The 1,153,433-nt window shown below is 46.1% G+C and overlaps 2 protein-coding genes across 3 annotated transcripts; both read left to right on the top strand.

Annotated features, from left to right (window-relative positions):
• Positions 1 to 355,275: 355,275 nt before the first annotated feature.
• Positions 355,276 to 886,864, top strand: LOC138250219 (organic solute transporter subunit alpha-like). Of its 2 annotated transcripts, XM_069204817.1 has the most exons (9): positions 355,276 to 355,518; positions 360,545 to 360,870; positions 588,575 to 588,726; positions 588,832 to 588,905; positions 641,045 to 641,203; positions 666,234 to 666,345; positions 666,956 to 667,102; positions 721,405 to 721,510; positions 884,950 to 886,864. In XM_069204817.1, the coding sequence occupies exons 2-9, from the start codon at positions 360,795 to 360,797 to the stop codon at positions 885,135 to 885,137; spliced, it is 1,014 nt and encodes a 337-aa protein (XP_069060918.1). In that variant the 5' UTR covers positions 355,276 to 355,518; positions 360,545 to 360,794; the 3' UTR covers positions 885,138 to 886,864. The 2 variants fall into 2 exon arrangements, with proteins under 2 accessions (XP_069060918.1, XP_069060917.1); XM_069204816.1 differs by lacking the exon at positions 355,276 to 355,518 and having other exon boundaries at positions 360,441 to 360,870.
• LOC138249550 (zinc finger BED domain-containing protein 5-like) lies at positions 357,400 to 358,773 on the top strand. Its single transcript, XM_069203499.1, has one exon. The coding sequence runs from the start codon at positions 357,400 to 357,402 to the stop codon at positions 358,771 to 358,773; it is 1,374 nt and encodes a 457-aa protein (XP_069059600.1).
• Positions 886,865 to 1,153,433: the final 266,569 nt, after the last annotated feature.

The raw sequence follows: 1,153,433 nt of genomic DNA, 5'->3' as shown, positions 1-1,153,433 counted from the left end.
TGAGGTTTCCAAAGGATTCTGGGTAACAGAACCTGGTCCGAGCCCCGCAAGTCACACCTCCTTGGATTCCCCTAGGTCTCTAGTTTTCAGAAATGCACAGGTTTGGTAGGTTTCCCTAGGTGCCGGCTGAGCTAGAGGCCAAAATCTACAGGTAGGCACTTCGCAAAAAACACCTCTGTTTTCTTCCAAAAATTTGGATGTGTCCACGTTGCGCTTTGGGGCGTTTCCTGTCGCAGGGCGCTAGGCCTACCCACACAAGTGAGGTATCATTTTTATCGGGAGACTTGGGGGAACATAGATTAGCAAAACAAGTGTTATTGCCCCTTGTCTTTCTCTACATTTTTTCCTTCCAAATATAGGAGAGTGTGTAAAAAAGACATCTATTTGAGAAATGCCCTGTAATTCTCATGCTAGTATGGTCACCCCGGAATTCAGAGATGTGCAAATAACCACTGCTCTTCAACACCTTATCTTGTGCCCTTTTTGGAAATACAAAGGTTTTCTTGATAGCAATTTTTTACTCTTTATATTTCAGCAAATGAATTGCTGTATACCCGGTATAGAATGAAAACGCACTGCAGGGTGCAGCTCATTTATTGGCTCTGGGTTCTTCGGGTTCTTGATGAACCTACAAGCCCTATATATCCCTGCAACCAGAGGAGTCCAGCAGACGTAACGGTATATTGCTTTCGATAATCTGACATTGCAGGGAAAAGTTACAGAGTAAAACGTAGAGAAAAATTGATGTTTTTTTCTACTCAATTTCAATATTTTTCTTTTTCAGTTGTTATTTTCTGTAGGACACCCTTGTAGGATCTACACAAATGACCCCTTGCTGAATTCAGAATTTTGTCTACTTTTTAGAAATGTTTAGGTTTCTGGGATCCAGCATTGGTTTCATGCCATTTCTGTCACTGACTGGAAGGAGGCTGAAAGCACAAAAAATTGCAAAAATGGGGTATGTCCCAGTAAAATGCCAAAATTGTGTTGAAAAATTAGGTTTTCTGATTCAAGTCTGCCTGTTCCTGAAAGCTGGGCAGCTGCTGAGTTTAGCACCGCAAACCCTTTGTTGATGCCATTTTCAGGGGAAAAACCACAAGCCTTCTTCTGCAGCCACTTTTTCCATTTTTTTTGAAAAAAACGAAATTTTCCCTGTATTTTGGCCAATTTCTTGGCCTCCTTCAGGGGAACCCACAAAGTCTGGGTACCTCTAGAATCCCTAGGATGTTGGAAAAAAAGGACGCAAATTTGGCTTGGTTAGCTTATGTGGACAAAAAGTTATGAGGGCCTAAGCGCGAACTGCCCCTAATAGGCAAAAAAAGGCCTGGCACAGGAGGGGGAAAAGGCCTGGCAGCGAAGGGGTTAATACGGCTGGTGGTATATCCGTCACTTTAACGTCACTTTTGGGACGGATTAACACCTCCTCCAAAGTTGTAACCAGGCCCATATTTTAATAATTGTGTTATATATAAATATGAATGTAAACATGCACACACACATATATATATGTATGTGTGTTTATATAAGTATATATTTTTATATAGTATTAAATATTAGTGAGATTTATTTAAGACATATTATAATAATGGTATATGTTAAAATGTTTATAATTTACAACTTTAACCTATATATATATATATATATATATATATATATATAATCAGAGGAAAAATTGTTGATAATATATATGTATAAATATATATATATATATATATATTTTTTTTTTAACGATATTAATGCCAAACTATGGGCCTGATTCAAAACTCGGCAGACGAACACAACTAAATCAGGCCCTATGTCTGCAAAATATTGTAGAAAGCATTCAATATCAAACAAATAAATAAAGCAAGAAACAAAAGCAATCAATTCATCATATATGTAATTGGGAGAAATTACACATATAATAAGTATAGTGAAGCCTAAATACTTTCAAATCTTGCATTGTTTCAAATGATCCATTTGTATATATATATATATATATATATATATATATATATATATATATATATATATGCATACACATATATATTAGTTTTTTTACTGAAAAAAACAAAGGTTACGGGATGATATAGTTAAGAAATAGAATTCAAATAAAAAACATAAACATCCACTTAAAAAACCCAAGGTTAAAGGGACGTTATAGTTAGGCTCACATTTTAAACACACCAGATCATAGAAATATATCAGTCATAGTTAGAGTTATCTTAAGTAACTTTAACTCGTGCCCTAAGGTAACTATAACTCGCACCCCCACTATACACATTTTTCTGCTGAATAATTTTACTGCACATGTTACATTGATTTTATCAATGATGTTATCAAAGATGTCATGAGTGATGTATTACATGGGAAAATTAGCACTTTTTTACTGTATTTGTCTTTTCTTCTGTAGTCAGATTGGCTTCACCTCTCTGTTCTTTTTCCTTCAGTGTCCTGAAAAGAATGTGAAGAGCTGCTATAAGAATACTGATACCAGTCAGGGTTTTTAACAATTTCTCGCAGTCTCTTAAGTTATAACCACTCTTGAGAGATTCCCGAGAAGCAGGTGATCGAGGCAGTTTCTTATCTTTCTGTTTTCTCATCCCTTTCATTGCAGACTTTTCTTTAATGGAAACCTCAGTGTAATTTTTAGGTTTTAGACATGGCTTAATGGGTCAAGCACCCACCGCTGTTTTTTTGGGTAGTTCCCTTCCATGGTCTTGAACTGGAACTGCTTCTAGTATCTGACGGATAGCCAGAACTGAAGCCTATTTCTTAATATTGCTTAGGGTGATTGAGGAGAGAAGTTCCACATTAACTTCATTCCTAAGTCCAGAGCTGGTGCAACTCAATGCTCATTTTGTACCTGTCTAAGTACACCAAGGAGGATTGCCAATGAAGGCATAAAATGCATACTGGTGTAAATGCATTTAAAGATGCTTCACCAGGTGTTACACTATTCTATGGAAGGTACCATTAAAAAAAAATAGACACATAGGGCCTAATTTTGAGTTCTCCATGGTGAACCCCGCTGGAGTTATTAAGAGTTTCCTGTGAGGTCAGCGGACGGAAACCACAGTTTCCGCCTGTCGGCCTAGCGGGAAACGGGCTACAGCATCGCCGCTGGCTCATAAACAAAGCAGCGGCAATGATGTTGCCTGCAGGGCGCACCAGCACCCTTGCAATGTTCACTGTCTCCAAAGCAGACAGTGAACACTGCTATGGTTCTGGGCAGGGGGCCCGCTGCACTGCCCATGCTAAGTGCACCACCATGAAAAGCCTGGCAGAGAGCAAGGTCGTAATCCACAGGTCAGCAGGGCATGCACAGCTGCCCTGGCGGATTACGATCTCCGTCACTGCCAGGATCATGGATCCTGGTAGTGCTGGTGGTTCCCTGGCGATATGACCGCCAGGGTTGCAATTTGGCGGTCGACCCACCGCATACTTCGTGGGTGCATATTACATGATAGCATTATGAGTCTACGGACCTCAGATCCCATCTGTGCTGGATACAGGACCAAAGAAGGTCTGCCCTGCTGTTCCCTGAGCCCATCAAAGACAGGTAGCACCAAAGACTGGACTGCATCCGCTGCACTTTGGGCTAGCAAAGAAATGACTGTCCCCATGGTGTCCTGCTTGAGGAAAAGTCACTCCTGAACCCCAGACAGAGAAAGGTGACTCCAAGAGTCAGTTGTCTACCTCCCGGTTACAGTTACAAGGCCATAAAAGCTGAGAAGCCTGGTCCTTTGATGGCCCAGCACCAAGAAGTCTGATCTTCACTCGACAACAAGTCCTGACGTGGAAGACCGAGTTTGGGAGACTAATTCTAGACCCTCAAAAATTGCACCGAATTTGCTGGACCTGGGAGAGTGCAATTTAGACACCCAGCAAGGATGTTACTGCCAGTTAAAGGGAACCACTGGTTTCTGGTTTCACTGTAACCAGAGACCAGTAGACCAGTGGCAACTGTTTTTGTGCTGGACTTTAGCTGGACTTCGAGGGGAATCAACCCTGAGGCCAAAGTAGCCCCTCTGTGTTTATAGAGAAAGGACTGGCCAAAGGAAGCCTGCATCCCTTGCATTAGAACCACTCTATTGATTCCTGTGGTGGTTCACTACTAGGCCCTGCAACTGGACTGGATACTGCTTTAACTGCGAGGTAACTGTTCAACTAGACCTTATTGGCCCTTGTGACTGACTGCCTTGGGGAGTTGGTCCCCCATATTGTCATTTGGAAGTTACTTGTTGTGGCTAACCCTAAATTGTGAGTCGCAGTAGATTACAATGATTTATTGCGCAAGTGAAAAGTTGTGATTTACTCTCTCTTTAAAAATTCAGATCTCCGGAACTGTCTAGTGAATTGCAGTTGTTGAGGTGTCTATGTAAAGATAAATATACAATCTATTTTTATAAATTAGTGTCAGATTTTATATTGATCTGCTTTTCTTCTTATTCAACTGTTTTGGCATTTCTTAATGCTTTACATTTGTTCCTTTGATAATGCCTAACTGTTCTGTTCCTTTGATAAAGCCTGACTGCTCTGAGCCACAGCTACCAAGGACTGAGCTAAAGTTTTACAAACGAACCAGATTGAACCTGATATAGAACTGTGCCTTTATAACACAGTAATGTTGCAGAACCACACCCTATAAAAACACTTTGCGTCTGGAATAGGGGGCAGCTGGTGGGACTAGTGCTGATTCTTGACAATGACAGAAGCCCATAAGTGTATTAGAGTTGTGATTTCCAACAATGTACCTTCACTTTGCAGGAAGGTTGGTGCTTTTTAAAGTTTTGTTCTCTGCATTGGTGCAGGAGATGAGGAAGTTGTTTTCCTCTTCCTCTTTCAGGCTACTCTCAACTGCAGACATGGTGCTTAGTTGTACTCGTCCATCATTTCCAGCCAATACATTTCTCACACCTTGGGTGTCCCTGGTCTTCCACTGTGTTTTCTTTCTGCTTCCTCCACTGCAGCAGACAAGGGGATATAATTGGTCTTGTCACACTTAGAGCATGTCTTTTCTTGAGAAGGCACTCTGCCATTGGGTGTGGATTGGATGTGGTTCCAAACTGCATCTTCCATAGCCAGTGGCTTGCTCCTTGGTCCATCAGCACCTCCACCTGCAACATTCTTTGCATTCACAATTTCATTTTTGATCAGAGGGATACCCTCTGAGACTATCTTGATGTTTGCATGAGCTAGGGCATATTCCATCTATTCTGTCCTGTTGTTCAAGAGCGCCAACATGACACCCAGCATCATCCCTGGTTCTTGTAAGATGAGCCATCTTAACACTGATGAGTGACAGCCCTGTTTGATTTTGGTGCAAACGTCTTTCACAGGATCATCATTTGTGCAGGTGCTGACTTGCTTCCTTGACTCCGCTTTGGGTTGTTTTACCCATCTCGATTTGAATCTCTCATAATTCAGTTGGGGGTCAAAGTGTCCATTCAGGGCCCCCACTGCTGCCTTATAGTCATGTTGTGCCCAAATGCTAAGAAGATTTTCAAATTCTTTATAGATCTTCTTTCCACCATAATTAAGCAGTAGTGACTCTGTCACAGTGCCATCAATCTCTCAAGTGGCCCTGGAGTTGTTGTTTTGTCTCACCAGCCATGTTTTCCATCTGGGTACCGTTGAGGTAGGGTCAATTAGTTCACTGAATGGATTCATGTTTATCAGGGCTAGATGTCCTGAACATGCTCCCTCTGTCTGACTCAAGGGCTGGATTCTCTTTGAATCATAAACCATGCTTCCCTCTGTTGTAGGTTGTAAGTGGTCTTATGAATTGTACTGGCTCTGTCACTAGCCTAGGCTAGCTTCTTTTATTTTCTTTGTGTGTCACTTCAAAGAGCCAGTGCCTTTGCTGTTGTGAGTTCACTACTGTGTTGTCCTGAGGGTTTTCTTTAAGTCTCGCCTAAACAGCATGCACTATGCTGTGAGACATATTCTTTACAATTCACTGAGCTTATTGACTGCCCACTTCATTACATTAATTGTTTTGGTTGTCACTCCCATTTGCAATATTTCAATCGCTTAGCTCCTGTAGGGTTCCCTTCCCTTCTTGTGTTAGCTCCTCCCTGGAGCATGCACCAAGTAAATGTGGACTTCCTCATCCTTTTGTAATGTACAATTTCTTTCATAAGCGTTTCAGTATTATTCCTGGATGTGCATTTTCAACTCAGACATACAGCTTCTTATTTACATTGCATTCAATCTATCTGCTGACTTTATTGACACTTTAGTTACTTAACCCACAACTGTACTACTAAATGCCATTCTACTGTAGGCTACTCCCCTCTTTGACAATTTACTCTACTCTATGCCACTCTATTCTACACCATCCTCCTCTACACCACTTCACTCTACACCCTCCACTTCACTCTAGCCCTCTCTTCTCTGATCTACTCAACTCTCTATCATTCCACTCTACACCACTCCACACGTCTCTGTTCTACACCACTCTATGCTACTCCTTGCACCTCCACTTTACTCAATGCCGCCCGTCTTCACACAACGCCACTCTATACCACTCTATTCTACACCAATCTTTTCTATGCCACTGTATTCTATGCCTCTCCACTCCATGCCACTCTACTTGCTGGTACTCTACTTTATGCCACTCCACTGTACTCTATGCCATTCTACTCTGTGCCACTCTGCAATACTTTATTCAACACCAATTTACTCCATGCCACACCACTCCACTCTACACAACCCTATGCCCCTCCATTCTCCTATACCCCATTCTAATATATGCCACTCCGTGCCTCTCCACCCCTGTCCACACAACGCCACTCTACACCACTCTACAAAACTCCACTTTACTCCACTGTATTCCACTCCTCCCTACTCTATGCCAATCTACTCCTCTTTATGCCACTCTACTCTACACCACTCCGCTGTATGGCACTCCTCTTTACGCCTCTCTACTCTGCTCTATACCACTCCACTCTACGCCACTCCATTCTACTCTAATCAATGTCACTTTATGCCACTCCATTCCACTCTACATCACTCCATTTCACTCTACACCACTCCATTCCACTCTACTCTAAGCCTCTCCATTCCACTCTACGCCACTCTACTTCACTCTATGCCACCTTACCTTAGGCAACTCTATTCTATGTCACTCTGCGCTGCTCCACTCCACAGCACTCAATGCCACTCCATTCTACACCACTCTACTCTGTGCCACTCTACTCTACCCCACTCTACTCTACTCCAAGCCACGCCTCTCTTCCCCACTCCACCCCACTCTATGCCACTCCAAACCACTCTACGCCACTCTGCTCTATGCCACTCTACACCATGCTACTCTGCTCTATGTCACTCTACACCACTCCACTCCAAACAATATGTTATGATATATAAATTTGTACGGCACAGCTTATCACCTGTGAGGTTATCCAGGTGCAGGAGCATGAGTGTAGGTCTGGAGGTGCTCCTAGTTGAACATCTAGGGCCAGATGTAGGTAGTTAAAAATTAGCGACTCGCAAATTGCGATTATTTGCGACTCGCAATTTCCGACTCGCTAACTGCAATGCAGGTAGAAAGTGCGAGGACAATTTGCGACTCGCACACGGAGTCGTACCGCAGATAGCGAGTCCGTTGTTTGCGAGGTCGCTTTTTGCGACCGCGCAAAAAACGGACTCGCAATTTGCGAGTGGGTGTCGCAAATAGCGACTGTGCTGAAAATTGAATGCAGGTGCTGCAGAACACTCTGGAAAACACTTCAGAACACTCTGGAAAACACTTCCTGGCACATGATGATGACATCACAACCAGGAAGTTTACAAATACACCTGGGAGGAGGGAGGACCACACCCATTTCAACTTCAGCACAGCAAACAAACAGAGCTCCTGCAACCATGGCTGAAAATCCAAGGAAGAGGAAACTGAAGTTTGCTGAAAAGGAGTTGGAGGTGCTGACTGATGAGTGCTGTCAGCACCATGACGAGCTGTTTGGCAGGTCAGCCCTCACCGTGCCAGAGACAGAGAAGTGAAGACTCTGGCAGGAGATCCAGGACAAAGTCAACTCCCTGGGGGTCAGCCACCGGAGTGTGGAAGAATTGAAGAAAAGGTGGTATGACCTTCGCTCCCGGACCAAGGAGAGGGTGGCAGAGCGGCTCCGGGAGATGAGAGGCACAGAAGGGGGACCAGCGACGGTACCACCACCCACATCCCTGGAGGAAAGGGTAGAAGAGACCCTAGAGCCTGAGGCTGTAAGCGGGATGGGAGATCTGGACACCTCTGAGCCAGGACCATCAACCGGTGAGTACCATGTGACATGCATGTACCCTCATCAATGTCATATCCCCACCCACCTTGTACACAGGAGCATGCACAACCAAGATAGCTCCATTTCAGAGTAGCAAACACCAGACTGATGCATTATGGGCAATGTAGTCAAGTAGGCAGTTCATAGGCAATAGTTTATTAGGCAGTTGATAACAGATAGTAGACACTGACAGTGTGTTCCCTATGTCCCACAGGTCTCCCACAAGACACCCCCACCAGCCCAAGCAGCCAGGGGCCACTGGTCAGCCAGCACACACAGGAGCGAACAGGACCAGCCACCACTGCTACCTGCACCACCGGCACCATGTCCCATCAGGAAACACCTGTTGCAGTAGTGGTGTGTGAGCCTGCACCAGGTACGAGCCAGAGTGCCATGGGAGACAACACAGGGCCTCCACCGCTTCGCAGGCGATGTGGAACATCAACAGCAGAGCGGCAGGCAGAGTCAGGGCATGCCTCCACATCACCAACTGAGACCGCACTCCTACGGGGTCAGCGCCTGCAAAACCAAGAATTAAGGAGGATTAGTGGGGCATTGCGGCGCTTTGAACGCAATCATGCCAACAGTATGCAGCAGGTACAATCGGAGTTGCAGGTGATCAGTACCAACACGGGTGACCTTGCACTCTCTATGCGCCAACTAGTGGCAGGACTGCTAACGCAGACTGACAGTGCACAGCGCAGGGACCGCCTGCTGCTGCAACGCATGGACAGGATGTCCTCCTCTATAGTAAGGCTGGCTGTGAACACAACAGGGCTGTCTAGGCGCACAGTCAGCCTCCAGGTGGACATGGGCCACTTTGCTAGTGATGTAGCACCGGGACTGGGCCGTCTCAGCCATGCAATAGACCTCATGGAGGCACGGCAGGAGGCCAGGGGCACAGGCGACACGCCACAGGACAGTGAGGAGGGCTCCACTGTCAGCAGTGTCTCTGCCGGTGACACCAGGGTGCTTCGCAGTAGAAGCACAAGGCAGAGCACTGCTGACCCCCCTAGTACCAGCCAGGCTGGCCGAGCCCGCCGTAGGGTGTGAGCTCCACACTGTCCTTGGGGTTGGGGCACATGACGTCAATGTGTCCCATGCCAGGTGGACTATTGAAGCCCCTGAACTGTTCCTATTGTACATAGTTTTGTTATTTGCACTTATTAAATCACTTGCTCTTTCCACTTGACACATGGACTCTTTGTTTGTTACATTGGTGAGTATGGTCAAATTTGGCATGTACCTTCCAAAGTATTGGTTTGCAATGTGTTCCTGTCTCAGTCTGCCTTGATTTGCGATGCTCCTATCCCCATGATGGCGATGTGGTTGCTCTTGCTTTTCATCCTCCGAATCAGGGTCTTCAGGGGTGAGAGGTAGCCCACGTCTGGTGGCAATGTTGTGCAGTATAGCGCATGCAACAACTATTTTAAAAGCTGTTATTGGGGTATACTGGAGGGCACCTCCACTTCGGTGGAGGCATCTGAACCTTGCTTTCAGCAGTCCAAAGGTACGTTCAATTATGTTCCTGGTCCTCTTATGTGCACTGTTGTATCGCCTCTCTGTCTCATTGCTGGGTGTTAAGTACGGAGTTAGTATCCATGGACGTAGTGCATATGCACTGTCACCTGTTTGGCACAAAAAAGTACAATGTTAGCTGGGCATGGATGGTTTGCACATTGACCTGTGTGCATGTCTTCAAGGTGTATTCAGCGCTACCTAGGAGGTATCCGTCTCCAAACTCCCCACGTTCCAGGCGTTGGTGTATCCCACTGTGCCTACAAATGTAGGAATCATGAGTACTGCCTGGAAATTCGGCAACCATGTCAGTGATGACATAATGGGCGTCACATACCACCTGTATGTTGAGTGAGTGGGTACACTTCCTATTGCGGAACAGATATTCCAGGTTTGCAGGAGGGCATATTTGTATATGTGTCCTATCTACACACCCTATGACATGAGGGAAGTTGCCAATCCTGTAAAATTCCAACTTGGTGCTGTGGATTTCTGTCTCATTCCTGGGTAGGTATATGTATCAGGGCATGTGTGTGAGTAAGACATCTAGGAATGCCCTAAAGAACCGTGATAGTGCACTTTGGGATACCCCACCTGCCACAGCAATGACCCCCTGATAGCTACCCGAGGCCAAGAGGTGCAGTGAGCATAGCACTTGCACATGTGTAGGGATGGCGCAGCCGCGCACAGTCTGGCGTTCTAGCTGTGGTTTGACTAATTCTATTAAATCTAGTATAGCTGCGCTGCTAAGTCTATATGTATCATATATTTCCTCCTCAGTTTGCTGGAAGAGTGTCTGCCTTGTTCTGTATATCTTCTCCTGTCTCTGGCTCCTCCTCCTCCTCTGCTGGGCGGCGTGGGCTCCGCTCCTCACTGCTATCAGGTATATCTCCGCCATCTTGAGTAACCCAGATGCCTTCTGGGTCCCCTTTTATACTTTGGTAATGGTTACCACCTGCTCTGAGTTAGTGGTTAATTGGAAGTGCAAAATGGGCTTTTTGCGACTAGTCGCAATTTGCGAGTTGCTATTGCATATGGTTTGCGACTCGCAAATTGCGACTTGCTATTTGCGGGTCGCAAAATGGGGTTGCAAATTTTGCGAGTCGGTAACGGCTCACGTCGCATTTTGAGAGTCGGAAATGGGATTATTGCATTCCATTTCTGATTTTGCGGGGTCGCAAATTGCGAATCGGGCCATTTGCGACTCGCTAACGTTTGCTACATCTGGCCCCTAGTTCTCTAATTTATTGCTTAAGATGAGGAGTGGAGTGGCAGTCCTGATATGTAGAAGGAGTTTGTTCCAACTTTTGTCTGCGATAAAGGAGAAAGTGTGACCTCCTGTCTTCCTTCTGCGGATGCCGGGAATATGTGAGAGGGAGAGAGAGGTGGAGCATGGATGTCTGGAGGGTTGATACAGTTGACCACTTTACACCACTCCTCTCTATGCCATACAGCTCTATGCCACGCCACTCTATTCCACTCTAGTAGCAAGTCTATTCTATGCTGCTCAACTCTACCCCAACTCTACCCTACTCCATTCCACTCTATGCTACTCCACTTTACTCCTACTCTATGCATCCTACTCTATTCCAACTCACTCTATGCCACCCAGGTCTATGCCAACCCACTCAATGTCACTCTACAGCATTCTATTCCATGCCACTCCACTCAACACCACTCCACTCTACTGTACACTACTCCAGTCTATACCACTCTAGTCTACACCACTCCACTCTACTTAGTGCTACTCTGCATCACCATACACTATGCCACTCTACTCTACACCAATGTATGCCTCTCCACTCTACACCACTCTACTCTATGCCACGCAACTCTACACCATTCTACTCTGTTCCACTCCAAGCCACTCTGTCACTCCAGTCGACACCACTTGACTCTACTCCACCCTACTATACCCCACTCTACTCCACTCCGCCACATTCTATGCCACCCCAGTCTATGCCACTTTACTCCGCACCACTCTACTCCACTCTATGCTACTCTGTTGTACACCAGTCTATGTTGTTCTACTTTATGCCGCTCCATGTTGTGATATTCTACCCCACTCCACTTTACATCACTCCACTCTATACCAATCTAATCTATGCCACTCAACTCTATACGACTCCACTCCACAAAATTCCACAGTATGCCACTCTACTCTGCACTACTCTACTCTGCACCATTCGACTGTATGCCACTTCAGTCTATGCCATTCCATGCCACTCTAAACTACTGTGCCCTATAGCAGTCCACTCTACACCACTGTACTCTATGCCATTCCTCTCCACTCCACACCACTTCGCTCCATGCCACTCTTCTCTGTGCTACGCCACAACACTAAATTTTAGCCATGCTAAACAGCAGTCATGCCTCTGTACATGGCTAAAAGACATTGGTCAACCAATAGTTCTCATATAGGCAAGACCTATTGGTTTAGCCAATGCTTGTTCTGTGCACTGTTTTGGTAGCGGAACACAGCGCTACTTGTGTTCATGGCTCTACCTGCCAACTTGCTTTGATCTCATGCAGTGTATTGCTGCTTCTTCATCGCCAAATTTTGCAACCTTTGTGTAGATCCACATTCTCTCTGTTGCTCCGTGGTGGAGATGAATCACACTCAGACAAGTGGGGTTGAAACTGACCACAAGCTATCTGTACCTGTTGGTTTATCCTGTTAACCCAACCTGGCCCTCAGGGTGCCTGTGAAATCAGGAGGGCCAGTCGCACGGAGTGTCTTGTGGCTCACTACAGTATCCTGCAGCTGCTGAACAAAGGACTGTAGCTGCATGTCATTATCCACTATTGTTTGCCAATTAAGATCCAGAGTGATCTCAGGGCTACAAGTGATATGTGGTGGTAAGTCTTCAAATTGAGGCACCGGTTGTGAAGGGGGATGATGCACTGTCAGGTACAGTGGTCTAAAGCAATAGCAGAAGGGATGAAATAAATTGGGGAGAGGATGTGGATTAAGAGCCAGACCTGTCAACTTTGGAACTGCTAAATCAGATTCAAATATTGGTGTTGGGTAAACATCCTGTAGTTCTGGGCAAATCACTTTGTTTCCCTGTGTCGAAAGAAAACAAGCACTGTCAAAGCCAAAGGTTCTGGCAAGGACCATCAAAGAAGGCAAGAAGAAAAGAAGGAAAGAAAGACAGAAGGAAAAAGAAAAGAAGGCAAAAAAGAACGAAAGTTAGAAGGCAAAAGAGAAATAAAGACAGCAGGTAAGAACGGATCAAAGAAGCAAGAAAATGAAGGAAATAAAAAAAACAAAAAAGGAAAGGAAAGAATGCAAAAAAAGAAGACAATAAAGAAAAAGGAAATAAGGCAAGAATGAAAGAAGGATAAAAATAAGGTGAAAAGGAAGAAAGGAGGAAAGAAGAAGGAAAGAAGAAAGAAGCAAGCAAAGAAATAAGGTAAAAATCAAAGAAAGAAGAAATCATTAAGGCAAAAAGAAAAGAAAGAAGGTGAGAAAGAAGAAGAAGGACAGAGAAAAGGGAAATAATGAAACAAAATAGGGAAAAAGGCAAACAAGAAAGAAAAGAATGAAAAGGAAAAGAACAAATGAAAGAATGAGAAAGGAAGGAAAGAAAACTAAAAAAGAAAGAAGGCTAAAATGAAAGTAGGAAGGAAAGAAAAAAATAAAGAAGGAAAGAAAGAAGGCTAGAAGGATAGAAAAAGGAAAGAAGGCAAAAAAGAAAGAAAAGACAAAGAAGGAAAGAAAGAAGGACAGAAAGGAGACACAGAAGGAAGAAGGCAAGAAAGAAAGATGTAAAGAAGGAAGGAAAGAAGGTTCACAGTATAAAATATTGGATGCTAAAACCCAAATTACAAACCCACCTATGTTTAAATAAAAGTATTATATGTGTGCTTTGGTTTTCTTCCTGGGCAAAATTATTTAAAGAACCATTTCTGAAACGAGTCCCACGCACAATATGGTATGCTTGAAATTGCAGCAGTCAGATATAAAAAGACCCCTCCACAAGGAATTGACAAGGGCTTTGGCAGGAAGGCCACTGTGCACGGAGTTTACAACAGCATTAGCAGGAGACAGGAACTGATAAAGCTGGAATGTTCCCTCTGCTCACTTCAAAGGCATCCTGCTATCACATCAGGCAACACTAAAGTAATAATAAAGTAAAAACAAGATCACTGGCACTTAAGGGAAATACCTTGTATGGAGATGTTCACCTTGTGAAAGAGCAAAATGCAGTCACTCAAAGTGAAGGTAACCAGTGCCTTTCGTAGGCTGATCCATTACCCCATGCTGCATTCTAGAGAGATGGGAACCAAATTGTGAACACGACAGACCAATAGATGAAGAGAGGTGGTTTAAAGCCCCTTTAATTAAGTATAATATACATATTATTTCAGTAAAATGAAAAGGTCTTGGCTAACGCCAGATCTAATAAAATCACAAGATTTTGGCTAATGCCATACCTAAAAAATGGATGTGTCCTTGTGTAATGTAACTGGTATCTAATGTAAATGGTGCTGATGTAAAGTTCTACAGTTCCTTTGGGTCGCTAAAACTCTATCTGTAAAATTCAGAAATTCCTCATTGTTTTCAGTTGTTTGAAAATGTGTACTTTTCTTTATGGATTTAGAGATTCTGTAGAACATCTCTCATGCAGCCAGAGAACACGTTTAAAAACTGCATCCTATGGTCTTCAGAGAAGCTCTGGGAATAAGTATTGTAGTAACTAAACAACATTGCTTTCAGAGTAGGTTATAGTAGGCCTGTGTCAACTGCACTGGCGATATCATCACAATTCAGAATACATAGCACCCTTGCTAGCAGTTTCAGAAGAGAAGCCCAAGGTGAATGCATATTGCATGTAAGCCACTATCATCTCTAGTACTGAGATGGTCCTGCAATAGAGGAACAAAGTACGTTAGACGAGAACTATGGAGTGGCCTAGGTTGTTGATTCTTATATTCTTTACGTGTTCATGATCTGTACTTCTTTGGGGTGAACTAAAACAAAATGATGGGAAAATAGCATATGAAAAAGATAACTACATCAAAATCCTGTTAAATATTTCGCCACCTTATCAGAGTCGTGAGATTAGTAACAGTGGAACACAATTCGCTGGCTCTTTTTGCCAAGTTATATTTCTTGATGAAACCGAGCTGTAAAATAATTGTGTTTCTGTCTCAGATAAGAAGTTTCGAAATTGCATTGCTGATATTTAGCTGTAATAGCTTGAAATCATTCTTGCTGTACCTGAGAGCCCTTTGCATTATTCTTGAGTGAGTAGTGGCTTCGCAGAAACACATGAGTCATAACAGATACGATCTCTCTCTCTCTCTCAGTTGTTAAAGCTATTATTCTGAAGGACACGTAGATAGACATCTCCAGATAAGTATCTTTATGGTGGTTAAAATGCAATTTTTTATAAAGGCAAAATTACGTTTCTCACTATAAAGCACTACACATTCTACCACAGTGCAGATTCAATCTTTACTGAGTCTAATAAGCCTGCTATACAAGTAGCTGAGTTCAAAGGTTTTTTTGTTGTGTCAAATGATGTAAGCGTTCTCATAATATTACATTTGTCATTAGTTTCATGAAAATATAACCGCAGATTGGCTAAAAATATCAATATAGGTCGATATTGACATGTTTAATGAAATGTCAGCGACCCCTCCAACTTTCCCGGACTGCTCCCCACAAGCATGTAAATGTCTGTTCAGTTAATATTTAACTCACTCCTCTGTTTTCTTATTTAGTCAATTAACAATTGGGTTTGACTTCCCTGCTCGTGTATTTAATTGTTTATTTAGTGTTGTAACTTTTGTAGCACATACCCTACCGCAATCCAATGGAGAGCTTCACACGAATCAATAAAATACAACACAATGAATGTAAGCTTATTAAAAAGAATCTTGGACGGTATAGCGAGTCTTTCAGATAGTATCGGAATATGAGGCTGTCAAGTTTTTCCTTAAGGTCAGCAGGAATGGAATAACCAATTGATAATCTGTTTTATTTGGATGTTCCGACAACTGAGGTGTCAACTGTGCGTTTTTGATGCCTGTTAGAAATGGGGTTTCTGGTTGGCTAGGGTATGCAGCCAAGCCAGGTACAATCCACCACTCTAGTCAGGGTGAGAAAGTTACACACCAAAGATAACCTGGTAGCTTGGCACAGAGCAGTCAGGCTTACCCCCAGAGGTCATATGTAAAGCATTTGCGCAACATAGTCACACTGGTGACACAATAAACACACCGAAAAAGAGACCCCACACAGAGTTATATAAAAATCTGCATCTATATTGTGTGAATATATATATATATATTGTGTGAAGTTTGATGTAAACCGAGCCCAGAAATAAAGAAGCTTTGAAGACGGGGGCCCTCATTCTGACCCTGGCGGTTTGAAACCGCCAGGGCAGAGGGCAGAGGAAGCACCGCCAACAGGCTGGCGGTGCTTCCTGGCCAATTCTGACCGCAGCGGTAAAGCCGCGGTCAGAAAAGGGGAACCGGCGGTTTCCCGCCGGTTTTCCCCTGGCCAAAGGAATCCTCCATGGCGGCGCTGCAAGCAGCGCCGCCATGGGGATTCCGACCCCCTTCCCGCCAGCCTGTTCCTGGCGGTTTATACCGCCAGGAAGAGGCTGGCGGGAACGGGTGTCGTGGGGCCCCTGGGGCCCCTGCACTGCCCATGCCACTGGCATGGGCAGTGCAGGGGCCCCCTAACAGGGCCCCATAAAGATTTTCAGTGTCTGCTTGGCAGACACTGAAAATCGCGACGGGTGCCACTGCACCCGTCGCACCGCAGCAAATCCGCCGGCTCTATTCGGAGCCGGCTTCATCTTTGCTGGGGCTTTCCTGCTGGGCCGGTGGGCGATCTTTTGCAGATCGCCCGCCGGCCCAGCAGGAGAGTCGGAATGTCCCCCGCAGTCATCTGACCGCGGGCGGTGTTTAGGCGGTTTCCGCCCGGCGGGCAGCGCCCGCCGCCCGCCGGGGTCGGAATGACCCCCGGAGTCTTTTAGAGTGCGGTTTTTCCTTTATCAATACAAGGAATTTGTTTGTGTATATATATATATATATATATATATATATATATATATATATATATAGCACAAGACCACAACGACATGAATCACAATTATTGTGCATATTATGCCACTACTGAATAATACTTGTTATCCTGACATTGCAAGTATGCAGTCATTTGGTTAGGCAAAACATATAAATCCTAAAGTATCACCATAAGTAAGGAAACAGGTTATGAAGTAAAATCATGAATCATCACCTGAGTATAAGAATATAAATCAGGTTAGGTACAGGTACATGAGTTACCAACTGTCACCCTATGTTACCAGGTTTTATCCTAAACATCTAGAGTGCAGCAGACTCAGAGGCCGCAACCCACTAAGGTGAGAACAACACATGAATCATCACATTAGTCCGAACAATAGAGTCCATCTATCACTATAGGAAATAGATCCTCAAATATTCCCAAAATAGCGTAGGATGCAGCGAACCTGTACTTCCTATCACCGTTTATATGGTAATAACTGAATTCCAACTGGACACAGGAGTACCTACGCACAGTTTAGGCACATTACTGTGGTTTCTATGGTAGGAACCCCCACTGCGCTTTCTTTGGGCGGCGAGGGTTTCTGATGAAGAGCGGAGACCTCTGTCGAGGTTACTCTCCAGGATGGGTCTACAGCGAAGGGCCTTTCCCCAGTTAAGCTACGTCAGGGGGAGGGCACTCACAATTTATGACAGAAGGGGAAGACCTTCTTTGGTACCCCGCAGCAAGAACTGAAGTTGTGACAGCTGCCCACGAACATGCAGTGCAGCTGTTGCTGCGGCAGGTGGCACAGCCGAGTGCCGCAGGGAAGATTTCCCTGGATTCTCTTTGGTGACTCCCGCTGTCTCCTACTTTGCAGCCAAGGCCAGGGAGGCTAGGTCCTCCGTCCCGGGTCAGCCGGTGTAGGCCTTGGGAATTCTGGTTGCCAGGGCCACGCCACGGTCAGTGGGTTCACATAAGCTTGGCTTCAGTAGCGCGAGGTGAGTGATAATCAGTACTGGGTGGAGCCAGTAGGGCCGGTGCTACAGTTCATCAAGCGCTGCCAACGAGGCTTGATGAAGTGCGTCACCCACGCTATACTAGAGGGTACAGTTCTTTAGAGGCAAAATGCAGCCTGATCTTGAAGAAAGGTCTAAAATACTCATTACGTGCTGACAGAAGGCAGTAGAGGTATGCAATGCTCGCCATGAGCTGGTGTAGTGTAAATGAAGACTACACAAAAGGCACTGCTTCAGAGCCACACTTTATTATCTAGGGCAAGAGCTGGGACATACACACAAGAACGAGGGCCACAAAGCCACAATAGCCCCATGTTAGCCCCTGGGAAATCACTGGGAGAAGACCTAAGGCAGGCAGCAGTAGGCACATAGACCAGCACAACCAGTCCAGGAGTCTTGAAGGCGATCTCTCTTGGCAGCAACCCAGTGGCCTTTTAGAACAGAGTCAGGGAGCGACTGGCAGCAGAGCAACAAGTAGAAAAGCAATCCACTGAGCCCTTTATGTTACCCAGCAGATAGCAGGCAGCAGGGCAACAACAGAAGAGCAGTTTTATGTAGCCCAGCAGTTCTTCTGACAGAGTTTCAGTCCCAGTTCCAAAAGTGCCCTAACAATCATTGGTTCAGAACCCCTGTACTTATACTCGAAAATGTATTTGAAGGGGTGACTTCAGAGGAATCTTTTCAAGTGAAGCACAACCCCCTTTCAACCCAGACCTGCCTCCAAATATCAGTAGGGGTTCATCAGCCCTTTGTGTGAGGGCAGGACACAGCCTATAGACATGTAATGTGTGAACAACTTTCTCTCACCTCAGCCAAGACTGACTAGCAGTATGCAGATGACTCTTCTGTCACACCCAGCCCCTCCTGTGATGTGGCTGTCTGGAAAGTATTACCAAGTGGAGCTGTTACTCTGCCCTAGACGTGGATTGAAGTCAGGCTGCAAAGCACTAGAGTCATAAGCACAGAGAAATGTCTACTTTCTAAACGTGGCAGTTCTAAAATAGTAATGTAAAATCCAGCTACAACAGTAAGCAGGATTTCTCACTACCCTTTGAAACATACCAAACATGCCCGTGCTACTCCTCTTAGATCAGAAATTAACAATGAACACTTAGACATATATAAGGGAATTTCCAGTGCTAACCTATGAGGAGCAGCCCTCACAGTAGTGAAACAGGAAATAGGTTGTTTGATACTACTGGGCCATGTAAAACATATAAGTACATGTCCTACCTTTTACAGATACAGTACCTGTGATGCCTCGAGGACCTGTGGTGCCCCACTTGTGGACAGCGGTCAGATCAGCGGTCCGGGTCCTGGACGGCCGTTTCTGCCATGGGCTGCGTTTTGAGCTGCGTTTCGGGCCACTGCCTATTTTTCAGTCCACAGCACAACCGGTACATCTTTCTTTGGCCGCTGCTGTGCGCTACACCCACTTTTTGCCCTTATAATCCCTCTTACCTATTCTTTCTGCCTTTTTTCTTATTTCTTGTTTTCTCTTTCTTTATGGTTTTCCTCTTAGCCATCTTTTCTTCTTCCCAGGAGTCTATATTTCCTTCCCTGCATGCTTTGCTTCCTCTTTTACACCAGGGCTATTTTTCCATTCACTCAAATGTGGCTTTTCCCAATTCAAGATGGTGTCTTCAGAACTTCCAGCATGGCAGTATATAAGCATAGTTGGTCTTCTGTTCCTTGTGTTGCAAACTCTTCCGTTCTGGTGGCTCCTGTATCTGGTGATTTTTTTTTACTTCTGTTTTTTCTTGTCTGCTGTTTTTGCTGTTTGCAGTTCATATTACGCTTCTCTTTTTTCTTACCTCTTTTTCAGGAGTTCCTTGCTTCTGAGGTTTTTCCCAGGATTGTTTTTTATTTCCTCTGGGACTCCTTCTGGAGGTCACTGTCTGCCTGGTGTTACTCTATCAGCAGCATTGTGGCTACTGGAAAGGGTCGCCCTTACCTTGGTGAGTCCAGAACCAGCAAGAGACCAGGTGGTGCCTCAAGACTGACAGAAAATCGCAGTAAGAAGCATTCAGATTGTGACAGTACCTCACCCATAGAGCTACCTAGGGCCCACCTTAGAGGTGACATGGGTGTAGTGAAAAGGGAGTTTAGGCCTGGGCAAGTAGGTTGCATTGCCAAGGCAAAGTGACAGTAAACTGCGCACGCAGGCACTGCAGTGGCAGGCCTGAGACAAGTTTGAAAGCCTACTTCTGTGGGTGGCGCAATCAAAGCTGCAGGTCCACTAGTAGCATTTAATTTAAAGGCCCTGGGAATAGGCTATACCACCACATTACATGGGTCTTACAGGTAAATTAAATATGCCAAACAAGTGTGCATAAATCATACCAAGTTTTAGAGGAGAGATCATATGCACTTTGGCACTGATTAGAAGTGGTTGAGTGCCTTGAGTCCCAAAGCCAACAAAAGGGGTGGGGTCAGCAAAATAGGGGGAGGAAGGCTAAAAGTTTGGGGATAACCTTGCAGGAAAGGTAATTTCCAAACAATGCAGCTCCCTTCCATGAAGCTCCTAATGTAGCTCCCTTCCATGGAGCTCCTCATCCCCACCATTCACAGAAGATGCCAATGCTCAAGTTCATGCTGTCTGCTTGACCTGAGCTTGAGGAAATAGAAATCTTTATCCACTGCGACAAAGAGCATGGACAGCTTAGTTTGGAATAGCTGTGATGTACATTCTTTTTTTCTTTCTGAAGCATACGTTTTTGAAAAAAATCTTTTTTGTTCAGATTTTTCACACTAAGACACATGTACAAACCGTACCTAATCCAAAAGGAAGCCCCCGGTAGCTGCAACATTCATATGCAAACCCCCCATTGTGCAATGACCATCTGAAATCGGCGGGAGGCATATTACACTTAGGGGCATATTTATGAAAAAGACATGCAGTGCAGCACAGCATGTCACCTTGCTGCTCTGCATGACAGGGAAAAGGCAAGACTGTTGTATTTAAATCAATAAGCTATATTCCTGCCTTTTCCTCTGCACTGGTGCCCTTTTGGCTACCTAGAGCCAATGCAGACACACTTGCACCATGGTGCAGGGTGCCTCCACTCCATGCTAAATAGTTTTTGTGCAGGAAGTAGTGCCTTTCTACATATTATCAACCCCCTGAGGCATATTCCTCTATCTGTGTGTGCTGCAGAATGCAGTACACATAGAAAGAGGAAGTAACAAGGAGAAATAAAGATATTTCTCCTTGTTACGCCTCCGCTGAGAAGGTGTAGTATTTTGGTGCATTCCCAGGTTTACCAGTTCTGGTAAATCTGGGATGCATCAAAACCCATGGGAGTTCAGTGCCCATAGAACTCCTTCCCAGGGTAGTGAAAGGCAATGCAGTGTTTTGCGCTTCGTTGCTTTACTCTATATTTATGAAGCCACTTAGGGCCACTCAAAGGACCCCTGTCTTGGAAATGCCAATTAAGTCTACTGCCTGTAGCCCAACAGCCTGGGAAGCTCAGCCAGTGCCTCGGAGTCCCAAAGCGGTGTCTCCAAAGTCAACTGACTCGGCCAGCCCATCCTGCGCATTGCCCTCCACCACATCCGCATTACTGAGACCATCCACTCCGGGTGCATCACCACCCTCCCTGCACTATAGAGCCATAAGGGGAAACCAAATGGCTTCAAAGTGCACCTGTCGGCCTTCAAGGCCGACTTCCCCTGATCCGCAAACATTCAATAATTGATCAATAGCAAACCAGACCAATAGAAGAGCTGCAGGTCTGGAAGAGCAATACCCCCAACAGCCAGGTGCCTCATCAGTGTCCCTAACGCTATCCTCGGGATACCCAATCTCAGAAGAGGGTCTGAACCTCCACCTCAACCGCCCTAAAAAAGCAGTCTGGAATTGAAACAGTGAAGTTTGTACCACATAAAGAAATGTTGGGAGCTAAATCATTTTATATAGGGCTGCCCTGCCCAGCAACGACAGAGAAAGTCAGCGCCAATGTGCCACACCCCTCTGAAAATTCTGCAATATCTGCACTGCATGTCTTTCATAGAACTGGTTATGGTTCTAGGTCAAATAGATAGTCCAGTTATGTAAAACCATGGCCAGATTATACAAGTTGTCTGGGCCAATTGTCTCTCAGTGTCCAATGGGACAGGGGATACACTGCACACTTACCCCAGTTGATATTGATGCCGGAAAAGAGACACAAAATATGCAGGATTTCCATCACCCTTGGTAGCGAGTGATCTGGGTCCACGAGGTAGAGCAGGACATCATCCGCGTATAGGGAAATCACATCTTCCCTGTCCCCCTCCCATTGCATGCTCCTAAGCAGAGCATCCAGTCCAACCCATGCCGCCAGCAGCACCATTGTCACTGCAAAAGGCAATGGGAGCGAGAACGAGCACCCCTGCCTGGTGCCCCAACTGAGCTCAAACTCCTCCGACTGCACCCCATTCAGCCGCACTCACTCCGATGGCCTATGGTACAGAAGCTGCACCCATCTCTGGAAGCCGGGCTGAAGCCAATATGCTTGAGGAGAGCAATTAAGTATGGCCACTTCAGAGTCAAATGCCTTCTAGGCATCTTGTGCCAGGAGAAGAGCCATTTCCCCTGTACTAAGCCATAGAGTCAAGCAGCCAAAGAGCCGCCAGAGACTTTGAAGCGTGTATCTCTGCGGCATAAAGTCCAACTGATCCAGTGCCGCCACCTCATCAATTACTGGTGCCAGCCGATTTGCCAAGACTTTAGCCAACTACTTAGTCTCCACATTTAACAGGGAGATCAGCCTCCAGGATGTGCAGTCCCCCTGGACTTTCCAGGCTTATGGATCAGTACAAGCTGCGTCTGTCGGAGATCTTGGTGAAGTTAGGTCCTGGGGCCTTTCCCCTCTTCAGCTGGGCCAGGGCTTCAGCAGTTTCTCTTTCTGTAATCTCTGCCTTGAGTGAGTTGTGGCCTCCCACCCAGGTGCGATACCGGGAAATCCCACACAAACCCCTGCATGCCTTCCGTCACAACCTGCGAGAGTCAGGATGTGTAAATCATACAAAGATAATCAACGAAGGTCTGGGCTACAACCGCAGGCATCTCTGTCCATTTACCCCATGGGCCTACAGACCACCATGATCCATCACTGGCCCTCCTCCTCCTGGGTCAGCCAGGCCAACAACTTCCTATCCTTGTTCTCCATTGCCACACTGCATCTCTATGAACACCTTGTCCCTTTCCGTGCAGGCCTCTGCACTGATGGGGGTCACCTTCAACCGCCAGTGCCACCACAGCCATCAGAACTGCTATTCCGGGGAACCCTTTCCAGACCGTTACTGCGTCATCGGGTGCCCTTGGCTTTCCAACCAATCCCATACCTCTTTCGCGTCTGTAAACAAGTGCACCACTGGGACCACCACGACCCAAAGACGGGCTGCAAACAAAAAGGCATATTTTACACAAATGTTTCTTGACTGTCAAAAAGTACTCCTGTTTGATCTGAACTGCTGATGTGTAGTTTAGATAAATGTTTACAGGGTGGTTCTCAACTCTCCATGGCCCATGGGCATGTGCTACCTGCAATATATGATCTGGACTCCCTAAAGTTCAATAAATGACCTACAGGTCTAGGCTGTGCACCAGGCACTGAAGGCCGGCGCTGTGAGCCCTGTCCACAGAGAATTGTGTTGTCACCACCCCTCGCAGTATATCTGCAGCTAGCCCGTGCTACACAAACAGCTCAGTTGAGGGGCCCTCCGGCTTTTCCGGAACCCCTACCAGTCTGGCAGTGTTACATCAGAAGTGCCCCTCCACATCCTCCACCATTATGGAGAGGACCTCCACCTCCTTCTGTAGTCGGGTCAATCACTCCTCATGATCCACCACCTTTGGGTGAACCTGAGTTGTCTTCAATTCAACATCAGTGACCCTCTCGGCCAGCTTGTAGTGATCCACCCCCAAGAGACTCAAGTTGATCAACACTGCCTCTATCTTGTGCTTCAGGGCATATTGTGTGTCACAAATACCTGCCCGGATGGTGGCCATGTAGGTCTCCAAATCCATAGCTGGGCCCTCAGTCTCTGCACTTCCGTTTGCCACCACTGAGCTCCCCTGCCTGGTGCGCACCATGACAAAGTATGCGGTCCTGGTCCCTCCAGCTGTTACCAGAGCCCCCAGCACATAGTCACAGGCCACATCGATCTCCACCTGCTCCTCACCTGGCACCAGATTCTAGGCCAAAGGGTGGAGAGATAGCAAAGCACAGGGCACCCTGAAGACCCCGCAGGGGACCACCCAACCAGAGCCATCCGAGGGGCACTCACCCTTGGCTCTTTTCACCCTGGGCATGATCTGGCAGCTCCAAGCCCAGGCAGCTCTCCCAGCCCCACAGTGCTCAGTCACTCCTCTGAGCCAATCCAATGCTCATGGGTGCCAGCTCCCACCCTCACTGTCCTCGATGCCAACCTGGTCCCAGGCCTCAAGGCCCCACCGTGGAGCATCCTGTAGGCAGCTTCTCCCAGGCATACCTGGCACGGATCCCTTCAGGCAGATTCACACTTCAGGCCCTATTTCCACACGGGCAGTTCCTCCTCATCCCCTAGAACCAAGCCCTCTGTTAGAGGGACCTCATCAGCCCCCAGCCTCGTCTGAAGGGGGGGTGCCACCAGACTCAAGCAGCATGGGCCGGCACCGTCTCCTTACATCCCTGACCAGCGCTGCAGATCATCGCCCAGAATAGTAGCCGCACTCCCTCGCAGCTTCACCCAGCGTGGTTTCACCTTCGGCCCTGTGGGGTCACATCCCCAGCCTCTTCTTTGCAGCGGGGATCCCCTAAGCTGGACCCGGCTACCGCAGCTGTCGGGAGACCTCCATGCAACCCTGCTGCCCTTGTTGGCCTGTCACGCTGCAGGCGTTGCTCATGTGCGACCGACTCCTACCATCTCACAGTATCATCAGCCCCTTCAGCAATGCTCCCCTAGGCTTCCCCACCACCAGACAGTAGAGGGACAGCCAGGTCTGGGGCAGATAGGGTAGGATCCCTGCACCAGTAGTCAAGCGGCTGCGTAGCTCCAGGCTACACATCCGTCTCCATTACTTCTACAGCCACATCCCCCTGTGACGCATATTGTTAACACATTTTTCATTTCATCTGGTGATACAAATATTCTGGATTCATGAAGGCTTTCTCTCTTTCATAAACCTAATTAATTCTGTGCCTCCTTAAGGAAAGCAGGTCTAACACAAAGTCCAATCGTTTACATGTTTTCCCAGACTATAAGTAGTGAAATTCTCTGCTGTTGTTATATATCATAATCACTGTGAGAATGTCTGTCTAAAATAAATGAGAATAATCATGGCCTTAGAGCAGAGGTGTCAAACACTTGTAATAGATGGGGACTGTGGACCATGACGGTCATCAGACAGAACACAATAGGAATGTATAAAACCACCATCTATATATTTTTTAACATTTTTAAAACAAAAATATTATTTTTACACAATGAATGCATTAAACACATATTACTTATTCCAGAATGAAATTATAGCCCTCATTACAACATTGGCGGTAAATCCCGCTTACCACCGTGCAGAAGACCGCCAACACACCGCCACGGCAGCAGAATTCTGCTACAGCTATTACGACCCACCGCTCAGAATCCTCCAAAATCTAGACACCCACACAAGTTCGCCACACCAAAGGTCAGTGATAAACTGGCGATAACAAAACTGACACCGTCACGCCAACAGGAATACGCCCACACTATCACGACCCACAAATCCACGAGGCGGTCTTTCAAACGCAGTATTCCATTGGCGGTAAACACTGCTGCGCTCAAAATAGACACACACATGCAAAACACAACCACATTGGACAATTCCAAATACACACACCTGATACACATACACACACCACTCCCACACATCCAATACAATATAAAACACACACCCACATTACCCACAAACCCTTACAATGAAAAATTTGGAAGATGCAGAGAAACAGCAAAGCAAAGACCACACCAGCATACAGAGGCACACAACACCATCACACATACACATCCACGCACAAAAGACCACACCCCCCTAAACATCACCCCACACATCACAACACACATCACCTCACACATCACCCACACCACTCCATGGCACTGCAAAGACAACCCAGGTTTTCTGAGGAGGAGCTCAGGGTCATAGTGGAGGAAATCATCCGGACAGAGCCACAGCTATTCCAATCACAGGTGCAGCACACCACCATAGCTAGGAAGATGGAACTATGGCACAGAATCGTGGACGGGGTTAACGCAGTGGGACAGTGTGAGAAAGTAGCCTCTTTCTAGCCTTGTTACCCCCACTTTTGGCCTGTTTGTGAGTATATGTCAGGGTGTTTTCACTGCCTCACTGGGATCCTGCTAGCCAGGGCCCAGTGCTCATAGTGAAAACCCTATGTAGTCAGTACGTTTGTTATGTGACACTGGGACCCTGCTATCCAGGACCCCAGTGCTCATAAGTTTGTGGCCTATGTGTATGTGTTCCCTGTGTGATGCCTAACTGTCTCACTGAGGCTCTGCTAACAAGAACCTCAGTGGTTATGCTCTCTCTGCTTTACAAATTGTCACTAACAGCCTAGTGACCAATTTTACCAATTCACATTGGCATACTGGTACACCCATTTAATTCCCTAGTATATGGTACTGAGGTACCCAGGGTATTGGGGTTCCAGGAGATCCCTATGGGCTGCAGCATTTCTTTTGCCACCCATAGGGAGATCTGACAATTCTTACACAGGCCTGCCAGTGCAGCCTGAGTGAAATGACATCCACGTTATTTCACAGCCATTTACCACTGCACTTAAGTAACTTATAAGTTACCTATATGTCTAACCTTCACCTGGTGAAGGTTGGGTGTAAAGTTACTTAGTGTGTGGGCACCCTGGCACTAGCCAAGGTGCCCCCACATCGTTCAGGGCAAATTCCCCGGACTTTGTGTGTGCGGGGACACCATTACACTCGTGCACTATACATAGGTCACTACCTATGTATAGCGTCACAATGGTAACTCCGAACATGGCCATGTAACATGTCTAAGTTCATGGAAGTGTCACCCCAATGCCATTCTGGCATTGGGGAGACAATTCCATGATCCCCCAGGTCTCTAGCACAGACCCCGGGTACTGCCAAACTGCCTTTTCAAAGTGTGCACTGCAGCTGCTGCCAACCCCTCAGACAGGTTTCTGCCCCTCCTTGGGTCCAGGCAGCCCTGGCCCAGAAAGGCAGAACAAAGGATTTCCTCTGAGAGAGGGTGTGACACCCTCTCCCTTTGGAAAAAGGTGTGAAGGCTGAGGAGGAGTAGCCTCCCCAGCCTCTGGAAATGCTTTGATGGGCACAGATGGTGCCCATCTCTGCATAAGCCAGTCTACACCGGTTCAGAGATCCCCCAGCCCTGCTCTGGCGCGAAACTGGATAAAGGAAAGGGGAGTGACCACTCCCCTGACCTGCACCTCCCAGGGGAGGTGCCCAGAGCTCCTCCAGTGTGCCCCAGACCTCTGCCATCTTGGATTCAGAGGTGTTGCTGGCACACTGGACTGCTCTGAGTGGCCAGTGCCAGCAGGTGACGTCAGAGACTCCTTCTGATAGGCTCTTACCTCTCTTAGTAGCCAATCCTCCTTCCTAGGTAGCCAAACCTCCTTTTCTGGCTATTTAGGGTCTCTGCTTTGGGGAATTCTTCAGATACCGAATGCAAGAGCTCACCAGAGTTCCTCTGCATCTCCCTCTTCACCTTCTGCCAAAGGATCGACCGCTGACTGCTCAGGACACCTGCACAACCGCAACAAAGTAGCAAAGACGACTACTAGCAACCTTGTATCGCTCATCCTGCCAGCTTTCTCGACTGTTTCCTGGTGGTGCATGCTCTGGGGGTAGCCTGCCTCCTTCTTGCACCAGGAGCTCTGAAGAAATCTCCTGTGGGTCAACGGAATCTTCCCCCTGCAACCGCAGGCAACAAAAGACTGCATCACCCTAACCGCAACCCTTGCAGCTAGCAAGGCTTGTTTGCGGTCTTTCTGCATAGCAACACATCTGCAAGCTTCTTCAGGATGTGGGACATCCATCCTCCAAAGGGGAAGTTCCTAGTCCTCTTCGTTCTTGCAAAACACCAAGCTTCTTCCATCCGGTGGCAGCATGCTCTGGGGGTAGCCTGCCTCCTTTCTGCACCAGGAGCTCTGAAGAAATCTCCTGTGGGTCGACGGAATCTTCCCCCTGCAACCGCAGGCAACAAAAGACTGCATCACTGGTCCTCTGGGTCCCCTCTCAGCACGACAAGCGTGGTCCCTGGAACTCAGCAACTCTGTCCAAGTGACTCCCACAGTCCAGTGACTTTTCAGTCCAAGTGTGGTGGAGGTAAGTCCTTGCCTCCCCACGCTAGACTGCATTGCTGGGTACCGCATGATTTGCAGCTGCTCTGGCTCCTGTGCACTTTTCCAGAATTTCCTTTGTGCACAGCCAAGCCTGGGTCCCCGACACTTTAACCTGCAGTGCACAACCTTCTGAGTCGTGGGACTCCCTTTTGTGACTTCGTGTGGACTCCGGTTCACTCTTCTTCCAAGCTGCCTGCTTCTGTGAGGGCTCCCTGACTTGCTGGGTGCCCCCTCTGTCTCCTCATCCAAGTGGCGACATCCTGGTCCTTCCTGGGCCACAGCAGCATCCAAAAACCCCAACCGCGACCCTTGCAGCTAGCAAGGCTTGTTTGTGGTCTTTCTGCATGGGAACACCTCTGCAAACTTCTTCATGATGTGGGACATCCATCCTTCAAAGGGGAAACTCCTAGTCCTCTTCGTTCTTGCAAAACACCAAGCTTCTTCCATCCAGTGGCAGCTTTCTTGCACCCTCAGCTGGCATTTCCTGGGCTCCTGCCCACTCTCCACACTGTCGCGACTCTTGGACTTGGTCCCCTTGTCTTACAGCTACTCAGGTCCGGATATCCACTGTTGTTGCATTGCTGGTGTTGGTTTTCCTTGCAGAATCCCCCTATCACGACTTCTGTGCTCTCTGGGGGTTGTAGGTGCACTTTACACCTAGCTTACAGGGTCTTGGGGTGGGCTATTTTTCTAACCCTCACTGTTTTCTTACAGTCCCAGCAACAAGCTCACATAGGGTTGGGGTCCATTCGTGGTTCGCATTCCACTTTTGGAGTATATGGTTTGTGTTGCCCCTATACCTATGTGCTCCTATTGCAATCTATTGTAACTTTACACTGCTTGCATTACTTTTCTTGCTATAACCTGCATAATTTTGGTTTGTGTACATATATCTTGTGTATATTTCTCATCCTCATACTGAGGGTACTCACTGAGATACTTTTGGCATATTGTCATAAAAATAAAGTACCTTTATTTTTAGTATATCTGTGTATTGTGTTTTCTTATGATATTGTGCATATGACACCAGTGGTATAGTAGGAGCTTTACATGTCTCCTAGATCAGCCTAAGCTGCTTTGCCATAGCTACCTTCTATCAGCCTAATCCGCTAGAAACACCTCTTCTACACTAATAAGGGATAACTGGACCTGGCACAAGGTGTAAGTACCTCTGGTACCCACTACAAGCCAGGCCAGCCTCCTACAGTACCAAGGCCACATGTGTCCCATCAATGGCACCTATGATGTTGGGGATATGTCCCAGGGCATAGAAGTCACCTTTCACTGCAGGCAAATCCTCCACCTGAGGGAAAATGATGTAGCTGCGCATGTGTTTCAGCAGGGCAGACAACACTCTGGACAACACGTTTGAGAACATAGGCTGGGACATCCCTGATGCTATGGCCACTATAGTTTGAAAATACCCACTTGCCAGGAAATGGAGTACTGACAGGACCTGCACTAGAGGGGGGATTCCTGTGGGATGGCGGATTGCTAACATCAGGTCTGGCTCCAACTGGGCACACAGTTCCTGGATTGTGGCACGATCAAGTCTGTAGGTGACTATTACATGTTGCTCTTCCATTGTCGACAGGTCCACCAGCGGTCTGTACACCGGAGGATGCCGCCATCTCCTCACCTGCCCCAGCAGACGTGCTCTATGGATGAGAACAGCGATCAGAGGGTCAGCCAACACTGAGGTACGAAAATAACAACTTTATTGCGCACATTTGTCGATACGCTATGTGCCTGTCTTAGTGTGTAAATTAATGCCATGTGGCCCCCTGAAATGGTGCCTGCCTGACCTGTAATGTGGGACAAGGGGATATGAGGTAACTGCGCTGGTGTTGTACACCGTTGCGGTAGGTGGTCGAAGACAGCGGCGCAATCCTGCATTGGTTAACATTGAACCCTATGGGTCCCAGGAGCCAATGACGATGAGCGCTGGAGGTGATGGTACGCACCGCCCGCGGAAGTGACTGCCATTTTCTCTCTGTTCACTCACTTGATACCTGATTTTCGACAGGAGAGGACCTACACTGCAAGTGCTGCGGTGACCTCAGTCTGGAAGCGACAATGGCTCAAGTGTCTGGGGAAAGGGCCCCTGCCTTCACATTGGAGGAGTTGGAGAAACTAGTGGATGGGGTCCTCCCCAAGTACACGCTAATCTACGGTCCTCCACACAAACAGGTGAGTACACTGTGAGCATGCTGTATGGGCAATGCCTGTTTGGAGTGGTGTGGATGGGAGATAAGGGGGGGTTAAGGCGTGCATGATACGACGGTGAGTGTATGTGTGTCAGGGCAAGGGTGGGAACGTGGGCCAATGACTGTGACAGACCGGACGGTTAATGTTTTACCTTTTACCCTGTACTATTCCAGTAGGTCAGCGCCCACCAGAAGAAGGATATTTGGCATGCCATCGCCAAGGACATCCGGGCCCTGTGGGTCCACCACAGACGGAGCACCCACTGCCGTAAAAGATGGGAGGACATTCGCCGCTGGAGCAAGAAGACGGCGGAGGCCCAGCTGGGGATGGCCTCCCAACATGGGAGGGGTGCCCATCGCACCATGACCCCCCTGATGTTCCGGATCCTGCCGGAGGCGTATCCAGAGTTGGATGGGCGCTAGAGGGCATCACAGCAGCCACAAGGGGGTGAGTATAGTCACATCCATCTGACTCAGCACGCATTGGAGGTGTCTGGGTGGGAGAGGTGGGCTGTGGGTTCCCCTAGGCTAGTGCGAGCCTTGTAGGCAAGGACCCCTTGTGAGGCAGGCTAAGTGGCACCCCAACCCCGCCAGTAGTAAGAGCCATCTACACCTAGTCAGGCTCCTGTGACTACCATGTGTGCAGCAATCGGGCATAGGCCAAGTACCCCATGTCCCTGTGATCAATTAGGGAACTCTAAGTGCATGGCGTAGTGCAGAGGGCTGCTGTGTCTGTAGTGTCCGCCAACGGTAGCGGTACTGCATGCACTGAACATGTCTTTCTATTTTCTTTCCCCACCTTTTTGTGGTCTCCCTGTTCTTGTGTGTATTAGCATCATCAGGCGGAGGAGCAGTGCCACCGGAGCAGGAGGGAGCTGCATCCCACATGGCCCTGGAGGGCGAGACTACGGAGTCAGAGTTCACCAGTGGGACGAAGGGCGAGGGGAGCTCCACGGTGGGGACTGGTGCAGAGACCAGCGACACTGACTCCTCCTCTGATGGGAGCTCCCTTACGGTGGTGGGCCCTTCTGTGCCCCCCGCATCTACAGGTACAGCTGCCACCCCCCCTACCAGCACCGCCCTCCCAGCAGCCCCTCAGCGTGTGCCCCGTGGCCGCTCACCTAGGAGGGTGGGCATCTCCTTCGCCCCAGGCACCTCAGGCCCTGCCCCAGTCAGCCCTGCTGCCCTCAGTGAGGAGGCCATTGACCTCCTCAGATCCCTCACTGTTGGGCAGTCTACCATTCTGAATGCCATCCAGGGTGTAGAGAGGCAGTTGCAACAGACAAATGCATACCTGGAGGGCACTCATTCTGGCCAGGCAGCCCAACAGCGAGCATTTCAGACTCTGGCCTCAGCAATGATGGTAGCCATTGTCCCTGTGTTCGCCCTTCCCCTCCAACTTCCTCCACCCAGACCCAATCCCCTGTACCTCAGCCTATCCCAAGCACACCATCAGACCAGCATGCACACACCTCAACCCACAAGGGTAGATCTGGCAAACATAAGCACCACACATCCCACAGGCACTCACACAAGCATTATACCCATGCCCACATACCAACATCCACTGCCTCCACTGTGTCCCCCTCCTCCACGTCTCCCTCCTCCTTCCCTGTCACATCTCCACTCACACCTGCATGCACTACATCTTCAGCCACTGCCTCCATCACCAGCACGCCCATCACCACACACCGCTCACCTGCACTCACCACCCCCACTACCATTCACACATCCCTGTGTCCTCTACCAGTGTGTCTGTGAGCCCTCCTCCCAAGGTACACAAATGCAGTCACACACCCTCCCAACAGCCATCCACCTCACGACAGCCTCCAGCCCATGCACCTTCACCCAAAGTCAGCAAACGAACACCTTCTACAACCACTACCTCTTCCTCCACTCCCAAACCCCCTCCATCTACCCGTCCCAGTGTGTCAAAAATCTTTTCTTGTCAAACCTTGACCTCTTCCCTTCCCCTCCCCCACCCCTTCCATCCCCTAGGGCCCACCTCTCCAAGTCCCAACCCAGCACCTCAGCCACCACAACACCGGGCACAGTGGTGCCACAGTAACCGGCTTCTGGAGTGCGCCAAGCAGCAGGGCTGCCAGTGTCCTAAGGGTGGAGGCCAAGGACATTCCCCCACCTCCAAAATAGAAGAAGTTGCCTACATCCCGGAGGGAGAAGGCCAAAACACCTGCCACCAAGGGCTCAGCCAAGACAACAGTTGGGAGTGGCAAGACAGCTGCGCCACCATCCAAGGTGGGGAAGGGCCTGAGAAAGAAAGGCAAGTCGCCGCCAACCTGCACGGTGGACAAGACCGCCACGGGCACCGCCACGGGCACTGCCGCTCATGACACCGCTGCCAGCATGGAGGTCAGTGAGCCCCCCACCAGCACTGCCGCTCATGACACCGCTGCCAGCACCGAGGTCAGTGAGCCCCCCACCAGCACCGCTGCCCAATGACCGCCGCAAGCACCGCCACTACTGAGCCCACCGCCAGCTGCTATGCCACATCCTGAGCCAGTCGCACCACCGCAGACATGGCTGCCATCCCCAGTGGTCATTCGTACGAGGCTGGTGGTCAGTTCCAGGGGCCTGGGCAGCTTCCATGTTGCCCCACCGTCAGTGGAGTATCACATCCACTAACTCAGTCCTTGGCTGGATGAAGCACTCTAGGCACCAGGCCCCCTCCAGAACCAGTGGAGAAATGCATCCACTACCTCAGTCCTTGGCAGGTTGAGCACTCTGGGCACAAAGCCCCCTCCAGAACCAGTAGAGAAAGGCATCCACTACCTCAGTCCTTGGCAGGATGAAGCACTCTGGCCACAAAGCCCCCTCCAGAACCAGTGGAGACTGTTATCCACTTGAGAGGCTGTGGCTTTACACTCCCCAGGATAAAGCAGTGGGCAACCCACCCACTTGAGAGACTTGAGAGACTTGAGAGACTGTGGCTTTGCACTCCCCTGGATAAAGCAGTGGGCAACCCACCCACTGGAGAGACTCGAGAGACTGTGGCTTTGAACTCCCCAGGACAAAGCAGTGGGCAAACCACCCACTGTAGAGACTTGAGAGACTGTGGCTTTGCACTCCCCAGGATAAAGCAGTGGGCAACCCACCCACTGGAGAGACTTGAGAGACTGTGGCTTTGCACTCCCCAGGATAAAGCAGTGGGCAGCCCACCCACTGGAGAAACTTGAGAGACTGTGGCTTTGCATTCCCCAGGATAAAGCAGTGGGTAAACCACCCACTGTAGAGACTTGAGAGACTGTGGCTTTGCACTCCCCAGGATACATCAATGGGCATGGAGCCCCCTCGTGGCGCTGGCGTCGTGCACTCATCCGGCTGAGGTGCCCGCCCTTCCCTTCCCCCTGAGGTGCCTGTTTTATTTCGATCTGATGCCCCTGCAGTGTTCTCTTTTGGGCCCAGTGGTCCACGAACTATATAGGTGCAGTACATGTACTTGAATTCTTGGTGTACATATTTGTTAATAGTGAATATATATTTTTGAGTAATGGATTTTTCTTGATTACAATTGTTCAAATCATGTCCTTTTGTCCTTGCGTTCTTACAGGAAGGGTTGAGGGGGAGGAATGTAACGTTTCAGCATGTATTGGTGTGTGTGTTGTTGTGGGTGAGGGTGGGGGTGGGGGTGTTGCGTGTTGCGTGTGTGTGTCACTCTCTTTTCCCTCCCCCTCCCCTGTGTTGTAGGTGCAGTACTGACCGTGGTCGTCGCCGCCGTCGGTCGTGCTCCTGGTAGAGGAGCAGGAAGAGAATTGCAGGGAGAATTTGGAGTTCCAGCTCCAGGGCGTCCTGGTTCCTCGTGGGGTGTGTAGAGGTAAGAGTTTTCCCTTCCAAGTCCTGTCTCCGCCGTGTTTTTGTTCGCGTTGAATCCGCCTCGGAAAAGGTGGCGGATTGGCCTGTCATAATGGTGTGGGCGGTACATTGTCTTCCGCCTGTCTGTTGGCGGTGACCGCCATGCTGTTTGTTTGTACCACCCTGGCGGTCGGAGTGTTAAAGTGGCTGTCTATGTTGGCGGTTTCCGCCACAGTCGTGATTCCATTTTTTTCCCCGGCGGTCTTAACGCCGCTTTAACACCGACCGCCAGGGTTGTAATGAGGGCCTGTATGTGTCCCAGCAGACGAAGAGGGGACAGAGGACCATAATGTCTCCAGGATTCGGACAGTTCGACCTCAGGGGAAATAGAGTGACCACCTGGCATTGAGACAAATTATGGACAGGGCTGTACAAAATTCAGGACAAAGGGTCAAAATTCAGGACAAAAATTCAGGACACAAATTCAAGAACAAACGTCAGTTTTACAGACACACCCAAGAGAGGCCATACCCAATTACGTTAGTGCATTTATTTACTCTTTTTTAACATAGCACTATTATTCACTGTGGTCTTTTTGTGATTTCCTCTTGGTATGCCACATTCGGGTGTCACATTATGTCCTTGTTCAGTAGTAAATTAATACCCTTCAGCACTGTGTCAAGGCCATCACCCTACCCAAATCCAACCAATCTTTCTTAAAGAGAAAGTAACAACAAATCTTTTATTATGTTTCTGAACATTTTAAAACCCCTGGCAAACTGTTTGGGAAACATTAAGGTAATTAACCTTCTGTTAGTTTAAACAAATTGAACAAAAACATCTGGCTCACCCCAACCGGCCATGTACTTGCAGTCAAATGTTTTTTTAATGAGGCAGGGCAGATGGTGTGGGCGACAGTCTCACACCTAATGTCAGGATGTGAGGTACCCACAACTTGTCTGTAGACTCACAGCACTAGAGTGTATGTCTGGGACTCTAAATTTATCTCAGACCTGGGAGCTCGGACTACCAAAGATAATAAAAGAGGAGGATGAAATCGAGATCAAATGATAGGTTGTTGCTAAGTACCGGATAAATAAGGAAGAGAAGAACAAGATGGGACAGTTCCCAAAATCAGACAAGATGGGTCCATCAAGACTATCGGAAGGTATTGGGTACCTAGGAAGTTGTCTGTGCAGACAGGAGAGAAACAGAAAAGGCACTGTCAGTGGTTGAACAAGCAGTACCCACCCACCTTGGCCAACTCTTCTGTTGAAATGGTCTGCTGTTCGTAAGTGTGAAGGGGGAGCAGGGGATAGACCCCTTGCAAGGTTATGCAAGACATTTGCACGCTTTGTCCATGTCCTAAAATGGTTTTGGTATTAAGCAAAAGCCAAACTAGTGATCTGGTTTATCCTTAAGTGTCAAGTACACATAGAATCTTAATATTTGGGATGTAATTTGCACAAACAAGATGTAAACATTTTAAAAAGTAATTAGTATTCTTTAACACATGGCACTGTTTTCTCCTTTATATACAATTATACCTCAGATTGAACTGGGAACCAGTTACATTTTGATACCTAGTGATTAATATCTACCATTCTCCCCCTGATTTGCAGGATGGAAATCTCGGCAGAGCATCACGGTCCCTCTGAGCCCAGTTTGCTTTTTGGTCTCCTCTTCTTCTTTCTGTAGTGGTCCACGCGGCACTAGTGAAGATAGTGTGCTAACCACCAATGTCATAATATGGAGGAAAGTACCAGCCTTTTGGCAGTACTTTCCTCCATATTACCGCTGATCGCTGGGGTCGTAATGACCCCTTTAGTGTTTAGTGTTCTTTCTCTGATTTCAAAGTGAGAGGATTTATGCGACAATTTTGCTGGATACTGGGGTTAGAGTTTTTTTCTATCACATGACAACATTTAAATAAACAACATAATATATCAGAATCAGGAGTAAAAATGAAGCACATTTTTGTTACCTCTGAACTGTGCTGGAAACAAATACCTTTATAACAACTCATTGCATTAGGTGATGCAATTTTCCACACATCATTGTCTGTGCACTGTATTGTTTTATTTGAAAAACTTTATATCTTTAAAACGTGCTGTCTGTAATGGCAGTGTGTTACCACACCATGCATAGTCCACTCTGCTCTGCACCACTTCACACCACTGCACCCTACTCGGCATCACTCTAATTTACACCACTCCATGACACAGCACTGTGTGCACTGCACTCTTCTCCACTCTTTTCCACTCCACTCTATGCCACTGCACACTATTCTACTTCACACTACGCCTCTCTACTCTACTGTGTACCACTCTACTCTATGCCAATGCACTTTACGCCTCTCTACACCATTGCACTCCGCGCCTCTGCATGCTATACCACTCCAGTCTATGCAACGCCAATCTAGTCCGCACAACTCCACTCTATGCCACTCTGTAACACTGCACTGTATGCAACTGCACTCTATGCTAATACACTCTGTGCTAGTGCACTTTACTCTGTAACACTCTACATCAATACACTGTCCATGTCTTTAATCTAATCTATGACACAGCACTCTGCACCACTTTACTCTATGCCATAACACTATATGCAGCTCCACTCTACCCTACACCTCTCCACTCTACGACTCTGCACTCTACTCTGAAACAATCTATTCTACACGACTACACTCTACGTCACTCTGCCCCACTGCACTCTAAACCACTGCACTCTGCGCCAATGCACTCTACGCTCTACTCTGCAACACTGCACTGGCCGCCACTATACTCTACACCACTCTACTCTGTACTACTGCATTCTGCACCAATACACTCTATTCCACTGCACTCTATACCACTCTACTCTGCATAACTCACTGCACTTTACAGCACTCTACTCTGCACGGCACCACTCTACACTACTCCACTCTGTGCCACTCTATGCCACTGTACTCTATGCCACGCGACTCTACTCTGCACTCTGTCACTGCTCTACTCTACACTACTGCACTTTCTGCCACTCTAGTGTATGCCACCTCTATGCCACCGTACTCTGTCACACTCCACTCCATTGCACTGCACTCTAAATCACTGCACTCTACACCAGTTCAATCTAAACAACTGCACTGTACCCCACTGCACTCTACTCTGCACCACTGTGCTCCACGCCACTGCTCCTATGCCACTCTACTTCACTCTAGACCACTATGCCACTAACATTTAGCCATGCTGAACAGCCGCCTCTCGGGTGCATAACATGGTAAAACACTTTGGCAAAGCCAATTACTCTTGCATAGACGAGACCTATTGGCTTTGCCAATGTTTGTTAGTACTATGAGGTTCTGAGGTTCCTGAAAGAACTGTGAATGTGTAAGTCCTTATTTTAAACATGCATTAAACACATCAAAATATAGGCTGCTACAAAAGGCACATATGCATTTCAGTTAAATTAAAAAAAGTCCTTCTAAAATACAGATTTGAATAATATACAGTTTATCCCTAGTACTAACATTTTTTATAACACTCCAATAAAACCACACATTCCACCATTCACCTTGGAACACCCTTAGAGCACCTCTCTAAAAGAAAATATATTTGTCATCAGAAAGCTTCAAGTGACTGCTTTGATTAAAGTCAATGCATGTTTCCAAGCCCCTTTGCATTTGCAGATTTACCACTTGCTCACATTTGCATTTCTTTAGGGAAGGAGACACCCTGGCAAAAAGGCCTTTTCTTATCTGTCTGTCCCTCCTTCCCTCCCTCAGAGCACATGAGACTCCCTGCCTTTCCATTCAGCTGGGGAAACTAATCAGTCCTAATTACATTTTGTCCTTTAAGTGAAAGGCTAAAATTACGGACAAATGCTGTCCGTTTAGCATTTCATCACGGAGAACGGATGGCAGGGTGAAATTATGGGCAGTACATGAAAATTACAGATGGGTGGTCATCCTAGGAGGAGAGGGGAGCTAGTAACGATGTGGCAGAATGGACAGGCGTGTGCGTTACTTGGGATAGGGTGCCCCTCGGGAGGAGCAACCTGCACTCCGCCAGTTGGACGAGTCTTACATAAGTTAAGAAGGGTTCTCAGATGTCTTAAGGGTGGGTGTGAGGAGGCATATGCTCCAAGTACACTGAGAGTTGCTCCTGACAGTAGGTCACGTCTTACAGCCAATCCTGCACTGTGGGAGCAGGACATCTCCCGAGTGAATGGCCACTCGGAGTTTGGTCAGGAATAAGAGTATGGCAGTGAGGCAGTGGATCCCAGGGGGACATCTTTGACATAACCCAGGAGGATAACTAGAGGGGTTTGAGGAGGGGGGTGACCAGTGACAAGGAGCAGAGCTGAAAAGACCCCCGGCCAGTGTGTAGCTACTTGCTGGCATTTCCAGGTAAGATGAAGGAAGGAAGCCTGAGGAGGAGTGCAGCGCAAACACCAAGCATCTTCCACTAAGCCCATGCGATGGAGCTGCAACGAAGTGCGGTATAGTCAGTGAAAGAATTTGAAGTCTATAGTTTGGGGGAGAGGACAGCCATTTGGCCACAGCAATATGACCAATGGGCATCGGTAATTGTGTGGTAGGCGTCTTCGTCACAGGTAGTACAAGTGGTCGGGACTGTCACAGGCGACGTGTTTTGTATGATGAAGTAAAGGGGAGTAAACGGCGAGGTGAGAGATTAGTGAGTATGTGATAAAGGGCCTGCAGTGCAGGAGGAGGAGCCATAAATGAGCCATGCAGCACATGACAGGTGGCACAACGCTGGTGGTAGAGGAGGATCTCCTGCCACGTAGGGGAAGAGGGCTCAGAGGACACAAAAGGAGGTAAGAAATAATCATTCTTTCATCATCATCAGGATATAGGTATGCAAAGGTATGGAAGCGTGTCCACATGCTCTCGCCCCAGTCCCCTCATCCTGCACGGACGGTTATAGCGGGTAGTTCGTGAAGGGGATGGAGGCAGCTATTAAGCAAGGGAGTTGGGCACAGCGCCTCAAACCATCCCACTCCTATTGCACACATTCCACTGTGTCAAAGTTAGTCTGCTGTGGTTTATATGGTTCACACAGTGCCACAACAAGGGGGCATGGCCCAGCGCGATCCCTCTCATCAGCCGTATGTGGCTGTAATTGCATTGGGTAAAGCCAAAATTGAGTGTATTGAGCCTGAGCGCAGAGGTATAAGTTGGGCTCACCCAGTCCTCCCTGTTGGAAGGGTAGGGTGAGAGTCACCCATACTATCCTTGGTTGTTTGCCAGCCCCTTTCAGGGTAACGAGGTTGGGGCTTAGGGGCTGTAAAAAATGTACACTGAGTGGAATCGGTAAGTTTATAAATAAGTACAGAAACATAGGTAGGATGGCATTTTTGCAATAGCTATCTGACCAGTCATTGATAAGGGCAGTCAGGTCCACACAGGGATCCTCTCTTCCAGCCACTCCATGTGCATCCACAATTGGCTTTCCAGGGTTTTTCAAGGTCATAGCTGAGCCAAATGCCCAAATGCCCAGATAGTGCACCAGTTCAGAGACCCATTGCAATGGGCAATCTGAGGCAAAAGGCAGCATGCACTCCATAAGGGGAAACAGTGAGGACTTGGCCCAGTTGACTGGAGTATCCACTGAACCAAATTACCTCGCAGATAACTGGGCCTAAGTTCTCCTGGGGTCTATGAATGTATAATGTTACGCCTTCTGAGTACATGGGGACCACCAGACTCCTGGCCATATAACTGAGGCCTTTGCAGGCAAAAAGAATTGTAGACAGTGGCCACCCTTGGCCGGAGCTGTAGGAAATTGGGAATGGCTCTGACAACATGCCATTAAGTCGAAGTTGGGCCACAGGGGAGGTGTATAGGAGGCGGATTAAGCAAATGAAGCGTGGACCAAGACCAAGCCACAATAGCAGTGGAATAAATATGGCCACTCCAGAGAGTAAAATACCTTTATGGCATCTAGTAGTAAGGCAGGGGTGGCAAGCTGAGGATCAATGGAATGCAAGAGGGCAAACATGCAGAGATTATGTGAAGTGGATTTACCCGGCACAAACCCGGGTTGATCCTGGTGTACAATGTCTGGCAATATGGGTAAGAGGTGGTTTGCAAGGAGTTTTGCTAGTATTTTATTATCAACATTTATCATAGAGAGTGATCAGTAGGAGTCGGAAAGATCGGCAGGCTTGCCAGGTTTCAGAATTGTGACCATATCTGTCTCAAACAGAGATGGTAGCAGCACCCCAAACACCAAGGAGTCCTCATTCATTAACAGCAAGTGAGGAGCAAGCAAATCTACATACTCACTGTAGAAAGAGGTGGTAAGACCATCTAGTCCTGGCGCCTTGTCATTAGGCATAGACCGAATGACTTGAATAACCTCCTCTACTGGGAAAGGGGAGTCCAGGAATGAATGATGCGCAGTGCCCGGTATAGCCATGACAGCTGTATTGAGTCCAGTCGTTCCTCCTCACCAGGCACTGGCGTTAGCTGGTAGAGCTCGGAGTAAAAGGAGGTCATAGTTTGGAGTAACGCTTCGGGAGCAGATCGTTGCTCCTGCTGCTCATCCAGTAGCTCCATGACATGTGCTGAGGCCCAAGGCTTGCATAGCAAATCAGCGTGGGTCCAGCCAGGGCAATCCTCCTCACCACATCGATGTGCAGTCACCTCCCAGCTTAGATATTTAGCTTCATGCACGTCCTCTTCCTCATAGTCGGAGAGTTTTCATCGGATGGCTGTTTGGGTAGTGGCTTGTTTAGTGGTGTAACATTTCAGCTCTAGGGTTCTAAGGTCTCTTTCCAGCATTGCATGTTGCCCATGTATTGTTCTGAGGATGCTGGATTGTTTGGCAATATAGACTTCCTGAAAAACTGCCTTAAAGGCCTCCGAGCCAACATTGTAATTAAAATAATCTATGGTTGCAGTGCGGATCTCATCTTGGAACACTGCATCCAGGAGTGCTCCAGGGTCTAGTTGCCAAAAAAGAGGCATACTGGAGTCACTGCACCAACGAGACCTCTAGCAAAATAGGGGCGTGGTTGGAGAGGGTACGTGGTAAATGTGTCACCTAGGTGGACCAAGAAAGGCAGTCACTTTAAAGTAACCAGCAATCAATAGTGACCACACGTTGTATGAAGTAATAACATGTGCCTTCCACGCTGATCGCATGTGTGAATCTCCAGACATCAGTCAGGTACTTGTCATGCATAAGTGTGTGGAGTTGCACTGCTGTGTTTGAGTTGGGACATGTAGAGGTATCCAAGTGATCCACCACACTGTCAAGGATCTCATTGAAGTCTCCCCTCATAGAATGGGCCCAGGGTGGTAATCAGATCTTAGAAAAAAATTCAGGGCTATCTGTGTTGGGGCCATATATGGATGCCAGTATGACGGGGTGTCTATGTAATATACCAGCCAACAGGACATACTCCCATTGTCATTCCATAGGGTGCGTTGCAGTTGCCAGGGCAAGCCCTTGCGCAGCAGTATTTTCACTCCCCTGGCACAGTTAGAGTAAAACGTGGTGTAGGTTTCAGCGCACCAGACCATGCACAATCAGGATGCAGTGGAACGGGTTAAGTGAAGCTCCTGGGTGTAGCAATCATTTATGCTGTGCCTATTGAGGTAGGTGTGTACTAATCTGGCCTATCAGCAGCCATTTAGCCCACAAATATTCCAGATTGGGCATCTAGTGTCGGTCATTGTGCTGTAAGAATACGGGGGCAATGATGTGGAAGGTAGGGCCAAGCACAGTGTGTGTCTGAGGGGGGGGGGATGGGAGATAAAACATAACTGTGCATGCGATGTCAGGGAAAGGGCAAGTTAACCAAAAAAAACCTTGAACGCAGTCCACCCTCCACCCTCTCCAATCACCAAAAATGGTTGAAATCTTCCATCCCATATCCTACTCCAGTAACCACCTCAAAGCAACCCAGACAAACACTCCAGTCATGGTCCGACCAGGTGGCCAATGGGGTGCAAAAGCACCCATTATGAGATCAGCAAATTCCCATGGAGGATTGCCAATATTAAGATTGAGGCATCCATAGGCATGTGGGGGCCATCCGAGTTTGCCAAACAGCCGCCGAGAAGAACAAGCGCTGCAGTAGCAAAGCTAGGGAGACCAGACACCTTCTGCAGTGTCAAGGCGCACCCACGACAGCTTGTAAGTTTCAGTCATTATCACTGAGGTGAGTTACTTCCTGAAGTTGTGGGGATCTCCGGGGCCATGTCGTCTTTGCAGTGATATGTTTGGCAAACTTGAGAGCAGCTTTGGCATCTGTAAAGTAGTGGGTTTTTCCTTTGTGGTGGATGTGGGTCCTAGCAGGATAGAGAAGCGCATATTGGATGTCAGCTTTTTGGAGGAGTCATTTAACAGGTAGGAAGTCCCGGCGGGCAGCCTGCACCACCAGTGTGAAATCAGGGTAGAATGAGACTGCTTTGCTTGGGTATTGCATGGATTGACATTCGCAGGCAAGGAGAAGGACTGCATTCTTGTCCCCATAGTTAAGTTTTCTCACAATTATGGGTCCCGGTGGGGGGAGGTGGGGTGCAGGCCATGGGCACAGTGGGCTTGCTCTACAATGAAGATCAGGAATAGGGCATCTCCAAAACTTGTGCAGAGCACAGTCTCCATGTAGTCTTCCATTTTGTCAATGGCTGTGGTCTCAGGGTTCCCGGTGATGCAGAGACTGCTACACCGGAGACGTGCTTACAGATCCTTGTTCTTGAGTTTGATAAGTTCCAGGACCTTGACCATGCACAAGGAGTTCACTTTTGACTGCTTGAGCTTCATCTGCATCTGACACATGATTTTCAAAACGGTCAAGGTGGTTTTCATGTTTGTCAACTTTCTCCTTCATGCAGTCAACATGAGCGGCCAATAGATCAATTTGAGCTTCTACACAGACTATTTTTGACATCTACCAGCAGCTCCTTGAGGTTGGTATCTTGTGGGGGATCCCCACAAAGGCAAATCAGAGAGTTCTCCCAAAGGTGCATATTGTTCAGAGTGACTCATCTCACTTTTGCCCTAAAAAGTTAGTTTGGATTGGCATGTATCCTGTTTCCCCAAGTCTGGTTGAGATGTAGGCCCAGAAGGGGGCTGCAATGTTGGCAGGCGGCGGGTGTGCAGGGCCAGTATGCCAAGTTGTGGGGCACCGCAGGGAGCTCAAGGGGCCTAGGTGAGTGAGTCGACACCAGAGAAAGGCCCAGTAGTCCCCCTGGCCATACCTCTCCCTGAAGTGGTAGTGTCTAGTGGGGAGCACGAGTAGGCCTTAGATGGGGGAAGCTGTGAAGTGGCCAGATGGTACTGGATGGGAAAGAAACTGCAGGTGGCCTAAATGTTATGAGGAATAGACAAGCAGTGCCAGGGAAGTGAGCTTGATGGTGTGTTGGGGGCCCTTGTTATGACGAGATTGCAAAGAATGCAGACCTGGCCCCGATAAACAATAGTCCAATTGGAAGAGTATCAATGTGCACCCCCCCCCCCCCCCACTGCCTATCCAAACTTATGCATAACCTGGGGGTTAGAGCAAGCATTGAAGTGGGGACCCCACCATTGCACTGGAAAAATGCTGGAGGAAAAGGCCGACCCACAAGTTGCCACTCACCTACCGAGCTGCTCCATGCACAGATCAGGTACTGTCGTTCAGTGCTGATAGTGCTCAGGGCCGGTCTTTTGCTGTGGGAATGATGGCAGTGGGGTGGCAGCACTCAGGAGTCCCACCCACCGCCGGCTCCCCTGTGCAGCAATGGGGTCACGGCTAGGTGAAGAAGCCGTGTCAGCAGATCTGGAACCATCAGCAGGCCCAGAGGCCTTGTCAGTAGGCCCAGAGGCCTTGTGGAAGATAGGAAGTGCGGCCTGTACACGGCTACTCACCGGCTGTCCCAGGCTGCTTGTTGCCATTTGGATGATCGGGCCCCACAGGTCCCCAAGAGTTCAGCGTGGCCCGAGGGGCAGCAAAGTCCTATCAGCCTCACTAGGCCACCACATACCTCTTCAAGGGCTCAGGCAGGTGCAGAGAGCAAAAGACCACTCCCAGGTGAACGCTCAGAGGTGGGCCCCCGCAAAGGCCCAGTGCAGGCTGCAATGACGGCAGCTGTGGATAGGGCATCATGGACGTCCCTGCTGTCCACCAGCCACCCAGACGGCCACTGAAACGGTCTATGACGATTAGGTACACATAGGAGACCACTTGCTCTGCAGCATGTCTGGCGGATTTAGGCATCAAGCAGCAGAACCCTCTAGCAAGTGGTCATCTTGCAGCCAGTCTAAGCTCTGCCAACCTCCATCTATATTTATTTACAAATTGTAAATGAAAAGAATGAACCAAGTCACACTTAATGTTAAACCGTCACCGCTAGGGCAAAAACGTGGGTTTGATGATCCAGGACTTAAGAGAAGTTATAAATCCCTAATGGTCAAATCGTTTCTGATAAATGTGATTTGAGCATTTTTTTTCTACTGCGACTTTCAAATACATTGTATAGTTGTCTACAACCGCAAGAGATTGACTACTTTTGTAGACCTCCACTTTGCCTCTTAATTAGGTTTGGCAATAGACATTTTTTGCTGTCAATGATGTCATGTTATTAATTCGTTGTCACAAAAGTACAATAAAAAGTACAAAGAAAGAGTGTTCTTTAGTTCAACACCCTTTAGCTATCGATTTACGTGTATTTTTCATAATTTATCTTTGCTTGCAAGGGTTGTTCAAAAAGGCAGTGGGTTCTTGCAAATGCTTAAACTGTCCCATATGTGTTCCATTAGGTTGGTGAAGGGCAGCAACTAGTCCTATTTAGGTCTTGCCTATAGACAAATCCAGATGTGTGGTTAGAACGTTAGTCGCTACACATCAAATAATGCACACATACACACCATGTGACACCTCTATATGTGAGGACCAGTGATTGCAGGATGGATAAGGATGGTATTTGCTATCCACAAAATGGGTGCCAACCTGGAACTCTGCTATGTCTAGTAGGGTGGACCATTTTCTCAAGCTTAGGCTGAAATCACAAATCCAGTAGCATTTCAATGACAGTGATGCAGATTTTGGCCCACAGCAATGACAGAGATGAGTAACTTTGAACACCATAAATGTTTTTTTAGCAATCTAGTAAAGTTACAATCTCAAATAAAATCAATTAAGCAAAAATTAATTTTCACCTGAATACAGCATGTAGGAATATTATCCAGGCAATTCAAAAGGCTGTGCAGACAAAATATGAGAGAAAAAATATATTGTGGACAAAGTATTGTGTCAAGAGTATTGAGAGCAAAAATACTGTGTATTTGTTTCTATAGGTAAGCAAGATTTTACTATATATAGCTCCACATATATGTACCTTGAAAAAATACATCTTCATGATAATAGAGATGTAGAGTTAAGAATAGTAACTCTATACTTACCTATTTGCACTTACTTTCTCAATATTTGGTCCTCAAAATGTTTGACATGATGTTCTGTCCTTGTGTTTCCAATATTTTGTCAGTGGTCTGATTAAAATCAGCATAGGCAAAGTAGGATAAAATTCCGATCCCCCAAAGGGAAACTTCTTACTGCTAAGCTAAGGTTCTGGGTAAGTCAGGAAATTTCAGAAGCAGCAGATGACTGCAAATATAACATTGAAATAAGAAGAAAATGAAGGTTCGGATTAGAATTTGCAGTGTGCTTGCTCTTGAGAGTAACTCTATGAGCAAGAAAATAAGATGTGCTGGGTCTCAAGAGGAAGAAAGGGTCGCCCACCTGCAAAGGTGGTCAGGGCAAGTCTTCTAACTAACTATAAGCTTCACACAGTCAAAACATGAAAATTCATCCAAGTGATATATTCTCCAGGTTTCCACCAAGAAAGAACCAATAAAAGACACAGGCCCTCATTACAACATTGGCGGTAAATGCCACTTACAACCTAGCAGAAGACCGCCAACACACCGCCGCGGAATTCCGCCACAGCTATTACGAACCACAGCTCGGAAGGTCAGTGATAAACTGGCGATGACAAAACCTCCACCGTCACGCCAACAGGAATACGCCCACACTATCACGACCCATGAATCCACGCGGCAGTCTTTCAACCACGGTATTCCATTGGCGGTACACTCCGCCGCGCTCAAAATAAACACACTCTTACAAAACACAACAACATTGGACAATTCCAAATACACACACCTGATACACATACACACACCACTCCCACACACCCAATAAAATATAAAACACCCACCCACATCACCCACAAACCCTAACGACCTAAAATATTGACGAAGGCCAGAGAGAAAGCACAGCAAAGACAACACCACCATACAGAGGCACACAACACCATCACACATACACATCCACGCACAAAACACCACACACCCCTAAACATCACCCCACACATCACAACACACACCACCTCACACATCACCCAGCCTACCCCACGGCACCGCAAAGACACCCCAAGTTTTCAGAGGAGGAGCTCTGGGTCATGGTGGAGGAAATCATCCCGGTTGAGCCACACCTATTCGGATCACAGGTGCAGCACACCACCATAGCTAGGAAGATGGAGTTATGGCGCAGAATCATGGACAGGGTCAACGCAGTGGGACAGCACCCAAGAACACGGGATGACATCAGGAAGAGGTGGAACGTCCTATGGGGGAAGGTGCGTTCCGTGGTCTCATGAACACCATATCGAGGTTCAGAGGACTGGCGGCGGACCCCCACCTCCTCCCCCACAACTAACAACATGGGAGGAGCAGGTCTTGGCTATACTGCATTCTGAGGGCCTCGAAGGAGTAGCTGGAGGAATGGCCTCTGGTAGGTCAATTCTTAAATACCATATCCTCCACCCTACCTGGATGCTATCACATACTGCCACCCTAGCCCTCACCCCAGTCACTCCAACTCCTCACAGATGTCCCACTATCACAAACCACACATTCCAACACCAGGCACCGTATGCAACAAGAAAGCATGAACACCTATCACAAATGCATATCCACTGCACATACCCACACAGACCCCTAAACAGTTAGCACACAAGGTCCTACACAGGCATGCAAGCACTGGGGTACAGGGTCACCCACCTATTGCACACTATGGCACACACAGATACTAAAACTATGCCTTTATTCCCCTGCAGGACCCCTACCCAACGTCACTGGACAGGAGGTTCCAGACATGTCCACTTCACCCACAGAAGAGGCCCACAGTGATGACAGCCGCTCTGTCCAACTGGATCTAGATGGCCAGCCCGGCCCATCTGGGACCTCAGGACAGTTGGTTCCCCGCACACTGGCACAAGCCACAACAGAGCCTCCTCCCTCTGGAAACACCAGCACAGCACCCACCCAGCGGGCCCATACCTCTGTCCCCAGGACACGTCAATCAGCAGTGTGTCCACCACTGCAGTGAACCCAGGCTAACCCACCACCCCAATAACAGCAGGGACCTGGGGGCAGTGGGCACACCGTTCAGGGGACAGAGGCCCAGGAACACAGGGGAACTGGGAGGGCTGCTGTGCGACAGTGGGAGGACAAGCCTAGGGAACCCACTCTCTACGAGGCCCTCTCCAACATCAAGGGAGCCTACCACCATTCCCAGGAGACGATGGCAACGGTACTGGCCAAGTTTCAAGAGAACCAGCGGCACATGGAGGAACAGTATTTGGGGTTCAGGGAGGAACTCAAATCCATCAATACCACCCTGGGCACCATTGTAGGGGTGCTGAAGGAACTCGTGAACACCAGGAGGACACTGTGGCACAACAAGGGGCCCCTGGCACTAGCCTGGACGATGTACTGCCCACCACCTCTGCCGGCGCTAGTGGACAGGAGGCACCGCCACAGGACCTCGACACAAGCACCCCACCCCCTGCAGATGGCAAAACCACCCCGCAAGCGGTCCCTGAGATCCAGGACAAAGACAGAGAACAATGCCAAGACCCCGTCAAGAAATGAGACCACCCTGATTGCCATCCTTCTGTCCCACTTTGTTACCCTGTCCATCCTTAAACTGCCATTGCTCCACTTCCTATGCCCCTTTGGACACTGCAGCTGTGAAACAAATAGACTGGACTCTGCCATGGACATTCCTCCACCATCAACCCTGACCATTTTACAACCCCTCCACTATTTAGCACTTAAATAAACACCCTTAAATCACAAAACTATCTGGAGTCAGTCTGTGTTTTCACAAAAATGTATTTGCAATAACTGATGAAAAATGCAATATCCATTGTATTGTCAACATACCTATGTCACACAGCTCTAGTCCATGAGGAAACATAGCAGAGGTCACACAGTGGGACCCACATCTGTGAAATCGCAAGTGACAAATCAGGGTCCATACACTGGGTGAAAGTGACAGACAGATGAGAGGTAGAACAAGTGTATCAGATGTAGCAGGCAGTGATGTCTTCTTACCTGTGTCTCACTGGAAGTATTGCTGGATAACTGTGTTTCTGTTGTCGATGTCCTCTTCTTCTGCTTCCTCTTCTTCACTGCCCACAGGCTCTACAGCTGCCACAAGACCTGCTTCAGGACCATCCTCCTGTAGAAAAGGCACCTGTTGTCGCAAAGCCACATTGTGCAACATACAGCAGGCCACGATGATCTGGCACACCTTCTTTGGTGAGTAGAATAGGGAACCACCCGTCATATGTAGGCACCTGAACCTGGCCTTCCGGAGTCCGAAGGTCCTATCTATAAACCTTCTAGTTCGCCCATGTGCCTCATTGTAGCGTTCCTCTACCCTTGTCCTGGGATTTCTCACTGGGGTCAGTAGCCATGACAGGTTGGGGTAACCAGAGTCACCTGAAAGTGTTGAGGGACAACTGTTAGACACACACTAACCCTTAGGGACAACCCCAGACCCAGACAACTTTCCACACTGTATAGGGTCCATGTCCTCACCTAATAGCCACACACGGTGCCTCTGGAGTTGCCCCATCACATAAGGGATGCTGCTATTCCTCAGAAAGTAAGCGTCATGCACTGAGCCAGGAAACTTGGCATTCACATGGGAGATGTACTGGTCCGCCAAACACACCATCTGCACAGTCATTGAATGGTAACTCTTCCGGTTTCTGTATACCTGTTCACTCCTGCGAGGGGGGGCCAAGGCCACATGTGTCCCATCAATGGCACCTATGATGTTGGGGATATGTTCCAAAGCATAGAAGTCACCTTTCACTGTAGGCAAATTCTCCACCTGAGGGAACATGATGTAGCTGTTCATGTGTTTCAGCAGGGTAGACAACACTCTGGACAACACTTTGGAGAACATAGGCTGGGACATCCCTGATGCTATGGCCACTGTCGTCTGAAAAGACCCACTTGCCAGGAAATGGAGTACTGACAGCACCTGCACTAGAGGGGGGATACCTGTGGGATGACGGATATCTGACATCAGGTCCGGCTCCAACTGGGCACACAGTTCATGGATTGTGGCACGGTCCAGTCTGTAGGTCACAATTACATGTCGCTCTTCCATTGTCGACAGGTCCGCCAGTGGTCTGTACACCGGAGGATGCCGCCATCTCCTCGTCTGCCCCAGCGGACGTGCTCTATGGAGAAGAACAGCGAGCAGAGGGTCAGCCAACACTGAGGTACGAAAACACAACTTTATTGCACATATTTTTCACTCTGCTATGTGCCTGTCTTAGTATATATGCAAGGCCTAGATATGTGTGACACATTTAAAATTAATGCCATTTGGCCCCCTGAAATGGCAGGTGCCTGACCTGTAAGGTGGGACAAGGGGATATGAGGTAACTGTGCTGGCGTTATACACGTCGCGGTAAGCGGTCGAAGACCGCGGCGCAATCCTGCATTGGTTAACATTGGGCCCTATGGGTCCCAGGAGCCAATGACGATGTACGCCGGCGGTGAAGGTACGCTCTGCCGCCGATGTGACAGCCATTTTCTATCTGTTCATCCACTTGATACCTGACCTTCGACAGGAGAGGACCTACACTGCAAGTGCTGATGTGACCTCAGTCTGGAAGCGATGATGGCTCATGTGTCTGGGGATAGGGCCCCTGCCTTTACTTCGGAGGAGTTGGAGAAGTTATTGGATGCAGTCCTCCCCCAGTATACGCTACTCTACGGTCCTCCAGACAAACAGGTAAGTACACTGTGAGCATGCTGTATGGGCAATTCCTGTGTGGAGTGGTGTGGATGGAAGATACGGGGGAGAAAATGAGGCGTGCATGAAACGACGGTGAGTGTATGTGCGTCATGACAAGGGTAGGAACGCGGGCCAATGACTGTGACGGTCCGATAGGTTATATCTTCTCCTTTTCCCCTGTACTATTTCACTAGGTCAGCGCCCACCAGAAGAAGGATATTTGGTGTGCCATCACCAAGGAAGTCTGGACCCTGGGGGTCCACCACAGACGGAGCACCCACTGCCGGAAAAGATGGGAGGACATTCGCTGCTGGAGCAAGAAGATGGCGGAGGCCCAGCTGGAGATGGTCTCCCAACGTGGGTGGGGTGTCCGTCACACCCTGACCCCCCCTGATATTCTGGATCCTGGCGTGGCGTACCCGGAGTTGGATGGGCACGTGAGGGAATCACAGCAGCCACAAGGGGGTGAGTACACTCTCATTCAGCTGAATCTGCGTGAATTGAAGGTGTCAGGGTGGGGGAAGTGGGCTGTGGGTACCCCTATGCCAGGGTAAGTTTTGTAGGCAAGGTCCCTTCGTAAGGCAGGCCATGTGGCACCCCACCAGTGTTAAGAGCCAACTACACCTAGTCAGGCTCCTGTGACTTCCATGTGTGCAGCAATGGGGCATAGGCCTTGTACCCCATGGCCCTGTGATTAATGAGGGAACTCTAAGTGCATGGCGTAGTGCAGAGGGCTGCTGTGTTTGTAGTGTCCGTCAACGGTAGCGGTATTGCATGCACTAAACATGTCTTTCTTCTGTCTCCGCCCCCTTTTTTGTGGTATCCCTGTTCTTGTGTGCAACAGCATCATCAGGCAGAGGAGCAGTGGCACCGGAGCAGGAGGGAGCTGCATCCCACATGGCCCTGGAAGGTGAGACAATGGAGTCTGAAGGCACCGGTGGGACGGAGGGAGAGGGGAGCTCCACAGTGGGGATAGGAGCTGAGACTAGCGACACGGACCTACAGGTACAGCCGCCACCCCCCCCCACCAGCACTGCCCTCCCACCAGCCCCTCAGTGTGTGCCCTGTGGCCGCTCACCCAGGAGGGTGGGCATCTCCTTCACCCCAGGCACCTCAGCCCCTGCCAGCCCTGCTGCCCTCAGTGAGGAGGCCATTGACCTCCTCAGATCCCTCACTGTTGGGCAGTCTACCATTCTGAATGCCATCCAGGGTGTAGCGAGGCAGTTGCAACAGACAAATGCATACCTGGAGGGCATTCATTCTGGTCAGGCAGCCCAACAGAGAGCTTTTCAGACTCTGGCCTCAGCACTGATGGCAGCCATTGTCCCTGTGTCCAGCCTCCCCCTCCAACCTCCTCCACCCAGACCCAGTCCCCTGTACCTCAGCCTATCCCAAGCACACCATCAGACCAGCATGCACACACCTCAACACACAAGGGTAGCTCTGGCAAACATAAGCACCACACATCCCACAGGCACTCACACAAGCATCCTACCCATGCACACATACCAACATCCACTGCCTCCACTGTGTCCCCCTCATCCTCGTCTCCCTCCTCCGTCCCTGTCACGTCTCCACTCACACCTGCATGCACTACATCTGCAGCCACTACGTCCATCACCAGCACACCCATCACCACACCCCGCTCACGTGCACTCACCATCTCCACTACCATTCACACAGCCCCTGTGTCCTCTCCCAGTGTGTCTGTGAGCCCACCTCCCAAATACACAAACGCAGTCACCCACCCACCCAACAGCCATCCACCTCACGACAGCCTCCAGCCCATGCACCTGCACCCAAAGTCAGCAAATGTACACCTCCTACAACCACTACCTCTTCCTCCACTCCCAAATCCCCTCCATCTACCCGTCCCAATGTGTCAAAAAAACTTTTCCTGTCAAACCTTGACCTCTTCCCCTCACCTCCCCCACCCCTTCCCCCCCCTAGTGCACACCTTTCCAGGTGCCAACCCAGAACCTCAGCCACCACATCACCGGGAACAGTGGTTCCAGCAGTAACCGGCTTCTGGAGTGCGCCAAGCAACAGGGCAGCCAGTGTGGCAAGGAGCCAGAACACGGACAGTCCCCCACCTCAGAAACACAAGAAGTTGGCCACAGGCCGGAGGGAGAAGGGCAAAACACCTACCACCAAGGGCACACCGAGGACCTCAGTTGGGAGTGGCAAGACAGCTGCGCCACCATCCAAGGTGGGAAGGGGCACAGAAAGACAGGAAAGTCGCCACCAACCTGCACCGCGGACAAGACCGCCACCAGCACCGCTGCCAAGGACACCACCACCACCAGCACCGCTTCCCAGGACACCACCTCCACCAGCACCTCTTCCCAGGACACCGCTGCCACCAGCACCGCTGCCAAGGACTCCGCCGCCACCAGCACCGCTGCCAAGGACCCGCCGCCACCAGCACGCTCACTGAGCCACCCACCAGCACCGCAGGCCAATGAGCGCCACAAGCACCGCCGCTACTGAGGCCGCCACAAGTACCGCCAGCGGCCACGCCTCATCCAGTGCCAGTGGCACCACCGCAGACATGACTGCCATCCCCAGTGGTCAGTCGTATGAAGCTGGTCGTCATTTTCAGGGGCCTGGACAGCTTCCATATAGGCCCACCGTTAGTAGAGATTCCCATCCACTACCTCAGTCCTTGGCAGGATGAAGCACTCTGGGCACAAAGCCCCCTCCAGAACCAGTGGAGAAAGGCATCCACTACCTCAGTCCCTGAAGCACTCTGGGCACAAAGTCCCCTCCAGAACCAGTGGAGAAAGTCATCCACTACCTCAGTACTTGTCAGGATGAAGCACTCTGGGCACCAAGCCCCCTCCAGAACCAGTGGAGACTGTTATTCACTTGTGAGACTGTGGCTTTGCACTCCCCAGGATGCAGCAGTGGGCAACTCACCCACTGAAAAGACTTGTGAGCCTGTGGCTTTGCACTCCCCAGGATGCAGCAGTGGGCAACCCACCCACTGTAAAGACTTGTGAGACTGTGGCTTTGCACTCCCCAGGATGCAGCAGTGGGCAACCCACCCACTGTAAAGACTTGTGAGACTGTGGCTTTGCACTCCCCAGGATGCAGCAGTGGGCAAACCACACACTGTTAAGACTTGTGAGACTGGTGCTTTGCACTCTCCAGGATGCAGCAGTAGGCAAACCACCCACTGTAAAGACTTGAGAGACTGTGGCTTTGCACTCCCCAGGATACATCAATGGGCATGGAGCCCCCTGGTGGATTTGGCGTTGTGCACTCATGCAGCTGAGGTGCACCCCTTCACTTCCCCTTAAGGTGCCTGTTTTATTTCTATCTGATGCCCCTGCAGTGTCCCTCTCCGTTTTGATCGGGTATCATGTGTGGGCCTCGCCCATGCATTTTAGGCCCAGTGGTCCACGGACTATGTATGTGCAGTACATGGACTTGAATTCTTGGTGTATATATTTGTTAATAGTGTACTGGATTTTTCATGATTACAATTGTTACAATCATTTCCTTTTGTCCTTCCATTCTTCCAGGGGGGGTGTAAATGTAATGTATCAAAATGTATTTGTGTGTGTGTTGTAGTGGGTGAGGGTGGGGGTGGGGGTGATGGTGTTGGGTGTTGCGTGTGTGTGTCCCTGTTTTTTCCCTCCCCCCTCCCCTGTGTCGTAGGTGCAGTACTCACAGTGGTCTTCGCCGCCTGCGTTCGTGCTCTTGGTAGAGGAGCAAGAAGATAAGGGCAGGGAAAATGTGAAGCTCTGGTTCCATGGTGTCCTGGTACAGTGGGCGGTACATTGTCTTCCGCCTGTCTGTTGGTGGTGACCACCATGCTGTTTGTTTGTACCGCCGTGGCGTTCGGAGTGTTAAAGTGGCTGTCTATGTTGGCGGTTTCCGCCACGGTCGTGATTCCATTTTTTTTACCGCCGGCCTGTTGCCGGTTTTACTGCCGCTTTAACACCGACCGCCAGTGTTGTAATGAGGCCACAGTGTTCCTGCTGTACTTGGTGTTGGCCTCTGTCTCAATAATAATACAATGCTAGCTTCTTTCCTCATTGTGGCCTTCATGATATCTCACAAAGGAATATTCACCTCCTCTGCCTCCAATCCTATGCATTTCTTTTAATCTTCCTTTTCTGAACCCTTCATCAACTTAACTCAGTTTATCATCAAAAACAAACAAATCACACAGACTCCAATAATCAAAATAGGCCTTAATATAACACCTAAAAGCCCACTAAGCCAGCTACCTATAGCAGAAAACATTTCACTAATGCATCCCAAGCACCTGTGTCTTTCAACTCCATCAGGTCGTTTAACGGATCTGTGATATTATTCACATACTTGTTAATCTCCTTGCTCTTATCTCACTCATAAGTGCAGCATTGTTGGAAGCACAAAACTTTACAAACTCTACCATCTTTTGCAAACAAAATATCGAAAGCAAGCATGTTTTGAAGAACCATAGCTCTCATTGTTACTAATGCTGAAATAATGGCATCTAATGCACCAGCACTATCAGCCAGCAGCCTGTCAACCAAAGTGGACAACTTTAATTTTTAAAAATTTCAAACTCAAAACTAAAGGAGTCATAGCACTGAAAATATCACCCATTAGTTGTAATGCACTGCTAGAAGATCTCCCATGATTAGCTTTACTCTTATCTTCTAATTCATTTATATGATATACCTTTTTGAAACACTTACTCTGCGTAAGAAATACATGCCCAATTTGAGTCCAACTGAAAATACACACTAATCCCACACACAAAACACAGCTCAGGATCGGTGGGGCATCTGCCAGGCAGAATATATTCAATTTGAACATCTACTGTTTGTACACACTTACTCCATCCAATCGTTAATGGATTCTTGTTGTTTGTGTCTTACAAAACACAACCTCCCTTAGTTTGCCATGTCCAGACTCAAACTAGGATATATTCCTGCATCTTTTGTATTCCTGTTTTTCCTTTACCCAACTGCTACCCTCACTACCCAATTAATCTTTTTCAATCTGTTCTCTTCTGGCCTCAAATTCTTCCATAAAATCCTATTCAACACTGTTCTTCTTTCCATATTAAATGTGAAGTTCACAAACGACAAAAACAAGCAGTTTGCAGTCTTTGTATATTGTGTAAAATTCTGCAAAACTGTTGGCTTGTCCACTAGAAAAATCAAATTCAGCTGTTTCATTGTCAATTCCTGGCCCTATGTCAATCTTTTTCTAAAATGACTCCCCTTCACTTCTACAGGAGCCTTGGCCCTAAAAGTTTTCACACAGTTCAATTCAAAAGGTTAAATTATTCAAAAGTGTCAGTTGACCTTCGTTCAATTGAAAACAAAATGCAGCCCAGTCAAAATGTGAAAGCTTTGATCATGAAAGTTTCTCAAAAACGGCTGTTGGTTGTCAGTTTCATGTATTCTCACGTCAGCTTCACTTTCAGCAAGAATGTCCCTTCAGGAGCTTAGTAACTTAAACAAGGCACATGTATTCTATTTGATCTCAAGATTACTGTTTCAGTGTCACAGTCACTCTGCTCAATGGTCTCTATCTCCTCATTGATGACAAGTGGAATTCATTCTTCAGACACAGAAACACTGAAGGGCATATTTACAAAGCCCCTGTGGCACAATAAGGTTGCCTGAGCATTTTTGTGATGCTCCAGCGGCACAATGTGCCCCCACATATTTACAATGCCTTGTAAAGCCACCTTGCATTGCTTTTCATGGCCTTGCAAATATGGCCCCCTTTCACTCATAACTGCGTGAAAGGGGCATTCCATTGGTATTGCTGTGGGTGTTCCCACGCAACACCCATGGAATCTGATGCATTCCCAGATTCATAAGATTTTATAAACCTGGGAATTAGTTCTTTCTACGTGTGTTGCATTTTGCTGCATGCATGGGAGGAGGTAATGTCATTAATGATTGTTTATGTGCAGGAAAGTGTCCCTTCCTGCACATAAACATTCATCTCTGCAATGAAGGCACCCTTGCACCATGATGCAAGGGTGCCTGCTTTGGCACTAGGCAGCGAATTATGGGCTAGTGCAGAGGAAAATACAGGGATGCGTTGTATTGTGTAAATATGACATTTCCCTGCACTTTCCTATTGGTTCAGCGGGGAGCAGCAACCAGGCTTAGTGCGCCACGCTGAGCCATTTTCTTGTAAATATGGGCCTGAGTCTCACTCTACTCCATGGTCATCTTTTGTTTCCTTCCCACCCCCACCGCATTGGTCACACTGCTTGTATCTTCTCTAATCTCATAGTCAAGGCTTAAAGCTTCTTCAGGTTGGAACTGTGTCTAGTCATGGCTCATTCACCACAGGCCCAGCACCAGTCTCGGGTCGACTTTAATATACTTGCATGCATGCCCCTTCTCCCTCTGAGCTCTCTGGCTGCACTAAAATTGGCCTTTTTATCTTAGTAGTGGCTCCCAATTTTCTCCAGCTTGTCTCACTCTCCAAGTGTGTGATGCGTGAATCCAGTTTAGAAGGCCTCCACATTTAAGAGCGATGTTCATGACTTGTATAACTTCATAGCCCATCTGGGATCCAGGCACAGCTTTCTCACACACTTCTTCACCAAGACCCAGTCAGCAGGACCGCTTCTGCCTTGGAAGAGGAATCGCCAATTCAACATGGTGAGAGATAGAATGCACATCAGCCAGGCCTTTGCAGTAGTCAAGAACCATCTCATCTGTAATATTTACATGTGCAGCTGCTGGCGCAGCAGGGAGCCTCATGGCTGTGCCCATGAGAATTTCATGTGGGTCCAAGCTTGTCCTCCAATCAGTAATACTTCTCAAAATCATCACTACCAAAGGAAGAGTGTCAGGCCATTTGAAAGACGTAGATGGCCACATTTTAGCAAGATGCAATTTTAGCATTCCAATTGATCTTTTCCATAATGCCTGAAGCCTCAGGTCTGAAACTACGATGGAACCTCAGATCCACCTGCAAAACTGCACATAAACATTAGTCACCTCATTCCTGAAGTGACTGCCACAATCTGATTAAAGAATGTTACAAAAGTGGTGTCTTATATGGTGTGAATATGTGACCTCACAGTGTAATACACTCACAATACTGACTTGGGTCCACTCAAGCTCATTTGTTAAACTTAGCTCAACCCTGGGCAGTTGGGGCTTGGAGCAGTCAGGCAACGGATCAAGTGTAAAGAATTTGGAAGTACCAAAACAACGAAATAAAAAGTCAGACAACATGAAAGAAATCCAACACCAATTTATGGAAATCGATCTTATTTTTATACATTTGTAGACACCAACATGAACAAAATCGACCAGAGGGTTCCAAAGATATAGATTTTTAAGTAGAACATAAAAACAGCTTTTCAATCAAAAAGCAAACAAGCATTAGCAACTACAGTGGCTAGTGGAAATTTTGTAAAATTGTTATAGAATTGTATTTGAGTATTCCGCCCACTGTGGGGTACCAACTCCAGCAGGAAGCAGGTCAGGTGGGCCAGTAAGGAATTGTAGGACAGTTACCTTGTCACTAAAGCAGTCTCCAGTCCTTTTCCATCCCCTATGAGTGAGCCTCCATGGACTTTAATGAAGTGGCCCTGATTCAAGAAATACAGGATGCTGAAGGTGCTGTAGGATGCTGAGGATGCTGTGTGGTTGACGGGGGGCTTTCTGGGGCTACTCCTCAGTCCACAGTCTTGGTGGGGGAACTTTGTCACAGGGCTCGATGTCCCTCAAAGTCATGGTTGGTCCAGCAAAAATCTAGTTGCCACTAGTCTACTGGTCTCTGGTCTCAGCAAAACCAGTGATGTCATTTGGTGGAAGTTAGTGTTCTTCTTGGGCAACCAAACTGCACTCCAATGGCTCTCCCGGGTCCAGTGGGCTCAGGTGCAACTTTTGAGTGTCAGGTCTTGGTCACCCAAGGCTGCAAATCGATGATCAGTAATAGTCAAGAGATTGTGGCTACTGACTTTGCCAAAGCAGGCTACTTCAGCTGTTGTCACCCTGTAGCTGTAACAAAAAATCACTCAACTAACTCTTGGAGTTCACCTCTTTTGTTGGGGGCTTGTGGATGATTTTCCCATAAGCCTGGTGCCATAGGCACAGTCGTCTCTTTGCTAGGCCAAGGAGCAGCAGGTCCAGCCATTGGTTCAGCCTCACTTGTCAGGTGCAGAAAGCAGCAAAGGATTCCTTCTTTGGTCCCTTCTCCAGTACATATACAGTCTGAGGTCAGGGTGCCAATGGGTGCCATATGTATGCCCAGAAAGTGCCCCTGCAGGATGCAGCAGTTATTAGCCAATGGAAAACCAGATCTCTTCCCACCTGACACAATGTGTGACATCTAGCTATCCCAAAGTTCAATATCCTGCCCACTCCAAAGATGGCAGGACCCCTCTCCCAGTGTTTGGAGCTTGGTAGACCACCCTAAATGTGTAGCTACTTGAGGGTTGCATTCCTATGGGAAAACAAGTTTGACAACTGTTTTCCCCTCTTTGTACCCATCACCAATCTGTCTACCAGAACAAAAGAGCAGCCCCTCTTGTGTGTGTCCACCATTTGCAATTCAAGGGCGGTTTCACATTTGAAGTTTGCCTTTTGTGCTCACACTCTGTATGGTTTCCTTCTATGGAGAGGCAACACCTCTTCCAACTGCAAGCCTATATTGTGTCCTTATCTGGGAGTGGTTCACACCTTCCGCAGAAGGGTAAGAGGTTGTCTTGTGGCCAGCATATGTGAATGGCCACCTGAAAATTTGGGCCACACAGTGGCAGATTTCTAAAGTTGCCTTATACTTAAAAGTTATGTTAAATTTGATGTGGGCATTAAATCTGGCTTAATGTAACAATTAGTTTGATACCTTGACGTGCCAACTTTAGTAGTCCCATTCAGGGGTTAGTACTGCTGAGTTGTCAGTGTATAATCATGTACTCCCCGAAGGGTCTACTAGCCTTTCCACTGCAATTATGACAATTTGGGGATTTTACTGTTAAGACATATAAAAGTATATGTCTTGCATTTTATTATATAGCAATTTACCTTAGGACTCGATAGGCCTGCTGTAGAGGTGACACACATATTAAAATGGGAGTGCTGGGCTTTGCAATTCGTTTAAAGGGCAAAGCCGAGTTAATAACTAAAACCTGCTCTTTCAGTCTGCAGTGGCAAGGCCAGAGTCATGTTGTACTTTGTCATACACTGGGTGGCTCAATAAGTGTTTTAGCCAAGAAGGATAACTTAATTTACAGGAACTGGCTACCCTCAGTACCATATACGCCAATCAGCCATTACAGTTTTAAGGGTTAGAGCATTGGCACTGAAATCCAGCACCAGAAGAACCAGCAGCATCAGTCCAAGACTTTAGAGTGAACATGCAAAAAGAGGCATCCTTACATGGCCCCCTTCCAGATGAAAGATGATAAGCAACTACCCTATACCATAGTAGTTCTCATCATCTAAGTGGAAGAACCTGGAAAGGCTTTCTGCTTCGGCATGGTCAGTCCCAGGTTTGTGTTCCACTGTAAAGCCCATGCCCTGTAGTGAAATGTACTACCTCAACAGTTTGGGGTTCTCTCCTCTCATCTGCATAAGTCACCTTTGAGGTCTGTGGTCAGTTTGAATTTTGAAGTGAGTCCCAAACAGGTAGGGTCTCAGCTTCTTCAGAGACCAAACCACAGCAAAGGCTTCCCTCACAATGACACTCCAACGGTGCTGTCGGGGGAGGAGTTGCCTACTAATAAAGGCAATTGGCTGATCTTGACCCAAATCATTTACATCTGACAACACTTCTCAATCCCATGTTCAGAAGCACCTGCCTAGACAACAAACTCTTTAATGAAATCGGGTGCCTTAAGGACAAATGCTGAGTACAAAGCTTCCTTGAGGGTGTCAAAGGCCTTTTGACACTGCACAGACCACATAACCTTTCAGGGTTGTTTCTTAGAAGTACGTTCTATCAGTGGTGCCACTGCTGTACATTAACCTTTAACACATTTTCTATAATACCCAGTAATACCCAGCCAGGCAAAGAAAGGCTCTGAGTTGGATTTTGGCTCTTAGGAGCATCCAAGGTCAGAATTGTAGGACTTGTGGGTTGATGAGGTTGAACAAGTTCTCCACCTACTTGGTAGCCCAAGTACACAACTGAACCTTGCCCTGTGTGGCACCTGCCTTGACAGTCAGTCCTGCTTCTTGCAGTGCCTGAAGCACTTCCTTGCACAGGTGATCCTCCCAGGTGGAAATGAATACAACAATATCATTTAGATATGCTCCAATTAAACTTTCCAAAACTGAAGGAACTATTCACCAACCTCTGGAAGGTGAGAGGTGCATTTTTCAAACCAAAGGACATTACCTTAGATTGAAAATGGCCTTCATGTGTTAAAAAGGCAGGCCTTTCTGTGGCTTCCTATCTGAGGACTATCTGCCAGTAGCTGGAGTCAAATCTTGGTGACTGCATTTAGGCCTCTATAGTCTACATAGAACCTCATGTCAGGTTACCCTCCTTTGCGGTTTTGTTTGGGTACGAGTACCACTGGACTGGCCAAAGGACTAATAGAGGGATCGATCACCCCCAGCTCTAACGTCTTAGCAACCTCAGCATCAATGCTAGCTTTGACCTGATCTGCCAACCTATAAATCTTACTCTTGACAGGCAAGCTGTCACTTGTTTCCAAATCATGGGTACACCATGTTGTCAGACCTGCGGTCAATGAAAACAGACCAGCACACTGTCTTAACAGATTATGACAATCCTTTTGCTCTTGGCATGTTAGGGAGAACTACTCACTACTGATCCATCTTTAGGATTGGTTGACAGAAAGTCAGGGAATGTCTCATTTTCCTCTTCTTCCCCTCCCCCTGTCACCATGAGCAAGTTGATATCTTCCCTGTCATGGTGTAGCTTCAGCCTGTTAACATAGATAACCCTATGGGGGCTCCTTGGGGGTCCCAAGTCTACCAAGTAGGTGTATTCCCCTGTCTTCTCCAAAATGGGATAGAGCGCAGTCCACTTATTCTGGAGGGCCCTAGGTCCTAAAGGCTTCAAACACCAAAGTAACTGTCTTGGCTGGTATTCCACCATTGAGGACATTGGCACATAGCAGTACTTCAGAAGCTCCTGGCTAGCTTCCAAAGTTTTACTTTAATTGTTCATACACTCTGCCATTCTTGAGCAAAGGCCTAGCACTTAGTCCATAATATATTGCTTTGGTTCCTGGAGGGGCCTTTCCCATCTTTCTCTCACCATACTTAGTGAACCTCTTACAGGGTGTCCAAAGAGTAACTTTAAGAGGCTGAAGGCCACATCTTTTTGAGGGACCTCCCTGTGGGCAAACACGAGGCATGGTAAGAAATCATCCCCTCTCCTTCTAAGTTTCTCAGGTAAACCTATGATCATGTCCTTCATGGTCTTATTGAATCCCTTCACAATACCGTTTCCTTGATGATGGCAGGGTGTGGTGAACTTGTAGGTCACACCACACTTATCTCATGTTGTTTTCAGATATGGTGACATAAAGTTAGTGACTCTATATTAAGGGCCTCCTTAGGGTACTCAACAATTGTGAAGATTCCAAGAAGGGCCAAAGCAACCGCAAGAGCAGTAACTGTCCTAAGGGGTATAGTCCTCATGAGTCAGAGAAGTCTTTTGACCTAGGCTCAATTCCTCCCTGGAGGGAACTCCTGCTACTTGAAGCTCTGCCAATCCTAGCAAGTGTTTAAAGAATGCAGCCTCTCCTTTAGACACAAGGCCCTCCCCCTAAGGTGTAGGCTCCTTCTGGGTATAAGGACTTTTGGTAGAAGGATCATCAGCCTTCCTGCCCTTTCTCTTGTTACCAGGGCCCTAGATCATTCTTTATTTATCAGCCTTTATTGCTTCAGTGGAGGCAAACATCCATTCAGGAAGACCAAGCATTTCTGCATGGATCCTTCTCTCCATCTCTGCCCAGGCAGAAGCCTCAAGGTCATATCCCAACAGATACTGCACTGCTATGACAGGGGACACAGCTACTTTATTTGGGCCAGTAACCCCTTTCCAATACAAACTGAGCTTGAAAGTAGCTTTGTTTCGTTTTGTATTCAGGATCATAAAAACATAAGGTATACAATACAATCAGATAAATATTTAAAAGCCATAAAACTCAGAAAGAATAAAATGTATGCCATAAAGAATAAGAACATTTAGAATAAAAAAACTATTCATAATACATAAACAGATTTCCAAAAATTCCTAATTCTAAACTTATGTATCAATTCATTGTTATTTGTTTTGCAGGGTCACAGAGTGCCATATATAAGGTGATACTGCTAGACAACTTCTTAAATTGGGTAGTTGCTTGAGAAAGATCATAGCTGGTTTATAGAGCCTAAGATTAAGCTCATGCAGAATAGGTTAAATCAAATGCTTCCTCGGATTATCATAATATTTACAAAAAAGATTAAAGTGCTCTGTGCATTGTTCTGACACATTATCACATGGGCTTCTAGGAAGCAAAAGAGACCAATCTTTAAATTTCCAAAAGATACTAATCAATGGATATTACTGCATCTAAATCTTGTTAGAATATATCTATGTTGAACATTGTACACATTTCTCAAATAAAATTGGATGCCATGATTGGTTAACATCATTTCATGACTGATAACACTAGGGCCCCCATTACGAGTCAGGCGGTCTTGAGACCGCCAGACTCGCCATGGTCTCACCGCCGCGGAGAAGACCGCCATATTACAACTTGTGGGGTTTTGCTAGAACCACACCTCCACAACTCCACCTGGCCCGCCGGTGCGATTGCACCGCCACGGCCGGCGGTGACCTTCTCCAATCCAGCAGCAGGCCCCCAGACTTTCCATGGTGGTCACTCCCCCATGAAAAGCCTGGCGGTTATGCACCCGGCAACAGGAATCTTCATTCCTGTCGCCGGCACCCACACACACGCACACACACACACACACATGTCACCACACATGCACACATCCCCCCCACCCGTCCATACACTCACAGGCACTCCCCACCCCTTCACGCATGCGTGCATTCACATACACAAACATTTAACATATGCATACATGCAATCAGGCACCCGCACTCATTCACATTCATCAACACAGACATCCCCACTCACTCGCATTCATCCATACAGACACCCCATACATGTGCACATACATGCACAAAGGCATACACAGACACTCGTAGACACACATGCATTCAGCACCCCCTCCGCAAACACACACATGCACCCAAACACACCACAGACCCCCTCCCCCACCCCTTTTGGACACCCACTTACCTCTTCCTTCGAGGAGGACATCCGGGAGGGGATGGGTCCTGGTGGTCTTCCCCCACTGCCACCACCACACAAGCAGGACACTGCCAAGCCATATTACAGCTTGTAATACGGAGGGTGGAATCAGGTCGGTGTGTGGCGTTGCCAGCGAGGGAACAGCCTCTGCACTACCAACCGTCAGAACAAATGATGGCTGCTTTCCGCCTCAAAAATAGCAGTGAGCAGCCACAACTCGTTTTATGGCGGTCTGCTGACCTCCAGCACTGGCGGTCGAATGGCGGATTCAGATTTGGCGGTCAATTGAATTGACAGCCAAAGTCGTAATGAGGGCCTAGGTTTCTGTACTCTCTATAATGCTGCTCTTCCTCAAGCATATTCAATGCCACACATTTTAGTTCCACCTTTCCCAAATTTCTTAAAGAAGGGTCATTAATAAAGTCATCTTTACCGAGTCTAAAACAAAAATCTTTTATGTGTGTAATCAGAGGAGTTTTCCGAGAATGGTCTGATGTTAGGCAATTTGTGATGACCTTTCTCTCCAGATAGGCCTCTGGCTTAGACCAGATTCTATCACACAGTAGGATTGGGTTAATCTTGATAAGGGCTTCCGAAAAATAAAAATCCATCTCACCGTGGCATAGGTGGTACTTTTTTTTTTGTTACATATTTTACTGAGTTTTGTTGACAACAATAAAGGCACTTCAAGAGCTCTACATGTATGACATTACTTCAGTATTACAAGTTAATTTGTTACATCAGCAATTATGACTTCCATTTAAGATGCCTGGGCATTTTGACCATTGCAGTGGGGGATATGCTTTTCAATTTTAAGGATGGATATAAACACTCCATATTCCCTTATTACCTCTCCTCTTCCATCCTTCATGTTTTCACATTGTTTAGATGCTCTTCATGGCAAGTGCCTACCCTCAACTCTCCCCTCCCTCCCCATATGTTCCCTGCTACCGCAATTCACCAGTGTTCCTGCGGTGTCTAATATCAGGTACTGTTCGGGGTCCCCAAGTGAGCATCACTCATTACCCCCACCCACCCTTTTAATGTACACTTGTTAAAAGTTTGAGATGCACCTGCTGCGTACATGGGATGTGAGTTATGTCCTGGTGTTGAAGGGGGTAGTGCACCTTCTCAAGGTGCTTCATCCGAGTTCTCTCAAAGATATATTAAATGGCTCCAGGCCTGGGCTGTCTCCAGGAGTCCCTGACCTCACCTAACCTCCCGGTCTCTCACCATCTCCTCAGCTTTTGCTCATTGCAATTCCTCCCTTTTAAAGGCCACACTTTGGGGGCCTCGGATCTGTTTCCAATTCCTAGTTATCTCTCTCTTTGCCAACAGCAATGCTAGGCCCTGATATTGGTTAGTCACTTTCTGTCGTGTTGTGTGAGGATACCCACTGAGCAAGCAATGTTTTGGGTCATAGGGGACTCCCTTCTTGATGACTTCTGTTAACCTATCAACCAGCAAGAGCCAGAATTCCCCTAGATCTAGGCAGGTCCAGAACATTTGAAAAAACTCTACCGCCTCCTCTCCATATCGCAGACACTTGGATTCTATCAGATTAAAGTGCCTCTGCAACCTACCTGGCGTCAGATATGCTCTGTGTAGTACGTATAAGTTAATGAGCCCAAATCTAGCATTTCTAGAGACTTTGGGTACCCAGGTCAGTATGTTCCCCCATTCGTTATCTGTGATTACTGTGCCCAAGTTCTCTTCCCATTTCTGTTTAAGGATCGTGAGGGGTTGACAAAGAGCTGCTCTCATTCTCCCATACAGGAATGTCACTGCCTTATATGTGCCTGCTCTGCTAGTTAAGTATTGACAGATACTCGAAGGGGGAGGTTCTGCTCGTCCTGTTTGCCAGGGCTTAGTGATCGCCTCAGTGACCACTCTATAGAGCAGGAAGCACCTTTGGGGTAGATCGTATTGAGTCCTAAACTCCTCAAACGGTAGTAGGGCATCTGCCTCAAATAATGTTCCCATTGATGTTGCTCCTGCTTCTATCCAGCTAGACAGTCCACCCCAGTCGCCTCCATGGAGTAAATACTGATAGAAATTGCATTAGAATCTACGGGTCATAAGGCATAGCACCGCCCGATCTGCTGAGTTATCGCATCCAGCATTTGTGCAGTACCCTGAGTTCTGCAGATAAGATCGTGGCGGGAGGGCCGAGCTAGACAACCTCTCTGGCTAAAGTCCTGAGATCTGGGGTAAAGGGCAGCACTGCTTTGTCCGGCATCACATGACTGGCTATCCATTGGGTCAACCATTGCAGTTGACCCGCTAGATAATAGGTCTCAAAGTCTGAAACTGCCAGTCCCCAATCCCCCATAGGTTTCTGAAGCATTTCAAGCGCAAGCCTTCATCTACCCATCCCCCACAGGAATCTGCCTATCAGTGAGTTCAACTCCTTAAAGAAGGCATGCGGGATCCATAATGGAAGTGTGACAAAAAGATAAAGTAATTGGGGCAGAGTAATCACTTTCAGTAGCGCAGCCCGTCCTGTCACTGAAAGGGGTAATGATTCCCAAAAGGCCATATTGCTGCGGAGTCCTACATTCCCTTCTAGAAGGTCTGTTCTATTATAATATACATGCACACCCACATATGCCAGACAGCGCGGTTACCCTTGTAGACCTCTCAGGTCTACAATGGGATCGCTCAGTCGTGGGAAATAGACTGCACTTTCGTCAGTTAATCCGAAGGCAAGATAATGTACCAAAAAGATCTAGCAGGTTCCTCGCTCCCCAAAGAATGCTGTCTGCATTCACCAGAAATAACAAAAGGTCATCAGCATGTAAGGCGACGTAGTGGATGTCCCCCCCACTCTCAAGCCTCTATAGGCAGTGCCCACTTGTAGGAAGGTGGCTCTGTATATACCATATCAAAAGGAGATATTGGCCCTCATTATAACCCTGGCGGTCGGTGACCGCCAGGGCTATAGTGGCGGTAGCACCGCCAACAGGCTGGCGGGACTGCCAGCCTTATCACGACCGTGGCGCTTCCGCCACGGTAATACCGCCGGGACCGGCGGTATACCGCCATAGCGGTCCCAGCGGTCGTAATCCGCCAGGGCAGCGCTGCAAGCCTGCCAGCCTGTCCATGGCGGAAGACTGGTGGTAAGGGGACTCGCTGTGCCCCTGCTGGCCCCTGCACTGCCCATGCACTTGGCATGGGCAGTGTAGGCACATTCTCACAGTCTCAGTCACAGTCTCCTCACGCATTTTACTGCCCGCATTTCAGGCAGTGAAATGCGCGACGGGTGCTACTGCACCTGCTGGACATCAGTATTGCAGCTGGCTCTATTACGAGCCGGCTGCAATGTTGATGTGACTTTTTCGCTGGGCCAGCGGAAAAGTCAAAATAGGGAGCCAGATATACTGCCAGCACTGGCAGTATACTGGCGCCCGCAGCGTCCGTGGTCTTTACAAAAGGCGGCCGAGGTTATATTGAGACCCATAGTGTGCACAGAGTCCAGGGGTTCCCCAAGAGGCTTGACAGAGGCAATAATAGATAATGCTAATGCTCTATTTGTGGTAGTGTGGTCGAGCAGTTAGGCTTATCACAGGGTAGTGTTAAGCATTTGTTGTACACACATAAGCAATAAGTGAAAGCACACACTCAATGACAACTCCAGACCATTATGTTTTAATATAGAAAAATATTCTTTTGTTAATTTATTTCTAGAACCATAAGATTCATTTAGCAAGTAAGTACATTAAATTAAAGGTACTTTGCATACTAATACTTAGAACTTTGAATGGAATCAACAATGTACACAGCTTTCTTTAAAATGGCAAAAAGCTATTTTAAAAGTGGACACTGCAATTTTCAACAGTTCCTGGGGTAGGTAAGTAAAGCACAGTTTTTGAGGTACGTAACAAACTTACGGGTTCAATCTCCGGGGCATAGGTAGCCCACAGTTGGCGGTTCAAGATAACCCCAAACACCGAGCACCAGCAACACAGGGCCAGTTATGTGCAGAGGTCAAACAGGAGCCAAAATAACGTGGGGCCCCATGGAGACAGGGGGTACTCCGGTTCCGGTCTGCTTGCAGGTCTGCTTCCGGTCTGCTTGCAACCTGGGTTGTCGGATGGCAGACCAGGGGTGTTTGGAGGATTACTGGAGTGAGCCCCTCAGCGGCACGGGGGCGGCCGGGTGCAGTGTGCAAACAGGGTGTCAGGTTCTCAATAGAATTCAATGGAGGGACCTGGGGGTCCCTTAGGCGCTGCAGGCAGGCACAAAGGGGAACTCTTGTGAAAGCCACCGACTGGGAAAGAGTGAGGGCCTCCTGCTGGTCGTTGCTGCGATGTTGGTTGGTTTCTCTCGGGCCTGGGGGCTGCCAGTGCAGTGCTTCTCCAGGTGACGGATATCTTCGTCTCAGGCAGTCTTGGTCAGGGGGTCCTCGGGATTCCCTCTGCAGGCGTCGTCGTGGGGGTCTAGAGAGGTCAGCCCAAGGTGGACACATTGTTGGAGTCGCCTGGGGATCCTCTCTGGCTAGTTGGTTTCTCTGTACACGGGCTGGGGGAGTCGGGTGCAGAGTAGTAAGACTCACGCTTCTGGAGTGAGGTGAGAGTCCCTTTAAAGATGGTTTCTTTGTCTTCTTTTCGGACAGGTCCACTGTCCACTGGAGTTTTTTTGTCCTCAGTGGTGCAGGGAGTCCCCTGAAGGCTTTTCAGTGGTTGCTGGTCCTGCAGAACGCATTGCTTCTTTTCTCGCAGCTTTTTGAAGCAGGAGACGGGCCGGAAGGGCTGAGGCCAAGTCAGTTGGTGTTTCCTTCTCTTCTCTGCTGGGTTTTCAGCTCAGCAGTCCTTCTTCTTTCTTGAGGTCGTCAGGATCTGACCTTAAGGCCTGCTAGTGGGGTGACTTATCTATGCCACAGGCAGTGTTTTGTGTGCATGGCACCCTGGGAGGGATGCCATGTCGACTTTGCCCTTTTCTCCCCACCACCACACACAATCTGCAATGGCAGTGTGCATGTGTTAGGTGAGGGGTCCCTTAGGAAGGCACAACACATGCTGCAGCCCTTAGGGACCTTCCCTGGTCACAGGGCCCTTGGTACCACTGGTACCTTTTACAAGGGACTTATCTGTGTGCCAGGGGTGTGCCAATTGTGGAAACAATAGTACATTTTTTGTGAAAGTACACTGGTGCTGGGGCCTGGTAAGCAGGGTCCCAGCACACTCTCAGTCAAGTCAGCATCAATATCAGGCAAAAAGTGGGGAGGTAACTGCAACAAGAGCCAGTTTCCTACACTGCTCTTGCCAGATTTGCGAGGGGCTCGATGGCAAGGGTAAAGAGGAGGGAGGAGAGTGGATGACCTTGCCTGGTGCCTCGTTCCACTTCATAATCTCCAGAGATGGTGCTACCAGTGTGGACTCTTGCCCATGGCATGGTATAAAGTAATCATGTACAGGATACAAAGGTGGTCATTACAACTCTGGCGGTCGGTGTTAAAGCGGCGGTAAGACCGCCAACAGGCCGGCGGGAAAAAAAATGGAATCATGACCATGGCGGAAACCGCCAACAAAGACTGCCACTTTAACACTCCGACCGCCTCGGCGGTACAAACAAACAACGCGGCGGTCACCGCCAACAGACAGGCGGGAGACAATGTACCGCCCACAGTATCACAACCTACCAATCCACCACCTTTTCCGGGGCGGATTCACTGCGAACAGAAACACAGCGGATGCAGGACTTCAAAAGGAAAACGCTCACCTCTACACACCCCACGAGGAACCAGGATGCCATGGAACCAGAGCTTCACATTTTCCCTGCCCTTATCTTCTTGCTCCTCTACCAGGAACACGAACGCCGGCGGCGAAGAGCACAGTGAGTACTGCACCTACGACACAGGGGAGGGGGAGGGAAAAAACAGGGACACACACACGCAACACACAACACCCCCACCGTCACCCACGACAACACACATACTAATACAGCATGATACATTACAGTTACACCCCCCAATCCCCCCAGAAGAATGCAAAGACATAAGGAAATGAGTGTAACCATTGTAATCTATTAAAATCCAGTACGCAAAAATATATATATACACTATAAACAAATATATACACCAAGAATGGTAGTCCAGGTATTGCTCCATTGAAGTCCGTGGAACACTGGGCCCACACTGCATGGGCGAGGCCCACACTCAATCCCCGAACATGATGGAGAGAACACTGCTGGGGCATCAGATAGAAATAAAACAGGCACCTCATGGGGAAGGGAAAGGGGGGGCACCTCAGCCGGTTGAGTGCACAACGCCAAATCCACAAGGGGGCCCCATGCCCACTGTTCAATCCTGGGGAGTGCAAAGCCATAGTCTCTCAAGTCTCTACAGTGGGTGGTTTGCCCACTGTTCGATCCTGGGGAGTGCAAAGCCACAGTCTCTCAAGTCTCTACAGTGGGTGGGTTGCCCACTGTTCAATCCTGGGGAGTGCAAAGCCACAGTCTCTCAAGTCTCTACAGTGGGTGGGTTGCCCACTGTTCAATCCTGGGGAGTACAAAGCCACAGTCTCTCAAGTGGATAACAGTCTCCACTGGTTCTGGAGGGGGCTTTGTGCCCAGAGTGCTTCATCCTGCCAAGGTCAGCGGTAGTGAATGCCTTTCTCCACTGGTTCTGGAGGCGGCTTTGTGCCCAGAGTGCTTCATCCTGCCAAGGACTGTGTGAGTGGATGCCTTTCTCCACAGTTTCTGGATGGGGTTTTGTGCCCAGAGTGCTTCATCCTGCCAAGGACAGAGGTAGTGGATGCCTTTCTCCACTGGTTCTGGAGGGGGCTTTGTGCCCAGAGTGCTTCATCCTGCCAAGGACTGTGTGAGTGGATGCCTTTCTCCACAGTTTCTGGATGGGGTTTTGTGCCCAGAGTGCTTCATCCTGCCAAGGACAGAGGTAGTGGATGCCTTTCTCCACTGGTTCTGGAGGGGGCTTTGTGCCCAGAGTGCTTCATCCTGCCAAGGACAGAGGTAGTGGATGCCTTTCTCCACTGTTTCTGGAGGGGGCTTTGTGCCCAGAGTGCTTCATCCTGCGAAGGACAGAGGTTAGTGGATGCCTTTCTCCACTGGTTCTGGAGGGGCCTTTGTGCCTAGAGTGCTTCATCCTGCCAAGGACTGTGTGAGTGGATGCCTTTTTCCACTGGTTCTGGATGGGGCTTTGTGCCCAGAGTGCTTCATCCTGCCAAGGACAGAGGTAGTGGATGCCTTTCTCCACTGATTCTGGAGGGGGCTTTTGTGCCCAGAGTGCTTCATCCTGCCAAGGACAGAGATAGTGGATGTATCTCTCCACTGGTTCTGGAGGGGGCCTTGTGCCAAGAGTGCTTCATCCTGCTCGTGGCGGACTCAGTAGCGTCAGTGCCCTTGGCGCTCATGGGCCAGCGGTGCTTGTGGCGGCGGTGTCCTGTGCAGCGGTGCTTGTGGCGGTGGTGTCCTGTGCAGCAGTGCTTGTGGCAGCGGTGTCCTGTGCAGCGGTGCTTGTGGCGGAGGTGTCCTGTTCAGCGGTGCTTGTGGCGGCAGTGTCCTGTTCAGCGGTGCTTGTGGCGGAGGTGTCCTGTTCAGCTGTGCTTGTGGCGGCGGTGTCCTGTTCAGCGGTGCTTGTTGCGGCAGGGTCCTTGGCAGAGACTCAGCTGCTGGCGGTCCTGTCTGGCCCAGCGGGCTGGTGCTGGCGGTCCTGTCAGGCCCAACGGGGCTGATGGCGGTGGCCTCCTAGGCAGCGGGTATGATGGCGGTAGCCTCCTGGGCAGCGGGGATGATGGCGGTGGCCTCCTGGGCAGCGGGGCTGATGGCGGTGGCCTCCTGGGCAGCGGAGATGATGGCGCTGGCCTCCTGGGCAGCAGGGCTGATGGCGGTCTTCTCCGCCGTGCTGCTCTTCCCAGACTTGCTGGGTTTCTTGTGCCCCTTCCCCACCTTGGAAGGTGTCGCAGCTGACTCCACACTCCCACCTGTACCCCTGGAAGCGGCTTTGGTGGCTGGAGTCTTCCCCCTCTCCCGCCGGGCACTGGCCAACCTTTGATGCTTGACAGATGGGGGACTGTCCGTGCTTTTGGTCCTTGCCACACTGGCTGCCCTGCTGCCTGGTGCACTCCAGAATCTGGAGACTACTGGCACCACTGGTCCCGGAGATGTTGTGGCTGAGTTGCTAGGTTGGGACCTGGAGAGTCGGGCCGTAGGAGACTGACGTGGTGGGGGAGGTGAGGGAAAGAGGTCAAGGGTGGACAGGAAAAGTTCCTTGGGAACACTGGGACGGGTAGCTGGAGGGGGTTTGGGAGTGGAGGAAGAGGTTGTGGTTGTAGGAGGTGTACGTTTGGTGACTTTGGGTGAAGGTGCATGCGCTGGAGGCTGTCGTGAGGTGGATGGCTGTTGGGTGGGTGTGTGGCTGCGTTTGTGTACCTTGGTAGGTGGCGTCACAGACACACTGGGAGAGGACACAGGGGACGTGTGAATTGTAGTGGGGGTGGTGACTGCACGTGAGCGGGCTGTGCTGGTGGGTGTGCTGGTGATGGAAGTAGTGGCTGTACATGTAGTGCATGCAGGTGTGAGTGGAGACGAGACTGGGAGGGAGGAGGGGGACGAGGAGGAGGGGGACACAGTGGAGGCAGTGGATGTTGGTGTGTCTGCATGTGTGTGATGCTTGCGTGAGTGCCTGTGGGATGTGTGGTGCTTTTGTTTGCCTGAGCTTCCTTTGTGTGTTGAGGTGTGTGCATGCTGGTCTGATGGTGTGCTTGGGATAGGCTGAGGTACAGGGGATTGGGTCTGGGTGGAGGAAGTTGGAGGGGGGAGGCTAGAGACAGGGACAATGGCTGCCATCAGTCCTGAGGCCAGAGTCTGAAATGCTCGCTGAATGGCTGCCTGACCAGAATGAATGCTCTCCAGGAATGCATTGGTTTGTTGCAACTGCCTCTCTACACCCTGGATGGCATTCAAAATGGTAGACTGCCCAACAGTGAGGGACCTGAGGAGGTCAAATGCCTCCCCACTGAGGGCAGCAGGGGTGACTAGGGCAGGGCCTGAGGTGCCTGGGGCGAAGGTGATGCCCACCCTCCTGGGGGAGCGGGCACGGGGCAAAGACTGAGGGGCTGCTGGGAGGGCGATGCTGGTAGGGGGGTGGCGGCTGTACCTGTAGATGCGGGGGGCACAGATGTGGCTGCCACCATAAGGGAGCTCCCATCAGAGGACGAGTCTGTATCACTGGTGTCAGCTCCTGTCCCTGCCGTGGAGCTCCCCTCACCCTCCGTCCCACTGGTGAAATCCGTGTCCGTAGTGTTGCCCTCCAGGGCCATGTGGGATGCAGCTCCCTCCTGCTCCGGTGCCACTGCTCCTCCGCCTGATGATGCTAATGCACACAAGAACAGGGAGACCACAAAAAGCGTGGGGGAGACAGAAGAAATACATGTTGAGTGCATGCATTACCACTATCGTTGGCGGACACGACAGACACAGAAGCCCCCTGCACTACGCTGCGCACTTGGGGTCCACTCTTCAATCCCTGGGACATGGTCTACAAGGCTATGGCCAACACCTGCACACATGGATGTCACAGGAGCCTGATTAGGTGTAGTTGGCACTGTACACAGGTGTGGTGGGGTGCCACAGGGTCTGCCAGAAGAAGGGGACCTAACTAGCACACTCGCCTTGGCCTAGGGAAACCCACAGCCCACCTCTCCCACCCAGACACCTCCACTGCGTGCTGAATCAGCTGCTTGAGAGTGTACTCACCCCCTTGTGGCTGCTGTGATGCCCTCAAGCGCCCATCCAACTCCGGGTACGCCACCGCCAGGATCCTGAACATCAGAGGGGTCATGGTGCGACGGGCACCCCTCCCACGTTGGGAGGCCATCCCCAGCTGGGCCTCCGCCGTCTTCTTGCTCCAACAGCGAATGTCCTCCCATCTCTTACGGCAGTGGGTGCCCCGTCTGTGATAGACCCCCAGGGTCCGGACGTCCTTGGCGATGGCACGCCAGATGTCCTTCTTCTGGTGGGCGCTGACCTACATGAATTGTACAGGGGAAAAAGAGAAGTTACTACCAACTGCACAGTCATAGTCATTGGCCCCCATCCCTACCTTTGCCATGTGGCACATGCACTCACCGTTGTTTCATTCACGCCTCATTCTCCCCCCCCATCTTTCATCCACCCCACTCCACACAGGCATAGCCCATACAGCATGCTCCCAGTGTACTTACCTGTTTGTCTGGTGCACCGTAGAGTAGCGTGTACTGGGGGAGGACCCCATCCACGAGTTTCTCCAACTCCTCCGTGGCGAAGGCAGGGGCCCTTTCCCCAGACACACGAGCCATTGTCTCTTCCAGACTGAGGTCACAGCAGCACTTGCAGTGTAGGTCCTCTCCTGTCGAAGGTCAGGTATCGAGTGATTGAACAGATAGAAAATGGTGGTCACGTCCGTGCCGGTGCGTACCGTCACCGCCGGCGTACATCGTCATTGGCTCCTGGGACCCATAGGGTCCAATGTTAACCAATGCAGAATTGCGCTGCTGTCTTCGACCGCCTACCCCGACGGTGTACAACTCCAGCGCAGTTTCCTCACATCCCATTGTCCTACTTTATAGGTCAGGCAGCTGCCATTTCAGGGGCCCACATGGCTTAATTTCTTACTGCATCACACATACCTAGGCCTTGCCTAAACACTCATACATGCTAATATTGGATTATGAATCGTGTTCTGTGTAAGCTGTGTGGACGTACCTCTGAGTTGGTTGACTCTGTGCTCGCTGTTGTCCTTCATAGGCACCGTCCACTGGGACATGTGAGGAGATGGAGGCATCCTCCAGTGTACAGACCGCTGGTGGACCTGTCGACAATGGAGGAAAGACATGTGATCATCACCTACAGGCTTGATCATGCCACAATCCTGGAACTGTGTGCCCAGTTGGAGCCAGACCTGATGTCAGCCATCCCACAGGAATCCCCCCTCTAGTGCAGGTGCTGTCAGTACTCCATTTCCTTGCAAGTGGGTCATTTCAAACAACAGTGGCCATAGCATCAGGGATGTCCCAGCCTATGTTTTCCAACGTGTTGTCCAGAGTGTTGTCTGCCCTGCTGAAACACATGCGGAGCTACATCGTTTTCCCTCAGGTGGAGGATTTGCCTACAGTGAAAGGTGACTTCTATGTCCTGGGACATATCGCCAACATCATAGGTGCCATTGATGGGACACATGTGGCTTTGGTAACCCCCCGCAGGAGTGAACAGGTGTACAGAAACCGGAAGAGTTATCATTTAATGAATGTGCAGATGGTGTGTCTGGTTGTCAACACCAGGACAGTGCGTGCTCTACGGGCATCTAGAATGCAAAAACCCAACACTCGCAAAATAATGTGATTTATGCATTGTGATGATATGTTATTGTTTAACCTTTTGCATTGCAGAATTCCATCCAAAAGATTCATTTTTAAGGTGCTTATAAATACTGTACATTTGCAATGTATTGCTGCAGACATTCAGAGTGTGTTAGGGTGTGGTCCCTTTCCAGGGCCTTCTAGAGACTTTCCCTGCAACATGCCTGGGCGTGGTTCTAGACTGGGCCAAGACTCTATAAAAGAGAGTCAGCCCAACTTCCAGTGCTCACTATTCAGAGGTCCCGGCGTAGAGCAGCAGCTTCTTCCTGAGCTCCTGTCCCGGCGGCCTATTTGGATTTTCCAGTCTTCTGCACTCATCTCTCATTGGTGATCACTGTTTCCAGGCGGTAAGACGGTGTTTGGACATTTCCCAACACCGTAATTGAGAATTTTCATATTCTTGATTTTAATTCTTAAATGAATAACAGATTACTTGTGTGCTACCATTTTTTGACATTTGTATGGTGGTTTGCAAATAGGGAGGATGCGCAATTTATTCCATAGAGATTTGACTTTGTTATTACATTGTTGTTCATTTGCCCGCTGATATTTCTTGACATTTACATGATGTTTTACGAGTTGGCAAGACGTGCAACTCGTTTCATGAGCATTTAACTTTGTTGTTCATTGCGCGCTGATATTTCTTGACATTTACATGATGTTTTACGAGTTGGCAAGACATGCAACTCGTTTCATGAGCATTTAACTTTGTTGTTCATTGCGCGCTACCATTTTCTGGCATTTACATGGTGGCATTCGAATCGGCAACACGCGCGATTCTTTCCTTGAGTGTTTTTTCATGTTAATCATTGTGCGCTACCATTTCCTGGCATTTGTATGGTGGCATTTGAATCGGCAAGACGCGCAATTCTTTCCTCGTATATAAATAATGTAAATTACTGTGCGCTACTATTCTAAGACATTTTCTTGGTAGCATTTCAAGTTGACATGTTGCATGATTTATTCCTTGAATCTACGTTGTGTGATTTCATGGTGCACAATCCTTTATGGTGTTTAATACTCATATAAAAATCTGCAATGTGTGCAATTCACTTCCCAATGTTTTTTCTGAGATGAACACAACAATACCAGAGTTCTAGATGTAATGCTGTGTGTTCCTGATATATATTCTTAAAAGGAGATTCATATGGTTGTTTAGAAATTGCTCAGAGTGTTTCCTGATTCTCATGCTAAAGAAAGTACTCAAATCTGAAAGTCCTATTTAACTTTTCCTGTTTCCTCCTCAGGCATTCGGTCATCTAAAGCCTAGTCAGTTTTAGGACTATTCTAGGGTTGTTCATGTTTTTCGGAAAAGACGAAGCTTAGAGTTGTAGCGTGGTACTGATTTCATGAGATGTAATTTTGATGTTGTGTTTTAACCTTTTGCTTCCTACAGGTCTCCTTCCCAGCTGTTCCCGTCCTAATCCCCTTTTCCCCACTTGGACTCTCTTAGACTCTGTGATAAATCTAATCAGAGTATTGGAGCTGTCTTGTGGTGGAAGTGTTGGGAACGTGCACAGACCCCGAGGATCTGGTGACTCTGACAGAATAGTGAGCCCACGAATTATGATCCTCCTGGTTTGTGTATGTTCTTAGCATGGCCACACTGGACGAGCTAGTCAAGGCTATCACCCAGCTCCAGTCAGAAGTGGTATCATCAAAGGATTTGACAAATAGTCTAGCTGAGAGGGTGAGTCAGTTACAGAATAAGGTTGAGAAGAAAGAACAAAGTCCCATAGGTGTGTCTTGGCCAGGTACTTCTTCTCAGACTTCTGGAGGTAATCCGACTAACATTTCCCTCAATGTTCCTTCAACCATTCCTTTAGCTCCTCCAGAACGCTTCTCAGGTGATCCCTTGAAAGCGCAATCTTTTCTGGTTCAAGTGGAACTTCACTTCAACTGCAGACCACATACTTTCCCCGATGCCCAGTCTAAAGTAGCTTTCTTGTTGTCATATCTGTCTGGAGATGCAGCTACCTGGGCTATTCCTCTTGTGCGTAAAAATAGTCCCCTGTTGTACAACTGGAAAAATTTTGCTCGTGAATTTGAGAGAGTTTTCGATCGTAGAACTGTAACACAGTCAGCAGATCGTGAATTATTAGACTTACGCCAAGGGAATCAGAACTTAATGTCATATTTAGCCAACTTTAATCGGCTGGTCGCTGAGACATCCTGGCCTGAAGAAAAACAAGAGGTCTTGTTTTACAGGGGACTCAAAGAGGAGCTAAAAGACATCTTAGCGCAAATCGACCCACAACCTGCAAACTGTCAAGATTTAATAAACCTTGTCTTGAGGCTTGATCATCGTTTAAATGAACGAAAAGGAACGCGTAAAAAGACTGAAAAACATTCTAGGCATGCTCATGATTACAAAGACTCAAGAACTCAGAGAGAAAGAACGCCGGAACCGATGGAAATTGGAACCATCAGGAGACCTTTGACCGAAGATGAAAAGGACCTACGCAGAAAAAATGGGCAATGTCTCTATTGTGGGTGGAAAGGTCATTTCGCCAAAGATTGTCCAATCAAAACAAAGAGCAAGCGAGGCCCAGTTCAGAAAGTTGCAACCAATGCATCAGTCGAGTCGGAAAATCTAAAGCACCCAAGTTGCAGAGAAGGGTTGCTCTTGGGTGTCACCGTGGATCCTTCACAATCCAAACATCTAAAATTGGGAATAAGAGTTCAGGTCAAGAAAAAGACCTATTTCAAGAAGGCTCTAGTCGACTCTGGGGCTACCGGAAACTGTGTTGACGCCGAATTGGTTTGTGCAAGGGGGATCCCATGCATTGAAAAGAAGACCCCAGAAACTATCCAGGCAGTTGATGGAAAACTCTTGACTGGAGGTCCGATAACTCTTCAGACTGTCCCCGTGACAATAATTTGTGAAGGTAAAAATCAAAGAAAGAAACATAAAGAGGAACTCATCCTTGACGTGATCCATGCTCCCCAGTATGGGATCATCCTTGGCTTGCCATGGTTAACTCATCACAATCCAGAGATTAATTGGGCAGAACGAAAGATCGTGTTCTCATCAGTGCTATGTAAAGAACATTGTCTCCAAAGGACTCAAGAATCTGAAGTTTGCCATTCTTACATAGCTACCGCCGCAGAGAAAGAAGTTCAGTTGCCCAAACAGTATTCGTCTTATGAAGATGTATTTGATGAGAAGGAAGCAGAGAACTTACCTCCTCATAGATCTTATGACTGTCAAATTGATCTAGTCCCAGGGGGGATACTTCCCAACTGTCGTGTGTATGCCCTGTCAGAACATGAAAATCAACATTTACGAAAATACTTGGATCAATTCTTAGAGAATGGTTTCATCCGCCCCTCTAAGTCTCCCACAGCTTCTCCTTTGTTTTTTGTTCCAAAAGCGAACGGAGAGCTTCGAACTTGTATCGACTATAGGGGCTTGAATAAAATCACCATCAAGAACAAATATCCTTTGCCTCTAATTCCGGTCTTACTGGAACAAGTAAAGAAAGCAAAAATCTACACAAAGCTTGATCTTCGAGGTGCTTACCATTTGGTCAGAATGAGAGAGGGTGATGAATGGAAAACGGCATTCAAAACAAGATATGGCCTTTTTGAATACACCGTCATGCCTTTTGGTCTGTGCAATGCTCCAGCAGCATTTAAATTTTTCTTAAATGACGTTCTTAGAGAGTACCTCGATATCTTTGCCATAGTTTACATTGATGACATTTTGATCTACTCAGACAATGAGAATGAACATGTTCAACATGTCAAGAAAGTTTTGGCAGCCCTTCGTAAACACCATTTATATTGCAAGCTAACCAAGTATGAGTTTCATGTTACCACAGTTGAGTTTTTAGGGGTTATCCTTACACCTCAAGGTATGGTGATGGCAGAAAGGAAAGTAAAAGCCATATCTGAATGGCCCATCCCAAAGACTGTTCGTGATGTACAATGTTTCCTGGGGTTAGCAAATATTTACCGGAGGTTCATCAATCATTTCTCCCAGACAGTGGCTCCAATTACTAAGTTATTAAGCAAGAAAGAAAAATGTGTATGGTCCCCAGAAGCAGACCAAGCCTTTTCAACTTTGAAAGAAGCTTTCTCCACTGCCCCAGTCTTGACTCATCCAGAAGCGGATCTACCTTTCATAGTGGAAGCTGATGCTTCAGATGTGGCGATAGGAGCAGTCTTGTCACAACGAAACAAAGACACTGGTCAGCTTCATCCTGTAGCTTACATGTCTTGGAAGTTGAACGAAGCCGAACAGAACTATGGTGGTCATTACGACCCTGGCGGATTACTTCCGCCAGGGCCGCGGGACGCGGTGGCACCGCCGACAGGCCGGCGGTGCCCCGCGGGGCATTCTGACCGCGGCGGCTTAGCCACGGTCAGAGAAGGGAAACCGGCGGTCTCCCGCCGGTTTCCCGCTGCCCCCAAGGAATCCTCCAAGCCGGCGCAGCTTGCTGCGCCGGCTTGGGGATTCCGACTCCCCCTCCCGCCATCCAGTTCCTGGTGGTTCTTCCGCCGGGAACCGGATGGCGGGAGGGGGAGTCGCGGGGCCCCTGGGGGCCCCTGCAGTGCCCATGCCAACGGCATGGGCACTGCAGGGGCCCCCGTAAGAGGGCCCCAAAATGTATTTCACTGTCTGCCTTGCAGACAGTGAAATACGCGACGGGTGCAACAGCACCCGTCGCACCTTCCCACTCCGCCGGCTCGATTACGAGCCGGCTTCATGGTGGGAAGGTCGTTTTCCCCTGGGCTGGCGGGCGGCCTTTCGGCGGCCGCCCGCCAGCCCAGGGGAAAACATGGAATACCCTCCGCGGTCTCTGGACCGCGGAGCGGTATTCCTGATGCGCAACATTGACGGGCGGCCTCCGCCGCCCGTCAATGTTGGAATGAGGGCCTATGTCATTGCTGAAAAAGAGCTTCTGGCGATTCGTGACGCCTTTAAAGAATAGAGACATCATTTGTTGGGAGCTAAATATACTGTCACAGTATATACTGATCATCGCAATCTTCAATTCATGAGTTCTGCCAGACTTTTGACTCCTCAGCAATTACGCTGGATGCTGTTTTTTGCCAAGTTTGATTTTGTGGTAACCTTCCGGCCTGGTAAAGATAATCGCAAAGGTGACACCTTGTCCCGCCAAGAGTCTACCACATTGCCTGCAGTTCAAACCTCCAGAGCTATCATTGCTCCTGACAAGGTCCTATGTATCATAAAAACAGAAAATTTCTTTGAAGACATCCGCAATTCATTCACTGTTGAAAAATGGAAGGCGTGGGCCCAAGTAGATCCGAAAAGATCAATCAAGCAAGGATTACCCTTTCACGATGCTCGTTTGTTCGTGCCCACTACCAAACTTCGCAAGATAGTGTTTCATTGGTTGCATGTTATACCTACAGCAGGTCACCCTGGTACTCCTAAAACTCTTGAATTAATCCAACGCTATTTTTGATGGCCTAACTTAACAAAGGATGTAAAAACAATGGTAAACAACTGCGAAGTCTGTGCTCGCACTAAAACAAGTCATTCAAAACCGAAAGGGTTGTTACACCCACTCCCAACCCCAAGTCGTCTGTGGGAACACATCTCTTTAGACTTTATTACAGGTCTGCCAGTGGTTCAACAGCATTCAGTAATTCTGGTGGTAGTAGATAGTCTCACGAGATATGGACATTTCATTGCCTGTAAGAAATTACCCACCTCTAGTGAACTGGCAACTATCTTACTGAATAGAGTGGTTTGTTATCATTGACTGCCAAAGGTGATCCTCTCCGATCGGGGATCGCAATTTGCCTCCAACTTCTGGAAGACATGGTGTAAAACACTCCAAGTGACATCTACCCTATCTACTAGCCACCATCCTCAAACAGATGGCCAAACGGAGAGACTAAATCAGACTTTGAAGCAATACCTATGTGCTTACGCTGAAAAAGCACTTAATTCATGGACATCAATGCTCTGGTTAGCTGAGTTAGCCTACAACAACTCCTTCCACACGTCTACTGGCGTTACACCCTTCTTTGGTTTGTTTGGATATCTTCCCGACACCTTGCCCATCACAATTCCTCAAGAAAGTTCTCTCACTCCAGCTGTGTCAGAATCATTCAACATTTGCATCAAACTCAGAAATCGACATTTAGAAAAAGCCACAAAAAAAAAAAAAAAGCATTATGACAAGAAACATTGTGAGGGACCGCAGTATCAACCTGGTGACAAAGTGTGGCTTTCCACAAAACATATAGACTTCAAGAAGAAGCACATGTTCAACCCCAAATTTATAGGTCCTTACACTGTTCTTCAGCAAATCAAACCTGTGACCTATAAACTACAATTGCCAAAATCATTACGGATTCATCCAGTGTTCCATACTTCCCTCTTAAAAAAGGCAGTCCAAAAGGTCCACCCTCATCCAGCTCCTGTTCTAGTACAGGGGGAAGAAGAATATGAAGTCAAGAAAGTGTTGGACTCTAAACTGAGAGGGCGTAACCTATGGTACTTAATCTCATGGAAAGGTTATGGCCCTGAAAGTAATTCATGGGTTTCCGCATCTGATGTTCATGCTCCACTACTTGTGAGACGCTTTCATTGTCTCAATCCAGATAAACCAGGCCCTGGGAGAGGGGAGTACTGTCAACACCAGGACAGTGCGTGCTCTACGGGCATCTAGAATGCAAAAACCCAACACTCGCAAAATAATGTGATTTATGCATTGTGATGATATGTTATTGTTTAACCTTTTGCATTGCAGAATTCCATCCAAAAGATTCATTTTTAATGTGCTTATAAATACTGTACATTTGCAATGTATTGCTGCAGACATTCAGAGTGTGTTAGGGTGTGGTCCCTTTCCAGGGCCTTCTAGAGACTTTCCCTGCAACATGCCTGGGCGTGGTTCTAGGCTGGGCCAAGACTCTATAAAAGAGAGTCAGCCCAACTTCCAGTGCTCACTATTCAGAGGTCCCGCAGCAGCTTCTTCCTGAGCTCCTGTCCCGGCAACCTATTTGGATTTTCCAGTCTTCTGCACTCATCTCTCATTGGTGATCACTGTTTCCAGGCGGTAAGACGGTGTTTGGACATTTCCCAACACCGTAATTGAGAATTTTCATATTCTTTATTTTAATTCTTAAATGAATAACAGATTACTTGTGTGCTGCCATTTTTTGACATTTGTATGGTGGTTTGCAAATAGGGAGGACGCGCAATTTATTCCATAAAGATTTGACTTTATTACATTGTTGTTCATTGCGCGCTGATATTTCTTGACATTTACATGATGTTTTACGAGTTGGCAAGACGTGCAACTCGTTTCATGAGCATTTAACTTTGTTGTTCATTGCGCGTTGATATTTCTTGACATTTACATGGTGGCATTCGAATCGGCAACACGCGCAATTCTTTCCTTGAGTGTTTTTTCATGTTATTCATTGTGCACTACCATTTCCTGGCATTTGTATGGTGGCATTTGAATCGGCAAGACGCGCAATTCTTTCCTCGTATATAAATAATGTAAATTACTGTGCGCTACTATTCTAAGACATTTTCTTGGTAGCATTTCAAGTTGACACGTTGCGTGATTTATTCCTTGAATCTACGTTGTGTGATTTCATGGTGCACAATCCTTTATGGTGTTTAATACTCATATAAAAATCTGCAATGTGCGCAATTCACTTCCCAATGTTTTTTCTGAGATGAACACAATAACACCAGAGTTCTAGATGTAATGCTGTGTGTTCCTGATATATATTCTTAAAAGGAGATTCATATGGTTGTTTAGAAATTGCTCAGAGTGTTTCCTGATTCTCATGCTAAAGAAAGTACTCGAATCTGAAAGTCCTATTTAACTTTTCCTGTTTCCTGCTCAGGCATTCGGTCATCTAAAGCCTAGTCAGTTTTAGGACTATTCTAGGGTTGTTCATGTTTTTCGGAAAAGACGAAGCTTAGAGTTGTAGCATGGTACTGATTTCATGAGATGTAATTTTGATGTTGTGTTTTAACCTTTTGCTTCCTACAGGTCTCCTTCCCAGCTGTTCCCGTCCTAATCCCCTTTTCCCCACTTGGACTCTCTTAGACTCTGTGATAAATCTAATCAGAGTATTGGAGCTGTCTTGTGGTGGAAGTGTTGGGAACGTGCACAGACCCCGAGGATCTGGTGACTCTGACACTGGTAGACCAGTACATCTCCTATGTGAATGCCAAGTTTCCTGGCTTAGTGCATGACGCTTACATTCTGCGGAATAGCAGCATCCCTCATGTGATGGGTCAACTCCAGAGCCACAGTGTGTAGCTATTAGGTGAGCACCTGGAAGCAATTCAGTGGGAATGGTTGTCTGAGTCTGGGGATATCCCTACAGGTTAGTGTGTGTCTAACAGTTGTCCCTCGCCATTTGCAGGTGACTCTGGTTACCCCAACCTGTCATGGCTACTGACCTCAGTGAGGAATCCCAGGACAAGGGCAGAGGAACGCTTCAATGAGGCCCATGGGCGAACTAGGAGGATTATGGAGCGGACCTTCGGCCTCCTAAAGGCCTGGTTCAGGTGCCTCTATATGACAGGTGGTTCCCTATTCTACTCACCAAAGAAGGTGTGCCAGATCACCGTGGCCTGCTGTATGCTTCACAACTTGGCTTTGCGACGACAGGTGCCTTTTCTGCAGGAGGATGGTCCAGATGGAGGTGTTGTGGCAGCTGTGGAGCCTGTGGACAGTGAAGACGAGGAAGCAGAAGAAGAGGACATCGACAACAGGAACTCGGTGATCCTGCAATACTTCCAGTGAAACACAGGTAAGAATACAAACCTGCCTACTACATGTACTTTAACACTACTACCTCTCTACTGTCTGTCGTTTTCACCCAGTGTATGGTCACTGAGTTGTCACTTTTCCTTACGATGTCACAGTTGTGGGTCCCACTGTGAGACATCTGATTTGTTTCCTCATGGACTAGAGCTGTGTGACATAGGTATGTTGACATTACAATTGAAAGAGCATTTTGTCATTGTAATTGCTAATACACTATTTCAAAATCACAGACAAACTCCAGATTCTTTTGTGCTTTAAGGGTGTTTATTTAAGTGCTCAATATTGGAGGGTGCTGTAAAATGGTGAGGGGTGATGGTGGAGGAATGTCCATGGCAGAGTCCAGTCTATTAGTCTCACATGTGCATTGCCCAAAGGGGCATTGGAAGTGGAGCTGGGGCAGTTTGAGGATGGACAGGGTGACAAGGTGGGACAAAAGGATGACATTCAGGGTGGGCTCATTTCTTGGCGGGGGTCTTGTCATCGCTCTCTGTCTTTGTCCTGGATCTCAGGGACCATTTGCAGGGTGGTTCTCCATCTGCAGGGGTTGGGGTGCTGGTGTGGTGGTCCTGTGGCGGTGCCTCCTGTCCACTAGCGCCGGCGGAGGTGGTGGGCAGTTCATCGTCCAGGCTAGTGTGTTGAGCACTTCCTTCAGCACCCCTACGATGGTACCCAGGGTGGAATTGATGGATCTGAGTTCCTCCCTGAACCCCAAATACTGTTCCTCCTGCAGCCGCTGAGTCTCCTGAAACTTGGCCAGTTCCATTGCCATTGTCTCCTGGGAATGGTGGTAGGCTCCCATAATGTTGGAGAGGGCCTCGTGGAGAGTGGGTTCCCTGGGCCTGTCCTCCCCCTGTCGCACAGCAGCCCTCCCAGTTCCCCTGTGTTCCTGGGCCTCTGTCCCCTGGACCACGTGCCCACTGCCACTGCCCCCAGGTCCCTGTTGTTGTTGGGGTGATGGGTTAGCCTGGGTTCCCTGTAGACACACTGCTGATTGACGTGTCCTGGGGACAGAGGTATGGGCCTGCTGGGTGGGTGCTGTGCTGGTGTTTCCAGAGGGGGGAAGCTCTGTGGTGGCCTGTGCCAGTGTGAGGGGAACCGACTGTCCCGAGGTCCCAGATGGGCCGGGCTGGTCATCTAGATCCAGTTGGACAGAGCTGCTATCATCACTGTGGCCCTCTTCTGTTGGTGGTGTGGACATGTGTGGACCCTCCTGTCCGATGACGTTGGGTAGGGGTCCTGCAGGGGTATAAAAGGATGTTTATTGCATCTGTGTGTGCCATGGTGTGCAATGTGTGGGTGACCGTGTACCCCAGTGCTTGCATTCCTGTGTGGGACCTTGTGTGATGGTGTTTTAGGGGGGTGTATGGGTATGTGCAGTGGCCATGCTTTGGTGATGGGTGTCCATGCTTTGTTGTTGCATGCAGGGCTTGGTGTTGGAATGTGTGGTTTGTGATATTGGGACAATTGTGAGGAGTTGGAGTGATGGGGGTGAGGACGAGGGTGGGGGTATGTGATAGCATGCAGGTAGGGTGGGGGACGTAATAGTTAAGGTTTGACTTACCAGAGTCCATTCCTCCATCTACTCCTGCGAGGCCCTCAGGATGCAGAATCGCCAAGACTTGCTCCTCCCATGTTGTTAGTTGTCGGGGAGGAGGTGGGGGGTCCGCCGACAGTCCGCTGAACCGCAAGGTGGTGTCTTGATACCACAGAAAGCACCTTTCCCCGCAGGTCGTTCCACCTCTTCCTGATGTCATCCCTATTTCTGGGGTGCTGTCCCACTGCCTTGACCCTGTCCACTATTCTTCGCCATAGCTCCATCTTCCTAGCTATGGAGGTGTGCTGCACCTGTGACTCGAATAGCTGTGGCTCTACCCGGACGATTTCCTCCACCATGACCCTGAGCTCCTCCTCAGAGAACCTGGGGTGTCTTTGCCGTGCCATGGGGTGGTGTGGGTGATGTGTGGGGTGGTGTGTGTTGTGATGTGTGGGGTGATATTTAGTGTTGTGTGAGGTGCGTGTAAGTTATGTGGGTGATGGTATTGTGTGCCTGTTGATGCTTGGTAGTAGTTTGTAGTGTCTCTCTCTGGCCTTCTTTTGGTATTTTGGTAGTAGGGGTCTGTAGGTGATGTGGGTCTGTGTTTTATATTGTATTGAGTGTGTGGGAGTGGTGTGTGTATGTGTATCAGGTGTGTGTATTTCGATTTGTCCAATTTGGCTGTGTTTTGTAAGAGTGTGTGTATTTTGAGCGCTGCGGTGTGTACTGCCAATGGAATACCGCAGTTGAAAGACCGCTGCATGGATTCGTGGGTCGTGATATTGTGGGCGTATTTCTGTTGACGTGACGGTGGAGGTTTTGTTATCGCCAGTTTATCACTGACCTTTGGTGTGGCAGACTTGTGTGGGTGTCTCAATTTTGGCGGATTCCGAGCAGTGGGTCATAATGACCATGGCGGAATTCCGCTGCCGCAGCGGTGTGTTGGCGGTCTTCTGCACGGCGGTAAGTGGCTTTTGCCGCCAATGTTGTAATGAGGGCCAAAGTGTTCACCAAGACCAAATTTGCATAGCATTTCATTTAAGTATGGCCATTCTAAGCTATCAAAAGCTTTCTCAAAATCTACAGCAAAGACCACTGCACTGTCTCATCGTAAGAATAGTCGACATATTTTAAGGACCGTATGTCATCTGGGGACAAATCCTGCCTGATCTCTATGGATCAAGTGAGGCATATGGCATAGTCGGCGTGACGTTAGGATTTTGCGAAGGATCTTGTAATCCACTGACAACATTTGCATAGGTCGATAAGATGCTACATCAGTGCGTAGTTTCCTGGGTTTCAAAAGGGGAATGATAAGGGCCTTTTACGCTACTGGAGGGAGAGCCCAGGCTTCCTTGGCCTCTTCGTACATGCTAACCAATCGGGGCTTAATGTTGCCATATAGGCAAAATAAAATTCAACTGGTAGGCCATCTAGGCTGGGGGTCTTATTTCGCACCATACTAGTGAAGGGCGCTTTCACCTCCGAGAGTATAATTGCCTGTCCCGGTGTCTCTGATTCTTGTTTCAGTGGTGTCGGGAGAGTGAGGTGTGATAAGAATTCATGGATGTCTGTCAGCGATGATCGAACTTTGCTCATATAGTGATCTGAGTAATAGTTATTAAATTCCCGATTGATTGCCGCTTGGCTGTAGACAGTATAACCCAATGATGTACCTAGCTCGACTATGACTGTCCCTCTTTTCACCGGATTCGCCAACCGTGCCAAAAGAGAGTTCGCTCGGTCACCGTCTACATGAGCCTGCACCAGATAAAGCTTTTTAATCATAGCAACACAGTTCTTTCAACTTGTCACTACTCGCTCTCGGGCTTCTATTACCAATGTTTGGAGAGCTGGGTCCCCTGGGCGTCTCTGCTCCTGTGTCCTCAACTAATGTTTTGCTTTCTCAATGTCATGTAGTAGCATGCGCCGGACACCCTTGGCTGCTGAAATACATCTCCCTCTAATCACACCTTGAAGGCATCCCACTCTAAGAGTCGTAAGGCTGTGGATCCCTCATTGACTCCAAAGTAGGCAGTTGTGTCAGAAGACTTGGTCTTCTAACAGTTCTGGCCTGAGTAGTTACGTGGGTACCGGGGGTTGAGCCGCACCCAGTTAAGCCCTAATAGCAAGGGATTATGGTCCAAGATTGTTCTGCTCAAGTATTCTGTCAAGCGTGTCAGTTCATGGACATCTGGGAAGCACAGGCAGGTGTCCAGCCGCACATGTAAATCTTATAACAGGGAATAGACGGAGGAATCTCTGCACCCTGGGTGTTGAGTCCCCATTCATGTTGCCAGTCCCAAAATACCCTAGCGGTTTGCATAATTGGGGAGTCCTGCAATGGGGGATGTGATCTATCTAGGGTTGTGTCAGAGATCCATTTAAAGTCCCCTTCCACCAGGACAGAACCCATAAAGTGGGAGGCGAGGCGCTCGGAAAGGGAAATCAAAAACTCCAATTGATCAATATTAGGGCTGTAAATACTCCTTATCGCTACCTCTCTCCCATCCAGCCTTCCTGTGATCATGACATACCTTCCCAAGGGATCTATTATGGAATTGATGTGTTGAAATGGCACTCCGGGTTTGATCCATATAAAGGCCTCCCGTGCATAAGCCGAGTAGGTAGTACAATAAACCTGGCCTCTCCATCTATGTTAAAGGGCCCGCCCCTCCTTAGCATCCAAGTGAGTCTCTTGCAGTAGGGCTATATGAATCCCTCATCTGGTGAGATGTGAGAATACCTTGTGGCATTTACTCATTGAATGCACCCCCTAATGTTTCATGTGAGTACCTTAAGGTCTAGTAAGTTAGCCATTGGACATGCAGAGAGCTATACCCGAGTAGCTGTAGGGGTCTGACCTCTCCTCTGAATTGGGCCCCTACAATAATAATGCAGTTGTCAGCAGGCATAGGGGGCAGAAAACAACCCCCTTAATTGAATTAAACAATTCCCAACTCCCACGCTGCCGGGATGAGCAGTGTGACCCATTTGCCCAAACAGTCAAACAAGCAATAACCAAACATGTTTGTGCCTGCTAACGTGCGGGCTACGGTCTGCAGGGGCGTGATGAGGCAGGCAGTTTGTGATATCAGGCTCCGGGTCTCTCAGGTATCCACCCGATTCCCAAGACCTCATATCTCAGAAAAAACATCATAAATCGTGCCACAAGGGATTTCCTATTACTTCAGTGGTAACAGGTTTTTTAGAAACACAGTTTACCACCAGCTCTAGCATTTCTAGGTAGGTGTCCACCATGGTGTCAGAGCAGATTGCTAGAGAAGTTCATCTGCAGTTCCCGTGGTGACCACCGGGAGGATTTTGCTGCAGGGCATCAATGTAATTGAGTCTGTCTGAATCAGATCCATCCATGCTTGCTTCCGGAGCAAAGGCCCAGCGTCCGGCGATGATCCACCCAAGTATGCAGCTGCAGTGACTGCCTTCTTGGTATACAGAGCCTGCATGGTCTACGACTCTGGCATTTTGAATAAGTGTATGAGGCACTTAGTTTATGTTGTAATTTGTCTGTTTACTAGGTCAATCGGTCGTGGTTGACAGACTCATAGTGTGTGTTAAAAGTGAGTGATAGTTTTTGACTGAGATTTGGTGAGTCCTATGTGCACCGGTAGGATCCAATGATCAGTTGAGAGTAAAATTTGCTGGTTGAATTTGCTTGCGAGTCAGGGAAACTGAGATAGAAGGAGTATCTGTCAGAGTCAGAGCTAAATGCCGCAGTTGAAAATTCAGTAAGGTTTCTGAAGCAATTGTGCTACCTACCTGTAGTAAACAGACAATGTCAACATCAGGGCAGTGCGCGTTCTACGGGCGACTAAAATGCAAAAACCTAGCAATTTCAAGCTAACACAAGTTATGCATTGTGCTGATATGCTGTTGTTTAACCTTTTGCATTGCAGAGTTTAATCCTGAAGACTTATGTTCAGCTTGCATATAAATACTGTTCATATGCAATGTACTGCTGCAGGCTTTCAGACTGTGTCAGGGTGTAATTGTAGGAAAGTACCATCTTGCCTGGCATGTTACCCCCATATTTCACTGTATATATGTTGTTTTAGTGCATGTGTCACTGGGACCCTGCCAGCCAGGGCCCCAGTGCTCATAAGTGTGCCCTGTATGTGTTCCCTGTGTGATGACTAACTGTCTCACTGAGGCTCTGCTAACCAGAACCTCAGTGGTTATGCTCTCTCTTTGCTTTCCAAATTGTCACTAACAGGCTAGTGACCAATTTCACCAATTCACATTGGCATACTGGAACACCCTTATAATTCCCTAGTATATGGTATTGAGGTACCCAGGGTATTGGGGTTCCAGGAGATCCTTATGGCCTGCAACATTTCTTTTGCCACCCATAGGGAGCTCTGACAAATTCTTACACAGGCCTGCCACTGCAGCCTGAGTGAAATAACGTCCACGTTATTTCACAGCCATTTACCACTGCACTTAAGTAACTTATAAGTCACCTATATGTCTAACCTTTACCTGGTAAAGGTTGGGTGCTAAGTTACTTAGTGTGTGGGCACCCTGGCACTAGCCAAGGTGCCCCCACATAGTTCAGGGCAAATTCCCCGGACTTTGTGAGTGCGGGGACACCATTACACACGTGCACTATACATAGGTCACTACCTATGTATAGCGTCACAATGGTAACTCCGAACATGGCCATGTAACATGTCTAAGATCATGGAATTGTCACCCCAATGTCATTCTAGCATTGGGGAGACAATTCCATGATCCCCCGAGTCTCTAGCACAGACCCGGGTACTGCCAAACTACCTTTCCCGGGGTTTCACTGCAGCTGCTGCTGCTGCCAACCCCTCAGACAGGTTTCTGCCCTCCTGGGGTCCATCCAGGCTTGGCCCAGGAAGGCAGAACAAAGGACTTCCTCAGAGAGCGGGTGTTACACCCTCTCCCTTTGGAAAAAAGGTGTCAGGGCTGGGGAGGAGTAGCCTCCCCCAGCCTCTGGAAATGCTTTGATGGGCACAGATGGTGCCCATCTCTGCATAAGCCAGTCTACACCAGTTCAGGGATCCCCCAGCCCTGCTCTGGCGCGAAACTGGACAAAGGAAAGGGGAGTGACCACTCCCCTGACCTGCACCTCCCAGGGGAGGTGCCCAGAGCTCCTTCAGCGTGCTCCAGACCTCTGCCATCTTGGAAACAGAGGTGCTGCTGGCACACTGGACTGCTCTGAGTGGCCAGTGCCAGCAGGTGACATCAGAGACTCCTTCTGATAGGCTCTTACCTGTGTTGCTAGCCTATCCTCCTTCCTAGGTAGCCAAACCTCCTTTTCTGGCTATTTAGGGTCTCTGCTTTGGGGAATTCTTTAGATAACGAATGCAAGTGCTCATCAGAGTTCATCTGCATCTCTCTCTTCACCTTCTGCCAAGGAATCGACCGCTGACTGCTCAGGACTCCTGCAAAACCGCAACAAAGTAGCAAAGACGACTACTGCAACCTTGTATCGCTGATCCTTCCGCCTTCTCGACTGTTTTCCTGGTGGTGCATGCTGTGGGGGTAGTCTGCCTCCTCTCTGCACTAAAAGCTCCGAAGAAATCTCCCATGGGTCGATGGAATCTTCCCCCTGCAACCACAGGCAACAAAAGACTGCATCACTGGTCCTCTGGGTCCCCTCTCAGCCCAACGAGCGTGGTCCCTGGAACTCAGCAACTCTGTCCAAGTGACTCCCACAGTCCAGTGACTCTTCAGTCCAAGTTTGGTGGAGGTAAGTCCTTGCCTCCCCACGCTAGACTGCATTGCTGGGTACCACGTGATTTGCAGCTGCTCCGGCTCCTGTGCACTCTTCCAGGATTTCCTTTGTGCACAGTCAAGCCTGGGTCCCCGACATTCTAACCTGCAGTGCGGTTCACTCCTCTTTGTAGTGCCTGTTCCGGCACTTCTGCGGGTGCTGCCTGCTTCTGTGAGGGCTCCCTGTCTTGCTGGGCGCCCCCTTTGTCTTCTCACGCAATTGGCAACATCCTGGTCCCTCCTGGGCCACAGCAGCATCCAAAAACCCTAACCGCGACCCTTGCAGCTAGCAAGGCTTGTTTGCGGTCTTTCTGAGTGGGAACACCTCTGCAAGCTTCTTCACGACGTGGGACATCCATCCTCCAAAGGGGAAGTTCCTAGTCCTCTTTGTTCTTGCAGAATCCACAGCTTCTACCATCCGGTGGCAGCTTCTTTGCACCCTCAGCTAACATTTCCTGGGCATCTGCCCAATCTCGACTTTGTCGCGACTCTTGGACTTGGTCCCCTTGTTCCACAGGTACTCTCGTCCGGAAATCCACTTTGGTTGCATTGCTGGTGTTGTTCTTCCTTGCAGAATTCCCCTATCACGACTTCTGTGCTCTCTGGGGAATATAGGTGCACTTTACACCTACTTTTCAGGGTCTTGGGGTGGGCTATTTTTCTAACCCTCACTGTTTTCTTACAGTCCCAGTGACCATCTACAAGCTCATATAGGTTTGGTGTCCATACGTTATTCGTATTCCACTTTTGGAGTATATGGTTTGTGTTGCCCCTATACCTATGTGCTCCTATTGCAATCTATTGTAACTATACACTGCTTGCATTACTTCCTTTTGCTATTACTGCATATTTTTGGTATTGTGTACATATATCTTGTGTATATTTGCTATCCTCATACTGAGGGTACTCACTGAGATACTTTTGGCATATTGTCATAAAAATAAAGTACCTTTATTTTTAGTATATCTGTGTATTGTGTTTTCTTATGATATTGTGCATATGACACCAGTGGTATGGTGGGAGCTTTACATGTCTCCTAGTTCAGCCTAAGCTGCTCAGCTATAGCTACCTTCTATCAGCCTAAGCTGCTAGAAACACCTCTTCTACACTAATAAGGGATAACTGGACCTGGTGCAGAATGTAAGTACCCCTTGGTACCCACTACAAACCAGGCCAGCCTCCTACAGTGGTCCCTTTCCAGGGCCTTCTAGAAGCTTTCCCTGCAGTATGCCTGGGTGTGGTTTGTGGGCTGGGCTAAGACTCTATAAAAGGGAGCCAGCCCAGCTCCACGTGCTCACTATTCAGAGGTCCCGGTGCAGAACAGCAGCAACTTCCTGAGCTCCTGTTCCGGAGGCCTACTTTGATCTTCCAGGCCTTGCCCTTTTCACTTTGCTGGTGATTCTTGATCAGGGTGGTAAGACAGAGGTCGGGCTGGGCCCCCAATCCCGTTCTCGAAGGCTTTTGAGTTCTTGGGCCTAATTTGAATGATAATACAATTGGCTCTCATGTGTGTGAATGTGCGCTCGAAGTTTGATGACAGTTTTATGCTAACTCTTGAATCGACAAGACGCGCAATTCTTTACTCATGCATAATCCATGCTATTCATTGTGCGCTACCATTTAATGGCATTTACTAAGTAGCATTCGAATCAGCAAGACGCGTGATTCATTTCCTGTGTTTAATTCATGTTATTCATTGTACGCTACCATTTCTTGGTATTCATATGGTGGCATTCGAATCAGTAAGACGCGCAATTCATTTTCTGTGCTAATTCATGTTATTCATTGTACACTACAATTTCTTGGCATTCATATGGTGGTATTCGAATCGGCAAGACGCGCCATTCATTTCCTGTGCTTAATTCATGTTGTTCATTGTACGCTACCATTTCTTGACATTGATATGGTGGCATTCAAAACGACAAGAATTCATTTCCTGTGCTTAAATTCACGTTATTCCTTGTATGCTACCAATTCTTGACATTCATATGGTGGCCTTCGAATCGGCAAGACATGTGATTCCTTTTCTTGTGCTTGGTTCATGATATTCAGTGTGCGCCACCATTCCTTGGCATTCACATGGTGGTCTTCGAATCGGCAAGATGCGTGATTCATTTCTTGTGTCTAATTCATTATATTCATTGTGTGTTACCATTTCATGACATTTATGGGCTGACATTCGAATCAGCAGAACGCGCGATTAATTTCTTGTGTTGAACCCATGCTACTCATCGTGCGTTACCATTTCATGACATTCATTTGGTGGTATTCGAATCGGCAATACGCGCAATTCATTTCTTGTGTTTAAAATCACGATGTTCATAGTACGCTACCATTTTCATGGCATTTACAACCTTTGTGAAAATCTGCAATGTGCGCAATTCATGTTCCTGCATTTTAAGGAAACTAAAGTGTTAGAATTATAGATGTGATATTGTATGTGCGTAGTAAGTTTCTCAAGTATGATTCATATGGTGGTAGAGAAATCATTCAGATTATTTTCTAGTCCTCATGCAAAAGTCTATACTTGAATCTGAAAGTTGTATCAACCTTTCTTGGTTCCCTCACAGGTATCCAGTCATCTTGAGGCCTAGTTATTTAAGTCCATGTTTAAGTTGTCCATGTTTTCAGTATGACAATGCTTAGAGTCATAGCCTGGTACTGATTAATGTGATGTAGTCTGGACATTCTGGGGGTCATTCTTACTTTGGCGGGCGGCGGAGGCCACCCGCCAAAGTAACCCCGTCAGAACACTTCACCGCGGTCGAAAGACCGCTGCGGTGATTCTGAGATTTGCCCTGGGCTGGCGGGCGGCCGCCAAAAGGCCGCCCGCCAGCCCAGGGCAAATCAACCTTCCCACGAGGACGCCGGCTCAGAATTGAGCCGGCGTAGTGGGAAGGTGCGACGGGTGCAGTGGCACCCATCGCGTATTTCAGTGTCTGCATAGCAGACACTGAAATACTTTGCGGGGCCCTCTTACGGGGGCCCCGCGGCACCCCCTACCGCCATCCTGTACAGGATGGCGGTAGGGGGTGTCTGAATCCCCATGGCGGCGGAGCGTGCTCCGCCGCCATGGAGGATTCAGAAGGGCAGCGGTAAACCGGCGGGTGACCGCCGGTTTACCCTTTCTGACCGCGGCTGAACCGCCGCGGTCAGAATGCCCTTCGGAGCACCGCCAGCCTGTCGGCGGTGCTCCCGTGGCCGGTGACCCTGGCGGTCACCGGCCGCCAGGGTCAGAATGAGGCCCTGTGTGTTTTAACCTTTTGCCTCCTACAGGTCTCCTTCCCCGCTGTTCCCATCCTAATCCCCTTTTCCCCACTTGGACTCTCTTAGACTCTGTGACATTCTAATCAGAGTACTGTAGCTGTCTTGAAGTGGAAGTGTTGGGAACATGCACAGACCCCGAGGATCTGGTGACTCTGACAGACAAGTTGTGTGTTGATTTTTATTTAGCGCTTGCAATAGTTGCATTTAGTTTGGCACAGATCTGAATTGAGGAAGACAAGCCGAAGGGCTTTGTCAGCCGCTGTACATGTGAGTGTGATGCCGCTAAAGCTGTGCTGGGATAAGTCGTTTACTGAGAAAGGTTGCAAAGGGATTGGTGGACAACCGTGATGCATAATTGGTTGAAAAGGTAGGCGAAAAGGATTTTGGGATTGAAATTCACTTCCTGATTTGATCGAAGAGTAGAGTAAAGTACATCAATGAACTTTTCAAAGCATTAAAGAGTGCCCTAATGGGAGATGTGTTAATTCCAGTTAGAATAGGATAAGTTACACCACCAGAAGGTACACCCGCATAGATCGTATTCGAAGAACAAGGTGCTGCGCCATGTTTTTGGCTGAAACAATGGTGCAAAGAGACAGAGAAAGAAGGGAGCTTAGCATTTCCTGCCCATGGAACACTTAATTTGAGAATCTTTAAGAATTTGAGGAGAGTATTGTATGATTCGAAACCTCCTCTGAGACCGGCACAATTTGAAGCATTAGCTATTTGGGAGTTAGTGGCTAGACAGCAACAGCAACAGAAATTTGAGAGGAGAATGAGAAAAGCTGAGAAAACCTCAGCTGAGACAAGATGGGATAAAGAGCAGAGAGTTTGGAGAGCTGAGACTTTACAGGGAATTGGGATGTCTCCAGCGATTACACAAGAGAATGAGAGCAAAGCTAGAAAGAGTACCAAAGAAAAGGATTTGTATCTTTCAGATGACAGAGCAGAAATCAACTTAGTCTAGAAATTATTTGACTTACGATGAAGAGTAAGACAATGACATCCTCCCCCATGATATGCAGCACATGAGACAGGTCCAAATACCAGTGCAGATCCTACAGCTCCGCTACCAATTGAAATGACACCAAGACAAGCAAAGTTTAGCTTTAACATTCCTTCTACTTCTACAATTCAGACACCTATACCACAGATTGACATGCCGAGGATTTACCCAGAGGTACCTAATGTAGCTACCGCAACAAATTTAATGATGCCGATGGGTCAAGCTTCCCACATGAGACAGATTTATCGGAAGCTGACATTTATTCAGATGGAGTCTACCCCTAATTTATTTACTGCAATGCAATCCCATACAATCTTGAGATACGCTCCTATAACAGGGTCACAGACAGAGATGCCTGCTTTCACAAGTCAGAATACAGGAATAACGTACCCCAGAGATCAGAACGTCTGACTGAGTCCAGATGCCGTATCAATACCTGTTACTATTGGTCCAATTATACCATTGTTTGCCCAAGGAAATAGTGAGAGCAGTGAACAGACAATTCTGAATCCAAGAGTAGGGATGGAAAGGTTCAATGAATATGTAGGGATGATGTCTACCATGAAACCAACATTTGACAGGACAAGTCCATTGATTGATTTGAGTTGTCCTAGGACTCCCCTGAATAATCAGGGGAGATCAGACATAGGTCCTAACCCATGTTTGCTGACACCAGAGACTCCGTGTCTAACGTTGCATCAAATTCCCAATGTGAGTAATAACAATATTTCTTTACAAAGTTTTTCAGCTCAGCAGTTAACTGAATGGTTGGAGATGCTGAGTAGCACACAAGAAGATTCCGGTAGAGGAAGTTGACTGAATTTGACTGGGCTTATAGTAGAGTCAGACGAATTAAATGAGACAACAATAGGGTTAGACAGAATTGACTCATACCGTGAAGATGAATTGTGATATTTGTGCAAACTAATTACCAACAAGGCAGAATTAGTACATCAGAGAATAGCAGACCTGGATGAGAAATATGACATAGAAATTGAGAGAATGAAACATTTGAAAAGAAGTTTCAGATTAGAATTTGACTCAAAAGACATTGAGAACATAAGAATACCAGGAATGAAAATTCATATTAGGGAATTAATCCAGAGCATTCAAACATGGGGAACATTAGATAAATGGGAAGGCAGATGGGTGAAGAAACAAGACAGGAAGAAAAGGGATTCAGCAAATCTTACTACAAATGTGCAGCAGGTTGATGACCAAGTGAAAATATTACCAATTAGAGAAATTCCAGGAGGGAACTTTATTCATGTCCCTTGGAGCAGAAGTGACATATTGTCGTTTACAAATGATTACCCCAGGTTGAGAGAGAAACCAGTGGAATGGGACCAGCAAACGGATAGGTTTGTGAAACTTGCAAAATGCCTGTGGGAGGATTTGAACACCCTATTAGAGATAGTGGTTCCAGAAGATTTATGGTTTCAATGTAAAAGATGCATAGATTGGCTAACAAGAGAACCTCCATAAGATCCAACTATAGGTGCACCATCTCCTGAAGTAATGAAATACTATAAGAAGGTGATTGAATTTTTGAAACTGAGAATTTCTCCCAAGAATATTGATTGGCAGAGAATAGACAGGACAGCTCAGGAAGGAAAAGAGTCCATACATGCATATTATGAGAGAGTGTTGCAGGCTTTTAAACATTACGGTGGTACAGAAACAATTGAGCCGAAGGACGTGATTCATTTTGTGTTTAGATTTGTTGAAGGATTGAGACATGAAATTAGCCAGATAATTAAGTCATTTGATTTGTTGGCAAATGAAGCAGATTGATGAGGTGTCGCAATATGCAAAATATTGTAGTGAGGAGATTGAGTTGAAGCAAAGTAGGTCGAAAGAGAAGGCAATGGTGATGCAGATTAAAGCAGCACAATCAGAAATGCAAGGGAGTTTTCCACAGCAGCAGCAGCAGGGAAATGTGTGGTTGCAGAATCAAGCGAAAGGTAGAGGTCGAGGCGGAATTGGAAATGTGAACCATGGTCCAGATTCGAATACTGTAGTCACTCAGCATGATGTGCAGGGAATGAAAAGGATGTTACCATGTCATGCTTGTGGACGCCTCAGACATTGAAAACGGGAGTGTCCAATGCTAGTGCAGAAAGGTGTTGTTCCACAAATGAATTAAATAAATTATTTTCCGAATATGGGAGGACCAAGAATGAGAGGTAAAAATCCAAATTTCCAAAACTATGTGAATCAGGTGCAAGGTCTTCAGCCTATGCAACAAATGCAAATGCCACATTTGCAGATGCCCTAGTCGCAGCAAATGCAACCCCATGCCCAAATGGTATCTAGGCAACAAATTCAGATACCTCAAGCCACAATGGAACAGCAACAGATGATGCTTCCTCAGCAGGGCACAGGTCAAAGATTTAACACAAGTAATAACACAGTACACCAATACCCAATAGACAGTGAGGATGGATCGACTGATGACTGGGTGAGTGAGAGTTTGGATGAAGAAGAATGTGTGCTAGCGGCTTCATTAGAAGTAGATTAGAAGGGTCCATATGTAAAAGTCTAAATTTTAGTTGACACAGGAGCTACATGCTCCACAGTGAGAAGTGAAGAAGTACCAAACTTGCCTCTTTCAGGGAAAACCGTGCAGATTGTAGGAATTGCAAACCAGTATTTAACAAACTCGATTACAGAGCCCATTTCAGTTAAAATTTGAAACTTCAGAGGCTTACATAAATTTGTAGTCTGTGACTCAAGTTCGGTTTCCTTACTAGGAAGAGATTTACTATGCAAAACAAGATGTTCTATTACCTGTTAAAATTATAGAATTGTCATTCAGACAAATATTGATGATGAAGATGACCCACCAGTGGTAACTGACAGAGACTCAGTGAATGAAGAGTACCCTTTGATTAGTTTCTTTCCTGTTTTTACAATGCAAGATCTTCCTTCTGACTTACAGGGAACAGTCAAAATGAAAGTTTGGGATTTTTCAGGAAAGGAGATTGGTTTAATCAAAGAAGTTGAGCCAGTTAAAAAACCTGGTTAAGCCTCTCCAGATTCCCCAATACCACATGACACAGGATGTTGCTGAAGGAATTGCCCTGATAATTACAGAATTTGTAAGGCAAGGCATCTTAAAAGAAGTTCTGAGCAGCCCATGCAATTTGCCTATAGTGGGATTGCAGAAGCCTTGTGGAAAATTTCGAATAGTTCACGATTTGAGGAAAATCAATGAAATTGTGACTAAATGTTGTCCAATAGTATCAAATTCAGCAGTGATATTGTTTCAGATCCCATGTGATGCTGAATGGTTCACAGTAGTGGACCTATCACAAGCATTCTTTTCTGTACCTCTTCATGATGAAAGCCAGTTTCTCTTCTGTTTTACATTTTTGATTACGTATTTTGTTGGTGTAGAATTCCTCAAGGATTTTCAGAGTCACCATCCATTTTCAACCAGATACTGAAGAAGAATCTAGAGTTGTTGGAAATGCCACCTCAATCGACACTAGTGCAGTACATTGATGACTTGTTGATCGCTTCGAAGATGAAGGAAGCATGCAGGCATGATAGTATTGCTTTGTTAAATCTTTTGGGAAAGAATGGACATAAAGTGTCCCTGGCAAAGTTACAATACTGCCTGGCAGAAGTGAAGTACTTAGGACATTTGATTGAAAAGGGAGCTAGAAAGATTTCCAGAGAGAAAGTCACCACCATATTGCAGATGAATCCCCCAGCTACACAAAGGGATGTAAGAATGTTTTTGGCAATGGTGAATTACTGTTGACAGTGGATTCCTAAATTTTTTATCATCTCAAAACCACTGTAGAAGTTGACACACAAAGAAGATACTGATCCCTTAGAGTTAGATCCAGCTTGCATGAAAGCGCTTACTGAGTTGAGAGAAACTCTGTGCAAAGCCCCGGCTTTGGGAATGCCTGACTACAGAAAAACTTTTATGTTGTTTTGTCATGAGCGTGACGCATGATTCTTGTCTGTTCGGACGCAAGTCCATGGTGGTGTAAACCGCCCATTAGCATATTTTTCAGCTACTTTGGACCCAGTTGCAGCATCTTTACCAGGTTGTTTGTGAACTGTGGCACCAATTGGTCTGAGTCTAACTCAGAGTGAGAGCATTGTGATGGGACACCCCTTAACTGTTTTGGTCCCTCACTCCATTGAAGTTTTGCTTACCAGAACGAAAACCCAATACCTCACGAAGGCAAGACTGACCAGAAACAAAACCATTATTTTGGGTTCACCAAATGTTACTCTGAAAAGGTGTACCTTGCTTAACCCAGCAACCTTACTTCCAAAAGAAACATGGAAGTTGACAAATTGAAAGATGTCGAACATGACTGTCTAGAAGTCACTGATTTGTGCACAAAACCTAGACCTGACATACAAGATACCCGATTGGAAGAAAATGACCAAATAATTTTTGTCAATGGTTCCTGTTTAAGAGATAACATGGGAACACTGAAAGCAGGGTATGCAGTGTGCACAATTTCTGGCATACTCAAAGCTTCCTGGCTTTGAGGAGTATATTCCTTGCAAGTGACTGAATTAGTAGCTCTTACTAGAGCATGCTATGTTTCTCCATAACTTAAAGTTACCATTTACACAGACTACCAGTATGGATTTGGAATAGTCCATTATTTCAGTCAGCTATGGTAACAGAGAGGTTTCCTGACCTCTTCGGGTTTGCCAGTTAGAAATGGTGAAAGAATTCATGATTTGTTACAAGCTTTTCAAATGCCCAAAAAGATTGCTATAGTGAAATGCAGTGCCCACCAGAGATCACAAGAGTTTGTATCAATGAGAGATGGATATGCGGATCAAGTCGCAAGGTTTTGCGCACTGAACTGTATATCGTGCAAAGACTAATGGGAACTGTTACCTGAAGAAGAAATTGTGCAAATTATTCCTTAACTGTGATTGAAACTTGGGAAGAGTTGAAAGCACTTCAAGACAATGCTGACAAAGATGAAAAGAAAATTTGGGTCAAAATGAAATGTGCACAAAGGGATGATGATGTGAGTGTCAGGAGAAGGACAAATAATATTGCTGAACAACTTGTTGGCACACATGGCTGGATATTATCATGGTCAAGCACATGTTGGGAGGGATGCTATGGTTCAAACCTTTAAACAGTTTTGGTTGAACCCAAAGTTTAGACAGGTTGCCGGAGCAAATTGCCATTGCATTATCTGTCAACAGATGAACATGGCTAAAAGGATTGTGGTTAATATGAGCCACATTGCAAAAGCGGGAGGTCCATTTAGCAGAATGCAGATGGATTTTATTGAGATGCCTGTGTGTGGCTGATTGAGATACATGCTGGTGATTGTTTGCAATCTTAGTCACTGGATTGAAGCTTACCCCACATGGAGAAATTACAGCCTTACTGTAGTAAAGCTAGTGCTTAGGGAACTGATACCTCATTCTGTTTTTCCGGTTTCTTTAAAATCAGATAGAGGAAGTCAGTTCAACAATAAAGTAATTAAATTATTATGCTCAGCTTTAAACATTGAGGAAAAGTTGCATTGTAGTCATTGCCCTTAAGCCTCAGGACGTGTTGAGCAAATGAATGGTACCTTGAAAAGGTGTGTGCGTCCATGAATCAGAAATGGCTAGATATATTGCTGTTAGTTCCGATGAGTATGAGGAATACACCCGACAGAAGAACGGGACTGTCACCGCATGAAATCCTCATGGGCAGAGCAATGAGATTGCCAGCGGCTCCTGCCAATGCTCTTGTGCACATGACAGATGATATGGTGTTGAATTACTGCAAGGGTCTGGCTGATGTGGTTCGCTTTTCTCTCTTCAGGTGGAGGCCACAACTGTGCAGCCATTCCAAGACCAGAGTCACAACCTAAGAGCTGGAGATTGAGTTGTAATCAGAAAAAATGTGAGGAGGACTTGCCTGGAGCCGCGGTGGAAAGGGCTGTACCAAGTAGTACTGGTTACTACTACTGCTGTGAAATGCGCTGGAGTTCTGAACTGGATTCAATGCCAGCCATACTAGGAAAGTACCTTGTCCCTTGGATAATGAAGAAAAGTTGTTTAGAGTACTAACAACTTCCAGACAAACTCCAGAATCAAAGAAGGAAGCTGGAAGATCGGAGACAGACTGAGCGGACTGAAGACAGTGGAAACACCCCTGTGAGAGACAAAACGGAGGGTATACAAGTAGGAAAGTACCATCTTGCCTGGCATGTTACCCCCATTTTTACTTGTGTGTCTATTTGTTTTTGCCTGTGTCACTGGGATCCTGCTAGCCAGGACCCCAGTGCGCATAGTTTGTGGCCTATATGTGTTCCCTGTGTGGTGCCTAATTGTATCACTGAGGCTCTGCTAACCAGAACCTCAGTGTTTATGCTCTCTCTGCTTTTTAAATTGTCACTGCAGGCTAGTGACCATTTACATCAATTCTAATTGCCACACTGGAACACCCTTATAATTCCCTAGTATATGGTACCTAGGTACCCAGGATATTGGGGTTCCAGGTGATCCCTATGGGCTGCAGCATTTCTTTTGCCACCCATAGGGAGCTCAGACAATTCTTACATAGGACTGCCACTGCAGCCTGAGTGAAATAACGTCCACGTTATTTCACAGCCATTTTACACTGCACTTAAGTAACTTATAAGTCACCTATATGTCTAACCCTCACTTAGTGAAGGTTAGGTGCAAAGTAACTAAGTGTATGGGCACCCTGGCACTAGCCAAGGTGCCCCCACATTGTTCAGGGCAATTTCCCGGAACTCTGTGAGTGCGGGGACACCATTACACACGTGCACTACATATAGGTCAATACCTACATGTAGCTTCACAATGGTAACTCCAAACATGGCCATGTAACCTGTCTAAGATCATGGAATTGTCCCCCCAAGCCAAATCTGGTATTGGGGTGCCAATCCCAGGCATCCCCAGGGCTCCAGCATGGACCCTGGGTACTGCCAAACTAACTCTCTGAGGTTTCTGCCCTCCTGGGGGCTGGCCAGCCCAGTCCCAGGAAGGCAGAACAAAGGATTTCCTCTGAGAGAGGGTGTTACACCCTGTCCCTTTGGAAATAGGTGTTAAGGGCCTGAGAGGGGTAGCCTCTCCTGGCCTCTGGGAATGCTTTTAAGGGCACAGATGGTGCCCTTCTTGCATAAACCAGTCTACACTGGTTCAGGGATCCCCCAGCCCCTGCTCTGGTGCGAAACTGGACAAAGGAAAGGGGAGTGACCACTCCCCTGTCCATCACCACCCCAGGGGTGGTGCCCAGAGCTCCTCCAGTGTGTCCCAGACCTCTGCCATCTTGAATGCAGAGGTGTGAGGGCACAATGGAGGCCTCTGAGTGGCCAGTGCCAGCAGGTGACGTCAGAGACCCCTCCTGATAGGTTCTTACCTGGCTAGGTAGCCAATCCTCCTCTGAGGGCTAATTAGGGTCTCTCCTGTGGGTTCCTCTTCAGATAACGAATGCAAGAGCTCACCAGAGTTCCTCTGCATCTCCCTCTTTGACTTCTGCCAAGGACCGACCGCTGACTGCTCCAGGACGCCTGTAAAACCGCAACAAAGTAGCAAGAAGACTATCAGCAACATTGTAGCTCCTAATCCTGACGGCTTTCTCGACTATTTCCTGGTGGTGCACGCTCAGAGGGCTGTCTGCCTTCACCTTGCACTGGAAGCCAAGAAGAAATCTCCCGTGGGTCAACGGAATCTTCCCCCTGCTAACGCAGGCACCAAACTTCTGCATCACTGGTCCTCTAGGTCCCCTCTCATCTTCACAAGCGTGGTCCCTGGAACACAGGAGCTAGATCCAAGTGACCCCGACAGTCCAGTGGTCCTTCTGTCCAAATTTGGTGGAGGTAAGTCCTTGCCTCCTCATGCCAGACAGTAATCCTGTCTACTGCATGATCTGCAGCTGCTGGGGCTTCTGTGCGCTTTTGCAAGGATTCCTTTGTGCACAGCACAGCCCAAGTCCCCAGCACCCTGTCCTGCATTGCTCAACTTGCTGAGTTGACCACCGGCTTCGTGGGACCCTCTTTTGTTGTGTTGAGATGACCGCTGTGCTCAGATTTCTTGAACGCCTGTTCAAGTGCTTCTGCGTGTGGTTCCTGCTTCTGCGTGGGCTCTCTCTGTTGCTGGGTGACCCTTCTGTCTCCTCCTCCAAGGGGCGACCTCCTGGCCCTTCCTGGGCCCGGGCCGCACCCATTATCTTCAACTGCAACTCTTGCAGCTAGCAAGGCTTGTTTGTGGTATTTCTCCATGGAAACTACTCTGCATCCTCCAGCACACCGTGGGACATTTTCTGACCAAAGGAAAAGTTCCTGGCACCTTCCATTGTTGCAGAATCTTCAGCTTCCTCCACCCGGAGGCAGCCCTTTTGCACCTTCATCCGGGGTTTAGTGGGCTCCTGCCCCCCCGGACACTTGCCTGACTCTTGTACTTGGTCCCCTTCCTTTGCAGGTCCTCAGGTCCAGGAATCCACCTTCAGTGCTTTGCAGTCAGTTGTTGTCTTTGAAGAATCCCCTATCTCGACTTTACAGTCTTTCTGGGGTATTAGGGTAACTTTACTCCTACTTTTTAGGTTCTTGGGTTGAGTATCTTGGACACCCTTAATGTTTTCTTACACTCCCAGCGACCCTCTACACACTATACTAGGCCTGGGGTCCATTCGTGGTTCGCATTCAACTTTTGGAGTATATAGTTTGTGTTGCCCCTAGGCCTATTGCATCCTATTGTGTTCTATTGTGTTTGCACTATTTTCCTAACTGTTTACTTACCTGATTTTGGTTTGTGTGTATATTTTGTGTATATTACTTACCTCCTAAGGGAGTATATCCTCTGAGATACTTTTGGCATATTGTCACTAAAATAAAGTACCTTTATTTTTAGTAACTCTGAGTATTGTGTTTTCTTGTGATCTAGTGCTATATGATATACGTGGTATAGTAGGAGCTTTGCATGTCTCTAAGCTGCTCTGCTATAGCTACTTCTATCAGCCTAAGCTGCTAGAACACTACTAATCTAGCAATAAGGGATAACTGTACCTGGCACAAGGTGTAAGTACCATCAGGTACCCACTATAAGCCAGGCCAGCCTCCTACAATACAGGAGAGTGATGGTGAACAAACCTTAACTGAGATAGTGGGAGAGTCTAGTCAGAGAAGGGCTCCCCCAGAAGCAGACGGTTTTGAAAGACAAACGGAGCAAACTGCAGACCTCATGGAAGGAGCTGAGTTGGATCAAAGTCAAAACAATCTGATTCCTCCAAGAGAAATCGCAGGTACCTCAAGTCAAAATCCCGTGGAATTTGAAGATGAAAGTCCACATTGAAAAGAGCATTGACCAAGGGTCCACTGAAAGAGAATAAGTGGCTGAAGCCACAAGCCAAGAGAAAAGAATTGATTTCAGTATCAACAATAGACAAATAAGTAGACACCATGAGAAAGGAAGATTTGAGTGATGGAGAATTAAATGAAGATTGAAGACTAAAAAGAAAAAGAACTGCAAATAGAAGCTACACAGGTCCTGAAAGGGCATTTGCAACACCTAGTGACTGGCAAAGTTAATTTTTGTCCTTTTGTTTTGATTGAGAGATTCCAGGTCAATACTTTGGCATGTGAAATAAGTAAATGAACTTAACTTTGAGAATATTTTGTGTAACTGAGAAAGAAAGACACAATTGAAGGAAACCTGAAGAGATTTTTGAGATAACCTGTTTTGACAAGTTGCTGAACTGATTTTGACAAATTGCCGATATTGACAAAAGTTCTGGAGGATAGACTGAAAGCTGAAAAATAATTGCCAAAGAAAATTGAAGATTTTTGTTTTGCTCTTTCACAGCATAGATATTTTTCTCCTTCTACTTCCTGAATCTTTTCAGATCATGAGTAACATAACCAACAGATTAGGAACAATAGGTGCTGTAGATTCATAGGTATTGGCTTGGTGATTGTGTGCATAATAGTATGTTCGATATTGATTGTATGAATATGAATTTTCTTGAGAAAGTTGAAACAAACCATACCTCTTCTTTAGAAACTGTTACTACACTTACAGAATTAGACCTGTTTAGAAGAGATGATAAATATTTGCACGTAGGTAGTTCACAAGGAGATCTTTCCTCTAGTGTTTTCTATCGCTTATTGCGTGAGTAGGTTGAGATAATGGACACGAGAGAATGTTATGTTTGCACGCAATTCCTTCATCAGTAGAGGAAGGAGTAACTAATTATAGTTTGCCACTGACCTATGGTATAAGTTGCAGTCGTTTATTAACACGATTCTATAACCAAGAATACATCCAGTAGTTTTATTCAAATCCTGACTGGGGTGGTCAATATGACCCTGGCGGTTTTCTGACCTCCAGGGTTAATGTGGCGGTATCACCCCGACAGGCTGGTGGTAATGACTGTCAAATAATGACCATGGCGGTAAACCCTCTCACAGACAGCCAATGTACCACACCAACCGTCAGCGTGGTACGAACACTGAACATGGCGGTTGCCACCTACAGGCAGGCAGAAGACAAGGATCTTCCCACCATATTATGACAAAGCACACCACCAGGATTTCCGGGGCGGTAGCAACAACACCAAAAGCCTTGCGGAAACACATCATATAAAAGGAGACACTCACCTCCAGGGACACACAGGAGTTGGCAGCCGCCATGGAATCCGAACTGCAAGTCTTCCCGATGCTGTTCCACGTCATGGCCATCCTGGAGCACCAGTGCCGACGAAGACAATGACGGTGAGTACATTTGCCTAGTCCTCCAGGGATGGAGGGGAGCATGACATCTGCAGAGTAAAACAACAGTAACAGAACCCCAGAGCAAAGAAACCCAGGACACATACACTGTTCCAAACGTATTCCTGTTGGATGAATATTCAAAATGCAAATACATACACACCTGCATATATATATATATATGCAGGCCCAAAGCCAGTTCAAAGTCACAAATGCCCACAGGGCAAAGTCCAAGCCCCAACTTGACTCCTGACAACATCGGGTCTCCACTGTTCTTGGGTAACATGTTGGAAATAGGCAGGCACCGCAGGGGGTGTGGGGTGTGGCATCTCATTGGGAGGGGGCTCCTTGCCCACTGGTTCTGGAGGGGGCTCCTTGCCCACTGGTGATGGAGGGGGCCCCCTGCCCACTGGTTCTGGCGGGGGTTCCTCGCCCACTGGTTCTGAAATGGTCTCCCTGCCCACTGGTTCCAAGAGGGCTCCTTGCCCACTGGTGATGGAGGGGCACCTTGGTCTGAGGTTCGGGATGGGCTCCTTGGCCCTAAGTTTTGGAGGTGGCTCCATGGTCTTGGTAGTCTATTTTGAAGGGGGCAGCACTTTAGCCCTCTGTTTTGGGGGAGAGGAGTGTTCTTGGAGAAGGGGGCTGGCATCACATTCATGTGCCCCTTAGTGGCAGCTGGATACTTTGGGGGCGGAGCAGTGTCAGACTGTGTGCTTGTGGTACTGGGCTGGGTGGGTGGGAGCTTCCTCCTTTGGGCAGGATGAGGGCAGGGGGAGGGAAGAGGTCAAGGCGGGCAAGGAAAGCTTCTTAGGGCCAATGGCGTTGGATGTGGGAGGAGGGATGAGAGTGGAGGTAGACGTAGTGCTTGTAGGAGGAGGAGGTGTGCTGGACTTGGATGCAGGTGCATGGACAGTGTGCGTGTGTGAGGTGGATGGCTGTTGAGGGTCTGAGTGTGTGTGTGTCTGTGGGGGCCTCAGACAGGGTGGTGGAGAACAAACATGATGTGAGGATGGATGTTGTGGTGGTATCTGCCATTGAGGTGGGTGTGCCTCATGAGGTGGTGATGGTGGTGACTGTGCACGTGGTGTGTGGGGTGTATGTCTGAGGGTCTGATTTTGTGGTGACTGTGGGCAAGGATGTGCAGGTGGAAGGTTCAGGGACTGTTGGTGCAGTGTGAGTGAGGATGTGACTGTGAGAGAGGAGGGAGAGACAGTGGAGTCTGTGGATGATGTTGTGTATGCATGTGTGTGTAGGCTGTGTGAGTGCTTGTGGACTGAAGTGTGCTTCCTGTGTTTGTCTGTGTGAGTCTTGTGTGTTGTTTTGGGTGCATGCTTGTCAGAATGTGTGTGTGGGATGGTTTGGGGGAGAGGAGACTGGGACTGGGAAGTGATACTTGGAGGGGGAACGGATGAAACAGACACTGGCTGCCATCAGTGAAGAGGCTAGAGCCTGAAATGATCTCTGCACGGCTGACATCCTACCGTGAATGCCATCCAGGAAGGCATTGCATTGCTGCATCTGGGATGCCAGCCTCTAGATGGCATTCACTATGGTTGACTGCCCTACAGCGATGGGTCTCAGGTGGTCAATAGCCTCCTCACTGAGGGCAGCAGGGCTGACTGGGGCAGGGCCTGAGGTGCCTGGGGCAAAGGAGATGCCCACCCTCATGAGTGAGCGGGCACGGGCAACTCAGTGGGGGGCTACTGGGAGGGTGGTGCTGGTACGGGGGTGGCAATAGAACCTGTAGCTGGGGTAGTCCCAGAGCTGTCCGCCACCACCAGGGAGCTCCCATTGGAGGAAGAATCAGAGTCTGTGGTATCAGCTCCTGTCCCTGCTGTGGTGCTCTCCTCGTCCCCGATCCCACTCGGCCTCTCAGTGTCGGTGGACCCTGCCTCCTGGGTCCCATGAGCTGCAGCTCCCTCACTCACCGGTGTGCTTGTTCCTTTGCCAGATGATGCTAATGCACACATGGACAGAATGACAAAAGGAGAGAGCAGGGGAAGAAAGAAAGGGATCACAGGGTCAATCACAGTACCAAGAGCACAAATGGCATACACATCACTGTCACACACTGAGACCGAGAATGTGCAGTATGGACTACACTGGCATACCACTGGCCAGGTACCACAGCAGGTAGGAGCCAAACACTGCCAGCTACACACCAACTGAGACCAGCTAAGCCCTGTCTGACATGGGAAACCAGCTACCTAGCTATCAAAAACATGCATTTCACCCTATTTACCTAAACTGGACCATGCAGCAATGTCTACACAAACATATTGGGGCATCTACTGACTGGTACCCTACAGCCAAATCCTATGCCAGGCAACAGAGATGGTTGTCAAACACACTGTACTTGCCCCCTTGTGGCTGCTGTGATGCCCTCAAGTGCCCATTCAGCTCTGGGTAGGCCACTGCCAGTATGCAGGCCATCAGGGGGGGTCAGGTTCCAACAGGCACCCCTCCCTCGTTGGGAGGCTGTCCCCAGCTGGGCCTTCACGGTCTTTCTTGCCCAGTGTCTCAGGTCCTCCCACCGTTTCCTGCAGTGGGTGCTCCGCCTGCTAAAAACCCCCAGGGTCTGCACCTCCTTGGCGATGGCACGCCACAACTCCTTCTTCTGATGGGCGCTGACCTGCAGAGGAAACACAAATAATGGGACAACATTAACCAGACAATTCAGCCTGTCACACATATAGCATACAAAATGCATTATCCCTTCATCAGGCACACACATGGCCCGTACCCCTGCATTAGCACTGCCACCAGCCATACCACCCCATATGACACACTGCCAGCACACACACACACATCTCCATGCAGCCATGTCGCATGCAACGTACCCATGGTGTACTCACCTGTTGGTCTGGAGGCCCATACAACTGCCCAAACAGGGGTCGGACCCCATCCATGAGCCTCTCCAACTCCTCCGAAGTGAAGGCTGGGCCCTTTCCCCTTTTGCACGAGCCATGGCAGGTTCCAGAAACAGGTCACAGTAGCACACACAGTGGAGATGTCATCCTGTGGAAAGTCAGGAATCAAGTGAAGTGGTAGAAATAAAATGGAGGTCACATCGGCAGTGGTGAACACCGTCACTGCCGGCGTTGATCATCATTGGTTACCATACCCCATAGAGGGCTATGTTAGCCAATGAGGAGTTGCACTGCAGTGCAGATCACCTGCCGCCATGACGCGAACGCCAGAAGAGTGAGGTCACTTCCACCTGTCCCTGAATACAGGACAGGCGGGTGCCATTTTCTAATGCTGTTACACATGTACAGATTGATAAGTGCGTCATTGTAGTTGAATGTATTCACCTATACAATTCCAGTGTCCAACATATAAACATGCTCTGTGTACACTGCTGCAGTGTGTTCATGATTCCTGTTGTCACTCCCTTCTTACTTTTAAGTCCCTTAGGTGCCAACCACTGCAGAGAAATATGAGGAGGAGGAGGCAAGCATCAGTGTACAGACCCCATGTGGGCTTGGCTACACTGGAGGACAGGCACACCATACTCACCTATCGTCTGGACAGGGCCACAATCACAGGGCCACAATCACAGAGCTGTGCGTACAATTGGAGCCTGATCTGCTACTTGCTATCTGTTGCACCACAGTAATATCCCCTCTTGTGCAGGTACTGTCAGTGCCATTTCCTGACAACTGGCTCTTTCCAGGTGACAGTGGGCTTGGCTGCAGGAATGTCACAGGCAATGTTCTCTGTTGTGCTTGCTGTTGTGCTTGCAAGGGTTTTGGCAGCCTTGCTCAATCACATATGCAGCTACATCGCATTTCCCCATTCTATGCAATGGGACATATTTACACATATAATTGGGGCCATTGGCGGGGCCCATGTTGCCTTAGTCCCCCCCAGGCCTTGCTAACCAGTACATCTCCCACGTCACTGCCAAGTATCCAGGGTCAGTACATGATGCCTCTGTCCTGAGGAACAGCAGTGTCCCACAGCTGATAGCACAACTACAGAGGCACAGAGTGTGGCTGATAGGTGAGTCTGAGTCCCCACCCAATGTATTTCAGTGTATGCCTCCAGGAGTCATAGCCCATGCCATTGTGCAGGGCTAATGTAGGAGGCTGGCCTGGCTTGTAGTGGGTACCAAGGGGTACTTACACTCTGTACCAGGTCCAATTATCCCTTATTAGTGTAGAAGAGGTGTTTCTAGCAGCTTAGGCTGGTAGAAGGTAGCTATAGCAGAGCAGCTTAGGCTGAACTAGGAGACATGCAAAGCTCCTACTATACCACTGGTGTCATATGCACAATATCATAGGAAAACACAATACACAGATAAACTAAAAATAAAGGTACTTTATTTTTATGACAATATGCCAAAAGTATCTCAGTGAGTACCCTCAGTATGAGGATAGCAAATATACACAAGATATATGTACACAATACCAAAAAGATGCAGTAATAGCAAAAGGAAGTAATGCAAGCAGTGTATAGTTACAATAGATTGCAATAGGAGCACATAGGTATAGGGGCAACACAAACCATATACTCCAAAAGTGGAATGCGAATAACATATGGACCCCAAACCTATGTGAGCTTGTAGTGGGTCGCTGGGACTGTAAGAAAACAGTGAGGGTTAGAAAAATAGCCCACTCCAAGACCCTGAAAAGTAGGTGTAAAGTGCACCTATATTCCCCAGAGAGCACAGAAGTTGTGATAGGGGAATTCTGCAAGGAAGAACAACACCAGCAATGCAACCAAAGTGGATTTCCGGATGAGAGTACCTGTGGAACAAGGGGACCAAGTCCAAGAGTCGCGACAAAGTAGAGAGTGGGCAGATGCCCAGGAAATGCCAGCTGAGGGTGCAAAGAAGCTGCCACTGGATGGTAGAAGCTGTGGATTCTGCAAGAACGAAGAGGACTAGGAACTTCCCCTTTGGAGGATGGATGTCCCACGTCATGAAGAAGCTTGCAGAGGTGTTCCCACGCAGAAAGACCACAAACAAGCCTTGCTAGCTGCAAGGGTCACGGTTAGGGTTTTTGGATGCTGCTGTGACCCAGGAGGGACCAGGATGTCGCCAATTGCGTGAGGAGACAGAGGGGGCGCCCAGCAAGACAGGGAGCCCTCACAGAAGCAGGCAGCACCCGCAGAAGTGCCGGAACAGGCACTATGAAGAGGAGTGAACTGGAGCTCACCTGAAGTCAAAAAAGGAGACCCCACGACGCCGGAGGACAACTCAGGAGGTTGTGCACTGCAGGTTAGAGTGTCGGGGACCCAGGCTTGGCTGTGCACAAAGGAAATCCTGGAAGAGTGCACAGGAGTCGGAGGAGCTGCAAATCACGCGGTACCCAGCAATGCAGTCTAGCGTGGGGAGGCAAGGACTTACCTCCACCAAACTTGGACTGAAGAGTCACTGGACTGTGGGAGTCACATGGACAGAGTTGCTGAGTTCCAGGGACCACGGTCGTTGTGCTGAGAGGGGACCCAGAGGACCGGTGATACAGTCTTTTGTTGCCTGCGGTTGCAGGGGGAAGATTCCGTCGACCCACAGGAGATTTCTTCGGAGCTTCTAGTGCAGAGAGGAGGCAGACTACCCCCACAGCATGCACCACCAGGAAAACAGTGGAGAAGGTGACAGGATCAGCGATACAAGGTTGCAGTAGTCGTCTTTGCTACTTTGTTGCGGTTTTGCAGGCGTCCTGAGCAGTCAGCGGTCGATTCCTTGGCAGAAGGTGAAGAGAGGGATGCAGAGGAACTCTGATGAGCTCTTGCATTCGTTATCTAAAGAATTCCCCAAAGCAGAGACCCTAAATACCCAGAAAAGGAGGTTTGGCTACCTAGGAAGGAGGATAGGCTAGCAACACAGGTAAGAGCCTATCAGAAGGAGTCTCTGACGTCATCTGCTAGCACTGGCCACTCAGAGCAGTCCAGTGTGCCAGCAGCACCTCTGTTTCCAAGATGGCAGAGGTCTGGAGCACACTGGAGGAGCTCTGGGCACCTCCCCTGGGAGGTGCAGGTCAGGGGAGTGGTCACTCCCTCCCCTTTCCTTTGTCCAGTTTCGCGCCAGAGCAGGGCTGGGGGGATCCCTGAACTGGTGTAGACTGGCTTATGCAGAGATGGGCACCATCTGTGCCCATCAAAGCATTTCCAGAGGCTGGGGGAGGCTACTCCTCCCCAGCCCTGACACCTTTTTCCAAAGGGAGAGGGGGTAACACCCTCTCTCTGAGGAAGTCCTTTGTTCTGCCTTCCTGGGCCAAGCCTGGCTGGACCACAGGAGGGCAGAAACCTGTCTGAGGGGTTGGCAGCAGCAGCAGCTGCAGTGAAACCCCGGGAAAGGCAGTTTGGCAGTACCCGGGTTTGTGCTAGAGACTCGGGGGATCATGGAATTGTCTCCCCAATGCCATTGAGGTGACAATTCCATGATCTTAGACATGTTACATGGCCATGTTCGGAGTTACCATTGTGACGCTGTACATAGGTAGTGACCTATGTACAGTGCACGCGTGTAATGGTGTCCCCGCACTCACAAAGTCGGGGTAATTTGCCCTGAACGATGTGGGGGCACCTTGGCTAGTGCCAGGGTGCCCACATACTAAGTAACTTAGCACCCAACCTTTACCAGGTAAAGGTTAGACATATAGGTGACTTATAAGTTACCTAAGTGCAGTGATAAATGGCTGTGAAATAACGTGGACGTTATTTCACTCAGGCTGCAGTGGCAGGCCTGTGTAAGAATTGTCAGAGCTCCCTATGGGTGGCAAAAGAAATGCTGCAGCCCATAGGGATCTCCTGGAACCCCAATACTCTGGGTACCTTAGTACCATATACTAGGGAATTATAAGGGTGTTCCAGTATGCCAATGTGAATTGGTGAAATTGGTCACTAGCCTGTTAATGACAATTTGGAAAGCAGAGAGAGCATAACCACTGAGGTTCTGGTTAGCAGAGCCTCAGTGAGACAGTTAGTCATCACACAGGGAACACATACAGGGCACACTTATGAGCACTGGGGCCCTGGCTGGCAGGGTCCCAGTGACACATACACTAAAACAACATATATACAGTGAAATATGGGGGTAACATGCCAGGCAAGATGGTACTTTGCAGATTATTTTGCACAATTTGGCCCTCAGGCGGCATGTGCCCTATCTGCAGGAGGAGGGGGTGACAATGCAGCTATGGCAGCAAAGGACACTGAGGACAGTGAGGAGGGGGAAGAGGAGGAGGATATGGACAACAGGACACATGATCCTGCAGTACTTCCAATGACACTCGGGTAAGACTGTTGAACTAAACATTTCTACATTTTGGTGTTTTGCTGTGTGACTGTAGCATAATGCAAGTCATTACCTTTGCATCCCACCTGACTGTCACCTATGCCTTCCCTTATTGCAGTTATTGTTGTTGTTGTGTACTGCTGTGATGTGTACAGACTGCTGAGACACATTTGTAGGATGGATCAGCATGTTACTGGACATTTACACAGGATCATGCAGTTCATTACAGTTCAATACACTGTATATTACCTGTAGATAAAGCACTATTACTCAAGTTGTGTCCAATGGTGTTTATTGAAAATTGGTATACAATGGGAAGTAGAATAGAGTGGGGTGATGGTTGGGAATAGTCCAGTGTAGTGGGCCAGTCTGTTTGTAGCACAGGTCCAGTGTCCAAGGGGCCATAGGAAGGGGAGCAATGGCAGTTCAAAGTGGACAAGGTGACACAGTGGATCACAAGGGGGGCATACAGGAGGGTCTCATTTCCTGGCGGGGGTCTTTGTCTGGCAAGTGTCTCTGGTGTCTGTATGGGTTGCAGGGACCGTTTGTCGGGTGGTTCACCTTCTGCAGGGGAAGGGGTGCTTGTGGCCTGTTGGTCCTGTGGCAGGGCATCCTGTCCACTAGTTGCAGCAGATGTGGAGGGCTGGTCAGTACACTGGCTAGTGGAAGGGGCCCGTTGGTGTGCTGTGTAGTCACTCATGATAATGGCCATATCACCCAGCACTCCTGCAATGGAGACCATGGTGGTGTTCAGGGCCTGCAATTCTTGCTTGATCTCCTGGTGGTGTTCCCCCTGCAGCCGCTGGTTCTCCTGCATGATGTTTATCACCTGACTCATCTTGTCCTGGGATTGTTGATATGCCCCCAGGACATTAGTGAGTGCGTCCTGGGCAGTCGGTTCCCTGGGCCTGTCCTTGCCCTGGCACACAGCTATCCTCAAACCGTCCCTGGCCTCCTGTGCCTGTGTCCCCTGAACAGTGTGCCCACTGCCACGGGCCCCTCGACCCTCATTGTCTTGCCTGTGAGGTGTGAACCGGGGTCCCTGTTCAGTTGGGCACGCTGCTAATTGCCGTATCCTGGAGGACAGAGGTTTGGGGATGTTGTGTGGCTCCTATGGCGTTGGATACTGAGAGGGGAGGCTCTATAGTGGACTGGTGTGGGCTGGGGTAGCCGACTGACCAGTGGTCCCTGATGGGCCAGGGAGTTCATCCAGATCCAGAACTCCAGAGTTGTTGTCATCACTGGGGGCATCTTCTGGTGGGGGACTGGGTAGCTGTGGCACCTCCTCGCCGCTGAGATTAGCTGGGGCACCTGTGGGGATGTAAGTGGTGTATTATGCTACAAGTCTGACATATTGTGCATCCCTAGCTTCCCCTATATTATTGCTGCTGCCCTGCCACCTTTGTTTGTGTATCGTGATGGACTGTGGGATTGTTAGTTCTCCATGCTGTGCATGTATTGGTGGTGGGTTTACTTGTAAAGCTGGAAGGGATGTGCATGCAGTGCATGCAGTGGGTATGGCATGCAGGGCTTGGCATTTAGGTTTGTTGATTGTGGTGGTCCACTGTGTGGGATGGAGTGGAGTGATGGGAGTCAGGGTGGGGGTCGAGATAGCATGCAGCTATGGGGGATGATAGGTAGTAAATGTTGACTCACCAGTGTCCAGTCCTCCGGCAGCTCCAGTGAGTCCCTCAGGATGCAGGATTGCCAAGACTTGCTCCTCCCATGCTGTCAGGTGGCGGACCACCACCAGTCCTCTGGATAGCGAGCTGGTGCGTTGCTGCAATGGAATGCACCTTCTCCCGTAGGTTGTTCCACCTCTTCCTTATGTCGTCCCTTGTGCGTGGATGTAGTCCCATTGTATTCACCCTGTCCACGATCCTCCGCCATGGCTCCATCTTCCTGGCAATGGATATCTGCTGTACCTATGCTCCAAACAGCTGTGGCTCTACCGAATTTCCTCAACCATGACCCGCAACTCCTCATCGGTGAAATGAGGGTGCCTTTGTGGGGACATGGGTGTTGTGTGGTGTGTGTAGGTTGTGCAGGGTTGATGTGTGATGTGGTGGGGTTTGTGGTGCCTGTCAGCTGAATTGGTAGTTGTGATGTGTGTGCAGTTCTCTTTTGGATTCTCCTCACAAAGTGTAGCTGTCTTGTCGTGTTTGCGGGTGATGTGTGTTTTATAGTGCAGTTGGTGGTTGTGTAGGGTGTTTGTATTTATGTCAGGTGTGGGGTTTTTGTTCTGGCCAATGTTGTCTTGTTTTGTATTTGTGTGGCCATATCCGCCACGGCGGTGTTTACTAACAATGGTTTACAATGGTTTACTGTTGTTGAGTGTCCGCTGTGGTGATTCGTGGGTCATTATTTGGAGGTCATACTATTGGTTGCATAACGGTATGGGTGGTAGTTCTGTCAGTTTATCACGTCCAGTAGGTCTGGTGGATTTGTTGTTGTGGCTGTTTTCTGTCGGTTTTAAGTGTGTGTGTGTCATAATCTGGTGAACAGATGTTTGCCTCTGTGGTGGTATGTTAGTGGCAGTCACCGCAGCGGAATTTGGAATTTACCACCAATGTCATAATGAGGGCCTTAGTGTTCTCATTTGTTCCTATCATTAAACACCTGAGTAGAGTAGCTAAGGACAATAATATAAAATTAGTGAGAGGATTCTTTGAACCCACATTAACATTTGGCTCACATGAATAATCTCACATGCTTGCTTACACCGATTGAAATGAGTTTCCTGGATCACACTGATGACAGGAGAAAGGCATTAAAGGAGAAATTAGATAAGGGTTTAGTGAAAAGAACATTTAGAAATGATTATGCATTTAGTGAAACAAAGATGCAAGGAAAATTCGCTTTAGACGTACAACATGTAGGAAAGCTTTGCAAATATAGGCCTCAATCTAGAACAGATACATTGTATGTGGGAACAAGTGAATGCCGACCTGTTTCTTTTCCAGAGTAAATTGACTTTCATGTTAAATGGACAAGACCCAGCAAAACCAGGAGTTTATTACATATGTGGACCAAATACTTATTACCATCTTCCAAGAGGATGGTATTGCACATGTTACTTGGAGATCGTTTTGGGTCAAGTTTTTCAACTTGAGAACTTAGATAAGGTACCTAAAATGAATGAATTTCACCTTGCTAGGCATAAGAGAGAAATCTTATTCTGGCATAATTGGAGATATATTTGGAACAATCATTTCTTCAGTGGGAGTTAGCTTAAATTCTTTGAAAATTCGAAAGTTGTCTACTGTTGTGGCTAACATGCTGACCAGTTTTTCAGGAGCCATGGTCCTGATGGACACTGAAATGGCTGCTGGTCAGTCATTTGTTTTGTTCCATGAGTGGGTTTTCATTTTATCACCATCTTTGAGTTGGCCAATCCTTATCCTCTTGTCTTATTTAGGGATTCTAGGTCAGTCCTGTAGGCCCCGCAATGTGAATGGGGATGAGTCATGTGGATAACACTTGTATCAGGAAGAGTCGCACTGGACCTAATCTGTGATTTAGTCAGCCTGTCAGACCCACATTCTCCCAGAATGGGGCTACTAAATGCTTACCCACAGACTTCTGCTTCCCAATTCACTAATGTACTTATTAAACTGTAGGTTGAACTTCCTAGCCGCATGTAGCTCCACATGTAGTGCTACGAGTCTGTGGCACTAGAGTGCAATGGCCTAGGTGTGCATGCAACTCATGGCCAGGGGTGTTCTTGCATCTCTGTGTTTGTTGTAAGTCATGGCCTACTGGAAGTATATGATGCGGACAAAGGTCTGCATTTCCAGACATGTGTGGAGCTGGGATTGGCCAAGGGTTTGCTGTCTCCTATTTGTAGATACACCTTACCTGTGGTGTGTGTGTAGAGCCAAACACATGTCCAGCTTTCCTAAGCTTCCTGGGTGTCCACGTTGTTTGCAATTGTTAGTTGAAAGTCCACCCCCCACCCTCAAACACAGGCATGGGTTTGTGAATAGTGTACCTAGGACTGATGATACAAGTTTGGTACACAGACATGAAAATCAGTGGATCTTTTGTCTGAACCTAGTATACACACTCATTTTTCCCACATTAGTACTATACTAGCAAGTCCACTTACAACGTGCAGTTCATGTGGCCCTAGATTTCCCTCCCGTACAATGACATTTGTAGCCCTGGCATTGGCAGAGGATGTGCTGCATGATTGTTAGCTGACAACTGGCAGAACTATGATGCCAAAACATGCCAGTTGTTACCCATCTTGTAGGGTTTGGATGTGCTATGTGTGATAGAAGCCTTGTAGGCTGGCCTGCCATGTACTTCCTCAGGGACAATCAATGATCTTTATGATGATATGAGTTGTTACAAATACAGTAGATGCATTGTCTGATTTACTTCTTGTGCCATTTCACACAATGCAGTTCCTAATGTTAGTTTTTCTATTTGTCTTCACAGCTACAAATATGACACCCATCCAGGTGGGGAATTTCAAAGGCGGGCAACGAGGTATCAGCACATACTTCAGGTAGAGTCTGGGTACCGAAGAATGGCCTGCAGATACTGGCACGAACGGGCCTCCGGCGCCTGGAGGGCATTCCCACAAGGCGGCCCTTCTTTGCTCACAACAGCCACCACCAACACCACTACCACCCAGGTGGCACCACCAACAGCTGGCACCGTAGCGGCAACCACCTCAGCAAGTGCTCCAGGCAGTGGCACAGCACCACCTGCAGGGCAGCCCACAGCCATGGACACTACACGACCCCACACTTCCTCAGCAGGCACACAGACCACCCCAGCTGCAGCTATTGACACTGCTGCTTTTGGTGAGATGCAGCGTAAATTGGACCGTGTCCTGCGTAAAATGAGTTGACTGCGGCAGGAGGACCGACATGTAAACTGGTGGGTGCGGTCAATCAAGCAGACCCTCCGGAGGGCCAACCTATAGACATGTTGATGGACATGATTCCCTCCCCTCCCTCCTCTTTCCTTATTCTTATACTTTGTGGGTTTAGGGGGCCTTAGTGTTAGGTTAGTATAGTCTGTTAGTTTAGTTAATGTTAGTGGGTGAGGGGTCCTGATTATTTATACTGTTTCTTTTTGAGTGTGTGGGTGTGTGTGTGTTGGGCAATGTTGGGGTTCTTGTGTGTTTAAAAAAAACAACAAACAAAAAAATAAATAAAAAAATATAAAAATTTAAAAAATACCAATAAATATATATTTGTTTAGTATAGGATAGTATGTTTTTAGGTTAGTATCTGTTGTCCTCCATGTCGCCCGTCTCATAAGTGGGGTGGGGGGTTGATGTTTAGAACATTTAGTTAAATGTGATAAGTAAGTTTAGTTTAGGTTAGTTAGGGACAGTTGTGGGTAATGAGTAGTTAGGGTAGATTAGGGTAGGTAAGTCCTTTCCCCGGGTTTTCTCTTCTGTTTTCACAGTTTAATAAATATGTAGTAAACCCTTTACAGTGTATGTGACATGCTTGTAGATCAGGGCCTTGGCATGAGTGAACATGATTTCTTTTGTATTACAATTTGTGTCCTATGCTACAAGCAAATCCCAAATTAGCTGTAACATTGACAGCTACCCCAAAGCTTCCTTGCAAAGACTAGACAATTCATTGCAACCACCAATCACAGTTACTATGGATCCCAACGTGTTTTTTTCAATAAGTATGTTTTCAATGTCACATACAGTGCTTCCAGATTTGGTATTGGGGACACTGTGTTATGTCTGACTGCAGTCTGACGTTCAAGGAAACCCTTATAAGGTGAGTGGTAGTAAGCACTCTTGTGGTATAGTGTTCATGACTCACATATATCATTTGTTACACTGTTCAGCATCATTACTTATTTGGATGTAAACTCAGACACCTCCATTCATGCAGTTTGGTGACTGTTCGCTTAGATTTGCGGGCAACGTTATATGTGTTAGTTTTGCATGGAGGCAACATTTTGCAGGCACTATTTAATGGCTTAGATATCCCTTGAGGAAGCATTATTCTGTCCAACACAGCATTATGGTGTATAGTTTCACGATTCATCAGATATTACCCTCAGGAAGGGCAGAGTATGGTAGAATCCAGGCCACTGTGCATAGTTAGCAGACTACATTATTTCAGGACAGTTGTATTGACAAGCTATGTAATTTGACAGGACGCAAAATTCAGTGGTCTACTGCACGGTTGATGTGTCGCATTACACAGAGACAAAGTGGTTGTGTAAGTGCTATTTATTGAAAAGTGCTGTAGTGCTGTATGTACATTGTCCATGATTGTGAGTCCATTATAGTGACATCTTCCATTGTGATCCTACACAAGTGCTAAAGGACAATTCATTGGACATGCTGTGGTGATGTGTCAGACAGTGCAGAGGGACAGGATTTGCCAATTAGTAAGTGAGAGACAATCACCAGGCAGGCTGACAAGATAGACAGTGGTTTGCAGAACAGTCCTTGAGTACAGTTGTTGCAAGACTGGCATGTTAAGAAGTGCAGGACCTTGGTAATAGGTGGCCATGTGGCAGGGACTAGTGCTTCTGGGTACTTTTACATGTGAAGGTGATCTGTTCCATGTCTTCATCTTCTGATGTGTGTGTTGCCTCCTCTGTCCTTGGTGGTGGTGGTTGTGAAGGGGCAACACACACCTCAGTGTTTGAAGACGTGGAGTCAGACATCCCGGTCGCTGCTACCTTTGGGGGTCTTAAGGGCAGTACTGTTGCAAGGAGGATCTGCTGGTTCTTAAGAATAGCAGCCACATCACGATGGGAGGCAGCCAGGTCGGCCCTGAGGGGGTCATGATTGCATTCGTGCATGCAGTGGAAGGTTTGGGGTGCGAGGTGTTGTGGCAACTCCCTTACTGCAGTGGTGAATTCCTTTACAGTTTGTTGAAGTCCTTGCAGGATGGATGTTAGCGCTTGCATGACTGCTGCCTGATCTGCAGATGACATCATGCACAAACGCATCCCCTCAAGGCTGGCTGCCACATTTTGCATCTCCACCCGCACCTCCTTGGCCAGCTCCCGCTGTACTCCGACTACAGTTCTCTCAAAGCTGGTGCCTGTGTCATCTGAGTCCTCAGCTGTATTGGAGCTGACAGGTCTTACAATTGGGGTGGTGGGTAGGTCCTCTGTGATGGCTGCTTGTTCTGTGCTCCTCCTTGTGACTGAAGGTGGGGTCTGGAGGACTCCCAGGACATTTTGGAGGGTCTGGTGGCTGATGTTTGTCAGCTCGTCATCCATGTCTTCATGGTAATCCTGGACAGGCATATCCGCAGGAGATACATCGTCCTCTGCAATGAAATAGGGTACAATTAGTGTGTCTGTGTTGTGGCATTAGTGATGTGACATGCCTGCCTTGTGATAATTTCACATTGTGATCTTGGTTCTTGTTCATTGATCCAGTCTTTCAGATGGGCATTCTCCCGGGCCAATGCCCCACCTGCATGTCACATGTATTGTGGTAAGTTATTAGACTTGTCGGCATCAACCCTCTGTCTACATCCATTCTCATGGTGAGACCTTTCACTGGCTGTGGGTGCTCTGATGGCACTAGCAGCACACATAACAATCCTTAACAATCTGGACCTGCCCCATGCTCTGATCTTTCACATCCACTTATAAGTAGTTGAAATGTAGCGTATACTATGCATAGCATTGTTATGGAACGATATGGATGTCAGCATTGATAATTAGTACATCTGATGTAGGGGAATGTGTGGTATATTGGATTGCCCTGATAGTCGTAGCAGTGTCCTATTTCTTCCACTGACTGTGCAGGTGTATTTCAGTGACCAGTAACATGTGTCCTCCCCCTCAATGCTGTTGTCTGAGCAGTATGACATTTGGGATGTTGCATTGTGACCCAGGCACAGGATGGACCCTGACATATGCAGCATGGGTGTGACCTTAGTGCTGTGTAGCTCCTAATGTTGATGACATTGGCTGATGTTTGTGGCAACTATGGATATTCACATTTGACAGGACTGGAACATTTGTCTTGTTTCAGGGGATTGTTAACGTTGTCGTCCTAAACCCTCTGATTTAGGTGTGTATGATCAATGGGGATGTTACTGCCATTGGCTACTTGAGCTGCACACACAGCGGAGGTGGTAGTGGCAAATGTTGTCACTGTTACATTCCAGTTGTCGGTATGGCTAGAGGTTGTTAATTGGGCCCTAGTTAATGTAGGGGGTATAGTGGCTGACGTGTGACAGGATGTCAGTTTGACGTTGTGCTCTTCCCTCCTGGCGTGGCTTTACCTTTGCTACATCGTTGGCATGGCAGCATACCCCCATGGAACTGTTGTTGGTGTTGTGTTATGGTGTGCCCCAGCTTTTCTCTGTACAGGCCATGCCCCCATGCCGTACCCCTTTACCCATGCCACTCCATATAAATGATGACTTCCATGCATTTTCTAGTCGGTATCCCCCCTTGGTTGTAGGTGACATTAGTGCATTTTATTTCCCCATGCGACTTACCCTGCATGTGCGTTGTCTCCTGGTAGTCTGCGCTGTCCTGTCCTTGAATCCCTGTGACGATCTCCTCAGGGATGACAGCTGCCTCCATCTCCTACATGTGGTCAAGGGCCTCCTGGTGTGCTGGACTCCCACTTCCAGTCTGCAGTGCTGCCTTTCTGTTCCTGGCCATCTTTTCCTTGGTCCTGCGCTTGCAGTCAAGCCAGCGTTTTTTGCACTCGATGACTGTTCTGCGTACTTTTGCCACACTGTTAATCTTGTCAACAATTTGTTGCCATATTGCCTCTCTCCTACTGATTGGCAACTTTGAGGTGATAAACAGTTGGTGCTGGTGTTCCGTCACCTCTTTTACCAGGATTTCCTGCTCCTCTGCACTGAAGCGACACTTTATTTTCTTCTTCTCCCTGTCCTAGTTCTTGTGTGGGTCCTCCTGGCTAGTTCCTGGTCTGTTGGCATCTTCCTGGGGTCTGTACAGGCATCTGGGATCCATTTTGGCTCTCCTCTGCTGAAATGGATGTGTTTGTACAGAATTTTGACGCTATTGCGTCAAAAAACGCCGCATGTCCGGTTTGCAGTGTCGTAAAACGTCTCACAGTCATTTCCGCCGCGTTAACTTCATTTTCCTTTACGACGTGACGCTGCGGTGCACGTCAAAAAAATGGCTTACACCTGTGGTTTGCGCCGCCGTGCGTCACAGTATAAATTTGGCGCCCGCACAGCGCACAGTAATGGCGTTTGCTAGCAGTAATATTTTTGACGCAAAACTGCGTCTGTGCAGTTTTGCGTCAAAAAGTATAAATATGGCCCGATGTGTGTTGGTAACGAACTGCCTACATATGGGCAGTCCTACCAAGTACCACGCATATCACAAGAGAGTAATGCAATTTAAGTACAGTTCCCGCTTGATTGGAATTTGTGACGCAAACAAGATGAAGAGAATGCGAAGCAGCATATCTCTAATTCCATGCCTTGCTGTGAATATCTCTATTCTTTTCAATTCACTGTCTGCCAGTGACACCTGGTGGCAACCAGCTCCATTGGTCAAAACAGCCATAACAGTGCCCCTGACACGTAGGCAAGGTTACACAAGCACCGGAGAAGAGGCGCTCTTACCAGACCTGAGAGTGTTCCAGAACTATGTTGAAGCTCCTGTTAAGAGTATTGGGGCTAAGTAGATGGGGTGGCTTAACGCTTGCCAACTGTAGTGGTGTAGAGTGTAGGAGGCTGGCCTGGCATGGCTTGTAGTGGGTACCTGATGGTACTTACACCTTGTGCCAGGTCCAGTTATCCCTTATTAGTAGATTAGTAGTGTTCTAGTAGCTTAGGCTAAAAAAAGGTAGCTATAGCAGAGCAGCTTAGGCTGAACTAGGAGACATGCAAAGCTCCTACTATACCACTTATATCATACAGGTACCATATCATAAGAAAGACAATACTCAGAGCTACTAAAAATAAAGGTACTTTATTTTAGAGACAATGTGGCAACAATATCTCAGACGACATACTCCCTTAGGAGATAAGTAAAATACACCAAATATATACACAAACCAAAATCAGGTAAGTAAAACAGTCAGAAAGTAGTGCAAACACTGTAGAATACAATAGGATGCAATAGGCCTAAGGGCAACACAAATCATATACTAAGAAAGTGGAATGCGAACCACGAATGGACCCCTAGGCTAGTGTAGTGTGTAGAGGGTCACTGGGAGAGTAAGAAAACACTAAGGGGGTCATTCTGACCCTGGCGGCCGGTGGCCGCCAGGGCCACCGACCACGGGAGCACCGCCAACAGGCTGGCGGTGCTCCCGAGGGCATTCTGACCGCGGCGGTTCAGCCGCGGTCAGAAAGGGTAAACCGGCGGTCTCCCGCCGGTTTACCACTGCCCCTTGGAATCCTCCAAGGCGGCGCAGCTTGCTGCGCCGCCGAGGGGATTCCGACCCCCCCTACCGCCATCCAGTTCCCGGCGGTCCGCCCGCCGGGAACCGGATGGCGGTAGGGGGGGTCGCGGGGCCCCTGGGGGCCCCTGCAGTGCCCATGCCACTGGCATGGGCACTGCAGGGGCCCCCGTAAGAGGGCCCCTACAAGTATTTCACTGTCTGCTTGGCAGACAGTGAAATACGCGACGGGTGCAACAGCACCCGTCGCACCTTCCCACTCCGTCGGCTCGATTACGAGCCGGCATCCTCGTGGGAAGGGAGTTTTTCCCTGGGCTGGCAGGCGGTCTTTTGGCGACCGCCCGCCAGCCCAGGGGAAACCTCAAAATACCCACTGCGGTCTTCCGACCGCGGTAAGGTATTTTGGCGGCTCCCGCGTCCGGCGGGAGTCAGAAGGACCCCCTAAGAGTGTCCAAGGTACCTGTAGGAAAGTACCATCTTGCCTGGCATGTTACCCCCATACTGCACTGTAGATATGTTGTTTTAGTATATGCCAGGCAGGGTCCCAGTGCTCATAAGTATGTGCCCTGTATGTGTTCCCTGTGTGATGACTAACTGTCTCACTGAGGCTCTGCTAACCAGAACCTCAGTGGGTATGCTCTCTCTGCTTTCCAAATTTTCACTAACAGGCTAGTGACCAACTTCACCAATTCACATTGGCATACTGGTACACCCATATAATTCCATAGTATATGGTACTGAGGTACCCAGGGTATTGGGGTTCCAGGAGATCCCTATGGGCTGCAGCATTTCTTTTGCCACCCATAGGGAGATCTGACAATTCTTACACAGGCCTGCCACTGCAGCCTGAGTGAAATAACGTCCACGTTACTTCACAGCCATTTACCACTGCACTTAAGTAACTTATAAGTCACTTATATGTATAACCTTCACCTGGTGAAGGTTGGGTGCAAAGTTACTTAGTGTGAGGGCACCCTGGCACTAGCCAAGGTGCCACCACATCGTTCAGGGCAAATTCCCCGGACTTTGTGAGTGCGGGGACACCATTACACGCGTGCACTATACATTGGTCACTACCTATGTATAGCGTCACAATGGTAACTCCGAACATGGCCATGTAACATGTCTAAGATTAAGGAATTGTCACCCAAATGCCATTCTGGCATTGGGGAGACAATTCCATGATCCCCCAGGTCTCTTGCACAGAACCCGGGTACTGACAAACTGCCTTTCCGGGGTCTCCACTGCAGCTGCTGCCAGCCCTGGCCCAGGAAGGCAGAACAAAGGATTTCCTCAGAGAGATGGTGTAACACCCTCTCCCTTTGGAAATAGGTGTGAAGGCTGGGGAGGAGTAGACTCCCCCAGCCTCTGGAAATGCTTTGATGGGCACAGATGCTGCCCATCTCTGCATAAGCCAGTCTACACCGGTTTAGGGATCCCCCAGCCCTGCTCTGGCGCAAAATTGGACAAAGGAAAGGGGAGTGACCACTCCCCTGACCTGCACCTCCCAGGGGAGGTGCCCAGAGCTCCTCCAGTGTGCCCCAGACCTCTGCCATCTTGGATTCAGAGGTGTTGCTGGCACACTGGACTGCTCTGAGTGGCCAGTGCCAGCAGGTGACGTCAGAGACTCCTTCTGATAGGCTCTTACCTCTCTTAGTAGCCAATCCTCCTTCTTAGATAGCCAAACCTCCTTTTCTGGCTATTTAGGGTCTCTGCTTTGGGGAATTCTTCAGATACCGAATGCAAGAGCTCACCAGAGTTCCTCTGCATCTTCCTCTTCACCTTCTGCCAAAGGATCGACCGCTGACTGCTCAGGATGCCTGCAAAACTGCAACAAAGTAGCCAGATGACTACTAGCAACCTTGTATCGCTTCATCCTGCCGGCTTTCTCGACTGTTTCCAGGTGGTGCATGCTCTGGGGGTAGCCTGCCTCCTTCTTGCACCAGGAGCTCTGAAGAAATCTCCTGTGGGTCGACGCAATCTTCCCCCTGCAACCGCAGGCAACAAAAGACTGCATCACCGGTCCTCTGGATCCCCTCTCAGCACGACGAGCGTGGTCCCTGGAACTCAGCAACTCTGTCCAAGTGACTTCCACAGTCCAGTGACTCTTCAGTCCAAGTTTGGTGGAGGTAAGTCCTTGCTTCTCCACACTAGACTGCATTGCTGGGTACCGTGTGATTTGCAGCTGCTCCAGCTCCTGTGCACTCTTCCAGGATTTCCTTCATGCACAGCCAAGCCTGGGTCCCAGACACTCTAACCTGCAGTGCACAACCTTCTGAGTTGTCCTCCGGCGTCGTGGGACTCCCTTTTGTGACTTTGGGTGGACTCCGGTTCACTCCTCTTCTAAGTGCCTGTTTCGGTACTTCTGTGGGTGCTGCCTGCTTCTGTGAGGACTCCCTGACTTGCTGGGCACCCCCTCTGTCTCATCATCCAAGTGGTGACATCCTGGTCCCTCCTGGGCCACAGCAGCATCCAAAAACCCTAACCGCGACCCTTGCAACTAGCAAGGCTTGTTTGTGGTCTTTCTGCGTGGGAATACCTCTGCAAGCTTCTTCACGACGTGGGACATCCATCCTCCGAAGGGGAAGTTCCTAGTCCTCTTCGTTCTTGCAAAACACCAAGCTTCTTCCATCCAGTGGCAGCTTCCTTGCACCCTCAGCTGGCATTTCAAGGGCTCCTGCCCACTCTTGACACTGTCGCGACTCTTGGACTTGGTCCCTTTGTCTTACAGGTACTCAGGTCCGGAAATCCATTGTTGTTGCATTGCTGGTGTTGGTTTTACTGGCAGAATCCCCCTATCACGACTTCTGTGCTCTCTGGGGGTTGTAGGTGCACTTTACACCCACTTTCCTGGGTCTTGGGGTGGGCTATTTTTCTAACCCTCACTGTTTTCTTACAGTCCCAGCGACCCTCTACAAGCTCACATAGGTTTGGGGTCCATTTGTGATTCGCATTCCACTTTTGGAGTATATGGTTTGTGTTGCCCCTATAGCTATGTGCTCCTATTGCAATCTACTGTAACTTTACATTGCTTGCATTACTTCCTTTTGCTATTTACTGCATAATTTTGGTTTGTGTACATATATCTTGTGTATATTTCTTATCCTCAAAATGAGGGTACTCACTGAGATACTTTTGGCATATTGTCATAAAAATAAAGTACCTTTATTTTTAGTATATCTGTGTATTGTGTTTTCTTATGATATTGTGCATATGACACCAGTGGTATAGTAGGAGCTTTACATGTCTCCTAGTTCAGCCTAAGCTGCTTTGCCATAGCTACCTTCTATCAGTCTAAGCTGATAGAAACACCTCTTCTACACTAATAAGGGATAACTGGACCTGGCACAAGGTGTAAGTACCTCTGGTACCCACTACAAGCCAGGCCAGCCTCCTACAATACCCCACCCCAAGACCCTGGAAAGTAGGAGTAAAATACTACTATTTCCCCAGAAAAACACAAAACTCTTGAGAGAGGATTTGCAAAGACCACAGCAGACTGCAAAGCACTGAAGACGGATTCCTGGACCTGAGGACCTGCAAAGGAAGGGGACCAAGTCCAAGAGCAGTGAAAGTGTCCAGGGGGGGCAGGAGCCCACTAAACCCCGGATGAAGGTGCAAAATGGTTGCCTCTGGATGGAAGAAGCTGAAGATTCTGCAACAACGAAAGGTGCTAGGAACTTCTTCTTCATGCAGAAGATGTCCCACGGAGTGCTGGAGGATGCAGAGTTGTTTCTTCGGCAAAAGTCTGCAAACAAGCCTTGCTAGCTGCAAGAATCACAGTTGAAGAAAAAGGGTGCTGCCCGAGCCCAGGAGGGACCAGGATGTCGCCACTTGGGAGAGGAGACAGAGGGGGCCATCAGCAATATAGAAAGCCCATGCACAAGAAGGTAGCACCCGCAGAAGTCCTTGAACACTGCTTCAAGAAGACTGAGCACGCTGGTCATCTCAACACTACAAAAGAAGGTCCCACGAAGCCGGAGGTCAACACAGGGAGCTGAGCAATGCAGGTCGGAGTGCTGGGGACCTGGACTTGGCTGTGCATGAAGGATTCCTTGGAAAGGTGCACAGAAGGCCAAGCAGCTGCAGTTCAAGCGGTGCACAGGATTACTGTCTGGAGAGGTGGAGGCAAGGACTTACCTATTCCAAATTTGGAAAGTTGGACCACTGAACAGTCTGGGTCACTTGGGTCCACCACCTGTGTTCCAGGGGCCACGCTCGTCAGGATGAGAGGGGTCCCTGAGTAACCGTGATGCTGAAGTTTGGTACCTGCTGGAGCAGGGGGAAGATTCCGTCGACCCACAGGAGATTTCTTCGTGGCTTCCAGTGCAGGATGAAGGCAAGCAGCCCCCAAAGCATGCACCACCAGGACACAGTCGAGAAATCCAGCAGGATTAGGCTCTACAATGTTGCTGGTAGTCTTCTTGCTACTTTGTTGCAGTTTTGCAGGTGTCCTGGAGCAGTCAGCAGTCGATCCTTAGCAGAAGTCAAAGAGAGAGGTGCAGAGGAACTCTGGTGAATTCTTGCAAGTTGTTTTCTGAGGAAAAGCCCACTTGCGAGACCCTAAATAGCCCTCAAAGGAGGATTGGCCGCCTAGTCAGCACCTATGAGGAGGGGTCTCTGGCGTCACCTGCTGGCACTGGCCACTCAGAGGCCTCCAGAGTGCCCTCACACTTCTGGATCCAAGATGGCAGAGGTCTGGGACACACTGGAGGAGCTCTGGGCACCACCCCTGTGGGGATGATGGGCAGGGGAGTGGTCACTCCCCTTTCCATTGTCCAGTTTTGTGCCAGAGCAGGGACTGGTGGTTCCCTGAACCGGTGTAGACTAGCTTATGCAAGGAGGGCACCATATGTGCCCTTCAAAGCATTTCCAGAGGCTGGGAGAGGCTACTCCTCCCCAGCCTGTAACACCTATTTCCAAAGGGAGAGGGTGTAACACCCTCTCTCAGAGGAAATTCTTTGCTCTGCCTTCCTGGGACTGGGCTGCCCAGACCCCAGGGGGCAGAACTCTGTCTGTGGGGTAGCAGCAGCGGTAGCTGCTGAGAAAACCCCAAAGAGCTGGTTTGGCAGTACCCAGGGTCCATAGTGGAGCCCCAGGAATGCATGGGATTGGCACCCCAATAACAGAGTTGGCATGGGGGACAATTCCATGATCTTAGACATGTTACATGACCATATTCGGAGATACCATTGTGAAGCTACATATAGGTATTGACCTATATGTAGTGCACACGTGTAATGGCGTCTCTGCACTCACAAAGTCCGGGGAAATGGGCTTGAACTATGTGGGGGCAGCTTTGCTAGTGAAAGGGTGCCCTCACACTTAATAACTTTGCACCTAACTTCAGCAAGTGAAGGCTAGACATATAGGTGACTTATAAGTTACTTAAGTGCAGTGAAAATGGCTGTGAAATAACATGTGTGTTATTTCGCTAAGGCTGCAGTGGCAGTCCTGTGTAAGATTTGTCTGAGCTCCCTATGGGTGGCAAAAGAAATGCTGCAGTCCGTAGGGATCTCCTGGAACCCCAATACCCTGGGTACCTGGGTACCATATACTAGGGAATTATAAGGGTGTTCCAGTGTGCCAATTAGAATTGGTAAAGATGGTCACTAGCCTATAGTTACAATTTTAAAGGCAGAGAGAGCATAGGCACTGAGGTTCTGATTAGCAGAGCCTCAGTGACACAGTTAGTCACTACACAGATACACACATTCAGGCCACAAACTATGAGCACTGGGGTCCTGGCTAGCAGGATCCCAGTGAGACAGGCAAACACAAACTTACATACTTTTAAAAATGGGGGTAACATGTCAGGCAAGATGGTACTTTCCTACATAGAGCATGGGGAGCAAAATAAATCCAGTATCTTCCCATTACGCTGCTTGCTATAGACTAGTTAGTGCCGCTAGTACCTTCTCTGATCCTTATTTAATTTACTTTTAGTGTGACATGATCTTGCGCCTAAGTAAACTGGGCATTAGTTTAGTGCCCTTCCATTTCTGGTGCTTTGCTGCAGTTTTAAGATCTTCTTAGAGATTCTCGTTGGTCGAATGGGTATAATTTCTGATATTTACATATTTCCCACCACTTCATTACTTGATTTTGCTTGCGAGAAAGTGTCACTTATAGTCGTTGAATTTCACTCATAGTTATACTGAAATTATGTAAATGTCACACATAAGCAATCTGAAACTTTTGCAGCTATGTATGGGGTAGGTTTCAAGCCGTCGTAATGTTTGATCACCATCCAGGCATGCAATCGGGAACTAAAACTATTTTTAGCTTCCAGATCTGATTGCTTCCTTGTCGCCTTGTTCACTGTGCTTTTGAAAGCTGGTAATGGCAAGATCTCGTCCCAAAGTTTGATTAAGTGCTTCCGTTACATAGACCTATCCAAGTATTTGTGTTTGGTTGACTATGGATCCCTTTTTAAGGTATACCATAATAATCTATTTAATAGGCCATTTTGATTTGCCCTCTATTCTATGCCAGCATTTTATTTAGACAGTCATTCTACCTAGTTCTTGCTTGATGGGGCCAAACTCCAGTCAAATGTGTGACAACTATGAATTTTGGGGAAGGGAGAACATCCACCAGAAGACATTAACCTGCAGTTTATCCAGCGAGACGGTGTCCTGGCCTCTCATGGCCACGCTGTGTAAGCCACAGTTGAAAGTAGTTTAGCAGAGAATACTACTAGCAATGTCTGGAAAGAGGGGTAATCCATTTTTTCTGCAAGGATGTTGAAAGAATGTAATAAGGCATTCCCTTTCTTTATGGTGTATTGCTTTTGGTGGGAAAAATTACCTCTATTATCCAGATATTTTACAAGATATTTATAGCTCTTCCAAAGTTGTACCATCTAGGAGGATCTTAGATGGCTGCACTGGTTGATTCCTAAGAGTCATAGTTTTTTTTTGTAGTTTTTATCTCAAGGTTGTTGGTCTTGACATAGGATTTCAATACATTAACTAACCTTTGAAGCCCTACATTTGTCATACTGAACTGTAAAATATCATCCAAGTAGGACAAGTGGGACAGACGGAGTGAACCCAGGCATGGGGGATGAGAGTTTTCCTGGTCTGTCTCTGATGATAGATCTGCCATTAATATGTTAAACAGGTAGGGGGCCAGCACACATCCCTGTGTAAGACCTTGGTAGGTGGGTAGGTTGATATCTTCCTAGATATTGTTATGGCCTCACCGATTTTGACTTGGATCCAAGTTGCTGAGTACAGCTGCCCAGTGGCACATAGCAGCTTTTGAGGGAGTCTCCATTTACTTTATTTATTCCAGAGCATCCCATGATCGATGTGGGCGAATGCTGCATTAAAGTCTACAAAACAGAGGTGTAATTTCTTCCTTGTTCATTTACATTGGTCAATTATAAAGGAAGCTGCTAGGATGATTGTTGTGGTGCCAAGAACTTTCCTAAAACCTGACTGGTTTACAGGTATCATGTTGTCCATGTTTGACCAGTCAATGAGATCAGCCAATATTACAGAGAGGTAGTATTTAACCTTCAAATCCAGGAATGCTATGAGGGTGTAGTCGGCTGGTTAGACCTTATCACCTCCTATGAAGTCTGGATTTATGATGGAGCCACGCTAACTCCCTAGGATGCTGCCTTTTGAATGGACCTCTTTATATACTGCTGATAGCACATTTGCCCAGAACCAAGGGTCTTCTTTAAGGATGCCTTATGGAATTCCATTCGACCCTCGTTCAGTCGTGGCATCTATAACTTTTTTGACTTCAGATGGTGAGTAGAGGTCCCATTCACCCCCAGACAAGTGCAGTTGAGTGTTTTCTTCTTCGCTGGATCCACAATTGGGCATAACGCCAAGCGTGCCGGCTATTACACTGTGTACTGGCCTGTCGCCACTTTGGCTGTGTTTCTCATTTGTAAAATCTAAGCGACGTTTATCGATTGCAAATATGCTGGCAAGCTGAGCTGCCTATTCGGCTTCTGCTATATTTGAATTATTTATAGCATTTTGATGGATTGTTGAGCCCATTGATTGTCTCCCAGAACTTCCTGGAGTTAGTCTGCCTGGCGTTGTATATCAACTTTGTCTAGAATGCCTCTTTGCTGGATCTCCTGTCATCCCAGACTTATTTTTTGTACTCTTTCCTTAATGTTTTTAGTCATTCCCAATGGAAGGTTTGCTGACTTGTCGTCCTTGAGAGTCTGATGGTTGCTCTTAGTTCCTTTCTTAGAGCGCTACATTTGGCCGAAAGTCTTATTTGCACTCTTTGCTTAGATAATCCTCTTCAGACAGGGGCGCTTCCGTTAGCAAATTGGCACTTAAGCTTGTCCATTTATCAGTTTGGTTGTTCATAAATTAGTGCTGTGGATCAGGAGATCTCTGGCCAGGAGTCTGAGGACTGCTATTGTGTACCATCTCAGACAATTTAAATTGGTAGAATTTACTGTGCCTATATCTGATGGTGCAAGCAAATGATTTGGAGGACTTAGTCCAATTGATGGTTTCTGATGTGAGTGGTCACTATCCGTGGTGTATTGAATTTTGTATTGCTGAAGCAGTAGGATTAGTGGCAATGAGGTTATTGGATAGTCTATAATGGACTGAGAGTTTGGTGCATGATAGGTGAAATTAGGCAGATTATCATCTGAAAACCTTCTGTTTAACATTCTCATGCCCAAAAGTTCCAGGGTTGTCACATTGTTTTCTCCTTCTGTGTCACGCCGTTTAACTACAAGACTTGATTGTTGAGGGGCGTTCCAGTGTCGGATCTCAGCAGCCAGCATATTGTCTTCTTCTAGGGAATAGATTAGATTTGAATTGAAGTACCCTGTCAGGATTATATCCCCTGAGGGGTTGGTCTGCTTGCAATAAGTTATTCTGGCGATTATTGTTTCCTGGAGCCCTTTCTTTTTTAATTGAGTTAGCATGAGCATAAATGTTAACAACAGAACTGGTGGTCTATCATATTTGTTGCATTTGGAGACCTGAATTGTTAGAGGGTAGTTCTTCAGAGGTGGTGTCTAAAAGATGATGAAGAAATTCCTCATGAGACAGAAAAGCTTCTTATGATTTCTTTATTCTTCCAGTTGCAGTTACAGAAAACTCCAGCCACACCTCCAAGCTGCTCCTTCAGTCTTCAACTGCCAATACCACATTCTAGATCATCCAATACTAGAAGCAGCGGGGGGAGCAGAGAATACAAGTAATACATTTACTATAAATATAATTTAAAATAAAACAACAAATACAAAGCAAAACAACTACAAATACAAATGAAGGGAGAGAAATATACTACACTACCACCTTGGCGTTTGCTCTAAACTGTAGTTTTTATCTATCTGCCTTCCTCCATGTGGGGTTATTGAGGTTCCCCTAGCCTATGTAGTATATTATTATGATCTTCCGGTCATGACTGTTACAGTTGATAAACATAGTATGAGGCTTCATAATGTCCTGTGGCCAAGGTTTTGTGTGCCTGAGTGTGAGTTGTAGGGCTAAGGTGGACTGGATCAACACAATGACCATCTTGTGGGAAATAAGGCCCTGTTCGGGTCTACTGACGTGGCTCGGGTTTGTTGTGTTTATACCGACTTCGTGATGTATAGCTGCTCCACATTGAAAAGTTACTGAACTTTGAATAGAGTGCTTATCCTTTTTAATTGTCTTTTGTTTATAATTACTAGTAGCATCTTCTGGTTAACTTTCATGCCTTCTATTTACAGGGCTATTGATGGATTCTTTGGGCTGTGACGTTGTAGCCACTGTTATTATGTGTTGTGAAGTCCGTAGCTGATGTCTCGTCTATGGGAGATTCTATTGAACTATTTGAGATGCTACTTTCACCTCTATTTCGTTTTAGGCCAAATATTGGGTATGTTCCCATTTGCTCTACATTCTTGGACAAATTAATTTTGGGCATATTTATACTCTGTTTACACTGAATTAGCATCATTGTTTTTTACTCTAATTTGGGCAAAACTAACTCCATAATTATACTTTAGAGCTAGACTCATCTATCGCCAAAACTTATGGAGTTAAAGTCGTTTTTTGGACTTGGAAACCTACCTTGCCTTAATGAGATGCAAGGTAGGCGTTCAGTGCAAAAAATGACTCTATAGCCTTAACGCCATATTTATACTCCCGTGCACAAATGGTGCATGGGCGGGAGGAGGGGTAAAAAAATGGTGCAAAGCTTACTTTGCCCCATTTGATAACACCTGGGTCAGGGCAGGTGTTAGGGGACCTGTGGGCCTATTTCCATGGAGGAACATCATGGAATAAGCCCACAGGTGCCCTCCCCAGGCCCCAGGCCCCAGGCACACCTCCACCCACACCAGAGGGACAGCGGAGGATGGGGGATCCCATCCCAGGTAAGTACAGGTAAGTATTTTATTTTTTTAAGTGCCATAAGGGGCCCTGAAATGGGCCCCCATACATGGCACAGGGTGCCATGGCCATGCCCAGGGGACCTTGGTCCATTGTGCTTGCCATTGGGATGGTGGGCATGACTCCTGTCTTTTCTAAGACAGGAGTCACGTGGTATGAATGGTTGTGTGTCAGAAAATGACTTTAGGCAGGGTAGAGTCATTTTTATTTACTCTAACCTGCCTAACGTAATTTTTTGGTGCAAACCCCCCTTTTTCCATACCACCAGCCTCACCAGTCTAGCGTCATTTTGTTTTACACTAGCCTACCCTTTGCACCGGCTTGCACCATTCCATAAATATGGTGCCCTGCTGGTGCACAGAAATGGTGCAAGCCGGTGCTAAACTTTTTGGTGCAAAACTGCGTTAATGCAGTTTTTCCCCACAAAGTACAGATCAGGGCCTTTGTTCCTTGCATTCCTGTCATGTTTTCTTTGCCTTTTTGTTTAAGGTCAGGTGCCCTTGGCACACTTATAGAGCGTGGTTGTGACAATTGCGAGGTCTGAAATTGAACTCCCGTCTGGTCCTGCTTGCTAGCAACTTTTGTGAGATCATATTGTAAAGTATGTGTCTGTACTTTTCCAGGTGGTTCAGCTATTATCTCTTGCTCATTTGAGTTCTCTTTCGAGTGCTAGTGGCTGGCTTGTTTACCAACGGTGACTATTTCATTTCTAAAAGGTTTGACAGAATTTCTGGGAGGCTGGTTAATTTATCAATTATTGGGCCACATGAGCAATTTGCTGGAGATAGTGGATAGATGGTCTGAAACCTATTTATTTAACCGGCTAGGTTTTCAAGCTTGTGTTTATGCCAGAGATATGCGAACACATTAAGTTCATGAGATCGATCTCGACATCCAAATTGTCTATGTGAAGATTAAGGGCATCGATTGAGGGTTGTAAAATTATTAAAAGTGATTCCCATAGCCCAGAGTTGTTGGCTGCTTTGCGTGCCTAACTTCATGTGGGGAGAGTTCCCCACTTCTGTTGAAGTAATAGCTGCAATCCTACTATTACTTATTCTACTGGAGGCAGAAGGGATTTCGGGGGTCATTCTGACTTTGGCGGGCGGCGGAGGCCGCCCGCCAAAGTAACCCCGTCGGAAGACCGCTCCGCGGTCAAAAGACCGCGGGGGTCATTACGACTTTCCCGCTGGGCCGGCGGGCGACCGCCAAAAGGGCGCCCGCCGGCCCAGCGGTAAAGACCCTGCAACACGGAAGCCGGCTCCGAATGGAGCCGGCGGAGTTGCAGGGGTGCGACGGGTGCAGTTGCACCCGTCGCGATTTTCACTGTCTGCAAAGCAGACAGTGAAAATCTTTATGGGGCCCTGTTAGGGGCCCCTGCACTGCCCATGTCAATGGCATGGGCAGTGCAGGGGCCCCCAGGGGCCCCACGACACCCGTTCCCGCCATCCTGTTCCTGGCGGTGTAAACCGCCAGAAACAGGCTGGCAGGAAGGGGGCCGGAATCCCCATGGCGGCGCTGCAAGCAGCACCGCCATGGAGGATTCACCGGGCCAGGAGAAAACCGGCGGGAAACAGCCGGATCCCCTTTTCCGCCGCGGTCAGAATGGCTGGAAGCACCGCCAGCCTGTTGGCGGTGCTTTCGTGTCCCTCCACCCTGGCGGTCCATGACCGCCAGGGTTGGAATGAGGGCCTTCGTCTTTGCCCACCGAGGCCTCCAGAGGTGAATATATCATTGTCTTTGTGTTCTGAAATATCTTGGGAATTATCTGAGTTGTAATGTTAGTGTTAGTGTTAGTTTTATTTGTTGTGCTGAGCTCTGGGTCATTGGGGTTGTCAGTCAGAGTTATCGTCCTCACTTCCATTGCCTGTGCTAAAAACATATTACTAGAGATTGAGATCGAGCGGAGCCATTAAAAGTTCCACCTCTTCCTCTTTGACTATAATTGATCCTCAGACGCCTATTAGACCGAGCGGGCCCCATTCGTTCATTGGTTCCATATTTTGGGGAGTAAAAGGGGTCGGCAACCCTGGTGTTGAATATATTGCCGATATAGGGTCTTTAAGAAGGGTGAATTTGTGATTTAGGAACATTGTGCTTAAAAATGTCACTGTTGGAGATGTGAGGGGGGCTGCTTCTTTGAAGTGCGCTTGGTACGGGTGATTTGATTAATTTGCTAGCTTGATTGATTTTCTTCCAGATTGGGCATTTCTGAGTTTTCTAGGCTAGAGGTTGCCTGGTATTCCCTAATCTCATTTTGGCTGAACGGCTGGTTAGTGTACCACAAGCGGGGAAGCAGCAGCCAGCCAGGAAAGTCCGCCCTTTAGCCTATGTCTGGATGGGTTGGGGAGTTTCCAGGGATAGCAAGTCTCACCGAGGCTGAGCCCCGGCGCCTCCACTCACAACCAGCTCAACTCTCGGGCTGCGCCACTAATACCGCAACCACATCCGACAAAGCATTACCCAGCTAATGTCGCTATAACTAAGTAAGACACGTTAAGGGACGAAGACTTTCCGATGCTTTTTTGATGAATTTTACATCCTGAACCGTTATCAACTGGGCAGAAGGGATCAAGGTGTGTTTAAACTAGACCTAGGGCAGCCCTCGGACAGTGATCCCTCACTGACCTCAGGTGTAACCAAGGAACACCAACCAGGTGGCTATGGGCGGTCCGACAGGGCACGAGTACGGATGCCCGCTTCCATGGCTCTTGGCAACTCTCGCCTTCAGAGGTTGCCACCTGAAATATAGCAGCACTTGTACCACACATGGTATAAATGGATCCTTGCACCGCTCTCACCTCTGCCTTTGGCCCCTGACGGTCACTTCAAACAGCTTCCAATGGCACCCCAGCTATTTTTGGCACTTTTCGGCTCTTCAGTGTGTGTCCTGGTGTGTCTGGCAGATTTTTAGGCCAGGTTGACCTGTGTAGTGCGGGGCTGGGCAGGGCACCCACTTCACCGCTCCACATTTGGCTCCTTTACTCCGGCTTTACTCCAGCTTTCTCCGGGTCCTCTTCTTTCTCTCTGGAGTAGGAGGCCAGGTTTCTTGGTGATGCCGGCGGTTGGTAGGGGGGGACAGTTGGGTGCAGTTGAGGGAACCAATGCAGTAACCGAGAGTCAAAAGTTGGCGGACCGCAACACTGACTGCCCTTGTCACTTGGTGCTTGTTGTTCACATTGCAATACTCAGAAAAGGAAGGGGTCTCAAGAAGTGTTGAAAATCCTCTGATGTTTTTGGTTTCCTTCAGCAACTTCAAGCAAACCCGACTGTTTGTCCCGAAACCTCAGAATAATGCTGGATCTATTCTGTTTCTGACACCTTTGAGTGATATCATAGGAGTTGGTATACAGAGTTAACCTTTTTCTAGACACAACAAGTAGGTTGACCACCTCTCTGTTCTTTTAATGGACAGTACTGATTTTCAGTTTCTTGTCTGTGAAGGCATGAGTGGTTTATGGACACCTTTTGTCAAGGAAGGAAATGGCTCCCCTGGCCACTGTTTGAACTCTGAAATTCAACCATAATCAGGATTCGGTAGACCCCTCAGGCCTCTGTGTTCCAGTACTACTGCACCTGCTGCACCAATAGAAGACCTGCTGCACCAATAGAAGCTATGTCCCTTCTCAGAATAGATTCAGTTGCTGCTATTTGTGTTGTTTTGATAAAGAAGCCCTATGTTTCTTCAAGTACTGCTAATGTGTCAGAGTGAAGCTCCTCCTCCTCAGGATCTGAGATGACATGTTAGGCCCACCTCCAGGCACCTCCAACTCTGGAAACCTTTGTAGCACAGAGTATTAGTGTGGCCAGGTGAGGGGAAGGGAATTAGGAAGGGAACTGCAGGGAAGGAGATCTGCAAAAAGAAATAGCAATACATACATGAATGTAATCTTATAGCTATTACACTATTATGAACTCTCAGTCATGAGTTTGTCTTCTCTCACAAACTCACAAAAATGTACTGGATATCACAACAAGAATATGATGACAAAAAAACGTAATGAAACAAAAAAAAAAAAAAACAAAGCTAAGTGTTCTAAAGATGTTGTTAAAGCTGATATTCATTAGACAATTCAGCAATATCCTGCATTTCCAAACTATCCTGTCTTAAGTAAAGAATAATCTTCCCAAAACATTTAAGTTAGTATTGTCTTTGCAAAACAAAAATATCCTTTACATGAAAGAAATGATTTCCTCTAAATTTTCCTTGCTTTCCAGATACACAGCTACACAGAAAAAGGCAAACACTTTGTTCTATTCACAATGTTCCTTTGGTTATGTAACTTCATATTTTCAGTAACAGGAAAAGAGCAAGGAATATTGCAACTAGCAGACTGCCTTTGTTTATCTAATTAAGATAAAATCTCACCACTAAGAGCAGGACGTGCCCTTCAATAAACGCACTAACTGCGCGTTCGAGATCAAGCTCCGGAAAGCACTCTCTTGATAACTGAGAGAGAGATAAGACCTGCCACAGCAAAGGCAAAGGACCAAACTCGGAAATCTCCGGAGGAATAGTGAGCACCTGTGTTCTGGGTGTGTCAGGCTTCATAGTCTGGACACACCCAACCTGGCTGCTATGGAAACTTCTACAGAGAGCATAAAAACCAAGCACAAATCAGTGTAACAATAATGTCAAGGACGATCAACAAGCATAAGCTCATGCAAAAGGTAATGTTATGAATACAGAGAGAGCATAAAAACCAAGCACAAGTCAATGTAACAATAATGTCAAAGACAATCAACAAGCATTGGCTCATGCAAAAGGTAATGTTATGCATACAGCTCAGATTTTTTAAAGAATACTAGACATACTCGACTGATTCTCTAGCCTCTCATACAGTGACAGTGCCACCACCAACGTGCCCTGGGTCCAGCCTCATGTGCCTTACCGCACTGATTCCAAAACATGTACGTTGAAGAACTCGTAACGCATTTGTTGGGGCGGGCCCTAGACAGCGCAACCTAGTTCTGATATAATGATTTGCACTTGAAAGGCTATCTCTGCCCTCTCAACCACTAGGCTGTTTAACCCATGACTACTAAAATAACACAGGCATTGGTAAAGTCAATCGGTCCCAATCTTGGGATATCCTGAAGTTGCCAGTGATTTTTATCAATGCTGTATAGTATCCACAATGCTGTGCACCGTGGCTAAAATGTTTTTAAAAAAAGGACTGTGAGGCATCTGTTCACGTCATTTTGTAGCTGTATGCAACACAGATGAGCGCACCTACAATATGACTCACATTTTTTTCTTTTTCTTACAGATCACAGTTGGATTAATAATTAAGAAAAGGTAAGCAAAAGCTGTTTTTAAAACATTTTTAAAAGTGGGTTTGGGGAAGCCACACAGAAGGCATAGGTGGGGAAAGAAGCAATAACAGGGGAGAAGTCATGGGGTCAGAACAATAAGAAGTCAGGGAAGCAAAAAGGGGAGAGAGAGGAACATGGCAGGCACCTGTGCAAGAGAAGCACATGGGTGAGAAAGCAACAAGGGGAAAGGCACACAAGGATGAGTGCAACACGGGCTGAGGAGAAGCACATGGGCAAGAAAGAGCAACAAGGTGTGCAGAGGAGGGACAAGAGCAGTACACAAGGGAGACAGCTAGAAAACAGTGCTCTTTTGTGCAGTGCCTAACCAAAAATAAAAAAGAATAGTGCTTCAGAACTGAGCAGTGGAAAACCACAAGTAATGTGACCATGCACTACAGGATAAACACAAAAAGAAGTAAAGCCCACACAAGCTGATGAATACAAAACAAGCAAATAAGAGTGACAGTAAAGCCAACCTTTAGCAAGCAAAAAGCAAGCTTTAAGTCCACAAGTCCACTGTAAGGTGACATGAAATTTTTTCCACCAAAAGACAGCTGGCGCTGTCTGGGAGGTGAGGCCTAAAAAGGCTGAAAATCAGGAACGAAATTTTATTTTTCATTTTTTTAATCTGCCAAGTGGCCCAATGACATACTGTACAATAAGCCATCTCTGGCTTTTCAGCCAACAGTTTGTTGCATTGTGGGGCGAATAGTTTTGCTTTTTCACTTTCATTATGGATTTCAAACTGCAGATGGCAAAGTGATATTGGCTAAAATGCCAGATTTGGCCAAATGAGTTATACATGTCATGGAATCACTTGTCAGCTATGTTTTAAAGTCTTCTATTCCATTTAAAGCTGCTCATTTCATATCTAAAACAAAACATTTCACATGTGAAACTCTGCTCATATTTTGCAAGGGTTCACTCTTTAATTCACATCATGTGTTAAAAGAAGCATGTGTAATGCAAATTGTTTTGTCGTTTGTGTAGTGGAATGTTTTATACTGGGTTTTGCAACACAACAGAAGTTCAGCATGGACAGCTGAAGTAGAACCTTTCTGAAAACAAAGAATAAGTAAAGGACAGTTGGCATTAGCAGGAGGAACATCAGATGATTCCCTCACACATACAAGACAGGTGCAACATATTTAGCTAACATACTAAAGAAGGCAAGTTAAAGGACTCTTGAATGCTTTCCATAAACAGAAATAGAAGTACAAAATCCCTGGAATAAACATCCAAAACCACTTATTGAATGACCAAACATTCATGTAGTCATATAAGATGATGGACTCTCCCCTTGATAGTGTGGTAAGCTTCATCAGTGTGTTTCACATGTAACACCGGGAAGCATCAGATAGTACTGCTGTTTACTGGATGTGCAGTCTCCTACATGTGGCTTCTCTAGTATGGGTGAGGATATATCTCTTATGTTAAGATTTATATTTTCTCTTTTTCAAACTGTGAGACCAGTACTAAAATTGGGTGAATGAGCTAAAATGGTCCTTACTGGCGTTTCCCTATCAGATGTCTTGAAACGGGACTGCATTCTACATATCCTTTATGTTTTCATAAGATGGGGCAGCAATAGAGCACATCTTCTTTGTAGAACAGGTACACCATGGTTAGAAACAGTACAAACTTCCCTTCTCCAGAGAACAGTTGGGCAGCAACAACTGAAGCTTTTAACATCACAGGGCAAGGGCATACTGAGCAGCAAAAATAGTTGGCGTGTATCTGGTATGATGATTGAGGACTGTGTATGGAGGATCTTTCAAATTGTTGTCTGTGCTCATTTTCTAGCTCACATTCATGTTTTTAGGTTTTGCAATGTAAGTGTTTTTGCCTCATTCCTGGTACGCATATTGTATTCTACACTTACTCAAAGGGGGCTTTAGTAGACTGACACACATTATCTCCCTCTCCAGACTATTCCTATCTATGAGTGGAAAATCCAGCATTATCAACAGAGCACTGCTCTGGTACTTTTATTCAGGGCAAGAAGCCCACATCGTGTGGTAACTAACCCTTCTGTTGGATGTCAAATTTTGTAAATATTTGAAAGATTTTAATCTGTAAATAAGTCCAGTGAGATATTATGCTCAATACTACTGTTTTATACAAGCCAAAGAACAGAAATCTATTTTGACTTGCCTCAACTGTCTGTTTACTTACTGTTACATTACTGCCTGACTTACACAGATGTGTCTTCAAAATTGACCTTTTGTCCTGATTTGTCTCCTGAATTTGGATCCTTTGATCTGAGTTTGTATACTCCCTAGCTAGAATGTGCTTGTATAACAGGTGGCCACCCTATCAAGAAGTACTGGCAAAGCCAATAGGCCTCTTCTTTTTAGAGTGCTTTGCCAATGTCATGCAGCATCGGCAAAGAGTGTAGTATTTTTGTAAAATATATTTTAATAATACAGTAAAAGAATGTACACAATATTACATGGTTTGTAAAAAGTGAAATTAGGAGAGATTGTATTTGTTCATATAAATGTGTATTAGTAGTAGTGCAAAAGTATACAGTTAGAGCAATTTTTGTGTTGCTTAATTATTTTTGACATTAGTTAGCAAATTTGTGTACACTGTTCGCAGTTTTTTATATTTTAAAGGGACCACAAATAATACATATACCAAGAAGCTAAGAGTTTTTAAGACTTTCATAAACATGCTCAGCTTCTGATTAATCCTGATACCATGTCCCTAAACATTTGTGGTAGTTATAGGTAATCTTTACACTGTCGCATGATCATGGGAGATTTGGGATAATATTTTCACCAGATGTTGAAATATTTGGAAGGTTTAGGTGTAGTGTTTCCTTCATACATGTGATGATTGTCAGCTTTGAAATTTACCTCTTAGTGAAACACAAAAGCCTGTCATTACACTTTTAAAAAAAATAATTAAAGTAATATATTGATTAGAGTTAGATCAGAAATGATTTGTGGCACACTCACATATTGTGAGAAAGATGATTATTTGTTGGGAAGGATGGTAATCCACCACAAGTGATGATGTCACTTTTCCTGCTATGTCCTGTTAAAGGGTGCAGTAATTAAACCCTGAGCTCAACCCCTAGAAGCACAGAGCAGACAGGCTTACTGGAGGAAATGTGTTACGCATTTGGAAGTACCAAAACTGTTAAAAAGTTGAAAACACAACGCAATCAACATTCCACTTCACTTTTAATAATAGAGTACATTTTAATAAACATAATGACACCAAAATGACAAATATCTAATAATGAGTACTAGAGATATGATTTTTTTAAACTTAAATTAAATTTTAGTGCCAAAAAGCACAAAGCGCCAAAGGCTGGCAACTGATAGCAGTCAACCGGGACAAAGTTTAAGTAAAGGTCAACCACGATGAAGCAGAGATCAGATACAAGGTGCAGACAGGCCCCGATCAGAGAATTACCCCCAGACTCAAAATGTTTCTGAGACAGTAGAGTCCTCAAAGCACCATTGTTTCAGGCTGGATACAACAACAAGGTAGTTGAAGGGTTTGTGAAGGACGGGGTCTCAGTAAAGCCATTGATGATGGCAGAAATAGCTCCAAGTGAGAAAAGCCCAGAGCTTGCACCTAGGAAGCATCAACATTGATTGGATATTGCTTGCCGTCAGACCAACAAAGATTTCTATCTTATTTTCCGGAAGGCAGATGCATTCAGTGTGACAAAGACATAAGGCCTCATTACAACCCTGGCGGTCAAAGACCGCCCGGCTTGTTTTGGCGATTGTACCGCCAACAGGCTGGCGGTACAGTCTGCTGTATTATGACCGCAGCGGTAGCGCCGCGGTCGCACCGCCTGGACCGGAGGTTTCCCGTCATCGTTGTCCCGGCGGTTTCAATCCACCAGGGCAGTGCTGCTTGAAGCACTGCCCAGGGGATTATGACTCCCGTTCCCGCCAGCCTGTCAATGGCGGTAGAGAGCGCCATGGAAAGGCTAGCAGGAAGGGGAGTCGAGGGGCCCCTGGGGGGCCCTGCACTGCCCATGCCCTTGGCATGGGCAGTGCAGGGGCCCCCAGGCACAGCCCCACCCTGCTTTTCACTGTCTGCACAGCAGACAGTGAAAAGCACGACGGGTGCAGCTGCACCCGTCGCACGGCCGCAACACTGCCGCCTCCATTAGGAGCTGGCTCCAATGTTGCGGCCGACATCCCCGCTGGGCCGGCGGGCAGAAACTCTGTTTCCGCCTGCCGGCCCAGCGGGGATGTTGTAATGCGGCCGGTGGGATTGCAGCCACATAGGCGGCCGCTCGGTGTAGACGGACAGGGTTTGATGTTGTCAGTTGCCACCTGGTTTCAGGCACGCTGAGTCAGATTTGCTGCTGTGGAGAAAAACGTGGCTGGAGCTGCCACACAGTCGGGCCCACCATTGAAGTATGCTCTGCAGATCAAGTTTGCAGGTTGGTCCAAGTCTTCTGTTGGTTCTTCAGGCAAAAGACCTTGAAAAAAGTTCTAAGTCCCAGGTTTGAGAGTTAGGCAGGAGGAGTACACTTCTTGCAGCTTTTGTGTCCCTGTAGCTTAACAGGAATTCAGCCAACTGACCCTTGGAGTCCACCTTTTAGCACTGGGTACAAGTGGCGGCAGGTCCAACCCTTACAGTTATCCTCACTGGTCATAAAAGCAGTTACAGTCCTTGTTTTGTCTTCTAAACGTCCAAAGATGTTCTAAAGCGGGCATTAGGGTGCCACATTTATGCCCAGTGCCAGCCTGTGGACGGGGAACTCCTGGCCGCTCCCTAATCAATGGGGTAGACATTCTCGGGGTGACCCTAACCACATTTGCAGCACTTCGTGTCTATTTTATTTTGAACTATCCAACAGTACCCATCTCTACCTAGAACCAACATGGCAGTACCTTTCTTTCCATGCGCACAGCTCCCTGATCCCACCCAAAGGGAAGGCTAAAATGATGGGCAAACCCTCCCTTGTGGTCCCTCAAAATGAGTTCTGGGGAAGCTCCACTCCCATAGGATTAGTGTCTGGATGGCAAGAGGACAATAGAGGAGGCAGGCCCAGGTGTGAGGTACATCTCCCTCTGACATTATAAGCATCCTTTGAAGTTAATTAAGTTCCTGGGTACAGCGCAGATGCCCAATCTGTCAGAGAATGGTCAACATCTCTCCCTTTGTCTCAACCCTGGGAGCCATTTCATACCTAATCAAGAAGCCATTCAGTTCCTGGGTGGCACAGTACTGCCTGAAATGGACATTTGGCTCAGGCAGGAAAATGACAAATTTTAAAAGTGTAATTTTCAAAATAGTAATATAAAATCCGACTTGACCATTAAGTTGGATTTTAATTACTATTAAAATAAGTTCTTGATTCATTGTCATAGCTTAATAGCCCCTTGATATACCTATGTAATAAAAATTTTGGCCAGAGATTTTCATTTTTGATTTGTGTTTTTAGATCATTAGAGAAGTAATTTAGCTTGGTTAGGCATTGCTGAACCGGGGCAAATTGTTCTGGATGGCATTTTTTAAAATTATGGATGTGTTGCAGTGATGATGTCATATTTCAGGAACCATGAGACCTATACTTCATTTTGGTGTCCAAATAGTCATATGGAGACAGAAAATAACTCCTCAGAGCAACCCTTCCACCATTTTCCAAAATGGTGGCTATAATAGAGGAAGAAGATACATATATAGAAATGAAACAAATAACAATGGTTTTTAATCCTTTTATTTATACATCAGACAATGTTTATGATCTGAATATAATTTTTTTTATCAGTCCTGCTTCAGACACAATTTCATAGTTCACTTAATCTATTTGTTTCAGCAATCACTGATAGTACATTTGCAGAATGTTGACCATTTAAGAAGAGCAAATCGACAGGGACATCTTTTTGTAGCACAGGTTTTGCAAATGCATGTATGTACGTGTAAGTTCTGTGGGTAGAGGCTTTAGAAATTTTGTACGTTTTAGCACCCCATCAATATCTTCAACTAAATTCACACAGATCTTTCTCTACATATGCATGGTCCAAAACATTTATAGATCTTCTGATCAAGTAGAATGCTCTTTTAATGTGTCTATACTCAGAATATGACGTTGGTGGAAGGTCACTTTAGCCAGACTGATCTTTTAAACTCATTATAATGAAGATCTTCAAATGTATGACAGTCAGAACTTATTTTCCACACATGCACAAGGTATTTTTCTATGTCTTTAAAGTCACATTCTTCTTCTGTCTCGGCAAATCCTTTTGGAAACTTCACAGGTACAGCACTTAACGCTCCACGTTTTGCTCCAGTTTTGCTCATAGTATCATCACCCTTAGGAATATGTGCCTTGATAAGAACACTGTGCATCTCTGGGTCAAGTCCTTGAACAGAATATGAAGCAGGATTAAGGCCCTCATTACAACCCTGGCGGTCTGTGTTAAAGTGGCGGTAATACCGTCAACAGGCCGGCTGTAAAAAAAATGAGATCACGACCCTGGCGGAATCCGCCAACATAGACAGCCACTTTAACACTCCGACCGCCACGGCGGTAGAAACAAACACCGCAGCTGTAACTGCCAACAGACAGGCGGAAGACAAGGTTCCGCCCACTGTATTACAAGAGGCCTATCCGACACTTTTTCCGGGGTGATACCACTGACATCAAAAGCACAGCAGAAACAGTCTGTGGAACGGAAACCACTCACCTTTCAACACCCAACGAGGACCCAGGACACCATGGAGCCCGAGTTACAGGTCCTGCCCATGTTGCTTTACCTCCTCTTGTATCAGGAGCAGCAAAGACGCCGGCGACGACCACGGTGAGTACTGAGCTAGCACACAGGGGAGGGGAGGAGGGAAAAGAGAGTAACACACACATGCAACACGCAACACCCCCACCCCCACCCCCACCCCCAACACCATACACACAAATACATGCAGCAACATTACATATGCACCCCGTCACCCCCTGGAAGAACACAAGGACAAAAGGAAATGATTGTAACAAGAGTAATCATAGAAAAATCAGATAGGCCAAATTAAAATATCAGTATATACAAATATGTACACCAACTACACAAGTCTGGATATTAATGAAATCATTGTCCGTGGACCAGTGGTCCCAAAATGCATGGGCGAAGCCCACACAAGATACCTGACTCGAAACGGAGAGAACACTGCAGGGGCATCAGATGGAAAATAAACAGGCACCTCAGGGGAAGAGAGGGGGGACACCTCAGCCGGATGAACGGACGACGCCACTGCTCCACGAGGGGACTCCATGATACCACTGCTTTATCCTGGGGAGTGCAAAGCCACAGCCTCTCACAGTCTCTCCAGTGGGTGGTTTGCCCACTGCTTTATCCTGGGGAGTGCAAAACCGCAGTCTCTCAAGTCTCTCCAGTGGGTGGTTTGCCCACTGCTTTATCCTGGGGAGTGCAAAACCGCAGTCTCTCAAGTCTCTCCAGTGGGTGGTTTGCCCACTGCTTTATCCTGGGGAGTGCAGAGCCACAGTCTCTCAAGTGGATGTGATTCTCCACTCGTTCTGGAGGGGGCACTGTGCCCAGAGTGCTTCATCCTGCCAAAGACAGAGATAGTGGATGTGATTCTCCACTGATTCTGGAGGGGGCATTGTGCCCAGAGCGCTTCATCCTGCCAAGGATTAGTTGAGTGGATGTGATTCTCCACTGGTTTTTTGGAGGGGGCATTGTGCCCAGATTGCTTCATCCTGCCAAGGATTAGGTGAGTGGATGTGATTCTCCACTGGTTCTGGAGGGGGCATTGTGCCAAGAGTGCTTCATCCTGCCAAGGACAGAGGTAGCGGATGTGATTCTGCACTGGTTCTGGAGGGGGCATTGTGCCCAGAGTGCTTCATCCTGCCAAGGACTGAGGTAGTGGATGTGATTCTCCACTGGTTCTAGAGGGGGCATTGTGCCCAGGGTGCTTCTTCCTGGTAGTGGATGTGATTCTCCACTGGTTCTGGAGGGGGCATTGTTCCCAGAGTGCTTCACATGCAGTGTGGCAGGTCCCATTCCCTCACCTGTGTGTGTGTGCCACGAGATTGCCTGGGAACAGGTAGCATGATACTCCATGGAGGCAGAGATACACTCCAGCCTGCTGCGACTTTGCCTGCCACATGCAGGTACAAACAGTGCTGGGTGTCGTGCCTCATGTACGCTGCGCAGGGTCTAGGATGTCTCCTGCAGCCTCGGACGGCTGCCCACTGGGGATGATAGCCATGTCAGCTGTGGTGGCACTGTCTGAGCATGTCACGGGGCTGGTGGCGGAGGTTGCGGCAGTGTCTGTGGCGGAGGTGCTGGTGGTGGTGCATGTGTCAGCACCTGTGAAGGGACACAGCAGGACGTCTCCTGCAGCCTCGGACAGCTGCCCACTGGGGATCATGCTGGGGACTGTTGCTGAGGCAGCAGACGTGCAGGTGGCGGTGTTCACCGCTGTACAGGTTGAAGTTCTGGTTGACAGAAGGGCTGACTTTGGTCCCTCAGCCGGAGCCTCCGTGCTCTGTCCTGACTTGCTCTTCGCCTTGTGTCCCTTCCCCACCTTTGATGTCGCTGCTGGTCCCTTGGCACTGACCCCTTTTGGCTTGGAGGAGCCCTTGCTTGGTGGTTGGTGCGGCTTCTCCCTCCGGCATGTGGGCACCTTCTTCACCTTGGCAGGTGGTGGAATGGTCTGGTCCTTGGCCACGCTAGGTGGCACACTGGCAGCCCTGCTGGGTGCCGCCCGTGATGTGACCCGACTTTCTGAGACTACTGTGCTGCATGATTTGGTGGCTGAGGTGCTGGGTGGGACCTGGACAGCCTGGCCCTAGGGGAAGGACGGGGGGGGAGGTGTAGGGAAGAAGTCAGTGTTAGCCAGGAAGAGTTTCTTAGACACACTGGGACGGGAAGATGGAGGGGGTTTGGGAGTGGAGGAAGAGGTAGTGGTTGTAGGAGGTTTATGTCTGCTGAATTTGGGTGAAGGTGCATGGGTCGGAGACTGTTGTGAGGTGGATGGCTGTTGGGTGGGTGTGTGCCTGCGTTTGTGTACTTTGGGAAGAGGGCTCACAGACACACTGAGAGAGGACACAAAGGATGTGTGCATGGTAGTGGGGGTGGTGATTGCACGTGAGCGGTGTGTGGTGATGGGCGTGCTGGTGATGGAGGTAGTGGATGAAGATGTAGTGCATGCAGGTGTGAGTGGAGATGAGACAGGGAGGGAGGAGGAGGACATGGAGGAGGGGGACACAGTGGAGGCAGGGGATGTTGGTGAGTCTGCATAGGGATGGTGCTTGTGTGAGTGTACGTGTTGATGAGTGTGCATGCTGGTCTGATGGTGTGCTTGGGATAGGCTGATGTACAGGGGATTGGGTCTGGGTAGAGGAAGTTGGAGGGGGAGGCTGGACACAGGGACAATGGCTGCTATCAGTGCTGAGGCCAGAGCCTGAAATGCTCTCTTTTGGTCCGCCACACCAGAATGAATGCCCTCCAGGTATGCATTTGTTTGCTGCAAATGCCTCTCAACACCCTGGATGGCATTCAAAATGGTTGATTGCCCAACAGTGAGGGATCTCAGGAGGTCAATAGCCTCCTCACTGAGGGCAGCAGGGCTGACTGGGGCAGGGCCTGAGGTGCCTGGGGTGAAGGAGATGCCCACCCTCCTGGGTGAGCGGGCACGGGAAACTCGATGACGCTTTTGCTGGGAGGGCGGTGCTGGTAGGGGGGGGTGGCGGCTGTACCTGTTGATGCGGGGGCACAGAGGTGCCCACCACTGCAAGGGAGCTCCCATCAGAGGAGGAGTCGCTGTTGCTAGTGTCTCCTCCTTACCCCATCATGGAGCTCCCCTCGCCCTCCGTCCCACTGGTGCCTTCCGACTCCGTTACTTCACCCTCCAGGGCCATGTAGGATGCAGCTCCCTCCTCCTCCGGTTCACTGCTCCTCCGCCAGATGATGCTAATGCACACAAGGACAGGGTGACAAAACAAAAAAGGGGGGAAAGACAGAGGAGACACATGGTCAATGCCTGCAACACCACTACCGTTGGCGGACACAACACACAGAGAGCAGCCCTATGCACTAAGCCATGCACTAACAGGGCAGGGGAAAAGCACATGCCCATGGGGGACTCTGTCTAGACCCATTTCATGCACAGCTGAAACCCATAGGAGCCTGACTAGGTGTATGGGCAAATACCACCTTTGGGGTTGGAGTGGGCCAGAGCCTGCAAATCAATGGATCTACCTTTGCGCGTCTGCCCTGGCCTAGGGGAACCCACAGCCCACCTCCCCCACCCAGAAACCTCGTCAAGCGTGCAGAGTCAGCTGAATGAGAGTGTACTCACCCCCTTGTGGCTGCTGTGATGCCCTCAAGCGCCCATCCAACTCAGGATATGCCACCACCAGTATCTGGTACATCAGGGGGGTCATGGTGTGACGGGCACCCCATCCACGTTGGGAGGCCATCCCCAGCTGGGCTTCCGGCGTCTTCTTACTCCAGCAGCGCAGGTCCTCCCATCTTTTCCGGCAGTGGGTGCTCCGTCTAAGGTAGACCCCCAGGGTCCACACTTCCTTGGCGATGGCACGCCAAATACCCTTCTTCTGGTGGGCGCTGATCTAGAGGAAAAGTTAAGTAAAAATGAATGCTACTCCCCCGTTTTGTTCTTCTCACACACTGGCCACAAACCTCCCACCCTGGCCCAGAAAAAACACACACACCATCCTCACATGATGGCCTGCCCCCCCATGTCTCTTCCATCCACAACACTCCATACAATCATGTGCCATCCACCATGCACACAGTTTACTCACCTGTTTGTCTGGAGGACTGTAGAGTTGCGTGTACTGGGGGAGGACCCCATCCACCAGTTTGTCCAACTCCTCTGCAGTGAAGGCAGGGGCAATTTCCCCAGACACTGTAGCCATTGTCGCTTCCAGACGCAGGTCACAGCAGCACTTGCAGTGTAGGTCCTCTCCTGTTGAAGGTCAGGTATCAAGTGAGGGAACAGACAGAACATAGCGGTCACATCCGCGGCGGTGCGTACCGTCACTGCCGGTGTACATCGTCATTGGCTCCTGGAACCCATAGGGACCAATGATAACTAATGCTGAATTGCGCAGCGGTCTTTGACCTCCTACCGCGACACTGCACAACGCCAGCGCAGTTACCTCATTTCCCCTTATCCCACCTTACAGGTCAGGCAGCCGCCATTTCAGGGGGCCACATGGCGGACCAACTAACTGCGTCACACCTATTTAGGCCAGGAATACGGACAGACAAAGGCACATAGAGAAAAATTTACAATTGTGCTAAACAGCCTTGTGAAACCTATGTGGTGTCTGACCCTCTGCTCACTGTTCTCCTCCATAGGGCACGTCCGCTGGGGCAGGTGATGAGATGGCGCCATCCTCCGATGTACAGACCCCTGGTAGACCTGTCAACAATGGAAGACAGACACATCATTATCGGAACTGTGTGCCCAGTTGGAGCCAGACCTGATGTCAGCTATCTGCCATGCCACAGGAATCCCCCCTCTAGTGCAGGTCCTGTCCATTTCCTGGCAAGTGGGTTGTAGGAAAGTACCATCTTGCCTGGCATGTTACCCCCATATTTCACTGTATATATGTTGTTTTAGTGTATGTGTCACTGGGACCCTGCCAGCCAGGGCCCCAGTGCTCATAAGTGTGCACTGTATGTGTTCCCTGTGTGATGACTAACTGTCTCACTGAGGCTCTGCTAACCAGAACCTCAGGGGTTATGCTCTCTCTTTACTTTCTAAATTGTCACTAAAAGGCTAGTGACCAATTTCACCAATTCACATTGGCATAGTGGAACACCCTTATAATTCCCTAGTATATGGTACTGAGGTAACCAGGGTATTGGGGTTCCAGGAGATCCCTATGGGCTGCAGCATTTCTTTTGCCACCCATAGGGAGCTCTGACAATTCTTACACAGGCCTACTACTGCAGCCTGAGTGAAATAACTTCCACGTTATTTCACAGCCATTTACCACCCCACTTAAGTAACTTATAAGTCACCTATATGTCTAACCTTTACCTGGTAAAGGTTGGGTGCTAAGTTACTTAGTGTGTGGGCACCCTGGCACTAGCCAAGGTGCCCCCACATCGTTCAGGGCAAATTTCCCGGAATTGTGAGTGCGGGGACACCATTACACGCGTGCACTATACATAGGTCTCTACCTATGTATAGCGTCACAATGGTAACTCCGAACATGGCCATGTAACATGTCTAAGATCACCTGGCATTGGGGAGACAATTCCATGATCCCCCGAGTCTCTAGCACAGACCCGGGTACTGCCAAACTACCTTTCCCGGGGTTTCACTGCAGCTGCTGCTGCTGCCAACCCCTCAGACAGGTTTCTGCCCTCCTGGGGTCCAGCCAGGCCTTGCCAGGAAGGCAGAACAAAGGACTTCCTCAGAGAGAGGGTGTTACACCCTCTCCCTTTGGAAAAAGGTGTCAGGGCTGGGGAGGAGTAGCCTCCCCCAGCCTCTGGAAATGCTTTGATGGGCACAGATGGTGCCCATCTCTGCATAAGCCAGTCTACACCGGTTCAGGGATCCCCCAGCCCTGCTCTGGCACAGAGCTCCTCCAGTGTGCTCCAGACCTCTGCCATCTTGGAAACAGAGGTGCTGCTGGCACACTGGACTGCTCTGAGTGGCCAGTGCCAGCAGGTGACGGCAGAGACTCCTTCTGATAGGCTCTTATCTATGTTTCTAGCCTATCCTCCTTCCTAGGTAGCCAAACCTCCTTTTCTGGCTATTTAGGGTCTCTGCTTTGGGGAATTCTTTAGATAACGAATGCAAGAGCTCATCAGAGTTACTCTGCATCTCTCTCTTCACCTTCTGCCAAAGGATCGACCGCTGACTGCTCAGGACGCCTGCAAAACCGCAACAAAGTAGCCAACGACCACTACTGCAACTTTATATCGCTTCTCCTGCCGCTTTCTCGCCTGTTTCCTGGTGGTGCATGCTCTGGGGGTAGCCTGCCTCCTTCTTGCACCAGGAGCTCTGAAGAAATCTCCTGTGGGTCGACGGAATCTTCCCCCTGCAACCGCAGGCAACAAAAGACTGCATCACCGGTCCTCTGGGTCCCCTCTCAGCACGACGAGCGTGGTCCCTGGAACTCAGCAACTCTGTCCAAGTGACTCCCACAGTCCAGTGACTCTTCAGTCCAAGTTTGGTGGAGGTAAGTCCTTGCCTCCCCACGCTAGACTGCATTGCTGGGTACAGCGTGATTTGCAGCTGCTCCGGCTCCTGTGTACTCTTCCAGGATTTCCCACGTGCACAGCCAAGCCTGGGTCCCCAACACTCTAACCTGCAGTGCACAACCTCCTGAGTTGTCCTCCGGCGTCGTGGGACTCCCTTTTGTGTCTTCGGGTGAGCTCCGGTTCACTCCTCTTTGTAGTGCCAGTTCCGGCACTTCTGTGGGTGCTGCCTGCTTCTGTGAGGGCTCCCTGACTTGCTGGGTGACCCCTCTGTCTCCTCATCCAAGTGGCGACATCCTGGTCCCTCCTGGGCCACAGCAGCATCCAAAAACCCTAACTGCAACCCTTGCAGCTAGCAAGGCTTGTTTGCGGTCTTTCTGCGTGGGAACACCTCTGCAAGCTTCTTCACGACATGGGACATCCTTCCTCCAAATGGGAAGTTTCCAGCCCTCTTCGTTCTTGCAGAATCCACAGCTTCTACCATCCGGTAGCAGCTTCTTTGCACCCTCAGCTGGCATTTCCTGGGCATCTGCCCAATCTCGACTTTGTCGCGACTCTTGGACTTGGTCCCCTTGTTCCACAGGTACTCTCGTCTGGAAATCCACTTTGGTTGCATTGCTGGTGTTGGTCTTCCTTGCAGAATTCCCCTATCACGACTTCTGTGCTCTCTGGAGAATATAGGTGCACTTTACACCTACTTTTCAGGGTCTTCGGGTGGGCTATTTTTCTAACCCTCACTGTTTTCTTACAGTCCCACCGACCCTCTACAAGCTCACATAGGTTTGGGGTCCATTCGTGGTTCGCATTCCACTTTTGGAGTATGTGGCTTGTTTGCGGTCTTTCTGCGTGGGAACACCTCTGCAAGCTTCTTCACGACGTGGGACATCCATCCTCCAAAGGGGAAGTTCCTAGTCCTCTTCGTTCTTGCAAAACACCAAGCTTCTTCCATCCCGGGGCAGCTCCTTTGCACCCTCAGCTGGCATTTCCTGGGCATCTGCCCACTCTCGACATTGTCGCGACTCTTGTACTTGGTCCCCTTGTTTTACAGGTACTCAGGTCTGGAAATCCACTGTTGTTGCTTTGCTGGTGTTGGTCTTCCTTACAGAATCCCCCTATCACGACTTCTGTGCTCTCTGGGGGTTGTAGGTGCACTTTACACCTATCTTACAGGGTCTTGGGGTGGGCTATTTTTCTAACCCTCACTGTTTTCTTACTGTCCCAGCGACCTTCTACAAGATCACATAGGTTTGGGGTCCATTCGTGGTTCGCATTCCACTTTTGGAGTATATGGTTTGTGTTGTCCCTATACATGTGCTCCTATTGCAATCTACTGTAACTTTACACTGCTTGCATTACTTCCTTTTTCTATTACTGCATATTTTTGGTATTGTGTACATATATCTTGTGTATATTTGGCATCCTCATACTGAGGGTACTCACTGAGATACGTTTGGAATATTGTCATAAAAATAAAGTACCTTTATTTTTAGTACTTCTGTATATTGTGTTTTCTTATGATATTGTGCATATGACACCAGTGGTATAGTAGGAGCTTTGCATGTCTCCTAGTTCAGCCTAAGCTGCACTGCTATAGCTACCTTCTATCAGCCTAAGCTGCTAGAAACACCTCTTCTACACTAATAAGGGATAACTGGACCTGGTACAGAGTGTAAGTACCTCTTGGTACCCACTACAAGCCAGGCCAGCCTCCTACATGGGTCTTTTCAAACAACAGTTGCCATGGCATCAGGGATGTCACAGCCAATGTTCTCTAACGTGTTGTCTGCCCTGCTGAAACACATGCGCAGCTACATCGTTTTCCCTCAGGTGGAGGATCTGCCCACAGTGAAAGGTGACTTTTATGCCCTGGGACATATCCCCAACATAATTGGTGCCATTGATGGTACACATGTGGCATTTGTCCCCCCTCGCAGGAATGAACAGGTGTACAGAAACCGGAAAAGCTACCATTCAATGAATGTACAGATGGTGTGTTTGGCAGACCAGTACTTCTCCGATGTGAATGCCAAGTATCCAGGCTCTGCGCATGACACTTACATTTTGGGGAATAGCAGCATCCCCTATGTGATGGGGCAACTCCAGAGGCACCATGTGTGGCTAATAGGAGAGCTCAAGGTCCCCACACAGTTCTGGGTATGGGAGATTCCCTAATGTTTGGAGGATGTCTAACAGTTGTCTCTCTATATTTGCAGGTGACACAGGTTACCCCAACCTGTCATGGCTACTGACCCCAGTGAGGAATCCCAGGACAAGGGCTGAGGAACGCTACAATGAGGCAAATGGGCAAACTAGGAGAATAATAGAGTGCACCTTCGGCCTCCTGAAGGGCAGATTCCGGTGCCTCCATCTGACAGGTGGATCCCTATACTACTCACCTAAGAAGGTGTGCCAGATCATCGTGGCCTGCTGTATGTTGCACAACCTGGCTTTGCAACGCCAGGTGCCTTTTCTGCAGGAGGATGGCCCTGATGGTGGTCTTGTGGCAGCTGTGGAACCTGTGGACAGTGAAGACGAGGAGGCAGAAGAAGAAGATGTAGACAACCGTAACAACATCATCATGCAATATTTCCAGTGAGACACAGGTAAGAGGATGGCACTGCTTCCCACATCTCATATTATTGTAGGACCTAGCATAAATCTGCTTTTTTACCTCTGTGTATGGACCCTGACTTGTCACTTTGGCTTTCCATTTCACAGATCTGGCTCCCACTTTGTGCCCTCTGCTATGTTGACTGCCGGCCAACAACTGTGTAACATTGGTATGTGAACAAGTACATTGACATTACTGTATTTCAGAGAGGTTGCTATTACACATTTGTGAAAGCACAGACAAACTCCAGATTGATTTGTGATTCAAGGGTGTTTATTTCTGTGCTAATAAGTGTGGAGGGGGTGTGGAATGGGCTGGGGTGATGGTGGAAGAGTGCCCATTTATAAGTCCAGTCTCTTGGTCTCACAGGTGCATTGTCCAATGGGGCATAGGAAGGGGAGCAATGGCAGTTTAAGGTGGACAGGGTGACAAAGTGGGACAGAAGGGTGACATTCAGGAGGGTCTTATTTCCTGGTGGGGTTCTTGGCAATGTTCTCTGTCTTGTTCCTGGATCTCAGGAACCGTTTGCGGGGTGGTTCTCCTTCTGCAGGGGGTGGGCTGCTGGTGGCCTGTTGTTCATGTGGAGGTGCCTCCTGTCCACTAGCGCCGGCGGAGGTGGAGGGCTGTTCATCGTCCAGGCTAGTGTCAGGAGTCCGTTTGTGTGCCACTGTGTACCTCATGGTGTTGACAGGGTCTGCCAGCGCCCCTGCAATGGTGACCAGGGTGGTGTTAATGGACTTCAAGTCCTCCCCGATCCCAAGGTAGTGTTCCTCCTGCAGCCGCTGAGTCTCCTGAAACTTGGCCAGTACCGTGCCCATGGTCTCCTGGGAATGGTGGTATGCTCCCATGATGTTGGAGCGTGCCTCGTGGAGGGTCTGTTCCCTGGGCTTGTCCTCCCCCTTCGCACAGCAGTCCTCCCAGCTTCCTTGTTATCCTGTGCCTCTGTCCCCTGAACCGTGTGCCCACTGCCACTGACCCCAGGTCCCTGATTGTCTTGGGTTGGTGGGTTTGCCTGGGGTCCCTGTAGTGGTGGACACACTGCTGATTGACGTGTCCTGGGGACAGAGGGATTGGTCCCCTGGGTGGGTGCTGTGGTGGTGTTTCCTGAGGGGGGAGGGTCTGTGGTGGCCTGTGACAGTGGCAGGGGTACCGACTGTCAAGAGGTCCCTCATGGGCCGGACTGCTCATCTTGATCCAGGCGTGCAGAGCTGCTGTCATCACTGTGGGCCTCTTCTGTGGGGGGACTGGATATGTCTGGCACCTCCTGTCCGGTGACGTTGGGTATGGGTCCTGTTGGGGTGTAAATGCATAGTTTTAGTATCTGTGTGTACCATCTTGTACATTGGGTGAGGTACCCTCTACTCCTGTGCTTGCATTATTATGTTTGCCCTTTTGTGATAGTGGGTTTGGGGTCTGTGTGGGTATCTGTACTGGACATGCTTTGGTGATGGGGGGTCCATGCATAGCTGTTGCATGCAGGGCCTTGGTATTGGGATGTGTAGGTTGTGATAGTGGGGCATATGTGAGGTATTGGAGTGATGGGGGTGAGGGTGAAGGTGGGGGTATGTGGTGGCATGCAGGTGGGTGGGGGATATGATAAATAAGATATGACTTACCAGAGTCCAGTCCTTCTGCTACTCCTGCGATGCCCTTAGGATGCAGTATTGCCAAAACTTGCTCCTCCCATGTTGTTAGTTGTGGAGGAGGAGGTGGGGGTCCACCGCCAGTCCTCTGTACAGCAATCTGGTGTCTGGATACCACTGAACGCACCTTCCCCCGTAGGTCGTTCCACCTCTTCCTGATGTTATCCCTAGTTCTTGGATGCTGTCTCCAATTCTCGTCAATTGGAGACAATTCTCCGCCATAGCTCTATCTTCCTAGCAATGGGGGTGTGCTGCACCTGTGATCTGAAAAGCTGTGGCTCTACCCGGATGATTTCCTCCACCATGACCCTGAGCTCCTCCTCTGAAAACCTGGGGTGTCTTTGAGGTGCCATGATGTTGTGTGGGAGATGTGTGAGGTGCTGTTTATTGTGCTGTGTGATGTGTTGTGTTGGTGTGTGTTCTTTGAGGTCCGTGGATGTTGTATGAGTGATGGTGTTGTGTGCCTGTGGATGCTGGTGTTGTATTTCCTAGTCCTCCCTCTCTCAGCTTTTTCAAACAAATGTTGTTGTAAGGGTTTGTGGGTAATGTGGGTGTGTGTTTTATAGTGGAGTGAGTGTGTGGCTGTGGTGTGTGTATGTGTATCAGGTGTGTGTATTTCGATTTGTCCAATGTGGTTGTGTTTTGTAAATGTGGGTGTATTTTGAGCGTAGCGGTGTGCACCGCCATTGGATTACCGCGGTTGAATGACTGCCGCGTTGATTCGTGGGTCGTGATAGTGTGGGCGTATTCTTGTTGGCGTGACAGTGTAGGTTTTGGTATCGCCAGTTTATCACTGACCTTTGGGGAGGCGGACTTGTGTGGGTGTCTGTATTGTGGCAGATTCTGAGATGTGGGTCGTAATACCTGTAGCGTAATTCCGCCCCCGCCGTGGTATGTTGGCGGCCTTCAGCACGGTGGAAAGCGGGATTTCCCGCTAGGGTTGTAATGAGGGCCTAAGTGTCTTTTCGCACCTGTTCCCTAATGTATCCATAACTTTGACAATCCCTAACTTATGAACATTGCAACAAATCTAAGTAGCAGAATAATAACATCTGTGTCATTTAACAGCACAGTGACTTGATTGGAACCATTTAGAACAGCCCACTCAACATGTGACACAATACAAAGGTCAGCTTTCTCCAATTTGCTGTTACGTTCTTGAACAATATGGCCCGATCTCTCCGCAGGCACCAACTCCTCATTGACAATCATTCCACATGCAATAATTGGAAATTAAGGCCCTCATTACAACCCAGGCGGTCAGTGTTAAAGCGGCGAAAATACCGCCAACAGGCCGGTGGTAAAAAAAATGGGATCACGACCACGGCGGATACCGCCAACATAGACAACCACTTTAACACTCGGACCGCCACGGCGTTAGCAACAAACACTGTGGCGGAAACAGTTTTCGGAAGGGACACCAGTCACCTTTCGAAACTCAACGAAGAACCAGGACACCATGGAGCCCAAGCTGCAGGTCCTGCCCATGCTGGTCTACCTCCTCATACACGAGGAACATCAAAGGCGGCGGTGAAGTCCACAGTGAGTACTGCACCTAGCACACAGGGGAGGGGGGAGGAAAAAGGGAGTGACACACACGCAACACGCAACACCCCACCCCCACCCACAACACCGTACACACTAACACATGCAACAACAGTACATTTACACCCCGTTGCCCCCTGGAAGAACGCAAGGACAAAAGAAATTGAGTTAAATCAGTGATATTTTGAAATATGCAGATATACTTAACAAATAGAAAAACAGTATATACAAATATTTACAATATGTACAGAAGGCCGTACATTGTCCTTTGCAAATGTCCGTGGCCCACTGGACCAAAAATCATGGGCCAAGCTCACACTTGACTCCTGCCTCAATACAGAGAGAACACTTCTGGGGCATCAGGTCGAAAACACACAGGCACCTCAGGGGGACGGGGAAGGCGGGGCACCTCAGCTGGAAGAAGGAATAACACCACTGCTCCTCGAGGAGGATCCATGCCCACCGCTAGGTCCTGGGGAGTGCAAAGCCACAGTCTCTCAAGTGGGTGGTTTGCTCACTGCTTGGTCCTGGGGAGTGCAAAGCCACAGTCTCTGAAGTGGGTGGTTTGCCCACTGCTTGGTCCAGGGGAGTGCAAGGCCACAGTCTCTCAAGTCTCTCCAGTGGGTGGTTTGCCCACTGCTTGGTCCTGAGAGTGCAAGGCCACAGTCTCTCAAGTCTCTCTAGTGGGTGGTTTGCCCACTGCTTGGTCCTGGGGAGTGCAAGGCCACAGTCTCCCTAGTGGGTGGGTTGCCCACTGCTAGGTCCTGGTGAGTGCAAAGCCACAGTCTATCAAGTCTCTCTAGTGGATGCCTTTCTCCACTGGTTCTGGAGGGGGCCTTGTGCCCTGTCTGCTTCATCCTGGCAAGGATAGGGTGAGTGGATGCATTCTGGAGGGGGCTTTGTGCCCAGTGATGCAGCACTTGTGGTGTGGCAGTTCACATTCCCTCACCCGGGTGTCTGAGGCACAAGATTTGCAGGGAACAGGTAGCATGATACTCCATGGAGACAGGGCCACATTCCATCCTGCGGCGACTAGGGCTGCAGATTGGTGGTAGTGCCGGTGCTGATGGGGTGCATCCAGTGGTGGTGGGAGGCTCCAGGCCTTCTCCTGCAGCCTCGGATGGACGCACACTGGGGCTGCTGCTGCTGGTAGTGGTCCTACTGTCAGGGGTGCTTGCGGCGGTGCTTGCGGCGGGGATGCTGGCGGTGCTGACCGTGGTGCAGGTGCTGCCAGTGGTAGAGGGAGGCACCAGCCCGTCTCCTGCAGCCTCGGATGGCTGCCCACTGGGGATACTGCTGCTGACAGTTGTGGTGGCAGCGGCGGGGCAGGTGGCGGTGCTTGTTGCGGTGCAGGCCGCGGTACAGGTGGTAGGGCTGTCAATTCTGATGGTGGGCACCAGGCCCTCACGTGGAGCCTCTGAGGCCTGAAGTGCCTTGCCTTGGCTTTATTGCCCCTTCCTCACCTTGGCAGATGCTGCTGGGACCTTGGCACTGGCAGCTGGAGATTTGGAGGAGGCCTTGCTGGGTGGGTCGTGCTCCTTGGCTGTGCTGCATGCTGGCCCCTTCTTCACCTTGGCAGATGGCGGAATGGGTTGGTCCTTCGCAGGGGTCGGTGGCACACTGCCTGGCCTGACAGGTGCCCCCTTTGATCCTCTGGGAGTTGCAGATACCACAGCATCTGCCCACTTGGTGGCTGAGGTGCTGGCCTGGGATCTGGACACCCTGGCCGAGGTGAAGGACGGGGTGGGGAGGCATAGGGAACAGGTCAATGTTTGCCAGGAACAATTTTTTAGACACACTGGGACGGGAAGATGGAGAGGGTTTGGAAGTGGAGGAAGAGGAAGTGGTTGTAGGAGGTGTCTGTCTGCTGAGTTTGGGTGAAGGTGCATGGGCTGGATGCTGTTGTGAGGTGGATGGCTGTTGAGTGGGTGGGTGCTTGCGTTTGTGTACTTTGGGAGGAGGGGTCACAGACGCACTGGGAGAGGACACAGGGGACATGTGCATGGTTGTGAGGGTGGTGACTGCCAGTGAGGGGGGTGTTGTGATGGGCGTGCTGGTGATGGATGTAGTGGATGAAGATGTAGTGCATGCAGGTGTGAGTGGAGATGCTACTGCTCCAGCCTCCCAGCTTCCCTGTTGTCCTGTGCCTCTGTCCCCTGAATCGTGTGCCCACTGCCACTGACCCCAGCTCCCTGATTGTCTTGTGTTTGTGGGGTTGCCTGGGGTCCCTGTAGTGGTAGACACACTGCTGATTGATGTGTCCTGGGGACAGTGGCATGGGCCCGCTGGGTGGGTGCTGTGCTGGTGTTTCCTGAGGGGGGAGGCTCTGTGGTGGGTTGGGACTGTGGCAAGGGAACCGACTGTCCAGAGGTCCCTGATGGGCCAGGTTGGTCATCCTGATCCAGGCGTGCAGAGCTGATGCCATCACTGTGGGCCTCTTCGGGTGGGGACTGGATGTAGCTGGCACCTCCTCTCCGGTGACGTTGAGTAGGGGTCCTGTGGGGATGCAAATGCAGTGTTAGTGTATCTGTGTGGGCCATATTGTGCATGGGTGTGTTTCCCTCTATGATTGTGATTTCCCTGTCGGCTTGGCCTTGTGTGAGTGGTGATTTACAGGGCATGCTGTGGTGATGGGTGTCCATGCAGGTCTGTGATGGGGGTCCATGCATTGGTGTGGCATGCAGGACTTGGTATTGGGATGGGTGGGTTGTGATAGTGGGGTATATGTGAGGTGGTGGAGTGATGGGGATAAGGGTAGGAGTTTGTGATGGCATGCAGGTAGGGTGGGGGCGATGAAGTAGTAAAGATTTGACTTACCAGAGTCCAGTCCTCCTGCTACTCCTGCGAGGCCCTCAGGATGCATTATTGCCAAGACTTGCTCCTCTCATGTTGTTAGTTGTGGGGGAAGGAGGTGGGGTCCACCCCCAGTCCTCTGTACAGCTACCTGGTGTCTTGCTACCACGGAACACACTATCCCCCATAGGTCATTCCACCTCTTCCTGATGTCATCCCTGGTTCTTGGGTGCTGTCCCACGGCGTTGACTCTGTCCACAATCCTCTGCCATAGCTCCATCTTCCTTGCAATGGACGTCTGCTGCACCTGTGACCCGAATAGCTGTGGCTCTACCCGGATGATTTCCTCCACCATTACTCTTAGCTCCTCCTCAGAAAACCTGGGGTGTCTTTGGGGTGCCATGGATGTGGTGTGAGCGGTATGTGTGAGGATGTGTGGGGTGATGTGTTGTGGTGTATGCTGTGATGTGCGTGAATGGTGTATGGGTGATGGTGTTCTGTGCCTCTGATTGAGTGGGTGCTCCTGGCTTGTCTCTCTCTGCTTGCTATCTTTTTTTCACTGTAAGGGGTTGTGGGTAATGTGGGTGGGTGTTTTATATTGGATTGGGTGTGTGGGTGTGGTGTGTGTATGTGTGTCAGGTGTGCGAGTTTGACTTGTCCAATGTGGTGTAGTTTTGTCAGTGTGTGTGTATTTTGAGTGCGGCGGTATGTACCACCAATGGTTTACCGCGATTGAAAGACCGCAGCGGTGATTCATGGGTCGTGATACTGTGGGCGTATTCCTTTTGGTGTAATGGTGTGGGTTTGGCTATCGCCAGTTTATCACTGACCTTTGGTCTGGCGGACTTATGTGGGTGTCTGTATAGTGGCGGCATTCTCAGTGTGGGTCATAATACGTGGCGGAATACCGCTGCGGTCACGGTATGTTGGCGGCCATCAGAACGGCGGTAGGCAGCATTTACCGCCAGGGTTGTAATGTGGGCCTAAGTGTTCACTGAAGCATCAGCAATGCTGTGGCGAGTTAACATCTCCAAGTTCATCTTATTCGATGTTGATGACCAGAATTTATGAAAATGCACAGGTATAGATGTTGAATGTGTGATGCAGGCAAGGTCAATTGTTTCACTTGTAGACATTTGTCTAATTTTCTCACATTATTTGACAGATAGTTCAAGATAACTGTCAATGACAATGTGCAGTTCTTGCAGGGTGTACACTGAATTTGATATCTATCGAACAGACGGAACGACCTCTCTAAAGTTTTGCATGGATGAAATCTTTACTATTTGCAATTGTGACATATAGTCCACAAAAACAGCAGTTTTCAATGAGGACACCTTTTCAAACTGAAATTCTTCAGGTGAAAGTTTTTTTTCAAACAACATAATGGCCTTCATTAATTCACTCCTTTCTTTTGCTACATCTCTGTGCTTACGAAAGTTGCTTTTTGTAACCTGTTTTGTAATGGCTGGTTGGACGAAACTCTCACTACGGCAACTAAAGCGTGAAAGTTTAGCTTTAGTGATTGTGTCAAACAGCTTTTGCTCTTCCAGTACAAATCTCTCCTCCTTCAGTTCTGCGTATGGTATTGATCCATGTTTCAGGACATCTAATGGATGTGCCTTTACATCGTTATTCACATATTGTTTGGTCACGAAGTTGTGTAGTGGCACATGCATAGTCATTTCAACTGGGTTTCCTTACTACTGCATGAAATGAAGAAAGCTGTCATCAGGTTTATTAAAATGTTTCCCTCTCTTTCCCACAAGTTCCTGGTGAGGAACAGTTTCACAATGGTCCATTAATTTAGAATTTGTCATTTCTCTTAAAACATTGCAAATAGAAAGGACTTCATGGTAAACTAACTGCCATTGAGCAACGTATTCACTTTTACGTGTCTGACCAACAATTCTCTTGGAGATTTTCTGTGCCCTCTGGATTGTTGGATCCAGTTTCACATCTGGAGCCACAGCATTGAACCTTCTCTCTCTGTCTTTCACCACAAAATGTCCTTGAATGAATTTTCTGTAGAGGTATGCTTTTTCCACCTCTAGCTTCTTCACTCTTTTCAAATACCAGGACCCATATCTCAGGTAGTATATGCAATTGAATTTGCCAAACACAGTAATCAGTGACCCCAGTCTCTTCATGTGCAGCTCCCAATCACCTTCCCAATTATCATGTACCAAGTTTTTCAATAGAGCCATCATGTGTAAAACATTTTTCCAGTACTTGCAAAATTCTGATTTTTCTTCACATTCTTTGACAAACTCTGTGAACTCAGTTTTCTGACTTTGAACTGAATGTATTGAACATTGCCTGGCTTTGCATGATGTCTTTTGAATGAAGTGCACCCTGTGGCTTGTTCACTTCTGAGATAAGATATACAAAACCTAATTTGTCATTCTTGTTCCAGAAAGCATTCCAATGCAATATTTCTATAGCCTCAGATATGATGAGCATGGCATGTAACGAGTGAACATAATGAGTTCTGCTCAGTACTGACTAGACAGTTTTGTTTCCAAACATTTCAGCCTCAATAAGTGAATCTTCTATGCCACATCCACTGAGATAACTTCCTGTACACTGCAATGCAACTTTTGTCATGTGGAAAACACCTATCATTGGATAAAGATCATCAAATTCTACTGGATTGTTCATAAAAATGTCAGCTACAATACAGAGAACACCTTAATTGTGGAAAATTGGCAGGATAGGCTAGTCTTCAAGCTGAGCATGCACATTCTGCTGAGCTGTGTATACTTTTGCATAGTTTGTGACTAGAGATGGTATTACTGGTAAAAACCCAACCTTCTTCAGTAGGATGGTACTCTGAGATATCAGAGCATGAATTCCAGTCCACGGAGGAATTGGCTCTTCTTCATACTTCTGTACACACCAAATAAATTCAGTTAAATCAGCTTTGTGGACTGCAGGATCAGGTTGAAGAAGATCCATGTCCTCAGCCAATATGAATCTTTCTGGTAGACTGGAACGTGTTGATGGATTGTAGTGATTTTGCACATGTTGGCATAGCAGCTGGTTTATAAGTTTCCAGCTTTGTTTATGCCTACAGCTAACACAGCTTGTTTTCCTGCAGCTACTTAATTGGTACAGTCTTGAAAATGCACCCTGGCAGTATCATGTGTGCTGGATGTTCCAGACAAAGAAGAGCTGTCCTCAAAATCTAAATTATCAAGAGCAGCAATTGCAAATCCTTTTCTGATAAAATGACTTAGAAGTGGTGTGCTGTCGGATTCACATGATTTTACAGAATGAGCTGCTGACAAGTTCCTGCTCTGTATTATGTCATTATAACTTGTTGATACACCAATCCTATTCATTGAGGTGATTAGCTCTCTACTTTTGCACTTGTCATAGATTGGGTGGGCAGCCAACATGGGTAGCAGAGTTTTCTTTTTGCTGTGATGTAATTCATAAAACATGTTTTGGAAAAGACAGTACATTTGCATAGAATAAGCCTGTTGGTTCATGGGATTGTCTTTCACTTCTTAGCTTTTTTTTTCAAAGTCATCATCACTGTTGTCAGCTTCTGTACTGAACTCAAGAACTTTAGTTTGTAACAGTTTTACTTTGCTGATATTAAAAAATGATGTAAGAAATGTTAAGACAACTTCAGACATTCTAAATGACCACCATGATTTGTGGAGCTCCAGGGCATCACAAACGTTGACATGAAGACCAATATCAAAATCTTTCAGGATGTTTCTTAAAACGGTTCCTGCAGATTCTACTGCAACCTGTGATCCTATTTTGACAGCAAGAACTTCAGGAGTCAGATCAGATGCAAGTGCAAACTTAACTGAAGGCTGGCAGTTACATGGCTACTGGGTCCTCATTGTCCATTCATATTTTTGACTGTATCAGTTCAGGAGGGCAAACAGATCCTCAGCAAATACATTCACCTTGCTGTTTAGATCAGCTACTCAGCTGAAAACTTAATCTTGGAAGAAACTAGCTGCAGATAAAAACATGTTTGCCCTTTGAGGCTCACATACTCTGTACTTTGTGCTTTCATCAATCCATTTCACCCTTGTTCTGGCTAAACCACAGATAACACATTAAAGATCCTCTGCTTTCTGATCAGTTGTTGGAGGTGGACAGGGGGTAGCTATCAATCGGTTAAGTGGTTTTGTTGTCATCCTTTTGAGAAGACTCAGACTCTTCATGTGGTTCACTGGTTTCTGCTATTTTTTTGGCACATTTTTCTAGGCTTTTTTCCATTGTATATGACTTGTAGCTATGATGTTACAATGATAAAATATTTGATCCTCTTCACCCATCAGTTTCAATCTTTTGTGAACTTCGTATTGCCGTATTTCTGCAGCATCTCAATCTCTTTTCTGTCTAACCACAGTTGATGTTAGCTTTTCTTTTGGATTAGTTTGGCATATGACACATATTTCTTTGTTGAAGGAGTTCTCAGATTTTGTAGTTAGCAACAATCTGTCAGGAGGTAAATATCATCTGCTACCACCTGCTTCGCTCATGTTTACGAATTTGAGTGAACCAAAAACCTGAAACCAAAACAATATTAAAATAAATCACCAATATGATGGCTAAAACACATAATTATAGAGCCGCCATTTTGAAAAATGTTGGAAAGGTTGCTATGAGAAGTTATTTTATGTTTCTATAAGACTACTTGACCCCCCCAAAAAACTATGTTTTGACACCAAAATTAAGTATGTAGGGGCCAGATGTATGAAAGCATTTTGCATTCGCAAACGGTGCGAATGCCCATTTGCGAATGCAAAATGCCAGTTCAGAATGTATGAAACACATTCTGAACGCAATTTTAAGGAATCGCTAAAATAGCGATTCCTTAAAATTGCGACCCTGTTTAGAGAGTCTCAAATTGCGACTCTCTAAATTAGAAATCGCAAATAAGGATTCCTTTTTTGCGATTTCTTAGCACATGTATGAAGCAATTCCTAAATGCGATTTTGGCATTTAGGAATCGCTAATTACCACCAAGTTGAACTTGGTGGTAACCATGTGCAAAATTAAAAAATGCCTTTAAAATGCATTTTTAAATTGTACATGTAAAGCACACATGCCCTTTTGGCATGTGTACACCTTACATGTCCGCAAAATGAATTTTGGGGTGCAGCAGAGGGGGCCTTAGGCCCCCAGCACCCTGGGGTTATGCATTTCCAAAATTGCGATTTCTGGTTCAGAAATCACAATTTTGGAAATGCAAAAAATTCGCAGATATAGGCCAACAGGCCGATAGCTGCGAATTGGGCCGGTATTGCAATTTGCGATTCGGTAATAGCAATTGCGATTTTTAAGAAATCGCTATTACCGAATCTCAAATGTAATACAGGGCACTTTGCGAGTCGGAAATAGCGATTTCGTAAAAATCGCTATTTCCGAATCGCAAAGGGACGTGATGACACATTTGGCCCTTTGTCTCATGTTTCCTGAAATATTACATCATCAGTGCAACACATCTGCCATTTTTAAAAATGTCGTCCAGAAAATATCGGCCCAGATTAGCAATTTCTACCCAACCTAAATTACTTCTCTAATGATACAAAAACACAAATCAAAAATGAAACTCTCTGGACAACATTTTTCATGGATACATGCCAAGGGGCCAGGACTGGTTTATCCCAAACGGAACTTAAGCACTATAAGGTGTTATAATGTGACCCAGTGCTTTCCTATGGGAGAGCCATCCTTGCAACAGCAAAACGTGACTCCAGAGATTTTTTTCACTGCCAGGGCATGTGAAACACAAAATATACATGTCCTACCTTTTAGATACCATGCACCCTGCCCTACGGGCATTTAAGGCATGCATTAGGAATGACTTATAAGTACTAAAAAAAGAAGGTTTAGGCTTGGCACCTATACGTAAGTTAAATGTGGCAATCAGGAGTGTAGCCAGTTTCAGCTTGCTTTAGTTGTCAGAACACATGGACCTGGACTTAGTTAGCAGTGCTGTTGTGGAAAGAGTCACAAAAGCAGCACCATCAGTCCGGAAAAAATGTGGGGGCATAGAAAGAGAAGCATTTTCCTACCCATATGCTCAGCTTTCACATAATGTTTACATCGGGTGCAGAATTATGTACTCATTATGTTGCTATTTCTGGGAGCAGGGCATTGCCTTTATGCACAATTTGAGTACAGGTTTAGGCACCCGATATAAACATTATGTCAAAATTGAACACATTTGAGGGCACCAAAATACATTTTCTGATGTAATTCTAATGACTTTGTGTCCATAATTAAATGTGAACACAGCTTCATGATAGGCTTTTACTGTCTATTACCAGGTTCTTTTCAAAGTGGGCAGTGATCACATGCGCAAAGTAACCATTAAGTGAAAACCTTTAGAAATATTGATGCGTCCTGTGGAAATATCACCCCAAAGCCATCCATTATCATGCAGGTGATTTAATAACAATATCACCGTCGGGACTGCAAATCCCACTATGCTCCAGAACACACATCTGGTGTTTAGTGAAGTTTGCCCCTAAAGCAAATCACCTGCCCTTGCATGGCCAATGATTGTTGTTGCCTTTAAGAAATGTTTACTTGAGCCAATGCTTGTTTTAGAACTCGTGTAGGAATCTGGGGCATGTATCAACTTGTTGCCTGAGCTTGTGGCGTCCTCATGACTCAAACTGGGTTTGGCCAAGTACAGCAGCCTCAAGACTCAGACTGGGTGTGGCCAAGTGACTCAGAATGTGTGTGGCCAGGTGTAGCAGGTATTTAAAGCCAAATAAGTCTTGAGGTGATTGCTTGCTGTCAGAGGTCTTCAGATGCAGAGTGGTATTTTCTGCTCCTCCGCGCTGGTTCCTCGATGATCAATTCCACAGCCCACTCTCGAAAATGCTGATCCTAGAAAAGAAGACATCAAGAAGATAAGCATCATGAAAAGTGGTAACACGCTGCGCTTGCTTGAAAGGCTTCTTACTGGTTACCTTTGATAGTTGTGGATATTCAGAAGGGCAGCGTGTACTAGAAGAGCATGTTATCATTGTCTTTGGTTACTTGAATACTTGTCACCTGCTGAATAATAACACTCATTGTTATTAGCTTGCAATGACAGTACAGATTTGAGTGTGTGTTGGACAACTGTTATTTTAACAATGTACTATGAACATATTTGTTATAGTTGAGTTTTATGTTGTATTTTTGTGATACTAATCATTGACTATGATAAAGAACACTCAGTGCTTGGCACACACTAGTTTCAAACCATGAATCAAAGGTCTGCTATTTCCATGTTCAATTGTCACTGTGATGTAAGTGATGATGCCAATTACATCCGAAAGTGAGCTTTAGTATATTAACCCTATGCTCTCAGTGTGGTTAAAACACTGAACTGTCTTCTTTCCAATATTAACACTCTGCACTGATTAATCCCTGAATGTTTGAGAAATCTAAATACTTAAGAATTGATTTTCATTCTTTATAGCCTGTTATATGTCTATGATTGTGAGCGTGACTGTGTTTCATAAAGTCTCATCAAGACCCAGTCATAAAGTCTCCTCAAGACCCAGCGAGCAAGACGTACACTGAATTCCTAGAACACTTTAGGTAGGCCTTCCAGTGGGGCCACATTGACTTGGGAACAAGGTGGGAATACATGTAGATAGTATAAAAGGTTAAACATTGTATCTGATTGCAGGTTCCATACTGTTTCTTGATGATCCCTAGCGAGATATGAGAGCCATCAAAAATGGGAAAGGGGACCCTGACAGGTACACCTAGTTTGTTGGAATTAGCGAAGAGTAGTTTTATTATACTGGTTACATGAAAAGTGTTATTTGACTAATGTTTAATTTATCATAGGAGATATCTACTTTTTGTAGACCACGGCTAGGTTTCCTGATGCGATGTCCGGTATTCTCTCTCTCTCATCCATCCCCTTTTCCCCGGAACGTTCCTGTGCCAATCATGTGCAAGTAAGCAGGAGACACACAACGTCTAGGTGGATTTGGGAATGAGCAGCTTAGGTCAGCATGGTATCTCCGTGGGATGAACAGGTTTGTGCTTGATAAGACAGCAAGCCCAGGTATAATTCCCCACCCGAACACAATGGAGACGAAAGAGGTCACCCTGGCCAATTTGCCACACACGTTGGGAAACTTACATCACAAAAGCCAGGTGCTCTCACAACGGTTGGATGCTCTGCAGGCTACACCCACAGTCCAGCCACCTTCTTTCTGAAAAACTGCATTTTTTGGAGCCAAACCAAAGTAAGCCCCGGATAACGCAAAGTTTCAACAGTTCTTCACGGGGGCTGGTCAGGAACAGTCACCAAGTAATACCCCAGTAATCCAGGTCACTACGCCACCCCCGGTACCATTAGCCCCTTTAGAGCTTTATGCAGGAGATCCTGCAAAATGTGTTATATTTTTAAATCAATGCACCTTCATTTTTTACGCCGATCAGCCTATTTTCCTGATGAGCAGTCTAAGGTAGCATTTATAGAGCGGGATGACTATCAGGCCTTTAAAGCAGAAATGAAAAAATTGTTTGACAAGCATACATTTATGCAATCAGTAGACTCAGAACTGCTTAATTTAAAGCAGGGGAATAAAGACTTGCTGACATATATATATGCATTTAATAGATTGGTGGCTGAGTTGGAATGGCGGAAGAGGGGGTCCTTGTTTTTAAAGAAGGCTCAAAGATGAACTCAAGGACCTATTAGCACAAGTGGAAAATCCACCCGACTCTTGTGAACAGCAAATTGATTTGGTGGTTAAACTGGATCATCATCTAGCAGAGAGGTGGAGTGACAAAGGCACAAGTTAAGGCACAAATGAAAGCGAATCAGTACCATTAGAGGCCCACTTTACTAAGTGGGCCTTTTTTTACTAAGGAAAAATGACAACAAAGTCGTGACCAAACGTTGTGCTTATATTGTGGGAAAAATGATCACTTTTTGAAGGATTGTACGGTCAAGCCCAAAAAACACCCAACTACGGTGGAGATTGGTTGTTCGGGTGTAGAAAGATCAGACGTCTCTCACTTTTTGGCTCATCCTAGCTCCCAGAGAGAATTCCACCATTTACAAATGTTCATGCGGGTTGAATGGGTCTTTTCAGGCCATCCAGTTTTGCTCATGCTCCTGGTGGATTCAGAGGCCACCGGAAATTTTATGGACATTGCAGTTGCTGAGAAGCTAGGAATTCCGCTTTTGCATAAGATCAGTCCAGAGGTAGTTAAGACTATTGACGGAGCCCCTTGTCTTCTGGTCCAGTCACAAAAACTACTTGAGAGGTGACAATGCAACTTTTCTCTAATCATCATGAAACCATTCAATTCGAATTGATATGTGTGCCCCAATTCAAAGTCTTACCAGGCATTCCATGGCTTCAAAAACATAACCCCAATATAAACTGGCTTACACAGAGTGTTACCTTGCAGTCCCAGTTCTGTAAAACACACTGTTGGGTGGAGGCTCCACCTGGTAAAGGGATTGCAACAAGTATGGGAGATGCAGAAAAAGGGGGACACAAGTTACCCTCAGTATATGAAGATTTTGCACGTCTTCGATAAGGGGAAGGCCACTACTTTGCTACCTCACCATCTCTTCGACTGTCGGATAGATCTACCACCAGGCTCACAAATCCTGTGTAGTCTAATTTACGCTTTAACAGAAAAGGAGAACTCCCATTTTCGCCAATACTCAAATGAAATGCTGGCTATAGGCTTTATACAACCTTCTAGGTCCCCAGCTTCATCACTACTTTTTTTGTCTCTAAAAAAAGCAAAAACTTAGAGGCTGTACTGATTATATAGGGCCTTAAACAAGATCACAATTAAAAACAGATACCCTCTGACTCTGATCTCAGCCCTTATTGATCAAGATATAAATGCAAGCATATACACAAAATTGGTTTTGCACGGGGCTTACCATCATGTAAGGTCCGGGAGGGTGATAAGTGGAAAATGGTTTTCCTGACAAAATTTGATTCATACGAATACCTCGTCATGCCTTTCAGACTCTGCAATGCCCCTGCCACCTTCCAATATTTCATCAATGAATCCATACGTTACTTCATCGATCAATGTGCTGTCATCTTTATTGACGAAATTGTAATTTATTCCAATACCTACGAAGAACATTTCACCCATTTCAAAGCCATTTTACAAGCCTTACAACATCATTTCTTTGCAAAGCTAGAAAAGTGTAGTTTTCACTTTCAAGAAGTGGAGTACCTCTGGTATATCCTCACGCCAAACGGTACAGATGGATTCTAAAAAGGTTGAAGCCATTGCTCAGTGGAAAGCCATGCAAAGTGTCAGAAGTACAAAGCTTCCTGGGCTTTGTGAACTTCTATAGGTGGTTTATCAATCACTTCTGCAACATTGTTGCACCCATCACTAAATTGTTCCATAAAGGAATGAAGTTTTTTTACCAATTAAAAGACAAGTTCAGTACAGCTCCCATTTTATGACACCCAGATTCTATGCAGCCGTTTGTGGTCAAGGCAGATGCCTCTCAAGTAGCAGTGGGTGGGGTCTTGTTTCAGCGCGATCATGGGACCAAGGAGTTCCACCTAGTGTCTTACTGCTCCCACAAATTGAATCCAGCCAAGACAAATTATTCAATAGCAGATCAAGAATTACTAGCAATAAAACAAGCCTTTGAGGAATGGAGACATTATCTACTAAGGAGTTTACATACAGTCACCATTCTGACATGTCATAGGAATTTACAATTCCTTAAAACTGCACTTGCGTTATCTACGTGACAGTTGAGGTGGTCCCAATTCTTCAGTGATTTTCTGATCCAGTTTCAACCAGGTCATAAGAATGGAACAGCAGACGCACTTTCTAAACTAACCCAGTCCACTAATGAACAAGTGGAAGAACCATCTTTTATTATCTCTTGAGATAGAATTGTGGGGGCCATTATCCTTGATTCAGATTTTTTATAAGAGGTGCAACTAGAGCAGGACAGTACTGCAGCCATAGAAACCCTGCAACACCACACTACAGATGTCACTAGCCGTGAGGGGTTTAAGTATATAGCGCAGAAGTTATATCTACCCACAATAAAGATACAAGACGAAGCCTATGAGTGGTGCCATGCTAGTAAATTTGCTGGTCACCCAGGGGAAAAAAGACCCCAGAGATCCTCCAATTACATTTTTGGTGGCCATCCATATCCAAAGACGCAAAGGCTTATGTAGCAAATTGTGCTACTTGCGCACAAGGGGAATGCTTGCACTAAGCTACTGCTGGTCTTTTGCAACACTTACCTAGGCCACCTGCACCATGGCACACTGCATCATTAGACTTTGTGGTAGAATTAACAAAATCCCAGGCAGGGTTTACTACCGTTCTGGTAGTAGTATATCATTTGATCAAAATGGAGCACTTTATCCCTCTAAAATCCTTACTTTTGGCTTTACAATTAGCCCAAGTTTTCTTACAATCTATAGTTTGTCTCCAGGGGCTTACTTTGGTGGTAGCTTCCAATCGAGGACCACAATTTGTATCCATATACATATATATATTTGGAAATACATTTGCCAGGAATTGGCTATGGATATCCACCTTCCGTCCAGGCACCACCCACAATCAGATGGACAGACTGTAAGAGTCATCCAGTGTATGGAGCACTTATCTTCTAAGCTCTGAAGTGGATTGGGCAAAGTGTTTGCGGGCTGCTGAAACAATGTAATCCATGCATCTACTGAATATTTTTTACTGTAATTATGGGTATCATCCTCGCATTTGAATGTAGTATTTCAGTTACACACTCCCGTTGTATAAGATTTTTTACAACAATTGAGTGACATTCAAAGAAATGCATAAGACAGTCTAAAATCAGAAAAACAAATGTATAAGACATATGCAGAAAAAAGAGATGCCAGGGACCAGATTATAAGGAAGGACAAAGGGTATAGTTGTCAAATAAATGCTTAAATCTGAAGGGGGCAAGAAAGTTTCATCCAAGATTTGTGGGCCCTTTCACCATCACCAAGAAAATTAAGGAGGAGCCATGAAACTAGAACTTCCCACATCTCTGCCGATTTATCCAGTGTTCCACGTCTCCTTGTTAAAAACCATAGCAGACACCATGCATTGCCCAAGGGCTGTATTAGATTCCATCTGTGCATAGATACCAGGTAGCACAAAACAGTAGTCTCAGACATGCAAGCTGTACATGTGTGCACAAGCGTATGCATGTATTCACATGTGACCAGCCCTGAGTATCTTACCATACTAGCACAGGAGTGGCTTTATCTTAAAGGGCAGTCACTTCTGCATGGCTCTGCATGGCTTAGTAAAGTTTGAGTAATACAAGACAGTGCAAGTCACTGTCTTGCCATACTCTGTGATGGGAAGCTTTCCATGGATGGAGTGTGGGTGTTCCAATGCATCCACCCATGGGTTTTGAAGAATGCCCAGATTTATTAAGATTAGTTAACCTGGGAATGTATCAACATGTCACTTCTTCCCAGGTGAGGCTTAACAGGAAACAACGTGTTTATGTCTCCTTGTTATTTCCTCCTTCTATGTCTGCTGCATTCTATAGCACACAGAGAAAGAGGAAAATGTCTCTTAGGACTGGGCTTGTGTAGGAAGGTGTCCCTTCTTGCCAAAAACAATTCTGCCTCTAACGCAGGCACCCTTGCACCATGGTGCAAAGGTGAGTCCATTGATGCTTGGCAGCCACAAGTGTGCTAGCGCAGAGGGAGACCAGGAATGCGCTGTGTGTTAATAATTATGGGCATTCTTGCCCTATCCATTTGATGCAGTGCAGCAAATTGTCTTGCATTGTTGCACCACATGTTAGTAAATCTTCCCCTAAGTACTTATACCTTTGTAGGCTCCCCTCCTTCTTTTGGGTTCTGGGGATGGGGTTCCTAGGACCTCGTACTCGATGTGCCAGCTCCTGCAGTTTCTTTGTCTAAGGGGATGGGATCCCTAGAACAACCTTGTGTTGGGCCTCAGGGAATGGGGTCCAATGTTGGCTCAGGGAGGTAGCCTCATGCATGCCACCTTCCCAGGGAAATCAAATCAATTAACAATACGATGCCTCTTAGGCACTGGCCAACCCCAGATTTAGGGGCAGATTTAACTTGGCTTGCTGCACTGAGCTGCATTAAAGAGAAAGGGGAGAAATGAGCTGTATTTAACATTATTTGGTGCATTCTTGTCCTTTCCTTGTGTTGGAGCCCTTTTGGCTACCTAATGCCAATGCAGGCACCCTTGCACCATGGTGCAAGAGCCTGCAGTGCAGGCAGAATTGTTTTTGTACAGGAAGGGATACCTTCCTGCTTAACAACAATCCTCTGAAACTTGTTCCTCTTTCTATGTGTGTTGCACAATGCAGCATACAGAGAAAGAAGACACAAGGAGAAATAACTGTATTGCTTCTCGTTACGCCTCATCTATGGAGGTGCAACATTTTCACACAGTCCCAGGTCTACAGTAATGATGAATCTGGGAATGCAGCAAAATCTATGGGTGGATGCGCGGAAACACTCATGCTCTGCTCATAGAACATCTCCTTGGGGCAGAGTAATGCACTGCTGCATTGTGTTACTCTATATTTATCAAGTGCAGGGCCATGCAAAGTGGCCTTGCATGGCTTGATATTCTGACTTAGTAGTTGCAAGGGGGGTCATAAAGACAACATAACTCAAAGATAAATATGCCCCATAATCTTAGAACATTGGGTGGAGCACTGTGCATGTGATTTCCACATTTTGCTTCACAAAGTGGCCACACTTCGCAAGCCTGTTTCTCAGGCCCCATTGACCAAATTATGACAGACATGGACTTGTTGTGCTCCAGTTGCCCAGCTCTAGCCACCAGAAGTATTCTCTCCAGGGCCCATGTCCTCTAAAGGGGCATACTTTATGGGGAGCTGTATTTTCTGGTTCCTTGTGCCAGACCACTTGTCTATGGGTATGCCCAGATATAGGTCCTGTGTTCACTGAAACCAAGTTACACCTGACTAAGCAGCCACAGTCAAGGCAAAACCAGTCTTGGGTTGCTCATGTTCTGGTTCTGGATGGGAGGGGCTGGTCTAGCAGTTTGGGCTGATGAAGGTGATACCCTCAAACTCGTCCCAGGATGCTTGTTTCTGGTCCAGGGGGGACCTGGCCTGGCACTTCGGACTGTACTGTTCCAATGGGGAACAGGGTCAAGACTGATTTGCATATGGCTGGGTCCATACTGGAATGGCATGGCAAGCAAAACAACTTATGGATTAAACCCAGATCTGTGACTGGGGGTGAATGTTTGATTTGTTCTGCATTCCGTCCATCATCCGTTGTTTTTACTTTTAGAAAGTGGACATTTCTGTGCCCCCACTGCCGTCTGTGCCTTACAGCCTATCTCCAATCCATGTCTGGTCTCTGCTGGTTGACATCTCCCCTTGTGCATTCCACCCAGACAGCCATAAACACAGAACACTCAGTCACATCTCAATTCATCTGCATACTAAATGGGTATCCCTGGGCAGGAAGGTTGGGGGCTCTAACTTACACTTTAACGGCCAGTGGCCTGATGCCACACAAAGCACTAATAACCCCCCACAGGGATCCTGTGAGACCGGGCTGGTTGAAAGAGGAATTTGTACACTTCGAAACTACTCTTTGAAGTTTTCCACACTTCATGGGCATTTTTGGGTATCAATACTGGGTATATGATCCTCGAAAATTAGACAGTTCTGAATCTACACCTGGACTCTGTCAGAAGGACTGTCTGGCTGCCCAAAGGGCCCATCTGTACTGCTTTGCTGAGAAGGACTGCTGCCCTGTTTGCCGCCCTGCTTCCTGTTGTCCCATGACTCTCCTGGAAGGACTCTGCCTTCCCCACAAGTGCTCTCCAAGGGTTTGGATTGAGCTTGCCTCCTGTTCTGAAGTCTCAGGGCCACAAAGACTTCACCAAAGGGAAGAAAATCCCTTTGGGTCAGAAGATTTACGCAACGCCTGTAGAAATCGACGCAGAGCCTGCCTCGCAGCTGAAAAAATCACTGCATTGCCTATCGGATCGACAAAGCACCTGCTCCTTCTCACCAGCACGTCAAGAATGCACAATGCATCATCCCTAGGTGTCAAAATATCCCCGCATCACAAAGAGGAATCAAGGCTGTGCTCCTGGAAATCAATACATTACCTTGCTGCGTGGAAAGAAACAACTCATCATCTGTGCCACGCGGGAACATCTGACGCAGTGCCTTATTTTTCATCACATCTCGTAAGATCCAAGGCTGCGCTCCTGTAAATCGACGCATCCCTTTGCAGCGTGGAAAGAAACAACGCATCGTCTGTGCTATGCTGGAAATGTTTTTTATGCATTACCTCCTCTGCCACCCCGTGCGTCGTTATTTTTGACGGATCCCAGGTAAAATGTTTCACAAGGACACAACCACCGATTCTCAAGGATTGAGACTCATTTAAACATTTAAAAAATGATATATTGATTTGGCATATTGGATTTTTGTCATTTTGGTTTTATTGTTTGCAGAAAAATATCTATTTTCCTAAACTAGTGTGGAGTACTTTTTGTGGTGTTTTCTCTATGTTACTTTATGAGTTATTGCACAAATACTTTGCACATTTCCTTCTAAGTATAAGCCTGCCTGCTCTGTGCCAAGCTATCAGAGGGTAAACTCAAGATAATTTGGATTGTGGTGTGACTCACCCTGACTAGGATTGTGGCCCCTACTTTGACACGGGTGTATACCTCTGCCAAGTAGAGACCCAGTTTCTAAAAGCTCATAACTCTAGTAGCTATGGTACAAACAAGCCAGCTTCACTTGGAGGCAATGTGTAAATTATTTATGCAGTACTCGAACAGTTATAAAGTCAAATTATAACAACAAAAATCGCAAACCATTTCAGAAACATAGCTCGCCCGGACCCCGCCACCTAGCACCACCGACCCCAACACAGCCGCCCTCAACCTCAGACATTGGATAGACGACTGCGCCAACACCCTCACTCCACTCAGAAAGTCCTCCAACAATCGCACCAGCACTAAGGGAAATCTGGTTCACCGCCGACCTTCAGGCCTCCAAGTGGGAGTGCCGGAAAATCAAGAAAAAGTGGTGCCACGAACAAACAGAGAGCAACCACGCCGCCCTCTAGACAGCCATCCGCAAGCACCACCAGTTCATCCGGACCAACAAAAGATCCTTCTACAAGGATCGCATCGACAACAAAGCGCACAACAGCACAGAGCTCTTCAACATCGGCAAAGAACTCAGCAACCCGAGGTCTTGCTCCATCAACCCCCCTCCTTCACAAGACCTCTGCAATTCCCTCGCCACCTTTTTCCATTGCAAGATCACAGACAACCACGGCAGATTCAACTCCTTGCCCCCCATGACCACCGTGGCCACCACTAACCCCAACGCACCCAGCCACACCAACCTCTTGCTCGCCTGGACCCACAACAACGACGAGTACACCATCAAAACCATGAGCACCATCCACTCCGGATCACCCCCGACCCCTGCCCCCACCGTGTCTTCAACAAAGCGAGCCCCATCATCGCCCCCCCAACTCCGTATGATCATCAACATCTCCTTCAAGACCGCCACCTTCCCTGAGAGTTGGAAGCAAGCCGAAGTTAACGCCCTGCTAAAGAAACCCAAAGCAGGTCCCGGAGACCTCAAGAATTACCGGCCCATCTCCCTCCTTCCCTTACCGGTGAAGGTAATCGAGAAGATCATCAATGGCAAACTGACCCGCTCTTGGAGGATAACAACACGCTGGACATCTCCCAATCCGGATTCTGTAGGAACCAGAGCACCGAGACCGCCCTCATCGCCGCAACCGATGACATCAGAACCATGCTCGACAAAGGCGAAACCACTGCCCTCATCCTCCTGGACCTCTGATCCGCCTTCAACACTGTCTGTCACCACACCCTCTGCACACGCCTGTATGACACCGGGATCCACCACAAGGCCCTGGACTGGATCACATCCTTCCTCTCTGGCAGAACTCAGAGAGTCCGCCTCCCTCCCTTCCTGTCTTAAGCCCCAAGGACCATCTGCGGCATTCCCCAAGGATCCTCTCTCAGCCCAACCCTTTTTAACATCTACATGGCACCGCCCGCCAACATTGTCCGATTCCTCAACCTCAACATCGTCTCCTACGCCAACGACACCTAGCTGATCCACTCACTCACCAAGGACCCCGCCACCACCAAAACAAACCTCCACGATGGACTGCATGCCATCGCCAGCTGGATGGACAAGAGAGAGAGCCTCATCCTCGGCTCCAACCGCTCTGCATGGGATGACTCCTGGTGGCCAGCCACGCTAGGAACCGCACCAACACCCACCACCCACACAAGCAGTCTAGGTTTCATCCTAGACTCATCGCTCACCATGACCCAGCAAGTCAACGCCATCTCATCTTTCTGCTTCAACACCCTCTGCATGCTTCGCAAGATCTTCAGATGGATCCCCACTGAAACCAGAAGGACGGTCACCCACGCCCTTGTCAGCAGCAGACTGGACTACGGCAACGCACTCTACACGGGAACCACGGCTAAGCTCCAGAAGAAACGGCAAGGTATACAGAACGCCTCTGCATGCCTCATCCTCAACATCACATGCCACGACCACATCTCAGCCCACCTCAGAGACCTACACTGGCTTCCCGTCAACAAGAGGATCACCTTCAAACTCCTCATCCATGCCCACAAAGCTCTCCACAACGTGGGCCCTGCCTACCTCAACGAGCGACTTACCTTCCACACTGCCATCCGCCAACTCCACTCCGCCAACCTCGCCCTCGCCACCGTCCCTCGCATCCACCGAACTACAGCCAGCGGCAGATCCTTTTCCCACCTCGCCGCCAAGACCTGGAACTCCCTCCCTGTCCACCTACGACAGACACAGGACCTCCTGACCTTCAGGAAACACCTCAAGACCTGGTTATTCGAGCAGTAGCAATCCTCTCCCCCCATCAGCGCCTTGAGACCCTAGTGGGTGAGCAACGCGCTTTACAAATGATTGATTGATTGAACGGTAATAAATAAAATGTCACCAAATTAGAAAATTCCTAGCAGTACAACCGGAGTTATTAATTTTTTTAAGTTTAATGTTCAAAACAGCACCAAAAACATTACGTTCTTATTGTTATCTGGTTGCACTTGACTGAGCCAAGAGTAAGTTTAAGGCCAACTGCAATGGAGCTTGCCTCTGAAACTGAATTTAAGAATCTCCAGCAGGGCATGGCAGCAGGCTGTGACCGAAGAGGGCTCCACATCATCAGATAGTCACTTGATGAGGTCTCTGTGAGGCCATTGACTTTTAGCGGGAAACTCCAAGAAGGAGAAATTTGAATTTTGTGCCTAGTGAAGGTCCCTTGGCCTGTTGGATACCTTTCACACATTAGAAGGTCAAGATTTCTATCTTCAGACTTAGTCACTCTTTGGAGCTCGGATTCTTCCAGTCAAGCAAGAATGCAGAGAATAACGTAGCGGGAGCAACCTGAATCTTTGGCCGAGTGGCAACGAACATTAGTGGGATTGGTGGGGCAGGTTGATCCCAGTCCCCCACTGTTTTGTCAGAGCAGAAACTTGTCAAAAGTTTTCTAAGCCCCAGGTTCCTGGAAAGGCTAGGATGACACCTGGCAAGGGTTCAGGACCCTGGAGACAGCAGTTGGCAGAAACAATTCACTCCTGTAGAGAACATCACCAAGGTCCAGGGCAGGCTAACCCTGACTGGCTAGGGGGGATGCAGGCCCAGGTGGTATTTATATCTGCCTGGGACAGTGTAGGCCCCTTTGAAGGTAATTAAATTCCTGGCCACTGCCCAGATGGTCGCCTGCCATGAGAACACCTTCCCACACCTAAGACATTTGTCTCAGCTCTAGGAGCAAGGGCATACCTCCACAGGGTGGCTCTTAAGCTGCTGGGTGACTGCTGGAAGTTCCTGAAAATGGGCTTTGAGAGGCTTTAGGTAGGTAACTGGCAACTTTGTAAAAAGTATCTGTTCTAAAATACGTATTACCAATCTGACTTTATCAATTAATTGGGTTTGTAATAAATATTTTAAAATTCTAACAAGTCCAAGAACTAACTCGGTAGCTGTTTTCCAAGAGGTGATATCAATATTAAATGTAATATTGAATCTGAATGGTTTCCTATAAAACAGCTAACCCTGAAACTGTGAAAATAGCGTGTTGGGTCTTTTCACTGTAAGGACATGTTTAACATTGACATTTGCCTATCCTACTCTTAAATACAATGCACGCTGCCTTGATGGACTGTAAGGCCCACTTAGTGTTGACTTGACAATATTTAAAATGAGGGTTATGGCGTGTCATAAGGGATTATTTTGACAGTCAAACTTACACTTAAAACCTGCAGGCCTGCACTCATGTTTGTCCTGTCATTGCATTGAGTGGCACAATGTGTGCTGCAGACCAGTGGTGACATTTAAATTACAGGCCCTAGGTACCCTTTGTACCATGTACTAGGGCAGTGGTTCCCAAACATTTTAGAACCACGACCCTTTTTTAGAACAACAAGCATTAGTGACCCACCTACCTTTAATGGACATAGGCTGGGGCAATTTGTTATGTTACTAAAGCATTGTGTGGTAGGTCGTTTTCATTTACAGACAGCACATTTTCCATTGAACTAGCCACTAAGTTTGCAAAGACACACAGCTTTACTGATAAAACTATATAGCACATAAATGATAAAGTGTGCAAATCTGGTCTGTAAATATGTATCCTTTGTGCATCACCAAGTAAGTCTTTATTTGTTTTTATCCCATTAACATTTCTGTTAACAGCACACTTCAGCATCACAAAGAAAGTTCTTCATTTTTTCTTTCAGAACCGCTGGATGAGTGCAGTTCATTAAAAGATATTTACATTTTGCCATGTATTGCAAAAACAACATCCTACCTTGTCACATACTTTACTTTGAAAACTCCTCTCACTTTGCAGTCAAAGAAAAGGAAAAAGCAATCCTCATGTTAAAAGCCTGACACTTGACCTCTTTCTCTGATTCACCTGAAAATGTGACAAGTTAAACATAGAATTTAAAAGCCTTTTTATTTATTGTTCTGGCTTTCACAACCCACCAAAAATCAATTTTGCGACCCACTGTTGGGTTGTAGCTCCGTTTGGGAAACACTGTAATTGGGACATAAAGGTAAGTTAAAGGTAAGTTAAATTAGTTATGTTAAAAGATATAGCACCGGAACTTGTCAACTGGTTAGAGTTCTACAGTCTACAAAAATAGGGTTCAACAGAAAGGTTAAAGAGCCAGGGTGACCCTGCAGAAAGGGCAAACTTCCTACAGTTTGTATCCAATAAAGGAAATGGACATTTTAGAGGAATGTTGGAAGATGAAATGAAATTGTGGGTGAACAAAAGGAGTACCTAAGTGTAGGACTTTTCCAGTGACGTAGAGAGAGAGAGACAGCTCAGATTAGTCAATTTTAGTGACATTTATATTGTGCAGCCTAAGCTGAAGTATGTTTATCAAATCTGTGAGCTCAACTTGCTTCCAATAAATGTAGTCTTTTAAACTTTATGAGAGAGAGGTGTTGTTTTGTGCTCGCTAAGTGAGATTGAATTCACGCACTGGGTAACATCAACCACAAATCACACAAATATAATATGTGTGTTCCTAATGTTCTATTTCTCATTTTGGCACATAGAACAGTTCCCATGTACAGTAAACTTATACACAACAAAACAGTTCAAAATTACAGTTCTATCTTGTAACAACTTAGTTCTGTACTATTTCTGTTAGTCTTTCAAACAGACATGCTCCTATTCACAACATTGCATTTACACATGAGTAAATCTACACATGTAAATGTACTCTTACACATTGTAGTAAATGTACTACTTTTGTTGATTCACCATTTCCGATTGTAAATTTACTACAAAGTTTAGACTCACGTCTCCATTGCCTGAAGCCGGAGCAGGAGCCAAATTAATGTGTGTACAGTTCCTACAGCCAAAAACCACCCAAAGTAGTAGTTGTTCAAACCTGGAGTAAATCCAGCACCACACAAGGGCAACCAGTGGTTCTGCAATACCCTGCAATAGAAAATAATGAAGGTAGGGGCTTCAACTAGACACACAAAGCAATTAATGTTAAAATAAATTCATTTATTTTGACTTTTTAAAAATATGTATTAATTAAATTTAATGTTAAAATTACATAAAAAGAAACAAATGAATGTTATTTTGTAATAAAATATCCTGATAACCTTTTAAACATTAAAAAAATAAATGTAACATAGGCGGTCATTATGAACATGGCGGTAAACACTGCTGACCGCCGTGGCGACTGTGAACAGAAGACCGCCATTAGCGGTGAATAGAAACCCGCCATATAATGAACCAAAAATCAGAAACCGCCAAAAATTACCAGACCCACCTCGCCACCGCCGAGCACACTCACATGCCGCCCTCCAAATAATGAAGCACAAATCACCTTGGCGGTCAGTGCAAGCCGAATGACCATTGGCGGTGCAGACCACCACGTACGGCAAGTGGACCCGACAGCAAGAAGTGCACACATTGGAAAAGCTAGAAACCCACATTCCTGACACACATCCACAACTCCATAAAACACTCACAGACACACCCCACAATCCTTTGCAACGAAACAAGGCCAACGAAGACAGAGATCACCAGAAGAAGACACCGAACGCCACAATACATGAGACCCACTCCGAAACACAAAGGAGCACCCTCACCGCGATTCCACCCCAACACCATTCACTACACTCACCATGTCGTCAACCCCCAAACATCCACGCTTCACAGAAAGGGAGCTAAGGACCATGGTGGACGAGATCCTGAAGGTGGAGCCACAACTATTCGGTGCTGAGGTGCAGCACACACCCATCGCCAGGAAGATGGAACTATGGCAGGCCATTGTCAACAGGGTCAATGCAGTAGGACACCATCCACGCACCAGGGATGACATCCGCAAGAGATGGAACAACCTGCGGGGGAAGGTCAGGGCCATGGCATCCAGGCACCACATTGCAGTCCAGAAGACTGAGGGAGGACCACCACCAACACCACTCGAATACACTGACTGGGAGGAAAAGGTACTGGCCATCCTGCACCCTGAGGGACTCACTAGAGTCACAGGAGGAATGGACTCGGGTAAGTCTTCTACAATTACCCCATATACATCACAGCTGGAATGCATGCACCACCCCACCCCTCCAACACCCACTAGGACCAACACCCCACTCAGCCCACATTGACAACATCCAGTCACCCTGCATGCCCACATCCCTCCCCCTGTGCACAGCCACCTACCCCTGCAAGGATTCACAATGTCACTACACCAACCACAATGCACCTCCACATCCAAGCAAAATGCAGTGCACACCTCACAAAGGCACCCTGCACTGCCCCAAAGTGTAACACCTGCACAAAACAGCCCAGCCCTGTGCACCCCATCCAATCATGTATTTGTAACAGGCATGTCCATTTCCCCCAACAGGCACCACCACCCATTCCGCCCTCACGGACAGGACAAAGAGTGGCAGTGCCCCCCAGGGAGACAGAAGCACCTCACATGACACTGGGGATGGAACCCTGGACACTGATGAGCAGGCTGGCCCCTCACACAGTCCTGGACTGTCACCATCCAGCAGCCCCGCCCAGGATACCACTGACACCCTTACCACCCAGGCAAGAACAGCAGCCCAGAGCAACCGTCCACACACCTGTGTATCCAGGCCACAGACTGGTGGAACACAGGTACAGAGGCCACAGTCACCCCCTACCAACAGGCAGGAAGACGATGGCCCCAGTACAAGTGGTAATGCCAGACCTGTGCAGGGGACACAGGCACAGGGGACTAGGCCCAGTGGGAGGCCTCAGTGGGCCAGGGGGGAGGCCACAGGATGGATGCTGCAGCCCAGGACGTGACCTCTGAGGTCCTGGGGGCCTACCAGCATACCCATGACAGATTGGCCCAGATAGTATCCACCCTGGAGCATAGTCAGAGGATGCAGCAGGAACACCACCAAGAGGCCATGGAGCAGTGGAAACTGCACAACGCCACAATGGCCAGCATAGCAGGATCACTGCTGCAGCTTGTACAAACCCAGTCTGAGACCCACACAGAACAGGAGGCCCCCACGACAGCACAGGAGACAGACCGAACAATGACAGCATCAGCAGCAACATTCCATGAACTACCCTCAGAGGAAATACAAGGAACAACCATGTCATCCCCATAGGACAACCGCAGGCGCACAAACAGACCGTCAGGCCAAGATATGGGACTGGAACCCCTGCCAAAACCAAGGCCCCCTCAAAGAAGTGACTCTGCAACAATCTGCCCACCAACCATCCCACACAATCAACCACCAAACAGTGCTAACAATCAATGAGAACTCATGCAAGCATTGATGGACCCATCACTACTTACAAAGCTGCCACCATGTTGGCATTGAGGACAACCACCCATGACCAACTGCCATCACTGTAATATTCAACCCCTGCACCAAATAAAACATAAATCACACCTGTAACACTGTCCCATGTCATAATGTGTGAACAAAGTGAAGTATGGCTGCAACTGACTGCTAACTACTTTATTTGTACCTGCATAGCATGAAAGTACACACTCACCTTACATGTTGTTGTGACTGAATGAAAAAAACCGCAAAATTGTATTATGTCCCATGCAGACCTGGACTCAGTTGCATTAAGTAGATTCAAACCCCCCATCCCCAGATGACAAAGCACACTGACAGTATGTTTCACAAACACCAATGTCAGACCTTAGTCCCACATAGTTGCTGGAAGTAGAGTTGTATCAGTTGGGTCCTGGAATTGACATCTTCCCCGTCCTCATCATCACCATCACTCTCGTCCCCTCTCTGAGGAACCTGGTCAGGATATACAGCACCATCCACCTCCAAGAAGGGGATAGAATTTCTCACAGCCACGTTGTGCAGCATGCAGCAGGCCACCACTATACTACACACCTTTTCAGGCCCATAGGCCAGGGAACCCCCAGAGATATGTAGACAACGAAATCTAGCCTTCAGGAAACCTATTGTGCGCTCTATCATCCTCCTACTCAGTCCATGGGCCTTACTGTAATTCCTCGCTGCATCTGTTCCAGGATTCCTCACTGGTGTCAGGAGCCAACGCAAGTTGGGATAGCCAGAATCACCTAGAAAAAGGTGCAAAACAGAGGAGTCATTGTCAAGCCCCTGAGTCAGACAGCCTGGCTGTCTGCTAGGTGTCAGTTAGTGACAGAAATACCTACCTCTGATCCAGCCTCTGTCCTCTTGTAGTTGTTCCATCTTGTGTGGCACACTACTGTTCCACAGCACAAAGGAATCATAGACTGAACGGGGGAACATAGCATTGACATGTGAGATGTACTGGTCTGCAGTACATACCAATTGAATGTTCATTGAGTGAAAGTTCTTTCTGTTTCTGTACACCTGTTCACTGGGGGATTATAGGTATGTGGGTGCCATTGATGACACCTATCACATGGGGTATGTTTGCAGGTGCATAGAAGTCAGACTTGATGGCAGGGATGTAGGAGGCTGGACTGGCTTGTAGTGAGTACCAAGGGGTACTTACACCTTGCACCAGGCCCAGGTATCCCTTATTAGTGTAAAGGGTGTCTAGCAGCTTAGGCTGATAGATAATGGTAGCTTAGCAGAGCAGCTTAGGCTGAACTAGGAGACGAGTGAAGCTCCTACAGTACCACTAGTGTCATATGCACAATATCATAAGAAAACACAATACACAGATATACTAAAAATAAAGGTTCTTTATTTTTATGACAATATGCCAAAAGTATCTCAGTGAGTACCCTCAGTATGAGGATAGCAAATATACACAAGATATATGTACACAATACCAAAATATGCAGTAATAGTATTAGAAAACAGTGCAAACAATGTATAGTTACAATAGGATGCAATGGGGACACATAGGGATAGGGGCAACACAAACCATATACTCCAAAAGTGGAATGCGAACCACGAATGGACCCCAAACCTATGTGACCTTGTAGAGGGTCGCTGGGACTATTAGAAAATAGTAAGGGTTAGAAGAATAGCCCACCCCAAGACTCTGAAAAGTGAGTGCAAAGTGCACTAAAGTTCCCCAGAGGACATAGAAGTCGTGATAGGGGAATTCTGCAGGAAAGACACAAACCAACAATGCAACAACGATGGATTTCCAGTTGAGGGTACCTGTGGAACAAGGGGACCAAGTCCAAAAGTCACAAGCAAGTCGGAGATGGGCAGATGCCCAGGAAATGCCAGCTGTGGGTGCAAAGATGCTGCTACTGGACAGTAGAAGCGTAGGTTTCTGCAAGAACGTGAAGGGCTAGAGACTTTCCCTTTGGAGGACGGATCCCCCACGCCGTGGAGAGTCGTGCAGAAGTATTTTCGCGCCGAAAGACCGCCAACAAGCTTTGCTAGCTGCAAATTGTGCGGTTAGTGTTTTTGGATGCTGCTGTGGCCCAGGAGGGACCAGGATGTCGCCAATTGTGTCAGGGGACAGAGGGGGCATCGAGCAAGACAAGGAGCCCTCTCAGCAGCAGGGAGCACCCGCAGAAGTGCCAGAAACAGGCACTATGAGGATGCGTGAAACGGTGCTCACCCGAAGTCGCACAAAGGAGTCCCACGTCGCCGGAGAACAACTTAGAAGGTCGTGCAATGCAGGTTAGAGTGCCGTGGACCCAGGCTGGACTTTGCACAAAGGATTTCTGCCGGAAGTGCACGGAGGCCGGAGTAGCTGCAAAAGTCGCGGTTCCCAGCAATGCAGTCTGGCGTGGGTAGGCAAGGACTTACCTCCACAAAACTTGGACTGAAGAGTCACTGGACTGTGGGAGTCACTTGGACAGAGTTGCTGGATTCAAGGGACCTCGCTCGTCATGCTGAGAGGAGACCCAAGGTACCGGTGATGCAGTTCTTTGGTGCCTGCGGTTGCAGGGGGACGATTCCGTCGACCCACGGGAGATTTCTTCGGAGCTTCTAGTGCAGAGAGGAGGCAGACTACCCCCACAGCATGCACCACCAGGAAAACAGTCGAGAAGGCGGCAGGATCAGCGTTACAGAGTTGCAGTAGTCGTCTTTGCTACTATGTTGCAGTTTTGCAGGCTTCCAGCGCGGTCAGCAGTCGATTCCTTGGCAGAAGGTGAAGAGAGAGATGCAGAGGAACTCGGATGAGCTCTTGCATTCGTTATCTAAGGAATCCCAAGAGACAGAGACCCTAAATAGCCAGAAAAGAGGGTTTCGCTACCTAGGAGAGAGGATAGGCTAGCAACACCTGAAGGAGCCTATCAGCAGGAGTCTCTGACGTCACCTGATGGCACTGGCCACTCGGAGCAGTCCAGTGTGTCAGCAGCACCTCTGTTTCCAAGATGGCAGAGGTCTGGAGCACACTGGAGGAGCTCTGGACACCTCCCAGGGGAGGTGCAGGTCAGGGGAGTGGTCACTCCCCTTTCCTTTGTCCAGTTTCGCGCCAGAGCAGGGCTAAGGGGTCCCTGAACCGGTGTAGACTGGCTTATGCAGAAATGGGCACCAAATGTGCCCATGAAAGCATTTCCAGAGGCTGGGGGAGGCTACTCCTCCCCTGCCTTCACACCATTTTCCAAAGGGAGAGGGTGTAACACCCTCTCTCAGAGGAAGTCCTTTGTTCTGCCATCCTGGGCCAGGCCTGGCTGGACCCCAGGAGGGCAGATGCCTGTCTGAGGGGTTGGCAGCAGCAGCAGCTGCAGTGAAACCCCGGGAAAGGCAGTTTGGCAGTACCAGGGTCTGTGCTACAGACCACTGGGATTATGGGATTGTGCCAACTATGCCAGGATGGTATAGAGGGGGCAATTCCATGATCATAGACATGTTACATGGCCATATTCGGAGTTACCATTGTGAAGCTACATATAGGTAGTGACCTATATGTAGTGCACGCGTGTAATGGTGTCCCCGCACTCACAAAGTCCGGGGAATTGGCCCTGAACAATGTGGGGGCACCTTGGCTAGTGCCAGGGTGCCCACACACTAAGTATCTTAGCACCCAACCTTTACCAGGTAAAGGTTAGACATATAGGTGACTTATAAGTTACTTAAGTGCAGTGTAAAATGGCTGTGAAATAACGTGGACGTTATTTCACTTAGGCTGCAGTGGCAGGCCTGTGTAAGAATTGTCAGAGCTCCCTATGGGTGGCAAAAGAAATGCTGCAGCCCATAGGGATCTCCTGGAACCCCAATACCCTGGGTACCTCAGTACCATATACTAGGGAATTATAAGGGTGTTCCAGTAAGCCAATGTGAATTGGTAAAATTGGTCACTAGCCTGTTAGTGACAATTTGAAAGAAATGAGAGAGCATAACCACTGAGGTTCTGATTAGCAGAGCCTCAGTGAGACAGTTAGTCATAACACAGGTAACACATTCAGGCACACTTATGAGCACTGGGGCCCTGACTATCAGGGTCCCAGTGACACATACAACTAAAACAACATATATACAGTGAAAAATGGGGGTAACATGCCAGGCAAGATGGTACTTTCCTACAAGGGAGGTCAGTACATTAGGGAAACCTCACATAGGACTGCAGGTGTCATACAAATGCATTCAGAAATCTGGTAAGTATCATGCTGAACATTGGCTGTGAAAATCCAGGACCCATGCCCACTGTCACTTGAAATGAGCCCATTGCCAGGAAATGGAGTGCAGAGAGCACCTGCACTTCAGTAGGGATGGTATGCTGATTACGATTTGCTGGAGTCAGTGCAGGATCCAGTAATGCACAAAGTTCCAGAATAGCTGCACAGGTGAGTCCGTAATTAATTATGATGTGATGTTACGATGTGATGTGGTCTGCAAATCAACAAGTGGTCTGTACACCGATGGGGCCCTTCCTCGCCACAAGGGTCAGTACGTAGGAGGGATTTGTGAGATGTGTGAGGAACACACATACATTGGCACCCATTGTCATTCATTGTGCACTGCTGACTTGATTGTAGGGACTCAAATGCTAAATGTTTTAGAAAGATTTTCATTTAGACCATGATGAGTGACCATGGTTTGTCATGTGTGGTATTGTTAATGCTCACATGCATAGGTGTGTTGGGGGAACAATAGGGCCTGCATTGTGCAGAAATCATTATTATTAATGTGTAGTTAAGGATAAAATGTCTGCCCTCTGTAATCCAGAACTGTCGTGGTGGAAGTGACCTCATACCGCTAGCGGTTGACGTAACAGCGTAAGGCGGTGTTTGCCGCCATTCGCACAGTCATTGGTTAACATGGATGCCAATGGGGAATCCTGGCGTATCCTGACCGGCGGGGACGGTGTACACCGCCGCGGTACATACGTGAATTCGTCACCCCAACTTCACTTGACTCCCTGATCTCGTGCGAGCAGGTACTCCACTGAGTGTACTGCACTGTCCTGCCTCTGGTCATGGATGTGGCTCGTGTTGCAGGGGAAAGGGCCCCAGCCTTCACCCAGGAGGAATTGGAGAGGCTATTGGACGGGTCCTGCCCCTGTACGCCAAGCTCTACGGACGGCCAGAGGTACAGGTGTGTGAAGTACATATGTGTGCACCTCTGACCCTGCATGGGAAATGGTGCATGACATGCTGCGTGCGTATGTCCTGTGATTTTCTTAGTAATATCTGTCCCATAGTGGACGTTTAACCAGCTGTACATATTTTCCAAGTGCCTGGCCTCTGTGTTACATTTCTGTGTGTTCCTTTTAGGTCAGCGCCCACCAGAAGAGGGCACTTTGGCATGCCATCGCCAAGGAGGTGCGGACCTGGGGGTCTACAACCGGCGGAGCACCCACTGCAGGAAGAGGTGGGAGGACCTGCGGCGCTGGGCGTGAAAAATCTGTGAGGCCCAGCTGGGCAAGTCCTCCCAACGGGAAGGGGTGCCCATCGGGCACTGACCCCACTCATGCTACGCATCCTGGCGGTGGCATAGCCAGACCTGGATGGGCGCTTGAAGGCTGCACATCAGTCACAAGGGGGTGAGTACACATATCACAATCTTAACCCTTGATGGATGTCTGTGTGTGCATTAGGGTTTATGATGCTTAGTTGCAGGGACTCTGACTAATGTCCATCTACATGATGGCCACCGTAGGGAGTAGGGTCAGTTTTGGGTCAGGGCTTCTACACGTCCGCTCCTTAGGTAGTTCAGAGGATGGGTGTAGAGCAGGTTTCTGGTCACTAGTCAGGGCCATGGCCATGGGCATAGTGGAAGGTGATGCCCGTTGGAGGGTCTGTGTATGTGTGGCCACTATGTTCACTCCTTTCAGCTATTTACAAGTGTCTCTCCTGTTTTGTCTCCCCATCCCTGTTCTCTTGTGTTGTTTGTGTACATCAGCATCATCTGGTGAGGGAGCTGAGGCACCAGCGAGTGGGGATGCAGTGGCCCACTGATCCTCGGAGGCAGAGTAATCCAACGCCAAGGGGACCAGTGGGTTGGAGGGTGAGGGGAGTACCACGGGGGAGGCAACTACCACTGGAGGTAGTGACTCCGATACCTCCTCCGATGGGGGCTCCCTGGCGGTGGTGGACCCTAGTGGGCACACCCATTTGCTCCCCACCGAATTGCCCGTGCCCGCACACCCAGAAGGGTGGGCATCTCCTTCACCCCAGGCACCTCCTCCCCTGCCCCAGTAAGCCCTGCTGCCCTCACAGAGGGGCTATTGACCTCCTGAGAACCATCTCTGTAGGGAAGACAACCATCGTCAATTCCATCCAGGGGCTAGCATCAGAGATGCAGCAGACCGATGGCTATCTGGATGGCATTCACAGTATTGTGTCTGGCCTACAGAGATTTTTTCAGGCTCTGGCCTCCTGTGTGACGGAAGCCAGTTTCCCTGGTCATTCCGTCCCCCCTCCAACCTCTTCTACCCCTTCCAGCACCCCACTCCCTTCACCCGGCCAGGGCACACAATCTGACACTCAGGTAAGCACCTCAGCGCACAAGAAGCACACTTCAAAACACAAGCACCACACCTCCCACCACAAGCATTCACAAAGCCAACATACACATGCACACACAGCAACATCCAATTTCCCTAGTGTGCCCACCTCTTCCGCCTCCCTGTCTGTCCCCTCTACATGCAGACCCCCAGGCACTGCACCTTCAGTCACTGTTGCTGAGCCTATTCCTGCACTCACCACAATAGCAGACACCCAGACATGCACCCCAGACACCACACCTGCACTCACCACAACTACTGTAGTTGACACATGCAGCACACTCAGTAGACTTGCAGACACCCACACAACATACATCCACAATGGCAGCCTGTCTTCTCCCACTGTGTCCACCCCCCTCCTCCAAAAACACACAAATGCACCGAGACACCCACCCGTCACACATCCATCACACCTCAGCATACTGTCCAGTCACCTGCACCCACAACACGTACCCCTACACCACGTACGTCCACACCCTCTGGCTCCCCTCCGATGCCCTCCTCCAGGCCCAACCCACTTGCTCCCAAAAAATGTTTCCTCTCCCGTGCTTACCTCTTCCAACACACTGGCCCACCCCGTCTTGTCCCTAAACGTGCGCACCTCCTTGCCCTTTCCACTCCTTCCACTTCACAGCCTGCCCCTGTCCGCCCTTCACATTCCTGAGACCCTTCCCCAGAGAGGAAGAAGCCCCGTGCAGAGCCAATTCCATCTGGCTCCACCCGCTCAAAGCACACACCCCCACCTTCCAAGTACAAACCCAAACACCCTCCACCTTCCGAACGCAAGTCCAAGGCCCACCCCGTCGCAAATCCCCACCACCTGCCCCTATTCCCTGAGGTGCCTGGATGCCCCCTTGTTGCCTCATGAGGTGGAGTACCGTTGTGCTTTGGGGAGTCAGGTTGGGGCCATTGTAGCCCAAAAACGTCTGGCACTATGGACTGGCCATTTGCCTTACTGTGAATAGTTGGCTCAGTGAGCTGTATTAAATGTTTATGTGTGGCCTGTGTTTTGGCGGCACACTCTTGAACCCTGGTCTCTCGTTTCATTGTTTGTGGGTGTGGGGCATTTGCATGTACTATGGTCAGGTTGGATTTGCCTTGTATCGGGTAAGTACCTCTTTCTGTGGGGTGTATGGGTTGTGCTGCTGTGAAGGGTTGTGGGAGTGTTGCAGGGTGGGTGGAGTGGGTGGGTATGTAACTGTGCCCTTTGCTCCCTTGTTTCGTAGGTTGAGGTACTTACCATCGTCGTCTTCATCTGCGGTCTCGGTCGTGGAGGTATATGGCAAGGAGCGGGGCTGGCATGATCTGCAGCTCTCTATCCATGTCTGCCTCGGCGTGTTGTGTGAGCCTCCGGTGAGTGTACCTTATATTGGGTTAGTTTCCGCCTGGCTTTGCGTGGCGGTGGTTCCCACCCCGGAACTGACGGCGGTCTAATGGTTCATTATTTGATGGGCGGGTTGGCAATTTCCGTCGGCCTGTGGGCGGACTCTGCCGTCGTTGTCGGCACTCCCCTACTGGTGGTGGGTGGTTTTCAGGATGCCTGTGTTTCAGTTGGTTCATTATTTGGCGGTCTCTTCTGGCGGTTTTTACCGCCACCACCGGCGGAGTGGTGTTTACCGCTGTGTTCATAATGAGGGCCATAATTTGTTAAAAATAATTAAATTACTTTAAATTATGTATACAAGTTAAAACATCAATACATAAAAACTAAACAGAATACATTTACTTTTAGTGACTTTTGAAATTAAATATTTCAGAAATAAATGTTAATTTATTTTAATATATTTTAATACATTAAATATTTAACTCAGTTAATGCTATAAAGTTACTATTAGTAACTTTTCAAATGCAGGCAGAATTTTCTGTCACTGAGAAAGAGATCTCCCTATGATAAATTATACGCAAAATGTATAAAGGTTATTACATTTTAAAACATTTAGCAAAAGTATTATGTTAAATATTAATGTAAATTAATGTCATGTGCATTGTACTTATTTATTTGAAACATAAAACAAAATAAAAAATGCTACAGAACAATCACATTTTTTAAATTAAATATTTTATTGATTTTAGTCTCTTATTTCCCTTACATCTGTGAGCCCCACCCATGGCAACATAATTGTAATTTACTGCTCTGATAGTGGTTTGGCTATATTTGGCAGCTCTGACAGTGTTTCTAACACTTTGGGCCTCATTACGACCCTGGCGGACGGGGGAGAAGTGGCGGTAATACCGCCAACAGGCCGGCAGAAAGAAAATGGAATTATGACCATGGCGGTTACCGCCATGGTCATCTGCCACATCTCCACTCTGACCGCCAGGGCGGTGATGACCGCTGGGCTGGAGACTTCGGTCTCCAGCCCGGCAGCCATCACCAGACCGCCGGCGGTATCAGGACCCTGCATACCACTATGAATTTCAGGTGGTTTGGAACCGCCACAAAATCAATGGTGCTAGGCACTATCAGTGCCAGGGAATCCCTTCCCTGGCACTGATAGGGGTCTCCCCCACCCGAGTCCTCCCTCCACACCCTCCAGCCCCCTGCCACCCTCAAAGGAGGCAGGACCGCCCTCCCCACTCCACCCCCAACATGCACATACACACCTCTACATGCACACATACACTACAACAACACATACCCGCACACATACAAACAAACATGCACACAGACCGACCCGCACACATTTCCCATACACACAACACCCCCGCATGCATACACGCACTCACACACCTCCTCTACATACTCACATGCACACCCCCATGCACGCACACAGCACACAACATCCCCCCATCCCCCTCCCCTAACGGACGATCAACTTACCATGTGCATTGATCTTCCAGGAGGGGACGGGATCCATGGGGGCTGCTCCGCTGCCAGCACCCCGTCACCAGAACACCGCCACGATTCGGTGGGCGGTGTTCTGATAACGGGGCGGTGGAGGTGGAGCAGCCTCCACTTCCCCGCCGACCGCCAGTATGGCTGCTGGCGGCTCTCCACCTGAAAAAAGACGGAGGTCTGCCAGCAGTCATAATACGCTGTGGGGAAAACCGCCTGCACTGGCGGTCTTCAGCATGGCGGTACCTCGGCGGTCTTTAAAAAAGACTGCTGAGGTCGAAATGAGGGCCATAGTGTATCCTGCTCTCAAACAGTGTGTTTTTTTTCTGAGTAGAGGACTCTTTTGGATGGACCTTCAGGGTGAATGAGAAACAGAACGGCCCCAAGGTTCAGGATGTAAGTCCCCTAATCTAATAGACGCAAGTGTGCTTATCACAGTGGCGTTCTTGCTCCTCGTATGGCCTATGAACCTTAACTTACGAAGTGGGTACCAGGAAATGACATAAATACACAAATTGATGCTTCTGTGTTTTTATGACAATATGCAAATATTCTCACCACTATAAGCACTGAGCTGCCTGTACTTACTTCATTTTCCAATACATTGAATATGCGATGATAAGAATGTCCTTGTGTGTTTATCAATTACTCATTGAATGTGATTCAGAATCAACATTAAAACAGCACAATATGGCCCTCATTACAACCCTGGTGGTAAATCCCAATTACCGATGTGCAGAAGACCGCCAACACACTGCTGCGGCGGCGGAATTCCGCTACAGCTATTACGACCCACAGCTCGGAATCCGCCATAATCCAGACACCGACACAAGTCCACCACACCAAAGGTTAATGATAAACTGGCGATAACAAAACCTCCACCATCACGCCAACAGGAGTAAGCCCACACTATCACGACCCACGAATCCATGCGGCGGTCTTTCAACCATGGTATTCCATTGGCGGTACACACTGCTGCGCTCAAAATACATACACATTTACAAAACACAACCACATTGGACAATTCAAAATACACACACCTGATACACATACACACACCACACCCAATCCAATCTAAAACACACACCCACATCACCCACAAACCCTTACTACCAGAATTCTGATACCATGCCAGAGAGAGACACCACCAGAAACAACACCAGCACCGACAGACACACAACATCATCACTCACACAACATCCACACATCTCAAACAACACACAACAACACATCCCCTCACACATCACAACACACACCACCTCACACATCATCCACACCACATCATGGCACCTCAACGACACCCCAGGTTCTCTGAAGAGGAGCTCAGGGTCATGGTGGAGGAAATCATCCGGGCAGAGCCACAGCTATTCGGATCACAGGTGCAGCACACCTCCATTGCTAGGAAGATGCAGCTATGGTGCAGAATCGTCAACAGGGTCAACGCAGTGGGACAGCATCCAAGAACTAGGGATGACATCCGGAAGAGGTGGAATGACCTACGGGGAAAGGTGCGTTCCGTGGTCTCCAGACACCAGATTTCTGTACAGAGGACTGGCGGTGGACCCCCACCTCCTCCCCCATAACTAACAACGTGGGAGGAGCAAGTCTTGGCAATACTGCATCCTGAGGGCCTCGCAGGAGTAGCAGGAGGAATGGACTCTGGGAAGTCAACTCTTTACTACCTTATCCCCCACCCTACCTGCATGCCATCACATACTCCCACCCTCACCCTCACCCCCATCACTCCAACACCTCACATATGTCCCACTATCACAACCCACCCATCCCATTACCAAGCCCTGCATGTAACACCAAAGCATGGACACTCATCACCAAAGCATGTCCACTACAGATACCCACATAGACCCCAAACCAATTATCACACAAGGACCTAGACAAGAATGCAAGCACTGGAGTACAGGGTCACTCACCCACTGCACACGATGGCACACACAGATGCAATAATCATGCCTTTACACCCTGGCAGGACCCTACCCAATGTCACCAGACAGGAGGTACCAGACATATCCAGTCCCCCCACAGAAGAGACTCACAGTGATGACAGCAGCTCTGCACAACTGGATCAAGATGACCAGCCCGGCCCATATGGGACCTCGAGACAGTCGGTTCCCCTGACACTGTCAAGAGCCACCACAGAGCCTCCCTCCTCGGCACAGCACAGGGGGAGGACACGTCAGGACACGTCAATCAGCAGTGTGTCCACCACTACAGGGAACCCCGGCAAACCCACCATCCCAAGACAATCAGGGACCTGGGGCAGTGGCAGTGGGCACACGGTTCAGGGGACAGAGGAACAGGAAAACAGGGGAACTGGGAGGACTGCTGTGCGACAGGGGGAGGACAGGCCCAGGGTACCCACTCTCCACGAGGCACTCTCCAACATCATGGGAGCGTACCATCATTCCCCGGAGACAATGGCAACAGTACTGGTCAAGTTTCAGGAGACCCAGCGGCTGCAGGAGGAACACTATCTGGGGATCAGGGAGGAACTGAAGTCCATTAACACCACCCTGGTCACCATTGCACCATCACATAAGGGATGCTGCTATTCCTCAGAATGTAAGCATCATGCACTGAGCCAGGAAATTTGGCATTCACATGGGAGATGTACTTGTCGGCCAAACACACCATCTGCACATTCATCGAATGGTAGCTCTTCCGGTTTCTGTACACCTGTTCACTCCTGCGGGGGGGGTACCAAGGCCACATGTGTCCCATCAATGCCACCTATGATGTTCGGGATATGTCCCAGGGCATAAAAGTCACCTTTCACTGTGGGCAAATCCTCCACCTGAGGGAACACGATGTAGCTGCGCATGAGTTTCAGCAGGGCAGACAACACTCTGGACAACATGTTGGAGAACATTGGCTGGGACATCCCTGATGCACTGGCCACTGTTGTTTGAAAGGAACCACTTTCCAGGAAATGGAGTACTGACAGGACCTGCACTACAGGGGGGATCCCAGTGGGATGGCGGATAGCTGACATCAGGTCTGGCTCAAACTGGGCACACAGTTCATGGATTGTTGCACAATCAAGTCTGTAGGTGACTATTACGTGTCTCTCTTCCATTGTCGACAGGTCCACCAGAGGTCTGTACACCGGAGGATGCCGCCATCTCATCACCTGCCCCAGCGGACATGCCCTATGGACGAGAACAGCAAGCAGAGAGTCAGCCAACACTGAGGTATCACAAAATGTCATTTGCACACATTTATTATTCCGCAATGTGCCTGTTACTGTGTGTCTGCAAGGCCTACATTGGTGTAGTTAAAATTAATGCCATGTGACCCCTGAAATGGCGGCTGCCTGACCTATAAGGTGGGACAAGGGGATATGAGGTAACTGCGCTGGCGTTGTACACCGTCGCAGTAGGCAGTCGAAGACTGCGGCGCAATCCTGCATTGGTTAACATTGGACCCTATGGGTCCCAGGAGCCAATGACGATGTACGCCGGAGGTGACGGTACTCACCACCGCGGACGTGACCGACATTTTCTGTCTGTTCCCTCACTTGATACCTGACCTTCAACAGGAGAGGACCTACACTGCAAGTGCTGCTGTGACCTTAGTCTGGAAGAGACAATGGCTCATGTGCCTGGGGACAGGGCCCCTGCCTTCACTTCGGAGGAGTTGGAGAAACTAGTGGATGGGGTCCTCCCCCAGTACACACAAATGTACGGTCCTCCAGACAAACAGGTGAGTACACTGTGAGCATGCTGCATGGGCAATGCCTGTTTTGAGTGGTGTGGATGGAAGATAAATGGGTGGGAGGGACTGAGGCCTGCATGTGCAGACAGTGAGTGTATGTGTGTCAGGGCAAGGGTGGGAATGTGGGCCAAAGAGGATGACAGTCCGGACGGGTAACGATTTCCCTTTTCCCTGTACTATTCCTCTAGATCAGCGCCCACCAGAAGAAGGATATTTGGCATGCCATCGCCAAGGACGTCCGGACCCTCGGGGTCCACCACAGACAGAGCACCCACTGCCAGAAAAGATGGGAGGACCTTCGCTGCTGGAGCAAGAAGACGGCGGAGGCCCAGCTTGGGATGGCCTCCCAACGTGGGAGGGGTGCCCGTCGCACCATGACCCCCCTGATGTTCTGGATCCTGGCGGTGGCATATCCGGAGTTGGATGGGCGCTTGAGGGCATCACAGCAGCCACAAGGGGGTGAGTACACTATCATTCTGCTGACTTTGCGTGCATTACAAGGTGTCTGAGCGGGGGAGGTGGGCAGTGGGTTCCCCTAGGACAGGGCGAGCTTTGTAGGCAAGGTCCCTTGTGAGGCAGGCTCTGTGGCACCCCAACCCCACTAGTGGTTAGTGCCATCTACACATAGTCAGGCTCCTGTGACTTCCAGGTGTGCAGCAATTGGGCTTAGGCCTTGTACCCCATGGGCATGTGATAAATCTAGGAACTATAAGTGCATGGCGTAGTGCAGAGGGCTGCTGTGTCTGTTGTGTCCGCCAACCGTAGTGATGTTGTATGCACTGAACATGTCTTTCTTCTGTCTTTTCCCCCCACTTTTTGTGGTCTCCCTGTTCTTGTGTGCAATAGCATCATCAGGTGGAGGAGCAGTGGCACTGGAGCAGGAGGGAACTGTATCCCACTTTGCCCTGTAGGGCGAAACAATGGAGTCTGAAGCCACCAGTGGGACAGAGGACGAGGGGAGCTCCACGGCGGGGACAGGAGCAGACAGCAGTGACAGCGACTCCTCCTCTGATGGGAGCTCCCTTGCGGTGGTGGGCCCGTCTGTGCCCCCCGCATCAACAGGTACAGCCGCCACCCCCACTACCAGCACCGCCCTCCCAGCAGCCCATCAGCCTGTGTCCCATGCCCGCTCACCCAGGAGGGTGGGCATCTCCTTTGCCCCAGGCACCTCAGGCCCTGCCCCAGTCAGCCCTCCTGCCCTCAGTGAAGAGGCTATTGATCTCCTGAGATCCCTCACTGTTGGGCAATCTACCATTCTGAATGCCATCCAGGGTGTTGAGATGCATTTGCAACAAACAAATGCATACCTGGAGGGCATTCATTCTGGGCAGGCAGCCCAACAGAGAGCATTTCAGGCTCTGGCCTCAGCACTGATGGCAGCCATTGTCCCTGTGTCCAGCCTCCCCCTCCAACTTCTTCCACCCAGACCCAAGCCCCTGTACCTCAGCCGATCCCTAGCACACCATCAGACCAGCATGCACACACATCAACACACAAGGGTGGCTCAGGCAAACAGAAGCACCACACATCCCACAGGCACTCACACAAGCATCATACGCATGCACACATACCAACATCCACTGCCTCCACTGTGTCCCCCTCCTCCACATCTCCCTCCTCCCTCCCAGTCATGTCTCCACTCACACCTGCATACACTACATCCTCAGCCACCACCTCCATCACCAGCATGCCCATCACCACACACCGCTCACGTGCACTCACCACCCCCACTGCCATTCACACATCCCCAGTGTCCTCTCCCAGTGTGTCGGTGAGCCCTCCTCCCAAAGTACACAAACGCAGGCACACAACCACCCAACAGCCCTCCACCTCACAACAGCCTCCAGCCTTTCACCTTCACCCAAATTCAGCAGACGTACACCTCCTACAACCACTACCTCTACCTCCACTTCCAAACCCCCTCCATCTACCCGTCCCAGGGTGTCTAAAAAACTTTTCCTGGCTAACATCGACCTCTTCCCTACACCTCCACCCCGTCCTTCCCCTAGGGCCAGGCTTTCCAGGTCCCAGCCCAGCACCTCAGCCACCACATCCCCAGACACAGTGGTGCCAGCAACTGCGGGGACATGAAGTGCGCCAACCATCAGGGCTGCCAGTGTGCCACGGAGCGAGGGCAAGGACATTTTGCCACCTGCCAAGGTGAAAAAGGTGCCCACATCCCAGAGGGAGAAACCGAAAATACCTGCCACCAAGGGGTCAGGGAAAATGAAAGGGAATAGTGGCAAGACAGCTGCGCCACCATCAAAGGTGGTGAAGGGCCAGAAACTAAAGGGCAGGTCAGGAGAGGGCATGGTGGCACCGAATGAGGGACCAGTGTCACACCTTTTGTCCACGTCGACGCAAACCTGTACGGCGGAGAAGACCGCCTCCTGCACCGCCACCTGCACCGCCGCCTGCACCGCCACAGAGCCCGCCACAAGCATCTCTGCCACAGAGCGCGCCGCAAGCACCGCCGTGACTGACACCGCCGCAAGCACCGCCAGCGGCCCGCAACATCCCGAGTCAGTGGCACCACTGCAGACATGGCTGCCATCCCAAGTGGTCAGTCGTCTGAGGCTGGTGGTGAGTTCCAGGAGCCTGGGCAGCTTCCATGAAGCATCACTGTTATCACAGTTGTCACCTGCATATGGAATGCAAAGCCGCAGCATTGTGGGGTATATCTCTGCCTCCATGGCGTATCAACCTACCTGTACCTCGGCAATCTCGTGGCATACACACCCAGGCGAGTGTATTGTTGTGCCCACAATGCACGTGGAGCACTCTGGGCACAAAGCCCCCTCCAGAACCAGTGGAGATTCACATCCACTACCTTTGTCCTTGGCAGGATGAAGCACTCTGGGCATAAAGCCCTCTCCAGAACCAGTGGAGACTGTTATCCACTTGAAAGACTGTGGCTTTGCACTCCCCAGGATAAAGCAGTGGCCAAACCACCCACTTGTGAGACTTGAGAGACTGTGGCTTTGCACTCCCCAGGATAAAGCAGTGGGCAAACCACCCACTTGTGAGACTTGAGAGACTGCGGCTTTGCACTCCCCAGGATAAAGCAGTGGGCAAACCACTTACTGGAAGGACTTGAGAGACTGTGGCTTTGCACTCCCCAGGATAAAGCAGTGGGCAAACCACCCACTGTAGAGACTTGAGAGACTGTGGCTTTGCACTCCCCAAGATAAACCAGTGGGCAAACCACCCACTGGAAAGACTTGAGAGACTGTGGCTTTGCACTCCCCAGGATAAAGCAGTGGGCAAAACACCCACTGGAAAGACTTGAGAGACAGTGACTTTGCACTCCCCAGGATACATCAATGGGCATGGATCCCCCTCGTGGAGCAGTGGCGTTGTGAGTTCATCAGGCTGAGGTGCCCCCTTTCCCCCTCCCCCTGAGGTGCCTGTATATTTTCTATGTGATGCCCCTCCAGTGTTCTCTCTGTTTGGAGTCAGGTATCTAGTGTGGGCCTTGCCCATGCATGTTGGGCCCAGTGGTCCGCCGACAATGATTGGTGCACTATCCGGACTTGTGTAGATGGTGTACATAATTGTATATACTGGATTTTTAGTTTTGACTAATGGATTTTCATTGATTACAATTGTTACAGTCATTTCCTCTCCTTGCGTTATTCAAGGGGGGGTGGTGGGGTGTATATATAATGTTGCAGCATGTATTTGTGTGTATGGTGTTGTGGGTGAGGGTGGGGGTGTGGGTGGGAGTGTTTGTGTGTTGCGTGTGTGTGTCACTCTCTTTTCCCTCCCCCCTCTCCTGTGTTGTAGGTGCAGTACTCACTGTGGTCGTTGCCACCATCATTGGAGCTCCTGAGAGAGGAGCAGGAAAACCATTGCAGGCAGGATCTGCAGTTCGGGCTCCATGGTGTCCTGGTTCCTCGTGGGGTGTGGAGAGGTGAGTGTTTTCCCTTCTGTTTACTGTTTCCATCGTGTTTTTATTCACGTTGGTTCCGCCCCGGAGAAGGTGGCGGATAGCCGTGTTGTGATAGGGTGGGCGGTACATTGTCTTCCACCTGTCTGTTGCCAGTGTCCGCCGCGCTGTTTGTTTGTACCGCCGTGGCGGTCAGAGTGTTAAAGTGGCTGTCTATGTTGCCGGTTCCCGCCACGGTCGTAATGCCATTTTGTTTCCACCGGCCTGTTTGCAGTATTACCACCGCTTTAACACCGACCGAAAATTATTGAGTGTTCATGTATTCTGAATGAGGGGTTTGTGTAGAAAATATGATAATGTAGAAAAATAATGCATGCATTTGAAAATGTGATTAGGAAGAGTGGCCGCCAATGTTCACAAGGTATACTTATTAGTAAATTAATATTGTGAAATGTTGTATATGTGTTTGACTAATGTAGTAATATGTCATATTAATGGTTATGCATTTTGTATTAGTTGTATTAATTGTAGGCCTTAACTTAGCGAAGGTCTTGGCATACTTGCCAGGCCTGATGTCACAGCTGTATTTCTTAACGTTTATTAAATGGCTGTCCTAGAAAGTTAAACTGTGATTTTCATTTTGCATTGTTTAAATGTGCTCACAACTGAAGGTTCCCATGAGACCCGACTGCTAGAAGATGCTGTTCTTGCTAATGTAACATTTTGTGTGTAATGTGTGTGAGACTGACTTTCTCAGGAGGAGAACAATGGAGATACTGACTGGAGTGTAAGCTGCAACAATATTGTTACCTGACAAGCCGGATGATGAGGACATTGCAGGACAAACCAATCTAATATATGTGAACGGAGTAATAGTATAATTCATAGATTTGGGGTTTTAGTTTTATTTGAGAAAGTGTGAACATGCAATTAACTGACCAAAGAGGATTTGGGAAGTAGTTTTACTAGTTTTAATTTAACAGAACTGCACTGAGAAGAGCCCAGCATTTTGCATTTTGCCATGACCGTCATTGCCCATTTCCTTGCTAACCGAAAGGTCACTATTTTCTTGTGCGCCTTGACAAAAGACGTGCTTAACATTAATGCTTAAAGACTTTGCATTTTCCGATCTTTGATACTGAATCCTGATGCCTTGCTGATCGACTATTGTCCGGAGGACGAAGACTGACTCTGGTTGCTGACTAACATTGAGGATAGGTATAATTAATTAGACTGTTGATTATTATACAAGTTTGCTTTTCCTTTCTAGGTACCAACTGCACTGTTTTGATAGAGCCATAGTTAAATGTTTTTTTCTAAATTTGTGTTACTAAATTGTTTTGCATGAAGCCCAACATGCTTAATGCTAATCTGATATTAGTCATGGATCCTCACTGACGAAATTATGTTACTAGGGAATAATGCTTGACAAATTTCTCTGCTGAATTTGAATGTATGCAATCACGTTGATGCAGTTGTCTTTGTTATTAATTTGCACTGTAACCTTAGAATGTGTTGTAGTTCAAGCTTTGATTAGATTACGTTTCTTCCGCCGCTTTGGACAGCCAGTGTTGTTTCTGTATGTGTTTCATTTGATTTTGAGATTAATCTACATGACTTTAGCATTGTTAATATATGGAAATAGATAGTCTAACTTTTAATATAGGGTGTGGTTATTCATGGCTGAAAAGTCATGGTGCGTGATAATAACTGACTCCATTGATTATTGATATTGTGTATTGATTATTGATCTGCATGTACTGGAGCTATGGTAAGAACATCTTAATTGCGAGTCAAAAGGTTCATTGACCTATCCGCGTCCCCTTGTAAGTTTACGTATTAAGGTCAGACGCGCTAACAGAGATGGTAGCAGAGGGTGGTTGTCTCCTGAAGAGCTTATCATGGACGTCTGGTACAGAGTAACAGGTGTTAACAGAGATGGTAAGAAAGGTAATGGTTAGTTTCCTTAAGAGCTTATCATAGACGTCTGTTATAGAGTAACAGGTGTTAACTGTGTTGGTAAAGAGAGGTGAAGGTTTGTCTAATTAAGAGCCCATGGTAGATGTCAAGAGATAGTAACAGAGGTGAAGGTTCATTATTATTGAGATTTGGATTTTATTTTTCAATTATGCAAATTGGAGAGAAAATGATGTTCCCTTAAGCCCAGAAATGACTTTCCCAGAATCCTGGATCCTGCTAATAGTTGTTTGAGGATGTTCTTAGTGTTCTAGTGACAGTGTGAATGAAGTAGGGTGTGCTTGCACAGCTTATGTAAATCGCAGGTGAATTGTGGGGTTTGTGAGAGTTTAGGAGTGTTTGCAAACTCCAAATTAAGTTGTAGAAGGAGTGTGCGTACTCCACAGTGTTAGAGTAGGGAAGTCGTCGAACTTCATATGTGTGTGGCGCTTTGTGCTAAAAAATTGTCCACGTGGTTGTTGGTGTATGGACTGCGTGGTCTAAGACTCCGGAGTATATTGAATAGTGTATGAGACACTTGGTTTTATGTTGTAATCTGTCTGGTTTAGTAGGTTGATCGGGCATGGTCAACAAGTCGGAGTGTGAGTCAAAGTGAGTGAAAGAAAATTTAGACTGAGATTTGGCGAGACCTATGTGCACCAGGACAGACCCACTGATCAGTTGAGAGTAAAATCTGCGGGTTGAATTTTGCCTGCGAATCTGGGAGACCGAGAAAGAAGTAGTAGCTGTAAATGCGGGCAGAGCAGTCAGTGAAAAATCTGTAAGGTTTCTGAAGCAATTGTGTTACCTTTTCCTGTAGTAAACCAGCAGATTTAGTTTTTGGTTTTGCCTTGTGCTCGCAATTTTTTAATTAGTTTGTGTGAATCGGAGTTTGGGAGGACAAGCCGCAAGACTTTGTCAGCCGCAGTACATTTGAGTGTGACATCATTGGATCCGCGCTGGGATAGGTTGGTTAATGAGAAGAGTTGCACACGGATTGGCTGCCGTCCATGAGAGGCAATTGGTTGAGAAAGTAGGTGAAAGGAATCTTGGGATTAAAAATCACTTCCTGATTTGATTTAGAATTAAAAAAAGAGGTTGAAAAGATGAAATATTTCAAAGCTTTAAAGAGTGCCTTAAGGGGAGGTCTGTATATTACAACGAGTGTAGGCAAAGCTACACCACCAGGAGGTACACCAGGTAACATTGTAATGGAAGAGAAGGGTGTCGTGCCATGTCTTTGGCTAAAGCAATGGTGCAAATTGACAGAGAAAGATGGGAACGCAGCTTTTCCTTCAAATGGGACGTTCAATTTGAGGGTTTTGGAGCATTTAGGGATGGTGCTATATGAATCGAAGCCCCTTCCAAGACCAGCACAGTTCGAGGCATTAGCGATTTGAGAACTAGAAGGCAGACAGAAACAGCAACAGAAATTTGAGAGGAGGATGAGAAAGGCAGAAAAGACTTTAGAAGAGGCTAGGTGGGATAATGATCAGAGAGTTTGGAGGATGGAGGCTTTGCACAGAGTTAAGTTGCTTCCGGCAATTATGCAGGACAATGAGAAGGAAGGAAGGAAAGCCTCTAGAAAAACAAACAGAAGTCTGTCTGAAAGTAGGTAGGCTAGAAAACAGTGGAGGAGGAATCAGATGATGAGGAGTGTATTACACAGTTATTGAGAAATCGGCCACCACCACATACAGCATATGCTGACCCGACAGCGCTGACACAGGTTAATGGGACAATGAGTCTGATGCAGGTTAATGCTAGCCTGACGCAGAATGTGATGCAGAGTAGTCTTAATGTTCCTACTACTCCTGTAGTACAAAATCAGGTGCAACCGCCACAGGTTCAGGGAATTTATCCTGATGTGCCCATTATGGAAACGACTTTGAACTTAATGGTGCCTACAGAACAGATGTACTCAAGACCGATATTGGTTCAGGCTGAACCAACTCCACTTTTACTGCCCCAAGTGCAGCCACAGGTAATGCCAAGGTTTACTCCAGTAACAGGGACACAGTCATATATGACTCCAATGATGAATCAGAATATGGGAGTTACTCTCCCACAGAGTGTAAGTGCCAGACGAGCCCCAGATGCTATATCGCTACCTATTACTGTTGGTCCAGCCATACCCTTATTTGCCCAGAAGGAGCCTACTGTAGGTGAACAGGGAGTAAAGTCCCAGAGTAGGACGAGGGGAGGACATAATGAAAATGCTCAAATAATCTCTCCTGTGAGACAAACTTTTGACGGATCAAGATCACTGTTAGACCTCAATCCATTTGTAGCACTTCCAGATACTATGGCAGGGTCAAACGTTAGCCAGAGTTTGAAATTGTTTACACCGCCGACCCCAAATGCAGTTGCACAGCAGGTGCCAACAGTCCAAGCAAGTAACAGTTTGCTTCTAGGATTGACAGTTCAGCAGTTGACTGAATGGTTAGACAAGCTGAATACCCCGCAGGCTGTTCCTAAAGGAGAGGAGTGTTTGAATTTTGCTAGGCTGAACATGGCAGCTGGTGAACTCATCGAGGGGACTATGGGGGTGAACAGGTTAGAATCCTACACAGAGGCAGAATTCAGATATTTGTGTCCGAAGATTACGATGGAAGTGAGCAATGTATATCAGAAATTATCAGACTTGGCAGAGAAGTACGGCATAGAAATAGAGAAAACAAAGCATTTGAAAAGGAGTTACAGGTTAGATTTTGAGGCTAAAGATTTTGAACACATGAGATCTGCCGGAATGAAGGCACACCTGAAGGAATTGCTTCAAAGTCCCCAGACTTGAGGAGCATTAGACAAATGGGAAGGCAGATGGGAAAAGAGAAAAAGGGATTCTGTGGAGCTGACTGCAAATGTGCAGCAGGATAAAGATCCAGTGAAAAGTTTACTAATGAGAGTGTTCCAGGGTGAAATTTTGTTCATGTGCCGTGGAGCAAATGTGACATTCTATCGTTTACATGTGATTATCCAAAATTGAGAGAGAAGCCAGTAGAATGGTATCAGCAGACAGACAGGTTTGTGGAACTTTCAAAGTGTCTGTGGGAAGACTTGAGTACACTACTAGAGATAGTAGTTCCAGCTGATCTGTGGATCGAGTGTAAGAGGAGTGAGTGTTGATTGGCCAACAAGCGAACCAGAGAGAGACAAAAATACAGGTGCAGGTAATGAAATATTACTATAGGGTGACTGAGTTTTCGAAAATGAGAATTTCGCCAAAGAATATTGATGGGCAGAGGATTGACAGGACAGCTCAGGAACCAAAGGAGTCGATGCATGCGTATTATGAGAGATTTTTGCAGGAGTTCAGGCATTAAAGTGGTACAGAAAAAATGGAGGCAAAAGACATAGGGGGTCATTCCGACCCTGGCGGCCGGTGACCGCGGAAGCACCGCCAACAGGCTGGCGGTGCTTCCTGGGCTATTCTGACCGCGGCGGTAAAGCCGCGGTCAGAAAAGGGGAACCAGCGGTTTCCCACCGGTTTTCCCCTGGTCCAGGGAATCCGCCATGGCGGCGCTGCTTGCAGCGCCGCCATGGGGATTCCGACCCCCTTCCCGCCACCCTGTTTCTGGCGGTTCTTACCGCCAGGAACAGGATGGCGGGAACGAGTGTTGTGGGGCCCCTGGGGGCCCCTGCACTGCCCATGCCACTGGCATGGGCAGTGCAGGGGCCCCCTAACAGGGCCCCACAAATATTTTCACTGTCTGCTTAGCAGACAGTGAAAATCGCGACGGGTGCCACTGCACCCGTCGCACCCCTGCAACTCCGCCGGCTCCATTCGGAGCCGGCATCCTTGTTGCAGGGGCTTTCCCGCTGGGCCGGCGGGCCGGCTTTTGGCAGTCGCCCGCCGGCCCAGCGGGAAAGCCAGAATGGCCTCCGCGGTCATTCGGCGGTAACCGCATGGCGGGCGGCGACTGCCGCCCGCCGCGGTCAGAATGACCGCCATAGTCTATTTTGTGTTCAGATTTGTGGATGGGTTGAGACCTGAGATTAGTCAGATGATTAGGAGTCACTTGATTTGCTGGCAAACAAAGCTGATCGATGAGGTGTTGCAGTATGCGAAATACTGTAGTGATGAGATTGAGTTGAAGCAGAAAAAGATGAAAGAAAAGGTGATGCGCAGCTCAAACAGGAGAGCAAGGGAATTTTCAGCAGCAGTTACCGCAGTAGCACAAGGGAAACATGATGTTTCAGCCCCAGGTGAGAGATAGAGGTTGTGGAGGAAACGTGAATTGTGGCCCAGACCTAGGTATCGTTGGGGTTCAGAATGATGTGCAGGGAATGAAGAAGTTATTGTCATGTCACGTTTGCGGAGCTGTTGGACATTGGAAACAGGAGTGTCCAATGATGGTGCGGGAAGGTGTCGCTCAGCAGAGTAATGACATCACTTCATTTCAGAACCTGAAGGGACCGAGAGTGAGCGGTCCTAATCAAATTTTCAGAATAATGGGAATCAAGTGCAGAATTTTCAACCCATGCAGCAGGTGCAAATGCCACGTGTACAAATTACATAGTTGCAGCCAATGCAACAGCAGGTTCCCATGGTACCTAGACAGGAAATTCAAATACCTCAAGCCCCATTGGAACAGCAAGAGATGATGCTTTCTCAACAGGTCACAAGTCAGAGGCCTAACCAAAGTAATAACACAGTGCACCAATTCCCGTTACACGAAGAGAATGGAATAAACGATGATTGGACGAGTGACAGTTCAGATGAGGAGCCGTGTGTGCTTGCAACTTCCTTAGAAGTTGATCAAAGATGAACCTATGTGAAGGGAAAGGTTATGAGTCACAGAGTTTCATTCTTGGTTGACACGGGAGCTACACCCTCTACAGTGATGAGTGCAGAAGTTCTGAATTTGCCCCTTTCAGGTAAAACTGTTCAGATTGCAGGAGTGGCAAACTAATATTTGACCAACCCGATTACAGAACCGGTTCATGTTAAAATTGGCAACTTTCAGCGATTGCATAAATTTGTAGTCTGTGATTCAAGTCCGGCATCCCTACTGGGAAGAGACTTGCTGTGTAAAACAAAATGTTCGATTACTTGTTCAAATGATGGAATTGAGATTCAGATTAATAGTGATGATGAAGATGACCAAACCTCAGAGTTAGTAAGTGCAACTACAAATGAGGAGTACCCTCTGATTGAATTTTTCCCAATGTTCACAATGAAAGAGCTTCATCCTGATTTGCAGGGAACGGTTAAGGAGAAAGTGTGGGATCTGACAGGAAAAGAAGTAGGTCTGATAAAGGGAGTTGAGCCAGTTAAAGTTACTGTGAAGCTGAATGCAGTTTTTCCTCAACTTCCACAGTACCACATGCCGCAAGATGTCCTTATGAAGTCTGCCCAGATAATTACAGACTTTGTATAACAAGGGGTTTTGAAGGACGTATTGAGCAGTCCATGTAATTCACAGATAATGGGTTTGCAAAAGCCATGTGTGAAAGTTCAGATTGTTCAGGATTTGAGAAAAATAATTGAGATTGTGGTAAAATGTTGTCCTGTGGTGTCAAATCCAGCTGTGATAATGTTTCAGATTCCATGTGATGCTGAGTGGTTCACAGTCACCGATTTGTTGCAAGCCTTCTTTTCTGTGCCTCTTCACGAGGATAGTCAATTTCTCTTTTGTTTAACATTTTTGGATCAAGTTTATTGCTAGTGCCGAATTCCTCAAGGGTTTTCAGAGTCACCTTCCATATTCAATCAGATCTTGAAGAAGAATTTTGAGTCGTTGGAATTGCCTTTCCAATGGACCTTGGTGCAGTACATTGATGACTTGCTGATTGCGTCCAAAACAAGGGACAAGTGCAAGTATGATACGATTGCCCTGTTGAACTATTTGGGAAAGAATGGTCACAAAGTGTCTCCGCTTAAATTGCAGTACTGTCAAAAAGTAGTGAAATACTTGGGTCACCAGATTGAGAAGGGATCAAGAAATATATCCAGAGGAAAGATTACAGCCATATTGCAGATAAATCCCGCAACCATACAGAGAGATGTCAGGATGTTTTTAGGGATGGCAGGCTACTGTTGCCAATGGATTCCACATTTTTTAGTCATTTCGAGACCATTGCAGAAACTGACTCATAAGAAAGTCACTGATCCTATAGTATTAGACCAGGCTGGAATGAAAGTGTTCACTGAATTGAGAGAGAGTCTGTGCAAGGCTCCAGTGTTGGGTATGCCTGATTACACGAAACCGTTTACATTGCTTTCTCATGAGCGTGATGCATTTTCTTTGTCTGTCTTGACACAGATCCATGGAGGTGTAAATCGTCCAGTAGCATATTTTTCAGCTACTTTAGACCCAGTTGCAGCAGCCTTCCCAGGTTGTTTGTGCACAGTTTGTAGGAGGCTGGCCTGGTTTGTAGTGGTAACTTTGGTACTTACACCTTACACAAGGTCCAGTTATCCCTTTTTAGTGAAATGCAGTAGTGTTCTAGCAGCTTAGGCTGATAGAGGTAGCTATAGCAGAGCAGCTTAGGCTGAACTAGGAGACATGCAAAGCTCCTGCAATACCAGTTATCGGTACCCAGTACTTATACACAAGTAAAGACAATACTCAGTGTTACCAAAAATAAAGGTAGTTTATTTGGGTGACATAAGGCCAAAACTATCTTAGAGGCAATACTCCTTCTGGAGGTAAGTATAATACACAATATATACGCTAGACACCAAAATAAGGTAAGTAATTAGACATAGTATAGTGCAAACAATAGGAAATGCTATAGAATGCAATAGGAGAAAATAGGTCTAGGCGCAACACAAACCATATACTAAGAAAGTGGAAAGCGAATCACAAATTCCCCCCTAGGCAAGTGTAGTGTCTGCAGAATCGCTGGGAGGGTAAGAATACAGTAAAGGTAAGGAAACCACCCCAGCCCTGAAAAGCAGAAGTAAAGTACTGCAAGTTTCCTTATGACACAGTACAAGTCGTGATTACATTTATTGCAAGAACCAACCAAGACTGCAAACAACAACTGGTGGATTCCTGGACCTGAAGACCTGCAAAGGAAGGAGACCAAGTCCAGAAGTCGAAAGAAGTTCCATAGAAGGACAGGAGGCCCTGCCAACCCAGCAGAGGGTGAAAAAGAAGAGTCCCCAGTTGGACGAAGACAGCAGATATGCACCCAAGGAAGATGTCAGCGGGTTCCTGCATGATGCACTGGATGTCCCATGACATGAAGTTGGATGCAGGCGAGTTTTGGCGCTGGATTCCTCCAACAAGCCTTGGTTCCGGCAAAGTCATGTTTTGCATCAAGTTGGCGCTATCTGGACCCAGGAGGGACCTGGGGGCCTCAACTCTGTGTGAGGAGGAAGAGGGGGCTCTCAGCACTTCATAGGGCCCTCAGGACACCAGATCGCACCCACAGGAGTCCTAGGACCTGGGGACAAAGGAGGTGCAAACTGCTGTTGATGCAGCACTACAAAGGAAGGTATCGGAGAACAACTCAGCAAGTCGAGCATCGCAGGATAGAGTGCTGGGGGCCTGGGCCAGGCTGTGCATGAAGGAATTTTGCCAATAGTGCATAGAGGCCTCAGGAGGTGAAGAAGACGCAGTGCACAGGGTTACTGTCGTTCACGGGGAAGGCAAGGTCTTACCTCCTCCAAATTGGGACAGCAGGACCTCATGACAGTCTGTGTCGATTGAATCTATCCTCTGTGTTCCAAGGAGCAAGCTCGTCGGCAGGAAAGGAGTCCAAGAGAACCGTTTGTCGACTTAGAAGGTGCCTGCTTTTGCAAGGGATTGACTCCGTCACCCGCAGGAGATTTCTTCGGTCCTTCTGGTGCAGGGTGAAGACAGGGAGTCCTCAGAGCGTGCACACTGTGGAAACTGTTGCAGTTGCTGGCTGGAGCTGAAGTTGCAGAGGAAAAGTAGCCCTTCTGGAAACTTTGCTGCTGTTACAGTGGTTCTTGGAGCAGCCTGCGGTTGATTCGAGGTCAGACAATGAAGTAGTAGTTGCAGAGGATTCCTGCTGGAAACTTACAAGTAGAATCTGAAGAGAACCCACAGGGGAGACCCTAAATAGCCCTGAGAGGGGGTTTGGCTACCTTATCAGGTATGGACCTATCAGGATGGGTCTCTGACATCACCTGCTGGCACTGGCCACTCGGGGGCCTCCAGAGTGTCCCCACACCTTGCAAAACAAGATGGCTGAAGTCTGGGACACACTGGAGGAGCTCTGTGGACTACCCCTGGGGTGGTGATGGACAGGGGAGTGGTCACTCCCCTTTCCTTTGTCCAGTTTCATGCCAGAGCAAGGATTGGTGGTCCCTGAGCCGGTGTAGACTGGCTTATCCAAGGAGGGTACCTTCTGTGCCCTTCAAAGCATTTCCAGAGGCTGAGGGAGGCTACCCCTCCCCAGCCTGTTACACCTATTTCCAAAGGGAGAGGGTGTAACACCCTGCTCCCAAAGGAAATGCTTTGTTCTGTCTTCCAGGGACTGAGCTGCTCAAACCCCAGGAGGGCCGAACCCTGTCTGTGAGGTGGCAGCAGCTGTAGCTGCATTGCATGACTCAGAGCGCTGGTTTGGCAGTACTGGGGTCCATGTTGGAGCCCTCAGGATGCATGGAATTTGCTCTCAAATACCAGATTTGGAATGGAGGGCAATTCCATGATCTTAGACACCTTACATGGCCATATTCGGAGCTAACATTGTGAAGCTACATATAGGTATTGACCTATATGTAGTGCACGCGTGTAATGGCGTCCCCGCACTCACAAAATACCGGGTATTGGCCCTGAACTATGTGGGGGGCACCTTTGCTAGTGCAAAGGTGCCCTCACACTTAGGAACTTTGCACCTAACCTTCAATAAATGAGGGTTAGACTTATAGGTGACCTATAAGTTTCTTAAGTGCAGTGAAAATGGCTGTGAAAGAATGTGTGTACTATTTCATGCAGGCTGCAGTGGCAGTCCTGTGAAAGGGTTTGTCTGAGCTCCTTATGGGTGGCAAAAGAAATGCACCAGCCCATAAGGATCTCCTGGAACCCAAATGCCCTGGGTAGCAAGGTACCATATACTAGGGACTTATAAGGGGGATCCAGTGTGCCAATTGAAATTGGTAAATGAAGTCACTAGCCTACAGTGACAAATTTCAAAGCAGAGAGAGCATAAGCACGGAGGTTCTGGTTAGCAGAGACTCAGTGACACAGTTAAGCACTACTGAAAACACACACATTAGGCCACAAACTATGAGCACTGGGGTCTTGGCTAGCTGGATCCCAGTGAGACAGGCAAAACACACTGACATATAGGTTTTTATCTATGAGCACTGGGGTCCTGGCTAGCAGGATCCCAGTGACACAGTAAAAACACACTGACACACACTCACAAACAGGCCAAAAAGGGGGGGGGGGGTAACCATGCTAGGAAGAGGCTACTTTCTCACACAGTTGCAGCGGTTGGTCAAAGCCTTACACAGTGTGAAGGCATTGTGATGGGACATCCCCTGACTGTAATGGTCCCCCACTCTATTGAGATTCTACTTACAAGGACAAAAACCCAATATTTGACTAGTGCGAGGTTGACCAGATATGAAACGAGTATTCTAGTGTCACCAAATGTGTCATTTAAAAGATGTACAGTGCTGAACCTGGCAACCTTACTTCCAAATGAAAATATTGAAATTGAACAAGTGTAAGACTTTGAGCATGATTGGCTTGAAGTAACTGACGTGCCCAAAACTGAGACCTGACATTGGAGACACCCGATTGGAAGAAAATGACCAAATTATCTTTGTTGATGGTTCTTGTCTAAGAGACAATGCAGGGACACTGAGAGCAGGATATGCTGTGTGCACAATTACTGGTATTTTGGAAGCTTCCTGGCTTCGAGGAGTGTATTCTGCTCAAGGAGCAGAACTGGTAGCCCTTACTAGAGCGTGCCATGTTTCTGCCCAGCTGAAAGTTACAATCTATACTGATAGCCAGTATGGATTTGGAATAGTCCATGATTTTGGCCAGTTGTGGTCACAGAGAGGTTTCATGACCTCTTTTGGTACACCAGTGAGAAATGGTGAGAGGATTAAACAATTGTTACATGCTATTCAAATGCCTGAAAAGATTGCCGTGGTGAAATGCAGATCTGAAGTTGCAAGAGTTTGTGTCATTGGGAAATGGATATGCGGATCAAGTCGCAAGGTTTTGCGCATTGAACTGTATATCATTCAAAGACAAGTGGGAACTGTTAAGACAAAACATGTCCAAGCTATGCGTTGAAAGTAATTGACACCTTGGAGAAATTGAAAATGTTGCAAAATAATGCTGATAGGGAGGAAAAATGTTCATGGAGCAAAATTAAATGTGTGCAAAGACAAGATGAATTGTGGGTTTCAGAAGAGGGTCAATTAGTTTTGCCAAACAGTCCGTTGTCTCAAATGGCAAGGTTCTATCATGGTCATGCACATATTGGGAGGGATGCAATGATTCGATTGTTCAAACATGATTGGTTTAACCCAAGGATTAGACAAGTTGCTGAAGCAGTTTGCCATCGTTGTATCATTTGCCAACAATTAAATGCTAAAAAAGGGACAGTGGTTAATTTGAGCCACATTGGAAGAGCGGGAGGTCCACGCAGCAGAATGCAGATGTATATTATTGAGATGTCTGTGTGTGGAGGTTTGAGATATGTATTGGTGATTGTCTGCATTTTTAGTCACTGGATTGAAGCGTACCGTACAAATGATAGTCTCACAGTAGCGAAATTACTACTTAGGGAACTGATACTGTGTTTCGGGTTTCTGATCTCTTTAGAATCAGATAGGGGAAGTCACTTCAACAATAAATTAATGAAATTACTGTGTGCAGCATTGAATATTGAGCATAAGTTGCATTGTAGTTACCGCCCTGAAGCATCAGGACTAGTGGAACAGATGAATGGTACCTTGAAGTCAAGAGTTGCAAAGATGTGTGTGTCCACGAATTTGAAATGGCCTGACACATTGCCTTTAGTGTTGATGTCAATGAGAAACACACACGACCGGAAGACAGGATTGTCGCCGCATGAAATCCTTATGGGCCGAGCCATGAGGTTGCCAGCGGTGCCTGCAAATGCACTTGTCAACATTACAGATGAAATGGTGTTGGACTACTGCAAAGGTCTGGCTGATGTGGTTCGCTCTTTTTCACAGCAGGTGAAAGCCACCACACTGCCACAGATCTATGAGCCAGGACAAAATATGAGAGCTGGAGACTGGGTTGTGGTCCGGAAACACATGAGGAAAACGTGTTTGATGCCTTGTTGGAAGGGACCGTATCAGGTAGTTCTGACAACTACCATAGCTGTGAAGTGTGCTGGAATTCCAAACTGTATTCATGCGAGTCATACGACGAAAGTGGCATGTCCACTGGAGCATGGGGAAGAAGAGTTGATGAGAGTACCAACTACAGCGAGACAAGTCTCAGGGCCTGAAAGAGAACAAGAGGAACTGAGACAGGATCTGAGCCTGTTGAGGACGGTTCAGTCACTCCTATGAGAGACGAAGGAGAAGACCTCCTGGAAGGTGACGGAGAGCCTATCTCATTTGAGGCAGCAGGAGAGCCTAGTCAGAGGATTGTTTTACCCAAAGCAGACGATCTTGAGAAACAAACAGAGCAATTGCCAGACTCAGAGGGGAAAGGAGTTGAGGTGGATCGAAGCCATTGTGATCTAACTCCTCCTGAACCAATTGTAGGTCCTTCTAGAGAAAACACAGCTGAACAAGCAGAAGGTTCAAGTTCAACTCTGAAGAGGACACTGACAAAAGGTCCACTAAAAGGAGATAAGCGTCTGGGGTCGCAAGCAGAAAGAGAAAGGAACGGGGTTGTTGAGGCAACAATCGAAGAGGAACTAGATACAACAAGGAGAGAAGATCTAAGTGAAGGAGAATTGAATGGTGATCGAAAGTTGAAAAGAAAAAGAATAGCAAGTCGAAGATACGCAGGTTCTGAATGGGCGTATGCAACTACAAGTGAGTGGCAGCAAGAGTTTTTGTCTTTTTGTTTTGATAGAGACATTTTGGGTCAGTATTTTGGCACTTGAAGGAAGCTGATTAATTAAGCTGTTGAAATAATCAGAGAGGATAACATTTTTGAGAAGGAGACTGTTGAAGAGACATTGATGACCTGATTTGACTTTTGAAACCTGATTTTGACAAGTTGCTTTCAGATTTTGACAAGGGATCCTGGGAGTGAGAAATAAGTGTAAACAACTGCTGAAAGAAGAGTTGCCTATTTTAGGTTTTTGCTACAGTTTTATACATTTTCTTCTGCTTTCTGATTCTTTACAGATCATGAGCAACATTAGCCAGCAGGGTAGAGATACTAGGCATTGTAAATATATGAGTATTGGTTTGGCAATTATGTGTGGGATATTGTTTGTGGTGTTGATTGTAGGTATGTCTGTTCTTGATAAGAGTGAAGCCAACCATACTTCTGCTTTTGAGACAACTACTGCACTAACAGCAATAGAAAAGTTTAGGTTAGATGAGAAATATTTGCTTGGGGATACTATTGCGCAAGGAGAACTTTCTTCTAATGTTTTCTATCGCTTATTGAGTGAGTATGTTGAGACGATGGATGCGAAAAATTGTCATGTGTGTACGCAGATTCCTTCATCCGTTGAGGAAGTACTCACATATCACAGCTTGCCTTTAACCTACGGAATAAGATGTAATTTGCTACTAACAAGATTTTATAACCAGGAGTACATTCAGTACTTTTATTCAAATTATGATATTGTGTTTTCATTTGTCCCTATAATTAGGTATTGGAGTAGAATAGCTAGGGATAATGACATAGTAATAGTTAGAGAATTCTTTGAACCTACATTGATGTGTGGCACAGCTTATGCGCACAGGAATAACCTGACATGCTTGCGTGCACCTTTAGAGAAAAGCTTCTTAGATCACACAGATGACAGGAGAAAGGCATTGAAAGAGAAGTTAAAAAAAGGCTTAGAGAAAAGGACTTACAGGAATAATTATGCTTGTAGTGCATTTAAAACACAAGGGAAATTAGCTCTAGATGCGAAACACGTAGGGAAACTTTGTATATATAGGCCTAAATCACGCACTGACACTTTATTTGTGGGAACGAGTGAATGTAGACATGTGTTTTTGTTTCAGAGTAAATGGACGTTTATGTGGAATGGACAGGACCCAGCGATTCCCGGAATGTATTATATCTGTGGTCTTAATGCTTATTACCGTCTTCCAAGAAGATGGTATGGGACATGTTATTTGGGGATTGTTTTCCCAAAGATTTATCAAATGGATGATTTGAAGAAGTTTCCGAAAGTGACTGAATTACATCATATTAGACAGAGGGGGAGACCTCTTCTGGTATAGTGGGAGATATATTTGGAGTAGTGATTCCTTCAGCGGGAGTCATTCGGAATTCAATAAAGATTCAAAAGTTGTCTACTATTGTGGATAACATGCTGACAAATTGTTCAGGAGCCATACTCCTGATATATACTGAATTAGCTGCTGAAAGAGCTATGACTCTTCGGAATCGTCTTGCTTTAGACATTCTTTTAGCGAAGGATGGTGGTGTCAGAGTCACCAGATCCTCGGGTCTGTGCACGTTCCCAACATGTCCACCACAAGACATCTCCAATACTCTGATTAGAATATCACAGAGTCTAAGAGAGTCCAAGTGGGGAAAAGAGGAATTAGGATGGGAACAGCTGGGAAGGAGACCTGTAGGAAGCAAAAGGTTAAAACACACAATATCAAGATTATATCATATTAATCATTACTAGGTTATGACTCTAAGCATTGTCATACTGGAAACATGGATAACTTAAGCATGGACTGAAATAACTAGGCCTCAAGATGACTGGATACCTGTGAGGGAATCAAGAAAGATTAACACAACTTTCCAAAGAACCACTCAATGAAATGTTACACATGAATTAGAAACATCAGAACCTTCTGAAATTACGCTTTTGAATTCAAGTACAGTTTTTTGCATGAGTATAGTCTTTTGCATGAGGACCAGGAAAAATATCTGAATGATTTCTATAACACCATATGATTTGTACTTGAGGGAATTATTATGCACATACAATATAACAACTAGAATTCTAACACTTTAGTTTTCTTAGAATGCAGGAACATGAATTGCGCACATTGCTGATTTTCACAAAGGTTTGCAAATGCCAATTAAATGACTGTGCACAATGAATAATATGAGTTAGACTCGAGAAAATAATCGTGCATCTTTCCGATTCGAAGTCCACCAAGTAAATGCCATGAAGTGGTAGCGCACAATGAGCATCGTGATTTAAACACAAGAAATGAATCACACGTATTGCTGATTCAAGTACCACCAAGTAAATGCCATGAAATGGTAGCGCATGATGAGTAGCATGAGTTCAACACAAGAAATGAATGGCGCGTCCTGCCGATTCGAATGTCACCACGTAAATGCCATGAAATGGTAACACACATGCATATCATGAATTAGACACAAGAAATGAATCGCACGTCTTGCCGATTCGAAGGACACCATATGAATGCCAAGGAATGGTAGCGCACACTGAATATCATGAACTAAGCAAAAGAAAGTAATCACGCGTCTTGCCGATTCGAAGGCCACCATATGAATGTCAAGAAATGGTAGCGTACAATGAATAACATGAATTAAGTACAGGAAATGAATCGCGCGTCTTGCCGATTCGAATACCACCCTGTGAATGCCAAGAAATGGTAGCGTACAATGAAAAACACGAATTAAGCACAGGAAATGAATCGTGCGTCTTGCCGATTCGAATACCACCATATGAATGCCAAGAAATGGTAGCGTACAATGAATAAAACGAATTAAGCACAGGAAATGAATCGCGCATCTTGCCGATTCGAATACCACCATATGGATGCCAAGAAATGATAGCATACAATGAATAACACGAATTAAGCACAGGAAATGAATCGCGCGTCTTGCCGATTTGAATACCACCATATGAATGCCAAGAAATGGTAGCGTACAATGAATAACACAAATTAAGCACAGGAAATTAATTGCGCATCTTGTCGATTCAAATGCTACTTAGTAAATGCCATGCAATGGTAGCACACAATGAATAACATGAATTGTGCACAAGTAAAGGATCACACATTTTGCCGATTCAAGTGTCAGCATGAAAATGCCATAAAACTTTGAGCGCACATTCACACACATAGGAGCAAAATTGTTTTATCCTGCAAATTAGGCCCAAGAACTCGAAAGCCTTCGAGAACAGGATCGGGGGCCCAGCCCGACCTCCGTCTTACCGCCCTGATCAAGAATCACCGACAAAGTGAAAGGGCAAGGCCTGGAAGATCAAAGTAGGCCTTCGGAACAGGAGCTCAGGAAGTTGCTGCTGCTCTGCATCGGGACCTCTGAATAGTGAGCCCGTGGAGCTGGGCTGGCTCCCTTTTATAGAGTCTTGGCCCAGCCCACAAATCACACCCAGGCATGCTGCAGGGAAAGCTTCTAGAAGGCCCTGGAGAGGGACCACACCCGGACACACTCTGAAAGCCTACAGCATTACATTGCAAATGAACAGTATTCATAAGCACCTTGAAAATAAGTCTTCAGGATTGAACTCTGCAATGCAAAAGGTTAAACAACAGCATATCAGCACAATGCATAAATTACGTTATCTTGAAAGTGCTGGGTTTTTGCATTCTAGTCGCCCGTAAAGTGCGCACTGTCCTGGTGTTGACAGGTGGAGTCTTTAGAATGATTTATTCTAGGCATTGTTGTTTGTATATTCCTGATAATGGTAAAGAAATTAGAGGCTTAATTACTAATCTGACTAATAAAAGTGCTGATTTGAAAGAATTAAAAGAACCAAGTATTTGGGAAAAGGTTGGCAAGGGATTTGCTTCAGTGGGAAATTGGCTCAGCAACATTTGGAATGGGATACTATTGGACATCTTGCAAGGGATATTGATTATTGTGATTTGTCTAATTGGAATATGGGGATTGTGTAAATTGTGCAAAAGAATGAAAGTGAAAAGGTCAAAGAATAATCAGAGGAGGGAAGAAAAGAAAAGGGAAAAATTGTACCGCGAAAATTCAGAAAGGAAACAAAAGTATGAAGGGATTGAATTGACAGAATTTTAGCTGATGCAAAATTTGTGGGTTGTAGTTAGTGTGATGACACATTTAGTCATCAGAAGAGGGATTGCTAGTGCAGGTGTTTTAATAAAAATTATTAATGAGTGTTCATGTATTCTGAATAACGGGATTGTGTAGAAGATATGATAATGTAGAAAAATAATGCACGCATTTGAAAATGTGATTCCGAAGAGTGGCCGCCAATGTTCACAAGGTATACTTATTAGTGAATTAATATTGTGAAATGTTGAATATGTGTTTGACTAATGTAGTAATATGTCATATTAAGGGTTCTGCATTTTGTATTACTTTTATTAATTGTAGGCCTTAACTTAGTTAAGGTCTTGGCCTACTTGCCAGGCCTCATGTCAAAGGTGTATTTCTTAACATTTAATAAATGGCTGTCTTAGAAAATTAAAGTGTGATTTTCATTTTGGATTGTTTAAATGTGCTCACAACTGAAGGTTCTTATGAGAACTGACTGCTGGAATATGCTGTTCTTGCTAATGTAACATTTTGTGTTTAATGTGTGTGAGACTGATCAAAGAAAGTACCTTAGTTCTGGTAATATGAGAAAATCGTTTCTTCATTCAGTATCTGTAACAAACAGCTCAGCCATCCGAAACACAACTCTTCTCCAACCTCCGCTCCTCAAAGTCGTTAAGCCCACATTCCATCCTGATGTCCTAGGTGACATAAGTCAGAACAGAATACTCAGCCTCCAACATGCTAGAACTCTACACTGCTAAACACTACATTACTAGACTACTACGCACACCCCTCCCTTCAACACATAGAAATATCAAAAATTAAACATAGCCGGTCATTACAACATTGGCGGTAAAAGCTGCTTACCACCGTGCAGAAGATCGCCAACACACTGCCGCGGCCACGGAATTCCGCCACAGCTATTATGACCCACAGCACGGAATCCGCCAACATTCAGACACCCACACAAGTCCGCCACAACAAAGGTCAGTGATAAACTGGTAAAAACAAAAACTCCACCGTCACGGCAACAGAAATAAGCCCACACGATCACGAACCATGAATCCACGCAGCGGTCTTTCAACCGCGGTATTCCATTGGCGGTACACACCGCCACGCTCAAAATACACACACACTTACAAAACACAGCCACATTGGACAATTCGAAAAACACACCTGATACACATACACACACCACTCCCACACACCCAATACAATATAAAACACACACCTACATCACCCACAAACCCCTACGACCACAATTGAGAAAGAAGCACACAGAGAGACACCACCATCAACAATACTAGCATCCACAGGCACACAAAACCATCACCCACATAACTTCCATGCACCTCACACAACACCCCACTACATATCAGCACACTTATCACCACACACACCACCCAACACATCACCCACACCACCCCATGGCACGGCAAAGACACCCCAGGTTCTCGGAGGAGGAGCTCAGGGTCATGGTGGAGGAAATCGTCCGGGTAGAGAAACAGCTATTCGGATCACAGGTGCAGCACACCTCCACTGCAAGGAAGATGGAGCTATGGCGAAGAATAGTGGACAGGGTCAACGCAGTGGGACAGCACCCAAGAAATCAGGAAGAGTGGAACGACCTACGGGGGAAGGTGCGTTCTGTGGTCTCAAGACACCACCTTGCGGTTCAGCGGACTGGCGGCGGACCCCCACCTCCTCCCCCACAACTAACAACATGGGAGAAGCAGATCTTGGCGATTATGCATCCTGAGGGCCTCGCAGGAGTAGCTAGAGGAATGGACTCTGGTAAGTCAAATCTTAACTATTACATCCCCCACCCTACCTGCATGCCATCACATACCCCCACCCTCACCCTCACCCCATCACTCTAACTCCTCACAAATGTCCCAATATCACAAACCACACATCCTAACACCAAGCCCTGCATGCAACAATAAAGCATGGACACCCATCACTAAAGCATGTCCACTGCACATACCCATACACCCCCCTAAACCATCCTCACACAAGGTCCCACACAGGAATGCAAGCACTGGGGTACACGGTCACACACCCAATGCACACCATGGCACACACAGATGTAATAAACATCCTTTTATACCCCTGCAGGACCCCTACCCAACGTCACCGGACAGGAGGGTCCACACATGTCCACACCACCAACAGAAGAGGCCCACAGTGATGACAGCACCTCTGTCCAACTGGATCTAGATGACCAGCCAGCCCCCATTGGGGACCTCGGGACAGTCGGTTCCCATCACACAGTCACAGGCTACCACAGACTTTCCCCCCTCTGGAAACACCAGCACAGCACCCACCCAGCGGGCCCATACCTCCGTCCCCAGGACACGTCAATCAGCAGTGTGTCCACCACTACAGGGAACCCAGGATAACCCACCACCCCAACAACAACAGGGACTTGGGGGCAGTGGCTGTGGGCACATGGTCCAGGGGACGGAGGACCAGGAACACGCAGGAACTGGGAGGGCTGCTGTGGGACAGGGGGAGGACAGGCCAAGGGAACCTACTCTCCACGAGGCCCTCTCCAACATCATGGGAGCCTACCACCACTCCCAGGAGACGATGGCAACGGTACTGGCCAAGTTTCAGCCTGGACAATGAACTGCCCACCACCTCTGCCGGCGCTAGTTGACAGGAGGCACCGCCACAGGACCACCACACCAGCACCCCACCCCCTGCAGAGGGAGAACCACCTCGCAAACGGTCCCTGAGATCCAGGACAAAGACAGAGAACGATGCGAAGACCCCCGCCAAGAAATGAGACCACCCTGAATGTCATCCTTCTGTCCCACTTTGTCACCCTGTCCATCCTTAAACTGCCCCAGCTCCACCTCCTATGCCCATTTGGGCAATGCACCTGTGAGGCTAATAGACTGGACTCTGCCATAGACATTCCTCCACCATCACCCCTCACCATTTTGCTACCCCCTCCAATATTGAGCACTAAAATAAACACCCTTAAAGCACAAAACAATCTGGAGTCAGTCTGTGATTTTGGAATAGTGTATTAGCAATTAGTGTCAAAAAGCTCTTTCATTTGTAATGTCAACATACCTATGTCACACAGCTGTAGTCCATGTGGAATCAAAGCAGATGTCACACTTTGGTACCCACATCTGTGAAATCGTAAGGGAAAGTGACAACTCAGTGACCATACACTGGGTGAAAACAACAGACAGTAGAGAGGTAGTACTGCTAAAGTACATGTAGTAGGCAGGTTTGTATTCTTACACAATGCGAGGCCCCCCCTGTACCTTTTTCTTTTTTATTGTTTTTTCTCAAAGTTTACCTATTTTTAAATTCAATGAGTCAAATCTCAAGTGAATGAAGTTCAAAGTAAACGCAATCTTGAATATATCGCTAATCTTAGCGAGTGAACTCATATCATTCCATATCAGGGAACCCAACAATAAGTGACATAAATAAGTCAAATCACAAGTGAGTAAAGTTCAAATAAACGCAATCTCAAATATCACGCCAGTCTTTAAAAGTCCAATCATATCCAAGATTTATTGGATCACATCTTCAGATTATCAGCATGCTTCATGAGGATACACATTGAGCCAACACGTGTTTCGTCAGGGGAAAGTCCTATGGTCCCCAACGACTTCTTCAGGGCTATTCTCATATATTGTTAGAGTTACTTCAAAATTAGTGTCCTTATTATGACTGTGTAGTACATCGAAAAAGCATACATCAAAATCCTTGGTTCCTAAAGCTCATGACTTGGTAGCCGTATATTTCAAAGCTACTATCGTTTTGAAAGAAACCGAATATTCCGTTCCTGTGTTTAGGAAACGTTTGGTTGCGAGTGCGCTCCCTAGGTTTGTATTCTTACCCGTGTTTCACTGGAAATATTGCTGGATCACTGAGTCCCTGTCGTCCATGTCTTCTTCTTCTGCTTCCTCGTCTTCACTGTCCACAGGCTCCACAGCTGCAACAACACCGCCATCTGGACCATCCTCCTGCAGAAAAGGCACCTGTCGTCGCAAAGCTAAGTTGTGAAGCATACAGCAGGCCACGATGATCTGGCACACCTTCTTTGGTGAGTAGAATAGGGATCCACATGTCATATGGAGGCACCGGAACCTGGCCTTGAGGAGGCCGAAGGTCCGCTCGATTATCCGCCGTGTTCGCCCATGGGCCTCATTGTAGCGTTCCTCTGCCCTTGTCCTGTGATTCCTCACTGGGGTCAGTAGCCATGACAGGTTGGGGTAACCAGAGTCACCTGCAAATGGCGAGGGACAACTGTTAGACACACACTAACTCAAAGGGACATCCACAGACCCAGACAACCATTCCCACTGTCTTGCTTCCAGTTGCTCACCTAATAGCCACACACGGTGCCTCTGAAGTTGACCCATCACATAAGGGATGCTACTATTCCGTAGGATGTAGGCGTCATGCACTGAGCCAGGGAACTTGGCATTAACATGGGAGATGTACTGGTCGGCCAAACATACCATCTGTACATTCATGGAATGGTAACTCTTCCGGTTTCTGTACACCTGTTCACTCCTGCGGGGGGGACCAAAGCCACATGGGTCCCATCAATGGAACGTATGATGTTGGGGATATGTCCCAGGGCATAGAAATCACCTTTCACTGTAGGCAAATCCTCCACCTGAGGGAAAATGATGTAGCTCCACATGTGTTTCAGCAGGGCAGACAACACTCTGGACCACACGTTGGAAAACATAGGCTGGGACATCCCTGATGCAATGGCCACAGTTGTTTGAAATTACCCACTTGCAAGGAAATGGAGCACTGACAGCACCTTCACTTGATGGGGGATTCCTGTTGGATGGCGGATAGCTGACATCAGGTCTGGCTCCAGCTGGGTACATAGTTACTGGATTGTGGCACGGTCAAGCCTGTAGGTGATGATCACATGTCTTTCCTCCATTGTCGACAGGTCCACCAACGGTCGGTACACCGGAGGATGCCGCCATCTCCTCACATGTCCCAGCGGATGGTGGCTATGAAGGACAACAGCGAGCACACAGTCAACCAACTCAGAGGTACGTACCCCCAGCTTACACAGAACACGAATCATAATCCAAAAAGTGGCCTGTGTGTGTGTTGAGTCTAGGCCTAGGTATGTGTGACGCAGTTATAAATTAAGCCATGTGGGACCCTGAAATGGCAGCTGCCTGACCTCTAAAGTGGGACAATGGGATGTGAGGTAACTGCTCTGGCGTTGTACACCGTCGCTGTAGGCGGTCGAAGACCGCAGCGCAATGCTGCATTGGTTATCATTGGACCCTATGGGTCCCAGAAGCCAATGACGATGTACGCCAGTGGAGACGGTACGCACCGCCGCGGACGTGACCGCCATTTTCTATCTGTTCAATCACTTGATACCTGATCTTCGACAGGAGAGGACCTACACTGCTAGTGCTGCTGTGACCTCGGTCTGGAAGAGACAACGGCTCGAGTTTCTGGGGAAAGGGCCCCTGCCTTCACATCAGAGGAGTTGGAGAAACTCGTGGACGGGGTCCTCCCCCAGTACACGCTACTCTACGGTCCTCCAAACAAACAGGTAAGTACACTGGGAGCATGCTGTATGGGCTATGCCTGTGTGGGGTGGGCTGGATGTAAGAAGGGGGGGGAGATTGCGGCGTGCATGAAACGACGGTGAGTGCATGTGCCACATGGCAAGGGTAGGGATGGGGGCCAATGACTGTGATAGTGCAGTTGGTAATAGGTTTCTCTCCCCCCTTTACAATTCATGTAGGTCAGCGCCCACCAGAAAAAAGATATCTGGCGTGCCATCGCCAAGGACGTCCGGACCCTGGAGGTCTACCACAGTTGGAGCACTCACTGCCGGAAAAGATGCGAGGACATTCGCCGCTGGAGCAAGAAGACAGCAGAGGCTCAGCTGGGGATGGCCTCCCAACGCGGGAGGGGTGCCCGTCGCACCATGACCCCCCTGATGTTCAGGATCCTGGCGGTGGCGTACTCGGAGTTGGATGGGCAATTGAGGACATCACAGCAGCCACAAGGGGGTGAGTACACTCTCATCCTGCTGATTTTGCACGCAGTGGAGGTGTCTGGGTGGGGGAGGTGGGCTGTCGGTTTCCCTAGGCCAGGGCGAGTTTCGTAGGCAGGGTCCCTCCGTAAGGCAGGCCATTTGGCACCCCACCCCACCTCTGTAGAGTGCCAAGTACACCTAGTCATGCCCCTGTGTCATCCATGTGTGCAGATGTTGTCCATAGACTAGTAGGCCATTTCCCAGGGATTGAACAGTGGAGCCCAATAGCGCGGCGTAGTGCAGGGGGCTTCTGTGTCTGTCGTGTCCGCCAACGGTAGCGGTAATGCATGCACTTAACATGTCTTTCTTCTGTTGTCGTCCCCCTGTTGTGGTCTCCCTGTTCTTGTGTGCATTAGCATCATCAGGGGGAGGAGCAGTGGCACCGGAGCACGAGGGGGCTACATCCCACATGACCATGGAGGGCCACACTAAGGACTCAGACTTCACCAGTGGGACGGAGGGCGAGGAGAGCTCCACGGCGGGGACAGGAGCTGAGACCAGCTGATGGGAGCTCCCTTGTATTGGCGGCAACATCTGTGCCCCCCCCATCTACAGGTACAGCCGCCAACCCCCCCTACCAGCACCGCCCTCCCAGCAGCCCCTCAGGAGACCATTGACCTCCTCAGCTCCCTCACTGTTGGGAAGTCTACCATTTTGAATGCCATCCAGGGTGTAGAAAGGCAGTTGCAACAAACAAATGCATTCCTTGAGGGCATTCATTCTGGTCAGCCGGCCCTTCAGCGAGCTTTTCAGACTCTGGCCTTAGCACTGATGGCAGCCATTGTCCCTGTCTCTAGCCTCCCCCCTCCAACTTCCTCCACGCAGACCCAATCCCCTGTACCACAGCCTATCACAAGCACACCTACAGACCAGCATGCACACACGTCAACACACAAGGGAAGCTCTGGCAAACATAAGCACCACACATCCCACAGGCACTCACGCAAACATCACACACATGCAGACACACCAACATCCTCTGCCTCCACTGTGCCCCCTCCTCCTCATCTCCCTCCTCCCTCCCAGTCTCGTCTACACTCACACCTGCATGCACTACAACTACAGCCACTACTGCCATCACCAGCACACCCACCACCACACCCCGCTCACGTGCAGTCACCACCCCCACTACCATTCACACGTCCCCTGTGCCCTCTCCCAGTGTGTCTGTGACACCACCTCCCAAGATACACAAATGCAGGCACACACCCACCCAACAGCCATCCACCTCACGACAGCCTCCAGCCCATGCACCTTCACCCAAAGTCAGCAAATGAACACCTCCTACAACCACAACCTCTTCCTCCACTCCCAAACCCCCTCCAGCTACCCGTCCCAGTGTCTCCAGAAAACTTTTCCTGTCCAACCTTGACCTCTTTCCCACACCTCCCCCACCCCGTCCGTCTCCTAGGTCCCGAACTAGCACCTCAGCCACAACATCTCTGGGACCAGTGGTGCCTGTAGTCACCGGAATCTGGAGTGCACCGGCCACCAGGGCAGCCAGTGAGCCACAGCACGGGCAGTCCCCCACCTGTGAAGCATCAAAAGTTGGCCAGTGCCTGGCGGGAGAGGGGAAGACTCCAGCCACCAAAGCCGCTCCCAGGGGTCCCGGTGGGAGTGTGAAGTCAGCTGCGACACCTTCCAAGGTGGGGAAGGGCCTCAAGAAACCAGGAAATTCTGGGAAGAGCAGCACGGCGGAGGAGACCTCCATCATCCCCGCTGCCCAGGAGGCCACCGCCATCATCCCCGCTGCCCAGGAGGCCACCGCCATCATCCCCGCTGGCCAGGAGGCCACCACCATCATCCCCGCTGGGACAGAGAGGACCGCCAGCACAAGCCCCGCTGGGACAGAGAGGACCGCCAGCACAAGCCCCGCTGGGCTAGAGAGGACCGCCAGCACAAACCCCGCTGGGCTAGAGAGGACCGCCAGCACAAGCCCCTCTGGGATAGAGAGGACCGCCAGCACAAGCCCCGCTGGGACAGAAAGGCCGCCAGCACAAGCCCCGCTGGGCTGGAGAGGACCGCCAGCACAAGCACCACTGGGCTAGAGAGGACCGCCAGCACAAGCCCCACTGGGACAAATAGGACCGCCAGCACAAGCCCCGCTGGGCTAGAGAGGACTGCCAGCACAAGCCCCGCTGGGCTAGAGAGGACCGCCAGCACAAGCCCGCTGGGACAGAGAGGACCGCCAGCAGCTGAGTCACTGCAAAGGAGCCCGCCGCCCCAAGCACTGCTAAACAGGGCACCGCCACCTCAAGCACCGCTGAACAGGGCACCGCCGCCTCAAGTACCGCTGAACAGGGCACCGTCGCCTCAAGCACCGCTGAACAGGGCACCGGCGCTCCAAGCACCGCTGAACAGGGCACCGCCGCCTCAAGCACCGCTGAACAGGGCACCGCCGCTCCAAGCACCACTGAACAGGGCACCGCCGCCTCAAGCACCGCTGAACAGGGCACCGCCGCTCCAAGCACCGCTGAACAGGGCACCTCCACCTCAAGCACAGCTGGCTCATGAGCGCCAAGGGCACTGACGCTACTGAGTCCGTCCTTAGCAGGATGAAGCACTCTGGGCACCATGCCCCCTGCAGAACCAGTGGAGAGATACATCCACAACTTCTGTTCTTAGCAGGATGAAGCACTCAGGGCACCATGCCCCCTCCAGAACCAGTGGAGAGATACATCCACTACCTCTGTCCTTAGCAGGATGAAGCACTCTGGGCAGCATGCCCCCTCCAGAACCAGTGGAGACTGTCATCCACTACCTCTGTCCTTAGCAGGATGAAGCACTCTGGGCACAGAGCCCCCTCCAGAACCAGTGGAGACTGTCATCCACTTGAGAGACCGTGGCTTTGCACTCCCCAGGATGGAACAGTGGGCAACCCACCCACTGTATAGACTTGAGAGACTGTGGGTTTGTACTCCCCAGGATTGAACAGTGGGCAAACCACCCACTGTATGGACTTGAGAGACTGTGGCTTGGCACTCCCCAGGATTGAACAGTGGGCAACCCACCCACTGTATAGACTTGAGAGACTGTGGCTTTGCACTCCCCAGGATTGAACAGTGGGCAACCCACCCACTGTAGCGACTTGAGAGACTGCGGCTTTGCACTCCCAGGATGGAACAGTGGGCAACCCACCCACTGTAGAGACTTGTGAGACTGTGGCTTTGTACTCCCCAGGATGTAACAGTGGGTATGTGGCCTTCTCGTGGATTTGGCGTTGTGCACTCAACCGGCTGAGGTGCCCCCCTTTTCCTCCCCCTGAGGTGCCTTTTTTCTTGCTCTCTGATGCCCCTGCAGTGTTCTGTCCGTCTTAGTCGGGGATCTTGTGTGGGCCTCACCCATACCGTGTGGGCCCAGTGTTCCACGGACTTCATTGGAGCACTACCTGGACTCATAAGCTTGGTGTATTTTTTGTTTATGGTGTATATATATATTTTTGCCTACTTGATTTTAATATATTACAATGGTTACACTCATTTTCTTTTGTCTTTGCATTCTTTCTGGGGGTTGGGGGGTGTAACTATCATGTATAAATATGTATTAGTGTGTGTGTTGTAGTGGGTGAGGGTGGGGGTGTTGCGTGTGTGTGTCCCTGTTTTTTCCCTCTCCCCTCCCCTGTGTCGTAGGTGCAGTACTCACTGTGGTCTTCGCCGCCGGCGTTCGTGCTCCTGGTAGAGGAGCAGGAAGACTATTGCAGGGAGAGTTTGGAGTTCCTGCTCCATGATGTCCTGGTTCCTCATGGGGTGTGTAGAGGTGAGCGTTTTCCCTTCGAAATCCTGTTTCCGCCGTGTTTTTATCCGCGGTGAATCCGCCCCGGAAAAGGTGGCGGATTGGTAGGTTGTGATACTGTGGGCATTACTTTGTCTTCCGCCTGTCTGTTGGCGGTGACCGCCAAGCTGTTTGTCTGTACCGCCGTGGCGGTCGGAGTGTTAAAGTGGCTGTCTTTGTTGGCGGTTTCCGCCACGGTCGTAATTGCAATTTTTTTACCGCCGGCCTGTTGGCCGTCTTACCGCCGCTTTAACACCGACCGCCAGGGTTGTAATGACCACCATAGTCTCTCTCTTAAATAAGCAGGGCTCTGTAATTTTCTACCAGACTTCCTCAGATAGCCTCTTCCTCTCACCTCCCCCGAGCTACTTCTGTCCTTAGACAAATCATCCTGCACAGCTTTACCCTTATACACAACTCTATTAAGATTCCACATGTGATGATCATCAGTTTTGACAGCATTGGTAAAAATCTTGATGACACTCATCGGTTTAGACAATTTGTTTCCACAGGTTTGTAATCCAGGACATTTTATCAACACCAAGTCACCAACATTCATTTTAGTCACTTTGACCGCATGACCCTGATCAAAATATAGCATGTTATTTTTTGTCTTGGAAAATTCTCTCTCTCTTCACTCCTTGTTTCCACCAGTACCTTCATCCCCACCCAAAAATGCATTAACCCAAGCAGGTTCAAGCAAAGTGTTGGGGCATCTTCCACAAAACAATACAAACGGTGATAGACCTGTGGTTGTATGAGGCGTAAACCTGTACACCCCTACTGTCTTGATGACTTCATCCTTCCATTTTCTGCTGTCAAATTTAGCTAAGGCTATGGTCTCTTTCAATACTCTGTTAAATCTTTGTACCATCCTGTTTGACTCTGGATGGTACAACGCACATTTGTTGTGTTTGATCCCTCACAAATGAAGAAAATCCTCCATCTCTTTGAAAACGAGCTGAACTCCATTGTCGGTAAGCATTGTTTCAGGTATACCCTCTTTCATAAAAAGATCTTTTAGAAAACGTAAGAAATTTTGCGTCTCAATGCCTCTAGAAAAATAAATTTCAGGCCAACGAGAAAACATATCAATAGCAACAATGACATGTGTTTCTTGACCATTCCCATGTATCAGCCCTAAAATGTCCAAAGCAATAAGGCGGTTCGTCGTTCAGCACTAAGAGAGGTACCACATACTTTAGCATATCATTCAAAAACCTTTTTCCATTTGGCCCATTTGATAGGAGGCTCACCCAGAGTAGAAAGGAAAAACAGGGGTGCCGTGACATTTTGCAATTTGTTACTTGCCCAAAAACATACAACGTTATATTGTTCAATTGTATATGCATCACTATCACAAAATACCACATTTAGGTCCATACTTATACTTTTTGATGCAAAACTGCGCTGCAGTTTTGCGTCAAAAATATTACTGCCGGCTAACACAATTTTGGTGCGCCGTGCGGGCGTCAATTTTATACTTTGACGCACAGCGGTACAAACCACAGGTGTAAGTCATTTTTTACGCACACCGCAGCGTCAATTCGTAAAGCAAAATGACGTTAACACAGCGGAAATGACTGTGGGTCGATTTACGACCGGCAGCGTTTTTGGACGCAATAGCGTCAAAATTCCCCGCAAACACAGCCATTTCAGCAGAGGAGAGCCAAAATGGATTCCAGATGCCTTTACAGACCCCAGGAAGATAACAATAGACCAGGAACCAGCCAGGAGGACCCACACAAGACCCAGGACAGTTTTAAGAAGAAAAGAAAGTGTCACTTCAGTGCAGAGGAACAGGAAATTCTGGTTAAAGAGGTGACGGAACACCAGCACCAACTGTTTGTCACCTCAAAGTGGCCAATCAGTGGGAGAGAGGCAATATGGCAACAAATTGTTGACAAGATTAAAAATGTGGCAGAAGTACGCAGAACAGTCATCGAGTGCAAGAAACGCTGGCATGACTGCAAGCGCAGGACCAAGGAAAAAATGGCCAGGAACAGGAAGGCAGCACTGCAGACTGGAGGTGGGAGTCCAGCACACTAGGAGGCCCTGGACCACATGGAGGAGATGGTCGCAGCCTTCATCCCTGAGGAGATTGTCACAGGGATTCAAGGACAGGACAGCGCAGACTACCAGGAGACAACGCACATGCAGGGAAAGTCGCATGAGGAATTAAAATGCACTAAAGTCAACTGTAAGCAGGGGGGTGATACCGACCACAAAATGCATGGAAGTCATCACATACATGGAGTGGCATGGGCAAAGGGGTATGGCATGGGGGCATGGCCTGTACAGAGAGAAGCTGGGGCACACCCTAACACTACACCAACAACAGTCCCATGGGGGCATGCTGCCATGCCAACGATGTAGCAAAGGTAAAGCCACACCATGAGGGAAGGGCACAACGTCAAACTAACATCCCGGCACAGGTCAGCCACTATACCCCCTACATTAACTAGGGCCCAATTAACAACCTCTAGCCATACCGACAACTGGAATGTAACAGTGACAACAGTTGCCACTACCACCTCCGCTCTGTGTGCAGCTCAAGTAGCCAATGGCAGTAACGTCCCCATGGATCATACACACCTAAATTAGAAACAAGACAAATGCTCCAGTCCTTGCAATTGTGAATGCCCATAGTTGCTGCAAACATCAGCCAATGTCATCAACAGTAGGAGCTACACAGCACTAAGGACACACCCATGCTGCTTATCCCAGGGTCCATCCTGTGCCTGGGTCACAATGCAACATCCCAAATGTCATACTGCTCAGACAACAGCATTGAGGGGGAGGACACATGTAACTGGTCACTGAAATACACCTGCACAGTCAGAGGAGGAAATAGGACACTGCTACGACTATCAGGGCAATCCAATCTCCACACATTCCCCAACATCAGCTGTACACATTACCAATGCTAACATCCATATTGTGCCATAACAATGCTATGCATAGGATACGCTACATGTCAACTACATATAAGTGGATGTGAAAGATCAGAGACTGGGGCAGGTCCAGATTGTTAAGTGTGCTGCTAGTGCCATCAGAACACCCGCAGCCAGTGAAAGGCCTTGCCATTAGAATGGATGTAGGCGGAGGGTTGAGTAGGACAAGAATGAGGCAATTCACTATTTGGCCTAAAACAACACTAGACAAGATGGTGCCTACAAGTCTAATAACTTACCACAATACATGTGACATGCAGGTGGGCCATGGGCCTGGGAGAATGCCCATCTGAAAGACTGGAGCAATGAACAGGAAACAAGATCACAATGTGAAAACATCACAAGGCAGGCATGTCACATTACTAATGCCACAACACAGACACACTAATTGTACCCTATTTCATTGCAGAGGACGATGGATCTCCTGCGGATGTGCCTGTCCAGGAATACCCTGATGACATGGATGACGAGCTGACAAACATCAGCCAGTAGACCCTCCAAGATGTCCTTGGAACCCTCCAGACCCCACCTTCTGTCACAAAGAGGAGCTCAGAACAAGCAGCCATCACATAGGACCCAACCACAACACCAATTGTAAGATCTGCCAGCTCCAATACAGCTGAGGACTCAGACGACACAGGCACCAGCTTTGAGAGAACTGTAGTCGGAGTACAGTGGGAGCTGGCCAAGGAGGTACGGGTGGGGATGCAAACTATGGCAGCCAGCCTAGAGGGGGTGCGTTTGTGCATGATGTCATCTGCAGATCAGGCAGCAGCCATGCAAGCTCTAACATCTATCCTGCAAGGACTACAACAAACTGTAAAGGAATTCACCACTGCAGTAAGTTAGTTGCCACAACTTCCACTGCATGCACAAATGTAATCATGACCCCCTCAGTGCCGACCTGGCTGCCTACCATTGTGATGTGGCTGCTATTCTGAAGAATCAGCAGATCCTCCTTGCAGCAGTACTGCCCTTAAGACCTTCACAGGTAGCAGCGACTGGGATGTCTGACTCCACGTCTTCTAACACTGAGGTGTGTGTTGCCCCTTCACAACCACCACCACCAAGGACAGAGGAGGCAACACATACATCAGAAGATGAAGACGTGGAACAGATCACCTTCACACGGAAATGTACCCAGAAGCACTAGTCCCTGCCACATGGCCAACTATTACCAAGGTCCAGCGCTTTGTAACATGCCAGTCTTACAACAACTCTACTCAATTCTGCAAACCACTGTTTATCTTGTCATCCTGCCTAGTGATTTTCTCTCACTTACTCATTGGCAACTCCTGTCCCTCTGCACTGTCTGACACATCACCCCAGCATGTCAAATGCATTTTCCTTTACCACTTGTGTAGAATCACAATGGAAGATGTCACCATAATGGACTCACAATCATGGACAAAGTACATATAGCACTACAGCACTTTTCAATAAATAGCACTTACACAACCACTTTGTCTCTGTGTATTGTGACACATCAACTGTGCAGTAGATAACTGAAATGTGCCTCCTGTCAAATTACATAGCTTGTCAATACAACTGTCCTGAAATTATGTAGTCTGATAACTATGCACAGTGGCCTAGATTGCACCATACTCTGCCCTTCCTGAGGGTAATATCTGATGAAAAGAGAAACCATACACCATCATGCTGTGTTGGACAGAATAATGCTTCCTCAAGGGATATCTAAGCCATCAAATAGTGGCAGCAAAAGGTTGCCACCATGCAATACTAACACATATAATAGTGCCCACAAATCTAAGCAAACAGTCAACAAACTGCATGAATGAAGGTGTCTGAGTTTACATCCAAATAAGTAATCATGCTGAACAGTGTGACAAATTATGTCTGTGAGTCATGAACACGATACTACAAGAGTGCTTACGACAACTCAGCTAATAAGGGTTTCCTTGTACATCACACTGCAGTCAGACATAAAACAGTATCCCCAATACCAAATCTGGAAGCACTGTTTGTGACTTTGAAAACATAAGTAATGAAAAAAAGACATTGGGATCCATAGTAACTGTGATTGGTAGTTGCAATGAATGGTGGAATCTTTGCAAGGTAGCTCTGGGGTAGCTACCAATCTTACAGCTCAGCTGGCATTTGTTCGTAGCATAGGACACAAATGTAATAGAACAAAATTAATGTACACTTATGCCAAGTCCCTGATCAACAAGCATTTTACACATACTGTAAAGGGTTCACTACATATTTATTAAACGTTAATAACAGAAGAGGAAACTCGGGAAAAGTCTTACCTACCCTAATCTACCATAACTACTCATTACCCACAACTGTCCTGAACTAACCTAAGCTAAACTTACTTATCACATGTAACAAAACGTTCTAAACATCAACCCCCCAAGCCCATTATGAGACAGGACACATGGAGGACAACAGATACTAACCTAAACACATACTATCCTATACTAAACAAATCTATATATATATATTTTTTTTTTTAAATATATTTTTTTTCTAAACACACAAGAACCCCAACATAGCCCCCCCACCCACCCACATACTCAAAAAGAAAATATTGAAATAATCAGGACCCCCCACCCACTAACACTAACTAAACTAACTGCCTATACTAACCTAACACTAAGCCCCCTAAACCCACTAAGTATGAGAACAAGGAAAGAGGAGGGAGGGGAGGGAATCATGTCCATCAACAAAGTCTAGAGGTTAGCCTTCCGGAAGGTCCGCTTAATGGACCGCACACACCTGTTCATATGGCAAACATCCCGGCTCAGATGACTAATTTTCCAGAGGACACGGTCCATTTTGCGCTGCATGTCCACAAAAGCAGCAGGGTCAATTGTTGCAGCTGGGGCGGTATGGGTACCAGCTGAGGACGTGTGTGGCCGCGTATTGTCAATGCCTGTGGGCTGCCCTGAAGGTGGTCCACTTCTAGGGCCTGGAGCACTTTCAGACATTGTTGGGACAACAGACCCAGCTGTAGGTGGTGCCACCTGGGTGGAAGTGGTGGTCGTGCTGGTGGTGGCTGTGGTGGGCAAAGTAGGGCCACCCTGTGGGAAAGCCCTCCAGGCTCCGGAGGCAAGTTCGGTCCTGTATCTTCCGGCCATCCGTCTGTACCCCGACTCTACCAGCAGGATATGCTGGTAACGCATTGCCTGCCTCTGGAACTCACGGACCTGGATGGGTGTCATGTTAGCAGCTGTGAAGACAAAGGCAAAAAATTACATTAGGAACTGCATTGTGTGAAATGGCATAAGAAGTAAATCAGACAGTACATCTACTATACTTGTAACAGCTTATATCATCATACAGATCATTGAATGTCCCTGAAGAAGTATGTGGCAGGCCAGCTTACAAAGGTCGCATCACACATAGCACATCCAAACCCTACAAGATGGGTAACAACTGGCATGATTTTGGCATCAGAGTTCTGCCAGTTGTCAGCTAACAATCATGCAGCATATCCTCCGCCAATGCCAGGGTTACAAATGTCAGTGTACGGGATGGAAATCTAGGGCCACATGATCTGCAAGTTGTACATGGACTTGCTAGTATAGTACTTATGTGCTATACCTGAGTGTGTATACTAGGTTCCGACCAAAGATTCACTGATTTACATGTCTGTGTAACATACCTGTATCATCAGTCCTAGGTACACTATTCACAAACCCATGCCTGTGTTTGAGGGTGGGGGAGTGGAGAACCAACTAACAATTTCAAACAACGTGGACACCCAGGAAGCTTAGGAAAGCCGGACATGTGTTTGGCTCTACACACACACCACAGGAAAGGTGTATCTACAAATAGGAGACAGCAAACCATTGACCAATCCCAGCGCCTCACATGTCTGGCAATGCAGACCTTTGTCCACATCATATACTTCCAGTAAGGCATGACTTACAACAGACACAGAGTTGCAAGAACACCCCTGGCCATGATTTGCATGCACACCTAGGCCATTGCACTCAAGTGCCACATACTTGTAGCACTACATGTGGAGCTACATGCAGCTAGGAAGTTCAACCTACAGTTTCATAAGTATATTAGTGAATAGAGAAGCAGACGTCTGTGGGCAAGCATTGTGCAGCCGCATTCTGGGAGAATGTGGGTCTGACAGGCAGACTAAATCTGAGATCAGGTCCAGTGCGACTCTTGTTGATACAAGTGTTATCCACATGACTCACCCCAATTCACATTGCGGGGCCTACAGGAATGACCTAGAATCCCTAGATAAGACAATAGGATAAGCATTGGCAAACTCCAAAATGCTGAGATAATGAAATCCCACTCATGGAACACGACAAATGATGGGCCAGCGCATCACACCTGGCTATGTGTTCAACACACAGGAGTCCATCACACATCACCAGCAAACACAACACATAACAGACATATCAACACTTACTGGAGTTATCGGGGTCCTCGAATGAAGCCACCTCGCCCACAGTGTAGGGTGCGGGTCCACCTGTAAGACATGGAAGGAAGAAATGTGCTCAAATTCTGTGCACTGACCAACAATTCCAAAGACAAAAACTATGTGTAAGTTTACATAAGTAAGTAAAGCCACTCAGACATGATGATACTGCATCTGATATAGCACGGCTAACATGTACAAAGCATGGGTCTCCTGTGACAATTACACACATATCTGCACACATGCAGTGGCCCTAACTATCATGTGGTGGCAAATATGCTCCTACATTATTGAGCAGACCTAATAATGGCGTGTATTCGTGTCATCATGTGCATCCAAGAGAGACATCCAAAGCCTGATTACTTGAGGAGTGCATTACCAGTCTAACAGCCATTGTGGCCATGAAAAATGTATGACACATAGGTACAATGTACAGAGGGGCAGGGACTTTTGTAAGCCTTCATGTTGTTACAGTTTTTTCATTTGATGTGGCCCAGCTATGATGATTTGCACCAACCATAGAGATATGAACCCATGTGCATACCTTTGGCCTGCCATCCCTAAACGAAAGGTGGAACACCACACACCAAATACCAGTGTAAGATGTTAGCTGAGGGCACCTTGCACTTTTTCCGTATGTATCCAAATCCAGATCTGACATGTATCTAAAATGATCAAGGACCACAATAATTCCTAACATTCATAGAACTTCCGTGAACGCTTTCCTTACACACTCCCCAGACACACATGAGACATATGTCTGGGCCACATTGCTATCATCAATTGACGTGAAGCCTGCACTCATTTTCTGCATCATGTAGTGTTTCTAAAGTCAGTCTAGCTGTTGCATCAACAAAGGTCGGTGATATTTTGGAAAATCTGTATTTCACTGGCAAATGTGATCTATATAGACATGATTGGCTCCTAATTTGTGTTGCTGTCTGACACAAAGGCGGCACCAACTTACATTAAGCAAAAGCAATCAGTAAGTTTGAAGAGCACTTGCTTACTGACAGCTAGCAATTGTGGTCCTTAACATAGTCCATAAATGACCCTGTATGTTTCCGAAGCCTTCCACACACTCAACAACATAGCTGGCATATATTGTACAAATCATCTGATGTCACTACAGAGCTTTTAATCTTGCACATTTACATGATTTGTACTCACCATCAGGGCCACCAATCACTATTCCCAGGTGGTCCAGCAGATCTTGCTCCTAGGAGATGAGGTCAGCCCAGCGGTGCTTCAGCTGGTGGTCATTCCTCTGGCTCCGACATATGCGCTGCAAGTGATGCAGGACCTTTCCCCACCGGATTTGACGTGCCTCGGTGTGATACCCCTGTATCGTCCAATGTTGATCCTGTATATTTTTAGGGGTGTATGTCGTCACAGTTACGTCCAGGTCTCATCTTGAGTCAGTGGCAGCTATTCCTGTATCTACTGAGTAACCTTCGGAGATCAATGTGAGTAAAGTCGATGAGGACATGAGAACCTACATGGGGATGGTCCCACCCTGTCACTGCAGACGTGTTATGAGACTGTCAACAGGGCAACCTTGGTGTGCTGAGTGAAATCATACCTCAGGAGTCATGTTCCGGCAGGTGTCATTACAACATTTGTACACAGGTTGGCCTGTAAAGTTCCCACTGCATCTGGGAACATCATAGCCTCTGTGGTGATTAATGTAGCAGCTATTCACCACAGGCCATCAATATGTTGTGAGCAATGTGATTCAGCATGTGAACTGTCAGGGTACTAACATGTGTGGACTTTTCATGCACATTATCAGAGGTAGCTGGTTCTGCTGGAGGCACCATACCCAATCCTTGTACACGGCCATGGTACACAGTCACACTTTTGTCGTTCATGGATACATGAGACCCAGACAAGGGATGGGCCATGATTTTGGCATTCAAAGACAATTTTACTAATGTGGAACAATTAAAAAGCAGATGATGCTATACAATGTATTTGGGTATGCATTGAGGAAACTCATGACAAAATACCCTCTGATGAATGTGAGGTTTGTTAACGCAAGTGTGGTACATATGTAGCCACAAGGAACCTTTAGGGTAACGCACAGACAAGTGCCAGTCAGGTTGACAGGATGCAGGGTCAATCTGGATCCAGCAATTTCACAAGGTACATACTCAGTGGTCTGACTAAGACTGGTCGGAGGAAGAACAAGACAGTTGACATGGAAAACTGTGTTTGTCCTGTGTTTTTGAAGGTGACACATGAACCCAAGGGCTGTGTTACACGGCTTAATTACTAGCAATGCATAACAGTGTATTTGACAAAATGGCAACTTCTATGCTGTTCCAATCATCAACAGGGGCAGTGCATGTTCAAATGGGTGGTGTGCATGGAGGTGATCACAGGTGTGGGCTGCATCAGTTTCTCACAAGTCCTGTATGTGAGATTCGAAATCAAATGGCCAACAGTACCTTTCACACTGGAAGCAATCTACATGTGATACCAGGGCTTAGAAACTACAAGCCAGTGTATTAATTGACCTGGCGTCCATGCAGTCAGATGCACTATGACAATGGCATAACATAGGAAAGGGTGTAGCACACAGGATAACTATTGTTAGTCTATGCGTGTAGAGGAGGGAATATCAGGGTACAAATCTTCAGACAGGTGGGTTGAGACCTGGAACATAGGTGTGTCAGGAGTTAGGAAATGGGCTGACATGTACATGGAATGTCATGTGCGCAGTGCTTGTCATAGGTGTGGCACTTGTGCTCTCTATGTTCTGCTTATATGGAACTCTAGTCACAGATAGTCCTTGCAAAGATCGGTGCAGTTGGACTTACTGCTGTCCAGGGTCTGGTCATACATTCCTGTTACCAATGCAATAGCACATCCACTGCCTCATGTATGAGGCATTTTTTTCCCTTATTGACTGGTGGTGTCTTAGTTGTGTGCCACATGCTGCGATGAACCATGTTGCCAACATGTATGTGTGAAATAGGTGTGGTCCTCTGCTATTGCCCTTCAAAGGTGAAATGTACAGGATATATGCCATTTACAGTGTGTGTGTATGTGACTGTTGTATGATACACATCACAATTGCTCAGGAAATTTCTGTGTCATGATCGGTATATCAGCAATGCTCCATGAGGCTATACTATTATTCTGATAGTTAGAGATAAAGGTGAGCAAAAATTATTAGCCTGACCATGATATGGTGATTATTATCGGTGTTTATTTACATTAGTTAATACAGTGGTGATGGTGAGTTCTTTTAAAAGAAATTGTTCACAATATGTTGGCGCCTACGCAAGCCAGCAGCTGTGTTTTGTTGTTCCCTCTCATGGCGCAGGCCAGCATCCTCCTCTTCCTCCTCTTTAGGCATGTGTGGCTCTGGTTCTAAGAGGGGAATGTATGCAAATGTTGTGCAGGATGGCACATGTTAGAATGATCTTACAGACCATTTCTGGGGAATATAGGAGGCTGCCACCAGTGATGTCGAGGCACCTGAATCTCGACTTGAGGATGCCGAAGGTCCTCTCGACTATGCTGCGAGTCCTCCTATGTGCGTCATTGTAGACACGCTCTGCTGCAGTGCTTGGGTTGCCAGATGGTGTCATTATCCATGGCTGGATCCCATACCCCTGATCAGCTGAAAAAGAAAATGAATGGGATCATGTTGATGTAGCTTGCCCCATTGAAATCACCTTGTATGGCAGTAGTTGTCTTGTGTTGTCTGTGACTCTTTTGTGTTATTGTGTTCCTTCCTAGGCTTGTAGGATGTACCATCTGCATTGGGTTGTTTCCTTGGCTGAATGAGTGTTTGGCTGCTGACCAGTTGTCAGCAGTATGTTTTGGGATTTGCAGTACAGTGTGCACTCCCTAGCATTGTGACTTGTGATACAGGTGTCCCTGTGTCTTCACTGGGGGTGAGATGACAGTTCCATACACAGATTCATTTTGACAGTGGTGGTAACACGTTACATCTATATATCCCACACCTTTAGACTTATGCAATCGATTAATTTAAACATCAGTGAGATGCTTAAATTTTGCAAGGTGACAATTAGGCAAACCTCTCCAAACGTTGTGATCATTGACATCTTGACATTAGACTGTACACTAATTTCAGATGTGTGACAGGTTTAATGCAGACCTATGAAACATGGCTAGCGATGTCACTACCTCAGTGTGTACCTGTCCACATGTTGCTGTCGTGGTGTATGTGTTGTGTGTCCTAGAGGGTTGCTGTGCAGAGTGTATATAAGTAGGTTTTTGTAGTTACCAACAAGTAGTCCATTGCCATATCGTCCATCCTGGAAGTGTTGATTGATGGTAGAGTGACGGAAGATGAATGAGTCATGGACACTCCCAGGATATTTTGCCACGATGTTGGTGATCAATCTTTGGTGATCGACAATGGCCTGCACATTGATGGAATGTGTGTGCTTCCTGTTGCGGTAGAGGTGTTCAGTTGCAGCAGGTGGCACAAGGCGTACATGTGTGCAGTCAATGGCACCAAGGACGTGTGGTAAGCCACTAATGAGGTAAAACCCCTGTTTTGTCTCCTGCTGCTTCTGCAGTGTGTTTGGGAAGCAGATGTGGCAGGGTGTGAGTCCAATGCTGGTATCCAGTACTTTGGGCAAGAAGGCAGAAAATGATGGCTGTGATATTCCAGCAACCAGGGCACTAGTTGTTTGGAAAGAGCCATTTGCAAACATGTGAAGTACAGCTAGCAGCTTGGTTTCTGTTGGGATGGTGCGGGGTGTCAGCAAGGTGGGGCCAACTATGGCTCTATGTTGCGCAGCAGCTGCTGAATGGCCTGCCAGTTTAACCTGCACCTCTGGATGATGTCATGTTCCCTGAGGCCATGAAGGGTTGTTCTGAGGTGGAATATTCTCTCCTGCCTTCTGCGCTGCCTTTGGGGTACCTGCTGGTGTTGCGGTAGCTGCTGTTGTTCTTGCTGGGCTCTGCGTCTGCGTGCACGCTGGATGAGTAGCACCTCCATGTCTCCCTTTTGCTGCTCTGCTGTTGCTTCTGTATGTTCTGATTAAATACAGGTGTGTTTGCCCCATTTTAACGCCTGACCTAGGCGTTAATTTTTTATGCAAATTGGGCTGTGCGTCATTTTTTGACTCCTCCTCCCGGCTGTGCGCCATTTTTGCCCTGAAGTATAAATACGACGCATGGCAGTTTAAGTCATTTTTTGGATGGGAACGCCTACCTTGCCTATGATTAATGCAAGGCGGGTTCCAGCATCCAAAAAGTGATGCACACAGGGGGAGTTTGACGTCCGCGGGCGTCAAAGTTTAAATATGGGGCAAGTTTTGTGCCGAAGGTGCGTCAAAATGTTTGACGCACATTCGGTGCAGACGGAGTATAAATATGCCCCTTAGTATCCCAGGTGACATACACCTCTTTTTTTTTTTATACTGAGCACATCAGCGACGTGCTAAAACTGCAATTTGCTAAAACAGCAAAAGTTATGTTGACCAATATTAAACCTATGTTTGAAGAGAGGAGTCTTTACGCTGTGCGCATCAGCGATGCACAAAAAATGCATTTATCCTTTGAAGAGTGTTAACCAATAATATGTTTGAAGAAAGAAGTCTTTATGCTGTGCGCATCAGCGATGCACAAAACATGCGTTTATCATTTGAAGAGTGTTAACCAGTAATATGTTTGAAGAAAAGAGCCTTTAAGCTGTGCGCTTCAGCGATGCACAAAACATACGTTTCTATCCTTTGAAGAGTGTTAGCCAGTAAGAAAACAATCTCCGCACCCTGACAGCGCACAGAGGTTACCACTGCAACGTACGTAGGCCGCCCTCACAAATGACTGATCGCGCGTATCCTGCCAAAAAAAACTGAGCTGTAGGGGTCCGCCCAGTCGTCGCCAGTGAAATAAAGTACCTTTGTCCTGGTAATTTGAGAAAATCCTTTCTTTATTCAGTATCTGGTAACAAACAGCCTGGGGGCCCCTGCACCTCCCATGCACTTGGCATAGGCAGTGCATGGGCCCCCAGGCACAGCCCCATCGCGCATTTCACTGCCCGTATTTCAGGCAGTGAAATGCGCGACGGGTGCTGCTGCACTTGCTGCACATCAACATTGCCGCCTGGTCTATTATGAGCCAGCCTCAATGTTGATGTGACTTTTCCGCTGGGCCGGCGGACGGAAACGCTGTTTCCGTACGCTGGCCCAGCGGAAAAGTCATAATAGGGGGCCAGCCATACCGCCAGCACTGGCAGTATGCTGGCTCCCGCTGCTTCGGGGTCTTCAAAGACCGCCGAAGTTGTCATGAGGGCCAAAGTCTTCTACCTAATTTTCCAAAAAATCTACCAACTTCCTCTGAAGTGACTTTCCACATCTTTCACTCTGCCTTGAAGGAATCATATTCTGTTTGACAATTCCCAAAGCTGTCGCTGGATTTCGAATATCTGAGGCTGCAATTCAAGTTGAATGTTCCACGATTGTGTGACTACGTCCAGCAATTCCTTCAGATCGTTGTGCATCGGATTCACATCTATGCAATAGTGTCTACTTTAGAGTCAAGGGAACTTTTAGTTATTTCAATGGGTGCTAGGATTTTGTTCAGCTTATCTGTCTCAGGTGGGGCAGGTTCTGTAGTCGCAAAGACGATTCTCGCCTGACACAGCGGGGAATCTGTTTTTGTATGCTTCGTCTTGCCCATGATGCTCAGGACTGTAGGTGTTTCACCCTAGGAGTCAGTGATGGTGCCAAAGGTGAACATGAACCACCAGCCAGCCACCACTGAGATATAACAACCATGTTGTAACACTGTGGCTCGAAGCACAGAAGTTGAGGAAGAGAGGATCCTCTCACCATCTCCAGATTCTATAGGTCAAAATTGGAGGGATAGGCTGAGAGCTTCCACCCTATCAGCGAAATCAGGAGGCTTTAAATATTGTTTGGTTGGTTGCCTGTTGTAGCAGAAGAGAAGTAAATTGGTTATATAAATCCCCCTGTTTGGGAGAAGTAACCCCTGGTGTAAATGTTGGATTGCTAATTGCTGGAACTGTTCAGAAGGAGAGGCTGTCCAAACCTGATTACTATTGCTCCAGAGCAATTGAGCGTGAGCAGTCTGGACTGATGTCAACAAATACAGCCAGTTCTTTCAGGTGCACCCTACATGTTTTTATGGTGTTAAATGATGCTGTGGGGGTGGGCCAATCTGATGATGGGCTATTGTTTAGTTGGGTTGCAAGCTGCATCAGAAAGCCCCCACGTAATATAACACAATGCAGTTAATTGTGCTGGGGGCGCAAGGAGGGCTAAAGAGGAAAGCTGGTATTCTGAGGCATAGGATTGTGTACAATGTGGTCCCAATATCCCCATGCGCTGTGTGCTGGCCTCTGAAACTGCGACCTTTGATCCCCTGAACACCACTCCTGTACAGGGATTTGCAGTGAAGAAACAATTTGAGTCACAAAAGGAGCTTGGGGAGGGGGTGTCATTGTTGTACCCTCTGTCTGCCAGCATAGTTCACTGGTCCACTCCAAATGCTGATGGGGTGCCACTGGCCAGACTCTTTCCTCCAGCACCTTCCTTTCCTCTAACAAGGGTCCTGCAAGCGACAAGAAGGGAATGTCACATCCATGCATATAGAAGACCTTGTGGCTCCACAGGGATCTACTCGTGTGTATTGGCATGCAGGAGAAAACTGGGCCCATTATCAGACAGTGAGGAAGGTCCCTGTAAAATCAGATGGGCATGGTTCAGTCCATGCCCAACCCATCTCCTGACAGTGAACAAATGATCTGAGTTGACTGGCTATGGAACACCGATTCTTGATGGCTGTTCCATCCTGGATGAAGGAGTCCTGGCGGCAGGGGCCCCCCTGGATGCTCAAGCACTGCTCCAAGAGGACTTACTAGTCTGTCTGACCACATGGCCACAAACTAGCAGTGAGGAGCGGTGGGTGAGGAGGTCAGGGCCGTATCAGAAGAGAGCTGTAGTAGGCCTTGAACACAGGGCTCTCTGGGAACTAGCCTTCAGTTGTAGACTCAGAGAGGCCGCTTTCGCTGCTCCAGCAGCACTTATCAACCTTACTGGATTCCCCTGCCTGAAGGGTTCTGCTCCCAAGTCATAAGGCTAATGAACCTCAGTGAGATTTGGCTGATTGAAAGATCTCCAATCTGGGAGCTCATTAAACTTCAACTGCCATATTGGTCTCCGTGGCCATGCTCCCATCACGGTGTCTGTCTTGCAAAACCATTTTCCCATTCTTTCACCTTTTTATTCTCATTTACTCTCCACTCACACTCCAATTCTTCATCAGCTCCTTTCTTAGTCATCCAAGCTGGACACATCACAGGATTAGGTTTCCTTCTATGAAGAGTTCAAATGGAGCTCTGCCTAAAACGGAGTTAGTCTATATGTATCAATTCAAAATGGGAAAGCTTCTCTCCAACTCTTCCCAATGGCTTTGGCCAGCTGTACAGCCTATTTAAATAGCATAGCAAACCTCCAAACCATTAAATTGACCTCTGGATGACAGAGGGTGCACTTCTTGTGCCTTATACCTTTTTACTTAGAAAGTTCCCTATCTCTGCAGAAGCCAAGTGAACACCATTATCAGCTAAACTAAGGCTCAGTAATGAATCCCTGCCTACTAATGATTTAATTCAAAAGATTGTGACATTGTGCATCTCAGTGTTGCTTGTTATGCCTTTTTCTGGCCATCTGGAATACATGTCTGTCAGAACTAAAACAATGTTGGCCTTCTTTACCCATCCCAAAATGTCCAATGCCATGTTCTGCCAAGGTTTATCTGGAAGTTTTCTGGTAACCACAGGCTGCCTTCTGGGCTTACATACTATATCACTGACAAGACATTCTACACAATCTCTAACAATCCTTTCTACGTGAACATCCGTACCCGGCCACCAGAAACTCATACTCAATCTTACTTTAGTCTTGCTAATCTTTATATGGCCATGATACATCATAATTATCAGCAAGTCTCTAATCACACTTGGTGGCACCAGGTTCAAGCCTCTGAAAATCAATCCTTGTTGTTCAGATACATCAACTCTCATACATGACCACCTTCTATAATCCTGATGCAAATCAATTGGAATTCTTTTCTGCTTATATGTTATCAGCTACCTCTTGAAAAGTCAGATCTTTGACTACCAAATCCTTCCAATCATCCTCACTCATGGTGGCAAGATGACTCTGTTATTTTGCAGATCCTCAACCTCCACATCATTATGGTTTTTCGTAACTAATCTAGAGGAACAGTCTGATACACTACATGCCCCAGGCATGTAAACCGCATTAAGTCAAACTGCTGTAGGGCAATAACCTAGTTACAAATCCTACACAAGATAGTCAATGCCTTTGTTGGTGAACACTTCCCTTAAATTTTTGTGATCAGTTCTAATGTCAAATCTGCTGCCCCAAAGAAACTTCCTCTCTGCCCAAATTATTTGCAATGCTTCATTTTCGATAACTGAATAATTCTTCTCTGCTCTGCTCAACCTTTATGAAATGAACATTATTGCCTTTTTGTTGTCACCTTCTCCGTGCCTCAAATCTGCACTCAGACCTTTGGAGCTGGCATCAGATATCACTGTACATTTAAACCTCAGATTGTTTGGAGATCTGGTGCATCAATTAAACTCTTCTTGATGTCCTTGAACTCATCATTAGAGGCCACAGACCGCTTAAACTCAACACCCTACTTCAACAACAACCTCATATTTCTGGTGCGATTAGCAAAACTGGGTATGAACTCACTGCAATACTTGGTCATTCCCTGAAACGTCACTAGTTCATCCTTATTCTTTGGAACACACAGGTTCTGAATAGTTTTTGCCAACTCTTCCTTTGGTTTGATACCTTACTTCATTATCTGGTAATCTAAATACACAATTTCTTGTTCACCAAATTTGCACTTGGAACTCTTCAGAGAGCCCACTTTCCATGCGCTTAGCCAATACCTCCCTCGATCTACATTTGTGTTGGCTATCAGAGATCCTAAAAACCAGAATGCCATTTGATAGAGCTTTACGGCAGGGATGCTCTTCAGCATTCTTTCTATAGCTCAGTGGGAAACTGGAGCAGAGGAAAAGAGTCCAAATGGCATCCTCAAGTACCTAAATACTCAGATTCTTAGACTGTGGTTTTTGCTTTGGTAGTATGTTGAAATGGGATCTAGTATTGAGAACACGTTAGCGCTCTTTAACAGTGACTTCATCTCCGAAATGTTAAAAAATGGGTATCTGTACACTGTCGCATATTTGTTAAGATCCCCAAGGTCAGTTCATATTGTCAATTCCTATTTTCGCTTAACCTGTGGCTTTGCATGCTCTCAACCATTGGTGCCAACTAATCAGTTGACGTAACTTCTACAGTAATACCATTCCTCTTCAGCTAGTCCAGTTCATTCAACATTGCTTCTTTCACCACAATAGGCACCCCCTCTGACTTTGCTTAGCCCAAAACACTCAATGGGCCAGATGTATCATCATCCCGGTTGGCATTTCCTAAGTTGCGATTTTTAAGATATTTCTATTTAAGAAATGCAAAATGGGATGTATGAAAATTGCGATTCGGTAATAGCGATTTCTTAAAATTTGCAATCGCTATTACCTAATCGCAATTAGGGAATGGGACTCCATTCATCCCTATGGGCCTGTAGGCCCATAGGTGCGAATGGTTTTACATTACCTAATTTGCGAATTCCTGTTAGGAGCGGTGTAAAAAACACCAGGGTGCTGGGGGCCTAAGGCCCCCTTTGATGCACCCCAAAAAAATATTTGTGGACATATAAAGAGCACACATGCCCAAGGGGCATGGGTGCGCTACATGTTATTTTAAAAAATGCATTTGTGATGCATTTTTAAAAATTGCACATGCTTACCACCAAACTTGAGTTTGGGGTAATTGCTTTTCCTAAATGCAAAATTCGTTTTTAGGAAATGCATTATACATGTGAATACGTAATCGCAAATAGGTATTCCCTATTTGCGATTTCCTATTTAGGGAATCGCAAATTGCGATTCCCTAATCGTAGTCGCAATTTTAAGGAATTGCTATTTTTGCAACTCCTTAAAATTGCACTGCGAATTCCTTTCATAAATCATGAATGGCGATTTTGCATTCGCAATCGGTCGAATTTTGCGATTCGCACCGTTTGCAAATTCAAAATCCTTTGATACATCTGGCCCATTATCTTCCAAAACAAATTTAGGTATATAACCTCTCAGACAACCTAACTAACCCTGTAAGACATGAGGGAGTTCTGCCAGCATCTTGGTTGCCATTTCACCATCATTAGGCATACTTCTGACCTTCACTATATCTCCAAGTCTAATGAGGAAACACTGCTGGGATCCAATATCAAGACAATATATATTTTTGATGCGTCCAACTGATAATGCTGTAACCTTTCGTAAGTACATACATTTTCTCTGCTGTGTAAATCCCACCGTAGTCAAGATCACATTAAAAATGCCCCTCACCTCTATGTGTCAGTGGCTTGAACTGTATGGTTCCCTTTTTATTGCTGTAGTGACATTTTTCAGGGGCTAATGTTATATTGGCCCCTGCATCAATTAATATACACTTCAGCTTACCACTCTCTTACAAAGTCAGTTGGTCCATCTTTGCTTCCACCATCAACTTGCAGTGCTATCTTACCACAGTATGAGCCACTTACTGATACTTGTTTTAATAAATCAATTTCACTGACCTTTCCTTTGTAACCTTTAGATCTACAACTTTTTGCGTAATGACCTTTCCTTCCGTACACATTACACTCAGACATCTAGGCTAGACAATCTCTGCTATTAGCCATTTTACTAACAGTGCCACTTCTACAACATTTTTAAGCAAACCTCTCAGTATTATTTTCCATAGATGTTTCCTATTTTACTTATCATACCTGCGTAACCATTATGTTTTCAGTTCTCTCCAACACGCAATAGAGTTTTCTATCTTCTTAGCTCTAATCAATACTTCATTCTAATTGGGAGCATCCTTTTGCCCCAGCCTTTACATCACATTGTCTAAGCTGCACCCCAGTATCAACTGGTCACTAATTCTTTCTTCAAGAGTCATACCAAACTTACAAGAGGTAGTCTTGTAGGCGTAAAGAACTTTCAACTCTCTCCTCATATGTCTGCATTTTTCTTCCAAAATGATGCCCCTCAAGTATAGTGCTCACAGTTGCTAGCCAATGGTGATCAAGATTTTTAATACATACCTCATATTAAATGAGGCCCAAAGCATCTTCACTATTTACCTCTAGCAGGTGAACAAACACTTCCTGGTCTTCTGGATCAAGATAGTGAATGAGAAGAGAGGTTTTCCTTTCAGTACTCAATGAGATACAATGACTACAATCCTGAAAACGTTTGAAGCAATTGAGCACACTAGGCATCATATGTGTTCATTGGATTCACCAAAAGTGGTCACAATTGGCGCACTGACTTTTAAGGTATTTTACAAACTGACCTATGTACTAATAGGTGGGTTCAGAAAATACTGAATCACAGTGGAATGCAATTTGACCTACCTCATGAATATTAGTGAGGTAGGTCGCAAATTGCGACCCACTGTGATTTGCTGTAATTACAGGAATAGTGGCTTGCTTTTGACTATACACACAAGGGAAGGGGTTCCCTGAGGATCACTTTCAGTTAGCAAAAGGGTTATCACGTCTCTTGAGGTGTCAGTAAAATATGAATGTTTTGTGATTGCATTTCGGTCGCAGAAGGTTAATAGTTCAGTTCAGTTATACTTTATTCAGGACAACATGTGGCCATAAAAGATACATACAATACAAAGAGCCTTGAAAACATGCAACCATCATAAAACCTAGGAAAACATTTGAAAGTACATGGGTACAAAGTGCATTTACTACAGCGAGTTGCTGGTTGACTCCATGGATGTAGCATTGGCACGTTTTGACAGTACGAGGACAGTGAAGTGCTTAAAGTAGAAAAATGTGCCAAAATGTTCCAAAGAGTGTTCCATCACTCAGTACAAAAGAAGCAGCAAGGGACAAGGTTATGCATGAAATAGACATAAATACATTCCACATTACATCATGGTAAAAACTAAAAGAACAAAACACAGAATAAAAGTATGCATACAATAATACTCTGACCCAAATGGTTCTTGCTTCAAGGCTGTATAGGTGCAAACATACAAAGTGCTCACACAAAGCTTCTGCGCACTAACCCCTCCATCGATCTCCTAAATCTCCCACGGTAGTTCAATCCTACACTTACAAAAACCTAAAGGCTTTAAACAGGTTTTAAAAAGAATCGAAAAAAAGGATTATCAAATTTGCAGAAATACAAAAACTGCACTAGGGATTGTGCTGACAACCCATCACACGAGCAGGCTGTATCATTGCTTCCCTTGGAGCCAAAAGGTTGTGAAAAGCACAGAAGATGCCAGATGAACCGTCCTTGAAACGGAACAAAGGCGTTCTCTCCCAAGGTGTAAGTTCCAAACTTAAATACATAGCAGAAACACCCGGAGCCAGCAAGATATAATACGTCTTTACAGAGCTTTTTTGAAATCTCCAAACCTGTTCCTTGGGATTGATAAAGCTCAAAGAAACTGCGCTTGACTAGTAAGTTATGGCTCTATTTTAAATCAGCAGGTGCGTTAAACATGTCGGTCAGGCCTAAATCCTTAAAAGCTTTTAAAATATAATCCAGCCAGGGGATAGAAAGGCCCTTTTCCACTCCAAGGCAGTCTACAAAGATGTTGCTATTTAGACCAGCTTCAGGGTTAGACCAAATACTAACCCAGAGCATAAGTGAGGCCAGCTTAGCTTTGTCAACAAAGTACTCCAACTTTAACTCTGAATACATACTAAAATAAGAACAGGAGGGAGGGAGACTAAGAAGCCACCTCTATATGCGATTTTCCCCAACTTGCAAGGCGCTAACATTGTGATAAACCCAAACCCCAGCTCCATACAGAACTGTGGTAATGCACTGGGTCTTGTAAGTGGTCGACTGAGGGGAAATAGTCCCCCTTCCTATGGGCTGAGGCAACTGAAAAAAAACTCCAGCTGCCATACTAAGAGTTTTGTGGAGCTAATAACCTGTAACTGCCAAGAGTTTGTGATATCAAAAAAAATCACTAGATAGCTAAAATCAGACATGTTGCTCAAAGTGTGTCCACTAACTGTTAACTTGCATAGGTTTTTCCTGCCTGGACCACATGCCATGACGTGTGACTTCCCAAAGTTAGTGCGCAGGTCCAGAGTGTTAAAAAAATCACAAATGACTCCACTAACATACAAGGAGGCTTAGATGTCCATGCTATGAGAACCACATCATCTATGTAAAGCAGCGCTGGTACTGATTGGGTGTCAGTCCTTGGGGTATCCCTAACTATTTCATTCAAGAACACTAATGCATAACATAAGGAACCACTGTTTGGAAGGGAGACTAAAAACATTATGATGCCCAATGGCGATTCCTTGTGATTTCCTTAACCCATGTAGTCATTCGGTGACGTTACTGAAACCCTAAATGGGTTTAGTACATTCAAATTTTAAAATTCTTTTTATTAAACTGCTCATCACACAGTAAATACAATATGCAAACTAATCGTGCTGTGTAGACTATAAGCAGAGCAGTTAGCATCAATGATATGTCACGGACAGACAGTGGAAACTGAGCCTTCATGGCTTACAGAGTTCTCAGGCCCCCAAGGGTAACACACAGACATGTCATGTTCCCCCTTTTTTCCTACTTCCCTCTCTTCAAATTCAATAACCTTCTTTTGTAACTACCCCAGTTGCCCCACACCTTTTCCCACATCCTAGGACAGCCCCTGCTCTGATGGACTATTTGCTCCGCTCGCCGGCACCAATCCATGTCCTACTCCCAGCCTTCAACTCGATGGGGGGCATCAGTGTTTCCCAGGAACGTGCTATGTTGCGCTTGGCCACAGATGCTGCAAGGCCCAGCCAAATCTTCTGGTACTTCGGCCATGCCACCTCACCTGTAACACCAAAAGGAGTCACTTTGCATCCAGGGGGACCACGAGGTCCAATACCTGGGCCATTCCCGTATCACCCCCGTCCAGTTGGGTTGTATTGCTGGGCTGCCTCAGAGGATGTGGAAAAAGGTACCCTTGTGTCCACCATTCTGCAGAAATAGTGCAGATTCCCCTCTCGCTATTTTGTGGCGAAACGCCCTGGAGTAATATGACCTGTGTGCAAATGCACAAATCTACAAGCCTAAAGCGAGCTTGTATTGCCACCGCCATTGGGTGTTGCAAAGCCTTTGTCTAGTCATTGTCTTCCAAAGTCCTTACGTCTCTTTACCAGGTCTCTCTCAGTGCCCCATCTGGTCAGGGGAGTTGTTCATTATTTTCACATATACCAGGGAAACGGTCTTATCTGTTAGCGGGTCAGTAAGTAGATGATTTTCTGATGGAGTTCCCTCAGGCAGCTGTTCCCCTTCCTTTATGTGTTGTCTTAGGACATGTCCCACAGTAAGTAACGAAATCACTGAGACAACGCCATTTCATATTCTTGTTGTAGGAGCTGGAAAGCCACCAGGGACTGTCCCCTTCCTATGTCACCCAGTCATTCTAGGCCAAGCAGGACCCATCTCGAAAAGCCTGCCAGACTTTCGACCTCCCTGAAGAGGTCACTGTCCCACAACGGGGTCTGATCTGTCAGCTTACCTCCCAATTCTAAATTCTTGGTAGCTTCTCTCCACACGCTCACCATTGTCTGGGTATGAGCTGGCAGATCACACTCTTGCCTTTGGCCATAGAGAACTGCCGGGTAGCCCCCGCGTTCCTTTAACTCTGTCAATCTGGTACTCCGCTCGCCATGATCGGCAACCATTCAGTCACTGACAGCCACTAGCTGCACGGCCCAATAACATTTGAGTATGTCGGGGGACACCAGTCCCCCGTCATAAACACCTCTTTGGAGTTGCGCAGAGCTATGCAAGAGCTGCCCCCGTTACCCAATAGTAGTCTTACTTTGTGGTCAATTTTATGAAAAATATCTTGGGGAATCTCATATGGTGTATTTTGGAGAACACATAAGTAACGTGGGAGAGTCATCATTTTAAAGAGAGCAGCCCTGTCCATCAATGATAGCGGAAGAGTTTGCCAAAGCTCAACATCCCTGTGGGGCCTGTCGAGCTGCAGGACAAGATTTTTGCATTGGAACTCATACAGGTCACGGGTGACATAAACACTGCGGTACTGGAAGCCTTCCTGCGCTAAGGGTGCCCCTCTTCTTGTGGGGAGTCTCAGGAGCTCTTCTGTCAAGGTAAGAATCAAAGACTTATTTCAGTTGATACAATATCTGGAGTAGTCCCCGAAGATTCTGAAGGTTTGTAATATTCTAACTATGGAAAGGGTCAGTCTAGCGGCATGGAGCAGTATGTCATCGGCATAGAGGGATATCCATTCTACCCACTCCCCAGTGCCACGCACTCCCTGTATCAGTAGATCTTGGCGAACCGAGGCTGCTAGGGGCTCAAGTGCCAGTGCAAATATTAAAGGGGCAGGAGACATCCTTGCCTTGTTCCCTTCTGCAGGGCAAAAGCTCAAGACACTGTGGCCCATATTTATACTTTTTGACGCACAATTGCGCCAAAGCCGGCTAACGCCATTCCAAAGCGCCATGCGGGCGCCTTATTTATTGAATGACGTTAGCCGGCGCAGCTGACTGGTGTGCGTAAAAAAAAATGACTCACACCAGGCAGCGCCGGCGTAGGGGAAAATGGAGCTCGGGCGTCAAAAAATGGGGCAAGTCAGGTCTGAGGCAAAACCTCCATTGAAATGACTCCTGTCTTAGCAAAGGACTTATGTCCCCTGGGCATGGTCATTGGGCATAGTGGCATGTAGGGGGGCACAAATCAGGCCCCCCTATGCCACAAAAAAAATACTTACCTGAACTTACCTTAACTTCCCTGGGATGGGTCCCTCCATCCTTGGGTGTCCTCCTGGGGTGGGCAAGGGTGGCAGGGGGTGTCCCTGGGGGCATGGGAGGGCACCTCTGGGCTCCTTCTGAGCCCACAGGTCCCTTAACGCCTGCCCTGACCCAGGCGTTAAAAAACGGTGCCCATCAGGCTGGGCGCCGTTTTTTAAGGCCTGCCCCCTCCTGTGCGTCAAAATGACGTCACAGTATAAATAAGGCGCACAGGCCTTAAAGTCATTTTTTGGAAGGGAACCTTGCATATAATTAACGCAAGGCTGGTTCCCCCTTCTAAAAAATGACACACATGGTGGAACTTTGACGCCCGCGGGGTCGGATGTCAAAGTATAAATATGGGGCAGTGTTTGCGCCGATTGTGCGTCAAAAATTTTGACGCACATTCGGCGCAAAGAGAGTATAAATATGCCCCTGTGTTATTTACCCGGACTCTTGCTAATGGGCCCTGATACAAGAGCTTCACCCAACCACAGAATTTGGGACCAAAGCCCAGCCTAGTAAGGGTTGTGAAAATGTAGTTCCACTCAATACTTTCTGGTATTCAAGGACATAAGCACTGCCTGCGCAACAGTGGGTATGGCGGTCATGGGTAACACCATGAATAGCGGTCGGAGGCTTAATAGAGTACCCCATGTCAGGTAAAAAGCTTGATTGATCCGGATGGACCACTGAAGTGATAACCCCCCACAGTCTGGTCACTAGAGCTTGTGCCAGTACTTTGGCCTCCGCATTTAAAAAAGATATGGGTTTATTTGAGCTACACTCAGCCGATGGTTTGTCTTTATTGTGGATAATCACAATAGTAGCAGTCCTTGGATCCTCCAGAAAGTGCCCCTCTTCTCACGCTGCATGAAACATGGCCAACATCTGTTCTGCTATTATGTCTACCATACTAGTACTAATATATGAACTTCATTCAGTTGCATAACCATAAAAGTGTATACAATAGATACAAAATTAAATAAAACAGTTATAAAGTTTAAAACATTTCGAATCGTGCACTGAAATAAAATTCATTTAAAAGATATTTGTCACTTCATAAACAGATTGGATTAAAATTCCATACAAATTGAGATAACATTTGATACGTAGGCAAAATACAAGTGTGACAAAGGGAGGCACATAATGGACACATATCACTAAGTCAGGCCAAAGTTAATGGTGGCAAGGGAAGGCTAAGAGGTGCCAGGGTAGCCATACTATGTAAACAAGTTTATGACAATAAAGTGCATATGTAAAACTTGATAGGATGGATATGTATCAGCCGCTCAAGATGACACATAGGTTTCGGTGTGTAACAAATCTAAACATAAAACAATGCTTTCAACAAAGTGCAAAAGTAATAGGCAAGCCTGCACAGCTGTACCTTTAGAAGACAATACATGTAAATAAGGGCAACATCATTATAATAAGCAACAACGAACAGTATAACTAAAGCAACTGGAAAAAAGAAAGAAAATCACATTAATTTTGACACATTGGGGATTCTTCACAACAAACTATAGCAGAGTGCCACAAAGAGCCCAGAGATCTCTTGCCCATGGATTGAGGCTACCCCAGTGCCTTACTCCTTATAGTCCAGGCTCAATGCAAGAACTTAGCTTTAGTTTTTATTTTCTGCTCGCAGAAACCTCACAACCACAAAATATTGTCTACAGCTTAGCTGTCTATAGATAGGCTCTATCCAGCGCTTGTCGTTTGGAGTACACTGTCATGATCCAGGATTTCCAGTACCCAGTTGCGACCTCTGAACCTCTTCTTTAACCATGTAAGTAGTATTTTAGCTTTGTCCCCACATTGTACAGCTGCTGCTGGGCTGCCAGAGTATATGTTCGGGCCCTGTCATCTGCCAGTTCACTCAAGTTGTGTTGCTGGAGATGGAGCTAGTGTTGGAGGCCTTCAGACCCCTCCTGCAAGAGTTGGGTCTTCAAGGACTCAACATCGTGTTCTAACGCTTCATACTGAATTCTCTGCTCTTTTTTCTTTCCCCCTATTAGGGCCAGTGTTTGTCCTCGAAGGACTGCCTTGAAGGCCTCCCATGGGGTACAGGCAGATTCTACTGTGTCTTTGTTTTCCTGAAAGTAGTGTTCAGTCCTCTTCCTGAGCTTATCTTTGATGCCCTATCCCAAAATTCCATGGGTCAATTTTGGGCACTAGAGTATTGTCTCAGCCACGGTCATATAGGATCACCCCCACTGCTGAATGGGGAGAGATACTGCATGCCTTATGGGATGCATCTCTAAATTTATCTGCATGTGTTTGTTTGGTGAATATATGATCGCAGCGGCAGAAGCTTCCATGTACAGCCGAGAAGTATGTGTAGTGTCTTTGCTGCAGGTTGTGATCATGCCACAAATCTGTCAGTCCCATCACCTCTGTGAAAGCCTTCATGGGGGGGCCTGGCCCTGCTCTCTCTGTCACTAGCAGGGTCAACAATAGCATTCATGCCCCCCCAATATGAGGATTCTGGATGGAATTTCCAAAAGCAGGGTGCTAACATCCAGAAATCCTGCAGTGTGTAATCTTGGTGGGATATACAGAGAGCAGATGTTGCCCTCTCAGTTTCCTGATTGCGCCACATATCTACCAAGTGGATCAGACCATGTGCATTTGGGAATGAAAGGCACAGATTTATTTTATTAGAATACCTGTTCCCCTGGAGTCTATGGTGTAGCCTAGCATGTGCCAGTAGGGTGTAGCTAAATCTATCCAAGGCCTTGTAACTATTACCCCAGAGGTGGATTTCCTGCAGTAGGTCCAGGTCTAAGGCATGACGGTGTAAATCTGGAGCACTTCGGTTCGTTTAATTTTAGTGCCAGGTTCATTGACGTCCCACATCAATACGCTTAAGGCTCTTTGCGTCATTGACGCCCATTTAGATGAGAGTTGTGTGCCTGTTTGTTTATGATCCCTCCGGGTATCTTGAACTTGGCTCCCGCCCCCATGCATTCCATATTCTTGTTTCTCTCCACCCAGTGTCACTGCGTTTGAGGAACAGTGTAAACCAAACATAATAGAGGAAAACCAAAACAAGTGCCCCAAACATTCAAGCTCCCCCCTCCTTGCTGTTTGATCGCTGCCCAAGTCCGGTTGTTCATGAATCTGTAGGGACATCCTGTGTCAGCTGCGTATCTTGTTGAGTAGTACGCCCAGGTTCCAGCTTGCCACTATCACCACCTCCTCGCGGCTCACATGTGCCGTTCCAGCCAGGGGTGCACCATCCCGTCATCCAGTCCCAGGCCTCTTCGGGAGTGGTAAAGTGCCACGATTTGCCCTCTGCCACCACTCACTGGAAAAAGCACATGGTGGTGTTTTTTTATTTTAAGTCACCATATGTGCAGGCTGCCTGCAGGATCTCATCTCAGTCTCTATAGTTGAACACTCTGGTGATGACTGTCTGTGGTGGAGGTCCAGACCTTGGCAGTGGTATTGGTGCTCTGTGCACCAGATCAATTGCCAAAATGTTAGAGAGGCATTTTGGATGAAGGGTGCTGATTATGAGATCTTCCAAGAAGAAGTCGACGAAGGGCCCTTCAGCCCCCTCTGGGAGCCCCACTATTCTAGTGTTATTTCTTCCAGCTCTACCTGCCTGATCTTCAAGCTTGGCTGCAATGATGGAATTCTGTTTTGTAAGGCATTGTACTTGATCCTCTAGCCTCTTACTTGTTCATTGCAGCAAATTGATTTGTGATTTGTCTACTGTGACTTTTTTCTGTAATCTTTTCAAAGTCGTCAGAAAGAAGGGTACCATGTATTGTTACCGTGTCTAATTTTGGTTCAGTCGTACCCTTGAGGTCTTGTGTAGCTGCCATAACTGGTGAGAGTCCATCCTCCTCTCATCCACTGCTACTTGTCCCATCGTCCCTTCTGGGGTCGTCATAGCTACAGCATACTTATTGAGCTTGTTAATCTGCATGGATTTCGGTCTCCTATTCATCACCATGTCCTTTATCCCTCATCACATCTACACCTGGTGGCACTGTCAACTGGGCCTCCACCCCTGTAATCCTCTCGCTTGGCTAGCATTAACAGACAGTCACAATAGGGCAGCATCTGTAGGTCCAATGCCCACTCCTAGAGCCCCAAGAATCACTGTATACACCTCTGCTCAACTGTGGCTGCCCGGGTCCCTGGCACCGGCCACACTGTGCTTCAGGGACTGCAATAGTTTCTGTGAGGTCTAGGTCGGAGAGGGCATCCCCTCCAGTCTCCCGGCCTTGGGGTAGGTCTTAACAGCCGTACCGTCTCTTCATCACCTGGCCAGGGGTTCCCAGTTGCTTTCACTTACTTCTAGGGTGTGGGGCCACTCGTTGGCTTGTATTAAGGTCCTCTGTAGTGGGGTTGTGTATGAGCATCCCCCTGCAATCAAATTAGGCGTTGACACCTATGATCAGGGGCAAGTCGCAGCCACAAAGCATCCAGCAGCAATGATTCATGCATCTCTCCCCTGGGCCTCACCATTGCCATGCACCATAGTATGGTTGCCGGTGCAGGGGGTGGGGAATTCACAATACCAGCATCAAGGAGTGGCACTCCAGTAGCCATGGACCCCCTGTTTCAGGCCAACTATTGTCCCCTTGGTTCTGTGTTACCATGCCGGGGAACTACAGGTTTTTCCTTCACAGGCCTTCACCTCTATTTTGCACCAAACAGCGATGTTATGTGTGTCCCGTGGCTCTGACTGCAGTCCCAGTTACAAGTTCTTTAGTTCTCAGGGGCCACACCCTGGGCCTGGCCAGTTCTGAATTACTGCACGGGAGACCTAGGGCAGGAAACCAGGCCCTCCTGATATCTGTTCTGGGCAGCAGTGCCTCTGCAACTGCCTATTTGCCCGCTGTCCACCTCTCATAGGCTCCGCCGGTCTTCACTACATGGTTCCATCACCGCTCGCTCCCCTGTCCGCTCCACTGTTTTTCAGTCAGTGCTGCTCCTGTGCGCCGCTCAGTTGGGGTAGGCAGTGGTCTTAAGACTGCTTACAGTGTAGGGGGGAGCTCCTCCCAATGAATATAGCTGTTCTGAATTTTGCGATCCAGCCACAGGCTAATTAGCTACTAAGCCTTCTGCTTTGTGGCGCCCCAGCGGGGTGTGGAAGAAGGAGAGGGGCAGCATGCACCTCCGATGCTGCCCTATGGGGCCTTTCCATTTCAGCTTGCTGCTGTCTGGGTCTCTCACTTCGTGGGCACAACATAAAGAGATGATGGACAGAGTGCTGAAAATTTTTAAACACTCACCCCCAGTCACAGATCTGGGTTAAATCCATTGTTCTTCTGCTTACCGTGCCACTCCAGTTTGGACCCATCTATATGTAAATAAGTCTTAATCCTGCTCCCAATGGGAACAGTCCAGCCCAAACTGCCAGGCCATTCCCTCCCTAGACCAGAAACAAGCATCCTGGGACTGGTTTAAGGGTATCACCCCTCATCTGCCAGGCAAGCTTAAATCCAATGGCACGGTGAGCAAGGGACCCACGTCTGGGCATACCTGGGTCACTTAGGGCAAACATAACAACACACAAAGAGATGATGTGTGGAAAATTTCAAAATAATTTTTGCTCGTCATGCCAGCCCAGTTTGGACCCAGCCATATGTAAATTAGTCTTGTCATGCTCCCCATGGGAACTGTCCAGCCTGAACTGGAAACAAGCATTCTGGGTCTGATTTCAGGGTATCACCCCACATCAGCCAGGATAGCTTGAATCCAGTGGCACAGTGAGCAAGGGACCCATGTCACAGATCTGGGTTAAATCCATAATCCTTCTGCTCACCATGTCACCCCAGTTTGGACCCAGTCTCATTCAAATCAGTCTTGACCCTGCTCCCCATGGGAACAGTCCAGCTTAAACTGCCAAGTCCTCCCTGGACCAGAAACAAGCATCCTGGTATAGTACCTTGGAAGACGATGAGGAAGTAAAGTTGTTGCATGGAGTCGGGGAAGTGAGGCATCCCTGGAGCCAGTGGAGGGTTGGTTACTTACTGCCACCGAGGAGGTGAGGCATTGGGTCCATGCTGTTAGGCATGGGAGGTAAGGCGTTGTTTCCTTACGTTTGCAGGGGAGGCATTGCAGCATTGTCGGTGAGGTGTTGGTGCCTTATGACAAGGCGGGGTCATTGAATCCAGCTGGTCAAGATGCAAGGCTTTGACTTCACAGTGTCATGATCACACCATCGGGCCACAGGCGATGCGTGGAGTTGGGTGCCACAGACATCAATGGCACGGCGCTCTGGACTCGCACTGTGGTGGGACTTTGGATGTGCTGCAGCGCCATCAGGCATGTGGAGTAAGTTGCGGTTGTTGTACTCAGTAGGGACACAGCTCCGGTGCAGCTAGCAAACTCAGACAGTGGTGCTGGTTCCAAAGTCGCTCTAGAGTATATGTGCGTGATTTCATCTTGGTTGTACCAGAACTCATTCCCAAGGGCAGAGGTACTGGATTTGCCACCACTTGGAAAAGTCAGGATTCAGCAAGATAGCCCAGGTGCTGGCAGCTGAAGTCTTTGTTGTCCCTGAGACTTCTTAACAGGAGGCATGCTCAGTCCAAGCCCTTGGAGGACGTTTGGAAGCAGGATGTAGAAAGCAAAGTCCGGTCTTTCACTCCATGGCAGAAGCAGCAAGCAGCAGGCCAGCACAGCAAAGCAACAGGCAGAGTTGCACTCCCTCCTACAGCATCAGCTCTTCTTCCCAGCATAATATCCTCAGTCCAGAAGGATTTTAACTATGTGATGTCGGAGGTCCAGTACTTACACCCATTCCAGTACTTACACCCATTTCTGTCTTTGAAGCAGGCAAACGTCAACAAGAAGTCCCTGTAAATGCACAAAACCATGCCTTTACCTGCCAGGGCCCCAGGCACACTCCAGATGGTTGGAGACTGCTTTATGTAAGGACATCCACAGCCCTATTCAGTGTGAGTGGCAGCTCCTCTACCACTCTAACACAGGCAGACTCATCAGCCTGGTGATGGGCCATCAGAATATGCAGGACACACCTTAGCTCCCATTGTGTGACTGTCTAGAGTGAATGCACAAACAGCCCAACTGTCATCCTGACCCAGATGTGTACTCAACAGACAGGCAGAGGCACAGAAGGGTTAAGCAAGAAAATGCCCACTTTCTAAAAATGGCATTTTCAAACTTACAATTCAAAAACCAACTTCATCAAAAGATGTATTTTTAAATTGTGAGTTCAGAGACTCCAAACGCGGTATCTTTATCAGCTTCCAATGGGAAATTACATTTTTAAGATATTTCAAGGCTATTCCCGTGTTACCCTATGGGAGGGATTTGGCCTTGCAATAGTAAAACACACCAGTACATGTCCTACCATTCAAATACATTTCACCCTGTGGCTGCCTTGGGCCTACCTTAGGGGTGACTTACATGTAAGAAAAGGGAAGGTTTGGGCCTGGCAAGTGGGTGCACTTGTCAGGTTGACATGGCAGTTTAAAACTGCACACACTGAAATGCAGGCCTGAGACAGGTGTGCAGGGCTACTCATGTGGGTGGCACAATCAGTGCTGCGGCACACCTGGTGCACTATACTAGGGACTACTATTAAATAAAATATGCCAATCATGGATAAACTAATCACCAGCATATTTTAAACAGAGAGCATATGCACTTTAGCACTGGTTAGCAGTGGTAAAGCGCCCAGAGTCCAACAGCCAACCAAAAGGGGCCAGAACAAATAGGAGGAAGAAGCCAAAAAGTTTGGGGATAGCCCTGCAAAAAGAGCTAGGTCCAACAGAGGCCCTCAATGAAATTGCATGATCTCTGCCTCATTTCAGCAAAAGCAAAACATCAAAATTACTGCTGGGACATGCATTAGCAAAGCCAATAGGTATCATCTATACAAGAGCTATTTGCTTTGGCAATGTGTTTTGCCATGTTTAATACCACTGTGGCTGCTGCTCAGCATGGCTAAACATTAGTGGTGTTGAAGCAGAGTGGAGTAGAGTTGAGTAGAGGGGAGCAGAGTTCAGTGGCAGAGTATCAGAGTGGATTGGGGTTGAATAGGCCGAGTAGGTTGGACTGGATTGAGGTAGTGGGGAGGATTGGATTGAACTAGAGTCTGGTTAATTTGATTGGGGTAGATTCGGGTGGATTAAGTGGAGCAGGGTGGAATGAAATGGGATAAGGTGGATTGAATTGGAGTGGATTCAAGTGGGTTGGAATCAATTGGATTGGGGTGGGTGGTTTGGATTTGAAGAACAGGGGTGGGGTGGAATGGATTGGGGTAGAGTGGAGTAGGGTGGATAAGATTAGACTGGAGTGGGGTGGATTGAATTGGAGTGGAGTGGGTTGGATTCATTGGATTGGAGTGAGGTGGATTGCACTGGAGTTAGGTGATTTGGATTGGATTGGATTGGATTGGGGTGGGTGGGGTGGATGGAGTGGATTAGAGTGGGGTTGACTGAACTGGGATGGGATGAGGTGGGGTGGATTGGAGTACAGCATGGTGGATTAGAGTGAGTGTGGTGGTTTGGAGTGAGTGGGGTGAATTGGAGTGGGGTGGATTGGATTGGAGTGAGGTGAGGTGGATTGAAATGGATGGGTTGGATTGGGGTGTGGTGGGCTGCATGGGGGTGGATTGGATTGAAGTAGGGTGCGGTGAGGTATATTGGATTGGTGTGGGGCATGTTGGATTTGATTGGGGTAGATTGGAGTGGGGTGGATTGGAGAGGGTTGGATTGCATTGAGGTGCGGTGTATTAGTGTGGGCTGCGATGGATGGATTGGAGTGAGGTGGATTAAACTGGGATGGGGTGAATTGGATTGGGGTGGATTGGAGTGGATTGGCGTGGGGTGGATTGGAGTGGGGTAGACTGGAGCAAGGTAGGCTGGATGGATTGGATTGGAATTTGGTAGACTGAACTGGGATGGGTTTTCTGTGAGGTGGATTAGATTGAAATGGGGTGAAATGGACTGGGGTGTGCAGACTGGAGGGGTGGATTGGATTGGCGTGGGGTGTATAGGACTGGGGTGGGATGGGGTGGATTGGATTGGGTGGGTGGGTGGGTTGGATTGGGGTGGGGTATGGACTGAAGTGGGTTGGATTGTAATGAGCTGAGGTGGATTGGATTGGTGTGGGGTGAATTGGACTGGAGTGGGGTAGACTGGGCTGGGGTGGACTGGATAGGTTGGATCTGATTGTGGTGGATTGAATTGGGTTGGATTGGATTGAGTGGGTTAGATTGGATTGAGTGGGGTAGATTGGATTGAGTGGGGTGGATTAGGGTGGGGTGGATTGGATAGTGGTGGAGTGAATTGGAGGGGGTGGGTGGGGTGGGTTGTAGTGGAGTAGATTGTGGTGGATTGGACAGGAGTGGGGAGGATTGGATTGGAGTGAGGTGGATTGGAGTGGGGTGGACTGGATTGGTGTGGGGTGGATTGATTGGAGAGGGTGGACTGGATTGGAGTGGGGTAGATTAAGGTTGTTTGGAGTGGGGTGGATTGGACTGAACTAGGGTGGGTCATTGTGGAGTGGCCTGGACTGAAGTGGGGTTGATTAAAGTGGATTGGGGTGGTGTGGATGGAATGGATTGGAGTGATGTGGATTGGGTAGTGGTGGACTTGATTGAAGTGGGGTGTATTGGGTTGGATTGGAGTCGGGTGGGGTGGATTGGATAGGAATGAGGTTATTGGATTGGAGTGGGTAGATTGGACTGGGCTGGTTTGGAGTGGATTGTACTGGTGTGGGGTTGACTGGATTGTAGTGGGGTGGATTGGAGTGGAATGAATTGGGATGGAGTGGGGTAGAATGTATTGAGGTGAGGTGAATTAGATTGGAGTAGGGTTAATTGGAGTGGGGCAGATTGTTTTGGATTGGAATGGGTTATTTTGAATTGAAGTGGGGCAGGGTGGAGTGGGGCAGATTGTTTTAGATTAAAGTGGGTCAGATTGGAGTGAGGCACATTGGATTGAGGCAGAGTGAAGTGAATTGGAGGGCGGCAGATTAGAGTGAGGTAGAACGCTTTGGAATGGTGTGGGGCTGATTTGAGTGGGGCAGATTGTTTTGGATTGGAGTGGGGTAGGCTGGAGTGGGGTGGACTGGAGTGGGGAGATTGTTTTGGTTTGGAATAGGGCAGATTGGGGTGGGGCCGATTCTCGTGGGACAGATTGTTTTGGATTGGAGTGGGGCAAATTGGAGTGGGATAGATTGTTTTGGGTTAAAGTGGGGCAGATTGGAGAGAGGCAGATTGTTTTGGATTGGAGTGAGGCAGAGTGGAGTGGGGTGGATTTGATTGGGACTCATTGGTTTGGGTTGAAGTAGGGCAGATTGCAGTGGGACGGATTGGTGCAGGACAGGTTGTTTTGGTTGTTTTGGATTGAGTTTGGCAGATTGAATTAGGGTGGATTGGATTGGGGTGGGGTGTATTAGATTGGAGTGTGGTGGGGTGGATTGGATTGGTGTGGGTGGATTGGATGGGAGTGGGATGGATGGGATGGGAGTGGGGTGGATTGGATTGAAGTGGGGTGGGGTAAATTGGGATGGAGTGGAATGGATTGGATTGGTGTAAAATGGACTGGAATAGGGTGGGGTGTATTATTTTTGATTGGAGTGGGGCAGATTGTTTTGGATTGGACCAGGGCAGACTGGAGTGGGGCGGACTGGAGTTGGACAGATTGTTTTGGATTGGAGTGGGGCAGATTGGTGTGGGGTGGATTTGAGTGGGACAGATTGCTTTGGGTTGGAGTGGGGCGGAGTGGAGTGGAGTAAATTGTTTTGGATTTAAGTGAGGTAGATTGGAGTGAGGCAGACTGGAGTGGGGCAGATTGTTTTTGGATTGGAGTGCAGCAGATTGTTTCGAATTGCAGTGGGGAAGATTGTTGTGGATTGGAGTGGGACATATTGTTTTGGATTGGAGTAGGAAAGACTGGAATAGGCAAGATTGTTGTGGATTGGAGCAGGGCATATTGTTTTGGATTGGAGTAGGGCAGATTGGAGTGGGGCAGGTTGTTTTGGAGTGGTGCAAATTGTTTTGGATTTCAGTGGGGCAAATTGGAGTGAGGCATATTAGATTAGGGTGGGATGGGACGACTGGATTGGGATGGGTTGGAGGGGATTAGATTAGGGTGAATGTTTTGGATTGGAGTGGGGTGGATTCTAGTGGGGCAGATTGGAGTGGGATTGATTGGGGTGTACGGCACGATTATGTGTTAAAGCATCATTTCAGAAATGGAGGGTTGGAAAAAGTAACTGTGCACTGAAATTTCAATTTTGTATATGAAACTATGGTTACGGTGATGTTTGATTTGAAAATGTTTTTTGATGTGACTACAAATGTGGTGTTGCTTGACAAATCTAGATGAAATGCAACACTTTGCAAGTTCACCTTACTTGCAGAAGTTACGTGCAGGTAAAGTACAGGTCTGGGGATCAAAGTTTGAGCGTGGTCAAAAAATCTTCCATCTTTTTAATATCTTTTTTGCAATTTTGGCAAATCAGCACAAAGGTTAGCATGTTCAGTGTAGTTTGTTATGTCAAGCTTTGTGCAGCCTCCTTGAGTTGCATTAAAGCAAAGGGTGGAGGTGGTGTGTTAGACTTGGTATCCTTGGCATGGTTTCCCCCGTCTTTTTGCCTCTACTTCCTGTGTTTTTGACTGTGTGCTGGACTCTGTTTTTGCAGGTTTTGATACTCTGGGCACTTTAACACTGCTGACCAGTGCTAAAGTGCAAGTGCTTTCTGTGTAAACTGTATGTGTAATTTGCTTTTCAATTATTGGCATATTTAATGTACTAGTAAGTTCCTAGTAAAGTGCACTAGAGGTACCCAGGAACTGTAACTCAAATGCTACTAGTGGGCCTACAGAACTGTTTGTGCCACCCATACGAGTAGCCCTGTAAACATGGGTCAGACCTGCCACTGCAGTGTTGTGTGTGCAGTGTACCCACTTGCCAGGCCCAAAACCTTCCCTTTAGGTACAAGTAAGGCACACCATAAGGTAGGCCCTAGGTAGCCCCTTGAGGATGGGGTACAGTGTATGTTAAAGGTAGGACATGTACTGATGTATTTTACATGTCCTGACAGTGAAATACTGCCAAATTTGTTTTTCACTGTTGCAAGGCCTTTCTCTCTCATAGGTTAACATGGGGGTTGCCTTTAAATATCTTTTAAGTGTAGTTTTGCATTGGGAGCAGATAGAGATATCGAGCTCGGGGTCTCTGAACTCCCAATTTAAAAATACATCTTTTGGTAAAGCTGGTTTTTAGATTGTCAGTTTAAAAATGCCACTTTTAGAAAGTGGCCATTTTCTTGCTTAAACCATTCTGTGCCTCTGCCTGCTTGTGGAATCCACGTGTGGGTCAGACTGACAGTTCAGCTGTTTGTGAATTCCCTTTAGACAGTGACACAAAGGGAGCTGGGTTGTAGCCTGCATATCCTGATGAGTCTCCTGGGCTAGAGTGGGGAGGGAGGAGCTGACACTTGCACCAGAAAGTGCTGTGCCTGACCTCACACAATGCATTTTCCAACCCCCTGGTGTGTGTCTGGGGCCAGGCCTGGGCAATCAGGATCTTGCCAACAACAAAGACTTTCCTTTGAGGTTTGCCTACTTCAAAGGCAGAAAGGGGTATAAGTAGTGGACCCAAAACCTAGGCTTTTAGAAATACTTCTGGATCAATAGGAACCTCTACCAAGGAGAAGACCTGAAGAGTTGGAAGAGGAGTACTGCCACTTTGCCTGTGAGTGTGCTTTGGTGGGTTGGCCTGCAGTTGCTGCATCTGCCTTTGAGAGGACGAAGATGGGACTTTGCTGTGTTTTTCTGCTTGTGAAGTGTCTCCAAGGGCTTGGACTGAGCTTGCCCCCTGTTCTGAAGTCTCAGAGCCATCAAAGGCTTCCTCTGCCAGCACCCCGGCTCTCATGCTGAGACTCCTACCCAGCCAAATGGTGCCTAATCCAGTCCCTAGGCCCTTAAAAGGAGAAGCTGGTGGAACCAAGACTGAAATTCACACACAGGAGGCATGTGGGAGAAAAATCGACACAGCACCTGCTTCACGGCTGAAAAATTGACGCACTACCTGCATCATGGCTGGGAAATCAATGCAACACCCGTGTGCAACTGCCAAAATCGACACATCACCATCGTGCGCCAGAATTTTACACGCAATGTCGCTGGGCATCAAAACCCCAGTGAACCTGCGCAGACCCGAGGTTGCCTGTCTGGAAATCGACACATCACTCTTTTGCGGGAGAGAAAAACGATGCATCGCCTACCTGACCGAAGAATAAATGATGCACAATCTCACTTGCGAGTAAGGAATCGACGCATCGCTGACTTTTTCGATGCACTCGCCTATGTGGCTTTATCTTTGATGCAAACCAGATACTTTGTGTAAAAACAACACATCTATTGATGTGTATGGAGTAAGGCTCTTTTTACTTTAAAAATTCATAACTTTGCTTGTGTATGTTGGATTTTTTGTCATTTTGGATAAATATTGGCTATTTTTCTAAACTGGTATTGTGTCACTTTTGTAGTGTTTTCGCTGTAATACTGTGTGTGTTGGTACAAATACTTTACACATTGCCTCTGAGATAGGCCTGACTGCTTGTGCCAAGCTACCAGGGGGGTGAGAAGGGGTTATCTGAGCTGTGAATCTTCCTTACCCAGACTAGAGTGAGGGTCCCTGCTTAGACAGAGCGCAAACTGACTGCCAACCACAGACCCCATTTCTAACATGGTGTATATTTAAGTTACACATACACATGATTTTTGTGCAGGGCACAGCTACCCCTGAAAATGTACCTAGCGAACTATCTGTGTGTTGCTGAAAGGCGAAAGTGCATGATTGGGGCGGGAGTGATTTCAGAATCAATCAGTGATGTCATTGAGGATTTCATTTTAGGTGTTATCAGTGATGTCAAGTGGGAGGTCATGAGCATGGACTGCAGGAGAAAGAGTTATGGTTTGCGCTGCTCACTACAGACTGAATTTCAGGGGTTATTATTTTCTGTATTGCAACTACATGGTTACATTAACTGTGTGTTCTATATTGTACCATTTAGCTTGGACTATTACCTTTGCGCATTTTTGCGATTCCAACCCGCATCAGGAAGACATATGGAGGCTCCTGTTCATATTTGATGCAGCATGGTGACCTTTGGCTATACAGGGTAACACAGAGCATCTCACAACAAAGTTACCCCTGTCACCATGAAAATACATTTCCTAATTACCAGCAATATGGCTGTCCATTCTCTGTCATGTTCTGCCAATGGCATGTGTATAGAACACATTCGGCTATTAGTTTTGCCTCACATGGCTTTGAGTTGTATGGGTGCCATCTATACCATTCCAACACCGTCACTGGAAGCGAACTTCTGAAGATTCCTGTGATGTTATGCTTAGGGTGTTTCTCTCCATGCTGAAGAGATTGTCAATGCATTCACAAAGAAAATTGCATTTTTACTCTACTTTTGCTGCTCATTTAATATAATCAAGTGGTGGCCCCCACGGAAGCTCCCAGCATGCTTTCAGCTGGTTGGCACATCGTTTTTGCACAGATATAAGGAATGAATTTTTGAAGTATGTCAGTGAGACTATCCCACTGAAAATCTCACAAGAACGTGGTTGAGATGTTTGCTAGTAATATAGGGCCAGATATATGAAAACTGGGGTCTGCGAATTTTTAAGAAATCGCTATTTTCCGAGTCTCAATTGGCCATGTAACAAAATTGCAATTCGGAATTAGCGATTTCTTAAAAATTGCAATTTGTGGTTTGCGAGTCCCATTTACAGAATCGCAATTTGCATTCTCGCAATTTGCGATTTTTTTGCGATTCGGTAAAAAATCGCATGAGTCATCCCAGGCAGTTACAGGTGCCACACCCAAACCAGCATCCTGAGTGAGAGCAGCCCAGCCACACTGAGCAGCACTCTGAAGGAGCAGCATCACCTGAGCCACAATGGAGCCCCAAGGTCCAGGACTTGAGAAGCAGGAGAGGAAGCCAAAACTGAAGTTCAGTGAGCAGGAGCTGGAGGTCTTAACAGAAGAGGTGGTGAGGAGCCATGACCGCCTGTTTGGCAAATCATCCCTCCAGGTGCCAGAGAGTGAGAAGAGAAGAATTTGGCTTGAGATCCAAAGTAAAATCTGCGCAATTGGAGTGGCACATCGCTCCATTGAGGAAATCAAGAAATGCTGGTATGACCTGCGGTCCCGGGCAAAGGAGAGGGTGGCAAGGCGACTTGCAGAGGCCAGGAGCACAGGAGGAGGACCACCAACCGAGCCACCTGCCATACCTCTGGAGGACCTGGTGGAATCGACACTCCTACCGGAAGCAGTGACAGGGGTCACGGATATAGACACCTACGCTCAACCAAGTACCAGCCAAGGTAAGTGCAATGTTGTCATGTGAACCCAATATGTGCATGCATAAAAGCCCCTTAGGAATTAGCATGTAATGTGAAGTAGTGCGTGAAGTAGTCCACTCCACATCTTAGTAGCAGCACAACAATGCATTATGGGAGTCGTGGTCCACAAACTAGTACAGACAGTGGCATGACAATGTAAGCAAGCATAGTGACACCCAAGGTAACACAACACACACTACACCATGTAGAGCAGTACCAATAGATTTATTGCCATTTCTGGACAGAGAATGTAACATACAGAACTGCTGCATATTGTTGTTGCAGGTGGGCCTGGCACAGCAGCCACAGAAATTGCGTGTGTAGGGGAGACGGACACACAGCTGCCCTCTGACACCAACACCGGTGGGTCCGTCAATGTCTCAACTGTGCGCCTCAGCCCAGGCCATTGCCACTTCCAGACCTCAGTGGTGACTCCGATGTGCAGCAGGAAGGGCCAGGCACACCATCTGCACCCGATAGGCGCAGCCAGATACCAGAGGACAGGGGTCATTCAGCACATCGCAGAAGTGCCACTGTGTCCCAGCAGCAACTGCAGGAGGCAGCTGAGGGTACATCCTTGTTTTGTGTACTTGAGGCTGCTATGTTGCAGCAACAGCGCCTGCAAAACAGGAGAATTCTGAGTCTGGACAGGAACCTTAGAGTCCACAACAGACATATGGTTGGCCTGCATCGGAGAATTGACACCCTGAACGACAATATCAACCAGCTGCGTGAGGGACAGGTGCAGGCCTCTCAGGACACCAGGGAGCTGACCACTGCAGTGCGTGACCTGTGTGAGGAGCTGCGCCACGAAAGAGTGAGTCGACGCAGACATGATCACCGTTTCCGAACCATGTTTGCGAACTACTGCAGGTCCTCAAATCGGATGGCCAACTCCACCGCCTTCATCGCCCGTCGTGCTGTGATTGAATTAGTAATGGGGTCGGCCACTCCCAGTGAGGTTGCCTTGGGGGACACGGAGGACAGTTCGAGCCTCAGTAGTGTGCAAGTACCTGCTTCAGACACCAGACGGTGCAGTGCCAGACGATGCACTGCCACTGAGGGTGACATTTAGGGTGCCAGTGAGTCAACTGGGCACCCCAGTGGTGTGCGAGGGAGGAGGAAGTGACTCTTGCCGCATTGACACTGGTGTCCCCACTATGAAGTAATAGTGTGGGACTCAATTCATTTGTTTATTTTCGTTTTTCTCATTCACCTTTTCACTTCTTTCATCACAATTAATAACCTGACGTAAGGTAATAAATATTTCTATCACTACAGCTACAGTTGTCAGTGGAGTTTTGTTATACATACTCACGTCTGAAATGGTTGTGTGTGATGTCAGCACGCCTTTGCCGTCCTTCTGCTGCACTGGTCCTGTCTGCTGGCTGTAGAGGTGGTATGGGATCGTCATCCTCATCTGATTCTGTGTCACTGATTTCTATAGGTATGCCCCTGGTTGTAGCTATATTGTGCAAGATTGCACAAGTAGCCACTATTCTACATGTGGTTTCTGGATTATACTGTAGTTCCCCTCCACTCTTGTGAAGGCAACGGAAGCGACTCTTCAGGAGGCCAAATGTGCGCTCCACCACGTTGCGGGTTGCCCTGTGTGCTGCATTGTATCTCCGTTCTGCCAGTGTGGTGGGATTGAGGTAGGGCGTCATCATGTAGGTGCGCACTGCATAGGCACTGTCTCCTGAAAGAGACAGAAGGTTTGATGAGTACCTCAGCCATCTGACAAGGGTTTGTTAACTATGCGCCATTGTAAAGAGTGACATTACCTAGTAGATATCCTTCACCAAACTCCCCAGCTAGCAGTCTTGTGTGAATGCCGCTGTGGCAAAAGATGTATGAATCATGTGTGCTCCCTGGGTACCTGGCCACAAGATCAGTTATGATGTAGGAGGCATTGCATATCACCTGTATATTCATGGAATGTTGGTGTTTACGGTTTCGGTACACATACTCTGTGACAGAAGGTGGACATATTGCCACATGTGTGCCATCTATGGCACCTAGGACGTGGGGGAACTGTGCTATCTGATAAAACTCAATTTTTGTCTGCTGTATTTCCTGTGGGGTGTGGGGGAATCGGATGTACTGTTCGAGTTTGCTTAGCATGGTGTTGATAAATGCATTGAAGAATCTGGAGAGGATGCTCTGTGACACCCCCCCAGCCGCTGCTATGACCCCTTGATAGCTCCCTGAGGTGAGTAGGTATAAGGAGCATAATACCTGCACATGGGTGGGGATACTATGTGTCCTTAGTGTTCTGCGCTGCAGTAGGGGTTGTAGCTCAGCTATCAGGTCAAGTATCATGGCTGAGTTCACCCTATACCTCTCAAATATTTCCTCCTCTGTCAGGTCAAAAAGTGTAATGCGCACTCTGAAAATGCGCTCCTGTCTCCTCCTCCCTCTCCTCAAACCTGCCAGGATCCTCATCCTCCTCGCCATGACGTAGAGTGCAGCCATTGTGGTAGAGAGTCTGAGGCATTCTCGGCCTCTTTATATAGGTTGCACCTGGTTACCACCTGCTTTCACTTAGTGATATTTTGCATGTGCAAAATGCCATTCTGCGAAAAATCGCTAATTGCGATTTTTTGATGTATCTATTTGCGATTTGGATTTTGCGATTCGCATTTTGCACCTCGCAATTTCCTACTGGAAATACTGAATCACAAAATGCGACTCGCAAAACCCGGTCGCACCGCAAAAAAACGCAATTTTTGCGATTTCTTATTTTTGGTCTGCGAATGCCTTTCTTGCATCGCAGGCCACGTTTTTGCACTGACAAACGGCCGATTTTTGCGATTCGCACCGTTTGTGAGTGCAAAAACTTTTCATACATCTGGCCCATACAATGCTAATCTTACGTTTTCAAAGTAATCATATGGGATATTTGAAAAGGGGAGATGGGCACTGGTCTCTGCAAAATTCCTTATCTTCTCTGAAAGTCCACTAGGAACATACAGTGGAGTGGTGTGTTGCTTTAGGCCTTTAATCGGCAATTTGTGGATTTTCAGGGAACTCAATCAGTTTAATGCAATAAAATATGCCTGAAACTTCCAATAATCTATTATTCTGCCCTTTGTATTGCCTACAAGATTGCTAGGACAGTTGCAATCGCTACAGGATGAGGTAATCTGTTGTCCATCACAGGAATCCTTAATTCTCCCCCTCATACTCCATTGTAGAAAGTACATTATTATTGCATAAGTATAGATGTCTGCGTTCCGTACATCGATTCTGGTAATAAGCTTCAGAGAGCTGTGAATTGTATTTAGTACTTCTGCTTTTATACAGTAACCCTGCATTCAATAAGAAACTTTAGATATCAAACTTCGGGCCTCTCATGAGAGTGGCAGGAATCCTGAAAGGTAATATCGTACCTGATTATTACTGATAGAACTGAGTGTGATCTTTACAGCAGGTGGTATTACCTACCAAGGGCCAGTTTTCCACCTACCTCTGTTAGTCCTCGTCCAGCTTCAGTATCTGCGTTCTTCCAAACTCTTTCTCCTTTGCTGTCTTCTTCTTCCTCTTCCTAAATCTGTGCCACTTCTCTTCTCGAGCTTCTCTCTGCTCTCTTTTCCACCCTTTTTGCTGCTCCTTCTCTTTTTTCTGCCCTTTTTGCTGCTGTTTCCACCTGTTTCCCACCCATTGTCCTTACTCTCTACTTCAGTCTTTTCCCTACTGCTTCGTTCTCACCTTATTCCTTCATTCTCTTTTGCTCCCTTTTTGATTGTTCTGCCCTCTTTTTGCCCTTAGTCCGCTTTTTCTGCTGCCCCTTTTGTCCTTTTCCCACTCCTTTCTCTCACTCATACCTCCCATTCTTCTTCCTGCCTTTTTTTCAGCCCTACCCACTGCCTCCCAGTGCCCCTCCCACCTTCCAGGACCTACTTAATGGCGGCCGTAGCACGGTCCCACTGAGCAGGTGCCCAGGCCCAGCTCTCCACATACCGCTGTTGGCCCTTGGCCAGCTTCAGGACTTGCGTTCTTCCAGGCTTTCTCTCCTCTGCTGCATTCTTCTTCCTCTTCCTTCTTCAGCCCCACTGTCTTCTACAACCTCTTCCTGCTCTCCTTCCTGTTCTTTTTGCTGCTCCTGCTCTCTTTCCTGCCCTTTTTGCTGCTGCTCCTGCCAGGTTTTCTTACTCTCCACTTCAGCCTTTTCCCTATTGCTTCGTTCTCACTTTATTCTCACTTTATTGCTTCACTCCTTTTAGATCTCTTTTTGCTTGTTTCTGTCCTCTTTGGGCTGTCTTAGCTTTTGCTGCTGCCCCTTTTTGCCCTTTTCCCAATCCTTTCTGTTGCTCCCACCTCCTCCCCCTAGCTTTCCTGCGTTTTCACCAGCCTCTCTCACTACCTCCTAGTACCCCTCCCACTTCCCAGGACCTACTTAATGGCAGCCTCAGTGTGGCTGTGCTCCTGGTGCTAGAGGCAAGCTTGTCTGCCCCTGGCCTTCTTTCTCAGCAAAACCTAGCCCACTTGACACGCAGCACTAACAACCCATCACCTGCTTGCATGCATCATCTTCAGCATTCACTCACTCAGCATGCACGTCACCGAGGTCTGGGACCTTATCAACACTCTAACATCCAACATCATCTTCCTAACCGAGACCTGACTCAACCCGGCGTTAGCCTCTGACATTGCGCCCACCATACCAGCAGAATACAGAATCACCCACTGCGATCACATCAACAAGCCAGGTGGAGGAATCACCATCATCCACATAGACTCCATCAAATGCATCATCGCCATGGACAACACTATCCCAGCAATGGAAGACCTCAACTTCACTTTACAAACAAGATAGAAATCCACCATTAGGGGAACCCTCGCACATCGTCCACCAGGACCTTAAGCCACCTTCTGCAACCTCATCACCGATTTCATCACCCGCCCTTGCCATTGTCTCCAATGACTACATGTTCCTGGGTGACCTCAACTTTTACCTCAAAACAGACCCCGACAGCCTGAACAACATCCCTTCACCCGACTCATACACAACACTACACACATCACAGGATACATGTTTGATCCTATATTCACCTCCAGTGACTGCATCAAATACAGCCACACCACTGAAATCATATGGACAGACCACTCAGTCATCCTCTTCATTATCATGACCTGCATGCCCTCCCTTCTTCACAACCCAATGCTGGCCGTCTCAATTGGAACAAGGCCTCAGAGACTGAATGGACTAACACCCTCACTCTCAACCCGCCCAAACACCACAACAAAGTGAACCAGGACATCAGAAGCGCTTTAACACATGGATCACTGACATTGTCAACCCCATCAAGAACAAGAAACACAGAAGATCCACCAAGCAAACCAGCTGGTACACCAAGGACCTTTGGAGAGGCAAGCACAACTCTCAGGACCTTTGAGATAGCCTTGCAGATTTCTTCCTCTACAAAATAGCCAGAATCTACAGAAACTTCAACCCCCAACTCAAGCCTGAAAACTTTTCAACAGCCATACCTCCACACACAAGACCATCTCAAGGCTAACCACCTGGAACAGCTTCACCGCTCAGACACCATCACCATCATGAAACCCATCGAATCAGGTGCTCCATCCAACCCATGATCCCACCACATCTTTAACCCCGGAGCATCCAGAATCGGCCTCAAAATGACCACACTATGCAACACCTCACTGGATTCTGCCACCTTCCCAGAAGACTGAAAGCACAAAGAAATCAAACCCCTGCTGAAGAAACCTTTGGCGGACCCCAGTGAACGCAGGAACTACAGATCCATCTCTCTGCTCCTATATCCAGCCAAAGTAAACAGAAAAGCCATCAAACAACAACTCACTATCCACCTGGAACACAGTCACTTCCTGGACGACTTCCAATCCGGATTCCGCAGCAGCCACAGCACCAAGACAACCCTGATCACGGCCCCAGATGACATTCGGGCCTTCCTTGACAAAGGAGAGCCAGCCGTCCTCATCCTCCTCGATCTCTCAGCCTTCAACACCATCTCTCACCAAATGCTCATTGCCAGACTTCACGACATAGGCACCCAAGGAGCCACCCTCAGATGGATCACCTCCTTCCTCACTGACAGAACACAAGTCCACCTTTCACCTCTGAACCCAAACCAATCATATGTGGAGTCCCTCAAGGTTCATCACTCAGACCCACCTTCTTCAATATCTACATGTCCCACCCTGCCAACACAGTCAGATCTCACAGACTCAACTTTATACCCTATGCCAACAACAATCAACTTATTCCCTCCCTCTGAAAACTCTACCACCATCAGAACCAACTTCCATCAATGCATGAACAGCATTGCTAGCCGGATGAGGAAATGGCTACTTCAAGTTCAACAGAGACAAGACGTAAATCTTGATCTTTAGCAGCAACAACTCCACCTTGGACGCCTCCTGATGGCCCACCGAACTAGGTCCCACTCCAACTCCATGCTGAGCACGCCTGGAATCTCAGTTTCATCCTGGACAGCAAGCTCACCGTAAGTTACATAAGACTTTTAAGTGGCTTCCCCAAAATGTGAGACACACCATCACCCAAACCCTCGTCAACAGTCGATTGGACTGCGGAACACTGTGTATGTGGGAATAGAGGACCACCTAGTTCAAAGACTAAAGACCATCTAGAATGCTGCAGCAACACTCATCCTGGATCCCCCTCATCACACCCACATCAGCCCCCACCTCAGAATATCCACTGGCTACTGGTTCAGATGAGATGCCAGATCAAGCTCCTCACCTACACATTCAAGGCTCTGCACAACTTCAGAGCCTACTACATCAACCACCTCCTGAGATTCCAAAAGCCCTCCAGATATGTCCTCTTTGCCTCTCTTGCACTGTCTCATATCCTCCACTTACAACAATGCATCAGTGCAGGAGGACACTCCTTGTCCTACCTTGCAGCCAAAGCTGGAAATGGCCTCCCCCTGCACCTCAGGACCTCCCTTACTCTACAGGAGTTCTGTAGGAAGCTGAAAACCGGGCTCTTGGACTGAGACTCTGGACCCTGCCAGAGCCTGGATATACTCACAGGTGACAAGTCGCGTTCGACAAGTAGATCGATTGATTGATTGAGACCCATCCCCTATTCTGCACAATAGAATGGGTATAATGTAGTAATAATGTATATCTTCTCCCTTGCAAATTGAAGAACTCAGGATATTACAATTTATTTCCTTACGCAGATGTAGCCAGGTTAAATCTGTCAAAATGTCTGCAGGGGAAAAACAACACGCTGCACTAATTTTCTACATGGTGAAATCCTGATTTTGGTGGAAGCTTGCTTTTAACCCCTAGCTGGAATTGCTGTGTGGCTTATAATGAGGTCCTGTCTTATGAACATTCCATTCTGGGTGCTGCTCTCTGGTTATCTGGCAGGACTCCTAGTGGGACCAGAGACATCTGGAAACACAAATGGCCTGTTGCTTTTGCATGCTGATGTCTTTGCAACCTGGCATTAATTTTGTGCTGTGATTAACATACTACTCTGTCACAAGGAAAATGGGCATTCAGTAGGCTACACAGAATCATGCCCTTATTAATATTTATGAGGCAGGAATGTGTTTGCCAATCCCATTGAACCTTCAGCCCTGCATTCATACTCTCAGACTACCTGCTTTTTAGGTTTGTCATCACTTGGATGGGCTGTTCATCAAGGCCACTGCATTTTGTGAATGGTTATATTGCTCCCATTGGATTTTGGTGATGGGCACTAAATAGTCCATTTGATTAGACTGCAGATACAACATGAGGTTTACCTTGTAACAGACAGTGTGTGATCCTTGATTTATTTATTTTGTTGGTAAAACATTTTTATTGCTAACTTATAGCCATTTTGTTTAGGAAGCTTGTGCTCCTTCAATATGTCAACCTTTCATAAAATCACAATGTTTCTCACTAATTACTGTTGTGTAATTGTTTATTGTGCTTTGCTATCATGATACCATGTTGATGGAGGCACTTTTTTGTCTGTGAATTAAAAGCATAGGTACATGCTCTTATATATATGCTTTCGTTAGGATGCAAAAGAAGTCTGGCCTTTGGTGTGTGATCCACCGCTGTTGTGATCTGTCACAGAAAAGACATACTCACACCTAAGTTAATTAAAATTGCAAAAAAATATCCATTTGGATGTTTCACTGTTATTACTAACTTGTTATTTATCAACTGATAAAATTCTCTTGCTAATAAAAGTGTACTTGCTAGTTTCCAGGAACCATGCTGCTTTAAATAATTTGCCATTGACACACACCAAGCACACTTTTAGACATGCTTAACTATCATTCTCTTCCTTAATGCAAGTGTGCAAAAACTATTATAAAAATGTACTACCATCCTATTACAACTTACATTATTACAACTTATATGTTTGCAGGACTTATTCATTTATAATGCTTTAAAAAAATATAAAACATAAAATCATATTTAACTTGTATGAAAATAGAAATACATATTTGCTGTTGTTGGAAATTAAAATCTTTTTTCTGGTGCACCCCCATATTTTCGCCTTAATTTTGTTTTGCTGGCTGTAGAACTCTGTAGATGTTACCACTGCTAACCAGTTATACAGTGCTTGTGCTCCCCATTTCAACATGATGATATACCCCTAATTGGTATTGTTAACTTACCTATGCATATCTAGTCTATTACACTTAAATTGTACCAGGGCCTGTAAGCTGAATGTTACCAGTGGGCTGAAATAAACATTGTGCCACTCAATGCAGTGACAGAACAAACATGAGTGCAGGCCTGCCATGTATATCATAGTGGTTGACTTGTCAAATTACCCTTTTTGACAGGCCTTCCTTTTGCATAATAATAAGCCACTCCAGATTAAGCCATACTTGCCAGTAAGGCAGTGTATATGGCATTTAACAGTAGGGCATGTAAACATTTAATGCTAATCATGGTCTTGCATAGAAAAGGATCAAAAGACTATTTTCAATGTAGCAGGTTCAGTTGTTCCTTAGGAAAGCATTGAAATACAATATCAAATCAAAAATTTCTAGCTCTATTTAGGTAACAGCCACAGAGTTCATTCTTGGACTTCTTAACCATTTCAAATATTTATTACTAACCTATTTACTTGGTAATAAATATCTTAGAATAGGTACTTTTAAAAAGTTTCCTGCCTAAAGCCTCCATAAGCATAGACGTCCATCTGCAGGAGCTTCCAGTTGTCACTTAGGAGCTGAATAGCCCCCTTGATGAGGTGTGAACCTGCTCTCAGTCCTTGGGTGTGGAGAGGTGTTGTGTATCTCTGGCAGTCTGACCATCTGAATTGTGCCAAGGAGCTTAATTAACTTCAAAGGGGCCTACCCTGTCACAGACACATGTAGCTAAAACCTAGGCATGCCACTTCCTTTGTCCCCCTAGCCAGCGAGGCACCAGGCTAAATGACAGCTCCCAGAACCAGTTTTGAGTGACCATATAAGAGGGGTTGCTCATTTACCTGGCCACACCACTATGGTGGGCACAGAAGCTCTGCACAGGGGAAGACTGTTTCTGTCATTTTAGGTCTGGGCAGAGAGGGGTACTGTGGGATTGTTTGGAATGAAACATACAAGAAGTTCTGCAAAGGTGGATAAGATCACCCCTGGGAACTTTTACCACATTGGTAAGGGAGTGGCCAGGAGATACCCCACCCCTCAGACTGGCATGGGACATAAATGTGCCATCCCTAGTACCCTCCTCAGATCTTGTCTGGGTCAACTGATGAACAGAAGAAAACTGGACCTGCTGTATGTGACCTAAGAACAGCCCTGAAGACTGAATCAGCTCTCCCCTTGTACCCAGGAGAAAGAAGTGGAATTCAAGTGTCATACAGCTGACCTGTGTTTGGGCTACAGGGACACAACATGCTTCAAGAGGCCTGTTCCTGCATTTTCAGCTGACCAGTTCCAAATGGAGCTGCCCTTGATCCTGCTGCTGGCTTCTGCTTGAGTGACTCTTGTCCCTGTAGTTTCTCTCCCCGAGGCTCTGGACCCCTAGCTGGTGTTAAAGTGTACTCTCCCTAGCATTTCCTGAAATCTTGGTCTTGGAAACTTCTTGTCAACTTTTGCTCTGAGAACCGGCGGGGGATCAAGACTAACCTGACAACTGATCCTACAAAGGTGCAGTGCTGCTGGGTAAAGGAGTCAAGGTAATTCTTCTCTGCAGCAACAAAGTCATTTCAGTGGGACCTTGTGGTGAAGGTATCCAACTTATGGAGCCATCTTTGGCTACAACCTGCAGCCTTGTCATGCTGGAATGATACAAACTCCAAAAAAGTGACTAAGTCTGAAGGTAGAAATCTTCTCTCCTCAACTTTTTCCAGCTTGGAACCATGTCCAGTGGCTATTCAATAATGTGGAGTCCTCTTTGGCCACTGCCTGTTTCCTTGCCAAGTTGAGAACTTTTTACTTCCATTTCAGAGACTATGGGCCTGATTTAGAGTTTGGCGGAGGGGTTACTCCATCACAAACGTGACGGATATCCTGTTTGCCGTATTACAAGTTCCATAGGCTATAAGGAATTGCAATACAACAGATGGGGTATCTGTTACGTTTGTAACAGAGTAACCCCCTCCGCCAAACTCTAAATCAGGTCCTTTGTCTAAAGGTAACACTTTTCACCAAGACAAACCTGGTCCCTCTATTTGACCCACACTCCATCAAAGTGTACTTTACACCTTAATCATGTCCCAGTCAAGCACAACCAGGTGACCACAGTTGGCCGTTAATGGTTTTTGGCACTATTTTGATCCATAAATCTATAAAAATTCTTCACCCCAGTTCTACCTTTTTACTTATTAATATGTTCTCTAGTTTTCTCATTTGGTTGAGATTTTTCTTGTGTTCTGACTTTAAAACTGTTTGAGTACTACATAAATACTTTACAGGTTGTATGTGAGTTAAGCCTGTCTGCTCTTTGCTGTAGCTACCAGGGGGATAAGCTTGGGATAATTTAATGACTTTAGGGGTTTACCCCAAAAAGGACTGTGGTTATTATTAAAGGTGGGTATTCACCCTTACTGAACTAATAACCCAATTTCTTGCATTGGTGTTGAGCAATGAGACCCTGGACTTGTCTTTTATCAGTACCTTTCAGGGATTTGTGTTGAAACCAGAAATCCTTTTTTATAATCTCACATCAAAATCTATTTTTTATTTTTAAATTCTCCTTCGTATTTTTAATTGGGCATTTTTTCTTCTTCCTAAATTCCATTCATACTCTCATATTTTGAACCTGTGTTTTTTGAGGAAATGGAAGAGGATTTGAGCAGCAATGAAAGTCTCAACATTGTAGCCTGGGTACCCGCCAATGACTAGGCCACACATGGAGCTGTAAGTCACAAGTCTTTATTCTTCTGCATGTACCCGTGAACTTCAACATTCTAAACCAGGCTTTCATTACATTATATTCTAGCAAATATGTCACACTGATACGGATATCTGTTGGGAGACAGAAGGTTTTGTTTAAATCATTCAAGACACTACATCTCCCCCTCTGTTAACTGAAAAATTAAAAAATTTCTAAAATTTGCTAAGGGTTGAGCTATTTTCAATACTTACTCCTCCTTTCTGGCGAGTTGACATTGAACAGGTGTTCTGTCCGGTTGAAAAGTGGAGGGGTAATAAAAAATACCTTTAAATCTTGTTCTTATATCACATTTGCTCTGTGTTCATAGACAGAGGTCAAAAGTCAGTTTTTCTTACAATTATTTTCCTTCTGACTACAGAGTTCCAGGACTTTGTAAGGTGAACTGTGTGACCTGCTGCTTAGAATGTAAAAAAAAAGGATATAGAGTGTCAGGTTTTTCCTAACACACAACATTTAAATGACTAAGGACCTCATTAAAACCCTGGCGGCCCAAGACCGCCAGGGCTGTTTTGTCTGAAGCACCGCCAACAGGCTGGTGGTGCTTCAGAGGCGATTACGACCGCGGCGGTAGCGCCGCTGTCGCACCGCCAGGGCCGGCGGTTTCCTGCCACATTTGCCCCGGCGGTGATAATGCGCCAGGGCAGCGCTGCTTGCAGCGCTGCCCAGGGGATTACGAGTCCCCCTACCGCCAGCCTTTTCCTGGCACTTTGAACCGCCAGAAAAAGGCTGGCGGTACGGGGAGTCGCGGGGCCCCTGGGGGCCCCTGCACAGCCCATGCCACTGGCATGGGCAGTGCAGGGGCCCCCTGACAGGGCCCGTGCAGCTTTTCACTGTCTGCATAGCAGACAGTGAAAAGCGTGACAGGTGCAACTGCACCCGTCGCACGGCCGCAACACCGCCGGCTTCATTTGGAGCCGGCTCCCATGTTGCGGCCCACAACCCCGCTTGGCCGGCGGGGATGTCATTATGGGCACCGCTGGAGTGCGCCGCATTGGCGGCCGCATGGCGGTTACAAGTCCGCCGCCCGCCAATGTTGTAAGGACCCCCTAAGTCAACTGTGCAGACATTTCAAAATATATTTCAGTAGTTGTGAAAGCACTTTTTTATATTTCTGTGTAATGAAAAATATTTTAATAGGATGAAAACAAATCAGAATACTTTCCATGTTGATGTGTAAAAGATATGTTTTCCGAAACCCAACTTTTACAGATTGCTAATACACTATATAGTTTTATCAGTAAAGCTGCAAGTTAGTGGAGAGGTGTTTGGACATTTCTTGGAAAGTTACTGTGTGTAGATGACAATATGCTACCACATCATGGTTTAGTAATATATTTATTAAAATTGAGTGTTTAAACAAACTGAGAAACACTCCTGCCCTGATGGCAATGTTGTTAGTAAACTTAAAGTCCTAGGTTATGTGGGCTAGACCTCATGGGTATGTGGGCTAGATTCTTTTGATGCATATAGCAAACGTTAGTCTACTTAATCAAACAAAATAGGTTTTTTGTACTGCAGAAAGGCTGAGCTCACATATTTGGAGATCCAATCAAATGTGAGAATTAAGAAAAAGGCGACTCTGTCAGCTATTTGCCTAGGATCACACAATTTGAGACCCATTTACGGGTCAAGTACATTACAGGTAGGTCGAGTAGATTATTTAAATTACTCAACCTGCAGTTCTAGTAACATTTTTATGATTTTTCGAGCCCTACATATATGTATATAGAAACATATACAATTATATCTCTTCAATCATTCTTCTTGGCACTTTGATCATCCAACCTGATCTGGTTACTGGAATCTTTAGACTGTTATCTTTAGGGTTAGAGATTATTAAAGATGGTAAGGAATCAACATTTTTACTTAGTTTTCAGAATCAGTCTTTCTTTCACCATCTCAAGTTGAAGACCGATGAAACACAGGCCTGAAGTGAGAAGAGTCTCTGGTAATAGACTTTCCCAGGGCGCTGGGAAATCACCATTGTCCTTTGGTAGACGCTACTTGGAAAGGTTCAACATTGTAAGGAGCAACAGATTTACTTTTACACATCTGTTGAAAGATCACCAAATCTCCTTTTCTGAATGAGAGGTCTTTTGCATCTTGCCTCTTGTCAGCATGTATTTTTTCTGTGTTGTTAATGAAGTCCCTTGTGTGAATCATGCTTTTGCTTTTATCTCTTTGAGTGGTCCTTTGAGGTAACTTGGTTGTCATTCCTCTTCTGAACATCAAAATCGCAGGACTTTCACCTGTGGTCAAGTGTGGTGTTGAACGATAAGCTTGTAAAGTACAATTCAATACTGTTTTCAAACGGAGCTTCTCAAGAGTTGCATGCTGTACTGCTTTCTTTAGTGTACTCAAAACGTTCATCAAGTCCACTTGGCCTGTGATCATAAAGGTGTGATCTTTTGATGTTTTATGTTTAGATGCTTCAGAAATTCTTTACATTCTTTACTGTTGGAAGGAGGACCATTGTCAGACTTTACAATGACTGGTATGCCCCTTGTCGCAAAGATACCACCAAGTTTTTTGATTACTAGTTCATGAGTCATGAATGAAAGATCTTCAACCAAAGGAAACCTTGATTATTCATCTACAATCACCATTAAATGATGTCCATTATCAAGTGAACCAAAGAAATCAATGACCAGTCTTGTTTAGGGATTTGTGCCATGTTCAGAATAATAAGTAATTTTGGTTGACAGTCATTTGCATATGTGACAGGCCTTGCGTTCCTTTTCAATTGTTTTGTCCAAATATGTAAACCAAACTCGGACTTGGAGAGCTCTCTTTGTGGCAACAATACCCCAATGTCCTTCATGAGCCACTTCAATCACTTTTTGTCACAGTCTCACTGGAATCAGGATCCATGCAATACAACTTCCTTCTGAGTTGTGGACAATTCATCTTTGACATTGTTGATATTCACTGTCATTGCTGAGAGGTCAAAAGTGTTTATTCCATGACTTGTGTGAAATTATGTCTTTTAACTTCACCAGGTCACTATCATGACTTGTGGCAGTGACAATCTGGGATAATGAAACAGCAGCTGGTGTCATTGACTTGACAAGGAAATTAAAGTAGCCCTCAGTCGTCTTGGACCTTCTATAGGCACTCTCGAAAAGTAGTCAGCAGGATTATGATTCCTTGCTGGTCGATGCACAATTGTATAATCATACTCTTGCAATCATAGTCCCCATTGTTCAACTCGAGAAGGGATCTTGGATTTTGGACTGCAAAAGATAGTCAGCAAAGCTTGATGATCTGTCACCATCGTAAACGACTTTCCATCTAGGAATACATTAAATATTCACCATCCCACGCTACAGTCAAACTCTCTTTGTCAGCCTGTGAGTAAGTATGTTCTGTCTAAGGCAGAGCTCACCTAGCATAGGCCACTATAAGGCGTCTAGCATCTGGGCGTCCACTATGCTGTGCTAGGATAGCACCTAACCCGACAGGGCTGGTATCTACCACAATCTAAGTATCAAGCTTTTGATTGAAGTATTCCATTTCTGTAGCATTTGCAATGGCATGTTTGTTCCTTTTAAAACTTTTCTTACATTCTTGCGGCCATTAAAAAGAAACATTTTTCCGTTAACTCTCGTAATGGAACAGTAACAGCGACAGTCTTTTATGTATCTTGAACAATAAATTGCCATGCCAAGGAAAGAACGTAACATTAAATCATCTTGTGAGGGGTTCAGCATTTCTCAATGCTTGGACTTTTGCAGGTCAGGCATCAAACCCCTATTAGAGAAGATACGGCCAAAGCATTTAAATTTTGTCCTATTGATCTCACACTTATCGGCATTCAAAGTCAAAGCGGCATCACTGAGTTATTGACATATTGTGTGAGAGCTTTATCATACTCCTTCATTTAGGCACAAAAACAAATATGTCATTGCTGTAATTAAATCTATTCACAGGTTGTTTGAAGTGTGATATGACATCTTGGAAAAGGTCTACAGCTGATGACACACCAAAACTAAGGGCCTGATTTAGACCCTGGCAGAGGGGTTACTCCATCAGAATAGTGACAGATATCCCATCTGCTGAAATATAAATCCCATTATATCCTATGGGCACTAAACCAGGGCCAAAGTCTTTTATATCTAAATAAACCAACATGTGTTAAAAAGGTTGTAATATATTTGGAACTTTCTTCAAGTTTCAACTGATGATAACATTTATTCAAATCAAGTCGAGAAAGGACTTTAGCACCATTTAATTGCATTATCATGTCAGCAATGTGTGGAGATGGATTTCATTGCCGTTCAATTGCTTTGTTTGCCTGACATATGTCAATGAATGTGCCCACAGCTCCTTCACGGTCCTTTTTGGGCACTGCTACCATGGTGTTGGACCAGTGGAACGTTCAATATTATGCTTAATTAACAATTCAAGTTCTCTTTTAGTAGCTTTTGTAAATGGAAAGCAACTCGACTTTGACTCTGAGCAACAGGACAGACATCCTCATTAATGTGCAGCTTTACTTTCATAGTCTTGAAAATAATTAAACCAGGCAACAGTGAAGAGAATTGACTTACTATTTTGTGATGAACATTCATGTTGTAATTTATAGGAATCAGTCCCATGTCAGCAGCCATGTTGAAACTGAGCAAGCAGGCACTTGCCGCTGTACCTTGAAGCACATGGATTGGTGCTCGTACCTTTGTTTTCTTATGTTTCACTGTCACTACAAATTAACCTTTACTCTTCATGGGTGGTGATGCAGCCCAGGTACACACTTTGGTCTTTGGTAAGTAGTGGTAATGGAGGCAGTGCATGTAATTCTCATCAGGGGTTATATTTATCAATGCAACGCTGTCAATAATGAAAGTTATTAAATATCAATTTATTTTCAATGTAATATTTGGACAGTGTTTGTATGATTTTGTTGCCTTGACGTGTTGACTTTTCTTTGACTGACTTTTTTTCTTCATATACTATCAGTCAGACATGTGCACGTTTTTCTGAGGTAACTATTGACATGGCACTATCACTTTCTTCAGTTTCACTTATTATTGAGGTGGAAGAACTGTTTGACAATGATTTAGATGATAATCAACTTTGTGTAGTATCTATTTACTTCAACTGATGTCACCACTTGGCATTATGGGCATGCATCGAACGCTGCTTTTGGAACTTTCTGGCAGCCATTTTGTCTTTGGGTCGTGACGCACTTTCTTTTTCCTTCACTAAGAGTTTTTCTCAGCATTCGTTGTCTGAATGAATTGGATAAGCATCCATCAATAACTCAGCTGCATGGATTCTTCATCGTTAAATTCATTAAACTTAGTGTTTGACCGTGTTGAGTCTTTCCATGAATTCATTGATTGTCTCACCAACTCTTTGACATTCTTGACTGAAAATATATTGTTCATAAATTATGAACAAATGCGTTGAATCTCAAGTTCAATCCAGTACCAAATGTTGATTCTGAATCATAATCAACATTTGGAACTGGATTGAATTTGAGATTCAAAGCATTCTTAACCTGAGGGTATGTGACATCTTTGTCAGTTCTCTGCATTTTCTTTATGAATTCTTTCCCACCAATATTTGATAATCCTTCTATCTGTATCTTCAAGTGCATCAATGAAATCTTCAAATGTATCTATCCAGGTAGTCCATCTGTTGCCAAAATTTTGCTTTTTGGTAGTTTTAAAAAGTGGTGGTGGTTTGAGGAACGTGGCAGAATAGTAACTGTTCATGGGAGTGGCTGACTTGAGGGTGGAGCTCTGTCAGATGCTGTTGACTATCCCTGGATCTGCATTATCACTGAGGCCCAATGATGGTTCAGCCTCCGTATCGTCCAGGACAGTCCTTGAAGTTTTGACTTTCTTCTTGGTCTCCATTGGAGCGCTGTCACTCATGGCGACCTCTGGAGTTCTTCTAAGCCACCAACTGGCATCTTTGATGGTGTGCCTATTCAGGAATTGGACAGCCTAATAAGCACAACCCCATTGCTTCTTCTTGGGTCTCCCTGCCTGGTGCTGAGGTCATGATGCTCCACTTTTCAAGACTCAAGTAGGAGTAGTAATATGCTTCCATGTTATGTGTTCTGTCAGCCAGCACTGTTATTTGTAATAATATATAGCAAATTATGATTGTCTTTACCTGTGCTTTATAAGTCTGGTTGTATCTGCCTTCAGTGTTAACAGTCCGTACACTGCATAACTTTATTTTGCATAGCAGCACAATAACTTGTAGTAGGATCTTGGTCATAATTTCTTGACCAACGATGCATAGACTTCTTTGCAAAGCTCTCTTTCCATTCACACTCTGCCCACCGGCAGAAGTTGCGCAATGACTCCATTATTGCCAACCGTCGACTCAGCACTTCAAGAAAGGCACATGTGGCACGCACAAGCAGTTTGCTTCAACCATGGCAAAAATCTTCAGAAGAGCACTTTCTTCTTCAGGTTACTTATCCCATATCTTGTCGCCAGTTGAGGTATCTTCCCAGGCCTGATACCCGCTAAATGACTAGGCCACACACAGAGCTGTAAATCACACATCTTCATTCCTCTCCGTGTACTGGTGAATTCCAACATTCTAAACCAAGGTTTCATTACATACTATTCTAGTGATTACATCACATTGATACGGAGTCTGCTGGGAGCCAGAAACTTTCCTTTCTAAATCATGCAAGACACTACAAATATGGCACATCAGAAGAAGCTGTGTAAGGGAAGAAGGCTGAAGCTGCAAAATGGTGCCAAAGATGTTGGAGAACCATATAGCCCCGAGGACATCAGTCCATTACACAAGTGCAAGAGGATGATGAAGGAGAGAATGAGGAGGAAAAGATGGATGCTGCTGCAGAGGACCCAGTGCCAGGAGAGGATGAGTCTACAGGTACCAGACCCCCAGCCTTGTCTAGTTGAGGGAACAGTATGTCTTCTTGCATCATGACCCTGGCTGAGATACAGAACAGAGCAGCTGAAGAAAAGAACGAAACCCTAGCAACTTAAGAGAAAGAGGCAATAGCAGAGCTGGCACTAGAGGAGAAAACATTGACCTTGGTCTTGAAGCAGAAGAAGGTCCTCCTGGCCCATGTCAGGGGCCTGAGACAAATGGACCTCAGAACCAAGAAGTCTTCTTAGTCCAGTAAAGATGGCAGTGACAGTGAATTGTCTAGAAGAGATAAAAGATCCCATATCCCCAAAGACTATGGGCCAGATGTATGATCCTGGCCCATTGCGATTCGGTAATTGCGATTTTTAAGAAATCGCTATTACCGACTCGCAAAGGGCCATGTATCACGTTTGCGAATCGGTAATAGCGATTTCTTAAAAATCACAAATGCTACTACCGAATTGCAAATTGCGATACTGGCCCCATCGCTGCAAATTTTTTGCATTTCCAAAATTGCGATTTCTGAACCAGAAATCGCAATTTTGGAAATGCAAAAGGCCAAGGTGCTGGGGGCCTAAGGCCCCCTCTCCTGCACCCCAATTATTTTTTTTGAACATGTAAAGTACACACATGCCAAAAGGGCATGTGTGCTTTACATGTTACATTTAAAAATGCAGTTTTACTGCATTTTTTAATTTTGCACCAGGTTACCACCTGGTTGCAGACCATGGTATTTTGCATGTGGAAAATACCATTCTGCGAAAAATCGCAATTTGCGATTTTTTGCAGCATTGCTTTGCGACCTGGATTTTGCGAATCGCAAATTGCGATTCGCAAAATCCAGGTTGCAACGCAACAAATAGCAATTTTTGCGATTTCTATTTTGTGGTCTGCAAATGCCTTTGTTGCATTGCAGACCACTATTTTGCACTCGCAAATGGCCGATTTTGCCGTTTGAGAGTGCAATTTTTTTTTATACATCTGGCCCTTGGTGCCTAGCTATGTGGTAGGGGATGTCATAGGCAAGTGATTTGAAGCCTATGAGGTGGCCTTGTGTAGTCAGAGAGTCCTAGAAGAGGACTGATGGCTAGCCCATGGAAGCACATGCTCACTGCGTGGAGGGATATCTTACTGGCACTTGAGAACGCTGACAGGATGAAATATGACCTCATGAAGGAAGCCTTTGCCAGGTTTGGTCTAACCCGAGAAAAGTATTGCATGAAGTTCAGGGATAGCCAATAGTGCAATCATGGGCATATTTTCTAGATTCATCAAGTAAGGCACTAGATAGTTGGGTGAAGGGCAATAAACATTGTTATGGGCTTTATTATTTGATCATGGAATCAAGGAGGAGCACAAACTGAGTAACTGTTTTACATAGCTGCACCAGCACCTGATTTATTCTAAGCTCACTGTAACCAAAGACTTTGTAAAAGAGGCTGAACTCTAGAGTGTTCAGGAAGGTATCTGAGGTGGGTACTATAAGAAAGGTGTATTGAGTACTCCTCATCAGAACGATGTGGAGAACAGGGAAAACCAAAAGGAGTTCTCTAAAGGCCCTCAAAATAATTTTTAGGGAAAGGAGTCTCAGGTATCGTCTGACCACAAGAAGGTGGTTTCTTTAAGAAGAAGCCCCAGAGGTCTTTCCCTCCCCAGTACTATGAGTGTTAACAGTCAGGGCACAAGAAAGAGGATGCTATCTACATCCACAGAAAACGGGCCCCCACTGATGGGCCTACCTCAGGTCTTGTTAGTGCGGTGCTGGAGGGGGAGGTTGTCCCCATTAGTTTGGGAGGGGGGTGAAGAGGTTATCCTAGTATCTCTGGGCAACAGAAAGATGGTGCCTGCAGCTCACATGCCTGACAACACAAAAAAGTACAGGCAATGGCTCACTGTCAATGGGCTGAGGGTGGAGACTCTGAGAGGCACAGGAGCCAGCATGACTACTGTCAGGTGGTATCCCGGGTCTTCAGAACAGGTTATCCCTAATGTAGTCCATAAGGTTGGGACAACTGACAAGCAGTTAAGCCACTGCTTTGGATGGGCGAGGGAGGTTAAGGTTCTCTGAAAGTAACTGTGAGCCCAGCCATGCTCATCGATTGTCTGCTGTGCTGCCTTAGTGGGATGGGTATGCTCAGACCTGGGCCCCATGCATACTGTGCCAATTGAACCAAGCTGTACCTGGCTGATGGGTCCTAATTAGGGCTAACCAAATCCTAGTTTGCTTGTGTATTGGTTCAGGGAGGATCTGGCCTGGCAGTTAGGGCTGGACTGTTCCCATTGGTACAAGGTCAAGACTGATTTGCATATGGCTATGTCTAAACTGAGGTGGCATGGTGTCAAAGAAGCAATGGACTGGGTTGCGGCCAAAGTAATTACCAATGGCTGAGATTAATTCAAGCATTCCATCCATCACTTTTTGTATACTTCAGTCAATGACCTAGAGCCCACCATTTGGGAAAAGGTGGAGCTCAGGTCTCATCTGGAGCTGTTAGGACTGCCTGAGTGGGTGCTAATCATCACAAAGCCTATGGCAGCCCATTGGGTAAATCATAAGGACCTCAAGCCTGAACTTTTGGCCCACATGCCTGCCAGAAGAAGAGGGGCAAAGGTTATGGTAACCCAGCACTGGATGTTCCCACAGTGCATGCGGAGATCAAGGCTGAAGGTGAGGCCCCTAAACCTACAGGGGAAGACGTTGCTGCCCTGGGAGACCTGTCTGAACTAGCTGGGTGGAAAGCTGCAGGAGGACCGGCCTAGGCTGAGTTCTGCAAAACACAGAGGGAGTGTCCAGCTCTTGAGGGCCTACAGTGGCAGGCCAAGGCTGAGTCCATTGGGGACTCCTCTGGTGATCACCCCATCTATTGGGAGGACGGTCACCTCTATAGAAAGCCTAAGGTCCCTGAGCCTGGGTTAACCATAGTGTTGATGGTCCCCCAGAGCTACAGTGGCTGCCTACTGAAGCTTGCTCATGAGGTACCCTTGGTAAGACATTCTTGGGCAGGCCAAAGCTTTGTCCATCTTCTCACCCACTTTTATTGGCCCCAGATGCATTCTGTAGGTCATGTTTTACCTGCTAGGCTAGCAGTAAATCAGAGGTAAAGTGTAAAGAACCCCTGCAACCTTTTCCCATGGTGGGAACAACCTTTGAGAAGGTTGTGGTGGATGTTGTTGAGTCTCTGGACCCCATGACAACCATAGGCAACAGGGTTATCGTGGTCTTACTGGATCATGGCACCCGGTACCCCAAGGCCATACCCCTGAGATCCATGACTACAACCATTTTTGCCAGGGCACTGATGGGGATCTTTACTCTTGTGGATTTCCCCATGGAGGTGATGTCTGACAGGAGGTACCAACTTCATGCAGCCTCCATGAAGGCCATGAGGGATGAATATGGGGTTACCTATAAATTCTTCACACCAAACCACCCCCAAATTAATGGACTTATGGAGAGATTTAACAAGACTTTGAAGGGCATAAATATAGGCCTGTCAGAGCCCCTGAGGCGTAAGCAGATTGTTCTGTTGCCATGCCTTCATTTTGCCTCAAGGGTATTCTTTAAAAAGGACCTGTTTGGCCACTCTTTTATGAGACCTCTCAACATTGCCAAGGAGAGATGGGAGAAAGCTCCCAAGAAACCCCCTCAAAATGTTGTGAGCTACATTTTGGCACTCAGGTCTTCAATGAAGCGCTTCTGGAAAGAGGCCACTGAGAACCTGGAGGCCAGTGATGGAATAGTGTTACGACCAGAAGGCCACTCTAGTGGAGTAGCAATCTAGCTAGAATGTATGGGTGATGAAGCATGTGGAACTCAGAGCTTTGCAGGACCAATGCACCGGGCCCTATGAGGTTAAAAAAAGGGGAGGTCACCTACCTGTTGGATCTCAAATCACCCAGGAACCACTTATAGGACATGCATGAAAATTGCCTCAAGCCCCACTGTTAGTGGTCTGAAGTGACTATGCTCTTGGTAACAGATGGTGGTCAGGAGCAGGAAATTGACCCCTTCCAAGACCTACTTTCTCCCACGGAGCAGGAGGGGTCAGTGGAGAGAGACATCCTCTCTCCTGATAACAGAGCAGCAGAGAGACTGTCGCCAGTTGTTGGAACAGTCCCCCCCTCTTTTCTCCTTTACCCCAGGGCTCACTGACTGGTGTAACACCACCTTTGACACAGGAGACAGCATGCCTGTCAAAAACAAGATTTGCAAGTTGTCTGATAATGTGAGAGTCAGCATCAGAGATGTGGTTTGTAAGATGCTGGATTTGGGGATGATTGAGCCCTCCCGTAGTACCTGGTCCAGTCCAGTAGTATGGATACCCAAGGCCCTGTGTGAGCTATAGGGACCTCAAACCAGTACTGATGCTCACCCCATCCTCCAAGCTAATATAGTGATTGACTGGTATAAGTCACTCGTACAGCGGTATACCATATACCCAGGGCCTGTAAATTAAATGCTACTAGTGGGCTTGCAGCGCAGATTGAGCCACCCACAGAAGTAGCCTTTCAAACCGGTTCAGGCCTGCCACTGCAGAGCCTGTGTGCACAGTTTACTGCCACACTGGGTTGGTACTTAAAATTACTTGCCAAACCTGTACCTCCCCTTTTCCTACATATTAGTCACCCCTAAGTTGGCCCTAGGTTATCTATGGGCAAGGTGCTATGGAAGTAAAAGGTAGGACATGTGCCTTCATTGTGTGACATGTCCTGGTAGTAACAACCAGCCTATTTGTTTTCTCCATGCTGTGACTGCTACCTCTCTTTTATGTTTGCATTAGAAATTCTCTTATATATGTCTAAGTGGTAATTTCTGAACCATGAGGAGTACCGTGGGCATGTTTAGTTTCTTTGGAATGGTAGTGAGAAATCCTGCTTATTGGTGTAGGTGGATTTTTTATTACTATTGTGGAAATGCTACTTTTAAAAAGTGGACATTTCACTGTGCTTATGAGTCTTTTGCTTTGCAGTCTGACTCCAATTCACATCAGGGGTAGAGTGACAGCTGGACTTTGTGCATACTTTTCAGACAACCATCACACAGGGAGGGTGGAGGTGTAACAGGATTACATCTGCAGACTAAATGGTCTACCTTGGCTGGGAGATTGGGTGGCAGGGGCACACTTACATTTGCATAGGCTGTGTGATACCGTGACACAAAAGGGCTTTTTTGCCCCCTACTGATGACTGGAGAGTGGGTGTTGTGCACTTCTAAACTTCCTTTGAAGTGCCCCCTAGATTAAAGACATGTTGACTATAAGTACAGGGGTTGTAGCCCCATGTTTTTATTGTACTTTTTAGTACCAGGACTGGACCTGTGTCAGAAGGACTACTGGACTGCACGAAGGACACATCAGGAATGCTTTTCTGAGTGTTGCCCTGCTGCCAGCTGCTCCCTGACACTGGACTGCCAAGGCACTGTGGGACTGCAGGAGAATTCGCCATTGAAGTTGCTGGCTTTACTGAGCTGCTCTACCTAACCACAACTGCTCTTTGTGCCCCTATTCAATTGTTCTCCCAGGGGCCAGTGTGGCAGTACTGTTGTGCATTGGCTGCCCCTCATCATTCAACGTTAGCATCTGAGGAAGCACTATATGGTGGTACTGTTTGCTGTGAAGGTGGTGCGTGAAGAGTGTCTTCTTCTCAATCCCCTCTAAGCACAGTTTTCCACTTCTGGACTACCTTGCCACTGGTGCCTGGTAAGCATCCCTCACCTTCCCTTACTTCTCAGAGAAGCCTAAGATATAGTTAGGACTCGCTATTCCTGGCACATAGAGAGTGCTTAATGTGCAGCTCACAGCAAACATTTTGGAAAAAGTAGCGTGAGTGCTACCACTTACCCCTCTTGGTATAACGAAGTGTGTGGTGAGTGCTTGGCATGGGAAGGGGTCTCAGGAGGTACTCCTTGCACTCCTGCCTCCTGCCCCCCCCACTGGAGAGGAGCACCACAGCGGTAAAGGGAGCCTGGATTTGTAACCCAGAAAATTATCTGCTGTGAGCGGAGGAGCTCCACATTCGTATGACCATGGGTGTGGCCTGGCAGTTAAAGCCGAACACCCATCCTCGAGGACTGAGCCCCACAAAAGCCGCTGGTCACAGCTGTACTGCACATTCACGGGCAACCACCTTTGTTTTCCTCAAGGAGAAGGAGACTCTCTGAAATCTGCACGCAGGGACCCAAGGAGGGTTTCCCCACAGTCCTGAAGTGGGTGCGTGGCCTCCCCCTTCTCATCTTACCTGGGGTTGGGCTCAGAGGCCCCTCAGGCTGCATAGAGGAAGGTATTCACAAGTTATAGAGCTGCGGCATGGACGTTGCTCCCCAAAGCCAGACAGGAGGCTTGCAGCACGAGCACTCGGAAACCTCACCTCAGTGAGAATTTAGAAATTACCATAATTACCCTAATAGGCACGCATGGCCTGCTATGCATTATGTTTTTACTGGTAATGTTTGGGGTGATTCATGTGTATAACCAACTGCTACATTCATTGCCCTGAGGTTTGTTAGTTTACGCCTTTGGATGCCTACCCTGTAAGAATAGCGTGTGCTAAATCAGCAACAGTTACCATGCTTCGTGTGTTTTCTGATCTACCTGGCATGACATGCACTGAGATGATGATCTATGTTGTTCCTGCCCGGCATTACCCAGGATAACGTGTATTAGCTCAGCATTGGCATAGTATGTGTAGTGTTTATGATTTATGTTGTTTTGGCCTCTGTGATGCGTACAATGTATAGAATAATTGTATATAAGACTGTGAATATCTTTTGTGGTGTATTTATTGTGTTACTGGTGTGAGTGTGGCGCGCAAACGCTTTACACATGACCTCTGAGGGTAAGCCTGACTGCTCTATGCCAAGCTACCAGGGGTGAGCACAGGTTATCTATGGTGTGTAAGTTGCTTGCTCTGACTAGATTAGTGGGTTCTACCTTGCTTAGGTGCATACCCTAGCCAACCAGAAACCCCATTTCTAACAAAGACTATCCTGGCTCGGAGCTCTTCAAGACTCAGACTGAAGTGAGAGCTCTCTCAGACCGCACTGGTTTTTCCTGGAGATTTATCATGGCGTATAGAACTATTGTTTTCCCCCCCACAGAGCTGACTTCCAGCAGGCAGCCCCAATTGGTGCTCTGGGCAGAGGCCTGCCTAAATGTTTTGAAATAAGACGTGTTCAGCACCAGTGCTAAAGGCACCTGACTTCTCAAACGAGTTCCACATGCTGACAGATTCTTCAGAACCTGGGGTAGGGGCTGTTCTCTCACAGCTGAATGATGAGGGCCTGGACCAACCTGTAGCCTTCATCAGCAGGAAGCTACTTCCTGTGGAACAAAGGTTGAATGTAATTGAGAAGGAGGTATTTGCATTGATCTGGGCACTGAAGAAATCAATATCTTAGCTGTTTGGGGCTCATTTCCAGTTCCAACAGACCACAGCACCCCCCACCCCCCCCCCCCCTATGACTGATCCAAATGCAGTGCGAGATTCCTAAACTGGTGAGGTAGTCCATCTCTCTTTAGTGTATGTACTTTCTGATGGAACATTGCCCTGGCACTCACCACTCCAACATTGATTAATTTTCCAGGTTTTTTCTGCCTTAGTGAGGAGAATTCTTATTGGGGGTGAGTAGTTCTCCCCGCCTTCTGCTTGGGAAGACCAATTTTGCAAATGACCATCTTTTGCATGGTGAACACCCAGACTTTTGCCTTGACTATTTTTGCTAGCTGTAGAACTCAATGTAGTTTTCCATGCTAACCAGTGGTAAAATGTTTGTGCTCCAAATTTCAACATGATGATATTAGTATACCCCTAATTGGCATATTTACTTTTAGTCCCTAGTATATGGTATCTAAAATGTACAGAGGGCCCGTAAGTTAAATGTCATTAGTGGGCTGCAGCACAAATTGTGCCTCCCATTGCAGAGACTGTACAAACATGGCTGCAGGCCTACCATGTGTAGCACAGGGGTGCAGGTTTTTGCTGCAAATTTGACCTATCAAAATAAAACCTTTTAATAGATCTAAGCTCTCTTTTTAAGTATTAATAAGTCACCTCTAAGTAAGATTTACTTCCCGTTAAAGCAGGGTGTATGGTATTTAAGAGTAGGAAAAGGAAATGTTCAATGATAAACATGTCCTTACAGTGAAAAGGGCCAAAGGCCATTTGCACTGTTGTAGGGTTCGCTGTTCCATAGGAACGCATTTAGATTCAATATTATATTAAACATTGTTGTCTCTGCTTATTAAGCACCTACAGAGTTCATTCTTAGACTTTTTTTTTACATATTTACTACAAACCCAATTCATTGCTAAAGTTGGATGGGTAATAAGTATGTTATAATATGTATTTTCAAAATGTCACCTGTTACCTACCTGATTCCTCTAGAAGCCCATTTGCAAGAGCTTCCAACTGTCACTCAGGAGCTGCACAGCCCCTTTGATGAGGTGTGAACTTGCTCCCAGGACTGAGACAAAGGGCTTGGGTGTAGGGAGATGTTCTATTTTTCTGGCAGGGTTCACATCTTGGCTGTGCACAGGAGCGTAACTTCATATTGGCCTATCCTGTCATAGGCAGTCAAACACCTGGACATGCCCCCTTTCTGGGTCCCCATAGTGAGTCAGGTTCCAGGCTCAGTGATAGAGGAACTGACCCCAGAAATGCTTTTGAGTGATCACAGAGAAGGAGTTGCTCATTTCTCTGAGCACACCTGTTGGGTGGGCACAAGAGTTCTGCAGAGGGGAATAAAGGTTCTGCCATGTTGGTTTTGGGCATAGAAGGGCACTGTGGGATAAAACACATAAGTAATGCTGCAAATGTGGCTAGGGTCATCTATGAGGGCTTTTACCAAATTGGTTAGGGAGTGGCCAGGAGTTTCCTCACCTACACCCTGTCACTGTGCATAAATGTGACACCCCTAGTATCCTCCTCAGATCACTTCTGAGCATGCGGAAGAACAGAAGAAGACCGGAGCAGCTGACTGTGATCTGAGGAAATCCCTGAAGACTGGACTTCCTTTCTCCCTTGTACCCAGACACAGAAGTGGCCTTCAAGGGTCATAAGGTTGATGCCCTGTTGGGGCTACAGGGTACACAACAAGATTCAAAAGGCCTTTTCTCTCATTTACAGGTGACCAATTTCAACTGGATCTGCTATTGACCCTGCTCCTGGCCTGTGCAGGAGTGAGTCTTGACCCAAGAAGGCTGTCCCCAGAGTCCTGGACCTTTGGCTGGTGCCAAGGTATACTCCTCCTAAAGTTCTCTGAAACTAAGCACTTAGAAACATTTTGGCAACTTTTTGCTTTGTGATTTGACAGGGGAAAGGGACCATCCTGCCAAGTCAATACAACAAAGGTGCATTGCCTCTGGGCCAAAGATTCAGGTTGCTCCTGCTATGTTCTTCTCTGCAGCAGTAAATCTGAGTTAGCTGTACCATTCATAGAAGGTATCCAGATTTGTGGAGCTCTGTTAGGCTACAGCCGGCAGCCTTGCCCTGCTGTCAGACGGCTATCCGACGATGTGGAGTCCTCTTCATCCACAGCCTCCTGCTTTGCCCCAATGAGGATTTTTGACTACAATTCCAAGACTAAGGGCTGATTGATCATAGTATTGTGTTGCCCTTGTGTCACGCATGGTGTCACAAGCACAATACAATACTAAAATCAGATTTACCCACCAACTTAAGGCCAAGGCACTCTAAATCGGGAGTAATGCAAGGCAGCACAAGTCGCTACCTTGCGTTGCTCTACCTTGGGAAGGCATTCTGTGTGTAGAGTGTGGGTGTTCCCACGCATCTATCCATGGATTGTTGCACATTCCAGATTTACCAAGACTGATAAACCTGAGAATGCGTCAAAATGCTATGTCTTCCCAGGGGAGGCACAGGAAGGAGAAATATACTTAATTCTCCTTGTTGTTTCCTCTTCTAAGTGTGTTGCATTCAGGGAAAAAGCCTCAGAGGATTGTTTTTGTGCAGGAAAGTATCCCTTCTTGCACAAAAACAATCGCAGGCACCTGTGCACCATGGCACACGGGTGCCTGTATTGGTGCTGGGCAGCAGATTGCGCACCAGTGCAGGCAGAGTGTAGGAATGGCCATACATTTGTAAATATTTTGCATTCCTGCCCTCTTCCTTTCATGCAGCAAAGCAAGTTGACTTGCTGTGCTGAGCTGCTTGAAAGATTGATAAATTTGGCCCTAATTCTGAAGGTAAAACTTTTCACCGGAATGAACCTGCTCTTTGATTCCGACTCGCACTCCATCACGGTCCGCTTTTGTGGCAGGCAAGCGCAACCGGTTGACAAAATGCTTAACCTTAAACTTTAAAAAATCATAACTCCAATTCTACTGATTGGATTTTTATATTGGTTTGGTGTCATTTTATTAATTACAATTTACTCCATGTTCCTGCATTACTTTGGTATCTATGGTACTGTGGTTTGAGTTTTTTACGTTTTGAGTACTACTATATTTGACCACCCTTTCTTTCATAATACTTTTCCATTACCTTTTTACAAGGTCAACTTTTGTTTTTGAAAATGTGCTTCTATTTTTTAACGTATGCATGCTGATTTACATACCAAATCACATGATGATGTCAAAATAAATAAAAAATGTGCTTCATTGAAAACTCCATAGCGTATTTGTAAATGGGAAAACCAAAATAAATTACTAATCAAACTAATTAGCTTTCTTACTTTAATTTGCGTTCTTTGTGCTTTATCAGATACTGTTTTGCTGCTTGCGCCAATTTAGTTTAGATTTAGTCGTCTACAAAAAAACAGAGCTTCTGTTGATCCAAATGTGACTCACAATATTGCTTAGTGCACTTATGCAACACCGCAGATTGTCATAATCACAACTATGTTTTGACGCATGTGTTTTAAATTTGCTTTCGCCCTTTTCCTATAAGTGTATAGGCGGAGGAGGAACTTACACTTCATCTACCTCTGTTCACTTTGCTTCCAACCACACTGGATTTTTTTAATGTTTTTCCCACTTGGCATGTGCAGCTAGCACAGCCATTCAAATTCAGCTGCCACTGTGTGTCCTGTAAGATCACTATCCATTGAAACGTCCCAAAAACACAAAGACACTTGGGACACACTAACTGAGAACATAATGTCAACACGTTTGCACTGGCATTTGAGCCAGATTCAGAGAGAGAATGGGTACACAGCCTCGACCCAGTCACGAGAAACTTGCTCCTCGCTTTCAATAACCACATTATTTATTCGGCTGTTTTGGAAGCCACATTTTCACTATGCAGTGATTCGTCACTTCCGCCATTCTTAATACCCCTTATAGCAAGTGGGGAAACACAGTAGATAGCATATAGAACAACGATATCTACTATGTTATATTTTGTTGCACAGGGTTGCCAATGTTAACACTTACAACACAAGGTTCAGCTTCTGACTTCCTAACACTCTTCTGTTAGGGTATAGCTTACCTCAGCTAATGCAGTCAGTTCAGCCCCGGGACCCCACTCCGATCTTACATATTGTTGTATCCCATTCCATTTTGCTAATAAAGGCAACACTCTTTCGGGTGTCGGTGGCGAAACGATGGTTTGCAAAAAACGGTTGTGGTTGCAAACCGTTGATACATTTAATTGCCATTCAAAAGTAGAAGTGGGGCGCCCGTTCATGCCCCTTCCTCCTTCTGAATCTCAGAGAGTACCAAAGTGCTGTTCCACAGCCTACAACTTTGTGAACTGCAGGCTTCAGGACTGCAGAAAGTGCTTTGTAAATCAAGCCCGAAATCTCCACACTGCGCTGTCGTCCAAATAACCAAACAATTTGTACACACCTTATTCAAACCTAATATTTTATTCTAACTCATTCTGAATGCCAAACATGTTGATAACATTTGCTGTTGACTCTCTGATATCTCAGATGTAATTACAAGGAGTGGCTTTTGTCCCAGTGAAGTTCAAGACCGTGCGTGCAGCACTCCCTAGGCCAATAACCCTTAGGTCAAGGCTAGTGTTCCCAGACAGTACCAGAAAGAAAGGATAGCTTTCTGCCACTAACCCTTTTGTTAGATGCTTATCAGATCGGTTGGGTTATAATACCAGTAGACATGATTGTTATCTGAACACTGACCAATTTGGTGACTAAATAACATACTGAATGTCTTTCTTTGAACCTCTTTCATGAAAAACGTCCAGTATCCAGTAAGAGTGCATTGTATTTCTTATGTACATTTCGACCTTTACGAAGGAGGTGTGAAACAAATAGACAGATCTGTGAATGCTTTTCCTGATGTGAAATGGCAAAAGTGTGACTCAGCGTCTGACAAATTCCATATCTAGGGGTAGAAGGCTGTTGAATACTTTACACACTTGCGAGTCTAGGAATCCAGGGTGAGAGACTAGGGGCCAGATGTACGACCCCGAGTTTTGCGACTCACAATTTGTGGCTAACGGCCGTATGTACGAACAAAATTTCCCATAGACACAAAATGTGAGCCCCAAATTGCGAACCGCAAAACAATATGTACCACAGTGTAATTCACACTTGCATTTGATTAAAAGCTCTTTTTCATACTTCTGTGCATTTGTTGCTGTTGTAGTCATAAATAAGTGCATTTGGATAGGAAGTAGTGCCTGTGGAAATATACTTTTAAGTCAATGTGAATTTCCTGCTGCTAAAAAGACAAGATAAGATGAGGGTAGCGTATTCATGTCAATAGAAAGGAAGATCCTTGGAGTTACCAAGAGGCATGGGGAGAACAAAAAAGAAGAGTTAATAAGAAACCTGCTCTCTCACAAAGAAAGTAAACTCAAAATTCAATAAGGGTCACCACAAGGCCTTAGCAGAGAACCAACAGGAAAGAACATGAAGGAGCCAAAATCTTCCGAGCCAGATGAAGGGTTTACGAGCTCTCATATGGAATTCACCTTACAGGAAATGAAAGACAATAAATCAGGCCAGATTTTAAGAAAGGGTTGCATGAGATACACAAATACCTAAACAAAAGAGTGGAAAGGGCGGCATCACTTAGGTATCCAGTGATGTTTCAAGAAGCAACAGAATATATGAGCCTGAATGACTTTGCTGGTAGAGCAGAAAACATGCAAGAAAAGCACAAGGACCTGTAAACAGGCCTATGCACAACAGTATACAGATTTGAGGAATTCCCAAAGGCTCAGAGAAAAAAACATTTGAAATAAATCAATTTCTTGTTGTGAAGGGAGAAGTCATACAGAAGGCTACAAGTTGATATTTATAAAGATAATCATAGCAGATTCTACTAGGACCTTTAATCAACAACACTACAGACGCCTAAGGCATTCCAAACAATCATAGATTTTTTAAGAAACCAAAAAAATTCAATATCATTTTGTCTCATGTTTGACTTAAAAGGTTGATAGAAACCGAGAGACTACTGTAATTCTAACGAAAATGGGTAGTTCTGAAAATGAGGAAGAGCAGGGTCAAAGTGTAAAGCTAGTTTAGGAAAAAATAGAACATTCTAAGCGAAGAAGAGTGCAGTGAAATTATGATGTGGTAGTGAGAGTAAAAGCTCTGAAACCTGTCTAGAATGTGATCTCAGTAGAGGAAACAGTGAACGGAACTCTAGACCAAAATTACCAATTGCCAAACCAACTTTAAGTATGACTGTTCTGTCCTCATAAGTGTGAGATGGAGCACCTGTATAGCATTGGAGTTATTGAAATGGTGTGAACTGTTTCCTATAATGCTAGTACCATTGGGACAGCATAAAGATAATGACACAGCTGATGTTGCTTTTCTCCCATGGTTGAGTTTCCCAACAACAATGAGAGGGATCTGAAGGCACTGTAGACATTACTAGGGTTCCTTTAATCACTCCACAAAGAGGACTGTGCTGTGCTTTCCTCTCAAAAACATACATACTTCAGAAGGATCTATGACATTTGAAATACAGACTCTTTCCTCTGCAGTATTTCTCCTTGAGTCATATCAAAACAGCAGGGCTGAGGGCTCTGGCACTTCATGTTTAAGGTTAGGATTACTCAATGGACAAGGAATGGGGCTTGTGTGGCAGTGAATGGATACTTTCAGAGCAATTCACTAATGTTGTTCTCTGTATATGTACCTAATTCACTGCAGACCAAAATTGGCACACCAAAAGATCTTGGAGTTTACAACGGAACCTCTTGTTATCAGAGGCAATTTTAACTTGGTAATGTATTTATCAAATTTAAGATGTGGAATAGATAAGGGGGAACAGTAATACAATTGTTAGCCCTGGCATCCTTGTTACCCCAGATGTGTTGCTTTTACCTCCTGTTGTTTTGCTGTAACTTTTTGTTGGACTTTGGACTCTGAGCACTTTACTACTGCTAGCCAGTGCTGAAGTGCATGTGCTTCTCTCTCAAACCTGGTAACATTGGTGTAGCCACAATTGGCATATTTGTTTTACGTGTAAGTCCTTTGTAAAGTGGTATCCCATATACTCAGGTCCTGTAAATTAAATGGTACTAGTGGGCCTGCAGCTCTGATTGCCCCACCCACTTAAGTAGCCCTGTAAACATGTCTCAGGCCTGCCAATGCAGAGCCTGCAGTCTCATTGTCACCTCGAACTGGCATTCGAAATCCTTTTCTTGCATGTAAGTCAACCTTAGAGTAGACCCTAGGTAGGCCAAAGGGCACGGTGCCATATAAGTAAAAGGCAGGACATACTTTTCAGTTTTACATGCCCTGATAATGAAAAACTCCCAAAGCCGTTTTTCATCACTGTGAGTCCTGCTACTCTTATAGGATGGTATTGGGAATTCCTTAAAATACTTTTAGACTTTAATTCCTGATCAAAGAAGAGTAGCTACACCATGATTCGTATCATTGGAATGGTAATGATAAATCCTCTTTACTGGTAAAGCCGGATTTATTATAACTATTTTAGAAATGCCACTTTCAGAAAGTGGGCATTTCTCTGCCCTCACTGTCCTGTGTGCCTACAGTCTGCCTCCTATACATGTCTGGTCTAGGTAGCAGCTACACTTGTGCATTCCCTTCAGACACCCACAACACAGGATACTCAACTGCATCTGCATTCATCTGCATACTGATGGGTCTTCCTGGGGAGGAGGTTGGGAAGGGCTCTGACTTACATTTCTAGTGTAAAGGTCAGAGCCCACACAAAGGGGTTGATTACCTCCCACTGATAGTCTGGAGCCAGGACTGGACAAAAAGGGGGATCTGTGCACTTTAGAGAAGCCTTTTGAATTCACCCCCCACATTAAAGACACTTTTTAGTATAAGGACTGGGTCTCTGATTCCCTAAAATCAGAACTCTGCTGGAGTAAAGATTGCTGTGCTGCCAGGACGGTTCCCAGGAACTGCTGCTCTGCCTTGTTGTGCTGCCCTGCTGCCTGTAGATTGCTGCCCTACCCAAGGACTAAAACCCAAAGTGACTTCAAGAGCTTGTTGGTTTACTCCTCTGTTTTGTGGGAAATTTCAGGGACATCAAAGATTTCCTCACAGTGTGGCAGTCACTGGACTCTGATAAGCTGCAAGCCTTGCATCTACCTTCTACGGCGTCCTGTTTCCCAGCGTCGAGGGGCATACTCACATTGATCAACATTCTGGAGATGAGTGAGGCGATACTCAGCCTTAGGACCCGAGGAGCAAGCCTCATCTATGTGCCGGTGCACTTCCCCGACTGACTGCACTGCAGTGCGACTTGTCTCCCAATGCCACAGGCCCTGTGTGAGAGGCTACCAACACCCAGATAGCAGGAGCGCCTCACCCGGTTGCTGCATCACACTACGACTTGCCTTCCAGCACTGCACCCCCATGTGAGAAGCCCACCGGATCCAGACAGCAGGAGCACCTCATCGGACAGCTACTTCACAGCTTGACTTCCTCCTGGCACCGCTGGCCTTGTGGACAAGGTCCGCCGACACCACCACAGCAGCAACGATCCCCACAGGTACTCAAATCAATGGGAGGGCTGAGCCAAGAGCCTTATTCCTAATGGTGCACCAATGACTTTAATTACCGTAAAAGCTCTAAAAGGAGCACAAGCAAATGTAGCACTGCTTTTAAAATTATTTCTGCAACGATCGTATCTCTTAATCTATTGATTACATTTTTGCAGTTTTGATTTTGATTTACCCAGATAAAAGCTCTTTATTTTTCATAAACCTGTGTGGAGTCATTTTGAGGTGTTTTCATTGTGATTACTGCGTGCGTGTTCCACAAATACTTTACACATTGCCTTCTAAGTTAGGCCTGCCTGCTCTGTGCCAAGCCATCAGAGGGTGGCCACAGTCTGGGTGTGTACCACTGTCAAGTAGAGACCCAATTTATAACAACAATGTTTAGAGGAAACGGCTAATAGAAGCAAAGGGCTAGATGTATCAACCTCCTGGTTTGCATTTCTTAAATAGCAAATTTTAAGAAATCGCTATTTAAGAAATGCAAAATGGGATGTATGAAAATTGTGATTCGGTAATTGAGATTTTTTTTAAATCATAATTGCTCTTAGCGAATCGCAATTACAGAACGGGACTCCATTCATCCCTATGGGCCTGTAAGTCCATAGGTACGAATGGTTTTGCATTACCTAATTTGCGAATTCCTGTTAGGAATTTGCAAATTAGGTAACGCAAACCCCATGGTGCTGGGGACCTAAGGCCCCCTTTGATGCACCCCAAAAAAATATTTGTGGACATGTAAAGCACGCACATGCCCTAGGGGCATGTGTGCACTACATGTCATTTTTAAAAATGCGTTTGTAAGACATTTTTAAAAATTGCTCATGTTTACCACCAAACTCAAATTCGTGGTAATTTCATTTCCTAAATACCAAATTTGCATTTAGGAAATGCATGATACATCTGCACTGGTAATCGCAAATAGGTATTCCCTAGTTACAATTACTTATTTAGGGAATCGCAATTTGCGATTCCCTAAACCCTAAATGGAGTTGCAATTTCAGAGACTCGCTATTTTAGCGTTTCCTTGAAATTGCACTGCGAATGCCTTTCATACATTCTGAAGGGCATTTTTCCATTCGCAAGCAGTGGAATTTTGCGATTCGCACCGTTTGCGAATGCAAAAATCTTTGATACATCTAGCCCATAGAGACATAAACACTAAGCTACTGTTGAGCACATGTAACCCTTACTGGCACATAAATCGTAAACTACAATCAGCCCTGTATTGGTGGAAACATGCATTATTCAGGATATGAAGGGAGTGAAAGATGCATGATATTGCTGTAGGACGAGACTATGCTAACATGCTCATTTAGCTTCAATGCAGATAGAACTAATTTGTAGAGAAATTCCTGCAGACTTAGGGCCATATGTATGAAAACTGGAGCTTGCGAATCGCAAATAGCGATTTTTAAGAAATCACTATTTCCGAGTCACAATTGGCCATGTAACAAAATTGCGATTCGGAAATAGCGATTTCTTAAAAATTGCTATTTGTGATTTGCGAGGCCCATTTACCGAATCGCAATTTGCATTTTCGCAAATTGCAATTTTTTTGCGATTCGGTAAAAAATCACAAATTGTGAGAAAGTTCGAGAAAGCACACCTGGAGGAGCCTGATGACATCACCAGCAGGAAATGAATCATCCCAGGCAGTTTCAGGTGCCACACCCAAACCAGCATCCTGAAAGAGAGCAGCCCAGCCACACAGAGAAGCACTCAGAAGGAGCAAGAACACCTGAGCATGGATGGATACCCCAGGCCAAGCACAGGAGAAGGGAGAATGGAAGCGCAAGCTGAAATTCAGCGAGCAGGAGCTTGAGGTACTAACTGAAGAGGTGGTGAGGAGCCATGACCGCCTGTTTGGAAAAAGCTCACTCCAGGTGCCTGGGAGTGAGAAGAGGAGACTATGGTTGGACATACAGTCCAAAATCTGCGCAATTGGAGTGGCACAGCGCTCCATTGAAGAGATAAAAAAAAGGTGGTATGACCTGCGTTCCTGTACAAAGGAGAGGGCGGCAAGGAGACTTGCGGAGGCCAGGGGCACAGGAGGCGGTCCACCCACAGAGGCACCAACAGCACCATTGGAGGACCTAGTGGAGTCCACACTCCTCCCTGAAGCTGTGACTGGGGTCACAGAGATCGACACCTCCGGCACACCAAGTACCAGCCAAGGTAAGTGCAATATTGTTTTGTAACCCTATATGTGCATGCACAAAAGCCCCTTAGGAATTAGCACGTAATGTGAAACAGTGTGAGAAGTAGTCCAGTCCACATCTTAGAAGCAGCACTGCAATGCATTATGATAGTGGCAGTCCACAACCCAGAACTGAAAGTACCACAACAATGTATTTAAGTAGAATGACACCCAGAGGAACCCAACACACACAACACCGTGTAGAGAAGTACCTGTACCGTTATTGCCATTGTCTGACCGAAAATGTAACATACATAACTGACATGCTGCATATTGTTGTTGCAGGTGGGCCAGGCCCAGCAGCCACAGCATCTGCACGGGTAGGCGAGACAGACACCCATCTGGCCTCAGATTATAACACCAGTGGGTCCCTCAACATAGCGACTGTCCGACGCAGGCCCAGGGCACTGCCACTGCCAGAGCTCAGCAACGACTCCGATGAGCAGCAGGAAGGGCCAAGTACCCCATCAGCAACTGACAGGCGCAGCCAGATTTAGGAGGGCAGGTGTCATCCAACCAAAGCACCACGCAGGATTGCGACAGATTCCTGGGCACAGCAGCATGAGTCAGGTGAGGGTCCCTCCTTATTTGTTGGCCTGGAAGCTGCTATGTTGCAGCAGCAGCATCTACAAAATAAGCGGATCCTTGCATTAGATAAAAACCTGTGCAAACATAACCGCAACATGATGGGCCTGCATCGCCAACTTGACTCCCTCAATAGTAACATTGTACAGCTGCGTGAGGGACAGGCGCAGGCATCACAGGACACCAGGGACCTTACAAATGCTGTCCGTGAACTCTGCCAGGAGCTGCGCCATGAGAGGGTGAGCCAGCGCAGACAGGAGCGCAGATTCCATACCATTTTTGGCAGCTTCTGTCGTTCCTCTAACAGGATGGCAAATTCTACAGCACTGATTGCCCGTCGTGCAGTGGCTGCGCAAGTGGAGGCAGCACATAGCAGCAGGGACGTTTTCAATGAACTTGTGCAGATCACAAATGTGATCGAGCACATTATGGGACCAAGATCAGCCACTCCGAGTGAGCTAGCACTGGGTGACACTGAGGACAGTTCCAGCCTCAGCAGTGTTGCCGTACCAGCAGCGGATACCAGACGGCGCAGTGCCAGGCACAGCACGGCCACTGAGGGTGACAATAGAGGTGCCAGTGACGTAACTGGGCACCCAAGTGGTGTGCGTGGGTGCAAAAAATGACTCTAGCTGCCATTGGACTGCTGTTGACACTATGAAGTAATAGTGCATAACTCTGGTTCTTCATTGGTTTGCGTTTCTCACATTACCTGTTCATTGTTATTACTCACACGTACATTACCTGACTTAAGGTAATACGTTTATTTCACTACAGGTACAGTTGTCAGGGGATTTGTGTCATTAATACTCACGTCTGAAATGGTTGTGTGATGTCAGCATGCCTTTGCCTTCCCTCTGCTGCACTGGTCCTGTCTGCTGGCTGTAGAGGTGGTATGGGATCGTCATCCTCATCTGATTCAGATTCACATATTTCTACGCCATCAATGCGCCAGTGTACAGAGGGACATTACCTAGTAGATATCCTTCACCAAACTCCCCAGCTAGCAGTCTTGTGTGAATCCCACTGTGGCGAAAGATGTAAGAATCATGTGTGCTCCCTGGGTACCTGGCCACAAGATCAGTTATGATGTAGGAGGCATTGCATATCACCTGTATATTCATGGAATGTTGGTATTTCCGGTTGCGGTACACATACTCTGTGGCTGATGGTGGACAGATTGCCACATGTGTGCCATCTATGGCACCTAGGACGTGGAGGAACTGTGCTATCTGGTAAAACTCTATTTTTGTCTGCTGTAATTCCTGTGGGGTGTGAGGGAATCTGATGTACTGTTGTAGTTTGCTCAGCATGGCGTTGATGAATGCATTGAAAAATCTGTAGAGGGTACTCTGTGAGACCCCTCCAGCTGCTGCTATGACCCCTTGATAGCTCCCTGAGGCGAGTAGGTGTAGGGAGCGTAATATCTGCACATGGGTGGGTATGCTGTGAGTCCTTAGTGTTCTGCGCTGAATTATGGGTTGTAGCTCAGCTATCAGATCAAGTATCATGGCTGAGTTCAACCTATACCTCTCATATATTTCCTCCTCCTGTCAGGTCAAAAAGTGTAATGCGCACTTTGAAAATGTGCTCCCGTCTCCTCCTCCCTCTCCTCAAACCTGCCAAGATCCTCATCCTCCTCTCCATGACGTAGAGTGCAGCCATTGTTGAAAAGAGTTTGAGGCATTCTGGGCCTCTTTATATAGGTTGCACCTGGTTACCACCTGGTTTTAGTTCATGGTATTTTGCATGTGCAAAATGCCATTCTGCGAAAAATCGCAATTAGCAATTTTTTGATGCATCCCTTTGCGACTTGGATTTTGCGAATCGTAATTTGTCACGCAAACTGTGACTCGCAAAACCAGGTCACAACGCAAAAAATCGCAAATTTTGAGATTTCTTATTTTTGGTCTGCGAATGCCTTTCATGCATCGCAGACCATGTTTTTGCACTCGCAAACGGCCAATTTTTGCGATTCGCACCGTTTGCGAGTGCAAAAATATTTCATACATCTGGCCATTAATGCCTCTCATTTGTTGGACCCAGTGAATATAGTAAATAAATATAATCAAATCTCTACCTATAGCTTAAAGACACTCATGAGACTGAAATGGCAACAGTGTGGCAAGTCATGAAGGAGCGTTTCAGGGGGTATTTTGAAGTGGCTGCTTTGCTATTCAAAACACAAGGGAGGCACTACTGTGTAAGGTTCGTGTAACTGTTAAAGAAACTGAAACTGAGCATAAATGGGCATTTTTGCAGAAATGTGTGTATGGAGGTATTGGCAATTAGGGGGCAAGTGAAAACAATTGAATTAGGTAAGATGGAATATGAGTTGGCATGGTTAGATCACAATTTCTATGAAAAAAGCATTAGAGCTGGGGAATTAAACTGGATCAGTGTCAACAGCAAAAAGTCCTGCACTAAGTAGATAGTGTCAAATGGTGAAAGTTGGAAATAATTCAGCAGTTATTAGACATGGAAAAAGCATTGCACAGTGCGGGCTACTTACAGGAGACTTTTTGGGCCCATAGCTTTTGAGGTCCTTTCTTAGTTTTTATGTAGGATAATTTTAAACTTCTCCCTCCTCACACTATAATAAATGGTCATTTTTCTCCAAGGTAAATGGCAGAGTTGCTCACTCCTGCTTGCCTTATTGATTGAGCTCTTAGTGTGGGTAATTAGAGCAAGCCAGGTGTCAAACTTGAGAAAGATAGATACAAACTTAGTTTTCAATCAATGTCAAATGCTCATCTTATCCACAGAAGTGTCTAGACACATTCAGAAAAAGAGTAATATCTTCCAAAACGTAATAGCCTCTAAGATCAAAATGTCCAGCTCTGAAGTGTTGAACATTACGCTCACATCGAAATAGTTTGGAGAACTTTTAAATAAAACACACTTTGAACTGCTGAACTAAGCTTTTAAGTACCTAGTTGTAATGATTACATCATCTGTAAAAGGGGATATTGGGAGCAAAGTTTACAGACCTGGCCCAGAGACCAATAAAGGGTCTGAAAATTTGGCCAGACTATTCGATCTCATTAGTCAGCAGGTTGGGGGTCAGCAAAATGACCATTCTAAAAATTGTATGCTTTGACCAAGTATTACAGATGAAGCTTTCATAGTTTCTAGGTTATAAAGAATTGAATAGACATGTTTGTATGGGGCGGGAAGAAAATGAGGCTTGCAGGCTATCAACCACTCAAGAAGGGGTGGCGTAGGACTACCTGATATCCTTTATACTAGCAGGCATCACAAATAAGGTCCACCTTAGACTGGGTATGGATGGAGACAAAAAAGCACTGGTGCTACATACATTTATACCCTTTATGAGATCATTGTGGGAGGTTATAGAGATTTGAAAAGCACAAAGTGCAGATTTCTTGCACTGGTTCCCATTAACGTTTTGCAAATCTGTGCTAAATCTCAGAAAACTGCATACCCAGCGCAATTAGGCAGTTCAGCTGGACTTTTCCCATGGGAGCAGGGTTATGGCTGATTTGCATATGGCTGGGCCAAACTGAAGTGGCATTGTGGGCAAAAAAGTGCTAGATTGGGATGTAGCTCGAGCGAATGCCAGTGGCTGAGATCAATTCAAGCATCACATCCATCACCTTGTTGTTTAGGTCGAGCGTACAAGCGCTTCTGACCTGTTGTCTTTCTGTTGGGCTTCTAACCAAGCCCATTTCATGCCCATCACTTTTATTTGTTTGTGGGCTTGCCTTTTAAAATTCCCTTGATTTTATTTGTGAAAGGCATGCATACGTCATGCTTTTTCAGGTCTTTAGCCCTCCTCAAACTCACCAGCAAAATAATGAAAACATACGAGGCTCCATTTTTTTCCATATGGTTTCTGGACTACTTTTTATTTTTATTTCCTGCACAGCACGATCTCGCTGGGCAGTAATCAAGCGATTTGCATGACTACCACTTTACTTCTATTGTTTATCCAAGCGCCCCTTGGCCGAATGCAAGGTTTTACACAGCATGATCATGCTTGTTTTTTTATTTTATTACTTATTTGTAATTTTCCCCCTTCCCCGTCCCTATCCCCACCTGACCCTCCCCTTGGGATTTGCAGCAGCCGCTGCTGCTGCACACACATACTGCGAAGCGTCCTCTAGCGTAGTCATGCTTTGTTTCTTCTATACACACAACGTTTGTAGTTTTTATTTGAGTTAGTTCTCAGATAAAGAAGGTAAATGGAAGTATTTTAGCTAGATGCAGGGCCACTTCTTTTATTTTGTTCTGCCCATGTGTTTGAAATGTTGGTTTTTATTCCTGTGTTTGTTTACCCCTCCCTATTTACGATCGGCATTTGTCATTTTCCTTACTATACAGTTTAGGAACAGCATTTTGTTTGCTTTCGCCAATGTTTTATTTAAAGTTTTCAAATGGGCATGTCTCTGTAGTTTTGTATGCACAGGGAGAGCCCACACCGAGAATTTAACCCAGTTATTCAGTTTCAAAGTCGGCAGCTCAGGATGTTATGCCACATCCCCTCTCTAGAAACAATCGGCATTCTGGGATGCTTTTGTCTCCATTTCCCTTACCGAGTTACCTTCCCACCATGCATCCATCCTTAGCCCCCTCCTCCCTTATTTCCCTGAGCATCCCCACTGGATCGTTGATGCACTACTATTATCCATTTGAGCACCTTGAAGCCGTATCTTTGAGCTCTATGGGGAAAATTACTGTCAACGCAAGTCTATGACAAATAGCCAGAAATCATTTTTAGTAAAAAAAAAAAAAACCTGTGTTTTGAATACTGAAGAAGAAAGCGGCGAAAATATGACACATAGAAGAGAAAAAAAGCATAATGCTTTCAAAGCGAAAACGGAGACATCGGCAAGGGTAGGAGATAAGGGGCAAAAGGGGAAAGCGAGCTATTCAAAGTCAGCAAAACTTATACAAGTCCACACAGACACTAGGACACACGCACAGCACTACCGGAAGCAGTTTATTCGCTTTCAGATCACCTGTGATGATCTCTCTCATCCCGTGACGGGCCGAGGACCAGGTGCCATCAGTCTGCAGGAAGTAATTGGCAGATTTGCTCCGTGCGGTCGTGTGCCTGTTGCAGAGATCTGCGTGTAGTCTGAGGGGCAGAAATTTGAACCTCTCAGCAGGGTCATAGTAGACCTTCATCCTTCCATGGTCAATTCAGTGCCTACTGTTGAAACGGGTCTTTTGTAGCAACTGCTACCAAAGAGAGGTGCTTATGGGGCGAATGGAGATGTGAACCTCAAATTTATATTGACAAGAAAAGCCTGAACCGGAACACATATGGTATTTTAAGTGTGCTTGTATAGCAGAATGTTGCCATTTGTATGGCCCAGGGCACTTAACACTGTGGTTTTGTTTACTGTTTGGTGATAAATTATCATATATTGTGTAAACTTCTGCAAGTGCAGTATAGACTAATTACTGGGTAATGTATTAAATGCAGGGCTACTGGAGCTGTGGTGTCCTATGGCTGTGGTCTTTTCTGTGTCATTATGGATTATTATCCACCTTTGCCACATAATCTATCACCTGACTCGTAATTTGCAGATTTAAAAAAAAATGCAGTGACAGCCTCTTATACTGCTGAACTGGTTACATTTCTGTTGCTGATTGCTGTATCTAGGTGTTAAACTGAACCTTTGCCCAGACAGTGTTTGCCAATGCTTGCTTACATTTATACACAATAAAGTATATGAAGGATTTGAAACCTGAGTAAACAAGTACTGGGACAGAGACATGGATTTTTGCAGCCGCTGACTCTGGGCATTCTGCGGCTCAAGATGTTCCTTAATGGCTTTATCACTGCAAGCTACAGGTGGCTGCCAATGAATCACATGGCGAAACTGCACAGTTTCACTCTGGATCCCGACAGGAGTCCTTCTAAGGTGAATAAAGTGAAAGCCTGCTCGCAAACTCAACAGTCGCACTTTCTGGCCTGCCTGTACCACTTCTCCCCTCATTTCTGCACACACACTAACAAAACAACACCACATTGGACAATTTGAATAACACACACCATCCCCACACACCCACAACACTATAAAACACACACCCACACTACCCACAACCCTTTACGACCCAAAGAATTTGACAACTGAGAGAGAGACAAGCCAGGAGCACCCACTGAATCTGAGCCCAAAAACACCATCACTCATACACGATCCACGCACCTCACAGCACACACCCCAACACATCACCCCACACACCCTCACACACACCACTCACACTACACCCATGGCACCACAAAGACACCCCAGATTCTCTGAGGAGGAGCTAAGGGTCATGGTGGAGGAAATCATCTGGGTAGAGCCACAGCTATTCGGATCACAGGTGCAGCAGACGTCCATTGCTAGGAAGATGGAGCTATGGTGGAGAGTCGTGGAAAGGGTCAACGCCGTGGGACAGCACCCCAGAACAAGGGATGACATCAGGAAGAGGTGGAACGACCTACGGGGGAAGGTGTGTTCCGTGGTTGCAAGACACCAGATAGCTGTACAGAGGACTGGTGATTGACCCCCACCTCCTCCCCTTATAACTAGCAACATGGGAGGAGCAAGTCTTGGCGATCATCCATCCTGAGGGTATGGCAAGAGTACATGGAGGACTGGACTCTGGTAAGTCAAATCTTTACTACTTTATCCCTCCCACCCACTTGCATGCCATCACAGGAGGCCCGCCAATGGAACAGCACCCCACCCCCTACGGAAGGAGAACCACCAGGCAAAAGGTCCCAGCGATCCAGGCAGAAGTCAGAGAACATTGCCAAGACCCCTGCCAGGAAATAGGACTCACCTGATTGTCACCCTTGTGTCCCACTCTGTCACCCTGTCCATCTTAAACTGACATTGCTCCACTTCCTATACCCCCTTGGACAATGCACCTGTGATACCAATAGACTGGACTCTATCCTGGACATTTCTCCACCATCAAACCAGCCCATTGCAATACCCCCTACACATATTATCACAGAAATAAATACCCTTGGAACAAATACAAGTATGGAGTCTGTCAATTGATTGAAATATGTATTACGTAAACAAGCTGTAAACATTGCAATTCAAATGTACAGTTATATTTACATAGGTATGACCTGTAGTGGGCAGCAGCAAACACACCAGGAGCCAGAATGGGGCACAGATATCTGAAAATAGAAATGCCAAAGGGTACAGTAAGTGACCACAGAAATAGGAAAATCAGGCTGTCAAGTACAATGTCCAAAACAAAATTGCAGTGGAAGGTGAAGTTACAGTGTCTTACCTGTGTGTCACTGGAAGTACTATTGGATTATTGTAGTTCTGTTGTCCACATCCTCTTCCTTTGCCTCCTCTTCGTCACTGTCCACAGGCTCCACCACTGCCACACAACCATCCCAGGCTCATCCTCCTGCAGAAAAGGCACCTGGCGTGTCAAGGTCAGGTTGTGCAACATGCAACGATGATCTGGCACACGTTCTTGGGTGAGTAGTACAGAGATCCACCTGTCAGATGGAGGCACCGGAATCTGGCCTTCAGGAGGCCAAAGGTGCGCTCAATGATCCTCCTTGTTCACCCATGTGCCTCACTGTAACATTCCTCTGCCCTTGTCCTGGCATTCCTCACTGGGGTCAGTAGCCATGAGAGGTTGGGGTAACCAGAGTCACCTGTAAATATCGAGGGATACCTGTAAGCCACACACTCACCCTTAGGGACAACCCCACACCCATATACCTACATCAACTGGGTGGGGACCATGGGCTCACCTACAGTATTAGCCACATCCTCAGTAGTTGAACTCTAGAGTAAAAAACGGTGAGCAGAATGTCATTTTCAAACATGTACTCAGATTAATATGCAGGTTTTGTTTTACAGAAACAGTATGTGAACTTGTAAGTCAGTTGATGTGCCTATGTCTGCTGTGACGCAGTTAGGTGCCATGGCCTGTGCCCTCCTGAAATGGCGGCTGCCTGACCTCTGAGAAGGAACAGGTGGAAATGATCTAATTCTGCTGGCGTTGTGCACCGTTGCGGTTGGCGGTCGATGACCGCCGTGCAACACCGCATTGGTTATCATTGGGGACTATGGGTTCCAGGAGCCAAAGGCGATGTATGCCGGCCGTTACGGTACGCACCGCCGTGGACGTGACCACCATTTTCTATCTGTTCACTCACTCGCTACCTGACCTTCAACAGGAGAGGACCTACACTGCAAGTGCTGCTGTGACCTGTGTCTGGAAGCGACCATGACTCGAGTGTCTGCGGAAAGGGCCCCTGCCTTCACTTCGAGGAAGTTGGAGAGACTGGTGAATGGGGTCCTACCCCAGTACCCTTTACTTTATGGTCCTCCGGACCAACAGGTGAGTACACTGTGAGCATGATGCGTGGGGTATGAATGTATGGAGTGCTGTGCGTGTAAGCCTCATGTAGAGGGGGCTAAGGGGTCCTGGGCAGAGTGCTGCATGTATGGTGGTCAATGTCTGTGCGTAAGGGAATGGGAGGGATATGGTGGGCCATGAGTGTAACAGGCCGGAAGGTGTGACTAATACCTTTTCTGCTGTATTTTTCCTGCAGGTGAGCACCCAACCGAAAAAGGGTATTTGGCGTGCCATCGCCAAGGAGGTGCGGACTCTGGGGGTCTTTAACAGGCGGAGCACCCACTGCCGCAAATGGTGGGAGGACCTGCGCCGCAGGGCAAGGAAGACGATGGAGGCCCAGCTGGGGCTGGCCTCCCAACGAGGAAGGGGTGCCTGTCGTACCCTGACCCCCTTGATGTTCCACATCCTGCGGGTTGCCTATCCGGAGATGGATGGGCGCTTGAAGGCATCACAGCAGCCACAAGGGGGTGAGTACAGATTCATATTCTTGACTTTGCGCACGTTAAGGTGTTGTCTGGGTGGGGGATGTGGGCTGTGGGTGCCCCTAGGCCAGGGCGAACAGGGCAGGGTAGGTTCCATGATGTGCAAGCTCAGATGCACTCCAACCACAATAATGTTGGTGGGCATCTACTACTGGGCAGGGTCCTGTGGGTTTCAGGTGTGCAGCTAATGGGGTTAGGCATTGTACCCCATGGGCTGGTGACTAGCATTGTAACTGGTAGTGCATGGCCTCATGCATAGGGCTGTTCCCTGTGAGTTGTGTACGCCAACAGTAGTGTTGTTGCTGGCATTGACCAAGTATATCCTCTGTCCTTCCCTCCCCTTTTTGTTTTGTCACCCTGTTCTTGTGTGCATTAGCATCATCTGGCGGAGGAGCAGAGGCACCGGCGACAGAGGGAGCTGCATCCCACATGGGCCTGGAGGCCGAATCCACCGATAGTGAGGGCACCAGTGGGATAGAGGGCGAGGGGAGCACCACAACAGAGACTGGAGGGAACAGTACCGACAGCAACTCCTCCTCCGATGGAAGATCCCTGGCAGTGGCAGACACCTCTGTACCCACCCTAACTACAGGTACAGCCGCCACCCTCGTACCAGCACCGCCCTCCCATCAGCCCCTTAGCGTGTTTCCCGTGTCTGCTCACCCAGGAGGGTGGGCATCTCCTTCGCCCCAGGCACTTGCCCTCAGTGAGGAGATTATTGACCTCCTGAGATCCCTCTCTGTTGGGCAGTCAACCATACTGAATGCCATCCAGGGTCTAGCAGGGCATTTGCAACAAACAAATGCATACCTGGAGGGCATTCACTCCGGTGTGGCAGCCCTTCAGAAAGCATTCCAGGCTCTGGCTAACTCACTGATGGCAGCCAGTGTCCCTGTCTCCAGGGTACCCCCTCCAACTTCCTCTACCCAGTCCCAGTGTCAAAGCCCAGCTCACCTGAGTTCTTGTTCAGTTCTGATGGAGGTTGAAGACAATCCGACCCCACCCTGAAACTGCTTGTTCCAGCACACTAGTTTTTAAAACAGTGCACTAAGAACAGAAGCTCAAGGGAAGGGGGGAAGTGGATAAAATAAAAAAAAGAGAGACAACACCGTTCTTGCGTTTCCACTGTTGAAGTGCTGCACAAATCTGCAGCCCTTTCTGACTTCTGTAGAAACTGGTGCCTAATGAAACATAAACAAAGAACAGATAAGTGCAACCTATTCCTAAATGGGTTCCTGACTATCCCTTTATTTATTAGAAATTCTCTTCTAAAAGTACCTCTTGGATCCTGGTCTCTAGTTTCCAGGTTTGGAATGTGTTACTGCTCTGGGATGTGTTTTCTATTACTGTAAAACTTTTTTCCCATATTTCCAGAATCTTTTATAAAACAAATACTGTACTTTTACATCAAAATACAGCATGTAATTTGTGCAAGTCCTTGATTTACTGTTTGCATTGCTGTTAATGGTTTCCACTGTTTGATTCTTAAAAGTTCCATGAGAAAAAACAATGTTTGCTTCACAAAGTTCTGCAAAATATTCTTGTAACAAAGAGTTTGAATCACAATGTTCGTGGAAGGTATTTCGTTTCAAATTGTCTATACACGAATCCAGAAATTGTTGTCAAAGTTCTTTCAGGTAATAAAAGGTTTTGCACTTACTTGTTGCTGGCAAGAGATACTGATCAGTCTAACCTTGTCTTCTTTCTCTTTTGCAGGTTACTCATAGGAGAGAGGCTGAAGCAAGGAGGAACCGGAAACTGGAAGAAGGAAGAGCCGGAAGCTGCGCCCATTGAAGTCAATGAAAGTCTGTAAAGAGCAGGAGTGCCAGCGCCGAGGGATCTGTTCTCAGGTAAGCGGGAGGTAGACGAGCACAAGCACTGGGTGAGGCTCGGGGGATGCCTTTTATAGACAGGGCTGGGTGTGGTTTGAAGGGCTGGGTGTGGTCCTCACATGCTGCACATGTTCTTGGAAGGTGTGCAGAGCTGGGTGTGGTTTGAAGAGCTGGGTGTGGTCCTCACATGATGCACATGTTCTTGAAAGGTGTGCAGAGTTTCAGTTATTATGCAAATGAGTTGGATTAACACATGGCCTAGGGAGGAGTGTTTTAAAGAAGCCTTGGTAAAAGCAAGGCCCAATGTGTAAACAAAACAGCACATTAAACAACATACACAGAAGCCTAGGGGGGGGAGGGGGGAGGTGAGATAACAAGAAAGGCTTTCAATAGTAAGTTTAAAAGGGAGCTATTACAGAACCCACTAGTGCAGTGAGAGGGGACATGCTCTTTGCTGTGTACAAACCCTAACACCCAGTCCCCTCAACCCCAGCCTATCCCAAGCACACCTTCAGACCAGCATTCACCCAAATCAACACACAGAAGTCGCTCAGGCAAACACAAGCACCACACTTCATCTCACAGGCACTCACACAAGCACCATCCACATGCAGACACACCAACATCCACTGCCTCCACTGTGTCCCCCTCCTCCTCGTCATTCACCTCCCTCCCAGTAGAGTCTCCACTCACACCTGCATGCACTACATCCTCATCCACTAACTCCATCACAAGCATGCCTATTACTACACGCCCCTCACTGGCAGTTACCACCCCTACATCCATGCACACATCCCCTGTCCTCTCTCACTGTGTCTATGACCCCTCCTCCCAAAGTACGCAAAGACACAGACACCCAACAGCCATCCAGCTCACCACAGCATCCAGCCCATGCACCTGCACCCAAACACAGCAGACTGACACCTCCTACACCCACTTCCTCTTCCTCCACTCCCAGTCAGGAGAAGGAGGCACCACCAGCCAGCAAGGGCAAGAAAAAAACACCAGCCGGCAGAAGCAAGGGGGCACCACCATCTGCCAAGGGCAGGAAGGGGCACACACCAGCCATGCTACTTCAGCCATCCGAGGCTGCAGGTGAATGGCTGGAGACTACCACCAATGCTGCCAACCTGCACCGGGGCCAACACCGCCACCTGCTCCGCCACCAGCAGCACCACTGCCAGCAGCCCCAGTGGGCAGCTGTCTGAGGCTGCAGGTGAAGGGCTGGAGCCTACCACCACCGCGGCCAGCACCGCTACCTGCACCGCCGCCAGCACTGCCATCTGCCCCGCCGCCAGCAGCACCACTGCCAGCAGCAGCAGCCCCAGTGGGCAGTCGTCTGAGGCTGCAGGTGAAGGGCTGGAGCCTACCACCACCACTGACAGCACCGCCACCTGCAGCGCAACTGCCATCCACTGAGCAGCCGTCACCGCCGGCGAGCAGTGTGTAGTAGTGACTAAATGGGCTGCAGTGCATCCTGGCCCCTGCAACACCTGTCAGTGTGACACCCAGGTGAGAGATTGTGACCTTGCCCCATCCAGGATGAAGCACACTGGGCACAAGGTCCCCTACAGAACCAGTGGAAGAAGGCATCCACTCACCCCCTCCTTGCCAGGATGAAGAACACTGGGCACAAAGCCCCCTCCAGAACCAGTGGAAGAAGGCATTCACTCACCCCTCCTTGGCAGGATGAAGCACACTTGGCACAAAGCCCCTTCCAGAACCAGTGAAAGAAGGCATCCACTCACCCCCTCCTTGCCAGGATGAAGCACACTGGGCACAAAGCCCCCTCCAGGTACAGTGGAAGAAGGCATCCACTCACCCCCTCCTTGCCAGGATGAAGCACACTGGGCACAAAGCCCCCTCCAGAACCAGTGGAGCAGCCACCCATTTATCTAAAACTGTACTATTACACTCATTTTAATCCATTCCTTTTGTCCTTGCATTATTCCTGAGGGTTACAGGGTATATATGTAATGTTGTTGCATCTGTTTGTGTGTATGGTGTTAGGGGTGGGAGTGGGTTGGGGGTGTTGCGTGTTGTGTGGTGCGTGTGTGTGTCACTCTCTTTTTCCTACCCCCCTCCATTGTGTGCTAGGTGCAGTACTCACCATGGTCGTCTTCGCCGGCGTTCGTGTTCCTGGTGTATGAAAAGGTACACCTGCATTGGAAAAAAGTGCAGCTCGGGCTCCATGGCATTGTGGTTCCTCCTTGAGTGTCGAGAGGTGAATCGTTTCCCTTCAGTGTACTGTTTCCGCTGTGCTTTTGATGGCGTTGGTACTGCCCCGGAAACGTGGCGGATAGGCCTGTTGTAATGCTGTGGGCAGTACAATTTCTTCCACCTGGCTGTTGGTGGTTACCGCCGTGGTGTTTCTTGCTACCGCTGTGGCGGTCAGTGTGTTAAAGTGGCTGTATATGTTGGCGGTTTCTGCCATGGTCATGATTCCATTTTTTTTACCGCCGGCCTGTTGATGGTGTTACCGCCGCTTTATCACCGACCACCAGGATTGTAATGAGGGCCTTTGTTGCTACCGCCGTGGCGGTCGGTGTGTTAAAGTGGCTGTATGTGTTGGCGGTTTCCGCCATGGTCATGATTCCATTTTTTTTACCGCTGGCCTGTTGGCGGTGTTACTGCTGCTTTATCACCGACCGCAGGGTTGTAATGAGGGCCATTGTCATTTACAGCGCCAATAGCTCTAACCCTTGCAAATCTGAGACCTATTGCATTGCAAATGCTCTTTTTGCATTTGCCACCCTAAGTTCATTGGGTATGCCCACACGTGGGTCCCGGGCTCACTGTGCCACTGGATTGAAGCTAGCCTGGCTGATGAGCTGAGATCAGTCCCAGTATGTTTGGTTCTGATCCACGGTGGACCTTGGCTGGCAATTCAGGCTAGACTGTTCCCATGGGGACCAGAGTCAAGACTGATTTATGTTATAATATGTTATGTTATGTTATGTTATGTTATGTTATGTTATGTTATGTTATGTTATGAGGATTTATAGAGCGCATGGATACCCTCAGGCCTCCCAGCACTAAACAGAAATCTTCAAAACACACAATGGGCACAGGTCAGAATAACCAAGTTTTAAGCAGACGACGGAAGGCCAATTCATGACTGGTTAGTCGTAGACCTATGGGCAAAGAGTTCCAGAGCTTAGCCCCCAAATAAGCTATGGAGCTTCTGCCCATTTGGATTTTTTTATTGATGGAATAGTGGCCAGAGCCGCCGAAGAAGATCTGAGATGTCTAGCAGGGAAGTAAAAGAGGCAAGAGTTCGCAAAAATAGAGGAACTTTGTTGTGAAGGGCTCTGTGGATGCAACAGAGTGATTTAAATGTTATCTGTTGCTCAACTGGGAGCCATTGTAAAGTAGCGAGAGCTGCTTTAGTCAATTCATGTCTAGGTATATTAAAAATAAGGTGAGCAGCAGTCTTTTGGACCATCTGTAGCTTCCTTTTGACATATTTCAGCGCCAAGGTACAGGACATTCCAAAAATCCAGTCGCAAGATAATGAGAGCTTGGATGATGAGCCTCTTAGCAATAGGTGGGAGGATTTTAAACTCCTTTCTGAGAAGTCTTAGTGTACCGAAGCAGGTAGAGGCAATTTTCTTTATGGTCCATGGTAAGCCATGGGTCGAGCCATACTACTAAGCGCTTGACGTATTCCTTAGGAGGGGGGAGATCACCTAAGGATTGAAGCATTGGAATGGTAGAGTTAGGCCAAGAAAGATGGCCTAAGATCATGATCTCTGTTTTATCACCATTTAACTTGAGTTTACATTCCGACATCCATTCGGACACAGCCCTTAAGCAGGGAGGAAGAGCTGTCTCCGATGAACTCTGTTCTGTTGAAAAGGAGAATACCAACTGGGTATCATCCGCATATGACACTAGTGAAAGGCCAAATGGCTCCACTATCTTTGCCAATGGTGACATATAGATGTTAAATAAAGTTGGGCTAAGTGATGAGCCTTGCGGCACTCCCCAGCTGCTATTAAAGCAGTTGGAGAGGAACTGCATAAGGTTGGGTCCAAACTGGGGTATCATGGTGGGGGAAAAAAACTATGGTTTGGTATCCAGCCCAAGCTATTGCTAGTGGCCGAGATTAATTCAAGCATTCCATCCATCTCCTTGTTGTTTTTAGGGTCGAGCGCAAAGCGCTCTGACCCTGCCGTAATCTCTCTATGGGCTTGTAACCACGCCCACCACACGCCCATGAGTTTGGTGGGTGTGGGGGCTTGCCTTTTAAAATTCCCTTGCTTTCATTAGTGGAAGGCATGCATAGGTCATGCCTTTTCCAGTGTTTAACCCTCCTCGAGCGCAACTGCCAACTACTGAAAACATTCGAGGCTCCGTCTTTTCCGTATGGTTTCTGGACTACCTTTTTCTATTTATTTCCTACGCAGTGCCATCTCGCTGGGCAGTAGTCGAGCGCTTATCATCACATCGACCCTGTTACATGGATAATTGCATTTTTGCAGATGATAAGTTTGACTGCGAGTGAACTTCTCTTTTAATTTTTATTTTTAATTTATGTGGCAAGAAATGTACAGTTCGGAATCTACAACGCAAATAGCTTATATTTTAGCAGGTCGTGTTTTAGTAGCTGCGAGATGTGAGTTAGTAAAATGGTGAGTTTTTGATAATACAATTTTTTCTGTCATTTAAAGGCTTATCTTATTTGAATGGTGAAAATATCCAACCATAAAACAAAGTAGAAACTAGTCGAAGTAATCACAGCACTTTGATACAAAAATGTCATTTTCTTGCACTTAATTTACTTTCCGTGGTGCGAAGGGATGATCTTCCTTTCCTAAAAACTCCACTTGAAGCTTTGAGAATCGAGGGATGCTGTGTATTACCGTGTTATCGGCAGCTGTATTTAAATTGTGGAAGAAATCTGCCGCCTGGTTGGTGGTGCAAGAAAGCAGGTGCTTTTTACGCCAAATTTACGTTTGGGTGTAAGTTTGTGTTCATCTTCACCTGAAAGGTGATAGTTTTACAACATCCACAAATATTTTTGTTCTTAAGTTTGCATGAGTTTTGTGACCCATTCTGAATAACCCATTTAATATAGTGATAAATGTGTATTTAAAAAAGCCGTGCTCTTTCCTGTAGTTTTTGCCTTTATATCACATCACGGCCGGGTCACGTGCTTCCGCACATATGCGGTAGGGCCGGGTTTATACACTAGCAGTTGCAATTACAAGCACATTCTTCGCCTATGGCTGCATGTGCAAATAGCGTATTTGTGTTGTTCGCTCTTTGCTTTGCAGCTGGGGAAGTCTTGCACAAATCCCGGAATCAAACACTGGCATTTTGAGCACCAAGCATAACCCCGTTTTCCGCACAATGGGAAGATGGCCCCCAAAGTGGCATTCGAGGCCTCATAGTGATTGGAAACTGTGTGTTCTTAAAATGAGATGCTCTGCGTTTTTTCCAAATCAAGTTAATTTGTTTAATATTATGCCAATTTATTATTATGCAATTTAGGCCAAGCAAACAGTAAAACTGACACAATGCAAGTTTAAAATATCAAACTGTTCAAATATATACTATAAACATCTCCATTATTATAAATTTAAACTCCAAACGTGAACAATATGCTTCAGAAAAGTGTGCAATTTTGTTCCCAAGTTTCTTATATTTCTATTTCTCCTATTCCTGTTGTTGTCAACATAAGGTATTTTTTATAGGACCTAAAAGTCAGAAATGCTCAGATCTTATTTTAGCAACAATTGGGGTTCTTTTTAAAAATGTCAAAGCGCCATGTCTCAATTTTTTAGTTACCCATGACCACTATAGTTTCCTCCAAAACAAAACACACGTTGGGCTGTATAACTAGAAACACACTCCGCCTTCCTCCTTCACATACAGCTGGAAGTGCCTGCTCCATGGCAGCACTAGACTACCTAGGCCTAAAACCACCTAAAGTTCTCTCATGCCTTAAACTGGGGTTGCAAGGAGCTGGATTCTAGCATTGTGTGAGGCAAAGATGCTGCCATCTGTGGCCTCTCTCGACCTCAGGTCACCTTTAATTTCTTCTGCATTCACCATGTCACCATTTATTTTCCTCTTGACTGCTCTCTCCTTGTTGTTCTGCTCCCTACTGTTCATGATAAACATTGGGTTACTTGTAATCTCGCCATTTGGTTTCCTCTTGACTACGCCATCCTTGTTCTGGGTGCATATAACATCCAATTTCTGCAATTAGTTTAGGCAGAACATATCAATGAATGTCTCTTCGTAGTACTTCACTTTCGTCATGTGAAGTCTAAGCCAAAGCCCCTTATGACAGATTTAAAAAAAACGCTTTGTTTTGCTGAACCTTATATTTGTCGGCCAGCCAGCCAGCTGGTGGGGTGGTGAAAGTGGTATTCTAATTTAATTAGCATGGAATATTTAAATTAGAATGCTAAATGGCAACATTTTCATTTTTTGATACAGACAGAGGAAGAAGGTAAACAGAAGTGCTTTAGTTATATTCAGGGCCACTGTAAGTATGTGGCAGGAAAGGACCACATTATAAGGCATGGTTGGCCAATTTATGTGGCAAGAAACGTCCAATTATGCATTTACAACACCGCAAATGCGAGACCTATTAAATTGGAAATGCTTGTTTGCATTTGCTGCCCTAAAAGGACCAGACGTGGGTCCTGGGCTCACTGTGCTCCTGGATTCAAGCTAGCCTAGCTGATGAGGGGTGATACCCCAAAACCACTGCCAGAATGCTTGTTTCCGGTACAGGGAGGACCTGGCCTGGCAGTATGAGCTGGACTGTTCCCATGGGTACAGGGTCATCAGATCAATTCTTGACCCAACTGCGTCTTTGAGGTATTCTGTAACCCGTTCCCAGAACACGCATATCCGAGGGCAAAGCCAGCACGTGTGGAAGAATGTGCTCTCCATACAGCAGCTCCTTAGTCACAGAGTGCCCTCTGTCCCCCCAATCTTTTGTAACAGTGTTCTGTTGTAGTATGTCCATTGGAGGAGTTTTAATTGGATCAGCAGGCAGCTGGCCTTAATGTCCACTTCTGTTGGGAAGCCTAGTGGTTTCAGCCAGTCCCCCACATCAATGTTGCCTATATCCTGTTCCCAACGGCCCTAGAGGTGCGTCACTGTCCCCTGTGTTTTCCATATTTGTATGCCATAGGTCAAAGAGGTAATTTTTTTTCCTTACTCGCCCATCCAAGAGTATCCCATACAATCGGGAGTCTTTCTGTGTCTCCTCATCCCAATCTATGCTCCCCTGGAGTCCCTGTTTCAAATGCCTATATTTCAACCACGAGTTACATGGCATTTGATATTATTTTTGTAAATAAGCAAAGGGGACTACTCCGTTAGCGTCCCACACATCTGCAAGTGTGGTGATGTCTATATTATCCTAGCCCTGAAAACCTCTCAGTGCAGCCACTTGTCTCAGTCTGGTTCCTTTCCATAGTGGTGTGTGAGGCTTGAGTCTATTATCCAATTGCATCTCTTTTTATAGACTTTTCCACACTGCCTGAAGCATGGCTGTCACTGGGCTCTCCATGCGGTTCAGCCTACTGCCAAACAATGCATGCACATAGCTTTGGCTGCCCATACCTCACTTATCCATCTGAAATGCCCTGTCTTCCCATTCTGCATATGCTCAATCATTCACTACACTGACTTGTGCTGCCTCATGGTACCTTTTGATATTTGGGAGCGCTATGCCTCCTTCAAATTTGGAGAGTTGCAGGACCTACATCGCTATTCAGGGTTGACCTGCAGTCCAGACAAGCGTCCTCACCAAGGCATCCACCTGGGTAAAGCACATCATGAACATTTCATATGCGTTATTTCGTAGGATGTATAGCAGACGAGGGAGTGCAATTATTTTAAACATAGCCGCCTTCATGAGTAAGGACAGTGGCAGAGTGCTCCAATGTTTTACACCTCGCTCTGGTCCTTCAAACAGGTGATTGAGATTTTCTTCATAGTATGATGTGGCATCCATAGTGACCCAGATATATAAACTTATGCAGTTCCACTCACAGGTGTAACTGCAAGCCTTCTTTCCATTCCCAATCCCCCATAGGGAACAGCAGGGATTTCTCCCATTTAATTGTGAAGCCGGAGAATTCACCATACACCCAAAATATATCACGGATGAGGACGAGCGCTTGATCCATCTTAGTCAGCTATTGTCCGCATAAAGTAATATTCTTTCCTCCTAACCTGAGTTGCCAGTCCACCCCCAAATCTGGGCAACTATTCTCATCAGCTCCACTAGGAGTTCCACTGCCATTGCAAACAGCATTGGCAAAAGAGGCCAAGCCTGTATCGTCCCCTCTCCTGATGGGAAAGTTGGTAGAGATGCAGCCGTGGCCTATTTTTAATCTAGCTTGTTGTCTTGTGACCTATTTGAGATAACGGGATCCAAACCCCATTTTTTCAAGTACTGCAAACAGAAAAGGCCACTCCACTGAATCAAATGCCTTATTTGCATCTAGCAAAATAAAAGCATATGGTTCCTCATCCTTACCCGTCTGGGCTATATTGTTGTGAAGCCATCCCAAGTTCAGCCTTGTCGATTGGCATGGTATGAACCCAGTCTGATCCTTATGAACCAAGTCTGTCACCACTGTACGCCATATATTCACAAGCAGTTTTGTGAGGATTTTTGTAGCAACATTCAGCAAAGAAATCAGCCTGCATGAGTAGCATTTTTCTCTGGTTTTACCCGTCTTGGGAATGATGACCACTGTTGACGTTTGTATATCTGCTGGTAATTACCCAGATCGGAAGGCATCTAAGCACATTGAGAGCAAAGTTTTAGTCATGCTCCTGGATATTTTGTGGAAGAACTCTACTGGCAGCCCTTTCGGGCCAAGAGCTTTCCTGGTTTGCATCTGTGTGAGTGCTGGTGTGACCTCAGGCACAGTTGTTAGTTCAGCCTCCAGGCTGCCCTCTGGTCTGGTTTCAGTGATTTCACAGGGCAGCCCTGCACAATGGCTCTGAATTCTTCATCCAAAGTCTTTGCCTTCGAATCACAGAATGTGCTCATATGTGCTACGAAGGCCTCTCCTTTTCCTTTCCCTGCTGACAACCCATACCAGCAGTTTCCTGCTTTGTCACCCGCTTCGTAGTTGTGTTTCAGTTTGGCGAGATAGGATATTTCTACCTCATGTCCTGCCACATCTCAGCATTCTATACGTTTAACCTCAAGGATATGTTTGAATGGGACTGTAGAGCAGGCACTATATTCCCTCTATTACTGCTCCAAGTCTTGTTCTAGTGTTGTCATCCACTTAAGCCGATCCCTCTTGTTGCCCACCTCCCACGTTATGAATACTTCCTTAATTGTTGTCTTATATGCCTCCCACAGTGTGAGCACACCTCTCACGGTGCCTGTGTTTACCTGGAAGCAGTGTTTTGTAGGCTTGTCTATTGTCTTTATTACCTGTGTATTAGTGAGTCACCAGGTTGCCATTCGCCAACTCCGGGGCTCCCTGACCCTATTCGCAGTTAGGGTAGCAATTAATGAGGAGTGTTCTAAAATCCCTTATGCAAGATATTTGGTCTCCGAGAATCTGCCTAGGGTATCCCATGGTGTCAGGAAATAATCAAGTCTAGACAACATACTATGCAAGAGTGAATAAAATGAGTACTCCCTCACCTGCCCTCCAAATATACGTCAGCCCCAGTGCTTTTGTGAATTCCTCCAGTTTCCCCACGGTGGCCTCTCCTTCTGGTTTGGCTCTCCTTCTGGTTTGGCACTCATTCTGTTCTACAGTGGGTTGTGTACCAAGTTGAAATCCCCTCCTATAATAGTAAGGGCCATGGAACTCTGTCAGTAATCAGCCCAGTTTGTGGGGAGTCGCTGCCTGGAGGCCAGGCATAGCGTACACATTACCCAACACTATACTCTCACCCTCTCATGCTCCCAACAGACCGGAGTAGCACCCAGTGTCATCCGACCATGTAGGGGCCATATGAAATGTCAATGCTTTCCCGACCAAGAGTGCCACACCCCTTGAGCCTGAGATGTACTGTGCATGACATGCTGCACTATATCTACCTCTCACTAAGCTGTTGTGTTATGAGTCCATTAAATTATTTTCTTGAGGAAGATCACATCAGCTCATCAACTGTTGAGCATGATGGACACCAGGTCTTTCTTTACCTTGTTACCAAGACCACTGATGTTCCAAGATAGTAGTGTTAGATTGTATGTTTGTGTCAAAGGAATTACTTGCAGTACCTTCATTTGTCCACAGCTTAACTTGCAGGCGTGATCAGTCTCAGCATCCCAGAGCTGGTGCCTGTCTGTGTCCTGAACATTCCCCTGAATTATCCCATACCCTCCCTTACTGTGCTGTTATCTTGAAACTGAACACTCTGCCAAATCACGGTATGTGGGTACCCATAACTAATAGAACATCTAAACTTTATGTACTGCACATGCAAGGGCGTGCCTTCCAGACACTAGATCCCCAGAAGCTGTTGTCTCAAAAGTCTCTCTCCTCTGTGCTCAGCTCCGCACCATCAAGCTCCAGGCTAATCCTCCGCAGCCCCAGAGTCTACTTGTCATTCCACGTCTGCATGGAGCACAAGCCAGAGGGCCGTCAGCATTCTACTCACGTGATGATCCAAAGTCTGTCCTGTCCTACCAGTCTTTGGATGGGGGAGGCGAGGAGGCTCAAATTATGTGCTCAGAGGTCATCAGGGTGCTCGTCGGCAATTGTTCCCCGATAGACATTGTGGATCGCATTTCGCCCCCTTCAGCACCAGCACCCCCATCTGTTTTTGTCCAGGGTGTTACTGCAGTGCTTTATCTCCTTTATTACATTTTCCTGTTTGGTTCTCATCTGCACTTCGTCAGTGAAGTCTTGCAGCCGGTGCCATTGCGCTTCCTGCCTTTCTCAACCTGACAGGCCCAGATGCTCAAAACCAGCCCCATGGTTTCTGTGCAGAGAGCAGAAAGGGGCCTTATCTTTATGAACAATTTGTAGTTTCGATGAGAAGGTTAGTGTATATTTGAGGCCCAGCTGGCACAGTGCCTTCTTCACTGGCATAAGGGCCCCTCTTTGTTTCTGGACCATGGTTATTATTATCATTATCACTGCAGATTGCGCAACCCAGGGGTCCTCCTCCAGGACCTTGCCTCGAGATCTCTTCATCTCCTGCTCCGCCAGCACAGTGGATGTTTTAATCCTTGCCACCCATGTGTTCCCCATTGTCTGCTGGGTGTAAGGTCTCAGCAACTGTCAATGCGGGTGGGAGGAGAATGACAGAGATGAGTCTTCTACCATCTGCAACTGTTCTGTTGTCAACACTTCCAAGGCCACTCAGGACCGAGGCCCTGCACTGCACTCCTGGCCACTCAGGTACTTACTGAGCCACGCACAACTATCCTCTAGAGTGGCGCCCACAAAGAACCTAGGACACGGCCAGCACTCCTCCTGGGCCTCCCTTTACTGAGCCAGGGATATCCCCAGGCCTCACACTATACCCCTTGATATTGTGGCTGATTTCTCCCTCTACCACACATCCACAGTGTCCATTGCCCATGAGGCCTTATTGTGCTCCAGAGGTGCCCGGGCAGCTGGAGAGGGGGAGTAGGGAACCATCCAGGGGGCCCAGCACAGTCCTGCAGTCCTTACACCATGTGGGCCTGTTCACTGCTGCTCGTCCGACGTTCTGTTTGTGCCACTTGGTTGCAGCTGCAGTCCTTAAAGTTCTCTGCGGTGGCATCCACACCCAAAGTGGCCTCTATTGGTTCCTCACCCTCACCCTCTATATCGGGGTGCATTTTTCTTGCGTAATTCCAGGAGGCGCCAGCAACCTGGGTGTCAGCTCGGTGCACCTATCACTGTAGGCTCGTTTTGTACCTTTTCCACTCCCCGTATGAGCCACACAGTCCCAAAATTACAGTGGCTGGGCAAATTTGTATGTCGCCCCATGGGGGAACTTCTCAGCAATATGAGGGTGCAGCACTCCAAGGCCCCAGTGCACCCCCATGCAGTCTTTACCATCTGAGCCCCATCATGGCTCTCAGTCCACCATCTTGTTTGCGTCTTTCCAGCGCACAATCAGGGATTTCTCCATAGTGGCACACCACACCGGGAGTAACCAAAACCACTCCCCCACAGTTGCAGGGGGCATACTTCGCTCTGGGGGGGGGGGGGGGGGCTTTGATGCACCTCTATTGGTCAGGAGTAACTCAGCTGAGGTTGCAGCCTGTCAGCCATCATCTTTGGTATATCGCTGACATGTGGCCGCCATGGCTGGTGCTCCCTAGGGCGGCTCCCCAGTTGTGAAAAACTGCCTCCCTGGAGTTCAGGGTTTCATACCCCGATCCTGCATCTGCTGGCATATAGGGGCTCATGATTTTGGGCTCCGGGGGGGGGGATGACAAGCAGGATGGCAGTTGAACACATCCACTGCCAATGCCCATCAGGCCAAATATTAAGTATTGATTGATTGAATTAATCGGCTCAGCAGTGGTAATTCTGATTCACAGTGTATAAGTCGTAGTTAGTCTGTACAACGCACACATACACACACACACACACATATATATATATATATATATATATATATATATATATATATATATATATATATTAGCAAAAAACAAGAGAGAACTCTGGGAAGTTCCCAAATTTAGGTGGAGAGCAGCTCTAGTAAGGAGCACCCTGCAACACCAGCGACACTCTAGATTTGCTCACCTCAAATGTCTGCTTATCTAGCAAAGTTTTTAAGCATAGGATCAGCACAGTGCTATCCACTGCCAATGCCCATCAGGCCAAATATTAAGTATTGATTGATTGAATTAATCGGCTCAGCAGTGGTAATTCTGATTCACAGTGTATAAGTCATAGTTAGTCTGTACAACGCACACATACACACACACACACACATATATATATATATATATATATATATATATATATATATATATATATATATAAAACATTCACTGAAAAACCAAAGATTACAGGGATTCTAAGTATAACTGCTGAATTTCTATGGTTTTGTGTGTGTAAATTCAGAACCTAACTATAACAGTCCTAAAACTTTTTTTTGTTGTAAATTTCTATGTTTTTAAAAACAATGCTAATTCCTAACTATAATGCCCCTGTACCCTTTGTTTTTTTCAGTGAATGTCCAAGGTTTTTTAAATGATAATTCCTAACTACAATGTCTGTGAGCATCTGAGTGAACCTCTGAGTGATCCTCTGAATAGGAGTGTAAGTCTCTGTGTGGGTCTGTGGGTGATTGCATGAGTGTTTGAGAGGGTCTATGAGTGGGTGTTTGAGTCTCTGAGTGGACCTGTGAGTGGGTGTGTAAGCCTCTGAGTGGGTCTGTGAGTGCATGAGTCTCTGAGTAGATCTGTGAGTGGGTATAAGAGTGTGAGTGGGCCTCTGAATGGGTGTGTGAATGTCTGTGTGGGGCTCTGAGTTAGTGCCTAAGAGCAAAATGAATGTGTCCTTGTGTAATGCAACTGATGCTCATGTAAATCACTCCAATACCTTTGGGTCAAGGCTGCGCTATATAACACTGCAAAGAAAACTAAAAAATGTAGTGTTTTACACACTTCTGTCATTGGACTATACTTGGGCTACATTTGGATGATACCTGTGCTACATTTGGGCTCTTTTTACTCTGGTTGCCATTTTGGGAGACTTATTTATTAAGAAGCTCTCCAATTTCCCGATTTACTGCAGTATCCTCAGTAGAAAATGCTTTCAATTTTCCACTTTGACTCCATCAAGATGGCATTCTGATGTGCCATGCTTTTGGCATAAATTCTGTATTTTAGCATTTTATAACATTGTAAACTGCTGATGACCCGGGAGTTGACTCACAGTCTGCTGCTTGTGTTGAAAGTGCATGTTTTAGTCCGCATGTCAGAATGTTTTAATGAAATAGAAGAGAACAATATTTGAGAACTTAAAACATGCCATAATTTTATTACTGCACTAATCATAATTTCTATGACAAAATGAACCCCCTCATTTTGTTCCCTCTTAAATTAAATGTTTTAAGTTTTACCAGTTTGATTTAATCAAGATGGCTTCAGGTGTGCCACACTTTTGTTATAAGTAAGACTGTGAGCACTCTAGTTGTTCTTTAGAACACTAGGAGGCTGCAGTAGACCACAAGGGAATCAACTGAGAGGCTGCTCCTGTTGAAAGTACATGTTTACTGAGAATTTCAGATTTTGTTCTCATGTAGCTGAGAAAGATAATATGAATTTACAGAAAATATGTTTTCACTTTAGCTTCTGGAGCACCTACCATAACCTCTATGGGAAATCATGAGAAAATAGTTTTCTCTCAAACACCATTCATGAAATACCAGCAAAAGGCTGTTTCACAGGGGATAATCACCATAGAACACACCATAATTCCTAAAATTAGTATGGTATCAATCAACAACTGATTTTTATTGCAACTAAAATCTGTTACCACCATTTATATGTTCTCCTTTTTATGGCCCTCCTTACCTGCCATTCACTAAACTGCATTCCAATGGGGTGCTACAATGTACAGTGGTTCCAAGATGGCTGACAGCACTTCCAGGTTGAATTACTGGCAGATCTTACCATGAGATCTCTGGCTAGGCTCCGTCCAGATATACAAATTTGATTTTCTTAATGTTCATTTAAGCTCTATTTCGGCAACATGTACCATAAAAGCAATTCAAATACACACATAAAACCAGGTTCGCAAGAGCGTACATAAAAATAAAATAATGAGTAATAAAAATAAAAAGTAGTAAAATCCTCAAAAATAAAAACCTTTCACATTATTCAAATGTCCAGGGTGTGGGAATCACATGCCAAATGTCTCTGTCAAAATATATATGGGTTTTTCCCTTAAATTTCGTAAGCCTAACCTAAGTAATTGGCCAGGGTTAGTTTCCAGATCAAACAACAAAGATAAAACTTAGACGAGTACATTTGGATTTCTAAAAACCTATAAATTTCCTCCTTGTATTAAAAGGTCTAGTATAATAAAGACAGATGTTCCAAATCTATAATTTACAATATTAAACCAATTGTTTCAAAATATTAATGATGAAAAATAGAGAAAACATGTCCTATAATGGATTCAAAATGGGAACCAGAGTTGTGCGGTTGCAGAGTTTGAAAATCAATTCCATGACAACTCATTGCACCTTGATGTACCTCTTTTACACACACACACACACACACACGCCATTATTCGGCTGAGAGCCGTAAAAAGGGATACAATCAAGTAATACAAAAAACACATTATTCCAACAACAATTAATATTCACTTAAATACTAAATCAGACTGTCTGGATAATGGCCAATGTTAGTCCTAAAGGCAATAAATAAGAATCAATTACAATATTACATTTTTTATAAAACCCTTAAAATTTGCCTCCCGTGCCATCAGGCACTTGTTTGCTTAACTAAGGGAGGACTATTTAATCATTAAATAAAAATAAATAAATAACTGAATCTAAAAGCTAGTTCTATTAGTATCAAATGACAATTCGAAAAAAAAAACTCCCGATGACTGTGGTCCTTGTGCTAAGGGGCAAATTAATTTTATAATTCATGTTCTTCCCAAGCATTATCAATGTCCCCTGGGCTAAATATATCCTTAGCTAAATGTATAACCAGAGTCCATTGGATTACAGAAGACGGCTCCCATTTATCATTTTAAGGACCGTAGATTAACTGTGAGAGTTTTGTCTGAGTTAAAGCGCCTAGAGCCTCAAGCCCGCCTTGTTTCTGATAAATGAAATTGCTAGTAAAAACCGACTTAAACCAAAAACAACATATGGTCAAGTACTAGATCTCAAGAATCTAGCTGCTTCATTAAAATTCCTGATTCCAACGTTCCTACAAATAGGTTGAATCCATTTCCTCCTTGGTTTATCATAGGCTTTGCAGTTTAAAAGTACATGATCCGTCGTTTCAGAAGTCTCCATATTACACAGACCACAAGTCGCCTCATGTCTTCTCCCGCTCAAGGGGCCCCATTTAGAAGTGAAAGCCCTAACCTGGAGAATCCCATATCGGAACTTCATAAATAAAACTTTTGCTCGTCTAGGTCGGATAGTATCTATCCATTCCTCAGCTCTCGGTAATGGTTTAATGTCCAGAAAACTTAAGGTTAGTCTACCTAGATCCTTGCTATAAAGAGGGCTGTTTAGGGTGAAGTCCCAAAATACTTGTTTTAGTCGAATCTTAGATTGTGTTGTGAGTGTATGCGGTTCTTCCCAATAAAATTTCAGCCCTAAATTGTAAAAACATTGCCTTATATAGTGGAGCCACGGAAGGGAGATGGCCTTGTCCAAGTCCATGATCTCGATTAGTGCTTGCCTATATTGGATCAATTCAGGGGTTGTCCAAAGTCTACACCAGTAAAGCAAGGGCCTCAGGGCTGCCAATTTACCTATTTGTTTCATGTTAATATCATAGGTTAGAGTAATCAGTGGAGTAGATGGAGGGAGGTTACCAGTGGGGTTAGATTTGTGAATCCCCAAAGTTCGGCACCATATAAAGCAGCAGCCTGTGCTTTGCACCTATAGATCTCAAATACTGGTGAAACAATGCTAGATCTTGAACATTTGTAATTCTTACTAATCGCCATGGAACTATGAACCAAGGAGATAGCAGCTTTATTGACGTGCGGTGCCCATGACAGTTTGGCATCGAGCAGTATCCCTAGATAGTTGAAGTTATTTACTCGTTCCAATGCCTGCCCTCTAATCCGAATATTTCTCTTGAGTGCTTTATGGGGGTTAACAGTCAGGTATTTGGTCTTGATTGTATTTATTTCCAATCCCTTCAGACTGCAATACTCACTAAATGTATCTAATAGGGTTTGAAAGCCCATGGGAGTTTGAGATAATAAGATAGTATCATCTGCAAAGAGGAGGGCAGGAACTGGATCACCGTTCAATCTTGGCGAGTCATGATTACTTTGTTTCAAATATTGAACCAGGTCATTAATATATAATGAGAAAAGGGTTGGGGCAAGCACACAACCCTGTCTCACCCCCTCTCTTGATAGGTATTGGGTATGTCAACTCTCCCTTTGGACCCCACCGAACCTTTGCAAATGTATTTTCATGTAACCTCTCTATCTGGTACAGGAGGTTCCCTGGCATGCCCTGTTTCCCTAGTGCTGCCCATAAGGAGTCTCTTGGCACCAAGTCAAAGGCTGCACGCAGATCCACAAACGCGATATAGAGGTGGCCTTTCCTTAGTCTAGTATATTTCCACATTATTGTCAATAGCCTAAAGGCCTGGTCGACAGTACTCGTCTGCTGTCTAAAGCCTGCTTGATATATAGTCATTATGCTGCTTTCTTCTATCCAGCTACTAATTCTATTCAGCAACTGTCTAGCATAAATTTTCTGCATAACATCTATGAGGCTGATTGGTCTATAGTTCCCTGGGTCTTCCCTGGATCCTTTTTTGTAGACTGGAATTATTTCTGCCCCTTTCCATGTCTCAGGCACTAGACCTCCCCTTGCTATAGCGTTACTTAAAAGATTTATATAAGGTGCCCAAATTTCTATACTATGTTTAAACAAATCCCCCGGGATCTTATCCAAACCGGGGGCTTTTCCTGGCTTGATTGCTTTAATGGCATTCATTGTCTCCTCCAGACTAAATTGTAACTCGGGTAAGATGCCCCAGGTAGCTAGGGTTTTATGTTTTGAGGGAAAAAAATCAAGGCTGGGGGGATCAGTTTAAAGATATGTAAAATAGTTAACCCATGTTTTGGGATCTATATGATGATCTGTATTAAATATCCCCGCTTTACTGCCATGGGTAACTATTTTCCAGAAGATCCTAGCGTCATTACATTTTGCTGCTTCCAGCAGGTCTTGCCATTTTTGATCCTCCCAATCGCTTTGGGCAGTTGTCAGTGTTTTCTTGTAACTAGCCCTTGCCTGTTGTACAGCTAGTTGTTTTTTTTGCTTTAAAGCCTCTATCAGTACTCTTTTCCTCTCCCTGCATTTGATAGTGTACCATGGACTACTTGGGGTGGTTAGCACCTTCTCCTTTTTATGCTTATGCTGTAACTGTTTGGTCAGGAAGGGTCTTAGTGCAGTACTCATTGACTGATGGATGGCCATAATAGGGATATCAAAAGGTTTATTTTTTGCATAAGGCTCCAAGAGATCAGAAAATGTATTGTAAATATTTGTCATAGTGTCCAAGTTGCCTAGTATTACTGGCCATTTTACAACCCTTCTATTGTTACTGAGGGTGGGTTGTAACTCCACCTTATCGTGTTCTATATATTCCAAATCCAAATCCAGGAGGTGAGCCCTGAGTACAATTATTAGCGGGAAGTGATCGCTTTCCCTTCTTTTATCTATTTTAAAAGTCACTAATCTTCCCCATGTATTTATACTATGCAAAATGTAGTCTATTTTCGAGGTTGAGTTGCCTCTCTGGAAAGTATCCAAATTAAGGCCTCCTTCACCCACTCTGCCATTACACGCCCTCAGACCGTGCTTTAATGTGAGGCCCATAAGTTGTAGTGTGGCCACTGTGCCCGGAACAGTTTTTTCTATTGTTAGATAAGGAATTGCTCTCATTTGATCTTCTTCTTCTGCTAAATGTTCTAATCCAATTATAGGTTTATAATTACAATTAAGGTCACCCCCTATCATAATTATCTCGCCTACTGGGATCTTTTTAAGCAGGTCGTCTAGTAGAGTTATTTCAGGAGACTCCAAATTTGTCCTTCTAGGTCTTATATATACATTGAACAAGTGGGATATTATCTTATTTTTTTTCCCCATTACCAACCATAAAATATCCTCTGACTCTGACTTGCATACGTATCTCGACATTTAATGAAATTTTCACCCATGCAACCAACCCCCCAGACGGTCTCCCTCTGGCAGCTGAAGTTGCACTAATAAAAAAAGTTTTATATCCTAATTTATACGGCGGATCTTTAAGCCAAGTTTCTTGAAAGAGACAGACATGATATTGATCAATATAATCCTACCATTCGGGGTCTATAAGCTTATTTTTTAAGCCTGCTACGTTCCAGGAGATCATAGTGATAGGTCCCCTTCCGTTTAGGGTCGTGACATTAGAAGTAGGACTCAGATATGCTGTCGAATCTTTCCTACGGGGCGATGACTCCACTACACTCCCTGCCCCTGTAGCATGAAAATCATTCCCTTCATGGGGCTCACCTACTATTGGGTCCCCATTTGGTCCCTCTTGTGCCTGATCTAGCTGGATTAGTCAATCTACTCTTTCAGGATTGGAATCTCCATTTCTCTTTTGCAGTCCCTCATTGACATTATACTTAGGTCTCTGGACTAGGGGTTTGATAATGAATGGATCCGGGCTAAACCTCATAGCATTAATTTTGGGGGCGGGGATTCTCTGTTCCATATCAATCAGACCTCTAATTAATCTTCCATCCTTAAATGTTAGTGCAATGACATCCTGTTGCCCATTTCTCCTGGCATTCTTTCTGCCCCCCTAATATCTGAACGAATTATGGATAGGCAGTGTCTTTTAGCCCTGATCCAGTGTATAAGCTTATTCTTTAAGGAATCCTCGTCTTCTCTGCTATTTGGGGACAGTTTTGGAACATTTAACAGGTAAACAACATTGGTCCTAATGGAATATCTATCCCCCTCAGAATGACGATGCCATGTAGTATAACGGATACGATCATTAACTACTTGGGGATAGGGGTTCAGAGTAGGTTCCACATTTCCTTTTTGAGGCCCTTTTACCAAACGGGGTTCTCTTCGTGGATTCCCTGTTTCTTGGCATAGAACACTAGCATTACTTCTAGGGTAGTTGCGTGATCCAATATTTTCCCCATTTACCCCTCTCATACATCCCTGTGGTTGATGTAAAATTTTAACTATAACTGGGGTAGGGTTGGGGTCAATATTCAAATTTTGAGAATGTGTGAATCTACCTTGTGGATGAAATGGTATGAGGGGGGTCTCCTTTCCGCACTGAGCTCTATGGGTACCCCAGCCCCCCTCCTTTTCTGCAATATCTGATAAGGTTCTTACTTCAAGTTTCAATTCCCTAACTTCCTGGATTTTCTTAATGCATCTTAAACAACTGAACAGAGTTACACTAAATAACAAAAAGGACCTTTCTGCCAAATTTTGTGTAATCCCCCAGGTGTTCGGGCTGTAGTCGTGTCTAAAATCTCTATGGGAAATAACATGGGACACACATGTTTTTTTGACCCCCCCGTTTTCTCATCTCCTGTTTGATGGATGATCCCGAAGCTTTCCATGCACTATAAGATCCAACTTGACACTTTTTGAGGAACATTTCATGAAGATTCGTCCAACGGCTGCCACTAGTGTGTATATATATATATATAGATATATATCCATGAAACCCTAAAGTAAAAACAATCAACTAGAGAAGTCATATTTTGGTTTGATGAAGAAAATTGTTTCTGACAGTGAAATAATAGTAAGGAATTCAGATAATGGTGGCAATGTAGCACTGTGGCCTCACCTGATGTATATACCAGAAGCCAACCGGCAATTAGAGGATCAGGAATGTTACATTGAATGTGACAGAGGTCAGTGGAGGACAACCATGGAGAAATATCATAAGAAATTAACTCCACGGAGAGATGAGAATTTATTAAGTTACTATGAGTATTTGTTTCTTCAGAGAGATCATTAAAGAATTCCAGTAATGTGCCTGATTCTGAAAATTCATTAAAATGCCCAAGTACCACTGGGAGACCTATTATTTCCGCTCAATACAGACTATTTGAGAATACTTCTAATTATGTGGATTTTTTCTGCCAGAATATGTTTGTCACCTATCATCTTACATAAAAGACACTAGCGATTTCTTAAGAGAAATCTGACATTCCGTGGAGTGAGGACTACATCTTAATGATATTGTATGTTACATCACTGTATACAAGTATATATCACAAGCACGATCTCAGAGCAGTATAATATTATTTGAGGAATCGTTCTTTGACATTATTAGAACATACTAGAATGTTGTTAACAATGATTAAATACTGCCTTGAGAATAACTATTTCCGGTTTCAGAACAAATTGTACAGTCAATTGCGAGGAACCGCGATGGGCACCTGCTTCGTCCCCAGCTATGCGTGTTTGCATCTAGGATGCTGGGAGGAGCAGGTGCTCATGGGAGACAACATTGGAATAGACAGTGAGAAAATTGTGTGTTGGCTATGTTTTATTGATGACGTATTTGTTAGTTGGCACGGTACTGAGGAAACAGCACTAGAGTTTTTAAGAAATATAAATATTAATGATCTTAACCTGCACTTTGTTGAGCAAATTAGTAGAAATCAAATAGAGTTTTTAGACTTGCAGGTATATGTGAGTGAGTGAAAAAAAGCTAGAAAACTAGGTTATTTAGGAAGCCAACAGCAGGGGACACAATACTTCATGCTTCGAGTTTTCATTCCAAACATACAATAAAAAGTATTCCTTATTGGGGAGTTGCTGAGAGAGGAAGAGGAACACTAGTGAGGATGAGGATTGGGAAATGAGCAAAATGGAGACAGTACAAAGAGTCTATCAGAGAGGTTATTATAAAAATGTGGTAGATTCAGCAATAAAGAAAGTGGAGAGCAAGAGTAAGGAATCTATATTATTTGGATAAGAAAATTGAAGAACATCTACGAATTCCGAAATCAAACTGAGTGTGACTTACAGCACTGAACATAAGAATCTGTGCTTGATTTTTGAAGAAATATTGGCGTTTTCTAAAAGTAGATAACATCCTCGGTCCCACTTTACCAAGAAATCCACATATTACATTGTGAAGGGCACAACTAATGGAGACACTCTTGTCTCAAGTACCTCTGAAGTGAAGAAATCCAATGTATGTCTCAAATGTACTGGTTTCCATAAATGCCATAGATGTAAAGCATGCAAGTATGAAATTGATATGGAGAAGGAACACTCTCCCTACAGTAATACACCCATAAAGATAAAGGGAACCTATCACTCTAGGATAGATTTTGCAGTGTACATATTAAGATGCAAATGTGGTCTCCCATATGTGGGAAGCACAAACCTATCAGTCCATAAAGTAATATTGCATCACTTATGAGCAATTGCTAAAAGAGATTTCACAAATCCAGTGACTAGACACATTGCGGAGCTTCATACGGGTGACATGAAAAGATTGAGCTGTTTTGTAATTGATTCAGTCTCCGGACAGCAAGGGGGGCATCAGTTTACGGTAGTTGGAAATCAAATACATCATTAAATTAGATATTAATGCTCTTAAAGGTTTAAAAACCGGTGAGGAATTTTGCACTTTTTTGGTTTCAGAATAAGAGAGAAAAAGGAGGAATTTGAGATTTGGAGAGTGGGTAATTAATTACAATGAGATGTATAATGGTGGTTATATTTTGGTATATTAGGAAAACAAGATTGAAAAAATCAAAAAAAGAAACAAAATGAAACAGAGAGGATGAATTAGGTGGAATAAGAAATGATTATTATGTTAACATAGTATGTTGAAATTATAAGCCTGAGGTTGTATGATTATTGGTGTTGTACTGTATTTAGTCACTTGGAAATCAATTGTTACAATAATGAAGTAATTAGTTACAATCACTGCATATCAATTATTATATTGAAGGACAAGTATGCATATGTAACATTGGAAAATCTAGTCAATTGATGGGAGCCACTTGGCATATAATACATATAAATTGATTTTTTTCTTTGTTTTCTCTTCAGTTAAATAATCAAATTACAATTTTTGATGAAAAAGAACAAATAATTTTATTTTGATTGAAGTATAACTATGATTAAACATTAAACATTTTTAGACTAGTATAAATTATTTCTTGTTCTTTGTTTATTATGTGTATGATAAGGAATTGTGGTGAAGAGCACTTTAAATTGTGGTGGAACTGACGTGGAGTGTTGTGATCAAGGCCTGTGTTGGGCTGAAATGCTTTATGGCAGATTAAACAAATAAATCGTCATTTGTATTTTTACCAGATGGATCCATGCTTTATCTTTTGAAGAACGATTTGGGCAAGTTGAGGAAATATATAAATATACATATATATTACCAAGTGGCGGTTGCCACTAGGTACTTAGTTAGGACCATGTTTCCATAGAAAAAATCATTTTTTGACTTGCCTATATCTTTGGCACGTTTGACAATCTTCACAAAACTTTCCCAAAAAATTGTCCCTGTGCTTTTTGTTGTGCATGGAAAGTTTTGGGCTGATCTGTCAAGCGGGAGCCAAGAAAAAGTGGGGGGGAGTTGTTTCCCATGTTAATTCCCATAGGACCTTTAAACATGACTACAGCCCGAACCGCTGGACAGAATTACACCATATTTGGCAGAACACCAGGTTTCGGTACACAGATTGTGCTTTTGCTTTTTTGGTGCAAATCCATTCAGTAGTTTCTGAGAAATTAACGTTAAAATAAATTTAGATATCTCTGACCGCAGCGCCTTCGCTAATATTTTGCAGATATTTAGCGAAAAATTGAGAATTTTCACGAATGCACATGTGAAAGGAAGTGCTGTAATTGGCTGACCACAACCTGACTAAAAAGTTGCAGCTGTCTTTTTATTTCATCGGACACGTTCCCCAGGGGTGAAAATCCTAATTGAAAGTGGAATAAGGGGTCAGGGTGAAGGTACTCTGACCTCAGGGGTGTGATATATGTTTTGTTGGGGCAAATTATAGGTTTAAAATAATTTTGCGTCACCATGCGCGATAGTCGTGAAAATTCACACATTTTCACAAATTATTTGCAAAATATTAGTGAATGTGAAAACATTTAACTCAGTCATACACTAATTCATTCAGTCATAAATGCACTCAGAGACTCGTGCACCCACTCACACACGCAATCAGACACTCATGCACCCTCTCATAGACTCACACACCCACTTTTAGACCCACTCAGACACTCTTGCACCAACTCACAGATCTACTGAGAGAGACAGGCCCGGTGGCCAGTTATATCATGTATATATATATATATATATATATATATATATATATATATATATTACCTACTGGCGGTTGCCAGTAGGTAGTTATAGTTAGGACCTAGTTTCTATGGAAAATTTGCTTTTTGTTTTGCTAATAACTTTGGCGCTGTTTGATGAATCTTCATGAAATTTCCCAAAAAATGCAAGGCTCATTTCAGTGTCGGGGTGATCTGTCAAGTGGGGGGGATGAGAAATGTATTTTTCGATTGGGATTTTGAACAGGAATAGAGCCTGAACCACTTCACGGAATTACACCATATTGGCAGAAAGGGAGCTCTTGGTCCAGAGAGCGACCTTTTTGTTATTTGGTGTACATCCATTCAAAAGTTGTTTAGTCATTCAAGAAAAAACAAATTTGTATATGTGAGGACATGAAGGATCTGTGAACCCTCCTGATCTCGTGCTGAGATCTGATTGGTAGCCAACACTTCAGCAAGGAAGTATTGGTAGCCCTGTTGGGACTCTGCTTCAGCCAAGTCCCAGAAAAAAAGATGAAAAAAAGAAATGAGGCCAGGGTAGAGACATCCTGACTCCTTAGTTCTGGTGCTGGCATCCTAGAGGCCCCCGAGCAAAAACCATCTTAAAATAAATGTTGGGAGGGGGCATTGTGGACTCCTCCCAAAGCTTTCAAATTCCCTGGGGAACCCATTCCCCAGGGCCAAATACAATTAAACCAATAAGGGAGTCATGTGGCCACCTGGAGCCTTCCTGGGCCCTGGGGACACCATCCGCTGGGGCCAACATCTGAGGATCGTGCATGCAGCCCCCCTTCCCGAGCCTTAATAGGCCCTGAGGACCCCAATCTGGGGAAAAATACAGCAGAAAAGGGGAGGGGGCCGTGTGCCAGCCTCCCCAAGCTTTCTTGAGCCTGGGGAACCCCATCCCCATGGGCTAAAGCCTAAGGGGAAGGAGAGCATAGCCCCTTTCACAGGTCCTAATAGACCCCAGACACCCCATTCCCTTGGGCCAAATATAATAAAAGGGAGGGGTGGGCTGTTGCCCCATCACCGGTGCCAAATATAATACAAAAGGAGAGGCCCGCGGGCTATTAAAAGCTCAGGGAGGGGGGTCGAGTACCATGGAAGCAAGCATGTGTCATAGACATAAAAGGAAACCATATATTTCAAACATGAGAAGTAAAGGTGTGAATATCATAACTAGGCACCATAATTACATCTTTGAACTGGTACACAAAAGAAAGTACATCTTTGCTGTAAAGATAATACTGTAAGTTAGATTGATGCCCAAGGTTTGGAGACATTGATTAAGTCACCATGGTCCAGCTACATTATCCAGAGTGTTAGGAGAATCCATACTCATATAATGAAAGCCCAATCAGCTTTTCCATCCAGCGATTAGAATTCCCTTTCAAACAACATTGCCCAAGGTGCTGCAGGAGTTCTTATTCTTATATAGAGTTCACAGTCAGCTTAGCTGTCCTTTTGAGTTTGCAAACAATTCTAACAGTCTTAATCAATTGCTCTCACCACCATGGAAAAATAAACACTAACATTACATTGCCCAGAGTCCTAGGAGAGTTAACACTTGAACAGAGGAATTGATTGTGTTTGAATTGTTTAACTACATTCAACGATGCTGGTAACTTGAATTGATGCTCTTTACCCTTAGAGTTTCTGTTTAGTGTTAAGAGTGGTGGAGATAGGGTTGAGTGTTGTAATAGCATGACATACCCGTGTAAATATTAACAATAAGTTAGCTGATGAATAACACCAGCTCCAAAATATTTTTATAACACAATCTCAGAGCACCTACTGGGTGTAAAATCATATTTGGTCTGTCAGATCTAAAAATCCATTTATCAGTCTATCAACGTGCTTTGTGTATTCAAGTCCTAACTTGCAACTCTTCGTGGGGGGACTCACTGAGAAAATAGCCTATGGATATGTTTAACTGCAACAATACTGCGATAGAGCACTGACCTTATATAGCCCAAGTAGTTACACTCTAAAGGCCAATCTTATAATGAAGCAGTCTAATAGATGAAAAGCTATCACAAAACATAAAGCCCCAGTGGGTGTCTATTTCTACCTCATAGAGTGTGCATTTGGTTGTAGACAGTGAAAGAGATATGTTGCTGAGACCCTCAAAATAATGTAGTAGAAGGCAAGGTAATCCTAGGAGACAGCGCTCCTAGTTAAATACATGAGGGTCAGGACAGCATTTGTCCTATCCCCATTATTGTTCACAGACTCCTATATCCCTAAAGGACAAAGTCTATCCCCCACAAAAGGACTGTATACACTTATGCAAAAAATTCAGATAATAATTCACTGTCACATCAGTCGATAGTAACATATAAATGTTGACTCAGCCAGAGTTAAGACATTTCCTCTCTCTTTAGCCCTTTTATGCAACATATGGCAAATTCAATCAGGGTTTATGAACCAGTATGCACAAAAGGCTCCTTGTCCCTATTAAAACCATTTGGATGCTTGTATCAAGTTCCAAGATCAAACTGGATTCTCAATTGCAGTCTCTTTTCACGGTCCCCTCTTTGTATCATCACTGGTTTCCTAACAATGGCAAAAAAAATTGAAGGAATTCAGGTTGACTATTATGTTTGCCGATAAAGTGTCTTGCCACTGGATAAGTTACATCCAGATTCCTGATTGCACGTAAGTGTTTCAATATCCTATTGTGGACAGTGAGTTTGTACTCCCTACGCAACAGAGTACACAGGGGCTCTCTAGTACATATACACTATAATGAGGGGATATTTGCTCGTTGGAGGTGAGGACAGATGGAGTTGCAGCATGTTGTGGACTACCTGCCCCATAACACTGTACCCGAGGAGGAGGGGCTGCCACGTCCATTTTTCACTCACCACGTGCCGTTAAAGTGCATTTCACCTACCGCAGTGCAGGATATTTGCTTGTTGGAGGTGAGATAAGGTGGAGTTGTGGCGTGCTGTGGACTACCTGCCCCATAAGACTGCACCTGACGAGGAGGGGCTGCTACACGCATTTTTCCTGTGCCACACGCTGTTAATGAATATTGCGCCTACTGCGGAGTGCGATATTTTCTTGTTGGAGGTGATGCGAGGCTGAGTTGTGGCGTGCTGTGGACTACCTGCTTCCTAAGACTGTACCCAAGGTAGAGGGGCTGCCGCACTCATTTTTTCTGAGCCACGTTCTGTTAAAGTGCATTTCCCCTACTGTGCCACAAGATACACGCAGGATGCTCCCAGGCACATGCCCTGGCCAAGACCGGGCCAAGTCTGGGTCCGTCTTTACCCATCATCGCCCTTAGGAGGCCGGGCCACACCTCTAACCCCACCAACACTGGATCCAAGTTTTAAGAGGTATTCTTTCTTTTTCATGTTCTGTATTTTTGTCTCCCATTCCTATAGAACGATGGGGAAGAGGAAGCATGTAGGAGGCTGGCCTGGCTTGTAGTGGGTACCAGAGGTACTTATACCTTGTGCCAGGTCCAATTATCCCTTATTAGTGTAGAAGAGGTGTTTCTAGCAGCTTAGGCTGTTAGAAGGTAGCTATGGCAAAGCAGCTAAGGCTGAACTAGGAGACATGTAAAGCTCCTACTATACCACTGGTGTCATATGCACAATATCATAAGAAAACACAATACACAGAAGTACTAAAAATAAAAGTAATTTATTTTTATGACAATATGCCAAAAGTATCTCAGTGAGTACCCTCAGTCTGAGGATAAGATATATACACAAGATATATGTACACAAACCAAAATTAGGTAAGTAATAGCAAGAAAAGTAATGCAAACAGTGTAGAATTACAATAGATTGCAATAGGAGCACATAGGTATAGGGGCAACACAAACCATATACTCCATAATTGGAAGGCGAACCACAAATGGACCCCAAACCTATGTGAGCTTGTAGAGGGTCACTGGGACTGTAATAAAACAGTGAGGGTTAGAAAAATAGCCCACCCCAAAACCCTGAAAGGTAGGTGTAAAGTGCACCTACTACCCCCAGGGAGCACAGAAGTCGTGATAGGGGGATTCTGCAGGAAGAACAAACACCAGCAATGCAACAACAGTGGATTTCTGGACCTGAGTACCTGTAAGACAAGGGGACCAAGTCCAATAGTCGCAACAGTGTCGAGAGTGGGCAGGAGCCCAGGAAATGCCAGCTGAGGGTGCAAGGAAGCTGCCACTGGATGGAAGAAGCTTGGAGTTCTGCATTAAAGAAGAGAGCTAGGGACTTCTCCTTTGGAAGACGGATGTCCCACGTTGCGATGAAGCTTGCAGAGGTGTTCCCACGCAGAAAGACCACAAACAAGCCTTGCTAGCTGCAAGGGTCGCAGTAGAGGTTTTTGGGTGCTGCTGTGGCCCTGGAGAGATCAGGATGTCGCAACTTGGAGGAGGAGACAGAGGGGCACCCAGCAACTCAGGAAGCCCTCACAGAAGCAGGCAGAAGCCACAGAAGTACCTGAACAGGCACTTGGAAGAAGAGTGAACCGGAGTCCACGCAATGTCACAAAAGGGAGTCCCACGACGCCAGAGGACAACTCAGAAGGTTGTGCACTGCATGTTAGAATGTTGGGAACCCAGGCTTGGCTGTGCACGAAGGAAATCCTGGAAGAGTGCACAGGAGCTGGAGCAGCTGCAAATCATGCGGTACCCAGCACTGCAGTCTAGCGTGGGGAGGCAATGACTTATCTCCACCAAACTTGGACTGAAGAGTCACTGGACTGTGGGAGTCACTTGGACAGAGTTGCTAAGTTCCAGGGACCACGCTCGTTGGACTGAGAGGGGACCCAGAGGACCAGTGATGCAGTCATTTGGTGCCTGCGGTTGCAGGGGGAAGATTCCGTCGACCCACGGGAGATTTCTTCAGAGCTCCTGGTGCAGGGAGGAGGCAGGCTAACCCCAGAGCATGCACCACCCGGAAACAGTCGAGAAAGCTGGCAGGATGAGGCGATACAAGGTTGCGAGTAGTCGTCTTGCTACTTTGTTGCGGTTTTGCAGGCGTCCTAAACAGTCATCGGTCGATCCTTTGGTAGAAGGTGTAGACGGAGATGCAGAGTAACTCTGGGGAGCTCTTGCATTCGTTATCTGGTGAGATCCCCAAAGCAGAGACCCTAAATAGCCAGAAAAGGAGGTTTGGCTACCTAGGAAGGAGGATTGGCTACCAAGAGAGGTAAGAGCCTATCAGAAGGAGCCTCTGACGTCACCTGCTGGCACTGGCCGCTCAGAGCTGTCCAGTGTGCCACAAACACCTCTGTTTCCAAGATGGCAGAGGTCTGGGACACACTGGAGGAGCTCTGGGCACCTCCCAGGGGAGGTGCAGGTCAGGGGAGTGGTCACTCCCCTTTCCTTTGTCCAGTTTCACGCCATAGCAGGGCTGGGGGATCCCTGAACCGGTGTAGACTGGCTTATGCAGAGATGGGCACCATCTGTGCCCATCAAAGCATTTCCAGAGGCTGGGGGAGGCTACTCCTCCCCAGCCCTCACACCTATTTCAAAAGGGAGAGGGTGTTACACCCACTCTCAGAGGAAGTCCTTTGTTCTGCCTTCCTGGGCCAGGGCTGCCTGGACCCCAGGAGGGCAGAAACCTGTCTGAGGGGTTAGCAGCAGCTGCAGTGGAGACCCCGGAAAGGCAGTTTGGCAGTACCCGGGTTCTGTGCTAGAGACCCGGGGGATGATGAATTGTCCCCCCAATGCCAGAATGGCATTGGGTTGACAGTTCCATGATCTTAGATATGCTACATGGCCATGTTCGGAGTTACCATTGTGACACTGTACATATGTAGTGACCTATGTACAGTGCACACGTGTAATGGTGTCCCCGCACTCACAAAGTCCGGGGAATTTGCCCTGAATGATGTGGGGGCACCTTAGCTAGTGCCAGGGTGCCCACACCCTAAGTAACTTTGCACCCAACCTTCACCAGGTAAAGGTTAGACATATAGGTGACTTATAAGTTACTTAAGTGCAGAGGTAAATGGCTGTGAAATAACATGGACGTTATTTCACTCAGGCTGCAATGGCAGGCCTGTGTAAGAATTGTCAGAGCTCCCTATGGGTGGCAAAAGAAATGTTGCAGCCCATAGGGATCTCCTGGAACCCCAATACCCTGGGTACCTCAGTACCATACACTAGGGAATTATATGGGTGTACCAGTATGCCAATGTGAATTGGTAAATTTAATCACTAGCCTGTTAGTGACAAATTGGGAAAGCAGAGAGAGCATAACCACTGAGGTTCTGGTTAGCAGAGCCTCAGTGAGACAGTTAGGCATCACACAGGGAATACATACAGGGCACATACTTATGAGCACTGGGGCCCTGCCTGGAAGGGTCCCAGTGACACATAGACTAAAACAACATATATACAGTGAAATATGGGGGTAGCATTCCAGGCAAGATGGTACTTTCCTACAAAGCAGCCTGCAAGTTCCTTTAAATCTTGCACACCCACATCCTTAGATGGCTTCCTAAAAACGGCTGGGGGAGCCATCAGTAAGGAAATTGAATTGGCTGAGTGCCAACTATCCCTTTTATCACCTGACCTGCCCCTCCCAGTCCCCCATGAAAGAGATGACCCCACTCGCCCTAGAGAGGTTGTAAGGCCAGAGGAGGCAGTTAGTGGGAGTAGGGTCCCAAGTTTCTCTGCCTCCACTGGTGAACTAGAATGTCCTGAGAGGGTCCCTAAGTCTGGACCCTGAAGTGGTGGTGGTGAAGGATAAAGGTGTGGTTGGCTCAACAAAGAGGAAAAGGATGGACCCAAATAGCAAATCCAAATGCTCTAGGGGGAATATTACTAAGCTCCCAAGCAGCTCTAACGTGGATCCTAGAGAGTCTGAAAAGTTGCATGTCCTACTAGACATTTTTTACAAATTGGATGCTGCTTTGGACAGTAAATTGGAACTGCTAATTGCAAGGTTATCTGCTATTGAACAGAAACTTTCAAACTGTACATTGTACTGCACTTCCCCCATCACCCCATGCAAGATGGATCTGTGACAGTGTTGATGTCCGGGGGGAGGGACTGGGGTTATGCAGTGATACATGAATCTCCACCTTGTTGTAGCCGGGCCTAGGTGGCTCAATATAGGCAAATCCCTAGATCTACAATACGGAGGCCCGGTCATATAACGCAGCCCTATTTCTATAGCTAACCAACCTGGGTAGGCTGGTTAGCTATAGAATTGCCAATCCTGCTGCCAGAAATAGCCTGTGGTGTCAAGCATCCTTGTCACACCAGAGGGAAGAGAATCTTCATCTATGAGGGTGTTGCATATTAATCTGCCCTGGGAAGCGGCACCTTACGTAGTTGTTTTGGGCAGCGTGCCACCATTAGAAGTAGGGGTGGTGGAAAGTCACGACCAGCTGAGGAATAAGGTCACACATTGGATGCAATTACATTCATTACTTGGGATGGAGGTAGAAGGATGGATGAATCTGGTTAAGAGGGTGAGTTGGATAGGTAAGGCTCCCAAATCCTTTGAAGAGAATTGTGTGATTTTCAATTTCAACCAACCTCTGGCCGCAGACAGTGTTCTTACTTCTATTTGTCACCCTAGTCTTGGTTGCCCCTTGACTTCCTTTGTAGCCCCTCCTCTCTGTTTTTTCAATAGACCCACCAGGGAGGGTCCCCCGCTATACCCTTGCAGGCTTGATCAATCTAAGAGTGCTGCGGGGGAGCAAGGGAATGAGCCTATAGTGCATAACAAGGTGGTTACTTCTATTCGACTTGCCTGATTGGATGCATGTGATTTACTAGTCGAGCGTGCTCTAAATCAATCAATAGACCACCAGGAGGCTTTTGTGAGTACCCCTTTGAAGGCTGTTAAAACAACGGGGAATATCCTCTAATGGAATATAGCTGTAGTAAAGGCAAAACTCATGGTTCCCTAGTGGGGAGTATATGTTGATGAGCATGACGTGATTTCCAGAAAACATGGAATCCTGATCCCTGCCATAGATGTGGTTATTCAAGTTTTTTTGCCCTGCCAAGTCCAAAAGAGGAATCGTCCGGCAGAAGACTATTGATTTGGGTGAAAAACTTGCTGGCTTGTAGAACTACTTTACTCGGTGGGTCTACATCTGATCTCCTTGGTCTTCAACTGTGCAAAGATGGCATTTGTATCTACATCTATAATGTTTATATCAGGCCCATGGGAATGAACAAGGAATCCCCTACTTTTGCAATACTAGAAAATCAGTTAAATACCCTGCCCCACAAAGCTTTAATAATAGTGGCTGGAGACTTTAATGTAACGATGAAACCACAGAATAATTATGCCTCGTCCATTACGGATAAGGAGGATGCCTCATGAGGTGTTCCAAGACTAGGTATTCTTCAGGCCAAGAAATGCTCGGCTCTGGCACTACAGTTGTTGGGTATTACCTTGAGAATAGGCTTAAGGACGTGTAATGGAAGGTCCTTCTCTGGGGAAGCTGGTGCTGACTAATAATCGAGTGAATAGCCCGACTAGGATCGACTATATATTTCTATCCCTGTGCCTTTGGGCCCATATGGGTGGTATGTCTCTAATACAAAGTGGGGCTAGTGACCATATCGCTCTGAAATTAGAACTTGTAGGCGTTCTCAAGTCTCATTCAGCAGTAACCAAGACTTAGCTTCTGGGGAACACAGCCCTTTCAAATAAAAAAGGCCCTAAAATGGAAGCATGCACAGGCTCACCCTGATATTTTAGAACGAGTATATGCAATTGTGGGCAATGCCATGGTCCAGATGAATAAATTGCTCATTGAAGGTGCTGACCTAGCCATATTATAAATGTCAATGAGGGCTTATTTACTGCCATGAAGGATTTATTTTCTACAGATACAAGGAAACCAACAGGATGTTGGTGAAGGAGGCTGGCCTGGCTTATAGTGGGTACCTGAGGGAACTTACACCTTGTGCCAGGTCCAGTTATCCCTTATTAGTAGATTAGTAGTGTTCTAGCAGCTTAGGCTCATAGAGGTAGCTATAGCAGAGCAGCTTAGGCTGAACTAGGAGACATGCAAAACTCCTACTATACCATTTATGTCATATAGGTACTATATCATAAGAAACACAATACTCAGAGTTACTAAAAATAAAGGTACTTAATTTTAGTGACAATGTGCCAAAAATATCACCTTAGGAGGTAAGTAAAATACACAAACTATACACACAAACCAAAATCAGGGAAGTAAAACAGTTAGAAAGTAGTGCAAACACTGTAGAATACAATAGGATGCAATAGGCTTAGGGGCAACACAAACCATATACTCTGAAAGTGGAATGCGAACCACGAATGGACCCCTAGGCTAGTGTAGTGTGTAGAAGGTCGCTGGGAGTGTAAGAAAACACTAAGGGTGTCCAAGATACCCCACCCCAAGACCCTGAAAAGTAGAAGTAAAGTGATACTAATTACCCAGAAACACACTAAACTTGTGATAGAGGATTCTGCAAAGACCACAACACACTGCAAAGCACTGAAGACGGATTCCTGGACCTGAGGATCTGTAAAGGAAGGGGACCAAGTCCAAGAGTCGTAAAAGTATCCATGGAGGGGAGGAGCCCACTAAACCCTGGATGAAGGTGCAAAATGGCTGCCTCTGGGTGGAAGAAGCTGAAGATTCTGCAACAACGAAAGGTGTTAGGAAGTTTTTCTTTGTGCAGAAGATGTCCCATGGAGTGCTGGAGGATGCAGCTTTGTTTTCGTGGAGAAAGACTGCAGACAAGCCTTGCTAGCTGATAGGTCATGATTTAAGAAAAAGGGTGCTGCCTGGGCCTGGGAAGGACCAGGATGTCGCCACTTGGGAGAGGAGACAGAGGAGGGCCTCAGCAACACAGAGAGCCCATGCACAAGAAGGCAGCACCCGTAAAAGTCCTTGAACACAGGTTCAAGAAGACTGAGCACGGCAGTCATCTCAACACTACAAAAGAGGGCCCCAAGAAGCCAGTGGTCAACTCAGCGAGTTGAGAAATGCAGGACGGAGTGCTGGGGACCTGGGATAGGCTGTGCATGAAGGATTTCTTGCAAAAGTGCACATAAGCCCTACCAGCTGCAGTTCACACGGTGCACAGGATTACTGTATGGAGAGGGGAGGCAAGGACTTACCTCCTCCAAATTTGGACAGTTGGACCACTGGACAGTGCGGGTCACTTGGGTCCACCGCCTGTGTTCCAGGGGCCACGCTCGTCAGGATGAGAGGGGTCCCAGAGTACCAGTGATGCTGAAATTTGGTGCCTGCTGGAGCAGGGGGAAGATTCCATCGACCCACGGGAGATTTCTTCATGGCTTCCAGTGCAGGATGAAGCAGGCAGCCCCAAAGCATGCACCACCAGGAAAAAGTCGAGAAAGCCGGCAGGATTAGGCGCTACAATGTCGCTGGTAGCCTTCTCGCTACTTTGTTGCAGTTTTGCAGGAGTCCTGGAGCAGTCAACGGTCGATCCTTGGCAGAAGTCGAAGAGGGAGATGCAGAGGAACTCTAGTGAATTCTTGCAAGTCGTTATTTGAGGAAACGCCCATATGAGAGACCCTAAATAGCCCTCAGAGGAGGATTGGCCACCTAGTGAGGTAAGCACCTATCAGGAGGGGTCTCTGACATCACTTGCTGGCACTGGCCACTCAGAGGCCTCCATTGTGCCCTCACACCTCTGGATTCAAGATGGCAGAGGTCTGGGACACACTGGAGGAGCTCTGGGCACCACCCTTGGGGTGGTGATGGACAGGAGACTGGTCACTCCCCTTTCCTTTGTCCACTTTCACACCAGATTAGGGTCTGGGTGTTCCCTGGACCGGTGTAGACTGGCTTATGCAAGGAGGGCACCATCTGTGCCCTTCAAAGCATTTCCAGAGGCTGGTGGAGGCTACTCCTCCCCAGCCCTTAACACCTATTTCCAAAGGGAGCGAGTGTAACACCCTCTCTCAGAGGAAATTCTTTGCTCTGCCTTCCTGGGACTGGGCTGCCCAGACCCCAGGAGGGCAGAACCCTGCCTGTGGGATGGCAGTAGCTGCACAGGAAACCCCAGAGAGCTGGTTTGGCAGTACCCGGGGTCCATAGTGCAGCCCAGGGGATGCATGGGATTGGCACCCCAATACCAGATTTGGCATGGGGGGACAATTCCATGATCCTAGACATGTTACATGGCCATATTCCGAGTTACCATTGTGAAGCTACATATTAGCTACATATATAGGTATTGACCTATATGTAGTGCATGCGTGTAATGGTGTCCCCGCACTCACAAAGTCCGGGGAAATTGCCCGGAACTATGTGGGGGCACCTTTGCTAGTGCAAGGGTACCCTCACACTTAGTAACTTTGCACCTAACCTTCACTAAGTGAGGGTTAGACATCTAGATGACTTATAAGTTACTTAAGTGCAATGTAAAATGGCTGTGAAATAACGTGTGCGTTATTTCACTGAGGCTGCAGTGGCAGTCCTGTGTAAGTTTTGTCTGAGCTCCCTATGGGTGGCAAAAGAAATGCTGCAGGCCATAGGGATCTCCTGGAACCCCAATACCCTGGATACCTAGATCCCATATACTAGGGAATTATAAGGGTGTTCCAGTGTGCCAATTTAGAATTGGTGAAAATGGTCACTAGCCTACAGTGACAATTTTAAATGCAGATAGAGCATAAGCACTGAGGTTCTTGTTAGCGGAGCCTCAGTGACACAGTTAGTCACCACACAGGTACACACATTCAGGCCACAAACTATGAGCACTGGGGTCCTGGCCAGCAGGATCCCAGTGAGACAGGCAAAAACAAGCTTACATACATGTAAAAACGGGGGTAACATGCCAGGCAAGATGGTACTTTCCTACAGTTGGGTCTGCATACCTGGATGTGCTCCAGTGAATAACTCTTAATCCAATTATCTGCCTTTGCAGAGACCAATGTTTATTGTAACCCCATAAAAATGTTTGACAGGTACCAATACTTGTTTACAAAGATCAATGCCTGTTGGACCCAATGCTTGATTTGGACATGTGTTGCTCAAGCGTCAGAATCGTATGAATTAGACTGGGTGTGGCTCCATATGACTCAGACTGGATTTGGCTGGATGCAGAAGGTATTCAAACCAACCCTGGCCTGAGTGAATTGCTTGCTGTAAAGGTCACCGGCTGAAGAGATGGAGTCTCTGCTTCTCCATGTCTGATATTCTTTATTCCTGTATCCTGGATGCCTCTTCTGAGGAGTTGAAGAGATCGAGAGAATTGACTTCTAAATAGGCGGTAATGAGCTGCACTCTCAAAAAGTATTTATTTGTGAAAACTTGACACTTACTTGACTTGATATTTGAAAGTTGGATGCTTCGGAGCGCGATGCGCCTAAGAAGGCACATCATTGCAGTTTGGGGTCACTGGAATGCTCACCGCTAGTCGCGTAATAACTGCTAATCCTTGTTGCTTGCTATATATATCAGAAAGGAAATTATTTCGTGCAATTATCATAAAAACAATGTATTGTGAACATATTTGTTATCGCTAAGTTTAATATGACATCTGCAGAATTGGTGCTGGTAATGCAGAACATTCTGTGAATGACCTGAAAGCTTAATTGTGATGCTCAACTTACGCTGTGATGTAACAGTGATAAAACTGATCGCTTGTGTTATTGGTATTAACCCTATGTTCTCAGAGTGGTGCAAACATTGCACTGCGATCTTTCGGTATTAACCCTATGTTTCCAGAGTGTGGAAAACATTGCACCGTAATCTTTTCATATTAACCCTATGTTTTCAGTGTGATCAAAAGACACCGAATGTGTGTTCTTTGGAGTTTTAAGTACAGTGCGTAAATGAACCCATGAATGTCTACAAACTTAACTACCTGAGAATTTGTTGTCATTATTTGTTACCTATTTCAAAGTCTATGGAGTTGAGTCAGTCAGCGTCCTAGGAAATCTCAGCAAGGTCATCAAACAAGATATCTACGGAACTTCAAGTGCATTTAGGTAGGCAATAATTAAGGTGATGTGGGATCAATCTGGGGTCACAGTGGGAGTAGTCATATAGGAGGTTCAAGGTTCTTATTTAATTACAGGTAATCCACATCATTTCCTGAAAATTTCTAGAGAGAGGGAAAACCATCTAAAGTGGTAAAGAGGAATCTAAGCAGGTACACCAGCTTGCACATAGTGGTCAGAGACTAGTATATACACGGGTACGAGTTATGAGCTGTGTGCCTGATATGTAATTTATCATAGGAAATCGTGGCTCTTCAAGGACCATCACCAGTCGTTCGGATTGGGACCTGTGGCTCCAGTGTCTCTCTCTTTCACCCATCCCCTTTCCCCAGAGCGTTTGGATGCCATTCTTGTGGATTTAAGTGGAGGCGCGTAACGTCTAAGAGGAATTGGGAATAAGCAACTTGGTCAACATTTTGTCTCTTTGGGACAAACAGATTACTGCTTTACACAGAAAGATGTGGTCCTAAATAGCACCCATGGTACAATGATAAGTGTAGGATAACAATAGCTTCACTTCTGAGTTGTATAAAAGATGGAGACCAGAGCAGAATCCCAGAAGTTCAGAAATTATACAAGAGTAATCTTAAATTAGCAAAACATGCCTGAGAGGCAGGGGTCTGGGCAGATCTAGCACTTGCAGCGAGGACATTGGACTCTAAAGCATTTTGGGCCATTGTTTCGCATGGTAGTTGTTAGAAATTGGGTCTTTGGTTGACAGTCAGGTTACCCCCTGTTCAAGCAATGACCCTCACTCTAGTCAGGGTAAAAGAGAATCACCCTCAGCTAACCCTGCTTACCCCCTTTGTAGGTTGGCAGAGCAGTAGGCTTAACTTCAGAGTGCTAGGTATAAAGTATTAGTACCAACACACACAGTAATGTAATGAAAACACTACAAAATGACACAACACAGGTTTAGAAAAATAGGAAATATTTATCTAAACAAAACAAGACCAAAATGACAAAAATCAACAATACACAAGTCAAGTTATTAATTAAAATGCAAAAAAGAGTCTTTAAGTAGTTTTAAACACACACTAACACTGTTAGCGTGGAAAAGCACCTTCGATGCGTCTAAAATAACCCTGCACGGGCGAGTGCGTCACAAAAAGGGCTTGCAATGTGTTGATTCCACTCACGAGCGGGACCTTGCGTTGTTTCCCCTTTCGCCGGGTCCGGGCGCATCATTTCTTCTCTCCGCAGGAAAGCGATGCGTCGATCCGGTCAGCACTCTCGGGTCCGGGCAGGTCTTGCGTTGTTTTTACACACCCAACAGTACTTGAGTCGGAAATCTAGCCGCACGATGATCCGAAAACCATGCAGTGCGGGTTGCGATCTTCCAGCCTCCGTCAGCCACATGCCTAGTGGTGAGTTAAGGCAATGCTTGATGCCAGTGCTTAGTTTGAAACGGTGATTTGAGGTGGGGCCCATCAGCACTCATTGTTGGGGACCGACACTTATTTTTCCTTATCAGACATTTCCCTAGAGCAGAGGTCTTCAAAGTGTGGGGCGCGCCCCCCAGGGGGGGCGCAGCATCTTCCCAGGGGGGGCGCGTACTCCACCTCACCTGCTTCAGCTCCCATTATTGCTTTCGACGTGGAAAGCACGTTTCTTCTAGGTTTCTTCCCTTGTTTTAATAACTTGCTCGCTGATTGGTGTAAGACTGCACAGCAGCCAATCAGCTTGCGGCACCTTCAGCAATTACGTCAGCACTGACGTTACACCAATGAAATGGACAGTCAGCAGCACAGATGCAGGAAGTGCCGGGAATTTTGGTGCATAAAGCTCGCAACTTGGCTGCTAGACAGTGCTTCTTCAGTGCTGTGCTTCGCTTCCTGTTTGAACTGACATCTCTGCCTGGTTGCTGCCTTTACCCACGAGGATACTTTGATTTATCTTCAGCGTCGACCCTTCTGGTTTTCACTGTCTGGCTGCGAGGGAGTTTCCATCGGCTGCATTCTGCACAGGCAGGTAAGCGTTAACAGCTTTTTAAAAGGCTTTGTCCTTTTTTCTCCCTGCTATTGGAATGTTTTGTGTTTGGGGAAAAAAGAGGATGTTACATTTTGGGCCAATGCAGCTGATTTTCGTTTTTGTGCCCCCAGCTTTCGCTTTTTTGTTATATTTATTGCTCTGCCTCACATATGCTCTTATCTATGAGCAGGGCTTAGGCTGGCAATATGTGTGCCAGTAAAACCTACAGATCCTTTGGGCCTGGAGACTGGTTTATGTTTGTTTGTAAATGCAATATAATAGCTGCCAGGTTTTATTTTGCTTATGTGGGACATGTCAGTGTTTTGGTGAACTTGTGTGCAGCTTTCCCATATTTCATGTAATGATTGAGAAACGGCCTTACAGCATCTGCTGCAAGCCTTAATTATGTTTGCAATGTCACTAGCTTAATTCCCTTTTCTATCAGGGCTTGTGTGGCATCATAAACAAAATACAACAACAACGCACACACAACGTAAGGCCATTGTTTATTTTATAATTAAGGCTCCCAGTTTTCTGTTTTTACTGATTTTTAAAGATAAATGCAGACAGAAAACAATGTTCCCTGTCTGTGCTTATTTTTAAAAGTGGAAAAATATTGCACATTGAGCTCCTTGTGAGCAACTCTCCATGCTGTCTTTCATGAATTACAGGCCAACAGCTCAGCAGATAGAGAGCATGGGGAATTAAAAACCGAATAAGATTCCCTCAAATATACTGTGAGTGTGTGCATTTATATATACACATTTTGTGATATGTCTTTTAAATTATTAATAATGCAAAGGGTATAAACTAATGTTCATCAGTTAAATAAATGTGGAAATATACCATTTTGCAACCTCTGGGGTTATCACTAAAATGTATTGAAAAGTTTTCACTGTGCCTGTCACTGGGTCATAAAGTTGTTCAGAATACATGTCCATACTACTGTTGGCCTCTGCAGAGCGCACATTTCAGTAGTCACATTTGCCAATTTTAATTGTGATTCCATGCAAAAGTGTGTGAAGGAAATAGACTGCTGTTGAAATATTGACAAAGTAAAGCAAATTCTGTGCTTAAAGGAGTGTGTGTGGAGGATAATGAAGTAAAGGAGCTGATAGGAAGTGTATGAAGGATCAAACTTGAATTAATGGAAGGCTATTATGGCCCTGCCAGAATTCAAAGTCTTAACTTTATTTTGTACAAATCATATCTTATCGGACTCAGGACTTCATATTAATTACATATCAATACATAATTGTATTGGTCTTTCGGACCAGGCAGAAGGAAATTTGTAGGCATGTCATTCACTCCCTTACCCGTCACTATCATTGTGGTCTCGGTGGGAGCTTTAATGGTGCCTCACCCGGGAACATGCAAGTAACTTTTCTAAAACTTTCTCTCATCGTTGCAAGGGAAAAAGCCACTTGATCGCTAGACAGAGGACTGCTATTCGAACAGCCGGATCATCAGGAGTGAAATCCAATCTGCCCAAGGAAGGCATTGCAATAAGAAGGTAGAGATTTTTTTTGAGTGACGGCTGAAGGGGCAGAGCTAAAGTACTACCTCACTAAACTTTGAAAAAGTAACTTGCGGAGCCTCATTGGCGGTATGTGTGTCAACATACTGCAGCAGTTTTGGGAGCACTTACCAAAAGCTTTAATCACCTGGAATTAATGTTTATCCATGCACCATGGAACTATTCTTTTATCCATATTTTATTTTACATGGAAGAAGATATTTTTAGAGAGACTTTTTTTTCTTGTTTTTTCCCTATATTTTAAAAACCCACTCTACTTCATGCAGCTGTAAAATTGCAGTCATGTGCTGTTCATTAACATGCAGATTTGGCATTTTGTGTCTTAGGTAAAGCACGCATCAGACATGGATTGTTTTCTGCTGTCAAAAGACAGTAGGGCTCCCAAGCGAAAGGCCGAAACAGAAACAGATGGAGAGAGAAAAACTGTGAAATTAAGGAAGTATGATGCCTCCTATTTGGACTTTGGTTTCACCTGCATTGTTGTTAGTGGAGAAACTAGGCCACAGTGTGTGGTTTGTGGTATGACCTTAGCTAATGACAGCTTGAAACCAACAAAACTAAGGCGTCATTTGGAAACACAGCATGGGGCTATAGTAGCAAAGAGTAGAGAGTTTTTTGCCAGGAAGTTGCAAGACATGACTCAACAGAAGGAAACCATGAAAAATGTGGCCTCCACCACAGCAAACGCATTGAAAGCATCTTACCAAATGGCATACCATATTGCCAAAAACAAAAAGCCATTTACGGATGGAGAAAGAGTCATTCTCCCAGCAATGCTTGACGTGGCTACAACAATGCTTGGTGAAAAAACAGCAGAGAAGTTCAAAATAATACCCATCTCAGACACAACAGTTTGCCGCCGCATTTCGCACATGTCAGAAGATATCCACGGACAGCTCATAGATCGGTTGAAATCGAGTTGGTTTGCTTTGCAGTTGGATGAAGCAACTGACTTGTCAAAGGCAGCACATTTAATTGCTTATGTCCGATACTGTTATAAAACAGTAATACTGGAAGACTTTTTATTCTGCAAGCCAATCAAGGGACGAGCAACAGCATCTGACTTATTTGACATTATCAATGACTTCCTGGGTCTTCATGGCTTAAAATGGAAAAACTGTGTCGGAATCTGCACAGATGGGGCTCCTTCCATGTGTGGTGCTAGGGCTGGCCTAAAAGCTAAAGTGTTGACAGCGGCTCCACATATTCTGTGGACCCACTGTATGATACACCGGGAAGCCCTTGCTGTCCGAAACATGGGTGGTGAACTTCAGGATGTTTTGAATTCTGCTGTTAAAATAGTTAATTTCATAAAGACCCACCCAACAAGAGCTCGCCTATTTGCAATTTTATGTGCAGAAATGGGAGCTGAACATGATGGCTTGCTGCTTCACACAGAAGTCCGATGGCTATCCCGTGGAAAAGTTCTGAATCGCATTTTTGAATTAAGGAATGAAGTACTGCAATTTCTTCTGGATTTGGACCCCTGCAAAGCAGAACAATTATGTAGTCCCCAGTGGATTGTGCTTTTAGCATACCTTGCTGACATCTTTGAGAAATTAAATTCCCTGAATCAATCTTTGCAAGGAGCTGAAATCACTTCTTTTACCATGAATAAAAAAATATCTGCTTTCAAGCAGAAGCTGGAATTATGGAGGAGACTAATTGAAGTTGGCCAGTTTGAGCCATTTCCATGTTTAGAAGGAAACAGAATATAACCTTCAAAATGTTGCAGAGTTAATAAAAAATCACCTGAAATCACTCAGCGACAGTTTTCACAAATATTTTCCTGAGGAAAACAATCATTTTAATGACTGGGTCTTTCAACCATTTCTGGCAGATGGGGGTATCCATCTCCCAATCCGCATGCAGGAAGAACTAATTGATCTCCAGAGTGATCGCACACTGCAGATGCAATTTAGCAAACTCTCCTTGGGGGAGTTTTGGCTGAAAATGCATGCAGAACATTCAGCTTTGAGGGAAAGTGCTATCAAAACTCTCTTGCCTTTCAGCACATCATATTTATGCAAGATTGGGTTCTCAGCACTTGCGGTATTGAAGACTAAGTATCGCTCAAGAATGGAAGTGGAGCACAACCTCAGGCTGGCAGTAGCAAAAATTCATCCACAAATCAACCGTCTGTGTGGTGAAAAACAGGCACACCCGTCACATTAGTTTTGAAAGTATTATGTCAAATTCTGTGTCTTAGTGAACAATAAAGCTGCATTGTAAATTGTTCTGTGCAAACATTTTCTTGGAGGCTTTTCATTTGAGCTGTGTAATAAGCATCTGTCACCTAGCCACTGGTGCTCCCAAATCTTCAGTTTACTAGACACTCTGAATTTGTATAATAATGTTTCCCATATATGATCTGGACTCCGCGGGTGGGGGTTGCCGTCGGTGATGTGGAGTACCAGCTTCCAGAAATTTGCGTCAGGTGCTGGGGGGGCTCCATGCCGAATTTTTTTTAGGGGGGGGGGCTCAGTATAAAAAAGTTTGAAGACCTCTGCCCTAGAGCAAGAGAGGGAGAAACACAGAAATGGGAAAGGAGGAGGAAGAGAAAGACGGAAAAACATCCCTGAGGGGGAAAGCAGCTACCTGAAAGACTGAGATAAAGGGGAATCAGGACTACCAAGCCTTCGTATTCAGCGCGCTGACTTTTAATAGTGCAAGTCGGGCATCTGAGCAGCACTTTGGGCACCGCACTCATTCTTTTACAAATTAAACACTGCCGAGCACCCTTTACCATGAATTATAAAAACAGGTGGTAATGTGTGACAAGAATGTTTATTCATATTTGTTGGATAGCATATGTTGTGGTGGTATTTGCTCTGTTGTTTTTTGCGCTGCATTTTTGTAACATGATATTATGCAGTTCTGTATTTTTGTGTTGCATCACGTATTTTAGCTGGTTGTGTTTGCCCTGTTAAGTTTTAATTGTGTATTTATGTTGCTTTGTGTTTGATATTGTGTTACATTATTTTGTTTACTTTACTTTTGTTTACTTTTTTCAATTCCTTGTCTTTAAAGTACCTCTCAAGCTACCATTTACCACTATGTAAGACAATAAAAGAGGGGCGCTCCAGCTCTTTCTTTATTTAAGACACCAGACAGGCCCAACTGTAGCAGAGATCTGTATAAAAATACCACTTTTTTGGCTCAGTTTATGGTATACGGCCCGAGTGCTCCCTTCTTTCCAGTTATGTTTTCACAACGCATTCATTCATAAATACATGCAACTCGCCTTTGGAGAGATGGGGAAATACAAACGTTATTACTTTACGACGTAAAACTAATATACGCACACCTCCAGCTGAAAGCTATGCAGCTCGCTGTCTTACCCTTTGAACTCTCTCTTGCCCAATACCTTTTCTTTTGGATGTCCGCTGCGTACTTTTAGTCACAGTGCAGAACTTTAAATTGCTTTAAGATCTCCTCGGATAATAGCTTTACAGCTTGCCTTTTATTATTTCCTTGGTTGATGTTTAGCGGGCAGTTATTTAACACGATCTTGAACTGCACGACTGCCGGGAGTTTAGAGAGCCAGGATTCCAGCCAAGTGGAAGGTACTGAACGCACTCTTTACTCTGGAAACCGCAGAAGCTGGGCGGTATTGTTCATCACCCGTTCCCACGGGCTCTGCAGTCTGCAAGGGGGAGGCGAGCACGGAACGCAGCGAGAAAACAAGCCTCTGAAGCACAAACTCAAGATCAAGACATTTCAAGGAGAAAGTAGGAGAATGGAACTCGTGGTAAACGATACAAATCCCGTGTGCACCAGCAGGCAGGCCCCGTATTCTCATGAGATTTTACAAAGTAAGTTAACAAAATAAGAAATGTTAAAACTAAGCAAAACGTGTAATCTTTTTCTATGCCCCCTTCCCCCGCCCAAAAAGTAGAGCTAAATCTGTGTTTTTTTACTCGTGAAAATGTTTCTTTCCGCCTCAGTTTCGCGAGCATTCCTTTCTCCAAGTCTGTATCTAACGACCGCCGTATGCCTTGCATTTTTCTTTGCCTAATACCAGGTGGGCGGGGGAGTTTTGTAACATTTAGAAGCAGATACAGTGTGAACTTTGTGCGATTTCAGAGCCAACGGTATTTAAACTTGTAAAATAAAACTCGTTTTTTAATGTTTTTGAATACACTTATCGGTGGCACAACAAAGATGTCTTGGAGAGGCATGTTCGTCAATTACACATGTGTGCCACCTGGAATGACAAGCCTCGTGTTACATAATAAGATCAGTTGTCAGTGTAAAGTGTCCTGTTGCTACTTTGCCCTCCGCACTCTATGTCAAAAGTGTATTTCTTTTATTTTAATCCACAATTTAATAAGAACGTCACAAATATTGTTTAGATGTATTCATGTGCCCCTTATATATCTTACCCACAGCTAAATTCCATTGACCCAGTGCTTGATTTAGGTTTTTAGCGTATCCAGGGGCAGTCGTGGTGCAATCAATTTCTGAATTCAAAATGATGTGCAGACCTTTCTTGAGGGGAAATCAGTTATTTAATTACATGGTGAGAGTCTTTCAAGCCTTTTGAATTAACCACATATTTGCAGTTGTACTAGCTCATTGAAAGAAGGCAGGAAACGTGCGTGTTCTGAGAGTATCCGAGTACCGCTTATTGCTTTTTTGGTCTTATAATTGTTTTTGTCACTTTTTGGCATGCTGCCGCAATTCTTGTGACAAACGAGCTTTTGTCACTGTCAAATAACTGTTCTCTTTTGCGTCACTATTTGGGTGCCCTTTGATAGGTCCTATAATGAGCATGCAACAGACACCCACATAATAGCGAAATTCCAGTTCTCATTCTGAACTGCAGCATTGCCTGTGGGGCTGGGTGAAAACTTCTACCAAACACAGTTGGCTGTTTGGTGTATCAATCCACCTCCTAGGGATTGCTTGCATTTCAGAACACAACGTGCATTGTTTTCCTCAGATGGAAGGGGCTATTTGGTGAGTGCAGAACTCATATTGGGAAAAGACTGCCCTGCTAAAAGCAACACATGCTGCCTTATACCAAATGCCTATTTGAATTAATGTGTAGAAACATTTTTATCACAATACGTTTTTCGTTTTTATTTCAAAGAGTATGTTTTTGTGTTAAAAAAAAACTACACAAATGCTGTGAAATCTATAAAAAATAACAACTTAACAAATAGCATACTGCAACAAAAATCTAGGTCAGTGAGTACTTTTCTCTCTATAAACATAAATTATTTATTTTGCCTTCAGTACTGCAAGCATATGTGATGCTTTTCATGTCTGTGTTTCAAAAGATCAAGGTGGGAGATCATCAGCAAGCACTAGGTACATAGTTTTGCAAGAGGGCATCTTGTTGCATGTTATTGAAATAGCTCCCAGCACCAGCGGCATTTCTGCCACGCAGCTAGAAGATTATCTTGAGAACTTGGTGGTCCTTTGGTTGCTTGTTATTGAAGATCTCACGCAGTACGCATGCTCCCGGGACAGAACATTTATTTATTTCGTTTTCTGCCATGCTGACCATGTTTTTTAACCTGTTTTACTTTTATCCTAGACACAAGAATGGTGTAGAAAAAACTTTGAAAAGTGGCAGCATATCTCTGTGTTTCTTGAAAGCTACTCATCAGTGTGTGTGCTGCTACATAATTTGTTACAAATATGATGGTTAGTTTGAAAAGGGTAGTGGGTATGGAAGTGGATTGCTCACAAGCATCTATGTAGCTACATTTGTTTTGCGAATATACCTCTCTATTTTGGGATAGATGTCATTTCCAACTGAAAATGAAACAATTGCATCTTCTTACATTTTGGATGTGGTGCTATATTAAATCTCATAAACTAATACTATTTTAAACTGAAAGCTTGTATAGTAACAGTTTCTGGTACTGCAGATTCCTGCTGCATACTCCCAGGACACCTAGTAACATCGTATCAGACTCCAGTCCTGGGGGGCCTGGCTTGTGAAGCCAAGAAGGCATGCGCAATTTAGTAAAGCTCCACCAACGTAATCCCATCACCCTACATGTATCCCTGCTTCTGTCAACCATCCATCGAAAATACCTATGCTATTGTGATATGGATGTCGACCAGTACACAAGCCCTACTTTGGAGAAGGACTCAGGCACCCACATTAGCCCTGGCCTGCTGCTGCGCAAGGGAACTTAGCGACCTTAAAGTACTAGCGGACCTGCCACAGCGCAAGGGCATTAAACAGTGTTTACCCCTAGGACCTGTTATCCACCTACAAGGCCCATTGACACCAGAGACGTGCAGTGAGAATGACGAGTCGTGAAGACTTCACTGGGAGGACTCTGGGCTGCGGAGAAGAGGCAGCGACCATCTCTAGTGAAGCCATTAACTGAGGATGCAGGTGGGAAACCTATGACGCCAAGGCCCATTCCAAGGTATTAAATTGTCCCGGGAGGGGGTCTTGAAGACGCCATGCCAAGCTGTGCAACCCTGCTTATATCTGCAGAGAGCATTCAGACTGCACCTGGGAGATGCCGCCCTGACTTGTAACTGGCAAACTATGCAGTGAGCGACTACTCCTGAAAGCCTTTGGGAGGGCTCCCCCCTCATTCGTGGCGAGGCGAGGGAAGCTCCAGAGAGTTGCGGCTGCACTGGTGGGGCTGAGTAATGTGCCGACTCAGTGAGGTTGCACGCTTGGGAAAGGCCGCTGGGCCTAAAACAACTCTGCCTGCCTTGGCCCGTGAGTTTGCCTGTAACGACCGGTGGGCCCCCGCCAGGCAATTGAGCTCTTCCTTCACTTTGGAGAAGCGCTCAAGTTTAGACTGCTACCTACTCTTGGGATCTGTCTGGTGCTGCTCAGCGACCCCGGGGAAGTATAAAACAGTCATATAGGAGAAGAATACAATAGTTCAACTGAGAAATTATGCTCTCACATGCAGTGGGAGACCTGACTGCGCCATAAACATCAAAGCCTCCACTAGATCAGGGCTGGTGGCTCAAGTGAGTGAGCAGGAAAATGCTCCATTTTATATGGGGAGAATTGCAGAGGAAAAATTGGGACACTGCTGCCTCACTCAGGGACTAATGGTAAGTGCGGAGACCATGCATTAACCCTGCTGACATTAAAGGGGGTTGCAGTGACTAGTGGCATCTAACTGTGAGCAGATAACGACACCACCTTCGGTTTGCAGCACATGACTGCTGACTCGGAAGGGTCCTCATGGTGATCAAATACTTGAACTGGAAATAATAGTAGACTCCCCACTTGAAGGCATTATCTGAACTGCTGACTAGGGTATCTTGGGTAAATGCACCAGGAGTTTCAATTGCAGCCTCCTTGTGACGTTTGCTGCTTACTCCTCAAACACGCGGCTGCTCGTGCTGTGGGTTCTGGAGACATGAAGGCACCCGCAAGCAAGCCCCATTGTCACTTTGTAGTGCTAACTGAGCCAAGAAATGATTCCTCAGCACTGCACAGTTATGAGAAGTCCACGCACCACTGCACAAGCCACAACCTTGCACCTACCCACAATGCCTGTGGCACAACATGGAGGACAGCATGGCCAGAATAATTTGGAACGCACTTTATTGCTTGAGTCCAAACTGGACTCAGTACTGGAGGCAGTAGAATGCACCGGAACTTCCCATTAACTAGGATCGACAATGTAGCCACGGCCCTTACTTTACTACACACTGATTATTGCAGACTTGCCGGAAAAGTAACCGTGACAGAGCAAACTACTGCAGAAGTTCAGCTGAAAACTCAGAGCATGGAACTTTCCTTACAGACCCTATGAGAATGAGTACAAGCCTTGGAGAGATGAGATGAAGATGCAGAAGGCAGATCTAGATTAATAATATCTGCATAGTAGGCCTTCTGGAAAGAGTAGAGGGGCGCAATGCGGTGACACACATGGAACAATGGCTGCAAAACATATTCCCCCCGGCTGTCCAATCATAATACTTCTCTATTGAACACGCGCACAGCGTGCCAACACATAAACCTCCACCTGGCTCTAACCACTGTACACTGGTACTCCACCTGCTTCATTATAGAGACAGGGACATTATTTTCCATGAAACTCGAAAACTAGTGGAGATAAAAGTAGACAATCCAAGTGTCATGTTTTTCCCAGACTATACAGTGGCAGTACAACACTAACAAAACTCTTTCCTTGCAGTGAAACGTTACCTCTGCGGGCCGTATATACGTTACTCGCTTCTCTTCCCAGCAAGGTTAAGTGTGGTCACAGATGGTGTCACACATATCTTTGACACTCCGAAATCAACATGGGAATAGCTAGATCAACTGGACTGTGGAGGGGCCTGGAAGTCACCGCTAACGCCGGAGGCGGCCCATGCCTCACCTAGAGGCCACTGCTGTAGACGCAGGAACGGTCCATGTCATTCACGGACTCTTAGAGTCGCACCGACCTAGAGCAGATGATTACAGATCTCCATCAGTCAATACAGGACGTTGCTACACTTGCTACACTTGCGGAAACTGTACATCACTCCAGTATAGATGATGAAACACCACTGTCCTCAGGAGACGAGAGCTCCACATCTACTTGGCCCGCCTGGCTGGACCCAACAGCACTACCCGAAGTGACACTTCAAACAGCAGACATCATTGTGTAATCTGGTTATCGACATTAAACTGCATCAATGCCTGATTTGCTATATTATGTACTATGACACTGTACTTCTCTAACTAACTGTATTTCTTTGCAGGTTCTCACACACACAAAATTGCAGACCATTCAGAGCCATGTAAGGGTTTTAATTCCATAATGTTTCGGTAGTATGGGATATTGTTAATGTAATCAGAAACCCATGTGGGAACTCATAACTTGTTATTCTTCGGGGTTACTTTGGTAATAATTGATACAAGTCCTACTCTTCTACATGGACGCCCCCACAGTTCTCACTATGTGAACCTTGTTACCCTATGTTTGGGCGGGCACTTGTTTTGTGAACAGCTCTTGCAGTTTTCTTACAACTTTATTAGTTTTACTGGATATGTTTTGTATGTTCATTGTTTTGTATGTTCATTGTTTCACGTTCTACACAATCCCTCCACTTATAATATGCACGGCCATTGTCCCCTGGATCCTCATCCGGAGAGCTCACTGCCCTATAACAGGCAAAATGACACGTACTAGAGTAGTAACTTCAAATGGGCATGGTATTCATTCTCTGCGTGCAGTTATGCTATCTATTCCTACTTCAGACGATACTCCACACACATTGCGCTGCTTCATGAGACCCATCTAATGCATCTGGTGGCTTTTAGGCTGCAAGGGCAGAGGCAGATATTTGCAGCTGATTTCTCCTCCTACGATCGAAGGGCACTCATCTGGGTCCAACCAGTGGTACTCTTTGTGGCAGATGTTGGGATAACTGACATAGGGCAGTTATGTATTGATTAAGGGCAGGTTAGATGGCCGTCGTTTGCTTCTAGTAAACATCTATGCCTCTAACACTGAGCAGGCTTCATCACTAGCTCCACACTTGCAAGCCATGTATGAGGAGGCCCTGCATTCTGCATGTCTGCCTGCTTCCATGCGCAAAATGCTCCTCATCTCACTACCCAAGCAGGATAGAGACTCTACACCCTTGTGCAGCCTCTAGCGTTACTTAACTCCGATTATAAAATTCTGGCAAAAATATTGGCAGATTATCTGGTGACTTTGGTGCCCACTTTGGTACACCTGGATCAGAATGGATTTGTTCAAGCCTGTACCACTTCCCTAAACTTATGACAATTCTTTAGAATTTTTGAGTATGTACTGGATAAGTGGCCTCACCCAGTATGCCTAGTCATAGACCTGGATACAGCCTTTGACTTTCTGGAGTTGCCTTTTCCATTCACGGTTCTGCCAAAATATGGTCTTGGAAGCCGTTTTTTTACGCGTGGTTCGCCTATTATACACATTGCCAGAGTTAGGATGGGATTCCTCATATCTGATCCCATCGATATGTGTAAAGGCACTTGCCAAGGCTGTCCCCTTTTGCCATTACTATTCTCCCTACCCATTGACCTCCTGGTGGCAGATCTGCATACACAGGGGGTACCTGGGACATACCCCTAAGCAATAGCATTCATACTGTTCCTTTCTATGCAGACGACTTGCTCATCTCCCTGTGAGACATCTGCTCAGTACCTGCTATAATAGCTCACACCCTCCATACATATGCTGGCCTCTCTGGTCTAGGTGTTAACTGGACTAAGTCTTGCCTTTTCCCACGGAACTCAGCTAAGTTTAATAAGCATCTCACTCTAGCTGGAGTCCCCCTCATCTGGCAACTTAATAAGTTTTAATATCTGGGTGTTAAGATGTATCATACATACACACACATTTATTTGATAGAAACATCATGTGAGGTGTCTCCTTGCGATGGGTGCAAATGACTTCCTGGAAGTAATTAACCTTGACAGGGGCAGGACGCATAGCTTTGCTTAAAATGGGTGCCCTTCCTCGACTCCAGTTTTATTTTGAAAATCTGCTGATGTGTATCTGCCTCCATTCTTTCGAGCCCTTAAGTGCATTATTAGAGACTTTGGGGGTCATTCTGACCCCGGCGGTCATGGACCGCCGGGGCCAGGGTTGGCGGGAGCACCGCCAACAGGCTGGCGGTGCCCCGCAGGGCATTCTGACCGCAGCGCTTTGGCCGCGGTCAGAAGAGGAAAACCGGCGGTCTCCCGACGGTTTTCCGCTGCCCATAAGAATCCTCCATGGCGGCGCAGCTCGCTGCGCCGCCATGGGGATTCTGACACCCCATACCGCCATCCTGTTCCTGGCGGCGCCCCTGGGGGCCCCTGCAGTGCCCATGCCAATGGCATGGGCACTGCAGGGGCCCCCTTAAGAGGGCCCCACTTTGTATTTCAGTGTCTGCTTTGCAGACACTGAAATACGCGACGGGTGCAACAGCACCCGTCGCACCTTCCCACTCCGCCGGCTCCATTCAGAGCCGGCGTCCTCGTGGGAAGGTTGATTTCCACTGGGCTGGCGGGCGGCCTTTTGGCGGTCGCCCGCCAGCCCAGTGGAAATCCCAGAATCACCGCAGCGGTCTGACGACCGCGGTGCCGTGTTCTGGCGGGGGTACTTTGGCGGGCGGCCTCCGCCGCCCGCCAAGGTAAGAATCAGGCCCTTTATATGGAGTGCCTCTGGCTGCACTTTCCAAACTTTACCAACCAACTGATCACAGTGGGCTAGTAGTGCCTAACTTTGAACACTATTATTTGGCATCCGAGTTGCAGTGGGTGTCATGCTGGCTGGCTGGTTTGCAGATATGACACTGCCAAGACATTGCCCGTGTGGGATTTTACAAACGTTCTACACTTATTCCACCCCTGCACTAAGGCACTAATGCCCAATCCTATACTCTTGTGAGTGGCATATCAATGCTTTTGCCGTTGTCTTCATCTCCCAAAAGCAACGCCTACATATTCCCCAGTACTAGCTCTGTTGGGTACACTGAGAGGGCAGCATGTCACTTCCAGGTCTGAGATGGCTCGCTGGCACGAGGTGGGACTACATGGAGTGGGAGATTTATATGGAGATGGAGCACTATTCACATACAAAGCCCTGATGGAGGAGGGGGTCTTCCACCTGGACAGTTTCTGCTGCACACTTCACTCCTTAGAGCATTGAGGGAGGCATGGGGCGATTTGGCGCAGGAACCGCCTACACATGCCACTATTCAATACGCCCACTTTTTAGGCCTCAGCAGGCACCATTGGCTAACAGACTCACTATGCATCCACACAGTAATACCACTTACCTCACTCTGCTCCCATTAGGATCAGGATCTTGGCCAGCCCTGCATGGATAAAGAATGGTTTACTCTATGGGAGAGCCCCACTTATGTTCCTCAATTGCCTGATTCCGCTTAATTCAGCTATATATAGTACATAGAGCCAACCTCACTCCTGCCAAAAACAAACACTTTCACCGCACAGACACTGCCTGTCCCGTTTGCTATTTGGTAGGTTTGGATCTCCTACACATGCTATGGTCCTGCCCTCATCTACATCATTGCTTCCAAGGAGTGAAATACTACCTGTCCATCTGCGCTGACAGAAATATATTAAATATGTGGTAATCGTGCATACTGGGCCTATATCGTTGGAGTAAAAAATACAGAGTTATATCTAGATTAATAGATCTTGGTCAGCTACTAGCCAAAAGGCTCATCACCCGCAGGTTTAAGGCACCTGATCCATCGCCACTGACGTCTTAGACACAGTCGCTGACTATATGGGCACAAGCCATAAGCATTGCTCCACAGAGTGGGGACACCGCAGGGCTCCACAAATATCACGTAGCTAGTGCCTGGGATGCTAAAATATCTGACCTGCACAACACGATGCATGATACCCCTGAATCAACATGTGCATCTCCCGCTGCAGGTGCTTCTTTGATGGGAGGGCGCCATCCGTGTCCCCCCAACAGTCCCGCCTCAATAACCTTTAACTAAGGACCACACACGAACACACCTAGTACTCAAGCCAAATGGTAATGTGCCTAAATTTGTCTATTTATGCCTGTTTCTACATGTCATTATTGAATGCTTGGAGACAAATATAGGGAATGAGGAGCATAGAGTTAGGATATCCTGGAAGTTTGTTATATTAGACATGCCATTTTTTTATTTGACAAAAAACGATTGTTTACTTCTATCATTAAGCACAACAACAATAGGTGCACTGGATAATTAAGAAATTGCTAAATGTTCACTAGTGCTAAATTTACCTCTGCAATCTACTAAATGACTAGATACTCTAAGCGACTGAACTGCCGAGTCAAATAACTGATCCATAATTTTTCCTTACTAGTCTATGTATTTCGAATATGCAACCACAACTACTAATATCAAAATCAACAAACAGATTTAAACAAAAAAAAAATCAGACCGCAATCTTGAGAAGCTCACTCTCAAGACACATTGTAACAGCCAGTGGTGCGCTTTGTACACCTAGGAAAAGACTGTACTACCTGCAGGCTTCTGATGCTTACTCTTTGGAAACAAACTTTAGTACTTCAGTCTTTGCTTCTCACTCTTGGGACACCTAACATGGGTAAGCCATTAGGTCTGTCATGAAGGTCTGGCTTAAATGCACTAACACACTGTACGTACACTTTTTTAGTTCATTAAATCAGACGTATTGACTGTGACAGCCCTTTTTTACCTGTAGCTTAACAGTTTAGCTCTTCTAGGGCTACTGGTACAACTCTTCTAAAAATATACTTACATAGAGTGATCTTCAGAGGAGTAAACATCGTTCATCTCATGCCATTGGCTATTTGGTGTATCATTCTACCTCCGAGGAAGTGCATTCACTTCAGGGCATTAGGTGCATTGTTTTCAGCAATTCGCAGGGACTATTTGGAGAAGCATAAGCTATCTTGAAACCAAGGCTTTTCCAGATAAAAGCAACGCATTGTCTATGTTAACTTAATGTTCATTACTATGCAAATGCAGTATAATGCTTATCAAGCCATGTTTGTAAGGGAAAACATTTTTGTGTGCAAAATAAAAACACTGTTCATAAAAAATATTACTTGTTAGAAGTAGCATTATTAAAAGGTTTAAATTTGTTTGTGCTCCTTCCAACCAAAATAGAAGCCCCCAGTTTGTTTTTGTGGCACACAATCTGTTTTCCTTCCATCTTTATTACCTACTTGGGGTAAGCTTTGGAGAGTGGTGTGCTACTGGTACATTAGGTGGCAAATGCCATGTTTCAGTATACTACTAATACATTATTACTAGTAAATTACTATGCTATTCGAACGCGCTAAATATGAAACCTAGCCAACGTAGAGAGAAAAGCTGGTTATCAGGTCTACCACTTGCATTGTACACTAAGAGGCCCTGAAAGAGTGGCAGTCAAACACTCGGAGTGATCCCACAGAGTGCGAGGCGTGTCTAGATTCACTGTGTCATATTGAAATCTGTTATGATTCCTGTTAGTAAATAGCACTATATTAACTTAAAAGTTTTTGTTTTCATTCTGGCAAAAATGTAAGCTGTAAAGTGGAAGTAACTCAGTGTCTGAGTCGTCAAAGCGTTTGTCAATAGTTCACACCCATTTAAATTTTTAGCAGCAATTCCGGCAGTGAAATGTAATTGACAAATGAAGCTTGATGATCCTCATGTGTGCTTCAGAAAAATAACCTGCATTTTGTGCTTTCAAATACTGTAGTGTTTTTAGAGACACCTCCAGAGATAAGATCATGCCTGTAATAAATATACATTGTCTAATCCAGTAGGTCTGGCTTAAATATGTTAATGCATGCATTCAGCATTTGCGTATCCCTTCATTTGAATTTGTTAACCATTACAATCAGACATATTAGCTTTGACAGTGCTTGTTTTAGTCAACATGCAGAGCTGATGTTCAAGAAGCAGGCTAAAATAAATACCATGCTGACCACGAAAAACGAATGGCATTCGAGCTACAGTTCTTTTGGGCACACCACAACAGTCCTCATTAGCAATTTCTGAAACTGACTTCTGCAGGCTAATCTTTACTTTATTGTATCTAAGACAGTCGGGCCAGATGTACGAAGCTCTTTTACCGGTCACAAACGGTCCATCAGTCATTTGCGATCAGTAAAAGGCTTTTTGCCATGTACCATTCCTATTTTGCAAGTCGGTAACCTATTACTGACTCGCAAAAAAGTGGTTGCAACTTGCTATTACGAAGGAGCGTCCCTTCCTAATAGCAAATCCAAGGGGGATGTAAGAATGTTTTGAGACCGAGAATGCAGTCGCAAAACATTTGCAGTTACCACCAGCTTCAAGTTGGTGGTAAGCCATTCACTAACAAGAAGGGGTCCCCAGAGTATCTCTTCCCCTTTGCAAATGGGGGTGCAAACATTTTTTAGGATCAGGCAGTGGCCCCGCGGACCACTGCCTACTCTTAAAAAATGAAAAGAAAACTTTTCAGCTTTCTTTTTGTAATGCAGCCCATTTTCCTTTAAGAAAAACGGGCTGCATTACAAAAAAAAATTGCTTTATAGATAAGCCGTCACAGACATTTTGGTCTGCTGACCCCAGCAGGCCACAATCCCTGTGATTTTAACCATTCACAATGTCGACCTGCCTCATGAATATTGATGAGGCAGGTCCACTTGCGACCCACTGCGGATTGCTGACAGTGTCAAACACACTATCGTACATCTCAGTTTGTGATTTTCTAATAGCGATTAGCTAAGATACGCTACTAGGAAATCGCAAACATTAAACTACATACATCTGGCCCTAGATGCGTAGACATTCCTGGAGATGAAATTACAATATCCAAACCACCCTGCTTGGGTGTACGTGTGCGCCTTAGTTCTTAGTACCAGTGTGACTGGATTCTCTTTACCAAGTGACTAACCATTATCTGTTTCGTAGGAACCTTCACATTTTTTTAACAAGTCCCTTGAGGATTCCTGATGACATAAAGACTATATGGTCTTGTTTTTGCAACAGTTTCTAGATGGAAAATAGGATGTTTTAAACAAATTGCATGTAAAAAGATAGGGGATAATATTCTGGCGTCTGTACTGGCCACGTTGAGCTCTTTGTTGGTGTTGCTGCATTCCACACTGCAATCACTTTGATATGAGGATAATAAAGCAGGTATATCATTTTAAACAACACGAAGCCTGGAACTGTAGAGCTAACTGTGTGATTCATCTGTTTGAGCTTCTGGTGGTGTGGGGATGTAGTGTATTGAAGCCAAAAAAGTTGTGATGGGGTATATCAGGAATTGTGCAGGCAAAGGAAAATTATTGTGGATTTGGAATTAGGTCATCACGGTCCCACAGGAGCCAGCCCACCCCTTGTGTACTCTTGCAGAAGTCCACTCGGACCAGCAAAAAAAAAGTTCTGGCCCTGTAGGTTACCCCTCTCACTGCGCTAACTGGTTCAAAACTGACAAGCGACTGAAATCCACAAGTTATACATGACTGACCTAGGTATAACTTGCACCACTGTGATGCATTGCTTATGACCTCACATATTACATCAATGATAACATCTGAAATCTATGGCGGTGCAAGTTATACTTATGACATTTACTGTTTGCTGGTGAATTTTAGTGTGTTTTTAAAAGTAATTATCTTATTATTAGAAGACCAAGGTAGAAGTCCACTAACATTTTAACCTTTGTTTTGTTCCAGTGCATTTTTAAGATTGATTTTTTAATGCAAGTTAATATCTTACTACCTTACTTATGTATAACTGCACTTTACCCTTTGCTTTTTTAGGTGAACTTATATGTATGTAAAGATGGCTAGAACAATCGATAGATAGATAGACAGATAGATAGATAGATAGATAGATAGATAGACATCCCATTATAAATACAATACTTAAAAATGTGATGTAATTATTTAATTACGTTTTTTAATAATTATAATAGTTGTTCTGTACTAATTTAGTATTACCTTTTGTTTAACTATTTAAATGACCACTCCTATAACCCTAATATCTCTCTATGAACCTCATAGACTACCCATCCACTAACCTATTAAACTCTTTACTAGCCCTGTAGATTACCCATCACTGAACCCTAAAAACACTTTACTGCCCCTTTGAATTACTCATGTTGAGCCCTAAAACCCCTGCATTCCAATACACTATCCCCCTAAGCCCTAAATCTCTATACTACTCCACTACACTACCCAGCCCTAAGAACTTATCAATAACCCTATAGACTGCTCATCCCTAAACTCTAGGGTCCCTTTATTACCTCTACATAAACGTAAAAAACAGAATACTATAAGCCCATATTTTTAAGTTACGTTTTTAAATTTATTTACCTATGGCTTGATTTAGGGTTTGGTGGACGGAGGTTTAAACATTACTCCCGCAATACCGATGGTCCTCCGCTGCCAAAATTAGAGATGTCGGCAAGCCCAAAAGACAACATACATTTCTTAACATTGGCAGGAACTGCCATCACAGTCTACACACCAAAACTCATCATAGTGCTTGAGAGCAGTGGGGAGGTAGTGGAAGCACAAATCTCATGTAATCGTTTAAATTGATTGCCAAGGAATGTTGACTCATTGCATGACATGATTTCCGAAAAATTGTGTTCAACTGGAAATGTCTCTGTCTTGGTTAGTTCGAGTAAAGTTACTGAAAAGTACGAAACCACCAGGACACACTTGGTACTCAATATTCACTTGATTGTGAACCCTATTTCCCTTAGGTGATTTATAAAAATATATTAAACTGAATGTGATTGCCCTCTGAAAGAAATAATTTAACACAAAGGCAGCTTATACAGTCTGTATATAGTGCTCCCATTGCAAGTGGGTGCTACGAGATCACGCATGGATTAATTTACACAAACCAGCCGGTGAAAAAAAAGTTGGATTTATTTTCGTTAATTCCTTTTCATACAGGTACAAAGAAACCCCCAGGCCAGTGCCTATTTTATTCAGAGTACAGACAAATTATATGACTGATCTTTAAACAACCAGTATTACTGGCTCCAAAAATGTTGTTTACTCCTCTGTCTTTTCAACTATAATTGCCACGCACGCAGCCATAGTCAATTATCTTGCTAAATGCAAATCCTCAACAAAACCATTTAATGCTATGGGTTCCAATCAAGTCCAAGTGTCAGTTATGAAAAGCGGCTGTCACCTGTGGGGTGAATTTCTAAAAGTAGTTTTTGAGCACAGTTATTTTTCTGTCTCTTTTGCCAGTAGTTGCCAGTAGTTGGAAGGGCCGTATCAGCATGCAATTATACAAAAAGATCCACATAATCTCATACAAAGCTATATGCAGATAGTCCTATTTGACTCAGCTGGCAAATTCTTTGCTAGGAGCATGTTAGATTATCTGGAGACGAGTATCCGAAAAATATATTATTCCATTGCAGCATCCAGGGTTTAGTGCAAGTTCATAAAAACCCCAGAAAACATACTGCAGTAATGTTTGTTTTGATAGATAATATAGGCCAGGCATCAGCCTGTTTATGAAGTCTTTTCTGATTTTCCTGCAGCCTGGGCAGGCCAATGCTGTGGCCAAACCTAGCAGCCCTCGATGGTCCCAATGGTCTGCCGCTCTTAATCACCTTCCATTCTTGCAGCGTCCTAACCGGTGCTAGGACTTTACACCTCTTACAGCGACAGAGAAAGTATCCAAGCAAGGTTTCCTCCTGTTCCCCTTCCTATTTTTGTTGTACGGACACAATTTCCGACCATTTTTGCTAATATTCATAGAGTTCCTCCTTCTTTGAGAGGTTAGGAGGCTATCACCCTCATTCCTTAACACATGCTGCAAATACCCTACGATCTAACTCCCCTGAGCTTGCAATATTTCCTGGATGCACTAGTCAATACTCATACATTACTTCAACTTGGAGCAGACGGTAGTCCAATGCTGTTGCAACGGAGTACCCTCTCTGCCAAATTCTGAATCATCCCCTTATTATTTAATAATTAATATAAGTGGATTGCTTCAAATGAAATGACTATTACAAATTTGTGAGTTAATCTTTATGATATATATATTTTTTGTTAGCCCAATATATTTGCATAAATATAGTGTGAGCAGTGCTCTGAGGCTTAAGTCGGGCCTTACTAACATTCTTTTTAAATATATACTGAAGCTGCTCAGTTATTCTGCAGGTCTTTTGTAATCTGAAGAAAGCTCCTTGAGGTATCTCATAAAACTCCACTTCAAATGGGATGCATAAATGTCAATGGGTAAATAAATCACGTTATTGAGTATTCCCTGAATCTCCCTACTTGGTGCCCCTCTCAAATTTTTCTGTACTCCAACAAAAACAATCGTTAAAATGCTTAATTTAAGAGGGGTTGCTACAGGACAACCTGACTGATGTCCGTCATTTTCGTACATAAGTGTTTTTTGTACTTTTTTCACTACAACAAGGCTCTGTTTGCCATTGCTGGTTTTTAGAGAGCTACAGGTTAATCGCTGTTGGAAATGGACATTTCTGCAGGGTTATTGCCAAACATTTTGCCTTTCTCCTCCTATTTTTCTAATCCTCTTTTTGTTGGCTTTAGGACTCTGGGCACTTTATCACTGCTAATCAGTGCTAAAGTACATGTGCATTCTACCGTAAAACTTGGTATGATTGGCTTACACCTGTTTGGCTTATTTGATTTACCTGTAAGTCCCTTGTAAAGTGGTGTACTATATACCCCAGGTCTGTAAACTAAATGCTACTTGTGGGCTGTGGCTGGTAAGCGGTGAGTGGGGAGAATGCAGCGGACAACGATGCAGAACCGGGGCCACTCACCCAGTTCCCTGAGGGTCAGCCAAATAGTTCCTCACCCGGAAGTCTTTACGACTTCCATGTTGCAGGGATAGAAGAGGAGGACGGCAGAGACGATGAGGAAGAAAGGAGGGCAGAGCTGAGGAGAGAGAAGAGTGGTGAGGAGGAACAAGTGAGGAGCGGGAACAGCGGAGACAAAGAGGATGCAAGGATCTAGGATAGCGGAGACAAAGAGGATGCAAGGAGCTAGGACAGCCTGGACGGAGAGATCGGGGTGAGAAGAGGCAAAAACCAAGCATCCGGGGAAGCACGGCATCTACTCCCAGCCACGTTCCAGAAGGAATGTGGATGAACAAGGTACGCTTCCTCTTAAAGGGGAGGGAAGGGGGAGTGAAAGAAAGGGGGGGGAGGGACATAAAAAAGGGGATCAGGACCACTGAGGAGTGGATGGAAAACCACCCTCCCTAAGTAACCCTGGATATTGTCTTTTCACCTGGGAGCACCTACAAAAATATGAATGCACAATATTGGTTACTTCCTGGTTGTCCCTCACTAGCCCCACCCATCTTTTAAAATATATATAGAAAACACTTACCTGATGCCTTGTATCCTTTATTTTTCTGAGGTGAGGTCCTCCAGTGCAATCAACCACTGGGGAGAAAAGAAGGCGAAAACCTGTTACCCAAACTGAGGAATTAAGGAAGAAGATCACACAAGAACCTAAGACATTTTTTGTGTACTAAACCCAAAAGTCAAATAAAGCAATTGCATTATCGGAGAGATAGAGAGCATTTTACTTACCAGTAATAAGGGAGAACGGCTGACCAAAAAGGGGGACCAGCTACATAGGCCTGCAGCAATGATTGTGCCACCCACAGAAGTAGCTTTTCAAACTTGTCTCAGACCTGCCACTGCAGTGCCTGCATGTGCAGTGTACTGCCACATTGACCTGGCAATTCAAACTGCTAGCCAAGGCCTAAACTCTCTTTTTACTGCACCTAAGTCACCCCTAAGGTAGGCCCTAGCTAGCCCTATGGGCAGGCTGCTGTGTATGTAAAAGTAGGACATGTGTCTTTATGTTTTACATGCCCAAGTAGTGACAGACAGCCTATTTCATGTTTCACTGTTGTGAGGGCTGCTTCTCTCATAGGTTAGCATTGGGAATTCCGTTATATATATTTTTAATGGTAATTTCTGATCTGAAAGGAGTAGCTTGGGTATGTTTGGTATGTTTGGAATGGTAGTGAGAAATCCTGCTTACTGGTGTAGTGGAACTTTACATTACCATTTTAGAAATGCCACTTTTAGAAAGAGATTTGTAGCCCGACTGCAATCCATGCCTAGGGCAGAGTGACAGCTACACTTTGTGCATACTTTCCAGACAGCAGCAACACAGGGGAAGCTGGGTGTGACAGAAGAGGCAACCTGCATCCAGCTGCATACTGATAGTCATCTTGGGCTTGGGAGAGGGAAGGTCGTTCACATCTTACATATCAATAGGCTGTGTTCTGGCCTCACACAATGGGCTAATTTACTCCCTACTGATGTCTGGAGTCAGGGCTTGGTTGAAAGTGGTTGTGTTACACTTGAAAGGTTCCTTTGAAGTCACCCCGTGAACTAAGGCATTTTGGAGTGTTGGTACAGGGGCTCTGACCCCATGTTTTTAAAGCACTTTTGGAACTGGGATTGGACCTCTGTCAGAAGGACTGCTGAGCTGCACAAAGGAATCATCTGGACTGTGCTTCTATTGTTGCCCTGCTGTCTGCTGGGCAACATAAAGGACTCACGGGATTGCTTTTTTGCTTGGTGCCCTAATGCCAGTTGCTCCCTGACTTTGGTGCCTCTAGGTACTGCTGGTGATGCCAGAAGGAACCGCCATCGGGACTACCTGACCTGATGTGCTGGCCTGTTGCCGACATTCCATCCCTCGTGCTTTGCCAGTGTTCTCCAGGGACTGTGGGCCTGTCCATTCCCTGCTTGTATGAAGGATTTCTAGGGAACCACAACACCTCCCTCAGCGTGTACTGAGTGCTCATCACATTTTTAGAATGAATGGCGTGGCGGAGACTGGCGCCATAGTGCCGATGAGGAGCTGTTTAGATGTTTCCTCTGCATACCTGGAAGACTTCAGGGGCGTTGATTACTCTTAAGTCCATCATGTCTCCCGTTGCCCAGCAACTCAACACAGGGCCAAGACAAAGACAAAAGGAGAACTTGCAGCCTCCAGTCCCCCCCATCTGCAGGGTACACAACCTACACTTGTGGGGATTGAGAGTGGGTGGCACGGACTACCAAGGTCCTGCGGAATACTCCCCAACCTCATTCAAGGGGCACCCTGGGATTCTTGCAGCTGCTCCTCCTATGCTGCTCATGGCGTGGGACCCAGTGAGACCTTCCTGCACAAGTATCCCCACCTGTCTCCTTTTGTTTTCTAAGGTAGCAGTCTAGAAGATCTTGGAGGGTCCCGGACACTCTCTCACACTGACTCACCCCTTCAGGAAGCGGCAATTGAGCAGCAGCTGTTCCGCATGTTTCGGGCAGCTGCCTTTTACTAACTTATACATGGGGACACAGCAAGGTCTCTCCATGGAAGTTGGCCATATTTGTGCATTGCCCCCTGTGTGACACATACCTTGGGGACACTTGTTGGTTTCTGGCCTGGTGAATAAGCCCCATAGGAGGGCCCCCAATGGGGACAAAAGATCATCGCTAGGCACAACAATAAGGTACCATATTACTACTAATAGGTGCGCTGGTGCTTTTGCTCTCTACTCGGTGAACCTATTTCGAGTGAAACACACCAAAAATATGATAAGCAGCCTAATAGAAGCGCAGGAGAGCAATGACCGGTGTTTCCCTGGTTATGGATGATATGATTCACGTGTTCCCCTAAATGAGTAGTGCCTCAGGGCTTGCATAAGGTGTACCATTATCATGCTTTAGGTGTGATGGTGACATTGGGCGATATGCACATTTTGTTATAACATTCTGTGACCGTGTGGTACATGATATACTGCCTTTCTTTTTGTGCCCCTTGCATAATTAGGATAACAAGCACTGTTCCAGCAGTTACACCTTAGGCATCCTACTCCTAATCTGATGCGTCTTCCTGACATGAGTGTCTACTGATCTATCGCATTGATTCTTTCATAATCAGGATCTTGGTTACTGTTCTTTTGGAATAATATGTACAGTATGTATGACCAATGTCATTGCTGGCCTAGTGATGTGTATGTATAATATATAGGATTATTTTTAAATAACCCTGTATGGAGTCTCTTTTGTGTGTATTTATTGTGTAACTGGTGTGTGTTGCACAAACGCTTTATACATTGCCTTTGGTGATAAGCCTGACTGCTCTGTGCCAAACTACTAGAGGGTGAGGCACAGGTTATCTATAGCAGTGGTTCCCAACCTTTTGACTTCTGTGTACCCCCATTTTATCAATACTGGAGCCCGGGGACCCCCACTGACTCATTATTGGAATCCGGGAACCCCCACTGAGTCATTACTGATAGCTGGAACCCAATATTATAAAATTTTCTAAGCAGTCGCGGACCCCCTGAGGAGGCTTCGCGGACCCCCAGGTGTCCCCGGCCCACAGGTTGGGAACCACTGATCTATAGTTTATAACTAACTTGCCCTGGCTAGAGTGGTGGGTTCTGCCTGGCTTAGGTGCATACCATAGCCAACTTGAAAACCCATTTCTAACAGTCCCATTAGTGATATAGTGAGGATGATCATGCTTTGCAATAAATAATATGTTAGTATGTTGGGCCTTGGCCAAATTTCTGTCCATTGTAGCTGAGACGCTGACCTTTTCCCTTAAAGTTATTTACTCTTTGCACTTCAGTGTTGACAGTGGGTATGTATGTGTTTTATTATGCTGTTATTGCTTTCTAATTTTAAGAGGTGGATCTTTATATGCTGATTTACACATTCTGACAGTATTGCATAATCCGTTGTTACAGTTAACTGTTCTCTGTGTGGCGTTTTTATCTCTACGAGAGTGATTATTTCTTAAATTTTTCACATTTTGCTGTTTTTGCACAATTGTTTTAGTCACTCTTTGTATTGACAAACCTGCGTATATAGTACATACCTTACTCTTTCAGGCCTTGTTCTGTGTCGTTTAAATACCTGTTATCCGATATTGGGACTGGACCCTGTACTGTAATTATCTTTTTATGTTTTCTGTATGCACGTTTTTATCCAGGCTCCGATTTAGAGCTCCTTAATTGGAAGGTATTGAGGTATTTTCGAATACGAGTTGTTTTATTGTTGATTTCAGGCTTTGAGATGTATGGTTTGCATTGCCTTATTGGCATGAGATCCAACTAATAAAAATATTCAATACAACACAATACGGTACAATATATATGATGTAAAGGCTCTAGATGTAACTCTGGCGATGTACTGACTTGTGATGTAAAGAACTTGAAGTAATGGTGACATTGATATGTATTCTCAGAAGAGGTTTTGAATTCCCTTTCATATTTGACTTTATTCATCTTTTTCCAGATGAGTCTCTTCTTCTAAATAGATCACAAAGTATAAACCTTTACACCTAATCTGTCAGTTAAGATCTTTGAGCTCTGATAACATTTAGCTGGTGATACTATTACCAGTGAGTCCTAATATTTTAATCTCAAGATTTGAATGTGTCAGTTATTTGGTCCTTCATTGATTATGAAACATAGGGGCATGCTTGGATTCAGAGGAATTGATGTGTATCCTCACATATCCAATAAGGATGGATTAGTGCTAAATCCTGGCCAAAAACTTTCCTCTGGTACTTTTAATGGCTTCTGGGACACAACCCTGGTTCTCCAATCACCCATTCTGACCTCTTTTCAGATAATTGGATTATTAAAATGGGGATTAGTCCTGGGGGTAAAGTAGTAGGGAGGGAATGTCCAGAGGATTATTGTTCATCAGGTCTCGAGGAGCCTAATCATTCCTGGGTGGCTTGCAGGTGCCCTTATTGCTTCCATGGTTATGTGGCGCATGATCTTATTACCTTCTTTTTAGCCAGACCCTTCATCTAGTTTTGTGGGATGTGGCAGTGTTATTCTGTTATCTAATAAATAAGGGTTTATATGAGTTTAAAATCCATCTTTTTTTTTTGCTCACATGAACCCTGGCACTTCTATTTACTGCTTTGTGCTTGACGAACACTATGTTATCAACTGTGCGAAAATATATTCGAGGGTTTGCTGTTGGAGGTCTAGCAATCCTATTCTCTGTGACTATACATTGGACTTATAAAGTCTTGCCCCTAAATTCAACCAATGTGTTAGGTATGTCCAAGATCAAGGAGATGGCTTGGAATAAACCCCAAATTCTGTTACATTCTAAATATAAAACAGATCAGTATGGTCTAATGTTGTTAGAGAAACTGAGAAAAATGAGGTGCTTAATGTTAAATAGGTGGCAGGAATATGTCATACTTTTTAGCTATTCCAGAAGGGGTCCTTCAAGTGCTTCAGTAATTTACTATGCATCAGCAACATAAGAGTCATTTCATTACTGAACTCCACGTAATTGCTAGCGATTTTAGCGATTTTAGCAATAATTCCCTTTAACTAAATCTTGATTTGTCTACACACCAAAACTCATTATTACAGTGCCTAAAAGGGAGTTACTGGACGTACAAATATCATGTAATCTTTTAAATTGGTATTCACATAAGAGTGATTCATTGCATGCCGTGATGACTGAGTAATTTCATACGACTGGAAATATCTCTGTCTTGGTTAGAAGGAATAAAGTTACTGAAGTATGAAACTGCCTTAACAAACTTTGTATCGAACATTCAATCGATTGTGAACCTTATTTGGCATAGATAAGTTATGAAAAGACACAAAACGGAATGTTTAATTTCCCTTTAAAAATAAATCTTTTACAAAGGTAATACAAGTTTTAGTTACCAGCAATAACATAACGTATTCGGTCCGTAGTTACTTGACTAAGTGCAAGAGGATGCTACAGGATCTGACATGGGCTGATTTACACGACGCAGCTGCTGACAAAAATACCGAGAACTTATTTCCTACAATTGCTTTCCCTACAGGCACAAAGAAACTCCCAGACCAGTGCCTCTTCCAATCAGAGTATAGACAAATTATATGACCGATCTTTAAGCAACTAAAATTACTGTCTCTAATAATGATGTTTACTGCTCTGTATTTCCGACCATGTTTGGCTTGCTAACACCTGTAGTCAATTATACTACTAAATGTATATTTCTAATGGTATGGGTCCCAATCAAGTCCAGGTATCAGTTGTGCTGTGGCTGAACCAGGCAACCCTCGATGGTTCCAATGGTCTGCCACTCTTAATCACCCCCACACATATAGAGTCCAAATGGGGGATAGCACTTTTACACTTCGTATAGCTACAGAGAATGTTTTGAAGCAATGTTGCCTTTTGTCCCCTTTCCATTTTCGTTGTAGGTGCGCAATGTTCCAACCATTTTTGTAGATATCATCCTTATACCTTAATGCATGCTAACAGTACTATTCAATCTAACTTCCCAAAGGTTGCAACATGTCATGGTGGATTTATTCCAATATACTAGATTGTATTTCATAAAGGTTATACAACATAAAAGTAAAATCATCACTTGTAAAGGTAGATTGAAAATCCTTTCCTACAACTGCCACTTGAGAAATGTAAAACTCGAGAACGTAAAAACATGTCTACATGGTGGTTGCCGTTTCCCATAATCTAAATGACACCCCACACATAAAACATTTAACTTCTACAAGACGAACGCACTGAGGTGGAATGCACTCTACAAATCTTAGCATGTGTAAACATTTTCTTCATCTGTTGAACAAATGTACATTTTTAACTCAGCTGAATATCTCTACCTTAGGTCTCTCGTTTTTTTGGATAAGGTAGAGGGCAAAAGTGTACAGAGTTTTGCATATTGAGCCAATTTATACCAATACATGTACTTAGACTGGAATTTGGCTTTTTGAATTTATATATAATGGGAATTCAAATGCAAAAACAATAAGGTGATGGATGGAATGCCTGAATTAATCTCAGCCACTGGCAGTTTCTCATGCTGCATCTTAATCCATCTTTTTTTGCCCACCATGTCACAACAGTTTGGACCCATCCATATGCAAATCAGTCTTGACCTTGTTTCTTATGGGAACAGTTCAGCCTGAACTGCCATGGCAGGTCCTCCCTGAACTGTAACACAAGCAACCTAGGACCAGTTCCATGCTAGTTAGGACTCTTCAACCAGGTATAGCTTTGCTTCAGTGGCTCAGGGAGCCCAGGACCAGATCTGGGCATACCCAGCACATGTACAGGTGATTGCCACGATAATTAGATTGATCTAGTGAATCTCCTGTGCTACTCCTGGTACTATGAGAGAACTTTTAAAAATAGCAATTAATCTATTATGCGGCCAAAAAGAATGATTATATTGTAACTTATTTACTGCTCATAGGGGTTTTCTCTTTTATAGGAAGATATAGAGGAACACACTACAGTGAATCAAATTAAATTTGTATTAAAACATAATTTTAAATATGAGATATAAGTTGAAAGATCAATATGGTGCTTTCTATTACATTAAAACATTATTTAACTCTAATAGACTTTATAATCCTGTGGAAACCACAGCCGTATCTTGTATGATACACGTGCATAAAGTTAGAAGAATGATCTTTATAATAAGCATACATGGCTTACCATTGAAAGTCCTATAGGGGGCATGGGTGGGTTTGTTTATTAAAGATCGTATTTATTCATTATGCACTCTTGTGAGTCAAAACCTAAACCACTTTCTCTTTTTATGTTCAGCCCTTCCAGTGCCCAGATTGAAACGATTGCTACACTGTCTTTTTGATAACAAAACCAAGTACACGTAAAGGTATATTACCTCATAATGCCTCGCCCTTGCTGGCTATTTCATTGTAATTGGATTCTTTTGATTATTCTATATTAAAGGCTACACACTTCATCATGTTTCACATATTACCATTTAACCTATTGCAATCTTAATTTCATATAATTCTTCAGTACCCCTCTCTCTCCCTTCCCTGGCTCTCTGTGGAATCATACCATTTAATATCTCTAGGCAAATTGCAGGCAGATACAACTATTTATTCAAACAAACGTAATGCTGTCAACCCCAGGCTAATTTATTTCTCTACAGTCTCTATTCATGTAGTCTTCTACAGGTTGTCATATTGGCAAAATGCCATTTGTGTCCCTCAAGCAGTTGTCTACGAAAATGTTCCATTGTCATTGTATATCCGATTTTGAAGCACCACATGTTCAGTGCGGGCCATTTTTTTATTTCTACATCCAAGCTCCTGCTATCTTTTACATTAGCAGAATCTTGGAGTTCAACGGCCATTCTCTTTGAATCCACCATGTCTTTTATGGTATATTTCCTTCCAAAAAATGGACAGCATTGGGCATGCCCACCATATTCTTGTGACCATATAGCCTCCAACATCTGTCTGATGATCTCCTGTATAGTTTAGTTTAATTATCGAATGTTAAGTAACATTAGGTCATTATTATAATCCTAGCTTCCTTATCTAATATGAGTTAATCAAATCTCCAACCCTCTAGAGGTCTGGCCATTCCTTCTCAGTTATGTCTCTGCTGAGACTTCTATCCCATCTTTAAATATATTTCCATTGGTATGAGATGGGACCTTTTGTCAGGAGTTTATATTTGGCCTATTCACAAGCTCTACTTTGTAATACATTTATTAATACTACAAGAGTACTATTAATTTACTTCAAAATGCTATTCGCATACCAATGTGCAGAAGTCTACACCTCTGCCTCCCCTATCTACAATGTGTGGTATACATTTTAATAGTTAATGAGGGAAGAAACAGGATAGTGGCTGGAAAATCGAGGTTACTTATTATTAATGGTGAAGCTTTAAGAGAGAAGTAAGAGGGGTTTAGGGAGTCCTAGGGAGGGGTTTGATTGTATGATGACCATTGCAAGTAGCAACAGTGAAATTGGGCATTCCTGCCTATTTCCTCTTGAAATAACAATCAGATCTGTTAGTACTGTAGCATAATTGTAGCTGTCAGGGCTTTGTAAGGAGGCATTGGTATGCACATCCAGTCTCCATATTTGAACACTGCCTCTCTCAAGCATTCCCCGTCACATACCTTCTCGGTGTCAAGCGGCAACAAGGCCAGGGAATCCTCTACTTGTTAGATTTTTCTTTTAATGTTGTTCAATGTTATATGTGTTATGCTATACATTAGTTGTTGTATACTACGTGATGTAACTACTAAAAACCAAAACAATAAAGAGTTACAAAAACATTTTGTTGAATATTTGCTGTACTTTAATAAAACCCTGCTGATTCTTGGGTATAATGCTTGGGAGAATCTCAGAAATATCTGAAGCTAAAACTTTCATGTATGCCTTCAGACCTAAGTACAACAAACCAAGGGGTCTATACGAAGAGCAGACGTTAACATACTTTCCCTATTTTGGTTGATGATCATCACCACCTCATTCATTGTGATGAGTACTGTGCATTTTCCCACTATTTCATGGAATAGCCAGATCAGAGGTGGGACCATAGGGCTTGCAATTCCCCAGTAAAGCCCTGACATTGGGGTCTTAAATAATTTTAGCTTTTTATGGCCTTCATAACCTCTCATTCCTTTATCAAGGCTGTTAAGTATTATCTCTTTTCAGTGGAAATGTGGTGAGGTTTAGTCTTACTAGAAACGTTTGACGGCAGTTCCCACTTTAAAGTGTTATTTGTATTGATTTAAATAAAGATTCCTCAATGTTGCTCTTTTAAGTTTCTCACAAAAAATCATTTGTTGGCCCAGTCCTTCATTGAAGCTATCCTATCTCTATTTCGTTTGGCTTGTAGTTCTCTAGCTAGGAGCATGTTTGATTAATTGACAACTTCATATGATCTTTGATGTAGTGCCCAAAGCATTTTTCATATTTATTTGTGTTACATTCAGTTAACCCCTTTGTTTTGTTACTTCTTATAAATCGGACCTTTTATCCCATCTGCTTTCGCCTCTCTTTCGCTTCTCTAAGATCCTTAGAGTGGGTTATTTTGGATGCCCATTCTATTTTGTTAACCATAGCTGCCAACACTATTATCTTTCTTTCAATGACTGCTTTTGGAGTTTATCACAATGTCCCTTGAGGTGTCTGATATATCAGTAGTAGTCAGTTTATAATGGATTTTGTAAGGAAATGCCTCTTTTTGAATGATCACTCCCGAAAATTTGGACAGAAGTTGCTATTCAGTATCGTGTCTATCCAGGAGTATGTAAGATGAACAAGTGAATAATAAGTATATTCTCTTTTGCCAAACTTCAGTTCTCTCCAGATGCCTGTCAGGCCTAAGTCTTGGAAGTGTTCCAGTGTGTCTTTGGACATTTGGCTGCCCTGGTCATCTTGATCCTAACATACCCTTTCACATTGCGCACCTGATTAAAGTTTCCTATTAAAATAATTTCCCCTTCTGCAAATCCTCTTATTGTACCTAATACCATCTGGGTGAAGATGCCCTGGTCCTGGGTAGGCACATATAGTGTGGCTAACATGCATATCTGAGCTCTTAGACTCCATTTAACAAATACATATTGCCCTTTCTGGTCTAACAGACTCTCTAGAATGATTGCACCTAGTGTATTCTGGATTGCCACCCCTGGGTTTGGATTAAAGTGTATTTGAATTGTATTGTTTATGTTTAAATCTGTCTGTGTTACCTGTTTTTTGGTTGGGTTTCCTGAAGTAATACTATTTTCACCTGCATTTCTTCCAGGTTGCAATATACTCTTAAAGTGTTTAGCCTGTGAGTTCAAACACCTGATGTTAAATGTTAGAACTTTAATTATCATTCTCTTTCCTTGAACATCCCCACAAAATCTGTTACTTTTCTTTCCACATGCTTCTGTGTCCCCTGCACCCCCTTGCTTCTCACCAAACAATTCCTGATTTTCCCTATTGTTGGTAGCTTACAATTTAATCTGTTGGTGTGCTCTGCTTCAACACTCTAGTCTGCATTATCAGGTCAAGACTGTGATGCTTACCTTGCCCTTCACTCTTAGATGTTCCATTCATTGTAAAGAGTTTGTCTTCTTCAGGACAGCTTTGAATTTGTTGTATGCTGCAGTATTAACTGTGTTACTATGTTACCATTGCTTGTTTACGATGTGTGACATAGCCAGAGTTGCTTCTATTTACTCTCTTTAAGAGTTTGAGTGTCCTCTCTTTGTTGTCGCACTATTCCTTTGATACTGTTATTTCTCTCAATTTTGTCTTTTGCCCGTTGATGTTTCCTATTCTGAAGCGTCTGCTCTGTCCTTCAGTTGTTCTTTTTTAGAACTTTCACCATTCTTCTTCAGATTTAATATGGTATTTTTTTCCCCCAACTGGAATTGGATTCTATTGAAACCAAAGCCCTCTTTCTGAAAGTTCTTTGGCTATTGAATACAAGTGCTTTCGTTTTTGCTAAGGCCATGTGCTCTACATCCTGCAAAAGAAAACAATTGTCTCCTTGATGGTTCAAGGGGCTCTTCTTTCTCACTTCCTATAACATGTTTTTTTTGCTGATAAGAGGACATTTTTTACCACAATATCTCTTGGTCGGTTAGTGACTTCTTGTGTTTTGGGACCCACTTAATGTGCTCTCGCTATTCCAACAACTTCTCCTTCTTAAAGCATTAGTATTTGGGTGAAGATGGTGTGTACATATTTTATTGTATCCAAGCCCACTGAGTTTTCCAAGATGTTAATCTGTAATTCTGTCTCCAAGCTCTGGTTTATTAATGTTCCCATTTGTCACTTATTTTTTGTTCAACTTCTTCAAAGCTATCTTTTCTCTCTTCATAAACTTTTACTCTATCGTCTAAGTCCAGACCTGCCAACTAAAACACAAATTTGACAATGTGAGGAGGAGGTGAGTGTAGGAAAGTACCATCTTGCCTGGCATGTTACCCCCATTTTTACTTGTGTGTCAGTTTGTTTTTGCCTGTCTCACTGGGATCCTGCTAGCCAGGACCCCAGTGATCATAGTTTATGGCCTGAATGTGTTCCCTGTGTGGTGCCTGACTGTGTCACTGAGGCTCTGCTAACTAGAACCTCAGTGCTTATGCTCTCTCTGTCTTTAAAATTGTCACTGAAGGCTAGTGACCATTTTTACCAATTCTGGCACACTGGAACACCCTTATAATTCCCTAGTATATGGTACCTAGGTACCCAGGGTATTGAAATTCCAGGAGATCCCCATGGGCTGCAGCATTTCTTTTGCCACCCATAGGGAGATCAGACAAATCTTACACAGGACTGCCGCTGCAGCCTGAGTGAAATAACGTCCACGTTATTTCACAGCCATTTACACTGCACTTAAGTAACTTATAAGTCACCTATATGTCTAACCCTCACCTAGTGAAGGTTAGGTGCAAAGTTACTAAGTGTGAGGGCACCCTGGCACTAGCCAAGGTGCCCCCACATAGTTCAGGGCAATTTCCCCGGACTTTGTGAGTGCGGGGACACCATTGCACGTGTGCACTACATATAGGTCAATACCTATATGTAGCTTCACGATGGTAACTCTGAATATGGCCATGTAACATGGAATTGTCCCCCATTCCAAATCTGGTATTAGGGTGCCAATCCCATGCATCCCCGGGGCTGCAGCATGGACCCTGGGTACTGCCAAACTAGCTCTCTGGGATTTTCACTGCAGCTACCGCTGCTGCCAACCCACACAGGCTTCTGCCCTCCTGGGGTCTGGGCAGCCCAGTCCCAGGAAGGCAGAACAAAGAACTTGCTCTGAGAGCGGGTGTTACACCCTCTCCCTTTGGAAATAGGTGTTAAGGTCTGGTGAGGAGTAGCCTCCACCAGCCTCTGGAAATGCTTTGAAGGGCACGGATGGTGCCCTCCTTGCATAAGCCAGTCTAAACCGGTTCAGGGATCCCCCAGTCCCTGCTCTGGTGTGAAACTGGACAAAGGAAAGGGGAGTGACCACTCCCCTGTCCATCACCACCCCAGGGGTGGTGCCCAGAGCTCCTCCAGTGTGTCCCAGACCTCTGCCATCTTCAGTGCAGAGGTATGAGGGCACAATGGGGGCCTCTGAGTGGCCAGTGCCAGCAGGTGACATCAGAGACCCCTCCTGATAGGTGCTTACCTGACTAGGTGGCCAATCCTCCTCTGAGGGCTGTTTAGGGTCTCTCCTGTGGGCTTCTCTTCAGATAACGAATGCAAGAGCTCACCAGAGTTCCTCTGCATCTCCCTCTTTGATTTCTGCCAAGGATCGACCGCTGACTGCTCCAGGACGCCTGCAAAACTGCAACAAAGTAGCAAGAAGACTACCAGTGACATTTTAGCACCTAATCCTGACGGCTTTCTCGACTGTTTCCTGGAGGTGCATGCTCTGGGGGCTGTCTGCCTTCACCTTGCACTGGAAGCCAAGAAGAAATCTCCTGTGGGTCGACAAAATCTTCCCCCTGCTAACGCAGGCACCATATTTCTGCTTCACCGGTCCTCTAGGTCTCCTCTCATCGTGACAAGCGTGGTCCCTGGAACACAGGAGCTGGATCCAAGTGACCCCAACAGTCCAGTGGTCCATCTGTCCAAATTTGGTGGAGGTAAGTCCTTGCCTCCCCACACCAGACAGTAATCCTGTGTACTGTGTGAACTGCAGCTGCTAGGACTTCTGTGCACTTTTACAAGGAATCCTTCATGCACAGCACAGCCCAGGTCCCCAGCACTGCGTCCTGCACTTCTCAACTCGCTGAGTTGACCACCGGCTTTGTGGGACCCTCCTTTGTAGTGTTGAGACGACCGCTGTGCTCAGTTTTCTTGAACCCGTGTTCAAGTACTTCTGCGGGTGCTGCCTGCTTCCGCGTGGGCTCTTTGTGTTGATGTCTCCTCTCCCAAGGGGCGACCTCCTGGTCCTTCCTGGGCCCGGGTCAGCACCCATTATCTTCAATCGCGACCTTTGCAGCTAGCAAGGCTTGCTTTCAGTCTTTCTGCATGGAAACAACTCTGCTTCCTCCAGCACACCGTGGGACATCTTCTGTGCAAAGGAGAAGTTCCTGCCATCTTCCGTTGTTGCAGAATCTTCAGCTTCTTCCACCCAGAGGCAGCCATTTTTCACCTTCATCCGGGGTTTAGTGGGCTCCTGCCCCCTCTGGGCTCTTTCGCGACTCTTGAACTTGGTCCCCTTCTTTTGCAGGTCCTCAGGTCCAGGAATCCGTCTTCAGTGCTTTGCAGTCAGTTGTGGTCTTTGCAGAATCTCCTATCACGACTTTAGTGTGTTTCTGGAGAAGTAGGGTAACTTTACTCCTACGTTCCAGGGTCTTGAGGTGGGGTATCTTGGACACCCATAGTGTTTTCTTACACTCCCAGTGACCCTCTACGCACTAGACTAGGCCATGGGCCCCTAAGTGGTTCGCATTCCACTTTCTTACTATATGGTTTGCGTTGGCCCTAGGCCTATGGCATCCTATTGTATTCTGCATTGTTTGCACTACTTTTCTAACTGTTTACTTACCTGATTTTGGTTTGTGTGTATATTTTGTGTATTTTACTTACCTCGTAAGGGAGTATATCCTCTGAGATATTTCTGACACATTGTCACTACAATAAAGTACCTTTTTTTAGTAACTCTGAGTATTGTGATTCTTATGATATAGTGCTATATGATATAAGTGGTATAGTAGGAGCTTTGCATGTCTCCTAGTTCAGCCTAATCTGCTCTGCTATAGCTACCTCTATCAGCCTAAGCTGCTAGAACACTACTAATCTACAAATAAGGGATAACTGGACTTGGCACAAGGTGTAAGTACCATCAGGTAATCACTATAAGCCAGGCCAGCCTCCTACAGTGAGGCCTTGGAGATGGTATGGCCTTGTGCAGAGAAGCACCTAAGAGGCACTTATGCCCATGCTCTGTCCCCAAACACCCTCCTCCAAAACAAGGAAATACAATTCTGGTGCTGGTGCCAATGTTGTCAGTAGTTCAAAGTTCAAACGTGCAGGGTATCCACTGTTAAGAGTGGGTTCGAGCTCATTTTCCCTACCACTGTGTGATATTGGCTCCTCACCTGGTGACTGGGTGAAGGGAGCCAATATTGCATGTCACATGATGGCGTCATGTGAGTTACCATGTATGCAAGTCATCTATATTGTGCTTGAGGACTGACATAATTTCCATCTACATTTTGAACATTTCACCCCATTCTTGTTTCAGGTCTTCTTTTCATTTATTGTGCAGGGCCTACAGCATAGTTCATAAGTCTTCTTTGGTGAGTGGGTTACGGTTCTTCTTACCTGGCATCTCGCCAGAGATTAGCCATTGTTTACTGAGCCTTGGTGTTTCTTGATCCACCAGTCTTACCTGCCCTTTCAATATTTCGGAACTCTGTATCCAGTTGTTAATTCCTGGCAGTTTTATTCCAAGCTCTTGTTTTATGGGAGGATATGCTTTCCTCTGTTTAGGTATCTGTAGCTTGGAGCTCTTTCTTTGTAATGCTGATTTAAAGGTGACATTCATTCCATGTGATGCTATAAGTCTATTTTTTATATCTTGCTCCCAAATTGTTTGATTTTAAGGCTGTTTCTGTGTGCTGTTCATCACAGTTTAATGGTTTAGTTACTCAGCAAGGTATTCAACTCATATATAACTCATTTACTAGCTATGATCACCTATTAGTTTTATATTGTTTTTCCATTTTTTGGGAGCCGCCAATGGTTTTCACCTTTTCCTGTGCATGTCTGATAAGCACCCCTGTAACTTCGCCCTCCAGCTCAGACCAACCCTCCTTTTTTTTTATTTGTCCTCATACACCCCTGATTAAATCAACTCCATATCGTTCAAACAGGCAGATGGTCACTCTCTTCTATAGAGATATATAACGCTGGGGGGGGGGATGTGGCCCGGGTCTCTCTCACTTGGCCTCAATACCAGACAATTTTGAGAGTTGCGTTGACCTAGCCTTTAATCATAGGACAATACTTAGATTAATAATGCATTTCTAACAACCAATATTATACATTATTGTCCCATAGTCATGACCATACCTCCACCTTACCTACCCTATTTGATTCTTTAGATGTTACCTCCCTCCTCGAGATCCCATTAAGTGCCCCAAACCAATCTCTATATATGAGGGGGGGCAGAGGATATCCATTTACAACCAATTTCCCTTCTAGCCAAAATTATTGCATAATAAATTAATCTCTTCTTTACCCTACCCTTAACCTCGCCTTCTTTCGGCACACTAAAAATTACCAAGGGGAGACTCTGCAAAATCTGTTGCTCCACCACCTTCGTGATAACTTTACAAACTTGAACCCAAAAACCTTGTACCAGTGGGTAGTATCAAAACATATGAATATCTGAAGCTTTTGATAAACCAAATTTTGCACAGTTGACTGAATCCCCTCCTCTCATCTTTGAGAGCTTCGCTGGAGTAACAAAGATCCTATGGACAGTAAAGAGGTAATTCCTTAATAGGGATGCTAATTTGACTTTTTTTATATACAATACGCATTGAATTTTCCCACCAACTTTGTATTTGATCCGCAGGCATAACTTCCCCCCAAACAGAGTACGGCAAATTAAAATCCCCATCCTGCGCCTCCACCAAAGCCCAATACCAACTGGAGACCTTCCATGCACTCGCCTGATTGTTTATTATATTGTCTACAAACTGGTTTTCAGCCCCCAAACTTGCTGTGACCTTCTGAGACCAATTCGTCAATTGTATGTACTTCAACCTAGACAAATTTCCATAAGTCCGTTCTATAAGATCTTCCCAAGGAAGTAATAACCCACTACCAACTAAATCCCCCCAATATTGAAGCCCTACTCTCTTAAGAGGCAAAGCTAGTACATCCATAAGACATTCAGGCATCCACGGGGAGTCCCAAACCTGAGCCCAAAAGTATAATTCTCAATTCTTGCCATTTGCCGTACGCTATACCACTCTTTAGCTGCATCCTGCAATATCTACAGCCTCACTTTCTTAAAAAACTTGGGATCTCCAAACGTATACAGAAAATGTGTAGCTGCGCCCTTTACTGTTGTTACCATACAATGGAACATTTCTCCAACTGCTGAACAATCTGGATTGGAGAACAGCATTCTAACATTCCTGAGATGGAATTCCCATGCGTAATAGTGTAAATCAGGAAGTGAGAAGCTTCCTTTCTCCTTCCTCCTACGCGGTTTCTTCCATGCAATCCTAGAACCTTTTTGTGTCCAAATGAACGAGTTGACCTTTTGTTGAAACCTACTCAGAAGCTTACTATCCATTAATAGTGGAATAGAATTGAAAAGAAAATTCAACTTAGGCAGGATCATCATTTTAACCAAGTTTACTCTCCCAATCAATGTAAGAGGTAAGTGTGCCCATCTTAACATTAACTTACTACATTCTGTTACTACAGACCTAACATTAACTTCTGCAATTCGATCAACCTCCTGATCTATTAATAAACCTAAGTACCTCATAGATTTTGTCGTATACTGGTTATCGGCCTCCAAATTCCATACAATTATTTCAGTTTTATCCCGATTAATATGATAACCCGAAACCCTGCCAAAACCTTCTGTCAAACTCGCTAGTGCTGGATAAGAGTCAGATAGATTTGAAGTATAAACTAAAAGGTCATCAGCAAATAAGGCAACCTTCTTCACCCACCCTTTGCTACTAAAAGGGGAAATTTTGGGGTCTTGCCTAATTCTCCTTGCAAAGGGCTCTATATACAGATCAAACAGTAAGGGGAAAAAAGGACAGCCCTGCCTTGTGCTTCTAGTAATCTCAAATGAATCTGTAAGCACCCCATTCACCAGAACCCTCGCCTCTAGTGCCTGATAGATCAAACGAATTGCTCAGCAAACTTTAATACCCAAATTGTTCCGCTCTAGAACTAAGTTGAAGTAATTCTAAGTGACCCTATCAAATGTTTTCATAGCATCCAATGCTATAATTACCAATGGTTCCTGATACGTAGTAACTAAGTCAATAGCACCAATTAGGTTGAATGTTTGCTCGAGCATAAACCAATTCCGTATAAAACCTATCTGGTATGGATGGATTAGTTCACCAATTACCCCACTCAATCTGTTTGCTAACACCTTAGCATAAATTTTGTAATCCGTATTCAGCAGAGATATTGATCTATATGATTCACACCTTACTGGGGAATTTCCTGGTTTTGGAATAAGAGAGATAGTAGCTTCACGCCATGAAGCTGGTGGGGACATGCCCTTCTCAAAAATCTCTGAAAACAATTGGGCCATCGAAGGAATTATAAAGTCACCTAAAATCTGATAAAATTCCAACGGAATACCATCCGGTCCCACTGCCTTCCCCTTACTACTCTTTTTAAGAGTTTCCCTTATTTCTCCCTCTGTAATAGGTCTGCTTAAGTATACCTGCTTGTCCTGCGTAAGAACATCCATATCTAACCAATTCTCAGCAGCATTATCCCCTACTTCCCCATCCTCCTTATATAAAGATACAAAAAACTTTAGGAAGACCTCCCTTACATCCTCTGGGGATGTCAGTCTAGCCCCTGAATGCCTATCCACAAACTCATCTATACTACCCCAAGCCTGATCTTTCTTAATTTTCCAGGCCAGTAACTTCCCCATATTATCTCCAATCTCAAACTGGATCTGCTTGTTGACCTCACATCTCTTCTCTATTTTAGCTTGTAAAACCGACTCCAACTGCTGCCTCAGGTTCCTTCTCCTGTTATTCCAATACTCTTCATAGCCCCCTTCTCCAGATCAGAGTCACATGGCTGTATCCGATTCTCAATATCTTCCAACTGATCCCTATGCTGCCTTCTTTCATAACTGGCAATGCTTATAATCCTCCCCCTCATTACAGCCTTATAAGTATCCCACACTGTCCCTATAGGAGCTGAACCGTAGTTAATTATAAAGAACTCCTCAGTATCCTTCCGGAGCCAACCTATAATATCTTCTTCCAACAATAAAGTCCTATCAAGAGTCCACCTTCTCCCGCTCATCTCCTGAGAGCAATAATTACTTAGAGTCACTGCAGCATGGTCCGACAAGTGGGTGGGAGAATAAATAATATCCTTTACTAAACCGCATAGGGATTTATGTACTAAAAAGTAATCAATTTGTGATGCATGTCCATACTTTCTATTGTAAAAAGAGAACTCCCGATCTTCGCCTGCTCTTTACCTCCATAAGTCACATAGTTGGAACTCTTTCATCATCAATTTAAGATATTGTTGAGATTTTGGTGTACCCGCCGACCTAGAACTAACTGACCTATCCAACTTATTATCCAAGACCACATTGAAATCTCCAACCATAATAACCGGATGCATACAATCCAAAAGATTCGCAAAAACTTTCTGCAAGGGTTCTATATCATCATATTTGGGGCCATAAAACCCTACCAGTGTAAATCTTTTCCCTTCCAACTGGAGAGTGACCATAAGCCATCTTCCTGACTTATCCGTTTTAGCTCCTATCAATAGTGCGTTCACCTGTCGCTTGATTAAAATCGCCACCCCCAGTATTAAAATTGTGATCTGTACAAACATAGTGACGAATGCATTTATGACTAGAAAACAAACTAGACACTTCCTCTTAGGTTAGGTACGTCTCTTGCAAAACTGTTATATGTGCTGGGCATTCCTTAAGCAACAAAAAAATATTTCTTGCCCTAGCCTTCATCCTTAATCCATTAATATTCCAAGACATTATTTGAATTAAACCCACCCCCTCCCACCGGCTCTCTATACCCCTGTACAATTAAACATAGGTGACCTAAGGTGCATAAGGACATTTTTATACCTTCCTCCCAACCAACCCATCTTCAGTGCACCTCCACCCCCCAACCCCTACTATGAACCACCCCTTACCCTCCTCATCCCCCCAACCCAGGGGAACCCCCCCCATCCTACTAACAGACCCTTGGGTCTCATTTAGAACTCCTTTGAGCTCCCCAGTGTAGCCCGCTACAATGTCACCCTTTTTTATGCCATCTAGTATTTTATCTGCTAAGACTGGATCTCTAATATTATACATTTTGTTATTATACATCACATGCAAAGTTGCTGGGAATATGAGTTCAGCTACTGCACCTACCCTTTTAAATTCTTCCAACCGTTTTCTCAGCTCCCACTGCCTATTTTATGTTACACTAGATAAATCAGACCTGATCTCGAATGAGAACTCCTCGACTTTCAAAGATCCCAGCCCCAATGCCTTCACCAATATTTTTTCTTTCAACTGATAGGTCGGAAAATTAACCAGAATCTTCTGTGGCTTCTTCTTATTAGGGTCTCTCCTAAATGGATCTCTATGGATCATCTGCATATCTTTTATAATCTCGGCTTCACTTTCCTCCACGGACACTGATTTTTTTTTATAAGAGAAGCCACGTATTTTTTTTTTATCCTCTCCTTCCACACCCTCCAGCACCTTCAAAATCCTTAGATTGTTTCTCCTTGAAGAATTCTCCAAATGTTCCAATTTCTCCTGTAGATTACATTAACTTTCCTTTAAAAGTTTAATTTCCTACTTATTCTTACTCATTTCTCCTTTGATGGACTCCATTGGCTCTTCGAGGGCTTGGGTTCTAAGGGCCAGAAGATCAAACTTTTTTCCAAGGACTCACAAGCCGATCTGATTTCTCCCTGATTTGCCCCTGAGGCCGCAAACCCCTTGGTTATATTCTCTGTGAGTGCCAGGAACATACTGTCCAGTTTATCAGGCTTGATTGCTCAACCAGCCCCAAATTACCCTGGGGTGAGGGAGATCCCACCCCTGCCATAAGTCCCTCAGGGCTAGGATGATTGGCCAACTCCGAGTCCTCCATAACAATCAGACTTCCCCCCTGGCTATCACAACCAGGACCAACCCGAGGTAACATCTCAGGACCGGAGGGTATAATATCCTCCTTCGCCATGCCCCCTTCTTGTGGGACTGGAACCACCTGAACCATCTGCTCCATCTGGGCACTATAAATAGAAATTACCGATGGAAGGGCTCTAAAATATGCCCTCACAGAGGGGGTCACTTTAACTTTACCAATGCATGCTTTCTGTCTCGAAGTGGTTTTACTCAAATTGTACCCAAACTCCTCATTGGCAGGGCCTTTAATCTGAAATCTATCTTCCTCCTCCCCACCTTCTCCTAAAGCCAAACTTAAGCCTTTTATTATCGCTTTATTAATAAAAGCGTCTTTTTTATGGGCTCCTATCTTGCCCAGAGTGGAGCCTCTTACCACATTGGAGGAAGAGCAATGCCCGCTTGCACCTACAGTCACTCTCCTGCCAGAATCGTCTTGCTCCACATCCGCATCTACCTTACAGGTCACCGTCCGTCCAGCAACCCGACTGGTGCTGACTCTTCCCGTGTTCCCCCAGAGGGGATCGCACGCTGTTGCCTGGCGGCTCTTTCGTAGCTCCAGGCCGATGCGCGTCCAACCCGCGGCTCCAGCCGAGCCGCCTCCATCTGTCTTCGTGGGGCTGGAGCCCCCACACATGAGCCTAAACAGAGGCCTCCGTTACTGCCACCTCACCTGGAAAAAAGAAGGAAAAAGAAACTGCACTTGCGCCAATGGGGATTCACCGGGGAGCTCAGGTAAGGTTCTCAGCGCGCGGCCTGCATGCTGCCCACCATGTTCCCCCTAAAACTTCTTATCATCACCAACCCTCCTTTTGCAAGCAGGACCCAACGAGTTCTAGATCATTGTTCAAGCTTTGCATTCCTTCAGCCTTTTTCAACAAGTATTGATTTCTTTACAGAGGAGAAGGGTGTCCTTATGCTGTTCCTCCTTACGATGTGTCTCTCCTGGAAAAAGTAGAGGCCAGTGACTTCCCAGTAGGCCAGGCTACCACTTGTAACCTCTCACTAGGCTGCATGTTATTTCTTCCTGTGGGCTGTGCACAGGACATACTTTTCTGCCTATCCCCTCACCCACCTCTCTCTTTGATAGCACTTGTACTTAGTTCAGGAGTCATCGGGCACATTCAGACCTGCTCCGGCTCTGCTTTATTAACAGTCCACTGCCTAGGTATATGCTGCAGGCCATATCAGGCTCTAGTTGCTTTTCACTTCATCTAAGGTATTTTCCTCCTTCCCAACTGGGCATCCATGTTTTGTCCAACTTTACCTTTGAGAGTGTATGCATGTTTCTCACCCCCTGCGTGTTTTTCTGGGGTGGAATCAGCAATGATAGTAGAGCTAGACATACTTGCACCTGTGATCATAGATGGTCAGACATACCCCCTTGTTATTTCATTTTTTACAGTTTCTTACCAAATTGTGAACTATTTTTATATAACATCGAATTACTGTTGAAGCTTTTAAGCCTTACTTATTTATTAGTATCTTATGATTAGTTGTTTATTATATCATTGTTGGTGTTATTTTGTTCACTTATTTAAGCAAAAAAACTTTATAATAAACTTTATTGAATTAAATAAAAGTTAGTAAGAAATAACCTCTGGAAATAAAAGGGCAAAAATAACAAAGGAATATTGGAGTGACGGGTCGAGAGTCTATAATAATGAATAGTCATGTATTAACCTGCTTAACAAGATGATGAATTATCTTTCACCTACATATAATCAAGTATCTCCAAGGACACTAAAAATCTATGGAGAATGCAACACCAGTCTTGCAGGAATGTTTCCTTTATGGGCATCTACATAAATCTCATCCTTGTATGGACTCCTTTTGTGAAGAGAGGGCCTTGATAAATAATTTAATAGATACCAACCTTGGGCCAATTGTGCTTTTATACCATGCTCACACATCCCTTGCCTTAGACACGAAAAAGAGCATGCATACTTTCAAAATGATGCAGATTTAAAACATCTTTATTGAAAGATAATATTCTCACTGTCTGCATTAATCTCTGCATTTCAGACCCTTTCAAGTTGCAGACATCACCAGATATTATGGTGGGTGTATTCTTGTACACCAACAAACCCATACGTTATGTATCAAAAAAGAAAAACAAATAGTATTAATGCATAAAAATTGTGGCTAGAACTAAATAGTCAGGAAAACATACTTACTATCGAAAATAAAAAAAGACCCTCTTAAAGCAATTAAATTAATTTAGAATGCAATAAGCTGCCAATGCAGCATGTTGTCCACTTGGAAAGGTAAATCAGCATTTAATACCTGCAGTAGTAAGGCAAGTAAACCATTGGCAAACTTCTTAAAAACTATGGAAGGGCAGACATGATTCCCCTGACATAAATAAGAAAATGGTAAATTATGTTTTCTTTATGAAGAAATTTGAAAACATGTATGTCTACTATAAGTAATTATATAAATGAGGGCTCAATTTAATAAATTGTGATTCACATACCATTTCCCTGACATTCCTCATTAACATCAAAAAATAAACTAAATATGTCGGTCTTAAACAATCCTTTAAACTCTTTCATTATTAACACAACAATTGATGATTTGAAAAAGAAGAAAAAGCTGGCCCTACTGTAGTGGTCTTCCTTTTGATTTGTTTAGTTCTTTTGGAAGTTGCTCCAAAGTTTTTGTGACCAATATCAAAATACGATTGCAATAGGTATAGGGCAGGTTACTTTTATAGAAGCCATGATTATTTTATTTTTCATATAAGATGGAGGTCTGAATTTAATTTCTAGCTACTGGTCAATGATGGGCTTATCATTATTAATACACCAGTCATCCGTGGTCTCTCTTTAGATCCTTGGTAAAATGTATAACACAGTTTATTGAAAACGTTCCTATAGAACAGTAAAAAGACTATCCCTTTCACTAATTAAACTGGAAAACTCAAAACAGTTTGGAGGCCTTAACGTTCTTGTTTTTTTATTGTTACTATGAATGTTTATACTTAAACAGCAACAACTCTGGCTTACTTCGACTTCACAAATTGTTAAACAGCTATGGCTAATTGTGGAAGAGGCATTTCACTGAGAATTATATATTATGAATTGATGGAAACGTAAAGGGAATTGGGCAGTGATAAAATATATTAGATCTTTCACTTTTGAAAAAATATATATTAAAAATGTATAACATATTCTCTGTTTCCATTTGTCTCAATAATGCGATTGCATATCAGTGACAATGTCTTCATTGGCAGGACTGGATCAATCCAGACATTTTGGCACAGACTTGTTAAAGATTAGCACTAGCGCAATGTGACGCAATTGACACAAAGGCACGTAGAGTCTCACAAAGGAGTTTACTATATAGATCAAAAGTAGCTTAATGCTGCAAACGTAGTTTAGTGCTGCAAAAAAAATCTCTGCGCTCCATTGTGTCCTTTACATCATGACTGTGTTACTGAGGTGCATCAGTTCAAATATTCATGGGTTTTGAAGCAAACCCTAATTTATTAAGAGAGCCAGACAGGATGTTCTGTAAAAATCGGATGTTCTTTTTTTTTTTTAAACTTGTTGCATGGGTGCTGGAGTGCACAGCACACATTCAATGCGTGAGATCCTTCTGAGTTTGCCTAGCCATAGGAACTTGTACTGGAATGGTATTCGTCCAGTACAAATCGTATGCAAGACAGAGCACACTCATCTTTGCATCACAGTGCAAAGCTGTGTATTGTGCAAGATAGCCTGTTTATGCACCAGTGGAAGGGATGTCAGATCAGCAGGCCAATCTTAGTAGAAATGGCTCCACGCGTGTTTTCACCATTGTGCAATGTATTGCATATCGATTTTGCTTAACCAATATTCATTAGTATCAGTATCTGATTCGAAAAGAAATTCATGCAGATTTCCTCTTCCATAGTAACCCCATATCAGTTCTTGCACAAACCCAATGGAAAGAAAACAGCATGGAAAATGGCAACTTCAGCTACTGGTCTGTATGGTCTGATTAGTGAGGATGAAACTATAACTCTGTAGCTGTAGAAATAAACTGGAATGAGGAATTTACCCTGGAAATGAAAAATAATGTTTGGTGGCAAAGATGGGCTATCTTTGTGTGTCAGCTGTATCAAGTGTGAAAAAACTCAGGGCCATGTTTACTAAGCCCTTGCATTGCCATTGTTTCAAGCAAGGTGACAAGGGACAACACAAGGGCTTAAATCAGATTTACAAGGCCACGTGTGGGATAGTAAATCTGAAGCAACACAAGGGAGTGCAAATTGCTGCCTTGTGTTAATCTGCACTGAGAATGGAATCCATGGGTATTCCCAAGCATCTACCCATGGTTGTTGGCTCACTCTCAGATTTACTAACACTAGTAAACCTGGGAATGAGTCAAAATGCTACGCCTTCGAAGATGAGGTGTATCTACAAGAAATATGTTTATTTTCCCTCGTTTTACCTCTTTTTACGCGCAGTGCATTCTGCAGCACACATAGAAAGAGGAAAAGGCACCCGAGGATTGTTTCTGTGCATGATGGGATGCCTTCCTGTGCAAAAGAATCCTGGCTGTATGCAGGCACCTTTGCTTCATGGCAGAAGGATGTCTGCATTAGCTCTATGCTGCAATCAGTGCGCCTGGCCTGGGCAAGGAGAGAACAGGAATGTGCCATATCTTAGTAGATCTGGCACATTCCTGCCCTTCCCCGTCACGCAATGCAGCAAGTTTTCGTACTACATTGCGTGACTTGTTAGAAAATCTGCCCCTCAAAATACTTCTCTCGAATTAGAACATTAGTGAGACAGGCACATAAATTTAAAAGAAAACTGAGTTCAACTGAATATTGCTGGCACTGTCAAAGCAGCATTGAGTTATATAAGCATATACTTTTGAATACTCCAAAATAAATTACATTTGGAATAATACGAGACAACATTTTAAGGTTCTTTAAAGATAAAAACTGCACTTAATTAGCATTAGAGGCCTTGAGCCATAAATTCCGCCTTTGTTAAAGATATAAACAAACTTTTTGACATTATGGTTGTAGCAGTCACCCTCACAACACACCATGGGATAAGAATATCTCTACAGTAAAATTGTGGAATAAATAATGTGATATACAACCTTTGAAATGGAGATTTGAAAGCTCCTATTGCATTCTATAAAATTATTTATTTGAACTGCTTGGAATGATGGAGCAGGAGATTGGTATAATCTTAACAGTTTTGCTACTCAAATGCTTGCAGCAAGTGTCACTGAAACTGCCCCTCTGTTACATACAAAAGTTACATACAGGCACTGTACTATAATTGAAATCCCACACTGTTTGGAAATGTGGTAGCTATGTTTGAAGCATAATGCCAAACCTGTTATAATGCAAAGCAGTCTGTAAACTGTGTTGCAATATTAGTTAAAAAAAACTCAAGCAAACTAGTATGATTATTTTTACCATAATGCTTAGTAGTAACTTAAATATTTTGTATGAAAATTATTTGAATTGACACCAAAGGTGAACCACTTTGTCTGGCTGCCGAACAACTTACAACAAGCATGGACAAAGCCAATAAGTCTGGCGTTGACAGCCAGCCTTATGACTTTGGCGATTCCTGTTTTGTCTGTCAAGGTTTTTACAAAACCTCATTGTTGGGGAAGCTGCCAGGCTCTCATCAATATAAAATGCATACTTGGTTAAATGCAAAAAATATTATTTTGGGTTCAAAAACACACATTAATAAGGAAGCAGCTGACACAGAAGGTGTGCGGAGGTGCTCCTTATGAAAGGGCAGCATGCTGTAACTCAGAGTGAAGTCAGCCAGTGGTTAGACCCATTGCCACATAAAGCATGCTATAGTGGCTGGATAAAAATGTGAATGGCACAATAATAGACTAATGGATGGAGCCTTGCTGCGAACTCCTATAAGTAACTATGTTATACATATGATGATAGTGAAATCAAAAGGTCCTGCCTAAAACCAGACCTAAAAATGTCAATTGGTCCGCCTCTTGCCTGTGCTGTTTTTGTAATGTTTTGTAAAACTTTCTTACAAAAAGACAGGCTTGCAAAGACAGATAGATGGAGAAACTTGCAAAGACAAATAGAGAGGGTTGCTATTAGATAGATAGATAGATAGATAGATAGATAGATAGATAGATAGATAGATAGATAGATAGATAGATAGATAGATAATGCCATTGGACTCTTGCCATGGAGGTAAGACTGCTGATTTTGGGCAACAGCACCGGTGCATGTGAGTGACTGAGTCAACCCCACACCATCTGGAAGCTGTCGGTCTAATTATTTCTGCTAGCTAGCTGCACTTCATCCAAACCTAGAAAGTAAAGGTGATTTGTGACAGCCTGCCGCATGATACTCTCAGTTATATAAGTCTGATACATGTGAATACAGACAGAAAAATGCAGGACAAGTTTCAATATGTTTTATTGAAGCAATGGTGTTTTATGTAAAAAAAAAGCATGACCTGGGATTATTACGAAAATGAAACACAATACAGTTATCATTGTGACCATGAGCGTGAAATAGATGAAAATTCCCAGCATCCTGGCACACAAGTGAATCTATAATCCCTGACTACACTTCTAGCATCTATGTGAGCATATAGCAGTGATAGCCCTTATCTGCCCATACTAGTCCTTGGAAGGACCCCCCAGCACCGTACCTGAATAATAAGCAGAGGTTTGCTTATGGTCTGCTAGCAGTTCTCCCAAGTGGCTGGAGCGATGAGGCCAAGTTCAGCAAAGCTGCAACAACATGGTACAGCATAAGATGAATGGCTGGAATATCCCCTCTAACCTTATTTTGCCAGTGTGGTGTTTTTTATAACAAAACGTGTTGTGTTCTGAGAACTGGCCTGACATGATAAAGTGTCTTTCTGTGTAAGGTTGACTTCGTACTGTTGGACAGGCAATACTTGGTAAACTATCATGTACATGATGAAATGTTGTGCAAAGGAAGCAATACAATGCCTGCGTGGAAAGCAACTGATAACAAATAATAAAACATCCCCGCTAAAATGAAGCCATGCTAAAATAATAAAAAGATATAATTGAAATGGACTAGGTAAAAAGGAACAGGCCGCAGGCCCGAAGCTAAAATAAGTGTGCCCAAATAAAATGCTAAAATGAATCCATGACACCCTGTTCTGCTCCAGACTGAGAGGGAACGTAGTGAAGGTAATGCACAATGCAAAGCTAAAAATAAGAATTCAAAATGCATCACCATGGGGCTTGACACCGACATCATCATTTTCTCTGCCAACTTCACGTCATGGAACCCTGGACAACCGAAAACAGGGAGAAGGTCTACAATGGGATTATTTTCTGAGCAAGGCGTCGCTTCTCAGATGAGTTCCTTCTTGTCAGCCAGCAAGCTTCAACTACCTTATGTACTTTAAACAAACTTAAGAGGAAAGTTCTAGAAACCTGCCTCCCATCGCGTAAGTTGTTGTTCATACACTGGCCTATACCCGGTCATTGTTGAAAGAACACGCTTGAGACTGGTGTACTTCCAAGACTGAGCTGTACCTGGCTTAACCATAAACATTCTCAGCCCGGTACATCCTCATCTCCCTTACTACTCTATGTTATGTTCCCATCCTTGTGAGGAAGTGTGAAAACAGGTTCACAAGTTGTGCACATAAAAATACCTGCACCACTTATGTGACGGTGTTTGAAGCTAAACTTAGCACAAAATGGGGTCAGTGGTCAAAATGGAGCCGGTGGTTAAATACAGATAGCATTACACACCCTCCCCATTGTCGGTGCAAGAGTCCATGGTCCGACCTAAAAAACCTATGCTAAAATCACTATTCCTAAACTCTTATTTTAAAGCAGGCTAAAATATACATAAAAAGAGCTAAAATGTCCATGTTGGCAAGCTAAAGACTGGCCAAATTTAAACAGTCAATTTAAAAGTTGAACAAAACATAAACTCATATAAAGGCCAAATGTCAAAGTCAACAGTAGTCGCAATCCCCCAGAAAAATCACCAATATAGTCAATAGTGATTGAATACAGGAAAGATACGACACAGACAGGCGATAAGTTAACCATCTCATCAGTAGGAAAAGAGAGAGCGCACACATGTTCTGGTGCCTCAGCCATAGATCCAGCCGAGGAGGCAGCATTCTGTTTAGTGCCAGGTGTTAATGCCTCATAAGCCACTAGGTTCACAAAGGGCGGCTTATAGAAAGCATCCTGCAGCAACCGCAATTCAATGGACATGTATGGCAATGAACCTTCATCAAGAACACAATGAGACCCGCATCAAAGAAGGTATGCGCTGCAGAGCAAGACATACTTCCGATGCACCACAACCCTCGAAAGATGTGTAACACGAAATTGAGAACCGGTCTGAATGACAGTGGCCAGTTTAACTCCAGTTCTTTAGAGGGTGGTGTTCCAAAGTACTGCATTGTGCATTCACAGCACATTTGGGCTGGTGGAAGATGCATCATTCCTCTTTGTTGTGATGGAACAGCCATTGCAAATGAAAAACAGCAACAGCAGAATACCTCCAATTAATGCCACAGTTAATGGGAATACCCCCAAAACACTAACAAAATTGTGAGTGAATGGCTGAAGGTATAGCTCCAAAGACTGTTTGAAAGGTGCTAATATAACCAGAACAATCAGCCTTTAAAAAGTGCATAATCCCAGCAATGTTGGGTGCATTAAACATGTGACAAATCAATTCACCAAAATGTTTTGGAAAATTGGTATTTAATAGGAACTGTACTATTTGAAGGCCATAGGTCTTGCGGGCCGATGTAAAGCCATGTACTTTTGAAACAAAAGAGGCTTCAGTATGCTCAGATTGTCAAAATTTACATTAGAAGTAGTAAAACGAGACCATATGTCTCATACTTTTATCATTCACATTGAAGGAAAAAGCACATTTCTGCAATAAGTCACTTGAGAGACCGAAACCATGAAAGCAATGCCGGCCCTCATACCACAGCAGCCTTCATTACTCAGCATCACATAACTCCCATTCAAGAGCACCAGGACTACTGAGCGAATCAAAGACAAGGAACTACCCTTCAAATAACAAGCTCCGTTTGCTACCGGGGCATTACAAGCTCTGTACAAGGAAAGTTGCTTGCTATCAAAGCATTACAAGCTCCGTACAAGGATAGTTGTTTTCAAATCATGGAATGGCTTACAAAAGTCTTGCATTCGCTGCTGCTAAGAAAGCCCTCTTTCGCACTATTGAAACATTTGTTATAAAAAGGTAGCTCCCACACCTCGTGAATGTAACTGTCTCCTAGCGGCTCAAACTTACCTACTGGAAAGTGTTTGAAGCACAAAGTAAACTGGGATTTTGAAATAGGCAAATTTATTATTCAATGTATTAACCACACTGCTGATGGAATTTCCTTCACAGTAGAAGGCAAAATTTCTACCTTTTCAGTGTTACGCATGATGTAAGTTGCTTCTTTCTTAGACATTATCTGTTGCTTCCATGTCAAATTAAACACGGCAAATAATACCCTAGAGTTAATCTGCTACCATATCACATGCCCATTTTTAAGAACTTGTAACGTCCAACTTAGCTGCATAATGGACCTAAGTTGACCCTTCCCATGGTGTAAAAGTGACTTGTCATTTTGAATGATTTCAATTGCAGATGACACAGTGTTGTCTAGTGTGTAAATGCGGTTGGACAATGTTCCCATACCATTATAGACAACCGCTAAAGCTTTCTGCAAATTTTCCTGATCTATTTGCATTAGCCGGGCTGCAGCTTCCCTTTGTGAAAACTTCCAAATTTCATTATGTATTGTATATAAGAAACATTTTGTGCATGGTTTCCTGGAACCTAACAAGAAATCTTGCAAGTCTACACCTTCTGACAGGAATAAGGTGTTCTCTGATGGCTGTTTGTATGGAAGATTTTAACCATTCTTTGACAGTTAATGGAAGCTATCTGTGATGACAATACCAGAGTGTTGTGTGGTGACATAATGAGAGTCAGTTCTGCTCACTCTAAAACCCTTTGTGAAGTTGACACAACGTACATGAAAACCATTTGTGCCCATTGGCCATAATAGCTACCTGTTGGGACCTGAAAGTATTGAATTAAAGGTGCCGTTTTGAATCCATCCATTGAGCTGTTTGTCAGTGACATTTAAAATCCTTTGCCATTTGCCAAATGTAGCTGGTGAGGGAATTCTTAAATTTTCGCCAAGCCTAAGAAACTTCTTTGTTGTACAGTTTCATTAAGAAATATAATTTGTAATGGAATAAGGCATGCTCTAAGTAAGGCTTCCATACCCAGTAATTGCCAATCTCTAGTTTCCCACCCACCTTTTAAGTCAATTAACTTCAACCAATATTCATAGCCTTCTATAGCCAACTGAAAAACAAAGGAATCAGAATAAATCAATTTCGTCTCAGTTAACAAAATGTTCTGTAATTTTGAAGGTGGCAATTTAAGATAATAAGATTCATCATTTTTATCATCATGCCCAGTAAAATACAAAACCCGCTCTACGTATGTTTTTGAATTCCTTACTGATTGAGTCGGACGGTGTTCCCAATATGTGTAATTAAAAACTTTTCTCAGGGTACTAGCTCTATGCAGAAAATGGTGTCCATAATGGTGATAACAAAGCATTTCCCCATATTTCACAGTTATCATATAAACATCAGCACTTTCAAATACAGTTTAATATTCAAGCTCAAAGCATAATATTATCTGTTTTTACATCTCAGTCATCAGAAACAATTCCTGGTGTTATATTATCATTCATAGATACTTTAAATACATATGGAATTTGGATCATTTCCGTAGGGCCAAAGATATCGAACTGTACTTTATCCTAAACAATCCCATCAGGAATTGGAACAGATAAAATGTTCACTAGGGACAAGTCTCTTCGGGCCTTATGTGAGGATAGGTAAGGTTTTAAAACCTTATCCACCAGGTCAACATTGTATCAGTAAGCAGAAGACAATCACAAAACCAACTAAAGCAGAAAGGAAAGCAAAGTCAGAAGTATCCAGAGATAGTACCATGGATGAATCAAATAGTTATTTTCAAGCCACATGTAGAGCTTACGTTCTTTTTATAAAGGTGCTGCAGATGATGCTGAAGAGTTTGACAATGAATCGTTAATGTCGGCAAAATAACCAGAAGCAATGTGTGCAAAAACTGCAGCCAGTGCAGGTGAAAGAGAACTGGCAAATGTATCCCTGGGTGGTTTTTATTAAACAATTCCATCCATTTGTGTTGAATTTGAATAGTATACTTTTGAATTTTGGTTATTTCCTGTCGATGATGTGGTGACAGGAAATAATGAATGATCATTTTCTACCCTCCCCAAGCTTGGGGAAGTATTCTCACCATTCTTGAGTGCTTGCAGAAGTAGAGAGAGGGGTACGGGAACTGCCCAGGAGTCCTCATGGTCTACTGTGCAGGACCGACCACATGGTGTGATTTGACATTGTCAATTGAAATTAAGCAGTTTTCTTTAGATCCAGGCAGAGGTGGTAGGATAGCAATTTTGGTACCATGTATTCCCAGGACTGGAACTGGTGCTGAATATGATGGGCCAAATTCCTTCTTTTCAAGCACTAGATACCCAACTTCAGGAATCCAGCCAGTGGATGTGGTTGGCAAAACCCTCATTCCCAAGGTGATGGCATGTGACATCACAGACAGTGACGCATTAATTTATGTCATAAGGTGTTTCTTCCACCACAGTGCCGGAGCCATCAAGATCTGGGGACATACATAGGTATCCCAAACAGGACTTCATATGGTGTACGTCCTCCCAAAGACCCTCTGGGCAGATTGTTTAGTGCTCTCTGGACTCCATACAGGTGGTGTAGCGAACTACGACCTGTACCCAAAAAGATGTTAAGGATTGCTTTAAGTCACAGTTTTTCTGCTCCACAACCGAATTTTCCTTGGGATAGAAGCATTATTGCCATGGTGCCCCTGAATGCCCCAGAGGCAAAAGCATGGCCCTGGGCCGAGTGAAATGCTGCAACCACATATGTCCTGATAAAGACTTGCAAAATCTTTAATAACAGTTTGAGTACCAGCTGATTGTCGTGGACATACCCATAGAAACCTGGAGCATGAGTCAACAGTGACTAAAATGTATTTGTATGCATCATCAGGTTGTTAGGGACCACAATGGTCCAGGTACACACATTGAAGTGGTTTGTTGGAAAGGGATGTCTGGGGTGGGTGTTTAATGGTGGACCCTTTAAGTTGTTGGCAGATGTCACAGTAAAGGATATACTGTTGGGTCTGTTTGTATAGATTTGGCCGCCAATGGCGTTTTTGCAAGAGTGAGATGGTAGCCGCCATACCAGCATGGGCAGAAGCAACCCCCTCATTCGCTGCTGTGATGAGATCTAATCTCTGGTCTTGGTTGGGAATCACATGATCACCCACCCCTGGTATTTTTGCAAATGCAATGTTTTGAGCACTTCAGTGCTAGAAATATGTGGCAGTATATATCTTGGGCAAGAGTTTGCTGTACGCCGAAGCCTTCACAACAGCCAGGGTTTCATCATCCAATCTTGTGTGAGAATGATTATTCGCAGCAACAAATGTTGTAGCTACCGCTGATTTGGCTGCTTCATCAGCCAAAGTATTTCCTACTTGTATCCCAACATGTTGGTGACCCAATGTATGAACTGCATGAGCCTTTGCTAGTTTATCTTTAACATCTGCTGCCCTCCCCCACAAGAATGTGTGTTTTATGGTGTTTTCTTTTGAATCTCTGAACTCATTTACGCACCAATAGTGTAAGTATTCATTGAAGGACTGGACACAGTAGTATAAATCACACACAGTCAAAGTAGAAAGTTCAGAATCAATGTGTTCCAGTGCCAAAATTAGAGCCTTAAGCTTTGCAAGTTGTGCTGTACAGTCCTGTAGCGTCTGCGTGTAGGTCTGTTGAGGAAGGAATTTACACATCCCTCATTATCCTGCAAACAGCTGCGCAAGCTGTAGAGTATTGGTGTTTGGTACCTACAGCTGGTTGGGCTGAACCATCAGTATACATGAAGATTCAATATTGTTCAAGAGCAATATGTTAGTGGACATGGGTTATTCAAGTTCATATTGGAGACATTCTTGAGTCCCTAGTTTTGAATCAAAAACATAATCAACATCAGCGGCAATCAGAAACATTGCCCATTGAATCCAACGTAGATGTTATGCTTTTACATTTGGTATGCCAGCTTTCATAACAGCTTCAAGGGTTGGTATTGGGGTAGCCACAATGATGCATTTCCCTTTGGACAGAGGTCTCTTATATGACAGCCATCTGGACAGCAGTCAAGTATTTTTTCTGTAGGTGCAAAATGCTGTTCAGCGTTGGAGTACAAATGTGATTTGTGTGCTGTGGGTACGGTGTCACCCTCATTGAATGTTACATATGTGAATCCATTGGCACCCAGAATTAGCCTGATGACCAGGGTTGTTTTGTTGTCACGTGTGTGTAAGTGTTTAGCTTCAAGCATGTCTAGTTGTAATGCTCAGAGAATGCATATATGTTTCGGTGTCGTACAATTGCTTGAGAAATCTGGACGAATTAATTCATTAAGGGCCAGATGTAGAAAGGGTTTTGCGCCTCGCAAACAGCGAAAAATGCCGTTTGCGAGGCGCAAAATCCTCTTGAGTATGCAGAAACGGATCCGACTCGCAAAAGGAATTTCTGACTCGCAAATAGGAAGGGGTGTTCCCTTCCTATTTGCGACTCGCAATGCTATTCATTTTCATTTGCGACCGTGAAAGCGGTCGCAAATGAAAGCGCAGTTACCATCCACTTCAAGTGGACGGTAACCCAGTCGCAAACGGGAAGGGGACCCCTTCCCCTTTGTGTCTGAAAAAAAAAATCAAAAAATCAGAGCAGGCAGTGGTCCAATGGACCACTACCTGCCCTGAAAAATACCGAAACAAAAGGTTTCGTTTTTTTTTCTAAGTGCAGCTCGTTTTCCTTTAAGGAAAATGGGCTGCACTTAGAAAAAAAAAAACTGCTTTATTAAAAAGCAGTCACCGACATGGTGGTCTGCTGTCTCCAGCAGGCCACCATCCCCGTGAGTGCCCATACTCGCAATGGGGTCGCAAACTGCGACCCACCTCATTAATATTAATGAGGTGGGTCTTTGCGACCCCATTGCGAGTTGCAGAAGGTGTCTGAGACACCTTTCTGCATACCAAATTGCGAGTTGCAATTTGCGAGTCACACGGACTACATCTGGCCCTAAGTCACAGAGAAGTTTTATGTTTTGCGCATATTCTGGAACGTAGGTTCTGCCAAAGTTAAAAAAGCCCAGTAATGACTGTAGCTTTTTGATGGTGTTGGAAGGCTGTAATTGCACACATTTTTCTAGAAAGCGGGGTGTCAGGCTCTTTTCCTCATCTGCTAATTTGTATCTTAATAATAGGACAATAAGAAGCTATTTTTTTTTTAATTTGAATTTGTAGCCCTGTGCGGCAAATCCCACAGCAATGCGATCCACCCGGGCCAAATGTGTGTTGAGGTTTTCATCTGTGAGATAGATGTTATCGACATAAGACAGCGCCTCATGATCAATAATATGTAATATTGATGTTACACAGGCTTAGAACAATCCTGGATTGTTCTTATACCCTTCAGGGTGGCGACATACTTCCTTAGAGAGACAAGCGCAATGAAGGCACTTAAATCACTGCTTTCAGGCACTAGGTCTTGGCAGAAAAAAATACATTGGAAATATCCAAGGTTGTTTTGTATTTTTGTACATTATGTTGTTAATTAGTGCTGTGTTCTGTGCATTTTGTATTGCAGATGTGGGTGTATGAATGTTGAGCTGTCTGTAATCTAAAACTATTCCATAGGACTGGCCCGGTTTAGCTATGGGAAACAGATGGCTATTCATTGTTGATACGTAGGTTTCAATTACTCCCTGTTACTCATATTGTTAGAATATTTCTCTTACTGGTGCATTAGCCTCAAGTTTAATGAGTTATTATGGTTGGATCTGTGGAGTTGATCTAATTGTTATAATGTGGTAAGGGGATTCCTTATCCCGCCCAACATGGTTGGGGTACAGCGCTGAAGCCTGCACCTATGCCCAATTTCGGCATAAGCTTCTTTTACTGCATCTAGAACGAGGACTGAGAAAGAAGGGAAGGTACGGACAAATTCAGGTGGCCAATGTTTTTCTGCCATGAAGATGTCATAAAAAATGACAACTCCATTCAGTACAGTTGAAATGGTCACAGTGTTGCATGCTGTGAAATAGCAGTCATCAGATAAACAAAGGATATTCCAAAAGGAACTTACAACAACAGAAATAGGAGACAAGAACTGATAAAGCTTGAATGTGCCCTGTGTTCAACATGGAAGAGCAGGTAGAAAGGGTTGCATGATGGAACCATGCATGCCATTACCACACATGCCTTTACAATGCAGGCTTAACAACGCATAAGTCTAAACGTGTTAACATGGAAAATTGTACCAGGCATTTACAACGCAAATGTAAGTATTATTTCACAGGTAAGTGTGTGTGTGTGTGTATATATATATATATATATAAGTATGGGTGCTGGGAATTACCTTTTTATTTTGATTAAAGGACATGCAAATGGAATGTAAAGAGCTCTCAAAGCAGGGGATGTTCTGCATCACCCTATTAGTTAATTTTCTTTTCTGTGGTAGAAATAAAAGCAATTATGTATGGCACTACATAACCCACCGGGCACCACAGATGGACTGGAATATTGGGCAAAAGAACAAAGATTCGAAATGAAGTATAAAGCAATTGAAAATACAATATCAAATTGCTGCTTGACAATTTTATGTATTTTAAAAGCTATTCCTCTTTCCCATGTTATTTTTTTAGATAATAAACACAAGATATGTTTTTTTAAAAGGTAAATGTGTGTTTAAGAAATGGTAATGGCATATAAACACTGGTGATGGACTGTGCAAATAGGCTTGTAACCAGGGCGCGTAAAGCTTTTTTTCATTGCCAGAACGAGCATTTTCCTAAATAAATATATGCCAGCAAAGTGACCTCTGAGCGAGGTTTAGTTCTTTTGCAGGAAACAAAGAAAAGGAAAACGAGTATCTTGTTGATTTAATTTGGTGTCCCCAGCCAAGAAACCAACACGCCAAACGAATGGAAAACCTGCGCCGTAAGATGCCATGACAGGGGAAACTCTCATATATATATATAGATAGATATATTCACTGAAAAACTCCAGGGTTAGAGGGCTGTCATAATTAGGTTCTGAATTTACACACAAAAAAACATAGAAATTCAGCTGTTAGAGTTATTTCAAGTAACTTTAACTCGCGCCTTAAGGTAACTATAACTTGGGCCCCACCATGCACAGCTTTCCCATCAATAACTTTACTGCAAATGTTACATTGATATTATCAATGATGTCATAGAAGAGGTCATGAGTGATGTGATATCTGTGGTAGTTAGCAGAGCATGGCAAGGGCGCGAGTTACAGTTACCTTAGGGCACAAGTTATAGTGCTTTAAAATACCTAATTTTAACAGCTGAATTTCTATGGTTTTGTGTTGTGCAGTTTTCCTGCTGAACTCTTCCCGGCTCAATGTCCCGCTACGAGGAAAGACGTACTTTTATCTCAGAGATTTAAGCTCATGAATACTTGAAAAAAAATCTCTGCTGGGGTTGTTACTAGTTCTTAGATGAATTGTAATCATGAGCGTAGCTATGATGTACGACAACTGGTACTGTGATGCATCTGGCGGTTAAGACGCTTTGATTTAGGTCTGGTAAAGGCCGATTTCTGCTTTTCTCCCTCTTCTGGATGATCTAGGCACAACGTTCTTTGTTTTTTTCTTCTCTTCTCTTGTTTTTTCTTTTCTTTCCTTTGGCCTTGTTTAGGTCTCTTTAGTTATGCTAGGAGATTGAATGGCTAGGCACTATAGGGGAGGCGCTGGGTGTGCCATCTGGTGACATCACTCAGGTTTTGAACCTGATTGCTCGTAGGTGGTAGGGGGCGGGGTGGAAGGGTTCGATTGCAGTGGTGTGGGGTTGTTGGTTGGGAGGGGTGGCTGCATGTTCTTTGGGCCAAGGATGGGGTACAACACAAAAGGTACGTCCGGTACTCCCAAGGGGGCCTTTGTTCTCAAGTCCTTGGTTTGGGCAGGGCTTGTCCATGGCATGGCCCCGTAAGCGACCTCAGTTCACATTTTCACGATAAGTAAAATATAGATAGCTATGGTAAAATTATGAGGGTTAAATGACCTGAAAAAAAAGACAGAGGGTATCCATTGAGCTCCAGATGCTTCAATCCGATATATTGTGCTTGCAAGAGACTTATACTGAAGGTACAAAATGGAACATTCTTGAGTCTGTACAGTATTGTTGGATCGGTGGCACGACGCAAGGTGCCCAGACGTGAGGAGTTGTGATCCTCGCTCACACTTGGTCTCAGACTCACTCTCTTGTATTTAAAAGGACACAGGTGGATAATCAGGGACAGAGGGTCATAACTGAATGCTATCTCCCAAAAGGGGCGTTTACCTTGTGCTCTGTGTATGGGCCTATCTTGGATGATCCCAGGCTACTTGATTGGTTTAGCAATGAATTGGCTCACTGGTCAACTCCTGTTATTGTGTGCAGGGACTTTAACCTAAATTTAACAGTGAACTGGTTTTGCGGTTCAATTCAGGGTGTAAGCCCAAGGTATTTCAATCTTCGTGCCGGTTGATTAAAAATCATAGTCTAGTTGATGTTTGGAGGGACCAAAGGGCAGCAGAGCCAGGGTTTACGTATTTTTCATCACCACACCAGACCAGACTCATGCACACCTGGATTTTATTTTTATCTCACATATTCTTCCCCAACAATGAGGCATTGAGAAATTTCTCCAAGTAATGTTGGACCATAGTCCATTAGTGTTAGAAATTGCAGCTAAGGAGTGGGACAGGAGGGCTTCTGTTTGGACCTTTGAGCCGGCTCTCCTGGTGAATTATGAGTTTATTGAATACATTAATAAATGGATCCCGATATTAATGAAAAAAAATATAGGTAGCGCCCCCACCGAGGCTGTCTGGGATGCGTTTAAAGTGGGTGTCCATGGGGAGACCTTACGATTTAGCCTGAACTGCAAAAAAAGGGAAAAACAAAGGATTTTGGATCTTTATGTGGCTTTGTTTGTAGCAGAAGCAAAATTAGCTATATCTGCCTTATACGGAGACAACATCGTAGAGGTTCCACTTAGGATTGCACGGGCTACAGCTGCAATAATGGACATTTCTGCCAAAAAGGCAGCTGATAAATATATTGCTTGGAAGGAGAAATATCATGAGTACATTGTGCAGGTAGCTCACCTACTTGCTACACGCACCATAAAAAATCAGGTACAAACTGAGATTAGGGAAGTTAGAGATCCCTTAGTAGGACTGGTCACAGATCCTGCTGGTATTTGTGCTGCCTTTCAAAGGTTTTATCAAAATCTTTATACCAAATGCACTATATGGTCAGAAACAGATGTGCATTAACTTTGGGAACAAATCACATATCACTTAGCGTGGAGGATTGCAAATTGTTGGTGGGTCCCTTCTCTTGGAAGGAAATCACTCATGCTATGGCCAGTCTTCAGTCGGGTAAAGCGGTTGGCACCAATAGTATTCCCACTGAATTCTTACAGGTCTTTTCTGCCAGTTTAAAAGATTATATGATGGATCTCTTAAGGCAAATACGTAGTGGAGTTAACTCTCCAAAGTCTTTGCCAAATAAATTAAACTTCTGCATGAGCTCGGCTCATACCGATCTATTACCTTGATAAATGGAGATATCAAAATCTATTCTAAAATCCTCGCCACCCGTATTTCTCGGGTTATAAGCAAAATAGTCTCTCCCAGACAGCAGAGATGGCTGACCATATTCGGCGAGTGATCTTACTTTTCGATGCCTCCACAGTATCCGGAGACCCTATTCCACTGATTTTATTGGGCTCAGAAAAAGCATTCAACCAGTTATCCTGACAGTATCTTTGGAACGCAGTGCATAGAGTCAGTGTAGGGTCAGGATTTTTCCAGACAATTAGGACTGTGTATCAAGAACCAGTAGCTAAGATTTTTGTAATGGGTGGAGAATCAGAAGCAATCAGGATTCAACTTGGAACATGGCAGGGTTGCCCCTGCTCCCCATTACTTTTTGATATTGATATTGACCCCTTTTTAGGCAGACTGGATACCAACCCTGCAATCCGGCCAATCTGCTTTCAGGGGTGGGACACAAAGACCCTTGCATATGAGGATGACATCACATTAGTTACACCTGACCCCAGTGTCACTTTAAGGAAGGTTGAACGGGAGGCTGGCCATTTTGGAAGATTTTTGGGATACCTGCTTAATAAAGATAAGCCAAAAGTGGTAATTAATAAAAATATACTCCTGCAGGACAACCGGTTGGGTGAGAACGCCGTGTTTCTCGGGGTCAACGTCTCATCGGATGTGGACAAAATTGTAATTTGGACCCCTAACATGGAAAGCTAAAACTAATTTTTCTAGGCTAAGCAATCTACATCTTTCCCTCATAGGGAGGTGCAATTATGTGAAGATGGCTTTCCTCCGTAAAATTCTTTACTTTTTTTGAGCCATCCCTCTGGAGATGGCGAATCAATGGTTAAACAAATTTGATGGTATTATATCTAGGTGTTTATGGGCATACTCTAAATCTAGGAGAGCACTGAAGTTCCTCACATTTCCATGTGAAAGAGGAGCGTGGATGCTACCAAACCTTACACTGTATTATTGGGCCACAATACTCCAACACAGCATGATCTTGCTCCAAGATAAGGTTGAAGTACTGACCACCATAGATCGTATACCCTCTCCCTTTGAGCTATTGTTGTGAAAGAGGTCATGGGGTTGTCTCTGGCAGCAAATGGAGTTTGGTTATTTTAAGAAAGATTGCTTTAAGTCTATATGTGTGTTTAAGGTCTGGTCTGCAGTCCACAAGAATATGGGGATTGGATGGTTTCACTTTTATAGACCAATGTATAACAATCTGATGTTGCCAGATATATTTTGGAATCCTTATATGTCCCGCTGGAAAGGGCAAGATCTTAATCAGCTGTGAGATTTTTTCTCTTATACTAGGATTATGTCCTATGAGGAACTCCGAATGGCATATAATTTCAGACAAAAGGAGTTTTTTAAATATCTTCAAGTCTGGGATTTTTTCCTTAGGAAAGGTGGGGGACCCTCTGGGTTTTCTAGAGTAGATTCTGAACTCAGTTATGAAGGATGATCTCGATAAGCACTTGGTGAAATCGCAGGAGAAACCTGGGACCTTCAATCTCCAGGTCCAACATTACAAAACCTGTTTTGACCTACACTTTATACCTGAGAACATTGTTAAGTGGGTGGGGTAAAGGAACCTGGTGGCCACAATGTCAATTCTTTGGAGCAGATCTAATCCACATGTTTGGGACTTGGCTCAGGTTAAAGACAGAATTTCAGATTTTCTTAATTGCTAACTTAGGCTGAAGGTATCCCTAACCCCGCTGATTTTGCTTGGAATTCAAGAGGAAGGGGTCTCCAAACAAACAAGTTCATTTTAGTTTGTCGCTATGGCGGTATTTAGGCTCTGCATTGCCTCGGCATGGCTTACCCAAAGCCTCCAGGGGTTCATCAATGGTTGGCCCATCTGCTGGCAATACACAGCCTCGAAAAGTCACTGTATTTATGAAAGGGACAAAGAGCAAGGAAAAGAGGTTTACTGATCTGGTACCCTCTGGCTGAGTGGCTTAATGAATGGGCTATAGAGGGTGTAGGTACTCATATTTCCCACCATAATTTTGGGTTAATTGGGACCCATATGTTGAGATAGGCTGCTTATCTGTATCATTTAATCCTAGGGTAATTAGATGTTGGGAAATTATCATACAATGCACTTGGTTCTAACCACTGCTCTTTTAACGTATTCTCATGGCTTTCATGTTGTCATTAATTGCTTTATGCACTATTCAGTTTTGGAGTAATACACCTCCATGGTGTTATGGTACAAACTTTTTCCTGCTCATCTTTTTCCTAATGTGTTGTAGATTCAGGTAATCTATTTATTTTTAGTATTTTTTGCCTCTTTTCTCAAGTAATGACACGAACTTGGTAATATAGGGCTGTATCATAAACTACTCATGTAGTGTATCCCTTTTGTATTGTGGGGGGTCAAACATTTTTTTTCTAAACATTTGCAATAAAAATATTTTTAAAACATCCTCTCAGACATCTTTAAAATGTCACAAATCTCTGTCTGTTTGTACCACTTCATTGGTTTCTCTCTCTATCTTGGGTGATAATCTGTGAATGACAAACTATCTCTCCTACTCCAGGGTACATGGACATAACATCCACCTGGTATTTCTCTCATGGGCATCATTTTTACATTATCCTCAGCTTGAGTTGCTCCTGCCAGATGCACACTTGGCTTTGCTTTCTTTTGAACTAATTTCTTTGCCCATCTTCCTTCCCACTTATCTACAGCTCCCAATTTCTGAAAGTATGTAATCAATTCTTTAATAAACATTTTCATTCCAGGAGATCTTAAGTCAGCTATGTCAGCTATGTCTTCTGTGCTAAACTCCAGTCTGCAACTTCTCTTCAGGGGTTTTGATTTCTCTAAATTCACATCATATTTCTCTGCTACCTCTGCTAATCTCTCATATGCCTGTCCTGCACAATGTTTTTCCACATGAACTGCAGTTCGTCTTCTGTGTAAATCTCCGATTGGGCTGTGTCCAAAGTCCCTAAAATCATTTTATTCAGTTCTCATTTTAATCTGGACACATTCATTGATCTATCAATCTCTGGGGTCTCTTCTGTTCTCGCATTGCATTTTGTTACACCTGTTGCACCTTGTGGACCCAAATTATTTAACCAATCTGCTAGCTGCTGTGCAATAAAACCTTGCAAACTGATATTATTTGTCTGTGATACTTCTGCTTTTGGCTGTCCCATATTCTTCTGACTTGGGGCAATAAAGTTTGACATGCTCTCTGGCGTGTTAACAGGTACTCCTCCTTGCTGAGTGCTACAATGTACATTTTGAATCTTATCAGGTCTGGGCATAAAAGGAAGTGGAGTTCCCTGAGGAATCCTAACATCAGGAGTAAATCCTGTCTGACGTGTTGTTAGATTTGGATCTACAATTCATGTAGGGGATAATGGTCTGGTAAGAGAACTGCTTCTCTCCATTTCTGAATTATTAGACTATATTGATCTCTGCATACCAATTGGTGATATCCCAGCTGAAGTAAGTGGAGTTCCCTGAGGAAACCTAACATCAGGAGTAAATCCTGTCTGACTTGTTGTTAGAATTGGATCTACAATTCATATAGGGGTTAACGGTCTGATAAGAGAACTGCTTCTCTCCATCTCTGAATTACTAGAACATATTGATCTCTGTAAACCAATTGGTGATATGCCAGCTGAAGTAGCTGTTGGGACATTTATTAAACAGGCATTGCTTCCAGACGTACCTGAAATATATAAAGGGACAACGGGAACTGTTAATGCATCTGGACCCATATAATTTGCCTGTTTCTGAGGATTTGTAATTTCTACATTCTGTTCTTTTAGGAAAGTGCTAAAACTGTGTCCTATTTGACTTGGGGTAACATTTGGCATTGTCTGAACAGGACTAAACACTGGCACAGGTTGATTCAGGATGCAATTTTGCATAGACTGATTCACACAGGATGTCTGCAATTTTTGATTTGCATTAGGAACTGGAACAACCTGCTACACAACTGGGTTTGGTACGTGCTGAACTGTGTTAACACTTTGATTTGGTTGATTTGCATCAGAAATCTGGGTCACTGGATGTGCAGACACACTTGGCACTACCTGAATTGGGGTCCGTGCAACTGGGGCAGTTGGAACATTTGAGGTTACATTTTGAGTTGCTCAATTTTTTGCTCCTATCTCAGCTGAATGATAAGGAGACAGATGATTCATCAAGAGCTGATTACTGAATTTGTCATCTGAACCGCTCTCATATGTTACAGTCTTTTAATCCTTTGTTGCCTATTCTGCCTTACCTGTCGTTTTCTTAGCCTTAGACTTTGTGCTCTCACCATTTTTATTTCAAATAGTGTATACATTCTACTTCCATCAAGTATGTTTGATCTCCACATATTCCGCTCTGCATCCCATCTAGCCTTTGCAAGGGTCTTAATTGATTTCTGCATTTGTATTCTTCATTTGCCATTTTCTCTCTTGCTATGAGCTCTCAGATGCTAACGGCTACAAACTGTACGGGTCTTGGAGGCGGTTTCAAGTCACACAATATTCATCTCAAATTGTCTAAAATTCTCAGATTAAAGGTTCCATAACAGGGAAATGCGAAGCACCTTCTTTTTTAGCAATTTTGCTCCACTGTTCACAAACATGCAGAAAATCCTTTTACAGATGGCACATAATAGTCTGGAATTCCTTCGAGTTAGACTTTGATACCCTCTCTAACTGGAATAAACACATCTCCATTTAATGCACTCTTTAAAGTTTTAAATAACTTCATTTTTAATCAAATTCAATTAATCACAATAACTTTTGATAAGGTCAGAAAGTAATTTCAATCCCACAATCCTTTTCTCACAATGTTCTCAACCAATAGCAACGCAGAACTGTCCACCAATACCAGCGCTGCTTCACTCCATCTGACTTATACCAGCACAGCACAGCACAAAATGATGTCACACTCACTTCTTTCAGCAGCTGCAGTCGCTTCGTAATTGTCTCTCACACAATCACTCACACACATCACTAATGCAAAATATTGCGAGCAAAACCCAACAAACTGTCTGCACACTACAGGGTAGGAACTCAAACACTTCAAAGCTGTATGGAGGTACACTTGCCTTCACAGTTATGCAATGAGTGAAACTTGACCAGCAATTCTCACTCTGATTGGTACAGATTCTCCAAGGGCCCTCAAAATTCACTGAATTCCAACCACAACTCACACTCACTCAAGAAAAACTATTGGCACTGTGAATTACATCTCATGACAAGTACCTCAAAGCAGACAATAAATTGACCAAGTGTCTTCTACATTTGTTTGTTATCCCGGTCTTAGGCCACAACAGGCCCGTCAACAACACCAACAACCGTGGACAATTTTTAGCAACAAGCGCCACAATCAAATGAGTATGACGACTCCTCAAAACACTTCACAACATCACACTTCACGGTTGATCTACGGGCCAAAAGCAATGCAAGCGAAAAACCTTACTAATACTCATACATTCATTACTTGTAGGCATGACGCTGGAACCTCATCAGTCTTTGGGACATACAATAGGACAAAATTCAGGGTGGGAAGTTTTTGGACTGGGGAATCACATAGGTCAACTCTATCTCCCTAGGAGTACAGAGGAATGGCTCTCCCCTTTGTGGGACAAACCATACCCGGCTACCAGATCTGCAGGAGCATTTTTGTCCTTCGCAGGAATCAATGCCCATCAAGGCTGACAGACCTTTGGGCCCTGTGACGTGGTGAGGTAGAACCATACAACTCAATTTCAATACAGACAAATTAATTTAAAGAGTATGACCCATTTGGCCACATAAGGAAACCTCGAGTCAGAAATAAAGTTAAGGGATGTATTACAAACTCAACCTAAAAGTCATGTCGACAACTCTCAAGACAAAATTATAAAGATACAGAGTCACCAAGGGTTGCCTAAGGCGATGAAATAGATTCAGGCAAGCTAAAATTAAGAAAACTAATAATTCAATGAGGTAAACACAAAACATTAACAAAATCAATTGTGATATTGAAAATAGACGTTGTTCAGGCTTAGCAAGCATGAGTCAGTTTCAAATCATTAAGTAATAGTTTCAGCTGACCAAAGAGACAACCCTCCCATAGTCAAATGAAGGAATTATGTATGGGAGGTGGAACACATGCAGGCATAAGACAGAAAGGACAAAAAGGGCAAAAAGAATTTGGAAAAAGTCAAAGTGAGGCAACAAGGTACTAACTAAGGTAGGCAAAAGATAAGTAAAAAGGGAAAGTATCAGCATGTCAGAAGCTCGATCAAGAGTCTTCAGTGGGTTAGGGAGGAAATCTCTAATTTCTAGCGGGACATCTCAAAGGTACAAAGCAGAGAGGAAGATACCTCTCCAAGGGGCTTCTCATTCAGGAATTCTTCATTGGTAAAGGTTCAGGAACTCCGGAGATTTGCTCAAAACCCAACTGGTCAACAACATATTAAAGTTCATAAAGCGATTTGATTAGCTTTGAAAGACGGTCTATATGATGTTGAAGGGATATTATCCAATAGCACTTAGCAAGACTAACAGGCCTCACTTAGGCTAACACAAATGAATAAAAGCAATACATTTAATTAATACAGTTCCGGGAACACACCCACAGCAGCAGCAGCCGAGGGTGCAGAGGCGGTCAAGTGGCTCCAAGCGGCTCCGACCTCCTACCTACCTCCGACCTCCTCGGCTTGCCATTGCCGTAGGTGAACTCGTCACTGTACCGTCACTGCTCTGGGAGGACGACGGGAAGTAGGAGCGGCAACCACAACCCCTCTGCGGACCCCCGCGGAAGCGGCCCGATCATGGGTGCGGCTTGCAGCGGGGCATAGGGCGGAGGACAGCGCGATCCGAGGGGAAGGCAAAGAAAGGCGAGGGAGGACACCCCCCAAGGACTTCGGGCACAAAGAAGCCTGCCCACTACCTGCCCACTGCCTTGCCCACTACCCGGGGTGTAGCCAGAGACGCGACTCCCCAGTGAGAGGCAGGTGAGCAGCAGGCGGAGGGCTAGGGGGTAGAAAGGCGGGGGTACTGGTTTCTCCCACCAGGTTGCGCAGCACTCTCCAACCCCTCCTGCCCCTGTGGCAGACCATTGGGCCTCAAACCTCCCCCCCAGCCCTCCTCCTCCAGCCCCTGCCTGCTGGTTTGGCCAGATTGACTTTGCCCACAGGACCGGGCAGCCCGGGGCAGGAGCAGTAAGGAGTAGCAGTAAGGACTGGCAACTAGGGGCTGCGCCGCCCTGAGGCCCCCGGACCCAGTCCACCAAAGGCACCAAGACCCCTAGGAGGGTTAGCTGTGGAATACCCTCGGATTCAGCGCACGGCAACAGGAGCCCCCTACAATCTCAGGCAAGATATAATCCTAAGTAACAAACCCCCAGCTGCCATTAAGTATCAACGAACGTCCAGCCCAGCCAAGCTACCCATCCTGGACTCAGAGCTGGTAGCAATCGCAGAACACTTAGAACAAGAATCCCAGGAAGGTGGCCCCTTCTGTCAAAGCCCCAAACTCCACTCCTTTCCGATGTACGATTGTGAAGATGAAGAACAGGAGTCTTGGGTTCCAGAACAGGTCTCTCCAAGCAGATCATCAAAGGCAGAAATAGTGTCATCTGCACAGAAAGTCCCCCACAAAGTAAAGATAACTGAAGGAATATCAAGTGGAAACCAAGAGCCCGTCTCACAGACACAAGCCCCGGTGGCAGTCATGTCTGAAGAAATGTGGACTGCGATCCTAAACTCAATGCAAGCAAAGGTCATGGCGCTGCAATTATATTCAAATAAAATGGACATTCAAGTTGACTTGTTAAACACATTGGCAATATTTGTTGACAGCAAGTTGGAAAAATTAAACGCCCTAATAACAAGGGCGCAAGTCAATCATTCTAATGACTTTACAATCTGCTCCTGCAAGGAGGTAGTAGATAAGATATATCAACTACCGCAAATCCTAGAGGGAATACTGCAAGAAATCTGCTCCATCCGGAAGGATGAACACACATGTACTAAACCTCTTGCCACCAGGCCCTTTCCTCCCTAACGCTGGCTTCATCGACTACAAATGAGTAAAGAACATTGGCTGAAAGCCGCCCACTAACAAGCCTTAGTATGGATTCGATGGATCTTTCGCTACAAACCGTCAATAAACCTGGGAACCCTGAGTTTCCTATAACCCGGACTTTATCAAAAAGAGAACGAAAGCGGGCAAGGAAAGGAAGGAAGTCCGCACAACTCCATCAACTAACTACTATAAAAACCGCCGATATTAGCCCAGAGGAACCAAATAAGCATCACGTGACGTCAAGTGGAAGGTACAATAGTGTCATTTCCACCCGCACAAGCACAAGCCCTAACATAACAGCAGATGGAATAACTCTCCCCGATTCAACAGGCTCCACTCAGTTAACAAGGTCTCCTTTGAGGCCACCCTCAGCAGTTAGCACAATCATGGTCACAAGAACAACCCCCAGAAGGGGTCAGCAGAGAATAAACCCAAAACCCACCACACCTGCGCATTCCACCGACTAACACTGGCAAATGTGGGCACCAAGGGTTACAAATCTGGTACCTGCCAGTGGGAGGAAGGCTATAAAGAGCAAAACCAGCACATAGAGCACATAGAGCAAAACCAGTCATCTGTAATAGGTACGAATACTCAGGATTCCACCCTTCAGCTGCTTTGGATCCCAGAATTCACCTCCAGGTCCCCCACAGACGTTCTTAATCGTTCTGCTATTTTAAGAATCATAAAAGCTCTAACGGACTTACAGTTTGTAGCATTGAATGACCTTGCTGCAATAAAATTTATTAAAGCGAGAGGCAACCAACACTCGGATCCAACAATCACTATCTTCTCAGCACCGGATATCCCAAAGCGGATCATGGAAAGGAAGGACCTACTGAAAGCCTGGGGCATTGAGGTGGCCATCTACAAAGGAGAGCGATATCCAACCCCGGTACTAGACTCACAACACCTGGGAAAACCTAAAGGTACATGGTCGGTTTTGAAAGGAGTCCATCAGGCCAGTAGACCCACTGAAGAAAGGTCTAGTGAGATGAGACCACCTAAGCACCCACTGAGAGTCCAAATATGGAGAGAAGAAGGGAGGAAAAGAGTGGTCTTGGGTCAGCAACTGCATCCGGAAAGGCAATGGGCAGTGGCGGCTTCACCCCCAGGACCGATGGGCAACAGTTGAATAATTAATGATCAACCTGTACAAGGGATATTATCCATTTGTTCTTGGAACGTAGATGGCCTACGGGCAAAGTTGGAGGACCCTGCAGTAACAAACTTCTTTAGTTAATTCGACATTCTACTCTTACAGGAATCCTGGGCAATGAAATCAATACCAATAATCGGATTCACAGAATATCTTAGCCCAGTTACAAAAACCAATAGGCCCGGTAGGTCGAAGGGAGGCCTAGCTATCTATGTTAATACGAACATCCTAGTAAAAATCTCTGAGTACAAGGAGGAAGATCAATCCTTTCAACTACTCCGGCTGGACGATTGGGGGAAAACTACACAGGAACCACTGATCCTGGTCAATCCATACATCAATACAAAAAATGTAAAAACCAAAGCAATCAAATTATTAACTCAACTATTAAGGATAAAAAGCACAGTAAAATCGGCATTTTGGCTAATGACGGGCGACTTCAATCTCTGCCTTTTCCACAACCCCAGTGAGGACGATATTCAAACAGTGGCAAGGATGCCCAGTCAGATCCTCCCAAAAAAACACAGGAAAGACAAGTTAGGAGAGAGTTTTATACGCACTTGTGAATCGGTAGGCCTCTTAGTGCTAAACAGGCGGAAGTCGCCAGACATCCCACCGGCATGGACAAGATCCTCTAGGAAAACAGTCTCCTATCTAGACTACACACTGGTGTCCCCTGCATTGTATACGTTAGTAAATGCCTTCAGTATCATGGACCGTACGGAAAGCGATCATAAGCCACAGGTATTTGGGATCCAGGCATCACCACAAAAGCCAGAAAAAGCGGTAGCCTTAATCGGGGAAAGGGGCACCGAAAATATAAAGAGACTCAAATGGTCCTCAGACACCATTGAAAGCCAGGCAGAAGAGGCTCTACGAAAGCTAGATTTAATGGCCACAAGTGGGGCAAAGTTGACAATGGTCTGGGGGAGCTTTGCCTCCGATCTCTTAAAAAAAGACTCCTTAAGCAACACAAATAAGGGAGCACAACTGAATCATCGCCAATGTCTACTTATGCCACAGCCAGTGCGCAGAAGGAAAGCAGCTGTAGGTAAACTATTAAGGCTACTGCGTAAATGCCCAGACGATGGGCCAATACTGTCCGCTTTGCGAGAGCAAAGGAAATAGTTCAAAAGGAATCTAGGGACCTTCAAAAAACTCCAGCAGGAGGCCCTTTGGGCCAAATTACATTTTGCGACTAAAACATCTGACTCCAAAAGATTTTGGAAAATCATTAATACAATGGACAAGGGTTCAAAAGCAGGTAATAATGCTAACTTAACAGAGGAAGCATGGGTATCCCACTTAAAGTCCCATCTAAAAGAACTGACCAACGAAGAAGGTCCTCAAATCCAGGGGCACACTTTTAACTGGGAACCCAATGTTCTTGAAGTTTTTAAATTTACTGCAACAGAACTATTAAAAATCATTGGGAAGTCACGAACGGATTGTGCCCCTGGCCCAAACGGGTTACAGCAAGCATTATTTAAACAGGAAACGGAAAGATGGGCCAATTTCCTGGCTGCAATGTTCAACGATGTGCTTACAACAGGCTCTGTCCCAGCATCTTGGAAAGGCTCTATAATCCACCCCATATTTAAGGGTGGGAACGCGGCTTCCCCAAGCAACTACAGACTAATCATTCTTTTAGATGTTGACCTCAAGTACTTCTCATCCTGTGTGCTAAAACACCTAGAAGCCTGGATCGCAGATAAAAATATTTTACCCCTAAATCAAACCGGCTTCACCAAGGAACATTAACAAATCTTATGGCACTGGGACTGATCATCAACAGAGCAAAAGCAAAAGGGACACTGACCTACTTATATTTTGTTGATTTTAAAGCTGCTTTTGACTGTGTTCCCCGCGGCAAATTGTGGGCCAAATTACAACTGTGGTGGTTACCACATACTATCTTAAATACCATCAAAATGATCTACTCTGATACTTGGGTAAAGGTTAAATTGGGGGGAGGCTCTAACCTATCCAGGGCAGTTAAAACAACAGTCGGTGTTAAGCAAGGCTGTGTATTGGCCCCCAACACTCTTCAACCTGTACATAGCAGATCTCTCTGCCAAGTTAAATGATCAATCATCCCATCCTCCCTCCCTGGGCGGCCAACAAGTATCCAATATGCTATATGCAGATAACCTATTACTAATTAGTAACACCAGAATAGGCATGCAAAAACTGCTAAACGCATTAGAAGAATACTCAGGATCTAACAAATTAGAAATCAATCATAAAAAATCTAAAATATTACCCTAAACCGCAGGCCGACTAGCCAACGTAAATGGCACTTGAATGGGAAGACCCTAGAGGAAGTAAGTTCATATAGATACTTAGGAGTTGTGGTTGATGCCATAGGTAATTACGCGCTACAAAAAGAAGCTTTAAAAATCAAGTTGCAGGCCCTTACTTACGCCTTTTGTAAGCTGGCAAACTCAATTTGTGGTCATGCTCTGAACCCACTAACAACTGTAATGAGAGCGAAACTACTTTCAACTCTCACACATGGGACCGAAATAATGAGGGGGATGGAAGTAGGTCTCTTGGATAACCTTCTGATAAAGACCTATAAGTGTGTTTTTCGGCTCCCTGGGCGCGCATCGCCAGCCCAGGTCAGACTGGAATTTAAACTGGTCAAGCAGTCGCTAGCCCGACCCGCGGCATACCTTAAATGCTGTTACAAATTGAGCCGCGCTTCAAAAGGGTCTTTAGCTAATTTAGTCTGGCAGGAAATTATCCTAGAAAGAGGGAACTGCAATTACTTAAGGTATCTAATAAAGAGCAATAGTCTGCTGAACTTAGATGAGGCATGGGACCAGTCTCTCCCCATCCCAGCTTTTCACAAAGCTGTGAATAAAGCTAGCAAATTACAGAGCTGGATAAAAGACAGAGCCTCTCTGGCTAAAAGGGCGTACAGCTGGTTGATCCTCAACTCTTATAAAACGTTTAAAGAATCACTACTTATGGCTGGCCCCTATTCACGGAAAATCAAGCAATGCTTTCTTAGACTCTGGGTGAACTCCCACGCTAGACCTCATGCCAAAATGGAAGAAGGAGCAGCAAGTAGGATCCCAGGAGTGCTGTCTATGTCACATAGCAGAAGAAAACTTGGTGCACGTGGTCTGCATCTGTCCAGCTTTGGCGGTTGAAAGAAGACTTTTACTGAAAAAATAATTAAGTGGTTTAAGGATCAGATCCTGCAGACAGGCACTAATTGAAGCTTTCTACCCACGAAATACAATACTGAACATTAGGCTGGTTCAATTTTTGGAAATGTTCTCGCTCAAAATCTCAGCTTCTTGAAACAACCCAGTCATAAGGAGGGCAACAAGGATAACAAAACCACTTTAATCTCATTCATTCAGAACCGCTTAAAGTAGGGAAGGCTCTTAGGCAGCATGGCGGGATGCTTAGCCAGTGCCATAATATAGTCTGGTACCAACAATCGTACTCAAGTAGGGGAAAACAAAATCAATAGAAGATACCACGCCACCTCTCCCCACTACTAGTAATGCCTTATTGCACTATTATTGTTTTGTTAAATTTTTATGTGGAAGGGAAATTTTACATATTATTTCATTTCAAACTCAGGACTTTTTATTGCACTGTATTACCTTATTGTATTGTTTTTGTTAAATGTTTATGTGGAAAGAAAAGTTTTTATGGTTTTAATTAACTAATAAAATAAATTTTCATTCATTCAGTTTAATAAGCACACTTTTGATATGCAAACTTAGGAATTCAACGTTAATAATGCTTCAATAATATGCATGTTACATTTGGTTTAAAAAGATTCTACTAGTACATTCCAATTGATGTAAAGCAACACTGCATTTCTCTATTTTTGCACACCTATTTAAATAATTAATCATTAGAAATTCAATATTGTTGCAATACTTTCTGTCAGCCCAAAATCTAAATTCTGACATCATATCAATTAAATCTTGCAAACATTTGATTGATAAGTGATACCACCAGGGTTTCAAACACTAGTTTAAATGAATGCACAGTTAAAACATTTTCCCATTGCATCTTTCTACATTCAAACTATTAGTACTTTAGTTAACATAATGCATATATTGTCACATATTGATGACGTCTGTGACATTAGGGACAGCACTAAATTATCGGCAACCTCAAATAGCAAAGATGGCTGGTGGTCAGAAAAAATTAAACTTCCTAATAACAAGTAAAGAACTGTGTCTGTTTACTGTGCCTACCCAGGGCTGCACTTCCTGTCTGGCTCTTGCGACCCGCTTGCAAGATTGTACATTTGGAATTAAGTTCAGAACAGTGTATTTTTACAGTTTAAGAAAGTAAGACATGAGAAGTGTTTTTTAAAGTAGATGCATTTGATGTATTGTTGCAGTTAAGAGAATAAGAAAGTTCTCTGCTTTTTACGATCTCGCTGGCCTAGTGCGAGATACCCATTAGATGCCCAGGAGAGAAAACACATGCCAAGGATGGATTGTGATTGGTTCATATGGATGTCTTTATTTAGCAAAGAAATATTCCTTTTTTGCATCCTTTGCCTATTGTTTTTGTTTTGTGATTGTGTCTCTTTGGATACCTCTCTAACTTTGCTGATTTTTTTCTGATTCAGATGAGAACCCTATACCTGTTGCTGCAAGTCAGCCACCTCAGCCACTAAAGGAGGGTTTGGTCTGGCAATTTTTTCAGATGAGGCCTGGTGGGAAGAAAATATCTGCCAAATATGAAATTTGTAAGGTATGAAAAAAGAGTTTGGTGGGGGCAGCCGGAACAAGAAATATTCCTTGATTACCAGATGTGGTGACGTTTGATTGCTATGGACCCTGAGTGCCTTGTTCAGGCCGAGTTAGCCCATGCTGCAGAGCTTGAAGACTCATCAAGGTCATCCAAATCTTTTCAACCTAGTAACACTGTCACTGCCAAGGTGGTCATCGGTCAAGCAAATAACAACCCTGCATATCTGAACAAAGCCTCTTTTTGCTGATTATGCAGGGAAATCTTTTTTTCTTCTGAGTCAGGCAAGGGTACATGGAACAGCCTTGTTCAGAATCATGAATGCCCAGCTTGGCAGTAGTTTTTTTTTTTTTTTACATTTTTCTCCTCTTTGTTTTGAAGGATATTTTTTTTACTCACAGTTTCTTGCTTTTGTTCTATCCATTTAAAAAAATTCAAAAAAGTTAAAAATGTTAAAAAAGCAAATAATTACAGTAGTTCAAAATGTTACTTGAAAAAGCCCTTTTCAGAGCTACCTTTTGCTTTTATTATGTTTGTTGTTTATACTATGTACACCTTTTTTTCTTCTTGATGACTCTCATGAGGCACTTGAGAGAACCATGATGCTCCCATACATAGCATGGGTGATTCTCGCAAACCTCTCGCAAGAGTCAGGCACAAAGTCTGCCGTGTCCACTGCAAGGGGGAAGTGTTTGTGTTTGCAAGCGTCTCACAAGTCCATACTCTTATAATCAAATTTGCATTTTCACTGAACATATCCTGTTGTAATAGGTATCATTAATATGCACCCGATTTTTGCTACCCCTTCACACTTTTGTGCCTACTATCCTGTGAGACTCTTGCAAGATCATGAAAATACTTTAGAGGAAAATGTTACATTTTCTGTCATTGCAATAGTTATTGCTAATAATCCCCACTACTGGACTATGGTGAGGGACTGTCTTCTTCACTTAAACCTTGCATGAAGATAACTAGTGTATAGAATAAGGTGTAAAGGACACTGCCCCTCCATTTGCACCTTTTCTAGGCTCAACAGTATGCATAGTAGGGTGGGGATGCTACTCACCTCACATGTAAGACCTCACTATTCAATACTAAGAATAACAAGTACTAGCCTTCCCACTGACACCTCTCTTTGGGAAAATAACCATACTCTTTAGTGTGTGGGAATGGATTCCCCTGTCCACTCACAGCTTTCCCCAGCGTGAAAGATAAATATGCACCACTGCATGAAGGAGCAGATCTATGTGTGACTTTATGAATGGTCACTTTCAGAGCAGCAGGTTGGAACAATGGCAGCAAAATCGATTTTCTTACTTTGGACTCGCCCCGGGTGCAATGAACTGTGTTTTTATTATTTTGTTTGGCTTCAGCAACCCACTTGGGCTATAATTTTAAAATGTGCAGGACTACCTTTACCGGGATGCACTTTGCAGCTCACTTGAGGTTCACTAGGACAGAACTGGTTTAAAGCTGAACGATCAGGCATTTGCAATTAAATCTGCTGAGCAGCCAGACAGTTGGCCTTTGAAAAAGGAAGGAAATGTTTGTTCTCTGCTGTTGAAGGGACGAATCCAGAAACACGTGTCCAGAGATGCTTGAAAATATAAGGCCTGAAATAATGAAAATGGCAAAGAATTCTCTGCAAGTTGCTGGCTTTGATATATTCCTCAACGACCTATTGTGAGTGTGCTTTCGTTTAGGACAACTCTTTTTTATATATATATATATATATATATATATATATATATTGTATTCCAAAAAACGGTGCAACCCAGTAAAGCACCAAAAGGCTGCACAATATCTAAGAGCTCGTAAAGAATAGAGAATGAACACAATTCAAAAAGTCATTCATTGGAAAAAATCGACAGCTTCATTTATTGAACAAATTCATAAAGGCAGACAAAAATAGAAAAAAGGCACTTCAAAAATGTAATTACTAATAATCAATTATGTGCCCAAACCGAACAACACACACACGCTGTCCCGGCCAAATGTTGACGCGTTTCGGCAAAAGCCTTCAACTGGACATTGGCTGACATTTTTACACCTATGTATTTAACTCTTCTTGTCCTTCTTTGATTTCAACAATGTAACCAAAGAATTTTGCAATAAGGTGGCCATATTGTAACGTAATAGTCTTCAATTCAAACTATCAAAGGTTGTCCATACACTTAAATCAAAAACCTAAATGTCACATTATATATATTTCATATGATCCCTTATATCATCCTATTTTGAAAATAAACATCTGTTTTTTCAATTACTGGCAACAATATGCAAAAAAAAAATATAAAAAAATGTATATATATATTTTGTAAATCATAAATAATTTCTAGCACCACTATGACAAAACATTTATATATAGACAAATATACAAAATGTAAAGTAAAAATCAATGAATTCATGTATATATATATATATCTTCCCTATGTGTTGCCTCTCAAGAAGTTATAGCCGCCCTCAACTCGTCCAGTGAGAAAAGCCCAAATTCCAATAGCGAAATGGAACGCGATCTCAAGATTTGCAAATTCAAAATACTTTATTAACAGCCACCACATTTTGGCTCGCTCCTTTGAAATGGGTGCTGTTAAGCCCAAAATATGAGGAATGCACACATCACGTCATTCAACATACACCATAGTAAATACATCAAACGTTCGTCGTCATCTAAAAATGTGTAAAGATGCGCAACAATGACAGGTAAACTGTAACTGTGAAACACAGTAAGACTGTATGTATCGCCAAAATTGCTGAGAAAAAATATTACCAATCAAATATAACAATCGAGTACAATAGCATCATAGAAAAATATATATAGTATATAACTATGTTTGGCAGATGGAGTAGCGGTATAACTGAAGCATATTTTCGGTGTGATAATGCTCCTAATCATTTGACACAATGGGAACTACCTCCCCTCCCCCCTCAGCGTCCCCAATGGTGGTTCTTGCAACCTAGGTTGGTGAGTGAGCGTTAGTCACTATCCCATTCACCCTTCCATTCTACACAACCGCATGCATAATTTGGCCAATCAATAAAAAAACATGTTTATTTAAAAAATAAAAGCATGAGCTATAAGCTTTACAAATGCTAGCTGCTACTTAACCTAGGTGGCGCAGTGTTTAAAACCATATATTGCACAACTGAATGTAATAAAACCTTTAGCAACTGGCCAAATGGAATTTACAAAAGGTGACAAATGTAGAAATGTCTCTCTTTGCTAGCAGCTTTTATGCATTTCACCTGACTTTAGTCATTTGGGTAAACTAGCAGCCACAAGGTGAAAAGCAGACAAACAAAGGTACACAAAACAAGAAGAGGGAAAGACAATCGAAAATTCATAAAGGTAGATAGAAAATGAACTCTCACAGCATATTTATTTACATATTTTTTAATGTAATCACCTTCCGCATCATATAATTTATATTGAAGACAGCGAGAGACAGGTTAAAAACTCAAAGAACTAAGAACAGTTCGTTTAATGCGCTTATGCCCTCAGGCACCAGCGAGAGATTTTTTTTTCAAATAAGACGTGTGTGCATTTTCGTTTTAAAAATCAGATATGTATGTAATAAGGCAGCAAATGTTTCGGCTAGGAACAAAGAGAATGTGGCCAATTGAGTGATGTGGCATGTTTTCGTTTAAAGTGATCCCCTAAAGACATCCTGTCGTAACCAACCGTGAAGCCAGGAAACGTGCTTCCTGTCTACAATGCTAAACCTGCATTTGATAAAATGTTTTAACGCTGAACAGTACCATATGCTTCGTGTGCTTCGTCAAATAAAAAGACAGGAAAAAGTACGTATGCGCGTTTTCAAAGGCATTAAGAGAGAAAATACTGATTATCATGTAAACAGCTTGCCTTACTAAATGTTTCATTCACGTTTTTAGTGTTTAGAGAAAATTCACATTATGATGGTGTGCTCTGTTTTTGTTCTACTCTGTGTTTTGTACTCTAGTGTTGCAACGTGATGTTGTATTATTCTGTGGCTATGTTACATTCTGTGTTGACTGTTTTGTTGCGTTTTAACGTGTTATGTTTTAATTGTTACTAAACTGCCTTATGTATTTTATCACGTTATGTCCCGTGGTTTACTTTAGATATGTCAACAAATGCTGCTACTTTCCAATCAAGCTCCTGTGACCAACAACAATTTCCCACGTCTACAGTGGTAAAATAGTGCTGCTCCAACTCTTCCGCTGTTTAAGACACCTGTCAGCCTAAAACAGAGGCAGGTACAAAGGGTTCATATCACATAAATTGAGCAACGGGGGCACAAAGGTAAATATGGTCTCTGCACAGTTGTTGATGACTGGTGTCTTATGAAGTTGAAGACTTTGAGCATTGCTATTTTACTTCCTAAGACAGTGGTAAATCGTTGCTTGCCACATAAACTTTTACAGCATATTCACATTTTGGCTGTAAATGTAGTAGCATTTGTGGTCATCTCTAAAGTAAACAAATGAGACTCACACAATAACAGACACAAGTAACATAACCCAATTAGGCCCAGATTTAGGAGGGCCTAGAGCCTTCTTGTGCCATATTAGTGTAATTTATTATGACGCTAATGTGGCTCAACAAGGCTAAATTCGCCGTGCCATATTTACAAAGTGGCGCAAGGCATGCATTGCACCACTTTGTAACACCTTGCACCACATTATGCCTGCGCCAGGCATAATGTATGCAAGGGGGTCGTTCCCATGTTAGGGGGACCGTAAAAATGGTGCAGTGGAATCTAAGAAATTCCACTGCACCATTTTTAGCGGCTATTTTTATCGCCTGCATACAGCAGGCGTTGAAAGAGGGCATACCATTGTTTTTAATGGGCCCTATGTACTCTGCAGGATTAGCGCCAAACTTTTAGCGCTGATCCTGCACAGTACATCACTAGTGTCCAAAATTTAGAGGCTATTGCCCCTAACCTGTGTCATGGTGTGAAGAATATTAAACACAGCTCAAACATGGTAGCGGTAGTGGGGCGCTAAGGGGTGCAAGAAAAGTGGCACTGCATTGGATGCAGTGCCACTTTTCTTCAATTCAGACCTTAATATGTAAAAGGATACATCACAACATAACAGTCAAACCAGAACCTAAAACGCACTACAACACTACAAAATCACATTACAGTACTGCAGTACAAAAGCACAAAAAAGAACAAATGACCATCACAACAAAATAACATTCCACAAATGTTTACAAACTTTTTTTTGCCACATATTACTTACCATAGAATCCTGTTTTCATATTAGAGTGATGAAAGAGGTTTGGAGCAAGCACTCCTTTAACTTCCTAGTGATCCATCCCTATGTCTTAAATTAGTACTCGCATTGTTCACTTTATGTGATAAGCTTTGGTGTCTGGTGTGTACCATTGTCTGTGATGGTGCAACCTATATGCTTGGATGTGGTTACTCTGTTACTCCTATAAAGTAACAAAGTTTATTTGTATCTTTCCTACTGTCGCCTGAGGGCCGCATTTGCTTTAATTGGTGTTTTTTTAAGTAATCTAATATGCATGCAAATATGTTTACAAAGGGGGTAACATGCATTTTAAGTGGTTAGTGTAGCTTAATTTTCAGTTTGAGTTTTATTTCTCTTCCTAACTCTTGTTGCTAAATCTATGTTTACAGTTTCTTCTCTCTCATTGCTGTAATAAATATGATTAATTTTGATTATTATGTGGCTGAGTGCCTCAATACCCTGAGGGGCTTTTTGGCACTGTAAACAGTACCACCTATAGGAATACAATACAATATTCTTTATATGTATTTGATTAAGTAAGATCTTACAAAAGAAGGTCAAGGATTAAAATTCATAAAAAGACATAGATATGGAAGCAACTACCGTTTATGCCGTTAAGGACGTATAGGCCCCAAACGAGTTAAGCTGAGTTAAAATACAGAAAAACATGACTGCTGTCTAGGGGTTAGGGAGCACATGGCTTGCCTAGGGGCCTCATCAAAGATCTTGTTTAAAGTGTGAGTGTACAAAATAAAGGAGATTCAACACACTATTTTATAACATTTGAAAAAGTAATTCACGTGTCTTTGGGTCACGCATTCAGCTTTGGCTTGGAGTTCCAGAATGCCAGGCTAGCCTTGGTATCGATAATTGGTAACCGTGCCTTGGATAACACCCTATCCCGCTTATGACAGCTTATTCGGCAGGGCATAGTGGGACAGAGGTGACTTAAGGTGCAGACGTGCAAACCAGCTGTTTAAGCAGCATAGGTGCTTTCTGGTAGTTGCCAAGCACATGACTTGACTAACAACCTCCCAACTAACTAATTTAAAGTGCAAATGACCACAATAAGAAGTTTTAACAAACAGTTTCAAAAGGTTAAAATATCACGCAGCTGTTATCAGATCCAGTGTGCAGCTTTGTGGTAGAACTCCAGGATGCCATGGTTTTAATACTAATAATTGCGCGCCAGTTTGCGTAATAGCCCACGTGTCTAAACTTTGCTTTTAGATCATGGAGATACAGGCTTGCAGGTTGAATTCTTATCAAGCTGAGTAGTAGAGTCCAAAAAGTGCATTGCATGGGTGCATTCACCCATCTCATTCCAGGGATTCCACTGGGCCAGTATAGCACAGGACTTAAAGTAAGAGTCTGTTCCTCAGCTAACTGCCTGGTCCAATTTTATCATACTTTTGTTAAAATACTTTTCCTGGGAAGTTCCAGGAACCAGGATAGCCTAGAGATTTGGTGTTGGGAACTTTTCACCGACTATCTGGCCCAATTAATTTTGATTTTATCAAAAGAGGACCAGAGGAGCCGGGGAGGCCCAGGATTCGGATGACCATGGCCAACACCATGGGTGCTGGTCGATTTCACTGGTCCTCAATGCACTCATTTACTTGTTTAGTTAGTTTTTGTTCAAAATGTTAAAAAATTTCATGTAACAGTAGTTCAGTATAGGGTCAGGCTCTAGACAGAATATGACGACATACCTACATGTGCGAATCCCTTTATTCTTAAATGAAAGCTTGAGAAGCTGCCTCCTCTCCAAAGTCAGCTCAGGGCAAATGCAGATTAGGTGCAGGAGGTTCTTGTTGTTTGTGCCACAAAAACAGCAGCCTCTGTTGTCAGGAAACAGGCATGCAGGTTTTTCCGTTAGTGAGGGTGGTCAACCCAGGCAACACTGCAGCACCTTAAGTTTCAGGTGAAGCGGATATGTGCAAGCTAAATACAGCCCTCACATTAATCATCCAAGCGTGTTCTCTTTTAGCAAACACATTTTTATCCCTTAGGAATGAGATTTTGGCCATTGCAGAGTTTGCTAAATTTTTTTAAAGCATTATATGTAAGTGAAAAAGCCCAAAGGCTCTCAAGGTGCAGGTTCTTCAACGATTGGTCCTAGTACTCTTTGAAGTTTCTGCTAGGATTGAGGCTACTGCCCTCATGTTGATTGATAACCACGAGATGGCATTCAAAGGGTTGGGTTCAGCATGTTTTAATTTGAAGCAGTACCTGACTATTGCTCCCTTCCGCCCAATAGATTGCTTTTTGAGGCCGAACTCCTACCGAATTTGATCAGAAGAGGAATTCTGCGTTAAAATAAATACATAGTGGTCCATTTTTGATTGGAGTTTGTCCAGTAGTGCTGAATGATGGCTGAAGAGGGCCTCACTGCTGTAAGTTAAGGTTGGCAGAATTTTTGCCGCCATTACCTTCAAGGGTGGATTGAATATTGGACCTTTTAGCCTCTTACGCAAAGTAGTAAAGGTGGCAATTAGAGCACTACTCTTATTTGTGGTGGCTTGGAGCTGTTGTGTAGCCATTCCCTTGTTGTCAAGTAATACCTCTAGGTACTTATATTCATTTACTGCATCTAAAATATGTGTGCCGAGATGGCAGGTTGCATTTTTCTTGATTGCTTTGCTCTCCATCATCACTTTAGTTTTGTTTCAATTAATGGCAAGGTCCATTTGTGTTGCATGCAAGTGCAGTTTGTTTATCAGTCTCTGCAGACCAACTTTGGTTAGACTGCATGAGACAACATCGTCCCCATACAATAGATGATTCAGAGCAAAGTTGCTGAGATGGGGAGCTTTGCTGTTAGTTTCATCAAGAGCAGGAGAAAGGTCCTCTGTGAAATGTTTGAAAAGGCATAGAGCTAACACACACCCCTGTTTTAAGCCTTGATGGATATATATCCTCTTGACAGTAGTGAGCCATTACCCGATTTTAATCCACACCCAAGTTTGACTGTGCAGTGACTTGATGGTTCTGAGAAATGTGAAGGGATGTTCCAAGTCCTGAGTTTCCACCAGAGCTTTGCTCAGTTTACACTGTCAAAAGGTGATTGGTAGTCAACAAAGCAAAGATAACTCGTGACATTCTGCTTTCCAATTTGACCCACTATGATAGACAGGGCTAAGATGTTTGTAAATGTAACTGAGCCCCTCCTAACACTGGATTGAGTTATTGGAATTATTCTGTATGCATCTGCCCAGGCAATCAGGTAATGAAGGACAAGGGATGTGCAGTATTTTGCTACGTTGTCTAGGAGCGTGATAAGGCAGTAGTTTTCTGGAAGTGGTTTATCCCCTCCTTTATGAAGTGGGGTGATCACTGCCATGAATCAGGCATGTCCCTCTTATGAACTACATTAGAGAAAAGAGGAGGCAGCTTCCCAGCCTATTATGGCAGGTCTTGTTTAGAAATGGCCTGGGGTGTTCCATTTGACCCAGGGCCACCATCCATCCTTCCTTTGATGATAACATTTTTTATTTCTTGTTCAGGTAGTTGTATGCCTTCTAGATTGAGGGTAAAATATAGGTCTGACGTCAGTTGATCTTTTGAGCAGTGATCTCCAAACTCGAAAAACCTGTGGCATGTGCCTGGGTTGACAGGTTGGTCTACTAAAAAATCATCTGTTTTGGCAGATTTGGTGCAATGCAAACTCCTTACAGGAAGGTGGTAGGCTCTCTGAGGGTAGCAAAATGGGGTGTGCCTTTGAGAGCATTATAAGCACCAAGTAGTTTTCTGCCAATAAATGTTTCTTGATACAAGCAAACCAGCACTCTTCCCTGGTGAGGATGTTCCAAGGGACCTGCTGCTGTTGATTTAGGTTGTTTACAGTTTGCCAAAGGGATCTTGAGTTGGGTTGCTTACTGTTGTAGGGCAGCTTGGCCCAGAAGTCACCCGTATATTTCACTATTATCAGCCCAGACGGACCTTATGTAGTCTCTTTTTTGCTGTCTTTAGAGTGTCTATATTATTTCTTGTTTTGGAACTGCCCCTACGAACCAGCCCCAGGGCCTAATTTAGTTTCTTCTTATCTAAGTGACAGTCTACTGATTTCTTTATTTCTTTATTTTTTTTGCTTGAATCTTTTTATTGTTTTAGTTTTAAATTCAAGGCTACAGTACAACACACGATGACATAGAGAACATATGCATTACAAATAGCTTCATCATAGAACTGCATTTTAAGGTGGAGATTCAGCATAATTTGGGTGCAATTACAGTGCAAGGACAAAACAACATTTGACAACTTGGAGTCCATTTTGAGTGTCCCCTGGTTCCTCCCACCCTCCCCCACATATCCAGCATATCTCACATATTCAGCATCCATCTCTGTCGGCCCATGGGGGCCACCCCCCACCCACTGGGCTGGTCCCTGTAAGCAGGGACAAAGGCAGTGTACGGGCGCTTCAGCGAATGCAGTGGTTAGCACCTATTTGCGGACATTTCATCCAGTAATCAGCAGTGTATCACTGGCCGCATTGGTGTCCATGTTTGTCGGCTGCCCCACCTCTCTCAATTTATCAAGCACTGCATCCCAACTGGTGGCCAAGGGATATTTTCGGAGGCCCAGTTTGTCCTCCCTACACAGCGCCATCCCCTCTGCCTCCACCCATACCGCAAAGGAGTTCTCCCATGCCGCTAATGTGTGTGAGACTGTAGCTTTCCAGCCTCTGGTGATGAGGCACTTAGCAATCAGGAGATCAAGATCAATAAATCTTGATGAGGCTTTATGCTTCTTGGCCCTGGGGCATAACCCCAGGAGGCAAGCCTCCCATGTGGACAGAAGAGGGTGCGACGTGCAGTCCCAAAATCTCGCCGTGACGCCACACCAGTATGCCAGCGCTGAATGGGGAAATGCGGCATTCAGCAGTTGATAGTATTTGTTTAGGGTAGCCGGCGTGAGATAGGCCCTGTGAAGAATATAAATCTGGATGAGGCGGAATCTAGAGTTACAGGGGACGTTAGTGTGGCTAGACAGCACAGCAGTCCATGTCATGTCAGAACAAGTTCTAGTCAAGTCTGGCACGTAGCACAGCATAATTGTGAGCAGTGTGTGAGTGGAGGGCATCAGTGAACCACCTTACTAGGTGTCTACCTTGCCCCTTGACGTGCAAGTATTGTAGTAGTAGGTGTGTTGGTGGTTCAGCTGTTATTTTCCCCCAGTGTTTCTTCAACGACGCTACCAGGGAGCTATGCAGCAAGAATTGCCCTGCGGACAGACCCATCTCTGCCGCCAGCGTGTCTGTGTTGAGCTTTGCAAGGGGTCTGTGAAAACCCAGTGTCAATGGATCCTTACCCGGTTTGGGAAGCGACACCAACAGCGTCTCCTGTTGCGATGCAGGCAGGGTCGTGGTTCTTAGCACCGCCTTGTAAAGGCCTAGGAGGTGGAGCACAATGGTAGGGGAGAATGCCTTGCAGAATTCCACCAGAAGGCCATCAGAGCCTGGAGTTTTGCCTCTAGTCAACTCACGGACACTGTCTTGTATCTCAAGGAGTGTTAGAGATACATCCAGTTCTTCACGCTGCTCATATGTCAAACAGGGAAGAGGGTTCAGGGAAAAGAAATCATTGTTGTCAGTTGAATTAGCTACTGTGGAAGAGCAATACAGTGTTGTATAATTTTAGGTGAATTCGGCATGTATCTCACCTGGGGTATGGAGCGACATGCCCGACGCCGAGCGCAGTTCCACCACTGGGCCATGATCCTGCTCCTGACGGAGCAACCAGGCCAGCAGTCTGCCTGACTGGTCAGCCACAGCGTGTGTGTGGGCCGAATGCACCGCATAGTTAAGACACCTCAACCTTTCTAACAGGGACACGCGCTCCGCCCGGGCAGATGCCAACTCCGAGGCAGCCGCGGGGTGCTGTACGACCCTTTGTTTGTGTGATAACAGGGACCATTCCACTCGGACCAAGTCAAGTTCAACAGATCTGCGTAGGTTCCTTTGTGTGCCCAGACAATGTCCTCATATAAAGAAGACCATGAACGCCTCCCATTCAATGAGACTCGACGATGCAAAACTGGTGTTGAGTTCAAAGTATTCAGAAAACGCTTTGTATAGCAATGCCCTAAACGCAGTATCTTCTAGCAACTCTGGCCGCAACTGCCATGTGGGAATCACAGGGGAGATATGTCCCAACCCAGCTGTAGGAGTTGTGGGTTATGATCATAATGAGTACGACCTAAGTAATTTGTCACCCAAGACCGCGCAATTTAGGTTGGGAGTGCACAAAAATCTGTCAAGTCTCACATAAAGCTGATGTGGGGCGGAGAAAAATGCCATCCGCAGACACCACCAATTCATCCGAGCCACCAAGAGAACTGCCTTCAAAGACCGAATCAACAAGAACGCACACAGCCACAAGGAGCTCTTCAACGTCATGAAGGAACTCTCCAACCCCAGCTCCAATGCCAACGCCATCCCGCCATCCCAGGACCTCTGTGACTCGCTAGCCTCCTCCTTCCACCGCAAGATTGCAGACATCCACGACAGCTTCAGCACCCAGACCCCCCCGGCAACCACCAACACCACAGATTCACCTCCGACCAACCTCCTGCTCTCCTGGACCTCCGTCAACGACAACAACGCCATCTAAATCATGAACACAATCCACTCCGGCTCTCCATCTGACCCCTGCCCTCACCACATCCTCAACAAAGCAGGCTCTGTCATCGCACCCCAACTACGGAAGATCATCAGCAGCTCCTTCGAGTCCACCATGTTCCCGGAGAGCTGGAAACACGCTGAGCTCAATGCCCTCCTCAAAAAACCCAAGACAGACCCAAAGGACCTCAAGAGCTTCTGGCCTATCTCCCTGCTCCCCTTTCCGGCAAAAGTCATTGAGAAGGCTGTCAACAGACAACTAACCCACTTCCTCGAGGAGAACTGCACCCTGGACCGTTCCCAATCCAGATTCCGCAGCAACCACAGTACCGAAATCGCCTTCATCGCCGCCACCGATGAATCAGAACCATACTGGACAATGGCGAAACCGCAGCCCTCATCCTCGTGGACCAATCGGCCACATTCAACACCGTCTGCCACCACACCCTACACTCAAGTCACAGCAATGTAGGACTAGGACTGGACTAGGTCACCTCCTATCTCACCAGCAGAACCCAGAGAGTCCACCTCCCCCCATTCAGCTCGGAGGCCACCGAAATCATCAGCGGCGTACCCCAGGGTTTGTCCCTCAGCCCGACCCTCTTCAATGTCTACATGGCCCGCTAGCTAACATCGCCCGATCCCACAAACTCAACATCATCTCATACGCCGACGACACTCAGATGATCCTCTCACTCACCAAGGACTCCGCCAAGACCTATCTCCAAGAAGGAATGAAGGCCATTGCCGAATGGAAGAAGAGCAGCTGCCTCAAACTCAATTTCAACAAGACAGAAGTCCTCATCTTCGGCTCCACTCCCTCCGCATGGCATGACTCCTGGTGGCCTGCCACTCTCGGAGCCGCTCTGACTCCCACCGACAACGTACGCAACCTAGGATTCATCTTGGGCTCCTCATTATCCATGACCCAGAAAGTCAACTATCTCCTCCTCCTGCTTCAACACCCTCCGCATGCTCTAAAAGATCAACAAATGGATACCCACCAAAACCAGAAGAACAGTCACGCAAGCCCTCGTAAGCAGCAAACTGGACTACGGCAATGCCCTCTACGCAGGAACTACAGGCAAACTCCAGAAGAGGCTGCAACGCATCGAGAACGCCTCCGCACACCTCATCCTGGACAACCCCCGCCACTGCCACATCACAGGCCACCTGAGAAACCTGCACTGGCTTATAGTCAACAAGAGAATCACCTTCAAACTCCTCACCCACACCCACAAAGCACTGCACTGGACCAGAATACCTCAACAGACGGCTCTCCTTCTACACCCTGACTCAGCATCTCCACTCCGCCGACCTCGCCATCGCAACCGTCCCACACGTCCGCAGAACTACAACTGGTGGTAGTTCCTTCTCGCACCTTGCCGCCAAAAAGTGGAACACTCTTCCCACCCACCTGCGCCAGACCAAAGACCTCCTACCTTCGGGAAACTTCTCAAGACCTGGCTGTTCGTGCAGTAGCAGCACCTCCTTTCCTTCTCCCCCCCCCTCCTCAGCGCTTTGAGACCCTCATGGACGAGTAGTGTGCTTTACAAGGTCCGGGTGGATCGATTGATTGAGTAGTCTCTAGCATCCGGATTACTTTGGTACCAGATATCCAGCATCTGCCAGTGCCTGAGCCACTCTAGCAGAGCGTGTGCAGCGACCACTGTGGGTGCAGAGGGGGGAAGGAGGGATCAATACGGAGGTGCAGGACACTGTTGAAGTCTCCCCCCAACAGCCAATGGAGGTCACTTCATCTAGAGGGAGGGCCAGAGAGCCTGCTGAGAAAAAAAGCCTGATCCTCATTTGGTGCGTAAATGGACCCCAATAATATCATCTGGCCTCGCTGTCACCCACACACTAACACATATCGTCCCTCAGTATCAATCTCACAGGCATCAGCCACGAACGGGGTGCCCGGGCAAATCCAGATTAGGGCCCCCTGGCGTACAAGGAGTAATTGGTTGCAAACAACTGCCCTCGCCAGCGTCTCTGCAATTGCACAGCCTCTGGGGTGCGTGAGGTGGGTTTCCTGCAAGAGCGCTATTTGAATTAAGTGTCTCCTAAGGTATGCATATATGGAATATCTCCACGCTGGCGTGTGTATGCCATGCACATTCCATGTCAGGATGCTGGTGGAGGTCATGCTGTGCAATGGGTGAGCAATGCCCTAGAGGTCAGGACCCGGCAGGAGCCAGAACCATGCGACCATCTAGCAGGGTGCAGGGGAGGGGATCGAAAGTGGGGGGGGGAACTCGGGCTCCAGTCAAAACCTAACTTGCGTAGTTCATAACCGACTGCTGTCTTAACAACAAAACTTAAATACCATCAGAGCGACGGGACTCAAACTATGTAACTTGCCTGTAGGCATCACCAGTGTAAGCGGGAAGGACCTTCCAACAACAGGTAAAATGGAAGTGGAGGTGACCGGATGTCAGCTGGGGAGCCCGAGGAGTTAGAGGCCCCAAGTATAAGATGGATGTGGGCAACGGATGAGCGTGACACGTGGTATCCGGCATGGGACTAAGTTATCTGCACGGGCGTCCATCATAGCTTCTCCAGCAATTGTGAGAAGCAGGGCAGCACATCAGTGCCCAACCAGTCTACAAGGGAAACAAGTAGAACTTGTGACGCATCGCATTTCGTAGATCATGTTGTGCAGCATCGCCGCATATCCAGCAGTGAGCTGAAATGTTCATACACGCCAGGCGCAGCAGTTCAGATGATGTTGTCCGCTGCTTGTGGTGTCACCACAGGGGGAGCCGATGAGCCGGTGTCTGAGAGCAGGTCAGCGAGGGAGCCGTTCTCAGCATCTTAGTCTGCCAGCTCTGGTTCTGGGTCAGGTGTGGTCAGCAGCTCACTGATGGCTGCCTCATTCTGTAGCACCTGTCGAGATTTCTGTATGATCTGTTCTAAGTTGGGAGCATGGCAGGCATCTGGGAGGGAGGCTTCACGTCGTTTGCCATTTCTCAGCCTGCATGAGTGAGAGTTTTTTTGTGTGACACTCTCCTCTAATGACTCTTGTTGTCTGCTCAGACTAATTGATTCCAACCACTCCCAGGCATCCTCTGGAGTGTTGAAGAAGTGTGTTTTTCCATGGTGCACCACGCGCAACTTGGCAGTGAAGAGAAGGGAGTATGTTAGATGGAGGGCATGAAGTTTGCGTTTCACCATCAGGAAAGAATCTCGTTGCTTTTGTACAGCAACTGTGTAAACCCGGGAACATCATGACTTGCATATTGTCGACATGAAGTGCCGGGAGTGATCTCACCTCACGCAAAATGCTGTCTCTGTCCGTGAAATGTAGCAGGCAGAAGAGGAAAGGCTAGGCCTGTGCCTGGCAGCTTGGTTCTTGTCGGAACCTGGTGGGTGCGTTCCACCTAGAAGAAGGATGCCAGCGAGCCCTCAGGGACCAATGCTCGAAGCCAGTTCATGGCATAGGCGGTGCGGAGATTGTTTCTTCTGGAGAATCCTTCAGCATCCTCCGCACGGCACTCCAAAGTTGTCAGTCTACTCAACACATCCTGAATGAAGGGCTCCAGATGAGACGTCCAAGGGGCAATTTCATCAAGGCGGCTATCCAGAGAGTTGGTCTTGTCCGCTAATTTGCAGTGGTCAGCGATGAGTAGGGTGAGATCACTACCACCTTGTCAATCTTACCCTCCAGTGAGGTACGGGCCTGATCCTTTCCACTGCTGCCAGCACAGCGTCCAACTTGTTGCTGTCAGAGTCCAGAGGCCTGCCTCTGAGTGCCAGCTGTTTGGCCCCGTTCCAGAGCGTAGATGGCCCATATCGTCTGTTCCAGGGTCTTGGTGTTCGAGGCTTGTTGAGGCACTGTGAGTCTCCGTGACCACTGGGCATGTCGTCAGCTGCACAGAGGGGCCCACTTGCATGCATGGTGAGGAGGTCCCAGCGGGCAGCAGAACGAGCAGCTCTCCCAAAGACAGTGACAGGCCGCAGCCCAGACGGCTACCCACCCCACTTCTTCTTTGTATATGTTCAGGTCCAGTTGCGTTGTGAGTTTGCAAACGTTTGTGAAATTGAGTAGGGGTCAGCCAACACCAGCGTGACAACAGCCCATTCAGTTGGCAAGGCACTGTCCACGTGGGACACAAAAAGTGTCAGGTGGGCAGGTCGGGCATCCGTTAGTTTCCACAATTCCAGTAGCTGATTTGAGTTAGAACAAGATTAAGGCCACTGACCAGATAAGGATCAAGATTGTGACCACTGAGAGTTTTTCCAACTGCCACTGGTTATCAAGACCCCTTCTGCGCCACAGTAGCTCCCCGCCCCTTCGTCTCATCCTCGTCCTTATGTGCACCTTCAACACAGCCCGCACTGTGCGTTCTAGTCCACTGCGGAGCCTGGAACACAGGACAGCAGTGCAGCACAGACAGAAGACCCTAGCCTCCCCAATGGCAAACCAGTCATTGGAGCAGGGGATGGGGAGGAGGCAGGTAGGAGCGGGCCCACCCTTCCAGCTCAGCCGCAGCACCGATGATTGCCTACACGCTTTCACCGGCAACACAGGGAGGAATCAGCGCGTTCCAGCCCTCCTGCGCAGTACTCTGCTCTGTGTTGCACTACACCAGCGCCACACCTCCTCTCAGGCCAGGCAGGTGCCGGTCATCATAGTCCTGCCCAGAACCGGCCGTTGAATCGATGCATGGTGCTTCTGAGTCGTGCCACCCGCTCGCAAGCACTCTGGGCCCGGCCTCACCACCACGGCCACCATGCAAAGCCGCTCCGCATGGGCCGCATCCGCTCTAACTCGGCTCCCGTCGCATCGGTCCACCTCTCGATCAGCGCAGCCGGTGTCCAGCGGGTTCCAGCTTCCCTGTAGCTCACGCCACAGGGGTCCATCCGCCGCCCGATGGCTGATCGGATCGTTGGATCGGGGCCCCACCACAGAGCTCTGTTAACTTCCGCACGCCATCTTGCCCGGCCAAGCCATGACGCAGGCTACTTATTTTTTAGGGTTTTGGCAGAGTCCTAAGGGCGCTAGAAAGTTTTACTTGGATGGAATGGCTGCTATTTTCAAGTAGGTCCATTGTAAATTTTTGCCAAGTTTCTAGTTGAGTTAAGTTTAGGCTTTCACACTCTTCTAAAACTGCCTTGTCACTGTTAGTAATCTTTACAATAGATTTTTCCAAACATTTCAATTTTTAAAAACGTTTATAGTGAACTGAGAGCCAAGCATGACTGGCTTGCTCTCAATGACCTCTCTACTAAGAATCAGGACCAGTGTTTGTGGGAGATGATCACTCTTGCAGCTCTCTGTGCTTTGTGAGAGCTAATAGCAGGGATTAGAGAGAGTGATAAAAAGTGTAATCAATAATGGTCACAGTCTGTGGGCAGATGTAAGTAAGGTTTGCTGGGCAGTCGTCAGGTGATCTGTTGTTAAGTGCTCTCATCCTGAGGTGTTCAATCTCCCCACGTTTATCTTTTCCAATTCCTGAGGGTTGTCACCTGAGGCTGTATGTACCAATAGAAAATCCATTGTTCTATTGGATGAGAAAGTCCTAATTTGATTCACTGCTTATCAAGTTCATGTTAAAGTCACCCGTGCTGATAAATTCAAGTTCCGGTGTGTGACGCATTTGGGTTAAGTTGATTGATTTAATTTTCTTAATGGCATTTTATTAAAAGTTTGGAGTAGGTTGAATATAAAGGCCCTCATTATGACACTGACGGTCTTTTCCGAAGACTTCTGTGGTGACGGCCACCAACAGTCCACCACAGGACCCCCCCATCCGACTCCAACACCACAGCAACCACCCAACGTCCCCAAGCCTCTGTCTCTAGGACACGTTGATCAGTTGTGTGCCCACCTGTACAGGGACCTGAGTCAACACACAATCACGACAATGAAGGTCCTGTTGTAAGTGGGAGTGGGCACACTGTTCAGGGGACACAGGCACAGGGGGCCTGGGCCAGTGGGAGGTAAGCTGTGCGCCAGAGGGTGGCCCAACCCAGGGAACTGACTGCCCAGGAGGCACTCACACATGTCCTGGGGGACTACCAACAATCCCAGGACAGGATGGGCCAGGTGATTACCATCTTGCAGGAGAACTAGCGGCTGCAGTGGGTACACCACTAGGAGGTCATGCAGCAGTTACAGGGCTTAAATACCAACATGGCCTCCGTTGCAGGGGTGTGGGGTGACATGGCCAACATGATTTGTGAGTACACAGCAAACCAACTGGCCCCTTCTACTAGCCAGTGTTCTCACCAGCCAACAACATCTGCTGCAGCTAGTGGACTGGAGGACCTGCCACATCACTCACAGGCCACAGCACCCCTCTCCAGCAGAAGGTAAACCACCCCGAAAACGTTCCCTGTGACCCAGATAGACACCAGAGACTGTTGCCAAGACTCAAACCACTGCCAGCAAATGAGCCCCCCCTGAATGTCTCCTGTGTGTGCCACTGGGACACCTTGTTCTCTTTGGACTGCCAGTGCTCCTTTTCCTATGGCCCCATGGATACTGGACCTGTGCTACAAACCAACTGGGCCACTAGTCTGAAGTTTACGTCCACCATCACCCCACTCTATTACACTATCCCATCCTTTTTATCACTTCAATAAACACCCTTGAACACAACTGAAGTATTTGTGTTTTATCATACAACAATATGCAATGTCTTGACCTGCATTATCCTGTGCAAATGTCCAGCAATGTGTGAATCCATCCAACAAATGTGTGTAAGCAGTCTGTAGTCATCACATCAGTATACAGTTGTGACCACACCAACATCTGCAAAAAAGGAAAGCATAAGTGACAGTCAATTGAGAAATAAAGGTAGTGCTTGGCACAACACAGCAGCCACACAGCACTTAACTGTAATGGAGGTATGAATAGAAGTGCAGTCTTACCTAAGTGTCAGGGGAAGTACTGCAGTATCATATGTTTCCTGTTATCCACATCCTCCTCATCCTCATCACTGTCTTCAGTGTCCTCTGCTGCCACAGGTGCATTGCCTCCCCATTCCTCCTGTAGGTAGGGCATGTGGCGTCTGAGTACCAAATTGTGCAGCATGCAGCAAGCCACCACTATCTGGCAGACCTTTTTAGGGGCGTAGACTAGGGATTCACCAGTTACATGAAGGCACCGGAACCTGGCTTTCAGTAGCCCAAATGTACGTTCAATAACCGTCCTGGTACGCCCGCGTGCTTCATTGTACCGATTTTCTGCCCCTGTCCCTGGATTCCTCACTGGTGTCAACAGCCAGGACAAGTTTGGGTAGCCGTAGTTACCTGGAAGTAGTGAGGGACACACATTACTCATGTACAATGGCACAGAGTACATCTTAAGGGGGCATACAGTGACATACATTGGGTGAAGACTCAAGCTCACCTATGAGCCACACCCTGTGCCTCTGTAGTCGTGCCATCACCTGTGGGACGCTGCTATTCCTCAACACATAGGCAGCATGCACAGATCAGCAAGGCACATCATCTAGACATTTATAGAGTGGCAACTCTTCCTATTCCTGTAGACCTGCTCATTTGTCTTGGGAGGGACCAAGGCAATATGGGTCTCCGTCAGTGGCCCCAATCACATGTTGTATGTGTACCATGGCGTAGAATTCAGGCTTCACTGTGGGCAAATCTTCACTCTGGGGGGAATGAGATGTAGTTTCTCATGTGTTTTAGCAAGGCAGCCAAAACTCTTTCAAGCACATTAAAAAACATTGGCTGTGACATTCATGCAGCCAAGCCCACAGTCACCTGGAAGGAACCACTTGAAAGGAAGTGGAGCACTGACAGTACCTGTATTGCAGAGGGTATTGCTGTAGTGCTATGATTAGCAAGAATCAGATCTGGCTCCAATTGTGACACAGCTCAGTAATTGTGGCCCCATCCAGGCGATAGGTGATAATGATGTTCTGTTCATCCAGTGTAGCCAAGTCCACTAGGGGTCTGTACACGGGTGCTTGCCTCCTCTTCCGCAGTGGTAGGTATCTAAGTAAACCAAACATGAGATGTGTGTGACTACAGGAAGTATGGGCACATAATATCACCGTACAGAAAGCAGTCACATCCGATTACATCAACAAGATTGTAAAGTGCACTGGTGTCCTCTACATGCAAACGGACTTCCCCAAATATACCAATACTTTTCATTGGCCATTGTGTCTCACAGATGTAGTCGGAGTTGTGTGTTGTGATGTCCTGTCAACTACTCTTCTGCCAGAAGTGCACTGGTATGAGATTTAATTTGAATGCCAGAGTCTACAAGCAAGCCAAAGTATGCAGCAGACTGGCATTGTCTTGGTGTGTACCATCAGTACCCATGACGCACATTAAATTGTCCGCCATGAGTACCAGCATTAGGAAGTGACAACCACCTGTCCTGTATCCAGGGATAGGTGGAAGTGACCTCACACCGCCGGCATTTGGCGTCATGGCCGAAGGCGGTCTGCAACGCCGTGCAACTCCTCATTGGTTAACATGGAAGTCTGTGGAGCACAGGAACCAATGATGATCACCGCCGGCGATGATGGTGTTCACCACCATGGACGTGACCGCCATTTTCTCTGTCCCACTTCGCTTGATTCCTGACTCTCTACAGATCATAACCTCCACTGCATGTGCTGCTGTGTCCTGTTTCTGGAACCGCGATGGCCTGTGCTACAGGGAAAAGGGCCCCAGCCTTCACATTGAAGGAGTTGGAGAAGCTTGTGGATGGGGTCCTACCCTTGTATGGGCAGTTGTGTGGACCTCCAGAATAACAAGTGAATACCTATGGGTACATTGGATGGGACATGGCTGTATGAAGATGTATGTGTGTGCTGGCAGTGTGTCATTTGGGGAGTATATTTTTGCTGCATGCAATGTGTATGCAGAGGTACGGGTCGTGGATCTATGCAGTATGTAAGCCATTTCTGTAACAGAATGGAATGTTGAGTTCATGGTGTCCATTCATCTGTGTTCACTATGCAGATCAGTGCCCATCAGCAGAAAGGGTTGTGGCGTGCCATCGCCAAGGACGTACGGACCCTGGGGTTCTATAGCCGGCAGAGCACACACTGCAGGAAACGGTGGGAGGACCTGAGTCGCTGGGCCTGGAAGACTGTGGAGGCCCAGCTAGCGACACCCTCCCAAAGAGGGAGGGGTGCCTGTTGGACCCTGACCCCTCTAATGGCCCACATACTGGCAGTCTCCAATCCGGAGTTGGATGGGCGCTTGAGGACAGCACAGCAGCCCCAAGCGGGTGAGTACACACTGTGTGGTATTCTTTTGTATTGCCTGCCATGGTGTTTGTGTGCAAGGTTCGAGTCAGTGGTTGCCCCAATATGCTGGTTGAGCTAATCTTGTGGAGTCCTGCTTAGCAATGTAGGGTGGTATGTATATTTGGTATTGGCAAGTAACTGGAATACCATGGCAGACATGGCTTAGTGAGTCCCAGTAGGTGTGCAGATGGTAGTGTTTGGGTTCATTTCTGCTGTTGCTACCAGGCAATGCTTTGTCATTGTGGTTCATACTGCACAGTTTTAGTCCCAGTGAGTGATTGTGATGTGTATGCCATATGTGCTGTTGTTGCTATAATTGACCCTGTGCTCCCTTTCTTTCTCCCCCACCCTCTTTTCTTTTCTCATCCTGTCCTTGTGTGCATTAGCATTATCTGGCAAAGGAGCAGAGGCACCAGCGAGTGGGGGAGCTGCATCCCACGGGACCCAGGAGGCAGAGTCCATTGAAGCCGAGGGGACCAGTGGGTTGGAGGGCGAGGGGAGCACCACTGGGAAGACAGGAGCTACGACATCTGACTCTGATTCCTCTTCTGATGGAAGCTCCCTGGTGGTGGTGGACCCCTCTGGGACCACCCCAGCTATAACATCTTCCACCACTCCCCGTACCAGCACTGCCCTCCCAGTAGCCCCCCCAATTGCCCATGCCCGCTAACCCAGGAGGGTGGGCCTCTCCTTCGCCCCAGGCACCTCAGGCCCATCAGCCCTGTTGCCCTCACTGAGGAGGCTATTGATCTCTGTAGGGCAGTCAATCATAGTGAATGCCATCCAGGGGCTGGCATCACAGATGCAGCAATGCTATGCCTACCTGGAGGGCATTCACAGTGGCTTGGCTGCCCTACAGAGATCGTTTCAGGCTCAGTGTCCATGGTTCTTCCGTCCCCCCTCCAACAACCTGTTCTCAGTCCCAAAGCCCTCTCCTGCCACCCATCCCAGGCACACAATCAGACCAGCATGCACCCAAGACAACAGACAGGACTTGCACAGACAAGCACAGGCACCACACTTCACACCACAAGCACACACACACAGCCAACACACAGAAGCACATAGAACAACAGCCACTGCCTTCACTGTCTCCCCCTCCTCCTCCTCCCTCCAAGTCACATTAACACTCACACCTGCAAGCACTGCATCTTCAGTCCCAGATCCTGCCACCTGTACAGCCTTGCCCACAGTCACCACAACAGCAGACACCCAGACTAGCACCCCATTTACCACATGCGCAGTCACCACCACCACCATCACAACCACATGCAGCACACCCATCTTACTTGCAGATACCACCACAACATACATACACATGTACTGTTTGTCCTCTCCCACCCTGTCCGCCCACACCCTCCAAAGACACATAAACACGCCCATTCAGACACTCAACAGCTATCCACCTTACACATGCACACTGTACATGCACCTGCAACCCAGTCCAGCACACCTACTCCTCCTACAACCACTCCCTCTACCTCCACTCCCAAACCTCCTCCCACAACCCACCCTATTGGACCTAAGAAACTTTTCCTTGCCCGCCTTGACCTCTTCCCTCCTCCTCCCCCCATCCTGTCCCAAAAAGGAAGCTCCCTCTCCCCCAGCCCAGTGCCTCCAGCTCCCAGTCCACTCATGTCCCTCCCCTGCAACTAAACCTGCCACTAAGGGGCACAAGAGTGGCACTCTGGCCCCCCGCTCCAAGCCAACAACTCCGCCCCGTAAACAACAGAGCAAGGACCCGCTCCCTCTCACACCCAAGTCCAAGGAACCCCCCTCCAAAGAAACCCCTCACCTCTGCACCCTGAGGAGCCTGCCTACCATAAGCATAATGCCACTGCCCAGTGGAGTGACATGGGCTGTCAGAATTCAAGTTGGGCCTTGGACGTTGCCCTGTGGGTTTTCCCATACATTGAACTGACCAATGGCCCTTTCTGTATATATTTCATTTATTTTATTGTGGTCGCTGTTCCCACTGAATTACAGTGGTTGGACCAAAGATATGTGCCCTGGCTTTCTTTACTCCTGGCTTATGTTTTTGTTGAATTTCTCTTCAGATAGTTTTCAGTGTGTAGTATGTGTTTATGGTGTGTGTTGTGCATGTTGGTGTGTCACTCTCCCCTCCCTCCCTTGTGTGCTAGGCGGTACCCAACGTCGTAGTCGGCATTGCTGTTCCTGGACTGCCATCACATGGTACAGCATCAGCAGGACTTCCAGTTTGGGTTCCATGTCGGCCGCTGACTCCTCTGTGTCCCTGGAGGTGAGCGTCTCCTTTATATTATTTGTTTCCGCCAGACTTTTTGTGGACACCCTGGCAGTCTGCTATGTCATAATACGGTGGGCGGGGTGTGATGTTTCGCTAGCCTGAAGATGGAAACTGCTGTGGTCAGCGAATGGACCTCACTGGCGGTTCTGGTGGTACTTTGGCTGTATATGTGAGGGATAACCACCATGGTCATATGGCGGTTTTCACCGTCCACCTGGTGACGGACCTACCACCATCGCCGGCATGGCGATCAGCTGTCAGAATGACTACCATAGACATTTAGTACAAGTAAGTACCATTTATGTGTTAAACTTGTGATTAATGTAATCAGGATGCCTGGTAGCATCTCTATTTGCTCTGCCAAAGACAGAGCAACGTAGGTTGTCCTCCCTCAAGCGGGGCGACCGATTTTTGTTATCTTTCCTGCCAGTTTGTGATGAACTGAGTGGCCTTGAATGGTGGGAAGTGAAACTGCTTATGTCTCCTGAAGGGCATATATATCGAATTTGTTATGAAAGAAAAAGATTTCCTCACTTTCTACTTTGCTTTCCAGACCAGCGATACTCCAGGAACATAGTTTAAAGCTTGTGTGGCAAGACCATTTTACCTGGGCTGCAATGTCAGTTTCTTCTTCTTGTGTTTAAGGCACCTGGAAGCCAGCCTCAGTGAGAGCTCTGGTTGTCTTGTTATTTTCTGTGCAGGTTGACTTGCTGAGCCTTTATCAGAGGCTGGTGAATTACTGCATGCTCCTCTTAGCACCGAGAGAGTAGATGGATTGGCAGCACTTGTCTTGAAGGGGGAGGGTAGTGCTAGGAGAGCAGGGTAGCGGGGGCTATAGGGCAAAATTATAACGCCCCATCCCTTGAAGACCTCTGTGTCTTTGAAGACCAAGGCCTGAATTTCTGGTGATGAAAAAGTGACTGTCATGGATTCTTTCAAAGGGAGCCTGATGTCCATGAAAAATTCAACTGAAGTAATGTCCTTGGAGGTAATCTGGGCTAGAGAGGGGAGGGGCTCTAAACAGCATTAAGAGATTTCCCCAGTTTGGAGTGTCCCGGCAACCCTTAGAGTCAAAATCGGGATAAAAGACAAGCTTTTCTTCACCATGCTGGTGATTGAAACAGGCTGGCTTAGTTGAGATTAATTCCATTGTGTTAGGTATAGTACTTTGGATCATGTGCTTTGATGCATCTGTAACAGAATTCCTTGACCAGGTTCCTTGACTAGGGTCAGTTCTCTGAGTGGGTATAGAGCCAAAGTTCATCTCCCAATATGGCACTGCATCGCTGGGGCCAGGAATTATTTCAGAAGAATAACAATGATCTTACAACATGCTATGTTTTTAGCTTCTTTTCAAATACAACGAGGTGAGGTATGGTCAGGCATGAAAAATACTGCAGAGTGTTCCCAATTTTAACTGTATGCTGAAAAATATCTTCCTAAGGAGGGCTTTAAAGAAGGTCTTTTCATGTGGGCTTTGGAAACAGATCTGAACTCCCTAGCAAAAATATAGAGTAAAAATACATGGCACAAAAAGTGGGTTTTTGCAAAATTTGCATAGAGACTTACACACAGCTGAGCCTTTGACACGTAGCCAGTATAACCTCACCAGTCTCCTTGGTACACAATGTGTGCTTGGTACCCTAGGAGCACGAAAAGCATCTGCACCCAGTTTTAGCATTACACAAGGCACTGCTGATGCTTGTGCTCCCCATTCTCAATCTACATTTAGCCTAAGCAAAATATGTGCTGGCGTGCTCCAAAGGATTAATCCCTCATTAGGCTATGGGGTGTTGCCCCATGAAAATTAGTGAATGCCTTTATGCCTGTACCATTTTAAAGATGTCGGCGCAGAGGCAAGAGCCTTTTGGATGCTACCTGTATTGCAGATGTGAGGTGGTCAGTGCACTCCCTGAGGTTGCCCGTTCAAAGGGGAAACAAGGGGCAAGGGGACCCCAAGGTATTATACTTCAAGTTTGTGGAATCACAGACTGCACCCACGTGTGGCGATCCCCGTCCCCTCTTGAAAATTAGGCCAGGTCAACTTCCAGTAAAATTAGGGAGCTGTTTTTTCAAACTGTGTTTCCATCTTTCACTGATGCTCTCAGCACAGGCCAAAACTGTCACAATTAGCACCTGAGTTGGGTAAAGTACATTTTTCAAGATCCATGCATACTGCCACAGTCTGCAAGTGGTACACTCAGTTAAGGGTGCACTGCATCACAAAATGGAAGATCATGCACAATATCTAGCAGGCATATTATGTAAAAGCTGGAACTATTGACTAGATATTTGGACAACTCAAAAAATGACTTACCATAATCCAGATGAGACAATGCTTGCCTTCACCATTATTCTTCAATGTCACAGAGTGAGGAAAGGTAGGATCTGTGTAAGAGTTTTGAAAAAGAGTATATGAGTGTAGGTGGCTCAGTTGATCAAGGGCCTATAAGGAGGCCACAAACTAGAATGAAGACTAAGGGCCTCATCATGAACATGGCGGTCCAGACCGCCATGCCGCTGCCAGCGGAAATTACCGCCACCGGCATGGCGGTCTGGACTGCCATATAACAAACTAGAGGAGACCGCCACAGGAGGACCTCCGCCACTGCCAGGCTTCCGCCGACTGGCAGATTTCTTCATCCGACAGGGCGGCGCTGCAAGCAGCGCCGCCCTCCGGATAGAGAACCCTTGTTCCTCCAGCCTTTCCCTGGCGGTTTCTCCCGCCAGCGAAAGGCTGGCAGAAGGGGTGCTCCGGGGCCCCCCACGGGGCCCGGCACTGCCGATGCACTTGGCATGGGCAGTGCAGGGTCCCCGTGCACAGCCCCGTCGTGAAGGTCACTGCCCGATATGCGCGACAGGTGCTGCTGCACCCGCCGCACTGCAGCATTGACGACGGCTGCATGTGGAGCTGTTGGCAATGTCCTGGCCCAGTGGAATGTACATTATAGGGCCGGCGGGGTCTTCTACGGGCTGGCAGTCTATGTTTAGACCGCCAGCATGAACACGGCAGGGAATCCCGCCGTGTTCATAATAAGCCACTAAATTCTTGACCTTGGTTGTCTCAAGATAGGGAGAATGCCCCAAGGAGTTGGCCATCAGTTATCTGTCAAATTAACCATCCATCTAAGATCATTACCTCACTTTTATAATTTGTTACTCTGATGAAAAGGGCTAGGCATTCAGATCGCTAATATAGGGAAAAAAGTAAGGAAATGATTAATAGGGCTATTGTTGTTGATTTCCAATCACAAATTAATTTCCATGTTGCAAGTCTAACAGTATAAAATGACACCAACATTTTAAATGCATGGCCACACTGGCAGCAAAGATGGCAGCTTGCAGTGGCGATCCTATAGCCATGCTTATCCGGTTGACAGGCCCATATCATATTGAGCTCTGTCGTGGGGCTGGGCGAACGGAACTGCAGTTGGGCTGTGGCACATTTTGTCACTGTGGCCTGAATAGTATACGTGACCTCAGAGCAACGGCAGTGACGGGGCTGCTGCCTTGTCTGAGGCCGGCTCCCTTTCCCATCTGTCGAGTCAGGTCGCCCACTTTGCTGAAGCCAGTGGGTCCCTATACAGGTGAACATTGAGCCCTGACAGCCTGACAATACCCTGCATACAGTGGGTGAGTGTCTTGTCACCTGGGCATAGCAGCTCCAATTCTGGATTGGTGCTTCTCTCTCCTCTCTGATAGACTCAGTTGCCCTATGGGGGCACTCAAATCCAGTGCTCTGCACATTTATTAGCACTTGACATGTTTCAAGCGAGAATGCCTTTATACTGGTATTGGAGAGACACCACTTCTATTTGACTACTTGTCTTAACAATTGCTGCAAAAATAGTGGTGTTTATTTTAATATTCCATAAGTTTAAAGATTGGTTCTTGCTCCTTCCTGTAGGGCTCATTGCATGTTAAAAAAGATATAGGTATGAGAGCCTTATGCATCATTAGTTTCATGCATGCTTTACACTCATCGACTAGGTAGGGAGTTCTGTAAGCCCTAATGAAGACCGGTGACCATTCTTTGTCTTTTAAATCAGTTGAAACATGTTGGCAACTTATCTAACCATGTTCTTCTTTGTTTTTATTTTATTGAAGATACCCCACAATAAATAAATATTCTTGAGGTATACGCTTAGGTATTTTTAGCTGAACATCTGAACCCTGTTGTAATACCCTGCATACTAATATCAAAGAACTCTCAGTTTTGGTTGAGCCACTAGTGTAGTACCATCTTAATCCAGTGTGAGGGCGGAACTCCGTTGATGAAGCATGCCATGAGGAGTTGTGGGTGAGGTGATCCCTTAAATATCTATTATTGAGCCCCTAGGTAAGGAGGACTTCAACGTTTAGGGAAATAACCGGCCCTTTAAGTATTGCATACCCAAGCATCTATTTTGTTTATAGCTGTTTGATAGGAGAATGTGCCTTTCTATCTTTCTTATTGTGTACACATGCGCTTAAAAGGCTGACCTCGAGCATTAGAGGTCTTGATGATCATCATAAGGTCAGCTGGGTTTTATCCTACTTAGATCATCAGAAGGTTGATGTGGCTTTTTTTTGCAAGAGACATACCTCACACCATAGCCTTATTCCTTTTTTGCTCCAAAATAGCCTCCTCATAGAAATTTTTCTTTGTATAGTTCATACTCCTGGGGTGAGGTAATGATGATGTGCCCTCATATTGCTTTCAAATTTGATATGACTTATGTTTTATTGTAGTAGGCGCGCCTGACAATATACAATTGGCACTGGTTAACACATATGCACCTAACGTTGATGACCCACAGTTTTTTCTTGAGAACTTTGCTAAGTTGTGCTTTTAAGGTAGACACTGTGATGTGTGTGGGGGGGCCTGAACTTGGTTCTCAATCCTCAGTGGAACTGCTCTGGCACTCGTCATTCACACCACCTCCAGTCCGTCAAGGTTTTGTGGCAAATCACCAGCCTTCATCTGAAGTCTGATCCATGACATGTAGTTCATCCAACAGTAAAAGATTATACCTTTTACTCAGCACCCCATGAGTCCTCTTCGTTGCCTCACCTGAATTCACCTCCTATATGTCCAGGGTTTGCCATTTGCTCTGCACTCTCTTTTCACCTTCCAGATCTACTTGCCCTGACCCTTCCTTGCTCCAATCTGTGCCACCCATGCTTTTTCTGACTTCCTCTTGCCTAGATTCAGTTTAAGGAGGAGCTTAAGTCGGTTATACTTGAATTGTTTCAGCATAATGTAGGCTTGGTCCAGAATTATGCCTTTGTCTGGGAGGCTTTTAAAGCCTATGTTCGTGGGGAGGCTATCGCCAAGTACGCTGAAGTCCTGAAAGGCATTTGGCAGCAACTAAAGCACTTGAAGTCTGCTCTTAAAATTTTGGATGCTACAATCGACTATACGCCTGAAAAAAACCTTTTGGAGGAGCAAAATTTGCTTCTGCAGCAATTACGGGATCTGGCAGACAGGGAAGTGCATCACTTGAGGAAATAGGCCCTTGCCAGGCAGTATAGGGAGAGGGCTATATCTCACATTGTGGACGTAGAGGATGAAGGCGTACTATTAGTGACCAATAGTAAAGCTATATTGGCTACTTTTGTACATTACTACTCATGCCTTTACAAAGCCGGGGGCATGCGATCATTAGAAGATATTGTCAACTATAGCAACAATTTGGCCTTGTTGTGGCTTGAGGGAAATCCTCAAGCCACAACAAGGCCAAATTGTTGCTATAGTTGACAATATCTTCTATTATCATAGACAGTTTTTAAATCAGTCAGTCTCTCCGAATGAGGTAGTTGTGGCTATTGATTCCTTAGCCAGCTCCAAAGCTCCTGGAATGGACGGGCTCTCCACTGATTTCTATAAAGCATATAAACATATAATTGCTCCCTATCTTATTGACGTCTATATTGAAGCACTCTGAGTAGAGCAACTGCTCCCTTTGACGCAAGAAGCTGCTCTCTCATCTCACCCTAGACCAGAGGTCTTCAAACTGGGGGGTGGGCCCCCCTGGGGGTCCTCAAAGGATCCCGGGGGGGGGGGGTGCCAGACTCTGGCCAAAAGCAGCATTATACAAGATAACAGGCTTTTGTTTTAAGCAGAAGCATGTAATTGCATTTTTAAAAAGGTAGCAGTAGTTATTTGCAAGGTTTAAATAGGTCTAGACATATTTAAACATTGCCATCTTTATAAAATAATTGTGAAAAATTCTGAGGGGGAGCAATAATTTTTATTTTTCAACTGGGGGGCGCAGCATTGAAAAGTTTGGAGACCACTGCCCTAGACCCAGTAAAGACCCAGTTAAATGTGCCTCCAATCAGTCCTTCTAGTTATTCAGTTGCAATAATGAGATTCTAGCTAAAATAAGTGCCACCATGCTTGCTTTCTAGCTGGAATGTATGGTGGCCGCTGTACAGTCTGGGTTTGTAATGCATAGATCCACATCCCTTAACCTTCACAAGTTATTCTCTGTCATGAACCAATTCAACCCTGAAATCAGGGTGGCTAATGCACTGTTGAACGTCAAAAAAGCATTTGAGTGGCCATTTGTGTTTGAGGTTCTCCTATGATATGGCATCCACAGCAGTCTCATTGCTCTCATCCGGTTGTTTCATACAGGTGTGGAGACTGATGACTTCCTGCCGCTCCCACAGCTCATAACTTCGTCTTATGCTTCTGGGTGGGTCTCTAGGCTTTATGTAATTGTGTGGCAACATAGGAGCAGCCTGACAGAGACATCTAGCATTTCCAGGGAGTCTAAGCTGGATGGCCCCTGCCTGAGGTGTGGTGGGCTTACGTTTGTGTGCGGACTGGCATGATCTCACTGAATTATTGCCATAAACTGTTACATTATAAATATCTAGGGCCTACAGAACACTCCTGTAGCAGTATAGGATCCACCCATCTTTCTCTTACAACTGCAAGTGTTGCGGCAAGGACAATGCAGGATTTCTTCACCTTTCATAGGTCTGTCCTCCTAGCTCTAGATTCTGGCAGGAGGTGCTAAAGGTTATAGAAATAATACAGACCTCCCTGAAGCCCGATCCATGGGTCATGATACTGGGTTATGTGAAAGGCATACCACGCCAGGGTCTGCCACCGACTGCTATGGCACTGCTTCTAGCCAAACGCAGGGTGACCATGAACAGGGATGCGCTAGGGTTCCTACCTGTGTTGATTGTCTACAAGACAAGGTGACCTGCAATGATCGGGTTGAAACGTTCACTTTAGTCCAACCCTCCCACATTTTAGCCATGAGGTAACTGGGGTCCTTACTGATTTTATCTACTATGTATTACTTTGAACAGCCTGGATGACACCTCTGCACTGGAGGTTGAATAACCAAATATGCCCCTGGGTGCTCAAATCTCCGATATGTGTCCTGTTCCTGTACAGAGTCTAATTGTTATTCTGTGCCCAGATTATGGCTAGTGCATACTTACTCCCATTCCATTGTTATACCCAGGGCTATGTTATGATGATTGCTCTCTGTAGTAATTTCCATACTTTTTTCTCACATGTGACTGTGTGTACTGTTTGCACCTGACAGCTGTTCTGTTGGTTTATAATCATTAAAAACTAAAAAGAAAATCACAAATGAATGTGGCAAGAGAGGCCACATACAAACCACACATCATTTGATGCATCGGACAGCCCTGGGGTTGCTGTAACTTTAGTGAGTGGATGGCAGATGGATGAGGAGATAGAGTGACTGCTTGAGATCTTCATGTACAAATGATATGTTATTTAAATCTAGATCTCAGACACCAGCCATTTACAACCTCATGGCCAAGATGGTACGGTACACTATATCAAAGGGGTGAGAAAGGTCCAACAATTCACTGACACCTTATCCACCTCATCCAGTAGAGCGTAGAGATCCTTCAACATGCATACAATAATTTTGTTCCATGTGTGGACTAAAAGGCAGATTGTGCACAGAAGTTCAGAATCATCCCTATCATTGACCAATTGTTGATTGACCGCCTTTTCCAAACGTGTATCTCCCACAATAATGGAGGAGTAGTCATAAGGTTAGGATGCAGCCCAGAATCACATATTGGCCTTTTAGCTAACAGAATAACTATTGCTTTCTTAACGCCATCTGGATCCTCAGTTCAATCTGTAGATGGATTAAGCAGATAGATGAGACAATAGGCAATTATATCAGCTGCCCATTTTAAAGGGATCAAAGGACCAGGATATAAAAGTGCCCCTTCGTGCAAATAAATAAGGCTCTTAGGGCCACATGTATCAAGCGTTTTTGCATTTGCAAATGGTGCGAATGGCCGTTTGCGAATGCAAAAATGCCTTTCATTATGTATGAAAGGCATTCGCTATGCAATTTTAAGCGATTCCTTAAAATTGCGAGCCCGTTTAGAGAATTGCAAATTGCGATTCTCTGAATAAGAGATCGCAAATAAGGAATCCTTATTTGCGATTTCTTAAGCACATGTATCAAGCTTTCCCTTAATGAGAATTGGGCATTAAGGAATCACAATTACTACCAAGTAAAACTTGGTGGTAACCATGTGCAAATTTAAAAAATGCATTAAAAATGCATTTTTAAAATTGACATGTAACGCACACATGCCCCTTTGGCATGTGTGCGCCTTACATGTCCTGAATTTTTTTGGGAGGTGCAGCAGATGGGGTGTTAGGCCCCCAGCACCCTGGGGTTTTGCATTTCCTAAATTGCGAATTCCAGTTAGGAATTCGCAATTTGGGAAATGCAAAATATTCCCAAATATGGGCCTACAAGCGAATGGGCTCAGAATCGCTATTTGCGATTCAGTAATAGCATTTGCGATTTTTAAGAAATCGCTATTACCGAATCGCAAATATGATACATACCTTTTTGCGAATCAGAAATAGCGATTTCTTAAAAATAGCTATTAGAGAATCGCAAAGTGGTTTCTTCATACATCTGACCCTTAGTAAATAGATAATAATGAAATTGCTCAGATACCATTAGATTTTGATGTGCCTTGGCTTCCAGTGAGATATGAGATATAGTAAGAGGAGTGGATTCTTGACATACATTGGAAGAGCACAGGTGTTTCTTTGGGAATGACTTCTGAGCAGCCTAGACTGGTTTAAAAACAACACAAGGGGTCAAGAAAGATTGAGAGGTACTCCACTGTGACAATTGCTTTGCTCCTATTCCTGACCATATAAGATTGTCATTGAATGTGAACTTGGAATTAACCTACATTCATACTAAAAAGATCTTAATGGTATGTTATGAGATTTAGGCATGCTTGTCTTCTAACCAATGGTTGTCAACTGTTCTCTTTCATAGGACATAGGTGTGGTACTACTAAAATAGAACTATTACTGTCTCACCTTATGAAGTCAGAATTAGATGTAACATTGAATTCCTTCTGTACTATGGCCTTCAAATCAGACTTTTTTGGGCGAAGTTTGTGGAGCAAGAAGACACCTCTCGACTGTGAAAGTTTCTCAAAACTACACACTTTCTTATGACTTTATTCATTAAAAGATTTGGTCTGGTCAATGGGGAGATATATTAAAGTGGTCTGCATGTTGATGCTGAGCTAAACGTTTTAACGAAGTAGACTCTTTACTATTCTCTTATTCCATCTGTTAGCAACTTTCAAGTGTTGTGACTTTTAGGTTTAGGTATGTGTGGGTCAAGAACTGGAATTCAGAATGCTGCACACAGGGTTCTGGATTAAATGTGTTGGAGCTTGTCTGCTTTGGAATTCCACTTTGACATATCAAAACACTTGCTGGTTCATGCAGGCAACAGCAGCTCCTGTTATTTTTTATTCCACCATTCTTTTTGTCATTTTTCAGGTGCACTACTAATAGAATAGAGCATTTGGTTTAGCATGTTTCTGGCCTATGACGTTGCACTTGAGAGCAGAATGTGCACCTCAAAGGATGTTAGGGCCTCATTTAGATGTCAGCGTAGGGAATACTCCGTCACAAATGTGACGGATATCCCGTCTGCCGTATTACAATCCCCATAGGATAAAATGGGATCCTAATACAGCAGACGGCATAGCCGTCATGTTAGTGATAGAGTATTCCCCTAAGCCAACTTCTAATTCTCAGCAAGTCTTTAGGCAGTAAAGGTCTAATAGATTTCAAACTGTTAACAGCTTTCAGGAATACCACAAATCAGAACACATTTGGGAGTGGGGCAGTTAAACAACCTTCAGTTCGAAATGGTGGTAAAGCTCGCACAGGTACTTGAAACATCAGAAGCTAGAAAAAACTATTGAAGACTATGATGCTGTGCTCAGAACATTTAGAACATTGGGAACAAACTGTGATTTTAAAAACATAACTTAAAAAAACATAACTTGCAACAAGTCCTTTAAGACTGGATGTTGATGAAAATTAATAGTAATAAGTACAAGAAAGCATATGAACAAATTCTGATCCGAAATTAAAGGATAACATAGAAATAGCCAAGGAGACAGAGCAATCAGACTAGTTTGTAGAACAAATACAAAGTCCTTGACATGTTGAAGTTAGGTGTGGGAACAATGGCCACTTTGGGAATTCTAAGAATTGTCTAGTATTGCAATATTTGTAGGAGACAAAGTAAGTTTAGCAGACCATTTAAAGATGGCAAGGTTAACATAGAAGTAAAGGAACTGTAAGAAAATGATATAGGCTTGAATTTATTGAGCGTAGGAAAGTGGAAGAAACACAAGGGTTTCTCCACATCTTCCATTTTCTTGAACACTGAGGGCCAGATGTAGTAAGCCATTTGCATGTCGCAAACTGCAAAAATCGCAGTTTGCGGCATGCAAACGTCCGAACGCGATGCTCATTACCGACTCGCAATTTGGGAATGCGACTCGCAAATAGGAAGGGGTGTTCCCTTCCTATTTGCGACTCGCATCGCAACTCAGAGTTGCTTTGTGACCGCAAATGCAGTCGCAAACCAACTCGCAGTTACCACCAGTGTCACACTGGTGGTAACTCATTCGCAAAAGGGAAGGGGTCCCCCCTTTGTGAATGTCGGCAAAAAAAAAAATTCAGAGCAGGCAGTGGTACTATGGACCACTGCCTACTCTGAAAAAAACGAAACCAAATGGTTTCGGTTTATTTTTCATTTTGCAACTCGTTTTCCTTTAACGAAAACGGGCTGCAAAATGAAAAAACAAAACGTCTTTATTTGTAAAGCACTCACAGACATGGAGGTTTGCTGACTACAGCAGGCCACCATCCCTGTGAGTGCAGGGACTCCCTATGGGGTCGCAAAATGCGACCCACCTCATGAATATTGATGAGGTGGTTCTTTGCGACCCCATAGCAAGTCGCAGAAGGTGTCTGAGGCACCATTCTGCATCCGATTTTGCGACTTGCAAATTGCAAGTCGGTCAGACTCGCAATTTGCAAGTCGCAAAATTGGATTTTCCTACATCTGGCCCTAAGAACTTTCTGGTAATGGTAGACCAATGTGCATGGTAAACTCTCTTAAAAGTAGCAATGCTTCACAAGCTGTAGAGAAAGAAAAAAGTGTTACCCTGGAGACTACTCTGGTCATAAAATTGATATATTTGGCTACGTCTGTGCAGACATGGACTTGACGGGCCTCAAAAACCATGGTAAAGATCACCATGTTGACAGGGGGTACTTCATATTAGCCTGGCCACATCTGTTGAAGATGGAGGCCAGATTAGATCAGAGGGCTAACCCGTCTGTGTGTGTTGCTTATTCTGGAACAGATGTGGACAGGAGCAGGGAAGGTGAGCAGGCTACTCATGAGCAATATGTGAATAGGTGGGAGGTTAAGGGCCTCATTACGAGTTTGGGGGAGGGAATCACTCGTTCCCAAAAGTGACGGATATCCCGTCTGCCGGTTTACAAATTCCATAAGATATAATGGAACTTGTAATATGGCGGGCGGGATATCCATCACCTTTGAGACGGAGTAATCCCCTCCGCCAAACTCATAATGAGGTCCTTAATTTAAAGAGATATTCAGCAACCATGTAACAAAATACAAGGGATTTAAGCACTGAATGATATTGGAAGGAGGAACCACAGTCATAAGACATTGCACAACAATTGTCCCATTGTCTTACAGGGGGAAAGTTAAAATGCTTGAAGATCTATCTTTGTGCTACGGATATTATAAAGCCAATTAAATCTTCTCCTTGGGTCACCCCAGTAGTTATTTCCCTTAAATATTCAGGAAGACTGAATCTCTTCACTGATTTGCACAGCCTAAATTACTTCATTTGGATACTCCGCCAATCAGCATGCATGAAATGACCTCACCCTGGAAGTTTCTTCTATTTTTACAACCTTTTCTTTCAAGCTTTTAGCAGGTTTTACTGGGGAAATGTTCTAAACGTATCACTTTGTTTTTATCACATGAAGGATTGTTCCAGTACAAACTGAAATAGTTTGATCCCACAGATGCAGCTTCTGCCTAGCAGTGCATTATGAAAGGGACCTTAGGGGAGGGCGGATGATGCCATAGCCTTTTATGATGACATACTCATATACAGAAAGAACCAAACACAGCATGATAAAAATCTTTAAAGGGTATTTCAGGCATTTTCTGAGAAACATCATACTTTAAAGGTTCGTAAATGCACATGTAATTGTGAGAGTGTTAAGCATTTGGGACACACAATCTCAAAAGATGGCCTTGTACCTAAAGACTGTCATGAGAGAGCCACAGGGGAAACTCATGACCCCACTTGAAAGGAACAGTTAGAATCATTTCTGGGACTAACAGAATTTTCTAATTTAGTAGACCCAACCAAACTTGAACTCTAGAGATCTGTGTCATCGAAACACGCCAAGTTATTGCAGGACCCGAAACAAAAAAAATTATTTGATGTACGTGAAAAGGATGTCTTACATGCCCCGTGCTTAAACCCTTTTGCCATTGGAAAACAGTCTGTTGTTGATGTGGACTGCAGTATTTTAGTTCTTGAAGCAGTGTTGTTGCAGTGTGGTGGGTAAAATGAATGCAGTAGCTGATTGATCAAGGATTACACAACAGTTTGAAAGAAACTATTAAGTACAGGTGGGGGCTGAACACTACTGACTGTCTCAATGAGGGTGCAAAATCTGTACTCCGAACTGACCATAAACCTAACATGCTTTCACCAGGCACCAGCAGGGTTCTCACTGCCAGATTGCCCAGGTTTGCAGATACATCCAGGCTCATTGAAATGAGATGGAATATATCCTGGGTAAATGTAACCTATATGCTGATTGTATGCCCGCTTACCTCTATCAGTTTGTGATGAATTAAAGTGTGAGAATGAATGTAAGGTTGCCTTTACTGTGTGTGACATGAGCAAGTTAGAGACGTTTAATGAACAAGTGGCCAGATGTACCAAGAAGGCCTTTTGCGAGTCGAAATAGCGATTTTTAAGAAATCGCTATTTCTGATTCGCAAAATGCAATGTATCACATTTGCGATTCGGTAATAACGATTTCTTAAAAATCGCAAATGCTATTACCGAATCGCAAATTGCGATACCAGCCCCATTCGCACCTAGGGGCCTGTAGGCCCATATTTGCAAATTTTTTGCATTTCCAAAATTGCGATTTCTAAACTGGAAATCGCAATTTTGGAAATGCAAAACTCCAGGGTGCTGGTGGCCTAAGGCCCCCTCTGCTGCACCCCAAAAAGTTTTTTAGGACATGTAAGGTGCACACATGCCAAAAGGGCATGTGTGCTTGACATGTACATTTTAAAAATGCATTTTAAATGCATTTAAAACATTTGCACATGGTTACCACCAAGTTCAACTTGGTGGTAAATAGCGATTCCTTAATGCCCAATTCGCATTAAGGACTTGCTTCTTAAATGTGCTTAGGAATCGCAAATAAGGAATCCTTATTTGCGATTTCCTATTTAGAGAGTCGCAATTTGCGACTCTCTAAACAGGGTCGCAATTTTAAGGAATCGCTATTTTAGCGATTCCTTAAAATTGCTTTCAGAATGCCTTTAATACATTCCTAAATGGCTTTTTGCATTCGCAAACGGGCATTCGCACCGTTTGCGAATGCAAAAAGCTTTCATACATCTGGCCCAAGATCATTACAGAAGCAATCTAGAAGCAGGCTGAGGGTGGTAACCCCATGAGTGGAAACCGCAGGAGATATCAAGTTGTTCACCAAGACTCAAGGTGAATTGACATGGAAGAACAGTATACCCATGAAAGGTACAAAGTTGTTCAGCTTCATTGTATGAGAAGACATATTCTGTGTGTTGATCATGAAGGCCACCTGTGCATTGACCTGCATGAAAAAGAAGGTAGGTGGCTGGGCATGGATGCTGAGATAGATAGGTGGATGAGGCAGTGCAAGTTGTGCATCAACAGTGAGACACTGACTGTGGTTTGCTCCTTTGATTCTATGGCTATGAGACTTCCAGGTTTTCCATGAAAGAAATTAGATGTCGATATTGTGGGGCCTTTTTGTTTGCCCATGATTGATGATACTTCCTGGTCAGTACTAGTCTAAGTGGCCTAAAGTAAGCACTTGGGTTATTATGGGTAGGGTAACTGTGGGTAAAAGGAAAGCTTCATCTTTGAAAGGTAGTAAGGACACATTGCCTCCATCACACCACAATCACCAGCCATCTTAGCTCAGTTATGGGGGCAATAAATTCAGAGAGTGCCTTAGTGGAGGAGAGAATAGATGCAGTCCACTGCTTTTCTAAGGATACTGCTGTTGCTATTGAGACAAATGAGGTGAACTCCACAATTTTAGTAATCAATCCCACGGTAGAACCGAGAGTTCTTGACAGTCTTAATGATGGGAGAAAGGGCCCCTGGTGCACCATTGCACTTGCTAAAAATCTGTGTGTCATACAAAACCAACATATATTGATAACATTGCTAACAGGCCTTAAATCATCAACAAGTCCTCTACTATCTAAAACAAAGAGGAGACATGGGCAATTGTTACCAAAGGACAAGGTTGATAAAGAGAAAAACACTCATCTATCTCTAGACAATAAAAACATTGGTCCATCTGTTGATTCAAGGTTCACAGCAAATTCCGGGACAATTAAAGGTTCACTGCAAATTCCAGGACACCAAACTTAGACACATTGAAAAGTGGTGTCCTTGACTATTGTTAGTCCTTTTTTTCCAATTTAGAGGCAATGTTGAAGGGTTTCTGTATTGATAGCCAACAGAAGTTTGAAGCACTGGACGCCAAAGTAACTTATTTAACACACTACGCCAAAGCTACTGAACAACTAACCAGTTCGTCCAGTCATTTCAGATTAATGAGCAGTCCATCTTCTAAAGTCACTTGTTTTAGTAATTGTCCCCATGCAGGGCCATTCTACTACTCTAAATCCCTTTATTGTTAGTACAATTCAAGCAATCCATCCCCTCTGTGAAAGTGCCAAAAGGACTCTATATTGCGCTCACCACCATGCTGTCCCCCAGAAATAGTCCACACAGATTACACCAAAGTAAATTGTTTGCCCAATCTTCCTTTGCCATCTGAATGCACTCCATATGTAATTGTATTATAGGAAGCTCCTTCAATATCTACCAACAAGATGGAGTCTTGAAGTGACCTTAAAGCCAAGGTTGTTCACTGGTTGACAGAAAACTCAGGCTGGCCATACAATTGTTTCAAGAAGATACTCATAATGAGGAGAGTGGCACGGTTGGCATGGTGCCACAACTTTTCTCAGGAGACTGTGTAGTTGTAAACTTGAAAAAAAACTAATGTGGTGGAACATTTTCTTTTCCACCTAAATTATTTAGCTAGTTTGGTTGAAAGGTGGAAGGCCCATCCCTTGGGATACTTTTCTAAGTCCTTGAATAAATCTTCCATAAGCCTCCCCCCCTTCATAGCAGGGACAGGTTGAGAATAGTACAAAACTTCTCCCTCTGACTTGTGAAGTTCATAAACCCTTTCCCCCCAATCACTGCGCTTCAGGACATTGCTTGACTCTTTGATAAGGATATCCCTGTGATGTTGTGCATTTTCTCTGAGGGTTGCATTTCTGAACTGGGGGTTGAGTCCCAATGGCCTAGAAAGGTGGGGAGCCAGACAATGTCAACTGCAAACATAAAAATTCTGATGGGCTCTGGAGGGTCTACATTTTTATCATGGAACAGAGCAGGAGTTCAATCTAAACTGACAAATCCTGATTGGTTAATACTGTAAAACCGGTTTGATATAATTTGCCTTCAGGAGACCTGGATGATGGATGTTTTTATATTGATAGTGTTCACTTCTTTTGTAATCCTGCACTTTCTTCTGTAGCAGGCAGAGTGAAGAGAGGCCTGCCAGTTTTGAATTTTGTTAAAAATTGCCAGTGTTAAAGTAAAGACCCTTTGTTCCAAACTTGGTATCAACTATTACTTGTGTCTTTCCCAGGGACTCTGATGTCTTGATTATGAATTTTTAGTATAATATTTTTGGCCAGCAGCCCACTGAGGTAGTAAATAGATTGGATTACTTATTTTTTCATTTCATTATGGTATCTGGTCACCCCTTCTGTAAACTATGAGCTGCAGACTTTAACACACATCTATATACATCATCTACCCAGTCTGTGGTCTTTAAGACACAGATCATGTTCAGGCAAGCCATTTCCATCATACCCCTAATGGAGATGCTTAAAACAAGCTGTTTATTAAAAATCACATGTTTTTGCCAGTGATATGGCTCCAATACACATCCCTGTGATTCCAATATTTACTGGTATGGCCTATTCTAGTACAATTGATTTTATTATATTATCAAAAGACCTTTTTCGGTCAGATGATTTCAAAGTTATGGCAAATTAGGTTAGTCATCATAATCCCCTGATTTTGTATATAAATTTAAATTGGCAGCTCAGAACCTTTACAAAGGAAGATAGTATAATTGAGTATTCTTCAAATAAGGGTATAAGAATTAAAAAGGATGTCGTTAATCTGATCATATTCATGGAAAATTAAATATTAAAAAACAAGAAAGTTATTGCGGACTGTTTGTCCATAGATAACCTCTCTATCTTCCTTAATTAATAGTTCTGGTGTTTTATGTCATTCAATTTCCTAATCTCTTACTGCTAAACCTAGAGCAAAACAGGAACTTCCTTGCTGATGGTTTGATTCTGCCTATTCTGCAACACACAAGCAACTCAAGTTACCTCTTAAGAGTTCCCTGCAGAACTGGGAAAGTATTCTATTAGCTCATAAAACGTACAAGGCAGCTTTGAAGGACAGAAAAGAGGAAATTAGAAGATTAGTTTGGGATGAATTAGAAGCAGCAGGAAATGCAAGAAAGATTAGATTGTTTTGGGAAACAGTGAATCGCCCCTTTTTCTCAGATCTCACATTTGTCAAAATAATTTGGTTCAGATTCTACCTCTATGACAGAGCCTGGTGAAGCAGGAAACTTAATTATTGATCTTGAGGCCACCCAGGATTTAAGCACTTGTATTAGATTAAAGGCAATTGTAGCAGCCATAAACAAACCTCAAGGGGAAATGGCCCAGGTCCCGATGGCGTGCCTTGTGTATTTTTAAAGTAAACACTGATTGACCTTGTTGGCAAACGTGATTCAGACAGAGACAGTTGCTCCATTAATCCCATCCTGGCAAGAGGCAATAATTGTCCCACTTTTTTTAAAAAGGAACACAAATCTACCATGCTATTATCACCCTATATTCTTATTGGACTCCACACAAAAAGATTGAGAGCACAGTTCTCCCCTAGAGGTTGGAAGGCTGGACAGAGAGTAATAATAGTTTATCTGACATCCAATTTCGCTATGGGTCAGACATTGGTACCACAGAGCAATGATTAAATTGATCACTTTTGAAAAGGAAATATGTACATGCAAATATGGGCGCTTCACATACGGTGTTTATGGGCGTTTCAAGCGGTTCTGATAATGTAAAGCAATCTAAACAACGGTCCATGCTAGAAAAGATGGGTGTAGAAAAAAGATGAGTCATTTTATTGAGACGCTTACGCTGGGATACCTCTGTCAAGATTAAATATGGCCCAGATGGAGAGCGTTCTAATTCAATAAGTTGTAACCGGGGTGGCCGACCGAACTGCATTTAAGCCCCTTTTCATTTTTTATCTATATAATAATGGGTTTGAGAGATATTTATTGTCACTTGTGAAGGACGACCAGACGTCCATTGTCCCTATGCAGCTGGGGGTTTCAAGTACTCCCTCAAGTGGACAGATTTTTAACCGTAGTATATATATGTATGTTGGCTGAACCTCTGTCTGCGTCGACAGAGTGTATTCCATCACGTAATCGCTTTCCGGTAGCTGGCGCAGCAGACTCCTACACTGGCTAACAGTACTTCATTGATGTCAGGATGGTGGGATTGCACGAGCATATTTAGATTTCACAGTTCTACTGGCGTTGTTCTAGCAGCTAATCCCTGATGAAGGGAAGTCATTTGTGGGATGCGTACAAGATTGTACTATGTCAGTGGACATTGGATGAATGCTAGCAGCACACACCTGATATCTTTCGGCTAATTGTTAACACTTGCACACCATACTATAAAAAATACTCCATTTCAGAACATGATCCTTTGCCATGCCACTGAACAACACCATTTTGCTGCATAAATTGCCCCACATAAGTCAGGTTAAGATTGTTTTTTTTTCTCCCTTTGTTTATTTTTAATTTTAATTTTTTTTATCTTATAACTCGTGGGTTCTTATTTTCGTTTATTTTTATTAACTCCTAACGGCAGGGAGGAGAAATCTCTGTTTTACCGAGCGAGAATTGTCAGTCATGGTGGATGAAATCATTAGAGTAAAGCCACAATTGTTTGGAGCCCAAGTACAAAATACAATCATAGCTCAGAAAAGGCAAATATGGTCAAGAATAGCAAACAACCTGCGCCCACAGGAGGAAATAGGAAGAAGTGGAATTACTTGCGCAGCAGAGGACGTTTCCTGGCCTCCAAGCATCACCTGGAGGCCCAGAAGACTGGTGGTGGTTCTCCCAGACTCTCCTTATAACTTTTTCCCTGGGAGGAGAAGGTCTTTTAGATCCTACAACCTCAAGGTTTGACTGGAATTCCTGGTTAAATGGTGACTGGTAAGTTATACTTATGAATGTCTCAAAAAACATAAATGTTGTTGTTGCTCTTAAGTTAGCTTTTGCTAATGTGTTTATTACCTTTGTAAAACATATAAGCCCAAAGTTACATTTTCCAAATCTATTGTTATCATCAAATTAGTAGCATTAGTGTAGTACCTCTTGTTTTACTAATGGTCTATATATGTTTTCAATATGTGTGTTCTTCTTCACGGATTTTCTTTGCATTTCCCTGTTTTCTTTTTTTTAATGTATTTTGTTATAGTTAAGATATCAGGTTCCAAACTCCAACTAATTTAACTTGAAGGCATGATGCATGTGAATATTTTTTTACCTATTAACATAATTCACACATGTGTTTTATATAGTAAATGTCTGTTCATCTTCACCGCATATATTTTATCATGCATGTTCAACCCTCAGTTTTGCAAGTGTTGTTAATGTGCCTTGTTTTTGTCTCTGGAATATAATAGTGAAATATGATGTTCATTCTCATATATGCACATATATTAAAGTGTCATATGTTTGTCAATCTCCATTTTATACTAAGTATAAAAATGTAATTATTTAATTTAATGTTGTATATTGTCACTTTCTTGTTATTTCATTTAATTGATATAATTGGATTCACAAATCAAAGTATGTTGACTTCATGATTTTCATTCATGTTATGTTATATGCTGAAAATAAGTTGGATTGATAATAAATGTACTTTGCAATGTTTATATGATGACTAATGCTAGTAATCTCCTAAATTGTATAATAGCCTGAATTTTAGCCAGCTAGGCTTTTTATGGTTTAGTTCCCATTCCTCCTTTCTACTTTTTTTGGGTTGAATGTTTGGCATATTTTATGCACACTTTCTAAGTAAACGTTTTCTTTTCAGGACATCGCCTCCCCTGCTTTTTTGTAGCTTGCATGTGTGTAATATATAATGTTTGTGTAATTACCAAAAAAATGCTTAAAAGTCTACTCATTCTGTTAATTATCTTTTTACTTTTAGGTTGCTTCATTTGTGGCTGAAAATTCATTTGATGTATAATCCAGACATTTACAATTTTTTTTGTAATTAATATTAGTTCCATCACCTAGAGTACATGTACAAACATCTGTCACTGAGATTACCTCAACTCCTCACCAGGTTCAAGCCTTCAGTGAGGACTCCACTCCTGCAAGTCCAGATGATGTGGCTCTGCCTGGTCCATCTGGTCTGTCTGAGCACACAGCTCAAGTGAGCCTCACTCGGCCCACACCTATGCTTCCTACCCCAGCTGTTATCACATCTCAGCCTAAACGTGTGCCCCCCCCAGTCCTGGCTGCTATTGAGCCAACACCACCACCTCCAGTTCAGCTAGGACCCAGTGAGATGGGGCACACTGGATCAAGGGCACAAAGTAGTGAAGGTAGGGTTAGTAGGAGAGAATATGTGGGCCAGCAAAGTGAGACCTCCAGGTTTACTGTTACTCAGGCCACCATTGGCCACGTTTCGGGATCCCTACATTAGTCCGAAGACATGATCGGCTAGGTCCTTACAGAGCTCCAGGACATGAAGCAGTTGCAGAGGGAGCACAATGTTGAGATGCCGAATCTACACACAAATTTGAGCTCCCTGTGGTGCTGCTTAATATTTATCACTAGATGCGCAGAACTTTTCTAACAAATCTACCCCTTTCTGTGGTCCTACAACAACTGGTCCAACTATGCCTGCCTCAGCCACAGACAGGGAGGTCCTGCCACAAGACAAAACACCTACACCCACCCCAGTCCCTGCAGTTAATGCCAGTTGTATTTTGGGCTTGGATTTCTAACTTTTTTGGCTCTAAAATATTAGTTTCATTCACTATGATCGAAATTTGATATTATATTTCTTTAGTTATTGGTTTTCATCCTATTTCTGTTTATTTTGGTATGTAAATGAAATTCCAAACCAACAAAGTCAAAGACTGGCTTTGTATTTTTTTGTAGTATTGCTTTTATTTTTTTCTCCTTCCTTCATACATTTGAAAAAGAAAATAATTATAAAGATTGTCCTTAAAAAATTCCAATTTCAAAAAGGTTGAAATATAACAAACACAGCAAATTTAAAATTCATATTATCATACAACTGTAATAAAGAATTGTTTGTCATAGTTTTCAAAAAAAGAACAACCTGTGTGTAACCCAAATGCTCTGAGCCATTTTTACATTTACAGTCCAGGCATTGACTGCGTTGAAGAACGATATATATTCAAAACAATCTAATTCAATAGGCAAACTAGCATTGACTCGTAATCACCTGGAGCCAGACCTCCTGCCTCACACTAGGAGTCCCACATCAATAACACCAATAGTGAATAAAATGGCAGTACTATATTTTGGGGACACAGGATGAGTCCAGTACATTGTGGCAGTATCTGGTGGAATGTCACAACCAACTATAAGTGGTGTGCCACAAGAAGTTCATTTTACAACAATTAGACACATCAACATCTTCATACACTTAACACAAAATGAGGATTTTACCAATATAGAGGGAGATTAGTGTTCTTTTGGGTGACTTACACATGTGGTTAGAGAAATGTAACAGGCACAAATTGGCTTATTGGCAACATTCAACAGAAAACAAGTCTAATGCAACCTCAAAAAAGTATATTCAATCACTGTGCAAGTCGTCTTTGTACAGTAAGTGTGTGTATCTTTCACATGATCAATCAATGTTCCCTTTGTACTTTGCAACAGCAGCATATAACTGCAAATGTCAAAACTTTGAAATTTCAAAATGAAGATGATATGGTGAAGGAACCTAAAACAGAATAACAACAAAATATTATTTAAATTACATGACAAAATAGACACATCACAAATGATTTATTATGAGGACACATTTACTAAGACCAATCAAAGATAAACAATGTAAATATACACAGTGGCCAATGCCTTGATCAACAAACATCTTTGTCCAGGAATTTCCTTAACTTGCCATTCGTAAAAAATGTCCAGTGCAGACTTTTATACTCATGATATGAAAAGTTGTTTTGAATTTAATGTAACAATATGTAAAGATATACTTACACACATGTGAAGAAGTTGTTAATAACATCTTAATGTATGTCAATTCCCTCCTCTTCACCACTATCATTTTCATTTGGCATTTCGACATCCTCATCCTGTGCTCATTGTGGTCTCCATCCTCTGCAATGTACAGGATGTTCTTTCACAGGGCTGTGTGGTGCAACATGCAGCATGCCATGGTGATTTTGCACACCTTATTAGGAGAGTAGAGGAGAGCTCATCCAGTCGTATCCAGACATCTAAACCTAGTGTTTAGGAGCCCAATGAGTGTTGTTGGATTCCTCAGCGGTGCTAACAACCATGGTCAGTTAGGATAAGCTGAGCTTTCTATATGAATTTAAAACATAAAATGAGTCAAAATATATATTCCCATTGTGGAACCTTAACTAAAAATTAGCTTGTAATTATATTGACAAATTGTACTTACCAACAAGCCAGGCCCTCTAAAGTCCAAGTTGTGACATTTGCAGGGATATGCTGCTGTTCTGTACTACAAAAGAATCATGTGTTGATCCTGGGAAACGCACACAGCTTGTGATGTCCAATCATATTTTGACTATTCAATCTGAATTTTTTGATAATATCCTGTTCTTCCATGATGGCAAGGTCTAAAAATGGTCGAAAAACTTTTGTCTGTCTATGTCTACCTTTCCCCGGGTTCATATGTCTGCATTTAAAATAAGAAAAATATTTATTTAAATGTGCAAACATTTCTTTGATATTTAACACAATCCTCGTGTCTTTTTAAATATCTATTTGTTTCTGTAACATATCTGTACATATTTGTTATAGATTTAGTTATTTGTAATAACATTTTTACATGTCTGTTATTTTTTTTAAATAGTTTGTAAATAATACATTTTAAATGTATTATTTACACACTATTTTGAAAAAAATCATTTTCAGAAATTCCATCAATGGAAACATAAACAAAACCGCTCAACTATTGCATTTAACCAGAGTAACACACTTCATAATACTGTTTAGATATTTTTTTTGTAAAATGAATAACATTTGTATTTTGTATATGTAACCAAACTAGCCACCATTTTGAGTGCTGGTGACACTCTTAACATTCCGAAAATGCATTGTTTCACAGTCTAAAATGGCTGAAGCCTGACATTGCCGTCAGGACATTTGCAATCAGATGGCCATCGGCAGAAGTTGATCTTGTAGTGGGTGTAAAACTCCACGGCGGACACAGCCATAGGCTCATGGGTGTGACAGCAATATGCGAAAGCCAATGGGTGTGTCTGTCTTGTGCATTTATACAGCGTCAAAAAAGCTCAATTGCCTCCTAACACTGCAGCCATCAACACCTCCGTAATGATTGCTGCTGTTTCCGACCTCTGGGAGCCACGAAGCCCGGAAAACCAAGTGACAGGGCCCCTAACTTCTCAGCAGAGGAGCTCAATTTGTTGACTGTGGAGGTCCTATCCATGTACAGGCAGTTGTACAGCTCACCAGAGAAAAAGGTACATGTTTAAAAAGAAAAAGTATTTCTCACTAACTTTTTTTTTAAAACACAGACTAAATATCCCTTTTAGTTCCAGAGTGAAGTGTAGTGATTGGAGTGAAGTGAATATAATATTGGAGCTGTGAACAAAATTATGTTTCTGAATGCTTTTAAATGTCACAAAATGTAAATTAAAAGTTACCTTGATGATTAAGCTGATCATGGAGGGGGGGTTATTAGGTAAATTCTTTACTGTAGATGTATCTGGGCTACCCTTGAGTTGCATTCTTATCGTAGCAGGGGCTTAAAGGAGTCCTGGGTATCTTATGTTCTGGCAGCATCCCCTGGATTAGGTATATCAAAGACACTTTGATAAAGATGTGGTGTGGCAACCTGTGGACTGACCCGTAGGTAGCTTCCGTAATTGGTAAATCTACTCTTAAAAAAGACCCAAATGTTGGCTTTTTCTACTCTTGGTACCTTCACAGACTACTTTTTCCAGATCAAAGATGATTCTATATTAGAAACATTTTTAGATGAGATTGAGCCCCCCAGCAAGAAAGCTGTATTTGCAGTTCAGATACAGTATACAACTGATTGTTTCTTTTACTGTTAAATGGGCCAGTATGACAGCACTAGATGGGTGTGCAGGTCCCTACTGCGGAGCAGACATGGAAACAGAAGGACAGATTTTGTTTTTTTGACTGGCATACTTAAATGAAGGAGAGAGTGGATAGTCCCCACCTGGCGGTTTTCAGGCGTTAGGGAACATCTAGTAGCCCTCTGTATTTTAAAACTGATGACAGACTATTTAGTCTTCACTGTCTCATGCTTTTTGTTATTTATGTGGAGGACTAGACAAAGGGTGTGTTAGTAAATGGTAGTCGTTGGGATTTCAATGCATCAGGCTTTGGGTGGTACGTGCCCTCAAAATCTTCTTTTACTTTTACGGAGGGGGCCTGTATGCACTGATTTTGTATTGGATGTACTAGTTGGATTTCTAATGTTATTTAATATGTATTATTTATGAGCACCAATTCTATGTTTTGTTGTGATTTTATTTATTCTTTTATGTCATTTTGCCAAACTAAAGATTAAGGGAACTCTTAATTTCAATGAACTCACATTTCAACGTTTTGCATTTAGAAACTGCATGTCCCTTACTCCCAGTGGCCAGTAGACACTGTGCCATAAATATAAATGTAAAATACAGTCATTTGTTAAAATGAGAGAAATGTACAGTGCAGAAAAAGTATTCATGTTAAGCAGGCCAGCCAAATTTCCCAAGCTCATGTGTGATGTGCTTCTCCAGTCCAGTTTTTATATTTAAATTCTATGACTTGTCATCTTGTTTATTCCATTAAAAAGCAAGACTACAAGTCCCAGAATTCAAAGGAAAAAATCTGGACTGGAGGAGCCCATCACGCATTGACCTGGGAAACTCTGTAAGTATGGTTATGAACTTGTCTGCAGAATAATTTTCTGCACTTTAAATTTCTCCCATTTTCTAAAGAACGATTGTATGTTTGTGTTGTTTGTGTTATACATGTAACACTGCCACATATGGCGAAAGGTATGTCCTGTGCAGCATGTACATACAAGACATGCTCTCAGTTACCCATATCATATAAACATATCCCATTCCTATGCACACATGTTGATACAACACTCAAGGCAGCGCTCTCACTGACACACATGGCAGCACTTTCATAGTGCCCTTACTTATAGTACATGGTTTAAACCATAGTTTCTGGGTCTAAAAACATTAGGCATTCTGCCAGGGAAGCTGGGCGTGGGGGTGTCAGGTAGTAATGCGCAAGTTGTTTAGCCTTCAATAGCACACAATATTTTTCACTGATCAGAAGTAGATCTTACTACAGAAAATGTTTCAGACCCTGACCTAGATGATGTTAGTGGCCTGGATTTGTAAAATAAGGACATGAAAAGGGATAAGGGTACTCAACAGGTCACTACAATTTTTTGGTTTCATATAAGAAATAAACTTCAAAATATATTCTGTGCTAACTTTTTAGAAATGCCTGTGAAAGATTTATCAAAATTGTGTTACATCAAAACAAACAAACAAAACCGCTCGAATTTTTTTTTAATTTTCTTTATTTTTTTACATCCATACAGTTCAACGCCCAGCAGAAAAAACATCTAGAAGGCCATCACAAAGAAGGTGCGGACCCTGAGGGTCCTCATGCGGCGCAGCATCCATTGCAGGGAGAGGTGGTGGACCAAGAAGTCAACAGAAGTCCCGCTCGGCCAGTCCTTCCAACATGGGAAGCACATGCACCACACCCTGACCCCCCCAATGGCCTGCATACTTGCGGTCGCCTATCCCCAGTTTGATAGGCAGTTGAGACCCTAACATCAGCATCAAGGAGGTAAGTTCTTTTTTCAGTTATTATTGTTAGATAGCTATTTTTTGTCACAGCCAAAAATTATGACACCAACATAAAGGTTGACACACATCCAATGCAAAAAGATCTGGAAGGTGCAAGTATTGAACAAGGTGTATGATGATGTGTATTATATATTTTTTTAAACATGAAAGCACTATGGGGGTCATTCCGACCCTGGCGGTCCATGACCGCCTGGGCGGAGGGCAGCGGAAGCACCGCCAACAGGCTGGCGGTGCTTCCTGGGCGATTCTGACCGCGGCGGTAAAGCCGCGGTCAGAAAAGGGGAGCTGGCGGTTTCCCGCCGGTTTCCCGCTGGCCCAGGGAATCCGCCATGGCGGCGCTGCTTGCAGCACCGCCATGGGGATTCCGACCCCCTTCCCGCCAGCCTGTTTCTGGCGGTGTCCACCGCCAGAACCAGGATGGCGGGAACGGGTGCCATGGGGCCCCTGGGGGCCCCTGCACTGCCCATGCCACTGGCATGGGCAGTGCAGGGGCCCCCTAACAGGGCCCCACAAAGATTTTCACTGTCTGCTTTGCAGACAGTGAAAATCGCGACGGGTGCCACTGCACTCGTCGCACCCCTGCAACTCCGCCGGCTCCATTCGGAGCCGGCTTCATTGTTGAAGGGGCTTTCCCGCTGGGCCGGCCGGCGGTCTTCTGGCGGTCGCCCGCCGGCCCAGCGGGAAAGTCGGAATGGCCGCTGCGGTCTTTTGACCGCGGAGCGGTCTTTCGGCGGGAACCGCTTGGCGGGCAGGGGGCGACCGCCGACCGCCGCGGTCAGAATGACCGCCTATGTTTCTTATCACTACCAAATGACCCATGCCTTCCTAAGTAAAAAAAAAAGTATAATAATTTGTTTGATGTTACAAGGGGCATTTATACCACACAGGCCACAATTTATGATGGTGTCAGGTGTGATGCTCCATTACAATTGTGAAGGATGTTCTGTTGGCTCAATTACAGGTGAAATAGCATAAAATGGACTTGTGATACAGTGGATGTTCCAAACGTCAAATTGGTGAGGAGATGATATAGACAAACAATAGTGAGCATGTGAGCCAAAATGACTAGAAAGATGAGAACAATGTCAACATTTTTTTAGTAAAAACATGTAAAAAAATATGTTTTCACTAAAAAATACAAGTCAATTTGTGTTAAAAGTTGCAGATTGGCACAATGCTTTACTCCTTCACAAATGTGCATATAAGCCAATCTGTTTTTTCAAACACGATTTTGATAGGCATACATTTCTGAATAAAACAGATAAGAATGTGTACATATTGGTGCCAGACTAACAGATACCCGAGCCAACTTTTCAATGTCCTTTGTTATGTCCAGATGATAAATCAATATTGAAGAGAAGGATTTTAGTGAAAGGGACTTTAACAAATGGACAATGTACAATATACAAAGTTTTTTGCTAGATATTGAAATTTGTAGCTGGATTTCACCATTCAAATCAACCAATCAGTACCATTCAGAGGTGTTAGAAAATTGCTGGAGAAAATTCAAAATGATTAAGAGAAATGATAAAAACTTAAAAGGGGGGACCAATGGGAAATTATTCATCTGTGAGCAAATGGGTCCTGAAGATGTTCCCTACATGCATGAGGTAATGATAAAGCATACCCAAGTTTGAAAGTCTTGAAGCAGGTGAAATCTGAAAATTAGGAAATGCTTTTTTAACAAACCTCAGGATCAGTTTTATTTACACAGATACAATAAAAATGTGTTTGTCTTTTCAGCATCTTCCAGAGCAGGTGAAGGGGACAGCAACCACGAAGGCCGGGAAGCAATTGACCACTGTGTGTAGGGTGGTGAGACATCTGACACCAATGGACACACTGGCATGGAGGGTGAGGGAAGTGGAATGGAGGCCACCAACTCATCATCTTCTTCGGAGGCCTCCACAAGGGACCAGTGCCTGGTGGAGGTGGACCCTACAGAACATATACCATCTGCATCCTTGTCTGCCACCCAGATTACCATCTCCACTCTCCCTCTTGCTCCTCCCCAGTTGGCCAAACCGGCCCCACTAAAAGGGCTGGGTCTCCTTTGCCACAGGCACCTCCCCCACCCCTGTCTCACCGGCTGTGCTCATTGAAGATGTTATTGACCTGTTACGCAGCACCTCTGTAGTCCAGACTGAAATTGTGAATAGCATCCAGGGCCTTAGGTGCCAAATGAACCTGGTTGCATTTCTGGATAACATTCATGATTCAGTGTCTTGCATACAGAGATTCCTTGCAAAATTTGCCTCTGCATGGACCGCAGAGCCTAAACAGTCCAAATTTGTGCCCCAACTTCAGTCCCTTCCTCATCCCAAATCCCAACTCTCATCTCTACCTCAAGCACACACACTTATTTACAGACACCAATTCCAACAGACAAAGGCATCACACACACACATAAACACAAACACACAAATAAACACAAACACCAATCCAACATACACACACTACTGACACTATACCTACAGGCACCACAACCACAACACCCACCACCACAGATGCAAGCAACCCAACCTCTGCTACAACCACAAGTACCATCACCACAGCCACCAGCACACCCACAGTCACCGCACTGGCCAGAACATCTGCAACCACCACCACACCCACAAGTGCAACATCCACCTCAACAGCACACTCATCCAAACACATTTACACAAACACAAACCTACATACAAATTAAGACCCACCAAACACACACTCACCCGAACACCAATCACCTTCTAAACCACACACATCCAAACATACGCCAAACACACATGCTGCTAAAAAAATATGCAGATGTGCACCACAGCCACACCAACCACATCAACAGCACACTCATCCAAGCGCACTCACACAAAAGGACTCACACAACACCAACTAAAATCAAACCCATACTCTCACCTGAAGACCAGACACCGTCCAAAAAAAACCCACACCAAACTGACATGCACCTGCAAAACAGACAAACACACACACATCACCCACTCCAGCTCCCTCGACCTCCCAAACCCAATCCCCTCCCACCCCTCCTAACTGTATTTTTCCACCCAAATTAATGGTGTACCTGTCCCTGATCCCTGTGAAACCCACACCCACCCCTTCCAAGAAGGACCCTTGAAGTGCCTGTTTTGTGCACACTAGATACCCCTTCCTGGGGAGGTTATCTCTTGGCAGTGTAATTAGGAGGCAAGTTCTGGCCAAAATCCCACCACTTGATGTTGTGCATCCTTTTTGGACAATTATTATTTAATCCCTTATTAAGATTTTGGGAGAAGTATTTCATTTCTAAATATAGGCCCGTATTTATACTTTTTTTGCGCCGCATTTGCGTCGTTTTTTGATGCAAAAACGGCGCAAACTTGCCAAATGCCATTGTATTTTGTAGGTTTGCGCCGTTTTGCGTCAAAAAGCGGCGCAAATGCGGCGCTAAGAAAAGTATAAATACGGGCCATAATATCTTTCTTTTCACAAAGTTTGTCCTGACATTATTATTTCTTTACAAGTCATTCATTAGTAACAATGTTAATTATGAAACTGTGAGTAACGTAAAATTAATTTCATTTGACAGTGAACAAAAAAGGATTTTAAAAACGTACTTGTATAGTGTATTCATTAGTGATAAACATTTGTGATGGACATGGTAATTTTGGTGCAAGCATTCATCATGATAATGGACAGTTACACCAAAATTAAACATGTTTACATTTTTTAACTTGTTAATATAGGTGTTTTTATTGTAAAAATTATGTGTTAAAAATAATCACATATGTGCTACACATAAAAAATTAGAGTTAAATAAAATTTAATGATGTACAGAAAATGCATTAGACAAGGGGAAATGTGGCATTAATATATATATATGAGATGTGTTAAGTTTAGAAGTAACATTGATTTTACATTTCTTTTAAACCAACTTTTTGCTTTATCTAGTGCAATTTCTAGATTTTATTAAATGTATGTTGTTCCAAAAATGTGTAATGCATATGTATCTGATTTGATAGTTTAGGGACAATGATTACACACACCTGTATGGGCACATTTTCAAGTTGGGATTGATTTGGCTTTTTGTGTAGGTGTCCATTAGCATAAAGGCAGCTTGCACCAAATTTGTAAATGTAAATCAGGTGTGTTTTCAAAATGTATTAAACTACAACATTACACACATATGCATTGCACATTATTACACTATTGCTTGTGAGTAGGAATAGAAAATGCACAAGTCTAGAGCTAATGTAAACAGACAATTCTGATGGTAATAGGTAAAAAAGACACTTACCTTCGATTCCAGCACCAGCAGGGCTGATTTGCATTGTGGTTAAGGACCAGCAGCAAGGGAAGGTCTTGTATGATCAGATTAATGATGGAAAGGGAAGTGAAAAAAGAACAAAAGGTAAGTTTCGACTTTACATACCTTCCAATCCGCCAACTCAGTTTTGGAGGTTTCCCCACCACAGTTACATCGGCGGGAAAGCACAATGTGATTGCCCCAGCTGAAAAACTGGCTGTGGTCCCACCAACTGCCTCATTTGCCTGAGGTGCTGCTAACGCGGGTGCAAAATTCTGGCAGAGACAGCATGTTACCGATGGACTATCGTCCATGGGCTCGCCAGCATTTAAATAAAGCTGTTGGATCACCTAGTCGGCGGATGTATAAACTGATGGAAATACGATAGTGGGACAAATTCTGCCAAGATCTAAATCAGGCCCTAAGCCTTTTACCTTGACTTGTGGCCTCAACCGTACCAAAAACAAGGCACATGTCATAGCTGGGGTACCAATCATCAAAGTTAAGAATTTTAATTATTTAGGAATTCCCTTTGATTAGGCCCATAAGTGTTTTTTTTTTTTATTGACTATGCGAGCACAAAAACTCTTGAGAGTTGCTTAAGGTGTTTTTCGTTTTGCTTCTAAACTGGCCATAAGCCTATCAGGGAGCTGCTACTTCTTTAAAAGCCAAACTGTATTCCAGTGGGGGTATAGGGAGCAGGAGTTTGGGGCTACACCTTGAAATTATTAAAAAGGTTAAAAATGATTTTCTGTGGAGACTCCTCGGCATTTCCCAAAGCACTGCAACATACATTTTCCATGTGGAGGATGGGATGAACTGCATAGAGTACACCATAATCCTTGCCCCGTTGTTTTTATGGCTCAGGATCTGGCAAACACCAGAGGTGTCCTTTTCAAGATTGATTTTAAAAGACTGGTTGGTCCTTGATAACATGGCTAGAGTACCTTGGAATGTCTTTCTGAAAATGTGAATCTCAGAGCTTTTCTCTGCTACTGAGCTAGGAGAGGGGTTTAATGGAGTCAGACTCAGATCTCTTTTTTTAGAAGATGCAAATGAAATGCAAAATTTAAGGCAGTTCGAAAGATGCAAATTGCAATAGAAGTAGTGAACAAAGATGACATTTCAACCCCGCTTCCATGTAGACACTGACATATCCATAAACCTGCTTCCTGATTGGCCACTATATGCACACAAACTGATGGGTCGGCCAGTCTCATTGACAGAAGTGCAGAACCATGAAGCACATGTCATTCCTGTAGAAACAAATTAAATATATTCATAAAATGCTACAGTGAAATGGAATATTAAAAAGGATTTAAGGTCGCTGCCCAGGGCACCACGCCCAGGTAAATCCCTAGGAACCTGGCTAATAACAATACGACAAACTAATGCAGCTGGAATTCTCCACAATGCAGTTTGTTGGAAATGTCTTTTACCCAAAGTTTTTGTGACATGTTGAGTGATGTAAATGTGACTTATACAGGAGGTACCTTCCTCAGCCCCCCACCTCGAATACAACAAATTGACCACCGTGCTCGTATGTGCCCAAATTGCTTATGGCAATGATTTACATTACTGACCTAATGCTCTGTGTTAGATAACGGCATTGAGAGTTGGCAGGATTATAGTAAAGTTAATCCCAACAATATTAAACTTTCCATTCTTTGGAAATGCACTGATAAAAGTACGCAAGTCAGTGAGAGACTGACGTCTCGAAGCGTTTCAACAAATACGTTTCATCTTGCTTAGTACTCATCGTTGTCATGTTAATTCATGCTGTGTTAGCATTTGTATAGTGCATTTCACCAATAGTATGGTGCATTTCGCAACTCATGGGGATGGTCGTGTGCATGAAGGGGTTTGCTGAAGGTCTTTGCGTTTTTTCTTTAGTTGGGTGGTCGATCTTCTGTTACTAGCCACGTGATGCATTGATGCATTGTGATGCACCTGCAGGTGTGGTATGTTTAAGCTGACTGTATGTGCATGGCTCAAGAAAGTACCTTCATGTCCAAATCCGAAATAAGATTCAATTGAGTTCATAGGATATACACACACCTCTACAATATTCACTTCAACTAGATGTCCCCCCTTAACAAGCGCACAATATACACCTGCTCGGTAGACTTTTAGAAATAGTTTTTTTCCAAATGTATGAAGCAGTGCTGAAGTTTGTCAGTGGTCAAGGAGCTATTTCATTCTGACTACACATTAAAAGGCAAAAAAGGAGATCAACCTAAAATAAGTGTCTCAAAATAAAAATGTTCATATCACTACACACGTTTATGGAACGCAAAACACATAAACTACAATTCAGGAAGTGGGCAGCCGATGTTCAGACAATGCAAGATCCAGACATAAAGGTACCTCCAAAGGGAAACTTTGGGTAGACTGCTTTAGATTGATATTTCCATACTGAAAACCGGAAGCTACATGGAGTCACAATAGATCCGAATATTCCCAGAACGCGTGACTGCAATGCAGAAAGTCGCTGGCCACCTACACAGCGCTGGGCTATTACTGCTGCTCACTATCTGCTGTACTGAAGGGAGTAATTGACTTCTCCCCATTAAAGATTCACCTCTGCAATCTTTTCTGTGCGAATAATTGAATGTTCTTGCAGTGCAGCAGCCTCCGCCATTTTGACTACGGTATTAGTTCTGATTCATCTATCGTTTTTCTGGCACTTCAATCCCATCTGGCGAAGATAGGCAGCATTCATTTTGTATATGAATTATATGATCAAGAGGAAATATAAAAGGTATACAACATGATAATACCACTGCAGCTAAAGAGGGTACCGGCATAGACGTCAATTCACCAAAATGCCAGGGGTAGCGGAAGTGACATCGCACACCATTACATCTTTACTTTCAGTAACACACACATGCTTACACATACACATACATTCACTCATACACACTCTCCTTTACATAAACACACACTCTCGCCTACAAGCACGCACACAACATACATTTAAATGTCTTTTTTACTTACCTCAGCTACGAGGAGGGTCATATTCCAGCTAACTGTACTCCATTTTTTGTAACACTAATAGTGAACAATATAGTATTTTTCACTATTAACATGATGAAAAACGACTGAAAACAACGAGGTAGAGCCCCACGCTGCGCCTGTAGGGACGAGCTGCCCCTTTGTTCCTGTCACTGATTTTGCCACCTCTGATGCCAGGGGTCGCAAAGGCAGTGCCAGGTGTCGCAAGGGGCAAGCTGGGGGACCCCTAAATGACGTCCATGGGTACCGATCAAAACGTTTTTTTCCCGTTCTTTTTGCATTGATATGCAAATTAAAGCACTCTCTGCAAGCAAAAAATAATTGTTTTGCTATTCCCTTTGATAGGAGTGCCTAAAATTCTTGTAGTGTACTGTTGCATGTGTAAATAACAAGCAAAGTAGGTCGATGGTGATAGAGCGTTCCGTACTAATAATTTACCTGTGTTCGGACGCTCTTTAGGCCGATGAATCTTTTGGCTAAGTGGGACTCTCCGTACTCTATATCGATCAATTGCATCAAATCAATAATCAATAACGAACATAAGCAATACCCTGATCAACATAACACTTGACAATTAATCCAGAATCATTTCGGCAAACCCTGACCTTTCAGTCAGGAATAACCACACCAGTTTATTCAAAGTTAGTGAATTTATTTTCCTATATTAATAAAGCTAGCACAATATAAATGTGTCTCAACACCAAATGATAAACGTAAATGAACATTAATACCTGTCCATAGCGGCGAAACAAGTGCAATCTATGCAGCATTTGAATAACAAGGCATTCGATAATAGCAATGCAAATCACTAATACGATAATCTGTAATGAACTAATTGCATACATTTAGTCAGCATAACAAGGTCTCAAATTGCATCGTGCAACAAAAAGGAATCCTCATCTAACCTCAAATTAGCATCGGCATGTGGGACTTCATGCAAAACAATTTAGCAACATTAATTTAGAAAACTCCTAGCTAGGGCTCTTATCAAAAATCAGCAGTTGGTTACCTAAAAGAAACACAATGCAATTGTACAATTTCCTTTCATATTTACCAATTACGATCAGCATTCAAGGAAGTCTTCGTCTCACAGGTACCGTTTCTCAATCAGCATGGGTACCGTTTCGATCAGCATGGGACGGGGCAAAGGGGCAGGGGTGGACGGGGCAATTGCCTCACGGCGGCAAGGTAAAACTATTACTTCATGCAAGGAATTAAATCAAAGTTAAAGTCTCTAGGGCAAGAATCATTTAAATCTCTTTCTCTCGATTAGAGAAAGCTTCAAAGTCTCTTTCAAAATGGCGTCGCAGCAAGGTGGGCCATAATAGCTGCAATGTCCTGCAAAATGGCGGGATGTCCAATAATGGCTGCTTCCCTCTCGTGCACCTGGTTTTTATAGACAACAGTTCAAATCCAGTAGGGTCTTCCATTGGAGGGTTCATAGGTTAGCTTCAAATTGTCCAATCAAAAACAACAGTTCTCAAGCTTTTACTTAAGCATACATTATCCTTGGAGATGGGTACGCAAGTTGCAACATTTTATACCAATTAGCTCACTTTCAGAGCCTCCATTGTCCGCACCTGCAGATCGACCTTGGAGTAAGGAGAAAAATATGCCAGGCTGGCACGAAACCTTAAGATAAGCATGTGAACGATCTCAGTGGAAAAGTACAGCTTCAAGCAAAAATACACGTTTAATAGCACATTGGAAAAATACGAGCATCTAAACCGTGAGACCAGGCAACTAGGCCAAAGCCTCCGCTAAAGTTATGCTAAGCTAAAACATTTCAAACAAGCAAATCGTAGCACACGTTTATGATTATGTCGGATTAGTACAATTCTAATACATCACGTTATATAAAGCACGCTTATAAATGTTGGCAAACTACTCTAAGGGCACATTTTGTCCCCGTACAATCTTTATTAGTTCGGTTAAAGTCACACATGATTATTGCAGCACTACGTTTAAGCGTAAATAAATCAAAACCTTCATTTTCTGCTTCATCAATGGCATTTAAGAACATAGCAACATTTACTCATTACTGGGACTTCCTTAGCATAAGAATAAACTGGAAGCAGGAAACCCAAAGCAAACAGAAGGAAACACCGTGGTGAGGGAGGAACTCGGAGGAAGGCGCACAATTTCTTAAAGTGTTTTCCATGACAAAATAAGATCAAAACAGCTATTTTAGTATTTGGGTAACTTCCTTGAATGGTCCGATCTACTGTGCCTTATTCTTTTTTCATTTAACTGCAAGAAAAACATGATTAAAAGTTGTTCTTCTGGACGCTGGTTTTGTGAATATAAGGCTGAAAACTTGTTTTAATGTACTTTTCCAAAACAGCCTTATGTGCTTCCAATCGAAACCCCTGTCCCTCTTCTGCTTGGGTGGCCTGTCACAGGTTTTAAGTCACTGAAATGAAGGTGAATGATGCCAAAGCATCTTTAGTTAAAACACACAGCTCACTTCCTTCTGCAGTTTTCAACTAGCGTTCCTGTTCGAACGAAAATCCCCTCTTGTGCCTGGAAGAGTTTCAATAGCACCAATCTCAGTAACTATTTACACGTACCTGATAGAAAACAATGTGGAAATATCAACGGGTCAGTTGCTCCATCCAATGGAGCTACTTATAATGCAATAAACATTATTGCTTCCCTGAAACCAGCAGACAGAGAGAACCAGAACAAGCGTTGGCAAAGCCAGAAGACAGCGCCTATGCGAGATTGTTTGACTTTGTAATTGTGTTTCTAGCGATGATGTACAATAGCGAGCTGCTATGCAGCGTGGCTAAAAGTGAAAAACCCTCTGTAGCGCAGTCAAACCTGGAGGATAGTTTTTATTTTTGTATTTCTTTTTTGCTTTCAACTATGCTGCACAGCAACCGCGCCTCTGTGCAGCATAACCAAAAAGATATTGGCAAAGCCAAATAGCATTACTTTTTGGCTTGGTCAATGTTTGTAAAAATAATTAAAAAAATGCACGCAAGTCAACTTTAAACCGCGTCATAGTGTTTTTTTTTTTTTAACTTTCAGCCTTGCCGCACAGCAGCTGCACTGTTGTAAAACATGGCAAAAAAACATTGGCACGGCCATTAGATCTGGCATAGGCGAGCACTATTAGATTTGCCAAGGCTTGTTACACAAGTTAACACTGTCTGGGCACACATTTCACATGGTTAGCAGCAGTTTTACACCCAATTACAACAATAAAGGACTGAAAGGAGGCCATTCAATCTCTGCAAAGGGCCTTCCACTGTGTGCCTACAATTGTGGCTGAGGTTTTAGAAACGTTGGTCGATTTGAGTTTGAAACCTTTTTTGTTAAAATCTGTAAATGTTGTATTAGCTACTGGATTATGTGGCAAATGCAGCAAATCCACAATTATGCAAAAAACACCACAAATGCTAAAACACATAGACCCTCATTAAAACCCTGGTGGTCTGTGATAGAGCGGCGGTAATACCGCCAGCGGCGGTAATACCGCCAACAGGCTGGCGGTAATAAATATGAAATTATGACCACGACGGAAACCGCTCAGACAGACAACCACTTTAACACACCGACCGTCAGGGTGAAACCAACAAGCACCACAGTGGTAACCGCCAACAGCCAGGCGGAAGACATCGTATCGCCCACTGTATAAGGGCAGTCCAATCTGCCACCTTTTCCGGGGCGGTACCAATGACATCAAAAGCCTGGTGGAAGCACTGCACAGAAGGGAAATGACTCGCCTCTGGACACTAACGGAAGAACCACTCTGCCATGGAGCCCGAGTTGCATATCTTCCCCATGCTCTTCTACCTTCTGCTCCATTACGAACACCCCATCCTTCATTTCCCTTCTGTGCAGTGTTTCCACCAGGCTTTTGATGTCATTGGTACCGCTTTCAACGCCAGCGAAGAAGACCCCAGTGAGTACTGCCGCCTAGCACACGGGGGGAGGGGGAGAAACAGAGTGACATGCACTCGCAACACACAACACCCCCCCCCCCCCAACACCACATGCACAACCAGATACAGTAACATAACATATAAACCCCGTACCCCTCAGGAATAATGCAAGGACAACTAGTATAGTGTAAAAAGGCTGTAATCAGATACATATAGGTGAAATTCGTGCATCCAAATCAAAAAGTAAATACATATTTACAATGCAAGGGACACTGCCCAGTCCTCAATGTCCATGGGCCACATGGCCACATCACAAAGTCCAAGGCCCAACCTCACTCCTGCACTAACACTGAGAGAACACTGCAGGGGCATCAGATTGAAAACAGACAGGCACCCTCAGGAGGACGGGGAACAGGGGGGCACCTCAGCCAGAAGATGTAACATCACTGGTCCTGGAGGGGTCAACATGCCCATCTCTCTGTCCTGGGGAGGGAAAGGCCACAGTCTCTCAAGTGGGTGATTTGCCACATGCTCTGGAGGGGGAAACATGCCCTGTGCTTGTTCCTGGGGAGTGCAAGGCCACAGTCTTTCAAGTTGGTGATTTGCCCACATGCTCTGGAGGGGGCAACATGCCCTGTGCTTGGTCCTGGGGAGTGCAAGGCCACAGTCTCTAAAGTCAGTGATTTGCCCACTAACTTGTCCTGGGGAGTGCAAGGCCACAGTCTCTCTAGTGGGTGACTACTTCCACTGGTTCTGGAGGGGGCATTGTGCCCAGTGAGCTTTATCCTGTGGCAGAGGGGGTGAGTGGATGGCTTCTTCCACTGGTTCTGGAGGGGGCATTGTGCCCAGTGAGCTTCATCCTGGGAAGGATGGGGTGAGTGGATGGCTTCTCCACTGGTTCCAGAGGGGGCATTGTGCCCAGTAAGCTTCATCCTGTGGAGGATGGGGTGAGTGGATGGCTTCTTCCACTGGTTCCGATGGGGGCATTGTGCCTAGTCAGCTTCATCCTGGGAATTAGTGGATGGCTTCTTCCACTGGTTCTGGAGGGGGCATTGTGCCCAATGAGCTTCATCCTGGGAAGGATGGGGTGAGTGGATGGCTTCTCCACTGGTTCTGGAGGAGGCATTGTGCCTTGTGATGCAGATCTTGGGGAATGCAAGTTCACAGTCTCTCACCTGGGTGTCAGACCCACAGGATTTAGAAGAGCCAGGCTGCACAACAGCCCATGGACGCAGGATAACACCTGTCCACCGGCGGTGACAGCTGCTCAGTTTTGGCAGTGGTGGTGCTGGTGTTGGTGCTGCCAGTGGTGGGGGGAGGCTCCAGCCCTTCCCCTGCAGACTCAGACGGCTGCCCACTGGGGCTGCTGCTGCTGGCAGTGGTGCTGGTGGAAGTTCCGGTGGCAGTGCTGGTGGCAGTGCTAGCAGTGGTGGGGGGAGGCTCTAGCCCTTCCCCTGCAGCCTTGGACGGCTGCCAACTGGGGCTGCTGCTGCTGGCAGTGGTGCTGGTGGCAAAGCTAGCAGTGGTGGGGGGAGGCTCCAGCCCTTCCCCTGCAGCCTCAGATGGCTGCCCACTGGGGCTGCTGCTGGCAGTGGTGTGTGTGGCAGTGCTGGCAGTGGTGGGGGGAGGCTCCAGCCCATCCCCTGCAGCCTCGGACGGCTCCCCTTTGGGACTGCTGCTGCTGGCAGTGGTGCTGGTGGCGGTATTGGTGGTGGTGCTAGCAGTGGTGGGGGGAGGATCCAGCCCTTCCCCTGCAGCCTCGGACAGCTGCCCACTGGGGCTGCTGTTGCTGGCAGTGGTGCTGGTGGCAGTGCTGGCAGTCGTGGGGGGAGGCTCCAGCCCATCACGTGCAGCCTTGGAAAGCTGCCCACTGGGGCTGGTGCTACTGGCAGTGGTGCTGGTGGCAGTGCTAGCAGTGCTGGGGGGAGGCTGCAGCCCATCCCCTGCAGCCTTGGATGGCTGCACCACCATGGTTGGTGGTGGAGGCTCTGGCTGAGTCCCAGCACCAGGCCTCCTATCCATTTTGCCTGCTGGTGAAGGCCCCTTGCCCTTCCTGCCAGAAGCTGCTCACCATTGTGCCCCATAGATTGCAACCACTGCGGATGACTAGGAGATGGAGACATCCCCCTGTGTACAGACACCTGATGGACTTGGCAACAATGGAGGACAGGCACATTATCCTCACCTATAGACTGGACAGGGCCACAATCACAGAGCTGTGTGCCCAATTGGAGCCTGAACGAATCTCTGCTATCCGTCACTCCACTGTGACCCCCCCTTTTGTTCAAGTGCTATCAGTGCTCCATTTCCTGGCAACTGGCTCCTTCTAAGTGACAGTGGGCTTGGCAGCAGGAATGTCTCAGCCAATGTTCTCAATAGTGCTGACCAGAGTGTTGTCTGCCCTGATTAAACACATGCACAGCTGCATTGTTTTCCCCCGGGTGGAGGATTTGGCCACAGTGAAAGCTGATTTCTATACAATGGGACATATCCCCAACATTATTGGGGCAATTGATGGTACACATATAGCATTTCCCCCCCCCCCCGGCGAAATGAACAGGTGTAAAGAAATTGAAAGAGCTTTCACTTGATGATTGTGCAGATGGTATGCCTGGCGGACCAGTACATCTCCCACGTCAATGCAACATATCCTGAGTCTGTGCATGATGCCTTTATCCTGAGGAATAGCAGCATCCCATATGTGATGGCTCAGCTCCAGAAGCACAGGGTGTGGCTAATAGGTGAGCCCTGGGTCCCACCCAGTGGGTGTTGGTGTATGGGTATGGTGTGGGCCCTAAGGGTCGGTGTGTGGCTAACAGCTGTCCCTCGATATTTGCAGGTGACTCTGGTAACCCCAACCTCTCATGGCTACTGACCACTGTGAGGAATCCCAGGACAAAGGTAGAGGAAAGTTACAATGAGGCACATGGGCAAACAAGAAGAATTATAGAGAGTACCTTTTGCCTCCTGAAGGACAGGTTTTGTTGCCTCCATCCAACAGGTGGATCCCTGTACTACTCACCGAAGAATGTCTGCCAGATCATCGTGGCATGCTGTATGTTGCACAACCTTGCCTTACGTCGCCAGGTGCCTTTTCTGCAGGAGGATGAGGCTGGAGATGGCCGTGTGGCAGCAGTGGATCCTGTGGAAAGTGAAGATGAGGAGGCAGAGGATGAGGATGAGGACAACAGAAGTGCAATAATTCGTCAATACTTCCAATGACACACAGGTAAGACAGTGTAACTTCACATTTAATTGACAGTTTTGTGTTTGACATTGTCACTGTAGGCTGATTTTCCCACTTCTATGGCCACTCACTGTAGCCTTTGTCATCTCTATTCGTAGATATCTGTGCCCCACTATTGCTCCTGGTGTGTTGGCTCCAGCCAACTACAGGTCATTCCTGTGTATACATTTCTGTACAGTTGATTTTCAATATTTCAACCTTGTTAAACGAATACATACTTAAATTATTCAACATTCTCCATACTTCTATTTTTTCAAAGGGTCTTTATTTAAGTGCTAAGAGGTAGAGGGGGATGTGCAATGGGCTGGGGGGATGATGGAGGAAAGTCCAGGTTGGAGTCCAGTCTATTTGTATCACAGGTACATTGTCCAAGGGTGCATAGGAAGGTGAGCAATGGCAGTTCAAGGTGGACAGGTTGACAGAGTGGGACACAAGGGTGACAATCAGGAGAGTCTTATTTCCTGGCGGGGGTCTTGGCAATAGTCTCTGGCTTCTGCCTGGATTGCAGGGAACGTTTATGGGATGGTTCACCTTCTGCAGGGGGACGGGTGCTGGTGGCCTGTTGGTCCTATGGCGGGGCCTCCTGTCCACTAGCGGCAGAGGAGGTGGAGGGCTGGTCATCTGTTTGGCTAGTGGCAGAGGCCCAGTGGGATGCCACTACCTCCCTCATAGCGTTGGCCATGTCTGCCAGCACCCCTGCAATGAAGCCCAGGGTGGTGTTGATGTCCTTCAAGTCCTCCCTAATCCCCAGATACTGTCCTTCCTGCAGCCGCATGTTCTCCTGCAACTTGTCCTGTATCTGGCTCATCGTCTCCTGGGAATGGTGGTATGGACCCAGGATCGCGGTGAGTGCCTCCTGGAGAGTCTGTTCCCTGGGCCTGTCCTCCCCCCGTCGCACAGCAGTCCTCCCAGCTTCCCTGTTGTCCTTTGCCTCTGTCCCCTGAACCCTGTGCCCACTGTCACTGACCCCAGGTCCCTGATCATCCTGTGTTTATGGGGTGGCCTGGGGTCCCTTTAGTGATGGACACACTGCTGATTGACATGTCCTTGGGACTGAGGTATGGGCCCAATGGGAGGGTGCTGTGGTGGTGTTTTATGAGGGGGAGGCTTTGTGGTGGTGTAAAGTGTGCCTGGGTAACCGACTGTCCATAGATCCCTGATAGGCCAGGTTGGTCATCCAGATCCAGTCAAGCAGAGCTGCTGTCATCACTGTGGGCCTCTTCTGGGGGGAGAATGGATTTTGCTGGCAACTCTTCTCCGGTGACATTGGCTGGGGTACCTGTGGGGATGTAAATGCAGTTTTATTGTTTCTACGTGTGACATCATGTCCGTGGGTGTTTTGCCCTCTATGGTTGTTGTTGTCCTGGCAGATTTGCCTTTGAGTGAGTAGCTATGTGGTGGGCTAGGTGATTCTCTCTAGTGTGCACGCAGTGGTGATAGGTGTCCATGCAGGTCTGTGAGGGGTGTCCATGCATTGGTGTTACATGCAGGGCTTGGTATTGGAATGAGTGGGTTGTGATGGTGGGGTATGTGGGAGGTGGTGAAGTGATGGGAGTGAGGGTACGGGTGGGGGTTTGTGATGGCATGCAGGTGGGGGTGATAGTAATAGAGAATTTACTTACCAGAGTCCAGTCCTCCTCCTACTCCTGCCAGGCCCTTAGGTTGCATGATTGCCAAGACTTGCTCCTCTCATGTTGTTAGTTGTGGGGGAGGAGGTGGGGGTCTACCGCTAGTCCTCTGAACAGCTAGTTGGTTTCTTGCTGCTGTGGAACGTACCTTCCCACATAGGTCGTTCCACCTCTTCCTGATGTCGTCCCTTGTTCTGGGGTGCTGTCCCACGGCTTTGACCCTGTCCATGATTACTCCATCTTCCTAGCAATGGATGTCTGCTGCACCTGTGATCCAAATAGCTGTGGCTCTACCCGGATGATTTCCTCCACCATGACCCTCAGCTCCTCCTCAGAGAATCTGGGGTGTCGTTGTGGTGCTATGGGTGTAATGTGAGTGGTGTGGGTGGGGGTGTGTGGAGTGATGCGTTGGGGTGTGTGATGTAAGGTGTGTGGATGGTTTATAGGTGATGTTATGTGGCTCTGGTTGTGTGTTTGCTATTGCTGTCTCTCTCTGGTGGCAATTCTTTCTAGTCGTAAAGGGTTGTGGGTATTGTGGGTGTGTGTTTTATAGTGGTGTGAGTGGGTGTGTGTGGTGTGTGTATGGGTGTCAGGTGTGTGTTGTTTGAATTGTCCAATGTGGTGTTGTTTTGTTTGTGTGTGTCCATTTTGAGCACAGCAGTATGTACTACCAGTGGTTTACCGCCGCTGAATGTCCGCTGTGGTGATTCGTGGGTCATAATGTGGTGGGCGTTGTTCTTTTGCCGTAACAGTGTGGGCTTTGATACCGCCAGTTTAACACTGACCTTTGGGCTGGCGGATTTGTGTATGTGACTGAATACTGACGGATTGGTGTATGTGTGTCATAATATGGTGAGCGGATATCTGCCATTGCAGCGGTAAGTTGGCGGCAGTCAGCGTAGCTGTAAGTAGGATTTACCGCCAATGTCATAATGAGGGCCTTTGTCTCTAGACTCCTGACTTACTATAGCACTGTTTACAGAAAGGCCCACTGTGCGCATCTTCTGCTCTCTTACAGTATATTTATTCATAGTGTATATTCTGTGTGAAGACTTCCCACTCTTGTGAACTGTTACATTTCTAAAATCCCAATCACCGTGCCCTTTGCTTCCTCCAGCACTCTCCATGTTAGACTCACCACAGGATGAATCTGCACTTTTTAAGGGTTCAGATCACGGAGTATCTTTGTTTAAAACAGACAAATTATATTGACCTCAGCTTGAAGGGACTGTTTTGCCTAGTCAAACAGTCGAACAGTCCCAATTATGAGGTCGGCGGGAACAGAGCAGTTTGTTTTGTTAATTCCACCTGTTAAATCCTAATTACCAAGCAGGATGGAGCTGGGGTGGAGGGATGGGAAAGCTCCCTTTAAGAGCAAACATTTCACTCCTGGGAGCACTCTCTGATGCATTAGATGTGGAAATGAGTGTATGTACTTGTACTACTGGGCTCATGTATGAGCTGAGCCACCTGGAATGAAGAAGCTGGAGCCGAGGGAGCCTGGTAGGGGGATATTTAAGTGGGGGAAGGACCTGAGTTAGGCCTGACGGCTTCCATGGATTCAGTGAGGGGCAGGTTAGTGCCTAGGGACGAATCGATGGATGAATGGGTAGATGGATTCAATGAGGGGTAAGTGGCTGTTTGCGGAAGGATGGACAGGTGGATTAAGTGTGGTGGATAGATCAGTTTATAGTTGGGTTTGGCTAAAAGATGGATTGATCGGTTCGTTGGGTTAGGCTGGGATGGCTGAATTTATATTATGCAGGAAGTTAAATGGTGAAGAATAAACTGATGGGTGACAGTGAATGTAGGAAAGTAGTCTCTTTCTAGCATGGTTACCCCCACTTTTGACCTGTTTGTGAGTGTGTGTCAGTGTGTTTTGCCTGTCTCACTGGGATCCTGCTAGCCAGGACCCCAGTGCTCATAGTTTGTGGCCTAATGTGTATGCCTGTGTAGTGCCTAACTGTGTCACTGAGGCTCTGCTAACCAGAACCTCAGTGCTTATGCTCTCTCCGCTTTTAAATCTGTCACTATAGGCCAGTGTCTTCATTTACCAATTTCAATTGGCATACTGGACCCCTCTTATAAGTCCCAAGTCCCTTGTATATGGTACGTAGGTACGCAGGGCATTGGGGTTCCAGGAGATTCATATGGGCTGCAGCATTTCTTTTGCCACCCATAGGGAGCTCAGACAAACCCTTACACAGGACTGCCACTGCAGCCTGTGTGAAATAGTGCACGCACTATCTCACAGCCATTTTCACTGCACTTAAGTAATTTATAAGTCACCTATATGTCTAACCTTCACTTGCTGAATGTTGGGTGCAAAGTTACTAAGTGTGAGGGCACCTTTGCACTAGCAGAGGTGCCCCCACATAGTTCAGGGCCATTTCCCGGGACTTTGTGAGTGCGGGGACGCCATTACACGCGTGCACTACATATAGGTCAATACCTATATGTAGCTTCACAATGGTAACTCTGAATATGGCCATGTAAAATGTCTAAGATCATGGAATTGTCACCCATTCCAAATCAGGTATTGGAAAGTCAATTCCATGCATCCTGGGGGCTCCACTGTGGACCCCCAGTACTGTCAAACCATCTCTCTGAGGCTTCCACTGCAGCTACAGCTGCTGCCACCTCACAGACAGGGTTCTGCCATCCTGGGGTCTGGGCAGCCCAGTCCCAGGAAGGCAGAGCAAAGCATTTCCTCTGAAATTATACCCTCTCCCTTTGGAAATAGGTGTTACAGGCTGGGAAGGGGTAGCCTCCCCAGCCTCTGGAAAGGCTTTGAAGGGCACAGATGGTGCCCTCCTTGCATAAACCAGTCTACACTGGTTCAGGGACCCCTTCTCCCCTGCTCTGGCAGGAAACTAGACAATGGAAAGGGGAGTGACCACTCCCCCGTCCATCACCACCCCAGGGGTGGTGCCCAGAGCTCCTCCAGTGTGTCTCAGACTTCAGCCATCTTGCTTTGCAAGGTGTGGGGGCACTCTGGAGGTCTCTCAGTGGCCAGTGCCAGCAGGTGACGTCAGAGACCCCTCCTGATAGGTCCATAACTGATAAGGTAGCCACTCCCCCTTTCAGGGATCTCTCCTGTGGGTTCTCTTCAGATTCTGCTTGCAAGTTTCCTTCAGGAATCCTCTGCAACAACTTCAGACTACTCTGACCTAGGATCAACCTCAGCCTGCTCCAAGATACGCTTTGACTGCAACAAAGTGTCTACAAGTGACACTTTTCTTCAGCAACCTCAGCTCCAAGTCAGCAACTGCAACAGTTTCCATGGTGTGCATGCTCTGGGGACTCCCTGTCTTCATCCTGCACCAGAAGGGCCAAAGAAATCTCCTGTGGAGTGGCGGAGTCACTCCCCTGCTCCAAGCAGGCACCTTCCAAGACGACGACAGTTACCCTTGGACTCTTCTCATAATGACGAGCGTGCTCCTAAGGACACAGTGGGTAGACATCATCGACATAGACTGTCCTGAGGTCCTGCTGACGCAATTTGGATGAGGTAAGACCTTGCCTTCCCTAAGAGCGACAGCACCCCTGTGTACTGCATCTTCTTCACCTCCTGAACCTTTGTGCACTATTTGCAAAATTCCTTTGTGCACAGCCTGGTCTATATCCCCAGCACTCCATCCTGGGACGTTCAACTCGCTGAGTTGTTCTCCGACGGCATGGGACCTTCTTTTGTTGTGCTGCATCAACTGTGTTTTGCACCTCTTTTGTCCCCAGATCCTGCAACTTCCGGGGGTGCTGGCTGGCATCCTGAAAGCTCTCTAAAGTGCAGAGAGCCCCCTCTTCCTCCTCACACAGAGTTGAGGACCCCAGGTCACTCCTGGGTCCATCCAGCTCCATTTTGTTGCAAAACATATTTTTGTAGTAGCCAAGGCTTGTTGGCGCCTTCCAACACGAAATCTCATCTGCAATGATCTTCACACCGTGGGACATCTTTTGCATCATGCAGGAACCTGCTGGCATCTTCCTAGGGTGCATTTCTGCCGTCTTTGACTAACCAGGGACTCTTCTTTTGCACCCTCTTCTGGGTTGGCAGGGGCTCCTGTCCTTCCTTGAACTTCTTTCGACTTCTGGACTTGGTCCCGTTCCTTTGCCGGTCTTCAGGTCCAATAATCCAGCATTTCTTCTTTGCAGACTTGGTTGGCTGCTGCAAAATCCCAAAAACGAGGTGTAGTGTGTCCTAAGGAAACTTGCAGTACTTTACCTGCTTTTCTGGGCTCTGGGGTGGAGTAATTTACTTACCTTTACTGTATTCTTACTCTCCCAGAGATTCTGCACACACTACACTTGTCTAGGGGTGAATTTGTGATTCACATTCCACTTTTTTAGTATATGGTTTGTGTTGACCCTAGACATATTTTCTTTCATTTCATTCTATAGGATTTCCTACTGTTTGCATTGTTCTATGACTATTTACTTGTCTAATTTTGGTGTCTAGTGTATATATTGTGTATAATACTTACCTCCTGAAGGAGTATTGTCTCTAAGATATTTTTGGTACTGTGTCACCTAAATAAATACCTTTATTTTTGGTAACACTGAGTATTGTCTTTACTTGTGTATAATTACTGTGTAACTATAAGTGGTATTGTATGAGCTTTGCATGTCTCATCGTTCAGCCTAAGCTGCTCTGCTATAGCTACCTCTATCCGCCTAAGCTGCTAGAACACTACTACATTCACTACCAAAGGATAACTGGACCTGGTGTAAGGTGTAAGTAGCCAAGGTACCCACTACAAACCAGGCCAGTCTCCTACAGTGAACTGTTTAGGATGGTTTATCAGATGGGTGGATGGAGAACTGAATGAATGGTGTTGATGTGTGAGGGGAAGGATTGATGGATGCCTAAGTAAGGTGCACAGATGAGTTACTAGGGGTGGGTGGGATGGATTGGAATTAGACAGAAAGATGGAGAGTGGCTGGGTGATTAATGGGTGGATGGTTTTGGGTGGATTGGTATGATGAATCAGTGGATTCATTAGAAGGACAGATGGATTATTTGGTGGAAGTGGAGGTTCTCTACCCTCTGAGGCATAGCTGCTCTTTCTGTACGTTATAAGCTTCCTGGTAGCATTAGTGCACTATTGAAATACTGCTGTCACTGCATTTATTCGAAAGCGTACGTTTCAACGTTCGTCCGTACTGTGCTTTATTCAAATACACCTTCCTTATTTCTTACATCTATTGTGTGGTGCTTCAAAAAAGGGCATTTTCCAATCACACTGTAGTTTTCAACCTTAAAAAACCATCACCCCATTTGTGAGCACTCCCTTGGAAAGAGGCAGAGCCACAGGCATTGAGATGTGCTAGGGCAAGGTGGGCGTGTGGCTGCCTTTGGAGTGTGGACCATGTTGCCGCATGAGAGCTGTGAGGATATGAGCGCTTCCCTCATTGAACTGCACCCAGAATTCACTGCAGGACAAAGTTCAGAATCTAAAAAAGAGGTAGGTATGCAGGGCCATCTTTAGCACTGGTGGTGCCCTGTGAGACAGTCTTTTTTTGGCGCCACCCCACCCCATTACCACCTCCTCAGATTCCCTCACTACTACCCGGAAAAGGTTCCCCATATCTCTCCATAGCCCCCCTTTCACATACATTCATTTGTTTTAAAAGCAGTTGTAAAGGCTCACTTTACTAATCCACTCAGCTTTCCACTTAAAATATAGTTATATTCTTTGCAGCAGGCATATTAACCCTCTACGCTACTTTATGGCGAGCCAAAGCTGTCACTAGGCAAAATACCAATCTCTCTCCCTAGCTGGAACATTATTAATGAGATATCTTAACATTTTAATTGCTTTCTGAGGGCTGGACACACAAGAAGCGTTTCAGGAGGTGCTTTTAAATCGCAAGTTTCTAACTCATTGCTAAATACAGTGCCCCTTGAGTTCTGCGCCCCAATCCAGGTCAGCACAATATGTTGCCGCACCGCTAGCACAGCCTTAAAGCTGGCCTTGGGTACATGGAAGTAAGAGTAGTTGCGTGTTCTTCATCTAGCTATACAATAGTAAAAGTTCTGAACCGCATTTAAAAGGCAATGTATGCATTTTAGAGCAAAGCACCTATTATTTTTTATTTCAAAATAATTTTTATTGAGATTTTATAAGACGAAATGTACAGACATAATATAGAAAAAAGAAGAATAATTACTTAGTGGCATATGGTGAGGGGGTATATCACAATTTGCTCTAGAGGTATAGTGTCAAGGTATCAGCATGATATAACATAACATTGAATCTTAGTATCGTAGGTCATAGATGCTAGAGACATGTGAAGAGCTATGATAGTACTCGCAGTAAGCAATAGATTACCCCAGAGTAGTATCAAGGTAAGAAGGAAAGGGGGAAGCGTGATGAGAGGAAATCAAGGAAAGAGATAGAAACAAGAGGCAATGGAATAAGGGAGTTCGGGATAGGATGAGGGTGACGGGGAGAAAGCAGGAGGGAGTTTGTAAAGGGATGGGTTGGCATCTAAGGGGTACGAGGTTGGGTATATATGAGTCTAGCTTCGACCAGATTTTTTGTTTTTTCTGAGATGAGTTTTTCAGGTATGTATTTAGAGGGTTGTCTGTCCCCCCTCTTCCCCCGGTAAATTGGACCCATTCTCACCAGGCATGGACTGAGATTTTTCATTCAGACAGAATAACTCTTAAGACAGATAGAAACAAAAATGTCCTATAAACTACGACTTTCACTGTCCAGGCTAAGCTATATTTCGGGAGGGAGTTTACCTAGTGCAAAAGAGACAAGATCAGGGGTCCAGTTTATCGGTAGGATCTGCAAAATGGTAGTTCCAACTTCAGACCAGAACTTCTTAGAAAAGGTACATTTGAGAAATGTGCTGTAGGCCTCCTATTTCTTTTTCGCAACTCTAGCATTTGACGAAGTTTGTAAAGTTTGGAAGGGGTCCAGTGGGCCATGTAAGCAGTCCAAAACGTACATTGTTCTAGGGAGGGTATATCCTTATTAGTTGTGAGGTAAGACTAGGTGGTTGGCTATTTTAGTAACTTGTTCTCTATGTTGTTTGCTTTGCTCAAGACTGAATCCCATTTGCTTTGTACTTATTAGGTGAGGGAGGACGTGGGTGTTAGAATAGCCTTTAGAAGCTATGAATCCTCCCTGTGCTAATCTCTTCAGTGTGTTGGTGAGGTCAGGTGTTATTGGGGATTTATGCATGGGAATAGTGATTGAACCCTTAGAAAGTGGTAGAAGTCTATTTCCTCAAGCTCAAATTTGGATTTGAGGTACGCAGAAGAGTACAGCTCTCCTACTAAGAGGATTCCTTTTGTGACCAATTCTCTAGGAATAGTGTTTTACCCTCTGATTTAAGGTTACTGTTATGCTATATTGAGACTAGGTAGAAGAACTGCATTTTATTAGGGTTTTTGTTGTAAATTTTCTATAGGGCCTGTGCTGTGCTGGAGAAAATGATTTTTTGTCCTTATATTCTTGGTGGTGATGAGGAAAATGAGGTAAAGTGGTTGGATGAGATTGTTTTTAATAGTAAGCTAAGTAGGAGGAGCAATATTAGGTAGGGAAACCAGAAGATTCCTTATCTCGCTAGGTATGCAGTTTGGTGTCTCCAGTAATCTGGGAGTTTTAGGCTTCCAAGTTTTTTTAGAAGTCTCAGTTTTTTTAGTGCGATCCTTTGTTTTTTGGATTGCCACTGAAATGCGTTGAGTAGTAGATCTATTTTGGTAAAAGAAGGTGTCAAACAAGTGGAGTGGCAACATGCTGATCAGGAAGTTGATGATGGGGGAGATAATCATATTGATGTTTTCAATACCCCTCCACCAAGTGACTAATCTGTTTGACCACTTATCTAGTATATCCTTAATTTTGGCCAGGGTTGTTTTTCGTTGTGGTCCAAAAATTCTCTAAGGTTTTGGATGGACCAAATGCCAAAGCATTTTATTTTGTCTGGATCCCATATGCAAACGGGATCCCCAATAACTGAGCTATTGCAGTGGATTTTCAAGGGTGGGGCCTTCATTTTGCCTTTATTAAGAGTGTAACCTGAGACTTGGGCATAATCTTTGTTAGCTGACATGATGTTGGATGCTGCAGAGTCTGCTTGAGTTTTGAAAAGAAGGATGCCTTCTGCAAATGCTGCTTTTTTTGTGGGCCTGCAGTAAATGGGATATCGGAAATACAGGGGTTCTCTCTATGTTTTTTATAAGGAGTCGCTCCATCGTGAATAGAAACAGTAGAGGAGAGAGGGTACAGCCTTATCTAGTACTTGTTGTAGGTTGAAGCCAATTGACAGCGATCCATTAATATTAAATCTGACCTTAGGTTGCTTAAATTGAGCGAGAATCATTCTAGATAGATTTGGACCAAGATTGAATGTAGTAAGGGTAGCGTGTAGAAAATACCTTAAGACCTTGTCAAATGCCTTTTCAGCATCTAAGGCAATCGTGCTGGTGACTTGGTTGAGAAGATGCCGTTTCTCAATGATATGACTTAATATCCTGACACTGTCTGCGCCAAACTTACTCGTAATAAATCCAGACTGTGATGGGTCAGTTATTGTTCGGAGGATGGGATCAAATCTGAACGCAAGGATTTTGATGTATATTTTGCAGTGGATGTTTATTAGGGAGATTGTACTGTAGTTCCTGGGGTTAGAGGGGTCTTTACCTTCTTAAGGGATGATCTTTATAGTGGATTATGCTGTGGTACCAGCGACCGTACCAGTAGAGGGGAAGTAAGAGAAGAGATCCTCCAAGGTTGCTGCAAAGGTGGGTCCCCAGTAATGGTAGAAGGAGGTGGGGAAGCTATCAGGCCCTGTAGTCTTTCCAGCATCAAGTAATTTGATAGTGTTTATAATCTCACATAGGGGAATGAGTTTTTTGAGTAAGGTTTACGTTTTGTTATCTATTTTTGTAATGTGGACCCTGTTAATGTATTGTAGGCGGGTACTATAGGGAGCGTTGTTGCTTTTGGAGTAAAGGTTGCAGTAAAATCACTCAAAAGCGGAAATAATTTCTTCCTCCTTGGTGGACAGTGTGCAGTGTTAATTGGTACCAGAGATTATCCTGGGTCTATGATCATTTTGTTTCAGATAAGATGCTAGTATTTTCTCAGATTTATTTCATCCACAGAAGGAGATACCCTTGTTTCCTTGTACAATGAGGCATGTTTTGTTGCTTAGAATTCCATTGTATTAATTTTTTTATCTTTGTTAGCTGATTTAAACATGATCTGCCTGGGATCTTTTTCTAGGGATTTTATTTGTCATTTTTGGTCATTTAAACTGCGATTGTCTGGTTCATTTTTCCAGGACATTATATTTATCATATGAACCCGGATGGGGGATATGAGTGGATCCCAAAGAATTTGAGGGATTGGACCCAATTTTCTGTTGATTTGTGAGCCTTTGTCTACTAATATATAGGGCCTGATTACAACTTTGGCAGAGGGGGTTAATTCGTCCCAAATGTGACGGATATCCCCCACCATATTACGAGTCCATTATATCCTATGGAACTCGTAATATGATGGGCGGGATAGCCGTCACATTTGGGACAGATTAACCCACTCTGCCAAAGTTGGAATCAGGCCCATAGTGTATATGAGAAAAAGAGCTGTGGAAGTGTGAGAAAAACAAGTAGTCATTGCCTGTAGGGTTAAACAGTCTCTGTTCATCTTGCAGTTTGAGGCCATTTCATAGATTTAACACATGTTTGTGAGATTTGTTTAGTCTGAAAGGGCAGGAGGAATTCCTGTCCAGGAGACCATCCCATGGTAGGCTAAAGTCGCTACTCATGATATTTCCGTAATGTGGGTGCAGGATTGATGGCTTTTTAAGTATTGGGAGCATAAACATTCACCACAACAATATTGATGTTGTTATTTTGGAGTTTAGTTATTAGCCATCTGCCTTCTGGGTCAGCTTCCAAGATGTATTCCTAAGGCCAGAGGAGTTGGAAATAAGGGTAATCGGGCTGTTTTCTCATTGCAGGACACAGGAAAGGTCTTTAACCTAGAGTTTCCCTAGAAGGATTAGGTCTCATTTAAATTTGCAGAGATAGTTTAGCATTTTCTGAAGCTTTTCGGGTGGTTTAATCCCTTTACATTGAGGGATAATAATTTGGTATTATACATATTTGGGAAATGTGACATTTATGAAGTGTGCCCATAGTTATGTTATGGAAAAAAAGAGTTGGTTGATGGAATCAATGCCAACTTGGGAAGGGTGAGGGGGCAGGGAATGGGTTAGGGTTGGCAAAGGGAGAGGAGGGTGAGGGGGGAATGTGTTGGGGGAGTGGAGGGTGAGGTGTGTAGGGTCGAGTGGGTAGACGGGGAGGAAGGTGGAAAGAAAGGAAGAGGAGCGAGAAGAGGAGAGAAGGAGAGAAAGAATGAATGAGGAGACTATGAAAAAGGACCTATCTACGTAAGGTACACTAGTAACCTCATTTGGAGGATAGGCATGGAGGCCATGAGTGGTCAAGCCTATAATCACAAGGCTAGAAACCACACCCTTACTATGGTATTAGGAGGTTCAGCAAGAGAACTGGGCTTAACCTATGGAAAGATTATGACCAAGGTAATGGACTGAACAAGGCATTGCATGACACTAGATCAGAGACATCATGTATCCTTTCCGTGAGATCATGTAGGCACCTCTGGATGATAAGTGATCACTGATATCGTCAGGTTGAATAGTGAGGCAAACTTGAATAACATACTGTAACTTTATAACTGAGTAAGGGATGAGGATCCCACCATGGTGTAGTTTGAACCTGGAGTACACTAGCATAAAATCTTAGGGAATCGCTGAATTCATGGTACTTACAATGTTTATAGTATACACAGAGTACACAGTAATTGAGGAATACAGAGACATCATATTGTAAGAGAATATCCTAAGGAATGAAACTGTAGAAACTGGTAAGCCCTAAAATGTATGGATAGGGGTGTGAGACCATACAGTTGGGAAGTACAAAGTGGTCAAAGGAAGGTTGTGAGGCTGAGCAACGGCACTATATGTAGGTGATTAGAACATTGTCAGAATTTTATTGAACAGGTTTGTTAATTGAGGGTTAGTAGTGAGTAACTTGTTAGTGATTCAAGAATTAGTAATGGATTGGTTAGAGAAACTAAACCAGTAACTCTCTGGGTCACCTAGAACATTAGCGCCCGGAGACTGAGGGTTGTCAACAAACAGGTAGTGGGGATGCTATCAGTTGAGTATCATAACGGCATGAGATAGTGTGACAGTGAATTTATGAATATGGTATGAGGTAAGGGTTGTGAGTTTGTTAGTTGTTTAGATAAGTGTTTAAGTGGTTAAGATTGGGGATTCGTAGACTACCTCATATTTGAGGGAGTTAGTGGCATACTTCAGAAGAGTTTAATGAAGCAATAGGAAGTAAACTAATTGTTTATTTTTGATTCCTGAAATTTGGCGATGAAGAAGTCCAGATCTACAGGGTCATCAAAGATGCACATTTTCGCATTGTAGATGGTCTTCAGGAGAACTGGGCCAATTAAGGTGAATTCTATTGCTAGGCTTGTAAGTACTTTCCATTGGGTTAAGAATGCTTTTCTTTTCTTGACTATCTTTAAATAATAATCCTGGGACCTTCCGATAAAGGAGCCTTCCAAGTTGATTCTTTGCACCTTTTTCGTATGTGAGATGATTAATTCCATCTGTGAGTAGCGAAAAGGTCTAAAGGTTAAGGCTATGGGTGTGGAGAGGATTTTGGTTTGGAGGTTGGGACCCTGTGAGCTTGATTTATTTCGAAGTCCTTTGTAAAGTTTAAGACCAGTTTGTGGTATTCACTTTTCCATGAAGGTGGCACAGGGTTGTGTGTGGTCTTCACAAGACACAAAGATTACCCCTTCTGTGTCTGTCTTCCAAAATCTTGTTTAATGCATTCCAGGTCATTCTGCATAAAGTCTGTGCTACTCTTTGTGGATTGGGCAAGAACATGTAGTGTATCAAGCTTCTGCATGATGAGGTCCAAAATAACACTAGCGTTTGGTTTAGATTGGATTGATGAGTCAGGGATGGGGGGGTCCTGTTTGGATCTCTTGTGCAGGCTTAACATTGACATGACGATTGTATATGTAGGTGGGTCCAGTATCTCCATTAGGAAAAAAAAAAAGGTCGACTTAGATGTTAGTAGGTGCATATTGGGTCTCAGACACCAGGCAAGAAAGCGTGAACAACTTGATGAGTCGAGGTTCCCCAACAGCACTTTGGTGAAAGTGACGGTGAGAATTTCGAGATTGTGAGGCAGCATGAGGTAGTGAAGGTAATTTAATTTGCAGGGTCGTGTTCCAGGTCCTCATGACACAAGTAATGCAATAAGTAATGCAAGTAGAGGTGGTAAGAGTATGAGCCTTGTTAGAGGAGAGAAAGTCACATTTGTCTGGCAACCATCCCCAAATCAGGTAGGTCCTATGCAGCAGAGGACACCAGAATTGTTGGTTGTGCCACCTTGGTTGCAGGTGTGCAGAGGGCAAGTGTGGTCACGTACCCCAAACGGAAGCTGGAAACCAGTTTCAGACTGGCAGAGACCATAGGGGACGCCAAGATGCATAAAAATACATTATGGACGGAGCTGTGTCCTGATGTCAGCCATTTTAAATACAGGCAGGGCCTCTGTTCTTACTTAGGTGCCATGCAGCAAGGAGATGACTTAATGGAAGTCCAGCATGGACGTTCAGGAAAGCAAGCTGAGCGGAGCATCAGCTGTGCTGCATCATCAGGACTCAAATAGTGGCATTGGAGGATGTAAGCAGCCCCTCTAGGTGATAGGAGAAGCCATGGTGATCAGGGGCGAAGTGGAGCGCTGAGACTAGGTGGCCATCTTCTAGGGCATTAGCCATGCCCCTACCAGCAAACCAACCATTAGTATTCAGAAGAACGTCTCATGTGCACAGTGTGTGTGCTCCCCTTCCCTTGCACTGAACAGGCTTCATCGGTCTGAGACAGTAGTTGTTTTCTTATTGAAGTGGACTTTGCTTTTTTACATAGAGAGCCCTGTAGTTTATTGTGCATAAGGCTGTAAATGTGGATGGGGAGAAGATGTGGTGCTACTGCCAGAGATGCCCGCTTTGTAAGCGGGGAACCAAATTCGAGTCTCAGCATCAGCTCAACATCCTGTGATTCTGCGCAACTCATTTAACCACCCCTTGCGTAAAATATACATGAATGTGACCTTGTGTAATGTGAAAACACAAAGGGTGCAGTGAATCTATTTGTAGGATGGAAGTTAACTACGCCTAAATCCCAGTCCCTAGGTTCTTAGGTCCCTTGTGGGTCAAAACAAGATTTGGATGAGGTGGTCTCACTCACATCATGTGGCATGCTTCATCATTGTCCTCCTCATCCCAAGCTGGTAAGATAGCACTACCAGGGTGGATTCAACCCCAGTCACTGCAACAGGCCCACTGGTAGTATTTAATTTACAGGCCTTGGGTACATGTAGTAGATCTTTACCAGAGATTTACAAGCAAATGTAACAATTGGGTGTAAGCCATCTTTACTGTGTGTAAAGGAGAGAGCACAACACTTTAGCACTGATTTGCAGTGGTAAAGTGCACAGAGTCATAAGGTCAACAAAAATAAGATCAGTAAAAATTGAGTAGGAAGGCTAAAGTTTGTAGGAGGACCACCCTAGGGCTGTCCGGTATACCAGCATCTTACACTGAGACATATAATTTATCATTTCAATAGCAGATAACACTGAATATACTAAAAAATATTTAAAATCTTTGACCGTTTAAATAATGTGGCTACCTAGATGAAGAATAATTGCCTCAACTTAATGGGGACAAGACAGAGTCATTTTATTGAATCTGATAACTGGCAGCCTGCTAATTTGTGATCTGCTCCAAGACCAAAGAAAGCAGCAAGAAATGTGGATAACATTATTGATAATACCTTTTCCATGAAAGATCAAATTTACTTGCTCTGCAGGCACCTTTATTGGAATATTGTGCATGCTGCACAAACTGTTTCATTGGCTCCCATTCAATTAAAGGAAGCCCATAATCCAGCCCTTGATCGTCAGCGTGATTATGGCTCTTTATGTGTACATGGTAGATTGTTTTTTAACCAGCCTCCAGACCATTCAAAACATGGCTGCATGCATGGCTAATAAATTGCAGACGAGAAGAGCACCAGGCCCCTATGCCAAACTCACAAGGCACTTTTCTCCATTGGCCCCACCTCTTTACAGGCAGAGCTCTCCTTTTCTAGACCTCTCACAGCCCTAAGATCTGCCAACACTCCTTTTACAGAATACAAGACTGACGCACCATGCTGCAATGGGTGCCCATGTCTTTTCCTTCGTGGCATCCCATCATTGGAACTCTCTCCTGCTAAATATCAAACGTATCCCCAAGTGTGGTGCACTCAAACAAGGATTAAAAACGTTGTTATTTTGACCCATTCCACTACTTGTCCTGCTGCATTTCTTCCTACACTCTCTCTAACAATTGCACACTGGTGGTGAGTTTGAAGCATTATAAAACTTAATAACATAACATAACAAAACATAACATAACAACATAACATAACATCACACCACACCAACACTCATGTAAGGTATCACAGACCGTCAGTGTATAGAAGCTTTCCATAGCTCTGGCTGCACTCCTCAGCGTGTAGTTTGAGTCTTCTATATCCCTGCCTCCATAGTCCATATTTCCACCCTAGTGCAGCCCCAAGACACACAGAAGAAGTAACTGTTCCTAGTTGTTTTAGGACAGACTGGAAGATGTCAGGTGACACAGGGAGATCAAGGAGAGAAACCGAAGACAACCTGTGACAGGGGAAGTAGAAGGAAGTAAAAACAGACCCTAGAGACTCATAATTGCACTGGGGGTTTAAACAGAAATACAAGGAGTTGAGGAAGGCCAGGAATGAGATAGACAACTAGATACATAGTAAGAAACAGTTGCAAGCACCAACAGAACATACACACTCACAGAGGCAGAGTCATTGCAGAGACAAAAGGGAAAGCTAAGAAAAACCAAGGCAGGCAGAAGAAACAAAGGGCAAGAGAGTGACGAGACACCAGACACCGGTGCATCAGGAATTGAAGAGGAAGGAAAAAGAAATGAGAGAGTGAGGAGAAAGGGAGTGAAATGTGTTCAAGGACAAACAGACAGACACAGGCTTACCCACACTTTGAGAAATGGAGAGACTGAAACTAATGTCCAGTCACTCCATTCACTTCAGAAGAGACAGAGACATCCCAGATTCTGCCTCTAGGAGTTCCGATACTCACATGCACTTCTCATGACAAGTAAGACGCCAGTAAAGTGTACTGCATTCTTGGCTCTATTTTGGTGGTCTGGTTTCAATGTGTGAGCCCCTTCGAGACGTGCAGCCCCATGGGGTGGCTTTTGAACTGTGTTTTCAGGGGGATTTTGGTGGAGGCCATTGAGTTTGATGTTTGCAGTGACATTATGTCCATGTGGCTTTCAGTTGAATTGAGTGCCCTGAGCAGTGATGGAAGTTGAGGCCCTTTATAATTCGGAACTAATATATAGCTGTATGATATTTTTGAGAAGACAGCCTCCCTCAAACTTAGTGAACTATTTTACAAAGGCACTGTGGAATGATGGAACTCCTTTTTCCCATAATGAACCAGTGGAGGCAGCTTGAAATGAGGGGTTTGGTTGAATTTTTGGAAGTTCCAAGATCAGTGTAGCCCTTGCGTCAAAGAGTTGGATTTGAGTCTTTCAGTGGGCTTCTGTTTCTATGCATTCTACTTCCTTGAGTGTGACTTGTTGTAGGGGCGATCTTGCGGTTAGAGGAGAGGATAATGCACTGAGTTTAATGGACATTGAACATTTTGTGTAATCTGGCAAGAAAGAAAAGTTGGAAAACTTTCCAAAAGAGAAAAAAAGTAATAGATTTGTTAGCCTAGTTTATCTTCTAATTAAGTCATATGCCTTGTGCAACTCTCCTAATAAAGCAAAACTCTCCTCAGAAGCTCCTAAAAGGAAACACACTGCTCTTTTACTAGGGTGACACAAGAAATGGAAATCATTAAAAAGAGTTTGTTGATGAACAATAGTTAATGTACAGCAATTGATGAACTGTAGGAAATGGGGGAGCCAGTGATGCTTCAAAATACTTCTCATGGTTTCAACAAATTCCAAGGTTCATAACAATGGTTTGACCATTCTAAAGCCAACACACAAGTATCTCTGTCTACTTGCTGGTGATATTATTTGACAGAGCAACATAAGACCTTGAAAAGGACACACACTGCTATTAGACATAGCAGATTGGCAGTCAATGTGTCTTAATTCAAAATGTTCTATTGCTTCACAAGGGGGAGATCCTATTGCTCATCAAGCCTATCCACTGTTTAATGGCTCCCAGCATCAGGAGACTACTGCAGATCAATTACAGGGAGCGTGGCCCTAAGTACAAATATGGAGGCTGAGATCACCCATCATAGGCTTTCTGCTTTTTTAAAAACTCAGTATCAGGTTGGGGGTACATCACTAGTGTATGATTCCCCTCCATTTGTTTCCCACAGGACAATGGTAATTTACCAATTCACAGTCAGAACTCAGTGCAGATTCAAGAAACTCGTAATATTATTGTTGGTAATCAACTACTGGAATGTATTATTCATGAAATATGAGACCTTAAGCTGTCATAAGCCCAAGTAGTTCCCTGTCTTCATCATCATCGCAATAAGATTAATGAAAAGCTTTCTTAGCTCTCATTCAAATTCAACCAGTTAGTACAGAGGCTTTCAGATATTGAAGATGGTTTAAATTTACAACAGAACTTTTCAGGTAAAGACAAGAAGAATATTTCTCTTCTCAGAACTAAACATGATGAGCTTGAAAATCATTCTCAATGAACAAACCTATGCTTTTTGGGTATACCGGAGGAAAGAGAAAACCCAGGAGGTGCAGTGTAGCTCATCATTAATCAGATATAGCACATATTTGTAGGAAAGTACCATCTTCCTTGGTATGTTACCCCCATTTTTCACATGTATGTCAGTATGTTTTTGCCTGTCTCACTGGGATCCTGCTGGCCAGAAACCCAGTGTTCATAGTTTGTGGCCTAATGTGTATGCCTGTGTAGTGCCTAACTGTGTCACTGAGGCTCTGCTAACCAGAACCTCAGTGCTTATGCTCTCTCTGCTTTTACATTTGTCACTGTAGGCTAGTGACTTAATTTACCAATTTCAATTGGCATACTGGAACCCCCTTATATGATACCTAGGTATCCAGGGCATTGGGGTTCCAGGAGATCCATATGGGCTGCAGCATTTCTATTGCCACCCATAGGGAGCTCAGACAAACCCTTACACAGGACTGCCACTGCAGCCTGTGTGAAATAGTTCACACACTATTTCACAGCCATTTTCACTGCACTTAAGTAACTTATAAGTCACCTATATGTCTAACCTTCAATTGCTGAAGGTTTGGTGCAAAGTTACTAAGTGTGAGGGCACCCTTGCACTAGCAAAGGTGCCCCCACATAGTTTAGGGCCATTTCCCCGGACTTTGTGAGTGCAGAGACGTCATTACACGCATGCACTACATATAGGTCAATACTTATATATAGCTTCACAATGGTAACTCTGAATATGGCCATGTAACATGTTTAAGATCATGGAATGGTCCCCCCATTCCAAATCTGGTATTGGAGAGCCAATTCCATGCATCCTGGGGGCTCCACCATGGACCCTCAGTACTGCCAAACCAGCTCTCTGGTGCTTGCACTGCAACTACAGTTGCTGCCACCTCACAGACAGGGTTCTGCTCTCCTGGGGTCTGGGCAGCCCAGTCCCGGGAAGGCAGAACAAAGCATTTCCTCTGAGAGCAGGGTGTTACACCCTCTCCCTTTGTAAATAGGAAATAGGTGTTACAGGCTGGGGAGGGGTAGCCTCCCCCAGCCCCTGGAAATGCTTTGAAGGGCACAAATGGTGCCCTCCTTGCATAAACCAGTCTACACCGGTTCAAGGACCCTTTCTCCCCTGCTCTGACGGGAAACTGGACAAAGGAAAGGAGAGTGACCACTCCCCTGTCCATCACCACCCAGGGGTGGTGCCCAGAGCTCCTCCAGTGTGTCCCAGACTTCAGCCATCTTGCTTTGAAAGGTGTGGGGGCACTCTGGAGGGCTCTGAGTGGCCAGTGCCAGCAGGTGATGTCAGAGACCGCTCCTGATAGGTCCATACCTGATAAGGTAGCCAATTCCCTCTAAGGGCTATTTAGGGTCTCTCCTGTGGGTTCTCTTCAGATTCTGCTTGCAAGTTTCCTTCAAGAATCCTCTGCAACTACTACTTCATCCTCTGACCTCAGATCAACCTCAGCCTGCTCCAAGAAATGCTGTAACTGGATCAAAGTGTCTACAAGAGACACTTTTCTTCAGCAACCTCAGCTCCATGTCAGAAACTGCAACAGTTTCCATGGTGTGCACACTCTGGAGACTCCCTGTCTTCATCCTGCACCAGAAGAATCAAAGAAATCTCCCATAGAGTGACGGAATCACTCCCCTGTTCCAAGCAGGCACCTTCCAAGGCAACGACCGGTACCTTGGGAGTCCTCTCACAGCAATGAGCAGCATTCTACATAGACTGTCCTGAGGTCCTGCTGATGCAATTTGGAGGAGGTAAAACCTTGCCTTCCCTGAGAACGACGGTACCCTATGTATTGTGTCTTCTTTGCCTCCTGAGGCCTCTGTGCACTCTTTGCAAAATTCCTTCATGCACAGGCTGGCCCAGGACAGCAGCACTCTGTGATGCACCACTTGCTGAGTTGTTCTCCGGTGGCATGGGACCTTCTTTAGTTGTGCTGCATTGACTGCATTTTTGCACATTCTTTGAACCTGGGTCCTGCAGCTTCTGGGGGTGCTGTCTGGCATCCTGAGGGCTCTCTAAAGTGTTGATAGCCCCCTCTTCCTCCTCATACAGAGATCACTCCCCTAGGTCCCTCCTGGGTCCATCCAGTGCCACTTTGATGAAAATTGCACTTTTGCTGTAGCCAAGGCTTGTTGGTGCCTTCCAACACAAAATCTCCTCTGCAACGATCCTCACCCCGTGGGACATCTTTTGCATCATGCAGGAACCCACTGGCATCTTCCTAGGGTGCATTTCTGCAGTCTTCTACTAAATGGGACTCTTCTTTTGCACCCTCTTCTGGATTGGCAGGGGCTCCTATCCTTCCTGGAACTTCTTTTGACTTCTGGATTTGGTCTCCTTCCTTTGAAGGTCTTCGGGTCCCTAAATCCAGCAATGTTCTTTGCAGACTTGGTTGGCTGCTGCAAAATCCGAAAAGCGAGGTGTAGTATGTCCTAAGGAAACTTGCAGCACTTTACTCCTGCTTTTCTGGGCTTTGTGGTGGGGTAATTTACTTATCTTTATTGTATTCTAACTCTCCCAGTGATTCTGCACACACTACACTTGTCTAGGGGGGAATTTGTGATTCACATTCCACTTTTTTAGTATATGGTTTGTGTTGCCCCTAGACCTATTTTCTCCCTTTGCATTCTATTGGATTTCCTACTGTTTGCATTGTTCTATGACTATTTATTGTCTAATTTTGGTGTCTAGTGTATATATTGTGTATAATACTTACCTCCAGAAGGAGTATTGTCTCTAAGATATTTTTGGTACAGCGTCACCCAAATAAATACCTCTATTTTTTGGTAACACTGAGTATTGTCTTTACTTGTATATAAGTACTGTGTAACTATAAGTGGTATTATATGAGCTTTGCATGTCTCCTAGTTCAGCCTAATCTGCTCTGCTATAGCTAACTCTATCAGCCTAAGCTGCTAAAACACTACTACATTCACTAACAAGGGATAACTGGACCTGGTGTAAGGTGTAAGTGCCCAATGTACCCACTACAAACCAGGCCAACCTCCTACAATATTCTTCCTTACTTTTCAGCAGATATGTCTATAATGCAGGCTTACAGGTTTACAGGTCATAGAAAGCCCCATGCCAAATTTCCTCATACCATCTAAGTTAACTTTATGAAAACCAAATTAAAGGATACATTTTTTTGACAGGTCCTAGTGTGGATGACTGGGTAAGAAATGTGAATTAGTGGGCGGTGGCTGAAGAGGCCTGCTTTCGCAAATGTAAGTGAGGCAAAGGTGTGGCTGAAGATCTAAAAATCTGTGGGGAGTTATTGACCAGGTTTGAGGGTGGTACGGGACATGGGATGAATCGTCTGAGTATGAGAAATGAGTAATCATTGCAATCAAAATTATTATTGTATTGTATTGTATTGTAATAGTATTTATATAGCTCTTACTACCCCTGACAAGGCGTTGAAGTGCTTTTCGGCGAGTAGCACACTACTCCGGAACCCAACAAGAATTAGTGAAGGATTAGTATCGGGAAATATGAGTATAGTTTTAGTATTATTATGAGTTAATTTGAGCTGCGGATATGGAGGGGTGGTGGAGGAAAGAAATCCAGAAGTGTTAATTGGGAGTATATCCCTCATTTACTCATCCCAAAGGCTTGGGATGAGTAAAGGGGGATGGAGGTGGGAAGAGTCTGTGGAAGGGTTAGGGAGATCATAGTAGCAGGGTGAGATAAATGAGGGAGAATTTAGTAGGGATGTTTGGGAGGTCATGGTAGTAGAGTGAGGTTTGGTGCGTTAGATGTGGAAGCAGAGGGAAGAGCTTAGCCAGAGTTATTTCGGAGATGAAAGTAGTAGAATGGTTTTGGGATGAGTCAGAGTGGGAATGGAGGATAGATTGATATAGATATGACATATGATAATGGGTAGATAAGTGTGATAAGATGAGAGCAGGGATTCATAGATAGCTAGTATAACAACCCACCCAGGAGCCATGCAATGACCTACGAACATGCCAAGCACAGAACAACATACACACATACATACATATATATATGTATATATACATACACACATACACACACACATACATACACAATGAATACATACACATATGCACACATATATGTACATACAATACATAATTAGAACCATGACTAAATATACTTAGTCAAACAGGTTTAAAGAGTGTGTGTGTATTTTATTGTTATGGCATAGTAGCAATACATATTTTCTAAAGAACTATACATAACTAGAAATAGACACATAATCAGAAAAAAATATTTATCAACATAGGCATATGCAGTCCATAGTTGTTTGAATATGATGGTTATGAAGGAAAGAGCCAACTTTTGAGTAGTTTTCTGAAGACAAGAAAGTTATCCGTGGCTCTTATAGTTGGGGGTAATGAATTCCATAGTTTGTCTGCTTGAACGGAGAAGGATGTACCACCTATAGTCTTTTTCTTGTATGGTGGTGTTCTAAGGCGGGGTGCCAATCTTGAGCGGAGGTTTCTTTGTTGGATGTATTTGGTTATTTTGTTTCTGATAAAAAGTGGTCCTGTTCCATGTATAGCTTTGTGGGTGATACAAAGCAGCTTGAAAGTGCATCTTCTGGAAACGGTTTAACCAGTGTAGTGCTCTCAAGGCAGGGGAGATGTGGGCTTGCGGCTTTTCGTGTAATAGTAGCCTGGCTGCGGAGTTCTAAATACGTTGTAGTTTTTTCATAATAGATAGAGATGATCCATGGTAGAGGCCATTGGCATAATCCAGTTTGGATAGTATAAGCAAGACAGTAGCTTGCACCTTGTGTGGAAATCCGAGGTGGGGGAAGATGCGTCGTAGCGTCTTCAAGGTGATGAAGCTTGTTTGTGCTAATTTGTTCACTTGGGCATTCATAGTTAACTTGGAATTCATGGTGATTCCAAGGTTTTTAACTTCCTTGGATAATTGAGGAGGTGGTCTGAGATCACCAGGCGAGACGCACAGAGGGTCATAACTTTTCCAGTCACCACAAAGGAGTATTCCTGTTTTGGAGGTATTTAGTTTGAGATGGCTCCAGGTCATCCACTGATCAACGGCTCTGAGGCAACTGAAGATTTCCGAGTTTTCAATGTTTTTGGGGCATTCTAATTTGTGTGTCATCTGCATAGTTGTAGCATGTGAGATGGAAATCATTGATCAGTTCTGGTAATGATATCATGTAGATGTTGAAAAGCAAAGGTGAGATGATAGATCCTTGGGGGACCCCTGCTTTTGTGAGGTAGGGTTTGGATGAGAAGGGGGGGCGAGTAGATGATATTAGATCTTTTTTGAAGATGGGAAGTAATCCAGTCGAGAGCAGTCCCTTGCATGCCGGCTTCGTGGAGTCTTTGAATTAGGGTGTTATGGTCAACCGTATCAAAGGCAGCCGAAAGGTCTAAGAGAAGTAGTGCAGCAACTCCATTGCGGTCGACTGTGTTTTTAAGATCATCCCAGATTGCTATGAGTGCCGATTCAGTGCCTCTTCCTGGGCGGAATCCAATTTGGAAGTCTGAAAGTATAGAATTGTCTTCAATGAATTGTGACATCTGGGCGAATGCTGCTCTTTCTATCAATTTGCCCAGGAAAGGTCCATTTGTGATAGGTCTGTAGTTTTTGGGGGCCTTGCGGGTCTAGGTTTGTTTTCTTTAATAACTGTTGTATGTATGCCTTTTTTAGGTCTACAGGAAAAGTTCCTGTAGTTAACGAGTTGTTGATGATTCTTCTTACAGGTGTGGCAGCAGAAGTAGATAAAATAATGTTCTTGAAGATTTGTGGTGGGCAAGGTTCAGAAGGGCAACTGGAAGGTCTGCTTGCTTTGACCAAGTCCATAAATTCCTTGGGATATTTGTTGGAAGGACTGTAGAGGCTGGGTTGGTTTATTCTTAGAGGGTATTTTAGAAAAGGGGTTGGTGCTGATGGTTTTCTTCTGTTTTAAATATGAGTCCAATGTGTCTGCCGTGGTTGTGTAGTGAGTTGCCAATTTGTTTGTGAAATCTTGAGTAGTGGGATGACTTCCTTCCATGCATGTAGGTTTTCGGAATTCATTGAGAATTTTATAAAATTCCTTGGTTGTAGATTGAGCATTTTGAATTCTGTCTCAGTAGTACCTTTTTTTAACTTTTTTGATTGATGATTTATATATTCTGTTAAGTTTGTGTAGCTGCAGTTTGTCTTGACTTTTGTTTGTTATGTGCCAGGTCTGCTGCAACTTTCTGATTTGCTGCTTTAACTTTTTGAGTTTTGTGTTTCTCCAAGGTGTTTGTTTTCTTTTGTCATGTTTAGTTTTTCTGAGCGGTATTAGGAATTCAAAAGCTTCCTGTAGCCACTCAGAAAGTTTTGGCACAGAATTAATTGTATCTAGATCTGTGTTGGCTGTTAGTTGTGTTTCTAAGTCATCCAAATTGAGTTTGCTCCATGGTCGATAGGTGCGTGTATGTAAGTAGTTGTGGGGTGTGTTGATTTGTGGAGTTTTATGTCGGAATGTTATCCAATGGTGGTCTGACCAAGTGATTGGCGTGATGCTATGAACAGTAACTAGTTCAGGCTTAGAAAAAATGACATCTAGGATGTGTCCAGCGATGTGTGTGGGATTGTGTACAATCTGATGTAGGTTCAATGCGACTAGGCCTGTGGTGATAGCTTTTTGGATGGGGCATATTGGGTTTGTCAAACAAAATGTTTAGATCCCCAAGAATGCATAGGTTGGAGTATAGTGTAATAAGGTTTGAGACTGTATCTAGAAAGGCATCTGGGAATGTGGAGTTGTTAGGTGGAGGTCTGTAAAGGAGGAGAAAGTTACAGGAGGAAGTTGGAGTAGGGTGGCATCTGGTGAGGAGGGCTTCACAACCTTGTATGGAAATGTTGTCTGTTTTTCTGAGGTTTATTGCCTGTTTGAATATAATAGCTAGTCCACCTCCTCTCCTGCCTATACGGTTTTGTGTGATGGTTTGATAGCCCGGGGGAAGGGCTTCGTGCAACACTGGAGCCATGTCATCTCCCAACCAGGATTCCATTATGAATAGTAAGTCAGGTTGTGTGGCTGTGAGCAGGTCGTAGATATGGTGCTTGTTTTTTTAGAGTGATTGAGCATTTATGAGCTGGCAGTTTAGAAAAGGTGTGTTAGTGGTAGTGTTGTTTTATTACGGAGAAGGGTAAGTAGTATAATATGAGCTTGAAGCAGGAGTGTTGTTAGTAGTGATAACTGTGTGAGGCTCACCATAGTCTTGCTTTTTAATATAGTGATCCTCTTCCAGAAGGTTAAGGAGGCATTTTGTTGGGTCTGTGTGTGTGGGTGGTGGACTTGGTGGCAGAGAGAGACATGAAGAGTGCACTGTTTTTTGTAGGGTAGTCTTATTATTTAATAGACAAGGGGATGCGAGGTTGTTCAGAGTGGCATGTTGTTTATTTTGTTTGCGTCTGTTTAGTGTGGATGGAGTATGGGTTAGGGGTGGTGAAGGAGCATGTGGATCATGATGTAAGGCTCTAAATTGTGCAATGGAGGAGAGGCGAGTGAGTGAAGGTTGCTGGGTTGGGGTGCTTGTGGTAGGTGTTTGTGAAGAGTGAGAAAGTAGAGGTAAAGATAGGATGGGACTTGTATTCTTTGTGTAGTCCTGAGGGTGGGGGTGGGGGTGACGATAAGAGTAATGAAAGGTTATGTTGATTGGATGTGCAGATGTGTGTGGTCTGTATTGTTTTTGTGGAATAGTGAGAGGGGATATTGATGTAGTTGTTTTTGGTGAGGGATTTGTATGTGAGATAGTGCTGGTGAGTGGAATTAGAGTGTTAGATGGGGTGTTGATGTGTTTTGGAGATGAATGTGCGAGGTGTGCAAATGGCGACGGATGTGTGTCAGGGGAGTTGGTGTTGGTTGTGATGACTCGAAGAGGTAATATGTGTGGTGGAGTGAAGTGTGGGGATTGTATGGTTGTGTGTAATTGGTGAAGGGAGGGGTAGGGTGTTTTTAGATGGTGTTTTGGAAGGCTGGGTTTGGGCATTGTTATGATGACAGGTGGTCTGTGTGGAGCAAACAGAGGATAGTGTTGTTGGTTAGTATGAACAGGGAGTGTGTATCTGGAAGGCTGAGACTGAGAGAAATGTATAGTGTGGTTTTGTGTTGTGTTGTGTGGGTGATGGCAGGTTGTGTTAGTGGGGGTGGACTGAGTAGTGTTTGTTGTGTGAATGCAGGTGTTTGACTGTTGTAGTTGTGGAGGATATGTGTATATGTGTTGTATAAGGGATATTGTGTTGGGTGATGGGACATTGCAATCTGTCTATGGTCAGTTTGTGATGCATGAGTTGGATGTCTTTGCAGATTATGTGTTTGCATGTTGATGGATGTGAAATCAATCCTGGTGAATAGTGAATTGGGCAGCATTTCTGGCCCTAGTCCCTAGTCCCTACCTGTCCTGAACAGGCCCAAACAGGCAACTGCCCTTTGCCTCGACGCCCGGGCTGAGACGCCCTGAGTCCTAGGCTTAAATAGCCCTACTGGCCAATAAGAACCTGGTACTAACGCCAACCAATCCAATTTCTAGCCCTGATTCAAACCACTAATGGGAGACCCAGCCCTAATCACCAATCATAGCCCTATTCCTGACCACCAATCACAGCCCCAGCCCTAGAACCAGCAACTAATCAGAATCCCAGCCCTATCCACCAATCTCAGCCCCAGAACCAACAGCCAATCAGATTCCCAGCCCTATCCACCAATCACAGCCCTAGAACCAACAGCCAATCAGAATCACAGCCCTATCCACCAATCACAGCCCTAGAACCAACGGCCAATCAGGCACAGCCCTAGAACCAATAGCCAATCAGATTCTCAGCCCTATCCACCAATCATAACCCCAGACCTGGAGCCAGCAACCAATGGAAAGACCAGCTCCCAACAACCTATCACAACAACATATACAACAACCAATAGGAACATATATAAGGAGCAAGTTAACTGAAGTCCAGTCCCTGTGGGCAGGGAGGAGGCAGCTGCTGCTCTATTCAGAATCTCCTTGGATACAGACAGGCTGAATCCACACTTCCAAGCTAGCAGAGTCTACTTTCCAGGTAAGGGAGAGATTGTTTAAAAACAAACACTGGAATACTGCTGGTCGCACACACTGAAATGTGGCTTTTTTAAAGGCTAAAAACAGGGAGAGCAGACAGTTTCTAAACACAATTTAAATCACATAAACAGATTAAAAGAGTCCCCTAAAAACACACTCTGCAAGATGTATGCAGCCTTTTTACTTAGGGAAAGTGGGGGTGGGGTTTATGAAGTCATGTGCCACAAACTAGCAAGGTAATTCACACAGTCACGACAAAAACACATATAAAGAAATCACCACTTTAAAAAGGCCAGGCTGCCTGAAACACAGAGAGTCCACAGTAAACAGGCACAGGTAGCTGAAATAAACACTTTTGAACAAATAATACTATTTACCCAGAAAATTCTGGGTAAAACCTTATGTCACCTGCAGCACCAGAAGGGGAGAGCATTGGGATATATTTACATGTGGTACCTACTGTAATGGTCTATGATCTGGGGGTTGCTGGCTGTAATCTTTCAAAATGTTTCATTGTATTGCTGCTGTTTGTGGTAAAAAAACCAAAATCTATTAAAAAAGAATGCATTTTTTTCTAAAGTCATTCAACAGAAATCATTCGGGGGACTAGATGATTTTAATTTTCAGGTGTAGTCTCATATGACTGTATCTTCAGCTCATGGTAGGAATAATTTAGTGGATGCTAGGGTCTAGCACAAGCATACCTTTTCAACAGTCAAAACAGAAAGTTTTGTATAAGTGTATTTTTCAGACTTTTTCCTCAGTACCTGAAGCCTGTGATCAAAGAGTTTAAGAATATATGAAAACATATGTGGCCATAATAAAAATAGTTAATTGATGATTGTAATGTTTCTTATGGTGAAATGCTCATATGTTGGCTAATGATGATTTACAAAGTAGGAAAGTAGGAGTTTGAAATGGTGGAAACAGGAACAGATGCTTGAATTTAGTCTTTTATGTGTTTTATAGTTACAGATTTTGTGACTGTTCTTTTCAGTTTTTTGTTCCTTATAGTGCTACAAGGCATTGGATTTGTTATATAGTTGAGTGGATAAGGACTCCCCTCTTTGAGGTGGAATCAGGGGTGCAGTAACATGGTACCCATTATTATTAGTTTAGCAATTGGCCTCAGAGAACAATATGGGCAGTTCCTTGTCTAGAGCTACACACATGGCAGGGATACGGGGGGCTGCAATCAGGTTTAGTGCACTGGGTGATAAGCTGGGAAAAAGGTAGTATCATCACTTATAGTTATGCTGGGTGGAGTATTAATATGGCTTACAGAAACAATGGTTGCAGGAGTAAACATAACTTGCAATATTAATGGAATGTCAAATAAGAATGAATACTGTGGGGTTCTCCACTGGGTAAGGTCTTTAAATCCCACTGTCATTTTCTGTCGACAACAGATCTTAAGCCAAATAGACCTAAAGTGTATGTACCCATCTACTTTTCCCATACATTTTTGCTTCTGCAGGTTTGGCTTGTAGGGTGCATTGCTATTTATTTTCTTGTTCTTCAAAGTGGGAAAAGAGACAGTTTAGGCAGGTGGCTGTGGCTTTCTGCTACCCTCAATGGACATCAATTTTTTTGTTTTATAATACGGGTTTATTGAAGATAATATTTGTAGCCCTACTTCAGACACATGGATTAGCAATGAATTCGGTAGGCCCAATTATAATGGGTGGCAACTTTAATTTTATACAGAATCCAGAGCTCCACACCTCACAAAAGAGAAAAAGACAATTAAAGTCCAAAACAAATGAAAACATGTTCAAGCTTAAACACGACTATGGTATAATAAACCCTTGGTGATCTGAGAGTCCATTCCCTAGACAATATACATGTTTTTCTAGGCAGTTTAGTTTTGCCTGAATGCTTGGTTTTTACGTAATCTTACCTTCTTTGATAAGAAGCTATTCTGAAAATTGGCTAATTGAGTCTCAGATCATTGAATTATTATACTAGATATACAGGCGGAGTATACATCTACTAGGTAGAGCTTTATCAGAAATTTTCTTTTAGACAAATGCTGGGAGAACTAAACTCTGGCTTCTGTTAATGAGTTTTTCAGAACTAACCTCAATAATGTTAAACTTTTCATAGTTTGTGGGGCATTTAAAACATGTTTTAGTGTTGAGGTAATCGCTTACAAAGCCATGTTAGTCAATCATTGTAAAAAGAAGATCAAGGTGCCTCAAGAGACCCTAGACAGAGCAACCTAGATTGGTTTAAATTCCAATTCTTCTCATGATATTAAGGTACTATTGTTGGCAAGGCAAAACTTCAAGGAGGTTTTTGGCAGAATAACTTGTAAATGAAAAATCTCTCCAACAAAAAAATGCTTGAAGTAAGTGAACATATTGGTGTGTTGCTTGCCTGGTTCACTAAAGTTAAGTGCAACAATAATATTATTGAGCAAGTTACTGTTCCAGATAATAATCAGCTTGTCAATCAAGCCAACAACACTTGAAATGTAATTATGAAGCATTATTGGTCAGTCTAGAGGGTGTCTGAATACATTTTGTGAGAGGCAATATCAGTTTTTCTCTATAATTCAGCTTCTTAAACTGTCCTGTGATGCTCAAGCGAGTTTGGTTACCCTACTCTTGAGAAGTTTATCATCATTAGGTCATTCAAAGGCTAGTGGAAGTGTCAGCATTAACTTGGGTTTACAAAGAATTTTCCCTCAACTTAAGGATATTCTTATTTTATTATTAGATCAAATTCTGCAAGGGGCCCAAATTGCAACACCTTTTATGGAAGCCATAGTTGTTAGTTTCCTGAAAAAAACTAAAGCTGCAGAACAATACTGTAGGAGGCTGGCCTGGCTTATAGTGGGTACCTTGTGGTACCGGCATCTTGTGCCAGGTCCAGTTATCCCTTATTAGTAGATTAGAGGTGTTCTAGCAGCTTAGGCTGATAGAGGTAGCTATAGCAGAGCAGTTTAGGCTGAACTAGGAGACATGCAAAGCTCCTACTATACCACTTATATCACTTAGCACTATATCATAAGAAAACACAATACTCAGAGTTACTAAAAGTAAAGGTACTTTATTTTAGGGACAATATGCCAAAAGTATCTCAGAGGATATACTATCTTAGGAGGTAAGTAAAATACACAAAATATACACACAAAAACCAAATCAGGTAAGTAAACAGTAAGAAAAGTAGTGCAAACATTGTAGAACACAATAGAATGCAATAGGGAAGAATAGGCCTAGGGGCAACACAAACCATAAGTCCAAAAGTGGAATGCGAACCACGAGTGGACCCCAGGCCTAGTGTAGTGTGTAGAAGGTCGCTGGGAGTGTAAGAAAACACTAAGCGTGTCCAAGATACCCCACCCCAAGACCCTGAAAAGTAGGAGTAAAGTTACCCTACTACCCCAGAAAGACAGTAAAGTCGAGATAGGGGATTCTGCAACGACAACAACTGACTGCAAAGCACTGAAGACGGATTCCTGGACCTGAGGACCTGTAAAGGAAGGGGACCAAGTCCAAGAGTCACGCAAGTGTCCGGGGGGGGCAGGAGCCCACTAAACCCTGGATGAAGGTGCAAAAGGGCTGCCTCTGGGTGGAAGAAGCCGAAGATTCTGCAACAACGGAAGGTGCCAGGAACTTCTCCTTTGGTCAGAAGATGTCCCACGGCGCGCTTGAGGATGCAGAGTTGTTTCTATGCAGAAAGACCACAAATAAGCCTTCCTAGCTGCAAGAGTCGCGGTTGAGGATTTTGGGTGCTGCCAGGGCCCAGGAAGGACCAGGAGGTCCCCCTTGGAGGAGGAGACAGAGGGGGCGCTCAGCAACACAGAGAGCAGGAAGCACCCGCAGAAGCACCTGGACAGGCACTTAGAAGATCTGAGGATGACGGCCGACTCAGAGCAACACAAGAGGGTCCCACGACGTCGGAGTCCAACTCAGCGAGTTGGGCAATTCAGGACGGAGTGCTGGAGACCTGGGCTTAGGCTGTGCACAAAGGAAGTCTTGCAAAAGTGCACAGAAGCCCTAGCAGCTGCAGTCCACGCAGTACACAGGATTACTGTCTGGCATCGGGAGGCAAGGACTAACCTCCACCAAATTTGGACAGAAGGGCCACTGGACTGTCGAAGACACTTGGACCCAGCTCCTGTGTTCGAGGGACCACGCTCGTCAGGATGAGAGGGGACCCAGAGGACCGGTGATGCAGAAGTTTGGTGCCTGCTTTAGCAGGTGGAAGATTCTGCCGACCCACAGGAGATTTCTTCTTGGCTTCCAGTGCAGAGTGAAGGCAGACAGTCCTCAGAGCATGCACCACCAGGAAACAGTCAAGAAAGCCGGCAGGATGAGGCGCTACAATGTTGCTGGTAGTCTTCTTGCTACTTTGTTGCGGTTATGAAGGCGTCCTGGAGCAGTCAGCGGTCGATCCTTGGCAGAAGTCGAAGAGGGAAGAGCAGAGGAACTCTGGTGAGCTCTTGCATTCGTTATCTGGTGAGATACCCACAGGAGAGACCCTAAATAGCCCACAGAGGAGGATTGGCTACAGAGAAAGGTAAGCACCTATCAGGAGGGGTCTCTGACTTCACACTGGCCACTCAGAGCTGTCCATTGAGCCCTCACACCTCTGCATCCAAGATGGCAGAGGTCTGGGACACACTGGAGGAGCTCTGGCACCTCCCCTGGGAGGTACTGGTCAGGGGAGTGGTCACTCCCCTTTCCTTTGTCCAGTTTCGTGCCAGAGCAGGGCTGGGTGATCCCTGAACCGGTGTAGACTGGCTTATGCAGGGATGGACACTATCTGTGCCCTTCAAAGCATTTCCAGAGGCCAGGAGAGGCTACTCCTCCCAGGCCCTTCACATCTATTTCCAAAGGGAGAGGGTGTAACACTCAGAGGAAATCCTTTGTTCTGCCTTCCTGTGACCAGGCTGCCCAGGCCCCAGGGGGGCAGAAACCTGTCTGTGGGGTTGGCAGCAGCGGTCGCTGCAGAGGAGACCCCGGAAAGTTAGTTTGGCAGTACCCGGGCTCTATGCTGGAGACCCGGGGAAGCATGGAATTGTCCCCCCTATACCAGAATGGTATTGGGTTGACAATTCCATGATCCTAGACATGTTGCATGGCCATGTTCGGAGTTACCACTGTGATGCTACATATAGGTATTGACCTATATGTAGTGCACACGTGTAATGGTGTCACCGCACTCACAAAGTCCAGGGAATTTGCCCTGAACAATGTGGGGGCATCTTGACTAGTGCCAGGGTGCCCACACACTAAGTGACTTTGCACCTAACCTTCACCAAGTGAGGTTTAGACATAATAGGTGACTTATAAGTTACTTAAGTGCAGTGTAAAATGGCTGTGAAATAAGGTGGACGTTATTTCACTCAGGCTGCAGTGGCAGGCCTGTGTAAGAATTGTCTGAGCTTCCTATGGGTGGCAAAAGAAATGCTGCAGCCCGTAGGGATCTCCTGGAACCCCAATACCCTGGGTACCTAGGTACCATATACTAGGGAATTATAAGGGTGTTCCAGTGTGCCAATCAGAATTGGTAATATTAGTCACTAGCCTGCAGTGACAATTTTAAAAGCAGAGAGAGCATAAACACTGAGGTTCTGATTAGCAGAGCCTCAGTGATACAGTCAGGCACCACACAGGGAACACATACAGGGCATACTTTGTGAGCACTGGGGTCCTGGGTAGCAGGATTCCAGTGACACATGGGCAAAAACAAACATACATACAGTACAAATGGGGGTAACATGCCAGACAAGATGATACTTTCCTACAAATACACTTTTTACAGACCTGGAAGTCTCATAAAATGCAATTATATGTTATTCTCAAAAATACTGGTGAGCTGTATTACAGCTATTACTAAGGAATTGATCCATTGAGATCAAATTGATTTTCAACACAAAGATCAATTACAGTTAATACAAATAACTTATTACAGACCATCAGTTATTTTTCAGTCAATAAGGTGAATGCCACTGTCTTTATGATTGACACAGAAAAAGGTTTTGATTTTGTCAACATGCCAGCTTTGTTTTCTATTCTTTTATCTTTTTATTTTCCTGTTCAGTATATACATATTCCCAAAAATCTATACCAAGATACTTCAGACAGAATTGTTATCAATTTAGAAGTGGTGGGGCAAGTTAAGTTGTTTTGGGGCACTCATCAGGGCTGCCCTATGTCTCCCAGTTTATTTATATATTTTTCATAGAACTCCTGGCAAAAATCATTTGTGAGTTTGATTCAATAGTAGCCCCTCTCTCATGCATGTTCAAATTAAAACTATTTGTCCACGCTATTGCACTTTATTTGTCAGTCAAACAAACAAATATTTTTTTGGGCTTTCGTAAAATTATTGCATTTAAGGCAATAGGATACAATAACATTAATCATAGTAAATCTGAAACATTGTTATTCACTTGAAACCTCTCAAGATTTTACCATGCCAATTAAAAGGTTATTTGTCTCTTTCTCACCCAATTCGGTTTTTAGTTATTTCTGTTTAGTTTGATTCTTTTTTTTATTTAAACTAATTTATGTTTTGATGTTGAATAGGATGCATCATCTATTTGAGCAGTGGCAACAACTGCTTCTATTAATTGTAGATAGTGTCTTCTTGTTTAAAATGTCCATGTTAATTTTGTTTTTATTATTTTCATTAATGTTTCCATTACGATCAACCATGAGTACTTTATTCAAACTGACAAATATATGATTAATTCAGAAGAACCAGCATCCAAGTGTTCATATGTCCTGTTTACAATTAACTAAAGAAGGGACGGTAGCTTTCCCTCATTTAGGATACTATTATTAAGCAACCATCTTAGATCATGTGGAAAGTGTTCATAAAGATATTTTATTATTTTGATACATTGTTTTTTTACTTAATGGAATAAGGAGCCAGCTCCCAGCTTTTCTAAAAACTTAAAAAATGGCCCACTAAAACAAATATAAGACTGTGCATGGGTAGTTTGGGTCTACATTCAGATAATAAAACCATTAAGATTTGTAATGATGGAGGGTTCAAACATCTGGCTGATTGTATTATTATCAACTACTGGAAATCATGGGGACAGATTAATTTATCTAGTATAGAATCGTCAAATAGGTTTCTGTTTTGTGTCTGGCAGATCAGTACTTTTTAAAAGAGGTACTCTTCATCGTTTAGCGATATGTCTGGTTTATTGTTAAAATTACCTTTCAAAGAGTAATCTATCTTGGTACGGGGGTGTTGGTATAAAGTTGTTCTACAGAAATTACAAACATTAATAATTCCTAGACTTGTGGAAACTAGGAAATCAACTGGCTGCATTATCACCCTTAAGCAACGGCTGGGAATTTCCACAATCAGAGTTAATTCCTTATGAGCAACTAATTTTAAGAGAACAGAGTTTTTTTCTCAAGATGGATGCTTCATTACACTCCCCAATTTCCAAATAAGGCCAACTGAGCAGTGTCAAAGCAGTGTTTTCAAGAATGTTTAGATGCCTTGGAAGATTAGCCTAATTTGTTTTATTCCTGCCCATTATTCGTAAAGTTTTGCGGTCAAATATTTGATTTCTTAAGTCTTCAGCTTTCTAAAAAGATAAAGCCAGATGGGCATGTCATTCTTTTTGGCTATTCAAGTAATTATTCTGATTTGTTAAAATCTCACCATAAATGCATTTTTATCTCAATTATCCATGAGAATTCCTTGCATATCAAAACCAAGACCTTCCCAGTGGACAGTTTCACAATCTATGAGTACATGGGAAGAGTCCTCTCAGCATACAAATCATTAACCAAAGTACACCTTATTTATTACCCTTTGAGGGACAACCAGCTGTTATTTGAACAAATAATGGAAACAATTAAAGTACAGTCCATGTAACACCCAATGACATCTTTCTCAGAGAATTAAATCAACATTGAAACGACAAGGATGACACACAGATTTCTCCTCCAAAACACTTCCCATGAATCAAAGCTGATCCGATCCTGTACAAGCTAAACACATACCAAAGGAGTTGTGCTCAACCTAATCATATGCAGAAAAGGAGTGATCTGATCAGTTCTGATCATCACTCAATCCTTTTCCACTTAACTGCACACACACACAGAGTGATAAAGTTCAAGAAATCAAACCAAAATGCTGGGTTGGAGATATCAAAAACATGAACAGGAAGGAATTGACCTCTTGTTACCCGAGAAACCTCACTCCTCTAACTGAAATGTAGAATGTTTGCAAATTAACGGAGTCCTAAAACCAAACAATGACTAATATAATGAGGACAGTGGGCTCAAAAGCAAGAAAAATTAACCCCCACACCCTTAGTACAATCAAAAGTTTAATCGAACAGAACAGACACTTCACCATGCCCAACTGACAGCATTTGTACCCAACCATTTATAGAGGGGTGTGACACTCCAAGCAACCCCCCTGAAGCTACGCCCCGGCAACATTTACAAATGTTTTCATTTTGAGAAATTTTATGGAACAAAATGCAGTTTAATATTGTTTTATGTTCTTTGCATTCTGTTGAGTAGCAATCACCAACAGCAGAAGGCATGATTATACTAATTTTCATTTTATTATGCACATGCATGAATGAGCAGGCGGCATAGACATGAATGAAAGACTAGCTGAAGGGTTGGTGCAATATAATTTTTGTAATTCCATACAAAATATGTCCCAAGTTGATTTATTAGATCCTCTGCTAAAAGGGAAGACATCATGCAATCTTACTAACTTGAGACAGCAAACCTGGTAGATTACCGTGTATAAACCACCATAGCATTTCATGAGGATGGCCCGTCTGAGCAACAATCAGTCCTATGAGGATCTCAGGAGTACTTGTTGTTAATCGGTTCACCCAAGAGAGTATCCAGGTGCTTGCAGGGTCCAAGAGACTCAGTCAAATAGTCAGGCCTTGAGCACTTTTCAGAATTCCGGTAGAGAAGGGGAGGTTCGGTGTTGCCATCGGAGGCCATTCCATGCCTTTGCTGCAAAGTAGGAGAAGGAGCACTCTCTGCTCATGTTTCTGTTTATAAGGAAAGTGTGGGCGAGTGAGAGGGAGACAGAGCATAGTTATCTGGTTGGTTGGTACAAGATCAGCCAGTGGTTGATATAAGTCAGTCCTAGGTTGTATAGGGCCTTATGTGGGTGAGTCAGCAGCTTAAACTGGCATCTCTTCTGTACTGGGAGCCGTTGGTGTTCCTTGACGTGAGGAGTGACATGGTTCCACCAGGGAGGTCGAGGACAAGTCTGACTGCAGCATTCTGAATGGTTTGTCTGTGAAGGCTGTGTGCTCCGATCCCTGAGTAGAGAGCAATGCTGGTGTAGTGCTAGGTGTGTCTAGTTTCTAGAGGAGGCTACTTGAAGATCTTTTATAGCATGCGCAGATTGAAGAAGCAGACAGAGGAGACTGCATTGATCTGGGGCTTCATGTTAAGTTTGCTGTCAAGGATGATGCTGAGGTTTCTGACTTGGTTCAATGGGGAGGGTGCTGGTACTAGTTTTGGGGGCCACCAGGAAGCATTGCAGGGCGTGTTGTCACATCAAGCATCTGTGGAAACTGGTTCCAGCAGCAGCGGCTCCTCAGCTACGACAGATGAGCGTCACCCCCCAGCCAGCAGCAAAAGCTGAAAATTGAAAAATAAAAATTATAATAAACAATGTTTATTATCATTTTTATTTTTCAAGGGGCGGGGCAATGGGGGATGATGATCACTGAGTGGGAGTGGTGTGCACTTCCCTCAGTGGGCATGTGTGTTTTGTTGGCTGTCTCAGGACGGCCAGACACACATTTTCATTGAGCTCTCTCCAACCCGGCACTGTGGAGCCGGGTTGAAGAGAGCAGGTACAGGCTTCCATTCTGCCTGGGAGGGCTAAGCCAGGGCGCTCAGGCCAATCCTAAAGTTGCTGTCATGATGCCAGCAGCATGAGAGCAGCGTTAGGATTTGACGCAGGGCAGGCCGTGTAGCACAGCGATCAGTGTGTGGTCGGATACCATGTCATATGCTTCTGAGAGGTTGAGGAGGATCAGGGGCGCCGTCTCTCCTCAGTCAAGGATAGCCGGATGTTGTTGGTGACCACAATTAGTACAGTCTTGGTGCTGTGATTGCTGTGGAATTCAGACTGGGAGGAGTCGCAAAGATGTTTGGTGAGTTGTTTGTTGTGGGCTTTGTCCAGTACCTTGGCTGGAAAAGGGAGTAACAAGATGGACCAGTATTTCTTGAGTTCATTAGGGTCGGCTGATGACTTCTTGAGTAGAGGTTTTACCTCAGCATGTTTCCAGTCTATTGGGAATTTATCCAGGGTTATTGTGATGCTGAGCAGAGAGATGAGTTTGAGGCTGATTCTGTTGCTTTCAAGGTTGAAGATGTGTAGTGGGCAGGGGACCTTGGGGCCCCTGAGAGGACGGAGTTCATGATGGCAGTGGTTTCCTGTGAGGTGAGCAGGTTCCATGTGGTCAATTAGAGGCCTATGCTGGTTACAGTGTGGGCAAGTAGATTGAGGAAGTCTGTAGGCGTGGGCTGGGGTTCAAAGTTTTTGTCGATTGTGGAGATCTTGTCACGGAAGAAATGGGTGAGGTTGTCACAGAGCTCCTGGAAGGAGGTGAAGCTGTTCTCTGTGGCTGTGGAGTTGGAGAACTTCCTGACGAAGTTTAAGAGTTCCTTGCTGTGCTTAGAGCTGAAGTAGATGAGATCAGCCAGGGAGTCCCTCAGTAGCCAGTGGTAGAGGTAAACCAGTGGTAGAGGTTTAGTGAGATCTGGAAAGAGGTTTTGTCTTTGGAGTCCCTTTCTAGTGCTAGCTTCTTTCCTGTTTTTTGCAGATGTGTTTTGCTGCTCTAAGTTCTTCTGTGTATCAGCTGGCATGTTTTGTGGATCTCCTGTGGTTGCTGCCTTAGATGAGGGAGATGTTTTCCTCTAAGTTTGTGATCCAGGTGTTGAGTTCCTGACACTCTGGTCGAGGGATGTGTCGGGATCATAGCCATTAAGGGTGTTGGTCCATTGGGTCTCGGATATTTGCCCCAGCAGCAGTCGGGGGTATTCTGCGGAGCATTTATGGTGGTGTGTGGGCTTGTGACATTGAAATGGATCATGTAGTGTTCGGTCCAGGTAAGTTTGGTGACATAGCTGTACGTGACACGGTTACTGGAAGTGAATATGAAATTCAGTATGTGTCCTGTGGTGTGAGAGGAGTCATGGACGAGTTGAGTGAGCCCTTTGTTGTCCATCCATTCGAGGAGGTGGCGGTGTTGGTGTGGGTGTTGCTGTGATTGTCGAGGTAGAAACTGAGGTCACAGAGGAATATTAAGTCATTGGAGTCAATAGGGAGGGGTTTGATGAGGTCGGTAATGAAGGTGCAGAAGCTGGGGCATGGTTCAGGGGGGCTGGTAGGCGAGGGTATTTCTAATGGTCAACTTTCTGTCAATTTAGAACCTAAAGTTAAAGTGTTCCATGACCGGGATGGGATTGTCCATAGTGGTAGTGCACTGGATAGTCTTTTTATGGATGATGGCGATTCCTCCTATGGGTTTGTTGATGTGGTCCTGGTGTGTGACCTTGTATCCATAGGGTACTGCTTCGGCGATGTCAGGGGTGGATGAGGGATTGAGTCAAGTCTTGGTCAGAAAAACAACGTCTGGTGTGAGTGTGGAGATAAGGTCCCACAGCTCTGTGGCACGTTTGCACAGTGAGTGTGTTGAGGAGGATGCATGCAAACTAGTCGTAGGGCACTGTTGCGGCATGGAGGGAAGTCTGCGCAGTGCTGGGCGGTGTGTGTTTATGGTTGTGTTGTTGTAGTGGATCCTATTTAGTTTTAATGGGGATCAGGAGTTTAGCTTAGCCTTCTGGCTTGCAGGTCTGTGCCCCCATCACCTACTGACTTCTAACCTACTTAGCTTGCTCTGTTTTAGCACAGTTATTTAATTAGTACTTCCAAGATGGCTGCCAGGTTTATAGTTAGGAAGAATGTTTTAGTTTCACATTATCGGTGCCACTCTGTAAAGGGGTCACTATCAGCGTCAAAGATAAATGAGATACGTTGGTATTCGCATCATGTAGTTTCCCACTTTTTTGTGACAGTAACATAATGTACCTTTTCAGGGAATTGTTTATATAATTGCTGCCCCAAGCATGCCTTCTTATCTATTGTTTGGGAACATACCTGCATCAGGAGTCCTACAAGATCTGTATAAATACATCTCACACAGACAAGATTAGATTCATCATGCTAGGGGATTCACATATATTCCACATTTTATGTTATTGGAAGATGGTGGGGTTCTTTGTATTCATGAATCTCGTTTTTACCATTCTTTTTCTTGGATTGTTCATTATCGTAATCATTGCAGCCCCTGCAATTTACAGTAGACTACAGTCTTGTTAATAAAACCTATTGAAACTTTGGTGCATCTCCTTCATTACCCTTGTGTATGACTGAGACTTGCTGCTAATGTGAGAAAAGGGTAATCTCTGTTTAACCACAACCTTCCTGAGGTGTCGCACTCTTGAGTCCATGCTAAAAGGCTGCCACAAATCATCTTTTACTGTTTGGCTTTTTGGTGAGGTACTGCTTGTGAGCCTGGAGGGTTGAGCAGACAGTTGCAGCTTATTGTAAGAATGGCCTAGTCACCTACAAACAAAAGTGCTGTCATCCTAAACCAGCAGTCTTACCTAGAGCAATAGTCATACTACGACACGTTGGCAGGTGAAGTTGCAGTGGATGCTGATGAAAGGGCCTACAGTAGTTCTAGAGGAGGTGCAGCAACAGAGTTGGCTGGGGGTCCAAGTTCAAGGCATGGAGGTCAGCCGCGGTGTTGCTTTGGAGAAGCATAGAGCCAGGGTGCCTGGCACTGGGTTTGGTCCAGGCATTGGCGGGCACAGATGGGCTTGCGTTTGGTGAGGGGGATGGATGTGGGGGTGGTGGGCGGGACTAGCAAGGGCAGGAAGAGAGGTCAGAAAAGTATGCAGGAGAGCAGGTAAAGATCGGTGGGAGAGGGTAAGTGGGGAACGGCAGTGGGAAAATGAAGGTAACAGAGGCTTAACAAAGACGCAAAAAGCAAGAGGCATAGAAAAGAGTGAGAATGCAAAATGGCACGACAGTGAGAAATGCAAAAAGAAACAAAAGCGAGAGTGACAATGCTAAAGGCATGAAACAAGACTGAGAAATGGAAAGAGTCATAAAGTGAGAGTGAGAATACAAAAAGGCACAAAAGCGAGAGTGAGAAATGCAAAAAGGGTCAAAAGAGAGAGAGCTCACACGATGTGCAGCTGGGTCCGAAAATGGCCTAGACTGGTAGGAGGGTCAGTCCAGGCACCTTGGGAGTGTGGGCACCTGCTCCCAACTCCCAGCTCCAGCACTCAACTGGGTCAAAACTGATTTGAGAATATCATCAATGGTATTTACATCTACCTGCGATATATAATTCTAATGTAATGTGTTGTGTTTAGTAGTGTGTGCACTATATATACTTTTCCTTTTCCAGATAAAAAGCACTGACTGGATAATAATTTCTTAAGTGTTGTTGTTGCGGACCAGTGAATCAAGATTACAATCCCACACTGCCTTCCCTGAGTAGTCCTTCGACTGCTCTGCTTCACTACCCTGAGGGAGTCAAATGCTACAATGGGGTACCTGGTTCCTAATAAGGAAAGAATTGTGAACCTATTACATGTGCAGGAATCACATCCTGCACCCCAGTTATTTACATTTATGGATCAATGGAAGCTTGTCCTGCAGACTAGCTACCTTTACGCAAAGCTAATTTGCTTTTATCAATTTACCTTTTAAATCTCTGAATCCATTTAGTTGCCACTGTGGCAAATCTACATTGTTACCCTGTACACTTAATACAGAGTCCGACATAGTGTTTGGGAACTTATGGCTAAGCTTTCTGATGATCAGGTAATAGGGCATGTATTTTGTGAAATCCTCAAAAATTTGATGTGTATACACAGTGCCTAGAATTTGTCATCCTGAAAAAGTCCCTGCACTTTAGCTCAAGGAGCATACAATTTTTGTTTAGTGTCAACCTAAGGCTCTGCAGGGCTGTACGTGTAGAACATGCTCTTTTATTCATGTATCGGTAAGGTGTTTGGACTTTATAGAATATACTGTGTGTACTGCAGAAATTCTGGATCATACTCAAATTTTACGTCATTCAGATTTTGCATCGTTGGCCAAGTGCACCCAACTAAGGTGTAGAGCTCATATAATGGGGATACAACCTTTAGTAGCTGCTTCAAGAAGTGAGGTAGGGATACCTATACTTATTTGCTTTTCCTGAGCAAGAGGATGATCCTTCCAAATGTCCATCTGTACTGCCATAAGGATTTTTTCCATAGGAGTAATTTGTTAATCAACAGTCATGTATTGATGTGATCTATATGCTGTGGGGGCCTCATTGCAAACTAGACATCTGTAGCTTGGAGTGATAGCAACAACCTTAATCATTATTAGTCATTAGTCATTGGGAGGTTTTTCAAGTTACCTAGAATGGTCATTTGACACCTATGAAACTAGTCCTTAGATCCAGTTATTTATTTATTTATTTTCTAAAACATCCCCCCTCAGCTAAACAAACAAGTGCCTCATGGCACGGGAGGCAAATTGTAGGGGTTTTATAAATGAAATATTGTAATCGATTCTTACTTATTCTTTTTAAGACCAATACCAGATAGTTTGTTTTTAGTAGTTAAGTGAATATTAATCGCTGTTGGAATAATTTGCCTATTGTATTACATGATTGTACCCCTTTTATGGCCTTTAATTGAATATAGGCATGTATGAATGAAAGAAATCGTTGGGTCCCAGGGACTGTTAACCAGTTCTTAAAATTAGCAAAATAATCCCTCATGTGATGGTGGTATGCATATTGCCAAGTTTTTTAGAGGCAATTTGATATGCTAGAGGCAAATGTTCTTCCAAAAAGCATGAATCCTATTTTTACAATGGTCACTAATTGTGCTAGCACATAGTTATTGCTACTAATAGTGAGATAACAATCCTAACTGTTTTTTGTATAAAGATTCGTATTTATAGGTATTTTAGAATATTTTTATGGTGATGTGTATGATGATGTGTATTTGTATCTTTATAGTGTTTTTATTGATTAACCGCTTATTCTTATAACACTCATATTTATAACTTGCCTATCTGTATTGTATGGCCCTGGGGGAGCCCTGGTCCTGATCTTCATTATGATGGGCCTGATTTATTGATTCTCTCAAAGTGTTCTCGTTTCCTTTTTAGAAATGTAAGAATTTTGTTAGTATGCTTTTATGGTGTTGTTTTGCCGAAATAAAGCTGAAATTGAATTAATCATTAGGTTTGTGTTGTTGTCCTGTGTCTGTAAATATTTCATACCAAACATGCCTGTTTGCAGTTCACATAAGATAGCTATGTGTGTTTTTGTCCAATTCTTTTCAGAAAATGTGGGTATAATCAGCTCACTCTCAGCATAATGTGTCAAGTAACTGCTCACATTAAGGCTTGCAATGTTCTCAGTGTGTTTGGAGGTTGTAAAGCAGCACACTTCTTTCTGCAGGAAGTCATATACCTATCATTTACCCTGACTGGATAATTCATGTCCAAAGAATATCATGTTAAGATACAAAATTTCTTAAAGTTCATTTTGTACTGATGCTGGGCTAAGAGTGTTTCTATTCTGCTCACTTTGTCTAATGTTCTATTAAATCAGCATCTGTGATTTAGATGTTTTTAATGTAGGATAACACCTCTGGATCTTCCTGAAGACTTTTATTATTGGTGTCACATCATGCCCAGGGTTATTGTTAAACACCTGGGTTAATTTTGTACATGGGTACTGAAATCTACCAAATGAGGGAACGATTAGATACTGTGATTAAGGTGTTATATTTTGACTAAAGGACCCGTTCGAGATATCTAATTTTGTATTGCATTTTTTCTTAAGTTGGTCATCAGTCCATTACTGCAAGCATTTTGCATCGCATATGTGCATGTTTGTGTATTTAAATTTCTATAACCTAAAACTATTCTATACGAATTGTCCGTTTTCAATACCGAAAAAAGGGGAGTATTCATGGTTGAATGGCTGCACTATTACCCCTTGATAGTGTATTTGATGTAGGATGAACTTAATTTTGTGCTTTCTGTTTGGTTTCAGTCAGCATTGGGCCTAAACTTAGAGCGCATTATGTAAGGGAATAACGTGTGACACAGAAGTCATGTCCCACTCCATTTTGCTTCCTATGCAATGTCGGAGCTTGCTTCAAAGCATACTCATGTGCATACTTTTTCCTGAGATCTTCAGGTACTAAGGGGAAAAATGCTTGATTATCTCTTTTCTTTGAGGAATGGCCCTTATAAATGATAGAAGCCAATCATCCTCTACAAGAATGATGTCACAGACATCTGACAAATCTGACTGAATACTACTTTAATTTTGCACAATATATTCCCTTCAATTTGTATTTCTACATCATAAATCCTATTGGGGTAATTTATGAGTCAGTCTATGTTTTAACCTGTTAGATTCTTCAGCTGGGGTCACTATCTAAAGGCCTTTGAGAGTATTATGAACTACATTTATATGCACTGCCCTTTCCAGAAGCGCGACTGCCCAAATCCTATTCCACAGGACAATGTGCAGCTTCAAAGGCACCTTTCTTTTTTGTTACTCCAGCTACCTTTTCATAAAATGAGCTTTTGAGCACCAACCTTTCTCTTTGTTCTTCACGCTAACCACTACATTTCTGCCTGACGTCTTTATCCTTTCTGCAATACTCAGTACATCCACTACTATATGTTCTCTTATTCTCCTCAGAGTCAAATAAAAAATAGGAAGAACAGCCATCAGAATACTGATACCAATCTGACTTTTTAATTTTATCACAATCCGTCAAATTGTGTCCACCCCTGCTCTACTCCTGCTGTGGAGAGGATACTGCTCTGATTTTTTATTTAAATTTCTGTTATTTCTTAGTATGGGGTACGGTGTTATTCTTTATTGAAACCCTTAGACAGTTATTTTTTTTGCGTTGCAGTTTTGCGGTGTAAGAACCTACAGTATCCCATCCCACAAAGGTGTTTACTTCCAAAGTGATTCTAGGACGCTCCCGTTCCTAGTCTTGAGCAGGAACAGTAGCCATGCACAGGCATACTGCCAGAACTGCCTTTTCCCCTCGAGCATTACTAAGAACTATGAAAATGATAGTTTCAAAATGACCTATTGTAAGAAATTTGCTCTTTCTGCAAGGTTACTCTAGATTTTTTGCCTTTTTCAAGATCCTACATTTTTGCCTGCAGGACAGCTCTGTACACTTTATCCCTGCTAACCAGTAATAAAGTGCCTGTCCTCCCCCTTGCAACATTGTGAAATTGGCATCCCCTCGATTGGCATGTTTAACTTAACTATAAGTCCCTAGCGCATGGTAAAAAATGTACTCTGAGCATGTAAGTTAAATGTCACTATTGGACTGCATTACCCATTGCGTCATCTACTGCAGTGCAAACGTGACTGCAGGCCTACCATAGGTAGCCTGACTGTTGTAGTTTTACGCTACAAATTTTGACATGTCAAAACCTTCATTTTAAATATTTATGCCGCCCCTGTGTGGACTTCATTATCCATGAGGCAGGCCATATAGTATTTAAAACAAAGACATGTATAATTTTAATGTTAACCATGTCCTTTCAGTGGAAAAGCCCAGAAGCTATTTTTGCTGTAGCAAGGCTGGCTGTTCCGTAGAAAATACTGTGTTACATGCTTACAATTATTAATGTTAGTTTAGGTTGGAAAACAACTAGAAAAATAATTTAACAACTATTATAATGGTTATTAAAAATGAAATTCAATGGTGATTGGGACTTACAATAAATATTAAGGATATTACTATTAAAGCCTCTGGGGATTATTTTGCATTTGATCTCCCACTTCTTCCAGCGCCAGTGATTAGCATTTGAATAGGTGTGAAAACTGCTTCCAGAGCAGAGAACAGAGACCTGGGTTTAGGGAGAAGTTGCTGTTCACTTGACAGGATGATCAGTGGATAGGTTCACTGAAAACATATCGAAACCCTAAATATCGTGACACAGAAATATTGTGTCAAAAATGTAATTTTCCTACATTATCATTCAAAATAGAAAAAATATCGAAAAAACATATTTTTATACTAATATAAAAAAATATGGATGAAAATATCATTTTTAAGATATATATATATAGTTAATAGTTATATATATATATATATATATATCTATATATATATATATATATATATATCCGCACACAAAAAATAAAAAATCCACTCTATGCAACAGAGGGGTAAGCATTGGACTCAGGAGGGTTAACAATTACTATTACCACTCCAGTCTGTGCAACAGTAGGGAAAGCGTTGGACTCAGGAGGGGTAAAGCTTACTATTCCCACTCCAGTCGGTGCAACAGTAGAAAAAGCACTGAACTCAGGAGAGGTAAAACTTAATATTCACACTTCAGTCTGTGCAACAGTAGGGAAAGCATTGGACTCAGGAGGATTAAAAATTACTATTCCCACTCCAGTCTGTGCAACAGTAGGGAAAGGATTGGACTCAGGACGGGTAACATTGACTATTCCCACTTCTGTCTATGCAACTGCAGGGAAAGCGTTGGACTCAGAAGGGGTAAAATGTACTATTCCCACTCCTGTTGGTGCAAGAGTAGAGAAAGCATTAGACTCAGGAGCAGTAAAACTTAATATTCCCACTCGAGTGTGTGCAATAGTAGGGAAAGCACTGGACTCAGGAGGAGTAAAATTTACTATTACCACCCCAGCCGGCGCAACACTCGGTAAAGTGTTGAACTCAGGAAGGGTAAAATTTACTATTCCCACTCCAGTTGGTACAACAGTATGAAAAGTGTTGGACTCAGGACGGGTAAAATTTTCTATTCCCACTTCAGTATGTGCAACAGCAGGGAAAAAGTTGGATTCGGAAGGGGGAAAATTTACTATTCACAATCCTGTTGGTGGGACAGTAGAGAAACCATTGGACTCAGGAGGGGTACAAATTAATATTCCCACTCCAGGGTGTGGAACAGTAGGGAAAGCATTGGACTTAGAGGGGTAAATTTTGTATTCACATTCGAGTATGTGCAACAGTAAGGAAAGCGCTGGACTCAACAGGGGTAAAATTGAATAGTCCCACTCCAGTCTGTACAACGGTAGAGAAAGCATTAGACTGAGGAGGGGTAAAATTGACTATTCCCACTCCAGTCGGTGCAACAGTAGGGAAAGCGTTGGACTGAGGAGTGGTAAAATGTACTAGTCCCACTCCAGTTGGTACAACAGTACGAAAAGCGTTGGACTCAGGACGGGTAAAATGTACTATTCCCACTTCAGTCTGTGCAACAGCAGGGAAAATGTCAGATTCAGAAGGGGTAAAATGTACTATTCCCAATCCTGTTGGTGCAACAGTAGAGAAACCATTGGACTCAGGAGGGGTAAAACTTAATATTCCCACTACAGGGTGTGCAACAGTGGGGAGAGCATTGGACTCAGGAGGGATAAAATGTAATATTCCCCCTCCAGTCTGTGCAACAGTAGGGAAAGCATTGGACTTAGGAGGGGTACATTTTGTATTCACATTCGAGTATGTGCAACAGTAAGGAAAGCATTGGACTAAAGAGGGGTAAAATTGAATAGTCTCACTCCAGTCTGTACAACAGTAGAGGAAACATTGAACTGAGAAGGGTTAAAGTTTACTATTGACACTCCAGTCTGCGCAACAGTAGGGAAAGTATTGTACTCAGGAGAGGTAAAATTACTATTCCCACTCCTGTTGGTGCAACAGTAGAAAAGGCACTGAACTCAGGAGAAGTAAATTTACAATTCCCACTCCAGTCTGTGTAACAGTAGGGAAAGCGTAGTACTGAGGAGGGGTAAAATGTACTATTCTCACTCCAGTTGATGCAACAGTAACAAAGTGCTGGACTCTGGAAGGGTAAAATATACTAGTCCCACTCCAATCATTGCAAAAGTAGGGGAAGCACTGGACTCAGGAGGGGTAAAATTAACAATTTCCATTCCATTCTGCAACAGTAGAGAAAGCACTTTACTTCAAAAACATACCTTATTTTAATACAAGTACTAATTTAATAATATGTGAAGACTATTAATATAAAATGAAATGTATACATAAAAAAAACTATTATACATTGTTTAAATAATCAATATAAGAAAAAAGTGTTATTCAATAATTATTTCATTAAATTCTCACACCATAGTCCCACATTAAACATATATCTAAATTAAACAAAATTAATATTTGCACAATTCACATAATTAATTAACAAGTAATTCATGCATTATAAATAAATAATTTATAATTAGTAAATTATTATTTAATTAAATTCCCTTACACATCCCAAAAACCACACCTAAAATGTAAATAAAAAAATAATTCCACAATTTACATAATTAACAAGCAACTGAAAAACAATTTATGAATAATTAATAATTAAGACTTTATTATTTAATTAACTTTCCCCCATACCCCTACGAACCCAACAGCCCACACATCAATTATAAGTTACAAAATTATAATATTTACACAATTTACAAAATAAACAATCAATAAGTTATCAATAATTAATAATTAATAAATTATTATTTAACTCTCCACCCTATACCCCGACAACCTGCACCTAAATATAACCTAACAAAAATATTATTTACACAATTTACATACTTAATAATAAAATAAATAATTAATGTTAATTAAAAAATATATTAATTCATTTTACATAATTAAGTACCGACCATGTTCCCCTACAAACCTCACAACCTGCTACGATACTATAAATTACTATTTTACATTTAAATTAAACAATATAAAACATAGACAATTATAATATTATTTAAACACATAAAGAAATGTAAAAAAATTATATTTCTTACCTTAAAACATTGATATTTCTGGTAACGATATTTTTGCACACAATATTTCTGTGTCACAATATTAAAAAACTCAGTATTCCTGTTACTTAATATTTTATATTCAATATTTTGTCTGAACACACATTGGATTTGGTGTAGTAGCTGGATTAACTTCAAAGAGATCTCCTTTGTCACAGACATGTGGTAGCTGACATCTGAACAAACGGGGTCCTTCCTTTGTACTATCAACCAGCAGTCTCCAATCACAGTGGGCCTCTTCTTGAGATGACATTGTCCAGTCCTGCTGGAGTGTCAAATCCGGTACGGCAGGTCTGCTTGCATTTACATATAGCACTGGGGGTGCACTTGAAAGGATGGGAAACAGGATGCCAAAACAATTCTTGTGTGTCTATTGTTTGCTTACTGCAAAACCCCTGCTTTAATTTGCCAGACGTCTGTCTCTGGATTTATTGGGAGTACAGTGATTGCCCAAAACTAGATTTTAGTGTTAGATGAGGGAGGACAGTAGGATTGCCATAATACTCTCCCCACACTGCATCCCAGCCATCACAGCCCAAGTTTAGTGTGGCGAAGACTTCTGCCATCTTGCAAATGCCCAAGCAGTTAGGGCTGGTCCCAGGCACCTTTACCCCATTGGTTAGGGCGTGCCTTGGGATCATTCTCTCCTACTAGCCCGTGTAAGGCATAAATGTTGCATCTCGGGGCAACCACATTAGAACACTTCTGAAAGTATTAAAGATCAGAAGAGAACTAAACTGACTGTGTGAGACCTTAGAAAAGCCTAGAAGACTTGACCTGCTATCCCTCTTGTACTCAAGATTAAGATGTAGACTCCACAGGTGAAAAGGCTGACTTCCGGTAAAAGCTACAGGGACTCAAGAAGCTACAAGAGGCCTTTTCCTGGAACTGCTCAGCTGACCAGTGGCAACTGTACCTGCACTAGACCCTGCTGTTTGGCTTCTGCCTGACACACATTTGAGTCTTAAGGTGCCTCCCCTGAGATCCTAGGGGCTTTAGAAGTGCACTCTAGTGATGGATTTGACTTAAACGAGAAATATCAGAAGGTTAAAATTTTGACCAGGATGAGCCTTGTTGGTGTATTTGTCTCGTGCTTCATTGGGGTCAGCAGCAAATTGTGCCTAGGTCTAAACCACTGCACCCATTAAACAACATTGACAATTTATGCTTCTCTCCGCTATTCGTACTTAAAACCTTAAGAATTCATATCTCCGGTTGCTCTTGTTGGATTTTTATCATTTTAGTGTCATTCTGTTTATTACAAATCAAACTTTATCCGTCAATTTATAATACTATAAAAGCACAAACAAATAGAAACATCATAAGATAAGACAATAAAAACATAGGCAAAAGGTCTTTTAGAACATGATCCATAGATAGCAGCATAACTAGCAGCATATAGATTGTATCCACAATTGAGATAATTTCTGTAAAATACATAAAATACACTGCTTTAGAAGGACAAGTTACTGTTAAGAAAATATGCAAAACATTTGTAATAAATCCACTTAACCAGAATAATAAAATCATTTACTGTAATTCAATCTCCCAGACCTATCCGAATGACAGTTAGCCTGCGCAGTGCCACACAGCATTGAGGGCACCACGCTGCTCTGCCTACATCTCCACATACACAACAAGAAGTGAGAAATAGCAAATACAATTGGAGGCGCAATGCTGGATCTAAGAATCCAGGAAGCTGTCCTAAAGTATCTAGTCCCCATATTATGGCACAGTCGTAATTCTGTTTATTACATTTTGCTCTATTTTTTCAATTTGGTTTGGGATACCTATTTGATTTTCATTTTGACTTTATTATTGTATTGGTAGTACATAAACATGTTACACATTACTTTGTGCCGTACCTACCATGGGATTGAGCTCAGGTTAATTTAATGACCTTAAGGGGACTTTACTGGTGAGGGAGTGAGTTATAGTTACCTTAGGGCATGAGTTATATTTACTAATAATAACTATAACTAATGAATGTTGGTGTTTTTTTAGTTTGAAATGTTACATTGTCACTGACATTTTCACCTAACTAGAACATCACTTTAACCTTTAACCTTTGTTATATTCAGTGAATTTCAACAATTCTTTTTAATGGAAAATAATATTTTATTACCATATGTAAAGCCAACCCCCACTACGCAATGCCAAAGACCCTGTGGCCAACCCCCACAGGAAGCCATCTCCACACCACTCATGGCCAAAGGCTGTGTGCAGTGTGCCGTTGGCCTTGTGACTAAACCCCACGGGTAGCTAATGGATTGTGAGCAGTGAACCCCACTGTCTTCTGGCATGCACAGCATGCAGTCAGTGTTGCAGGTCCTTACCACACTCAGGCAGACTTGATGAGTTTGTCAAAGAGTCACCACACCAAAAAATAAAAAGTAAGCTCATTGGCTTTCTCAAGGGGTGCGCATATCAATATGTATAAATCAGATCTTACATTTTTTTCCACAAATTACCATTATTTTTTCTCAAATGTGTATGTCAGTGTTTCACAAAATGCAGTGTTTAATAAAAGTGATGATTACAATTTTTTATTAAAGTTAAATAAAAAGAAATGAATGTCTGAGTTTTTTTATATTGTTTTTATGATTCCATTTTGTGAGCTGAAAACTGTTGAAAGAAAGATTAAGGCATATCTATTTAAAAAAAATAAAATCAACATGTCTCTGAGTCTCTCTCTCTTATAACATTTTTCAGTCCACAAAATGCAATAAAAAACAACCAGAAGAAGACCTTGCACTCCAGCTCAAAAGCATAGATCTTCAGCTAACAGCGTGTTTGCAAAATATGCTAATTCTCCTCGGGCGGCATGGATTTAATGATCCAGGACACATACAGTTACTTGTTGCTATGGGACCCTTTTACTTTCTGCAGCCCCCAAAACATGATAAAATGTTTGGTGGTGCCCCTGCCTCTTCTTAGGGAACCACAAGCATTAGGATGTTGTATATTTTAATGCCCTAATGCATTATGGGGTGCTGCTTTCTAGGAGCAGTGAATAATTAATGAGCAGCTCCTGTCTCTCATTTATTATTCACAGTTTAAAAAAAAATAGTTTGGGTGTTCTAGTGCCCATCCAGGACCTCCATATATTATTTTATAAGTGTAGGGGGGTATGAGGTTCCCCTCCCTGAGCATTTGCAGGCCCAGGACTCCATCCCCCGCAGCAGTATTATTTTTTAATAAGAGGAGGGCACACAGCCTCCTCCCTGAGCCACTAAAGGACCCCAGGGAACCCATTTCTTTGGCTCATTATTTTGATCAAGGGGAGGAGCAGGTGCCTCCCAAGCCAATCAGGGATGCCATCCACTGGGGCCTTTTTATTTAAATTGAGGCAAGGGGTGCTTGGCCCTCCTCCCTAATCCTTTACGGCTCCAAGGAACCCATGCCCCACGCCCCCAGGTGGGTGCCCAAGTGTCCACCCAGGGCAATCACAAAGCACTATGTTGGGGTCTGTTGGGGGAGTCCCAGAGCCACCACAGGGTTGGTGGGAGCCAGCACCTTTTCTTTGCTCCCACTCATGCAGGAGCAGTATCTTCCAACTGCTTAAGCTGGTCAGAGGCAAAGTGGAGTTCCCTGTCCTAAAGAGTGTGGGCAGAGTATCCTTTCATTCTCTTAGGCATGGATCAACAGTGCCCAGGTGGTGGGCACCCCAGGATACTGTGTAGTATCATGTCCCGGGATCAAGTCCCCGGGGTGGACATCACCATTCTGTAGATTGTTGGTCCCAGGGGATGGGGTCCATGGGGCCCATTAGTGACTCGGGGAGGGAAGCTGCATATGCCCTTCAAGCTGCATTTGTCCTTGGGCAATGGGGTCCACAGGGTTCTCAGTGACTCGGGGAGGGGGCCCCACTCACACATCCGATATAGAATATAAAAGACCCCTGGGCCAACCCAGGGGGCACATTTCACATATTATAAACACCAGGAGGTGTTTTTTTTTTTTTTTTTAAAGCTGCGATCCTACAGGATAGCAGATTTTTTAGACATTTTTTTATTTTGGCCCCACACACAAAAGGGCTGAGGGCAGGGTATTGTCACCTCGTCCCCTTATATTTTTTTTATAAACAAATTCAGGACTGGAGAGTAAGTCCCAGAGCTGCTTGCAGCATTTTTCTCATGTTGTAGGCAGCCAACTCCCTTCCTCTGGAGCTGGTCGGCCCAAGGGGAAAAAAGCCCCCAGGCCAACCAGAGCAATCTATTTATTTGAATTGGGTTTGAGCCTCTCTAGCGATATTCCCTTAAACCCAACCGTTCAGATATACGAATATTTTTGATCTCTAATTTCTCTAAAACTAAATATAAATCCGAAAGCATAAAAAGCACACTTGACCAAGTTCTAGCTTCCTGCTAAATTTGGTGCAATTCGGTTCAGACGTTTTTGCAGTGGCGGTGTTCAAAAAATTAAATGGAATATACATTTGCATTTTGGAACCCCTGTTTTGTCTCAGTCCTCACTTGACAGCTCACCCCAAAACCTTCCATGCACAAACTAGGTAAAAAAGCACCTTTTTGGAAAGTTTTGTGAAGATTCATCAAACGGCTCTAAATGCATATATTTGAAAATCAACACATTGTATAATTAAGAAGCAAACTTTTGACACAAAATTGGTAACAATGAAAAAAGAGGTGAAAAGATAGGAAATGTAAGTTTATTTAGGGTTTGTTTTTTAGTAAGTGCTGCTAACTACTGCAGTAAGTAGTCTTGAAGTGCTAAGTTGAGCAGCAGTGAGTGAGATAGAAGAAACATATATACAATCCTGGTGGAAAGGGGGAGACCAGGCCTATGCATCAGACCAGTAGGACTAGTTTAAATCAGCCAGTCACTTCCATTCAAACAACTAGTCTATCCAAATGCCATAGTGGGGAGCTCTTTCTTCAACGATTTCCTGAATTTGGTAGTCACTTTCAATTTTCAGGAACAACTAGTAAGATAACAAATATAATACACAACACTGGTTTCCAGTTGATATTAAGATTGATCCTTCAGCCAGAAATCCAAAGTTGTTTTCGCTCTCACTTAAGAGAGGCATTTAATTCACTTGCTATTCACTGTCTTTATATTTGCTGATTCTTGAAGATAGATTTGGGTACCTACAACTTGTTGTGGATTGATCAATTGTTGAAGAGGCTATCAGATCTTAACTCTCACATGACTAAAGTCTAAGGGTCTGATTCACAAAAGTAACTTACACTTTTTAATAATTTGTACTTTTTTTTTATTCTCAAAATCCGTTTGCAATTTTACTACAAAAGTGTAACTTACATGTTCACGCCCCAGGTGAGATGGTGGAATCAGAATAATCATAATTTACTATTGTTTATTTACTACATGTAACTTATCACTGTATTTTACATCTGGCAGAACCCCTGCACTCGAGGCAGGTACTTCCCACCTGGGGCAGAGATTCTGCATGACACACATTCTCTTACAGCCACATATATGCTGCCCACAACCTAGTATCTGTTTCTTGCCTCTTCGGCACTTGGGTCCTGCTCCATTTGTGTCCAGTTCTGTTTGGGTCCTGTGTCTGTGGCCTATACCAACAAGGCTGCTGTCTGTGCTGAAGAGAAGGAATAGAGATGTTCCACCGAGAAGGAGACAACCCTTGTAGTTTCATTTGTGGCAAAATACTACAAACCACTACTTAGGCTAGCTCCATTCTGCCTCAGTGGGACCCAGAAGCAACCTTTTGGAAGAAGGTCACTGAAACTGTATATCCGAGAGGAGGTCCGGACCATTGAGAAGAGAAAAAAGGCAGGATGAGAGGAGGTGGGTGAAGGTAAAGTTCTCCAGGGCTGAGCTGGCTAAGTTATTCTTGCAGGACCAAATATAGTGCATTACCCCGGACAAGAAGGATGACCTCTGCACCATGCATCCCACCCTGCTATTTAGGCTGCGGCTTTCAAACAACACTAATGTGGGACCAGGTAAGATCTTACCACTAGCCCCATACTCTCCCTAATATCAATGTTTCCCTGTTTTATGCATGACTAGGTACGCCAGTTCATGTTTTCCTTTTTTGCATTATGAGACTTGTACTGGTTTTAAATATGGTTACATAAGACTACAATTCAAAGAATTCTAACTAAAACACTGGGACTGGCCTGGCTAGTCATGCATGGACCTTCATAAGTAAACAGCTATGTCTCTATTGCCCTAAAATCTAACCTACAAGCACTCATCCATCTATGTCTTTGGCTCATACCTGCATTGCTTGTTGAACACACACACACACACTCACACACGCACACAATCACACACGCACACACCTATCCCTCATAAACACAATGTAAAACATGAAGTAAAAAAGGTTTACATTGAATTAATATTATTTTTACTATTCTTCATACAGCCACATTAATTCCTTTAGCTGTGTCAAATGTGCGTGAAACTGCAACAGGGCAACACACAGGACAGATCTCGCAGTTCAAACCACCTGTAAAGAATGGTATGTACCTATGCTAACAAGATGTCATACAGACAAAAAGGATTGTTTTTGCTTGTATTAACAAAACCTAAATAGAAATATCAATATGTATTTGGTGGTACACCAGTACATATGTCAATGTTTATCATTTGAAATCTTTAGTTCCGGTTTGCTGTCTTATGTACCACCAGCTAAAACAGCAACTTTTGCTCCTAGCAGTGCTCTCACATCAGGTCCGACACCACACAGGAGATGGATGGTATTCTAGTAAGTTCTATATCAGCTCTTTTACCTAAGGATCTAGATCATGAATTATCATAGGATTGTGTTGCCCTTGTGTCACACGTGGTAATACACGGGAAACGCATTCCTCAAAACAGATTTACTATGCAACGCAAGCTTGCCCTGCATTGCTAGGTAAATCTGGAGAAACACAAGGTAGGGCCAGTCACTGCCTTGAGTTACTCTGTGCCAGGAAGGTGTTACATGGGTGGAGAGTGTTTTTTCCCCACACATCAATCCATGTAATTTGGCACAATCCCAGATTTATCAACACTGGTAAACCTGGGAATCAATCAAAATGATACCCCTTCCTAAAAGAGGCACAACAAGAAGAAATATATGTATTTCTCCTGATTGTTTCCTCTTTCTAAGAATGCAGCATTCTGCAGCATGCTTAGAAAGAGGAAACACTTCTAAGGATTGATTTTTTGTGCAGGAACATGTCCCTTACTGTACAAAAATCATATTGCTTACAACGCAGGCACCCATGCACCATTGCGTAAGGGTGCCTGCATTGGCGCAAGGCAGAACACAGTGTGCCAAGCAGATAGAGAGCAGGAATTCACCATATGTTGGTAAATAAGGCGCATGCCTGCTCTCCCCGTTTGACACAGTGCAGCAAGTTGTCTTGCTGTGTTACATTGCCTCGAATAATCATAAATCTGGCCCCTAATATCTTGCTTGATTATTGATAGGGTATGTGAATGTCTTTTCTTACACATCCCTGTTGGCAACATGTTGAGTTGGAGGTGTGGATTTGGGAAGCAAGAGAACCTGGATTGCAGACAGAGGAAGGATTCCTGTGTTGTTGCTAGTTTTGCCCATATACCGTCCAGCCATTCACCAGGAAAGCCATTGTATCTGCGCTGCTAAATAGTAAGTTTTGAATGAATGTGCTCATGCCTTCCCCAGTCCATTGGTAATTGTAGCTACCAAAGGGCCACTCAGAGCCTAGAAGAGCCCCAAATTACGTTACCTAACAGAGTATCCAATTCTTGAAAGAAGGTGCAAGGTAGGACAACTGGAAGATTGGCAAAATAGCAGAGAAGTCAGGGTACCACCACCATTTTTGATAGAGCTATTCACCCTGTGGGGGCCATAGGGGGGCGACTGCCAGAACTGGATTTTTGCATTTCAACACGATGCAAGAAACAGATATAATGTTCCTCTTGGAAGTCAGACCGGGTACTGTATACAATATCGTATTACTAATAAAAGGATTGGAGGACTTTCTCCTGCGTGTAGACCGTGTGGCCTGTTGGTGTGACTATCTCTATAACAGGTGCAATTGTGTAGTCCTGCCGAATCAGCCAGGCTAAAAGATTTGTCACCTTCTCAGTGGAGTGTAGCTGATTGTGCAGCAAAATTAAAGCCTTGTAGGTGTTTCAAGAGTGCCACATAGTTTGTTTTTGCTGTGACTAGTTGGGTAGTTAGCGTACAGTCACAATCAGCTGCCTTCCCCAACTCTGCAAGCTATTGTTCCGCAACTTAAGCTCCTATATATGTATCTGTTATATATTTGCTTTTGTGTTCATGAAGAATTATTAAGATTGACTGTATCAGTTCAACCTAGTTCTTCTCTTTCTAGCTGATGAATCTTGACATTCTTTGTCCGAAACAACTGCAAGAACCCAGGTTAAGCAGCTGACGTAATAGGTGATCTCCAAAACACCCATCTCTGTGGCAGGAGCTGATGAGTTCACATTGTAGTGATATAATAATTTAATCCAAAGATCAATCCTTCATACCATATGTTGACGTGCCATACAACATGTTGACTTAGGCTAACATTGTAATAACTTTAATCTAGATTTGCAGTTTTTATTGAAGTAATAAGTTGTGAATTTGCATGAAAACTGGATGTGATGTACTTTCTCTGTTGCAATCCTCTTCCAGATTCTGGGAGCATTGAGCCAGATATTGATGCTGAACCATCTACAAGCAGAGGACCGCAGACAATCCCAGGAGAAAATCTTCCCCTCCTCCACAAAACAATATCTGCAGCCAGCATTGCTCAAGAAGAAGGGGGGGGGAAGAGGATGAGCAGAAGCTACTTGAGGAGGAGAGCCTGGAAAAAGAAGACAGCATTCTTACCCCCACACAGAAATCCTGAAGAAGGACACATAACAAGCAGGCAGCAGTGTAACTTCTAAATACCTTCTGAGGATTAGCTGTCCCCAACCATTAACTAAGTAGTCACGGATGCTCCATCCTCCTTCCCTGCATTCACCCCCACAATGCCCTCATATCGCAGGTCTCTCTGTATGATGTTCTACATACCCCTTCCATGGAGGTGCACCTCTGTTTGTCTCTCAACCATCTGAAGGAATGCACACCCCTGGTGACGATCAGTTATACTTCACTCATATATGTCTACCTAACAACCTCCCAGATGCCAGTCCTCTCTGTACTGCTTAACCTACTGGCCACTTGAGACAGTCATGCATGCCGGGGTTGGGCGGAGGGTTTGTCATGGGATTATGCCAGTCACTGGGAGGATCCATTTTTTTTCAGCAACAGAGCAATGTGCAGTAGGATATTTGTGCAATCTGGCCTATTCTGTTTGAAATTGCAATTTCACTTCTTGGACTACCTCAGGTGATTGACAGGCAGACCTGTGCCTTGGATAATGTTTTGAAATGTTACCAAGACATAGCAAAAATGCATCAAGATCAGCTATGAATTTTTAGCAAAGATAGTGCCTTGGCCATGAAGATGATAGAGGTAATCCTCAAAAAATGTCATTCTTCATGGCCAATACAAGCATGAAATTACACACAGACACCTGACCACCTGCACCCCTACCTGCATCATCTGTAACACCATCTGAAGCACTACATGCAGCACCTACACCACTGTCTGCATCACCACCTGCACTACCGGCAGCAGCACCTGCACAAATATCTAAGACCTCCCACTACCAGAATTGCGCAGGCAGCGAATCATGATAAAACGCCTATATTAAGAGTGTTCACTTATTATTGTCACTTTAAAAAAAAATTGGAGCACTTTTTACACCACAGATCTGGTCCAAAGTTTGTTTGTATTGGGTGCTTTCTGTTTCATTTTCTACACGGGGCATTGATATATATGTTGTCTTCTTTGTACAATCTTAACATTAAAGCCATTTAACAAAGTATTTGTGGGTTAAAGAAAACAATTTCCTTGGGAATGGTCCAAAAATAAATAAAACAAACTCTTAATGTAGATGGAAAATGCAAGGGGTTGGGCAAATTATATAGAAACACCAGGAAGTGAACTAGACTACATGCAAGGGGGGGAGGTTGGAATAACAGATGTCCATGGTCCTAAAACCTCCAAAAACAAGAGCCCACTGCCAAACTACAAATGAAGTCAGACTTCCAAACCAGAAGATGGGTGCAACTCAGATTCCTGGCTTGGGGTCAAGAGTCACTGCCCATTATATTAAGATCCTCCTCTGACACAGATGTAAATGGGCTGGTAGTTGTTGTACAAGGCACCACATGGGAAGGAAAAGCCCGTGGAGTTGCAAGAGACACAGTGAGGAAAGGAGAGCTGGGAGACGTAATTATAGATGAGTAGAACAAGCAGATGGGACATAGTCACTGGAGCCAAGGAGGTGATGGTGTTAGTTACATTTTGGTGTGAAGTTAATGGGCTGATTCCGAACGTGAGCATGAGACAAATCAGGCAATGTGTACTAGCACCCGAGAAGCGCTGAGAGACGACCAGTGGGGCAGGAGCCCTTTAATTTTGAAATCGCGCTCCCGCCGTCGCGGGAAGCGCTGAGAGGCGACCAGTGGGGCAGGAGCCCTTTAAAACTGAACTGCGCTCCCGCCGCCACGGGAAGCGCTGAGAGGCGACCAGTGGGGCAGGAGCCCTTTAATTTTGAAATCGCGCTCCAGCCGTCGCGGGAAGCGCTGAGAGGCGACCAGTGGGGCAGGAGCCCTTTAATTTTGAAATCGCGCTCCCGCCATCGCGGGAAGCGCTGAGAGGCGACCAGTGGGGCAGGAGCCCTTTAATTTTGAAATCGCACTCCCGCCGTCACGGGAAGCGCTGAGAGGTGACCAGTGGGGCAGGAGCCCTTTAAAACTGAACCGTGCTCCCGCCGCCGCGGGAAGCGCTGAGAGGCGACTAGTGGGGCAGGAGCCCTTTAATTTTGAAATCGCGCTCCCGCTGTTGCGGGAAGCGCTGAGAGGCGACCAGTGGGGCAGAAGCCCTTTAAAACTGAACCGTGCTCCCGCCGCCGCGGGAAGCGCTGAGAGGCGACCAGTAGGGCAGGAGCCCTTTAATTTTGAAATCGCGCTCCCGCCGCCGCGGGAAGCGCTGAGAGGCGACCAGTGGGGCAGGAGCCCTTTAAAACTGAACCGCGCTCCCGCCGCCGCGGGAAGCACTGAGAGGCGACCATTGGGGCAGGAGCCCTTTAAAACTGAACCGCGCTCCCTCCGCCGCGGGACGCGTGCGGGCCCGTCCTTGCCCGTCATTGCCAGGAAGAGGCAGGGCAGGGCCACCCCCCTGACATTTCTCCAAAAAAAACTTCTGGACTAGATACCTACGAGCATAGGGCTGCCTGAAGGTACTGTGGCGACTTGTTTGCTCTCCTTTCCTTTCAACCTTCTCTTTCTACTGTTGCGCTGTGTACTGTTGAGGGGGCTGGAGCCCTCTAAATTCAACTATTCAACTGGACTGGCCGCAAGGCCCTTTTCACGAAGGAACCCTCTGACCCTCTGTCCTTCGTCTGCTATCGAAGGGAAGAGGCCAGGCTGGGCCCCCCCTCTTTATCCTTGTGTTTTAAGCTGGTCCCCTAGTGATTAGAGCCCTCTTTGTCTTTTGTATTAAGGGAAATTGCTTTAGACATACGAATATAGCACCCTGAGTTACTGGCCACTACGTAAAATATGGGCAAAAGGAAGCACTCAAAATTAAACACCTCAACAAATTTAAAAGACAGTTCATCTATTTTAAAATACATCTCTGGGGCGATGGGAATGATAGATAAGCAAATTGCCACTGTTGAAGGGAAAATGTCATTATCTAAAGAGCAATCTCGTGATTCATTAGGGCCTGTACTACCGCAACATAACTCCCCATCTAGTGTACTTGGGGACAGACACTCAAAAGTAAGGCTTAGAAACGGCTGTATTAAAGACTCTTCGAACATAATTTATTCCATGGATGAAATATCCCCTGTTGCTAAGCGACCAAGGAAACCGGAGACGGGCCTGGTGGACAAGACCTAAAAAAAAACGCCAGTGATAGACTTAATAACTACTCCAATCAAAAAACATAAAAAAAAAACTAACCCGGAAGAAACCCTCAACCTTAGCAGGAGACACTATTCGATCACTCCTCATAAATCTCCACGAGATAGTAAACTCATTGAAATTATCTATCGGAGCTACTTTGGACTCAATGTCGGAGCGCCTAAAGGGGGTGGAGTCTAGTCTTGAGGCAGGCCTTGAAACAATAAAGTCCTTACAACGGGAAGACACGCATTTTACAAGCAAGGACCCCAGAAATACATCGCGGTCCTCACTACACGAGAACAACACACAATCTATTCCGTACAATAGGCCAATTAGTATACATCGGAACGTTAACCTCCAGAATGAGTCCCAATCTCATCCAATAGCTCCTTTTTTGAACCAATATAACCAACCCTCATTTTCACCACATAGTCTTTCTTCAGATAAAAAAGCTCTAAATCCCACTCTATGTAAGACAGCAAGTAGTGCTATGCGCAGGGCAACGAATACCTATCCCTATTTAAATCCAGGAAGAAATAGAACTAGCAGGCCTAGATCCCTGAAACTTGCTTACCTCCCTAGTGACCTGCTACATCTTCCCCCGGAGGCTACTCCATATGTTGTGGTCTTGGCTAACGTCCCACCGATAGATGGCCACTATGGGCGATATCCCCCCTCCTTCCCTAAAGAACCAGCCCTGTAATTTTAACCAGAATCTTAACCAGAAACCTGAAATAGTCTTACTATTTTGGAATATTGCAGGTCTAGCAAATAAGCTAGGCAATGAGATCTGAGCTAACTTTATAGAAGATTATTCATGTGTTTGTTTACAAGAGACATGGCTTTTAACCCCTGCATATTTAAACGGCTATAAAACATTCCACACTCCTGCCGAGCAGTCTAGGTATGGTAGACCTAAAGGGGGACTGTGTACATACATCTCCAATAAGTTGTCTTTACAGAATTTAGTGATGCAATTTACGAGTCCATACTACCAAATGATAGAGAGTGACTTAGATCACAAGACCCACCTAGTCATTATTAATTTTTATAATAACGCTGCTCCAGGAGAATTTTCCAACATTCTCGTGGAAATGGGAAATGACTTAAAAAAAATATGTGGAAAAAATAACCGCGAGACCCTTTTGATATGGGGTGGTGATTTTAACGCCCATCAGTGTAAAGAAATTTCAGATAAGATATGTGGTTGGGACTCGGAAGGTATAGGTGCAAGCCTCCACTTCTCTCACAACACTCAAGGAGATTAAATGAATTTACTGGCTCAAACCTATAACCTATCCTTTGTAAATGAATTATTCTTGGACGAACCACAGTTTAAACCAACGTATAACGGAAGGGGCGTAAATACAGTGATCGATTATGTCCTAATGTCTACTCACTTCGCACACTATCTTACAAACTATACCTTGCACGACATCGCAATTAGTGATCACTACCCCCAGAGCATGAATCTCCTACTATCCCCCCTTTCAGCAGCTAGGGAAGATAGTATTACACTGGTAGATGATATTGAACTGGTGCCGCGCAATGGATGCACTATGAAGCGGTCTCAGACAGACCCCAAGTCTTGACTGAAACAGGTAATATGCCAATGTAAACATGCTTTCGCAGACTGTTTAAGAGAGAACCCACATCCAGGGCAATGTCTAAGTGCGTTTACAATGATTACTCAAACCATAAAAGAAGCCCTTACTATTAGAAGCAGTAAGGCAGGGAAAAAAAGGTCGTGAGGATGGTTTGATCATAACTGCACTCAAGCACATAAGAGACTGAAAAAGGCCCTAAACGCTCCAAAAAGGTGCTTGAGTGACATACGTAAACGCAGACAGGAATATAAGACAGCAATAAAGGAAAGGAAATTGAATATAAAAACAAACTTGTGGGAAACCCTCCCCATAGCAAGTCGTAAGAAAGATAATATACTCTTCTGGTAGACAATAAATTCCCCCGTGTTAGGGGACAGAGACATTCCTAGGATGGAAATCGCCATCTCCGAAGAAGACTGGGTAGCACATTTCTCTAATATATATTCACTGACGAGTGACATATTAGATCATACACATGACCACGATTCACAGGAAGGTCTGCGCCTAGTTATAACCCCCCAATTTAGCCTTCAGGAGGTAGAGGAAGCTATAATAGAAAGCAAATCAGGGAAAGCGCCAGGCCCTGATGGCGTTCCGATCGATATATTCAAGGCCAATATTGAGCTGTGGGGGCCTGTATTGACGCAGACATTGAGGGCTATCTGCACATGCGGACCCCCACCATCTTGGAGAGTTTCTAAAATAATTCCAATATATAAAAAGGGTGACCGCCTTAATCCAGCCTGCTACAGGCCTATCTCCCTGCTGGACACAACAGCTAAACTAGCAGGGAGAATAATTCTGAATAGGCTGCAAACATGGGCAGAGGAAAAGAACGTTTTATCCCCGGTCCAGTATGGATTCCGGAAAGGAATCGGAACAGTAGAACAAAGTTTAAATTTAAGTCTCATTATTGGAAAGTATACTAAGATCAGAGCAGTCAATCTGTACCTGGCCTTTATTGACTTGTCATCAGCTTTCGACTGCGTAATCCATGATAAATTGTGGGACATTTTAAATAGCATGGGGGTGGAACCGGCCTTAATTCAATTTATTCGCGAAATGTACACAGGGTGCAGAGCAAGAGTGAGGTACGGCCTAAAAGGGGAATGTACTCGCCTCTTTGGTCTTCACAGAGGAGTGCGCCAAGGCTGCGTTCTTGCTCCGTTCCTGTTTTCAATGTATATAAATAACCTAGACAAAGAATTGGCCACTAGGTGTAAAGATCTACCCCAAATAGATAAGCGCCCTGTTCCGGCATTACTTTACGCAGACAATGCAGTATTAATGGCCAGGACCCCAATAGCTCTCCAGAAACTTCTAACAACCTGCATTACATACATGACACAGCTGGGACTCACTGTCAACCGCTCCAAAACCTTTATCATGAACTGCGGAGGGAAGCGCGGCAAGACTTATAACACCACTTTTGCAGATAGCAAGGTCGAAATCGCGCAAACCTTTTCATATTTGGGCATAACATTTGATAAGTTGGGTTCCTGGGCCAACTGCAGGAAGATGAAGAAAGTGCACCTGATCAAAACAACGATGGCACTACGACTCTTCTCCAAAAGGCTTGGGGGGATTACACCACCTAACATGATAAAGATCTACAAAGCCAAGTGTATTCCGGCTGTTACGTATGGGGCAGGAATTTGGGGACATACAAACTGTGATCTAGTGCAGACAGTGGAAAATGATTTCCTACGACATTTGTTGAGAGTACCAAAAGGCACTTCATTGTACGTCACACACACGGAACTCGGGGTTCCCTTCATTGCAGACTTGATCAAAATCCAGCCACTGCTACTATGGCATAAAGTCTGGACATCGGAACACACCAGTTTTAATAAGGCCATCCTGACCGACTGTACAAAGTCGTTATATACATCAAGGGTACCATGGTTAAAATATATTATGACCTTCTTCGAAAAAATGGGCAGTAAAGTCTACTATACAAACCCAGTTTCGTTGCGGAAGATATCCAGGAAGGACCTTAGTACTTTGGCATTAAACTATCTAGAAGACATACGTTGGGGGGCGGAATAAAAAAAAACCTCAGTCATTCATAACCAAATAATTTTGACGGCTGAGGGCATGCAGCCGTACTTGGTAAACGTGGTACTCCCTCGCCACCGTTACGTCCTTACTAGATTTAGGCTAGACACATTTCATCGCCTAGTTTCATTTCCAATTATGAACGACTGGTCCACCTTTTTAAAACCATGCCCCTGTGATGCAAAAACACTTCAATCCACAATTCATGTGGTTTTATTCTGTAATTTTTACGCCTACCAGAGAAAGCGCCTAGTTGTTCCGCTTTTAAGGTCAATCAATCTCCCCCAGTGTCGCACAGCCTATGCCTGTCTCCAGGCACTATCTTCTTTAGAGATGTGCGGAATTTTAGCTAACTTTTTATGTTCTGTATTAAAGATAAGGAAATCTATGGGGGAGGTGATCGAATTATAATTTATTGTGACAGGGTTTTTTATTTAATAGATTCACTAGACTGTCTTATTATTGTGTTTTTTTTTTTTTTTTTTTTACATTTTCTATTATTTTACTTACTCGACTTTTTATTATATATTGAAATGTATGTATTATAATTGGAGATTTTTTATGACTGCTATGTCTTTTAGGACTTGTTGAAAGTCGAATAAAGATTTTGTACTGTACTAGTTACATTTTGTAGCTGCCCAGAAAATGTCTTTCAAAGCATCCAGACCTCTCCCATTAAGTCCTAGATGTGGCAAGGGAGTGCTCCTTGAACTTCTGCAATTGGCATCATCACCTCTACCATCTGTGTATTGGATCAGGGTATAGGGACTCGGTCCACAGATACCACGGTGAAATGTGAAATGTTGACATGATTCCTGGCTAGCTTACAGTGCCCCACCTGAATACCTAAACACCAGAGTGACAGGTGGGTTCTGCAACTTTTAACACAACTACTCAGATTGTAAAGGAGATTGTGGAAACAGATCTACCAATTTGTTGTCACTTAGGGCCAGATGTAGCACGCCGATGCTCATTCCCAAATTGCAAATCGGTACCGACTCGCAATTTGGGAATGCGACTCGCAAATAGGAAGGGGTGTTCCCTTCCTATTTGCGACTCACATCGCAATTCAGACTTGCTTTGTGACCACAAATGCTGTCGCAAAGCAACTCGCAGTTACCACCAGTGTCACACTGGTGGTAACTCATTCGCAAAAGGGAATGTGAATGTCGTCAAAAATACTTTTTCGGAGCAGGCAGTGGTCCTATGGACCACTGCCTACCCTGAAAAAACGAAAACAAATGGTTTCGGTATTTTTTTCATTTTGCAACTCGTTTTCCTTTAAGAAAACGGGCTGCAAAATGAAAAAAAAAACTGCTTTATTTAAAAAGCAGTCACAGACATGGAGGTCTGCTGACGTCAGCAGGCCACCATCCCTGTGAGTGCAGGGACTCGATATGGGGTCGCAAAAAGCGACCCACCTCATTAATATTAATGAGGTGGGTCTTTGCGACCCCATAGCGAGTCGCAGAAGGTCTCTGAGACACCATTCTGCATATGCTTTTGCGAGTCGCACCGACTCGCAATTTCAGACTCGCAAAAGCATATCTTGCTACATCTGGCCGTTAGAGTACCAAAGAATAGACACAAGCAAGAATGTGAAAATGTTGTTTAGAATATTTATTGCAATAGTCTTATTCTTGCAAAAAAACATGAGTTGCTATTATTAGGTGGTAACCAGCATTACAAAGATGGTGAGAAAGTTAGACAGTTGAACCATGGTTCTGTGATTGTGTTGTTAAACCCCTGTCTGTAACTGCCTATACTGCTGATAGCATAGTAGGAGCATCCTCTTCCAGGTCTATTGGGAAAACATTTACTCCCATACCTGGGAAAGATGTACAAGAGCACCAGGGAGTCAGCTGATTAGTCATTGCGGTTGCCTTTTGTCTTCCGCCTGTTCAGGCAGCAGCCTGTACTGTTAGGGAGGGTGAGTTTTCTGGAGGGTAGGCCAACGGATGGTATGCCTTTCCAGCCATAAGTATGCTGAATATGTTTACGTCTTCAGATTATTTTCTGTGGCAACAAAAGGGGGAGAATTCATGAAAAGCAGACTCATTCAACTTATCTATTTATTTTTGTTAGAACTCTGCCCCAAAGAAATTGGCAACACAGACAAACTTGACATGTGCATTTATTCGGGCAAAACTGGTTGGAAATCCTGCATTTAAAATATCTTATGTGGTTAAGGCACCTGCTGCAGAAAGCTTCATGTGCCCAGTACATTTCCTGGAAAAATAATAATAGTGATGTATATCTCTGGTGGTTAATGCACATGCTGCAGAAATGTGTGTTTCTGTCTAGTCACATCTTTGACACATAAGGTAGCACAGGGGATTAATGTGTCCCATGTAAAAAACACATTGGATAACATGCAGATGACATTTTTATTTTAGATAGGAAAATGGGTTACTACTTTTGACACAAAGATCCTTTTATTACTTGCAATTCATAAACACTCCTAATATAGCACAGTGAGCTATGAACAGGCATCAAGGACTTGCTTGAAATCTGCAAGGCATAGGTTTAGATCACTATTGGTTTTTCTCAATCTTTTTATATTATAAGGCTGTGAAAATGGTTTCTTTGGGTAGTGATAGTCTTACTAATACAGATAACCCCGATCACTGTGTTACAGTTTAAATCCTGACTTTGTGTTTCTCTCGACCATGCACGCTTCACATAAAATCCCTATCAGTAAAGACAATGTGTGACTCATAAACCTTGAAACCTTGAAACTCTCATTGTCTTATTTAACATCATACATTCATATGTACAACGTTACATAAGAGAATTAGGGCATATGCATTGATTTACACACTAGTATGATTATTGTTAATGTAAAGTGTGTGTGATGTAAAGTGCTCTGACACCCTACATTGGGATTAGCAGCCCCATAAAAGATTTAAATTAAAAAGATAATAAGTTCAAGTAAGTGCTACTTAAATTATTTGTGGAAATACTCTTACAAACTAACACATCTGTCATCCTTCCAGTGCATGCATATCTCTTATATACAGGGATTGAACAAAATCAATAGCTTGTCCCCACTTCGTAGTTTCTCTTAAGTACTTGTGATGTGATAAGCTGTGTGCCTATGTTTACTCGATCATTGTATTGGCATCTAGGTGTTATGTTCCATATAACTGCCAGCCAGGATCATACTCGAACAAAACAAGGGTCTTTTAAATTCGACCTTCGTTTTATCTTATTTTATCCTATGTGGATTTGTAGAACAGGTGGCTACCCGAAGGCTTCCCAGCATTATGTAAGTTGTAACATGCACCTTCAAGCCTGTCAATTATGCCAAAAGTATTCATTTGAGTAGAGCCAGGGTTCAAGCATCTTTCTAAATTTGGTTTCATCAAGCTCAGTTCCCAGACCTATTGGCATTGAATTCCATAATGTAGGGGACAGGTCGGAAAAAGATTTTCCACCCCATCTGGGCTTCTGAATTTGTGAGACCCTCAAGAGACCTCTACTAGAGGATCTGAGGGTCATGTTCAGGGTGTAGGTTGTCAAAAGAGGCCTAATCATACGAGGGCCTCTATGATTAATTGCCTTGTGCATCAGATGTAGTACCTTGAATTTTATTCCCGTCTCCAAGGGGAGCCAGTGCAAGGAGATTAAGGCACTTTGGCTGAAGAGAATTTGGGTAGCTTAAAGATGGTTCTAGCCACAGCATTTTGTACCATTTGAAGATTTTTTATAAACAATTTAGGTGAACCCAAATACAAGGAGTTCCCGAAGTACAGGAATGACAAAATAAGTGCCTGGGCCACGATTCTTCTGGAGAGAGATGGTAAAGTCCAATATTTTCCACAGTATTCTTTGCACTGCAAAGTAAGGAACAAGTCAGTTGTTTGGCTTGTGCTTCCATTGAAAGGGTGCTATCAAGCCACATTCCTAAGCTTTTAATAATAGATGACGGAAAAGGTGAGAGGATACATTATTCCCCACTAACGTCAATTCAGTTTTGTCTCCATTTAATTTTAAAGAGCAATCCGCCATTCAGTCTACCATTTTTTCAAGTCAGGGACCCAGCTGATGCTGAGAAACCTCATTTGGGGAAAGAGAAATGACCAGCTGCATATCATCATCATAGGAGACAATAGATACTCCAAATTCCTTAACGATGGAAGCCAGCGGTCGAACATAAATATTAAAGAGAGTGGGACTGAATGTAGATTACTGTGGGACCCTACACTTCAGAGGGTCAACTGCTGAGCAACAAGGGAGTTCCCTTATCTGGGAAGATCTTTCTTGTAAGAAGGAGGAAAGCCATTTTAAGGCACCATTCCTTACACCTATTTCGCTCAACCTGAGTACCAAAATCTCATTGTCGACGGTGTCGAGCACTGCACTGAGGTCAATGAGAAAAATGTCTGCTGCTCCCCCCTTATTGTTGATTCATTTCACCCCTCTATTACCACCAGTAGGGCAGGTTCCGTACAATTTTCCGACGTAAGCCATTCTGGGTATCATCCAGGAGTGAATTCTCCTTTTGATACCTGGAGAGGTGCTGATTGTCATGCTTCTATAAGACTTTCCCCCAAGCTGGAAGAAAAGACATAGGTCTTTAGTTCTCAGGGCAGGCAGGGTCAAGACTTAATAATTCCTTAATGATGGGAAAAATGTCTTTGCTTCCATGTAGGTGAATGTGAGGAGGGGCCGGGTCCAAGGGAGAACCCAATTTCACTTTCCCGGACAAGACTGCTTCTTCAACGATTAAGGGACAGTTAAGGAGACAGTGTAGTTCTTCAGCCATGGGCAATGTCTAAAGACTAGTGGATGGAGCTTCCCTATTATTTTGTAGTTTACTGTAAATAGAGGACACTTTGGGGGTTATTCCAACTTTGGAGGAGGTGGTAATCCGTCCCAAATGTGACGGATTTACCACCAGCCGTATTACGAGTTCCATAGGATATAATGGACTCGTAATACGGCTGGTGGTATATCTGTCACTTTACCCTCACTTTTGGGACGGATTACCACTTCCTCCAAAGTTGGAATAACTCCCTTTGTCATGTAAATAGGCAGCTAGTTCATTGCAATGTCCTTCTGAGAGGCTAGGAAGTGAATTTTCCGTTTTTAGGGTAGTAGGGGATTTTATAATCCAGAATAACTCCATAAGGGCATTGGCTGCCTTGCCCAAAAGGTCTTGGTGGTAGTGCCTGATGGCTGCCTGATAGGCAAGTTTTGCATTATCATCTTATTTTTGTCTCCACTTTGTCTTTAAGTTTATACCCACTTTATTTAAGGAGAGTAGAAGCTGGTTAAACAATGGTGCACATTTATTTTTCTTTTTTGGCCCAGCAGGAATCTAAAATAGGAAAGCCCTCTCACTGCCTGCATGTTGCTGCAGGTTCTTCTGAATGGAGTTGGCAAATTACACCAGGGCAAATTCTGTGTATTTTGCTGAGGCCATTCGCCAAACTTCAGACTGGGAGGTTGGCCCCATAGTGGCTGCCTCCTTGCCGGGCCCATTATGGGTTTTCAGCTAGGTCTGGTTTCCGCCCGCTGGCTTAGCGGAAAACACCTCACAGCATTGTCCTCAGCTCATAATCGAGGCAGCGGCAATGCTGTAGGATGCAGGGTGCAAAGCAGACAGTGAACATTGCGACAGTGCGGGTGGCCAGAGGGGTGGCCAGAGGGGTGCCCGCACTGCCCATGCCAAGTGCATGGGCAGTACACGGGCCCCCTCTAGGGCCCTCTGAACCCGTTCTCTGTCAACCTTACACTGCCATGAAATTGCTGAAGAACAAAGTCGTAACCCCCAGGCCAGCAGTACTTTCAGCGCTGCCCTGGCAGATTAGGACTCACCAGACTGCTGGAACGACTAAGCCTGGTGGTGCTGGCGGTCCAACCGCTGCACAACCGCCACTCTCATAACATGGCATTCAGACCACCGCATTTGGCAGCAGTCCGTATGCCACCGCGAGTCTGGCGGTTGAGAGACCTCCAGACTCGTAATAAGACCCTATGTCTAACAGGGGCATTTTTTACAGTATCAAAAGCCCTTGACTGATCTAAAAGAAATAGGGCACGGAAACAGCCGCCACTAGATGAAGGATATATTAAAAACCATCACAAGAAAAATTCCAGTGCTGTGTTTGAAGAAAAAAACAACAGCATAAAAGTAGTCTAGCTGGCTATTGTGATTGAACACAGATTGCAATAATCGTAGCTGCTTCATGCAAAAATGAAATGGATTGAACTTGAGAAGGCTGAGATCAATCAAGACCTTTGGCCGATGACAAATTTGGTGGTTGGACCACCATACCGCTGAGGCAGCGGTCCCAACAAAAACTGCAGAGTCGATGGTCTCCCACCCGTAGTATTACAAAGTTCCTGATGGGCAGGAGGTCTATGTGATGTTTTGCTGCAGGAGAGATAGGTAAGTACAAAGTCTGTATATCAGAAAACACATGTATATATATTGTGTATGTCCTACTGTGTATGTAGTCATGTGTACTGTATGTGTCATTGTATGTTTATTATGACGGGGTATTAGCATACATTACATCGGAGAAGTGACGGTGTATCCTACGTTCGATACCAGTGGCAAGGGGGTTGCAGAGCATCATGGTAAGGTGGCAGCAGCACAGGAAGGACCTGGACAAACAGACTGCAAATTGAATCCTCAAAAATAGGTGAGATTTCACCTCTTTTTCTAGCTTTCCGCCGACTTTGGTGTCCCCACCAGAAAAAGCTCTGCGGAAGGGTAGATTGTAATCCAGACAGCAGTGACCGTGGGGGGACTGCCTCCCCGAGCTGCCTCTGGCTTTATCGCCATCCACATGTTAGAAGGAGTCTTGGTGGTGGAGGCGGTCCAGCTGTGGTCTTGTAGTTGAGTTTCAGACAGGATCATAATCGGGTAGGAGGACCACTAAGGCAGCAGTCAGGTAGACCACCAAAAACTCGACAGCGGTGCCTTTCCGCCAAACTAGTAATCAGGCCGTTTGTTCTTTTAAAAAATGGTGCCATCAGAGCAAACATGCAACTACTTCTCCATTGCTGTTTGAGTAGCTCACTAAATAATATACAGACCTATTCAGAGAGCACGAGTGCCAGGCATAGACTGAGCGGTGAAACTGATTTGAGACTAACACTGCAAATTCAACCAGTTGACAGTCCAATGGACTAAATTTTAAAATGCTGATGTGGCAGGTAAGCATTTAAAGAAATGGGCAGATAGGCTTTGCCCAGAATAGGATTTCTAATTTTGAGATGAAAAGGTACTTAATGATATGTTTCAGTTAAAATAATTGGCATCCATTGTAGAAGCTTAGCTTATTTCATAGAAAATATTATTTTAAGTGTTTGCACCTACAAGTGCTACTGGATTCTTAGTTCTCATACCTTGCTTTGTTTTTCTCATTTTAGTATTGCAACTGCATGTGAATAGCCATATGATGCGCCATCTTTCACAATTGATTGACAGTCATTCTTAGTCTAATGTTTCTTACAGCAGTTCCTTCCCAAGCAAAGGAGCTGCTCCTTGCCTTACAGGGTGACCAAAGTACAGCACCTGCGGTTACTTATGCATCAGTTTTTAGTGTTCTGCCTTACTACTTTTTGGGTGAATAACAGTAATGCCACTTTTCCAGTTTAAAATAATATTTTACCTTAGCATTGTCACAAATCATTTAGGTCACTTTCATTAGGAGTAAATAAAAAAATAAAAATCTTTTAATGTTTGTGTCCTGACCCATATAATTGATTTACAGAGCAGGTGGGACAAGTGAATTTCTTTATAGGACACCTAGATTTTTGTAGCATTTTGTCCCTTGGACAAGTGGGTTATTTAAAAAAATCCTATCCCCTGGAACATGCACCTATTATATGTATGTTAACTTATGCTTACTATAAGTTTCCCCTAAAACATGAATGCATTATATGAAAACATGTGGGTGCATGTTGCATGAGATAAGTGTAACAGTGTTGGAGAAAAAAAAAGACAATCAATTTTCTTTAACCTTGAGCACAGTATGTTAGTTGAAAACTTTATCCAAAAAAAAAAAGAATTGTCTCAGGACGGTAATATTGACAGTGTGTTAGTCATCCAGCCCATCATCATTGTCAGCAGTCTGTCCAACCACATAAATGGTCTAACAAAACTAGCAGCTCAAGAGAAAAATGTGTTGACCAGCTGATACCGCACGTGCAGACCTTGACCTCTGTTAGGTACTCCACCTCCGTGATCTGGATATGAGTGTCGATCACCAGGTTCAAGATCTATATGTAAGCCCGTTCGTATGGTGATGTTGTGCAGCACACAACAGGCTACAACAATCTTGTACACAGAATCTCGGTAGCTCACACGCACCTCCCTCCTCTGTATGGTCAAGATATCTGAATCATTACTTGAGTAGGTCTAAAGGGCATTCAGTGATGGCTAGTGTATGTGTGAGGGTCCCGTTGTACCTCTGCTGGGATACCGTGTTTCACTGTCTGTAGGGTGTGAGGGGATAAGGCAAGAGGGCCTACTGACATCACCTGCAAAAAAATAAATGTGCATTTTTAATAAAGGGCGGTATATTCAAATTGTACAACATGATGCATGCCTACCTGTATGCCGTGTGTGTCAAGGACATGTCTGTCTTTTGTGTTGTAGTAATCATTAATTAGTGTTGACAAGCCCCCTCCCCCTTTCCAAATGCAGGCCCAGTGTCAGGTGTTGTACTTACCAATAAACCACATGTCACCAAAATCCCCAGGAACCAAAAATGTGCAAGAGGTGATTTTGAGAAAATGACACTGTCTTGTGTGCTTCCAGGAAAGGCAGCGTACAAATCAGTGAAGCAGCCCCTGACATCACAGCCTGCACGTTGATGGAGTGTTAGTAGTGTCTGCTGTGGAAAAGGTGTTCCTTATGGTAAGGTGGCGAACTGCCAAGTGGGTGCAGAAAATGGTACACCTGGTACACAAGGAAAGTGAGCAATGCATAAAATTCCCTTACCACCGTTTACCTTCAAGCGAGTTACTGTGGCATGGCAATAAACTGGTGCACTATGTTGTTGATGCCCCTCAGTTACTGATGCAAGGAATGGGAGTGGCTCGCCTGTGAGATGCCAACAATGTCAAAGGAGACCCCTTTGAAAGATCCAGTGGGCATTAAATGGAGCGCAGCAGGTATTTTGATATAGGCTGGGATAGCCCGAGAGTGGGCTGTAGATGAATCCAGCTCCTGCTCCAAGTCCCATCATGTGCATCACATCACGTTGGAAGCAGCGTCTCGAAATAACCGCTTCCCTGGACATGCCAAAGATGTGTATCCTTTGCCTGTAAACTCTCTCTCTTCCCCAAGAATTCCTCCTCAAAACAAAGGGTGAACCTGAAAACAAGTTTGTTGAAGTTGTGAAGGCAGGAAAATTGTTTTGTTTTGTGAATTCCTGAAACAGCCTGGTTGTGACTGGTTGTTGTTGTAATGAGTGTCTGCTGTATATGGGTGGTGGAGCTGAGAACAATCACTTCTTCAGTATCAGGTGTGTTCCAAGTGTTGAAATCCTGTGCTTTAAGTACAGCATTTGATTATATACTTTTCCGAAGGAAGATATATTTTCAAGAAACATAATCGTTAAAATTTTCATTAATAATTCTGTTAAGTGACTTATTTAATTATTTGAATATATTTTATTCAAGTTATTTTTTTAGAATTATAGCAAATATTATTTCTTAGTTTGTTAATTATTTTAAAAAATATGTATTAGTGAAATATTTTATTTAATACATTAAATAACAAGTAATCATATTTATAAATATTTACCAAAATAAAATTAATTTTACTTTATTTCCTATGTGGTTTTATTTTAAGTCCCTGCCTCAATTGTTTTCCTTGGGAGCGTGTTGCGGTAACGGTGTTTAACTATGTATGGTGCTGGACTTACCACTGTGTATTTTTGGGCACTCATAACTTTAGAAGTGCAGGTTGAGAATAAGACTGGGCTTACTCTTTTGAGAGGGGGTGAATCCCTCCCTAACCCTACCCAGCCCCTTCCTGAACACCTGCTTACTCCAACATAATCCCCTCCAATTTAGTAGTAAGTATGCCAGTCTTTCCAGCCACTCCCCTGTCACTGCCACGTTTACTACTAAAACGTAGTTACATGTGTGGAGACTCAGCAGTCAGTCTGAGATTTTCACCCAGAAAAAGATAGGAGAGGCAGAAGTGGAAACTTGGTACGCAGGTTTATGAATATTATTTAGTAGTACATTTTGTAGTACTAGAAGTTATACTACAAAATTCAGTCTGTGAATCACCCCCTTAGAGAACATAGAAGAGATCCTTTTGCCCTCAGTGTGTTTATCTGAATGTACCCAAGCATACACCATTTTCCTAAGACTATATTTACTGCTTTAAGTCAAGATAGACTGTGTCTGAGAGACGGTTTTATATGCCATTCGAAACATGAACAGAATTGCCCACTTTTTTTTCATATCTCTTTTTATTATTTTACAGTAGCAACAACAACAGTGAAGTCAGAAAAGTGTGAGCAGTACAGATTTATGCATGTAATTATCAAGGACACTGCAAACACAATCAAAGTACAAGAGGTGCAACAATCAGTCACTGACAATATCACATGTGTGGGATATAACCCTGAGTGAAGTGAAGTGGAGGGAAGAGCGACCAGATGGTGTTGTGGTGGGGTGGTTGGGGGGCAATCAGCATCACAGAGGTGCTTGACATGCTGTGGTACAGAGAGCGCCCGGAGCCATGGAATTGCGTCCCAGGACAGGTGGTTACTTGAACTGCTCAGAGTCAGGGAACTGGGAGAATAATACGCTGTCCTTGCATGCCAAAGCTGACATGAGGTGTTTGGCACCTCCTCAAGGTGGGTGGGTGCTGTGTTTTACTTTTATTTTCTCTATATATGTGTCCCAATTTCCACCCCCTGATACCACCACCACCACCCCCGTCCTGGAGGGAGCACAATACACCACCCTCCACCAGTGCCCATTGTAGTAGTGTGTTTAACCATTTGCCAGTACCTGGAACCCAGGGTGCCTTCTAATGCATTGCAATTTGGCGTTTTAATAGCACAAACACAAGGCTAATGAATCTATGCAAGTGTTTGTCACCTTTAGCTTTGGGGTGAAGTCCAAGAAGGCAGGATTCAGGGGTGGGAGCCAGTGCGTGACCTGTCAACTCTACTGTTATGTATGTGGTTTTGACCCATGCCAGTAGTAGGAAGGGGCAGACTCAGACCATGTGGTAAAATCCAGCCTCTGTGAGTTTGCAACGTGGGCATTCAGGGGTGGATGCCAGGAACATAAGCTTTATGTATTGAGGAGACATATACTCAAGATGTATGTAGTTGAATTGCATGAAATGGAATCTAGCATTCCGAGATACTTTCTTCACTTGTTGGAGAGCACACTTCCAAGCTTTAGCTGTCAATGCATGTGGGAGCACGTCATTCCAGTGAGTCAGCGCCTTCCCTTTATCCTTCTTGGATGGCAGTGGTTAATGCCGTGTGCAACAGTGTAAGGAGGGCATGTAAAACAATTGAGTTGGGTGGCTCCATGTCACCAACCCTCCAGGAAGCCCTCACCAGGTGTTGCATGGCATGATAAGTTAAAAAATGGCCTGCACCGATGTCATAATTGTCCATAACCTCTACATAAGGCATAAGCACCCCTTCTTGAAAGAGGTCACCCACACTCTCTATGCCGACGCCCTCCATGGTGTCATGTCATGGCATTCTGCCAATGCAGACATGCCCGGTAAATGCTCTAAATTAATTGAGGGGGAATAGGGTATGGTTGAAGTCTACATATGAATGAACTTACGCCAGCATACGTGTGCCGTCTTCATCAGAATAGAACCAACTTGTGGCAGACAGGCACAATCTGTCAGCAAGGTATATACGTGGGTCACAACTAATCTTGCCCAGATGCCTGCCTGCTCAGCGCTTGGGGTCCCAGCAAGCCAGCACAGAGGCGGTTGGAGCTCTGCTGTGGCATAGTTGATTTCAAAATTGGGTGCGCCCAGTCCCCCCTCCAAAAATGATTGCCGTGCTTTTGCCAACGCAACTCAACAGTGACCCGACTCCCATATTAAGTCCAAAAGGAGGCCATTCAGTTCATGAAAGTACTATTTGGGGATCACCTTGGGAAGTGCAGCAAAGAAGTCTAGTAGCTTGGGGAGAATTAACATCTTGGCCAGTGCCACTCTGCCCAGCAGAGATAAGGGCAGTTAGCATCAAAGGGGAGATCCCCATATAGATTGTAACGCTTGGTCAACATTGCCCTCCTTGAGGGCCCTGTCCATGTGACATATTTGGACACCCAAGTATTTGAATGTCTTGTAGCACCATTTAGGGTGACATTCCTAAGAAGCAGTTCGATGAGGTGCAGGAGTCGGAGCATGAGGAAACAACCAAGACTTAGGCCAGTTCACCTTAAGTCCAGAAACTGTGCCAAATTCATCCAGGAGGCACATTAATTCTCGAAGGGAGACCTGGACATTATTTAGAAAAACTAGTGCATCATCCGCTTAAAGTGATGCAATATGGTGGAGGCCTAGTTCCTAGATACCCCATTATCACACCTGCAAGCACAAGTGATACGCAAGTGGTTCCATGGTGATCACAAAAAGCAGTGATGACAGCGGGCACCCCTGCCTAGTGCTCCTTAGGATCAGGAAACTATTTGACATTAACTGACCTGTTCTCACTCTGGCTTTAGGGCTTGGAATACAGTGTACAGATCCACCCAAGGAACCCTGGCTGAACCCCATGTATCATAATGTCACTAGTAAGAACTACCAGGTGAGGGTGTCAAAGGCTTTTTTGATATCTAGAGATACTGCCACCCTATCATATGCCCCCGGGGTGTATCATAGATAATCTACAGGAGTTGCTGAATGCTGAAGAAGGTGCTATGGCCCTGTATAAATCCTGAATGATCCTCAAGGATCAACGCACTTATTTTGGGGGAGTAGTCTGTTTGCCAGTATCTTACCCAGGATCTTAAAGTCCAGATTAAGAAGGGACAGTGGGCGATAGGAGGGCACATCAAAGGGATCTTGATCCGCTTTGGGGAGCTATACAATCAGCGCCTTGTGTACTGAATCCAGCAGTTGGCCACGAGATTTAGCTTCATTGAACACCTCTATGAGAGGTTGAGTAATAAGGGCAGAACTTGTGGCATAGTATTCAACAGGAAAACCATCCATGCCAGAGGTTTTCTTTCGAGCGATCTGTGTTATGGCCGCTTTAAGCTCCTCCAGGCTAATGGATTCCTCAAACTCAGCCCTCTGAAGTGGGGAAAAGTGAGGTAGAGGAAGGCTCTCTATGAAGCTGTCCAACTGTCCAGGGGTCGAGGCCTCGATTGGTCCATAGAGTATGCAGTAGTAATCCCTGATTACATCATTAATGTTGGCCTGTGTGGAGGCCATGGAACTATCGTACCTTCCCATGTGTCCAATCGGGGTGCACTGCTGATCCTCCCTGGCTAGCCACACCAGCAGCCTACCAGAGCGATTGCCTTCCACATGTAGCATGGCCAACCGTCACCTATAGTCATGTTTACTGAAATGTGTCTTGGCCTCCAGCTATTGCCTGTAAAGAAGCTGGAGTTTCTCAACCCCCACCTCCCAAGCAGACATCACTCTTCCCGGGGGCGCAGTTCCTCCTCTATTGATGTTAGTTCATTCGGACCTCCCAGATGGCCGCCAAACAATGACCCCGCACTACTACCTTGTGTGGATCCCATTCCTTTGCATGTGTGGGAGTTGAAGTCAAAGTACTGCATGATGCAGGCAGATAGGCCCTCACGGAATGGGAAGTCCAGTAGTGCCTCTGACTGGAGGAACCAGGTAGTAACCCACATCCGAGGTCGTCCCCATTGCAGCACTATCTGCAGCGAATAGTGATCCGAAAGAGTGCAGGCCAAGTATTCCGATCTGTGGATCAGTGAACCCAGTTGGTCCCTCCAAAGGATCAAGCCAATTAAATTCAAGAAAGCTTTATTTGGTTATAACAACCATAAAAAGCTTACAACACAGCAGACTCATGATGAATAAAACAGATGTAGGATAAAAATATAAGACAGCAATAAAAGATTGTAACTTCATGGGGTAAATAAAACTCAATTCCTCATTGAATCCCTTGAACACACCATGACATTTAAAAGTTAGCAACATGGAAAACAACATCTCCTGAAAGCATTTGCAGAAGTAAAAGTGGTGGGATAACTTGTGTAAAACCTCATTCTTTTAGAAGGGGGATTAAGTATGTCTTCCTCCGAACCTCATAGTATTTACAAAAGAGGGTAAAATGCATGGTATCCTGTGGAGACCTTTTGATTGCTGCCACAGGGTGTTAGGGAAAAACATTTGTGCCACCCTCTGGGAAATGATAATAGCTGTGGCATCAGGTTAAGCCTAAATCTAGTTAGCAGATACCATGTGCAGCTAGAAGGTACCAGTGTAAGGTAGGGCTCTACTGATTGACTGGATTTCAACAATAAATATTTCTGCCCTGAGGCCTTCTGTAGGGCCTACGTTTCCCTAGCTGACATTTTGCGTTTTAAAAAGTTATCTTTAATCCAGTCCGGATTTGCCTTTAGGATTTTACCAGGACAGCTGGAAAACTCTCCCCTCAAGAGATCCTAAAGTTTCTTTTTCATATATTTTAACCAGGGAATTTGCCTTGCATGATCAAGGGACAGGCAATCTTCCAATATCTCCCTATTCAGTTGGGCTCCTTTTTTCCATATGTCAGCCTATGATAAAAAGGGGTGAAAGGTGATCGTATCAGAGATATATCTATACCCCAGTTCTTCATGTACAATGTAGGAAGGAGTACTTTGCAGGACACGACACAAAGCATCCAGTGCAAAAAACGTATTTTCAGCGACCTTGGGATGGTGTTGAATCTATTCTGTCATTTGCCCGTTTTTGTTGCTCTTTGTTACAGGTCCAGGTCACAACGGAAGCCTTACTAATTTAGACTGGAAATGGTGATTACTCCTAGATTCCCTTCTTCCACTGCTTATCAGTCTTTACATCATCTGCAATCAAAATAGAAGTTAATTACCAAGTGGTGGTGGACTAATAGATGAACCATCCTGAACATCATCCTAGCTTATGCTGCCATAGCTGTGGATCCACCCACCTTTGTTTTGGTAGCCCTCCTCTTCGTTTTTCAGTATTCCTGCTGTTTGTAGTCAGTGTTTGCTACATGAACCGTAGCCTGTTTAGAAAATAGGTGATGTCAAATAGTGCTTTACCGCGTAAGGGCAGTCTCCACTTACAGCTGGACATTTTGTTTTTGTGAATTACACAGGTTGCAGTAGTAGGGTAGTGTTAGAAATGGGGTCTTTGGTTGGCAGTCAGGTTACCCCCTGTCCAAGCAAGGAGCCTCACTCTAGTCAGGGTAAGTCACACACAATCCAAATTATCCTGTGCCCACCCTCTGGTAGCTTGGCAATGAGCAGTCAGGCTTAACTTAGAAGGCAATGTGTAAAGTATTTGTGCAATAAATCATACAATAACAAAATATAGCACCACAAAAATACACCACACAGTGTTTAGAAAAATATAGAATATTTATCTGGATATTTGCAGGTCAAAACGATAAAAGATGCAATAAGAAATTGTAAAGATATCACTGGAAAGTGATATAAGGTGTCTTAAGTCTTTGAAAAGCAAACAAAGTCTCTTTCGAGCACAAAGTACCTTGTTGGAGTGAAAAATCTCCGCAAAGGGCTGCAGAGGAGGAGATGCGTGGAAAAATGGTGTGTGCGTCGGTTTCGCCCCTTCACACACGGACTTGCGGCATTATTTTCTATGCGGGAAAGACATTGCATCGATTTCCTGCACGCTGACGGGTCTCTTCTTCGGGTTGCGGGGTTTCAGCTGCCCGGGGTCTGTGCGTGGAATCCTGGGCTTGTTGACCGGCTGCACGTTGTTCCGGTGGGCGATGCGTGGAATTTTCTCCCTCACGGCAGGCGCTGCATCGATTTCCCCTCTGGAAGTCAGGCGGCGTTGTCCAGGCGGGCCGTGCGTCAAAGTTCCGGTCGCACCGCAGGCACTGCGTCGATCTTTTCCTCGCAAAGTCGAGCGGCGTCTTTCTGGTTCGCCGTGCAGTGAATTTTTCACCGCAGAACAAGCTGTGCGTCAAATTGTTTGCCGCCCAAGGAGTCCAGTTGCAAGAGAGAAGTCTTTTTGGTCCTGAGACTTCTGGGAACAGGAGGCAAGCTCTATCCTAGCCCTTGGAGAGCACTTCTGCAGCAAAGCAAGGGAGCAGCAAGACAGCAGGGCAACAGCAAGGCAGCAGTCTTTTGTAGAAAGCAGTCAGGTGAGTCCTTTAGGCAGCCAGGCAGTTCTTCTTGTCAGGGTGCAGGTTCTGGTTCAGGATTCTTCTCCAGGTGGTAGGGCACAGGCCCTGTTTTATACCCAAATGTGCCTTTGAAGTGGGGGAGACTTCAAAGAGTGGCTCAGAAGTGCACCAGGTCCCCTTTCAGTTCAATCCTGTCTGCCAGAGTCCCAGTAGGGGGTGTGGCAGTCCTTTGTGTGAGGGCAGGCCCTCCACCCTCCCAGCCCAGGAAGACCCATTCAAAATGCAGATGTATGCAAGTGCGGCTGAGTACCCCGTGTTTGGGGTGTGTCTGAGTGAATGCACAAGGAACTGTGAACTAAACCCAGCCAGACGTGGATTGTAAAGCACAGAAAGATTTAAGTGCAGAGAAATGCTCACTTTCTAAAAGTGGCATTTCTAAAATAGTAATATTAAATCCAACTTCACCAGTCAGTAGGATTTTGTATTACCATTCTGGCCATACTAAATATGACCTTCCTACTCCTTTCAGATCAGCAGCTATCACTTCAACAATGTACGAGGGCAGCCCCAATGTTAGCCTATGAAGGGAGCAGGCCTCACAGTAGTGTAAAAAGGAATTTAGGAGTTTTACACTACCAGGACATGTACTACACCGGTCCATGTCCTGCCTTTTACCCATACATCACTCTGCTCTAGGGGTTACCTAGGGCACACATTAGGGGTGACTTATATGTAGAAAAAGGGGAGTTTTAGGCTTGGCAAGTACTTTTAAATGCCAGGTCAAAGTGACAGTAAAACTGCACACACAGGCCTTACAATGGCAGGCCTGAGACAAGGTAAAGGGGCTACTAAAGTGGGTGGCACAACCAGTGCTGCAGGCCCACTAGTAGCATTTAATCTACAGGCCCTGGGCACATATAGTGCACTTTACTAGGGACTTATAAGTAAATCAAATAGTCCAATTGGGTGTGATCCAAGGATACCATGTTTAAAGGGAGAGAGCATATGCACTTTAGCATTGGTAAGCAGTGGTAAAGTGCGCAGAGTCTAAAAAGCAGCAAAAATGAGGTAGGAAAAAGAAAAGGAGGAAGGCAAAAAGTCTGGAGATAACCCTGCAGAAGGGCCATTTCCAACAGGTAGTAGGAGTGGTAGTAGTAGTAGTAGTAGTAGCAGTAAATATGTTTATTTAGACCGTGGTCTTTAAAACCTTAACATATTAATTGCTGTACCTAATTATGCATAGTAATCTAAAAAAAGCAAGTCCATTAAAATCAGTTAAAAGCGTTCATAATAGTTTAAACCATTAAAAATCTACCCTGCGCACATCACATCTAAAACTTGCATAAGATAAACATGCTTATTGCCGCCTCTCTACACTTAATCCCATATTTAATTAGCCCTAGTTTTAGAAGCCGATGCCTTGCTTGTAAAAACATTTTTAACCAATCATACAAGATGTACACAGGGGAACATTATGTCCTGCGACCACAATTCCAATTCCCATCCTTATCTGAGAATGTCTTCAAAAAGTTGCCTCTGGCATGTAGAGGATGTAACCCAATTCTAAATTTTATTAAATCATTCTGCATTTCTCGAATGGGTGACTCCAGAAGATATGGGAATAGTGTTTAATCTTTCCCAGAGAATCTCAAATGCACAGTAGAAATCTCCTCGGCCAGATAATCGAAATCCTTGACCCTTCACTCCACTATGGCCCTGCTGCTTAGCTCTTCTTAGATGGAATAGGCAGATTCGCTATATTAAAATTCTCCAATTTAAGATCATTCGTAAGCTTACTTAGCCGGTCTCTTAGTGCACATGGCCACTGTTAGTCATGACAGCCTTAGGGTGGTTTTCACCCCAACTTTTTGCCTACATCCTCTATTTTTCTGGCCTCGTTTTTTGATGGTATTAGGAATCTGTGCACTCTACCACTGCTAACCAATGCTAACATGCTTGTGCTCTCTCACCTAAGCATGGTAATATTGGCTTACGCCCATTTGGCATATTTCATTTACTTATTAGTCACTTGTAAAGTGCACTACATGTGCCCAGCGCCTGTAAATTAAATGCTACTTGTGGCCCTGCAACAATGATTGTGCCACCTACAAAAGTAACCCTTTAACCATGTCTCAGGCATGCCTTTGCACATGCTGTGTGTACAGTTTTACACTGCCATGTTGACCTTGCAAAATAACCCCTTTGCCAGTGTTGGAAATGGCCCTCTCTACAGAGTCATTCCCAAACTTTTTGTGTTACTCCTCCTACTTTTTGCTGGATTTTTGCTTGGTTGGACTTCGAACTCTGTGTTCCAAATTGTCAGCCACAGTGTTTTAGGGAGAATGCATGAGCAGTTAAGCACTAAAGTGCTCGTGCATTCTTCCTAAAACATGGTTTAAGTATTATATACCTCATTGGCATATTTAATTTACATGTAACACTCCATCACAAACGGACAGATATCCAGTCTCCCGTATTACAATCTCATTATATGCTATGGAGATCGTAATATGGCAGACCGGATATCCATCATGTTTGTGACGGAGTATTCCATCTGCCGAGATGTAAATCAGATCTAAGTCTCTTGTAGAGTTGTATACTATATACCTAAGACTTTTAAATCAAATTCGACCAGTAAGTCTGCAGGACTTAGTGCACTACCCACTTAAGTAGCAACTTAAAACATGTCCCAGTCATGCAGTCAAGCCATTGCAGCCTGAAGACTGCCATGTCGACTTAGCATTTAAAACCCCTTGCCAAGCCTTCTTTTAACTGTTTTTATTAGTTTCTGAATAATAGGATCCTTATACATGTAGTCCATGTCATCAGCATCACTTACAATATTTTATCATTAGCAGGGATTGTACAGAGTCCAACACAAGTATATAAAACATCAAGCAACAGCATCCTGTTCCGTGACAAAACTAGCTAGAGTCTAAGTATTTTTCAGTCATTAACCCTGTCCAAATTATCAACCATCATAACATTTAAGGCACTCCTAGGGTCTTCATTTCACATCTGGTTGTTCCAAAAACCGGGATCATGGCACGTCCCGCCCATTCATTATCCCTCCCCTTAAGATTTCTCCCCCGATGTTGTTATGTCCTCCTCAAGGAACCTCTCCAATAAGTAAGCTCATAGTTGGACAACTGTGGCCACCCCCTCATCAGTATGTGATTTTCTCATGTGCGATTTCTCAGCTGCTCCCCATTCCAAAATGTCTCAGAGCGATTCTGCAAACAGTGGTGTCCTTGTGTTCATCCAACCTATGACCATACTCCTCTTTGCCAGTAATAAAGCAAGTTTGGCCATTCTACAGTGAAGCCTACACCATCTGGAGTTCTCCATCACTCCCAGAAGACAGACAAGTGGTGCCAGAGGGACATGCATGTCTTTGGCTAACTCAATACGTGCCACAACTTGTCCCCTATAAACCTGGACTGGCGTGCAGCTCCATGCCATGTGCAAGACATTAGCGTAGACCGCTCCACAGCGTGGGCAGGTGGCCTGCCTAGTCTATTTTAGTTGTTCGTTGTGGATTGACATATGTACAATTTAAATAGTGAAACTGCAGAATTTAAACCTATTATTACAGGATACTTTACAAACCAAACCCAATGCTTTCTCCCATTCTGCATCCAAGATAGGTGCACCTAGTTCCCTCTCCCACATGCTCCGTGCAGGGTATCGGCATGGTGCCACTTCAGATCGAAGGGCCGTATAAAAGAGAGTTATTAGGTGTCTCCCTTCTCTCCCATCAAGGACTGCAGAGGCTCTGGGAGCCGAGGGGAATCCCTCTCTTATCTCTCTTGCTACACTTTTCAATTTGTGCCTAATGCAGAAATGGGTGAGGACTTATCCCAAAGGTATCTTGTGCTTCCTGACAGGTATTAAAGGTGTCCCCACCTCCATACATCCGCCCTCCCGCCACTGTGCCAAGGACATAATAGTCAGTGTCTTACTAAAGGGAGCTGTTCATATGACCGAATGTGCCACCTACTCCCATATTCTGGCCATGTGCGTGATCAAGTATGGGACCGGGATCTTCAATCTTCCTCCCTGTATCAGCAACTGGGGCAGTGTGTTTCCACCAGACCCATCGCCCAGCAGGTGCTTTTTCTAGTTATGCGATGGAGCGAACCATCTAGCAGTATGCTGCAAGTGCGCTGCATAATAGTAGAAGTGTATATCTGGGACTATCATTTCCTCTTCTTCTATGTCCCTCTGCATGAATGTTAGTGCTACACAGCTACGTCTGCCTGCCTATATCAGAGATATTAATATACTATTCAATTTGAGTAAGAACCTGTCTTTTATGTCAATGGAAGAATGTCTAGAGGGTTGCTCTAAAGTTAATGATGGATAGGAGCCGGTAAAGCAGTCACAAGTAATCAGTGAATCCAGGAACTTACATTAGTCCTATTGTATGGTCTGTTCAATGGCTCTCTTTACCTCTTACATCATAGAGCCTGACATTCTGCTCTCCTTGCTAGAGAGGGAGACAAAAAATAGTCATTTAACTTCTCTGAAGCGCGCAGTAACCTTAGACAAACTGTTTGGATGTTTTCAAAATAACATGTAATAGGTCTTTGTTTTAATAACAGCTTTGAATTAATATTCAAGTAATTGCAATTGTTTATTCGCTCATTATGGAGATGCATAAACATAATAATTAGGATGATAGGTACCTGTGGCCTGCAAGGGTGTGTGGGCATAAGCAATCCCTGCTGTCTGCCATGCCCTGGAGTCTTCTTTTGCTGCCAGGAGCAGAAGGACTGTGTTCCACGGTCCCATACACTCACTATGCAGACAGCACCACCTGCAGGTGCATGTGATTCATTGCACACTTCCTGACGGGAGCTGCCAGTCTGGCTTGTGGCCACATGCGGTTGTGGTGCAGCGGCCCTGGGACCGTGAGTGGTTCCTTCATCTGCTCCCATGCCTGGGAGCCTGCTTGGTGCTGGACAACCCTTTTAGGGCATGGACCTGGGGTGTGGCCCATTAAAAAAGGCCTTGAAGCGATTTTCAGCGCAAAGAAAAGACAATTTAATAAAAGAAGAAAGACAAAAGAGTAAAAACAGAGACTCATGAACAATGAGGATGATCTTGGTTCAGGTACAGATTTCACTAAATATCCACATCGGCATGTGGGGCACCTGCTGAGCGGTGAGCGCATCTTCAAATTGGGCGTGTCACCATACCCATAAGGCTTGGACATGACACGTGTGATCCAACCTATACCAAATGCCTAAGGTAGTAACACTGGGGTGCTCATGAGCAACCACCTGACCCACAAAGCAGCTGACTACACTATTGCCCAGATCCAAACAGTGACTGGAGGTCTGCAGGCCATAGAGTGACTCCCACGATGTCACACCAACAAGAGGGTCCACTCCTGCTGCCCTCTGCTCCACACACCCAACCATCTGTTACAGCATGGCCACCATTCAGTGAGCTTGCATACCTGGTGACAGCTGCGCCACACTGGCGCTTATTGGTTGGAAGCTAGAAGAACTATTTACGTGTCACGTGTGAAATGGATGGGCCATAAAGAGATCATTGCTGCTTCATTTTGGTGGGGCTGTTCCAAAACCTGCCCATCACTGATGGTGATGCAGACTTGAATGCTGTGGTGGCAGCCTTAGACAAACATTTTAACCCCCAGCCTATGAGTGGTTTAAGTTGAAAAAGGCCATGCAGGCTGAAGATGAAACCACTGATTTCTTCTACACACGCCTCAGGAAGTTGGCAAGCAGGCACGTCAACACTGACCTGCCATTAGAGATCAGGGTGCAGCTGATACAGGGCTGCAAATTGGCAGGCCTGCAGTGAATTATCCCATGATAACCAGCTATCACATTGGATGCGATGCAGGTCTTGGCACGGTTGCATGAGCTGGCAAACAGCCACACGGATGACATTAAGGTAGCCCTGTCGAAAGAGATGGTCGTCTCCAAAGTGGCTTGCATGTGAAAGGGAAGGAGGAATAGATGGGCGCTATCCAGAGGCGACCCTCTCTCTTGCAGACCTCCAACATTCTGAAATGACCGGAGAGCAAGTGTGGGAAATGAGGACTCAAACAGCAGATGCCTGATGTCTTCCCTGCCATAGGGCACACATGCTTGTGCTGCTGTCGGCTGAACCACTTAGCAAAGTGTGCCAGAGTGAAGGGAGAAGAGTGAGTACAGTGATCAGGGGCAAGCTATCTGTCAAGGAAGAGGAGCTAAAAGACGAACCACCACGAAGCAGTGCAAAAGCCCACCCGGTGATGAATGAGGATGATTAAACAAGGAATTTGCCACCTCCTTTGGAGGCAGTGGTTGAAAATGAAAGCATCCACCACCCATGTGCACTGTGGAGATAGGAAACACAGTTGTTAGGGCCCTGATTGACACAGGAGCATCAGTCAACGTAATGGACCTAGCTCGACAAAGTAGTGCTGCGTACTGGGCTAGTTTCCACCTGAGCGAGAATCCACACAGATAGGGGCACAGAGCCATTGCCACTGATGGGAATGGTGGAAGTGGTGATGGTAAGCCAAGGCTGATCGACAAAAGCTCACTTCTATGTAACCAAGGGCAATACCGGTACCCTCCTGGGTTGGCACACAGCAGAAGACTTGGGGATGGTATTCTTTGCCCGGCAGATCCATGAGTTGCATACCGTGGACACCATACAGGAATTTCTCCCGCTAGTTGAAGGGCTTGGGTGCCTCAGAAATACCAAGGTGTGGCTACACATTGATGAAACAGTGAGGCCCATTGCGCTCCTACAATAGAGGTTGCCTTTCTACCTGAGGTCGCTAATGGAAGAGGAACTACAGAGAATGGAACGGCAAGGAGTGATTGAGAAGGTGACCAGCCCCCCAACATGGGCCTCACACCATGTTATATCACCCTAACCCAAGCAACCCAGAATGAATAAGCTCTGTGTAGACATGCGGATCCCCAAAAATGCCAACCAGCGAGAACAATATATAACTCCAATCATGGGTGACATTGTGGCAGTCCTCAATGGTGCACAATGGTTATTAAACTTTGACCTCAGTGCTGGTTACAAGCTGGAGCTAGATCAAGCCACTTGGTAGATAAGGACATTCTTGACACACATGGGCTTCAGGAGATATTGGAGGCTGAATTGGCATGGAAGCTCGACATGCTCAGATCTAGTGAGAGGTCCTGGTGATCAGATGAGTGTATTACCTTTTCCACCTGTATTTATGTTGTCCGTAGTTCCAAGTTACCACAGAGAGATGGGCCCTACAGCTGCAGCCCTATTCAGTTAACATTGTGTAGTACCCAGGAGTAAGCAACCCGACTGACTATCAGTCTGGTCACCCTCCAGGAGCAACCGACCGATGGTCGGTGCAAAGAAGATGAGGAAGGATTCATGCAAATGGTTGTGCACAATGTGTGCTTCCAAGCATTGTCGACTGAGGAAATTACGGAAGCGACCATGTCATACATGAGTCTATCCAAGGCCGGGGAAACTCTCTCCTGGAAACAATGGAAGAACTTTCTGGAGGGTGCAAGATTGTTGGACCCCATTGAAAAGACAACGATGCCTCAATTGTGGAGGGTCAGAGATGAACTGAGCACCAGCAGTGAAGTGCTGCTATTTCAAGGGATGTGCGTTGTGATTCCCCACTGTCTGTGGGCAGTGGTGCTCGACTTAGCACATCAAGGTAATCAAAGGGTAGTGAAAATGAAGGTGCAACTGGTTCCCCGGAATGGACACATTGGTAAACGATAAGGTGCAGGTTATCACTCCTGCACGATCACCAGCAGAGAAACATGACCTGTGGTGGAGCTGGATCAGTCCACAACATTTTTAAAGGTAAAGCCAGTCCTTGAGAAAGTCTTTGCTAGGTTTGAACTGCCTGTCAAAATCGAGATGGACAATTGACCTCTGTTCAGGCAATATTTGAGGTCACTTAACATTCATCATTGTAAAGTGACTCCACAGTGGCCTCAGGCAAATGGGGTGGTGGTGTGCTTTATGTGCGCATTAAAACTAGCACTCCACATAGGTGTGAAGTAGGGGGAAGATGGAGAGTACTTCCTTCATCGAATCCTGCAAGCATATCTGCAGAGTCTGCATACCACCACAAACTGTGCGCCAGTGACCTTGCTGATCCAGTGACCTACCAGAAACAGTATCTCCACCTGACCGAGCTGGCAGCCAGTGGTCCTGGATATGCAGATGATGCAAGAGAAAAGCAGAAAAACCAACAGGCAAGCCAGTCAAGCCTGGCACGCCATTGCCCTGGAGCTATCAGTGAGCAATAGAGTGGTCATAAGAGATCACGACCCAGGGTGGAATTTTCACATACCGTTTCAAGAGAGAAGTGTGGACAATCATAGAGATCCAAAGGACTGTGGTCACCAATCAGTAGGCCCAGAATATGTCCTGGATCAAACAAGTGTCACCTTGACTCAAGAATCAGAGTGATGCTCAAGTGGGCCGGGACAGAGTTGGCTTAAGGAGAGGTGACATCTGTCCCTGGGATGGCCAATGGAAGGTGGAGCCCCTGCAACCGGCCGATCACAATAGAGGATGGCCAGCCTGGCTCCATCAGCAGCTGTCAGCACCTGGTGCCACTGTTGCACCCTCCATTGTGGACGCACCCCAGTCTGTCGATAAAGGTGAATGGGCTGGAGCTAGAAGTATGATCTGTGCCCCAATCCAGCACCAAGCCAGGGGGTCTGAGACTACGTATGCCTGATATTATTACAGTTTGAGTTTTGTTTTAAAGAAAGGTTGGGTGGGATGTAGATGATCACCCGCCCTCTACCATACATTGTAGCACCAGTTAATCCTGAGGGTAGGGCATGGCCTGAAGGTATAAATAAAGGCTGGTGTGACCACTTGAGGCAATCACAGAAAGACAACATAACCAGTGTCTGTGCATTTCTTTCAGTCAACATACTTCACAGTCATATTCTAGCCTACCTGCCTGCAGAAGCACGTATGCCTGCTTTATTACGACCTATTTTGGAAAAGAGGGATCAAGAGACAGATACCCTTGATACCCCCGAACAAAATAACGAAGGAAGGGAAATAGCCATAGTTCAGACACTACAGGCATTAAATGACCCTCCAATATATGTTTCCAAACATCCAATGTTAGTGATAAAGAGGAATCGTAGATGGAGGAGAAAGGGCAATGGTCTGTATAGGCTACCGTATCAACCGAAATATAGTAAGCAAAGTAAGCAAGGTAATGCTGGGTGTGAAACAGCAGGAAGATGGAAGGGGAAGTTAGTGCAGGTAGATCAGGACAACTTCTCGAGGCCAGGCCTGGTTAGGCCAAGCCGCGATCAAGGTTGGGAAGCCACATCCCCAAAGCAAGGGGTCACGCTACAAATAGTGCCTAGTATATCCAACAAAGAAGTTAGCTGGCGAGGGGGGAGAAAGAAGGTCAGACAAGGAGTGGAAGTGGATATGGAAGTAGTAGAAGAATCAAGAGAGCAAAGTAGTGGAGGAGAGAATATTATTAAGAGATCAGAAAGAAGGAGGGGGTGTAGAGAAGTAGTTAATACAACCTACCCAGTGAAGAGCGGGGTCTTATTGTCTTCCATAGGCACTGTGAATAAAAAAAAAAACAGAAAGTTTTGGTGGGAGTAAAGGAAGGTGGATATATTTGGCGCCTTGGAAAGGAGAAACTGGGAGGAAACGCCTAATGAAGTTAAAACCATTAAATCGTTCCCGTCTGTTAGAAGTTATGGCCTCGTGCCCAAGCCTATGTGAGATTGAGTCAGATGATATAAAACAAATAGGATTTATATTAAGCCCGGAGGGGAAAGAGGTGACTAAAGCACTTTTTTATTCTGACTACATTAGGCGAGTGGTATTACAAGCAGAGGCGGAGCTAATGAAAGAGGGTATAAGAGTAGTGCAGGGAAACGTGACAAAAGACCTGATACACGATAGGCGTGCCCTTAGATGCCATGCAGGTATGCTCCCAAATCAAGTCCAATTTAATCTGTCTCATAATAAAAATCGCAGTAGGTGTGTGGATGGAAACAATGGTAGTTTAAGTGTGACCGTAGTTTCAGAATGTAACGACCTACAATGGAGAAATTGTTTTGAACCCTTTGTAAATCCCTGTGATGAGTATAGTAGGGGTGAGTTGAGTGATGTGGACTAGGAATTAAGCCCCGCGCACAGCCATTTGGTTTTATCCTGGAATCTAGGAGGCTATAATAAACATATAAAACAAGAGTGGTTTAAAGGAGAGCTTGAAGAGTATGATGTAATGTGTTTCCAAGAAACCTGGCTGTGCGAGGATCCGGAACCAGTAGATGGTTTCATGGGGCTGTCTAGGGGAGCAATTCGGCAAGGGCCAGGACGCTTATCAGGGGGACTAATAACCCTAGCCTCCACCAGAATTGCGAATAAGTTCACAGAAATAAAAACTAAATGTCGTTGGCTATTGGCAGGCCAGGTAGATCTCTACAATGTAATAGGTGGCGCTAAACAGCTTCTGATACTCAATGTTTATATACAACCGGGGAACGTGTTTGATTATAATATACAGCGTGGGCTGCTCGAGGAAGATCTGGAACTATTATGCACCGGTAACGCTGGCTGTCTGACTTTAATGTTGGGAGATTTTAATCATAAACTTGATCCCAATGGCTGTGATAATTTATATAAGGAGTTACTGGCAGCAGCACAAATCCCTAGAAGTATCTTTCCAAACGTAGAATGTTCTGCTCTTGATTTGTCCTTAGCAAGAACATTAGGATCCTTGGGCATGTTTTGCCTAAATGGGCATATGAAGAACAATCGTCCGGCCAAAAAGACCTTTCGAACAGGTAATCAGGAGTGCCCTATTGATTATGCTTTTGTAAACACCTGGTTCTTTGGAGAAGTGCAAAGTTTTGAGGTTGGGGATACAGAGGGCAGTGATCATTGGCCGCTCCAAATAACAATACACTCAGCCGATAAAATTCAAAAAGAAAGGGAAAAGGGAAAAGGCACTGATGGCGTTGGTTGAGTACCCCTGTAGGGTAACAACCCGACTAACAGATAGCAGTCTGGAAGTACTTAATAATTTGATAATAAACTATCCCATTCTTAATATGGAAGAAGACCCAAATGACATATTTAAAGGCTATAATAAGGGTATTGCGTTAATGGGCAATTGCCTTAAAAGTAAATTAAAAATACCTCAAGAGGGAAAGAGGAAGGGAGAACCATATATGATGAATAATAGTAAAATATGGTTTAATCAGGGATATAGACATAGAAAGCAAGTGATGCGAAGATTACTAAGGGATTATAAGAAAAGACCCTCCGTTGTTTAAGAAGAGAAGCTTCGTCAAGCAAAACAGGATTATAAGATGCTGATAAGGCAGAGGAAATGAGAATATGTTGATAAAAATTGGGATGTAACGATGGATGTGATTAAAACACAGAATATTAGGGGTTTTTGGCAGTTGGTAAGGGAGGGGAAAAAGGTAGGAGCAATGCAGTGTTTGGTTGGTGAAGAAGACTGGTATAAATATTTGTCTTCGGTATATAAATGTACCGAGAGGGTAGAAGGCTATGGTATTTCCAGGAAGCTTGGTGAGAAGATAAGATTAGCTTTTGTCCCACAGAAAATAAAAGAAATTATTGCAGCTTTGAAATGAACTAAAGCAGCAGGCCCAGACAACCTCCCAGCATTAATAATAAAAAAGAATATTGATTGGTGGACAAAATTCTTCTGTGTTACATTTTGTAAAATTCTTGATCATTGCCGCTTTCCAGAGAATTGGAAGGGTGCCAAGATAAGATCGATTTACAAAAAGGAGGATCCAACTAACCCAAAAAACTATCAGCTGATAAGTTTATTAGACGCAGGGGAAAAGGTTTTCACAAAGCTATTGCTGGGGTCAATCAAAGAATGGGCAGATGATAAAGATTTGATACCAGCAGAGAAAGGTGGATTCAAGGAAGGGAATTCGACAATTGACCACTGCTTCAGTCTGTGAGCCTTAGCAAAAAAATCTGTTGAATTGCGAGGAAGTCTATTCTGCTGCTTTGTCGACTTTCGTGCAGCATTTGATCTGGTAGACAGGAAATTGTTATGGGATATGTTAAAACAGCTAGGAATTGATTTGGATATACTATTTCTTCTCCAGGGCCTGCACTCACAAAATTGGGCCCAAGTAATTTTAGATACGAGTGGCTCACTTTCAAAAAGGATCCCCATAATGAGTGGTCTCCGTCAAGGTTGTGTGTTGGCCCCAATTTTATTCTCATTATTCTTGGCAGATTTGCCAGGGTTGTTACGGAAGGCTAATGGGCTATGCCCAAAAATGTATGGTGTGCATGTTTCTTGCCTACTATATGCTGATGATTTAGTGATAATGGATATGACAGAATCAGGGCTACAAAGGAAGCTAGAGATGTTCTACTCCTACTGTCAAAGAAAACAATTGGTAGTAAATATGGAGAAAACGAAAATAATGTCAATAGGGAAAGAGAAAAGCGCATTTAATTACACTCTAGGGGGAGAAAAACTAGAGAAGGTAAAAGAGTATAAATATCTGGGCATATGGTTCGACTCACATTTAAGATGGAAAGTTCATACTGAAACCTTAAAAAACAAAGCCTTATCTTCAGTCTGGGGATTAAAACAATTTAATAGTAAATATGGAGGTCCTTCTCTCCAGCCGGTTATCTCTGCTTTTAATGCTATGGTTCGCCCCCAATTTCAGTATGGGGTGGAAGTTCTTACTTTCTCGGGGAAGCTAAATTGGGAAATAGAAGAAAGCATTTGCGTAAAGCGCATGCTTTCACTGCCTCCCTTGAGTATGTTACAAGCCATAAGAGCAGAATGTCAAATGACGGCGTGGACTTATCTGGGCCTACGAGCCGCACTGAAGTTCTGGTTAAGCATAACAGATGAAGGGTTCTGTAAAATCGCGAGACTGTGTAAGAAAGAAATAATAATAAGTGAGTTACATTGGGCATCACAAGTGAGAGGACGGTTAAAAAAGATCTGCGTCCTCCTAGGTTTACCTGATAACCAAAGGTGTGGTGCGCAAATTTCGAAGCACAATTTAAGAATAATAGTGAAGGAAAGAGCAAGAGAATTAGACCTGAAGTACTTAGAAAGTAAAATATCAACCCAGGCTATGATAGCTGAATGGAGGAATCTGGAAAATTTCCCATATATAGAGGCCCTATCTAATTCAAGACTAAGAAATTTAGTGTTACAGTTCCAAATTGGGCTGAACCCTGGATATATGGATCCCAAAACAAAAGTGTTTCTTAAGGATAGCAAGGGTCTATGCACATGTGGCTTACAACAGAAATATACAATGCAACACTTACTTGTGGATTGTCAATGCTTTTTAGGAGTGCGCAGGAAGTTTTTAAAACCAATTTTTAAGTAATATAATATTACTAATCGGGACCAAGCACTTAGGCTACTTCTTGATATGAGACTTTTTAATGTAACTTGTGGATTGGGCCTTTTTCTAAATGACTTAAGAAGGGAAATATTCAGTTTATAGGGGATGATAGAAGGTAGGATACAATGCGAAATGTAGTGTTTCAAATACTATAATTGATGATTATTATTATATTGGCTGACGGTATTTTAGAAAATTTGCCATGCTAGGTGAAGGCAAGAAATAAAATGGAGAGCACTTTATATTTGAAAAAATAAGCACTTTATGATAAAGTAAGGAATGGAGCTCTTATAGAGCTGTATAGGGGAAAAATTGGTTGGCATGTTGCACTTTATGAAACTATAAGAACTTGAATTGTGGAGGAAGTAAAAGAAAAGAAGAGCCTGATTATTCTAAAATTGCATTGGTTGATGGTATTCCAGATAACCTCGCTACGCATAACAAGGCAAGAAATAAAACGTGGAGCATTCTAAATTGTGAAATTGCATTTAGGAGATCGCAAGGACCAGAGTCTAATCAGAACTGTATGTGGGATAATTTAAGTTGGCACGCTGCACTTTTAGGAATTGTAAGAACTTGAATTTTAATCAAATGAATTATTTAATTAGAGTTGGTTATAAGAATTAGAATGGTCTAAGAACTTTGTGTGCTAATGTAATATGTAATTGTAATTTTATTGTTTTTATTCTTTTAAGGCTTTTGCCAAATAAAATACATTTTTTGACTGACTACCTGACTGCAGAAGCACGAGGGCTCTACAACAGGATGATAATGCAAAATGAAACTTCCCTATCTCACAGAAGGTCATGGGCTTATGGCTAAATAGAATGCATAGGACTGGAACACATTTGAGGGGCCCCCTAAAATGGAGGTTCTTCTGCACTGTATGTGTTGCTGTATTACCGCTACAATAACATTTTCTTACAACAAAATGCTTCTGTCAATTGCCAGTGCAATCTGTGCTTCTGATTAGCCATTGTGCAAAGTAAAGAAAAGATTAAGGGGCCTAGGTAATGATCATAAATATTAGAAGAGAACTTTTGATATTATTTGTTTGCTTAATGTGGCTTTGTAATGTATCATAAAATCAGGGGTTTTCTGGTGCTATTTTACCTTATTTTGGTGAACATTGACAAATATATGTTTTTTCATTCTTTTCAGATCTGGACCTAACAGGCATATTTTTGTTTGCCATCTTGACTCTAATGACACTAGTTGCAAATTTAGTATTTGTGGAAGAAGTTCATTATATCTATAAAAAAATCCCTTCCTCCAAAAGATCACTCTTTGTTTGGGTCAATGCAGCAGCACCGGTAAGTGCATATAAATTAGAGAATTAAAAGAAAATATGTGCCTCTCTTTTAGCTTTATGACGCATGTACTGATCAATCTAGTTTTCCCTGCAAACCTTTTTCTAGGTGATTGCGGTCACATCATGCATCGGGATGTGGATTCCTCGAGCGGCAATGTTTACTGATTTTACTGCTGCAGTGTATGTATATCTTACATTTCACTATAATAAATATATATATGTGTGTGTGTGTATGTGTACACATATATTCACTGAAGAAACAAAGGTTAAAGTAATGTTAGGTGTAGTAAAATTCTCTATTTTTGATTTTTTTTTTAAACCTTAGAAATTAATTGGAAAAAAAAACAAGGTTAAAGTAACTTTAAAGTTAGGTGTATTTCTCAGTGACAACGTTCATGTTTTGAACCGAAAAAACTGAGAAATTCACTAGTTAAAGTTAGCAGCACTATAACTTGGACCCCCACCATGCACTGTTTATGACCTCACACGACATGACTCATGACATGTTCTATGACGTCATTTATGACATCACTGATGACATCCCAAATTACATCATTGGTGACATCACTGATCATCCAGGTTTCTTTTTCCTGCATATTGCTGAATAAACTGCTATGACTTTACAATTACTATAGTTCATATTTACAATCAGCCACAGATGTATGGGAAACCCTCACTGAGTACAGTGTACATATGGTAAAATTATTTTTTAATACATGTAGTGCTTTAGATAATATTTTGCAAATATTTTGTGTTGTAACATAACAGCGTCTGGTTTATACTCTGAAAAATGTTTGTAAAATATATGTGAGTATTGACTAATATTCAATATTCCAGTAGTGAAGGTGTATTTGCTCAGTTTCTGTAAACTCTCATATGGATAAATGATACCAGCAATCTATTTTGAAGGTGCAATTTTTCACACGAGAACCACTAAATTGTTAACTAAAAAAGGTATTTTCTCGTGAGAGCTGTAGAACCTCACTACAATCAGATGCTCAAAAGTAACAAAACTGAAGGAAATAGTAGTATACAGGACAGAGTAACTTCTCTACTGAAACCCATCTCTTTCATGACAGATGTGTGTAGTAGGATGTGGACAGAGACTGGTCTCTCCACAAATACCTCTTTCCCGGATTACAGGTGTGCATATTAGTGTTTGTTGAGGGACTGCCCTCTCCACTGATTCCTCTCTGTCAGTTGACAGGTGTGCGTAGTAGGGTGTGTGGAGAGAGACTGATCTCTCCACTGAGACCTCTTCCTCATTGGACAGGTGTGTGTAGTAGGGTGTGTGGTAAAAACTGATCTCTTTACTAACACATCTCTCTCAGATGATGGGTGTGCTCAATAGTGAGTTAAGAAGGACTACCCTTTCCTCTCAGACCTCTCTTTCAGATGGCAGGACTGTGTAGTAAAGTGTGTACATGGAGTGGCCTCTCCTTCCAAAACCTCTCTAAGATAATAGGTATACGTAGTAGGGTGTGCTAAGAGAGACTGCTCTCTCTGCTGAGTCATCTCTCTCAGATGACCGGTGTGCTCATTAGAATGCGTATATCGTCTGACTTCTCTTGTCAGACCCCTCTCTCAGAAGATGACTGTGCTTAGTAGGGAGTGAACATGGACTACCCTCATCGTCCAGACTTCTCTCTCAGATGACGGGTGTACGTTGTAGGTTGTGGGAAGAGAGAAGACTGGCCTCTCTGCTCAGACATCTCTCTGAGATGACAGGTGTGCATCTTGGAATGTGTATATGGACTCATCTCCTGTGTCAGTCCTGTCTGTCAGATCGTGGGTGTGCGTATTAGAGTGTGTACATGGACTCGCCTCTCCTGTCAGACCTCTCTCTCAGAAAATGAGTATGCATAGTAGTGTGTGTATATGGACTAGCCTCTCCTCCAGACGTCTCTCTCAGATGACGGGTGTGCGTAGTAGGGTGAATGGAGAGAGACAGGCCTCTCCAGTGAGACCTCTTTCTCAGATGATGGCTCTGCATAATAGGGTGTATACATGGGCTATCCCCTTCTGTAAAAACTCTGTCTCAGATAATGGGTTTGCATTGTAGGGCGTGCACGTGCATTAGCTTCTCTTGTCACACATCTCTTTCTGATGACTGGTGTGCATATTAGTCTGTGTACATGGGCTGGCCTCTTCTGTCACAGATCTGTCTCAGATGACGGGTGTGCCTAGTAGGGTATATAGAGAGAGACCTCTCTCTTGGATGATAAGTGTGCATAGTATGCTCTGTCCAGGGACTCTCCTCCCTGCTAACGCCCCTCTTTCTGATAGGAGTGTGAATAGCAGGGTGTGGGAAGAAACCGTACTCTACTCACAACTCTTACAAAGCCGAACTCTTACGAAGCCGATGAGCATAAATAGTACACTGACAAACACCGTGGGCCAGATGTCGGTAAGCTGGGTTTTGCGACTCGCAAATTGCAAGTCAGAGCGACTCGCAATTTGCGACTCGCAAAATCTTATGCACAACAGTGTCCCTGACTCTGTTTGCGACTTGCAAGGGGTTCGTAAATGCCCACCTCATGAATATTCATGAGGTGGGTCCAATTTGCGACCCCCTTGAGACTCGCAGCACTCACAGGGATGGTGGCCTGCTGGAGACAGCAGACCACCATGTCTGTGACTGCTTTTAAATAAAGCAGTTTTTTTTTTGTAATGCAGCCCGTTTTCCTTAAAGGAAAACGAGATGCATTACAAAACTAAAAAATGAAACATTTTCGTTTCATTTTTTCAGAGCAGGCAGTGGTCCTATGGACCACTGCCTGCTCTGGAAAAATGTTTTTAATGCCATTCACAAAGGGGAAGGGGTCCCATGGGGACGCCTCCCCTTTTGCGTATGGGCCAGCACCCATTTGAAATGGGTGCTAACTCCGATTGGTTTGCGACCGCGTTCGCGGTCACAAAGCAATCCTGCATTGCACTGCGACTCGCAATTAGGAAGGGGACACCCCTTCCTAATTGTAACTCGCAAACCCATTTTGCGATTCGGTAACCAGGTTACCGAATCGCAAAACGGGTTTTGTGCATTGTGCATTGCAAAGTGCAGTTTGCACATCGCAAACAGCGAAATTCGCTGTTTGCAACTGTAGGAGGCTGGCCTGGCTTGTAGTGGGTACCAAGGGGTACTTACACTCTGTACCAGGTCCAGTTATCCCTTATTAGTGTAGAAGAGGTGTTTCTAGCAGATTAGGCTGATAGAAGGTAGCTATAGCAGAGCAGCTTAGGCTGAACTAGAAGACATGCAAAGCTCCTACTATACCACTGGTGTCATATGTACAATATCATAAGAAAACACAATACACAGATATACTAAAAATAAAGGTACTTTATTTTTATGACAATATGCCAAAAGTATATCAGTGAGTACCCTCAGTATGAGGATGCCAAATATACACAAGATATATGTACACAATACCAAAAATATGCAGTAATATCAAAAGGAAGTAATGCAAGCAATGTAAAGTTACAGTAGATTGCAATAGGAGCACATAGGTATAGGGGCAACAAAAACCATATACTCCAAAGTGGAATGCGAACCACGAATGGACCCCAAACCTATGTGAGCTTGTAGAGGGTCGCTGGGGCTGTAAGAAAACAATGAGGGTTAGAAAAATAGCCCACCCCAAGACCCTGAAAAGTAGGTGTAAAGGGTACCTATATTCCCCAGAGAGCACAGAAGTCGTGATAGGGGAATTCTGCAAGGAAGACCAACACCAGCAAAGCAACCAAAGTGGATTTCCGGACGAGAGTACCTGTGGAACAAGGGGACCAAGTCCAAGAGTCGCGACAAAGTCGAGAGTGGGCAGATGCCCAGGAAATGCCAGCTGAGGGTGCAAAGAAGCTGCCACAGGATGGTAGAAGCTGTGGATTCTGCAAGAACGAAGAGGGCTAGAAACTTCCCCTTTGGAGGATGGATGTCCCACGTCGTGAAGAAGCTTGCAGAGGTGTTCCCACGCAGAAAGACTGCAAACAAGCCTTGCTAGCTGCAAGGGTCGCGGTTAGGGTTTTTGGATGCTGCTGTGGCCCAGGAGGGACCAGGATGTCGCCACTTGGATGAGAAGACAGAGGGGGTACCCAGCAAGTCAGGGAGCCCTCACAGAAGCAGGCAGCACCCGCAGAAGTACCGGAACAGGCACTTGGAATAGGAGTGAAGCGGAGCTCACCTGAAGACACAAAAGGGAGTCCCACAACACCGGAGGACAACTCAGGAGGTTGTGCACTGCAGGTTAGAGTGTCGGGACCCAGGCTTGGCTGTGCACGAAGGAAATCCTGGAAGAGTGCACAGGAGCCGGAGCAGCTGCAAATCACGCGGTACCCAGCAATGCAGTCTAGCGTGGGGAGGCAAGGACTTACCTCCACCAAACTTGGACTGAAGAGTCACTGGACTGCGGGAGTCACTTGGACAGAGTTGCTGAGTTCCAGGGACCACGCTCGTCGTGCTGAGAGGTGACCCAGAGGACCGGTGATGCTGTCTTTTGTTGCCTGCAGTTGCAGGGGGAGGATTCCGTCGTCCCACGGGAGATTTCTTCAGAGCTCCATTGTGCTGGAAGGAGGCAGGCTACCCCCAGAGCATGCACCACCAGGAAACAGGCGAGAAAGCGGCAGGATCAGCGATACAAGGTTGCAGTAGTCGTCTTTGCTACTTTGTTGCGGTTTTGCAGGCGTCCTGAGCAGTCAGCGGTCGATCCTTTGGCAGAAGGTGAAGAGAGAGATGCAGAGGAACTCTGATGAGCTCTTGCATTCGTTATCTAAAGAATTCCCCAAAGCAGAGACCCTAAATAGCCAGAAAAGGAGGTTTGGCTACCTAGGAAGGAGGATAGGCTAGCAACACAGGTAAGAGCCTATCAGAAGGAGTCTCTGACGTCACCTGCTGGCACTGGCCACTCAGAGCAGTCCAGTCTGCCAGTAGCACCTCTGTTTCCAAGATGGCAGAGGTCTGGAGCACACTGGAGGAGCTCTGGGCACCTCCCCTGGGAGGTGCAGGTCAGGGGAGTGGTCACTCCCCTTTCCTTTGTCCAGTTTCGCACCAGAGCAGGGCTGGGGGATCCCTGAGCCGCTGTAGACTGGCTTATGGAGAGATGGGCACCATCTGTGCCCATCAAAGCATTTCAGAGGCTGGGGAGGCTACTCCTCCCCAGCCCTGACACCTTTTTCCTAAGGGAGAGGGTGTAACACCCTCTCTCTGATGAAGTCCTTTGTTCTGCCTTCCTGGGCCAGGCTTGGCTGGACCCCAGGAGGGCAGAAACCTGTCTGAGGGGTTGGCAGCAGCGGCAGTGAAACCCCGGGAAAGGTAGTTTGGCAGTGCCCGGGTCTGTGCTAGAGACTCGGGGATCATGGAATTGTCTCCCCAATGCCAGAATGGCATTGGGGTGACAATTCCATGATCTTAGACATGTTACATGGCCATGTTCGGAGTTACCATTGTGACGCCATACATAGGTAGTGACCTATGTATAGTGCACGCGTGAAATGGTGTCCCCGCACTCACAAAGACCGGGGAATTTGCCCTGAACGATGTGGGGGCACCTTGGCTAGTACCAGGGTGCCCACACACTAAGTAACTTAGCACCCAACCTTTACCAGGTAAAGGTTAGACATATAGGTGACTTATAAGTTACTTAAGTGCAGTGGTAAAATGGCTGTGAAATAACGTGGACGTTATTTCACTCAGGCTGCTGTGGCAGGACTGTGTAAGAATTGTCAGAGCTCCCTATGGGTGGCAAAAGAAACGCTGCAGCCCATAGGGATCTCCTGGAACCCCAATACCCTGAGTACCTTAGTACCATATACTAGGGAATTATAACGGTGTTCCAGTATGCCAATGTGAATTGGTAAAATTGGTCACTAGCCTGTTAGTGCCAATTTTGGTATACAGAGAGAGCATAACCACTGAGGTTCTGGTTGGAGAGCCTCAGTGAGACAGTTAGGCATCACACAGGGAACACATACATATAGGCCACAAACTTATGACACTGGGGTCCTGGCTAGCAGGGTCCCAGTGACACATAACAAACATACTGAAAACATAGGGTTTTCACTATGAGCACTGGGCCCTGGCTAGCAGGATCCCAGTGAGACAGTGAAAACACCCTGACATATACTCACAACCAGGCCAAAAGTAGGGGTAACAAGGCTAGAAAGAGGCTACTTTCTCACACAACCCCCCCCCCCCCCAAACAAAGGACAATAAGGCTAACCTTGGCCAGTTGAGAATTTATTGTCTAAGTGGTGATAAGTAGAGAGTAGCTCTGCAATAGACTGGTTACTCCCTTTATCATCCACTATATGGTTACTTCCCTGAGGGGATGTAAACCACCCTGTTTGAAGTTTTTTAGCTAAGCAACAATGTGAAGATATATTTTCAGAGTTTCTATCAGTAAGTTTTAATTTAGAACAGTGGGAATTGTCCACTGGACCTATTTCAGTGATGAAAATGCCAGACAGGGATGCTGTCTCAGTAAAGCCATAGCTGGGCAAAAACTTTGTCCATATGGCTGGAAGAGAGAACAGGGATGCTGTTTCTCTTGAGTTGGAGCAGGGCAGGGATGCTGTCCTATGAGCTCCACACTAGGGCAGAGTTGCTGTCCTAAGTGTTGTGAGGCAGTGCAGGGTTTCTGCACTAAAGTTTCTCTGGGAGGGTTGGAGGGATGCTCCATGTTAACTATAATGGTGCTCTTTTTCTCAACAATATTAGTTATCCCACAGAGAGGTACTTCCACCTCAGGTAGTACAGCTATGCCAGCTGATGATTCCCTTGGAACAGGTGCCACCCCAGGAGAGGTTTATCCCACCACAGAATGGTATCCTGAATGGCAGGGAGGTTAGGGGATACTGTGATACCCTTTTTAACTGATGTTGGAGAGGGATCCTGAGTTTTCAGGCCTTCTTCTCTCCTTTGCTTTTTCATTTCAGTAGAAATGAGAGGGAACAATTCCTCAAGGATACCCAGCATGGCTGAATGGGTATAAAACTCTACCTCAGCCCAACCTGAGGCCTCTAGGTCATTACCTAAGAGACAGTCTACAGGTAAGCTAGGTGACACTACCACCTGCTTAGGCCCAGTAACTCCACCCAAACTACCCTTATCCCTATGCTTATCCTGAGATTTCTCACCATCTTTCTTCTTGCCATCCTTGTCACCCCCTGTATGAACTTTTCTGTTCACTCTTGTTCTGACCCATTTGTCTGCCTTCTTTCCCAATTCTTGGGGAGAGGTCAGATCTGAGTCCACTAGATATTGATGTAACAAATCAGACACACAGTTATTCAGAATATGCTCTCTCAGGATTAGATTGTACAGGCTTTCATAGTCAGAAACTTTACTGCCATGTAACCACCCCTCTAAGGCCTTCACTGAATGGTCAACAACGTCTACCCAGTCTTGTGAAGACTCTTTTCTGGTTTCTCTGAACTTAATCCTGTATTGTTCAGTGGTTAAGCCAAATCCATCCAAGAGTGCATTCTTTAAAACTGTAAAATTATTGGCATCACTTTCCTTCACAGTAAGGAGCCTATCCCTACCCTTTCCACTGAAAGATAGACATAGGATAGCAGCCCACTGCCTTTGAGGGACCCCCTGTACCATACAGGCCCTCTCAAGTGCAGCAAACCACTTGTTAATGTCATCCCCCTCCTTGTAGGGGGGAACTATCTTATGCAGATTCCTAGAATCATGCTCTTTCACAGGATTGCTATCAGGAATACTGCTGCTGCCACCATGGGGTCCAAACCCCAACCTCTGTCTCTCTTTTTCTAAGTCTAGGGATTCCCTGTCTAGAGCCAGCTGTTGCTGTTTAAGCTTCAGCCTGGACTCTTCCACTCTCAATTTATTGAGTTCCCTTTCTAACATTCTGTCATCAGGGTGGGTGGGTTGGGAATGCTTTGACACAGAAGAATGATGTGAATGAACAGAGGGAGACCTCTCCCTAACAGTTGGCACCCTAGCAACCTGGCCTGCAGGAACAAAAATATCCCTACTGTGATGGGAGCTTCCATTACTACCAGCTATGCTAGGTGGTCTGCTAAGGGGCAGGTTAGGAAGGGCACCCTCTAACACTCTTACTGGGGGCTCCCCTGAGTCAGAGTGTGAGATATCACCTGACTTCTCAATTGAAGTGCCAGCTAAGGCCATATCATTTTCAACAAGCATGTTAGACAATAATTCTCTAGAGGGATCCTTTCCTACCACTAAACCTCTATCAATGCAGAGACTCCTTAGGCTCTTAAAGTTAAGGTGGTCATAAGCTGTGTTGGCCATATTAAGAGGAATTCCTACATCAGACATGATAGAAAAAGGTTTAGGGACAGATAAAAGAGAGAAAAAGTTTTAGGACTTTTTAAGGAAACAGAAAAAACCTTTTTCAACTTTTTAGAAACGTTTTGAAAGTTTAGAGGTACTTTTCAGCACTTAGCAGATAGTGTAAGAGAAGAAAAGCAAAACTTTTTGGTTAGGTGTACATACACTGAACTTGTTTTGTATATTATTCTCTTATGAAAAGTACACAATGACAAAGTGGTAAGTAGTTGCAAGCACTTATCCCACCGCTGCACAACCAATGTAGAAGGCGGGCCTGGCTTGTAGTGGGTACTAAGGGGTACTAACACTCTGTACCAGGTCCAATTATCCCATATTAGTGTAGAAGAGGTGTTTCTAGCAACTTAGGCTGACAGAAGGTAGCTATAGCAGAGCAGCTTAGGCTGAACTAGGAGACATGCAAAGCTCCTACTATACCACTGGTGTCATATGCACAATATCGTAAGAAAACACAATACACAGATATACTAAAAATAAAGGTACTTTATTTTTATGACAATATGCCAGAAGAATCTCAGTGAGTAACCTCAGTATGAGGATGCCAAATATACACAAGATATATGTACACAATACCAAAAATATGCAGTAATAGCAAAAGGAAGTAATAGAACAATGTAAAGTTACAGTAGATTGCAATAGGAGCACATAGGTATATGGGCAACACAAACCATATACTCCAAAGTGGAATGCGAACCACGAATGGACCCCAAACCTATGTGAGCTTGTAGCAGGTCACTGGGGCTCTAAGAAAACAGTGAGGGTTAGAAAAATAGCCCACCCCAAGACCCAGAAAAGTAGGTGTAAAGGGCACCTATATTCCCCAGAGAGCACAGAAGTCGTGATAGGGGAATTCTGCAAGGAAGACCAACATCAGCAAAGCAACCAAAGTGGATTTCCAGACGAGAGTACCTGTGGAACAAGGGGACCAAGTCCAAGAGTCGCGACAAAGTCGAGAGTGGGCAGATGCCTGGGAAATGCCAGCTGAGGGTGCAAAGAAGCTGCCACTGGATGGTAGAAGCTGTGGATTCTGCAAGTACGAAGAGGGCTAGAAACTTCCCCTTTGGAGGATGGATGTCTCACGTCGTGAAGAAGCTTGCAGAGGTGTTCCCACACAGAAAGACCGCAAACAAGCCTTGCTAGCTGCAAGGGTCGCGGTTAGGGTTTTTGGATGCTGCTGTGGCCCAGGAGGGACCAGGATGTCGCCACTTGGATGAGGAGACAGAGGGGGCGTCCAGCAAGTCAGGGAGCCCTCACAGAAGCAGGCAGCACCCACAGAAGTACCGGAACAGGCACTTGGAAGAGGAGTGAACCGGAGCTCACCCGAAGACACAAAAGGGAGTCCCACGACAACAACTCGGGAGGTTGTGCACTGCAGGTTAGAGTGTCGGGGACCCAGGCTTGGCTGTGCACGAAGGAAATCCTGGAAGAGTGCACAGAAGCCGGAGCAGCTGCAAATCACGCGGTACCCAGCAATGCAGTCTAGCGTGGGGCGGCAAGGACTTACCTCCACCAAACTTGGACTGAAGAGTCACTGGGCTGTGGGAGTCACTTGGACAGAGTTGCTGATTTCCAGGGACCACGCTCGTCATGCTGAGAGGGAACCCAGAGGACTGGTGATGCAGTCTTTTACTGCCTGCGGTTGCAGGGGGAGGATTCTGTCGTCCCACTGGAGATTTCTTCAGAGCTCCTGGTGCAAGAAGGAGGCAGGCTACCCCCAGAGCATGCACCACCAGGAAACAGGCGAGAAAGCAGCAGGATCAGTGATACAAGGTTGCAGTAGTCGTCTTTGCTACTTTGTTGCGGTTTTGCAGGCGTCCTGAGCAGTCAGCGGTCGATCCTTTGGCAGAAGGTGAGGAGAGAGATGCAGAGGAACTCTGATGAGCTCTTGCATTCGCTATCTAAAGAATTCCCCAAAGCAGAGACCCTAAATAGCCAGAAAAGGAGGTTTGGCTACCTAGGAAGGAGGATAGGCTAGCAACACAGGTAAGAGCCTATCAGAAGGAGCCTCTGACGTCACCTGCTGGCACTGGCCACTCAGAGCAGTCCAGTGTGCCAGCAGCACCTCTGTTTCCAAGATGGCAGAGGTCTGGAGCACATTGGAGGAGCTCTGGGCACCTCCCCTGGGAGGTGCAGGTCAGGGGAGTGGTCACTCCCCTTTCCTTTGTCCAGTTTCGCACCAGAGCAGGGCTGGGGGATTCCTGAACCGGTGTAGACTGGCTTATGCAGAGATGGGCACCATCTGTGCCCATCAAAGCATTTCCAGAGGCTGGGGGAGGCTACTCCTCCCCAGCCCTGACACCTTTTTCCAAAGGGAGAGGGTGTAACACCCTCTCTCTGAGGAAGTCCTTTGTTCTGCCTTCCTGGGCCAGGCCTGGCTGGACCCCAGGAGGGCAGAAACCTGTCTGAGGGGTTGGCAGCAGCAGCAGCTGCAGTGAAACCCCGGGAAAGGTAGTTTGGCAGTACCCGGTTCTGTGCTAGAGACTCGGGGGATCATGGAATTGTCTCCCCAATGCCAGAATGGCATTGGGGTGACAATTCCATGATCTTTGACATGTTACATGGCCATGTTCGGAGTTACCATTGTGACGCCATACATAGGTAGTGACCTATGTATAGTGCACGTGTGAAATGGTGTCCCCGCACTCACAAAGTCCGGGGAATTTGCCCTGAACGATGTGGAGGCACCTTGGCTAGTGCCAGGGTGCCCACACACTAAGTGACTTAGCACCCAACCTTTACCAGGTAAAGGTTAGACATATAGGTGACTTATAAGTTACTTAAGTGCAGTGGTAAATGGCTGTGAAATAACGTGGACGTTTTTTCACTTAGGCTGCAGTGGCAGGCCTGTGTAAGAATTGTATGAGTTCCCTATGGGTGGCAAAAGAAATGCTGCAGCCCATAGGGATCTCCTGGAACCCCAATGCCCTGGGTACCTCAGTACCATATACTAGGGAATTATAAGGGTGTTCCAGTATGCCAATGTGAATTGGTAAAATTGGTCACTAGCCTGTTAGTGACAATTTTGGTATACAGAGAGAGCATGACCACTGAGGTTCTGGTTAGCAGAGCCTCAGTGCGACAGTTAGGCATCACACAAGGAACACATACATATAGGCCACAAACTTATGAGCACTGGGGTCCTGGCTAGCAGGGTCCCAGTGACACATAACAAACATACTGAAAACATAGGGTTTTCACTATGAGCACTGGGCCCTCTCTAGCAGGATCCCATTGAGACAGTGAAAACACCCTGACATATACTCAGAAAGAGGCCAAAAGTGGGGGTAACAAGGCTAGAAAGAGGCTATTTTCTCACAGCAACGTGCAAACTGCTTCCTACATCTGGCCCCATCTCCTGTGGAAGAGCAATATTGGTCAACTACACAAGTGTTAGTGCTTAGAGTGTGAGGATACAGCACTCCACCTCAAAATGGTCCTATTGCTCGGAAACCATAAACTCACTACCTACATCCATACATAATAGGGAGTGCTAAGGTATCCCAAAGAAATGTCCTTGAGTGTTCAAAAAATCTAGTAATACCAGGACATTTCTCATAATTCCTATCGTTTAAAAATACAGTCTTTCTTAAACGTCCATTGAAGAAGGAGCCATGATACTGTGCTTCAATCCAAAATTGTGTCATTATTCCATTAATGATCATTCAGCATCAGCCCAGCAACGCGTTTCAACCCCCCAGATGGGACTTCATTAGGGTTCTTTATTCACTTTTTTACTGTTTCTCTGATGATTCTTCTATAGCACATGTCAAATGCCAACCGTCCAAATATTCAATTATATTTAACCCTTAATTTCTCACAAACGACTTAACGGATTTGCACCAAATCACAAAAATCACAATCTGTGAACCAAGATCTATCTACCTTCTTGACGAATTTGGTGTAATTCCATTCAGCAGTTTTTGCTGTAGCCGTGTCTAAATTAGTCTATAGAAAATACATGGGGATTTTACGTTTTGGTGTCACCCTTTTTTCTCACCCATCACTTGACACTTTCCAGGAAGGGCCTGCGGTGGATGACCTGTATTTTTTGTGTCAAAGTTATTACCTAACTGTAACTACCTACTAAGGTCTCCAGTGGGTAGTTACAGTTAGGACCTAGTTTCCATAGGAAGAGCGTTTTTTGTATTGCCAATAACGTTAGCGCCGCTCCACAAATCAAAAGTTATACTTCAGTCAGTTCAACTGCTGTGTTAAAGTTTTGGGATGATCCGTCAAGTGGGGCAAAAAAAAAAGAGGAGGTTCCAAAATGCGTCTCCCATGCATTCCAAACAGCTCTACGGAATTACCCCAAATTTGGCAGAAAGCTAACGCTTGGTCCAGAAAACATGCTTTAAGAGATTTGGAATAAGTCTGTTCAGTTGTTTCTGAGATATTAGAGTTTAAAAAATATAGATATCTAGGGATCTGCGGTTACCAAGTAAGGCCTTGACTGGCTGGTTGCAACAGGAGAGAAAGGTTGCACCCGCCCCTTTGTTTGTCGCATCTGCTGGGGGGTGGGAAAAGAAGAGTGCAAAAACACTTAAGGGTTCAGGATACAGGTATCCTGACTGTATAGGACACATAGAGGGGTCCAAAACCCCTTGTGGACAAATAATTGCCCAATTTTGTTTTTCATCCAATCAGCTGATCTGCTGACCTATGAGGTGGATCCGCAGATCCAGAGAAAAACTTTGAAAAAAAAACACCGGCCATGCGCAGCTTGGGTTTGGTTACATGCAGGAGGGTTGGCCGCCGGACTAGCTATGAGGTAACTATAAAACTCGCGTCCCTGCCATACACAGTTTTTTCTTCAATAATTTGACTGCTAATTTTTCATTTTTATTTTTAATGATGTTATAAAAATAGTCATGAGTGCTGTAATATCTGGAGCAATAAGCAGTGCATGACAAGGGCGTGAGCTATAGTTACCTTAGGGTACAAGTTATAGTTACATGAAATAACTATAAATGCTGAATTTCTGTGGTTTTGTGTGCGTAAATTAAGGCCCTAACTATAATGTCCATGTGGCCTTTGTTTTTTCAAGTTAATTTCTATGATTTTTTAAGTTCTGTTTCCTAACTATAACGTCCCTGTAAACTTTTATTTTATTCTTTAAATACATTCATCCCAAAATAATATATTATACAGTTACGCTTCAACATGTGGAGAATGGATTAATGTAATTTCTGTAAAATTTGCCTATGCCAAGTATTTTCTAAATGTAATTCTTCACAAGGCCTGAAGGATTTTTAGCTATGTCACAAAACTAAATAAGGAGCATTCACATCACAGCGAATCACAGCTTTGGATGAACGTCTGTTGCTTTAGACTTTGCAATATCATTGTTGTCGAGTTGGTGAGGTCTGCACTCTTAGGGTAAATATTGATCAAACAGATCTCTTTGTACTGAAATATTTCGTATAGTCATCGTATAGGATCTTACACTGGTTGTATGGACCTTTGACTGTTGACTGCAAGCGTATGAAAGGAGTTAGCTTCAGTAACACATTTCAATTACATTGAAACCAATGTGGCTCCACAAAAATGACAGAGAGGATAGTATCCAAGCCATGGAGGTTTATTATTAAATTAAGTAAAGTTACAAGGCAATCATTTAGTAGTTTATTTAATGCAAAAAACTTGTATATCAATATAATTATGTAATATAAATGTGTATATTATAAAGAAAAAGATACAAAATATGACAAAATAGAGAGCACCGAACAGGATATAAATTGGTTTAATAAAGGAATTCTAAATAAGGTATCAAAAGTGACAATAGAGAAGTTCAAAGTGGAAGGAGTGCACATCAGAAAAAACTAATTAAGGTTCAGGGGCAAGACACGGGTGCTCAAGCATGAAGTTCAACACCCTAGGCAAGGAGAATTAGCAGAGTTCAAGAAAGCTCTTTTCTCAGTGAAGTAAGGACAGGATCTGCTAAACTATTCTATGAAACAGACAATTTATACTCACTAGAAGGCTCTGAAAGTTTCGTCCCACCAACTCCCACTGGGCTGTCCAATTAGGTCATGTCTGTGAGTAGGTAGACTCCCCAAGTTTCCAGCATAGAACAAAGAAATATCCTGTGATACGGACTTGAATTTAGCAACAGTATAGTTTGCCTGGTTCAGGAGACTCTCCCCATTCCCACGTACTACATGTCCATGGCAAGTTTCAATTAAACTGTGTAATCTAACAGTTCCCAACAGTAAACAAACATCCAATCTAACTAACAAGCACTCCTTGATAACGCACCTGCAAGGAGAAAAGATCATGAAACTTGGAAGGCAATTTACGAAGAAATAATCATAGTGGCTGAGATCTAGTCGCAAGTCATGTCAAAATTTTGAGAAGAGAAAGATGCCAGCCAACCGGATATCGTTAGCATGAGGGAATACATTAATAATAATTGTGTTGATATGTGACTCACTATAGGTAAGTGCAGTCACCTACTATCAAGTTGATTAATACAGTGCACAAAGGTTAGTAGCATTATCGTAAAATGAGTATGATTAATGTATAAATGTAAATGGAGCACTACATGATGCTGCTTCAGTCCCCCCGATGCCTAGAATAGCCATCACACAAAACAATCAACATTTCTGAGACCGGTTTCAAAACGTGTTGTCTTTTGTTCTTCACATTTAGCATTTTCCAACGTCTTCATCTCATCATAAATTCTACACTGTTCATCCTCCAATTCAGCTTCTTCCCACTTCCACTTAGTAAAACTTTCCTCAACTGTCATCCTCTAGGTCCTCATATATCACATCCTCTCACCATATCAAATAAATTCAACAAACACCAACAATCAAAAAAAGTCTGAATATAGCACTTAAACATCCACTACCAGTACTACTAATGTAATTGCCTACCACAGAAAACAATTTTTAACTTGCCTCAGTGGCACCTGTAGCTTCTACTTGCTTCAGTTCTGTTGACACTCCTGTAATATTTTTCACATATTTTTCAAATCTCCTTATTCTTGTCCTGGATGTAAATGCAGCTTTTCTGAACGTTTAGCATCTGACAGAATTTTCCCACTTTTGCTAGTAAAATATCTATAGGAAGTCAGTTTTGCAAGACCATAGATTTAATAGCTATTAGCTCAGTATCAATAGCTAGCAAAGTTCTAGCTGTACTAGTTGGAAGCTTATCCACTAACGTTGAAAGCTTACTAATCTTTTTAAGTCATTTAACACAACATCCACAGAGAGTATCATAACACCAGAAATATCTTCCACTCTTTGTGAAGCACTACCTGTACACTTAGGCCTAGAAGGAAATTCAAGTACTGGACTATCCAAAATTTCTACATGATAGATCTTAGGAAACACTAATGCTAGGTAGAAGCTATCCATCGAATTCACAGGAAGTTTATAACAAGCATTCATTCCGCACACTTACTAAACTCTCATAATAATAGAATATTTCCCAGCAAATATCTGATCTGTGTAGCAGAGAACCTCAAACAGATGATGACAATCACTCAATCCCACATTTTTTAAAATTTGGAATGTTCTCCTCTCGCTTCGCAAACCAAAACTTTCCTTTCAGTTTCCAGCCGAAAGTCAGCTTAGGATGTGTTCCCAAATCTCTATTCCTAGGCTCCTCCTTTCCTCATTTATCTTTCCCAATATCTCTTCACGCCTTGGTCCTTTCCTCAATAACTGCTCTCTTGTCTTGCAAATCATCAATAAATTTATTTTCAATGGGGTGTAACAAATAAGCCAGGTTCTGCCTAGAGACATAGGTAGTGTTAACTTTCTCCTAGGATGTAAAGAAATGTCACACAGAATCTATCTCTTTTGCATTAGGTTGAGGATTCAAATGTTTGTACAGAGGCATTTCTGACAGGACCAAATCATAATTTAAAAGCTAATATTCAAAATAATCTTGATGATACAGTAAACTAAGAATTATACGAGATGCCATGAGTTAGAGGGATGTGGTGGTAGGTCATACCTTCTTCTACAGATGAGGGTGATTGAGTGCAGACATAACACTTTTTTACTGGCATTAAGTGTGAATAACCAAGCAACTATTTGAAAAGACATTTGAAGAGAATTCTCCCTCTGAGGCATCCTTATGCAAATCTCTAAAATCAAAGTCATATTGTTCTACTTTGTGCGATGTAGTAGGAATGAATGTGGGGTTAATCTTAACAGGACTACGTTGGTTCTTTGACAGGATTACAATTGTTTCTATATTGTCAGGCCTTAAAAGAGATGAACAGATGCAAGCAAGCTGATGATTACTGCAAATTACTTCTATTTGTACAAAGAAGCAAAACTGTGTTTGTTGTTACACAACTGTGTTATGCACTATTTTCTTCATGAGCCATCCCTACTCCAAATTCATCTAAATTGGCAACCATACTCTTCTTCAGGATCCTTTGCACTAGGGTATCTTTAGAATTCAAAAAAGTTCATAGGTGACAGAAATCAGTTCATTGTTACAGTTCAGTTAAAGTTAGGTTACAATGGCTAGAATCAGCAACCTAAAGAAATTTAAACTTCCACTGTGGTAGTTTTTATTTACGGTGGGCTGCAGGCACTGTCTATTGATCATCATGTTCATAGGTAATTGGGTCAAGATCATTGTCAACAAAATATGCCCACTCTGGAGCTGAGTGCCTTCGATTGGGCACCCTCTGTCTCTTTGATCTCCTAACTGCTGGCTGTTCATGTCCGCTATCACATAATCCGCTCAGTTCTGTCTCCTCAGTGACAGTTGGTGGGATGCGCGCCACGGATAAACTTGGTCTCAGTCTCTCACATCTTCTTGCACAATCCTCCCTTCTGGGATCAACCTAATCACATTATTTGTCCTTCTCCAGGTTCAAAGGTTTCAGGTGACCATTATGCTGGTTCACTGTGGCTTCTCCAGGCTCACTTACCACTGTCTCAGGACTCGTCTCAACTTAACTCTGTGTCACTTCTGAAATTTGAATCACCGGTTGACTCTGAGTTGCCTGGGTGGTCCTTTCAACCCCCTTGCTCCTTCTAGGTAATTAGCAATCTGACTCTGCAATTCTGTGGTTGATGTTACCACCTCTTCCTCAGGTCCTCTCACTTGCTGTGTATGGGAGGCATACACCCAGCTAGGCAGTCCACCACATTTGGTGGCTGTGTTGGTGACTAGAATAACCTAAAAAGGCCACACCAATGGGCTCAAACATGGCTTTCTGATGTGTCTCTTCACCAGGACCCAGTCTCTGAGACTAAGGTCATGGCACTGCTCCTGATTCAAACGGGCAGTTACACCTTCGACCTGGTGAGAGACAAAGTGCATCACATCATCCAGTCCTTTGCAGTAATCAATAACCACATCATTGGAAATGTTCATAAGCCATTAGCAGATTAGCAGGCACAGTAGGCAACATCATGGCCTTCCCCATGAGGATCTTGTGAGGTTCACAGAACGGGGTACCTCTGACACTCATAAATACCAAAGGCAAAGCATCCAGCCACTTAAGAGAGGTAGAAGCACACACTTTAGCCAGGCAGAACTTCAGAGTCCCATTCACTTGTTAGATGATGCCAAATGCTTCATGGTGGTAACTACAGTGCAGACATTGTTCAATCTGCAAAGCTACGTACAGCATTCTTAGAATCTCATTAGTAAAATGTGTTCCACGGTCTGACTCAAGATAAACTGAAAATCCAAAGTTGGGAATCAATCCCTGTAGTAAACACTTGGCCACAGTGAGACTGTCATTCTTTCTAGTGGGGGTTAGGCTTATACCCAACAGAAGATACGCACCACAAACAGGACATATTGCAACCCATTAGACATGGGCATTCTCTTGACTTCTTACCACAAATCAGCCCCAATCAACAACAAATTGAAATTGGTCTTATTCTCTGGTTAATTTGTATATTCCCCAATAAATGCATAGGAGCCACAGCACAATACAAGGCAACTTTACCTACATAGTGGCTTACAGCTGTTACATAACTGTTGCCACTCCTGTGTGCTGTTCGTTTAACCACAGCAATTACCAGAGGCATCTGCTTTTCCTCCAATAGTTCCATCACATAATTGCGATTTTGGAAGGAGGATCCAGAAGATGTCATAAACCCTCTTTGCGACCACCCCTATCAGAGGTCATGAGCAACACCAAAGTCATACTGACTATCTGTAAAAATAGTAACCTTCAATTGGGCTGAGACACATTAAGCTCTAATAAGAATGACCAATTCAGCCAATTGTGTAGTAGTAGCTACATCACAGAGCTAGGAGGCTTCCACCATACTGTCTAGGGTGCAAACAGCATAAGCAGCTCTCGAACGTCCCGTTCCATCTCTCAGGCATGAACTATCCACAAACAATACATAATCAGGCTCTGCAAGGGTTTCATATTCAATGTCAGGTATTGGCTTGGTGCATAGTTCAGTCACACTGAGACAGTCAGATTTATCCTCCCCTCTCTCAACCTTACTTTCAGTCAATGGCAACAGCATGACAGGATTTAAACTGAAGCAGCATGCTAGCGTTATATTGTCATCTGTCAGCATGACCTACTCATATTTTGTTAATCTGCTGCTGGTCAGGTGTTGGGTCTCTGTGCGAGTGAGAAGTACCTCTAAAGAATGAGGAACCATCACTATAAGAGGATAGCTCATTACTATATTCTCACTCTGCTTGATGCCAACACCTAATGCTGTGACAGCTTTAAGGCATCTGGGCAGTCCTGAGGCTTCAGGGCCAAGGGTAGTTGAAAAGTAGGCTGCAGGTCCATAGTCCTTGAGAATCACCCTATGTTTGTGTAAACATTGAGAGAACACAGCTCACCCTCTCACTGAAAAATAGTACAGACTCTTTACTGTAATCTGGCATTCCAAGGGCTAGGGCACCAAAAAGACTTTCTTTTAACTGTTTGGACGGCATTCATGCTTTCGTTTTCCCATGGCATCGGATCGGACACATCCACGCGCGTCAACCTGTCTAGAGGTTTTCCCACTAGGGAGAAGTTGGTTGTACACTGAGGACAGTCGCCCACCATTCACAGAAATTTCCCGATTCTCTGCAAAGCTGGAGGATTTATTTTCAAAAGGGCAGAAATTCTCTCCTGTGACACCTTACTTACTCCATTCTCAATGTGATGTACCATAAGACAGGACTTCTTATTGACAATATTACAGGTTACTAGGGGACACTTTGGCCCTCATTACGACTTTGGCGGTCTTTTGAAAAGACCGCCGAAGCCTTGGGCGCCAATTTACCGCCAGTCCTGGCAGTATGTTTGGCACCACATTATGACATTTCCACTGGGCCAGCAGACGGAAACAGGGTTTCCGTCTACTGGCCCAGCGGAAAAGTCACCACAACATTGAAGCCAGCTCGTGATGGAGCCGGCTGCAAAGTTGAGGTGCGTCGGGTGCAGCAGCACCCATCACGCACTCCACCGCCCCTAATTCGGGCAGTGAAATGCGCAATAGGGTTGTGCATGGGGGCCCCTGCAGTGGCCATGCCAAGTGCATAGGCACTGCCGGGGCCCCCAGGGCCCCCCAGAGTCACCCATAGAGCCAGCCTTTCAGGCTGGAGGATGAGGACTCATAATCCCCAGGGCAGCGCAGCCTGGCGGTATCGCCGGTATTACTATCGCAGGACTGCCATGGTCATAATGTGAGTCTATTGGTGGTACTAACGTGACATTATCGCCTCCCGCTGGGGTCAAAATGACCCCCTTTATGTACATTTTGTAGCCAAATGGTTTAACAAGGCAATGGTGTCATCCTTTCATGTCTATTCTGACACGGATTCCACCAATGGGTCATCAATGTATTGGACCTGGACTGAATTATGCTGTAGCTTCAAAGTCTGCAGATGCTTTTTCAAGAACTTATTGAAGATCACAGGACTTTTGTAGCAGGGTCGACATTGCCCCGCTCCAGACCAGTGCCCCAGAGGACAAAGAACGGTACCCCGATGGTGCCTTACAGAGCGCAGATGGGATGTCAGCTGACATCAACCCGGAAGTAAAAGAAAGCGAGAGGAGCACAGAAGCGTTGGCGTTCTGTGCGGAGAAGGAGATGGTGAAGGAGATTGCCGAACGAGAGAAAAAGGAGAGGAACGGGAGCGCAATACCCAGGGAGACAAGGGTGACTGAGACGTCAACCCGACCCTCACGGACTGAGCCTGCGACCACCAGCGGTCAGACAAATACCAGAGCCGGCCACGTCGCCTGCTTGTGGAATCTCGCCAGGTACCACTAACCTTGGGTTTATTAGTATTCATATTTTTGTTTGGTTTGGGTTAAAATCACTTGCTCGCCTAAAGATACTCACCACGCACGGAACGGGCTGCACGAGGCAGGAAGCTCGGGAAAACAGTGGATGCTTACAGACGCTTCCCGGTTGAAAGCCGAGTGTCGACTGTTCACCCGAACACACACCTTCTCACAAAAAAACCCTTTTCATTCTGAGATAAGGATCCTTTTTGGAAGGGGATACTCACTTCACTCCCTACCCCTTTAATAATAACGAGGGCAAAGACCAGTACACTTGTTTGTATATCTGTTTTTCCATTTTCTTTTTGGGCCCACCGACGGAGAGGCGTCCCAACCACGATCCTCTGCAAACAAAAGGAGACAGAAAACCATTAAAGAAATAATCCAACTCGAGAGAGACAAAAGCAGGAAAAGAGGACTGAAAGACAGCAGAAAGGAAAGGAGAAAGTGACTCTAAGAAGAAGAAATAATAGAGAGACAACACACAGTACGTCAAAACCCTACATGTCAATGGACAATCCACCCGGGTATTAATAGATTCTGGGTGCAGTCAATCCGTTATTAGAGCCTACTTAGTAAAGAAGGCAACATTACCCACGGAAGAAAACTGTGTCTATTTGTTGTATCCATGGAGATCTGAAGCACTATCCTGCAGTCCCCGTAACACTCAAATGGAACGGACAAACAGATATAATCAGGATGGGCGTTATTAAACCGCTTGTCGAAGAAGTCATCATAGGAACGGATTACAGAAAATTCTCTGAATTGTTAGACAGTATCAAAGGTACAGATAAACCAAAGACCTGGTGGGAAGAAGCTCCATTCTATCACACTGATATTTCCCCGGGAAAAGAGAGCCCTAAATTAAGCACAGCAGGAAAACGGGCAGGAAAGAGACTATATTAAACCCACAATACCGCCCTCTTGTATTCTGATCAAAAGAAAGTAGCATTATCTTCAGTACCTCCTTTCCGTTCTAGTCTACGGGAAGACCCTATGTTGAGACATGCCTGGTAGAACGCAGTTACAGAGACAACCAGACAGGTGGGTCCGTACTTTTTGGTGAGAGTGACCAAACATCAGGATAAAGAACGGCTTCAATTACTGGTTCCCCAAACCTTTCAAACACAAACCCTACATTTGGCCCACAGTCAGATGGGGGTGGACATTTCGGGAGAGAAAAAAACGAAGAATATCTTTTAATACGGGTTTACTGGCCTGGGGTGTTCTCTGATATCCGACGGTTTTGTCAACAGTGTCCCCGCTGCCAGCTTGTAAACCCTGGACCACAAAAGAAAGCCCCCCTGTTTCCTTTACCCATTACCGACATTCCCTTCTCTAGAGTGGGGATGGATTTAGTAGGTCCCTTGATTCCTTCCTCCTGTGGTCATATGTATATTCTTGTGTTAGTAGACTATGCTACGAGATACGTAGAAGCCATACCCCTCACAAGCATGACTACCAAAATCATTGCCCACGCTATGATAAGTTTTTTTCTCTGGTTGGTTTTCCCAAAGAGCTACTTACAGACCAGGGGACTCCTTTCATGTCCCGTCTAATGTCCCAGATTTGTCAACTTTTAGGCGTGGACCAAATCCGTACGTCTGTTTATCACCCCCAGAAGGACTGTTTTGTGGAACGATATAACCGCACCCTATTTTAAAAAACTATCAATGATTCCGGGAAAGACTGGGATAAAAAAAACGACACCTAGTCCTTTATGCCATTCGAACGCACGTACAATCCTCTACCTGTCACAGACCCTTTGGATTGGTTTTCGGTCGACCAACCCAGATCCCTATTAGATATGGCCGCCGTAAACTGGGAAGAGGAGGAAAATGAAAATAAAGATCTATTAGAATATAGTCAACAGCTAAAAGACCAATTACATACGGTGTGGGAGGATGTGCAAATACACTTAGAAAATGCCCAAGAGAAACAAAAAAAGAATTACGAGAAAAACACGACCCTTAGACACTTACAACCTGGAGATAAAGTCTTGATTCTTTTACTGAGTTCTGAAAACAAACTATTAGCCAAGTAGCAGGGTCCATTTAAAGTAATCGAAACTGTTGGCCCTGTCACATATAGAGTTCAATTATCTGACAATCCGACAAAAACCCAAATCTATCACATGAACCTCCTACAAAATGGAAAGAGGCCGAAGGGGTACCAGGATCGTCCAGAGCTGGGTGTCTCATTAACAATACAGAACCACTAGAAGTGTGTTTGTATCCCCATCCAACTGACTCCTTAGGGACATGTCCTCCCATGAATCATAATATCCTTCCCAATCAACAGAAACAGTTGTCAGAAATAATGCAAAAACATAAAACCCTATTTTGAACCATACCTGAGAAGACCACCTACAGCATCTAGATAAAGTATTTCATACTTTAAAAGACGCCGGACTCACTGCCAATCCGGAAAAATGTAAATTAGCAGGTGATAACATAGCATATTTAGGATACCACATTGGGAATGGGAAAATTAAACCCCAAATGAACAAAGTAGAGGCAATTGTCCAAATACTCACCCAGACTTCAAAGAAAGAAATACAGTCTTTTTTGGGATTAGTTGGTTACTATAGACATTTCATTCCCAATTATTCTACCTTGGCTGCCCCGTTGACAGATCTCCTAAAAAAGAACAGTCCCTCCAAATAACCAAGTTTGAGTCCTATACAATAACATAGTTATGAAGTTCTTAAACGTTGCCTCACCTCTAAACCCATCTTACATTGTCCTGACTTTGAGAGACAATTCTATTTTCAAACTGATGCCTCCAATGTCGGTTTAGGGGCTGTCCTGTAAAAGAAGGATGGAAACGGTGACAACCATCCCATAGTATTCATCAGTAGGAAGTTGTTACCTAGAGAGCAACGATATCCGATTATAGAAAGAGAATGTTTGGCCATTAAATGGGCTGTAGAGAGCCTACAATATTATCTTTTGGGAAACTCTTTTATATTACAAACTGATCATGTGCCCCTTACTTGGCTGTCCCGTCACAAAGACACAAATTCAAAACTCTTACGATGGTTCATGGAGTTGCAACCATTTGTATTCCAGGTACAACATCTTCCTGGACAGCAGCTAGTCACTGCAGACTATTTATCCCTTCATCCGATTCCTCAAAGTGTCGAACAGCCTTTGTTAAGGGGAGGGATGTGTAGCAGGTCCGACATTGCCCCGCTCCAGAACAGTGCCCCAGAGGACAAAGAACGTTACCCTGGGGATGCCTTGCAGAGCGTGGATGGAATGTCAGCTGACATCAACCCGGAAGTAAAAGAAAGCGACAGAAGGAGATTGCCGAACGAGAGAAAAAGGAGAGGAACGGGATTCTGACACCCAGGGAGACAAGGGCGACTGAGACGTCAACCAGACCCTCGCGGACTGAACCTGCAACCGCCAGCGGTCGGACAAACACCAGAGCCAGCCACGTTCCCGGAGGGACGTGGCTAACGCAGGTACGTACCTGCTTGTGGAATCTCACCGGGTACCACTAACCTTGGGTTTATTAGTATTCATATTTTTGTTTGGTTTGGGTTAAAATCCCTCGCTCGCCTAAAGATACTCACCATGCACGGAATGGGCTGCACGAGGCAGGGAGCTCAGGAAAACAGTGGACACTTACAGATGCTCCCGGTTGAAAGCCGACGGTCGACTGTTCACCCGAACACACACCTTCTCAGAAAAACACCCTTATCATTTTGAAATAAGATTCTTTTTCGGAAGGGGATCCTCACGCGAGTCTTTGTGTATCCCTTCACTCCCTACCCCTTTAATAATAACAAGGGCAAAGACCAGTACACTTACCTGTATATCAGTTTTTTCGTTTTCTTTTTGGGTCCCGTGACGGAGAGGCAGAAAACCATTAAAGAAATAATCCAACTTGAGAGAGACAAAGGTGGGAAAAGAGGCCTGAAAGACAGCAGAAAGGAAAGGAGAAAGCGACTCCAAGAAGAAGAAATAAGTGGACAGTTACTGAATCTACCGTTACAATCACACAGACAAAGAGAAAATAAATAAATATAATATAATCACCTACCGTCTGAGCTGGCGTATTCCATTATTATAGAAGTATGCCCTCTACAACTTTCTGAGTACCCTTCTAGAATTCAGTTCTATGCCAAAATACTATTTTGAAACCAGAACGGTAGGAGAAACTGAATCTTCACATGCAATGGAATGGAAAAGAATGCCTGACACAAATAAATCACTGTTAACCACTCAGCTTCACAGGATATTTGAAACAATATTACAGCAGGAGTCCATAACATAGTGTAACAAGTGACAACAATGTTATTAATCTTTCTAAGATCCTGCACTATGCAGTACTTGCTGCTTGGCTTCTGCAGGACCACAATAGGGGAATTACATTGACTTCACAAATCTCTTTCAAGATCCCTTAGAGTATCATGGACTCAATCACAGGGGCAATTTTATCCACCGTCTCTGGTAAACGATTGTATTGAAGCATTTGGGGATATTCAGCTTTTAGTATGACAGTTATATGGACAGGTGCTATACCTTTTATGAGTCCAATATCCTTCCTGAGAATTCCCAGACTTTGGGGTTTACAGTGTCTTTCAGGAAAAGAAGCAAATTGTCTACAGTTGTCATGGGAAACAGCCCAACGGCTGTCCCTTGTTCGGCTAATTTAAAATCCACATCTTCATCTTGCGTTTGGAACTCGAATCTCTCCTATGCACACTAAATGTGCAATTTAACTTGCATAATAGATCTTTGCCTAACAATGTAAAAACTGATGGTCGTCTTCAAAAGAATCTATCTTGAGCAAGCCATTTCCAGGCACAGGGTTTACAGCCTGTTTGCTTGCAACATCTACAACTTGGATCAGTTTTCATGAGATAGGTACGTTTGGACTTCCACTGTTCTGACAGTGGAATGGGTTGCTCCAGTGTAGATCAAAAAGGACATGTGGTAGCCATTCACCTCTCCTTCTACACATGTACAACTTTGATCTACCTCAAAGACTGCACCATATAAGCAATTGCTCACCCCTCTCAAGCACCTTCATTGTGATTGTTCAGACGTATAGTCTCCAGAAGCATCAAAAAGTATGAACTGCTGGAAAATGACATGAATTTCAAAAGGATACTGATTATCTCTTGGAGCCTGGTTTGTATTGAGCTTCCTATATTCTGTGGGCTTGGGGAACTTACATCATCAGTAATTGAGACATCCTGGGATTCTGGGGTCTCTACATCTGTACATTGTGCATCTGCCTTTGGTTTACAGCTTGCATTTGACCATCACTAGACAATAGGTTAGGGTTGAGCATACAACCTCTGTTCCAGTGTCCCAGCTTGTTACAATAGTGAATGGGATTTGATCTCTTCAACGTTGCCGCAGCTAATCCATTGTTCGGGTCTACTGGAACACCATGACATCTAACTTGTGGAATACCATTTCCACCTTGCATCATCTTTCCTCTGCTTTGAAATGAAACTCCCCTACATTCCTCCTAAAACACCATTTCCCACATAGGGGTCACTCTCAAATCTGTTCTGTGCAAGCTTAGCCTGTACTTGCATAAATGTCTCTTTAAGCCTCTTCTGTTTCATCTCCTGCTCACTGCTGCATTATCAATCATATCAAAGTATCTTATCTAGTGACTTGTGCAAGCTAATCTCCAGACTAACCCAAGACAAACTGTGGCACAAAAGTGGTCATATTTCCCCTTTCAGGGTTTGAAACCCCACTATGTTGTCTGAACACCTGCATGAGGCGTTCATAATAAGCTTGAATTTACTCCTTAGTTTCTTGCGTGGATCAATTTATTTTTAACAAGTCAACCTCCTTATGTGGAATTTTACCCTTCAAAAAATGTATAACTTACTCATACTTCTCCATCACCTAAGGAGATGGTGCATTCATCTAAGATACTCTCTGAGGTTCTGTATTCAGCCACTGTACGCCACTTTGCATTTAGTTTACAAATCACTATGAACCACAGTGTGAAGAACAGTATTCAAACCCTCCCACAACACCTTTGAAATTTCCACAGACACCTTTGAACTGTTCACAAACTGCTCAGCCTGTGTAGATTACAAGATGAGATTTACCCTTCATTTAGGAAACTGATTTGTAAATATGGCAAGATTAATAGGGAATAATGCTTTCTAACTAATCACATACAAAAGTGAAATCTCGACCATCGGGAAATCACCCTGAGTAGTACAGTTTGTCCTCTGTGAATACAGAATCTACTAATGCCAACACCAATCACTATCAGTACACTCACAACAATCAATTACAGTTCCCAATTCTGATTTTGCGGCCGGTGGTACCTCACAGACGACAGTATACTTCTTGGACTGTGATGAGTAGGATAACAACTTCAGCTTTTCAACATCAAGAGCTTATGCTTCTACATGAGCAGGGATATACACAAAAACCAAACTAACTCTTTCACCAGGCTTCACAGCCTTCTTGCACTTCTAATAGACACCACACCAAAAGACACACAATACCAGCACAAACACTGCAAGCTTGCTTGACATACACAATTTGCGACACACAGCCATATTTATACTCACTCCTTAAACACCACAACCACTCCAAACTGGGCCATGGACTTTAGGGACATGGGCTGAACTTGGGCAAGTTGTGGATCTTTTCTGGAATGTTCTAGCTCCCTGCACTTTAGTGAAAAACTGTCCTCTAAATCGTAATTAAAATTAAGCAATCTAAATTTGTATACTATAAAGACAAAGATGCAAAATATGACATAGAGAGCACAGAATAAAAAAGAAACTGATTCCATAAAGAAATTTACCTCTTCTACATGCAGCAGTGAAACTGACAAAGGAAAGTTCAAAAACGGAAGTGTAGGAATCAGAACTAAATTAAGGTTCAGGGGAAAGACATAGGCGATCAAGCATGAAGCTCAACATCCTGATAAATGAGAATTAGCAGCGTTTGAGAATGGTGTTATTTTAGCAAACTCAGAACAGACTCTGGTAGACTATTCTATGAAACATACAATTAATACAGAGTAGAATTTTCTGAAAGTTTCATCCCACCAAATCCCTCTGGACCAATCAGAAGACAATGGGGGTCGGAAGCACCGCCAACAGGCTGGCGGTGCTTCCTAGCCCATTCTGACCGCGGCGGTAAAGCCGCGGTCAGAAAACCGGGGCCGGCGGTTTCCCGCCGGTTTACCCCCGGCTGGGCGAATCCGCCAGGGCAGCGCTGCAAGCAGCGCTGCCTTGGGGATTCTGACCCCCTTCCCGCCAGCCTGTTTCTGGCGGTTTTCACCGCCAGGAAGAGGCTGGCGGGAACGGGTGTCCTGGGGCCCCTGGGGGCCCCTGCACTGCCCATGCCACTGGCATGGGCAGTGCAGGGGTCCCCTAACAGGGCCCAGGGCGGCTTTTCACTGTCTGCTTAGCAGACAGTAAAAAGCGCGACGGGTGCAACTGCACCCGTCGCACCGCCGCAACACCGCCGGCTCCATTCGGAGCCGGCTCCTGTGTTGCGGCCCTCATTCCCGCCGGCCCAGCGGGAATGTCAGAATGCGGGAAGCGGTATTTTGGCCGCGTGGCAGCCAAATGGCGCTTCCCGCCTGGCGGGCGGCAACCGCCACACGCCAGAGTTAGAATGAGGGCCAATGTTCTCTGGGAGCAGGTATACTCTCCAGGTTCCCAACGTCAAACAAAGAAATATGCAGCTCTGTGGCCTTGATGTTAGCAACAGTTCGGTTCTCCTAGTACAAGGGGGACTCTACCATCCTCATGCACTAAATGTCCATGGCCAAATTTTAAATTATACTGTCTAATCTAACAGTTACCAACACTAAACAAAGTCTTATACTGGTGAACGAGCACTAATTGATAATGCACCTGCAGAGAGGAGAAAAGCATGAAACTTGCAATGCAATTTATAAAGAAATGGTTCAAGTGGCTTGGGCCTAGTCACAAATCATTTCAACATTTAGAAAAGAGAAATATTGCAGCCAGCCTTATACGGCTAGCATAAGTAAATACATTGATTAAAAGTGTGTTATACAGGGAACTATCACCGCAGGTAAATGCAGTCACCTACGATCACTTTGATTAATACAGTGCACACAGGTTAATATCGTTATGGCACAATGAGCATGATCAATGTATAACTGTATGGAGCACTAAAGTATGGTGCTCCACCATCATCGCCTCTGACTGTGTGTGAAATGGTGAACTGTTGAGGTGCCCCAACAATTTACTTTGCAGAGTCTAGCATATTTATTGTTTCTTGATGCACTGCTATCCCCTGTTTTGGCCCTGCACATTGGTTTGTGATTTCTGTTGCTATTGTTTGAATTCTGTCCCAACGTGGAATCCATGTACTCAGTCTGTGATGAGCCTGGTCATCCAACCATATGGTGTTGTGCAGAACCAATGGACATACAAGAGACTACCTCCCAGGCACAGCAGCGATTGTTTGATGTTGATTCCCCTACACTATATATATTAAGGGAACAAGAGGAATGGTTCAATCCATCACACATACTCCCAAATGACGAGTATAAACAAAAAGTATGTGACTTTCTGGAAAGAAGTCCATTATGAGGTTCGTGATTAACTACTATTCATCTAGACCTTAACTAAGCCAAAGGGAGAATCTTTTACAGGATTCAGAGACCCTCACCCACCAAGGTGGCATGCTTCATCATCGTGTCGTGCTCCACTTTGGGCTGAACGCATATACGTATATTTTATTCATTGTTAGCTTTATAAGCCTTACAATACAGGTAATAAAAAGCCATTAAAATCAAAGCAGTGTATCGCAATTTTTTTTTCCAAATTACATTTCATAATGTATTGCTGTAATATACAATCAATATATACATTTATAAACAATGTACTCATTTGAATACAACAAACCATAAACAAGTTCAGATTCAGTGCAATCAATCTTTTTAACAGTAAAGCAAATCAGAAACAGTTCACATATTTATGTAAAACATGAAAAAAGTTAATTGATATGACTATGTGTTTGGCTAGACGACTATAAAAGATAAACCACAAATTAGGTTGGGCTAGACTATTTTATTATGTAAAGTGCAATAAATGTGCAGCTGAGTTCTAGTAGCCCAACTCAGTCATATTCAATTCAATCCAGCTTTCTCTTTTTCTTGAATTTGCGATCCAAGCAGACCATATCTAACAGGCGCTCACATAGTATACTGCAGATTGGTCTATCCATAGCACAACTTTAATGCATCTGCAAGATTTGTTTTGCTGTAAACATCAAATAGCAGGGCAAGCCATTTCGTATGACTGGTGGAAGTCACTGAGCAAAATAACATCAAGTGGATAATGGATTCGCTAGGCCTGTGTCCACATTCACACCATCATCACAATGATTATGCTTTCTCCATTTGGCTGTATAGCTTTTTAAAGGGTCCCTTTGGCTGTACAGCTTTTTAACGGGGGTACCCAGATGACATTTCACTTACATCAGGATAATTTTAATCTATGTGGGTCTCAAACTCCGCCCACTCTGTTTATTTAAGGTATTCATACAACATAGAATCACTCTTAATGGAATCATAACACCTCTCTCTTAATGTTGCCAATAAACCTCTATGATTCTCTTAGATGTATTACTGTTGATAACAGAGCTATCTTCATAGATGATGTAAAGGTGAAGCAATCTTAATTGCCTTACCAAGTGTAGGACGCTGGCCTGGTTTGTGTCGGTACCTTGGGTACTTACACCTTATACCAGGTCCAGTTATCCCTTATTAGTGAAATGTAGTAGTGTTCTAGCACCTTAGGCTGATAGAGGTAGCTATAGCAGAGCAGCTTAGGCTGAAGTAGGAGACATGCAAATCTCATGCAATACCACTTATAGTTACACGGTACCTATACACAAGTAAAGACAATACTCAGTGTTACCAAAAATAAAGGTATTTATTTGGGTGACACAGTACCAAAAAATATCTTAGAGACAATACTCCTTCTGGAGATAAGTATTATACACAATATATACACTAGACACCAAAATTAGACAAGTGAATAGACGTAGAACAATGCAAACAGTAGGAAATCCTATAGAATGCAATGGGAGAAAATAGGTCTAGGGGCAACAGAAACCATATACTTAGAAAGTGGAATGCAAATCACAAATTCCCCCCTAGACAAGTGTAGTGTGTGCAGAATCGCTGGGAGAGTAAGAATACAGTAAAGGTAAGTAAATGACCCCACCCCAGAGCCCTGAAAAGCAGGAGTAAAGTACTGCAAGTTTTCTTAGGACACACTACACCTTGTTTTTGGGATTTTCAAGCAGCCAACCAAGTCTGCGGAGAACAACTGCTGGGTTATTGGACCTGAATACCTGCAAAGGAAGGGGACCAACTTCAGAAGTCGAAAGAAGTTCCAGGAAGTACAGGAGCCCCTGCCAACCCAGAAGAGGGTGCAAATGAAGAGTCCCTGGTTAGTCAAAGACTGCAGAAATGCACCCTAAGAAGATGCCAGTGAGTTCTTGCATGATGCAAAGGTTGTCCCACGGCGTGAAGATTGTTACAGATGAGATTTTGTGTTGGAAGGCACCAACAAGCCTTGGGTACAACAAAACAAAAGGGTGTTCTACATCAAAATGGTGGTGGATGGACCCAGGAGGGACCTGGGGGGCTCAACTCTGTTTGAGGAAGAAGAGGGGGGCTCTCAGCACTTTAGAGAGCCCTCGGGATGCCAGCCAGCATCGCAGGATGGAGTGCTGGGGACCTGGGCCAGGCTGTGCACAAAGGAATTTTGCAAAGAGTGCACAGAGGCCTCAGGAGTCGAAGAAGACGCAATACACAGGGGTACCGTCGCTCTCAGGGAAGGCAAGGTCTTACCTCCTCCAAATTACGTCAGCAGGATCTCAGGACAGTCTATGTCGATGATGTCCACCCTCTGTGTCCTTAGGGGCACGCTCGTCACTGTGAGAGGAGTCCCAGGGTACCGGTCGTCGTCTTGTAAGGTGCCTGCTTGGAGATTTCTTCAGTGCTTCTGGTGCAGGATGAAGACAGGGAATCCCCAGAGCGTGCACACCATGGAAACTGTTTCAGTTTGGAGCTGAGGTTGCTGAAGAAAATTGTCTCTTGTAGACACTTTGTTGCAGTTACAGCGTTTCCTGGAGCAGGCTGCGGTTGATCTGAGGTCAGAAGAGTCTGAAGTTGTTGCAGAGGATTCCTGAAGGAAACTTGCAAGCAGAATCTGAAGAGAACCCACAGACGAGACCCTAAATAGCCCTGAGAGGGGAATTGGCTACCATATCAGGTATGGACCTATCAGGAGGGGTCTCTGACGTCACCTGCTGGCACTGGCCACTTAGAGCCCTCCAGAGTGTCTCCACAACTTGCAAAGCAAGATGGCTGAAGTCTGGGACACGGAGGAGCGCTGGTCACCACCCCTGGCGTGATGATGAACATGGGAGTGGTTACTCCCCTTTCCTTTGTCCAGTTTCCCACCAGAAAGGGGTCCCTGAACCGGTGTAGACTGATTTATGCAAAGAGGGCACCATCTGTGCCCTTCAAAGCATTTCCAGAGGCTGGGGAAGGCTACCCCTCCCCAGCCTGTAACACCTATTTCCAAAGGGAGAGGGTGTAACACCCTGCTCTTAGAGGAAATACTTTGTTCTGCCTTCCTGGGACTGGGCTGCCCAGACCCCAGGAGGGAAGAACCCTGTAAGTGAGGTGGCAGCAGCTGTAGCTGCAGTGCAAGACTCAGGGAGCTGGTTTGGCAGTACTGGGGGTCCATGATGGAGCCCCCAGGATGTATGGAATTGGCTCCCCAATACCAGATTTGGAATGGGGGGACAATTCTATGATTTTAGTCATGTTACATGGCCATATTCGAAGTTACCATTGTGAAGCTACATATAGGTATTGATCTATATGTAGTGCACGCATGTAATGGCGTCCCCGCACTCACAAAGACCAGGGTGAATTGCCCTGAACTATGTGGGTGCACCTTTGCTAGTGCAAGGGTGCCCTCACACTTAGTAACTTTGCACCTAACCTTCAGCAAGTAAAGGTTAGACATATATGTGACTTATAAGTTACTTAAGTGCAGTGAAAATAGCTGTGAAATAACGTGTGCGTTATTTCAATCAGGCTGTAATGGCAGGCCTGTGCAAGGGTTTGTCTGAGCTCCCTATGGGTGGCAAAAGAACTGCTGCAGCCCATATGCATCTCTTGGAACCCCAATGCCCATACTATGGACTTATAAGGGGGTCCAGTATGCCAATTAAAATTAGTAAATGTAGTCACCGGCCTACAGTGACAAATTTAAAAGCAGAGAGAGCATAAGCACTGAGGTTCTGGTTTGCAGAGCCACAGTGACACAGTTAGGCACTACACATGCATACATATTAGGTCACAAACTATGAGCACTGGGGTCCTGGCTAGCAGGATCCCAGTGAGACAGGCAAACATACTGACATATAGGTTTTTACCTATGAGCACTGGGGTCCTGGCTAGCAGGATCCCAGTGACACAGTAAAACTACCGACACACCCTCACAAACAGGCCAAATGTGGGGGTAACCATGCTAGAAAGAAGCTACTTTCCTACACCAAGGGCAATTACATTCCTTAGGAGTTTACGTACATGTCAGCATACCGGTTGCTATGTAATCAAACCCAGTGTAAAACTGGAACAAGAGCAATAATATCAGCAGTAGGTTTAATGCCTAATTGTGAATGAAGGGCAACCAAAGGTGAACCAGTGTCCAATGATAGTAATGTTCTTAAAAATCTTTTCTCGATTTTCTGTAGAAATACTATAACCCCACACTTCAGCTCCATAAATAGTAGCAGCTACTGCCTGTATATGTGAAACAAAGTACTCAGGGACTAACCCACGTATGCTGTTTGCATCTAATGGCAGATAATGCAGCTTGCTCCAAGGTGCTCACTACCTTTTCTCAATGCTGGTTCCAGAGGAGCCTATTATAATAGCATATTACCAAATAATTAAATTTGTCGACCGGCTCTATTGGTTCATTATTGGCATAAATAGAGTTTTGGCATAAATACAGGCTCTCTTGAGTTTAATCATCAAAACCTTCATGTTTTTTACATTGATAATTAGCTGCTTTTCTGCACAATATTCTAGGAATGGGGGTGCAATTTCCAACGGACTCCTTTCAGATCTCTTTCTTGGAGTTCTTTTTCTCTTGCATCTAGTTGTCCAGGTAGACCACAAGAATGTACCACTTCAAGGTCATAGGAGCAGAGAAAATGTAGACTGGGCAGACAGGGTAACATTTTCTATGGATAGCCAGAAGAAGAATCTTTACTGATCATTAGATAAATCCATGGTAATGTTAAAAAGAAATAAGGTGACTTAACTGGACCTACGCCATCTAAGAAAATAATTAATTGGTCCACTTATCTCTTGACAAATAGTCCAGAAAGGGTCTGCGGCGTTTATCAGGACCTAAAGAACCCTAACCTACCTTAATTGCACTCCGTACAAAAGTGTAAGTGTATAGGTGTAACTCACTTATAAAGCAAAAGTGTGCAGACTTATTTGTGCGTGTAGTAAGCTCCCTTTGAAACGTCTTTTGGTAGAGGTCCAAATATTATTTCATTAGGGCTTCATGGGGTACGGGGACTAGGTATACCCCTTAGCACTATTACGCACTGAGTGGAGTGTACTGTCATTTGTCCTTATCCTCACCATCCACTTGTCCCTGTGCATTGCATCCCCCCACCCAGCTTGGAGCATGATACGATGATGAAGCATGCCACCTTGGTGGTTGAGGGTCTTTGATCCTAGAAAGGATTCTTTATTTGGCTTAATTGAAGTTTTGGTGAAAAGTGGTTCATGAGGAACCTCATAATCAATTTCTTTCTGGAATGTCACATACTTTTTGTTTATACATGTTGATACCCCGCGTCTCTGGCAGGAATACAGGATTAACTCCTCACCCAGAGGCGTTATGACTATAGATGGCCCTGCGCATGGTAGCAACTTTGGAACATCGAAACAAGAGGGTTTTGTTATTTGGCTATTTCTGGCAGTGACACTTGTTGTTTGTTGTTTATTTACGGGTTACTTCATTCATTTTTTCAATGTAGTTTTGTATCCAGAAGAAGATCTCTCTAAAACCCTACAGACTTCCTTACTGTAACTTGTCTCGTTTTGTTATGGAAGTCATAAATATTACTGACAAACATTTGGTTGGGAGGATTTTCAAGGACATGGATATCACATTCGAATATTAGTAGAATACATGTTTCAAGATGATTTTAATATGTTTGTGTTTTTCACTTGTTGCATCAGCATATCTAGCATCCTTGACCTAGTGGGAAATTGTGTGTATTTTTTCTTTTCTGACAAGCTAGCTGTACTATGAGATTACAGCTTCCTCATACAAGACAGATCTGCAATGGCTTTACCCTATTGTTAGTGACACATATCTACTTATTATTTATTCAATATTTAATCAGGGTTATTGAATGGGTAAATCATTTCTCATTACCATTAAGTATGTGGTGTGATAGTGCTTGACAAGCTTAGCTTGGTACATTTACTCAGTACATCACTTTATGAATTTGTGACATCGACTTCAGGGAATGTTGTCCAGAAGAAGGAAACGTGTACCCCAAAACAGAAGGATGAGCACACTTGGACAGACAGAGGAGAGCATGGCCATTTGAAGAGTAAGACAGAAACACATAAGTCATAGGTAGATTAACATTCACACTGACCTTGGATTTATCACTATAATATGAAAATACATTTCTAACACTAAACACAAAGTTTGTGTCCATCATTAACCCCCACTATCTTAGGCTGAGGAGCTTGAAAGGAGACACACATAAGGACTATTGGACAAACACTTTGGAACAGAACCTCATGAGGAAGGAAGAAGATATACTGAGCTGAGAACGAGAATAACCAAAGTCACTAACCGATACAGAGAAGTAGACTCAACGAAACATGAAGACTCAAAGAAAATGATGTTCTGTGACTGGAAAATATGGGGAAGTGGTGAGGCAGTCAGGAAAGCATGAGGGGAACAGGTCAGTCCTGGGAAACAATGGGCCATTGAGACAACTGGTCAAGTAGACACTAAGCCACTGAGACAGGGGCAGCCGAGCACATTGTATCTAGCAGTATGCAAGTAGAAAAACTGTTGTGCCAAACTTTTCAAATCCCAAAACACAGATGTGATCCAAAACAGCAAAAGGCAGTGGAATTCACATCTGCGTCTGACACCCAGTGATAAATACTGAGGGGAAAAACCTAAGTCAGTGGTTTAGTAACTTCACACTGACTGGTGTCTACGGTTCCCATAGGAGTGTGGAAGAGAAGTATTCTGAGCTCCTGAATTTGTGGTTTTGACAGCCAGCTAACTTGCCAGGTTATGAACAGAGCCTGAGACAAGCTTCTGCGAAGAGAGTGGTAGCTAGCCCAGAAGAAGGAGGAGCTGTCTGCTGAATTCAGGGAATTACCGGACTTCAGGCCAGATGTAGGTAGGAAAAATTTAGCGAGTCGGAAATTGCGAGTCGTTGCGACTCGCAATTTCTGACTCGCTAAATGTAATGCAAGAAGAAAATGCGACTTCAATTTGCGAATCGCAAATGAAGTCTCTACGCAGATTTGCGAGTCCGCTGTTTGCGAGGTCGCTTTTTGCGACTGCGCTAAAAACGGACACGCAATTTGCGAGTGGGTGTCGCAAATTACAACTGTGCTGGAAATTGAAACCAGGTGCTGCAGAACACTCTGGAAACACTTCCTGGCTCATGATGATGACATCACAGCCAGGAAGTTTACAAATACACCTGGGAGGAGGGAGGACCACACCCATTTAAACAGCAGAACTGCAAACAGAAAGAACAGCAGCTACCATGTCTGAGACACCAAGGAAGCGCAAATTTAAATTTGCAGAGAAAGAGCTGGAGGTGCTGACAGAGGAGTGCTGCCAGCACCATGACCAACTTTTTGGAAGTGCAGCCCTCACCGTGCCAGAGATGGAAAAGAGAAGAATCTGGACGGACATCCAAGACAAAGTGAACTCCCTGGGTGTCAGCCACCGGAGCATAGAAGAACTAAAAAAAAGGTGGTATGACCTGCGCTCCCGGACCAAGGAGAGGGTGGCAGAGCGGCTCCGGGAGATGAGGGGCACTGGAGGGGGACTGTCCACAATACCACCACCCACACCCCTGGAGGAAAGAGTAGAGGAGACCCTGGAGCCAGAGGCAGTGTGTGGGATGGGAGAGCTGGATACATCAGAGCCAGGACCATCAACCGGTGACTACCATGAGACATGCATGTACCCTCACTAATGCCATACCCCCACCCACCTTGTACACAGTAGCTTGCACAACCAAAATAGCTCCATTTCAGAGTTGCAACCACCAGAATGGTGCATTATGGGCAATGTAGTCAAGGAGGCAGTTGATAGGCAACAGTTTATTAGGAAGTTGATAACAGATAGTAGATACTGACAGTGTGTTCCCTATGTCCCACAGGTCTCCCACAAGACACCCCCACCAGCCAAAGCATCCAGGGGCCAATGGTCAGCCAGCAGCCAACAGATGACTCAGGACCAGCCACCACTGAGACCTGCACCACCAACACTCAGTTCCCTCAGGATACACCAGTTGCCATACTGGTGTCAGAGCTAGCACCTGGTCCCAGCCACAGTGCCACTGTAGAAGACACAGAGCCTCCACTGCGTCGCAGGCAACGTGTAAATGTACCATCACAGCGGCAAGCAGAGTCAGGGGACGCCTCCATGTCGCGTGCTGAGGCCGCACTCCTACGGGGTCAGCGCCTGCAAACACAGGAGATTAGGAGAATTATAGGGGCATTGCGGCGCATGGAGCGAAACCAAGGCAGTAGCATGCAGCTTGTGCACACGGAGTTGTAACAAATGAACACACATATGGGCGACCTTGCACTCTCCATGCGAGAACTTGTGGCTGGACTCCTAACTCAGACAGAGGGTGCACGGCATCGTGACAGACAGCTACTTAACCGGCTGGACCGCATGTCTGCCTCCATACTCAGGCTGGCTGTGAACACTACTGGCCTTTCTAGGCGCACGGTCAGCCTACAAGTTGACATGGGCCACTTTGCCAGTGATGTGGCACGTGGCCTGGGCCGTCTCAGCCACGCTGTTGACATAATGGAGGCACGGCAGGTGGCCAGGGGCGCGGCCGACACGCCGCAAGACAGCGAGGAGGGCTCCACCATCAGCAGTGTCTCTGCCAGTGACACCAGGGTTTTGCGCAGTGGAAGCGCACGGCAGGGCACTGCTGACACCCCTGGTACCAGCCATGCTGGCCGAGGCCTGCGTAAGATCTGAGCTCCACACTGTCCTGGGGTTGGGGCACATGAGGTCAATGTGTCCTCATGCCAGTAGGACTGTTACAGCCCCTGACCTGTTGACAATGTATATAGTTTTTTTGGTTGCACAAATTAAATCACTTGTTAGTTCCACTTAACACCTGGACTCTTCGTGTGTGACATTAGTGAGTGTGGTGACAGTTAGCACGCACCTTCCAAGGTATTGGTTTGCAATGTGTTCCCGTCTCAGTCTGCCTTGATTTGCGATGCTTCTATCCCCATGATGGCGATGTGGTAGCTCTTGCTCTTCATCCTCCGAATCTGGGTCTTCAGGGGTGAGAGGTAGCCCACGTCTGGTGGCAATGTTGTGCAGTATAGCGCATGCGACAACAATCTTGAAAGCTGTCAGTGGGGTATACTGGAGGGCACCTTCACTTCTGTGGAGGCATCTGAATCTTGCTTTCAGCAGTCCAAAGGTCCGTTCTATGATATTTCTGGTCCTCTTATGTGCACTGTTGTATCGCGTCTCTGTCTCATTGCTGGGTGTTAAGTACGGGGTAAGTATCCATGGTCGAAGTGCATATGCACTGTCACCTGTTTGGCACAAAATGCACAATGTTAGCAGGGCATAGATGGGTTCAACATTGACCTGTGTGTATGTCTGCAAGGTGTATTCAGCTATACCTAGGAGGTATCCGTCTCCAAACTCCCCACGTTCTAGGCGTTGGTGTATCCCACTGTGCCTGAAAATGTAGGCGTCATGTGTACTCCCTGGAAATTTGGCAATTATGTCAGTGATAACATAATGGGCGTCACATACCACCTGGATGTTGAGTGAGTGGGTACACTTCCTATTCACACCCTATGACATGGGGGAAGTTGGCACTCCTGTAGAATTCCAACTTGGTGCTGTTGATTTCTGCCTCATTCCTGGGTAGGTATATGTATCTGGACATGTGTGTGAGTAAGGCTTCTAGGAATGCCCTAAAAAACCGTGAGAGTGAACTTTGGGATACCCCACCTGCCACGGCAATGACCCCCTGATAGCTACCCGAGGCCAAGAGGTGCAGTGATCAAAGCACTTGCACATGCGTAGGGATGGCGCAGCCGCGCACAGTCTGGCGTTGTAGCTGTGGTTTGAGTAATTCTATTAAATCTAGTATTGCTGCACTGCTGAGTCTATATTTATCATAAATCTCCTCCTCAGTTTGTTCGAAAAGTGTCTCCCTGGTTCTGTATATCTTCTCCTGTCTCTGGCTCCTCCTCCTCCTCTGCTGTGCGGCGTGGGCTCTCCTCCTCATTCCTATCACATATATCTCCGCCATCTTGAGTAACCCAGATGCCTTCTGGGTCTCTTTTTATACTTTGGTAATCGTTACCACCTGCTCTGAGTTAGTGGTAAATTGGAAGTGCAAAATGGGCTTTTTGCGACTAGTCGCTATTTGCGAGTGGCTATTGCATTTGGGTTGCGACTCGCAAATTGCGACTTCGTATTTGCGAGTCGCAAAATGGGGTCGCTATTTTTGCGAGTCGGTAATGGCTTGCGTCGCATTTTGCGAGTCGGAAATGGGATTTCTGCATCCCATTTCCGATTTTGTGGGGTCGCAAATTGAGATTCAGGCCATTTGCGACTCGCAAAAGTTTCCTACATCTGGCCCTTCATCCCCAGAGGTTTGCACTCAGCCATCTGCCTATCTTGTCACACACTCTTTGTTTTTAGCGAAGACAAAGATTCATGATGTAATCTTTAGCCATTCCCCCAAAGTGTTGAACCTGATTAATGAGAACCGTACATTACTGGCAATGTCATCTGACATATTTCCTAGCAGCAATTTCTCCAGTTTGCGCTTGTGCACACAGTCAGCTCTGCATTGAGGAAAGAAAACCTGCTGTTCAGATGTGCATTTATTTTATTTTATTCTTTTCACCCATTGGAGACAACATTTTCTTTTCCATGGAGAAACCTCTTCCACTGTGCCCCCATGAAATATGTGCTCTGTACCGCTTCCAACCATGAAAGGAGATTTACTCCAGCCCTGTCCTGGAATAAAAATCTATGACGATATTAAGGATGTGAAAGGGTCAGAGAAGGTGTGGAAGGGCCAGAGGAGTTTGTGAATGTCCACAAACCTCCAGGTAAATCACACCTTATCTACTCACACCATACCTCTTGCATGGGGTTTGTAACTGCAAAATTGTATCCAGTCTTGGCATCATAATTTGAAGCAGTAAAGGCATCATGCCTGCTGGGTGTCCTTTTCAAAATACCTGGCAGGCATAAATATGGCAATTTATGGCTTAAATGGCTTCGTAAATCAAGCCCAGGGTAACTGAATTAGGATTTCAGATCCTTTGGTAAAGAGTACTGCAAGAAATTTAAATTATTAGAGCGAAAGTTCAAATCTCAACGAATGAGAAACCACACTATCCAAACCTGAGACAATGAGTGTCGCCTTCAGCATTTAAAGATGATGCTACATGCTCCTTGGCATCTTTTAAAATGATGAGTATACTTTTCTTGGGCATCAGGGGTTGACTTTGGTCGTTCACAACATTGAACTCAGGCTCATTCGACAAGAGTGTTGGTACTCTATAGGAAAATAGAGAAACTGACTATGTTCAATTTTGTGGATGAGCCCACTCTCAAACTAGAAGTACTTGACAAGCTGTGGAAGGAGACTGAAACAGGACAGATCGCTTCTTATTTGGTGAACACAAAAATACAGAATCAATAAGCTGTACGCATTGGACTTCACTACAATCTCAGAGATCCCACAGCTAGTCAATTGAACAAATGGAGAATTCAACATAGGGTATTAGAAACAATCTTACACATTTGAATGACCTCTCTAAGGATGGTGTCTTTCTGTAAAGTGTGTCGAGATTTATTAAAGGGGTTCATATGGATTTAGAGGGGATCCAGAAATTGTGTTTTCCAAACTGTATATTTTAGGCATGGGAAAGCCCCAAGCACTGATGCGTGAATGCAGTAGGTTTGCGCACTATGGCTCTGAACATGTATATGTTAATATATCAACGTGTATATGTTAATATACCAATTGGTGGAAATTCAGGGCCACCTGGGCACCAGTTTTTATGTTCTTGACCAGTCAGGAACAAGGAGATAATGTGCTTGGTTATCCCATGGCACCAAGTCTTTCTTGAGTAGAAAATAAGTTGTGTATTTTTAACAGGGGCCAAAATATAACAAATGATTTACAAAGGACTGAGACACAAATCTCACCACAGCTGTCACTGTAAGAGAATTAATTATTTATCTTGGCTGCACTGGGAAAGGGGTCAGTCCTCTTCACCCCTCTTTTAGGACAAATGACCTTACCTTACAAACTAACGAAGACCCAACAGCCAAGCACAACATGCAAATTACATTTGATTATTCTGATTAAATGAATAAACTCAGGAGAAAGTCCTCCACACTCCATTAATGTCTATCTGTAATCCTCTCAATCCACCTCCGCTCCTTTGTCTCTTCTTGAAGAAGAACTCATCTTCACTCTGCCCCCTAGTGTGAGAGCTATCATTATCGTCAGGGTTTCTGTTGTCTCAGCACCCCCAGGAAAGCTACCAAGGCCTCTCTGGATGTCTGTTCCAAATTTGCATATTACAGATAGTGTCCTTATCCCACACCACAAACTACTTGGTTCTCTTCAAATGATATGAATAGTTTGTTGTTCGGATACAAGTTCCCCATTACTATGCATCCCCCTTCCTCTCTTCTTATCGTTCCCATATGACTCCCAATTTCTTGAAGGGCTGCAGCGGCCATATCCGCATGTCTACAACATAAGGGGTTTGCTTTATTATCGTTTTACCATGATTTTCCCGAGCAGGCCTAGCTGACTTATCATGTAGGATTGATCTAAGAGTATTTGGCTCCCCTTCACTAGTAGCTCCTTTAAGGCGTCTGCATGTGCCCCCATTTAAGTAACATGCCCAATTTGGCTGGTCATCTAGCCATCAAACGGCAATTGCAACTGTGTGGCCATACACTATAACTGTCTCTCTTGTAGTCACATCCTGTCCTTTTCTTTGGGCAGCTTCATTAAATCCATTTTTACTCTGATGCGTTTCTGTGCCCATATCAATGCAGCACACATAGAAAGAAAAAGTAAGAAGGAGAAATAAAGATATTTCTCCTTGCTAAACCTCACCTGGAGAGGTGTAGGTTTCTGGCTTATTCCCAGGTCTACCACTTATGCTAAATCTGGGAATTCAACAAAATCCATGGATGTTGCGTGGGAACACCCATGGAATGCCTCCCTGGGGCAGACTAAGTTAATGCAGCGATTTGCCACGCAAGGTGAGAGCGCTGCCCCACGGGGACCTTTGGTTTCTATTTTATGCTCTGATTTTTAAATATTGCTACGAACATTTTAATTTCCTTTATAATTTTGTGTCTTAGTATGTGTCAGGGAAACTGAATTTTACTGAGGCAACCGCTCTTTGACAAATGAGGAGGGTGGGAACCATAGAGAAGCATTTTTTGCCTCACTAACCATAGAGTCTTTGAAAGGTTGGCGCTCTAGTGGTTAGCCACACACTGCCTATAATGGCGGCTGGGGCGTGGGCACTGCCATGGGCTTTATAAATTGCCATTTTAATTTTGTGTCTTAACCTGTGTCAGGGAAACTGAATTTTACTGAGGGAATCATGCTTTGACAAAGGAGAAGGGAGGGAACCATAGAGAGACATTTTTTTACCCCACTAATCATAGTCGCTGGAAGGTTGGCACTCTAGTGGTTAGCCACGCACTGCTTATAATAGAGGCTGGGGTGCAGGCGCGCCAACGTCTGCGTCCAAATGGGACCAATGGCCAGGAACCCTGCCCAACTTTCACCCCACACAGTAAGATATACCGTAGAGCAATTATTGTCATTTGGGCACTTATCTAGGCCATAGTGTTGTTTTACTTTCAATCTGGATAATAGCGAAAATCTCTGTCCTGCATGTAATTACTGCTGGAAGGCTCATGAAAGGAGCATTAAGTTAGCGGGATGCTCATCCACGAATAGGGAAAGTTGAAAGATAGGCCTAATCAACAGTAGATCCTTACCTGGCCTCAAAACGGAGATCAGACGGATGTTGGAGGATGAATAGTCTGATGTTCTGTTTATCTCAGAAACCTGGCCCCACAATAGCTCTGACCCTCGTATTTTGTTGGTCTTTCCGCCGGGTTACCATATATGCAATTTAGACTGTGCAGGCAGAATAGGAGGCTGTATCACCAACATCCTAAAAGATGATTATAGATGTTTAACCACTCCTTTACCAATACTTGACTGCGAAAATTTCCAATTTGCCATAACGTTATCTCCCACCTGCATTTTCACTGGGGTTTTAATCTACAGACCTGCAGGTTCAGGCACCAAATGTTTTGAAGCTTTGACAAATGTGCTAGGCAGCCTAGTTGTTGAAAAATGTCACTTCATGATTTTAGGAGATCTTAATCTACATCTAGATGAAACAAATAATTCATCTACTAAAAGCTTAATACAGGACTTTGGAGGCTGTCCAATTAATACACAAAGCAGTGGCCCGCTGTAAGAAATTGGGTTGTTGGTTGACTGGGGAGTGAACCCTGGTCAAGCAACAGCTACAATCCCTTGCAGGGTGAGCCACAAAAGTCACTAAATTAACATTTGCTTTACCCTAGGTAGCTAAGCACAAATAGCGTTAGAGGCAATCTGTTAAGTATTTATGAAGTACACAAACAGCAACACAGTGAAAACACAACACAATAAAAATTCTAACCAATTTAGAAAAATAGAGAAACTTTTACTAAACTATTTGACACCAAAACCATAAAAATCCAATTAGTATAACCAGAGTTTTAGATTTTTAAAGTTTAAGGTTCAAAATAGCAAGTCCTCAGTTTTAGAAAATGGCCACCTGGGCACCCTTAGCACCACAATTAAAGACCCAGGAGTGAAGGGAGACCTCTTGGGAGTTCAAGACTCACTCAGGCTGCTGGGTCCAGGGTTAGGTTTAAGATGGTGGGAGCCTATTATGTTCCTGGCTCAAAACAGGAGACCAGCTGAACTAGCCCTTGGAGTCACGACTGGAGTCCTGGGTGTGGGGGTTGATGCAGGGCTGTGCAATAGGGCTGGTTTCTGAAGGTCCCAAGCAGGCTCCAGGCAGGAAAACAGTCCTTTCAGGTACAGCAGCAGTCTGGCAGTATGCACAGCAGGTCACAGCAGCAGGCAGACCTCTGAGAGTCCTACTAAAGGTCCAGTAGGAAACTGAGGAGCAGGTCTGAGAGCGCTCTTTTTATGCCCTGGTGCCCTGGTCCTGGAAGTTTCCAGAAGGGTTCTCTCAAGTTCCAAGAATGTCTGGCCTCTCTTGCACTGGCTCCTAGATGGCAGCACTGACAATACAGGGTTGTTAAGCCTATTGTATGGTGGCAGAGCACTTCAGTTGCAAGTGGGGCTGTGCTTAGCTCCACCCCCCCCCCCCAAAAAAAGTCATTTAATTGCCATTCAGACTCTGATAATCCCCCCTTAGTGTGACTGTCTGAGGTGAATTTGCAAAGTCCTGACTGTCAGTTACACCCAATCCTGTGACCTAAAGCAGGTTACAGGTACAGAGTGCTAAAGGCAAGAAAATGCCAACTTTTTAAAAGTAGTATTTTCAAACTTGTAATAGTAAATTTGAATTTACCATTAAAAGTGTTTATCATTACAAGTTCATAAGTACCAAACATGATATATCTACAATTTCTGGTTTAGGAATTACAATTTATTTATTTTAATAAGGAATCCCCGATGTTACCCTATGGGAGGGGTGGGCCTCTCGGTATCCAGAAAACTAATTTGGGTGTTTTTCACTACTAGGGTATGTAAAACTAAAAAGGAAATGTCTTACCTTTAAGTTACACAGCACCCTGCCCTATAGACTACTTAGGGTCTACCTTAAGGGTGACTTATATGTAATGAAAGGGGAGTTTAAGGCTTGGCATGGAGTTTTAAATGCCAAGTCGACATGGCAGTGGAGACTGCCTTCAGGCTGCAATGGCAGGCAGGCCTGGGACAAGTTTTAAGGTACCACTTAAGTGGGTATAACAATAACTTCTGCAGATCCACTGGTAGCATTTAATTTACATGCCCTGAGTATATGTTATACCTCGCTACAAGGGACATACATGTAATTTAAGTATACCAATCAGGGATATGCCAATCAAACCATGTTTAGGGGGTGGAGCACTTTAGCACTGGTTAGCAGTGGTAAAGTGCACAGAATCCTAAGCCCAACAGTGCAAAAACCCAGTCAAAATGGAGGCAAGAAGGCAAAAGGTTTGGGGGAAGACCACCCTAAGGCTGACAGGTCTAACACCCCCACACATGAGATAGGACACATACTTGATCCAATTTTTAGCAATGGCCCAAAGATTCAGGTAAATCCACCCGTACCTTTACCATGGACAGACCACTATTTTATATAGTTTTCACTAGAGCACCCCTCAGCAAGAGTTGTATCTAATCCCTCTTCAAGATTAGCTTGTAGATGGACCAAACCCTTACCCAGTGAATGGTTGGTGGCCCTCAAAGCCACTGTACCAATTTTAGGGGATAATCCAGATTAAGTTTATAAATAGTGGGAAGACTGGATAGTCAAAGTCTAAAAGAATGCATTCCGATGTCCAAGATAAAGCATAAACCTAACACCAAATCTACCCTATGGTTCAACAGCCACCTGCCGCTCTGAGGATTAGCTCTAAAAAACTTGAAAGGAGATTAAGGAAATCATATGAGCCACAACAAAAAATGGAATATAAAGCCACCATCAGATACTATCAAATCCAAAAAAGGCACAGGCCTTACACTATTGGAAGAAATTAATCAGGCCTTCATTTCCCCAAAGGAATTGTTTAAGGTTGTTAAATCATTCTTGACCATCGGCCAGGGTAATTCCCTCACGCCGCCCACTGTGGCAAGGTGTAATAAGTTAGCGGCCTTTTTCCAGAAAAAAGTCATAGACATCTATGACTCACTACAATGCTGATTAGCCCAGCCTTTGCGTCAAATAGGGAATATTCTGCTTCCACCAGTCCCTGTAAAACTACCTCACAGCCTTAGTAAAGTGTTTTGCTTAATCTAGTTGGGAGATCACCAGGAATTGTACCACAATTCTTCTTGATTGCTATAGAACAAGACTCAGGATCTTACAAATCATTCTGAGAAGGGGTTTCTTCAGGAAGGGTCTGATTTTTGATTGATTCCATTTCTGAGGTACTATCCCAGAGGTTAACAAGAGACTGAGTAATTATATTATAGTTGGTAGTAGTGCTTGAGACCATTGGTCAGGATGTGCGGTGGTGCTGGGTCTAGAGGTGAACCAGATTTGACTTTGACCATAAGTGCAAGAATGCTCTCCTAATTAACAGCTGGATGCTCACCAAAATATGTAACAAAAAACTGCAAGTGGTCCAAAATGCTGCTGTCAGAACTCTCCTCAAAATCCCAAATTCTGAATCTGTGAAGGAGGCTTCGAAAACGCTTCACTGGCTGCCTATTGAGACGATAATCAAATTCAAATTGATGTGTTTCAGCATATAAAGCTATCAACTCTAAGGGTCTGTCCAACATCAGAAGGATTTTCTCTCCTTATTTACCACCTAGATCCCTATGATCTGTCCATGACCGCTATTGAGAATCCCAAGAATAAGGAGGGCTAGATGGGGAGGTAGATCATTTGCATTTCTGGCTCCCAAACTCTGGAATTCTATGGCTCATGGGTTGAGGACGTTAGATGAGGAACCTCTCTTTAGGAACAGGCTTAAAGCCTGGCTTTTTCCTCAATAGATTCCCAATACTCACGTCGTTGTCATGCAGTTTTGCTCATCTCATTAGCGCTGGGAAGCCCCAGGGCAGCCTTGCGCTTTATAAACACATAAACATAAGGTGGCCTTGCGTGGCTTCATAAATCTCATTTTTGGCTTGCGTATGCTTTTGCACCACATTGTGTGGTGCAAGAGCAAGTCAAGGAGACTCATAAATATGCCCCTTAGTGCTCATTTCAACAGGAAATTTACTGTCTGTAAATGACAGGGTGCTACCTCATCAGTTTTTTAAAATGCACTACCAGCTACATACCACACCCTTATCACATTCCTGTTGAATGGGCATGGGACATTTACTACACTTGTGTTTTTTGTATAATGCTTTGATTTTTCACAGTCCTAATAACTTTGGTAATATAACATTAATGGCAGCACCCCCCTCTGGAAATTGTTCCAGCATCACTGAACTCTAGTTTACTGTATGCCACTGTACTATACTCTACTCCACTGTACAGCACTCTAAGTAACTCCATCTATGCCACTATAACCCACTTTACTGTACTCAACTCTATGACACACCACTCCACTCTACTGTAATCCACTACGCCACTGTGCACCACACAATGCCACTCAACTCTTCTCCACTCTAATCCACTCCACTCTACCACACTGTGCAGCACTCTACTCCATCTCACTCCACTCTACAAAACTCTAATCCACTCTGTCGCATTCCACTATACGGCACTCTACTTTACTATAAGATAATTTACCCCACTCTACGCTACTGTTTGACATTCCACTCTACACTGCTCCACTCTTCAACACTCTCCTCCCCTCCATGCAGCTCTATGCTACAAAACTCTACTACAATCTGTGGCACTCTTCAAGACTCTACTCCACTCTATCTCCGTACACTCCACTGTACAACTCTGTACTCTACTCTATCCCAGTGCACTCCACTTTACAACACCCTGCTCCACTCTACAAGACTTTTCAACACTTTACTACCGAGCACTCCACTATATTGTTTCAGACACCACTCCAATTTGTGACACCTTATTTGACTCTACTCTATGCCACTCAACTCTAGTGCACTCCATGACACTCTACTCTACAAGATGCCACTCTGGTCTATGTCACTTTCCTCGCTATACACTTCACTACTGCACTATACTCCACTCCATTCTACTCCATTCTATGACAATACACTTTACGACACTACACTGTACAACACTCTTCTCCTCTGTACTGTACGACGCTCCACATAACAACAATACGCTTGATGTCACTGAACTCCATGATTTGTAACACATTTTTCCATGTAAAAAAGATTGAAATTCAGTAAAGGAATGAAAGGTTAAAACTTATTTATAGTTAAGAAGAGTTTATTTATTCTTTCTATACTAACCAAATGCAAACTACACAAACATTAAAAATTCTCTTATAGTTATACCTTAAATTTATCATTTATGCCCCATCTTTAAATTACTATAGCTTTATTCTTTCTATAAAAAACAAACATAAACTACGCACACATTGCACATTCTAAAGTTATAGTTATACCTGAAATTTAGAATTTATGCACCTCCTTCAAATAATTATAACTTGTGCACCTCCATACACATTGTAGGTAACTCAGTAGCCATACTACATTAACTATAACTCGCCACTCTACCATACACTGTGCTCTCACAAATGATGTGATTTACAATGTCATAGCTGTTGTTCTGAATGTTATGAATTTAGATGGTATAAGTGATCTAATATAAATAAAAAGGGTATGAATAATTAATAGAGAAGGCGCGTGCTACATTTAATGTAGTGTGGCTACTGAGTTCACACTCGCTCTCTCTCTATATATATATATATGAGAAAACAAACTGGTCCTGCTTCTGGAGCGCTCTTTCATGTTGGTGCAGGTGTGAGGAATGGACCATTTCCTCTCATGAATCCAAAAACAAACAGTTGCAAGCAACTACACCACCGCACTCCAGGAGGAAATTATTTCTTTTTATTGCAGTCAGGATTAAATCACCATCCTTCACCACTGACACGTTTCGACCTACTGGTCTTGTGATCTCCCTCAGACCCAACACCCTATTCACGTAGTCAAACATTTAGCATTTCCCGCAAATTAGAGAAGTGTCATATTATGAAGAGATAATTAGGAAAGTAAAAAGAGAAAATATAAAATCTTTTGATGAAAAACTCTCCAGGAGATATATACAGTAAAATGCAAAGCATAGAAAGACGATACCTACAACATTAAAGTGCAATGTGCAGTTATGTGCAAATCGCAATAATATGCAATGTGCAAATAAGTGCTGTTACGGACACAAAGTGCAGCAGTGCAAGACTTGTGCAAGCATACTCGAACCCAAGGCTGTTGTATGTTTGCTAGAATCATCTGTCATAAATTTCAACATCCAGAAGTTCATTATAGAATAGTACCATTTGAGGAATCTAAAAGAAAGATCAATTGTGAAGTATAAAGCAACAAATCTTGTTTCATCTTGTTATACTCAAAACTTCCCTATAGATTCAGGGCTTCGCAAAACCACATCCAGTAGACAAGAGGGGGGTGTCTGATATTAATGTTCACAGTCTGTTCATGTCCACATTAGGTTGCACTCCTTTTAACAACTAAGTGCAACATTGCAGTTATGCACTCATTGCAATAAAGTGCAATGTGCAAATAGGTGCATCCACAAAAAAGTGCAATAGTGCTTTGTACAATAATCCTTCTGATACTCTAACCTGAGCTAGTGCAAACACATGATCCAACTGTTGATGGTGCAACAGTGCCCCAAAGGTTTTAATTAATAGGTACAGATCAGTAAGTTTCATCTCATCATTCTATAAACTAAGTGCACAGGGAGTTTAGCATTTGTATTCAACCCTCAGGCACTTCGGTGCACTTCGGTGCCTATCTTTATAATCCATCTTGACTCCGCTTTCCTCAATGTTAACTCCTGATTACCTCATTTGGGTGATTTCCAAATTTTCTGTAGGCCATAATATCAGAGTTTGGACATATTACCTTCATGGCATTCCCAGATATGTGTGCCATGGCACAAGTAAAATCTCTATTGGTGATCATTCTCAGATGTTGTAAAATGCAAAATTTTAATTTTTTGACAGTACAATATATTTCTATTCACATGTGCAATCCAGGATATACACCACAAATGTAGTTTCACGTTATCCTTTTTTTGGTCTGCTCAGTTTTTCCGTTGTGCAGCATGAAAGAAGTTCTGTTTTCCCCATAGTTACAAGCTTTACATCTGGAACAAGGCCAAACCCACTTCTGACTGTCTGTCAGCCAATTAGAGCCTTTCTTATTTTTGTTCCTCGTGAAACTGGTTGTTAAAAAATCACCCATGGATGCTGTATTTTTGTATGTTATTGTGGGATGTTCCAGAAAGATTGTATTCAAGTCTTATCCATATTCAAAAGTTTCCAGTTTTCCTTAATAAGTTGTTTTAAATTTGTGACTAGATGCATTAAAGTCTATGATGTATCTGTTTCTGTTGCTAATTCCATTAGCACTCTATGGTCAGCTAAATCTGCAGTAGTCTTAGATGAAATGTCTTGTTGTTCCAACATTTTCATCCTTCTTACGTTTTATGGCAAATTACTTTTTCAAAATTGCTGTTGCTGTGTCCATAGATATTAGGGGACAAAAATTCAGGTCTTTATTTAATAGAGTCATATGTTTTTTTGCCAACCTTTTATAGGAAAGATTGATAACCACATTATTATATATATATATTATATATATATATATATATATATATATATATATATATATATATATATATACACACACACACACACCAATCCCTTTGTTTTTGTTTGCTTTTTTCTATTTCTTTAAATTGAGAATTTATAGGGAGGAATTTACATAGTTGTGAAAAATGCTGACCCTATTACATAAACATTGACTGACAAAACGCATATGTCTGGGTTTAATGTGCAAAGGCATGCAAACACAGCATGCATTAGTACATGAAAGGCAAACTTACTGGCTTTAAAAATGTTTGGTAGTGACAGTGGTGATGATATCAGTGGTGTGGTATTGGGGATGGTAGTGTCACTGGCATTTAGTGATAGTAGCGGCAATTGTAGGGTGGCACTGGTCGAGGTTGCATTGGAGATGGTGCTATTGGAATTGGTAGTGGTGGTGGTATTAGTGGTGGTAGTAGTGGCATCCATGGTATTTAAGGTGGTGTTATTAGTATTCTTAGAGGTATTTGTTGGTTGCATTTGTGGTCTTATGGGTGGGATCTGGCAGTAGTATTGATGATTTTGATGCTACTGTTGTTGGTGGTGATACTAGTAGTCATGGTGATGGTGGAAATGGTGGGCTTATTGATGGTGATATTGGTGTTGTTGGTTATGGCGATTGTTGAGTTGGTGGCACTGGTACTGTTGAAGTAGTACTGCTGGTGGAATTGGTTTGGTTCTGTTGCTAGGGGATGTTTATTGTGGTATTTTGAAGTCTTGCATTGGTGATGATGGTGGTGGTGATGGTGTTGGTGGTGGAGGTGTTGGAGGTTGTATAATGCTATTTGTGGTGGAGATAGTGTTATTAGTTATGGTGGTATAGTATTGTTTTTTGTGGTATTGGTGGTATTCAGTCCTGCTTCACTGGTCAATGTTGTTTTCAAGGAATGTTTCTGCCAATACTCCATTGGGCGAGCCAAAGTTCTATTTGCACACAATGAGATCAATATTCAATAGGTGGCTGGATGAAGGCACTGCTATCACTTGAGCATACACTGCATTTTTCATTGATAGCTCACATTAAAAAAATACTCCTGAAACTAGGATTGAATTACATGTGAGCGGACCTAACCAGCATAAATTGATCAGCTGTAGGCTATGTTAAGACACGGTTATTTGAACGTGTACACTATTGGTCTCTAAATGCTATTTTTAGCCCCAGCACCTGTACAGCTAGTGTAAGCCTATGCTGGGTTATGAGAACTATCTGGATCTGACGTCCACCACTTAGTATGAACAGAGCTCATACAAGTAAAATTTTGACTATGGACCCCACCACTGCGATTGCAAACACTCCGTTTTGTAAGTCATTAAAGTTCTGCATGAATTTCTAAATAGGCCCTCTTCGGATTTATATGTATTTTTCAGGGTTGTGAAATAATTCCTTTTTTTACAGTTAAAGGATGAAAAGGGTGGCTATGCATGCACCTTTATGAGAGATATTGCTATGCGGTGTTAAGTATTGATGTGTGAATCATTTGTATTTATTGTGGGAATTAAATGTTATGAATAAACATGATTACGTTATAGGTTCATTCTAAGAAATGCTCCTAACACGAAATATACTGTCACATCTTATGTGTCACTGTGGACTTTAGCACGAACAAAAATACCACAATCAATATACCGAATGGTTACCTTAATTATATATATAGTGACCGAGCAGTGGGTGTGTGGTGAGAAACGTGCAGTATGTTTGGTCGAGGGAATACTGTTTTTCTATATAAACTTACCCAAGGTCCCAGACGACATTTGCTATAGTATATCTCCGAAAAGGTGTGGTAATCTGAACATTTTTGTTACATGTGTACCATGATGAAAATTACTTAGTTGTAGTTCCTAACTATTTTTCTATTTTTGTTAACATTTTTCAGCTTCTGTGCCATTGTGATTCATAAGTTTCTTATGATGATGATAAAGGAGTGCGGTGGGCAGAAATTGTTCCTCCGCAGGTATGAGAACGAACGCTTTAAAATCAGCACTGGACCGTGCTGCTGCTGCTGCCCGTGCCTCCCTTATCCCAAAGTCACAAAGTAAGTTCCAAAAAATCGGCAATGCGATATTGTACTACTAATCAAGTGACACACGTAGAGATTGGACCAGGTCATTACCTCTGACTAGGAATGTCACATTTAAGGCATTGTAATATTTGATAATACTCTTGAGTTGCCAAAATGTACCTCAGAAGGTGTATGGATGTTATAACAGATACCAGAATGAAGGTCAACGAGAGCAAACTGAATCCACGCGAGTGCGGTGTTTACGATAAAGTTTGAAGTAGGCGGAGAATGTCTACTGCTTGTTTTAAAATGGATGTGGTTATCGTTGTTTATATAGCTGAAAATGCAGACTGCTTTTAGCTGTCTAAGGATATAGATGTTTTTTTCTTCCCTTAAGGAGGCAATAAAAGTCAGTCCTGTGATTTGATATGCTTGGATCTGGATTTGCACCTTTTTCTCTTAGGCAGTGTTGTGGATAAGCGCTTCTGGGTTCCTTTGGCAAACGTAACCATCGATATAATCTGTGGTAAGCAGCAGGGCAGAAGCTCTACCCATGTGTGTTCCCTATCACAAGTTATCTCATTCACTAGTTACATGGCTGTTCCGAACATGAAAATAAGGGATGCTTCCCAACCCTTGCCTGTTAAATGTTTAGGATCTAAGGGCCAGATGTAGCAAAAATCCAATTTGCGAGTTGCAAATTGCGAGTCCTTCCGACTCGCAATTTGCAACTCGCAAATTGGTATGCAGAACGGTGTCTCAGACACCGTCTGCGAGTCGGTATGGGGTCGCAAAGACCCACCTCATTAATATTAATGAGGTAGGTCGCAAATTGCGGCCCCATAGCAACTATGGGCACTCGCAAACATGGAGGCCTGCTGTAGTCAGCAGACCTCCATGTTCGTGACTGCTTATAAATAAAGCAGTTTTTTTTTTTAAGTGTAGCCCGTTTTCCTTAAAGAAAAACGAGCTGCACTTAAAAAAAAATCCGAAACCTTTAGTTTCGGTATTTTTTCAGGGCAGGTAGTGGTCCCTTGGACCACTACCTGCCCTGAAAAAATAGTATTGGGTCCATTCGCAAAGGGGAAGGGGTCCCATGGGGACCCCTTCCAATTTGCGAGTGGGTTACCATCCACTTGAAGTGGATGGTAACTGCGACAAACGGTATTGCATACCACTCCGAATCGCAAATAGGAAGGGAACACCCCTTCCTATTTGCGATTCTGAAATGCATATTGCGAGTCGGTCCCGACTCGCAATATGCATTTCTGCATAGCAAAGAGGCATTTGCGCCTCACAAACGGCGATTTTCGCCGTTTGCGACGCGCAAATCCTTTGCTACATCTGGCCCTAAGTTCGGCTCGCCATTTTATATCACCATTTGCCCCTTATTACACATAGCATGGCCCTTAGTGAGGATGCAGGGGTAGTGAGTAGCAAGGGTGGCATGAGTCCTAAGGGAAACAAATAAAATGGGCTCCACTACAGCCGGTTGTACTTTAAGAGACAGACCTAATTTATGCGGTTTGACCCCTTCATACCTTTGTGCCTCTACATCTATTCAAAGGAGTGTAATCATAATTTCCAGGGCTGCTTTAAGCTTCCCGTCTATCATTGGTTAGTCAGGCTGACAGTCACACCCAACCATTGTAGATAGGTAAAATGAGAAACGGGAGCTGGCATTCTCCCCACACACTGGGTGAGAATTTATGTATGTGCCACATGATATCATATGCTTAAAATCTGTTTTGATACACAGGAAATGGTAGCTCCAACACCCCCAACGTCCATACACACTCCCGAGTAGTTCTTTTTCAGCACACAATGAAAGAGTCCGGCATCCTCACCACACAGCAGGGCCACGGGCCCCTCTTCCAAGCAGAAGTGTCCCTCACAACTCCACAAGGTTGCTGCCTCCTAAAACTCACACACATGCCTCTCCAAACACGAATTAAAATGATCATACACACCCTTCATCTGCCACCTTTCACCCAGCACTGGGAATGAGTGTTATTAATTCCATACAATGAAACCATGAAGTAACAAGCATTTGTAATGCAATGGGTCTCGCATTTGCTCGAGTTAGAGCTATTAGCGTTGTAGACTTCTAACCGGACATTTTTTTGCCACATAGATTGAAAATGAAAAGTAATACAGTTTCACATAAGCAAGCCGGTTCAAAGTGCCACGCAATGAGCGTGAAGGAGACACACAAAAGGAAAAATCCATTCGTTGGCAGTCAAACATATCAGCAAAAGTGCAATTAGACATGTAACAGGGTTGATGTCCAAGGCGGTAACCAAACCGCCCCAAGGAGAGACAAACATAAACCATTTACCAATGATAACAAAGGATTTTTGAAGGGCAAGCCTATGAACGAGGTATAGTGATGGGGCTGAAGTGGGTGTGGTTAAAAGCCCAAAGAGATAATAACAGGTTGGAAAGTTCGACCTAAAAAGGCCCTATCCGACCCAGAAGGAAAGGAATTGGCAGTTTAGTATGTATATGGTGGAAAAATGCTGACTCTCACCATTCTTGCACGTAAAGAACAAGCCAAGACCTCAGACAGAAAGTACAATACATGGAATATATTTGTATAACAGACAGGCATTCAATCATTGGAGGAACACCTGATTTAAAGTCATTGTGCTGCTCTCTAGTGCCCATCACGCCATGCCTCAGGCATAGAAGGACATCACGTTTCTAGTATAATGACCCCATGTCAGCCAACAGCAACTTGCACTCTGGGTCTTGCAGTTTCCCTTTTACCCGGACATATTGGAACTTTCAGAACCAGGAATTTAAAGCCATCAATATGAGATGGCCGGACTTTGCTATAGAGAAAACGGAGGGCTGGAATTAAAAATAAAATCTGGTATTGCTCCACCAAACTAAGGCCTTTATGAGCTTTTACTCAAAAATGCAGAACAACTTCTCGGACCTGTGGCTATCAATTGTTTTCAGTTTTTCACTATTTCAGCGAAAACACAATGGCATTTTCGGCCTGCTCTGAGCAGGCAGAAATTGTCAGCAACTGCGCTGCTGGAGAGTTGGGAATGCGGGTGTCCTGGGGATCCTCGTTCGTGTCCGAAGGGCACTGGCTACTACTGCTTGATTGCTGCTGCAGGGGTTAGGCATGGGGCAGGCAATGCTGCTGGCTTTACCCCGTGCAGCATTAGGCCCCGGGCTGCTGTCTCCGGACCTGGAATAATCGGATCCAGAGTTTTCAGATTCAATAATTCCGGGCCCAGACACACTTGCAGTGGCAACGTGAGTTACTTCACACAGAGTTATCGCTCCGAGTGAAATAAATCAGCTCTTATTTGGAGCCTAAGTGTTGTTGGCTAGAATGAAAAGACGAGCTCAAGGTGTTACAAACAGGATACACCAAGCGCAATGTTCGTGGTACTGGGAATTCACTGAATAAAACAGGGCCCTCTGGAATTTTCCATCTTAATTTGCTTCAGTTGATCCAAAAGAACTGAAAACATGGATTTTTAAATGGAAGTCAGGGTGGATATATGGTGTTGGGGTTACATGGACGTACTTACATTTCTAAACAAAATGGACATGAGACGACAGAGCATTTGATGGCCAGGATGTTGCGTATTAGGATCATGCTGCACTGGCTGGTTGGGAAAGAGGCATGGCGGATGAGCAGGCACTCCAAGAGAGATCCAATAATTAGCAGAGCAGCACCACCCACTAGCTGGAAGGGGGCTGGCAGCTCAGCACCAAAAACGTACTGACTTAGATTAGCGGCAGCTGGACAACATCATGGGTAGCACTGCATGTTCCAATTCTGCATGGGGGCAAGTGATCGCCGATGGAGCTGAGACCCACACTTACCCCAGTCTAGGGTTCTCCACATCTCTTTAGCGCTGGGTAAGGAATTAACCAGAGACACATACAGGTGGTTAACTAGCCCATTGTCTTCGTAAAAGGCTACCTCTGTCAGCCTTTTGTTATCGAAACGAGTTAAGAGAAATAGAGCCTACTACAGACAAGCTGCATGGGCAGAGCTCGTAAGATTCCCCATGGGTGGGTAGCTGATCCAGAGCACATTTGTACTTTGCGTTCTAGGCCTTAATATCTTGATTTTATATTTAGATAAATAATGCCTGAACCGACCTGCCGCTGCACAGCTGCGCCCCCGCCCCCCCCCCCCCCCCTCAGTTCTTACATTCCCAAGAAATTGAAGGCATGGTTCTTTGCCAAGCCCCGACAATGCCTTGGCCATAAAGCTCCTGTTTCAGTGCCAGAGTACCCTCCACGGTGAATGGTGCTCCATACATATATACATAAAACTACAGGCTCCAGAATACAAAACAGAGAACTGAAGCATATCAGGTACTCAAGCGTGGACCTGAGAAGCTTGTGAATTCTGCATGGCTGACGTCAAAGGGTGGGACTCTACACTGAGGACACGGATCTAGGAAAACTCAAGTATGCAGATTCCTAGGTCTTTCGGAATGCAGAGCTCTCAGGTTTCTAGTGTTCATGGGTACGTAGCACATTCCGGCTAGGTTTATTGTTTACATTCTGTGACTTAATTTCTGATTTTATTATGGGTGAATCAGGACTACGGATCTGAGAATGCAAGGAAAATGGCCTGGACTGGATTAACGACGGGGGATGCTGCCATAGGAGAGCATGGCGTCACAGAGTTCTCAAGGTTTCAGTGCTTTCATTCAAAGTAGTCAGGGCTTTACTTTATAATGCAGTCAAAAGGACTATAACTCCCAGGATGCAACGAAAAACACCTAGACAAGATGAGGCACCCATCATGCATAGGGTTGCCATGATGAGTATTTTGTGGCCTGGTTGGTATTTTCATGCCAAGACACCTAAAAAGAAACATGAAAGTCATTACAATTGTATTTTTCATCTTAGCGGTATAAACACAAAAAAACAACATGAAACCAATCAACAGTATTGCATATTTATATTAGCTGTTCCTAAATAATCATTCAACACAACGTGAGATAATTGCTGTAGCTGATTTTACACAGTTTGTTTAAGCAGAAGCCCACCACATTTAAATAGGAGTCTACACACTGCTCGAAATGCATTTTCCGGCCGGTGGCCTGTTTTGCTTGCTCTACCCCTCACCCTCTCCACTCACACATGCATGGAAGACTACACAGCAAGTCAGGCCCCAGGAAGGCATTCAGCCTCATACTAACTGCAGCCAGTGCATGGTAGACTGGGCTGTCTATCCCTTTAGTCCCTCATGCCACTGCACTGGCTGTACCACTGGTAGCTACACCCTGTGCTAGGGTCTCCCAGCGCTTTATAGCAAACTATCAGGGGCACATAAAAAAAGCTGAGTTCTTACGCAGCTAATTCCAAATTAAGATTACAAAATAGTTTATGAATCAATTAGGACATGCACCTTAAACAATGTCTATATTTAAACAATCTGCCCTTCCATAACTACCCTGGAAGAGTAAATATCTGAACATCGTTGTTAGACCTGGTCTTAGGGTGCCTTACCCCAGACGTTTTGACTTTCCCCTCCTGTTTTCTGCTTTATGTATTTGTTGGCCTTGGGACTCTGAGCACTTTACCACTGCTGACTAGTGCTAAAGTGCATGTGCTTCTCCCCTAAACATGGTAAAATTGGTGTTTCCACAATTGGCATGTTTAATTTACTTGTAAGTCTTGTGTAAAGCGGTATACTCTATACCCAGTGCCTGTAAATTAAATGTTACTAGTGAGCATGCAGAACTGATTGTGCCATCCATACAAGTAGTTTTCAAACCTCTCTCAGGCATGCCATTGCAGAGCCTGTATGTGCAGTTTCACCAACACTTCGACTTGTTATTTAAAACCTCTTGCCAAGCCCTAAAGTCCCCTTTCATTACATATAAGTCTCTGCTAAGATAGGCTCTAGGTAGCCCATAGTTCAGAGTGCTATGTAAGTAGAAGGCAGGACACATATTTTTATGTTTCAGATAACCTAGTAATGAAAAAGTCCCAAAGTCGTTTTTCATTACTGTGAAGCCTACTCTTCTCATAGGTGATGAAGCAGAAAATGAAAGTTTTGATTTATTAACGCATAAACGTAGTGTGAAATAATCATGTGCGACATCAACCGAACTAATAAAGATTGTACGGGGACAAAATGTGCCCTCAGAGTAGTTTGCCAACATTATACGCATGCTTTATATAACGTGGTGTATTAGAATTGCACTAATCCGACATAATCATAAACGAGTGCTACGATTTGCTTGTTTGGAAATGCGTTAGCTTAGCATTACTTTAGAGGAGGCTTTGGCCTAGTGGCCTGGTCTCACGGTTTAGATGTTCGTATTTTTCCAATGTGCTATTAAACGTGTATTTCTGCTTGAAGCTGTACTTTTCCACAGAAACTGTTCACATGTTTATCTTAAAGTTTCGTGCCAGCATAGCATATTTTCTCTTTAATTCAAGGTCGACTTGCAGGTGCGGACAATGGAGGCTCTGAAAGTGAGCTAATTGGTAGACAAGGTTGCGATTTGCGTACCCATCTCCAAGGATAATTTATGCTTAAGTAAAAGCTTGAGAACTGTCGTTTTTGATTGGACAATTTGAAGCTAACCTATGAACCCTCCAATGGAGACCCTACTGGATTCGAACTGTTGTCTATAAAAACCAGGTGCACGAGAAGAAAGTAGCCATTACCAGCTCGATACCCGCCATTTTGCAGACTTCGTAGCTATTATGGCCCACTTTGCTGCGACGCCATTTTGAGAGACTTTGATGCTTTCTCTAATCGAGAGAAAGAGACTTAAATGATTCTTGCCCTAGAGACTTTAACTTTGATTTGTCCCTTTGCATGAAGTGGTAGTCTTAACTTGCCGCCGTGAGGCAATTGCCCCGTTCACCCCTGCCCCTTTGTCCTGTCCCATGCTGATCGAGAAACGGTACCTGTGAGACGAAGACTTCCTTGTATGCTGATCGTAATTGGTAAATATGAAAGGAAATTGTAAAATTCCATTGTGTTCCTTTTAGGTAACCAACTGCTGATTTTGATAAGATCCCTAGCTAGGAGTTTTCTAAATTTATGTTGCTAAATTGTTTTTGCATGAAGTCCCACATGCCGATGCTAATTTGAAGTTAGATGAGGATTCCACATGTTGCACGATGCAATTTCAGATCTTGTTATGCTGACTAAATGTACGCAATTAGTTCATTACAGATTATCGTATTAGTGCTTTGCATTGCCATTATCGAATGCCTTGTGATTCAAATGCTACATAGATTACACTTGTTTCGACGTTATGGACAGCTATTAATGTTCATTTATGTTTATCATTTGGTGTTGAGACACATTTATATTGTGCTAGCTTTGTTAATATAGGGAAATAAATTCACTAACTTTGCAATAAACTGGTGTGGTTATTCCTGACTGAAAGGTCAGGGTTCGCCGAAATGTATTCTGGATTAATCATTAAGTGTTATGTTGATCAAGGTATTGCTTATGTACGTTATTGATTATTGATTTGATGCGATTGATCGATTAAGAGTACAGAGAGTTCCCACTTAGTCAAAAGATTCATCGGCCTAAAGAGCGTCCGAACACAGGTAAATTGTTACCACGGGTTCGCTCTATCAGTAGATGGTAGCAGAGGACGGTTCAGTCTTTTGGGACCCTGTACTATTAAAATACATGGTGTTGAATTAACGGTTACGCATTTTGAGGCCTCATTCGAGAAGTTGAATTAGATTTTCTTGGATAAAATTGATTGACAGAATGATGATGGGCTAGGTCCACCGCGACTTTCCCGGGATCTCGGAGCTTGCGAATGGAGAGAACGGAGGTGTGGAAACAGCGTTGGCGGTACTAGTGATGGTATGAGTGAAGTTAGAGTTTTGCGCTTGCACAGCTTATTGCCGCAGATTGTGTGAGAAGGTTGCGAGGAATTTTTTTTCTTTTAGAGGATAGCGGAGGTGCGACTCCGAGTGTAGAAGTAGTGAAGTCGTCGAACTTCATAGAAATAGCGGAGGTGCGGCTCCGAGTGTGAGAGTAGGGAAGTCGTTGAACTTCATGTGCGTGTGGCGCTTTGTGCATAAAAAAAAGGTCCACGTGGTTGTTGTTGTTGAGGCGGGCCCTGCGAGGTCAAGAGACTCCGGAGTATGTTGATCCATGTTGTGGTCTGGGCGGTTTAGTAGGTTGATCGGGCGTGGTCAACGAGTCGGTACGTGTGTTAGGGAGTGAAAGAAACTTCGACTTCGGGCTTTGACAAGATTCTAAGTGCACTAGAATAGATCATTGACAAGTTGAGAGTAGGTCTGCAGGTCAGATTTGCTTGCGAACGTGGGGACTGAGAAAGACGGAATAGCGGCCGAGGCTAGTGAAAGGTCCCTAAGGTCCTGAAGCGACTGTGTTGCCCTTCCTGTAGTAAACCGACAGATCTGTTTTAGTTTTTGGTAGCTCGCGATACATGCAAGAAGTTGTTACGGGAGGAGCTGAGTGAAGGAAGACTAGCCGTGAGGCTTTGTCAGCCGCAGTGTGTGTGAGTGTGACGTCACTAGGAGCCGCGCTGGGATAGGTTGGTTGGAGAGAAGGGTCGCGCACGGATTGGACGCAGTCCGTGGGGCTCGTTAGGAAGGGGAAAGGCAAGCGAAGAGTATTCCGGGAATTAAAGTCACCTATTGATTACAAATTTTGTGGAATAAAAGTGACCCATTGATTATAAACTTTGTGAAATTAAAAGACGAGAAAATGAAATTCCTTAAAGCATTTAGGAGCGCGATGAAAGGGGAGTCTTACATCAAAGCGAGCGTAGGAGAGGAGACGCCGCCCGAGGGCACACCAGCTTACATTGTAATGGAGGAAAAAGGGGTTGCTCCGTGTCTTTGGCTAAAGCAATGGCACAAACTGACAGAGAAACATGGGAGCGTAGCGTTCCCGATACATGGGACATTCAATATAAGGATCCTAGAGAATTTGATATTCACGATGTACGACATGAAGGTGCCTCCAAGGCCAGCCCAGTTTGAGGCTCTAGCAATCTGGGAATTAATGGCTAGACAGCAACAGAAGAACAAGTTTGAAACAAGGATGAGGAAGGTAGAAAAGACACTAGCGGATGCTAGGTGGGATAATGCGCAGAAGGTGTGGAGGTCAGATATATTGCAGGGAATAAAATTGTTTCCCGCAATTACTAAGGAGGAAGAGGAGATAGGTAAGAAAGCTACCTGTAAGACAGACAGGAAGTGTTCCAAGGATAGAGAGGACGAGGAAAAATTGAGAAGAGAAGAGGAGTTAGAGGATGAGGAGTTAATAATGCAATTGCTGAACGACCGTCCACCACCTTATGCGGAGAATGGACAAGGTCCAAGTACCAGCTCTGCCCCTCCGGTACCGGTACAGAACAGTGAAACCCAGAGTTCAGAAGCGCCATCGGGATCTAAGGACCCGAGTTTACTGTTCACCCCGCAGATACCGCAGGTTAGGAGAATATATCCAGATGTGCCCATAATGAAACCAGCAGAAAATTACCAACCGCAGATGCCAGGGTACTACAGCAGTGACAATAGTGGAGGAATGGTTCTAGAACAAACAGTAAGGGGAGTACAGAATGGTCACAATCCAACAATGACACAGGCTGAATCAACTCAGTTTATGATGCCTCAAAAGCAGATGCAGGGAGGAAACGCTCATGCTCAGATGACGGGGAGTCAGATGGGCATGCCGGCAATAATGACCCATAGTATGGGGATGAACATGCCTCAGAACATGGGAAATGGACAGAACCCAGACGCGATATCACTACCCATTACTGTAGGTCCACCGGTACCTCTGTACAGTCAGCCAAACTTAGGCATAAACAGTCAGGGATCAATGCTGCAGATTGGGACAGAGAGAAGGTGCATAGAGAACACTCCAGGGATAACTCCTATAGCGGCTCAGCCAAATGGATCTGGATCCTTGATGGAGTTTAGTCCCATATGTGCTCAGTCTACACTGGTGAGGTCGAGCCCCCCACTGATAATACCTTTAACATTGAATACTGAAAAGTTGCCGCAACCATCAATGGCAGTCGATGTGAATGCTACACTGATGGGGGTAAATGCGCAACAGCTGACACAGTGGTTCAACAGCTTGAATTCCACACAAGGTTCGGACAGTGGGAAAGGAGAAGAGTACCTGAATAGGATGAGGCTGAACATGGAAGCACAAGAATTGGTGGAAGGGAATATGGGTGTGAACAGGTTAGAGTCCTACACGGAAGAGGAGCTGAGGTATCTATGTCCAAAGATCACGAAAGAAGTGAACAAGGTACATAAAAGTTTGCAGGAAGTAGCGGACAGAAACGGGATTGACATAGGCAAGACAAAACACTTGAGCAGGAGCTATAGGTTGGATTTTGGGACCACAGATTTTGAACACATGAGGTCAGCAGGTATGAAGGCACACCTTAGAGAATTGTTGCAGAGTGCCCAAGTGTGGAGGTGCTTAGACAAGTGGGAAAGCAGGTGGGTAAAGAGGAAGGATAAGAGGAGGGACAGTGCTACAGAGCACAACGAGAAAAGACCACAGAGCAGCGAGACAGTAACCATGTTACCGATGAGGGAGACAGCAGGTGGGAAATTAATACATGTACCATGGCACAGAAGCGACATTCAGTCATTTACGGATGATTTTCCCAAACTGAGAGAGAAGCCGATTGAATGGTATCAACAGACTGATAGGTTTGTCAAGCTTGCAAAATGTCTCTGGGAAGACTTGAATACTCTATTTGAGATTGTGGTTCCGGCAGACTTGTGGGAGGATTGCAAAAGAGCTGTAGGTTGGCCGACAAGCGAACCAGAGAGAGACAGGGAGACGGGTGCACCATCACCTATGGTGATGAGTTTGTACTATAAGGTGATTGAGCATTTGAAGACGAAGGTTGCCGCGAAAAATGTGGATTGGCAGAAGATTGATCGAACTGCCCAAGAGGCTAAAGAATCGATTCATAGTTACTATGAGAGGTTGTTGAAGGCGTTCAAGAATTACAGTGGCACGGAAACAATTGAGGCAAAAGATATGCTTCATTTTGTGTTTAGATTTGTGGAAGGGTTGAGACCAGAGATAAGTCAGATGATAAAGTCGCATTTGATTTGCTGGCAGTCGAAACCGATTGATGAGGTCTTGACTTATGCGAAATATTGTAGCGACGAGATTGAAGTGAAACAGAAAAAGCTGAAAGAGAAGGTGATGATGATGCAGCTTAAAGCAGCTCAGACAGGTCTGCAAGGTCTGCAAGGGATGCAAGGGTTCCAACAGCAGGTACCGCAACCGCAGCCGCAGTTGCAGGGAAACATGGCGTTTCAGCCACAGGCAAGAGGCAGAGGCAGAGGAGGTTTTGTGAATAATGGTCCGGATTTAAACACTGTTGTAACGGGTGTGCAGGCAATGAAGAAAGTGATGCCGTGTCACGCGTGCGGAATTGTAGGTCATTGGAAACGCGAGTGCCCGATGGTGGTGCAGGAAGGTGCAGGTGCAGGTGCAGGTGTTGGTCAGCAAAACAATGATGTCAATGCATTTCAGACAATGAGGGGACCGAAAATGAGAGGTCCAAACCCAAATTTTCAGACCATAAATCAATTGCAGGGATTACAACCTATGCAGCCGCAGCAGATGCAGATGCCTCGTATGCAGATGTCGCAAATGCAGCCGATGCAACAGCAGTTACCCATGGTACCTAATCAGCAAATGCAAATACCTTTGGCACCAATGAGTCAGCAGCAAGTGATGGTTCCTCCACAGGTCTCGGGTCAGGTAATGAGTACAAATGGCACCGTACAACAGTTCCCATTACACAGTGAGAGTGGAATAAACAATGTATGGGAGAGTGAAAGCTCAGAAGAAGAAGGAGATTGTGTGCTTGCAGCATCCTTAGAAGTTGATCAAAAGGGTCCGTACGTAGAGGGAAGAGTAATGGGTCATCATGTTTCATTCTTGGTGGACACGGGAGCCACACGTTCAACTGTTAAGAGCAGTGAAGTACCAAATTTGCCACTCTCAGGGAGGACGGTTCAAGTGGTGGGAGTAGCAAACAGGCACTTGACAAACCCAATAACAGATCCGGTACCAGTCAGCATCGGTAACTATCAAGGGGTGCATCAGTTTGTGATATGTGACTCAAGCCCAATAGCACTGTTAGGGAGAGACCTGTTGTGCAAGCTGGGATGTTCGATCATGTGTTCGAACGAAGGAATAACAATCCAGACAAACAGTGATGGGTAAGAAGAGGACAGTGTAGAGGGGAATGAAATGGAAACGGTCGATGAAGAGTATCCTCTGATTTGCCTTTTTCCGATGATAACTGAAGAAGATATTCCAGCCGAATTACGGGAAACAGTCGGAAAAGAAGTGTGGGACATGACAGGGAAAGAGGTGGGATTGATGAAAGGAGTGGAACCAGTGAAAGTGACTGTAAAGCCCAATGCGATCTTTCCCCAGACCCCACAATACCACATGCCACAAGATACCCTCATGAAAGTTGCCCAACTCATTGACGAATTTGTGAAACAGGGGGTTCTGAAAGAAGTGTTAAGCAGTCCCTGTAATTCACCGATAATGGGACTAATAAAGCCAAGTGGAAAGGTCCGACTCGTGCAGGACTTGAGGAAAATAAATGACATTATAGTCAAATGCTGCCCTGTTGTACCGAATCCAGCTGTGATAATGTTTCAGATCCCTTGCGATGCTGAGTGGTTCTCAGTCATCGATTTGTCACAAGCATTCTTTTCTGTGCCTCTTCATGAGGACAGCCAATTTCTCTTTTGTTTCAAATTCCTAGACAGAGTGTACAGTTGGTGTCGAATTCCTCAAGGGTTTTCTGAGTCACCGTAAATATTCAATCAGGTTCTAAAGAAAGACTTGGAAGAGTTAGAGTTGCCATTTGAGTCAACCCTAGTACAGTACATCGACGACTTACTGGTTGCATCAAAGACAGAAAGTGGCTGCACAGCCGATACCATTGCTCTGTTGAACCATTTGGGAGGGAATGGACACAAGGTGTCTCCTTCCAAATTGCAGTTCTGTCAGAAGAAAGTGAGATACTTGGGTCACCAGATAGAGAAAGGGTCACGGAGGATAATGAAGGAAAGAATTACAAATGTACTCCAGATGAGTCCGCCCAGGACGAGAAAGGAGGTGAGGAAATTCTTGGGAATGGTGGGCTACTGTCGCCAGTGGATTCCCAACTTCTCGACTCTAGCGAAGCCTTTACTGAAACTGACCCAGAAGGATGCTTTGGATCAAATTGAGCTGAAAGGAGATGAGATGGATGCCTTTGTTGAATTGAAAGAATGCATGTGTAGGGCCCCAGCTTTAGGTATGCCTGATTACACAAAGCCTTTTACATTGTTTTGCCATGAACGTGATGCATGTTCTTTGTCTGTCTTGACTCAAGCCCACGGTGGCGTAAACAGACCAGTAGCGTATTTTTCAGCTACTTTGGATCCGGTCGCAGCAGCACTCCCAGGGTGTTTGCGCGCCGTAGCAGCAGTTGGTATCAGCCTCACTCAGAGTGAAGGAATAGTGATGGGACACCCAGTAACAGTCATGGTCCCTCACTCAGTTGAGATACTTTTGACCCGCTCCCGAACGCAACACATGACCGGAGCAAGACTCACAAGGTATGAAACGATTATTCTGGGCTCACCGAATGTGCAGCTGAAAAGGTGCACTACGTTGAATCCAGCTACCTTGCTTCCTGGAGAAAATGCTGAAATTGAGAACGCTGAAGACGTCTAGCATGACTGCCTTCAGGTGACTGAATTTTGCACAAAACCTCGACCGGACATTAAGGATACGAAGCTTGATGAAAATGACCAAATTCTTTTTGTTGATGGTTCATGTCTAAGAGACGGGATGGGGATTTTGAAAGCAGGATACGCTGTATGCACTGTAACAGGTGTCTTGGAAGCGGGATGGCTCCAAGGAGTCTATTCTGCACAAGTAGCAGAACTTGTAGCCCTTACCAGAGCATGTCAACTGTCTGCATTGATGAAAGTCACCATTTACACTGATAGCCAATATGGGTTTGGGATTGTGCATGACTTTGGACAACTATGGTCACAGAGAGGTTTCCTGACTTCTTCAGGATCACCAGTGAAAAACGGGGAGAGAATAAGGGAATTGTTACATGCCATTCAAGTGCCAGCTGAAGTTGCAGTGGTAAAGTGCAGTGCTCACACGAAAGGACAGGACTACGTTTCTCTGGGAAATGCATATGCGGATCAAGTCGCAAGATTTTGTGCCTTGAACTGTATATTACTGAGAGATGAATGGAACTCAATAAGTGAGCCAGAACTCGAACCAGCTGAAGCATTTGCCTTGAAGGTCGTAGATACAATAGAGGAACTAAAAGCACTACAGAATAATGTCAGGGAGGATGAAAGAGATTCCTGGATCAAATCACAATGTATAAAGAGACAAGACGAGTTATGGGTTTCACATGAGGGAAAATTTGTTTTGCCAAATAGTCTCTTATCACAGCTCGCAATTCTATCATGGGCAAGCTCACCTAGGGAGAGATGCCATGATAAGATTGTTCAAAACTGATTGGTTTAACCCCAGATTTCATCAAGCTGCAGAAGCAGTTTGCCATCGATGTGTCACTTGCCAGCAGATGAACCCAGGAAAGGGAACAGTTGTGAACGCGAGCCACATTGGTAGGGCAAGCGGTCCTTTTAGTCGTATGCAGATGGACTTCATTGAGATGCCTGTGCATGGAGGTCTGAAATATGTGTTGGTGATTGTGTGCATTTTTAGTCACTGGATTGAGGCATACCCCACACGTAGAAATGACAGCCTTACAGTTGCAAAGCTATTATTGAGAGAGTTGATACCACGTTTCGGATTCCCGATCTCTTTAGAATCAGATAGGGGACGTCACTTCAATAACGAGGTGATAAAGTTACTTTGCGAAGCGCTGAACATTGAGCAGAAACTGCATTGTAGCTATCGCCCTGAAGCATCAGGACTGGTGGAACAGATGAATGGTACACTGAAATCAAGAATGGCGAAAATATGTGCATCAACAAATTTGAAATGGCCTGACGCATTGCCCTTAGTGCTAATGTCAATGAGAAACACTCCTGATAGAAAAACTGGATTGTCTCCGCACGAAATTCTCATGGGCAGGGCTATGAGACTTCCTGCAGTTCCCGCAAATGCGCTTTTGAATATTACAGATGATATGGTGTTAGACTACTGCAAAGGACTGGCTGACGTGGTTCGCTCTTTCTCTCACCAGGTGGAAGCAACCACCTTGCCACCGATCCAAGGTCCAGGACACGCACTGAAAGCAGGTGACTGGGTCGTGGTGAAGAAGCACGTGAGGAAGTCGTGCCTGGAACCCCGTTGGAAAGGCCCTTTCCAAGTGATCCTGACGACAACTACCGCTGTGAAGTGTGCGGGGGTTCCCAACTGGATTCACGCCAGTCACACAAAGAAGGTGTTGTGTCCCACAGATGAGGAAGTTGAAGCGCTGAAATTGCCAGTGCCTGATAAAACAGTGCCGAGTGCTGAGACAGAACAAAAGCGAACTGAAAGCGAACAAGCAGCAGCAGGAGAAAAAGAGATATTATTGGAGAACGAAGAGTCCGACTCACTTGGGGAAGACCAAGGAGAAAGTTCAGACAGCGACGAAGAAGCTGCAGGTGACAAAGAGCCTGAAGCAGCTGAGGGTAGCAAAAAGCCTGAAGCAGCTGAAGGTGACAAAGAACCTGAAGCAGCTGAAAGTGATACAGAGCCTGACGAAAGTAACGGTGACGAAGGGCTAGAAAAAGGTGAAAAAGCAGGAGAGCCTGATCAGAAGGGGGCTTTCCCAGAAACAAACGATACAGAAAAAGAAAAAGAGAACGTGATCGATTCCCCTGAAGGAGGGGACAAGGCAGAGCAGAACAAAAAAGTTCAAACCTCTACAGAAAAGGTCGCCGGTCCATCAAATGGACATGGTGCAAAGAGGAGGCTAAGTATATCACCAGTAAAACAAAGGTCTGGAGAAGGTTTGAACGACGGAGAAAGGCCAAAAGTAAAGGAGAAAAGAAAAGAAGTGTCTGTTGTGATACCAACCTCGAGTGAAGAAAAAGACTTGACAAAAGAGGAAAGTACCAGCGAGGCAGAATCGAAAAGAGAAGCAAAATTGAAAAGGAAAAGGATACCGAACAGAAGGTATTCCGGTCCTGAATGGGCATATGCAGTCAATGACGATTGGACTGACGAGTTTGTATCTCTAAGCATCGAGAACGAAGAAGAGGAAGAGATACCAATAGAAAAGAAAAGTTTTATGGACAGTGTTGATTGAAAGGGTGATAAATGACATTGCTTGCTACAATCTAACGTGAAATAAACAACCAGCTGAGACATTGCTAAACCGGACGAGACATTTGCTAAACCGATAAAGACTGAGTTATTGCCGAATTGAGACAAATGCTGCTAACCGATAAGTGACTGGCCTTTTGAAGAAGACGGTGTGAACATTGCGCTCGCTCAGCTTTGTAACTGAATTGCTAAACTCGTATCATTTATAAGTGCTTCTAACTCTCTGATTCTATACAGATCATGACGCAAACCAATAGAAAGAAATATTGTAAATATGTGTGTATAGGCTTGGTAGTTACATGTGTACTAATAATAATGGCGATTGTTTTTGGAATACATGGAAAGGGTGAAAATGAGACTATTGCTGCTTCTACTATTGCTCCTGTTACTGTTACTGAACTAACCGCATTGAAAAGGCTAGCAATGGATGAGAGACTCTTGCATGAAAGGAAAGAGCTTTCGTATAATGTTTTCTATCGCTTACTAACAGAATATGTTGAGACAATGGATGCGAAGGATTGTTATGTATGTACCCAGATACCGACATCAGTAAAGGAGGGGGTGACATATCACCACATGCCTCTTACATATGGGATTACATGTAGTATAGTAATGTCTAGGTTTTATGGTCAAACTAACATACAGTATTTTTACTCAAATTATGATGTTACCTTTGCTTATGTTCCTATAATAGCGCAGCTAAGCCAGACTGCAAAGGATTGGGATGCTAAAATTTTTCGAGCCAATGCTACCTTTTGAAACGGCTCACGCTCATAGGGAAAATCTTACCTGCTCACTCTCTGCAGTAGAAATAAGCTTTTTAGATCGCACAGATGATAGGAGGGCTCAAATGAAGGCGAAATTAGAAAAAGAACTACATAAGAGGACTTCAGTAGATAATTATGATTTTGCTGCAATAAAAACACAAGGGAAAATTGCTTTAGATGCTTGGCATGTAGGGAAATTTTGTATATATCGAGGTGAATCTTATTATGACAATATTTTTGTAGGGGCGAGTGAGTGTAAACATACATTTATCTTTAAGGCCAAATGGACATTCATGATGGACGGACTTGACCCTGTCATTCCAGGTGTATATTACATTTGTGGGCATAATGCCTATTATCGTCTTCCAAAGGGATGGTGGGGGAGATGTTATTTGGGTATAGTGTTCCCAAAGGTTTATCAGCTGGATGACGTATCGATGATTCAAAAGACATCTGGATCCCATCGTATCCAGAAAAGAGAGGCCGCAGCTGCTGTGGTAGGTGATATATTTGGAGCCATGATTCCTTCATTGGGAGTTGTGCTGAATTCCATCAAAATAAGAAAGTTGTCTACTATAGTGGATAACATGTTGACAAAGTTTTCAGGTGCTATAATCCTGATGGATGCTGAACTTGCAGCGGAAAGAGCTATGACTCTTCAAAATAGGCTTGCTTTAGACATTCTTTTAGCAAAGGATGGAGGGGTTTGCAAAATGCTTGGTGCAAGACACTGTTGTACCTATATACCCGACAATAGTGTGAAAATTAAAACTATGCTTGCTAATCTAACAAAAGAAAGTGCAGATTTAAAGGAACTGAAAGAACCAGGAGTGTGGGAGAAGGTTGGAAAAGGACTTGCTTCAGTGGGACATTGGATTGGGGGAATTTGGAATGGAATATTGTTGAAAATAATAGAGGGAATTTTAATAGTGATAATTTGTATATTTGGAATTTGGGGAATAAAAAGGGGAATAATAATGATTATGGAAAGAATTAAAAGAAGAAAGGAGGAGAAAATTATGAAAAGAATGGCAGAAGAATACAAAGCACAAACTAGGGGAACTAAAAGGAAAAGGGAACTGACAGAATTTTAATGGAATAAAATTTGTGGGCATAATTTGTGTGATGACAAGTAGTCATCAGAGGAGGGATTGATGAAGCAGAAAATGAAAGTTTTGATTTATTAACGCATAAACGTAGTGTGAAATAATCATGTGCGACATCAACCGAACTAATAAAGATTGTACGGGGACAAAATGTGCCCTCAGAGTAGTTTGCCAACATTATACGCGTGCTTTATATAACGTGGTGTATTAGAATTGCACTAATCCGACATAATCATAAACGAGTGCTACGATTTGCTTGTTTGGAAATGCGTTAGCTTAGCATTACTTTAGAGGAGGCTTTGGCCTAGTGGCCTGGTCTCACGGTTTAGATGTTCGTATTTTTCCAATGTGCTATTAAACGTGTATTTCTGCTTGAAGCTGTACTTTTCCACAGAAACTGTTCACATGCTTATCTTAAAGTTTCGTGCCAGCATGGCATATTTTCTCTTTAATTCAAGGTCGACTTGCAGGTGCGGACAATGGAGGCTCTGAAAGTGAGCTAATTGGTAGACAATGTTACGATTTGCGTACCCATCTCCAAGGATAATGTATGCTTAAGTAAAAGCTTGAGAACTGTCGTTTTGGATTGGACAATTTGAAGCTAACCTATGAACCCTCCAATGGAGACCCTACTGGATTCGAACTGTTGTCTATAAAAACCAGGTGCACGAGAAGAAAGTAGCCATTACCAGCTCGATACCCGCCATTTTGCAGACTTCGTAGCTATTATGGCCCACTTTGCTGCGACGCCATTTTGAGAGACTTTGATGCTTTCTCTAATCGAGAGAAAGAGACTTAAATGATTCTTGCCCTAGAGACTTTAACTTTGATTTGTCCCTTTGCATGAAGTGGTAGTCTTAACTTGCCGCCGTGAGGCAATTGCCCCGTTCACCCCTGCCCCTTTGTCCTGTCCCATGCTGATCGAGAAACGGTACCTGTGAGATGAAGACTTCCTTGTATGCTGATCGTAATTGGTAAATATGAAAGGAAATTGTAAAATTGCATTGTGTTCCTTTTAGGTAACCAACTGCTGATTTTGATAAGATCCCTAGCTAGGAGTTTTCTAAATTTATGTTGCTAAATTGTTTTTGCATGAAGTCCCACATGCCGATGCTAATTTGAAGTTAGATGAGGATTCCACATGTTGCACGATGCAATTTGAGATCTTGTTATGCTGACTAAATGTACGCAATTAGTTCATTACAGATTATCGTATTAGTGCTTTGCATTGCCATTATCGAATGCCTTGTGATTCAAATGCTACATAGATTACACTTGTTTCGACGTTATGGACAGCTATTAATGTTCATTTATGTTTATCATTTGGTGTTGAGACACATTTATATTGTGCTAGCTTTGTTAATATAGGGAAATAAATTCACTAACTTTGCAATAAACTGGTGTGGTTATTCCTGACTGAAAGGTCAGGGTTCGCCGAAATGTATTCTGGATTAATCATTAAGTGTTATGTTGATCAAGGTATTGCTTATGTACGTTATTGATTATTGATTTGATGCGATTGATCGATTAAGAGTACAGAGAGTTCCCACTTAGTCAAAAGATTCATCGGCCTAAAGAGCGTCCGAACACAGGTAAATTGTTACCACGGGTTCGCTCTATCATAGGTCAGCATTAGGAACTCCTTAATATCCTTTTAAGCTGTAATTCCTAACCAGAAATGAGTAGCTGCATCATGTTTCATATTATTGCAATGGTAATGATACATACTCTTTAATGGTAAAGTCAGATTTAACATTACTATTTTAGAAATGCCACTTTTAGAAAGTAGGCATGTCTCTGCTCTTACTGCTCTGTGTACCTTGTATCCTGTCTCTAAAACACATTTGGGCTAGGTGATAACTACACTTTGTGCATTCCACCCAGACAGCCACACCCACAGGAAGGGTGGATGTGACAAAAGATTAATCTGCAGTCATTAGCATTCTGATGGGACTTCCTGGACTGGAAGAGTGGAGGAGAGCACACACTTACACTTCAATAGGGGAATGCCTGTTCCACACAAAGGTCTGGTTACCCTCTACTGATAGTCTGCAGCCAAGGTTGAGAGAAAGGAGGACATGTGCACTTCAAGGAGCTGATTTGAAATCACTCCCACTTCAAAGACACTTTTGGGTACAAGTACTTGTGTCTGTGACCCTAGACAATGAGATCACTACTGGACTCAGGAAGAACTCTGCTGGAGTAAAGATTGCTGTTCTATAAGTATTGCCACTCTTCCTGGACTGACTGTTCCAAGGAACTGCTTCTCTGCATCGCTGAGCTGCCCTGCTGCCTGCTGATCTCTGCACTGCTGAGGACAAGGGCTGGGTCCAGCCTGCTGAACCCAGAGTTTCTCCAAGGGCTTGTTGTCTTGAAAGCCTGCCTGCAAGTCTCCTGGTGCTGCTGAATTCTATCTGTGAGTCCTACCGTTTCCTGAGGTAATCTTCTCCAGTCCTGGGTCTCAGAAGTGAGTTCTGCAGCTGGTTTCTGTAAAAACCAACACATGGCTTCGACTGCAGGAGAAATTTCGATCCATTGCTCCCTCGACGCCGAAGCAGAGGCTGATCGACAACAGCAGATTCGCAGCCTGTTTGGTGTTACGACGATGCCCTATGCTGCTCCGCGAAGATGCATCCCATTTACTTAACGGACTTTGATGCCAACACGGGACCCGACTGAGAGGATCAGAACCAACACATTGTGCACTTGACATTGATGCTTTGCTCTATCAAAGGTACTGTTTCAGCAGACCCTGCCTGGGTTATGTAGCTGGCCTACCCTCCATCGCAGTCAATCTGAAGTTTGAACCTGCACCAGCCCCTCGCGACCTCAAGTAACCTTTTAACCGTTAGTGACTTTTAAGCACTATTTCACATTTAATCTTTAAAAATTCACATCTCAACTTCTACTGATTGGATTTTTGTCTTTCTGGTATTGTTTTACTCAAATAAATAATCTCCATTTTTCAAAACCTATGTGGAGTCTTTTTGTGGTGTTTTAATTGTGTTACTGTGTGTGTGTTGCACAAATAATTTACATATTGCCTCTTATGTTAAGCCTGACTACTGTGTGCCAAGCTACCAAAGGGTGAGCACATGATCACTAGGATGTGTATCTGACTTACCCTGAATAGGATTGTGATCCCTACTTAAACAGGGTGCAAACCTCTGCCAACTAGAGACCCCATTTCTAAGACTTGTACAGACAGCAGGGGCACTAGCTCGCATCAAGAACAGTAGAGACACAGCACTGGCACTTTACACCCCCTCCTATAAAGAACAGTAGCAGGATAACCAGTAGTGCATGCTCCCCTAGCACCAAGGACAATGCAAGCTTCCACCATAAATAAAACATATGGGGCACAGACAGCAGGGGCACAGGATCGCATCAAGAACAGTAGAGATACAGCACTGGCACTTTACATCCCCTTCTATGAAGAACAGTAGCAGGGGTAACCTGCCGTGCAAGCATCCCACACACACAAGTAACATGGTGCAGAGCAAGCATCCTTCTGGCTGAAAATAGTACAGTGTGGGCAGCACTAGGCTTAACTGACCTCCCACATAGACAGAACAAGCACAACAACAACAGCACAAGCTTCCCTCAGACACTGCTCATGTGTAAAGCACAGACAGTGGCATGGGAAGCTTATTTCACACAGATAAGGCAGAGTAGATACGTGCTGTAAATTTATTTAGATACCAAACACAGTACAGAACATGCTGCTGCAGTATCATTTTCACTCACCAATTCATTTTGTAGTTTTTTATAGTGCAAACTTGGCCCAGATGTGATAAAACAGATAGAGGCTAGCAGGTGTAACAGCAAGCTTCACATGCATACTCAACACTGCATCATAAATCAGTAGTGCAAATTTAACATAGATGTAAATGCAGAAGCAATACTGCAAGGTCGGTGCGCTTACACACAAGAGATACAATACAGGACTTAGAATCGCAGTTCGCTCACTCACAGATACAGTCAGGACATTAGCAGTGCAAGCTTGTTCCACAGTGGGACATTGTCAACAAGCTTTGCTTGCACACAAAATAGCTCCAGCAAAAGCAGCAGCTGTGCAGCTTGCTTGCGCCCAGAAGGCAAGCTGAGTACAAGCATTAACTGTACATCTTTTTGCATCCATAACACATGTAAATGTGACCGCAGTGCAAGCTTCCTTGAGGCATAACAGCAGTAATGGCTTCCTTCACACAAGCCAGCTACTACATGGGAAGCAGCGTGGTAGGATGCTTTCCAGTTTATCAGGTATCACCTCCTTTTGTGCTCGTCCCGTTCTCGCTTCACTTTCTCCAGCATCTTATGCAGCGCCCTAATCTCAAGTGTAATGGTGTCGATCCATCGGGGTGCACTCATGACACACCAGGCTCCTGCAGCAGAGTCTCAGCACTGGCACCAAGAAGCCATGTGTTGGAATAGGTCCGGATTAATCCTGGTATGAATCGTGACAAAGCGGCCACTGCTTAGGGGATCCATGAAGGAGGACCCCTGGGGTGGCAGGGCGAGAATTTACGCTAGGGGCCTCCCGCAAGGCAAAGAGACCATAGTGCACCCCAAGCCAGGCTGCCAACACCAATATTTACCAATACCGAGGGAGAGCGGGTCCAGTTGAGACTGAAGAGGCTGAGGAGGGGAGGGTAGGGTCGTCACAGTGAAAACAGAACAAAACCTAAAATTCCTAAAACACATGCTGGGTTGAAAACAATGTAAACATGTGAAAGTCTTGTTAACCCCAAAACGTGCGCACAGAAAATAAACAAGCCCTGTAGCACATCCGCTATAGCTCGACACGACAGCAATCCAAAAAAGAGCTGCCGACTTTGGAGCTGGGGAACATGGTTTGAGTCTTAGTGCTGGCTCAACATCCTGTGATTCTGGGCAAATCACTTAATCTCCTCTTGTTACCAAAAATGAATGTCTTCTCCTCTAATATAATGGTTGCTCATGTAAAGCACTCTAATGCCGTTGTGGTGAGTTTGCACTACATAAATGCTAAACAAAAAATAATTAGATAAAGCACTCCAATACCTTTGTGTCGAGTTTGCGCTAGATAAAACTGGAAAAAAAAAAATTCATAAAAATAAACCTGCCGACATCGCAAAGAAACAGCAAGATGCCCAAAAACAAGGAAGAAGAAGAAGCAACATACCGCCATGAGAGCGGTATGTGCTAGGCAAAAGAAAAAAGTAGTACCCCCACACTAAGGTATATGGCCCATTGTGCAATAGTCCATGTAACAGGGTCAGTCTCCAAAGCGGTAGCAAGCAGCCTCTAAGTGGGACAAACATTAGGCATTGACCTAAAGAACCAAAGGAATTTGGAAGGTCAGGCCAAGGAACAAATGGAATGATGGGCGTGGTGAATGCCCACAGAAGTAGATTACAACATGTCGAGAGACAGCGCATGCGTGCTGCCTAGGCTCGACCTAAAAATGAAAGAAAAGGAATAGTGGAGGGGTGCCCCTGTATCCCCTCAAAGCCTGAGTGGAAAAACGGGTGCACCAAAAAAAAAACAGGAATTGCCAGGGAATAGGGAGGGTTTCATGGGATAAGAGGAGCAGGGAGGGGATAATAGGAAGGGAAAAAAGCTTGATAAGATTTGGGAAAAGGGGAGTGTAAGAGGTAAAACCTCATGTAGTAAGGCCTGGAAGAAGAGGAGGATGAGGATTGTAATGTTTATTGTGCGCACACAATGCTTCTGACGGGTGCATACATTTGTTTTCTGTTGTAGGGGAAGAGCTTACATGGATCTCTTAAATATTTTAAAATATTGGTTTAGTTTAGAAGCACCACTGTGTTTGCAAAGATAGGCTAAGCCCTAATTGGTTTAAAGTGTCCCGACAGAGTTGCTCATTTTTAGAATGATGGAGAACTTCGTTACTGGGGGATAAATCACAACCACTAAAATTTCAGTGAAAAAGAAACCATATGCCAACAAGTATTATTAGCTTTAACTATGCATTTGTACCTGTGTGTATATGAAGCTGGTGCTTCCATTGTACCAGTGATTGCAGGTGCGAGGAACAACACTTATTTTGGGGGACCAGGACTTCATTTTAGTGCTTAATTTGAGCTGATGGTTGACAGAGGGAGCAATCGGCACTCATTTTTGCAGAACGGCACTTATTTTTCCATCAGATATTTACAGAGAGCAAGAGAGGGAAAAACACACAGATCGGAATGACAGAGGAAAAGAAAGACCGCAAAACCTGTCGCATAGGGAGAAGAAAGCAGGAACTTGCATGAGTGAGATAAAGAGGATGACTGGTATTGAATTTTAAAAATGTGCATTGGAACCACGTAGCCTAGGTATTCAGCTCATCTCCAACAATTAATCGCAATGGCCGCCGGTTTCTGCGTAGATATTCTGGCACCAGCAACCATTTTTGAAAAAAAAAGCACTGAATATTTGTGATTGTCAAACTTTGTCTCGGAGAAAGAGACAGAAGAGCAGAAAACAGAAGAAGAGAAAGATAGGGGAACAACTATAAAGGGAGAAAGCGCGAATTAAAAAGAGTATGCAAGACTGAGGTTTAGAGACAGGAAGTGTAGGGTGGACGAAGAAAGAGGCATACATTGAAAAGATGTCTAGGCAGCCTTGTTATTTGGCAACCATGGCACTGGGCAGTGCTAGTGGAGGACTTCTCTGAAAACTTTAGGGTTAGGCTTATTATTATTTATTTTCACAAATTGAACATTGCCTATGGATATTTTGTAAACACTGGTGTAAGTTCCTATGCGTTTTAGAGACATAATTTAGCTAGTGTGCGATAACACAGAAAATCCTTCAGAAATGTAAATATGATAACTTGCATAGCTAGCTTTGGGGTACAGATCAAATACATTTAATTTTCCCCTTTATAGGCGGAACCTGCTCGTCTTGAAGTTGGGGACTTTTCAGTTTGCCTTTCTTCGTCCAGTCCTCATGTTCATCTCCATCGTGCTGTGGACCAATGGAACCTACGACCTTTCTAATGTAAGTGCTCTTCTTTGCTTCTAGGGTGGGAGTAAAGGAGGTGAGACTGGAGCAGGAACTAGAAAAAAACAAAGAAATCGCTATTTGAGTACACGCGTGCTTTTCTGGACTGTAGGGATCATTCAGCTTTTTTTCACAGGTAACATGTTCCAGAGAATATAAAGGAACTGCAATAATGTGTTATAGCATCTAAACAACACTTCCATACAGGAAAGGCCTACTTTTATTTTTCCTTTGTGCGATCGCAGGATGCATTATTTTTAAATTTCTATTTTCCAAGCCAAAAAAAACTAATTTAGGGATGTATTTCCCCACCGTCTTTTTTGAATTCTTTGAACGGTAACGTTCTTGGCATTTGCACATAAATACGGCGGTGCCATAAGTGAGCGGCAAAGTTATAAGAGTAGCTTTTACCTTGATTAAAATAACATGCTGCGAGCAAGCAGGCAATTGTACATTTAAGATATTTGAAGCAGCATTTCGACACTGCCTCAAATCAGCTAATAATTGAAGCATTTCATCCTGAAGCGACTTTCTCCCCTTTCCATGTCGTCTCCTCTGTACAAAAGAAGCAACACTGAAAATGTTAATTGAAGTGTCTCTTTTGCAGTTATCAGCCAATGGAGCTGCAATTTGGATAAATTGCTTTACCGGTGCCATAACAATCATCGCGCTGTGGCCTGTTGGAATCATGTTTAATCATGTCCGGATCCTCCTCACTTTCAAGAAAATTATTCCAAAGTTTGCGCTCTATCAGGTAAGAAGATGAATGCACGCACCATCACACTTTAATTATTCAATTGTTGTGCACTCTTTGTTCTTGTAGAACATTATATTGGCAATTCAGGAGGATCGTGAGTACTTGCAGGAAACCCACTGCATACTAGGGCAGGGCTGAGACAGCTAATAGACCCAGTGTTGGAAATTACTACCTTTTTCGTGATATTCGCACAGATGTCTTGCCTACTTCAGCCTAACCCGTTTTGTTGGCCATAGGACTCCTTTTAAACATGATAAAACTGGCATATACCCAATTGGCCCATTTAATTTTGGTGCTTCAACGATAGATGTGAAATGTCAGGCTTTGTCTTCTTATGAATTGCAGCTTATTCTGTTAATGTGGGATTAGTGTTTACTTTTCTTTCTCTGCAAAGTGAGAGGAGTTTTTAAAGTGACTTATGTGACTATCTTGCTGCAGTACTGGCAGTGTAAAAGAAAAGGCTATAGGATGCCTTTTTTATTTTGCAACACACAGCAAAATTGTGAATGAACTGTGTGCATTCAGCATTAGTAAAAAAAAATGAAGCACATTTCTTTCTTTTTCTAAAGTGAAACAGAGCTATTAATAGGATCAAGATACTTTACTTGGTGATGTACAAATGATAAATATTCACATGATCCCACTTTTCGCACATTATCATGTGTGTGCTATATAGCTTTATCAGTAAAACGCTATGTCTGTGCAAAGTTAGTGGCCATTTAATTGGAAATGTGCTGTCAGCAAATGACAATGCGCTACCACACAATGCTTTAGGTACATTTACAAATCCCCCCACCCATGTCCATTAAGTGTAGTGGTTCTAAAAAGTTTGTAATTCACTGCCCTAGTATATAGTACAACATGTACCTATGGCTTTTAAATTAAATGCTACTAGGGGACTGCAGCACTAATTGTGCCATCCACTAAAGCAGCATTGTAAAGCTCATGCCTACAGGTCCGCTATTGCTACTTAAGAGGGGAGTTTAAACTGACATTTTTACCTGGCAAGATAAACCTTTTGCAAGGCCTAAACTTTCATTTTTAATAATAAGTCACCATAAGAAGAGCCTAAATGCCCACATGGCAGTGCATTGGATTTGAAAAAGTAGGACATGTATATTTAAAGTTTACATGTCCTGGCAGTAAAAAACCTCAAAAGACATTTGGCTCTCCAACTGGGTTACATTATAACATCTTATAATGCTTAATTATGGTTTGAAAGAGCTAGAACAATGATTTAAGAATTTATTTTAATAGTGGTTCAAAATCCAACTTAACAGCAAAGTCAGACTTTATAATGCATTTTTTAAAAAAAAGACAATTTTATAAAGTTGTCATTTTCCTGCCTAAGTCAGATGTGCATTTCTGCCAGTGTCACCTGATTGATGAATGGCTCAGCAGTGGTGAGATAAGTATTGCTCCTAGATAGCGGACAAAGACTTGTTTGTGGAGCTGTGTTTTGTTTCCTTGAGAAGGAACCCATGGGTGGGGGGGTGCCCAACCCCTTCCTGAGCTTCAAATGGTGTCTGGTAAATGTAGCTCACACCTAGGCTTTCCTTCCTTTGTCTTCCTAGTCAGCTTAGCTCTAAACCCCATCGCAGTGAGTAGCTGCCTCAGAACTGCTTTGGAGCAACAACAAGGGAGAGATTGTCCATTACCATATCCACACCTCTGGGTGGGCACAGGGAGCTCTGACCAGGGGAAGAAGGGTCTTGCCATGTTGTATTTAGGTGGAGAAGGGCACTGTGGAATAGTTTACAGTAAACAATACAAGAAGAGCTGCAAAAGTGAGGAGGATGAGCCCTTTTACCCCATTTCTTAAAGAGTGGCTAGGAGCTTCCCCCATCAACAGACTGGCATTGCCCATTAAAGTTGCATCCTCAGTACCCCTCTCCAAACTGTCAAGATCAGAAATGTAGTTGCCCTGTTGTCTGAATCCTGAAGGAAGACTGGATCTGATTGCCTTGAACCCACAACCCCAGAAGTGACCCCAAGTGTCAATTGGCTGACCTCATGTTTGAACTGCAGGGACACAACACGCTTCCAGAAGCCCTCTCCGGAAACTTCTCAAGTGACCTGTTCCAACTGGATCTACCCTGGTCCATGCTGCTGGCCTTTGTTAAAGTGGGTCCTACCCCCAATTGGTGTCTCCCAGCTTCTGGACACTTGACTGGTGTGAAGAGTGTACTCCCCTTGTCCAAACGGCAAACACTGGGATTAGATACTTTTTGGCAACTTTTCATCCAAAGAATCAGCGGTCAAATGGGGACTGCTGTTGACCGAAGCCATTGATGTTGAATTCCTGGTCATATTCCACTTGCTGGTTTGCACCACTGAAGGAGACCCGAATTTCCAGAAAGGGTTCTATGTCCTATCATAGAGAACTTCAGCAGGACTGACACCAAGCAACAACCTATTGACATTGAGAGCCTTCCTTAGCTCAGACTTTTGCCTACTCAGAGTCTTCTCACCTTGGAAAATAGCTGCCCGCAACCACGCTCTTCAGTAACCTGTCATTGTTGAGCCCTGCATTGGATCCATTTCGCAGCTTGCCAAGCTGATGAGACGTTGACAACTACTTTTCTCCCAAAAAATGTCAAAGTCTGAAGGTAAACTTTCCACCAGGACAAACGTGGTCCGTGTATCCAACCTGTGCTCCATCACAGTAGGCCTTATCTTTTGACTTTAATCTAGTCTAAGGCAACATTTGACACTTTTTACTTTTTGGTGCTATTTTAAATTCAAAATGTAAAAGTTCATATCTCTGCTTCTACCAAGCTGATTTTTGTCATTTTTGTGCCAATTAATTTATTAATATTTTCTCTATTTTCCTAAAGTGGTTGGGACTTTCTTGTGTTATGTTGTCACCTTGTTACTATTTGAATACTTTACACATTTCCTCTAAATTAAGCCTGATTGCTTTGTGTCAAGCTACCAGAGGGTTAAAGACATGTTTAATTAGTGACGTTAGTGGTTCACCCCGACAAGGATTGTGATTACAATTTAGAGTGAGTTCTCTCCCCCCACAACTAATACTCCAAAGGCTGATTGATGAGCTCCTAGCGACATCCTAACGACACATTAGCATAATTTATTTGACGCTAATGTGGCATTAGATGACCAAAAACTCTGCACCATATTTACAAAGTGGCACAATGCATGCATTGCACCACTCTGTAACACTTTGTGCTACATTATGCCTGCGCCATGCATAATGTATGCAAAGGGGGCGTTCCCCTGTTAGGGGGCCCAAACAAATGGCGCAAGGAAATCTACGAGATATCCTTGCCCCATTTTTCTCAGCACTTTTAACACCTGCTCAGAGCAGGGGTTAAAAGGGGGCATGCCATTGAATGCAATGGGCCCCCATATACTCTGCAGGAGTAGCACCAACATTTTGGTACTACTCCTGCAGAGTACATCAATAGCATAACAAATTACTCTATTACTCGCTATCCTGCCCCATGGTGCTCCGTATTTTCTATATGGCCACCACGTGGTGGCCGTAGGGGGGCGCTAAGAAGTGCAAGGAAAGTGGCACTGCACTGAGTGTAGTGCCACTTTTCTTAAATCAGCCCCCAAATTCTTTCACCCAGGCACCAAACTAAAAGTGGCTCTCTTTAGAGAATTAGGTAGCTAGGAAAGGGGCCCATGTTTACAAATTAGAGTAGATTTGAACTTGTAAAGACACACTGTATAAGTATTTGTTTTGTAAAGTGTGGAAGACTGCATGGATTTCAGTTTGCTGCAGACAATGTTTGTTTCGATTTCAGGGAAGTAAACAGAAGAAACCAACCCAAAAGATAAAATAAACAGACCCACAAACACCTGAAAAATGTCCCACACACTGACCTGTCAGACCAGCCTTAAGGCCCTACCTGATTGCCCTATAGGCCAGTCTGAACCTATGGTATAGGTCCTCCAGCATAGTACACCTTATCAGATTAAAGCTATGTGGGAAGAGCACAGGACTTCCATTTTATTTTTGCCCTGTTTCTCCCAGTGTTGAGTGTGGAGGGTCCATGATGCACAATTGTGTACCTTTGTCTCAGCTCAGTGGGATCACAACAGTTTGCATCTGCAGGCAACATAACATTAATTCAAAAACAAGAGAACCTTGTAGTCCTGAACCAGAAAAAATACTAATAACCATGACACTCTGGGAGAAAACTCACAGGGTGCCAAGATCATTAGTATTTTGTTTTTCATAAACAAACTCCTGCTTTGGGAGTTTGTTTTTTTTAAAACAAAAAAGTTTGTTGATTTACCGTCTGAACCATGGGGGATGATCACCAAACTTTCAGTCTGTTGCCATTAGCCTCCAAGGTGGCAGCTCTTGTCAAGGCACAGAGATCACTGCAGGGTGGTCCAATGATCTCACAATATGCAGAGTCTGTCAGACAGCATTCCTCCTCCACCCTGATGGCCGCCGAGCTGCCTGCCCAACCCTAAATCAGGCAAAAAAGACTTTAAAATGATTTAGTTGTTTAATGGAATATTCCATAGTATTGTGAGGTACTCATAGCTTTTAAGACATATGCAATCCTAATAGCCCTATTCTGTCCTATTTGTAACTTTTGTGGTATTCAAGTATATTGAGATCAGTATAAGTGTCTCCAGAAAACAACATCAGTCACAAGGAGCATAAGACGTGTCATTTGCAGTAAAGCAACTACCTCAGATAAATTGTTTAAATTACAGTGATCAGTTTTCTAAAGCAGAATGGGAAGCAAGGAATCATATAAGACACTAACATTTCTACAACATCTACAGTCTCAGGGCGTACCCTAAACTCAATTGTCCAAAAAGTCTAGGCCACTTTGCTCAACATCATAGTGCAAGATCTCGGTTTTACTGGCATTAAGGTACAATTGATTCATCATCATACAATACTTTATGGGTTTGATGCATGTTAAGACCACTATTCTACAGGAGACCATGGGCTCCAATTAAATGAATAAGGGAGAGCATGTAGATAGTAAAATTTGGAGGTGACAGGGCAGAGTCTTAGGGAATTCCACACTTAATGGCCCACGGATCAAGATCTGAATTGCACAAAAATCAATCTAATGCACCCTACAAGTGATTCAAACTGCTTGTGCAGCAGCTCATAGCCTACAGTAGCAAAAGTTGCAGAAAGTTTCAGCACAAATATAGGTACTGGAATTCTTTTGTTCCGCAGAGGTGCTCTGTGATATTGAGCCACTTATTGGTGGAAATCCAACTGGGAATTTAGAAAAGAATATTTTTACTCTCTGAATTTCTGAAGTTGCTGTGAAGCTGTTCTACCTGAATACTTTTGGTAATTATAGTTAGGAATGAGAGGGTTGATATTTGCCTGTAATTTGCTGGCATTTTTTTGCTTTACGTTTCATCGCAGCTTGTGCCATTTGTGTGGAGAAAGCTTCAGGCTCCCACTTCCCGTTGTGCCATTAGAAGGGATGTTACCAGTCTAGCTGCACACTTCCGGCTTCCCACATAGAGCCAATGCCAGTACTGACATGCAGTGGGCGATCGCAGTGGGCACTCTGATGGCGCACTGAAGGCACTCAGAAGGCAAGCCCGTATGCGCGTGACCATCGACAGGAGCCAGAACCCCTGCCTCTTCCACATCAGCCTTTAGGTATTCTACAAGAACTACATAATCCTCTGAAGCCTTACATTAAATTGCTAACTTTCACAGAACCCATACTTCTTCATTCTCTTCTTGCAACGGTCTCTTTCCCACACAGCTGAAGGGCCCGGTAGCCTGTAGATTTCATTGTCTAGCTGAAGATACAACTATGTCCTCTTGGTCAGTTAACAACAACATACTTACGTCCAATGACTTTCCCACAGACTCACAAAGCTCTTCTCTTCTGTTGGCTGCTGCCTTTTCAGCCCAGAAGTGCTTAGATAGTTTTCTGCTCAAAGTCTGGTCCCTGCCAAGACATGCAGTCGCAGTCTGGGACCTGCCCTCCTCAATGTCATCTGAGGTGGGTTTCCTTACTGAAACCTCGTTGAGCCCCACTACCTTCCAAACCTTTTGCTGGCACTCTCTGACAACTATTTCATGCTACGATTGGACAGGGAAGGTTGGATAGGTGGCGGAATAGCCATTATTTTCAAATACACCATTAAACATTTGTTAATAGACACTTCACCGGTGGACTGGGCCAAAATATCTATGTTTAAACTGGGACTCACCCCCAAGAACTGCGGGAAAGGTGCCCTTGTATATTTTCCAGCAGGGCCTAAAAATGACATTAACCAATGTTTATTGGAATACATTGTGCCCTATGTCTTGGCATCACAACAGTTTCTTTTACTGGGTGACTTCAGTTATCATGGTGGAAGGGGGTGTGTCCAGCAACATAGCTGACAGGATGCGCTCTTAAAGGGCTCCTCCACCCGCCTTCCCAAATCCTTACTAATCCTGCACCTGAGGGCAAAACACGCACTCAAATATTGACTCCCTAATGTAATTTTGTCTGCCCAGCCTGGTGGTGAGCCCTCTCTGCCCTAGACCACTGCTGGATCCAGCAGCAGAAGCAAAAGGACGACCACAACCCTGCGAGATAGGCCAGGCTGGGTGACTGAGGCCCCGGACTGCGGTAAGCTGTGGGCGCACCCAGATGGGTGGGCCCTGACTGGATCCTGTGTGCCCAGTGCACTTTGTGGGCTCAGCGGGGGTCCTCGCTGAGGCTGGGGGAGTGATTGAGGTGGCGGCGCTCCCAGGAGTTCCTGAACGGATGCACAGGGCCTGCAACCTGGAGATCGGCCAGAGCATGCCCCATCGCATTGGTGCTGGAGGCGGGGCTGGAGCGGCCAGGATGAGGCCCGAAGACATCGTGGAGCTGCAGGGGTGTGTTGCCGGCTGGAGAATGGCTGGATCTCTGCCCATCCGTGGCATGGCCTTCCCTGCGCAACTGGAGCATACTGGGAACTGAACCTACTTAGCTTGCTCTCTTTTAGCCCATTTAATTATTTAATTCATCCAAGATGGCTGCCTTGTTCATAGTTAGGCCACTTGTTATGCTTTGCATTATCAGTGCCACCGCGCAAAGGCGTCAAGATCAAGCAATAAAGATAAACAAACAGTAGGTGTTCACTTAGGGATTTTCCCTCTCTATACTTTCGAGGGATTGTTTATAATAATTGCTGTCCCAAGCATGTCAGTTATCTATTGTTTGGGAACCCACCTACGTCAGGGGTCCTGGTAGATCTGTATAAATACATCGCACTTGAGACAGATAATCAGAGGGATTCCGACCAGAGGGCATCGCCACCATCGCGGATACAGATGCTGCACGTCGTCTTGACGCTGACCCAGTCTTCGTGTCCCTGCGGAGTCTGGGATAGAGACCTCATTCCAAGGTAACGAGGGTTGAGGGCTCCTTTCATGGACAAGGCATTGGCAGATTAGGTTTAGCAAACCCAGCTCTCCTTTAGGTAGGTGGTTAGGCCTCTCACATTAGGGTATTAGGGCATATTACATCTCATATGTCTTTTACATGCATTGCAAGATGGTGGGGGTCTTTGTGATAATGACTCTCGTTTTCACAATTCTGTTTCTTGCATTATTCATTATCCTAATCATCGCAGCCCATGCAACTTATCGCAAATTGCAGTTGTGTTAAATAAAAACTATTGAAACTTTACTGCATCTTTGTCATTGCCTGTGTTTGTATGAGACATGATATATCTGTGAGAAAAGCGTAATCTCCGTTTAACCACAACACTCCCTGAGATGTCTTATTCTCAAGTCCATGAAAGGCTGCCACAAATCACCTTTTACTATTGTGTTTCTGGTGAGGTGCTGCTAGTGAGCCGGTAAGGTTGGGACAACAGTTGCGATTTGTTGTAGGATAGGCATAGTCACCTACAAGCAAAAGTACTGTTATCCTTTAACCAGGAGTCTTGCCCAAAGCACAATACACAATTCAGTGCCAGGCGGTGCAATGACTTACTGGGTGTGCACAGAAGTCCTCAGGTCCCGAGATTGGAGTCCAGAGGCTTTGCAGGAACCCTTTAGAGTGGCAATACTGAAAGCCATATATCGATCAAGGACAGTGCTGGAGGGAAAGACCTCTGGGGTATCGGTGGAGGTTAATCTCCTGAGAGCAGACCTCAGAAAAGTGGCGGATAAGCTCTCCAAGGCAGAAAGTACATAACAACCATGCAGTCAGAAGTCAGACAGCTCAAACAACAGATGTCACATATGACCACTCTCACCTCTCCCCTAGAGGAATGAGCGGAGGATGCTGAAGGACACTCACAGAGGAATAATATCAGACTCCTGGGCTTCCTCGAAGTCATAGAAGGTCAGGAAGTGGAACGATTTTTAGAAAAATTGATGAATTATGAGCTCAAACTGGACAGTTTGTCGCAATACTTCTTGATAGAGAGAGCCTACATGGCCCTGGCTTCAAAGTCCCCTCCGGATGCGCCACCACAGGCTCTCGTAGCACAGCTATTGAACTATAAGCTCAAAGATGCAGTTCTTAAGGCGGCAAGAGAACAAAATACTCCGCAATATGAAGGCTGACACATAGCAATCTCTCTGGACTATACTCGCAAAGTGCAGGAGCGATGTAAAACATTCTTTGCAGTTAAAAAACGCATCAGGTATATGCTCCTCTATCCAGCCAAACTGAAAGTCATCGATGATGGGAAGACCCACTTTCCTGAACAGCCAGAGGAGGCATGGACATGGCTAGACATGACTGAAGTCCCCAGGGGGTGACTACGTGAACAAAGAAAAAAGCAGAGAAAGTCTGGAGATCAAAAAGGCTTCTGGTGAGATAACTCAACACAGCGGCCCTCACTTGGGCAGGAGGGGCCGGGACAAGTCGTGATTGGAAACAATGGTACAATGATCATGGAAGATGATAAACTAGGCCAAACCCTGATGGAGAAGGCTTGATCTTTAACTCCCTCCTCATGTTGGGATGACACAGGCTCAGAAGAGGAGGTTGGAAAAATGGGAGCTCCTGGAGCCCAGGCCTGAGATCAGCTATAAGTAATCTAGACTGGACATGCCAGAGGATCTGGAGCATCTCAGGGCCCACATACCCATACTTGGGAAAGTTTAATGATGTGGGACAAATGGGTTTAAGTGCACCATGGTGTGAAAATGGTATATCTCTGACAGAAGTGAGGGTTTTGAGGATGAGGTTCATTGTGTACAGACTTGTAGTGGAGACAGCATGAAATAATCTATGTTATACTGAATGCCAGAGTGTAGGGAGATACGTGGGCATGAGAAATGATGGGACTAAGCAAGACCATGTAGATGATCACATTTTAACAATTTATACTGCTCCTTAACTTTGAGATCTAACCCTATGATTATATTGGGGGGCAGCCCTCCTGATATAGCTTAGTAGCCCATACGGCATACAAATGGCAGTTGATGAGGATACTTCTAATATTTGACTACTACAACCGACACAGGAGGGTCCGGGGAAGGGATTCTTCAGAGAGTAGGTTGAGGAGGCTCCTACACTAATACACTCAAGGAGGCGATGATGATGGCACATCTATAATTATGGACAAGAATGTGTTGTTGTTTAATGGTTCGCTGTCCAAGTTGAGTGTGGGTGGGGATATAGAATTGCAATGTTTTGTTAGTTGGTTATGATGTTGGACAAACTTAAAGTACATTGAGAAGAGCGCCCCCATGGGGCATCCATTGCAATCATTAACTGGTGCCCATTATGCATAAATAGAAGTTGCTTACCTGGAATTTTCAAGGGTTGGGTTCCTTTCAAAAACATTATAGAGTGCACAACATGCTGAAAATACATGGGGTGGATATAGCCTGCCTGTAAGAGACTCATTTTATGGATCAGGAAGCTACCAAATTGACAAAGAAATGGAGGGTACAGGTATACTATGCTAATTACTCCTCTTTTTCATGGAGTGGCAAAATGGTTTGCCCTGGGCATACCGTTTGCAGTAACATACATGGAAGCAGACGTTCAAGGCAGATACCTGTTTCTGGAGAATGGACGGAAAAGACGCAGCCTTTTTGAACTCTTATGGGCCGAACATTGATGATCGTCAATTTTATGGTACATTACTAGACATGGTTGCTCCTGTGGTGGATACAAAGCTTAACTGAGCGATTTTATCGTGATTGGCGACCTAGCCAGACATCCAACTAAACATAACATTAAACCATATTTGACAGCACAAATTATCTGAGGTCATGACACACTTGGCACTTTGTGATGTCTTGAGAGAAACACAGCCTAGGCGACGGGAATATGCCTGAAATTCACCCACACATTGCACATTTAGTCGACTAAACAGAATATTGATATCAGATGAGTTGCCATCAGGGGTGACTGAAGTGGAGCAATTTTCTTGCTATTTATGGGACCAAGCTCCCGTGGATGTTTCAGTGGCATGGGGGATGGACACGAGGGTTTTAACTTCCTGGAGGTTTTCCACTGACATTTTGCAACACCCCTAAAGACGGGAGTGTAGGAAAGTACCATCTTACCTGGCATGTTACCCCCATTTCACTGTATGTATGTATGTTTTAGCCCCTGTGTCACTGGGATCCTGCTAGGCAGGACCCCAGTGCTCATAGTAGGTGCCCTGTATGTGTTCCCTGTGAGGTGCCTAACTCTATCACTGAGGCTCTGCTAACCAGAACCTCAGTGTTTATGCTCTCTCTGCTTTCTAAATTTGTCACTGCAGGCTAGTGACTAAATTTACCAATTCTCATTGGCACACTGGTACACCCATATAATTCCCTTGTATATGGTACTTAGGTACCAAGGTTATTGGGGTTCCAGGAGATCCCTATGGGCTGCAGCATTTCTTTTGCCACCCATAGGGAGCTCTGACAATTCTTACACAGGCCTGTCGCTGCAGCCTGAGTGAAATAACGTCCACGTTATTTCATAGCCATTTTACACTGCACATAAGTAACTTATAAGTCATCTATATATCTAACCTTCACCTGGTGAAGGTTGAGTGCCAAGTTACTTAGTGTGTGGGCACCCTGGCACTAGCCAAGGTGCCCCCACATTGTTCAGGGTAAATTCCCCGGACTTTGTGAGTGCGGGGACACCATTACACGCGTGCACTATACATAGGTCACTACCTATGTATAGTGTCACAAGGGTAACTCCGAACATGGCCATGTAACATGTCTAAGATCATGGAATTGTCACCCCAATACCATTCTGGTATGAGGGGACAATTCCATGATCCCCCGGGTCTCTAGCACAGAACCCGGTGCTGCCAAACTGCCTTTCCGGGGATTCCACTGCAGCTGCTACTGCTGCCAACCCCTCAGACAGGATTCTGCCATCCTGGGGTCCAGGCAGCCCTGGCCCAGGAAGGCAGAACAAAGGATTTCCTCTGAGAGAGGGTGTTACACCCTCTCCCTTTGGAAATAGGTGTGAAGGGCTGGGGAGGAGTAGCCCCCCCAGCTTCTGGAAATGCTTTGATGGGCACAGAGGGTGCCCATCTCTGCATAAGCCAGTCTACACAGGTTCAGGGATCACCCAGCCCTGCTCTGGTGCAAAACTGGACAAAGAAAAGGGGAGTGACCCCTCCCCTGACCAGTACCTCCCAGGGGAGGTGCCCAGAGCTCCCCCAGGGTGTCGCAGACCTCTGCCATCTTGGAAACAGAGGTGTTGGGGGCACACTGGACTGCTCTGAGTGGCCAGTGCCAGCAGGTGACGCCAGAGACCCCCTCTGATAGGCTCTTACCTTTCTTGGTAGCCAAACCTCCTTTTCTGGCTATTTAGTGTCTCTCCTCTGGGGAATTCTTCAGATAGTGAATGCAAGAGCTCACCAGAGTTCCTCTGCACTTCCCTCTTCAACTTCTGCCAAGAATCGACCACTGACTGCTCCAGGACGCCTGCAAAACCGCAACAAAGTAGCAAGACGACTACCAGCAACATTGTATTGCCTCATCCTGCCGGCTTTCTCGACTGTTTCCTGGTGGTGCATGCTCTGGGGGTCACCTGCTTTCACCCTGCACTGGAAGCCAAGAAGAAATCTCCCGTGGGTCGAAGGAATCTACCCACTGCTAAAGCAGGCACCAAAAGACTGCATCACCGGTCATCTGGGTCCCCTCTCATCCTAACGAGCGTGGTCCCTGGAACACAGGAACTCTATCCAAGTGACTCCCACAGTCCAGTGATCCTTCAGTCCAAGTTTGGTGGAGGTAAGTCCTTGCCTCCCCACGCTAGACTGCAAACCTGTGTACTGCATGATTTGCAGCTGCTCCGGCTCCTGTGCACTCTTCCAGGATTTCCTTCGTGCACAGCCTAGCCTGGGTCCCCAGCACTCCGTCCTGCAGTGCTCAACCTTCTTAGTTGGCCTCCGACGTCGTGGGACCCTCCTTTGTAACTCTGCGTGGACTCTGGTTCACAAATCTTCTAAGTGCCTGTTTGGGTACTTCTGCGGGTGCTGCCTGCTTCTGTGGGGACTCTCTGGATTGCTGAGCGCCCCTCTGTCTCCTCCTCCAAAGGGCGACATCCTGGTCCTTCCTGGTCCCCAGCAGCACCCAAAAACCTCTACCATGACCCTTGCAGCTAGCAAGGCTTGTTTGCGATTTTTCTGCGTGGGAACACTTCTGCAACCTTCCATCCAAAGGAAAAGTTCCTAGTCCTCTTCGTTGTTGCAAAATTCCAAGCTTCTTCTATCCGGAGGCAGCTTCCTTGCACCTTCATCTGGGGTTTCCTGGGCTCCTGCCCCCCTTGGACACTATCGCGACTCTTGGACTTGGTACCCTTGCCTTGCAGGTCCTCAGGTCCAGGAATCCATCTTCAGTGCTTTGCTGGTGTTTGTGGTTCTTGCAGAATCCCCTATCACGACTATTGTGCTCTTTTGGGGTAGTAGGTGTACTTTACTCCTACTTTTCAGGGTTTTGGGGTGGGGTATCTTGGACACCCTAACTGTTTTCTTACGGTCCCAGCGACTCTCTACAAGTTCCCATAGGTCTGGGGTCCATTCGTGATTCGCATTCCACTTTTAGAGTATATGATTTGTGTTGCCCCTAGACCTATGTTTGCCTATTGCATCCTATTGTAATTCTACGCTGCTTGCCTTACTTTTCTGACTCTTACTTACCTGTTTTGGGTTTGTGTACATATAACTTGTGTATATTACTTACCTTCTTACTGAGGGTACTCACTGAGATACTTGTGGCATATTGTCATAAAAATAAAGTACCTTTATTTTTAGTAACTCTGAGTATTGTGTTTTCTTATGATATTTTGCATATGATATAAGTGGTATAGTAGGAGCTTTGCATGTCTCCTAGTTCAGCCTAAGCTGCTTTGCCATAGCTACCTTCTACCAGCCTAAGCTGCTAGAAACACCTCTATTGTACTAATAAGGGATAACTGGACCTGGCACAGGGTGTAAGTACCACAAGGTACCCACTATAAGCCAGAACAGCCTCCTACAGGGAGACACTGGCAGTGGCTTTGCAAAACTACTTTGCAAATAATTGACAGGGCACAGGAAGTCGAGCAATAGAATGGGAATCCATGAAGGCAGTGATAAGAGGGCGATGCATAGGACTTACCTGCGGGGTACGTAAGACACTCCAAATAGAACTTTCCCAAAAAGCGAAGGAGCTGGCCGCTCTGCAACAATTGCCCCCGGAAGGGACATTGGGAGGAATTAATAGATTAGTATAAAGAGGCAAGTGATGTAGATTAGGGATAGGCTTGACTATACAGTACATGTTTAAATCATTTTGACAGTTTCTACATCAGGATGGGGATCGTTCGGGGCACCTCCTTGCATGGATACTGCGCAGGGAAGTGTCACGTCACACCATTATGCACCTTAGACACTCCAAGGAGGAGATACATACATGCAGTCAGACCTGCCACAGTACTAAGCGGTCATCTACAGCAGGTCTGCAACAGTCAACTTACACAGCACACAGCCAGAGCGAACAAACTTCTTGCCACACTAGACATCCCACAACTAGAGGAGGGGATGGCGAGAGACCTAGATGCAGATATTACATTAGAAGAGTTTAGATTAGCCTTCAATGCCTTCCTTGGGGGGACACGTCTGGCACTGATGGCTTTCCAGCAGAACTCTACCATACATATACAGTGGACGTCTCCCAGCACCTGCTTGAGGTGTATCTCAAAGCCAAGGAATGTAGCATATTGCCACCGTCCATGGGGGAGGACTGCATAACGATGGTACCCAAAACAGGCACAGACGCCTCAGATCCCTCCTCATACAGACTACTCACAATGATTAATGCAGACGTTAAGATCCTATGTAAACTTTTAGCACTCCGTCTCCCCCAGTAATGACTAAATTGGTGCATGTTGACCAGTGTGGGTTTATACCAGGAAGGAATACCACGATGAATCTGAGACGACTTATGCACGTGTTGCACGAGACAGCAGTAGCAAGGGACGACATGGAGATGGTGTCTGTGGATATCGCCAAAGCTTTTGACACAGTCGACTGGCATTATCTTCAGAATGTATTGGAGGCAATGAGGCTGGGCCCTCATTTTGGTGCCTGGGTGCAGCTCCTCTATGCGCAATCAATTATCATAGTCTAACTAGGACGGCTGATGGCTGACCTCAGACCATACCCGGTGGGAAGGGGCACACATCAGGGGTGTCCTCTGTACCCACTGTTCTTTGCGTTAGCAATGGAGTCTCTAGTGATACAACTTCAACAACAGATGGAGAGGTGGGGGATTGTGGTTGGTGACACCACTCACCTGGTGCCCTTCTATGCAGACAATACACTCTTATTTAAGATCACTCCAATTTCTGATCATTTTTGGAGAATTAACAGGCCTGCAAATTAATCAGGCTAAATCTCTGGTGTTTCTGATGGGACGGCTAGCACAGGTGGACCAAAGCTCCAACTATGGTGGGAGACAGAAAAGTTCAGATATCTGGGAGTGACTATAGGGACTACCCCACAACAGTGAATCCATTATTATATAGGACAAATGACGGAAGGCCTACGGGCCTCAGTTCAATTCTATAATATGCTACTCCTCCCGCTGATTGATAGAGTGGCAGTTGCAAAGGTGGTGTTCCTCCCCATTGCGTCTACGTTATACAACACAGATTCGACACACTGCCATGTTCATTGTTTAGGTGCCTACCTTCACTACTTATGACCCTGCTATGAAGGGAGGAAGACGCCAGGTGGATCGAGAGCACCTATACTTGCTGACACTGGAGGGCCGCCTAGCAGTTCCACATATAGAATGGTATTATATGGTCTTTGAAATACAACATGCAGCTCACTGGTTAGCAGAGGACATCAATTGGGAAAAGGCACTATTGCCAGACGAGGGAAGGAACACAGAGCTGCCATTACTTTTATACTCAGGTGGTCACAACACAGAAAGGGTTCCATACCTAGTTACTCACACGGCAACACTATGGGAGAGAAGATTTAAGGTGATAATGGGGAGAGCCCCGTTTGCCAGAGAGTTTACTTTCTGGCCTTTCGCGTGCTGACCACCGCTGTGGATGCATCAGCTTGGAGAGCAAGAGGATCTGAGTCATTGGGGGACCTCTACCCCTTCCCCTTCAATTAGTTTCTTTCATTTGAGGCTGCAAGGGAGACATTTGCTTTGGGGGAGGGACAATTCCTGATGTACGCTAGCATAGCTAACATAACTAAAGAAATATGGCCAACTTATCGAGCTGCCCCCTCCTCGTCTCTATTATTTCAGACACTTCTGGAATATGGGGGTGCAAAGCACTTGATATCACACCTTTATAAAGCTGCAATCAGTGACAGACCAGGAGCCCAGTTTCCACCTAGGGAGGCACTGGGAAGGGAGCTAAGGACCGCACTCATGGATAAACAGTGGTCCAAGATGTGCTCTTTGGTCCGCATGGTGTCATCCTAGATTCATACGGACACATTTAAAATATTTGCACAGCACACATGTCACACTTGTTCTACTTAGTAGAATGGACCCAACTAGGAAGACATACTGTCCCTAGTTCTTACAATTAAAACTACTCTTAGCAAAACGTAGGGTCACCATCACATGGATGGGGCAGAAGGGGCCTGATGTTGCCAGATGGAAAATTAAGGTAAACGAATGGGCAGTGGCAGAAGAAATTTGTTTAAAACACCCATGTACAGACAACAAAGTAGAGGATGATTTACTCGCTTATGGGACATTGCTGGCAAGATTTGAAGGGGAGTATGCCCAGTCCACAGGGGACTCATCAGATGAGGAGGGTTGAGTAGGGTCACGGGATTGTCTAGCACCTGTGACATTCTTGGATGGGGAACCATTAGGAAGGGAACACGTATTTGTTGATTGCACCTTTGAAAAGGCATGTTCTTTTTTCTGAACAATAATGACCGTTAAATACTAATGATCCTTTTGTGTATACATGTATCGCAGTTATCTCCCAGTTTCAAACGTGGTAAAGTACCAGTTCAAGAAACACTGTACTATTTATGTCTGAAAAACTAATAAAGAAATTCTTTTAAAAAATCATCCTGGGGAAGACCCCCTAAATATGGAGGCAAATCAGCTAATTTGTGCCTTTGTTTCTGCACCAGAAAGTCAGTGGACCCAGGGGCCTAGCTTCCAGGGGAGGGGGAGTGTTACACCCCCTAATGAATGTATTTTGTGATAAATAGTTGGGTGCAGGTGCTTTCAGTTGGGCAGGGTGATGTGTTTGTTGGATTTTACCAGGAATCTTTACACACACAGACATAAATGCACACACACACTCTCTCTCTTTCTCTGTTAGGAAAGACTTCAGAAATGTTGGTTATTTCACTAAATAATATATTTTCTCTCACTTAGTACATCTGTTGCGTAGGTTCTCATTATCTTAATGAGACTACCTTATTCAGGCGGCAGAATCACCTGTACTGTGAGGGACTGAGTCTGATCCTGCACCATGTGACACCTGTCTGCCTAATCTGGGTTTGTTCCAGCTAACTAGCAGTGCCTCATCTCCACCAAAGAGCAGGGATGATTGGGACAACCGGGTGCATGACATAAATGACTCCTCAGGGGAATCGTGGTCACTCAAATCTCATCTGTTTCTCCCAGTTACATTAGTCTCACATATGCACGGACAATTAGAGGCAGAGTATTGTTCAAAAAGGTGTTATTGAAGTAACTGCATCTTAGATAATAAAGCATGTATTGTAATAACCAGGACGATGAAGCATAATAAGATTAAAATTGTGACGAGGAGAGTAAAATACAAAAATAACACTACCATATTGTCTCTAAATTTTGTAGAGATAGTTTCTACCTAGACTATGTTAGAGCACAGCATGTTAAGCTCTAATTCTGCCCTTCAGGTTTCCCCTGGGAAGACATTGTCCCTCATACCTGAGCAAGAGGCCTGTAGCCTACATAGGCAGCTATAGCGAAGCAATCAGCGTACAGTCCTGGTCATCTGGCTGGAATCTCCCTCTAACGTACATGGGTCAAAGTAGTGTTTTTATAATAAAACAGCTGATGTTCCAAGAAAGAATCTCCATGTAAGAGTGTGTATGTTTCTGTGAACATTGGAGACAAAGTGTACCACTTTTGCAGCCTTGAGAAAAGCACAGAGTGAAAGAAATGTCTTGTTTAAGAATGTAGTGCTGACCTAGGCAAAGAACAGCTAAATGAAGAAAATAAAACAAGACCTCGAATGTGGCTTTTGTTAAAATAATATAACAAAGCTCAAATTAAACATATCTAGGTTAAAGCGCACAGCGACAGGCCTAGTTTGTTAAAATAATGTGTATAAAACTATAGCTAAAATGGCTACACAAAACACCTACCAATCCACATTCCTCTCCCTTTTCACTGGCCCTTAAGCCCCTCTCGAACGTCCTGCTTGTTGTATAATGTATTTTAACATCATGTGGCAGCGTAATGTCAGGAAATCTGAAGCTAACACCCCCCAATTATACTGACCAAGCTACGCCCCTGAAAGGACCTGTTCACATCACATGGCACACGTTGAATTTAATTCTTACCAACGCCACTTCTCTAATTTGCGAACCACCTCAGTCTCTGCTTTGGGTGGATCATTCACTTATTTGCTTTTGGTCTCCTAAGTAAATAGAGACTGGGCAGACACTGGTGGAAAATCACTCCAGACTCTTTTGCTAAGGAATTTGATTTTACTGTCACATTGATAGATTCAGATGTTGATCAGGTGCTCGCACTCTACCATAAAGTTCAAAACTCGTCTCTAGACAACATTGCCCCTCTTCAACTGTGCTCCAACTTTAAACATCAATCCCATGCACTTTGGTACACAGCAAAACTGAGGACAGAGAAAGCTGCCTGTAAAAAATTAGAAAGACGTTGGCGGAAAACCTATGACTCAATGGATAAGGAGGCCTACAGAGCAGCTTTAACAGTGTACCACAATAACATAAAAAGAGAAAACATACATTACTAGTCAAATTGAAGAGGATGGAAATTATTCTGAAGTGCTACTTAAAGTGCTCAATGCTTTAACCAGCCCTGGAGTATACTCCCAGGAACCACCTCTGTCACAAGCACTCTGTGATCTCTGGCTAACCATTGTGAAAATAAATTAATGTGATCTACCAGAACTTCCCTAACTTGCATGACCAAGCAAGTATGGAGTGCAATTTGGTCCCAGCCTCTACGTATGCGGTCCCAGCCTAGGACAGTTGAATTCTTTTGTCACTGTAGACAATCCATAGAGCGCTTGTACTATCCAAGTGGGGCTCTCCTTTAGATATCTCTCCTGTCTGGATCTCTGCAGCTCTTGACAACCGGCTTGCCCCTGGCTGATGACGGGTGAAACCCCAAAACTGGTCCCAGGACACTTGTTTCCTGTCCAGGGAGGAGCTGGCTAGACAGTTCAGGCTGGGCTGTTCACATGGGAAGCAGGGTCAAGATTGATTTGCATATGGCTGGGTCCAAACACTGGTGGTGTCTTGAGCAAACAAATGTGATGGATTAAACCCAGATCTGTGAGTGGGGGAGAATATTTGCATTGTTCAATAATCTGCCCATCATCTGTTCTTTTTGCTTTTGTAGCCCTAAGTGGGAAGAAAAGCCCAAGCGCTTGTCTTGTGCTCACTGTGCCACTGGATACATGCTATCCTGGCTGATGAGGGATGATACTCCGACACTGGTCCAGGATGCTTATTTCTGGTCCAGGGAGGACTTGGTCTGGCAGATTGGGCTGAACTGTTCCCATGGGAGCACTGTCAAGACTGATTTGCAAATAGCTGGGCCCAAACTCGGGTGGTGTGATGAGCAAAAACATGATGGATTAAACCCAGATCTGGGACTGGGGATGAATGCTTGCATTGTTCAGCATTCCGTTCATCAACTGTTCTTTTTGCTGTTGTCGCTGTAAGTAGGATCGGTATGCTTAGACGCGTGTCCCGTGCTCACTGTGCCACTGGGTTCCAGCTAGACTGGCTGATAAAGAGTGGTACCCCAAATCTGGTTCAAGATTGCTTGTTTTTCGTCCAGGGACGACTTGGTCTGGCAGTTCGGGTTGGACTGTTCCTATGAGGAGCAGGGTCAAGATTGATTGCACATGTCTGGGTCCAAACTGGGGTGGCATAGAAACAATTGATTAAATCCAGATCTGTGACTGGGGGTGAAGGTTTGCATTGTTCAGCATTCCATCCATCATCCATTCTTTTTGCTAAAGATGGTGGTGGTCTCGTGAGAACTGGGGAAGCCGGAATACTTTGTCATTATAGAAACCATGGCAGAAGTTGGAAGCATTGTTGTCAAATTGCATGCTGAAGAGTACAGTGCACCTTTTGAGTACATCCAAAAGGAGGGAAAAAAGAAAAGGAAAGCATTATGATTAAGCTACAAAGTCTTCTGATTCGGAGGATGATATGGTAATGCCTACAGATCTTCCTTTGGGTATGCTGCTGCAGCAGTTAATAAATAAAGTAATCACACCACCTTTAGGGTGCCATCTCCTTCAAGGCAGAACAGCATGAATCTGATATAGACCTTTATGCAGAAGAACTTCAAGACCGGGGGGGTAAAAATGTGCCTGTAACATATTTGTCTGAGCTTTGAAAATGTTTGTTGCCTTCCTAGATCCAGGCCCTACCTGAGATGAAGATTATTTCTTTGATCAATTTCATAAGAAAGAGCTTGAAAGTCTGTCTTTGCCAGTGTTATCCAGAAAGAAATGGAGTACTCTGTATTTCCTATGTTCTTGGCACTATATTATCCCCCCACTAACTCTGAATGAAATTAACTTCCTTTTATAGTTAAGGTAGATTCCATTATAGCTAAACCTTCTTCACAGGGAAACTATTGTATCTCACAGTAAAAAGGTACATCTTATTGCTTAGCACAGCGGTTAGCTGCTGGCATTATCTAACTGCCCTTCTGTGTATGCGACTATTGTGAAACTTGGTTAGTATACTAGTTTAGATTTGATTATTGCTTCTCTTGTGGGTTTTTATTTGTGCATATCATACAAGTTGAACAATCAGGTCAGGAGCAGAAAAGTGTGGCATCTCACTTTTCCTATGTATGGTGAAATGTCCAAAAGCTAGCTTCAAGAAGAAGGCTTGGGCTGCTTAACTATATTATAGAGTGGGTAGTAGTAACATGCTCATTTGTTGTGAAAATTCATAAGAGAGTGGACTGAGGTGCCTCAAACCTTTCAATAAGCGCTAACAAGTGCCACCAACACAGATCAATCTTTGCTTAGAGACTACCAGGGTCTATCGGAGAAGATGCAGTCTGGTGCAGACTGTATACTATGATGCTACGATGGAACATTAGGTTTGATTTCTATCTGATATCATGCTTATTTGACAGCTTTAGTACAGCAGCTACTGGTTCTTCAATAGTTCCTTGGTATAACATTTAGATTAGATCATTTTAAGTGAATGATTCCAGGAAATCGGTTTTGCTTCACTTGCCATTCAGAGTATCCTTACTCCTTAGCCCAGAGTTGGAGTACCCTTTCAAGCACTTGGTGGAGGTCCATAAGTTAATGGCCCACATTTGACTTCAAGCAGATATTTTAGCCTTTTATATGCCTCAAGGTGTATGTGTGAGCTCTTTCGAGGAAGGGGTTGAGGCCAGAGTATCTGTCTCCGCCAAATGTAAGCTCTTGCCTTCCAACCATGTCCTCTTCCAAAGGCATGACTATCTGCAGGATCATGTTTTATTGGAACAGGGGTGTCTTCAACACTTTCTAGATGGTTAAAAGATTACATCAAATGTGTGGGTGTTAGAGGTCATCAATTTGGTGATTGGATTCCATTTTGTAAAGATCCATGAACATTCTTTCATACCAATCCACCTCCTTGTTGTTCTCTTCATTGTGGAGCTCTCCTCCAGGGTGCACAGGTTTTATTAGACAAGGCAGCAATAGTTCCATTTCCCAGGAGGGAAACAATGGCTGGAGTTCTAACCAACCATCTTTGTCATCAAAAAGCCTTCTGGAATTTCCCATTGTAGCTTGAACTTAAAGAGAGCGAATCAGTTTCATCCACTCAGAATTTAAGATGATAACTCTGCAGTCAGGATATTGGTTAGCTTTCTTGGATGTTTTGAATGCATACCTATATATCTCAATGCAGCTAAAGTCTATTAAGTTTCTAAGATTTTATGTTCTGAAACATCATTACCAGTTTCAGACCCTCCTAAGTTAATTTGTTGTTGTTTCAGAGGTCCTGAATTCCCGCGGCTTTTTAGTGAATCTCAACAAATCATGATTGGTCTGATCTAAGGGGCATAGTTACAAGAAATGATGCATTACTGCATTGCGACAGCCACTGCATCAAAAGAAATTAGCCAGCAGGGGCACAAGCTCCTTGTAAATATGCCCCTAAATCCCTGCAGTTTATTTGAGCAGTATTTCAGACAGACTTTCTATCCTTAGCCAAGAAAGATTAAAGTGGTCTCATGCCTTTCAGAACTGCTAAAATTATAGGAAGCTTTGGCCCCAAACCAGCTTTGTATTCAAGGGGAAGTGGTGGCTTGTCAGCTAGTGGTTCCCTGGTCAGCCTCTTCTTCACCATCTCCTGAGAAATTGGATGTCCTGTTCAAGGATTAAGAAGTGATGAGTCCAGAAACTCCTCAAATATAACAAGATCTTTAATAGTAGTTGCCACTGAGCCACCTGGACAAGGACGACCCTCTCACTCTTCTACCTCAGCTGGTGTTAACCACCAATTCCTGCAGCAGATGGTGAGGGGGGTAACATTAGGCTATCTTGTACCTTTGTCACCTTCACCTGGCTCATGCAGTTCGGGTTAGTACGGACAACGAGGTAACCAGGCCCTATGTAAATCACATGGAGAGACAAGGCTGACCAGCCTAACTTCTTTGTCACAGGAGACTGGGGATTGGACAGATAATCTACTTCAGTCTCTTTCAGCAGCATATCTTGATGTGGATGGAGAATGGGTTTGCAATGCTAATCAGTTGAATCATATCTTCACATCCTCCATCTTGTTTGCCTTGAGATATAGGCGGTCATTCTGACCGCGGCGGTCGCCGCCCGCCAAGCGGTTCCCGCCGAAAGACCGCTGCGCGGTCTCGGCCATTCTGGCTTTCCCACTGGGCCAGCGGGCGACCGCCAGAAGACCGCCGGCCAGCCCAGCGGGAAAGCCCCTTCAACAATAAAGCCGGCTCGGAATGGAGCCGGCGGAGTTGCAGGGGTGCGACGGGTGCAGTGGCACCCGTCGTGAGTTTCACTGTCTGCAAAGCAGACAGTGAAAATCTTTGTGGGGCCCTGTTAGGGGGCCCCTGCACTGCCCATGCCAGTGGCATGGGCAGTGCAGGGGCCCCCAGGGGCCCCACGGCACCCGTTCCCACCATCCTGGTTCTGGCGGTGGACACCGCCAGAAACAGGCTGGCGGGAAGGCGGTCGGAATCCCCATGGCGGTGCTGCAAGCAGCGCCGCCATGGCGGATACCCTGGGCCAGCGGGAAACCGGCTCCCCTTTTCTGACCGCGGCTTTACCGCCGCGGTCAGAATCGCCCAGGAAGCACCGCCAGCCTGTTGGCGGTGCTTCCGCCGCCCTCCGCCATGGCGGTCATGGACCGCCAGGGTCAGAATGACCCCCATAGTCTCTCTTGGCTAGATATATTTGCCTCTGAAAAGGAAGCTTTTCTTCTTTAGAGTTGTTCCCCGATGCCTTCTCTTAAGTGCTTGGTGGGGTAGGTGGGAATGAAGGGCTGATGCTTTCTCTCAGACCTAGTCTTTGTTTGTGTCTTTCTTCTTTTCCCCCTTTCCTGTAGCCTTCAGAAGATTCAAGAAGATAAGTCAAATGCCCTCTTGGTTGCTAGTTGGTGTCCTCAGAGAACTTGGTTGGTCCCCCAAATTACAGCAGCTCTCAGTCCTTCTCCCTTGGAAGTTTCCAATCAGTCCATTTTCTCCGAGACCCTCTCCTTCCTGAGTCTTTCTTTCTTCGCTTAGGGTTGGGGGATGGGTCTTGAGAGGCTAAGTCTTTAATCCCAAAGGATTTTGCCTTTGTACTCTGGAGTCTAACAATCAACTAGTGTATATGCATATGCTAGCCATTGGGTGAATTTCACAACCTGGTGATCACCTAAAGGATTTCAGGCAGTGTACTGTGCCCCAACAAGACTTTGGAGCTTCTTAGGGATGGATTCCCTTTAGATTTTGTTGTTGCATCTTTGAGAAGTGAATGGATTGTGATTCATGTCTTTTGAGGTTCATAAGTGTCCTGCTGAGCTCTCCCAGTTTTCTGATTCTTCAGGAGTTTTCCACCATCTGCTCGTTGTTCATTCTCCTGTCCTGTCTTGGGACCTCTGTTTGTTTGTACAGGTTTTGCCAAGTGATTCTTTTTGATCCTCTGGAATCTATTTCCTTACAATATCACACTAGCAAAGTGTTTGTTTCTGCTTGCATTTTGCTCAGATAGTCATCTTGAAGAACAGAGGACTTTATTATTGCTGCCATCCTTTTTTTTTATTTCCCCTGCAATGGTGGTCTTGCAACCTAGTTTGAAAATTGCAACTAAGAATTCTTCATACATTTGCCATTTTCAGCATTAAGACTTTTCGGTTTCCTTTCACTTACCTTTCTCAGCTGATGTAAGGCTGCAGTCACAAGATTTTCACAGCTTCATTTGTATTTACATTTCCAAAACAGCTTCTTATGGTAAGACTGATGCTCTGTTTATTACTTATGGAATTGCAGATCAGAGACCTACGGCCACAACTCTTAGCCACTGGATAATGTTTTCTATTGGGCAAATCAAGCAGCAGTTACAACGTTACCAGGTTCAGTTCAAGACAGGTCTACAAGAGGAATCTCTACATCATGGGAAATTTTCAAAAGGGCATCTCTTTAGGACATTGATAGTGCTACAACTTGGGCTTCTCCTCATATTTTCATTTGCCGCTATTGCTTGCACATAGAATGTAATCTTACAGCTCACTATGGGGCTATAGTGTTGGCTTTTGTGAGCCCTAAATGTTTTTGTGTTGAAATGACGGACACTGGGTGTTGTATTAATTTGTGTATTTTGATTGCTTGTATTTTTTTATATATCGATCTGTGTCCCACTTCATGTGGCTTGGGTGCATGCTAACTATGTGAGGGCTGAGACAAGGTGGATTGACAAGGAGGTAATGACCCAGTTGCCTATACTCTCAGTCCTTGTCCTCCTCATCCCATCTTTGATTTTCCATCCTCCCACTTATTTTTTCCCAATGTGGAGAGCACTCAGGACCTGTTCTTTCCCTCAATATTACAGGGAATTTCTGAGGGCGTTGTCCCATTTTATTAGATTGGTTCTGAAAGGAGCTAAGTTAGGGACTTGTGGTATAACACATTTTAAATCTTTTTAGTTAGGGCTGAGGTTTGCAAAATATGTCTGCATGGTAAGACAAACCTCACGATGTAAGAAGTGTGACAAGGAGGACTTAAACAAAGCTTATGGGTAAGTATCCATTGAGTGACTTATCCCCTTAGGTGCCTTCTAATAAGCATCTAAAAATACTGTAATATATTGCTGTAATGCACAGCATTAGAGAATAATGCCAATCTGCCCTAATACAGTGGCTGAAGAATTGCATCTGTGGTCACTTTATGAGATTTGAATGTCACATTATTTCTTGGTTGAGCTCACTTGATTGCTCAGCAGGTTAATCACTTTTTTAATTCAAAGCTAGGTTAATTATGCCCTCAGGAATGAACTTGTGGTACTGAAACTCAGTATGGGGATTCTATAGATATTGTGCCTATAATCCATTTGTCCAGTTATGCCATGGATGGCCTTCTTGACTGGTCACATTTGTCCTGACCTGGAAACTGATCTAGTTGCATTTTTATAGCCTGGGTCTTACTTTGGTGGAATTATGCCCCAGTAGCAGCTGAATCAATCAGGCCCGATTTGCATTGATCTCACTACTTAGCAGCCATTAGCCCGTTCTGTGCCGGGAAAGTAATGGTTACGTCCACCGGCCCATTGCTCCTATGCCGAGGACATAACCATTACGTCCTGGCACATGAGCTTGGAGGGAGCGCTCCCTCCGTGGGCTTCCCTCCCACCCCCCCAGGGCAGGGATGGAAGGGTAAACCTTTCCCCATCCACCCCCCCCCAGTGACGTCAGATGATGTTGCGTGCTGACCTCATCAGAGGCCACCTCCCATCGAGCTGGAAGCTCAGCTTCCAGCCCGATCAGAAGAGAAACGCAAAGCATTTCTCTTCCGATCATGTGATGGGGGCTTGAGAGGCTTCAAAGGGAAGGAAAGGAATTTTCTTCCCTTTGAAGTCTCTCAGAGCATTGCAGCAGCCAGATCGTGAAGCGATCTGGCTGCTGAAATGCCCACTAGACACCAGGAATTTTTTCCAATAAGGAAATTGCAATAAGGGGAGCCACCCCTTGGGCAAGGGTCACTCCCCAGGGGGGCAATTTTTTTTAAGGCCTTTTCTGACCCCCCCAGGGGCACATCCGCCTATTGTTATTAGGCCGATCTGCCCCCAGGGGGGCAGAAACCTCTAGGCGCCAGCAATCTTTTTTTTTTTCGTTTTCATTTTTTAGAGGTGGGGAGCGACCCTTTAGGCAAGGGCCGCTTCCTTAGGGGGCAAATTATATTTGGGCCATTTCGGCCTATTTTGATTAGGTCAATCTGCCCCCAAACCACTAGACACCAGGGAGTATTTTTTTGAAGGCAAATTCACACAAGGGCAGCGACCCCTTAGGCAAGGGTCGCTCCCGGGTGGGGGGGAATATATTTTAGGCCATTCCTGCCCCCCTTGGGGGCAGATCGGCCTATTTTAAAAGGCACCAGGGATTTTTTGTTTTTGTTTTACAGATGGGGAGAGACCCCTTAGGCAAGGGTCGATCCCCTGGGGTGCAAATTGTATTTAGGCCATTTATGCCCCACTTGGGGGAAGATCGGCCTATTTTTATTTGGCCAATCAGCCCCCAAGGGGGGCAGAAACCACTAGACACAAGGGAATTTTTTTTTTATACTTGCACATAAGGAGTGCGGCCCCTTGGGCAAGGGCCGCTCCCCAGGGGGGCAAAATACTTTTAGGCCTTTTCTGCCCCCCTAGCCTAATTATAATAGGCCGATCTGCCCCCGGGGGGGCAGAAACCCCTAGACACCAGGGATATATTTTTGTTTATGTTTACTTTTGTTTTTTATAGACGGGGAGCATCCCCTTTGGCAAGGGTCACTCCCCAGGGTGGGGAAAATTTATTTTAGGCCATTTCTGTTCCCCTTGGGGGTAGATCAGCCTATTTCTATTAGGCCGATCTGCCCCCGGGGGGGGCAGAAACCACTTAGGCACCAGAGATCGGTGTATGTATATGTGTGTGTTTTGTTTGGGGGGGCAGCCCCTTGGGCAAGGGTCGCTCCCCATGGGGGCACATTACTGTTAGCCATATTTGCCCCCCTTGGGGGCAGATTGGCCTATTTTTGGAAGGCCCATCTGCTCCGAAGGGGGGCAGAAAGCCCACCAGAGACCAGGGAAGATTTTTGTTTCAAAATAAGAGGTCGGGAGTATGGACATACCCCCACCCCAAATAAATGGGGCCAAAGTTGTTCTGCCCATCAGTGGGCAGATGGGGCAATTACCCACGATCCACATCCCGGGGGGGGGGCAGAAAGTCTACCAGATGCCAGGGAATTAAAAAAACAAAAAATAGTGGGGTGGTGGCTACCAACCAGTATGGGCCTGGTTATGCCCCCACCCCAACTGAAGGGGGTAACAGTCTTTCAGCTCTCCCCCCGCACACTAAAACATCTTATCCCACTGCAAGCAAAAGGACATTTGATTATTTGGGGTTTTGGCTTTACATTTGGGCCATTAGAGCTTGGCTAACTCTCAAAATCATCCCACTTGGAATGGTGAGGGCTGCATTTATGGACTTTGGGACGCTGCCATGTAGAAAAATCCACAAGACCTAGACACATCTGAAATCTAAACATCTGGGTGATTCCAGGGTGGTGTGCTTCACATGGACCCTGCACCATTTTCTTACCCACAATGCCCTGGAAACCTCCAACTTTGCTGGAAATCACACATTTTTCCCACATTTTTGTGATGGAACCTTCTGGAATTTGCAGGAATCCACAAAATTCCTAACACCCAGCATTGTCTCATCTATACCAATAAAAATTCTGCTGCACTAGTCAGCCTAAAAATGTTTTTTTTTAATTCAAACTGCCCTTTTGGACCCGCTTTGGTTCCCCCTCAATTTCAACATGTTTTTGGCTCTTCCCTGTCACAAGCACTTGGCCCACCTACACAAGTGAGGTATAATTTTTACCCGGAGACTGAGGGGAACGTTGGGTGGTATGAAATTTGTCCCGGTGTGGTAATCCCACATAGAAATGTGGGAAAAGTGTGATTTTGTAGCTAAATTTGACGTTTGATGAGGATTCTGGGTAAGAAAACATTGGGGGATCCACACAAGTCACACCTCGCTGGATTCCCTCGGGTGTCTAGTTTTCAGAAATGTCTGGGTTTGGTAGGTTTCCCAAGATGGCTGCTGAGCCCAGGACCAAAAACGCAGGGGCCCACCCCCACAAAAACATGTAGTTTGGGATTTGATAATTTTGATGTGTCCTGATAGTGTTTTGAGGCATTTCCTTTTGCGGGCAGTAGGCCTACCCACAAAAGTGAGGTACCATTTTTATCGGGAGGCGTGGGGGAATGCTGGGTGGAAGGAAATTTGCGGCTCCTCTCAGATTCCAGAACTTTCTGTCACCAAAATGTGAGGAAAAAGTGTATTTTTAACCACATTTTGAGGTTTGCAAAGGATTCTGGGTAACAGAACCTGGTGAGAGCCCAACAAGTCACCCATCTTGGATTCCCCTAGGTGTCTAGTTTTAAAAAATGCGCAGGTTTGGTAGGTTTCTCTAGGTGTCGGCTGAGCTAGAGGCCAAAATCCACAGCTAGGCACTTTGCAAAAAACAGGTCTGTTTTCTTTGGGAAAATGTGATGTGTCCACGTTGTGTTCTGGGTAAGAAAACATTGGGGGATCCACACAAGTCACACCTCCCTGGATTCCCTTGGGTGTCTAGTTTTCAGAAATGTCTGGGTTTGGTAGGTTTCCCAAGATGGCTGCTGAGCCCAGGACCAAAAATGCAGGGGCCTACCCCCACAAAAACAGGTAGTTTGGGATTTGATAATTTTTATGTGTCCTGATAGTGTTTTGAGGCGTTTCCTTTTGCGGGCAGTAGGCCTACCCACAAAAGTGAGGTACCATTTTTATCGGGAGACTTGGGGGAACACTGGGTGGAAGGAAATTTGTGGCTCCTCTCAGATTCCAGAACTTTCTGTCACCTAAATGAGAGGAAAAAGTATTTTTGGGCCAAATTTTGAGGTTTGTAAAGGATTCTGGGTAACAGAACATGGTCAGAGCCCCACAAGTCACCCCATCTTGGATTCCCCTAGGTGTCTAGTTTTCAAAAATGCACAGGTTTGGTAGGTTTCCCTAGGTGCCGGCTGAGCTGGAAGCCAAAATCTACAGCTAGGCACTTTACAAAAAACATGTTAGATTTCAATATAAAAATGTGATGTGTCCATGTTGTGTTTCCTGTCGCGAGCTTTAGGCCTACCCAAGCAAATGAGGTACCATTTTTATCGGGAGACTTGGTGGAATACAGAATAGAAAAACAAGTGTTATTGCCCCTTGTCTTTCTCTACATGTTTCCTTCCAAGTGTAAGACAGTGTGTAAAAAAGACGTCTATTTGAGAAATACCATGTAATTCACATGCTAGTATGGGCACACCAGGATTCAGAGATGTGCAAATAACCACTGATTCTAAACACCTTATCTTGTGCCCAGTTTGGAAATGCAAAGGTTTTCTTGGTACCTATTTTTCACTTTTTATATTTCAGCAAATTAATTGCTATATGCCCAGTATGGAATGAAAACGCATTGCAGGGTGCAGCTCTTTCATTGACTCTGGGTACCTAGGTTTCATGATGAACCTACGAGCCCTATATATCCCCACAACCAGAAGAGTCCAGCAGACTTAACAGTATATTGCTTTCAAAAATCTGACGTCGCAGGAAAAAGTTACAGTGTAAAACATGGAGAAAAATGGCTGGTTTTTTTCACCTCAATTTCAATAGACTTTTATTTCAGCTGTTAATTTCTGTTGGAAACACTTGTAGGATCTAGACAAATTACCCCTTGCTAAATTCTGAATTTTGTCTGGTTAGCTTTCTGGGATCCAGCATTGGTTTCACACCCATTAGTGTCATTAACTGGAAGGAGGCTGAAAGCACAAAAAATAGTAAAAATGGGGTATGTCCCAGTAAAATGCCAAAATTGTGTTGAAAAATGGGGTTTTCTGATTCAAGTCTGCCTGTTCCTGAAAGCTGGGAAGATTGTGATTTTAGCACCTCAAACTCTTTGTTGATGCCCTTTTCAGAGAAAAACCCACAAGCCATCTTCTGCAGCACTTTTTTCCCATTTATTTGAAAAAAACAAAATTTTCGCTGTATTTTGGCTATTTTCTTGGTCTCCTTCAAGGGAACCCACAAAGTCTGGGTACCTCTAGAATCCCTAGGATGTTGGAAAAAAAGAACGGAAATTTGTCATGGGTAGCTTATGTGGAGAAAAAATTATGAGGGCCTATGCGCGAACTGTCCCAAATAGCCAAAAAAGGCTTGGCACAGGAGGGGAAAAGGCCTGGCTGCAAATGGGTTAAGCTGGTACTAGGACTTTTTACTTTGTTTGTCTCAAATCTTCTTCTTGAACCTAGCTTCTGGACCTTTCACCATGCACAGGATCAGTGAGATGCCGTGCTTGATCTCTGCTCCTGACCTGCCTTTACTACGTCCATGCTCTGCACAAATATGGTTTCACAAGATAGACAACAACCTAAGCTGGACAAATACCCTGAACAAGGGCCCAATGTATTTGTTGGTGGTCGGGCCGTCTTCCACCAGGGTAACAAAGTATTTCACTGCTTCGCCCTAGTGAAGGCCAGACTGCCAAATTTATAAATGTCAGTTGAACCAGCGTACTTTCAATGCATTGACAGGAACCACCATCAAGAGGTTTCCTACTAATGGATTCCATGACAGAGCTGTTCTGCAGAGTTACATTTTTTTTCAAAAACAAAACACCAAAGCAGGATTTTTTTTTTTAAGTAAAAAAAAACAATGTCAAACAATAAGTGATCTTTTATGGCGTGTGGAGCATTTTGCGGGTTTTACTGCCCCTTACCACCTTCCCAACTGTTTCCTGGTGGTGACTGGCAGTGAAAAGTGACCTGTATGTCTGCCCATTTAAATTAGGTGGGCAGACCTACAGGTCAACCTGCGAAGGCCCTTACTGTGTAGGGCTGTCAGAGGGGCCAAACCACAGCTGAGAAGGAGTAGTCTCTGCTGACATTACACCAAAGTTCTGCCTGATTTAAAATCTTCTATTTAGACCATGAAGTTGGCAGGATAGGTACTCCATCGCAACAGCAACATCTAAATTAGGCCATAAAATTTCCTGATCGCTGCATACACAGCCCTACATTTAGATGATGACAGACCACTATGCTAAGCTATAGCAATGTCTTATTTTACTCACCATTCTGTAAATGAAGAGTAAACAAAACTTGAGTGTTCCATTATTAATCAGAGCCTATAGTTAGCACAAATCTATTGGCAGCAACTTCAAAAACCTTTCACTTTTACAGACAGAAGGCGTTTATAGGCCAATACAACATGTTTTACTAAAACCATAATTTCTGTACTTCATAATGAAAACAAATGTTTTTACAACCAAACAGTCTATTTCACCTAATGTTTTCAATAAACATTTCCCTGTTTTTAAAAAGCATTATTGTCATGCAAACTCTATCAAAATAAACATGTAATTTGAAAAATTACGTTTCAGAAAAAAGGTATTTAATATGGTCCAATATATTGTCATCTCGGCCTTCAACCTTATAGTTCTTTTACCAGTAGAATTCTGCACTGCTCCACTATGCTCCCCTCCACTCTCTGCTACTTCACTGTAGGCAACTCCACTCATTGTCACTTCTTTCTACGTTAATCCACTGTACTCCACTTCACTCTGCACTACTCCACGGTATGCCACGCCACTGTATGCTATTCCAGTGTACATCATTCCACTCTATGCCACTCATTTGTCCACTATTCCACCCTATGCCACTCCACTCTACGCTATTCTACTGTACAAGACTCCACTGTACCCCACTCCACTCTATGGTATTCTACTGTATGCCATCCTGCTCTATGTAACCCCACTCTATGCCAATACACTCTATGTCACTCCATTGTACGTTATTACACTCCACTCCACGCCACTCCACTGTACACTATTACACTGTACCTAGCGGCACTCTATGCCACTACACTGCCACTCTTCTCGCCACCACTTCACAGTATGCAACTGCACTGTATGCTATTCCACCGTACACCACTCCACTCTGTGCCACTTAACTGTACTCTGCTACATTCTACGCTCTTCCACTCTACACTATTCCACCCTAAGTCACTCCACCCTATCTCACTCCAGCGTACACCACTCCACTGTGTGCCCCTCCACTCTATGCTACTCCACTGTATGCAACTCCACTGTACGCTATTCCACTGCATGCAAATCCACTATACTGCACTACACACTGCACTATTCCACTGTACGCCACTTCACTGTACGCTATTCCACTGTACCTCACTCCACTCTACGCCACTCCAGTCTATGCTATGCCATTCTGTGCCACTCAACTCTATTCTATTCCACTGTATGCTACTCCACTTAAGAGTCTCGTGTACGACACGCTTCTCAATTCTAAAGAACTCTAGTCTATGCCACTAAAAGTACACCACTCCATTTGACGCAATGACATGCCACTTCACTGCATGCCACTCCATGCTGTGCACTCAACTGTACAGAATTCACACTGAGCCATTCCACTCTATTGTGTTCCACTCTATGGCACTACAGCACCCTGTACAATATGCTACTCGGTTCAACAATATTACATTCTATCCCACTCCTCTGTGCGCCACTCAACTTACTCAAAGACGTGCCACTCCACTGAAGGCCACTCCATTCTATGCACTGCACTATATGGTATTCCACTCTGCATCACTCCACTCTATGGCTCTCCGCTCTACAGTATTCCACTCTAGGGTATTCCATTCTACTGTACGTCAGGATACTTGACTCTGGCACATTAGCCTATGCCAGTCCAATGTATGTCACTCTACACTGCTCCACGACATGCCACTCTACTATATGCCATTTCACTCTATGCACTCCACTCCACTTTATACACTCCATTCTACACCACTCCACTTTATACACTCCACTCTACAGCACTACACTGTACGCTAGTCCACTCTACGGCACTCCATTCTATACCACTTTACTGTACTCTATTCCTCTCTATGCCACTTGACTGCATGCCACTGTATGCCACCCCACTCTACAATGCTTCACTCTATACCACTCAACTCTATGCCCCTCTACTGTACGCCACTCCACTTTATGCCACTCCACTCTATGCCACACCACTCTAGCCTATTTCACTGTACTCGATCCGTTATTCCACTTTACACCATTCCACTGCAAGTCACTCCACTATGCGCCATTCTAATCATTGCTATTAGACTCTATGCCACTCAAATCTATGGCACTCCATTGTACACCACTCCACTCTATGCTATTCCACTCTATACCAGTCCATTCTATGCCACTCCACTGTAAGTTACTCCACTCAACTCCACTGTCCAATATGAGCTTCAACTTAATGATGATCCCCTCAACGATATTCGACTCTACGATTTAAAACACTTTTTTATTACAAAATAAAAAACATTGAATTTCAATAAAAAAACAATTGTTAAAGCTTATTTATAGTTAGGAAAACATTATTATATCCATACAAATCTCACTACATAAACTTTAGAAATTCTAAAGTTATAGTTATACCTTACATTTCTAATTTAAACGCCACCTTCAAATTACTATAACTTGCATACCTTTGTATACAGTGTTGTCAGCTCATTGGCATTACTACTTTATAACTTGCTCCTTCTCCAGGCACTGCTTATGTCCTTTCATATTACATCACTTATATAATGTGAAATCATAGCATTAAGAACAACACTTATGACATTACAAATTACATAATTTGTCCCAACACAGCAGAATGGCAAGGTATAGTCAGAGTCAATGGGTGAACTTGGTACAGTTTGCAGAGCCATTGTAGGACAAAACTCAGACCACCAATAGCAAATGACCCCAACCACCACTGTTGTGGCTGAGTAGCCCCTTCCAACCCTATTCCCATCAAAAGGGACATTGCCAACCCTGTTGTCACCAAAGGAGGTCTGACAGCTTTAATGTTATCATGTGGGAACTTGGCACATATATGTGTGTGTGAAAGAAGTGCAGTAGAATTCTGTAGGTGCAGGGGCTTAACTCAATGAAAAAAGTGACTCTAGTCAAGATCGCCACGTGCAAGTGGCTGGCCTTAAATGCTGTGGTGGCTGTGGTTTATTCACAGAGACCCTGCTCTGTAAGTTGCAATGGTGTTGGTCAGCAGAATGGTGTGAGGCAATGTAGGAGGCTGGACTGGCTTGTAGTGAGTACCAAGGGGTACTTGCACCTTGCACCAGGCCCAGTTATCCCTTATTAGTGTATAGGGTGTCTAGCAGCTTAGGCTGATAGATAATGGTAGCTTAGCAGAGCAGCTTAGGCTGAACTAGGAGACGTGTGAAGCTACTACAGTACCACTTAGTGTCATATGCACAATATCATAAGAAAACACAATACACAGTTATACTAAAAATAAAGGTACTTTATTTTTATGACAATATGCCAAAGTATCTTAGAGTGTACCCTCAGTGAGAGGATAGGAAATATACACAAGATATATATACACAATAGCAAAAATATGCAGTATAGTCTTAGAAAACAGTGCAAACAATGTATAGTTACAATAGGATGCAATGGGGAAACATAGGGATAGGGGCAACACAAACCATATACTCCAGAAGTGGAATGCGAACCACGAATGGACCCCAAACCTATGTGACCTTGTAGAGGGTCGCTGGGACTATTAGAAAATAGTGAGAGTTAGCAAAATAACCCACCCCAAGACCCTGAAAAGTGAGTGCAAAGTGCACCAAAGTTCCCCTAAGGACAAAATAGTCGTGTTAGAGGGAGAATGCAAGGAAAACACAAATCAGCAATGCAACAACGATGGATTCCTGTCTGAAGGTACCTGTGGAACAAGGGGACCAAGTCCAAAAGTCACAAGCAGCTCGGAGATGGGCAGATGCCCAAGAAATGCCAGCGGTTGGTGCAAAGAAGCTCTTACTAGGCTGAAGAACTGTGAATACTGCAGGAACGACAAGGGCTAGAGACTTCCCCTTTGGAGGATGGATCCCCCACGCCTTGGAGAGTCGTGCAGAAGTGTTTTCCCGCCGGATGGACGCCAACAAGCCTTGCTACACGCAAATCGTGCGTTTGGCGTTTTTGGACGCTGCTGGGGCCCAGGAGGGACCAGGAGGTCGCAAATTGGACCTGCAGAGAGAGGGGACGTCGAGCAAGACAAAGAGCCCTCACTGAAGCAGGTAGCACCCGGAGAAGTGCCAGAAACAGGCACTACGAGGATGCGTGAAACGGTGCTCGCCGAAGTTGCACAAAGGAGTCCCACGTCGCCGGAGACCAACTTAGAAAGTCGTGCAATGCAGGTTAGAGTGCCGTGGACCCAGGCTTGGCTGTGCACACAGGATTTCCGCCGGAAGTGCACAGGGGCCGGAGAAGCTTGCAAAGTCGCGGTTCCCAGCAATGCAGCCCAGCGAGGTGAGGCAAGGACTTACCTCCACCAAACTTGGGCTGAAGAGTCACTGGACTGTGGGGGTCACTTGGACGGTGTCGCTGGATTCGAGGGACCTCGCTCGTCGTGCTGAGAGGAGACCCAAGGGACCGGAGATGCAGCTTTTTGGTGCCTGCGGTTGCAGGGGGAAGATTCCGTCGACCCACGGGAGATTTCTTCGGAGCTTCTGGTGCAGAGAGGAGGCAGACTACCCCCACAGCATGCACAAGCAGGAAAACAGTCGAGAAGGCGGCAGGATCAGCGTTACAGAGTTGCAGTAGTCGTCTTTGCTACTATGTTGCAGGTTTGCAGGCTTCCAGCGCGGTCAGCGGTCGATTCCTTATCAGAAGGTGAAGAGGGAGATGCAGAGGAACTCGGCTGAGCTCATGCATTCGTTATCTACAATTTTCCCAGAGACAGAGACCCTAAATAGCCAGAAAAGAGGGTTTGGCTACCTAGGAGAGAGGAAAGGCTACTAACACCTGAAGGAGCCTATCACAAGGAGTCTCTGACGTCACCTGGTGGCACTGGCCACTCAGAGCAGTCCAGTGTGCCAGCAGCACCTCTGTTTCCAAGATGGCAGAGGTCTGGAGCACACTGGAGGAGCTCTGGACACCTCCCAGGGGAGGTGCAGGTCAGGGGAGTGGTCACTCCCCTTTCCTTTGTCCAGTTTCGCGCCAGAGCAGGGGCTAAGGGGTCCCTGAACCGGTGTAGACTGGCTTATGCAGAATTGGGCACCTCTGTGCCCAACAAAGCATTTCCAGAGGCTGGGGGAGGCTACTCCTCCCCTGCCTTCACACCATTTTCCAAAGGGAGAGGGTGTCACACCCTCTCTCAGAGGAAGTTCTTTGTTCTGCCATCCTGGGCCAGGCCTGGCTGGACCCCAGGAGGGCAGCTGCCTGTCTGAGGGGTTGGCAGCAGCAGCAGCTGCAGTGAAACTCCAGGAAGGGCAGTTTGGCAGTACCAGGGTCTGTGCTACAGACCACTGGGATCATGGGATTGTGCCAACTATGCCAGGATGGTATAGAGGGGGCAATTCCATGATCATAGACATGTTACATGGCCATATTCGGAGTTACCATGGTGAAGCTACATATAGGTAGTGACCTATATGTAGTGCACGCGTGTAATGGTGTCCCCGCACTCACAAAGTTCAGGGAATTGGCTCTGAACAATGTGGGGGCACGTTGGCTAGTGCCAGGGTGCCCTCACACTAAGTAACTTTGCACCTAACCTTTACCAGGTAAAGGTTAGACATATAGGTGACTTATAAGTTACTTAAGTGCAGTGTAAAATGGCTGTGAAATAACGTGGACGTTATTTCACTCAGGCTGCCGTGGCAGGCCTGTGTAAGAATTGTCAGAGCTCCCTATGGGTGGCAAAAGAAATGCTGCAGCCCATAGGGATCTCCTGGAACCCCAATACCCTGGGTACCTCAGTACCATATACTAGGGAATTATAAGGGTGTTCCAGTAAGCCAATGTAAATTGGTAAAAATGGTCACTAGCCTGTCAGTGACAATTTGAAAGTAATGAGAGAGCATAACCACTGAGGTTCTGGTTAGCAGAGCCTCAGTGAGACAGTTAGGCACCACACAGGGAACATATACATGCACACCTATGAGCACTGGGGCCCTGTGTGACAGGGTCCCAGTGACACATACATATAGGCCACAAACCTATGAGCACTGGGGTCCTGACCAGCAGGATCCCAGTGACACATAACAAACATACTGAAAACATAGTGTTTTCACTATGAGCACTGAGGCCTGGCTATCAGGATCCCAGTGAGACAGTGAAAACAGTGACAAACACCCTGACATACACTCACAAACAGGCCAAAAGTGGGGGTAACAAGGCTAGAAAGAGGCTACCTTCTCACACAACCCCCCCCCAAACGAAGGACAATAAGGCTAACCTTGGCCAGTTGAGACTTTATTGTCTAAGTGGTGATAAGTAGAGAGTAGCTCTGCCATAGACTGGTTACTCCCTTTATCATCCACTATATGGTTACTTCCCTGTGGGGATGTAAACCACCCTGTTTGAAGTTTTTTAGCTAAGCAACAATGTGAAGATGTATTTTCAGAGTTTCTATCAGTAAGTTTTAGTTTAGAGCAGTGGGAATTGTCCACTGAACCTATTTGTAGTGATGGAAATGCCAGACAGGGATGCTGTCTCAGAAAAGCCATAGCTGGGCAAAAACTTTGTCCATCTGGCTGGAAGAGAGAACAGGGATGCTGTTTCTCTTGAGTTGGAGCAGGGCAGGGATGCTGTCCTATGAGCTCCACACTAGGGCAGGGATGCTGTCCTAAGTGTTGTGAGGTAGTGCAGGGTTTCTGCACTAAAGTTTCTCTGGGAGGGTTGGAGGGATGCTCCATGTTAACTAAAATGGTGCTGTTTTTCTCACCAATGTTAGTTATCCCACAGAGAGGTACTTCCACCTCAGGGAGTCCAGCTTTGCCAGCTGATGATTCCCTTGGAACAGGTGCCACCCCAGGAGAGGTTTCTCCCACCACAGGAATAGTATCCTGAATGGTAGGGTGGTTAGGGGATACTGTGATACCCTTTTTACCTGTTGATGGAGAGGGATCCTGAGTTTTCAGGCCTTCTCTCCTTTGCTTTTTCATTTCACTTGAAATGAGAGGGAACAATTCCTCAGGGATGCCCAGCATGGCTGCATGGGCATAAAACTCTACATCAGCCCAACCTGAGGCCTCTAGGTCATTACCTAAGAGACAGTCTACAGGTAAGCTAGGTGATACCACCACCTGCTTAGGGCCAGTAACTCCACCCCAACTAAACTGAATTATAGCTAAGGGAAGAAACTTAGTGGAGTTATGGACATCAATAATCTTATACTGTTGTCCAATGATGTGTTGTTCAGGAGGCACTAGGTTTTCAGTCACCAAAGTGAAACTGGCACCTGTGTCCCTGTAGGCCAAGGCCTCAACACCATTTATTGAAACTGTCTGCCTGTACTTATCCATTGTAGGGGGACAAGCAGCCAGTGTGGCAAGGCCAGTGCCACTAGGTGTGACAGAAACTGTCTTGGGACTGATTACATCAGTTTCCACTATGGACCCATAAGTGAACCCAACTACACCCTTTGCTTGACTGTTGCCAGCAGTCCCACCACTAGTACCACTACTGCTAGGGGCACTAGAGCTTGATGTATTAGTGGTGGTAGGCTCAGGGGGTTTACCTGGACAGGACTTATCCCCTGGCCTATGGCCTCTGTTTTTACACACAAAGCACCAAGGCTTTTTAATGTGTGCAGGTTGGGAAGAAGAGGAAGAATTTGTTTTATCCCCACCCTCTGAAGAGTGTTTAAGATTTGAAGTGGGATCTTTGGTTTTACCCTTATCCCCATGCTTATCTTGAGATTTTTCACCATCTTTCTTCTTATTGCCATCTTTGTCACCCCCTGTATGAACTTTTCTGTTCACCCTTGTTCTGACCCATTTGTCTGCCTTCTTTCCCAATTCTTGGGGAGAGGTCAGATCAGAGTCTACCAGGTACTGGTGCAACAAATCAGACACACAATTATTAAGTATATGCTCTCTCAGGATTGTGTTATACAGGCTTTCATAATCAGTAACTTTACTGCCATGTAACCACCCCTCCAAGGCCTTCACTGAATGGTCAATGAAATCAACCCAGTCTTGTGAAGACTCCTTTTTGGTCTCTCTGAACTTTATCCTGTACTGTTCAGTGGTTAAGCCATAACCATCCAGGAGTGCATTCTTAAGAACTTGGAAATTATTGGCATCATTTTCTTTCACTGTAAGGAGCCTATCCCTACCTTTTCCACTAAATGATAGCCATAGGATAGCAGCCCACTGCTTTTGAGGGACATCCTGTACAGCACAGGCCCTCTCAAGTGCAGCAAACCACTTGTTAATGTCATCCCCCTCCTTATAAGGGGGAACTATCTTGTGCAGATTCCTGGAATCATGCTCTTTTGCAGGATGACTATGGGGAATACTGCTGCTGCCACCATGGGTATCTAAACCCATCTTCTGTCTTTCCCTCTCTATTTCTAAAGACTGTCTATCCAAATCCAGCTGTTGCTTCTTGAGCTTCAGTCTGGTTTGCTCCACTCTCAATCTATTGAGCTCCCTTTCTAACAATCTGTCATCAGGGTGGGTGGGAGGGACATTTCTAGATACAGAGGTATGATGGGAATGACCAGAAGGAGACCTGTCCCTTACAAGGGGCACCCTAACAGCTTGGCTACCAGCATAATGTGAGAGCACATCATCAGTATGATGTGATTCAACCTCTGTACCAACTATGCTAGACTGTCTAGTAATGGGCAGGCTGAGAAGTTTCTTTCCTGAACCTTTTCCTGGGGGAGTCCCTGGATCAGATTGAGAACCATTAGCTACTTTTTCTACAGATTGGGCACTTATGGCCTTATCCTGTACTCTAAGCATATTAATTAACAGTTCCAAGGAAGGATTCTTCCCTACACTCAAACCTCTCTCTATGCAGAGACTCCTTGCTCCTTTCCAGCTAAGGTGATCATATGCAAGTTTGGACAGTTCAACTTTTTGGCCTGTGCCAGACATTTTTTAGAGAGAGTTAAAGTGATAGACAAAGAGAAAAAAGTTTTCAGAACTTTTTGGAAAGACAGAAAAAACTTTTTAAACTTTTAAGAACTTTTTGAAAGTTTAGAAGTACTTTTCAGCACTTAGAAAAGAGTGAAAAGAGGAAATGCAAAACTTTTTGGCTATGTGTATATACACTGACCTTGTTTTGTATATTTTTCTCTTATGAAAAGTACAATGACAAGAGTGGTAAGTAGTCTCAAAGCACTTATCCCACCGCTGCACAACCAATGTAGGAGGCTGGACTGGCTTGTAGTGAGTACCAAGGGGTACTTGCACCTTGCACCAGGCCCAGTTATCCCTTATTAGTGTATAGGGTGTCTAGCAGCTTAGGCTGATAGATAATGGTAGCTTAGCAGAGCAGCTTAGGCTGAACTAGGAGACGTGTGAAGCTACTACAGTACCACTTAGTGTCATATGCACAATATCATAAGAAAACACAATACACAGTTATACTAAAAATAAAGGTACTTTATTTTTATGACAATATGCCAAAGTATCTTAGAGTGTACCCTCAGTGAGAGGATAGGAAATATACACAAGATATATATACACAATAGCAAAAATATGCAGTATAGTCTTAGAAAACAGTGCAAACAATGTATAGTTACAATAGGATGCAATGGGGAAACATAGGGATAGGGGCAACACAAACCATATACTCCAGAAGTGGAATGCGAACCACGAATGGACCCCAAACCTATGTGACCTTGTAGAGGGTCGCTGGGACTATTAGAAAATAGTGAGAGTTAGCAAAATAACCCACCCCAAGACCCTGAAAAGTGAGTGCAAAGTGCACCAAAGTTCCCCTAAGGACAAAATAGTCGTGTTAGAGGGAGAATGCAAGGAAAACACAAATCAGCAATGCAACAACGATGGATTCCTGTCTGAAGGTACCTGTGGAACAAGGGGACCAAGTCCAAAAGTCACAAGCAGCTCGGAGATGGGCAGATGCCCAAGAAATGCCAGCGGTTGGTGCAAAGAAGCTCTTACTAGGCTGAAGAACTGTGAATACTGCAGGAACGACAAGGGCTAGAGACTTCCCCTTTGGAGGATGGATCCCCCACGCCTTGGAGAGTCGTGCAGAAGTGTTTTCCCGCCGGATGGACGCCAACAAGCCTTGCTACACGCAAATCGTGCGTTTGGCGTTTTTGGACGCTGCTGGGGCCCAGGAGGGACCAGGAGGTCGCAAATTGGACCTGCAGAGAGAGGGGACGTCGAGCAAGACAAAGAGCCCTCACTGAAGCAGGTAGCACCCGGAGAAGTGCCAGAAACAGGCACTACGAGGATGCGTGAAATGGTGCTCGCCGAAGTTGCACAAAGGAGTCCCACGTCGCCGGAGACCAACTTAGAAAGTCGTGCAATGCAGGTTAGAGTGCCGTGGACCCAGGCTTGGCTGTGCACACAGGATTTCCGCCGGAAGTGCACAGGGGCCGGAGAAGCTTGCAAAGTCGCGGTTCCCAGCAATGCAGCCCAGCGAGGTGAGGCAAGGACTTACCTCCACCAAACTTGGGCTGAAGAGTCACTGGACTGTGGGGGTCACTTGGACGGTGTCGCTGGATTCGAGGGACCTCGCTCGTCGTGCTGAGAGGAGACCCAAGGGACCGGAGATGCAGCTTTTTGGTGCCTGCGGTTGCAGGGGGAAGATTCCGTCGACCCACGGGAGATTTCTTCGGAGCTTCTGGTGCAGAGAGGAGGCAGACTACCCCCACAGCATGCACAAGCAGGAAAACAGTCGAGAAGGCGGCAGGATCAGCGTTACAGAGTTGCAGTAGTCGTCTTTGCTACTATGTTGCAGGTTTGCAGGCTTCCAGCGCGGTCAGCGGTCGATTCCTTATCAGAAGGTGAAGAGGGAGATGCAGAGGAACTCGGCTGAGCTCATGCATTCGTTATCTACAATTTTCCCAGAGACAGAGACCCTAAATAGCCAGAAAAGAGGGTTTGGCTACCTAGGAGAGAGGAAAGGCTACTAACACCTGAAGGAGCCTATCACAAGGAGTCTCTGACGTCACCTGGTGGCACTGGCCACTCAGAGCAGTCCAGTGTGCCAGCAGCACCTCTGTTTCCAAGATGGCAGAGGTCTGGAGCACACTGGAGGAGCTCTGGACACCTCCCAGGGGAGGTGCAGGTCAGGGGAGTGGTCACTCCCCTTTCCTTTGTCCAGTTTCGCGCCAGAGCATGGGCTAAGGGGTCCCTGAACCGGTGTAGACTGGCTTATGCAGAATTGGGCACCTCTGTGCCCAACAAAGCCTTTCCAGAGGCTGGGGGAGGCTACTCCTCCCCTGCCTTCACACCATTTTCCAAAGGGAGAGGGTGTCACACCCTCTCTCAGAGGAAGTTCTTTGTTCTGCCATCCTGGGCCAGGCCTGGCTGGACCCCAGGAGGGCAGCTGCCTGTCTGAGGGGTTGGCAGCAGCAGCAGCTGCAGTGAAACCCCAGGAAGGGCAGTTTGGCAGTACCAGGGTCTGTGCTACAGACCACTGGGATCATGGGATTGTGCCAACTATGCCAGGATGGTATAGAGGGGGCAATTCCATGATCATAGACATGTTACATGGCCATATTCAGAGTTACCATGGTGAAGCTACATATAGGTAGTGACCTATATGTAGTGCACGCGTGTAATGGTGTCCCCGCACTCACAAAGTTCAGGGAATTGGCTCTGAACAATGTGGGGGCACGTTGGCTAGTGCCAGGGTGCCCTCACACTAAGTAACTTTGCACCTAACCTTTACCAGGTAAAGGTTAGACATATAGGTGACTTATAAGTTACTTAAGTGCAGTGTAAAATGGCTGTGAAATAACGTGGACGTTATTTCACTCAGGCTGCCGTGGCAGGCCTGTGTAAGAATTGTCAGAGCTCCCTATGGGTGGCAAAAGAAATGCTGCAGCCCATAGGGATCTCCTGGAACCCCAATACCCTGGGTACCTCAGTACCATATACTAGGGAATTATAAGGGTGTTCCAGTAAGCCAATGTAAATTGGTAAAAATGGTCACTAGCCTGTCAGTGACAATTTGAAAGTAATGAGAGAGCATAACCACTGAGGTTCTGGTTAGCAGAGCCTCAGTGAGACAGTTAGGCACCACACAGGGAACATATACATGCACACCTATGAGCACTGGGGCCCTGTGTGACAGGGTCCCAGTGACACATACATATAGGCCACAAACCTATGAGCACTGGGGTCCTGACCAGCAGGATCCCAGTGACACATAACAAACATACTGAAAACATAGTGTTTTCACTATGAGCACTGAGGCCTGGCTATCAGGATCCCAGTGAGACAGTGAAAACAGTGACAAACACCCTGACATACACTCACAAACAGGCCAAAAGTGGGGGTAACAAGGCTAGAAAGAGGCTACCTTCTCACAGGCAACTTTGCCTGTTTGGCAATTGCATATAGGAGAGGACAAAATCAAAATTGTTGGCCAAGTAATCATGCAGTCAAGTTAATTAAAAAACTTTGCTGGTTAGAACTGTCCTGGGTGCAAACCAGAGGCCGATCTTGTATTGGATGTGTATTGGTCAACTGGAGAGTTGGAGCCCTACCGTAGTCCCTCACATGATGTTATGAGTAGACCACAGGCAACTAAGGGCTTGATAAAGAGTTTGTAAGAGATAGTCTTTTATCACAACTAGGACAAAGTACTCTCTACACCACACTCTTGGGCCATCCCCCTGATTTACCGGGAGGCGGACCTTAAGTACATCTGCGATGAAGGTTAATTTTGCTTCCTCGCTGATAAACTCCTCCAATGGCGGGAAGAAAAACAGGCCATCGGAGAGTCACGTATAACACCATCTGCTTGATTTAGAGCTGGCAGTGTTATATGTTTTTTTTTGCTGTTCATCAAGGGACAGTAAAAAATAATAATGACCACCACACCATAGGATACAATTCCTTTGCAGTGGGGTTCATTCATGATCGTTTTTTTTTTTATAAATCCGCTTTGGATTTTGTTTTTGAAAAAGCAAAAACTTGTGAAAAGTCATGTTTCACAGAGCCAACCGTCAAATAGGGTAACACATTGACAGGAACTGCTGTGATGCCGTTGCTGCACATGTTAAGAGATGTCAGCAGGGCCAGCAGACATCTGTAAATGCAGTTTACAGGTATACTGCTCTGTTGCCCTGAGGGAGTAAATACTGTACTCCAGATTTTAAATCACGCTTTAAGATTCCTAAGGTGAGATATATTAAGACTTGGCTGGTACTTTGGAGTTGGATGAGTATAGGTGAGACCTCCTCTTGATCCCCAGCGATGGCACTAATGTTGTTTAGTTAAGGATTTGCCAAATTACCTCGGAGAAATGGTAGACTTCATCTTCCGTGGGGAGCCACTCTTACTGTTTTTCCTCTTCAAGTTTATGGGTTATATGAATCCTTCATTGACTAGTGTATTAGACATAAAATTTAGATAAGGCACTTGCAGTTGCTAATTTTCCCAACTCATGCTCTACTAGTGTATCTAAAATTAAATTGTGCCTCAGGGGTAGCCTCGGGAATGAAAGCAAGGAATATGGGGCCAGATGTAGCAAAGGATTTGCGCCTCGCAAACGGCGAAAATCGCCGTTTGCGAGGCGCAAATGCCTCTTTGCTATGCAGAAATGCATATTGCGAGTCGGGACCGACTCGCAATATGCATTTCAGAATCGCAAATAGGAAGGGGTGTTCCCTTCCTATTTGCGATTCTGAGTGGTATGCAATACCATTTGCGACCGCCTACGCGGTCGCAAATGGTGTTGCAGTTACCATCCACTTCAAGTGGATGGTAACCCACTCGCAAATTGGAAGGGGTCCCCATGGGACCCCTTCCAGTTTGTGAATGGACCCAAAAATATTTTTTCAGTGTAGGTAGTGGTCCAAGGGACCACTACCTGCCCTGAAAAAAAACCGAAACTAAAGGTTTCGTTTTTTTTTTTTAGTGCAGCTCGTTTTCCTTTTTGGAAAACGGGCTACACTTAAAAAAAAAAAACTGCTTTATTGAAAGCAGTCACGAACATGGAGGTCTGCTGACGACAGCAGGCCTCCATGTTTGCGAGTGCCTATACTCGCAAAGGGGCCGCAATTTGCGACCCACCTCATGAATATTTATGAGGTGGGTCATTGCGACCCCATAGCGAGTCGCAGTCGGTGTCTGAGACACCGTACTGCATACCAATTTGCGACTTACAAATTGCGAGTCGCAGGGACTCGCAATTTGCAAGTCGCAAATTGGTTCTTTGCTACATCTGGCCCATGTTGTTTTCTTTTGTGGTGCCTACAAGATCCTGAAAGCGAACTGGGTTGCACCTTTTTGGGAATAGGAAGTATCGAGTCGTCTGAAAATACTCATAACTAACATTAGCGTCGATGTACCATTCGCTTAATCGAAGATCCTTTTATCAGTTTGGTTTAAGAGGTCCAAAGTAAAACGACTTGGATAACCTTGGGTAATAACCATGTGAGGAAATGTTGGGCCAGATGTAGGTAGGTTTCCTTTTGCGAGGTGCAAATTGCGAGTCCCAGAGACTCGCAATTTGCACCTCGCAAAAGGAAATGCAGAAAGGTGTCTCAGACACCTTCTGCGACTCGCTATGGGGTCACAAAGACCCACCTCATAAATATTTATGAGGTGGGTCGCAGTTTGCGACCCCATAGCGAGTCTAGGCACTCACGGGGATGGTGGCCTGCTGGAGACAGCAGACCACCATGTCCGTGACTGCTTTTAAATAAAGCAGTTTTTTTTTTTCTCTTTGCAGGCCGTTTTCCTTAAAGGAAAACGAGCTGCAAAAAGAAAAAATACCGAAACCTTTTAGTTTCGGTTTTTTTCAGAGTAGGCAGTGGTCCATAGGACCACTGCCTGCTCTGAAAAAATATTATTGTGAGCATTCACAAAGGGGAAGGGGTCCCATGGGGACCCCTTCCCGTTTGCCAATGAGTTACCATCCACTTGAAGTGGATGGTAACTGCGAGTTGATTTGCGACCGCTTTCGCGGTCACAAATCAACTCTACATCGCGGTGCGACTTGCAAATAGGAAGGGAACACCCCTTCCTATTTGCGAGTCTGAAACACATTTTGCGAGTCGGTACCGACTCGCAATATGTGTTTCTGCATCGCTTGAGGGTATTAGCGCCTCGCAAACGGCGTTTTTCGCCGTTTGCGAGGCGCTAATGCCTTCCTACATCTGGCCCGTTGTCTTTTAGTCTAAGCTGCTTGACTGCCTGTTGTTGAGTCGTTTTCAAGAACATTTTGTAAAATGTAAATTCTGAGGTACATGGACGAAATGAATTGTTTGTTTTCAGTTTTTTTTTTTTTAAATCCATGAAGATTTTTAACTTGTTTTTTTGGTTGTTGTTGGGTAGTTTACCCGCTCGAACAATATAAAAAGACTGCGACAGCCAAAGATGTTCCTTTTCAGAAAGTTCTGAGTTTAGTTTATTGATTTGTCTTTCAAATGTGCGCCATATAATATAAAATTGGTAATATAACAAAAGAAACAAATAACAATTTTACAAATTCTATTATTTTATCACATTTAATGAAAATTCCAAATTCGTAAAATATAAAAACGTTCACATTTTATATAAAAGGAAACACAGTGTGCTATCATATATAAAAAAAATAGAGTGTATCATTCCTGCCATCGCATTCCACTATCTACACTATACCATAATTCTCAGACTATTAGATATGAACATAAATATTAAAATGTCCCCAAGTAGCCATACGCTGTATACTAGCGCCTCCTAGCTGCAGAACCCATTAGTTTCAAATATATGTTGAGATTATATTAGACGCCTGAGGTATCCGTAACGCTTGGGTGATTTCAAATTCTCCAATAAGTCTGATAATATAAAATATAATTTAAAATCCCAAGGTGATTTCCTTCAGTACATGTTGTGAACATTATGCATTTACCTTGCATCTCACCCTGCGACTGTACCCATGTGATTCAAGACAGTTGCGCAGTAGTATAATGCTGCCAAGGATAACCTGAAAGCCACCAACATAAATTGTAACCAAAAACAGCAGTTCGAGTCTAGGTAACCAGAACAATGCCCGAATTCATGCTGTAGGAAAGTACCATCTTGCCTGGCATGTTACCCCCATATTTCACTGTATATATGTTGTTTTAGTGTATGTGTCACTGGGACCCTGTCAGCCAGGGCCCCAGTGCTCATAAGTATGTGCCCTGTATGTGTTCCCTGTGTGATGCCTAACTGTCTCACTGAGGCTCTGCTAACCAGAACCTCAGTGGTTATGCTCTCTCTGCTTTCCAAATTGTCACTAACAGGCTAGTGACCAATTTCACCAGTTCACATTGGCATACTGGAACACCCTTATAATTCCGTAGTATATGGTACTGAGGTACCCAGGGTATTGGGGTTCCAGGAGAACCCTATGGGCTGCAGCATTTCTTTTGCCACCCATAGGGAGCTCTGACAATTCTTACACAGGCCTGCCACTGCAGCCTGAGTGAAATAACGTCCACCTTATTTCACAGCCATGCACTTAAGTAATTTATAAGTCACCTATATGTATAACCTTCACCTGGGGAAGGCTGGGTGCTAAGTTACTTAGTGTGTGGGCACCCTGGCACTAGCCAAGGTGCACCCACATCGTTCAGGGCAAATTCCCCGGACTTTGTGAGTGCGGGGACACCATTTCACGTGTGCACTATACATAGGTCACTACCTATGTATAGCGTCACAATGGTAACAACCGAACAAGGCCATGTAACATGTCTAAGATCATGGAATTGTCACCCCAATGCCATTCTGGCATTGGGGAGACAATTCCATGATCCCCCGAGTGTCTAGCACAGTCCTGGGTACTGCCAAACTGCCTTTCCCGGGGTTTCACTGCAGCTGCTGCTGCCAACCCCTCAGACAGGTTTCTGCCCTCCTGGGGTCCAGCCAGGCCTGGCCCAGGAAGGCAGAACAAAGGACTTCCTCAGAGAGAGGGTGTTACACCTTCTCCCTTTGGAAAAAGGTGTCAGGGCTGGGGAGGAGTAGCCTTCCCCAGCCTCTGGAAATGCTTTGATGGGCACAGATGGTGCCCATCTCTGCATAAGCCAGTCTACACCGGTTCAGGGATCCCCCAGCCCTGCTCTGGCGTGAAACTGGACAAAGGAAAGGGGAGTGACCACTCCCCTGACCTGCACCTCCCCTGGGAGGTGCCCAGAGCTCCTCTAGTGTGCTCCAGACCTCTGCCATCTTGGAAACAGAGGTGTTGCTGGTACACTGGACTGCTCTGAGTGGCCAGTGCCAGCAGGTGACGTCAGAGACTCTTTCCGATAGGCTCTTACCTGTGTTGCTAGCCTATCCTCCTTCCTAGGTAGCCAAACCTCCTTTTCTGGCTATTTAGGGTCTCTGCTTTGGGGAATTCTTTAGATAACGAATGCAAGTGCTCATCCGAGTTCCTCTGCATCTCTCTCTTCACCTTCTGCCAAAGGATCGACCGCTGACTGCTCAGGACGCCTGCAAAACCGCAACAAAGTAGCAAAGACGACTACTGCAACCTTGTATCGCTGATCCTGCCACTTTCTCGCCTGTTTCCTGGTGGTGCATGCTCTGGGGGTAGCCTGCCTCCTCTCTGCACCAGGAGCTCTGAAGAAATCTCCCATGGGACGACGGAATCCTCCCCCTGCAACCGCAGGCAACAAAAGACTGCATCACCGGTCCTCTGGGTCCCCTCTCAGCACAACGAGCGTGGTCCCTGGAACTCAGCAACTCTGTCCAAGTGACTCCCACAGTCCAGTGACTCTTCAGTCCAAGTTTGGTGGAGGTAAGTCCTTGCCTCCCCATGCTAGACTGCATTGCTGGATACCATGTGATTTGCAGCTGCTCCGGCTCCTGTGCAGTCTTCCAGGATTTCCTTCGTGCACAGCCAAGCCTGGGTCCCCGACACTCTAACCTGCAGTGCACAACCTTCTGAGTTGTCCTCCGGCGTCGTGGGACTCCCTTTTATGACTTCGCATGGACTCCGGTTCACTCCTCTTCTAAGTGCCTGTTCTGATACTTCTGCGGGTGTTGCCTGCTTCTGTGAGGGCTCCCTGACTTGCTGGGCGCCCCCTCTGTCTCCTCATCCAAGTGGCAACATCCTGGTCTCTCCTGGGCCACAGCAGCATCCAAAAACCCTAACCACGACCCTTGCAGCTAGCAAGGCTTGTTTGCCGTCTTTCTGCGTGGGAACACCTCTGCAAGCTTCTTCACGGCATGGGACATCCATCCTCCAAAGGGGAAGTTCCTAGTCCTCTTCGTTCTTGCAGAATCCACAGTTTCTACCATCCAGTGGCAGCTTCTTTGCACCCTCAGCTGGCATTTCCTGGGCATCTGCCCTCTCTCGACATTGTCAAGACTCTTGGACTTGGTCCCCTTGTTTCACAGGTACTCAGGTCCAGAAATCCACTTTGGTTGCATTGCTGGTGTTGGTCTTCCTTGCAGAATTCCCCTATCACGACTTCTGTGCTCTCTGGGGAATATAGGTGCACTTTACACCTACTTTTCAGGGTCTTGGGGTGGGCTATTTTTCTAACCCTCACTGTTTTCTCACAGTCCCAGCAACCCTCTATAAGCTCACATAGGTTTGGGGTCCATTCGTGGTTCGCATTCCACTTTTGGAGTATATGGTTTGTGTTGCCCCTATACCTATATGCTCCTAGTGCAATCTACTGTAACTTTACATTGCTTGCATTACTTCCTTTTGCTATTACTGCATATTTTTGGTATTGTGTACATATATCTTGTGTATATTTGGCATCCTCCTACTGAGGGTACTCACTGAGATACTTTTGGCATATTGTCATAAAAATAAAGTACCTTTATTTTTAGTATATCTGTGTATTGTGTTTTCTTATGATATTGTGCATATGACACCAGTGGTATAGTAGGAGCTTTGCATGTCTCCTAGTTCAGCCTAAGCTGCTCTGCTATAGCTACCTTCTAGCAGCCTAAGCTGCTAGAAACACCTCTTCTACACTAATAAGGGATAACTGGACCTGGTACAGAGTGCAAGTACCCCTTGGTACCCACTACAAGCCAGGCCAGCCTCCTACACATGCCATGAGCGGTATTGCCAGATGTCAGTCTAACATGCAATTGCAGTGGTGTGGCTTTCCAAGCGGCATTAATATAGGAGACCAGTGGTGGATTCACAGTCAGTTCGGAGGTATAAATTCATAGCAGCAGTACAATGTCCTACACTGCATTTTTTTAAAAGCGGGTGTATGTCTAACCTTGTGTCTGACAAGAAAAAGGAGCATAACCGCATAAAGTGCAAGCCTGTTTCATCGCCACCTTTTGAGCAACTGCAGATAGTACACAGATTCTTGTTCGACCAGTTCCTTGTATAAGTCTAGACGGGGTATACCATTAGCCTGAACTTTATGAATGAAGCTCTTTTTGTTCTAGGAAAGAGCAGATCCAAATATTTCCCCAAATAGGCGCCAGGTTTAATTTCCCGGAACATTAAAAAGAGCTCCTCTCTGCAATTGAAACATTTGTAGTCAGTACTTTGTTTTGAATACGTCCAATGTCGAGGGAATCATAATCTCTGGATTAGTCCAAAACTTATGACATCGTATGCTAATTAAGGACCTTGCAATGTAATTGAGTCATGGGCATTATGGGGCAGATTTAAGAGCCCCTTGTGCCACTTTAACGCCACCTTAGCGTAATTTTTTTTCCCCACGCCATATTTACAAAGTGGCGCAGTGCATGGATTGTGGCACTTTGTAAACCTTTGTGCTAGCTTCACTTTTGGACTTCTGTTCCCTCATGTTAGCTGTGCTTCATACCTTATCCCAAAATAGTCATATAAATCAATGTGATCCAATGGCAAGTTGTATACTTTAAATACGCTTTTCAAGCTGCGCCTTGGGTTAACCAGCATATAGTTTGTCTTTGTGGCACTGATCATGAGTTTCTTCTGTGTGCAGTAATCTTTGAAGCCCTTCAGTAACTTAGAAAGCTCTGTGAAGACCAGGAATTCGGCACCATCAGCGAATAGCAGGATCACCGTTTTGTCTCCCCCTATAGATGGGACATCCAGAGTTAGTGCCAGTAGATGCTTCCCAACATTATTAATGAACAAATTGAATAGCATGGGTGCTAAAACGCATTCTTGCCTGATGCCTGTTTTTATCACAAAGCTTGGTGCGTGCTCACCCTTTGGCCCGAACCTCACTGTAATTATACTTCCTATTGATGTTTTTTCACAACATCCATGAGCTTTGTGCAGAGACATATATCGTGCAGGCTCTACTAGAGGGCAGAATCAAAATCTGTTTTAAGATCAATGTAGGTCAAGTAGAGCACTTGTTGGAAAGTGGATTATTGTTAATGACAGGTCGGTCCTCACACTTAGCAATTGGCCACAATCCCCCTCTCAGTCCAGTCAAGTTCTTAATAAATTAATCCTTGCTCAACCCTTGGTAGCATGGCCCATGGCCAGAGATATTAATTTTTAAAGATTACATGTAAAAAAATTGCTTTCTAGTGCCTAAAAACAAAAAGCACCAACCAGGGGCTTCTGGTCGTGCTTGACAGAGGCTAAGTCAAAAGTTGAGGTCGACCACAATTGAGAACTGCTCGGATACACTAAGCGGGAGGCCTTTGTTAAAGTTCTACCTACACACTTAAAATCTTTCTGGAGCTTTTCTCTTGTCGTTGGGCGAGGCTCTTCTTCAGGCCGCCTGGTGATACAACGTCATTGGCTTGTCTCAACACAAGGTCCCGGTCAACTCCTGGAAGTCTCATTGAAGGGTAAAAGCTCCAGAGCTTCAGCGGGATGAACCTGAAATTCCGACCGGGTCGGGGCTCGACATCACCAGCTTGACTCTCATCAATGGATCGGTCAGTTTTGGAGCTTTTTTACAAAGTTGCTCCAAACCTCTCCAAATTTCTGGATCTTCCTCCAGAAGTTTTTTTTGGGCCTTGAAGTATTCACAAACTTGACCCAAGGTTCCAGAATCTGAGTTGCTCATTGGAAGTTGGGACTACAGTTCCCAGAATGTACATGATCAGAATCCTCAAATGATCACAGGATGTTGGTCAGCTGTGCTGTTCTTGCATGACTTGATGAAGTGGACACTGGGCATCTCCTTTGTGCCTGTAACTTACAGGGAGTCCACTCCTGGAGCTGCAGAAGCAAGGCAAAGTCCTTTTCTTGGTGAAGCCCAAAGTCTGCAGCTGGTGCGGGCCTTGTGGGTGCAGTCCTTCAGGTGCAGACCAGGGGTTCAGTATGGCAGTCCTTCTTCTCCAGTATTTTCTTCCAGCAGGGATCTGAATTGCTGAGAATCTCTACCATATTTATCCTTGCTCCTGTGTTGGCAGGCAGGGGGCTGCCCCTGACCAATGGGGTGCAAGGTGCTGCACTCTAGGGTGACCACTGGCAAAAATAAATCCCAGAAAGCAACATTCTTTAAAAATCGAATATGGAGAAAATCTTTCCTAGAAGTTTACATCTGGCTGAGCCCACTCACTAAGTTTCCCTAACATACCCCTCCCAACCCCTCTCCTAATCTAATTACTGTGGCCTCCGTTAGCCTAGGGGAACAGAAATGGGGAGTTCCAGTTTATGTCCCAGGTGGCTTCTCCTCCTTTGAAACCCAGTTTGGCCACTCTATTCCCATCCTGCTCTGCCATCTACTGCAACAGTACTCTTCCCACCAGATGCATCCTTTGTTTCAGCCAAGTCCTCTGCACACCTCATTAAGACTGCCTAATCAGGAAATAGCACTACAGGGCTGATTTTGGTAACTTTCAGAAAGCGTTCTAAACCTCATTCTGTGTACTAATTATAATAAATCCAACCTTGGCAAGTGGTTGGATTTATCATAACTTTTAATTTGACATCAGACTTGACAGATTTAGCTCTTTTATGGTGGAAATGATACTTTTCCATTTTAAATAAAGTCTCCTAATGTTAGCCAAAGGAGCTAATGAGCTACAATGGGGAAAACAAATGTGGCTGTTTTTCCCTCACCAAGGCTTATAAAACATATTTTATAATGTCCCTGCTTGTGTTTACACTGTACCGAACCCTTGGGCCACTTAGGACAGGCCTTAGGGGTGACTTACATGTAAAAATAAGGTAGTTTGAGACTTTGAAAGTACTTTTAATTCCAAAGTCGAATTTGAGGTTAACTTGTACTTAAAAGCAGCCCCAAGGCAGGCCTGCTCTTAAAATGACACCAGAGACCACAACAGGGCACCCAGGGGTGCCCTAACTACACTGGGGTCCCTAAACGTACATGCCCTGCCATGTACTCAGGACTTATGGGTAGGTTGTCAGAGCCAATTATAATTATGCCTAAATTGCATATTCCACTGTACACAGAGCACCTGAGACTGGTGAGCAGTGCCCAGTGAGCAGTCAAAGTCAGTAACCGTCACTATCAGTCAAAACGTTTGGGGGTGATCAGGGCAAAAAGGATACTAACTGTACATCCTGGTAGTCTTCATCAGCTAAGTGGAAAAACCTGGAAAGTCCATCTGTATTGGCGTGGGCACACCCAGGTCTATGTTCCACTGTGAAGTCCATCCCTTGTAGGGAAATGGACCACCTCATCTGCATGAGCCATCTAAGAGATCTTTGGTCAGTTTGAACATGGAGGTGAGTGCCAAACAGGTATGGCCTCAGCTTCTTCAGGGACCAGACCACATCAAAGGCCTCCCTCTTAATGGTGCTCCATCCTTGTTCTCTGGGGAGTAGTCGCCTGCTAATGAAGGCACCTGGCTGCTATTTTCCAAGCTACATGATTTCCAGGGCGATATGTAATTTTGTGCCAGTTTTGCTTTTAATTTTAATCCCTGTCCAATCTGCTGATGGCAACAGGATTTACCAGCTCCTTTAGTTTTAATAACTAAATAAGTCACCTGCTCTATAATTGTCATGGTTTGGAATGAGACAAGGAGTCTGCCATTGAATCTCTTTCTTTTTAGGCTTCACAATAATTTTCTTTTCAGTGCAATGTTTAATCAGCAGTGACAAATTAGAGCTGAGATTTCCTTTGTTATCCTTTGAAACAGTGAGAGATGTTTCATGATAATAATTTAGCATATTTTCACATACATATGATAAAGGGTGATATAACGCCTTTGCCTGGCTTTCAAGAGGCAAGACAATAAGAGGAAACCGTGGAAGGCAAGAACAATTTATGGAGGAAGGCACAAACTAAATTATCTGCTCAAATAATTATTATTTTTTCCTTACAGTGGCCTTGACGAACTTTCATTCCACACAGACGTATCTAAATAAACTCTGAAACAGTTTGGAATGTACATGTTCTAGCGGCAGTCTATTTGATTTAATGTCATGATATTAGGTAGCTTCTATTAACAGCAGTGTACCAATAAAGCAGACAGACTATGGATTTTAGTTGCCTTTGCAAGCATCACTGATGTGTGTTTGTGTTGCACTATATTTGCAGTTCATCATCATCCTGTCCCAGCTCCAGTCTGCAATTATCAACATGTTGGCTAACTCAGGAGTTATTGCTTGTGCACCGCCTCTTCCATCATCATCAAGAGGCTCATGTATGTATTAATTTCATCTGTACTGCATTTCGTGTGTCAATCTGGCTTTACCATTATTTATTGTAAAGCACTGGCAACGCTTAATCATTTTCAGATGAATCAAGTGCTGTCAGAGATAATATACATGATTAATTGTTTTATTTTCTATGATCTCACATTACATAAAACACATAAAAACAGAGCATTCTGCAGTTCCATACGTCGCAAACTTCCTTGACCCATTCTGGGCTAGAGTAATATTGCTCTCTCTCTGTCAGTGACCCAGCAATAACCAAGCAATGGCTTTGAATAAGTGACACATAACACATAAACATCAAAGACACACACTCCAGAAGAAGCATGTTTCTTGACACTTACTAAAGTGACAATTATGTCTCTATTATTTAAGGGATAAAGTGCCCCCTGTTGTACACTATAAGGATACTGCACGCCACTAAAAAGTTCCATAACCGTATAGAGGAATGAGGCCAAAGGCAGAGTTCTTTTATAAGGCTATGGAACTTCAAGATGACTTGCAATATCCTTATCATGTATGGCGGGGGTATTATCCCATATAATACATGGTCACACCTCACCTTTCACCGTAAACCATTTACACCTTTGGTGCATGGCTCTTTTATATGAAAGAGCGAGCATGTTTGCAAACATGAAAAATAAAAATAAAAGCTCTAGTGCAAAATTAAACATAATAAAAACCCGTTAGATATTTCTTGCAGACAAATATTAGAAACAGTTAAATGCAAGTTTTTTTTTTTAAAGCTGCAGTAGTTCGGAATGTGTTGAAAAATGCACAATGCAAAAAAGAAACATATTCTCTCTACTCATCACTGTTAGCTATTAGAGTAGAGCAGAAGAAAGAAAAGCAATGTGATGTTGCTTTAAACAACTGCTTCAGTTATGCTCTGTGACCCAGCTTTGTTTTCAGCTGCTGGCTCTCGCAAAAAGCATTGTGATGTCAGAACTCAGCTGAAATAAGTTATAATAGTTGAGTTGTGACATTTTTTTTATTCGGCTAATGGGTGCGTTACAAGTCACCGATTATAAAGAAATTAGATACTGACGTTTTATACAGGCATTCCATAATCCCATTATTGATCTCACTATAGTCAAAGGAAGCTATCACTTTTTCTGCCTCAGAAATCTGGTTGAACTACTCCTGACAAACTCCAAAGTCCTCGAAATTTCATGAGAGCCAAAGTTCCCACACATCTCAAATACTTTTGATTTCAGAGGAAGATTTTTGTCAATAGTAATATAATTTAACATTTTAGTAAGCAACAAGCTGGAAGTTCAAAGCAGTACTTGCATGGAGCTGTTAACAGCACAGACTGTATCACTGTCACAGAGTTGTAAAAATAACTTTATAAAAATAACTTTTATTTCCTCAAACAAACAAGGGATCCTTTAAGTAGTTAGAGAACTCTGACCTGCAAGATGCACACAAGGCTTTGTAGGAGGAAAAAAGAATTCAGCTATCTGACTGTGAACGGAATCTCTGATCTGCAAGCTATACCAAAGTCTGAAGTTTATCATGTGACACATGAGCAGCTGATGCAATCATGAGTTTGTGTTCTTTCTGTTATGGCACTTATAGTCTCACATTTGTGTAATGTCAGAATGCAGAGAATAATTGTGAACCAAATTAAGGTCCTGATTTAGAGTTTGGGGGAGGGAATTACTCTGTCCCAAATGTGATGGATATCCCGTCCAGCGTATTGCAATTTCATTATACCCACAGGAACTTATAATGCGGCGAAAGGGATATCTATCACATTTGTGATGGCGTAACCTCTACGCCATACTCTAATCAGGCCCTGAGCTATTTGTTACTGGTTTAACTCATGCAGTTCCGACTCAGTTTAGTGGTTACCATGGTGGCCACTCACTTGAGTGAGGCATGAAGCATTTTAATCCCAGTTCCCTCACTTCCATGATTCTTAGCAAATCATTTCCCTTACTTGAAACTTTCTACTGTAATTTGGCAAAACTTGATGTACTAAGACAATGACTAAAAAGTAAGTATAAAAATTGGAAAATAATATTTTTAAACGGGTACAAGAAGATAATATGTGCAAGTAATAGCACCGATTATGTACCTAACCCGAGAGCTGTAGGTCTTCAAGCATTCTATATGTACTATACTATGAATATCCCACGCTCCTTACTGCCATACGAAAAAGGTTCAAGGCGTTGCAGCAACAACATTCCCTTTTGAGGAGGGAACATGGAAATCTTTGTGCACAAACACTGATATTTCTCAACTTGTTTAACTTTCTTCCTCACAAAATATGCATTGTTCACAGTGGATGTAGATGCCATTTGTTTTTTCTTGTTTGTGTTCTCTATTCATTCTTCAACATTTCACCCTCTACATTTAACTTCTCTGATTTCGGTATTCAGACATAATATTGAATAAAAAATACTGAGTTGCACAAATCTCGAGTTTTTAATATCGTGGCACAGGAATGTCATGAGCAAAAATATCAATGACAGAAATAACACTGTTTTAAATTAAGACACATGAGTGTGTTTAATTGGTATTTTGAGTGTATATGTTTTATTTGTTTTTAAAAATAGTTTGTAATTTTAAGTTATTTATATTTTTAATTTGATTGTAAAATAGTAATTTATAAAGTTGTAGCAAGTTGTGAGCGTTCTGGGGTACAGGGTGGAAATTGATTTAATTATAAATGATTTATATATTTTTTTAATTAATATTAAATATCTATTTTCTCATTTGGTGTGTAATTAATGTAAATGTTCTTTTTTTAAGTTGTATTTTATGTGCAGGTTGGGTTTGTAGGGATATAGGGTGGAAAGTTTATTAAATAATAATGTATTAACTATTAACGTTTAAAACATTATTATTTAATTTTTAATTTAACTGTGTAAATTGTGTAATATAATTGTGTAATTTTGACATATGTTCAATGTTTGACTATAGTGTGGGAATTTAATAAAATAATTATGAAATAATATTTTTTATTTTAAAAAATAAAAATAAAATCATTTTAATTATGTAATTGTTTTTAATGTATATATTTCATTGTATGGTAATAGTTTTATACTTTTATTATTTTTCTTGAGTCTAACGTATTCCCAACTGTTACATCAACTGGAGAGGAAATAGTACATTTTCCCTCTCTTGAGTCCAGTGTTTTCCCTACTGTTGCACAGACTGGAGTGGGAATAGTTACTTGTACTCCTCCTGAGTCTAACGCTTTCCCTACTGCTGCATAAACTGGTGAGGGAATAGTAAATTTTACCCCTCCTGAGTCCAATGGTTTTCCCTGCAATTGTACAGACTGGAGTGGGAATAGTACATTTCTCCCCTCCTGAGTCCTTCATTTTCCCTACTGTTGCAGTGACTGAAGTAGGAATAGTAAATGTTACCCATCCTGAGTCCAACACTTTCCCTACTGTTGCACAGACTAGAGTGGTAATAGTAAATGTTACCCCTCCTGAGTCCAATGCTTTCCCTACTGTTGCACTGACTGGAGTGTGAATTGTAAATTTTACTCCTCCTGTGTCTAAAGCTTTCCCTACTGTTGCATCGACTGGAGCGGGAATAGTAGGAATAGTTTTACTTCTCCTGGGTCCAACACTCCCCCTACTGTTGCACAAAGTGGAGTGGGACTATTAAATGTTACCCCTTCAAAGTCCAATACTTTCCCTACTGTTGCACATACTGGAGTGGGAATAGTACATTTCACTCCTCCTGATTCCATCACTTTCCCTATTGTTGCAGTGACTGAAGTGTGAATAGTAAATGTTACCCCCCTGAATCCAACACTTTCCCTACAGTTGCACAGACTGAAGTGGGAATAGTAAATGATACCCCTCCTGAGTCCAACACTTTCTCTACTGTTGCACAGACTGAAGTGGGAATAGCACATTTTACCTCTTCTGAGTCCAACGATTTTTCTTCTGTTGCACCGACTGGAGTGTGAATAGTACTTTTTACTCCTCCTGTGTCTAAAGCATTCCCTACTGTTGCATCAACTGCAGAGGGAATAGTAAAGTTTACCTCTTCTGAGTCCAACACTTTCCTTATTGTTGCAGAGACTGGAGTGTGAATAGTACATTTTACCTTTTCTGAGTCCGACGCTTTTTCTACTGCTGCACAGACTGGAGTGGGAATAGTTAATTGTACTCCTCCTGACTCCAATGTTTTACCTACTGTTGTACAGACTAGAGTGGAATTAGTTAATTGTACCCCTTCTGAGTCCAACACCTTCCTTACTGTTGCAGAGAATTGAGTGGGAATAGTACATGGTACCCCTCCTAAGTCCAACAATTTCCCTACTGTTGCACTAACTGGAGTGGGAATAGCAAATCTTACCTTTTCTGAGTCCAACAATTTTTCTACTGCTGCACAGACTGGAGTGGGAATAGTTAATTGTTCTCCTCCTGAGTCCAATGTTTTCCCTACTGTTGTACAGACTGGAGTGGGAATAGTTAATTGTACTCCTTCTGAGTCCAACACTTTCCTTGCTGTTGCATGGACTGGAGTGTGAATAGTAAATTTTACCCCTCCTGACTCTAACGCTTTCCCTACTGTTACATTGACTAGGGTGGAAATAGTAAATGTTACCCCTCCTTAGTCCAACTTTTTCCTTACTGTTGCACTGACTGGAGTGAGAATAATAAATTATACCCCTTCTGAGTCCGACGCTTTCCCTACTGTTGTGCCAACTGGAGTGGGGATAGTAAATTTTATCCATCCAGAGTCCAGCCCTTTCCCTACTGTTGCACAGACTGGAGTAGGAATAGTACTTACTTCTCCTGAGTCCAACACTTTCCCTACCATTACACAAAGTGGAGTGGGAATAGTACATTTTACCTCTTCAAAGTCCAATACTTTCCTTACTGTTGCATATACTGGAGGGGGAATAGTACATTTCACCCCTCCTGAGTCCGACACTTTCTCTACTGTTGCACAGACTGGAGTGAGAATAATAAATGTTACCCCTCCTGAGTCCAATGCTTTCCCTACTGTTGCATTGATTGTAGGAGGAATAGCCACTTTTACCTCTTCTGAGTCCAACACATTTTCTACTGTTGCACCGACTCAAGTGGAAATAATAAATTTTACTCCTCCTATGTCTAACGCTTTCCCTACTGTTACATCCACTGGAGAGGGAATAGTACATTTTACCCCTCCTGAGTCCATCAATTTCCTTACAGTTGCACTGACTGGAATGGGAATAGTATATAATACCCCTTCAGAGTCCAGTCCTTTCCCTAGTGTTGCACAGACTGGAGTAGGAATAGTAAATGTTACTTCTCCTGAATCCAACACTTTCCCTACTGTTGCACAGAGTGGAGTGGGAATAGTAAATAATACTCCTTGAAAGTCTAACTCTTTCCCTACTGTTGCATATACTGGAGTGGGAATAGTACATTTCACCCCTCTTGAGTACAATGCTTTGCCTACTGTCACACAAACTGGAGTGTGAATAGTACATTTGACCACTCCTGAGGCCAACACTTTCCCTTCTGTTGCACCAACTGAAGTGGGAATAGAACATTTTACCCCTCCTGAGTCCGAAGCTTTCCCTACTGTTACACTGACTGTAGTGGGAATAGTAAATGTTACCCCTCCTGAGTGTAACACTTTCCTTGCTTTCCTCACTGTTGCACAGACCGGAGTGGGAATAGTATATGTATTATTTTTAGAATTATAAATGTGTGTTTATATTGTTTAAAAATATATTATTATTATTATTATGTTTTTGGGCATTTTTAATTATATTTGTTTTAAATATTAATGTTTATAACATATAATATATTTTAATTTTGTGTGAATACATTGGTATGTGTCATGCATATTTTCCAGCTTATTTGTTAATGTATTGTATATATATATATATATATATATATATATATATATATATATATATGTGTATGCATACATATACATGTATATATATTTGTTTAATATTATTAAACGTATTTTTTTTAATATAAAATAATTCAAACATATTATTTTAATAGTAATTGTAGATTATATATGTGTAAATGAACAAACACCTATACTTATATATATATATGTGTGTGTGTCTTTGTTTAAACATATGTATACTTATTTATATATATATATATATATATATTACTTATTTATTTTTTAATTTACATTAAATTACTATTAGGTGTTAATATATTTAATGTTTACTATTTTAACTATATATTTGAAATCACAATATTTTTGTCTATTTTTTTAGATTACTGTAAAACGATATTTTTTTCAATATTTTTGTAATTTTCAGTATAGGTATAGGGTTTGATATTTTTGTGTCAATATTTTTGTGTCACAATATTTAGGGTTTTGATGTTCTGTCAGTGAACCTCTGAATTTCTACTCCCACTTGCAGTAGCTGACACAGTACATTTGAATGTTTACAAATTAAAGCATTCTGAATTTATGTATATATATATATCTAATAATATATATATATATATATATATATATATATATATATATATATATATATATATATATATATATATATCTTTGTATATATCTGTTGAGAGGGGAATGTTTTCTCCATGGCCAGTGTGGAGTATGCACACCCTGCCCTGAGTCCCCTTGACATAAGTCTCTGTGTATGTTTGGTTTTTCAACTGAGCACATTTAACCGTCATGCATGCATCCCGAAAAGGATTGAGACCCATAGAAGGAGTCTGTGATCCGGAGAAGCACACAGTGACTACTGCCAATTGTATACCGCCAGTAGTAGCAGCAAATGATTTGGTCAAAGTAGTAGACCTTTATACCTCTTATCTCTTAACTTCAGTGACAAAGGTGCCAATTAACATCCACTGTTTTAAAAAGTCTGGCAATTCTTTTCAATCGGGTCCAATGATCAACCCATCTACGATATGAGCGGCACGCAAATTTTTGCTCTGTAACAGTGAGTGTAGAGTGTGTACACTATGTGGAAATGTATGTGGTATTTATGTAGTGCGAACCTAGCCAAAAGGCAGCAGGAGACTCTGCATTGGCAAAGGCAAACACACAGTCAACATGCAGTTTGAGAGGTAGCTCATCAAAGGATTGGGGCAGCCTTAAAGGATAGTAGCATGTCCTTCCAGATTCCAGATGCATAGATGAACAAGGACTGCTGCTTCTTTCTTTTCTGCATTTCTTCGTCTTCAGCCTCATGGTGTCCTGGCTGTGGGTGTTCAGATAGCAAGGGTAAATTCTGAGCTTATCATCCAGAATCACAAAAGATGGTTGTGTTGATTTTGTAGATTAAACAGCTGGTTTTGAAGATGATGTACACCAGTAAGGGCGACCAGAGGAGTTTCATCAGGTGGGGCTGATGTAGTCATACATTTTCAGGCCTTTGATGAGGGTTACTGTGCAAATAGGATGCCCATAAGGGTTCCTGAATGGCGTTTGGGAGGCTATGGAATAGGCAATTGCCTCCATCCAGATGCAAGAGTGCAAGGGCTTGACCAGCAACTCTGAATTATTGTTCTGAGACCAACAGTTTCACTGTCTTTAGAAGTGATAGCTGGTACCATGCCATCTTGGTTTCCTTGGTGATGTATTCACTGAAGGTGAGATTGGTGCCTAGGGATGTGACACTGAGCACAAATTGGGGTTCAATGAGTCCAAATTCATGTTGGTGAGCTAAGTTTTGACTAGCTGTTGCTTGTTCTTCTTGGAAAAGGGTAGGAATTCAGTCATAGTGGGGTTAAGCTTCAGTTAGATTCTAGACATCTAGGTCTAGAAGAGGTTCAAGTTGTGTTTAAGGCATTGTATGTCTGGAACAGAGGCGGCTTTCAAATATATAGGTGCATCTCATCAGTTTGTTGGTGAATTTTAATGTTTGTTTCTGTGAGTAGAGTCTCAAGGAGCTCCAACAAGTGGTCAAACTTAATGGGAGACAAGCTGGAACCCACAAGTACTGTAAATGTGATCAGAATCCTCAGGCTCTGATGACCTGATGTTGGTTGGATAGGTAGGAGAAGCACTGGTGAATTATGTTTCCAGTGAAATACATTTGGAAAACCATACACACTCTGCAACTAGGGACTGCAAGTCCTAGAATTTTCAGAGGACAAGCAGGTGTTAGAGGTTGAGGCCCGGCGTCCAGCAGTACTATATAGTCCACAGCGTGGGACTCTCTGCATACTCTGCAACAAGGGACTACAGGTGCCAGAATTCCCATAGGACAAGGAGGGGACAGAAAGAACCGGTCCTTGCGTCCTGTTCTATAAAGTGCTTTTCACACACCCGCTGTGAGGGATGAGAGCAACTGCACCCGGGCGAAGCCTGGGCCAAGGATGGGCTCATCTTCACCCATCATCACCTGGAAGAGTCTGGGCTGGGCCTCCCCTCTTGAGTTTGATGTTTTAGACTCTTGGGCCTTCTTGCTGGTAAGATTTTTTATTCATCCAGCATGTAGCTCAATGGGATTGAACCTTTGATATTGGAACAGTTAATAACTGCTTTAAAAGAACTGCCCTTACTCGATCCTCTCCCTAGACAAAGAGTGGCTTTTTTCTTTTTTTCCCAATCCTTCTAATTTATTGGATATCCAACACTACTGCAAATGGGAAACAGAAGGCTGCTGAATCACTAGAGGGCCTGAGGAAGCAAAAAAGTGCCACCCAAAAGTAGGGGGAAATTGCATGTTAAATGAGATTCACACTCTCATAGAGGAGGTAGGATCAATGTTAAGCAGTAGCAAGGCACCTGAACCCAAATTGCCTACCTTCTCTCCTAGGGTGCCAGGCATATTCTGAAAGAAAAATGCAGCATCTGCTGTAGGACGTACAAAAGGTGTGCTTCCTGAAACTATTGTAAATGCAATGTTATCAAATTCACCAGTTAATAAATCAACCAATCTTGCCGTAATGTCTGCACAAATTCCACTCAAGTCCTTAATTTTATGCAATAATGGGTTCCCCCCTCTAGAGCAGGATAAAGAAGGGGGCAGAAGGTGATTCAAACATCAACGCTAGGGTAGTTGATTTAAATAAAATGACCCAGACTGATGTAAGCAAACCAATTTGACCTGAGAAGACTTTGGGCAGCATTTCCATCACCCCCAAAAAATGTGCTGCTCTCTACTGAAGAAGGACAACTATCCTGAAACGTGTCTAGAGATATACAGCGTTGGCTGCACCAACAAGGGTGAAACACTAAAGACTGTGACTGAAATATATGTGTTGTCATGTACTGCATTTACCATGATGCTTTGGAGCTAACTGGGTGCTGGGATGTGAGGCAGTGCACTCCCACCCTCTTTTTGTTAAACATTTACATGATTATGACATTTGAGGCTTGAGGATGTGACTGAGGAAAGGGTGATCCATGGTGTTCAAGATGTTTGAGATGTCCAGTAATATCAGGATTCAGTGGTCATCTTTATCTTTGGTCAGGAAGGTATTGTCTATGAATTGTAAGGTAACTGTCTCTATACTGCAGAGTGATCTGAAGCGAGACTGAAACTTGTGGGCAAAATAGTTTCCATTGATGTGTTCTTGAAGTTGTGTGTTTGGCTGCTGGAGACAGAAGCCCATTTTTGGAGTACATGGTTCAGAAAATGAAGCCTGTAGAGATACTGCCAGACAGGACTGTGAAATGAAATAAGTCCCAGTACTTTCCTGCAGGAGAAGGCATCTGTATGATCATGCAGTGTCCAATGTTTGTGGGCAGTTTTAAGCCATAGACTTGTGACAGGTCATCATGGCTATTATCTGCCCAAGCATTGTATGCTCTAGCATATCTTTCAATGTGGTCCCACAAGGTCTTTCCTTAGACCTACCTCACCCCAATAACTGCTTTTACTTTTCCTGTGTGAAGAGCCTATGAGAGGCACCTTTGATATTTGTAACTGTTTTCCACTGGACAAGCCCTTCATTTACCATTGGGTTATTGTAGGTAGGCAACAAAAGTGTTTAGTATGTCTATTGGGTTGAAAGATGATACATTCTCTTCAAATAATAAAAATCTATTCAAAACTCTTTACATAGAACGTTTTTGCAGTCATTTACTCGAACGTATTCAAATCTGGTACTTAGTTCATTCTGAATTGAAACGAGAAAAGCTGACTTGCCAAACAAAACCTACAGCCTGCCGCTTTCTAAACCTATGACCATCAGGTCTCAGCAGATATTGCTCAACCCTAAAATGTTTGTAAAATTTAAATAGGCGTTTCTAAATTAAATGAAAAAAGAGAATGGATTGCAAAGTATCTGAGATGTACAATTTGTTTTGCTGTCTAGACATAGGGCCTGATTTAGATCTTGGCAGAAACTGTCCCGCTGTTGCTTTTTCATCAGATTTCTTACCCGCCAGCTTGGTGGCCCGTTCACCCTATTTAGATGTTGCCGGGGCTGTCGACAAAAGATCGCCACAGTCCAGCTGGCTCTGCCAGGCTTGGGATCCTGCATCGATGGAGTAATGGGAAACAGTGGCTGGTGACGTGGCTGCAGCCACTGTCCCTGCTCAGCAGATTCAGATCTGCCTTCCCGCCAGGAAAACTGTGCCGGGTAAACCTCCAACCCAAGGCTGGCAAATTGGGAGAGAAATGGGGTGAAAACCCTCCTTCTCCCCCATTTTATTTTACCTTGTCCACAAGAATTCGACTGGAGGACCCCTGCCAGTGCTGCTGACACCTGACCATAAAGGACACCAACCCCATCGTTGCCGAACATGAAGGTGACCAGTACATGGGACATGTACACGGAGGGGTGAGACTTTACAGTGGAACACGACCCAAACTTCAACATACATGTAAGTATGTTTTTATTTCTTTCTTGGGGTTAGAAAATGTGATGAAATAGGTTGTTGCATACATTGCAGCACACCTATATCAACATATATATCCAATGTGATACTCCCCTCCATCGCTAAACCGGTGCTGTCACACCCACAGTACAGCAGGAACATCTAAATCAAACAACTTATAAAGAAACTATGCAATGACCTATGAACATAAGCACAGAATAATATACACAAATATATATGTATACATTCATGCATATATACACATATACATTATTTTATACATATATTTATTTGTGTGTGTATACATATATACATTTAACCATAAGTTAAATATACATTTGTTAAACAGGCCTAAAGAGTATGTATATATTTTAAGATACATTTTTTATTATTATACATATTTGTACAAGTACACACACATATAATATATATATATATATATATATATATATATATATATATATATATATATATATAATCAAATTATAAATGTTTTCATACACAGGGATACGCAGTCCATTGGTGTTTGAGTATGGTGGTTATGTAGGAAAGAGACAACTCTTTAGTAGCCTTCCGAAGATCAGATAGTTATCCATGGATCTTATGTTTGGGGGTAATGAATTCCATAGTTTGGCTGCTTGAATTCGGAAAGATGTACCACCTATTGTCTTTTTCTTGTATGGTGGTGTTTTGAGGCGGGGTGCCAATCTTGAGTGGAGTTTTTTTTTTTTATGTATTTGGTGATTTTATTTTTGAGGAAAAGCAATTCTGTTCCATGCATTGCTTTGTGGGTAATACAAAGCAGCTTGAAGTTGGAGCTTCTGGCAACCGGTAATCAGTGTAGGGCCCTCAGGGCAGGGGAGATGGGGCTTTACATGTAGGAGTAGTTTAGCAACCGAGTTCTGAAAATGTTGTAGTTTTTTCATAGTAGATAGAGATGATCCATGGTAAAGCCCCTTGGCGTAATCCAGTTTAGATAGTACAAGAGAGATAGTAGCCTGCACCTTGTGTGGCAATCCGAGTGGGGGAATATGCATTGCTGAGGTTTCATGGTGATGAAGCTTGATCTTGCTAATTTGTCCACTTGGGCAATCATTGTTAACTCGGAGTCCATGGTAATTCCAAGGTCTCTAACTTCCTTAGATACGTTAGGAGGCAGTCCCAGATCATCAGCCCGACAATTAGTGTGTCATAATTTTTCCAATCGTCACATGAGAGTATATCTGTTTTGATACCATTTAGTTTGAGATGGCTCCATGTCATCCACTGATCAATGGCTCTGAGGCAACTGAAGATTTGTGAGTTTCTAATGTCTTTGGGGAATGCCAGTTTAATGAGTATTTTGATGATGGATTAAAAGTGATTTATCAGAAACAATACAGTAGCTCACCTCTCTGCTGCCGTCCATGTAAGACCAAGACACCACCTGCCAAAATATAGCAATAATTGATCACTGCATGCAGACAGTTCCTGGAACAATATAATATGGATATTACAATGTCCTAACAAAGCAACAAAAAACAGGTAAAAGACTTCATAATCTATAGCTTTCAACATTGCTGCAGTGTTATCTGTGTGTATCATGAAGTAATCTGCATATAATTTAGATTTATATTTTAAATCTTTATGGAAAAAAGGGGCAAGACCCTTATCCAGGGATATATTTTGAGTCCTGTTTTAAAGAGGTTTTCTGTGTCTTCCAATCTGAATTCAGACATGACCCATGAATTATCTGAATGTCACATGGAGGGTTGAAAAGATTACTAGGCCACTTTTAATTGAATCCCCTTGATTCCTTGATCTTTTCAACTGAAGTTCTAAATATTACTCTGGCACAGAACTGCAAAAAATAGAGATTGAGCCATTTCCACATTTCAGTATGAGTTTGAGGTGCATCAAAAGAGCCTGCTCTTCCACAGTTTTATTCTACTTTTTGGCAGTGACTTATATCACCACCTTATCAAAATATAAACCTAAATTTCTTTAAGTTCCAAACAGTTGAACTAAACATGCAACTTTATATAAATATTTCATGCTTCATTCAAGTGGTATCCCCGCCCACATATCCAGGTGGGTCTACAAATGGTCTTTTACTTGCACCTGACAGTATTCAATATATATAGAGGAATTTTGGTCATTCAATATCCATTTGTATAGCCATTTGTAATTAAGCTAAATTGATACCCTCCGTAAGGCTCCCAGCCCAAAAATATTTACATGTCTGGAATTTACAAATCAGTGAACTCAAAGTAATGCAGGAATCCTACTTCGAGCAAGATTAAAACATGTAGATGGGTATCAATCTTTAAAACAACAGCAGCTAGTGAAACATTGTGATCACTGAGACAAATAGATGAAATACTATAAATAGAACTTTAATAGTTTTTTGTGGGCTGCATGCTCATGCTAAGCAAGGGCAAGAACCAGTGAGTTGGTAAAGAAAATCAGGCTTGACTATCTGAGTGGCTTGTTATTCAAAATGTTCTCTTTTAAATATACAAATAATTTAGATGCAAGGTTTTATGCTAAGTCATCCAAACATTTCAGGAAATGTTCCATTCATTCCCAATCATACCATATTATACATCATGAAAACTGATGTTTGAGCAAGTGTTGTGGGACATTCTGAGTATGGCTGTTGTCAGTCACAAATATAGAGAGAAGAACTTATAGGAGACACCATTGATGTAGGGGTGTCTGGCTCTTAATGAGTCTGGGCTCTGCCCACCCTTTTGTTTGGAGGAGTCCTGACTCCTGATTGCTTTATCCAGCACCATCCTGTCACTATGGGCGATCTTCACAGCTGCAACAGGGAAATATGCCCAACATCGAATAGCAGCTCCGGAGCAATCGAGGTGCTTGACCTCCCTCTGAGGAGTTGAATTCCAGACTGGTGTTTGCGGTGGTCTACTGTGCCTCACAGCTGGTTTTGCAGTCGTGGATGACTCACCTAGCGTTGGGAACTCTTCCCCCACAATTAAGTGGCCAATTGGACTGGAGACATAGGCACTATTGCCACTGAGCCGTGGCTGCTGGGAAGGGCGGCCTAACTGACTGAGAACCCTAGGGCCAGCTGAGGGCATGAACGCTGCACGGCTGTCGGCTCCCCCGTTTGGAAGGAGGGTAGCCATGCTTTGGGCAGCGGGCGCTCCCTGGCCCGCCGGTGAGGTTTCTCTGCAAGAGTAACCACGGTTTGGTGATCATTGCAGCTTACTATACCTGACAATCAGCGGATCTGACAGCCTGAACTGCGACGGGGATAGTCATACTGCAATCAAGGGGCTAATCGAGCCTGAAGATACAGCATGGCTAAGTGCCAATATATGGAGGGTGGTGACCGGGGCCTGAATGACTATGGATCTTCAGGACAGACCGGGGCCATGAATATTACACAGAACCCGCTTCTCTCTGGATTAATGGGAGAGAGCTACCCATTGGAATGTGGGCATCTGAGTGAAGGGTCGATCTGTCTAATTATTTTGTTGTTGAAAGCGCTAACAGGGCCCTGGCACCGCTGCCACCTCTGGCACCCCACTTAGGGCTCTTATTGCCCAACTGCTGAAGTATAGAGACAGGGATATGATACTTCTGGCAACCAGGGAGGCCTCAACTCCACAATTTAAAGGCTGTAACATTGTGATATATCATGATTACACCCATAGAATGCAGGAACACTGCAAAATGTTCTTGGAAGTGAAAAAGCACCTCCGGACCACGGGTCTCCGCTACATGCACCTTTACCATTTAACCTACAAGTTATTGATGCAAGAAAATCCTATTTCTTTGAGCAGCCGGAGGATGCGTAGTCTTAGCTGGACATGACAGATGCATCTTGGGTACATCCTTTGGCTGACCTGGAGGCCTTCCATGCAAGAGGCAAGCAGCACAGAGCATGACAATACCACACTGAAATGGGCGGTTCAGGCAGTGTGGGGATACAGGAGGATGGCAGAATGACTGCAAGGACTTCAGACCAGCAGGCTGAAGTGGAGACACGGCAGGAAGTGTCCTCCGGGGAAGACAAGGACTCCAACTCCCTGGCAGATTCTGGGTATGTCATGAGAGCTGGGCTGTTGCCTCTGAGGACCATGGCACCAGTGACACCGGGTTAAAAGGAATGACTCCTGTTGTGACAGAAACTCTGGATGATACATGAGTGGTACTGAAAGGGCTGTGATTTGCTCTACTGGGAATGTGAAGATTGCCTTAAGATGTGTGGATGGCACTTGAATGAGGGGGGTGGTACAAGAGATTATTGTTGAGCGATGCATGATAATACTTGAGAGCGCCCTTACATTGGAGTAATGCAGGCTGAGATGCATGCGAATAGCAGAGGCAAGAGCACCTGTAGTATGGAGTGTACTTGCACAGTTAACCATTGGATTTCAAAAAAAGGTTTTTATTGAATTGTTTTACATGGGTGGTTGCGGAGGGGGGGACTTCCATTGTTGGGTGGTTTGGTGAGAATAGCAGAGGTGAGTGAGGTGGGATCGTGATGCTGGGTGTCCTGGCACGTCGATTATTTTGGGCATGTATGCAGTACTTAGTTAACGTTACTAGTCCTGAGTGGGGAACAGGGGTTATGTAAGAGTTTCTGGTTGTTTGATTCTTTGGGATTATTACCATCTTGTCATGTGAGAGGATAAGCGGACCGGCCAATTGATGACCCACCTAAATGACTATCCTGAGCAAGTATAGACTACTGTCTTGGAATGTGTGGGGGCTGGCCTCTTTTAAAAAGCGATATTGGGTATTATTACTCCTCAAACAGCATGGGGTTGGTGTTGCATGCGTACAGGAAACTCACTTCACTGATACGGATGCTAAAACAAAAATGGCAAAGAAAGGGAGGGGTCAGGCATACTATGCCATCTACTTATCATTCTCCTGTGGAGTGCAGGTGTGGTTCACCCTGGGTGTCGCGTTTGCATTGTCCTATATGGAGGCAGATGTGGAGGGGCGCTACCTGCTGTTACAGTTCAGACTGGATGGGAGTGGACATGGTATCTGTAAACTCTTATGGGCCGAATGTAGACGATGTATCCATTTCTATTAGAGTCAGTGGTGCTGTGCCACAGGTGGAGATGGTAGTCTGTCCTGGATGGGGAATTTCAACTATGTTGTGGAGGGTGACCTAGATCACATCCCTCCTCAGCAGCACACTAAGCCAAGGATGACAGCCAAGCTGAGGGAGGTCATAACTGATGGCTGTGTGATGTTTAGAGGGAATTCTGCCTGGAAAAGCAGGTATACACTTGTTACCGACCCACTGCCCTTTCAGCAGGCTTGAACATCTCCTAGTGACTGTGCACTAGGCCCCCTAGTTGTAGGAGGTGTCTCACCTGTCCCGCTATCTATCTGATTAGCACTGGTAACTTGATTGCTTCAATGGGGGGTTGTCCCAGGCCCTCATGCACGTGGTGGTTCCCCCCGGAGATGTTACAAGACCTACTGGGCAGAGAGGTATTGACGGACACCCTGATGGATTAGTTTGCGATCAACTGGGCTACTATACAAAGTTGCGCAACGGAGTGGGAGGCAATGAAGGCAGTGTTGAGGAAGTGATGTATGGGTCTCTACTGTGGGGAATGTTGAGTGTTGCAGTCAGAGCTTTTTCACAAGGAAGAAGCGCTAGCAGAGATTCAGAGACATCCTCTAGATGACATGCTAGGGGGCCGTGGGGAGACCACAGTGCTGCGTGAGGTAGCATCATTGAAGGACAAGCTTGAGCATTATACTTTGAAGTCCTATCAGCAACTGCTGTGCAGGAAGGGAGACAGCTTTGGGCGCCTCCTGGCCTGGTTCCTTCATTTAGAGCAGTGGTTCCCAACCTTTTTACTTCTGTGGACCCCCATTTTATCAGTACTGGAACCCGGGAACCCTCACTGAATCATTATTCGAATCTGGGGACCCCCCACTGGCTCATTACTTAAAGCTTGGGGCCTAATCTGTTAATATTGTTTAATTTTCTAAGCAGTCGCGGACCCCCTGAGGAGGCTTCATGGACCCCCAGGAGTCCCCGGACCACAGTTTGGGAATCACTGGCTTAGAGTACCCAGCATGAAATAATACAAACCCTCTAGAAACATCTAGTACATGTATACACTTGTCTGCACAGTCCAAATTTGTAGCGCATTACTGACTTCCTGGCAAGTGTGCCACTGCCACAAGTAGGGAAGGTTGCAGCACAGAAGATGGATGCCGATCTGATGCTGGAAGAGGTTAGGTTGGTGCGTGCGTGTCTCCCGGGAGTGATGGTTTCATGACGGAGTTCTATCAGGCTTTCATCATGGAGGTTGTCCAATGACTGCATGATATATACCTAGATGCCAGGGAGCAAGGTGATGATCAACACAGACACAAAGGTCCTCTATTAGGTCCTTGCCCTCCGGCTGCAGCCGGTGATCTTCCATATAATACACCTGGACCAGTTCAGTACACACCCGGGCAGAATGCAACTATGAACCTGAGACGACTGATGCGAGTCATGCACGAAGTTGAAGACAGGAGAGAGGAAATGGCAGTGGTATCTATTGACATCATCAGGGTCTTTGATACAGTGGATTGGCACTATCTAATGTGTGTACTGAAAGCAATGGGATTTGGCCGACAGTTTTGGTCATGGGTATGTCTGTTGCATACTGCTCTGGCAGCCAAGGATAAGGTTGGACGTCTACGCTTGGGCCCATGAGTGGAGGGTAGGGGCACACATCAGGGATGGCTGCTTTCACCCCTCTTCTTTGCAATAGCACTGGAGTCACTGACAATCCAAATTCAGCAGAAAAGTCAGAGTGGGGTATTGGACAGGGTATTTGAACCATTTGGTGTCTCTCTGTATGCCAATGACACTCTCTTCTGTCTTATTGCCCGAGACAGTCCTTACCTTTGCTTTTACAGTACCTGGATACGTTTGGGGAGCTTACTGGTCTACGGATCAACCACTGCAAATTTCTGGTGTTCCCTCTGGAGCTTCTGACAGGAGTGTATCCTGCTATTTTGCCACTGTTGCCATTGTAATTGGAAACTGAACATTTTGGTACCTAGGGATCATTGTGGCATCCATGTAACGAAAGCTGAAGCTATATAACATAGACAGAATAACAGAGGACTTTAGTGCCTCAGTACGATTCTGAAACACCCTGCCACTGCCTCTAATGGGACGAGTGGGGGTGGGCAGGATGTTTTTCTTTCCACGATGCCTATACACCTTGCAGCACTCATTTGACACGCTACCATGACTGATCTTTAGATGTTTGAATTCCATACTCACGCTTATATATCGAGTGGGCAGGAGGAGGGTAGCCTGTAAATTCTTCTATCTTCCCACAATGGAGGGTGGGCTGCAGTCCTGAACATGGAGATGTATTATTGCACCTCCTAACTACAGCACAGGCCCACTGGCTGTCAAAAGGGGACAACTGGGAGAAGGTCCTGCTGGCAGACAAGACAAGTGGGACCATGAGCCCAAGTTGTTGCACTCTGGCAGGCGGGATCGGACCTCGGTCTCGTACCTCATTAAACATACAGCATCCTATGGGAACACGCTCTGAAGATGGTCCTAAGGAGGGCTCCTTTCACCCAAGAGTTTATCTTTTGGGACTTGCCTGCTTTCTGTAACCTTGCAAAATCAGTAGATGTCACAGCATGGTGTGGAGGTGGCTATGAGTTCCTCTGTGGTCTCTACCCTAGCAAGGAGTTAATCTCTTTCGAAGTGCCCAAGAGGCTTTTGATATAGGGAATGGCCATTTCCTTCACCTTTTTTGCCCTAAGTGGGAAGGGAATGCCCATACGTGGGTCCTGTGCTCACTGCGTAATTGGATTCAAGTTAGCCTGGCTGATGAGGGGTGATATCCTGAAACAGGTCCCAGGATACATGTTTCCATTTAAGGGAGGACCAGGCCTGGCAGTTTGGGCTGGAATGATCCCATGGGAAGCAGGGTCAAGACGGATTTGCATATGTCTGGATCCAAACTGGGGTGGAGTGGTAGGCAAAAAAGGTGGATTAAACACTGATCTTTGTGACATGGGGTGAATGTTTACATTGTTCAGCATTCCGTCCATCATCTGTTTTTTTTGCTTATGTTGCCCTAAGTGGAAATGGAATGTCCAGACGTGGTTCTGTCAAGAATAAGGCTGTGTGCGCTCCAGGTCCCGCCCGAAATTCCGCTGCACGTATTTGCGGCGGTTCAGGCACACCACTTGTCATCCCCTCTTGTTCTAGAAGTGGTCATCAGAGTCGCCTGCCCTGTGGTAAAGCTCATGTAGCTGCAGGGTCAGGACATTGGTGGACAAGATGCACTCATCAGTGCTATTCTAAGAATGGACTACAATTCCCAGGTTTCTAGAGGCAGCGGCCATCTTGGGGTGTGGCAGGCCTATAAAGCCCAGCCACACCCAAGCACATTGCTCACTATTTTGAAGACTTCGATGCAGTCAGACCTTGTGGGGGTTCCTCTGAAGAAGAGCAGATTTCCTGCATGGCAGATTGACAGCAAATCGGAGTATCCTTGTTTCCATGGGGAATTCAGATACGAGTAGGTCGTACTCGTAGCGGTAAAGTCTTGATGAGCCCAATCTTGAAAGGAGTTGTTACTTCCAAAAGTAAAGCACCCCTTAGCACAACGAGCAAAGCGCTTTCAGTCCATAGAGTGAAGTGTTCCTGGCACGATGATAAAATCGCTTCAGGCCAAAGGAGTAAAGCGGCCTTGGCACAATGATCAAAGTGCTTCGGACCATGTGAGTAAAGTGCCCCTTAGCACAAGGAGCAAAGCACTTCAGGCCACACCAGTAAAGCGCCCATGGCACGATAATCAAAGCGCTTCAGGTCACACGAGTAAAGCGCCCTTGGCACGACAATCAAGATCATTTCAGGCCACACGAGTAAAGCGACCTTGGCATGACGGTCAAATCGATTCATGCCACATGAGTAAAGCGCCCCTTTAGCACAACGAGCAAAGCGCTTCAAGTCACAAGAGTAAAGCGCCCTTGGCACGACAATCAAAGTGGCATAATGAACAAAGCGTTTTATGTACATTGGTCAAAGCGCTTCATGAACAACAAACAAGGTGCTTCTGCCCAATGAACAAAGTGCTTCAAGTTCAATGAGTAAAACTTTTAGGCCTTAGTAGTAAATGTGAAAAGGTTTTGGAGATAAGCAAATTATAGTTTCATCGTTTTTTTGGGAAGCATAATATGTGAGATACATATTTAAGTCTTTGATAATTTCTAGGCTGAGATCAAATGTTTATGTAATGAATGCATAGTTGTTACATGATTGATATTCAGAGTATGACCATAGTCCAAAGCTCTTGCCATCTCTAGGTTCAGAAGTTGCAGTTTGTTCTTGTTCCATGATTCAAAGAAGGGGCTACGCCCAATTCACAAAGGGTCTCAATCTGATATCACGGAGACGCCTTTATTCAAGAGTCTATTGGTGAGTTTATACTGTTATGAATGAGTATATGCATATTTGTTCTAACCGTTTCTTTTCAGATTTCTCTACCTGCAGTTCCCTACCCTAATTCCCTTCCCCCCGCCTGGCTTCATCATAACTCTGTGCTCTGATAGCTTTCTGAGTTGGTGACGCCGGGAGGTGGGCCTTTTGTTCAGCAGCGTGCAGATCTCGAGGAAAGGGCACTGTGACAGGTTCCTACGCGCAATGCCCCTTTGGATTCAAGCTAGCCTGTTTGATGAGGGGTGATACCCCAAAACCGGTCCCAGGATACTTGTTTCTGGTCCAGGGAGCACCTGGTTTGGCAGTTCGGGCAGGCCTCTTCCTATGGAGAGCAGGGTCAAGACTGATTTACACATGACTGGGTGCAAACTGGCCTGAGGTGGTGGACAAAAAATTATGGATTAAACCGAGATCTTTGTGGTTTAGGGTGAATGTTTGCATTGTTCAGCATTCCAGCCATCATCTGTTTTTTTCTGTTGTTGCTTATGTTGCCCTAAGTGCCCTAAGTGAGAAGGGAATGCCCAACGTCCAGTGCTCATTGCGTCATTGGATTCAGGCTAGTCTGGCTGATGAGGGGTGATGCCCTGAAACCAATCCCAGGATGCTTGTTTCTGGTCGAGGGAGATCCTGGCCTGGCAGTTCAGTCTGGGCTGTACTCATGGAGAGCAGGGTCAAGACTAATTTGTACATGGCTGGCTCCAAACAGGTCGTGTGATGGGCAAAGAAACCAATGGATTTAACCCAGATCTTTGTGATTGGGTGGAATGTTTGCATTGTTCTGCATTCCATCCATCATCTGTTCTTTTTGGTTCAGTTTCTAATGCACACTAGTAGAGCTTATATAGTCCGAAAACTGTGGCCCATGTACCTGACTGCCCCGCGTTTCTTGTTGCTGTTCTGGCCACTAATAGAGTTGAGTTGGGGGGGAGCCCAACACCTGGTTTCACATCTGCACAAAGCCATGCTAGCCGATGAACCCAGGACCCCTTTCCTGCCCAGGTCTGTGTGAGAAGAGGAACTGTTGACACCATTTGAGGACGCACAGTGGAGCAGGTTTGCTCCCTAGACCGGATAGGTGTAATGCACGTTTTCAGTTAGTACATTTCAATCATCTCCACCGTACGTATATTACCCCTGTATTGTTACATAAAATAGATTCCGCTTCGGCGGGTGGATGCAATCAATGTCCAGAATGAGAGGCAACATTTTTAAACCGGCATGACACTGCCACCAGTCAGTACATTCTGAGACACTGTAATACAGCACACAGCGGTGGTGTGCGGTGCCATCATAGAATGAGACCTGGTTGTTTGCCTGTTGGGGGATAACAAGAAGCATAAAGGCAGGAAGATGGAATTCAAATTCCTGCATTTAATCCTATTGTTAGCGTAAAGGAGGGTTGTAGTCACTTGGATGGGCCACACAGGTCCATGTGTGGACGGTGGGATGAAAGACATTAGTGGGTGAGCGGTGGCATAGGAAGTCCGGCTTCGCAAATGTAGGCGAGATGATAAGGTGGCAGAAGAACTGTAGACCTGGGGGGCACTGTTGACTAAATTTGAGGGGGGTGAAGGAAGAACACGGGATGGATCTTCTGAGGATGACGAATAGGTCATCATTGCAATGGAGGTTTGTGAGAAGGTAGCCTCTTTCTAGCCTTGTTACCCCCACTTTTGGCCTGTTTGTGAGTGTATGTCAGGGTGTTTGTCACTGTTTTCACTGTCTCACTGGGATCCTGATAGCCAGGCCCCAGTGCTCATAGTGAAAACACTATGTTTTCAGTATGGTTGTTATGTGTCACTGGGATCCTGCTGGTCAGGACCCCAGTGCTCATAGGTTTGTGGCCTATATGTATGTGTCACTGGGACCCTGTCACACAGGGCCCCAGTGCTCATAGGTGTGCATGTACATGTTCCCTGTGTGGTGCCTAACTTTCTCACTGAGGCTCTGCTAACCAGAACCTCAGTGGTTATGCTCTCTCATTACTTTCAAATTGTCACTAACAGGCTAGTGACCAATTTTACCAATTTACATTGGCTTACTGGAACACCCTAATAATTCCCTAGTATATGGTACTGAGGTACCCAGGGTATTGGGGTTCCAGGAGATCCCTATGGGCTGCAGCATTTCTTTTGCCACCCATAGGGAGCTCTGACAATTCTTACACAGGCCTGCCACTGCAGCCTGAGTGAAATAACGTCCACGTTATTTCACAGCCATTTTACACTGCACTTAAGTAACTTATAAGTCACCTATATGTCTAACCTTTACCTGGTAAAGGTTAGGTGCAAAGTTACTTAGTGTGAGGGCACCCTGGCACTAGCCAAGGTGCCCCCACATTGTTCAGAGCCAATTCACTGAACTTTGTGAGTGCGGGGACACCATTACACGCGTGCACTACATAGAGGTCACTACCTATATGTAGCTTCACCATGGTAACTCCGAATATGGCCATGTAACATGTCTATGATCATGGAATTGCCCCCTCTATGCCATCCTCGCATTGTTGGTACAATTCCATGATCCCAGTGGTCTGTAGCACAGACCCTGGTACTGCCAAACTGCCCTTCCTGGGGTTTCACTGCAGCTGCTGCTGCTGCCAACCCCTCAGACAGGCAGCTGCCCTCCTGGGGTCCAGCCAGGCCTGGCCCAGGATGGCAGAACAAAGAACTTCCTCTGAGAGAGGGTGTGACACCCTCTCCCTTTGGAAAATGGTGTGAAGGCAGGGGAGGAGTAGCCTCCCCCAGCCTCTGGAAATGCTTTGTTGGGCACAGATGTGCCCAATTCTGCATAAGCCAGTCTACACCGGTTCAGGGACCCCTTAGCCCCTGCTCTGGCGCGAAACTGGACAAAGGAAAGGGGAGTGACCACTCCCCTGACCTGCACCTCCCCTGGGAGGTGTCCAGAGCTCCTCCAGTGTGCTCCAGACCTCTGCCATCTTGGAAACAGAGGTGCTGCTGGCACACTGGACTGCTCTGAGTGGCCAGTGCCACCAGGTGACGTCAGAGACTCCTGCTGATAGGCTCCTTCAGGTGTTAGTAGCCTATCCTCTCTCCTAGGTAGCCAAACCCTCTTTTCTGGCTATTTAGGGTCTCTGTCTCTGGGGAAACTTCAGATAACGAATGCATGAGCTCAGCCGAGTTCCTCTGCATCTCCCTCTTCACCTTCTGATAAGGAATCGACCGCTGACCGCGCTGGAAGCCTGCAAACCTGCAACATAGTAGCAAAGACGACTACTGCAACTCTGTAACGCTGATCCTGCCGCCTTCTCGACTGTTTTCCTGCTTGTGCATGCTGTGGGGGTAGTCTGCCTCCTCTCTGCACCAGAAGCTCCGAAGAAATCTCCCGTGGGTCGACGGAATCTTCCCCCTGCAACCGCAGGCACCAAAAAGCTGCATTACCGGTCCCTTGGGTCTCCTCTCAGCACGACGAGCGAGGTCCCTCGAATCCAGCGACACCGTCCAAGTGACCCCCACAGTCCAGTGACTCTTCAGCCCAAGTTTGGTGGAGGTAAGTCCTTGCCTCACCTCGCTGGGCTGCATTGCTGGGAACCGCGACTTTGCAAGCTACTCCGGCCCCTGTGCACTTCCGGCGGAAATCCTTCGTGCACAGCCAAGCCTGGGTCCACGGCACTCTATCCTGCATTGCACGACTTTCTAAGTTGGTCTCCGGCGACGTGGGACTCCTTTGTGCAACTTCGGCGAGCACCGTTTCACGCATCCTCGTAGTGCCTGTTTCTGGCACTTCTCCGGGTGCTACCTGCTTTAGCGAGGGCTCTTTGTCTTGCTCGACGTCCCCTCTCTCTGCAGGTCCAATTTGCGACCTCCTGGTCACTCCTGGGCCCCAGCAGAGTCCAAAAACGCCAAACGCACGATTTGCATGTAGCAAGGCTTGTTGGCGTCCATCCGGCGGGAAAGCACTTCTGCACGACTCTCCAAGGCGTGGGGGATCCATCCTCCAAAGGGGAAGTCTCTAGCCCTTGTCGTTCCTGCAGTATTCACAGTTCTTCAGCCTAGTAAGAGCTTCTTTGCACCAACCGCTGGCATTTCTTGGGCATCTGCCCATCTCCGAGTTGCTTGTGACTTTTGGACTTGGTCCCCTTGTTCCACAGGTACCCTCAGTCAGGAATCCATCGTTGTTGCATTGCTGATTTGTGTTTTCCTTGCATTTTCCCTCTAACACGACTATTTTGTCCTTAGGGGAACTTTGGTGCACTTTGCACTCACTTTTCAGGGTCTTGGGGAGGGTTATTTTGCTAACTCTCACTATTTTCTAATAGTCCCAGCGACCCTCTACAAGGTCACATAGGTTTGGGGTCCATTCGTGGTTCGCATTCCACTTCTGGAGTATATGGTTTGTGTTGCCCCTATCCCTATGTTTCCCCATTGCATCCTATTGTAACTATACATTGTTTGCACTGTTTTCTAAGACTATACTGCATATTTTTGCTATTGTGTATATATATCTTGTGTATATTTCCTATCCTCTCACTGAGGGTACACTCTAAGATACTTTGGCATATTGTCATAAAAATAAAGTACCTTTATTTTTAGTATAACTGTGTATTGTGTTTTCTTATGATATTGTGCATATGACACTAAGTGGTACTGTAGTAGCTTCACACGTCTCCTAGTTCAGCCTAAGCTGCTCTGCTAAGCTACCATTATCTATCAGCCTAAGCTGCTAGACACCCTATACACTAATAAGGGATAACTGGGCCTGGTGCAAGGTGCAAGTACCCCTTGGTACTCACTACAAGCCAGTCCAGCCTCCTACATTGGTTGTGCAGTGGTGGGATAAGTGCTTGAGACTACTTACCACTCTTGTCATTGTACTTTTCATAAGAGAAAAATATACAAAACAAGGTCAGTGTATATACACATAGCCAAAAAGTTTTGCATTTCCTCTTTTCACTCTTTTCTAAGTGCTGAAAAGTACTTCTAAAACTTTCAAAAAGTTCTTAAAAGTTTAAAAAAGTTTTTTCTGTCTTTCCAAAAAGTTCTGAAAACTTTTTTCTCTTTTTCTATCACTTTAACTCTCTCTAAAAAATGTCTGGCACAGGAAAAAATGTTGAACTGTCCAAACTTGCATATGATCACCTTAGCTGGAAAGGAGCAAGGAGTCTCTGCATAGAGAGAGGTTTGAGTGTAGGGAAGAATCCTTCCTTAGAACTGTTAATTAATATGCTTAGAGTACAGGATAAGGCCATAAGTGCCCAATCTGTAGAAAAAGTAGCTAATGGTTCTCAATCTGATCCAGGGACTCCCCCAGGAAAAGGTTCAGGAAAGAAACTTCTCAGCCTGCCCATTACTAGACAGTCTAGCATAGTTGGTACAGAGGTTGAATCACACCATACTAATGGTGTGCTCTCACATTATACTGGTAGCCAAGCTGTTAGGGTGCCCTCTGTAAGGGACAGGTCTCCTTCTGTTCATTCCCATCATACCTCTGTATCTAGAAATGTCCCTCCCACCCACCCTGATGACAGATTGTTAGAAAGGGAGCTCAATAGATTGAGAGTGGAACAAACCAGACTGAAGCTCAAGAAGCAACAGCTGGATTTGGATAGACAGTCTTTAGAATTAGAGAAGGAAAGACAGAAGTTGGGTTTAGATACCCATGGTGGCAGCAGCAGTATTCCCCATAGTCATCCTGCAAAAGAGCATGATTCCAGGAATCTGCACAAGATAGTTCCTCCTTACAAGGAGGGGGATGACATTAACAAGTGGTTTGCTGCACTTGAGAGGGCCTGTGCTGTACAGGATGTCCCTCAAAGGCAGTGGGCTGCTATCCTATGGCTATCATTCACTGGAAAAGGTAGGGATAGGCTCCTTACTGTAAAAGAAAATGATGCTAATAATTTCCAAGTTCTTAAGAATGCACTCCTGGATGGTTATGGCTTAACCACTGAACAGTACAGGATAAAGTTCAGAGATACCAAAAAGGAGTCTTCACAAGACTGGGTTGATTTCATTGACCAGGCAGTGAAGGCCTTGGAGGGGTGGTTACATGGCAGTAAAGTTACTGATTATGAAAGCCTGTATAACACAATCCTGAGAGAGCATATACTTAATAATTGTGTGTCTGATTTGTTGCACCAGTACCTGGTAGACTCTGATCTGACCTCTCCCCAAGAATTGGGAAAGAAGGCAGACAAATGGGTCAGAACAAGGGTGAACAGAAAAGTTCATACAGGGGGTGACAAAGATGGCAATAAGAAGAAAGATGGTGAAAAATCTCAAGATAAGCATGGGGATAAGGGTAAAACTAAAGATCCCACTTCAAATCTTAAACACTCTTCAGAGGGTGGGGATAAAACAAATTCTTCCTCTTCTTCCCAACCTGCACACATTAAAAAGCCTTGGTGCTTTGTGTGTAAAAATAGAGGCCATAGGCCAGGGGATAAGTCCTGTCCAGGTAAACCCCCTGAGCCTACCACCACTAATACATCAAGCTCTAGTGCCCCTAGCAGTAGTGGTACTAGTGGTGGGACTGCTGGCAACAGTCAAGCAAAGGGTGTAGTTGGGTTCACTTATGGGTCCATAGTGGAAACTGATGTAATCAGTCCCAAGACAGTTTCTGTCACACCTAGTGGCATTGGCCTTGCCACACTGGCTGCTTGTCCCCTTACAATGGATAAGTACAGGCAGACAGTTTCAATAAATGGTGTTGAGGCCTTGGCCTACAGGGACACAGGTGCCAGTTTCACTTTGGTGACTGACAACCTAGTGCACCCTGATCAACACATCCTTGGACAACAGTATAAGATTATTGATGTCCATAACTCCACTAAGTTTCTTCCCTTAGCTATAATTCAGTTTAGTTGGGGTGGAGTTACTGGCCCTAAGCAGGTGGTGGTATCACCTAGCTTACCTGTAGACTGTCTCTTAGGTAATGACCTAGAGGCCTCAGGTTGGGCTGATGTAGAGTTTTATGCCCATGCAGCCATGCTGGGCATCCCTGAGGAATTGTTCCCTCTCATTTCAAGTGAAATGAAAAAGCAAAGGAGAGAAGGCCTGAAAATTCAGGATCCCTCTCCATCAACAGGTAAAAAGGGTATCACAGTATCCCCTAACCACCCTACCATTCAGGATACTATTCCTGTGGTAGGAGAAACCTCTCCTGGGGTGGCACCTGTTCCAAGGGAATCATCAGCTGGCAAAGCTGGACTCCCTGAGGTGGAAGTACCTCTCTGTGGGATAACTAACATTGGTGAGAAAAACAGCACCATTTTAGTTAACATGGAGCATCCCTCCAACCCTCCCAGAGAAACTTTAGTGCAGAAACCCTGCACTACCTCACAACACTTAGGACAGCATCCCTGCCCTAGTGTGGAGCTCATAGGACAGCATCCCTGCCCTGCTCCAACTCAAGAGAAACAGCATCCCTGTTCTCTCTTCCAGCCAGATGGACAAAGTTTTTGCCCAGCTATGGCTTTTCTGAGACAGCATCCCTGTCTGGCATTTCCATCACTACAAATAGGTTCAGTGGACAATTCCCACTGCTCTAAACTAAAACTTACTGATAGAAACTCTGAAAATACATCTTCACATTGTTGCTTAGCTAAAAAACTTCAAACAGGGTGGTTTACATCCCCACAGGGAAGTAACCATATAGTGGATGATAAAGGGAGTAACCAGTCTATTGCAGAGCTACTCTCTACTTATCACCACTTAGACAATAAAGTCTCAACTGGCCAAGGTTAGCCTTATTGTCCTTCGTTTGGGGGGGGGTTGTGTGAGAAGGTAGCCTCTTTCTAGCCTTGTTACCCCCACTTTTGGCCTGTTTGTGAGTGTATGTCAGGGTGTTTGTCACTGTTTTCACTGTCTCACTGGGATCCTGATAGCCAGGCCCCAGTGCTCATAGTGAAAACACTATGGTGGTCATTCTGACCCTGGCGGTCTTTGACCGCCAGGGCGGAGGACCGCGGGAGCACCGCCGACAGGCCGGCGGTGCTCCAATGGGGATTCCGACCGCGGCGGTAAAGCCGCGGTCGGACCGGCACCACTGGCGGGGTCCCGCCAGTGTACCGCCGCCCCATTGAATCCTCTGCGGCGGCGCAGCTTGCTGCACCGCCGCGGGGATTCCGACCCCCCCTACCGCCATCCAGATCCCGGCGGTCGGACCGCCGGGATCCCGATGGCGGTAGGGGGGGTCGCGGGGCCCCTGGGGGGCCCTGCAGTGCCCATGCCACTGGCATGGGCATTGCAGGGGCCCCCGTAAGAGGGCCCCTACATGTATTTCACTGTCTGCTGCGCAGACAGTGAAATACGCGACGGGTGCAACTGCACCCGTCGCACAGCTTCCACTCCGCCGGCTCGATTCCGAGCCGGCTTCATCGTGGAAGCCTCTTTCCTGCTGGGCTGGCTGGCGGTCTGAAGGCGACCGCCCGCCAGCCCAGCGGGAAAGTCAGAATTACCGCCGCGGTCTTTCGACCGCGGAACGGTAACCTGACGGCGGGACTTTGGCGGGCGGCCTCCGCCGCCCGCCAAGGTCAGAATGAGGGCCTATGTTTTCAGTATGGTTGTTATGTGTCACTGGGATCCTGCTGGTCAGGACCCCAGTGCTCATAGGTTTGTGGCCTATATGTATGTGTCACTGGGACCCTGTCACACAGGGCCCCAGTGCTCATAGGTGTGCATGTACATGTTCCCTGTGTGGTGCCTAACTGTCTCACTGAGGCTCTGCTAACCAGAACCTCAGTGGTTATGCTCTCTCATTACTTTCAAATTGTCACTAACAGGCTAGTGACCAATTTTACCAATTTACATTGGCTTACTGGAACACCCTTATAATTCCCTAGTATATGGTACTGAGGTACCCAGGGTATTGGGGTTCCAGGAGATCCCTATGGGCTGCAGCATTTCTTTTGCCACCCATAGGGAGCTCTGACAATTCTTACACAGGCCTGCCACTGCAGCCTGAGTGAAATAACGTCCACGTTATTTCACAGCCATTTTACACTGCACTTAAGTAACTTATAAGTCACCTATATGTCTAACCTTTACCTGGTAAAGGTTAGGTGCAAAGTTACTTAGTGTGAGGGCACCCTGGCACTAGCCAAGGTGCCCCCACATTGTTCAGAGCCAATTCACTGAACTTTGTGAGTGCGGGGACACCATTACACGCGTGCACTACATATAGGTCACTACCTATATGTAGCTTCACCATGGTAACTCCGAATATGGCCATGTAACATGTCTATGATCATGGAATTGCCCCCTCTATGCCATCCTCGCATTGTTGGTACAATTCCATGATCCCAGTGGTCTGTAGCACAGACCCTGGTACTGCCAAACTGCCCTTCCTGGGGTTTCACTGCAGCTGCTGCTGCTGCCAACCCCTCAGACAGGCAGCTGCCCTCCTGGGGTCCAGCCAGGCCTGGCCCAGGATGGCAGAACAAAGAACTTCCTCTGAGAGAGGGTGTGACACCCTCTCCCTTTGGAAAATGGTGTGAAGGCAGGGGAGGAGTAGCCTCCCCCAGCCTCTGGAAATGCTTTGTTGGGCACAGATGTGCCCAATTCTGCATAAGCCAGTCTACACCGGTTCAGGGACCCCTTAGCCCCTGCTCTGGCGCGAAACTGGACAAAGGAAAGGGGAGTGACCACTCCCCTGACCTGCACCTCCCCTGGGAGGTGTCCAGAGCTCCTCCAGTGTGCTCCAGACCTCTGCCATCTTGGAAACAGAGGTGCTGCTGGCACACTGGACTGCTCTGAGTGGCCAGTGCCACCAGGTGACGTCAGAGACTCCTGCTGATAGGCTCCTTCAGGTGTTAGTAGCCTATCCTCTCTCCTAGGTAGCCAAACCCTCTTTTCTGGCTATTTAGGGTCTCTGTCTCTGGGGAAACTTCAGATAACGAATGCATGAGCTCAGCCGAGTTCCTCTGCATCTCCCTCTTCACCTTCTGATAAGGAATCGACCGCTGACCGCGCTGGAAGCCTGCAAACCTGCAACATAGTAGCAAAGACGACTACTGCAACTCTGTAACGCTGATCCTGCCGCCTTCTCGACTGTTTTCCTGCTTGTGCATGCTGTGGGGGTAGTCTGCCTCCTCTCTGCACCAGAAGCTCCGAAGAAATCTCCCGTGGGTCGACGGAATCTTCCCCCTGCAACCGCAGGCACCAAAAAGCTGCATTACCGGTCCCTTGGGTCTCCTCTCAGCACGACGAGCGAGGTCCCTCGAATCCAGTGACACCGTCCAAGTGACCCCCACAGTCCAGTGACTCTTCAGCCCAAGTTTGGTGGAGGTAAGTCCTTGCCTCACCTCGCTGGGCTGCATTGCTGGGAACCGCGACTTTGCAAGCTACTCCGGCCCCTGTGCACTTCCGGCGGAAATCCTTCGTGCACAGCCAAGCCTGGGTCCACGGCACTCTAACCTGCATTGCACGACTTTCTAAGTTGGTCTCCGGCGACGTGGGACTCCTTTGTGCAACTTCGGCGAGCACCGTTTCACGCATCCTCGTAGTGCCTGTTTCTGGCACTTCTCCGGGTGCTACCTGCTTTAGCGAGGGCTCTTTGTCTTGCTCGACGTCCCCTCTCTCTGCAGGTCCAATTTGCGACCTCCTGGTCGCTCCTGGGCCCCAGCAGAGTCCAAAAACGCCAAACGCACGATTTGCATGTAGCAAGGCTTGTTGGCGTCCATCCGGCGGGAAAACACTTCTGCACGACTCTCCAAGGCGTGGGGGATCCATCCTCCAAAGGGGAAGTCTCTAGCCCTTGTCGTTCCTGCAGTATTCACAGTTCTTCAGCCTAGTAAGAGCTTCTTTGCACCAACCGCTGGCATTTCTTGGGCATCTGCCCATCTCCGAGTTGCTTGTGACTTTTGGACTTGGTCCCCTTGTTCCACAGGTACCCTCAGTCAGGAATCCATCGTTGTTGCATTGCTGATTTGTGTTTTCCTTGCATTTTCCCTCTAACACGACTATTTTGTCCTTAGGGGAACTTTGGTGCACTTTGCACTCACTTTTCAGGGTCTTGGGGAGGGTTATTTTGCTAACTCTCACTATTTTCTAATAGTCCCAGCGACCCTCTACAAGGTCACATAGGTTTGGGGTCCATTCGTGGTTCGCATTCCACTTCTGGAGTATATGGTTTGTGTTGCCCCTATCCCTATGTTTCCCCATTGCATCCTATTGTAACTATACATTGTTTGCACTGTTTTCTAAGACTATACTGCATATTTTTGCTATTGTGTATATATATCTTGTGTATATTTCCTATCCTCTCACTGAGGGTACACTCTAAGATACTTTGGCATATTGTCATAAAAATAAAGTACCTTTATTTTTAGTATAACTGTGTATTGTGTTTTCTTATGATATTGTGCATATGACACTAAGTGGTACTGTAGTAGCTTCACACGTCTCCTAGTTCAGCCTAAGCTGCTCTGCTAAGCTACCATTATCTATCAGCCTAAGCTGCTAGACACCCTATACACTAATAAGGGATAACTGGGCCTGGTGCAAGGTGCAAGTACCCCTTGGTACTCACTACAAGCCAGTCCAGCCTCCTACAAGGTTCTGCCGTTCATTGCACCAAGAGGGAAGAGTACTGGGATATATTTACATGTGATGCCTAATGTAATGGACTTTGATCTGTGAAGAATCATCAATGCTATGTCACTTGGTTGGGGATGGCTGTAATGTTTCTAATTGCGTATTTGTATTGCTACTGTTTGTGATGAAAACCAAAAAAACAATATCTATAAAAAAAACTATTAATAGGAAATAGTAAACTATTCACTATTATTAACATAATAAAAAAAATTATAATCCTCAATGAAACCATACCCCAGCCTTCACACAGATTATCCAGGACTGATGAAGTCAATGTCCTGACCTTAGGGACCTACCATATCTCTGGACACTATTTGCCACATTGCAGTGTCACCGCTAAAGATAACTCGAAGCGCTCTAGACTTCAGTCCTATATAGAGCAGGGCTACATATCAAGCAGTCTGTCCCCTCACACTTTCCCAAATCATACAAGGGAGGGGTGGGGTCAGCGAGCCCCACTGACCCTATCAATCCTTGTGCAGAATTTGAAAAGGTTGGTTGAAAAACCTCTGTACCTAGCTGAAAGCTAGAGCCTGCCCAGTGCATCAGCTTGGTATGTGCACATGTGCTGGCTTCAGCTTTCACTTTGCTGTTTCAGTGCTATAGGCAGGAGGGAGCCGTGCGTCTTCCCCCAGGGTCGATGAAGCAGCAGGAGGTATGGAGCTGAACCAGACTGACACAGGAACCTAGCGGATAGGTTTAAAAAAGTTCCTGAATATTGTGTGCGTGCAGGAGTGTATGAGAGAGTGCCTGTGTATGTGTGAGCTAATGTGTGTGAGTAAAAGTAAGTGAGGGAGAGGGTGAGAATTAGTGAGAGTGAGTGGGTGTAACTGTGAGTAGCAAAGAGTAAGAGAGAGTGAGTGCCAATAAACGAGAATGTGTGAGCGAGTGTAAGTTTGAGTGTGACTGTGAGTGAGAAGTGAGAACGAACACATGAGAATAAATACATGGGAGTGTGAGCAAGTGAGATGAGGGTGGGTAAGTGAGAATGAGTTTGAGTAAGTGAGTGAGTGTAAGTGGCCATGAGTGTGTGCATGAGTATGTGTGTTATATTTGCAACTGGGCCACTGGCTTTGGCAGACTGGCGGTATCTATCACAAAATGCAGGCCCTGGTATGTATAGGTAATATTTGGCCTGTGGTACACCAAAGGCAAAATGCTGGCATACTATAGGTTATCTTTATAAGCAATTGAGGTGACCAGAGAATTGTCGGCACAAACGATTACCTAATATTTCGATGATTAGAAGAAATGTCCACTGTCTGCGTGATCATTCTTACATGCGCAGTAACAGGGTAGAGCAGCCACTCCAGTGCTCTCCAAAGTAGGGAAATAAATCCCCCAAAATTACAACGCTCATGTAAGCACACCATATACAAACAAGCATTTGCAATGCAATGGGTCACACATTTACTCGCGTTAAAGCTATTAGTGTTGTAAACTCCTAACTGGACGTTTCTTGCCATATAAACTGAAAAGTAAAACAGTTTCACATAATCGAGCCAACGGCCACCATGAGCACAAAGCGAACTCACATAAGGAAACAGGATTTCACTTGCAGTGAAATGTATTGGCAAAAGTGCAATTATCCATGCAGCCAGCAAAAGTGCATTTATCCATGTAACTAGTAAAAGTGCAAATATCCATGTAACAGGGTTGATGTTATGCAAAGCACTCGATTACTGCCCAGTGAGATCGGGCTGCCTATGAAATAAAGAGAGAAAGTAGTCCAGAAAACATGGATCCTCATATGTTTTCAGTAGTTGGCCGGTGCGCTCAAGGAGGGCTAAACACCAGAAAAGGCATGACGTACGCATGCCTTTCACTAATGAAATGAACCAAATTGTAAAAGGCAAGCCCACAAACCAACCAAAGGGATGGGTCTGACATAGGCATGATTACAAGCCCATAGAGAGATAACAACAGGGACAGAGCACTTTGCGCTTGACCCTAAAAAACAACTTATCATCTGTTCAGCAAATGTCTTTATTCCAGATTTCAGAAGTATGCAATGGTCTAATCAGACAACAAGCATTTGATCTAACTGGTGTGACCGAATGGCTACATCGGTGTTAGGAAAAATACATATAAATGTAAAGTTCATTCAAACTTGATCACACATGAAATAGATAGTGTGCTTTTGTGAGTTCCAACACTAAAGCACAAAAAATGTTATCCTCAATAGGGTATCTAAATCATGGTTCATATTAGAAATGAGGTAAGTATTCCATAATGATGGTCAGTTTGTCAGGGCAAACACATAATATGGCTAATATCCCTATATGTCATAGCTCCAGTTGAGGTAAAACAGCCTCTACCTTAGTGAAAAAAATCAAGGACATACCAAAAATCTAAAAACTCCTCCTGAGAGAACATACAATTAGATCTGGAGAGTTCCATGTGCCAATCAGAAATGTAACTTTGGCATCATCCGGTGTGTGCTCATATGTGAAAATCCTCCTTATAATCCTATGATGTATTGTATGCACCTGTCCAGTATCCCACCTTTGCCTTATTAAACCTGTAAATGCATGTAGAATTTGTTCTCAGTTGTCCAGAAGACCATAAGTATAAAAGCGTAAGAGTGGAGGGTGGGAATACTGTACTTGATTGTGCATCAGAATCAAGAAAGATGTCATGGCTGTAATGTAGATGATATCTGTATAGATAGATATATCCCAGCAAGGAGGGTACACTTCGTGAAGAATTATGTAGCACACAAGTGAGGCAAAATTAGTTGGAAGAGAACATAACCAATGGTAATATGAGGGAGGCAAAAGCACATTAAGTCCAGAATTTAAGAAAAGTTGTGCTGCATCCAATGCAGTGCCACTTTTCTTGCGCCACTTAGCGCCCCCGTACGGCCACCATGGCGCAGGGTAGGAGCAATAGCGTCAAAATTATTGGCGCTATTGATGTACTGTGCAGGATTAGTACCAACATTTTGGCGCTAATCCTGCTGAGTACATCGGAGCCCAGTGAAAACAATGATATGGCCCCTGCTCTGTGCAGGCATTAAAAATAGCTGCTAAAAATGGCGAAGTGGAATCTCTTAGATTCTACTGTGCCATTTTTGCGGTCCAAGTAGCGGTAGAACGCCCCCCTTGCATACATCATGCCTGGTGCAGGCACAATGTTGCGCAAGGGGATACAAAGTGCCGCAATGCATGCATTGTGCCACTTTGTAAATACGGCGCAGCTAATTTGGCATCGTTGGGCCAAATTAGCGTCATAAAAAATGACACCTTGCTAGGCCCTCTTAAATCTGGGCCTGAGTGAGGTGCATCTCAGTGTATAGACGTGCAGAAAGAATGAAGGGCAGTGAAACGGATAGTCTGGGGAGTCAATATAAGAGCCAAAATAAGGGGAATGCAGCACAGTAACTGTGGTGTCTATTTCTACACGTAGGCATGCTGTTTAGTAGCGTGTTACCAATGTGAGCTGGATTATAAAGACTGTCGGTGTCGCTGGAAGAGAAGGAGACAACATCATAGTAATGCTTTGCCTCCCAAATATCCCCTCAATTGAGTAAGCAGCACATTTTAGAAGTCAGATAAGCTATGGAGAAGGGTGCAAGCAGTGTGGGATCCTGAAGGCAGCATGAAGGCTCAGCTCTCAAACGAGTGTATAACCTGGCTATAAACGTAATGATAGCAATTGCTATACCCTGTCGGCAACACCATTACATAGCTAAACGGCACTCATTCACAAAAAGTAACAATACGGGGGAAATGGAGATACAGGTGTGGTCACCAGACTTATAACGTCATATGTATTTTGAACAGACACCGGAATTTACTTGCCAGTGATGAGGCTTCAGATAAATCGGTCACGAGGCACTAGAGTATCACATTTCGGTGGGGCTATACTAATAGCCATAGTTACAAAACAAATCCCTATTCTGGCCTACATAATCGAAGGAAGGTTTTTGTAAGTGTGGGAACTGCAGCAAGTGACGTTTGCACCAGACAAAACATGTTTTCCATTACAAAAACAGTAACAAGTATTGAATAAGCATGAACAGTACATGTAATGTCAAATGTTATCTGTGCTTTAGTCTGTCTATGTGGCTACATAGGCAGCATGATAAGGGCTGTGAGAGATAGGCTTGCAGAACACATCAAAGCAATCCGACAGAATGATACTTGGTATATGAGAGACTCAGGTGTCCCATATCACATATTGCGGGAGGGGGCGTCGTTTTGCCCTACGCCATTGTACATACCAATTGGCCCAAGAAGTGCCAACAGGGAACAGTTGCTGCGAAGGCGGCTTGGTCTCTGAAAATCAAGGTGTTTGAAAAGATGATCAAGGCTGACCACCAGTTTCAGTATTCTCTTGGTTATTAAACATGCTAATGCTTTAAAGACATGTATAAAGCAGCAATGACATTTAGGCCCTCATTACAACCCTGGCGGTCGGTGTTAAAGCGGCGGTAAAACCGCCAACAGGCCGGCGGAAAAAAAAATGGAATCACAACCTTGGCGGAAACCGCCCAACATAGACAGCCACTTTAACACTCCGACCGCCACGGCAGTAGAAACAAACACTGTGGCGGTCACCGCCAACAGACAGGCGGAAGACAAAGTACCACCCATTGTATTTCAAGACGCCTATCCGCCACCTTTTCCGGAACCAACGCGATCAAAAGCACGGCAGAAACAGTACACAGAAGGGAAAACACTCACCTCTCGACACCCAACGAGGAACCAGGACGCCATGGAGCCCGAACTACAAGTGTTACCAATGTTGGTATATCTTCTCATCGACCACGGTGAGTACTGCACCTACAACATAGGGTGGGGGGGAAGAGAGTAACACACACACGCAACACGAAATACCCCCACCCCCACCCAAAACAACATACACACAAATACATGCAGCAACATTACATATACAACCCCCCACCCCCTGGAAGAACGCAAGGACAAAAGGAAATTATTGTAACCAGTGTAATCATGAAAAATTAGATAGTCAAAATTCAAAATTCAGTATAAACAAATATGTACACTGACTACACAAGTCCGGATAGTGTACCAATCTTTGTCCGTGGACCACTGGGCCCAAAATGCATGGGCAAAGCCCACACTAGATACCTGACTGGAAACGGAGAGAACACTGCCGGGGCATCAGATCGAAAATATACAGGCACCTCATGGGGAGGGGGGGCACCTCAGCCCGATGAAATCACGACGCCACTGCTGCACGAGGGGGCTCCATGTCCATTGTTGTATCCTGGGGAGTGCAAAGCCACAGTCTCACAAGTCTCTCCAGTGGGTGATTTGCCCACTGCTTTTTTTCTGGGGAGTGCAAAGCCATAGTCTCTCAAGTCTCTCAAGTGGGTGGTTTGCCCACTGCTTTATCCTGGGGAATACAAAGGCACAGTCTCTCAAGTCCCTCAAGTGGGTGATTTGCCCACTGCTTTATCCTGGGGAGTGCAAAGCCACAGTATTTCAAGTGGATAACAGTCTCCACTGGTTCTGGAGGGGGCATTGTGCCCAGAGTGCTTCATCCTGCCAAGGACTGAGGTAGTGGATGTATCTCTCCACTGGTTCTGGAGGGGGCCTGGTGCCGAGAGTGCTTCATCCTGCCAAGGACTGAGGTAGTGGATGTATCTCTCCACAGGTTCTGGAGGGGGCATTGTGCCCAGAGTGCTTCATCCTGCCAAGGACTGAGGTAGTGGATGTATCTCTCCACTGGTTCTGGAGGGGGCATTGTGCCCAGAGTGCTTCATCCTTCCAAGGACTGAGGTAGTGGATGTATCTTTCCACTGGTTCTGGAGGGGGCCTGGTGCCCAGAGTGCTTCATCTTGCCAAGGACTGAGGTAGTGGATGTATCTCTCCACTGGTTCTGGAGGGGGCATTGTGCCCAGACTGCTTCATCCTGCCAAGGACTGAGGTAGTGGATGTATCTCTCCACTGATTCTGGAGGGGGCCTGGTGCCCAGAGTGCTCCACGTGCAGTGTGGCCGGTACAATTCCCTCACCTGGTGTGTGTGCCATGAGATTGGCGAGGTACAGGTAGCATGATACGCAATGGAGGCAGAGACATACCACACACTGCTGCGGCTTCGCCTTCCACCTGCAGGTGCAAACACTGATGGAAGTCATGCCTCATGGAAGCTGCCCAGGGTCCAGGAACTCTCCTCCAGCCTCGGACGACTCACCACTGGGGATGGTAGACATGTCAGCGATGGTGCCACTGAACGAGTATGTCACGGGGCCGTGGCAGTGCTTGAGGCGGTGCTTGCGGCGGTGCTGGCAGCGGTGCATGGGTCTGCACCTGCTGAGGGACACAGCAGGACGTCTCCTGCAGCCTCGGACGGCTGCCCACTGGGGAAGAGGCTGGGGACTGTCGCTGAGGCTGTAGACGTGCCAGTGGCGGTGCAGGTGGCGGTGTGGTGGCGGGGCAGCTAGCGGTGTTCGCCGCCGTACAGGTTGGTGTGGTCATGGACAGAAGTTGTGACACTGGTCCCTCAGTCAGTGCCACCATGCCCTCTCCTGACCTGCTCTTCTGCTTTTGGCCCTTCCCCACCTTTGCTCGTGCCGCAGTTGTCTTGCCACTATCCCCTTTTATTTTTGCTGAGCCCTTGGTGCTGGTAGTTTTGGCTTCTCCCTCCAGGATGTGGGCACCTTTTTCACCTTGGCAGGTGGCTGAATGTCCTTGCCCTCACTACGTGGCACACTGGCAGCCCTGATGGGTGGCGCACTTGATGACCCCGCAGTTGCTGGCACCACTGTGCCTGGGGATTTGGTGGCTGAGGTGCTGGGCTGGGACCTGGAAAGCCTGGCCCTAGGGGAAGGACGGGGGGAGGTGAAGGGAAGAGTTCAAAGTTTGACAGGAAAAGTTTTTTAGACACACTGGGACAGGAAGGTGGAGGGGGTTTGGGAGTGGAGGAAGAGGTAGTGGTTGTAGGAGGCGTACGTCTGCTGAATTTGGGTGAAGGTGCATGGCTGTTGGGTGGGTGTGTGCCTGCGTTTATCTAGTTTGGGAGGAGGGTTCACAGACACACTGGGAGAGGACACAGGGGATGCGTGAATGGTAGTGGGGGTGGTGATTGCACTTGAGCGGTGTGTGGTGATAGGCGTGCTGGTGATGGAGGTAGTGACTGAGGATGTAGTGCTTGCAGGTGTGAGTGGAGATGAGACAGGGAGGGAGGAGGAGGACGTGGAGGAGGGACACAGTGGAGACCGTGAATGTTGCTGTGTCTGCATGGGGATGGTGCTTGTGTGAGTGCCTGTGGGATGTGTGGTGCTTATGTTTGCCTGAGCCACTCTTGTGTGTTGATGTGTGTGCATGCTGGTCTGATAGTGTGCTTGGAATAGGCTGAGGTACAGGGGATTGGGTCTGGGTGGAGGAAGTTGGAGGGGGGAGGCTGGACACAGGGACAATGGCTGCCATCAGTGCTGAGGCCAGAGCCTGAAATGCTCTCTGTTGGGCCGAATGCCCAGAATGAATGCCCTCCAGGTATGCATTTGTTTGTTGCAAATGCCTCTCAACACCCTGGATGGCATTCGAAATGGTAGATTGCCCAACAGTGAGGGATCTCAGGAGGTCAATAGCCTCCTCACTGAGGGCAGCAGGGCTGACTGGGGCAGGGCCTGAGGTGCCTGGGGCGAAGGAGATGCCCACCTCCTGGGTGAGCGGGCACGGGACACACGCTGAGGGGCTGCTGGCTGGGAGGACGGTGCTGGTAGGGGGTGTGGCGGCTATACCTGTTGATGCGCTGGGCACAGAGGTGCCCGCCACCGCAACGGAGCTCCCATTAGGGGAGGAGTCGCTGTCGCTGGTGTCTGCTCCTGTCCCCGCCGTGGAGCTCCCCTCGCCCTCCGTCCCACTGGTGGCTTCAGACTCCATTGCTTTTCCCTCCAGGGCCAAGTGGGTTGCAGCTCCCTGCTGCTCCAGTGCCAATGCTCCTCCGCCTGATGATGCTATTGCATACAAGAACAGGGAGGCCACAAAAAAGGGGGAGGAAGACAGAAGAAAAACATGTTCAGTGCATGCAACACCACTACCGTTGGCGGACACAATAAACAGGGAGCAGCCCTCTGCACTACGCCATGCACTAACAGTTCCTAGAAATTTCACCTGACCATGGGGTACGAGGCCTAAGCCCAATTGCTGTACACCTGGAAGTCACAGGAGCCTGACTAGGTGTAGATGGCTCTTACCACTAGTGGGGTTGGGGTGCCACATAGCCTGCCTCACAAGGGACCTTGCGTACCAAGTTCGCCCTGGACTAGGGGAACCCGCTGCCCACCTTCCCCACCCCACCTCGTTATGCGCACCGATTCAGCTGAAGGAGATTGTACTCACCCCCTTGTGGCTGCTGTGATTCCCTCAAGCACCCATCCAACTACGGAAACACCACCGCCAGTATCCGGGACATCGGGGAGGTCATGGTGCGACAGGCACCCCTTCCACTTTGGGAGGCCATCCCTAGCTCGGCCTCCGCCGTCTTCTTGCTCCAGCGGCACAAGTCCTCCCATCTTTTACAGCAGTGGGTCCTCCATCTGTAGTAGACCCCGAGGGTCCGGATGTACTTGGCAATGGCACACCAAATACCCTTCTTTTGGTGGGTGCTGACCTAGAGGAATGGTACAGGGGGAAAGGAAATTACTCACCCGTCCGGACCGTCATAGTCATTGTCCCCCAGTTCCCACTCATGCCCTGACGCACATACACTCCCCATCCGCACGTGCAGGCCTCAACCCCCCCATGTATCTTCCATCCACACCACTCAAAGCAGGCATTGCCCATGCAGAATGCTCACAGTGTACTCACCTGTTTGTCTGGAGGACCGTACAGTTGCGTGTACTGGGGGAGGACCCCATCCACTAGTTTCTCCAACTCCTCCGAAGTGAAGGCAGGAGCCCTTTCCCCAGACACTGTAGCCATCGTCGCTTCCAGACACAGGTCGCAGCAGCACTTGCAGTGTAGGTCCTCTCCTGTTGAAGGACGAGTCTCAAGTGAGTGAACAGACAGAAAATGGCGGTCACGTCCGCAGCGGTGCGTACCGTCACCGCCAGCGTACATCGTTATTGGGCCCAATGTTAACCAACGCAGAATTGCGCCGTGGTCTTTGACCGCCCACCGCGACGGTGTACAACGCCAGCGCAGTTACCTCATATCCCCTTGTCCCACCTTACAGGTCAGGCAGCCGCCATTTCAGGGAGCCACATGGCATGGAAAAAAACTGCGTCACACCTATCTAGGCCGGGAATACAGAGAGATACCAGCACATAGGGGATTACTAACGTTTCTGCAAATAACACATTGTGATACCTCAGTGTTGGATGACTCTCTGCTCACTGTTCTCCTCCATAGGGCACGTCTGCTGGGGCAGGTGATGAGATGGCGGCATCCTCCGGTGGACAGACCCCTGGTGGACCTGTCAAAAATGGAAGAGAGACACATCATAATCACATACAGACTTGATCGTGCAACAATCCTGGAACTGTGGAGCCAGACCTGATGTCAGCTATCCGCCATCCCACAGGGATACCCCCTCTAGTGCAGGTCCTGTCTGTACTCCATTTCCTGGCCAGTGGGTCTTTTTTAAACAACACTGGCCATGGAATCAGGGATGTCCCAGACAATGTTCTCTAACGTGTTGTCCAGAGTGTTGTCTGGCCTGTTGAAACATATGCGCAGCTACATCGTTTTCCCTCAGGTGGAGTATTTGCCCACATTGAAAGGTGACTTCTATGCTCTGGGACATATCCCCAACATCATTGGTGCCATTGATGGTACACATGTGGCATTTGTCCCCCCACCGCAGGAATGAACAGGTGTACAGAAACCGTAAGAGCTACCATTCGATGAATGTTCAGATGGTGTGTTTGGCAGACCAGTACATCTCCCATGTCAATGCCTAGTATCCTGGCTCTGTGCATGGCACTTACATTTTGAGAAATAGCAGCATCCCTTATGTGATGGGGCAACTCCTGAGGCACCGTGTGTGGCTAATAGGTGAAGCCAAGGTCCCAATACAGTTGACATAGGTGTCTGGGTATGGGGTTGTCCCTAAGGGTTAGTGTGTATCTAACAGTTGTCCCTCGATAATTGCAGGTGACTCTGGTTACCCCAACCTGTAATGGCTACTGACCCCAGTGAGGAATCCCAGGACAAGGGCAGAGGAACACTACAATGAGGCACATGGGCGAACTAGGAGGATAATCGAACGCACCTTCGTCCTCCTGAAGGGCCGATTTCGGTGCCTCCATCTGACAGGTGGTTCCCTAAACTACTCACCGAAGAAGGTGTGCCAGATAATCGTGGCCTGCTGTATGCTGCACAACCTGGCTTTGCGACGCCAGGTGCCTTTTCTGCAGGAGGATGGGCCAGATGGTGGTCTTGTGGCAGCTGTGGAGCCTGTGAACAGTGAAGAAGAGGAGGCAGAAGAAGAGGATATCGACAACCACAACATCATCATGCAATACTTCCAGTGAGACACAGGTAAGACAATGTAACTGCTTCCCACATCTCATACTATTGTTGGAGCTAGCATAAGTCTGTCATTTTCACTCAGTGTATGGACACTGACTTGTCACTTTGACTTTCCATTTCACAGATCTGGGTCCCACTTTGTGCCCTCTGCTATATTTACTCCTGGCCTACAGCTCTGTTACATTGGTATGTGAACAAGTAAATTGACATTGCTATATTCCATAGATATTGCAATTACACATGTGTGAAAGCACAGACTGACTCCAGATTGTTTTGTGATTGAAGTGTGTTTATTCCTGTGCAAATAAGTGGAGGGGGTTGTAAAATGGGCTGGGGTGATGGTGGAGGTATGTCCATGGCAGAGTCCAGTCTATTTGTTTCACAGGTGCATTGTCCAAAGAGGCATAGGAAGTAGAGCAATGGCAGTTTAAGGATGGACAGGGTGACATAGTGGGACAGAAGGGTGACATTCAAGGGGGTTCTTATTTCCTGGCAGGGGTCTTGGCAATGTTCTCTGTCTTGTTCCTGGATCTCAGGGACCGTTTGCGGGGTGGTTCTCCATCTGCAGGGGGTGGGGTGCTGGTGTCCTGTTATTCCTGTGGTGGTGGCTCCTGTCCACTAGTGCTGGCGGAGGTGAAGGGCTGTTCATCGTCCAGGTTAGTGTCAGGGGCCCGTTGGTGTGCCACTGTGTCCCTCATGGTGTTGAGAAGGTCTGCCAGCACCCCTGCAATGGTGACCAGGGTGGTGGTGATGGACTTCAAGTCCTCCCTGATCCCCAGGTAGTGTTCCTCCTGCAGCCGCTGGGTCTCCTGAAACTTGGCCAGTACCGTGCCCACGGTCCCCTGGGAATGGTGGTATGCTCCCATGATGTTGGAGAGTGCCTCGTGGAGAGTGGGTTCCCTGGCCTGTCCTCCCCTGTCGCAAAGCAGTCCTCCCAGCTTCCCTGTTATCCTGTGCCTCTGTCCCCTGAACCGTGTGCACACTGCCACTGCCCCCAGGTCCCTGATCGTTCTATGTTAGTGGGGTTGCCTGGGTTCCCTGTAGTGGAGGACACACTGCTGATTGACGTGTCCTGGGGACAGAGGGATGGGCCCACTCGGTGGGTGCTGTGCTGGTGTTTCCTGAGGGGGGGAGCCTCTGTGGTGATTTGTGACTGTGTCAGGGGAACCGACTGTCCCGAGGTCCCTGATGGGCTGGGCTGGTCATCTTGATCCAGGCGTGCAGAGCTGCTGTCATCACTGTGGGTCTCTTCTGTGGGAGGACTGGATATGTCTGGCACCTTCTGTCCAGTGACGTTGGGCAGGGGTCCTGTTGGGGTGTAAATGCATAGTTATTGTATGTTTGTGTGCCATCTTGTGCAATGGGTGAGTGACCCTCTACTCCTGTGCTTGCATTATTGGCTTGGTCCTTGTGTGATTGGTGATTTTGGGGCATGAGTGAGTCTTTATACTGGACATGCTTTGGTGATGGGTGTCCATGCATTGGTGTTACATGCAGAGCTTGATTTTGGGATGTGTGGGTTGTGTTAGTGGGGTATCTGTGGGTTGTTTGGGTGATGGGTGTGAGGGTAAGGGTGGGGGTATGTGATGGCATGCAGGTGGGGTGTGGGGGATAAAGTAGTAAAGATATGTCTTACCAGAGTCCAGTCCTCCTGCTACTCCTGCAAGCCCCTCAGGATGCATAATTGCCAAGACTTGCTCCTCCCGTGTTGTTAGTTGTGGGAGAGGAGGTGGGGGTTCACCGCAAGTCCTCTGTACAGCAATCTGGTGTCTGGATACCAGGGAATGTACCTTCCCCCGTAGGTCGTTCCACCTCTTCCTGATGTCATCCCGTGTTCTTGGATGCTGTCCCACTGTGTTGACCCTGTCGACAATTCTGCGCCATAGCTCCATCTTCCATGCAATGGATGTCTGCTGCACCTGTGATCCGAATAGCTGTGGCTCCACCCGGACAATTTCCTCCATCATGACCCTGAGCTCCTCCTCAAAAAACCTGGGGTGTCTTTGAGGTGCCATGAGGTGGTGTGGGTGATGTGTGAGGTGGTGTCTGTTGTGATGTGTAAGGGGATGTGTTGGTGTGTGTTGTTTGAGCTGCGTGGATGTTGTGTAAGTGATGGTGTTGTGTGTCTGTGGATGCTGGTGTTGTTTTAGGTAGTCTCTCTCTCTGGCCTTCTTTCACAAATTTGGTAGTAAGGGTTTGTGGGTGATGTGGGTGTGTGCTTTATATTGGATTGGGTGTGTGGGAGTGGTGTGTGTATGTGTACCAGGTGTGTGTATTTCGAATTGTCCAATGTGGTTGTGTTTTAAAAATGTCTGTGTATTTTGAGCGCGGCGGTGTGTACCACCAATGGAATACCGCAGTTGAAAGACCGCCGCGTTGATTCGTGGATCGTGATAGTGTGGGCGTATTCCTGTTGGCGTGACAGTGTCAGTTTTGGTATTGCCAGTTTATCACTGATCTTTGGTGTGGCGGACTTGTGTGGGTGTCTGTATTGTGGCGGATTCTGAGCTGTGGGTCGTAATACCTGTAGCGGAATTCCACGGCCGCAGCGGTATGTTGGCGGTCTTCTGCACGGCGGAAAGCGGGATTTACCACCAGGGTTGGAATGAGGGCCTATATTCTTAGATATGGTACGCAATCTTGTTCATTCAGGAGCTACTTTTTCTCTTCATTTATATATGACCCTACACGGCCATCTCTCTTGACGCTGTTCCCGTCTTTTATCTTTAGACGGCTATTTTTTTAATACAATGGTACCCACTACTTTCTAGTTTAAATTACTTGCCTCTTACAATTAATTTGTGTTTTTTTCATTCCTGTCTACATATTGTGTTTCTTACCTGCTAATAGTGCATTAATTATTTCACTGAATTTATGTTCTCATGGTTTTCACAGTTTGCTTTTCCTTTGACGTGTTAGTACACTGATAGTGCTGATTTTAACATATTCTGGAATGCTAAGGTTTAGTGTACTCCTGTGCTTTGCTCCTCTTGTGTTTGCTGATCCCACATATCACATACTTATAATTCTGCTTATAAAATGGCAGTAACCCGCACTATCTACAGTTTGCTCATTTTAGTATTATGAGGTCCTTTGTCGCATTTGCGCTACAGTCAGGAGACACCGTAGCTAGGACACCTCTTAGATACCTTCAGGTAACTAATGATGTAGACCGTCAGTGTATTTTTTTCTCTTTTTAATCTTAAACCATGTTTACCCCACTTACTACTAGTTTATTCTTTGTTAGTACACTTTCCTCGCCTAAGGCTATGACTTCATTACCTTATTCAAGCACTTGGACGTGAAGTAGGTGAGAATACGCCTACAGCTTGGTTAATCAATCATTTGAGAGGGAAGCCTTAATGGAAGTTCAGGATCCCACACTGGGTGTCCCTTTATCCACAGTTTAACTGACTTCCTAGATTTGCTGCTCACTCATATGAGAGGATATTTTGAAGCCCACGCATTACTGTGGGGTGCCTGCCTTCTTTTCCTGCAGTAGTGACAGCCTTTATTATCCTGCTCACATTGGGGGCACTCCACTAAAGAGCATGCCTACGTATGGGCACCACAGTTACCGTTCTGGCGTCTGCCTAATTTTGCCTTTTCGATTGAATACCCAGATTATCCGTCTGACTGTACTTCACTTATTTACACTTCTATAGATTAAGATACACTGTATTTAATGTGCTTTAGTCTCCTCATATTGCCATTTTCTACAATCCCTTCTAACTAATTTTGGCTTATTTTTGTGTTATTTATCTATTCACTTACCAAACACATCTTTTCACAAGACGTCTCAAAGTAGTGACCAAATTTGGTCCCATGCATGTTAGCAGGCTGTTACTAATGTCCCAGCTGCGCCAGATGAACAACTTTCATACACTACAGATGACCATAACGAATACACTTTTGGACCTTATGGCCACAGGCTGACTTCGGGCTCAGAACAAAATCCTAAAGCCAGTTCCTTTTTGTTTTCAAATAAGAAACAAATAACTCATGCAACATGCTGGCCAACCCTCTTGGACATGTTACAGGCTACTGTTGTCACTTTGAATCTCCACTCCTCCAAACTAGAACATTCAGGTTCACCTTTTAAACACCATTGCTATACTGATTTCCGGAATCAATACAAAGTTGGAGGCATTAAATATCCTCATATTAAGGGCCCAGAAAGATCCAGACGCAGTTCATACTACATACCATTGATAACGAGTCCTTTTATGGTATTTTATTACACATCAGGACTCGTTTTAGGCCAATGAATCTTTTGACCCAGTTGAGAGACACCGTAGGACGAGATAGCTAATCAATGTATCAATCAATACATCAATAATGTCATCAATATTTATCACAACAACGCATTTCACTTTAGTCAAAGTCATTAATCAATTCAAAGACGCTACCATGACCTTTCAGCCATGAATAACCACACCTTGTTTAGTAGAATTTTATGAATTTTATTCCCTATTAATAACAGTCTAATAGCAAATGTGTTAATCTCAACACCAAGAAACATAATAGCATAGTCACAATATGGCAACTTTGATAAGCTTTCATTAAAGCAAGAATCACGAACATCAGAACATAACACGACGTGAACATAGATCAATTTAGCAGAGTGTCAATAACGCATCAGTTCAACAAAACATAACCTTGTTCGTTTGTCTATTTGCGTCAGTTTGATGAACCCCTGTCCTAACCACTGATTAGCATTCGCATGTTGGGCTTCATGCAAAACAATTTAGAACACCAATTTGGAAAACATCTAGCTAAGGTCTCTGTCAAAAGCAAGCAGTTGGTACTTAGAAAGGAAAAGCAAACAGACAAATTACAAATGCATTGTCATAATTACCCTCCAAGGATTAGGTCAGCGCACAGGCTCAGTCTTCGTCTTCAGGACATCAGTTAAATCGCCATCAGTCAGAACTCAGCTCTGGGGCAAAAGGGCAATTCCCTCATAAGGAGGTAAAGTGTAAATGTACAATTCTACGGCCGAGGATGGTTTAAGTAAACCATCCAATCACCAAACAGAGTGACAGAGTTTCTGGATAAAACCAATAGCATTCCCTACCTAATTCTAAATGACTCCCCGTGACATGGGTTTTTATCCCTTTTTCGATGTACATTCACCCAAAATTCTATTGGACATTTGCTATACCCCACTATCTTTAACCTATCATATAATACATTAGGTAATCTAACTCTTCACCCCACATTATTTTACAAGCTTTTGATTGTTCTTCGTAATTGACGTCTTCAGAGGTGGCACATCCGGTGTGATTTCATCCTTCTGTAATTCCTTGCACATCTTTTGGTCAGCAGTTCCATTGTCTTCATCAGTTTGAATGACCTTGTACATTACATTATTCTACATTGTTTCATTTCATTTTTAACATTTAGGGGGTCATTACAACATTGGCGGTAAAAGGCACTTACCGCCGTGCAGAAGACCGCCAATACACCACCGCGGCGGCGGTATTCCGCCACAGCTATTATGACACACATCTCGGAATCTGCCGAAATTCAGACACCCACACAACTCCGCCACACCAAAGGTCAGTGATAAACTGGCGATAACAAAACCTCCACCTCCACGCCAACAGAAACACGCCCATGCTATTACGACTCACGAATCCACACGGCGGTATTCCATTGGCGGTACACACCGCCGCGCTCAAAATACACACACATATTCAAAACACCGCCACATTGGACATTTCGAAATACACACACCTGATACACGTACACACACCACTCCCACACACCCAATACTATATAAAACACACACCCACATCACCCACAAACCCCTACTACCAAAAAATCACGAACGAAGGCCAGAGAGAGAGCACAGAATAGACAACCCCATCACACAGAGGCACACGACACCATCACCCACACAACATCCACGTACAAAACACCACACACCACTACACTCACCACACTCATCACCACATACACCACCCCACACATCACACACACCACCCCATGTCACGCCAAAGACACCCCCTCTTCTCCGAGGAGGAGCTCAGGGTCATGGTGGAGGAAATAATCCGGGTAGAGCCACAGCTATTTGGCTCGCAGGTACAGCACACATCAATAGCCAGGAAGATGGAGTTATGGCGCAGAATAGTGGACAGGGTGAACGCCGTGGGACAGCACCCAAGAAATAGGGAGGACATCAGGGAGAGGTGGAACGACCTACGGGGGAAGGTGCGTTCAACGGTCTCCAGGCACAACATCGCGGTGCAGCAGACTGGCGGCGGACCCCCACCTCCTCCCCCACAACTAACAACATGGGAGGAGCAAGTCTTGACCATCATGCATCCTGAGGGCCTCGGAGGAGTCGGTGGAGGATGGGACACTGGTAAGTCAAACCTTAACTATCATATCCCCCACCCTACCTGCATACTCTCACACACCCCCACCCTCACACCCTCCCCTATCACTCCAAATCCTCACTAATGTACCCATAATACAAACCACCCATCCCAACACCAAGCCCCGCATGCAAAAACAAAGCATACTCACTGCCATACCCATAAAAAACCCCTAACCCTCATCACACAAACCCACACACCGGAATGCCTGCACTGGGGTACACAAACACCCACCCATTGCACACCATTACACATGCAATAATCATGCTCTTATGCCCCTGCAGGAACGCGAAGGACCGTCACCACACCAGAGGGTCCAGACAACACCACTCCACCCCCAGAAGAGGCCCACAGTGACGAGAGCAGCTCTGCCCTACTGGATCCTGATGACCAGCCCGGACCATCGTGGGCCTCGGGACAGTCGGTTCCCCTTGCACAGGCACAGCCCAACACTGACCTTCCACCCTCTGGTAACACCAGCACAGCACCCACCCAGCGGGCCCAAACCTAACAGGTCAATCAGCGGTGTGTCCACCACTACAGGGAACCCAGATTAACCCACCACCCCAACAACACTGGGGGCAGTGGTAGTGGGCACACGGTCCAGGGGACGGAGGCACAGGAACACAGGGGAACTGGGAGGGCTGCTGTGCGACAGGGGGCGGACAGGCCAAGGGAACCCACTCTCCACAAGGCCCTCTCCTCCATCATGGGAGCATACCACCACTCCCAGGAGACGATGGCGACGGTCCTGGACAAGTTGCAGGAGACCCTGCGCCTGCAGGAGGAACAGTATTTGGGGTTCAGGGAGGAGCTCAGGACCATCAGCTCCGCCCTGGGCACCATCGTAGGGGTGCTGAAGGACATACAGAAGACCTTGAGGGACACCGTGGCACTCCAAGGGGCCCCTGACACTAGCCAGGACGATGAACTGCCCACCACCTCTGCCAGCGCTAGTGGACAGGACGCCCCGCCCCGCCCCGCCACAGGACCAACACACCAGCACCCCACCCCCTGCAGACGGACAACCACCACGCAAGCGGTCCCTGAGATCCAGGAACAGGACAGAGCAAGATGGCAAGACCCCCGCCAGGAAATGAGACCACCCTGTTTGTCCTCCCACTGTACCATCTTGTTACCCTGTCCATACTTAAACTGCCCCAGCTCCACTTCTTATGCCCAGATGGGCAGTGCACCTGTGAGACTAATAGACTGGACTCTACCATGGACATTCCTCCGCCATCACCCATCCTCATTTTACAAATTCCTCACATATCTGAGCACTGCAATAAACACCCTTGAAACACAAAACAATCTGGAGTCAGTCTGTGATTTAGTAAATATGTACTATCAATGACAGTGTCATAATGGGTTTCCCATTGTAAGGCTAACATACCTATGTCACACATCACAAGTCCTTGAAGGATGCAAGCAGATGACATGTTGGTAACCACACCTGTGAAACCGTAATGGAAGGGTACAACTCAGTTACCAAATAGTGATTGAAATCGAGAAACAGGATAGAGGTAGACGTGTGAAAGTTAATGTAATGTCAAACATGAAACTGTTCTCACCTGTGTCTCACTGGAAATATTGCTGTATGACTGACTCCCTGTTGTCGTTGTCTTCTTCCTCAGCTTCCTCCTCATCACTGTCCACAGGCTCCACAGACTCCACAGCTGCTACAACACCGTCATCTGGATCATCCTCCTGCAGAAAAGGCACCTGCCGTCGCAAAGCCAAATTATGGAGCATGGAGCAGGCGATGATGATCTCGCACACCTTCTTCGGTGAGTAGAATAGGGATCCACCTGTCATATGGAGGCACCTGAACCTGGCCTTCAGGAGGCCGAAGGTGCGTTCGATCACCCTCCTAGTCCGCCCATGGGCCTTATTGTAGCGTTCCTCTGCCCTGGTCCTGGGATTCCTCACTGGGGTCAATAGCCAGGAAAGGTTGGGGTAACCAGAGTCCCCCAATAGCCATACACGGTGTCTCTGGAGTTGACCCATCATATCAGGGATGCTGCTATTCCGCAGGATGTAGGCGTCATGCACTGAGCCAGGGAACATAGCATTTACCTGCGAGATGTACTGGTCTGCAAACAGACCATCTGGACATTCATGGAATGATAACTCTTCCTGTTCCTGTACAACTGTTCACTCCTGTGGGGGGGGACCAGAGCTACAAGGGTCCCATCAATGGCACCTATGACGTTGGGGATATGTCCAAGGGCATAGAAGTCACCTTTCACTGTAGGCAAATCTGCCACCTCAGGGGAAATGATGTATCTCCTTACATGTTTCAGCAGGGCAGACAACACTCTGGACAAGAGGTTGGAAAACATAGGCTGGGACATCCCTGATGCCATGGCCACTGTTGTCTGAAAAGACCCACTTGCAAGGAAATGGGGCACTGATAGCACCTGCACGTCAGGGGGGATTGCAGTCGGATGGCGGATTGGTGACATCAGGTCTGGCTCCAACTGGGTACATAGTTCCTGGATTGTGGCACGGTCAAACCGGTAGGTGACGATGACATGTTTCTCTTCCATTGTCAACAGGTCCACCAGCGGTCGGTACACCGGAGGATACCGCCATCTTCTCACATGTCCCAGCTGACGGTGACTACGAAGGACAACAGCGAATAATCAGTAATTATTCTTCCAGGTATGTACCCACAGTTACACAGAAGACTACACCACTCACAAAACCCTTCCTGTATGTGTGTTGAGTGTAGGCCTAGCTATGTGTGACGCAGAGGTAAATTAAGCCATGTGGGCCCCTGAAATGGCGGCTGCCTGACCTCTAAACTGGGACAATGGGATTGTGGGGTAACTGCGCTGGCGTTGAACACCGTCGCGGTAGGCGGTCGTAGACCGCGGCGCAATGCCTCATTGGTTAACATTGGACCCTATGGGTCCCAGGAGCCAATGAACAGGTGCGCCGGCGGTGATGATGCGCACCGCCGCGGACGTCACCGCCATTTTCTATCTGTTCAATCACTAGATACCTGACCTTCGACAGGAGAGGACCTACACTGCAAGTGCTGCTGTGACCTCGGTCTGGAAGCGACAATGGCTGCTGCATCTGGGGAAAGGGCCCCTGCCTTCACTGCACAGGTGTTGGAGAAACTGGTAGATGGGGTCCTCCCCCAGTACACGCTACTCTACGGTCCTCCAGACCAACAGGTTAGTACACAGGGAGCACGTTGTATGGGCTAGGCCTGGGTGGAGAGGGCTGGTTGGAAGAGGGAAGGGGGCAGAGTTCATAGAACATTAATGCATGGGAATGAATGGGCCACATGGCCAGAGTAGGGAGGGGGCCACTCACAACGACGGTGCAGTTGGTAATGACTGTTCCTCTTTCCATGTGCATGTCATGTAGGTCAGCGCCCAACAGAAGAGGGACATTTGGCGTGCCATCGCCAAGGAGGTCCGGACCCTGGGGGCCCACCAGAGATGGGGCACCCACTGCCGTAAGAGATGGGAGGACATTCGCCGCTGTAGCAAGAAGACGGCGGAGGCTCAGCTGGGGATGGCCTCCCAACGTGGGAGGGGTGCCCGTCACACCATAACCCCCCTGATGTTCTGGATCCTGGCGGTGGCCTACCCGGAGTTGGATGGGCACTTGAGGGCATCACAGCAGACACAAGGGGGTGAGTACACTCTCATTCTGCGGACTTTGCGTGCAGTGGAGGTGTCTGGGTGGGGGAGGTAGGCTGTGGGTGTCCCTAGGCCAGGGCGAGTTCAGTAGGCAAGACCCCTCCGTAATGTAGGCCATGTGGCACTCTACCCCACCTCAGCAGAGTTCCAAGTCGAGGTACAGTTGTCCCTGTTGCATCCATGTGCGCAGATGTCCACCATTGCCATGTAGGCCATATCCCAGAAATTGCATGTGCAGAGGGCAGGAGCACGGCGTAATGCAGGGGCCTGCTGTGTCTGTCTTGTCCGCCAACAGTCGCGGTATGCCATGCACTAAAACTCTCTTTCTTCTGTCTCCCCCCCTTTTTCTGCTCTCCCTGTCCTTTTGTACATCAGCATCATCAGGCGGAGGTACAGTGGCACCGGAGCACGAGGGAGCTGCCTCCCACATGGCCATGGAGGCCCACACCACGGACTCTGAATGCACCAGTGGGACGGAGGACGAGGGGAGCTTCACGTCGGCCACCGGAATACCAAGCAGCGACTCGGACTCGCTCGCCGATGGGGGCTCCCTTGTGGTGGAGGCACCATCTGTGCACCCCACTTCTACCGGTACAGCCGCCACCTCTCCTACCAGCACCGCCCTCCCAGCAGCCCCTCAGCGTTCGCCCCGTGCCTGCTCACCCAGGAGGGTGGGCATCACCTTCGCCCCAGGCACCTCAGGCCTGCCCCAGTCACCCCTGCTGCCCTCAGTGAGGAGGCCATTGACCTCCTCAGGTCACTCACTGTTGGGCAGTCTACCATTGTGAATGCCATCCAGGGTGTAGAACGAGAGTTGCAACACAGTAATGCATTCCTGGAGGGCATTCATTCTGGTCAGGCTGCCCTTCAGTGAACCCTGCAATCTCTGTCCTCAGCACTGATGGCAGCCATTGTCCCTGTGTCTAGCCTCCCCCCTCCAACTTCCTCCACCCAGACCCAATCTCCTGTACCCCAGCCCATCCCAAGCACACCTACAGACCAGCATGCACACAAGTCAGCACACACAAGTAGCTCAAGCAAACATAGGCACCACACACATCACAGGCACTCACACAAGCCTCACCCACGTACAGACACAGCAACATCCACTGCCTCCACTGTGTCCCCCTCCTCCTCTTCTCCCTCCTCCCTCCCAGTCTCGTCTACAAACACACCTGCATGCACCACATCTACAGGCACCATGAATCGCACAAGGACACCCAGCACCACAAGCCTCTCACCTGCACTCACCACCTCCACTGCCATTTACAGGCCCCTGTGTCCTCTCCCAGTGTGTCTGTGACGCCCCCTCCCAAAGTACACAAACGCCGGCAATCACTCACCCAACATCCATCCACCTCTCGACAGCCTCCAGTACCTGCACCTGCACCCAAGACAGCTAAAGTGACACCTCCGACAACCACCTCCTCTTCCTCCACTCCCAGGCCCCCTCCAACTACCCATCCCAGTGTTTGTCAGAAACTGTCCCTCTGTAAAGTTGACCTTTTTGTCCCCACCCCCCCTCCAATTCATCAGTCCCGTCGTAGCGCCTCAGCCAAAAATCCTCCAATACCAGTGGTGCGTGTTCAAGGTTTGTGGAGTGCACCGGCCACCAGGGCAGGCAGTATGACCCGGAGCCAAGGCACTGGCAGCCCACCCCCTGTCAAGGCTCTGAAATTGGAGAGTGGACGACGGGACCGTGTGAAGACTCCTGGTGGGAAAACAACTCACATGGGTTCCAAGGGGATTGGAGAGTCAGCTGTGACTCCACCAAAGGTGGGGAAGGGCCAGGGGAAGTCTGCACAGCCTGTTGTGAGTGTCACGGCGGAGAAGTGCGCCATCATTTCCGGCGGTCGAGACACAACCGCCAGCACCTTCGTCACTGGTCCAGAGACCACCGCCGGAGCCATTGCCCAGGAGGGCCCAAGTATCGTCACTGGTCAGGAGACCACCGCCGGAGTCTCAGCCCAGGAGGGCACAAGTATCGTCACTGGTCAGGAGACCACCGCCGGAGTCCCAGCCCAGGAGGGCACAAGTATCGTCACTGGTCCAGAGACCACCGCCGGAGTCACAGCCCAGGAGGGCAAAAGTATCGTCACTGGTCCAGAGGCCACCGCCGGAGTCATTCCCCAGGAGGGCCCAAGTATCTTCACTGGTCCAGAGACCACCGCCGGAGTCACAGCCCAGGAGGGCACAAGTATTGTCACTGGTCCAGAGACCACCGCCGGAGTCACAGCCCAGGGGGGCACAAGTATCGTCACTGGTCCAGAGACCACCGCCGGAGTCATTGCCCAGGAGGGCCCAAGTATCGTCACTGGTCAGGAGACCACCGCCACCGCCGGAGTCAGTGCCCTGGAGGGCCCCGGCTGTCACAGCCCGCTGGGGAATGATGGAACGTCATGCCACACACCAATACCCAGTGTAGGGAACGTCATGCCACACACCAATGTCCGTACCAGAACCGTCATGTCAAAGCACTGCTGAACAGGGCAAAGACCGCCATGGCAAAGCACCGCTGAATAGTCCTGAACCGCTATGTCAAAGCACCGCTGAACAGGGCAAAGGCCGCCATGTCAAAACACCGCTGAACGAGGCAAAGACCACCATGGCAAAGCACCGCTGAACAGTCCTGAACCGCCATGTCAAAGCACCGCTGAACAGGGCAAAGACCGCCATGGCAAAGCACCGCTGAACAGTCCTGAACCGCCATGTCAAAGCACCGCTGAACAGGGCAAAGACCGCCATGGCAAAGCACCGCTGAACAGTCCTGAACCGCCATGTCAAAGCACCGCTGAACAGGGCAAAGACCGCCATGGCAAAGCACCGCTGAACAGTCCTGAACCGCCATGTCAAAGCACCGCTGAACAGGGCAAAGACCGTCATGGCAAAGCACCGCTGAACAGTCCTGAACTGCCATGTCAAAGCACCGCTGAACAGGGCAAAGACCGCCATGTCAAAACACCACTGAACAGGGCAAAGACCGCCATGGCAAAGCACAGCTGAACAGTCCTGAACCGCCATGTCAAAGCACCGCTCAACAGGGCAAAGACCGCCAAGGCAAAGCACCGCTGAACAGTCCTGAACCGCCATGTCAAAGCACCGCTGAACAGGGCAAAGACCGCCATGGCAAAGCACTGCTGAACAGTCCTGAACCGCTATGTCAAAGCACCGCTGAACAGGGCAAGCACCGGGTAGGAATGAATGGACCGCCACATCAGGCATCCTTATCCCATGTGCAGCTGGGACAGTGACAGGACATGAACTTTCACGGGGAGACTCATCCAGTCTGGGAACCAGTCACCCCAAGTACCAGTGGAGACCTGCATCTACTTGAGAGACTGTGGCTTTGCACTCCCCAGGATGGCACAGTGGGCAAGCCACCCACTTGTGCGACTTGAGAGACTGTGGCTTTGCACTCCCCAGGATGACACAGTGGGCAACCCACCCACTGTATAGACTTGAGATACTCTGGCTTTGCACTCCCCAGGATGGCACAGTGGGCAAGCCACCCACTGTATAGACTTGAGAGACTGTGGCTTTGCACTCCCCAGGATGGCACAGTGGGCAAGCCACCCACTGTATAGACTTGAGAAACTGTGGCTTTGCACTCCCCAGGATACATCAATGGGCATGGAGCCCCGTCGTGGATCTGGCTTTGCAGTCATCCGGCTGAGGTGCCCCCCCTTCCCTTCCCCCTGAGGTGCCTGTAGTATTTCTATCTGATGCCCCGGCAGTGTTCTCTCCGATTGTGGTCAGGTATCCTTTGTGGGCCTCGCCCATGCATTTTTGGACTGTTAGTGCACGGACATTGTTATGTACATATCTGCACTACTTCTCGTATTGTATATAATTATGACTGATTTTCAAATATATATCTGTATATTTTTGTATGACATGTATATTGCCACATTACAATGTTTGACCAAATTTCGCTTTGTGTTTTCATTCTTCCGGGGGGATTGTGGGTTGTTACAGTGATTTTTGTGAATGCATTGGTGTGTATGTTGTAATATGCGAGGGTGGGGGTGTTTCGTGGGTGTCCCCCTAACTTTTGCCTCCCTCCTCCCCCGTGTCGTAGGTGCAGTACTCACCGTTGTCTTCGGCGCCTACGTAGCTGTTGGTCGTAGAGGAGCAGAAACACAAGGGCAGGGAGTATTTGGAGTTCCGGGTCCATGGAGTCCTCGTTCCTCGTGGGATGTGTTGAGGTGAGCGTTTTCCCATTGCAAAAGCTGTTTCCGCCGTGTTTTTATCCACGGTGAATCCGCCCCGGAAAAGGTGGCGGATTGGCGGGTTGTGATACTATGGGCGGTACATTGTCTTCCGCCTGTCTGTTGGCGGTGACCGCTGCGCTGCTTGTCTCTACCGCCGTGGCGGGCGGTGTGTTAATATGGCTGTCTTTGTTGGCGGTTTCCACCAGGGTCATAATTCCCTTTTTTGTCCGCCGGCCTGTTTGCGGTATTACCGCAGCTTTAACACCGTCCGCCAGGGTTGTAATGACCACCTTAGTCTGTGGATGAGGGGAGATGGTGAGAACTGATCTAACATGGTTACATTCATCTTCCAAGTGGAGGAAAAAGAATAAACAGGGTCATGGCCCCTTGTGAGTCAGCACACTGAAAAATAGAAAAATGCATTTAATATGAGAGCCAGGCAGCTAACCTTCGGTTCATGCTAACTTAAGGCCTATGAGGTTTTCAATACAGATTTAATAACGCAAATGTTAGTATAAACTTATTTAAACATAATATAAACATTTTGATTATCATCATTAGTTCGCGTATACGTTGCTGGCCACTCATCGTGATCACTATTCAAGAGTACGTCTAAGCAAAATTACCATTATTATAGTTTCTATGTGACAGGATCACACCTTAATTCATAAACATTTCATGTTAATATAGATTATATAAGCTTCGCTCTCTCACCATTTATCGCAAATTACTGAAAAACTGAGCACTCTATCCCACGTTTTAAGTGACAGAGATGGACAAAAGCACTAATCAAACGACAGCACAGTATTCATCAGAGGGGCGCTCCAGTGTCCAGAATGATACCACCCTCAAGTGAAGTAAACCAGAGCTCATAGTTCCTGAAGCAAATCTTCACCCAGAGAGCTAATCAACCTACACAGTCTTAACAGCGTGCACTGAGTGTTGCCTTCCAAACTAGACCAACTATCATTGAACCCAGGTCCACATCGTCTGCACTACCTCACAAACCATCTGGTTGTATGACATTACAAAATGTTAAAACACAACGCATGCCTTTATCACGCACTTTTTATCCCACATTTTTTACCATGCATATACTTTTACAATGCATGCCTTTACCACAAAATTGATAGTCTATTTAAGGTAAGTATTTATAAGACGTATCTATATATATATATATATATATATATATATATATATATATATATATTTAGATAGATACATACACATACATATACTTATATGTATATTTTTTAGGGACCCCCCCAACCTCCCTTTTTATTTACCTTTACAACCCAATGCCCCTACCCACCCCTAAACCCTAAAAAGACCCTTACTAACCAATACCCCTACCCTCCCTAAAACACCTTTACCACCCTATACCCCTACCAATCACTAAACCCATACCCAACTCTGAACCTAAAACCTTACCCAGCCTTAACCCTAAAACCGTAGATATATATGTTCGATGGCATGTGTAGCTGCAGATTCACATGCTGTGCACATCCCGCCATCTGGTGCTGGGCTCGGAGTGTTACAAGTTGTTTTTCTTCGAAGAAGTCTTTCGAGTCACGAGATCGAGGGACTCCTCCCATTTCGGCTCCATTGCGCATGGGCGTCGACTCCATCTTAGATTGTTTTTTTTCCGCCATCGGGTTCGGACGTGTTCCTTTTCGCTCCGTGTTTCGGGTCGGAAAGTTAGTTAGAATCTCGGAAAAATCGTCGGTATTGTTTGCGTTCGGTATCGGGTTAGTTACAACAGATCGACACCGACTTTTGAAGAGCCCCGGTGCCCTTCGGGGTTTTTTCGATCCCCCCGTCGGGTCCTGGTCGGCCCTGCCACGTGTCTCTTCAAGGCTGATGGAACGGACCCCATTCCACTTCTGCCCAAAATGTCATAACAAGTATCCATATACAGGTCAGCATCTGGTCTGTAACTTGTGTCTGTCTCCAGAGCACAAGGAGGATACCTGTGAAGCCTGTCGAGCGTTTCGGTCGAGGAAGACATTAAGAGACCGAAGAGCGAGAAGACTGCAGATGGCGTCGGCGCCGACAGGACAAGGGCGTTTCGAGGAGGAAGAAGAAACCTTCTCCACCCACGAATCGGACTCGGACGAGCTCGATCCCGAAGAAACTCCGAAAACCGTGAGTAAGACGTTGAAACATAAAACTCACGAGAAGACAACAAAAGCCCAGGAGACGCCACCGTCAACAGGCCATGGCTCAACCCGAAAAATAGGTGACCGATCATCGGCACTGAAAAAGGGCATGCATGTGGCGAAGTCATCTGACTCCGGTCGAGATACCGCCACACAACAATCTCGGGCCCGAGACAGCGGCTCCGAGCAGACTTGGCACCGAGACAGTGGCACCAAAACGGTTCGGCACCGAGACACCACGACGCCGAAAATAAAGAAGGTTTCCTCGGAGACAAAAAGGCGACCGAAAAGATGTCGATTCCGAAACATCCAGCCTCGGAACCGAAAACGGGTTCCTACCCAGAGGAACAGGGATTGTCCTCCCAGATGCAAGGACATAAGTTCGGAGAGGAACTTGAATCTGTTGAGCCAGACTACACTCAAAGAAGGCTCCACATTCAAAAAGACACAGGGAAGATAAGCACTCTTCCCCCAATTAAAATGAAAAGAAGACTTGCCTTTCAAGAAAAGGACAAGCAGCCACAGGCAAAGGTGGCAAGACAAACAACTCCACCACCATCTCCACCACCATCAATGCACACATCACCGGTAGCCACTCCACCACTGATGCAATCCCCGACTCATACTGCAATGAGTCAAGATGATCCTGATGCATGGGACCTTTATGATGCTCCTGTATCAGATAACAGCCCAGACTGTTACCCTGCGAGGCCGTCGCCACCTGAAGACAGTACATCCTACACGCAGGTGGTCTCAAGGGCAGCTGCGTTTCATAACGTCACCTTGCATTCAGAACCAATTGAGGATGACTTTTTGTTTAATACACTCTCTTCCACTCATAGCCAATACCAAAGCTTACCTATGCTCCCGGGAATGCTAAAACATTCCAAACAAATATTTCAGGATCCTGTAAAAGGCAGAGCCATAACTCCAAGGGTGGAGAAGAAGTACAAGCCACCACCAACAGACCCTGTTTATATTACGCAGCAATTAACACCAGATTCTGTGGTTGTTGGGGCAGCTCGCAAGAGAGCAAACTCTCATACCTCGGGAGACGCACCACCTCCAGACAAGGAGAGTCGCAAATTCGATGCTGCGAGTAAAAGAGTTGCAGCACAAGCAGCAAACCAATGGCGTATTGCCAATTCACAAGCACTTTTGGCAAGATACGATAGAGCTCATTGGGACGAAATGCAGCATTTCATAGAACACTTACCCAAAGAGTTCCAAAAAAGGGCACAACAAGTGGTAGAAGAAGGACAAAGTATCTCCAATAATCAGATACGGTCATCAATGGACGCAGCAGATACGGCTGCAAGGACAGTAAATACTGCAATAACGATAAGGAGACATGCATGGTTGCGTACGTCAGGATTCAAGCCGGAAATACAACAAGCCGTGCTGAATATGCCCTTTAATGAATAGCAGTTGTTTTGGCCGGAAGTCGACACTGCTATTGAAAAACTCAAAAAAGATACTGATACCGCAAAAGCCATGGGCGCACTCTACTCCCCACAAAGCAGAGGCACATTTCGCAAAACACCCTTTAGGGGAGGGTTTCGAGGTCAACCTACAGAGGCCACAATCTCACAAGCAAGGCCCACTTATCAAAGCCAATATCAGCGGGGACGTTTTCGGGGGCAATATAGAGGGGCACAATTCCAAAAAAATAGAGGGAAGTTCCAAAGCCCCAAAACCCCTCAAAACAAGCAGTGACTTCCAAGTCACACATCCCCAACACATAACACCTGTGGGGGGGAGACTAAGCCAATTTTACAAACATTGGGAGGAAATAACAACAGACACTTGGGTACTGGCAATTATCCAGAATGGTTATTGCATAGAATTTCTCATATTCCCTCCAAACGTCCCACCGAAAACACACAATATGTCAAAAGAACATATAGATCTTCTAGGACTAGAAGTTCAGGCATTGCTACTAAAAGAAGCAATAGAATTAGTACCAAAACACCAGAAAGGAACAGGAGTTTACTCTCTGTACTTTCTCATACCCAAAAAAGACAAGAGTCTGAGACCTATATTAGATCTCCGAACATTAAATACCTACATCAAATCAGATCACTTTCACATGGTGACATTACAAGACGTAATCCCACTACTCAAACAACAAGACTACATGACAACACTAGACCTAAAGGATGCATATTTCCATATACCGATACATCCTTCACACAGAAAGTACTTAAGGTTTGTATTCCAAGGGATACATTACCAATTCAAGGTGTTGCCATTCGGAATAACAACTGCGCCAAGAGTTTTTACAAAGTGCCTCGCAGTCGTAGCTGCACATATCAGAAGGCAGCAAATACATGTGTTCCCGTACCTAGACGATTGGTTAATCAAAACCAACACGCTAGAAAGGTGTTCACAACACACAAAGTATGTCATAGAAACCCTCAATCAACTACACAAAGTCACACCTTCTGCTGTGTCAAACACAGCAATACTTAGGGGCGACAATCAACACAGCAAGAGGGATTGCCACTCCAAGTCCACAAAGGGTTCAGGCATTTCACAATGTAATACAGGCCATGTATCCAAAACAAAAAATACAAGTCAAAATGGTGATGAAACTCCTAGGCATGATGTCCTCATGCATAGCCATTGTCCCAAACACAAGGTTGCACATGCGGCCCTTACAACAGTGCCTAGCATCACAGTGGTCACAGGCACAGGGTCAACTTCTAGATCTGGTGTTGGTAGACCGCCAAACATACACCTCGCTTCAATGGTGGAACAGTATAAATTTAAACCAAGGGCGGCCTTTCCAAGACCCAGTGCCACAATATGTAATAACGACAGATGCCTCCATGATAGGGTGGGGAGCACACCTCAATCAATACAGCATCCAAGGACAATGGGACACTCACCAAAAACAGTTTCACATAAATCACTTAGAACTATTGGCAGTATTTCTAGCGCTAAAAGCGTTTCAACCCATAATAAGCCACAAACACATTCTTGTCAAAACAGACAACATGACAACAATGTATTACCTAAACAAACAGGGAGGGACACACTCAACACAGTTGTGTCTCCTGGCACAGAAAATATGGCATTGGTCGATTCACAACTACATTCGCCTAATAGCACAATTTATTCCAGGAATTCAGAATCAGTTAGCAGACAATCTCTCTCGGGATCACCAACAGATCCACGAATGGGAGATTCACCCCCAAATACTAAATACTTACTTCCAGAGTTGGGGAACACCACAAATAGATCTATTTGAAACAAAGGAAAACGCAAAATGCCAAAACTTCGCATCCAGGTACCCACAAGATCAGTCTCAAGGCAATGCGTTATGGATGAGTTGGTCAGGGATATTTGCTTACGCTTTTCCCCCTCTCCCACTCCTTCCATATCTAGTAAACAAGTTGAGTCAAAACAAACTCAAACTCATACTAATAGCGCCAACATGGGCAAGACAACCTTGGTACACAACACTACTAGACCTCTCAGTAGTGCCTCATGTCAAACTACCAAACATATCAGATCTGTTAACGCAACACAAACAACAGATCAGACACCCAAATCCAGCATCGCTGAATCTAGCAATCTGGCTCCTGAAGTCCTAGAGTTCGGACACTTAGACCTTACACATGAATGTATGGAGGTCATAAAACAAGCTAGGAAACCTACCACTAGACATTGCTGTGCAAATAAGTGGAAAAGATTTGCTTATTTCTGCCATAATAATCAAATTCAACCCTTACACGCATCTGCCAAAGAAATCGTAGGATACTTACTACATCTGCAAAAGTGAAAGCTAGCTTTTTCTTCCATTAAGATACATCTTACAGCAATTTCAGCTTACCTGCAAATTACGCACTCAACTTCTCTATTTAGAATACCAGTCATAAAAGCATTTATGGAAGGTCTAAAGAGAATTATACCACCAAGAACACCACCAGTTCCTTCATGGAACCTCAACATTGTCTTAACACGACTCATGTGTCCACCTTTTCAGCCCATGCACTCTTGTGAAATGCAATACTTAACATGGAAAGTTGCATTTTTAATTGCCATCACATCTTTAAGAAGAGTAAGTGAGATTCAAGCATTTACCATACAAGAACCATTTATTCAAATACACAAGCATAAAGTAGTTCTACGGACAAATCCTAAATTTCTACCAAAAGTCATATCACCGTTCCACTTAAATCAAACAGTAGAATTACCAGTGTTCTTCCCACAGCCAGACTCTGTAGCTGAAAGAGCACTACATACATTAGATATCAAAAGAGCGTTAATGTACTACATTGACAGAACAAAACTAATTCGAAAAACAAAACAATTATTTATTGCTTTCCAAAAACCTCATACAGGAAATCCAATTTCTAAACATGCACACACACAGACACGCAACATTTATACTTACCTTATATGCGTGGTAAAACTTTTGTGGTAACAAATGCGTGGTAATGGTACTATGCGGTAAAAAAACTCATTGTAAAGGATGTTTCTTAAACCATTTTACCCCCAATATTTAGACAAGAGAGATTAAGTTCTAGAAATTTCTCCAGTCTCCCCCTCCCCAATTGCGTCCCTCAAAGGGAACTCTGCAGATGTTTGTACACAAAATGTTTGGGCTGAAATATCTGTGCTCCGCGAAATGGACTCTAAGGAGCTTGAAAGCGCCCAAGAGCAGACCTCTAGAGGCTTTATGGAGTCAACGCAGGGTGAAGAGGTAGTTAATATAACAACAATAGAATAGTTAAATACAAAATGGGACGTTGAACAAGGGGGAAGATAAAGAGCTTTGTAAAGGAAGGAATGGTAGTCGGAGCTCTGCTGGGCCAGCAAAAACGTCAACCAGAAGGAAATTATTCCTGATATTGATAAAGCGTAAGGAAACTCAGTGAACCTTGTTGTATAAGCAGGAAAACACCATTCCGCAGATTGGCCTGGAAGACATTCCTTCAACAGGAGGCGATCATGGCAATAAAGTCTGAGTGATAAGCTGCAGTCGCCCCAGTAAAACATCTAACTTAATGGCAAAATTGAACGTGAGTGAGGATTAAACATATAATGCATCGGAATACACAAAAGAATACATAAACAATCTCTAAGGGTCTCTCTCAGTGAGTCAAGTATCGAATTACTACCTGCCTGATGCTCTTACACAAACAACAGCTTGCAATAAAGATAAAGTGGCGTCAACACAGCCGCTCCAGGTATTAACGTCACATTAAACAAGTGCCCCTGTACCCAGCAAATCTTGTTTATACCACAATACACATCTAATTTGTGGCACAATATCTTTTTTTTTTAGATATATATCTGTCTTATTGTTTTCAACACATGTAACCAGTTACAAACACAAATATCAAAAACTGGATCAGAGCATTCCATTCTCCAAAAGTCAATAGCACAGTCAATTACTGATTCATTGCACAAACTGTCCAAGGGGTTGCAAGCGATACACCCACGGAGAAAAGTAGTTACAAGGTACAATACAATAACATGTGTCATGTGTCACCTACGGCTGCCTGCATATTTTGTGTGGATCTATTCTATTGCACATCTTCTCCCTCTGCTCGTTATCACAACCCATTACAATCATGTGTGTCCATACGGCTTGGTTATTATAAATCTGTTCACACATAGGGATTTAGTCAACTGGGTATAGACAATCTTTTGTTGGTATTCTGGTGACCACAACATCGGCACTTTACCATATACGATATATGAAAGGCCCCTTACAACTCCTTGGTGCCCCCCCACTCTGTACGAAAGCACCAAACGCACCACCTTACAGGCATAACCTTCATATTTCTTTATTTCACTGCGGGTGCTCATCATTCTTAATTTCCAGTCTAGTGACAAGCGTTTCCCAAGTATCATGTCCCGTGTGTGCCTGCCCCCTATCCCGCAGTACCCGTAGCACCCGGGACTCCGTTCGAGCCCAGCGCAATGTCACGACACGCCACCCTTGGAGGTCCAGCGCCCTGGGCGCCTTCCAGTTCATGGCAATCAACATTTTATTCATGATAAATGCCAAGTCGGCAAACCTATGGATATAATTGTGTTGTTTATCCCTGCTCCGGATCCCCAAGAGACAAGATCTCAGTTCCAGTGGGAACTAGTGTTCCGTAATGTCAGTAACGACTGCCACTATGTCGTGCCATACTGTCTGAAGGGGCCCACATTCCCATACCATGTGGTAAAAATTAGCCACCAGGGAGCCACATTGGGGGCACGCCGGATTAGAGGCAGGGTACATGCGCTGAATACGGGATGGGGAAAGATATGTCTGGTGGATAAAATTAAATTGGGTATACCAGAACCTGGGGTTTCGTGATATACGCTGCACCTGCTGAAGGGCAAGCAACCAATCTTCGGGAGTCAAGGGCACTGGGAGAACTGCGTTCCATCTGTGTCTTGCAATCTCCAGTCTGTTACCATCCCCTCTGTTTAGGGCTTTATACAAATTTGTAATCACTTTTGTGAGGCTGTTATCTGAGAGCAAATAATGTAGTGTGGGAGAAGTAATAGGTTCCTGTTCACCCCTCGTCCATGTACTTCCTATTAAATGACAAATGGAGTAATACAACATGAAGCGACCCGATCCCACTGAGGTAAGGTCTCTGATGGCCTCAAATGACATCAGCACACCATCATCAAAACAATCACCTACTGTTTCTATCCCTGCTTCCGTCCACGGGGCAAGAAATTGAGCCCTAAGCAAACGTATACCTCCCGGTATCTGGCCCAGGGGAATGAGGGGAGAGTATGGGGGACCTGTTCCTCTCTTTTGCACATAGCGCCTCCAACAGGCATGAGCTGCAATCAATAGAGAGTTGCCGGTGTTATATTTCACTGTGCGATCCGTCAGCCACGTATACACAGGAACACCTTGCAATTGTGCGCGGACCCACAGTGCCTCCGATGACTCAGGCCTGTGTATCCAATACAGTATCCATTGCAATTGTGCTGCAGCATAATAATGTTCATAGTTCGGGGCACCCAAACCCCCCTCACACAACGGACGTTGCAGAGTGGCAAGTGCCACACGTGTTCTCCCGCTCCCCCATATGAGTCCCGACAACGGTCTATTTAGGTCGTGGAAAAAACTCCTGGGCACTACTATCGGCAATGCAGCGAAGTAATAAAGGATCTGTGGGAGCACTAACATATTTGCTACTATCAACCTGCCCAGTAGAGACAGAGGGAGCGAGCACCAGAACCGAAGCAAACCCTTCATAGAGCTCAGCGCGCATCCCAAATTGCCATCCCTTAAGTCCTCAGGTTTATGATATATATGCACTCCCAAGTATTTGAACGTGTTATAACACCACTTTAGCCTCCCCACAGGAGAATTCTCTCTTACCCTCGGGGGCAGAACAGCCAAAGGGAACAAACAGGATTTAGTCCAGTTGATCCTCAACCCCAAAATCTCTCCATATGCATCCAACAGGGACATTACGGCAGGTAGCGTTCCCGAGCCATTCTCCTGGTAAATTAATGCATCGTCAGCATATAATTAAATAATATGATGCGTCCCCATTCGGCGTAGCCCCCATTGCTCAGCCAGTGCACGCAATCGGATCGCCAGCGGCTCCATTGCGATGGCAAACAGCAAAGGCGATAGGGGGCATCCCTGTCTAGTTCGACTGCAGATGGGAAAGCTGTCTGATATTACTCCTCCCGTTTCACCCTAGCCGTAGGCCCAGCGTAAAGGGTCTGTACCCAGTGTATAAAGCCAGGCCCAAACCCCATACCATGCATTGTAGCGAATAAAAAATCACCAATAATACTTAAGAGTCTGCGGATATTCAGGAACGTATTCCTCTTTGGCATAAAGCCATTCTGATCTTCATGGATTAAGGTGCGTATTAGAGGGGCGAGTCTGTTTGCCAACACCTTACCAAGAATTGTGGTGGCACAATATCTTTAATTGCAGAAATCTGTTGAAACTTCTCAAGTCCTGTGAAAAACTAGAAACACTTCACTCCTCAGATATTACATCTGTGGCCTTTCTAAAATGAAGAGGAGCTCGTGTCTGAACCTTTGATATTATTCATGACCTCCGAATTGGCCCAAAGGGTGCCGGACAACAACAAAACTTTTTTTTAATTGAGGCATAAAAATCTCAGCCTACCAGGACAAGGGCTATCTATCCCTACTTACAACCTTGGTTCTCGATGTAACCACCTGAAACACCTATGAGAGGTCCTAGCAATCGCTACTATCGCACAGAGAACCTCCCTGCCCAGGAAAATCAGGGATTGAAAGAATAACGAAAACAATCACACAAGACAAGCTTGCAAAGAGGTCATCAACTCATTCAGTATATTTTATCTTGAGGAATGCTTTTGAATATATAAACCCCAGCAAATTGAAATGCACGAACAGCCACAGAGATCAGTCATACAACAAATCCATGTAGCCTGTCTGTCCACCCCAAACTCGACTGGTCTTGGCTCCCTACTGCTTTGACATGTGGGCCTACGCATGATTAGGGATTGAGGAGTCCTCATCCTGTCAAGCAAATCAGATCATTAACGCAGCCAGCATAAAAAGATCAATGCCAAGCATATTAGAAATCTGTTTGTGGAACACCACAGGAATCCAAAATCAAATCTCGAATGTAGAAACTGTCAAGTATCTGAGGAAGTTCCACAGCACAGTTATGCGGGAAACCTGGGCCGAGAATTCTGTGCCCCAAAGTGATAAAGGAGGGCTCACTATTTATGTCTCAGCACACCTGAATTTTAAGGTAGAACAGCTACACTTTCAGGAGCTCTGGCTGCAGGTCATCAAAATTTACAACTGTACACACAATGGCACAGGAGTGCTCATTTTGATCAACATATATATTAATCCAGCATTTAGGGAAAAATCAGTTCTCATTTCCAAACTCAAAATAGCCATGAATAACCTGGAGAAAGGCAACTAAACACATTATATGTTAATCACTGGAGATTTTGAATTAAATCTCTTCCTCACGTGCACTACATAATAGAATGTTATAGCACAAAATTAAGTATGGAATATACTAATGCAGGTATTTCTGGCTACCAGGTGAAAAAAACTCCTAGGATCCTGCCTAGCCTCCTTTTTAACAGCATTAGGACTCCGCCTATTAAACAGAAGATTTCCTGGGGATTGTTCCCCTCCCGGGATCCATATTTCACAAAACCCAGCTGCTAAAAGTTTATTAGAGACTATAGGATTCAAAACTGAGAGGAGAGCAATCACAACCCACAATCCATAACCGTGACCTGTGAGTATAACACTTATGACAATGTAACATCAGAAAATCGGATTAAATTGCCATCGCAGACTAGGCCACAGGAAGATATCCTAGACAAATGCACAATCTAGTCGGAGGAGCACCCATTCACTAGGCTTAATGCAATCTTGAACTAGGAGCAGTTCTGCAAGTCACTTTTGGACCAGAACGGTAGCAACAGGATCGCCGTTTCTGACATCACGTTTAAGAAGAAAGACCCTCCCCGGGTGTCTAAACAACTGCGCACGCTGAAAAAAGAGTTAAACAGAGAGTATCACCATCTAAAAAACAACGACTTAAATCACTGCTAGCCAAGGTGTGGAAACTTCCGAAATCGTATTAAAAAGCAGTATGGGAGGCCAAAAGCACACGCTCCAACAAGTTCTGAGTAAGATTGCCTTACATCTGCAAAACAGTCAACTGCAGAGCTTTCTGGGAACAAATTAACTGTATTTTCTAAGGACCGAATTGCTGCCTTTATTACAAACATCCCCAAAGAGGCCTGGGTACAGCACCTGAGGTTGCACTGCAGAAGCTAAATACACGTCTCCTAGATAATGCAATAAAATAGAGTAGAGTTGACAATGGGCCTGGTCCCAATGGGCTCCCACCAGCCCTCTTTGGCACAACACTGAGTTCTGGGCTAACAAACTCCTAGCCCTCTACAGTGTGGTGAGTCTGCAACAGACCATTGCTGACTCCTGGTGTGGAGGTATAATCCACCCAAACTTTAAAGGAGAGGATAGGAGCGATGTCTCAAACTACAGTTCAATTGGACTGCTTGACGTGGAGTCAAAATACTTCACTAACTATGTGATCTGTCTGCTAGGGCATACAACCAGGAGCTTATCCCTGAAATCAAACTAGCTTCTGTGCAGGGCACGGCACTTCAACCAAGTTAGCTGCTCAGGGATCTGCATGGATGAAGCAGTTAACAGCAAATCCATCTTATATGCTTGCTTCATCAACTTTAATGCTGCATTTGGCAGGATGTCATATAGTCTTCTCTGGAAAAAACGAAAAGTTGGGATTGCAGCAACACTACTTCAGGCCATTCACCTCTTGCATACTAACACTTGCTTGCGGGTGAAGAATCCGGTATGGTACAAAGCTTTCCTTCAAAATCTACACCAATGTCGGGTTGAAGCAGAGGTGCTTCCTTGTATCCTTGCTGTTTAACATCCATACTTCTTGCCTCTCCAGAGACTTGGATTTAATAAATGCCTATCCTCTGAAACTCAGTAGCCTAGCAATCTACCTTATTTTATACGCTGATGAATTGCTATTAATGAGCCAGACTGATGTGCATTTGCAATGTCTTATAGATGAACTCTCCGCCTTTACGTCACAGAACAATTTGGAAATCAGTCTTAAGAAAACTAAAATTGTGAACATCTCAAAGAAAACAAGAATAAACAGCTCCTGGTTTATTAATGGCACACTGGTCATCAGTGAAACACAATATAAATGCCTAGGGGTCATCTTTGACATAAGGAGGTTCCTTCAAGCCACATCCAGAAACTACGAAACACAAGGCTGTTGCCCTGATGGCAGTTTTCAGGTTCCTTTCAGGATCACTGACCCAATTATGGGGCCACTACTGAAGGTAATGACTGCCAAACTCCTCCCGTCAGTCACGTATACCTGCAAACATATTTTGGATAACATCGCCAGGCAGTCACATCACTTATTGGCCAAAGCATACAGGACTGTGTAGCAGCTACCAAATCATACATTACAGGCTCAGCTACATTTGGTATTTGGACTGCTCAAGCAATCGTGAGCGATTAGATAACTCTATCCCAAGATGTGCTATAAATTTAGACTTCCAGATAAAAACTCCTTAGCATCACTCGACTGGCAGGAAATAAATAATTTAAATATCAGGCCCTCACTCAGACCTACAAGAAGCAGTTAAATTATTGCAAATTTCTAACCTGTGGGACACTGTGGTTTCACCTTCCACATTCAAGAAACAACTGAATGCCATAACAAAAATCTCTACTCTTTGCAAAAGGACAAAGCAACTTTAGCAAAGAGAGCCCGTGCATAGCAAGTTATAAGTTCCAACAGTCGACTTGAGCCACAGTCCTTTTTGTTCAATGGTATTCATATTATATGAAGCTCCAGTTTATGGAACTTAGGCTAGGCGTCCATCCAACCCTGGATGAAATCAATCAATCAATCAGACATTTGTTAAGTGCGCTACTCACCCGCTAGGGTCTCAAGACACTGGGGGGGAGGTAGGGGGTGCTACTGCTCGAACAGCCAGGTCTTCAGATGCTTCCTGAAGGTCGGGAAGTCCTGGGTCAGATGTAGGTTGATGAGGAGGGAGTTCCAAGTTTTGGCGGTGAGGTGGGAGAAGGATCTGCCGCCGGTAGTGGTACGGTGGATGCGGGGGATGGTGGCAAGGGCGAGGTTGGCAGAGCGGAGCTGGCGGGTGGGGACATGGAAGTGGAGGCGCTCGTTGAGGTAGGCAGGGCCGGCATCGTGGAGAGCCTTGTGAGCGTGGATCATGAGTTTGAAGATCATCCTTTTGTTGACGGGGAGCCAGTGAAGGTCTCTGAGGTGGGCTGAGATGTGTTTGTGGCGAGGGAGGTTAAGGATGAGGCGTGCTGAGGCGTTCTGAATGTGCTGAAGTTTCCTCTGGAGCTTGGCTGTTGTGGCTTGGATGAAACACTCCCTTGGTTAAAAACCACACAGAGAATCTTGCAGATTGTGTGACTTCGGAAAAGAAACTACTATTCCTTTACTTTGTATGTGCTCCATCTTGTTACCCGAGTGCAGAGAACTGTTAAGAGGGATTTTTAACCAATAAAAAGATACTGTCATGCAAACAAGCACTCATTACAGCACTTAATCCTAAGCACACACAACTAAATGTGCGACCTGTCAAATTGCTAGATAATTTCTGAGCAAAGGAAAATGCATAACATCATTCACCAGAAAAGAGTCTAAATAGACAAGTACTGTCACCTAAGCTGCACCAGTCGAACTGCAAAAAGACTGCATGACATGCAAATCCAGTTACTAGTCATTAGTTGTGCTTTGACTGTTATTTGGAAAAGATTTTATATAGACACACTCTGGGACTTTAACATTTATAAGCACTTTAGATTCTGTTAATGGGATAGTAAATTGATCAAATTGATCTGACGCTGGGCACTCCTTCCCCTGACGCCGTGCTTGTGCTCGTCCCACATGCCCCTCATACATCACACAAGCAAAAGAGAGAGCCACAGGGAGACGAAGAAGACACCATCAGGTTGCTGTTAGCAGGTCTGCTGCTGTAGTTTTTCATGGGCTTTCATGTTTAACTCTCAGCTCTAAGCCCTTTCTCAAGTCCTGAGAATGGGGGGTACCTAGCCCCAATATTCTCCCGACACCGCCAGTACACGCCATTGCATCAACCGCTCTGGCTCTCTACAGCCCATCGGGATTACGCTGCAGTCGGAGTTCGCCCCTGAGCCCTACCGCAGCAGCCACCAGTGTTACTGTTGCTACTGCTCCCAACCTCCGCCACTGTAGCTGGCCTTGATCGTGGAGGCGAGTGGGCACAGGTGTACAGCAGGACGGTTGGAGTGGACGGTGGGCTGTTGGTATGTTTGGTTGTGGTGCCAAGTGGTAGTTTTTCTGCGGTGTTTCTGCAGCTTTTATTAGAGCTTTTTTGATAGATGCTGACTGCTGGCAACCTGAGAAAATTCGAGAAACCCAATATCATAGTTATAGGGAGCCAACTAATCCAGCCAAACAAGTTGCTGGGTTGCCAGGTAAGCCTGCATTGGGTGAGCAATACTGCGTCCCAGCTATTTTTCTGTTCCTTCTTCGGCCTTGGCTTGTGTGGTTCTATGTGCCTGGGGGCGGCAGCATCAGCAAGACCAAGCGGAGGAGGTAAGTGGTTAGCTGCTGTAACTGCTGTTACTGCTACTACCTCACTGTGTTTCCATTTTTGGGGGTGTTGCATCGCTGGAGTGTCCTTACTCTGGCCTTACTCTATTGATAGCATTGACATTATAGACATTTTGGACATTATTGAAATTCTGTGATTTTTTTAGCACCTTTTTGGTGAAACATGGGGAAGTGGAAAACGAACCTGTTAGACCTGACAGCCTTAGGGTGGTCACCCCTAACGTTTTGCCTGCCTCCCTCCACTTTTTGGACACTGTTTTTGCTGGCTTTTAGACTCTGCGCACTTTACCACTTCTAACCAGTGCTAAAGTGCATATGCTCTCTCCCTTAAAACATGGTAACCTGGAATCATACCTGATTGGACAATTAATTTACTTATAAGTCCCTAGTAATGTGCACTCTATGTGCATAGGGCCGGTAGATTAAATGCTACTAGTGGGCCTGCAGTACTGGTTGTGCCACCCACTTAAGTAGCCCCTTTCCCTTCTCTCAGGCCTGCCATTGCAAGGCCTGTGTGTGCAGTTTCACTGTCACCTCGACTTGGCATTTAAAAGTACTTGCCAAGCCTAAACCTCCCCTTTCTCCACATATAAGTCACCTCTAATGTGTGCCCTAGGTAACCCCTAGAGCAGGGTGCTGTGTGGGTGAAAGGCAGGACATGTACTGGTGTAGTTTACATGGTAGTGTAAAACTCCTAAATTCGTTTTTGCACTACTGTGAGGCCTGCTCCCTTCATAGGCTAACATTGGGGCTGCCCTCATACAGTATTGAAGTGGTAGCTGCTGATCTGAAAGGAGTAGGAAGGTCATATTTAGTATGGCCAGAATGGTAATATAAAATCCTGCTGACTGGTGAAGTTGGATTTAATATTACTATTCTAGAAATGCCACTTTTAGAAAGTGAGCATTTCTTTGCACTTAAATCTTTCTGTGCCTTACAATCCACGTCTGGCTGGGCTTAGTTGACAGCTCCTTGTGCATTCACTCAGACACACCCCAAACACAGGGTACTCAGCCTCACTTGCACGAAAGGTACATAGATCAAGCTGCTGGTAGTCATGAGTCCTTGGGAGGAATCAAATAGTATAGGCAAATGATGGCCATGATAAGCCTCAAGTATTTGTGGAGCGAATAAACCTGTGCCGTGCGCGTCGGGGTTTTGGCAGAGTGTTTGGCCTCTTGATCTATGTACCTTTCGTGTTTACATATAATGTTTTATATACATCTGAAGCCTTGACAAAGTCTTGAAGACGAAACACGTGTTGGCTGTTTTGCTGGATGAACTTATTGTTACATTCGAACATCCTATTGTAACTTTGACCATTTATCACCATCTGGCTGCTCTGGACACATGGTCATTTTGTACAACGCAGTCTTTTGATTGAGATTTCTACTTTCTACCTGCACTTATAACAAATATCAAAACATCATCTTCCAAGAAAAAAAAATCTATTTATTCTTGAACATTATCAGGATCAGGATTCATGCTATTGGTGTGCCCTGGCTACTCTTCTTCCAAAATGTACAAAGTTGTACTCTCCCTGCTCACCTCTGCCCTGACCCCCTTACTTGTGAGATTGGCAAAAATTGAAGAGGCCATTACTGCAATGAGTCAATTGATGATGGAGGGGGAGAGGGAGAGGAATATTGTGATACAACCAGGTCCAAGGGGGGAGTGTTGCAGGGAAGACATATTAAGGGAGGGAGCAGTCATTATTTGAGCCTACACCAAGCGGGTGGGCAATGCACAGATAGGAAGAGATGTCCTACTAATAACTCCAAAGTTTCCGGGCCTTATTTGCAGGGCCCAAGGCTATCCCCAAATGAAACAGGCAAGCATTCTGTAAGGTCCTTTTCCTCTACCTCTTCCACTTCCCTACCTACTTTGCAACTTTCCCCATGAGCTACTCCATATGTGATGGTTTTAAACAGGGTACCCATACTGAGTCAAAATGCAAAAGAAGATCATGCCCAACTCATGTCATTCATTGAGTTAACAGCAGACTCGGGAGCCAGGTGTTCTCACATCAGCAGACTAATCTCGTACAGATGTTTGGTTGGGTGAGCCTGGCCCCAATACCTGATAATAAGGACTGTATCGTTATCAACTTTAAGGGTAGGTTGGTTGCTAAGGATATATTGTCTAAGATACACTTTTCAAGATGACTGCACACGCTTATTGAAGCCTTAGCTCTTGGTTTCTTTTATAGGCCACAGAATGCAATGTCTCTTGTCCCTCCCATTTAATTTTTTCAGGTGCCAATACACAATAGTTTCTCCGCTCTCTCGGATTTGGGCTCTCAAGATTGACTCCCTGACCAAGTACCCCCCTTTGCCAATCTTCACTTAACAATAATAGTTTTATTACAGACACCTCAGGCCCAATTATAGCTAAGGATCCTAAGGGATCTTAGAGGGACAATAGTTACTACATGAACTATTGTTGGCATAGCCAGCAAAATGGAGTCAGAGGACTTGGTAACCTATGTGGAATATGCACACTTATGCCCTCATTATGAATGTGGCGGCTCAAGACCGCCACACTCGTGATGGCGGTCAGACAGCTGCAGACAGGGCAGTCTGACTGCCCTATTATGACTGTGGCGGTCCGACCGCCAGGCTGCCACCAGCCTTCAGCCTGGCAGTCCCGGCTGTTGTAATCCGTCAGAGCAGCACTGCAAGCAGCACAGCCCTTGGAATTACGAGTCCCCATACCGGCAGCCTTTCCATGGCAAATACACCGTCATGGAAAGGCTGGTGGAATGACAGCGTCTGGGGGCCCCAGGGGGCCCCTGCACTGCCCATGCACTTGGCATGGGCAGTGCAGGGGCTCCCATGCACAGCTCCATTGCGTATTCCACTGCCCGAATTACGGGCTCGATTACAACCCGGCTGCAATGTTACGTCCCTGTTTTCCGCTGGGCCGGCGGGTGGAAACACTGTTTCTGCCAGACGGTCCAGCGGGCAACTCAAAATAGGGCCGGCGGTGTTTACACCAAACTCATAATGAGGCCCATACTATGTCTATAGGAAACATGGTCACTAAATATTATACATCAGGATGGCTTTGTAGCTTTCAGTTCTCCCGCCTCCCCCTCGAATAGTGGTAGGCCCAAGGGGGTGCTTGTTGACTCTTGTGTTGACTAGTTTAGACCCCCAAATTAAGAAGAGCTTCCTTAAGTTTCCCCACTACCAATTTATCACCTTTACACTGGGCAGCAACATGGCTACCACGGTCATACATTTTGTAAACAACTTTTTGGAGTTTGCCAAGGTGGAGGTGGTCAGTTAGCTTGAAACAGACTAAGAGCTTTTTATCAACCAGTATTTATTTTCTAATTTGGGCAGGGCATTTTAATATTACGGAATGTCCTATTACGTTCAGATATATATGTGGATACAATGACCTTGGGGGAATACTCTAGCACATTTCTCACATAGTTCATATAGTTTTGTGCTCAACAATCTGATGCTAAAATAGAATTTGAAATTACCGAAATAGTGTGGTTCTAGTGATTTTCCCCTTTTACGTATGTTTACGGGGATAGGTAGCAGTAGTTATATTGACCATATTCTTATTGCAGATTGTAGCAGGGTAACTGTCCTAGATTTACGGGTGGGGGCAAATTGTATTAATGCTCATGATCAAGGGATTCTAAATTTAAATCGTTAACTCCCAAAGAACCTAAACTCAGAGAAAATTGCTAATATCACCCCTGTTGGTCGGAACAGTGTTAAAATCAAATGGACAGGTGTTAACCCAACAAACCTTTTAGAGAACTTGGTGGCAATGAACCTGGACCAAATTCTGATAGGGTTAGCACCAGAATCCAATTACAGGGAAACACGGGATGCCCCTATAATAATATCTAATTCCATTGATAATTTGTTGGCAAAGAGCTCTAAATCCCATTAAAAAAAAGAGGAAGGGTTGGTTTTATGGAGAATGTTCCGCAATAACATGATTACAATTCTAAATCAACAACTTAGGGACACAAAAGCGGTTTGAGCAGCCAGAGCAAACTTCAATAATGCCATTAAATTAAGGAAGAAAACCCTACAAGGGGAGGCATGGGCGAACCTCATACAGGTCACCAAAACTAAAGACAGCGTTCTATTTTGGAGAACCATAAACACCCCTCTGTTCACCAAGAGAATAGACCCTGACTTGGATTTGGTGATTACTCCAGCTCAATGGGTTAATACCTTTGGTTCAATGTTTTACTAGCCCAACCCAGACAAGAAAGATTTTTGTTTTTGGGCAGTCGAACAACCCATCAGAGTAACATTCCCCTTAGACAAGGTGGTGAGGGCTGACGATAATAGCCCGAAAGGGAATGCTGCGGACAGGATGTGGTCCTGATGGAGCTTAACTTGATCTATGGGCCCCCTTCTTAACTAAGGTCCTCAATGTGGCAGGGGTCGGCTTTGCACCCACTACCTGGTCAACCTCCCTTATCAAACCCATTTTCAGGAAGGGTTCTAGAGATGATCCACATGTTATTGGCCTATCTCTCTACTCAACTCTTCTGCTAAATTATTGAGAGTCTTGTTAGAGAGATTGGAAATTTGGGCTGAAGAGAATGAAATTCCCTCTAGTGCCCAGTATGGCTTTAGAAAAGGGTTGGGGACCGTTGAGCAATCGCTCAACTTTAACTTAATAATGGAGAAGTATACCTAAGCCACAGGTGGGTCTCTGTATATTTGTTTTATCGACCTAAGCATTGGTTTGACTTAGTCAATCACAGGAAGCTCTGGGCATGTCTAAACAAAAAGGGGGCCCTAAAAGAGATCAATGTATTGTTATCCCACTTGTATAAAGACTTAAAGACAAAAGTTTGATATGGCTCACAGTGTGAATTGACATAACCTTTTAGTATTAGGTGAGTAACCTTTTAGTATTAGGTGAGGAGTTCGACAGGGCTGCGTACTGGGGCCCTTCCTCTTCACTTTATACATCAATGAGGTGAAAGAAAGGCTTCAGGAGGTGGGTGCAGATACACCCAGGATAGGGAGGCGGCAGATCCCAGTACTTCTGTATCCTGACAATGAGGCTGTCTTAGCACGTACACCAAGAAATCTGCAGCTTTTCATTGATATGTTTTCTGATTTTATGGGCAAGAAGAGTATGAAAATAAATATTGCCAACACTTACACAATGTGTTGTAGTTTTGCAGGAGGGTAACAACATACCCTCTTTATCAAAGGGAGGGAGCAACAAAATACTGACACCTTCAGTTATTTGGGGATCCAGTTTTCATTCAAACAGGATTGGAAGCTCCTCAGGGAGATCAGCACTTCTAATATGATTAGGAATAACAAAGGTTTGCTGAGGTTCGCCTTTAAGTTTAGCAACAAGCCTACTGCCCAGATGCTAACCCTTTATAATGCCAAAACAATTTCTATAGCAGTGTATGGCACAGGTGTGTGGGCCATTGGGGAGAAGAGTGACTTACAAATAACAGAAAATGCTTTTCTACTGAAACTCTTTTCAGTACTCCGTACTACCCCGGCATCCATAGTTCAATTGGAATTGGGTGTTGATTTCTTAGCAGACACCCTTGAAATTAAACCTCTACTATCTTGGTGATCAGTCTTGTCCAAAGAAGAAACTGGGCTCACTAAGTTAATTCTTAAGGACTGTATGGGCCTAGATATGATGAACAGAATCCCGTGGTTACAGAATATACGGCAGGCCTTGCTGGGATTGGAAAATTCTGAGAGGGATTTATGGTCTCACCCAGAGGATATCTTAAGGTATTCTAATAAAGAAATTAGAGATAAAGGCCCTCATTACGAGTTTGGCAGTCTTCGGGCAAGACCGCCATGCAAAATCCTGCCACCATCCCACCAGTGATGGCGGTACAGTGTCTGCCGTATTATGAGACACAAACACCAAGCCGACCAAACACAACCAGAAATCCAACACCACCAGGCCCCCTGACGGCGAAAGAGCAACTGTCTGTCCGCCGGCCTCCCACGCCGACACCATTCCGCCCGCCATATTATGAGTCACAATTCAGCACAGGGGAACATGCACAGTGGTAAAATATTGGCGGTGCGCACCTCACCGAGCTAGAAAATCACCACCAATAGGAAGCAACACCAGATTAGACAGCCTGAATACCCCACACCTGAAACATATACACACACCACACACACCTGTTCACTGCACTATAATACACACCCCCTCACACCTCTACAAACCCTTGCAAATATCACCACGAGCCAGAGATATACCACCCATGAACCACTGCACATAGAGCAAGAATCCGCACATTGCACGCACCCCCACAACATGTCACACCACAAGCACCCAAGCTTCACCGACAATGAGTTGCGGGTCATGATGGATGAGATTGTCAGAGTTGAGCCACAACTGATGGGAGCACAGTACAGCAAACATCAATGGCCAGGAAAACCGAGCTATGGGAGAGGATCGTCGACACAGTGAACGCAGTCAGCAGCTACCCACGCACAAAGGAGGACATCAGAAGGAGGTGGACCGACCTCAGGGGGAAGGTCCGTTCCATGGCGTCCAGGCACAACATCGCCCTCAACAAGACTGCCGGTGGACCCCCACCTCCTCCCGGGCCTGACCTGACAACCTGGGAGGAGAAGGTCTTGGACATCATGCATTTAGAGGGCCTGACAGGAATCATTGAAGGGATTGATACTGGTAAGGAACCTACACTCCCCTTGAGCACTAACCACTCCAGTCCTGCATGCCTTCCAAGCACCTACCACTCCCCATCATATCACAAACCACAATAATGCACACCCCACTATCACCCCATCTTCCTACTCTGCATGCCATACCACCCCTCTCCCACCATCCACACACCCACCCTGCACAATGCATGCCAAACCTTCAGCATCTCCTCAACTACCACTCCCACAATCAATCATTAGGCATGCCTGATCTGAATCACACTCACATCTCACAATGGTGCACCTGCATGAACATGCATCCCACAGCCCACCCAGGCTGCTAGCCAACACCACCCCACTACCAATGCCAATTACAGCAATGTCAAACAGCAAACCCACAACTACAGTTGACATGACAAGCATGGCCCAAAGGCCGTTCACCATGCAGTGTCAGCATTACTACAAATGTCATTGCCATCCCTAGGTAACATATCCACCCACTGCAAGCGGCACACCATTATACTACAACGAAATGTCCACCTAATAACTTTCACCCTTTCCATCCACAGCAAACCCTGCTACTGCCATCCAGCAGAGGATGCCAGGGTCAGACAGCCCTCCCAGGATGAAGGCCCCAGTGGATGTTTGGAGGACGACAAAATGCCTGGGCCATCTGGGGCGACTGGCCAGTCCACCTCCTGCGGCCCCCACCTAGACACCCTCCCCACACCCTCCCCACACCACAGCTAGCCCCTCCTCCCCAATCCTGTGCCTCAGGGTCCATTCAATTAGAAGTGTGCTGCACAGTACAGGGCCCTGAGACAATGAAGGCCTTGGTGGTACTTGGAGTGGGCACACTGTGCCAGGGGCACAGGCACAGGGGTCCAGGGCTAGTGGGAGGGGATTTGTGGTCCAAGGGAGGGGGAAGCAACAACATAAGATTGGCCAAGAGGCCCTCAACCAGGTCCTAGGTGCATACCACCAAACCCAGCACATCTTGGCCCAGATCCTCAATACCCTGCAGGAGACCTAGAGGCTACAGAGGGAGAACCATCAGAAGGCCACGCAGCAGCACAGGTCCACAATGCCACCATGGCCACAATAGTAAGGGTGCTGGCGGAACTTGCCACCATCCAGCTTCGGTCCACCTCCCAACAGGAGGCCCCTACCATAATCCAGATTGAATCTGAGCCCTCCACATCAACCGCAACCAGTGGAATGGAGGCCCTACCACAGGACACCAGCACCCCTTCCCCTGTAGCTGAGGAGACCCCACACAAGGAAGGGCGTCCAACCAGACATGCAGCCTCCACTGATCCCAAGATCAAGACCACCGGCAGCAAGTGAGACACTTCAGAACATACCACCTTGTGCGTCACAGCGACACCCTGTTGACTGTCCACTCCCATAACACCTTTTTCACATGGACATCATACTGGACAACGACTCCCAGAGGTGGGCCAAGTACTCTGATGATCCCACTCGCCAACACCCCACTCATCAGCCCTTGCGCTTGTATCATAAAAATAAACACCTTTGAGCACAGTTTCTGTCTACGTCTTTATCTACCATGAGTACATTATGGACAGCCATCACAAATGTAACAGAAAGACCACTGTCCTACCAATTAATGGGACAGTGCCAGAAGGATGCGCAATCATATACAAGTTCTGTGATACAGTTTACAGCACCACATCTAAAATAATGTGTACACACTACACCCACATTGAATACACAACCCTGGTAGCAGCCCTGTACACAGCAGACAATGCCACTGGTTACATAGCATGACTCTGACATATACCTGTATGTCAGTGGAAGTATTGTTGTATCAGCTCTGCTCTGGAGTCAGCTGCATCCTCGTCATCATCCTCCTCATCACTCCGCATAACCCCTTCATCAGCCACTGGAACAGCTGCACCCTCCTCATCATCCAGTAATGGGATATGACGTCTGATAGCCAAATTGTGCAACATGCAGCACGCTACAATGATCTGACACACTTTTGCTAGTCTGAAGGCACCTGAATCTGGCTTTCACCACTCCAAAGGTGCGTTTGATTACCCATCGGGTCCTAACATGGGCCTCATTGAAACAGTCTTCTGCTGCTGCAGTTGGATGCCTGAGAGGTGTCAGTAGCCATGGCAGGTTGGGATAACCAGAGTCACCTATGTGCACAGAGGTAATAAGCATATTGAAAACTGTATAGAAATCTGGAAGGTGGTGTAGAGTTTGCAGTATACAGAGGCACACATATGACACGATACATACCGATGAGCCAGGCACGATCCCTTTGCACTGGTGCCATCAGGTGTGGGAGGGTGCTGTTCGGTAGTATGTAGGCATCATGCACTGACCCTGGGAACTGGGCAGTCACTTGACTGATGTAGAGGTCTGTGAGACATACCACCTGAACATTGGTTGAGTAGAAGTTTTTACTGTTCCTAAACACCTGTTCATTCCTCCTCGGTGGCACCAGGGCAATGTGGGTTCCATCAATAGCCCCGAACACATGTGGCACAAGTGCCACAGCGTAGAAGGCTACTTTCACAGTGGGCAGATGGTCATGTTGAGGGAACCTAATATGACTGCCAATATGTTTCAGTAGGGCACATAGGACGTTCTTCAAGAGGTTACTGAACATGGGCTGGGACATTCCGGCAGCCCAGCCCACTGTAGTTTGGAAGTACCCTGAGGCAAGGAAGTGGAGGACTGTGAACACCTGATCTGTGGGTGTGATGGCATTGGGATGACGAATTCCAGGCCGCAGTTCCGGCTCTAACAGCCTCACAAGATCCATGATGGTCTGACGGTTGAGCCAATAGCACTGGATGACATGCCTCTTCAAGGGTGGCAAGATCGACCAGGGGCCTGTAGACAGGAGCATTCCTCACCATCATTCTTCCACCATACCTGGGAGTAGGAGGGAGAGGCAACCATTATGTGCATGAAGGACTGTATGGACGTAGCGGAGCTGTGCACAGGTCACTATTAAACATCCATGACGCACCTCGTAAACCCCCTCTGTACTCATTGTAGTAGTAAAATGGCAGCCGCCTGTCCTGCATGCACGTGACAGATTGAAGTGAGCAAATTTTGCTGGCGTAAGATGTCATGGTGGTAGGCGGTCGCAACCGCCGTGCAACTCCTCATTGGTTAACAAGGTTGCCTAAGGGAGACATGAGCCAATGACGATCACCGCCGGTGGTGACGGTGATGTCCGCGCCGGCCGTGACTGCCATTTCATATGCTCGTGTTCACTTGACTCCTGGTACTCGTGTTGAGAAGACGTCCACTGCGTGTGCTGCTGTGTTCTGCCAATGGTAGCCAAGATGCCACCTGCTGCAGGGGATAGGGCCCCAGCCTTCACACAGGAGGAACTTGAGAAGATTATGGAGGGAGTCTTCCCCTGTATGCACAGTTGTATGGGGCAACAAGGCAGCAGGTGAGTGCACTATGATTGTACTTTCTGTGAGAGGTACGAATGTGGATGGGAGCCTTGGGACGAGGATGATTGACTTGTGGAAGGACTTGGCTGTGGGCTGTGAGGACAACTGGAAGGTTGAAATGTGCATCTGTTCAGGGGATGCATTGTGTCTATTGCAATCCCTAAGATGCTACGCTACACAACTGTCTCGTTTTCTCCCTTTTATCCATGCAGGTGAGCGCCTATCAAAATAGGTGGATTTGGCGTGCCATCGCCAAGCAAGTGTGGACCCTGGGGGTCCATGCCCGGTGGAGCACCCTCTGCAGGAAGCAGTGGGAGGACCTGCGACGCTGGGTGAGGAAAACCGGTGAGGCCCAACGAGGGATCAGTGCCCGTCGTACCGTGACCCCCGCATTTTGGCGGTGGCCTTCCCACAGGTGGATGGGCACAGCCACAAGGGGGTGAGTTCACATTTGTACTTATGTTATGTGGTGAGTGATAGGTGCAGCCTGAGCAGTGTGTGAAGCCTGTGAAATGTGTGCTAGGTAGCTACTGTATGACTAGGCTTGGGACACATTGATGCCGGATGTGCTACATACAGTGTCAAAATGCCGTGCTGGATGTGAGTTGGGGGTTACCTCCACTGCTAAGTGCCATCGATGACAGGTCAACTGTGTAGTACATGAGCAGGGTCTTAGATGTGGACATGGTTCCTGCTTCTGTAGTCCACACACATTGTACTCCCAACTATCCTATCAGTGTTGCTGTGACCATATCCCTATCTGCTGTCTACTGGCATGTGGTGTATGTTTAGTCTGCAAAGTCTGAGGTTTCACATCATACAGCTACATGTGCTTGAGTTATATGGCTCTGTCATTATTCCTCCAAACGCCCATAGAGAACAAATTTAGAGTCTAGTGATCGTATGGAGCCATGAGCCAATGGAGTGTGTCAGACATGTGTTGAGCATATGGCTTTCATCCTGTACAGGATTGAGTGTGTATCAGCATGTGTGTAACTCATGAGCATGACTGAGGTGGCACACGTGGGCTGTCATTGCAGTGGAATGTGTGTGTGAAGGCATGGCATGTAATGACATAGCACTCGAGTATGTTGTAGTGGCAAGTATGTGGCAGCTGAGCTGGCATCGAACACTTGTTCCCTGTTTCTCTTCCTCCCACCCTGTCTCTCACTGTCTTACCCTCCCTCTGCTCCTCTGCCTTTGTGTGCAACAGCATCATCTGGTGAAGGAGAAGGGGCACCAGCAAGTGGGGAAGCTGCATCCCTTGGGATCCAGGAGGCTGATACCAGCGGAGCCGAGGGGACCAGTGGGACAGAGGGCAAGTGGAGCACCAAGGGGGATACAGGAACATCTACAGCATCATCAGATTCTTCCTCCGACGGTGACTCCCTGGTGGTGGCGGATCCTTCAGGCCCTATGCCTGCACCATCCTTGTTCGTCACCCCCTTACCGGCACCACCCTCCCTGTAGCTCCCCAACCAGTTGCCCGTCCCCGCTCACCGAGGAGGGTGGGCATCTCCTTCGCCGCAGGCACCTCTGCCCCTCAGTGAGGAGGCTATTGACCTCCTGAGATCCATGTCTGTTGGGCAAACAACCTTTGTGAATGCCATCCAGGGACTGGCATCCCAGATGCAACAGTCCAATGCATTACTGGAAGGCATTCACAGTGCACTGTCTGCTCTTCAGAGATCATTTCAGGCTCTGGCTTCCTCATTGACGGCAGCCAGTGTTCCTTCTTCTTCCGTCCCCCCTCCAACTACCTATTCCCACTCCCACATCCCTCTCCCATTTCCCATCCCACCACACCGCATAAGCCACCATCGCCATGCACACACCCACCATTCAGATGCACACATGCCAGCATCCACTACCTACCCTGACTCCCCCACCTGCTCCCCCTTCACAGTCACCTCTCCACTCACAGATGCAGACACCACATCATCAGTCCCAGATCCAGACACATGTCCTGTCACTGCCACCATCACCACAACAGCTGACCCCATGCATGCACCCCATACACCACATCCACACGCATCACAATAGTCAACACATCCACCCAAACTTTCACTCACACATCCCCCCTGTCTCCTCCACTCCTCCTCCCAGTACACGTTTACGCCAACACTCATCCACCCAACACACACCCAGCACACACATTACATACACCCACGCACCAACACCCACCCCATATCCACGTACACACCTATCAACCATCCCCTCTCCCTCCACTTCCAAACGCCTAACTCATGACCTACCGGCTGCCCCTAAAAAGAGATTCCTGCAAGAGTTTTCCCTGTTCCTGTCTGCCGGTCCAATCCCTGTTCCCCCCAAATGCCCTGCTACTCTTCCCAGAGCCCTGCCTTCCACCTCCCTGTCCTCCTCTGGGCTGAGCCATGCCCCCAGTCAGCAGTCTGAGGTGCTGCCACAACAGGCACACCTGCCCCTCACACCTCCAGCCCTGTTGGCACTCCATCTGGGTCCCCTGCTGTGGTAGTCTCCACTGCCGTCACACCTAAGAAGGCAGGAAAGAAGGGCAAGGCCAAGGCGTCCCCCTGACAGCAGGACAGTAAGGAGGGAAAGCATGATAAGAAGAGGAAAGACCCCCCCATCCAAACCCTGATCACACACCCCCACGTCCCCATCCCTGAGGTGCCTGCATGCCCCATTGATGCCCCTGCCCTGTGGAGGTCTGCACATTGCAGTCAGGAGTCAAGTTGGGCAGTCCTCACATGTACAGTATGCCCGGGACATTTGGACTATGAGACACTGGCCCTTGTGGCATCTTGTATATAGTTATTTTATTGAAATTTTGATATTTCAAATAATATTTCTCTACAACAGCACCATTTGTGTCGGTGCTACATATCTTGTCCTGGCTTTCCTTGTGCATGTATGTATATTGACTGTGTGTTTGTGCCTGTGTGTGTGTGTACTAATGTCCTTCCCTCCAGTGTGTGCTAGGATGGGGTACGTACAGCTGGTGTCTATGTCGGCGTCACTGGCCCTGGATGTCAACGGCCAGCAGGAGCATTAGAAAGACTTGCAATTTGCGTGCCATGGCTCCTACGGATGTGCCTGTGTTCCAGAAGGTGGGTGCTTCCTTTTATGTTGTCTGTTTCCGCCATGCTTTTCGCAGCAGTAAGACCGCCCCGGAAGTCCTGGCGGTTATACCGCCCCGGATGTCCTGAAGGTGTGCAACCTCATAATATGGTGGGTGGAAACTGTCTGATCGCCGGACTGAAGGGGCCTCCCGCCGGCAACAGCGGTCCGTCCACACTGGCGGTCCGGACAGAAACTTGGCTGTGTTTTGCAGGTGACTCCCCAGTACTTGTAATATGGTGGCCTATACTACCAGTCCCGCAGTGGTGCAAATGCCATCTCTACTGCGGCGGTCCACGAACCGCCAAACTCGTATTGAGAGCCTAAGTGTTCGAGGCCTGTCGCGTGAAGTGTGAAAAAGTAGACCTCCCTAAGGTAACAGTGAGGTGGTACCTAGAAGGGAATGACCAGTCTGGATGTAAATTGTACCTTACGTCAATTAACAATGTACAGCACAGGTACCTTCTAACTCGTTTCCATTTTATCATTTTCCATTACCTGACTGCTTTTCTATAAAATGAAAGATGGGGTACAATCAACCTAAAATGTCCCCATGATAATCGATCGAAGCAAACCACCCAGCACTTAGTACAGTTTTGTAAATTTTATTGGACTCACAGAAAACATTTTATTAAACCTCTTTTCTTACAAGAATGTATAATTCACCATCAGGTGGCTTTTAAACTTTGATATGAACTAGGGGATGTCACGGTAGGCCATAGGGCCACCCTGTTTCTCTCCAGAGTAATCCATATTAGAGCTCTAAAAGATGACTCAGGGAATCCAAGTACCTAAAAAGCATTAAGGTATTGTATTTTATTTCATGCTGTCTATACCCTTAGCATTGTAAGGATTATATCTAAATAATGTCCGAAGAACCTAATTTTAATTGCAATTGTTATTGTTTGGTTTAGGTTGAAATTAATTATGATGTTTGCATTTTAGTGTCTTTTTCTTTTACTCATTTTAAGTTTATTTTAGCTGTTGTGACACTGTATTTCGCTCTTGTGAGGCATATGTTTTAACCATATTGTTCATATTTTACCATTTTAATTTGTTGCTTTTATGGCTCACACAGTTTGTACCAAATAAAGCTTTTGACTGACTGACTGATTTGTTTAGTCATTTTTAGTCTTTCAGTTTTACCAGTTGCGTCTTGAATGTTTGTTGGGATGGAGTCCATATTGATACGCACTGTCATTATGTACCTATCAACTAGTCAGTAAAGAGACCATTTAGATATGTGCAGGCATTTTTAGCATTGTTGATGTTCAGGGCTTGCTTTTCTCATTGTTTTTTTTGTAAATCAGCACCGGTTTTTATTGTTTGTTGTTAAAATATGTGCTATGTCTTATTAGATACGTCTAGGGAATGTGTAATGGTTTTAATTAATTATGCACTTTTTAAAATAAATTTAAATTGACTTTTATGTTATTTAACTATTCACGTATCATACACATCTTTTTGTGCTTTACATACAGAAATCTACTTTACATGCCGGCTATTTTTTAGATTCTTATGCGCCTGCTGATTTAACATGGCGTATTTGCATGTTCACAATAGTCAGCCCTTCACATTATTGCAACTATAGCTAGTAGTCACTTGTCTGAGGGCTGAGCCGTAATGCCACGCTCAGGATCCAGCCCTACATGTACTTCGTCCTACACCTAATTGACTTTCTAAATTTGCTACGTACTCATTTGAGAGGATATCTGGGAGACAACATTCCTGTGCCGTTGTCCCCTTGTTTTCCTACAATACTGACCGCCTTTATTATCCTGCTTACATTGGGGCACTTCACTAAACAACATGCCTATGCATAGAGAGGCACCACAGTTATCGTGCTGGCGCCTCCCTTTTTTTGGCCGTTCTACTGCCTACCCTGATTATCCTTTTCATTGCAATTCACTCATTCTGCACACCTATACTTAGAGATGCACTGCACTTAATGTATGTAAAAAACTGAGTTATTAGTTGATGGGGTTCCGAGACCTCAGCAACTAATAACTGTATGAGGCCCAGTCTTTAAAAAAATCTTAGCTGAGTCCAGGGTAGGTGTGGCACAGACCAGTTAGGCTTAAGCAAATAAACAAGTGTAAAGCTTTTAGAAGTACCAGAACAGTCAATAAGCAAGAAACATGGCATATACAAATCTGACACGAATTTATAAAATGAGGCTTCATTTTTATCTTTAACTAGACACCAAAACAAAAAAATCTACTGAGGGGAACCGGAGATCTGATGTTTCAAAGGAAAAATAAATGATTGCATTTCAACTAGAAATGACAATAAATCCCGGGAATCGACCATTTAGCGGTTTGCTAAGAGTCTAAAATAATAGGGGAAAGTTCCGACTGCTTTCAAACCGGCAACTCAGAAGTTGGAGGCTAACAGGTGCACCTCTTCCAGGCAAGGCTTCACTGGGGTCAACTCGATCCTGGTGAAATCCGTGGTGGGAGTCTCTGGTTGCTTTAGGGTCTTGGGCTCTCCTGGGCAACTCCCTTGGGTGCCAGTTCTCGTGGGCACCAGTCATCATTCAAAGCTTTAGTGATGGGGCTTGTGGTTGAGGACTCAATCACCAGGGAGTTCCAGACAAGTAAACCTGTGACTGGTTAACCGGCCAAACAACAATTACTGGGTTTTTGTTGTTTATTCTGCTTTCTTCAGCTGATATAGGAAAAAGAGTACACTCCGATGTCAATCACAGGTGCAGGAGCTGGTGGGCATTTCGAGGTGGGTTCGGACTCAATCTTCCAACATGTACCAACAATAGCAAGGTACGTCCAGTGACCGGAGTAGTGGGGCACTTTGGAAGCAGTCCTCTTTAGCTTTTTGTGATCCTGCAGTTTATTAGGGACTAACCAAATAGCCCTCAGAGTCCACTCTCTGGATCTTTGGCACAATCAAATAGTAGGAGCAGCTCCCGTTTATGAAGCCCTCTTTTAATGCAGCAAGTGCAGTCCTTAGCAGGTACCCTTTCTTTGTGCATCTCGCCTTGTGACTACTTCCTGGTAAGCATGGCATCACACTATCCCAGAATGTGCAGGTTCACCTAAATCCAACATAGCGTGACTCTTCTTCCCCAGCTTGGAGCTTCCTAGCCCACCCTAGAGCTGTGACTGCCAAGGGCTACACACCCCTTTCTAGCTGACTCCTAATCTAATTAAGGCAGAGACAGTCTTGGTTCAAAACAAAGGGAAAGGGCGCATTTGGGCTCAGTGACATATGTTCAGTGAGAAAACCCACCTTTAAAGCTTAACTTGCCCGTGACTACCACCCTTGCACTTCCTAAGGTAGGGTCTGTTTCGACCTCAAGATGTAGTATATCTTGTAAGGCTATTAGCTCATATGATTTGTTTGCGCTGACCAACTGAACACCATTAGGGATGACTTACCTTTGTACTGTGAAGCATTGTGCAGGTACTCAATGGAGTATAACATTTCCTGTACTTTGTTGTTGGGATTCACAAAACTGCACGGTTTTAGTATGATCTTGATGGCTGACTGTAAGGAAATGCCTCCTTGGCATGGTTACCCCCTGACTTTTTGCCTTTGCTGATGCTATGTTTTGATTTGAAAGTGTGCTGAGGCCTGCTAACCAGGCCCCAGCACCAGTGTTCTTTACCTAACCTGTACTTTTGCTTACACAATTGGCACACCCTGGCATCCAGGTAAGTCTCTTGTAACTGGTACCCCTGGTACCAAGGGCCCTGATGCCAGGGAAGGTCTCTAAGGGCTGCAGCATATCTTATGCCACCCTGGGGACCCCTCACTCAGCACAGACACACTGCTTGCCAGCTTGTGTGTGCTGGTGAGAACAAAACGAGTAAGTCGACATGGCACTCCCCTCAGGGTGCCATGCCAACCTCACACTGCCTATGCAGTATAGATAAGTCACCCCTCTAGTAGGTCTTACAGCCCTAAGGCAGGGTGCACTATACCATAGGTGAGGGCACCAGTGCATGAGCACTGTGCCCCTACAGTGTCTAAGCAAAACCTTAGACATTGTAAGTGCAGGGTAGCCATAAGAGTATATGGTCTGGGAGTCTGTCAAACACGAACTCCACAGCACCATAATGGCTACACTGAAAACTGGGAAGTTTGGTATCAAACTTCTCAGCACAATAAATGCACACTGATGCCAGTGTGCATTTTATTGTAATATACACCCCAGAGGGCACCTTAGAGGTGCCCCCTGAAACCTTAACCAACTACCCGTGTAGGCTGACTGGTTTTAGCAGCCTGCCACACTCGAGACATGTTGCTGGCCACATGGAGAGAGTGCCTTTGTCACTCTGGGGCTAGTAACAAAGCCTGCACTGGGTGGAGATGCTTATCATCTCCCCCTTGCAGGAGCTGTAACACCTGGCGGTGAGCCTCAAAGGCTCACCCCCTTTGTTACAGCACCACACGGCATTCCAGCTAGTGGAGTTGCCCGCCCCCTCCGGCCACGGCCCCACTTTTGGCGGCAAGGCCGGAGGAGATAATGAGAAAAACAAGGAGGAGTCACTGACCAGTCAGGACAGCCCCTAAGGCAACCTGAGCTGAAGTGACTCTGACTTTTAGGAATCCTCCATCTTGCAGATGGAGAATCCCCCCAATAGGGATAGGAATGTGACCCCCTCCCCTTGGGAGGAGGCACAAAGAGGGTGTAGCCACCCTCAAGGACAGTAGCCATTGGCTACTGCCCTCCCTGACCTAAACACACCCCTAAATTCTGTATTTAGGGGCTCCCCTGAACCTAGGAACTCAGATTCCTGCAACCTAAGAAGAAGAGGACTGCTAAGCTGAAAAACCCTGCAGAGAAGACGGAGACACCAACTGCTTTGGCCCCAGCTCTACCGGCCTGTCTCCCCACTTCTAAAAGACACTGCTCCAGCGACGCTTTCCCCAGGACCAGCGACCTCTGAATCCTCAGAGGACTGCCCTGCTCTAGAAGGACCAAGAAACTCCCGAGGACAGCGGCTCTGTTCACCCAAGACTGCAACTTTGTTTCCAAAGGAGCAACTTAAAGACAACTGCGTTTCCCGCCAGAAGCGTGAGACTTGCAACTCTGCACCCGACGCCCCCGGCTCGACTTGTGGAGAAACAACACTTCAGGGAGGACTCCCCGGCGACTACGAGATCGTGAGTAACCAGAGTTGCCCCCCTGAGCCCCCACAGCGACGCCTGCAGAGGGAATCCCGAGGCTCCCCCTGACCGCGACTGCCTGACTCCCAGATCCCGACGCCTGGAAAAGACTCTGCACCCGCAGCCCCCAGGACCTGAAAGATCGGAGCTCCAGTGCAGGAGTGACCCCCAGGAGGCCCTCTCCCTTGCCCAGGTGGTGGCTACCCCGAGGAGCCCCCCCTTGCCTGCCTGCATCGCTGAAGAGACCCCTTGGTCTCCCATTGATTCCAATTGAAAACCCGACGTGAGTTGGCACACTGCACCCGGCCGCCCCCGTGCTGCTGAGGGTGTACTTTCTGTGCTAACTTGTGCCCCACCCAGTGCCCTACAAAACCCCCCTGGTCTGCCCTCCGAAGACGCGGGTACTTACCTGCTGGCAGACTGGAACCGGGGCACCCCCTTCTCCATTGAAGCCTATGCGTTTTGGACACCACTTTGAACTCTGCACCTGACAGGCCCTGAGCTGCTGGTGTGGTAACTTTGGGGTTGCTCTGAACCCCCAACGGTGGGCTACCTTGGACCCAAACGTGAACCCCGTAGGTGGTTTACTTACCTACAAAAACTAACAAATACTTACCTCCCCCAGGAACTGTTGAAAATTGCACTGTGTCTAGTTTTAAAATAGCTATATGTGATTTATTTGAAAAGTATATATGCTATTGTGATTATTCAAAGTTCCTAAAGTACTTACCTGCAATACCTTTCATTTGAAGTATTACATGTAAAATTTGAACCTGTGGTTCTTAAAATAAACTAAGAAAATATATTTTTCTATACAAAAACCTATTGGCCTGGAATTGTCTGTGAGTGTGTGTTCCTCATTTATTGCTTGTGTATGTAGAACAAATGCTTAACACTACTCCTTTGATAAGCCTACTGCTCGACCACACTACCACAAAATAGAGCATTAGAATTATCTCTTTTTGCCACTATCTTACCTCTAAGGGGAACCCTTGGACTCTGTGCATACTATTCCTTACTTTGAAATAGTGCATACAGAGCCAACTTCCTACACTGACTATATATTATGTGCATTTTTCATAGCTCTGACAAAGTCATTGGGTCACACCCATTTGACGAAACACATGTTGGCTGGCTAGAGAAATACATTCTTAAGAAATCTGGAATAAAGAAGACTCATTTGATGGGTGGGTGATACATATTTTATTTCAAGTAGTGTTCCTGAATCAGTATTGTATACTATAGGTAATACTTGGCATATGGGGCACACATGGCAAAATACTGGCACTGGAATACTATAGTTAATACTTGGCAACTGGGGCACCCAGGTCAAAATGCTGGAGCTAACATACTAGAGGTACATTTTGGCATGTCGGATACCTGAGGCATACTTTTGGCACTGGCATATCGTAGGTAAGGCTTGGTTTAAGGAAAGATGACTATGGCAAATTGGGGTGGGTGGGAATCCTGAAACAATTCTGCCACTGACATACTAGAGGTTTCTTTTGACATATGGGTCACCCATGGTATATGAGTGGCATCAATAGCAACATTCCTGCCATTGGCATATTTTAGATATTTCTTGGCATAAAGGGACATCCATAGTATTAAAGTGGCACACATGCCAAAAATCTGGTTTTGGTACAAGCATAACTGGGCTAGCCCAGGGGCTTTCAGAAGGTTCAATCACCCTTAAGTCCAGCATTGTCTGCACCTCTTGTTTAATGCAGTCCCTGACATGGTCAGGCTGCCTATAAATTTTACTTTTGACAGGAAGGCTGTTTCCAGTGTCAATGGTATGTTCAAACCAGGATGTTGTACCTGGTACAAGTGAAAAGAGGTATGAACACTGGCTTAAGAGATTGATGCAGTAGTCTTTCTGTTCTGCAGTCAGACAATCTGCTAAAACTACTCCCTCCACTAAGGCATCTGCTTCAGTGGTGTAAAAGAGATCAGGGAGAGGGTCACTCTCTTCTTTATGTCCCTCATCTGTTGCCATGAGCAGGGTGAGATCAGCCCTGTCATAGTAGGGTTTTAGGCAGTTGACATGAATCACCCTAAGGGGACTCCTGGCAGTGCCCAGGTCTACCAAATAGGTAACCTCACCCTTCTTTTCAACTATGAGATGGGGTCCACTCCATTTGTCTTGGAGTGCTCTTGGGGCCACAGGCTCCAATACCCACACCTTCTGTCCTGGTTGGTACTGAGTCAGGACAGCCTTCTGGTCATGCCATTGCTTTTTCAGCTCCTGGCTGGCCTGAAGGTTTTTAATGGCCTTTTTCATGTACTCAGCCATTCTGGATCTTAGGCCAAGTACATAGTCCACTATGTCCTGTTTAGGAGCTTTTAAAGGTTGTTCCCAACCCTCCTTCACAAGAGCAAGTGGACCTCTTACAGGGTGCCCAAAGAGGAGTCCAAAGGGGCTGAAGCCCACTCCTTTTTGGGGTACCTCCCTGTAAGCAAAAAGGAAGCAAGGTAACAGGACATCCCATCTCCTCCTGAGTTTTTCAGGGAGTCCCATTATCATACCTTTGAGAGTTTAATTAAATCTCTCAACCAGACCATTTGTTTGTGGATGGTAAGGGGTGGTGAACTTGTAGGTAACACCACACTCCTTCCACATTGCTTTTAGGTATGCAGAAATGAAGTTGCTACCTCTGTCTGACACCACCTCTTTAGGAAAAACCACCCTGGAAAAGATTCCTAGGAGAACCTTTGCCACTACAGGAGCTGTAGTGGTCCTTAATGGTATGGCTTTAGGATATCTTGTGGCATGGTCCACTACCACCAAGATAAATCTATTGCCTGAAGCAGTTGGAGGGTCAAGGGGGGCAACTATGTCAACCCCTACCCTTTCAAAGGGCACCCCAACCACTGGAAGTGTAATTAGAGGGGCCTTTGGAGTGCCACCAGTCTTGCCACTGGCTTGGCAGGTCACACAAGATTTACAAAAGTATTTTGTGTCCTCTGACATATGAGGCCAGTGAAACAAGGGGACAAGTCTTTCCCAAGTTTTGGTCTGGCCCAAATGCCCAGCCAAAGGAATGTCATGTGCTAGGGTGGGAAGAAACTCTATGTACTGCAGGGGAATGACCAATCTCCTGGCAGCTCCAGGTTTTGGGTCCCTTGACTCTGTGTACAAGAGGTTGTCTTCCCACTACACCCTATGACTGTCACTGACATCCCCATTCTGCTGTTTGACAGCTTGCTATCTTAGACCCTCTAATGAGGGACAGGTTTGCTGTGCCCCCCTGGCACCCAAAAGCTCAGCAGTGTCTGCTGCCAGCTCCTCTGGTGTAGGTTCTGCACAGGGAGAGTATTCCTCTTCCTCAAAAGGGGAATCATCTGTAGAGAGCGAGGGATAGTGAGTAGGGATTTACCCTTTCTACCCCTAGCTTTAGGGAGCACTTGGTCCATTGTTCCAGGATCCAAGTTTCCCTGTCCTTTTTGCTTCTTGGCCTGAGCCCTTGTCAAAGCAGAAATATGCCCAGGAATGCCCATCATTGCTGCATGAGCCTCCAACTCCACTTCTGCCCAAGCTGATGTCTCCAAATCGTTTCGTAGTAGACAATCTACAGGTAAATCAGTGGCTACCACAACTTTCTTTGGACCAGTAACCCCCCCCCCCCAGTTGAGATTCACAACAGCCATGGGGTGGCTAAGAGTGTTGTTATGAGTGTCTGTCACTTGATACTGCTGACCAAGTAGGTGCTGATCAGGGTGGACCAGTGTTTCTATCACCATAGTTACACTGGCTCCTGTGTCCCTGTAGGCCTCAACCTCAACACCATTGATTAGGGGAAGTTGCTTGTAATTACCCATATTAAGGGGACAAGCAACCAGGGTGGCTGAATCAATGCCACCAGCAGACACAAAAACAGCCTCTGTGGTCTCCCTAACAAGACCAACCCCAACTACATTGCCAATAGTGAGCCCAGCTACACCCTTGGATTGGCTATTAGTAGTAGATTTCCCACCACCACTGCTATTACTAGGGGCACTAGAATTTGCAGCAGGGGTTGTGGTGGTGGGAGGTTTGGTGTTTTTGTTTGGACAAGTGGAATCACTTGCCCAATGGCCTTTGGCTTTACACAAATAACACCAAGGCTTTTTCTGATTATTAGAAGAGGATATGGACCCACCACCCCAGAGGATTTTTGTGGGCCTGATGAAGACTCAGAATGTTTACTTTTGTCCCCACCCTTAACAGAAGACTTACCATCCTTCTTCTTGCCATCCTTGTCACCCCCTGTATGAACGTTTCTGTTCACCCTTGTTCTGACCTATTTGCCTGCCTTATTTCTCAATTCTTGGGGAGAGGTCAGGTCAGAGTCCACTAGGTACTGGTGCAACAAGTCAGACACACAATTGTTAAGAATATGCTCTCTCAGAATAAGATTATACAGGCTTTCATAGTCAGAAACTTTACTGCCATGCAACCACCCTTCCAAGGCCTTCACCGAACAGTCCACAAAATCTGTCCAGTCTTGAGAAGACTCTTTTCTGGTGTCTCTGAACTTAATCCTGTATTGTTCAGTGGTTAGGCCAAATCCATCCAAGAGTGCATCTTTCAAAACTTTTTAATTATTGGCATCACTTTCTCTGATAGTAAGGAGCCTATCCCTACCCTTTCCAGTGAAAGATAGCCACCAAATAGCAGCCCACTGCCTTTGAGGGACCACCTGTACCATACAGACCCTCTCAAGTGCAGCAAACCACTTATTAATGTCACCCCCTCCTTGTAAGGGGGGACTATCTTGTGCAGATTCCTGGAATCTTGCTCTCTAACAGGATTGCTATCAGAAATAATGCTGCTGCCACCATGAGGAACTAACCCCAACCTCTGTCTTCCCCTCTCTATGTCTAGGGATTCCCTATCCAAGGCCAGCTGCTGCTGTTTAAGCTTCAGCCTGGTCTCTTCTACCCTCAGCTTTCTGAGTTCCCTTTCCATCAAGTTATCCTCAGGGTGGGTGGGTTGGGTATGTTTAGATACAGAGGAAATGTGGAAAGTTTCAGAGGGAGACCTGTCCCTAACTGTCTGGACCCTAGTAACCTGGCCTCTAGGGGTGAAAGATGCCCTACTGGTGTGGGACACTCTAACACTACCAGTGTCACTAGGTGCCCTGCTCGGGGGCAGGACTTTGTAAGAACCCTCCCCAGCTTACTCATGGAACTCCTCTGAGTCTGACTGGGAAGCTTCCCCATTTTCTAACCTCTCCTGAGATGGGCCAGACTGGTTCTGGTCATCTACAATGAGCATGTTAAAGAGAAACTCTTTTGTATGATTCTTACCTATACTCAAACCTCTATCCAGGCAGAGACCCCTCAAACCTTTATAGTTCAAACTCTCATATGTTGCATTAACAGTTTTGGGAGTGGGCTCTACAATAGACATGATAGAAAAAGGTTTAAGGATAGTGAGAGAAAAAGTTTTAGAACTTTAGAAAGCACAGAGAAAAAACGTTTTCAAACTTTGAGAAAACTTTTAGAAATTAAAAAAAAACTTTTCAGAACTTTGTTAAAAGTTTTAGAATAGAAAAGTAAACTTTTTTGGTTAAGTGTACATATACTGAACTATTTGGTATAAGATTTTCTTATGAAAAGCACCAAATGACAAAGTGGTAAAGCAGTTACAAGTACTTATCTCACTGCTGCACCACCAATGTAGGAGGCTGGCCTGGCTTATAGTGGGTACCTTCTGGTACTTACACCCTGTGCCAGGTCCAGTTATCCCTTATTAGTAGAATAGAGGTGTTTCTAGCAGCTTAGGCTGATAGAAGGTAGCTATGGCAAAGCAGCTTAGGGTGAACTAGGAGACATGCAAAGTTCCTACTATACCACTTATATCATATAGCACAATATCATAAGAAAACACAATACTCAGAGTTACTAAAAATAAAGGCACTTTATTTTTATGACCATATGCCAAAAGTATCTCAGAGAGTACCCTCACTTAGAAGGTAATTAATATACACAAGTTATATGTACAGAAACCCAAAACAGGTAAGTAACAGTAAGAAAAGTAGTGCAAACAATGTAGAATCGCAATAGGTGACCATAGGTCTAGGGGCAACACAAACCATATACTCCAAAAGTGGAATGCGAATCACGAATGGACCCCAGACCTATGGGAGCTTGTAGAGGGTCGCTGGGACTGTAGGAAAACAGTCAGGGTGTCCAAGATACCCCACCCCAAGACCCTGAAAAGTAGGAGTAAAGTTACCCTACTGCCCCAGAAAGACTTAATAGTCATGATAAGGAGATTCTGCAAGAACCACAAGCACCAGCAAAACACTGAAGACAGATTCCTGGACGTGAGTACCTGCCTGGGGACTAAGTCCAAGAGTCGCTATAGTGTCCAGGGGGGGGCAGGAGCCCAGGAAACCCCGGATAAAGGTGCAAAGGGGCTGCCTCCGGGTTGAAGAAGCCGAAGATTCTGCAACAACGGAAAGGGCTAGGAACTTCTCCTTTGCATGGAAGATGTCCCACGGCTTGCTGGATGTTGTAGAAGTGTTTGCATGCAGAAATACCACAAACAAGCCTTGCTAGCTGCAAGGGTCGCAGTAGAGGTTTTTGGGTGCTGCTGGGGACCAGGAAGGACCAGGATATTGCACCTTGGAGGAGGAGACAGAGGGGGCGCTCAGCAACTCAGAGAGCCCCCGCAGAAGCAGGCAGCACCCGCAGAAGTACCAGAGCAGGCACTTAGAAGATTGTTGTAACCAGAGTCACAAAAGGAGCGTCCCACGACATTGGTGTCCAACTCAGAGGGTTGAGCACTGCAGGATGGAGTGCTGGGGACCCAGGCTAGGCTTTGCACAAAGGAATCCTTGGAGAAGTGCACAGAAGCCGTAGCAGCTGCAAATCACGCAGTACACAGGTTTGCAAGCTAGCGTGGGGAGGCAAGGACTTACCTCCACCAACCTTGGACTGAAGGATCACTGGACTGTGGGAGTCAATTGGATCTAGCTCCTGTGTTCCAGGGACCACGCTCGTCAGGATGAGAGGGGACCCAGAGGACCGGTGATGCAGTCTTTTGGTGCCTGCGTTAGCAGGGGGAAGATTCCGTCGACCCACAGGAGATTTCTTCTTGGCTTCCAGTGCAGGGTGAAGGTAGACAGCCCTCAGAGCAGGCACCACCAGGAAACAGTCGAGAAAGCCGGCAGGATGAGGCGCTACAATGTTGCTGGTAGTCGTCTTGCTACTTTGTTGCGGTTTTGCAGGCGTCTTGGAGCAGTCAGCGGTCGATCCTTGGCAGAAGTCAAAGAGGGAAGTGCAGAGGAACTCTGGTGAGCTCTTGCATTCATTATCTGAAGAATACCCCAGAGGAGAGACCCTAAATAGCCAGAAAAGGAGGTTTGGCTACCAAGAAAGGAGTTTTGGCTACCAAGAGAGGTAAGAGCCTATCAGAGGGAATCTCTGACGTCACCTGCTGGCACTGGCCACTCAGAGAAGTCCAGTGTGCCCCCAACACCTCTGAATCAAAGATGGCACAGGTCTGGGACACACTGGAGGAGCTCTGGGCACCTCCCCTGGGAGGTACTGGTCAGGGGAGTGGTCATTCCCCTTTCCTTTGTCCAGTTTCGTGCCAGAGCCGGGCTGGGGGATCCCTGAACTGGTATAGACTGGCTTATGCAGAGATGGGCACCATCTGTGCCCATCAAAGCATTTCCAGAGGCTGGGGGAGGCTACTCCTCCACAGCCCTTCACACCTATTTCCAAAGGGAGAGGGTGTAACACCCTCTCTCGTAGGAAATCCTTTGTTCTGCCTTCCTGGGCCGGGGCTGCCAAGACCCCAGGAGGGCAGAATCCTGTCTGAGGGGTTGGCAGCAGCAGCAGCTGCAGTGGAAACCCCGGAAAGGCAGTTTGGCAGTACCGGGTTCTGTGCTAGAGACCCGGGGGATCTACGCATAGGTAATGACCTATGTGCAGTGCACGCGTGTAATGGTGTCCCCGCACTCACAAAGTCCGGGGAAATTGCCCTGAACAATGTGGGGGCACCTTGGCTAGTGCCAGGGTGCCCACACACTAAGTAACTTGGCACCCAACCTTCACCAAGTAAGGGTTAGACATATAGGTGACTTATAAGTTACTTATGTGCAGTGAAAAATGGCTGTGAAATAACATGGACGTTATTTCACTCAGGCTGCAGTGGCAGGCCTGTGTAAGAATTGTCTGAGCTCCCTATGGGTGGCAAAAGAAATGCTGCAGCCCAAAGGGATCTCCTGGAACCCCAATACCCTGGTTACCTAAGTACCATATACAAGGGAATTATATGGGTGTACCAGTGTGCCAATGAGAATTGGCAAAATTAGTCACTAGCCTGCAGTGACAATTTTAGAAAGCAGAGAGAGCATAAACACTGAGGTTCTGATTAGCAGAGCCACAGTGATACAATTAGGCACCACACAGGGAACACACACAGGGCATACACTATGAGCACTGGGGTCCTGCCTAGCAGGATCCCAGTGACATAAGGGCAAAAACAAACATACATGCAGTGAAAATAGGGGTAACATGCCAGGCAAGATGGTACTTTCCTACTGCCTGAAGTACTGGATCCCTGCTGCTCCTGATGCCTGAGGGCTCTGCTGCTCTGCATAGTGAGGCAGTGGCTCAGCAGTTGGGTCCGTGGACCACGGTGGTGGACCTTGTATGGGGCCGTGCTCTCTGTTGTTGTCTTGCCTGTGGGGGGACGGCACCATATGCTGTAGACTGGGGGCGCCTGGCTTGGCTGCAGATCGGGCTGCCCATTTCGTCCTAGTTTCTCATCCCTTTAGCAGCAGATGACTATCCTGGATGTACACCCTTGTCGTGACGGTGCCCTAGCCTCATGCTGGGGAGACTTCATGTTCCCATTGTTTCTTCAGTGGGTCCTTCAGTCTTTCAGTCTTTCACAAGATGCCTCCACGTAATCATACCCCTCCCATACACTGCAGAGGAGGACTAGTGGCCTTTTATTTTAGATCTGCCTCTGAGGTTGTTACACTTTCGTGTTACAGTCCAGGGAGCTTACAAATTGAACTAACTTGCCCCTTTTTTCCTGGACGTGTGCATAGTATAGTCACATGTATACCTGGCACAAAGAAATACGGAAGGAGATACTTGCAAAATGTCTGTTCATCCAGCATTGGAGGAACAATATCCAACATTGATCTGTGCATTTGCACGGGCATGCATGGATGCAAGCATGTGTAATAATGATCTAGTGTTTCTGAACTCCCAGAAAGTTCCGACCTCACATAAACTGAAGGAAAAGTGATTCACTGTCACATTACACACCTCCATATAGCTATATTGATACAAGGAGCCTTTATTAGAATGTGAGCTATTAAAATATCCATAGTTTTCTCATTGCAATAAAGTATACATGGGCATTACTCCTGCCAACATCTTTGTAAGAGCATGGCACTAGAATGTATTCCTTGTAAGGGCAGTGTAAACACTTCAAGATCACCATCTTGTCTAGCTTTCACAACCCTGCTCCTAGATTTCCTTTTTTGTACCTCTGCCCATGGCAAAATAAGAACGGTGACAAGGATGTAAAACCTATTTGTTTTATCCTGAGCCAGTCAGGGCTTCTGTGGCAGACTCTGTGGTGGGCCATTTATCACTTAAATGCGAAGCCCTCAAATACTATTGTGTTCCTATTGGGTAACCATATCACTGCCTCTGTACTATCCAATAGTAGCAAGTTGAGCTTACTTCAAGAGACGCAGAGGGTTTGGAACTCACTGTTTGACACAGGTGACTACACTGAACAAACTCAGTGTCCAGGCACATCATTATCTTTTGAAAAAATAGGTACTGATGTATAAGCAGGCAAGAGTAGGATTCTAAATATCATGATACATACAAGAAGGAATGATCATAGCACCATCTGGAAACAAAATACTAGCCCAAAGACTAACATAGTACTTACATATGAGGAACCATAATTACATATAACATGGGGTCATAAGGCCAATATAAGTCTGCTGGGAAAGGTTTTAAATACTTTGCAGTCTTTCTGATTTTTCAGTTGCACAATAATGTCTATTTCCCCTAAACAGTCATTGAGGTAGTAGTGCCAAACAAAAATAAAATGTATCAAGCTTGCCATGCTAGGTCTGCTCATTGTTTAATCTCCTTGTCAGCCTTTCATTCAAGGCTTGACATCTCTGTGGTTTTGTGTCTGTGTGGCATGTCTTCAGCAAAATTTGCCAAAACCTACAGAACCAAAGACCCATCACCCAGATTAGGTCAGTAGTCCCACCAAAATGATGTAATGAGTGCCAAAGGATACTTCAGTAGTTTGGAGTCCATTTAACTTGGCACCCAGGTGTATTGTATGGGTGTTCTGCTGCCCCTGTCAGAATGCAAGAGGCCATTTGTACAGGCACACAGTATTGAGCCAATGAAGAGATAACATATGCTGGGATGAGGCTTAGTACAGACAAAGAGTTCTCACATACATTTTAGGAGTTCATATTTCAGAACTGAAAAACATTTTCCCGATTTTTCCTTGGTGAGGCATTAGCCAGACTAGTGTTCCTATTAGACATATAGGGGGGTCATTCCGACCCCGGCGGTCAAGGACCGCCAGGGCCGGGGATGCGGGAGCACCGGCAACAGGCTGGCGTTGCCCCGCAGGGCATTCTGACCGCGGCGGTTTGGCCGCGGTCAGAAGAGGAAAAACGGCGGTCTCCCGCCGGTTTTCCGCTGCCCTGGGAATCCCCCATGGCGGCGCAGCTTGCTGCGCCGCCATGGGGGATTCCGACCCCCTCACCGTCATCCTGTTCCTGGCGGCTCCGGCCGCCAGGAACAGGATGTCGGTGAGGGGTGTCGTGGGGCCCCTGGGGGCCCCTGCAGTGCCCATGCCAATGGCATGGGCACTGCAGGGGCCCCCGTAAGAGGGCCCCACTTTGTATTTCAGTGTCTGCTTTGCAGACACTGAAATACGCGACGGGTGCCACTGCACCCGTCGCACATACCCACTCCGCCGGCTCCATTCGGAGCCGGCTTCCTCGTGGGGAGGGGTTTCCCGCTGGGCTGGCGGGCGGCCTTCTGGCGGTCGCCCGCCAGCCCAGCGGGAAAGCCAGAATGGTCTCCGTGGTCTTTCGACCGCGGAGCGGCCATATGGCGGCTCCCTCCAGGCGGGCGGCGACCGCCGCCCGCGGGGGTCAGAATGACCCCCATAATTTTGGCCACTTGGAATTTAGATCACTTGAACCATTTAGGGGCAGAAGTCAACTATTATAACACATCGTGATAGTGGAGGATAGATAAGGTCTAGAAAGATCATTCAAAGTTTCGATAATGAAGGTGGCCAGCCACTTCCATTGGGATACTACTCCAAGTACTGGACTGAAGGTCGAATCCTGGTTCCTGTAGGCTGAAAAGGGGAAGATACAGTTTACCCTGAGTCAGGGACGGTACCCGATGGGTTTGAATGATGCTGGCTTACCACACTCACAATCTTCAGGTGCTTCTCCAAACATTCTGAGCTTTGGATCACCCAGTTTCTCTTGAGCTAGTTTTGTTTAGTTGGGCTGCAGTGTTTGTGTCTCCTGTGCAGCACATTTTTCTAACCATCCATAAAACAAAGACTAGTACTGGTATGCTCATGATCATATAACTACTTCTCTCCTTTCCACACTGACTGTCCATCCTCTGCTCCCGGTTCACCACAAGCATAACTTTCTTCAGTTCCCCACAAACAGAACTTTCTCCAGAAAGATCCATTCTTTCAGGTGAAAGACCCATTATTAGCATCGAAGGAACACACAGCAGCATGGTACGCTCCTGGTAACATATCTTTAGTTTGATGCAAAGACTCTCCTTCCACAGTCTAAATGAGTCTTAATTCCTGGCCTGAGGAAGATAGTCTTTGTCTTCATTTGGGGAAAGTGCCATAAAGTCAGATCTGTAAACACATTGCCTATCAGGCCTGACTGCACTTCCATAGCTTTGCAGAAGGGGCTGGTTGACCAAGGAGTGTGTAGGCCTTCTGCGATGCCGGTTGTCTGGTGAGTCTAATTAATAAGACCAGGCACCAAGGTGCAAGGTGTAGTTCAAAAAGGGTCATGTGTTTATTTGCATTGTGCAAGGCAGTATGACACCCTCTGCAGAGCTCTGTGTTCCTCACGCTGCACAGTTCCATGAGCAGTCTTTATACATTTGTTGCAGATTACATACGGTTGACAGGCATTTTGAAAAGAGGACAGCTCACACCTTAAATCATACATCTTGTGTGAACAAGAATAGCAGAAAGGTGGGCTCTGGCATTTCTATAAATTTCCAGACACTTCGGTGACTGCCCTTGCCTCAGGCTCTTCGTCTTATCTTTGAACGTTCTAGGCAGTTCTTCACCCAACAGCCCCTTGGCCTGGCCAATTTATGACAGGCACCAAGAACAGAGCCAGCTATGCACACACATGTCCGTATCAAAAGTTCAACTGTTTGTTGTGGCAAGTGTTCAATGATTCATTGTATTTTCTCTCTCAATGCCCCCCTTTGAGCCAAAGTAGCCAGTGCTCCTGATGGCTCCCACCTACACATTTATTGCCATTAGTCTGTTTATTATTTGCTTCTCATAATCTTTCTGTTCTCGATTTCTGTGACAGATCTGAGCCATATCATGCTCTGTTGGCAATATCATAGTCGATGATGGAATAAATAACCATCAAAAGCAGAGCTGCTGTAAAAATGAACAGCAACATTGAAATACGCACAATCCTAGGATGATGGCTGCAATTATGTCTATAATTGCGATCACCACCTTTTTAAACTAACCTATGGGCAGTCCTACTATAATCATGAAAGATTCCAGCCCTTGATTTTTCCCTGGCCCTACTTACATTAGTCCCTACATCTCTTAAACTTATTAATCTAGTAACAACAATTTTAATTGATGAGTGCACAAATACATCCTCATTGCATGTTAGGTAAATCAGCAGCAAATCTGCTTTGTACCGTCATGGCCCCTACAGAGTTAATCTCCAACTGCAACCCTTGAATAGCATCCTGGGTTTCATTAAAGAAAACGGCCAATTCCACATAAATATTAATAACATCCTGTTTCAAATTATATATACCAAACCCAGGGTCATACATGCAGATGCCCTTATAAAATGCATTTTGTCTTCTTTCCAGTATAGGCATACCTCTCTGAACAGATCCTCAGATTCAGAGGCTCATGAGTCGTTATACATAGCACAAATGTGATGTTGGGCATAAGGTATCCTTGAGGGCCTGTTCATTCGCAGTCCTTGAGGATCACCTTAAAGGCCCTATTGCTACACTCAAAATACATGCCACCTTGCACTTGGTTGTCCGTCCCATGATACCAATAGAGAGGCCTACCCCCTCTGGCAAGTCCTGGCAGAAGCTACTGCACCATCTGTAGTCTCTACTGGTAATTTTCAGGCTAGTCACATTTACCAGGGAGAAGCATATGAGCATCAGGCCATCCATGGAGGTAATTACAGGATTCTGGAAATTAACTGTGGCGGCATAGCACTCTGACTCTGGGTCTCAATCAAAGCATCATAAATAGGCCCATCAGGAGTCACCAGCACAGTATCCCCTTATATGGTCAGGTTCCAATAATAAGCTTTGTGCTTGAGATTCTACAACCCAGTCACAAGGGCCCAATCTCTACCCTGCAACTTCCTCCACATCATGTTTGATTTTCCTCTGACATCAAACTCCAGCAGGTTAAGAATCTTATCTTCCTCCAAGTTACCCAAGTGCTGGATGCTGAATTTGCATCCTAGTGAAAAATGACAAAAGTACAATGGGAACTTATTCATACATCATACTGGGTCTGAATATTGTACATGAGGGTGCAACAGGGCTGCCACTCTCCTAACCCTTACCTACCTGTCCAGGTGACGCCAGGTACATGGTACACATCTCCTTCCGCATACTCTCCTACCTCAACAGGGGTGACGTATAGCCTTACAGGATCCTCTGGATGCGTTAGCAGACATCAACAAATCAAACAGTTCTCAAGGCTGAAAGTCGTAGTAAGCAGCTCATGAACCTTGTTCAAGGGGTGCAATGCTGGCCTCTACAACAAGGAGGTAAGAGAGGCAAACGCCAGAGTAACCAGGGAAAACATTCCTGCCAACTCACCTTTAGTTAAATCTTTTACAATACACTAAAAACGATTACCTATAAAAACGTGATTCTAGTAGACTTGTTAAATAAATGAATTGTATTCAATGTTCAATCTCACTGCACTAAGTATTGGTGAGATATATTTGCAGTTAATTTGCTGACATCGACTTTTCACCCTGGCCACAGTTATTTGTTTCTCATTTTGGTCTGCTGTCATCTATTTCTTAAGTGGTTTCTCAGACCTGCCTGCGGTGTCCTATTCAGTCTAGTTTCTGGCAGATGCAGACCAACAGCCTTCTTCAATATTTTATTGTCTATCCTTCACTGAGCAGCGTCAGGTGGCACTGGACTCCTTTTGACCTTAGTCAGGTGTGGGAACTTAGTAGGGTTTGGCTGGGTGCACACCACTTCGGCTCAACCTACTTGACGCTACACAGGCCTTCTCGGCAGAAAAAGATCTAATTATCAACTTAGAAAAAACAAAAGCAATGACAATCAATAGTGCAAAAAGAAGAATTCCTAGCTGGTACCTGACCAAGCAGTGGGTGGAAACTGTAGGGGAATACAAACATTTTGCAGTCATTATTGTTAAAAATGGACCATTCAAACCTCAGAAAGAAGCCTTAAAGAGGAAAGGCAATTTGCTGACCCTAGCTCTAAAAGGTTTGAAGAAAAAAACAGGGTAGCCCTACATTTACTCCCTTACTCCGGGTGATCGGCGCAAAACTTCCAGCAATAACATTTGGAAGAGAGCATCTGCGAGGAAGAGATGCACCCACCTAGGATGGTATTACGGTTTTAGCATATAGAATTATATTTTGCCTCCCTAAGTATACAACTTCAGCACAGATAAGTCTTGAATTTGACTTCCAGAAGCAGCCCCTGGATAGATGAGGGGCTTATATCAACTGCTGGTATAAAATCATGAGAGCAGAAACAGATTCCTTGAACTCACATCTCTGCCTGGAGCTGCAGGGCAGGGATAGCTCTCCCAGTTGAGACTACCAGTATGGGTCATGAACCTTAATTAGGTCTGTGGGATCTCTGGGGAACTCATGCAAGTTTAAAAAAATTGGTAAACAAAACCATCAAAATCATCTCACTAATTGAGGAAAAGGCAGCACTGGCAGGCAGAGCCCATGGCTGGTTCGTTCTGAGCAGTTAAGAGTCTGCAGCACCACAACCCTAATTAAGTTAACCCTGTTAAGTTAAGAAGACATATTTGAATTATCATCTTGGTATACTGCCATGGCTACTACATCAATCGCCCTGGAAGCGCAGCCCAGCAAGAATCAGCTGACGCCTTTGTGGAGTAATTAAAGAGTATCTGCTGCACTTAATATGCATTTGTAGGGAGGTACTTACTGAACGAAGAACACTGCTAAGATCACTTTTTATTCAAAAAGGAATTCACACGTACAGGCAGGCTGTGTTGGCTTGCTTTGCCCCAAGATATTTGCAGCTAAATTGCTGCCTTGTGAGGTTCCTTGAAAAGGTGGAAAGGAAAATGGCAACAGTGTCCAATCAAGGCGGTTATTCTGATGGTGACTAATAAGTTTGCTCTCTTTGACCTAACATGCTCTATTGCAGTGGTTCCCAACCTTTTGACATCTGTGGACCCTCACTTTATCATTACTGGAACCCAGGGACCCCCACTGAATCATAATTCGAACCCGGGGCCCCCCTACTGAGTCATTTCTGAAAGCTGGGGACCTAATCTGTTAATATTATTTAATTTTGTAAGCAGTCGCGGACCCCCTGAGGGGGATTCACGGACCCCCGGGGGTCCCCGGACCACAGGTTGGGAACCACTGCTCTATTGCAAACATGACGCAGCTGATGATGATAGACTTAAGATGTGCAAGCAGGCCAGCATGTGAGCGTCACAGGAACTGTACATTGCAGATTCTTTATGGCGGGCAGGCAGCTAGGTGTGACAACCATGCACTTTATGAATGCTCTGCTTTTCTTTGCACATATGACAGTTTTTAACTTTTACTGTAATGACAATAATACTGTCGTTTTTAAAATGTTGTATTGAAGAATGGTTTTTAGTCTAACCAAATTGTACTACTCGTTCTTTTTGTGTTGCAATGGTTTTATTTAACCAAGCAACCAATAAACTTGAAACTTGAAACCTCAGCTTCTGTCTAAATTACCTCACACAGTTACACAGCGGCAGATCATAGGCAGGGACTGCAGGAAGTAGATTTTGGGCACTTTTAGCAAGATTATGATATTTGGTCAAAGCCTTTTTCATCCTTTAGCAATATTGCTCCAAGTCCTCCTCTCTGCCCATGACAGAAATATATGACTGTCTAAAATCCTAAAATCATCTGGGTGTGGAAATGGTCTCCCAAAAAGGATTTCATAGGGAGTTAGCCATGCTTCTTACTGGGGCTGAGTCTAATATTTATTAAGATGGCATGGAGAGCTCCTGGCCATTTAAATCCTGTCTCTTGACATATTTTTGCCAGTTTGTTCTTGATCTGTGTATTCATCTTTCCCACTGCACCAAAAAACTGTGGGTGATAAGGAGTGTGCAGACTCTGAGAAATGCCTACGTACTTAATAATGTGATTAAACCCTTTAGCTATGAAATGGGGCCAATTGTCAGGGTTCAGAGATTCTTGGACTCCAAATCACGAAATAACATCACACATATGTTTTCTTGCCATGGTTATTGCATCTGCTCTGCTACACAGGATGGCCTCCAGCCACCCCAACATTTTATCAACCATCAGCCACACATATTTGTAGCCTTGTAAGGATGGTAAATCCATGAAATAAATGGTCAGATGCTGCATTGGGTATTTTGCCCACTGCCTGACCCCTTCCCTTTGCTGCCCTCCTGAATTATTTCTCCTACATATGATGCAGTTACAGGTCACTTCCTTCGCTAGCTGGTATATCCTGGAGACAAATCTGTCTTTCAGTATCTCATTTGCAATTCTCCCTGCACATGTCTGACACTGAATGAAATCCATGTGCAAGCTGTTGGTGGAACACAAGAGTAATGCCTATTCTTCCATCATGGGAAATATACAACAGAAACAGATTGAGATATGGGTTTCTGAAAAGCACCTAGGTAGGGGGAGGTGGCAGAGGTCCCTTTCAGCATCACATGACGTGCAGCAGAATGCACAGGCATTACCACAGGCCACATCGGACTCTTCTTTAATGAGGATGTGACACAGAACAACTGCAGATTCTACAGGAATGTGGATAGCATCAAGCAAAGCCTTATTCAATGCAGCGTGAGAAATTGTAGAACCAGAAGATGTGATAAAACCTCTCATCCTACCAGTAGCATGACAAGCGTTTAAAGCATAACAGGAGTCAGTGCAAATAGAGACACAAGGTGCAGCAAACAACTCACAAGCCCTAGTGACAACAACCAACTCCGCAACCTGGCTGCTACAAGCTTGTGGGAGAGTGGCAGCCTCTAACATAGCAAAATGTGAATACACAGTGTAGCCACTGCGCCAAGCACCAAAATGATCTCACAAAGCAGAACCGCCAGCGTAAAGGATTGAGTCAGCTTTAGGCAATGGTGTGTCAGTAAGGTCTGAGTGCAGAGTAGCTGTACTGGCCCTAAATTGGGTGCAGTTGTTGAGGCTCACCATCATCCACAGTGTGTAGAAGAGTAGCAGGATTGGGAGTGGTGCACCTAACTATAGTGACATTTGTGTCTCTGAGAAGAGCTTGTTCATAGTGTGTTTGACTCTGGGCTGGGACATGGTGGGTACCGGAGCAAAGAAGCAGTGTTGCAACCGTATGTGGGACTGCAAGAGTCAATGGTTGTCCTAGATTAATGTTGGCAACTCACTAAGCAAGGGTGGATGCTGATAACGCGTCCGGCATTTAATAATTTAACTTACCCGGGGACTCATTTTAGGCCAATGAACCTTTTGACCCTGATTGGAGACACCTAAAGACGACATATCTATTCCGCATTTCAATCACTAGATCAATAACCTCTTCAATATTTACAATAACAAATCAATCAAATTAGTTAATTGCATTAATAAGAATTGAAACACAACATGACCTTTCAGCCATGAATAACCACGCGAATTTAGTAAGATTTATGATATTTATTCCCCGTTGGTTACACTCTACTAGCAAATTGATTAGTCTCAATACCAGAAAACACATCAACAATGTCACAATATGGTAACTTGAATAAGACTTCATCAAAGCAAAGATCATGAACATTAGAACAAAGCATAACGTCAACATCAATCAACTTTAGCAGAGTACCATTAGCGCATTTATTCAACAAAGCAAAGATTCAGCCATTTGTCTATTTGCATTCGTTTTAGTGAACTCCGTAACTAACCTCGAATTAGCATCCGCATGTTGGGCTTCATGCAAAACAATTTATAACACAAATTTAGAAAACATCTAACTATGGACTCTATCAAAAGAGCAGTTGGTACCTAGAAAGAAAAGGCAAACAGACAATTACAATTTCATTATCATATAGTTACCCTCTGTAATGGGGCAGCATACAGAGTCAGTCTTCGTCCTCAGGACATCAGTTGGTTCGCCATCAGCTGGGGTAAGCAGCAAAGTCTCAGCAAGTCAGGGCAATAAGGAACACTTCCCTCATAAGGAGGAGAAGTAAGTATGGGGCAAGGCAAGAAAGGTGAGGATGGTTTGAGAATCAAACAGCAAAGTCTTAAGACTGAATGTCAGAGTAACAGCATGAATGGCATAGAATGGCTAAGTAATGGCACGTGATGGCTCACAAGTGGCAATGGCTCCTAATAGATCCTAATAGGCAGATTTCTCCTAGTGGCATGACATTATATCAAATCCGGCTAACAAGCTTCTAATTTCCAATTGGGCAATATTTGGTACATCATTATCTCTGTCCAATGATCCGTCGATCATCTTACTAGAATTTTCACTTAAAACAGTTCTCGTGCAGTTTAATGGCTCCTGTAATTGATGTCTTCAATGGGTAGAATGTCAGGTAGGAAAAGTTACACTCGTCGTTTCAGTCAGTAGTTCCATTTTCTTTACCAGTTCAGACGACCTTGCACCTGTTGCGAATTACACTGTTGCATTCGGCAAGAATGTCTCCTTGAGCAAGTCGGGTCTCATGAGAAAGAATCTACTACGGTTACACACACATCTCTAACTTCTGGAAAAGTACAGTAACATGTCCTTCAGCAAGACAGCACATTGCACGTTAGGAAAACACATTTAATATGAGACCAGGCAGCTAGGCCCAGACCTTTGCTAACTAAGGCCTAGTGATTAATTTAGCAGAACCCTTAACATATAACTCTTAATGCTAAAACAGAATCATACATTAGTACATTAATAATCCATTGTTAACCAATGCCATTAATCATTGTATACATTGGTGGCTACTCCCCGTGGGCACATTTCAAACACGTACATTAATGTTAGTCTGTCACGCTTTCTATGCAGCTTCATTACACATTAATTTTCAAGCAGTTCATGTTCATTTTGATTACAAAAGCTACACTCCAACAATCCCTCCCCTGACTCTTGTCATCACACAAAATCCCTTTCTTCACAATTAGTTCACTTTCTTATCACTTTCATTTCTATTTCATCCCCTGATTTTGTCTTTTCATATTTTGCTCTGAACAATTTTTCCCTCTTCTTTTCTTCCTTCCTCGCATTGCGTTTTGCCAATTTTGCTTTAATCCTTTTACAAATTTTGTATGATAACCGTAGCCCAAATAAACAAGCCAAAACAATCACTATTCTTTGTATTAGTTTTCTCACTATCCCATGCCAAATACTACTAAACCAGCTTTCGCATCCATAGTATCAACATACTCCCTCAGCAAGCGATAGAAAACATTAGTAGACAGTTCTCCCTTTGTGTTAGTTTCCTCATGCAAATACTTCGTATCTTGCTCAAACCTCTCCCAAGGTGTTAGTGTAGCAGTCTCAGGAATAGTAGCATTGTTAGCTTCATTCTCATCCACAACCCCATTTCCACAAACAAAGCTATAATGAATATCACACATACAACACCCAAGGCAACCCCCAAATATTTACAACGCTTACTCCCCTCACTATCATCGCCTGTGCTAGGCATGATCTGTAAAGAATCAGAAAGTAAAGTTCTATAAGTGTAAACAACAATTAACTAAGGATGGTTAAAAAGCTCTCCTCTTTTTTCTTTTCTCTTTTTTTTTTTTCTTCAGCAAAGCTAGGCAAAGCCCTTCTTCAGCAAATATTTACAGCTTTCTCACTCACTCCCAGAATCCTAGTCAATTCAGGTTGGCAGCTTGTCACAATCGGTTTTCTAAAATCAATTCAGGTTAAGTGTCACATCCGGTAATCTATCAGTCTCTTTTCTCAGGTTTCTTTAACTCAATTTCAGCTTAACACAGTCTCTTTTCCTCGTGGCCAAACTCAGGTACCATAGTATTGACCTGGGACTTCTCGATCAAAACAGAATGCCAAGAACTCTTGTTGCCACTCAGCTGACGTTGCATAAGCCCATTTAGGACCTGCGTATCTTCTGTTTGCTATTCTCTTTCTTTTCAACTTGCGGTCACCTTGCAATTCTCCTTCACTCAGGTCTTCTTTCCTTGTGGTATCGACCTCTTCCTCTATTGTTTCATCAACAACCACCTTTCCTCTTGTCATTTGCAATTCTGGCCACTCATCTCCTTTCAGTGTCCCTTTACTGTTTGGCTTTCCTGGCTGCTGTTCAATGCCCTCCTCTTGTGCTATGGTGTTTTCTCTTGCTGGACCTGCAAGCGGCTCAGGAGGAGTCTGAACACTCTGACTTCCTTCTGCCTTAACTCCTTCGCCTTCTGGGTCTGTCAGGGGTTCAACTTCAAACCTGCATCCGTCTGCTTCTGGGAGAACCTCTCTTTCGGTCGGTCCTCCTGGTGCCTCAGTTGAGATAGGCTCACCTTCAACCCTCTGGATCTCGTTTACTGTTTGAGGGACCAAGCCGTCCTCAACGGGCTCTCCTCCAGTCTCAGTTCCCCTTTGATTACTCTCCGGCCCTGAGACTTCCTTTTCTGTAGCTGCTATTTTTCGACAACTCAATTTCCTCATCAGTTGGATACCTCACCTTCTATGTGTGACTGGCGTGGATCCAGTTTGGAATTCCCGCACACTTCACAGCAGTAGTAGTTGTTAGTATCACTTGATATTGCCCCTTCCAACATGGCTCCAAACACGACTTACTCACGTGTTTCTTGACAACAACCCGGTCACCAGCTTTCAGGGTGTGACCTGGATCATTTATCAGTGGCAGTGTGGTTGCTTCCACCTGGTGAGAGAAAGAGCGGACCACGTCAGCCAGACCCTTGCAGTAGTCCAACACCATATCATCAGTGATATTCACAAGAGCATTTGCAGGCACTGTGGGCAATCTCATAGCTCGGCCCATGAGAATTTCATGAGGAGACAGACCTGTTTTCTTGTTGGGTGTATTTCTCATTGACATTAGCACTAAGGGCAATGCATCAGGCCATTTCAGATTTGTAGCTGCACACATTTTTGCTATTCTCGACTTCAGGGTACCATTCATCCATTCCACTAATCCTGATGCTTCAGGACAGTCGCTACAATGCAACTTCTGTTCAATGTTAAATGCTGCACACAACAGCTTAACCACCTCATTGTTGAAGTGACTTCCTCTATCTGATTCTAAAGAGATTGGGAACCCGAAATATGGTATCAATTCCCTAAGCAGCAACTTCGCTACTGTGAGGCTGTCATTCCTACATGTGGGGTATGCTTCAATCCAGTGACTAAAGATACACACAATCACCAACACGTATCTCAAACCTCCACACACAGGCATCTCAATAAAATCCAATTGCATTCTCCTAAATGGACCTCCTGCTCTCCCAATGTGGCTCAAATTCACCACTGTCCCTTTCCCCGCATTCATCTGCTGACAGATGATGCACCTGTGACAAATCACTTCTGCGGCTTGTCTGAACTTGGGGTTAAACCAGTCAATTTTAAACAACCTGATCATGACATCTCTCCCAATATGTGCTTGCCCATGGTAAAACCTTGCAAACTGTGACAAAAGACTGTTTGGCAAAACCATTTTCCCCTCATCTGAAACCCACAAATCATCTGGTCTTTGTACTCATTGCATCTTAAGCCAAGAACGCTTCTCTTCTCTGCTGGCACGTCCATGCAACAATTTTAATCCCTCCAAAATGCCAACCTCTCTTAAAGCGTAACCTGTGCATGTTTCATTTTCTGTTTCAGGTAACAATTCCCACTGATCCTTGAATGATATACAGTTCAATACACAAAACCTTGCGACTTGATCTGCATATCTATTTCCCATTGACACAAAGTCTTGTGATTTCACATGAGCACTGCATTTCACCACGGCAATTTCAAGAGGTAACTGAATCGCATGCAACAACTCCTTAATTCTTTCACCATTTTTCACTGGAGAACCAGAAGAGGTCATGAAACCCCTCTGGGACCATAGCTGGCCAAAATCATGGACAATTCCAAATCCGTATCTGCTGTCAGTATAGATAGTCACCTTCAATTTGTCAGCGGCATGGCATGCCCTAGTAAGAGCAACCAATTCAGCCACTTGAGCAGATTATACTCTTTCAAGCCAAGATGCTTCTAGGATACCAGTGATTGTACACACAGCGTATCCAGCTCTCAGTACTACTACTGAGTCTCTCAAGCACGAGCCATCAACAAAGATAATGTAATCATTCTCCTCCAATTGGGTATCTTTAATGTCAGGTCTCGGTTTGGTGCACAGTTCTGTTACCTCAAGACAATCATGTTCTACCTCCTCAGCATCATCAACTTCTGTATTTTCATTTGGAAGCAAAGTTGCCGGGTTTAACACAGTGCATCGTTTCAGTGACACATTTGGTGACCCCAATATGATCGTCTCATATTTTGTTAATCGGGCATTCGTCATGTGCTGCGTTTTAGTTCGTGGCAGTAAAATTTCAACTGAATGTTGGACCATTACTGTTAAGGGATGTCCCATCACTATGCCTTCACACAAGATTTTGACTCATTGTTTGACCTGTGACCTGTTGAGGAAGCATCACCTGTTGCTGTCCCATTGGAGCTAGAGGCAACTGCATTTGCTGTCTTGGTACCACAGGAATCTGCTGTTGCACTTGTTGCACCTGCCCTGGTTGTACATGTGGCATTTGCACTTGTTGCATGGGTTGAAGACCCTGCACCTGAACCATGTTATTCTGGAAATTCAGGTTTGGACCCCTCATTCTTGGTCATTTAATATTTTGGAATGCACCGACATCATTGCTACAACACACTCCTGCACCATCATTCCGTTTCCTTGTGGCTGTTGCACCATCTGCTGTACTCCATTACCCTGCATCCCTGCTTGAGCTACCTTAATTTGCATCACCATCACCTTCTCTTTCAGCTTTCTCTGCTTCAACTCAATCTCGTCACTACAGTACTTTGCATACTGCAGCACCTCATCAATCGGCTTGGCTTGCCAGCAGATCAAATGATTCTTAATCATCTGGCTAATCGCTGGTCTCAGCCCTTCAACGAACCTGAACACTAGGTGATTCATGTCCTTCGCCTCTATGACCTCTGTACCACTGTAGTGCTTGAATGCCTTCAACAACCTCTCATAGTAGGCGTGTATCGACTCTTTGCGTTCCTGTGCCGTTCAATCAATCTTTTGCCAATCAATATTCTGCGGCGACACCTTCTGCTTCAAAAACTCAGTCACCTTGTAATAATACCTCATCACCTCAGGAGACGGTGCTCCTGTAACTCTATCCCTTGCCGGTTCTTCCGTCGGCCAATCCACACTTCTCTTGCACTCGAGCCACAAATCAGCTGGAACTATGATCTCAAACAGTGTGTTCAAGTCTTCCCAAAGACACTTCGCAAGCTTCACAAACCTGTCTGTCTGCTGATACCATTCTATCGGCTTCTCCCTCAACCTGGGAAATTCATTTGTGAATGACAAAATGGCACCCCTCGACCAAGGTACATGAACAAGAATCCCTCCAGCTGTTTCTCTCATTGCTAACATCTTTATTGTACCCGTATCTGGCATGGCTTTCGCCTGCTGCTGTTCCGAGCAGTAACTTTTCCTCTTATCTCTCTTCTTTGCCCATCCGCCTTCCCACTTCTCTAATGCTCCCCAAACCTGAGCACTCTGTAGTATTTCTTTGAGGTGTGCTTTCATTCCAGTAGATCTCATGTGATCAAAATCTTTAGGCTCGAAGTCTAACCTGTAACTCCTCTTCAGATGCTTAGTATTGTCTAAGTCTATACCATATTTGTCTGCCAAATTTGCCAACCTCTGGTGCACCTTACTCACTTCATTGGTTATCTTGGGGCACAGATATCTCAATACTGCTTCAGTGTATGACTCTAGCCTGTTCACTCCCATGCTCCCTTCAACTAACTCAGCTGCTTCCACGCCCAACCTCACAAAATTCTGGTATTCCTCTCTCTCTGACCGCTCTACTGTCGCAGGAGTGGTCTGTGGTGTATTCAGCTTGTCTAACCATTCATTCAATTGTTGCACCGTTAAACCTTGCAACGAGATATTTCCAGCCTGCATCATCGGTGTTTGCGGCATGTTCGCACTCAGTATCTGTGGAGTTAGTAGTCCCAAACCTGCCTGCCTCATTGTCTCAATAGGAACCCCTATCGGACTGAAGTCCAACCAGGATCTAGATCTCTCTACTGTCTGTTCTCCCAGTGTCATCCCTTGAGAGCTCCCTGCGAACCCTCCTCTTATCATCTCTTGAGTCATTACCCCTTGATCACATACACTAGGCTTGGCCTGTACATACAGCGGAACTGGTGGACCAACTGTAATCGGCAAAGATGTAGCAGCTGGCGCCTGTCTGTTTCCCAAAACCTGTGGAGCATTAACTCCCATAGTCTGATTCATTACAGGTGCTGTGACTGACTGCGGTCCTGTGACCAAAGTGTAATTCAGAACCATCTGTTGCTGCGGGTGGGGCAGCAAAAGTGGAGTTGGCTCAATGTGTACCAGCTTTGATCTTGTAAATGCTTGATCAGGCGGCACCATCAAATTCGTAGTTGTCTCTAATTCTGGGACATCAGGGTAGAGCCTGTGAACTGGTGGTGGATGCAACTGTGTCTGCATCTCTGGAGCAGTGGATACACTAGCACCATTCTGTATCGGAGCTGATGTGGTAACATTATTTGCCTGTACCGTCTTTGTGGTCCCCTTGTTCTGTGTTGAGTTTACAGGACCTGCACTAGTATTTGGTCCATTGTCATCTATGGCATATGGCGGAGGTCGATCATGCAACAACTGATTAAGAAATTCATCATCATCTGAGTCATCTGCATCTGCCCAACACTTCCTATTCTCCTTTTCCTTGCTAGAGCCCTTGTCCGTTTTACAAGTGGCCTTTCTTCCCTGCGTGTCAGCTTCTTGAGTTATTGCCGTAAACATCCTAACTCCGTCTATTATTTCCCTTCTCCACATCCTGTGCTCATGATCCCATCTAGCCTCCGCTAGTGTCTTTTCTCCTTTTCTCATTCTCCTCTCAAATTTCTGCTGCTGTTGTCATATGGCCATCAATTCCCAAATTGCTAACGCCTCAAACTGTGCTGGCCTCGGAGGTGGCTTTTGCACATTTAACGCCTTCTGCAAATTCTCTATGATCCCTAAGTTGAACGACCCATTCTCTGGGAACGCCAAACACCCATCTTTCTCTGTTAATTTGCACCATTGCTTTAGCCAAAGACATGGCACAACTTCCTTCTCCTCCATTACGGCATAAGCCGGAGTATCTTATGGCAGTGTAGGCTCTCCCACAATCGCTGTAATGTACACACCTCCCCTCAAAGCGCTTCTTAAAGCCTTGAAAAATTTAATTTTTGCGTCTTTTATTCTATTTAGAACTGAATCAGGAAGTGGCTTGAATTTAATTCCCAGAACACTCTTCGCCGACCTTCTCAACCAATTGCCTCTCACGGACGGCTGCCAATCCGTGCGTGACCCTTCTCACTAATCGACTGTAGGAGGCTGGACTGGCTTGTAGTGAGTACCAAGGGGTACTTGCACCTTGCACCAGGCCCAGTTATCCCTTATTAGTGTATAGGGTGTCTAGCAGCATAGGCTGATAGATAATGGTAGCTTAGCAGAGCAGCTTAGGCTGAACTAGGAGACGAGTGAAGCTCCTACAGTACCACAAGTGTCATATGCACAATATCATAAGAAAACACAATACACAAATATACTAAAAATAAAGGTACTTTATTTTTATGACAATATGCCAAAGTATCTCAGAGTGTACCCTCAGTATGAGGATAGCAAATATACACAAGATATATGTACACAATACCAAAATATGCAGTAATAGTATTAGAAAACAGTGCAAACAATGTATAGTTACAATAGGATGCAATGGGGACACATAGGGATAGGGGCAACACAAACCATATACTCCAAAAGTGGAATGCGAACCACGAATGGACCCCAAACCTATGTGACCTTGTAAAGGGTCGCTGGGACTATTAGAAAATAGTAAGGGTTAGAAAAATAGCCCACCCCAAGACCCTGAAAAGTGAGTGCAAAGTGCACTAAAGTTCCCCAAAGGACATAGAAGTCGTGATAGGGGAATTCTGCAGGAAAGACACAAACCAGCAATACAACAACGATGGATTTCCAGTCGAGGGTACCTGTGGAACAAGGGGACCAAGTCCAAAAGTCACAAGCAAGTCGGAGATGGGCAGATGCCCAGGAAATGCCAGCTGTGGGTGCAAAGAAGCTGCTACTGGACAGTAGAAGCTGAAGGTTCTGCAGGAACGACAAGGGCTAGAGACTTCCCCTTTGGAAAATGGATCCCACACGCCGTGGAGAGTCGTGCAGAAGTATTTTCCTGAAGAAAGACCACCAACAAGCCTTGCTATCTGCAAATCGTGCGGTAAGGGTTTTTGGATACTGCTGTGGCCCAGGAGGGACCAGGATGTCACCAATTGCGTCTGGGGACAGAGGGGGCATCGAGCAAGACAAGGAGCCCTCTCAGCAGCAGGCAGCACCTGCAGAAGTGCCAGAAACAGGCACTACAAGGATGCGTGAAATGGTGCTCACCCAAAGTCGCACAAAGGAGTCCCACGTCACCGGAGGACAACTTAGGAGGTCGTGCAATGCAGGTTAGAGTGCCATGGACCCAGGCTGGACTGTGCACAAAGGATTTCCGCCAGAAGTACACGGAGGCCGGAGTAGCTGCAAAAGTCACGGTTCCCAGCAATGCAGTCTGGCGTGGGGAGGCAAGGACTTACCTCCACCAAACCTGGACTGAAGAGTCACTGGACTGTGGGAGTCACTTGGACAGAGTTGCTGGATTCAAGGGACCTCGCTCGTCATGCTGACAGGAGACCCAGGGGACCGGTGATGCAGTTCTTTGGTGCCTGCGGTTGCAGGGGGACGATTCCGTCGACCCACGGGAGATTTCTTCGGAGCTTCTAGTGTAGAGAGGAAGCAGACTACCACCACAGCATGCACCACCAGGAAAACAGTCGAGAAGGCGGCAGGATCAGCGTTACAGAGTTGCAGTAGTCATCTTCGCTACTTTGTTGCAGTTTTGCAGGCTTCCAGCGCGGTCAGCAGTCGATTCCTTGGCAGAAGGTGAAGAGAGAGATGCAGAGGAACTCGGATGAGCTCTTGCATTCGTTATCTAAGGAATCCCCAGAGACAGAGACCCTAAATAGCCAGAAAAGAGGGTTTGGCTACCTAGGAGAGAGGATAGGCTAGCAACACCTGAAGGAGCCTATCACAAGGAGTCTCTGACGTCACCTGGTGGCACTGGCCACTCAGAGCAGTCCAGTGTGCCAGCAGCACCTCTGTTTCCAAGATGGCAGAGGTCTGGAGCACACTGGAGGAGCTCTGGACACCTCCCAGGGGAGGTGCAGGTCAGGTGAGTGGTCACTCCCCTTTCCTTTGTCTAGTTTCGCGCCAGAGCAGGGCTAAGGGGTCCCTGAACCGGTGTAGACTGGCTTATGCAGAAATGGGCACCATGTGTGCCCATGAAAGCATTTCCAGAGGCTGGGGGAGGCTACTCCTCCCCTGCCTTCACACCATTTTCCAAAGGGAGAGGGTGTAACACCCTCTCTCAGAGGAAGTCCTTTGTTCTGCCATCCTGGGCCAGGCCTGGCTGGACCCCAGGAGGGCAGAAACCTGTCTGAGGGGTTGGCAGCAGCAGCAGCTGCAGTGAAACCCCGGGAAAGGCAGTTTGGCAGTACCAGGGTCTGTGCTACAGACCACTGGGATCATGGGATTGTGCCAACTATGCCAGGATGGCATAGAGGGGGCAATTCCATGATCATAGACATGTTACATGGCCATATTCGGAGTTACCATTGTGAAGCTACATATAGGTAGTGACCTATATGTAGTGCACGCGTGTAATGGTGTCCCCGCACTCACAAAGTCCGGGGAATTGGCCCTGAACAATGTGGGGGCACCTTGGCTAGTGCCAGGGTGCCCTCACACTAAGTAACTTTAAACCTAACCTTTACCAGGTAAAGGTTAGACATATAGGTGACTTATAAGTTACTTAAGTGCAGTGGTAAATGGCTGTGAAATAACGTGGACGTTATTTCACTCAGGCTGCAGTGGCAGGCCTGTGTAAGAATTGTCAGAGCTCCCTATGGGTGGCAAAAGAAATGCTGCAGCCCATAGGGATCTCCTGGAACCCCAATACCCTGGGTACCTCAGTACCATATACTAGGGAATTATAAGGGTGTTCCAGTAAGCCAATGTAAATTGGTAAAATTGGTCACTAGCCTGTTAGTGACAATTTGAAAGAAATGAGAGAGCATAACCACTGAGGTTCTGGTTAGCAGAGCCTCAGTGAGACAGTTAGGCATCACACAGGGAACACATGCATATAGGTCACAACCTTATGAGCACTGGGGTCCTGGCTAGCAGGGTCCCAGTGACACATAACAAACACACTGAAAACATAGGGTTTTCACTATGAGCACTGGGCCCTGGCTAGCAGGATCCCAGTGAGACAGTGAAAACACCCTGACATACACTCACAAACAGGCCAAAAGTGGGGGTAACAAGGCTAGAAAGAGGCTACTTTCTCACATCGACCTATCCCAGCGTGGCTCCAATGAAGTCACACTCACACACACTGCGGCTGACAAAGTCTTGCGGCTTGTCTTCCTCACACTCGATTCACACCAAACTAATGCAATGTTTGCGAGCATTTAACAACAAAAACTCAAATTTGCCGGTTTACTACAGGAAGGGTAATACAATCGCTTCAGAACTTTACAGAGATTTCACTTGAAGCCTCGTCCACTACTCTCTCCTTCTCAGATCCCGCACTCGCAAGCAAAATTTGACCCACAAATTCTACTCTCGACTTGTCAATGGTTCGTCCTAGTGCACTTTAGAACTCGCCAAATCTCCATCTAAGGTTTTCACTCACACACTTTGACTCAAACTCGACTCGACAACCACGCCCGATTGACCTATTAAACTGCGCAAATTACAGCATAAACCAAGTGTCTCATACACTTATCAATATACTCCGGAGTCTTAGACCATGCAGGGTTCGTACATCACCAACAACCATGTGGGCAATTTTTTTAGCACAAAGCACCACACTCACATGAAGTTCGCCGACTTCCCTACTCTCATACTGCGGAGTACGCACACTCCTACTAAAATATCACCTGGCCTAAATTCTCACAAATCTCACAATTCACCTACGATATGCATAAGCTGTGCAAGCGCGATTCTGCGTCACTCATACTATCACTAGAACGCCAAGAACATACCCAACTCACTTCGGCAAGCTCCGAGATTCCGGGAAAGTCATTTGGGACTTAGGGGAACATCATCTTTCCAATTTGCATTATCTCGAAAACAATTCAAAGCAATGGTCCCTCGTCTAAGGGCCCCAAAGGGCAGAAACCATCCTCTGCTACCAGAACTGATAACGCGCCCCGCCTTTAATAATTTAACTTACCCGATGACTCGTTTTAGGCCAATGAACCTTTTGACCCTGATTGAAGACACCTTAAGACGAGATATCTATTCCGCATTTCAATCACTAGATCAATAACCTCATCAATATTTACAATAACAAATCAATCAAATTAGTTAATTGCATTAATAAGAATTGAAACACAACATGACCTTTCAGCCATGAATAACCACACAAATTTAGTAAGATTTATGTTATTTATTCCCTATTGGTTACACTCTACTAGCAAATTGATTAGTCTCAATACCAGAAAACATATCAACAATGTCACAATATGGCAACTTGAATAAGTCTTCATCAAAGCAAAGATCATGAACATTAGAACAAAGCACGACGTCAACATGAATCAACTTTAGCAGGGTACCATTAGCGCATTTATTCAACAAAGCAAAGATTCAGTAATTTGTCTATTTGCATTCGTTTTAGTGAACTCCGTAACTAACCTCGAATTAGCATCCGCATTTTGGGCTTCATGCAAAACAATTTATAACACAAATTTAGAAAACATCTAACTATGGACTCTATCAAAAGAGCAGTTGGTACCTAGAAAGAAAAGGCAAACAGACAATTACAATTTCATTATCATATAGTTACCCTCTGTAATGGGGCAGCATACAGAGACAGTCTTCGTCCTCAGGACATCAGTTGGTTCGCCATCAGCTGGTGTAAGCAGCAAAGTCTCAGCAAGTCAGGGCAATGAGGAACACATCCCTCATAAGGAGGAGAAGTAAGTATCAGGCAAGGCAAGAAAGGTGAGGATGGTTTAAGAATCAAACAGCAAAGTCTTAAGACTGAATGTCAGAGTAACAGCATGAACGGCATAGATAGCCTAAGTAATGGCACGTAATGGCTCACAAGTGGCAATGGCTCCTAATAGATCCTAATAGGCAGATTTCTCCTGGTGGCATGACATTATATCAAATCCGACTAACAAGTTTCTAATTTCCAATTGGGCAATATTTGGTGCATCATTATCTCTGTCCAATGATCCGTCGATCATCTTACTAGAATTTTCACTTAAAACAGTTCTCATGCAGTTTATTGGCTACTGTAATTGATGTCTTCAATGGGTAGAATGTCAGGTAGGAAAAGTTACACTCGTCGTTTCAGTCAGTAGTTCCATTGTCTTTACCAGTTCAGACGACCTTGAACCTGTTGCGAATTGCACTGTTGCATTCGACAAGAATGTCTCCTTGAGCAAGTCGGGTCTCATGAGAAAGAATTTACTACGGTTATACACACATCTCTAACTTCTGGAAAAGTACAGTTACATGCCCTTCAGCAAGACAGCACATTGCACGTTAGGGAAACACATTTAATATGAGACCAGGCAGCTAGGCCCAGACCCTTGCTAACTAAGGCCTAGTGATTAATTGAGCAGAACCCTTAACACATAACTCTTAATGCTAAAACAGAATCATACATTAGTACATTAAAAATCCATTATTAACCAATGTCATTAATCATCGTATACATTGGTGGCCACTCCCCATGGGCACATTTCAAACGCGTACATTAATGTTAGTCTGTCACGTTTTCTATGCAGCTGCACTACACATTAATTTGCAAGCAGTTCATGTTCATCTTGATTACAAAAGCTACACTCCAACACTGCTGAGGCAACCACATGGGAACATTTTGGTATTTCACAAGCCACAGTGTCCAGGATGGCAGAATAACAGCCAATTGGTCTTTGTCCATAAAAAAGGCTGTGTGAAGACACTGGAGACCAATCCCTGGTGCTCGTGGCTGTATAGGATGAACAGTTTTTGGTAATCAAGGTGACATAAAGTAAGGGCAGAGACCAGTGTTTGCTTGAGAGTAGTAAAGGCTGGGGAGTTGTCAGCAATCAGTACTAACAGTGGTTTGGCAATAAGCATGAAATGTGTCTTCCACAACCAACAGTATCCAGCAGCACCCAAAAATTGGTGTACTTCCTGGTTGTTAAAAGGCTTGGGAATGTCAAGCACTGCTTGCATGCTGTCAGGGTTCATGGAGGTGGATGTATATGGAATTACATGACCTAGATACGTTATTTTTGGTAGACAAAACTGAAGCTTGGAGAGCGAACCCATGTGGCTCAGCAAAGCAAGCTCAGGTAGAAGACTTAAGAGTCATAACGAGAAACTTCAGCAGAGGTACAGACAAAAAACGATTGTCCACGTATTGTGTCAGTACAGAGCCCCCAAGGAGCTCAACATCTTGCAAATCTTCCTTCAATATCTGGGAAAGATGGTGGCACTTTCACAATACCCCAATTGGGAGCCTTATCCAACAAAGCTGGTGACTTTTCAATGTGAACTCAAATAAGAACTGAGAATCAGGGTGTGCTGGGTTGGAAACAATGCACAGCAAAAGTGAACAACAGTAAATTTGTAGAGCTTATGGGAATAGTGGTAAGAAAGGTAGCTGGATTGGAAACCACCATGGTGCAGAGGACAACAAATTTGTTCACTGCCCTAACGTCCTGAACAAAATGGTACTATGAAGAACCTTGTGGGAGTTGTTTGGACTTTTTCACACAAAGTACAGGAGTATTACATGGTGAAGTGCAAGAAACCAAAACGCCCTGCTGCAGAAAAAACTCAATAATAGGGAATATGCCTTTGTGGCTTTGATGGGGAGAGGTTAGTGTGGTTTATATTATAAAACGGCAGCCAGTGCAATACGTAATCTGGACACGGTGAGCAGACTTCAGAAGTCCAACTTCATTTCCCAGAGTAACTGACTCAATCCACTAAATTGCCCCTCCCCAGTATATTAGTTGACAGACCGTGTGGCAGTATCAGCTGGGGATGAGTGTTTGCCCTCACAAATCCCACAATTAAATAAATACATTTGGGTGGGTAGACTATAAACAAACAGGTAAGGAAAGTGTCTTAATATTGTTTCAACATCTGCCCAATTTGGATCATGTGTGTTATAAATAGCCTGAAATCGCCTAATAGAATCACCGGAATCATCTCTAAACTTTAGGGCAGTTTCCTGCCAGTGAATGTGGCTGGAAGTTGTCAAGGAAACATGGACTCGTGTTTGTGCTCTCCTTTAATCTGTGGGTAGATATGCCCTAAGGTGTGTGAGTTTCACAGGCCTGATTCCACTCTCTGACAAGCTCTTCCATTTTGCCAGCAACTTCCTTGTCCTAAAAAAAAAAAAAAACTATCCCCGGCACTGGAAGCATCTCCTTCTCCCATTGCTTTCTCCTGCCCATCAGAAAACATTTCCTCATCCTCCAAGTGATCTCCCTCGGCTCCTGTGTTGGTTGATAGCAGAGCAGTTGGTTGCCTCTTGTACCTGGATTAGAGGAGGATTGGGGGTGAATCTCTGAGGAGTCCAATACATCCTCATTGTATAGGTTTTTTTTAGACCTGACAGCCTTAGGGTGGTCTTCCTCAGCTTTTTCCCTCTATTTTTCTGGTCTCAGTTTTGCTGGTTTTTAAGACTCTGCACACTTAACCACTGCTGACCAGTGCTAAAGTGTTTGTGCTCTCTCCCCTAAACAGGATAACATTGGCTCATACCCAATTGGTATAATTAAGTCCCTAGTAAAATGCACTAGATATACCCAGAGCCTGTAACCTAAATGCTACAAGTGAGCCAGCAGCATTGATTGTGCCACCCACATACATAGTCCCTTAGCCTTGTCTCAGACCTGCCATTGCAAGACCTCTGTGGGCAGTTATACTGCCACTTCGACTTGGCATTTAAAACTACTTGCCAAGTCTTAAATTCCTCTTTTCTTACATGTAAGTCATTCCTAAGGTAGGCCCTAGGTAAACCCTAGGAAAGGGTGCTATGTAGGTAAAAGGCAGGACATGTACTTTTAAGTTTTACATATCCTGGTAGTGAAATACTCTCAAAGTCACTTTTCACTACTGGGAAGTCTGCTCCTCTCATAGGTCAGCATTGGAAATTCACTTATATACTTTAAAGTTATAAAATCCGATCTGAATGGAGTAGACATCATATTTCATGTGGTTGGAATGGTAGTAAGACATCCTACTTACTGGTGAAGTTAGATTTTACATTACTATTTAAGAAATGCCACTTTTAGAAAGTGGGCATTTCCATGCATTTACTGCCATATGTGCCTTACAGCCTGTCTCCAATCCATGTCTGGTCTGTGCTGGTTGACAGCTCCCCTTGTGCATTCCACCCTGATAGCCATTAACACAGGACACTCAGCTGCATCTGCATTTATCTGCATAAAAATGGGTTGCCCTGGGCAAGAAGGGTAGAGGGGCTGTAACGTACTCTTCAAAAGTCAGTGACCTTCCCTCCACAAAGGAATGATAATCCCCCCAGGGGTCCTGGTAGACAAGGCTGGGCTGAAAGTGGAACTTGTGCACTTCAAAACCACTCTTTGAAGTTTCCCCTACTTAAAGGCACTTTTGGGTATATATACTAGTTTTCTGACCCCACCAAATCAGAAACTTCTGGATCTACAACTGGACTCTGTCAAAGGGACTGACTGGCTGCCCAAAGAACTCATCTGGACTGTAGGAAAGTAGCCTCCTTCTAGCATGGTTGCCCCCACTTCTGGCCTGTTTGTGAGTGTGTGTCAGTGTGTTTTTACTGTGTCACTGGGATCCTGCTAGCCAGGACCCCAGTGCTCATAGATAAAAACCTATATATCAGTGTGTTTTGCCTGCCTCAGAGGGATCCTGCTAGCCAGGACCCCAGTGCTCATAGTTTGTGGCCTAATGCGTATGCCTGTGTAGTGAGGCTCTGCTAACCAGAACCTCAGTGCTTATGCTCTCTCTGCTTTTAAATTTGTCACTGTAGGCCAGTGACATCATTTACCAATTTCAATTGGCATACTGGAAACCCCTTATAAGTCCCTAGTATATGGAAACCTAGGTACCCAGGGCATTGGGGTTCCAGAAGATCCATATGGGCTGCAGAATTTATTTTGCCACTCTTAATGAGCTCAGACAAACCCTTACACAGGAATGCCATTGCAGCCTGCGTGAAATAGTGCACACACTATTTCACAGCCATTTTCACTGCACTTAAAGTAACTTATAAGTCACCTATATGTCTAACCTTCACTTGCTGAAGGTTAGGTGCAAAGTTATTACGTGTGAGTGCACCCTTGCACTAGAAAAGGTGCCCCCACATAGTTCTGGGCGTTTCCCCGGACTTTGTGAGTGTGGGGACACCATTACACGTGTGCACTACATATAGGTCAATACCTATATGTAGCTTCACAATGGCAACTCCGAATATGGCCATGTAACATGTCTAAGATCATGGAATTGTCCCCCCATTCCAAATCTGGTTTCGGGGAGCCAATTCCATGCATCCTAGGGGATCCACCATGGACCCCAAGTACTGCCAAACCAGCTCTATGAGGCTTGCACTGCAGCTACCGCTGCTGCCACCTCACAGACAGAGTTTTGCCCTCCTGGGGTCTGGGCAGCCCAGTCCCATGAAGGTAGAACAAAGCATTTCCTCTGAGAGCAGGGTGTTACACCCTCTCCCTTTGGAAATAGGTGTTACAGGCTGGGGAGGGGTAGCCTCCCCCAGCCTCTGGAAATGCTTTGAATGGCACAGATGGTGCCCTCCTTGCATAAACCAGTCTACACCGGTTCAGGGATCCCTTCTCCTCAGTTCTGGCGGGAAACTGGACAGAGGAAAGTGGAGTGACCACTCCCCTGTCCATCACCACCCCAGGGGTGGTGCCCAGAGCTCCTCCAGTGTGTCCCAGACTTCAGCCATCTTGCTTTACAACGTGTGAGGGCACTCTGGAGTGCTCTGAGTGGCAAGTGCCAGCAGGTGACGTCAGAGACCCCTCCTGATAGGTCCATACCTGATAAGGTAGCCAATCCCCCTCTCAGGGCTATTTAGGGTCTCTCCTGTGGGTTCTCTTCAGATTCTGCTTGCAAGTTTCTTTCAGGAATCCTCTGCAACACCTTCAGACTCTTCTGACCTCGGATCTACCACAGCCTGCTCCAAGAAATGCTGTAACTGCAACAAAGTGTCTACACAAGACATTTTTCTTCAGCAACCTCAGCTACAAGTTAGCAACTGCAACAGTTTCCACGGTGTGCACACTCTGGGGACTCCCTGATTTCATCCTGCACCAGAAGTACCAAAGAAATCTCCTGTGGAGTGACAGAGTCACTCACCTGCTCCAAGCAGGCACCTTCCAAGACGACGACCGGTACCCTGGGACTCCTCTCACAGCAGTGAGCGTGCTCTTAATGTCACAGAGAGTAGACATCATTGACAAGGACTGTCCTGAGGCCCTGCTGACGCAATTTGGGGGAGGTAAGACCTTGCCTTCCCCAAGAACAATGGTACCCCTGTGTATTGGGTCTTCTTCTCCTTCTGAGGCCTCTATGCACTCTTTGCAGAATTCCTTCATGCACAGCCTGGCCCATGTCCCCAGCACTCCACCCTGTGAAACTCAACTCGCTGAGTTGTTGTCCGGTGGCGTGGGACCTTCTTGTGTTGTGCTGCATCAACTGTGTTTTGCACCTCCTTTGAACCCAGATCCTGTGGCTTCTGGGGTGCTGGCTGGCATACTGAGGGCTCTCTAAAGTGCTGATAGCCCTCTATTCCTCCTCACACAGAGTTGAGGCCCCCAGGTCCCTCCTGGGTCCATCCAGCACCATTTTGATGAAAAACACACTTTTATCATAGCCAAGGCTTGTCGGCGCCTTCCAACATGAAATCTCATCTGTAACGATCGTCACGCCGTGGGACATCTCTTGCATCATGCAGGAACCCCCGGCATCTTCCTAGGGTGCATTTCTGCAGTCTTCTACTAACTGGGGACTCTTCTTTTGCACCCTCTTCTCGGTTGGTAGGGGCTCCTGTCCTTCCTGGAACTTCTTTCAGCTTCTGGACTTGGTCTCCTTCCTTTGCAGGTCTTCAGGTCCAATAACCCAGCAGTTGTTCTTTGCAGACTTGCTTGGCTGCTGCAAAATCCCCAAAACGAAGTGTAGTGTGTCCTAAGGAAACTTGCAGTACTTTATTCCTGCTTTTCTGGGCTCTGGGGTGGGGTAATTTACTTACCTGTACTATATTATATTCTTACTCTCCCAGCGATTCTGCACACACTACACTTGCCTAGGGGGAGTTCGTGATTCACATTCTACTTTTTAGTATATGGTTTGTGTTGCCCCATGACCTATTTTCTCCCATTGCATTCTATTGGATTTCCTACTGTTTGCATGGTTCTATGACTATTTACTTGTCTAATGTTGGTGTCTAGTGTATATATTGTGTATAATACTTACCTCCAGAAGGAGTATTGTCTCTAAGATATTTGTGGTACTGTGTCACCCAAATAAATACCTTTATTTTTGGTAACACTGAGTATTGTCTTTACTTGGGCATGAGTACTGTGTAACTATAAGTGGTATTGCATGAGCTTTGCATGCCTCCTAGTTCAGCCTAAGCTGCTCTGCTATAGCTACCTCTATCAGCCTAAGCTGCTAGAACACAACTACATTCACTAACAAGGGATATCTGGACCTGGTCTAAGGTGTAAGTACCCAAGGTACCCACTACAAACCAGGCCAGCCTCCTACATGGACTGCTCTGCTGAAAGGACTGCTGCCCTGCTTGTTGCTTTGCTGCCTGCTGCCTGCTGGCCCCTGACTCTGCTGGAAGGACTCTGCCTTCCCCACAAGTGCTCTCCAAGGACTTGGATTGAGCTTGCCTCCTGTTCTGAAGTCTCAGGGCCCCAAAGACTTCACCAGAGAGAAGAAAATCCCCATGCATCAGAAAATCAATACGCAGCCAGGCCTACCGCGTAGGATGTAGAATGTCCATAGCCCCGTAAGCTCTGCCAAGGGTCAATCCTGTCACTTCTGTCCTCTCGCAAATGCAGAAGAAGGTCCATCTTTCATTTTAAGGAACTCCTAAGGTGTTAGTTGGTGATCTATGAGCCCAGAGCTTAGCGGAGCCTCAAAGAAAAGAGACTGCTTCCAGAGTATTTTGGGCACACCCCTACGGCACCAAAGTTATTAGTATCAATAAAAAGACATTTCCAATGAAAACACGATCCTAACTATAACCAGTGGTGACCGCTGTGCACAGCAGGGAGTTGGCTACAGGCCCAGGCCTGTGTCCAGGTGCAGGCACCCAAATCCACGCTGTGCATGGCCTTTCATCGTGCATGCCGTGGGGTTGGCCACGGAAACTAGCTTACAGCCTGATCTTGCATCCAACTCCCCACAAGCAGGCACCTGGACCATATTTATTTTAAAAGGTGAGGGGGGCTTTTAGCCACCATTCTCTGGCCTTCTCAGGCCCTGGGGACCCCATACCCCAGGGCAGTGTATTTACTTAGAGAGGAGTTCCACCAGCTTGCAGCAGAAATAGCTGATTTATTTTGTGTTTTGGCCCCATGGGGGTCCCTCGAAGTCTCCCCATGGCACCCAGGTGTGCAGGGTATCAATATCCTGCACCCTTATGTTAATTTGTTAACTTCAGTATAGGGGACTAAGGGGGTCATTCTGACCCTGGCGGCCGGTGACCGCCAGGGTCACCGACCACGGGAGCACCGCCAACAGGCTGGCGGTGCTCCCTCGAGCATTCTGACCGCGGCGGTTCAGCCGCGGTCAGAAACGGAAAGTCGGCGGTCTCCCGCCGACTTTCCGCTGCTCGGGAGAATCCTCCATGGCTGCGGAGCGCGCTCCGCAGCCATGGGGATTCTGACACCCCCTACCGCCATCTGAGACCTGCCAGGAACAGGATGGCGGTAGGGGGTGCCGCGGGGCCCCCGTAAGAGGGCCCCACAAAGTATTTCAGTGTCTGCAAAGCAGACACTGAAATACGCGACGGGTGCAACAGCACCCATTGCACCTTCCCACTACGTCCTCGTGGGAAGGTAGATTTGCCCTGGGCTGGCGGGCGGCCTTTTGGCGGCCGCCCGCCAGCCCAGGGCAAATCTCAAAATACCCTCCGCGGTCTTGCGACCGCGGAGCGGTATTTTGTCGGGGGTAGACTGGCGGGCGGCCTCCGCCGCCCGCCAGTCTCGGAATCACCCCCTAAGTCCCCAAGTCCTGTAATATCAGCCAGCAACATTTTTCTGATGTTGCTGATAGCGGATCAGGGTGCTCGCACCTATTGGAGTTTGACTCCCACAGGAGTGACATGGCCCATGGTAAAAATCTCCCTCGGCCATTCAGGGCACACTGTTTTTAAATTGGCACTGCCACAAGACTCTGTTGAGCCTCTCTCAGACTCAACTGTCCAGATATGCAACCTTAATTTCTCAGAAACCTCTGGATTTATACCTATGCACAAAAACCACAGTCATGCTTTTTAAAGAAGTTTATGGAAAGTGCATTGGGAGTTTGCATTTTGAGACCCTCCTTTTTTTCTCGGCCCCCACTTGATGGATCAACCCAAAATATTCCATGCACAAAGAAGTCAAAACCTAGTTCCTTTTGGAAAGTTTGGTGAAAATTCTTCAAACGGGACCAAAGTTATTAGCAACACAAAAAATTAATTGACTCTGGAAACACTGACATAACTCAGTGATGACCGCCATATATATATACACATATATATATATATATATATATATATATATATATATACCTGGGGTGTTACCAAACATATGAATAAGACGATCAACTGCAGCCTTTTGACACAATGAGCAGAACAAATATCTCAGGTTGCCATTTATTAATTTTACTTGGAATAATATAAAACCAGAATTGCTTCTGATAAGGCTGCAGTCTTAGCTTAACTATAGGTATAATGGTAAGGCCCATCAGTAGTAATTCACTGAAAGTCTCAGGTGCAGTGCCTACATCTAATTATTTTGTCAATTTTTCTGCCAATTGTTCTATTCTATCTTCTTGATCTCTAAAGAGTGCTTAGTAACATGAATTAATAGAATGTGATGTAGGTCTCATCAGTATAGCACATATACACAGAAATATTTCAGATGCCAGCTTTCTATTACTATTTGTATTACAGGTCCTATTCTGAAGGTGTTTGAAGAATTCTGAGCATGGAATATTAAATAAGTCTGTGATTTTTGTGAAACTGTTGAGTATACTATGTCTGTAAAATTGATGCAACAAATCAGTGCATTGGCCATTTTACATTTAGATGCGTTCTGCAGGCATCCATCAGTAAATTGTTGCGTTATGTAGGTCGATAGCCTTGTAAAGTTGGAATTAAAAACTATCCACAAATATGTTGCCATACCACTATGGACATGATTACAGCCTTGGCAGATGGGATACTTCATCACACACATGACGGATATCCCGCCCGCCATATTTTAAGTTCCATTATATTCTATGGAACTTGAAAACGGTGGGTGGGCTATCAGTCACATTTGTGACAGAGTATCCCATCCGCCAACGTTGCTCTATATGTCTTAATCACTCTGAATTTCATATTTTATGGTTTTGCTTGAGGCTGACAAACTGAAATAAATAAAATTTAGATAGTGTTGAGAAAGACATTGAACTATGAAAATGCATCTCAGAGTTTCATGGTCTTATAAATGAACTCAGCCATTGGCCTCGTTTCTCTATATTGTTGCAGAACTCCTCGATGATTTCCAATATCCTTGTAATGTACAGTGGAGAGTACTTTATTCCATATATCTTCCTGAATTCACTCAGAAGTTCAAAGACAGTGTTACTGTATCTAAAGTAATATTTTTATGATCTTCAGATGTTTTACTTTATTTTACATTACTGGGTTTTCTTTTCATAGATGCCAAAAACCTTATTCTTTTCATTCAAGGAATGTTGTGTTTTACCTCTCAAATTGCTAAGTTTTCCTGTCCCAAGCACATTACTACTTTTTTCTCCTTTCAAGAAAGTTACATGTTAACATGTTCAAAGCATGCAATAATTCATTTACAGTAATTCTTACTTTGAATACTGTTAGAAATTGGGTTGTTGGATGACAGGGGTGTAAGCCCTGATCTAGCAGCAGCCACAGTCCCTTGCAGGGTGAACCACAAATAGTCACTAAATGAACCTGTGCTTAACCCTGGGTAGCTTGGCACAAAACAGTCACGGTTAAATTAGAAGCAATGTGTGAAGTATTTATGTAGCCCATAAAGAGCAATGGATGAAAATACAATACAAGAAGAATCTTAAACCAATTTAGATAAATAGAGTAAATTGTAATACAATACTTGTCATGAAAATAACAAAAATCAAATCAGTAGAACCGGAATTATGAATTTTTTAAGTTGAAGGTTCAAAACAGCACCTACAAAGATAAAAGAGCCAACCATAGACAGATGTTCGCATGAGACCGGAAGTTAAGCTTGACAGCGATGGAGTGCTGTTCAGATACAAGAAGTGGATTGGGCCCAGCCAGCAGGAGTGTCAATGGAGGGAGCATCGTCGTCAGATGGCTGTAGAACAAAGCCACAGTGAAGATTTTTACCTTTGGGCTTAGTCACCAAAATAGAATTCGAAAATCTCCAGCAAGATGAAGCAGAAGGCTGTAGCCAAAGACAGTTCCATAAGGTTGGATACCCCTTTGGCGAAGGGCTGCTGAAACAGATTTGCTGCTACGGAGATGAACGTAGCAGGAGAAGCCTCAAAGTCAATCCAACTAGCGATGCACCTCCGGTGGACAGGCAAGCACGTTGGTCCCGGTCTCCTCCTGGTTCTCATAGCATGTTTTGGTAAATGTTTGTCTGTCCTCAGTTTTAGAAAATGGCAATCTGGGTACCTTTAGCACCACAACCAAGGGTACAGGAGAGGATGGAGACCTCTTGGGAGTTTCAGGTGTGGGTTTAAGATGGGGGGCCTGTTATGTCCCTATGGCTGTGAACAGGAGGCAAGCAAACTAGCCTGTGGAGTCACTTCTGATAGTTCTGGGTGCATGTGTAGATGCAGGGTTCAACAGCAGGCCTGGCCTCTGAGTGTTCAAGGTAGTCTACAGGCAACAAAGCAGTCCTTCCACGTACAGCAGCAGTCTAGCCGAGTGCACAGCAGGTCAAAGCATCAGACAGTCCTCTGAGAATCTTTCCACAGGTCCAGTAGTGAACTGAAGAGTGGGTCTGAAGGTCCTATTTTTATACCCTGGTGCCCTTCGTCTGGAATTTGGGAGACGTCTCTGGAAAGGTTCTTTGAGGTTTTTGAAATTTCCTGACTCTCCTGTCCTGGCTCCAAGCTGGCTGTAGTGATAATACAGGGTTGTAATCCCTATTGTGAGGTGACAGGACACTGCTTATTAGGGTGCGAGTTAGCTCTGCCCCATCCTGCCACTCGATAGCCCATTGAGTCATACTTAATTCATAAACTCTAACTGTCACCTACACCCAGGCATGTGACACAAGACGGGCTGTAGGCACAAAGGGCGAAGGGTTGGAAAATGCCAACTTACTAAAAGTGTCATTTTAAAAACTGTAATGAAAAATCCGACTTTACCATTAAAGAATATTTATCATTACAATTCCATAGGTACCAAACATGACATTTCTATCTCCTCTCAATTAATAATTACAGTTTATTAAATGTAATTAGGAATCCCCAGTGTTATCCTATGGGAGGGGAGGCCTCACATCAGTAAAAAAAACAAATTTGGGAGTTTTCCACTACAAGGACATGTAAAACTTGAAAGCACATGTCCTACCTTTTATTCACACAGCATCCTGCCCTATGGGCTATCTAGGGCCTACCTTAGGGGTGACTTATATGTAGTAAAAGGGGAGTGTAAGGATTGGCAAGAGGATTTAAATGCCAAGTCATCATGGTAGTGTGTCACTGCATTCAGGCTGAAATGGCAGGCTTGGGACAAGCTTTAGAGCACTACTTAGGCGTGTGGCAGAATAAGTGCTGCAGGCCCCCTGGTAGCATTTAATTTTCAGGCCCTGGGTATATGGCATACCACAAGGGACTTATAAGTAAATTAAATATGACAGTTAGGTTTATACCAATCAAACCATGGGGAGAAGAATGAGCACAACCACTTTAGCACTGGCTAGCAGTGGTAAAGTGCACATAGTCCTAATGCAGACAGATGCAAAAATCCAGCAAAAATTGGAGGCAAGTAGCCAAAAGGTTTGGGGGAAGACCACCCTAAGGCTGACAGCTCTACCAAATATCAATTCATGTTTTAAATAATGATATGCATTCCCATATCTGATTTTTCCACCTCTATATCTCTTAAACACCAATTGCCAGAACCAAGATCACAAGATCTCACCATATTTCTAACTGGTCTGTTTAGTTGTTTACATGCTCCCTTATGGAAAGGACACTGTTCGGGTGTGTCTCTGAGATTCCTTTAAAATTGCCCAATCCAGAAAACTCCAAGCACACTTTGCTGCAACTGATGGGTAGCTGGCACAGGAGATGGGTGTGGACCTTTAAATATCCAAAATGGCCACCAAGATATCTCTAAGTCTTACAGGAGCTTCTCCAGAATCCCACCAAAATGAAATTCCTTTTCCTCCAAACGTGCCCAACAACACCAACAACATCTGACTCCTTTTAAATGTGTTCACCCACAGTGAGGCAACAAAGACAAGCTACAGGTCTTTGTCAATAATGAATTCACATTAGCATTGGCTCCACATTGTTAGCTCGAGGCAGGTGTGAGATGGGCTTCTACCACCCCAAAGTCCTAGTCCTAGGAGGATCTGTATATGCGTTCTGTATTCAAGTCAGAAGAGAAGTGTGGATGTTATATCTCTTTAGAACTGCCCAGAGAAAAGGCCATCCAATGCCGTCAAAGGCATTTTCTGTATCCAGTGGTAAAAAGTACAGCATTTGAATGGTGGTTTCAGCCTAGTCAGTCAGGGCCACTGCTGTGTTGGTGTGCTCTGCAGTAACCTTCCCAGTGATAAAGCCACACTGCCATGACGTAACCATGTATGTGATGACTCTGTTGAATCTAATATAGCCTTAGAGTCCGTCTTAGAGGACTGTACCGCCATTAAAGGCCTGCTCCAGCATTAAAGGGCCAAGCCAAAAGCTTGGCCCTTTAACAAGGGAGCGGGACTATAATTGCCGGTATAGCCCAGCTATGAAGGGCTATAAGGCTATTAGAACATTCTGCCACTAGAGGGCAGAATGTTGTAATAAATAAAACAAAGTCCTCACGTAGCCCAAGGGGATTTTAAATCTCCTCGGGCTCCATGAGGCCTTTGTTCGCAGCTCTTGCTGTGAACAAATAACATTGAAATGTTGATGCTCCGGCCTTTTACCAGCTAGAGAAAGCTCAGAGCACTCCAATGTCTCCAGTGTAGCTCCCAACATTCCAATGCTCTAATGGCTAATAGGCATAAAAACGTTTTAGTCAGCATAGAGTAGTAATATAGGGCAGCATGAACTGAACTTTAGATGGTGAGGTTTCTCTGTTCTAAGACTATAATTTGTGTTGATTTCCAGGTTGCTGCTAAAGGAGCTCCTTTATGTATACCATTTATTAATTGCAGAAAGTAGGCAATATTTTTGGTATCAATTTTGTATTTATCGCGCTGGGAAGAGCATCTATACCTGCTGCCTTGCCTAATGGAATTGATTAAATTACCTTGTGTAATTAATTGAATTTAACTGGAGCTAATAGTGAAACTATTTGGGTTTATGGAAGTAAGGGCAATGTTATCCGATCTAAATATTGTTTGACTGCATATGCTTGTGTGGATTTATCTATCATGCACCTATACACGTTAGCATAGTATTTACAATAAAAACATTACTAATTGGGTGTGGTTAGTCTGCAGTTTTCTTCTTGGTCAGTGATTTCTCCAGTAAGCTCATCTGTATTATCACAAGTCTGAATAGCTAAAAGGTTCCCTGTTTTGTTTCCAAATTCACCGCAATAATATCTAGATACATTGAGTTATTTGCATTGGTAGTGTATAATGCCTTTGTTTGCGATCTGAGATGTTAGATTAGACCATAATTTACTATGTGATGAGTGTTGGGCTTGGACATGTTGTTCCCCCAGGGGGGTTAGTTGGTTTCTAAGATTTATTTATTTAGTTTGACCTAGCTGGTTTATTTTAGTACTGGGGTTGATTAAATATTGTCTTCTAAAAACATCTGGATGTTGTTTAACATAGGCCTCACCATTTAACAATGGCTCCTAATGCAGTTTATACATGTCCTTTTTAGTTTTCCTATTGTATTAGAATTGCATAGCCAAATAAAAGAGCTAGGACTCTCTTTGTTTTGACCACATTTATGGTCAAGCCGATTGCCTCCCCCACCATATTTTATTGCAAAGCTTTATATTCCACTACTGATGTTGCCGTCTCTAGAACACAGATATTCAAAATGAGGTTCCAATTTAGGGCCTAATTGACAAGTGTAGGTGTAAACGTACTACAACAGTGAAAGTTACATGTCTCTACCTCCACCATAAGCAAACGTTATATTTTCTTGCACGTTTTGTAGCACATTTTGTTGTAGTACAAACTGTACTACAAAGTGTAGTTTGGGAATCAGGCCCTATGCCTTTATCCAAGTTGACTTCAAGGTATGTATAGTATTGTGAATACTAAATATTGGTAGAGCCTATCCTCACGGTGACTTTTGGTCACTGTCATCAGAAAGACCGCACTTTTGTCTTGTTCTACTTGACTTGCAAATTGTTTTCAACATTGTAAGCGTGCAAGTTGTGTAGTTGTAAATCAGCCAGCATTGTTGAAAGAATAACAAGAGCATGTGCACAGACAAGGTACAGAACCTTACTGCTTGCCAGTTTGTAAAGGAGTCAAAATGCAAGATTGTTTTAGACCATTGTTAGTATTCATCTTTGGAGTCATCCCCCTTTCCATCTAACAGCTTTACCCTGACCCAGGTTTTCCAGTGTAGTACTATAAAACGATGTCAACAAACTTGGCTCCAAGCCATATGTGTGTAATTTAGCATAAAGCCACAACCTACGCATTTTGTCGAAAGCTGTTTAAAAATCGATGAAGTATGCAAATAGTTTTTTGTCTTATGTACATATGCGTTATGTGCTAAGATTTTTAAAACCACAACGTTATCTATTGTCAAACATCCTGGGCGGAAGCTAGTCTGATGAAAGTTTTTTCTGTTAGTTTGCTCCTCCCAGTTTTGCAACTGATGTAACAAATGCTTAGTAAATAGTTTCCCATTTGCATCTAGTAATGCAATTAACCATTCACTGTCTGGAGAAACTTTAGGTCCTCCTTTGCAGGTAGGCTAAATAGTGGAGCCTTTCCATGATGGTAACACCTGACCAGAAGGGTAACTGAATTAAACACTGGCGTCAGTAGGAGGCTCCAATTTTCAACACTTATTTTTGTCATTGTCACCAGAAGTCTGTTCAGGCCAGGAGTATGTGAGTTGATACTAGCTTTGATAAGCTTTCCTGTTCCCAATTGTGCAATGCTATCCTGTTTGCAGTCCACATTAGTGGATGTAGGTTCCTGCCTCCATATAGGTTTGCCAAATATTTTTACCAGATTCCATAAGGGATATGTTAGTCCAGTGATTCTTAACCTCTGGTCCGGGAATACCTGGAGATCCGCAACTGCTTAGAATAAATAACATTAACAGATTAATAAAACGTATATAAATAAAAACTAAATAATTAAAATTTAACATTTTAAAACGTTCTGTAAATGTGAAGGAATTTGAAACTGGTAGCTAAAAATTCAGTTGGTACCTTCAGGTTGATTTGTGGAGCAGCACAAGTGCACCAAAAAGAATATAATATGAATGATGAGTGGCCTCAATTGAATTTAGAAAAGCTCCAACCTTCCGATTAAAATTACAGTTTTGATTTTTTCATATTTGAGATATAAATAGAAATTTTCATCATTTGTGTATTTGTTTGATGAAATCTTGTTTCCATTTTTTTTGCGGTTCAAATAATTGAAATTGTGTACGCGTAGGTCCCTGGATCTCAATGATAACTGAGTGGGGGTTCCTGGATTTCAACAGTGATCCAACAGGAGTCCTGAGATTCTAGAAATTATTAAATCAGGGCCCAGAGGAGTAAAAAGGTTAAGAACTACTGCGTTAGTCGACTTGCCCCCAACTTTGTAGCTATTGGTGGCAAAGCCATCCAAAGACCAGAATTTGCTTGAATTAAATTAGTTAGTATTAACTACTGTAATTCAGACCACATATGTTCTTGTTGTCTTGTTTTTGTCTTGGCTTGGCAATTTCCCTTTTCAGACCAGTTTTAAGGTTTTTCATGTTTGTAGCTTCTGATGAGGCTTCACCTCTCAGAAGATGTCTTAATTTTTTTCCAAAGTCATATTTTTTTAGTGTTTGTAATTTAAGGAGGATTGAACTTTGTCTTATATGTTTATTTGATTTTGGAATATCTGTTGTGGCCAGAAAATCAAAGGTTTGGGCAAGTAGCATTGTACATATGTTAGTATCTGAAGTTGAGATTGCAAGGTGTGTTGTTACTTCCATGAATTTGGTGGTGAATGTTTGTTCCCAAATTTTGTAAACTTGCTGATTGAAGGAAAAGTTCAAGAGAATTAGTTTGTCCTGTTGTCACTGTAGTATCTCCCTTTGTGAATGTTTTTGTCCACTGAGTCCCTGTAATTTTTGTCTTAGTGTTATGGGTTATGAGCATTCGCCTGTCTATTTATTATTTGAATGTCCTGAAGTTAGTAGAAGTCCTTAAGGTGCATAAATGTGTAGTCAATGATAGATTATTTTTTCCCATTGTGTTAAAGGATGGTTGCTCTGGTTGGTTGTTCTCATGTGTCCCGTTTAGATGGAGAAGGCCAAGGTCTGTCAGAGTAGATCAGACCATTCTGCTGAACTGTTTTTCCTTCATTCCTACATATATCGTCTGGTACAGAGATGGACTGCTCTGCTGTATCCTAATATTCCTTCTCATCAATTGAGTGTAGAAAAGTATTATTGAAGTCCCCAGTTAATATAACTATTGTGTTGGTGATTAGGCCTGATAGAAATGCACTTGGGTCAATATGGGTTGTTTGCTGTCTGTTGCCTGGTTTGGTGAGATATAAGCATTGACTACATTAATTTCAGTATTATCAGCAAAAACGTGGCCCATGCTGCTATGACGTTTTCAGATTTGCAGGTGGTTATTTAATTAATCAACCTCACATTGCTTTTAATTAGAACTGATAGACCTCCACTTGGTCTTCCCATTGGGCCTTTAGTAGGGAATATATCCTGACTTACATATTTTGAAAGGTAATGTTCTATATTTTTCAGGCGTTTTGCAAACAGATAATGTGGTACGTTTATAAGAAGTTTCTGTGATCATAATAAATCCAATCTGGCACTATTTCAGCAGTATATCTTTAGGTAAACATTGCAGCAATCTAGTTGCTCTGCACCTACATCAGTAATAATGCATCAAATGATTTTGTGCTCATACCTCCTTTTCATACCTATTGATAGGTGTGCTGACCATTCAGATACATGTTCATTTAGTTTGGTAATCATCAGGTTATTGATCTCACTAAAGGCCCTTTTTCTGGGCCTTTAAATGTAGGTAAAAAAAGAAAAGTCAGATTTTGTTGTTTGTCCAGATTCAAGCATATGTTCTTTTTTCAAGAAAGTGGGATATTTCTTTCACTCCGCTGCTTTCAGGAAAATTCCCCACACAGACAAAAATGTCCTCTTATCTAATATCTTGGCATAATGATGACTAGCTGGTATGTGCAAATTTGCTGATCTATCAGAAATTGTATTCCTAGTAATTCCCTTAAATTGATCTGTTCAAGGTCTTTAAAGAGATGCAAGATTGTTAGTATATTATGCCAATTCAAAATGTCAAAAGTGCCTTCAGAGTCATAGCTGGAGCACAAATCCAACTGTAAAGGGGCATTAAGTTCAATGTGCTCTGATTTATGGTGAAATATATCCAGATCATCACTCGTGGTATTTAATTCAATATGTTGGGTGGTTGTAGTTGGTAACAGGTGGGTGTTTTTTATTGGATTGTGAAGTGATGCGGATAAATTATTTGATGCAATACCAGGCGTACCTGAGCTTGCGAGGGTCCCTATGTACAATTTCCTCTGAGTTGGTGACTGAATCGCGGTAGTGCAGGTCAGGTCATCTGTTTTTTTTTTATATTTGCAAAAGGTACAATATTTTTGGTGTCCAGAATAGGGGTCTTTCTGACCACAGGATTTCTTGTGTGTTTTTTGGGTTTTGATTTCTTTCCAAGACAGAGTGTGTCATTTGCTCCCTGTCCACCAGAAGAGGAGCAGAATCCTCTGATCATTTAGGATTTTATTGATTTAGTTTCCGTAGTTTTCTTAAACATCTTCTATTTATAAAAAGTTGAAAGGTTTCCTGGTGATTTGCTAGTGTGATGTTTTTATATGTGTGGTCTTCTAGACCAAGTTGATTTTCAGAGTCTTGACCAAGACCCATAAGGTCAGTCCCTGGCATGGTTTCTGAGATACTAATATTGTTTCTTGTGGATATTAAAGCTTCTTCATCGGTACGACAAGCGTTGTGCCCTGTACGGATTGTTTGTCTTGTATTGACGTTCTGTGGCTCAGCTAAGTTAACTGTCAATAAATTTGGCTTCAACAAATGATCCTTTAGTTGATGCTTGCACTTGTACTACACCGGAGCCTTCCTGCACACCCTTAACTTCACGCAGTAATAGTTTTTATAAGTCTATAATTTAGGTTTGTGCAGTAATAGTGTAATAAGTCTATGATTTCATCAATTTGAAGACGTTGTTGCAGTTTTCACATTAATTCTTCCGAATAATTATTGCGAGGTTGTTTAAATATTCTCTACAACTTTCCTTTAGTACCTGTATAATTGAAACATGTCCCTTTAATAAAGTGGTTTGATTAGCCGTTGCCACAGATTGTTCATTCAGTCTGTCTGATATTTTTTGTTAAGGTGTCACTGATGGCACTCATTGCAGAGAATAAATAGAGGGATAAGTATATCTGGGAGCGTTGACGTAAATGAGTTAGAAAGTGTTTCAGAATTAACGCCCTGATTTAGATATTGGCAGATGGATTGCTCCGTCACAATTATGACCAATATCCTGTCTGCTGAAATCTAAATCCTATAGGAAATAATGGAATTTAGATTTCAGAAGATGGGATATCTGTCACCGTTGTGATGGAGCAACCCTAACTGTTTTGCCAGTATCTAAATCAGGCCCTAAGTGTCTGAAAGTGTAGCTGAGTACAGTCTTTAGAATGTATCTGGGGGCGAGCTGGGACATAACTTTTTTCTGCATCAATATTTGTGGCTGTGAATCTTATTTGGTCTGTGCATGGACCTTTATGTCAAGTTAATGAGTGAGCTCAAGATTATCAAAATAATGACTATCAATAATAATAATCAATATTACTAATAGTTAAATAAAGATTATAAAAATAATGCATTATTTTTCATAGTAGTAGATGTTAAGTTCCACTTCAAGGTTTCTTCTCTCCCATATACTGACTGATTGTCTGAGTCTAAGTTAACTAATTGTAAAGACTGAGAAGCTGTTGGTATATTTATTTGTGCAGTAACAACTGTTGAGTTCTTCGGCTGTTGTGGTTCGTTTATTACACCGGAAGATGAGGGGCAGATCAGAGTTGGGGAGCATATCTGCTGGCTCAAAGTTGTAAAACAGGATGTTATTATTTGTTGCATTGTTTTATAGTCACCTGATGCAGACAAGTGTGCGGCCAACTGTCCTCTGCATTGTACAGCTCATCGTGTTACTCACATTGTTTGGTGTTAAATCGTTTATACTCCCTGCCCCAACGTCAGTGTCTTTGCTCTATAAGGGTATATTAGCTTTGGACAGTTCATTTGAAGTATTGTGTCATACTTTTTAAAATGTGCCCTGAGAGGGGAAAGTGGTGCTTTCCAGTGGTGGTATAGTCCAGTTATTCTTATATGAAGAAACTGCCCCTAAGTTATTCAAGAACATATGTGATCGAAGACAGGGGGCAAAGAGAGACTATACATTGTGATCTAATTAAAATTATGCAAGCTGTATGATGCTGTTAATGCTCCTGACTGGGACACTACCGGCAGGAATTAATACGTATGTTCATATGATTCAGTGAGGCACCAGTTCAAAGGACAGGCAGTATAGGATGTTCAATAGAGAATCAGTAATTAGCTTACTCTCTCTCCTTGTTTGCTGGGCGTTCATAATTTGAGAGGTAAAGTTTCTAATATGCTCATGAAGTCCATAAAGGATATAGCTCTGCTTCTATCCAGTGGGTGCTTCAGGATCTGTTCTGATGGTTGAGATAGTATACAGAAGAGTGATGATTACCACCTTTTTGCAGATTCTCCTGATTCAAAGGACCGCCCAAGTCATAGTGATTGAAAGCATCAGGAAGGGGTAGACACCTGTTCCTTCCCCTTGCAGGCCACTGCAAAGGGACCGGGACCACCCTGTTGCAGGCCCTAACTCTCTCAGCACCTCAAGGGAGGAGGGCAAATTAGCTGTCTCAGCAGTAGTAACACTGGTGGCCCAATAACCAATGCAACACCACAATAGAATAGGTCAGCAGTTTTACTCTTGAATCAGGACCACCCTGTGCAATTCCTGGTTTGAGATTGCTGAAGTTAAATGCCTATTTGCCTCTCTACTGTCCTGTTGTTTGCCAGGTCAGTGACAGGTTTATTCCTTTCAAATTCACAATGCACATGCCCTGAGACAGCTTACTTCAGCTTTAGTTCCCCGTAAGACTGTGAAGCTGTAATTATCGGGGAATTTTTTTTTAAATCACTTTTTGCAGAGGGCAGAGAGCCAAGGGCTTTGCAGTGGCTGATAGCTGGAGAAAATGTGGAAGAAAAGGCAAAAACAGGCAGAAGTCAAATCCCTGTTCCCAATCCTTCTGTGGGCTTTCTTCGGGCATTCTGGCCCAACCACATGGTTTCTGTCTGGAGATGAGTGTTTGGCATATACTGAAGCAGACAACAGTATCCTGTAATTAGGAGTCAGGCATCAGTTGGTCCAATCCATAGGCGGGACCGTGCATGGAGCAAAAGCGCAGAGGAGGAGACCCCTATATTTAACAATGCTTTGTTGAAAGTTTGTTGTGCCTATTTACTCTGCCTGTGTTTATCCTGATGTCTAGTTCTCCTGTAACATGATATAACACTGAGACTTGGTAGTATTTGACCACTAAATTGTCCAAATATGACTGACTGGAAATAATCAATTTTTGACTACTATTGGTGGACAGTACAGTAAAAAGAGTATATACTCTGTCTTGAGGGTGTTTCCACCTCCAGAGATCGATGATGTCTAGTATGTTGATCATTACTGCAATGGTATTCCTGATATGGGAATACTGATACGCTACTTGGTATTGGTATTGTCTAAATGTGAAGAGCTAACGCAATTAAAATCCTCAGCAATGGTGTAACTGCCACTGACAATTGTAAGTTTCTTTTAGATCTAAGAGCATAATGTTTGAGTGTCAAACTGGCATGTTCTCATTTCGTCCCACTGTTTAGCAGTGTTAAACAAGCAATCTGAAAACAGAGAAAGCGTATTGGGCTTACGTTTGAGTCCTTTCTTTGGTATTAGCTTTACTCAAAATGTCTTCAGTCACAAAACCTTGGAAACCTATGAACACTGTTCTTGATGGGGCAGTGTTTTCGAATTACATTGAGTATCATATAAACTCTAGCTTTTTGTTAATTGGTCAGTGTACTTGTCTTTTTCGCATTCTAAAATCTATGGTACTAGTAGCTGTGCAATCCATTTTATGAGTGCTAGACCTTACGTTGTTTCTTTGTTTTCTTTTAAAATTCCCATGGCCCTTAGGGTATTCTACATGGATCTGGTCTCATTTTCCACGCACTTTCAAGGGATTTGACATGTATCTTCTTCCTGAATTTTAGTTTCAATTTCACCAATATGTTCCTCTGTCTGGGTGATCAGCACTCCTATTGTAATTCATTTTTCAAATACAGCTGACTTTCTTATTTAGTTTTCCAAAGCCCCGTATTTTCTTTCTGAGTTGTCTCAATCTGTGTGCCTTCTTTTTTTAGTACCAGTCTAAACATATGTTTAATGGAGGGCTTATTGCTTTCATTTGCTTTGTAGTTTCTCATTTGTTTGACTGGTCTGACAGGGATGCATATGTTGATTGTTTTTTGCACCCTATTCCCTTAGATCACTTGTACAAATCGAGTCCATAGCACAATATGACGTTCTGCATCTAGAACCTTCAGGTACTATGCAGGTGGAATAATGTTGGGGGGCTGATTAGTCGTATATTACTTGTTTGATGATTTATCGGAGGTTATTGTTAGTCTATCTGAAGTTCGGTTTATGAACATAATTTCCCTGTGTATAGCCCTGTGCTTCGTGCACTGCTTGGCAAGTGAGGTTCGCGTTTCCCTGATTGCCTTACTGGAGCTCCTGCTCCTCACCATTTGATTTAATGGGCATTGGTTCTAGGTTTTGATCGCCTGGGTATTTATCTGACCCTCTGTAGATTTTTTCATGACATTTCATCATGCTTGCCACTTTGGTTGGATCCATGGATAAATCAGTTTCCTTTAAAACAAGCAGGGGCCGGGGGAATATATTCTGATCACTCCAAGTTTAGTAATTCTAAGTTATCGTTGGTTGTTGTATCATATATTCATTGATTTGATCAGGTGTTCGTTCTATTTGATTATCCCGGGGGCACGTTTTGACTTTCACGCTGTTAACACCAGGTTTATAGTACAATTGGCTGCAGAGGCCCTACCTAGGTTGTTCTGTTTTTCATTTGGTTCATTAATGATGGACGCTGCTAGATTTTGCATATCATTTAGAACTGGGATATTGTCCTGTTTGACTTCTGATAATAGATCTGTCATTTTTAGCAGTTGCGCCGTTTTACAATGTTTTCATTTAGTACTTTGAGATTGATAATGGACGCAGAGATCAATCCCCATCCTCTTCCCCACCTTCAACATTCATTGTCCTTCGTCTAACAGACTCTTCCTTGGGGCGGACAATTAGGAATACTGTTTTGCTATTTGCTTAATTATTTAGAAGCCAGGGTTCCTGTTGTATTTTGAATATCCAAATATACAATTAATATTTCCATATAGCCTAGAATTAATTCTCAGAAGGATGAGAGTTGTAGTGATACCACGAGTCCCGCCATTCCCTTATTTTAGATTAAAGTACCACTGCAGCTCATAATCTTTTAACTGCAACAGTTTCAGACCAGGAAACTAGGAACCAAATATAGAAAATTCATATGGTGCCCCAGTCAGTTAACTCCCCTTGGAGCAATGATACGGCCAAAGTTCATGCTATTTAATAACAGTTACAAGTTTGGAAATTCGTAGCCAGAAAGTATCACATGCTGATGGAAGTTCGGTTAATACCATCAGCTGTTTCTGAGAAATGTTTAGTAGTAGGTGAAGATTGGTTATATTGCACTCCCCATTGAAACCCGAACAAAAAAATAAAATACTTTTGAAGACTTATTGCAGTGTCACCTTTTCGTTGCTTTCTTGCTGTGAGGGGTCAGCAGAAGTAGATGTGAGCTGCTGGGTCCCAGGCTCCATCTGCAGTATTAATGCCACCATCTTTGGCCACAGTTGCCAATTGACAACTTACACCTACTGTTTGGTGGACTCTGCAGACCTCTCTTTCTCCTTCTTGTAGCTATGATGCCAGGTAGCCTCGAGTATGGCTGGAGAAGCGTGTTCGGCCCATCAAACGCTTCCTGTTCGAGTTTTCCTGCACCAGGGCAGAAAAATAGTCTTGGTGTCCTGTGTCCAGTTGTACAGAATTCTGCAAGCCTAAAGGTTCTTCAGATGACCCGGGCCTCCTCGGTGAGAAGTGCTCCTGCAGTGAGAGTGACCCTGCAGACGGAGTCTTCCTAGCCATTGCTCTCTGACCTGGAGTTTGCAACCCTCCGCCTCCTCCATCGGGTATCACAGTGTAGCAATAGCTAAGAAGCTGTATATTACTTACCAGACAGAGTGAAATTGCTAATGCAATCAGTAATTCAGCATGCTGATTTCTGTTCTCAGTATTAATGTACGCCAGTGGTAGTTTGCCTGGAGCTCAAGCAGCAACCTTCTCCTCATCTGCTCTCATGATGGACATCTTCTTGCTGTATTTTTCTGTTTTGTTTAATTATCTGTATATTTTGTATGTTATATGTACTGCCCTTTATAGCTGAGCCTTTAAGCATATGCAAACTGTGAGAAAGTAGCCTCTTTCTAGCCTTGTTACCCCCACTTTTGGCCTGTTTGTGAGTGTATGTCAGGGTGTTTTCACTGTCTCACTGGGATCCTGCTAGCCAGGGCCCAGTGCTCATAGTGAAAACCCTATGTTTTCAGTATGTTTGTTATGTGTCACTGGGACCCTGCTAGTCAGGACCCCAGTGCTCATAAGTTTGTGGCCTATATGTATGTGTTCCCTGTGTAGTGCCTAACTGTCTCACTGAGGCTCTGCTAAACAGAACCTCAATGGTTATGCTCTCTCATTTCTTTCAAATTGTCACCAACAGGCTAGTGACCAATTTTACCAATTTACATTGGCTTACTGGAACACCCTTATAATTCCCTAGTATATGGTACTGAGGTACCCAGGGTATTGGGGTTCCAGGAGATCCCTATGGGCTGCAGCATTTCTTTTGCCACCCATAGGGAGCTCTGACAATTCTTACACAGGCCTGCCACTGCAGCCTGAGTGAAATAACGTCCACGTTATTTCACAGCCATTTTACACTGCACTTAAGTAACTTATAAGTCACCTATATGTCTAACCTTTACCTGGTAAAGGTTAGGTGCAAAGTTACTTAGTGTGAGGGCACCCTGGCACTAGCCAAGGTGCCCCCACATTGTTCAGGGCCAATTTCCCTGACTTTGTGAGTGCGGGGACACCATTACACGCGTGCACTACATATAGGTCACTAACTATATGTAGCTTCACAATGGTAACTCCGAATATGGCCATGTAACATGTCTATGATCATGGAATTGCCCCCTCTATGCCATCCTGGCATAGTTGGCACAATCCCATGATCCCAGTGGTCTGTAGCACAGACCCTGGTACTGCCAAACTGCCCTTCCTGGGGTTTCACTGCAGCTGCTGCCAACCCCTCAGACAGGCAGCTGCCCTCCTGGGGTCCAGCCAGGCCTGGCCCAGGATGGCAGAACAAAGAACTTCCTCTGAGAGAGGGTGTTACACCCTCTCCCTTTGGAAAATGGTGTGAAGGCAGGGGAGGAGTAGCCTCCCCCAGCCTCTGGAAATGCTTTCTTGGGCACAGATGTGCCCAATTCTGCATAAGCCAGTCTACACCGGTTCAGGGGACCCCTTAGCCCTGCTCTGGCGCGAAACTGGACAAAGGAAAGGGGAGTGACCACTCCCCTGACCTGCACCTCCCCTGGGAGGTGTCCAGAGCTCCTCCAGTGTGCTCCAGACCTCTGCCATCTTGGAAACAGAGGTGCTGCTGGCACACTGGACTGCTCTGAGTGGCCAGTGCCACCAGGTGACGTCAGAGACTCCTTGTGATAGGCTCCTTCAGGTGTTGCTAGCCTATCCTCTCTCCTAGGTAGCCAAACCCTCTTTTCTGGCTATTTAGGGTCTCTGTCTCTGGGGAAACTTTAGATAACGAATGCAAGAGCTCATCCGAGTTCCTCTGCATCTCTCTCTTCACCTTCTGCCAAGGAATCGACTGCTGACCGCGCTGGAAGCCTGCAAAACTGCAACATAGTAGCAAAGACGACTACTGCAACTCTGTAACGCTGATCCTGCCGCCTTCTCGACTGTTTTCCTGGTGGTGCATGCTGTGGGGGTAGTCTGCCTCCTCTCTGCACTAGAAGCTCTGAAGAAATCTCCCGTGGGTCGACAGAATCTTCCCCCTGCAACCGCAGGCACCAAAAAGCTGCATTACCGGTCCCTTGGGTCTCCTCTCAGCACGACGAGCGAGGTCCCTCGAATCCAGCAACTCTGTCCAAGTGACTCCCACAGTCCAGTGACTCTTCAGTCCAAGTTTGGTGGAGGTAAGTCCTTGCCTCACCGCGCTAGACTGCATTACTGGGAACCGCAACTTTTGCAGCTACTCCGGCCTCTGTGCACTTCCGGTGGAAATCGTTTGTGCACAGTCCAGCCTGGGTCCAAGGCACTCTAACCTGCATTGCACGACCTCCTAAGTTGTTCTCCGGCGACGTGGGACTTCTTTGTGCGACTTCGGGTGAGCACCATTTCACACATCCTCATAGTGCCTGTTTCTGGCACCTCTCTGGGTGCTACCTGCTGCTAAGAGGGCTCCTTATCTTGCTCGACGTCCCCTCTACCTCCTGGTCCAATTTGCGACCTCCTGGTCCCTCCTGGGCCACAGCAGCATCCAAAAACGCTAACTGCACGATTTGCAGCTAGCAAGGCTTGTTGGCGTTCTTTCGGTGGGAAAACACTTCTGCACGACTCTACAAGGCGAGAGGGATCCGTCCTCCAAAGGGAAAGTCTCTAGCCCTTTGCGTTCCTGCAGAAACCGCAGCTTCTTCTGTCCAGTAGAAGCTTCTTTGCACTCGCAGCTGGCATTTCCTGGGCATCTGCCCATCTCCGACTTGCTTGTGACTTTTGGACTTGGTCCCCTTGTTCCACAGGTACCCCAGATTGGAAATCCAGCGTTGTTGCATTGTTGGTTTGTGTTTTTCCTGCATTATTCCTCTAACACAACTTCTTTATCCTTAGGGGAACTTTAGTGCACTTTGCACTCACTTTTCAGGGTCTTGGGGAGGGTTATTTTTCTAACTCTCACTATTTACTAATAGTCCCAGCGACCCTCTACAAGGTCACACAGGTTTGGGGTCCATTCGTGGTTCGCATTCCACTTTTGGAGTATATGGTTTGTGTTGCCCCTATCCCTATGTGTCCCCATTGCATCCTATTGTAACTATACATTGTTTGCACTGTTTTCTAAGACTATACTGCATATTTTTGCTATTGTGTATATATATCTTGTGTATATTTCCTATCCTCTCACTGAGGGTACACTCTAAGATACTTTGGCATATTGTCATAAAAATAAAGTACCTTTATTTTTAGTATAACTGTGTATTGTGTTTTCTTATGATATTGTGCATATGACACTAAGTGCTACTGTAGTAGCTTCACACGTCTCCTAGTTCAGCCTAAGCTGCTCTGCTAAGCTACCATTATCTATCAGCCTATGCTGCTAGACACCCTACACACTAATAAGGGATAACTGGGCCTGGTGCAAGGTGCAAGTACCCCTAGGTACTCACTACAAGCCAGTCCAGCCTCCTACATTGGTTGTGCAGTGGTGGGATAAGTGCTTTGAGACTACTTACCACTCTTCTCATTGTACTTTTCATAAGAGAAAAATATACAAAACAAGGTCAGTGTACATACACATAGCCAAAAAGTTTTGCATTTCCTCTTTTCACTCTTTTCTAAGTGCTGAAAAGTACTTCTAAACTTTCTAAAAAGTTCTAAACAGTTTTAAAAGTTTTTTTTCTCTGTCTTTCTAAAAGCTCTGACAAACTTTTTTCTCTTTTTCTATCACTTTAACTCTCTCTAAAAATGTCTGGCACAGGCCAAAATGTTGACCTGTCTGAGATTGCATATGATCACCTTAGCTGGAAAGGAGCAAGGAGTCTCTGCATAGAGAGAGGTTTGAGTGTAGGGAAGAATCCTTCCTTGGAACTCTTACTTAACATGCTTAGAGAACAAGATAAGGCTAAAAGTGCCCCATCTGTTGAAAAAGTAGCTAATGGTTCTCAATCTGATCCAGGGACTCCCCCAGGTAAAGGTTCAGGAAAGAAACTTCTTAGCCTTCCCATTACAAGACAGTCTAGCATAGTTGGTACTGAGGTGAAGTCACATCATACAGATGATGTGCTCTCACATTACACTGTCAGCCAAGCTGTTAGGGTGCCCTCTGTAAGGGACAGGTCTCCTTCTGTTCCTTCCCATCATACCTCTGTATCTAGAAATGTCCCTCCCACCAACCCTGATGACAGATTGTTAGAAAGGGAACTCAATAAGTTGAGGGTGGAACAAACCAGACTGAAGCTTAAAAAGCAACAGCTGGATTTGGATAGACAGTCTTTAGAATTAGAGAAGGAAAGACAGAAGTTGGGTTTAGAAACCCATGGTGGCAGCAGCAGTATTCCCCATAGTCATCCTGCAAAAGAGCATGATTCCAGGAATCTGCATAAGATAGTTCCCCCTTATAAGGAGGGGGATGACATTAACAAGTGGTTTGCTGCACTTGATAGGGCCTGTGTTGTACAGGATGTCCCTCAAAGGCAGTGGGCTGCTATCCTATGTCTATCATTTAGTGGAAAAGGTAGGGATAGGCTCCTTACTGTGAAAGAAAGTGATGCCAATAATTTTACAGTTCTTAAGAATGCACTCCTGGATGGTTATGGCTTAACCACTGAACAGTACAGGATAAAGTTCAGAGAGACCAAAAAGGAGTCTTCACAAGACTGGGTTGATTTCATTGACCATTCAGTGAAGGCCTTGGAGGGGTGGTTACATGGCAGTAAAGTTACTGATTATGACAGCCTGTATAACTTGATCCTGAGAGAGCATATTCTTAATAATTGTGTGTCTGATTTGTTGCACCAGTACTTGGTGGACTCTGATCTGACCTCTCCCCGAGAATTGGGAAAGAAGGCAGACAAATGGGTCAGAACAAGGGTGAACAGAAAAGTTCATACAGGGGGTGACAAAGAGAACAATAAGAAGAAAGATGGTGAAAAATCTCAAGATAAGCATGGGGATAAGGGTAAAACCCAAGATCCCACTTCAAATCTTAAACACTCTTCAGGGGGTGGGGATAAAACAAATTCTTCCTCTTCTTCTCAACCTACACAATTTAAAAAGCCTTGGTGCTTTGTGTGTAAAAATGGAGGCCATAGGCCAGGGGATAAGTCCTGTCCAGGTAAACCCCCTGAGCCTGCCACCACTAATACATCAAGCTCTAGTGCCCCTAGCAGTAGTGGTACTAGTGGTGGGACTGCTGGCAACAGTCAAGTTAAGGGTGTAGTTGGGTTCACTTATGGGTCCATAGTAGAAACTGGGGTAGTCAGTCCCAAGACAGTTTCTGTCACACCTAGTGGCATTGGCCTTGCCACACTGGCTGCTTGTCCCCTTACAATGGATAAGTACAGGCAGACAGTTTCAATAAATGGTGTTGAGGCCTTGGCCTACAGGGACACAGGTGCCAGTATCACTTTGGTGACTGAAAACCTAGTGCACCCTGATCAACACATCATTGGACAACAGTATAAGATTATTGATGTCCATAACTCCCCTAAGTTTCTTCCCTTAGCTATAATTCAGTTTAGTTGGGGTGGAGTTACTGGCCCTAAGCAGGTGGTGGTATCACCTAGCTTACCTGTAGACTGTCTCTTAGGTAATGACCTAGAGGCCTCAGGTTGGGCTGATGTAGAGTTTTATGCCCATGCAGCCATGCTGGGCATCCCAGAGGAATTGTTCCCTCTCATTTCTACTGAAATGAAAAAGCAAAGGAGAGAAGGCCTGAAAACTCAGGATCCCTCTCCAACAACAGGTAAAAGGGGTATCACAGTATCCCCTAACCACCCTACCATTCAGGATACCATTCCTGTGGTGGGAGAAACCTCTCCTGGGGTGGCACCTGTTCCAAGGGAATCATCAGTTGGCAAAACTGTACTCCCTGAGGTAGAAGTACCTCTCTGTGGGATAACTAACATTGGTGAGAAAAAGAGCACCATTTTAGTTAACATGGAGCATCCCTCCAACCCTCCCAGAGAAACTTTAGTGCAGAAAACCTGCACTGCCTCACAACACTTAGGACAGCATCCCTGCCCTAGTGTGGAGCTCATAGGACAGCATCCCTGCCCTGCTCCAACTCAAGAGAAACAGCATCCCTGTTCTCTCTTCCAGCCATATGGACAAAGTTTTTGCCCAGCTATGGCTTTTCTGAGACAGCATCCCTGTCTGACATTCCCATCACTACAAATAGGTTCAGTGGACTATTCCCACTGCTCTAAACTAAAACTTACTGATAAAAACTCTGAAAATACATCTTCACATTGTTACTTAGCTAAGAAAACTTCAAACAGGGTGGTTTACATCCCCACAGGGAAGTAACCATATAGTGGATGATAAAGGGAGTAACCAGTCTATTGCAGAGCTACTCTCTACTTATCACCACTTAGACAATAAAGTCTCAACTGGCCAAGGTTAGCCTTATAGTCCTTCGTTTGAGGGGGGGTTGTGTGAGAAAGTAGCCTCTTTCTAGCCTTGTTACCCCCACTTTTGGCCTGTTTGTGAGTGTATGTCAGGGTGTTTTCACTGTCTCAATGGGATCCTGCTAGCCAGGGCCCAGTGCTCATAGTGAAAACCCTATGTTTTCAGTATGTTTGTTATGTGTCACTGGGACCCTGCTAGTCAGGACCCCAGTGCTCATAAGTTTGTGGCCTATATGTATGTGTTCCCTGTGTAGTGCCTAACTGTCTCACTGAGGCTCTGCTAACCAGAACCTCAGTGGTTATGCTCTCTCATTTCTTTCAAATTGTCACTAACAGGCTAGTGACCAATTTTACCAATTTACATTGGCTTACTGGAACACCCTTATAATTCCCTAGTATATGGTACTGAGGTACCCAGGGTATTGGGGTTCCAGGAGATCCCTATGGGCTGCAGCATTTCTTTTGCCACCCATAGGGAGCTCTGACAATTCTTACACAGGCCTGCCACTGCAGCCTGAGTGAAATAACGTCCACGTTATTTCACAGCCATTTTACACTGCACTTAAGTAACTTATAAGTCACCTATATGTCTAACCTTTACCTGGTAAAGGTTAGGTGCAAAGTTACTTAGTGTGAGGGCACCCTGGCACTAGCCAAGGTGCCCCCACATTGTTCTGGGCCAATTTCCCTGACTTTGTGAGTGCGGGGACACCATTACACGCGTGCACTACATATAGGTCACTACCTATATGTAGCTTCACAATGGTAACTCCGAATATGGCCATGTAACATGTCTATGATCATGGAATTGCCCCCTCTATGCCATCCTGGCATAGTTGGCACAATCCCATGATCCCAGCGGTCTGTAGCACAGACCCTGGTACTGCCAATCTGCCCTTCCTGGGGTTTCACTGCAGCTGCTGCTGCTGCCAACCCCTCAGACAGGCAGCTGCCCTCCTGGGGTCCAGCCAGGCCTGGCCCAGGATGGCAGAACAAAGAACCTCCTCTGAGAGAGGGTGTTACACCCTCTCCCTTTGGAAAATGGTGTGAAGGCAGGGGAGGAGTAGCCTCCCCCAGCCTCTGGAAATGCTTTCTTGGGCACAGATGTGCCCAATTCTGCATAAGCCAGTCTACACCGGTTCAGGGGACCCCTTAGCCCTGCTCTGGCACGAAACTGGACAAAGGAAAGGGGAGTGACCACTCCCCTGACCTGCACCTCCCCTGGGAGGTGTCCAGAGCTCCTCCAGTGTGCTCCAGACCTCTGCCATCTTGGAAACAGAGGTGCTGCTGGCACACTGGACTGCTCTGAGTGGCCAGTGCCACCAGGTGACGTCAGAGACTTCTTCTGATAGGCTCCTTCAGGTGTTGCTAGCCTATCCTCTCTCCTAGGTAGCCAAACCCTCTTTTCTGGCTATTTAGGGTCTCTGGGGAAACTTTAGATAACGAATGCAAGAGCTCATCCGAGTTCCTCTGCATCTCTCTCTTCACCTTCTGCCAAGGAATCAACTGCTGACCGCGCTGGAAGCCTGCAAAACTGCAACATAGTAGCAAAGACAACTACTGCAACTCTGTAATGCTGATCCTGCCGCCTTCTCGACTGTTTTCCTGGTGGTGCATGCTGTGGGGGTAGTCTGCCTCCTCTCTGCACTAGAAGCTCCGAAGAAATCTCCCGTGGGTCGACGGAATCTTCCCCCTGCAACCGCAGGCACCAAAAAGCTGCATTACCGGTCCCTTGGGTCTCCTCTCAGCACGACGAGCGAGGTCCCTCGAATCCAGCAACTCTGTCCAAGTGACTCCCACAGTCCAGTGACTCTTCAGTCCAAGTTTGGTGGAGGTAAGTCCTTGCCTCACCTCGCTAGACTGCATTGCTGGGAACCGCGACTTTTGCAGCTACTCCGGCCTCCGTGCACTTGCGGTGGAAATCCTTTGTGCACAGTCCAGCCTGGGTCCACGGCACTCTAACCTGCATTGCACGACCTCCTTAGTTGTTCTCCGGCGACGTGGGACTTCTTTGTGCGACTTTGGGTGAGCACCGTTTCACGCATCCTCGTAGTGCCTGTTTCTGGCACTTCTCCGGGTGCTACCTGCTGCTAAGAGGGCTCCTTGTCTTGCTCAACGTCCTCTCTACCTCCTGGTCCAATTTGCGACCTCCTGGTCCCTCCTGGGCCACAGCAGCATCCAAAAACGCTAACCACATGATTTGCAGCTAGCAAGGCTTGTTGGCATTCTTTCGGCAGAAAAGCACTTCTGCACGACTCTACAAGGCGAGAGGGATCCGTCCTCCAAAGGGAAAGTCTCTAGCCCTTTGCGTTCCTGCAGAAACCGCAGCTTCTTCTGTCCAGTAGAAGCTTCTTTGCACCCGCAGCTGGCATTTCCTGGGCATCTGCCCATCTCCGACTTGCTTGTGACTTTTGGACTTGGTCCCCTTGTTCCACAGGTACCCCAGATTGGAAATCCAGCGTTGTTGCATTGTTGGTTTGTGTCTTTCCTGCATTATTCCTCTAACACGACTTCTTTATCCTTAGGGGAACTTTAGTGCACTTTGCACTCACTTTTCAGGGTCTTGGGGAGGGTTATTTTTCTAACTCTCACTATTTTCTAATAGTCCCAGCGACCCTCTACAAGGTCACATAGGTTTGGGGTCCATTCGTGGTTCGCATTCCACTTTTGGAGTATATGGTTCGGTTGCCCCTATCCCTATGTGTCCCCATTGCATCCTATTGTAACTATACATTGTTTGCACTGTTTTCTAAGACTATACTGCATATTTTTGCTATTGTGTATATATATCTTGTGTATATTTCCTATCCTCTCACTGAGGGTACACTCTAAGATACTTTGGCATATTGTCATAAAAATAAAGTACCTTTATTTTTAGTATAACTGTGTATTGTGTTTTCTTATGATATTGTGCATATGACACTAAGTGGTACTGTAGTAGCTTCACACGTCTCCTAGTTCAGCCTAAGCTGCTCTGCTAAGATACCATTATCTATCAGCCTATGCTGCTAGACACCCTATACACTAATAAGGGATAACTGGGCCTGGTGCAAGGTGCAAGTACCCCTAGGTACTCACTACAAGCCAGTCCAGCCTCCTACACAAACCTTATAAAATGAATAAATAAACATAAAACACAAATACAATATTTCTGAGACTTGCACTGGGGCCACTTGGAAATCCATGCATGTCTTTCCAAACACTATTGCTTTGACTCAAATGCCAGAACAGACAGACACCCAAGTGGTTCTGGTTTCCTTTCAGTCTCCTTCTGTAATTTGTCTAGTTAAAAATGTGTATTGCCCTCTGTGGGCCATTGTTATTCCACTGACTTCTTACCCCGCTGCAAGAGGTTTGTCCTTGTGTGATGTTGAAGTGCTATGCAGCACGAAAGAGGTACAATAAACAGGAGCTTTATTTGCATACCCCAGCGACCAACAGAAAGCAGTTAACTTTAACTTTCACTTACAAAATATTGAGTTCTGCAAAGCTTGAATTTTTTGTACAAGCGTTGACATAGCAAAACACAGACAACATAGCACACTTGTTCTCTACGCAAATGAAAAAGCAAAATCTTATAGTGTGGAAATAGCTTGGAAATAGAGATGTGTACCAAAGCAAAATAACTAGAGAAACCCCATCTGCAGGCAGTCATTACCAATCTCACTACCACGTAATCCTGCAGATACTTGGGTTTACATAAAGGTTTTTTCACACTAGGACAGCATGCCCCAACACCTTCGACATTTACCGTTTTACATCGCAGCTGTCCAGTTTGAGGATTCTTTTAACCCACTTCTCCACCTTCACACGCTAACACACATATGAAATTCAATACTATTCCATCCAAGACATTCACTGCATTCTTAAATAACGTCAGAACTTTGAGAGGTTTTCTGAACTGAGAAACATCCTTTGGGAATTTGATACACACTCAATCCCCTACCTAAACCTCACAATTATGCACAGCTATTCTAGTATTAAAATACTTTTTTATGCTTGTTCTGGAGACTTAAAATCCTCTCTCTCCAACAGCCTTTAGTGGAGACAATCACACAACTCTTCCGACACACCATCCACCCAGAGATTAACTTGTAATTTGGATTCCAGCCTCTACAATATTCAAACATAATTTTACCAGTGTTGTGATGAGAGTCTACACAACACAAATCTCTTGAGCAATTCTCTCTTTTAACCCATCCTTGAATAACCTGCCAACTGTATATCTTTTTCAATGTGCTAACCAGACTTTCAAACATACCAATACATTTTGGATGATAGAGGGAAGCCTACCTGTGTTCTACTCCATACCTGCGTTTTATGTCACATTTCCTCCCATCATGTTGATGGAGGCTGCCATCCCATTGTTGGAGTGTATGTTTTACATACATTATCACTCATGCAACAACTATGTCATTCTCTGATATATCGTTCTACCTGTAGATCTATGTCAGGTCACGATAATTTAGCAGCAACCTGCCTTTAATCTTTACAATCCTAAAATGGCATTCGTGTACCAATTCAATAATCTTTTCCAGAGGGATTTTGGAGGTATTATTCTTGTTCCCCGCAAGACTAAACCCTTATCTTCTGAAATATCCTCCAGCAAAATGCAATAAGGTCTAATATTCACCAGCGTCTAAGAATTCCCTTTCCATCCTTCCCCGATACACTAAAAACCACTTGCAAATACACAGTTCACTCTGTACCAAGCTTCCATTCTTCTTGTGAAACCACTCATTCTGTAACCTCACAACCCTTCATAGCACCCCTGTCTCTTCATCAGTATTACAAATCGTATTATTTCCCGCATAGGAGAGGCAATCTGCTATTATGTTTTGAGTTCCAGGCAAGTATTTTACACAAAAGGTGTACTTTTGTAAGGCACTAACCCAAGACTCTATTTGAGCCAACACCATATCGAGACCTTTTTTCAAAACGTTTCCCTCAGAGATCTGTGGTCGGTTCTTACCGGAAATATCTCTGCCCATAGTAATTGCTGAACTTATTATTGACCCAATGCCAAAGGCTCTCTTTCAATGACAGAATATTTACGTTTCACTCCTCTCAAGGCCCTTCAAGCAAACACAGTTGTTTGCTCTTCACATTAATTTGTTTCCGGACCAACACAATGCCTCAATCTTTTGCACTTGCCTCTGTAGTAACAGCACACTCCTTCTCTGGAACAAAACCCATTAAAGATGGTGCCCAATTCAAATACTCCTTTATGACTCTAAAATCTCGTTCACCATCATTATTCCATGTACATTCTGTTGCCTTCAACTAGAGCATACATACGGCCTGAAACTTCCTCAGTCATTTTTTCCCACAAATCTACTGTATAATTCAGTCATCTCAAGTAAACGGAGTAATTCCTCTTTGCAAATTCTATTTGTGTACTCATGTCAACCATGTCTTTTTTCTTTAACATCCACACAAACCTAACTTTGTGACCTAGATATGTGAGCACCTACTTTCTGAGGCAACACTTACCAGCTTTGAAAGTTAAAGCCAGTTTCTCAGACTTTTTAAGAACATCACCCAACTTTGTATTGTGCTCTGCCCACATCCTCACCAAAAAACGGTACATCTTGTTAAAACCAAACTCTATCCATATCCCCTAGGAAATATTACATAGCATTTTGAAAAAACAAAACTGCTGTAACAAGCACAAAAAGAATGCTCACACACTTGAATGTCCCAAATTGAGTTTAGATGTGAGTTATTGATTACCTTTCTCTAGCTTCCTCTGAGTTCTGCATAGTTGAAGTCACCACTTTTAACAGAGAAGTGATTACTTTGAAAACAGTTAATGTGGAGGAGCCACACCATATGGTAAACATCACAGCCAACGGATATAAAGGTATAACTTTCACTGAATGACTGTACAATCAGTAAAGCAGAAAACATTGTCAAAATACAGCAGACAGCACAGAAAACCACTGTAAAGGTGTGCCTGTCACCATGTGAATGTACAGTAAGTAAGACAGAAAACTACTTTCGTTTTTGACTATGTTCACTCATATAATGTATCAAGACAAAGTGTGCCTGGCACTGACGAGGCAGCAGACTTGAGAAAACTTTCCTAAAGATTAGCACAAGTCCAGAGATGAGCAGTTTTGATTATACAGGGCCTGATTCACAAACTGCACTTTTTAGTACATTTTGTAGTACTAAACATTGTACTGCAAATCGTACTACAAAACATACTACAAAGTGTATGCTTTACCTATACTTATATGTGCAGAGTTCTTAGTCCCGACTACGGAGCCTTCCTATGTAAGTATAGATTTCAGTGGTAAATGTGGGAAGGGCAGAGGAGAGAAGGTGGAAAAAGGGGCAGACAAACTACAAAGATGATGGGATTAGGGAGGATTAAGAGAGCTTTAGGTGACATAAGGTTCTTTAGGTCCGACCCCATCTTATGGAGGCCTCGTCTCCATCTTGATTAATGAAGGCTGCCATCTTCCTTCAAACAATAAAAGTTGCCATCTTTCACAATTTATGCAGAATCATTGTCATGTCCTCTTTTAGAGGCAGATATTGCCTGACCTTTTTTTCTAAGAACTGCAAAAGAGTCAAGCCCTTCGATCAATGATAAAGATATAACCATCAATGCAACATTTATCTACTTTTCAGCAAGTCAAAATTGATTAAAAAATACATACCCACATATAACCAAAATAGTGTAGTCTCAATTGATGTCCTTGAACCATATATGCATATAAGGAAATGTCTAAGACTCAAGCTTTGATGCACATGTTCTATGTCAAATATTCCTAAACTTATGCCAGAAAATCCAGTGTCTGATAAACTTTAGTACATAAGGATGACTACTTGACCACTTGGCCACTTGGGGGAAGATGTCCTTTGCCCAAAGTATAGCTCTCGATTTTTCCAGAGACGGTCTTACCCATTGCCAGCACACTTCGCACTTCACCAGTGCTACATCTTGCTTAAAGCTCATAACGTTGAGACCTCCAGGAAGGCTGACTGATTGCTACTGCATAGTGTGTTTGCCCTTCGTGGGGAATTTCGTGCCTCCGCTGATAAAGACAGCTTTCACTGTCAACAAGGTATGCAGTGCTTATCTCTTCACTAAGAAACTCTAGACTGCAAGTTGCTCTGCCTTCCATGCTCTCTTAATATAGCGCATAGAAGTAGATATTTGAATGTCAGGTTCTAGGTGACAAATGTAATGACATTTTAGAAATGGGAGAAATGGTCATTCTATTCTTGGTGTTTATTAAGTGCCTTCTTGCTTTTTTTATAATATTTTGTATAGTTGTAGTAGTTGGACTGAGAAGCAGATTGTTCTTGTAGTAATATAGGCCCTCATTCTGACCTTGGCGGTCTTTTCGCAAGACCGCCGAGTTACCTCCGCGGTGAAGACCGCCGACCGCGGCGGTATGCCGCTGTGCGCATTCTGACCGCTGGGAGCCTTCCGCCGGAAAACCGCCAGCAGCCACACTGGCGGTCGGCGGGAAAGTGGAGACTGGTCAACCTCCACCGCCACGCCAGCAGAACACCACCCACAGAATTACGACCCACATTTCTGTGTGGCGGTCTTCTGTTGGCGGTCTTCTGTTGGCGGTCACCTCCCCATGGCTCCTGTCACCTCCCGGAGGACCAACGCACAAGGTAAGTTGATCGTCCGTGAGGGGAGGGGGTGGGGGGGTGTTGTGTGATGTGTGCGTGCATGGGGGTGTGCGTGTGAGTGTGTAGAGGGGGTGTGTGAGTGCGTGCATGCGGGCGGGGAGTGCTGCTGTGCCTATGGGCAATGTGTGTAGTTCGGCGGGTGCGCATGTCAGCATGTATGTGTGCGGGTATGTGTCCCCGTTGTGTATGTGTGTGTGTAGGGGGTGTGTATATGTGCATGTTGGGGGTGTGTGCATGTCGGGGTGCGTGTATGTGCATGTCGGGGTGGGGGTGGGGAGGGGGTTCGTACCACCTCTGGGGGGTGGCAGGGGGGTGGAGGGTGTGGGGGGAGGACTCGGGGGGGCAGTGGGGGGTGGGGGAGACCCCTATCAGTGCCAGGGAAGGAATTCCCTGGCCCCGATAGTGCCTACCGCCATGGTTCGCATGGCGGTTCCCGGACGCCAGAAACCGCGGCGGTAAGCAGGGTCATGATACCGTTGGCGGTCTTGGGTCGACCGCCGGACCGGAGTGCGCAGACTCCAGCCCGTCGGTCATGACCGCCGTGGCTGTCGGAGTGGGGAAGTGGCGGTCAGTCGCGGCGGTGACCGCCGCGGTCAGAATGCCATTTTTAATACCGCCGGTCTGTTCGCGGTCCGACCGCCGCCTCTCCGCCGACCGCCAAGGTCAGAATGAGGGCCATAGACTTTTAATATAAAAGTGTTCATTTTTCTTAGTACAGTGTGTGTGACATGGTGGATAATAAAATATGTTTTATTGCTGTTTCCATGGTGCCCCTGATCCCTTTAGGGGACTGTTAGTAACCCAAAAGCAATGCTCCTATGTCAATCACACATTGAACAGTGTTTTGTTGGGCTACAATAACTTATCTTTCACATTCATCACTGGTATATTGAACCAAGTTCACTGGTGTCACCCCTGGGTGGGAAACCACTGCTTGTAGAGTTCCACCAAAGTTGTAACTTATGAAACATAGGAAAGGTCAGGAAGGAGTTTAATGAGGGACGTCACCCATCCCTGGCCCCTCAAAACCCCTAAACATCATCAATCCTTGCCCCTAAAATACCATCACCACACATAAACTTCACCCACTCCAGAAATGTAAAATCCCCTCACTACACCTAAACTATACCCACCCTGATCCGTAAACTACAATCAACCCTAAACCATGAAAGCTGTTTCTGCCCTGACATTCCACCCATCCCTGAACCATAAACCCCATCACTACCTGTAAACTCCACCCATTCCTGAACCTTAAAACCCTCCTTCTATGCCTAAACCCCACCCAAACCTGACACCTTGAATCTCCTCACCACACAGAAACTCCAACCATCTCTGAACCCTAAAAAAAACCTCACTGCCCTTAAACCTCACTCATCAGTGACCCCTTAAAACTGTCCACCACACTCAAACTCCACCCATTCCTGAAACCTAAAAAAACAATACCCACTGATGACCCCTAAAAAATCCTCACCACCAATAAACTCTACCCATCCCTGGACCCCTTCTACAGCTAAGCTGCATCTATCTCTGAATCCTTAATACACCTCACCACCCCAAACTTCACCCAGTCCTGAACCCTAAAATTTATCACCACTCCAACATTTACCCATCACTGAACCTTAAAACCCCTCAATACCCCTACACTCCATACATTCCTGAACCCTCAAAATCCTTTCACCACCTCTTAACTCCATCCCTGAACCCTAAAAAACCCTTCCTTTCCCTGAACCACACCCAATTCTGACTCCTAAAAACCCTTGATTACCCCAATAGAGTACCCACCCCTACACCCAAAAAACCCTCATTAGCCCTAAACTTCACCCAAGTTTAATGTATATTTGAAATATTTACTTTACATTACTTTTCCTGTAAAGTTTCCTTTAATTTTCAATCTATTTGTATTTCCTTAAAAGCGTCTTTCCTTAAAATTGGTTTTCCATGATTTGTTTTCCGCCAATGTGGTTTCTCAGTTTTCATTTTTCCGTTAATTCTCATTCATCATTGTGAATCAGGCCCACTGCGTTCAGGAAACCAAACTGCTCAAAGTGTTCATGCAAATGTTTTCCATAATTTAGTTGTGATTTTTAAAACATGAGGTTAGTCATACCGATATGGCCATATTTACAGATATTGGTGATGTAAGATTTTCAGCTCCTGCATTCCTATGATGGAGTAGCTGTGGATATGTATGTAATGCTGCACTGCACCATCACTTCACAGAAAAGAAGGGAACCTCCCTATATGACATGTACACCGACACAATGCAAGCTACCATAAACATTCACCCAGAGGAAAAAGAAAATGACATTTGCCACTACAGATATCTCCAAGTCCTCAGACATTGCAATGCAGGGCCCTGTATCGCATGCTTCTATCTGTTCCAGCCCACCTCAAACCATGATGTTGCTGAATGAGGCAATCATTCTTCGGTGAAAATATGCATCCGAATCTGCTGCACTGGATACCGGGCAGTGTACTCATGGGATGACGGAATGACTGGTCAGGATTCGTTTTCCTCCAAAGATCACTGCCTAGTGCTTAATTTGCAAAAAAATGTAAGTGCCAGGGCCCTCATTAAGAGGTCATGCCACTGTCATACCAACACAACTGCTGACCATCACACTCCTACAAATGTGACAATTCAGACTATTCTTTGCCCCAAAAGGTATAAGAATTGCTTGGGCAGCAGGTATTAGTCACTTTTAATGTAAATTGAATGTACATTAAATTAAGAAACACATGTTGTTGTCCTATTCTCTCAATCAGACAGACAGCGCCACAATGTGGAAGACTGTCATAAGTGCCATTGTTGCCAATTAAGTGCCAGCGCCGAGCACCAGAATCCACTGCCTCAAATTAAGCATTGTTACTGCTACTCATAAAGCAGAAAAATCAGTGGCCATGATAGGGTGTGTTTAATCCACATACAGATCCCGTCCTAGTTGCGAAATGTGATGTTCATAGACTACACCGTACGAAGAAGGTAAAGTAAGCAGGCACCTCATTTACACACCACAGCTTCCAGCAGGAACCAGCTAACTCCAAGTTGTAGAATGTTAATACTCATACTCCCAATAGGATTCCAGAATGAAGTTAGGGCTTTATTTACAAGAATCTGACTCATTGCCATTGATGCGTCATATTTCTTGCGCTGCTCTGTGCCACCTAATAATGCCATGGTAGCGTTGTATTTATGATACAGAGCTCCATTGCGCACAGTGACCACAGATCTGTCATATATTCTGACGCATCTGTGCCGCTAAAATGACTGATTGCTTGAGTGACGTAAATAAAAATACGCTACTCAAGCAATGCAAGGAAGGCCCCCATTCTAAAAAGCCTTGCTTCTCTTCAAAGCCTGGCGTTAAATTTTTGACACTTTGAAGGCGCAGAACGCGCAGTGAAATCTTGTAGATTTCACGGCACCAGCTTCTAACCGGGGAACGCCTACTTTGTATACATTATACCTGGCGCATATATAATGTGATGCCAGGCTTTACTAACTGGTGCTACGGTCCCATTGTGACAGTTTGTAAATGTGCTGCACTGTAGGGAACTGCTTTGTGCCACTGTTGCAGCAAAACAAATGATGCAATGGTGGCACAAGGGGCTTGTAAATAAGCCCTTTAGTTTTTCAGTACTTGACTGCAAGTACAAAGGCTCACATAGGAGAGTCAATAGAACACAGCTTGAAATTCAATGCAATGTGTAAGACTTTTAATGAAATTCATAAGAAGAAGAAGAAAGGTACTTGTTATTATTTGGTAAAAATACTAATGATGATATTCCTATTGCAATTTATAATCCAAAAACGATTTTTGCTGCCCCCAGCTTGTGCAGTCCAGTGTGGGTCAGTGGGTGGACGTGCTGGCCCCATTAAAGAAGCTGTGTTTCTTTATACATGCTTATCTGGTCTCATTTTCTGCATTTGCCTTTTTTTCACAAAAGAAAATGTTTTATTCACTAGATAATATTTATTTTTCTTGTCCTTGCTAACTGGTCATTGTATTTGATTTGTTTCTAAAATAACAAAATAGGTGCATTAAATGTTCTGGTACGCTGAAGATAAACAGAGATTATTGAGTGTTCATGAAGAACAGTCCATGATGCCCATAACTATGATTATCAGAAAGTAACGCTTTTTTGTTGAACATGGTTGAAAAATGACATTCTTCGATCAAGTCCCATTTAAAGTGTTAATGCACTCAGATCATAACATTATTGAGAGTTGTTTTTTCTCACCTGATGTTTGTACTTCTAAATCTGGCACATAGTAATGCATGGAGGGATCAATAGGATTGTCAGTGATTAAGAGGAATGCTTGTTTGTACTGCATTTGCAGATTAAATAACATTAGGGTATGAGGCGGTACGTTCTTTGCTTTTGTTTTTGACACATTACACTTTGCAAGAACTACCAGTCTGACACCTGGTCAATGATTGCTGATAAAACTCTCCCCGTTTTGTTTCACAGACATGAACCAGCAACTCCTTATTATGGAGATGTTTCTGATCACCATGCTCTCCCGAGTCTTCTATAGGAAGAGGTACGAAGAGCTCGAGTTCTCAGAGGTCGATGACCAGGAGACCAATGACAACACGCAAAATATAAAAGTAATTCTCAATGGGAAGTCTGTGGAAGATACCACCATGACCATCTAGACCGAGCCTCTGATTCCGTGTTTTTGCACCGGAGAATCTACTAGCTATAAGACCTTTTTTGGACAAGACACACACCTGTCTCATCTTGGAAATGTATCGGTTTTTTTTTATTGAACTCAAGTACATTACTGATATTTACAGAGCATCACTGAGTATTGGTGAACATAATCATGTATACCTACAATGCAGTTAACATAGCTAACGTTAAGCTCTGCATACATCACCAATGTAAACATATGCACTCTATTCACGTTTTGACTTTTGTTTTTTATTTGGTTTCAATAATCTTACTTTAACCACCTTGATAAACTTGTACATTTTGAACAAATGTGATTAGAAATGTGAGAGGAAGAAGATGGTGGCCAAAGACCTTGATCTATTTTGAAACATGATTTAATTTGGCCACTGAAAATTGCTGAACGGAATTAGACCATGCGGACTTTGCAATGCTTATTGCTGGTGCTCCACAGTCGATAGTCAAAGGGCTCAAGGAGGGGGAGAATTGAAATAGACCAAGACTGAGAAAAGGATCTGCGAAGAGTATTCTAAGTTTCGATGATGAACCTAACTTCAGGAAAGTCGGAGGGAAAATGGGGCAAGTGATGATAATCTGGCAACCATAAAGTAGGAGACGGATGTTGAGCTTAATGTATCTAGTGACCTACAAATGTTTAGAACTTACCTGGATGCAGTGACCCATGGGTTTGGGGTTAGCATACAGACATATTATTCTCGGCACCTTACACATATTATTTGGCTATTTCTACCACATACCCAAGAGATATCTTGATTTATGTCCAGGTAAGGATCTCAAACATATCCAGTGATTGCTAAAACGCTGTGAGAGAAGATATAACTTATCTTGGAGGAAATTGAACCTATCTAAATATGTGCATGCTGGAAGGAATGTTAACAGTGCTTGAGCAGAGACTAATGTGCAAGAACAAATTTTCATCCCTGATACAAATACACACTGTAAAAAGCAAGCATTTTAAACTGAAGCATATCTCTATAATTGTTTTGAAATCGGGCTGAAAGGTATTCGAGGTAAGAAAAGGGTTGATTTTTGTATAGGAGGGCCCTTAGTAAACAGAACTTTTTGACAGCAGTGATGGAGAAGGCAAAATCAATAACTAAACCCAAGGAGGTTTTGGACAATAGTAGTGAATACGCAAGGGTAATCTGTGCATCGTTTAGAAATGTAAAACTGGAAAGCAGGCACCTCGACTGACCTGGGGTCATACTTACGTTAGTGCTTTTCTTTGCACAAATTTGGGCCATAAAGTGCAATCTGAATAATAAAAAAATACGCAGCTGAGGCCGGTTAACAATTCAGTACATTTAAATAACATACAACGCATTAGGGTCCACAATGAAGAATGATAAACTTTAAAACCATAAAGGTTTTTAAAGGTGGAAAGGTTTGCAGAAAGCAACTTCTTCAAGTTAGTATCAATCAATAGGCATTACATGAATGCATCAATCAATATGAAGTTCAAATCGAGCTGAGTTATAAAGAAAAGAAGACGAGTTAGCACGAGTCACTTCAAAGTAAAGGGTTTAACAAATCAGTTCTTCCGCAAAGACAATATCCTGAATCTCCAACACTGCTCTAAGCTGAAAACAAGCATCTCTCTTTTCTCGTTCTGAACTTCTGCTCCACTAATGTAAATTCGTGGTGAAACCTTTCCTTCAGTCACTGGAATAATAAATATCTTTTGCATCTACTTTTCTGCTGTCTTGTCTTAAGTGTACCTGCTTGTAAAGGCTGGAGCATGGTCCAGCAGTAATGTAATGTGTAGAACAAACTTGGTCAGGTACTCATTTCCCTCAGGTTAACACACACATCCATCAACAGGAATCCTCAGACAGAATGCACACAATAGAAACAAACTCAAGAATTATAAAATATTTTTAAACAAGAAAGTATAAAAAAAGATGAAAACTAGGATCATATGGTCTGTTGTTAGATGGTAGGGATTGGGTGAAAACTGTCCTTGAGGAAGAAAATACCTAACTAAAATGCTTCATGAGTCTAGGTAGAGAAAAAGAATTTTAAAGCACGATAACCATTGGGCTTTGAGAGCCATCTCTTTATACAACATCAAAAGGGGTAACACAAGGAAACAAATAAAAGGTCCAATTACAAGTCCAGATGTCTTTAATCGAAGTCAGTGAAAACTAAAAGCCTACAAAAATTCAACAAAAATAGAAAGACATTCTCCCAACCCAAATGTGGTCTCCTCCTGGTTGTGCTGGGGCACAAGCTCCTACCCATCCTCCATTTCAGAAGTGATTTGCATTATACCCACCTCCTCAGGCACAGGCATTGGGATACATGGGCAGGACAAGACATCTTGTGAAGAATGGTGGACACTGGGTGCGAAGAATAAATGGAGACAATGGATTACTTAGGAAAATCAATAACAGTGTGTGGGGAGCTGGAGAAAGCAGTAGTTCAAGGGAATAACAAGAAAGTTGTTTCCCAGTGATGGTCAGGTAAGGCATTTGCCTCGTCCTGGAAGCCCAGGTGTGTCACTACAAACTCCTTGACAATGAGGGGCGTCATGGACTGTTAACAAGTATCCAATTTGCTGACGGCCTTCTGGACTCCTGACAACACATAATTAGAGAAGAAGGCAGAGGAGCCACACCTGAGAGCTCATGGGTGTCAAGGGCAAAGCTGTCTCTTAGCCTTCCTTTTCTGATAGGTGGACCCTGTTTGTTGGAGAAAAACGAATAGAAGCATCAGCCCTGCACTTATTGGGACATCAACACTGACCTGTAGATGGCATCAGACTCTAATGTCAAGGGACCTTCAGATGTCCTGGTATCATCCTGCCCAGAAGGGGACTCATCATCAGTGTCTTCATGGCTGGTGGTGTACAGAGTGACCTGTGTCTGCCTGAAGCCTTCATCCGGAGATGTTTTGTAAAGTAGTGTGTCTGACTCTAGGTGGCCACACCTACACCTCGCTGGTGGTGGCATCATCCTTATCCTTGTTGGTGTTTGTTGGTGCCCGCCCTGCAGTTGATCCCCTCCTCCAGCTTTGCTTACTGTCCTGTTGTTCCCTGCCTGTTTTCCAGCAGCCTGATGCAAAGGAAGATGGAACGTGGGAAAGGATCATGACTGCATGTGTTTCCTGCTTCATGCCCTCCTTCATGTCCATCACAGAGCAACATTTTAATTTGTCTATGTGAAACTCTGTGCTAGTCTTCCAGGATCACAATGATCATATCTGTGTGTTATGAAAATGTGGATTTTCTAACACTCCTCATATAGTGGTGAGTGCTGCTACCTAGGCCAAAGTGATAAGCTACTGTTGCACCTTCTATTTCACCACCTACTGCACAAGTGATATGATAAGAAATTGCCATTGTTAGAAATGGGGTCTCTAGTTGGCTGTCGGTTTGCACCATGGCCAAGTAGGGACCCTCATTCTAGTCAGGACAAGGGAGATACTCGTGCAGATAACCCCTGTTCACCTCGTTGGTAGCTTGGCATGAGCTGTCAGGCTTATCTCAGAAGCAATGTGTAAAGCATTTGCACAAAACACACAGTAACAAATGAAAACACTACAAAAGGGCACCACACCGGTTTTAGAAAAATAGCCAATATTTATCTATATAAAACAAGACCAAATACACACAGTAATAAATATATGAATTCTGCAACAGTTACTTAAAAAGACCTGGGGCTATCACGGTGTCGTGGTCAACAAAACCGTCCGGCCGCGGCGTCGCAGGCCAGGTACGGTGTTGGGAAGACCCACAAACAGCACCTTTGGAATTGCAGGGCGTTGTGATCCTCGTGATGAGATCCGGAGAGCAGCGTCGCTGGCGTCACAGTGTCGGTTCCGGGGGTCGGTGCGGGGCTCATCGGGCCCTTAATGTCACATGCGTTGCAGATCGAACGCCGGGCTGATGAAGTCAGGAACTCTGGCGTGGATGGCGTTGGTGCTACAGTGTGAAGCGGGACAATGCGACGTGCGGTGCCCACAGGTCATGGTGCTGGCAGTACCTCGGTGATGGCGTCCAGTGTCTTCGGTGACACCGGGGCTGCGGTGTGAAACAGGGCGGTGAAACATGCGGTATCACCAGGTCACGATGCATGCAGCGGCACCGTCGTTGCTGAAACGCTGTCATCGGTTAGCCCAAGTCAGTAGTGAGGTGCGGGACGAGCTCCGTGCAGCGTCCACAGGTCGTGGTGCAGACAGGAACACCTGTTGGCAACACTGGAGTCGAAGGTGCTGGCGTCGGTGGACCAGGGCTGCGGTGCGGGACAGGACAGTGCTTCGTGTTCCTCAGAATGGGAGTCCCCAGGCCACAGTGAGGGCAGTGGCACTGGTGTCAGCAGGAGCGGCGGCCTCGGAGATGCCCAGGCTGCAGTGTGAGCAAGGCGGTGCCAGAGTGTAGGGCCCAGAGGTCACGGTGCAAGCAGCATCTCAGTGGCGGCATCAATGGGCAGCATCAGTGAGACTAAGGTTGCGGTGCGAAGTGGGGCGGTGCGAAGTGGGGCAGTGCGACTCCGTGCGGCATCGGCAGGTCACAGTGCAGGCCAGCTTCTTCGTTGGCTGAGTCACAGCGGTTTTTCTTCTTGAACAGCACAAAACAGTTCCCAGTGCTGTAGGCAGATGAAACTGAAGTCTTTGATATCCCTGAGATTTCCAACAGGAGGCAAGCTCGTCTCCAAGCCCTTGGAAAACTTTCCAAGCAGGATACACAGCAAAGTTCACCCTTTGCTCTCTGTTAAGGCAGAAGCAGCAACTGCAGATCAACCCAGCATAGCACACACAGCAAAGAGGCAGTACTCCTCCTCCAGCTCTTCAGCTTTTCTCATTGGCAGAGGATCCTCTTGATCCAGAAAGATTCTAAACGTCTGGGGTTTTGGGTCCACTACTTATACCCCTTTCTGCCTTTGAAGTAGGCATACTTCAAAGGAAAGTATCTGTTGTTCACAAGATCCTGCCTTGCCCAGGTCTGGCACCAGACACACTCCAGGGGGTTGGAGACTGCATTGTGTGAGGGCAGACACAGCCCTTTCAGGTGTAAGGGACCACTCCTTCTTCCACTCTAGCCCCGATGGCCCATCAGGATATGCAGGTTACACTTCAGCTCCCTTTGTGTCACTGTCTAGAGAGCATTCACAACAGCCAAACTGTCAGTCTGACCCAGATATGGAATACACAAGCAGGTAGAGGCACAGAATGGTTTAAGACAGAAAATGCCCACTTTCTAAGAGTGGCATTTCAAACAAACAATTTAAAAACCGATTTTACCAAAAGATGTATTTTTAAATTGTGAGTTCAGAAACCCCAAACTCCAAATCTCGATCTGCTCTCAAAGGGAAACCGCACTTTAAAGATAATTGAAGGCAGCCCCCATGTTAACCTATGAGAAGGATCGGCCTTGCAACAGTGAAAACTGAATTTGTCAGTATTTCACTGTTAGGACATGTAAAACACACCAGTACATGTCCCACCTTGAACATACACTGCACCCTGTCCTTGGGGCTACCTAGGGCCTACCTTAGGGGTACCTTACATGTAGTTAAAAGGAAGGTTAGGGGGTCAAATTAGCAGTGCAGGACTGCACACACAGACAATGCAGTGGCAGGTCTGAGACATGTTTATAGGGCTTATTATGTGGGTGGCACAATCAGTGCTGCAGGCCAACTAGTAGCATTTGATATACAGGCCCTAGACACCTCTAGTGCACTCTACTAGGGACTTACCAGTGCATCACATATGCCAATCATGGATAAGCCAATCAACAGTACAATTTATATAGGGAGCAATTGCACTTTAGCACTGATTAGCAGTGGTAAAGTGTGCAGAGACAATAAACCAGCAAAAACAGAGTCCAGTATACCATAAAAACAGGACATCATAAGGCAAAAAGACAGGGGAGACACACCAAAAAAGCTGCCAGGTCTAACAGCCATAAAGTGTACAGATTTGTTTTTGTAATGTCTTGGCTCCACTTACTACAGTCATGTCTGTCAGGCGTACACATATAGCTGCACATATAATAGTTTAAGCCATGGATCCAAATCAAATAAAAAAGTGGGTGCTGTATGACTGACACAGAGGACTAGGGCTCTCAATATGAACACAACGGTAAACAAAGAACCGCCGGCGGTGGCGGTAACAACCGCCAGTAGACATGCGGTCAGAACCGCCAAATAATGTACCAACTGAAACACAGGCATCCTGAAAACCACTCACCGCTAGCAGAGGAGTGCCGACAACGACGGCAGAGCCTGCCCACAGGCCGACGGAAAGGCCCTACCCACCCATCAAATAATGAAGCACTAGACCGCTGTCAGTTCCGGGGCCGTAACCACCGCCATGCAAAGCCAGGCGGAAACAAGTCAAATATAATGAAAAACTCACTGGAGGGTCACACAACACGCCGAAGCAGACATGGAGAGAGAGTTGCAGATCATGCCAGACCGCTCCTTGCCATATACCTCCACGACCGAGACCGCCGACGAAGACGGCGACGGTAAGTACTGCAACCTACTAAACAAGGGAAGAAAGGGCACAGTTACATACCCACCCACTCCACCCACCCTGCAACGCTCCCACAACCCTTCACAGCAGCACAAGCCATACACCCCACAGCAAGAGGTACTTACCCGACACAAGGCAAATCCTACCTGCCTAAAGTACATACATGTGCCCAACACCCCCAAACAATGAAACGAGAGACCACGGATCCAGAGTGTGCCTCAAACAACACAGGCCACACATTAACCTTTATTGTGCTCACTGAGCAACAGAAGTGCAAATAAGGCCAATGGCCAGTCCATAGTCAAGGAAGTCCGATGGGCCACAATGGCCCCAACTTGACTCCCACAAGTGCAACGGTACTCCACCTCAGAGGGGCAACAATGGGGCATCCAGGCACCTCAGGGAACAGTGGCAGGGGGTGGTGGGGATGGGGATTTACGACTGGGAGGGGGGCTTAGATTTTGGTTTGGAAGGTGGAGGGGGCTTAGGTTTTGTCACAGCAGCTGGTGGAGTGGACTTGGCCTGGGGTGCGGCAGATGTTCATGGGCCAGCACGGGATCTCTTCCTCACAGGGGAGGTAGCACGGGAATGGGAGGGGTGGACAAGGGCAGGCTGTGACATGGGAGGAGTGGACAGGGCAAGGAGGTGAGCACGTTTAGGGAAGAGACAGGGTGGGCTAGTGGGTTCAAATAGTTCAACACAGGCTAGGAAAAGTTTCTTAGGTGCAATTGGGGTGGACCTGGAGGAAGGCGTGGGAGTGGAGGTAGAGGGAGTGGTTGTAACAGGTGTAGGTGTGCGTGACGTGGTTGCAGGTGACTGGACAGTATGCTGAGGTGTTGTGGATGTGTGATGGGTGGGTGTTTTGGTGCGTTTGAGTGTCTTGGGAGGAGGGGGTGGACACAGTAGGACAAGACAGGCTGCCAGTGTAAATGGATGTTGTCTGGATGTCTGCAAGTCTGGTGAGTGTGCTGCATGTGTCAACTAAAGTCGTTGTGGTGAGTGCAGGTGTGGTGTCTGGGGTGCATGAATGGATGTGTGCTATTGTGGTGACTGCAGGAATAGGGTCAGCAACATTGAATGAGGGTGCAGTGTCTGTGGGTGTGCATGTACAGGGGACAGACAAGGAGGTGGAAGAGGTGGACACACTGGGGGAAGTGGATGTTGGTGTGTGTGCATGTGTATGTTGGCTGGGTGTATGCTTGTGGAGGGAGGTGTGGTGCTTCTGTTTTGAAGTGTGCTTCTTGTTTGTTGAGGTGTGTGCCTGCGTGTCAGAATATGTGCTTTGGACGGGTGAAGGGAGTGGGGTGCTGGAAGGGGTAGTGGTGGTTGGAAGGGGGACAGAATGGCCAGGGACAATGGCTGCTGTCAAAGAGGAGGCCAGAGCCTGAAAAGATCTCTGTAGGCCAGACACTGCTGCCCCTCTGATGCTAGCCCCTGGATGGCATTGACAATGGTTGTCTGCCCTGCAGAGATGGTTCTCAGGAGGTCAATAGCCTCCTCCGTGAGGGCCGCAGGGCTGACTGGGGCAAGGGATGAGGTGCCTGGGGCGAAGGAGACACCCACCCTTCTGGGTGAGCGGGCACGGGCAACTCGGTGGGGAGCAACTGGGAGGGCGGTGATGGTATGGGGGGTGGCGGAAGATGACACAGTAGAGGTGGGCCCACTAGGGTCTGCCACCGCCAGAGAGCTCCCATCGGAGGAGGTATCGGAGTCACTACCTCCAGTGGTGGTTGCCTCCACCGTGGTACTCCCCTCGCCCTCCAACCCACTGGTCCCCTTGGTGTCAGATGACTCTGCCTCCGAGGATCCGCTGGCCGCTGCCTCCTCACTCCCCGGTGCCTCAGCTCCCTCACCAGATGATGCTGTGGTACACAGACAAAACAAGAGAACAGGGATGGGGAGACAAAACAGGAGAGACACTTGTAAATAGCTGAATGGAGGTACATAACTGGTTCACACATACACCCACCCAGAAAATATTCCACCAGGCAGCACCTACTGCTATACACATGGCTATGCCCCTGACTAGTGGTCAGAACCCTGCTTTACAGCCATTCCCCAACGAACTTAAGGACCTGACGTACTGCAGACTTGAACCTAACACCCCTACTCCCCACAGGGGCCATTATGTTGATGGACATCAGTCAGAGTCCCTGCCACTAGACAGCATAAATATGAACGCACACACACACACATCCATCAAGGAGCCAAAATATGGTAAATGTACTCACCCTCTTGTGACTGCTTAGCAGCCTTCAAGCGCCCATCCATGTCCAGGTACATCACTGCCAGGATGCGTTGCATAAGGGAGGTCAATACCCGACGGGCACCCCTTCTATGTTGGGAGGACTTCCCCAGCTGGGCCTCACAGATCTTCCTCGCCCAGCGCCGCAGATCCTCCCTCCTCTTCCTGCAGTGGGTGCTTTGCCGGTTGTAGACCCCCAGGGTCTGCACCTCCTTGGCGATGGCATGCCAAAGTCCCCTCTTCTGGTGGGCGCTTACCTATAAGGGACACACAGAAAAAGTAACTCTGAGGTAAGACAATGGCCAATCATATACAGCTGGCTATACGTCCACTATGGGACAGACATTTCAAACAGCCTAACAGCACACCCACACGCAGCATGTCAGGAACCCAGGACCATACAGTATTACAAATGCACACATGTATGCAGCCAACAACCACTATTATACACATCCATGCACCTCAATCCTCCTATTCACCTGTACCTCTGGCCGACCGTAGAGCTTGGCGTTCAGGGGCAGGACCACAAGCTTCTCCAATTCCTTGTTGGTGAAGGCCGGGTCCCTTTCCCCTGCAACACGTGCCATTTCCATGACCAGAAGCAGGACACAGCAGTACACTCAGTGGAGTACCTGCATGCACGAGATCAGGGAGTCGAGTGAAGTTGGGGTGACGAGTTCGCGTACGCACCGCAGTGGTGTGCACTGTCACCGCCAGCGGAGATCATGATACGCTAATAATGCCCATTGACAACCATGTTAACCAATGAATTTGCGCACGGCGGTAAATACCACCTTACGCTATTACGTCAACCGCTGAGGTATGAGGTCACTTCCACCACAACACTTCTGGATTACAGAGGGCAGACATTTTGGCCATAACTACGCAGTTGTAAAACCCTCATCAGCAGTATGCAGGCCCTATTGTCCCCTAAACACCCATAGGCATGAAACAATATACCATACCTCACCGGACCAGTCCTGATATATCATTGTGGTCATGTTGCTGTAATGTCACACACACTAAGCATTTGTGTCGTCGACATTCATGCCAGCAGTGCTGAATGAGAAACAATGTGTGCAGATGTATGTGTGTTCCTCACACGTGTTTTCAACTTCTCCTAGGTACAGACCATTGTGGCTAGGGAGGGCCCCATCAGTGTACAGACCACTTGTTGATTTGCGGACCATGGTGGAGCGTCACATCATTATCAATTACAGACTCACTCGTGCTACTATTGATTAACTTTGTGCATTACTGGATACAGCTCTGAGACTGGCTAATCGTAATCAGCATGCCATCCCAACTGAAGTGCAGGTGCTCTCTGCACTCCATTTCCTGGCCACAAGCTTATTTCAAGTGACAGTGGGCATGGGTGCAGGTTTTTCAAGCCAATGTTTAGCATTATACTGTCCAGATTCCTGAATGCATTTGTACGACACCTGAAGTCCTATGTGAGTTTTCCCCAAAGTGCTGACCTCCCTGCCATTAAGTAGGCCTTCTATGCCTTTGCCAACATACCCCGTGTGATAGGTGCCATCGATGGCACCCACATAGCTATCATCCCCCCAAGAGTCAGTGAACAAGTGTACAGAAACAGGAAGAACTTTCATTCCATGAACATTCAATTGGTGTGTACTGCAGACCAGTACATCTCACATGTGACTGCCATGTTCCCTGGATCAGTCCATGATTCCTTTGTGCTAAGGAACAGTAGTGTGCCACACAAGATGGAACAACTACAAGAGGACAGAGGATGGATCAGAGGTAGGTGTTTCTGACACTTATTGCCACATAGCAGACAGCCAGGCTGTCTGGCTCTGAGGGTTGTCAATGACAGTCCTGTTTTGCACCATTTCCTAGATGATTCTGGCTATCCCAGCTTGCATTGGCTCCTGACACCAGTGAGGAATCCTGGAACAGATGGAGAGAGGAATTACAATGAGGCTCATGGGCGTACTAGGAAGGTGATAGAGCGCACAATAGGTCTCCTGAAGGCTAGATTTCGTTGCCTACATATCTCTGGTGGTTCCCTGGCCAATTGGCCTGAAAAGGTGTGTAGAATAGTGGTGGCCTGCTGCATGCTGCACAATGTGGCTGTGAGAAAGTATATCCCCCTCTTGGAGGAGGGTTCTGTATATCCAGACCAGCCTTCTCAGAGAGGGGATGAGAGTGATGGTGATGATGAGGTGGAAGATGTAAATTCCAGGACCCAACAGATACAACTCTACTTCCAGTAACTCTGTGGGACAATTGGATGAGATTGCTGTCTATGCAGCATACTGTCAGTGTGCCTTGTCATCTAGGGGGGTGTTGGGTCAATACTCATTGCCACTGTGACCAGGTCTGCATAGGACAGGTAACATTATAGTATAATAGTTCAACACATCTGCAGGCACAACAACATGTAATGCGTGTGGTGCATTTCCTGCTACTCAGATAATATTAAATGAGTTATAATACAGTTGCATACATACTTCACTTTGTTTCAACATAATGACAGGGGACATTGTAACAGGTGAACCGGTGTTTTATTTGGTGCAGGGATTAAATTGTGCAGATTACAGTGATGGCAGTGAGCTAGTGGTGGTTGTACAATATGGCAACATGGTCGTAGCATTTGTTGGCAGCAGTGGTAGGTCCATCTATGTTTACAAGAGGTTGTTGTATTTTCACACGGTTTGGTTGTTGATTCAGTGGGACACATGGATGACAGTTCTTGTCAGAGTCACTTCTTTGAGGGGGTCTTCGTCTTGGCAGGTGTTGTAGTGACATATCTGGGCCTGAGGGTCAGTTTGGGTGCCTGGTGTTGGCCTGTACGGGTTGAGATGGATGTCCCCTGTGTGTCCTGACAGGGTGGAACATGTGCAGTTGCTGCTGATGCTTGTTTTCCGGTCTGTACCCTGGCCTGTAGTAGGGGCTTCCTGGTCTGTATGGGCCTCAGGCTGTGTTGGGACAAGGTGCAGCAGCGCACCTGCCATGCTGGCCATTGTGGCATTGTGCAGTTTCCACTGCTCCATGGCCTCTTGGTGGTGTGCTAGCTGCATCCTTCGACTCTGCTCCAGGGTGGATACTTTCTGGGCCAATCTATCCTGGGTATGGTGGTATGCTCCCAGGACCTCAAAGATCACGTCCTGGGCTGCAGCATCCATCCTGTGGCCTCCCCCCGGGCCACTGATGCCCTCCCACTGGGCCTAGCCCACTGTGCCTGTGTCCCCTGCACAGGTCTGGCAGTACCAATTTTACTGGGGCCATCGTCTTCCTGCCTGTTAGTAGGGGGTGACTGTGGCCTCTGTCCATGTGTTCCACCAGTCTGTGGCCTGGATACACAGGTGTGGGGACGGTTGACCTGGGCTAATTTTGTTGGCTGGGTGGTAGGGGTGTCAGTGGTATCCTGGGTGGGGCTGCTGGATGGTGACAGTCCAGGACTGTGTGAGGGCCAGGGTGATCGTCAATGTCCAGGGTTCCATCCCCAGTGTCCTGGGCGGTGCCTCTGTCTCCCTGTGGGGCACTGCCAGTCCTTGTCTTGTTCGTCAGGGTGGCTTGGGTGGTGGTGCCTGTTGGGGGGAATGGACATGTCTGTTACAATTGCATGATCGGATTGGGTGCACAGGGCTGGGCAGTTTTGTGCAGGTTTTCACACTTTGGGGCCATGCAGGATGCTTTTCTGAGGTTAGCATTGCTTTTTGCTTAGGATGTGGAGGTGCTTTTTGGTTGCTGTAGGCCATTGTGATTCCTTGCAGGGGTGGGTGGCTGTGCACAGGGGGAGGGATGTGGGCCCGTTAGTGGGTTTGTGGGCATGCAGGGGGACTGGATGTAGTGATTGTGGCCTGGGTGGGGTTGTGGTCCTGGTGGTAGTTGGAGGGGTGAGGTGGTGCATGCATTACAGGTGTGATGGAGATGGGGTAAATGTAGACGACTTTCCCAAGTCCATTCCTCCAGTGAGTCCTTCAGGGTGCAGGATGGCCAGTACCTTTTCCTCCCAGTCAGTGCAGTCAGGTCCTCCCCCAGTCTTCTGGACTGCAATGTGGTGCCTGGATGCCATGGACCTGACCTTCCCACGCAGGTCATTCCATCTCTTGCGGATGTCGTCCCAAGTGCGTGGATGGTGTCCCACTGCATTGACCTTGTTGACTATTGTCTGCCACAGCTCCATCTTCCTGGCAATGGGTGTGTGCTGGACTTGTGCCCCCAATAATTGTGGCTCCACCTTCAGGATCTCGTCCACCATGGTCCTTAACTCCCTTTCTGTGAAGCATGGGTGTTTGGTTGTGCCATGGTGTGTGTTGTGAATGGTGTCTTGTTGACGATCTAGGTGAGGGTGCTCTTGTGTGGTTGGGTGTATGTATTGTGCATTGTGGCGTTCGGTGTCTGCTTCTGGGGTTCTCTGTATCAGTTGGCCTAATTTCATTGCAAAGGATTGTAGGGCGTGTCTGTGAGTGTTTTATAGTGTTGTGGATGTGTGTCAGGTATGTGGGTTTCAAACTTGCCAATGTATGCATTTCTTGCTGTTGGGTCCACTTGCCGCCCGTGGTGGTCTGTACCGCCAATGGTCGTTCGGCTTCCACTGACCGCTGCAGTGATTTGTGCTTCATTATTTGGAGGACGGGGAGTTTGTGTGCTTGTTGGTGGCAGGGTGGGAGGTTCAGCATTTCCACCGACAAGGTCCTGGCTGTGACTGGTGGCAGGGAGATTTTTGTCGGTTTCTGATTTTTTCATCATTATATGGCAGGTTTATGTTCACTGCCAATGGCGTACTTTTGTTCGCCGTATCCACGGCGGTCGATGGTGTTTACCGCTGTGTTCATGATGAGGGCCTAGGTCATAAATGTATGATGATTTCAAATTTTCAAATGCAAAAAGTATGTGACTGTATGTAAGAAGCAAGAATTGACAGAGGACTAGGTAATGAATGTGCGATGATATCATGCAATACATTAAATATGCCAGATTGCACATCACATACGAAAATATGGACTTGAGACAAAATTATATATAGTGCGCCAGTATAGTTGTAGGTCAGCCAGACTTTTCACAGGGAAGACTTTTTTTGTTTTTTAATAACAGTCACCGCTTGGCAAATCTGCAGACAACTTTCTAAAAAAAGTTCACCATCTTTGGCTCCTTTATGTAATTTTTTGCACCCCTCCATCAAAAATGGGTTATAAAAAAAAAAAAGGTTAGACCACAAAAGAGCAATTTCCCATTTCAATTCCCACAGGAAAGTTTTCTCTCCGATACAGATTTATACCAAATTTAACACAAAGGTGGAACTTTACTCACAGAGCATGCTTTTTGTTGTTGTTGGTGTAAGTAGGTTCAAGGATAGGTGTCCCACAGCTAACTACCCACTACACACTGCAGGGCGACTGGCTGTCTGCAGGTGGTTTAGCACAAGGCCTGGACATAATGGACACAACCTTTGGTAAAATGCAGGACACATAGCATATCTGTCATCTAACCCACATTTGATGGGTGTTCAATTCCTTTTAATAGTATTCACCACCTTACAATCAGAAAAATGCCTACATAGACTTTTATGGGGTGACCCACTTTTTAAACTTTGAACAGTGGTGGTAGGGGGTGCTAAGGAGTTCAAGAAAAGTGGTGCTGCACCCAGTGCAGCGCCACTTTTCTTAAATCTGCCCCAATATTTTTCAAAAGTATCCTACTCACATTCTGGAGAACAGCAGAACAGCAGTCAATCTTAGAGCCATGCTTACAACCACCTTGTGAATTAAACCCTCTCTAAGTTGGTCACCCATACATTCTACATTATTGAACAATGTTCAGTGTCTCAAAATCGTCAGAAGGTTATGCAAATAAACATTCATATGTTATAAACTTCCACTTTACATAGAATTCGTCTACAGCAATGTATGGCAACTATTTAACATGGGCATATGCCCAGACATCTATAGTTGGATAATCTATTCGGAACAGATGTTTTGGGTATTCTCATACATTTTGGAGAACAGATTTTAGTTTTAAGCTTCAATCCACATTGAAACATGACTGAGCATTCCATACCAGGGGCCACATGTACAAACGTTTTTAGCAGTCACAAATTGGAAATTTGGTGTGTTTGCGACCGCTAAATGGCCTTTTGACGTACCAGCCCTATTTTGCGACTCGGTAACCAATAACCAAATCGCGAAATAGGGTTTGTGAGTCAGTATTAGGAAGGGGTGTGTTTAGGGCGTTCCTTCCTAATAGCGAGCCGCAGGGGCATGTAAGAATGTTTTGGGACTGGAATGCTGTTGAAATACATTAACATTTTACCAACTCTGTGTGGTAGCCAATTTGCAGCCTTTGTGAATGTGGGCACCAATCTTTCTTAAGAGCAGACAGGTGCCCCACGGACCACTGCCTACTCTTAAAAAATGAAAAGAACCCTTAATTTTAAATTTTGAAATACTTACTGTTTTCCTTTAAGGAAAACATGCTCCATTTAAACAAAATTGCTTTGTTTAAAAAGCAATCACAGACATGGTGGTCTTCTGGCCCCATCAGGCCAACATCCCAATTGGTCGCAAATTTGCAACCTGCTTCATTAATATTGATGAGGCAAATCCTTTGGGACTCATTTGGGAATTGCAACCACTGTCTGAGACAGTTTTATACAATGCTTTCTGCGAGTTCCTAATTTTGAGTTGCAAAAAGTTGCAATTAGGGCTCGCAAAATGTTGCGATCGTACATGGGGCCCCAGGTGTCTTTAGCCCTTACCCTGTTTAGTAGGCTCCCTACATCTGAAACTCTACTGATAGATAATCTTCGCACCATAAAACCTTTGGCACTCACAACAAGACTTGGCTCCAGGGCCTGTGATATTTTAATTCTATGCTCCCATACACGTACACACTGTAATTATACGCTGCATCCTATTGTAGGCCCTTTACTACCAACGTCCTTTTTTAAGATCAAGTAACGGTTTATGGAGCAACGTGAAGAGCAGTATCGTGGATGATATCCTCAGTGATGTCATCAATTATGTCAGTCAGTCATAAAATCTTTATTCAACTATAAGAAAGCCTAATGAAGCACAGCAATTCACACAAATAGTACATAGTAAATACAGATAAATAATTAAAAACATAAATCGAATAATAGAACACAATCGAAAGCAGGAAAAGAATTGGCAGTTCCATAGGATTTCCTAGTTTTCAAGGCTAGGGGGATAAAACGGATTACTGCACAACAAAACCTTTCTGAGTGAAGCTGTTGAATAAGAAGGTTTGCCAATTAATGATAACTCATTAGAATCATTAAATAGAGGGGCTAAAAACAATTACAGGGGAAAACTAGATACAGTATAGAATACCATAGTGTGCAAGGTGCTTTGTTCAGAGACATTGCCACATGGGCAAACAAGTAGGTGTTGAAACCAAGTGCCATTCACTGGGAATGCGAACAGAAAATGCAATGTTTTCAAACTCAAACACATTAAACAAAATCTGTACTGAACATTATGAATAAATAAAAAGTAAAATTCGGGTACTTGTTGCATTATCAACACAGAATGTTCCCTCACTGTTGGTGTAGAATTTTCATTTTACCCTCTTTTAGCCTCTTGATGTGCATAATACAAAGGCTTTAAGTTTGGTAGTGCCACCAATGCTTTCTAGAACGTCATACAGCTCGGGGATCCCCACGGAAAAGAGTATGTTTTCAATATGACAGTCACGGTATCGCTCTCATGGCATCCAATGACAGACATTCCTTGATAACAGCCTTGGGGAACCCACTTTCGAATTTGCCCAGATTGACACCCACAGCAAAATAGGCAAGCTTTAATAAAATTAAGAATATGCGGTGTACCAAGCTCAAAATAGTAGATGGAATATGGGAACGATTTCAGGAATGTGAATAAACGTATCAAGTTCTCCACCCTCTGAAAGGGGCTCAGGATTTATTTAGCCTCACACTCCAGCCCCGTACGAGCCCACAAAATGCATTTTAATGTATATAGCTTCATTATAACTTTGATTGTTTTTCCTCTATTTTAGTTGCAAATTTGTGTACAGCCCCATTTCAGCTCTGCTGTTGTTTAGTTCTAAAGGCTCTCCATAACTCTTTATTGGCTAAAAAATGGGTTATGATCTTGGTTGCCTTTGAACCACATCATCATAAATGATTCAGTGAGATTAATATTGAAATCTAAGGCCCTCATTACAACCCTGGCGGTAAATCCCGCTTACCGCCGTGCTGAAGGCCGCCAACATACTGTGGGCGCGGTAGAAATCTGCTACAGGTATTACGACCCACATCTCGTAATCCGCCACAATACATACACCCACACAAGTCCACCACACCAAAGGTCAGTGAAAACTGGCGATACGAAAACCCACACCGTCACGCCAACAGGAATACGCCCTCACTATCACGACCCACGAATCAACGCGGCGGTCTTTCAACTGCAGTAAACCATTGGCGGTACACACCGACGTGCTCAAAATACACACACATTTACACAACATAACCACATTGGACAATTCTAAATACATACACCTGATACGCATACACACACCACACCCACACCAGTATAAAACACACACCCACATAACCCACAACCCCTTACAACGACATTTTTGTGAAGAAGCACAGAGAGAGAATAGCCAACACTACACCAACATCCACAAGCACACCACACCATCACTCATACAACATCCACGCACCTCAAAGAACACACACCAACACAACATTTCACACAGCACAAAAAACATCACCTCACACATCACCCATGCCACATCATGGCAGCTCAAAGACACCCCAGGTTTTATGAGGAGGAGCTCAGGGTCATGGTGGAGGAAATCATCCAGGTAGAGCCACAGCTTTTCGGATCACAGGTGCAGCACACCTCCATTGCTAGGAAGATGGAGCTATGGCGGAGAATTGTCGACAGGGTCAACGAGGTGGGTCAGCATCCAAGAACACAGGATGACATCAGGAAGAGGTGGAACGACATACGGGGGAAGGTGCGTTCCGTGGTATCCAGACACCAGATTGCTGTACAGAGGACTAGCAGTGGACCTCCACCTCCTCCCCCACAACTAACAACATGGGGGGAGCAAGTCTTGGCAATACTGCATCCTGAGGGCCTCGCAGGAGTATCAGGAGGACTGGACTCTGGTAAGTCAAATCTTAATTACCATATCCCCCCACCCCACCTGCATGCCATCACATACCCCCACTCTCCCCTCACCCCATCACTCCAACACCTCACATATGCCCCACTATCACAACCCACCCATCCCAATACCAAGCCCTGCATGCAACACCAAAGCATGGACACCCATTACCAAAGCATGTCCAGTACAGACACCCACACAGACCCCAAAACACTAATCACACAATGGCAAACACAACAAGGCAAGCACAGGAGCAGAGGGTAACTCACCCAATGCACAAGATGGCACACACAGATACTAAAACTATGCATTTACACCCCAGCAGGACCCATACCCAACGTCACCGGACAGGAGGTACTAGACATATCCAGTCCCCCCACAGAAGAGCCCCATAGTGACGACAGCAGCTCTGCACGCCTGCATCTGGATGACCAGCCTGGCCCATCAGGGACCTCTGGACAGTCGGTTCCCCTGCCACAGTCACAAACCATCACAGAGCCTCCCCAGTCAGGAAACACCACCACAGCACCCACCCAGCGGGCCCATCCCTCTGTCCCCAGGACACGTCAATCAGCAGTGTGTCCACCACTGCAGGGGCCACAGGCAAACCCTCCAACCCAAGACAATCAGGGACCTGGGGTCAGTGGCAGTGGGCACACGGTTCAGGGGACAGATGCACAGGATAACAGGGAACCTGGGAGGACTGCTGTGTGACAGGGGGAGGACAGGCCCGGGGAACCCACTCTACACGAGGCACTCTCCAACATCATGGGAGCATACCACCATTCCCAGGAGACCATGGGCACGGTACTTGCCAAGTTTCAGGAGACCCAGCGGCTGCAGGAGGAACACTATCTGGGGATCAGGGAGGACTTGAAGTCCATCAGCACCACCCTGGTCACCATTGCAGGGGTGCTGGCAGACCTGGCCAACACCATGAGGGACACAGAGGCACACAAACAGGCCCCTGACACTAGCCTGGACGATGAACAGCCCTCCACCTCCGCCGGCGCTAGTGGACAGGAGGCCCTGCCACAGGAACAACAGGCCATTAGCACCCCACCCCCTGCAGAAGGAGAACTGGCCTGCAAATGGTCCCTGAGATCCAGGAACAAGACAGAGAACATTGCCAAGACCCCGCCAGGAAATAACACTCTCTTGATTGTCACCCTTCTCTCCCACTTTGTCACCCTGTCCACCTTAAACTGCCATTGCTCCCCTTCCTATGCCCCCTTGGACAATGCACCTGTGAGACCAAGAAACTGAACTCTACCATGGACATTCCTCCACCATCATCCCAGCCCATTGCACACCCCCTCCACTTATTAGCACAGAAATAAACACCCTTGAATCACAAATCAATCTGGAGTCAGTCTGTACTTTTACAAATGTGTAATTGCAACCTTTCGGAAATCTAGCAATGTCAATGTTCATGTTCGCATACCATGGTTACACAGTTGTTGGGCTGCAGTAAACATAGCAAAGGGCCCAAAGTGGGACCCAGATCTGTGAAATGGAAAGCCAAAGTGACATGTCAGTGTCCATACACAGAAGTAAAAACGCAGATTTATGCTATGTCCTACAGGAGTATGAGATGTGAGAAGCAGTGCCATCCTCTTACCTGTGTCTCACTGGAAGTATTGCATGATGATGTGGTTTCGGTTGTCTATATCTTCTTCTTCTGCCTCCTCTTCTTCACTGTCCACAGGCTCCACAGCTGCCACAAGACCAGCATCAGGCCCATCCTCCTGCAGAAAATGCACCTGGCGTCGCAAAGCCAGGTTGTGCAACATACTGCATGCCACGATAATCTGGCACACCTTCTTTGGTGAGTAATATAGGGAGCCACCTGTCAGATGGAGGCACCGGAACCTGGCCTTTAGGAGGCAGAAGGTGGGCTCTATTATCCTCCTAGTTCGCCCATGTGCCTCATTGTAGCGTTCCTCTGCCCTTGTCCTGGGAATCCTAACTGGGGTCAGTATCCATGACAGGTTGGGGTAACCAGAGTCACCTGAAAATATCGAGGGACAACTGTTAAGACATCCTCCAACCATTAGGGACTCTCCCATACCCAGACACTTATTTAAACTGTGTGGGGACCTTGGGCTCACCTATTAGCCACACACGGTGCCTCTGGAGTTGCCCCACCACATAACGCATGCTGCTATTCTTCAAAATGTAAGCGTCATGCACTGAGCCAGGATACTTGGCATTCACATGGGAGCTGTACCAGTCTGCCAAACACACCATCTGCACATTCATAGAATGGTAGCTTTTCTGGTTTCTGTACACCTGTTCATTCCTGCGGGGGGGGGGGCAAATGCCACATGTGTACCATCAATGGTACCAATAATGTTGGGGATATGTCCCAGAGCATAGAAGTCACCTTTCACTGTGGGCAAATCCTCCACCTGAGGGAACATGATGTAGCTGCACATGTGTTTCAGCTGGGCAGATAACACTCTGGACAACACGTTAGATAACATTGGCTGTGACATCCCTGATACCATGGCCACTGTTGTTTGAAAGGAGCCACTTTCCAGGAAATGGAGCACTGACAGGACCTGCACTAGATGGGGTATTCCTGTGGGATGGCAGATAGCTGACATCAGGTCTGGCTCCAACTGGGCACACAGTTCCTGGATTGTGGCACAATCAAGTCTGTAAGTGATAATGATGTGTCTGTCTTCCATTGTCGACAGGTCCACCAGGGGTCTGTACACTGGAGGATGCCACCATCTCATCACCTGCCCCAGCGGACGTGCCCTATGGAGGAGAAGGGTAAGCAGAGGGTCATACACCACATAGGTTTCACAAGGCTGTTTAGCTAAATCATGAAATACTCTTTGTGTGCCTTTGTCTGTCCGTATTCCTGGCCAAAATTGCTGTGACACAGTTAGTTGGCCTGCCATGTGGCCACCTGAAATGGCGGCTGCCTGACCTGTAAGGAGGGACAAGGGGAAATGAGGGAACTGCGCTGGTGTTGTGCAGCGTCGCGGTAGGCGGTCGAAGACCGCTGCGCAATTTAGCATTGGTTATCACTGGGCCCTATGGGTTCTAGGAGCCAATGACGATGTACGCCGTCTATAGTGTCTGGGGAAAGGGCCCCTGCTTTCACTGCGGAGGAGTTGGACAAACTGGTGGATGGGGTTCTCCCCCGGTACACGCTACTCTACAGTCCTCCAGACAAACAGGTGAGTAAACTGTGTGCATGATGGATGGCACATGATTGTATGGAGTGTCGTGGATGGAAGAGACGAGGGGGGCACAGGCCAGCATGTGAGGATGGTAAGTGTATGTTTTTCTGGGCCAGGGTGGGAGGTTTGTGGCCAATGAGTGAGAAGAACTGTACGGGGGAGTAACATCCATTTTTACTTCACTATTCCTCTAGGTCAGCGCCCACCAGAAGAAGGGTATTTGGCGTGCCATCGCCAAGGAAGTGCAGACCCTGGGGGTCTACCATAGACAGAGCACTCACTGCCGTAAAAGATGGGAGGACCTGCGCCGCTGGAGCAAGAAGACGGCAGAGGCCTAGCTGGGGATGGCCTCCCAACGTGGAAGGGGTGCCCGTTGCACCATGACCCCCCTGATGTACCGGATCCTGGCGGTGGCATATCCTGAGTTGGATGGGCGCTTGAGGGCATCACAGCAGCCACAAGGGGGTGAGTACAGTCTCAATCAGCTGACTCTGCACGCTTGACGGGGTGTCTGGGTGGTTGAGGTGGGTTGTGGGTTCCCCTCAGCCAGGGCAGACGCGCCAAGGTACATCCATTGTTTTCCAGACTCAGTACCACTCCAACCCCAAAGGTGGTAGTTGCCCTCTATACCTAGTCAGGCTCCTATAGGTTCCAGCTGTGCATGAAATGGGTCTAGACAGAGTCCCCCATGGGCATATGCTTTTCCCCTGCACTGTTAAAGCATGAGCTAGTGCATAGGGCTGCTCCCTGTGTTTTGTGTCCGCCAACGGTAGTGGTGTTGCAGGCATTGACCTTGTGTCTCTTGTGTCTTTACCCCCTTTTTGTTTTGTCACCCTGTCACTGTGTGCATTAGCATAATCTGGCGGATAAGCATTGGCACCGGAGCAGGAGGGAGCTGCAACCCACATGGCCCTGGAGGGTGAATTTACGGAGTCTGAAGGCACAGTGGGATGGAGGGCGAGGGGAGCTCCACAACGGGGACAGGAGCAGACACTAGTGACAGCGACTCCTCGTCTGATGTGAGCTCCTTTGCGGTGGCGGGCACCTCTGTGCCCACCCCAACAATAGGTACAGCCGCCACCCCCCCTCCACCAGCACCTCCCTCCCAGCAGCCCCTCATCGAGTTTCCCGTGCCCGCTCACCCAGGATGGTGGGCATCTCCTTCTCTCCAGGCACCTCAGGCCCTGCCCCAGTCAGCCCTGTTGCCTTCAGTGAGGAGGCTATTGACCTCCTGAGATCCCTCACTGTTGGGCAATCAACCATTTTGAATGCCATCCAGGGTGTCCAGAGCCATTTGCAGCAAACAAATGCATACCTGGAGGGCATTCATTCTGGGGTGGCGGCCCAACAGAGAGAATTTCAGGCTCTGGCCTCAGCACTGATGGCAGCCATTGTCCCTGTGTCCAGCCTCCTCCTCCAACTTCCTCTACCCAGACCCAATCCCCTCTACCTCAGCCTCTCCCAAGCACACCTTCAGACCAGCATGCACACTCATCAACACACAAGAGTAGACATGGCAAACATAAGCACCACACATCCCACAGGCACTCACACAAGCACCAGACCCATGCAGACACACCAATATCCACTGCCTCCACTGTGCCCCCCCCATGTCCTCCTGCTCCCTCCTAGTCTCGTCTCCACTCACACCTGCATGCACTACATCCTCAGCCACTACCTCCATCACCAGCACGCCCATCACCATACACCGCTCACGTGCAATCACCACCCCCACTACCATGAACACGTCCCCTGTGTCCTCTCTCAGTGTGTCTGTGAGCCCTCCTCCCAAACTACACAAACGCAGGCACACACCCACCCAACAGCCATCCACCTCACAACAGCCTCCGGCCCATGCACCTTCACACAAATTCAGCAGACGTAGACCTACTACAACCACTACCTCTTCCTCCACTCCCAAACCCCCTCCATCTTCCCCTCCCAGTGTGTCAAAGAAACTCTTCCTCGCAAACTTTGACCTCTTCCCTACACCTCCCCCTGTCCTTCCCCTAGGGCCAGGCTGTCCGGGTCCCAGCCCAACACCTCAGCCACCAAATCATCCAGCACAGTGGTGTCAGCAAGTGCGGTCACATCGCGGGCGACACCCATCAGGGCTGCTAGTGTGCCACCTAGCGAGGCCAAGGATCAGCCCATTCCGCCACCTGCCAAGGTGAAGAAGGTGCCCACATGCTGTAGGGAAAAGCTGCACCAACCACCCAGCAAGGGCTCCTCCAAGCCAAAAGGGGACAGTGCCAATGGACCAGCAGCGACATCCAAGGTGGGGAAGGGACACAAGGTGAAGGGGAAGTCAGGACGGGGCACGGAGCCTCTGGCTGAGGGACTAGAGTCACCCCTTCTGGCAACCAGAACAGCAACCTGTACGGCAGTGGGCACCGCCACCTGCACTGCCACCTGCACATCTGCTGCCTCTGCACCAGTCCCCAGCATCATACCCACTGGGCAGCCGTCCGAGGTTGCAGGAGACGTACTGCTGTCTCCGTCCACAGGTGCTGACATATTCACCACCGGCAGCATCTCCGCCACAGACACCGCCGCAACCACCGCCACCAGCCCCGTGACGTGCTCAGACAGTGCCACCACAGCCGACATGGCTAACATCCCCAGTGGGCAGCCATCCAAGGCTGCAGGAGATGTCCTGGACCCTGCACAGCATACATGAGGCACGTCACACAACACTGATTGTACCAGCAGTTGGCAGGCAAAGTCGCAGCATGGTGGAGTGTGTCTCTGCCTCCATGGAGTATCATGCTACCTGTTCCCAGGCAATCTTGTGGCACACACACCCAGGTGAGGGAATGGGCCCTGCCACACTGCATGTGAAGCACTCTGGGCACCAAGCCCCCTCGAGAACCAGTGGAGAAAAGCATCCACTCACACAGTCCTGGGCAGGATGAAGCACTCTGGGCACAATGCCCCCTCCGGAACCAGTGGAGAAAAGCATCCACAACCCCAATCCTTGGCAGGATGAAGCACTCTGGGCACCAAGCCCCCTCCAAAACCAGTGGAGAAAAACATCCACTCACACAGTCCTTGGCAGGATGAAGCACTATGGGCACAATGCCCCCTCCAGAACCAGTGGTGGTGAAAAGCATCCACTCACACAGTCCTTGGCAGGATGAAGCACTCTGGGCACAATGCCCCCTCCAGAACCAGTGGAGAAAAGCATCCACAACCCCAATCCTTGGCAGAATGAAGCACTCTGGGCAAAATGCCCCCTCCAGAACCAGTGGAGAAAAGCATCCACTCACACAGTCCTTGGCAGGATGAAGCACTCTGGGCACTAAGCCCCCTCCAGAACCAGTGGAGAAAAGCATTCACAACCCCAATCCTTGGCAGGATGATGCACTCTGGGCAAACTGCCCCCTCCAGAACCAGTGGAGAAAAGCATCCACAACCCCAATCCTTGGCAGGATGAAGCACTCTGGGCACCAAGCCCCCTCCAGAACCAGTGGAGAAAAGCATCCACAACCCCAATCCTTGGCAGGATGAAACACTCTGGGCACCATGCCCCCTCCAGAACCAGTGGAGAAAAGCATCCACTCACACAGTCCTTGGCAGGATGAAGCACTCTGGGCACAATGCCCCCTCCAGAACCAGTGGAGAAAAGCATCCACAACCCCAATCCTTGGCAGGATGAAGCACTCTGGGTACCAAGCCCCCTCCAGAACCAGTGGAGAAAAGCATCCACAACCCCAATCCTTGGCAGGATGAAGCACTCTGGGCACCAAGCCCCCTACAGAACCAGTGTAGAAAAACATCCACTAGAGAGACTGTGGCCTTGCACTCCCCAGGATAAAGCAGTGGGCAACCCACCCACTTGTGAGACTTGACAGACTGTGGCTTTGCACTCCCCAGGATAAAGCAGTGGTCAAACTATCCACTTGTGAGACTTGAGAGACTGTGGCTTTGCACTCCCCAGGACCAAACAGTGGGCAAACCACCCACTTGTGAGACTTGAGAGACTGTGGCTTTGCACTCCCCAGGATAAAGTAGTGGGCAAACCACCCACCTGTGAGACTTGAGAGACTGTGGCTTTGCACTCCCCAGGACCAAACAGAGGTCAAACTACCCACTTGAGAGACTTGAGAGACTGTGGCTTTGCACTCTCCAGGATAAAGCAGTGGGCAAACCACCCACTTGTGAGACTTGAGAGACTGTGGCTTTGCACTCCCCAGGACCAAACAGTGGGCAAACCACCCACTTGTGAGACTTGAGAGACTGTGACTTTGCACTCCCCAGGATAAAGCAGTGGGCAACCCACCCACTTGAGAGACTTGAGAGACTGTGGCTTTGCACTCCCCAGGACCAAACAGTGGGCAAACCACCCACTTGTGAGACTTGAGACACTATGGCTTTGCACTCCCCAGGATAAAGCAATGGGCAACCCACCCACTTGAGAGACTTGAGAGACTGTGGCTTTGCACTCCCCAGGACCAAACTGTGGGCATGGAGCCCCCTCGTGGAGCAGTGGCGTCGTCCGTTCCCCCTCCCCCTGAGGTGCCTGCTTTTTTTTATCTGATGCCCCAGCAGTGTTCTCTCTGTTTCCAGTCAGGTACCATGTGTGGGCTTCGCCCATGCATTTTGGGACCACTGGTCCACGGACAATCATTGCAATACTATCCAGACTTGTGTAGTTGCTGTACATATTTGTATATACTGATGATTAAAATTTGTCTTGGCCTATCTGATTTTTTGATGATTACACTTGTTACAATCATTTCATTTTGTCCTTGCGTTCTTCCCTGGGGTGACGGGGTGTAAATGTCATGTTGCTGCATGTAGTTGTGTGTATGTTGTTGTGGGTGAGGGTGAGGGTGAGGGTGGGGGTGTTGTGTGTTGTGTGTGTGTGTCACACTCTCTTTCCTCCCCCCTACCCCCTCCCCTGTGTGCTAGGTGCAGTACTCACCGTGGTCGTCACCGGCGTCTTTGCTGCTCCTGGTAGAAGAGGAGGTAAACCAACATGGGCAGGACCTGTAACTCGGGCTCCATGGCGTCCTGGTTCCTCATTGGGTGTTGAGAGGTGAGTGGTTTCCGTTCCAAGTCCTGTTTCCGCCGTGCTTTTGATGGCGTTGGTACCGCCCCGGAAAAGGTAGCGGATAGGCCTGTTGTAATACAGTGGGCGGTACATTGTCTTCCACCTGGCTGTTCGCGGTTACCGCTGCGGTATTTGTTTCTACCGCCGTGGCGGTCAGAGTGTTAAAGTGGCTGTCTATGTTGGCAGTTTCCACCATGGTTGTGATTCAATTTTTTTAACCGCCAGCCTGTTGGTGGTATTACCGCCGCTTTAACACCAACGGCCAGGGTTGTAATGAGGGCCTAAGTCATTCATAAAGAACGTGAAAGCACAGATTAAGGTTTTGTAGACCATTCACCGTCTTTGAAAGCAGCACAGCATTGTCTGCGTACACTAGTACCGGAATGCTGCAACACACTATTGTAGGCAATCTTTCCCTAGGCTAATTTTTTTTTTTAATCCAAGCCGTTAATATCTATGGAAAACAAGAAGGTGGCCAAGACACACCCCTGTCTAATCACTCCTAAAAATCCTATTTTTTCTGTTTAAATCCCACTACTTCCATAACCTTGCCTAATAGACTTGTCCTGGTATAATCCCCTTAGAATGGTAATTAAAGGAGTCTCCATCCCTCTACATTCCATCATCTGCCAAAGTTTTGAACGGTTCGCTAAGTCAAAAGCACTACTTAAGTTCATGAAGCCCACATGAACAAATTCCTTCTTCACCTTAATGTGTTTCCCTGTCATCAGGTAAAGGCTGAGACATTGCTCCACCATGCCTAATCCTGGGTGGAATCCATATTGAATCTCAGAAAGAGTCCCGCTTTTCTCTGCCTAGGCCTCTAATCTTGAAAGTAACACTCTGCCCAATACGTTTTTAAGGAGCGTTACAGGGCCACAAAAGGTGAGAAGATTCTTGTCTGCCTCCTTAAAAATAGGGACTATTGTTGCCTCTGTCCAGTTTTTTGGAAATATGCCTATGGTAGGGACTGTAATGCTATCTATATTTAACCACAGACTCCATCTTGACCACTGACTCCATTTTGTGCTTAGCTTAGCTTAGCTTAGCTTAGCTTCAATACCATCATATCAGTGGCTTTGGTATTTTTCCACACCAAGCTCGTTTTCTAAACTGAATGTGTTTTCACTCTTCTCACCAGAGCAGGGAACATATTGTGGGGGATGGGGAGGTGATAAGAGTGTACCAGGATGAGAATGTTTACAGCAGAGAAAGGTACAGCTCTGTCTATGGAATGCGCATTGGGGCCTGGCCAATTCTTTTGTGGGTTTTTGACACAGACCAAATACAGCCAGCGCTTGAATTTCATAACTTACTCAAAGGGAGGGGAAAGGTTGCCAAAACCTTCCTCTTGGATTCGTTTAAGGTATATAAGGTGAAGAGCTTAGCGCTGAAGCAGAAGGAACTGATTTTGGGGTGGACACATTGCCCAGAACAAAATCCCATTGGGGAAGGTTTCTCCTGTCTCCGCTGTCCAAGGTTCCTCAGCTTTACATTGGCAAATCAAATCAAATCAAATCATTAACATTTATAAAGCGCGCTACTCACCCGTGCGGGTCTCAAGGCGCTAGGCGGGAAAGGGGGGGTTATCGCTGCTCGAACAGCCAAGTCTTTAGGAGTCTCCGGAAAGCGGAGTGGTCCTGGGTGGTCCTGAGGCTGGTGGGGAGGGAGTTCCAGGTCTTGGCCGCCAGGAAGGAGAAAGATCTCCCACCCGCCGTGGAGCGGCGGGTGCGAGGGACGGCAGCAAGTGCGAGGCCAGCGGAGCGGAGGGGGCGGGTGGGGACGTAGAAGCTGAGGCGTCTGTTGAGGTATTCCGGTCCCTTGTTGTGGAGGGCTTTGTGTGCGTGGGTGAGAAGACGGAAGGTGATCCTTTTGCTGACTGGGAGCCAATGCAGGTGTCTCAGGTGTGCGGAGATGTGGCTGTTGCGGGGTACGTCGAGGATGAGGCGGGCCGAGGCGTTTTGGATGCGTTGCAGGCGGTTTTGGAGTTTGGCTGTGGTCCCGGCGTAGAGGGTGTTGCCGTAGTCCAGGCGGCTCGTGACGAGGGCGTGGGTCACGGTTTTTCTGGTGTCGGCGGGGATCCAGCGGAAGATCTTACGGAGTATGCGGAGAGTGAGGAAGCAGGCGGAGGACACGGCGTTGACTTGCTTGGTCATGGTGAGAAGAGGGTCCAATATGAAGCCGAGGTTGCGGGCGTGGTCTGCGGGGGTCGGTGCGGTGCCGAGGGCCGTGGGCCACCAGGAGTCGTCCCAGGCGGACGGGGTGTTGCCGAGGATGAGGACTTCCGTTTTTTCAGAGTTCAGCTTTAGGCGGCTGAGCCTCATCCAATCTGCGACGTCCTTCATACCCTCTTGTAGGTTGGTCTTGGCGCTGGCGGGGTCCTTGGTGAGGGAGAGTACAAGTTGGGTGTCGTCGGCGTAGGAGGTGATGATGATGTCGTGCTTGCGTACGATGTCGGCGAGGGGGCTCATGTAGACATTGAAGAGTGTCGGGCTGAGCGATGAGCCTTGAGGTACGCCGCAGATGATCTTGGTGGGTTCTGAGCGAAACGGAGGGAGGTAAACTCTTTGGGAGCGGTTAGCGAGGAAGGAGGCGATCCAGTCCAGGGCCTGGCCTTGGATCCCGGTGGAGCGTAGGCGGGTGATTAGGGTGCGGTGACAGACGGTGTCAAAGGCAGCCGAGAGGTCGAGGAGAATGAGGGCGACTGTTTCACCGTTGTCCATCAGGGTTCTGATGTCGTCTGTGACTGAGATGAGGGCGGTTTCCGTGCTGTGGTTGGTTCGGAATCCGGTTTGTGAAGGGTCGAGCAGGTTGTTGTCTTCCAGGAAGGTGGTCAGCTGTTTGTTGACGGTCTTTTCTATTACCTTGGCTGGGAAAGGTAGAAGAGAGATGGGGCGGAAGTTTTTCAGGTCGCTTGGGTCAGCCGTAGGTTTCTTTAGTAGGGCGTTGACTTCAGCGTGCTTCCAGCATTCGGGGAAGGTAGCAGAAGAAAAAGAAGAGTTGATGACGGTCTGGAGGTGCGGGGCGATGATGTCGTCGGCTTTGTTAAAGATGAAGTGCGGGCAGGGGTCCGAAGGGGCGCCGGAGTGGATAGAGTTCATGATGGATTTGGTTTCTTCCGTGTTGATGTGGGTCCAGTTGTTGAGGGTGATGTCCGGGGAAGCGGGTTCAGTGGTGTATGGTTGGGTCTGGTGTCCGAAGCTGTCGTGGAGGTCGCTGATCTTGCGATGGAAGAAAGTGGCGAGGGATTCGCACAAATCCTGTGAGGGCGTGACGGCGTTGGCGCTGGCGCTGGGGTTGGAGAACTCTTTGACGATGCTGAAGAGTTCTCTGCTGTTGTGGCTGTTTTTGTCTAGTCTGTCGGTGAAAAAGTTCCTTTTGGCAGTGCGGATCAGGTGGTGGTGTTCGCGTGTAGCGTTCTTGAGGGCGGTCATGTTGTCAGCGGTGTGGTCCTTGCGCCAGACCTTCTCAAGGGCACGACAAGTTTTCTTTGATTCTTTGAGGGTGTCAGAGAACCAGAGAGGTTTTTTGGTGTTGGTCTGTCGATGCGTGCGTTTGAGGGGAGCAAGGTTGTCAGCGCAGTTGGAGATCCAGTTTGTGAGGTTGAGAGCTGCGTCGTTGGGGTCGGTGGTGAGGGTGGGTTGGTTGGCGGCGAGAGCGGAGAAGAGTTGCTCTTCAGGGATCTTGTTCCACTGTCGATGAGGGATGGGTTGAGTGCGGAGGTGGGAGGTCTCGCGTCGGAATGTGAAGTGGACGCAGCTGTGGTCGGTCCAGTGTAGGGCAGAGGTGTGGCTGAAGAAGACGTGTTTGCTGGCGGAGAAGATAGGGTCGAGCGTGTGTCCGGCGATGTGGGTGGCGGTGTTCACCAGTTGTTTGAGGCCGAGGTTGGCGAGGTTGTCGAGCAGGGTGGTGGTGTTGGGGTCGTTGTTTTGTTCCAGATGGAAGTTGAGGTCGCCTAGGAGGATGTAGTCCGGTGAGGCGAGGGCGTGCGGGGAGATGAAGTCGGCGATGGCGTCGCTGAAAGAGGCGCGAGGTCCGGGAGGACGGTAGACGAGGGATCCTCTGAGGGTGGTCCTTGGGTCGGTGCGAATCTGAAAATGCAGGTGTTCAGCGGCGAGGGGGGGGTCTTCGGTGGAGGTGGTGACGCTGATGGAGTCTTTGAAGATGATGGCGACACCTCCTCCTACTTGGTTGGTGCGGTCTTTTCTGGAGATCTTGTAGCCTTCGGGGATGGCGGTAGCGATGTCTGGAGCAGAGGAGGCGTTCATCCATGTCTCCGTGATGAAGGCGACGTCCGGGGCTGTGGAGTCCAGGAGGTCCCAAAGTTCAACGGCGTGCTTGTGGACGGAACGAGCGTTGATCAGGATGCACTTGAGGTGGTTGATGGCGCGTGGGCTTGTGGTCGTGGTAGTTGCGTGGTGGAAGATGCGTTTGCAGGAGTTGCAGGCGAAGGGACCATGGGTGCGTTTGGGGTGAGCTAGGAAGCAGGTTTTGGAGCGCCCTGGGTTGAGGGCGTGGAGGGTGGTGGGGTCGTAGCGGATCAGCGGGGCTTGGGGGAGCTGGGGACCAGGGGTCGTGGCGCTGGGCGCGGGCCAGGCGCGGACGGGCGCAGATGGGCTTGCCTCTGGCGCGCCTCCGGCGCGCCAGCGGCGTGCCCGCTGCACGCGCCCGCTGCGCAGTCGCGCAGCGGCCGCCATAAGAGGTAGGGGGGGGGGGGAGGGGTCAGCTGGGGGCGAATGGGAGCTGGGGGGCGGGGCGTGCAGGAGGTCGCGGCGGGAAAGCGCGAGGGAGGGGGGGGACAGGTAGAGTGAGAGGAGCTGGGGGAGGGGGTTTAGGGTGGAGGAGGGTGAGTGTTAGGAGGTTTGGAGATTAGGGAGAGAGATAGGAGTAGGGTTGTGAAGATAGGGGAGGGGGGGTTGTAGAGGTGGGTGAGGGAGAGAGGTAGAGTGAGAGGATAGGGAGATAGGTAGTAGAGGGGGTGGCGGGAGGGGGGGAGAGATAGAGAAATAGATAGAGAAAATAGATAGAGAAGTCGATAGATAGGGAAATAGATAGATAGACAGATAGGTAGGTAGGAGGAGGTGGAGAGTGGGGGAGTTAGATAGTGAGATAGGGAGCTAGAGAGATAGGAAGATAGGAGGAGTGAGGGAGGTAGATAGCGAACGGGTTAGCTAGGGGTGAGAGAGGGGGAGGCGAGTGAGGGAGGGGGATGAGGAAGGAGCAGGAGGGCAGGCTCGGGGGAAGAAGACGGAGGAGGTAGAAGAGCCGAAGACAGGAGAACAGAAGACAGAAGAACAGAAGACAGAAGAACAGAAGACCGGAAGAGCAGAAGACAGAAGAACAGAAGAACAGAAGACAGAAGCACAGAAGATCGGAAGAGCAGAAGAACAGAGAAGAACAGAGAAGAACAGAGAAGAACACAGAAGAACACAGAAGAACCGAGAAGAAGAACACAGAAGCACCGAGAAGAACAGAGAAGAAGAACACAGAAGACCGGAAGAACACAGAAGAACAGAAGGGAAGAACAGAAGAACAGAAGAGAAGAACAGAAGAACACAGAAGAAGATTGCAGAGGGGGAGCGAGGAGGAAGAGACAGAGAGGAGGAAAAGAAGCAGGAGCAGGAGAGAAGGTGAGTGGCGCGGGGCAGGGCGAGGGGCTGGGAGGAGGGGGGTACTTACAGTTAGGTGGGTCTCAGGAACACAGGAACTCGGGAACTTGGAGGAGCTGCAGCGGCAGGGGGAGCGACCTACCCTTGGGTCAAGGGTCGCTACCACTGTCGCGCAGCGGCCGCCATAAGAGGTAGGAGGGGGGGGGAGGGGTCAGCTGGGGGCGAATGGGAGCTGGGGGGCGGGGCGTGCAGGAGGTCGCGGCGGGAAAGCGCGAGGGAGGGGGGGGGACAGGTAGAGTGAGAGGAGCTGGGGGAGGGGGTTTAGGGTGGAGGAGGGTGAGTGTTAGGAGGTTTGGAGATTAGGGAGAGAGATAGGAGTAGGGTTGTGAAGATAGGGGAGGGGGGGTTGTAGAGGTGGGTGAGGGAGAGAGGTAGAGTGAGAGGATAGGGAGATAGGTAGTAGAGGGGGTGGCGGGAGGGGGGGAGAGATAGAGAAATAGATAGAGAAAATAGATAGAGAAGTCGATAGATAGGGAAATAGATAGATAGACAGATAGGTAGGTAGGAGGAGGTGGAGAGTGGGGGAGTTAGATAGTGAGATAGGGAGCTAGAGAGATAGGAAGATAGGAGGAGTGAGGGAGGTAGATAGCGAACGGGTTAGCTAGGGGTGAGAGAGGGGGAGGCGAGTGAGGGAGGGGGATGAGGAAGGAGCAGGAGGGCAGGCTCGGGGGAAGAAGACGGAGGAGGTAGAAGAGCCGAAGACAGGAGAACAGAAGACAGAAGAACAGAAGACAGAAGAACAGAAGACCGGAAGAGCAGAAGACAGAAGAACAGAAGAACAGAAGACAGAAGCACAGAAGATCGGAAGAGCAGAAGAACAGAGAAGAACACAGAAGAACACAGAAGAACCGAGAAGAAGAACACAGAAGCACCGAGAAGAACAGAGAAGAAGAACACAGAAGACCGGAAGAACACAGAAGAACAGAAGGGAAGAACAGAAGAACAGAAGAGAAGAACAGAAGAACACAGAAGAAGATTGCAGAGGGGGAGCGAGGAGGAAGAGACAGAGAGGAGGAAAAGAAGCAGGAGAGAAGGTGAGTGGCGCGGGGCAGGGCGAGGGGCTGGGAGGAGGGGGGTACTTACAGTTAGGTGGGTCTCAGGAACACAGGAACTCGGGAACTTGGAGGAGCTGCAGCGGCAGGGGGAGCGACCTACCCTTGGGTCAAGGGTCGCTACCACTGTCGCGCAGCGGCCGTGTTGATGTTGGATGAGATCCCCATGGTGATTCCTTTTTATTCTTAATTATCTAGCTTGACTATGCAGATATACATATTCACTGCGTATATGCATTGTTGATGTATTGCACTTTTTAGGCCTAACATTGTTTAACTGCTGTGAGTATTTTGGTATCCACACGTGTTTTACTGCATTCAAGTTCAATGCTCATATTTCCGTGTGCTTTTATTTAACTTTTGGGAAGTGGCTTAATAAATTCATTACTCAGACTAAGAATGCTGCATTCTTTGGCTTCGTTCCCTCTTAATTTGAAGTTAAGCAGAACAATGTGGCGTAGTCGGCAGGATACGAAGTAAAAGATTGAAAAGTGAAAATGTTTGGCAAAAACTCAAACACACAGTTTTCCAGGTACCAAATGCCATACCAGGGTGGGGAAAAGCACCCTATGATGTTCTTGTGAATGAATGGTCTTGGGATCAGGGTTATGTGAGAATTGGAGTGGAACCATAAAGTATTACTTTGCTTGTAAAAGGTGCCAGTAGAACGGGACGTGATTTATCTATATTAGGCAGACAGGACTGGATCCTGTTATCTGCTTATAGAAAAATGCATGAGAAATGTGCTCAGTTAGAACAAGAAAATCAGCAATAGGAGAAGCAGCTAGTTGAAGCCAAAAATAACGTAACTATTCTGTCCTGTCAGAATAAGTTACTGCAGGATAAAGTGGATACTTATCAGTCCATTGCAAAGAAGGCAGGCGCTCGTGTTGCACAATATAAGTACTGTAAACGCAGAGGTAGAGTTAATCGAAAGAAAATTCATTTAACCATTGCTAAAGCAGGGCTAGATTGGAACTCTGATGTCTGGGATACCAATATTTGGGATTCCACAGATTTTTCGGATTCCAGTGAGGAGCTTTGTAAAAGTAATGTTATTCAGGATGAGGCAGTTGAACAGAAAATAATTCAAGTGCAGCCCATACAAAGACAAACGTTACAGCAGGGGCCCCAGTTCCCTGCCGGGGCATGGCTATGGATTCTTAGAGGATTATACACAACAGAAAGTGAATGACATAATAGTCAGTCAGTCAGTCAAATTTCTTTATTTGGCAAAGTGCCATAAAAGTACAGATTCAATATACGTAAAATTAAAAATAGTTAGAATACAGTGCAAGAAATATGAGGCAGTAATAACAAAACATTTTCACATAACCAAAGTACAAAACTAATTACAATTACTTATAACAACGTTTCCATAATAATACCTAAAAACCAGAATACTATGTAAGACCACCATAAATAAACAACAAATAAAAATACAATAAGTTGCATATAACAAGCGTCGCAAAATCAATTTAAAATCTTATACTATTCCGACTTGAATTAATATACAACTGCTTCCACCAGTTTGTATCGTTTCCTAATAGCAATAGCAGATCTGAAGAAATTTAAAACGTAGTAACAAATTTGTATTGATGACAATTTTTCAACACTGATCGATGCATCCTTATGAGAAATAATTCGTAATTTACTTAAAAGGGGCAATATAAAAATATGTCTGGGAGCAGAATAAAGTGAAAAAATAGAAAAAGTGACATGTGCTTTGCTTACAAAAAGTATCACAGGGACAATTCGGGAGCACTTTTTCCCAGGTACAATGCTTTGGGAAGGCTACTCTGAAATGTATCAAATTTAGGGGCATATTTATACTCTGTTTGCGCCGAATTTGCATCATTTCTTTAAAGCAAATTCGGCACAAACTTAACTCCATATTTATACTTTGGTGCTAGCACCCCATTTATGGAGTGAGAGTAATTTTTTTACCGTGGAAACCTACCTTGCGTTAAAGACATGCAAGGTAGGCGTTCCCGGGCAAAAAATTACTCTAAGGCACTTCCGCCTTATTTATACTCCCGTGCAAAAATTATGCATGGGAGGGGGAGGGCCTTAAAAAATTACTCTAAACCGGTTTAGAGTAATTTTTTAATGCCTCGGTCAGGGCAGGCGTTAAGGGACCTGTGGGCTCATTTCCATGGTCTCTGACCATGGAAGCAGTCCCCAGGTGCCCTTCCCTGTCCCCAGGGACACCGCCTGCCACTCACCCCTGGAGGATACCCATGGATAGGGGGACTCATCTACGGTAAGTAGAGGTAAGGATTTTTTTTTTTACATAGAAGTGGCATGTGGGGGCTTAACTTGGGCTCCCCTACATGCCCCTGTCCCCAATGAACATGCCCAGGGTACAGAAGTCCACTGGGCATGGCCATTGGGCAGGGGGCATGACTCCTGTCTTTCCTAAGACAGGAGTCATTTCCATGGGGGCTGTGCATCAAAAAATTATGCTAGTCAGGTTAAAGTCAGTATTTTGGACTCTAACCTGACTTGCACCATTCTTTGGTGCACAACCCCCAGTCTTCCCTACGCCTCCGCTGCCCGGTTGGAGTCATTTATTTTTACACTAACCAGACCGCAGCGCCGGCTACCGTAATTTCATAAATATGACACCCAGATGGCGCGTTGGAATGGCGGTAGCCGGTGTTATTCTTTTTGACGCAAATATTGGATACCAGCAATAATCTATGCACAAATTTGTTCTCGACACGTTGGAGAGAGTCTACTTTGGTCTGACCCCACAAACCCTCCCCATAAGTGGCTGCTGATACACATTTTGAATTATAAAGCATAACAGAAAGTGAATGACGTAATAGACAGATTCAGGCAGAGATCTGGGGAAACATTACTTACATGGATGGAAAGAGAGTTAGAAAAATATTTCTTCATGAGGGAAAGAGGAAGAAGATTTCGACAGCGATTGGTTCACTGCTGAAACAGGGAAGGAGCGGAATCTCCGTGCAGATATGAGAGCATATATCCAGACCTGGCATGGGCAAAAGTTGACAGGTTTAAATCAGATTAGGAAGCAGGTTAAGCGCTGCTACAGGGATTGGCTCGTAAAGATAACAGACACCATGTTGATTTAGAAATTCATTGGAAACATAGAAATGTTCAAAAGGTTCAGGCCATGGTGGCCCCCCGGAGTGGAGGCATCTTTAATTTATGGAAATCCAAAAAAGTACACAGGTCAGTACTACACCATCACAGGGTTGGATGGAAAGCAAACCCCCACAGTGCAGACTAATGTTCAAATGAAACAGTGAGAATGCCTAACAGGGAATACACTGTTTTGATTGTGCTCCTCCTAGAGTATTTGGGAATCAACATTTTGAAGGGGATGGCTCTACACTTGGATGTTATCAATTTGGATCAAAGCAATACACTTCAGTGGCAGCTGTGAGGGCGGGTCATCTAAAGATACCCCCAGTGAAGGTGCCCCCAGCAACCAAGGTGGTTTGTTTGACACAATACCAAATTTCGGGACGGCATGAGGAAATAAGTGAAACTATACAGTAGTTGATAGAGGAAGGTGTAGTGGCTCCAGTCACCACTGAGTAGAACAATCCTTTGTGTCCTGGGTGCTGAGCGGATGGGTGCTATAGAATGACAATAGATTACCGCAAATTGAACAAAACATACGCCACCTCTGACTGCTGCAGTCCATGACACCATAACTTTGATTGAAAGGATACATAAACATAAAGGGACCTGGTATGCAACTATTGATATTGCTAATGCTTTCTTTTCTATACCATTGGCCCCTGAAAGTCAGGAGCAATCTAGCTTCTCCCATGGCAGCAGACAATTCAAGATGTCACAGCTCCTCCAAGGGTATGTACATAGCCCACCTCTGTCACCAGCTGGTGGCAGAACACCTGGAAGAAGTGTGAGAGAGACACAAGAACAGGTGCAGACTCAGCTGGACTAGGTTGTGAAACTGTTGCAGAGCAGAGGGTGGATGATCAATCCAGATAAGACACAAGGACATTCTCAAAATGTGAAATTTCTAGGAAACCAGTAGAATCAGGCATGGGACGTGTTGCTGCAGGCAAAACAAAAGATATTAGAATGTGCCCCACCCTGTAATAAGCAGGAGACTCAGCAATTAATGGGATTGTTTGGTTTTTGGAGACAGCATATCCTTCTCTTGAGTCAGATTTTGGCCCTTTTGTACAAAGTGACAAGAAAGAAGAATGAGTTTGAATGGGGAGAGCAGCAGCAGTGTGCATTTGAATTGGCAAAGGATGTGATTTAACAGGCTTTGGACTTATGGCCAGTGCAGGAAGGAGACATTGAGTTACATGTAACCAACCTCTAGTGGATACTGAGCAAATTACCCTAAGTCATATATTTTTTTTTATTACCAAAGAGAATACAGGGACAAATTCAACACTTCCGACATTCAGGATACAATATACAAAAAGATGATTATCCAATTAAAAACAGAAGAAAAAAATAAAAAACAGAAAAGAAAACATTCAACCAAAATCTAAATCACCTCTGCCTTTCTATTATCGATTAGCTAACCATCTACCCAATACTCCCCACGTGGCTTGTCCTTTTCCTCGTCCTTCCCTCCCTTTCTGTTCGTACAGTGCATGTTTAAGCTGATATATTGAGAGGAGGAGATCAAACGAATGTTGGAATGTGGGGGTTTGCCAGTCAAACCATACAGAAGAGATGCAGAGTCGATACACAGCCATAATTACAAAAATAAACTTAGAAACACGTGACTCAATTAAATCCGATACCCCAAGTATTACAACCCTGGGGGTTAGTTCCACATCTTGACCAGCGACATCTTTGATGAACTGCCCAACATTCTTCCTCAGAGTCGACAGCTTTATACATGTAACAAACATAAGTATTAAATCAGCTCTATATAGCTGGCATATTGGGCAGTGTATCCCCTCTGCCCTACCCCACTTTGCTAGCTTCCCTGGAGTAAAGTACAAATCAAAAATCGTTTTATAATGCTGTGCCTGGAGGGACGCGGAGATCAGGATACTGCACCCCAACCCAATGGATTCATAAAATTCAGACTCTCTCACGTTAAGTTTGACGCCCACTTCTTGCTATGCTTCTCCAGATCTTCTGGTGATTCTTCATTCAATCTAGCATAGGCTGACCTTATAGTAATCTTGTCACTAGTTATCATCATCTCAAGCAAAGGACATTTTGCAAATCCTACCACCATCCCCTGTTTTCCTAGGGATAAAAACCCTTACTTGTAGGTATTTGAAAAATCCCCTTTGTCCCAGACCAAATTTCTCACGTAGATTCTCATATGTGACTATTGTGGATTCTACAAAAAAATCCCCTAATCTTTGTATCCCCTGTCGGTTCCAGCTCACCATATAATTATCTCTGAATATCTCAGGGAGCAAGGTATTATTTGCAATCAGGGTATAAAATTTATATCTACCAAATCCTATTCTCTTCCGCCAAGGGTCCCAGCATTTAAATGCAGCATTTAAGACCATAAAGCAAACCTTCTTGTAGTAGCTGGGTTCTAAAAATATCAGCAATGCCCCACTAGCTGCAGGTCCGATGAATAATTCATAGATATTCATAACGTACCCTTCACCCCTCACCAATCCGCTAATATTAAACAAGGGGTGCATATACTGTAATGCGGCTGCCAGCTGGTATAGTTTAAAATTAGAAAGAGACCAACCCCCTTTCTCCCTGGGCAGTGTCATGTATCTGCTAGCCCTCCTAATATTGCCAAACGACCAAATAAACCTCATTATTAGATGATCCAGCATGTTAAACCAAGATTTCTCAAACTCCAATGGGATAGCCCGCAATAGATATAAAACCTTAGGGAGAAATATCATCTTTATCATGTTACACCGCCCTATAAATTGTTCCATCTAACAAAATTATGTCTAGCTCTTTTGACAGTCGGCATTAGATTAAACCGGACTATTTGCTGTATATGAGTGTAGGAAAGTACCATCTTGCCTGGTATGTTACCTCCATTTTTACTTGTTTCTATGTTTGTTTTTGCCTATGTAACTGGGATCCTGCTAGCCAGGACCCCAGTGCTCATAAAGTGTGCCCTGTATGTGTTCCCTGTTTGGTGCCTAACTGTACCACTGAGGCTCTGCTAACCAGAACCTCAGTGTTTATGCTCTCTCTGCTTTTAAAATTGCCACTGCGGGCTAGTGACTAATTTTACCAATTCTCATTGGCACACTAGAACACTCTTATAATTCCCTAGTAAATGGTACCTAGGTACCAAGGGTATTGGGGTTCCAAGAGATCCCTATGGGCTGCAGCATTTCTTTTGCCACCCATAGGGAGCTCTGACAATTCTTACACAGGACTGCCACTGCAGCCTGAGTGAAACAATGTCCACGTTATTTCACAGCCATTTTACACTGCACTTAAGTAACTTACAAGTCACCTATATGTCTAACCCTCACTTAGTGAAGGATAGGTGCAAAGTTACTTAGTGTGAGGGCACCCTGGCACTAGCCAAGGTGCCCCCACATTGTTCAGGGCAATTTCCCCGGACTTTGTGAGTGCGGGGACACCATTACACGCGTGAACTACATATAGGTCAATACCTATATGTAGTGTCACAATGGTAACTCCTAACATGGCCATGTAGCATGACTAGGATCATGGAATTGTCACCCCAATACCATTCTGGTATTGGGGGGACAATTTCATGCATCCCCGGGGCTCCAGCATAGAGCCCGGGTACTGCCAAACTAACTCTCTGGGGTTTTCTCTGCAGTTACCGCTGCTGCCAACCCTCAGACAGGTTTCTGCCCCCCTGGAGCCTGGGTAGCCCAGTCCCAGGAAGGCAGAACAAAGGATTTCCTCTGAGAGAGGGTGTTACACCCTCTCCGTTTGGAAATAGGTGTTAAGGGCCTGAGAAGAGTAGCCTCTCCTGGCCTCTGGAAATACTTTGAAGGGCACAGATGGTGCCCTCCTTGCACAAGCCAGCCTACACCGGTTCAGGGATCCCCCCAGCCCTGCTCTGGCGCGAAACTGGGCAAAGGAAAGGGGAGTGACCACACCCCTGACCAGCACCTCCCCAGGGGAGGTGCCCAGTGCTCCTCCAGTGTGTCCAGACCTCTGTCATCTTGAAAGCAGAGGTGTGAGGGCACAATGGAGACCTCTGAGTGGCCAATGCCAGCAGGTGACATCAGAGACCCCTCCTGATAGGTGCTTACCTTTCTCTGTAGCCAATCCTCCTCCAAGGGCTATTTAGGGTCTCTCCTGTGGATTTCTCTTCAGATAACGAATGCAAGAGCTCACCAGAGTTCCTCTGCACTTCTCTCTTTGACTTCTGCCAAGGCTTGACCGCTGACTGCTCCAGGACGCCTGCAAAACTGCAACAAAGTAGCAAGAAGACTACCAGCAACATTGTAGCGTCTCATCCTGCCGGCTTGCTTGACTGTTTCCTGATGGTGCATGCTCTGAGGGCTGTCTGCCTTCACCCTGCACTGGAAGCCAAGAAGAAATCTCCCGAGGGTCGACGGAATCTTCCCCCTTCTAACGCAGGCACCAAACTTCTGCATCACCGTTCCTCTGGGTCCCCTCTCATCTTGACGAGCATGGTCCCTGGAACACAGGAGCTGGATCCAAGAGTCCCCGATAGTCCAGTGGCCCTTCTGTCTAAATTTGGTGGAGGTAAGTCCTTGCCTCCCCACGCCAGCCAGTAATCCTGTGTACTGCATGAACTGCAGATGCTAGGGCTTCGGTGCACTTTTGCAAGACTTCCTTCATGCACAGCACAGCCCAGGTCCCTAGCACTCCGTCCTGCATTGCCCAACTCTCTGAGTTGGACTCCGACTTCTTGGGACCCTCTTTTGTTGTGCTGAGACAACCGCCGTTCTCAGATTTTCTGAATGCCTGTTCCAGTGCTTCTGCGGGTGCTGCCTGCTTCTGCGTGGGCTCTCTGTGTTGCTGAACACCCCCTCTGTCTCCTCCTCCAAGGGGCGACCTCCTGATCCTTCCTGGGCCCTGGCAGCACCCAAAACCTTCAACTGTGACTCTTGCAGCTAGCAAGGCTTGTTTGCAGTCTTTCTGCATGGAAACAACTCTGCATCCTCCAGCATGTCGTGGGACATCTTCTGACCAAAGGAGACGTTCCTGGCACCTTCTGTTGTTGCAGAATCTTTGGCTTCTTCCACCCGGAGACAGCTCTTATGCACCTTCATCCGGGGTTTAGTGGGCTCCTGCCCCCCTGGACACTTGCGTGACTCTTGGACTTGGTCCCCTTCCTTTACAGGTCCTCAGGTCCGGGAATCCGTCTTCAGTGCTTTGCAGTCAGTTGTTGTGTTTTCAGAATCCCGTATCTCGACTTTACTGTCTTTCTGGGGTAGTAGGGTAACTTTACTCCTACTTTTCAGGGTCTTGGGGTGGGGTATCTTGGACACCCTTGGTGTTTTCTTACACTCCCAGCGACCCTCTACACACTACACTAGGCCTGGGGTCCATTTGTGGTTCGCATTCCACTTTTGGAGTATATGGTTTGTGTTGCCCTTAGGCCTATTGCCTCCTATTGCATTCTATTGTATTCTACAGCATTTGCACTACTTTGCTAACTGTTTACTTACCTGATTTTGGTCTGTGTGTATATTTTGTGTATTTTACTTAGCTCCTAAGGGAGTATATACTTTTGGCATATTGTCACTAAAATAAAGTACCTTTATTTTTAGTAACTCTGAGTATTGTGTTTCTTATGATATAGTGCTAAGTGATATAAGTGGTATAGTAGGAGCTTTGCATGTCTCCTAGTTCAGCCTAAGCTGCTCTGCTATAGCTACCTCTATCAGCCTAAGCTGTTAGAACACTACTAATCTACTAATAAAGGATAAATGGACCTGGCACAAGGTGTAAGTACCACAAGGTACCCACTATAAGCCAGGCCAGCCTCCTACATTGAGGTCTGATATTGATCCCTAAATAAACTGCATGGTCCACCCTTTTGAGTATCCATTGACCTTCAATGCTCATTTACCACTATCAGGGTCTAATCTTTATTAAGTGAATAACCGGATACTATCCCAAAGCTTTCTGCAGCCTTTTCAATTTCCTTGAGGGCTGAATCTGGATTGGCGGTGATAACTGCCACATCATTAGCATATGCCAAAATTTTAGTACCCCAACCATTGCGGATCACAGGTTGGATGATTGTATTCTTTTCTAAGTATTGCAGGAGAGGATCTATATGTAATTTAATAGTAAAGGCGAGCACGGGCAACCTTGTCTCGTACCGCGTTTGATCCGAAGATCATTGGAGTAGTCACCAAACATTTGAATTCTGGCACTTGGGTGTTTATACAGGGCCTTAACAGCTGTAATAAATCTAACCCCCAATCCGTATACCCGCAGAGTTTCTCACATGTATTCCCAGTTAACTCTGTTGAATGCTTTCTCAGCATCCAACAAAACCATGGCCATAGGCTCCTCTGCAACATGAGTGGCATCAAATAAAGCTATAACTCTTCTGATATAATCGGTTGTGTCTCTCCCAGGAACAAACCCATGCTGATTCGGAGTTACTAAGGTGGTCATTACAACGCTGGTGGATGGTGTAAAAAAATTGGAATTATGACCGTGGCGGAAACCGCCAACAAAGACAGCCACTTTAACACTCCGACCGCCACGGCGGTATAAACAAACAGCGCAGTGGTCTCCGCCAACAGACAGGCAGAAGACAATGTACCGCCCACAGTATCACAACCTACCAATCCGCCACCTTTTCCGGGGCGGATTCACCGCGGATAAAAACACGGTGGAAACAGCCATTTCAAAGGGAAAACGCTCACCTCTACACACTCCAAGAGGAAGGAGGGCACCATGGAGCCGGAACTCCATATTCTGCCAGCGCTAGTCTTCCTGCTCCTCTACGAGGATCATCAATGCTGGCGGCGAAGACCACGGTGAGTACTGCACCTACGACATAGGGGAGGGGGGAGGCAAAAACACAGGGACAACCACACTCAACACCCCAACCTCCACCCCGACCCTCACCCACTACAACACACACGCCAATGCATATCTATACATTACAGTAACACCCCCAACCCCCCCGGAAGAATGCAAAGACAAAAGGAAATGAGTGGAACCATTGTAATATATCTAAATACAGTAAGCAAATATATACATATATATATATGTACACAATAAACAAAATATACATCACGATTAGTAGTGCAGGTATTGCACCATTCATAGTCCGTGGACCACTGGGCCCAAAATGCATGGGTGAGGCCCACACAAGATACCCGATCCAAACGGAGAGAACACTGCAGGGGCATCAGATCAAAATACAACAGGCACCTCAGGGGGAAGGGAAGGGGGGGCACCTCAGCCGGATGAGTGCACCAATGCAGATCCACGAGGGGGCTCCATGCCCATTGATGTATCCTGGGGAGTGCAAAGCCACAGTCTCTCAAGTCTATACAGTGGGTGGGTTGCCCACTGTTCAATCCTGGGTAGTGCAAAGCCACAGTCTCACAAGTCTCTACAGTGGGTGGGTTGCCCACTGTACAATCCTGGGGAGTGCAAAGCCACAGTCTCTCAAGTCTCTACAGTGGGTGGGTTGCCCACTGTGCAATCCTGGGGAGTGCAAAGCCACAGTCTCACAAGTCTCTACAGTGGGTGGGTTGCCCACTGTACCATCCTGGGGAGTGCAAAGCCACAGTCTCTCAAGTCTCTACAGTGGGTGGGTTGCCCACTTCCATATCCTGGGGAGTGCAAAGCCACAGTCTCACAAGTCTCTACAGTGGGTGGGTTGCCCACTGTGCAATCCTGGGGAGTGCAAAGCCACAGTCTCACAAGTCTCTACAGTGGGTGGGTTGCCCACTGTACCATCCTGGGGAGTGCAAAGCCACAGTCTCTCAAGTGGATGCAGGTCTCCACTGGTTCTGGAGGGGGACTGGTGCCCAGAGTGCTTCATCCTGTGCAGGACAAACGGAGTGGATGCTGTTCTCCACTGGTTCTGGAGGGGGACTGGTGCCCAGAGTGCTTCATCCTGTGCAAAACAGACGGAGTGGATGCATGTCTCCACTGGTTCTGGAGGGGGACTGGTGCCCAGAGTGCTTCATCCTGTGCAGGACAGACAGAGTGGATGCATGTCTCCACTGGTTCTGGAGGGGGACTGGTGCCCAGGGTGCAGCACACACCCCGTGACGGTCCCAGTTGCGTCACTGGCCCTGCCGCAAATGGGCTAGCGGTGCTTTCCATGGCGGGCTTTGCCCTGTTCAGCGGTCCTTGGCCTGTTCAGCGGTGCTTGAGTTGCCAGTGTCAGACCTGTTCAGCGGTGCTTTCCAAGGCGGTCTTTGCCCTGTTCAGTGGTGCTTGGCCTGTTCAGCGGTGCTTGAGTTGCCAGTGTCAGACCTGTTCAGCGGTGCTTTCCATGGCGGGCTTTGCCCTGTTCAGCGGTCCTTGGCCTGTTCAGCGGTGCTTGAGTTGCCAGTGTCAGACCTGTTCAGCGGTGCTTTCCATGGCGGGCTTTGCCTTGTTCAGCGGTCCTTGGCCTGTTCAGGGTGCTTGAGTTGCCAGTGTCAGACCTGTTCAGCGGTGCTTTCAATGGCGGGCTTTGCCCTGTTCAGCGGTCTTTGCCCTGTTCAGCGGTCCTTGCCAAGGCAGTCCTTCATTGCCCAGCAGGGTTGTGGCTGGCGGTCCTTTATGGGTCTGCTGGGCTGTGGCTTGCGGGGCCATCCTGGCCAGCTGGGCTGTGGCTGGCAGTGGCCTCCTGGGCAGTGACGATGGGGCTGGCGGTGGACTCCTGGGCAGTGACGATGAGGCTGGCGGTGTCCTCCTGGCCAGTGACTCTGGCAGTGGCCTCCTGGGCAGTGACTCTGGGGCTGGCGGTGGCCTCTCCCGGGGCAGTGACGATGAGGCTGGCGGTGGCCTCCTGGGCAGTGACGATGAGGCTGGTGGTGGCCTCCTGGGCAGTGACGATGGGGATGACGGTGTCCTCCTGGCCAGTGACTCTGGCGGTGGCCTCCTGGGCAGTGACGATGAGGCTGGCAGTGGCCTCCTGGGCAGTGACTCTGGCAGTGGCCTCCTGGCCAGTGACTCTGGGGCTGGCGGTGGCCTCCTGGCAAGTGACGATGAGACTGGTGGTGGCCTCCTGGCCAGTGACTCTGGGGCTGGCGGTGGCCTCTTGGGCAGTGACTCTGGGGCTGGCGGTGGCCTCCTGGGAGGTGACGATGAGGCTGGCGGTGGCCTCCTGGCCAGTGACTCTGGGGCTGGCGGTGGCCTCCTGGGCAGTGACGATGGGGCTGGTGGTGGCCTCCTGGTCAGTGACGATGGGGCTGGCGGTGGCATCCTGGGCAGTGACGATGGGGCTGGCGGAGGCCTTCTGGGCAGCGGGGATGATGGCGGTCTTCTCCGCCATGCTGCTCCTCCCAGACTTTGGAGATTTCTTCTGCCCCTTTCCCACCTTGGGAGGAGTCACAGCTGAGTCGACACTCCCCCCGGGACCCCTGTGAGCGGCTTTGCTGGCTGGAGTCTTCCCCCTCTCCCGCAGGCACTGTCCAACTCCTGGTGCTTCACAGGGGGGGACTGGCTGTGCTGTGGTTCCATGCCACACTGGCTGGCCTGGTGGCCGGTGCACTCCACATACCTGTAACAACAGGCACCACTGGTCCCGGAGATTTTTTGGCTGAGGTGCTAGTACGGGACCTATGCGTTGGATGGGGGGGGGAATAGGTTAAGGGTGGACAGGAAAAGTTTTTGGGAGACACTGGGATGGGTAGCTGGAGGGGGTTTGGGAGTGGAGGAAGAGGTGGTGGTTGTAGGAGGTGTAACTTTTGTGGATTTGGGTGCAGGTGCATGGACTGGAGGCTGTTGTGAGGTGGATGGCTGTTGGGTGGGTGTGTGCCTGCGTTTATGTATCTTGGGAGGGGGCGTCACAGACACACTGGGGGAGAACACAGGGGACGTGCAAATGGTAGTGGGGTGGTGACTACACGTGAGCGGGGTGTGGTGGTGAGTGTGCTGGTGCGGGACATAGTGGCTGTAGTGGTAGTGCATGCAGGTGTGAGTGTAGATGAGACTGGGAGGGAGGAGGGAGACGACGAGGAGGGGGACACAGTGGAGGCAGTGGATGTTGGTGTGTCTGTATGTGTGTGATGCTTGCGTGAGTGCCTGTGGGATGTGTGGTGCTTATGTTTGCCTGTGCTTCCCTTGTGTGGTGAGGTGTTTGTAGGCTGGTCTGATGGTGTGCTTGGGATAGGCAGAGGTACAGGGGATTAGGTCTGGGTGGAGGAAGTTGGAGGGAGGAGGCTAGACACAGGGACAATGGCTGCCATCAGTGCTGAGGCCAGAGTTTGCAGGGTTCGATGAAGGGCAGCCTGACCAGAAGAATGCCCTCCAGGAATGCATTTGTGTGTTGCAACTCCCTTTCTACACCCTGGATGGCATTCAAAATGGTAGACTGCCCAACAGTGAGGGACCTGAGGAGGTCAATGGCCTCCTCACTGAGGGCAGCAGAGGTGACAGGGGTAGGGGCTGAGGTGCCTGGGGCGAAGGTGATGCCCACCCTCCTGGGTGAGTGGGCACGGGGCGAAGGCTGAGAGGCTGCTGGGAGGGCGGTGCTGGTAGGGGGGGTGGCGGCTGTACCTGTAGAAGTGGGGGACACAGATGTTGCCGCCACCACAAGGGAGCTTCCATCAGAGGATGAGTCTGTGTCGTTGGTTGCAGATCCTATGACCGCCGTGGTGCTCCCCTCGCCCTCCGTCCCACTGGTGTATTCCGAGTCCGTGGTGTGGCCCTCCATGGCCATGTGGGATGCAGCTCCCTCGTGCTCCGGTGCTACTGTAACTCCGCCTGATGATGCTAATGCACACAAGAACAGGGAGACCACAAAAAGGGGGAAACAACATAAGAAAGACAGGTTGAGTGCATGGCTTACCGTTACCGTTGGCGGACAATACAGACACAGCAGCCCCCTGCACTACGTCGTGCTGTTGGGCTCTACAGATGCAATTCCTGGGAAATGGCCTACAAGGCTATGGACGACATCTGCACACATAGATGACACAGGGGCATGAATACCTGTACTTGGCACTCTACAGAGGTGGGGTGGGGTGCCACATGGCCTGCATTACGGAGGGGCCTAGCCTACGGAACTCGCCCTGGCCTAGGGAAACCCACAGCCCTCCTCCCCCACCCAGACACCTTCACTGCGCGCAAAGTCCTCTGAATGATAGTGTACTCACCCCCTTGTGTCTGCTGTGATGCCCTCAAGCGCCCATCCAACTTAGGGTAGGCCACCGCCAGGATCCTGAACATCAGGGGGGTCATGGTTCGACAGGCACCCCTCCCACGTTGGGAGGCCATCCCCAGCTGAGCCTCCGCAGTCTTCTTGCTCCAGCGGCGAATGTCCTCCCATCTTTTACGGCAGTGGGTGCTCCGTCTGTAGTGGACCCCCAGGGTCCAGACGTCCTTGACGATGGCACACCAAATATCCTTCTTCTGGTGGGTGCTGACCTACATGACATGTACAGGGGAAGAAGAGAAGTCATTACCAACTGCACCGTCAAGGTGAGTGGCCCACATCCCTACCCTTGCCATGTGGCACATGCATTCACAGTCCTTCATGCACGCAGAACTGTGCCCCCTTCCTTCTTACAACCAGCCCTCTCCACACAGGCATAGCCCATACAACATGCTCCCTGTGTACTTACCTGTTGGTCTGGAGGACCGTAGAGCAGCGTGTACTGGGGGAGGACCCCGTCGACGAGCTTCTCCAACTCCTCTGCAGTGAAGGCAGGGGCCCTTTCCCCAGACGCACGAGCCATTGTCTCTTCCAGACCGAGGTCACAGCAGCACTTGCAGTGTAGGTCCTCTCCTGTCGAAGATCAGGTATCGAGTGATTCAACAGCTAGAAAATGGCGGTCACGTCCGTGGCGGTGCGTACCATCACCGCCGGCGTACATCGTCATTGGCTCCTGGGACCCATAGGGTCCAATGTTAACCAATGCAGCATTACGCCGTGGTCTTCGACTGCCTACCACGACGGTGTACAATGCCAGCGCAGTTGCCTCACATCCCATTGTCCCAGTTTAGAGGTCAGGCAGCTGCCATTTCAGGGGCCCACATGGCCTAATTACCAACTGCTTCACACATACCTAGGCCTTGTCTCACAACACAAATACAGGCCAGATTTTGTGTATGAATGGTGTTCTGTGTAGACTGGGGTACATACCTCTGAGTTGTTTGACTCTGTGGTCGCTGTTGTCCTTCATAGGCACCGTCCACTGGGACATGTGAGGAGATGGCGGAATCCTCCGGTGTACCGATCGCTGGTGGAACTGTCGACAATGGAGGAAAGACATTTGATCATCACCTACAGGTTTGACCGTGCCACATTCCAGGAACTGTGTAGCCAGTTGGAGCCAGACATGATGTCAGCAATCCGCCATCCCACAGGAATCCCCCCTCAAGTGCAGGTGCTATCAGTGCTCCATTTCCTTGCAAGTGGGTCATTTTACAGTGGCCATGGCATCAGGGATGTCCCAGCCTATGTTTTCCAACGTGTTGTCCAGAGTGTTGTCTGCCCTTCTGAAACACATGCAGAGCTATATCGTTTTCCCTCAGGTGGAGGACTTGCCTACAGTGAAAGGTGACTTCTATGCACTTGGACATATCCCCAACATCATAGGTGCCATTGATGGGACCCATGTAGCTCTGGTCCCCCCCACAGGAGTGAACAGGTGTACAGGAACCAGAAGAGTTATCATTCCATGAATGTACAGATGGTATGTTTGGCAGACCAGTACATATCACAGGTAAATGCTATGTTCCCTGGCTCTGTGCATGACACCTACATCCTGCGGAATAGCAGCATCCCTTATGTGATGGGTCAACTCCAGAGGCACCGGGTGTGGCTATTAGGGGACTCTGGTTACCCCAACCTGTCATGGCTACTGACCCCAGTGAGGAATCCCAGGACCAGGTCAGACGACCGCTACAATGAGGCCCATGGGTGGACTAGGAGGGTGATTGAATGCACCTTCGGCCTCCTGAAGGCCAGGTTCAGGTGCCTCCATATGACAGGTGGTTCCCTATTCTACTCACCAAAGAAGGTGTGCCAGATCATCGTGGCCTGCTGTATGCTTCACAACTTTGCTTTGCGACGACAGGTGCCTTTTCTGCAGGAGGATGGCCCAGATAGCGGTGGTGTGGCAGCTGTGGAGCCTGTGGACAGTGATGAGGAGGAAGCAGAGGAAGAAGACATTGACAACAGGGACTCAGTCATCCAGCAATATTTCCAGTGACACACAGGTGACAAAACATTCCTGCCTACTACAAGTACTTTAACACTTCTACCTCTGTCCTGTCTGTCGATTTCAACCAGTATATGGTCACTGAGTTGTAAATTTCCCTTACGGTTTCACAGGTGTGGTTTCCAACGTGTGTCATCTGCTTAGATTCCTCATGGACTTGAGATGTGTGACATAGGTATGTTGACATTACATTTGAAAAAGCATTTTGTCACTGTCATTGCTAATACACAATTTAGAAATCACAGACTGACTCCAGATTGTTTTGTGCTTCAAGGGTGTTTATTGAAGTGCTCAATATTGGAGGGGGTTGTAAAATGGTGAGGGTTAATGGTGGAGGAATGTCCATGGCAGAGTCCAGTCTATTAGTCTCACAGGTGCATTGCCCATATGGGCATAGGAAGTGGAGCTGGGGCAGTTCCAATATAGACAGGGTTACAAAGTGGGACAGTGGTTTGACAATCAGGGTGGTCTCATTTCTTGGTGGGGGTCTTGGCATCGTGCTCTGTCTTGTTCCTGGATCTCAGGGACCGCTTGCGGGGTGGTTCTCCGTCTGCAGGGGGGGTGCTGGTGTGGTAGTCCTGTGGCGGTGCCTCCTGTCCACTAGCGCCGGCGGAGGTGGTGGGCAGTTCATCGTCCATGCTAGTGTCAGGGGCCCCTTGTAGTGCCACAGTGTCCCTCCTGGTGTTAAGTATTTCCTTCAGCACCCCTACGATGGTGCCCAGAGCTGATGGTTCTGAGTTCCTCCCTGAACCCCAAAAACTGTTCCTCCTGCATGCACTGGGTCTCCTGAAACTTGGCCAGGACCGTTGCCATAGTCTCCTGGAAGTGGTAGTATGCTCTCATGATGGAGGAGAGGGCCTCGTGGAGAGTGGGTTCCCTTGGCCTGTCCGCCCCCTGTCGCACGGCAGCCCTCCCAGTTCCCCTGTGTTCCTGTGCCTCCGTCCCCTGGACCGTGTGCCCACTGCCACTGCCCCCAGGTCCCTGTTGTTGTTGGGTTGGTGGGTTATCCTGGGTTCCCTGTAGTGGTGGACACACAGCTGATTGATGTGTCCTGGGCATGGAGGTATGGGCCCGCTGGGTGGGTGCTGTGCTGGTGTTACCAGAGGGTGGAAGGTCTGTGGTGGGCTGTGACTGGGTGAGGGGAACCGACTGTCCCGAGGCCCACGATGGTCTGGGCTGGTCATCTGGATCCAGTTGGACAGAGCTGCTGTCCAACTGGACCTCTTCTGTGGGTGGGGTGGGTATGTCTGGACCCTCCTGTCTGGTGACGTAGGGTAGTGGTCCTGCAGGGGTGTAAAAGCATGATTATTGCATCTGTGTGTGTCATGGTGTGCAGTGGGTGGGTGACCGTGTACCCCAGTGCTAGCATTCCTGTGTGGGGGCTTGTGTGATGATGGTTGAGGGGGGTGTTATGGGTATGTGCAGTGGGCATGCTTTAGTGATGGGTGTCCATGCTTTGTTGTGTCATGCAGGGCTTGGTGTTGGGATGTGTGGTTTGTGTTATTAGTACATTTGTGAGGAGTTGGAGTGATAGGGGAGTGGGCGAGGGTGGGGGTCTGTGATAGCATGCAGGTAGGGTGTGGGATATGATAGTTAAAGGTTTGACTTACCAGAGTCCATTCCTCCACCGACTCCTGCAAGGCCCTCAGGATGCAGAATCGCCAAGACCTGCTCCTCCCATGTTGTTAGTTGTGGGGGAGGACGTGGGGGTCCGCCTCCAGTCCGCTGTACCGCCAGGTGGTGTCTTGAGACCACGGAACGCACCTCCCCCGTAGGTCGTTCCACCTCTTCCTGATGTCCTCCCGATTTTTTGGGTGCTGTCCCACTGCGTTGACCGTGTCGAATATTCTTTGCCATAGCTCCATCTTCCTAGCTATGGAGGTGTGCTGCACCTGTGCTTCAAATAGCTGTGGCTCTACCCGGACGATTTCCTCCACCATGACCTTGAGCTCCTCCTCCGAGAACCTGGGGTGTCTTTGCCGTGCCATGGGGTGGTGTAGGTGATGTGTGGGGTGGTGTGTGTGGTGATAAGTGTGGTGATATGTAGTGGTGTGTGGTGTTTTGTGCGTGGAAGTTGTATGGGTGATGGTGTTGAGTGCCTGTGGCTGCTAGTTTGTGGATGGTGGTGTCTCTCTTTGGCCTTCTTTCGGAATTTTTGGTCGTAGGGGTTTGTGGGTGATGTGGTTGTGTGTTTTATATTGTATTGAGTGTGTGGGAGTGGTGTGTGTATGTGTATCAGATGTGTGTATTTCGATTTGTCCAATGTGGCAGAGTTTTGTATATGTGTGTGTATTTTGAGCGCAGCAGTGTGTACTGCCAATGGAATACCGCAGTTGAAAGACCGCTGCGTGGATTCGTGGGTCGTGATAGCATGGGCGTATTTCTGTTGGCGTGACAGTGGAGGTTTTGTTTTCGCCAGTTTATCACTGACCTTTGGTGTGGCGGACTTGTGTGGGTGTCTGAATTTTATCGGATTTCGAGGTGTGGGTCATAATAGCTGTGGCGGAATTCCGGGTCCGCGGCGGAGTGTTGGCGGTCTTCTGCACGGCGGTAAGCGGCTTTTACTGCCAATGTTGTAATGACCCCATAAGTTGCTAATACAGGAGGACAAGCGGGTCGAAAGTATTTTAGATTAAATTTTCGCATCACTATTTATAAGTGTAATTGGCCTATACGAGCTTAAACTAAGCGGATCTTTGCCCTTCTTTAAGAACACCGCTATATTAGCAGTGCCCCAAGACGGAGGAGGATTACCCCCTTGCTGCACTTGAATAAACACCTCCAACAACACCGGTAATAGCATATTCTTGAAGTTTTTATATAATTCAAGAGGAATACCATCAGTATCTGCAGCCGTCCCATTTGGGAGCCCTCGGAGCGCACCTTCCAACTCCTCCATTGTAACCTTGTGACCTAATACTGCTTGCTCCTCTGAAGTAATCCTACCACCCATTATCTCACTCACCCACCCGCCATCGGCCTGTTCCATACCAGTAGGGGTGGCCCTATATAATTCTGCATAATACTCCCGGAAGGCTTCCCTGATTGCGTCTGAGTCTGTAACTATCATCCCCGCCTTATTCTGAACCTTCAAGATTGAGCCAACGGAGGCCCTTTGACGAGCCCGCACTGCTAAAATATGACCCACTTTCTTGCTGAATTTGTAACACTCCTTCCGTCTTGCCAGATATTTTTCCGCCACCCTTTCGACCGAGCATTTATCTATTAACATTTTAGCTATCACTATCTGATGTAGAGCATTTTTGACATCCATGCCACACTCGACCGCCCTAGTGAGTTGCTCTTCTGCCACTTGGAGCTTTCCAAATAGTTCCTGAATCTGGACTGCTGCCTGTTTCTGCCGTCTAACACCAAAGCCAAGTGTTTCCCCCTTATCACAGCTTTTAATGTATCCCACACTATCTCAACTGAGGCAGTCCCCATATTAAATTCCAAGAATTCCTTCAACCGTGTACTCACATACTGTATATACAAGGGGTCATTGAACAGAGCTCTCTCAAACATCTAACCCTTCCTAGGTCTCTGCCCATCCTTTATCTTGACCTCAAGAAGTAAAGGGTTATGATCTGCCATAAATCAAAGGTATAGCTTCATTTCCACCCCCTCTAGGAATACAGGTGAAATGAGAAAATAATCTAACAGTGCAAGCTTCCTATGAGGAGCTGAGAAATATGTAGATCCCTGGTCTGGCCATTTCAGTGTTGGCCATACATCTTCCAATCCCACCTCCCTTTGCAAGTTCCTAAGGGCCTGAAATACTCTAGGTTTGCGTCCCGAGTAGCTTTTATTCCTGACATCACTTAAATTCTGCAATCTATCCCATGACCCGTTAAAATTCAAATCCCCGCAAACGATGTACGGGGCAGGCCACACTGCTAATTCTGCAGAGATAAAATCAAATAGTGATGGATCATCATACACCGAGCCATACAATGAACACAGCGTAGACCTTACTTTACCCAACAAGCATTCTATTACTACCCATCTTCCTAATTGATCCGCCTTACTCTGGGTAACTATACATTTGGTGTTACTTGCCAAAACAGCGACCCCCTTTGTTTTAGTCTTTTGCTCAGTACATCCCAACAGCCGCAAGCCTAAAGTCTCCAACACAGCTTTATCATAATACTCTATATGGGTTTCTTGCAGGCAATAAATGTCCGCTTTTAGCATTTTCAAGTCCCTGCTGTTTTTCTTCTCTTACAGGGATTATTTAAACCCCATAAATTTACGGACGCTATCCGAAATGCCGCCATATATATGCCTCAAGCTGGTTTCGCACCACCTCATTGCCATAATTAATAATAGACTCTCTGTTCTTAGAGATGTTCTTATAACTCGGCCACTGAACCATTAATTCCATCTTCCTACCCTGCGCTCCAAGGGTTAAGTCAACCTGTGTTCGGCTATTATACCTCGAATGCTTTCCCTTGGGTACCCAATTTTCCTTTTTTTCCCCTCTCCCCCTACCCAAATACCCTCTCACCTCACCCCATCCCCCCTTCCACCAGCCCTGCCATTACCTCCCCAACACCTCTCCACTCCATCTGCCCCCTCCCCTTCTCTTATTCTTCCTCCTACCCCGCCATCCCTCATACCTCGCTGAAACCACCCTCAACCACCCCATCTCCCCCAACCCCCAAGAGCAATCAGACCATCACTGGCCTGAATGTTGGTGCCCCACAGATGCAGGCCGCAAGTACACCCGAACTGCCGAGCTCCTACTTCCTTATATACCACTATATTCTTTACGGACATTACCACTAGAGGGCTGAAACCTCAACTCTAGCTTTTATGGAACGTTCAGCTCCAGCAGGTAATCTTTTGCCAGAACCTCTGAAGTAAACATTTTAACTTTCCCATTAACCACTGTCTTCAAACGAGCAGGGGTCAACAAGTAGGCCTCCCCTCCTTTGTCCTGGAAGGGTTTAATCAACTGCTGAAGCCTCCACCTTCGCTCCACAGTAGCGTGGCAATAATCCAGTCGGGTAAAAAAAGTGACATTATCCACACGGCGTGGGGCATCTGGATGAGCTTTTTCAAAGATGGCCTGTCTTAACCGGTTATTACCAAAGAAAACCAATATGGCTCTAGGATATTTAGATTCCGCTTTACGGCCTCCTTCCCATCTAACTCTTGGAAATCTATGAGCCCTTTGGATCTCAGTCTCCCAATCCCAGTTGGTAAGTTCTGGGAAAGCATCCCGCAAAATCTTAATCATATATGCCCTAGTATCATTACCCTACACCCCTTCTTCTATGCCTAAGAAGCGCAGATTATTTCTCCTCTGCCGATTCTCCTGATCTTCCAGTTTCCAAATAATATCAGTTAATTGTCCACCATGTGATTCAAACTGTTCCTTTAGGGCCTCGACGTCCGCCTCCACCGCCATCGTTCTATCCTCCATTGTGTTCAACTTTTCTTTGATTTCTGTACAAACTTTGTGACTTTGCGAACAGTTCCTTGCAAACGCTTTGTGACGATCCGAGCTCAATGGCTCTCAGCCCTTGTCTTTGTTTGCAACTCCTTAATTGAGTTGTATATTATCTGTAACATTTCTGAGTCTGTACTGGTTGTGCAAAAACTAGGGACCTGACAGCCTGCGCACCCATCAACATTTGGTAGAACGTCAGACATGGGTGCTTTCCCCATTCCCGTTAATTTAGTTCCTAAGTAGTCCCATTTAAGTGTCTTGCTGCTCTGAGCTGAAAGCTCAATTCCTCCAGTGGGACAAGTCCGTGCTTTTGAAAACTTGCGTTATCGTTGTTGCTGTCGCACGGTGCATTCCGCAGTTGATGATGCACTCCCCGACTGAGAGGATATGCTACCTTCTGTTACACTCTGGTTACAGCCGCTGCTGGTAGCATGAGAATCCTCAGTTAATGAATAGAATTTATCTCCACCGTCCTTAGACCAAGCCGGGACTTTATTTCTCGTTCCGATCTTCCTAGCTCCCACTTCAACATTTTTGACAGCGTGCCTGCCCCCAGTTGGACCCCCCGAACTCATCACAGGGAGAGTATCAACTACATCTTGAATGACCTGCGCACCGCCTTTAAACTCCACCAGTTGTGATTGCATACTGCTACTAGTGGGTGCTTTAACTTCCTCCCCGTTCGGCACCCTTTGCTCATCTCCATTGCCCGGAGCGTCCATCGGGCCCCCCTTGGCACCTTGCAGCATAGTCGGAGGAGGATTGCTCCCATGAAAAATGTCCTTACCTCCTTTAGAATGCATGATCTCCTCACTAATTAACATACAATTTTCTTTTAGTACGAATTGGGTGTCTGCTGGAGGGAACTCGGTGTGCTCAGAACCACTCTCTTGCGTACCGCCAGTCAGAAAACACGTAATAGCAGGCTGTGATTTATCCTTCCCCCTAGTGTCTAAAGGGGGGGGATGCCGGTAATATTCTTGCCATCCTTGACAGTTCCACCTGTATTTCTACCACTCGGTTTAGTCGTTCCTGAGGTAGGACATCTGCCGATGGGGGTTAGATCTCCATTGTCTTTCCCCATACGTGCTGGCCGGGCCCCCTCCCCTTTATCACCGAGATTCTGCATGGCTTTTGGTGCCATATTCACTTTTGGGGCACCGAGTAGAGCGGCAGAAAGTTTTATGAGCCTCCCAGACAAATATTCTGTGCTCCTCACAAACAATCTAAAAGTGCTACACAGCAGCCAATTCGCTGTCTGCACTGAGTCCCACCATGCATTTCCAGCCAAGCTTAAAGTGGAGCGTAGTCAGCATTGAGACCCCCCACCAACTGGCCCTTATTTTATATATTTTGATCCTCAAACGCCATACCTTCTTGTGGATTTCTCTGCACTCGTCTCGTATGCAAAATAGGTCTGCGCCTATTTCTTCTCTGCTGGGGGCCGCGCTCTGGGCTCCGACACACACTGAAAATCAGAGCAAAGAAAAAGAGAGGGGGGTCCGGCACACTTGTCACTCGCTACATCTTGTCTTCTCCACCATCAGTCCGACTTGCTTGCTGCTGGCGTCCAGGGAGGATGGGGCCTAACGGCCGTCAGCTACGCAGCCACCATCTTGCTCCATCTGACCCTAAGTCATAATGTGATTCTGAGACCTGATACTCCACTAATGCAATGGCTGAAACTCACCGGATAGGACATGCACAAGAAGCCAGTATAATAAAGTGGAAGTGGTACATACAGGACAGGGCACGAGTGAGGCCAGCAGCCCTGCATGAACACATGGCACAAGCCTCGATGCCGGATGATGAGAGGGTGCAGGAGGTACAAGAGATAAGAGAGTCACCAGTGAGGTGGGGTAAGACATTTGAATCCTTGTCCCCTGAGGATAGGAAGCATGTATGATTTACCAGTGGTTCAGCCAAGTATGTGGGGGCCAAACGGCATTGGAAAGCAGCGTCATATAACCCAGTCACCAAGAAGTAGCTTTCCACTGCAAGAGAAGGGAAGAGTAATCAATATGCAGACTTGCTTGCTGTATATCAGGCCCTGAACCAAGATTTGCCTGGGACCTGTCACATTTATACTGATTCTTGGTTCACCGCCAATGGGTTAGCCACCTGGCTTCCCACGTGGCATGCACATAACCGGCAAATACATTCCAAGGAGGTGTGGGACAGAGAATTATGGCAAGAAATTTGGGAAATGCAATAGCAAAGTACTGTTACTGTGTATCATGTAGATGCCCACTGTCCCATGGACTCACAAGAACGAAGGTTTAATTCCCTTGCAGACGATAAAGCCAAAATCTCAGAGGCAGAAGTGGGGACACAGGATTCTGACTTGGTGGGGATGGCTAAGAGGGCACACCAAAAATGTGGACATCTAGGAGAGAAGGCCACTAACAGCTGGGCAGAGATTAGAGGGATGCACATTCCCCCAGATGTGATCAAAACTGTCATTCTCCAATGTCCCATCTGTCAACACACACAACAGAGATCTGTCCTGCAAACTGTCAGAGGACAGATGGGGAGAGGGAAATTGCCAGGGAAGATATGGCAGATGGATTACATTGGGCCACTACAGGATAGTTGTGGGTGTCAATACACCTTTACAGTGGTGGACACTTATTCTGGCTATTTGATTGTGTTTCCTTGCAAACGTGCTACGCAGTTTAACACTATAAAACTCTGGACTTGTTAATGTATTACGGAGTCACACTCCAAATCCAGAGTGACAAAGGGTCACATTTTAAAGGTAAATTGGTGTAAGATTATTATTCACAACACAATATTGAGTGGATTTATCACATTCCATATTACCCACAAGCTGCAGAACTGTTTGAGAAAATGAATGGCATACTGAAAGTCCAATTACGAAAATTATATGATGGAACTTTGAGATACTGGAGAGAGCATTTAAATGAAGCCCTCCAAATTTTGAATGAGAGACCTTAGACAAATGCAGAAACACCTTTAATGTGAGTGCTGACCCCAGTGTTACAGACACAGCCCGATGTAGCAACCAACACCATCATGTATCGGGAAATAAAACCAGGAGCCTTACCTCCTTACTGAGCCACACCTGATTTGCATGCTTTGAAAATGTACAGATTGAAAACACAAGACATACTGCTTCTTGACACAGGTGTTGGAATACAGATTCTCATGGAACATTTTGGATTGATTTCTCCTCGATCTGGGTTGGCACTCAAAGGTATTCAGGTGTTAGGGGAGTGATTGATGCAGACTACTAAGGATAACTTAAGATTAACCTATTTAACAGTGGTGATACTGATTTGATAATACAACCTGGAGACAGAATTGCTCAGATGGTCATTATTCCAGTGTATGGAGGAATAGTTAAAAGGGGACTGCCCCAGCCCTTCTTACAGTGCGTGGGGATGAAGGTTTTGGCTCAACTGACAAAAACTGTGTGCTAAGGTGTGGCTAGAATCCCCAAATTGTCGTCCTGAACTAGCAGAAGTCATAGCAAAAGGCATGGACAATGTATTATTAGTCATGAAACCAGGACAGGAAAAGTGGGAACACATACCAGCTGTTAAATGTTATTTGCAAGAATGATCATACTTGTCTCTTTTACATATCATACTTCAAGATGTGTTTGTGCTGCTTGTACCACCTTGTCGGTTTCAGGCATGTCCGTGTGGGGTCGGGAGGGACCGAAGGACCCCAACTCCGAAGTGATTGACCGACCACACCAATCAGCACCTTTACTGCATTTAAATGAGAACATCTGGATCCATTGGGCGCGTACTGTCCTTAACATATGAAAAGTACTGTTGACGTGATTTCAACATGTTTAGTCACCATACTGACTCCTGCCAGCGTTTTGCTACAAATCTTTAATGCCACCGACAAAGATGAAGCTGTAGAAAAAAGTGATGTGTTGATTAACCTTCCCCCGTACAGTATTTAAGGTTTTGCGGAGAGGTAACGGAGGAAAAATGGGACAACATAACCCATGTGATTACTGCTGGTGATGTTTGCTACAACTTAACTTGCGAAACTTACAAAATCTGAAAATTTACTCTAATGCATCTTGAAGCAACAACGGGGTCTCGTTCAAGAGATCTGTGGGAACAATGAGTACTGTGTCAGCATAGAAATGATAAAATGTGTAAAAATTTGAATAATGGCATGTCTTGTCAACACATTGGTGGTCATTATGACATTGGGGGTTTATTCCGAAGACCACTGTGGTGACATCCGCCAACAGACCGCCAAGGAGGCAGTAATTCACCTGTAAGATTATGACACACAAACAAAATACACACAGAAACGAGCCACAACCACAAGTCCGCCACACCCAACAAATGCAGAAAACTGTCGAACCCACCACCCTCACCGCTAGGCCAGCAATACACCTCCCTCCAAATTATGACCCACGAATCACCACAACCGACATTCATCAGAGGTCAACCATTGGCAGTGCACACCGCCGTGGCAGAATTGGGCACCCAACACCACTTAAAGCCAGCATTAGCCAGAACAAAACCCCCACACTTGACACAAATACACATACCCTACACACCCACAAACAGCACTATAAACCCCCCACACATAACCCACAACCCTTTGCCAACACGAAAAGACACCTTGCCAGGCCAGTCACATAGAGAACTGCACACACACACACCACAACAACCTATTCATCCATCACGCATCACACAACACACACCCCACCACAATAGTGAACACCCTCTGCACAACGCACACAACAGACAACAAGCATTTCCTCACAAAAGCACCCCTGTTTCACTGATGAGGAGTTGCGAGTGATGGTAGTGGAAATTGTCAGGGTCCATGTCATAGCTTTATTCGGTTCCTTTCAACCATAAAAGCAAACAGCCAACAATTAAATGAAAAAGAAAAGGAAATTTGGTTACAAAAGGATAAAAATAGTATAGAATAACATATGTTCAATCTTAAAACACATAAAATTACTTTCCTTAAAAATGCACCTGACCCCCTAGTACCTATCATTTAAATTAAGCATTGGGTTTTATTTCAGTCTTAGGTGCATAGTTAAAATTTAACAGCTAAAACACTTTTTTTTTTTTTTTTCTTTTAAATTTTAAAATTTGTTCCTCATCATCGTTTTTCCCCAGGGAACTAATACGTATGTGCCAAGCAGCTACAATATACTTACTAACCGCACAGGATAGAGGGAGGGAAGTATCCCTCATCATGATCCTTAAGGCAACAATGCAGTGTCTTATCCCCATATTTCTACACACAGGTCGTAACAACTTCCGTCGCGCAATCATATATGCAGGGCATATAAACATAAAATATACAATAGATTCTGAAGTGTGATTACAACGAGGGCAAAGATCAGGTCTTGGAGTCAAACTCCATGTACTACCATAAAATTTAAGAGGCAGGCAACCATATCTGAACTGAATGTATAAACCAGTGGTTCCCAAACTGTGCGCCGCGGCTCCCTGGTGCGCCGTCAAAACTAGCCAGGGGCGCCGCACACAGTCTGGAAACCACTCGGAGGTGCTTTGAATCAGTAGCTTTTCCTCGTGGTATTGGAAAAAAACACCCTGCATTAATTATTCTGACCAGCGGAGGGCGCTAAAGTACCATTAATAATATCCCTGTAACAAAAATTGTTTCCAATAAATGGTTTTCAGCAACGTGAAGGAGAGAATAAAGAAGACAAACGGTAAATAGTGTAGGTACAGGTACAGGCTGGGATTACGTTCCCCCACCCGCCAAAAAAAGTAACGTAACGGGGAGCCGTGGCCAACACGGCCAATAGGTCAAAGGAGCCGGGGATCAAAAAAGTTTGGGAACCACTGGTATAAACTCTTACTTAATGGGTCCAGAATTATATCCATAAATGGTTCCAGATACGGATACCATTTGAAATCAAAAAATTGTGAAGTCAATCTGCCATGTGTTGAGCACAGCAGGTAATTTTCCCTGACATATATCCAGTAAACAGTTTTCAAATGGTTCTTCTGATCCTTCCTTATACTTTCTGGATGGCTCCAGAACTCACTAAGACCCAATCTATAAAACCATTTTGAGATGTGGTTAAACCAAGGAATGGTAAGTACATTTGGTCTATCTAGGATGTCTTGAATAGATTCCTTGTATGTGGATAGCTCAGGGGTGGTCCATACACGGACCCAGAAAAGCAATGGTCGTAGGGCAATTACATCTGAGATGCGTGAAAGGCCAAGGTCCCAGAACATTGGCAGCAGTGGGGTATTACGAGGACAAGCCAAAGTTGACCTTACAAAGTTGTTTTCCCCCACTACAAGCTTGCCAGTGTTCGAGGACCCCAACATTTCTGCCCCATAGACCGCAGCACTCTGTGCCTTAGCTCGATAGATTTTAATGGTTGGAGTAATCACTCTCTCAGAGGTGGACTTGTGGAAGCGTAGAATAGCCCCAGATCTCTGTGCCAAAAGAGCTAAACTTTTATCGATTTGGGCCCCCCAATGCAGATTGTTGCTAATTCTCACCCCCAAATAGTCTATGGAGCTTACCATGCCTAGGGTGGTTCCATTGTAGAGAATTGAATATCTCTTGGTGGGGCCACAGCCCAGGGTCATAAGTTTAGTTTTGCTATGATTAAGTTCAAGTCCATAGTCACCACAAAATGAACTAAACTTATCCACAAGTAACTGGAGACCCATAGGAGTTCTGGAAATCAGGAGGGAATCATCAGTAAATAACAAAATTGGAATTTTGTAGTTATTCAAGGATGGAGAATCATTTTGGCAGTTGGTAACGACTTGCACCACCTCGTTGATAAACAATGTGAATAGAGTTGGGGCAAGAACACAGCCCTGGCGCACTCCTCTCCTAATATCTATTTTGTCGGTGAGTTCTCCCCGATTGCCCCATCTAACTTGTGCAAATGTTTTTTCATGTAACCTTTGAATTAGATGCACTAAGTTCCCTGGGATACCGATTTTATTTAGTACTCCCCATAGTTTCTCTCTTGGGACGAAATCGAATGCAGATCTTAGATCTACAAAAGCAACATAAAGTTTTTGCTTAGATAGGGTGACATACTTCCAGAATAATAATGACAGCCTGAAGACTTGATCCATGGTGCTAGTTTTTGGCCGAAAGCCGGCCTGTAAGGGGGATAAAATTTTATTATCTTGGATCCAATCAGTGAGCCTCTCTAAGACTTGCTTAGCAAACGTCTTCTGAAGGATATCGATAAGGCTGATTGGTCGATAATTTACAGGTGAACCTACATCACCCTTTTTGTGAATCGGGATTATTTCTGCTCCACGCCAAGAATCTGGAATAGGGCTACCAGCTGCTATGGCATTAGACAATGAATGAATGTACCATGCCCATATCTTTGGTTCTGATTTAAACAGGTCCCCTGGGATCTTATCTGGACCAGAGGCTTTAGCTGGCCTCAAAGAATTAATTGCAGCTGTTGTTTCGGCTAAGGTGAAAACAATGCTCTCAGTTGAAGTCTTGATAACAGCCCAACACTCATCATATCCAGGGTTCTCCAGAGCTTGCGATGCAGGCAAAGCATAGATTTCAGAAAAATAGGACACCCATCTTTTGGGCTGAATGTACATACCAATGTCATCATTACCCCTTTTCGAACAAGAGGTCAACAGCCGCCAAAAGGAACTATCATCTTGATATTTAACTGCTTCAAGCAGCTTCTGCCATATCTCATTATCCCAGTCTTTTTTTGCTTGTTTCAGGGCATTAACATACCTACGTCGGGTCTCCTTAATAGCCTCTTGGGTGGAGTTTTTTACAGCCTCATTTAAATTAGATCTTGCTGGCACGCAATCCTGATTGTACCAATCCCTACGAGGGAGGTCAACAGGTCTCAGTTTGGAAGGAATTTCCCTATAGAAGATACCCTGTAAGGAATCCACCAATTTATTGTGGATAGCCATAATGGGAATATCAGAAGCTTCTTGTTCCTCGTAATCTGCAAAAAGTTTGAAAAAAGATGAATATATTTCCCTAATCAAGTACGGGTTGGGTTCAACCTTCGGCCAACAGACTCGGGAACGTCTATGATTCAGGAAAGGGAGTGGGACGTTAGTGATCATTGTATGCTGGACTCTTAAAAATGCATGGTTGGTCAGTACAAGGCACAAAGGATTATGATCACTATCCAAGCGAGGTAATATTTCCATGTCCAGTGAACTTGACCATAGCCTAATGTCCACCAGAATATAATCAATAGTGCTAAAGGAAAGCCCTTGCTTGAAAGTATTAGCTCGCTCTAAATCAGATTTAGTGCGGCCATTACATTTTCTCAAGCCATATTTCAGACAAAGGGAGGACAACTGAGATGCAACACGGGAAGCAGGAAAAGACGCCATTTCCTTAGATTGGGGAATACCCCAATATTCGTCCTCCTCATTAGTCAAATTGCTGATGGTATTGTCCAACATGAAAGAGCAATTGAAGTCACCTGCTATGATCAGATGAACTGAAGAGTCCAAAAGCTCTATATAATCCGTCAGCTAGATGACAACAATTGATTCTGACCCACGGGGAACAGATCTTGCATAAGTATTCAGAACTATCATCCTAAATCCAGGTCGGAATGTAAGTTGCACACCCAGCAGATCATAAGAATTAAACTTTATCATGTAGTGGTCACATTCTAGCTTGTTATTCAGTAGAATCATTAGCCCTCCTATCTGTCTTCCAAAGCCACCAGAGGCAGGTTGGGCAACAGAATAATAGACAGATATCTTGTTTATTAACAAGGCTTTCCCATTCCGGATCACCCAACTTTGACTTAATTCCTGCAACATTCCAAGATATAATATTGATTTTGGGAGGCGTGGATATTAACTTAGTTCTTAATGGGGAGGCAGTAGATGGAGTCCCTGTGAGTTGACACTCATCATTTACTGTTTTAGGAAGTACTGTGCAGGGGGCAATCAGTCAGTCCAATTCAGAAAGTAGTGGGGAAAGGTTCTCAGATTTGGATGTTAAGGAGTTGTCTGAAGAAGAAATAACCCCAGCTGCATTAGTTCCAGATGTACAACATCCCCTGGATAACGGGACCCCAGGCGGCTGACTACTAAGTCTAAGATTTGATTCCCTACCTGTACGTAATGTACCTGTCCGTGTATCGAAGGCCAGGAGATCATTAACTAGACTACTATCATTAAAAAGAATCGAAATATAATCAAATTGTCAGGGTCATTCCACAGCTGTTTGATGCACAGGTTCAACAGATCTCCATTGCCAGGAAGATGGAGCTATTGCTGAGGATCGTGGGCAGGGTGTACTCCGTGGGACAATATCCACGCACAAGGGATGAAATCCAAAAGAGGTGCAACCACCTACGGGGGAAGGTGCATTCTATTGAATCAAGATACCAGGTCGCCATCATGAGGACTGGTGATGGACCCCCACCTCCTCCCCCACAGTTGACAGCATGGGAGGAACAAGTCTTGGCAATCCTGCATCCTGAAGGCCTGACTGGAGTCACTGGAGGGCTGGACACTGGTAAGTCACCATTACTACCTTACCTGCACCGATACCTGCATGGCATGTCACCCCTTCATGCCGACTCCCTACACCCCACCCCATCCCACACTGTGCACCACCCCAATTACCACACCTAAATGTGTCCCCCGCATGCTGTACACACTGTAAGCATGTCCCGCCCATATCTGCATGCACACCCAGAAGCAACGCATGGACAGCATGAAGAACTACCAGTCTCACATTCCATCACCATACACTACCAAAGGTGGGAGGACAACACCAAACCCATAGGGAAGTGTAGAAATGCAGAACATGTGACAGACAATGACCCTGACAAAACACTTACATCCCCACAGGTGCCCCAGCCAATGTCAGTGGCGAGCAGAAGCCACGGCAACCCAGTCCTCCACCAAAAGATGCCCGCAGTGATGATAGCAACTCTAGATGTCCCGAGATGGACGAACTCCCTGGCCCATCAGAGACCACTGGTCAGTCGACCACCACATCCCACAGCCAGTCCACCACAGGCCCATCCCCGTCAGACTCCAACACCACAGCGGCCACTCAACGTACCCAGACCCTTGTCCCCAGGACACGTCGATCAATAGTGTGTCCACCTATACAGGGACCTGAGTCAACACCACACAGGCAAGACAATGAATGTCCGGGTGTAAGTGGGAGTTGGCACACCGTTTAGGGGACACAGGCACAGGGGGCCATGGACAGTGGGAGGACAGTTGTGCGACGGGGGAGGCCAGGCCCAGGGAACCCCCAGCCCAGGAAGCACTCACACATGTCCTGGGGGCACACCAAAAATCCCAGGACAGGATGGGCCAGCTGATCACCATCATGCAGGAGAACCAGCGGCTGCAGGGGGTACACCACCAGGAAGTCATGCAGCAGTTGCAGGCCCTAAATGCCAACATAGCCTCCGTTGCAGGAGTGCTGGGTAACATGGCTCACACCATGCGGGAGAACAGAGCACACCAGCGGCCCACCTCTAATAGCCACTCCACTCAACAACCATCAACATCTGCTGCAGCTAGTGGAGAGGAGGACCTGCCACAAGACCCACAGGCCACCATCACCCCTTCCCCTGCAGAAGGTGAACCACTCCGCAAAAGTTCCCTGCAACCCAGACAGACACCAGAGACTGTTGCCAAGACCAAGACCACTGCCAGGAAATGAGCCCCTCTACACTGTACCCCTTGTGTCCCACTGAGTCACCTTGTTCACTTTGGACAGCCATTGCTCCTCTTCCTATGGCCCCATGGACACTGGACCTGTGCCACAAACAAACTGGTCACTACTCTGAACTTTTCCTCAACCATCACCCCACTCTATTGCACCATCCCTTCATTATTGTCACCTCAATAAACACCCTTGAACACAACTGGAGCATTAGTGCTTTATCAGTCAGTAATGAGCAACATATTGAACTGTATTATCCTGTGCAAATGTCCTGTAATGTGTGAATTCATCCAACAAATGTGTTTCAGCAGTCTGTAGTCATCACATCAGTACACAGTTGCAACCACACCAACATCTGCAAAAAGGAAAGGCATATGTGACAGTCAATTGTAATTCAAAGGTAGTGATTGGCATAACACAGCTGGCACACAGCATTTAACTAAACTAGATACATGAACAGATCAAAAATCTTACCTGAGTGTCACTAGAAGTACTGATGTATGATATGTGTCCTGTTGTCCACATCCTCCTCCTTTTCCTCCTCCTCACAGTCCTCAGTGTCCACTGCTGCCACAGGTGCATTGTCAACCCCTCCTCCTGCAGGTAGGGCACATGGCGTCTGAGGGCCAATTGTGCAGCATGCAGCAGACCACCATCTGGCAGACCTTCTTAGGGGCGTAGCATAGGGATCCACCTGTTAAATGGAGGCACATGAACCTGGCTTTCAGTAGACCAAATCTGCGTTCTACAACCCGCCTGGTACGGCCATGTGCTTCATTGTACCAATTTTCAGCCCCTATTCTCGGATTCCTAACAGGGGTCAACAGTCAGGACAGGTTTGGGTAGCCGGAGTCACCTGGAACAAGTGAGGGACACACATTAGCCACATACAATGGCATGGAGTACATCTCCAGTAGGCATCCACTGACATACATTGTATGGAGACTTAAGCTCACCTAAGAGTCACACACTGTGCCTCTTTAGTTGTTTAACTGTGGGATGCTGCTATTCCTCAATACATAAGCATCATGCACAGATCCAGGAAACTTATCAGTGACGTGGGAGATGTATTGATCAGCAAGGCAGATCATCTGGACATTTAGAGAGTGGTAACTCTTCTTATTCCTGTAGACCTGCTCATTTACCCTGGGAGGGACCAAGGCAACATGGGTCCCATCAATGGCCCCAATCACATGTGGTATGTGTCCCATGCCATAGAATTTAGCCTTCACAGTGGGCAAATCTTCACTCTGGGGGAATGAGATGTAGCTGCTCATGTGTTTCAGCAAGGCAGCCAAAACCCTTCCAAGCACAATCAAGAACATTGGCTGTGACATACCGGTAGCCGAGCCCACTGTCTCCTGGAAAGAACCACTTGCCAGACAATGGAGCACTGAGAGTACCTGCACAACAGGGGGAATTGCTGTAGTGCTACAGATAGCAGGAATGAGATCAGGCTCCAATTGTGCACACAGCCCAGTGATTGTGGCCCTGTCCAGGCGAATAGTGAGTATGATGTGCCGGTCCTCCAGTGTAGCCAAGTCCACAAGGCGTCTGTATACGGCTGCCTGCATCCTCAGCCTCATCCGCCGCAGTGGTTGGTATCTAAGTGAGCCAAAATTAAAATGTGTTTGACCACAGGAATTATGGACATACAACATCACAGTACACAGTGCATGCATGTATGTAGGAGAAAGGAATTGTATAGGTGTGTAGAATCTATACCATTGACACACGGATACTGGTCGTACATGAGTACTAGCTTTAGGAAATGGCAACTGCCTGTCCTGTACGCAGGGACAGGTGGAAGTGACCTCACTACGCTGGCATTTGACGTCATGGCGGAAGGTGGTCTACACCACCGTGGTACTCCTCATTGGCTAACATGGAGCTCTGTGGAGTACAGGAACCAATGATGATCAATCCCGGCGGTGACGGTGTTTACCGCCGTGGACGTGACCACCATTTTCTATGAACCACTTCACTTGATTCCTGATTCTCTCCGGATCAACATCTCCACTGCGTGTGCTGCTGTGATCTGTGTCTGGAACCTGCGATGGCCCTTGCTACAGGGGAAAAGGCCCCAGCCTTCACATCGGAGGAGCTGAAGAAGCTTGTGTATGGACAGTTGTATGGGCCTCCAGACAGGTGAGTACATCATAGGTACGTTGGATGCGGCATGGCTGCACGTAGATGTTAGTGTGTGCTGGCAGTGTGTCATTTGGGGGGGTTTGGTAGCATTCATTGTGTATGTAGAGGTAGGGGTCCTGTGTGTGCTCCATGTGGGTCATGTGCAGAATGTATGCCATCTGTGTGGCAGAATGGATTGTTGAGTTCATGGTGTCTTTCTGTCTGTGTTTCCTCTGCAGGTCAGCGCCCATCAAAATAAAGGGTTGCGGCGTGCCATCATCAAGGATGTGCGGACCATGGTGGTCCATACCCGGCGGAGCACCCATTGCAGGAAACGGTGGGAGGATCTGAAATGCTGGGCCCAGAAGAATGCGGAGGCCCAGCTTGGGACGGCCTCCCAACGAGGGAGGGTGCCCGTCAGAGCCTGACCCCCCAATGGCCTGCATACTGGCAGTGGCCAATCCTGAGTTGGATGGGCGCTTGAGGACAGCACAGCAGCCACAAGGAGGTGAGTACAGACTGAGTGGTATTTATTATTTGTGGTCTGGCATGGGGTTTGGGTGTAAGATTCTAGGGTTCTACTGACCTGGTCTGGGGGCCCAATATGCCGCTTTAACTTTTCCAGTGTGGTCCTGCTTAGCTATGTAGGACGGTATGTGTATTTTGTATTGGTTAATAGCTAGCATACCATGGCAGACAGGGCTTAGTGAGTCCCAGTAGGTGGGCAGATTGTAGTGTTTGGGTCCATAACTACTATTGTACCCAGCTAGTGGTTTGTCATTGTGGCCCATGTTGCACAGTGTTAGTCCCAGTGAGTGATTGTGAGGTGTATGCCATATGTGCTGTTGTTGCTGTGATTGACCCTGCGCTCCCTTTCTTTCTCTCCCATCCTCTCCCTTTGTCATCCTGTCCTTGTGTGCATTAGCATTATCTGGCAATGGGACAGGGGTACCAGTGAATGGGGGAGCTGCAGAACACGGGGCCGAGGAGGCGAAGAGCACAGACGCTGAGGAGACCAGTGGGTTGGAGGGCGAGGGGAGCAACACGAGGGAGACAGGAGTCACGACTACAGACTCAGATTCCTCCTCAGATTGAAGCTTCCTGGTGGTGGCGGACCCCTCTGGGACCACCCCAGCTTTGTCATCTTCCGCCACCCATGTACTAGTATCATCCTCCCAGTAGCCCCCCACCCAGTTGACTGTGCCCTTCCACCCAGGAGGGTGGGCATCTCCTTCACCCCAGGCACCTCAGGCCCTGCCCGTCAGCCCTGCTGCCCTCAGTGATGAGGCTATTGACCTCTAGAGATCCACCTCTGTAGGTCAGTCAACCATAATGAATGCTTGGCTGTCCTACAGAGATCTTTTCAGGCTCTGACCTCCTCTCTGATGACAGACAGTGTCCCTGGTCCTTCCGTCCCCCCTCCAACTACCTGTCCCATAGCCCTCTCCCCCAACCCATCCCATGCACACAATCTGACAAGCATGCACCCAAATGCACCCAAATCAACAGACAGGACTCGCACAGACAAACACAGGCACTACACTTCAGTCCACAAGCACACACACAGCCAACACACACACATGCCATCCCTTAACATACACTGCCTGCACTGTCTGCCCCTCCTCCTCATCCCTCACAGTCACATCATTACCCACACCTGCATGCACTGTTTCATGAGTGCCAGATCCTGCCACCTGTACAGCCCTGCCCACAGTCACCATAACAGCAGACATGCCCCCCACACACCACATGCGCAGTCACCACCATCACAGCCTCATGCAGCACACCCACCTCACTTGCAGACACCACAAAATACATCGACACGTCCTGTCTGCCCTCCTCCTATTACAGATAAACGCTCCCACCCAGGAACCCCCACCCATGCACACTGTCCATGCACCTGCACCCAATTCCACCACACCTACTACTCCTACAACCACTCCCTCTACCTCCACTCCTATTCCTCCTCTCATTACCCGACCCCTTGGTCCTAAGAAGCTTTTCCTCTGCCACCTTGACCTCTTCCTTCCCCCCCTCGTCCTGCCCGTAAGAGGAAGATCCCTCCCCACTGCCCAGTACCTCCACCTCCCATTTGACTCCTGTTCCTCCCCCTAAGACTTCAACTGCCATTAGGAGGCATAAGAGTGGCACTCCGGCCCCCACCCAAGCCCACTCCTCCACCCCTAAACGCAAGAGTAAAGGCCTACCCTCTCCCAAACCCAAGCCCAAGAACCCCCCTCCCAAGAGGAAACCCCCCACCCCCTGAGGTGCCTGCCTATTTACAGCATGATGCTCCTGCCCAGTGGAGTGACTGGGTTGTCAGGAGTCAAGTTGGGCCTTGGACGTGGCCCTTTGGCTTATGCCCAACATTGGACTGGCCAATGGCCGTTTGGATATAGTTGCCTCAGGTTCCAAGTCCAACTAAATACAGAGGTTGGACCTAAGGTATGTGTCCTGGCTTTCTTTACCTCTGGCTTATGTTGGTGTTGGAGTTGTCTGCAGGTTGTTCTCAGTGTGTGGTGTGTGTGTTTGGTGTGTGTTGTGCATGTGGGTGTGTCACTCTCACCTCCCTCCCTTGTGTGCTAGGCGACTGTACTCACTGTCGTCATCTTCGTTGGTGCTCCTGGACTGCCATTGTGTGCTACAGCATTGTCAGGACTTCCAGTTCGGGTTCCATGGCGGCTGCAGACTCCTCTGTTTCCCTGGAGGTGAGTGTCTCCTTTTATATGATGTGTTTCTGCCAGGCTTTTGGTGGCGGCGGTCCCGCCACGGAAATCCTGGTGGTGTGCCATTTCATAATATGGTGGGTGGGTTGTTGTCTTCCGCCTGCCTGAAGAGAGCTACCGCCGTGGTCAGTGGACAGACCGCACTGGCGGTTGGGGTGGTACATTGGCTGTCTATGCGAGGGATCACCGTCATGGTCATAATTTGGTGGTCTTCACCGCCAGCCTGGCAACGGTACTACTGCCATCGCCGGCATGGCGTCAGCTGACCGCCAATGTCATAATGAGGGCCATTGTGACTGCTGCTAGTCACATCAAGCATGTTAAAATACCAGTGGGGTGCCTGTTCTCTTGTGGAAATACCATCTACACGTACATTCCTGCCAATATAACCGGAGGACCATGTGCTTTTACGCGGTTAGGACTTATGATGTTTCCATTTCATTCTGTATCACAAAAGCAACATATAAGAGAAACAATTCAATTTAGTGAAGACTGTGACTCTGAAATTCAGTTATTATCTGTCAGAGAATGTAAGCTTAAGTATTTCTATAGTATGAGCTTAGAATACTCAAATTATTAACAAGTTAACATGTTTGATGGTCAAGAATATTAATGATACATCAATCACCCTGGCTGAGTTACTACTAGATATATGAGCACTAGAAAAACTGCATTACAAAACAGGGCAGCCATTGACTACTTGCTCTTTGAGCATGATAATGACTGCTCAGAATTTGGGGATATGTGCTGTTTCAATTTGTCAGACACTCCACCTCTATTCAGTCCTACATTGACGCTTTGCATGAATTGGTAAATGGAGTAAAACACTAGAAAAAGGGTGGTCGGAATGGGTATTTATCTGGTTGCCTGATTTTGGGCAATTATGCACTAGTTGGGTGGAGCTATGTTGCTGTATACAATGCATACCTAGTTTGCTTGCAATATTTAGACCGAAAAGGGTTACTTTTAGACCAGGGTGTTTTGAGAGTCACTGGTCAAAGGGTGGTGTGTAATGCTATCTGTATTCATCCACCGACTCCATCTTGCCCACTGACTCCATTTTGTGCTTAGCTTAGCTTAGCTTCAGATGCCGTCACATCTGTGGTGCATGTATTTTTCCACACAAAGCTTGTTTTCTACACGGAATGTGTTTTCACTCTTCTCACCAGAGCAGAGAACATATCGTAGGAGATGCAGAGGTTATAAGAGTGTACAAGGATGAGAATGTTTACAGCAGAGAAAGGTACAGCTCTGTGTCAGGAATTTGCATTGGGGCCTGCCAGTTCTTTTGCATGTTTGCGACACAGACCAAGTACAGCCAGTGCTTGAATTTCATAACGTACTTGGAGGTAAGGGGAATTACCAGAACCTTCCTCTTGGGTTTGTTTAAGGTATATAAGGTGGGAAAGCTTGGTGCTGAGGCAGGTTGAACTCATTTTGTGGATGGGTGCACTGCCCTGAACAAAATCCCATTGGGGAAGGTTTCTCCTGTCTCTGCTGTCCACGGTTCCCCAGCTTGACGTTGGCAAGGATGATGTTGGATTCGATCCCTATGGTGATGCATTTTTATTTTTAATTATCTAGCTTGACTATGCATATATACATATTCACTGCACATATGCATTGTTGATGTATTGCACTTTTGCCGCCTGTCGTTGTTCAATTGCTGTGAGTATTTTGGTATCCACACGTGTTTTACTGGATTCAACTTAAATGCTCATGTTTTTAATTTTGTGTGCTTTTATTTGACACTTGGGAAGTGCCTTAACAAATTAATTACTCAGACTAGAAGTGCTGCACTCTTTGGCTATATTCCCTCTTAGTTTGAAGCTAAGCAGAAGAGGGGCATGAACCACATTCATAAGAAAAGGAGTCCACAGGGGTAAATTTGATTTAAAAATAGCAACCAGTACGGCATGCAGTCCCAGGGCTTTGCCAGATAGTGTAGTGAATCCTAGTTCGTTTTAATGGGATACACGCGTTAGCTCAGCCATTTGGCTTGCAGACTCATGCCCCAATCACCTAGTGACTTTTCCCCTACTTAGCTTGCTCTGTTTTAGGGCAGTTATTTAATTAAATCTTTTAAGATGGCTGCCTTGCTTTTAGTTAGGCCCATGTTTTAGTTTTCCGCTATCAGTGCCACAGCACTAAGGCGTCAATATCAAGTGACAAAGATAAACAAACTGTAGGTGCTCACATTAGGTACTTTCCCTCTTCACGCTTTCGAGGGAATTGTTTATATAAATTACGGTCCCAAGCATGTCTTGTTATCTATTGTTTGGGAACAGACCTACGTCAGGGGTCCAAGCAGATCTGTATTATTACTCGTCACTTAAACAGATAGTCAGAGCGATTCTGACCAGATGCCATTGCTGTTATCGATGCTGCAAGTCGCATTGATGCTGACCCAGTATTTGTGTCCCTAAGGAGTATGAGCTAGAGACCTCATTCAAAGGTAATGAGGGTTGGGGGCTCTTCTCATGGACATGGCATTGGAAGAGTAGGTTTAACATACCTAGCTCTCTTTTAGGTTAGAGGTTAGGCTCATTATGCTAGGGTATTAGGACATATTTCACATCTCATCAATTCCATGTTATTGCAAGATGGTGGAGGTCTTTGTATTAATGACTTGTCTTTAGCATTTTGTTTCTTGCACTGTTCATTATCCTAATCATTGCACCCAATGCAACTTATCGCAGATTGCAGTTTTGCTAACTAAAACCTATTGAAAGCTTACTGCATCTTCTTCATTGCCTGTGTTTGATTGAGACATGTTGTTCATGTGAGAAAGGAGTAATCTCCATTTAACTTCGACACTCCCTGAAATGTCACACTCTTGAGTCCATGCGTGAAGGCTGCCACAAACCACCTTTACTACTGCTTGTGAGCCGGTAGGGTTGGGACGACAGTTGTGACTTGTTGTAGGACTGGCATAGTCACCTACAAACATCAGTACTGTCATGCTTAAACCAGCAGTCTTGCCTAGAGCAAGAGTCAAACTATGACATGGCGCCACCAACAATGGTGTTTAGGTATTAATTTATGGATAACCCAACTATCACTGTCTCACATACAACAGGTACCCTAAGTACCATTATACGGAGACATCTGTGGTCTTGGGGAAGATCCTCCTTAGCTGAACAGGGAGCACCTAATTAGGCTGTAGGTTGTTCAAGCTTGAACTCATAAAAAGGACTTTGCTCCCCATTTGGTATTCCATCTCTTATACCCCTTATACAACAAGGCTAATGCCATAGACATTCCAGAGAATGTTAGACATGCATTAACATTACATCTAATAGGGCATGGCTTATCAGATGAGGGCAGGGATGTTACATTCATAGTAGAAGCTAGTGAAGCTTATCAAAACAGAAACATTCTACTCTTGGGTCACCTTTCCTGAGGAAGACTGAAGATCATTTACATTACACACATATAGAATTGCAAACGTACCTCAACAGTACCAAGCATACCAGTATCTTGAGATTTTGATTACTTATCAAGAACTTCAGAATTGGTTTAATGGCGCCCTACAACATGTAATACAACCCATGAGATTAGGTCCCTTAGGTAATGATGGACCAACGCGTCCTATGTTGCCCACATACACACCTCTTCCAGGTATACAGAAATATATAGGCAGCAGACCTGCGAAACGTATACCTTGAACTAGTAACACTTTACAGACAAATTGTTCAGTTCATAATGCAAACTTTGAACATTACACCAGCGTGTCAAGCACAGGCAGCACCTGCTGGATATCAAGTGGCTAGTGGAATTAATGCACAGTACTTACTATCATGTGTAAAGTACCCACAGAGCGAGAGAAAATACTGTTCTGGATAGCCCAGAAAACAAACCAGCTGGAAGCTGTGTTTCCTCTTACGGGACCACAGGAGAAACATAGAATTCTCAAAATGTGCTTGCCCTTCGGAATGGTTCCCTCTGTGGATGACTGTGCCACATGGGATACAGTCTTCGCTTCAATTTATACTACCACACATGGTACCTCGACACTTGCCAATTTGCCGGAAGTTTTAAAACACATCCAGAAAGAGCAAGGGCTGCACCAGCCCTAGATTTGGGGGTGAAATTAATGCGTAACTTCGACGCAGTGTCCTCAATAATACTCAGTAATATCAAAGGGGAAGCGGTAGCACTGGCTTTATGCCAACGTCTCCGAGAGATTCCACACTTGGACCATGAGAAACAGCTTCCGAAAATTATTTCCGATACCTATACTAGTATAGGATGGGTTAGTTTGGGAGCCAAGCCAAAGAAACTTGATGAACAGAATACCACACCTTAGGAAGGTACTAACCAGGCACAGGAGGGTTCTAAGAAGCGCTGGGATATACAAGAGCAATTTAAAGATAGACAAAATGAGAGAGCAGATTCTCCACATCCGGAGATCTCCAAAAGGAGATACACTCTCAGAAATAGAGAAAATATAATGCTCCTGACAGATTTACTGATTCACATCCCTCTTGTTCCTTTCAGGACACACCGGATAGACGTAGCGACAAAGGGGGCCGTCCTGATCGACGTCCTGAATACGTGAAACAGAAGAAAGAGTCACCACAGTCTTAAGATAAAAAAGAAGAAAAGTTCCCACAACAAAAGCCACAGTTTAAAAAGAAAAAGGTGGCAGCACTGTCAGTTAAAAATCCCAGTACACTTGAGAACATTCCTTAAGACCAAGACGTGGGCAGTGACACTGTTAGACACTGTTAGACAGCGCAGCAGAGGTCACGATATGTCGCCACAGTCTGAAAGATCATCTGAATGCGACAGCAACTAGCGATTTCATTGCAGTTGAGACTGTGGATGGGCGTGTTCGTCCACCCAACAGGGTTTATGATTTAAATATCCAAATTGAGGGAGACGTAGAGCGCACTTTTGGTGTGATATTTTAGGATGAACTTAGTTGTGATATCCTTCTGGCCGAAAGGGACCTGCCATCCGAGCACGTCCGTAAGCTCCCACATGAGGAAGATGTCATTTTGCCTTCTTTCTCTGATCTTGTTCAGGAGGCAGTAAAACAAGCCTGTGCTGTCAATTGGGCTTGGCCCAGGCACCTGCATTGTACCGCAATCATGTAGGTTGGGACAAGGACTCTCCTTGTCATGTAATACCTATCAGGTCTACATCCCAACCTCAGCCACAATATCCTGTTAAACACGAAGCAAAGGCTCCAGTGAGGGAGATCCTCACTCAGCTCAAATACCAGGGAGTAATTGAGCCCTGTGCTTCTGCAATGAATAACCCGTTATTCCCAGTTGCAAAACCAGACCATTCCTACAGAATAGTCTTAGATTATAGACATTTAAACAGTCATACACGTACATACATGAGACAAAATTCACATAGCACAGCGCTAATTTAACAACATAGGGGGTTATTCTAACTTTGGAGGAGGTGTTAATCCGTCCCAAAAGTGACGGAAAAGTGACGGTTTTACCACCAGCCGTATTACGAGTCCATTATATCCTATGGAACTCGTAATACGGCTGGTGGTATATCCGTCACTTTACCGTCACTTTTGGGACGGATTAACACTCCTCCAAAGTTAGAATAACCCCCTTAGTGTGCAAAAAATACAAAACAACGTTGGAGGTTTCCAACGGATTCTTCTGCCAAAACTTAGCACAAAAAAGTCAGGACCTGAGTGCATTTTCCTTTGGCTCACAAAAAACGCCTTTGCTGTTTGCCTCAAGGCTACAAGAACAGCCCACGGCTGTTCTCAGCCCATGTAACATCAATATTACATGATATTGATACCGAGGCATTGTCCTGTGTGGATGACATCTATCTTACAGATGACAACCTCAACATTCATCTTGCTAGGGTCGATCGGATCGTTTTAGGATCGGCAGCCCTTGGCTATAAATTTAATTTTAGAAAAACTAAAATAGCCTTTCTCTGCATATTGTTCCTGGGATACGAGCTTTCAAATGAGGGGAAGAGCCTGGCCCGCACTTTCTAGAGAAATGTGCACAACTTCACCCACCTAATACTCTGAAGAAACTATAGTCTTTACTTGTTTTCTTCAACTTTGGCAGAACTTACATTCATGACTATGCACAAAGTATCAAGCCACTCTATGACTTAATACACCCTGATTTTTATAGCAGACACTGGACAGTTGAACACACAGGCATCCTTAGGGAATTACAACAGGACATTCTAGTAGCAAAACACTTACACACACATGACAACAAAACAAATTTGGTCATCAGAATAATTGCTGGTGCCATTGTGTTTACATATGTCACCTTTAATGAGGGCAACAGTGCCTATAGCATACAACATTTATATTCTAATGCAGAACAACGTTTTGCACCCACAGAAAAGATTTTGACTGCCATTCAGATGGCTGTCTTCAAGGAGAGGCGACTTGCCTAAGGGAAACGCATCATGGTCGTTACCCCGGTGCCAGCCTTAGAGGCTGTCACCAAAGCAAGCGTTCCTAACGCTAAAGCATTACATCCACGCTGGATTCAATCGGCAACCTCCCTGACTGCCACCGATGTTGAGTACATCTTTGATCCAAAACTACAGACACAAGAATTTCTCCAATGCAAACAGGAGTACCCCACTCCTCTAGATATCTTGACACTTGACAGATACCATACTGTCATTTACACTGATGGTTCATCTGTAGATACGAAACATCAATATTCAGCTGCTTGCGCAGCCGTGAGTGGAGTGATGAAGGATGGAGTCTTCCACCCTCACAATAACTACACGCAGACCCTAGGGGATTCCACAGCTCAGCTGGCTGAACTCAAAGCCCTTATTCTAGTACTAGAACACACAGAGCCAGGATTGCTGACTTTAATAGTCTGTGACTCATACTACTGCGTACAGTCCTACAATGATTATCTTAATCATTGGAAGATGAACGGGTTTAGAGATTCCAAAGGGAAACACAAAATACTGTGGGAGAGGGTGGCTGATCTTAAGGATAAGCTACAGTGTGTCCATGTAGTACATACACTGGGCCACCAACGAGTAGGAGTATATGTTATTGCCAACACTTTGGCTGATGAAGCAGCCAAATCTGCAGTAGCTACGGCTTTTGTGGCTGCAGTGACTCGTTCTCAGACGAGATTGGATAATGAAATTCTGACTGCCTTGAAAGCTTTGGCTGAAGACAAGTCTCTTCCAAAAGCATACCCTACAAAATACTCTTACCACCTCAGTGCACAAAATTTTGCCTATGCAACACTTCCTGGTGTTAGAGACCGAGCGATCACCAATCAAGCCCTGAGATTAGATCTAATAAAAGCAGCGCATGAGGGTGTCGCTTCTGCTCATGATGGTATCTCAGTCCCTGAAACACTCTTACAGAAAAGCTTCTGGTGGTCCGGTCTATACAAACAGACAAAACAGTACGTCCTTTGTTGTGACATTTGCCAGCAAATGAAGGGCTCAAACATCAAACACCCACCGCAGACATCCCTCTTAGTGTCCAGCAGGCCATTACAATGTGTATACCTGGACCATTGCGGTCCCCTTCAACCCGATGGTGCATACAAATACATTTTAGTCGCAGTAGATTCTTGTTCTAGATTCCTGTGGGTATGGTTACGCTTGAACTGTTATAAAAGACTTGCTGATCTTTATCGGTACATATGCGGTTGCAGCATTCCATTCGGAACAGGGTCCTGCATTTGCCTCTAAGGCGTTCAGGGACACCATGGGGATGATGGATGGTGAACTCCATTACTGCTCACCATACCATCCCGAGGGAAATTCAGTTGTGGAGGGGCAGAACCGTGATCTAAAGCAGTCCTTAACAGCTAGAGTATTAGGTTCTGGCCGCAGCTTGCTTCATCACCTACATGGGGTCCAGAGAGCACTGAATAATCTGCCAAGAAGGTCCTTGGGGGGACGCACTACCTATGAGGTTTTCTTCGGGATTCGTATGTATGTCCCAGATCTTGACGGCCCTGGTTTGGTGGCAGCAGACACACCTTTTGACATAAATTAATGTCTTACTGTTTTACAGGAGCTTCAGCAATTTTGTGATCATCTGCCAGTGCTGCCACCTTAGGAATAAGGGATTTACCAACAACTTCCTCTGGCTGGATTCCTAAAGCTGGGGATCTGGTTTGTGAGAAGATCGCTGTAAAGAAGGAATTCAGTCCATCCTACAGAGCACCGGTCCCAGTCCTGGGAGTACAAAATACTAGAACTGTCATCTTACCACCACTGCCTGGTTCCAGAGCAAACAGATTAATTTCCATTGATGATGTCAAACTTTACCACGTGGCCGATCCTGCACACTAGACACATAGGTCCCTTGAGTAGTTCCCGGTCCCCTCTCACTACCCAACAGGACATACCTCTTCAAAGTAGAAATAACAACACTTCTTCTGACTATACAAGCATGCCCAACAATGCTACAAATACCTCCTCGACCATGGAGAGGGCGGAAAATGAGCTCTTGTTGATTCCAGTTACCACTTCAACTACAAAACCTATCCAAGATTTGGCTGTTTTTTACACCAACACTACACAGACTGACGACACCGTCTACTATGAGCCTCCACACAAATTGGATCCATCCATTGGTAACACACCTGTTCCTGCGTTTGCTGGGACTGCTTCTGGTTACTTCGTCAACATTGATGACTTTTCTTCAGACACATCCACTCTAGTAATTGAAAATTGATCAAAGACACTTAAGCTGTACCTATGGCTTAAAAATAACTATTTAATAAACCCATGGAACTATTTATAGTTCTGCTTGACATTTTCTGCATTGTTTCTATGGATTGGTTTTGTGACTGGTTTCTTTTTGCTCATAAATGGTCATTATGTTCCTGAACGTTCCTCTGTTGAGCCTGTGGATGAAGTCTTAACTCCATATGATTCCTCACATAAGGTCCGAAGAGACTTGTCCTTTGTGAACATTTCAGCTGTACCAATTCCTGATGGGATTGTGTGGAACAACGTTCCATTTGATCTATACGGGCCTACTGAGGTCATTCAAATTCCATATGTCTTCAAAATTTCTATTACTGATGTAATTACACCTGGTGTTGTATCTGATGGTTGGGATGTTCAGACGGTTGATTCTATGTTAACTGAAATGAAGGACTATTCAGTGTTTGAAAGTGATCATGTATATTGACATACAATGAATTATGGGGAAATGTTCTTCTTTAATAACTGGGGACATTACTACCTGCACTGTGCCACTAGACACAGACCAGTACTTAACTACATACAGTGAGAACACTATTCAACACCACCTGTGGGAAGTGCAAAACATTAAACAGATAAATGTACATATTTTTCTGGGCATGACATAAAACAGCCAGAGTCATACTATTTCAAATTACCTACTCCAAAAATTAGGTAAATTCTGCTAATTGACACAAAGCTGATTTAATCAGATTCTTTTGTTTCCTGTCTTGCAGTTGAAGGTTACGAATACTGGAGGGATACTGTTGATTTAAAGAGTGTATGGGGAACACAAGATTGGCAAATACAGGGTAGGCACGCTTTATTTAGAGCATGCCTGATTCCTGTGCAAATTATCTTTTTAAATGACACCATTCAACAGACATCCTGACTGGGGTTAGCAAAAATAAATTAACACGCCCAGTATCCCCACACCGACAAAGTTTAATGATTTGCAATTCTTCCTGAATGTCACTGAGGAAGAGCTAAATGGAAAGGTTCAAGCTGGTACCTATAACTCTTCACTCTCCAGTCCCGGTAGGTGGTTGATTTGGCCAATAGACAGAAATGGATTTCAGGAACATTTTGTGAATTACTCAGTGGGTTTCAGGATTAGCCTGCCAGACCCTCGCTTTGTCTCGGGTCAACGCACTGGTATAGTTACAACATACAATGTGGTTAAACTGTGGCAACAATGGATACAGACTAACTCATTAGCCGCAGTTAAGGAACATCTTAAACACTCTTTCTGAGGATATATACTTGCAGGTTTTTTTGCTAGGTCCTAGGAAGCCACGCTCAAAAATATTCATCTATGCTATGTATAATGAGATCTGGAAGCTTTCTCAGATAGATGCTGCTGCAAGTTTAAGGCAAATAGACAAGGAAAACATAGAAAAGGCTTTAGCTGTTGTCGATAACGGCATGAACACTCTGCCCAACAGGATTTATTCCCTGACAAACATAGGCCCTCATTATGACATTGGCAGTAAATGCATCTTACTACCTCGGTGACAGCCGGCAACATACCGCCACGGTGGCGAATATCCGTTTGCCATATTATGACACACACACACCAATCCGACAGAATACTGCCACATACACAGATAAGCCAGCCCAAAGGTCAGTCCTAAAGTGGCGGTACCAGCACCCATACTGTTACACCAACAAAACAACGCCCACTACATCATGACCCACAAATCACCACGGTGGACATTCAACGGCGGTAAAGCATTGGCGGTACACACCCGCGCGCCCAGAATGGACACCTAAATATTTAACTGTATAACTTTGCCCAGTACCAAAACACACACCTGACACTCATACACACACCACATACACCCACCCACAGCACTTTAAAACACACACCCACAACCCTTTACGAATACAAATCATTGCCACCAGACTGACACCAAGACCACTGCAACAACTAGACACACACCACATACACCCATACATCCCACACGCACCCCACTACACACACCCAACCACAGTACCCAACACCCACACACTTACACACACCACACAACACCCATGTCCCCACAAGGGCACCCCCATTTCACTGATGAGGAGTTGAGGATCATGGTGGAGGAAATAGGGTGGAGCAGCAGCTGTTTAGAGCACAGGTACAACAAATCTCCATTGCAAGGAAGATGGAGCTATGGCCGTGAATCGTGGACAGGGTGAACACCGTTGGACAGCATCCGAGAACAAGGGACAACATCAGGAAGAGGTGGAACGACCTACAGAGGAAGTTAAATTCCATAGCAGCAAGGCACCAGCTCACAATACAGAGGACTGGCGGTGGACCCCCACAGCTCACAGAATGGGAGGAGCAAGTCTTGGCATTACTGCATCCTGACTGACTCACTGGAGTTGCCAGAGTATTGGACACTGGTGAGTCAAGATTATTACTTATCAACCCCTCACCTGCATGCCATCACACCCCCTCACCCTCACTCCCATTATTCCACTCCATCCCACACACTGCACCTACACATATGACTAACCCCAATGCCCAGCCCTTCATGCAATACCAATGCATGGACAGCCCTCCCAGCCATGCATGGAACTAACAATCCCACAATACATCAATATACACAAACCAAGGTGGCAGGGCAACAGCAGTGATAGAGGGGAAGCTAGGGATGTACAATATGTCACAGGCATGAAGCATAATATATCACTTACATCCCGCAGGTGCCCCAGCCAATGTCAGTGGAGAGGAGGTGCCACGACAAACCAGTCCCCCAACAGAAGATGCCCCCAGTGATGACAGTAACTCTGGACTTCAGGATCTGCATCAACAACCTGGCCCATCAGGGACCACTGGACAGTCGGTCACCCCATCCCACTCACAGTCTACCACAGAGCCTCCCCCATCAGTATTCTACACCACAGCACCCACCCAGCATCCCCACACCTCTGTCCCCAGGACACGTCAATCAGCAGTGTGCCCACCTGTACAGGGACCCCATTTCACACCTTCCACCCAAGAAAATCAGGGACCTGGGGTCAGTGGCAGTGGGCAAACCATTCAGGGGGCTGAGGCACAGGGCAACAGGGACAATGGGAGAACCGTTATGCACCGGGGGAGGACAGGGACAGGGAACGGACTCTCCCGGAGGCACTCACCAAGATTCTGGGTACCTACGAACAATACCAGGACACGATGGGCCAGATCCTTGACAACATGCAGGAGAACAAGCAGCTGCAGGAGGAACACCATCAGGAGATCAGGGAGGACTTGCAGGCGCTCAACACCACCATGATCTCCATAGCAGTGGTGCTGGCAGACATAGTCAACATCGTGAGGGAATCAACAGCACACCAGTGGGCCCCTACCCCTAGCCAGTCTATTGACCAGCCCACCACCTCTGCTGCAGCTAGAAGGCAGGAGGCCCCGCCACAGGACCCACAGGCCACTGGCACCTCTCCCCATGCAGAAGGTAAACCACCCTGCAAATGTTCCCTGTGACCCAGACAAAAGCCAGAGACACTTGCAAGACCAAGACCACCGCAGGAAATTAGACTCTCCTGATTGTTCCCCTTGTGTCCCACCCTGTCCACTTTGAATTGCCTTTTCTCCCCTTCCTATGGCCCCTTAGATACTGCATCTTTGCTACAAACAGAGTGGGACAATACCCTGGACTTTCCTCTACCATCACCCCATTCCATTGCACTTTACCCTAAATTGTATAGCACTACAATAAACACCTTTTAACACAACTTGACTGAGAGTATTTTATTTGTTGAAAATGTGCATTTAGGGGAACAGTCACACCTGGTGCAAATGATATGGACACTGTGATAGCATACAATTAATGACCTGTAACTGTCTGTAGTAATCACATCAGGAAACTGTTGTCATATCACCAACATCTGTTAAATGACAAGCCATAGGTGGCAGTAAGTTTAGATGCAAAGGAAGCAAATGCCAACATGGCACAGTCACACAGATGAAATCAATATTCAGAGCAATGATCAGTTCCACTGTCTCACCTGTGTGTCATTGGAATTATTGGCATATAACTGATGTTCGGTTGTCCACATCCTCATCCTCTGCCTCCTCATCCTCACTGTCCTCAGGCTCCACTGCTGCCACAGGGGCATCTCCAGTCTCCTCCTCCTGCAGAAAAGGCATATTCTGTCTGAAGGCCAGGTTGTGCAACATGCAGCATGCCACTACTATCTGGCAGACCTTCCCGGGTGAGCAGCACAGGGATCCACCTGTCAGATGGAGGCACTTGAACCTGGCGTTCAGAAGGCCGAAAGTCCTTTCAATTATTCTTCTGGTTCGCCCCTGTGCCTCATTATAACGGTTCTCAGCCCCTGTCCTGGCATTCCTTACACAATCCTATGGGTATAACACCTGAAGGCATACACTGACATACAGTGGGCAGGGACTCTGGCTCACCTATTAGCCATACCCTGTGTCTCTCTAGTTGAGCCATCACATTTAGGATGCTGCTATTCCTCAGGACAAAGGCGTCATGAACCAAGGCGTCATGAACCGACCCAGGATACCTGGCAGTGATGTGGGAGATGTACTGGTCCGCCAGGCACACCATTTGCAAATTCATTGAGTGGAAACTCTTCAGATTCCTGAACACCTGTTCATTCTAGCGGTGGGCGAACGCAATATATGTACAGTCAATCACCCTAATAATATTAGGGATATGCCCCTTTGCATAGAATCCTGTCTTAACAGTGGCCAAATCTTCCACCCGTGGGAAAACAATGTAGCTGCACATGTGCTTCACCAGGGCAGAGAGAATCCTTGCCAGCACAACTGAGAACATTGGCTGTGAAATTCCTGCTGCAAAGCCCACTATCACTTGGAAAGAACTAGTTGCGAGGAAATGGAGCACTGATGGCACTTGCACAAGAGGGGGGATCCCAGTGGGATGACGGATGGCTGATATCAGGTCAGGGTCCAATTGGGCACACAGCTTTGTGATTGTGGCCCTCTCCAGTCCATAGATGAGTATAATGTGCCTGTCCTCCAGTGTAGCCAAGTCCACAGGGAGTCTGTACACAGGGGTTTGTCTCATCCTCCTATTCATCTGCAGCGGTAGGTATCTAAGGGACACAAGAATGAGTAGGATGTCACAGTTTGAACAATGGAACCACCACCTCGGTGTACATACAGCATCAATGTGATGGGACAGTGGGAATGGCAATGTATGTGCTATTTTAGGCAATGACGCAGTTATGTTTTATCTGATCATTGTCCACCACCATGAAATGGCGACTGCCTGTCCTCTTCCTTAGACAGGTGGAAGTGAGGTAACTCTGCCGACGTTGGGCATCATGGTGGACGGTGGTCTTGCACCGGCGTGCAATTCCTCATTGGCTAATATGGGTCTCTATGGAGTACAGTGGCCGATGGGGATCAGCGCCAGTGGTGACGGTGTACACCGCCACGGACGTGACCACCATTTTCTATCCAAATCCTCACTTGTTTTCTGACTTTCCACAGGACAACACCTACACTGTGTGTACTGCTGTGACCTGTGTCTGGAACCTACCAAGGCCCGTGCGACCGGGGAAAGGGCCCCTGCCTTCACTTCGGAGAAGTTGGAGCGACTGGTGGATGGGTCCTACCCCAATATGGACTTCTGTATGGGCCTCCAGACCAACAGGTGAGTATACCCTGGGCATGATGCATGTGGGAAGGATGCATGGGGATGTGTGTGCAACCATTGTGTCGTCGGGGGGGATGTCTGGTGGTAGAGTACATGGTGGGCGCCGGATGATGTTTGTACGAATGGTGATTGAAACGGGATTGGTGGGCCATATGTGTGACAGGCTGGATTGTATGTGTAATGGTGTCCTCCTGTCTGCATTCCCTCTGCAGGTCAGCGCCCATCAAAAGAAGGGATTGTGGTGTGTCATCTCCAAGGACGTGCGGACCCTGGGGGTCTACAGCAGGCGGAGCACCCACTGTAGGAAATAGTGGGAGGACCTGAGACGCTGGTCACGGAAGACCGGGGAGGCCCAGCTGGGGATGGCCTCCCAACGAGGAAGGGGTGCCCATCGGAACCTGACCCTCCTGATGACCTGCATACTGCCAGTCACCTATTAGCCATACCCTGTGTCTCTGTAGTTGAGCCATCACATTTAGGATGCCGCTATTCCTCAGGACAAAGGCGTCATGCACCGACCCAGGATACCTGGCAGTGACGTGGGAGATGTACTGGTCCGCCAGGCACACCATTTGCTAATTAATTGAGTGGAAACTCTTCCGATTCCTGAACATCTGTTCATTCTAGCGGGGGCGAACCCAATATATGTACAGTCAATCACCCTAATAATTTTAGGGATATGCCCCTTTGCATAGAATCCTGTCTTAACAGTGGCCAAATCTTCCACCCGGGGGAAAACAATGTAGCTGCACATGTGCTTCACCAGTGCAGAGAGAATCCTTGTCAGCACAAATGAGAACATTGGCTGTGAAATTCCTGCTGCAAAGCCCACTGTCACTTGGAAAGAACTAGTTTCGAGGAAATGGAGCACTGATGGCACTTGCACAAGAGGGGGGATCCCAGTGGGACGACGGATGGCTGATATCAGGTCAGGGTCCAATTGGGCACACAGCTCTGTGATTGTGGCCCTCTCCAGTCTATAGATGAGTATAATGTGCCTGTCCTCCAGCGTAGCCAAGTCCACAGGGAGTCTGTACACAGGGGTTTGTCTCCTCCTCCTATTCATCCGCAGCGGTAGGTATCTAAGGGACACAAGAATGAGTAGGATGTCACAGTTTGAACAATGGAACCACCACCTCAGTGTACATACAGCATCAATGTGATGGGACAGTGGGAATGGCAATGTATGTGCTATTTTAGGCAATGACGCAGTTATGTTTTATCTGATCATTATCCACCTCCATGAAATGGCGACTGGCTGTCCTCTTCCTTAGGACAGGTGGAAGTGAGGTAACTCTGCCGACGTTGGGCATTGTGGTGGACGGTGGTCTTGCACCGCCGTGCAATTCCTCATTGGCTAATATGGGTCTCTATGGAGTACAGTGGCCGATGGGGATCAGCGCCAGTGGTGACGGTGTACACCGCCACGGACGTGACCACCATTTTCTATCCAAATCCTCACTTGTTTTCTGACTTTCCACAGGACAACACCTATACTGTGTGTGCTGCTGTGACCTGTGTCTGGAACCTACCAAGGCCCGTGAGACCGGGGAAAGGGCCCCTGCCTTCGCTTCGGAGAAGTTGGAGTAACTGGTGGATGGGGTCCTACCCCAATATGGACTTCTGTATGGGCCTCCAGACCAACAGGTGAGTATACCCTGGGCATGAAGCATGTGGGAAGGATGCATGGGGATGTGTGTGCAACCATCGTGTCATCGGGGGGATGTCTGGTGGTAGAGTACATGGTGGGCGCCGGATGATGTTTGTACCAATGGTGATTGAAACGGGATTGGTGGGCCATATGTGTGACAGGCTGGATTGTATGTGTAATGGGGTCCTCCTGTCTGCATTCCCTCTGCAGGTCAGCGCCCATCAAAAGAAGGGATTGTGGTGTGTCATCGCCAAGGACGTGCGGACCCTGGGGGTCTACAGCAGGCGGAGCACCCACTGTAGGAAATAGTGGGAAGACCTGAGACGCTGGGCACAGAAAACCAGGGAGGCCCAGCTGGGGATGGCCTCCCAACGAGGAAGGGGTGCCCGTCGGAACCTGACCCTCCTGATGGCCTGCATACTGGCGGTGGCCTACCCAGAGCTGGATAGGCGCTTGAAGGCATCACATCAGCTACAAGAGGGTGAGTACAGTGGGCATTACTACAATATTTGGTAGGTTGAATGGGATCCGGGTGCTGTGTGTGAGTTAATGGGTGCCCCTTAATGCCAGGCCAGATATTGCAGTGTGATCCAGCTCAAGGGTAATGGGTGTATGGCAAATGTAGGTAACCTAGCTTGTTTGCATTCCATGTCAGTCAGGGCTTTGTGTGTCCCAAGAGGTGTGCAGTTGGCGGTGTTTGGCCCTCATCTTGCTGTGGCCTGTACCCAAATCAATGTCAGTGCAATGCATAGTGCTCAATCCTGACCCCTGTGTGTGACAGTGCTGTGTATGCCAACTGTGGTGTTGGTGCAGTAATTGACCCAGTGTTCCCTTTCTCTCTCTCCCCCCTTTTTCCTTCTGTCATCCTGTCCATGTGTGCATTAGCATCATCTGGCAGAGGAGCAGGGGCACCAGCGACAGAGGGAGCTGCATCCCACAGGACCCCAGAGGCAGAGTCCACCGATGCTGAGGGAACCAGTGGAATGGAGGGCGAGGGGAGCACCACAGCGGAGACAGGAGGTGACAACACTAACTCAGATATCTCCTTCGATGGAAGCTCCATGGTGGTGGCGGACACTGTAGGAGGCTGGCCTGGTTTGTAGTGGGTACCAGAGGTACTTACACCTTGTGCCAGGTCCAGTTATCCCTTATTAGTGTAGAAGAGGTGTTTCTAGCAGCTTAGGCTGATAGAAGGTAGCTATGGCAAAGCAGCTTAGGCTGAACTAGGAGACATGTAAAGCTCCTACTATACCACTGGTGTCATATGCACAATATCATAAGAAAACACAATACACAGATATACTAAAAATAAAGGTACTTTATTTTTATGACAATATGCCAAAAGTATCTCAGTGAGTACCCTCAGTATGAGGATGCCCAATATACACAAGATATATGTACACAATACCAAAATTATGCAGTAATAGCTATAGAAACCAATGCAAGCAATGTACAGTCACAATAGATTGCAATGAGAGCACATAGGTATAGGGGCAACACAAACCATATACTCCAAAAGTGGAATGCGAACCACGAATGGACCCCAAACCTATGTGAGCTTGTAGAGGGTCGCTGGGACTGTAAGAAAACAGTGAGGGTTAGAAAAATAGCCCACCCCAAGACCCTGAAAAGTAGGTGTAAAGTGCACCTAAGTTCCCCAGAGAGCACAGAAGTCGTGATAGGGGAATTCTGCAAGAAAGAACAACACCAGCAATGCAACCAAAGTGGATTTCCAGACGAGAGTACCTGTGGAACAAGGGTACCAAGTCCAAGAGTCGCGACAGTGTCGAGATTGGGCAGATGCCCAGGAAATGCCAGCTGAGGGTGCAAAGAAGCTGCCACCGGATGGTAGAAGCTGTGGATTCTGCAAGAACGAAGAGGACAAGGAACTTCCCCTTTGGAGGATGGATGTACCACGTTGTGAAGAAGCTTGCAGAGGTGTTCCAATGCAGAAAGACCACAAACAAGCCTTGCTAGCTGCAAGAGTCGCAGTTAGGGTTTTTGGATGCTGCTGTGGCCCAGGAGGGACCAGGATGTCGCCAATTGTGTGAGGAGACAGAGGGGGTGTCCCGCAAGACAAGGAGCCCTCTCAGAAGCAGGCAGCACCCGCAGAAGTGCCAGAACAGGCACTACAAAGAAGAGTGAACCGGAGCTCACCCGAAGTCACAAAAGAAGATCCCACGATGCCGGAGGACAACTCAGGAGGTTGTGCACTGCAGGTTAGAGTGTCGGGGACCCAGGCTTGGCTGTGCACAAAGGAAATCCTTGAAGAGTGCACAGGAGCCGGAGCAGCTACAAATCACGCAGTACCCAGCAATGCAGTCTAGCGTGGGGAGGCACGGACTTACCTCCACCAAACTTGGACTGAAGAGTCACTGGACTGTGTGAGTCACTTGGACAGAGTTGCTGAGTTCCAGGGACCATGCTCGTCATGCTGAGAGGGGACCCAGAGGACCGGTGATGCAGTCTTTTGTTGCCTGCGGTTGCAGGGGGAAGATTCCGTCGACCCACAGGAGATTTCTTCGGAGCTTCTAGTGCAGAGAGGAGGCAGACTACCCCCACAGCATGCACCAACAGGAAAACAGTTGAGAAGGCGGCAGGATCAGCGATACAAGGTTGCAGTAGTCGTCTTTGCTACTTTGTTGCGGTTTTGCAGGAGTCCTGAGCAGTCAGCGGTCGATTCCGTGGCAGAAGGTGAAGAGAGAGATGCAGAAGAACTCTGATGAGCTCTTGCATTCGTTATCTAAAGAATTCCCCAAAGCAGAGACCCTAAATAGCCAGAAAAGGAGGTTTGGCTACTCAGGAAGGAGGATAGGCTAGCAACACAGGTAAGAGCCTATCAGAAAGAGTCTCTGACGTCACCTGCTGGCCCTGGCCACTCAGAGCAGTCCAGTGTGCCAGCAGCACCTCTGTTTCCGAGATGGCAGAGGTCTGGAGCACACTGGAGGAGCTCTAGGCACCTCCCAGGGGAGGTGCAGGTCAGGGGAGTGGTCACTCCCCTTTCCTTTGTCCAGTTTCACGCCAGAGCAGGGCTGGGGGATCCCTGAACCGGTGTAGACTGGCTTATGCAGAGATGGGCACCATCTGTGCTCATCAAAGCATTTCCAGAGGCTGGGGGAGGCTACTCCTCCCCAGCCCCGACACTGATTTTTATTCAGATTACAATCCATTTAATTGTTACATGAGGGGTACCGCACTTTGATGTGTTTAGGTTGTAGGTTCTCTTTGGAACCTTTTGGAGGGTCGGGTGATTACCCTCGTGCAGGTTCCCTCTTACTTTGAGATCTTTGGTCCTTTTGAATCCTGAGCGCCTTGGTAATCCTAGTTATTTCACCCCATAGTTAGTACTCACCCGAGAGGGTCTCAAGGCGCTGGAGAGGGGGGGGGTTACTGCTGCTCGAAATGACATGTCTTGAGGAGCTTCCTGAAGGTGAGATGGTCCTGGGTAGTTCTTAGGTGGGCGGGGAGGGAGTTCCATGCTTTGGCTGCCAGGTAGGTGAATGATCTTCCTCCGGCGGTGGTTCTGCTGATGCGTGGGATGGTGGCGAGGGCGAGGCTAGCTGAGCGGAGCTGACGGGTGGGCGTGTAAAACAAGAGGCGGCTGTTGAGGCATTCGGGACCCATGTTGTGGAGTGCTTTGTGTGCGTGGGTGAGGAGCGTGAAGGTGATCCTTTTGTTGACGGGGAGCCAGTGCAGGTGTTTCAGGTAGGCGGATATGTGGCTGTGGCGAGGGATGTCAAGGATAAGGCGTGCGGAGGCATTCTGTATGCGTTGTAGACGTTTCTGAAGCTTTGCAGTGGTACCTGCGTATAGGGTGTTTCCGTAGTCCAGTCGGCTTGTGACGAGGGCATGGGTAACTGTCTTTCTGGTTTTGGCGGGGATCCATCGGAAGATTTTTCGGAGCCTGCGTAGGGTGTTGAAGCATGATGACAAGACGGTGTTGACTTGCTTGGTCATTGTAAGGAGGGTGTCCAGGATGAATCCGAGGTTGCGTGCGTAATCCGAGGGGGTTGGTGCGGTGCCCAGCGCCGTGGGCCACCAAAAGTCGTCCCAGGCGGAAGGGGATTGTCCGAGGATGAGGACCTCCGTCTTGACAGAGTTCAGTTTTAGGCGGCTTAGCTTCATCCATTCAGCGACGTCTTTCATTCCTTCCTGTAGGTTGGTTTTGGCGGTGGCTGGGTCTTTGGTGAGGGAGAGTATCAACTGGATGTCGTCGGCGTAGGAGATGATGTTGATGTTGTGTTTGCGTGCGATGGCGGCGAGGAGGCTCATGTAGATTTTAAAGAGGGTTGGCTGAGCGAGGACCCTTGGGGTACGCCGCAGATGATCTGGTGGGTTCTGAGCGGAAGGGAGGGAGGTGGACTCTCTGGGTTCTGTCGGAGAGGAACGAGATGATCCAGTCTAGGGCCTGTCCTAGGATTCCCGTGGTGCGGAGGCGGGTTATTAGGGTGCGACGGCACATGGTGTCGAAGGTAGCCGAGAGGTCCAGGAGGATGAGGGCGGTTGTTTCTCCGTTGTCCATCAGAGGTCTGATGTCTCTGATGAAAAGCGGTCAGCTGCTTGTTGACGGTCTTCTCGATGACCTTGGCCAGGAAGGGGAGAAGAGAGATGGGGCGGAAGTTCTTCAGGTCATTGGGGTCAGCCGTGGGTTTTTTCAGGAGGGCATTGACTCCCGCATGTTTCCAGCTCTCGGGGAAGGTGGCTGATGAGAATGAGCTTTTGATGATGTTCCGGAGATGGGGGGCGATGACGGAGTCGGCTTTGTTGAAGATGTGATGGGGGCAAGGGTCCGAGGGGGAGCCGGAGTGGATGGTGTTCATGATGCTTCTGGTCTCTTCTGAGCTGATAGGGGTCCAGGAGTTGAGTGTAGTGGTGGGGGCTGTTGGTTTGGCGGTGGGGGGCGGGGTCTGGGGTCCGAAGCTGTTGTGTAGGTCTGTGATCTTTCGGTGGAAGAATGTAGCAAGGGAGTTGCAGAGTTCTTGTGAGGGTGTGATGTCGTTGGAGCTGGCGCTGGGGTTGGAGAGCTCTTTGACGATGTTGAAGAGTTCCTTGCTGCTGTGGGTGTTGTTGTCTAGTCGCTCTTTGAATGATGTCCTTTTGGTGGAGCCGATCAGCTGGTGGTGTTCACGGGTGGCGATCTTGAGGGCTGTCATGTTTTCTGTGGTGCGTTCCCTGCGCCAGGTATTTTCGAGGGTACGGCAGGATTTCTTGGATTCTTTGAGGGCGTCCGTGAACCATGGGGGTTTCCTGATGCTGGTCCCGCTTGGGTGGCTTTTAAGTGGTGCGAGGTTTTCAGCACAGTTGGTGATCCACTGTGTGAGGCTGTGGGCTGCGTTGTTGGCGTCAATGATGATGGCTGGTGGGTTTTGGTTCAGTGTTGAGAGGAGCTGCTCTGTGGAGATTTTGCTCCAGCGTCTGCGGGGGATTTGTTGTGTGCGATGGTGGTGAGTCTCCCGTTTGAAGGTGAAGTGGACGCATCTGTGGTCAGTCCAGTGAAGTTCGGAGGAGTGGCTGAAGGAGATGTGGTTGCTGGCGGAGAAGATGGGGTCGAGCGTGTGGCCAGCGGTGTGGGTGGGGGTGCTCACCAGTTGCTTGAGTTCGAGGTTGGCGAGGTTGTCGAGCAGGGTGGTGGTGTTGTTGTCGTTGTTTTTCTCCAGGTGGAAGTTCAGGTCCCCGAGGAGGATTTATTCTGGTGAGGCTAGGGCATGCGGGCTGATGAAGTATGCAATTGTTTTGCTGAATTGGGTGCGTGGGCCTGGGGATCTGTAGACGAGTCTTCCTCTGAGGGTGGTTTTGGGGTCGGTGTGGATCTGGAAGTGTATGTGTTCGGCGGCGAGGGGGGTGTCTTCGGTGGTGGTCGTGATGTTGATGGTGTTCCTGTAGATGATAGCGATTCCTCCTCTGGTTTGGTTGACGTGGTTCTTCCGGGTGATCTTGTAGCCGTCGGGGATGGCTACAGCGATGTCTGGAGCCGAGGAGGCATTCATCCAGGTTTCTGTGATGAAGGCGACGTCTGGTGCTGTTGTGTCCAGGAGGTTCCATAGTTCAATGGCGTGCTTGTGGACGGAGCGTGTGTTGAGGAGGATGCACTTGAGGTGGTTGTTGTTGCGAGGGCCGGTGGGTGGTCTGCAGGTTTGGTGGAATGTGTATTTGCAGGCTTGGCAGGTGAAGGGTCCATGGGTTCGTTTAGGGCTGGCTTGGTAGCAGGTGGTTGTTCGTCCGGTGTTGAGGGCGTAGAGGGAGGCGGCGTCGTATCTTAGTCGGGTGCTTTGAGTGCGGTGGGGGCCAGGGGTTCTGGCACTGGGTGTGGTCCAGACGCAGACGGGTGCAGACAGGCGCAGACGGGCTTGCCTTTGGCACGCCTTCGGCGCGCCCGCTGCACAGCCGCACTGCCCCCGCCATAAGAAGGAAGGGGGGAGGAGGGGTCAGCTGGGAGGCGGGAGGGTAGGAGAGCAAATGGGAGATGGGGGGGCGGGCCGCAAGGGTGCCAGCGGCGGGAAAGAAGCGCTAAGGAATGGAAGGGCAAAGAAAAACAAAGACAGGAACGTCAGAAAAACAAAGACAGGAATGTCAGAAAAACGTCAGAAAAACAAGACAGGAACGTCAGAGGAGGTAAACAAAAGAAAGACAGGAGCGTCAGAGGTGGAGAAGAAAAGAAATACAGGACCGTCAGAGGAGGAAATAATAATGCTAGAACAACCTGGCAGGGGCCTGGGCAGGTGGAGCTGCAGCGGCGGGGAAGCGACCTACCCGAGGGTCAAGGAGCGTCAGAGGAGGAAATAATAATGCTAGAACAACCTGGCAGGGGCCTGGGCAGGCGGAGCTGCAGCGGCGGGGAAGCGAGGGTCAAGGGTCGCTGTCTCTGCTGCGCAGGGGCGGCCATAAGAAGGAAGGGGGAGGAGGGGTCAGCTGGGAGGCAGGAGGCAGGAGGGAAGGAGAGCAAATGGGAGCGGGGGTGCGGGGCCGCAAGGGTGGCAGCGGCGGGAAAGAAGCGCTAAGGAATGGAGGGGCAAAGAAAAACAAAGACAGGAACGTCAGAAAAACGTACGAAAAACAAAGACAGGAACGTCAGAAAAACGTCAGAAAAACAAGACAGGAACGTCAGAGGAGGTAAAGAAAAGAAAGACAGGAGCGTCAGAGGTGGAGAAGAAAAGAAATACAGGAGCGTCAGAGGAGGAAATAATAATGCTAGAACAACCTGGCAGGGGCCTGGGCAGGCGGATCTGCAGCGGCGGGGAAGCGACCTACCCGAGGGTCAAGGGTCGCTGTCTCTGCCGCGCAGCGGCCGCCATAAGAAGGAAGGGGGGGAGGAGGGGTCAGCTGGGAGGCGGGAGGGAAGGAGAGCAAATGGGAGCAGGGGGGCGGGGCCGCATAGGTGTCAGCGGCAGGAAAGAAGCGCTAAGGAATGCAGGGGCAAAGAAAAACAAAGACAGGAATGTCAGAAAAACGTCAGAAAAACAAAGACAGGAACGTCAGAGGAGGTAAAGAAAAGAAAGACAGGAGCGTCAGAGGTGGAGAAGAAAAGAAATACAGGAGCCTCAGAGGAGGAAATAATAATGCTAGAACAACCTGGCAGGGGCCTGGGCAGCCGGAGCTGCAGCGGCGGGGAAGCGACCTACCCGAGGGTCAAGGTGGTAAGTAGTTACAAGTACTTATCCCACCACTGCACAACCAATGTAGGAGGCTGGCCTGGCTTATAATGGGTACCAGAGGTACTTACACCTTGTGCCAGGTCCAGTTATCCCTTATTAGTGTAGAAGAGGTGTTTCTAGCAGCTTAGGCTGATAGAAGGAAGCTATGACAAAGCAGCTTAGGCTGAACTAGGAGACATGTAAAGCTCCTACTATACCACTGGTGTCATCTGCACAATATCATAAGAAAACACAATACACAGAATTACTAAAAATAAAGGTACTTTATTTTTATGACAATATGCCAAAAGTATATCAGTGAGTACCCTCAGTATGAGGATAAGATATATACACAAGATATATGTACACAAACCAAAATTATGCAGATATTAGCAAAAGGAAATAATGCAAGCAATGTAAAGTTACAGTACATTGTAATAGGTGCACATAGGTATAGGGGCAACACCAACCATATACTCCAAAAGTGGAATGCGAACCACGAATGTACCCCAAACCTATGTGAGCTTGTAGAGGGTAGCTGGGACTGTAAGAAAACAGTGATGGTTAGAAAAATAGCCAACCCCAAGACCCTGAAAGGTAGGTGTAAAGTGCACCTACTACCCCGAGAGACCACAGAAGTTGTGATAGGGGGATTCTGCAGGAAGAACAAACACCAGCAATGCAACAACAGTGGATTTCCGGACCTGAGTACCTGTAAGACAAGGGGACCAAGGTCAATAGTCGCAACAGTGTCGAGAGTGGGCAGGAGCCCAGGAAATGCCAGCTGAGGGTGCAAGGAAGCTGCCACCTGTTGGAAGAAGATTGGAATTCTGCAAGAAAGAAAAGGACTAGGAACTTCCCCTTTGGAGGATGGATGTTCCACATCGTGAAGAAGCTTGCAGAGGTGTTCCCACGCAGAAAGACCGCAAACAAGCCTTGCTAGCTGCAAGGGTTGCGGTAAGGGTTTTTGGGTGCTGCTGTGGCCCAGGAGGGACAGGATGTCACCACTTGGAGGTGAAGACAGAGGGGGTGCCCAGCAACGTAGGGAGCCCTCACAGAAGCAGGCAGCACCCGCAGAAGTACCTGAACAGGCACTTAGAAGAAAAGTGAACCAGAGTCCACCCGAAGTCACAAAAGGGAGTCCCACTACGCCGGAGGACAACTCAGAAGGTTGTGCACTGCAGGTTAGAGTGTCGGGGATCCAGGCTTGGCTGGCATGAAGGAAATCCTGGAAGAGTGCACAGGATCCGGAGCAGCTTCAAATCATGTGGTACCCAGTAATGCAGTCTAGCGTGGGGAGGCAAGGACTTACATCCACCAAACTTGGACTGAAGTGCCACTGGACTGTGGGAGTCACTTGGACAGAATTGCTGAGTTCCAGGGACCACGCTCGTCATGCTGAGAGGGGACCCAGAGGACTTGTGATGCAGTCTTTTGTTGCCTGCGGTTGCAGGGGGAAGATTCCGTCGACCCACGGGAGATTTCTTCAGAGCTCCTGGTGCAGAGAGGAGGCAGGCTACCCCAAGAGCATGCACCACCTGGAAACAGTCGAGAAAGCCGGCAGGATGAAGCAATACAAGGTTGCTAGTAGTCGTCTTTGCTACTTTTTTGCGGTTTTGCAGGTGTCCTGAGCAGTCAGTGGTCGATCCTTTGGCAGAAGGTGAAGAGGGAGATGCAGAGGAACTCTGGTGAGCTCTTGCATTCGTTATCTGATGAGATCCCCAAAGCAGAGACCCTAAATAGCCAGAAAAGAAGGTTTGGCTACCTAGGAAGGAGGATTGGCTACCAAGAGAGGTAAGAGCCTATCAGAAGGAGCCTCTGACGTCACCTGCTGGCACTGGCCACTCAGAGCAGTCCAGTGTGCCAGAAACACCACTGTTTCCAAGATGGCAGAGGTCTGGGACACACTGGAGGAGCTCTGGGCACCTCCCCTGGGAGGTGCAGGTCAGGGGAGTGGTCACTCCCCTTTCCTTTGTCCAGTTTCGCACCAGAGCAGGGCTGGGGGATCCCTGAACCGATGTAGACTGGCTTATGCAGAGATGGGTCACCATCTGTGCCCATCAAAGCATTTCCAGAGGATGGGGGAGGCTACTTCTCCCCAGCCTTCACACCTATTTCCAAAAAGAGAGGGTGTTACACCCTCTCTCAGAGGAAGTCCTTTGTTCTGCCTTCCTGGGCCAGGGCTGCCTGGACCCCAGGAGGGCAGAAACCTGTCTGAGGGGTTGGCAGCAGCAGCAGCTGCAGTGGAGACCCCGGAAAGGCAGTTTGGCAGTACCCGGGTTCTGTGCTGGAGACCCGGGGATCATGGAATTGTCCCCCCAATGCCAGAATGACATTGGGGTGACAATTCCATGATCCTAGACATGTTACATGGCCATGTTCGGAGTTACCTTTGTAACGCTGTATATAGGTAGTGACCTATGTACAATGCACGCGTGTAATGGAGCCCCCGCACTCACAAAGTCCGGGGAATTTGCCCTGAACGATGTGGGGGCACCTTGGCTAGTGTCAGGGTGCCCTCACACTAAGTAACTTTGCACCCCACCTTCACCAGGAGAGGGTTAGACATATAGGTGACTTATAAGTTACTTAAGTGCAGTGGTAAATGGCTGTGAAATAACGTGGACGTTATTTCACTCAGGCTGCACTGGCAGGCCTGTGTAAGAATTGTCAGAGCTCCCTATGGGAGGCAAAAGAAATGCTGCAGCCCATAGGGATCTCCTGGAACCCCAATACCCTGGGTACCTCAGTACTATATACTAGGGAAGTATATGGGTGTACCAGTATGCCAATGTGAATTGGTAAATTTAGTCACTAGCCTGTTAGTGACAAATTTGGAAAGCAGAGAGAGCATAACCACTGAGGTTCTGGTTAGCAGAGCCTCAGTGAGACAGTTAGGCATCACACAGGGAACACATACAGGGCACATACTTATGAGCACTGGGTCCCTGTCTGGCAGGGTCCCAGTGACACATAGACTAAAACAACATATACACAGTGAAATATGGGGGTAACATGCCAGGCAAGATGATACTTTCCTACACAACCCCCCCCCCCCCCCAAATGAAGGACAATAAGACTAGCCATGACCTGATGAGTCTTCATTGTCTAAGTGGAAATATCTGGAGAGTCAATCTGCATTGGAGTGGGTACTCCCAGGTCTATGTTCCACGGTATAGTCCATTCCCTGTAGAGATATGGACCACCTCAACAATTTAGGATTTTCACCTTTCATTTGTTTTAGCCAAAGTAGAGGTTTGTGGTCTGTCTGAACAATAAAGTGAGTACCAAACAGGTATGGCCTCAACATTTTCAGCGCCCAGACCACAGCAAAGGCCTCCCTCTCTATGGCAGACCAACGCTTTTCTCTAGGGGTCAACCTTCTGCTGATAAAAGCAACTGGTTGATCCTGGCCCTCAGAATTCAGTTTTGATAAGACTGCCTCTACCTCTAATTCAGATGCATCAGTTTGAACAATGAATTTCTTGGAGTAACATGGGCTTTTTAGGACAGGTGCAGAGCACATGGCCTGTTTGAGCTCCTCAAAAGCTTTCTGACAGCTTGCTGTCCACAATACCTTTTTAGGTATCTTTTTACTGGTGAGATCATTAAGTGGGGCTGCTATTTAGCCATAGTTTTTAATGAACCTCCTGTAATACCCAGTGAGGCCTAGGAAGGCTCTCACCTGGGTCTGTGTTGTAGGGGGAACCCAATCCATGATTGTCTGAATTTTCCCCTGAAGTGGTGCAATCTGTTCTCCACCTACCAGGTGTCCCAGATAAACCACCTTTCCCTGCCCTATCTGGCACTTTGAGGCCTTGATAGTGAGGCCTGCCTTTTGCAGGGCCTGCAAAACTTTCCAAAGGTGGACCAGGTGCTCATCCCAGGTGGAGCTAAAGACAGCTATATTGTCTAGATATGCTGCACTGAAAGCCTCCAACCCTTGCAGGACTGTGTTCACCAACCTCTGAAAAGTGGCAGGTGCATTTTTTAAACCAAAGGGCATCATTGTAAATTGGTCGTGCCCTCCTATAGTTGAAAATGCAGTTTTAGGTTTAGCATCCTCAGCCAATTTGATCTGCCAATACCCTGCAGTCAAATCAAATGTGCTTAGATACTTGGCAGATGCCAGTGTATCTATGAGCTCATCTGCCCTGGGTATAGGGTGAGCATCAGTTTTTGTTACCTGATTGAGCCCTCTGTAATCAGCACAAAACCTCATCTCCCTTTTTCCATCTTTTGAGTGAGGCTTTGGTACAAGCACCACAGGACTCGCCCATGGGCTTTCAGAAGGTTCAACCACTCCTAGATTGGCAGAATGGCATTGGGGTGACAATTCCATGATCCTAGACATGTTACATGGCCATGTTCGGAGTTACCATTGTAACGCTGTATATAGGTAGTGACCTATGTACAATGCACGCGTGTAATGGTGCCCCCGCACTCACAAAGTCCGGGGAATTCGCCCTGAACGATGTGGGGGCACCTTGGCTAGTGTCAGGGTGCCCTCACACTAAGTAACTTTGCACCCCACCTTCACCAGGAAAGGGTTAGACAGATAGGTGACTTATAAGTTACTTAAGTGCAGTGGTAAATGGCTGTTCACCAACCTCTGAAAAGTGGCAGGTGCATTTTTCAAACCAAAGGGCATCACTGTAAATTGGTAGTGCCCTCCTATAGTTGAAAATGCAGTTTTAGGTTTAGCATCCTCAGCCAATTTGATCTGCCAATACCCTGCAGTCAAATCAAATGTGCTTAGATACTTGGCAGATGCCAGTGTATCTATGAGCTCATCTGCCCTGGGTATAGGGTGAGCATCAATTTGTGTTACCTGATTGAGCCCTCTGTAATCAACACAAAACCTCATCTCCCTTTTTCCATCTTTTGAGTGAGGCTTTGGTACAAGCACCACAGGACTCGCCCATGGGCTTTCAGAAGGTTCAACCACTCCTAGATTAAGCATTTTCTGAACCTCTTGTTCTATGCAGTCCCTGACATGGTCAGGCTGCCTATAGATTTTACTTTTGACAGGCATGCTGTCTCCAGTATCAATTGTGTGTTCACACCAAGATGTGGTGCCAGGCACAGTTGAAAAGAGTTCAGAAAATTGTCCAAGGAGATTTATGCAGTTGTCTTTCTGCTCTGCAGTCAGACAATCTGCTAACACTACTCCCTCCACTAGAGCATCCTCTTCAGTGGAGGAGAAGAGTTCAGGGAGAGGGTCACTCTCTTCTTCCTGTCCTTCATCTGTTGCCATGAGCAGGGAGAGATCAGCCATGTCATAGTAGGGTTTTAGGCGGTTGACATGAATCACCCTAAGGGGACTCCTGGCAGTGCCAAGGTCTACCAGATATGTAACCTCACCCTTTTTTTCAACAATTAGATGGGGTCCACTCCATTTGTCCTGGAGTGCTCTTGGGGCCACAGGCACTAATACCCACACCTTCTGTCCTGGTGGGTACTGGATCAGAATAGCCTTCTGGTCATGCCATTGCTTTTGAAGCGCTTGGCTGGCCTGAAGGTTTTTACTGGCCTTTTTCATGTCCTCCGCCATTCTGGATCTTAGGCCAAGTACATAGTCCACTAAGTCCTGTTTGGGAGCTTTTAAAGGTTGTTCCCAACCTTCCTTCACAAGTGTTAGTGGATCTCTTACAGGGTGTCCAAAGAGGAGTTCAAAGGGGCTGAAGCCCACTCCATTCTGGGGTACCTCCCTGTAAGCAAAAAGGAGGCAAGGTAACAGGACATCCCATATCCTCCTGAGTTTTTCAGGGAGTCCCATTATCATTCCTTTGAGAGTTTTATTAAACCTCTCTACCAGTCCATTAGTCTGTGGATGATAAGGTGTGGTGAATTTGTAAGTTACACCACATTCCTTCCACATAGCTTTCAAGTATGCAGACATAAAGTTGCTACCCCTGTCTGATACAACCTCTTTTGGGAAACCCACCCTGGAAAAGATTCCCAGGAGGGCTTTTGCCACTGCAGGTACTGTAGTGGTCCTTAGAGGAATTGCTTCAGGATATCTTGTGGCATGGTCCACAACCACCAAGATAAACCTATTGCCTGAAGCAGTAGGAGGGTCAAGGGGGCCAACTATGTCAACCCTACCCTTTCAAAGGGGACCCCAACCACAGGTAGTGGAATAAGGGGAGCCTTTGGTGTGCCACCAGTCTTGCCACTGGCTTGGCAGGTCACACAAGACTTACAGAAATCTTTTGTGTTCTCTGACATCCTAGGCCAGTGAAACAGGGGGACACACCTTTCCCATGTTTTGATCTGGCCCAAATGCCCAGCCAAAGGAATGTCATGTGCCAGAGTTAGGAGGAACTCTCTGTACTGCAGGGGAATGACCAATCTCCTGGCTGCACCAGGTTGTGGGTCCCTTGCCTCTGTGTACAAGAGGTTGTCCTCCCAGTAAACTCTATGTGAGTCACTGACATCCCCATTTTGCTGCTTGACAGCTTTCTGTCTGAGACCCTCTAATGTGGGACAGGATTGCTGTGCCACACTCAGCTCTTCCCTGGCAGGCCCCCCTCCACCCAAAAGCTCAGCAGTTTCTGCTGCCAGCTCATCTGGTGAAGGTTCTGCACAGGGAGGAAATTCTTCTTCCTCAGAAGGAGAATCATCTATAGAGGGAGGGATAGTGGGTAGGGATTTACCCTTGCTACCCCTAGCTTTAGGGAGCACTTGGTCCATTGTTCCAGGATCCAAGTTACCCTGTCCTTTGCTTTTTGGCCTGAGCCCTTATCAAAGCAAAAATATGCCCAGGAATGCCCAGCATTGCTGCATGAGCCTCCAACTCCACTTCTGCCCAAGCTGATGTCTCTAAATCATTTCCTAGTAGACAGTCTACAGGTAAATCTGAGGCAACCACAACTTTCTTTGGACCAGTACCCCCCCCCCCCCCAGTTGAGATTCACAACAGCCATGGCGTGGCTAAGAGTGTTGTTATGAGCATCTGTCACTTGGTACTGGTGACCAAGTAGGTGTTGTTCAGGATGTACCAGTTTCTCTATCACCATGGTAACACTGGCATCTGTGTCCCTGTAGGCCTGAACCTCAGCACCATTTATTAGGGGAAGTTGCTTGTACTTATCCATATTAAGGGGACAAGCAACCAAGGTGGCCAAATCAATGGCACCTTCAGAGACCAACACAGCCTCTGAGGTCTCCCTAACAAGACCAACCCCAACTAAATTACCAAAAGTGAGCCCAGCTACTCCCTTGGACTGGCTATTAGTAGGTTTGCTCCCACCACCACTGCTATTACTAGGGTCACTCGAATTTGCAGTAGGGGTTGTGGTAGTGGGAGGTTTGGTGTTTTTCTTTGGACAACTGGCATCAGTTGTCCAATGGCCTTTGACTTTACACAAATAACACCAAGGCTTTTTAACTTGATTTGAAGAGGATTTGGACCCACCACCCCCACCAGAGGATTTTTGTGGGCCTGATGAAGACTCATTTTTAGTTTTGTCCCCACCCTTGTCAGAAGACTTACCATCCTTCTTCTTGCCATCCTTGTCACCCCCTGTATGAACTTTTCTGTTCACTCTTGTTCTGACCCATTTGTCTGCCTTCTTTCCCAATTCTTGGAGAGAGGTCAGATCCGAGTCCACTAGATATTGGTGTAACAAGTCAGACACACAGTTATTCAGAATATGCTCTCTCAGAATAAGATTATACAGGCTTTCATAGTCAGAAACTTTACTGCCATGTAACCACCCTTCCAAGGCCTTCACTGAACAGTCAACAAAGTCTATCCAGTCTTGTGAGGACTCTTTTCTGGTGTATCTGAACTTAATCCTGTATTGTTCAGTGGTTAAGCCAAATCCATCCAAGATTGCATCCTTCAAAACTGCAAATTTGTTAGCATCACTTTCTCTAACAGTAAGGAGCCTATCCCTACCCTTTCCATTGAAAGATAGCCACAATATAGCAGCCCACTGCCTTTGAGGGCCCCCCTGTACCATACAGGCCCTCTCAAGAGCAGCAAACCACTTGTTGATGTCATCCCCCTCCTTGTAAGGGGGGACTATCTTGTGCAGATTCCTGGAATCATGCTCTCTAACAGAATTACTATCAGGAATACTGCCATTGCTGCCACCATGGGGTCCTAACCCCAATCTCTGTCTCTCCTTCTCCAGGTCTAGGGATTCTCTATCTAGAGCCAGCTGTTGCTGTTTAAGCTTCAGTCTGGTCTCTTCCACTCTCAACTTTTTGAGTTCCCTTTCTAACATGTTTTCATCAGGGTGGGTGGGTTGGGAATGCTTGGACACAGAGGATAAATTGGAAACAACAGAGGGAGATCTGTCCCCAACTGACTGGACTCTAACAACCTGGCCTCCAGGAATAAAAACACCCCTACTATGATGGGAGTCTCTATTGCTACCAGCATTACTAGGTGGTCTGCTAGGGGGCAGATTTGGAACAGAACCCTCCCCACCTCCCTCAAGGTGATCCCCTGAGTCAGAATGGGAGCCATCTATTAACTTCTCATTTGAAGCGCCTGCTTGGGACTCATCATTCACAATAAGCATGTTATATAGAAACTCTTTTGTGGGGTTCTTTCCTATCTCTAAACCTCTATCTAAGCAGAGACTCCTTAGGCTCTTGTAATTTAAATTGTCATAGGTAGTATTGACCATTTTAAGAGCAGACTCTACATCAGACATGATAAAGGAAGGGTTAGAGACAGTGAGAAGAAAGACAAAGTTTCAGAACTTTTTAAAGAACAGAGAAAAAACTTTTTCTAACTTTTTGGAAACTTTTAGAAGTTTAGAGAAAATTATCAGAACTTTGTAAAAAAGTTTAAGAGGAGAAAAGCAAAAGTTTTTGGTTAGGTGTACATACACTGAACTTGTTTTGTATATTATTCTCTTATGAAAAGTACACAATGAAAATCAATCAGTCAATCAATCAATGCATTTATAGAGCGTGCTACTCACCCGAGAGGGTCTCAAGACGCCTGGAGGGGGGGGTTACTGCTGCTCAAAAAGCCATGTCTTGAGGAGCTTCCTGAAGGCGAGATGGTCCTGGGTAGTTCTTAGGTGGGCGGGGAGGGAGTTCCATGCTTTGGCTGCTAGGTAGGTGAATGATCTTCCTCCGGCGGTGGTTCTGCTGATGTGTGGGATGGTGGCGAGGGCGAGGCTAGCTGAGCGGAGATGACGGGTGGGCGTGTAAAACGAGAGGCGGCTGTTGAGGTATTCGGGGCCCATGTTGTGGAGTGCTTTGTGTGCGTGGGTGAGGAGCCTGAAGGTGATCCTCTTGTTGATGGGGAGCCAGTGCAGGTGTTTCAGGTGGGCGTATATGTGGCTGTGGCGAGGGATGTCGAGGATAAGGCGTGCGGAGGAGTTCTGTAAGCGTTGTAGACGTTTCTGAATCTTTGCAGTGGTACCTGCGTATAGGGTGTTTCCGTAGTCCAGTCGGCTTGTGACGAGGGCATGGGTAACTGTCTTTCTGGTTTCGGCGGGGATCCATCGGAAGATTTTTCGGAGCCTGCGTAGGGTGTTGAAGCATGATGACAAGACGGCGTTGACTTGCTTGGTCATTGTGAGGAGGGGGTCCAGGATGAATCAGAGGTTGCATGCGTGATCCAAGGGGGTTGGTGCGGTGCCCAGAGCCGTGTGCCACCAGGAGTCGTCCCAGGCGGAAGGGGATTGTCCAAGGATGAGGACCTCTGTCTTGTCTGAGTTCAGTTTTAGGTGCCTGAGCTTCATCCATTCCGCGACGTCTTTTATTCCTTCCTGTAGGTTGGTTTTGGCGGTGGTTGGGTCTTTGGTGAGGGAGAGTATCAGCTGGATGTCGTCGGCGTAGGAGATGATGTTGATGTTGTGTTTGCATGCGATGGCGGCGAGGGGGCTCATGTAGATATTAAAGAGGGTTGGGCTGAGCGAGGACCCTTGGGGTACGCCGCAGATGATCTCGGTGGATTCTGAGCAGAAGGGAGGGAGGTGGACTCTCTGGGTTCTGTCGGAGAGGAACGAGATGATCCAGTCTAGGGCCTGTCCTAAGATTCCCATGGTGCGGAGGCGGGTTATTAGGGTGCGATGGCACACGGTGTCGAAGGCAGCTGAGAGGTCCAGGAGGATGAGGGCGGTTGTTTCTCTGTTGTCCATCAGAGTTCTGATGTCGTCGGTGACTGCGATGAGGGCGGTTTCTGTGCTGTGGTTGGCCCGAAATCCAGATTGGGAAGGGTCGAGCGAGTTGTTAGCCTCAAGAAAAGCGGTCAGCTGCTTGTTGACGGTCTTCTCGATGACCTTGGCCGGGAAGGGGAGAAGAGAGATGGGCGGAAGTTCTTCAGGTCATTGGGGTCAGCTGTGGGTTTTTTCAGGAGGGCGTTGACTTCCGCATGTTTCCAGCTCTCGGGGAAGGTGGCTGATGAGAACGAGCTTTTGATGATGTCCCGGAGATGGGGGGCGATGACGGAGTCGGCTTTGTTGAAGATGTGATGGGGTCAAGGGTCCGAGGGGGAGCCGGAGTGGATGGTGTTCATGATGCTTCTAGTCTCTTCTGAGCTGATAGGGGTCCAGGAGTTGAGTGTAGTGGTGGGGGCTGTTGGTTCGGTGGTGGGGGGGCGGGGTCTGGGGTCCGAAGCTGTCGTATAGGTCTGCGATCTTTCGGTGGAAGAACGTAGCAAGGGAGTTGCAGAGTTCTTGTGAGGGTGTGATGTCGTTGGAGCTAGCGCTGGGGTTGGAGAGCTCTTTGACGATGTTGAAGAGTTCCTTGCTGTTGTGGGTGTTATTGTCTAGTCGCTCTTTGAATGATGTCCTTTTGGTGGAGCGGATCAGCTGGTGGTGTTCACGGGTGGCGATCTTAAGGGCTGTCATGTTTTCTGTGGTGCGTTCCCTGCGCCATGGATTTTCAAGGGTACGGCAGGATTTCTTGGATTCTTTGAGGGCGTCCGTGAACCATGGGGGTTTCCTGATGCTGGTCCCGCTTGGGTGGCTTTTAAGTGGTGCAAGGTTTTCGGCACAGTTGGTGATCCACTGTGTGAGGCTGTGGGCTGCGTTGTTGGCCTCAGTGATGATGGCTGGTGGGTTTTTGTTCAGTGTTGAGAGGAGCTGCTCTGTGGAGATTTTGCTCCAGCGTCTGCGGGGGATTTGTTGTGCGATGGTGGTGAGTCTCCCATTTGAAGGTGAAGTGGACGCATCTGTGGTCAGTCCAGTGAAGTTCGGAGGAGTGGCTGAAGGAGATGTGGTTTCTGGCGGAGAAGATGGGGTCAAGCGTGTGGCCAGCGGTGTGGGTGGGGGTGCTCACCAGTTGCTTGAGTCCGAGGTTGGGGAGGTTGGCGAGCAAGGTGGTGGTGTTGTTGTTTTTCTCCAGGTGGAAGTTCAGGTCCCAGAGGAGGATGTATTCTGGTGAGGCTAGGGCGTGTGGGATGATGAAGTCTGTGATGGTTTCGCTGAATTGGTTGGGTGGGCCCGGGGGTCTGTAGACGAGTGTTCCTCTGAGGGTGGTTTTGGGGTCGGTGTGGATCTGGAAGTGTATGTGTTCGGCGGCGAGGGGGGTGTCTTCGGTGGTGGTTGTGATGTTGATGGTGTTCCTGTAGATGATGGCGATTCCTCCTCCGGTTTGGTTGACGTGGTTCTTCCGGGCGGTCTTGTAGCCGTTGGGGATGGCTACGGCGATGTCTGGAGCCGAGGAGGCGTTCATCCAGGTTTCTGTGATGAAAGCGACGTCTGGTGCTGTTGTGTCCAGGAGGTCCCATAGTTCGACGGCGTGCTTGTGAACGGAGCGTGTGTTGAGGAGGATGCACTTGAGGTGGTTGTTGTTGCGAGGGCCGGTGGGTGGTCTGCAGGTTCGGTGGAATGTGTATTTGCAGGCTTGGCAGATGAAGGGTCCATGGGTTCGTTTAGGGCTGGCTTGGTAGCAGGTGGTTGTTCGTCCGGTGTTGAGGGCGTAGAGGGAGGCGGCATCGTATCTTAGTCGGGTGCTTTGAGTGCAGTGGGGGCCAGGGGCTCTGGAGCTGGGCGCGGTCCAGGCGCGGACGGGCGCAGACGGGCTTGCCTTTGGTGCGCCAGTGGCACGGCCGCCATAAGAAGGAAGGGGGGAGGAGGGGTCAGCTGGGAGGCGGGAGGCGGGAGGGAAGGAGAGCAAATGGGAGCCGGGGGACGGGGTCGCAAGGGTGGCAGCGGCGGGAAAGAAGCGCTAAGGAATGGAGGGGCAAAGAAAAACAAAGACAGGAACGTCAGAAAAACGTCAGAAAAACAAAGACAGGAACGTCAGAAAAACGTCAGAAAAACAAGACAGGAACGTCAGAGGAGGCAAAGAAAAGAAAGATAGGAGCGTCAGAGGTGGAGAAGAAAAGAAATACAGGAGCGTCAGAGGAGGAAATAATAATGCTAGAACAACCTGGCAGGGGCCCGGGCAGGCGGAGCTGCAGCGGCAGAGAAGCGACCTATCCGAGGGTCAAGGTGGTATGTAGTTACAAGTACTTATCCCACCGCTGCACAACCAATGTAGGAGGCTGGCCTGGCTTGTAGTGGGTACCAGAGGTACTTACACCTTGTGCCAGGTCCAGTTATCCCTTATTAGTGTAGAAGAGGTGTTTCAAGCAGCTTAGGCTGATAGAAGGTAGCTATGGCAAAGTAGCTTAGGCTGAACTAGTAGACATGTAAAGCTCCTACTATACCACTGGTGTCATCTGCACAATATCATAAGAAAACACAATACACAGAATTAATAAAAATAAAGGCCAAGGGCGGGCCAGTCTTGCGCCCGTCATCGCCCATCAGAGGCTGGGCTGGGCCACCCCTCTTTCGTCTCCAGTGGAGGGTGAATATTTATATCTACTAACATTTGGAGTATATTTTGGAGTTTTTTTGTGTTTTTTTAGTGGGTTTTTAATAGTATTAATTTCTTTATTAGTTTGTTTTGTTTGTTGTTTGTTGTTGAAACTTTTTTTTTGTAAAAGGGCAGGAAAAGAGGTCCGTTAACTGGTCCATTGGGGGGTGGTGATGGCGGTAGTAGACAGGGTAGTGGCACCACCACATTGGATTCCTTCCATGCAAGAGCTGTCGGGGTTGTTACAAAGGAAATTGATCTGGCAGAGAGGAGGTTATCCATGGAACTGGAGGACTGGCGCCAGGCCCCAACAGATAGTGTTCCTCGTGAGGTCATGGATGTTGAGGTGGCTTATCCGGGGGGGGGGACCAAGGTGCTGTTATGGCTGCTGCTGAGCCTGCTCAGGCTGAGCCAACAGAGACAATAGAGGGTTCTGGTGGCCAAGGCCAAGGCCCCTCTAGAAGAAGTAAAAGAGTTTTATTATCTTCTCCCCCGGCCTGCCCCATGGATAAATGTAGCCCTCCTCCGAGGAAAAAAAAGGTCCTAAAGAAATTGATGCCCAAGTCGAAAACACCTCTCTTGGAGCTCCCTAAGGGTACGAGCAGTGACTCTGCACCTTGCCAGCATCTGGGTTGTGATGTAACCATTTTATTGTCAAAATTTCGGGAAATGATCCAGGAGATTTTGTCCCCTGTTTTGGTGAAATTGTCAGCCATAGAAAAAGCAGTCTCTCTCATATGTGTGCAAGAAAGTCAAGGGAGGCACTGTGTAGGTGGATGTGTGGCCCCGACTAGGCGATCCCATTCCGGTGAGGAGTTGTTCCTGCCAGAGGAAGTTGGGGGGCCTTTGGGGCCCCTGGGAAAAACATCTCAGCTATTGGTTAATCCTGTAAATTCTGGGGGTCAGGGTGCTTGTGTTGAGACTGCTCCGGCTGCACCGACCTCTTTATTAAGGGCGGATAGGACTGTCAATATGCTTAGCTGTAGTAGGCAGCCTGATCCTGATTCTGTGGCAGCTGGGGGGGTCGGCCAACAGCTGGTTGGGAACGATAATCTGAATCCCCTGACGACCAGGCCTTCATTGGCCTGTTTGGATCTGCCCCCAGCTTGTGCCCCCTACGTGGTGGTGTTGACAAATGTACCTGTTCTTGCTCCTGGGGCAACTGAGTCTACGGACCAACTCACAAATAAGGTTGAATATTGGTTGAGTAAGAACTGTGATTTTTCATGTAAGGATTTTAAAGATATTCTGTTTGACAGATGAATTGGCTGGGTCGGGCCCAAAAATAAGGTGGGGAATGAAGACTGTATTATTATAAATGTTAGATATCCTGCCCTGACTCAAAGGCTCCTTTCTACCCATCGTCCTGCTGTTTTTAGAGCAGGTGCAATGGGTATGGTCCCTCTGGGTTATTTTTACGATCACATGCGATTGAGTGCTGGGGTGTCTCTTGGCTTTGGTAGGAATCCCCCCCTGGGTCAGAATAGCCTGCAAGCAACTAGCAGAAGAACTGTTACCAACAGTAATTTATCCTTGGAAGGGGTGGACTGACAATGCGCCGAGACCCTGGCTATACAGGAAGAGGTGCCTCCACAGTGTAATCTTATTTCATGGAATATTGCAGGCTATGATGCTAAGTTATCTGATCAGGCGTGGGTTGGGTGTGTGGTTAACTATGATGTTATCATGCTTCAGGAAACGTGGTCGGAGGGGTTGTCTGTGTGGGACGGGTATGATAGATATGCAATTCCAGCTGTACAGTCTCTTGGTGGCTGTTCTAAAGGTGGCCTGATTACCCTAATTCGCCTCTCCAAGATAGTGGGTACTTTTCAAATTAACTGTAACCACCAAGGTATATTGCTGGTATGGGTAATCTTCTCCAATAACTTTAATATTTTTCTGGTAAACTTCTATAACGCTGTGTGGGATGTGGGATGCCAAATTGGAGCCCTGTTCTCCGTTCTTCAGGTTCTGAAATATAGAATGGAGGAGGTGGGGCTGGAATTCCGTGCTATTGTCTCTGGAGATTTTAATGCTAAACTGGGAAGGCTCAGTACTGTGGTTAATCCCTTTATCTGTGACTGCGAGGATTACTTAGCGGACAGTCTGCAGGACTCCAGAGGCAGGGATCTAATTAAGGAACTCAGGAAGATGGGCCTCCTGAATTTTTGTGATAAAGAAGCAGTAGGCACTCAACAACTCCCAACCTATGTGGGAAGAGGGTCTGGATCCACCATTGACTATATTTTTGTGTCTCCACCTATGAAAGATCTGGTGATTGGGGGTGAGGTATTAGGGGAGTGTTTCAGCGATCATAATCCCCTTATAGTGTCCTTTAAACTCCCTGGGGCCCTATGTCATCTAGGACGAGGTAGGCCTGTAGCAGTGGTGATAAAGGACCAGGGTAGGCGGCTTGGGTGGAAGCTAGTAGATTCCCAAAAAGTTGTAAGAAGGGTGGTGGGGGAAAATCTACATTTATTTATGGAAACACTCTTGATAGAGGCTCCAAATCCTAAGACTGTTATGGTTGCTATAACAGTAGTAAATGCAGCAGTTAGGGACTGCATTTTTTCCGTAGGCAGCCCCCCCAGTAAACACAAATGTGGCTGGTATGACAAGGCCTGCTATGATGCAAGGGCAAACCTAAAGATGGTCACTAAGAAGCATCCTAGAGATTGGGTCCTCGTGAAAGAAGCTAGAATGAAGTATAAAAGGGCCCTGAGGGATAGCAAGCTAAAACATAAAGATAAAGCCTGGGAAGAGTTAGAGCGTGCTATAGCTCTGAAGGACCCTGGCTTGTTTTGGAAGGTGGTAAATAGAGGTTCCTTCGAAACAGAAACATCTGAGGGTCTTGGCTGTAACATCGCCCCGGAGGCCTGGGTAACTCACTTTTGTAGAATTTTTGAGGGGACTCCCTTAAGAAATAACCGGGAGAACGTGTATGATATGGCTCCTAACCTAGCAATCAGGTTTTCGCTCCAGGAGGTAATTGATGCGATACAGAGTAGCGCGAGTGATAAAGCTCCGGGCCCGGATTCGATCCCTATGGACTTGTATAAAGCTAACCCCCAGTTATGGGCACCTATTCTCTTAAATGTTCTCAATGCAGCAGTTACTGTGGGCATTCCTGCCTCTTGGAGACTGGCATGTATTGTCCCAGTGTTTAAAAATGGCGATCGAAATGATCCTAAGTCTTATCGCCCTATTTCTCTCCTGGACTCTTCTGCAAAGATTCTGGGACGGATTATTTTAAGGCGTCTGGAGGCCTGGATGATAGGAAATGATATCTTAAGCCGGGACCAGTATGGTTTTAGGGAAGGCCTCGGTACGCGAGAACAATGTCTCAATCTACTAATGATGATCGGTAAATACACGCAGGCCAGGAAAGGTACCCTCTATCTTGCTTTTATGGACCTTAGCTGTGCCTTTGATAAAGTGAACCGGCCTATATTATGGGAGAGGTTAAATCAGTTAGGGTTGGATCCCACTATTGTAGAGTTGCCCCGATATCTCCATTCTGAGACGGTTGCAAATGTGAGGGTGGGGCCTAATGGGGAATGCTCAGAGGCTTTTAAGCTTTTAAGGGGTGTGCACCAGGGGTGTGTCCTGGCTCCTACTTTGCTCCTTCTATATACAAATGGATTGTCTGATTTTTTGATGGAACATTGTAGGGATGTCCCAAAGGTGAATGGTATTGATATCCCTGTGCTGACGTACGCGGATGACGCGGTCCTCTTGGCCCGCACTATGAATGGTCTCCGGGATATAGTTAGAGCCTATGCCACCTTTATGTCAGCTTTGGGTTTAGAGGTCAATTTTAAGAAATCACATTTTATGGTCTGCGGAAGACCTTTGAGCAGGGTGGGGGTGCTAAGGGTGGAGGATCAAATTATTAGCAGGGTCCATGAGTTTCCATACTTAGGGGTCATTTTTGATGAGAAAGGATCTTGGAATCCCTGTATTGCCAGAAGGGGTGTGCTTTTTCATGCAACAGTTGGTTCGACTTTTGACTTTGCTGTAAGGGTAGTTAGTAAACCTATCAAGCCCTTGCTTGAAATTTATAGGCGGAAATGCCTCCCTGTCCTGCTGTATGGTGCGGCACTTTGGGGGTATAGGGATACCCGAGCCCTTACGGTGGAAGAAAATCGGTTCTGCAGAAGGCTATTGGGAGTTGGACAAAATATCCCTGGCTTTTGCCTTCACCTGGAACTGGAGCTTGAGTTTGTGCAGGACACTATCCAGTTGGCTCCCCTTCTGTTATGGATCTCAATCTGGAGTAACGAACATGCCTCTCTTAATAGGGATATCTTAAGGGACTGTTTGGCTTGTGACAATGTAAAGAATATTCCCTGGCTGACGCACATAAGGAACATGGCTCACGACCTGGGGCGGCCTGAATTGTTTGACTATCCTGAGGGCCTGACTAGCTAAAGAAATGGGTTAAGGATAATTTTCTGAGAATCCAGGAGACCAAGAGGGAGGGGGAGGCCTTAGGAAAAAAATCGATCAGGGATTTCATCATGCTAAAGATGTGGGTGGGTCCTGAGCGCTATCTCTTAGAGATAAAGGATGTGAGGGAAAGGTCTCTTATAACTCGATTCCGTCTGGGGATCATTAGAAGTAATTTGTGTTTCCCGCTAGGTCAGTATGGGGAAAAATTTATTAGACCTTGCCCCTGTGATGGGGTGTCCCAACAAACCTTGCCCCATTTTACATTGTTTTGTGTTTTTTATGCACCATTTAGAACTCGATTTTTATTACCTCTCCTAAGGCCCAAGGGTTTTGTGCAATATCGTCCTGCTTTTATGTGGTTGCAAATGGCCTCAGATGTATTGGTGTGGAAGGGCCTGGGATCATTCCTGAAGGGAGCTATTACTTGGCGTAAAAATGTAGAGTTTTTAGAATGAATTCTTCTATCTTATTGTTTTTTATGAATGAGGTTTTTATATGTTTATATTCTTGATGGGTGTTTTTTACTATATATGGTTTTATTGTTATTTTAACAATGTGTTGGTGATTATTTGCTGTAATGGATGAATTTTTTCATACCGAATAAAAAGTTTTGTTTCGTTACTGAAAGGTACTTTATTTTTATGACAATATGCCAAAAGTATATCAGTGAGTACCCTCAGTATGAGGATAAGATATATACACACGATATATGTACACAAACCAAAATTATGCAGATAATAGCAAAAGGAAGTAATGCAAGCAATGTAAAGTTACAGTACATTGCAATAGGTGCACATAGGTATAGGGGCAACACAAACCATATACTCCAAAAGTGGAATGCGAACCACGAATGGACTCCAAACCTTTGTGAGCTTGTAGAGGGTCGCTGGGACTGTAAGAAAACAGTGAGGGCTAGAAAAATAGCCCACCCAAGACCCTGAAAGGTAGGTGTAAAGTGCACCTACTACCCCCAGAGAGCACAGAAGTTGTGATAGGGGGATTCTGCAGGAAGAACAAACACCAGCAATGTAACAACAGTCGATTTCCGGACCTGAGTACCTTTAAGACAAAGGGACAAGTCCAATAGTCGCGACAGTGTCGAGAGTGGGCAGGAGCCCAGGAAATGCCAGCTCAGGGTGCAAGGAAGCTGCCACCTGTTGGAAGAAGCTTGGAGTTCTGCAAGAAAGAAGAGGACTAGGAACTTCCCCTTTGGAGGATGGATGTCCCACGTCATAAAGAAGCTTGCAGAGGTGTTCCCACGCAGAAAGACCACAATAAAGCCTTGCTAGCTGCAAGGGTCGCAGTTAGGGTTTTTGGGTGCTGCTGTAGCCCAGGAGGGACCAGGATGACGCCACTTGGAGGAAGAGACAGAGGGGGCGCCCAGCAATGTAGGGAGCCCTCACAGAAGCAGGCAGCACCCGCAGAAGTACCTGAACAGGCACTTAGAAGAAAAGTGAACCAGAGTCCACCCGAAGTCACAAAAAGGAGTCCCACGATGCCGGAGGACAACTCAGAAGGTTGTGCACTGCAGGTTAGACTGTCTGGGATCCAGGCTTGGCTGTGCACGAAGGAAATCCTGGAAGAGTGCACAGGAGCCGGAGCAGCTGCAAATCACGCAGTACCCAGCAATGCAGTCTAGCTTGGGTAGGCAAGGACTTACCTCCACCAAATTTGGACTCAAGAGTCACTGGACTGTGGGAGTCACTGAGACAGAGTTGCTGAGTTCCAGGGACCACGCTCGTTGTGCTGAGAGGGGACCCAGAGGACCGGTGATGCAGTCTTTTGTTGCCTGCGGTTGCCGGGGGAAGATTCCGTAGACCCACGGGAGATTTCTTCAGAGCTCCTGGTGCAGAGAGGAGGCAGGCTACCCCCAGAGCATGCATCACCTGGAAACAGTCGAGAAAACCGGCAGGATGAAGCGATACAAGGTTGCTAGTAGTCGTCTTGCTACTTTGTTGCGGTTTTTCAGGCGTCCTGAGCAGTCAACGGTCGATCCTTTGGCAGAAGGTGAAGAGGGAGATGCAGAGGAACTCTGGTGAGCTCTTGCATTCGTTATCTGGTGAGATCCCCAAAGCAGAGATCCTAAATAGCCAGAAAAGGAGGTTTGGCTACCTAGGAAGGAGGATTGGCTACCAAGAGAGGTAAGAGCCTATCAGAAGGAGCCTCTGACGTCACCTGCTGGCACTGGCCACTCAGAGCAGTTCAGTGTGCCACAAACACCTCTGTTTCCAAGATGGCAGAGGTCTGGGACACACTGGAGGAGCTCTGGGCACCTCCCCTGGGAGGTGCAGGTCAGGGGAGTGGTCACTCCCCTTTCCTTTGTCCAGTTTCACGCCAGAGCTGGGCTGCGGGATCCCTGAACCGGTGTAGACTGGCTTATGCAGAGATGGGCACCATCTGTGCCCATCAAAGCATTTCCAGAGGCTGGGGGAGGCTACTCCTCCCCAGCCTTCACACCTATTTCCAAAGAGAGAGGGTGTTACACCCTCTCTCAGAGGAAGTCCTTTGTTCTGCCTTCCTGGGCCAGGGCTGCCTGGACCCCAGGAGGGCAGAAACCTGTCTGAGGGGTTGGCAGCAGCAGCAGCAGCTGCAGTGGAGACCCCAGAAAGGCAGTTTGGCAGTACCCGGGTTCTGTGATAGAGACCCAGGGATCATGGAATTGTCCCCCCAATGCCAGAATGGCATTGGGGTGACAATTCCATTATCTTAGACATGTTACATGGCCATGTTCGGAGTTACCATTGTGACACTGTACATAGGTAGTGACCTATGTACAGTGCACTCGTGTAATGGTGTCCCCGCACTCACAAAGTCCGGGGAATTTGCCCTGAACGATGTGGGGGCACCTTGGCTAGTGTCAGGGTGCCCTCACACTAAGTAACTTTGCACCCCACCTTCACCAGGTGAAGGTTAGACACATAGGTGACTTATAAGTTACTTAACTGCAGTGGTAAATGGCTGTGAAATAACGTGGACGTTATTTCACTCAGGCTGCACTGGCAGGCCTGTGTAAGAATTGTCAGAGCTCCCTATGGGTGGCAAAAGAAATGCTGCAGCCCATAGGGATTTCCTGGAACCCCAATACCCTGGGTACCTCAGTACCATATACTAGGGAATTATATGGGTGTACCGGTATGCCAATGTGAATTGGTAAATTTAGTCACTAGCCTGTTAGTGCCAAATTTGGAAAGCAGAGAGAGCATAACCACTGAGGTTCTGGTTAGCAGAGCCTCAGTGAGACAGTTAGGCATCACACAGGGAACACATACAGGGCACATACTTATGAGCACTGGGGCCCTGCCTGGCAGGGTCCCAGTGACACATAGACTAAAACAACATATATACAGTGAAATGTGGGGGTAACATGCCAGGCAAGATGGTACTTTCCTACAGACACCTGTGTGACCACCCCAGCTGCAGGTACAGCCGTCACCCCTGTAGCAGCACCACCCTCCCAGTAGCCCCTCAGCGATTTGCCCGTGCCTGCTCACCCAGGAGGGTGGGCATCTCCTTCACCCCAGGCCCTGCCTCAGTGAACCCTGCTGCCTTGAGTGAGGAGGCTATTGACCTCCTGAGATCCATCTCTGTAGGGCAGTCAACCATTTTGAATGCCATCCAGGGGCTGGCATCCCAGATACTGCAATGCAATGCATTCCTGGAGAGCATCCACGGTGGACAGGTCGCCCAACAGATATCTATTCAAGCTCTGGCCTCCTCTCTGATGGCAGCCATTGTCCCTGTTCCTACCGTCCCCCCTCCAACTACCACTTCCCAGTACCAATCTCCTCAACCCCAACCCATCCCATGCACACATACAGACGAGCATGCACACAAGACAACACACAAGAGTGGCACAGTCAAACACAGGCACCACACTTTAGCCCACAAGCACTCATGCAAACACAAGACAGTTGCACACACAACCACATCCACTGCCTCCACTGTCTCCCCCTCCTCCTCCTCCTCTTCCACCTCCCTTACATCCACGTCCACACTCACACCTGCATGCACTGCTTCAACAACCACCACCAGCATCACCACACCAAGCAGCACACGCACCTCACTTGCAGACACCTCCACATCCACCCATGCGTCCCCTGTGTCCTCTTCCACCCTGTCTGTCCCCTCTCCAAAAGGACACAAATGCAGGCACCTAGACACCCAACAGCCATCCACCTCACATCAGCATACTCCCCATACACCTGCATCCAAGTCCAGCAGACGTACCCCTCCAACAACCACTCCCATCCCTCCTCCCTCATCCCGCCCCACCGTCCCTAAGAAGCTTTTCCTTGCCCAACTTGACCTCTTCCCTCCCCCTCTCCCCTTAAGTGCAGGGTCCCAATGAACCAGCCCAGCACCTCAGCCAAACAGTCCACAGGGACAGTGAAGGCACCTCCTAGTCGTGGAGGCAAGACAGTGAAGGATCTTATTCCACCAGCCAGTAAGGGGAAGGATCCCACACCAACAGCCAGGAAGGGGAAGGATCCCACTCCAACAGCCAGGACAGGGAAGAAGCCCTCACCTCCAGCTGTGACACAGCAGCCTTCGCCTCCAACAGATGATGCCCAGGAGGCACCTTCCATAGCGGAGAATCAGTAGCCCTCGCCTCCAATGGAGACTGCCTAGGAGGCACCTTCCACAGCTGAGACACAGCAGCCCTCGCCTCCAACGGAGGCTGCCCAGGAGGCACCTTCCACAGCTGAGACACAGCAGTCCTCACCTCTAGCAGAGGCTGGCAGGGTACCGCCACCACCACCACCAGTGGTCACGGAGCCCTCACGTCCAGCTGAGACCGTGCAGCCCTTACCTCCATAGGCAGACATGTTGGCCACCCTCCAGGGATTGCTGTACAAGGTGCCCCCTCCAGAAGCAGTGGGGAAGTTCCCCACCTTAGACACTGTGACCTTGCACTCCCCAACAAAGAGAAATGGGCATGGAGCCCCCTCCAGAACCAGTGGGTGAGTTCCCCACCTCAGAGACTGTGACCTTGCATTCCCCAGCAAAGAGAAATGGGCATGCAGACCCCTCCAGAACCAGTGGGTGAGTTCCCCACCTCAGAGACTGTGATCTTGCACTCCCCAGCAAAGAGAAATGGGCATGAACCCCCTCCAGAACCAGCGGGCGAGTTCCCCACCTCAGAGACTGTGACAGTGCACTCCCCAGCATTGGGAACTGGACATTGAGTCCCCTCCAGAAGCAGTGGGAAAGTCCCCCACCTCAGAGACTGGGACCTCGCACTCCCTAGCATTGGGAAATTGACCTGGGGCCCCCTCCAGAACCAGTGGGCAAGTTCCCAACTTCGGCTGAGGTGCCCCCAACCCAACTTACCCCTGAGGTGCCTGCCCACTTCAATAAGGATGCTCCTGCACAGTTCTGTAAGGATGTCGTCAGGAAACGAGTTGGGCCTTGGACTGTGCTCTGTCGACATGTGAACCCTTAGTACTTTGGACTGGGCATTGACCCTCTGTGGACAATTGTATATATATGGTTAATGTGGTGGCTTTTGCCTTGCTAATAGATTTTCAGACCTTTCGAACTCTAGTCCTTGTATTATTATGCTGTGTGTTGTGTGACATTGGTTTACGTCTGCAGCTGGTTTGTATATATGGTGTGTGTGTGCCAGGTGTGTGTTGTGTGTGTGTGTGTCTTCTTTTCCTCCCTCCCTCCCTTGTGTGCTAGGCAGCTGTACTCATCGTCTTAGTCGGCATTGGTGTTCCAGGTGGAGCATGGCGTAGAAGAGCATCTGGAAGACTTGCAGTTCCGGTTCCATGGCGGGGTTGTTCTCTTTGTCTCTGATGGTGGGTCTTTGGTCTTCTGTGCAGTGTTTCCGCCAGGCTTTTGATGGCATTGGTTTGGCCCCGGAGATCATGGCGGATTGCAGCATCATGATATGGTGGGTGGTACCTTGTCTTCCGCCTGGCAGTTGATGGCTACCGCCGTGGTATGTGGTTTTAACGCCCTGGCGGAAGAAGTGGTTCAATGGCTGTCTATGGGAGTTCTCACTGTCATGGCCCTAATTTGGCGGTAATTACCGCCAGCCTGTTGGCGGTATTTCCGCCACTTTATCGCTCACCGCCAATTTCATAATGACCACCATAGTGTTGTCTGCGATTGATATCATTCAGACCGACATATCCCTTTTATATCATGTACAAAGCTGCGTTCCATCATGCAGTGAGGTTGGACGTTACAGGCTTTGAAAAATGGCTGAATTCCATGGACGTACATTAACGGTAGTGAATTGTTCACCTCCTTTGATTTATCCAGGGAACAATAGACAATGGCTAAAAGGGAAACGAGTTTCACCATGCTTCACATAGAGAAGTTAGAAAAGTTACATTTTACAGTTGCAGAAAGTCCTTCAACAGTATGGCTCCCACATGGCATCATTCATCTGCCCAGTTCCACTTTTCTTTTTTAAAAATGCCTGAAACATCTTGTTGTGGGCAGGTACGAGTGACTAGGTGATGGCTATGTTAAAGAGTGGGGGTAGCCCTTTGAATACAAATGTCTGAATGGCAAAAAGAGGTCTTTCTCAGCAGAAGCGAATGCAAGATTACTGTTAGTCATTCAATGATCTGCAAGCAGGTGTCCCTTCACGGCCTTTGCAATGTGGGGTCGCAAACCTAACCTGTTTTCTGAAGGGTACTTCCGTCCCTTTGATTCAACCAGCATTTCATGTACTTTTGAATGGAAGTTATGTGGTGCTGAGCGATCAAAGCTGTTGCAGTATGCGACCAGGCATTGCCTACACAATTGCAGTCTCTAAGGTTGTTACGTGTTGTGGACAAGTTTTATTACCCCCACACAAGAGATAAAAATATCAGAAATGTGGCCTCACATTGATACTGTGTAAATTATGACAAGCTGAGTAAACTAAAGGTGCTACTGTTCTAAAAACAAGTCGCATTGACATCAGCTAGAGAGACGTATGCACTCCAGATTGCGAGATCATCAGCAGAGATATAATCCCTATTAAATACTAACTTCCCCAAGCACTTTGTAGAGCTGGTATCCAGAATATTTAACTTCTTGAGCACCACTGGGATTGTCCACTTCTTTAAGGCTATTGGGTCTGGATTTGTGCCCATCTTCCAGATTGTATTTAGAGTCATTCCGTCGGCCATCCATTCACTCTCTTCCAGGGTGTTTGGCAGCTTTCCTATAATTTTGGCATTGATTGGCAGAATCCTGCTGCTATTTCTTCTGATTCGCAGTGGTTGTGTCTTTTCAGCTACACGAAGCAATGGAGCCACTGCCATCAGCTCAACTGTGCAGTGAACGCAAGGTTCAGGTCTTTAATGTTTCGTTGCTGGAGGAATTGGAGCAATGGTCATTGTCATTCCAACCACTCCTATGGTGCGTGCAACCAGTCTTTCGCTGCGTATAGTGCCTGTTCGAACACTTGCCTACAGTGTGCCTTGCTGTTACGCCAGTACCTCCTGTAACCCAGCACTGCTGATATCCCCAATGAGGGTTCATTCACAGTCGTACCCCTTGAGTCTAAGACAAATTTACGAGGCCATTTATGAGCCACCCTTGGTTATCAATCTGCCTCTTTTTGGCACTGTGGAGAGTGCCGCTCCTGCAGGTGGACCTGCACAAGAGACTACTACGCACTACTGCTCCGTGGATCCGTCTGCCCATCCTGTGATTGATCTAACATCTGACAATGTGGCCTCTTTTCTGAGGTCCTTTCCATACGATGACTTCGAAGATGCTCTTCTAGATCATCATTATCGCTGCAAAATTTGATGATTGCTTATTATACCAAGTTCAAAGTTTACATGTTTTGCTCTTACTTTGGCCTGCTGTGTTTGTCATGATCAACATTATGGGGGTCATTCCAACCCTGGCGGTCGGTGTTAAAGCGGCGGTCAAACCGCCAACAGGCTGGCGGTAAAAAAAATGCAATTCTGACCCTGGCGGGAACCGCCAACAGAGACCGCCACTTTAACACACCACCCGCCACGGCGGGACAAACAAACAGCGCGGCGGTCACCACCAACAGACAGGCGGGAGACAATGTACCGCCCACCCTATCACAACCCACCAATCCGCCACCTTTTCCGGGGCGGTAGCCCCGCCGATAAAAACACGGCGGAAACAGACATTTCAAACAGAAAACGCTCACCTCCATACACCCCACGAGAAATCTGGACAGCATGGAACCCGAACTACACATCCTACCAGCCATTGTCTTCCTGCTCCTCTACCAGGAGCACGAATGCCGGCGCAGAAGACAACGGTGAGTACTGCACCTACGACACAGGGGAGGGGGAGGCAAAAAATTACGGGGACACACATATGTGACACACCCACCCTCACCCACTACAACACACACATCAATGCATAGCAACACATCACAGTTACACCCCCAAACCCCCCGGAAGAATGCAAAGGCAAAAGGAAATGATTATAAATATAGAATTATATTGTAAGACTGAGTATAAAATATATCACACATCTATAACTTCATATACATAAATTGTCCAGTCCGATATGTCCATCAGCCATTGTTCGTGGGCCACTGGGCCAAAACACATGGGCAAAGCCCACACAGGATACCTGCCTCCAACGGAGAGAACACTGCAGGGGCATCAGATAGGATAGATACAGGCACCTCAGGGGGAAGGGAAGGGGGGGCACCTCAGCCTGATGAGTCCACGACGCCAGATCCACGAGGGGCCTCCATGGCCACTGTGCCATCCTGGGGAGTGCAAAGCCACAGTCTCTCAAGTCTCTACAGTGGGTGGCTTGCCCACTGCCATATCCTGGGGAGTGCAAAGCCACAGTGTCTCAAGTCTCTACAGTGGGTGGCTCGCCCACTGCCATATCCTGGGGAGTGCAAAGCCACAGTCTCTCAAGTCTCTACAGTGGGTGGGTTGCCCACTGTGCCATCCTGGGGAGTGCAAAGCCACAGTCTCTCAAGTCTCTACAGTGGGTGGTTTGCCCACTGTTCAATCCTGGGGAGTGCAAAGCCACAGTCTCTCAAGTGGATAACAGTCTCCACTGGTACTGGAGGGGGACTAGTGCCCAGAGTGCTTCGTGCAGCCCTGCCTGACACAGATGCGGGCCTGCCCCTTCCGCCAATGGGCCAGCGGTGCTTGAGATGAAGGGCCCAGTTCAGCGGTGCTTGAGACGGCGGTGCCCAGCGGAGCTGTGCTTGAGACGGTGGTGCCCAGCAGAGCGGTGCTTGAGATGAAGGGCCCAGTTCAGCGTTGCTTGAGATGAAGGGCCCAGTTCAGCGGTGCTTGAGATGAAGGGCCCAGCGGAGCGGTGCTTGAGATGAAGGGCCCAGTTCAGCGGTGCTTGAGATGAAGGGCCCAGCGGAGCGGTGCTTGAGATGAAGGGCCCAGTTCAGCGGTGCTTGAGATGAAGGGCCCAGCGGAGCGGTGCTTGAGATGAAGGGCCCAGCGGAGCGGTGCTTGAGATGCAGGGCCCAGCGGAGCGGTGCTTGAGATGAAGGGCCCAGTTCAGCGGTGCTTGAGATGAAGGTCCCAATTCAGCGGTGCTTGAGATGAAGGGCCCAGTGCAGCGGTGCTTGAGACGGCGGTGCCCAGCGGAGCGGTGCTTGAGATGAAGGGCCCAGCGGAGCGGTTCTTGAGATGAAGGGCCCTGTTCAGCAGTGCTTGCCTTGGCATTCCTTGCTCTGTTCAGCGGTGCTTGCCTTGGCGGTCCTTGCCCTGTTCAGCGGTGCTTGCCTTGGCGGTCCTTGCCCTGTTCAGCGGTGCTTGCCTTGGCGGTCCTTGCCCTGTTCAGCAGTCCTTGCCCTGTTCAGCGGTCCTTGCCCTGTTCAGCGGTGCTTGCCTTGGCAGTCCTTGCCCTGTTCAGCGGTGCTTGCCTTGGCGGTCCTTGCCCTGTTCAGCGGTGCTTGCCTTGGCGGTCCTTGCCCTGTTCAGCGGTCCTTGCCCTGTTCAGCGGTCCTTGCCCTGTTCAGCGGTGCTTGCCGTGGCGGTCCTTGCCCTGTTCATCGGTGCTTGCCTTGGCGGTCCTTGCCTTGTTCAGCGGTGCTTGCCTTGGCAGTCCTTGCCCTGTTCAGCAATGCTTGCCTTGGCGGTCCTTGCCCTGTTCAGCGGTGCTTGCCTTGGCGGTCCTTGCCCTGTTCAGCGGTCCTTGCCCTGTTCAGCGGTGCTTGCCTTGGCAGTCCTTGCCATGTTCAGCGGTGCTTGCCTTGGCGGTCCTTGCCATGTTCAGCGGTCCTTGCCCTGTTCAGCGGTCCTTGCCCTGTTCAGCGGTGCTTGCCTTGGCGGTCCTTGCCCTGTTCAGCGGTGCTTGCCTTGGCAGTCCTTGCCATGTTCAGCAGTGCTTGAGTTGGCGGTCCTTCATTGCCCAGCTGGGCTGTGGCTGGAGGTCCTTCATTGCCCAGCTGGGCTGTGGCTGGCGGGGCCCTCCTGGGCAGCTGGGCTGTGGCTGGCGGGGCCCTCCTAGGCTGCAGTACCGGGCCTGTGTGTGTCCTCCTGCACACCTGGGATGGGGCTGGTGGGGCCCTCCTGGCCAGCTGGCCTGCTGCCGGACTTGTCGGGCGTGCTGCCCTTCCCATCCTTCCCTGCACGCTTGTGGCCCTTTCCCACCTTTGGCGGTGTGCCAGGTGGCACCTCACTTCCTGACGGTGCCAATGTAGGGATTTTGGTCCCTGGGGTCTTTGGTCGCTCGCGCCGGGCACTGGCAATCTTAGGATGCTTTTCCGGTGGTGGGCTGGCCGTGCCTTGGCTCCTAGCTGAACTGGATGCCCTTGAGGGTGGGGGACTCCACAGTCCATGGACAACAGTCTTCACTGGTCCCGGTTTTGTGGTGGCTGAGGTGCTGATTGGAGTCTTATGAGACGGACGGGGTGGGGGAGTTGTAGGAAAGAGGTCAAGTTTGGAAAGGAAAATTAATTTGGAAAGAGAGGGACGGGTAGGTGTAGTGGATATGGGAGTGGAGGAAGAGGATGTGGTTGTAGGAGTGTGAAGTCTGGTGTCTTTGGGTGCAGGTGCTTGAGCTGGAGGCTGCCGTGAGGTGGATGGCTGTTGGGTGGGTGGCTGCCTGCGTTTGTGTAGTTTGGAGGAGGGGGTGACAGACACACTTGGAGAGGACACAGGGGACGTGTAAATGGTAGTGGGGGTGGTGACTGCACGTGTGCGGAGTGTTCTGGTGGGTGTGCTGGTGATGGACGTAGTGGCTGAAGATGTTGTGAATGCAAGTGTGAGTGGAGACGTCACAGGGAGGGAGGAGGGAGACGAGGAGGAGGGGGACACAGTGGAGGCAGTGGCTGTTGGTATGTCTGCATGTGGATGTTGCTTGTGTGAATACTTGTGTGATGTGTGGTGCTTATGTCTGGATGAGCTTCCCTTGGGTGTTGAGGTGTGTGCAGGCTGGTCTGATAGTGTGTCTGGGATAGGCAGAGGTACAGGGGATTGCGTCTGGATGGAGGAAGTTGGAGGGGGGAGGCTAGAGACAGGGACAATTGCTGCCGTCAGTGCTGAGGCCAGAGCGTTGAACGATCGCTGATGGGCAGCCTGACCAGAATGAATGCCCTCCAGGTATGCATTACTCTGGTGCACCTCTCTTTGTACACCCTGGATGGCATTCAAAAGAGTAGACTGCCCAACAATGATGGTCCTTAGGAGGTCAATGACCTCCTCACTGAGGGCAGCAGGGGTGACAGGGGCAGGGCCTGAGGTGCCTGGGGCGAAGGAGATGCCCACCTTCCTGGGTGAGCGGGCAGGGGGCAAACGCTGAGAGGCTGCTGGGAGGGCGGTGCTGGTGCGCTGGGTGGCGGCTGTACCTGTTGTTGCGGGGGGCACGGATGTTGCCGCCACCACAAGGGAGCTCCCTTCAGAGGACGAGTCGATGTCACTGACATCAGCACGAGTCCCCACTGTGGAGCTCCCCTCGCCCTCCGTCTCACTGGTGAAATCCGAGTCAGTTGCATGGCCCGCCATGGCCTTGTGAGATGCAGCTCCCTCGTGCTCCGATGCCACTTCTCCGCCTGATGATGCTAATGCACACATGAACAGGAAGACCACAAAAAAGGGGGGGGAGGAGAAATAAAGACATGTTGAGTGCATGGATTACCGCTACCGTTGGCGGACAAGACAGACACAGAAGCCCCCTGCACTACGCCGCGCACTTGGGGTCCATTACGCAATCCGTTGGACATGGCCTACAAGCCTATGGACGACAACTGCACACATAGATGACACAGGGCCATGGATACCTGTACTTGGCACCCTACAGAGGTGGGGGGCGGGGACACAGGGCCATGCCTTACGGAGGGGCCTAGCCTACAGAAATCGCCCTGGCCTAGGGATACCCACAGCCCTCCTCCCCCACCCAGACACCTCCACTGCGCGCAAAGTCAGCAGAATGTATTTGTACTCACCCCCTTGTGTCTGCTGTGATGTCCTCACGCCCCCATCCAAATCGGGGTAGGCCACCACCAGGATCCGGGACATCAGGGGGGTCAATTGACGACTGGCACCGCTCCTACGTTGGGAGGCATCCCCAGCAGAGCCTCTGCCGTCTTCCTGCTCCCGCGTCGGATGTCCTCCCACCTCTTCCGGCAGTGGGTGCCCCATCTGTTGTGGACCCCTAGGGTCAGGACGTCCTTGGCGATGGCACGCCAAATCGCGACTTTCTGGTGGGCGCTGACCTATGTGACATGTACAGGGAGAGAAAAATTGTCAACACCTTCTGCATGCTCGATGTGAGTGGCCCCCCATCCCCACCCTTGCCATGTGGCACATGCTCTCATCTGTCGTCTGATGCATGCCTCAATCGCTCCCCTCCCCACCATCTTTCATCCACCCGGCTCAACCCAGGCATTGGCCACAAAGCATGGTCCCAGTGTACTTACCTGTTGGTCTGGAGGACCGTAGAGTAGCGCATACTGGGGGAGGACCCCATCCACGAGTTTCTCCAATACTTCAGAAGTGAAGGCAGGGGCCCTTTCCCCAGTCGCAGCAGCCATTGTCTCTTCCAGACCAAGGTCACCGCAGCACTTGCAGTGTAGGTCCTCTCCTGTGAAAGATCAGGTATCGAGTGATTAAGCTAATAGAAAATGGCGGTCACGCCCGCGGCGGTGGGTACCGCGGCGGTGCGTACCGCGACCGCCGGCGCACATCGTCATTGGCTCGTGAAACCCATAGGCTTCAATGTTAACCAATGCGGCTTTGCACCGTGGTCTTCGACCGCCTACCGTCACGGTGTGCCACGCCAGCGCATTGACCTCACATCCCATTGTCAAACTTCACAGGTCAGGAAGCCGCCATTTCAAGGGCACACATGGCTTAATTTCTACTGCATCACACATACCTAGGCCTTTCCTCAACACTCATACAAACCATTCAATGCATAGTGAATCGTGTTGTGTGCAAGCTGTGGGAACATACCTGTGGGTTGATTGACTCTGTGCTCGCTGTTGTCCTTCCTAGGCACCGTCCGCTGGGACATGCGAGGAGATGGAGGAATCTTCCCGTGTACAGACCGTTGGTGGACCTGTCGACAATGGAGGAACGACATGTCATTCTGACATACAGGCTTGACCGAGCCACCATACATGAACTGTGTTCCCAGCTGGAGACAGACCTGATGTCACCCATCCGCCAACCCACAGGGATCCCCCCTCTAGTGCAGGTGCTGTCAGTACTCCATTTCTTAGCAAGTGGGTCATTTCAAACAACAGTGGCCATAGCATCAGGGATGTCCCAGCCCATGTTTTCCAAGGTGTTGTCCAGAGTGTTGTCTGCCCTGCTCAAACACATGCGGAGCTACATCATGTTCCCTGAGGTGGGGGATTTGCCTACAGTGAAGGGTGATTTCTATGCCCTTGGACATATCCCCAACATCATAGGTGCCATTGATGGGACACATGTGGCTTTGGTACCCCCCAGCAGGAGTGAACAGGTGTACAGGAAAAGTTATCATTCCATGAATGTACAGATGGTGTGTTTGGCTGACCAGTACATCTCCCATGTTAATGCCAAGTTCCCTGGGTCAGTGCATGACGCCTACATCCTGCGGAATAGCAGCATCCCGTATGTGATGGGTCAACTCCAGAGGCACCGGGTGTGGCTATTAGGGGACTCTGGTTACCCCAACCTGTCCTGGCTACTGACCCCAGTGAGGAATCCCAGGACCAGGGCAGAGGAACGCTACAATGAGGCCCATGGGCGGACTAGGAGGGTGATCGAACGCACCTTTGGCCTCCTGAAGGCCAGGTTCAGGTGCCTCCATATGACAGGTGAATCCCTAATGTACTCACCAAAGAAGGTGTGCCAGATCATCGTGGCCTGCTGTATGCTTCACAACCTGGCTTTGCGACGCCAGGTGCCTTTTCTGCAGGAGGATGGTCCAGATGGTGGTGTCGTAGCAGCTGTGGAGCCTGTGGAGAGTGAAGAGGAGGAAGCCAAAGAGGACGACATAGACAACAGGAACACAGTAATAGAGCAGTATTTTCAATGACACAGAGGTAAGAGTAGACACCGGCATATTACATTTACCTAAAGACTCCTACCTCTCTACTGTCTGACTTTTTCCCCCAGTGTATGGTAACAGTGTTGTGACTTTCCCTTCCGATTTCAGAGCTGTGGGCCCCACTGCGTGACATCTGCTTTGTTTCCCCATGGACTACAGCTGTGTGACAGCGGTTTGTTGGCATCACAATGTGAATAAACATTTTGGCACTGTCATGTCTAATACATTTGTTAAAATCACAGACAGACTCCAGATTGTTTATGTGCAATAAGTGTGTTTATTCAAGTGCTCTAATTTGGATGGGTGATTGCAAATCGGTGAAGGGTGATGGTGGAGGATTGTCCATGGCAGAGTCCAGACTATCAGTATCACAGGTGCATTGCCCAAATGCCTGTGGAAAGTGGAGCAGGGGCAGTTTAAAGTTGGACAGGGTGACAATGTGGGACAGTGGGATGACAATCAGGGCGGTATCCTTTGCTGGCGGGGGTCTTGACATGTTACTCTGTCTTCTTCCTGGATCTCAGGGCCCGCTTGCGGGGTGGTTCTCCTTCTGCAGGGGGTGGGGTTCTGGTGGCCTGTTGGTCTTGTGTCGGGCCTCCTGTCCACTAGCGCCGGCGGAGGTGGTAGCCAGTTCTTGGTCCATGCTAGTGACAGGGGCCCTTTGAGGTGCCACAGTGTTCCGCAATGTGGTGATTAACTCATTCAGGGCCACTACGATGGTACCCATGGCGGAACTGATGTTTCTTAGTTCCTCCCTGAACCCCATATACTGTTGCTCCTGCAGAAGCTGGATTTCCTGAAACCTGGCCAGGACCGTCGCCATCGTCTCCTGGGAGCGGTGGTATGCTCCCATGATGGAGGAGAGGGCCTCGTGGAGAGTGGGCTCCCTTGGCCTGTCCCCCCCCTGTCGCACAGCAGCCCTCCCAGTTCCCCTGTTTCCCTGGGCCTCCGTCCCCTGGACCATGTGCCCACTACCACTGCCCCCAGGTCCCTGTTGTTGTTGGGGTGGTGGGTTAACCTGGGTTCCCTGTAGTGGTGGACACACCGCTGATTGACGTGTCCTGGGGACAGAGGTATGGGCCCGCTGGGTGGGTGCTGTGCTGGTGTTCCCAGAGGGGGGAAGGTCTGCTGTGGCCTGTGACTGTCTGAGGGGAACCGACTGTCCCGAGGTCCCCGATGGACCGGGCTGGTCATCTAGATCCAGGGAGACAGAGCTGCTGTCATCACTGTGGGCCTCTTCTGGGGGTGGAGTGGACATTTGTGGACCCTCCTGCACGGTGACCTGGCGTTCGGGTCCTGCAGGGGTATAAAAGTATGGTTATTGCTTCTGTGTGTGCCAATGGCGTGCAATGGGTGGGTGCCCGTGTACCCCAGTGCTGGCATTCCTTTGTGGGGGCTGTTGTGACGGTGTTTTGGGGGGGTGATGGGTATGTGCATTGGGCATGCTTTGGTGATGGGTGTCCATGCTTTGGGGCCGCATGCAGGGCTAAGTTTTGGGATGGCTGGGTTGTGATGGTGAGACATTTGCAAGGGGTAGTTGTGATGGGGGTGGGGGTGAGGGTGGGGGTATGAGTTGGCATGCAGGTGGGGTGGGGGGGATGAAGTAGTGAAGATGAGACTTACCAGAGTCCATTCCTCCACCGACTCCTGCGAGGCCCTCAGGATGCAGGATGTTCAAGACTTGCTCCTCCCATGTTGTAAATTCTGGGGGAGGAGGTGGGGGTCCGCCGCCAGTCCGCTGTACCGCGATGTTGTGCCTTGATACCATGGAACGCACCTTCCCCCGTAGGTCGTTCCACCTCTTCCTGATGTCGTCCCTATTTCTTGGGTGCTGTCCCACAGAGTTGACCCTGTCGACTATTCTGCTCCATAGCTCTATCTTCCTGGCAATGGTGGTGTGCTGCTCCTGTTTCCCGAACAGCTGGGGCTCTACTCGTACAATTTCCTCCACCATGACCCTGAGATCATCATCTGAGAACCTGGGGTGTCTTTGAGGTGCCATGGGGTGGTGTGGGTGATGTGTGGGATGGATTGTGTGGTGCTAAGTGTGGTGATGTGTATTGTTGTGTTGTGTGAAGTGCGTGCTAATATTGCAGGGTGACAGTGAATTGGGCGTCTGGGTGCTCGGATGTCTTTTCTCGGTGCGTGTTCACGAATCTCTAGCAGTGGAAGTTTGTGGGTGATGTGGGTGTGTGTTTTATATTGTATTGGGTGTGTGGGAGTGGTGTGTGTATGTGTATCAGGTGTGTGTATTTCGAATTGGCCAATGTGGTAGTGTTTTGTACGAGTATGTGTATTTCGACCGCGGCGGTGTGTACCGCCAATAGAATACCGCGGTTGAAAGACCGCCGCCTGGATTCGTGGGTCGTAATGGCATGGGCGTATTTCTGTTGGCGTGACGGTGGAGGTTTGGTCATCGCCAGTTTATCGCTGACCTTTGGTGTGGCGGAATTTTTTGGATGTCGGTATTTTGGCGGTTTGCCTGTTGTGGGTCAGAATGACCGTGGCGGTTTACCACAACCGCGGCGGTGTTATGGCGGTCTTCTGTCTGGCGGTAAGCGCATTTTACCGCCGAGGTTGGAATGACCCCCTATATCTCTTTGTATGTTTTTAGCTATTGATTTTTAACACATTTTTAAATGTGATTTTTTATATAGTTTTTCTGCTTTTAGCTTTTAGTTCAGAGCACTATTTAGCATTGGGTTCATTCACCTTCGGTGGCGTCAACTTCTGGCGTCATACTTGTTACGGCAATGGGGAGGGTGTAGTGAATCCTAGTTTGTTTTAATGGGGTACAGGAGTTAGCTCAGCCATTTGGCTTGCAGACTCGTGCCCGCATCACCTAATGACTTTTCCCCTACTTAGCTTGCTCTGTTTTAGCGCATTTATTTAATTAAATCTTTTAAGATGGCTGCCTTGTTTTTAGTTAGGCCCATGTTTTAGTTTTGCATTATCAGTGCCACCGCACTAAGGCGTCAATATCAAGCGACAAAGATAAACAAACTGTCAGTGTTCACATTAGGTACTTTCCCTCTTCACGCTTTCAAGGGAATTGTTTATATAAATTCCAAACATGTCTTTTTATCTATTGTTTGGGAACAGACTTACATCAGGGGTCCAAGCGGATCTGTGTAAATACTCTTCACTTAAACAAGTTAGTCAGAGCGATTCCGACCAGATGCCATCGCTGCTATCGATGCTGCACGTTGCCTTGACGCTGACCCAGTCTTCATGTCCCTACGGAGTCTGAGCTAGAGACCTCAGTCCAATGTAACGAGGGTTGGAGGCTCTTCTCATGGACATAGCATTAGCAGATTAGGTTTAACATACCTAGCTCTCTTTCAGGTTAGAGGTTAGGCTCATTATGCTAGGGTATTAGGACATATTTCACATCTCATGTCATTTCATGATATTGCAAGATGGGAGGGGTCTTCACCTTTACCATTCTCTTTCTTGCACTGTTCATTACCCTAATCAATGCAGCCCATGCAACTTATCACAGATTGCAGTTTTGCTAAATAAAACCTATTGCAACCTTACTGCATCTTCTTCATTGCCTGTGTTTGATTGAGGCATGTTGTTCATGTGAGAAAGGGGTAATCTCCATTTAACCACAACACTTCCTTAAATGTCACACTCTTGAGTCCATGCGTAAAGGCTGCCACAAATCACCTTTTACTGTTTGGGTTATTGGTGAGATGCTGCTTGTGAGCCGGGAGGGTTGGGATGACAGTTGCGACTTGTAGGACCGGCATAGTCGCCTACAAACATAAGTACTGTCATCCTTAAACCAGCAGTCTTGCCTGGAGGGAGTCAAACTACGACAATAGGTTAGTCATCAATGCATTATTTACTTCCTGTCCCTGGATTAAGTTAGAAAAGTGAGATAGCCCTTCAATGTTAGCTGCTGCTACATGTGAGTCTGACACAACATGCGTGTCTTTGGTGTTGAGTGATTTTCAGAAGTGATCCACCCATTTATCAGACGGAATTAAGGTTTCTGGGGCAGAGGTGCCTGCAGCAAAGGAGATGCCCACCCTCTTGGGTGAGTGGGCACGGACAACTAAATGGGGAGCAACAGGGATGGTGGCTATAGGACTAGGGGTGGTGGACAAAGACGGTACAGGAATATGGACCAGATGTAGCAAAGGGTTTTACCCATTCTGTGTCTATGGGAAAATTCATTGTTCTGATGGGTCCGACACCACTAGGGAGTGGACACTGGAGGAAGAATCCGATGATGTAGATCGAATATCTCCCATGCACTGCCCTCACCCTCTGGGCCACTGGGTCCCTTTGTGTTGCTGGTATCTTGAGCTGAAGTCCCTTGGCCAGATGCTTCCACACTCAGCTGTACCCTGTCTCCTTCACTTCCCTTCCCTTGGCTCATGCTACAAATGCAAAGAGAAATAGAGTCATCACATTTCTATGATCTCACTTGAACAACAATTGTGATTAGCAAACATTACCATGATGTCAAGTAGGCCCAAGCAACAAACTCCACCTAAGTAGCCCATACATGTACCATACCATACGCATGCATGCCATCTGAACTGTCAACAGTTGCCCACAGGAAAATCAGGATCTCGGACAACTACAATTGCGTGACTGAAATTGTACAGTCACAGTAACCATTGAACAAGTAGGAGACCACATCACCTTCAATGCTTTGCCTCATGCCTCATGGAGCATGCATCACTTACCTGTTATCATACAATAGTAGGCCAATGGCAACTCCATTTCCACAGATCCCACACAAGGTCATGCAGACATCTATTTGTCACAACAATAAGCACTGATTCTCACAGAACATGCTATGTTGCCGACAAAAGCACAATAGCCTGGAGAAGGTGACATAGAAATACTCATGTCATACTGGAAACATATTCACAATGTACACTTTCCCAAGTGAAATTTGTCTCAGTAGAGTAGGTCAAGCATCAGCCATTTTGGTGTCCTGAAATGCTGTATTTGGCTTTATATACTGCATCACACCTACAAAACATGTTTTGTTACATCACAAACATCCTTATTCTGTCTTGTCATATAGGTCATTCTACTCAACCACCATTGTAGTATGTTTCAGGGGCACAGATGGTATTTAACTGTGGTGCACAGTCCACCCCTGTTGACAGTCATTTTGGCCGCTGGAATATATAGTCACATTTCGAGGGACAATTGTGTAGCACATCTTTGAGTTTGTTCCAAATCAATGTTGTGGAGACGTGTTGAAAACTATGTGGGTCACGTGTGACCCTTGTGCAGTTACCAGCTGTAATGTGTGCCAAGGACTCGACAACCTCCTGTCTACTGTCCGCTGCCAGACCTTCAGACCATGGAGCAATGCCACATATTTATGTATTACAGCCTGGATAAGCAAACTATAGTGGACTTATGTCATCAGTTGGCGCAAGATCCAAAGCCAGCTATTAGTTACCAACCAGCATACTACGCATTGTACAAGTCATGTCAGTATCGCACTTCCTAGCCACATGATCCTTCCAACATACAGTAGCCCTGTCTGCTGGTATGTCCCAATCTACGTGGAGTCTGGTGTTGAAGGATGTCCTCTCAGCAATGTTGAAACACCTTGACAGCTATATCAGGTTTCCCCGACATGAGAATTTGGCCAATGTGAAGGCTGACTTTTATGATTTCATCCGCCTTCTGCATATGGTGGGGGCCATTGATGGCACACATGCTGGCTTCGTGCCACCGGAGGCCAATGAACAAGTTTATTGTAACAGAAAGAATTTCCATTCCATCAACGTGCAAGTCATCTGTTTGGTGGATTTTCACATTTCACACGTCTATGCACGTAATCCTAGTTCAGCCCATGATTCCTTCATAATGCAGAACAGCACCATACCCCAGCTAATGTCACAACTATACCCAGAGAGAGCCTGACTGGTTGGTAAGTCACATCTGCCTGATTGTGTGTGGGCAATGTCAGGTGCTACAATTAGGAAGTGAATGAATCATTGTTGCACATAAGTCCCAGCCTTAACAATCAATCAATCAATCAATCAATCAATCCATTTATAGAGCGAGCTACTCACCCATGAGGGTCTCAAGGCGCTGGAGGGGGAGGTGTTACTGCTGCTCTAAGAGCCATGTCTTGAGGTGTTTCCTGAAGGCGAGATGGTCCTGGGTAGTTCTTAGGTGTGCGGGGAGGGAGTTCCATGCTTTGGCTGCCAGGTAGGAGAATGATCTTCCTCCGGCGGTGGTTCTGCGGATCCGTGGGACGGTGGCGAGGGCGAGGCTGGCTAAGCGGAGCTGACGGGTGGGCGTGTAGAACGAGAGGCGGCTATTGAGGTATTCGGGGCCCATGTCGTAGACTACTTTGTGTGCGTGGGTGAGGAGCCTGAAGGTGATCCTCTTGTTGATGGGGAGCCAGTACAGGTGTTTCAGGAGGGCAGATATGTGGCTGTGGTGAGGAATGCCGAGGATGAGGCGTGCGGAGGTGTTCTGTATGCATCGTAGACGTTTCTGGGGCTTGGCGGTGGTTCCTGCGTATAGGGTGTTTCCGTAGTCCAGTCGGCTTGTGACGAGGGCATGAGTAACCGTCTTTCTGGTTTCGGCAGGGATCCACCGGAAGATCTTCCGGAGCATGCGTAGGGTGTTGAAGCATGATGACGAGACGGCATTGACTTGCTTGGTCATCGTGAGGAGGGAGTCCAGGATTAACCCGAGGTTGCGTGCGTGATCCGAGGGGGTTGGTGCGGTGCCCAGCGCCGTGGGCCACCAGGAGTCGGCCCAGGCAGATGGGGATTGTCCGAGGATGAGGACCTCCGTCTTGACTGAGTTCAGTTTTAGGCGGCTGAGCTTCATCCATTCCGCGACGTCTTTCATTCCTTCCTGTAGGTTGGTTTTGGCAGTGGTTGGGTCTTTGGTGAGGGAGAGTATCAGCTGGGTGTCGTCGGCGTAGGAGATGATGTTGATGTTGTGTTTGCGTATGATGGCGGCGAAGGGGCTCATGTAGATATTAAAGAGGGTTGGGCTGAGCGAGGATCCTTGGGGTACGCCGCAGATGATCTCGGTGGGTTCTGAGCGGAAGGGAGGGAGGTGGACTCTCTGGGTTCTGTCGGAGAGGAACGAGATGACCCAGTCCAGGGCCTTTCCTAGGATTCCGGTGGTGCAGAGGCGGGTTATTAGGGTGTAATGGCACACGGTATCGAAGGCTGCCGAGAGGTCCAGGAGGATGAGGGCGGTTGTTTCTCCGTTGTCCATCAGGGTCCTGATGTCGTCGGTGACTGCGATGAGGGCGGTTTCTGTGCTGTGGTTGGCTCGAAATCCAGACTGGGATGGGTCGAGCGAGTTCTTAGCCTCAAGGAAAGCGGTCAGCTGCTTATTGACGGTCTTCTCGATGACCTTGGCCGGGAATGGAAGAAGAGAGATGGAGCGGAAGTTCTTCAGGTCATTGGGGTCTGTCGTGGGTTTTTTCAGGAGGGCGTTGATTTCTGCGTGCTTCCAGCTCTCTGGGAAGGTGGCTGATGGGAACGAGCTGTTGATGATGTTCTGGAGATGGGGTGCGATGATGGTGTCGGCTTTGTTGAAGATGTGATGGGGGAAAGGCTCCGAGGGGGAGCCGAAGTGGATGGTGTTCCTGATGCTTCTGGTCTCTTCTGAGCTGGGGAATCCACATTTCCAAACCATCCTTGGTTATTGACGCCACTTAGGAATCCAAATACGCCAGAGGAAGTCCACTTCATTGAGGCCCATGGAAGAACATGGCAGGTAGTAGAACAAACCTTTGGGCTCCTGAAGGCCAGATTTTGGTTTCTGGACCGGACAGTGTGAGCCCTCCTCTACTCACCGGGAAAGTGTGTCAGATCATTGTGGCATGCTGCATGCTCCACAACATCGCCCTGCAGAGGAATATCCTGTACATCCTACAGGAGAGAGAGCCTGCAGTGCCACCGGGTGAGACTCCTGAAATGCCAATTGGGGATGACAGTGGTGAAGAGAACGGAGCTGACTTGTGGAAAGTTCTCATCAACAGCTACTTTTCATGAGTGTAAGTATGTCATGTGATGTAATGACTGTAACTGTACAATGAACTGTAGTTGTGAGAATGTGTGTACTTTAGTGTTTTTGAAACCACTAGGGAGCTGATACTCTGCAATATTCAGCCAAAGGCTGCTTGATGAGATAGCTTTTGACACATCCCCACCTTGATGATGTTGCTTTGTTTGTGTCAGTTTCTTTGCAATGTACTTCGTTTTCTAGTTGCTTGCTATGTGATTTGTCTCATAGGTATGTTTTCAAGCCCATGCTCCTTGTTTTGCTTTTGTACAGGTACCTTCACCATGACATCCTCATGTGGGCATTACAGAGTAGTGACATTGGCAGATATCTGATGCTGTTCTGACATACAAAGTGCACATGGATTGTTCCAGGTAAAGTAGGTCACAGAGTTTGGGTGTACGAGGCCTGTGCCAAGACAGCTTGCACAGTGTTTGGGTGGAAGGTCAGAAGTGCCCATTGGGCTTGTTTTGTTTGCTGAGGAGGGCTGATTGCATCAGGTGTGTCATCATGTGGGTATGACATATGTAGTCATAGATTGCAACCAAGTCATTTTACCTTCACATTGGCTACACACTTTTTGTATGACCGGTATGTAGATGTAGATGTATTATATCATTGCAGGCCACAGTACCTCTGCCACTACACTGACATATGTTTGTGTCATACCACCAGATGCATGGGAATTGGATTAGGATGGGCCTGTGATCAGGGACTGTTGTACTGCCATCTGTCTGTATCTTGGATTACATGATGTTGGATTACTTTGGTGTGGTATGTTATAAGACTCAAGCGGGTGACATAATTCACTTTATTGTTTGCCTATTTTACATGACAATGTCTGACAAATCCCTTCCTTCTGTGATCTGGGGGCGGTAACTTGGAATATGTACTGTGACTAAGTATGAGTCACACATTCTTGTTTCTAAAAGTCCAGACTTATAGACAGCCTATGTGCTGTACTCTGAAGTAACATTTTTGGTTTGACAAAACACTTGTACTAATGTGTTTGTGTGTAATGGTTGCGATCCTGAGCAGGGGAGTGTGTACCTGTAACACATCCTTGCTTGCGCAAGTAACTTGTATCTTCATCATATGGTTCACAAGGTCTTACATCCCTACAAAGCAAAATGTTGAAATTAAGCAAACAGACAATGGGTTTGTGATTGATGAATTTATTCCAATGCTAATGCAGAAAAGAAGGTTTTGACATAAAGGAACAAAAATGAAAAGAGAAAGGGGTCAGTCACGGTGAATTAAATAATCGGAGTAGATGTCACACCATTGGAAGTCCAAAGTCCAGAGTACTACTCATTTGGAAATGTTCGGTGGATGAGGATCATCAACACTGTGAATGTGTAGCACACAAAGGAGGTCCTTTAGGAAGAGGTCACTTGCTGGCAGTGGTGGGTGTCTTGCAATTCGCGCCTCCTGGATTCTTTGCCGGAGGGGTGGGGGGATTTACTGCTACAGAGACAGGGGTGTCTGGGGCTGTTTTTTCCTCTGGCAGGACCTTCCTTACAGTGGCTGGCACTGATGTTGTTGGGCCTGGTGCTGATGAGTCAAATGAAGGGGAAGATTGATTTTGAAAAGCCCTGCTCAGGACTGTGAGAATGTCCCTCAGTACCCCTATTAGGAAGGCCATGTTGGTATTGTGGGCCTCCATCTATTCTCGCATGTCCCTATGCATGTCCCTCTGTAGCTACTTGATTTCCCAGAGTTCGGTCAAGACTTGGCCCATCACGCCTTGGGACTCCTGATAGAACCCCCCAAGATGTGGCTGATGGTGTCCTGGCCCAGGGCAGCCCTAGTGGCCTTACCCTGCTGGCCCACAGCATCTCTCCCACACACACTACCTCAATGGGCCTGTGCCCTCGCCACAGGGTGCCCTCTCCTACTGGGTCCTGGAACCTCATTGTCCGAAATGTTGAGTTGCAACTCAGAAGCCAGGACTGGGGGCACAAGATGGAAGACACTGTGCTTGGTACATAGGTTGGGGGATCAAATGGCTGCCTGTGATGTTGAGGTAAGCGGACTGGGAGGTGTAAATGTGGGCACAGTGAGACTCACTGTTCGTGTCTGACCAGGTTGCAAGATGGCCATAACCGTCTTCCACGTCCAGACGTTCAGGAGTGTCTTCTTCACTGAGGGCTTCATCGGGGGGATAGTGGCAGTCTCTTCTGTGGCCTCTGGGTGCCCAGTAAAATGTAAATGTAAAATGTAAATTAGCACTTGTATAGCACACTACTCACCCGTTAGGGTCTCAAGGTGCTGTACTCATACCGCTATGGAACCCCTCCTGGCTTTTCCCTGTGAGGCGCCCACTCCTGAGCACCCCCAGGGTGAAGCCAGGCATCCAAGCGCTGTTGGGGCCGTTGTGGAGATTAAGCAAGCTATTGCCCAGAGTTGCAGAGTGGGACCCATGAATTAGATTAGGCACTGAGGCGAGAATTATCTGGTCAAGGGGAATTGAGCCCAAGACCTGCCGAAGCGGGACTTGAACCCTGGTCTTGAGCCAGATCTCTGCTTCAGGGTCTGCCGCTCTAACCATTGAGCCACACTTCTCGCCCAGTGGCAGCTCAACCTGTTGATGTGAAACATACAATGTTACTGGTTGTATTGTGACATCTACCTCCAACAGTTTGTGTTACAGTATGCACAGACCTTGTAAAAGGTTAAGTTGCAGTTAATCCTATTATGCCAAGTACCGATGTTATTGGTTGTATTGACATGACATTTGTGGAGCCTACCAGATCTTTTTAACTGAAGCAGCTGCTGAAATGTCCAGGTCATTAGCACTTGGAAGGATGGACTGAGAATTACATCTTGCCACCAGTGCAGGCATAACAGTGGCTTGGCAAGATATGGCTTTGATTATTTTGAGGCCTTGTTGAGTGTGATGCATGCAGACTCAGTTGTACATGTGAGTGGAGTCATCATGTGCAAAGTGCAGAGTGAATGTGTCTGCTGCTGTTACCAATCTGGTGATGCACCTTGATGCCTTAGGAATACTTGTTATACACACTGCCATTCCTATTCTCAATAGTTTCATCTTGGGTTAGCAGGTCAAGATGGAGCTAGGTAGGCAGACACATCTCTGAGTTGGGCATGATTTGTATCTTGGTCACTCCCAGGTGAGCAAATTTCAATTGAGAGTTAGCAAGCAAGGGTCTTTCGACAAGTGAACACTGGTCTGGTGTTTGTAGTTAGAGAAACAGTGCCTCCTCAGCTTCGCAGTCATGTCAGTCTCTATACTACACACACTTGACAAATGTTATCCTCCCAGGTGAGTAAACTTCATTTGAGAATTTACTAATAGATGGGATTTGGGCAAGTGAACATTGGGCTTGTGGTTGGAGTTATAGAAACAGGGCCTATTGGGCTTTGCATTCAGCTCCCTCCCTCTGCTTCCCACCACTATATTAATGGTGTCCTCCCAGGTGAGTAAGCGTCAATTGAGAGATAACAAACATGGTTATTGGGCAAGTGAACACTGGGATTGTGTTTGGAGTTACAGAAACAGAGCCTCTTGTCCTTAGCAGTCATTTTACTCCATCTACTTCACACACTTGATAACTTTTATCCCACCAGGTGAGTACACTTCATTTGACAGTTGCCAAAAAGAGGTCTTGAGACAGGTGAACAATGGGCTGGTGAGTAGAGTAACAGTAAAAGTGGCAAAAGGTGAGCTATGAGCATTAATGACATAGCATTTGGTGACATTTTATGTGTTGTGACTTACCAGACCCTACCCACACAGGTATTCCTGTCAAGCCATCAGCGTACAGGATGGCCAAGACCTTCTTCTCCCAGGGAAAGAGATGTAATGGGGCACTGGGAGGACCACCACCAGTTTTCTCGGCCTGCAGCTGGTGCCTGAAGACCAGGGAGCGGACCTTGCCCCTGAGGTTGTTCCACCTCTTCCTGAAGTCCTCTCTGGTGCGCAGGCTGGTGCCTACAGCATTCATTCTATCAACGATCCTGTTCCACATTTTGATTTTCCTACTGAGAGGAGTATGCTAGGCTTGTGCTCTAAACAATTCTGACTCTACTCTTATGATTTTATCCACCATGATTCTTAACACAACTTCTGAAAACATGACATTTAGGAAAAAAGATTACGGGTGACAGTAACTTACTAGACAGGGGAAGTGAAATAGGGTGTGAATGTACAAAAATGTGTTAAGGGTGTTCTATGAGAAGGTGTAAAAAGGGATGACTAATCTAAGAAGTTTTTTGAAAATAAGATGCACTGGCCTCAGTGTTTTGCTTTGATAATGCAAAGGATTGTGGTCTGTGAATGGGGTATGTTTTATAGTGTCTTTTGCAGGTGTGTCCATTGTAGCAATTTGTCAGCTGTGTTATTTTTAAATTCAACCAATGTGCAGTTGTGTATTAATTTGCTTATCGCGAACCGCTGTGATTCGGGCCACCATTGGCTGACCGCCATGGGGGTCCGCCATGGCGATTGTGTGCTTGTAATAAGGTCGGTGGCTGGTTCTGGTGCTTTTGGCGCTGAAGGTTAGATTGCATATATCCAGGCTGCCACACTGCTGGAGGACTGCCTTTTTTTGCTTGGCGGTAGGCAGTCCTGCCTTTCTAACTCGTAATAGAGCAGTCTGAAAGACCACCAACATTGCAGTCTTTTCAGGACCGCCATTATGGTGGTCTGGTAGTCTGATCGCCAAACTCGTAAAGAGGCCCTTCGTTTTTTTTAAGTGAACATCTAGGCTTTTTATTTTCATTTTATTCAAAGGTAAACATACACTTGTTTAGATCTTATTACCATACCTAATTATAACAGCTCTTTAACCTTTTTTTTCCCTAGTGAAAGAATGAATCCCTCTGTCTCTCCCTCTCTCTCTTTATTGCCACTAGGTAGTGATAGTTGGGACCATGTTTCCATAGAAAAAGCGTTTTTTTAAAGTACCCCAGTGATTCTGGTTGGGCACAGAAAGTTGTGGGGCGGTCCGACAAGCAGGGGCTGAGAAAAAGGGGGGGTCAAAAAAGTTTCATTTCCCATGTTATGTCCCATAGGACCTTTAGAAACAACTACAGCCCGAAGCACTGGGTGGAATTAGACCAAATTTGGCAGAAAGCTAGCTTCCAGTATGTAGATTACACATTCGCGTATTTGGTGTAAGTCCATCCAGCAGTTTTGGAAATATTAAAGGGAAAATAAATGTGTATATCTAGGGCCGCGGATCCTCCCTGACAAATTTGCGAATAATTACAAGCTTGTGCAGGGAAATGCACAGCTCTGATTGGCCGCCAACACTTCAACCAGGAAGTGTTGGCAGCCATCTTGGGACTCGGCTTCAGCTGAGTCCCTCACAAAATGTGTAAAAAAAAGAAAGAGGGCAAGGTTAGAGACACCCTGACCCCATAGCTCTGGTGTTGAGGCCCCAGAAGAACCCCACCAGGGCAAAAAAGCACTTAAAAAATATATATATTTTTGCCACACTCATGCCCTAAAGTAACTATAATTTATTCCCTAGCTATGCACTGCTAATTACCCCAGCTACTACAGCAATCATGACTACTTCTTTAACATCCTTAAAAGTATAAAGGAAATATTTGCAGTCAAATTTGTGAAGAAAAAGCTGTGCATGGCGAGGGCACAAGTTATAGTTTACCTTAGGTCGAGAGTTATAGTTGCTTGAAAGAACTACAACTGCTGAATTTCTATGGTTTTATATGAGTAAATTCAGAACCTAACTATAATGTCCCTGTAACCTTAGATTGTTTTCAGTGAATGTCTAAGGTTTTTTAAATTCCATTTCCTAACTATAAAGGCCCAGTAACCTTGTTGTTTTTTTCAGTGGATATATATATACAGGGAGTGCAGAATTATTAGGCAAGTTGTATTTTTGAGGATTAATTTTATTATTGAACAACAACCATGTTCTCAATGAACCCAAAAAACTCATTAATATCAAAGCTGAATATTTTTGGAAGTAGTTTTTAGTTTGTTTTTAGTTTTAGCTATGTTAGGGGGATATCTGTGTGTGCAGGTGACTATTACTGTGCATAATTATTAGGCAACTTAACAAAAAAAAATATATACCCATTTCAATTATTTATTATTACCAGTGAAACCAATATAACATCTCATCATTCACAAATATACATTTCTGACATTCAAAAACAAAACAAAAACAAATCAGTGACCAATATAGACACCTTTCTTTGCAAGGACACTCAAAAGCCTGCCATCCATGGATTCTGTCAGTGTTTTGATCTGTTCACCATCAACATTGCGTGCAGCAGCAACCACAGCCTCCCAGACACTGTTCAGAGAGGTGTACTGTTTTCCCTCCTTGTAAATCTCACATTTGATGATGGACCACAGGTTCTCAATGGGGTTCAGATCAGGTGAACAAGGAGGCCATGTCATTAGATTTCCTTCTTTTATACCCTTTTTTGCCAGCCACGCTGTGGAGTACTTGGACGCGTGTGATGGAGCATTGTCCTGCATGAAAATCATGTTTTTCTTGAAGGATGCAGACTTCTTCCTGTACCACTGCTTGAAGAAGGTGTCTTCCAGGAACTGGCAGTAGGACTGGGAGTTGAGCTTGACTCCATCCTCAACCCGAAAAGGCCCCACAAGCTCATCTTTGATGATACCAGCCCAAACCAGTACTCCACCTCCACCTTGCTGGCGTCTGAGTCGGACTGGAGCTCTCTGCCCTTTACCAATCCAGCCACGGGCCCATCCATCTGGCCCATCAAGACTCACTCTCATTTCATCAGTCCATAAAACCTTAGAAAAATCAGTCTTGAGATATTTCTTGGCCCAGTCTTGACGTTTCAGCTTGTGTGTCTTGTTCAGTGGTGGTCGTCTTTCAGCCTTTCTTACCTTGGCCATGTCTCTGAGTAATGCACACCTTGTGCTTTTGGGCACTCCAGTGATGTTGCAGCTCTGAAATATGGCCAAACTGGTGGCAAGTGGCATCGTGGCAGCTGCACGCTTGACTTTTCTCAGTTCATGGGCAGTTATTTTGCGCCTTGGTTTTTCCACACGCTTCTTGCGACCCTGTTGACTATTTTGAATGAAACGCTTGATTGTTCGATGATCACGCTTCAGAAGCTTTGCAATTTTAAGAGTGCTGCATCCCTCTGCAAGATATCTCACTATTTTTGACTTTTCTGAGCCTGTCAAGTCCTTCTTTTGACCCATTTTGCCAAAGGAAAGGAAGTTGCCTAATAATTATGCACACCTGATATAGGGTGTTGATGTCATTAGACCACACCCCTTCTCATTACAGAGATGCACATCACCTAATATGCTTAATTGGTAGTAGGCTTTCGAGCCTATACAGCTTGGAGTAAGACAACATGCATAAAGAGGATGATGTGGTCAAAATACTCATTTGCCTAATAATTCTGCACTCCCTGTATATAACAGAGTAGTAGTACGTAAGTTAGGGAATTCCAGAACCAGTCCTTGGCATTTCCACAAGCGCATGCCACTGCCCAGTAGCACAGACATCATCAAGAAGTCTTTGCTAAATTCACTTTCTCTCTTACTCCCAATCCCCCTTCCTCTTAGGGTTCCCCATTGAGGCAGTTTCTAAATCACTGCTACCAGTGGACAACCTCAGAGAGAGTTGGGGACTATCATCACCCTATCCGAACCACCTGGAGATTCAGGTGACTGTCTCACAACAGAAGGCTATGCCACAACAATTAGAGTTCCCTTTGAGTGACAACACTGAGGACTTGGTTCAAGCCTCAGCCCAAGTCTCCTCTGAGACCAAACAATCAACCGCCATTATTCAGACCCTTCAACTAGAAATGCAGACCCTTAAGGCAGAGAATCAAGAGTTAAAGGGAGCTTTGGGTCGCAACAAACCTGTTTTCTTGCAGTGGAGGGTCACAGCACTAACTCAACCGGTCCTTAGTCCCCCTAAGCATGGAGGTCAGCCTGTCGCCTCCTCATCCCCATCATGTTCGGATCAAAATCTACACATCACTGTCATGACACCTAGTCCAGTTCCCTTAGCCAACACAGAATGGTCCACGAGGGACAGCATGCACTTCGGTGTCTTAATTAGCCGGTGTCAACTACATTTTCTTTGCAAACCACAGAGCTTCACATCAGATGCAGCCAAGGTAGCCTTTATGATTTCCTACCTGGGGTGCAGCAGCAGGTCCATAAACCTAGTTGAACAATCCAATCTTATATAACTTTCCAGCATTTAAAGCCACAATGATACACCTCTTTGCTAAACATGTTCTCCATCTTTAATCTTTAATCATTTAGTGGCAGAAACTCCCTGACCTGAGGAAAAACACACATCCCTGAAAGACAACCTCAAAGATTCCTTGTCATATATATTGTTGAATTACCTGAGAATTGTGCTGATTTTATTGACTTAGTGGTCAAGTTGGACCATAGATTAGGAGAATTGAAAACTGAACGACCACGGGGAGATACCTGAATGGTAGTTCTAAAGACTGATAGAAAGCCTCCAGAAGATAGATTTACTGAGGCAGAGCCAGTACAACGAAGAGAAATTAGGGGCTCCTTATCCTCTGAACAAAAGGACAGAGGACAAAAGGCAAACTTGTGTCTTTGTGTGGAAAACTGGGCCACTTTGCACATGGTTGCACAAATAAACCCATTAAAAAAAATGCAATAGCCAGCATTAAGGTGACAACTGACAAGCAGGAACTGAAGCTCTTGGACAATGGCCCTCATTACAACCCTGGCGGTAAATCCTGCTTACTGCCATGCAGAAGACCACCAACACACTGCTGCAGCGGCGGAATTCCGCTACAGCTATTACGACCCACAGCTCGGAATCCGCCATAATCCAGACACCCACACAAGTCCGCCACACCAAAGGTCAGTGACAAACTGGCGACAACAAAACCTCCACCGTCATGCCAACAAGAATACGCCCACACTATCACGACCCATAATCCACACAGCGGTCTTTCAACCGCGGTATTCCATTGGCGGTACACACCGCCGCGCTCAAAATACACACACATCTACAAAACACAACCACATTGGACAATTCGAAATACACACGCCTGATACACATGCACACACTACACCCAATCCCATATAAAGCACACACCCACATCACCCACAAACCTTTACAACCAAAATTCTGAAAGAAGCCCAGAGAGAGAGACTACCTAACACAACACCAGCATCCACAGACACACAACATCATCACTCACACAACATCCATGCACCTCAAACAACACACAACAACACATCCCCTCACACATCACAACACATACCACCTCACACATCACCCACACCACATCATGGCACCTCAATAACACCCCAGGTTCTCTGAGGAGGAGCTCGGGTCATGGTGGAGGAAATCGTCCGGGTAGAGCCACAGCTATTCGGATCACAGGTGCAGCACACCTCCATTGCTAGGAAGATGGAGCTATGGCACAGAATCGTCGTCAGGGTCAACGCAGTGGGACAGGATCCAAGAACTAGGGATGACATCCGGAAGCGGTAGAATGACCAACGGGGTAAGGTGCGTTCCGTGGTCTCCAGACACCAGATTGCTGTACAGAGGACTGGCGGTGGACCCCCACCTCCTCCCCCACAACTAACAACATGGGAGGAGCAAGTCTTGGCTATAATGCATCCTGAGGCCCTCGCAGGAGTAGGAGGAGGACTGGACTCTGGTAAGGCAAATCTTTACTACCTTATCCCCCCACCCCACCTGCATGCCATCACATACTCCCACGCTTACCCTCACACTCATCACCCCAACAACCCACAGATACCCCACCAATACAACCCACACATCCCAAAACCAAGCCCTGCATGTAATACCAATGCATGGACACCCATCACCAAAGCATGTCCACTACAGATACCCACACAGACCCCAAACCAATTATCACACAAGGACCTAGACAAGAATGCAAGCACTGGACTACAGGGTCACTCACCCATTGCACACAATGGCACATACAGATGCAATAATCATGCCTTTACACCCCTGCAGGACCCCTACCCAACGTCACCGGACAGGAGGTACCAGACATATCCAGTCCCCCCACAGAAGAGACCCACAGTGATGACAGCAGCTCTGCACAACTGGATAAAGATGACCAGCCCGGCCCATCAGGGACCTCAGGACATTCGGTTCCCCTGACACTGGCACAAGCCACCACAGAGCCTCCCCCCTCAGGAAACACCAGCACAGCACCCACCCAGCGGGCCCATCCCTCTGTCCCCAGGACACGTCAATCAGCAGTGTGTCCACCACTACAGGGAACCCAGGCAAACCCAACAACCCAAGACAATCAGGGACCTGGGGGCAGTGGCAGTGGGCACACGGTTCAGGGGACAGAGGAACAGGAAAACAGGGGAACTGGGAGGACTGCGGTGCGACAGGGGGAGGACAGGCCCAGGAAACCCACTCTCCACAAGGCCCTCTCCAACATCATGGAAGCGTACCATCATTCCCAGGAGACAATGGCAACGGTACTGGCCAAGTTTCAGGAGACCCAGCGGCTGCAGGAGGAACACTATCTGGGGATCAGGGAGGAACTGAAGTCCATTAACACCACCCTGGCCACCATTGCAGGGGTGCTGCAACACCTTGTCAACACCAGGAGGGACACTGTGGCACAACAAGGGGCCCCTGACACTAGCCTGCATGATGAACAGCCCTCCACCTCCGCCGGCGCTAGAGGACAGGAGGCACCGCCACAGGAACACGGCACCAGCACCCTACCCCCTGCAGATGGAGAGCCATCCCTCAAACGGTCCCTGAGATCCAGGACCAAGACAGAGAACATTGCCAAGACCCCCGCCAGGAAATGAGACCCCCCCTGAATGTCACCCTTCTGTCCCACTTTGTCACCCTGTCCATCCATCAACTGCCCTTGCTCCACTTCCTATGCCCCTTTGGACAATGCACCTGTGAAACAAATAGACTGGACTCTGCCATGGACATTCCTCCACCATCACCCCCTACCCATTTTACAACCCCCTCCACTTATTTGCACAGCAATAAACACACTTCAATCACAAAACAATCTGGAGTCAGTCTGTGCTTTCACAAATGTGTAATTGCAATAACTATGGATTATAGCAATGTCAATTTAATTGTTCACATACCGATGAAACACAGCTGTAGGGCTGGAGGAAATATAGCAGAGGGCACAAAGTGGGACCCACATCTGTTAAATGGAAAGGCTAAGTGACAAGTCAGGGTCCATACACTGAGTGAAAATGACAGACTTATGCTAGCTCCAACAATAGTGTGAAGCAGTGATATCTTCTTACCTGTGTCTCACTGGAAGTATTGCTGGATAATGTTGTTTCTGTTGTCGATATCCTCTTATTCTGCCTCCTCTTCTTCACTGTCCACAGGCTCTACAGCTGCAACAAGACCACCATCTGAACCATCCTCCTGCAGAAAAGGCACCTGCCGTCGCAAAGCCAGGTTGTGCAGCATACAGCAGGCCATGATGATCTGGCACACCTTCTTTGGTGAGTAGTAGAGAGAACCACCTGTCATATGGAGGCACCAGAACCTGGCCTTCAGGAGGCCGAAGGTCCGTTCAATCACCCTCCTAGTTCGCCCATGTGCCTCATTGTAGCATTCCTCTGCCCTTGTCCTGGGATTTCTCACTTGGGTCAGTAGCTATGACAGGTTGGGGTAACCAGAGTCACCTGCAAATGTTGAGGGACAACTGTTAGACACACACTAACCCGTAGGGACAACCCCAGACCCAGACAACTATTCACACTGTATAGGGTCCTTGTCCTCACCTATTAGCCACACACGGTTCCTCTGGAGTTGCCCCATCAAATAAGGGATGCTGCTATTCATCAGAATGTAAGCGTCATGTACTGGTTGGCCAAACACACCAAGCACATTCATCGAATGGTAGCTCTTCCGTACCCCTGTTTACTCCTGCGCGGAGGTACCAAGGCCACATGTGTCCCATCAGTGGCACCTATGATGTTGGGGATATGTCCCAGGGCATAGAAGTCACCTTTCACTGTGGGCAAATCCTCCACCTGAGGGAACACGATGTAGCTGCACATGTGCTTCAGCAGGGCAGACAACACTCTGGACAACACGTTAGAGAACATTGGCTGGGACATCCCTGATGCAATGGCCACTGTTGTTTGAAAGGAACCACTTGCCAGGAAATGGAGTACTGACAGGACCTGCACTAGAGGTGGGATCCCTGTGGGATGGCGGATAGCTGACATCAGGTCTGGCTCCAACTAGGCACACAGTTCATGAATTGTTGTACGATCAAGTCTGTAGGTGACTATTACGTGTCTCTCTTCCATTGTCTACAGTGCCACCAGCGGTCTGTACACCGGAGGATGCCGCCATATCATCACCTGCTCCAGCGGACGTGCCCTATGGACGAGAACAGCGAGAAGAGAGTCAGCCAACACTGAGGTATCACAATATGTCATTTCACACATTTGTTAATCCGCAATGTGCCTGTTACTGTGTGTATGCAAGGCCTACATTGGTGTGACGCAGTTAAAATTAATGCCATGTGGCCCCCTGAAATTGCGGCTGCCTGACCTGTAAGGTGGGACGAGGGGATATGAGGTAACTGCGCTGGCGTTGTACACTGTCGCGGTAGGCGGTCGATGACCGCGGCGCAATCTTGCATTGGTTAAAATTGGACCCTATGGGTCCCAGGAGCCAATGACGATGTACGCCACCGGTGACAGTACGCACCTCCGCGGACGTGACCACCATTTTCTGTCTGTTCCCTCACTTGATACCTGACCTTCAACAGTAGAGGACCTACACTGCAAGTGCTGCTGTGACCTCAGTCTGGAAGCGACAATGGCTCATGTGTCTGGGGAAAGGGCCCCTGCCTTCACTTCGTAGGAGTTGGAGAAACTAGTGGATGGGGTCCTCCCCCAGTACACACAACTTTACGGTCCTCCAGACAAACAGGTGAGTACACTGTGAGAATGCTGCATGGGCAATGCCTGTTTGGAGTGGTGTGGAGGGAAGAACAATGGGGAGGGGGGACTGAGGCCTGCATGTGCAGACGGTGAGTGTATGTGCGTCAGGGCAAGGGTGGGAACGTGGGTCAAAGAGGATGACGGTCCGGACAGGTAAAGATTTTCCTTTTCCCCTGTACTATTCCGCTAGGTCAGCACCCACCAGAAGAAGGATATTTGGCGTGCCATTGACCCTGGGGGTCCACCACAGATGGAGCACCCACTGCCGGAAAAGATGGGAGGACCTTCGCCGCTGGAGCAAGAAGACGGCGGAGGCCCAGCTGGGGATGGCCTCCCAACGTGGGAGGGGTGCCCGTCGCACCATGACCCCCCTGATGTTCCGTATCCTGGCGGTGGCGTATCCAGAGTTGGATGGGCCCTTGAGGGCATCACAGCAGCCACAAGGGGGTGAGTACACTATCATTCTGCTGACTTTGTGCGCATTACAAGGTGTCTGGGCAGGGTAGGTGGGCAGGGGGTTCCCCTAGGCCAGGGCAAGCTTTGTAGGCAAGGTCCCTTGTTAGGCAGGCTCTGTGGCACCCCAACCCCACTAGTGGTTAGTGCCATCTACACATAGTCAGGCTCTTGTGACTTCCAGGTGTGCAGCAATCGGGCTTAGGCCTTGTACCCCATGGGCATGGGATAAATCTAGGAACTATAAGTGCATGGTGTAGTGTAGAGGGCTGCTGTGTCTGTTGTGTCCGCCAACGTTAGTGGTGTTGCATGCACTGAACACGTCTTTCTTCTGTCTCCACCCCCCTTTTTGTGGTCTCCCTGTTCTTGTATGCAATAGCATCATCAAGCGGAGGAGCAGTGGCACCGGAGCAGGAGGGATCTGCATCCCACTTGGCCCTGGAGAGCGAAACAACGGAGTCTGAAGCCACCAGTGGGACGGAGAGCGAGGGGAGCTCCACGGCGGGGACAGGAGCAGACAGCAGAGACAGCGACTCCTCCTCTGATGGGAGCTCCCTTGCGGTGGTGGGCCCCTCTGAGCCCCCCGTATCAACAGGTACAGCTGCCACCCCCCTACCAGCACCGCCCTCCCAGCAGCCCCTCAGCGTGTGTCCCATGCCTGCTCACCCAGGAGGGTGGGCATCTCCTTCGCCCCAGGCACCTCAAGCCCTGCCCCAGTCACCCCTGCTGCCCTCAGTGAGGAGGCTATTGACCTCCTGAGATCCCTCATTGTTGGGCAGTCTACCATTCTGAATGCCATCCAGGGTGTTGAGAGGCATTTGCAACAAACAAATGCATACTTGGAGGGAATTCATTCTGGCCAGGCAGCCCAACAGAGAGCATTTCAGGCTCTAGCCTCAGCACTGATGGCAGCCATTGTCCCTGTGTCCAGCCTCCCCCCTCCAACTTCTTTCACCCAGACCCAATCCCCTGTACCTCAGCCTATCCCAAGCACACCATCAGACCAGCATGCACACACCTCAACACACAAGGGTGGCTCAGGCAAACATAAGTACCACACATCCCACAGGCACTCACACAAGCATCATTCCCATCCACACATACCAACATCCACTGCCTCCACTGTGTCCCCCTCCTCCACGTCTCCCTCCTCCCTCCCTGTCTCGTCTCCACTCACACCTGCATGCACTACATCCTCAGCCACTACCTCATCACCAGCACGCCTATCAGCACACACCGCTCACGTGCACTCACCACCCCACTACCATTCACACATCCCCAGTGTCCTCTCCCAGTGTGTCTGTGAGCCCTCCTCCCAAAGTACACAAACGCAGGCACACACCCACCCAACAGCCATCCACTTCACAACAGCCTCCAGCCCATCCACCTTCACCCAAATTCAGCAGACGTACACTTCCTACAACCACTACCTCTACCTCCACTCCCAAACCCCCTCCATCTACCCATCCCAGTGTGTCTAAAAAACGTTTCCAGGCTAATATTGACCTCTTCCCTACACCTCCCCCCCGTCCTTCCCCTAGGGCCAGGCTTTCCAGGTCCCAACCCAGCACCTCAGCCACCACATCCTCAGGCACAGTGGTGCTAGCATTTGCGGGGTCATGGAGTGCGCCAAACATCAGGGCTGCCAGTGTGCCACGGAGAGCGAGGGCAAGGACATTCCGCCACCTGCCAAGGTGAAAAAGGTGCCCAATTCCCAGAGGAAGAAGCCGAAAACACCTGCCACCAAGGGGTCAGGGAAAACAAAAGGGGATAGTAGCATGTCAGCTGCGCCACCATCAAAGGTGGGGAAGGGCCAGAAACTGAAGGGCAAGTCAGGAGAGGGCATGGTGGCACCGACTGAGGGACCAGTGTCACACCGTCTGTCCACGTCGACGCCAACCTGTACGGCAGAGAAGACCGCCACCTGCACCGCCACAGAGCCCGCCGCCAGCACCGCTGCCACAGAGCCCACCGCCAGCACCGCTGCCACAGAGCCCGCAGCCAGCACCGCCGCCACAGAGCCCGCAGCCAGCACCGCTGCCACAGAGCCCGCCGCAAGCACCGCTTCCACAGAGCCCACCCCCAGCTCTGCTGCCACAGAGCCCGCCGCCAGCACCGCCGCCACTGACCCCGCAGCCAGCACCGCTGCCACAGAGATCGCCGCAAGCACCGCTGCCACAGAGCCCGCAGCCAGCATCTCCGCCACAGACCCCGCAGCCAGCACTGCCACCACAGAGCCCACCACAAGCACTGCCGCGACTGACACCGCCGCAAGCACCACCAGCACCGCCAGCAGCCCTGCGACATCCTGAGCCAGTGGCACCACCGCAGACATGGCTGCCAACCCCAGTGGTCAGTCGTCCGAGGTTGGTGGTGAGTTCCAGGAGCCTGGGCAGCTTCCATGAAGCATCACTGTCATCACAGTTGTCACCTGCATATGGAATGCGAAGCTGCAGCTGTGTGGGGTATTTCTCTGCCTCCATGGTGTATCAACCTACCTGTACCTCGGCAAACTCGTGGCACACACACCCAGGAGAGTGTATTGTTGCGGCCAGAATGCACGTGGAGCACTCTGGGCACCATGCCCCCTCCAGAACCAGTGGAGTATCACATCCACTACCTCAGTCCTTGGCAGGATGAAGCACTCTGGGCACAAAGCCCCCTCCAGAACCAGTGGAGTATCACATCCACTACCTCAATCCTTGGCAGGATGAAGCACTCTGGGCACAAAGCCCCCTCCAGAACCAGTGGAGTATCTCATCCACTACCTCAGTCCTTGGCAGGATGAAGCACTCAGGGCACAAAGCACCCTCCAGAACCAGTGGAGTATGTCATCCCCTACCTCAGTACTTGGCAGGATGAAGCACTCTGGGCACAAAGCCCTCTCCAGAACCAGTGGAGACTGTTATCCACTCTAGAGACTGTGGCTTTGCACTCCCCAGGATAAAGCAGTGGGCAAACCACCCCCTGGAAGGATTTGAGAGACTGTGGCTTTGCACTCCCCAGGATAAAGCAGTGGGCAAACCACTCACTGGAGAGACTTGAGAGACTGTGGCTTTGCACTCCCCAGGATAAAGCAGTGGGCAAACCACCCGCTGGAAAGACTTGAGAGGCTGTGGCTTTGCACTCCCCAGGATAAAGCAGTGGGCAAACCACCCACTGGAGAGACTTGAGAGACTGTGGATTTGCACTCCCCAGGATAAAACAATGGGCAACCCACCCACTGGAGAGACTTGAGAGACTGTGGCTTTGCACTCCCCAGGATACATCAATGGGCATGGAGCCCCCTCGTGGAGCAGTGGCATTGTGCGTTCATCTGGCTGAGGTGCCCCCTCCCCCTGAGGTGTCTGTTTATTTTCGATCTGATGCCCCGGCAGTGTTCTCTCCGTTTCCAGTCAGGTATCTAGTGTGGGCCTCGCCCATGCATTTTGGGCCCAGTAGTCCACGGGCAATGATTGGTGCACTATCCGGACTTGTGTAGTTGGTGTACATAATTGTATATACTAGATTTTGAGTTTTGACTGATGGATTTTTTTTTTATTACAATCATTTCCTTTTGTCCTTGCGTTATTCAAGGGGGGTGAGGGGTGTATGTGTGATGTTGCAGCATGTGTTTGTGTGTATGGTGTTGTGGGTGAGAGTGGGGGTGGGGGTGTTGCGTGTTACGTGTGTGTGTCACTCTCTTTTCCCTGCCCCTCCCCTGTGTTGTAGGTGCAGTACTCACCGTGGTCGTCGCCACCATCGTTGGAGTTCCTAATAGAGGAGCAGGAAGACCATCGCCGGCAGGATCTGCAGTTCGGGCTCCATGGCGTCCTGGTTTCTCGTGGGGTGTGGAGAGGTGGGTGTTTTCCCTTCTGTGTACTGTTTCTGCCGTGTTTTTATTTGCCTTGGTTCTGCCACGGAAAAGGTGGCAGATAGCCGTGTTGTGATAGGGTGGGCGGTACATTGTCTTCCGCCTGTCTGTTGGCGGTGTCCACTGCGCTGTTTGTTTGTACCGCCGTGGCGGTCAGAGTGTTAAAGTGGCTTTCTTTGTTGGCGGTTTCCACCACGGTCGTAATCCCATTTTCTTTTCCGCCGGCCTGTTTGTGGTATTACCGCCGCTTTAACACCGACCGCCAGGGTTGTAATGAGGGCCAATGTTTCTCTAGAGATACTTGCATCCAAATTTCCCAATACTTGTCACATGTTGTTGACCGTGTTCCAAGATACATGACTATCAGAACAACAGTCATAATATCACCTTCAAAGGCGACCAAATCTTTCGGTACTTATTGATTCTGGAGCAACGGGAAATTTCTTCGACTTAAATTTAGCACACAAATTTGGGAATCCCACGAGTCCCGAAGGCTGAACCAGTAGGTGTCGTGGACAGTTCTGCTTTATCTTCTGGGCTCATATGCTTTCACACAGATCCCTTAACTCTTGAGTGTGACAACGGTCATACGGACAAGTAGCCTTTGACTTAATTGACATTTCTAAGTTGAACATAATAATTGGGATCCCATGGTTAGAATACCACAATCCTTAGATTGATTGGGTCTGTCGAACAGTAACCTTGGATTCCCTGTTCTGCTTGACCACTCCCTACCAAGAAGTCCAGCATCCAGTAACCACAGTTCACTGTGCAGCCACTTATTACTCCCCTCTAGACTTGTTACCTGAAACATACCATGATTTTCAGGATGTATTTGACCCAGTTCAAACCACACATCTGCCCCCTGTAGGAGGCTGGACTGGCTTGTAGTGAGTACCAAGGGGTACTTGCACCTTGCACCAGGCCCAGTTATCCCTTATTAGTGCATAGGGTGTCTAGCAGCTTAGGCTGATAGATAATGGTAGCTTAGCAGAGCAGCTTAGGCTGAACTAGGAGACGTGTGAAGCTACTACAGTACCACTTAGTGTCATATGCACAATATCATACGAAAACACAATACACAGTTATACTAAAAATAAAGGTACTTTATTTTTATGACAATATGCCAAAGTATCTTAGAGTGTACCCTCAGTGAGAGGATAGGAAATATACACAAGATATATATACACAATAGCAAAAATATGCAGTATAGTCTTAGAAAACAGTGCAAACAATGTATAGTTACAATAGGATGCAATGGGGAAACATAGGGATAGGGGCAACACAAACCATATACTCCAAAAGTGGAATGCGAACCACGAATGGACCCCAAACCTATGTGACCTTGTAGAGGGTCGCTGGGACTATTAGAAAATAGTGAGAGTTAGAAAAATAACCCTCCCCAAGACCCTGAAAAGTGAGTGCAAAGTGCACTAAAGTTCCCCTAAGGACAAAGAAGTCGTGTTAGAGGAATAATGCAGGAAAGACACAAACCAACAATGCAACAATGCTGGATTTCCAATCTGGGGTACCTGTGGAACAAGGGGACCAAGTCCAAAAGTCACAAGCAAGTCAGAGATGGGCAGATGCCCAGGAAATGCCAGCTGTGGGTGCAAAGAAGCTTCTACTGGACAGAAGAAGCTGTGGTTTCTGCAGGAACGCAAAGGGCTAGAGACTCCCCCTTTGGAGGACGGATCCTTCTCACCTTGTAGAGTCGTGCAGAAGTGTTTTCCCGCCAAAAGAACGCCAACAAGCCTTGCTAGCTGCAAATCGTGCAGTTAGCGTTTTTGGATGCTGCTGTGGCCCAGGAGGGACCAGGAGGTCGCAAATTGGACCAGGAGGTAGAGGGGACGTCGAGCAAGACAAGGAGCCCTCTTAGCAGCAGGTAGCACCCGGAGCAGTGCCAGAAACAGGCACTATGAGGATGCGTGAAACGGTGCTCACCCGAAGTTACACAAAGGAGTCCCACGTCGCCGGAGACCAACTTAGAAAGTCGTGCATGCAGGTTAGAGTGCCGTGGACCCAGGCTTGGCTGTGCACGAAGGGTTTCCGCCGGAAGTGCACAGGGGCCGGAGTAGCTGCAAAAGTTGCGGTTCCCAGCAATGCAGTCTAGCGAGGTGAGGCAAGGACTTACCTCCACCAAACTTGGACTGAAGAGTCACTGGACTGTGGGAGTCACTTGGACAGAGTTGCTGGATTCGAGGGACCTCGCTCGTTGTGCTGAGAGGAGACCCAAGGGACCGGTAATGCAGCTTTTTGGTGCCTGCGGTTGCAGGGGGAAGATTCCGTCGACCCACGGGAGATTTCTTCGGAGCTTCTAGTGCAGAGAGGAGGCAGACTACCCCCACAGCATGCACCACCAGGAAAACAGTCGAGAAGGCGGCAGGATCAGCGTTACAGTGTTGCAGTAGTCGTCTTTGCTACTTTGTTGCAGGTTTGCAGGCTTCCAGCGCGGTCAGCAGTCGATTCCTTGGCAGAAGGTGAAGAGAGAGATGCAGAGGAACTCGGATGAGCTCTTGCATTTGTTATCTAAAGTTTCCCCAGAGACAGAGACCCTAAATAGCCAGAAAAGAGGGTTTGGCTACTTAGGAGAGAGGATAGGCTAGCAACACCTGAAGGAGCCTATCACAAGGAGTCTCTGACGTCATCTGGTGGCACTGGCCACTCAGAGCAGTCCAGTGTGCCAGCAGCACCTCTGTTTCCAAGATGGCAGAGGTCTGGAGCACACTGGAGGAGCTCTGGACACCTCCCAGGTGAGGTGCAGGTCAGGGGAGTGGTCACTCCCCTTTCCTTTGTCCAGTTTCGCGCCAGAGCAGGGCTAAGGGGTCCCCTGAACCGGTGTAGACTGGCTTATGCAGAATTGGGCACATCTGTGCCCAAGAAAGCATTTCCAGAGGCTGGGGGAGGCTACTCCTCCCCTGCCTTCACACCATTTTCCAAAGGGAGAGGGTGTCACACCCTCTCTCAGAGGAAGTTCTTTGTTCTGCCATCCTGGGCCAGGCCTGGCTGGACCCCAGGAGGGCAGATGCCTGTCTGAGGGGTTGGCAGCAGCTGCAGTGAAACCCCAGGAAGGGTAGTTTGGCAGTACCAGGGTCTGTGCTACAGACCACTGGGATCATGGGATTGTGCCAACTATGCCAGGATGGCATAGAGGGGGCAATTCCATGATCATAGACATGTTACATGGCCATATTCGGAGTTACCATTGTGAAGCTACATATAGGTAGTGACCTATATGTAGTGCACGCGTGTAATGGTGTCCCCGCACTCACAAAGTCAGGGAAATTGGCCCTGAACAATGTGGGGGCACCTTGGCTAGTGCCAGGGTGCCCTCACACTAAGTAACTTTGCACCTAACCTTTACCAGGTAAAGGTTAGACATATAGGTGACTTATAAGTTACTTAAGTGCAGTGTAAAATGGCTGTGAAATAACGTGGACGTTATTTCACTCAGGCTGCAGTGGCAGGCCTGTGTAAGAATTGTCAGAGCTCCCTATGGGTGGCAAAAGAAATGCGGCAGCCCATAGGGATCTCCTGGAACCTCAATACCCCGGGTACCTCAGTACCATATACTAGGGAATTATAAGGGTGTTCCAGTAAGCCAATGTAAATTGGTAAAAATGGTCACTAGCCTGTTAGTGACAATTTGGAAAGAAATGAGAGAGCATAACCACTGAGGTTCTGATTAGCAGAGCCTCAGTGAGACAGTTAGTCACTACACAGGTAACACATTCAGGCACACTTATGAGCACTGGGGCCCTGGGTTACCAGGGTCCCAGTGACACATACAACTAAAACAACATATATACAGTGAAAAATGGGGGTAACATGCCAGGCAAGATGGTACTTTCCTACACAACCCCCCCCCAAACGAAGGACAATAAGAATAGCCATGACCTGATGAGTCTTCATTGTCTAAGTGGAAATATCTGGAGAGTCCATCTGCATTGGAGTGGCTACTCCTAGGTCTATGTTCCACTGTATAGTCCATTCCCTGTAGGGATATGGACCACCTCAACAATTTAGGATTTTCACCTTTCATTTGTTTTAGCCAAAGTAGAGGTTTGTGGTCTGTCTGAACAATGAAGTGAGTGCCAAACAGGTATGGCCTCAACTTCTTCAGAGCCCAGACCACAGCAAAGGCCTCCCTCTCTATGGCAGACCAACGCTTTTCTCTAGGGGTCAACCTCCTACTAATAAAAGCAACAGGTTGATCCTGGCCCTCAGAATTAAGTTGTGATAGGACTGCCCCTACTCCTAATTCAGATGCATCAGTTTGGACATAGAATTTTTTAGAGTAACAAGGGCTTTTCAGGACAGGTGCAGAGCACATGGCCTGCTTCAGCTCCTCAAAAGCTTTCTGACAGTTTGCTGTCCATAATACCTTTTTAGGCATTTTCTTGGAAGTGAGGTCATTAAGAGGGGCTGTAATGGAGCCATAGTTCTTAATGAACCTCCTGTAATACCCAGTGAGGCCTAGGAAGGCTCTCACCTGAGTCTGAGTGGTAGGGGGAACCCAATCAATAATTGTTTGGATTTTCCCCTGAAGTGGTGCAATCTGTTCCCCACCAACAAGGTTTCCCAGATAAACCACCTTACCCTGCCCTATCTGGCACTTTGAAGCCTTGATAGTGAGGCCTGCCTTCTGCAGGGCCTCCAAAACTTTCCATAGGTGGACCAGGTGATCATCCCAGCTGGAGCTAAAGACAGCTATATCGTCCAAATATGCTGCACTGAAAGCTTCCAGCCCTTGCAGGACTGTGTTCACCAACCTTTAAAAAGTGGCAGGTGCATTTTTCAAACCAAAAGGCATTACAGTAAACTGGTAATGTCCTCCAATGGTTGAAAATGCAGGTTTAGGTTTAGCATCTTCTGACAATTTGATCTGCCAATACCCTGCAGTCAAATCAAAAGTGCTTAGATACTTGGCAGATGCCAGTGTATCTATGAGCTCATCTGCCCTGGGTATAGGGTGAGCATCAGTTTTGGTTACCAAGTTGAGACCTCTATAGTCTACACAAAACCGCATTTCCTTCTTTCCATCTTTGGAATGGGGTTTTGGTACAAGTACCACAGGAGAAGCCCATGGACTTTCAGAGTGCTCAACCACTCCTAGTTCTAACATTTTCTGCACCTCTTGCTTTATGCAGTCCCTGGCATGGTCAGGCTGCCTATAGATCTTACTTTTGACAGGTAAACTGTCTCCAGTATCTATAGTGTGCTCACACCAAGAAGTGGTACCTGGCACAGTAGAGAAGAGTTCAGAGAATTGACCTAGGAGATTTATGCAATGGTCTTTCTGCTCAGCAGTAAGACAATCAGCCAAAACTACACCTTCCACAAGAGCATCTTGTTCTGTGGAAGAGAAGAGATCAGGTAGAGGATCACTGTCTTCTTCCAGTCCCTCATCAGTTGCCATGAGCAGGGTGAGATCAGCCCTGTCATAGTAGGGTTTCAGGCGGTTTACATGGAGTACCCTAAGGGGACTCCTGGCAGTGCCTAAGTCAACTAAATAGGTGACTTCTCCCTTCTTTTCAACAATTGTGTGGGGTCCACTCCATTTATCTTGGAGTGCTCTTGGGGCCACAGGCTCCAAGACCCACACTTTCTGCCCTGGTTGGTACTGAACCAAAACAGCCTTCTGGTCATGCCATTGCTTCTGGAGCTCTTGGCTGGCCTGAAGGTTTTTGCTGGCCTTTTTCATGTACTCAGCCATCCTTGATCTGAGGTCAAGTACACAATCCACAATATCCTGCTTAGGAGCTTTTAAAGGTTGTTCCCAACCCTCCTTTACAAGTGTGAGTGGACCCCTAACAGGGTGTCCAAAAAGAAGTTCAAAGGGGCTGAAGCCCACTCCTTTCTGGGGTACCTCCCTGTAGGCAAAAAGGAGGCATGGTAGAAGGATATCCCATCTCCTGCGGAGTTTTTCAGGGAGACCCATAATCATGCCTTTGAGAGTTTTATTAAATCTCTCCACCAGTCCATTTGTTTGTGGATGATAGGGTGTAGTGAACTTGTAAGTTACACCACACTCCTTCCACATGGCCTTTAAGTATGCAGACATGAAATTGCTTCCCCTGTCTGATACTACTTCCTTTGGGAAGCCCACTCTGGAAAATATTCCCAGAAGGGCCTTTGTCACTGCAGGTGCTGTAGTGGTCCTTAAAGGAATTGCTTCAGGGTATCTTGTGGCATGGTCCACTACCACCAAGATAAACCTATTGCCTGAAGCAGTAGGAGGGTCAAGGGGGCCAACTATGTCAACCCCTACGCTTTCAAAGGGAACCCCAACCACAGGCAGTGGAATAAGGGGTGCCTTTGGGGTGCCACCTGTCTTGCCACTGGCTTGACAGGTTTCACAGGACTTACAAAAATCTTTTGTGTCCTCAGACATCCTAGGCCAATGAAACAAGGGAACAAGTCTGTCCCAAGTTTTCATTTGACCCAGATGCCCAGCTAGGGGAATGTCGTGGGCAAGAGTTAGGAGGAACTTTCTGTACTCTGAGGAATCACTAATCTCCTGGCAGCTCCAGGTTTAGGATCCCTATGCTCAGTGTACAAGAGGTTGTCCTCCCAGTAAACTCTGTGAGAGTCACTGACATCCCCATTAGCCTGTTTAACAGCTTGCTGTCTTAGACCCTCTAATGTGGGACAGGTTTGCTGTGCCACACTCAGCTCCTCCCTGGCAGGCCCCCCTTCACCCAAAAGCTCAGCAGTGTCTGCTTCCAGCTCCTCTGGTGTAGGTTCTGCACAGGGAGGGAATTCTTCTTCCTCAGAAGTTGAATCCACTGTAAGGGGAGGGATAGTAGGAAGTGGTTTGCTTCTACTAGCCCTAGCTTTAGGGAGCACTTGGTCCATTGTTCCAGGATCCAAGCTTCCCTGTCCTTTTTGCTTTTTGGCCTGAGCCCTTGTCAAAGCAAAAATATGCCCTGGGATGCCCAGCATTGCTGCATGGGCTTCCAACTCCACATCTGACCAAGCTGATGTCTCCAAATCATTTCCTAGTAGACAGTCTACAGGTAAATCTGTGGCTACCACAACTTTCTTTGGACCAGTAACCCCCCCCCCCAGTTGAGATTAACAACAGCCATGGGGTGGCTAAGTGTGTTGTTGTGAGCATCGGTTACTTGGTACTGGTGACCAAGTAGGTGTTGTTCAGGGTGGACCAGTTTCTCTATGACCATATTCACACTGGCTCCGGTGTCCCTGTAGGCCTGAACCTCAACACCATTTATTAGGGGTAGCTGTTTGTACTTATCCATATTAAGGGGACAAGCAACTAAGGTGGCTAAATCAATAGCCCCCTCAGAGACTAACACAGCCTCTGTGGCCTCCCTAACAAGGCCAACCCCAACTAAGTTACCAATAGTGAGCCCAGCTACTCCCTTGGATTGGCTATTAGTAGGTTTGCTCCCACCACCACTGCTATTAATAGGGACACTAGGGGTAGCAGTAGGGGTTGTAGTGGTAGGAGGCTTGGTGCTTTTCTTTGGACAACTGGGATCTGTTGTCCAATGGCCTTTTACTTTACATAAATAGCACCATGGTTTCTTTTCTTTGTTTTGATTAAAGGAGGATTTGGACCCACCACCCCCACCAGAGTGTTTTTGTGGGCCTGATGAAGACTCATTTTTAGATTTGTCCCCACCCTTGTCAGAAGACTTACCATCCTTCTTTTTGTTGTCATCTTTGTCACCCCCTGTATGAACTTTTCTGTTCACCCTTGTTCTGACCCATTTGTCTGCCTTCTTTCCCAATTCTTGGGGAGAGGTCAGATCAGAGTCCACCAAGTACTGGTGCAACAAATCAGACACACAATTATTAAGAATATGCTCTCTCAGGATCAAGTTATACAGGCTGTCATAATCAGTAACTTTACTGCCATGTAACCACCCCTCCAAGGCCTTCACTGAATGGTCAATGAAATCAACCCAGTCTTGTGAAGACTCCTTTTTGGTCTCTCTGAACTTTATCCTGTATTGTTCAGTGGTTAAGCCATAACCATCCAGGAGTGCATTCTTAAGTACTGTAAAATTATTGGCATCACTTTCTTTCACAGTAAGGAGCCTATCCCTACCTTTTCCACTAAATGATAGCCATAGGATAGCAGCCCACTGCCTTTGAGGGACATCCTGTACAGCACAGGCCCTCTCAAGTGCAGCAAACCACTTGTTAATGTCATCCCCCTCCTTATAAGGGGGAACTATCTTGTGCAGATTCCTGGAATCATGCTCTTTTGCAGGATGACTATGGGGAATACTGCTGCTGCCACCATGGGTTTCTAAACCCAACTTCTGTCTTTCCTTCTCTAATTCTAAAGACTGTCTATCCAAAGCCAGCTGTTGCTTTTTAAGCTTCAGTCTGGTTTGTTCCACCCTCAACTTATTGAGTTCCCTTTCTAACAATCTGTCATCAGGGTTGGTGGGAGGGACATTTCTAGATACAGAGGTATGATGGGAATGAACAGAAGGAGACCTGTCCCTTACAGAGGGCACCCTAACAGCTTGGCTAACAGAAACATCAGTACCACTGTGGTGTGAATAAATGCTTTTGCTATGATGTGAGACAACACTATTTGTATGGTGTGGCTCTTCATCATTACCAACTATGCTAGACTGTCTAGTACTGGGCAGGCTAGGAAGTTTCTTTCCTGAATCTTTTCCTGGGGGAGTCCCTGGATCAGATTGGGAACCATTAGCTACTTTTTCAACAGATGGGGCACTTTTAGCCTTATCTTGTTCTCTAAGCATGTTAAGTAACAGTTCCAAGGAAGGATTCTTCCCTACACTCAAACCTCTCTCTATGCAGAGACTCCTTGCTCCTTTCCAGCTAAGGTGATCATATGCAATCTTAGACAGGTCAACATTTTGGCCTGTGCCAGACATTTTTAGAGAGAATTAAAGTGATAGAAAAAGAGAAAAAAGTTTGTCAGAGCTTTTAGAAAGACAGAGAAAAAAACTTTTAAAACTTTTTAGAACTTTTTAGAAAGTTTAGAAGTACTTTTCAGCACTTAGAAAAGAGTGAAAAGAGGAAATGCAAAACTTTTTGGCTATGTGTATATACACTGAACTTGTTTTGTATATTTTTCTCTTATGAAAAGTACAATGACAAGAGTGGTAAGTAGTCTCAAAGCACTTATCCCACCACTGCACAACCAATGTAGGAGGCTGGACTGGCTTGTAGTGAGTACCAAGGGGTACTTGCACCTTGCACCAGGCCCAGTTATCCCTTATTAGTGTATAGGGTGTCTAGCAGCTTAGGCTGATAGATAATGGTAGCTTAGCAGAGCAGCTTAGGCTGAACTAGGAGACGTGTGAAGCTACTACAGTACCACTTAGTGTCATATGCACAATATCATAAGAAAACACAATACACAGTTATACTAAAAATAAAGGTACTTTATTTTTATGACAATGTGCCAAAGTATCTTAGAGTGTACCCTCAGTGAGAGGATAGGAAATATACACAAGATATATATACACAATAGCAAAAATATGCAGTATAGTCTTAGAAAACAGTGCAAACAATGTATAGTTACAATAGGATGCAATGGGGAAACATAGGGATAGGGGCAACACCAACCATATACTCCAAAAGTGGAATGCGAACCACGAATGGACCCCAAACCTATGTGACCTTGTAGAGGGTCGCTGGGACTATTAGAAAATAGTGAGAGTTAGAAAAATAACCCTCCCCAAGACCCTGAAAAGTGAGTGCAAAGTGCACTAAAGTTCCCCTAAGGACAAAGAAGTTGTGTTAGAGGAATAATGCAGGAAAGACACAAACCAACAATGCAACAACGCTGGATTTCCAATCTGGGGTACCTGTGGAACAAGGGGACCAAGTCCAAAAGTCACAAGCAAGTCGGAGATGGGAAGATGCCCAGGAAATGCCAGCTGTGGGTGCAAAGAAGCTTCTACTGGACAGAAGAAGCTGCGGTTTCTGCAGGAACGCAAAGGGCTAGAGACTCTCCCTTTGGAGGACGGATCTCTCTTGCCTTGTAGAGTTGTGCAGAAGTATTTTCCCGCCGAAAGAATGCCAACAAGCCTTGCTAGCTGCAAATCATGCGGTTAGCGTTTTTGGATGCTGCTGTGGCCTAGGAGGGACCAGGAGGTCGCACATTGGACCAGGAGGTAGAGGGGACGTCGAGCAAGACAAGGAGGCCTCTTAGCAGCAGGTAGCACCCAGAGAAGTGCCAGAAACAGGCACTACGAGGATGCGTGAAATGGTGCTCACCCAAAGTTACACAAAGGAGTCCCACGTCGCCGGAGACCAACTTAGAAAGTCGTGCAATGCAGGTTAGAGTGCCGTGGAGCCAGGCTTGGCTGTGCATGAAGGATTGCCGCCGGAAGTGCACAGGGGCCGGAGTAGCTGCAAAAGTCACGGTTCCCAGCAATGCAGTCTAGCGAGGTGAGGCAAGGACTTACCTCCACCAAACTTGGACTGAAGAGTCACTGGACTGTGGGAGTCACTTGGACAGAGTTGCTGGATTCGAGGGACCTCGCTCGTCGTGCTGAGAGGAGACCCAAGGGACCGGTAATGCAGCTTTTTGGTGCCTGCGGTTGCAGGGGGAAGATTCCGTCGACCCACGGGAGATTTCTTCGGAGCTTCTAGTGCAGAGAGGAGGCAGACTACCCCCACAGCATGCACCACCAGGAAAACAGTCGAGAAGGCGGCAGGATCAGCGTTACAGAGTTGCAGTAGTCGTCTTTGCTACTATGTTGCAGGTTTGCAGGCTTCCAGCGCGGTCAGCAGTCGATTCCTTGGCAGAAGGTGAAGAGAGAGATGCAGAGGAACTCAGATGAGCTCTTGCATTCGTTATCTAAAGTTTCCCCAGAGACAGAGACCCTAAATAGCCAGAAAAGAGGGTTTGGCTACTTAGGAGAGAGGATAGGCTAGCAACACCTGAAGGAGCCTATCACAAGGAGTCTCTGACGTCACCTGGTGGCACTGGCCACTCAGAGCAGTCCAGTGTGCCAGCAGCACCTCTGTTTCCAAGATGGCAGAGGTCTGGAGCACACTGGAGGAGCTCTGGACACCTCCCAGGGGAGGTGCAGGTCAGGGGAGTGGTCACTCCCCTTTCCTTTGTCCAGTTTCGCGCCAGAGCAGGGCTAAGGGGTCCCCTGAACCGGTGTAGACTGGCTTATGCAGAATTGGGCACATCTGTGCCCAAGAAAGCATTTCCAGAGGCTGGGGGAGGCTACTCCTCCCCTGCCTTCACACCATTTTCCAAAGGGCGAGGGTGTCACACCCTCTCTCAGAGGAAGTTCTTTGTTCTGCCATCCTGGGCCAGGCCTGGCTGGACCCCAGGAGGGCAGATGCCTGTCTGAGGGGTTGGCAGCAGCAGCAGCTGCAGTGAAACCCCAGGAAGGGTAGTTTGGCAGTACCAGGGTCTGTGCTACAGACCACTGGGATCATATGATTGTGCCAACTATGCCAGGATGGCATAGAGGGGGCAATTCCATGATCATAGACATGTTACATGGCCATATTCGGAGTTACCATTGTGAAGCTACATATAGGTAGTGACCTATATGTAGTGCACGCGTGTAATGGTGTCCCCGCACTCACAAAGTCAGGGAAATTGGCCCTGAACAATGTGGGGGCACCTTGGCTAGTGCCAGGGTGCCCTCACACTAAGTAACTTTGCACCTAACCTTTACCAGGTAAAGGTTAGACATATAGGTGATTTATAAGTTACTTAAGTGCAGTGTAAAATGGCTGTGAAATAACGTGGACGTTATTTCACTCAGGCTGCAGTGGCAGGCCTGTGTAAGAATTGTCAGAGCTCCCTATGGGTGGCAAAAGAAATGCTGCAGCCCATAGGGATCTCCTGGAACCCCAATACCCTGGGTACCTCAGTACCATATACTAGGGAATTATAAGGGTGTTCCAGTAAGCCAATGTAAATTGGTAAAAATGGTCACTAGCCTGTTAGTGACAATTTGGAAAGAAATGAGAGAGCATAACCACTGAGGTTCTGATTAGCAGAGCCTCAGTGAGACAGTTAGTCACTACACAGGTAACACATTCAGGCACACTTATGAGCACTGGGGCCCTGGGTTACCAGGGTCCCAGTGACACATACAACTAAAACAACATATATACAGTGAAAAATGGGGGTAACATGCCAGGCAAGATGGTACTTTCCTACACCCCCTCATAGAGTCTATGATTGTTGCATTGATTGGATACCTGGAGTACCACTTTCTTGTAGTAGAATATGTGCCATGACGGAACCTGAAACACAGCTCCTCTGTAAATTTTTGGACAAGCTCCTAGACTTAGGATCCATACCACACTCTACTTCGCCCATTTCCTCACCTCTTTTCTTCATTTCTAAAAAGAATGAGGAATTACAGGTCTGTATCGACTACAGGGCAGTCAATTAGGCCACAGTTAAAAAACGATATTCCTTGCCCCTCATTGCTATCCTCTTAAACCAGGTGACAGGTTCCACTATATATACTAAACTGGACTTACACAGTGCTTATCACGTCATATGTGTAAAAGAAGAAGTGGACAAATGGAAAACGGCATTCAGAACCAAATTTACACTGTATGAATACACTGTAACGCCTGGCAGCATTTTAATACTTCATTAATGAAGAGTTACATGATTTCCAGGAAATATGTGCATAGTTTATATAGGCGATATTTTCAGTTACTCCAAAACTGAACAAGAGCATGTTCGACATGTACGCCATGATCTACAAAGTTTAAGAGAACATGCACTAGAAAAATGCATTCTTCATACCTGATCGTGGAATTTCTTGGGTACCATTTGTCATCAGAAGGGATAACCATGGATCATAAAAAAGTGGATGCCATCTTATCCTGGCCCAAGCCAACCACAGTCAAGGTAATTCAGAAAGTGCCTAGCTTTTTTACAGATGCTTCATTCTATGGTTTTCCAAAATCGTGGTCTCAGTCACCAAGCTGCTAACAAAAAGTACAACCTTTTGTTTAGTTTGACGCAGCTGTACAGGCCTTCAAAACCCTAAAACAAAAATTCACCTCTGCACCCATTTTACAACACCCAGACCCAGGCCAACCATTCTTTTTTTAAGCTGACGCTTCTCAATTCGCAGTCGGGATGTACTGTTTCAGAAAAACCCACAAATAGGACACCTTTATCCTCTGGCATACTATTCTCGTAAAACTTTCTCCCAGAACAAAACTACACAGTTGTGGAAAGGGAGTTATTCACCATAAAATCGGTATTCTCCCAATGGTGACATCATTTACTTGGGGCCAAGCACACCATAACATTCTTTACAGACCACAAGAACCTACAGTTTTTCAGTTATGTAAAAGCTTTCACGCCCCAAAAAATGCACTTGGTATATTTTTTCAGTGATTTTACTTCCTCATCACATATCATCTTGGAACAAAACAAATAACAATCTGACATCCTATACGGATTAGGGCATTTGGAAAACTGTGACAAAATTGCCTCCCCCTAGGATAATACCAGTAGATTAAATTGTGGAAGCATCAGCATTTCAGACCTGTTGTTTAGCTCTCTGGACTCAAAACCCCAAAAACAGTATCAAACAAGGATATTTTTTCCATTTTGATAAGCTGTTCATACCCAATGACAAGCTACATCAACAGTTTATTGCTTGATGTCACGGCACGGCTCTAGCAGGGCATCCAGGAGTCGAAAAAACCATAGGTAATTCCTTATGACATTTTTCATGGGACTCATTTCGTCGAAAAGTACAAGCTTATGTGTCTACAGGTCCAGTATGTGCTGACAATAAATCACACAATCTGAATACTGTACTTTACTGGCCAGCCACCTGATGCACTTCACTGTGTCTCATGGGTTCATGCTCATATTAAGTAAAGATTGACACAGAAAATATTTTCCTTTTTCAATGCAAAGTTTTTTTAAATTATAATTATTATCTCTTGTGTTCAAAGCACTAATGTTTCTTGATCTGCTGCTGATCATAACCAATGCATTAACTTCAAGGTACTGTTCAATAATGTAACATCTTGACAATGCTTCTCTAACAAATCCAATGTATTTCTGGTTGGCTGACCCTTCTTCAGGGGTATCTACAAATAAAAAACACAAATCCTAACTTCAACTCCTGGAACTACCATTGTAAACTGTTAATATGTTACTCAAGTGACATTCATGCAAACGTAACAAGCTGTAAATGGTGTGATGTTCTCTGCATTGGACCCTCAAGGCAACAGCCATGTATTTATATCAATCAGTGTCTCTATACAACCCGCTCGAAGAAACTTGATTAATGGTTGTAAACATGCTGCACGCCATCGAGAAATTATAGACGATATTTGTTAGTGGACTCGACACTTGTGCAATCATGCCTGTTCAAAATATATCTTCAAGAATTGCATACGGTGCACGCACAGCTCTGTACTGCCTCTGTCACCACCATCATCGACTAGTCGGTGTAGAATTAGCACCAACCATCATAAACAAAGTGACCCATCTCCGATGCCGCCACATCGCATTGTCCATTAAAATACTATTGCTTGCATGTGCTCATGAAATAACTATGCGATTACTGAACTTACTTTTGAAACACTCATCAAGTCTTCAATACGAAGTGCCAGTGCATAAAACGCAGTGTATTTTTCCCTGCTGTAAACTTTCCCAAAGCTTTGGCCATGTTTAAATAGCGTACTACCTCTCTTGCTTCGGTACATGATAACAAATTGCAACAAAAGACTCAGTGTATGTAATGAAAGTTCACAAAAATATACAATGCTGTCAGTAAAGGCTGGGATGTTAATGAACTGATTATGGATTAAAACATGCTGTGTTTTTTAATGTGTGTCAAAAGAGAGTGCGCATAAGGAACTAAGGCCCTCATTATGACACTGGCAGTAAATCCCGCTTACCGTCATGCTGACGGCTCCCAGCTTACCGCCGCAGCAGCAGATATCCGTGCAGTTGACACACACACACCAATCCAACAGAATTCAGCCATAGACACATATCCACCAGACCAAAGGTCAGTGATAAACTGGCGGTATCAAAACCCACACAGTTACGCCAACAGAAAAACGCCAACCACATTTTGACCCACGAATCATCGTGGACGTTCAACAGCGGTAAACCATTGGCGGTACATACCGCCACGCTCACAATGGACACCCACAGACAAAACAACATCACATTGGACAATTCAAACAACACACACCTGACACACACCACATCCACACATTCACACCACTATAAAACACACACCCACATTACCCACAACCCCTTATGAATACAAATCATTGGCACAAGACTGACACCAAGACCACTGACACAACTGCATACACACACCACATACACCCATACATCCCTCACGCACCTCACTTCACACACCCCAACACATTACCCAACCCACCCTCACCAACACACATCACATAACACCCATGGCACCACAAAGGCACCCCCGTTTCACTGAGGAGGAGTTAAGGGTCATGGTGGAGGAAATTGTCAGGGTAGTGCACAGGTGCAGCAGAAATCAATAGCCAGGAAGATGAAGCTATGGCGGAGAATCGTGGACACGCTCAACGCCGTAGGATAGCACCCCAGAACAAGGGACGATATCAGGAAGAGGTGGAACGACCTACAGGGGAAGGTGCATTCCATAGCAGCAAGACACCAGCTCGCGATCCAGTATACCCCCACCTCCTCCCCCACAACTCACAGCGTGGGAGGAGCAAGTCTTTGCAATATTGCATCCTGAGGGCCTGGCTGGAGTTGGAGGAGGACTGGACTCTGGTAAATCAACTCTCTACTATTATCACCCCCCTACCTGCATGCCACCACATACCCTCACCCTCACTCAGATCACTCCACTACATCCCACACACTCCACCATCACATCTCTTCAATCCCAATACCACGCCCTGCATGCTGTACCAATGCACGGACACCCCTCACAGCTCTGCATGGACACTCATCACTAAAGCATGCACAGCATAGAGAACTAACAATCCCACCATACATCAACATACACAAGTAAAAGATGGCAGGGCAACACAAAATGTAGAAGGATAGCCAGGGATGTACAATATGTCATACACATTAACCACAACACATCATTTACATCCCCACAGGTACCCCAGCCAATGTCACCGGAAGGAGGTGCCACCACAATCCAGTCCCCCAACTGAAGAGGTCCACAGTGATGACAGTAACTCTGGCCTTCAGAATCTGGACAATCTACCTGGCCCATCAGGGACCTCTGGACAGCCGGTTACCCAAGCCCAGTCACAGACCACCACAGAGCCTCCCCCATCAGGAACCAACATCACAGCACCCACCCAGCATCCCCAAACCTCTGTCCCCAGGACACGTCAATCAGCAGTGTGCCCACCTGTACAGAGACCCCAGGCCACACCTTGCACACAAGACAATCAGGGAACTGGGGTCAGTGGCAATGGGCACACCGTTCAGGGGACATTCCCAGGACACGATGGGCCAGATCCTAGACAACGTGCAGGAGAGCAGGCAGCTGCAGGAGGGACAGCATCAGGGGATCAGGGAGGACTTGCAGGCCATTAACAACACCCTGATCTCCATAGAAGAGGTGCTGGCAAACACGGCCAACATCATGAAGGAGGCAACAGGACACCAGCGGGCCCCTACCACTAGACAGTCCATCAACCAGCCCTCCACTTCCGCTGCCGCTAGTGGGCAGGATGCCCTGCCACAAGACCCACAGGCCACCAGCACCCCTCCCTCTGCAGAAGGTAAACCACCCCGCAAACGTTCCCTGCAATCCAGACAGAAGCCAGAGACACTTGCCAAGACTCCCGACGGGAAATGAGACTCTCCTGATTGTCCCCCTTGTGTCCCTCTCTGTCACCCTGTCCACCTTGAACTGCCATTGTTCCGCTTCCTATGTCCCCTTGGATAATGCACCTGTGCTATAAACAGACTGGAAAAATACCCTGGACTTTCCTCCATCAAACCCCATCCCATTGTACTTTCCTCTCTGTATATTAGCACTATAATAAACACCCTTTGATAAAAATCGATTTTGAGTATGTCATGTATTTCAAATATGTAGTGATTGAAACAGATACAACAGATACAACCATTGCAAATGAACTGTACATAGAATGAACATTGAATTAATGACCCGTAGCTGGCTGTAATGATCACACCAGAAGTATTTGTCAAATCACCAACATCTGCAAAATGAATAGCCAGAGGGAACAGTAAGTGGGCATAGAAGTGGGAAATACCAACACGCCAATGCCACACAGAATACAACTAAAGTCATTGAAATGTAAAGTTGCACAGTCTCACCTGTGTGTCATTGGAAGTCCTGAAGGATTACAGATGTTCTGTTGTCCACATCTTCATCCTCTGCCTCCTCATCCTCACTGTCCAGAGAGTCCACAGCTGCCACAGAGGCATCTCCAGTCTCCTCCTCCTGCAGATAGGGACATGGTGTCTGAGGGCCAGGTTGTGCAACATGCAGCATGCCACCACTATCTGGCAGACCTTCTTGAGCGAGTAGCACAGGGATCCACCTGTTACATGGAGGCACAGGAACCTGGCCTTCTGGTTTGCCCATGTGCCTCATTTTAACATTCTCCTGCCCTTGTCCTGGCATTCCTCACAGGGGTCAGCAGCCATGACAGGTTTGCGTAACCAGAGTCACCTGTAAATATTGAGGGACAACATTTAGCCACACACTATCCCATATGGCCAACACCACAGCCATACACCAACATATACTGGGTGGGAACCAGGGCTCACCTATTAGCCACACCCTGTGCCTCTGTAGTTGGGCCATCACATTTGGTATGCTGCTATTCCTCAGGACAAAGGCATCATGCACCGACCCAGAATACTTAGCACTGACGTGGGAGATATACTGGTCCTCCAAGCACACCATCTGCACATTCATAGAGTGGAAACTCTTACGATTCCTAAACACCTGTTCATTTTGGCAGGGGGGACAAATGCAATATGTGTTCCATCAATCGCCCCAATTATATTGAGGATATGTCCCATTGCATAAAACTCGTCCTTCACAGTGGCCAAATCCTCAGCCTGGGGGAATACAGCATAGCTGCACATGTGTTTTATCAGGGCAGACAACACTCTGGCTGTGACATTCCTGCTGCCAAGCCCACTGTCACTTGGAAAGAACCAGTTGCCAGGAAATGGAGAACTGATAGCACTTGCACAAGAGGGGGGATCCCAGTGGGCTGACGGATAGCAGATATCAGGTCAGGCTCAAATTGGGTACACAGCTCTGTGATTGCGGCCCTGTCCAGTCTATAGGTGAGTATTATGTGCCTGTCCTCCTGTGTAGCCAAGTCCACCAGGGGTCTGTACACAGGTGTATGTCTCCATCTCCTATTTATCCGCAGCAGTACGAATCTAAGAGACAAAAGAGTGAAGAGGCTGTCACAAACTGAACAATGGAGCCACAACAGTAGTCTGCAATCTGTAAACATGTTATGGGATAGTGTGAATTGTCAAGTATGTGCCTATTTATCCTGTGACGCAGCATTATTCCATAGGTCTGCCCCCCCCTGAAATGGCATCCGCCTGTCCTGTGTGGAGGGACAGGTGGAAGTGAGGTAATGCCGCTGATGTTGTGCACCATGGCGGGAGGTGGTCAGGAACCACCAATGTACCACACCGTCTACCACGGCGGTAACAGCCGACGGGCTGGAGGTATCAATCTCCAGCCCGGTGGCCATCACTGTACCGCCTGCGGGATAATGAACCCGCCTACCGCCATGTTTTCCGTGGCTTCCTTACCACCACTAAAACCATGGCAGTAGACACTATCAGTGACAGGGATTCCCTTCCCTGACACTGATAGAGGTCTCCCCCACCCCACCCCCTCTCTGGATACCCTCCCCACCCCCCCCCCCTTCTTTCCAAACCCCCTCTACATTCACACCCCTATACACACACACGCATACACACACCCATTTCCACATGCATCCACGCATGCATACATCCATTCACACACACATCCGCACACACTTTCAAACACACACAGACACGCATTCACACAACACAAGATACACGCACTCACACCTCCAAACATGCACACATATTCAGCATGCAATACACACTCGCATACATGCATGTACAAACATTCCCACACACCCCCACACACACAACACTCCCACCCCACTCCCCTGTCGGAGCACCCACTTACCTGTGTTCAGGGGGTCTTCTGGCAGGAGACGGGATGGGCCACTGCTGCCACCAGCAGCGTCCGCAAGCAGAACACCACCAGGCCATATTATAGGACCTAATACGGCTGGCAGTGGTTTACTAGTGTGGTGCTGCTGGTGACAGCAGCGCCACCTTACCATCATTCGCAGGTATGGCCCCAGCCGGATTTCCGCCATCCTTCTGGTGAGAATCCGGCTGTGGTCATAATATGGTGGATGGCTGGTAGCCACGGCGACGGTCTTTTGGCGGGCATTGCCACGGCGGCAGTCGGTTTTATTGTCAATATCATAATGAGGGCCTTAGTCTTGATTTCATCACAGATCTACCAGTGTCAAACAAACACACAGCAATCCCAGTAGTTGTGGACATGCTGTCTTAAAATGGCACACTTTATATCATTAAGAGGGTTACCCTCAGCTACAGAACTTAGCACCATTTTCCTACAGCACATAGTGTGACTCCATGGTTTGCTTACTAAGCGCATCTCAGAGCATGGCAGTCAATTCACATCTAAGTTCTGGAAAGTCTTTAGTTCAAGCTTAGGGATTGAAGTGGCCCTGTGCTCTGCATATCATTCCCAGACAGATGGTCCAAGAAGAAGAGTGAAAGCAAAGAAAAGGGGCCATGTTAGGGACACCCTGACCCCTTAGCTCTGGTGCTGGGATCCCAGAGAGACCCTGCCAGTGCAAAAAAGCACTTTTGGAAAACAAATTACTGCAAATTTGTGACAACGTTGTGAAGTCGCAGCAAAACTTTAAAACAAATGTGGTTTCCCGTGCCTGTTCACTACTAATTACCCCAGATATTACAGTACTCATGACAACTTCTATAGCGTCATTAAAAATATAAATAAAACATATGTGCAGTCAACCTATTGAAAAATAAAATGTGCATGACAGAAGCTCGAGTTATAGTTACCTTAGAGCGAGAGTTATAGTTACTTGAAATAACTCTAACTATAAATGCTGAATTTCCATGTTTTTGTGCGAGTAAATTCAGAACCTAACTATAATGTCCCTCTAATCTTTGTTTTTTAAGTGAATATAGATTTATATTATTTGTTTATATAAATATTTTATAATTTCACTGAAAAAATAAAAAATTGGGGTGGCCTTATAGTTAGGGGAAATTGTCATTTAAAATGTAATTTAATGTAATATCATGTCATTAAAATGTAATGTCATTTTAAACTAAAAAACTGAAATTCAATAGATTCACCAGTTAACTGAAGTAACTAGTATTGTCATCAGTGATGTAATTTCAGATGTAATGTTACTAATGATGTCACAGAACATATCGGTCAATACTTGGTAGTTATAGTTAGGACCACGTTGCCATTGGAAATTAATTTTTGTTTGCTAAGATCTTTGGTGCCAAATCCTCATAAAACTTTACAAAAAAAGTCTAATCCACCTTAGATTCTTCCTAGAAAATTTCTAAGTGACTCATCAGGTGGGTGCCGAGAAAAAGAAGTGGGTCCCAAAATGCATATTTCCCATACACAGCTGCAGCCAGAGTGGCCAAGCAAAATCAAAAAACATTTGACAGAAACCTAGATCTTGATCCAAGAGCATACGTTTGTGTTTTGGTGTTAATCTGTTCAGTAGTTTTCTGAAGGTTCAAAATTTATGTTAATTTATATAGAGATGCAGATTAACTGATTCGTTGGCCGCGATTAACTGTGTTGAATCCAGGAGGAATGAAAAATTGCAGACAACTTATTAGAATTCTGTACTCAGTCCTGCACCATGGGTGTTTGGGTGCCCACAGCGGTTTGGGTCTCTGGGTCTGCACTCAACCCCACTCTGCACATGACCAAAGACTATGCACTACGGTGGGTGTTTGGGTGGCTGCAGGGAGTTAGGCACAGGGCCTGGCCTAAGGCCAGGCCCTATGCCCAATCCCACGCTGTGTACAGCAATAGACATCTAATTTTACACTAGAAACATTGAAATATACTGAAAATCAAAGGTCAATGTGATATTATAGTTAGAAATTGTAAAAATATCTTATTTTACAATAAAAACATCCTTAGAAATTCACTGAAAAAATAAAGGTTTAAGGGATGCCATACTTAGGTGAATTAAAGCATAATGTTTTCAGCTAACAAAACCACTGAAATTCACCAGTTACAGTTATCTCAAGTAACTATAAATCATGCCCTACAGTAGCTATAACTCGCCCCTTTAATCTTTAATCTTTTTGGAAGACCGCCGAAGCCACTGCAGGCAACAGACTGCCAGTGCTGACGGTCTGTTGCCTGCCATATTAGGAGTCTTTGGAGGACTTCCGCCCATTTCTGGCAGAAGTCCGACTCTGAAGAGGTGGTTGCATCACCAGCACTGCCACGGCAGCAAGACTCCACCTGCTTTATTACAAGCCGTAATATGGATTGGTGGAGCCCTACTGGCGTGGTGGTGTTGGCGGTGCAAGACCGCCAGGACCTGACCCCTCCCGGACGACCTCCTCAACAAAGAAGGTAAGTGGGCATCCGTAAGGGGGAGTGCCTGTGTGTATGGGTGTGTGTGTGGGTGTATGCAATGCGAGGTGTAGTGTGAGTGCATGTATGTGGAGGGGATGGCAAATGCGTGCCTGTATGCAAGTGAATGTGAATGTGTGTGCGTGTATGTGCGCATGTATGGGGGTGTCTCAGTGCATGTTTGAGAGTGAATGGGCGGTGTGTGTCTGCATGTTTGCAAGTCAGTGGGGGTGTCTGTGTGAGTGTATGCGTATGCTGAGCGGTGTGTATATGAATGCATGTGTGTGTGAAGGGTGAGGGGTGTTTGTGAGTGTGTGTACAAGTGGGTGTGTGCATGTGTGGGGACATGTGTGCATGTGTGTGCCGGCGACAGGAATGGGTATTCCTGTCGCCAGGTGCGTGACTGCCAGGGTTTTCATGAAAGGGTGACAGCCACAGAAAACCTACTTATAAACCACAGAGGGTAACCCATACATCCAAAGGGGCTGGATAGAAACTGAATATCAAAGACTACAATGCCCCCAAAGGAGAACAAGAATTATTTACACATATCATAAACAGCATAGGTGAACATACAAAGAAGAAATCTTTTATTCATTTACATATAAACATTAAAATCCTATTTATATGGTCATTCAATAGGAACAACCCATCCCAAAACCAAAAACCGGAAGGACAAACCAGTGTAAAGAAAAAGTGCTTGTGATTGACAATGAAAGAGAGAAAAAGAGTAATCAATATCCCAATAATCCAAAAACTAAATAGAAATAAAAGGCAGCTGGTTGGTTATTCTTTTACTGCAATAAATCAGTCTCAAGTCATCAAGGAATATAAATCTATTACTTGCGTCCTTCCTTAATATCCTATGCAGTAACCAATCCAGACTGAAATATATATACGTCGACATTTCGACCCATTTACAACCTGGGCCAGATCACTGCTCCACAATGGGTCTTCTTCAGGACTAACTGATGGGAGTCCCTAAAATATTACCAAAGAGTCAATCAAAACAAGAAACATTTAACACTCTCACCTATGCTAGCCTTCAATTTCAAATATACTTACCCTATTGTATTAAATCTTCTGGCCCCTTCCTTTGTTACGGGTTTATACTTGCCAAACAGCTGAATCTAAAGAGTTAAACCAAATAAACCAAATCAAACACTACATACCTATTTTATATATCTAACTTATATCCTTAAAGATAAAAAAAGGGCTTACCTCCAGTCAAAAAACCTACCTATTCGTACTTTGTTCCAAATAATTCCCATAAGCGCCATATTTATCATTCATTTAATTCAATCTGAAAATACCAATTACAATACATTACCACAAACAATCCAATAAATATTTCTTACTCATATCATTCTATCATAATTTCAAAAATAGCAACCTCATGTTTTTCTCTTTTTTTAATCATCTAATAGCTAAAAACATATTTCGGGGGTCATTCTGACTTTGACGGGCGGCGGAGGCCGCCTGCCAAAGTCCCGCCGTCAGAATACCGCTGCGCGGTCAAAAGACCGCTGCGGTAATTCTGAGTTTCCCGCTGGGCTGGCGGGTGACCGCCAGAAGGCCGCCCGCCAGCCCAGCGGGAAACCCCCTTCCATGAGGATGCCGGCTCCGAATGGAGCCGGCGGAGTGGAAGGGGTGCGACGGGTGCAGTTGCACCCGTCGCGATTTTCAGTGTCTGCTTGGCAGACACTGAAAATCTTGGTGGGGCCCTGTTAGGGGGCCCCTGCAGTGCCCATTGGCATGGGCACTGCAGGGGCCCCCAGTGGCCCCACGACACCCGTTACCGCCAGCCAGGTTCTGGCGGTCAAAACCGCCAGGACCAGGCTGCGGTAAGGGGGTCGGAATCCCCATGGAGGATTCCTCAGGGCAGCGGGAAACCGGCGGGACACCGCCGGTTTCCCGTTTCTGACCGCGGCTGTACCGCCGCGGTCAGAATGCCCAAGGATGCACCGCCAGCCTGTTGGCGGTGCATCCGCGGTCCCCGGCCCTGGCGGTCCATGACCGCCAGGGTCGGAATGACCCCCTTCATCCTATAAGAAGATACAATGTACTATAAAACTATTTCATCCCAATATATCACCGCATATTCCGTTATAATGTTGCTTCTGTCCTTTATACCACCACATGAATCACTCATCAACGAAACGTTCAAGACGATAAAGCCAAAAAAATAATCATTGAATAAAATGTGCGTTCATCCTCACATACCACACGTCCTATAAACAAAGGATTGCTGCACTCGGTACTTTATTCACCTTTTCATAAGAATCTAAAGGGAGACACCCTATATAAAGGAAAGAGGAAAAAACGAATTGTCCTCGGGTTAGACGGCAAACATTTGATCTAACGCAATTCTGTCCTTCCCTTTCATACATTTATACAAAGGTGCTCCCCTTCTTTAATCCTAAACTTGTTCATACACCCCTGAACAGGAACCGTCTTGAGCAGATAAATGACAGAACACGAACATAATAACCGGCATTCAAAATGGACACATGAAAAACATACCTCCGTATGGGTGTGTGTCCTCTTTCAAAAAACGTATCAGATCACTTATTGGCAAACCGCAGCGTCTCAAGAGACGTGCTTTTAAAATCTCCTCAAGTACGTGCTTAAGGTGACGTCTTCAAGAATCCCAAGACTGTCACAAGCACAGATGCCTTTAATAATGATTATATCAATTAGTCAATAAGGGTATCTAATTACCATACACACCGTCACAATTCACTAATAACATAGTGTCGTTCGAAATGCATTGACTCGCCGTTCCTTAGCATTAAAGAAAAAAGACTAGTCTATTTAATAATCTTATATTGTCTTGTTAGAGAAAACCTAGCGCAGTTTCTCCAGAAGCACGCCGCACACATCAACTCCAGTGCATACCTTACCCGACGGCAACTGAAACTCACCCCCTATCAGGGCCCAGTATCCACTTAAAATGCAACGGGCCCCGTCGTTCCCTGCTTGATCCCAAAACAGACACAACACTTCAACAATTTTTCAAAGTGTTTTCATAACAAAATACACTGACGACCCCATTAATCTAAAAGCATATACTCGAATGGGTATCTGTCCACATGTTTCCCAGTACTTTAAAAGAAACATATTTATTCACAAACACATCGTATTCAGAAAACTACTCTAGACTCATATATTGGATACAAAATTACTTAGCAGTTATGTGGTAATATCCTGTTGACACTAGAGGATATTTATCCCTACTAGTATTCACATTCATTAACCAAACATTTACAATCTAATACTATCCCTATGGGATTACAATTGAGAAATGAACCAGCAATCTTTGTAGATAACCCAAAATTTAAGGAAAGTTACAGTTTTGTAGCAAATAATTGCTCACGACATTGGATGGTATTGGGAGTGGAAACAACACTGGAGGAAGTGCAAAAATTTCTGAAGGAAATTACTGATTTGAAAAAGGAAATCATAGAGAACAAGGCTTTAGTTAATGCTAAAGAAGCACTTGATCGACTGGATAGGAGTATGAAGGATTTTGACATTAACACCCAGATGTATAAACTTAACAAACTGGCTAGGGATATTAGTCTTTATGATTAAAAAACAGACTTATCCATACTTATTGGAAGATTATTATAAGCAGGATTCAAGAGGTAGATACTCCACGAGAGTTCGTAATGGACCCAGGAGATATGCTACTTTCTCTGAATCGTCAGGCACGAGTGGAGGAAATAGTGATACAGAGCAACCCAATACCAGTACAGCTCCTCACGACCAGGGAGTCCAACAGTTGTATTTAACCTCGGGCCCTTTTTTAGGCCCCCTACAATGGCCACAAACCATGGGGGGAGGACGCCCATGGACCAGGGGTTTTCCCAGGGAACGGGGTTGGGGCAGGGGCCGATACAGGGGAAGGAGGCAGGTGCACTTCCAACAGGAGGAACATGGGGAAATACAAACACGGAGACAACATTACAGGTGGTGAAGGTACCAGATCCAGTAATTAATCTATCAACCCACCAGCTGTCTCCAACGGAAGGTCGAGTTTTATCTAAAGGTTTATCTTTTGTCCTTACTTACCTGACTCTTTCAATCTGAAGATGGAACTATACCAGTTCTTTCGTAAAATTAGATTGAGATATTTCTTTAATAAGACTTCATCATATGCCCCTCCTTCTGTGACTGGTTTCAGGATACCTTCCACCTTTACACCTCCCGCTCATGCAATGTCACATAAGGTCTTAGCCTTTGAACAGGTTGTTATGAGAGATGCAATGAACCTGATTGCAAGGGGTAGATATGTAAAATATAATACCACTAAAGCAGAGAAGGATGCCCTTTGTACTCTAAGAGCTAATAAGGATATAGTTATAAAAACCGCTGACAAAGGGGGAGCTATAGTGGTACAAAACATTCAGGATTATAAAGAGGAGATTTTACTGCAGCTAGCAGAGGCAGGAAGCTATGTGAAACTCAATCGTAATCCTACCAAGGAGGTGGCGAATTTGATCAAAAGAGTCACCGATGGGGGTTTAAACAATGGTTTCCTGTCAGAATTACAACATGACTTTCTCAATAAGAAAAATCCCCGTACCTCTGCTATTTACACCCTTCCAAAAATACACAAAGATCCTTTGAAACCCCCTGGCCGTCCGATTATATCGGGATGTGGTTCAATTTTAGAACCTGTCTGCAAATATGTTGACTTCTTCCTGAAACCCTTAGTGGATGTGACAAAAGCTTACATAAGAGACACTATGGAAGCCATTAAAATGATTGATGACCTTGAATTTAATTGTGAGAACCAACTTCTGGGGACAATGGATGTTGTTTCATAATATACGTATATCCCTCAGGGGCAGGCTCTGCAAGTGATGACAGAAGTACTTGATAGAAGAGTTCAACCTATACAAGTACCAACCAGCTTTATAATTGAGTTGTTAGAAATTGCAATGGGTAAGAATTTTTTCTACTTTCAGGGTAATTTTTACTTTCAACCAAAAGTAGTTGCGATGGGTGCTACCTTTGCCCCGGATGTAGCTATTTTATTCATGGATGCTTTTGAGCAGCGGTATATTTTTAATGAGACTTTACCATATTTTGCCAATATAACAATGTGGAAACGATACATCGATGATGTGATAATGATTTGGACGGGCTCTGAAAAAGATCTTGTGGATTTCCACAAATGGTTGAACAATAGATCGAATGATATTCAATTTACTATTAAATATAGTTCTTTTGAAATTGACTTCTTGGATTTAACTATTAAAGTAGAGGAACATGGTTTATATACCACTCTGTTTAGAAAAAAAAAGTGAAAAAAAATCTTTACTACAGTATTCGAAATTTGAGGGATAATTTACCCTATGTTCAATTCCTCCGAATTCAGAGGCATTGTTCCCGTAAACAAGATTAATTTTCTGGAATCTGATGACTTGATAAATCGTTTAGTGACACGTGGATATCTGAGAAGTTTAGTCAGAAAGACACGTAAAAGAGCGTGGTTCTGCCATCGAGAGAACTTCTTGAGACCAAAAAGGGGCCTGAAAGTGAGAATGGTAGATTAATTTGTGTTACAACCTATTGCACTAGAAGCACAGAAATAAGAAAAGTTATTAATCAATATTGGAATATGATTTCAGATGATCTTGAGATAGATGATCCACCGATGTATGCATTTAAGGGGAGTAAAAATATCAAGGATTGGGTGGTCAGTTCCTTGTTATTCGAGCCCACTAAACCCTCTTTGATATCAATGCTAAATTTACCAAGGATTGTGGGTCATTTTAAATGAGGATCTTGTAAGGCATGCTTACAATGTATAGAGATGAAAATATTCCAATATAAAAATGTTTCTGTGATTTTGAAAGAACATACAAATTGTAATAGTAGTAATGTAAACTACATTATCAAATTTCCTTGTGAACTGTTATATGCGGGTCAGACTAAACAGAAAGTTAAGGCACGGATTCTGCTACATTGCAGTCGTATCAGATGTAAAACACTAGATGCACCTTTGGTGGACCAGTTAACTGCATTGAACCATTCTGCTGATTCTTTAAAATGGATGGTGATTGAGAAAATTAACCATAAACCTTGAGGGGGCGATTTAACAAAGGCTTTGAATCTAAGAGAATGTAAATGGATCCATACTTTGAATTCAGTAGATAATGGTCTGAATGAATATGAGGAAATCGCTAGACAAACAGCGAGTTTGGCTAATGGCTGAAGTATACTTGTTGGATAATATATTCATTTTGGGAGATGTCACCCTGAAATAGAGGTTTGGCTTAGAAAGTGCATGAGGATACTATAATTTATATAACATCTAGGAATGAGTGAATGTGAATACTCGTAGGGATAAATATCCACTAGTGTCAACACAATATTATCACATAACTGCTAAGTAATTTTGTATCCAATATATGAATCTAGAGTAGTTTTCTGAATACGATGTGTTTGTGAATAAATATGTTTCTTTTAAAGTACTGGGAAACGTGTGGACAGATACCCATTTGAGTATATGCTTATAGAGTAATGGGGTCATCCGTGTATTTTGTTTTGAAAACACTTTGAAAATGTTTTGAAGTGTTGTGTCTGTTTTGGGGTCCAGCAGGGAATGACGGGGCCCGTTTCTTTTTAAGTGGAAACTGGGCCTGATAAGGGGCGAGTTTCGGTTGCCGTCGGGTAAGGTATGCACTGGAGTTGATGTGTGCGGCGTGCTTCTGGAGAGACTGCTCTTGGTTTTGTCTAACGAGGCAGTATAAGAATATTAAATAGATTAGTCTTTTTTTTTTATGCAAAGGAACGGCGAGTCAATGCATTTCGAACAATACTATGTTATTAGTGAGTTGTTACGATGTGTATGGTAATTAGATACCCTTATTGACTAATTGACATAATCATTATTAAAGGCATCTGTGCTTGTGACATTCTTGGGAATCTTGAAGATGTCACGTTAAACACGTACTTGAGGAGACTTTAAAAGCACGTCTCTTGAGACACTGCGGTTTGCCAAGAAGTGATCTGATACGTTTTTTGAAAGAGAACACACACCCATACGGAGGTATGTTTTTCGTGTGTCTGTTTTGAATGCCGGTTATTATGTCCATGTTCTGTCGTTTATCTGCTCAAGACGGTTCCTGTTCAGGGGTGTATGAACGAGTTTAGGATTAAAGAAGGGGAGCACTTTTGTATAAATGTATGAAAGGAAAGGACAGAATTGCTCTAGATAAAATGTTTGCCGTCTAATCCGAGGACAATTAGTTTTTTCCTCTTTCCTTTATATAGGGTGTCTCCCTTTAGATTCTTATGAAAAGGTGAATAAAGTATAGAGTGCAGTAATCCTTTGTTTATAGGACGTGTGGTATGTAATGATTAACGCACGTTTTATTCAATGAGTATTTTTTGGCTTAATCGTCTTGAACGTTTTGTTGATGAGTGATTCATGTGGTGGTATAAAGGACAGAAGCAACATTATAACAGAATATGCGGTGATATATTGGGATGAAATTGTTTTATAGTACATTGTATCTTCTGATAGGATGAAATATGTTTTTAGCTATTAGATGATTAAAAAAAGAAAAAAAACATGATGTTGCTATTTTTGAAATTCTGATAGAATTATATGAGTAAGAAATATTTATTGGATTGTTTGTGGTAATGTATTGTACTTGGTATTTTTAGATTGAATTAAATTAATGATAAATACGGCGCTTATGGGAAATATTTGGAACAAAGTACGAATAGGTAGGTTTTTTGACTGGAGGCAAGCCCTTTTTTTTATCTTTAAGGATATAAGTTAGATATATAGAATAGGTATGTAGTGTTTGATTTGCTTTATTTGGTTTAACTCTTTAGATTCAGCTGTTTGGCAAGTATAAACCTGTAACAAAGGAAGGGGCCGTGTGAGCAGGTATGGTAGTGGTTTTCTGGGTGTGTGAGTATGTGAATAGGTGTATCAGTGGGTGTGTGAGTGTGTGAATGGGGATGTCAGTGGGTGTGTGAATGGGTTTGTAAGTGAGTATGTACCTGTGTGAATGGGTGTGTGACTGGGTGTGTAAGGGGCTGTTTGAGTCTGTAAGTGGGAGTTGTAGTGGTTTTGTGGGTCCGTGAGTGTGTGAATGGGTAGTTTTGTAGGTGTGTGAATGTCTGTGTGGGTGTGTCAGTAGCTGTATGAGTAACTGTATGGCTGTGTCAGTGGGGATGTAAATGTCTGTGTGGGTGTGTAAGCGGTTGTGTGTGTGAGAGTGGCTGTGTAGGTATGTGAATGGGTGTGTGAGTGGGTGTCTGAGTGGCTGTGTGAGTTGTTGTGTGAGTGCCTGTATGGGTGTGTTAGTGGGTGTGTAAGTGAGTGTGTGAGTAGCTGTGTGATTGTATATGTGGGTATACAAATAGGTCTTTGAATGAATGTATGGGTTTGCGAGAAGTGAGTATCTGTATGGGTGTGTGGTGTGAGTAGATCTATGAGTAGCTGTATGGGATTATACGTGGGTGCCTGACTGTGTAAGTGGGTGCACTTTTTTTTATTGTAGTCTGGAACACCCTCACAATGTTATCTGGATGGAACATTACTGATAGAATTAGCTTGTAAACCCAATACTCCAATAGATGGTGCTATCCAGCTGTATAAAAAATAAAAAAATAAAAATTATTGTTGCAATTTATAAAATTATAAATTAAACTTAGAAATTTTAGCAATGTATATCTTTATCAGACAATGAATTACTACACATTTCCTATGCTCTAATGCTGCTATAATAAAAATCAACATTTCAATTCCTCTTTTTACTATTATCAGAGTTCATACTTATACAACATCAAAGATGTATTATATAAAGATTCATCCTTGAACAGTGGGGAAAAACAATCATATAAACTGTATGTAAAACCTAGAACCGCACAGTATGTCACGTAAAATATGCAACACAGCATATTGCACAAACTAAAAAAATTTAAACAATCATTTTATCTATACCTGTAGTAGTAATTGAAAGAAACATATGCTAAATATAAGAACCTCATCATTATAAGTGCTACAGTATCAGTACTATATATATAAGGAAAAGTAAAGCCTTATAAAGACATCAACCTTGGTAGGCAGCATGATGTCATAAATACTAATAATGCATCTACAATAACTAGATTATTCCAGTTTCACAACTGTGAACCTCCTTAGAAATTGGAGAGATTTGGGAACTTCCAAGGCAATATTTGTCTGAATTTAAGGTTGCTATCATTACATTCTGTCCATCCATTTAAAGGTTTTAGATAGACAGAATAATGACCAGATCTAATACTAATTCCTTCATGAAAAAGCGATAGTAGTGTATGTTTTACAAGAAATAAATATTTGTCCTGCTTTAAAGTTAGTCATCTCAGTATCTAATTTACTACCATCTGCTCTGCATCACCATAGCATTAAAATTACATACTTGTAAGTTCTTGCTACACACAAAGTCGACAGAACATTTGTTTGACAATTTGGACATACCCTATTTTGTGTAGCATTTCCCACTATTCTCTCAAAAGTCACATTTTGGAATTTGGTAACTTTAAATTAATGAAACACTCTGATTCTATTTGTGTAGTTGATGTGTATGAGCAATCTTCACATTCATGGTGCCACGAGTAACGAAGCCCAAATAACTCATCAACAGGTATCTCTTCTTCGTCTAAAACAGCAAAGATCACCATTAAAAACTCTTGAGTATTTTGAGAAAACTGTACAGATCCAGTACATATATCTACATTATCTCGAATTACTAATGTAGAATGTATTACTGATACAGAGCAAAATACCTTCTGCTGTTTCTCTTGAATTGCATCTACAACACGAGGTAATACAAACAAAGGGCCCGATTCACAAAGGTAAACTTAGACTTTTGGTCTAAATTTAGACCAAAAGTCTAAGTTTACGACTTTGGGAATTCACAAAGGGCATTTACGAATAGTATCTTTACATCTACACTCTGAGCAGAATCTCTGCACTCAGGGTAGAGAATCTGCACTTGCGGCCAAAATCCACATGCAGGACAGAGTAATTGAAATTTTATACACCTGCAGACAATTAATACTACCTGCAACCCTGCACTACATACCACATAAAAGCAGCACACATTCAAGGCTCTGGTCTTTCCACATCGACAGTGCATCTACCTGCCCTGCGACTGGAAAGAAACATCTGACAACATGGTACCTTTGAGTAGGAAGAAGAATTTTGCTGAGGAGGAGCCCACCATGATACTCAGTTTCATAGCGAGGCACTAAAAAAGACTGCATGGTCTCTCCCTCTCCTACAGCAGCAGTACCACACAGAAGCAGCCTTGTGACAGCATTTGGCTACTGCAGTCACTGCATTGGAAGAGGATGTCCGTACATTCACAGACCTCAAGAAGAAGTTGCAGAATGAGAAGAGGCGGGTGAAGGAGGAGTACAGCATGATAGAGGTGGCCAGAGGTCTCACTGGTAGACCAACTGGAGCCCACCTCCATCTCACCAAATAAGAGAGGGATGTCCTCAACACTGTTAGAAATGGGGTCTTTGGTTGACAGTCTGGTTACCCCCTGTTCAAGCAAGGACCCTCACTCTAGTCAGGGTAAAAGAGAATCACCTTCAGCTAACCCCTGCTTACCCCCTTGGTAGCTTGGCAGAGCAGTAGGCTTAACTTCAGAGTGCTAGGTGTAAAGTATTTGTACCAACACACACAGTAACTTAATGAAACACGACAAAATGACACACCAGTTTAGAAAAATAGGAAATATTTATCTAAACAAAGCAAGACTAAAATGACAAAAATCCAACATACACAAGTCAAGTTATGAATTTTCTAAAGATTAAACTCAAAAATAGCGTTTAGAAACAAAAAATGCTTTGATGAGGTGTTAACACGGCGTTGTGACGGAGTCGTTCCCAACAAGCCGACACCAGCGGCACCGGACACGGAGTCGCGTAGACCCCCAAGTACAGTACCTTTGGTGAAGAGTGAAAACAAGTCGATGCGTGAAGTCGGGGATCGTGGCGTCTGTGCGAAACGTTGAATCCACGCACTTCAAGCGGCGTCGGTCACGACGTGGTGCGGCAACTTCCACGGAGTCGCAGACTTCAGTGGGACTGCAGCGGCGTCGGGCCTGCAAAGGTCGTCGCGTTCCAGCGAAGATCACGGAGTCGGTTGCAGGCGGCGTCACCAGATTCAGCAGCGGCGTCGGTCCGAAGTCGTCCAAAGTCGATTACCTTGAATTTCCACCAGCTTTCCTTTCAAGGGCCCAGGGACTGGATAGGGCACCACTTGTCAGAGCAGGAGTCTCTCCAGAGACCCCAAGTGCAGGCAGAGAGAAGTCTTTGCTGTCCCTGAGCCTTCAAACAACAGGAGGCAAGCTCTAAATCAAGCCCTTGGAGATTTCTTCACAAGATGGAAGGCACACAAAGTCCAGTCTTTGCCATCTTACTCTGGCAGAAGCAGCAACTGCAGGATAGCTCCACAAAGCACAGTCACAGGCAGGGCAGCACTTCTCCTCAGCTCTTCAGCTCTTCTCCAGGCAGAGGTTCCTCTTGTTTCCAGAAGTGTTCTAAAGTATGTGGTTTTGGGTGCCCTTCTTGTACCCAATTTCTCCTTTGAAGTAGGCCTACTTCAAAGTAAAGTCTCTTTTGAATGTGAAATCCTGCCTTTCCCAGGCCAGGCCCAAGACACTCACCAGGGGATCGGAGACGGCATTGTGTGAGGACAGGCATTGCACTTTCAGGTGTAAGTGACCACTCCTCCCCTCCCTCCTAGCACAGATGGCTCATCAGGAAATGCAGACTACACCCCGGCTCCCTTTGTGTCACTGTCTAGTGTAAGGTGCAACCAGCCCAACTGTCAAACTGACCCAGACAGGGAATACACAAACAGGCAGAGTCACAGAAATGGTATAAGCAAGAAAATGCCCACTTTCTAAAAGTGGCATTTTCAAACACACAATCTTAAAATCAACTTTACTAAAAGATATATTTTTGAATTGTGAGCTCAGAGACCCCAAACTCCACATGTCCATCCGCTCCTAAAGGGAATCTACACTTTAATCAGATTTAAAGGTAGCCCCCATGTTAACCTATGAGAGGGACAGGCCTTGCAACAGTGAAAAACTAATTTGGCAATATTTCACTGTCAGGACATATAAAACACATTACTATATGTCCCACGTTAATCATACACTGCACCCTGCCCTTGGGGCTACCTAGGGCCTACCTTAGGGGTGCCTTACATGTAAGAAAGGGGAAGGTTTAGGCCTGGCAAGTGGGTACACTTGCTAAGTCGAATTTACAGTTAAAACTGTACACACAGACACTGCAGTGGCAGGTCTGAGCCATGATTACAGAGCTACTTATGTGGTTGGCACAACCAGTGCTGCAGGCCCACTAGTAACATTTGATTTACATGCCCTGGCACCTCTAGTGCACCTTACTAGGGACTTACTAGTAAATCAAATATGGCAATCATGAATAAACCAATCAACATTACAATTTACACAGAGAGCATATGCACTTTAGCACTGGTTAGCAGTGGCAAAGTGCTCAGAGTTCAAAAGCCAACAGCAACAGGTCAGACAAAATAGGAGGCAGGAGGCAAAAAGATTGGGGATGACCCTGCATAAGCAAAAATGTCCAACACAACCCCCTACCTGCCTAAAGCCAGGGGAGAACAATCAATACCTTGATGTACTTCCCTGATTGGGGCGATAGAACAAGGACCCAGGCTCACAACAGCAGGGGCATGTTCCAGTTCTACGCCTTTCTGACTCCAGTCGGATCCCTCTGTCCACACTCTCAGGGCCCACTAAGTTAACCCAGGGGAAACCCTTCTCCACATCTGCAGATACCATCTGTGTAGCACCTAACTTTACTGTGCTCACAGATGTATCCCAATGGGCAGATAGCACCACCAGGGCCAACACAGTGGTGTTGCCCATTCCACCCCTGGGCTGTGACTCTCGTCCCCCACCCAGGGGTAACTCTGACCACCAGGACAGCAAGCCACAGTGAGCCCTGACACCTGTCAGGGATGAGAGCCTGACTTCAGGCCTCTCCAACCACTGTGACTGAGGAGAGTGGGGGGCGGTAGCCCCAGGTGCCTGACACCCTTTGACCACTCTCCCTTCCATCAGGTCAGGGATGACAACCTGACCCTGTTCCTCCCCTCTGGGGCTCTGTACCCTCCCAGCAGGAGCGGCACCCCCAGAGTCCAATATTGTCAGGGTGCTTGTAGAAGCAGTCCTGCACAATTCTCCCACCAGTACAGGGATGTAAACCTGCAATTGGTCCTCCAACCTGGGGTCTGTACCTCTAGGTTGGACCAGGGTTGAGGGTTCCCTCCCCCTGCCCTCCCTTCTTGGGTCCTGCACCTCCCAACAAGGAGTGCCCCCCCAGAAGACAACATGATAGGGGCACTGTTAGCAGTAGTGCCTTCCTCCAGGTCAGGGGGGACACCCTGAACATGGCCTTCCAATCCAGGGTCTGTACCCTTAGATTGCACTGGGGCCAGGGGTGAGGCTCTCTCTCCCCTGCCCCTACTCTCAGGGTTCTGCCCCTACTCTCAGGGTTCTGCACCCCCCTCTCAGGGAGAGTACCCCTTGAAATCACACCAGGGGAGTGATTGGGCAAACTACCCACCCCTTAAGGTCAGGGTTTACCCCCTGCACCTGATACTCCAGTCCAGGGTCTGTACCCACAGAATGGACCACTGCCTGACAACCCAGGACTTCCTTGGGAGCACACTTACCCCCTCGTCAGGTTAGAGTTTACCCCCTGAACCTGAACATTCAACCCAGAGTCACCACTCTGCGGTTGAACCATTGCCTGGCACACCAGGACTTCCAGGGGGGCACACTTACCCCCCTCAAGGGACATACCGTCCCCAAGGGCCACACAAGAGTCCGACTGGTGCAGGTCTCTTGACCTCTGCCCATCTGACAGAGTCTGGATTCCCCCAACCCAGAAATGGTCTCACCAATGTCATTCGTGGGGGCTCTGCTCTCAGAGCTGACCCCTGACCCTCCAGGTTCTACACTGGGGTCCACAACCCCCTCTCAACCCTCTGTCTGGACTTCTGCACCCCCTCACTAGGAGTGGTACTGCCAGACACCAAAACTGGTGGGACGCTGGCTACAGCCGCCCCCCCAAGATCTCCTGACACTGTGGGGTCTCCCTCAACAGATGGCCCTATGGTACAGGCTAGGCTCCCTGTAGGAAAGTACCATCTTGCCTGGCATGTTACCCCCATTTTCATTGTATGTATGTTTGTTTTTGCCCATGTGTCACTGGGATCCTGCCAGGCAGGACCCCAGTGCTCATAATGTATGCCCTGTATGTGTTCCATGTGTGGTGCCTAACTGTATCCATGAGGCTCTGCTAATCAGAACCTCAGTGTTTATGCTCTCTCTGCTTTTCATAATTGTCACTGCAGGCTAGTGACTATCTTAACCAATTCTCATTGGCACACTGGAACACCCTTATAATTCCCTTGTATATGGTACCTAGGTACCCAGGGTATTGGGGTTCCAGGAGATCCCTATGGGCTGAGCATTTCTTTTGCCACCCATAGGGAGCTCAGACAATTCTTACACAGGACTGCCACTGCAGCCTGAGTGAAATAACGTCCACGTTATTTCACAGCCATTTTTCACTGCACATAAGTAACTTATAAGTCACCTATATGTCTAACCCTCACTTGGTGAAGGTTAGGTGCCAAGTTACTTAGTGTGTGGGCACCCTGGCACTAGCCAAGGTGCCCCCACATTGTTCAGGGCAAATTCCCCAGACTTTGTGAGTGTGGGGACACCATTACACGCATGCACTACATATAGGTCACTAACTATATGTAGCGTCACAATGGTAACTCCGAACATGGCCATGTAACATGTCTAAGATCATTGAATTGTCACCCCAATACCATTTTGGTATTGGGGGGACAATTCCATGCATCCCCGGGTCTCTAGCACAGAACCCGGGTACTGCCAAACTGCCTTTCCGGGGTCTCCACTCCAGCTGCTGTTGCTGCCAACGCCTCAGACAGGTTTCTGCCCCCTGGGGTCTGGGCAGCCCAGTCCCAGGAAGGCAGAACAAAGGATTTCCTCTGAGAGAGGGTGTTACACCCTCTCCCTTTGGAAATAGGTGTGAAGGGCTAGGGAGGAGTAGCCTCCCCCAGCCTTTGGAAATGCTTTGATGGGCACAGATGGTGCCCATCTCTGCATAAGCCAGGTCTACACCAGTTCAGGGATCTCCCAGCCCTGCTCTGGCACAACACTGGACAAAGGAAAGGGGATGGACCACTCCCCTGAGCTGCACCTCCCAGGAGAGGTGCCCAGAGCTCCTCCAGTGTGGCCCAGACCTCTGTCATCTTGGATTCAGAGGTGTTGGGGCACAATGGACAGCTCTGAGTGGCCAGTGCCAGCTGGTGATGTCAGAGACCCCTCCTGATAGGTGCTTACCTCTTTCAGTAGCCAAGCCTCCTTCCTCAGTAGCCAAACCTCCTTTTTTAGCTATTTTGGGTCTCTCCTCTGGACTATTCCTCAGATAATGAATGCAAGAGCTCACCAGAGTTTCTCTGCACTTCCCTCTTCGACTTTTCCAAGGATCGACCACTGACTGCTCCAGGACGCCTGGAAAACCGCAACAAAGTAGCAAGATGACTACCAGCAACTTTGTAGCGCCTCATCCTGCCGGCTTTCTTAACTGTTTCCTGGTGGTGCATGCTCTGAGGGCTGTCTGCCTTCTCCCTACACTGGAAGCCAAGAAGAAATCTCCTGTGGGTCGATGGAATCTTCCCCCTGCCAATGAAGACACCAAACTTCTGCATCACCGGTCCTCTGGGTCCCCTCTCATTCTGACAAGCGTGGTCCCTGGAACACAGGAGCTGGATTCAAGTGTCTCCCACAGTCCAGTGGCTCTTCTGTCCAAATTTTGTGGAGGTAAGTCCTTGCCTCCCCACACCAGACAGCAAACCTGTGTACTGCGTGATTTGCAGCTGCTCCGGCTTCTGTGCACTTTTCCAGGACTTCCTTTGTGCATAGCCTAGCCTGGGTCCCCAGCATTCTGTCCTGTATTGCCCAAATCGCTGAGTTGGACTCCGACGTCGTGGGACCCTCCTTTGTGACCGCTGTCCTCAGATCTTCTAAGTGCCTGTTCTGGTACTTCTGCGGGTGCTGCCTGCTTCTGCGGGGGCTCTCTGAATTGCTGAGCACCCCCTCTGTCTCCTCCTCCAAGGGTCAACATCCTAGTCCTTCCTGGTCCCCAGCAGCATCCAAAACCCTCAACCACGACTCTTGCAGCTAGCAAGGCTTGTTTGCGGTATTTCTGCCTGGAAACACTTCTGCAACCTCCAGCACACTGTGGGACATCTTCCACCCATATGAGAAGTTCCTAGCCCTTTTTGTTGTTGCAGAATCTTTGGCTTCTTCCACCCAGAGGCAGCGCTTTTGCATCTTCATCCGGGGTTTAGTGGGCTCCTGCCCCCCCCTGGACACTTTCGTAACTCTTGGACTTGGTCCCCTTCCTTTACAGGTCCTCAGGTCCAGGAATCCATCTTCAGTGTTTTGCTGGTGCTTGTGGTTCTTGCAGAATCCCCTATCTCGACTGTACTGTCTTTCTGAGGTAGTAGGGTAACTTTACTCCTACTTTTCAGGGTATTGGGGTGGGGTATTTTGGACACCCTTACTGTTTTCTCACAGTCCCAGCAACCCTCTGCAACCTCCCATAGGCCTGGGTCCATTTGTGATTCGCATTCCACTTTTGGAGTATATGGTTTGTGTTGCCCCTAGGCCTATGTCTACCTATTGCATCCTATTGTGATTCTACATTGTTTTCACTACTTTTCTTACTGTTACTTACCTGTTTTGGGTTTGTGTACATATAATTTGTGTATATTACTTACCTCCTAAATGAGGGTATCCTCTGAGATACTTTTGGCATATTGTCACCAAAATAAAGTACCTTTATTTTTAGTAACTCTGAGAATTGTGTTTTCTTATGATATTGTGCTATTTGATATAAGTGGTATAGTAGGAGCTTTGCATGTCTCCTAGTTCAGCCTAAGCTGCTTTGCCATAGCTACCTCTAACAGCCTAAGCTGCTAGAAACACCTCTATTCTACTAATAAGGGATAACTGGACCTGGCACAAGGAGTAAGTACCACAAGGTACCCACTATAAGCCAGGCCAGCCTCCTACATTGGTGGTGCAGCGGTGGGATAGGTACTTGTAACTGCTTTACCACTTTGTCATTTGGTGCTTTTCATAAGAAAATCTTATACCAAATAGTTCAGTATATGTACATTTAACCAAAACAGTTTACTTTTCTGATTTAAAACTTTCTACTAAGTTTCTGAAAAGCTCTGAAAACTTTAAAAAGTTTTTTCTCTGTACTTTCAAAAGTTCAAAAACTTTTTCTCTCTCTCTGTCTTAAACCTTTTTCTATCATGTCTTCAGTAGAGGCTACTTCCAAAGTTGTTCAGGCAAGACTTTAAACTACTAGAGTTTGAGGGGTCTCTGCCTGGATAGAGGATTAAGCATAGGTAAGAATCCAACAAAAGAGTTTCTCTTTAACCTTCTCTTACAGGAGGACCAGAATCAGTCAGGCCCATCACAGGAGATGGTAGAAAAAGGGGAGGCTTCCTAGTGAGACTCAGAGGAGTTCCCTGAAGATGCTGGGGGGGGGGGGGGTTCTTACAAAGTCCTGCCCCCTAGCAGGCCACCTAGTGACACTGGTAATGTTAGAGGGTCACACATTAGTAGGGCATCTTTCACTCCTAAAGGCCAGGTTACTAGGATCCAGCCAGTTAGGGACAGGTCTCTCTCTGCCAATTCCCAAATCTCCTCTGTATCCAAACATTCCCAACCCTCCCACCCTGAGGATAACTTAATTGAGAGGGAACTCAGAAAGCTGAGGTTGGAAGAGACCAGACTGAAGCTCAAAGAACAGCAGCTAGCCTTAAACAGGGAATCTCTAGATATAGAGAGGGAAAGACAGAGAATGAGGTTAGGTCCCCATGGTGACAGCAGCAGTGTTTCAGATAGTAATCCTGTTAGAGAGCAAGATTCCAGAAACCTGCATAAGATAGTCCCCCCTTACAAGGAGGGGGATGACATTAATAAGTGGTTTGCTGCACTTGAGAGGGCCTATATGGTACCGTTGGTCCTTCAAAGGCAGTGGGCTGCTATCTTGTGGTTTCTTTCACTGGAAAGGGTAGGGATAGGCTCCTTACTGTCAGAGAAAGTGATGCCAATAATTACAAAGTTTTGAAGGATGCACTCTTGGATGGATTTGGCTTAACCACTGAACAATACAGGATTAAGGGCCATATGTACGAACACATTTTCCCATTGACACAGAATGGGAAAAACCCTTTGCTACATCTGGCCCTAAGTTCAGAGACACCAGAAAAGAGTCCTCTCAAGACTAGACAGATTTTGTTGACTGTTCAGTGAAGGCCTTGGAGGGTCGGTTACATGGCAGTAAAGTTTCTGACTATGAAAGCCTGTATAATCTTATCCTGAGAGAGCATATTCGTAACAATTGTGTGTCTGATTTGTTGCACCAGTACTTGGTAGACTCAGATCTGACCTCCCCCCAAGAACTGGGAAAGAAGGCAGACAAATGGGTCAGAACAAGAGTGAACAGGAAAGTTCATACAGGTGGTGACAAGGATGGCAAGATGAAGGATGGTAAGTCTTCTGACAAGGGTGGGGACAAAGGTAAACATTCTGAGTCTTCATCAGGCCCACAAAAATCCTCTGGGGGTGGTGGGTCCAAATCCTCTTCAAACAATCCGAAGAAGCCTTGGTGTTATTTATGTCAAATAAAAGGCCATTGGGCAAGTGATTCCACTTGTCCAAAGAAAAACACCACACCTCCCACCACCACAACGCCAACTGCAACCTCTAGTGCCCCTAGTAATAGCAGTGGTGGTTGGAAGTCTACTACTAATAGCCAATCCAAGGATGTAGCTGGCTCACTATTGGCAGTGTAGTTGGGGTTGGTCTTGTTAGGAAAACCACAGAGGCTGTTTTAGTCTCTGATGGTGGCATTGACTTTGCCACCTTGGTTGCTTGTCCCCTTAATATGGGTAAGTACACGCAACTACCCCTAATCAATGGTGTTGAGATTGAGGCCTACAGGGACACAGGAGCCAGTGTAACTATGGTGATAGAAAAACTGGTCCACCCTGATCAACACCTATTTGATCAGCAGTACCAAGTGACTGATGCTCATAACAACACTCTTAGCCACTCCATGGCTTTGGTGAATCTCAACTGGGGGGGGGGGGGGTTACTGGTCCAAAGAAAGTTGTGGTAGCCACTGAATTACCTGCAGATTGCTTACTGGGCAATGATTTGGAAACATCAGCTTGGGCAGAAGTGGAGTTGGAAGCTCATGCAGCAATGCTGGGCATTCATGGGCAGATGTTTGCTTTGACAATGGCTCAGGCCAAAAACCTAAAAGGACAGGGAAACTTGAATCCTGAAACAATGGACCAAGTGCTCACAAAAACTAGGGGTAGAAAGGGTAAATCCCTGCCCACTATCCCTCCCTCTATTGATGATTCCCCTTTTGAGGAAGAGGAATCCTCTCTCTGTGCAGAACCTACACCAGAGGAGCTGGCAGCAGTCACTGCTGAGCTTTTGGGTGCAGGGGGGCCTGCCAGGGAAGAGCTGAGTGTGGCACAGCAAACCTGTCCCACATTAGAGGGTTTAAGACAGCAAGCAGTCAAACAGCAGAATGGGGATGTCAGTGATAGCTATAGGGTTTATTGGAAAGATAACCTCTTGTACACAGAGTCAAGGGACTCTAAACCTGGAGCTGCCAGGAGATTGGTCATTCCCTTGCAGTACAGAGAGTTTCTTCTTACCCTGGCACATGACATTCCTTTGGCTGGGCATTTGGGCCAGAGGAAAACTTGGGAAAGACTTGCCCCCTTGTTTCACTGGCCTCATATGTCAGAGGATACTAAAGAGTTTTGTCACTCTTATGTGACCTGCCAAGCCAGTGGCAAGACTGGTGGCACTACAAAGGCCCCCTTAATTCCACTTCCAGTGGTTGGGGTGCGCTTTGAAAAGGTAGGGATTGACATAGTTGGCCCCCTTAACCCTCTAACTTCTTCAGGCAATAGATTCATTCTTGTGGTAGTGGACTATGCCACTAGGTATCCTGAAGCCATCCCCTTAAGGACCACTACAGCTCCTGCAGTGGCAAAGGCCCTCCTGAGAATCTTTTCCAGGGTGGGTTTTCCTAAGGAAGTGGTGTCAGACAGAGGTAGCAACTTCATGTCTGAATACCTAAAAGCAATGTGGAAGGAGTGTGGTGTAACCTACAAGTTCACCACCCCTTACCATCTACAAACAAATGGTCTGGTTGAGAGGTTTAATAAAACTCTCAAAGGTATGATAATGGGACTCCCTGAAAAACTCAGAAGGAGATGGGATGTCCTGTTACCTTGCCTCCTTTTTGCTTACAGGGAGGTACCCCAAAAAGAAGTGGGCTTCAGCCCCTTTGAACTCCTCTTTGGGCACCCTGTGAGAGGTCTTCTTGCTCTTGTGAAGAAGGGTTGGGAACAACCTTTAAAAGCTCCTAAACAGGACATAGTGGACTATGTACTTGGCATAAGATCCAGAATGGCTGAGTATATGAACAAGGCCAGCAAAAACCTTCAGGCCAGCCAGGAGCTGCAAAAGCAATGGCATGACCAGAAGGCTGTCCTGACCCAGTACCACCCAGGACAGAAGGCGTGGGTATTGGAGCCTGTGACCCCAAGAGAACTCCTGGACAAATGGAGTGGACCCCATCTAATTGTTGAAAAGAAGGGTGAGGTTACCTATTTGGTAGACCTTGGCACTGCCAGGAGTCCCCTTAGGGTGATTCATGACAACTGCCTAAAAACCTACTATGACAGGGCTGATTTCACCCTGCTCATGGCAACAGATGAGGGACAGTAAGAAGAGAGTGACCCTCTCCCTGATCTCTTCTCCACCACTGAAGCTGATGGCTTAGTGGAGGGAGTGGTCTTAGCAGATTGTCTCACTGCAGAACAGAAAGACAACTGTGTCAATCTCTTAAGTCAGTTTTCTGACCTCTTTTCACTTGTACCAGGTACAATTTCCTGGTGTGAACACACAATTGATACTGGAGACAGCCTGCCTGTCAAAAGTAAAATTTCTAGGCAGCCTGACCATGTCAGGGACTGCATTAAACAAGAGGTGCAGAAATTTTAGACTTGGGGGTGATTGAGCCTTCTGAAAGCCCCTAGGCTAGCCCAGTTGTGCTTGTACCAAAACCTCACACCAAAGATGGAAAAAGAGAGATGAGGTTTTGTGTAGATTATAGAGGGCTCAATCAAGTAACCAAGACAGATGCTCACCCCATACCCAGGGCAGATGAGCTCATAGATACACTGGCCTCTGCCAAGTATCTAAACACATTTGATCTAACTGCAGGGTATTGGCAGATCAGGTTATCAGAAGATGCTAAACCCAAGACTGCATTTTCAACCATTGTAGGGCACTACCAATTCACAGTAATGCCCTTTGGTTTGAAAAATGCACCTGCCACTTTTCAGAGGTTGGTGAACACAGTCCTGCAAGGGTTGGAAGCTTTTAGTGCAGCATATCTAGATGATATTGCTGTCTTTATCTCAACCTGGTATGATCACCTGGTCCACCTATGGAAAGTTTTGGAGGCCCTACAAAGGCAAGCCTCACTAGCAAGGCCTCAAAGTGCCAGATAGGGCAGGGCAGGGGTTTATCTAGGCCGCCTGGTAGGTGGAGAACAGATTGCACCACTACAGGGGAAGATCCAGACTATCATGGATTGGGCTCCACCTACAACTCAAACCCAGGTGAGAGCCTTTTTAGGCTTCACAGGGTACTACAGGAGATTCATAAACAATTATGGCTCCATTGCAGCCACTCTTAATGATCTGACTAGCAAGAAGATGCCTAAGAAGGTATTGTGGACAGCTAGCTGTCAAAAAGCTTTTGTGGAGTTAAAACAGGCCATGTGCTCTACAGCTGTCCTAAAAACCCCTTGTTATTCCAAGAAATTCATTATACAAACGGATGCATCTGAATTAGGGGTCGGGCAGTACTATAACAACTGAATTCTGAGGGCCAGGATCAACCAGTTGCTTTTATCAGCAGAAGGTTGAACCCTAGAGAAAAGCGTTGGTCTGCCATAGAGAAGGAGGCCTTTGCTGTGGTCTGGGCACTGTAAAAGTTGAGACCATACCTGTTTGGGACTCACTTTATTGTTCAGACAGACCACAAACCTCTACTTTGCCTAAAACAAATGAAAGGTGAAAACCCTAAATTGTTGAAGTGGTCAATATCCCTACAGGGAATGGACTATACAATGGAACATAGACCTGGGAGTACCCACTCCAATGCAGATGGAATCTCCAGATATTTCCACTTAGACAATGAAGACTCATCTGGGCAAGGTTAGCCTTATTGTCCTTCGTTAGGGGGGGGAGGTTGTGTAGGAAAGTACCATCTTGTCTGGCATGTTACCCCCATTTTCACTGTATGTATGTTTGTTTTTGCCCATGGGTCACTGGGATCCTTCTAGGCAGGACCCCAGTGCTCATAATGTATGCCCTGCATGTGTTCCCTGTGTGGTGCCTAACTGTATCACGGAGGCTCTACTAATCAGAACCTCAGTGTTTATGCTCTCTCTGCTTTTCACAATTGTCACTGCAGGCTAGTGACTATCTTCACCAATTCTCATTGGCACACTACAGCACCCTTATAATTCGCTTGTGTATGGTACCTAGGTATCCAGGGTATTGGGGTTCCAGGAGATCCCTATGGGTTACAGTATTTCTTTTGCCACCCATAGGGAGCTCAGACAATTCTTACACAGGACTGCCACTGCAGCCTGAGTGAAATAACGTCCACGTTATTTCACAGCCATTTCTCACTGCGCATAAGTAACTTATAAGTCACCTATATGTCTAACCCTCACTTGGTGAAGGTTAGGTGCCAAGTTACTTAGTGTGTGGGCACCCTGGCACTAGCCAAGGTGCCCACACATTGTTCATGGCAAATTCCCCAGACTTTGTGAGTGCGGGCACACCATTACACGTCTGCACTACATATAGGTCACTACCTATATGTAGCGTCACAAAGGTAACTCCGAACATGGCCATGTAACATGTCTAGGATCATGGAATTGTCACGCCAATACCATTCTGGTATTGGGGGGACAATTCCATGCATTCCCGGGTCTCTAGCACAGAACCAGAGTACTGCCAAACTGCCTTTCCGGGATCTCCACTGCAGCTGCTGCCAACCCCTCAGACAGGTTTCTGCCCCCCCCTGGTGTCTGGGCAGCCCAGTCCCAGGAAGGCAGAACAAAGGATTTCCTCTGAGAGAGGGTGTTACACTCTCTCCCTTTGGAAATAGGTGTCAAGGGCTGGGGAGGAGTAGCCTCCCCAGCCTCTGGAAATGCTTTGATGGGCACAGATGGTGCCCATCTCTGCATAAGCCAGTCTACACAGGTTCAGGGATCCCCCAGCCCTGCTCTGGTGTGAAACTGGACAAAGGAAAGGGGAGTGACCACTCCCCTGACCTGCACCTCCCAGAGCTCCTCCAGTGTGTCCCAGACCTCTGCCATCTTGGATTCAGAGGTGTTGGGGCACAATGGACAGCTCTGAGTGGCCAGTGCCAGCAGGTGACGTCAGAGACCCCTCCTGATAGGTGCTTACCTCTTTCAGTAGCCAAACCTCCTTTCTCAGTAGCCAAACCTCCTTTTTTAGCTATTTAGGGTCTCTTCTCAGGGCTATTCCTCAGCTAACGAATGCAAGAGCTCACCAGAGTTCCTCTGCACTTCCCTCTTTGACATCTGCCAAGGATCGACCACTGACTGCTCCAGGACGCCTGCAAAACCGCAACAAAGTAGCAAGATGACTACCAGCAACATTGTAGCCTCATCCTGCCGGCTTTCCCGACTGTTTCCTGGTGGTGCATGCTCTGAGGGCTGTCTGCCTTCACCCTGCACTGGAAGCCAAGAAGAAATCTCCAGTGGGTCGACTGAATCTTCCCCCTGCCAATGCAGGCACCAAACTTCTGCATCACCAGTCCTCTGGGTCCCCTCTCATTCTGACGAGCGTGGTCCCTGGAACACAGGAGCTGGGTCCAAGTGTCTCCCACAGTCCAGTGGCTCTTCTGTACAAATTTGGTGGAGGTAAGTCCTTGCCTCCCCACGCCAGACAGTAAACCTGTGTACTGCGTGATTTGCAGCTGCTCTGTCTTCTGTGCACTTTTCCAGGACTTCCTTTATGCACATCCTAGCCTGGGTCCCCAGCACTCCGTCCTACATTGCCCAACTCGCTGAGTTGGACTCCGACGTCGTGGGACCCTCCTTTGTGACTCTGAGTCGACCGCTGTCCTCAGATCTTCTAAGTGCCTGTTCCAGTACTTCTGCGGGTGCTGCCTCCTTCTGCAGGGGCTTTCTGAGTTGCTGGGTGCCCCCTCTGTCTCCTCCTCCAAGGGGCGACATTCTGGTCCTTCCTGGTCCCCAGTAGCACCCAAAATCCTCAACCATGACTCTTGCAGCTAGCAAGCCTTGTTTGTGGTATTTCTGCCTGAAAACACTTCTGCAACCTCCAGCAGGCTATGGGACATCTTCCACCCAAAGGAGAAGTTCCTAGCCCTTTTCGTTGTTGCAGAATGTTTGGCTTCTTCTACCCAGAGTCGGCCCTTTTGCACCTTCATCCAGGGTTTAGTGGGCTCCTGCCCCCCCTGGACACTTTCGTGACTCTTGGACTTGGCCCCCTTCCTTTACAGGTCCTCAGGTCCAGGAATCCGTCTTCAGTGTTTTGCTGGTGCTTGTGGTTCTTGCAGAATCCCCTATCTCGACTATTCTGTCTTTCTGGGGTAGTAGGGTAACTTTACTCCTACTTTTCAGGGTCTTAGGGTGGGGTGTTGTGGACACCCTTACTGTTTTCTCACCGTCCCAGCAACCCTCTACAACCTCCCATAGGCCTGGGGTCCATTCGTGATTCGCATTCCACTTTTGGAGTATATGGTTTGTGTTGCCCCTAGGCCTATGTCTACCTATTGCATCCTATTGTGATTCTACATTGTTTGCACTACTTTTCTTACTGTTACTTACCTGTTTTGGGTTTGTGTACATATAATTTGTGAATATTACTTACATTCTAAGTGAGGGTATCCTCTAAGATACTTTTGGCATATTGTTACCAAAATAAAGTACCTTTATTTTTAGTAACTCTGAGTATTGTGTTTTCTTATGATATTGTGCTATCTGATATAAGTGGTATAGTAGGAGCTTTGCATGCCTCCTAGTTCAGCCTCAGCTGCTTTGCCATAGCTACCTCTAACAGCCTAAGCTGCTAGAAACACCTCTATTCTACTAAGAAGGGATAACTGGACCTGGCACAAGCTGTAAGTACCAAAAGGTACCCACTATGAGCCAGGCCAGCCTCCTACACTCCCCTCCTGGTGTTCCCTCATAGAACCCTCCAGGACCTGGGACCAGATCTTGGGCACTTTGGGCCTCAACCCATCCCCATTCCCTCTCCTCTGAAACTGGACATGGGGTCCCTCACCCATCCCACTACACTGGGACCTACATGGGACACTACAATCCTTCCCTACCTCACCTGTTGGGGAACTACCTAGACAACTCCTCTCAGGAGCACCCCCCAATGCCTCTTCAGACTCTCTGGTACTCACCCAAAGTCTGCCTCTAGTGTAAGTTCCCTGGGGTCAGAGAACTCACACTCCACCGGGTGTTGGCGTAGCTCTGGAAAATAAGGACTAGACATATGCTCTCCAGCAATTACATCACTCAGCCCCTCACATGAATTAACCAAAGTACCCTTCACCCAACCATCCAGTGACTCAGCCTTGAAAAAGCACCCCACATCACCCTCCTGAGACTGGTGAGACAGTGCCTGACTGTCCCCGACACTCAACCCACACTCTTCTGGGATGTCTTCACACTCCATAACCAGGACTTCTACCTGGGCGGAACCCCTCTCCCTGTCACTATCACCTAGAGTCAGTAGAGTGTCCCTCCCACCAGTAGCAATATGACTCCCCATGCCAGTTCCACAAATCCACCTCAGGGACCCTGTGCATCACTGGAGCTACCTCATACCCCTGAACCTCCCGGCGTGTGTTAACTCCCTCCTTCAAGTAGGGCACCACATCTCTGGGCATGTGCACTTCTTCAGCAGTACTGGATATAAAATTGTTGCTGCCACCATTCCAGCTGGACTCAGCCCTCCTGTCTGCCAGCTCTTCCAGTTTTAGCTCATAAGCCAAAATCATAATTTCTATCTCGAAGTCCCTTTTCCACTCGTCATACTCCCTTTGCATCCTCAACTTTTCTGCCTCCAACCAACGAGCCCTTTCTGCCTCTCTGTCCTGCACATCTTTAGGAGTCAGACCCTTAGAGGACCTACTGCTACCACTCCTGGAGACCCTCCCCCCAGGTGTAACAGGTACATCTACTACACCACGGTGTAGACTCTGCACTTTCCCATCCATATCATCTGTGTGCCCCCCAGCTTCCTTGGCTGTCACCCAGGCCCTCAATGCCTCTTGCAGCTTCCCCTTCCTGGCGGAGCTCTTAACGGGACAGGCAAGATCTTCACAGAACTGTTTCAATTGAGCAACTGAGTACCTCTTCAGTTTCCCTAATTCAAACACAGCTCCAGCTGTTACATCTTCAGACTGAGACATGATGGCAACAAGTGCAAAGTTCCAACGGCAGAAAACAAGTTCCCAATGAAGTAAAAAGAATCAGTCAAGGGATCAGCAAAATCATGGAAGTAGAACAAAAAGGATTCCCAAAGAGAAAAATGAAAGATCACCAAATGAGTAGTATGTGGTCACGGAGTGGTCTGAGATAAAAACAGTAGTGTACACTTAATCACTGTATGTCAAGTACAAATACAAGTCAAAATCCCAACCACTGATCACCAATGTTAGAAATGGGGTCTTTGGTTGACAGTCAGGTTACCCCCTCTTCAAGCAAGGACCCTCACTCTAGTCAGGGTAAAAGAGAATCACCCTCAGCTAACCCCTGCTTACCCCCTTGGTAGCTTGGCAGAGCAGTAGGCTTAACTTCAGAGTGCTAGGTGTAAAGTATTTGTACCAACACACACAGTAACTTAATGAAACACTACAAAATGACACAATACGAGTTTAGAAAAATAGGAAATATTTATCTAAACAAAACAAGACCTAAACGACAAAAATCCAACATACACAAGTCAAGTTACAAATGTTTGAGGATTAAACTCAAAAATAGCGTTTAGAAACCAAAAATGCTTCGATGAGGTGTTAACACGGCCTCGTGACGGAGTCGTTCCCAACAAGCTGACACCAGCGGCGCCGGACACGGACTCGCGTAGACCCCCAAGTACAGTACCTTTGGTGAAGAGTGAAAACAAGTCAATGCACGAAGTTGGGGATCGCGGCGTCTGTGCGAAACGTTGAATCCGCGCACTTCGAGCGGCGTCGGTCACGACGTGGTGCGGCGACTTCCATGGAGTTGCGGATTTCAGCGGGGCTGCAGCGGCGTCGGGCCTGCGAAGGTCGTTGCGTTCCAGTGAAGATCACGGCGTCGGTTGCAGGAGGCGTCACCGGATTCAGCAGCGGCTTCGGTCCGAAGTCGTCCGAAGTCGATTTCCTTGAATTTCCACCAGCTTTCCTTTCAAGGGCCCAGGGACTGGATAGAGCACCACTTGTCAGAGCAGGAGTCTCTCCAGAGACTCCAGGTGCTGGCAGAGAGAAGTCTTTGCTGTCCCTGAGACTGCAAACAACAGGAGGGAAGCTCTAAATCAAGCCCTTGGAGATTTCTTCACAAGATGGAAGGCACACAAGGTCCAGTCTTTGCCCTCTTACTCTGGCAGAAGCAGCAACTGCAGGATAGCTCCACAAAGCACAGTCACAGGCAGGGCAGCACTTCTCCTCAGCTCTTCAGCTCTTCTCCAGGCAGAGGTTTCTCTTGTTTCCAGAAGTGTTCTAAAGTCTGTGGTTTTGGGTGCCCTTCTTATACCCAATTTCTCCTTTGAAGTGGGCATACTTCAAAGTAAAGTCTCTTTTGAATGTGAAATCCTGCCTTTCCCAGGCCAGGCCCCAGACACTCACCAGGGGGTCGGAGACGGCATTGTGTGAGGACAGGCACAGCCCTTTCAGGTGTAAGTGACCACTCCTCCCCTCCCTCCTAGCACAAATGGCTCCTCAGAAAATGCAGACTACACTCCAGCTCCCTTTGTGTCACTGTCTAGTGTGAGGTGCAACCAGCCCAACTGTCAAACTGACCCAGACAGGGAATACACAAAAAGGCAGAGTCACAGAAATGGTATAAGCAAGAAAATGCCCACTTTCTAAAAGTGGCATTTTCAAACACACAATCTTAAAATCAACTTTACTAGAAGATGTATTTTTAAATTGTGAGCTCCGAGACCCCAAGCTCCACATGTCCATCAGCTCCCAAAGGGAATCCTTTGCACCCTGCCCTTGGGGCTACCTAGGGCCTACCTTAGGGGTGCCTTACATGTAAGAAAAGGGAAGGTTTAGGCCTGGCAAGTGGGTACACTTGCTAAGTCGAATTTATAGTTAAAACTGCACACACACACACTGCAGTGGCAGGTCTGAGACATGATTACAGAGCTACTTATGTGGGTGGCACAACCAGTGCTGCAGACCCACTAGTAACATTTGATTTACATGCCCTGGCACCTCTAGTGCACCTTACTAGGGACTTACTAGTAAATCAAATATGTCATTCATGAATAAACCAATCAACATTACAATTTACACAGAGAGCATATGCACTTTAGCACTGGTTAGCAGTGGTAAAGTGCTCAGAGTTCAAAAGCCAACAGCAACAGGTCAGAAAAAAATGGGAGGCAGGAGGCAAAAAGATTGGGGATGACCCTGCATAAGCAAAAAAGTCCAACAAACACCATCCACCCCCACCTGCTCCATGGGCTGCCTTTGAGTGAGGTCCTCGGTGTGGTGCCAAGTGATATGTGATGAATCTAACAGTGACACTAAATGATCATTGCCTGTGATACACAACAAATGTGACTATGGATGTTGTTCCAAAATGTGTAAATGGCATGGTGATTCAGACACACATGGGTCGCATTTAGTCCACTGCACTAAAAGTCCCAGAATCGTTTTTGATGGAAATGACAGCTTCAAATTCCTCAGTCCAAAACAGTGGCTGTTTATTGGTAAATGGCAATGGATAATGTGCCTCATTCACTTAGCATTACTGTTGGCATTAGATGCAAGTGTGTAAATATGTGGCATGTTGAACATATTCAACATGTTTTGGTAAGGTCTGGTGACTTTTCCCTTTTATTGCCACATACAGCCGGAGTACAGTCACCCACTGCAGCAGAGGTCCCTGCCCTAGCAACGTCTTTGGAGCACATCAACCCATACCACCAGCACAACTGGTACGTAATTATGGCCAGGAGACAATACAAACTCCTACATTGTTATCAGCCAACCCCTAGATAAATTACATAGAATTGATTAACTGTCTTAAAACTTTGAGCGGAACTAGGTAATGTTGTGCATCACGTGTCAACTCAAATGTAAACTGAAAACAAACATTGCATTGTAGGCTTTGTGACGTTGTGTAGAAAACCACAACACACAGCTATCTCTGCTGCACATATTGATGTGACATCATACATTAGGCAGATGTAGGACCCTGATAAGTATACATAATAATGACTTTAATAAATACTCAAAAGTGGACTAAATATCAGCTGTATGTGGTGTGTGTCTAATATCATAATATCACTGTTGTCGCTCATCTCAATACGCTCACATATGGCTCATAACAGTATACCATTCCATTACATGTTGCCCAGTAAAAAGAATGACTCAAAATGTATGATAAGTGAGTATAGTGCTTACCTATTTGCTCATATTGTCTCACATGAAGAGGAGTAGAAACAACTAATTTGAAAGACCATTACATGGATACTTGTTAACAAAATCAAAGAGCTCAAAACATATGGTAAAAGTGTATGAGGCCTGCCCTGATGCCAGCTGGGGTGTGTTTCGGGAGGGAGGTTGGGGGCTGATAAGGTGGTTGTATATAAATCTGGTGGTGGAACTGCTTAATGTGAAACCAGTAAAGGTGGGAATCATCCCAGCATCTCCATGTGCCCAAAATGTGTGATCCTAGCCAAAAGTTTATTTTCACTTTCCCCCCTCTACCTCCATAATCACATATAAGCAAACCTTGATATACATGACTTCTGGATGTGTGCTGTACAAAACCTTATCCAGTGTCAGGTAAAATAGACTAGGATGTTATTCATCTAAAGGGTAATGCAGGCATAATGTTACCCAAATCTTGGTCGACAATTATACATGTCCATATTAATCTGCAAAGCACTGTCAAGATCAGATGTGCAAAGGTGAAGCAGGTCTTCACATTTCTAAAATGCAGGCAGGTCTGCAATTAAGAAATGTAAAGCGACCACATCATATTTCTTTTTTTTGTAAACAGATTTTTATTGGTTATTGGTGAACAAATACAGGTGAACACAGCAAGAATAGGAAAATGTATGTCATAGTAAATCAGGGTAATATCTCATATTATCATGGAATCCCTTTAGCCTGCTCTCCCCTTACCCACCCTCCCCTCCCACCGAGTCAGAGAGACAGAGTAATTTATAGTTAGTATCAGTTGTTAAATGGAGACCCTGCTGGGTTAAAGTCCTGTGCAATCCAGCACAAGTGTTTATGAGGGGTAAGTAGGCCCAAGGTACCAGTTTGGGGAAGGAAGAAGCTAGTGGGTGAGGTGAGGGCACCCAAAGGGGGAAGGCCAAGGGTGATGTCTCTTATGAGGGCAGATCTGGGTTCTTTAAACTGGCAACCAGTGCCTTCCATGCATGGGGAGTCTCTAACATCCCAATGTAGCATTGTGCTTCCCTCAACATCAGAGTTCCTTCACAGTTTTCTTATTTCTCCAGCTCCTTGCATCACGTCAGCATCTCAGGTCCTTCCAGTGGCAGGTGAGCTCACATTTGGCTAAAAGCAACCCTAAGTCTTGAAATGTGCTGACTTCTTTGGTTTTGGAGGCATTGGGGAAACAGTAAAGTCGACAATGGCAGAGGGTAGGGGGACATCCCTATCTATAAATTCTGTTAATGTTCATGTGAACCCTTCCTAACATGTATGTAAGTGAGAGCAAGCCCCACGTCATGTGTAAAAAAGTTAGCACCCACCTCACCACATCTAGGGCAGGAAGCATCATTTAGTCCAAATTGCCTATTAATTCTGTCTGGGGTGAGGTAAGCTCTGTGCAGTATGCAAAAGCTAATCAATTTGAATTGTACATTCCTATACACCTTAGGGATTTGTTCTAAGAAAGTCTCCCAGGCCTTTTTCGAGATGGGGGCTCCCAAGTCCTCTTCTCAGCAGGACCACAGGGTCTCAAGCAAGAACAAAGTATCTGTTTGCAGTGATCTATATAGACATCTGATAGCCTTATAAGTGGCAGCTGATAGCCACATATTGGCAACAGAAGTTGTACAGTACTACCCAATCTCCAATGTCAGTGGAGGGCCGCCGTCAATGGCTCATTGAGCAGAAAAGGGTCCTGGGGTACTCTGCCAAAAAGTCTTTGAAAGGGAGAAGGGTCAATTCAATGTACAGATCTCCAATCTTAGCAACCTCTGCTGCCATCTATTCCTGAAACCTACTCTGATTCCCCCAATGCAGCAGCAATGTCAGAATTCTTCGTGGCAAGTCTCTGGAGCGTTAGGAATCTGGGTATGTGTTTACCGTAAGCAGTGGACCCAACACTTCTGAATAACACTGAATTCCCTCAGGTCATTCGCTGGTGTGCGACCAACCCTCAGTAGTGTTCTTACAAGGTTCTCTGAGGGCGAGACAAATGGGTCCATTTCCCTACCTGGTGTTTGACTGACTGCTATCCTCAAAATCTGGAACTACCGGCTCACCCTAGGAGGTCCGGCATTGCAGTGTCGAAAGCACCACTCGTCTGAGACTAGCCCTAGATGAGCATTAAGATAGCTTTGAGTTCCATAAAGAATGATCTGACACCCAAAGGGGGAGCATCCTGAAGAGGGACAAATCTCAAGGCATTACCACCATCTTTAATATGCTTAATCAGGCTGCAACTGGCAATGGAAAGGTCCCCCAGAAGTCCACCTGTGTTTTCAGGCTTCGAATCACAAGCCGCAGGTTCCCATTGAATATATCTGATTGGTTATGGTAGGTTTTCACTCCCAGATAGGAGAGGCATCGAGGTTCCCAAAGGTGGTTGCCCAGAATTTCAGGGGCTCTGAAATCCTCCTTAGTAGGGAATAGATGGGTTTTCTGCCAATTTACCTTTAGACCCGACAGAGAACCGGAGTGCTCCAACAGAGCTCTGGTCTCCACAAGGTCATCCCCTGTATCATTGAGAAAGATCAGGAGATCATCAGCATATAGTGCTATTCTCTTCATGGTGGTGGCTACTTGGATGCCTCTGTAGTTGGTCCTTGACCAAGCCAAGCTCGGTCGGGGACCAGCTATTGCAAGGAGTAGGGGTGAGAGAGGGCAGCCCTGTCATGTACACTGTTCAACACGTCCAGTCTACAAAGGCTCTTCCCAGCCCCATGTGTGTCATAACGCCATATAGTTAGTCCCACTCTAGGCTTTCAAAGGCCTTCTCAATGTCTACGGCCAGAACAGCTGCTTTCTCCCTGTCATATGTGGAGGCCTCCAGGAGCATCAACAGCCTCTCATGTTGAGTGCGGTATTCCGTCCTGGAATAAAGCCTGCTAGGTCAGGGTGAATCCATTTTGTCATACATGGGAGCATTCTATTTCCCAAGATTTTGCTCAGAAGTTTATAATCAATATTCAGAGTTGAGAGCGGTGGGGAGGCCTTAAAGTCCGTGGCTGGATTCCCAGGTTTCAGCAGGGGCACAACAAGTGCCTCCCCTGTGGTTTGTGGTAGGTCTCCAGAATCTCTACCGACCTTATAAAGGTCAGCCAGTTTTGGGGAGAGCTCTGAGGCATATGTGGCATAGAACTCAGCCAGTAATCTGTCGAATCCCGGAGTTTTACCTCTTGCAAGACCCTTATTCACCCGTATAATTTTTAGCAGAAAGATGTAAGCACCCAGGCTATTAACCTTCTCAACTGTAAGGCATGGGAGGGTGACTGGCGTGAGGAATTCCTGCAAGACTGCTTCATCATGTAGAGTCCTACTCATCATCATCAATATCTTTATTCTGATGAAACAAATAAACCATGAAAGCTGTACAACATCACATATCATAATTGCTGTAACCCCAGAAAACAAAATAAAATCAGAAATCACATAGATTGTTAAAGAAGAGCGGTCATAAAATGCCTCCCCCACAATAACCTGTTCTTAGATACTCCACTCAATGTCCCAGGGTTGTTCCTACATAACAGGGAGCTTACAGTAAATCAGTTCCATTCAGTTTTGTGTTTACGAACTCTGGGGGGAGTCTGACAGTGGGGCCAACTACTGGGCCCAGGCATCAACACGGCCAGGAGGCCCACCCCACATGTCACGTCACTTGCACCCAGAGGCGCTTTTAAGGCAACGTGATTCACGATGCGTGGGACATTTTTGTGCTTATGGACTCTCTGGGGAAGCCTCAGAGTGGGGCTCACTATTGGGCTCAGACATCAACATGGCCAGGAGACCAGCACCACGTCACTTGTACCCAGAAGCACTTTTAAGGCAGTGCGACTCCCGCTGCGTGAGACACTTTTGTGTTTAGGGACTCTGGGGGGAGCCTGAAGGTGTGGCCGACTATGGGGCCCAGACATCAACACATCCACAAGGCCCACCCCCCACACCACGTCACTTGCGCCCAGAGGCACTTTTAAGTCAGCGCGAATCCTGCAGGATGTGCCCGGGCCAAGACTGGGCCCATATTAATCCGTCATCAACCGGAGGAGACTGGGCTGGGCCCCATCTCTTTACATCTTTTTATATATTTTTTCCTTTACGTACGTCTTACTCTTCAGATAAGGCTTTGGGCCCCTGAGTTTTGTGTAAATTCATTATGGGGAAGCGCAAATTACAGGAAATCAAGGGTTCATCCCCAAAGCCTCACCAAGGAACTACGATTGATTTCTTTTTATCTTGGGCCATGGCAGTGATTGCCAAAGAAATTGACTTGGCTGAGAGACGGTTATCATTGGATCCTGGGGAGGGCCCATGTGGTGATTTGCAATCTACTGTTTTTCTGTTTTGGATTCTCATCCTCATCCCTTATTGCTCCCTGATAAATTGAATTCAGGAGCTCACAATATTCATTCAAGGGTGGCGGTAGCTGAGGTTGTCCCTTTAGCTGACACACCAGCACAGGACTCTCAAACAACTAGAGACTGTGCACAAGCAGTTAAAAAGGAAGTGACAGACAAAACAAACAGTGACTAATGACACATTGGGAAGGATTTGGGTGTAAATCAGGCTCAGGAAGTGACCTCCCTGGATTGGGATTGTATCTTGTACATATTTAGGTGCCTATTTGAACAGTGTGTGGCTCCTTTGATAGAAAGGCTGCACAATTTGGAGTTGACTGTCCTTATTATGGGCAGATCAGTACCTGCAGTTACTGCTGCAAGGAATTCCACTCTGGGTGAGGAGTCTCATTCTCTGGGGGAGGCACTGAGTGATCTTGAGGCCAGGGGAGGGGGTTCCCGAACCTCTGGAAGTTTGCCTAACACCCCATCCAATACCCTTTTTTCCAGTCTTGCGCACCTGGATCATTGGTAGGCAACACTAAGGGCCTGATTACAACTTTGGAGGAGGTTTAATTCGTCCCTAATGTGACGGATATACCACCAGACGTATTACGAGTTCCATAGGATATAATGGACTCGTAATACGGCCGGTGGTATATCCGTCACTTTACCGTCACTTTTAGGACGGATTAACACCTCCTCCAAAGTTGTAATCAGGCCCTAAGTGTTTCCCGTCCCGGGATGGTTGGGGGGCAAATGTACGATCTAAGCAAGCTGTTGATGGGGTTTTTAGGCATAGTGTTGAGGAAGCCCCCCATTGGCTGGGTCAGAGATTGCCCTGTATGAACTTGCCACCCAAATTCTGCCCATATGTAGCAGGAGTACCCCATCGTGAGGTATCTCGGGTTGAGTCTACAGAAAATTTGCAGAATAAAGTCTCTCATTGGCTGAATCAAAACACAAATCTTAACCTTATGGTGTGAAGGCATATATAATTTATTAGAAGAATTGATTGGATCGGTCCAACAAATAAGACTATTGAGGGAAATTGTGTGGTAATTAACTGTAGAACACGCGATAAGGCTAGGAGGCTGTTTTTACAGCTAGGCAACCACCTAACCTTGGAGTGGGTATTCGCTATTTGCCACTGGGTTTCATTTATAAACCCGTGTCATCGCAAATCTTCAGAGACTCTAATTGCCTTGAGCAGAGAGTAGGGGGTTCTTCTGTCCCCAAAAGGAACATATTCTCTCCTCTGTCTGAATTAGGTAATAATGATTGACAGTTCAATGCTGTGCCCACGGGGTTTTAACTGGAGAGAAATGCCATGATGTTTGCTCGTGTGTAGGAAACACTATATGCGCAGGTAGGGAACTTAGGCCCTCATTATGAACACGGCGAGATTTCCCACTGTGTTCATGTTGGTGGTCTAAACACAGACTGCCAGCCTGTTGAGGACCCCGCCGGCCCAATATAGAACATTCCACTGGGCTGGCGGGGGAAACAGCGTTTCCGCCAGCCGGGCAAGCGGAATGCTGGGCCTGGACATTGTCAAAGGCTCCACATGGAGCCGTCATCAATGTCGCAGTGCAGTGGGTGCAGCAGCACCCGTCGCGCATATCACTGCCCGTAAATCGGGCAGTGACATACACGACGGGGCTGTGCACGGGGGCCTCTGTACTGCCCATGCCAGATGCATGGGCAGGGCAGGGGCCCCCAGGGGAGACCTGGGCCCCCATTCCGTCAGCCTTTTTTCTGGTGGGGGACACCACCAGGGAAAGGCTGGTGGACACAGGTTCTTTATCCAGCGGGAAGCGCTGCTTGCAGCACTGCCCTGTCAGATAAGGAACTCCGCCATCGTCAGGCTGCCTGGCGGTGGTAGCCTGGCAGTGGCGGAGTTCTGCCTGTGGCGATCACGCCATGAACATTATATGGCAGTCCGCCATGCCAGTGGCGGTAATTTCCGCCACCGCCGTAATGGCAGCCCGGACCGCCAATGTTCATAATGACCGCCTTAGTTTCCTTTCACGGAATTGTGCGAGTCTCGGGGACAAAATCTCCGATCCTCTATGGGTTATGTTTAGTTCTCAGTATGATATCCTACTGTTCTAGGAAACATGGGCACAGGAGCTGTTTTCTGAGGGGGGGTTCGAGACATGTGTTGTCACAGCAACCCCTTCTCTAGGTTTTAGAGCTAGGGGAGCCTGGCCATCATGCTTCGAGTCTCCGCACAGTTACGAGCTGTACCGGTCCCACTTGGGCACAGTAGGATCCAGATTCTATGGGTTGTTTTTTCTGCAGAAGTTCACTTTTTTGTAGTGATTTTCTACAGCTAAGTGTGTAACACAGGGTGTCAGATTGAGACTCTATTCCAAGTATTATCAGTTCTGGAGGAAAGGGCTGCTCATAGGCTGGGTTGTTTTAATGTTTTCCTAGCCGGGAATTACAATGCTAAACTGGGTACTATTCGCACTATTTTACATACTTTTTTTTAGGGGTGTTGGGGTATTGAATGTGATACTGCCTAACCTTAGAGGTAGGAAGCTGATTAACAAATTGGGGCGGGCTGGCTTATATAATTTGTTGGAGCGAATGGTTAGTCCTGACCTATACATACCTTTACCTCCTGTAGTTTTGGAGATTTTTTCACTAAGGGACAGATTCATGGTTCACTGCAGAGTGATCTTAATGCTGTTGAAGCCAGGATGGTAACCTTCATTCCCTGCCCACTGACTGTGGCATCAGGAGTGGTTGGGCTGACCGCCAAGGACCAGGGTAGAAGGATCATTTGGCGAAGAATCCCGACTCCCATTTTATTGGTAAGGGTAGTTAGGAGTTGCGTGGATATGCTTTTTAGCTCCATTCTATTGCACAAAGCTCCGCTGGCTGCTGTTTTGGCAGATTTTCAGACATTAAATAGCACCCTTAGCTCCATTATATTGGATCTTTTTGGACCCATAGGGGACCCCAAAGAAGGGTTGTTTGATAAAAATCGCAGAGCTGCAAGCAAGTGTTTGCATGAATCCCTTAAGATTAAACCAAGAGATCAGCAGTCTATTAGCTCAGCTAGGGTAGCTTATAAAGAGTCAATCAGAAATAGAAAGCAATGCCTCAAGGAAGAGAGGTGGGAGCACGTAGTGGGTGCTAGCAAGCTGGGGGATTTGAGTGGTTTCTGGAAGATAGTGAATAGTAAACCTGCATATTTAGTTCCCCCTGAGATTGTAGGGTCAAATACTTCCGCCCAATAATGGGTTGCCCATTGTGAGAGGGTTTACTCCTTTGATAATGGGGCACAAATGACTGAGAGGGAAGATATAGGCCCTCAATATGACATTGACAGTAAATCCCATTTAACGCCATGCCGATTGCCACCAACATACCGTCACCGCAGCGGATATCCGCCAACCATATTATGACACACACAGACCCCAACACATCACCCTACACACCCTAACCCACACCACTCATACCACACTCATGGCACCACAACAACACCCCAGGTTCTCTGAGGAGGAGTTAAGGGTCATGGTGAAGGAAATCATCCGGTAGAGCCACAGCTATTTGGAGCACAGGTGCAGAAGATATCCATTGCTAGGAAGATGGAGCTATGGCGGAGAATCGTGGACAGGGTCAACGTCGTGGGACAGCACTCCAGAACAAGGGATGACATCAAGAAGAGGTGGAACGACCTATAGGGGAAGGTGGGTTCCATTGCAACAAGACATCAACTCGCTGTACAGAGGACTGGTGGCAGACCCCTACCTCCTCCCCCAAACTAACAACATGGGAGGAGCAAGTCTTGGCAATACTGCATTCTGAGGGCCTGGCAGGAGTAGCAGGAGGATTGGACTCTGGTAAGTTAATTCCCTATTACTATCACCCCCCTACCTGCATGCCATCACACACCCCACCCTCACCCACACTCCCATCACTCCACCACCTCCACACACCCCACCATCACAACCCACTCATCCCAATGCCAAGCCCTGCATGCAACACCAATGCATGGACACCCCTCACAGACCTGCATGGACACCTATCACCACAGCATGCACACTGGAGAGAATCACCTAGCCCACCAAATAACAACACACACAAGGCAAAGCTGCAGGGCAAAAAGAACCATAGAGGGCATCCCACCCATGCACAATATGTCACACACAGAAACAATAACACTGCATTACATCCTCCCAGGTAACCCAGCCAATGTCACTGACGAAGAGGTGACAGCAACATCCTGTGCCCCCCAGAAGAGGCCCACAGTGATGACAGCGGCTCTGCTCGTCTGGATCTGGATGATCAACCTGGCCCATTAGGGACCACCTGACAGTCGGTTACCCAGGCACACTCTCATACCACCACAGAGCCTCCCCCCTCAAGAAACACCACCACAGCACCCACCCAGCGGGCCCATACCTCTGTCCCCAGGACACATCAATCAGCAGTGTGTCCACCACTACAGGGACCCTAGGTCACCCCACAAACAAAGGAAAATCAGGGACCTGGGGTCAGTGGCAGTGGGCACACGGTTCAGGGGACAGAGGCACAGGACAACAGGGAAGCTGGGAGGATTGCTGTGCGACAGGGGGAGAACAGGCCCACAGAACTGACCCTCCAGGAGGCACTCACCACGATCCTGGGAGCATACCAACATTCCCAGGCTGCACTGGGTCAGATCCTGGACAAGTTGCAGGAGAACATGCGGCTGCAGGAGGGACAGTACCTGGGGATCAGGGAGGACTTTAAGGCCATCAACACCACCCTGGTCTCCATTGCAGGGGTGCTGGCAGACATGGCCAACAGTATGAGGGAGGCAGTGGCACACACCCCTGGGCCCCTGACACTAGCCAAACCACTGAACAGCCCTCTACCTCCGCTGCCACTAGTGGACAGGAGGCCCTGTCACAGGACCAACACGCCACCAGCACCCCTCCCCCTGCAGAAGGAGAACCACCCCGCAAACATTCCCTGCGATCCAGGCAGAAGTTAGAGACTATTGCCAAGACTCCCGCAGGAAATAAGCCTCTCCTGATTGTCACACTTGTGTCCCACTCTGTCACCCTGTCCACCTTGAACTGCCATTGCTCCCCTCCTTATGCCCCTTTGGACAATGCACCTGTGATACAAATAGACTGGACTCTAACCTCGACTTTCCTTCATCATCACCCCAGCCCATTGCACTACCCCCTCTTCTTCAGAGCACTGCAATAAACACACTTTGTTAAAATACAAATATGGTGTATGTCAAATGTTTTCAAAATGTATCGTTTAACCAGGTTCAAACATTGCAATTCAACTGTACAGTAATGTTTACATAGGAAAGACCTGTAGTTGGCTGCACTGATCACACCAGGGGCAATAGTGGGGCACCAACATCTGCAAAAAGAGATGCCAAAGGGTACAATGAGTGGCCATAGAAGTAGGAATACACAGCCTGCCAGTGACAATGTCACACATCAAACTTACAATTATATGTGTATTAACACTGTCTTACCTGTGTATCATTGGAAGTATTGACGAATAATTGCACTTCTGTTGTCCTCATCCTCATCCTCTGCCTCCTCATCTTCACTGTCCACAGGATTGACTGCTGCCACAAGCCATCTCCAGCCTCCTCCTCCTGCAGAGAAGGCACATGGCGTCGCAAGGCAAGGTTGTACAACATACAGCATGCCACGATGATCTGGCAGACCTTCTTGGGTGAGTAGCACAGGGATCCACCTGTTAGATGGAGGCAACTAAACCTGGCCTTCAAGAGGCTGAAGGTCCTTTCTATAATCCTTCTTGTTAGCCCATGTGCCTCATTGTAACGTTCCTCTGCCCTTGTCCTGGCATTCCTCACAGGGGTCAGTAGCCATGAGAGGTTGGGGTAACCAGAGTCACCTGCAAATATCGAAGGACAACTGTTAGCCACACACTCAGCCTTAGGGCCCACACCATACCAATACACCTACATCCACTGGGTGGGAACCAGGGCTCACCTATTAGCCACACCCTGTGCCTCTGGATTTGGCCCATCACATTTGGGATGCTGCTATTCCTCAGGATAAAGGCATCATGCACAGACCCAGGATACTTTGCATTGATGTGGGAGATGTACTGGTCCGCCAGGCACACCATCTGGACATTCATGGAGCGAAAACTCTTTCAATTTCTGAACAACTGTTCATTTCGCCAGAGGGGGGACAAATGCAATATGTGTTCCATCGATTGCCCCGATGATGTTGGGGATATGTCCCATTTCATAGAAGTCAGCTTTCACTGGGCCAAATCCTCCACCTGGGGGAAAACGATGTTGCTGCACATGTGTTTAATCAGGGCAGACAACGCTCTTGTCAGCACGTTTGAGAACATTGGCTGTGACATTCCTGCTACAAAGTCCACTGTCACTTTGAAAGAACCAGCTGCCAAGAAATAGAGTACAGATAGCGCTTGCACAAGAGGGGGGATCCCAGTGGGGTGAAGATATATAAACTGAAGTGTTTGCCAGTTTTGCATGGTAGAGAAATCTGGGGGTATTGTAACTGCATGGCTATTCAGCTGGAAAAAAAACACTTCTGCAGGAAATTATTGAGGGTGGGCCCTGCCCGCCTGAGTTCGTTTATGCATGAGGAGCTGGGCCTGGATTTTGCTGAAGATTAAGCTAAAATTGCGCCTATGATGCTGTGGATTGCAGTATGGTGTGGGGAGTTCACTATATTTAACAGAGAGGTTATTGAGGACTGCCTTGGGTGCGTGCAAGGCCATAAAATCCTGTGGCTTAATTATATTACATCTATAACTTTGTTGCTGGGGTGTCCTGAATTCTTTTGTAACCCAGAATTGGTAAAACGATCAGACAGAAAGCTTGTGAAGGAGTTATTTCTGCAGCAAGTCAGAGAGGGTTGAGAAAACCGGGTAGCGAGAATTTGGCATTGGGTAGTCTCTCTGTCACTGCTTTGTTGCTTTCAAATACTAGCCCTGGCCCAGAACCCTATCTTTCTTTTGTTACAAATCCATGCAAAGAGACTATTCCTTACCAGGTTTAGGTTAGGCACTGTCCGATACAGCCTATGTTTCCCTCCTGGGCAAAATGAGGCATCCTGGATTAAGGTTTGTCCTTGTGACAATGTTTCACCCCAGACCATAGAACATCTAGTCCTGTTTTGCAGTCACTAGGATCCACCTAAAAGGAGGTTTTTGCTGCCTGTTCTTAAAGCCAAGGGTTTCTATTAATATTGCCCTTCTTTTATTTATTTACCGTTGATCAACGAACCTATTGTTGCCACAGAGGTTTCCTGCTTTTTGAAGATTGCACTTTACTGGAATAAGATTATGAATTTTGAGTTTTTATTGTAATTGTCTGAGGTTTTCTTTTTCTTTTTTCTTTTTTATTTAGTATGATACTTGTTCTAAAAAATTTATGCCAATGTGCCTTTTGTACTGATCATGTTTATGGATTTTAAGCTTGTGGTTCTTATTCTATTATATGAATGGTTATTGTATGACGTGATCTTGTGCTTTTATGATTATTTTTTTATAATCAAAATAAAGATTTTTATTCATACATTCAGTTCTATGCCTTCATAATTCAGTGTTTCTATAATCCGGAGTACCATAACAACCCTATACCTAATAAATAAATCACTAAGATCATATAAATATTTAAAAGCGGCCAAATGATGAACAATTCTTCCTTTTGAAAACAAGTACTTTAAGTAAAATTTCCTTGGAGCTAGATAAAACCTTCAAAAAAAGTGGGATGTGCATTGTAGATTGTTCCAATTTTCTATGCTAGGGGCATTTCTGCTTAATGGGTCCGCAACCTGTGTTCTTTGGAAAAGCCATTTTATGGTGAGAAGGCAAAAGTGTGTTAAAATATACCTATGTTGTGTATGATAAATTAGAGTAAGGTACCTCATACACCCAGGTTGCTCATTAAGTGATAGATACCGGGCCACCATTTCTTTGTTAGCGTAAAGCTCAGCCCTTCTTTCTAGGCAGGCGTTAAACATATTGGCTGTCAAATCCTTCATGGAGTGCCCAGTAATATCCTCCGGATAGACCCATAAATCTCTCCCCAGGTGTTCCAACTGTCTCTGACTCTGTAACTGTCGTCTAATAGAACTTAGCCATGGAATTTTATGGACACCATCAAGTCCCCAAACAATTCTTAAAAACAAATCTAGTAAAATAGGTTTCTTGTTTTGTCCACACCAATCTCCACAATAACAGGGGTTCACTAGCTAAAATATCAGAAAAAAATGTAATCCCAGTTCCCAGGCTGAACGATGGGTAGGGGAGTGGCACAATGGGGGATGGGAACGATCATGTGCAGGATCAGCAATGCAGTTGGAATCTCTGCCAGCTATAGTGGTTTGTGTGAGAAAGGGGGCTAGCTGAGCAGACAGCCTCGCTAGGAATGCACTTGATCTACATTGGGTCCATAGATATTTACTATGTTAATTTCCCTCCCATTAAGTCTACTATCAACTGCCATGTATCTGCCCTCCAGGTTGACTGCAGACTTGATATGTTGTAACGGGTTCCCTGTTCTAACCCAGTACTCCTCTAGCAAAAGCAGAAAATTAAGTGTAGAAGACCTGTCCCCTCCACTGACGTTGAAGAGCCTCCCCCTTCTTGGTCTTTAAGTGCATCTCCTGAAGAAGGGTGATGTGGATTCCCTGTCTATTTCAGTAGGAGAACACCTTGTAGTGTTTAGACATGGTATGGATTCCTCAAACATTTCAGGATATTAGCTTGCAAGCTGCAGGGTTTGCCATGGTCACATGATATGTAACCCCACTTGGTAGCCCCCACGTGGTGGCGGCCAGTTCTTCCTAGGACTACATACACTGGCAGGGGCAACAGATTCAGTGACAGATTCTGACTCATAACCCCTAGTATGAAAGATTTACCCGTAAAAGAAAACAAAACCCAAGGACAAAAAGTAGAATCCCTTCCATCCAAACATGAGTTCAAAGCTAGACACAGGATAGTTTCTGGGTAGTGCAGTACACCCAAGCTCAAGGCCAGTCACACAGGAATCCATCTGACAGATGATCGCAAGACAAGTATCGAGGTGTGGAAGAGTATCAGGGTATTACAGAAACAATTACAAAGGAGCCATCAGAAATGCAACGAGATCCATCCTCCCCATCAAATCTCAAACAGAAGCCTCATCAGTCTAAATCAGTTCATCTGTGGTCTTCGGGGTCACATCTGGTAATGTGACACTCAATATCTCTAAAATGGAGGATCTGATCAGAGTCCGGCCACCCCGTCTATTTCCTGAGGTGGCGAGGGCGGACCAAAGCCAGAACCACTCAGAGATGCCACTGCTTCTACCACTCTCTGTCTTTCCTCCTGTACCCCCGTTACTGTCAGAGCTATTGCTTGGCTCAAGGTTCTTCACTGGAGGAGTGCGGATGGCTCCCCAGGAGTCTCGCCCGGGGTTCTCTACTAGACCCAGCCCAAGGCTGTTGCTAGTGGCAGTTTTCACTTATCATAAAGTAGCTCAGAGGGATAATGCAAAGAACGTGTACCACACAGATCACAAACCTGTGAGTGAACTATGGGTAGAGTTTCAAAAAAGAAAAAGGAAGGTATGTCAGGTAGGGGCTATTGAGAGGTGAGGGTCACTGTTGGAGAGTGGTAGTGAGGGAATTAGTGGAGAAGTAGGTCATGGGGAGAGTAAAAAAAGACTGTTGCCCCAGACGTCACAAGTGCTAAAGTTGGCCCTGCAAGGGGGCCCCTTCATGTATTTAGCAGCAGGTCCCCTCAAGTTTTATTACGCCACTGGTCAGGACCTCCTTAATGATCCAGAAGACACCGTCCAGGGGTTTGGGAGACACCCTGGCTGCAGCAGTCAAACCCACTAGCATCCGTTCATCAAGTAAGCGTGCCATATAGTATTGTAAACTATTGAACCCCAAATCATTCATAATAACCAAGTCCTTGTGGAAGAACATTAGTAGATATAGACACTCTTGCATAGCATCTAAAGTTGATGTGAAGCATTTTCCCAACATAATCAGTGGTATTTGTCTCAAGTGCGCATGACCAAAGATGATTCATTCAGAACATAAAGTATGGTGTCACTTCCTTCTCAAACTGCTTGATTGAAGACCATATCTTCTGCTACACACTCGAGGAGCCTGGTTCAGCAGTAGACATCAAGCGGGATCTCAATACCACACAGAGCAGTGGTTGGAGCTGGTGTGTTTGCCTTTAGAAATGCACATCTGCACTGAACACCTCAATGCTACAGTGTGAGATGTCACATGTAGGTGTAGATAAACCAGATCACATGTGGAACATCTGTTGGTGCGAAGATCATTTTGCTCAACCCGTGTGTTGCACCACATGATATTCTAAGACAAATTCGTATCCTGTTTCAATCTCTGTCTTTAAGGTGCTGAGGACAATGAGTCGCTTCTGGAAGAAGAACCATCTACCAGTGGCGGGAGATGGCCAATTCAAGGGGAGAACCCACTCCTCTTCCAAGCAGCCTTGTCAGCTGCCAGTAATGCACACGTGGAGGAGGATGAATCCAAGTACAAGGAGGAAGAGGAAGTAGAAGAGATTGAAGAAGATCTTGTGCTGTTTGCAGAGGTTGAATCTCTGCCCACCACTGTTGACCCACTAGCAAAAGATCTAAGCCCATGCCTGCTCTGGCCAGCATAGTGCCTCCTACTCCAACCCCAAGGACTGCCCATTCCCAGCAGTCAGCCAACCAGCCACAGCCTACACATAACCCAACACAACCATCAACCTCTCACAGCCCTCATGTCCAGGTCAGAAGTGTTGGTTCCCTTACATACCTCTCCCATGACAGTGCATCCCAGGCCTTCTGTCTCCCCTCAGATGGTAGGTGAGGAGCAGGTATCCCCTAGGCACCACTCTCCGGCCCCATAGCCTCCCACCTACCACCCCGCTGGTGGACCTGACAGTGGTATCCAAGGCCATCCCATGCAGAGGAGGCTGGCAGATGTTCATGGAGGCCCGTGGGAGGAGGATTTTTTCCAACAGCAGTCTGATCTGATATAGGACATTTGTGCCAAAGGGGCTACTCTGTTTGATATTTCAGACTCACTACAGGACAAGTGCCAATTCCCTTAGATGGTTGACAGATTGATCCAGGCCTTGGACAGGATGGATAAATCTTGGTAAGCCATCTCAAAGAAGATAAATGAGATCATATTCATCCATAGAGAGGAGAGTGCAAGATACCAACCTTGGCCGTGAAGATGATGGAGAGCATGCAGAAACTGATCTAAAGTCACCCTTCACGGACAACACATGGAGGGGACCCAACACATTTACCTAGGGTACATGGATAGCAGGGGAAACAGAAAGAGGGTGGAAGCACTGGGAGACACAACTACAGGGGTGGGGGGTGCTGGGCCAACACAGACAAAGGGCTGCCCCCAAGAAAGTGATGGAGGCTCTGAGGTGAGACATATATCAGGATTGTGCCTCTCAGAACACAGAGTTCATTTCTGATCTCCTGTTAGATCTGAGAGGACACATTTCCCTCAAACACAGATACCAGCACCAGTTCCTCAGATGCAGCTTGAGGAATCACAGTACATGGAGGGGTCTGGGTCGAACAACAGGGGTGTGGGGTGTTGAGGGCAGGTGTAGCCCCCAGCTATTCTGGGCAGGCACTGGGTGGGGGAGTAGTGGCAGGGGGTATATCTGAAGGCCCCGATGGAATGGGGGACTCAGGAGTTAGGGAGGGGTCAGTGCTAGGCACAGATGGTGATGGCTCCTGCCCTGGGGACACCATCTCAAAAACCAGTTCTTCAGGGGGAGGCCAACATTCCCTCCCCCACAGCTGGTTAAAAAACAGGGCGCAAACCCTTGCTTACGCATTCTGCAAACTCGCTAATTCAATCTGTGGGCATGCCTTGAATCCCTTAACAGCCATAATGAGAGCCAAACTATTGCCAACTCTCTCGTATGGGGCAGAAATAATGAGGGTATGGAGGAAACTCTTTTGGAGAAGCTTTTGATAAAGACGTACAAGCGTGTGTTTCAGCTACCAAGGCATGCTCCCGTTGCCCAGGTCAGACTAGAATTCATGTTGGTTAAACAATCACTGGCTCGACCGGGAGCTTTCATCAAATGCTGTTACAAACTGAGCCGCGCCCAAACTAGTCTGGCAGGAAATCATCTACAAAAGGTATCTGGAAAGGAGTGTAAGCCTCTTGAATCTAGGTGGGGTTTGGGATCAGTCACTTACCACGACGGCATTTAACAAAGCAGTCAAAAAGTAATGTAAACTGCTTAGTTGGTTAAAAGACAAAGAGACTCTGACCAAAAGGTTGCATGGCTGGCTGACCCCTAATTCGTATAAAACTCTAAAAGAATCTACACTCTTGGCCGCCCCCTATTCTCGGAAAATTAAGCAATGCTTTTTAAGGCTTAGGCTGGGCGATGTCCCAACGCCAGACCTCCTCCCAATTTGGAAGAAAGGGCCACAAATGGGCGCACAGGAGTGCCGCCTTTGTCATCGGGCGGTAGAAAACCTGATGCATGTGGTCTGCATTTGCCCGGCCCTGGCTGAAGATAGAAAATGTTTATTGAAAAAATAAATAAACGGCCTAGGGATTAGATCCTGCAGACAAGCACTAATCGAAGCATTCAACTAACAAAACACAATATTGAATATTAGATTGGTTCAATTTTTGGAAATTTACTCCGGTAAAATAACGTCTGCTGGAAGAAGCCTGGGATAGGGAGGGCGCAAATAGAGACATAGTCCACCCACTTTGAGTAATAATGCTAAAGATAGAAAGGTATGTCGGTAATATTCGCCACACGGCCAGACCACTATGGAGTACTGTATTAGAACCCGGAGTTAAGTAGGGATTCTTCTTCTTTGTGAAATATACCTCCTCTCAGTTATTCAAAATTTTATGCAATTTATATGTTTTAATGTATGAACACAGTTTTGTTTACGTTTTATGTAGAAGGATTACTTTTATGGTTTTAATTAACTAATAAAATAAACAACCAACACAGCTGGTGGAGTCCCTCTCAACCTCCCCCTTTAATGTCTGCAGCCTCCACCCAGACTGATGGTGTTGTTGCTGTAGATTTGGTCCGGGTGTGTGGACTTCCTCTGCCTTGATCTTCATCTCTCTCCTCATCCTCCTCGTTGGTGGTATTGAGAGGTCATAACAACCATCAAGCTATGGTTCTACTCTGCTGCCCCTGGTCCTGCGTGGACATTCCTTGGCCAGCCAGGTCCACTGAAAGAGCAGGCAAACAATTATATAGTTTGTGTACAAATCATAAAGAAGCTCACAACAACATTTGAATAGTGCTGACTTTATACTCCTTTGATCTCACTAGGTAAGAGATTCTCCTTTTAGGCATCTTCTATCTTTCTTTTGTTTTCATTTATCCCAGCATTTTTTTAGAGCTCGCCTGTGCTTGCTTATTACTCTCCTTAGTAGAAGTACTCTGTAATTGAGGTTTAGTTGGTCTGCCCCCAGACTATCCCGACCTATAATACTATAATTTCAAAATAATATTTGCCAGCTCACGCTGCTCATCCCACTGAGGAACCTCTTGGAGCCACTGGTGAATCACCAGAGCTGCTGCTTTCTTTTTAATATTATTTTAAATAATTGAGGACACTGTGTCAAAATTGCGCATTCGTTTCATCCCCAAGTCCAGGGCCCGCCCGCCCCGTGTTCATTTTGAATTGTTTTAATACTCCTGGTAAATTCGCAAGTGTCGGTGTACCATGTACAGTGGTATATATTGCTGCAAAGACTGTGCACTGAGCAGCACATTCTTCTACTGGGGGAGCCATTCCAAATGGCTAGCACATTGGAAGAATTTTATGTTTATCTTGGGATCCTAAATGTGGAAACAATGCTGCCAGCTGGTTTGTTTTTTTGCAACCCAGAACTGAATCTTGTCCCACGCAGTGGGCACTTTTCCTATGATTGAATAGACAGTTGGTAGATTTATACCTGCAGTGGCCAATTAATTTATAACTGGAGCAGTCCTTGCTGGGGCGGTGTTTAAAGTCTGCATTACAAATTGTATTGTGTCTATATATTGCTACTAGCTCATTCTACAATGTGCGTACTTCAGCTACTTGCATTGCTTGAACATTGGATTGTGCTGTATTTGTGGCCAATGTTAGCCAAGTTGGTTTGTTAATACTTATAAGACCTAACCTAACAGGTTGTATTTCATGTGGGAGGGTGCCATTGAACCAATCTTGATGTTCTTGATAATTTAAAGGTATTAAGTATTGGAATGCTCTGTATTGTTGTGGTACATTTGCTATTCTGTAAGTGTGAAATGTATTTGAGTCTGCATTTATTGCTGGAAAGGTGAACCATGAGTAAAATATTTGTGTTCTGTAGTTGTCGTGAGTTCAATGACTAACGTAACACCCCTGCCCTCATTTGTAATCCATTAGCTAAAAGAAACTGTGTGAAAGATTGTCTACAATTCTCTGGGATATTTACTGGTTGTGCCATATTAAAATAATAGGTATCAGAGTTGAGAACCCCAACGGGGGAGTCCTTTTAAGGTTCAAATTAGAACAACCTACAGTGTAGATAGGTGTTCCCTCTTCAGGTGAGGAGGATTTTTCCCTAAGACCATTGGTGTCTCTCTATAATGGTACTTAGGGTACCTTTAGCATGTGTGAGACAGAGATACTCAGGAGACCTATATATTTTGTGCCTTACCAACGTTGGCAGTGCCATGTTGTAGGACTCTCTTTTTTGGAAGGAGACTGCTGGATTTGGGTGGTAGCCTCCACTGCTTGTGGGAAACTGAGTCAATCCCTTACCGTGGGAAAGCAAAGGTGATTTGTGGCATCCTGATGCCTGATACTTGGTGACCTCTCATGGGAGTCATGGCTGACAAATCTCACCCCTTTCTCTCATTAGCAAAGGTCTCAAACACACACACGTAGGTCAAAGAAAAGATGCAGGATGGCTTTCAATACATTTATTGGAAATACTGCTATCTATGATAAAATACATGAGCTGCAATTATTAGGGCAATAAGACATAGAATGATTTGGATTTCTATGAACAGTGAAAAAAATAAACAACCCAAGCAAATTGGACTAACAAGTACATAGGAATACTCCCTAGCCCCTAACTTCTAGATAGAGCATAGTGGTGATAGCCCAATCTGACAGTACTTAGTCCATGAGAGGAGCATCCCATTGCCTGAGAACCGGGGTCTGGCCAACACCTCCTTGGCTGGTTGTGGAGACAGAGGTGAGGTCAGCAGTAAAATGGCATACAGCATGGATGGGTATCCTGGCCACAATGGTCTCCTTCCCTTTCCCTGGCCTGTATGATGCTTTTCTATGAAAAACTTATTTACGTTCTGGAAAACAGGCCTGATGAAGGGTTGAACTGTTTGCGCACTCTTGTGGTGGTAATACTAAATAGATTATCATGTACTTGTTCTTGTCAGCCTTGAGCCGAAGTACATGATGAAATGTAGTGCACAAAAATAGTAACAACGCTTTTGCAGAATCACAGCTGAGTATAAAATCAAAACATGGTTGCTGAAAAGCAAGCTGAACTAAAATGAATAAATGAAATCAGAGTATATCTGGGTATAAGGGAGTAGGCCGAGGCCTAAGCCAGACTAAAATATGTGTGCCCGAGCAATGTACTAAGATGAACCCACGACAAAATGCTACATGTAAATTGAAACTTGTGATTTATGAATAGTATTAGCATTTGCTAAAGAAACTGGAATCTGTTTTCTTAGTACATATAGGCCCTCTTTATGACATTGGTGGTAAGTGCTGCTTACCGCCACACTGACGGCCACCAACATATCGCAGCAGTGGCGGATATCCGTTCACCATATTATGACACACACACACCAATCCGCCAGAATACAGCCACATACACAAATCCGCCAGACCAAATGTCAATGATAAAGTGGCAGTCCCACCAACAAAACAACACCCATCACATTATGACCTACGAATACCACGGCAGACATTCAACTGTGGTAAACCATTGGCGGTACATACTGCTGCGCACAGAATGGACACCCACATACAAAACAACACAACATTGGCCAATACCAAATAAACACACCTGACACCCATACAGTCACTACACCCACACCACTATAAAACACACAACCACATTACCCACAACCCCTTACGAACAACAATTGTCACCAGGAGACTGAGAGGATGAGCACAGAGACAACTAGACACACACACCACTTACACCCATACACCCCTCACGCACTCCACATCATACACCCCACCACATTACCCAACACACTCTCACTGACACACATCACACAACACCCATGGCACAACAAAGGCACCTCAGTTTCACTGAGGAGGAATTAAGGGTCATGGTGGAGGAAATTGTCAGGTAGAGCCACAGCTCTTTGGAGCACAGGTACAGCAGATGGGAAACACCTGGAACAACGACTCCGAAACCACAAAGTCGTGAAAAAGGAAAGCGAAACAACGCTTTCGTTTTCCATGACTTACTGGTTGGTACCTTAACCATGCATGTCTGAACCACGCACATGTGTGGTTAAGGTACAGAAGAAAGGAGTCGGAGTTGACACGGTGAAGGAGGAGGTAAGTTGGGCTGGGACTGAGGCTGTTTTTTTTGGGGTGGGTGTGGTTTTTTTTGTGGTACTTGGGGTGATTAGGGTTTAGGGGAGGGGGGTCAGGGTTTAGGTTTAAGGGGTGGGTTGGGGGTTAGGGTGTTTAGGTTATAGGGGTGGGGGTGGGGACTCGGGTATTTTTAGTTTTTGGGGTGGGGTGGGGGGCTGGGGTGATTACAGTTTGGAGGGAGGGGGAGGGGCTTATGTTTAAGGGGTGGGTTGGGGTGTTTAGGTTTTAGGGGTGGGGAGTCGGGGTATTTTTTGTTTTTGGGGTAGGGTGGGGGTGATTAGGGTTTGGGAGGAAGGAGGGGTCAGGGTTTAGGTTTAAGGGGTGGGTTGGGGTGGGTTGGGGTGGTTTAGGTTTTAGGGGAGGGGGGTCGGGTTGTGGTAATTTTGGGGGTGGGGGTTGGGGTTGTTGTGGGATGGGGGGTCGCAGTAATTTTTGGGGGTGGGGGAAAGGGGGAAGCATGCTGGAACCGTGCATGCTGATCGCTAATGACTTTATAAGGAATGCGTTTACATTGGAAAAATCGTTGTAAACGCATTCATGGTAAAGGCATTAGTGATTAGAACGAGGTCGTTGTTCCGACCTCGTTGTTGAGCCATAGGTGCTTGAAGCAGTCGTGGTTCCGACATATAACCACAGCAGATATCCATTGCAAGGAAGATGGAGCTATGGCAGAGAATTGTAGAAAGGGTCAACGCCGTGGGACAGCACCCAAGAACAAGGGACGACATCAGGAAGAGGTGGAACGACCTACAGGGGAAGGTATGTTCCATAGCAGCAAGACACCAGCTCGCCATACAGAGGACTGGCGGTGGACCCCCACCTCCTACCCCACATCTCACAGCATGGGAGGAGCAGGTACTGACAATACTGCATCATGAGGGACTCACTGGAGTAGCCAGAGGACTGGACACTGGTAAGTCACTATTTACTACCTATCACCCCCCCCCAATACCTGCATGCCCTCTCACACCCACACCCTCACTCCCATCACTCCACTCCATCCCACACACTGCACCTACACATTTCACTAACCCCAATGCCAAGCCCTACATGCCAAACCAATGCATGGACACCCCTCCCAGCCCTGCAAGGACACCCATCACTAAAGCATGCACAGCATAGGGAAACTAACAATCCAACAATCCATCACCATACACAAGCAAAAGCTGGCAGGGCAACACTAATGATGGAGGGGAAGCCAGGGAAGTTCAAATGTCATACACTTGAAGCATAATACATCATTTACATCCCCACAGGTACCCCAGCCAATGTCAGTGGAGAGGAGGTGCCACCACTATCCAGTTCCCCAACAGAAGAGGCCCCCAGTGATGACAGTAACTCTGGGCTTCTTGATCTGGAGGACCTACCTGGCCCATCAGGGACCACTGGACAGCCGGTCAGCCAAGCCCACTCACAGACCACCACAGAGCCTCCCCCATCAGGATCCAACACCACAGCACCCATCCATCGTACCCAAACCTCTGTCTCCAGGACACATCAATCAGCAGTGTGCCCACCTGTAAAGGGACCCCAGGCTACACTTCACACTCAGGACAATCAGGGACCTGGGGTCAGTGGCAGTGGGCACACCGTTCAGGGGACAGGGGCACAGGCCAACAGGGAAACTGGGAGGGCTGCTGTGCACCAGGGGGAGGACAGGACCAGGGAACCGACTGTCCAGGAGGCACTTTCCGAGATCCTGGGATCCTACCAACATTCCCAGGACACGATGGGCCAGATCCTAGACAATGTGCAGGAGAACAGGCAGCTGCAGGAGGGACAGCATCAGGGGATCAGGGAGGACTTGCAGGCCATTAACAACACCCTGATCTCCATAGCAGAGGTGCTGGCAGACACAGCCACCATCATGAGGGAGGCAACAGGACACCAGCGTGCCCCTACCACTAGACAGTCCATCAACAAGCCCTCCACTTCCGCTGCCGCTAGTGGGCAGGATGCCCTGCCACAAGACCCACAGGCCACCAGCACCCATCCCCCCGCAGAAGGTGAACCACCCCACAAACGTTCCCGGTGACCCAGACAGAAGCCAGAGACACTTGCCAAGACCTTCGCCAGGAAATGAGACTCTCCTGATTGTCCCCCTTGTGTCCCACTCAGTCACCTTGCCCACCTTGAACTGTCATTGCTCCCCTTCCTATGCCCCCTTGGACACTGCACCTGTGCTACAAACAGACTGGAACAATACCCTGGACTTCCCTCCATCATCACCCCATTCCATTGAACTTTCCCCTCTAATTCTTAGCACTTCAATAAACACTCCCTTGGAAAAAAACAGTCTACTAGTATTTAATGAATTGAAAATGTGTATGGATGGTAACAACTAAATCTGTTGCAAATGAACTGTACATAGTGAGAGCATAGAAAGAATGACCTGTAGCTGGGTGTAGTGATCACATCAGGACAGTGTTGTCATATCACCAACATCTGTAAAATGATAATCCATAGATGACAGTAAGTAGAGGTAAAAAGTGGGTAATGCCAACATGCCACTGCCACACAGAATACACCAATAGCAATAGAAATGTGAAGTTGCACTGCCTCACCTGTGTGTCATTGGAAGTACTGACGGACAAAGGCATCATGCACTGAACCAGGATATTTACCACTGATGTGGGAGATGTACTGGTCCGCCAGGCACACCATTTGCACATTCATGTAGTGGAAACTTTTACGATTCCTGTTCACCTCTTCATTCTAGCAGGAGGGGGACAAACGCAATATGTGTCCCATCAATCGCACCAATAATATTGGGGATATGTCCCATTGCAGAGAACCTGGCCTTCGTTGTGGCCAAATCTTCCACCTGGGGAAAAGCAAAGTAGCTGAACATGTGTTTTATCAGGGCAGACAAGACTCTTGCCAGCATGATTGAGAACATTGGCTGTGACATTCCTGCTGCCAAGCCCACTGTCACTTGGAAAGAACCAGTTGCCAGGAAATGGAGCACTGATAAAACTTGCACAAGAGTGGGGATCCCAGTGGGATGATGGATAGCTGATATCAGGTCAGGCTCCAACTGGGCCCACAGCTCTTGTGGCCCTGTCCAGTCTATAGGTGAGTATAATGTGCCTGTCCTCCAGTGTAGCTAAGTCCACCCGGGGTCTGTACACTGGGGTATGTCTCCATCTCCTATTCATCTGCAGCGGTAGGTATCTAAGGGACACAAGAGTGAGTAGGCTGTCACAATTTGAACAACTAAACCACAACAGCAGTCCACATCGCACAATTACGTATTGGGATAGTGTAAATTTCAAAGTATGTGCCTACTTATCCTGTGATGCAGCAATTATCGATAGGCCTGTTCACCACCCCTGAAATGACGACCACCTGTCCTATGTGGAGGGACAGGTGGAAGTGAGGTAATTCCGCTGACGTTGGGCGTCGTGGTGGTAGGCGGTCGTGAACCGCCATGCAATTCCTCATTGGATAATATTGGGCCCTAAATAGTACAGTGTCCAATAGGGATCTACACCGGCAGTGACAGTGTACACCGCCGCGGATGTGACTGCCATTTTCTAAATCATTCCTCACTTGTTTACTGACCTTCAACAGGAGAAGACCTACACTGCATGTGCTGCTGTGACCTGTGTCTGGAACCTACCATGGTCTGTGTGACCAGGGAAAGGGCTCCAGCCTTCACTTCGGAGGAGTTGGAGCAATTGGTGGATGGGGTCCTACTCCAGTACGGACTGCTGTATGGGCCTCCAGACCAACAGGTGAGTGCACTGTGTGCATGATGCATATGGCATGGATGCATGGAGATGTGTATGAAGGCATTGTGTAAGGGGGGATTATCTGCTGGTTGTGTACATGTCGTACGCTGGGCAATGTGTGTGCCAATGGTGATGGAAATGGGTATGGTGGGCCATGTATGTGACAGCCTGGACGGTTAGTTTAATGGTGTTCTCCTGTCTGTATTGCCACTGCAGGTCAGCGCCCATCAAAAGAAGGGAATATGGTGTGCCATCGCCAAGGAGGTGAGGACCCTGGGCGTCTATGGCAGGTGGGGCACCCACCATAGGAAACGGTGGGATGACCTGAGACGCTGGGCACGAAAGACCGCGGAGTCCCAGCTGGGGATGGCTTCCCAATGAGGAAGGGGTGACTGTCGGACCCGGGCCCCCCTGATGGCCCGCATACTGGCGGTGGCATACCCGGAGCTGGATGGGCACTTGAGGGCATCACAGCAGCCACAAGGGGGTGAGTACAGTGGCTATCATAACAATATTTGGCTGGTGAGGTGGTATCCGGGAGGTGGTTGTGTGTTAGTGGGTGCCCCCTAAGACCCGGCCAGACATTGCAGCATAGGTCCTCTGAAGGGTAATAGTTGCATTGCAAATACAGGTAACCTAGCTTGTTAGTAGTCACTTCCAGGCAGGGTATCGTGGGTCCTAGGTGTGCTGCAGTTGGCGGTGTGTGCTCCTCATAATGCCTTGATGACTAGCCACATCACTGGTAGTGCATTGCATATTGCATAAGCCTGTTCCCTGTGTGTGAGGGTGCTCTGTACGTCAATGGTGGTGTTGGTACATTCATTGACCAGTGTATCCTTTATCTCTCTCCCCCCCTTTCTTGTTTTGTCATCCTGTCCTTGTGTGCATTAGCATCATCTTGTGGAGGAGCAGGGGCACCGGCGACAGAAGGAGCTGCATCCCACATGACCCTGGAGGCAGAGTCCACTGACGCCGAAGGAAGTAGTGGGACGGAGGGCGAGTGGAGCACCACGGTGGAGAATGGAGGGGAAAACACAGACTCTGATCCCTCCTCCGATGGGAGGTCCCTGGTGGTGGCGGACACCTCTGTGACCATCCCAGCTGCAGGTACATCCGCCACCTCCCCGTACCAGCACCACCCACCAAGTAGTCCCTCAGCGATTTGCCCATGCCCGCTCACCCAGGAGGGTGGTTATCTCCTTCTCCCCAGTCACCTCAGGCCCTGCCCCAGTGAGCCCTGCTGCTCTGAGTGAGGAGGCTATTGACCTCCTGAGATCCAACCATTGTGAATGCCATCCAGGGGCTGGCACCCCAAATGCAGCAATGCAGTGCATTCCTGGAGGGCATTCACGGTGGATTGGCAGCCAAACAGAGATGAATTCAGGCTCTGGCCTCCTCTCTGATGGCAGCCATTGTCCCTGTTTCTACCGTCCCCCCTCCAACTACTACTTTCCAGTCCCACTCCCCTCAACCCCAACCCATCCCAGGCACACATACAGACGAGCATGCATACAAGGCAACACACAAGAGTGGCACAGGCAAACACAAGCACCACACTTCATCCCATAGGCACTCACCCAAACACCATACTATTGCAGACACAACAATATAAAATGCCTCCACTGTCTCCCCCTCCTCCTCCTCCTCCACCTCCCTACCAGTCACGTCCACACTCACACCTGCATGCACTACATCTACATCCACTATCAGCATGACCACACCAAGCAGAACACACACCTCACTGGCAGACACATCCACAACAACCATGCATGCGTCCCTTCTGTCCTCTCCCACCGTGTCTGTCCCCCTCCTCCTAAGGGACACAAATGCAAGCACTCACACACCCAACAGCCATCCACCCCACATCAGCATACAGCCTGTGCACCTGCACCTAAATCCAGCAGACATACACCTCCAACAACCACTCCCTCATCCTCCACTCCCATTACTCCTCCCTCCTGCTGCCCCAACGTCCCTAAAAAGCTTTTCCTTTCCCAAATGGACCTCTTTCCTACCGCTCCCCCCAGTCCTGCACGTATGGGCAGGGTACCAAGGACACAGCCAAGCACCTCAGCCAAACAGTCCACGGGGACAGTGGTAGCACCACCTACTCGTGGTGGTAAGGATACCAGACTTACAACACAGAAGGGGAAGGAGCCAGCACCACCAGGGAAGAAGGGTAAGGGGCCTGCACCACCCGGGAAGAGTGTAAAGAGTCCTGCACCACCAGGGAAGAGTGTGAAGAGTCCTGCACCACCAGGGAAGAGTGTAAAGGGGCCTGCACCAGCTGTGAAGATTGTAATGGAGCCTGCACCAGCTGTAAAGAAGGGGAAGGAGCCTGCACCACCAGGCAGAGAGGGGAGGAGCCCATCCACCCCTGTCAGGGAGGTTAAGGGATCCACGACCTATGGACAGGAGGAGACGAGGCACTCTACGCGTGCGGAAACTGTCAGGCTAACACCACCACCAGCTGTCACGGGCCCCCACCGCCAGTTATGGAAGTGCAGCCATCAGGGAGTGCAGGGTCTGCCCAGGAGGCTCCTCCATCCACCACCACAATGCAGCCATCAGGGAGTGCAGGGTCTGCCCAGGGGGCTCCGTCAACCACCACCACAATGCAGCTATTGAACAGTGCAGGGGCTTCCCAGAAGGCTCCGCCAATCACCACCACAATGCAGCTATCTGACAGTGCAGGAGCTGCACAGGAGGCTCCGACAACCCCTACCACAGTGCAGCTGTCACCGCCAGCGGACGCCATGTAGGCCACCCTCCCGGGGCTGCTGTACGGGCTGCCTCCTCCAGAACCAGAGGGCAAGTCACCCACTTGAGAGACTGTGGCCTTGCACTCCCCCGGACAAAGTAATGGGCATGTTGCGCACTCCAGAACCAGTGGGCAAGTCACCCACTTGAGAGACTGTGGCCTTGCAATCCCCAGGACAAAGCAATGGGCATGTTGCCCCCTCCAGAACCAGTAGGCAAGTCACCCACTTGAGAGACTGTGGCATTGCACTCCCCAGGACAAAGTAATGGGCATGTTGCCCCTTCCAGAAACAGTGGGCAAGACACCCACTTGAGAAACTGTGGCCTTGCAATCCCCAGGACAAAGCAATGGGCATGTTGCCCCCTCCAGAACCAGTGGGGACGTTCCCGTATTCGGCTGAGATGCCCCTTTTCCCCTTGAGGTGCCTTCCCACTTGCAAAATGATGCCCCTGTAGTGCTCTCTCCGGCTGTGTCAGGAAACAGGTTGGGCCTTGGACTGTGCCCTGTGGCCTGTGTGCCCTCATGACTTTGGACTGGGCACTGGCCCTTCATGGACATTTGTATATATTTGGTTTGTGTGGTGAATTTTGCTATGCTAATACATTGTGGTTACTCCAGCATTATGGTCTGTGTTTTATTATGCATGTGTTGTGTGCCATTGGTTTACGTGTGCAGCTGGTTGTGTGTATGGTGTGTGTGTGTGACACTCTCATTTCCCTCCCTCCCTCCCTGTAGGAAGGTAGCCTCTTTCTAGCCTTGTTACCCCCACTTTTGGCCTGTTTGTGAGTATATGTCAGGGTGTTTTTACTGTCTCACTGGGATCCTACTAGCAAGGGCCCAGTGCTCATAGTGAAAACCCTATCTTGTCAGTATGTTTGATATGTGTCACTGGGATCCTACTAGCCAGGACCCCAGTGCTCATAAGTTTGTGGTCTATATGTGTTCCCTGTGTGGTGCCTAAGAGTATCACTGAGGCTCTGCTAACCAGAACCTCCGTGTTTATGCTCTCTCTGCTTTTAAAATTGTCACTGCAGGCTAGTGACTAATTTGACCAATTCTGATTGGCACACTGGAACACCTTTATAATTCCCTAGTATATGGTACCTAGGTACCCAGGGTATTGGGGTTCCAGGAGATCCCTATGGGCTGCAGCATTTCTTTTGCCACCCATAGGGAGCTCAGACAATTCTTACACAGGACTGCCACTGCAGCCTGAGTGCAATAACGTCCACGTTATTTCGCAGCCATTTTACATTGCACTTAAGTAACTTATAAGTCACCTATATCTCTAACCCTCACTTGGTGAAGGTTAGGTGCAAAGATACTTGGTGTGTGGGCACCCTGACACTAGCCAAGGTGCCCCCACATTGTTTAGGGCAAATTCCCCGGACTTTGTGAGTGCGGGGACACCATTACACACGTGCACTACATATAGGTCAATACCTATATGTAGCGTCACAATGGTAACTCCGAACATGGCCATGTAACATGTCTAGGATCATGGAATTGTCCCCCCAATACCATTCTGGTATTGGGGGGACAATTCCATGCATCCCCGGGTCTCCAGCATAGAGCCCAGGTACTGCCAAACTAACTTTCTGGGGTCTCCTCTGAAGCTACCGCTGCTGCCAACCCCTCAGACAGGTTTCTGCCCCCCTGGGGCCTGGGCAGCCCAGTCCCATGAAGGCAGAACAAAGGATTTCCTCTAAGAGAGGGTATTACACCCTGTCCCTTTGGAAATAGGTGTGAAGGGCCTGGGAGGAGTAGCCTCCCCTGGCCTCTTGAAATGCTTTGAAGGGCACAGATGGTGCCCTCCTTGCATAAGCTAGTCTACACCAGTTCAGGGATCCCCCCAGCCCTGCTCTGGCGCGAAACTGGGCAAAGGAGAGGGGAGTGACCGTTCCCCTGACCAGCACCTCCAAGGGGAGGTGCCCAGAGCTCCTCCAGTGTGTCCCAGACCTCTGCTATCTTAGATGTAGAGGTGTGAGGGCACAATGGACAGCTCTGAGTGGCCAGTGCCAGCAGGTGACATCAGAGACCCCTCCTGATAGGTGCTTACCTTTCTCTGTAGCCAATCCTCCTCTGTGGGTTATTTAGGGTCTCTCCTGTGGGCATCTCACCAGATAACGAATGCAAGAGCTCACCAGAATTCCTCAGCACTTCCCTCTTCGACTTCTGCCAAGGATCGACCGCTGACTGCTCCAGGACACCTGCATAACAGCAAGAAAGTAGCAAGAAGGCTACCAGCAACATTGTAGCGCCTTATCCTGCTGGCTTTCTCGACTGTTTCCTGGTGGGGCATGCTATGAGGGCTGTCTGCCTTCACCCTGCACTGGAAGCCAAGAAGAAATCTCCCGTGGGTCGACGGAATCTTCCCCCTGCTAACGCAGGCACCAAACTTCTGCATCACCGGTCCTCTGGGTCCCCTCTCATCCTGACGAGCGTGGTCCCTGGAACACAGGAGCTGGGTCCAAGTGTCTTCGACAGTCCAGTGGCGGTTCTGTCCAAATTTGGTGGAGGTAAGTCCTTGCTTCCCCACGCCAGACAGTAATCCTGTGTACTGTGTGAACTGCAGCTGCTCGGGCTTCTGTGCACTTTTGCAAGACTTCCTTTGTGCACAGGCTAGCCCAGGTCCCCAGCACTCCGTCCTGTATTGCCCAACTCACTGAGTTGGACTCTGACATCGTGGGACCCTCTTTTGTTGTTCTGACTCAACCGTTGTCCTCAGATCTTCTAAGTGCCTGTTCAGGTACTTCTGCGGGTGATACCTGCTTCTGCGTGGGCTTTCTGTGTTGCTGAGTGCCCCCTCTGTCTCCTCCTCCAAGGGGCGACCTCCTGGTCCTTCCTGGGCCCTAGCAGCACCCAAAATCCTTAACCGCAACACTTGCAGCTAGCAAGGCTTGATTGCAGTCTTTCTGCGTGAAAACAACTCTCCATCCTCCAACACGCCATGGGACATCTTCTGACCAAAGGAGATATTCCTGGCACCTTCCATTGTTGCAGAATCTTTGGCTTCTTCCACCCAGAGGCAGCCCTTTTGCACCTTCATCGGGGTTTAGTGGGCTCCTGCCCCCCTGGAAACTTGCGTGACTCTAGGACTTGGTCCCCTTCCTTTACAGGTTATCAGGTCCAGGAATCCGTCTTCAGTACATTCCAGTCAGTTGTTGTCCTTGCAGAATCCCCTATCTCGACTTTACTGTCTTTCTGGGGTAGTAGGGTAACTTTACTCCTACTTTTCAGGGTCTTGGGGTGGGGTATCTTGGACACCCTTAGTGTTTTCCTACACTCCCAGAGACCCTCTACACACTACACTAGGCCTGGGGTCCATTCGTGGTTCGCATTCCACTTTTGGAGTATATGGTTTGTGTTGCCCCTAGGCCTATTTCTCCCTATTGCATTCTATTGTGTTCTACATTGTTTGCACTACTTTTCTAACTGTTACTTAACTGATTTTAGTTTGTGTGTGTATATTTTGTCTATATCACTTACCTCCTAAGGGAGTATATCCTCTGAGATACCTTTGGCATATTGTCACTAAAATAAAGTACCTTTATTTTTAGTAACTTATTGTGTTTTCTTACGATATAGTGCTATATGATATAAGTGGTATAGTTGGAGCTTTTCATGTCTCCTAGTTCAGCCTAAGCTGCTCTGCTATAGCTATCTCTCTCAGCCTAAGCTGCTAGAACCCCTCTAATCTACTAATGATGGATAACTGGACCTGGCACATGGTGTAAGTACCACAAGTACCCACTATAAGCCAGGCCAGCCTCCTACACTCCCTTGTTTGCTAGGCGGCTGTACTCACCATCGTCATCTTCGTCGGCATTGGTGTTCAAGGTGGAGCATTTCCGCCAGGCTTTTTATGCGTTGTACCGCCCCGGAAAAGGTAGCGGTTTCCTGTCTCATAATATGGTAGGCTGTACTTTGTGTCCGGCCTGGCTGTTGTTGACTACCGCCGTGGTGACTGTTGTTTCCGCTGTGGCGGTTGGTGTGGTACATTGGCTGTCTATGGGAGTTCTCACCGCCATGGTCATAATTTGGCGGTACTTACCCCCTGCCTGTTGGCGGTATTATCGCCACTTTATCACTCACCGCCAGGGTCGTAATGAGGGCCATAGATTTTTCACAAGCAAAAAACGAGCTGCAGATTGTCCATTTTGCTTTGTGTTGTCAATCTCATCAAATTAAACACAAGATATTTCACCTCATTCCTATTAGGAAACTTGATAAAACCAAAAACATTTCCTATAGCACCATTAACTAAAAATTCTCCAATATTGAAATATCAGTGCAAAATCACCCTACAGTTTTTGCACAGATTTAAACATTTCTCCAATCCTGCAGTTCGTGAAACAGATTTTTCTAATGAATCCGTTTTGCTTGTAACTTCTCATTTAGCAGTACCTTGACACCTTGTTGTTCCATTTTGACTATTACTTTCAGTTGAAAAATGTCTTCTTTCTCCAATTCCAGCAAGTCATAGTTGAAAGATGCACACTCCTTCAATGTAGGCATTAAACACAATGGGCCTCATTATGACATTGGTAGTAAATGCCGCCTACCGCAACAGCGACAGCCGCCAACATACCGTCGCCGTGGCTACCAGCCGCCAACCGCATTATGACAGTAGGTAGAATTCCGGCAGAAGGCTGGCGGAATTCCGTCGACGCTCATGGCGGCAGACAGAGGTAAGGTGGAGCTGCTGCCAGCAGCAGCACCACACCAGCAAGACAGCGCCTACTGTATCATGTTCCATGATACGGCCTGGCAGTGTTTTTCTGGCGGATGCTGCTGCTGGCAGCAGCGCCGGGTCTCATCTCCTGCCGGAGGACCCCCTGCATGCAGGTAAGTTGGGTTCTCTGACAGGAGAGGGGGGTGGGGATTGTTGTGTGTGTGTGTGGGGTGTTGTGTGTGTGTGTGGGGGGGGTGTCTGTTTTTGAATGCATGCATGCGGGTGTGGGTTGCATGGAATGCGTGCGTGAATGACTGAATGTGAGTGTACGTGTATGTTGTGTGTTGTGAATGCCTGTGTGCAACAATGTATGTTAGTGTGTGTTGCAGTGTGTGTGTATGCATGTGTGCATGAGTGGGTGGATGTGTGTATGCGTGTGTATGTGTGTGCGTGTGGGTGTGTTGATGTCGGGGTGGGAGGGGGAGTTAAGGATAGGGGAGGACTCTGGGGAGGGGGAGGGGGCGTGGGAGACCCCTATCATTCCCTGGCACTGATAGTGCCTACCGCCATGGTTTTCGTGGTGGTGAGATTGCCGTGAAAACCATGGCGGTAGGCAGGGTCATAATCCCGAGGGTGGGATTGTGGCAGCTGCCTGGCTGCAGACTGAAGTCTCCGGCCCGGCGGCTGTTACCACCCTGGTGAAGGGAGTGGTACACTGGCGGTTTGGCTTGAGCCAAACTGTCAATGTCATAATAGTCTAGGTAGGTACCACCAGCCTGTTGGCGGTAATACCTCCACTATTCCATCAACCGCCAGGGTTGTAATGAGGCCCAATATGTTCACCTTATATAAAACTGAACATTAGTTCTGCTACTCTTTTTTTTGTTGGATAAAGTTGTTCAAGAAGATGACTTTCTAGAACATACCTTCCCTCTTTTGAAAGAACATCTACTCTGATAATTTTCTAAACATTTCCATATTCAGTATCAGGTTCTTCACGCTTAGTCCTAATTAATTCCTTGTATTCAAAATGTAACCAAATATTCACATTTCCGATGCTTTCCAAAGAATTCTTAGTTTTATCATAAAGCAGTGTATTTTCAACACAGGCTGACCCTTTATGGGTGTAAGTTGCAGTAAATCTCCAACAATCAAATACTTTCCACCAAATAGGACATCATAATCCGTTCTCAGAACCTCTTGAATCTCATTCATTCCCAACTGTACAAAGACAGGCATTAGGTTTGAGACCATGCTCCCCTCATTGATGATTATAAGTTTAAACTTTTTTAAAAGCTTGACTCTTCATGACAAACATCACCAGATAACTTTTCGTATTCCAGATTGTTGTCATGTTCCATAGGCAGCATTAAACATTGATGTAAAATAATACCTTTGATAATGTTTGCAGCTAATTCAGTAGGTGCTGAACTTGTATTAAGAAACATTTCCAGTACCAGCTTGACAGCTGACATACAATAATATAGGCTTAAGTGTTGAGCATGCACACTCTTTCTTGTCATGAAGCAATCCATGCTCAACTGTAGCTTCCACCTCCATATATGTTTCCATTTGCTCACTATTTAGCTGTGCAACTAAATCTGCCAAATCAATTGTTTCCTGTCTTTGCTCCATTGCAGTCTCCACCTCATTTATAGCGATAGCAGCCACATTTTTAATTATTGGCTGTCCAAGGGGGTCCTGACTTTGAGGACCTGAACTCTGACTGCTTTGGGAACATCCTTAGCGACCTCAGCAGAAATTGTATCTTCTTGTTCAATTTTATCATTAAAGATTTTCAAGTAGTCTGGAAATATTGAGCACTCATTGCCATCCTTTGCAGCATTGAAAGACTCTTCATAGTAGTCAAACAATCCAAGTAATTCTGTTTCAGGATGCCAAGGTTTAAATGGCTGCAAAAGTACCAAATAGAGAAATTCTCTCTTTTCAGCAGTCTGTCAACTCCGTTTTCTATGGTTAATTAGTCTGAGTTCACTGTGTCGCACCAAACTCCCTCTGCAAACAACTACTGCAAATGTACCTTCATCTACATTTTTGGTCATAGTTTGTCTATATGAGTGCTACTGGAGTACATCATATAACATTTTTAAGATGTACACTGCTTTTCAGATAGTAAGTGTGCAACATGTTTGTTTTTACGATGTCTGTACTATCTGTCTCAAATTGGGCAAGATACTGAATTTCGAGAAAATACTTCAAAACTCTATTTCACATTGATGCCAGGCCTAAACTCATCCAAACAATTCATTTCAACTTATAATATGAACTAGGAGAAATCAAATGATTGCAGTATTCATAGGATCCAATTTTTCTGTGAGAAAGCACCTTCAAACTGAAACTGTACAAATTTATTTGTTAGAGACTTTTCAGCATTAAATTCTTTCCACACATCTTTCATCTCCATCTTCTCAGATGTTCTTGTGTATGAAGTGACATAACAAGCAACATCTATTGAGTTTTCTGCCACAAATTGAATATCCATATTGGCATTCCTGAGGTTGCATGTGTCTTTTGGGGATTTGTGAGTAAGTGCATGTCTCAATGCAGACATAACATTGTTCACTGTAACAGATATAGAAAATTCAAAACAACATTTTATGTAAAATGTTTCTTTTGCTCTGTATCTCCGCCAAAAGAACTTTTTTCCACATCTATGTAGTTGAAAACACAGTACTTGCTGCTTTATGTTTTTTCTCATGTCCTTTGGAATGCTACATGTAATGCGCTGTCCTATGAAAGAAAGTACATACTCGTCTTTGTCTGTTCAAAATTTAGGTGCATCTTTTACCCACAACAGCATATGAATATGGGGTGTGGCCAAGTAAGATGGCCGGGTGACGTTCCTGTCTGACCTCCCATCTGAACTTTAACATCCTGAAGTAATCCTACCGTTATCACAGCCATCCTTTCCCCTGGCCCAACCTTGGCTACCCATGATGTGGGGGACCTCTGGGGAAACTCCTGTGGCCCTGCTGTAACCTGATGCCCTGGGGCCCGATCCGCAAGAAGCAGACCTATGACCAAGGAGGCGAGCAGACACAGCCACTGGCTGGGCTGCTAAGGCAGATTGAGGAGCTGCTGACTGTTGTGCCCCCCTTCTGATGGTACCCCACAGGCTTGAGGGGCTTGGTGAGGGCATCCAACCCCTGATGATCCTTGAGGCCGGCGAGGGGACCCAACACTGCCACCGAATTGTGGGAAACTGCTGGGCCATGTCAGTGGACGGCAAGGTGCATTATGCCCTAGGGGGTGTGGCTGGATTTGGGGGCTGTGCTCTGGGCTCTGGGGCTGGGATTGACCCCTCGCCCTGGCAAACAAGACCCTCCTGTAACATGTAGGCCCTGATACACGGCCTTGGATTGGGGCCTGAATCATGGTCAGGCTCTGAAGTCCCTTTTATGGGCTGTGGCTGTTCCTGAGGCCCCTGCTTGTTGAACTCATCTTACGATTCACTGTACCTCCCCATGGTGAGCTTAGATAGTGGCCCTGCTAGGGAGCGCCTTCCCTCTTGCAGACTTGGACACCTGTCTGCGGAGGGAGCCTGGAGGCTGCACACCTCTCCTAGCATTGAGGGACCAGAGGGTGATTGTGGCGGATGTCCAGTGGCTGAGGTGACACAGTGGTGGGCCTCGCTCCCTGAATTGCTGACAGACAAGAGAAGTATGTAACACTGATCACGACGTGAAATGCAAAACATTTGAATCATTTTTTAAGCCTTAGCCTGCAATATTCCTTAACTTTAATAGTCACCTTGGTAACTCAAGTTATTTGCTGTATGCCCCTAATGTTTGACTAAACCAAGGTCAACCTAGGTTTGTTTTCCAGAACAGTGGATACATGCTGCCAGTTTATAATCAAGTGCATACCTGGGATGATTTGCTCCTATTAGTCGTGGATGACTGGGCATACAATCTATGGATACTGGCTGGAATGTGGACAGGGGCTGCATGTTCCTAGACCCTTGAGTGCCAGAACAAATCCCAGGTACGTGTTTCTCCAAATATTGCCATCATCATGGCTAAAGATAAAGGCTCCAATCTTGTCCAGGTGAATAAAATCATCAATCACACTCACACGCTTCAGCCACCAGCCATGTCTGAGGTTGGAGGGGTCCGGGCCCCAGTAGACAGGTTGCATAGGTGGAAGACACTGCCCTGTCTCTGGCAGATGTCATGCGGTGATCCAGGGATCCAAAATAGAAGTGGTCAACAAGATTGAAGTAGTGGCCATTGATGTGAATCTGCTCCACACAGACCTTCGGAAGGTGCTGAACGTGTGTCAATAGCGGAACAAAATTTGGACATCCTGCAACAAGATCATTTGCTGTTTGTGTACCATGGTCTCTGACTGACAAAACCTGACGGCATACATTGATGAACCCATTGAAGACTCTGAGGGTCCATACCAGAGATAAAACCTATATTTTGTGGGTTTTCCAGAGAAAGTGGTGGGACCATCAGCTGAATTGTTCCTGGAGGAGTGGATTACTACAGTCCTTCTACCAAAAAGACTTTCCAAGATCTTCACGATCGAAAGGGCCTGCACAGCACAGGCTCCTCCAGCAAAACCCGGGGTCCCTCTGAGAGCCATAATTGCCCGCCTGTTTAACTTTCGCGACCGTAATGCCATCCTGCAATATGTCAGACTAAAAGGCCCTCCAATATTTCAAGGGATATTCCCTGACTACACCATGAGTGTTCAAGAACAAAGAAAAACCTTTCTGGCAGTCAAATGAAGGACATGAACTTGAATTACAGCCTACTATTTCCAACAAAGCTCCAAGACTAGCATGGAGGGTAAATTTTGTTCTTTTTTAGCTCTGCAAAGGCCAGTGACTAGCTGATACCTTCCCGCAATCAGCTGGCCAGACCACGGGTCGACAGGATCAAAGTCTTCCCAGCACTCAGCAACAATGCGCTCATCTCCGGATGTGTAAAGGGCATCAGAGGAGCCTGGACAACAGTCAAAACAGAACAAGATTTGCTCTAATGGTGCACTCCGAGTTACAGACAAGATCCCCGATTCAAGGGAGTCTTGCCAACGATGCCGCAGTGATCCTGGTACTAATAGTGACAGTACTGGAGTGGGATGATTCTAGGGGTTTACATGGCAAACTGTGAGTACTGGGGGTGGCCAGGGCCTCGATGGCATGATACTTTCTACTCCCCAGGGTGGACCCACATGGAACTGTCTCGGCTGAGGGGACACTATTATGTGTGGACAATAATTCCTATTCAATTACCTTTGGAAGGAGGTCTCGATGGTCAATTGTAATGTCTGCTGGTTATTTTCTTGCTGTTTTAATATTTTTGATGGAAGGTTCTAAGTGAGAAATGAGAGATGCAGTGAGGGGGCTTGAGTGCGGTCTGGCTTGCACCCTCTCTCCTGCTCTCACCTCTAGCATAGCATAGAGGATTATTACTTTGCCTTGCTTTTGACTTCGTTGTTTTCCTATTTTGGAGTAGTGGGCAGCTATTTCTGTCACTACACTAGCAAGAGGCGGGTGGGAGGTCATAGCGCAGCTGCCTACAGGGAGGGAGGAATTGGAAAACAGTTCTGTGTTTATGGGATTAATGAGTTGGGGTATTGTTTATTGCTGTTGTGAATCACATGTCCAGCGACGGTTTCAGGCCCACCTTGTGGGGGAGGTGTTGGAGACAGGACCATCCCAGATGGGAACCTCGGGGTGACTAGCAGAAGTCATAGATGGTGGAACACAAAACTAAATTTATGACATGGAATGTCCGTGGTATAGCCTAACTGGAGAGTCATAGAAGGGTGCTTGCCTGTCTCAAATGTTATTGGGTATCCATTGCATTCTTACAAGAAACCCACATTTGGGGGTAATGTATACCATCTCTCCACAAGCGCTGGAAGGGGCAGCTATATACCATCTCATACTCTGGCTACGCCCGAGGGGTATTACTTTTGTTGGCTCCAGGGGTTGCAGGTTCTTCACCAGGATCACAACCTGGACCCTGAGGGTAGATTTGTAATCCTGCAGGGTACCATGGAACGTCAAGCAGATGGCCTATCCCTATCTAGCGGCTGATATTGTCTTGGCGGTAGGCTGTAATTGTGCTTTGAATGGTGAACTGGACCAGGCTCCTCCCCCAACAACACACAAAATCCCTTTTAATACAGAGGCACTACATGACATGATATGCAAATTGCACCTCAAAGACATTTGCAGGGTCAGACATCCACAAGTCAAACAATTCTCCTGCTACACTCCCAATTTGGTTACCCATAGTCGAATAGTCTATTCTCTAGTCTCCGGTCCCTTGGCGCCACGGTTGTCCAGCATCGTGTATCCCCCTCGCTATCTGTTGGGCCATTCCTCTGGTCTTTTAACCCTGGGGAGAGTGACTGGTAGACCGGCAATTCCACTGTGGCATATCCACACTGAGACATTGATAGATCCCCCTTCAAAACTAGAGTTGCAGACAAACTATTGCATTATTTTCATGAGAACTGGGCCACGTCAGGAAGCAGGGCAATAGCCTGGGAGACAAGTAATTTGGTCCTCTGTGGAGTCTGTCTTAAAACAACCTGCAGGGTCCGACAACAGCTTGACAGGAACATTCAGGTGCATAAACGGGAGATAGGACACAGAGAAAAAGAGCTGCCCATATATTCCAAAAGACTGGCAGCATGGCAACATGTTCTTAAATCCCTGCTAGATGACTGGCGCAGATTTGAAAAGCACACCTACACAGCATATTATGAGCGTCTCCATGCTGAATAGTATAAGAAGGGAGCAATGCTGGTGGACTTGGTTAAAAGATTGTATCCCCAAATCCCAATCCTGACCGTGAAAGATCAAATGGGACACCTTGTATGTATAGAGAAGGCCATAAATGAAGTCTTCCTCTACCATCTTTGGGGAGTAATGGTCTTTCTGCAGAGTTCTATCGCAGATGCATGGATACTCTAGCTGACAAACTGTTGGAGGTCTTTGAGGAGGCACTCCAGAGGGATCACCTCTCACCCATACTGTATGAAGCTCTAACAGTAATGGTCCATAAAACCAGCAAGGACTCGACAATGCCCTCTGTGTATCGACCTATTTCCCATTCTAATGTTGACATCAAACTGCTTAGTGGTATACTGGTGGCTCGGCTTCTCCTGTGTCTCTCATCTCTTGTGCAAACCAACCAGTCCCTGGCAGAAACACCTTACATAACCTGAGAACGCTCTCCCATGTCTACCACACCTCGCATAGCCTAGATGATGCATTGGCACTTGTGCTTTAAGACATTGAACAAGCATTCAATTCCCTGAACTGGATATACCTCTGGCACCCCATGAGGAAGTTTGGGATGGGTCTTGAATTCATCCAATGGGTCCAGGTATTATATATTGGTCATTGTGCCCGGGTGCTCTCATGTTTGGAGGCTCGGAGGTCTTGGGTCTGTTTAGTCTATACAGGGGTACCAGACAGGGATGCCCCCTCTCACCGCTCCTATTCACGCTTGTTACGGAGCCATTGGCTCAGAGACTCAGGCAGAAGTTGGGCCTACCTTTCCGATTGCCCCATTCCCCTATAAGACGTTAACCACATTGCTGGAGACGTCAGGAGGCTGACATTTAGTCTCACATCTTTTCAGAGCGCTACACGAGGACCTCCCAGAAGAATCTCTACCAGTCCAGCCCACATGGGAAGGGATGATAGAGTGGGAAATATCAAGGAGGGATTGAGTCCATATTCATGAAGGAGTTCTCAATGCCAGATCCAATGTCAGACTTAAATTAATTCGATATAACTGTATTCACCAAACCTATTTATTTCCAAACACTTTGCATGCTATCTACCCTATACTTCCCGACATATGTTCACGGTTCAAAAGCCAGACGGCAGATTTTATACACATGATTTGGGAATGCACGGCTTTCCCAACCTATTGGCAGTTGGTCTTGGAAAGCATAAACAGGGTCTACGGATGGCAATTACCGTTAGAAATATGCCAATCGATATTGTGTATGATCCACAGCCCTCTGATACAAAGCTCTGCAGGAAATGTTCTCTATTGGTTCTTACATTGACACAATGCTGAATAGCAATAAAATGGTTGAGTGTTGTCTCTCCAAGGTTTACTAACTGAATCAGAGATGTCATTGATTGGGCTGTGGCAGAAGAAATCCATATGAAGCATGTCCGTGCTGATGACAAATTAGAAGACACATTTAGAGCCTGGGCGACTATGCTTGCTGATCTGAAAGTTCCTACAATGGGAGTGCCCCTTGATCAACCAACAGAGAAAGGACCCGATTGAAGACTAAGGGGGTCATTACAACATTGGCGGTAAAAGCCGCTTACCGCCGTGCAGAAGACCGCCAACACACCACGCGGCCGAGGAATTCCGCCACAGTCATTATGACCCACAGCTCGGAATCCGCCAAAATTTAGACACCCACACAAGTCTGCCACACCAAAGGTCAGTGATAAACTGGCAAAAACAAAACCTCCACCGTCACGGCAACAGGAATACTCCCCACTATTACGACCCACGAATCCACACGGCAGTCTTTCAACCACGGTATTCCATTGGCGGTACACACTGCCGTGCTCAAAATACACACACTCTTACAAAACACATACACATTGGACAATTCCAAATACACACACCACTCCCACACACCCAATACAATATAAAACACACACCCACATCACCCACAAACCCCTACTACCAAAAAGCTCGAAAGAAGGCCAGAGAGAGACACCACAATCTACAAACAAGCATCCACAGGCACTCAACACCATCACCCACATAACATCCACGCACCTCACACAACACACCACTAAATATCACCCCACGCATCACAACACACACCAACCCACACATCACCCACACAACCCCATGGCACGGCAAAGACACCCCAGGTTTTCCGAGGAGGAGCTCAGGGTCATGGTGGAGGAAATCATTCGGGTAGAGCCACAGCTATTCAGAGCACAGGTGCAGCACACCTCCATAGCTAGGAAGATGGAGCTATGGCGAAGAATAGTGGAAAGGGTCAATGCATTGGGACAGCACCCAAGAAATAGGGATGACATCAGGAAGAGGTGGAATGACCTACGGGGGAAGGTGCGTTCCGTGGTCTCAAGACACCACCTTGCGGTACAGAGGACTGGCAGCGGACCCCCACCTCCTCCCCCACAACTAACAACATGGGAGGGGCAGGTCTTGGCTATTCTGCATCCTGAGGGCCTAGCAGGAGTAGCTGGAGGAATGGACTCTGGTAAGTCTAATCTTTACTATTACATCCCCTACCCTAACTGCATGCCATCACATACCCCCACCCTTGTCCTCACCCCCATCACTCCTACTCCTCACACATGTCCCAATATCACAAACCACCCATCCCAACACCAAGCCCTGCATGCAGCACCAAAGCATGGACACCCATCACCAATGCATGGCCACTGCACATACCCATACACCCCCCTAAAACCATCATCACACAAGGTCCTACACAAGAATACAAGCACTGGGGTACACAGTCACCCACCCATTGCACACCATGGCACATACAGATGCAATAATCATGCCTTTACACCCCTGCAGGACCCCTACCCAACATTACCTGACAGGAGGGTCCAGATATGTCCACTCCACCCACAGAAGAGGCCAACAGTGATGACAGCAGCTCTGTCCAACTGGATCTAGATGACCAGCCCAGCCCATCTGGGACCTTGGGACAGTCGGTTCCCCTCACACTGGCACAAGCCACTACAGCTTCTCCCCTCTGGAAACACCAGCACACCACCCACCCAGCGGGCCCATACCTCTGTCCCCAGGACACATCAATCAGCAGTGTGTCCACCACTACAGGGAACCCAGGATAACCCACCACCCCAACAACAACAGGGACCTGGGGGCAGTGGCAGTGGGCACACGGTTCAGGGGACAGAGGCCCAGGAACACAGGGGAACTGGGAGGGCTGCTGTGCGACAGGGGGAGGACAGGCCTAGGGAACCCACTCTCCACGAGGCCCTCTCCAAAATCATGGGAGCTAACCACCATTCCCAGGAGACAATGGCAACGGTACTGGCCAAGTTTCAGGAGTCCCAGCGGCTGCAGGAGCAACAGTATTTGGGCTTCAGGGAGGAACTCAAATCCATCAATTCCACCATGGGCACCATCGTAGGGGTGCTGAAGGAAGTCCTCAACACCAGGAGGGACACTGGCACAACAAGGGGCCCCTGACACTAGCCTGGATGATGAACTGCCCACCACCTCCACCGGCGCTAGTGGACAGGAGGCACCGCCACAGGACCACCACACCAGCACCCCACCCCCTGCAGATGGAGAACCACCCCCAAACGGTCCCTGAGATCCAGGACAAAGACAGAGAACGATGCCAAGACCCCTGCCAAGAAATGAGACCACCCTGATTGTCATCCTTTTGTCCCACCTTGTCACCCTGTCCATCCTCAATCTGCCCCAGCTCCACTTCCTATGCCCTTTTGGACAATGCACCTGTTAGACTAATAGACAGGACTCTGCCATGGACATTCCTCCACCATCACCCCTCACCATTTTACAATCCCCTCCAATATTGAGCACTTAAATAAACACCCTTAAAGCACAAAACAATCTGGAGTCTGTCTGTGATTTCGAATTAGTGTATTAGCAATTACAGTGACAAGATGCTATTTCAAATGTTATGTCAACATACCTATGTCACACAGCTCTAGTCCATGAGGAAACAAAGCAGATGTCACACAGTGGGACCCACATCTGTGAAATCATAAGGGAAAGTGAAAACTCAGTGACCATACACTGGGTGAAAAGGACAGACAGTAGAGAGGTAGTAGTGTTAAAGTACATGTAGCAGGCAGGTTTGTCTTCTTACCTGTGTCTCACTGGAAGTATTGCAGGATCACAGAGTTCCTGTTGTCGATGTCCTCTTCTTCTGCTTCCTCATCTTCACTGTCCACAGGCTCCACAGCTGCCACAACACCTCCATCTGGACCATCCTCCTGCAGAAAAGGCACCTGTCGTTGCAAAGCCAAGTTGTGAAGCATACAGCAGGCCACGATGATCTGGCACACCTTCTTTGGTGAGTAGAATAGGGAACCACCTGTCATATGTAGGCACCGGAACCTGGTCTTCAGGAGGCCGAAGGTCCGCTCTATAATCCACCTAGTTCGCCCATGGGCCTCATTGTAGCGTTCCTCTGCCCTTGTCCTGGGATTCCTCACTGGGGTCAGTAGCCATGACAGGTTGGGGTAACCAGAGTCAGCTGCAAATGGCGAGGGACAACTGTTAGAAACCCACTAACTCTTAAGGATATCCCCAGACAACTATTCCCACTGATTTGGTTCCAGGTGCTCACCTACTAGCCACACACGGTGCCTCTGGAGTTGCCCCATCACATAAGGGATGCTGCTATTCCGCAGGATGTAAGCGTCATGCACTGAGCCAGGGAATTTGGCATTAACATGGGAGATGTACTGGTCTGCCAAACACACCATCTGCACATTCATCGAATGGTAACTCCTCCGGTTTCTGTACACCTGTTCACTCCTGGGTTGGGTACCAAGGCCACATGTGGCCCATCAATGGCACCTATGATGTTGGGGATATGTCCCAGGGCATAGAAGTCACCTTTCACTGTAGGTAAATCCTCCACCTGAGGGAAAACGATGTAGCTCCGCATGTGTTTCAGCAGGGCAGACAACACCCTGGACAACACGTTGGAAAACATAGGCTGGGACATCCCTGATGCTATGGCCACTGTAGTTTGAAAAGACCCACTTACTAGGAAATGGAGTACTGACAGCAACTGCACTTGAGGGGGGATTCCTGTGGGATGGCGGATAGCTGACATAAGGTCTGGCTCCAACTGGGCACACAGTTCCAGGATTGTGGCACGATCAAGCCTGTAGGTGATGATCACATGTCTTTCCCCCATTGTCGACAGGTCCACCAGCGGTCTGTACACCGGAGGATGCCGCCATCTTCTCACATGCCCCAGCGGATGGTGCCTATGGGGGAGAACAGCGAGCACAGAGTCAACCAACTCTGAGGTACGGAAACAGAGCTTACTCAGAAAACTATTCATAAACCGAAATTTGCCTGCATGAGTGTTGAGCCAAGGCCTAGGTATGTGTGACGCAGTTAAAAATAAAGCCATGTGGGCCCCTGAAATGTGGGACAATGGGATATGAGGTAGCTGCGCTGGCGTTGTACACCGTAATGGTAGGCGGTCGAAGACCGCAGCGCAATTCTGCATTGGTTAACATTGGACCCTATGGGTCCCATGAGCCAATGATGATGTACGCCGGCGGTGACGGTACGCACTGCTGTGGACGTGACCGCCATTTTCTCTCTGTGCAATCACTCAATACCTGATCTTCGACAGGAGAGGACCTACACTGCAAGTGCTGCTGTGACCTCAGTCTGGAAGAGACAATGGCTCATGCGTCTGGGGAAAGGGCCCCTGCCTTCACCACGGAGGAGTTGGAGAAACTCATGGATGGGGTCCTCCCCCAGTACACGCTACTCTACGGTCCTCCAGACAAACAGGTAAGTACACTGGGAGCATGCTGTATGGGCAATGGCTGTGTGGAGTGGTGTGGATGAAAGATAGGGGGGGGAATGAGCCGTGCATGAAACGACGGTGAGTGCATGTGCCACATGGCAAGGGTAGGAATGCGGGCCAATGACTGTGACGGTGCAGTTGATAATAACTTCTCTTTTTCCCCTGTACAATTCCTGTAGATCAGCGCCCACCAGAAGAAGGATATTTGGCGTGCCATCGCCAAGGAAGTCCGGACCCTGGGAGTCTACCACAGACGGAGCACCCACTGCGGGAAAAGATGGGAGGACATTCGCCGCTGGAGCAAGAAGACGGTGTAGGCCCAGCTGGGGATGGCCTCCCAATGTGGAAGGGGTGCCCGTCGCACCATGATCCCCCCGATGTTCAGGATCGTGGCGGTGGCGTACCCGGAGTTGAATGGCCGCTTGAGGGCATCACAGCAGCAACAAGGGGGTGAGTACACTCTCATTCAGCTGATTTCAGTGTGCATTGTAGGTGTCTGGGTGGGGGAGGTGGGCTGTGGGTTCCCCTAGGCCAGGGCGAGTTTGCTAGTTAAGTCCCCTTTTTCAGGCAGACGCTGTGGCACCCCACCCACCTGGGTACAGTGCCAACTATACCTAGTCAGGCTCCTGTGACATCCATGTGTGCAGAAATCGTCCATAGCCTTGTAAGCCATGTCCCAGGGATTGAATAGTGGACCCCAAGTGCGCGGCATAGTAAAGGGGGCTTCTGTGTCTGTCGTGTCCGCCAACGGTAGCGGTATTGCATGCACTCAACATGTCTTTCTTCTGTCTCCCCCCCCCCCTTTTTGTGGTCTCCCTGTACTTGTGTGCATTAGCATCATCAGGCGGAGGAGCAGTGGCACCGGAGCAGGAGGGAGCTGCATCCCACATGGCCCTGGAGGGCGAGACTACGGACTCCGAATTCACCAGTAGGACGGAGGGCGAGGGGAGCTTGACGGCGGGGACAGGAGCTGACACCAGCGATACGGACTCCTCCTCTGATGGGAGTTCCCTTGTGGTGGCGGGCCTATCTGTGCCCCCCGTATCCACAGGTACAGCCACCACCCCCCCCTCCAGCACCGCCCTCCCAGCAGCTCCTCAGCCTTTGCCCCGTGCCCGCTCACCCAGGAGGGTGGGCATCACCTTTGCCCCAGGCACCTCAGCCCCTGCCCATGTCACCCCTGCTGCCCTCAGTGAGGAGGCCATAGACCTCCTCAGGTCCCTCACTGTTGGTCTGTCTACCATTTTGAATGCCATCCAGGGTGTAGAGAGGCAGTTGCAACAAACCAATGCATTCCTGGAGGGCATTCATTCTGGTCAGGCAGCCCTTCAGCGAGCTTTTCAGACTCTGGCTTCAGCACTGATGGCAGCCATTGTCCCTGTCTCTAGCCTCCCCCCTCCAATTACCTCCACCCAGACCCACACCCCTGTACCTCAGCCTATCCCAAGCACACCATCAGACCAGCATGCACACACCTCAACACACAAAGGAAGCTCAGGCAAACATAAGCACCACACATCCCACAGGCACTCACGCAAGCATCACACACATGCATACATACCAACATCCACTGCCTCCACTGTGTCCCCCTCCTCCTTGTCTCCCTCATCCCTCCCTCTCTCGTCTCCACTCACACCTGCATGCACGACATCTTCAGCCACTACGTCCATCACCAGCACACCCACCACCACACCCCGCTCACGTGCACTCACCACCCCCACTACCATTCACACATCCCCTGTGTCGTCTCCCAGTTTGTCTGTGAGGCCACCTCCTAAGGTACACAAACACAGTCACACACCCACCCAACAGCCATCCACCTCACGACAGCCTCCAGCCCATTCACCTTCACCCAAAGTAAGCAAACGTACACCTCCTACGACCACTACCTCTTCCTCCACTCCCAAACCCCCTCCATCTACCCGTCCCAGTGTTCCTAAGAAACTTTTCCTGTCCAACCTTGACCTCTTTCCCTCACCTCCCCCACCCCATCAGTCTCCTAGGGCCCTACTCTCCAGGTCCCAACCTAGCACCTCAGCCACAACATCGGCGGGACCAGTGGGGCCAGTAGTCACCGGATTATGGAGTGCACCAGGCAGCAGGCAGTGTGGCAAGGAGCCACAGCACGGACAGTCCCCCACCTGTCAAGCATCAAAAGTTGTCCAGTGCCCGGCGGGAGAGGGGGAAGACACCAGCCACCAAAGCCGCTCCCAGGGCTACAGTTGGGATTGTGGAGTCAGCTACGACACCTTCCAAGGTGGGGAAGGGGCACAAGAAATCCAGCAAGTCTGGGAAGATCAGCACGGCGGAGAAGACCGCCATCAGCCCCGCTGCCCAGGAGGTGACCGCCAGCACACCCACTGCCCCAGACAGGACCGCCAGCAGCAGCCCCGCTGCCCAGGAGGCAACAGCCAGCAGCCCCACTGCCCCAGACAGGACCACCAGCAGCAGCCCCGCTGCCCAGGTGGCGACCGCCAGCACACCCACTGCCCCAGATGGGACCGCCAGCAGCCCCACTGCCCCAGACAGGACCGCCAGCAGCAGCCCTCTCCCCAGGAGGCGACCACCAGCAGCCCCACTGCCACAGACAGGACCGCCAGCAGCTGAACCGCTGCCAAGGACACCGCAGCCACAAGCACCGCTGCAAAGGACACCACCGCCACAAGCACCGCTGCAAAGGACACCGCCGCCACAGGCAGAGCAGGCCCATGAGCGACAAAAGCTCTGACGCTACTGAGCCCGCCACAAGCAGGATGAAGCACTCTGGGCACAAAGCCCCCTCCAGAACCAGTGGAGATTGACATCCACTACCTCAGTCCTTGGCAGGATGAAGCACTCTGGGCACCAAGCCCCCTCCAGAACCAGTGGATATTAATATCCACTACCTCAGTCCTTGGCAGGATATAGCACTCTGGGCACCAAGCCCCCTCCAGAACCAGTGGAGACTGGCATCCACTACCTCAGTCCTTGGCAGGATGAAGCACTCTGGGCACCAAGCCCCCTCCAGAACCAGTGGAGACTGACATCCACTACCTGAGTCCTTGGCAGGATGAAGCACTCTGGGCACCAAGCCCCCTCCAGAACCAGTGGAGATTGACATCCACTACCTCTGTCCTTGGCAGGATGAAGCACTCTGGGCACACAGCCCCCTCCAGAACCAGTGGAGATTGACATCCACTTGAGAGACTGTGGCTTTGCACTTCCCAGGATGGAGCAGTGGGCAAACCACCCACTGGAGAGACTTGAGAGACTGTGGCTTTGCACTCCCCAGGATAGAGCAGTGGGCAAACCACCTACTGGAGAGACTTAAGAGACTGTGGCTTTGCACTCCCCAGGATTGAACAGTGGACAACCCACCTACTGTAGAAACTTGAGAGACTGTGGCTTTGCACTCCCCAGGATAGAGCAGTGGGCAAACCACCCACTGGAGAGACTTGAGAGACTGTGGCTTAGCACTCCCCAGGAAAGAGCAGTGGGCAAACCTGCCACTGGAGAGACTTGAGAGACTGTGGCTTTGCACTCCCCATGATAGAGCAGTGGGCAAACCACCCACTGGAGAGACTTGAGAGACTGTGGCTTTGCACTCCCTAGGAAAGAGCAGTGGGCAAACCACCCACTGTAGAGACTTGAGAGACTGTGGCTTTGCACTCCCCAGGATTGAACAGTGGGCAACCCACCCACTGTAGAGACTTGAGAGACTGTAGCTTTGCACTCCCCAGGATTGAACAGTGGGCATGCAGCCTCCTCGTGGATTTGGCGTCGTGCACTCAACCGGCTGAGGTGCCCACCCTTTCCCTTCCCCCTGAGGTGCTTGTTTTATTTCTATCTGATGCCCTGCAATGTTCTCTCCGTCTTGTTTGGGTCTCTTGTGTGGGCCTCGCCCATGCATTTTGGGCCTAGTGGTCCACTGACTTTAATGGTGGAATATCTTGGACTTATATTATTGGTGTAAATATTTGTTTATAGTGTATATATATTTTTTGAATACTGAATTTTAATATATTACAATCATTCGACTCATTTCCTTTTGTCCTTGCATTCTTCCAGGGGGGGTTGGGGGGTGTAACTGTGATGTATCAATATGTATTGGTGTGTGTGTTGTCATGGGTGGGGGTGTTGCGTATTGCGTGTGTGTGTGTCACTGTTTTTTCCCTCCCCTCTCCCCTGTGTTGTAGGTGCAGTACTCACCGTGGTCTTCGCCGCCGGCGTTCGTGCTCCTAGTAGAGGAGCAGGAAGATAAAGGCTGGAAAAATCTGGAGCTCTGGTTCCATGGCGTCCTGGTTCCTCGTGGGGTGTGCAGAGGTGAGCGTTTTTCCTTCGAAGTCCTGTTTCCGACATGTTTTTGTTCGCGGTGAATCTGCCCCGGAAAAGGTGTCGGATTGATGGGTTGTAATACTGTGGGCGGTACATTGTCCTCCGCCTGTCTGTTGGCGGTGACCTCTGCAGTGTTTGTTTGTACCGCAGGGGCGGTCGGAGTGTTAAAGTGGCTTAACACCGACCGCCAGGGTTGTAATGACCACCTAAGTCACCATGCTATATCATTTCTTGCATCATGGTTCCGTAATGCATTATATTACCGGAGATAATCACAGAAGAGCACAGGGAAGGGGGAGTTGTGAAGTCTGTTTGTTTGTATGATCTTATTGCTGAGATACTTATTCAATCCGTGTTCAGACCTTGATGTGCAACACTACTGTTTATTTGTTTGTTTTCTCAAAACTCAATAAAGATCATATGTTTTAAAAAAAACTGCATATGAATATAAGGAGCCCCTCCTGCTTGGTACTCTTTCCGCCAAAAGAAATCAGTAACTTCTCCAAGAAGTGGATTTTTTTTTGTTGCAGGTGAAGGACAATAGAGCTTAAAACCTGTGGTTAAAGTACCTGCAAACATTTGCAGGATCGAAAGAGCAAAGTTCTCCTGGTGTCTTGAATTCGATGGCTTTAATGTTAGCATTTGCTTCTCTCAAAAACTCATGTAAATTGTCCTGTGTATACTCTGCACAACTTAGCTTCACAAGCCAAGTTGGTGCACCTAAATTTCGCAACATACACTTGAGCTCACCATGATGACAATACCAATACTCATTGGTCCAACATTGGCATGCCATCAAATTTTTCACATTTTATTCAAGCTTCTCACATTTTCCATGAATTTTATCAACAAAGTTTTTTGCAGACATATTTTGTATATTAACTCCTGTGTTAAGAATATGGTAAGAGCATATTACAGTCCAGACAAATCACTTTTAAATAAGAGATGTAGTACATATGGAATACTTTGTCTAAATCTGGGGTCCTCTGTATATAATGTTGCTGACCTATACTCAGCTGCAGGTATTTGCAAAGGGTGGTCATCATACCATCTGCATACTCCAGTTGGAAATAGTTGAGTAAAACATGAGCTTCTAAACTTTTCTCCCACACACTCATTGGAGCACTCTTAGCAGTTCAGTAGCATTCCCCCATAACCTTTTTTGAATGCAGTGGATGGATATTGTAGTTCTCATATGCTTCCATCCACTTTTTAAAACTGTCCACTTGAAGGCAACATTTCACCCTCCATGCAACTTCCATGTGCAGCAACATCTACATCTTTATAGTACACATTATTCTCTGTAAGATACAATTAAGCTTTCTTCACCATATTATATCCACTAGTTCCTGTCAGATGTCTCTGTTTTTTGTGGGCTCACCATCCACTAGAATAACATGTGGTTCATCCAAATCTCTCTCTGGGTGACAGTTTCCCAGTCTTTGGTCCCATAAGAACTACTGCTTGAAAAGGGTGTAAAGATTGTATGGGTATCCCTTCATAAACATTCATGTGTCAAAGTTCCTCTGGATTTTCAACCACCTCTAACTTATTGTGTATTGGTCTGGCAGGCATCTTATTGTACTCTAAATTGTCATAGCAATGCTTACATATGATCTGGCATGTGGACAATTCAAAATGTTCATCCACAAAAAAATACACTTGCAGATTCTAGCCATGTCTCTCTGTTTTCTTCTTCAATTTTTTAAGGACACGTCAACGTTTCGAATTTGCCCTTTGGATTGGGAGCACCGACAACAAATACAAACATAGTTTGCTTTCTCTGTAAAAACTGAATTAAACTTTGCTTTCTCTCGTCTAAAGTCATCAGTACTACTATCTGTGTTTTGTTCTTCTACATCTGAACATACCAAGCCTCATTTTGTCCAGGGTGCATTTCAAGACCAAAGAAACATAAATGAATGTATTCACAAACATTTTTAACCTCTGATACTGTAACACACAAAAATGTTTTTTTATTTCTCCTAAACACAATGCAGGACTTTTTACAAATACAGTCTTATAACTAAATCTCACATTTTTGAATGATAAACAGCCAACATTTTCAAATGATGAAAAGTACTTATGCATACTTTCCTAAATGGCACACCAGTGAGTGTCCTTGTATATTTTGCATATTTCCTGACTTTGTATGGATCTAATGCTTGCAGCATTGCAATTTTCCAAAACATACTTCTATCTAGAAATTGGCTTTGAACATTTCTTAATATATCAATTGATTCCTGGCGACACCACAAATACTACTGCAGATCCATTTATACACAGGGGCATGTTGGTCACTAAGAGGGGTGTCTGCAGAGGGCGTTTAATAGTGGACCCCTTAATTTGTTGGCAGATGTCACAACAAATGGCATACTGTTTGGTCTGTTTGTACAGATCGGGCCACCATTAGCATTTTTGCAATAGGGAGATGGTAGCAGCCACAACCGCATGGGCAGAAGCAACACCTTCATGTGCTGCTTCAATGAGATCTGACCTCTGGTCTTGGTTGGGGATCATACAATCACCCACCCCTGGGATAGTTGCATATGCAATATTTTGGGCAGTGAGGTGGTAGGTATATTTCATAGGGTATGCTTTTGGTAAAAGCTTGTCATCAGCTCAAGCTCTCACAGCAGCCAATGTCTCATAATCTAGCCTTGAATAAGAATGAGTAACTATAGCAACAGAAGTCATAGCTACTGCAGGTTTGGCAGCTTCTTCAGCCAAAGTGTTTTCTACAACATGTACTCCTACACGTTGATGGCCCAATGTATGAACTACATGAGCTTTTGGAAGTCTGTCTTTAAGACCTAGTACCCTCCCCACAGATTTATGTGTTTGATGGTGTTCCAATTTGAGTCTCAGAACCTCTTCTGGCACCAATGATGTAAGTAATTATTGTAGGACTGGACACAGCAGTACAAATAACACACAATCAATGTAGACTATTCAGAATCCATATGTTCCAGTGCCAAAATTAGAGCATTAAACTCTGCAAGTTGTGCTGTGCAGTCCCCTAGGATCTGCTTGTCGGTATGTTAAGGGTGGATTGTACCATCAATCATTAACCCACTAGCAGCTGCACAAGTGGCGGAGTCTTGGTGTTTAGTACCTACAGCTGGTTGTGCTGAGCCATCAGTGTAAATGAATGCTTTGTATTGATCAAGAGGCAAGATGTTAGTGGGCACAGGGTACTCAAGTTCATATGGAAGGAATTCTTGGGTCTGCAGTTTAGGGTTGAAAACATAATCAACATCAGTGGCAGTCAGGGAGGTTTCCAGCTGAATCCAACGTGGATGTAATGCTTTCACATTTGGAACACTGGCTTTGGTGACAGACTCAAGGGCTAGTATCCGGGTAACAACAAGAATGTGTTTCCCTTGGGCAAGTGGCCTCTCTTTAATAACATCCATCTATACAGCAGCCTGCATTTTTTTCCATTGTTGCAAATCGTTGCTCTGCATTGAGCACAAATGTGATTCGTATGCTATGGGCACTGTGTCACCCTCATTAAATGTGACATAGGTGAACTTGATGATCCAAGGAATTATTCTGATGACCAAATTTGTTTTATTGTCACATTTGTAGAAGTGTTGTGCTTCAACCACGTCCTATTGTAATGCTCAGATTATGTGTGTGTGTTCAGGTGTCCAATGTTTACTAGAGAAGCTTGGACAAATTAAATCATACAGAGGTTTGATGCGTTGTGTATAATCTGGAATGTATGTTCTGCCAAAATTAATGAAACCCAGCAGTGACTGTAGTTTCTTGATAGTGTTTGAATAGTGCTGTGCTGTGTACATTTTGGATTGCAAATGTGTGTGTGTGAGAGTGGTTAAATGTTGATAATCTAAGACTATTCTATATGAATGGTCAGGTTTTTCTATGGGGAATAATGGGTTATTCATTGCAGAGACGCAGGGTTCCATTACTCCCTGGTACTCAAGTTGTGTGAGAATCTCTCTCACCGCTGCTTTAGCTTCATGTTCAATTGGATATTGAGGCTGAATCTGCAGGGTTGATCTAATTGGAATGCCATGGTGGGGAACTTCTATCCCACCACATGTGGTTGTGACACAGGGCAGGAGGCTGTGCCAAAGCCCAATCATCAGCTTAGGCTTCCTTTACTACGTCTGGAACTAGGACCGAGAATGAAGGCACAATTACATCTCCCCCTTGTGGGGGCATGCTGATAAACCCAGGTGGCCATTTGTTTCTGCCAATAAAATGTCCTAATTAGTGTTAATCTTCTCCAGAAGATAACTTTAATAGGGTGCTCTATGTCTCCCTCAATCTGAATGTTTAATTTGTAAACCCTGTAGGGTGGAAAGACATGTCTGTCTGCTGTTTTGACTTCAAGGAAATCATTAGTCGGTGTCACATTCAGAAGATCTATGAGACCCTGGTGACATATTGTGACCTCTGCCGTACTGTCTAGCAGTCACTGCCCGCATTCTGTTCTTCAACAATGGCCTCAATATGATTGACACCTTTGACTGAAATTGCTGCCACCTTTTTCTTTTTAAATTGGGGCTTTTGCTATAGAAGTTTCTCTTCCTTTTTTGTGAAAGTTTCCAAAGGACGCTGTGAGTCCTTTTTCGGCTTCACAGAGTCGCTTCAGTGTTCTGATAGCCCTCCCCTGTCACTCCGTTTATCCGGTGTGTCCTGGAAGGAACGAGATGGGCGACTGTTAGTATATTGGTATCTATCACGTGTCTTTAAAGTTTCCTTATTTCTCCGATTGTATTGTTTCTCTGGGGTCTCCGGTTGCGGAGATTCTCCTCTTTGGCTTCTTCTATCTTTCTTTTGTTTTAATTTATCCCAGTATTTTTTAGAACTTGCTTTTGTTTGCTTAGTACTCTTGTTAGTAGAAGTACTCTGTAATTGAGGTTTAGTTGGTCTGCCCCAGACTATCCCGACCTATAATAGTATAATTTCAGAAATAATCTTTGCCGCCTCGCGCTCCTCATCCCACTAAGGAATCTCTTGGAGACATTGGCAAATCACCAGTGCTTCTGCCTTCCCTTTAATATTACTTAAAATAATTGAGGACACTGTGTCAAAATTTCACATTAGTTTCATCCCCAAGTCCAGGGCCGGGGGCACCTGTGTTCATTTTGAATTTATTTTAACACTTCTGGTAAATTTGCAAGTGTCGGTGTACTATGCATAGTGGTATATATTGCAGCACAGACTGCGCCCCGAGTGGCACAACCCTCTATTGAGGGAACCATTCCGAATGGCTAGCATATTGTGAGAATTCTATGTTCATCCTAGGGTTCCAAATGAGGAAACATTGCTGCCAGCAGGTTTGTTTTTTGTGCAACCCAGAACAGAATCTTCTCCTGCTTAGTGGGCGCTCTTCCGATTATTGAATAAACAGTTTGTGGATTTATACCTGTAATGGCTAATTCGTTTATAGCTAGAGCAGCCCTTGCTAGGGCGGTGCTTAACTCTACATTACAAATTGTATTAAGTGTCTATATATTGCTACTAGCTCATTGTAAAATGTGTGTACTTCAGCTACTTGCATTGCTTGAACATTGGGACGTGGTGTCTATGTGGCCAATGTTGGCCAAGTTGGTCCGTCATTACTTATAAGACCTAATCTAACAGTTTTTATTACATGTGGGAGGGCGCCATTGAATAAATCTTGGTATTCTTGATCATTTTAAGGTTTTATTAAGTATTGGTATGCTCTGTATTATTGTGGTACATTTGGTACGCTGCATGTGTGAGTTGTGTTTGAATCCGCATTTATTGCTGGACAGGTGACCTATGAGTAAAATATTTCTGGGCTGTAGTCGTCGTGAGCTTCAATGACTAACGTGACATCCCTGCCCTCATGTGTTAATCCATTAGCTAAAAGAAACTGAGTGACAGATTGTCTACAGTTCTCTGGGATATTTTCTGGTTGAGCCATATTAAAAGAATGGGTATCAGAGTTGGGAACCCCAAAGGGGGAATCCTTATAAGGTTCAAGCTTAAACAACCTACTGCCTAGATAGGTGCTCCATATTCAGCTGGTGAAGATTTTCCCTAAGGCTTCGGACATCTCTGTATAATGGTACTTTGGTTACCTTTAGTGTGTGTGACAGAGATACTCAGGAGACCTGTACAAATAGTGCCTTACCAACGCTGTCAGTCCCATGTTGTAAGACTCTCTTTATTGGAACAAGACTGCTGGATTCACGGTGGCAGCACCACACCACTTGTTGGTGACTGAGTCAATCCGACACCATGGGAAAGCGAGGTGATTTGTGGCAGCCTGATGCATGACACTTGGGCCCTCATTCGGACCTTGGCGGGCGGCGGAGGCCGCCCGCCAAAGTCCCGCCGTCAAAATACCGTACCGCGGTCGCAAGACCGCGGCGGGTATTTTGACTTTTCCCCTGGGCTGGCGGGCGGCCGCCGAAAGGCCGCCCGCCAGCCCAGGGGAAAACGACCTTCCCACCATGAAGCCGGCTCGTAATCGAGCCGGCGGAGTGGGAAGGTGCGACGGGTGCTACTGCACCCGTCGCGTATTTCACTGTCTGCTATGCAGACAGTGAAATACTAGCGGGGCCCTCTTACGGGGGCCCCTGCAGTGCCCATGCCATTGGCATGGGCACTGCAGGGGCCCCCAGGGGCCCCGTGACACCCCCTACCGCCATCCTGTTCCTGGCGGTCGAACCGCCAGGAACAGGATGGCAGTAGGGGGTGTCAGAATCCCCCATGGCGGCGCAGCGAGCTGCGCCGCCATGGGGGATTCAAATGGGCAATGGAAAACCGGCGGGAGACCGCCGGTTTTCCATTTCTGACCGCGGCCAAAGCGCCGCGGTCAGAATGCCCAAGGGAGCACCGCCGGCCTGTCGGCGGTGCTCCCGCCCCCGTTGGCCCTGGCGGTGCAACACCGCCAGGGTCATAATGAGGGCCTTGGTGACCTCTCACAGGAGTCATGGTCGACAAATCTCACCTGAGATCAAAATATCATCAATGTAGACTACTACAATTTGTTCTAAAAACTCTCACAGAACATTGTTTACAAAGTGCTGGCAAGCGGCCGGCGTGTTACATAGCCCATAAGGCATCTCTTGGTACTCGTATACCGTGTGTGGAAGGCCGTTTTCCATTTGTCTCCCTTAGCAAGTCAAATTAAATGGTACGCTCTGCGAAGATCTAGTTCAGGTTAGATTTTTGGATCTTTTACCTGATCTAGCGATACTGAAATCATGGGCAGGGGATATCGATTCTTCACCGTAACTTGATTTAACACTCTGTAATCAACACAAGTTCTTAGCTCTTCATTCTTCTTCTGTGGGATGAAAAAAAGGGGGGAAGAGACTGGGGATTAAGAGGGATGAATAAAACCGTTTGCCAAATATTTTTCCAAATATTCTTATAGGAACTTGTTCTCCTTTTCAGTAAGGGCATAGATTCTACTACAAGGTAGATTCACACCTGGCTCAAGTTCAATCCTGCAATCATTCGATCTGTGGGGAGGTAGGTTCTCTGTCTCTGCTTGGTCAAACACTGCAGACAATTCTTTATATTCTGGGGGAATGACAACCAGAGCCCAAACCACATTGGATTTAGTAGCTAAAACTTGAGCGGGAGAGGGTGCACTACTTATCTCTTGAGGGCCATAACAATGCTTCTCTGGTTAGCAAAGGTCTCATACGCACATGTATTCCGAAGAAAAGATGCAGGATAGCTCTCAATACAATTATTTGAAAGACTGCAATCTACAATAAAATATATGAGTTGCAATATTTAGGGCAATGAGACATTGCATGATTTTGATTTTTATGATCAGTAAACAAAACATAAACCAACCAAGCATACTGCAATAACATGTACAAAGGAAACCTACCTAACCCTTAACTTCTAGACAGATCATAGTGGTGATAGCCCAATCTGTCCACATGAGAGGATCAGCCCATTACCTGATAACTGGGGTCTTCATGCCGCTTCCTTGGCTGGTTGTAGGGACAGGGCTGAGGTCAGCAGTACAATGGCATACAGCATGGATCGGTGTCCTGGCTGGAATGATCTCCTTTCTTTTCCCTGGCCTGTATGATGTTTTTATACAAAAAACGTATTTACATTCTGGGAAACAGGCCTGACGAAGAGCCTGACTGTCTGCACACTCTTGTGGCGTCAATACTAAATAGATTATCATGTACTTGCTATTGTCAGCCTTGGCCTGAAGTACATGATGAAATGTTGTGCACAAAAATAATAACAACACTTTAGATGAATCACAGCTGAGTATAAAAAGAAAACATCCCTGCTGAAAAGCAAGCTGAACTAAAATGAATAAATTAAGGTACTAAATGAACCCACAACAAAATGCTACTTAGAAACTTAAACTTGTGATTTATGAAAAGTAATAGCATTTGCTAGAGAAACTGGAAACTGTTTTTGTCGAACATGTAAATCTTTCACAAGCAAAAAATGTGCTGTATATTCTGCAATTTGCTTTGCGTTGTTAAACTCATCAAATTTAATCACAAGGCATTCCACCTAATTCCAACTGGGAAACTTAATAAAACAAACAACTTTTCTTATCGCATCATTAACCAATCATTCTTCAACATTTAAATTTCAGTACAAAATCACCCTAAAGTTTCTGCATAAGCACAAACATTGAGGAACCAGGAAAGATTAGACCTCCATCCGGGGTCTCCTTCCCAGCGGTGGAGGGACACCCTTTATGTCCTCAGGGTCAATTTAGCAGAGAGTTCACAAATCAGACGGAGTCACCAACCGGAGGAATAAAGAGAAGTTTATTACATGGATTATAGCTCGAGCTAATACAGAGTCCCAGGACAGTCAAGTGACTATCCTACGGAGGCTGCCCCTTCAATCTGGGTCACCCAACCTTATATACACACAAAACTGCTTAGTCAGAGGACAACTCCACCCCTATCGTATTCAAGGTCCTCTGCGGTCTTCAGAATATTTTAGGGATACACGTGTGGTGGGAGAAGGTACAGATGCAGCTGGCAGGAGGTGGCAACGACCTGTACAAACTTGTTCTGGCAGTTACTGATTAAGGACGACTATTCTCGGAACTGTAATTGGAAAAAGTAATATGGCAGCGATAAGCAGATTGCAGCCCAAGGCTGCGAGCACAAGGTCAATCATCAAAGTTCAGGAGGTTTGTCGAGCACATGGCAACATAATAAAGATAAACAGATGCCTAGCAGCTATGGTGTATGATTAACTTTATGTACATTTTCTCAATCCCTCCTTTTGCCATTGTGAGGCAAGTTTGAACGTCATTCAGTGTCTATGTTAATGGACAAGAGGTCTTTTATCTCCTGCTCAAGGGACAGCATAACCGTGTGTTGAGGAGGGCGAACAGGCCAGGGGGCAAGGGATGCCATACAGCAACCGCACAAAGCAGGTATGCACTGTACACAAAGACAACAGGTGAGGAATACAGCAGCAAGCACAAAAAGAAATATTAGTATCTTCCAGCCCCATTGGGAAATCAAGACCCAAAACCAGTCGGTCAAGGACCATGTTCCTTTGTCTTGGTGTATTGTGGAAGCTATCATATGCAACCTTTGAATAGCTTTATACACTGAAGGGGCATTGTCTGGTATATAAATGCAGCAGTACGATCCGATCAAAGTACAAACTCCACCACGGTCTGCCAAGATAATGTCAAGAACCATTCTGTTTTGAAGAGTAACAAGGCGGTCAGCAGCGAGCTCTGCAGTGATGTTACTCAGAGCTCCTGCTGTTTCATTTATTGTTGCTTCCACGACTCGTGTGAGATGTCTGATATCCCTACTGTTCATCATTGGGCCCCAAAATGGAAGGACTCCTTTAAAGTAGTCCAATGCTTCTTGTGCTGAGGTATCTTCTGCAGATATTACCCCTCTCTGAGTCCTGTGGCGTTGAGGGCCAGCTGTGTAAGTTGGTGGTAGTAACCAAGCAATATAACACATGCCAGTCCAGGTGGGTACCAAGGAGGTGTAGGCATTATTACCACAAACAAAATATGAGTTTCGAGATGGTATCATGGTAGGCCAATTAGTTCCATTCAATATTACTGTAGCATTACAGTTACTGCCACCTACAATTCTATTACCACTTTTCTGAAAACAAAGTGGAGCCTTGACCTGTGTTACAAAAAATCTTCGGCCAATCCGGGGTGTGGTATTAAAGGATAAAAAATATATGTCAGTAGACCTATTTCGTCGGTCAGCATATTCTGACTTTTCTTCCTTTGTTCCATAAACTCTCGTTCCAGTGGGCCAGCATAACCGGTATAGGTGGGTGACCAATAGTCCGGAATTAGTAGCATCCATTGAGGTAGCCCAAATGGCTGATAGTTCATACCAGGTGCTGCAGGAGCCATCAAAAGAAAAAGGGAATGCAATAAATGGCAACCTTCTTTGCACGGAACTCGGTAGCAAGCCACATATCCAACAATTTGTTCTATTTACAGCCAGCTGATGTTGATGTAACATAGATATGAAGGTATTGTTTTCATATTCCTTAAGTCGTCCTTCCTCACGGGGTGGTAAGGAAACATGGCCGTGTTCTGGAGGCAGTGGCGTAGTTGGTGAGACCTCTGAGTCAGAATCATCTATTACCCACCCAATGCAGGACAGAAGTATCAAAAATAGTATTGTTATGGTGAGACAAGCGATACGTGGGCCTAATAGTCTTTTTAAATTACTTATTTTCTTCTTTTTCCTCTTGTCTTCTTGTATAACATCCATTTCTCTTTATTGCTTGTCCCACTAGCAGTTCAGTCCAACCTAGGTGCTGCCCGTGACTGGTGGTTGCTTCACTGTGGGGTGATTCCAGCAGTCCTATTGACACACTCTGGTCCGCCCCGACAGTCAAAATCACGGCCCTGCAGCTATCGTCAGACTTAATACAGGGGACAAGCAATCAGTTCATTGTTCATTTTCTTATTTTCGTGGCCGGAAAAAGTATCTTGTGGACTGTGGTATGGTATGGTCAGGAAACAATTGTCCAGTGTGACCTAAATCTGAGGGAACCTCCTGCAGCACACTGTCGTTCTGTTTTTTATCACTCGGCGTAGTGTTGCCGAAATGGTCCTCAGTCTTCGGGTGGTCACCACTTTTTATTTCATCAGAGGGTACGAGTAGGGGTACTTTCTTACAGTGGGATGCATGTATCCAATTCTTAGCTCCTTCGACTTTAACTGCTGTTCGAGTAGCAAGGAGGACTTGTCGCTGACCTTTCCATCGAGGTTCGAGACTCTTTTTCCGCTGGAAATTCTTTGTGAGGACCCAGTCTCCAGGTAGTATCTTGTGGCCTGGATCAGTGGATACAGATGGGAGTGCTTCACGCACCTGTTGGTGAATAGAACGCAAAGAATTAGTGAGTTCATTTAAATAGTCCATCAAAACAGGATGTTCTAGTTCTGAGTATTTGTGAGGTTGAGGGACCCCCCAGACATTTGCTGGCCTACCCATCACTATCTTATGGGGTGACAACCCTGATCTAGAGTGAGGCGTCATCCTGACAGACATTAAAGCCAGGGGCAACGCGTCCGGCCACCGTATACCACGTTCTGCGCATATTTTTGACATCTTCAATTTAAGTGTTCCATTATATTTTTCAACTAGTCCTGCTGATTGGAGGTGGTTAGCTGCATGAAACTTCTGGCGGAGGCCCAACCCTTCACACACCCTTTTCATCACCTGCCCTACAAAATGACTCCCATTATCTGACCAGACACACCTTGGGACCCCGAACCGTGGGAAGAACTCCTTCAGAAGTACCTTTGCGGTGGTAAGGGCAGTATTATCTTTAGTAGGGTAAGCTTCTACCCACTTACTAAACATATAGACCACAACTAGGACATATTTCAAGTTGTTACACCTTTCCATCTCAACATAATCCATTTGTAGTACTTCAAAGGGATACGTTGGTGGGGAAAAATGCCCAGCGGGGACTGAGGCACCCTTCCCTAAGTTATGTTGTAAACAAATCATGCAGGATTGAACCAGTTGGTCAGCTACTCTTCTGATATTTTTATTAGACCAAACCGGATCAAGCAAATCACAAATGCTTTTCGCACCAACATGTGCAGGACCATGGGCCATAGTCACTACTGGCAGAACAAATGCATCGGGTAACATCCATCTTTCCCTCTGTGACAGATCTGTCCAGCGCAGCGTATTTTCATCTAACTTAGCCTTCCCTTCTTCCCACTCCTTTCTCTCCTCTTCAGTTGCCTCATCCTGTATCTTCCTGACACTCTCTACCGTGTTCCCAAATATTTCATGGGGACGAACCTTCTCTGTACTATCTACCACATACATGTGTCCTGTCTTTGCATACTCTGTATCTTTTGCTGTCTGATCGGCTAGGGCGTTGCCCTGTCCAGTTTCATCTGTCACCTTTTTGTGTGCACTACACTTCATGATAGCCATTGTTTTGGGCAACGCCAGGGCAGAAAGTAAGTTAGTTATAAGGGTCCTATGTTGAATACGTGTCCCATGTGAAGTGAGGAATCCTCGTTTTGCCCACAAGCGACCAAAATTGTGTGCTACGCCAAATGCATACTGACTATCCGTATAAACATTCACATTAAGGGGGTCATTCCGACCCTGGCGGTCCATGACCGCCAGGGCCGGGGACCGCGGAAGCACCGCCAACAGGCTGGCGGTGCTTCCTGGGCCATTCTGACCGCGGCTGTAAAACCGCGGTCAGAAATGGAATCCGCCGGTTTACCCCTGGCCCAGGGAATCCTCCATGGCGGCGCTGCTTGCAGCGCCGCCATGGGGATTCCGACCCCCTTCCCCCCATCCTGTTCCTGGCGGGTTTTACCACCAGGAACAGGATGGCGGGAACGGGTGTCGTGGGGCCCCTGGGGGCCCCTGCACTGCCCATGCCACTGGCATGGGCAGTGCAGGGGCCCCCTAACAGGGCCCCATAATGATTTTCAGTGTCTGCTTTGCAGACACTGAAAATCGCGACGGGTGCCACTGCACCCGTCGCACCCCTACAACTCCGCCGCCTCCATTCGGAGCCGGCTTCATTGTTGAGGGGGGTTTCCCGCTGGGCCGGCGGGCGGCCTTCTGGCAGTCGCCCGCCGGCCCAGCGGGAAAGCCAGAATGGCCGCCGCCATTTGGCGGTTCCCTCCAGGTGGGCGGCTCCTGCCGCCCGCCGGGGTCAGAATGACCCCCTAAGTCCTTTACTTAACTCACAGGCTCGTGTTAGAGCTGTTAATTCTGCGGCCTGAGCATAGTTATGTGGTATTCTAGCTGTTTCAACTGCAGTGGTAGCTGTTGTAACTGCATAGGCTGCAGAGGTAGTGCCATCGGGTAGCTTGATGCATGAGCCATCTACGTATAATATGCCATCAGGGTCTTTCAGTGGAGTGTCCTGTAAGTCCACTCTCCCTTTTGTTTCATCCTCCGTCCGGAGAATGCAGTCATGTATGTCATCATAAGAATCTTCCGTTTTTTCAGTAATTGGCAATAAAGTTGCAGGATTGAGCGTGTTGCACCTTTTTAATGTTATATGACTAGCTAAAAGTGTCAGTTCATAAGTAGTTAATCATGCATTAGTAAGATGCTATGTTTTTGTTTTGTTTAATAGTGCGTCAACAGTGTGTGGGACCAACAGGGTGAGGGGTGAATCCATGACTATCCCGGCCGACTGGCGCACTGGGACCGCTGCAGCGGCTACTGCCCGTAGACAGCTCAGGAGTGTACGGGCCACTGGATCCAGTAGGGCCAAAAAATTTGCACAGGGGCGTTGTTTGCCGCCATGCTCTTGGGTTAACACTGATAGTGAACATCCATTTCTCTCGCTCACATATAACTGAAAATCTTTGCGATAATCAGGCGTACCCAGTACAGGTGCTGTGCAGAGTGTATTTTTCAATTCATCAAAACCAGACTGAAAATCATCATTCCATTCAATCTTTTCACGACAATCTTTGTGGGTGAGATGCAAAAATGGTTTTATCAAAAGAGAATAATTAGGAATCCATTGACGACAGAAGGAGGTAATACCTATAAAGGCCATAACGTCTCTCTGTGTCCTTGGAACTGGTATGTCTTGTATAGCTTGTATTCTCTCAGCCGTTAATGTACGTCCCTCCTTAGACAGGAGGTGTCCTAGGTATATAACCTCCTGTCTACAATATTGCAATTTGGAGAGGGAGACCTTATGGTGATGGTGTGCTAGATGTTTCAATAAGGCTACAGTATCTGTTTTACAATTTTGTTCTGAAGTGGATGCTATTAAAAGGTCATCCACATATTGAACCAGCGTCGAGGAGCAAGGAAAAACAAGGGCATCTAATTGACCTTTGAGGGCCTGGCTAAAAATGCTAGGCGATTCAGTATAGCCTTGTGGAGCGCGACAGAACCGGAAACTGCGACCACCCAGTGAAAACCCAAAGATGTGTCTACTATCTGGATGAATGGGAATGCTAAAGAATGCATTCTTAAGATCGATAACAGAGAACCAAGTAGCGGAGGCAGGTATCATTGTTAATAATGTCGTAATGTCAGGAACAACAGGGAACTGGGGTATTACAATCTTATTGACCGCCCGTAAATCAATAACAAATCGGAGTCCTGGAGAAGCTGTGCCATCAGATAGTTTTTTATGAACAGGAAGGACAGGACTGTTACAATCATTACCACGCGTTTCTTCAATGACACAAATCAATCAACTGGGTCACAATATTTTTGAGTTGTTGTTCATTGTGTTGGGATAATTTGTATTGGGGAAGACGAGGCAATTTGGCATTGGCTTTCAAACGTATGACATACGGTGGTATGTCCAGACATCCAACATCGTCCTTATGTGTGGCCCATAAAAAGTCTGGCAAATCTCGAAGTTCGGGTGGAAGTGGTTTTGACAAAAATTGTGACAGGGAAATATTTGGACCTAGAGTGACATGAACTCCATCCGGAGAGCAATAAATGGTGGCGTACAATTTCTTTAATAAGTCCAAACCCAATAAATTCTCACTACAGGCCGAAGTAAGAATGAGAGGGGAGCTAATGGTGTAAGGACCTATAGCAACATGCAGTGGCTGGGAGACGGGGTTAGCCACCGGAACACCAGAAAAACCCATAGAAACGTTAATGTTGCCAGACAGAGGGACCCCTTGGACCTCTTCCTGTTTAACAGAACTTTTGGTGGCCCCAGTATCTACCAAAAAATCATGTGGAGTACCGTCTAATTGTACCTCAACGTGAGGGCCAATCTGCCTAACAGGAATAGAAACTGGTCCTACCCCCCTCTGTCGAAGGCTGTCCTAGTCAAAGGAGGACCCCTGACCTTCATACACATCATAGTTGTCATTAAAATATTGACGCTGGGATGAAGCATCAAAATAATTCGGGCGGGGGGTACTGTGGGACCGTGGAGGGGCCTGCTGGCGGGGTCTGTCTGCAGGACCAGACCTACTGCGTGGTCTGTAGTCCTGTTGCGGTGGGGGCATGGGGCGGCCTGTGGAGTTGTCCTTATTGGGGCAGTCATTCTTCCAGTGGCCCTCCTGCTTGCAATAGGCTCACTGATTGTAGGAGAGGGAAGAACGGGGAGGGCGTTGGGACTGCCTTCTGTCATTGGGAGGCCCTTGTGACCTTGATCTGGACTGCTGTTGACGGGGCTGAGGGTAGGCCTGCTGAAATAACACCTTTGTTTTCAACTCCTTCGTTCTTTTCTCGTTCTTTTCTTGTTCTTCTATCTCCCTGTTCTCATAATATTGGGCCATTGTCAGTATTCCAGTGGCAGTAGAGACTGGCCACATACTTTCCCACAATTTAAATTTTCCCTTTATGTCTGGTAATAAATTGTCCACAAATTTGTTAACAAAGAGTCTTATCCCCCCTTCAGTAGTCATGTCTTGGCTGCTGTAATCAGAAAAGACACCCTCAAACCTTGTATAAAAGTCTGAAGCACCCTCGTCCTTTTTCTGTTTACAAGCGGCCAATTTATCCCAATTTATCCTGTGTGTTGCAAGTATGGTCTTCATTAAATCCAAAATACGCAGTGGGAGAGCCAATATAAGTGGGTCTGGTTTCGCTCCCCCAACCCTGTCTCTTTCTGCTGCTTGCAATTGGTCCCACGTGCCCCCTAGTTCAGCATGGTCGTGCCTCCGTATTTTTGACCAGACTTCCTGCGGGACTACTGCTGCCATTAACATGTCAATATCGGACAACGTCATAGTACATGATTCAAGACGAGCCGAGGTAGGCGGCCGCCGCGGCCGGACCGGGTGCGCTGCGGCCAGGAGACTCCTGACGCCGGCAGCTTTTGCCCGGCTGGGCCGGAGGCCCGCACAAGCCGGGAAACCGCAGGAGGAACCTTCGCCCCGCCCCCCTGAGAGGTGCCTGCCGCGCGGGCAGCGAAACAAAGGTCTCGAACCCTCCCTACCTGCCCCGGTGGAGGCGGGAGCGCCGGGGCTCGACTCGGGTCCCGCAGGGGCTTTGCCTGGCCCAGGGGGAGCGTGGAAACAATAGTGAAGACGGCCCTACAAGGATATTGAGGGCCCCTGCTGTGGATCTTGGCTCAGGAGGGCCTGAGAGTGAAACAGCGCCCAACGGGGGAGACTGAGGTGAGGAGGGTGCGCATTTGGGGCTGCTGGGACCCAGACTGAGGGGAAACACCGTTGTTTGCCCCCCCCCGGCATCCCTGCCTGCAGGAAATGATCTCCAGCGAGCTGCGGGGGGCTGCCTGAGCTGGAGTGGGGTTTCACCTCTGCACACACGGGTGGTGCAGCGTCGGCCTCAGCCTCAAAGCGAAGTACACCCTGGAGGAGGATCGCGAAAAGGGCGAAAGACAGTTGCCGGGCTTCCCCCACCCTCGATTTAACTTCACATAAAGTGGGAGCCTTGTTCTTCCGGCAGGCTGCTGGTGACCGCGGGAGACACCGCTGCGACTTGCCTCAAAAAAAGACCTGCCCCCTACCGGCCAAGCTGCC

This window comes from Pleurodeles waltl, chromosome 8 (genome assembly GCF_031143425.1).
Source record: "Pleurodeles waltl isolate 20211129_DDA chromosome 8, aPleWal1.hap1.20221129, whole genome shotgun sequence".
NCBI classification, from domain to species: Eukaryota; Metazoa; Chordata; class Amphibia; order Caudata; family Salamandridae; genus Pleurodeles; species Pleurodeles waltl.
The sequence above is the reverse complement of the archived record's forward strand: the minus strand, read 5'-3'. Positions and strand labels throughout refer to the sequence as shown.

Coding starts and splice junctions, on each gene's coding strand:
- LOC138250219 (XM_069204816.1), top strand. CDS start 360,537: ATGTTTAGCGGGCAGTTATTTAACACGATCTTGAACTGCACGACTGCC. Junction 588,906..641,044: donor ACTGATTTTACTGCTGCAGT/GTATGTATATCT, acceptor AACATTTTTCAG/CTTCTGTGCCATTGTGATTC. Junction 666,346..666,955: donor GAACCTACGACCTTTCTAAT/GTAAGTGCTCTT, acceptor TCTCTTTTGCAG/TTATCAGCCAATGGAGCTGC.
- LOC138249550 (XM_069203499.1), top strand. CDS start 357,400: ATGGATTGTTTTCTGCTGTCAAAAGACAGTAGGGCTCCCAAGCGAAAG.